The sequence below is a fragment of the Armigeres subalbatus genome, chromosome 3 (genome assembly GCF_024139115.2).
Source record: "Armigeres subalbatus isolate Guangzhou_Male chromosome 3, GZ_Asu_2, whole genome shotgun sequence".
NCBI classification, from domain to species: Eukaryota; Metazoa; Arthropoda; class Insecta; order Diptera; family Culicidae; genus Armigeres; species Armigeres subalbatus.
The window spans coordinates 165,812,036-166,963,317 of NC_085141.1; the positions used below are offsets into that span (position 1 = coordinate 165,812,036).

Genomic DNA, 1,151,282 nt, shown 5'->3' on the forward strand with positions numbered 1-1,151,282 from the left:
TACATTTGAAAGGAAAAATATGTTTTGTACTTCAACTCATAAAAAATGAAGAAAATAGTATTCGACATTTTACTTATGAATATGCCTAATACCGCGTACATTCCGAAGAAGATTCCAAATACCGCGCAGAAAATTGCCTAATACCGTGCCATATCAAACAAGGTCAAATGATGAGCTTAAGAGAACATTTACAATAAAATATGTAAATAATTGAATAATATACAAATTTCAATTAAATTATTACGTCATACATACTAAAAAAACGTCATAAAAATTTACTATTTTACACAGATACCTACTGGGAAAAGAATCATTTCCTTGGGAAGTTAGCAATTTCTGGCGGTTTAAAAGCGTTTATAAATTTTTCAAATAATTTACTTCACATTTATTTAGGTTATAGATAGATGATATCCAATCGAGTGTCTGAGTAGATTTGAAGATAATGGGAGGATTTGTATTCAGATGAAAAATACTCTACCTTTATTTCTAAAGGAAACTGCACAGGAATAGTCTGTGGTAAATATCGCATAAATGATATTGTATTCGTATGTGCTGAACGACACAATAAAGACGATTTGTATGTTCATTAGATGTATAAAAAGATATTTTAGTTACTAGATAAAGATTGTCGCTGTCGTCGCTGTCCGGAACATCTTTTGCTGGCGAGAATAGGGGAGCTAAATGTCAAAGAAGGAAAATCCATACGATTTGACAGCTTGGTACCCAACATGTTCCGGACAGCAGAACAAAGGGAACCGAAGCGACAATCTTCATCTAGTAACTAAATATCTTTCATGTATACCATCTTCAAGTCTTCCAACAGAAGTTTCTCTTTGGGGAAGTATTAGAATAATACATATTGCAATATGTAATTCATCTGAATGATGCTTTCCTAGCAATCCTACGCAAAAGTGTCGTAAATATTTAATATGAACACTTCAATACCTATACGATTCTGTTTATGTGTTTATTTATTCAATGTGATGGTTATGTTTTATTTTTCTTAATATCAACTTCATTTAGAGAAGTTTAGTCACGGTATTAGGCACTACTGGCGAAGAAGATGGCCTAATACCGCGACAATTGTTTTGATCAATAAAAATGCAAAAACAAAAAATTTAAATACCATTTCAGTACCCAGCTCATTTTTTATAGCTGTAAAACTGGGCTCAATGAGATATTGGAAGTAAATATCATTTAAAAATCAAGTTACAAGACTTGGAAATATAACCATAATTTAAGGCGTTTTACTAAGCGATTGAAAATTTTGGCTGGTCAAGCCATACATTTTCACATTTATTTTTTAGCGCCTAATTTACGTCACAAATACCCACAATAATAATTTGCTAACATTTTCTGATATATATTTGTGTATTTCACCAAATAATGTGATGTGTATGACAGACAGTACCTCTATATTCATCAATTTGGATAAAATCCACGGTATTAGGCAATGCGCGGAATTAGGGCAGGTCACGGTACTCTACATGTATAACGTATTGGGTAGTTGTTCTTGATTATTTGATAATTTTAAACTTGTTTTAAAAATCTTTTTTGTGGAGTTTTTTTACTCTTTTGACTCTTGAAAGACTTGACTCTTAATTAACTTTGATCATCAAACGTTTCAATAATTTATCTATCACTTGTCAATTAATCAATTAATTAAGTGGTGGAATTCAATGGGGTTGTACAAACTCGTCTTATGATAAGAGAAGACATTTCACTAAAAAGCTCAAAATAATTTTCTTAACATTTAGGGTAAATGATGTATCTTGGACAAGCGCATGATGTATCTTGGACATTCATTCGAAAATATATCGAGATTCAATAGTATAAAACAATTGAAAACCACTAGGTTCATCCAAATACATAACCTATGATTAGTCTTGTGTCTCCATTGCCCAATTATTGAGTAAATTACGTTTACTAGGTGTAAACTGTGATATACTGCGAACTGAAATATTTTCTTTTTGGACATCAAATATATAATTTCGACATGGAAAATGCATATATTTTGGACAGAGTCATTTTCTCCTAATTTAAAAATGGCCACCTACAGATCTCAATGGTATGACCTACCAACACGTATCCACATTCATTTAAATGCATTTATTTGCTTAACTGACATAGATTAAACCAGAAATTAACATTGTTTCGTAATCTTATCGATATCATTGAAAACAGCCTGAAAGTTGGCAATTAATGATTCATCCATGTACTGTTCATGGGGTGACCAATAAATGTCTGATGCATAAAAACATAACTTCATTTTGGTCACTCCTTTTTCATCCGTCTCAAGTTCATGTTAAGCGATTGGAATATGTTAGTATCTCAATTACAATTAAATTTTGGCCGCAGGACCTCAAGATTGCCGTTTGAACCAATTTAAACGTGTTTCAGGTGCATGTTACGAAGAGTCCTATAATGCATGTTCTCCTGCATACTGGCGTCCAGCAGGCACTTTGGCAGAAAGCTTTACATTTTAGATAATTTTAAAGATAAAAAATAGTTGATTTGTGAATTCTCATCAGAAGCCGCTAGAGTTGAGGTAAAAGTATGCAATGATCATACTTTCGATAAAAATTTTCCTACACATTATCTAAAATTGATCGAAGAAGCTCAGGCTATATATAGTTGGAATGCATCGATTGTTTGTCCAAATGCATCATCACCGCTAGTGGAATTAGGGGTAACTGGGGTATTATGCACCCCCGGGGCAAAACGACTTTATGGCATATTCGGCGATGTTCAAGGAATATTTTCATTAATGTTTACTACTGGATCGCTAGTTCGAGATCCGAACTACATGCGCTGTAGTAAATACTTTGGAAAAACTACTGAAAATGTATTCAAAAATGCAAATGGGTCGTTTTGCCTCGAGGGTGCATATTACCCCAGTTTCCCCAACCTGGGTAATCAAAAACAGGTTAGAAATAAGACGAATTAAGCACTCTCCATTTAATTCCACTAGTTAATTTTCGTTATCTTTGCAGATACGTATTTCGACCACAACTGTGTGGTCGTCTTCAGTGTCTCGTACTTGACTCGACTTTACGACTCGGCAAGTACGAGACACTGAAGACGACCACACAGTTGTGGTCGAAATACGTATCTGCAAAGATAGCGAAAATTAACTAGTGGAATTAAATGGAGAGTGCTTAATTCGTCTTAGACGGTTGAATACATTCCACTAAAAGAGCTTTATATATTTTTCTGAGGTTAAAAATAAATCTGGATCGAATAGTTGAAATATTGAATGATTTTTTAAGCCTGTAAAAACGTTTTTTTTTTTTCAGAGCGGAAATAGTTTTTAAATATATGTATAAGAAGTGTCTCATCGTTTGACGATTTATTGTTTTGAGGAATCTTACTCGGGATATAAAATGACGATACACTCAGTACGAAAGTGAACTCTCCGGGGTTTGAACCCCCTCCCCTATGAAAAATTGTTTCATTATAAATTATTTATTTTTCATACCCCACCCGCCATAAGCCTTTACGTAATAAGTGTGCCCCAAGGCAGCCAAACAAAACAAATTGTTTATTAATTTACTTTTTTCTATAAGCATCATAGCTTTTATGACTGCTCAGAACATTCATTTTGCCCTACCATCATAATACATAGCGATACATTCACAGGCGGCACGAATATTGTCACATGATACGAACGACTCGCGGGTAATACATTCATTGCCATGAATGGCATGTGTCTACAACACTATAATTGTCACAAGAGAATATTGTGCAACATTCTGTCCGGTACAAACAATGTGACATGATAATAGCAACAAAAATGTACTGTACGAATCACTGGGTGGGAAGGTTCGACTTCGCGTCTGCTTCCCTTTGCACGGCTGGTATCAAGAATGATGATGCCGCGTGCACTCAAATTGACCTCTCTGCGATAGGGCCTATTCGCCAACACAAAGAGGGACTTGCCGACGCGGTGCCTACGCCTGCCCCAGCCTGGTCGAGGACCCCTTTCCGTCCGCGGGCTCGGAACCCGCCCGGTTGACCGACGCCGCGAAAGCGACGATACCATGTTGTTCTTCGTGCGGCCACTTGTTCGATACAAGGATCGAGTTCGACCACAGGGCATCGGTATGACCCATGAAGCCGACTCCAAACCCTTGGACCACCTCTTATTTGCGCCTGAACACTGGCGGAGCCAGCTATTGTTTTTTGGTGGGGCACCACTAAGCGCAAGAACAATAGCCTTCGAGAACAATGGTGTGATTGCATCGCGTGGTGCCTTACCTCTGTCTCCACCAGCGTGCCTTTATTAGCCATTCCTCGAGTCCACGCGTCACCTTCTGTGTAGCTCCGAGACGATTTGGACGATAGCCGATAAAACGGCGTTCCAGACAACTTCATCTTTACACATCCTCCGAACTAGGTTGTCCGGGGTAGTGTCCAGCCCAGACCACATGTGGCAAGCATGTGGTCACGCATTGTGCGAAAACGTGGGCACACGAACAACACGTGTTCCGCCGTTTCCTCTAAACTTGCGCACGCCGGACACAAGGGCGAGTGTCCGAACCGATGTAGATACTGTCTGAAGCAACCATGACCTGTAAGGACCTGGGTCAGGTGGAAAGTGATTTCCCCATGGCACCTCTTGACCCACGTACCTATCTCCGGTATCAAGCTATGTGTCCATCTACCCTTAGTGAAACTGTCCCACACACGCTGCCATTTGACCATTGAGGCCAACCTGGCAGTCCTACGGATGCCTCTCGTGCCGCGCATTTCGAAGCACTCTATGTCACCGATAACGATGTCAATAGGCATCATACCGGTGATGACGCAAAGTGCATCGTGCAACACGGTATGGTACGCACTCGCAACTCTTAGGCACATGAGCCTATAGGTACTTTCTAATTTCGTTCTGTAGCAGTTAATACGCAGGGCCGTGCCCCAAGCTGGCCTCCATATCTCAGTATGGACAGAGCGACACTAGCCAGAAGCTTGGGATTGCTGGCATAAACCGCAGAGCTATTGGACATCATCTGGGACAATGCCACTATAGCTGTGGAGGCACGCTTGCAGGCCTAATTGAGGTGGCTACCAAAGGTGAGCTTATCGTCGATCATTACCCCCAAGAGTTTGATGGAGCGTTCAGAGGTGACCGCGCAGTTGCCGGCCCTTATCACCGCTTGTTGCTTCGACTTTCGGTTGTTAACACCAACCACCTCAGTCTTGTGGTGAGCCAGTTCTAACTTCCTGGAACTCATCCACTGCTCCACAATTGCGATCGAGTGGGCTGCAGTCAACTCCACCTCATCGATCGATTCGCCGTAGACCTCCTGCGTAATATCGTCAGCGAAGCAGACGATTACCACGCCTACCGGGAACTTCAACCTCAAGACACCGTCGTACATGACGTTCCATAACACCGGACCCAGTATGGAACCTTGTGGAACCCCTGAGGTTATGTCAAAGAATTTCCGCCCCGCCTCCGTGTAGTATACCAGTACTCGATACTGGAAGTAGCTTCCGAGAATCTTGTACAGGTACTCGAGAATTCCAAGACGCAGAAGCGCATCTGCAATAGCTGCCACACTGGCACTATTGAATGCATTCCTCACGTCGAGAGTCACTACTGCACAATAGCGAACTCCCCTCCTTTTACGCTGGATAGCTATCTCCGCGGATTTGGTAACCGACAAGATAGCGTCTACGGTCGACTTACCCTTTCGGAAGCCAAACTGGTTTCTCGATAGACCATCCGCACCCTCCGTGCGTATCAACAACCTGTTGAGGATGAGCTTCTCGAGCACCATCCCCGCCGTATCAAGCAGGCATATTGGTCTATATGCCGACGGATCCCCCGGTGGTTTTCCCGCATTTGGCAATAGGACCAAGCTCTGCCTTTTCCATGGTTCAGGGAAGACTCCCTCGTCTAGGCATCTCTGCATGACAGATATGAACATCTCGGGAGCCTTAGCAATGGCCGCTTTGATGGCCAGGTTCGGAATACCATCCGGTCCTGGCGCCTTACCTACACTAAGGGACTGTGCAATCCCCGCAAGTTCCGCCACAGTTCTCTCCACAAAGTTCGCTCCACAAAGGGAGGCCAGGGACTTGGGTCGTGACGTGGGAAGAGCTCCGCGATGATCCTCTCCAGCATCTCTGGAGACCCCTACAGAGCCATCGCCCCACGTGTCTTGGCCATTACGACCCTATAGGCGTCACTCCATGCACTTTGACACAGGCCCTCGAAGCAGGGCCTTGGGCCTTTTTTTGCTTGATCTAATCTCAGTCTTCAGAGCGGCTCTGGCAGCCACGAACGCCACTCGTCGTGCCCGTAGGCAGGCGTGGCGCAGGTTCACAATTGCTTGAGTTACCAGTTGCTCGCCGCTAAGACCGAGAGTATTGTGCTCGCGGCGGAGCGCTTCTTTAAACACCCCGTCGTCGAAGTACGATGTCTTCCACATACGAGGGCTAGGCCTCGCCCTTCTTCTGACCACTGAATGCTGGTCGTATACTCGATACTGTTGCGAACCACCAGGTGGTCGCTGTGAATGTAGTCATCATCTACCCTCCAGTTTGAACTACTCGTTTGGCCAGGGCTCCAGAACGTAACGTCGATAATCGACTCGGCCCCGTTCCAGCTGTAGGTACTCTTGGTACCGACATTGGCCAAATCCACATCCAACATGGCCAGTGGTTCCAGCACTCATTTCAGTTGCTTAATGGTCATTAGCACCCATTTTGTTGGTATGGAAAAGTAGGCTCCACCCCACTACCCCGAATGCCAGTTCCCCCGAATGCCATTACCCCGAAGGCCACTAACCCGAATGGGACAGTACCCCGAAAACCATCACTCCGAATGGGACACTGCCCCGAAATCCATTACCCCGAAAGGCTATTACCCCGAAAACATTTAGAATCTGTAGTATTCTATTATTATGTTTAACACCAACAGATATCGATGAATCGCAACAGTTTTTTATCCAACAAGTTAAACCAACCGTTTTGATTTTTCTTCTAATTAGCTTTAACTGCCATTCCTGTCATTATGACCTGGAAAGTACTATTCTCAAATGAACGCGATTGCCTGGTATAAGGCAATGAAGATCAGTGAAAGATGATTAGAAAAATGGTTCACTCATGTGTTTGAGTTCTAAGTTAAGAATGTTGTCAAAACCTGGACCTTCATGTCTTTGGTGACAACCTATCTCATTGGCCTTCTCATTAGACGTTATCAAGCGATCCTTAGAACCATTGCATTTTCCAAAACGTCCGGCTACAATCTGGGAGAGTGCTGATCTTATTGGATAAGTCTTTATTTCTAAGATCCGCAGTTCTGGCTTTGATGATTTTAAACATCTGATTGTATGCTGATTTCAAAGAAGGTAGACCAGTACGTTGGAACTGCCTTCGTTTTACATTTCTCAAACGAAATAAATCTTTGGTGAGTGAGTCAATGGTGAGATATGCTTACCTTTCGAGCTATTGGAACATGTCGTTCCAGAGCTTGCGAGATTGCTTTCTCGATGGAGCGTAACTGTTGGTGTCTCGGCAAGAACCTCGTAGTTAAAATTCTCATCACCACATTGCTGGAGGGGCCCTCCTTAGCCGTGCGGTAAGACGCGCGGTTACAAAGCAATACCATGCTGAGGGTTACTGGATTCGATTCCCGGTGCCGGTCTATTCAATTGTCTCGACTTTCCTGGGCATAAAAGTATCATCGTGTTAGCCTCATGATATACGAATGCAAAAATGGTAACTTGGCTTAGAAACCTCGCAGTTCTGTGGAAGTGCTTAATGAACACTAAGCTGCGAGGCGGCTCTGTCCCAGTGTGGAGATGTAATGCCAATAAGAAGAAGAAGAAGAACATTGCTGGAACCGGGCCCAGTTCACTCGATGATAGTTGCGCCATGTTTCTCGGTGTCAGTTGGCTGTAAAACCAATTTCAACCCCCACTGTATAGTGGTCCAAACTAAGTTCTTGGAAGACCTCCGGTTACGAAACGTTATTAGACATATTCGTTAAGTAGACATCAAGGATTGTATGAACTCCGCGATGGCTCACCCGTGTGGGCGAATCCGGGCTCAAAATGGTATAATAGCCTTCCTCCAAACCTTCTTGGATGATGGTTCCGTTTCGGTTCCTTGTTGCATTCCCTCAGGCTTGGTGCTTCGCGTTTAAATCACCAACAATGATGAAGTGTCCGTGTCGTCGAGTTAGCTTAATCATGTCGTTTTTCAGAGCTGCAGCTGTCCCGTCAGTTTGTCTTACTTGCTTAGGGTAGTAGACCGCAATTTCACAAGCACAATTTCTTGTGCCATGGCCAAACACGAGGCAGTTGCCACACTGCGTGACATCTCGTTTATTTTTGGGCGGTATCTCTCCCATCCAACAATAATGTTGAAGAGTGCCCTCACGTTCTGCAGATCCGCCATGGAGATGGAACCCTTCTCCAAATGGACCAAGTACAGTTTGTCCCGGTGGTTTGTTCCTTCCTCGCGCCTGATGGGAAACACTTTCAACGGCTTGAATTTCACTGCAATCAGCTCCTGCAAAATTGCTTCCGGTGTGTACTCTGGAAGGCCGCGGATTAAAACCGTCATGGGAGTAGTAACCATGTCCCTTCGCGGTTAGGTAATTACCTACTTCCTGGTAGTTCATTAAGCACTTCCACATTTATTAACTGCGAGCTTTCTAAGCCAAGTTACCATTTTTGCATTCGTATATCATGAGGCTAACACGATGATACTTTTATGCCCAGGGAAGTCGAGACAATTTCCAATCCGAAAATTGCCTAGACCGATACCGGGAATTGAACCCAGACAACTGCCTACGGCTAGTAAATTTCGCTACTGCCAGAGGGATGGCCATCAGTAGCACCTACTTTGCACGAAAGAATATCCAAAAGCACACCTGGAGTCACCCAAATAGTAAAACTTGCAACCAGATAGACCATGTACTGGTGGATGGGCGCCATTTCTCGGATGTTATCGCTGTGCGGATATTCAGAGGTCCGAACATTCCCTCTGGTCACTACCTCGTTGTCAGTAAGATTCGATCACGGCTGTCAACTATATCGAATGAAAGATCACAGCGAACGATGCGTTACAATATCCAGCGATTGTCGGCTGAAGGAGTATCGGCTGAGTACCGCCAGAAGCTCGACGAACGGTTAAGTGCAATCAACGTTCGCGACAACATCAACGATCTATGGGAGTCGATCCATGGAGCGGTGAGCACAAAAGCTTGAGCTTGAGCTTGAGCTTGATTGACTGCTCGTAGTTGCCACTCCATTATGACCAGATCAGCTGTTCTTGCACAGGGAACCAACAGATGTTCGCTTGGGACTAGTACACATCTTCAATGTACAAGTACTGGTGATCTCATTTGTTAGGTCATACTGGCGCCTGCCACGTCAGAATGCAAGTCAATATAGGGAAGGGGCAGGAAATTATGATGCAATCACTCGCCCACTGCAAGCCGAATATACCTCTGCACTTGCCACGAGTTCATGCGGAATTTGTTGGAATTTCTGGGTTAGGTTGGAGAGGCAGAGGTCCGTCTTGGTTAACGAGCTGCCAATGTGATAGATAGGAGAAGGTAACTGATGGAATTTCTAATTGGGTGTAGGAAACGAGCTCTCTAATTCATTTCCAATTCTATCAGATTACTGATAGAATACTCAAGTTGAAGGTATAGGAATAATAATGGAAACGGTATGGAAGTCCATTTCCAGTTCTAGCGATTGCTAGAACATGAGAAATAAAGAGAAAGATACAAAGTAGGAGAATGGAACGGACCTGGGATTGAACCCACGACCTCCTGCGTATGAGGCAGAAGCAGTAGCCATATGACTACCAAGCCCGCTTCGAAACAAGAACAACGAAACAACGCACTGAACTGATTAATTTTATTACCGGCCGCGCAATGCAGAACACAATAATTCGGCCGACCGCGCGATCGTTCTGCTGTCCGGAACAAGAGAGATCACGCACTGAACTGATTAATTTTATTACCGGCCGCGCAATGCAGAACACAATAATTCGGCCGACCGCGCGATCGTTCTGCTGTCCGAAACATGATAGAACACGCACTGAACTGATTAATTTTATTACCGGCCGCGCAATGCAGAACACAATAATTCGGCCGATCGCGCGATCGTTCTGCTGTCCGGAACAAGAGAGATCACGCACTCCCATGGAGCGGTGAGCACAACAGCACGAAAAGTGGTAGGCACTGCACAGAGGTGACCCAGGACGGGTTGGTTCGATGTGAAGTGTCAGAGAGTGACAGACGAGAAGAACGTTGCCAGAAGCCGAATGTAGGAGTCGGGTACCCGATGGAATAGAGATCGGTACAAGGAAGCAAGAGCAGCCGAAAAACGAACCCACCGCAGGAAAAAAAAGAACATGAAGAACAAGTGATTAGCGAGGCGCAGGAAAAAATGGAGTAGAACGATATGCAGAGGTTCTATGAGTCTTCAATGGCGTGCGAAGAAAGACAGCGCCATCTCTGGCCATGTGCAACGACCAACAAGGGAATTTGCAGACAGATAAAACCGAAGTGACTGCCAGGTGGAAGCAAAAGTCTCGAAGTGTTGCTTCCACCTTGAATAGTGGAAGTGACGGTGCATCGGTGAACAGAATAAATATGAGCGACGATATTATCTGTGAAGTCGCCTACACTAGATGAGGTTAAAAATGCTGTTAAACAGCTGAAAAACAATAAGGCTGCGGAGAAGAACCAGCTCCCGACTGAACTTCTCAAACATGGCAGTGAGCAGCTTTATGAAGTTCTGCACCATATTATGTCGAAAATATGGGAAGACGAGGAAATGCCTGCTATCTGGTTGGACGGCCCCATTTGCCCTCTCTTTAAGAAAGGGCGCACCCTGGAGTTCGCCAATTACCAAGAAATAACCCTCCTTGATTCGGCGTACAAAATTATGTCCCGTATTCTGTTCCACAGATTAAGACCGCTTGAAGAGTCCTTCGTCGGCAAATACCAAGTAGGTTTTCGTGAGGGCCGATTAACGACGGATCAGATGTTTATCCTGAGACAAATCTTCGATAATTTCCACATCATCTGTTTATTGATTTCAAGGCGGCATGCGATTCAGTGAAACGGAGTGAATAAGGTAGCAGTCAAAACGATTAATGCAAGAGATGGCGTTTTTTCAGTGGTAGTAAAAATGAAATTTCATCACTATAAAAATACTAATCAGTGCAACCTAAGTGCAGGAGATAATCTTTTCACCTCATACTTCATTCCTTATCACTACTTTCTTTTAAAATGCCCCCATTTTTCATAAATATGCCGAATACCTAATTTTTCCATACATTTTATCGATTTCCAACCACCATTCTTCCATGAGCTCATGGTGAAAATTGTGAAAATCTCAGAACATAGAGTAGCAGGTTTAACAAAACAGATAGAATCGCCGGTATCGCCACTCAGTGACGAGCACCGTAAACATAGTGCACGGAAGGTTGTTGTCCACACTTTTTACGGCTGCTGCACCCTGGAAGTAAACAGTCGGTCCCTCATTATGACAAATTATGCTTGAACATGGTTTTCCGGCGAAACTGATACGGCTGATTCGTATAACGTTGGACGGATCGAAATCAAATGTAAGGGTTGCGGAAGAAATATCGACGCCATTTGTTACTTTATATGGATTAAAGTAGGGTGATGCACTCTCGAATCTACTGTTCAATATAGCGCTCGAGGGAGCGATGAGGAGAGCTGGTGTGCAAAGAAGCGGTACCATTATCACAAGATCGCATATGCTCCAGGGATTTGCGGACGATATTGATATTATCGGGATTGATCACCGTGCCGTGGAAGAGGCTTTTGTGGCTTTTAAGAGGGAGACAGCGAGGATTGGACTCACGATCAATACCAGCAAAACGAAGTACATGGTCGCTGGCAATCAACGTGGGTTCATTAGTGGTGGTGGTAGCGAAATGGTGCTGGAAGGTGAAAAATTTGAAGTGGTAGAAGAATTTATGTATCTTGGAACATTAGTGACGTGCGATAATGATGTTACTCGCTAGGTGAAAAGGCGTATTGCAGCTGCAAATAGGGCTTATTACGAACTTCGTAACCAGCTTAAGTCCTGTAGTCGGCAAATGAAAACAAAACTCGCGCTGTATACTACTCTGATTCTTCCGGTGGCTTTATACAGGCCATAAAGGAGGCTGATCAGAGAGCTTTCGGAGTGTTTGAGCGTAAGGTGCTGCGGACAATACTCGGAGGTAAACAGGAGAACGGTATCTGGCGGCGTCGCATGAATCACGAGTTTTACCAGGTGTATATGTAAAGGGCTGGATATTATTAAGCTTATTCAACACGGCAGACTACGGTGGGCTGGTCACGTTGTTCATATGCCGGAAGAACGCTAAGTAAAGATAATATTTAGTAGAGAAGAGGCCGCAGGCTTCGTGGAAGGCAGCGTACACGATGTCCTTTTGCAGTTGAAGAGGACCTGAGGGCGCTCAATGTTCAGGGCGACTGGAAGCGATTGGTCCAGGATCGAGTCCAGTGGAGAAGGATACTCCATTCGGCGTAGGTTCATCGAAGAGCTGTAGCCCATCAATTAAGTAAGTATGCTTACAGGGAATAAGAAGTTTGCTCTTCTTTCGTGGTACTTGTGACAGATTGACCACTGATTGATTGATCGTACTGGCATTCGGAGTCTGATGTCTGGAAGTCTGATTTAAAATTCTCCTCCCCGGTATCATTGGCGTAAATAAGGGGGGACTAGGGGGGGGCTTAGCCCTCCCTAGAAAAAAAATAGCCCCCTCCCTAGTGAAATGAGTGGAAGAAAAATTAGCTTGTTTCAGAATTTTGAGAAAGATTCCCATCAGCATCCGAGAAGGATTCTCATCAGAATCCGAGAAGAATTCTCACTTCAATCAAGAATTCTTTTCGGATTCATCGAAGTATTCCAATCGTAATCCAGAAGAATTCCTACTGGATTCTTTCCAATATTGTTAAGCAATACCCTTGGGAATCTGTGAAAAATACCCTTTAAAATCCATGGAGGATTTGCTTTAGAATCTCTCGTTGATGAGTTATTGACAAACTACTAAATGATTGAACGCAGATTACTAAATGATCGATAACATCCTTGTTCGGCGATTTGCTTCGTAATCCTTTGAAGATTTAATTCGGAGTCTTTCGACGTTTTGCAAATGATCTGCGTTGGGATCTCTACACACTCAGTTTTTATTTCTGCAGCTCGGCAAAATATACGGCAAAATGCAGCTGCAGCTCGGCAAAATATTCAATATACGCACTATTGAGAATATCGCTGAAAAAATTTACCCAAATTTGGGTAGTTTTCCCTTTCTTTCCCATGATTGCTATCAAAACTAGAGCAAGATGCAATCACCTCACCGAGGTTGCTCAGCCCAATAACCCAAATTTGAGTAAATTCAATATTCTCTATTTTGGGTTGATCAAGGTCCGCTTTGGATAAATTAAACTCAGCTTTGGGTAAATTGTTTACATGGGATTCAAGGCAAACTACCTAGTGCCAGAAAAGTCATTTTACTCAAATTTGGGTTATTGGCCCAAACCACGGTTTTGAGTGCAAACAACCCACTTTTGGGTAGTTTCGGTTTTCAGTGTATGCTCACCCCTTGGAAATGCCCGAATAAAACTGTTTCAGCTATCAGACACTAGATGTCTTTGGATGTTATACCTACCATTCAGTATGACGTTATGATTGCATTCCCATTATGACAGTTGGTGTTGCTGTCAAATAAATTTTTGACAAACGTTACGAAATATGTTAACACAGGAACATATACAACGTTAGCGAATGAAGTACATTCACAAACCGATGCTGGTAGCAGTGCTGATACAAGCCGCCAGACTTTCACACAAAGGCAAAACATCTTCCCAACTCAGTGCAAAATAAGTACTGAAGAACACACAACATGATGCAAGAGCATCGTTGGCTACGCTTTAGCATTATTACTCGATGGTGACATATTGACAAACATTAGAAAAAAGTAGTGGTTTTCTTTTCATTATTTTAGAGACATAAGTGCTTAGACAAACCAATTGAAATTATTTCACGGGTATTGATAGCATAGTGCAGCAAAAATATACATTCATTGCTTTCGGGACTAAAAGATCTTACATTTCACGAATGCGAAGAAATTCGTTCTATTCTTCTTGTGCAGACAGTGCCGAATTTCATTGAGATTGCTCCAAAACGAGAACAAACTATTTTTACCATTCATCGAAGAATTTTCTCACATCATTTAGCAGATCATTAAGAGTAGGAAGTGGATGTTTCGGGATCGCACTCTAATTTTAGCGAAACTTTTGCGATGATGGTTTAGTTGGTCGATTAGTGTACTGTCTAGTGAAAGTGATACCCAAAAAATCTGAAAACCTTCGATTCGATAAACTGAGCGGTACTGCGCTTACGCGAAGGTCATCTGCGGAAAATGGAATCTGATGTTCCCTAACAGGGCTCTCTGTATTTGAAGCAATGGGACAAGTGTTTGTCAAGTTCCAAGAACCACATCCGATCGAAAATCGATACGCATTTGTAGAGTTATTCCACAAACGGCACAGGAAGCGTCCGCGGCTACATACGAAAGTGTGAAATGCCAGAAGAAACCAATTTTGGTGATTTATGTGTTGCTATGCCCGCCGAGGCACTAGTTGAAAATTCTGTGCGCCGTACTTCCAGGCGTTGATGGCGAGAGCGTAGTGCGTTGATTGAATAATGATTATGTAGGTAGCTACCAGTGGCAGCTATAGAACAAAAGAGATAATCAAAACAGAAGAATACACATATCCACCTTCCTGTAGTGCACATATCGTAGTTGGTCTGCCGGGAATGCGGAGTTGGTGATTTTTCAAACCGGGAGTAGCTTTTCTTTTGTGACAACAGCGAATTGTAGAGAACACAGCTCCAATGAAAAAAGTTATGATACCATCGTTGGATATGAAAAAGAGTGTTTCGGTCAAAGTAGATAGTGATCTGACATTGCTACTATCGAGCGGAGTGTACGAAATTAAAAAAATGGAGCCCCGCAGGCGGCTCCGTCCTATTGTGATAATCTGCTTATTTCTGACCATCGCCGGTATCATCGGGTTTGGATACTTCTGTCCGGATCAGGTAGGTCGTTCGCGAAATTGATGTGTTGAGCGGTAGTGATATTGCGAAGTGTTAGTTACCATTGCATCGCTTAAGAATAAAAAATATTTGTCAGCTGCTATTTCCAAGGGATTCGCTATGTTCTTTATATGAATATTTTTAGTACTATACCTTTTTGAAGTGTGGTGTAATTTCTGCACGTCTCTATTAATTTGGGCTACAGGTTAAATCACTCTTCAATATTTTATATATTACGCATCTCACGATAAGCACTCTAATCGTTATCATGCCAATCAGACTCCGTCGAGTCACGCCGAAGCGCGCTTATATATTAATTTACGCACGGCGGATATTCAGCTCAGGCAACCCCACTCGGCGGCTAGTTAAATAGAAGCGCAGGCTTGCACCCTGTTTAAATACTTATGGGCGCACTGTTTCGCATCTTGTCTTGCGCGTTACTATCGCATAGATTTAAAGAACTGGCACTCTCTAAGGGGCGATTTCTTCACCTCCGCTTAGTGCTTAAACCAGGTTTAATCGTATGGGTAAGCACCGCTTAAGAGTTAAGCGGAGGTGAAGAAACTGGCCCTAAGAAATATAGTATTTAACTTTACTGATGTATGACAGTCCTTAAATTATTGTTGTTATTGATACACAATCGATTTTATGGAGTGCTGTCAAAAATCGACTTTTAAAATATTCGAGGGAAATTGATCCCTCTCCAACAGGCTTGTAAAATGTCATCTGCATGTCATTTGACTAGTTTGTTCATAACTTTCTTTGGAAGCCAAATTAATTCTATAATTTTGAATGTACTCATAACGCTTGAGTAGGGCTATATTTTTGTCCAAGGGTACATTGCTCTAACTATAACATCTGAGGCTGAAGAGTGAAAACTCTCCGAAATGTCACGTGTCATTTGACATAATGTCATTTGAATGACATTCTGCCTCCCATGCCCCAGATTACATATTTACAGCAAAGTCTCGTTAGACAAAGTTGTAGGCCCATTTAACCGCTATAAGTTCGTCATACAACATGAATTGATAGAAAAATATATTAAGCTCTTTTAGTGGAATGTATTAAACCGTCTAAGACGAATTAAGTACTGTCCATTTAATTCCACTAGTTAATTTTCGTTATCTTTGCAGATACGTATTTCGACCACAACTGTGTGGTCGTCTTCAGTGTCTTGTACTTGACTCGACTTGAAGAAAACAATCGCAACTTACACTATTTATACTACGCTAGGTACCTAATCTAATCTTATATGCCTACTTTATTTACCTATACAGTAAATTACTTTATTGTTTAGGTAGAAACTTGAAGAGCCAAGAGCTGCCATTTCCCTGATCCTTATTCAACAGCGCTGTTTGTACCTGTCGGTGGATTTCCAAACTCTCAGCTACATCGAGTTTCCATGGGGAAGAGACATTTCTTAAGATTTTAATATTTGATGCCGTAATTGGGTGATTTTCCTTATACACATGTTCTGCTACCTTAGATCTAAATTCGTAATGTAATCCCTTATCGTTTTCTCTTTTCGCCTTACTCACTTCCGCCATATGTTCCTTGAACCTTATATCTAATGATCTTTTGTTTGGCCTACATAGATTTTTTCACATTGGGAACAACTTATCTTATAAACGCCTGCCTTATTCAACATTTCTACTTTATCCTTCGTTGAACCCAATAGAGACTTGAGTTGGTTGCTTCTACTGGAGAATACTAGATCGATGCCGAATTTCCTTAGTCGAGGGCGTAGCTGGTTGGTGATGTGTTTATCATATGGGACCGAAACTCTTTTCAGCGGCTCCTCTATCGGTGTCAGCGTTGTATGTCCATTTCGTCGTAGGGTCCTTTCCTTCTTGTTGATGATCGCTCGTATAGTCCTCTCCTGGTATCCGTTGATCTTCGCTGTTTCCAAGATGTATCGTAGTTCCTTCGTTTTTCCTTCTTCGCTCAGGGGTATCGTCTGCATCCTGTGGATCATGTGATGAAATGCTGCCATTTTATGTTGGTACGAATGGTTCGATGTATATGGGATGACTCTCATGGTGTTCGTGGGTTTCCTGTAGATTTCGAGGCTCAATGTTGTATTTGCTTCCCTGATGACTAGTAGATCCAAGAAAGGTAGTTTACCTTCTTTTTCCTCTTCGAAGGTAAATTTGATGTCCTTATGCACGTTGTTTATCGCTTCCAAAATCCTGGGTAGATCCTTTCGGTTGATGATGCTGAAAATGTCGTCGACGTATCTCCACCACTTCTGGGGTAGTATTCCTTGTTCTTGTAGGTTGTTCTCCAGATTCGCCATGAACAGTTCGCACAAAAACGGTGATAGCGGATTTCCCAGTACGGATACCAGGAGAGGACTATACGAGCGATCATCAACAAGAAGGAAAGGACCCTACGACGAAATGGACATACAACGCTGACACCGATAGAGGAGCCGCTGAAAAGAGTTTCGGTCCCATATGATAAACACATCACCAACCAGCTACGCCCTCGACTAAGGAAATTCGGCATCGATCTAGTATTCTCCAGTAGAAGCAACCAACTCAAGTCTCTATTGGGTTCAACGAAGGATAAAGTAGAAATGTTGAATAAGGCAGGCGTTTATAAGATAAGTTGTTCCCAATGTGAAAAAATCTATGTAGGCCAAAAAAATATAATTAGATATAAGGTTCAAGGAACATATGGCGGAAGTGAGTAAGGCGAAAAGAGAAAACGATAAGGGATTACATTACGAATTTAGATCTAAGGTAGCAGAAAATGTGTATAAGGAAAATCACCCAATTACGGCATCAAATATTAAAATCTTAAGAAATGTCTCTTCCCCATGGAAACTCGATGTAGCTGAGAGTTTGGAAATCCACCGACAGGTACAAACAGCGCTGTTGAATAAGGGAAATGGCAGCTCTTGGCTCTTCAAGTTTCTACCTAAACAATAAAGTAATTTACTGTATAGGTAAATAAAGTAGGCATATAAGATTAGATTAGGTACCTAGCGTAGTATAAATAGTGTAAGTTGCGATTGTTTTCTTCAAGTCGAGTCAAGTACAAGACACTGAAGACGACCACACAGTTGTGGTCGAAATACGTATCTGCAAAGATAACGAAAATTAACTAGTGGAATTAAATGGACAGTACTTAATTCGTCTTAGACGATGAATTGATAACTACTTTCTGAAAAAAGTTCTGGGAAAATTATACAAACGAATGCAAATGACATTTTACAACACTGCTCTCCAAGAACTTGCTTTGATAAGATTATGAAGGTGCCCTCAGATTTTTTAAATATTTTTTTTTTTTTTTTAAATATTATGAATGATTTTAGTTATTGAACTCTACAGCAAATGCAATTTGAAAATTTTGGGAGACTTGATCCTTTTTCTATGATATCTACGCAATAAATATTTTTTTCCAGCCATCGTGCTTTCAATCTGTCAAATATACAAAAAATTAGAAGCCTGAGAACAGATTTATATTTTTTTTTCGCCAAATTTTCGTATGGGTGGCTAATGGGGGATCAAGTGTCCCCATATTGAGGCAATAACTTCAAATCCAAATATCCTAAAACTTTGATGGAATGTTGACATTTTCATCAGTACAGATCATTAAGCATAGTTATAGCTTTAGGCTGTGAAAAATCGAAAGCATTTGGTAATTGTTATGAAAAGTTGTTTAAATTTTGCGTGGCCAATAAAAAAATCTTTAGGAAGGTCAAAACATAAAAAAGGTTGTCAATCCAAAAAATAACTCACCACATAAAGGTCATTTGTCTAGAGGATCTATACTAAAAAATACGCTAGAACAAAACTACTTTAGTTCTCGATAAAACATGGGGTGATCAAGTCTCCCCACCTTCCCCTATACACTTTCGATAGGTAGCTACCGTGAGAGATGTTTTTCCGTAGCTGTTACGATAATGAACTGACTCGGGGGGTTACAATCCATGATAAATTTCTTTTAATAAGCCTCAATTGCGGGGGGCACCGGTTCTGATGATGCATTTCAACTTGTTCTACACAACTGTGCGAAAAAAAAATATGGTCTTCAACATAAAATGAGCGAGAACAAAGCGTTTTATCAACCTCCCCTCGGTGGAAGCCGCCTGTCCGAATCAGTTTTTTTCAAACTTGTTATACAAGTGCGATAGTTTTTAGAGATGGTCGGGTTTTCAAACCCGAAACCCGACCCGAAAAATATTTCGGGTCTGGGTCGGGTACGAGTTTAAGGAATAAAGTATTGATTTTTTTTATTCGTTTCTGGTAATTTTAAGGCTTGTTCGCTTTTTGGGCCTATACCTTTTTGGGTGTAAAGAGAAATATTAAATATCTAGTTTGAGTTTTTCGCAAAAAAAATAGCTCGGGTCCAGCTCGGGTTTAAGACTGCAAAAATTGTCGGGTACGGGTCGGGTTCGGGTTAACAAAATGGGAAACCCGACCATCCCTAATAGTTTTGTTTTCATGGCTTGTAAATCAATAATCTGCTATATTTTTACACGATCGTGAAATTTTAAATTGATTTACATATATTTAAAATTGCAGCGTGTTTGTTTATTTTTGCGTTTATTTTCTGCCGTCATACGCATATTTGTCCCATGTTTGCTGGGATTCCCTATATACATGGGACAATTATGCGTATAACGGCAGCAAATATGTGCATCAAAATACGTGTATGCAGCGAATCAATATTCGAGCAACGCCTAACAATATACCCTTTGTCATCATCAGAGTTTGTTACTGAGGGGGCAGCAGCGAGTATGTCCAAGGGCTTAACGACCCCTCCCCACGGCTTCTGCGAGTTAGGGGGCCTGCATGTCAGCGGGCTCTGTTAAACCTCTACAACAGTGGTTCTCAACTTTTTTCGTAAGAGGTACCCCCTCTCGAAAGTAGGCTTCCAATCCTATTGAAAAAATAATTTCGAGCCCTTTGAAGGGAAGCTCCGTTCAGCTTTTGAATCCCTTTAAAGTAGGCTTCCGCGCCTCTTGATAAGAAGCTTTTCATCCTCTTGTAGAGAGGCTTCCGAGCTTCTTGAAGGCGGTTTTCGAGCCACTTAAACGGAGGCTTCCTTTGCATCTTGAAAGGCCGCTTCTAAACCTCTTGAAAGAAGAATTCCGAGCTTCTTGAAGCGAGGATTCCGAGCCTCTTGAAAGGAGGCTTCCGAACCACTTGAAAGTAGACTTACGAGCCTCTTGTACGCAGGCTTCCGAGCTTCTTAAAAAGAGGCTTCCGAGCCTCTTGAAAGGAGGCTTTCGAGCTGCTTGTAAGGAGGCTTCTGAGAAACTTGGGAGGAGACTTCTGAGACACTAGGAAGGAGGCTTCTAAGACACTTAGAAGGAGGCTTCTAAGACACTTTGAAGGAGGCTTCTAAGACACTAGGCTTCTGTGACACTTGGAAGGAGACTTCTAAGACACTTGGAAGGAGGCATCTGAGACACTTGGAAGGATGCTTCTGAGACACTTAGAAGGAGGCTTCCAAGCATCTTGCAGCGAATATTGTAGATTTTAATTCAGAAACATATTATATATAATTGAATATTATTTAACATTTTGTTTCAATCTGTTAGATTGCATTGAAGATTTTGAAAATTTATTTATTCGACGTTTTGTCCTCATGATCTTTTGTCCGTGTCCCACAGCCTTTCCCATACATGGGGTAGGCAGGATTCAAAAATCTTTGATTTACTGATCGACATGTTTAATACAAAGTTTTAGAATTAAAAATTACTGAAATATTTTCAATGATGTTTACTGTAACTGTTATACATCCGCCATTACGCATTTTTGTCCGATTTACCCCCTGGAGCCAGCGAAGGTACCCCCGGGGGTACATGTACCCCAGGTTGAGAACCACTGCTCTACAAAAAGCTGCATGTGTCCACAAGCCGGCCCTATCAAAGTGACCGTGTGCCGCTCAAAGCGCAAGGAGTGCCAATTGGCACATCAGGATCAATGTCAGCGAGATCCTGATTATGGCATACTGGCCACGTGTTAACGGACCTTGTCTTGGATATCGTAATATTGTGGAAGCGAGGGCTGGCAGTCTGACATTCTACTCTCTTAGTAGAGCCGGGTGACACTGAAACGGCGAGCAGGCTAATGGCTAGGCTTTCTTTCATCCCCTAAAACCGTGTAGCACGCTGTCCAATCCTGTCACCAAGCTTTGCCTGCTGGGTGGGAGTAGCCTCTGGAGTAGGAGTAGGCTCTGAACACGTAAGTGTTCACCCCTGGCATGGCCTCCCTCCAAAGATAACCATGGGATCATTAAAGGCGACTACTCCAGTAGGATTCAACGGCAGCCACAAGGGGGACCCAATTACAATGAGTGAAGCAAAAAAATAATTCTTTTGACGATGCGGCATGGAGGTGGTAGACCCCTTTGCCAAGGGGAGTTTGGCGAAGTCTCCTCCCAGGGAGGCAGAGAGTGGAGTAACGGAGGCTGCAACTAACAGCACCGGAGTCTGCCCAGCAGTGACTGGGTACTGGGCACGCTCGGCGGGGATTCGGGTGGTCGCCGAGCAACTCGATGATATTGCTTTTTGCATTGAAACTTTTCGTTTCGTCACTGAAATCATTGACACTTATCTTCAGCGACTGCTTCCGCGATAGAGCATTTACACATTTTATTCACTCATACATCTATATTACTGTCAAAATGTGCATTTGACAATTAAATTTTCAGCTAAAAGCTCTATTTTTTGACACCGGTGCACTCACACAACCAATCGACATCAGTTGTCAAAAAATCAGGAGTACCAACTTGACGACTATCTCCTTGATAAGAAAATTATTTTGAGCTTTTTAGTGGAATGTCTTCACTTGTCATAAGACGAGTTAATACAATTTAATTTCCACCATTTCTGTATTTAGTTACGGTGCTTATTTCTTGCGCACTGCGAGTAGAAATAAGCACCGTAGTAAGATAAGTACCTAGATAAATTATTATACCTACGCATAGTATAAATAGTGTAAGCTGTGATCATTTTCTTCAAGTCGAGTCAAGTACGAGACACTGAAGACGGCCTTACATTTGAGGTCGAAATACGTATCTGTCAAGATACAATTAAGTGGTGGAATTCAATGGGATTGTATTAACTCGTCTTATGACAAGGGACTATCTCCTTGTCGCCGAGTCTGGCGCTGAGTGCTCGGCGCGGAAACCCAAAGGTGGGAATGAAATTTTTGGGGCTTATGCGCAATATCATCGAGTTCGGGAACGCAAGGCAGAACATCAGTAAGGAACTAAAGTCGAGTCAAGTACGAGACACTGAAGACGGCCTCACAGTTGAGGTCGAAATACGTATCTGCAAAGATAACAAAACGTAGTGGAATTAAATGGAAATTACTAAACTCGTCTTAGACGGTTGAATACATTTCACTAAAAAGAGCTTAAAATATTCTTTCTGATCAGTAAGGAACTGAAACAGAACCTTCGGATTGAGGTGTCCCAAAAAACACTATGTTCGAAAAGTCATGGTGCTCAAGCCTTATATGAAAGATTTTCGCATTTGGAACATTTCTGTAGAACAACCCAAAATTCTAAAAAATAATTTAAATGTTCCGACAGAGCAATTTTTGAAAAAAGCTGTTTTTCATATTTGTTGTCACATATTGCCTATATTCACCACATTTTAATCAATTTTTCAATCGTTAAATATTTTTTGAATTTTCTGTGGACCATAATGAGTATTTTACATGGTAATTCGTTTGGTATTATGCAATTATATGACACCTACAACCATTTAAATATCATAATTCATCATTTCGATGATTTTCGCAGAACATCGCTTAGTAAACGTAAAATATTTTTTTCTCATGCTTTATCAAGTATTATTCCAAACATATTTTTTATAATGAAAGTTTTAGAGAAAACAGATTGAAAAAATAAGTTTTAGTAAACATTAAAAACCACAAAATTGGTTAATCTACAATTGTCTAATGGTTATTTCAACAATTTTGACGTTTTTGACATCACATAAATCCGTCCGTTCAACCCAAGGCTAATACTCTACTTCTCACATGTGGTTTTGAAAAGCAGTCAGTTTAAATTATGCCATTTTTGTGATAATATATTATCAAAACCTTTTTTCATATATTCAACCAGTCAAAGCGACCTTAGCATACTGCAGAACAATAATGGTTTCCATAGTTACTAGTGTTTGCTGTATATTTCATAGTTTTTTATTTAATTTGTCATATACTCTTTTTCCAAAGGTTGGTTTTTTGTTACCAGCAAAATATTTTTAAAAAAATCGGTAGTAGATTTGCCCATTACTCGCTTACTACTTACTTTATCAACTAATAAACTTTTTTAAAACAAAATTTGCAATGAAACTGGTTGGTTTTAAAATAAAGTTATGCGTTTTCAAAACTATGATATATTCACACTTTTCGGATATTGTACTTCGTTCAATTAGTAAAAGCAAATTGTGTATTTAACAAAACTGTGAACCCAGCTGGTCATTCCAACCAAAATACGAGGACCGATTAAATTTAAACCAAGTTAATATATTCCATAACATACATTATGAAGTAAACTACCAACATGTAAGCCAAATGTAAATATGATTAGAAGCATGCATTTGTTTTAAACGGAATTGAAAACTTTAATTCAATCTAGCGAAAATATGAATTACTTATCCCAACTACATGAGAAGTTCGCAAAATGGCGTATGTCAATGTTACGTCAAGTCAACTGGGAATGGATGACTGCAAAATTCTACAGTCCAAAAATCCATGGAAACTACCTATAGCTATAGCTTAGCATGCTTGTTAGACTGCCATAATCAGTTTTGACTGGTCAAATATTATCCTCATGAATTATGTAACTTAAGAAATCATTGAAAATAATTCAATGCATTCATGTTACACAAAACTTCTCCCTGGACTCACATTCTATTATTTGATGTCAAAAACGTCAAAATTGTTGAAATAACCACCACAATATTGTTGAATTTTGATAGATTAGCAAAAAATCATGGTTTTTAAGGGTTACTAAAACTTTATTATCTCAGCCCCGTTATAATACTATTTCCACGAAAACTTTCCTTATTAAAAATACTTTTCGAATAATGGTCGAGAAAAAAATATTTTACGGACACGTTTGAAAAAAAAAATGCATTTGTGATATTTAAATGGTTTTAAAGGTCATATTTTTGCAATATTTCAATCGTATTACCATGTACACCCATTATGGTCCACAAACAATTCAAAAAATATTTAACGATTGAATAAGTGATTAAAATGTGGCATAAATAGCCAATATATTACAATAAGTGAAAATGTTTTTTTTCTAAAACCGCTCTGTCGGAACCTCAGACTCAGAGTTTTGGGTTGTTCTACAGAAATTCTCCAGATGTTAGAATCTTTCATTTAAGGCTTGAGCATCATGACTTTTCGAACATAGCGTTTTTTTAGACACCCTACTTCGGATGCTTCGCCAGGCTGTTCAAATCGCAAGACAAGAACAGGATGCGTTAATCAGGCGGGTGGTGGGAAGAGAGAAGACCGACAAAGGAGCCCAAACCGATGCCTTCTCCTTCCTTGGAGAAGCGACCATGGCCCAAGAGGCGATTTATTTCCTTCTGATGGCCAATGAAGAAAAGACTGTACCCAACCCGAAACGGTTCAGGCAGCAATCCAGCGAAGGAACTCAGAGCAAAGCCAAACGACGTTCGACTATAAAGGCCAAACGTCGTCTGAACGGAACAGATCGGGGTGCAGAGGTGCCCGAAGGGCGTCGACCCGAGAAGGTGACTTCTCAGCCCAAAAAGGCGAAAGACTCCAACCAGACGCAAGTCACAGGGCCGCAAGAGGGTACCAGCCGGCCTGTGCCATCGGCACAAGGATACGAAAATCACTGGCAGCTGGTCAGTAGGGCAAGGGATCTCGACTTGCAAAGAAAGCTAAGGAGGAGGCGAGGCCTTGTAGGTGAAAACTGATAAGGCAAAGTACGCTGAAGTCCTTAAATCGATGCAGGCGGCCGAAAACCTTTCGGCGCTGGGTCAGGACGTGCGAGGCGTCAGACGCACCAAGACCGGTGAAATTATCTTGGTTTTGAAACGCGGAGCGCAGGCTAGAGGGACTGACTACACGAAAATAACCCAACAGGTCTTGGGTGATGACGCCGAGGTGAAGTTGTTGGGGGCATAAGTGGCCCTCCAGTGCTAGCAATTGGACGAGGTCACGAACGCGGACGACGTCGTCTCTGCCGTCAGAGACCAGTGCAGTACAGGGGTCGAGATGACCTAAGTACGTCTAAGAGTCGGTCCCTTTGGCACGCAGGTAGCCTACCTTAGGTTACCGGTTGCGGAAGCCGAAAAGGTAATGAAGCGAGGGAAGTTGAAGATCGGCTGGTCAGTATGCCCAGTGAGCAAACTCCAGCCGCCTTCAATGGAGAGGTGCTGTCGGTGCTTAGAGTTGTGGCACAAGTCCTACAACTGTAAGGGGCCAGGCCGTAGCAACCTGTGTCATCGTTACGGTGAGGAAGGGCACAAGGCGCAGAAATGCGATAAGCCACCAAAGTGCCTCATCTGCGCCAGCAAAAAGCAAGCCTGTAACCACGTTATGGGTGGTTCTTCGTGTCCCACCGTGCAAGTAACAACACAGCTGAATCTGGCCGGCAGCTGCTGTGGCAGTCGGTCTCGGAGTCGAGGACCGATGTCGCCCTTCTGTCCGACCCGTACAACGTCCCTGTCGGCGATAACGGCAATTGGGTGGTGGACGAGTCTAGGATGGCGGTTATTTGCACAACGGGACGATACCCGATCCAAGAGGTGGTACACTTCTCTGCTGAGGGTGTCGCGATAGCCAAGATCAATGGTGTGTTCTATTGTAGCTGCTATGCCCCACACACCACCCACCACATTACAACAGTTCAACCAGATGATCGATGGACTATCGTCTGACCTAGTGGGTCGTAGACCGATCGTCATAGCATGTGATTTTAACGCTTGGGCAGTGCAGCTATCTTAAAAGGCTACATGCGGCTCAGTGTTGGTAAAAGCTCAAAATCTCAAAACTCATGAACGAGACACTGAAGACGACCTTACTGTTGAGGTCGAAATACGTATCTGTCAAGATACAAATTAAGTGGTGGAATTAAATGGGATTGTACAAACTCGTCTTATGACAAGTGAAGATATTCCACTAAAAAAACTCAAAATAATTTTCTTAACAAAATGCGTTTTTAAGCCAAAATGATTTTTTGGCAAATGAGTGAAATGATGCGTTTTAGCATAAAAAATCAAGCGAGATGCATTCCTTTAAAATCGCAGATGATTTTGTTCGCACGTGAGGGCTCGTTGATTGAGATTTATGAGTGATTTTACCAACACTGAGAGGCTATAAGGCTATACTTAGTATAAGAGAAAGACAAAAAGTCATACATTTTACTTACTTATGGCATGGGTCCTGTACACCTCCGGTGTACGATGTCCAGCTATCGCTTTAACCTGTTGCCAGGTTAGATTTCGGTCGACTTCTTTTATTTCTTTATTGAGGCTTCGCCGCCATTAGCCTCTGGGTCTGCCTCTGCTGCAATGTCCCGCTGGGTTCCAGTCTAATGTTTGCAACGATATTATGGATCATTCAGTAAACTGTGTTCGATCATTTAGTAGTTTGTCAATAACTCATCACAGAGGCTTAATTTCAAAACGTGTTGTATGGTGGACTTCTAGTGCGCAGGTTTTTCTACAACTCTGCCAACTTGTCGATGTTCGAATTCCACTATTGAAGGAGTTAAGGCGCTAGCGGCCGTAACTCATACTAAATGATAAGGAAATTTCAATCATTTAGTATAAGTTACTGCTATTAGCGCTATAGCTCCGTTATTAGTGTAATTCAAACAACGAACTGTTAGGCAGAGTTGTAGATAAACTTTTGCACTAGAAGTCGACCATACAGCACATTTTGAAATTTATCCTCTGGAGTGAGTTATTGGCAAACTAATAAATGATCGAACGCAAATTACTAAATCATCGATAACATCCTTGAATGCTTGTTTACATATTTCGTTTCCGCCCCTTCGTATAGTGTGGCCGACAAAGCCCCACTTCCGATCCCGAATTTCTGTTGCTATCAGCCTCTGGTGACAACGACGATGGAGTTCATTCAAACATTCCTAAAAAAAATCTTTTTTTTACCAGAATACGTATTTTTGGAATAGAATATATAAAGATTTCATTTTGGCCAAAAATGTTACATATGCAGTTTTTCAAACAAACGGTTCATTTGTTTTCTATTGAAAATTTGATCAATTGGTTATTGATCCGATCGCCTATCGGAGTTTCAAAAGGTCCCCCTTTGAAAAAAAAAAAATTAAAATAGATTTTTTAAATTGCTGCAGTGCATTCAACTTATCGCAAATAGATGTGAAATGATGTTAAATCTATCCCGCCAAGTACTGTATTGACCTTTCCTTGTGTTTTCTCAATACATGTTACAGGAAATTACAAGGTTCCGGAAGAATTCATGGAAGAACTTCCGGAGGAAATCCTAGTCGAACTACTGGAGGAATTGCTAGAGAATTTTCCAGAAGAGTTTCTAGATGACCTTCCAGAGGAATTCCGGAATTTTTTTCTGAATTTATGAAAGAACATCCTGAGGAATTAACGAAATTTCACGACAAATTCTTGAATAAACTTCCGATAAAGCAATTCTTAAGGGAATTCCCCGAAGAATTCCTAGACGAACTTCCAAAATAGTTCCTGAATAATATCCCATTAAATTCTTGTAGAAAATCCCAAGGAGAAGTAACTGATGGAACTTCTGATAGAATTCGGAAGGGATTCATGACAGGTTGTCGGTAGGAATCAGTAGGAATTCCAGGAGATAATTCCCGATGAATTCCTGGACGAAATTCCCGAGAAATTCCTGGTCCAGCTCCCGAAGAAGTTCCTAGAGGATCATAGAAAAAATGTTGAAGGAACTTCTACAGGAATACCTGAAGGAATCTCCAGAGGCATTCCTAGTGGAACTTCCGGAATAGTTTCCTGGAGGAACTTCCGAAGGAATTCCTGGAAAAAATTCCGGAGAAATTCCTGAAAGAATCTTTAAAAGAACTTCCTGATGAATTTTGTAAGGAATTTCCGCAGGAGTTCTTGGAATAACTTTGGGAGGGATTCCTGGAAGGTTTTCTGGGGAAGCTTTAGGAAAAATTCCGGAAAGATTGTAATGCAAATAATTAGTTCACGCCAATGCATGGCGTCATCGGTTTTTAACGACGTGACGTCAACAAAATTTCAGTCAGCGCACAGGTCTAGATCTTCTCTTAGAAAAAGTACACGGTGGGGACTTACAAGTGATACACTTAACATTTTATGAAAATAATTATTAAAATTGATATGTTACAATACACAAATGTAATAAATCTTCTTTGTAACAAATTTAGTTAAAGTAGGTCGCAGTAATGGGTTATATCTCACAAATCGATAGGTAACATGTTATATGTATGTATGGAGAGCACAGAGATTTACGAGAGATATCTGAAATTTACCTTAAAACATCATACCTGAGCAATTCTCTGTGAAATCATGTTTTTGCCTTTCTCGTATACTAAGTATACGGTAAAGGCTATATGATCGCTCCAAAAACAAACTTTTTATAGAAGGCCCGGAGACCCATAGTGTTATATACCAATCGACTCAGTTTGACGAATCGAGGTGGTGTCTCTGTGTGTGTGTGTGTGTGTGTGTGTGTGTGTGTGTGTGTGTGTGTGTGTGTGTGTGTGTGTGTGTGTGTGTGTGTGTGTGTGTATGTGTGTGTGTGTGTGTGTGTGTGTGCAAAACTACTCAAAAATGTCACTCATTTTTCGGGCACTTATCCTCAACTGATTTGCTCGCAACAAGTTGCATTCGACGCAGAATCCTGTCCCATTGTTTCCTATTTGAAATTGGCCAGATCGGACTATGGGATCAGAAGTTATGGCCAAAATACAAATTCATACGAAAAAATCGCGTAAAAAATGTCACTCATTTTTCGGGCACTTACCCTCAATCGATTTGCTCACAACAAGTTGCATTCGACGTAGAATCCTGTTCCGTTGTTTCCTATTTGAAATTGGTCAGATCGGACTATGGGATCAGAAGTTATGGCCAAAATACAAATTCATACGAAAAAATCGCGTAAAAAATGTCACTCACTTTTCGGGCACTTATCCTCAACCGATTTGCTCGCAACAAGTTGCATTCGACGCAGAATCTTGTCCCATAGTTTCCTATTTGAAATTGGCCAGATCGAACTATGGGATCAGAAGTTATGGCCAAAATACAAATTCATACGAAAAAATCGCGTAAAAAATGTCACTCATTTTTCGGGAACTTATTCTCAACCGATTTGCTCGCAACAAGTTGCATTCGATGCAGAATCTTGTCCCATTGTTTCCTATTTGAAATTGGCCAGATCGAACTATGGGATCAGAAGTTATGGCCAAAATACAAATTCATACGAAAAAATCGCGTAAAAATGTCACTCATTTTCCGGGCATTTATCCTCAATCGATTTGCTCACAACAAGTTGCATTCGACGTAGAATCCTGTTCCGTTGTTTCCTATTTGAAATTGGTCAGATCGGACTATGGGATCAGAAGTTATGGCCAAAATACAAATTCATATGAAAAAATCGCGTAAAAAATGTCACACACTTTTCGGGCACTTATCCTCAACCGATTTGCTCGCAACAAGTTGCATTCCACGCAGAATCCTGTCCCATTATTTCCTATTTGAAATTGGCCAGATCGAACTATGGGATCGAAAGTTATGGCTAAAATACAAATTCATACGAAAAAATCGCGTAAAAAATGTCACTCATTTTCCGGGCACTTATCCTCAATCGATTTGCTCACAACAAGTTGCATTCGACATAGAATCCTGTCCCGTTGTTTCCTATTGAAAATTGGACATATCGGACTATGGGATCGAAAATTATACCATTTTTTATGAAAAAATCGCTAAAAAAATGTCACTCATTTTTCAGGCACTTTTCCTCAACCGATTTGCTCGCATTTGCATTCGACGCAGAATGTCTCATATTTTCTTATTGAAAATTAGCCAGATCGGACTATGGGATTAGATGTTATGGTCAAATTACTATTTATTGTGAAAAAGAGTTCAAAAAAGTCTAGCTCACTTTCTTAGCACTTATACTGCATTTATTCCCCAAGCAACACAATTTCAACAAATCTGGTTGCAGTAACCATATTGTGACTGAATCCGGTCATATATAAGTTACTGTGATTGATGTGCAATATGTGTGCTTCTCAGGTCGCTCACAACAGATTGCATTCGACGCAGAATCTTGTCCCATTGTTTCCTATAGAAACTTGGCCGGATCGTACAATTGGGTCAAAAGTTATGGCGAAAATACTAATTTTAAAACTACTAAATAAAATGCCATTTTTTGCTTTTAAGCTCATCCGATTTGTTTGCAACAAATTGCGTTTGGCGAGAATTTTTTTTATGCATATAAACAAATATGAAAAATAAGACCAATCCACATATTGGTGTTATTTTAGATTTTTTCAAACCTTTTGAACGAACGAGAAAGGCACCATAACCGCTAGGTGGATTAATCTGGGTTTTTTTCGAGATTTCAATTTTGTATTTATTATTTCTCTTAAATTTTGCCTATACATTCTTTGTGATCAAAAAACATAATTTGCATAATTTGCAAAAAACTTAAATAGAAAACGGCTTGTCCGATCGTTTTGATGTCCTCGGCAAAGTTTTAGGTAATCAATGGGGCTATTGGTATGTGAAAAAATTCTGGTGCAAGATACATTCATCCTTTATAGCACGAAACCATTAAATCATCGACAAACTACCGCAATTCGCTACAGTAATAAAAAGAAAACATCGACGAAAAGAAATCGATCAACACAGTTACGCCCCTATGAAACTAAGCGCGAGATATGTCTTTTTTGCACTATGAGTTATAATGGAGAAATGATGGACAAAAAAGTTATATTTTTTTTCAAATTAGTTGGTTTTTCAAACATGGTCGAAATGGTCGAAACATCAACGATCGGACGAGCCGTTTTCAAGTTAATTTTTTTTGAAAGTGTTGACCAGAAAAAATATGTTTCGAACCCCCTTCAGTAGCCTAGTCCCACGACGAGAACAAGTACGCAACACCAGGGAGGCAGAATCAGTGGCTCAGCCGGATGAAACGGAACACGAGCATATGGAGCTGCATTTTGAGCAAAAAGCATTGGAAGTGCCATTCAGTATGCGGGAGATTATAAAGTTGGAAAAGACATTTCAAGTGGACATTGGCCGTCTTGAGTCCGTGGAAAGTTCAGAGAGCAAAGTTCGGAACTGGAGAGCGTTGATTTCCACGGTAGTAGTTTCAACGGACTAGGCCTATGTGTTTCATTCGCATCAATATGAAACATCTTCAGGTAATTAGCTAGCAATATAATCCAGGCTCTGTGGAGCGCGATTACGAAAAAAGATCCCAGAGAGGCTGCTCGAGAAGTGAATACGGTGGATACACTTATTTTGCTTTTTGGGCCAGATTAGCATTCCGCATCTACATCGATACGAGTGAGGAGGAATATGCGTGCATTGGCTTTTCAAGAGCAGCGTTTCTTTTTCCGGAGGTGAACTAGCCTTGGGCTAAAAACCTCTTTAATAAAGATTTTAATAATAAGCAGCGTTTCTGAATCCAATATTGCTACAAAAGATGATTTTTTAGGATAAAAGTCACGTCTATTATTTCCAAGGTAACAATTCTTGATGGCAACACAAAACACGATTTTCCTTCGCCTTCTTTATCGACTACACATCATTTACTTTGGTAATTTGATCATTCCTCGCACTTAGTTTCATAGGGGCGTAGCGGTATTGATCAATTTCACTTTGTTGATGTTTTCTTTTTATTTTTGTGGCGAATTGCGCTAGTTTGGCGATGATTTAATGGTTTGGTGTTATAAAGGATAATTGTATATTGCACCAGAATCAATAATCACGGTTGTAGCTTTTGAAACAATTGAATTATAACCAAAAGGAAATGCAATTGCTCTAAATAGTAATGATGCGTTAACTTGACAAAGCTAGATCAAATGGGGCATATATCACAATAGATCTAACAAATGGTCGCAGTGATTAAGATACCCAACAGGAAAAAAAAAAAAAAAAACAAAATATAAAATCGATTGAGAGAAATCGATCAATACAGTTACGCCCCTATGAAACTAAGCGCGAGATTTTTTACTTGCGATCTCCATACTAAACTTAAGATGTGGGAAATATAAGCAAGAGTAAAAACTCAGTATCTTTATTTGCTTGATGTTTTGACCATCAGTAAGGGTCATTGAGTGCGTGAAATATGAACATAATGAGAGATATAAGCAAAATATAAAATTTTTGTTTTTCAAATCATGCTTTTCACACTGAAGTTAGAATTCAATTATTGTGTGCGTATCAACAGGGAAAACATTACCTTCTCACATAGATAGGAAATCAAGCGAATACAGGACAGTTATACTTTAAGCTGAGTGCTTACCAAAAGTCAACATCTACTGTAGTATCGTAAAGATTAAACTGTAACGTGATAAATGGTTTCCTGTACTATATTAATTGTGTAAGACATGCTTTGAAAAATGAAATCGTGCTTCGATTATTTTATAATGATCTTTTTGCATCGAGCATATCGGAGATATATCTGCTCTGTGTTTGAAAATGAAAATTTGCATAAAAAATAACACAAATTTAAATGGTATCTACAATTCAAAATTAAATGATCTAAAGCGTTCGCGCTTTATATCTTATATTATATTATATTTACGTTGCTTTTGTTTCCTCACCAGGTGTGCGCTCTCTCACGGCGCGAAGTGATAAGCAACCAGGAACTTATCACCGGCTACGAACATGACAACCTCGGAAAACCGGTGCAGCAAAACTTGCTGGCCAATCCGGGACTCAGCTACGAGGAGGTCCTGAACGATGACTTCCAGTTTGACATGAACGCTCATGATGTGATGGTATTTTTGCACATCCAAAAGACAGGCGGAACTTCTTTCGGGAAGCATCTGGTACGAGATTTGGACTTGAAGGTGAGTACATTTAGAAGTGATAGTGGACTTTGTTGGTTAGAAGCAGGATTGCAGCTCTGATCAATTTACCGCAAAATAATAAACTGTCAAGTCGTTCAAACAACTTGAGTGGGCAACATATGTATCCAACTTGTTAAACGACAGCAACCGTTTCAAAAATACATAGCAGTAAATTTAATTGAGTTTGTGTACTTCAATAGTATGACCAAAATGGCGTGGGTCAATCAAACAACAAGTGCCATCGCCATAAAATGATGGAACATTAATTTTATGTTCCATTCACTGGAGGGCTTGTGTTTGGAATGCATGGCATGGCGTTATTTACTTTGGTTAAACTTCATCCAATTGGTTCATACGAGCTACTACACAATGGGACCACTTCAATGCTTGTTAGATAAAATCGTCCTCGGTGTGGTTTTCGAGTCCAATGTCACCTGACTTCTGAAACCGGCGGGATACTTTTCAATCATGTCACACCGCACCGAATCGCAATCGATAATTTAAAACTCTCTGCTTCCGGGCTTCCCATTTAAGCCGTACGATTTGATTGGCGCCAGTAGATGAGGACGTGCTACGAAACGAGTTTTATGGCTCCCAGTTGCTAGAAGTGTGGAGTGAGGTTTGTGTCTTCTATTTTCTGGCCGGGTGTGAGCAGAGCGCGGACAGCAGAATCACACGGTGAGAAAAATGAACACATGTTGGCATGTTAACGACACTGCTCCCCAATGCGCCGGTCGATATAAATCATTTGTGAGAATTTAGATCTATGAAAAATGTGTTACAATTATTTATAAAAGTGGTGTAAGATGTGGAAATGGTTGAGCGTTTATAATAGGTGGCCAAATAATAAACATCAAACGAGGTTGGAGTCAACACAAAGCTCCTGGAAACAGTCTATTAATTGAAATTACAATTCGCGTGATGCATCGCGGTAGGGGAAGAATATGATTGAATTATATTCATCATTTCAAAAGGATGTTAATTATATTGCATTTCTCATCCAACGAGATGCATTGATATATCATTAAGGACGAAACTACAATAGAAGGCCCAGATGGTAAAGTGTATTCTCGGAATCCACTAAGTTCGATGAGTTGGATGTAAATGCTCAATTAGTTAGAGATCCCTGACCTGACGGGAGCTTTTCCAGACCCTAAAAGCCACCAGTGTGAAACCACCCATTACGAACAATGTGAAAGAAAATACAACCCGATACAGTAGGTATCCACCTACACGAAGAAGAATGGATCATGATTGGATGCTCGTATTGGTTATTTTACGTCAAATATAATTATGGCGAATGTCCACGGTTCATACATTTTTTTTTTGAAAATTTATATGAACAACTGTCCACACTGGGGGACGGGGGAATCTGAAACTGATCTGATTCATGAGAATTGTCGAGCTTCAGAATAAATCAAGACATTGTAGTTTTTCTTTTGTTATGGCTCAATATTCCAACTGGTACTTGGCCTGCTTTTCAACTTAGTATTTTATTACCATTTCCTCAGTTATTAATTGAAAGCGTTTCAATGCTCGCAATTGCATGCGTGAAAAAGGAAAAGTCGATAGTTCATGTTTAAATTATTGTAAAACCAGTTTGTATGATCTAAATGCAATCAATCATTATGGGGCATCAAAAACAGTCAGTTTTGTACCATCTGTGTGGTAATTCATACTATTTTGGTCGCTTGAAATTTATGGAAATAGATTTGAAAATTAGGAGTTATTTTTCCACTTACCCCAGTGGAATGGGGTAAGTGAAAAACCCAAGTTATCTTGACCTTCAATTGTGATGAGTAATGACATTTAATCAAAATGAAAAAGGTAACCGCTCTAAGAATCTTTTCTTGAATAATTTCATTGGATTAACAGAATAGGTCCCAAGGAATTCTTGTAAGGAATTCCTGCAGGCTAGGAAATGGTGAGTTGACATCCGGGAAGGAGCGCCCAACATATCTCTGGTCATCACAAGTTCCAATACTCACGCTTCCACGGCTCTTCCGATGACAATTGACCGCCAGCCAAAGGTAGCTGACATCAGCTAGAGTGAGAGGGTGCGTCCTGTGGGGTCTGCCTACGATGTGGTGGGGTTCGACAGTGGGCTCTTTTGAACTTCTATAAAAAGCTGTATGTGCCCACAAGCAGCCCCTATCAAAGCGATCGTGTACCACTCAAACCACACTAGCCTAGTCCTGGTGTTGGGTGGGACTTTAAACAAATTTGACCCGACTGATCGAGCGTCTGTTCACCAAGGAGGTGCGGCTCCAACAGCGTCTGTTCTGGCATCCAGCGGCTGAGTATGAAATCCTATTCCCCGGAAGCTATACCTAATATGGCAGCCCCATCCCGGTGGATAGGGAACCTTGGGCCAACAAACTACTGTTCCCGAATCATCAATTTGTTCGAGAATCCGATAATGAAAGAATATGGACTGATTTGACGGCAACGACTCTTAGCGCTAAACAACGGACACGAATAGGAACATGGAACGTTTTTACCTTAGCCCAGCAGGGTAAATTGGCACAACTGAACCATGAAGCTTGATATCATGGGACTGCGTGAAGTCCGTTGGCCAAACTTTGGACAACACAGAACGCCGTCGCGATAAGTTCTTCTATACTCTGGTTTAGGTGAACACGTTCCCCGGCATCGCGAAGATGGCTTCCTACTAAGCGCGAAGGGCCAATTTCCGCTTACGAAGTGGGAACCTATAAGTGAAAGGATAATCGTTGCCAGATTTAGAACACGGGTCCGAAACCTTACTATAATCCAATCTTATGTGCCAACCGATGCTGCCGATCTGCAAGACAAACAGAACTTCTACAGTCATCTCAATGCCGTCGTAGATAGAATTCCGAAGGGTGATATCAAGATCTCTTTAACTTGATAACGACATGGTGATCGGGGGATCGATCTTCCATCATCGACCAGTTCACAAGGTCACGTGAGTCTATCGAGTCTCTCTCAAATCGACCACATCTGCATCAGCCGAAAATGAAAACGGAGCCTTCTTGATGTACGGAATAAACGTAGTGCCGATATCGCGTCTAATCATCACCTCCTCATCGGCGAAATACGCCTGCGCCGGAAGGTGGCAGCGTGGAAGACCAATGGACCGCCATCAAGAATGCCTTCATCGCCACCAGCGAGAACAATCTGGGCGAACTGCGCACTCAGAGAAAACAATGGATCACCGATGAGACCTGGAGAAGATAGAGGAGCGAAGAGAAGCCAAAGCCGCGATAGAGCGATCAAAAACCAGAGGAGCCAAAGTCTTAGCCCGTCAACGATATTCGGCTCTTGAGAACGAAGTAAAACGCTCATGTTGACGGGACAAGCGAGCGTGGGCAGACTCTCTGGCCGACGGAGGAGAAAGAGCCGCAGCAACCGGGGACATTCGCCTCCTTTATGATCTACGATATCTCACAACGCTTAAGCGGGGCTAAGATGAATGCAACGATGTCTGTGAAAGACGCGAATGATCAGTTATTGACCGACCCAGCTGATCAGCTGAAACGCTGGTTCGAGCACTTCGAACAACTTTTTCAAATGCCAAACAGGCCGGCACCACCTCGGCATGAGCTGCCTAGGATCCGACGTATAACACGCGTCAGTACCGAAGCTCCATTACTGCTAGAGATTCAAACAGACATCCAAAGCATGAAATCGAATAAAGCCTTAGGGGTCGATCGCATATCAGCCGAGATGCTCAAAGATGACCCCATGACATCTGCTCAACTACTACATCGTTTATTTCGTAATATCTGGGACACCACAACTTTCCTGGTCGACGGATGCAAGGTAGACTGTATGCGATAACTGGCGAGGAATTATGTTGCTGTGTACCGTTCTCAAAGTTCTATGCAAAGTTATCCTAGCCCGAATTCAGGAGAAGATCGATGCGCCTCTCCGGCGGCAGCAGGCCGGATTCCGTGCCGGAAGATCCTGTGTGGACCATATTGTCACGCTTCGCATCATTCTGAAGCAGGTCAACTACGAAAAAGCTTTCGACCGTCACAATCACGAGAATATGTGGGGCGCCCTAAGACGCAAGGGGCTCCTGAGAAAATCATCGGCCTCATCGAGGCACAGAACGAGGACTTCTCGTGTAGAGTGCTGCACTATGAGTTCTTGTCCGACCCTATCCCATTCGTAGCTGGTGTGAGGTAAGGATGTAGTCTATCACAGTTACTATTCCTCATCGTAATCGACGAGATTCTGGTAGGTGAGATTGACCGTGAACCAAACTGCGGGCTGTTATGACAGCCTCCCTAGCAGAAAACATTTTCCACATAGTTTACTGCAACTTATATGTGACCTGATTCAGTCACAGTCAAGTTGCTGCAACCATTATTTCTGACTGATTTCTGACTGAGAATGTTGAAAGCTTCGAATATCTTGGTAGCCAAATGGCGTCACACGGTGGTACCAAGATCGACATAGGCGCACGGATTAAGAAAACAAGGGCTGCCTTTGCGAGTTTGAGAAATATCTAAAAAAACAGGCAGATAAGTGAACGCACCAAAATACGAATTTTCAACTCTAACGTGAAATCTGTGCTGTTGGTGTGTATCAGTGGAGAACAATCAACGGCTGCAGGTGTTCATCAACAGATGCTTGCGGAATAAAATTAGGGCCTGGTGACCTTACAACCGGATCTCAAACAACGAGCTCCATCGTCGTTGTCACCAGAGGTCGACAGCAACAGAAATTCGGGATCGGAAGAAGGGCTCACTTTACGTAGGGGCGAAAACGAAATCTGTAAACAAGCATTAAACTGGAACCCAGTGGGACATCGCAGAAGAGACCAGACCCAGAGGCTCATGGCGGCGAAGCCTCAGTAAAAAAAATAAAAGAAAACGACCTAAATCTAACCTGGCAACAGGTTAAAGCGATAGCTACACATCGCTCAGGATGAAGATCTTCCAATTCCCATCGGAGATGTTTATTTATCATCAGACTAAGGCCGGAGTGGCCTGTGCTGCACATAAAAGACTTCTCCATTCAGCTCGGTTCATGGCTGCACTTCGCCAACCACGCAGTCTGCGGAGGGTCCGCAAGTCGTCCTCCACCTGATCGATCCACCTTGCCCGCTGTGCACCTCGCCTTCTTGTTCCCGTCGGATCGTTGTCGAGAACCATTTTCACCGGATTACTGTCCGACATTCTGGCTACGTGCCCGGCCCACCGCAGTCTTCCGATTTTCGCAGTGTGAACGATGGATGGTTCTCCCAACAGCTGATGCAACTCGTGGTTCATTCGCCTCCTCCACGTACCGTCCGCCATCTGCACCCCACCATAGATGGTACGCAACACTTTCCTTTCGAAAACTCCCAGTGCGCGTTGGTCCTCCACGAGCATCGTCCAGGTCTCGTGTCCGTAGAGAACTACCGGTCTTATAAGCGTTTTGTAGATAGTCAGTTTGGTACGACGGCGAACTCTATTCGATCGAAGCGTCTTGCGGAGTCCAAAGTACGTACGATTTCCAGCCACTATGCGTCTCCGAATTTCTCTGCTGGTATCGTTATCGGCGGTCACCAGTAAGCCCAAGTACACGAATTCTTCAACCACCTCGATTTCGTCACCACCGATAGAAACTCGTGGTGGGTGACTCACATTGACTTCTCTTGAGCCTCTTCCTATCATGTACTTCGTCTTCGACGTGTTGATGACTTCGCTTTTCAGTCTGATGTAGGCTTCCTCCATCCTCTCAAAGTTACGTGCCATGATATCAATGTCGTCGGCGAAACCAAATAACTGGACGGACTTCGTGAAAATCGTACCACTCGTGTCAATCCCTGCCCTTCGTATTACTCCCTCCAAAGCGATGTTGAATAGCAGACACGAAAGACCATCACCTTGCCGTAACCCTCTACGCGTTTCGAAGGGACTCGAGAATGCCCTGAAACTCGAACTACGCACATCACCCGATCCATCGTCGCCTTGATCAACCGTATCAGTTTATCCGGAAATCCGTTTTCGTGCATTAGCTGCCATAGCTGGTCCCGATCGATTGTATCATATGCGGCTTTGAAGTCGATAAATAGATGATGTGTGGGCACGTTGTATTCGCGGCATTTCTGCAATACCTGACGTATGGCGAACACCTGGTCTGTGGTAGAGCGTTCACCCATAAATCCCGCCTGGTACTGCCCCACGAACTCTCTTGCAGTTGGTGCTAGTCGGCGGCATAAAATTTGGGAGAGCACCTTGTAGGCGGCGTTCAGCAATGTGATTGCGCGGTAGTTGCTACAATCCAGCTTATCGCCCTTTTTGTAGATGGGACACACGACACCTTCCATCCACTCCTGCGGCAGAACCTCATCCTCCCAAACCTTGGTAATGACCCAGTGCAGCGCTCTAGCCAGTGCTTCACCACCGTGTTTAAACAGCTCTCCTGGTAGTTGGTCAACTCCAGGGGCTTTGTTGTTTTTCAGCCGGCCGATCTACTCCTGGATTTCCTGGAGATTCGGAGCCGGAAGTCGCATGTCCTGCGCGCGTGCTCCTAGGTTCATTACCATACCGCCACCGTCGTCTGCCATATCGCCATTCAGGTGCTCTTCGTAGTGCTGCCGCCACCTTTGGATCACCTCATGCTCGTTCGTAAGAAGGTTCCCGTCTATGTCCTTACACATATCGGGCTGTGGCACGTGGCCCTTACGTGAACGGTTCAACTTCTCATAGAACTTTCGTGCGTTATTAGCGCGGTACAGTTCCTCCGTCTCTTCACGGTCTCGATCTTCCTGCTGGCGCTTTTTCCTCCGGAAAATCGAGTTTTGTCTGTTCCGCGCCCGTTTGTATCGTGCCTCGTTCGCCCTCGTGCGGTGTTGCAGCAATCTCGCCCATGCTGCATTCTTCTCCTCAACTAACTGCTCACATTCGCCGTCATACCAGTCGTTTCTCTGATCCGGAGCCACCGTGCCTAGTGCAGCGGTTGCGGTGCTTCCAATGGCGGATCGAATATCTCTCCAGCCATCTTCAAGAGATGCTGCGCCTAGCTGCTCTTCCGTTGGGAGTGCCACTTCCAGCTGCTGCGCGTAGTCTTGGGCTAGTCTACCGTCTTGTAGCCGCCCAATGTCGATTTGGTTTTCCGTTACTTGATTAGGTGATTTCCATGTGGCCTTGTGGATATTCTTACGGGGGAAGAAAGTGCTTCGGACTACCATTCCGCGGGAGGCTGCAAAGTTTATGCATCGTTGGCCGTTGTCGTTCGATACGGTATGCAGACTATCCGGTCCGATGACCGGTCTATACATTTCCTTTCTTCCTACCTGAGCGTTCATGTCACCGATGACGATTTTGACGTCCCGCAGTGGGCATCCATCGTATGTCTGCTCCAGCTGCGCATAGAACGCTTTTTTCTCGTCGTCGGATCTCCCTTCGTGTGGACAGTGCACGTTGATGATGCTATAGTTGAAGAAACGGCCTTTATCCTCAGCTTGCACATCCTTGCGTTGATTGGCTGCCACTCAATCACGCGTTGGCGCATCTTTCCCAGCACTATGAAGCCGGTTCCCAGCTCGTTGGTGGTGCCACAGCTTTGGTAGAAGGTAGCCGCTCGATGCCCGCTTTTCCACACTTTCTGTCCTGTCCAGCAGATTTCCTGCAGCGCTACGACATTGAAGTTGCGGGGATGTAATTCATCGTAGATTATCCTATCGCAACCTGCGAAGCCTAGCGACTTACAGTTCCATGTTCCAAGCTTCCAATCGTGATCCTTAATTCGTCGCCTAGGTCGTTGCCGATTGTATCGAGTCGTATTATCTTCTATGTCGTTCGTAATAGTTGTTTTTAAAGGCGGCTTATTGGGCCTGCGCAAACCTCCTGTCTCGTCGGAGGGCCGTCGTGTCAGGGCTGTTTAGTGTCCCACCTAACACCAGGACTTGGGCTTGTGCGCTTTGAGCGGCACACGGTCGCTTTGGCGGAGCCTACTTGCGGATACATGCAGCTTTTTATAGAGGTTTAACAGGGCCCACTGTCAAACCCCACCACATCCTAGGCAGGCGCCACAACTCGCAGATGGCCTGGGGAGGGATCGTCAAGCCCTTGGACATAGTCCCTGCTGCCCCCATGTTCAGGATCCATAAATAAGTTAATAAAACTAAGTGCATGTAAAGTCTATAGGTTCACTTCAAAGATGAACTTTTTAGAGAAAGAATTAGACTTACAGTGTTATAAACTTATTGGCTCAGTTTGACGAATTGAGATGATGTCTGTGTGCGTGTTTGTATGTATGTGTGTACGCAAAACGCGTACAAAATGATCACCAATTTTCATGCACTTGTCCCTAACCGTTTTGTTCGCAACAAATTGCATTCAACAGCGAAACTTGTTATGAATATAAATGAATGTGTATAATGGAATCTACTCACCTATCAGTGCTATTTTTTAACTTTCTTATACGTTTTTTAGTATATCTAGAACACGAGAAAGACGTCAATGCCGATAGGTGAATAAATCAGGCGTTTTCTTATTTATATTAATCTTATCACCACTGAAAACATCATGATAACATAGAAGAAACATATTAAGATTAAAAGCTGTTTAAATAAGCCCTGAAAAGAAGTACACAATTGCGTGATCAGAGCATTACCCACTTCCACGCAGTATATTATAACACGGGTAAGTGTAAAATTTTCCAATTATTTGCTATCATGATACAAACCACTACATATGGAATGTGATTAGTTTAATTGTCACCTGTGACATAAATTCACTGAAAAATGGACAATTTGTGTAAATTAGAATTGATTTTATTAATGCATATATTAACTTTTTTCGAAGCCTCAAATGACAGCTCCAGCGTTAACTGTGTTAGTGTATGTATAACACAGATTTTAACACAGTATTAGTGAGAACATTAAAGTATAATTGTGCACAATGTTATGATGTGCTAAAAACTGTTAAATGTGTACAATTCCATTTTTCGAATTAAACACATTAATAAAGAAAAAAAAACATTTTTCGAATTGCTTTTTACACTTACCCCCTTTTTCTACTTCCCCAGCGTACCTTATGTATTTTGTGTGGCAATTACAATGGTGACACTATGCCCAGGGAGTCGAGAATGCTTCCAACCCGAAGATATGCTAGACCAGACCGATAATCAAAATCACCATCTCCGGATTGGCAATTCTACGCCATTGCTCGCAAGGCTAACTGGAGACCCATGCATTGTCATTGTCGTTTCGGATTGATAAAAATACTCAACTGTAATTTTAATTTATCCAGAAATGTAAAGTATAAATGATTTTAGCTTCGTATTGCCCTATTTCTGCGTTTTAGGCCATTTTCCTCTATAACAAATAAACCACTGAGCCACACCAACAGTCACACAATCGTAAATCAAGATTCTCGGAAAATTTAGACATTCTCGAAATGCCTGTACCGTTTGGGAACGCTTTGAAATTCAGTGTGTTGCATTACCATTCGAGTGTGCTGTAAATTTCTCCCGCCGTGGAGAACGGCGAAGCAAACGGTATTGAGTATTATGAAATTGCGATCACAAACACACAATTCGAAGCGCGGATTGAGGAGATCGATTGCATCACGGTGCTGCGGTGACAGTTCGGAGAAGCTTCCATTCCAGTATCGCGGTGTAGATGAAAAGACACTCCCTCGTGTACGTTTCAGTAGGGTGACTAGCTCTTACATTGACCTCTAGTATGTAGCAAAATTTCACTGGAACAACAACTTACCAGTTCGAAATAGTCCTTTTCTAATAGTGCATAGTTTTGTTTCCTTCGGTTTTTTGGAATATTTGTTTTCACTTCTAACTCGAATACATAAAAAAATGGGATGAAAAGTTATGATATTTAGCTTACTAACCATACGCATAAATTTGATGAGATTAGTTAATGATCAGTAAGTTGTACCACTTTCAGTTAGTACTTACTTATCAACATTTCCAATCGATTACCCTATTACTCATGTATTTCTGTTGGAAGTACAAAAAAAGAGATTTGCGGAAATATCCGTGCCGATCCATTCGAATTATTATTATTAATTGACATTTTTGACAGAAATATGATGGTATTATTTTTCAAATAGATGAATGTGATGCCAGTATGGTTTTATGTTAATCATAATAACATTTCGACAGTTTTTCAACCCGCTGGTCTCTGGTTTTAGTATTGCTACTTTCGGCTGCCTTCCTATTTAGCATGATGAACTATAGACTCTAAAGGATTTATAGACAAGCGAACGCGAAGGGGAGTGTAGTCAAACGAAGTAGTGGCAGGTGTCTCCAAACGACCATGAAATCACTATTGACAGCAATGTCAATTGTTTGTGATCGACTACTAAATAACACAAAATGCGCTCCTAAATGGAATTATCGAACCATGCCTGTCAACCGTTTATAGAATGCACAGTATCTATGTTGTGTACCTACTGTTTGCTCTTTTATCGAGACAACACAGCAGTTGAGGTGAGTTCGCATAGATGCAAGCATTATGTGCCGAGCAGTGAGCGAAAATCCAATATCGGGTATAGGTCGAAAGACGATGCGACACGGCAAGGAGCGGAATGATCATGAACAAATGTGCATGTGCATCAAATTTAAATATTTTGAGTATTGGTACGTGATTCGTTTTCCAATGCAATAGCGACTCGGTTGACGCCGGTCCGTGCGGTTCTGTTGGCGCTCAGTTGATGCAAGGATATTATAAAATCGCACGTTGCACATCGCTGGGGATGCTCCTGTGATGGTGGTTAGCCGCGACGGCGACGACGTTAAAAGACGTCGTCGTCTGCACTGCCGATGCGAGATTTCATAGCCCAGTTCAATCCATTGAAATACGGCTAAGGAAATCGAAAATGGGGCTTTGTGGTGGGCACCTACTTGGTGCTTTGGTGGTGATTGCAGTTTGCCAAAGATTTATTGGACAGGAACCGGAATGGTGAAAATCATTTCAGAATACTAAAATCAACAGACGTGCATTTAAGTGGAATGGTATTATAAACACATTTGAATTGAAAGTATGGCATCATCTATTTATAACTTCCATGACAGGATGAGACGCATTTGTTCCAGACATTGTTTGTGTTTTATGATTCTTAACAATTATTCAGAGTAAATACGCAGCCTGGCAAATCTATTTTTAATTTTATTTTTGTTTATCGTACGCATAGTGTTTGCAAGTGCTTAATGATCGCTTTGGAGAGGAACATTTAGTGGAATGCCCGGAGTTGTGTACCAATCGACTCAGCTTGACTAATTGAGATGATCTTTTTGTGCCTTTCTTGTATACTAAGTATATATGTTCGCTCCAAAAACAAACTTTTTATAGAAAGCCCGGAGAAACTAGCGCACTTATCACTCTACCTTTGTCGACGATTGAGTTGTCATCTGCGAACAGAGACATTATTGCCGCCTTCTGGAGGTTCTGGCATATCGGAACAGACTAACACCAGCAGATCGAGGATTCTGTCCTGGGGGGCGTCTGCTATGATGTCGAGCGCATTGGAAATCGCTGCGCTGATTGAGACCCGGAATGTCCTGACCGACAGATAGTTGTTGATGAGTTTTACCAGGAAGCTAGGGCTATTGTAGCGTTGTTCAGACCACATTGTGCTCTTATACTGTGCGGTTTTATTTTCTCTTTGCTGAAGCAAGTTTAAATAGTACCCGAAGCTATTTTAATTTCAACTGTGCTTTTCAGCGCTATGTGTACCTACTGATCCCGTTACGATCTTTGCTTGGACCCGTGCCTTCGTTTTACGTTGGACCCGTTTGCGGAAGTAAAATTCCGATAAACGGTGGTAATCCTGCAGGGACACCGTTCTGGGGAAAAACCTTTTAGAAGGTTACGTCTCCACGCTCAGCAATGAGCATTATTAAAAACCCTGATTAATCCACCTAGCGGTGATGATGCCTTTCTCGCTCGTTCAAATGGGTTGACAAACATATTAGAAAAGTCTAATATAACACTAAATAGATCTTATTTTTCAAATTTGTTTATGGCAGCCCTTACTTTGTACCGTTAAATGCACAAAAAAATCCATAAATAACATCAGAATGTTCCATAAAACGCTACCTCAAATCCAAAAAATAGCTCAGGCTTATCCATAAAGAATAATTTTAAGATCCATAACTAAGCATAACTAAGCTAAAAAAAATATATCAAATAATTGTAAAATAAGTATGTACCTTTAAACATGATCAAGAAAAACAATATCATTCCTGCTATTTTCCCATGAACGTATGACAAATGATCCATAAATTATTGGAAAATTATTCATAGAAAACTACATTTAATAAAAAAAAATACAATTTTGCGCAATTTTTATCGTGATTATGATCCATAATTTTGGTCAATTGACAAACTTTTTCTGTTTTGAAGTCAGAATCCAGCTTAGGCTTCTGGCACCTTCTGAAATAGTATGATTCTTCATCATATAGATAAGAATTCATTTTTTGCTGATGAGCAGTTCCGTTTTTGTTAATGCCATTTAACCACTTTTCAATTAAGATTTACGATTTTGATCCGACTTAATAAAGTCTTAGAAGAATTCTACTAGGGTTGCTTTTCTTCATATAGAGAGCATTTCGGCATTTCTCAGCTTCTCCCACATAATCCGAGTGCTATTTGAAATCTTCAAACAGATATGTTGTCGCTATGAATGGGTTTCCAACTAATTGGTCTCGTGAAGTCCAAGATTTAGGATTCATGTATAGCATGAATTAATTAACTATCAAAAACACAGAAGGTATGCAAACGAAAAGGTACGATTATAGTTAGTTCAAATTTATAGAACATCAAAACCATTTACTAAAATAAATTGTTTTATTTTCAAACTAATTGTTAGCCCAGCCATGTTTTACATATACTGTGCCAATATGAATTATTTGCTGCAACGCCAGGAAGAATGCATTACAGTGAATTCAAATCAAATGTTGAAATTGATTCTGAAGTTGCTTCCATGCACACCAAAACATTATGAATATTAGGTGACATATCTGACATCTGACATTATGACACAAAAGCACATGACGTAAACTCAATCGTATATGTTTTTCAACGTCAGATGATTTAAATATGCCACGGAACCTAAACACAGCACAGGTGCGTTGCCGCACGAATGTACAAGCAACCGATGATCAGTGCAAATTGAGTATAACCTGTTATACTTCGATCATCACATATCCAAGAAGCGGAGAGAGCCTAGGGGTAACGCTTTAGGCTGTCACTCAGTGGGTCTATGTTCGATGCTCATTCTGACTCTCTTTTGTTTAATGTTAAATTTAAACATATTTTAGTTAATACCAATAAATTTTATTCATTTTTTTTCCATAGCTCAATACCAAATTTTTAAAACGACTTATCTGCATTTTTTAAACAAAGATTAAAACATAGATTTGTCAAGTCTGAGAGACGAGAGCACTCCCATGCAATCCAACACCACCAACAGCTAGCCGAAGTATTTACCTATATGTTAGACACACAAGGATGTTATCGATCATTTAGTAATCTGCGTTCGATCATTTAGTAGTTTGTCTATAACTCATTCCAGAGGCTGAATTCCAAAATGTGTTATACGGTGGACTTCTGATGCGAAGGTTTTTCTATATATCTGCCTAATATATCGATGTTTCAATTCCACCATTGAAGGAGTTACAGTGTTAGTTGCAGTGACTTATACCAAATGATAACAAAATTCCAATCATTCAGTATAAGCTACTGCTACTAGCTCTATAGCTCTATTACCAGTATAATTGAAACATCGAACTGTTAGGCAGAGTTGTAGATAAACCTTTGAATTAGCAGTCCACCATACTACCAATTTTGAAATCTAGCCTCTGGAATGTGTTATTGACAAACTACTAAATGATTGAACGCAGATTACTAAATGATCGAAAACATCCTTGTAGTGTAGATATGTAGCCTACATGGCTTTTAATCGAAATAATGAAACTTTCATGTTACCAATCTAAGAGAAAATTAAATTTCGAACCCGAAAAATCAAACTATTTTCGGCTAAAATGTGTTTTAACGTTTTAATTATCATTTTAAAATTGACGCCCTATATCCCTTGCCGGGTGAAATAAAAAGCATCATCCGGCCCCCATTTTGTTTACTTATACTGACTAATAATAACTAATAAAAAATAATGTTATTAACAGTATAAGTTATGACAAGCTAGTGTTTCATCTCTGTTATTAATTAAATTAATACAATAAACTGTAGGACAGAGCTGTCGAAAATATTCGCACCAGAAGTCCACCATAAAACACGTTTTGAAATTTAACCTCTGGAATGAGTCATCGAGAAACTAAATGATCGAATTTAGATTACTACATGATCCAAAACATGTTTGGATTGTAGAAAAGTTTGGATACATTTTCATTGACTTGCAAGAATGAAAAATTTTCTCCGAATCCTTCCGAAACTCAGATTCTCCCACATAATCCCAGTGCTATTTGAAATCTTCAAACAGATATGTTGTCACTATATGAATGTTACAATTAATTGGTCTAGCGAAGTCCAAGATTTAGGACTCATGTATAGCATGAATTTATTAACTTTCAAAAACCACACAGAAGGTATGCAAGCGAAAAGGTAGGAATAATACTAAATTAATATTTATAGAAAATCAAAACCATTTACTAAAATAATTTGTTTTATTTACAAACTAATTGTTAGACCATCCATGTTTTACATATACTGTGCCAATATGGATTGGATTGGTGGATTCAAATTAAATATTGAAATTGATGTTGCTTCCCTGCACACCAAAAACACTATGAATATTAGGTGACTTATCTGAATGAATTGACACAAAAGCACATGACGTAAACTCAATCGTATATGTTTTTCAACGTCAGATGATTTAAATATGCCACGGAACCTAAACACAGCAGCCGGTGCGTTGCCGCACGAATGCACAAGCAGCAGATGATCAGTGCAAATTGCGTATAACCTGTTATACTTCGATCACCAATCTTTCAAGAAGTAAAGATAGCTGAGGGGTAACGTTCTAGGCTCTCACTCAGAGAGTCCTGTGATCAACGCTCGTTCGGCTCTATCCTTTTTTTTTCAAAAACATATTTTCTAGTATAATAGGGTTTCTTACCCCATTCCCGGCCTAACATGCATACGACTGCATTAGTTAATTGATATTTATGACAGGAAGCATGTTTTCCTCAATTTCGTGGGCCGTGCAATACTGCAATGGGGTTCACTTCTGCTTAAAAATAGCTTTTCTTGGTAAACATCGTTTGAAAAGGCTTTTATTTGATTTAAATAAACGATGTCCAGCACTAATTTCAGTCATAGCGATTTCAAATCCGGCCCACTTCCAAACTAGTTCCCGGCCTAAGCAAAATTTCGCTCAATCTCTCTACATCTTACTCTCATTCTCTCTCAGGACAGTAGAAAATGCGACGTAAACAAAAATATGCACGTTCAACGTCGACATGATGCCAGATGTTATTATTTATAATAATTTTATTTGGTTGAAAAGAATATATTCGCTCATTCAAATTACTTCCAAACGCTTAAAACTATATTTTTCACTTTTTGTAATCGAGAGAATTATAAATAACACGATAGCGTCAACGTATTAGATAGTTTTACTATGAACGATGAAGGATTTTTTCACACTAAAAAATCCTTGCCTTTTAACAGCACGGTGCGGCTAGAAGTTCTTATGCCGAGGTGAATTTTTGTTTGGTTTGAGGATACATTTTCAAATGTATTCTAATATGTTTATATTAGTTCTTGTGAAACGAACAACTAGAAAAGATGAAAGTGCGTGAGTTTAGAATTATTGTGTGGTGATTAACAGCTTCGACCAATGATTGTATCGAGTACTGTGGCGATTTCCAGGTAGGTGTTTATATGAAAATACCGTTTTGTAAAAGTGGAAAGATTCACTTCAGCTCAGTGGTGCAGCAACGGAGAGCGAATGTTCGAGATCTACATTTTTGTTTTCTATAATTGGACCAATTAGGAGTGAAATAAATAATTTAAAAATATTGAGTATTGTGCGAAATAAACGGGAGACTTTTTTAAAATTATCAATCATAAGCCTACGGCTTCCAAAAAGTATAAATCTTTAGTTTTCTGTGCAGTGAGCCGGGAATCGGGTCCATAGGCCCAAGTAGTGATTTACCCTACCAATGAACTTTAAACAATTTTTATTTTCTATAACTCAATACCAAATTTTTAAAACGAATTCTCTGCGTTTGTAAACAAAGATTAGAACATCGATTCGTCAAATCTAAGAGGCGAGAGCACTCCCACGCAATCCAACACCACCAACAGATAGCCGAAGTCTACACCTTTATATCAGGCTACATATCTACACATGTTGTTTAATCGAAATAATTAGACTTTCGTGTTGCCAATCTAAAAGTGGCAGTGCGAGTTGGCTCTTGTTTCGGACGGCGGGACGATCGCGCGATTTGCCGAAATTTTGTGTTTTGCATTGCGCGGCCGGTAATAAAGTTAACCAGTTCAGTGCGTGTTGGCTCTTGTTTCGGACGGCAGAACAATCGCGCGATTTGCCGAAATTTTGTGTTTTGCATTGCGCGGCCGGTAATAAAGTTAATTAGTGCAGTGCGTGTTGGCTCTTGTTTCGGACGGCGGAACGATCGCGCGGTTTGCCGAAATTTTGTGTTTTGCATTGCGCGGCCGGTAATAAAGTTAATTAGTGCAGTGCGAGTTGGCTCTTGTTTCGGACGGCGGAACGATCGCGCGATTTGCGGAAATTTTGAGTTTTGCATTGCGCGGCCGGTAATAAAGTTAATTAGTGCAGTGCGAGTTGGCTCTTGTTTCGGACGGCGGAACGATCGCGCGGTTTGCCGAAATTTTGTGTTTTGCATTGCGCGGCCGGTAATAAAGTTAATTAGTTCAGTGCGAGTTGGCTCTTGTTTCGGACGGCAGAACGATCACGCGATTTGCCGAAATTTTGTGTTTTGCATTGCGCGGTCGGTAATAAAGTTAATTAGTGCAGTGCGAGTTGGCTCTTGTTTCGGACGGCGGAACGATCGCGCGATTTGCCGAAATTTTGTGTTTTGTTTTGTTTTTCCTTAGGACGGTTCGTAAGTAAATTGATGAATATATTTTATTATTTTTACAGCATATACTGTTATTGACAAACGCTCTATATTGTCGAATATTCACCTTTCCCACTAACACAAATTTTCCTTCCCGAGACATCTATGAAGGTAGTATGGGTTCCCTGGATCTTCACTAGTAGATGTTGAACTAACATTCCTTCCCTTCCTTCCGTGATTGTAAGGACGTGGCCAGGTATACAACTGCTACTGTATAGGAAAAGGTACTAATCCCAAGTACCAATTTGCGACAATATACAGTAGATTGCTCAATTGAGCATTGTATAGCCACCCACGATTTGTACAATCACATATGCTATGCTATGCTATGCTTTCGTGTTGCCAATCTAAAAGTAAATTAAATTTCGAACCTGAAAAATCCAACTATTTTCGGTTAAAATGTGTTTTAACGTTTTAACAACCATTTTAAAATTGACGTCCTATATCCCTTGCCGGGTGAAATAAAAAGGCATCATCCATTTTGTTTACTCGCTTTCGTCAGGGCCATGCGGTGTGTTGGTGATGCTTCCTTCTGCGATATTCATCCGACGGCAAGCGAATGAAGCGAATGCAGTGCCGTTCGCTCCCGCCGAAATGTGCTTGCATAGCGTCCTCACGCACATCAGCTGCGCTCCCATACGCTGATTGAACGCCGCTGATCGAACTCGTATGTAGGGTATGCGAGCGCATGATAGCAAAATAATAGAAAAATGGGCCTGATTACGTTTAGTAAAGAGAAACGTTATTAATTATTGAACACATTTCTTTTCGTTAAAGGTTACCCAAATAAACACTTATAAGGCGATCATGGCCTCAGTGGAGACAATGGGGTCTTAATAATATTGTTCATCATTGCATTACTTAACGTTTGCTTTACTTGAAGCGACACGTTGTAATTGTGCCATTATGAATATTAATTGAAAACAATAATTTCTCCAACAAATTGGTTTTCCTACCTATATACTGCCGCCGCAAGCGTAACTGTTCCATATTTTCTTCCATGCAAAATCAATATTGGACGATTATGCTTGCGACGGCAGTATAATCAAACTCATATTACCTCCAAGAAATTTTGATTAATTATTAAGACGAAATGAATCCAATTTCATTTCTAGCAAATTCAAAGTTTGTCTATTTGTTAATGCATTAAAACTATCAATTTCGAATTATCAAATATATATTTTCTTTCATTGATTCAATAATACTTCCAATATTGGCACCGTTACCCTAGCAGAGTGAACTCTGTGGCTTTGAAAAGAAATGCACACATACTAATTTGATAAATACTGTACGACTTCGGTTTACTCATACCATGTGTGTTCCGATAGTTTTGTGGTATGGCAAGCGCCTTCCACCCCAGAGGTCAGAAGTTCGAATCTAGGTGTATTCAGTTGAGAACATTTTGCTATTTTTTTATAAAACAGTTTTTTGGCCATAACTCCAGATTGCGATGAGCTATTGATCTAATTTTCAATAGCAAACAATGGGACTGAATTCCGCGTCGTCTGCAACTTGTTGCGAGCAAATCGGACAATGGGAAGTTCAAAAAAGTGTGTCTACAAAATTTGTACACATACACACATACATACATACACACATACAGACATCACCTCAATTCGTCGAGCTGAGTCGATCGGCCTCCTATCAAAATTTTGTTTTTGAAGCAATATTATAGCCTTTACGTACACTTAGTGTACGAGAAAGGCAAAACAAGAGGAAGGTGTCGTATTCCGATCGACCAGCCGAATCGAAAACGGATGGTACATCATACGCATCCGAAAAATAAGCACGTCATGCGCTCGCCGCAAAATTCGTCAGTAAACTGAAGGGAAGTGCAACCTTTGCTGCTTCTGCAACCAACCAGCGAACACGCACACAATAGACCTGTGCAGCGGTTCATTAAATTCACTCACCCGATGGATTTTGACATTTGAGCGGGTCGTCTTCTCGAACAAAAGTTCATTTTGCGTTCATTATGCGACCCGCTCAAACGTCATAATTTCTTGGGGGAGTTCATTATGCGTTAGTCTATCATATGCTTAAACAAAACCGACTTCTTCATTCATTGCTCGCTTCCATTCGTTATGAATACATCAATAGCATCTCACTGCATACAAGTAACGACCGGACAATATTCACACAATCAAACATAAACGGATAGAAATGGTACCGAAGCTATAGGGTGCACCCGAATAATTAGGAAATGCATTGATATTTTCCATTGTATTGATATTCACCACAGAAGGGTGAATCTCTAAATAATCCACTTCCTTCTAAGAAACAAGGTTTTAAGACCGTCCTATCAAAACGCGGAAAAATAGAAGGAAGCTGGAGGCTTCAGATATTGCTTCTAACTCTAACATTGAAAACAATTCTTCTGCTATCGAACTGAGTAATCATTTCGATTTGATTCATGACAAAAATAAGCAAATCGAATCTACCTCTAGTCTAAGAGATTCTATCCATGTGAAAAAGCAAAGGATTCCGCCAATTGTGGTATCTGTTGCCGAGTTTTCTGGCTTTCGGAATGAAATCTTGAGTAACCTTCAGGGGATCAAGGTTTCATTTCAGATTGCCATGAAGGGTGACTGTCGCGTTTTGCCGGGATCCTTTGACGATCGCAATCGTATTCTTCAGTATTTAACTGAGAAGCGGCATAAATTCTTCACATAAGACGACAAAACTGAGCGATTGTTCAAAGTTGTTTAGTAAGGTCACTGGATTATATTAAAATTGAAATTTCTCAATTACTTGGATTCCCAGTCCATTTCCAGTCCAAGTAATTAAGATGAAAAGGAAATCTCGCTATGGTACTTCCCAGAGGGGTATTTGTCAAGAATTTTATAAAATTCACTTCGACGGAAAATAACGTCGAATGAAACCAGTTGCACTCGAATCTGTCAAGTCCTTCTATATGAAACGCGTTGAACAAAAAATATATATATGGGCTACACACTTCTTCTTCTTCTTCGTATTGGCATTACATCCCCACACTGGGACAGAGCCGCATCGCAGCTTAGTGTTCATTAAGCACTTCCACAGTTATTAACTGCGAGGTTTCTAAGCCATGTTACCATTTTTGCATTCGTATATCATGAGGCTAACACGATGATACTTATATGCCCAGGGAAGTAGAGACAATTTCCAATCCGAAAATTGCCTAGACCGGCACCGGGAATCGAACCAGCCACCCTCAGCATGGTCTTGCTTTGTAGCTGCGCGTCTTACCGCACGGCTAAGGAGGGCTACACACATACACACTTAAAGAGGGAAATAAAATTTTATTAACAAATGGCGAAAAAGCTCAAAAACTTGCTCAGCAGTTCGAGAGTGTCCATAATTTTAGTCTAGGTCTCACTAGTCCAATTGAGGATCAGGTTATGCGGAGGTTCGAAGACATTCTCAATCAAGAGAATGTTTTTAACCCTTCGTTGGGAACTAATTTGGATGAAGTGAGATCTATTACTAGAAAAATTAAAAATATGAAAGCCCCGGGTAATGATAATATTTTCTACATACTCATCAAAAAACTTCATGAGAGCCCTTTATCCTCTTTGGTTAATTTATTTAACAAATGTTTTAAATTGGTATAGAGGGAGATCCCCCAGCGCTGGACACCTCCCCATACCGGACACTTCTAAAAACAACACATGCAGATACCCCTCCATCATCTCATGCAGTACAAAAGAAAGTTATTGAAAAGCCTTTTACCTGCATGGAATATCAGATCCTCATGTTGTTAACTTTGTACAAAATTTGAAATTGAACAAAAATGTCGAAAATTTTCATGTTTCGCCTTATTTTAGAAGGATTGAATCGACAATATTAAAATCAATCGATTGCATTCTGATTATGTCGAGGCGATCAATATTAGTCATATATCATACAGCGATCATGATTTGTTAGATATATCTTCTTCTTATATATAAAAATGAAATGGTCTGTGTTCGTATCCGCATAACTCAAAAACGGCTGGATGGATTTTTTTCATGTCTTCAGCAGAAACATTCGTAATAGTTTCCGACGGGTTTATATGATATTTCCCAATGCGAAAATTACGAGTAAAGTTGAGCAAATCGTGAAAAACTAAAATTGTGATTCCTATGCGAACTTTGCATGGGCAGTTCGGAACGCGCATTCTCGCCTACTATGCAGGACAACGTCTGCCGGGTCAACTAGTAATGTATATATATTAGGGTGGTTCAAAAAATCGATTTTGCTCCACAGTGCTCATCTGATTCTTTACCATGTTCTGAGTGTCCTCTGAAAATTTGAGCTCATTTGGATTAAAACTGATTTAGCACAAGCCGTTTCAAGTTTGCATGCAAATTAGTATGGGGAAATTTATTTTTTCATTATACTGTTAATGACGTTCCCCCATTACGCGCAGGTTAAAAGAAAACCTACATAGCTAAAAGGAATACTCAACAGCTTTCACCCAACGAAAATCGCATGTTGATTAATCACCCCAATAATTAGTAATCGATTTTAAGACAGGTTGCGAATCTTTAGTCATGATCGTTAAACTTCTTTGAGGGCATCACTGAAATGTGCAGTGCAACATAGTAGCCTGAATTTTGTGTGCTATCTTTCGCGCTACGAGCAGCAATGTTGCCTGTTGATGAGTTAGCTCCAGAAAACTTCGGTATAGATTAAATTCGATTACTAATTATTGGGGCGATTAATCATCATGCGATTTTCGTTGGGTGAAAGCTGTTGAGTATTCCTTTAGCTGTGTAGGTTTGCTTTTAACCTGCGCTTAATGGGGAAGCGTCATTAACAGTATAATGAAAAATAAATTTCCCATACTAATTTGCATGCAAACTTGAAACGGCTTGTGCTAAATCAGTTTTAATCCAAATGAACTCAAATTTTCAGAAGACACTCACAGCATGAGAGAGAATCAGATGAGTACTGTAGAGAAAAATAGATTTTTTAAAACACAAAAATATATATATATATATATATATATATATATATATATATATATATATATATATATATATATATATATATATATATATATAGATATATAATGTATCCGGTAGCTGTCTCTCTGGTCATTCTTTGCACCTGTTTTGTTAAACTTACTTCAATTCAATTGTTTTTACTTGTTGAGGTATCAGAGAGCCACAGAAATAAGCGGAAACAAAAAAAATGAATGTGTCATTGAAAATGGAGGGAATTTTGAGTAGGATGTAAAAAAATGAGCTGTAAAATCAAATAAGCTCTACCAACACGCGATAATATCTACAACTTGAAGCAGGTGAAAAATAAATGATGTCTTTACTCATGTAATAAGAACTTGGTCATTAGAGTGATTCAAATTTTGACTTTGTCGCTCCCCTGTGCTTAAACGATTGTTTTTGCTATTTTAATAGTCCTCCCAAATTTTTAGCGGATTTGGATGTAATTTGATTGTGCACGTGCCATTTGAAGGTTATATGAAAATTACTATGAGAATTGCCACTTATGTAAAGGATCGTTTCGTGAAGCAGCCCGGAATCTATTTGAATAGATTTAACGCATCGCTATCATAGAATAGATCCCTAGCTGAAAGTCAGTTGTTGTTGCGTCAGAAAATAAAAATGCTCATTATTGATATTGATGTTATTCTTTTACGTGTTAAATTGAATTTCCCACGATTCAGTATTTCCCTAATAACTTTTGTAGCCAGCATCAAATCGTTTAGCAACAACGACGATATTTTCTTTTGTTAAATTTCCCATATTGCTAACGTATTCATACATTTTTAGAGCTCAATGGGCAATGATGGGGAACGGCTTTTCGCAAAAGTTGCTGTTTTCATAGTAATTTTCATACAAGCTTCAAATTGCTTGTGCTCAGTCAAATAACATCCAAATTAGCTAAAAATTTAGTACGATTATTAAAATAGCAAATGCCATCGTTTAAGCATAGGGGAGCAAAAAAGTCAAAATTTGAATCACTCTGTTGGTCATATTTAAACATGATGCAATAGTGTCCGATTCATCATCAAAATACATCGTCGAAAAACGAGCTCGAATGATTAAATATAGTTTGTATGAATCATTAATGATCGTATTTTGTGTATATGGTATACAAGTAAACATAATCTGGATAATTAGGAACTACTTCGTTATGGTTTATGTGTCCGCCACTACTTCCCAAATGAATGGAAAAACGCCAAAGTTGTTCCAACTTTGAAGCTGGGCAAAAATCCAGCTAAGGCTTCTAGTTATCGCCCAATCAGTTTGCTTTCTTCAATAAGCAAACTGTTTGAAAAGATTATTTTAAATAGAATGATGGTTCATATTAATGACAATTCTATGTTTGTTGATGAGCAATTTGGTTTTCGCGATGGGAATTCAACCACTCATCAGTTATTACGAGTTACGAATTTAATTCCACTCTACAAATCTTAAGGATATTCGACAGGAATTGCTCTTCTTGATATACTGATAGCATTTGACAGAGTTTGGCATATAAGTTTGATTGTAAAATTGATGAATTTTAATTTTCCTTTGTACATTATTAAACTGATCCAAATTTATTTATAAGGGAAACTATCAGAATTCGAAATCTGATAGATTACCTGTAAGAGCTGGTGTTCCCCAAGACAGCATACTGGGGTCCATATTGTATAACATTTTTACTTCTGACTGTAGCATTCAGTAATTTTGTATATAGTTTGTAAATAGAATTTGTAAATAAATCATATTGTAAGTATACAAATCTTTCAATCGCCAATAAACTTAGATATAAGTTTCCCTTGACATAGGCAAGCGAGCATTAACCAAACAGCCAAGCTCTCCCAAGGTCGAGGCAATTTGTTTTCTGGATAAGGTGGGAAAGGGATAGCAGCGCGACTATCTTGTCAAGATATCAATCGTGCCGATAAAGTCACGATTGTACATAAAGGGGTCGGGAAATGACGTCCTTCCGGTTGTGTCCGAGTCCCGCTTTCCTTAATCTGAGGATTCACAGACACGATCATTTCGTCCGTGATTCTCCAAGGAGTTGGAAGTACGCGTTTGTTGTTAGTGTTTCGTTTGTTACAAGTATGAATATTTCAAGTGGCGTTAAATATACCTAGTTAATTTAACAAATTATTTTGTTCGTTTCGTAGTTACTGTAGCCAAGTAAAGTGTGCGTGTAATTTGTGTGCGGTTGTGACCATAAAAAGCTAGACCAAAAGGTAAAATGTGCGTGCTCTAAGTGTGTTGAATTATGCCTGTGCTCACCATGTGTCCGTCTAGCCAGATTGGCTTTAATTTCCCATACGCAGCGAATTCCGCGCATCCAAGCGCGCACTTCATTCCCTACGGACGGAATTTTCCTGGCATTCGCCAACCGGCTAGAAGCGGACGATCCGTCATCATATCGGTCCGAGGAGGCCGGGGACCTCTAAGTGGACGGAGTCCACCAGCCGGTCGTCAAGCTACCGGCCATAGCAATTCATCGACACGCTTCATTGACCTCGCCCAACGGTCATCGACAGTAAGTCCCATCGAACGGTGAGTCAAGCCTTTTTTTGTACGGAGTGCGGCGTCCAAGGAGGGCGCCGCGGAGGAATTTGTTGTCCAGTCGTAGACTGAAGGATGTGCCGCTAAAGCCATCGCGCTGTTTTTCTTTGTCGCGAATTGAAAACCCACCGACAATCACGCCATCACGGACCCGTGAACACGCTTGCGTGAGCCTTTTTTGCCTCCACCGAAAGTTACGTTGTGTAACGGGAGCGCAGTCCCGCCAAGAGCGGGAATATGTAGTGGTGACGTCATCGACCAGTATGAGCCACTTTGACTGTTATTGCAATACGAGCTGTTACCCGGAGCGCAGATCATTAAGGAGATGCGCTTCAATAAATCGTGACGTCACGTTAGAAGGTTAGAGCACAGAGCACAAACGATTATAGATAGGAGATGGGAAAAAACCGCACACAGCTGGGAATAGTTTATGAACGAACACCAACACAAATAGAAACATATGCGACTGTCCCCCAATAAATATGTAGTAATAGAAGTAAGGAAATAAATGTTCATTAATGTTTTCCATGTCGCTTAATAAACAGTCTTTCCCTAGCAAATTTGTTAATTAATTGTAGGGTAAGTCACTACTTGGGCCTATGGACCCGGTTCCCGGCTCACTTCACAGAAAACTAATGATTTAAACTGTTTGGAAGTCGTAGGTTTATGGTTGATAATTTTTAAAAAGTCTCCCATTTATTTTTCACAATACTCAATATTTTTCTATCACTTGTTTTACTCCTAATTGATTCAATTGTAGAAAATGAAAATGAAGAATTCAAAATTTCACTCTCCGATGCCACACCACTGAGCCGAAGTGATTCTTTCCACTTTTACAAAACGGTATTATCGAATAAACACCTACCTGAAAATCGTCACAGTGCTCGATACAACCGTTGCATGAAGCTGTTAATCACCACACCATAATTCTAAACACCCGCACTTCAATTATTCTTATTTATTCGTTTCACTAGAACTTATTTAAACATACTAGAATACATTTTGAAATGTATTCACAAACCGAACAAAAATTCACCTCGGCCCAAGAACTTCTAGCCGCACCGTGCTGCCAAAAGGCCAGGATTATAAAAATTATCCTTCATCGTTAATAGGAAAATTGTCTAATATGTTGACGTTAACATGTTATTTATAGTTCTCTCGATTTTAAAAGGTGAAATAAATATTGTTTTAAAGTATTTGGAAGAAATTTGGATGAGTTTATATATCTTCTCAACCAAATAAAAATGATTATGAATAATACCATCTGGCATCTTGTTGTCGTGGAACGTGCATATTTTTGTTTACATCGCATTTTCTACCGTCCCGAGAGAGAATGAGAGTAAAATGTTGAGAGATTGAGTGAAATTTTGCTTAGGCCGGGAACTGGTTTTTTGTATGCCGGATTGGGAATCGCTATGACTGAAATGAGTGCTGCACCTCGTTCATTTAAATCAAATAAAAGCTTCTTTGAACGATATTTAGCACGAATAGCTATTTTTTAAGCAGAAGTGAACCCCAATGCAGTATTATACAGCCTACAAATTTCAGAAAAAGTTGCTTCCTGTCATAAATATCAATTAAATAATGCAGTCGTACGCATGTTAGGCCGGGAATGGGGTAAGAAACCCTATTTTTCGTCACAACGCGTCATCATAGTTGCGAGTCCCGTCCTCTGTGTTTCTTTGCGAGTTTGACTGGGTATGTTGTATGCTTCCAATTCGTTGTAGGAGAGCAGGCGAGCGGAGAGAGTCTGCCGATGATGATAGGCGCACTCACGCTTAGAGTGTATTAGGTGTGGTGGGCTCTCACCGTCTCTCTGAGTGGCTTCGTGGCTGTAAAGCATGCTGCGATAATTAGGGTGATACCGTTTGGCAAGAATTAGCTCGTAGCCAGTTGGAACGATCCGTAAATCCTATCTGGAAAATTAATGGACTCGCCCTTTGGGAGTCTCATCCGGGCAATTTAACTTGGGCTTAAGCCACGCGCTTTTATGAGCCGATCGCTCCGTGACGGCTACAAAATGATTTACCACCAGGGTGTCAACAATATTTGTTTGCAGATGACACGGGCCTCTCAGCCAAAGGGCGAAGCCTTCGTGTCATTTGTAGTAGATTGCAAAAAAGTTTGGATATTTTCTCCACTTATTTGCGAAAATGGAAAATTTCCCCGAATGCTTCCAAAACTCAGCTTATAATTTTCCCACATAAGCCGAGAGCTTCTTATTTGAAACCTTTTTGCAGACATATTGTCACTTTGAATGGGGTTCCAATTCTCGCGTGATTTTTGAAAACGTCGTAAGTCCAAATGAGAGACTCTCTTTCATTACGCTCTCTTTTGCTAATATCTAGGCTAGTTTAAAATTTGTTGCAATATTTTCACCTCAGCACACTAGACAAAACTATTTTCTTCAGATCGGTGCAGGAAAATCCAATGTAAACGTTAGTATGGCTTTGTAATAATCGAAAGAGAAAGTAAACAAAGAGAGCCTCTCTTTTGGACTTACGACGTTTTCAAAAATCACGCGAGAATTCAAGACAAAATTTTCAATACGACTTAATATCTGCTTTTGTAAACAAAGATTCGAACGTCGATTTAACGAATCTGATAGCACTCCCACGCAAACCAACACTATCAATAGGTATGAGAAGGTTCCGGCTACCTGTTGATGGTGTTGGTTTGCGTCGAAGTGCCATCAGCTTCGTCAAATCGACGTTGAAATCTTTGTTTACAAAAGCAGATTAAGTCATTTTGAAAATTTTGTCTTGAATTAATTCGTCTAGCGAAGCTAAATATTTAGGACTTCTTCTAGATCATGAAGGACTTCAAGCAGAATGTAACAAATATATATATATATATATATATATATATATATATATATATATATATATTAGGGTGGCTCAAATTAGTATGGGAAAAACTTTTTTTCAATTTTTTGATGGGCCGCCCTCTTATTCGGCTCTATTTGATGCCCTGATGCTCTGGACAAAATTTCAGCCAAATCGGTCAACGTTTGGGCGGTGCTAAACTCGTTGGAAGTTTATATGGAAAAATGTATGCAGAAACATCCAAAAACAGTGATTTGCAGTTGGACGTCACAATTTACGATGAATAACTATGATACTCATTGAGATCTTGAAAAATTTAATACAGAATGTTATGCAGAAAACCGCGAGAAGATTAGAGTTTGCCCGGCTAAGTTATTAGCATTTTTCTAGAGTGGGGTTTGAGCAAATTTCGTTTCTTTTACCTTTGAAAAGAAATAAATTCACCCCTACAACACTCCAGTAAAATGCCAATATCTTTGCCTAATAAACTCTAATCTTCTCGCGGTTTTCAGCATAACATTCTGTATTTAATTCTACAAGAACTGAATGAGTATCATTGTTCTTGATCGTAAATTGTGCCGTCCAACTGCAAATCACTGTTTTTGGATGTTTCTGTATACATTTTTCCATATAAACTTCCAACGAGTTTAGCACCGCCCAAACGTTGACCGATTTGGCTGAAATTTTGTCCAGAGCATCAGGGCATCAAATAGAGCCGAATAAGAGGGCGGCCCATCGAAAAATTTGAAAAAGTGTTTTTTGAGCCACCCTAATATATATATATATATATATATATATATATATATATATATATATATATATATATCCACTTATAAACAGAAATCAAAAACTTCGTCTTAAGAACATTTTTTTTTTATTTACAAACAAATCTTTAGACAGGCCATGCTGTATGCTGTGCCAATATGGACTATTTGCTGTAATACTAGAAAGAAGACACTTAAGAGGATTCAAAATAAAATTTTGAAAATGATTCTGAAGTGTCCTTCGTGGTATAGTACCAATGAACTTCATCGACTTTCTAATATTGAGACATTGTAACAAATGTCCAATAAAATAATTTCCAAGTTTAGACAAACATCGTTGCAATCTTCTTTTGCAATGATTAGCTCCTTGTATCCTTATGTGCCAAACACAATTGATACGTTTGCGTGCGTTTTGACACGCACGCAAACGTATCAATTGTGTTTGGCCCATCAGTATGAATTAGGTTAAGTTCAAGTAAATCAGTGAAACAATCCTAAGGGAGCGTCCACAGATTACGTAATGCTTATAGGAGAGAGGGGGGTTGGGCAAAGTGTGACGACCCATACATAATTTTTAAATGCTTCATACAAAAAGTGTGACATAAGAGGGAGGGGGGGGGTTGAAAATGCCTAATTTTTGCGTTACGTAATTAAAGGATCTTCCCTAACTGCCATTTTTTTTGCCATACTGCACTAGCATAATTTCGATTCAATTTAAGGGATTGTGTTTGCAACACCAATTTATTAGAACTATCTTATCGCTTAAAATAATTATAAAACTCTAAGTTCCGAAATAAAGTACTCTCAGTACACCTGGCAAGTATTATTTATAAGAACGCAAAACTCGCATTTCACTTTTTATTATTTTTCCCGAAATGTTTATAAATATCTACTCAGTAATGCATAGTTGTGCTGAGGTACTATATCGGCGTAACCATACGGGCTTGAATGTATTTTTCCACGATTTCTGACGCTGACGTTCCAAGTTTGCGTATAGCACTAGGATAGGTGAACTCCCTGCACACCGGTTCCACATGATTGTTTATATTGATGAAAAAGCAAACAAAGTTCGAATGCTAACACCCGTTTCCCTAACTCAATGAATGCAGCTCGGATGGATGCGACGAATAACCGGACGGCCTCTAAAAAAATACGATTCAATGGCCTTTATCGCTTGTTTCATCATTTCCATTTTCTGTTCGCTCGATATGACCAAAAACAAGCAATAAGCTTAAATTATGCATTTATTGTTATTGCTCGCGGGACGCCCTCTCCAAGTATGCTGAATGAATGGATTATTTGAATGCTCAGAAAATCGTAAATAGCATTTGCCTGACTGTTTCCATTTTTTTGCCTCAATCTCTTGCAGCGACCGTGCACATGTCAGCGAAAGAAGAAACGGTGCTACTGCTTCCGACCGCACCGCAACGAGAACTGGCTATTTTCGCGGTACTCCACCGGCTGGAAGTGCGGCCTGCATGCTGACTGGACTGAACTGACCGGATGTGTGGACTCCGAGCTGGACAAGAACGAAGGCGAAACGGCCAAGCGGAGGTACTTCTACATCACGCTGCTGCGGGAACCGATCGCACGATATCTGTCCGAGTTTCGGCACGTCCAGCGCGGTGCAACCTGGAAGAACTCCCGGCATTGGTGCCTGGGTCGCACGGCAACACCGGATGAGCTGCCGCCGTGCTACAATGGTGAGTTGACATTTGGTTTTCTTTTTCGTGGCGATTCTGGCGCTTAATTATTTATAATCAATCATCGAGGTGGATTAGTAGTCAACGAGTGTCCCGCCGTTGAAAGCATCTCGTGATGAATCTTAATGGTGGCTTATGTTATAAGCTCTGCTGTCAACAGGACAATAAAAATACACCGAAGTCGTTTTTGCATAGGGTTTCTGCTTCTGAGTTTTATCTAATATAGTTTAGAATTTGATCACAAAAGGTTTTTTTTATTTCTTATTTAAGTCATTTTTAACCAGTGTGTTGCATTCTGATAGGTAGATAAAAATGAGTTGAAGTGTCTTTTCGTGTATATGTCTAAAACATGATCATATTTATATCAATGGAAAAATACCCTATAATACCCTATAATAGCTAACTTATTATACGTAACTGCTTCTTAGTTATTTCTTATTTAAATTAATATGACCGACAAATGTCATATGGTCCCCCTGAGCAACTAAACATTTTTCTCGTTTCACGCTTCTTCTTAATTTAATCTTTGATTCGCCAGGATAAGGTTTTTGATTACCATTTTTTTTTCTTCTGATTATCCGAAACTGACATTAACATGAATCGATCTCGATAATGTGAATAAAAAACTGTTTTTGATTTATTTTCATTTTCTGAGATCCATGATAAAACAAATCGTTTCGGGGATTTTTATTTGTTTACGTATATGGGTTTATCCTTAGGCTATTACAACAGTAGTTCCCAAGAGTGCGGCCAACCTACTTCGTATGCATCTTACCATTTCTCGTACCATCATGTAGTGAAATTTGAATTAAATTTGAGACTGAAAAAAAATGGTCGAAATGTTTCCCATTTCGTTTCTTAAATAACAAGAGGATAACGTGGATTAAACACTAAACTATCATCTGACTTTTCACCCCATCTAAAAGAAAAACAAAATCATGGAGTGTGCGGCGACATTCCATTCCAAACACCATTCTTTTGCGGGCGTCTCACCAACGCAGGGGACGAAATATCTAAATGCAGCCGTCCCACCACGCAAAATTGTGATCATTCAAATCCACAATAACACCATTCTTCTTATGGGCATTCCACTAATGCAGGGGAAGGGTATTTTAAATGCGGGCGTCTCATTATGCAAAATTGTAATCATTCTAATTCACCATAACATCACGCTTCTTGCGGGTGTTCCACGAATGCAGAGGATGAAACTTTTGAATGCGGGCGTCCTACCATGGAAAATTCTGATCATTCAAATCAATAATCACAACATTCTTTTTGCGGGCCTTACACCAACGTAGGGGAAGCAACTTTTGAATGCGGGCATCCCACCACCCAAAATGGTAGTTACCCCAACATCATTCCTTTTGCGGGCGTTCTACCAACGCAGGTTTTAAGCTTTTGCATGCGGGTGTCTCACCGCGCAAGATTGAGAAATTTCAATCCATAATAACATCGTTCTTTTTGTGGGCGCTCCACAAACATGGAGGAAGTAATTTTTGAATTCAAGCGTCCCGAAATTGGGATCATTTCAATCCACAATAACACCATTCTCCTTGCGTGCGTTTCACTAACGCAGGGGAAGGAACTTTTGAATGTGGGCGTATCATCACATAAAATTGTGATCATTTCAATTCACCATAACACAATCCTTATTGTTGGCGTTTCACTATCGCAGATGAAAAAAAAACTTTTGAATGCGGGCGTACCATTTTGTAAAATTGTGATCAATCCAATCAATAATAACAACATTCTTCTTGCGGGCGTTCCACCAACGCAGATGAATGCAGTCTATTCATGCACAATTGTGGTCATTTAAATCCAAAATAACAAATTTTTTTTGCGGGAGTATCACAAACGCAGAGGAATTAACTTTTGAATTCAGGTGTCCCACCACACAAAATTATGATCATTCCACTCCGCAAAAACACCATTTTTTACACATTCTACCAACGCAGGGGAAGAATCTTTTGAATGCAGGCGTCTCACCACTCAAAGTTTTGATCATTCTATTCCACCATAACACCATTCTTCTTGCTTGTAGAGGAAAAAAACTTTTGAATGCGGGCGTCCCTCCATGCAAAATTGTGATCATCCCTATCTATAATAACACATTTTTTTTTTGCAGGCGTTTGCACAAACGCAGAGGAAGTAACTTATGAATTGAAGCGTCCCACCAGACAAAATTGCGATTATTCTTATCCACAATAACACAATTCGCCAGGGGTGCGCCACTTCCACGATGAGCCGTAGATGAAGCTTCCTTTGCACAAAGGTTTTCGCGATTAGAATGATTTTCTTTTAGATGAAACTTTTCACATGCGATTAGTGCGATTAATCGCGATGAAAGCGCGATAATGATGCGATAAACGCGTTGACAGCACGAAACTGCTCGAAAGTTTTGACTGTCAAAAATTATGACATTTCTTGCTGTCCGATATTCGATCAGTATATTTTCACATAAATTTCGCTTCTCAATAACAATTTTACTTGACGGAGTTTCTGGTTCTTCCGGTGTGCTCTCTGCTGCTTGTCTGCAGTTCCGCACGGAAACAAATGCATACCCACTATCATGAATAAAAAATCATGAAATCATGAATCATGCCAGTTCATGAAATCATGATTATAATTCATGATTTCAGGAACATTATTCATGGTACTACGCAATCTTCAACAGTCGACTAAATGCATAACCGGTTATACTTCGAACACTCCCTTCCCAAGAAGTGAGAACGGATGAAAGGTAGTACGCCGGACTCTCACTCGGTGTACTCGAGTTCAAAACCCCTGTTGAACTTTTTTTTTATTTTTTGATCTCAACAACCAAATCGTAACGCATTGGTTGCGTTACGCAAAAATAAATCATGAAATCATGATTTATATTCATGGTGTATTTTCATAAAATGAAAACACGTTGGATTCATGAAATCATGAATTATTTTCTCATTTCTGGGAACGGATTTTTACCCGTGCGCGTTTCGTTAGTGTCTTGTTTAGCTCTCTACGGAAAATACGAGTTTCTGCCAGTGTCCATGTTCCGGTGCGTTCTTCCCTGCTCGCCGCAGCGTTCCATTTGGATATTCGGTAGACTCTACAGAAGACCTAAAATTATGAAAGTGTTTGTGTTCCGAATTTTAATCGGAGTGTTCTCTACACTGATCACCCGCTTCGGCGTTCCAGTTGGTCACTTGGTTGGGCATCTATGATAGATCTGTGCGGAACCTTATACCATCACAGGCTGTTCAGGAAATTCTACCTATCCGACATGGATAATCCGGAGGTAATGATTGTTGATTATGTTTTTTAAATGGATGATAATAAACAGTAATATAATAAACCATCAGACTATTTTTTTTAAGAATATGGAAAGGTACACTCCAGTACCATATCATCTCATTTGAAAGAATTCTAGAGAAGACTGGCTTCGTAAACCCAGTCTTGGAAAACCTCACCGAAAGGCAGAACGAGGCTAATGTTCGTGAGTTGTTGGAACTCGCAAACCTCTCTGTGGGGGACATACTGCTACGAAAATATTTTAGGAACTTAGGAAATTTATAAACCAATAGAACTCAAAATAATAAACGGAGAGAAAGCGCTACTGTTGACGATAGCGGGGCCGTAAATAGGAACATTTCTAATTCTCTATGGAAATTTGATTTAGCTGCCATTTTTAGCATAGCTGGAAGCTTCAAAAAGAAGGGGTTCTTTTGGGTTGTTTACCTAATATTAGAAGATTTTAAATGGGAAAGGTCAATTTGAAGTTCTGTGGAAAATACGAATGATTTCTTGAACTTCTTGAAAATCATTTGAAGAATTGTCCGCAAAACAAAACAAGTTTGGTTGGTTACTCTGGTATCAATGGATCGCTACTTACGATTCGAACAATAAACAGTTGCGATAAAGCGCGATTATGCGATTTATTTTCGGAATTAGTTGGGATAATAAAGCGATGGCGTTTCCCTCGCAGGGGACGAAACTTTTGAATACAGGCGTCTCACCACTCAAAATTGTGATCATTCCAATCTACCATAACACTATTATTCTTGCGGGTGTCCCACGAATATAGAAGAAGTATTTTTTGAATGCAGGTGTCCCAACACACAAAATTGTGATCATTCCAATTCATAAGAACATCATTCTTCTTGCGGATGTTTCACCAACGAAAAGGAAGAAACTTTTGAATGCAGGCGTCTCACCACTCAAAATTGTGAATTCCAATCCACCATAGCACCATTCCTCTTGTGGGCGTCCTACCAACGAAAAGAAAGAATATTTCAAATGCGGGCGTCTCACACAATGCAAAATTGTGATCAATCCAATCCATAATAACACCATTTTTCTTGTGAGTTCCACCAACTCAGATGAAGAAACTTTTGAATGCGGGCGTCCTACCATGCTAAATTGTGATCATGCCAATCCCCCATAATACCGTTCTTCTTGCGTGCGTTCCACCAACGCAGAGGGATTAACTTGTGACTGCAGCCGTTCCACCACGAGGAATTGTAATCCATCTACAGTTCCATCTATAGTTATGAACATATTTTCTTTGTTTTGTCTCATATTCTGCTTTTCATTACAGTTGACCATCGCTTTTCAATTATTCTTCATAGCACTTTGAAAGTATTTCCAATTCGCGAAAATGTAAAGTTAGTTTTACAATGATGTTCATATAGGAATGAAATCTCGCTTAACTTTCAAAAGGACCTAAGTAACATTTTTTTCATGAATTAATTTGAGTACTGCAAAGCTTTCGTGTTGTTCTGTTGATTGCGCTAATCAAATTAATTCTTGAAAAATAACGAGAAATAACTGCCCAGCTGTTTTGGAATACTTTTCAAATTGAAGAAGTACGTTAATTAAAGGTCATGCTAAATTTGTTATATGGAATATCAATAAAAAGCTGCATTGATAGTTAGAGATAGCGATTTGCTGGATGCAGATGAAGCTACATTTTTCCTTTCCGGAAGTCCCTTCGCAGATTACAAATCAATTTTTTAAATGATGGATCAAAAATATGTAAACACTACCTCAATCTTTCAGTGTTTAAGTTTCTCATACACTGGTGATGAAGTAAACTATTATAATTGAAAAGGAAATTCTGAAACATTTTGTTTTGAAAATGACAAGACTGACATTATAGCACTTAAGCCCGTAATCCACTCGTAGTCTAATCGTCAAATATTTATGTTGTTCAACCAGGCATCTAGCAGATTGATCCGCCATCGACATGGATTTTAGGCTACCTAGACAAATATTTGCCATCATGAGTGCTCTGCAGAAATTACTTTGTTCGACATAATAAACGAAGAGTGTGAATAAAAAAAACCTAAATTCTACTCACTGACCTACAAAGGCCTAAAAAACCTTTAAGAAACTGCATTACATCCATTTTACACAAATTCTAGAAAACAACAAAAAACTTTTTCGAACAAATAGGCATCAAATCTTTCGATATAGATCAATAGTTTTTGGCATAACTCAACAACCTGGGCACTATTTTTGGACGAGCATTCAGTATATATAAAAATCTCATTTTGGCCAAAAATGTTACATATGCAGTTTCTCAAACAAACGATTCAAATACTCCAGAAGCAGAATCTTCCTAATTGATGCAGATACAGTGTGGAACATAGCCATGACCGCAAATCGAGTATTGTGGCGTAAATTGTTTTAGGGTAAGACGATATAATGCGCCCCACCTGGCCAAAACGTCCCCCTTTGATTTCTAGAAAACTATAACTAACTAAGAGTAAAAACCAGTTGGTACCTTTAAATATTTGTAAAACCATCATACTATGTGGGTTTGGAAGTATTTTTGTATTACATATTTAAAATAATAGCAAAATACAAAAAACTACAGTTTTTATGTAACTTTTAATGTTTGTTTGCTCAACATTCTGGAGCGACTCTAGCATACTGGCCGCAAAATTTGAACTGGAACACTCAGTTGGGCAACAAAATAACTTTTCTCAGTGGTTAATCAGTGATATAAAATTGCTACCATTTTAAAAAATGTAACGATTTTCGAAAATATGTTTCACTGGTCAATACGTCTCAGTGTAGGCAGGACGATATGCCCTTACCAACTGGACTCAAGCGCAGCGAGCTTGCAGCAGTTGCTTCTAAATTATATGGAAAATTTTGAAATGTTATTCACACCTGCTTAAATGGACTTATGTTGGTTTTTTAATGTCAAGCAAATAAGGATTTGTAACCTTTTTATTATGGAATAGATAAAATACTAATGAAGGGCTATGAAACGTGTTTGGCTACGGTGGGGCGTATTACCCAGGCACTTTTTTGAAATCATTTTTTTCACGACTTTTCAAAAAAGCTTTATTTTTATATGACTACTCACAGGCAATGCATTTGCGACTTGTTAAACTACCAAATAACACAAAGTTTGCTCAAATTGCGTTGAAAATTAAAAAGTTTTCATAGGTGTTGCCTTAGGAGGGGCATATTATACCGTCTTACCCTATCTATCTATTTGAATAGAGGAGAAACACTAATAAATTTGTGTTGCACCAACAGCGTAGTAATCATGACCAATTAATTGCGCTTGAAATGTACCTTCAATTGATAAATACATGTTACTCGCTAATGATTGGGAACAAAATAATAAATCGAGATATCTTAACCGTATTTTTTTTATATTTCGAAAGAATATTGTACCGCTCATAAAAAAATCTACTCCTCCGCTGATTTATAATTGCAACAAAAAATTAGCGCCAGATGGTCGCCTTAGAAAAACATACCTCCAGAAAAAAAACTACTTTGATATTTTTGAAAAATCGGCCGCTACGTGGTGGATTTTGGCGATGAATGCTTTGATAACACGTGTTATTTGTACCTGCTGCGATTAAATTTGCTACATCTATGATAGCCTTGGAAAATGATCACAAAAGTTGTCATTTTGATGCAAGGCACAATATATAGGGTAACGTTGATATTTTGTGCATCTAAGTATATTTTGGACTTTTTACTGTATTACTTATTACTAATTTGTTACATAATCATGGTTAGAAATGTGATTATGAAAGAGGCTGAACAAACACATGATTCCTAGTTATTTGAAGAAGTGCTATGCAATTTTGTCGTCTCATTTTTCTAAAAATGAACAAAATGATACAAATGATAAACAATGGAATATTTTGAATTTTTATATATTTGAAGAAAGCCTCGAATTCTTTTTTTTAATGTTGGACTCATGAATTAACGACACTCGTGTTGCACCGCACGTATCATAAATAACGTCTTAACAGCAATAAAAGCTAAATTTGTGCGCTTCCAATTAGCTGTGACATGTTAATTTATGTTCAACTATATCGCCAAAAACGAATATTCTCCTCCAATACTACCTCGTGGAAGGCACCGGCCGGACCGTTGCCACTGCTGATATCCCAGATATGACCGGATGTGTATCATGAAACATTGCCAATTGTGATCTTTATGGCTGAACGATTTTGATGGATTCCCCTTTCCACCCTTCCCAGCGCGCTCCGATCGTGCAGATCGTCTGAGCAGTGCAATCAATTGTAGCAATTAACACTTGGCTTATGGAATCGAACAGCGACATTAAATACATATGTGCGTAGTAGGGTGAACGTGAGTGTTTTGACTCAATGTATGACTTTGATATTGACTTTGGGATTTAGAGCAACTACAGGATTTTTTTTTCAAGTAGATTATTTTTAAAACATATTATACTCGTAGATTTAAACCATTATGTTTATGTGTTGTTATTGGATGTCAAATCTTCTAATACCATTCGTTGCCACCCTAAAGTGAGATAAACAATTGAAGGAATATGATTGTGATGGCCGTCGTCGTCGTTGGGAATGGACGTTGACAGCAATGGTTGGATTGGAATAATAATATGCAACTTATCACCCATTATCCAGCGAGTGTGTTTAAACCGTCTAGCGATTCGTCCGTCGCCGTGTGGAAGAAGTGATAGTACGGGTGGATGAACTTAACGTTAATGTGCGCTTTCACAAGATGAATCCTAATGTGACCATCAGATGCACGTATTCATACCGCACCGCGTGTTTGGGACAGGGAATCGTCATTGCAGAAAGCCGGCCCAGAATGAGGATATATTCATGGATATAGTATTATACATAATCGTTGTTGACTTTAGAAGGCAAACATCACAGCGGGGCAGGGGCAAAGATGCACGAAACGCTGCTATTCTGTGCAGCTGTAAAGAGAAATGATGTTTATCTTCATTATTGTGTTCCTTCGTTTACTTCTTTATTTTCCGGCCTCGACCCCGCAGCGTGGCCTTTTATCTGTGTCTTGTCATTGTGGGATGTGGATTGTGTAGCGTACGGAAACATCGATATGTATCTGAGTAGCTCGTTTTCTACAAATTTGTATGGTGAGCATCTCGTGAAAGGATTTCAATTTTGGTTGGAAACAAACAAAAGATTTTCAATATTAAAGCAAAGAATAATTTGGAAGTTTATTTCAGCGTTTTCAAGTGAGGTTCAACGACTATTCCATTATTGGCCATACAATATAAATTTATCGTCTTGATTTCCATTTTTATGACGTTGAAAGCATAAGAAAATCCTTTTTAAAGGGTGGGGATCCGAAATTTCCAATTTTAGCGTAACGTAATTTGTATAGAAAACTCTATCATCCTAGTCGCTTCTGATCGATCGCCATATCGATTGGATTAGAATCATTCCGTGTACGGTATCCATAGCCAACATGAAAGGGAGTCAAAAAGTGACAGGACACAACGTAAAACTTGTCGCTTAGTTGGTCCAATCCCTACTACGTCTACCTACATCCTTCCGCAACTGCCTTGAGAATCCCAATACGTCCTTGCTAGTCAACCTCAGTGTACCAAGTAACCCTTCGCTTTCACTGGTTGTGTCCAAAGGATCTTCCGCATCCCGAATAGTTGTTTCGTCCAAGTGGAGAGGCAGATTTGAACAGTTGGAACGCCAACCACGAATTTCGAAACAAGGTTTTTCGAGGATCATCTTCACCTTTGCCGCCACACGATGAGCCTCTCCAACGGTGTCGAAACTATATTAATAATCGTCCACGTAGTGACACCTGATTGAATCCGGAATCGTACTGCACCGTTTACATGAGCATGACCATTATGACCGTACAACTCGCAGTTCCTACTCCATGATTAATCAGAACTAGCAAAATTGTACAGAGAAACAAATGAATGGAGCTTGGGGTTAGCTATATCTATTATCAATGTACACGTTGCGGAAGCTCAAATATTTTTAATCAATAACGGCGCCGGCCACGTCCTTGAGGGGCCTTCCTTAGCCTAGCGGTAAGATGCGCGGCTATAAAGCAAGACCATGCTGAGGGTGGCTGGGTTTGATTCGCGGTGCCGGTCTTGTCAATTTGTCAATTTTATATGAACTGATTGATAAGTATATTTAAGTTTGGGCTGATTGGAATCGAGTTTCATCGCTAATAACAGCACTGCCGTAATCTGAAAAAGTGACTGAATGCGCCAAATTAAAACACGCATGTTTTCTTTTTTTCTGTTATACGATTTATATCGTGATGAATTTCAAATGCATTACATGATTTTCTACTCCCATTTCCAAGGGCCGAAATCTAATCTAACATAATAATTTTCGTACGGAGTACTGAAAAACATGTCAAATGTTCAGCACTGTACTGGTGAATTTCGTGATCATCATGCGAAAGCCAAAACAGCGGCATTTCGGTTCAATCAAAGTTAATTGCCTATTTTCCAATTTTCTGGGAGTGTTTACTTTGAGTTGAGATCTACATTTCTAAATAATTAGAACATATTTGAGCAAACTAGCGTTTTTGAGTTAGAAGTTAGTTGAGTTAGAGTTATGTTAACTGGAACACATTTGGCAATTGATACAGTATTAGAAATTATAACATCGGCTGTTGTTTCTTTACATCGCGACATACTGGAGGAGTAATGATGTATATGCATAGCTCTGTTAAATATAGAAAGATTAGCAATACTTTTTCGGGTCATAACTGGTTTTTAGCAATCAAAGTAGTCAAAGGGCTGAAACAAGGATCGTATGGTTTGCTCTATCACTCACCAAATGCGAATGATAACGAGTTTTTAGATTACCTATTTAGAACAAAATTGGCTTAGAAACGTTTTAAATGAAAATCAGGTGAACTTGATTGCGGGATTTTTTTTTTTTTTCCTGTTCGGGTGTGCCACTGCGACCAGTTATTAGATCTATTGTAGCGTTACCCGTATCCTTAGTGTTTAAGTGCATGTCGAATTACTCCATTACTATTGATAAGCAATGCAGTATCGGTTTCGATACAGTTGTTGTTTTGTTTTCTCAAGAGTACCATGACAAGGTCCCGCTATTTAGACCCTTCACAGAGAGCAATCCCATTGAAGGCGCGCCCCTTATCAATAGGAAATCAATCCTGTCTTGAGAAAACAGAACAGTAATACTGTTTTGGCCATGCATCGGAGCCCTAGCCACATCCTTGTCTTGCTTCTAGAATATCACCAGTAAAACTCTTAAAACCCGGGATTTAGCTCTGTCTACAAGACCATTTCAAGCAAGAGAATTTGTTCAGCAATAAGAACTTCCGTGTGTTCCTCTCACTACCATTGTTCACCAGTTCAAGAAGAGTTAGTACGTATTTAAACCCCTAACTCGATTTTTCCAGCAGTCAGTTCAGCCTAGGGACGGGTACCGAGGTTTTTAACTAATTGCTTGAAAAGTTGTTTCCACTGCATACAGTTTAGCCTCAAACCAGAGGAATTCGAGTCTTTCAACTGTCTGCAAGGTAACATTAATTATGTTTTATTTCTGAGACTGCTGTTGGTAGCGGGGACTAAATACGATGAATCCTTAATTACCACAACTTATTGCACTAGCTAGGAAAATGGATTAAGCTAGGGCTTTGTTTGGTAGATCTTACACCGCAACACACTACGTCAAAGTGATCTACCGTGTTACGGGTTTGATTGCGGGATACTTCAACATCAATTGGTAGAACCCAAAAGATAGTGAAGGCTTGCGCAAGGTTGAACATTGCTATGATTTGGACCAAAAGGTAAAAGAAAAAACAATACGTACCAGAATGTCGCAAACAATAATAGATTTTTTTGTATTGTAATCAAGTAATCAAATTGAAGTGTCGATTGTAAATGATCACAAAATATCGAATCATGAAACATTGGAAATCAATTTTAAAGAAAACGACGACATAGTAGAGGATGTTTTGATAATAAAGTGCTGGAAACAATATTTTTAAGAAGCTTTAGTTGCTCTTTTGAGAAACAAATTACTGAATGATAGTGTTAGACTTTTGGAGGAGAAAGCAAATATTTTAAGATTCTGAAGAAAAGTGTTAACCAACTAGTAAGAAAAATAGTAAGAAAAATAAAATGCAGGTCACGGAAAAAGTGGTGTACAACGATCAAGAGATGATGCATATAGAAAGACAAGTTCCAGTTGGGATGAAACCGATTGGCATCATTATAAAGTTTTAATAAATGAATACTCCTATTCTATTAGAAATGCAAACGCGGAATGCACTCAGAATAAAATAGACCAAAATATTGGTAACAGTAAATAACTGTGGAAAGTTTTAAAGGAATTATGGAACAATAAAGAGAAATCGGCAAATTGTATAAGTTTTAATGGGAAGAAAATAAAACACAACCAGGAAATAAGTGAGAATTTTAACTCATACTTTTAAGATAGTGTTTAAGAGATTCATAATAGAATAGAGGATGTTGCTGCTACATTTATTGATGATTATAATTGATGATAAAAACTTTTGAACTTTGGGGTGAGTCAGTGACGTAGCCAGAAAATTTGGTCTGGGGGGGAGGGGCGGCTTTCTGAACTTTTTTTTTCGAAATTAAATTAATTAAAAATTTAAAATTAATTAAAAAAATTGTCTCTGGGGGGGAGGGTTTATGTCCAACTGGGGTGAGTTAAGCCAAATAACATTAGAAAAACTGAAAAAGACAATTGATAGAGTAGATAGTTCGTCAGGTATTGACAACATAAATTTACAAGTGCTGAAAGACTCATTAGAAGTTACAGGTGAACTAATGTGAGACATTATCAATCAGTCTCTAAGAACTGATGTTTTTCCAAATGAATGGAAACAATCGCATCGGTCATCGTTCAACGCCATAACTGAGGATATCCTACAAAAATGTACGCATGATTTGACATAAAATACTTTCCGTTTTCCTTTTGCGTACAAAACATCACAAGTCAGTCAAAAAGCCGCTTGGGGCGGTTTGGCTGAACCCCGACCATTTGGCAAGCAGAAAAATCAAATGTGATATTGTTACTTTCACTAAACGGCTAAAATTAAAAAAAATGAATTTGAATATACAAAAAACAAAACTGATGATAATTACCAACAAGAAGCTGGAGTTGGCTGGAGTTGATCACGTTAATGCTAGAGTATACAAGATTGTTTTCATGTCATGGGACACAAACTGCTGGTCCTTATTAATGAATCTTTGAAAACCGGGCACGTGCCGCAGGTTTGGAAGGAATCTCTTATAATTCCTATTCAAAAAGTTGCTGGAACGATTAAAGCCGAAGAGTTTCGTACCATCAACATGTTGCACACATTAGATAAAATATTAGAAAGGCCAGTTGGTAACATATTTGAATAATAATAACTTGTTAATACAAGAGGAATCGGGATATCGAGAAGGACATTCTTGTGAGACCCCACTGAACTTAGTGTTAGCAAAATGGAAAGAAAACATGGAGTGTAAAGATACTACCATTGCTGTATTTTTGGATCGCCCCTCTAGGCCCTTATTGTTGGAAAAAATCAAACGCTTTGGAATTTCGGGTTCTGCGTATGAATGGTTCAGAAGCTATTTGTCTGACAGAATCCAAAGGACTGTTTTTATTGATTGTGTTTCAAATCCCATGAAAAGTAATCTTGGTGTTCCACAGGGAAGTGTATTAGGGCCCGTTTTATTTATTATGTTTATTAATTACATGGGACGGGTCTTACGTTTTTGTAACATTAATCTTTCCGCGGATGACACAGTATTATTGATGATGTTGTTTCACGCTTAAATACAGGTTTGCATCCTCTAAGTAGATGGTTGAAGTACAAACAGTTGAAGTTGAATATAAGTAAAACTAAATACATGGTAATTTCGCGAAATCGATTCATTGATAATGTTTCTGTTAGAATTGATGATGAAACACATCATCATCAATCAAACACATCATTCATCGCACATTTTTTCTGCTTTGCCGTGGAATGTTTTCTTTTCTAAAAGCTGCGTTAGTGTTTTTCGTTCCTTGATCAAGTGAGATGCATGACATCTTGTACATGTTCTCATATACGGGTAGGAACTTATCCATTTCGGCTGCCTCATTAGTAGTACCAAATCTTTGAAAATGAAAAGAGTTCCAAGTAACCCCATTGAACGGTATAATAGGATTATTGAAAAGCGATTGTATTGACACCAATAGACTTGACTGTATGCAACTGTTGCCACCCGTCAACCCGTTTGTGCACGATTCGCTCAATTAAAGTTTTGCATCGCAAGATCGCAAACACTTGACGTCGATGTTCGTAAACACAATTCTATCTCGAGCTGCTATGAATAATCTGCACTGGAAGTACAGGAGCAGTTAATAGTGACATGTGAACGATAGTTCGAGTAGTGAGAGCCATTGATAATCGTTCCGGTTAACCTTTGACCTTCGTCGCGGGATCTCATGGTCGATTGATTTGCATTATATTTAGTTATCAATTTTGACATGGAAAAGTTATGCCATTAGACATCTTAACTTTAACGAAACAGATTCTTGCTTTTCATTCACTTTTCATACTTATCGAAAAAGTGATTACCGGTATTCATTCAATAAGGCTGGAGTAACGAATAAGTATTATATATGGTAATATTATATTCTTATCGATTCATAAAATCATACCCAGGGTGTAGTCATATAACTACTGTTCTGATGTTGATTTTTCATTATAGCATTCAAATGAGTGTTATAATGGATTTTACAACTCGTGCTGAAAAAATCATCTTTATACAAAAAGGTGCACAAACTACTATTATGCAACTCATTTGAGTTGGATAATGCTTATTAAACCCTCCCTTTTCGTTGGTATGGAAAAGCAAGCCGTTTTATCACTCAAAGATGAAATGTAAACCAGGTATTGATCAAGAATTTCAAACAAGCTTTTCATTAATAACTGAGGAAATGCTAATAGAATATTAAGTTGAAATGCAGGCCAATTTTCAGTGGGAATGTAGAGCCCTAAATGATGAAGATGAAAAAGAAGGTTGTATTAAAATCTTCCGAAATTGTATGTGCCAAATTTTCAAACAGTTTCTGTAAGGTTCTTATGCAGAACTGTATCTGCCATCCACTGGTCAGGTAATTACCCGTGCCTGTAAAATTAAATTAATGGATTATTAAATTGAAAAGTGAGTTGGTTAAGCTTGCTCATCAAAATACAGAATGTAAAGTTGCAAAATTCTAATAGGCGAAGCTAAAAGTAATGACCGCAACAAGAAAATATGTTTCATTTGTTTTATTTCGATCCTACCACAACGTACAATAATCAGCCACAAGCCCCTTGAACCCGAAAACAACCGTTTTACTTTGTGAATCAAAATGTTCCATGTCGTAGCCGTTGTTTTATTTTATTACGAACTTGTCAGTGCTTCGCATCATTTCTGTGAGCCGCAAAAGCAAACATAATTAGAGCAAAATTTTGTTCTGAGTGAGACCCATCTAGCCCAGCACCACTCGTTTCATGATGGCGATTGTAGGTGGTGGCATGGCTCGGTACGGTTCGAAAAAAGTAAGGACTTTTGGTAAGACTGACAGACGAAAGCCATGGTCGGATCTGGGCTAGCATCCAGGCATCATTGCAGTCGTTGTGGCGTTAGCTGGGAAACAGAGCAGCAAAACGCCGCGAAAGAAAAGTTTCCAACGAAACGAAACAGCAATAAAAAAGTAAAATGAAAATTTTATAATGAAACCATTTATTTGTTGGAATAAATTAAAGGGCGTGCTCTGACGGTCACCAGCCGTCGTAGCTGGCCACTTTGGTTCGGAGTGTTGTCGGGACCAGGTCCATGAAGGAACCACAGCGGAAGAAAGAGTTTCGAGCTTGTTTTGTTGTTTCCGTCTGGAAAGTATGCACATCCGCGTGGAAATTTTAAATATTATTCGGACATGAATGGGAGTACCATTAAAAACGGGAATATAATTTGTCCTGATTTTGATTAATTTTCTTCATAAAATTCATCACGTTTTCTCGTCATCGGTCCGATTCCCGGTATAGACATGGAAACCAAGGAATGCAATAAGGTGGAGCTTGCCAAATCTACTTGCTAGATCCTTTCAATCAAGTACTGTTTATGTACAATATATGTATAAAAACCTAACATTAATAGTTATAAGAATTGGCATATACACATTCTGTATATGCCAAGCTTTTATTCAAAATTGTATTATTCCTCAAATAACCATCATCCAATAATTAACAAGAAAACCATCCATTTCGTTTCGTTAAAATGCTGTTTTTTAATTACATTATTTAAATATCCGTTGGATGCTTCATTTCGATTTTTCGACTATACTGAAATATCAGCAAAATTTGATTTCACTGAAATTTTAGCGAAAATCTTAGACAATATCTGAGAAAACTTCTTGGCCGAAATTCAACATTCATGCGCAAATTCTTCTCGAGGTTCCTGGATTTTTTTCTGGAAATCCCTTCGGTAAATCATTTGGAAATCTTGCAACAGTTCGACTGGAAATTTTAGGTGAAATCCATTGCACTTGGAATTGCTTAATTTTAGGGAAATTCCACTGCTCTTGGAATTGCTCAAATATTGCTGTGGAAATTCTTCCAAAAATACTTGTGGAAATTCCTTCGGAAATCGTTTCAAAAGTTTTCTGGGGAGCTCATCCGGAATTTCATTCAGTATTTGTTTTTTCGTAAACTCAAATATATTTGTTCAAAATAATCTACGGAAAGTCTTACGAGAGTACATGCGACAATTCCTCTATGAATTTCAGTTGAAGACGGAGTTCTAGCGGAATATTTTACAGAAATACACCCGATTCTTTTTTTACGCGGTTGGATTTTAGTCGATTATGACCATCAACGTGAGGGCCCTCCTTAGCCGTGCGGTAAGACGCGCGGCTACAAAGCAAGACCATGCTGAGGGTGGCTGGGTTCGATTCCCGGTGCCGGTCTAGACAATTTTCGGATTGGAAATCGTCTCGACTTCCCTGGGCATAAAAGTATCATCGTGTTAGCCTCATGATATACGAATGCAAATATGGTAACTTGGCTAAGAAACCTCGCAGTTAACAACTGTGGAAGAGCTTAATGAACACTAAGCTACGATGCGGCTCTGTCCCAGTATGGGGATGTAATGCCAATAAGAAGAAGATGACCATCAACGTCAATGAAACGATGAGTTCACCCCAAGAAAAAAAATCACAAATAATCAAAGAAAAATTTAGGTTATATTGCAAAAGCTGTCAAAGTTTAGGTTAACCGAGAAATTAATAAATACCAACAGTGTAAAAAAAATATTTGGCGTAACCTACGATCATCACTCAAAAATTTCCGTGTGACTTGGAACAACTATTTTTACAAAACAAGATCCGGGAACTCCTGTAAAATTTCTTCCGGATATACATGCGGAAATTCATCCATGAATTCTTGTTGAGGATTGCTTCAGACATGTATTGATAAAATTCCTGCAGAAAACTTTCACACAAAATTTCTGTGGATTCCTTTAGAAATGCTTTAATTTCTGATATTTTCTTTTAAATTCCTCTTGAAATTATTATTACAATGTGGTATTGGCAGTAAGGAACTTATTTTTCTGTTCACTAAATGAATGCTTATTTATTTATTTATTACTTTGTTTAATAGCCATTTTACCAAAATCAAAGCGTTTTTTATCATACAGTTTATTTCTGCTAGGATCATACCAAACAAAGCTCAAAATCATAATATTCTCCCATAGTTTGGAAAAATTGAGATTAGACACATCAAAGTGGATCAAAGTGGTGCATAACGTTTCTCGTATTATATTGGGAACATAAGTTTTACCCAACAAATTTTGAAGATTGTCACGCAGCTGAAATGAATAGGTTGGTCACGATGACGAAAATTCACAACATTATTCGTAATTCGTTTTTAAATCTTTGCATCGTTTAACTTGAAGTTACAGATATTGACCTGAATAATAAAAAGCCCACTTGCCGTTTTTTCATACAAAATGGTCAACTTTGGATATCTAGATCTCGATTGCGTGTGAGCCGATTTTGCTGAAAATTTGACCAGAGCTCAGATATAACTTGAATTTTACCACACCTGGGTTTCTACCATGTTGATTCATAGGGTAAGGAGTTATTGCGGTAATACCAAAACGATTTTTTTTGGCAAAAAATTGATTTTATAATATCTTGTAAACTACAACTCTTAGTGTACAAGTATATTCCGCAAACTTTTTTGTATTGCCAAAATACGCGTTTTTGGTAAACAAGTCATCAGTTTACAACCTATAGAATTCAAGATATTTAAAAAATATTTTTTTGTCAAAAATTCATTTTGGTTTTACCGCTATATGATTCCATAAATGTAAACAATGTAAATGTTTCCAAGAAGATTATGTATATAAATGCGAGCAATCAGAATTCAATTAATTTCAATTAGGATCGCATAAGGGGAAGGGAAAATTAATATATTTTATATTCTTTCTCGTTCCAGAGAGCGAACAATGGCGCTTAAACCTAGGCTAATTACCCGAGCAGCACAAGTCAGACTAAAATGGTTGCAGCAACTTGATAGTGACCAAATCAAGTCGCATATCCGTTGCAGTAATCTATGTGGGACATGTGTGCTACTTGGGTAGCCAGGGCAAGTTTAATAGCTTCGCCCCATCCCAGGACAATTAATAATGGAGTGACAAAATTTCTTAGCATGGTCACTCCCAACGTCTGTTTAAACGCATTATATCATTTGCTTATGATGATATTCCCAAACTATACCATTATCCAAACATCCAACTCCTTGAAATCTATGAGGGCGTCGGTGAATCGCTGGCCTCTCGTTAAGTAGATGTAATATCATCATTTCCTTCTCTTCCCTAGTAACGGAGAAGAGGGGCGTGGCCGGCAATGGTATCTTTCATGCTTATCATTTTGACCCCAATTGGGTTGCTATTAAATCCCAAATAGTAATCCATAAGCAGTTGGGGTAAGAAAGTTAAAGAAAATACATGACAGCTATCAGTATGCAATCTACGAAATACTCTGTTACAACGCAACGCAACGCAACGCAACGCTTATTTATTTATTTATTACCAGACTAAGGGGCAAGCCAGAGTAAATGCGACGAGCGATGCGACGCGACGCGACTCACGTAAAAGAATAACAATCAATATCAACAGGCTGTCAAATTGCACTGTCGCGTCGCATCGCACGTCGCGTTTACTCTGGCTTGCCCCTAAGGCCGGAGTGTTGTACACCGTTGAGAGTTTTGAGCGCAGACATACTGCAACGAGGTAGTGGTCGGATTCAATATTCGTCCTGCGGTAAGTGCATACGTTCGTGATGTCGGAGAAGAATTTACCGTCGATTAAAACGTGGTTGATTTGGTTTTCCATTACTTGATTAGGTGATTTCCATGTGGCCTTGTGGATATTCTTGCGGGGGAAGAAAGTGCTTCAGACTACCATTCCGCGGAAGGCTGCAAAGTTTATGCATCGTTGGCCGTTGTCGTTCGATACGGTATGCAGACTATCCGGTCCGATGACCGGATTCCTCCCTTCCTACCTGAGCGTTCATGTCACCGATGACGATTTTGACGTCCCGCAGTGGGCATCGATCGTATGTCTGCTCCAGCTGCGCATAGAACGCTTCTTTCTCGTCGTCGGGTCTCCCTTCGGGTGGGCAGTGCACGTTGATGATGCTATAGTTGAAGAAACGGCCTTTTATCTCCAGCTTGCACATCCTTGCGTTGATTGGCTGCCACCCAATCAAACGTTGGCGCATCTTGCCCAGCACTATGAAGCCGGTTCCCAGCTCGTAGGGGTGAGTAATCGCTATTCACTGACTGTTTCGACATCCGACGAAACATGTGATATATGTACTTCGACTTAGTGCTTCGACCGATGATTTTCGAGGGATGAAATTTAGACAGAAAAAATAGAGATGTTTGTTGTTTTCGAAAAACAATAGTGTCTGAAGCTTTCAGTCTTTCGATGCTCGACCTGGATGAAAGTTACAGGGTTCGATTCCCGGTCACGCTCAGAAAGTTTTCCTAACCTTCCTGGGTATAAAAGATTCACACATGATCACAAAAATATTATATTGGTTTTGAAACATCGAAGGTAATAACCATGGAAGTGTCTAATAAACACTGAGCTGCCGTGCGGAATCACTCAAGGGGGATCTAATGCAAATTGAAAATCAAAAAGATTTCTCGGTATTTTTAGACATTTTAAATTTTTTTTTTGGTTTAAGCTTAAGCTTAAGTCCAGAAATAACAATGTTATTACTAGGAGTGGTGCTATCACCAGTGGTGCATCAGTTCAAGAATAAGTTTCAAAAACGTAATTTGTAAACAAAGACTCAAGTGTCTATTTGTCAAATCTTATAGCCACGCAACCCAACACCAACGTATGGTACGGGGAAGCATTTGTTAACTGTTTATTGTGTTTACACGGAAGAAATAAACTACCCAATAGTGAGTTTAATTCACCCAACCTCGTACATCCGTACGGGAAGCCAAAATTGAGTAAGTAGGGTCGAAGTAGTTTGCCTTTACTCCCATGTTAAAAAAGTACCCAACGGAAAATTTATTGACCCAAATTTAAGTTTAATTCACTCAATTTCGACCTCAGGTAATAAAACTCAAAATTGGCTTCCCGTATTAAACTGGCGTCGTTGGATTGTTTGGCTCTTTTGTTTTTGACAACAAAAGAAAGAGTGGATGAAAGAGAAGAGAAAAAATAACTCAAAAGTAAGTTTAAAAATACTCAATTTTGGGTACTTTTCTTCTTCCGTGTAGGTTGCGTGTTTGAACTTTCAGATGCCACTTTTTCACGTTAGTATTTTTGCTTACAAAATCACATAAGTCGTTTTGAAACTTGATACAATTCAATTCGTTGTTTTTGTTTCGGTTCAAAGGTCCCCCCAAACACACGTGGTGCGACTATCGCCATCGCTTGGCGACTGTGATTCTGTTACCTTTGGTATGGAAGATTAAACGAAAAATTGCATGCAGCAACCTAACGATAGAGTTGCGTCGCATCCCAAGTAACAACCTTAATTTTATGGTGCACTTGAAGCACATTTGTAGACTTCGCCTTAAAACCACACATAAAACCAATTGATCTACAATCTTGCTCCAAGACAGGGATAAAACAGTTTATTCGTGTAGTTTTACATGCCACGATCACCCTACCGATTTTTTTTTGTAAAAAAAGTAGGAGTTAAGACTGTGTTTCATTTTTAAATAAATTTCGTGCTTTCATTAGAAAGATTTCGTTGCAATCAAGTCGTTCACTTAAATAAAGTTATAAACAAATAATGAATATTTAGGAACCGGAATAACTGCACAATGCTGAATCAAAATAAAACTGATTTCATAATATGATTTCATAACATAATATAATAATCATCCATACATGAAAAAAAGAAAATTGAAGCGTAAATTGCTTTGTTTCTGGTTTTGTATGTTTGCCTTTCGCGTATACTAAGTATACGTAAAGGCTATTGGATCACCAAGCTTTTTATAGAAGGCCCGGAGACCCATAAAGTTATACACCAATCGACTCAGTTCGACGAATTGATGATGATGTCTGTGTGTGTGTGCGCAAAAACTTTAGCTCCCTTTTGCACTTATCCTCTACCGATTTACTCGCAACAGGTTGCATCCGACGCAGAATCTTTCCCATTGTTGTTTTATATTGCGTGAAAAAAGTGTAGCTCACTTTTTGGGCACTTATCTCCAATAATAACCAGCCACCGTAAATTTACAAAAAAAATCCAGTAGTTCGGATGATAGAATTTTTAAACCGGTTGTAGAAAAATTGAACATAAAACAGTGTAAACGATTCTTAGTCGATTTTTTAGTAACAAATTAGAGTGTGAGTTGTAGAAGATGACGAGTTCTGCTTTAACCAGAGCAGTTCAAAATATCTCGTCACCCAGTTAGTTTCTGGCTTAAACCACCTCTATCTACTAATAGCTCTTCATATGCAACCGTGAATAGATTTTTGAGTTAGTACGAATTATCGTTAAACGAATTCATCAATAATTATTATTTGTAGTTTTAATGGAGAATTATCAAGTGATATAATTTTCTGCTCTTTTACTATTATTCGATGATGGTAAAGAAAACCCAAATTAAAATTTGAAAGGATATAGTTTGTCACAAATCATTTTTTTTCCTTGTTGGGTATTTCAATCACTGCGTTTTTGACTTCTAATTTATTAAAAATTAACGGCTTCTGATTAATTATTTTTTTACAATTTTACTTGAAAAATGGTATTTTCAATCACGGTTTAAAAAAAAATACGAAATACGTATTTGTGTAGATACGAAAAAACAAAATAGTGGAAGTAAAAGGAAGATAATTTTTTTTTTAACCTTGTAACATTTTCCCCTAAGACGCTCGAAAATAATTATTAATTAAGGTATTTTCAATATTTTGCCATGTAATTGTCATAGCATCTTTTCACAGGCATATATGTACAGGATACGGTGATGACCCGATTTTGAACATGTCCAAATTAAGACTGTCCCTCGAATGAATTCTGAAAATCTACAGGGAAAGGTTTTTTCCCATTTTTGCTGTATAGACCTCCCAAATGAACTTTTCTTGATGCATTTTATAATGAACGAGAAAGGCATCATCACCGCTAGGTGGATTAATCTAGGTTTTACTATAGAGACGCAAATGTCATAGATTTGTTCAACTATCAGCTAAATTGTTATGCATCGTTAGCAATTTTTGTCTTGATTAAAAATAGCCCTGTTTCGAAATAAGATTAAGGGTGACAATTCGATAATCTTTTTGGTTGTAGGAGATGTGGCGCCTATCAAATAACTAACAATATTTCGAAATGTTAGTTTCGAGTAAATAAAAGGTTCAATGGAAGTAACGATGGGAGAATAACCATAAAACTGTCAACTTTAAACTGAGAGTTAAACGAATCAGTGCGATACACATCCTAAACTGACGGTTTTGGAATTAAAATAGTTCCATTTAATCTATAACGTATAACCCCTTTCAAAATGTAATACAGAATGCAGAACCGTCCAATAGAAACAGAAGGAATATGCCAGTGTATGATATCCAGTAGTTGGAGATTAACGCTAACTTATAGTTTTTGACTTGCAGTAGGACACGAAAATGCATTTTGGGGAAAATTGTGTTTGAGCGGCAAACACCTAGATTTTATTTTATTATTCTTATTCGCGTCGAATTTGACAGTATGTTCTGTCCGTTTTTAAGCATGCTTAAACAAGAGTACTTTCTCCCAATTAAAGCAATATAGTTTTGAAGAAGGTTTAAGGTGGCATTTTCACGAACCTTCTTACTTAACGGAGAACACCAAAAAGCTTTCTCATAACTGTATGGTTCCAGTTGGGGAAAAAGTGCTCTTGATGTGAATTGGAAGTTGGCTGGACATTTACATATGTTGGAAGCTTGACGGACATTTTTGTTTGTAGATAACGGTGTCAGACTTTTTAATAAATGTCTTAATGTTGAGATCCACACAAGGTTTACCTCCATTAGCATTAGCATTAGCATTAGCATTGAGCAATTCGCACAAATTCGTAGGTGGTACAAGCCAAGACTATTATATGAGAGTAGCATCATTTTCATCCGTTACCACAGATATTGATTTGGGACTAATCACTATCTCTTATGGAACGTACACACGGTCAAGCAGTTCGACCAACATTGACTCCACCTCCCGTTTATTCAAACATCCATCAAGTTTTACCAACAGCGACACGAACAATCAATTTATTCGACCAACAATATCACACACAAACGACCGAAGCACCAACTCGAGCACCAACCATCAAAAAATATATGGGGGTTTGTGCAACTTCACTACAAATGCTCAAACATGTTCGACGAACCTTGACTCCACCCTCGACAACTCAAACCAAAATCAAATCGTTTTAATTTTTTCCAACCGAGCCGCCAACTGTCAAATGGTTGTTCGAACAACTTCACACACGTTCAAACAAAGCAGCAACCGAAGCGATTTCTTGGGGCGGAGTCAATGTTCGTCAAACTGCTTGACTGGTGTGTACGTAGGCATTAGATGGAAGCAATGCAATCTCCAATAGTCGAGATCTGTCCTGGCCACGTCCTTGCGAATGCTGAGGAAGGGGAAGGATGGTTAGTTGGACACCTACTTAAGAAAGATGCAGAGAACTCTACGACCTCTCATAGGTGCCACGGGAGGTTTTGGGATTGTGTGGAAGGTTATAACAGTAGGAATCGTTTTGGTATAACGTGAAACACAGAAAGAACTAAGATTTAAATACAAAGTAGGAAAGGGACGAGCCTGGAATTGAACCCACGACCTCCTGCTTATAAGGCAGAAGCGGTAGCCACTAGACCACCGAGCTCGTCGTAGATCCACACAAGGTTTACCTCCACATGAAAAAATATCATATATGAATTAAATCTTTCGAGGGTATACATATAAAGTTCGTCAAGTGTGATTTCTGTTGACTGCTTACACATTATTTTACTCTAATACTATAATTGTTTTTCTTGTTATATCTAATGTTGCGGTGCAACAAGCTCGCCACCGGTGAACAACCTGGGCGCGGATTGGCTCAAATTTCAGTATCAGTGTCGCTCAGATTCACGAACGTGAATGCATTTTCATTCGGTTGAGCCTCACACTGTGAAAACTATATTTCATTTGCGATAGCTGGAAGAGGTGCCACAAGCCGCTTGAACCACTTGAACAGATTGCTCCTGTGAAATGATTTCTTTCCCATGCTGATGACGGGTGGTTTCATTTCCATAAGCCCACCCACAAAAGGTGTTCGATATAATTTAATTATTCGCATCGTTAAACCTGTGTGTTTTGCACCGGGCCGGTTAGATTTATTATTTTCTACCTTCCGGTGCCCCCGGTACGCTCGACACGACTAATTAGACCATATGCAGAATTTATTTATTGGATCCCTCTGAACAATAATAGAAGGCCATTGCCGGTTGCTGGCGGATGATAGCAGTTCAGGTCTAAAGCTTTTCGATATCCATGCGCTGCTGAGGCTGGGCTTAGTTGCTCGTGTTCCTCATTAGTGGTATTCCTATTGTGTTTAGCAAACCGGAAAGCCACAGAAACGATAATGTCTCTATATGCCTATCTGTTGCACTTTCTGATATCCCTGTTAGGATGCATTGGATCTATTTTTTCATGTTGTTTTTCGAGTGCCTAGTGCTGACACAGACTTTGGTGTATTCCTGCTATGACAACAGAGTGGTTGAAGCCAGTCCCATATATCTACATATGTCATTCTTACCATGTTGGGCAGCATGACGGCATACCTACAGCAAAATGGGAATAACAATGTTCGGTAGACGAGGTCTGGCATGATCCTTTTGCTGCTACGGTTGCTAACCCGAACAGGAAATGGGACAACAATGTTATCGAATTCTGTTCTGTTGGATGTTTTCATTTGTTTTAACTTAATGACCGATTGATTCCTACATCGCTTGTTGAATAAAGAGTACGGCTAACAAGAATAGATGGCAATATGAACACAAATTTTAAACCAAACATGAGGTGCTATTTTGCCAAGATCTGCTTCTCATCCTTTGCTCGGGCAGACTGCAGCAAAGTAGTAGCTTTCCTCGTTTTGCTCACAATCGTTTTTCTCGTTTCACCGGGCTCTATCGCACTGAACTGACTAATGCGGCTGCTGCTTGCTGCTGAGGCTGAGGCGATAATGGTGGTCTTTTTCCTCTGCATTATCTACTCTATTCCTGCTTCCGGTGGCTCGCGTGGTGGAAAATTCAAGACAGCGGAATGAATTTTTCAGTTGGCATCATACATTTCTGATAATGTTTTACATAGTCTTATTTGTGCGAGGGCAACTGCCTGCAAAGTGGAGAATTTTTCACAATACGACATGGTTTAAGTTCGTAGAGTTTCTATTGTTTCTCTTGTTATGATTTTTTAATGGGTGAAATAATCTTTTGTTTTTCAATTTTGTTTCCCGCATGTATGCAGGCAATGGCTTTTTTAATTTCATTATGGTTGCCACTTTAAAAGTCTTTTTTCTGCTTGGTATAATTATTTGGTAGAGGAGAACAGTGCATAACGCACCCACAGGACACAATGGCCTCACTCATTCAATATTTTGTAGGATATTTATGAATGAATATTACCATTACAATTCATCATTAGTTATTCATTATTGAACTGCAATAGGAAAAACGAACGCAATCTTTTCATTTTCACTTGAATTCAACGATTTGCGAATTATTCATCGTACCCGTAAGCTTGTCGTTCCATTAAGGTTCAAATGTCATACATCAAATCGACGTCTTTTTCTTGCTGTTCGCTTCTTTTTTTTGCGGAGAGCCTACTCATTCGCTCAGATCTGATTTTGTACAAAGTACACAAACATTTCAAAAGGTATCAAACTCTATATATTTCCACAAAATATTAACGTCCTTTTCAATACCTGTACAGCGCGCAGATTATAGTGATACACATAAACAACCTCAAACATGCATCTGAGATTGATTTGTTGTGCATCCTTCTCCTAATTACACAATTTCCTACATGCATTTTACATGAATGTAAAATTATGATGCAGTTGACTACCTTCTCAAATGTTCGTCCAGATTCAATGGATTGTTTACATGACCATATATATGATCGGTCTTCTCTCTGTGTACATGAAAAGTGATGCCGTTTTAGCTTTACATTATTATTTTAGCATTACATTACATTATCAACACTTGAATTATGACAAAATAAATAACCTGCGTTGCTTATGAATGCTTGCGTTTTTACAGTTCTAGCTCACATCTAATATTTAGTGTCAATATATAGCATGAAAAGCATCATTTTCATAGATTATTGCTTGATGTTTACGTACATATTCGAGAAAACAAGCATTACATATAGAACAAATCAACACGCAACACTGAACGATGATTTTCGAATACTGCAAAGTATAAGAGAGCGTGAGAGTAAATCGACGGAAAAATATTTTTTCAACTTTGCAATATTTTCTGCAAAGGCAGTTTTTTCAAATAATATTACGAAATTCATCCAAATGAAGCATCCAACGGATGTATTGAAGTTACCACTATATGTTGATGTAGTTTTAAAACAAGAGTGCTTCCCCGATTCAGCTGGGGAATGCATTTTCTCCTCAGTGGGCGGATTTTTTCCTGGGGGTTGTACAAGCACGTGGCTGTTTTCTTGTCAATAACTGGATTACGGTAATTAGAGAAGACACTGTACGAGAAGTACGAGACACTGAAGACGACCTTATTGTTGAGGTCGAAATACGTATCTGTCAAGGTACAATTAAGTGGTGGAATTAAATGGGATTGTACAAACTCGTCTTATGACAAGTAAAGACATTCCACTAAAAAGCTCAAAATAATTTTCTTAACTGCAATCATTGCTAAAAGATTGGGGCAGTGAGAGGAAAGTTTGATTTTCTTATTACTATTATAGTAATATACTATGATATTATACCACAGCACAAATATTAGGACAAACATTAAACGGAAGATCCAACATCATTTTCAGAAATTGTTCTGCCGTACTTGTACCCTTATGATGAAACTAAGCACAGCTATGCCAGGCTGGGAAAAAAGTTTGCATGGTGCTAATTCCACTTGTACCACTCATTACTATCCCTGTTACCCTTCCACTTGCCATTATAATATTTCTCGGGTACTTATTCAAAAGGACGTATGTGATTTTGTAAACAAAGATTCAAACGTCGATTTGTCCGATCTTATAACCCTCCCACACAAACCATCACCATAGACAGATAGGGGGAGGCTTCGGCTACCTGTTGGTGTTGTTGATTTGCGTCAGTGTGCCATCAGATTGGACAAATCCACGTTTGAATCTTTGTTCACAAAATCACATACGACCTTTTGAATAAGTACCCGAGAATTTATTTCTCACATCCACATAGCCTGAAACGTGGATTATGATAGCCTTTGGTCGCTTCTTTCTTCATCTGGTATATAGTCCAGATGGTTAGCGCGTCAGTCAAGATGCGCTAAGTGTGGAGGGTTCAGATTCAACACCCGTCTTTGGCCGATTTTTTTGTAGGGTGACTGAGGTTGTCGAAGTATTGAGCTCTCCAAATGAATAGAAGTGTGCGCCATTCCACTGCATTCCTCTGCAAGTGTTAGTGATCTTTTTGCTGCAACTAGATTACCACCCACTTTTATGTTATCCATCCTACACAGTGACAATAGTATTGGCGATGCTGGGCTTGGAAAAGTCAATACAGCATTTCATTCCTCGATGGGGGAGTGTAAAAATAGATTTAATGTAGGGTGAGTGTACCAATTGTCGCCATACATAAGAACAACTATTTTTTTAATGATATGGAAATGCTAATATCATCTTCCAAACTTGGACGTACATGTTCATGATAGCATTAGAGGCGAAAGTATAGAATTGATAGTTCCGTTAGGATACGGCAGGCATGAAGAATGTTTTTATAGAAGTCAATTTGAAAGCGAGCGGAGGGCAATATTTGTGATGGCACATATCACACGACCTTCCTTCTGCCAAGCTCCCGTATGAAGGGGAGGGAAGAATATCAGTGTGGAAGCTGATATATCTCCACTGGCAAAAGGAAGGTGGTTTGACTTGCTCATATGCCATCGCGTGCGGAAGGATTTGCTATCGACGAGTACTGTCTGCAAATTTCTAATATGACATCAGCATTTAGTCGAATAGGATTTTTATTGCACAGTTCTGTTTTCTCATTGCGTCCGTCTCGTCGCAACCAACTTGGCTGCCTCGGAGAGAACAAAGCAGAGAAAGGCACTGCTGCTGTACCGTCGACCAATAACAGCTGAATTGATGGATGCCCCCACCAAAGGTAGTACACTAAATTAATGATTTCGTGTGTGTTATTTCTACGTGAAGTTAAACGATTTACAATGATATGCACACCAAAAAAATTTGACTTTTACTGGTAATGTAATCAATGAAACTAATGTAGATACAGATCATGTAATCGTTTCCTCAATGTAATTATGCGTTGAAAATCATGCACATAAACAGAGCATGAATTAAACCGTATAAATACATCACCTTTCCATTATTCCTACATTATTTTGAAAACAATACTTTATTCACCCTGAAAATTTATTTATAAACCATTAAGTTTACATGATATTATGTGAACCGAAACTAAAGATGGCCATGCTTGCGACGATCACGGTAGAATGTAAACAAAACATTCAATTCCATCAAGGCAGCTGCAAATGCAGCGGGAAACCTTGGTTCATGCAACCACCGTCATACTAAAGTGAGGTTTTTTCATTACTACTACAAAGCAGCATCCATGATGCTGCATTTCATCGGTGTACTTCATCAGGCGTTTTCTTAAATCGATGGAAAAACTTCAAATTCTTGCACTTCATCCAGTCAGATATTTCCTCTTGACGATGCGCATGCGCTTACTCAGAGCATGTAAATTTACATTACCTAACTAGAACTCGATCACGACGGGTTCGATACGGTATGATTGATTCACCATAACTCAGAACCTGTTACTCGTTGGACAACATTGGTTTCAAGAAGTGAAGACGGTAGACTGGTATCGGAACGGGCTATCACTCTGCGGACCTTAGTTCGATTCTCATGTTAACCGTTTTTTTATTTATATAGCATAAAATAGAACATGTAAATTTAAAACAACACATAAATTTAAGATGATAAGGGATGCAAAGATAAAATAAATTGTAAATTTCTATCGTTTATCATGCTCCAATTATGTGCATGATATTTGATGTAAATGTACATGATTCGTTTGAACAGTGTGGAAATGCTAATATCATCTTCCAAACTTGGACGTACATGTTCATGATAGCATTAGAGGCGAAAGTATAGAATTGATAGTTTTTTTAAATAAGTAAAAGGCATGTGGGTGGACTTTATATATCTTGCGAAAGGTTTTACTTCCTGCTCTTTACAACAGCTGTGAAAACTACAATAAAATTTGTTATAATCCTCAAAATTGATTAATCCTTAATAGGGACGCATGCACCATTTATGGCACTATTCTTAATTTTGGTTCCTTATTTGGCAAATCCCATTGTTTTCTTATGGGATTGGCCAAATTGGGACCACTAGTGCGACAACTGGTACAAAGGACGTCAAAAACTAAGCAAAATCAATTTTTACAATTATGCTTTGCTTGCTTCAGAGCAGATCAAAGGTGTTATCGTATCATATGAAAACGCTTTATCGATATGAACTTGGTTTGCGGTGATTTGATTGGTCAATTGGCACCCTCGAGGTTAGCTGCGTATCCTTGCTCGCTTGATTCGCTTTTATAGAAGAACAGCATGGTATCGTGCCAGCGCATTGCCGGCTTTCCAGGTGGCCTTACGCGCCTGCTTCCCTCTGCACGACTGGTATCAAGAATGATGATGCCGCGTGCACCCCAAATTGACCTCTCTGCGATAGGGTCTGTTCGCCAACACACAGAGGGACTTGCCGACGCGGTGCCTATGCCTGCCCCAGTCTTGACGAGGACCCCTTTCCGTCCTCGGGCTCGGAACCCGCCCGGTTGACCGACGCCGCGAAAGCGACGGTACCATGTTGTTCTTCGCGTGGCCACTTGTTCGACAAAAGGATCGAGTTCAACCACAGGGCACCGGTATGACCCATGAAGCCAACTCCGAACCCTTGGACCACCTCCTATTTGCGCCTGAACTAGCCATTCTTCGAGGGCGAGGCCGAGTGTCCGAACCGGTGAAGATACTGTCTGAAGCAACCATGGCCTGTAAGGACCTGGGTCAGGTAGAAAGTGATTTCCCCATGGAGTCTCTTGACCCACGTACCTATCTCCGGTATCAACCTATGCATCCATCTTACCTGCATTATGATTTTGCAGCACGCTTAAACGCCGGGCACTTCGAACCCCCCATGGGGTGCTTGCTATTCGAAGCTTTGCTGGAACAAATCAAACAATTGGGAGGGTTCGTGCAGCATTGTGCCTTATGTCCCTTTAATCCACAGCATCGGCAGAGCTTGCTTCTGTCAGTCCTTTGCAGTCCCTATGCTTGTGCCCCGGTTCCAGGCACTTGAAGCAAACTTCGGGTTGCTCGTATATACCCACAGGGCACACCGACCATCTCACCTTGACGCTCCCTAACTTGACTACCTTGAAGGCGTCCGCTGCAGATTGCCGAACCAATGCTACCTGCGTCCCTGCCGAACCTTCCGTAGCCGAACGGCTGCGGTTCAGCTTCCCAGCCTCATTACCTCATTAGACTTTGGCATCGCCATCTTCGCTGGCACGCCCTCGGTTTGACCTTGCCCGAGTTCGCGAATCCTTGGACCTCAGTCTGGGTAGACGTCGACTCCACGGATTTCACGGGTTTGCACTTGGTCGTCCCGACCGCCCTCTCCAGCTTGGCGTCCAACATCGACTTTCGAAGTTTCAGCAAGCTCCCCTTGAGGTCCTTACTGATATTATGCTTCGAAGACGCAAAGTCGATGATGGCGTCCAGCTGTTCCGTCGCCACCTCGAATGCCGAAAGCCGCGTTTGCGGTTCAACGCCCTCACAAGCCATGGGCCGTCCATAACTACTACCGGCGTAGCCGTGGAGAAGGTTAGTGACCCACGCTGGCGCTGCGCACCGAGCTGCCGACTATTGCCTCTGACCTCCTAGGCGGAGACCTGAACAACCCACCTTTTGCAAAGGGGTTGTCGCCTACACTACTACCACTAATTGAAGAATTGACTTGTTTTTCCATTTTGGTCCCACGAGTTGCTCGGGAAAAGAGGTCCACCACGCCAGAGCCCAGCATGACGCGGTAAGGGACAATTACTGTTGAGGGAGCCCAGGTACCCCCCAGGCTCCGTTGAAGGCCTAGCTTATTATTTCACCCCCCTGGCCATGCATCCCCTCGGCACGGGTCGCTTAACGCCTTGGGATTAGGGTTTAGGGACGATGGTTCCCTTGGTGGCACCCCCTCACTCTAGCTGACGTCAGAAGGACAACAGTGCCCAGGCTGCACTACCAGCTAAGTACAAAACCCTTAGCTGGCGGTCGATTGTCATCGGAAAACCCGTGGAAGCGTGAGATTAGACCTTGTGAGGACCAGAGCTGTGTAGGTCGACCAGACGTCAACTCTCCATTTCGCAGCCCCCTAATGCAAGGGCCTGCCATTTACTTTAACGCAGTCTGTGCATATGTCGCAAATCATGACAAACTGTACTATGTATTATTCAGCTAAAAACTATCTTATTTAGCTGAAATTGTTTGTTGGGATGTCACGGTAGTGTTTATCCCAAAATATGAAGAAGCAAAGAGTCAATCTAACATCATTTCTTCTGAAATGCTTAGTACGTATTATCGATCATCACATTCGTAATGACTGTTTAGCGAGCATTCCATTCATGTTAATCAATATGCTTACCAATCTGGGCAACATCATTTACACGTTTCTCGAAAAATCTCCAAGAAACAATCACGTTGAACAATGCTTTTGTTTTCCGTAGATCTTGGATTGCTAAGTGTGCTTGGTTTTGTTGTTGACAGTACTTTAATGTCGATTAGAAGAATGTTGACTTGAGCCTGTTCATCTTCCAATGTAGATTGCTTTTCAGCGCAATTACGGTTTTGTCAAATACTTCTTTCGACTTCGTTAAAAATTATACCGAGATTTTGTTGTGTTTTGTTTTCAATAAGAAAACTTCGTTCTGTTGAATGCCACAGTTTTCCAAGAGCTTGCACACATCGTTAATCGATGATCCCATTATGTAGATCGGCAACAGTTTGATCTTCGATGACTTAAACGGCTGAGAGTCCTCACTAACCAGTTCTCCTTCATCATCATCCATCAATTCGTCAAATTGATGCGGTGTCGGCACCACTGTTGATGATACTGTCGTTTGCTTTTGGTGCTCTTCATTCATTCATTTCATTTATTTAGTTTACATCTAAACAGATAACACTGAATCAACAATTTGACGCCACAATACACGGTTCGAGGCCGCATCTCTCCATCCTCGAATACGCCCCACGATCGCCAAGTCGTTTTGCACCTGGTCTGCCCATCTCGCTCGCTGCGCTCCACGCCGTCTCGTACCTGCCGGATCGGAAGCGAACACCATCTTTGCAGGGTTGCTGTCCGGCATTCTTGCAACATGTCCTGCCCATCGTACCCTTCCGGCTTTAGCTACCTTCTGGATACTGGGTTCGCCGTAGAGTTGGGCGAGCTCATGGTTCATGCTTTGCCGCCACACACCGTGTCTTCTTGCACACCGCCAAAGATGGTCCTAAGCACCCATCTCTCGAATACTCCGAGTGCTTGCAAGTCCTCCTCGAGCATTGTCCATGTTTCATGTCCGTAGAGGACAACCGGTCTTATAAGCGTCTTGTACATGACACATTTGGTGCGGTGGCGAATCTTTTTCGACCGCAGTTTCTTCTGGAGCCCGTAGTAGGCCCGACTTCCACAGATGATGCGCCTTCGTATTTCACGACTAACGTTGTTGTCAGCCGTTAGCAAGGATCCGAGGTAGACGAATTTTTCGACCACCTCGAAGGTATCCCCGTCTATCGTAACACTGCTTCCCAGGCGGGCCCTGTCGCGCTCGGTTCCGCCCACAAGCATGTACTTTGTCTTTGACGCATTCACCACCAGTCCAACTTTTGTTGCTCACGTTTCAGGCGGGTGTACAGTTCTGCCACCTTTGCAAATGTTCTGCCGACAATGTCCATGTCATCCGCGAAGCAAATAAATTGACTGGATCTGTTGAAAATCGTACCCCGGCTGCTACACCCGGCTCTCCGCATGACACCTTCTAGCGCAATGTTGAACAACAGGCACGAAAGTCCATCACCTTGTCTTAGTCCCCGGCGCGATTCGTACGAACAGGAGTGTTCGCCCGAAATCTTCCCACAGTTTTGCACACCATCCACCGTTGCTTTGATCAGTCTGGTAAGCTTCTCAGGGAAGCTGTTCTCGTCCATAATTTTCCACAGCTCTACGCGGTCTATACTGTCGTATGCCGCCTTGAAATCAACGAACAGATGGTGCGTTGGGACCTGGTATTCACGGCATTTTTGAAGGATTTGCCGTACAGTAAAGATCTGGTCCGTTGTCGAGCGGCCGTTAACGAAGCCGGCTTGATAACTTCCCACGAACTCGTTCACTAATGGTGACAGATGACGGAAGATGATCTGGGATATCACTTTGTAGGCGGCATTAAGAATGGTGATCGCTCGAAAGTTCTCACACTCCAGTTTGTCGCCTTTCTTGTAGATGGGGCATATAACCCCTTCCTTCCACTCCTCCGGTAGCTGTTCGGTTTCCCAGATTCTGACTATCAGTTTGTGCAGGCAAGTGGCCATCTGCTCTTCCATGGTGCCATAGTGCTCTTCCATTGTTACTGAAACTGACGATCCCGACATTCTATCCACTAAACGCACATGGCTAGGACTTTATACTGGGAATGAAGCAATGTTTTATCTACACACTCAGACCTCTTAAGAGATTGAGGATCAGTTGCTGATGGGTTGGCCGATATTATTGTTCAGAATTCTTTGAGACGTCCTGGTGGCCGCATCCTAATCCTTCTGATTATTCCTTAGGTTTCCTCAGAATGAATATTCACAATTTTTAATTACGATCGCGACGAAAAAATACGGTCTCCAATCCTATTTAGAACTTTCAAAATTGTATAAAATTATAAAATAAACTTTTGATAAGCTTTCCATTCTTAACAAATCCTTAACATTTAGCAATATTGAACAGCCTTCAAGACCTTTTTAAAAGGTTGTAGCTTATTTAAGGCCAACTTTCCAAATTAATACATATTTTAACGCGTCTAACGTTTGTGTTATTTTTACGCCTTACATAAACTAGCCTCATGTTAAATATTTATTTATTTTTTTTCAACTAGCAATAATCGCACCTCGGTTGAACCTCATTGGTTACGATATCGCCACTGCGCAAAGCTAATATTTATTATTTTATACCAATAACAATTTTCACAACCTGTTATGAAAGTGTATTCAATTGTCTCATTACATTCCCTGGTATCTTTTCCATCCAACAGGTGAAAACTGGAACGGTGTGCCGCTGGATGAATTCGCCGGCTGTCAGAGCAATCTTGCAGCCAACCGGCAAACCCGCATGCTGGCCGACCTGGCCCTGGTGGGCTGCTACAACAAAACCTACATGCCATCGGTGGAGCGCGACCGCATCATGCTGGCCAGTGCCAAGCGCAACCTTGCCGCCATGTCCTACTTCGGTCTAACCGAGCACCAAAAAATCTCCCAATACATCTTCGAGGAAACGTTCAATCTACGGTTCGCGATACCGTTCGAGCAGCACAACAACACCGTCTCGACGACCACCATGAGCAGTCTGACGGTCGAGCAACGGGCCAAAATTGATAAGCTAAATGCACTCGACATCGAGCTGTATGCATTCGCGAAGAAATTAATGTTCCAAAGGTAAGGCAATTTATCTAGTTTGGACGTCCTTTCGGCAAGCCTCGCTCCCATTCCCAGACACGACGATTTTCCCACATTAGATTGACTAACGCGGTGCTGCCTTGAGCTGATGCACTGCAAACTTCTCTTCTGCTTTACGCTGGGCACCATATCGGAACTATGATCGTAGCCGTTTGTAGTCCATGCTTTCTGCACTCTTCCCGTTATCTGATGGGAAAAGTGCCATTAATTGAAATTGTAGGGAGGAGCGAAAATGAAGTAAAACAAAAACTAGCCTAATGTTAAACTGGCACGCAAGCGATTTGTAACTAAATGTTATACAACTTTGCCTTCGGACCATAGCTTGTCATCGCACAGTGACCGACTGGTAGGAGACAATTAGTGGTAAACGAAAAACAGTTTTTGATTGTAAATCAATTTGTTTTCAATAGCTTCACTATTTTTACACAAAATAGATTATCTCGCGCTGAGTTTCATTGGGGCGTAACTGTATTGATCGAATTCTCTTAATCGATTTTATATTTTGTTAATAACTCAACTTTCAAAAGCTACACCCGTAATTATTGATTCTGGTGCAAGATACAATCATCTTTTATCACACCAAACCATTAAATCATCGACAAACTAGCGCAATTCGGTACAATAATAAAAAGAAAACATCGACGAAGAGAAATCGATCTTTACAGTTACGCCCCTATGAAACTAAGCGCGAGATATATATGATATCCATAAAGTTGTGTAAAATAGGATTTGTTATTGTTTTGCAATACAAACGTTAATCTCAATATGAGAGAAATGCTAAATCATGTGCTACTTATTACTCTAATACTGCATTTTGAGAAACTACTTAACACAAGTTTCTTAGCCTTCGAATCTTATAATGTACTTGATTCTGGTTAGTCACTGGCTACTGTGCATTCACCAGATGATCAATTACTAGTAACTAAACGTTAAACGGATTAGGACAATACAAACGAAATATTCGCAACAAGAACCATAGTACATATGTATATGCGTTGAGCTCAAAATATTCTCGTGTTTATGCGACCTCTGATAGCTTAGTAGGTAAAGACACGACATAGCCAACTGAGAGATGGCGGGTTTGATTCCCTTGCTTTATTCCTTTGTATCGAGATGAAATGAGATGAATTCGTTATTGTAAGATGGACAATGGACATAGGCGTAACTAGAGTCTCGGTCTAGGGGGGGGCCATGGCACCAGCTGGTGGGATGTAATTCTCGCTTAACTTTTCAAAAGGACCTAAGTAACATTTTTTTCATGAATTAACTTGAGTACTGCAATCAAAAGCTTTCATGTTGTTTTGTGGATTGCGCTATTCAAATTAATTCATGAAAAAATGTTACTTAGGTCCTTTTGAAAAGTTAAGCGAGAATTTTCAAAGGCGATTTAGAGCACTGCGCGCATGGATTTCAATAGAAATTGTTTAACTAAGTTTATCGCTCATTCGTCCTAGAACTAACATAAAAAAATCGCGAATAATACAATTGATTTCCAATGATGCTGTGATTGCTTCAAAACGCTGTGTCTGTGTCAACTTGTCTTCTCCATGTTACTAAATGTGAATAAGTGTGTAATCTAAGATTCAAGAATCTTCTTCGAGTTATCTATAAATGAAATTCGATATGAGTATATTTCTAAAAGTTTTTAAGCATTTCCATGATTACTTAATGCATAAAGATCTCGATTTTTTTGAAACTTGAAATTTTTGAAACTCTTTAGATGTGGAATAAATTCCACGAAATTTTGTCATAATCAATATTCAAGTATTCATGCAATTCCAAAATGTATGCTATGTGCTGAAATAGTTAAGTACCGATGAACACAAGTTTCTTAGCCTTCGAATCTTATAATGTACTTGATTCTGGTTAGTCACTGGCTACTGTGCATTCACCAGATGATCAATTACTAGTAACTAAACGTTAAACGGATTAGGACAATACAAACGAAATATTCGCAACAAGAACCATAGTACATATGTATATGCGTTGAGCTCAAAATATTCTCGTGTTTATGCGACCTCTGATAGCTTAGTAGGTAAAGACACGACATAGCCAACTGAGAGATGGCGGGTTTGATTCCCTTGCTTTATTCCTTTGTATCGAGATGAAATGAGATGAATTCGTTATTGTAAGATGGACAATGGACATAGGCGTAACTAGAGTCTCGGTCTAGGGGGGGCCATAGCACCAGCTGGTGGGATGTAATTCTCGCTTAACTTTTCAAAAGGACCTAAGTAACATTTTTTTCATGAATTAACTTGAGTACTGCAATCAAAAGCTTTCATGTTGTTCTGTGGATTGCGCTATTCAAATTAATTCATGAAAAAATGTTACTTAGGTCCTTTTGAAAAGTTAAGCGAGAATTTTCAAAGGCGATTTTCAAAGAGCACTGCGCGCATGGATTTCAATAGAAATTGTTTGACTAAGTTTATCGCTCATTCGTCCTAGAACTAACATAAAAAAAATCGCGAATAATACAATTGATTTCCAATGATGCTGTGATTGCTTCAAAACGCTGTGTCTGTGTCAACTTGTCTTCTCCATGTTACTAAATGTGAATAAGTGTGTAATCTAAGATTCAAGAATCTTCTTCGAGTTATCTATAAATGAAATTCGATATGAGTATATTTCTAAAAGTTTTCAAGCATTTCCATGATTACTTAATGCATAAAGATCTCGATTTTTTTGAAACTTGAAATTTTTGAAACTCTTTAGATGTGGAATAAATTCCACGAAATTTTGTCATAATCAATATTCAAGTATTCATGCAATTCCAAAATGTATGCTATGTGCTGAAATAGTTAAGTACCGATGAACACAAATTTGGAATCCTAAAATGTTTTTTCTTCTTCTTCTTCTTATTGGCATTACATCCCCACACTGGGACAGAGCCGCCTCACAGCTTAGTGTTCATTAAACACTTCCACAGTTATTAACTGCGAGGTTTCTAAGCCAAAGTTACCATTTTTGCATTCGTATATCATGAGGCTAACATGATGATAGGGTTTTTTATGAGTCATAAATTCCATGAGTCATAAATCAAATTCCAGAATAACATAGGGTTTTTGTAGTTACTGACGTCAGGAAGAGGCTTTATTATGGTTTTCTGAATAGGTGAGAGATTTCTCTGCAAAAATCAAAGAGACTTGAGAAGCAACCAAATCGATCTGAATTGTGCTGCAAAAGAAATGTTTTCTGATACGAACTGGTTTCTAAATTTAAATAATTTTTTATATTTTTTTTATCCTAAAAAACAAATTCTAACTAAAGCAGGCACAAAAGAGTTTTCCGATGATCCTTATGAAATCGCCAAAAAATTAAATGGAACAAGATCTTTTGAGGATTATAAAAATATTTCTTTAATGCAATCTCTGTTGTGAGTGTGAAGGTTGCAAGTTTTGTCCTAATAGTTTCGATGGAATGCGTTGTTGATTTTTCTGTCATTGTAACAAAGATTCTTAAGTTATATAATTTCATATCTTTCTGTACCAGAATTATACAGCAAGAGCAAAAAGCTTCATAGGAATTTGATCAACTGTTTTGCGGCATACCTTGCGATTAACTCGAAGATTTTCGAAAGAATGGTCGTTCGAAATTTCATTGACCGGTTGCTTCAGTCTTTTTTGAAGCGGATGGTAGTTTAATAGAACAGAAATATTTATATCTTAATACAATTATGTTTTTATGTTTCTGCGACCAGGATACAAGTCAAACAAATGCAGAACAAATTTATTATTTTAAGCTAGCAACTGAATTAGCAGCGGCATTGATTTTAGCTTAAAAATCGAGAAAATGTTCCCGAATCCAACTTAAATATTTCGATGCTTTGCTGAACTAATGGTCATAGATGTGATAACGCAACAAAAATATGTTTATAGAATTCATAATCAAAATTAAGAAATATGTAGGAAATATGTAAATGAAATAAAAACTGACTAAGTTGGAATTACTTTTCAAAATTTTCTGGGGGGGGGGGGCACAAGTAGGTCTGGAAAGGGCCACCCCCCCCCCCCGGCCCCCCTTATTTACGCCAATGACAATGGAGCAATTCCTCTATGTAGGGGAAGAGGTAATAAAATGAACTAATCAACTGTTTTAGATTAAAACACCATTTAGGCGTATGTTAACCATGGACAAGTCTTCTTCGAAATAAAATAAGGTACCTGAGCTAATATTTTGGATTTGAGACCGAACGAATAGCTATTACTATCCAAAATCACAAGTGTGATTCATACTCTATACAAATGCGCCAAGCCCATTGCTGGGGGCATAGTGTGTGAAGTTCTCGCTTATAAAAAATGTGGGCTTGCTTGACTAGGGATATACAACAGTTAAGCACATGTGACGATTGGGCATATCAATCATCTGAAAGATATTCAATTTGCAAAAAAGAGCTAACAGCGATAGGTTGGTACTCGGATTCTGATGGCTTTTCCGCAAATGTAACCTTTAAGTGGTAGGAGGTTGAGGATTCGAGTCCTTTCAAGACACGTGGATTCTCTTTCTTAAATTTCATATCAATTTGTCTATTTCGAAACATGTGCTGCACAGCCAAGATATTTAACAAAAAAAAAAAGATTTTCGTACAGCTGAGTTGCCGAATAATATGCAATTAATAGTAACCTTATGTCAATGTTGTTTGGCTAATATTTTTTTTTCTCCATTTCCTTTCAGATTCGAAAGACTTAAAGCCAAAGATAATGATTTTAATGTAAGATTCGCGCATTTAGGTAACCTAGGCATAAAGAACGGCGTTACCGAGTTCAACTGGGACAGCAACATTGACGAGGCGCCCAGCAGTGAACACCACTGATACACAGGGGTCAGGACTCGCTCCGACGCGACAGTCCCGCACAATCCTTCGTACAACTACAACATAATGATGATTCCGAAATCGTTGCCATTTCGTCGTCCCACGGGACGACCCGCCGTCTCGCCATCATCGCCGTCTCCATTGTCGTTCACTATTAATAAGATCACTTCGCCCCGCGTCATCGATATACCCGCCGAAAGTCGCCTGCCGGCATCCGGGGGCGCAATCTCATTACCCTTTTACCACGACCCCAACAGCAGCCACCACAACACCAAACTATATCTCGCTTCCACTAGTCCGATTGAACGGAAGCTTCACAGACGGCGGCGACCGCAGGATCACCGGGGACGACAATCCAAACTCACCAAGCAACAGATTACAATGCAAACGCTGCGTGATAGCCCCCCACAGAGGAACCGGAAGATAAACGGCAGCAACCAGTGATGCTGAATAGTCATAGAGCTCCGAGAGTTGTTTGCATACTGATTTTAGCATTTTAGTACTGGCGCAGAATGTGAATATTTTATCTAATGACACACAAACAGAACAATTGTTTCACAGTAGTCTTAAACAATAAGAATAAACATAAATACACCAAAACGAAAAAAGTGTATGAAAATAAAAGATCTTTGTACTTTTTTTCGAAAGAAATGTTTTACCTGATTAATTTATATTGTTCGTGGTTGCATATCATTGCGCGGTCGGGTTTGTATTAAAATTATTTATTCAGCTGGAGTGGCCTGTGCAGTAAATAAAAAGACGTCTCCATTCAGCTCGGTCCATAGATGTACGTGGAACACTGAGGCAAACCGCTGTTTTCGTTGGACAAAATCTCTAGTTCAGTAGAGAAAAGGTTAAGCAATTAGTAATCAATAGAACATATGGTCCTTATGAAGCATGCTTCTACATATTAAACCAATTTCGACGATGATTCGTATACTCTTCCTATATGTTACCCAGCAGGAAAAATATTGAACAAATTTCAAACGATTTAGTCGATCCCTTATTATTGCAAGACACCTAAAAACCGCACTCTTACCACACCGGTGGGGTGAGAGTGCGCATCGGGTGGGGTAAGAGTACGCAATTTTCCAATCATGGATTTTTTAAGTATATATTAAAATGAATAATAATTAAGAACATTTAATTGATGTTTATTGAAAGTATATTATAGAATGTTTAAAGATTTCGTAACTCTGGAAGAGGGGAGGGGGTCTAGAAATGTGAACTTTCATACGAAAAAACAAAGAGTTAAACGTTGCGTTATTTATAGATGTTTCTTTTGATCAAATGAAATGATCATTTAGAAGAAATTATGTTTACGGACTATGTTTAGGCGTAAAACTGTGGGAATAGAATGACACCTAGTTGTGCATTAACACTAGTGTAATTCCGTAAAATGTATTACCTACTATTGAAATACTTTGATGACTAGAAAGAAAAAAAATGATTCTGACCATTGTTCGTGTTTGTTTGTTAGGTAAGCACTTATGGGGGGAAGGAGGATTCTGTCATTTTCTCACGCTCCATATAAATAAAAAAAAATATTTGTGTGGGAAAAATCTTACATGGGGGGAGGGGTGATTAAAAAACCCAGAAAAAATGCTAACGTAATTAGTGTACGGACCCTTATTAAAAACAATTTCCTATTTTATCACCCCAAAATTCACCAGGGGCGATACAATCAAGATATTACTGTATGATAAAAGAAAGAATTCATGTTTGTTCCGGCCTCAATGGTTTTGACCTCTTGGAAAACCAACCGGATTAGTGTTCTGCACAATAAAGTACTCTATACAATAGGTTATCGAAATGGTATAATATTTACCTGATTGAACGTTTATATGGTAATGTAATACTAGTTGCGGAAACACACTTGTTTTTAGTAAAATGACCAGAAAATTATTTATGATGTAGTGCTTCTAGTTTACCTTTTTTTAAACTTCAAAAAGTCGAAAACGTATTTACCCCACGCGCACTCTTACCCCACTCTATCCACTCTGTTTGTGATTCAAACGCAACCGACTGTTGTTCAATTCTGATACACATAGTTGGGTAGAGAGAAACGGTGTGAAATGTTGCCAAAACATATTCGATGGATACGGGGAATTGACTGATATTCCATCGTTATTAGTTGGTTATGGGAACTAACTAACTAACTTGCATCAGGAATATCCGAGACAATGACATGATCACAATGCGTTTAGCACTTCTTATCCCTCTTTGCTTCTATCGGAAATGGGATCATATAACCAACTGAGTACTTCTTCCAAAAGGCGGCGCTAGTGAGCAGATATATTTGAGTATATTGTTCCATGTAAGATCTGATGTATTTTGAGGCGTAGTGTTTTTGGCAAACTGCAATGTTGCGGTAGGTTATTCCAAAGGTTTTCTTTTCATTCGACTTGCTCTAGTAATGCAAATGTTAGAATGCGTTCACAGTGTATGTTATCGGCCATCCAAGAAATCCCTGGAGTTAAGGCCTTTGGGTTCACGCGTAACCAAAGGTCAGCCAGTCCGTTTCAAATATGCTACATGCTCTTAGTGATAAAATAAAAAAAGCGTTAGTACCTAGATTAAAATGCGTTTACAGATTATGTTCTGGACCATCTAAGAAACTCCCTAAAGTTAGGACATTTGGGTCTACACCGCAACCGAAGATCAGTCAGCCTGTTTCATATATGGTACATACTCTTAGGGTTACTATGATTAGAATATGTTCACTTTATATGTTCTTGGAATTCCTTGGAGGTAAGGCCCTCTAGATGCTCTTAGTGATATCAAGATTAGAATGCGTTCACAGAATATGTTCGTGGCCATTCAAGGAATTCCTTAACCCTTTCCAGGACGGATGGGTCATATATGCCCAGCATTTAAGATTGGCTGTGTAAAATCATAGAAGAGAGATAGGTCCCCACTTTCTTCAGCAGAACTGTTCACCAGAATGTTCACCTTGCAGGAAAAATATCGGGTGTCAAGTTTGACTATACCCTGAAGACCTAGATATCCGAAACTTTGGGAAGATTTCGCTTTTGAGAGCATGCAAATTAATCTGACATTTTTAAATTTATAAACACATTGTTTGATAGTTCTGAATACTCAGTAGAGTTGAACCATCCTGAACGTTATGCCTGTGATTAATTTTCAGGAATGCGAGATGCTCAAGGTACTCCAAAACGTTCTCGAGTGCAGCCCCCGGTACCTACCGGATCAATCAAGGCTTTGGCAATATCTTCATCGTCGGTGTACATCCAATTCGGTTCAATAAGCATATACGCATCATGCAAGCTCTATTTTCTTTAATTCGAGATGCTCAAGGTACTCCAAAACGTTCTGGAGCTCAGGTAACGGTTGGTTGGCTGGTTCGGCCACATTGAGAGTTGACGTAAAGTCAATGTCAACTTCTCTCCACGAACAGCCTAGATAGCCGTGTGGTGTCGGCAGCTGGTTATCTGGCTGAGAATAACATTGCGGATTGTTTGTTCTAGTGGTAAAAGTCCACCATACAGGTGACCCCTAATTCTCGGTGTGATGCGGCTTTATGCTTACCGTGCCTACGAATGAATGGTTACGGGGGTCTAATAAGAACCTAACCGCAAACGGAGCCTGTGAAGCACCAGGGCCCCTTTCACAGTATTTAACCCTCGCTGCGCTAACCGGAGCTATGGCGTAGTTGACTTTTTGCTTCTCCGAGATAATCGGCTACACTTATTCAATCTCAACGTGAGGTTAAATAAGAGTGGGGTTATGAATATGTGTTTTACTTAGTTTTCATCAAATTGTCACCTATATGGATTCGCATTATGCGTTTTTCACAGTGCACTCTGTGTTTCGTCTTTGACGTTCGTCCATTGCTACGTCCTCAGTGTTTTTGTGACACCTCTCTTTAGTCCCTAGCTTAATGCGTGTGAGTCTACATAATTGGCTTTCCTATAAATGGTATATCATATGCATTTGCATTGTGTGACTTATCCAGTATATTTTATGCTTCGCGTTTCATTGCGTTGGAAATGCATCGTATGTATGTATTATTGATTGTATCCTCCTTCTCCAGAAACCTGTTCCATTCTCCTTTCCAACTTCACTTCCTCTTCCTTTTCCTTTTTCACTTCCTTTTCCGTCAGGTAAATGATGAGAAAGGCCAGTGAAGGCGATGGCACAAATCTCCCAAATTGAGGGGAACGTTCCTCCTGAGCCGACGTTCTGATACCTGATACCCGCGGTATATAATGCGGGCCTGGTGGCCTCACAACTGGATCTCAAACAACGAGCTCCATCGTCGTAGTCACCAGAGGCCGATAGCAACAGAAATTCGGGATCGGAAGTGGGGCTGGGTCGGCCACACTCTACGTAGGGGCGGAAACGAAATCTGTAAACAAGCATTAGACTGGAACCCAGCGGAACATCGCAGCAGAGGCAGACCCAGAGGCTCATAGTGGCGAAGCCTCAATAAAGAAATAAAAGAAGTCGACCGAAATCTAGCCTGGCAACAGGTTAAAGCGATAGCCGGGCAACGCTCAGGATGGAGATCTTTCAAGTCGGCCCTTTGCACCACCGGAGGTGTACAGGATCCATAAGTAAGTAAGTCACGAACCCCGCCGAGATCGCTTCTTTAGCGCGGACCGCCAACGTTTGCCAACAGTGTCGATGACGGACAAATGTTTTATTATCGAGCAAAGTGTCTCCAGTTTCAACGCTCAGCTGCAGAGCGATCATTATTAGCCGGCGCACCGTTGGCGTTCGCATACCGCACCATAGGCTGCCCTTTCTGGGCATACGGCTGGTGCTTTCTCCTCATCGTCAACAACGGCTCATCCTAGCACTCTTGTCGGCTGACCATACGATGCTGCATGTCCCGACGGACGCTCGGCAGATGTACCGTGTTCTCCTCGACTTGTTGCAGATTTCCACGGCGCCCAACGAATGAATACGCAAGTAATAGGTTAACACTATTTTTGAGCATACATACTCATGCAATTGGCGGGAATGTAAACGCTTTCAATTAATAACTGTGGAAATAGAACACCAAGTTGAAAAACAGGCCAAGTTCCAGTTTAAATGTAAACCCATTGAAAAGTGATGAACTTCTCTTTATTGAAAAATCACGTTAATAAAGATTATGAAAAAAATAAACCCATTGAAGAAGAAGAAAGTAGGCATCAATGGAATATTTCGGATTTTGTTACAACAACGAAGTCCAATATAAATAGTTTTATTCACAATCAGTACAAAGTTAACGATTTTGATCTGCAAATGATATCGAAAGACTTTGATGCTTATTATCATATGTAGAGCAGATTTTTACTTCTATGGCGCTTCATAAAATAAAATAACATTCCAGTGGACAAATATTTATTTTTAATAAATTGTTAATATTCCGCGATAGCAAAATATATATTTTTCTATTATTATGTTGGGGCTCTAAGTGCTTGAAAATGTGTAACCTTTCGTTAGTGAATGGGACAAGATTGTCTTCAATCAATTGGTAAAAATGGAATGGATAATGTTCATTTGGAAGATACTCTTTGAAAATGATACTTGTAGAAATTAACACATAAAAAATATGTTTCTAGAGGTTTCTAGTGTCTAGGAGCTAAGAAGGTTTATCTTTTATTAAATTAAATTGATAAATGCGAAATTAAAAATCATGTTGCGAAACTTGCGAAAGAGTTGACATTACAATAAATATAACGATTAAAGAGTGCTATCTATAATATAGTTATTGTTAAGTTGGACCTAAAAGATGAGCCTTTTGTTAGAGGCACTCATTTAGATAAAATAGTCACACATCAGAGCAGCGACTGCTCGATGAGAATTCGTTCGAACCCTGGCGGTGGGCTAAAGCTGAACTTATCCAACACAATATCGAGGATCGCACCATCGTCCACGAAGAGGCAGGGGAAAACCGTTCCGCGGACGTTCAGCACCGGAACATTTAGGTTTGTACCATTTAAATAGAAATTAAGTTCAACGTGATCATACGCAACTCCGATGGTGTCCCCCTCCTGGGGAATGCCAGTATTGTTCACCAGCGCAGAAGTCATGGTTGTGTCGAGCTTTGTTAGCGCTTCAGTGTTAGCTACAATAGAATTCTTAATGTCCACGTTCGGTTCTAGTTTATGCAGGGGCTTAGCGTTATGATATACGACATTTTCCGAGGTGAGACACCATGTGTCTTTGTCGAAGCCTCCCTTCGATTCGTTTAGGTCTGCTTGTTGAGTGGCAAGCCCCACGGACCACTGACCACCTTGTTGTAGTTTCACTTCAAAGTAGGACTTGGACTGCAGTAGAGGAGTATTGGCTATAACGCCGCCGGATCCACATGCTCTTTGGCCTCCTTTAATCACTACCACCTCATGCCCTAGAACGAAACAATTAAATAAGAAACGAATATAAGTATGACAGAATAAATTACACCCGGTTTTTTTTACACGGGTGGGTTTTAGTTGATTACGACCTTTAGCGTTGATGAAACTATGAGTTAACCCCATGAAAAAATTCACAAAAAATCAAAGAAAATTCAGGTGGTATTTAGAAAGCTGTGAAAAATCAGGATACCCGGGAAATTGAAGAATACCAGCCGTGTAAAAAAAAATTGGGTGTATATATTTACTTAAAGAACCGAGCATTAGGAATCCAATAATCCAATGGACTGTTTGGCTTGATAAAACCCGCAACCTCTCTCTTAAATCGAAATCCTATATTTTTGTAATGGAGATCAAGCTCCTGGATCGAGAAAAAGCATTCTTGAAGTGTAAGGTTGGGTTAGTCATGCCCGACCTACTTACACCAACTCCCTTTGTTCCCTTGCAGTGTTATACCCCCATTTGGCAATCAATTTAACAATACTTCAGAAAGGACTGTTGAGTATTGAGTCAACATGCTTCCATTTGGTTTCAACCGAACACATACGTCGTGCTTCACCACTTTTCATACATTACTCTTGCATTAACCAAAGTTTTTGAAATCTTCTGTCTTAAGAAATTTAGGTAATTCTTATCCATAGAAGCCTTTCTGGGCAGCAAAATGATTCGATGAAAGCTGATATTTAAATTCTTACTCGCAATAACTTCAAACTAGACTACGTCTTCATTACCCAAGAAGCAAAGTTCCGATTGAGTAGGTTGCAGCAACTCCAATGTGAGTGGATTTGGTCGCATATGAGTCTCAGTGACTGATATGTGACAAGTGTGCTGCTCGGGTACTAGCTTTGAGCGCGCATAGAGTAGCAGAATAGGAGTTAACTTTCTGCTTCTGGAATATTTATGGCGAAAGGCACTCGCAATTAAACACTTTCATCGAAAAATATTTGGTATGTGCTCGTTGTATTGTACCCATCTCTGAGTAGATTCAAACGGGTGTACAGGCGTGATGACGGACATCTTCCCACATAACTGGTATGGTGGAAAAGGCAGAAATTGGTGTTGTTGCCGAAGCCCAGGAGGCCGCGAATAGACCAATTTGTCTAGACACGACGGGCAAGTTGCTAGAGGGGATCATCCTCAACAGGCTGATCCCGTACACAGAGGGTACGGACACACAATGGCGGAAACCCGGACAAAACCTCAAACAAAATTTCGTTCGTTTCATAAAGCTCGTATCCTTTTAATTTCTCACATATATTAAATGAACTGATTCCAAAATTTGATGATTGTAGCTTGTCAATTTAATTTTTGGTGGCTTGTTGAAGTCAATGCTGTAAAGTAATGTATGGAAAATGAAAATATGACTAAACTTTTTTCGGGAAAGATTCAGAACGATCTGGTATCATGCATTAAAACCTATTTTTTGTCTACTTTCCGGTGGTTAGTGTGGTGATTTGATCCTAGCTGCTCCAAAGCTGGAAATTGACTGTTTTAATGTTAGAATGAGGTCGCTGTTAATGCTTCAGACCTTAAAGCTTGCGCCTCCAGAAGTACTCGAGTAGCATAGTATATGTTAGATAAAAATTCTAACCGTAAAATGAATTTAGCGTTCCAAAATTACTCTATGGTGAAAAATTCGAGCAACATATTAGGTTTTATCCGGCATATGTATGGGGGTCCGTCACTATGGGACGGCTTGTCCAGCAATCAGTTTGGTTTTCGTAAGGGTAAGTTCACGTTGGACGCTATTAACTCGGTGGTAAAGATCGCCGAGATAGCGATCCAACAGAAAAGACGAGGTATTCGATACTGTGCGTGAGTGACACTTGATGTGAAGAACGCATTCAATAGCGCAAGCTGGGATGCCATCGCGCTCTCCTTACACCGGCTAAGCCTACCGGTGGGCCTGTACCAGATTTCGGAACGCTATTTCCAGAACCGTGTACTATTATACGAGACCGATGCCGGTCAGAAGCGTTCCTATTACCGCAGGAGTTCCGCAAGGTCTAATACTGGGCCCGGTTTAATGGAACCATATGCATATGTACGACGGGGTCCTGAAACTAAAGTTCCCCCCTGGCGTTAAGATCGTCGGCTTCGCTGATGACGTAACCTTGGACGTCTACGGGGAGTCAGTTCCCGAAGTAGAACTAACCGCAGTATACGCGATCAGCACGGTGGCGGATTGGATGAGCGTTATGCAACGTACACACCAGTCAAGCAGTTCGACGAACATTGACTCCGCCCCCCAGAAAACGCTTCGGTTGCTGCTTTGTTCGAACGTTTGTGAAGTTGTTCGAACAACCATTTGACAGTTGGCGGCTCGGTTGGAAAAAATTAAAACGGTTTGATTTTGGTTTGAGTTGCCGGGGGTGGAGTCAAGGTTCGCCGAACATGTTTGAGCATTTGTAGTGAAGTTGCACAAACCCTCATATATTTTTCGATGGATGGTGCTCAAGTTGGCGCTTCGGTCGTTCGTGTGTGATATTGTTGGTCGAATAAATTGATTGTTCTTGCCGCTGTTGGTAAAACTTTATGGATGTTTGAATAAACGAGAGGTGGAGTCAATGTTGGTCAAACTGCTTGACCGTGTGTACGTTCCATTAGAGGCCTGGAACTCGCTCAACATAAGATGGAGGGGGTTATCGTCAACAACCTCAAGTATCCCAAGCAACCAGAAGTTCGGATAAGAAGGGCTATTTTGGCTTAATCAGCTCTCATTTTAAGTAATTTTTCGTATGATGGGAGCGCAAAAGTGAACTTTAAAGTTCCGTTAAGGATGCTTGGAACTTGATGTGAACCATAGTGAACTAATTAGTTCGGTTAAGAGTAAATTTAAGTAAAATCTGAACTTCTGGTTGCTTGGGATGTTCAGCATGCAGTGATTCGCGTGGTTGAAGTCGCGATCCCATCAAAGCGGAGTTTGAAGCTCCTTGAGGTCGTAGCTGACCTTTGGGTTTTGACTAAAGTTGCTGCATTATCAAGGATGATGCCCAACAGTCCCAAGATGTGTGTCAGTAGACGTAGACGGTACAGAGTACATATATGTACTCTATATGTATATGTACATTATAATGTTCGCATATCCTCGTTTCGACGAAAGAAGTGCTATGCTAGACGTTTGCGGTCGAGTGTTGGTAAAATCACTCATAAATCTCAATCAACGAGCGCTCCTGTGCGAACGAAATCGCCTGCGATTATGCACACAGGAATATGCACACTTCAATTTTTCATGCTAAAACGAATCATTTCACTCATTTACCAAAAAATCATTTTGGTTTGAAAACGCATTTGAAATCAATTTGGGGGCAATTTATTGCTTATACATAAAAGAGTGTCTAATATTTTATGCGACAAACGTCAATTCACTGTTTTTAACGAAGGAGAACAAAAGAAAACCTACGATGATTCAAATGGATGATTCAACTCATCCATGAGTTTTTAGGTGCTGAGTTGGGTGCGTTTCAACTCACGCTTGATTTGAATCATCCATGAGTTTTGAGATTTTGAGTTTTCACCAACGCTGGCGGTCGGGACACAACCCTGAATACCCTTATCCAGAGGATGTGGCAAGCGGCGGAGAATTGGAACGCAGTTTCGACTGCAACAACTCAGATTGCCTGCAGCTTGCAAGGAATCTAGCCAGTTGACAAACATGACTAACTTGTGATTGGTTAGTTAGAGCGAAAACAGACTGAGCGCGGGAAGTGAATGGAAGGTTTGCACATGTTAAGAGTGTCGCAGCGGGTGGCAACCGCAGTCGCCACCTTGGGGCTGGACAGAAGAGTGAGCCCGTAGGAGTGAGTATGGACTGCACATGCCGAGGTAGGAGGGCATAACGGTTGGTTCCTATCGCTATCGACATCTCGAGGCATGGTAGAGGAGAGTAGTATATCAAAAGAAGATTTTTAAAAGTTGGCCCCTCCCTGCTCGAAATCCTGGTTACTCCCTTGTTTGAGTGAATTATTATAATAGAAGCTCAACAATCAGGTGTCAGGTGATTGGCAAACGCGCTTAGGGTATAATCAACAACGGATTTTGCATCATTCATATCCTACGCAATGCTTTATAGTAAGTGCACAAACTTATCATCTCCGATCTAGTCATTTCACATCATATTAAACTGTTGTATGCAAGTGCTTGGCACGGCAAATGCTGGGTAAAGCGTACCATTGGTACTTCGCGTACCTGAAGGAATAAAATAGACCCCATCTCGCGGTCCTTAGCCTCTTACCCAGCAACTCCTATCCCTACCTCCCCGCGGTGCTGGCCGGGATACGAGCAACCTTAGGGAAGATCGGGTAACCAACCCCGGTGGGAACTATGGTCGTATGCTGACAGGGAAGGGGGGTTTGCTCCTCTCCGGAGGTGCAAATCTTATTGAGCGTCTGTTCTCCATGTCAGGATCGGCTGATCAGGGCGGCTGATCATCGTCCGAGTGCCAGCGAGGGACTCTAAGTGAAACTGTGCACCATGGTCCACCGGAAATAAGGAGGAATGCTCCTCCGGAAATTTAGGGCGTTTGGTGTCAGGCCCTGCAAGCCAGCCTTTAAAACATCATACGCAACGAACAATCAACAAGAGAGTACGGACCGGAACCATCGGCGAAGACCACTGCGACGAAAAGGGACTAGCGATTGGAAACTCGGTTCGTGGAACTGCAAATCTCTCAATTTCATCGGGAGCACACGCATACTCGCCGATGTGCTCAAGGACCGTGGATTCGGCATCGTAGCGCTGCAGGAGGTTTGTTGGAAGGGATCAATGGTGCGAACGTTTAGAGGTAATCATACCATCTACCAGAGCTGCGGCAACACACACGAGCTGGGAACAGCTTTCATAGTGATGGGCGATATGCAAAGGCGCGTGATCGGGTGGTGGCCGATCAATGAAAGAATGTGCAGGTTGAGGATCAAAGGCCGGTTCTTCAACTTCAGCATAATCAACGTCCATAGCCCACACTCCGGAAGCACTGATGATGATAAGGACGCATTCTACGCGCAGCTGGAACGTGAGTACGACAGCTGCCCAAGACACGACGTCAAAATCATCATAGGAGATTTGAACGCTCAGGTTGGCCAAGAGGAGGAGTTTAGACCGACTATTGGAAAGTTCAGCGCTCACCGGCTGACGAACGAAAACGGCCTACGACTAATTGATTTCGCCGCCTCCAAGAATATGGCCATTCGTAGCACCTACTTCCAACACAGCCTCCCGTATCGGTACACCTGGAGATCACCACTGCAGACAGAATCACAAATCGACCACGTTCTGATTGATGGACGGCACTTCTCCGACATTATCGACGTCAGGACATATCGTGGCGCTAACATCGACTCTGACCACTATCTGGTGATGGTTAAACTGCGCCCAAAACTATCCGTCATCAACAATGTTCGGTACCGACGACCGCCGCGGTACGACCTAGAGCGACTGAAGCAACCTGATGTCGCCACTGCATACGCGCAGCATCTCGAGGCAGCGTTGCCGGAAGAGGGTGAGCTCGATAGGGCCCCTCTTGAAGACTGCTGGAGTACAGTCAAAGCAGCCATTAACGACGCAGCGGAGAACAACGTCGGGTATATGGGTCGAAGTCGACGGAACGATTGGTTCGACGAAGAGTGCAGACAGATTCTGGAGGAGAAGGACGCAGCGCGGGCGGTCGCGCTGCAGCAAGGTACCCGGCAGAACGTGGAACGTTATAGACGGAAGCGGAGACAGCAGACCCGCCTTTTTCAGGAGAAGAAATGCCGCCTGGAAGAAGCGGAGTGCGAGGAGATGGAACAGCTGTGCCGTTCTCAAGATACACGCAAGTTCTATCAGAAGCTCAACGCATCCCGCAAAGGCTTCGTGCCGCGAGCCGAAATGTGCCGGGATAAGGATGGGAGCATCTTGACGGACGAACGTGTGGTGATCGAAAGGTGGAAGCAGCACTACGAGGAACATCTGAATGGCGCTGAGAGTACAGGCAGTGAAAGTCAAGGCAGCGGAGGAGATGACTACGTCAGTTCAGCGGACGATGAAGGCCAACCAGCCCCCACCTTGAGAGAAGTTAAGGATGCCATTCAACAGCTAAAGACCAATAAAGCAGCTGGTAAGGATGGTATCGGAGCTGAGCTCATCAAGATGGGCCCGGAAAAGCTGGCCACTTGCCTGCACAAACTGATAGTCAGAATCTGGGAAACCGAACAGCTACCGGAGGAGTGGAAGGAAGGGGTTATATGCCCCATCTACAAGAAAGGCGACAAACTGGAGTGTGAGAACTTTCGAGCGATCACCATCCTTAATGCCGCCTACAAAGTGATATCCCAGATCATCTTCCGTCGTCTGTCACCATTAGTGAACGAGTTCGTGGGAAGTTATCAAGCCGGCTTCGTTGACGGCCGCTCGACAACGGACCAGATCTTTACTGTACGGCAAATCCTTCAAAAATGCCGTGAATACCAGGTCCCAACGCACCATCTGTTCGTTGATTTCAAGGCGGCATACGACAGTATAGACCGCGTAGAGCTATGGAAAATTATGGACGAGAACAGCTTCCCTGGGAAGCTTACCAGACTGATCAAAGCAACGGTGGATGGTGTGCAAAACTGTGTGAAGATTTCGGGCGAACACTCCAGTTCGTTCGAATCGCGCCGGGGACTAAGACAAGGTGATGGACTTTCGTGCCTGTTGTTCAACATTGCGCTAGAAGGTGTCATGCGGAGAGCCGGGTGTAACAGCCGGGGTACGATTTTCAACAGATCCAGTCAATTTATTTGCTTCGCGGATGACATGGACATTGTCGGCCGAACATTTGCAAAGGTGGCAGAACTGTACACCCGCCTGAAACGTGAAGCAACAAAAGTTGGACTGGTGGTGAATGCGTCAAAGACAAAGTACATGCTTGTGGGCGGAACCGAGCGCGACAGGGCCCGCCTGGGAAGCAGTGTTACGATAGACGGGGATACCTTCGAGGTGGTCGAGGAATTCGTCTACCTCGGATCCTTGCTAACGGCTGACAACAACGTTAGTCGTGAAATACGAAGGCGCATCATCTGTGGAAGTCGGGCCTACTACGGGCTCCAGAAGAAACTGCGGTCGAAAAGATTCGCCACCGCACCAAATGTGTCATGTACAAGACGTTAATAAGACCGGTAGTCCTCTACGGACATGAAACATGGACAATGCTCGAGGAGGACTTGCAAGCACTCGGAGTATTCGAGAGACGGGTGCTTAGGACCATCTTTGGCGGTGTGCAAGAAGACGGTGTGTGGCGGCGAAGAATGAACCATGAGCTCGCCCAACTCTACGGCGAACCCAGTATCCAGAAGGTAGCTAAAGCCGGAAGGGTACGATGGGCAGGACATGTTGCAAGAATGCCGGACAGCAACCCTGCAAAGATGGTGTTCGCTTCCGATCCGGCAGGTACGAGACGGCGTGGAGCGCAGCGAGCGAGATGGGCAGACCAGGTGCAGAACGACTTGGCGAGCGTGGGGCGTATCCGAGGATGGAGAGATGCGGCCTCGAACCGTGCATTGTGGCGTCAAATTGTTGATTCAGTGTTATCTGTTTAGATGTTAACTAAATAAATGAAAATGCAAGTGCTGAAGAGAAGTAAATCTCGGAAGAGAGCCAATCAGTATGAAAGATAAAATGATAAATTAATGCTATGAGCTTCACTCGATCAGAATACAAATCAGTTTATGATAGTACAAGATCCAAACTAGACGTGTTTCAAGGTCTACCTCAATATCACGGTTTATCGTTCGCGTGTGCCCACCTTGTTCAATTGCTCTTTGTGGATAATTAATAAACTTTCTGTTTTTATTTAATTTTAGGAGCACAATAGACAGCAATCAATATCGCACAATCGAAACTTGCAAAACATCTTCACCACAAAATGTTTGGTCACGAGCGCACGTACCGCATAACATAGCTGCTGCTATACAACACGATGATTTGAATAAAAATTCAATTCATGGAAGATAAATAAATTGTGGGGGTCCTTCTTTAACGGTTAGGTAAGATACGCGGATACAAAGCAAGACCATGCTGAAGGTGGCTGGGTTCGATTTCTGGTCCGGTCCGGATGTTCTCTATGATTTGATTAAATATGTTATTTTTCCAAAGTCAAACATATCCTGATTAAATTTTGACTGAGAGTTGTTAACATTGGATTGATCGCCATTTTTCGGTTAGTAAAGACAAAACAATAAAATTGCCAGACTGTCCGGACGTTTCGGTCGATTTATTCACATTTTCGTCACTTTTTATCTTAATGCTAAATGTTTCTGGTGCTTATTTTGTCAAGTATTCTAGTTTTTTTCAAAGCCCCTATTCTATTGTGTGCTGTGACAAATCTGTGACGAAAATGTTTCCGGTTTTAACATTGTATTTATGTTGGTCTAAACGATCTTGGTTTAATAAAAACAAAATTCCAATATCTTCATCAATCGTGTAGTTTTGAAACAAAGAACACAGGATACTGAACCTGTGCTACTTTAGGTGTTTGACCATGATTTATTATACAAAGCTCTTTAGGCGTAAGAAATTATATTTTGCACGGTAGGTATATATTAGTTGCGATAACACTAACTGAATCTTGGCTGAAGCAATAATATGGTCTAGTCGAAGATCGCTGTTAAAACTGATTAAAAACCCAAGTTAAAGTATACTGAATACATCTTCATATGTGCAGTTGTTTGATCAATTATTTAAAACGTAAACCACACGTTAAAGCCACCAAGCACCATAAAGATTGTTTCAACAGCGATCCAAATGGCCCACATACCTACTTACACAAATCAGTGCAGATGCTCTTCAGTTTCTTATCTAAAATGCAGCTTAGCATACTCACCCATATGTGACGTATCGAGTTGAATCGGATCATGCTCCCGTCGGATCTGCACCGTCTGGGGCGGAAGAACTCCGTTCAAGCAGTTCTTCAAACAGCAAAACATTGTTCCGAGCGGTGGTGAATCCCTTAATCGGTAATATTCTATCCAAACTTACGCGGTTGCTAAAATATAAAACAAATTATCATACTGATTAGCAGTAATATTTTCTTTGCTTTTGAGTCAACCGATCTGTTTACAACAACTGTCAAGTTGTGTTTGTGACAAGCGTTTCGTCTAACCTTCTGCCAGAGCCTCGTTGTGGGCTGTGTGGGGTAACGACTAGTAGTCCGTTATTTATGAACGAATCGTAACTGCGCATAACAACATGCGTATGGAACGACATCTAGGAGACAATAGCGTAAGTGTTCGGTTTTATTGCACATATTGAAAATTTTGTCGCATACACTCTCAGAAAAATCTATACTAAATAGATTAAAAGTCATGCTAACTGGCTATTCGCCTGGTTGACCCCGATCTCGTATAAGTGCCACATAAACGAGCTTAGTATAACTTTGAGTTATTGTGACAAAGTATACTTTGCGGCCACGTTTTACTTTTTTAATGTAGACGGATTCTGCAGTATGATTTTTTGTTTTGCTTCGAAAGAAAAGAAAAATGACGAAAATAAATGTAATATGTGTATTTATTATTATCCTAATCCTGAAAATTCCGTTATATTTATTTTCAGCATAAAAGTGACCGTTGTGATGAATTTGCGATAATATTAGTAACAAAAACAATCATATACAACTCCAACTAGTGAGAAGCGAGACAAAACATTCCCAGCAGCCGATGCTTAAGCCTATGGCTTGTTTGATGACTGCGTGTTTTCTGGTAAACCTATGGGAATAGATGGTCAAATCGTCCACTTTCAACACCATTTCTGAATAACTACATCTCGCATATTTATGTCCACGCATACAGCACACATGCCTTGAAGTTCCATAATTGTTATCATCCTGGGAACAGATAAAAGAGCATCATAATAGTGTACATATTTTTATCTGGTAGAGCACATACCATCTTATAAGAAGTATAACTTTCCACTTTAAGAACAATTTTCCAATTCTCTGTCTGTGAAACAGTCCAGCGTCTGATCGACATCTTCGAAGAATGGGCTAATCCAGAAAATATATGTATTTTAACACTTTCGCACAGCTTTTGTATTTAAAACTAAGTACAAATGCTTTTCTAGTTTTCAGCTATCTGGAACCATTTATTTTTTGAATCCGGAAATATTTACGGGTATTAATGAGCAATTTATTATTTTCTTCAAGGTATCTCTCGCAACAGTTTACGTTTGTGAAGAAACGTCGTGTGGCAATCACAATGAATACTTGGACAAAATATTTGCGTGCAAATCATTCTTAAATTAACTTTCAATGTTAGATAGTATACATATTAATCTATTGATTGTTTTAGTTGGAAAAATGTCCAGATAGGTTAAATTTTAATCTAGCATCAATTTTATTTATTTCTGAGTGTAGGTTTGAATTAATAGTTTTTCTTGTGTATGGATCACTAACATATCAAAAACCACTTTATGATCTTTTTATATGGAAACAAAAAAAAAGGAACATGACTGAATTTATTAACATAATTTTTCTTGAACTACTCTGATGCCTGTAGCTTCCAAGTTAAATATTATATTTATACATATTTTAAATCATACTCATGTTTGTATTCCTTCATGTAGGATCTGAATTTGGCACTACAGCGTGACGTCGCGAATGAATTCAATCCTCCTCAAATGAATTTTCTGACATTTCTGTGGTTTTATCCACCGACTCCGAAAATGTTTCGAGTCCCTGAAACCATCAAGAAGGATTCAAGTAATGTAAAACTGAACCATTGCCAATGACAACAACATTATCCTCTTTTGTAAATGTCAGAACAAATCAAATTCGCAACAAAAATGTATTGGGGTTTCTGAACATTTTTTTTTTCGAAAAAAAAAATTTCTTCTAAAAATTTTGTCTCTGGGGGGGGATTTATGTCTAAAACCACCCCCGTGGCTACGCCACTGGTAAACATTGACTTCTTCTGCTGATTTCAGGAAGATTAGAGACTTCTGGCGGTATTTTCCACTTCCGTTCGATAGAAGGCGCGGAGCGCCATCAGTTCCAAGTAATTGTTAGCCGGGACCGGTCCTAGTTGTTCAGGAATTGGCAGGAGAAGGCATTGTTTACGTTTGCGACATTGGCCCTTAAGAAACAACCGTGTCGAATTTATTCGACCAACAATATCACACACGAACGACCGAAGCGCCAACTTGAGCACTAACCATCAAAAAATATATGGGGGTTTGTGCAACTTCACTACAAATGCTCAAACATGTTCGGCGAGCCTTGACTCCGCCCCCGACAACTCAAACCAAAATCAAACCGTTTTAATTTTTTCCAACCGAGCCGCCAACTGTCAAATGGTTGTTCGAACCAGAGTCTATTATATAGAGTTACGCAAAGAGGATCTTCTTACACTTATTTTGAATGATGCTCTTGTTATTCTGTTGCCAACTTTCACTTTTGTTCAACCCTTCAAGTGACTTCACGGGAGCGTTCACTTCTAAAGCTTTTTAATTCGATAATCTAGTCACCCACAGAGTGCAAACACGTGAGTTTCTTGTTGCTACTTTATTGGGGAATGTATTGATGTTTTTTGAAGCTGTTTCTAGATCAAATCTAATACATTTCAATTTATGCGTTTTAATTCGCCATAATAATCATTAGGCGATAACAATACTTCCGCCTCACCAACAAACATTTGTTTACTTTGCTCGATAGGTAGACGGTTTGACAGTTCAATAGGTAGATTTGGCTTCACTCTTTGCGCAACTCTATATATAATAGACTCTGGTTCGAACAACTTCACACACGTTCAAACAAAGCAGCAACCAAAGCGTTTTCTTGGGGGCGGAGTCAATGTTCGTCAAACTGCTTGACTGGTGTGTACGCTGCATTAGACGTCATTAGACGTACATGTTCATGATAGAATTAGAAGCAAAAGTATAAAATTGATAGTTCCGTTAGCATACGGCAGGCATGAAGAATACAGCACTGCCCATGATTTCATAGTTGATGTAACAACCAGCACTATCGATGTTGGGAAAACGCATTTTTATCAATTTTACCCGAACCATCATATCAATCAACAAAATACATGAACTAATCTGACTAAATGGACAATATTAGTAGTTGTTTTAAGGCCGCGGGGAATTAATTATTATTCCTTTGATTAAAGTGGTCAAAATATGCATACGACAGTTTATGCGATCAAACAAACGATTTGTGAAATAACAATTAAATAGCATTTTACTGTGGACCCCCGATAATTTGAACGGTACCTCATTCAAATTAACGGGGTTCATTTTTAATTTGAACTTCTGGTTACTCTATTTGCATCAGAAAAACTGGTTTCTGGCCGCTCTCTTTGCTGGTTTGTTTTGATTCTGTGTTCCGTTTCACGATGTTTCATTTTTCTTCTCTCGATTCCACGTGGTAAATGACGTTTGAACCATTTTTAATTTGAACGATGTTCAAACCAGCGGGGTTCAAATTAAAAAGTGTTCAGATTAAAAGCGGTCATATTACCGGGGGTCCACGGTATTCGGCAACTCGGCTGTACAAAAACCAATTTTTTGTTAAATATCTTGGCTGTGCATATGCACAGCACATGTTTCGAAATAGACAAATTGATATGAAATTTGCGATAAAGAATCCACGTGTCTTGGAGGGACTCGAACCCTCAACCTCCTACGTGATAACCTCTACTCAACAAGACCACTTAAAATCGCGTAAAATCGATCACCCTAAAGTGCTCTTTCGACCTCTCTTATGTGTTTTTTTGAATTTTTTTTCCAATGCGTTAGAAAGACACTACCAACGCTAGGTGGATTGAACTGAGTTTTGTTAAATATCATGGCTGTAAATATGCACAGCCACGATATGATGGAATTTAGTTAAAGCAGCCATCAACGACGCATTGGAGAACAACGTCGGGTATGTGGGCCAATTCGACGGAACGATTGGCACGACAAAGAGTGCTGACAGGTTCTGGAGCAGAAGGACGCAGTGTGTGAGGTCGCGCTGCAGCAAGGTACCCGACAGAACGTGGAACGTTAGGGACGGAAGCGGAGGAGTCGAAACGCCACCTGGAAGAAGCCGTGTGCGAGGAAATCGATCAGCTGTGCCGTTCTCACGAAACACGCAAGTTCTATCAGAAGTTAATGCATACCGCAAAGGCAAAACATACTTTTGTATATAAACAATAAAGATATCCATAAAAAAGTAAAAACGATCCGTAAATAACATCTGATTGTTCAATAAACCGCTACCATAAATTCATAAAATAGCTCAAGAGATTCCATAGAGAATAATTTGTTGATCCATAACTAAGCTAAAATTTAGAAATTAATACGAAAATATGTTCCATTAACAAGAAAGAAAAACAATACAATTCTTGTTATTTTCCCATGACAAATGATCCATAAACTAACTATATTTTGATCCATAAAATTCAAATTTGCGCATTTTTTTATCGTGATGATGATCCATAATTACAATAATATGATCCATAATTTTAGTTACATGATCCATAATTCTGGCCATTTGATCCATAACCTTGTTCAAATGATCCATAGTTTTGGTGATATGGTCCATACATGCCAAATGATCCATAGATTTCAAAAAATGTGTGGATCAATTAATATAGTTTCATTGGCCTTCTTTCCAAGCATTATGGGTCACATTATCAAAATAATGGATCATATAAACAAAATTATGGATCATATGACCAAAATTATGGATCATCATCAGGATAAAAAATGCGCAAATTTGAAGTTTTATGAATCAAAATATAGTTTTTATGGATAATTTTCCAAAGATTAATAGATCATGAAATTATTCTTTATGGAATCTCCCGAACTATTTAATGGATTTATGGTAGTTATGGAACATTCAAAAGTTATTTACTGATAGTTTTTTTTATGGATCGTTTTTGCACATTGAACGGTGCAAAGTAGGGGCTGCCTCCCGCAAAGGTTCCGTGCTGCGAGCCGAAATGGGCTGGAAATAAGGATAGGAGCAACTTGACGGACGAACGTGTGGTGATCGAAAGGTGGAAGCAGCACTCGAAAGGTGGAACATTTAGATGGAGCTGAGAGTACAGGCAGTGAAAGTCAAGGCAGCGGAGGAGATGACTACGTCAGTTCAGCGGACGATGGAAGCCAACCAGCCCCCACCTTGAAGGAAGTTAAGGATGCCATCCAACAACTGAAGACCAATAAAGCAGCTGGTAAGGATGGTATCGGAGCTGAGCTCAGCAAGATGGGCCCGGAAAAGCTAGCCACTTGCCTGCACAAATTGATAGTCAGAATCTGGGAAACTGAACAGCTACCGGAGGAGTGGAAGGAAAGGGTTATATGCCCCACCAAGTTTCAAAGTGCTCGCGTTTTTGGGGGCACGCCACTCGATACGGAGGCGGCGCACAACTATCATTTTTGTTGATTTAGCTTTGCTGCGTCGCAGCATGCGTGAAAAAATAAAAATGACAGTTTTGCGTTCCTTCCGTAAGTGGTAAGTGGTGTGCCCTCGAAAACGCGAGCACTTTGAAACATGGATTCCATGAGGAGTGACCTTAATGCCACCTACAAAGTGATATCCTATATCATCTTCCGACGTCTGTCAACATTAGTGAATGAGTTCGTGGGGAGTTATTAAGCCAGCTTCGTTGACGGCGACTCAACAACGGACCAGATCTTTACAGAACGGCAAATCCTTCAAACTCTCAAACCTTCGAATTCTGCAGTTCGTTCGAATCGCCCCTGGGACTAAGACAAAGTGATGGACCTTCGCGTCTGTTATTCCACATTGCGCGTGTCATGCGGAGAGCCGGGTGTAACAGCCAGGGTACGATTTTCAACAGATCCAGTTAATTTATTTGTTTTGCGGGTGACATGGACTTTGTCGGCCGAACATTTGCAAATGTGGCCTAACTGTACACCCGCCTGAAACGTAAAGCAACAAAAGTTGGACTAGTGGTCCCATGCTTGTGGGCGGAACCGAGCTCGACAGGGCTCGGGAAAGGGACAGGAAGCAGTGTTACGATAGACGGGGATACCTATAAGGTGGTCGAGGAGTTTGTTTACCTTATATCCTTACTAACGGCTGATAACAATAGTAGTCGTGAAATACATCTGTGGAAGCCGGGCCAACAGCAAACGAGGGAAGCAGGACTGCATCCCCGACCCGCTAAACCGTTTCTATTGCCGCCAAGCCCATCGTCCCTTCGGTACAACCAGAAAGTAATGCTTCAAAGGCGGGCCAGTGCATAACGCACCCTCGAGGTTAGCTGCGTGTCCTTGCAGCATCGAACATTGTGACTCGCTTTTTTTTAGAAGAATTCCATGGTATCGTGCCAGCGCATTGTCGGCTTTCCAGGTGGCCTTACCACGCCCTATGTCCTCGGAAGGTGGGAAGGGTCGACTTCGCGCCTGCTTCCCTCTGCACGACTGGTATCAAGAATGATGATGCCGCGTGCACCCCAAATTGACCTTTCTGCGATAGGGCCTATTCGCCAGCACACAGAGGGACTTGCCGACGCGGTGCCTACGCCTGCCCCAGCCTTGACAAGGACCCCTTTCCGTCCTCGGGCTCGGAACCCGCCCGGTTGACCGACGCCGCGAAAGCGACGATACCATGTCCCTAGCAGCACAATTCAGATCGTTTTGGTCACAGCAACTCATATATGACCGAATTTGGTCGTATATGAGTTATAATAACATTTACACGACATGTGTGTTGCTCGGGGTTGTTCTTCACGCGGTCACTTGTTCGATAAAAGGATCGAGTTCGACCACAGGGCACCGGAATGACCCATGAAGCCGACTCCGAACCCTTGGACCACCTCTTATTTGCGCATGAACTAGCCATTCCTCGAGTCCACGCGCCACCTTCTGTGTAGCTCAGAGACGATTTAGACGATAGCCGATAAAACGGCGTTCCAGTCAACTTCATCTTTACACATCCTCCGGACTAGGTTGTCCGGGGTAGTGTCCAGACTACATGTGGCAAGCATGTGGTCACGCATTGTGCGATAACGTGGGCACACGAACAACACGTGTTCCGCCGTTTCCTCTAAACCTGCGCACACCGGACACTCGGGCAAGGCCGAGTGTCCGAACCGGTGTAGGTACTGTCTGAAGCAACCATGGCCTGTAAGGACCTGGGTCAGGTGGAAAGTGATTTCTCCATGGCGCCTCTTGACCCACGTCCCTAGTAGCACAGTTCAGATCGATTTGGTTGCAGCAACTCCAATGTGACTTGATTTGGTTGCATATGAGTCACAGTGACTGATATGTGACAAGTGTGCTACTCGGGGTACCTATCTCCGGTATCAACCTATGAGTCCATCTACCCTTAGTGGAACTGTCCCACGCACGCTGCCATTTGACCATTTAGGCCAACCTGACAGTCCTACGGATGCCTTTCGTGCCGCGCATTTCGGAACACTCTATGTCTTCACCGATAACGATGTCAATAGGCATCATACCGGTGATGACGCAAAGTGCATCGTGCGACACGGTACGGTACGCGCTCGCAACTCTTAGGCACATGAGCCTATACGTACTTTCTAACTTCGTTCTGTAGCAGTTAATACGCAGGGCCGTGCCCCAAGCTGACCCCCCATACCTCAGTATGGCCAGTGCAACGCTAGCCAGAAGCTTGCGCTTGCTGGCATAAACCGCAGAGCTATTGGACATCATCCGGGACAATGCCACTATAGCTGTGGAGGCACGGTTGCAGGCGTAATTGACGTGACTACCATAGGTAAGCTTATCGTCGATTATTACCCCAAGAGTTTGATGGAGCGTTCAGAGGTGACCGTGCAGTTGCCTGCCCTTATCACCGCTTGTTGCTCCGACTTTCGGTTGTTAACAACAACCACCTCAGTCTTGTGGTGAGCCAGTTATAACTTCCTGTAACTCATCCACTCCTCCACAATTGTGATCGAGTGGGCTGCAGTCAACTTCACCTCTTCGATCAATTCGCCGTAGACCTCCAGCGTAATATCGTCAGCGAAGCCGACGATTACCACGCCCACCGGGAACTTCAACCTCAAGACACCGTCGTACGTTGACGTTTGATAACACCGGACCCAGTATGGAGCCTTGCGGAACCCCTGAGGTTATGTCAACGCGCTTGTGTTGTATACCAGTACTCGATTCTGGAAGTAGCTTCCGAGAATCTTGTACAGGTACTCGGGAATTCCAAGACGCAGGAGCGCATCTGCAGTAGCTGCCAAACTAGCACTATTGAAAACATTCCTCACGTCGAGAGTCACTACTGCACAATAGCGAACTCCCCTCCTCTTACGCAGGATAGCTATCTCCGCGGATTTGGTAACCGACAAGATAGCGTCTACGGTCGACTTACCCTTTCGGAAGCCAAACTGGTTACTCGATAGTTCATCCGCACCCTCCGTGCATATCAACAACCTGTTGAGTACCCGGTAAGGATCTGCTATGATGGTGATATCCGTCCCCCATTCAGCAGCTTTGCTGGAACAGTTGGGAGGGTTCGTGCAGCATTGTGCCATATTGTGCCAGCGTTAACAGAGCTTGCTTCTGTCAGGGCCTTTGCAGTCCCATTGCTTGTGCCCCGGTTCCAGGCACTTGAAGCAAACTTCGGGTTGCTCATACATGCCCACAGGGCATACCGCCAACCCCACCTTGACGCTCCCTAACTTGACTACCTTGGAGGCGTCCGCTGCAGATAGCCGAACCAATGCTACCTGTGTCCCTGCCGGACCTTTCCGTAGCCGAACGGCTGCGGTGGACGCCTCCACTTCACACTGTCGCCGCAGTGCCGTGACGAGCTCTTCGACTTCGGTGATCTCGTCCAGATCTTTAACCCTTTGTTAGCTCTTCAATTCTAACATGTACTATTTGCGGTATTCCGGCAAGCTAGAGCTGAGCGTTTCGCTCTCAAGGTCGTCTCCGAGAGACTAATCAAAAGTTCAATAAAGACACTCCTAATTCTCATTTAACATTAATTTATTGTGGGTACTTACAACGTCTAGGTTTGTGTGTGTGAGTGTGTGTAAGGTGGACGGCCGGCATAAACTGCTGCAGAGCTCGCGGGTAGGTTGTCTGGTTGAAGGGGGATTAACGTCCAGGGATTTCTAGGAATCATGCACTCGGTGGACCATGCAATCGGTGGATCATGCAGACGGTGTCCAAAGCGTCACGTGGCTCCGTGATGATCGAGTCTTCCTGGCCTTCGTCCGAATCGGCTATGGTACTAGCGTCGGCTATGGGTTCGTCCGATTCTAGGGCGCTTGACGGGGTCCTATAGACTGGGCCTACGGGGTAATTGGGCCGGAGAACCACTTTAGCGAAGCGATATTGGGTCCTGGATGTCACATTGGGTTTGTAGGTTATGATTAGTTTCAATACAGCTACTGGGTGGGTTTGGTCATGCAAAGTTCGTTTCGGCACCGTAATGCCTGAATGTATACCTGATTTGGGATCTACAGCTGGTGCGGTGTAGATTATATGCTAGGGAACTTAGTTTCCACTATATCCACTATTTTGGAGAACTTTTAGCTAATGCTTGGTTTTAGCTCACGTCTGACTTTTTCGACGTTCGAAGTTGGAAAGAGACCAATACTAGTGATATTCTTGCCCAGTAGCTAACCATCTCATCACAAATACCCTTTTTTGACAATCTGTTCTGGTCCTTTTTATGATTCGCGACAACTCTACATTTGGCTCCCATGCAGCAGATCTCTTTGCGTTTTCTGTTATATAGTGTATTACAAAATGTGTTCTTAACTTTAGGCGTGATAAAGAATTTCTGTGATATACATATATAATATGTGTGCATGCTTATATTTTTAATATTTTTTTAAACTAAGTTTTATACAATTATACATATAATCATTTGATAATAACAAATTTTAGCAACAATATACGTTTTAAATTATTATATTTTCTTGGTCGGCAGTCTGCTATAGGAAATCGTTTGCGAACGGTAACACCTTAGATTTACCTCCGTCGTGAGTGCCCTCACCTTGACCGTCCGCCAACTTCTTGTAGGCGGCGCCTACAAGACAGTCATCCCCTGGAGACTGTCTCCCCCGTTTTTGTGTCTGCTCCGTTGGAGCAGTCACCCCCGACGTGCCCGCAAATACTTGAGCCTCAGTCTGGGTAGACTTTGGCACCACCGTCTTCGCTGGTACGCCCTCGGTCGATTCAACCTTGCCCAAATCCGCGAATTCTTGGGCCTCAGTCTGGGTAGACCTCGACTCCACAGATTTCACGGGTTCGCACTTGGTCGTCCCGACCGCCGTTTCCAGCTTGGCGTCCAACATCGACTTTCGAAGTTTCAGCAAGCTCCTCTTGAGTTCCTTACTGATATTATGCTTCGATGACGCAAAGTCGATGATGGCGTCCAGCTGTTCCGTCGCCACCTCGTAGTCCGAAAGCCCATCGCGTTTGCGGTTCATCGCTTTCACAAGCCATGGGCCGTCTATAACCTCTACCGGCGGAGCCTGGGAGATGGTTAAGTGACCCACGCTGGCGCTGCGCACTGAGCTGCCGACTATTGCCTCTGGCCTCCTAGGCGGAGACCTGAACAACCCACCTCTTGCGAAGGGGTTGTCGCCTTTCCGAATGTTATTCATATAAGTCGCGATGCTATCCTTCAAAATAGCAAAAAAAAAGTTTGTTCGGTGAGCGCAATTTGAAATCTGAGAATGATTTTATCAACAGATTGATCAGCTAATAGAATCATGTACAATAAAATAACTACTATTTGTATTTTCAGCAGTGTTCTCCTCTTTCCAATGAATGCAAAAACCAATGAAATTCATGCTTACAGACGCGTCCACATCCCAAAACATGGGTGGAACAAAGTTACAAGTAACGAAAATGATGTAGCTGGATCACTAAGAAGCATGAGATACGTCCTGCAAACTATCATGAATCAGAAAAAATCAAAGTCGCTAATTTCAAGAAATGATCATTAACTTTCAGAAATCCTCAGAAATTTATATGGATCGCTACGAATTACTTAGAAATCTTATGACCGTTCAAGAATGCTCTGAAGTTCCGGGTCTTATTTCGGATAAGATATGTGGACTTAGGGATGATTTTGGTTTTACATTGGACTTCCAATAACTAAGACTTTTTATAAACTTGTAATAAATCATCAGCAGATTTCAACAAACTTTTTTTCTACAGAAATTCATATAGAATTTCAAACACTCTTTTGAGATCCGTGTACCAAACTTCATAATTGTATGGTTTTTATGGTGAGTCAACATGCAGTCCCTTCGAAGTGTTGAATGGTGCTGTGGTAGAGAGAAGGACTATCGATCACAAGATCCATAAATCGAATCCAGTTTTATATTTTTATTTTATTTGTTTCCGCTGTAGTACGCCTAACCTCTTGCGCTTTTTAGATTGCAAGCGGGTTATATTTGATGGCACATACGCAAAGACAGTGAAATGTTCAGTAGTGAAACAATTTGTGCTGCTTGGGTAGCCTTTTTGTAAAACAATTCTTTCTTTAAAATCACGGGAACCTCAAAGATTATCAGTTTAACCTTAATTTAATTTTTGACATAATAAGTTTGAACAACTTGGTTACTAATTAAACTTTGTGGGAAAGTTTCCGTTCAAAGGTGTGTAGCATATAAGTTTTCCTTCATTTTTAAGCGGGAAATGAAGTACATTCATATTGTTACGGAAAGAAATACTTGTTGAGTTTTGATATCGATACTACACTGCAGCTAACCGCAAGTCAGACTTATCTGGATATGGCGTCCATATACAGATAAGTCTGACTTGCGGTTAGCGGCAGTACATTACCAACATTATATTATGCCTATAACGCCTATAATCACGATATCACAAAAATCTGCGATATGGGCTTTCTAAGCATCCAAGAGTTTCAAAATGTTCAGATTGCATGCTTCACCGTATTTGATGTTAGAGCAGTATATTTTTTTTTACAAATTTAAGCTTTACTTGACGGAATGTGACTGACTTGCGATTACTTTTCTCATTGAGATGAAAAGTAATCGCAAGTCAGTCACATTGCGATTATCAGCACGGCAAGTGAGTTTTTCACTTTCTAGCCACTTATATGATCCATTAAATATTCAATCTTTGGTCTGTGACGTTTAGAGCTTATCAAATTTACTTAAATGTACACAATTTTTGACGAGAAAAATTACAAAAACTTTGCAAGCAGTTTTCTCATTTGCACGTTTTTACAGATGTGCTCGGCTTGCGGTTAGCGGCAGGGTAGTCCTCTACGGACATGAAACATGAACAATGCTCGAGGAGGACTTGCAAGCACTCAGAGTGTTCGAGCGACGGGTGCTTAGGACCATCTTTGGCGGTGTGCAAGAAGACGTTGTGTGGCGGTGAATAATGAACCACGAGCTCGCCCAGCTCTACGGCGAACCCAGTATCCAGAAGGTAGCTAAAGCCGGAAGGGTACGATGGGCAGGGCATGTTGCAAAAATGCCGGACAGCAACCCTGCAAAGATGGTGTTCGCTTCCGATCCGGCAGGTACGAGACGACTTGGAGCGCAGCGAACGAGGTGGGCAGACCAGGTGCAAAACGACTTGGCGAGCGTGGGGCGCATTCGAGGATGGAGAGATGCGGCCTCGAACCGTGTATTATGGCGTCAAATTGTTGATTCAGTGTTATCTGTTTAGATGTAAAAATGCCCGCCATGCCATGAGTATATATTTTGTATGGCAAGTACAATGTATACAATGAATACACTTTGCGCCCAGGGTGTCAAAAAAAGATAAAAGATGGAAATGTGAGCAGACACTCTATTTTTTAAGACAATTTCGGATATTTGGAACACTATCTTAACACACTCGTATTGTTATTACATACTTTATTTACTTGTAATTTAATTCATTACTTTCCCCACCTTTGGACCCTATACAATGTTAATTATATCTAGCATTTGATAGTTAGTACAGTGTATCATCATTTTGTTTTCTGTTACTCATTTATTTCGAGCGTCTTGCCTTTTTCGTTAATCCTGTTTGCCATATTGCAGGCGGGATAGTGCTCATACAAACACCCACACCCACTCACACAATGTTGTGTTTTGAGAATGTGCGCGTATCGTCCATTCTATTGGGCTCTGTTGGTTTTTTTTCTCTCTAGTCTGTTTTTGCGTGTCGTGAAAATCAGGTAGTCTACACGTTCCGAGATGTTTCCATTGTTTGTTGTCTCCGTTTGAGATTGTTTATTCCGAGCAACCCATTTTTGGATTTTCCAATAATACGGCGTTGATTTGTTCTATATCACGGATACCACATGCTGCAGTATTAGTTTGAAGTTGGAATGGATTTTGATGTCAACATGTTTTAGCATATTTAATTCGCATGTTTCACGCCGTTTTATTAATCAAGCATTGAGGTCTGGGATAATGGGACATTAAATTTTTCGAATACAACATTGTCTAGTTCATTGTTTTATTTGGGTTTTGCCTGTCTCTCTGTTAATAGTAAATTGTAACATGGTTGCGTTGATCCGTATTCGTAAACTGCTATTGTATTTTTTCTTGTTGATGTTTCTGTTTGTTGTTGAGTGATTTTTTTGTGTATCGTTTGGTATTTAATGTTACGAAGTATTATTTCATGTTTATGTATTTTAATTGAATTTTCTTTTCGTTTTCGTTAAAACTTTAAAAATCAATTTAAATATCCTTGTTTTCTTTATGTTGCATTAATTATTAATATTATATTTCTTCTTTAAAAATTGTATTTAAGGCCATTCCTGTTCTGAATTGTATGTTTTCTGAGAAAAAGAAATAGATAACTAAAGGTAATGCTAACGGAATTTCGACAAAGAAACACAAACCTGACGTTGAATATTTTCAATAGAAAAAAAGTTTTTCATTAGTACGTAAACAATTTAAGTAAAGTGCTCAAGAAACCATAATATGATTGAAAATAATTTTCTTTGTGTATAGACGGTGAGAGAAAATCACAAACTTATGGTTAACAATTCAGAACAGTAGTTTCGATTAGAGGATTTTTTCTATTAAAACAATAACAGTGCACAATAATCAAGTGATGTGACGTTCCAGTGTTACCAGAGATCGACAGCGACGAGTGAGGATTGCGCTCTGGAAAGCAGCGTAGATAATGGTGCGCTATAAGAAACCTCTCAGAGAGGGCAAAGACTTTCGTGTCAGTCGGTATACAAATAAGTATTCGTCGGGGAGAGATCAAAAGAAATGTCTCGTTTTGAAACCATTCTACTCAATCGTCGGCGGTTACTGAACAGTACACATAGGAACGTCATAAAACTTATGTCAAAAATCAAAGGAAAAACACGTGTAGATTAAAATTCTAAAAGTAAAGGGAAAAATCTTTGGAACGAATTCTAGCTTAAAAGGAAAAACGTTAATCACATTCGTCTTGAAAGATTCTCTTTCGCTTTCTGCGTTTAGCTTTTGCTTGAGATTCTCTTCAGCGCGCGTTCTCTGCTGTTTGTCCGCTTATTAGTTATACATTAATTTAATTTATTACTTGCTTCTTCGTCTGATGCTTAACCATTTTTGTTTTGCTCTAGGTTCTATTACAATTATATATAAGATTCCCATAAAAAGTTTCAATATTATTTCCTTTCCTTCTTTTTTTTCAATATATTTTATCACTTTTTAAGAATAGATAAAAATATTTGTCAAAAATTTCCTCTTGTTTATATATCGTACAGTTAAAATTATTATCGAAATCATTTCAATGTTCAACAAGAAAGCATCTAATTCAACTGAAAAGTGAATAATCAAAACGGAAAACAACAAAGTGTAAACCAGTGACAAGTGAGTGAAAGTCAGAGGAAAAACTGAAAACAGAAACATTGTGCACCATTAAAATGACGAAATTTTTTTTTGTTGATTGGAGTGCGGATGTGCAGTTGCTGTCAACTGATACGATCCCATCACCTCTTTACTAAACTCTGTGCTTATTTTTACGGTTCAACCATGTGCCCGTGAATGAGTGTTTGTGTGTGTCGGTGTGTCCTCACTATGACGTGTATGTGTGTTTGTGTGCATATTCGATAATCACAAGAAAACAAAAACGATCAATTCAGTAGCTTGCTTTGTTATTTACTCGCGCAGTAGTTGCGTTACCCGGCGCTTGCTGCGTGTCTGTGAACGTGTATTGGTGCGACACCCGATGGAGCGGTACTCTGGCGTTCGAATCGGCTGTGCTTGCATGCGTCCTAAGTGTGAGTGTGGGAAAAGAGGAGAGAAGTGTTGCCAGGGTGAAGAGCGTGACCGTTCTCATGGGATCGAATGCGTTGCGTGATAGGGAAATTCGAAATTTAGTTTCGCTAGTGTTTGGGAGAAACCAGTCGAAAACTGAAAGCTGAGAAGCGATGAAAATTGTGCTCAAAATTGCTTCAGATCGGAGCCCGTTCGCCGTTGCGGCCGTTGTAATATTTTGGGGTTTTATTGTTTTTTTGTTTCAAGTTTATAAAAATAATATTTTGACTAGGTAAAAGTCTCAGCTACGAGTTTGTAGATGTCGCTGAAGGCGTTTTTGGTAGAATTGTCTTCTTTTGTGTTCTCTCGTTCATCTTTGCTCTTTAATTAACGATAACAGTTTCTCATTAGGTAATTTGTTCAATGTTTTTGTTTGCGATGTTGCACGATTTTCTTAATGTTTTCTTGTAAGTTATATCGAATCTGTTACGTGTTCAAACAAAACAAGTGAGATAGCGTAGATTAATTGCTTGTATTTGCTGTTCGGTTAGCTTGCAGGCTATTTATTATTATTTATCTCTCGTACTGAGCGGAAGTCAGTAAGGAGTGGGATTTCGAAAATAGGTGGCAAGTTGATAATATTTTCCCAATTATTGACAAACTGATGTCAACACAGCGTTATTTCCCTTTATTCGCTGGTCATTTTTTCTGTTACTCATAAGTTGTCCAAATAGCTTGATATCAGTTTCAGTTAATTAATCAACATCATTCTATGTTTTGTCTAGATTTTACCATTGTACTACATACGCTATAGCTAAATATTTTCACTGTAATGCTTATTATTCCTAATATATTTTGGTAGTACTACTAGAAAATAAAAAATATATAAACTCATCGTTTGTTACTATAAAAGACAGCAAATTAGCAGGAATAAAATAAATAAGCATCGGCTTTGGAATAAATAAATAATTTAAATAATAAAAAACACACTTATCTTTGGTTAATTTTTATCTTCTTCAAATTCGGTTTCAGAAACGATAAAAAAATAACAACTAGAATATCATACTAGAATCGAAACTAGGAGTGTCATATTCCCTCATTATCTTTATTTCTCATACTTCTCATTTTATTTCATAAATGATGGAGCACCGTATTTGTAAGGAAAAGAAGGAAAAATTTGATTGTCAAAATCACGAATTTAAATATCTAATGAAGCTCGAAGTTTGAAATTTTCACATTTATCTGACATTGTTTGTTTTTTTGACGAGATTTGACAAACTACACAACCATGTTCGACTGTCAAAGAATAGAGTATTTTTTACAAAATAGCCGTAAAATTTCTGTTTATTTAAAATAAATCTCCATTTTCTGAGCTCATGAGATTTAGAGGAGATTCATAGAAACAATATCTTGTCTTCTTCAATTTTTTTTAGTACTTATAGGATTTCTGATATAAGAATCCGATCAATTTATTTTAGTAAAGCAAAAGCAAAATAGAACATTTTAATATCAAACAAAAAAAAAGATCAGAAGGTCTTTTTACGCAACTATTGTTTTTTTATATTGTTTATACAAATTCACGCTAAATCCTGAATTCTTCTTAAGGCATAGGGTCTGCCCTGAATGTTGTTAGTACTCCGCTGGGTACTTTATCCGAAAATGTTGGAAAATGCTTTCATTAGCGCGCCTAAAACTCTCCGGAGGCGCAGTTGCGGCAGTAGAGTGATCGACAATTAGACTCTAGCCAAACATTTTCACGAACATGAACGCAAAATATGTGTTTAAAAACAATCCCATTTTATTATAAGTAAAATTTGGTGGATTTTTGAATCAAAAATTTGGCATGTACAAATATTGTTTGTGAAAAATCAAATTCATCGTATGATTTCGGGTCTTGAAAAACAAAGAAAAGTTGCACTGCTGAAATGGCTTCTGAGGATCCATTGGAATCCAAAGGATTCATCAGGCTCCATACAGCTCTGTTTTTTCACAGAAAACAGTCACAACTGTGTTGAATCATTGAACATTGGATAAATTTTTTACTAAAGACAAGAAAAATACGAATGACGGAAATTCTGGTTTTCGTCTGTTAGTACAAAGTCGAAATTCCAGGACAAAAAAACTCTGCTCAATAAACTCTAGAAACATTTTTCAAAAAAAAGTATTCCATAATTCCAATCTCTTAAAATGAATCTATTTACATTATTTCTTTTCCATTTTTTAAATATATTCTTTCATCAATTTGTTTCATCGTTCTGGGCAAAAACAGAGATGCAGAACATGATTTGAATAGCGTCAACACTCGTAAAATGTTTGTTTAATAAAACTGAGACTGTTCAAGAGAACTAAAAAGACAGTAAGGGACAGTAACGTCGGGTCCATGTAAAGTAAAAACCTGCTCCATATTGCGATTCTAGCATAGGGGAAACAATGACAGCCGAAAGGTAGTACGTGTTTTCGTTCTGAATCGTTTTGTTAATTGGTAGATCCTATCATATTGTTTGAACAGATACATCAATATTAGTTGTTTGTTTCACATTGTAGACATTTTCAGCGTACTTTTTTTTTCTTTAATTGTTTAGGTGATACTTCCATTTTGTTCAATGTAGTCGTAAATGTATAGTTAATATATTATATTTCTTCGTCAGCTACGGTTTAATATATGCTTACTTTTCATCAATAAATTTCTCTTCAATATGATCGGGCACGAAATTGATATGTTTGAATTGTTGATTTATCGTAACACTTTTTTCCCATAGAATAATTTGTTTATTTTGTTCATTTAGTCTAGTTTGCATGCATCTTGTGGATCATTTCGATTCGTTTTCATGATAGTTGCTGAACTGATAAGATCAAACCCAAGAACCGGACAGATACAACTTAGCCTTAAAAAGACGGCATATAGTCAACAAGTAGATAAAAAATAAAGCTAGAAGGCATTTGAAGTTTGATTAATAATCTGATATTTATACTACATCCTCGAAAAAGATCGCTAGACAAAATTCTCCTGTATGGGGACACTTAAAACTAAACCACTAAATATGATATTTATGTCAACACTCCTAGGTCGTATGAAACGATATCTTTTGGTTACTCAAAGTTACAACTACACTCATTGCGCCGTGTACATATAAACAAGTGAAACAATATATCTATTTGTTTGCGTGTGTTGATAAAATCGGACTTTGCAATTAGATATATCATGAATAGTTTTTTTGTTGACAAACTACAAACCGTGCCGCTGAAGCCGCAAGACTCGAACATTTAATTGTTCCGTCCTGATTTCACTTGGCGGCGAAACGCAGCCCAACATCGTTTTGCTAAATCTTTTATCACATATTTTTATTACAATTACATTCATTCAAGCTACATCCCCATCTTATTCACTATGTTCAAGTGTATAGCCCTAGTATTCAATTTAAAATTTGAGAGACAAATCATTGTCAACATAAGCATCACTTTTTGTAATTTTTTTTTCAATTATTTTTATGTTTTGTGTATGTTTGCCAGAGATGATAAAAGTTGCTGCTGGATGTCCCTAGAGCAGTTAGACGATAAAGTTTACTTACAAGCTAACGTTTGTTTCCTAAGCTATGTCACTTTCCTTACAATGTAATGTTTAACCCAAAGCTGATATGTATTCATTTTGCTCCCTCGCAGAAGTAGGCTCCAGGAACATTGGTGCGGCTCGTCTGGATGGATGTCCCAATCAACGATCGAAGCCACCGCACCGCATCGGAAACCGTTCCAAGATTCTCGATCGCACTAACCTCTGGGGGCCGGATCAAGATACAGATTGTCGTCTTGAAAACAGATCCATACTCATCCGATTTAACTACACACTGTATTGGACGGAATGATTTTTCTCTTCTTGCGCCTTCATTTTCTCTTCCACTGTTTCGCATTCTAGCAGTTGTTCTGATTTTGAAACATTCGTTGAAATTTTCCTTTCCTTGTTCTGCTATCTCAGCTCTTTTCCATCCCAATTGTCTGGCAGCACTGCTGCCTGGAAAACAGACTAATGCACGTCTTCAAACACCCAAACTTCAACTTTTGAATTTGTCATGTTTTCACCACATGGTTTTAGCAAAAGAGTTGTTATCTACGTGCACTAATCTGAATTCTCCACCTTGCCTCAACTGTAGATTTTTTGAGATGTTCTTTACGAGAGATGTTCTCACAGAAGCAAATTCACTCACAGAATCAAACACCGAAAAAAGTTTCACTACTTATTGCTATGTTAAGACCGCTCACCCGGTACTTCATTCTTTACATACAAGGGATAATCCTATACAAATAATGTTTCCGTAATGCCCCTGACAGCAAGCTTCTACACCGGAAGCGGACTTTTGATGCAAAACAGGATGTCGTTGATGGGTTTCCATTAGAACGCAAGCTTACTTTGGTACTTATAGCTTCTATGTTGCTTGATTCCGTAATTTCAACATGATTGACTGCCCCGTTCCCTCTGCACGATTGATGCTGGATAGGAACTGATGCGTCTCTTTGGTGTCCTATTTTATATAATTGACGGTAACTTTGCGTATTCTGTTGACTTCTGGTCTTGCTTTTTTGACAGATTCCAGTTTGCACCAAATCGCCCACTTCTACCGGGCAAGTTTGTGCCAAGGGCTTGTGATGGTATTCTTACTTCACTAACTTTAGCTTATGTTGATGATAACGTTAAATTTAGTTTTGAATAAATTTTCTTTTTGGATAAAAATTACTTTTGATGAAGAGCAATGCCATTGTCTGAAACACATGTTCAATAACTGCTATTCCAAGCAAAGCATCTGGCGCTTGCCTATGCTACTTGTTTAGTACGACTATTCCAACGTTAGATAATCGATTGATGATAATGCCGCTTGATTTAATTTTATAAATGTCAACAAAAGAAATCTCCTACCCAATCTGCTCTGCCGGAAACGGATCTTGGGTTTTAGCATGCCCCGAATATTGCCTAGCAGTTTGTTTCCACTACAGTATGCGTCCTTACGAAACTATGTGTTTAGTTTTACAAACTATCGTTCCCATCTTTGTCGATTTTAAAAAATCTTTGATATGCATGGATATTTTCATTTACAATTAGTTTTGTTATTGCTTATTAGCCGTCTTCCTACGAACTACCGTTTGTTTGTTGACTTTTCCATTGTCTCGTTAAAAAATAACTGCAACGTTTTGAAACCCTAATCACATATTTTATTTTTGTGTGTCTGCACGTTTGGGTGCAATCGTTTCCAAAGGGAGCTTCACCATAGTTCCATTACTCGAATTGTATATTTGTAGTAAGTACGGTTCAACGGAAAAGCAATAGGCTGATAACAGGTGTAACCGAGAAGGAAATTAAAACAGTTCAACGTAGCTTTCGTATAAAAATCGTTCTAGGGCACATTATGGTTCAATTGGGGGGCCAAACATGGTCTTCATTTATCACATTTACACACTTCAACTAAATGATTTCCTCTAGGATAAATTGGTTAAACAAACGGTCTGTGATTATTCTCACAGTTTCGAGTTATACACAGTTTTGTTTTCTTTTCCACCGGAAGGACGCTGTCGAAGTTCACGCTCGGGGCTGTGGAACAGCAATCGCGTAGAGTCCGTTGTTGCTGCTGTTGTTGTTGTTTACATTGTTGAAACGTCCAGCCGATATGCCGTTACTGATATCAAACCCCAGTCCGTTTCCGTTAGCTGCGTTGATGTAGGAGTTGTTGATAACTGTTGTTGTCTGATGATGATTATGTTGCTGATATTGTTGCTGTTGCTGCTGCTGCTGATGGGGTCAAGTTGTAGCCATCAAGTAAGTGTTGAGATCGATTCGTTCACTCTTCTTCCCCAAATGATGTTCCATTCTTGGCTCCATACCCGCTCCCCTGAAAATAAAAATAGTATGTGAACTGCTAGATTTGTTTTTTCTTGAATATGATGGTGAACGATAAAGATACAATTAAAAACCGTTGACGTTTTCTAATACCTCACTGATCATGAATATGTGGTATGAAAATTTACTTTATTACATTTTCGAGTGCAGGTGAAGAGACGTTTGATAACATGCGAGTAAGTTGATTATATTTTACATAAAAAATGAATACAAATATTAAAACCCTATGAATATACTATAATCAGAATTTGGATTGCACAAAAATGAGAAAATTTCGGACTTTTATTTCCACCGGGATTGATTGGTAGAGGATGTTGAAAGCTTCCAAAGTCATCGACATAGGTGCACGAATCAAGAAGTCAAAGACTGGGTTTGCGAGTTTGGCAAATATTTGGGATAAGTCAGTACATCAAAATCCGAATTTTCTATTCTAATATGAAATCTGTGCGGCTGTACTCCAGTGCAACATGGTGTGTATCAGTGGAGAACACTCAAAGGCTACTACATGTGTTCATTGACATATACCTGTGATACAAAGAGCTCTATCGTCGTTGTCACCGGAAGCCCACAACAACTGCGATTCGGGAACGGAAGTGGGGCTGGGTCGGCCACCAACGCATAATCTTTTTGATTACTTAAGGCTCAAGACAAATTGGGAGATGAAAAGAGCTCTCTGAATGGTTTACCACCGGCGATGTATCGTCTGTCTCTTTCCATACGTTGAAAAATTGTGATTGTGGTAGTGCAACACTGATAAAGCTTGAGCTAAGCTTGAGCTTGATTGACTGCTCGTAGTTGCTACTCCATTATGACCAGATCAGCTGTTCTTGCACAGGGAACCAACAGATGTTTGCTTGGGACTAGCACACATCTTCAATGTACAAGTAGAGTAGAGTGGGGCAAGAGTGCGCGTGGGGTAAGAGTACGTTTTTCGATTTTTTGAAGTAATAAAAAAGATAAACTAGCAACACTGCATCAGTTTGGCAGGTATTCTGGCCAACTATTATCATGCGTAATTGTAAACGATTTGAATAAACAACAAGGGAGATATGGAGTTAGATAACTTTTTGGTCATTTTGCTAAAAATAATTGGATTTCCGCAACTAATATTTCATTACCATATATACGTTCAATCAGGTGAACATTATACCATTTCGATAACCTATTGTATAGAGTACTTTATGGTACAGAACACAAATCCGGTTGGTTTTCCAAGAAGTCAAAACCATTACTTGAATCATTTTTGGGACTGTGGGGTAAAAGTACGCAGGAATCGGTGGGGCAAGAGTACGCATATGAATCTTCAAGTTATGATGTCAAACCCGTATCTCCGGCCGAAATAAGACTTCTTCCAAAGCGTAAAGATCCACAACTAAGAAAAAAGGGACAGAATTCGAAATTATCACAAGTTTTTAGGATAAGTTGAAGTAATTCGGTGTTAGAAAAGACTTAGCGAACAAAGCACTGAAGCGAAATAATGAAATTGTATTGTACACCTAAACATAGTACGAAAACACAATTTCTTCTGAATAAGAAACATTCATAAATTACGCAGCGTTTAGCTGGGAGGGGTTGTGAGATTTGTGACGATCCATATAATTTTTAGAGGATTCATACAAATAGTGTAAGATAGGGGGGAGGGGTGATGAAATAGCCAAATTTTCCGTTACGTGATTGGTGAACTTTTTTTTAAGGAAAATGCCTTTGAATACGCCACGCGAAACGTGATATATATTTTTACCTCTGTAGTTTTTTGTATATATAAAAAACAATGGTTTTTCGTATGAAAGTACACATTATTAGGACCCCCTCCCCCTTCAAGAGTTACGTAATCTTTAAACATTGCCTAATATATGCTCATTAAACATCAATTAAATGTTATTAACTCTTATTTGTGTTAATATATACTTAAAGCACATGATTTAATAAATGCGTACTCTTACCCCACCCGATGCGCACTTTCACCCCACCGGTGGGGTAAGAGTGCGTTTTTCACTTGTCTTGCAATAAGGGTTCTACTAAAACGAATCTCAATAATTTCAATATTTTTTTCACTGGGTAACATAAAGGAAGAGTATATGAATCATCGACACTGATTTGATATGCAGAAGCTTGCTTCAGAAGGGCCACATGATCGATTGAAAACTAAGTGCGTACTCTTGCCCCACTCTACTCTACCGGTGATCTCATTTGTTAGGTCATACTGGCGCCTGCCACGTCAGAATGCAAGTCAATGTAGGGAAGGGGGAGGAAATGATGATGCAATCACTCGCCCACTGCAAGCCGAATATACCTCTGCACTTGCCACGAGTTCATGCGGAATTTGTTGGAATTTTTGGGTTAGGTTCGAGAGGCAGAGGTCCGTCTTGGTTAACGAGCTGCCAATGTGATAGATAGGAGAAGGCAACTGATGGAATTTCTAATTGGATGTAGGAAACGAGCTCTATAGTTCATTCCCAATTCTAGCAGATTACTGTTAGAATACTCAAGTTGAAGGTATACACTAATAAAAATCCACACATTTTTATTGGCAAAAATCTAAAGAAATTTACAAATAAATGTTATGTGTGAGTTAATAATCACCTGCTATAGGGGAATCCACATAAAGGTTATAAGTTAATAACGGTTATGTGTGTTTCCACATACATGATATGCGAATTCACATAGCCGTTATGTGGGAAATGCTATAGTCAAAATTTATGTGTGCCATACATAATGGATATGATTGGATTTTTGTCAGTGTAGGAATAGTAATGGAAACGGTATGGAAGTCCATTTCCAGTTCTAGCGATTGCTAGAACATGAGAAATATAGAGAAAGATACAAAGTAGGAGAATGGAACGGACCTGGGATTGAACCCACGACCTCCTGCGTATGAGGCAGAAGCAGTAGTTGGGTTGGTTTGCGCAGGGCGAATAAGCCGCCTTTAAAACAACCAAAAGGTTGCGACAGGATAATCTACGATGAATTACATTCCCGCAACTTCGACGTCGTAGCGGTGCAGGAAATCTGCTGGACAGGACAGAAAGTGTGGAAAAGCGGGCATCGAGCGGCTACCTTCTACCAAAGCTGTGGCACCACCAACGAGCTGGGAACCGGCTTCATAGTGCTGGGCAAGATGCGCCAACATTTGATTGGGTGGCAGCCAATCAACGCAAGGATGTGCAAGCTGAGGATAAAAGGCCGTTTCTTCAACTATAGCAGCATCAACGTGCACTGCCCACACGAAGGGAGACCCGACGACGAGAAAGAAGCGTTCTATGCACAGCTGGAGCAGACATACGATGGGTGCTAACTGCGGGACGTCAAATTCGTCATCGGTGACATGAACGCTAAGGTAGGAAGGGAGGAAATGTATAGACCGGTCATCGGACCGGATAGTCAGCATACCGTATCGAACGGCAGCGGCCAACGATGCATAAACTTTGCAGTCTCCCGCGGAATGGTAGTCCGAAGCACCTTCTTTCTCCGCAAGAATATTCACAAGGCCACATGGAAATCACCTAATCAAGTAACGGTAAACCAAATCGACCACGTTCTAATCGAATGCAAATTCTTCTCCGACATCACGAACGTCCGCACTTACTGCAGTGCGAATATTGAATCCGACCAGTACCTCGTTGCAGTATGTCTGTGCTCAAAACTCTCGACGGTGTACACCACGCGTCGGAGTCGTCCGCTGCGGCTTAACATTGGGCGGTTACAAGACGGAAGACTAGCCCAAGACTACGCGCAACAGCTGGAAGTGGCACTCTCAATGGAAGAGCAACTAGGCGCAGCGTCTCTTGAAGATGGCTGGAGAGTTATTCGATCCGCCATTGGAAGCACCGCAACCGCTGCACTAGGCACGGTGCTCCCGGATCAGAGAAACGACTGAGTATGACAGCGAATGTGAGCAGTTAGTTGAGGAGAAGAATGCAGCATGGGCAAGATTGCTGTAACACTGCACGAGGGCGAATGAGGCACGATACAAACGGGCGCGGAACAGACAAAACTCATTTTTTTCGGAGGTGCTAATAACGCACGAAAGTTCTATGAGAAGTTAAACCGTCCATGTAAAGAGCCACGAGCCACAGCCCGATGTGTATAAGGACATAAACGGGAACCTTATCACAAACGAGCGTGAGGTGATCCAAAGGTAGTGCGGTAGCACTACGAAGAGCACCTGAATGGCGGAGTGGCAGACAACGGTGGCGGTATGGTTAAGAACAGGAGCACGTGCGCAGGACAAACGACTTCCAGCTCCGAATCTCCAGGAAATCCAGGAGGAGATCGGCTGGCTGAAAAACAACAAAGCCCCTGGAGTTGACCAACTACCAGAAGATCTGTTTGAACGCGGTGGTGAGGCACTGGCTAGAGCGCTGCACTGGGTGATTATCAAGGTTTGGGAGGATGAGGTTCTGCCGCAGGAGTGGATAGAAGGTGTCGTGGGTCCCATCTACAAAAAGGGCGATAAGCTGGATTGTGGCAACTACCGCGCAATCACATTGCTGAACGCCGCCTACAAGGTACGCTCCCAAATTTTATGCCGCCGACTTACGCCAATTGCAAGAGAGTTCGTGTGGCAGTACCAGTCGGGATTTATGAGTGAACGCTCTACCACGGATCAGGTGTTCGCCGTACGTCAGGTATTGCAGAAATGCCGCGAATACAACGTGCCCACACATCATCTATTTGTCGACTTCAAAGCCGCATATGATACAATCGATCGGAACCAGCGATGGTAGCTAATGCACGAAAACGGATTTTCGGATAAACTGATACGGTTGATCAAGGCGACGATGGATCGGGTGATGTGCGTAGTTCGAGTTTCAGGGGATTTCTAGAGTCCCTTCGAAACGCGCAGAGGGTTACGGCAAGGTGATGGTCTCTCGTGTCTGCTATTCAACATCGCTTTGGAAGGGGTTGTCGGACAGTAATCCGGTGAAAATGGTTGTCGAAAACGATCCGACGGGAACAAGAAGGCGAGGTGCACAGCGGGCAAGGTGGGTCGATCAGGTGGAGGACGATCTGCGGACCCTCCGCAGACTGCGTGGTTGGCGACATGCAGCCATGGACCGAGCTGAATGGAGAAGACTTTTATGTGCAGCACAGGCCACTCCGGCCTTATTTGCTTGTGCTTAGCACAGAGACAATGATAAACAAATGATTTTACTATACAAAAGCGCCTACTTTCTGGAAATAGGGTATAAGGCTCAAACCTTGGCCTATTATGCTGTGGTTGAGCACATTTATCAATTTAAATATTTATATATTGAAGATCTAACCGTTATTGTGCCACCAAATGCCTTTCTTACTTTTGGTTATTACGCTAAGTATTCAAAAACAACAATAATGGTTAAAAATCTATTATTTAATCCATCAAAAGTTTCGTGCGAAATGGACTTTATGTTCGACCAATTTTCCTAATATCGGCTCTGGTGTTAGATGTTTTTTCGGCCCATGAAATGTTGGCGCATTATTCACATTATTCACTATTATAATGTGCTGCTTTAAATGAAAATCGTCACCCGAATTTTAGCAACTAGTGTTCTAATATTGTTCAAAAAAGTTTTGTTAATTATTTCACTATACCAATGAAAATAGTGAATTTAACATGAATGCTAAAATAGTTGGACTGTTATCCGTTCATCTAATGTGCGAAAATAGGTAAGTCTATTCCAAAAACTACTTTATTAGGCAAAAGAAAAATCTCTTGCACTGCCTGCCTACTTAAGTTTTTGCAAACAAACCAAGTCAAAGCAATTTTTCACGCAGGTTTATTGAGTTTATCAGTTGAAGAAGTGCATGAATCTTGCGTAATATAAATAACTAGTTTATTTGTGGACGCAGTAGCGCCCGTGGCAAGTGTTTAATTCATGCATTAAAAAATTCAACGTCTGTTGTCTGTGGTTTTTTCATCAAATGCTGTGTCTGGTTGTCTAAGGTTGTAACTGGTTTTGTTTTCTGCATCTGATAGTAGTGTCATTGAAGTGTCAAATATTTCATTTTTTGTGAGAATTTCCCCGCGTGCTGCGTCTGGTTGGCTAGTCACCGGACAGACAAACAGGGCTTGATACACTTTTTCAAAGAAGCCATGATAAATATCTCTCTACAAAACGATGTATTATTGTTGAATTATTGATTAATTTGCATGATGAGCCAACGTTGCATCCAGGTCTAACATTACATCCCGTTACCCTATTTGTATTAAGTATGCTCTGTTGGATATGCTTATTCGTCATTACAGGTCATTACTATTGAAAAGTGTGAAATTTTGTGTATTTTGTATTTATTTAGAATTTTGCTTTGGCGCGAAGTTAGGTAAGTATATGAAAGTAATTACGGTGGCTAATTTCGTTCATTGTTGTTTCATAGTTTCATTTGCAACATTCTAACTAGGGTGGTCGGTATTGGCCATTTTTAACCAATACCGGTTATCGGTATTTGGTGGAGTCAATACCGGTAATACCGGTGAAATACCGATATTTACAAAAAATTCGCAAATGTAAAAAAAAACTATTTATTTTGACTTTTGGTTGAAAAACAATATTTATTGACAAGCTTTAAATGTCAAATTCATTGCTTGTTTGGCTGGGAAAAAGAAATTCATAACATACTGTGTGATTCATTTCCCAATCCACATCAACCGAAGTTAGACGAGTTGTCAAGTACCCTTCAGGACAATCCTCCCGGAATCCAAAACTCGACGCACTAGCGTTTTCAACAGAACCCCTTTCAAAACGGAAGCCATACACAACAGTTATACGTGCCCGAGTTTTGAATGGGCCTTTGAAAACACGAGTGCATTTATTTTGGATTCCGGGAGGATTATCCTCAATCATAGTAGGAGAATTCTTTATGGATTGCTTGCAAGGATCCTGGCGTTAACGTAGTTGCCACAAGTGTTTTGCTCTGCTGTAGTCTTATCACGAGTTGTTCTTTAACCGATAAACCAGAAAAATCATCCATAGAGATATCTTCTTCGAACCGATCGTCAGGTGTGGTCGTTGTCTTAGCTTCAACGTTCGCATCAGGAATAATTATACGTTTTAATATCTCGTCGGCTTGCTTAATCAAAGTAGCTCTGGATGACTTAAAGAAAATATCTTAATAATACATTTTTTTGGCTTTCAGTCTTTACTGGCTATTAAAACGACATATTTCTTCTACGCCCGACGTTTCAATGGTTTATTCCATCTTTTTCAAGGGTTAGATGGAATAAACCATTGAAACGTCGGGCGTAGAAGAAATATGTCGTTTTAATAGCCAGTAAAGACTGAAAGCCAAAAAAATGTATTAGTAAAATTCAAACAGTCGAGAGCCTATTAAGAAAATATCTTAATTGTTTCTGATCAGTTGCCTTACGGCAGAATTATTCAAAAAAGCAAAAAGATCGACGTATTCTCACCGTCTCCCTTGAATTCGTTCTTTGGTTGACGGCAATTTCTGTGGCTTGGTTTGAAAATTGCTCCAACATAAATTGGAGCGCCACGTTGCTTCATATAGAGTGCAGATTTCACGGCAGAGCAGTTTCACAGCAGCTTGAACAACTTCAAGGACTTGAATTACTTCACTTACCTAAATTATTTTTCACAAGTTTTCTCCGTTAGAGAACTATAATTTCGACGATTCTCGACAATGAGAATAATGTTCGTTGAAGAAAAAAGTCATTGGCAATTTGACGGATACCTAAGAGAATGAAGCATCACGTATGATTAATGACGATGATCGATGGTGATCGATTTTTGCTGTAGCGTAAAGGTAGCCTCACACTTCGGGAGTTTGGTACGCGGGTTTTTTACTCATGCATTTTTACATATGCGATGTTTTCGGGATTTGAGCACAGAAAATCATAATCCAGACCCCATTTAAAATGCACGGGGACCAAAATCCGGCGGAAAATTTTCCCGAGCTGTAAAGTAGCCTTAAACGTCTTCAATGATGCTTACTTGTGCAAACATTGATTCATGCACGCGTTCAATTATTTAAAGTGTTTGTTGCACGGTGAGTCTTTAGCTAATACATGTTGCTGATAATTATTTGTGATTTTTTTTATACTGACAGCAAAAATTTAAATACCGAAAATACCGGTATTTTCCCTCACCAATACCGGTATTTTCGGTACTCAAAATTGGCCAGTAATACCGGTATTACCGGTTTCGGTACTACCGGTTAGACCACCCTACTTCATATGTCCTATTTACAAGAAACCTGAGCAGCACATGCATTGCAAATCGATCACAGTAACTTATATCTGACCGGATTCAGTCACAATATGGTTACTGCGACCAGATTCGTTCAACACGTGCTGCTTGGGAAGCGCACAGTCTCGATTGTGCCGGGAATCCAACTTGCGTACTCATAATCTGTTTGTGGATTTCAAGGCAGCGTACGACTTAGTGAAACGGAAAGAACTATTAGGCTGGTTCGTGCGACGCTGTATGGGTCCAAATCGCGTGTCAGAATATCTGGTGAGACATCCGATTTGTTCGTGACGTTAGATGGATTGAAGCATCTGCTATTCAACATAGCTTTGGAAGGTGTAATTAGAAGATCTAGTGTACGAATCATCATCAATAAAACTTACATGCACCTTAGTATTGTGGATGACATCGACATCGTTGCTGTAGATCGCAGACCAGTGGATGGTTCTGCTTCTGGTTTGTTTTTTTGAGGGATAATAACCCATAAGGTCATTCATCCCTAAGCGCAGACCAGTGGAAGATGCTGTCATGCCTTTTAAAAGGGAAACTGAAAGAAAAGGGCGGATCATAAACTTTTTCAAAACTGGCAGAGAACATGGCAGTCCAAACGATGTTAGCCTCGAGGTGGAAATGGATGGAAAGCGGTTTGAGGTTGTCGACGAATTCTTATATCTTGGAACACTCGTTACATTGGATAATGATGTTAACCGCGATGTGAAAAGATGTGTAGCGGTTGCAAGTAGGCTACGGTTTGCGTAGCCAGCTTAAGTCTCACATTCTAAAGCCACGGACAAAACTGGCTTTGTACATATCGTTGATTTGCCCAGTCGCCCTATACGATCATTTACAAACAAATTTTAATGTGGTTTTCACAGCTGTTCTAAGGAGCAGGAAGTAAAACCTTTCGCTTGATATATAAAGTCGACCCGCATGCCTTCTACTTATTTAAAAAAAAAACAGTTGTTCTTATGTATGGCTACAATTGCTACACCCACCCTATACAAGTAAGATAAAGCATTTTATCACGTTAATCACGACATAATCTAACACAGAAAATTCGAAAAAAATTGATACTTTTTCGAAAAAATATATCTTTTTCGTTTTTTGTTTGTTGGTTTGTGGGTGTCACTGCCTTATGAAGGGTTAAATAACGTTGCAATTGACGGCTTTCTTCACCTTGCAATTACCTATCTACACGCTTCAGACAATGCGTTTGGTGTTGCAAAACGGAATTTAAGTTCGATTCCTATTTGCTTATTCTCAGTATTCCGTGAAAAAAAGATACAGCTCTGTACAAAAGCATCGCCAGGAATTTGCCTGATACCGTTTTGACTCAAATTCCGAACATAACTCATATTCCGAACACCAGGTTTTAAATGGCCATTTTGGCTTTATTCGTGTAATTCTCTCCATAGGAGCTTGAATTCGTTTGAAGCCTTGATCCTCAGTACGGAAACCCGATGAAAACTCCAGTTTTAGGGCGCTGAAACGCCAGTGTTCGGAATATGAGTCATGTTCGGGATTTGAGACAAAACGCTAATAAGTTGAGGATATTATTCGATAAAAAGGAGCTACCCACATTAAGATTAGGGTTCAAAAAAGTATCCATTACATGCAATCAGATGGAGACGCATGGTAAAGTAACTTTTCGCTACGAAGAAAGCACCAGTTATTAATATTTTTATTTCAATAAGCCATTTTAAGAGACAGATTCGATAAGCTGATTGGAATTTTGAGTGGACGGTTCGGTCTTTGTTTTGGTAAATTTGCATGCAAGCCATCATCATTTTGTCATCATCATCATCATCATTTCATTCCATTTTCGCAAATGCTCCTTATAAAATGTAAATATTAGTGTTAAGTCTCTTGTCATTTGAGCTTTCTATAAAATGGCTTGTAGCAATTTATGATCTGACATATTAAATCACTCGTAAAATCGCTTATACTACACTTCTGGGCGATTATTTTCATTACAATTTCAAATTAGTTATTCAACATCGAGTTTTGATGAAAAGATTGAGAAAAAATCTTTGGTTTTAAATAAGTTTCGAAGATTTACTGTTCTTTTAACTCACACTTTAAATTTGTTATTAAATTGATAAACAAACAACTATTAACTACCGTACATGTCGTGCAAATGTGGCATTTCGTTCCAATCAGTGTTTTGCATAAGGCCCATTTTTAAAGCATTTGAATGAGTCAATTAAAAAAGTTAAATTTCACAAGTTTTTTTTGTATGAGGGATTGAAATTATTTGTATGAATTGTATTTGTATGAAAAGACTGACCGCATCGAATCTATGACAAAAGGTCGAAAGACAAAAGGTCGAAAGGACAAAAGGTCGAATGACAAAAGGTCGAAAAGACAAAAGGTCGAAAGGACAAAAGGTCGAAAAGACAAAACGTCGAAAGGGACAAAAGGTCGAAAGGACAAAAGGTCGAAAGGACAAAAGGTCGAAAGGACAAAAGGTCGAAAGGACAAAAGGTCGAAAGGACAAAAGGTCGAAAGGACAAAAGGTCGAAAGGACAAAAGGTCGAAAGGCACAGAAGGTCCAAAGGGACAAAAGGTCGAACGGGACAAAAGGTCGAAAAGGATAAAAGGTCGAAAAGGACAAAAGGTCGAAAAGGACAAAAGGGCAAAAGGGACAAAAGGTCGATCAAGAACAAGTTGATAGCAAGTTTGGATGTATTCCAAAAGAATTTATGAAATGCATTTAACTTCAGGCAGGAATAACACACTCATCACATCAATCAAAGTTGAAGAATGAGCAATTTTCAAAGAAGGAGTAATTACCATGAAACAATATTATGAATATCTAGATAGTTCTGTTAGAGATAAAAAAGATTGTTGATGTAGGAAATGAATATAACTTGTATTGCGCGAGATAGAGTTGTCCTATACAGTTGGCAAAAAAGTTGCTCTTTTATTTTTAATTATGTTGAGCAATTAAATAAAACTCATTCAATGAGTGCAAATAATAGATGCATATCTAGGTTTCTGAATGTCACTTCGATCTGTCAAAATAGTGCACTCCGCAGCCACACAGGCGCACGCATTGAAAATAGACCGGCGTGTAATATACGCCGGTGTATTTTATGTGCGGCGTGCACCATTTTGACAGATCGAAGTGACATTTAGAAAACTCAACATCCATTTATTAGCTGCACTCACTGAATGAATTTTATTTAATTGTTAAAAATTGTTAAAAATGAAAGAGCAGAATATTTGCTGACTGTGTAGGGCAACTCTGGATTGACTCTCTCCGTTTCAGTTCCTTTCGACCTTTTGTCCCTTTCGATCTTTTGATCTTATTGATCTTTTGTTTCTTTCGACCCTTGTCCCGTTCGACGTTCTGTCCTTTTCGACCTTTTGTTCCGTTCGACGTTTTGTCCTTTCGACCTTTTGTCCCTTTCGACCTTTTGTCCTTTTCGACCATTTGTCCCTTCGACCTTTTGTCTTTCGACGTTTTGTCTTTCGACCTTTTGTCCTTTCGACCTTTTGTCTTTCGACCTTTTGTCCCTAACCCGACCGCATCCCTCCCCAACAGCTTTACGTAATTTGTGGACAACTCCACTTGTGCGTTATCAGCGAACTTATACTTTAGACGTACACGAACCAACCTGTTGTTTATTGCTTTTAAATGTTTATTTATCGTTTCTAAGAAACCTAATGCTATAATCAATATATACGAATCGTAAAAAAAATGGGTGATATCAATAAAAATAAAGACCATCAATATTCATGCCGAAAATAAATTTTCCAAAAAACAAAATCATCATACAAACACGAACAAGTGTGCTACATACTTCTCGTTGTTGCATGTGCAGATGGTAAAAGTGGTGCGATGAAACGTCGGCCGCCATCTTGGACTTGGCGAACTCGATACGCATGGCGCCGCGATCCGACGAGAGCAGGTACTTGCCCTGGAGGGCGCTCATGGCGGTGGCGGCGCTGGCCACATCCTTGAACTCAACAAACGCAACCGGAACGTTGGGATTAGCAATGGAGTTGTTGTTGTTGTTGTTGTTCATCATGTTGACAGCGGCATTGACAGTGTTGAAGGGTGTGTTGATGGTGGTAGGGGTAGCAGTAACAGTAGTGGTGATAGCGGCAGCAGTTGAAGTGCCCTTACTGTGCATACGGAGGCGACTAAAGCCAGGCAGGCTATCGGTTGGTCAGATTTTTTTGGTGGTTGGTGGTTGTGATGATGATGATGATGTTTGGTAGTGGGTAGTAGTAGTAGTAGCAGAAGAGTAGTTTGTTTTGGTTGTTTCATTGTTTTGGGTGGTGAACGGTGTGCCGGGACATAGATAAATATAAAATACATTCTTTAGAACAAGTGCATTTGAACATTCAATTGGGCAGAGATTATGTGGTTTTGGAACGGAAGAAATTAAAATACTTAATTTATGCTGAGTTTACACTACAAACAATGTGCATATGTGCAACGAATGGGAGACCCATCGAGTTAGCTGATGATAATGATGGTAAATTATATTGGATGAATGCTGGATGGCTTATCACAATATTATACACAAATTATATAAATGGAACCAATCGTTGTAAAACATCAATGCTATTGACAGTGGTCATTTTCCGGTGTTAAAATTTAAAGTGCCCTGCAAAGTTTTACAATGAGAAGGGGCTCGAATATTTGATCTACCATCAAAATAAAATATTTCCATAAGTACCTTCGATAAAAAATAGTTGCGCCGAACAAAAATATTCAAAACATAATCGAAGCAGTTGAATATAATGTCGGTTGAATGTCTGAAAATTTCGCCAGTTAAAACGGAAATGTCTAATCAAACCAAAAAGCGAAACAGAAATGATTTACTCAACCAACTGAACCGTAACAAACCCTCGAATGGGAGAGGATTAATGAACTGATGGATATCGGCAGTTTGGATGCATGATGGATGAACATAGCAGGACCAAGGGCAAGTGAAACGGGCCGCCCAACGTTGCGGCGGATTTCCCACCTCGCGCACGGAACTCACCTCGCAAATATTTCTTTGAGCTCATGTTCGGACACAAACTGGCCCAGGTTAGCAACGAACAGCGTCGAACAGGGAGCATTGGCGGTGAGCGGCGGATTAGGCGGCTGACTACCGCCGGTGCTGCCGACCGGGCTCGCCAATGCCGGGCTCGGTAAAAAATGGTTCGCTGGTAATCCGGCCGAGACATGCATCGATGCTGGGTGTATTGCTGTCGGATGTGGCATTTGAATTTGTTGCTAGAACGAACATACATAAATACAAAGTGATAGAGACTGAACGGGCTGAATACGGCAGGACAAGGAGGATGACGCATTGCAAGCACATCGACAGCACTTTGGAAGTTTTGTGTGGTTTCAATGTATATTGTACGGATTTTAAGGGATTCATGATGGCTGAGACTTAAGGCAATATGGTTTGAGGGATTGAGTAATGATATCTAGGAAAAAGCTGTTGTCCCGATTTCTCGTGTTAGTGTTATCCAAGAATGAAAACTTTGCACAATGTTTTGATTGAACCTTGATAAAAACTGAAGGCTGCATTTGAATGCTACTGTAAACATTGAAATTACAGACGAGTCTCCTCCTGGGTAATGCCGGTAGGGGAAGAGGCCCCAAAACGCCCCCCCGATGCAAAACGCCTTTTGTAGTTTCCCTCATATTTACCGTCATTAACATGTCCGTAACAAAACTAGATCTAAAATTATGTAGGATAGGCGAAAAAAGTTTCAAAATAGTGCATGGGAAGGTCGGAAAAACCGAAAATTTCCACATTTTGAAGAAACATCTAACATTTTGGCGAGGCAAAACGCCCTAGTGGCAATAACCTACAAAGTACTTGCGTCTCCACGGACTATCCATACTAGAATGCTGATTCGCCGACGCGTGGTACTTTGTTCCCTAGGAGCTGCCAGCTAAAAGGCGTTTTGCCTCATGAGTTTTCCGGCAACAGAATATCACCACTTTTTTGAAATGTGAATATTATCAATATGATTGAGATTTTTGACAATTTTTGAATGGCATCAACTAGCTATCTTGTTCAACTAATGCATAATGTAAAAATACCCATGAATAGCGTTACAAATAAGACAATAGAGCAGTGTTTGCTTAGCTAGGGCATATTGCCCCCCCTTCCCCTAGTAAAGTCACTTACCTCTAAAAAGTGACTTTACTACCGGCATTGCCCAGGAGGAGACTCGATATGAGTGGAGGCGCGTGGTATATCGTAGGTATGTGTGTCTTGCCTCATCAAAACGTCTAAATGTGGAAAAGCTCAGTTTTTTACATCTTCCTTTTTATTATTTTGGCATTTTCCATAGGGAGAGGGAGGGGGCGGCTTCTCCTACCCCAACATTTGATTAGCCAAACAAGGCCTGTGGAGCATAAGGTTTCTTTTAATATTATTCATAAAAACAAATCTTTTTCGTTTCACAAAAAAAGATTGTTCGTGCTGTGATCTTTCCTTGTTACTTGCCTATTCTGCCGCTAATCGCAAGTCGAGCAAATCTGTATATGGGCCTCCATATACAGATGTGCTCGACTTGCGGTTAGCGGCAGTATTGTTTTGCCAAAATACTATTTTTCATTCAAAAATCCGCAAATTCACTCATTTGCTTTGGTATCTATCCCTAAAAGATCTGCATGAGCATTAGTGTGAAGACTGTGTTCGTCGTTGCTACCCCGTGATTCACCAGAGTAATCGCAATTGCATAGGGAATCAATCTCTTGCACAGTCTGAGGGCTTTAGAAATTTACATGGTCAACTGGCTGACCCTGTAGATGATGCATAGTAGGTAAAATCGCATAATATTAGGGAAACCGACCATACAAGACCGACTGGCAAATAGCACACACAACCTCTACTTGATCAGTGCATTTGCTGATGAGGAATGTGTGGAGCCGTCAAACAATTTAAATACTCACGCTTACTCTAATGTGAACGTGTACTATACACATGTGGAAGTATTGGCTTAAGAAAAGGATTGTGAGCAAGGATGTTATCGATCATTTAGTAATCTGCCTTCGATCATTTAGTAGTTTGTCAATAACTCATTCCAGAGGCTAAATTTCAAAATGTGTTGTATGGTGGACATCTAGTGCAAAGGTTTATCTACAACTCTGCCTAACAGTTCGTTGTTTGAATTTCACTAATAACGGAGCTGTAGCGCTAGTAGCAGTAACTTAGACTAAATGATTGCATATTTTGTTATCACTTAGTATAAGTATAGGAACTAGCACCGTAACTCCTTTAATAGTGGAATTCGAACATCGATCTGTTAAAGAGAGTTGTAGAAAAACCTTCGCTCTAAAAGTCCACCATACAACACATTTTGAAATTAGGCCTTTGGAATGAGTTATTAACAAACTACTTAATGATCGAACGTAGATTACTAAATGATCGATAACATCCTTGATTGTGAGTGCTTCGAAAATGCGTCCATTTTGGGAATCTCGGGCTCATTCAGTAGCCGCTAAGCTTCGAAGGCCGACGAAGGTCCTTCGTAGCTTGGTTGGCTAAAATCACCAATCTAGCGTACTGATGGTCATGGAATCGAGTCTTATCGAAGGAAAGTGGTTACCTTCTTCTTCTTCTTCTTATTGGCATTACATCCCCTCACTGGGACAGAGCCGCCTCACAGCTTAATGTTCATTAAGCACTTCCACAGTTATTAACTGCGAGGTTTCTAAGCCAAGTTACCATTTTTGCATTCGTATATCATGAGGCTAACACGATGATACTTTTATGCCCAGTAGAGTGGGCGCGATTGTATGGAAAAACGCAAACTTCGTCCGATCAAGTGAGATCAAGGTTTTTCTGAATCATTTTGGGGTCCCAATCAACTGTGCAAAATATGGGCTCGATTGGTTGCAACCTCGCATGCCGCATCGCGTTTTAAATTTACATGGAGATTAGTATGGGAAAACGTACTTTTTTACAATTTTGCTCTTAGCGGCTTCAATTTATCATCAATCACGTGACTCAATACTCAATCTAGTCTGGAAGATGCTGAAAGACTTTGCCGAAGAAGGTACGTAGCTGGAAGGTCTACAAAAAATGTTATTACGTTTCGAAAATTGATTTGGTAAACCATATGCAAGAAATCAATGTTTCTGCCAGCACTACCGGACAACCTATGGTTCTCGAAGGACAAAACCCATCTTCCTTCTCGTCGGATTTTTTTTTGTGAAATGAATCCGGATAGCTCCCATTAGCTCTAAAGCCCTATAACATCAATAATTTTGAAATAACACTCAATTAAATTATTGGTCTACGTAGTACGGCAGTGCTGGCAGAATAAACGATTTTTTGCATATAGTTTGAACACTCAATGTTCTAAGCGTTATAACTTTTTTCGTGGACGTTCCAGCAACGTGCCTTCTTCAGCAAAGTTCTTCGGCATCCTTTGGGTTATACTTTAACGCAATGTGCCACTTGGTTTACGATGAACTGAAGCCTTTAGTAGTAGAAATGCAAAAATGTACGTTCTCTCATACTAATTTCCATACAAACTTCAAACGCGATGCGGAAAGCGAGGAAGCAACCAATCGGTCCCAAATTCTGCACAGTTGTTCAGGACCCAGAATGGCTTCGAAAACCCATTGATTTGAAAAAATGACCATGACGCCCCACTCTAATGCCCAGGGAAGTCGAGACAATTTCCAAACCGAAAATTGTCTAGACCGGCACCGGGAATCGAACCCAGCCACCTTCAGCATGGTCTTGCTTTGTAGCCGCGCATCTTACCGCACGGCTAAGGAGGGAGTAAAGTGGTTACCTCTAATACATATTTCAAATCAAAATCTTCCGCTTTATCTACATATATATTCACATCTGAGTTTCCAGAACATTTTAAATTAATTTCAGATTTTCCAATTTTAGACATGTTTTTTTATAAGAAAATATGTCATCGGAGATTATAACGAATTAAATTACTGAAGGAATGAAGTAAATTCATCCAGCCTTTTTTAAATTATGCGGATACGAACAGAGACCAATATTTTTTTATATGCAAGAAGAAGAATATAATGGCGCTGGGCATGTCTTCATGGTCTATCGGAAATAGAAAGGAATTTATTATCTATTCACTCGTCCATCTGGAGGATAGGTTCGTCTTAGTAATAGGAATGAAAGGATGGTTATTAGAGTGATTCAAATTTTGACTTTTTCGCTCCCCGATGCTTAAACGATTACATTTGCAATTTTAATGATCCTCCCAAATTTTTAGTTAATTTGGAAGTAATTTGAGTGAGCACGAACAGTTTGAAGTTTGTATGAAAATCTCTATGAAAACAGCAACTTTTATGGAAAACCGTTCCCAACGCTGACCATTAAACTCTAAAAATATATGATCAAATTGACAACATAGGAAATTTAACAAGGTAGCAGCGTCTTTGTTGCGAAACGTTTTGGTGCTTGCAAGAAAAGTTATTAAGGGAATACTGAATCGTGGGAAAATCAATTTAACACGTAAAAGAATAACATCAATACCAATAATGAGCATTTTTGTTTTCTCCATAACTTGACTTCCAAACGACAAATCGCTTTACAACAACAACTGCCTTTCAGCTTGGGAAGTATTCCATGTAGTCAACGTGTTGATCGCCATTAAATAGTTAATGGGTAACCTCACGGAACGATCTTCCACATAAGGGTCGATTTTCACAGTAATTTCCATGCAAACTTCAAACGACGTGTGCACAATCAAATTACATCCAAATTTGCTAAAAATTTAAGAGGATTATCAAAATGGCAAATGCAATCGTTTAAGCATCGGGGAGCAAAAAAGTCAAAATTTGAATCACTCTAATGGTTATTCTAATTGATTTAGTGTTTTTTCAGCTTTGACTGACTACACATTAGAGCAAATGTATGGAAAAATGCAAACTTCATCCAATCAAGTGAGACCGAGGTTTTTCTGAATCGTTTTGGGATTCTTATCAATTGTGCAAAATATGGGCTCGCTTGGTTGCGTTCTCGCTTTTTGCATCGCATTTTAAATTTATATGGAAATTAGAAACGTATTTGTTTATATTTTTGCTCTTAGCGGCTTCAGCCCGAGCAGCACAAGTCAGACAAAAAGGGTTACCACAACTTGATTGTGACTGAATCCACATATGAGTTGCAACAACCTATATGGAACATGTGTGCTGCTAGGGAGTTTATTGTCAATCACGTGACTCAATACGTTTTGGGATCCAGCATATTGTCTGAACGATGCCGATTAACATTGCCGAAGAAGGTGCGTACCTGAAAGGTCTACAAAAAATGTTATTACGCTTCGAAAATTGATTGTTCAAACCATATGCGAGAAATCCATGTTTCTGCCAGCACTACCAGACATCCTATGGTTGTGAGAGGGCAAAACCCATCTTCCTACTTTACTTTGTGAAACGATTTCGAATAGCTCCCATTGGTTCCAAAAGCCCAATAAGATCAATAATTTTAAAATAACACTCAGTTAAATTATTGGTCCACGTAGTTCGGTAGCGCCGGTAGAATAAACTTTTTTCGTGGACGTTCCAGCAACGTACGTTCTTCAGCAAAGTTCTTCGGCATCTTTTGGATTGTACTTCATAGCAGTAATTCAAGTAAAAGCTTTTCCAGGAATTCCTTCGAGATGTCCTTCAAAACTCAGGTCAAAATTTCCACAACGAATAACTTCGGGAATTTCTTTAGGAAAATATTAGGACCACCAGAATTTCCTGCAAGAATTTCTTTGGTACTTCTTTTAGGAATATTTATAATATTCTCCCAGGAATTCCTTCCAAAGTTCTGGAACAAAATTCTAGGAGATTCCTGACGAATTCCTGAATAAATTTCCGACATTCTTGGATTTCTCAAAGAATTCATTTGGACATTACATAAAGTTTTCTTTCAGAAATTCTTCTCGTGTTTGCTTTGGAATAAATCATAACATTCCTTTTTATAGTACTCCGGATGTACCTTTGACAACTGAAAGAAGGAATTTTAAGAACTGCACTAGATTCTGTTTTTACACGATTTACATTTTCTCACTTTTACACTCATCCTGAATGTTTAACACATATGTGATGTTTTTTTTTAATTATTAGGAATTTTTTGAAATATGTTGCAAATACTTTGGTGGCAAATTGCAGTCACATGATCAAAACAATCGTGTAAATCTGTGTACTTCAGAATTTACCGCAGGAAATTTTTACTGAATTCAGAACTTCCTTCTGGAACTATTTTGGAAATTTCTTCAATTATTGATTAAGAAATAAATTCACGATGCCATCCCAAGTAACATTTTGAGTTTTATCATACTCTATTAGCAGTTTTGAAGAGCAAATTTTCAAGAGCTTGAGCTTGAGCTTGAGCTTGATTGACTGCTCGTAGTTGCCACTCCATTATGACCAGATCAGCTGTTCTTGCACAGGGAACCAACAGATGTTTGCTTGGGACTAGCACACATCTTCAATGTACAAGTACTGGTGATCTCATTTGTTAGGTCATACTGGCGCCTGCCACGTCAGAATGCAAGTCAATGTAGGGAAGGGGGAGGAAATGATGATGCAATCACTCGCCCACTGCAAGCCGAATATACCTCTGCACTTGCCACGAGTTCATGCGGAATTTGTTGGAATTTCAGGGTTAGGTTGGAGAAGCAGAGGTCCGTCTTGGTTAACGAGCTGCCAATGTGATAGATAGGAGAAGGTAACTGATGGAATTTCTAATTGGATGTAGGAAACGAGCTCTATAGTTCATTTCCAATTCCATCAGATTACTGTTAGAATACTCAAGTTGAAGGTATAGGAATAGTAATGGAAACGGTATGGAAGTCCATTTCCAGTTCAAGCGATTGCTAGAACATGAGAAATAAAAAGAAAGATACAAAGTAGGAGAATGGAACGGACCTGGGATTGAACCCACGACCTCCTGCGTATGAGGCAGAAGCAGTAGCCATATGGCTACTAAGCCCGCTTTTTGAAGAGCAAATTTTCAAGACTAGCAATAAAACTCAAATCTACATGACAACCTCTTGATGACCGCTACAAGATTATGTTATGACTAAGTGGAGCACTCTTGAGATCGTCTTCAAAGCAATTTTAAAGTTATTCATAAGAGTTCCTTAAAACCGCTGTCAAAAAAAGGAATTTCTTTTCCGTGAAGCTTTTTGTTATTGTTTTGAAGAAAAAGGATAATCATAGAAATGGAAGAATGAAATAAAAAACAACATCACGGACATGGATGGAAATAATGTTCAATTATTGGATGCCCAGAATTCGTTCGCGTGGTTGCAAATTTTTCTGCGCGTTCGAATTTCTGGTGAAAACAGGTAAGAAAATCAGTTTTTTCAAGTGTGTAGATTAGTGTAGATAATAAATCGATATGCTGCCTTTTCCTTTGGTGGCATTCCGATTTGCAAGGAAACATTTCTCGTGCATCAAATTTTGAAAATCATCTTGAAATGCAGCGATTATTACTAATGACAAAGGATTTTGCAAAAAATTTACGCCCATATAAAATTATTTGTTTCTACCAGCATGGCTGCTACTACACTATGGGAAATTTTGACGACCAAGTTATGCAAATTTCATATTATTGAAAGATTTTCTATATCGAATCGTAGTTATTGCACCATTCGTTGTGTATTCGCATTTATACCATTTTAATTTACCGGAAGTAAAAGGATATAGATTGCTTGATTTTTATTATCTGTTTCATTTTCAGAAGTGGAATTTGACCAATAAACAACAAAATCTTAAATATGCGAATGCTCAGTTAAGAAATGTTTTGTGTTTATTGTTTTCTTTGTTTAAAAATTTAGGGAACATGGAACAGAAACATCTGTTTTTAGCCATTCGATTGACCATAGTTCATGAAGTTCAACATAAACATTGTGTTCTTGTAGAATACCATTATAAACCTAATTAAAAGTACTAAGTTTTATTTAGGTTATGCGTAAGACAAGTCTTAGACCAATATATTCGGCTTTATGACAGTTTTCAAAATTGGTTTTATTAGAGTCCTCAAGATAATCATTAGGCCCCTAATAAGCTCATAAAGCATTTGACATTTGTGGTTTTATTGAACGTTTTATTATGATTTTGAAGATAGCTACAAATCTTTCAATAAGGCTAATCTCGCGGCATTGAGCAAAGCAGCGATAAAGCCGTTAAAAAACATAAATAAATCTATGAAGCCTTGAAATTGTTACTTGGGTAAGGCCTACTTGAAGTTCCACAAGAGTAATGGCCTGTAATGGCATAATACCGAAGATTTATTTCTGCTTTGAACAATGCGTATGAGAATGTCTGCCACAATTTGCATCTTGTCAAGTTGTAGTTATATCAAATATACGTAAAAAATGTAGAAACGATAATAAAAAAGATTTAATGACAAAAAGCATTTTTAAGGGTTGTCGGCATGAAACGCAACATATCACCAAAAATAATGAAATTAAGAACTTGGCGTCTATGTTTTTCAAGGGAAGTATGCTACAACTTTTGTGAAGACACCAACCTATAATATGGAAAAATAAAAAAAAATTCTTTCATCTCACTAATAGGGGGATTGATCATTAAGCTGAATACCTCTAAAGAAGCGCATCAAAGTTGAAAAGAACAGTTGAATAAATTCCATATAACGCTGCTCACACCAACAAAATTACTTTTGACATATCCAATTGTTTTGACAGATGCCTTATCGGTCTTATTGGAAAGTACCTGCGATTTTTATGACTGGGTGGCTTTTGAATTTGATTTTAAATCAGGAAATGAAACGCAGTATAAGAAGTACATTGTTTTACGGGAATTTAAGGAATTACTCAAGGAATTACTCCTAAATTTCTTTGGTGTTTTGGTCCGAAATATTTCAGAATTTCATTGAAGTTTTAATCAATTAGTTTGGAAAACCTAAAAGATTTGTTTTTTCTTCGTTCCTACAGCAGATATGTTCATTATAGTTTCCAACGTATTTATATAATCTTTCCTCATGCGAAAATCACGAGTTCAGTATTTCATATGGAAGATTCATATGGAAATTTTGCATGGGCAGTTCGCTATGCGCATTATCGCCTTCTATGCAGGACAACGTCTGCTGGGTCAACTAGTTTCTTATAAACTTTCTTTGAAAATATTTTGAAAAACTTCTTGAATTTCACTATGATTTTTTCAGAAATAATTTTTTTATTCCTTCGCGGAAATCTTCTGGAAGCTCATGAAACGAGTGAAATCCACTCGAAATTATTTCATGAATTCATCCAAAAAAAAGGATGAATTCATGAAACTGAGGATGAATTCAGGAACTTTTTCAAGAAATCCTTCAGGAAGAGCTTGATTAATGAAATCTTTAAAGAACTCTTTCAAATAATCCATTTGGAGATCAGTCTGGAGGAATATACCGGAGCAGTTACTGGAGGACTGGAGAAAAACAAATTTCCGAAGCGATTTATTGGAGAAACTGTGGAGGAATTTATTTAAGTATTCCGAGGAAATTTCTGGAGAAACTCGAGGACGAGAAGGCAGAATTGTTGAAGAATTTTCTGGGACCAAATTTGAACGGAAAAAATTAGGAACTTTCTGAAGGAATTTCTGTGGGGACTGTAGTAAATGTTTATGTGGCGATTGTCGGATAACTTCAAATATGTAATTTCCAAAGGAATTTTCTTGAGCATGCCAGAAGAATTTCTGAAGAAATTACAGAAGAATTCCAGAACTATTCTCCTGAGGTTTTTTGTAGAAACATCTCAGAAAATCCGGATTATTTTCTGGAGAAATTCGCAATTGAATTTCCATGAGTATACCTAAAAAAACCAAGAGATGTTTCCGAAAAAAACCGGATTGTGGGTTAGAAATTTTGTGTGAGGTTCAAAAGGAGATCGGTGGAAATTTCTGGAGAGTTCTCGAAGTAATTTTTTAGGAGTTCTTGGAGGAATTTCTGGAGGAAATTGAACTTTTGAACTTTTTTTTTGAAAAAGATTTTGAATTTTGATACACATAGTTAAGTTTGCCATTTTAAGGTGTTTTTATGAGATCTTTCGAAAAAATATTCGACTGCCGGTGGGACTTAAACCCACACTATTCCATTAAGTACACGGACGTAAGTAAAAATCTGACGTCTCTCACAATTCAGTACTACAGGAACTTCCGATAGAATTCCTGCACAAATCTACGGAGGAATTGACTGCGGGGCTTCTAGACGAATTACCTGAACAACTTATGATGGAATTCCTGGAAAACCTTCTAAGAAAATTCTTAAAAAAGCTTCTTGAAGAAATTTCGATGGAAATGTTGTAGGAATTGTGGGAAGAAATCACATAGGATCTCACGGATGAATTTCCGGAAAAATTTCAGGAGGAACTTCCGGATGAAGTCCTGGAGGATTTTAGTGAAAAACGACTGCTTAGTCTTAATTTAGTAAAACGAGTATGTTCACAAAAAAAAATGAAAAATAACAGCGCGTAAAACTTAACATGCGGAAATTACGTCTATCCTACGCTGAAATGGTCATTTTCCTAACAAGATTGCTTACAAAACGAGGGGTCCCGTAGCGTAGTTGGCTACACGTTCGCCTTACAAGCGACTGGTCATGGGTTCGATTCCCAGCCCCTCCACCAAACCCTCGTCAGTCGCCGGATGCGCAGCCTATACGGTGGCGTATTGGGGAGCGCCCTCACTTATTGTTACGACTGCCTGATGACGACTGACAAATTGTTCTTCTCGGAGGCATTCCTCCAACGTACCCGGATAAATGGCAACCGAACAATGCAACGATCATTGGATTCCCGACACGGACAAAATGGACACAATGGATTCACGGTGAGATGGACAAGCAACGACAACAACAATGAACAATGGAAAAAAAATCTAAAAATAGATTCTGTGTGGATTCTGGCTGCAGAATACCACAGTAGATCTCGGCACAGTAGCGGTTAAGTAACACAGAGTGCCTACCAAATAAAGAAAGTAATAAAAAAAATGCTTACAATTTATTTACATTTAGGTTATAATTCGTGTGGAATTATGCTAATAATGGCGTTCCATTTATATGCATGATTTTCAGCGTAAATTTTAGTGGATTTTCTACCTGTGTTATTTACCCAACGTTTCGACACGGGGATTGTGTCCTCCTCGTGTCGAAACGTTGGGTAAATAACATACTCCTTTTACTAAATTAAGACTGAGTAGCCGGTTTTTAATAAAATACAAAATAAACAGTCGTCACAAAAACAGTCCTGGAGGAACTTTCGGACCAATTTCTGGAATTTCCAAACGAAATCCTGGAGGAGCTTCCGGACGAAATACTGGAGAAACTTCCGGACGACATCCTGGAGGAACTTCTAGATGAACTTTCAGACGATAACCTGAGGAACCTTTGAACGAAATCCTGGAGGAATTTTCGGACGAAATCCTGGAGGAACTTCGGGACGAAATCCTGATGGAACTTCCGGATGACATCCTGGTAGAGCTTCCGGACGGAATCCTGAAAGAACTTCTGGAAGAAATCCTGGAGGAAATTCCAGGTAAAATCCTGGAAGATCTTCGGCATAAAATCCTGGAGGAACTTCTGAACGAAATTCTGGAGTAACTTCCGGACGAATTCCTGATGGAACTTCCGGACGACATCCTGGTAGAACTTCCGGACGAAATCATGAAGAAACTTCTGGACGAAATCCTAGAGGACTTCTGGCCGAAATCCTAGAGGAACTTCCGGATGACATCCTGAAGAAACTTCCGGACGATATCCTAGACCCGAGCAAGTCAGGAAAAAATGGTTGCAGCAACTTTATAGTTGCTGGTCACATATGAGTTGTCGTACCCCATGTGAAACACGCATGCTGCTAGGGAAGGAACATCCGGACGAAATTCTGGAAGAACTTCCTGAGGAATTCGTTGAGGTACTTCTCAAGCACACTTGAAATTAGTCCACACCGGCCAACGCCTCCGCGCCGCCGCCGCCCGGCGCACAGGTCTAAAAGAAATCCTTTGGAAAAAATTCACGTGGAATTCCCTATCGAAAAATTTCACGTGGAGTTTCCAAAAAAAATCCCGTAGAAATAAAAGAAAAAAAAATCTGTCAAAATAAAAAAAAAAAATCAGTGGAAAATCCAAAGAATGTCGCGTTGAAATCCCAGAAACTCTGCCTTGAAAAGCACTAAACCCCTTGAAAATTGTGAAGAAACCTCTCGAAAAATTAAAAAAAAGATCTCTAGCGCTCACATGGGAAACTGTTTGGAATTTCCAGGAAATTATTCGGAATACGAGGGGGGGGAATTTTTTTGGAATCTCCTCGAACAATGTTTCGAAATTTCCACGAAAAAATCTGCAGACTATTCACCAAAAGTTCTTCGGAGTTTTTATAGAATTCTCACGGGGAGTTGTTTATTTTATTCCACGGGCAATTGCTCGGAAATTTCATAAAATTTCATTTCCAGAATTTCCAAAGGCTATTACTATTTTTTCCTTAGAAATTTCAAGCAAAGAACTTCCCGTGGAAATCCATAGAAACTTATTACGGAAATTGTGGGACAATTGCCAAAGCCCTGCCTTGAAAATTCCTAAAAAAATCCTTTGAAAATTCCAAAGAATGCTCCTTAAAAAAATCTTAAAAAAGCTCTGTAGAATTTATAGTGGAAACTGAGAATTTTCTGTTAAAGCTCCGAATTATTTACTGTGGAAACTCCAAAACATTTCAAGTGGGAATTTCGAAGATTTCCCCTGAAAATTCCAAAGTATTTGCGGTGGGAAATCCAAAGAATCTCCCTAAGATGTTTGCAAGTATTTCCCTTCGTTATTCCAAGGAACTTTCCGTGAAAAAAAAAGTTTCCCGTGCGAATTCTTAACAATTTCTTATGGAAATTCCAAGCAAATGGCCAGAGAATTTCCCGTGGAAAGGTTAAACAATTGTCAGTGTTGATTTCGATGTATTTACATTGAACATTCCAAGGAATTTCCCGTAGAAATTAAATAACAATTCCTCGTGGAAATTCTGAACATTTTTACGCCGAAATTGAAAGAAATTCTAGTGAATATTACGAAAAATCGCTGGGGGAAACTCCTAAGAAGTTTCTAAGAATTTACAATGAAAACCTTTGATATTCAAAAGAATTCCCCGGAAATTCCAGAAAATTGTCGATGCAAATGCCAACGATTTTCCCATGAACATTCCGGAGATATTTGCGGAGAAACTCCGAAGAATGGCTCCGATGAAGGCTCCGAAGGTTTTTCGGTGAAAATCCATTATTCGTGTAAATACCAAAAGCTCCCCCAGTCTTCTGAAGATTATTCGAAAATTGAACGAAAAATATATAATATTAAAAGAATAACATATTTTTATTGTACGTTTTTTACGATAGAATAAATTGGTGATCAACTCCTCTTTTGATCGATTTTACTTCAATTCATTATACTTTGTATTGTTATAATAAACAAATCTCATTCTCATGGCAGAGGAAATTGATCCTTTAACCTCTTAGCGCCCGATTTGCAAATTAATTATATCACAATTAGATTTTCTAAAGATAGATAAGAGAAAGTGTGAAAGTCTGCCGTCGGAGATTATCCAATCCCAGTACGCCCGGATTGGATTTGGAACAAAATGAAAATGGTCCGTCTGAGTTCATTTAATTTTCATCGTCTTGCTGACATCGATCGGTTTTTGCTATGGTCTGGTTTATGTATGAGTGCCATGGGAAAAGGGGATTCATTTTCATCAAGCAGCCCGATCTACCGCAGGGAAATATAAACTTGGCCTAACCGGTCCTCGCCGGCCGGATGGGAGGACAAATATGAAAGGCCAAGCCAACAGAGGTTCTCGGCTCGGTGAAGATGGCAGATAAGCTATTCTAAATACCGAAAGCGAGTGAAAAATAAGTTTATCTCTTATCCGTGTCATAATGATGACAGATTTTATGATTCGTCCGGACTCCTCCGCAGTGAATCAAAGCTGACACGAAACCGGAGAGTGATAGGATGGGGAAAAGCTATTATCTGATGCGGCCGGCATGCGGTGTCTAGAAGGGGATCTGTCTTTTAGTGAGCACTTCCTATGCGGCTGAACGGCGCCAGTATTATCGAAACAAAATCTGTAGGGCATATTCTCATTTAAGTGGGATCAATCAAATTATACAAGCAAAATAAATTTGATCAAAACATGTATTTTATTTTATATTTACGATTAAAATTCAAATATTTACAATTCAAAAAGTGTTTTCGTATTGACAAATTAGTTAAAAAACAAGGAGATTATCTGATATTCCAGAATCGTTTATGTTCTTTCAACTAAAAGAAATAACAGTGAGAATGTCAATATGTTTCATATGAACAAACAACTCAGTTTTCTTTTTCAAGTATGATGATTCAAAACATGATTCTGTATGAAATTTACTTAGTATTCTGCTATTCTACCACATAATGTTTTCATGCCTTTAATTGCAATCAGCTTCTTTTCAGAAACCAACCCCATATTTGCTTGTTCGTATTTAGTGTTTTAATGTTCCTCGAACGTCAGTCAGTTTTCCCACTTTGTCCCGGCTTATTAGAAAGGCTCTCAACATAGTTTTCCTCAATGATAGTAAGCTGGCCGTTATAGGACGAGCAAATCAATCGGGAAAGAGCTCTCAATTTACATAGTAATCAAGTTTTAATTAAAAAAGTGATTATTTAAACAGGTGATAAATTGAATCGCTCCGAGACATAAGTTAATGGCAATTGAGAAAAGTGCTAAACGGTGTTTGGCTGAGCAGAGGACGCGATTTTCCCTGCATTCAATGGAGCATTTCTCGAAATTAATAAGCGTGACCCAAATTCCAAACAGAGCCACCGTTGGTTGAAGAGAATACTAAGCTCTTAGCTCAATTGTGTACCATAACGAGGGAGTCTCTTGAAAAACACTTGTGTTTTCGTGAAAGTAGCATTATTAGCGTTGTTGAGGAAGACTAGCTATTATGATGGGCTAATTAAGGTGTAAAGTTCTGTGTTCATGCTCCCTGTCAACTTCATGAAAGCTTCACCCGCCCTGTTAGATATGTGAACTGGCGACTGGAGGGCGTTAATGAGAGGAAGGACGACGGTTTTTGGGATAGCATATGTACGAGAACACATGGAGTATGAGAAATGGTATATTTTCACTACGTTTTTTTTTGGTTTTTGGAAGGTTTGAGGAGGGTGGGTCATTTGGGATACTCGAGGGTCTGTTTTCAAATAGATGGAAAAGGATAGTTGTGTAAAAAGCTGAGATGAGATTAAAAGTGCCTGTGTCGGTACATGTGCTTTATCAAAGTGCAAGAGGGAAACTTCCACGGGTGCCGGGTGGTGTTTAGAGTGTAATCGTGTTTTTGTATGGAAAAGCAAAGTGTTACGGAGATGCTGATGACAATGGGTTAGTTTGTTCTAAGAGGGCATATTCTCATGGTGCTTCATTGCCTAGAGAAAGAAAAGCTTCTAACTCTCTATGTACAATACACTCTCCCCACTCATTTCGTGTATGGGATCATTATTCTATGGCCCGAGGCGATTTCTAAGAACGGACATACAAACACGTTTTCCATCATGACTGGAATGCTTCTTGTTTTTTTTTTTGGCATTGTGTCAAAGTTTTCATTCGAATCTCGGCTGACGGTGAGTGGTGACGAGTTGGGTGTACAAACAAACAAACAAACGAAAAAAGGGTATAAGAGGTGATCTATTATACAGGCTGGAAAACAAAAATCATAAAAAGGAAAGCGTACAAATTGCACGTACATAGGGGCGACAAAGAGCAAACTCCGTGGAGTTCGGGGTGGGTTCATACTCACTTGGTGCATTGGCTGCTGCTCGAGAACTTTGTCCGTATTTAGTCAGAGGTAGGACCGTACCGGGACCTGAGGATGCAGTGCCGGATGGACGAGTGTCGCATGCTGCAGGGCGGCAGCACTAGGCAGCTCAGCAGCGGCTGCCGAGAACGCTAACGGATGATGCCATAGCTCGTGGCTCCCAGGAAAAAACGGAGTACCTAAGTCTGACAAAAGTTCAAGTTAGAACGTGTTCTTGCGAGGAGTACGTACAATGATTGAATAAAGAAATAGGATTTTGTTTGAAGAAAATATGAGAGCTTTGGTTTGAGGGAAAGTATTGTATTCGACGAGCAACGGATTTTATATTTGCTGTTGTAGAACTAATGGAACATATCTTGAGGGCGCAGTGGTACGATAGTGGCACATTTGGTTATAATTCAGAATAAGTAATAACTGTATGTGGTTGATAAAGTATTTAAGGATAATATCTATTGATCAGCTACATTCCAATACATGATTAAATTGAATTGCGAAATAAAATTTTATTTGGTAACATAACAAGAATTATTTTCACAATATCGGTTCAATGCCACATCTCTTCATTCTCGGATGCAACTCACGTCAAGTCGTTCTGTACCTGGTTTGCCTATCTCCTTCGCTGCGCTCCACGCTTTCTAGTATCTGTAAGATCGGAAGCGGATACCATTGTTGCAAGATTGCAGTCCAGCATTCTTGCAACATGCCCTACCCATCGTTCCCTTCCAGCATTAAACACCATCTGCATACTGGGTTGGCCGTAGAGTTTGGCGAACTCGATATTCACCGGTCTTATGAGCGTTTTGTAGATGATACATTTGGTGCAAGTATGAACTTTTTTTGACCGCAATTTCTTCTGGCACTCGTAGTAGGCCTGATTTCCACAGATTATGTGCTTTCGTATTTCACGACTTACATTATTATCAGCCGTTAGCAAGGATCCAAGGTAGATGAATTCTTAGACCAGGTTGCAGATATCCTCGTGTATCGTAACTCACTATCCATCGTTGCCCTAGTAGCACAGTTTGCCCTAGTTTCTTGTACAAAAAGCATAGCACCCCTTTCTTCTACTTCTCCGAGAGCTGTTCTTATTCCCAAATGCTGACTGTCAGCCTGTGCAAACAATTGGCAGATTTTCCGGGCCCATTTTTGCTTTATCGTTCTTGAGCTGTAAGCTGATCTTTGTCATTGCAGCGTTGATACAAATATTCCAATTGATGAGATAACCCATTTGGACTTCTAGGATTAATCGCAACTCTTTTGTTAGAGTTTTGATATTTTTTATTTTTCCCCTGATGAAGACACCATCCCCGTGTCGAAACGTCGGATAAATATACATCTTGTTTCAATAATTCAAGACTGCGTAGCCGTCCTTAAAATCGAAAAAAAAATATACAGTCGATTTCTCAATAGATATTTTTTTTTCGAAATAAGCTATGGTGCCGTCGTCTGTATACAGGGACAGTGTCTGGGAGTGCTTGCTTATCTAAGGTGAACAGGTAAACATCCAGGGCCCAAGGCTATTGTTACTGTTTATTGCGGATGATTTTCACCAGGTAGTTTTTGGATCTTGTATACCAGACCCTCATGTCAGCTTCTACCAATACGTGACACACACACATTGCAAGCGTATCAATAATGTACACAGTAAAATATTATGACGAGACGTCTCACTTCTCACTCCTCATTTCTCGCTTCTCGATGTAAAAAGTGAGTAGTGTGAAGTGGGTAGAGAGACGTCTCACTACCCACTTCGCACTACTCACTTTTTACATCGAGAAGCGAGAGACGTCTCACTTCTCACTCCTCATTTATTACTTCTCGCTGTAAAAAGTGAGAAGCGCAAAGTGGGTAGTGAGACGTCTCAATTCTCACTCCTCATTTCTCGCTTCTGACTGTGAAAAGTGAGTAGTGAGACGTCTCACTACTCACTTTTCACAATGAGAAGTGAGAAATGAGAAAAGAGAAGTGGGAAGTGAGACGTCTTACTTCTCTTTCTTCATTTTTCTCTTCTCACTGTTAAAAGTGAAAAGCGCGACGTGAGTAGTTAGACGTCTCACTACTCACTTTGTGTTTCTCACTTTTGACAGCGAGAAGTGATAAATGAGGAGTGAGAAGTGAGACGTCTGCGAAGTTGGTAGTGCGACGTCTCACTACTCATTTCGCGCTTCTCACTTTTTACAGTGTGAAGAGAAATTTCGGCCAAATGACCCATTCGGCTAAATGACCCTTTCGGCCAAATGACCCTTTTGGCCAAACGACCCTTTCGGCCAAACGTCCCTTTCGGCTAAATGACCCTTTTGGCCAAACGACCCTTTCGGCCAAACGACCCATTCAGCCAAATGACACATTCGTCCAAACGACCCATTCGGCCAAACGACCCTTTCGGCCAAACGACCCATTCGGCCAAACGACCTATTCGGCCAAACGACCCATTCGGCCAAACGACCCATTCGGCCAAACGACCCATTCGGCCAAACGACCCATTCGGCCAAACGACCCTTTCGCCCAAACGACCGATTCGGCCAAACGACCCATTCGGCCTAATGACTTTTTCGGCCAAACGACCCATTCGGCCAAATGACTTTCGGCCTGATGAACCTTTCGGCCAAACGACCCTTTCGGCCAAATGACCCATTCTGCCAAATGACTTTCGGCATAATGGTCTGTTCGGCCAAACAACTTTCGGCCTAGTGGCATTCGGCCAAATGCCCCTTCCCCGTGTTCACGGATCTGGGACAATGTCTCTTGGATGGAGTGTAGATGCTCGTCGATTCCCTCCATTGTTTCCTAATGACGCTGATAGTTCATGCCGTCGTCCACGCACCTTTGGAACCAAACCCAGTCGATGAGACTGGTGATCCCGATTCACCGAGGAGCTCACTTCCGGATAGTTACCCGAGCTGAGCTCTTGGTAGACGACCGGCTGCGAAACATGGTAGTTTATGTTTGTTATGTACAGGTCTATTGTTGCGCGTACTCCGGACCGACACAGCTGAGTGAATCCGGTCTCAGGATCATTTAGTGGCCTTCCTTCATGTCGTTTCTCCAGATGGTGCCGTTTCGATTGCCACGACTGTTGCCCCAGGCTTGATGCTACGCATTCAGGTCTCCGACTTTGATATACTGGCCTTGTCTCCGCGTTAGCTTGACGATGTCCGAAGGGCGGCCGATGATTCATCTTTAGATTTGGCTTGAGTTGGATAGTACACCGCGATGAGCATGATTGTGCCCACAGCAGTGGTAACTACAACACCGATGTCCTCGATGACACTCAGCTCTAAACTTGGCGGCAGACGACAATTGATGTAGTAGCGAAGATCGATGGCCACACCACTTCCCCTGGTCGACCAGTCGAGTCGTACGATGCGTCCAGATGAACCAGATGGACCAGATCTGAGCTGATCTTGGTATTTTTTTTCCACCTGTCGTGGCGAGCGGTTTTGTGGACGGCGAGTACAGGTTTGAGGCCGCAACTCTCTAGCTCGGTGATAAGCTCCTTCTCATCCGTATCGGGGCACCCATACAACGAAGCTTTAAATGCGTTCTTGCCGGAGTGATCATGAGTGAAAAGTTCATACTTGTGGACTTCGAGAAACTCCACCATGGATTGGTGATGGTACTTGTAGGCCAGCATCACTTTCACGCTTTCGCTGCTGATCTTAAAAGTGCTTGTCAGCCTCTTCACAATCAGCTGGCGAATGTTTGGGTGCAAATTCGCCGGAACGCCCGTGGTAAGACAGGCGGGCATTTTTTCTTCCACTCTGGATGCACCTGTGTGTCGTCTTCAGTTGCTGGTTCTTGCGCTTTTTATCCGGTGGATTGTCGACGTTGTCCAACAACTTCTCGGAGGAGTTGGAGATCTCAGCTAGCGAACTAAAGGTGTATATCAAATCATCGAGAAATATTATAGATCCAGTTGAAAACTGAGCTCTCGCGACAACTGCATTTTCTTCCATTTCTATATGTCGCAACTGCATCGCGAGTGGTGCGTACGATGGCGCACGGCTATGGCATAGATGCGCACTACTCGCGATGCAGTTGCGACATCCGGAAATGGGAGAAAATGTGATTGTCGCGAGAGCTCAGTTCGGTTTTCAACTGGATCTACAATATGAAGACAACAACAATCTGAATCTGAAACTTTAACACATGAGTGCTTTGTTTTTCGAGCACCTTTCCCTGATCTATCAGTATCCTCGTCTCAGTTTTATTTCCCGCCCTGGAAGTTAATGAAAGTCATCCCCACCCTGAAACCTGTCCAAAAGTTATCGTTCTTCTCTCAGGGTTATCCAAGGTGTTTGAAAAGGCGATACATCGCCGGTTATTTCACTTTGCCGAACAGCTCATCATCTTGCTCAAGGAACAGTTTGGTTTCCGACGTGGTCGATTAACCCTGCACCAACTGATCAGAGTTACATACGCCCTCAATGTCTGGCATGATGGCCTGGTGTACAAATTACAATGCTATAATCTTCCCAGCTATCAGGTGAAAATCATCAACAACTATCTGTCGGCGAGGACATTTCGGGTCTCCATCAGCGGAGCGAGTTCCAAAGCACATGACATCATTGCAGGTGTCCCCCAGAGCAGTCTCTTTTGGCCCCTGCTGTTTAACCTGTTAACCTTTGACATACCAAAACCTCCAGCGATATTTTGTCTCTGTTCGCAGATTACACCTGTCTCATCTAAAAACATACAATGATCAGCTAGAGGCACAACTCAAATGAGGACTGAATGTCCTGATCCTGACATAATACATCACCAGCTGTAAAATCTGGATCAACGCGGCGAAGACCCAGGTCATCATCATTCCCCACTCAAAATCCCCTGATGCTCCGCCTGAGGGCTGTAAAATCACCACGACAGTAAAATATCATAAAATGTATTCTGTGATACCGTGCGGTAAGCACTTACCATTCTTAGACACATCACCATGTGGGTGCTCTTAGCTTCTGAAGGTTGCAATCGACGCTAAGCGTCGATGCCCAAGTTGGACCGCAGTTATTTGAAGATAGGCAACACCAGCTAGTAAACTACGTCTGCTGGAGCGCACCCCCGAGCTCTTGGACATCGCCCTCGATAATGCCGCAATAGATGTTGAACTGGGTTTAATACAAAGCCAATAGCAACCCATGTTGTCCCTACAGGTCCACAAAGGTTCAGGCTCATGGCCCCCATGAGCATGATTTACAATTTAGATATTTCCAAACAAGATGTTCTATGTTCCCCAAATCATATTGAAGTTCAAACCAATTGATCATTCAAGTCAACTGGGCTCGGAACAGAGCGAATAGCAAACTTATGGTCATTCTTTTGATGACCGTTGGATGATGTGAGCTAAATAGTGTTAGTAGAGACCATCGGATTGTCATTCGTAACTGAACAATTCGTTGTGTATTGTATCCGGTATCCTTTATGAAATATAAATAGCTATAGAAATATAGCCATCCCAATTGTTCGTTGGTTTCTAACCGGTTCAATGATTTTCGAGTCGGTGGTGGAAATCGCTCCGTCCGTTACGTAATTAGTGCATTGTCCGTTACATAAATCACATCAAAATCCTGAAAAGTAAAAGTTTTTTTTCTTCTCAGAATTACAGTACTCTTAAAAGCTTTCGTATGTCAGAAACCTGTTATCAAAAATCAAAAATTCGTTTGGAATGTCAGGAAGCCCCTTAAAAGAATATTGAAATCTTATGAATCGAACCAAACAAAAATTAAATCATTATCGCTGCTAAGAGGATTATAGAAATTATAACCAAATGAGCCACTTGACGCCGCTTAAAAATACACACCGGCGAGAACACCTTCCTCTACCGCTAACCTATTCCTGGAAACGCAGCCCTAGAAATGGTGCCATCAATTGGTGCTTTTCGGTGCCATTCCCAGGTGTCCTGTAGGAGGGGGTGTACAGTAAATTCGGTGTTTGCGTTACAAGCCAGGAACTAGCATCAGGAATAAGAACTCAACTAAAGCTACGTCGTTTGCTGCGGTTGCATTTGAGTGGTGAGAAATATGTATGTGGGTGTGTTTATGTACCAATAACTATTTATACAGTTGGCTGATGACAAAATATCTCAAATAAGGTAAATACGTAGCGCGGCATCGGCCGCTTGGTGATGGTATAAGGTGCAGAGTATAATCAGGTGATCATCCTTGGACCTCATAACGAATTGGTTCAATACCCTAATGCTACATAGATATGTTTGCTCGCGGACAGAGAAGATTGCTATAAAAATGTGAGTGATGGGACAGGGGGGTCAAAAGCTCTTCTGAGGGACGTTACAGCAGTAGATGTGTGAGGGAAAACATAGAAAAAGACGGATAGATAGGAAAAGTGATAGAGAGAAAGAGAATAACATAAAAAGTACTTACGTCCAGCAGTAAGTGGGTGCATCAATGCAGGATGTGCAGCTGTGGCCGCTGTATTAGGTTGTGGTTTTGGTTTGCTCACTTTAGTGTTACTCTTGGCGAATTCCAAGCGTATTGTTTGGGGCATATCAGGATCGAAGCGTACACCTTGCTGCAATATTTATATTCGGTTTGATTTTTGTGTTCGTAACATTTTGAGTTTGTTGGTAGAGGGAAGGTTGAAGTATTGGTACACAGAGTTGTTAAAATTCAATAGTCTTGAAAAAAGTACAAACAAAAATAGTACGAACGTTCTTCGCATTTTTAGTACTTGGTTAATCACGAAACAAAATGGGAATTGGAAAGTATCAAAAAATAGCTCTAGACAAAAATGTTTCAACAAAAATTGAAGTCCAAAAATTGATTGTCAAGGGATGATTATTAAGGGGGGTTTCGAGATACAGCGCCACTGGAATAACTATTTGTTGACAAAGTCTGATATTTAAGTATGCATCCTATAGGTTCCCGAACAGATTTCATTTTTTTAAATATTATTGTATTGTCATAATAAAAGTTGTTTTGTTTACTTATTACTTAGTAGAAAATAGCAAACCATTTTGTACAGGAAATGTCTATTTTTTTTATTTTTGTGAACATATTGTCAGAGTCATGTACTGCTTCGTACTAATATTAGTTCTGAGTTTTCCCAAGAAATGCTTTTAAATTCTTCTCGATTTTCCTTGAATGTTCATTCCAAATAAATTTGTCTGTATTTCCCCGAGAAAAAATTTCTCAATTCACTCATGACTTCCTTCTGAATCTGAACATTTTACCTTCCTTAGCCGTGTGGAGAGATGCGCGACTACAAAGCAAATCCAGTATAGTAAAATTTCTAGTTTGAAATTTCCTCGACTTTCCTGGGCATAAAAGTATCATTGTGTTAGCCTTATGATAAACGAATACAAAAATGTTAATTTGGCTTAGAAACTTTGCAGTCGATAACTGTGGAAGTGCTGGTTGAACACTACGAGGCGACAATGTCCCAATTGGGGATGTAGTGCCAATAATAAGAAGAAGAAGAACCTTCTGAATTTCAACGGGAATTTTTCTAAAGGTTTCACTAACATTTGAATGTCCCCGAGAGAGTTTCTCTGAATTTCCCAAAAAATCCCTAAAGTATTAATAATAATTTCAACGAAAAATTCTTCTTCAATATGCGTTTCAGCTTTTTTTTATGGGAAACTTGAAGCTTCAATGAGAAATTTGTAGCAGTTTCTATTTCAAATTCTCAACAATATCACGGTTCTTCCTCTTATCATTATCATCATCTACTTCTTCTTAAATGGCTTTAAGTTCCAACTGGAAAATGGCCTGCTTTTCAACTTGATTCATCTTTTTCAAGTGTAGCTTTTTCAGGGGAACGGTCGTTTGGTTCAAACCCATTACAGGCTCCGTTAACTGCCAGGCTAATTGTTTCACCCCCAGGCCATTCATCCCCTCAAGTCGCCTGACACCTTGGGATTCGGGGTTAGGGACGTCATATTGTCAGCTTCAGTGTTGCACCGAGCCTGGCGATATGACAGGATTTACACCGTTACGCACTACTTCAGAGTATCCATATCCCAGCGTAACGGGACGAACAAACCATTAGGCCGAAGCCCATATGGCCGAAGGGATCATTTGGCCGAAAGGGTCATTTGGCCGAAAGGGTCGTTTGGCCGAAAGGGTCATTTGGCCGAAAAGCTCATTTGGCCGAATAGGTTGTTTGGCCGAAAGGGTCTTTTGGCCGAAATGATCATTTGACGGAATAGATCATTTGGCGAATAGGTCATTTGGCCAAATAGGTCATTTGAAAAGTGAGAAAATAGGAATGAGAAGTAAGACGTCTCACTTCTCACTTATCATTTCTCATTGTTCAAAGTGAGTAGTGCGAAGTTGGTAGTGAGAAGTCTCACTCCTAATTTCTCACTGTGAGACGTTTCACTTCTCACTCATTTCTCACTTGTCACTGTGAAAAGCGGTGCGTGAAGTGAGACGTCTTACTACTCACTTCGCGCTTCTCACTTTTTACAGTGAGAAGAGAAAAATGAAGAGTGATAAGTGAGAAGTTTCACTTCTCACTTCTCATTTATCACTTCTCGTTGTTAAAAGTGAGAAGCGCAAAGTGAGTAGTGAGACGTCTCGCTACTCATTTCACGCACCTTGTTTTTTACAGTGAGAATTGAGACGTCTCACTTCTCACTCTTCATTTATCACTTCTCGCTCTAAAAATACGTTTCACTACTCACTTCGCGCTCCTTATTTTTTTACAGTGAGAAGTGATAAATGAGGAATAAGAATTGAGAAGTCTCTCTTACTCCTGATTTCTCATTTTTCAAATGACCTATTCGGCCATATGTCTTATGTCGGCCAAAAGTCATATTCGGCCAAATGACCCTTTCGGCCAAATGACCATTTCGGACAAACGACCATTTCAGCAAAATTACCCTTTGGTCAAATGACCCGTTCGACCAAACGACCCTTTCGGCCAAACGACCCTTACGGCCTAATAACCCTTTCGGCCAAATGACCCTTTCGGACAAATGACGCTTCGGGCCAAACGACCCTTTCGGCCAAATGACCCTTTCGATCAAACGGCCCTTTCGGCCAAACGACCCTTTCGGCCAAATTACGTGTTCGGCCAAACTACCCGTTCGGCCAAATGACCCTTTCGGCCAAATTGTCCACATAGGACCTACTAGCACGGAATTTGGCCTGCTGCCGCCAGAGAGTCGCATCGATCTTCTCCTGGATCTGGGCTAGGATAACTTAGTATAAAGCTTTGAGAATGGTACACGGCAATATAATACCTCGCCAGTTACCGCATACTGCCAGGTCACCCTTTCCGAGCACATTCACTAAAATACCATACATTCAGATGACCGGGAAAGTTGCGGTGACTCATATATTACGAAATAAACGATGCGTAGTTGAGTGGATGTCATGGAGTCCGCTTTGAGCATCTCGGCTGATATGCGATCGACCCCGGGGCTTTGTTCGATTTCATGCTTTGGACGGCTGTTTGAAATTTTAGCAGTGATGGAGCTTCGGTATTGATGCGTGTTACACATCGGATCCTAGCCAGATCATGCCATGGAGGTGACGGCCAAGCTGGCACTTGAAGAAGTTATTCGAAGTGCTCGAACCAGTGTTTCAGCGGGTCAGTTGAGCCGGTCAATAGCTGACCATTCGCGTCTTTCACAGGCATCGTTGTATTCATCCTCCTCCAGCTTAAGCGTCGTGAGATAACGTAGAAGAGGCGAACGTCCTCGGTTGCTGCGGCTCTTTCTCCTTCAGCGGCCAGAGAGTCTGCCCACGCTCGCTTGTTCCGTCGGCATGAACGTGTCACTAAGATTTTGGCTCCTCTGGGTTTTCTTGCTCTTTCGTGACTTTGGCTTCTCTTCGCTCCTCTATCTTCCTCCATGTCTCATCGGTGGTACATTGTTTTCTTTGGGTGCGCAGTTCGCCGAGATTATTCTTGCTGGTGGCGATGAAGGCATTCTTGATGGCGGTCCATTGGTCTTCCACGTTGCCACCTTCCGGAATATCTGCAACACGTGTCTCCAGTTCTTCAACGAAGAACCATTTCACCGTGGCATCATGTGGTCGATACCATTTTCTGTAAAGCCGTCACGTGAGACCCACGTGACCTTGTGAACCGATCGATGAGGGAAGAGCGATCCCCGATCACCATGTCGTTATTATCATAGAATTCGGCTAAAAGTTCTCCGTTTTCGCTAATTTTTCCGAGACCATGGCGTCCCATAATGTGCCCATGGTCCGAGTTGTCAGTGCAGATCTTCGCATTGAAGTCATCCACATAGATTTGATATCATCTTTCGGAATTCTATCTACGATGGCATTGAGTTGGCTGTAGAAGAACGGCAAAAAGAATATAACTCTTCAATTTCCCCATGAGCAATAAACGCCTTTAAACGAGGCCGTTTGGCCGAAAGCCATTCGGCCGAAAGCCTTTGGGGCGAATGCCATTTGACTAAATAATATTTTCGACCGTAAGTCATACACCCGGTTATATGACCCAAAGCAGTTTGGACAAAAACGTCATTGGCTGAAAATGTCGTTCGGCCAATCAAGCTATTCAAAGCTACACCATTTGGTCTAAAGGCATTTCGTCGAATAACATTTAGGCCGAAGGATATTATTTCTAAGGGGCATTAGATCGAATGGCCATTTGGTTGAAAATAAGTTTTTCGGTAAATATTAACGGATTATGATTTGATGAGCTTCGTTAACGGTTTGACCAAAGCGAACATAGTTTGACTTTTTTGAGACATGGGGGAGGGGGAGTGGTTTGGGGTTACAGGAAAATTTCGAGTCAATTTTTTATTTTTAAGAAATTTATTTTCTTAGAAATAAATCCATGAAACGTCGACATCGGATGGAATTTAAAAAAAATGACTTTTCGGGATTTTTTTCATGCCAAATGTTTTTCAAAAAATTTGTTTAAGAGATAACACCACATCTCGACGTTTCATGTATTGCTAAGACAAAAATTTTCTAAATCCCAAACTCATTCTATCGAGAAAAAAAACCGAACTGAGACCAGATCTCGACGTTTTATGCATTTCTAACACATTTGGCATTAAAAATAAAAGTTCGATTTCGAAATTTTCCTGTACAACCACAACCCAACCAACCATCCCCCCCCCTCCCGTATTGGCAAATTTTCATGTTTCCTAAAAGTCAAACTTTGACCGCTTTGATCAAACACTTAACAAAGTCCGATTGAGCGGATATTTTGCATAGGGACTTTTTTCGAGGAGATGAAACTTTTGAGCACTACTAGCTTTTGGAATTCAAAAAATCGATTTTCATTGGCACCCTAATACTTAGTGAAGAAAGACTATCCATAAGAAGAACAAGAAAATCTATGCTGTAATTAATTCGAAATGTCCATTCGACCAAATGCCTCTTCGACTAAATGTTCTTTCTACGAAATGTGATTCAACCAAACGTCATTCGACGAAATGTTCCAAAGCCCTAGCTATTCGTTGTTTGTTGTTTGGCCTAACAGGTCATTTGGCCGAAAATGTCGTTTGGCCGAATTGGTCGTTTGGTAGAAAGGGTCATTTGCCTGAACATGTCGTTTGGCTGTACATGACGTTCGTTTTTTAGGTTGTATGGCTGAAAATTTCATTTGGGTCACACAATATAAACGTCGTGTTCTATGTATGGTCGAAAATGGAATGAGAAGTGAGAAATATAAATGAGAAACGAGACGTTATGCTTCTCATCCTTCGTTTCTCACTTCTCATTACTCAGTTCTAACTGAAATACTGTGAGACTTTTCAATAAAAATGGCTCACTTCTTGTTGTGATAAGTGATAGGCAAAATATACATACGTACCACTATTATTGGCTCGTTTGCGATTGAATCCACTAAGAATTTATAATTCCAATTTTGTTTCAAAGATGAAGAATCAAAATATTTGCTGATATAGCAACCGTCCGGAAACATCTCAGCAAAACTGCGTGAGCTCTACACTTGTGTGGGTATTCACTTCAACAAAAGTTCATTTTGCGGTTATTATACGAATACGACCCGTTCAAACGTCAGAATTTCTACCGGGTTGCTCATTTTGCGTTGGTCTATGATTCACATAGCTTGCAGATTGGAATTTACAAAAAAAAGTCAAAAAAGGTACAAATTGACAAAGGGATGGCCGTTTGAAAACAAGTTGTGGTTTTTGTTTTTTATTTTTTTTTTTTTGAAAAAGACTTTTAAACTCAAAATTTCACCATGTCAAAAGGTCATTCTTTAGATTCAGATTCTCTAAAGCTAAAAAAACCGAAGTGATTTGTTCTAATGGTTAAACGCTAGGGCCACCGCAGTTTTGCAAAGGTGTTTTCGGACGGCCATATTGCTCGCCATTTTGATGTATCACGTTTGAATCAAAATTGAGATTAGAGAGCATGACTTAATTAACATTTCAACATTTTTTACAATACAGAAAAATCAGATTTCTAACTCTTACCAGTTCGGGAAAAATCCAAATTTTGGGACAAATTTACTGGAACCTTCCCTTAAGCAATTTATGTAATGCACTTTGATTGCATAGAATGATCCTTTTGTGACATACAGCCAACAAAGTGCGACTTTTAGTTGATGTATTTCATGCGTTTCGCATCCTTTTTATTCTATGTATTGTATTTATTGTAACTATGTTCCACAAGACGCTGCACTAATGTTATTTTCCATCATTTAAAAGCTCAAAAATCAAAAAGATGGATATAATTAGTACGATTCCTTCTGTTTGCCTTCATAATCTGCTTCGATTCACTGATGTTGTTTGCGATATAAAAATTGAGCAAGGTATAGAGAGTTGAATAAACAAAACTGTGTGGAAGTGGTGCAAAATGGCTAGATATCTCCCTCTTTTGAATGTTTGCTATTGGATGTTTGCTGGTTTTGCTAGAGAAATTGCCGAAGGGTAATTTGAATTTTGTTTTTGTGAAACATTTTTTTCAATTTTTATGGTAGTTGGTGATTTGAATAATCGGAAATGTTAAGACAGATAAAATAACACAGTTATAATTACTAAACAAGAAAATAGGACAGTGTAGTTTTTCAAACACCTCATTTATAAGCGTTTGTTAGAAACCAATTGAAATAATTATTGATTAACAGAAAAAAACAAGAACAAAATTCAAATTTAAGAATGCAGAACAGAAAAAACACATAATTTACAATATTCATACAGTTAAACAAGAGAACTGGGTGGAAGAATTTTCGAACGGAGATTATAAATTCGCGAGGGGGCTGTTGTGATGCATTTGTATGGAAAAAAAATTGCGCGCGGTGTGAAACGGTTCTGGTTGATCTGAACGGTGACAAACTTCCGGGTGTAAAGTGAATGTAGGAAGAAAAGGTGTGAGCAAAAGGAGTGAATTCCAAGTGAAATCAGTCGTTTGAGAGTGTTCCAAACTCGCCTTGCTTTGAATGCGGTGCTACCACTAAGTGTATATAATGGACGGTTGTAAAAAAGGTCGTTATTGGTAACGGTGGCTATTTTATTTTGTTCATCTAATGTGACTCGTGTTAATCGAAATTTCCTAACTTCTGACTTCTAATTCACCGTAAAAATTATTAGCTATGGGGGATAAATTTTGAGTTAAAAAGTGCACAGCCTAGAGGATACAATCAATAGAGTAAAGTACAAAACAAAATACAAAACAAAATAATACTAGGGAGGGCACGTTAGGTCTATATATCTAAAATTTGGAGCTTACAAAAGAGAGCACAGGAGAAGGGAAGTGCTATAGCAATTTAATTACCTGTAGATCCTGTTTGGCTGCCTCTGCCCCGGAACGTGTGCTGAACGTGACAAAGCCCACCGGCTACAAAAAAAGAGAGAAAACATTCAATAGGTTTTTCCATCACTTTTAATCCAATTATCCGAGTTCCAGGACGCCAGCGTTAAGGGGAGCCGGGGCGCTATCTGATTACGGAAAATTGCGTGTTTTTGGACGACCGGAGGATTACGGCAGACAGAGAATAAAGTCAAGGCCCACCCCACGAGCGAGTGTGATGAGAATCGGGCTTACTTACCGATGCTGTCTTGCCATTTTTGCTGGTAACCTTCAACAGTGAACCTTCGTAGCCCTCGTAGGCTCTGAACAGTAGGTACAATTCCCTGGGCTTCGCGTCCATCGGCAATCCACTGACGAACAAAGTGCGCACCTGGAGGGAAGAGAAAGAATGGTAGGATTATTAATGAGGTGTTTAGGGCGTTTGTTCTCAAATGGTATCTTCATATCAAAATGCAAATTACAATAGGCTTGTGTAGTTTTCCTAATTAAACGATTTTCAAATGTTTCGCAAAATGTGAAATATTTTTTCTACAAGAATTGTGTTCCTTTATAATTTTTTATACAAGTTCTGAAGGTATAATTCATAACAATTAAACATTCCGTTGAGAATTACGTGAAAAACGGGTTACTGTCCTTATGTTATTGAAAGGAGGTAACACGAGTTAACCTTAAATAATAACACACTGAATCAAAAATCGAATTAGGTAATTAATGTGTGTGTGCATGTGTTTTTGAAGGAATATTTTTTTTTATTTTCTAATATTTACTTTATTTATAAATTTCTTAAGACACTGTGTCTCAGTTAATTGAATAATCATTTAATTATCCATAAATGTATTTTTATTTCGTTCAAGATATTTGAAGAACCTAGATATTTAGCTGAAACAAAGTATTGATTTTTAACGTACATTTCCTCGAATAACATATTTGTGACTGTACGAATTACGTCACACAAGACAGCGCCGTTCACTCCAACTCCATATACTCCCACGCTTTCCAAATTGATATCGCCATGACATAATAATTGAACGTTTCCCGATACAGAAAACAATCGCTCTATGGGACAGCGAAAAGTTTTTCGAACGAGGAGAACAGATCAACTTGTTTCATTGGAGTGTGAATTAAATTGAATTAATTAGTCAAACAGAAAGGTGAACAACAACAAACTCGCGATAAGTCAGATCACGAGCATTGGAGCTAGAAACCAAAGATGGATTGTTTACTTATCTTCGTTGTGGATCTTTTTCAAGCTTCCGAAAATATTAGTGCATACTTCAAATTCAAGTTAACATCCATTTGAAACTTACTCTAACTTGCCATGGCACTTTCCCATTCCTATCCAAGAAGTTTGCTTTATCGCATGACCCGTCTGATACCACACCCTTGCAAAATAGCTTCTGTGGTATCAATATTGAAACACTTAACTCTGGACCAGGTTATATGCAGAAAAGTTAACAGCAATGGAGCTGTGCAGCATACAGAAGCATAAAATAGGGCTAGTCAATTTTCATATCCTGCTTCGGCCTGCATGTGGGAGTAGTGGCGACGTTCTCTTATCGTGGGAACTGTGGGCAGATGTTACATGTATGTCAGGAGGAAAGCGACTCATTAATTTTCAGCGCCGTAATATGCTCATCATTAATTCAGCCATTTTCCAAGGTATCTACTAGTAGGTGTGCGACCACATGGTTCTTCTTTGCTGTCGTGGAAAGGGGTCCTGACTCCACTTTGGACGTTTCCTCTCGTGCGTTGCCTCATGTACGATAAATCTTTGTTGAACAAGTTATTTAAAATTTCATAGAAAAGGCTCACCAGGAACCGTTGGTGAAGAGTAAGTGGTGAACGGTGAAACAGGACACAAGTGTTTCAGACAGGTATGGTCTCCAACCCGTCATTATTTATAGTTGGGAAAAGGATGAAACAGGGGTGGATGGGTGGAGAGTTTGGTAGGACCCCCTGCGCTAGAATATTGAATTAATTTCGACAGGCACTTTTGTACACAAACATACACAGTCATACGTAAGGGGACACCAACCCATCATCACATAATTAGATAGGGGTTTTGCGCACCGGTGGAGGTTGGTTGTAAAATTTTCATTCGGCGAGAAATAATTTATCAACCATTCAAGTGCCTTTGTTTGCGAGTCTGACAGGGGATCTAAACTAGAGTTGGAAGTCGATTGACTCTCGTGGGATGAGGTGTACGAAAGGATGTTGCCGATATCAAATTTTGCCCAAGTTTCACACCTCTATAAATAATCCAGTGACAAAGGTGTCAAATATAGTACCTAAAACGATAGAAAATAGATGGACTTTAAATATCCAGGGATCGGGAAGGTCTCAATTAAGTAGAAAATGATACGATATTCATATAGTTTTGTGAAGTAAGAAGATTAACAACAATTTTATCTCTTGCCAAGCAGCCAGCAAGTTTTAACATTTAAGGCTCCCCCAGACCTAAACGATTTCATCGCCGCGATTCTATCGTTGTGTCCAAGGGGCAACTAACTTTAAACTTTCGACAGTATCCAGAAATACTAACAAATACTAGCGAAAAACTACGTCGTATCTACGGTAAATTGATCGAAAAGCCCTGGTTGGGGAAGCATGAAACACAACGCCACCCAGTCGATACAGTCCACCCAGTTTTAGGCAACACATAATTTCAGTCTCCTTTAAATTCTTAAAAAAAAAACTGAACAACTATTTATATTACTATTACTTTTTGAGCAATCTTTAGGACCCACGTAACAGTAACCAAAGTAACAGTAACAGTAACGTAACAGTGCAGTAACCAAATTCGCTTCGATTGTGCTGCTGTTCTTTTTACGCTTCCATATCAAGCAAGCTGGAGTCTTCAGTAGCCTTGCGAGCAAATGCGTAGGAATACCAATCCGGAGATGGCGAGTTCGATTTGGGTTGGGCATATTCTTGACTCCTTGGGCAAAGTGTATCCATTGTACTTGCCACACAAGATACATACTCATGCAATGGCGGGCATAGAAATGCTTTCAACTAATACCCAAGCAACACCTCTTGTTTCTCAGTGAGTAACAACAACTGTGGTGTGACTTACTAAAGGTCTGACTTAAGCACAACGGGTCGTATTGGGAACTCCTTTGTGACACAAAAAGCGCAAGAGGTGGAGCCTATTTGCAACATATTGCGGCTACAAAGAAAATAAAAACACAAAAACAAACCGGGAATCGAACCATGGACCTTGAGATTTGCAGCCTTCTACTATAACCATCACACCAACAATTCTATTTGGAGATTCTGCTACAAGTGCACTACATAAACAACAAAGTCAGTTGTAACTTCATTGTACCTTATACGGAACATGCAGGGGACTGTCAAAAATAAAATACTGCTCCAGCTGAGCTCAAAGTGTTTTGCAACATATCAGAAACATTGTCGTAACAGCAATGGACCGAAGTGTTATAAATTCTGCAACTTATCTGTTTTGTTTCTGATATGACACACATCGAATTTTAAACCACCCAAGAAGTCAGATGGGTAGAATATTGCGACGCCACTTAAACGGAAATGAAACATTGTGATTTTTTGAAACTGGGAAGTGGCTTCAATGTGACTCGATGTATTGCCAGTGTCTTCAATGCAATTTATTAGGAACAAACACCTAATTGAAAGATGTTGCGCGTGCTGCTTGGGTAACTAAGGAAATGCTAATAAAATACTAAGTTGAAAAGCAGGCTAAGTTCCAGTTGGAATGTAGAGCCATTGTAGAAGAAGAAGAAGGCCAAGCAAGCAAAGTTTCCATGGAAAGCAAGCCAAGCTCCAGTTGGAATGTAGAGCCATTGAAGAAGAGGAAGTAGAAAAAATTAGCGAATTCAAAAGCAACCTTCCCCGGCCACAAAAACCTCAGCATACAAATGTTCACGCCGATCGGTTCAGTAGTTTCGGAGTCTATAAGGTTCAGACAGACAGAAAATCATTTTTATGTATATAGATTTTGCAATGAGCGTCAAAATGGGAGCTCCATAATATTGCAACCAATAATCAAGAAACAAAATATCGAGAAAGTGTATATTACAGTATGAAACCAGCGAATCTTGCCCCAGAAAAGTTGGTAACTGGCCAGAATGGAAGTGGCAGTGCGAAACCGAAGAAGGCATTTCAGGGAAACGAGCCGCTAAAGAACACGAAGTTCCAAAGAGAAACATTTGCAATGTAGCTGATGCTAAGTTTGAGTCGTTTCAACGCACAGCAGGAGAAAATTGTTTAATCACATTTGGAGCTTGAAACACGATGCTACGGAATTGGTCCTGATGATTTACGCAATCTAGAAACCAGGCACCACGGACTTTATCTCAGGATTGTAGAACTCACGTCAGCTGCTCGTCTGCAAGGATTCAATCCAGTTGTTGTTGATATCTTTTTTCGATCTCCTTGAATAAACAGGAAGCCCACACAAGTGGATGCCTTTTGACTTCGACACATATTTCGATCGCTTCCTAGAACACACTCGACCAATAGAATCGAACCCGATATTGTTGCTGCTTGATGGTCACATCTCACTTACCAAAAAAATTGCGTTTTTTGGAAAAAAAAAAAGCAAGCCGGAACCACGTCTCGCATCAGCTTTCCACCGCACTGCATTCACCGGATTCAAATGTTGTACTAAAGACGCATCTCTCCAGGGCAGTCGACAAATACAGCTGTCAAAAATCCAGGTAAATGAGCTGAGTGAACTTTTTGGAAAGGATTATATTAAAACATCATTGGTATGGAAAGCCTTTATTCCGCCACCAACGATAATGGTTTGCGACTTGTGCCCTTTGCTGATGCTAGAGGGATGGCAAACAGCAGTATCTACTTCGCACGTAAGAATATACGCAAACACACCTGGCAACATCCGAGTGGAGAAACTTGCTCACAGATATACCACGTGCTGATTAACGGACGGTTTGAAGGAGTTGCTGAACAGTACCACCAGAAGCTGCTACCGGATCTGGCCGCAGGAAGTGTTAGGCACTGCACAGCGATGCCAACGAAATGATTGGGTGACGGACGAGAAAAATGCGGACGCCAACGAAATGATTGGGTGTCAGACGAATGCTAGTGGCTCGTCCCCTTTTCAACAGAGAGCGGTACAGTGTAGCAGGGGCAGAAGAGAAACGAATCCACCGCAGAAAAAAAGGAAACGCGAAGAGAGTGTGATAGCTGAAGCGCAGGAGAACATGGATAGAAACAATATAAGGTGGTTTTACGCAACTGTCAATGGCACGCGGCATAAGACTGCGCCAGTGGCCGCCATGTGCATTGACCAGAGGGGAATTTGCTGACAGACAAGACTATGGTGGCAGCCAGGTGGAAGGAGCACTTCAAAGATTTGTTGAACGGTGAAAACGAAGGTGTATTAAGGAGCAGGATAGACATAGTCGGCGACGGTCAAGGAACCACCAACGAAACGCTGGGTGAGGTAAAGACGGCTCTAAGCGAGCTGAAAAACAATAAATCTGCTTGGAAGGACGAGATCCCGGTCAAGCTTCTCAAACACGGATGTGAGCAGCTGCATCATTCGATCCACCACATTATCCAGGAAATATGGAAGGACGAAGAACTGCCTGCCGGCTGGTTGGATGGCCTCATATGCCGAATCTACCCAATCTATAAGAAAGGGCACAGACTAGAGTGTGGCAATTACAGAGCGATCACCCTTCTGGAGTCGTCGTACAAAATTATGACGCGTATCCTGTTTAACAGAATGAGACCACTTGAGGAGTTCTTCCTCGGCGAATACCTGGCAGGTTTTCGTGAGGGCCGATCAACGATGGATCAGATGTTTAATCTGCGGATGATCCTTGATAAATTCCGGGAGTACAACTTACAGACTCACAATCTGTTCATTGATTTCAAAGCAGCGTACGATTCAGTGAAAAGAAATAAGCGGTGGTAGATAATGTCCGAACATGGTTTTCCGGCGAAACTGATTAGACTGATACGTGCAACGCTGGATGGCTCGAAATCAAGTATTCGGATTGCAGACGAAGTGTCAACCTCGTTTGTGACCTTAGACGGATTGAAGCATGGTGATGCACTTTCGAATTTATTGTTGAACATTACACCCGAGTAGATCTAGCGTGCCGAGGAACGGCACTAGCATCACACGGTCGCATATGCTCCTGGGCTTTGCGGACGACATCCACCTTATTGGAATCGATTGCAGAGCAGTAGTGGAGGCTTTTGTCCCATTGAAGAGGGAGACGGTGAGGATATGCTTAACCTTTAACTCTACCAAGACAAAGTACATGGTGGCAGAGAAAGACCTAGTGGTGTTGGTGCTAACGTAGTGCTTGTTGGGGATGTGTTTGAAGTTGTTAAAGAATTTGTTTACCTTGGAACGCTTATGACATGTGATAATGACGTTTCCCGTGAAGTGAAAAGATGTTTTGCTGGTGCGAAAAGGGTCTTCTACGGATAACGTAACCAGCTTAGGTCCCGCAACATGCAGACGGAAACGAAATTTGCTCTACATAAAACTCTGATTCTACCAGTGGCCCTTTATGGACATGAAGCATGGACGTTAAAAGAGGCGGACCGGAGAGTTTTCGGGGGTTTCGAACGAAAAGTGCTGCGTACCAGATTCGGAGGAAACTAGAAAATGGTGTGGGGTGCAGACGCATGAATCATGAGCTGTATCAAGTATACAAAGAAGAAAATATTGTGAATCATATAAAATACGGCAGACTTCAGTGGTCTGGTCACTTAGTGCGAATTTCGGAAGGAAGAATAGCAAAAACAATATTCAATAGAGAACCAGATAGACGCCGGTGACTTCGTGGAAGGCCACGAACACGCTGGCTGCACGCGATGGAATCTGACCTGGGGACCATGAACGTTCGGGAAAACTGGAGGAACATCGCCCAAGACCGATGATTATGGACCTCTACAATACACCAGACATAGGTGTATCGACGCTGTAGCCAACAAGGTACCCAGGTAGGTACATTAATTTCAACGGATTTGCTAAGACAAAATTGGTGCCCCGGAACAGGCATGCAGCAACCCGATTCGCATCAACGGTACAAGTGATCAAGATGCTGGACTGGAGATGGCGTTGAAGCTTTCAGATTTCCCTGACAATGAATACGAAGAAAACCGGATGGCATTAAGCAGCTATGAACCTGTTGATCCGATTGCTGAAATGCTGAAGCTGACGATAAAGAAAACTGTGCGCCGGGAACCTCGCGAGCTTTGCAGTTTCTTCATCGGCCATAATACCGCTTCCCAAGACACCCGAAAGGTGTCGCGAAAGAGGAAAAGAAAGGAAACAGTGCTCACATTAAGTCCGTACCGTACGGTTTCGAAGGAGGCCCAGGCATCGAAGGATATAGAAACTATCAAGAAAGCCGGCAAGCGACGTAGGAAACCCAATACAAAGCAGTCTACGAAGAGCAAACGTGACGACTCACTTGAATATTTCCTGTGTGATCTGTGCGGAATATGTTCAGTGACGAACTTTTTGCACCAGCCGATTTTACCGACAATCTGAATAGGTATGGCAAGGAAAGGCACAAGTGTGGTGCATGCCATCACAAAACAAATAGTCATCATAGAACAAACAGTATGATTTAAAGTGAACTCTTTGTGTACCAACAATTGACGAACGGCCCCCGTATATCCAAGGCGAAAGAAAGCAACAGAAAAGCGTGCGCTGTTGCTCTGTCTTATGCTCGTTGTTGAGTTAAGTTGAGTTGACTTCCATCGCTAGGTTCAGTAGCGTTTCAAAATCAGACAAGGGACACATTCCACGGCAAAGGTGCCTATATGTTAAGTGACGCCATGCTTGGTTTCACGAATGTTGCAAAGATAAATGTCCAATGTGTACCCACTAATCGGCAATGAACCGAAGGTGACTTTACTTTTCTTTATAATAAGTATGATGTTAGAAGTCTTGAAATTAGTAAAAAAGTTATTTTGAGCTTTTTAGTGAAATGTCTTCAATCCTAAAGAGAAAGAACAAGTCTCTCACTTATCATTTCTGTTTAAATATACGATATGTGGCATACCGCGAGAAACTTTTTTAGCAAGCTGTCTTGATAGAGAACTGATTCGGGAGGCTATACCCCATGATAAATTTCTTTTATAAAGCTCCAAATGCGGGGAGCACTGGCTCTGATGATGCATTCCAACTTGTTCTACACAGCTGTGCAGTAACCAATACGAAAGGAGCGAAAACAAAGCGAAAATCACCATTTTTCTGTGGGGGCTGCCTATCGGATTTTGTTTTTTCATACTCGTATACAAGTTTGATAAATTTGTTATCATGGCTTGTTATGATTCGGAACAGTTTTTGCCGCCCTTTTATCGTTGTTCGTTATCTATTGAGAGCCATTTCTGCAAACCCTGGAGGTGATATTTTGTTGCAGGCTTGACAGATACGTATTTCGACCTCAACGAGTTGAAGTCGAGTCAAGTACGAGACACTGAAGACGACCCTACTGTTGAGGTCGAAATACGTATTTGTCACGGTACAATAAAGTGGTGGAATTAAAAGAGATGGTACAAACTAGTCTTATTACAAGTTGAAATTATTGTTTTGTTATCATTAAAATTGCTTTTGCTTTTTTGCATATAAATAAAAGATGAAATCGAGAAAATCATTAATTATATTTTAAAATCTCATGACACGTTATTCACTACAAAATGATTCATCATTTGAAAGGTATTTTTCATCCAGGAATCACGATCTGTAATCTTCCAAGGCTAAGACGCGCGGCCACAAAGCAAGACCATGCTGAGGGTGGCTGGGTTCGATTCCCGGTGCTGGTCTAGGCAATTTTCGGATTGGAAATTGTCTCGACTCCCCTGGGCATAAAAGTATCATCGTGTTAGCCTCATGATATACGAATGCAAAAATGGTTTCTTGGCTTAGAAACCTCGCAGTTAATAACTGTGGAAGTGCTTAATGAACACTAAGCTGCGAGACGGCTCTGTCCCAGTGTGGGGATGTAATGCCAATAAGAAGAAGAATCTTCCAAGGCTAAAAAAATATTCGATAGGAAGGTAGAAAAAAACCGAAATTTTCCACATTTTGAAGAAATATTTGGCGAGGAAAAACGCCCTTGCAGGATTACAATACAATGTACTATGCGTCTCCATGCACTTTCCATACCAGTGCGTGGTGCGTTGTTTCCTAAGAGCTGCCAGCTAAAAGGCGTTTTGCCTCACGAGTTTTCCGGCAACAAAATATCACCACCAGGGTTTGCAGAAATGGCTCTCAATAGATAACGAACAACGATAAAAGAGCGGCAAAAACTGTTCCGAATCATAACAAGCCATGATAACAAATTTATCAAACTTGTATACAAGTGCGAAAAAACAAAATCCGATAGGCAGCCCCCACAGAAAAATGGTGATTTTCGCTCCTTTCGTATTGGTTACTGCACAGCTGTGTAGAACAAGTTGGAATGCATCATCAGAGCCAGTGCTCCCCGCATTTGGAGCTTTCTAAAAGACATTTATCATGGGGTATAGCCTCCCGAATCAGTTCTCTATCATGGCAGCTTGCGAAAAAAGTTTCTCGCGGTATGCCACATATTGTATATGTAAACAGAGATGATAAGTGAGAGACTTGTTCTTTCTCTTTAGGATTCAAACCCTGATCACCACTTTTTGGAAATGATAGATAATATTATCAATATGATTGATTTTTTTTGCAATTTAAAGATAGCATCAGGTAGCAATATTGTTTAAATGTTGCATGAGGCAGTCTTTGCTTAGCTAGGGAATATGTCCCCACACCCCCCCCCCCCTCCCCTATCTAGGTATCAAATACTTCAAGCAGACTGACAAAAGCAACTCAAGTATGGGAAGAGGCCTCAAAACACCGTCACAAAACTAGACCTAAAATTATGTAGGTTAGGCTAAAAAAGTCTCAAAATAATAGATGGTACGGAAAAAACGAAATTTGCCACATTTTGATGAAACATCTAACATTTCGGCCTAACCTACAATAATGTACTTCGCGTCTCCATGCACTGTCCATACCAAAGTGTTAATTCGCCGACGTGTGGTGCATTGGTGGTGAGAGCTTCCGACCAAGAAATGTTTTGCCTCATGAGTTTTCCGGCAACGAAATATCACCACTTTTTTAAAAAGTGAATATTATCAATTTGATTGAGATTTTCTACTACTTTGAGATGACACTAGCTAGCTAGATTGTTTAACTGTTACATGAGGTAAAAAACCCATGAAAATTGTTACAGCTAAGACATTGAAGCAATATTTGCTTAGCTAGGGCGTATTGCCCTCCCCCTTCCCCTAATCAGCTGTAAGGGCTTTTATAGAGCTTGTATAAAGCTTGATTGCTCTGTAATATCGTAAACACTATTTATAGGGACGAAAATTAATCTGCAAACAAGCGTTAGATTGAAATTAAGCATGGCATCTTTGAGGACCGTCCTTTACACCACCCGGGGCGTGCAAGAATCCTAGGTATGTTTACTATTAAGTCCAATTAACTGAATTGCTTACTTTTGAATGCAATGTTCGCTACCATGTCCTGGAGATCATGTAACTACAATATAGTTTGCTTTCGGTTAGCGGAGCGGACACTCATGATACAATTATTAATGCTGTTTTTTAATACAAGATCGAGCAATTGTTCAATATTTCCTCTTTACGTAAACGTGAGTATGAAAAAAATCAATCGAGTCAAACTGAAAATGTTGAAGAAGTCCTTCAAATCTGAAGCCATTCAGTTTACTAAAGCTGTAGAAGATAGCTGTAAATATGTCATAAACAACATAATCAAATTCGAGGAACCTTTAATCTTTTCATTCGACACCATCATTCAATGTCAGTTCCAAAAAGCACCGCTTTATCGAAGGAAATTCGTTAAAGCACAGATTCAATAACCCCGAGCTTTCTCTGTCGGTGATTTGCTTCCAACAGCTGCATATTTCTTCTTGTCGTCACTCAATTTGCATTTCTATTAGCCATTTTACTGGTGCCGTCTTGTGATGCTCTGGATCTGCATCCAGAACCTCAACTTTTCAGGGGGGAACGCTTTGACAAATCAAGTCGATAATCCACCCTCCTTAGTGCTGATGCTGTACCATTTTGTTTACCATGGAACGACAACCAAGAAATCAGCATCGCCGTGTCGCGGAGTGCGGTGACGCGAGGCATCGAGACAGGGACAAGAAAGAAAAACTCCAGTTTGACAACATTATTTGCATAATGTTTGACTTGCTTGTGGGTCTTCCGAAGACTTGCCACAACGATCTGCCACCGGCAGCCGTCGGTTTGACGTTCTCTGATACAGAGTGACTGTCTGGTTCGATGGGGGAATGCTTCCCCAAATGCCAGACGAAGGGAAACGAAACGGAACCATCCGTCGCAATTCCGAATCCTCACGTGCTTGTTGGTGCCATTGCAAAACGATATCGTCCTCGTATAGCTGTTTCCTGGACTTCGTTCGTCGTCTTCTCCAGATGGAGTGGAAGATAATAGCGGTAAAATAAGGGTAAACAATTTATGAACAACTGGAATCTGCACGACCACGAGGCGACGAGGTGCTCTTTGTGGGCGCCCCCACATTTCACTGCAGAGAGCAGAGCTTTGGCTTGTTTTGCACAGTTAAATGAATTCAATTAACATGGAAAATTTGTTGACATCGTCGTACTGTTTCAACCACGGACAGATGATGTACGGTCTACTAATAGCAGCAATCCTCGTGACATATTGAGATATATGAGTCCAACCGAGAGGGGGCGGGTAAGAATCAAGAATTGAAGCGACTCAAATATGGCTGTGAGTGGGTGGATTGGATGTGAGCTCCTCTCAGAACAGACCCACCATCGGACGTTATCTGTTTGATTTCGCTTTTATCATGGCTAATATATGGAACTGGTGCCGTCGGTGTAGAAGTCCTAGATCATGCTGGAATGTGCAAGCAAAAGGTGGTAGACTGAGAAGATTTATTTGCATTTGCGTCGGTAGGTATGCCTTCGGTTGGTAAGGATCCGGTAAACAAGGAGGAACAGTTCCCATGGAAATCAATTGACTCTGGAATGGTATTTGCACAGCAAATTAGTCTTACTTATGTTCATTATCGGAGTTTTGAATAATAATAGCATTACGTCCCATCGTCGCAGATGATGTTTCTAACCATTTGGAGACAATTAACACGGATTGAGATGTGATGACAAAGGCTTGCTGATCAAACTGTACATGAGTTCTTTATTGTGCTGGTTTTATCAATCGTAGATCGTATATTCAAAATAAGACGACCAGCATCCCGAGCAGAAGCCATGAACAAAACAACAAAACATGATATGGACTTCAGGGATATAAAAGATAAAAGAACAGGTAACAATATAAAAAAATGCACCGAAAGATCATTCAAATATCGAGATATGCTATGGATAAGAACAAACTAATGGGACATGATATTGATCACTTATTACAAATAGCATAACTTGATCTTCTCATGATATTTCAGTGCAAAATATTTATTTTGTCGTCTGTTCATAACTCATTTTGCTGCCTTATCAACATTTGATATTAATGAGCTATTTTCGTCTACTCAGGATGGCAGCACGCCTTTATTGTCGAAATAAAGTTACTTTTATATTAACTTTTTAACAACACTCAATCTGCATATGCAGCGCGCCGTAGCATGCGGTTAGCTGGGCCAACCGTTTTAGTCGCTATTGATCTTCACTGAGAGACTTCCGAAACCGTAATGTTTAATAACTATGTAGACGAACGTAACAATAATAGACCTAAAAGAAGGGTAGGCGGAAAAAGGTATTCTGTGCATGAAGGTGTGCAATATCTGCTTTATTTTGTGTGTTTATCACCACTTTCAACTTAGAGGATTTAATAAATATCATTAATAAATAGTCATTTTTTTGCATATATCTATTACAATAAAATAAACATTTCAATTTCAAAACAAAGCACAACTTCCTCTCATTACTGCTTTTTATGCGAAATTGAACAAAGAACCCACGATACTTTCATTCGGTCGCCCGAGATAGAAAAAAGCGCTTTGCTGTCTTATGACGATCACGACCTTTTGCAGTGCTGCTCCCTCCAAAGCGATGTTGAATAACAGGTACGAAAGAGGGTTACACCTCGCCGTAACCCTCTGCGAGTTTCGAAGGAACTCGAGAATGCCCCTGACTCGATACACATCACTCGATCCATCCATTATCCATCCATAATCAACCGTATCAGTTTATCCGGAAATCCGTGTTCTTGCATAAGCTGCCATAGTAGGACCCGATCGATTGTATCGGTTTTGTAGTCGATGAATAGATGGTGAGTGGGCACATTTTATTCGCGGCATTTCTGCAATACCTGAAGTACGGCTACTAGTCCGTGGTAGAGCGTTCACCCATAAATCCCACCTGTTGCTGCCTACGAACTCTCATGCAATTCGTGTTAGCCGGTGGCATAAAATTTGGAAGATCACATTGTAGGCCGCGTTGAGGAATGTGATTTACCGGTAGTTGCTACAATCCAGCTTATAGCCCTTTTTGTAGATGGGACACACGACACGTTCCATCAACTCCTGCGGCAGAATACTCCCAACTCTTGATAATTTGGGAGTGTAGCGCTCTAGCCTTCCTTAGTCGTGCGGTAAAATGCGCGGCTACAAAGCAAAACGATGCTGAGGGTGGCTGGGTTCGATTCCCGGTGCCGCTCTAGGAAATTTTTGGATTGGAAATTGTCTCGACTTCCCTGGGCATAAAAGTATCATCGTGTTAGCCTCATGATATACGAATGCAAAAATGGTAACCTGGCTTAGAAACCTCGCAGTTATTGACTGTGGAAGTGCTTATTGAACACTAAGCTGCGAGGATGTAATGCCAATAAGAAGAAGAAGCGCTCTAGCCAGTAGTGCCTCACCACCGTATTTAAACAGCTCTCCTGGTAGTTGGTCAACTCCAGGAGCTTTGTTGTTTTTCTCCTGCATTTCTTCTACAAAACAAAACGCCATTCTAAAAAAATATTCTACTTTGGTTATTTTTAAAATGTATAAAAAATATGTACCGAATATTTCCTGGCCCACCAGCAAGTGGTCATTCTAAGATTTGGCAAGAGGCTTGAAAAGGTTGGGCAGGCCTGGTATATAACATTATGGGTGTCCGGGTCTTCTATAAAAAGTTTGTTTGTGTACGGGAAAGGCAAAAACAAGATTGTTTGGAAAAATATACATTCCTGTTCTGACATGCAACTACGGTTAGATTTAAACGAAGCTGGAACATTTTTGGACCAGAGTTGAATGAATAATAGTCGGGTTTTTCCTGTCTCAATTTTTTTTTTATTTTCCCGAATTTTCATAAATTTTGTTTAAAATACGCGATTTGAGTTTATTTTTTAAGAAAAGAAAGGCGTTGTGCGAATGTGAACGATATTTATTCCAGTTAAAATAATAATCAATTTGGCCGAGTGTCGACGCGGCGGATGTTGGTTACTGGCAGTTATTGTCATGAAAGCGACAGGAGGGCGAACCCCTAGTGAAAAAGTATTTCAAGTGAAAAGTGATGAAGAAACGAAGGGATTGTCTTATTATTTTACCAAATGTTTTGGCAAGATAGTGACGAACGCGAAAATATTACTTAGTGATGGTTGTCATGTTTCCGTTAGCTTCCGCTGGTGGTCCCCCATGGAACATTCTAAGGATTGTAGCTGACATGAATTGGTCCGACGAAATTGGTGAGAAAGTTCCAATTATTTTCTGGTTTTCAAAATTTCGAATTATGTGGCATGAATTCGCGTGAGATTGAGTTGAATGAATGAGAAATAACCCATTTAAAAATTTATGTATAATTAATTCTACTAAATGCGCGCTGGATTCAAAATATATTATATATATATTTTGCAACCGGAAGTTTGATTATGATACCTTTATCCATTTGATAAACGGTAGCATTACCAGGCGCCCCTTACTGTTAGTGATAGTGACCTCGGAGTGGACATGAAATACCAGGCATTCTGAAATGGGTCACTGGAGCTGCAGTAGAGCTAACACTTTCTAACTCCCGGATTAAATCTGACTGTTTTAACAGACAGCTTTCTTCCATAACATCACTGCCAGACAGTGGCGGTTAGTTTGTACACACACACACACACACACACACACACACACACACACACACACACACACACACACACACACACACACACACACACACACACACACACACACACACACACACACACACACACACACACACACACACACACACACACACACACACACACACACACACACACACACACACACACACACACACACACACACACACACACAGAATTTAATGAATAATAGTCGTGACTGTTTACCCATATTTTATTGACCTCCATCCTTGCATAAATCCAGCCGATGAGAGTTCAAACGAAATACCTTCTCCGAAATAGATATTAGAGATTAGAATCAATTGGATATTATTCAAGTATGCCGCAAAACATATTATTAACATATGCGACAGTCATATTTTCTCCTCTTTCCGGATGTTTCAACTGCTTCGCGAGTAGTGTGTATGATGGGGCATAGATGCATCCAAAATTGGATGAAAATTCGATTGTCGCCATTTGTTATTCACGAAATCACATTTAAATCCGGGTTTCAGGTGTGCTTTATTCAATACTTCAATAACACCTTCCGGATCTCAATGATTTTTTTCAAAAATCCTTAGAATATTTCAAGAATTATTACAGCAACCCTGCAAAGATGGTGTTCGCTTCCGATCCGGCAGGTACGAGACGGCGTGGAGCGCAGCGAGCGAGATGGGCAGACCAGGTGCAGAACGACTTGGCGAGCGTGGGGCGTATCCGAGGATGGAGAGATGCGGCCTCGAACCGTGCATTGTGGCGTCAAATTGTTGATTCAGTGTTATCTGTTTAGATGTTAACTAAATAAATGAATGAATGACTTCAAGAATTATAAAACAAAGAAAAATTTCCAAAAATCTCACAGCATCTCAAAAAGTAGTGCAAATATCTGGATTCCTTTAACTAGTTTTTTTTAGTTGGTAGGCTCAGTCATGTAAAACGCTTTGAAGAGCCGCAATTCTTATATAGTATGAAAATATTAGGATTATTAAATTCTCACAATTATGTAATCAATTTAATTTATTGAACGGCTACTCAGTCTTGCACTTATTCAAACGAGTTTTTTATTTACCCGACGTTTCGACACGGGGATTGTGTCTTTTTCAAGGGGAAAATATTTTTGTTGTCACACAATCCCCGTGTCGAAACGTCGGGTAAATAAAAAACATGTTGTAATAAGTGCAAGACTGAGTAGCCGTTCAATAAATTAAATGAAAACGTACAGTCGATCCATAATCATATGTAATCAATTTTTATTAGATTCGCATGCGAAACAAGCGACAAAAGAGAATCGAAGACAGAGCTTTGTTTTTATCGGAGATAATAATGAAAAAGACCCGAAAATGTTTGTCAGCAACAAAAAATTAGACAATTTTGTTGCTAACTTTTCATACAATTATTTTGCATCTACAGCAAATTTCGGTTTTATGCTATCGTATTTTCTGATTTATGAAAATATTCGAAAATCTAACTCTGATTACAAAAATAGCATCGTATTTCCGGATATATCAGAGAATGCAAGGCACATAATTCGTGTCATATTGTGTTCGGGTTCTGATAAAGTCTTGTTGCGAGGTGCGTTTGTCAGTAACAAACTCGGTTGATGACAAAGGGTATATTGTTAGGCGTTGCTCGAATATTGATTCGCTGCTCAAAATGAAAGGGATTGCATTTTTTTATGGGTCCCACAATACCAACAAATTATCTTCGTTTATTAGTCTGGGAAGATAAAACGTTATCATACAAATATTAATAAAGAGATCCAAAAACTGCAAAGCTGATTGAGAAAACCTTGTGCATAATTCATGAAAATACTTTGAAATACGCTCCAGATACGATTAAAGGACACGACTAAGAATTCATCACGCATTTATCTATAATTAGTACAATGAATATGAAAATTAGATACGTATTGACAAAATCAAACCATTACTAAAAATCAGTTTTCGCATATTGAGTGATGTTAACAATAAGACATCAAAGGCATTAAAAAACCTTGGCAGCTCATGCATGCCGCTTTTGGTTCATTATGTTCACTAGTTTATGAACGACGATTTCTTGAATGTCTTGATGGTCTTGAGTGTCCCAGCACTACAGGTATACTAACAGCCAGTATCAGTTGACAATTACGTACCGCTTCCAACGCTTTTCATTTGTGACTTCGTTAAAGTCTAAGGATGTTTTCTTTGTCACTGTTTCCGCAAATTCTCGTCGAGTGCTCATAATTTGCTAGGAAAAGTGGCCGCTTCTCATGGTTTCCAGAAAATGTTTGGTGACCGCTTGACGCGCTGATACCTGACATTGACCCAGCAAACGATCACCAAAGACACTGCTGATATCTGGCTGGAAGGTGGTTGCTTGAGCATTCAGCTCTACGATCGCAGCGTTTCGCTGAAACAACCACCAAGACTATCAAGATTAAACTTTTCAACTAAAGAAAGTACTTTCATTAATTCGTTTGTTCGTTTGCGTACATCTCATCAAAGTTAAGGAAAATATTTTTTTTAATGCCTTAAGAATAATTATCGCAACATTTACCTTTCGTAATCATTTTTAGATAGTCTCAATTTTTTTTCTTCAAGTTTCCCAAAGAACCTCTGGAGCCTAGCTATTTTACGATTTTTGGAATTGAACAAGACTGAAACCTTATAGTTCCAAATGATAAAATTAAAGCCCATTTTTTATTATTGCAAATAATGTGTGCAATAATTCAATAATGTATTGCCTAATTTTATTTTTCAGCATGCGTAGCGATATTTATCAAACCCTTCATGCGTCGTCGATGAGGATGTCTTAACAAAAAACAAGTTGAAGGAAAATTTCTCTTCCTGAACTTTGGTTAGTACAGGCCAACTTTATGTCAAGCCATTTAATTCAATTGAAGCTCCTCTGCCGAACCGCCACCGTCATAACAACGGCCCAGTCATTGTGATCAAACCAAGTCGAGCTTCCTTCGCAGAAGAAACCACAAATGGAAAAGCAATTGAAACTTTTTTCCGGCATCGCAAAGATTTCGGTTGTTTATCTTTGCTCCCACGACCAAGGCGGTGGATCTTGGTCGGAGTATTTTTGTTTCCTTTGGGATCCCCGGCCCGCGCTTCCTCAAGGTATAGTCTAGTGCTTTTGATTACTTACATTTTTACGCCAAATATTTCCCCTGTCTGGGAATGGAGCAGTTGTCGTGAGCTTAGGACGTTTTATTCTTTGGATTTTCCTGGCATGAGTTCTTTGCTTCTTGTGGAAGGAATTACGAGAAGCATTCAATTCTGGTTTTCACATTGTATTGTAACCGGTGAAGAAGATGTCATTGAACAAATTAATACTATTATGTTGAAAACCAAGCTCGTCAGACACAGTCTAGCCGTCAGCCACTCAACAATTTGTTCCGAACGGCTCAGCATCATGTAATCTTCAACTCGGTAAACTAAAGTTCGCTCCAAATAACATTTTCTGAACCACATGTTCTTAGCACTCAAGCCCATTGGAGTTTTCCTCAGTTACATGCAACCTGCATGAGGGTTCCTATGTCTTGAAGAGAGCGTTTTGTTAACCTCCGGACCCAAGCATGACTTAGCAACTATCATAAATTTTCCACTGCATTATTTATTGCAACATGGGAGCGCATGTGGAGGTGGTCGGTAAAATGAAGAAATGAAAAGGCACAATTTTCTTGCACTCGCAAGCCGCCACCCCTCGAACCAAACAACCCGATAGACTGGATCCGCTGTTGGCTTTCGCCTTCCTGTATTCAACGTGTAGATGTGGATCCTTGTTGGTCTTGGCCATATTTTGAGCCACTCCAACACCCATTTACATGCTCACCACATAAGTCTTTGGGCGAGCGTGAGTCGACCGAGGCCGGAATGGACGAATCGTTTTCCGAAAGTGAATAATCGGAGCACAGTTGCCAAGCTGCGATGTGGGAGCAGCCCAACGTAGTTAACATAGCGTTCCGTAGGTTACCTACTGCTATTCTTACTGCTGACTGTAGCCACAGGTCACAGCCATCCATCCGTGCAGGATGTAAAAGCTGTTACCGGTGTTCCACTACAGCCGCTACCGGTAGACTACATTTCACGATGGAGCAGCGCTATGCAGTACAGTTGCATAGACATTTTATTTTCTTGGATCGCTGATGACTATGGGCAAAGGTGATAGTCTGGCAAGGGAAACTCAGTATGTGGTCTTTCGGCTACCAAGAAAATAAATGTATTTTTTATGAGCGAGCGAAAAGGACGGATCGATGGTAAATTGGGATCTGTCTGTGTTACTCGAGCAATGTAAGGATGCTGGATACTTTCTTCGTCTTCATCATCAATGGGTCCACATTCCAACTGGAACTTGTCCTGCTTTTCAACTTATTGTGTTATAAGCATTTCCACAGATATTAAATGAAAGCTTTTCTATGTCTGCCATTGCATTAATGTGTACCTTGTGAGACCCAGATGCTGAATTGTTCCATAGTAGCAGATTGTCCGAACAGACTATTTTTACGGCCATTTTTACTAAGCATAGTTAGCTAAGAAGGTATTTTTGACGCTGTCAGTATTTCACCACCTTCTGTTCAGTGCTTATAGAGATTGCATCGGAGAACAAGCGTGTATTTGAACAAAACCATGTATGGCGCCGTGAATAATATGACATCTGCCAATCCACTATTTGGGGCGTGTAGGCAGTCAACGACAGTTGTTTGCTTAAGTGTCTTCTTTGTCTTCTTTGTCTTTTTTGTCTTCTTTGTCTTCTTTGTCTTCTTTGTCTTCTTTGTCTTCTTTGTCTTCTCTGTCTTCTTTGTCTTCTTTGTCTTCTTTGTATTGTTTGTCTTCTTTGTCTTCTTTGTCTTCTTTGTCTTCTTTGTCTTCTTTGTCTTCTTTGTCTTCTTTGTCTTCTTTGTCTTGATTGTCTTCTTTGTCTTCTTTGTCTTCTTTGTCTTCTTTGTCTTCTTTGTCTTCTTTGTCTTCTTTGTCTTCTTTGTCTTCTTTGTCTTCTTTGTCTTCTTTGTCTTCTTTGTCTTCTTTGTCTTCTTTGTCTTCTTTGTCTTCTTTGTCTTCTTTGTCTTCTTTGTCTTCTTTGTCTTCTTTGTCTTCTTTGTCTTCTTTGTCTTCTTTGTCTTCTTTGTCTTCTTTGTCTTCTTTGTCTTCTTTGTCTTCTTTGTCTTCTTTGTCTTCTTTGTCTTCTTTGTCTTCTTATTCCTATTTAAATAAACTTTTTTGATTCGTCTATTGCTTTCTCATAAATACCTACATCAAGTTCGAAAACTGTCTGATTTAAAGAGAAAAAAGGATCCAGAAGGACAAACAGAACATTCAAATAAAATTGTTCCTGATTGGAAACTGCCTTTCTTTGGGATAACAATCTCACACAAATGGAATTGTTCCAAACTATCACTGTTTTCCTACATTAGCAAAAGTTGGAACTAATTGAACTTCAGAAGTGAAACGGCAGAAATGTTCGAAACACTTCCAATTTAGTTGTAGCTCCTCTATCGCCAAACAGAAACCCATCAGAAGAGCCAATTGGCTTTCTAGCACCAACCAACCAAAAGCACCCGCATAGTGCCCCAAACCAAGTCGAAGAAAACTTCGCCCTTTACCTGAACCTGTGTACATCGAAAAGTACTTTACCCATGCTTGCACCCACTTACGAGACACTTATTTACCGTCACCTGGTTGAAAACTTGAACAAAACAATTTTCCTTCGAAAATGTAAATTAGCTGACTCATCCTTACTGCCACCGAGCTGGATCCTAAACGTAATGGATTCGGTTCGCCCGGCAAGAGGGCTTTCTCCGATGGTGAAGATTTTTCGAGCTGTTTAACAAATAAGGTTTACTTCCCTGCAGTGTGATGACTGCAGCCGTAAAGTGTTTTTTTTTTCGCGAGTCACAGATATGGATCTGCATCGTTTACCCCCTTCGGTGTTATTTTGAAAGCTGTTCCGATTCATATTCAATTCCAGTAGCAGATATTTTTGTTGAATTATTTCCATAGATCAACACAAAAATTGAGAAGCAAAAACCCTGATTTGAATTGAAAACAGCAATTAAGAGAAAGCCGCCATAACAAACAACTGATTTTATTTTTAAAAAAATCTTCATGCGACATACCGTCAGTTCTGGGCACTGTCGACACTGGATCTTCGGGACGTGATATGGAAAGTGCCCTTTCGCTTAGTGAAAGGCTCCATATCTCGTTTTACATGCGGTAAAAGGGGGATAACGTCGTCGTGTACCTGTCCTTTTCTTTGTCAGGCAGCGATATCACAGGCTTCGGAACTAAATGGCGTACCCTTTCCATAAGCCAATCCCAGTTGTAGTACTTTCGTCTTCCGTCAGACAGGTAGAAACATTTTTTATTCTTGGCTTGGTTCGCATGCAGGGATGCCAGATATTTAGAACATGACTTTATTCTAAATGCATCGAGTTTAAAAATACAATTCGTTGCTTGCTCGCTTTGCTTACTAGTTTTACTCAGGGCGGTTTCGTGAAACACTAGTACAACGTTTCTACACTTGAGATTGTGATTATAAAACACAGAACACACAGTGAGAAGTTTCAACTGGCAAAGACTCAGGTTGAAATTTGAAATATATTTCATTATATTGAACTAAGCTATGGAAAGTTCATTTGAATTTAGGTTACTCAACACTTTAAGATCTTTTAAGTTTTTCTATTTACTAGAAATATATCAAATTAAACTTTCGTTACACTTCGTCACTTTTATAACCAGTATCGGCACCCCTATAAGGCCCCACAGGCCCCACAGGTCGGTGATCATATGTAGAGACATTCCTGCCTAACATATTTCTTGCTTCATGGCGGGTTCCCATCAGCCGACTGGAGAAACCGCAGTAAGTGCACACAAACACGCAGGCACACGTACAGAGGATTGATGCTGCATGCAGTCAGAGGCGAAGGAATTACCTACGAGAGAGGCCAGGATGAATGCGAAATGCACAAATTCAGAATAAGAAGAAAAAAGTGGTAAGAAAAAGTGCTTTAAATGCATCGTAAGACTTTTTCCGTTTCCTTAAAGCACTCACGGTACGGTGGTGGGTCATAAAAAAGCAAGAAGAACGTGCTGCAGCAGTTCCGGTGGCGTTCCGGATGGTGCCTCTGCTGCATGGAACAGTCTCGGTGACGACGCCGCGGATGCTGCCAAGTCTGGAATGTTTGTGTATGCATATAAAGTTGTCCTGCGAACAAGGGTCTAACTAAATCTGCCACTTGTTTACCATTGGTGGGTGGTGGCACGGGGGGTGTTATAGAGATTAACTTTGTGCTGCGTTGGGAAGGGATTTTGCCTTCGCACTTCGAAGCATTTATAAAGTTTTCTGCATCCAGAGCTGAATTTGGAACCAATTAATTCGTAATATCTTGGGTAAAGCTGTCTAATTATGATAGTAGAAAATGAACATTTAGAGCATATTGCAATGTTCTCAAAATCAGTATTATTTAGATATACTTCGTAGAGATTTAAAATATGCAGCTTTGGTAGATATGTAGATGTGTAACAAAGTTGTACCGAATGGCTATATCATCACTCAAAAACGAAATTTTGATAGGAGGCCCGGAGACCCATAGTGTTATGTACCAATCGACTTAGCTCGACGAAGTGAGGTGATAACTTTATGTGTGTGTATGTGTACAAATTTTGTAGACACACTTTTTGGAACTTAGCATGGTCCGTATTACTTGCATTCCATTCGACGGGGAATCTTGTCCCATTGTTTGCTTTTGAAAATTGGCCAGATTGAACTATGGGATCAGAAGCTATGGCCAAAACACTATTTTTTATGCGAAAAACAAGCTAAAAAACACTCATTCATATTTTTTAGTTTTTTCTTGCCCAAGAAAGGCACCAACACTACTAGGTGGATTAATCTGGGTTTTGAGTCAATTTTTCGATTTAAAAGAATGAAATTGAATATAGCAATACTTAGAATGCATTTTTTCACAACGATATTTTTAGGAACTCTGGGTACTTGGACTTACCTCACCTCTGCCACAATCTGCAGGACCGCTATTTTATAAATTGAATCAAAACTGGTCATGTCAGAATTTGACATTATGATTTCACGAAGCAATGATAGAAATTGTATTCTCGAAATTATTTCGGTCCCATTGGCCACGATTCGGAGAAACTTTGGAAGGAAAATTTACCCAAATTGAGTCAAAACTGATCATTTGACGACTCGAACTCCATGACTTCACAATGCACTATGGTCCAGGATACAGATTTACGCTGAAAGATGCATTTTACGCCAAAACTGTATTTTTTAGAAAAAACTGTTCTACAAAATTGTTCGAAATAGTAAGGCCATCATTATGGTGCTACCAAAAAATAGGGTGGCCCATCATATAAAAAAATTAGAAAATATTTTTTTTATTTCTCGGAATATTGACATGTTATGTTCTACAAAGTTGTAGCGCAGCTTATTCCAATCAATTTTGCTGTTTTCTGTAGCTCTTAAGTTGACTGATTTAGAGCAATTTTACCTAATTGGATTAGGGTGTTCCTCAATAGAACAGTATTTTTAATCCACTTTTTTTATTTTGGATTTCTCGAAAAATTTGTTTTCAGGCGACTTTTAGAGCTCAAAAAATTGCAACTTTTGATGGGTAATTTTGCTCAATATCTTCTTCCGATCAAAAGTTATAATCGTTTTTCTGTCAAAATTACACTTTTTTCATAAGTTGATATCTCCGGTTTGGGCAGACCGAAAAAATATATTTGCACGGTATTTGAAAAAGAAATTTATATTATTTATCATGTCAAAAAATGGAGGACACGTTATTTTTTTATCTCAAGTTTAACTAAATTTTCAAAAATCATGTTTTTTAAATAAAATGATTTAACTCTACAACGAAAGAAGATACAGACGATATTCTTAGAGCAAAACACGCGTTTTTAAAAGCCCAAAAAGTCTTCAGAAGGTGACATCCGTGAAAAATAAGAAATGAAATGAGCAGATCATAAATATTGTTTTTTTTAGGGACACCCTAATCCTGGTAAGTAAAATTACTCTAAACAAGTGAGCTTAAGAGCTATATAAAAATGTATACAGCAAAGTTGTTTGGAAAAAGCTGCGCTACAACTTTGTAGAACATTTTATGTCAATATCCCGCAAAATAAAAAAAAATTAACATTTTTTAAAATGGCCCACCCTATTTTTCGGTTACCCTATAATAAGGACCCAAGTATCCAGAACAACTTTGTAGAACAATTTGTTTTCTTAAAAGAATGCTTTAGGCAGCGCCGTAGCGTGTGGTTGGTCAGGTTGGCCCCCGCCAAGGGCGCCAGGCCTAAAGGGGGCGCCGAGCTGCATGTATCCGCAAGTAGGCTCCGCCAAAGCGACCGTGTGCCGCTCAAAGCGCACAAGCCCAAGTCCTGGTGTTAGGTGGGACGCTAAACAGCCCTGACACGACGGCCCTCCGACGAGACAGGAGGTTTGCGCAGGCCCAATAAGCCGCCTTTAAAAACAACTATTACGAACGACATAGAAGATAATACGACTCGATACAATCGGCAACGACCTAGGCGACGAATAAAGGATCACGAAGCTTGGAACATGGAACTGCAAGTCGCTAGGCTTCGCAGGTTGCGACAGGATGAATTACATCCCCGCAACTTCGATGTCGTAGCGCTGCAGGAAATCTGCTGGACAGGATAGAAAGTGTGGAAAAGCGGGCATCGAGCGGCTACCTTCTACCAAAGCTGTGGCACCACCAACGAGCTGGGAACCGGCTTCATAGTGCTGGGAAAGATGCGCCAACGCGTGATTGGGTGGCAGCCAATCAACGCAAGGATGTGCAAGCTGAGGATAAAAGGCCGTTTCTTCAACTATAGCATCATCAACGTGCACTGCCCACACGAAGGGAGATCCGACGACGAGAAAGAAGCGTTCTATGCGCAGCTGGAGCAGACATACGATGGATGCCCACTGCGGGACGTCAAAATCGTCATCGGTGACATGAACGCTCAGGTAGGAAGGGAGGAAATGTATAGACCGGTCATCGGACCGGATAGTCTGCATACCGTATCGAACGACAACGGCCAACGATGCATAAACTTTGCAGCCCCCGCAAGAATATCCACAAGGCCACATGGAAATCACCTAATCAAGTAACGGAAAACCAAATCGACCACGTTTTAATCGACGGTAAATTCTTCTCCGACATCACGAACGTACGCACTTACCGCAGTGCGAATATTGAATCCGACCACTACCTCGTCGCAGTATGTCTGCGCTCAAAACTCTCGACGGTGATCAACACGCGTCGGAGTCGTCCACCGCGGCTAAACATTGGGCGGCTGCAAGACAGTAGACTAGCCCAAGACTACGCGCAGCAGCTGGAAGTGGCACTCCCAACGGAAGAGCAGCTAGGCGCAGCATCTCTTGAAGATGGCTGGAGAGATATTCGATCCGCCATTGGAAGCACCGCAACCGCTGCACTAGGCACGGTGGCTTCGGATCAGAGAAACGACTGGTATGACGGCGAATGTGAGCAGTTAGTTGAGGAGAAGAATGCAGCATGGGCGAGATTGCTGCAACAACGCACGAGGGCGAACGAGGCACGATACAAACGGGCGCGGAACAGACAAAACTCGATTTTCCGGAGGAAAAAGCGCCAGCAGGAAGATCGAGACCGTGAAGAGACGGAGGAACTGTACCGCGCTAATAACGCACGAAAGTTCTATGAGAAGTTGAACCGTTCACGTAAGGGCCACGTGCCACAGCCCGATATGTGTAAGGACATAAACGGGAACCTTCTTACGCGCGCAGGACATGCGACTTCCGGCTCCGAATCTCCAGGAATTCCAGGTGGAGATCGGCCGGCTGAAAAACACCAAAGCCCCTGGAGTTGACCAACTACCAGGAGAGCTGTTTAAACACGGTGGTGAAGCACTGGCTAGAGCGCTGCACTGGGTGATTACCAAGGTTTGGGAGGATGAGGTTCTGGAGTGGATGGAAGGTGTCGTGTGTCCCATCTACAAAAAGGGCGATAAGCTGGATTGTAGCAACTACCGCGCAATCACATTGCTGAACGCCGCCTACAAGGTACTCTCCCAAATTTTATGCCGTCGACTAACACCAATTGCAAGAGAGTTCGTGGGGCAGTACCAGGCGGGATTTATGGGTGAACGCTCTACCACAGACCAGGTGTTCGTCATACGTCAGGTATTGCAGAAATGCCGCGAATACAACGTGCCCACACATCATCTATTTATCGACTTCAAAGCCGCATATGATACAATCGATCGGGACCAGCTATGGCAGCTAATGCACGAAAACGGATTTCCGGATAAACTGATACGGTTGATCAAGGCGACGATGGATCGGGTGATGTGCGTAGTTCGAGTTTCAGGGGCATTCTCGAGTCCCTTCGAAACGCTTAGATGGTTACGGCAAGGTGATGGTCTTTCGTGTCTGCTATTCAACATCGCTTTGGAGGTAGTAATACGAAGGGCAGGGATTGACACGAGTGGTACGATTTTCACGAAGTCCGTCCAGTTATTTGGTTTCGCCGACGACATTGATATCATGGCACGTAACTTTGAGAGGATGGAGGAAGCCTACATCAGACTGAAAAGCGAAGCTAAACGGATTGGACTAGTCATCAACACGTCGTAGACGAAGTACATGATAGGAAGAGGCTCAAGAAAGGTCAATGTGAGCCACCCACCACGAGTTTCTATCGGTGGTGACGAAATCGAGGTGGTTGAAGAATTATTGTACTTGGGCTCACTGGTGACCGCCGATTCAGAGAGAAATTCGGAGACGCATAGTGGCGTACGTACTTTGGACTCCGCAAGACGCTCCGATCGAATAGAGTTCGCCGCCGTACCAAACTGACTATCTACAAAACGCTTATAAGACCGGTAGTTCTCTACGGACACGAGACCTGGACGATGCTCGTGGAGGACCAACGCGCACTGGGAGTTTTCGAAAGGAAAGTGTTGCGTACCATCTATGGTGGTGTGCAGATGGCGGTCGGTACGTGGAGGAGGCGAATGAACCATGAGTTGCATCAGCTGTTGGGAGAACCATCCATCGTTCACACCGCGAAAATCGGAAGACTGGGGTGGGCCGGGCACGTAGCCAGAATGTCGGACAGTAATCCGGTGAAAATGGTTCTCGACAACGATCCGACGGGAACCAGAAGGCGAGGTGCACAGCGGGCAAGGTGGATCGATCAGGTGGAGGACGACTTGCGGACCCTCCGCAGACTGCGTGGCTGGCGAAGTGCAGCCATGGACCGAGTCTTTTATGTGCAGCATAGGCCACTCCGGCCTTAGTCTGATGATAAATAAATAAGAGATTGAAAAAGGAACAGTTCCCCCATATTCTCAAATTTATCGGTTCAAAGTGTTTCAGATTTAAGATCTTAAAATCACTTTTCCAAAATTTTACAAAAAGCAAGCATGAAAGCACCCTCTCCACCACTGATCGAAAGTGCTTTACAATTATTTACGATAGACGACAGACTATACTAACCTTCAAAAAGGCTACAACTCAGCGGCCGAAACGTGTGGCAAGTAAAAAAAACATCGTCCTGATTCTTCAGACTGAGAAAGCCAACTTCCGAGTATTACATCTTATCCAGTCGAAAAATACCCTAACCTAACACCGTAAGTCCAGTAGTTCTTTCAAACCACCGACCAAGGTCTAATGGCAATTCCGAAGGTCATTCAATCCACTCCAAAGTAGGATTCTTTAGCTCTACGGCTCTAGATTTAGGCCGAAAATGCATCTTTTCTTGTGGATCTTACAATTCGATGATAATGATAAAACTTATAAAAAGTGTTGAAGCTGTAGATTTTTTATTTTTCTGAATATTGTCAGTATCTTTTTCCATTGTCGAGTTATATCAACTTATTTGAAAAAAACATGATTTTAGTAAAATTGGGAAAACTTGAGATAAAAAAGCATATCTCAAATTTTTTGACATAATAAGGAATATCAATTTCTCTTTCAAATGCCGTGTAAACATTTTTTTTGGTCTGCCCTAACCGGCAACTTATAAAAAAAAATATTTTCACAAAAAACGATTATAACTTTTGATCAGAAAACGATATTGAGCATATTTACTTATAGTTGCAATTTTTTGAGCTCTAAAAGTCATCTGAAGACGACTTTTTCGAGAAATCCAAAACAAAAAAGTAGATCAAAAATACTGTTTTTTTTTTTAAGTACACCCTATTCCAATTAAGTAAAATTGCTCTAAATCAGCCAACTTAAGAGCTACAGAAAAAGTTTTTTTTTAGTTAAATTGATTGGAATAAGCTGCGCTACAACTTTGTAGAACATAACATGTCAATACTCCGAGAAATAAAAAAAAAATTTCTAATTTTTTTATATGATAGGTTTTTTTTTTGGTAGCACCATATTGATGGCCTTACTATTTCGAACAATTTTGTAGAAGAACAGTTTTTTCTAAAAAAAATACAGTTTTGGCGTAAAATGCATCTTTCCGCGTAAATCTGTATCCTGGACCATAGTACAATGCAATGATCGAAATGTTATTGTGTTGGTTCCAAGCACAATCTGGTCACAATGTGGATTTGGGGTTAAAACATTGTAATTCTCACATGGTTCAATTCAACCAGTGGAAAAATACTAATTGCCAGAGGCAATTGAAATGTAATAAAATATAGAAATAAATTTAGATATTAGCAAATAAGGATGATAGTGCAACTAAAATTAGCTAGAAAAAGAAAGTAAACAAAGTCGTTTCAATTGCATTATTTAATACATATTGTAGACTCTGTAGGTTTTAAACATTTTTGAGCATCCCTTTATAAGAACAATATATTATTTTTGACTCACGGATACGTATGTGCAGTATTTCTAATTTTGTTTTTAGGAGTTGAAAAAAAGAAAAAGTGAACAAACAGATTCTCTTACACATTAAAAACCAAGATTAATCCATCTAGCGGAGACGTTTCTCATGCGTTAGAAAAGTTTACATGCGTATAAGAAAAGTCGAAATACTACGGATATGTGGATAGGTTTCATTATTCACATTTAGTTATACTCGTTTAAAGAAGTGGGGTTAAGTGCCAAAAAAATATAAAAATGTAAAACCGTCTAAGTCTAAGACGAATTAAGTGGAGACGAATTAACTGGTGGAATTAAATGGACAGTACTTAATTCGTCTTAGACGGTTTAATATATTCCACTAAAAGAGCTTAATATATTTTTATAAAAATGTAGTTTTTGGCTTTTAAAAAATAATTTTGGCCATAATTTTTCATCCCATAATCCAATCTCGCCAATTTTCATTAGGGAATAATGCGACGGAATTCACCGTCGAATGCAACTTGTTGCAAACAAATCGGTAGAGTAAAACTGGCGAGACTTTTTTTTTCTCATTTTTGGCTTGAAAAAATGAATTTTGGCCATAACATTCAATTCCATAGTCCGATATAGTCAATTTTCATTAGGACAACAATGAGACAGGGTTCCATGTCGGATGCAACTGGTTGCGAGCAAATCGTTTAACGAAAAGTGCCTTAAAAATGAACAAGACTTTTTGCGTTGCGAGGTGAACCGGCCCAGGGCCGAAAACCTCATTAATAAAGATAATAATAATAATAACTTTTTGCGCTTAGAATTTTTGGGTAAAAAATTGACAAACTATTAAACAAAAATTCAAATTAACTTTATTTATTTTTTCCCCGATAGAATATTTTGAAACAATCGTCGGTCGATAGTTTGGAATGTAACCTAGCTTTTGGTGAAGAAAAATCCGAGGTGCATTGTTGTTACATAATATGCCGCTTCGGACACGGCGTGTGATGCCTGCCGTTTGAAAAGTGATTAGGAAGATACCAAGATTATTCAGCCACAAAATTAGGATTTTCTATCCTGAGAGTTTGTCGATTGTGAATTTTCTGATGTGATGATGTTTTCTGCATATTGTGTAGAATTTTGGGCCTTCCTTAGCCGTGCGGTAAAATCACGGGGATGACAAGCTACGCCATCTTTGTCACATCTTTTCTAAGTCACCAATACGAATGCACTGCACATGCAACATAAACAATTCCGAGGGAGAAAATGATATAAAACGAACAAAGGCATAGACAGTACCTTGTGCAAGTAGCATTCTGAAGAATTGAGCAAATAAGTTGAACATTCTTAAGTTTAAAGCAAGGAATCGAGTGTGAAATAGTTTAATTTATAGTTTGTTTCTTTATTTCTCTTTTATATAATGATTGTATCATATTGCATTATTGAGTGATATGGGCGTTTTGCATCATATTCTCCTGTAAAAACGAAAACATTCAAAATTCGCGCTCATACTATTGCAAAATAAATCAGTATTGGGGTAATTTGACACTGGGGGATAAATTTATCCCCCAAAAAAGAACGAACAGGCAAACCTGTCAAAATCCATAGTGAAAAAATTGGTTGTCGGTGCCCTGGGTAAAATGCTTTGAAACCACGCAGTTAATAACTGTGGAAGAGCTAAATGGACACTAAGCTGCAAGGCGGCAATATCTTAGGGGGTGTGTAATGCCAATAAGAAGATAAAGATTGTGTAGAACATTAGTTTTATGTTTAGTACGCCTTCATCAAGAAGACGCGTCTTGTTTTGGGTGTATTTAGAGTATTAGCGAGTAGTAACTTAGATTTAGACTTACGATTTCCTTCCTATTGAAACTCACCTGAAAACAAAAAGAAATGTGTTTATTAGTTCAATGATTGTTATTAAATAATTTTATAAAATCTGAAGATATATACTATAATAGTAGTTTGTGAGTTTGTGACTAGTTGTAAAAAGATGATCAGCACGAGTTGTGCGCTTATCCAACGAAGCTTGCTGAGTTGGAAAAATCCTACGAGTGCTGAAAAAATCGAGTTTAGCAACAAGTTGCACTCGCTATTTTTTGCATTGACGAAAGATGGGCTTTCATATGATAAATCTGTACCAAAGTTATACAGTTTAATTTACTTTACATGAGCATTTCTGCCAATAAATCATTTTGCTGCAGAGAACATTCAGATTTCATGTTATCGTGCCACATTCCATAGCTCGACAAACCATGAAGCGATAGATGAACTTGCCTTAAGAAGATGTTGATGTCATGTCCATCAAAGTGTTGCATTTATTACGCGACACAGAGAATACACTATTTGAACACTTACCCAAGTTAATTCAGCTAAATGTAGTCATGTGACACATGTGGTTTTTCATTATAGCACCAAAATTAGTGGAGGAAGGTTCTTTTCTGCATATCATTTGAGTTGCACAATAATCACTGAAGCATCCATTTCATGGTATGGAGAAGTAAACCGTTTTATCACTTATACACGAACTGTAAACCAAGTAGGGTAAGTGTACCGGCTTGGCCACCATAGTACCCAATTTGGCCAACCCTGAAATGCATATTTCCAAAAAATATCGATCAGTTTCAACAATTAGAGAGATTAGGGATTTAGCTCCTTTTAGAGCTAATAAACCCTCAAAAATTGATTTACTTTTTCAGTAATGCGATAAACTGGCCAAATTAGAAACATGGCCAAAACTGGTACAGTAACTATATTATGATCAGAATTAAGAAAAACATGTTGCTAATCCGGATCATAAAACCTGGTGTTACAGGACACGTATGCGTGACAAAACGGCCTATTTTTCCATACTAATGAAATGGGTGATCATTGTGGACCAACCAGTGGTGGAAATACTCGCTTCACGAGTAAGAAAAGAGTGTAATTGGGCCTACCAAAAATGCCACACTCGCGCGAACCTACTGCCTGCATTTTTCTGGCGCTTGCTTTGTTCGCGAGTACGGGCAGAGCAAAAACAAAAAGCTGGGCTGTATTTTGTTCGGGAGTAAAAACACGGTCGCGAGTTTTTCTGATTACTTCGAATACAATGGATAGATTTGACTTGACATAAACACAATAACAATAAAAAATTGTGTGCTTGCTCGAACATCAGTGAAAAATAAGTTCCAAGGTTGTTTTAAGACTTTTAGCAAATTAACCCGAATGACTCGCGAAGCTTCACGAACATTTTCGGGGTTCGTTTTTTTGTTTTCTCTGCGAGTAGTAGGTAGGCAAGGAAATGGCAAAACAAATGTTCGCGAGTGTTTTGCATTGCCTACTTCTTGTTTTGTGAGTAAGGTTCGCAGATTTCCACCACTGGGCCCAACTCAAATGAGTTGCATAATACTAGTTTGTGCAACAAGTTGCAAAAAGATGATTTTTTCAGCTCGAGTTGTACGTTTATCCAACGAGGCTTGCCAAGTTGGATAAATACTACGAGTGCAGAAAAAATTGAGTTTTGCAACGAGTTGCAAACGCTATTTTTTGCAATGACGAAATATGAACTTTAATTTGATAAATCTGTACCATAATTGTAGTCTAATTTACTCCACATGATCATTCTTGCCAATAAATTATGTTGCTGCGAAGAACAATCAGATTTCATGTTACCGTGCCACATTGCAAAGTCCAATGAGCCGTGAAGCGATAGATGTACTTGCCTTTGGAATTTTTTGATGTCATGACCGCCAAACTATTTAATTTATTACGGGGCGCATAGAATACACTATTTGAGCACTTACCCAAGCTAATTTAGCAAAATGTAGTCACGCAACGACTGTTCTGGTGTTGGTTTTTCATTATAGCACCCAAATGAGTGTTATAATGAATATTATGCAATCCATTTGAGTTGCATAATGTTCATTAAAGCATCCATTTCATTGGTATGGAAAAGTAGGCCGTTTTATCACTCAAAGACGAACTGTAAACCAGATATTATAATCGGGAATTGCAAAAAATCTATTTTAAATCTCATGTGAGTGCTATGATAAAAAAAAACCAACATTGGAATAGTACATGACTACGTTTAGCTCAATGGCAATGGATGAGGGCTCAAATAGTGTATTCTCTGCGTCGCGTAATAAAGAAATACCTAGTTTGATGGACATGACATCAAAATTCTTTTAAGACAGATTTCTCTATCGCTTCATGGTTTGTCGAGATATGCAATGTGGCAAGATTACATGAAATCTGATTGGTTTCTGCAGCAACATGGTTTTCTGGCAATAATAAAATAAATTAGAGATGGTCGAATTTCACATTACCCGTGTTAGAACTACAGTCGCCTCTCCACATCTCGATATTGAAGGGACCATCGAGATAGGGAGAGATCGAGGAATGGAAGGAAAATTTAAATGGGTACTGAATCCACAAAAGTTCGTTGCTATGAAAAACGACAACAAAACAAATTTCATTTCTTGTTGTTGATGTGTTTTTTATTGTCCAAAGATGGTCTAGTAGCCTAAAGAATTGAACATATCGACATAAGGAGTGTCCAGAACAAAATAGAACAAAATATGATCAGAACACATCGAGATGTAGAATGCCCAAATGTATGTAGATTGAAGGGACCGGGGAAACCATCGGCATATGGAGAGATATCGAGATGTAGAACATCGAGATGTAAAGAGTCGACTGTATATCGAGTTTTGATCGGCATATGCAGCTTTGTTGAATCAATAACAGGTCGGGTTCGGGCTCGTAAAAAGCGCAAAACCGAATTTTCGAGTTTGATGATTTAAAACATTTTAATTTAGTTTTGTGAACCTCCGGTTATTGGTTCACATTTAAAGGTTAAGGATAATTCGAGTTTCTAGCTTGCAAAATATCCAAATCCCTCAAACTGCGCTGCAAAATTGTATTTTGTTTGACGATCAATTTTGAAGTCGGAGATATAGTCAAGCCGAATGTTCAGTTCAAGCTCTTTCTTATCTATATATTTATTTATAAAATCCGATTTTCGAATAATTGAGCCTCCTATCTTTGCAATTGCCTGCGCCATGTAAATTGTTTCAATCGACGGATTTGATCGACTCGTGCTACACATCCTTCCTTGAACGAATACAACCGATGTGACTGTCATTCGAATAACTGAAAGAAACCTTATGCACTGCAACTACAAGGGAAAGAAAAAAAATCGAATAATAGCATAACACCGACAATAACGGCAAAATTGCATGTTACTGACTTAATAGCTTCGCCATCAAAGAAGGGAATGAATCAGCGCTGCATACTGCAACCGGGAAGGTAACCCGGCTGACCTGGGGCGGCAGTGGCAAGCAATAACCCGGTCTGACTTCCGGTGGGAGTTTTCCCCTGATTGGTACACGTGGCCCCATAAACGGGTCCTTTGTTACGCTGGCTGGAAATTGTTTTCTTTCTGGTTACATTGTTTGATGGAAAACACAAAGAATGTGGCGATAAAGTCAATTAGATTCTTCGGGACGGTGAGGTTGAAGAATGAAAAATTTGCATAGCTTTCTATTTTTCTTTTAAAGTATGGTGTGCTTAGTAGAAGGTAACTGGCGTGTCTTGTGGGTACCACTTCTATAGACTACCACGGTTGAAGAGTTCTCTGCATCTTAAACATCTGGACGGGTGTTCAAACAATCATTCACCATCTATTTTAACATTTACAAAGGACGTGAAAAGGATGAATCTTGGATTTTGTATTACGATTTTTTTTCTTCTGTGAGACAATTATTAGTCCCAAACATTTTTTTTTTCTTCTGTGAGACAATTATTAGTCCCAAACATTTATCCATGCTGGGGCCTTCCTCAGCCGTGCAGTAAGATACGCGGCTGCAAAGCAAGACCATGCTGAAGGTGGCTGGGTTCGATTCCCGGTCCGGTCTAGGAAATTTTCGGGATGGAAATTATCTCGACTTCCCTGGACATAAAAGTATCATCGTGTTAGCATTATTATAAACAAATGCAAAAATGGCAATTTAGCTCAGAAACTCGCAGTTAATAACTGTGGAAGTGCTTAATGGAAGCTAATTTTGCGAAGCGGCCATGTCCCAGTGAAGGATGTAATGTCAATGAAAAGAAGATGATTTATCCTTGCTATCCCAAGCGTTACACTACACATATTACAATTCTAGGTTTGTATTGCCAGCGATATTATGCGAGTCGCTTTTTGTCGATGCTATAGAAATTGATTTTGTGAAAAATTAAAACAAGATAACCCCAAAGTAAGAAAATATTTTTGTTTGTATTATGACTAAGAAAATGGCAGACCACCTTCCTCCACAAGCCGTTACGTAGTTATTTAGTATATAAACCCTATACGATGGGAAATAATCTGTCACTTGGAATGTGACGATGACAAAGTTAAATAATGATAAAAAAAATCACTGATCATAAGACGAGTTTGTACAATCCCATTGAATTCCACCACTTAATTGTATCTTGACAGATACGTATTTCGACCTCAACAGTAAGGCCGTCTTCAGTGTCTCGTACTTGACTCGACTTCGACTCGACTAAGTCGAGTCAAGTACGAGATACTGAAGACGGCCTTACTGTTGAGGTCGAAATACTGGCCATAAATACATTAGGTTCAAGTTCAAGTATATATAAGAAACAGCTGGAATGCAGTGGGTGAACCAGGTGCAGAAATATTTTGAGATTGTAGGTCATCGCCGAAGAATGGCAATGATGTGTCTTAGTTTTGAAGTAACGTGCTAACACTTAATTGTAATCTGGTTGTAGTGCTTTTATTTGGTACTGCCAATGGTACTCCAGCTGGAGTTCTTCTAGCCGCACAACGCTTACAACAGTTTACAAAAGCCGTTTTTATTCACACCTTCATAGAGTAGAATAAAAAATAACAGGTTATTCAGAACTATGGTCATCCTTGCGCACATGAAAGTAATTATTAATTAAATAACGTAGCATCTATTACGAAATAAATTTTTGAGATTATGACTACCAAGTCCATATCAACAGTGAGTCATGTTCATCAAATTTGCTGTACACAGTATATCAATCACAGTGCTTGATACACAAGAAAGAAATGCATGTGATACCAGGCATACAATAAAAATAATGACCTAGGTACGATAGAAAAAAGTGAAAAAATGTTCCATTTCGAACATAGTATAGTTCTTTACAATAACATCACCTCACCGAAATGAATGGTACAACTAATCGGTAACCATCATTTTTTATTCTCCCAGAGGTGTATGAGGAAACACATTTTCCTTACACATTGGAGCAGTGGACTTCCGACAGCAATAGGTAATGAATAACAAACGCACCGCACGGATGTATGCTGGAACACTCTAATCCTATCTTCAGCTGAAGGCTTTTCCACAAATACACACACACATATATCACCGTTGGCACTGACACCGGCTGTTGGCAGTTATACGAATAGAGGAGCGTTACATCCCGGGAAAGTGCATCCACTTGTACACGTCGCAGTCAATTGCAATGTTACATCTAGCAATTAAGCTGAACAAATAGAGCCTCTACATGGTTGCAACGCGCCACTACATCATGCACACCAAACCCCACCACCACCACCACAAAAGCACACATACATACATGAGCGAATCGGCGTATTTTGTGGTGTAGCAACCGTAAGAACCCACCACCGCCGCCGTCATCGTTCGTAAGTCGGCTCGGGTATTGTGATTCAAACCGTGTTGGGCTAAGATTTCCCAAGGGTTCCGACCGAGTGCACTTCTGAGGTTGAACTCGCATCCATCGTACACCGAAATGAAAACCCACGTGGAACCATAAAGAAACGCCATTCCCCCCCGTTGCATCGTACATCGACTGAGCGAAGCAGCATAACCAAAGAACATACTACAGCCGAATCTAATACAGCACGGTTGGTTCCAGCACATTTTTCCAATTTTTACTCATCCTATAGTGGTTATATTTTATATGTTATTTGAGTGTATTGCAGTGTGTTTTACCAAAAAATAGCTTATTATGGTATTGATTGTATTTTACCAAAAAATGGCTGAATTGGTAGGAAGATGTTCGAAAAATCGTGATATATACCACCACCAATATCTGAGTTGTAAGAGGCTCGACTGTAAAGCGAGCGGCCTACAGATCACACCCAGTTCTCGATGCATTTTACATTCGATGCTGCTGCTGATGCATGTCGGTACTCCTTGTTCTGATTCCTTATTTTCGCCACATACATCGCCATTCAACCGCATACTCAAACATAGAGGTTACTCAAATATTACGTAGCGCATTTGAAAGGAAGAGTGTGTCCAACGTTTGTCTTCAGTAAAAATTTTTTTTACTAAGAGTAACGAGTGGAAGGCCATGGGCAGGACTTGCAAATTATCCAAATATACTCACGTCTCGTTATATATCAATAAACCTATGCCTACCGCAGGCCAGTAGCAGCATGCTTAAATTGTGAATGCGTTGGAACTGTGGTACAAAATGTTGGGCGGTAAAATTGGCCAACTATCCCGGGGAGAAGTCATTTAAAAATATATAAATATGTCAGCGGTTTTGTAATATAATCTTGAATTTAAATTACAGACAAAAACACAAATATTGCCACAAATTACCACCATCGTATCAAACATAGCTGTTGAAAAGAACACACTAATGTCTGAAGATATTCGTCACTTCTAATCATCAGCAAAGCTTTTTTTGCATAAATCTTCAGTACAAAAAGGTAATTTAATTGCCTATTCTTTTTGCATTTGTTTTTTAGTTTTCCTGTCAATAGCATTGTTTCTGATTTTCGAGTAACATTATTGAAGAAGAAACAGCTTGTTTACTTTACTATGATGCGCTTTCATGAAATAAAAATCCGTAAAAAACTTGGCGGAATTACTTTCATTATTTATAATTAGGAAAGCTTTGATCACCGCGTGACTTTATCGAAATTAATTTATTGGCTTTTTTCGGTGATAATTATACTACTCAAAGCGAAAGGGAGTAGATGAAAGTAATGAAGATGCAGATTCGATTGACACCGCAAGCGAGCGGCAAGTGTGAAATGAATAGAAACTGAAGATTAGCAGAGGGCCATATGAGGTGTAAATCGAATCTGTATCTTCATTACTTTCATCTACTCCCTTTCGCTTTGAGTAGTATAATTATCACCGAAAAAAGCCAATAAATTAATTTAGATTTCATTGTTTATGTTTTCTATGAAAGCGGGAGAGAATAAAATGTAAATATCGCGTGACCTCTCTAAATGAAAATGAAAATCTGATTGGCTATTTTCTGAACGTACACACTAATTCGGATGTAAACATATTTAGTATGTTACCGAAAATGTAATTCAGGTTAAAATTTTTGGTTTTAGTCGATTTGAGAACATTACGTCCCTTTGTTTGCCAAACTGTATTCGCTCCTAACATTTTATCATTTTCCATACAACAGTTTTCTATTTTTCTTCTTCAACATTATATAAACCAATATGTGGATGGAGCTCAGGCAATGTGTACACGTACAGTAGTGAAAGCAAACAGTTGAATTCATTTTATTTATTCATGGCTAGGATTGGCTACTCGGAGGAGCCAACCATGTTGCAGTACCATTTGCTCCCGACAATTGTTCTGGCCAGAAAGTAGCGATTTAATACATATTTTAATAAATGGTTCAAAATTCATTGGGCGAAGCGAAGCTGGATGCTGCTGAAGCGGTTTTTTGCATAGTCAATTGGGTATATCAAGTAATGCTTTGCTACTTTTTATTGTAACGACTAGCGTAAAAACTCAACCTAATTCACCAAGTGGTGATACTGCTTTCCTCGCATTTTGCCAATACACCAAATCTCTGCTGTGGTTCAATGTTCCATTCTTATCAAAACTTTGAACACGATTGATTGTTATAAAATTCAAAAGTGCTTTGCCCCTTTCGAAAGAAACTTGTTCCGAGAATACCGATTGAGGGTTATTATATGAAAAGTTATCAAATGTTTAAAGCATAATGCATAATGCAACGTACACACCAGTCAAACAGTTTGACGAACATTGACTCCGCCCCCAAGAAAACGCTTCGGTTGCTGCTTTGTTCGAACGTGTGTGAAGTTGTTCGAACAACCATTTGACAGTTGGCGGCTCGGTTGGAAAAAATTCAAACGATTTGATTTTGGTTTGAGTTGTCGGGGGTGGAGTCAATGTTCGCCGAACATGTTTGAGCATTTGTAGTGAAGTTGCACAAACCCCCATATATTTTTTGATGGTTGGTGGTTGGTGCTCAAGTTGGCGCTTCGGTCGTTCATGTGTAATATTGTTGGTTGAATAAATTGATTGTTCGTGCCGCTGTTGGTAAAACTTGATGGATGTTTGAATAAACGAGAGGTGGAGTCAATGTTGGTCAAACTGCTTGACCGTGTGTACGTTCCATTACGTATTGAATAAATTCAAAGGAGAATGAAAAATCTCTCACTTATCATCTGTGCATACACATTCGTGAGGAACGTTTTTCGCAAGCTGTTACGATAATGAACTCATTCGGGGTGCTATACCCCATGATAAATGTTCTTTAAAAAGCTCTAATCACGGCAGACACCAGTTCTGATGATGGATTTCAACTTGGTTTACACAGCTGTGCGAAAAACATATGCTCTCTGTCTGTGTGTGTCTGTGTCTACAAACTAACCCCCTCTGTCTGGGAGTGACGTTATGGAAGAAAGCTGTCTGTTTAAACAGTCAGATTTAATCCGGGAGTTAGAAAGTGATAGCTCTACTGCAGCTCCAGTGACCCATTTCAGACTGCCTGGTATTTCATGACCAGTCCGAGGTCACCTTTGCTTACAATAAGCCCCGCCTGTTTATGCCACCATTATCAATCGAATAATGGATCCATAAACAAACTTCCGGATTATCTAATCCAGCGCGTATTTAATTTATGGAATGAAATTAGATTACACACAAATTGAAATGATCTCACCAAGTCTGTAGCATCAGCAACTAGCTGAAAATCGGCTTCATAGCGCTGGAGGAGATGCGCCAAGGCGGTTTTTTTTCGTTGTCAAAGTTTCGATGTCCAAGCGATGACCACGAAACCACTATGTTGCACTTTATTTTTCTTCATTTCATCTTGAAACACACTAGCTTAAGATTCAATATCTTCAGGTTTTGCTAGATCAATTTTTACTTAATAGAATTTAATATTAATCCAATTCGCCGGGGATTTCCGTGCGAAAAACATATGCTCTCCGACGAAAAATGAACAAGAACAAAGCGTTCTATCATAGCCTCTGGGTAAGGGCTGCCTATTATGACATCCGTTTTTTTTTTAACTTTTTTTGGCTCGTTATTATTTGAAGAGGTTTTTGTCTCTCTTTTATCGTTATCTGTAATCAATTTCTGTAATCCCTGACCAAGCTTCATAATTACAGGAGATTGTAGCAGGCATCCAAAGCATAAAATCCAACAAGGTTCGCGGGGCCGGTTGCATTTTAGAATTGATACCCAAAGATGACCCCATGTCATCTGCGCAAATGTTACATCAACCATTCTGCAATATTTGGGATACCGTAATTTTTCTGACAGATTGGATGCAGGGCGTCTTAGTAAAGATCCCGGAAAGGGAGGATCTGACTGTGTGCAACAATTGGCGAGGCATCATGTTACTGAGCGTTGTTCTCTAACTTCTGTGCAAAGTTATCCTAAATCGTATACATCAGAAGATAGACACGACTCTCCAACGGCAGCACGTAGGACTCCGCTCCGGCAGATCACGTGTGGATCACATATCTCAGCACAGGTCACAGCTCCGTATTATCTTAGGGCAGGTCAACAAATTCTAAGAGTCCCTCTATTTGGTATTCATTGTATTATGAAAAAGCTTTCGATCGCCTGAACCTCGGGAGATCTGTGGGGCGCCCTTAGACGCAAAGCATTTCCGGACGAAATCGTCGGCCTCATCGAAGCGCAGTACGAAGCTGTTACGTGCAGAGTTTTGCATACCGGAGCTTCGTCTAATCCCATTCGGATAGTCGCTGGAGTGAGGTAAGGAGGTGTTCTATTTCCGGTACTATTTCTCATCGTAATCGACAAGAGGTTACCTTTGACCATGTACCAAACCGTGAGCTTTTCTGGCAGCGTATTACTATGGAGTATCTAAATGATTTCAAATTGGCTGATAATATTGCTCTACCAGCGCAACGGCGCTCTGATATGCACAATGAGCTGAACGACCTGGCCGAACCCTGCTCTGATGTGGGTCTCATAATCAACGTCAACAAGACCACATCGTTGGATGTCAACACAAACAACCCCCACAACCTTATGGTAGCTGGGCAAGTAGCAGAAAAAAAACGAAAACTTTTGATATTTTGACAGCCAGTAAGACTTGGTGTGTATCAGCAGAGATCACGCAGAAACTGCTAGTATTCATCAACCGATGGCTACGTTTTATAAGTCGGACCTTGTGGCCTTACAGAGGCAGGCGCAGCAGAGGCAGTTCCAGGGGCTCGTGGTGTCGTGTCTCCAATAAAAAAATAAAGGAAGTTGACAATCTGACCTGAACCCAGGGCAAGGCTAAAGTGAGTAGCTGTCAACGATAGAGTTTTTTTTACGTTGGCCTCTGGGGTGCTCCTCTTTCTTCTAGAACGAACCTAGAAAATAAGCGGAAATCGTGGCTAGGGACACGGCAGGTTTTTCCGTCCATAGTCGTAGGGGCTTAAACCAACCAAAGAAACGTCCATTTGTTAGAACTCCACTATAGCATGAGTTCACCAAAAAAGTGTTTTTTTCATCGGTTTTCAAGACTATGACGAAAAGAGACTAAAAGAGCATAACAAAAACGGAATACAATTATAACACATATTTATATTTTACTAGCAGATCGGATCCTGCGTTGCCCGGGATCGACACTTTTGCTTTGTAAATGTCAAATATTGCAGCAATGCACTCTAGATCAATTTATCTTAAATCGTCTTGAATTTCTTCACAACTCAACAACTTTTAGCATATTATTGATTTTTGAACTATCTTCGTGAAAATTCATGTCTTTTTCTACATATAAACACAGTCCATTCTAGAACGAATCGAACCGTGCATAAATCATACTAATCGGTTCATCCATTCGAGAGTTATATTTCCTCAAAGGAAATGTAAACTCATTTTTATATATGGATTTTGATGAAATTTTGTTCATGGTAGCCATTAACTTTCTGATGTATCTATGTATCTGACTCTGTTATGAATTTTTAACAAAATATGTTATTTTTGTGATAAAATTGTAACAAAATTTGAAAGCTTTTTGTTTTAAGCAGTGTAATTTTTTATATAAATTTAGATACTTTAACAGTTCCCACTTTGCACTCGTCGCATCAAGACGTAGTTGCAGGCGGCAGTCGCTACAATATATAGCAGTTGGAACTTGTGTATAGCTTACTGTTAGAGTATCAACAAGCAGAATAACATTTTGTTCTCGTCGGTCACGTTCGCTTGATTTCTGTTGCTCATGTGCTAACGTAACTAGAGGCAAGCATCGAAATGAATGAAATGATGATCAAGAACACAGTAAAATTTTGTTTCCCAGCAGTAGCACCTCGGCCATCCTGGTTGGATATTGCTGGATTCGTGAAGCAGCTGGATCCCAACGTTACGAATATGGAAACAGTGTATAAGATGAGAACGGAAAGAAGTCTGTGTATAAAATACAAAACAGCGGAATGGAGGAAGCACTGAAGCGAAGTTCGGAACTTGTGAAATTTAAGTATTCCGTTGGAAAAACAATCAATATCTGCATGGTACCCGCAAAAATGAGTGCTGAATATGTAAGAGTTTTTGATGTTCCACCGGAGGCGACGTATGAATTTCTATCTTTGGTGTTTTCGAAATACGGAAAAATCGAACGTTTACCTCGCGAAAAGTTTCCGTCGGACTCATGCCTTGATCACCTGTTTACTGGTGTGAGAGGTCTCTACATGGAAATCGAAGAAGATATTCCTCCTACCGTGGATATCCTTCGTTGGAAGGCAAAAGTGTTTTATGATGGGCTTAAAAACAAATGTTTTTTGTGTCATTCGGAAGGGCACAAGAAGATTGCTTACCCCCAAGTTCCAGCTGACTAGACGAGATCCAAGGTTTTCTACCTTTTGAATATCAAATTAAATGGGTCTCACGTCGCCATTACCCAGCACAAAATATTGGATGGATGATTTCGTCCCAATGCTTCAGTATTGTTTGCAAAACTATTTTCTTAGAAATACATTAAAAACTGACGTGGATGCTTCAACACAGACTTTCAATTTTCATTAAATATATCATATGCTCGTTATACCCCCAAAGGTGATGATTTTGATGGTGATGATTCTGATGATTTTTGTATATAGTTTGCAGAATAATGGATGTCCTAATTCCCCAAGTATCAGCCACTTACTCAAAAGTCTACTCACAGTCATATGTGTATCTTTTCGTCCCTAAATATTCACAAATGGTGCCCCCGTCCGCTTGGTAAATATTAGTATAAAATTCCCACACTCAGATTCTGGGCTCCAGACCACCCAACCCCATGCTTCTCAAATAGACTCGCCTAATATAGACAGAACTTTTCGTAAGCATAACCAAATGTACGACGTATCCTGCGTGGCTGCCGCCGAGAATACATTCCACCAACCAATAAACAAATGGAGCTTTACGCCGTAGCTTCAGTAAATATTTGCTGACAAATAAAGTAATGCCTGGAATGCTTTGGTTGGGATCTTTCCCCCCTTTTTCCTTACTCGAAGATTTATCGAGAGAGTTGTGAGAATCATTGAGCCATCCTCCCACGCCACCGCAAAGCTCCTTGCGGTGTTCGTCTTGTTGAAGCATTGTAAATTGTTACGAACGCCTCCCATGTTAAATATAAGCCGAGCATAAACAACCTTTTTCCGCTCGCCATGCCAAGCAGCAGCAACAGCTTGTCGAGAGAGCGTATCGTCGTCGTCGTCGTCGTCGTCGTCGTCGTCGATGCTTATCCAACTTATAGATTGTTGTTGAAATGCAACCACAGGAAATTTGTGGACAATCATTTCAGTGGTCAGAGATTGGTAAAAGAGTTCCTTTTCGACGGTGGTGGTGTGGAGAGGGATCTAATGGAAAAGTTTTTCTACTTCACTAGAGTGTCTTGAAGTTTGTTTTTGGCATTTGTAACGTGGGAAGTACAGAGGGACCTGATTGAACTCAATAACATCAGAAGGTCTTGTTTGCATGGTGCTTCCACTAATGGCATACAAGTGGGATAATGGAGGTACTATATTACGGAGGCGGAATAAAATTGATCACCAATTGATTTTTCGTTCAATGTAAAGGTTGCAAACATTTCTCAAGTTACATTTTCAGATGACTATGAGGAACGCATCGCCAGAAACGAGCGTTATACTTGCGATATGGAGGGAATCGACTATTGAGACTGAATATAATTTAAAGTTTTGCTTAAAAATAAACTAAGAAAATGTTCCGATTGACGGTTGATGATGTTTAAATTCAAAAGCTTTAGATACAACTTTGTTCTACAAGAAAAGCAAAATTGTATCTATTTATGGTACTCCATTACCAATACCTGCTTCCAGATAGACCATGTGCACGGCATCTCCTGGCCTTTTAAATGTGGGCGAGCTCATGGTTCATTCCTCGCCGCCACACACCGTCTTCTTGCACACCGCCAAAGATGGTCCTAAACACCCGTCTTTCGAATATTCCGAGTACTTGCAAGTCCTCCTCGAGCATTGTCCATGTTTCATGTCCATAGAGGACAACCGGTAAGCGTCTTGTACATGATACATTTGGTGCGATGGCGAATCTTTTTCGACCGCAGTTTCTTCTGGAGCCCGTAGTAGGCCCGACTTCCACAGATGATGCGCCTTCGTATTTCATTACTAACATAATACCACCACCATCGTCGTATGTCCGAAAGAAGAGTATCCAATGTTTGGCGATTAAAGGAACTAAACGGAACGGTAGGATACAGTAAATGCCGATGGATCTGGCAACGTCAGCAGTTTGAGGCACACACAACTATGGCATCCTGAAAGTGGAAGCACTTCGAGGACTTATTGAACCGTGATAATTAAAGTACAAGATTAACATAACCAACGATTGTCAGAGGATGAGATGAGGTTAAGAAGGCCTCAAAATAGCATAATAACAAAACGAGAAAACGATCATTTCAAACAAAATCAATATGTTCTTAAGCGTTGCTTGATTGAAATGCTTTTCAAACAATGTTCACACTTCTTCTTCTTCTTCTTATTGGGATTACATTCCCACACTGGGACAGAGCCGCTTCGCAGCTTAGTGTTCATTAATACTTCCCCAGTTAATAACTGCGAGGTTTCAAAGCCTGGTTACCATTTTTGCATTCGTATATCATGAGGCTAACACGTTGATACTTTTATGCCCAGGGAAGTCGAGACAATTTCCAATACGTAAATTGCCTAGACCGGCACCACCGGGAATCGAACCCAGCCACCCACAGCATGGTTTTGCTTTGTAGCCGCGGTATAAAAATATGTATCTTTTACTATGCCTTGTATTACTTGAGTGATTTTTGTTTTATCTTTTATTTACTTTGGATAGGATATGTGGTAACTTTGCCTGTTAGAAGGGAAAGTTATCGCATACCCTGCCCAACCACGTTGAATTCTGCCGAAAGTCACATCAATCGTCGTGAGCGATAGTACTTGCCATCATCAAGTCAACATGTACATTCTTATTAGGAAATTGTAACACGAAAATAGTGAAACATGTTTCAACAGAACAGAACCATACCAAACAGCCTCTGAACAATCTCCTATCAATCGTCCATGACGATCTCTTCGATTTTGGGGAAAATAGTAGATTGTTCATTAGTAGGGTAGAAAGGTCCGGAAGACTAAATTAGTTATCTAAGACATTCATGTAGACTGCTGTCAGATGAATTAAATAAATAATAATAAATAAATTATTATCACGATAAAAATTGAGCAAAATTTGAAGTCTTATGGTTAAAAATATAGTTTTTTATGGATCATTTTCCAAAAATGTATGTTTCATGTGTTAATGGGAAAATAGCAGGAATGTTATTGTTTTTCTAGATCATGTCTGAACGGAACATATTTTCCTATTAATTGCTAAACTTTAGCTTACTTGTGGATCTTAAAATCATTCTTTATTGGAACTATTTTCCCGAACTATTCTGTGGATTTATGGTAAAGTTTTACGAAACAATCAGGTGTGGAAGATCGTAGTAGTCAGCGGCATCGGGTGATTCATGTTTTCCGCAGCGCCGTCATCTTTTTTTTTTTTCAAGTTTTGTGAATTTTCTGTGTGATTATTGTGTAGTGAACGGAAGCGTCGAAATTAGTACCCATGGAGAAATGTGTGCCATGGGCTGAAATCTATCCGCTAAGCACCATTCCAGTGCTAATGCAGCTTCCAGATGCTGATTCAATAACTACATGTGCGCCAGAAGCTCTCAGATGGAACTAAGTTTCGCCCACGCTTTGTTTCTGAGTACTCAAGCGAGGAAAATCTGAAGAAGCGTGTCTCAACCAGGGGTGCGAATTCTCAATCTCAGTGACTGAAATTTGTTGGATATTGATACTATTCCCTCTTCACACTCACTTCCTAGCAGTGAAAACTGAAAATGGTTAGCAGCACAATCAAAGATAAAGTAAACAAAAGACCTCTCTTTTCATTACACACGCAGCCCGCACTGACATTCTATTCAGTTCACTCGCTGCTGTGTGAATGCGACGGCCCTATATAAATGCATGGGTGAATACTATCACTTGAAAGACAATGACAGGAAATTTGTGCCGAATGATCATCAGCTTCAGCCCGCTGTTGGCAAACCGAGTTTACTAAGCTACTCCTGCTTTGTCGTTCTGACTGAAAGGCACCGTCATAGGCAAAGAGGAGCAGAGAAAAATACAAAACAAAAGAATCACACTCAGCAGGCATCTTCTTCTATCTATCTCTATCTATATATATAAAAATCAATCTATGTATGTATGTTCGCTAACTACTTCTGAACCACTTGGCCGAATTCAACCAAATTTGGTACACACGTTCTCTATCCTCAGGGGAAGTTGACAAAGGGGGTGGGAGGGTCATTTAGAAAAGGGGAGGGTTTTGTTTAGAAAACGAACAATTATGTGTAACTTGCATCTCCTAGGACCGATTTCAACCAAATTTTGTACACATATTCAATATAAGGAAACAATCATATGAGAGTGTAATCTTTGAAAGGGGGGAGGGGTCTGGAGGGAGGGGTATTGTTCAGAAAACGGGTAATTCAGAGTAAATTCTGAACCCCTGCACCGATTTCAACCAAATTTGATACACACATTCTCTACCCTAAAGAAAAGATAACAAAGCGGGTGGGGCGGTCATTGTAAAAAAGGGAGGGTATGGGGGGAGGGGTTGTCTTTATAAAACGAGCAATTCAGTGTAGCTCCCAACCCCCAGTACCCATATCAACCAAATTTTGTACACATATTCACTAAGAGTAGTCGATCATATGGAAGTGTAATTTGGGAAAGAGGGAGGGGTCTGAGGGGAGGGGTATTGTTCAGAAAACAAGCAATTCAGTGTATATTTTGAACCCCTGGACCGATTTCATCCAAATTTGGTACACACATTCTCTATCCTAAGAAGAAAATAACAAAGGATGATCATTGGGAAAAAGGGAGGGTAAGGGGGAAGGGTTGTATTTAGAAAAAGAGCAATTCAGTGTAACACCTAACTCCCAGGACCGATTTCAACCAAATTTGGTGTACACATTTTCTATCCCAAGGAGAAGATAACAAAGGAGGTGGGAGGGTCATTGGGGAAAAATGGAAGTTATGGGGGAAGGTTGTCTTTAAAAATGAGCCATTCAGTGTAACTCCCAGGATAAATTACAATCAGATTTGGTACACTTATTCTCTATTTTTGGAAGATGTTTATTGAAAAGGTAGAAGGGCCAAACAAATATATAAAAATAGATTGATACAAAGGAACAATTCTATGAGCGGTAGATCTACCTCTGTGGGTTTTGTGCTACAGCATTGGACATTTTAATTGAATAATTTACTTTTCAGTCCCTAGCAAAGCCGGATACATATAGCTATTAGCTATCTATATATCTCGGATACTTATTCAGTGATGTGACGTATGTGATTTTGTAAACCAAAATTTAAACGTTGATTTCTGCAATCTGATAGCACTCCCACGCAAACCATCGCCACATACAGGTAGGGGGAGGTTTCGGCTACATGTTCGTTGTGTTGGTTTGCGTAGGAGTGCCATCATATTTGACAAATCGACGTATGCATCTTTGTTTACAAAATCACATACGTCCTTTTGAATAAGTACCCGAGATATATAAAACTCAATGTTTGTATGTTTGTGTGTATGCTCCAGCCTAACTTCTGAACCCATTATTGTATTGTTTAGTTATCGATCAATTTAACCATTTATCGAAATTATGGTTTGCCCAGTGACAAGCAATGATTAATGTGTTTCCTTCTGGATGGTGAATGTGATCCCTTCTTTAAAAATAGACGTTTGCCCGGAATAAGGCATCGGTGGATGTTTTTCCTTCTTTAGAAATAAACGTTTGCCCGGAATATGGCGAATATGGGTTTGCTCCCTTCTTCAAAATCAGTCAATGTTTTCAAATGAAATCTGCCTTCTTCTGATCAAATGATGAAGTATCGATAAGAAAACGCAATTATCCTGTTGACCAATTGGTTTATTCATTTTCCGATTGTGAAAAAAAAACTGCGAATCAAACTGGCAATTCCGAGCAAGGCCGGGTACATAAAGCTAGTTGTTGATAAATTGCACCACTGGTCTCAACGATAATCCACCGAAGGAGTAGCCATTACCATCGAAGTCTGCTTTCCGGTTTTCCGGGACAACGGGCAGTACGAGTTCCGTACAAGCGCTCGTAATTCTGGCAGTGGTGTTGTTTAGGCATCGACACTTGCCCAATATGATTGCGTTTGCTGCTCCTGAAGTTGCGCGACGGCTGGTGCTCCTCAAGCGTAAAGTGTCTTGCCTCCGGATATGGACTAATTTGTTGAGATTGTTTCAACATGTATTTTATTATGTTTCTATTGACTAAAACTAAATATGCGCTGGATATAAAAATCCAGAAGTTTGCCTTTGGGTCCATTAATAATTAATAATGTTAGCATAAACAGGCGGGGCTTATTGTAAGCAAAAGTGACCTCGGACTGGTCACAAAATACCAGCCACCGAAAATTTTGTGTTTTCAGAACGAGAAAGTTGATAGTGGATACCTGTATCGTAGTAGGGCAAGTATTTACAGGGAGGATAGAGATTTCCACTGAAAATTCTTACCGATGATCTACTTGAAATCTATGCCAAATAATCCCAATTACTGATATATACACGTCTATTATTCTGTTATTATCAACGTAAATTACCGATAAATGCACGTCTATGTCCACAAAATACCGCGTAATCGACATCCTCAATTGGCGCAGTGACATCACTTGAAGCCACTTGGAAATTAATTGAGTAGATAAAATCCGACAATTGAAACCTCTTCCGACAAGTGAACGCTCACGTATGCACCCCACGCCACGCACCTGCACAATCTGGTAGATTCATTCGAGCGATGGATCCATAAATTTAAACATGGTATGGCGGAGATTGTAATTGCATTCTGTTTTCACGTATTAAGAGGAAAATTAACGTAAAAATGCGCATGACACGAAAAGCAATGCACAGCCAGCAACGGCGATAGAGACGATCATAATTGAAAATATCATGTTTCCATTCGGCAACTTTCGATGTTTTCCTTGCATTGCTTCCATGTACAGTGAAGTGTTTTTGAAGGCACTTAATAATAACCAGAAAACTAGTATTTTGCAAAAATCGTATCAAGTCAAAAAAGATATTAAATTCTTATGCAAGTTTCAAATTAACGAGATAAGTGGTTCTTATTATGAAGTGGATTGTTCAAAACAGTAAACAAATTAAAAATCTCGATCAGTAGGTTTACCGAATTCAAGGAATCAAAGTCGACAATGTGATGGCTTCATTTTCTATTTGAGACTGCCATATAGGACAGGTGTCATATGGTAAAATATTCAGATCTAAATATTCATCTCTGCCATATAATCAGAAAAAAATTAAACCATATCACGTAGCTGTGAACCTCACCAACTGTCAGCTATTTATAACACAATGTAATCATTTGTGTGAAAATAAACATCCAAATAATGCCAGGTAACCGAAACGGGTCGATTACCTGCCGATATTCGGTTTTAATATTAATTATCCAGCAGAACGACCGGAATGTGTTCGATGAAGGAAATGGCCCGAAAGCATGTGGTGGAATGGGGATTTTTTGCTGACATTCATATTTTTTCTTCTTCCCATTCAGAATTCATATCTGTTGAAAAAATTGTATTCATATTGTCATCAATTATTTCCATGTTGCACAACAACGGCCGGAAAAATGATTCATTAAATCGAGGTGACATACATACTACGTTTCGAAAATAGGAAAACAAGAAAAACCGATATCAGCTCAGTGCAACGATTTACAGTTTTTCTATTTGCGTGGCAGGTAGAGTAGATGACAGTTTAGTGCCACACCGGAAGAAAAGTCTCAAAATATAACATTGTTTAACTTAGAACAAAATAAGACGGCCTCGATAAAAGTGTATCACGAACATTTGGAAAGTGATAATTGACATATCAACATAATTGAAGGCTGACAAAAAGTTTGTTTCGTTCACTGACGGGTTGTTTTTTAAATGCTTCTGAGCTCGATTCAGGCATGCATATTATTGATAAAGCAAGTCAAATGACGCTGCGCTGTGTTTCGGAATATTCGGTAAACATAATTGCCAACAAATGAAATATCTTGTTTCAAATTTCGATTTGCGAAAGATTTAGTTTGAAAAACGTATTGGAGGTAATCACTTCCTTCGGCGGGGTTTGATTCCACGACCACAGTACGCTCCGTCGTCCTCTGCAGCTTAGCGAGTACTGATGAGTCCAAATTCTCACCACCTGGCACATAGTCCAAATTGCACATTAATTCTCCTAAATAACTAAAGTGACCAGATAAATTTTGTGCGAGCGCGGGACACAACCAAAGTTTTAGAAATGCACTCAAAGCAAATCTATCATTTTTTTCAGAACTTATTTATTACTAAGGTTTAGTTTGTTAACTGTTCGATAAACGGTTACACATTTTAGAAGTCAAAGCTTTCTTCAAACGTTGAACGTACAGCGCATAGTAGCAGTTATTGAGTTTCACATCGTTTTGAAGTTTTGAAGTCTCTTTCTGCAAACTGCAAAACTTTATGCAAAACTGTTGCAACTACCGAATTGCAGTTAAATAGCTGTTGAACGTCTAGTGTATAGAAATTTGTTAGAATGTTATTTTTAATAAAGATATATGCAATGGTATCATATCTCGAAAATTATTTTCTGAATAACCTAAATAATTCTTTCTAAATTACGTAACAAAAGTATTGTGATTAATAATTAATTAGATCATATTTTTTAAAGTCTATTCTGGTTAAAGTCTATTCTGGTTGAAGCTGAAGCAGGAATAGAAAATTTTCCCGAAATGTGAGGCTACCTTGAACACAATATTCATTTTTTGGAGCACCTTTTGCATCAAGTTATTCAACGTAACTGTCGGATCTATTACTACCGACATCCAATATTAACCATCTAATGGTCGTCTTCCAACTGGGGTAAGTTTTCCGCAAGATTTTGGTCCGCATAAAATTTATATGGAGTGGGATTTTGGACGTTCTGTCTTGAAATCCAAGCAACCTAGCAGGAAATACATGGAAGCAAAATCTACTTACAAGATTCCCAGGGTATAAGGCCAGTGTTGGTAGAGTCATGTTCAAATCTCAATCATCGAAGCCTCATGCGCGATCTAGCTCGCTTTCGATCTGTTTTTCACACCGAATCGCATCGTTTCGCCCATTTGCCGAAAAATAATTTTGCTCCAAAAAGCATCAAAACCCAATAGAAGAGTATTTAATGTTGGTATGGTTTTACTATCTATTGTTTTAGGGAAAGAAAGTTAATTTGATGAATACATCGTAGAAGAACACGTTGAAATCATGCAATGATGCAAATTGCAAGTCGAATCATGAACGATTTTCTGGGCCATGAGTCGAGTGGGGTTTGAGTCGCGCTTGATTTGAATCCTGAATGAGATTTGAGAATTTGACACTACTATAAGGCTTGAGTAAAACAAACTATAGAGATATTTTTTTCTGAGTCACAGAAGCACATTTTAATCTTGACTTTTATGATCCATACGATTGTCTTACAAATCGTTTGCTTTAGTCAAAATTATATATTTTAAAAATCATATAATTTCTTTGAAAATACTAAGAAGTATGATTTTGCGGGACATTATCTAGAAATTTGTAAAATGCGGGACGTTTCGCGGGACGTTTTTCAGCGCGGGACAAATAGCGAAAATGCGGGACTGTCCCGCGAAACGCGGGACGTCTGGTCACATTATAAATAACTAACTCTTCCTCACGTTTGTACACATGAAACCGAGTGGGTTTAGTATTTATTATTGTCTGGCATCTACACACATTACTTCATCAGCAATCGCAAGGTTCGTTCGAGCAAGTCTGCTAAAGAAACTTTGCTCGATCAATCTCCCGGAGAACGGCTACCTAAAACAGAATTTGATGGTGATAGATAACACGTATAAGGCGTGACATATTGGTTTCGTTTGCCATTGTGATTTGAATATTGAGAGCGCAAGAAGCAGACTACTGTTTTGATCAGTGTTGGTAGAATCATACTCAAATCTCAATAATCAAGGCTTCATGTACGAGTTAACGCGCTTGCGATTCTGTAGGGAGAACATCGTGCTTGAGTTTTTCGGACTGTATTGCATCGCTTCGCTCACTCGCCAGAAAATTATTTTACTCTTAAAGGCGTCAAAACGCAATCGAGGCGTATGTTTTGTTTACATATGGATTTATTAGCCATTGTTTCGATGCATTCGATACATTCAACAAGGCTTTGGGACAGAATGTCGAAAGACAAAAGGTCGAAGGACAAAAGGTCGACGGACAAAAGGTCGAAGAGACAAAAGGTCGATGGGACAAAAGGTCGAAGGGACAAAAGGTCGAAAGGACAAAAAGTCGACGGGACAAAAGGTCGACGGGACAAAACGTCGACGGGACAAAAGGTCGAAGGGACAAAAAGTCGAATGGACAAAATTTAAAAATCTATACTTCTGTATATGTACATGAAAAATACTAAATATACGACAAGTTTGAAAACATGTTTCTGAAAAAAAAATTAGCTTGTTACATTTCCCAGAGATTTCTCCTTCTTTATTTCATGGGCAGTTCTTTAACCAATTACGGTGAATATTCAACAGCCAGGGCGAGCATTGTATGATTTTGATTAGTTCGAGAACTGAAAAATTAAAACTTGTTAGATCGTGCTCTTGAAACACGTGTCGCTTCGAGTGCATGTTTGAGTGAAATACGTTGGTTTTGGTATATTTGATTCAGTGTCGTATAATTAATTATTTCACCAACGCGACTTCCTATACATTCCTATACATTACATTCCGATGTCGATCATGGAGAATCAGAAGTCTCTTGTATAAATGTGTGTCAAATTCATTTTCCACTCATCATCATGTATTAGATGGGAATATTATTGGTTTTAATTCAACGTGACGTTATTATTGGTTTTAAATAAGAAATAAACACTGAATCATGTACACAAAGACTGGCCTTAAGCCGTACATAACAGTTTACATTATGCACATTATTCGGTGATTCAACCGTACGAATCATTTTAACACTCAAACATGCGTGATGTTGTATATTGTACAACATTAACGAAAAAATCTCTCTCATGGTACACAGCATGAACGATCCTGCATTAGTGTTTCAGGATAAAATCATGATTGTGCATATGCAAGCACTCGGAGTATTCGAGAAACGGGTGCTGAGGACCACCTTTGGCGGTGTACAAAAAGACGGTTTGTAGCGGCGAACAATGAACCACGAGCAAGCCCAGCTCTACGGCGAACCCAATATCCAGAAGGTAGCTAGAAGGGGTACGATGGGCAGGGCATGTTGCAAGAATTCCGTACAACTACCCTGCAAAGATGGTGTTCGCTACCGATCCGGAAGATACGAGACGGTATGGAGCACAGCGAGCGAGGTGGGCAGACCAAGTGTAAAACGACTTGGCGAGCGTGGGCGCATTCGAGGCTGGAGAGATGCGGTATCGAACCGTGAGTTAACGTCGTTGCCGACCGGACTTTGTGAATTTCCATCGACGTTCCCATCGGTGTCAGCATTTTGGAGTTGACAACATCAAGGCGCATCAGCAGAACCAAGCAAACGATATCAAACCTGTACCTACCGAGCCAGTGCAGACTTAGCATACTTGTAATGTAGTTAAGTTAAGGATAATAAATCAGTTGGTTGTGTACAGTGAAGGTAGTGAGACGTTTAATTTTTTTAAACAGAACTCCGTGTTCTCGAATTATTAACTCGTGTATTGTGGCGTCAAATTGTTGATTCAGTGGTTTCTGTTTAGATGTAAGCTAAATAAATGAATGAATGTGCTTATGCATATTGCATATTAGTGGTAGAGTTTTGTGTAGAAATTAGAGTCTGTAGGTCGGCTATCTAAATCGCTCGAAAAGGGTCTTATATTACATTTTCCTTGTGCTGAATTTGTTGAAAACATGGGCCAATATGACCCTTATTTGGCCAACTGTCACCCCCGATGACGGTACTCACATCATAGTTTTCATTTGTTCTCAATACTTGGCTTTTCAATTTTAACCAATTTTGTAATTTCGACCTTTTGTCCCTTCGACTTTTTGTCCTTTCGACATTTTGTCCCGTCGACCTTTTGTCCATTCGACCTTTTGTCCCGTCGACCTTTTGTCCCTTCGACCTTTTGTCCATTCGACCTTTTGTCCTTCGACCTTTTGTCTGTCGACCTTTTGTCCCTCGACCTTTTGTCATAGATTCATTCAACAATGAAGAACACGTAAAAATCATGCAATGATGCAAATCGTGATTCGAATCATGAGCGATTCTCTGGGTCATAATTATCATGGGATTTGGACCACGCATGATTTGAATTACAGATGAGTTTAAGAATTTAAGATTTTGCCAACTGACGGCAACTGACTGACGGCAACTGACTGACGGCCAGTGTTGGTAAAATCACTCATAAATCTCAATCAACGAGCCCTCCCGTGCGAACGAAATCGTCTGTGATTTTAAAGGAATGCATCACGCTTGAGTTTTTCATGCTAAAATGCATCATTTCACTCATTTGTTAAAAAATCATTTTGGTTTAAAAACGCATTTGAAATCAATTTGGCGGCAATTTATTGCTTATACATGAAAGAGTTTCTAATATTTTGTGCGACAAACGTCAATTCACGGTTTTTAACGAAGGAGAACAAAAGAAAACCTACGATGATTCAAATGGATGATTCAACTCATCCATGAGTTTTTAGGTGCTGAGTTGGGTGCGTTTCAACTCACGCTTGATTTGAATCGTCCATGAGTTTTGAGATTTTGAGTTTTTACCAACACTGGACGGCAATCAGTTGTCAACTCGAGTACAAGGACTACGGTTTTATAGGCCCAGCAACGGACCTGATGACCATCAGCCGGGATTCGAAAATTCTAGAATCCAACAGACAGGTAGCGGATGGCAAGATCAAGCTTATACACTACCTAGGTTACAAATGAAGAGGATGAAGCCACTATAGGGACGTTCGACGATCCAGCCGACAAACGGGTGAAAAGGTTACGCGACAATTTGTGCTGGATTACTATGTAGGCATAGCTGCTTACGTCACGGAAGGACCCGTTATGGCATCGGCAGGGTATTGGCATCGGATGTTGAACGAGACACTTCTTTTCATACTTTATTATAGTGAAGAACGAGATACCGAAAAAAAACACGGATTCAAAGTGGCAGTGGCAGATTCACATCCGCGACTCTATGTGAAGTGATATCGTGGTGAACCTCACGACCACATTAAATAGTTTTTTTACGTGCTTCTCTTTGTTTGTTTCAGACTACAATCCAAGTGCTTAATGTCAGACACCTTTCAAAATAAAAATAACAATAACCCGACAAGAACATTTCCCAAGCTACATTAAGAAAGTATAGCTCTCAATTACTAAGCAATATAATATGCAAACAACTGACCATCCATAAAGCCTTCACACAACGAACAATACTGTTGTTTCGTGACTTTTCTGCCTCAAACTTATTGCAGCTAATTTGGAAATACCATCATAGAAAGAAAAAAAACTCCTCAAGCATTCATCACGCAGTAACGGCCCTCGCTAAATCCCAGAGCGATACGTCACGCCACCAAATTACGAATTGCAAATTATTCTTATTTGTTTCTCATTACGAGTACCGGCTGCTATCACTTGAAGCACGCGACAATGGTGGAAAGCGCTCGGAAGACATTTACACGCTCAGTTTACCTTTTTTATGGACCGAATACGGAAAATCCGCTTCGTCGGCGGCGGCGGCGATGCCAACAGCCAGCGTTCAGTGTTTGAGTTTTTCTACATTGTGGATGCGGGATGCTGGCTCAGAAGGTAGTTGTTAGAACGATTTATCTGAGAGTCGCTGCTCTCAGCAAGAGGGAAGAGCCACCCAGCGACACGACAACGCTTTCTAATGAGCACGTAACATATTCATTATTGTTATGTCGGTGCCCTTTCTGGGTGGGGGACAGGAATGTTGGGTGATCCTGATTCGAAGGGAGAGGAAAGGAATGCTCGAGTGCCATGAATGAAAATGCCGAAACGGTGTTCTTACGGAAGTGAGATGAAGACTTTCCCCTCATTACGATGATTAAACTTTGGAGGCAGAGCGTAGCGGTAATATTTTATTCGAATGTAAGCAACGACAACAACAATCAACGCAATGCGGTGGTTGTCACGGTGCATTGCTTCGGTGCTGCGGTTTCGCGCCAGATTACACTCAAGCAAGTTGGTGGAAAATAATGTTCACAAACCGCTGAATAAGGATCATTCCATTTTCTGCATGAAATACGTTACATATATATATTTTTGTTATCTTTAAAGTATTATGGGCAGTAGCACTACAGAGAACTTTTAATGTGACAAGGATAGTGCAGTAAGGTAAAATTGCGGCAACGAAAGAGTAAAAACATGTACAGTTAAATCAACTAGTCCACTGTTACCCAACACGCGGTCCGCGTCCCCTTAGGGGGCCGTGAGACCTTTGCAAAGAATTCAACCTTTTTGTTGTTCGACTATCATGAACACGTTTTTATGGTATAATTATATAATTTTTTTTGTAAAAAATATCTATATATTAGGTTGACTAAGAATCAGGAGATTTCAAAGAAGAGTTTATTTTCTGTAATGATTTGTAAACTACAACCAAATGCTAAACCTAACTTTTTTGAATTTGGTGACAAGCAATGGGAAAAACTTGGGGGAGTTCGTACTGGTGATGCACCAGGCTGGTATCAACATCAAGATTTCAAAGAAAAAAAATAGTTTGCTGGACATGCCAAAGGTGGTCATTGCATGATTCACCTATATGCCCTTGCTCGTAAGACGCTTCTCCAACAATTAGAAAAAGATAATTAGGATAGTTTTGATCATCGCGTGACTTATCCGAAATTAACTTATTAGAATTATTTTATCAAAGGGACAGGGAGTAGATGAAAGTAATGAATATAGACATTCCGTTGACACCGCAAGCGAGCGACAAGTGGAAATGAATAGAAACTGAAGATTTGCAGAAGGTCATATGTGAAAACAAAGCATTGTTGAAATCGCTGTTATTCTGTCTTACGTCCAGCCAGGTTCGTTTAAGGGAAAGGCTTGGATAGTTTAAGGGAAAAACCCTTACAAAATTTTTGCAAATATAAGCAAACCACTTTTTCTGACAACGGTTCTATTAAAAACAATTAGCATACAATTCGAGAGCCAGAAAATTAAACTGTTCATCGCAAGAATAATCCACTCCTCAAAAAGATTATTCCAAACTAGTATGCAATTACTAATTTCCACGAAAAATATTGCGTATACGTGGCCTATAAAGCGTGTGGCATTACGATAATTTTGGCATTTCTTTTATGTTGATTATTAGTGTGAATTTCAATGAATACTTTCATATTTGTGTTTTTACTACATTCCTGAAAAAAAAGACCATAGCTCCTTGTCAGTTTCTTGAATCACAGTCGACGCTCTACATCTCGATATTCTATATTTCGATAACTCTCTTTATGTCGATGGTTTTTTCAGCCCCTTCAATCTACACACATTTGGAATTTTTACGTCTCGATATCTTTCTATCTCGATGTGTTCTAGGTTAAGAGAATCACGTTCAATCTCGCACTAATTATTTTACTATCCGACCGCATAAAATAAAACTAAACACCTGAATTCACGTCCGATACGTAGCATGTTCATTGTTCAATCACGAACTCTGATACATATCTGATCATTAGTAGTATATCGAAAGTTAGGGAGCTTGTCTTGGACGTAGTGAGGCTTGGGAGTGGGCTCTGTTCAACCTCTACCAAAAGTTGCATGTCTCCGCAAACAGGCCCCATCAAAGCGACCGTGTGCCGCTCAAAGCGCACAGAAGCCCAGGCAGTGCTAATTGGCACATCAGGATCAATAACAACGAGAACCTGTGTCTGAAACTTGATTATGCATATGTACAACATGTGATAGATTTAGTTCGGAGAAGGTATTGGAGGGTAACCGCCCCTTCGGTGGGGTTTGATCCCACGACCCCAGTTCGCATGACAGGTGCTTTCCCTACTAAGCTACGAAGGACCTCCGTCGTCCACCGCAGCTTAGCGGGTACTGATGAAACCAAATTCCCAGCACCAGGTACCAGCCGATCTCTCGCAATACATTTTCAGAACTAACTCTCTCAAGTGTATTTTTGTACACAATGTCAACCTTAGTCGCTTCCACACTGATATTCTTCCCTCCCCCTTCATACGGGAGCTTGGCAGAAGGAAGGTCGTGCGATATGTGCCATCACAAATATTGCCCTCCGCTCGCTTTCAAATCGACTTCTATAAAAACATTCTTCATGCCTGCCGTATCCTAACGGAACTATCAATTCTATACTTTCGCCTCTAATGCTATCATGAACATGTACGTCCAAGTTTGGAAGATGATATTAGCATTTCCATATCACGTAAAGATGTCTACCCAGCGTTACGGGTCAACTCGAGAAGGCGACTTCTCGGCCCAAAAAGGCGAAATGCACCACCCAGATGCAAGTCGCCGGGCCGCATGAGAGTACCAGCCGGCCGGTGCCATCAGAACAAGGGACCCAAAATCCCTGGCAGCTGATCAGTATGGCAAAGGGAAAATCGAACGCATCTCGACCCACAAAGAAAGCTAAGTGTGAAGTGTCAGACGCACCAAGACCGGTGAAATGATCTTCGTTCTGAAACGCGAAGTGCGACTTAGTGGGACGGAACACAGGAAGCTGACCCAAGAGGTGTCAGGTGACGGCGCCGAGGTGAGAATGTTGTGGGCGGAAGTGACCTTCCAGTGCACGCAATCACGAACGCGGACGACGTCGTCTCTGCCGTCAATGAGCAGTGCGTTACAGAGGTCGAGAAGACCTCGGTACGCCTACGAAACGGTCCCTTTGGCACGCAGGTAGCCTATCTTAGGTTACCGGTTGCGGAAGCCAAAAAGGTATTAGAGCGAGGGAAGTTGAAGATCGGCTGGTCAGTATTCCTAGTAAGTAAACTCCAACCGCCTTCAGTGGACAAGTTCTATCGATCCTTAGAGTCGGGGCACAAGTCCTACAACTGTAAGGGCCCAGACCGTAGCAACATGTGTCGTCGTTATGGTGAGAACGTGCACAAGGCGCAGGATATTTTTTTTTACTAATTTTATTTGCTAATTATCTAATACATGCATGAATCTCTAAGACTAGGTGTTCCGTGTTTTCTTAACACTATCATCCTTATTTGGTATGTTACTTTTTAGTTATTATTAATACATTTCAATCGCCTCTGGCAGTTAGGATTTTTCCTCTGGTTTGATTGAACCATGTAGGAATTACAATGTTTTTAACTTAAACTAAACCTAACCTAATTTATACTAAGGGTACAAGAACTAATCGTTGCAATAGAAGATTGCAACGATTTTTGACTAAAATTGGAAATTATTTTGTTAGACATTTGTTGCAATGTCTCAATATTAGAAATTCTATGAAGTTCATTGGTACTATACCACGGAGGCAACTTCAGAATCATTTTCAAAATTTTATTTTGAATCCTCTGAAGTACCTTCTTTCTGGTATTGCAGCAACTAGTCCATATTGACACAGCATACAACATGGCAGGTCTAAAAATTTGTTTGTAAACCAAAAGTTTGTTCTTAAGACAAAGTTTTGATTTTCTGTTTATAAGTGGATATAGACACTTAATATATTTGTTACATTTGGCTTGAAGGCCTTCAATGTGATTTTTAAAAGTTAATTTTTGGTCCAGCAGAAGTCCTAAATATTTGGCTTCGCTAGACCAATTAATTGGAACCCCATTCATAGTGACAATATGTCTGCTATAAGGCGCAGGAATGCGAAAGGGCACCAAAGTGCCTCAGCTGCGCCGGCGAAAAGCAAGTCTGTAACCATGTTATGGTTATGACTCTCGTGTCCCATCGGAGAGACAAAAAAAGAAGGAGCCGTGAAAGTAACACAGCTGAATCTTAACCATTGTGCAACTGCCCAGCAGCTGCTGTGGCAGTCAGTCTCGGAGTCGAGCATCGATGTTGCTCACCTGCCCGACCCGTGCAACGTCCCTACCGATAACGGCAATTGGGTGGCGGATGGGTCTAGGATGGCGGCTATTTTCACGACGAGGCGATACTTCATCCAAGAGGTGACACACTCCTCTAATGGGGGTATCGCGATAGCCAAGATCAATGGTGTATTTTATTGTAGCTGCTATGCCCCACCAAGATGGCCATTAAATAGAAAAGTTCATCCGACCAAGTGGATCGTAAGCCGGTCGTCATAGCAGGAGATTTTAATGCTTGGGAATTGGAGTGAGCAGCCGCTGCAACAATTGAAGGGGTTGAGAGTTACTAGAGACGCTAAGAAAGCTTGACGCAGTGCTAGTCAATGATGGTTCCGCTAGCACGTCCAGAAGGAACGGGGTCGAGTCATGGATTAACGTAACGTTTGCGTTTCACGTCATAAGACTTGGATTCGAGGTTGGATGAGGGTTACACCCATAGTGATCATCTAGCAATTCACTTTTAGGTATATGGCATGCAACATCCGAGGTCCGGGGATCCCTATCAGGTCCGTGGGTGAATGATCAATCACTTCGACAGCGAAGTTTTCACCGCGGCCCTGGGACTGGAAGTCAACACTGAAGGTCTAAGCGGGGATTCGTTGGTAGCTGTCCTATCACGCGCGTGCGACGCCACCATACCGAGGGAAGTCCTGCCGAGAAATGAAAGACGCTCGGTATACTGACTGAATGCCGAGATTGCGGCCCTTCGATCAACCTACCTCAAGGCTAGACGAAGGATGCAACTTGCCCGCACCGAGGATGAAAAGCGGACCACCGTGAAGTATTTCGAGCTGCAAAACTGGCTTTCAACAAGGCCATCGAGAGCAGCAGGAGAGCGTGTTTTGACAACCTATCCCCGGTCCCGGTCCCCGGATAGGTTGGCGAGGATTATCGAGGTACTCTTCCCGTCCCGAATCAGAATGCAATATGGGCGTGGCCGAAAAGGTGGCTCCGGTGACGAACAAAGAGTTACTCGTGGTGGCCAAATCCCTTGTAACGAACTAAGCTCCAGGGCCTGATGAAGTTTCGAACAGCGCTCTCAAGGCAGCAATCATAGCGAACCCATGTTCAGGCTAGCTATGAAGAGATGCTTTGATGAGTGTAGATTCCCCAAAAGATGGAAAAGGCAGGAATTGGTGGGAAGACGCCGGGTGACCCATCGGCGTATAGACATTCTGTCCTATAGACGCGACGGGCAAGTTGCTAGAGAGGATCATCCTCAACAGGCTGACCCCGTACGCTGAGAGTACGGACAGCCTCTCACGCAATCAGTTTAGTTTTCGTAAGGGTAAGTCCATTTTGGTGACTGTGACGTGTGACAGTGACATAATGCTACAGAAATTGCATAGAGAGTGAGTGCTAGTATTGGATCCCGTGCGTATAATGGACCCCCTGAACAAAATCCCAAATTAAACGAATATCAACTATTTTCTGCAAACTTCCATCGGATGGAGTTGCTTCATGTAACAGAACAGCTGTTCCATTTATTTGTTATGGACTGGGAGGCAGAAATTTAGTTATATTAACAAATTTGTAAATGTAAATACACTGAAGTGGCCATTACTAGCACACACGGGTTGGTCCATAATAAGCAAAAGGAACATGTGGGAATGGAAAATGTAAATCAAATGGGGGGATCATAATACGTATATGTATAAACAAACTCGACGTTGCATATTATGGACCGCGGGGTGGCCATAATAGGCTAGCTACATAATTTAAAAAAGGCTTGCTTTAATAGTTTTATGTACGAAACACGTTGCTGATACCTGTTACTTGTCATCTGGTGCAGCAGAACTACAATTTATCAAGAGGCTCGCTCTAGCGGAGCGACTGAAGTAAACTTCAGTCGTTAAGGGGTCCATTACTAGCACTCACTCCCCACATGTATGGCCATCTTGTTGGAGAATATCCATGTACGCCTAGAATAGTGTAATTTTCCGCATCTTTATATTTAGGGCGCTGACTAGTTTTTATTATTTTTTCTTTATTGTTAGTTAACGAATTCATGGACGCTTTTTTGCGTGTAATTAAAATCTTCGATAAAAATCTAATTTTGATCATTTTGAAGCTTGCGCTCTGATTGTATGTACAATTTGCTTTACTGACAACCACCTTGCTCATTATGTGTATGTCTCCCCTTCCAGAGTACATCTAAGAGCACTACAATGCCTATGAAGCAGCTTATTACACATTCGTGTGCAAGAGAACAGAACTTCACCTAACAGTTCATATAGTTGATTGACACAAACACCAAGTTCCAAAGACACATTCAACATTTTAACGTTTTAATTTCCTAACTAATGTTGACATCGATTCTCCCGGCATCACCGGACATTACACTCTACCGAATAAAGATACATTGGCACCCCTCACAAAAAAGGAGAAAACAATCCATCCTACTCAGCCAGGAATCTCACTTACCCTCAATTTGTCTAGCAATGCAGCCGGTATCCGTTTCGCCGTACCGACCGATCCCAAGCCGTCACTTTACGGGACGAGTTCGCCAAAATCATCAATTTTTCACAAGTTCATTTTCCAGCTCCCTCTTTGCTCGAAAAAGAAGCCAAAGCAAAAAACTTGCCTCCGGGATGGTGGTGGACTGGAATTTCACAGTTTCCACCGACTTGACAGCTACGACGACGACCGTTCGTTGTTCGGCACCAAAGTCCATGGGGTGGATTTCATGTGCTTCTTGCGCGAACGAAAGGATACTACGTGGATGAAAACTCTGGTACGGATCCATTCTGGGGGTGGAGAAAGGAAGGATGCAGGATGAGGGACCAAATGGCGCCTAACTAAGCGCTAGGTATGTGACGCCAAGGCATCTTGTTGCCGGACATGAACTTGATCTGCCGGCGAAAAAGGAATTCGTGGAATTTCGCTAACTGTATCTTGGTTGAGCGCTGCCAGAGGTGACAAGAGCTGGGAATTTTAACTGAGATGTTTGCTGTGGGGATAATGAAAGCAGTGTTGTCTTATTGGCAGCGGTAAAGCCAATAATCCTGGAATCGGAGAGCTAATTTCGGCTTACGGTGGCATTTTAAGCTCAGGGAAAGAATTATTATAGACAAATGATAAACTAATAAATTTGCCATCCTTTTACCACGCTCCGAGTACCAGCTATTCAAAAAAAAAGTATATTCAACTTGTTTCAAAACATAATATACGAAGTATTCCGTCAAATCGCCACCCGAATTAAGTTAAATATATGTTTTTTAACCCATTTTGCTCACTTAAAAGAAAGGTCGGGGTATAAAAGCTTTTAATTTTTAGACGGTACTAATTATATCCGTATGATATATACGATTAAAAATAAGTATTACATAATTTCAAAATAAGCGCCCTACTCGAATTCGCAATAAAACTATGTCTGAGACAAACTCAAATTGAATGCACAGCGTCATACTCAAAGTTACTGAATGTGCGCTGGTTAGTTTTACGAATTGATAGTACCTGGAATGTACACATGGACAAAACTATATGCACAAAATTAGTCACACATTGGACTGCACACCTCGTCACTATGTTTGTTCCAGCAAGAAACTTTCAGATGCGCACGGTAGTGATAATGTTTGTTAGTGGCAACTTCAGTTATCCATTATTGTCAATAGCCATCTACGCATACGAACTGTTCTGGCAAGCACACTCAGCCCAGTTGCACCCCAAAGCCGAGGGAATGGATAAACGAGTTAGAAACGTACCTAGGCGTATGCAAGCGATGACATGTTGGGTGGTTTTCCGGGAAAGTTTCTCAATTTCCACTTCCGATTCTGCTCGCTGCAGATGGTTCCAATAAGCAGCAGCTCTGCTGCGGACCGGACGGTATAACAAAGGCGGCAACACTCGAAAGTTGTTGTTCGAGGCGAAACCATACACTATCATCACTCAATGCTGTGATGCTGGCTGGTGTGCGAAAACTTGATTAAATGATATGGTGATCAGATTTCCAACTTTTGCGTTGCTAATGCCATCGTTATGAAATGTTTAATAAAGTCCAAAATATTGTATTTGCCTTGAATTTATAAATTGAATTTGTTTTAACAAAGGCAAAACTGATTATGAAGTGTTAACTAGTTTTGGGCTATTGACAGTATAACAAACAAACAATTTTAATTAATTATTTTCAAAAAAAATATTTTCAGATTTTCCAGAATTATTTGGAATTTCCAACAGAAGCTCTTTGGAAATTCTCCAGAATTTCCACGTGAAATTGTTCCAAATTTCTATAGAAAAATGTTCGGAATATTCACGGAAACTTCCCGTTAGAGTATTTTTCGAAATTTACACAGACAATTCTTCATAATTATAGAAGAGTACGGCTGCCTGGTAGTATGGGTGTTTGAACGTTGGCTTGCTCGGTCTAGAATATTAAGGACGGCTAGTTTAGCATGACCAACGTTAAAACAGAATTTTTTGCAGAATATCTGCAAGAGACTCAAGAATTCCAGCGGAATATGTTCAAAACGGAGGAATGTTCAAAATGTAGATTTCAAAAAAAAAAAATTTGGATTTCATCGGAAAATTGCTCGAATTTTTAAAGGAATTTCTTTGGATTTTTACGTGTATTTCTTTGTACAGTAAACATTTGATTACGTTTTGCAGTTATCGGACCGCTGGTCTTCAAAACGATGTCAAAGCTATATTGCGTGATATGGTGATAGCTATATTGCGCTGCACAATCAGGTGCATTTCTATTGCATCTGGCATCGACTGACCACCATTTGACGTCTAGAATGCGTTGCTGTTATCGAACGGCATTCGCCCTCTGAAACGTAAACATGTTGTAGTTGTCTAACAAGTAGAAAGAACTTATAGAAAAATTCCAATGGCTGAAAGCAAAATACGGCCGAATTGGTAAATTGGCCGAAAAAGTTGTTTTCTCTAACAGGACGTTTAGCCGAAATGGTCGTTTGGTCGAATAGGTCATCAACCTGAAAATACCGTAAGGCCGACATGGACGGTTAACAGAATGGGCCATTTAGCCGAAAATCTCGTTTGGCCCAACGGGTTATACGGTCAAATGTCAATTACTGAACGGATAGTATGGTCAAAAATGTCCACCTGTTTGGCCAAATGGCATTTACGGCGAAATGGACTTTTTTGTCAAACGAAATTTTGTAACCACTCTACTTTTTAAGTCGATACTGGCCTTGAAGGCCAAAAGTCATCTAACCAAATCCCATTAAGCCGAATTAAACGTATATCCGAAACGATTATCAGGTCGAAAACAGTTTGTCCCTAAATGTAGGTTGGCCGAAAAAATCGTTAGAGTAAATAGATCATTTGACCGAAAATGCCTTTTGATAGGAACGGTCATTTAGCAGAAAAAGCTATTTGATCTCAAAATAAACCTTTCGGTTGAGTTGATCATTTTGCCAAACAATCATTTAGCCGACTAAAACACGCACTGTACTTCTTTGCTCGCACTGTACTACTCAGTTTCGACCTGATAACAGTTTCAGATAAACGTTCAGTTCGGCTCGGCTAACTGAAATTTGGCTATATGACTTTTGGTTTAAAGGCCAATATCGGCGTAAAAAGTAGATGAATTACGGAATTTTGTTCAATGGCCAAAAATGCCATTTCGTCAAACGAGTAGCTATTTGTGACCATATTATCCGTTCAGTAATTGACGTTTGGCCGTATGCCAAATGAAATTTTTGGCCAAATGGCTAAAGGAATTTTCGGCAAAATTACCAGGCCGTCTGTCGCTTTCGGCCAATAGAATTTCTCAAAAATGTCTTATGCACAATATAAAGAAATTCCTTAATAATTCCCAGCAATTTCACGTCAAAACAAAAGATGTTTTTGTTTAAATCTAAATTTTGATCAATCTTGCGCGGAGGCTTTGACGAATTTTCTGTGGAAATTCTGGAGTTTTTCTAGTGAAAATGCCAGAGTCTCCCGCGGATATTCCGAAGAATTTTCTGTTTTAATGTTGGTTGTGCCAACGGCTATATAGTCGTCTTAATTAATCTATATTGAGAAAGTCAACGTTAAAGCATCCCTTCTACCAATCACAAGTTCCAACTATTTTGAAGGATTTTCCTTGTAAATTCGAAACAGAAACTCAACAGAAACATTCCTCGGATATTCCAGATAGTTTTCTGTAGAAATTTGGAACAACTTCCAGTGAAAATGCAGAAGAGATTCTCATGTGAAATCCGAAGAATTTTCCGCTGAATTTCCAAATATTTTTCATTGGGAAATCCTAAGAGCTTCGTAATTCCAAAGAATTATTAAAACTTCAAAGTAGTTCCCGTGGAAAATCTGAAAATAGTTTCCAACTGAATATTGTGTAAACATTTTAAGAATTTTCTGATCAACGATTTTCCGATGAAATTCAAAAGGTTCCTCCGTTGATGTCTTGAAAATATTCAAAATGATCAATTCAGACGAACAACACTTTTAACCAAATATTCATTTCGGCCAAATGGCGCTCTCGGCCAAACGATAGTTTCGCCCAAGGGTATATTCGGCCAAATAAACTGTTCGACCAAATGACATTTTCGCTTGTCATAAGACGAGTTTGTACAATCCCATTGAATTCCACCACTTAATTGTATCTTGACAGATACTTATTTCGACCTCAACAGTAAGGCCGTCCTCAGTGTCTCTGACACTGAAGATGGCCTTACTGTTGAGGTCGAAATACGTATCTGTCAAGATACAATTAAGTGGTGGAATTCAATGGGATTGTACAAGCTCGTCTTATGACAAGTGAAGACATTCCACTAAAAAGCTCAAAATAATTTTCTTGGCATTTGCGGCCAAATAACTTTAGACTATCTAGCCTTCTAACAAATGGTCTATTCGGTCAAACGTCACTTTTAGCCTCGTGGTCTTCGGCCAAATAGCATTCTGCCGAACCGTTTTCCGTTCTAAAATTTAATTTCAACGAGAAATTCTTTGGATCCCAACGGGAAATCCTTTGCCATTTCACACAATTTTTTTTCTTAGTTATTTTTTTAAATTTCTACAAGAAATTGTAAGGAATTTTCAAGCAAACCATTGCAAGGTGGTAAAAAAAGTGTTTTTAGCGTGTTAATTTAATAGTACCTTTATTTTGTTATTCAGCATCATGGCGTCTTCGAGACATTTTATCAGTAAGTCAATGCGCTTCTTTGGAGGTATTCAGCCTCATGATCCATTCCCCTAAACGTGAGATGAAAATTTTCTTGTTTCCACTTTACAACATCCAAGGTATATGTTTTCGCGAGAGTTGAAAAACTTTGTTGCTCTCCTGAACAACTTTGTCAAAGATACTTAGCTCGTAATTTCATTATCGAAGTACAATTTCCACCAGTTCCGATCAATCACGGAGTAGCAACCATTGATACGTACAGTCAGTCTAAGCTAAGCAACGCTAAGATACTTAGCTCGTAATTTCATTACTTTTGGAGATTTATTGCTGTTTATGCCAAGATGTTCGGGGTATAAGCACACAATCATATGGAGCCGCATGGTGCATTGGTTCATCAGCTCCTTGTTATCGGCGATTGATTTCAGCTTTGCATAGTTGAAAATGACTTTTGATGAAACATTCGCTTACAACTCTACAATTCAGGTATTATATTGAAGTTCATTACTTGTACTTTGTTATGCGTATGAGATTGACTGCCTCAATTTGCCCGTTATCAAGTTGCAGTTAAATCAAATATGATCAAAAAAACAGTAAAACTGTTGAAATATTTTTATTTTCCAAGTTTTAAAGTCGCAATACCCACCAAACAGCGTTTTTTAATATTATCTAAATTTTTCTAGAACATGCAAAAAATGTAGAAATGCAAATGAAAAAAATATGATGAAGAAATTATTTTGAAGGGGTAGTCAGCATAAAACGTAAAAAAATCTCCAAAAGTAACGTAATTACGAACTTGATGTTCTCGACAAAGTTTTTTAAGAGAGCTTTTGCTAAAACTTTCATGAAGAATCAAACCTAATATGTTGTGAAGTGAAAAAAATAAATTTGTCATCTAGCTTTTAACGGGATAGATCAGTAAGCTGAACACCTCCAGAGAAAAGCATTAACTTAGTGATAAAATGTCTCAAAGAAACCATCACGCTAAATTAAATAATAAATGTAATATGTATTAAATAAACGCGCTAAAAACACGATTTTATCCACTATGAATTAGTATCTTCATGAATAATTCTATGGAGTTTCAACATGATGCTGTAGGGATCAATCAATCAGGAAATTAAACGGACTTCTTGAAACATGAATCGGCGTGGAAAATTGAAGATCAGCGGCGTGACAAATTTTAAATGGCGATGCACCGATGCAAATATGTCGGTGGTGGCGGCGGCATTGGCGGCGTGCTAAAAACTGCCTGCGGTGGCGACGCACACCTCTACAAGTGGTACACTTTATCATTTAGTACATTAAGTGTACTTTATGATGTGATACCAAATTCCAGTGAAATGTTTGTGTTGTACAAATCTGATGAACAAAAGAAAGATGTCCATCATTCCAGGTAGTGGGCCACTAAATGTACCTAAACGTAGACCGCTGCAAACTCCACCGATTGCAATGGTTACATTTGAAGTGCGCTGCTATGGCAACCACATGCAAAATTAACTTTCTTCTATTTTACTATTGATAAACTAATGAGTTATTCGCTGGTTTCGCTTAAATAGATATCAAAAACAGAGGTCGCGGATGTTCATTTGAATTCATCATTACTTGACAGTTTGGAAAAAAACTGCCCTAACGTAATATCGTATTATAAGAAGTTAATAGAATTTTCCGACTTGCACTATATATAAAGATTGTGAACGATGAATGAAGAGCTGTACTGCCCATGATCGCATATTTGTAACAATTGCATTTTTTGCAATTTTGAGTTAGACTTATGAATTGTCTTCAAATTGTTAGTTCTTTCATCTAAGTTGGTGAAATCTGAAAGTTTGTTCTAAAAATCTTGAAAAAACTACCAAGTTGATTTGTAACATCGAGCATAGTGACCGCATAAATGTAACACTGGAAAATTATTTCACCGGTGTGCCATGTTCGTTGAACAAAAATTAGCACAATTGATTTGCACTCAAATATTAAGTGATGATATAGCTGCCGATGATTTTAACTGCAAAAAGTGTTTGTACAATTTTTAGATTTTTTTTGAAAATGAGTTAGATTTCCATACTAATGCATATCACAAACTTCATCGTTCCATTTCTACCATGCCTACTTTTGTCGATTGTTACAAATATGCGATCATGGGCAGTAGCCCATCAAAGAACGATGAATGAATCGTGAAAAACGGTAATATAAAATAATAATATAAATATTATATAATATAATATAAAATAATTCCGCTTATTTATAAAATTCTGGGTTATGGGTTCGATTCCCACCAAAACAGGATGAATTTTTGGCAAATATAATATAAATTTGTTCGTTTGGAAACATGTGCATATTAACATGATTGTTGGTAGCTACGAGTACCCGAAGGAGTTGCAATATCTGTAGAAAAGTGAACAGTATTCTGAGCAAATTAAACCTACGAATTTGATGCCGGTAGGGGCCCTCCTTAGCCGTGTGGTGAGCGCGCGGCTACAAAGCAAGACCATGCTGAGGGTGGCTGGGTTCGATTCCCGGTGTCGGTCTAGGCAATTTTCGGTTTAGAAATTGACTCGACTTCCCTGGGTATAAAAGTATCATCGTGTTAGCCTCATGATATACGAATGCAAAAATGGTAACTTGGCTTAGAAACCTCGTAGTTAATAACTGTGGAGTGGAAGTGCTTAATGAACACTAAGCTGCGAGGCGGCTCTGTCCCAATGTGGGGATGTAATGCCAATAAGAACAACAACAAGAAGAAGAAGTATCATAAATAAATGACAACTAATTATCATCATCAGTGGATTTTTGCTTTGTTCGTAATCCACGGCTTATAATGCATACAAGCATAATTTGAAATCTCTTACTCACCATTCACCCAAACCCCAGTCATCCTTAACCCTCATTTGTCCAGGCTTTGTTCCAATCGGCGACAACACGGCGAGCTTGTCCATCACCACATACGCCATCTTCAACAAGTTTTTTTACGATCCCACCACCCACCGACGGCAAACAACACGGAGGACAACTCCACTTTATTACCGTCATCAACGATTCCCGTGAACAGAACAGTCGAGAGATATTTAAGAGCATAATAACATGAAAATTGGAAATATAAATTTTATTAGGTTCGTAAATAAGCGAAATGCTCTCCACTCGGCACCGGGAGAGCTTGCGGAAACATCTTTTTGTCTTTCGCAGCTCATTCGGATAAGCACTTTTCACCACGGCTCGGGATCCGGAAAACGCAAGCTTCTTTTAAGTAGTTTTGCTTGCGTAGTCTGTCCCAAAAGGCAGTGCAACTCGAGAGGAGCACTTTCAACGAGCAGTTAGGATAAAGAGCAGCGTCTAGGTGGCGCTTTATGGCTCGTGTGCCCGATAATTACGCCAATCTAGATAATAAGGCTAGCGGGCGGAAGACGACGGGTTTTATGGCTGTTTAAATTAGTGGGATTCTTGCGAAGAATTCCGTAAATGGTGTGAAGATTCCTCCAGGGAGAGGAGTGCCTCTTTTGTTGCCCTCTGCTGATTGCTGAAGTCCTGACAGTGAGTGATTTGGTTTCCGAAAGGAATTTAATTACGCGAAATCTGTTACTTACAAGATGAAGATCAGAATGTGAGGAGCGGTGTAATACAAACCTGCAAAGAAGAGAAGAAAGTTGGCTTTAATCTATGGTGATTTTTAAAGATTAACTACTTGGAATGGAACCAGTTAGTAAGGCAAGCGATCTTAATCCATAGTTGGATGGTAAAAATAAAGATTGTATAAATTAATCATTACTTCACTTTATTCAGAAGGATGTCGGTCGCAAGCGACAGAGTGCGAACATTATTGATTGTTACCATCAAATAAATCGATACGCTTGTGCCACAAATATCTACTTGTAATTTTCATTGGCTAGCCGAATATAAACGAATGCAGCTTGTAAAAGGAAGGATAAATCTTTGGTAAGTCTGAGGTGAACTAGCCTAGGGATGGAAACCTCATTAATAAATATTTAAAAAAAAAAACTTTGGCAGAATAATGATTTATATGATTTCTGCCAAAAAATGTTATGTTACGTGATTTTTTTTGGAATAATTTCAAATTGATTTCGAAGACCATCACATTTTTTTTTCTTATTTTAAATTGGAAAACACTTTTACGATATGCTTTCAGTATTTGGAAAATTTAGTCTGATATTTTCGATCTTTTCAATACGAGCTCATGCAAAGGGGCATTCTCATCCTATTGATTAATTGGAGCAGGTGGTGTTCTGTAGCCATCATACACCGCACCGGTGTCACCTTCCAATAAGTAATTCATTTACTAGCTGGGTGGCGAGCGATTGACACTCCACGCGCCACTAACGTGTGAATGAGTCCCTCGTTTCGCTTCATGGCACCGGCAACGCGGCGCATCGTACATCGGCTCAACCCCAATGTTGGTTTGCACTATCATCTCGGCACCCACCGGCTATATGATAGTCCAAGGATACGAGTGAGAGTTGGAACTAATTTGAGTTGGTATCGAAATTAGTATGTACGCATGTTCGATGGCAGTATGGCCGTGGGGGTGTGAACGAGTACTCAAATATACGTATCGTAGACCGTGGTTAAGTTGATCGATCCAATCGAATTACAGGATTTTTAGTACACTTAACATAATTTTGGATAAAAACATATTTGAAGAAAAGATATACTGAGAAATTGGTTTAGTTTATTTAGAAGCGCGAAGTGAGTAGTGAGAAGTCTGATTACCGACTTCGCACTACTCACTTTACACAGTTAAGAGAGTAGTGAGACGGCTCACTTCTCACTTTTCATTTGTCTCTTCTCACTTTAGAAAGTGAGAAGCGCAAAGTGAATAGTGAGACGTCTCACTACTCACTTTGCACTTCTAATTTTTTATAGTGAAAAGTGAGCCTTTACTCTCTTAACTCACTCCAAATTTCTCGCTTTTCAAATGACCAATTCGGTCGCCCAAATGACTTATTCGGCCAAATGACCCTTTCAGGCAAACGACCCTTTCGGCCAAATGACCCTATCTGCCAAATGACCCTCTCGGTCAAATGACTTTCGGCCTAATGACCCTTTCGGCCAAATGACCCTATCTGCCAAATGACCCTCTCGGTCAAATGACTTTCGGCCTAATGGTCTGTTCGGCCAAACAACTTTCGGCCAAGTGGCATTCTGCCGAACGGTATTCGGCCAAACGGCCCTTCCCCTCCCGGTTTATGCATGCTTACGTCTTATGTATAAATCAATTTTTTTCAATGAGGGACCGACTGTTTACTTCGATGAAATTTACTCCCAGATGACCAATTCTGGGGAATGATCCATTCTGGCAGATTGATTCTGGCTAAAGGGCTTCTGGCAAATGGCTTTCTAGAGAATGTCATACAACCAACATCCCCTTAAATACTTGATTTTAATTGAGTTTTGTTAAATCCATGTTGTACAGAAATTGTGAACATTTTCAAGACAATATTGATCAGAGTATTCTCAATTTTCAATGATGAATGCTGATTTGATCGAAATTCGGTTTCGGTTAAAACCTAAAAAAATTTAGAAAATGCTTTTTTTCACTCATTTTAGCTTAGCTTTAGCTTTAGCTTAGCTTAGACTGACTGTACATATCAATGGTTGCTACTCCGTGATTGGTCAGAGCTGGTGCAAATTGCACTTCGATCCAAGTGAATAGTGGTTGGGGTTAACTATCTATTCTCGAAGTGCACGTTTCAGCAGCTCACACATGTTGATCAATAACGGCGCCGGCTAAGTCCTTATGGTCAGTTGGGAAAGTAGTGTGTGATAATTGTTGCTACTAGAGACCGAGTATACCTCTGCATCTCCACAATTACCACGGGAAGGAAGTTTTGTAAGTTGGGTAGGGTAATCAGAAACATAGATCGGGATGCACCATGGAAAGTGATGTGACCTATGCAACTTCTATTCTACTAATTAATTAGGATATTTCAATATTAGCATTTCCTTACCTTGTTTAATTGTTCATCCTTCGCGAGGATAAACAATCAATCGCTCAAAGTGAGCGATTGTGTATTTGAGTTTTGAGTCGAGCACCCGCAATATAATTTCTTCTACGCGAGAAAAGTAGAAAAAGAGCGGGCTTTAAATTGAAAATAAGGAGTAAAACGCGGTTGTTTAGCCACATTTGTAATTATCGGAAAGCCAATATCAATCAGCAACCATTTTGAATTTCAACTTGAGGTTAAATACAAGAATGCGAGGTCGGCCCCACAGCTGAGTCCGAAACACACATCCGTAAAGACTACAATACGGCGGAACTAAACGGAATAGCATCAAACTCGTCTTATGGCCGGTGATCACAATGTTGCTCCTGAAAAAATCTAATGTACTTATTTCTATATACTATCTATTGTATTTACTGTTTGTTCTTAAGATGCGCATGAAATTACCAAGATTACTTGTCCATAATTTTCTGATCAGTGAGCAAAACCATCCGGGTTATCACACACTGGAATAATATTACCGTGCGGGACCGAAATCCGTACAGCATCGAAATCCGTCCACCCCGTCCACGTTGAGATATCAATAAATTAAAGAAGGTTAAAGGTAATTAATGTAGGAATAATTAATCTTATCCTGTTCAGATACTTGACAGTAAGCTTTTAGGGCATAGAATTGGAAAGAAGGCTTTGAAATAAAAACCACAAAAATCAAAAACAAATCTCCACCCACCAAACGCGGAGTTTGTGCCGCCATCTTGTTTTTGGGTACAGCATAATTGCAACAAAAGTAACTGTGTTTTAATTGCCAATTGCAAATCATTACATAAGATAAGTGGAATACAAATCGAAGGGATCGCTTCTCAAGGTGCATATCGAACTATTTACAGTAGTAGTTTAGTCAATCAGACTGTTCCAATTTAAATATTAGAAATAGCTGTACGGATTTTGATCCTTTGATTCGAAATCCGTCCATGGTGGACGGATTTCGAGTCAGGAGTAGTTGATTTAATTCATTATTTTATCATGTTTGTCTTAGTTTTTCATGAGTAAATGTGAAGCACTTCAAAAGTAGAAGCCTTCATGCGCCTGTGTCAATGACAAACGTTTTATTTATATTCGATTCCTATTTTCTAATGACTTTTTCATATACTAAGGTGCTTAAGTGTACGGATTTCGATGCCCCACGGTACTATCGAAACGAAGAAGGCAGTATGAAAAAAAAAATCAAATTATTTTCAAGCAGCTCTGTTTGACGTATTTTTCGCGATTTTCCCCTTATGCTAGGTGTTTTAGTTTAGAAATTTAGCTAAATTATATGTCAGCAATACGTCACAAGAGACTTAAAATTGTGAGTGAGTTTTTATTTTATTGAATAACATCTACCGAATTTACCAAAATACTACATTAAATCGCGCATGAGACATATGTTCCGTTGTGAGAACCCTGAAAATGCAACAAAACACACCAAATATCGAACATCTCCACCGCTTTCACCTTCTCCCCATAGCATTCATTGACCATTCATACATGGATTTACTAGAATATGGAAAAATACTTCCTTTTGTATTCCGTATTGTATTGTTAGCTTCTATTGCTCTACTTGTCACTAAAACATGAATGTATTTAAAATCAAATCAAATGTCCCATTAACAAGGCACCAGCCGAAACTATGAAAAACCGCCGATTGTTCCCGAACTGAGAAAAAAAAACGGGAGCGAAAACTTGAACGTCATTATTCGCGCGCGGCACTCTGCGATCTTCTGCTTTTTTCACTCATTTTAGAAACATTAACTATTTCCAAGATTCCAAGTATTTGATGCCGAATTATGATTCCTGGACCAATTTCGAACAAAGAAGGTGTACAGTACTTTCTTCCTTAGTATTACCGTTTTCGAGATAGTTCAAATTTTATTTTTGAAAACTGAAAGAAATGTTTGCATTCCGCCCTTTTCGAAAACACTCGCGATTCTTCATCAGCAACACTAGGTTTCCCGATTAGTACATGAAATCGACAAAATTTATACATGAACATTAAGACAGTTGTGCACAATATCAATAAAAGCTTCCTTTATGATTTTGATAAAACCACTTAAGATTCACACAAAAAAATGTAAAAAAATATAAAACACAAATTTATAAAAATATAAAAAGATATTCATCAACCTTTAATTGTTGACTTTCATATAAAAAAAAATCCATTATATTATTTATCAAATTATTTTACAGTTTAATTTTTTTTACCAGTGTAATATTTTCTCCATAAAGCCTTGTTAGTCCCCTACAATTCTTTCTCAGACAGCTTTTTCGTACAATGAACAGTTTCCGAGTTAATTTTTTAAAATTAATTTATTCAAAAACACCTTTTTATAAATTACCCGAGAGGCGATTTTTTTTATATCTGTGGAAAATGGTCAGTCTGCTGTTCCAAAAACACATGCAAAATTGCATCCCATTTTTAGACGATCATGTTGAAAACTCTTTATTTACGTGCCATTCTGCTTGAAATACTTCTAGATTGAAAATATATTTATGTTTGTTCATCTGGCACAATAGCTTAAATGAAAAGGATCAGCTGCACCCTGCATTACGGTGAATGGAATCATTAGCACTTGCTAGTGGATACATCTGGCGAAGGTTTAATAATTAATAGCAAACTAAATTATAACAATTACCATAATTTCATAGCAGGAACCTGAACGAGGAAGAGCAGCCGTGATGCAGCAGTTGTGGCAGAAAATTAAGCAGTAATCTGCACGAGAAGGTAGAATGGATAAACTATGATTAACAGTCTAATTGTATAACCATTCCGATATTTACACAAGAAATTTGATTATGTGTTTGTGGAAATATTTAGCTCGCTCGATCATTTTTCAGCTGCACAGAAGCATGACTGGGTTAAACAAATTAGTGATTATTGATACTTTTGTTGCTAATCATGCACTAAGCATTAAAAATCTTTCAAACAATCCAAGTTGCTTATCAAACGATTCAATCAAAGTATATTAAATACGGCTGTTACAAAATTTACGCTTAATTTTTTTTAAATTTGCTTTGGTTTTTTGTGATTTCATACTGATGGAAAAATAATAAAACATAACCATTTGCTTATAATTCGTAGTCGTTATGGTAAGATGAACATGGGAGCCATCCCGAGCAGCATAAGTCAGACAAAAATGGATGCAGCTACTTGTTCGTGGCTAAATCTGGTCGCATTCGAGTAGAAATAAGCTAAGTGCAACATGTGTGCTCTAAGGAATGGACAAGAAGTTTCAAGAACCATAATAGTAACATTTCTGGATGGAGTTGCTAAGAATTACTTTGCTGTAAATATTATTGAATTACTTAATCCTATTGTATACGTTATTCCTTTCCAAATGTTGGTCGCATAATGACCCATATATTTGCAGAAACCTCTGCAGAAACTGAAACGTCTGTGAATATCGAGAAACCCAATGTACCCTGAGCAATAATTGGTACCGGATAATCTCACTTCTGCTGCATAATTATTCGTATAAACCGGTAATGGAAATCTCAATGTCATCATTTGAGCCAGCGAACCATAATTGGTGGCAAATGGAGTGTCGGTGTCATCTTATTTCCCCGACCCGAACCGCTGCTCGTCAAAGCTCGAAATTCCGTGACGGGAAAGAGTTTTCGTGATCCGCTTTCCGCTTGTCGGAAAATTTCAATGGCGCAGTATTTTGCTGCGGATGAAACCGCACAGTCCCTTCGGTTCAGGTGTCAGCATTTTTATACTTTCCGTTGTGATCGCCTCCATCATTTTTTACGCACCATGAGGAAAGGGATCTAAGGGCGCAGAGAAAATAAAAGCTGCTTTCTACTGACAGTTATTCAGATGGATCCGGTTCTTACCCACTTCACAATAATTTCTATCCGACCTTTCTCACCGCGGAAACCAACATAAAACACTTTAAGAATTTTTTTTCTCCGCGTGGTGCCAACTGTAAAAATCGCAATTCTAACTGTTACGCTTGATTTGTGATACCGCTTTGAGAAAGTTCTTCTAACTTTCATAGAATGAAAGGCAATTGCAATGGAGTGGAAAAATTATGTAAACCATCTTCCGCAAATGTACTAAAGCGTAAAGGAGTAAATATGAGCGAAATCAGTACATATGGAACCAAGAGCGCTGGAGGATGTCAAATGTTCTTGGACTTCTGTAAAAAAATAGAATTGGCCACAAATCTCTGACATGTAAATATTGTATTTATTGTAATTTTTCTTCCAAGCTTAAAGCCTTTCTGCCTAACAGCTTGAACATTACTCCTTCATTCTATTTTTTATATTTTCGAAGAGGCAAAACGTTTCATTTATGTTACAGGTCAAGCTTTCCACTTCATTTTGTGTTTGTGAATTGTAAGGCTCCATCATCGTTGAAATTGTTCGAAGTTCAACCAGTTTCCCAGAACGATTGGGTTCCCACGTCTGCTTCCCCCGCGTGCAGCCAGCGTGTTGCCTTTAAAAGTTATATAATCGATAAGTAGCTAGAGTAGGATTTATAACTGATTTATCAACGCAACGCATCTTGAAGCGAAAAAAAAACAAATGTACGTTCTTCATGGGAGGATATGATTGTTGAAAAGTGATTTAATTGTGTGTTACAATGTTACAATGCTTTGTGAGCGTTTCGCCCTTTTGCATTCAATCGATTTTTATTACATCTATTATAGGAAATAACAGAACTACATAAAAGTCGTATATGTACGAGAAACATTCCCTCCTATGTTCAATCATCCATCGCATCGCCATCAACGATCGCGCAAACGTTGGAGCATCCCGAAGCTGTAGTTGATTGAATTACCACCTGATAACAAAAGCCTGTTTTATATTTATTCAATATTCAAATGCTCTTCTATTTTCCAGCAGAACCCCCAGTAGACTGCAAACACTCTGGCCAGCAGCGGAGGCTTCCCCCGTGGCATCGTGCCATCATCCTTATCCAGCTTCGCTAGCAGCTAGCAAATAGTAACGACGCTCACGTCTCTCCAGATAAGTGGAACAAGCGCGACTTCCTATGGCATCGCATATCAACCGGTTGCTGGCGGAACTACCTACATAGTAGGGCATCAAGGTCCGACTCCTGTCTGCTCGCTCCCGCTGGATACATTCATATTGTAATTCAGGAGCACATTTATATTCATTACGGCATTAAAAATTTAACTGTTCATATTTTCCCTTCTCAGCCGAGTAAGCGGGTTGCGCTGCAGAATTCTGCACGGAGCCGTAGAACGTCTTGCTTAGAAAGCCAATTGCTGTTTGGCTGTGTCAAACTGTCTGTCACAGGAATGAGATAAAGGTTTTACCGTCTACGACAACGAAGCATGACATCAACCCATAAGACTGGGTGGAAATTTGTTGTTTCTAGGGAGGACATTATTGTTCTTGATCCGGGATTTTTTTTTTGCGAACTGAATCTAAATTATTTAGCATTCAACCCTGCAAAACAATCCTTTTCTTCACATGGCCTCTTCAATCTTCATCCGCAAATGCTCAAATGTATAGATACAATTTCGTTTAGATTTCATCGTTGTTTTGAACAGCCATCCCTCCTCTCAGACTAAATTAGTCCGGTATTAATGCTTTGCTTTTCCTAACATGATGTCAATAGTATTGCATGTGACATTGCTTTGAAAAGATTGTGAAAAACAATCCGTTTTTCGTGGAGTTTCGTTTGATTATACCAAGCTTTGGGGATTCAGACATGATTTTGACAGGGGATGACAGATTTTAATAAAGTTCTCTATTAGAACATTGTATGAAATCTTGGAATGTACAATTTTAGAATATTTTGATACAACCATTGTAGAGTAAGCAGATGGCTCGCGCGGTCCGATTTTGTTCTGTTTTATGCGGTGGAAATAGAATCGCACTAATCAGTGCGTTTTAAGCATTTTTGTGCTTAGTAAATATAGGAGATAGAGACATGGCATGTTAAACAAAGTTGTTTGTAATAGCATTTGCTACATCACGTGTCCATCTCATATTGGGTGAAAAAATAGTTTCTCAACTCACTTTTAGGGGGATCAATCATCAAACTGTATTTATCATTTTAAGCTACCGGCTAACCCTGACCCATCGAACATTTTCTCAATGTCCATTTTCGTGGTACCCATGAGTAGGTTCCACCTACATCAACACTACCATCTCCATAGCTTTTCTCATTTCAAGTAAATTTAGATTTTCTACGAAACTTCACGCATGGTGGGGTTTATCAGTAAGTCTGTGTACATAGAGCACCTAGAACATATATAGGGAAGTATTGGCGGGTCTTGACCTCGAATACATGTTCCTTGTCTACCTATTCTGATGTTAAACTGTAACCATTGTTCATTCACCCATCCCTTTTGCTATCGTAATCCCTTAAGAATGTCTTCATCTTGTAGTCACTCCCCATGCCCGCCGTTAAACCCCACCCGTATGTCTTCCTCTCGTTGTTGTCTCCAAGTCGCCAAGAATGTCAACCATGTGAACATGAGCATTGTAATTAATTAAGTACCCTAAATTTACAGTAGGAAGCAGAGTGTAAAATAATCGAAAATTTTTAGTGAAGTCCATTTTTCTTCATTTGTCAGTTCACTTCCGACACATTCATAGTCGGCTCTGGACAGTCAATATTCAGTTGAATATTAGTCATTGAATATTTATGCACATTTTACAAATTGATAAATTATCTGAAATCTGAACACGTTTCAAATGAGTAAAGTGATTTATCACGCAGGACTGAATCCGATTTTCATCCTCGAGGCACTTTCATCGGTAAACATCAATATAAACAATGATAATTATGTTTTTTTCTGCACATAGTGAACACATTCAGTGACAGTCGAATGAATGATTTCGTGGAGTAGTCGTCTGACTATGTCATTCTATGTTTTGAATATTCATGCGATGTTTGTCAAAATTCGGACCGAAGTTGCTTCATGAAGATGAATATTTTAAGCTCTGGTAGGAAGTATTATTGTATTCCCTAACCTCGACCAAACCGCGAATCTTTCAGTTCCCCAAAACTAACTCTATATATAAGAATTATAAAATGTATAGAAAAACATGATTTCGGCTCCGTTACTTTTCATGGCAAATGAGCCTACCAAATAAACGAAAGATTAAAAAAAGAGCACTTAGAACATATAATGACAGTCATGAGTCGGATCTGTAAATCTTAACACTACGAAGCTTGTCTTATAACATTGAGCTCCATTCCAAGCGGTTAGGTATATATGTTTTATTCCCAGTGCTAAACTTTTTTTTTAATGGTTAAGATGAAGCCAATCACATATTAAGAACATTGAAGAAACTATGTATTCTACGAAAATCTTTAGAAAATACAATAATGTTGGAAGTTTCTATTGTGTACACACACTCAGCATTTTGTTTCTAAAACATCAAGGGCTTTCTCTTGATATACAGCCAAAAACCATCCGAAACTCACACAAAATGGTTACATACAATTGCTTGAAGCTTTTCCCACTCTTCAAGAGTGTAAAAATAGAAAGTGTAAATTTGGATATTAAGCATAGCAGCAAAAGAAGCCTTAAAAGAGGGAGCTTAAATGGAAGTAATGTAACAAGGAGGTTGTTTGTGCATGTGTATTGTGTACATTTGTTTGCCTACGAAAACTTTCTTCTCCTTTATTCAAACTACGATTGGAGAACACAAAAGTACGCAAATAATTTTGCTTACTGCGCTCCTTACCTTTTCGTATCCGTCGTTACATGGTCAGCCCACCGCAGTCGTCCGGATTCACGGTAAAAATGGTGAATGGCATTCTCAAGAGCTGATACTATTCATAGTTCATTTGCCTCCTTCATGTACCGTCTTCCATTTGCATACCATCATAGGGTTAAAGCAGGCATTTTCGTCTTTTCGTCATAGTTTCGAAATCCAATAAGAGAGACACTGTTTCACCAAATCGTAAGCTCGGGAGAAACGTTCTGCTATAGTGGAGCTCTAGCAAGCAAATGGACGTTGCTTTCGCTGGAAATACCTGCATGTTCCTACGACACGCAGTACGCCTTACCTCAGTCGTCCCTAGCGTAAATCCAAAGTAGGCGTAAAACACAATGGACGATAAGCATAATGGACATAAGGCATTTTTGGACGAGAATTATTAAAAAATCTCAACGTGTTGACTCAACTGAAATTTTGTCGAAATTAAATTTTTACATACCTTCTCGGCTACTTCGACATAGGACATTATTTCTAACTAACCACCGCCGAACAAATTATGCCAAATTTGGACCTCTTAACCGAATGATGGCTGTTTATAATCTGCGAAGCTATTGACTTAACAATGTCTCGGCATAACATTAAACAATATTTCAAAAAACAAACATAAGAAATTCAACAATTTAAATTCATAATTACAAACAACTTCAGCAAAAAAAAAATTGTTTTTTAATGTTTTTTATTGTATTTCATAATCTACTATAGTATTACGAAAGAAAAAATAATCCAAGAAAAAATCTAAAGAAAAAAAACTTCAAAAGAATTTCTTGTAGATATTCAGGAAAAATCCAGTAAAGAAATTTCCTGTAAAAACTTTAACATTACTTCATACAATCCTGATAAAGTGCTGACATTCATAATAATTTTTGAACAATTCGCTCTGAAAATTTTTGCTTGGAAATTTTGGTACAAATTGTTGAATGAAAAATGAAATGAAAAACGCAGATTAATCCACCTAGCGGTGATGGTGCCTTCCTCGTTTTTTTTTCGAGTGAGTAGTTTCTACTCACTTCTTTGGTGAAAAAAAAAAGTATTTTGGCCATAACTTCTGAGCCCATAGTTGGATCCGGCCAATTTTCAACAACAATGGGACCGGATTCTGCATCGAATGCAACTTGTTGCGAGAAAATCGGTTGAGGGTAAATGCCCAGAAACGAGAGATTTTTTTTAAATGTATTTTGGCCATAACTCCGAATCCCATAGTCCAATTCCGCCATTTTTTCAATACGAAACAATGGGACAAGATTCCGCGAGCAAATCTGTTAAAGATAAGTGGCTGAAAAATGAGTGAGAATTTTGTATGTGTTTCTCATGTAAAAAATTAATTTTGGCCATAACTTCGAAACCCATAGTCCGATCTGTCCAATTTTCAATACGAAACAATTGGACAAGATTCTTCATCGAATGAAAATTGTTGCGAGTAAATCAACAAGAGTAAGTGCCTAAAAAGTGAGTGAGAATTTTTCTAATTAAAAAATATATTTTGGCCATAATTCCGAAGCCCGATTGGGCCAATTTTCAATACGAAACAATGGGACAAGATTCCGCGTCGAATGCAACTTGTTGCGAGCAAATAAGATAAGTGCCTAAAAAATGAGTGAGATTATTTTGCGCACACACATACACACACACAGACATCATCTCAATTCGTCGAGCTGAGTCGATCGGTATATAACACTAAAGCCATGTCCATTTAGAATCCGGAATCATTTATTGTATTGCAGCGGCACGGAAAGTGACCGCTGCAAGAATTTTTTCACAGCGGTTTGTCTACCTAGACGCCCACTTGTATAAATTTCACGAAGTTTCGTGCAGCGTGTCAAAAATTATTCCAGATGGAAGCCGAAAGGAGAGAAAAAAGTCTGCACACCCACGTTGATATTCCTGCTCATCGACGATGGAACCTACGTCAAAATGGATTTCGGACAGCTTCCTAGCCAAAAATTCTACATGGTGACGGCACGAAGAGTAGTTCCTGCGAAGTTTAAGTTTGATTTTTGGACAAACTTGCAAAAAAAACGGATGATTATGGCAAGGGATATGCAGCTGTGGGGCAAAGACCTAAGTGTTTGTGATGAATAAGACGATGGACTCGAAGCTGTACAAGGAGGAATGTCTCAAAAAACTGCGGTCGACCTTCCATAAAGCCCATAAAGGTCCCGTGAAGTTTTGGCCAGATATGGCGAGTTGCCAGTACAGCCGGGAAGTCATCCAGTGGTACCGGGATAATAAAGAAGATTTCATCGATAAAAACATAAATCCATGCAACTGCCCACAGCTCCGGCCCATCGAGACATTTTGGGCAATAATGAAGCGGAAGCTTAAGAAAAGTGTAAAAAGTGGAAAAACAGCTCGGGACGCGACTCAGATGACCAAAATGTGGAACGAATGTGCCAAGAAAGTTGACTCCGGAGGTGTGCAACTTCTGATGAGAGGAATAAAGAAGAAGGTGCGAATTTTCACTAGAAACAAGAAAAAATTATTTGTATCAATAATTTTTCCTTAAAGTACAGTAAATTACTCTTGTTTTGATGTATTAACCTTCTTTGTACGTCAATCCGTTACCGAGATACAGATGATTTTATCATTCCGGATTCTAAATGGACATAGCTTTAAGGGTCTCCGGGACTCCTATAAAAAGTTCATTTTTGGAGCGAACATATAGCCGTTACGTATACTTTGTATTCGAGAAAGGCAAAAACATGTATATGTATTTGTGCTAGTCTACGTCGGTTGACGAAATAAATAAATAAATAAAATCTTTAATGCTTCCGACCCTGTGAAGAACATGGTGAAAGCAGTTCTTCCTATCAAATGTTTAGTTAACAAATTACAATGCGATGTTTTTGCCTCATGTGAAACATGGCTAGCACCAGATGTGAACCTTCATTTTCCTGATTTGAACATCATTCGCCGGAATCGGGCAAGTCGATATGGAGGAGTGCTGTTAGGGATCAAAAAGCCACATTCCTTTTATAGAGCTGATCTTGTTCCGATGTCAGGCACAGAAGCTGTCGCATGTCAGGTGACTATTTGAAGAAAAGACCTCAGTATCGACTCAATACATCTTCCTCCAAACACCACGATATCTCATAGAGATCCCTCGAACTTCTGCTCGATTATGCCTGAGCCACGGTTGCTCTCGGAAGATTTTAACTCCCACGAAACAGGCTGGGGGAACTGTACGACGATAACTGTTCAACTATGACTACTTTAATATGTCAATTTGGAATACAGGAGAAGTTACATGAGTGGCTCCTCCAGCAAGAGACAGTCGTCTTTTTTATAGAGCGATGAAGGCAAATCTGCAAACAGACACCTGAAATTATCACTCAGGGAGTGGGGTTGACGGAAGGCCGATCCACCAAACCCACCCAAGTAGCGGAAGGTTACTTGAGTTACCCTCTCTTCTAATGCCCTGATCCTCCCGGGACTACCTTACAGTATTACTTCTGGAGGATAGGCAGTACTAAACGTACTCCTTCAAAAACGACACATGACGTGCGCCTCAGCTTTCCATGAACTCCCCATGCACCACCTGTGCACAAAGACACATGGAACCACATATGCCCCAACACTCACCCACCTGAGCCGCGAGACCACCGACCAGTAGACGGCCAGGTACCTTGCAGGAGGTACCACGAGTAGGGATCTCACGACCCAGCTGGTCCTTAATCAGTATGGTAATCATCCGTCCTGCAGCGGAGTAATACCACTTGTCTACCAAAACGCAGACTGTCCTAGGTTGATGATTTCCATGCTGGTCCTACCTCAGCAACAACCCTTTCACGTCTCCTATTTATGAGGTGCTGCATAGGCATCAACTCCGACACTTCTATCAGGCATAGCGAAACTTTTGTGTCTCCTAATTCTGAGATTCCGCAGAGGTATCTGCCCCCGACAGTCCTGCCAGGCATAACGAGACTTCACTCATTCCGTCACTGATAGCAGGATCCCATTGCTGCCAAAGCAGGCACATTGACCACACGTACCATGCGAGGCTTATTTGTGTGCTCGCCCATACATTCGGTACCTCACTCCCAGCTCCCAATCGCTTGCACCACACTTCAGACTTTCAGTCCCTCGCTCCGTAATACCCCCATTGCTACATTGTAATTCCTCCTTCTACCTTCTTTATGTCTCCATTTTGTGCATCTCTTGTGCATCGACCCGTAACGCTGGGTAGACATCTTTACGTGGTGTGTTACGGGGTAAGATCTACCATAGTTACATTGCCAGCTACAGGCAAATCCTGACCCAACGAATACCTTCCTGTTTATCTAACTCCGTGGAATTTATGAGGGTGTCGCTAAGTCGGTGGCCTCTCGTTAAGTAAGTACCACATCAACACTTCATTCCTCTCCCTAGTTACGGTGAAGATGGGCATGGCCAGAAGTAGTAATCCTCATGCTTTTGTTATTTTTGTTTAAGACTGGAATCAAGAATCACTCTCCTTCTTGATTTCTGATAGCATTCTAGATAAGGATCTCAAAAGTAAAACATGAGTATCAATAGTGTCCTATATACGAATTACACCGTAGCAATGCTAATGCTAATGGCATTTTGTGCACCATTTGGACGTGGAACACCCGGCTCATCACTAGTGCCTCAACGCTCACTTACCCGTGCTTACCCGTCCTGCAACAGAGTAGCACCATTTGCCTTACATGTCTCCTATTTCTGAGGTGGCGCCTCAGCATCAAACTCCCCTGCCAGGCATAACAAGACTTTCATGTCCACTAATTCTGAGGTGCCGCAGAGGTTTCTGTTCCCCGACACTCCTGCCAGGTCTTTCGAGACTTTACTCATTCTATCACAACCAACCATGCATACCATGCGAGGCTTACTTGTATGCTCACCCATATATTTGGTCCCTTTACTCTGTGGGGGTATTACGTGTAATATTCCCAACCAGAGCTTTAAATAATCGAATGTTTTTAGTGAAGCCCATCGGTCTTCTTTGTCACCCTCACTTCGTACATATTTATATTCGGCTGAACATTTACAATTTCCGATCAAATATAAGTCAGTAAGTATTTATTGAGATTTCGTAAACTAATAAATTACTGTAAAATTAAACACTATAATGATGATTTCAACAATTACTCTCATAAATCTGACCCCGACGTTAAACTGAGGGACAATTTTAGTGCCTAAGGTCAACATAATCAAGGCCAATTTTGTTTTCTTTAAACGCAATGACCATTCTCAATACCAATCAAATGAATGAAAATGTGAAGAAGAAAACTGAGTTAGTCATTCAATGCTTTGAAGAGTCTTGCGACATTCGTCAATATTCGGTCCGAATTTGCTTTTTGAAGGTGAGAAAGGTCCATTTGGCCGAACGGGGATCATACGACTGAAAACGCCGTTTGGCCTAACAGCTCATTGGGCAGAAAAGTCGTTTGATAAATTTGGTCGCTAATGTTGACATGAAAAGTGAGAAACGAGAAGTGAGTTTCACAGTCATATGATCTGGTTTAGTGGCCAGATATTGATCTAATTATTATTTTTTTTAGGCATTCTGATGGCAAACCACGGAAAATAGTATAACATAAAATAGTATAAAGTTAGTAAAATAATCTATAATCTAATGTACTGAATAATAACTATATGTAGTACAAATAATGTAACTAGTAACGAAGTATCCAAAATACGTTCAGCCAAAGGGCCAAATTCTTTTGAAGTTGTATGCAGAATTTCGGAAATCTGTATTTTAAGTACAACTAGCATTATTTACAATGGCACTCTAATGAGCCTTAACACGACTAAAAGGACTTCTGTAAAACGCTAAGAGCTTCATCGGATAATTTCTAATGCAGGACGGGACGGATGGACGGATTCATTATTCTGAGTCGTCAAAAACGCTAGTTAGGTTCAAAATGGAGAATAACGATATTTCTCCACACAATTTTCGTATAAACTTCCAAAGAGTTTAGCACGGTTAAAGCATAGACTAATTTTGTAAAATAATTGTCCAAAGCATTAGGACAGAGAATAAAATGGATAAGAAGGCGTATCAAAATATTAAAAAAAGTGTTTTTGACCTACCATTCAAGCCAGAAACATAACATTTTTAAATTCAACTTTTGCAATAAGTCATTGGAAAATAAATCAAACTCCGACTGAACGATCCAAATAATCTAATCAATACAACATTTCTGTTGCATATGGAAAACAGATTTTCTCTTGAGGCAAAGGAAAGGCCTATGTATCAAACAGCATACATCCAAAAGAGATTTCAAACACTTGGGTCCAGCTCCGGGCCCTTGTGAGCAAAGAATCTCTTTAAACCATGAAAGAAAACACTCCATAAAACATGTTTACACAGACAGTAAAGCAAATATATTCCGTTCGCTTAGCCTAGCGGTAGGGGACATACTATCAGCATGCAACCACGATAAAAAAAGCCGGACGCTGACGGCAGTTGCCGGCGGAAAGAGACAAGCGTAGATATGGAAGGCACCAACTAAGCTCGCATTGATACGATGTTGCAAATCTCGGCACATCTTTATCCTGGCGCTGGCTGCGTTGGCCCTCCATCGTAGCACATGAATTTGTAAAGAATGGCGCTTAATGATGCAGGTCGGGCCCAAGGTGGATTACCCAGACACACCATCTTTCGTACCGGAGGAATAGAAACATCTCTTTACGGCGTGACACCGAACCGTGCTCAGCAACGCCTCGCAGGAGCAGGCGGTTTATTTTGCCACCATCATTAGCGCAAGAAAGTAGAATTTTTATCAACAAGTGCCACTAGACATGAGTTTGCTCTTCAGCCGCCGAGGTTGACTGCTTACTGCATGGCAGTGCGATATCTTCCAACTGGATCAAGAGATTTTGCCATTCAAAGGTAGCTCTTTTCCGTCCATCTAGTGGATCTTCAGCATCGGTGGACGAGCATCTTAGTAGGTTCGAGGATGCGGGAAAAGCTGGTGTTTTGGTTTGCCTTCGTTTTGTTATTCTTCCGCGAGAGAAGATTTTGCTTTAGACATAAATCACCAAGGGGCTCCTTCTGTAAGCACTGCGGATTAAAAACGATCGCAATAATTCCTTTACACAAGCAAAACGCTTTTTAAAAGCTTCAAAAGGAAGTTAAAGAAAAGATTTAAAATGTGGTTTCCGAAATGAGATTAAGATGTTCAGCTTTTTAAATACGTATGCATAAAACATATCACTTTTTCATGTATGTAGTTAAATTACAGTAATGAATAGGCGATGACCAAATTAGTATTAATATATTGCAAGCGAAATGTGTAGGTAACATTTAATATGCACAGATGAGCAACCGAAATTTTGCCTCTTCGTAGAGGGGAGTGATACCTATGCTTTCCCGAACATTTCCTTTTTGGATAGCTCATCAGCATATAAATTATGAAGTTATGGCATGTCCCAAAATGACTGGAGTGAAAGTTTATAATTGTATGTCCATTGGTCCTGCTGGATGATATAAGAGCTTCCATTTGAAATTTCGAAACAAACCTCTATTAAGAATTCATATAAAATCAATAAATGGTTCTCGCGAGACCAGAAAAGTTTTGAAGCGTAGTAAATCTACATCACCATTCTTTGTACACTGACAACTTTCTCCGGTTTGTTACTATTTAAATATTAAGCTAAGCTAAGCAGCATAGGAAAGTTATTCCCATCTGCGTTCCCCATTATGAATGTATGTATCTTGGAAATAATGATGGATAGCAACCTTCTGCTGCAGAAAGGATGGCTCTAGGGATATGATAATAATATGAAAAGTCGCAGTTGATTAAGGTAATATAAATTATGATTACTATAACTGGCCCTTGTTAGCAAAACAAGGACCTCATCAGTTCAAAGATATTGGTTTGAGCCGTTTGGACCAAGGCTGCATTTATATTAGGCTAGTCATATGTACACGGGCTTGTTTGGGATTTAACCATCCGGGACTCGCATGGTCCTGGATCGGTCATGCAGTCTCGCCCCTCTTATGAATGGCAAGCGAGTTTTTTCAAGGTTTTGTACATTTTACAATGGTGCAAGTTCCGAAAGGTTAAGATTAGATTTTACAGCAGTGTTATAAAATGACATTGGAATTCTTTTACATAATTTCCATTTTTTTTATTCAGGTAAGGGTCTAGTGATAGCAACTCAAGAGGTATGAAGAACTTTTAGCGCTTAAATGATTCTATAACTTTGCCCAATAACAAATTGTTGTAAAAATGTAATCTGAGACGTGAGAGGCAAAATATCATTCAAATGACATAATGTCGTATAAATTGTGACATTTTGTGATTGCATTCTCCAGCAAAGTACGTTTGGACAGTAACCTTGCGAGCTAGGGCGTAGGATTACCAATCCGGAGATGGCGAGTTCAATTCTCAGTCTCGGTGATGATTTCGGGTGGGAAATATGCTTGATTCCCTGGGCGTACCGTAGCCTTTGTACTTGCCACACAATATACATGCTCAGGCTATGAAGGACATAGAAAAGCTTCCAAGTAATAATTAAGGAAATTCTAATAGAATACTAAGGCCAAGTTCCAGTTGGAACGAAAAGTCATATGAGAAGATAAGGAACTTTTGGACAAAAATATACGACCACTCAAGCGTTATGGGTGCATACAAAAAATGAAGTGATCTAGACTTTCAACAAAATGTGTTAATCAAATAAGTCAAATCACATGCTGTTGACATGTCACAACTCTGTTTCACATTTCGAATGTCAAATATGTAAGCAAGTTATTTTTTTTAAGTCACACTATAAATTGATTCTACATAACTTTTTTCATGTTACGCGGATTATGTAGATAGAATACGTGTCAGTGAATTTTTATCGGCTATGCGGTCTGATGACCAGCTAAAATGCAATAATAATTCTGATCCGACGTTTCCGTACATTTATTGGTTTTTTACATGAATTAAAAGGATTCCATTGAAAGATAAAACCAATAAAGATACCGAATCATCGGAACATAATTAATATAGCGTTTTAGCTGGTCATCATACTGCATAGAAGATACATCTTCAAAAACCTTATTTTGACGTAGGACTTACGTCTCTCTTTACTATACCGGGTGTCATTTCAAAATATTCAAATCGACCGCGTTACGCTGTGTTGAAAGATTTTAAACGTTAATAGTGTTCGTCTCAGTGGACGAATTTCTGCGGTAAGCCCCTCAATCGACAGATTTCAAGCATGCCTTTCATGTTTATGCTTGATAAGACCCGAAAAACTTATTTCAATAGGCATGAAACTGTTTTCAATGAAAAACATTGAGATCAAGGGAACATATAAATATGGGTATCGCATAATTCTTGCATCATTCCATTACCACGTTCTGATTGGTGCAGACACCAGCGAATGAGCAGCCGCTGGGTCTGCCGAGAAGCCATAAAATAGCGCAACGCGATTTTTTCCTTTCATTCTGACCGGGACAAGCGAAGCAACCGCATCATCGATTGAACAGCACTCACACCTTTCAGCAGGGAATGAAGTCATCGAAGCCACCATCATCAGCCGAAACCTAGCCAGTACAGCAGCAGTCCACCCTACAGACCCGACAAAGCAGCAATGCTGAGCAGATACCGGCAGCAGCAGCAGAGTCGAGCCGAGACCGGCCGGCATCGGTGATGAGCCGAGACAGGCTGAAGAAAAGCCACATGATGCAGCATGTATGTCCAAAAAACAAACGGTTCTTCAGAGAGCCAATGATAGAGATCAATATCAAAGCTTTCAATTCCCTTCGGGATAGAAATTGCAGGGTTGTTACGGAGATCCTGAAATGTTTTCCGCGCCAAATCCGCGCCGACTAAATTAAATCCACGCCATTTCCGCGCGACATGAAAATCCATTCTGCGCCAAATCCGCGCGACCCAAAACTAAATTCTAAGCAAATACACGTTAAATATCAATGCATTGATCAATGCAATATTGGTACACAAAGCGAACGTGACTGAATGATCGTCCCATGTTATGAATTCTAAATCTTATCACCCGAAATCCCATGTCCGGGTGTTTCCTTCCTTCTACTACTAACAATGTTGTCTCAGAAAAGAACACCCTACTTCCCACCTGAACTGCAATTCTAAGCTCGCTTGCCCGGCTTATTGGCCTGTATCAAGCGAAAAGTCCCGTTAAGAAATAGACGCCAGCAGCGAGCAACAAGCGTAAAAAAGAAGAAGCCCTTCTCGAACGCGTTGATGATGATGACGCTTTGGCTGACAAAGAAGCGGGATACAAGACACTAGCTGATTGGCCCACCAAAGCAGAGAAGATTCAAAATTAAGTAGTATAAAAAAAGTGCATTCGCTCGCAGAGCATTCAGACTTTTTTATACCATCACTAGAAATTCGCAATTATATGAAAGATCGTTTTCTTACTTTTTGCACTTGGCCAAAGCAAACAGCCTTTTTCAAGGCTCTAAGAGTTAAAAATAATGTTCTCCTTCAGTCGCTATCGCACGGATTAGAAGGCCCTTCAGTGGAAGGGCTGAGATACAGTCTACATCCCCTGCTGAGCCAACTTGTGGTTTATTTCAGGCAGTCCTTCAGTGGGAAGGTTGCCACTGTCGAGGCTAATATTTCGTGACCGGACAGATACTTCCTGAATTGTTTTTGATGATTTTTGTTCGAGGTAGATTTGATTTCTGTGTCGGTTTGATGAGAAGATTTTGCCAAGGAATGGTATGCAACGCCGAATATTTATCCAAAATAGTTTATGTGAGAAATTTGGACATATTGTGTATCTTAAAGGCATGGTCAAGGCAAGTCCTACGTCCACTTAGCGGTTATGTCACAGACATTACCCACTGCTCGTTTTTCTTAAGGATATATTCTTAGCATCCATGACATCCAACAGCAGCTGCAGAAGATCATTTCTCAGAAGAAGAGAATGTATATTGTCTGTGTTCCAATAACCCCGTAAACTTTTCGTATTTGAAAGACCTGAAGTAAAGAACTCTAAATAAATGGGCAATTGGGCATCACCATGTGTGATGCTTAAATGTGCTAGAACAGATAAATTCATTTGCCTCCCGGGCACCCATTTGCAACTAGTTTCTGGATGTGTTTTTCCTTCTTAATTCTAGCGAGAATGGGTCATTCGGCAGAAAATGCCATTTGACCGAAATGGTTGTTTGGCAGAAAAAGCCATTTGTGCAAAGTGTGCGCTTCTCACTTTGGACTTTTCTTTTTTTATTTGCGAAATGCGAAATGGAAAGTGAAAAATGTGTGTGAAATTAGAAGTGAGACGACTCACTTCTCATTTGTCATTTCTGAATTCTCATTTATCACCTCACAGTTCACATTCACATATGTAGCATACCGTGAGAGACTTTTTTCGCAAGCTGCAATGATAGAACACTGATTCGGAGGCCTACACCCCATGATAAATTTCATTTAAAAAGCTCCAAACATGGAGAGCGCTGGTCCTGATTATGCATTTCAACTTGTTCTACACAGCTGTGCGGTTCCCAACACAAAATAAGCGAAAATCATCATTTCTCTGTGGGGGCTGCCTATCCAATTCTGTTTTTTCGCACTTGTATACAAGTTTGATTAATTAGTTATCATGGTTTGTTATGATTCGGAACAGTTGTTGTCTTTCTTTTATCGTTGTTCGTTATCTATTGAGAGCGATTTCTGCAAACCCTGTGCACGAGCTAACTCGCATCGCGCTTGAGTTTCTCGGACCGAATCGCATCGCTTCGCTCACTCACCGAAAAATGATTTCGCTCTAAAAAGTGTCAAAACGCAATCGTATGTTTCGTTTATATATGCATGCATTTATTAACCATTGTTTGACGAAAAAAGTTAATTCAATGCATTCAGTAATGAAGCACACGTAAAAATCATGCAATGATACAAATCGCGATTCGAATCATGAGCGATTATCTGGGCCATGATTCTGATGAGATGTGACTCACGCATGATTTGAATCGTCGATGAGATTTGAGAATTTGAGATTTTAACAACACTGACTATTGTTCGACCAACCGTCATTTTTGGCCATATGAACCGTTCACCGAACAGCCATTTTTCGTGGTATGACTTGTTTGACTATGGCCATTTGACGCATTTGGCTCAATGACATTCTTCACCAAATGGCATTTTCTGTCAACCAATTATTTTAATTAAATGGCATCTTCGGCCAATCAAAATATTCGGCTAAACGACATTTTTGACGATATGATCTATTCGGTGAAACTAAATTTTTAACTGTATGACCCATTTTGTTCAAACGGCATTTGCTCCTAAATGACCTGATAATCCAAATGATCTATTCGGCCAAATGACCTTTGCTGTCAAACTACCATTACGGCCCAGTGGCGTTTCCGGTCGAGCAGCGTATTCGGTTAAACAACTTATTCGGCCAATCGACCTTCTAATCATAACCGAAATATAATTAAATACAATACATTGAATGTTACGAAAATTATTTTAAGTTTTTAGTGGAATGTATGGAATAGTAACATCAAATGTGTTCATTTTGTTTGGAATGAAACATAACTAGTATAATGCATTCCTTCCTATTCGCAAACAAGTTTGCTCGCGCGGAAGGGCTCAATTATTAAGATTTGTGAATGGAAGAAGGGCTGAGTGGAAGGGCTGAGATACAGTCTACATCCCCTGCTGAGCCAACTTGTGGTTTATTTCAGGCAGTCCTTCAGTGGGAAGGTTGCCACTGTCGAGGCTAATATTTCGTGACCGGACAGATACTTCCTGAATTGTTTTTGATGATTTTTGTTCGAGGTAGATTTGATTTCTGTGTCGGTTTGATGAGAAGATTTTGCCAAGGAATGGTATGCAACGCCGAATATTTATCCAAAATAGTTTATGTGAGAAATTTGGACATATTGTGTATCTTAAAGGCATGGTCAAGGCAAGTCCTACGTCCACTTAGCGGTTATGTCACAGACATTACCCACTGCTCGTTTTTCTTAAGGATATATTCTTAGCATCCATGACAAACAGCAGCTGCAGAAGATCCTTTCTCAGAAGAAGAGAATGTATATTGTCTGTGTTCCAATAACCCCGTAAACTTTTCGTATTTGAAAGACCTGAAGTAAAGAACTCTAAATAAATGGGCAATTGGGCATCACCATGTGTGATGCTTAAATGTGCTAGAACAGATAAATTCATTTGCCTCCCGGGCACCCATTTGCAACTAGTTTCTGGATGTGTTTTTCCTTCTTAATTCTAGCGAGAATGGGTCATTCGGCAGAAAATGCCATTTGACCGAAATGGTTGTTTGGCAGAAAAAGCCATTTGTGCAAAGTGTGCGCTTCTCACTTTGGACTTTTCATTTTTTTTTATTTGCGAAATGCGAAATGGAAAGTGAAAATGTGTGTGAAATTAGAAGTGAAACGACTCACTTCTCATTTGTCATTTCTCAATTCTCATTTATCACCTCATAGTTCACATTCACATATGTAGCATACCGTGAGAGACTTTTTCGCAAGCTGCAATGATAAAGCACTGATTCGGAGGCCTACACCTCATGATAAATTTCTTTTAAAAAGCTTCAAACATGGGGAGCACTGGTTCTGATAATGCATTTCAACTTGATTTACACAGCTGTGCGGTCCCCAACACAAAATGAGCGAAAACAAAGCGAGAATCATCATCTCTTTGTGGAGGCTGCCTATCCAATTCTGTTTTTTCGCACTTGTATACAAGTTTGATAAATTTTTTATCATGGCTTGTTATGATTCGGCACAGTTTTTGCCTCTCTTTTATCGTTGTTCGTTATCTATTGAGAGCGATTTCTGCAAACCCTGTGCACGAGCTAACTCGCTTGCGATTTTGTAGAAAGAGCATCGCGCTTGAGTTTCTCGGACCGAATCGCATCGCTTCGCTCACTCACCGAAAAATGATTTCGCTCTAAAAAGTGTCAAAACGCAATCGTATGTTTCGTTTATATATGCATGCATTTATTAGCCATTGTTTCAGACAAAAAAGTTAATTCAATGCATTCAACAATGAAGCACACGTAAAAATCATGCAATGATACAAATCGCGATTCGAATCATGGGCGATTCTCTGGGCCATTATTCTGATGAGATACTCACGCATGATTTGAATCGTCGATGAGATTTGAGAATTTGAGATTTTAACAACACTGACTATTGTTCGACTAACCGTCATTTTTGGCCATATGAACCGTTCACCGAACAGCCATTTTTCGTGGTATGACTTGTTTGACTAAACCACATTCCAGCCATTTGACGCATTTGGCTCAATGACATTCTTGGCCAAATGGCATTTTCTGTCAACCAATTATTTTAATTAAATGGCATCTTCGGCCAATCAAAATATTCGGCTAAACGACATTTTTGACGATATGATCTATTCGGTGAAAATAAATTTTTAGCTGTATGACCCATTTTGTTCAAACGGCATTTGCTCCCAAATGACCTGATAATCCAAATGATCTATTCGGCCAAATGACCTTTGCTGTCAAACTACCATTACGGCCCAGTGGCGTTTCCGGTCGAGCAGCGTATTCGGTTAAACAACTTATTCGGCCAATCGACCTTTTAATCATAACCGAAATATAATTAAATACAATACATTGAATGTTACGAAAATTATTTTAAGTTTTTAGTGGAATGTATGGAATAGTAACATCAAATGTGTTAATTTTGTTTGGAATGAAACATAACTAGTATAATGCATTCCTTCCTATTCGCAAACAAGTTTGCTCGCGCGGAAGGGCTCAATTATTAAGATTTGTGAATGATTTTACCAACACTCCTAGAGAGTCGATTCTTATGATTGTTTACCTGCAATAGCACTGTTGTAAGGTGCTTCAGATGTCCGGATACGGATCACTACCTTGTAGTTGCAAACATTCGGGGGCGACTTTCTAGCGTCACGAATTCACGAAACAACAGAACGATCCGTTTCAATATCCGTTTGTCAGTGCAAGGAGTTGCTGGACAGTACCACCAGAAGCCGGACAAGCGAATAGGAGATGCCACCGGATCTGGCAACGTCAGCAGATTGTGGAAAAATATCCACGAAGCTGTGACTACAACAGCGCAGGAAGTGTTAGGCACTGCACAGCGACGCCAACGAAATAAGTAGCTGGTTTGATGAAGAGTGCCAGCAAGTGACGGACGAGAAAAATGTTGCGAGGAGTCGAATGCTAGTGGCTCGTACCCGTTCCAACAGAGAGCGGTACAGTGTAGTAAGGGCAGAAGAGAAACGAAGCCACCGCAGAAAAAAAGGCAACACGAAGAGAGTGTGATAGCTGAAGCGCAGGAGAACATGGATAGAAACGATATGCGGAGGTTTTACGCAACTGTCAATGGCGCGCGGCATAGGACTGCGCCAGTGCCCGCCATGTGCAATGACCGAGAGGGGAATTTGCTGACAGACAAGACTATCGTAGTAGTCAGGTGAAAGGAGTACTTCGAAGATTTGTTGAACGCTGAAATTGAAGGTGTATTAAGGAGCAGGATGAACATAGTCGGCGAAGGTCAAGCTGTGGAACCATCAACGCTTCTTTTTCTTCTTCGTTTTATTGACGCTGGGGCAGAGTGTTCATTAAGCACTGCCACAGTTATTAACTGAGAGGGTTTTAAGCCAAGTTACCATTTTTGCATTCGTATATCATGAGGCTAACACGTTGATACTATTATGCCCAGAGAAGTCGAGACAATTTCCAATCCGAAAATTGTCTAGTCCGGCACCGGGAATCGAACCCAGCCACCCTCAGCATGGTCTTGCTTTGTAGCCGTGCGTCTTACCGCACGGCTAAGGAGAGCCCACCAACGCTGGACGAGGTTAAGAAGGCTCTAAACGAGCTGAAAAACAGTAAAGTTGCTGGGAAGGCCGAGATCCCGGTCGAGCTTCTCAAACACGGAAGTGAGCAGCTGCATCAATCAATCCACCACATTATCCAGAAACTATGGGAGAACTGCCTGCCGGCTGGTTGGATGGCCTCATGATGATGATGATGATACTACCATCTATTGTAGCAAGGCACTTGCCGATAGCACTGGCCATATCTGACAAACGATTTGATCATAATTATACTATTGTATGTATTTCATCAAATTCCTGTATGAAGGGCCAAAAATGGGTGGGATGGTTCCATAAGCAGAGACACTTATGCGAATCCACGGGATGAATAGAGAATCTTCTTCCAGAAGAAAGTTAGTACATATAATAATATAATCTAGCCCTCGTTTCCCAGATTGACTAAATAGATGGGGAGAAGAGTCCGCCCTTTATCTACGAGATGTTAGCAATAGGAAGTTGGCGATTCCACTCTCCCTATCCAAAACGCTTCAATCGGGTGCTCTGGTGATTGTTTTATATTTTTAAATACATAATTATATATCTGGAAGGGTTTATTTTCGGCTTGCAGTCTTTATGATGAGCTGAATGATTTTTATGTAATCATCGCCGACGTTTCGGTGTTTGGTTCACACCTTCTTCAGGCTTTACTTTGTTTTTTAGGCTTTCCTTTGTCTTTTAGCCTTTCCTTTGTTTTCACGAAAATCCAAAAAAAAAGTCTATCAAACAAATTCTCCGTTCTCAAAACCGTCACCTTAGCGAATTAATTGATGTGAGTGCTAAAAAAAATTGATCCTAATACAATTGTCAAAAACGAACCGAAAAAAAATTTCACGTCTTTTCGAAACCACAGCATACTTCCACACAATTGGTTGGATGGCCTCATATGCCCAATCCATAAGAAAGGGCATACTTGAGTGTGACAATTACAGGGGATCACCCTTCTGAACTCGGCGTACAAAATTCTGTCGCGTATCATGTTTAAAAGACTGAGACCGCTTGAGGAGTCCTTTGTCAGCGAATGCCAGGCAGGTATTCGTGAGGGCCGATTAACGACGGATCAGATGTTTAGTCTGCGGATGATCCTTAATGAGATCCGGGAGTACAACTGTTCATTGATTTCAAAGCAGCGTTACGATTCAGTGAAAAGAAATGAGCTGTGGCTGATAATGTCAGAACATGGTTTTCCGGCGAAACTGATTAAACTGATGCGTGCAACGCTGGATGGCTCGAGATCAAGTATTCGGATTGCAGACGAAGTGTCAACCTCGTTTGTGACCTTAGACGGATTAAAGCAGGGTGATGCAATTTCGAATTTATTGTTCAACATTGCACTCGAGGGTGCTATTAGGAGATCTGCAGGATGGCGGCGTGCAGAGAAACGGGAAACATTCGGGAAAACTGGAGGATCATGGCCCAAGACCGACGATTATGGTGCTCTACAATACTCCAGGAATAGGTGTAACGACGCTGTAACCAACCAGGTAATCCGGTAGGTAGCGTCGTTGTTTTTTTATATTTTCTATGGAAATTTCCTTACTAATTATGAAGCGTTTACTTTGCTGTTCCGTTAAATATCTTCTAAATGATTGAAATTCGAGTAGTCTTGCAGGACTTGTTCACTTCAACTTGATTTAACTTTACCTGGTATATCCTGCACTATCTTATGGAACTGAGCGTTCATTTACCTGCAAAGAAAAGAGAAAACAATATTGTATAGAAAATGTGTATACTGTGTCTGAATTAGGCTTATTCATAATAAATACTAATGAGAACCAATCCCGTTTTTGCTCTTTGCTTATATAAAAGTGAACTGGAAACCTATAGAACAGTTCGATATGACAATTGGAAGGTCAAATGTCATGAGTTTCCCATTTTCAATCTCACAGGATAACATTCTTCTTATCTCGTAAATAACGAACGGAACAATAATTTCATTATTTATTACACGTGGTAACATAGGCTTGCTATCCGTTGAAAAACACAAAAGTAAAAATTATGTCAGTTTGCAAAATTGCAATGGAGAAAAGGTGTATTTTTTTCATGGAAATATGTTAATTTTATTATTCTATCTGAAAATATGTTTCCACAAAAAATAGTATGAACTAAAAACTATGAAAGCTGTCATGGAAGAACTGAAAAACAGCAAAGCCGAGCATTATTCTCACAAGTATTATTTAGCATTAGCATTAGCATTAGCATTGAGCAATTCGCACAAATTCGTAGGTGGTACAAGCCAAGACTATTGTATGAGAATAGCATCACTTTCATCCGTTATCACAGATATTGATTTGGGACTAATCACTATCTCTTAGATGGAATCAATGCACCCTCCAATAGTCAAGATCTGTCCTGGCCACGTCCTTGCGAAAGCTGAGGAAGGAGCAGGATGGTTAGTTGGACACCTACTTAAGAAAGATGCAGAGAACTCTCATAGGTGCCACGGGAGGTTTTTGGGATTTTGGGGAAGGTTATAACAGTAGGAATCGTTTTGGTAGAACGTGAAACACAGAAAGAACTAAGATATAAATACAAAGTAGGAAAGGGACGAGCCTGGAATTGAACCCACGCCCTCCTGCTTATAAGGCAGAAGCGGTAGCCACTAGACCACCGAGCTCGTCAGCATTATTCTCACAAGTATTATTTCTTCAAATATTATGCATGAGAAATGATCAAATTTATTTCTCTTTGTCATCAGATCACGGAAATTTTCTGATTTTTTGCGAAGAGTTAATTTTATTACCTTGAACTAACTATATCATTCGTTATGTTAACATTAAGAGATAAAATAGCCACTGTTTCATTTGTTATTTTTAGATTATTGATGTTTTTGAAAATTTCGGATCTCATCAAGTTTTATTTCAGCCATTACACTGCAGGATCGTTGTTTTATTGTTGTACCTAGTCGAAAGTGACAAGTCTCAAGCAAAAGAAAAAAAAAGTGACAAGTCATAGTACAGCTTGCAACCTGCGTCAAAGGATCTTCCTATTATGGAATTATGTGAATCATTTTATGGATCCGCTGCTTGCCATTGCATCGTGTAGATATCTTTCGCATAGCTCGTTAAACCCCACCATAGATAGACGAGATTTTGGTTGCGTGGTGCGCCGGTTGTCACCGCACAGAAAAAAAAGTATGATAATTAAAGTCAAACAAGTGCTTTTAACCGTACTCAGTGTACCGCTTTTCACTCTTTATCACTGTCAAACGAGCTGGAAAAGCAACTACAATAAAGGACATCAACGACCAGCAGTCCACGGCAAGTTAAAATGCGGTAAAGGGGAAAGCATCGCTGCTGTGTTCCGGCCCAGAATAAAAAAGCATCAGGATTCGCGATGGAACGCTGTTCCATTATTCAGATTCTTTCCTTGTGCTGCTGCCTATCGCCGTCAGCACTGATACACAGCATACCTATCTTTTGCCCGGAATGCGGTGTAATGTAAAATCACACTGAAAATGTGTCAGTTTTTACACAGTTTGTTGGAGGTTGCAATCATTGTTTGAGCTGCAGGCTGTCCGCTCTTCGGCCGGCGTTTGGAAATAATGATATCGATGCGACGCGAGCCGAGGCTATTTCCAGCTAAGTATGTTGCCGCAGGAAATTTGGAAAAAACTTCTCTGAATAAATGTTTATCAAATGAATCTAACGGATGGGAAAATATTGACTGGACGTGGATAAAAAGTTCAATAAAGAAATAGTTCAATTAAAACGAATTAATAAAACAGAATGTGCACGCAACTAGCGAATTGCAGATTTTAATACAGTTCTGCATAGAACCTTACAGCTGTTTATATATTTTTTCTGTCATTGCACAACCATTGTATTGAAATCTAACAAATTATTTAATTAAGCTTACATTTATTGTATAAAAACCTTGCAGAATTGTATATGCCAATATTTTATACAATAATTGTTAGATTTGGTTTTTGGGTAAATGAACAGTATTTTATAAACATTGCCAATTTAACACACAAAAAATTCAAACATAAGTCAATAATAAGAGTTGCTTTCATCCTGAGTAGATGAAAATAGCTTAATAATATCAAATGTTGATTAGATATCAAAATGAGATATGGACATGATTGATATAAGAGAAAAAAATCAGACGACAATATCAATATTTTGCACTGAAATATCATGAGGAGATCAAGTTATGCTCTTTGTAAGATGTGATCAATAGCATGTGCCATTAGTTTGTTCTTAACTTGATATTTAAATAATATCTTGGTGCAAATTTTTGATATTGTTGCTAGTTCTTTTATCTCTTATATCAATCAAGTCCATATCATGTTTTGTTATTCTGTTCATGGCTTCTGCCCGAGATGTCAGAGCGTATTGTTCGTAAGCAAGATTTCAATGCGATGTCAGTACCATTTACTAATCGTAACCCAATTGCGTTGTATTTTCAAACAATCTTAACAAACCTGAAGCTTAGATCTAATCAGAGGGTGTTTAATGCTTATTTAACATTATCAAGTGTTTGGGATTCAACAGTTGAACCGGGTCTATTATATACCATGTAAAATCAATGAATATCGTTTTTATCCTTCGTGCACATTAAATTACATTTTATTCGTGTCTTCAAACCATGCTGATTTTATAACATTGCATCGCACGATGGGGTAGCTAGAACAAATGGCTGGCCAAAACCCCATTCTCGTTTTTTGAACTTTTGCATGGTATTACATTTTTAGAATATTCTTTTATATTATCTTCATTATGTGTCATTGAAATTTTTACGTTTGATCCTTATTAGTATTAATGACAACCTATCAAAAATCATGTTAATTTGATGGTTTTTAGCGTGCCGTAAGACAAAGATCAGTTACCACTGGTGACAAACCTAAACAACACATATAATGTTAGGTTTATAGTACACAAAACATCATTTATGAACTGCCCCAGGACTTCCATGAGTTGAAATAAATTATATTTAACATTAAGGTATTTTTTCATAAACAAAAATAACATGGAGTTTTTGACATTTTTTAACAAACTTCATTATTGAAAAAGTGGAAGTACTCCCTCGTATTCCGCTACGAGATTGTATGCACATGAAAATATAGGCTTCCATGTTTCTATTGCAGGTTAAAGATCATCCGCACTCGTCCGCAAACGAATTTGCGAGTATCTTTAAAATAGGTTGTTTTCATACTTTCCGCCATTGTTTTCAACAGTATATTGGCAGACAATTTCCGCAGATAGCTTTTACTGACTTTCGAAGCATTTGACACATAGACATGATTGAATACAATAGTAACATACTCTTTTTATGTTATTCATTCGTTCATTTGGTAGGCTCAAATGCTGTCTGGCGTTACGGAGCCGATTGTAACCTAACGCTCAGATATTAATGTTAGTTTGGGGCATCTGCTGCTCATTTGAATCTCTACATAGCATTGCACATGCTCCATTATCTTTCGTCTCCTTCCCACTAACCAATCTTATGAAAAATCAAAATAACAATTAGACGATTGCATTGACAACACATATGTAAATCTCGATATAACTCGATAACTAGTTGAAATAATGTAGACAAGTTGGAGAATGGACATAAGATGGGGTAGGGGATAAAATGGGCAGGTGCCGCTTCAAGCTAAATAGAAACACTGAAAATGCAAAAAACAAGCAACAAAAGAGAATAGCGATAAGTCTTTGTCCTCATCTGCAGAGGATAAAGACCAGCCGGATGACACCATCTATGTTTCTGGCTCCAGCATAAAATTCACGTTATTATTTTGCTGTGGGCGTTATTTTCTGATACAATATTGTTCCCAAATATTCAAATTTGTTTTGCACCGTACTAACCGTGTTGTGTTGAATGACGGTCTTATTACAATTAAATCGAAAATCGAACACATTTTTCACGGCACGGAATAGGTGGTATATAACGATAATAGTAATAAAATCATTCAAATTGCTTAACAACAAATACTCCATCACAGAAAATTAGTCCTGAAATGATGTTTTTGTTTACTAATTTTGAATTGTCAGTGGGGCCCACCGCGCGCTAACCCCAGAGATGTTAGCCACCATTTTTTTCCCATTGGATAGATAGGCGATGACAGTAGGGTGATAAAGACAATGTTGCGTTCCATTTTATCTGCAACAATCATGGAGAGGAAATTGTTGTAAACTTTTCAAAATGCGATAACTTGTATATTTCAGAAGTATACAAATAACGTTAACAGGTTAAGTTTATGTCTAAACATTGATAACTGATACTTATTTAACCAAAAACAACGCCGAAAACCGACTACTTCTTTAAATGCGCGGCAGGCGATCATTGTCCTATTCTGTTGCAGTTTGGGACAAATGCTTATTGGGAGTTGAGTATGTCCCAATATTTACAAGAGAGGACAATGTTGTTGTCATTGGTAATGTTGTTGTTTTGCATACCCTGGTCTTAAGTGAAGTAACCACTTGAGGCAACCTTGTAATCAGGACCAAAACAGGAAATTTACCGAATTGTCATCGTCCCGAACCCATAGAAAAAAAAAACATTTCCTCTCCAAAAATAATCGATCCCGTGTTTTTGTAAACAAGATGGTTTAAGCAAAAAGTTTATGAACAACCCATAAGTGTATAAAAACAATAGCCCGACTTTTGTTTAATCAATTTCGAAGTTTCCGATGTAACTGATGTTATGCGTGAGTAATAACCCCAGTAACATTTTGGTTTTATGCTGGTTTTATGGTAGCCATGAAGAGCACATTATGGTCATAAAACAAAAAATGTTGCTGGGGAAGTGTTGATTACGGTACGGTCTGGGAAGCTTTCGCTGCTAAAAATATAATAAGCTTGTGAAATAGGAGTTGAAAATTTAAAGTATTGTTTTGCATCGATTAATTACCATTCTGTATTTGGCCCTTATAAAATGCCACGCGTGATAATTTATTTCTGGTAGGTGAATTTGCACCTGTAAAAATGTTCGAAAATCGATTGTTACTATGTTTTTTGCATCAAAGATGCAAAACCTACCATAAAACGCCGAAATATAATTTTGGCCAGGATTTTGGTCTAGTTACCCCTTAGTGCATCGGCTTGGAGGCGACTTCTGTCCCGTATTTCATTTGACGTTTGCTATTAAAACTGCGCCATAATCCCAAAGGATTCTGGAACTACGTCAACGAAAGGAATCTGGTCTTCCCACTGTCATGACCAATGGGAATATCGAATGTTCATCGACAGAAGGCATCTGTAATTTATTTCAACAGCAATTCTCGATTCCCTGGAATTACACAAAATCAATGAAGCCGCTAACAACGTCCCTGTTCGTCCCCTAGTTGGAAACCACACAATCGTCGATGCAGACGCAGTAGCTGATATTTGCTGTACCGTAAAAGCTTCGACTAGTTGTGGACCAGATGGAATTCCTGCGTACGTCTTGAAGAATTGTTCTAATAGTCTATCCGTACCTCTAGCCAGTCTCTTCAACGTATCGCTTCAAGTCGGAACGTTTCCGGAGCAATGGAAGAAATCTTACCTATTCCCGGTCTTCAAAAAAGGAAATAAGCGTGATGTCAGCAATTATCGTGGTATAGCCGCACTTTGCGCCACCTCAAAGCTGTTTGAGAAAGTAGTCTATAAGTTCTTATTTCACAATTGTCAAGATTTCATCTCCGAGCATCAACATGGTTCAATGCCAAGGCGTTCAACGAATACGAATCTGACTCTCTACACGTCGTTCATCGCCCAATCTTTGCAGAAAAGATATCAAGTGGACTCCATCTACACTGATTTTTCGGCTGCTTTCGATAAGATCAATCACAGGATTACAATTGTCAAGTTTGAACGCCTAGGTTTTTCCGGACCCTTTCTGTTTTGCCTTGAATCCTATCTAACTGGTCGGAAAATGGCCATCATCATTCCTCGAATCCTTCAAGCTTTGTTTTGCCGATGATTTTAAATTATACTGGACTATTAATGATGATCAGGATGCTCTGTTTCTACAACGTCAACTCGACATTTTCGTCAAATGGTGCGAGATTAATCGCATGGTCCTCAACGCCAATAAATGCTCTGTAATTTCATTTTCCCGCAAGCGCTCTACTATTGACTTTTGTTACAAAATCGGATTTACAGCTATTAGACGACCCTAGCAGCACACATGTTCCACATAGGTTACTGTAACTTATATGTGACTGGATTCAGTCACAAACAAGTTGCTGCAACCGGTTTTGTCTGACTTGTGCTGCTCGGGGAGAATCTGTTGTTAAGGATCTAGCCGTTTTATTAGACTCTAAGCTGACTTTCAAAGACCACATCGCTTTTATCACATCGAAAGTGTCGAAAACACTTGGATTTATTTTCCGCATTGCGAAGCACTTCGATAACATTCAATGTCTAAAATCGCTCTACTGCGCGTTAGTGAGGTCATTACTAGAATATTCATTAGTTGTATGGGCTCCTTTCTACCAAAACAGCACAATACGAATCGAAGCAATTCAGCGAAAATTCGTTCGTTTTGCTCTACGCCGTCTTCCTTGGAATGATCCAAATAACTTACCAAGTTATGAAGCACGCTGCCAACTTATTGGTTTAGATCTGTTAAGTGAGCGTCGAGACGTTTCCAAGGTGCTTTTCATTGCAGATCTCCTGAAAACTAGAATCGATTGCCCGGCCTTGCTCTCTCAATTGAACTTTAACATCCCCTTTCGTCCACTTCGGTCAATACCTTTCATATTCTTGAGAGGTGCTCGCACAAACTATGCGCAAAATGAGCCATTCACTAGTATGTGTCGCATCTTCAATCGCTGCTCCACCGCATTTGATTTTCACCTTTCACGGGGTGTTCTTCGGAAACGGTTTTCTACACTCCTCTCAGCTTCCACCAGTATCACACATTAGCATAGGCCATTAGGATATATGATATAATATTAAGTAATTTAAGTCAAACAATGTATCATTTGGAATTATTGTATTTCTGTTGATATGAAAAGATGAGGAGGTTTTGCGCCCATTTGAGAAAGATTCCATGGTTCTACTCCAATGGGCTTTTCCCTGCTCCAAATAAACAAATAAACAAATAAACAAATAAACAAATATACAATATTTGTTTTAGAATGTATTCATCAAAAACTAGGCTCAGTAATACTGTCAAAACTTGGTATTGAAATTACTGAAACTATTATATGATTGCGCCAGAGGTTTCTATTTTAAAGCAAGGTATGTTTTATATCTTCTACTGAGTCTGTCGGTCGAATTGGCCATGAAATGACAAGGCGGATAAATCTGATGGTTTATGAAGTCTGATAAATCAGAATGAATATTTAATACATATACCAGTATTCCAGTTCTTTTTTCTATTGTAGCATTTTTTTTAAATACATAACTCTTTCAATCATGATCAACACTGCCGTGAAAATAATAGAAAATAAAATAATCCTATGATCTGCCAATGTACATTAACTCTCATTATCACTTACTGCAAATGGAAGGAAACAGTTTTGCGACCTCATCGAAAAAACTGTGTTTGTTTCCGTCCAATTCAATCCCATCGAATACGACAAGCTCCTGCACAGACAGGTAGGGAAGCACGGTAGCTTTCCACGAACCGAACGACCTGGAATTTACAATGATGCAATTAGGCTTTATGAGGAAATGCTTTCCATTCGCCCGGTATCAGAAGCAGTATGAATCGCCTGTGTGTTACTAACATTCCTGACATTTTTTTAACCGCAAAATGATGCGAATTATGTGCCATAATAAAGCACCAGATTTCTAGGTAAAAGGTTTGAAAATCGTTTTGATTTCCCATTAGGGACTGGCTGGAAATGTGATGCTTGCCTTTTTGTCTTTCTCGTACACTAAGTGTACGTAAGAGCTGTAGGATCACTACAAAAACGGACTTTTTATAGGCGGCCTGGATATCAATTGACTCAGCCTGAAGAACTGAAATGATGTCTGTGTGTATGTATATCTACATATAAGTTTGTATAAACAAATAAAACATAACTTTTGTTGTTACCAATGGGGAATCCTGCCCTATTGTTTCCAAATGAAAATTGACCAGATCTGACAATAGGCTCAAAAGTTTTAAAATACCTAGTATTTTTAAAATGCACGAGAAAGGCAACATTGCAACTCAGTGGGTTAATCGGATTTTTACAGTACAATTCGTAACCATATCAACATTGTTCTGCAGTGATAGATAATAATGACGGTAATTTGGTTCGGAACACAGGGTTTTCTGGGCTGTACCAACAGTTGCCATTAAAAATTAACGAGTTTGTAATAGAAGACTGAATAATCTATGTCGCCCTTGGTAGTCGTACAATGTTTCTGTAATGTTTAAATTGTTGGAAGAGGAAGAGTTTGTAAACCAACTGCAGTTCCAGTAAGGCAAAGGAAGGAGTAGAAATAGAACATAATGAATGAAACATTTATAAAAAGAAGATGAAAGTGTATTAATATTAGAGGTTTAGTTCATTGCAGATGACCCTCTCGAGAATTAATTACCATTATAGAACCACTTTTAGCACAGTTTGTGGTCATGTGGAAACAATAGTTAGAACCTGTACTATGCGTGTAACCATAGCAGACAACAACAATCATTGTTTACTTTTAAAGCAGCTGGATTACTCGTTCTTTTGTATAATATTTATTGTCATAGATTTATACTGCCGCTAACCGCAAGTCGAGCACATATGTATATATATTTCGCCCAGTATTCACTCAGAGTTCCTGCTCGTTCGTTCCGCTTCTTCTTTAGACTCATTGAATTAATAAGTGTTTGATGTGGCTGAGAATTTCTGAACCGGTTTAAATAGTTGTTCCGATTAATCATTTTGTATTTCAGCTCGATGTAACCTTGGCCGCCTCCAAACCCATCGTCGTCAGTGTAATCTAATGCCGGGAACTTTTCAAGAATTTGACGTGCGACTGTTTCCATAGTATCGGCTCTGATTCTCGTATCGATAATTCGAAGCTGTTCTACCACGGTGTTTATCAATGTCGTTAGTTCTGTCTTGGTGATACGTATCGCTGCGGGTATAAATACACCTGGATTGGATTTTTTAAATTCTTGTAGGGCTCGCAAACGATCCAGAAGGTGGTCACTGATTTTGCTCCAATTGATATCGAAACACCGAAATTTCATCTCCGTGGATGCTTGTTTCTTTGTGCATTTTGTAAGCAGCGCACCTTCGGAGGAGTTGCGTTTGTGACTGATATTCGGAGATTCATTTTCAGCATTGCTGGTTGATGTGCATTTTGTAAGCAGCGCACCTTCGGAGGAGTTGCGTTTGGGACTGATATTCGGAGATTCATTTTCAACATTGCTGGTTGATGTAGTGCCATTCGGTTGATTTGATTCATCTTGATTCTGCTCACTCGGATATAACATTTCCATACTGGCTGTGTTTGACTGACTTTCAATGTTTACTTTGCTTTGTTCAGCTTCTTCGCATCCTTCGGAAGGAGATGGCATGGATCCAGCGACATATTCGATAATCTCTTCAGTGAGGCCTTTCTCGCCATCGTCGAAGATTGACGCTAACTCCTCTGGAGGGGCGCTTGAAAGCCGACTGTCACTTGACATTATTTGCACATCACATGGTTGATGATCAACTTCCGAAACGACTGATACGATTTGAGGAACTGTCACAACCGGATGTACCGATTGGTCTACCATCGAATTCATCATTATTGGTCCTGTTTGAAATGAAAGAGTAAAATTATTTTTTTCGAACATTGTTAAGTTTTCAATTACTAAATCCAATACACAAAGGACCAACAATATATGTATCTTAGCTAAGCTAGAAACCTTTGACTGACTGAGGATGCTACTGCATAATTGACCAAAACAGATGTACATTGCTCTACGATCCTTGAAAAAATAGTATTCATTATCATGAGGCAGACAAAAATAAAATTTTTGCAATTCCTGATCATAATACCTGGTTTACAGTTGTCATTTGAGTGATAAAACGGCCTACTTTTCCATACCAACAGAATGGGTGCTTTAATGACCATTATGCAACTCAAATGGGTTGCATAATATTCATTATAGCACTCATTTGGGTGCTATAATGAAAAACCTACATTGGGACAGTAGTTACTTGACTACATTTTGCTGAATTAGTTTGGGTGAGTGTTTAAATAGTGTACTCTAAGCGTTTCGTAATAAATGAAATGGTTTGTTGGACATAACATCACAATTTTCCAAAGGGAATTGCATTCATCGCTTTATAGCTTTTCAAGCTATGTAATTTGGCACGATAAGATGGAATCTTATTGTTCTCTGCCGCAACATAATTTATTGGCATGAGTGATCATGTGGAGTAAATTCGATTGTACAATTTTGGTATAGATTTATCATATCAAAGCCCATTTTTCGTCATTGCAAAAAATAGCGTGTGCAACTCGTTGCAAAACTCGATTTTTTCAGCACTCGTAGTATTTATCCAACTCGGCAAGCCTCGTTGGATAAACGTAGAGTAGAGTGGGGCAAGAGTACGCACTTAGTTTTCAATCGATCATGTGGCCCTTATAAAGCAAGCTTCTGCATATCAAATCAGTGTCGATGATTCATATACTCTTCCTTCATGTTACCTAGTGGAAAAAATATTGAAATTATTGAGATTCGTTTTAGTAGAACCATTATTGCAAGACAAGTGAAAAACGCACTCTTACCCCACCGGTGGGGTAAAAGTGCGCATCGGGTGGGGTAAGAGTACGCATTTATCCAATCATGTACTTTAAGTATATATTAACACAAATAAGAGTTAATATCATTTAATTGATGTTTAATGAGCATATATTAGGGAATGTTTAAAGATAACGTAACTCTTAAAGGGGGTGGGGGTCCTAAAAATGTGCACTTTCAAACGAAAAACCATTGTTTTTTGTATATACAAAAAACTACAAAGGTAAAAATATATATCAGGTTTCACGTGGCGTATACAAAGGAATTTTCCTTAAAGAAAGTCCACCAATCACGTAACGTAAAATTTGGCTATTTCATCACCCCTCCCCCTTATATTATACTTTTTGTATGAATCCTCTAAAAATTATTTGTATGAATCCTCTATAATTATATCTCGCAACCCCTCCCAGATAAACGTTGCGTAATTTATGAATGTTTATTTTGATTAAATGAAATTATCATTTAGATGAAATTGTGTTTTCGTACTATGTTTAGGTGTACAACAAGTCCTAATACAATTTCATTATTTCGGTTCAGTGCTTGGTTCGCTAAGTCCTTTCTAACACCGAATTACTTCAACTTATCCTAAAAACTTGTTATAATTTCGAATTCTGTCCCTTTTTTCTTAGTTGTGGATCTTTACGCTTTGGAAGAAGTCTTATTTCGGCCGGAGATACGGGTTTGACATCAGAACTTGAAGATTCATATGCGTACTCTTGCCCCACCGGTTCCTGCGTACTTTTACCCCACAGTCCCAAAAATTATTCAAGTAATGGTTTTGACGTCTTGAAAAACCAACCGGATTGGTGTTCTGCACCTTAAAGTAGTCTATACACTAGGTTATCGAAATGGTATAATGTTCACCTGATTGAACGTATATATGGTAATGAAATTGTGCACTGATCAACTTTCTATCAACTCAACCTCAAAGCAAGTATTTTGCGCTCACATAGGTCGCAATTGTGCACTGACAATTTCTATCAATGCAACCTCTAAGACAACTTTATGCGCTCAAATGAATCGCAATTACGCCCTGACAATTTCTATCAAAATAACCTCAAAGCAAACATTGTGCGCTCATATGGATCGCAATTGCGTATTGATTATGTCTATCAACTCAACATCAAAGCAAACATTTTGCGCTCACTTGAATCGCAATTGTGCACTGATCAACTTTCTATCAACTCAACCTCGAAGCAAAATTTAGCGCTCATATTTGTGACAATTGCTTACTGAGATTTTCTATCAATTCAACCTCAAAGCAATAATTGTGCGCTCATGCTGGTCGCAATTGCGCACTGATCAACTTTCTATCAATTCAACCTCAAAGCAAACATTGTGCGCTCACATGGGTTGCTAATGTCACTCCATATCGCGTGACCAACTTCTTGTTTGCCGTGGCTTGTTGGCCAAAGTACCGGTCCTTAATATTTCAAAATAATATAGTTAACAGAACAAAACATACTCTATAATATGACACACAATTAACGGTCATATTTAGCATACTGAATCCTGTATCGGGAAAACATATTTAATGCTAACAGCGCCATAAGTATTTGGGTACTTTTGCTTCTACTGTCGCAATTGCGCACTGATCAACTTTCCATCAACTCAACCTCAAAACAATTTACGCTCAAAAGGGACTCAATTATACTAGTTATTTACTTTACTCCCTAGTTATTTACTCCCTCTGAGCAATTATTTTGATTCTTCTATCTATTTTATCTTGATCAACTTTCTATCCACTCACCTCCAGCAGCGCATCTTACTCACATGGATCGCAATTACTAACTGATAGTTTCTGTCAACTCACTAATAGTTTCTTTCATCTCAACATCGTGGATTGTAACCCAACCATTTTCGGCATAGTCTCGTAGCCGCGGATCTTACGTTGATTTAGAGCTTACTAGTTACAGTACTAGTAGATCAAGTTGCAAACCAATCATAAAATCATTTAAATTTTTCATTCATACCGGTACAGTTCCCCTGTGCGTAAAAATAGGCACGTTGCCACGAAGATGTGTCGTAACGAGAATAAAATGTAATGTTCATCTAGTGAGCACGATTACCACGATTTTGCCTTTGTAATGGAACAAAGTTGTAGGCTATCATTTCACTCCATTTTTGTGAGTGCACGAAAGCTAAGAATTTAATTTATTAGCCATCTTTTCATGGAGTAATCCTTAACAGATTTTCTCGTAATAAGTTGCATTCGACAGGGGCAAAGCCTAGTTGAACACTAATGAATTTGATAACGATCGACAATTGTGTTTAAAAGTTTATAATGAAATGATGGATGGTTTGTCTTGGCTAAATGCGAGAAAGGTACTGCCATGAATCGTATACTTGTCCTATATGAATAGGAAACCCAGCGAAGATGGGACAAATATGCGATTCACGGCAGGGTAGTGGTGCATTAAATTGGGAATGTCTTGAGAAAAGTGTGTTGAACAAAAATAATAATTAAACTTAATACAATACTAGCGCAAAATTATATACAAAATTACATAGAATCATTTTCGCATTAAGTTTTAGCATTGCATATTATCAAGGGGCCCTTCTCAGACGTGTGGTAAGATGCGCGGCTACAAAGCAAGACCGTGTTAAGAGTGGCTGGGTTCGATTCTCGATGCCGGTCTAGACTATTTTTGGATTGGAAGTTATCTCGACTGGGCATAAAAGTATCATCGTGCTAGCCTCGTGATATACGAATGCAGAAAAGGTAACTTGGCCTAAAAACCTGGCAGTTAATAACTGTGGAAGTGCTTAATGAACACTAAGCTATGAGGCGGCGATGTTCCAGCAGATGATGTAATGCCAATGCAGAAAAGAGAAGATAGATTATCATGGACTCACATGCAGTTCTAGTTAACTATAACGGGTAGTCGTCATCTAATCCTTCTAAATACGCTGCGGTGAACTTCCAGTAATTAAGTTTGGTCAGGTACTCAAACTTACTGGTTGGAATTTTCGTTAGACGAATCTTCATCGAAGTTATTATATTATTTTTCGGAATAATAAATACGGCTACGACGAATAAACACTTCGATACAGAAGAAAACAAACTGCAGCTTTGACAGAAGGTATCTATATGGGCCTTTTCACGAGACGTTTAAAAACAGCTGATTTTATCGTCAATTGACAGTTCTTCTATGAAAGTGACAGCTTCGGACTTGCAGGCCTGTTCAGCGGTTGTAAACAAGTGCAGTCTCGGCAGTGTCATATGAAAAGGCCTATACATCAGCTGCAAATTGACACATGAGTGTACACGCTCGTCCGGCTGAACTCAAATTTGGGTCGATATAACTCAAATTAATATCTTCCTTCGAGACGTCAAACGCTGAGTAACCGAGACTTGTGAATTTGAGTGACTGTTACTCAAATACATATAAATAGGTGGAAAACTCAAAATTGAGGTCATCGTGAAAATTTCTAAAAAATGGCGAAGTCCGGTTGCTGGTAAAAAGCTAAATCAAATTCAATTATAAAACGTGAGTTACAATTTGATAAAAAGCTGTATTTCATTTCTGATTATTTCATCATTCAATTTGCAGATTTGTTTATAACATTATGGGTTTTGCAGATTTAAAAAAAAAAACAAAATACATTCTGAAAAGTATTTTTTTCGGTAAGTTTAATACTCGGTTTAATATTTAGTATTACACATGTTACAATATGTTTTGATTGCGATCAATTATAGACAATTTTTATTAATGATTCGGTTATATCATTTTCTTGCAGCTTCTTCTTCTTCTTATTGTCATTAGTGTTCATTCAGCACTCCCACAGTTATAAACTGCGAGGTTTCTAAGCCAAGTTACCATTTATGCATTCATATATCATGAGGCTAACACGATGATACTTCCATGCCCAGGGAAGTCGAGACAATTTCCAAACCGAAAATTGCCTAGACCGGCATCGGGAATCGAACCCAGCCACCCTCAGCATGGTCTTGCCTTTCAGCTGGGCATCTTACCGCTAGGCTAAGGAGGGCCCCTGCAGCTGCTCACATCGGATTTCTGCATCAGCCTGAATATCAGGTTCTGAGGGCTTCAGATACAGATACTGGATACTGCTTCTGGGGATTGGGACACGTTTCGTAGCGCCAAACATCATGCTCCAGAAATTAATTCATGGCTATGATATTCTATGCTACAATCGAATTCTTGCATTCTATTTATAACTTGATTTATACACTTCATAACATTGTAACATTGTAACATAGTGTAATAAATAAAATGTTTCTAAACTGCCATTAGAATTATCATTAATACAATTGAAAAATAATGAAAACAATTTTTTTCTGGAATGACAAACTCAAATTCATAAATATCCGATTTTATGAAATTGAGTTAACGTAACTCAAAATCAAATATCTTCCAAGGTGACTCAAAATTGAGTTACAGGGCATTAACTCAATTTTGTCTTGAGCCAGTTTTTCCGATTTTGAGTTAAACTGACCCAAATTTGAGTTCAGCCGGACGAGCGTGTACATATGCATCATATATTTAGCTATATAAATATTGTTACACCGACGATTTATATTTAAGCCCATTCGGTAAGTTAACCATAATAGGCCTTTTTATGCGACAGCGCCGATTTATATTAGCTTGCTGTACTTAGAGATGTCGTAAAATTCCGATTAATCGATTAGTAACTAATCGATTATTCTCAATTCTGGTCGATTATTGAATCGATTAATCGTTGGAAAGTAATCGATTCAAAATTAATCGATTACACACTTAGACTGTGAACCATTCCACCGATTCGTTTAACTTTTAGTTAGAATTTGTCAGTTCGATGGTTATTTCGCCGTGGTTAAAAATAACCCTCCTCCGGAGCATGGTTAGATTTGACAGTTCGATAGTTAAACTTTGTTCGCGAGAAAATTGGCGCCAAATTGCTCCAAATAACTTTCAATCTGTCAAAACTCAAATGGGTCGGCTTCGGAGTAAAATTTTAACCACGATGGGAAAATAACCATCGAACTGTCAAATTTTAACTAAAAGTTAAACGAATCGGTGGAATGGTTCACAGCCTTAAAAGACAAAATTTATTTTGGTAAAATTATTTAACGAACAGGTTCTGTAAAATCGCATTTAACCGGAACGTCGTCAACAAAAATTGTTTTACCGAATTATGCGATAAATGCAAAAATTACACTAATTTAACAATTTTTGAAAATTTGAATTATATTTTTCAAAATTTTAATTTTAAAATTAGTTTTAAAAATGGGGTCATGGTATGATTTCTAGCATATTATTTCAAAATGTAATACTGCATATTGAATCACACGTTCAAGCACCCCTCGGAATGCCTCTTCACTACATTGGTTGCCTTTTGTGACACACTGACACCGCGGCGCATCTGTATTGTTTCTTCAAATCAGCCAGAGTGGACTATAATGGTAATACAGTATATTTGGTTATTTCCATCCCGTTCGTTTTCATTTGTTGACAAAAACGAACTATGTAGCAGGATGGAAGAAATTTCGAGCGACTTCAACCTGCTCATTGGACAGCACTAATGATGCTAAGCATTATTAAATCTTCCGGGCTTAAATATAAAATAGGACATAAAACATCATTACGGCGTTTTGTTAACAGATATTCATTTTTGAAAGTTCATTTCATGTTCTTCGATTAAATAAATGAGTGATTTCAGGCTTCTTTACGGTTTTGAGTTTTTTTTTCTATAATTGAAATGAAAAACAAATAAAAATTATTACAGTTATTACAGTTATTACAAAATAATTACAGCGATAACTGCAAAATGTTTACTTTCCAGCTAACGAATGCCGTTCGATAACTGCAACGCATTCTAGACGTCAAACGGTTGTCAATAGACGTCAGATGCAATAAAAGTGCATCTAAATGTGCAGCGCAATGCAGCTGTCATTGAGTTTGACACCAGTCTGATACGGTCCGATAATTGCAAAACTGTTGCAACTATCGAATTGCAGTTAAAAAGCATTGCAGTTATCGAACGTCTACTGTATTTACATTATCTCGGTAAAGCACCTCGCCGAGCACTTCGGCAAAGTATTACCGAACGACACGGCAAATTTTGACAGCTGGATATTTTCGTAAATTTTACGACCAGTCGGTAATTTAAACTTTTGCCGAGATTTTCACCGAGATCTCAGCTGTTGGATTCTCAGTACAGTGAACGTTCGCTAATTGTTTGTTTTTTTTTCTAGTTGGGGGTTTGCTAATTGGGGCGAAACCCAATTAAAAAGCAGCTAAAAGTCAGAATGTGATGTCAAAAACGCATTGACGTTTTGTTTCCGTGTTTGGCTGGATCGATTTTTTCTGGCGCGTAAAATTTTCCTTTGTTCAATGCAAAAAGTAAACAACATTGACGCTTGTCAAAACGCCGCAATTAGCAAACGGCATTCGCTAGTTGGGGTGAGGTCGTGTCCCAACTAGCGAACGATCACTGTAATTTATTTTACCGGCCTCGGCGAAAAAAAATAAGTGTGTATGAGTCATTTTCGGGACTTGAGTCAAAACAGTACCGTGCACGGTGTACAATCCGATGATAATCCGTTCTCCAGAAATGTCGGTGTAACAATCACATGTAGCGACAATTTAGCCTGTTGCCGTCGGTGGAGTACACAAAGGCTGCGTGCGCCACCAGTCTATGGGCCTTTTCACGAGACGTTTAAAAACAGCTGATTTTATCGTCAATTGACAGTTCTTCTATGAAAGTGACAGCTTCGGACTTGCAGGCCTGTTCAGCGGTTGTAAACAAGTGCAGTCTCGGCAGTGTCATATGAAAAGGCCTATTCTATATAAATATATACATGCCACTATGTCATAAGGCTTGCTTACGATTAATCATCATTCTCTTTCGAGCGTACAGAAAAGGTAGGATTTGTTTTCATCGGGAAACCCTTCGGAAGCGTTTCCTGATGAAAACAAATCCTATCCGTTCTGTCCGCGTGCAAAAGAAAGATGAATAAACGTCAGCAAGCTTTATATATACACAAAATTCGGTCGTCATGCACAGTGTTAACATAAAAATAAACTGTTGTTCCTGTCATAATTTCAAATATATCAACAAAAATAGATTTGTCACGATAGTTTGGTACGATCACAGGGCACGATTAGGCAATGCAATCGCTGCCAAACTATAATATTTTAGTAGTCTGTGTCTATTTGCATCATTTACATAGTTGGTTGAATCTAAATCTATGTTAAGTCCAGGAAACGAACAGTTCTGATAAAATAGCAGAAAATGGTAAGAGCAATAATACATGAAGCGTCTATACGTATTAAAAAGTGATTTCTCATTTACAGGCAAGTTATGTTTTCGAAACTAAGTATATATTCTATGTATAAGTACCTAAAATTCATGGCTTAAGAGCATGCATACTAAAGGAGTAGCTAGGTAATACTCAATAGTATGGACATAGTATTATGGTGAAAACTTCTACAACACGGTGAGTAGTAATGTCCACCCACTACGTTTTTGCTTCTAATTAGGTGGATAGTGTACTCAGAAATCATCCTCGTTGTTTCTAAATTGGTTCAAAGATGACCGAATAATCGAAGTGAGTGCAGTTTACTATTTACCATATTGTAGGAGATTTTACTTTTTTTTGAGCTTTGTAACAAAACAATATGTGTATAATATTATGTGATAAAAATTACCTGTAGCATGAAGAGCAGGTTTGAGGTCCATTGTGTGCATGATGTTTGGGGTCCACGCTTCACCCTGTCCTAATAACATGAGAAGAGTGTTTTCAAATGCAGCCAATGCTAGGTTCGTCGTTATTCTACACCCATCAGCTTCGATGTACACGCTGTCCATGTTGACACCAAACGCAATTGATCCTAATTAAAAATCAAGATTATTATGTTTATTCTATTTTTTTTCTATGGTATAGTTTTATTAGTATTGTGCTTACCTTGCTGCAATAGACTGCTTACGGTGGGAAGTGCTATCAGAGTTATTCGTTTGATACGCAAGGCATCACAAACTCTGTAGATTTTAAAATTTTCTGCCATTTTTCTCTCTTCGTCTTTTTCAATTATTAACTTAAATTAGAGGAATTGCATGCCGAATAAAAAGATACAGTTTGTTGCTTTCCCAAAACGATTTCAGAGGAGCTCGGTCGATAAACTGAGTTATGTCCCTGGCAACAGTTTCGTGGGCTTCAATAGCTATTTCCATAATTCCCTTTTCCACAATATTAGTGACCGAATGCTTTGTACCATAGACTACGATTTGATCATTGGATTTATTGAATACGAGAAGCTGAATTTGGACCACACAGAAGATTTCTCCACACTCGTGATGTTCGAGAAAAAGGTAATCGTTTCGATTATAATCGTAGCCACAATAAGATGCTTCCTCAGCATATAAGGCATCTTCACTGAGTAGATCATACTTGCTTAGCTCCATTCGCACTGCTTCAGGAAGATCTTCAAAGGATTCTACGTACTTGGATACCACAAAATGCCTTTCAAAACGTGCGTTTTCTTGTGATAAAAGAGCTTGATATAGTTGGTGCTGTTCAGCACAGAATTTAACCACATTTTTGAAGTTGAGAGTGCTTCGGATGGCTCGCTTGAAGAAGCAGTGCTTTCTCTCACAAAACAATGTACAAAAGGACATTAACGGACCAAGTCGCGATATAAGCCAAGGGTAATGTGTTGTAAAATGGTGTTTTGGTCTTAGCGGAATATCAAAAAGACTTTTTCTGAGTTCCAAGTATTCCGATATGAATGATCGCAACAGATAAACCTGAGACTCCGATACAACGGGCGTAGTGACAATGTCTGTGATGTTTTTAATGAGCATCAACATTAATATTAGTGAATTGTCATAATCTATTGGCTTGTTGAGAAAAACAAATGGCAGAATTTGGACAAGATGCCAAATATCGCAAGCCTTTGCTTTGAAATTCTTGGATTTTCTAGTAAAATCGATAACCATTTTTGTATCCAGTTTCAGTTTCTGGCAAACCTCATTTACTCTACCTTGCATAAACAGAGCTGAAATGTGCAGCTCCTTAGAAATGCGCTTCAAAATTAAGAAGACATCGCTGTTAATCCATCCCTCAAATAGATCGTGAGCGACGCATGGAGCCGCACCAAGTTCAAACATTTCGAAATATTGCAGCTCATCGAAAATACATTTAGTTTTTACTCCTCTGAATGGGACACAATGCGGATTACTGGTGATCATCTGGAGATCAGCCGCATGTGTCTCAGGTGTTCTTAATTCTGCCTTATAGAGACAATCATTTTTGAACGACTTATGTTCAATATAACAGGTACGGCAAAAATGAGAACTCGTGGAAAAGTTCTCTACGAGTCCACCAATTTGATGGGCACCAAGATTATCATTCATGGTCGTGAATATTGACCCTCGCACAGTTTCAGGGATACCACCACCATGTATAATAATACCGTCTTCCTCCAATATTTTGATGTCCTCCACAAGTCGACGGAATATACAGTCGCCCCAAAAATGAAAAATCCTTATTTTTACACAGAAGGACAAGCTGTACATTTTCGGTTTTACAACGCAAATATGGATCAATATTGCCTAGAACCATATACACGCACAATAGTTTGTACCGAGAAGTTGCATTACCAATGGCATTCACAACTATTTCTGCAGCATCCTGGTACAAAAAATATTTAAAGTTTTATGAGTAAAAACTCGCTATTTTTGAATTTCAACCCATCGTCATAATCCGTCAAGTATCCGGGTACTTTCAGTTTATCCCGAAACACAGCTTTGTAAATGCTTGTATCATTTAACATTGCTCGAAGTGTTTCTAGTATTGGGACATAATAATAGAAAGCATCCTTATGTTCATTATCCTTTTGCAATGAAATTTGAACTGAAGGAACAAAGTTATAGTGCTCTTGATAGAATTTCTGACGCATGTAAGGTGACCTGAACAATCCTCTTGTCCCGAACATGACATTGAAAATATCAATGCTACGTAGTTTTTGGGATACACCGCTCACGAATCGCTCTTTAAGTTCCCTGTCAATTTCATCTTCCATTTCGTTTCCCACTAAGACACAACTGTTGGCCACATAAGTATTTTGCACTGCAGCGGCTTCCCCCAACGCTGTGACCACTTCCTGGATTGCTGTTTGCGTAACATGTTTTTGTGACAACAGCTTTAAAAACAATGTTCCGAAAATATGTATGGTCCCGCTGCCCCAATCAAACTCCTCCGACTCCGATCCTCCGACTGCTAGTTCATTCTTGACGATTTCCGGCGGAGGATCAACGCATTCTTCATGTTCAGGAATTGGATCCAAGGGTCTTCCGGCAAGATCTTCAGAATCCCTTTGTTCACCGCATTCTGCCTGTACGTTCCCATTACGATGGAAGTACATGTTGTGAATGCGCATGCTGTTAACAGTGACAAAAGGTTTTTTTGTCCAGCACCCGAATGGACAAAATGTAGGTTGACCAGCATTGAGGTGCTTCGCCAAGTGTTTGGCCATCGTTTTCACACTGTATTCCACGCAATCACACAACACAACAGAGCACCGGAAAATGCGCTTGACTTTCACATATTGGTGCCGCTGACGCAAATGTTTTTGTACGCGTCGAAGGATTTGCACCGTAAACCGCATTCCGAGATAACGCACTCGAATATTTTTTGGCACTTATGCACTCGCGAATGGTAAATATATCTTTCAACATCGTTGAAATGCGAAGCACAGAACTTACAAACAATTTCTTCGGCCATTTGCAGCGACGCACTTACTATGCAAACCTTTTGCATGAGATGAAAAACTGAAGATCGGCCATATTTTTTTTTCAAACTGTGTTGCTATAATTTTACACGTCGATTGAAAATACAGGTTTAATAATTTACTTCCACATACATTTTTATTGAATTTTATAGCAACGAAAGTGTCATGCACTTTGGGTGAAATTCGAGTGAAATTTAATGTAATATCTAATGCTTATTCGTGCTCTAATTATGTGCATTGATTTAAATGTAGATTTCAATAAAATACCTAATCCAATCAATGTAAAAATAGATTGGCGACACATTACATGTCGTTTAAATTTAATTATTTTTTGCTGTGTATGGACGCCATATACAGATGTGCTCGACTTGCGATTAGCGGCAGTAAACATTACAGTAAATAAATAATGGTGTATATAGCAGACAAAAACAGTCAATTATTGTTTTATACCTATAGTTAATGGACCCCACAAAGTCAGCGCCCATTCACTTTAAGGACACTCCCCTCGGAATCCAAATTTAAAAGTACTAAAGCAACGCACAACTGTCATTATTATTATTTCAGCTTTGCTGCGTCGCTAACGACAGTTGCGCGTTACTTCCGTATTGAAGGGTGTGTCCTTGAAAACGCGAGTACTTTCGAATCTGGATTCCGTAAGGAGTGTCCTTAATGGTGCATGGTGTCTGTGGTCTGGGGCCTTCCTTGGCCGTGCGGTAAGATGCACGGCTTCAAAGCAACACCATGCTGAAGGTGACTGGGCTCGATTCCCGGAAATTTTAGGGTTGGAAATTTTCTCGACTTCCTTGAGCATACATAGAAACCTCACAGTCAATAGCTGTGAAACTGTTGAGAAGCGGCAATGTCCCAGTGGGGGATGTAATGCCAATACGAAGAAAAAGGTGTCTGTGACCCATTAATCCCTGCAAAGCGCACTAATTGATACCACTAAACAAAAGTGCTAAATACCAATGTAGCATTTTTTATTAACGGCTACCGAACACGACTCGACAATGAATGGACTGCCTGAACAGCCAGAAGCAAGTATTCACCCACTGACCTATCAGCACAACGCGTACCTAACCATCAAGTGAAGCATTCCATTCAATTCACTGCCGCCGGTGTTGCATCAAAATTTATTGGCAGATTACCTTCTCACCCATCCGACAGGAGGAGAAAGTTCAGAATCATCAAAATAATCGTTAGTGCTAAGAATAGATGCTTTTTTTTCTGTCGATTACCCTCATCAATATCGTTCCCCAGGGTGTGTGTATGTGATGGCGTCAGGGCGATTATGTTCCCTCATTTTTTAAATGCTTCTGGTGGCGTGGCGCCCACGCTGTTCCATTCCACACGCTAAAAAGGTAAACCGTACATTTGGGTTATTACTTCGCCTGAAAAAAAAATGTGCTAATCACAACCCACATCTCTCTTCAGTTTTGCAGTGAAGGTTGAGAGAAGAAATAGTGACCGAGAATGGATCGTACATGTCAGCCTTGAAAAGGAAAGTTTCTTCAACTGCTTGATATGCCATTCTAGAATGATGGGTTCATTTCGCAAGCATCGTGCCTCGTTAAGCAAATTTGTGAAGATACGTTTTTGCAATGAAATAAAAATGTACCATCCTATTAGGAGGATACGGATTTTGGTAGACAGTGGAGGGAGCGATTGGATTTATAATGGAGTACGAGATTTATTTTGAACTCGATTGACTGTTGAATGTGCTTCGTTCCAGTGATCTTATTGACATTCGTATAATTTTTGAGAACCTAATTTTATTTATTTTTATTCGAAAAAGTATGCTTACGAAATTTTTCGACAAAAAGTGGATGATGGATTGAATTTTCGAATTTATAATCAAGTCTGGAACATTTTATGTAATAGTATCCTCAGTCAAAAATTTTGGTTCGACAAACTTGAATACACTTTCGATATGGAGATTTTGAGCTATTCAATAATTTTAAATTATAAACAGTTTAGGAGTGTTCGAGCGTAAGGTGCTGCGGACACTACTCGGCGGTAAACAAGAGAACGGTATATTATAAGTCTTATACAACACGGCAGACTACGGTGGGCTGGTCACGTTGAAGAAGAACGTCAAGCGAAGATAATATTTAGCAGAGAACCAGGAAGAGGCCACAGGCTTCGTGGAAGGCCGCGTACACGATGGCTTTTTGCAGTTGGGGAGGACCTGAGGGCGCTCAATGTTCAGGGCGACTGGAAGCTATTGGCCCAGGATCGAGTCCATAAACCACGTAGACTTTTGAGGGGGAGGGAGGGGTTTCGGAAAAGTCTACGTTAGTCTACGAGGGGGGACGGGGGGGTAAACTAAAAGTCTACGTAGACTTTTTTATTTTATTTTTATTTTTTTGAAAACAATTCATACAGCACCGCAAAATTCATACAGACTTTACCGAAATAATCTCTCGAATTTCTCCAGAAAAATCTTATGGATTTCACTGAAGTAATAGTCTGAACTACGGTTTAAAAATATCATGATTTCAACAGCAAATTCTTCTGTGTTGAAAATTCTATAAAAACTTTCGAAAAAAAATCAAAATTTCTACTTGGATTATATTACAGATTCTACTAAAATATCTTTTAATTTTCGGCAGGAACTTCTTTAGAAACTACAAATAATTCTTTAGAATTTCCACGGAAACTTATGTCGCACTTCAACGGAAAATTCTTTAGAATTTACAAAGGAAGCATTTTGGCATATCCAACAAAAAGTCTTTGGAATTTTCAAAAGACATTCTTTGGAACTTGTAATTTCCCTTACTTCCCGAAATTTCCTCGGAACTCTCATGAGGAATTCATTGGACATACATATAAACGAAATTCTTCGAAATGTCCATGGGACATTCTTAAAAAATTTCTCGGCAGTTCTAATGCAAATTCTTTGGAAATATCTATGGAAAATCTTCAACATTTTTTAAAGAAATTGTTGAAAATTTTCACGAGATATTATTTGAATTTCCTACCAAAAACTATTTGAGTTTCCACAAAAAAATATTGCAATTCTTGTAAGAAAGCATTTGTAATTTTCATGATTCGAAATTATAAATAATTTCAAAAAATTCAACTGAAAATTCTCCATAATTTCCAACTAAAATTATTCGTAAAACTTTTTGGAATGTCCAAAGAATTTTTTTTTCATATTTCCTGAGGATATCGCTCCTTTTTTGCAAGAGAAATTTCAAAATATCATACCGTTTTGGCTCGTATCCCGAACACTCGCTTTTAAATAGCCATTTTGGCGTTATTTATGTAATTTTCTCCATAGAAGCTTGAATTCTTTTGCAATATTGATCCTCAGTATGGAAAACTAATGAAAACTTTAGTTTCAGGGCGCTAAAACGCCAGTGTTAGTGATATGAGCCATGTTCGGAATTCGAGCCACAACGGTACGTAACCATTCTGAAATTCCACGGGAAATAATTTTAAGTTTTCACGGAAAATTACTCGGCATTTTAACGGGAAAACTTTTGGAAATTAAAAAAAAAATCTTGTTGTTTCAACGGATGATTATTTGAAGGAATATTGCATGGGATTTTCAAGAAAAATATCGGAATTATCACGGAGAGTTCTTTGGAGTATTACCTGGAAACCTTAATGGTTATCAATCGGAAAATTCTACGGAATTTCCACGAAAAACTTGACATTCTCAGAATTTCAACTCGAAATTTTTCGAAATTCTGGAAATTCTTCGGTTTTCTACAAATGGCATTAAGAATTATAGGTCAGATGCGTGACAGATTTTAAGCAGTGGCGCGCCAATGCAAGTGCCAATGCATCTCTAGGAGGAATCAAATTCAACAGAAATGAAATGAATTGGCTTCGAGATTTAGTTTCAAGAGCTATGGACAGATGATTAAATTTGATTTCGTTTTGGATTGATACTTGTTTTGTTGGATTTTGTTCAGTTTGATTTCGTTATGTTTGAAATTTGAATTTTACTGTAATGTTCACAATGGATATGGAAATGGATTTGAATAGCTGAATTGCTGAAAACGTGGTTGATTTCCATATTTTTCCAATCACATATGATGTTTTGTGAAATTTAAAAAAGTCTACGTAGACTTCAAGGGGGTGGGGGAGGGGTTTCGAAAAGTCTACGAAAGTCTACGAAAGAAAGGGGGGAGGGGGGTTTGAAAATGTGAAATTTCGGTCTACGTGGTTTGTGAACAGCCCCATACTCCATTCGGCGTAGGTTCATCGAAGAGCTGTAGCCCATCAACCCATAAACAGTTTAATATGACCCAAGAATAAAATCCTTTTTGAAAATATGGTTTTAAGACGAAATTATGAGCACTATGCAGGACAATCGCCATCGGCCATGCGTAGTTTCCCTGCAAAAACGCGCCAAGGAACCGAAGTGCATATCCACCGAACTTTTATTCAGTTTTTTCTATTCAGGCTATTCAGCTGACATAGAATGGAACACATATGACAGCAATCGACTCTAAAATTGACCGAACCAACGAACAGTAGATGGTTTGAGGTATAATAAATTACGGCACTCGTCATAATTTTTTTAAATGTCATTGTAGTGAATTCGGAAGGTAAGTCCACTGTCAAGGATAACGCCGAGATCCTATAGGTGCTGCACTCGGGTAAGACTACATGTGGAAAAGTTAAAGTACAAGATGATCGGCTTGTTCTTACGGTGGTGCGAAATATTCTTGCACAAACTGCGAAGGTGTGCACCATATTTTATAGCATCTCCATTTTATTATTTTATAAATTTTCGGGTCATCCGCAGCAAGCAGATAGCTAGAGAAAGACATCAACATACAGTCAGTCTCAAAATTGAGCGTACAGTATGGATTAGTTGACTACATTCGAAAATTTCAAAGGAAATTAAATGGTTGGCTCGGTTGTTTTTAATGCATTTCAATATTCATCCCTTCCTTCAATGTATGCGTACATAAAATGGTTGAAATTTTTTCTCTAAAGTTCATTTATTTGAAAATAATCTCAAAATACGCCTGTTAGATGTGACAAAATTGAGCGTACACCGATTTTTTTTCTATCAAATTTCTTATTATAAACACGATTAATGTATTTTAATATTGTTTTTTCATGATTATATTAATAATAATAAATATCCGCTACTTAAACATTCAATGTTTTGAAATTAAACCATGTTTTGGTCAAAATGGCGAACAAGTGAGAGGTAAGAACATTACTATTTAACAATTCAATGCTGCTGGGAAAAATAGTTGCTTTAATTTGTATGTTTTACCGGCATCGTATCTTATATATGATAGATAATCGAAATCGAGTGAGACATACGACTAATTTGGGAAAATTCAGTCGGTAAATGATGAAAACAGATGTAAATATACAGAGAAAACGACAAATGTTAGAAATGACATATTTCAAATTTAGTTTGTCATTAACTAAAATTTGTTTTAAAGCTCGATTATTGTCTCAGGTCTATCATTAAGAGTAATATTATTGAATCCGATCATTTACAGTCAAATTCTAAAAGTAAAAGGTGCATGTTAAGGTACCGAACATAAAAACGACTTTTCAACCCCGTAGAGCACTTCTGATTGAATATTGAAAAGATTGCCTAAAATCGTAATTTCATAATTAAATTTGGATATAATTCCACGATATGTTACCATAAGGGATACAATTGGATGATTTCCATGTGGCAAGTAAAAATAAACTTTTTTACGAGTTCGGCAGCTTATTTAATGATATCTTGGTGAATTTAAATGATTCAACCAAATTTGTTCCTACGGTGACTGAGTCTTCAAATATAAAATGACATCTTATAATGTATCCGTGTGCTGCTCTTTTATTAATATTATTATTGATGAGTGTCCTGAGCTTATAAGCTACCTATACATCGACTTTTAAAAAAAGTTATACTTAATTTGAAATATGCCATTCCCAACATTTGTCGTTTTCTCTGTATGTTTACATCTGTTTTCATCATTTACGGACTGAATTTTCCCAAATTTATCGTATGTCTCGCTCGATTTCGATTATCTATCATATATAAGACACGATGCCGGTGAAATCCATATTTTAAAGCATCTATTTTGCCCAACAGCATTGAATTGTTAAATAGCATTGTTTATACATCTTACTTGTTCGCCATTTTGACCAAAACATGGTTTAATTTCAAAATATTGAATCTTTAAGTAGCGGATGTTTATTATTATAAATATAATCATGAAAAAACAATATTAAAATACATTAATCATGTTTATAATAAGAAATTTGATAGAAAAAAATTCGGTGTACGCTCAATTTTGTCACATCTAACAGGCGTATTTTGAGATTATTTTCAAATAAATGAACTTTAAAGAAAAAATTTCAACCATTTTAGGTACGCATACATTGAAGGAAGGGATGAATATTGAAATGCATTAAAAACTACCGAGCCAACAATCAAATTTCCTTAGGAATTTTCTAATATATTCATCTAATCCATGCTGTACGCTCAATTTTGAGAGTGACTGTATATCAACGAAATGCTGTCCCATTTCAACGTAAAAGTAACACCCTTGATCGCTTTGACAACCAGTATTCCTTCAATATCTGAACTCAAAAATAGTTTGGAGTACCGTTGATGTTTTGTGAATGCTTACTGTGACATGTTTACAATATCGATAAGATGTTCCCAGTAGCAACCTTATAAACAGAGACCGGCGGAGTGAAAAACTGTCGAAATGGCAACGTATGAAACGGCATGAAATCGTGAAAACAATTCTGGCATCACGTGAACTTTAAGCTGGCCTCTTATGGGTGAAAAAAGGTAAACAAGTCGAATTGGAACCGCTTTTGACGGTTCGATTGGAAACAAGATGGCGTCTTTTCCGATCTTTATTCTAGTATTTCTAGTTCCCAGGACCATCTTGAAAGTAAGGCCGATACCCCGTAGATCGTTTTATTGACTATACAAAACTTCAAGCTCTGAGCTTAAAATAGTTTGGAGTATCGACACCTACTTGGGAATACCGTAACAAAGCTTAGCTTAGCTTAGCTTAGCTTAGACTGACTGTACATATCAATGGTTGCTACTCCGTGATTGATCAGAACTGGTGCAAATTGCACTACGATCCAAGTGAATAGTGGTTGGGATTTACCAACTATTCTCGAAATGCACGTTTCAGCAGCTCGCAAATGTTGATCAATAACGGCGCCGGCCAAGTCCTTACAGTCAGTTGGGAAAGGGAGGGAATGTGAGTGTGTGGTAATTGTTGCTACTAGAGACCGAGAATACCTCTGCATCTCCACATTTACCACGGGAAGGAAGTAGTGTTAGTTGGGTAGGGTAATCAGTAACATAGATCGGGATTCACCATGGAAAGTGATGTGACCTATGAAACTTCTACACAGCAGTATTAGCATTTCCTTAATTTGTTCAATTGTTCATTCTTCGCGAGAATAAACAATCAATCGCTCAAAGTGAGCGATTGTTCATTTGAACTTCGGATTAGGCGCCCGCGTTATCGTTTCATTAACGTAAGAAAAGTAAAAAAGAAACGGGATTTAAATTGAAAATAATTGATAGTAATCGGAAAGCTAATGTTATTCAGCAACCCTTATTTTATCTCTATTTGACGTTCAGTAAGAATGTAAATTTACGTTCATTTTACATGTCGTTTATTTTGCATTACTTTCGCGCGCGTGTGTGTCACTTGCATTGACCAGTATACCGTAATCAGGATCTCACTGGTATTAATCCTGATGTGCCGGTTGGCACTCGTGTTGGGCTTGTGCGCTTTGAGCGGCACACGTTCGCTTCCCAGTCTACATAAAATCGCACATGGTGCAATACAAGATGCTAAATTGGAGACGATATACATACATGTTGTGTGGAAAAGTACATCTATCGCCTGCACTCCAGCATCCTACACGACACCATATACGTTCATGTGTTGACTGGGTTTGATAGGGCCTGCTTATGGACACATGCAGCTTTTTGTAGAGGTTTAACAGAGCCCACTGTCAAACCCCACCACATCCTAGGCAGGCCCCCTAACCATCTTGACCCAGGACCATCTTGAAAGTAATGCCGATACCCCGTAGATCGTTTTATTGGCTATACAAAACTTCAAGCTCTGAGCTTAAAATAGTTTGGAGTATCGACACCTACTTGGGAATACCGTAACAAAACCCACAAAACGTTCTGTTGGTCATACACAACATCACAACGTATCAAAAATATGTTTCAATTGTATTTTTCTTGTATCACTTACAGAACCGGCGACACGCAGTGCACAAACTGCTTCAATTTTTGTCACGGCATCCGGACTTGCCACATGAAGCCACGCTGCAATAAATGTGGCGACCCACACGTTACCTACCATTATTGGGAAGAATATACTCCGGAGCAACTGTCGCCGAACTTCAGGCAGTGCTCCACCCGTTTGCGCGGTTGCCCAACTCGATTTGACCAGGTATTCACTCTTGACATGTTCATAGTTGGAAATGGCAGCTAGGATTGGCCTGGTCAACTGAAGGAGGATCTCCTCGAGCAGAAGGAGTTAGACGTTCATTACTGAAACGCATCTGAAACTAGGGGGAACGTTACAATCACGTTTCGCATGAAGAAGCTAGACTGACCATCTCAGTGGAGGTGGTGTGGCCATCGCTCTTGGCTACATTATCAAGTAACGCCTGCTGCCAAACTGAGTGTCATCAAGCCCATCGGTGTCGATGTTACCACTTCTGTCGGCACAATGATGTTCATCGCAGCGATCTGTCCAATTCAAGCTAAATCCGGTGATCGTTTATCAGCCACCCTTTGTCAAGCCAGCATGGAGGAAAGGCCAGTACATCATTGCTGGTGACCTGAAAGCCAAACATCAAGCCTGGACCAACATACAGTCTGCAATTAAAAAAGGCATAATTTGAAGCAACTACATGGAGGATGGCCATTACTCGATCCTGAGCCCGGTTTCTTCCTCTCAGCTGAGTCATTCAGGAATCCATGCAACAACCGACCTGTACATCACAAACATAAACGACCACATTTTTCTATGACTTCCAGGAACTCAGCTTGGATCACCACCCTTGTAGTGGCGGTAGTGAGCTCCTTGTTAAGTTGGCAGTCCCAATAAAACTATCATCAAGTCGACTGGGGTTGGTTTCAAAGCCGCGAGGACGACAAAAAAGACAGAAACACCGTATTTAACCAGCGGCCGTAACATGAGACAACGGACAATGAACAACCAGTGGACTAGTGGAGAATTTATCGTATCATGAAAAGTTTCCTGCTTACCGGGGTGGAATCGAACTCACACTCCATAGCACATGCGTTTAGACGATTGACGTTGCCAACCACACGGCCAAGTAGCACACAAAATCAACACCGTGCGACATCCGACCAAACTTGATAAAGTCGACGATCAGCTCCCCGCCATCCAATAGGCGCTTTATCAGTCCCGTGAACAACATGTACCCTTGTCTCATCAGGTAAGCAACATTCCAGTCATTGATACACCCACCAGAAATTTGATTTGTCTACGAAATGTGGGCTGTGGCCTGCCTGCGCACAAGACACGTTGCGATCGCTTGGCAAAATCTATCCAGGCCATAATAGACCTCAGAAAATAATAATTTCTCCAATAGGATTCCCATTTTGAAAACTAACCAAATTGCCAAATAGATCGCCACTTCGTCAGTCCGTATAATCTTGAACAAAACATCATCAGTCCTTACAAAGCAACCTTCCACGATCATACGAACAACATCCATCTGACTCTAAACGAATTCTCGGAAGTGTTTGAGAATTAACGACCTAATATCGAATTAACGACCTAATATCAAATCATCGAAAAACTTGAAGGCCCAAGGCTACGAGAACATCCTGAATCTAGAACTAAACACAAGAGGACTCCGTTTTTCGAACACCTTTAGCTGATCATTAATTAGTGTCTCCGGGTTAGATACTTCGTTTCGTCCTGGAAGACAGCTAAAGTCATACCCATCCGGAAGCTTGGAATGATCCTTCCTCTCTCAAAAGTTATAAGGTATACCGGGGCAAGTTGAAATGCGGGGTAAGTTGAAACGGAAGCTGTAATTCAGATAGGAAATGACCGAATGCTCTGATATTTTTTTTCAACAAACTACTCGCCTAAACGCACCTTCTGACTGCCATTCCCGAAAGATTGCAGCTTTCAAAAGCAATCTCTTCCATTGTTTATTTTTCGCCCTTTGAAAAATCCAAACCAACTATTTGACGTGCCAATGAAACTGGTCTCAAAACGATGTTTGGAAGAGTTTTTTCATCAAATTTTCACGGTAGGTAATCATTCAATGTTGAATAAGCATAATAATTATGAAAAATTGATGAAAGACCCGTTTTAATTTTTGTATTTTGGTTGTTTGATATTGCTCTGCATGTTCAACTCATCGGGGCAAATAGAAATGCGTGGTGCGGGGCAAGTTGAAACAACGATTTACCCTAGCGATTAAAAGTTTTTTTTTTCAGAATTCAACATGGTCCGTAAATACATACATTCGAAAAAAATAAATTTATAAAAACATGCAAACTTCTAAACATAAATTCAATAAATTTCCGCCCATTCCGTCATGAATGCAACCCTCCTACAATCTCCACTAGAATGAAAAGGGGTCATGTTTAAAATGCAGTTTTGAGATTCTTAATCTACTGAGCACTGACCCTCAGAAAAATAAAACATAGAGTATGTAAACATTTCGTTAACTCCACCTTTCACTTCCCCAGTTGCCTATTTCTCTAATCGAAGAGTTCATGAGAGATATGAGAGAGCCAGTTACCAAATTGTGACAAAGTATAAGTTTTTCAAACTACTGTTGTACCCGTTGATCAACCGTCGGTCGTCATTGTCCCTAAAAAAAGCTTGCTGTCTTCAAGCAAATCATTATCCTCTTAACTGAATGTGGCCTGCTGGTCTGGGAGAGCTTTACATGAACGCTTTGGTGAGTGTAAAGAGAAGTTGAGGGTCCGTTGCTTGGTTTTCGTATTTTGCAAAGCATATTTTTAAGGCATCTTGCAATTTTGCGCTCACCTGATATTGTTATCGTTACCGAGTCGTTTCTCGAACTGTTGTACTTATGTTGTCTTACTCTCCCTCCAAGTCACAGCGCAAGTAGGATGTGCTTGAAGTTACTTTGAGTTCCTAAATCATGAGAGATAATTGACGATAATATCTTAATGTTTTAGGAGTTTTGCACTGTCCGTCTTCTGACATTAGGGAAGTTATGTGTTCGCCCTCTTCGTGGGACAACACTACCCGAGTAGAAGAAAACAGCTCAATAATATCAAATGTTGATTAGATAGCAAAATGAGATATGGACACGATTGATATAAGAGATAAAAGATCAGACGACGATATCAATATTTTGCACTAAAATGTCATGAGGAGATCAAGTTATGCTATTTGTAAGAAGTGATCAATATCATGTGCCATTAGTTTGCTCTTATCCATAGCAAGTTTTGATATTTAAATGATATTTCGGTGCTGATATTGTTGCCAGCTCTTTTATCTCTTATATCAATCAAGTACATATAATGTTTTGTTATTTTGTTCATAGCTTCTGCCCGGATATGACCAACTTTTCCAGCTTTTACCAATCATTATCGCCATTCGCAGGCAGTGTGTGGTGTCTCTTGGTATGAGACCGTAAGAAAACCAGCGTGCCGGTTGGTTGTAGATTATTGATTCAAACTACCATACCTGTTAAAACATCCATCGTCACCGTTGATTTTTTATTATTTTTGACACCTCGGGTATTTGATATTTGAATATTTGGACGCGTAGACACATATTGGAAATTTCGAACACAAGAAAAAACTTTTATCATTTGGAGCAAACATATGTTAGAAAGGTTGATCTATGGCAGAAAACTTAATCAAACCTACATAACCCCAAACACAGTGATTTGACACAAATTCTCATTCTCCTTCTTATACCAACCCAAAATGACAAATAGTCCTCCAGCAACTGTGCGGCCCATATCAAACAACGAATTGAAATGAACTGCTGACACTGCATAAAACGAGCATAACTCGCCGACACAACACAGAGCAACCCGCCGCAAGGATGGGTGGCAGTGTCGCATTCGCTTTGTCAATTCATCGATCCACCTCTTCGGCAGCCAAGCGACACGGACCAAGAGACACGGACTGCTCGATACCTACTGCTTAACGCCACCGGCAGATCACCTGCCGCCTGTTTGAATATGCATGAATTTGCAGTTTTTTTTGTTCATTCAGTACTCACATCCGCTGATAGGCGATTTCGCCAGGATTTTTTTTCAGTTATCCCCCGCGATATGCTGCGCGCGTGTGTACACGACATCCATGATTTTTGAAATTTTCCCGCATCTCAGCGGATTGCCGGTGAAAAAAAAAGCCGAATCAGAACCTGGGTTAAGGATTTTTTTTGCATTTCACTGTTTCCCACGTAAGGTGAACTGAAAGCCAAAATATCATTTGTAGCATTATGCTGCTTTTGTGGTAGAGAACTGTTTATTCACTGTAATTTACTTAGTCTAAAAATCAAAATATGTGTAGATTAAATTTTCACAATGTTATTATAAATAATAATCATAATCAATGAGGGTGGTATGGTGACGGACTATAGAACAAATACCCTCGAAAAGTTGTTTTTTTACGTCTCTCTAGTGATGCTTCAATTGCTTTCACTCACGCTCAAAACTGTATCTTATGTCAATTTCATTTCTAAACCTTGACGAGAAATGAATTCAAGTTCGTTTCAGTATTATGATGTTGGTACAAGTGTCAATTTAACAACATCATTTGTTTGAATAATCTCAGCACATATTTCACGTTGAAATTATTTATAATATAAACCTAACTCCTGTCACTGCTAATTTCGCCATAGAGTTTTGTCACAAACAATGAGTCGCTATTTTGTCCAACGTCATATTCATATGTATTTAGCTGAGCACTTCCTTTGTGTAAGCCTTTGCTTTTTAACGCTTCCACTCATTCATGAGGATGCAATCGCAGCATTTGCTTCAGATGATTTCATTCAACAGCGAGTTCGACGAGTCAGCCAGCTCAACCTTCCGCAACTCGCTTCAACTTTCATAACACGAGAACACGCGTGTTGTAAATAATACAACAGGCCGAAAATCCGTTATAATGAAGCCAATTCAAATGATATCAACGTGATTTTTTCGGGAAAATAATAAAGGGGATATATGTATACTCTCATTAAGGATATTTTTAAGTCCAATGGATGTTCTGCTGGTCCTCCGGAAGATCCGGAACCAACGGAACACCGGTAAAAATAGTCAATTTTCTCAATAAATGGCGCAATGTTTCTTATAACAATTCTAAAAACCCTGGCGTAGTGAAAAAAAATTCTAAATCCATCTTTAATCCCATGCGGCCCTATGAGTCAAGAAAAAAATGATTTGGAATTCTCCCACTTAGCGGCGCTAGTGTATATGAAAATACCAGTGTGGTTCGATATCTCGGGATCTATGGGATTTAGGAAATTTCCGTCTTCTACAAAGTTGTTCAAAGACTGGAGACCAATATGTTGAGAAACTGTTTAGTTCAGAATTCAGCCGTAAGGCGGCGCTAGTGTATATGAGAGATCAGTTTAGTTCGATATCTCGGGATCTGTGGGATTTAGAAAATTGCCGTCTTCTACAAAGTTGTTCGAGGATTGAAAACCAATATGTTGAGAAACTGATTAGTTCACATTTGAGCCGTAAGGCGGCGCTAGTGTATATGAGAGATCAGTTTAGTTCGATATATCGGAATCTGTGAGATTTAGAAAATTGCCGTCTTCTACAAAGTTGTTCGAGGATTGGAAACCAATATTTTGAGAAACTGAATAATTTAGAATTCATCCGCAAAGAGGTGTATAAAAAAAATCGCGATTCTTTAGGATGAATTGGTAATGAACGGCCCTCCTTAGCCGTGAGGTAAGAAGCGCGGCTACAAAGCAAGACCATGCTGAGGGTGACTGGGTTCGATTCCCGGTACCAGTCTAGGCAATTTTTGGATTGGAAATCCTCTCGATTTCCCTGGACATAAAAGTATCATCGTGTTAGCCTTATAATATGCGAATGCAAAAATGGTAACCTGGTTTAGAAACCTCTCAGTTAACAACTGTGGAAGTGCTTAATGAACACTGAGCTGCGAGGCGGATCTGTCCCAGTGTGGGGATGTAATGCCAATAAGAAGAAGAAGAAGAACTGATCATTTTGATTCCCTCGTACAAAAAACTATTTTAAAAAATGATGAAAAAACCTCAAAATCTCCAGTTCCAAAATATGCAAAGCATATTATAGAAGTTAATAAAATTATCTCAATATGTAGTGGGACCACCCTATTGCAACAAACTTTAAAATAAAGCTTGAATAATAAGTTTTGACTTTGACGAAGACACATTGTTCCTAAAATATCATCTTCAGGGAGAAAATGTTTTTCCCTCTAATTTCCCAGCGTGGCCCACCGTGCATTGCCGGCTTGCGCATGCGTATCACGCAGCAAAGCAAGCGGCAGGCTGTGGTGCTAAAGTTAAAAACAAGTGTATCAAGGTAAAAATATTCTCTCAAAACAGTATAAAAGTCTTAAAAACTGGCATCTCTGTGCTGCTAAAAAGATAGTGAAGTGAGATGTATATACGGACAAGTAGTTTTCTTCTAATCTATAAGAACATATTTATTTCAAAGTTTTTTTAGCATTCTAAGGCTATTTTTAAGAAAAAAAATATGAGTCGCCTAACCCTTATAATTGAATTGATCCTTTGCATTTAATAATGAAATACTTCGAGCATGCCCCCCAGTCACACCCACCAGCTGCATCAGAACCAAAATTCAAATCGGACAACAAACTGGACTCCCTGTCGCGGGGTCGATCGTCGGAGAAATCTCTACCATTTATTGAATCAAGCGAGTCCGTATCGCGGGATAAAACGAATAATCTTTTGAAATATGACACTGCATACACGGCTGATGGTTCGATCCGTGCTACCACCGCACCACCGCACCGTTACGCCATACGTCAGTCTGATGTCGAATTTTTCCATGTTTCATCGAGCACGCACGACAGCATCCCTCCCTCGGGGGCGAGGGAAGTGAAAAATTATGGCGGAAAAAAGCTAGTGATAAATGGTCCACCTTTGGTCTTTGGCTGCGAGGTTCGCTGGGATCGGAGGAGATGTGCTTCGTTGTTTCCGGTGGGTTACGAAGCTGCAGGATGCTGTATGCATACATAAATTGCAATTAGTGTACTGCTCTGTAATGACCCGTTTTGCTTGAAGAAGGACAATGAACGTTGAGGTGAATTCTTTTGCTGCTATTGCAGTCCCTTATATACAGGTGATAAAGACTACCATCAAGGTGTTTATTGAATATCCGTTAATAAAGTCGACTTGCGTCCGGCACATGCTCCCTTTCATATCTCTGGCAAAAGAGCAAACGAACCGTTATGCTGGAGAAGGCTGACGGCACCAGAATTTCGAAAAAGCGCCAAGACCGCACACTGATTTTGGTATCATTTTCCAGGCATGGTAGATGTCGGATACAAAAAAAAATCCGTGAATTTTTTTTTAGCTAATTGGCAATAAATTATTTTCTAGCATCCTGCGCCTAGCGGTCGTTCGTTTCTGTGGCTTTTCGTCATTCCCAATGGGGCTCCCACGCTGGAGCTGCAGAGACAGAGCCGTTTATTGCGGACCTTTATGTCCTTCGGCTGAGCAGGCTTCGCACGCCAGTGGTGATCCCGAGGAACCAACCAGAACGAAAGAAGAGAAAACACTCATCAGGAAGCTGTCCGTATATCATTGGGTACATCCCGGTCAGTCAGCCGTGCACTTGGATGCTGACTGGAAAGTTATTTACTGGAACACTAAACATATTTTACGACGTTGTAATCAAATGAAAATTTACTTCCATTTGGCGACGAGGACACCGCAAAAGAGGTTGTTCGCAAAGGTGTTTGAGCATTGAAGGTGTGGGCTGCAGCCAACAGCTGGTGAAATAACTGCGATGGTATGAGAAATGAGATCTTTCGGATTTCCCTTGAGATCATAGTAGAAGTGAAAAACAAGTTATAATCGAGCAAAAAAAGAAGCGAATACAGTCTTGCTGGAGAGACTTTAGAATGAACGCAGAAGAAGGATTAAAGCTTTTTAAAACGTTATAAAACATGCATTGGGGTTATAAAACATTTTGGAACAATCCATATTATGGCCTTATTTGTAATATGTATTTGGAAATGTTTCCAATATCCTTTTGTAGTGATCAGAATGAATGAGTAAATAGAAAATACTAATTAAGTTCGTAACAAATAACTACAAATCTTGCAGATTTATTGCGAAAACAGACCAGGAATTCCAACAAGCAACTTTAATTGCGACCTATCCACTGAATCTGATATCAATGTCAGCATCCTGCCGATCAAAAACCACAATTCCGGGCCCGACCAACGTTGTGGCAAATTAAATCTATACCCGGTTCACAATACAACTATTACTCACTCATCGACCGTCATTATCACCCACACCCGGTCTTCCCGGTGGTCGACCGGCGCCGTTGTCGCCATTCGATGACGGATATTTTTCACAACATCAACGGCCGGCTGTCGGGGGTCGGTCGGGGTTAGTGGTCACTCTCGCAATCCCAGTCCCTTCCGGCGTGATACCATCGAATGCTTTCTGATCCTTGCTGGAGGCCTATAATGCCGTCATCATAGCCATTCCCCCCGACCAGCATCATAGATCAACAACATTGACAACAAACGTTTGCCGGCATGCTGCCGTGCATCGCCGCCGGACGGATAGTTCTTGGAAACGGTCGGTGGGGTGGTGCCCGATGGCTATCGAACGATAAAGGATAAACACGAACGAGTAAAAACGAACATCTGCTGCAGGCGTCGATTGTCTCCTTTCAGCAAAGTTTCTGCCAGCCAACTCATGCTTCGTCCCCATAGTTCTATAAACGTCGGATGCCACCCACAGCACTGTCGGACCCCACCTATACCACAAAAGCAGTGAAGGCATCCTCTACGGTACGAGAGGTGGTATAGATATATCGTTCGACGGATCTCTAGTGCACACGAGAGCACACCCGATTTCCGGGAGTGGGCATAAGTTTATTTCCGTACCTGGATCGTGATAGAAATATTTATCCGGTGATAGTTTCATCCTCCCGCAACCAGGGCCACAAAGCATGGCTATATTATGCACACCAATTCGCTTGAAATTTTGCTTAATCTGGAAAATCCGCTTCCGTGGATCCGCCATTGCTCGTTGGATTCTAAAATTGTACAGTTTTGACACGTCAGGATTGGTTAGAAAATATATATTCACATGACACGGTAGTATTTGACAGACGTATAGATTCAGTAGAAATTCAATTCCGTCGGAGTCATAGTTGCAAATTGAAGATGAGGTATCAATCAAAAGGTATTAGGAAACAATCTGCCAACATAATCTACATAAGCTAGTTTGTCAATTTCCTTACCAAAATGATTCGCAAATGAATTAGTTGTCGATATATGAATGACATTGAAGTGACTGACTGATTGTTGTTGGTTTGTCCGTTTTGCGTAAACTGGTGTATTTGTTGCATTATTATTAAACGCTATATAAATAACATTCGCAAAATGGAAAATTTTGGATGAATATGTCTCAAATGCTATCATGTGGGATTACCAAGGGACTTACCAAGAATGTTTTCTAACATTTTGTAATTTGTGTTTGATCATTTATAGTTTGTTAATAACTCATTCCAGAGGCTGAATTTCATAATGTGATGTAAGGTACACCGGGGCAAGTTGAAACGGTTTTCTCAAAGTTGAACTTTGAAGTGCTGTAAAAAAATCACCCTTTGATAAATTTTAAATCCGTTTGCGGTGTTTGCTAGTTCGGGCCAAAGATTATACTTAAAAAATAAGCAACCTTACAAAACTTTTTTATAAATATTTTGCATACTAAAATTATTTTTTATATGCTCCGTTTCAACTTGCCCCGCATATCGGGGTAAGTTGAAACACTAATGCTAACTATACAGACATAAGCTAACTGTACCGTATCAAAAACAAAATATATGTACTCAGTAAGACTCAAGGCACAAGGTTGTAAAGGTGACTATACTGCCAAGATTCGCATAAGAGTTCTATGTATATTTTTGACAATTTTGATTATCTTTCAGAAATAAGTTTAAAATTGTCTCCTTAAACCCTGATAAAATAGTAGACTTTGTTCTAGAAATTTGAAAATCAAACCCCACTTGTCTCATCTTGATATTTACTCGCATAAAAGTCACATTCCAGATTTTGATACTCTATACTCTTTTCTTTGAATTATACACTTGATTAATTCGGCTGTGGCTTCTTCATAAATTCACATTAATTAACCAGCGTATCTCTCATAGACCCTCGATTGGATAAAGGGGGGCTGGAGAAGTCAAAGGTGGAGTTAACGAAATGTTTACATGCTTTATGATTTATTTTTTGAGAGCCAGTGCTCACAGCGAAGCAAAGTAGATTAAGAATCTCAAAACTAGACCGTGCAGCTTAAACATGGCCCCTTTTTATTCTATTCTTCAGTGGAGATTGTAGGAGGGTTGCATTCACGACGGAATGGGCAGAAATTCATTAAATTTATTTTCAGAGTTTTGGACCTTTCTATTAATTTTTGTTTTCCGAATGTATTTACGACCATATTGAATTCAGGAAATTTTAATTGCGACGTTTTGAATCGTTGTTTCAACTTGCCCCGCACCACGCATTTCTATTTGCCCCGATGGGTTGAAAATGCGGAGCAATATCAAACTACCAAAATACAAAAATTAAAACGTATCTTCCATCGATTTTTCATAATCATTATGTTTATTCAACAATGAATGCTTACCTACCGTGAAAATTTGATGAAAAACACTTCCAAACATCATTTTGGGACCTGTTTCATTGGTACATCAAAAAGTTGGTTCGAATTTTGCAAAGGACAAAAAATAAACAATGGCAGGGATTGCTTTTAGTAGCTGCAACCTTCCAGGAATAGCAGTCAGAAGGTGCGTTTAGGGGAGTAATTTGTTGAAAAAAATAATCAGGGCATTCGGTCATTGCTGATCTAAACTACAGCTTCCGTTTCAACTTACCCCGCATTTCAACTTGCCCGGTGTACCTTATGGTGGAATTCTAGTTTTCTACAGAGCTAATAGTTTTTATCTAAAATAAAGATACCATCACTGCTAGGTAGATTAATGAAGCTTTTTTAAATTCAAATGGGTATTCTTAAATAAAAACAAAACCTAACTTTGTAATTTATGAAATTTCCAACAAATTTTAAAAAGAAGTTTCTGCTGGTTTCAAGCATACTACACAGGCCTTAATTCGAATTATAGTCGACTAGTCACATATTGATATTAAAGAACCCATCGAGATAAGGATTGAGCAGGGAACGGCAGAAACATTGGAACAACAAAGCAAATGTCATTTATTGTTTTTGCTGTGTTGATTATTGCTTGATATTATTGTTGATGTAAAAAAGGTTTGTGACTGACTGGTCAATTTGGATGAAGAAAAATCCCCTAAAGGATTAGTCTTTTGGGACAAGTTTACTGGAACTGTTGTGAGGAGAAAAAAAACAATAAGAGTTCAAGAGTGTAGTGCATGTTGTTTTACTGCGGGGTATTGCGGAGTACCATTCCGTGCCGATAGTTCGAACGAGCCAGACGTGTGTGCTGTGTCTCATCGCGGGTGTTGTTCGGTAGTGCGAGTCTATTGTGTGGTGCCTACCTACGGAGCCAAGGCGATCACTGTCGGCGAGCGAAGTAGCTGCTTCTGGCGACGCCAGTAAAGCAGGCTATTGTTTCTGCTGCTACCTACAGCAGCAGCACAGATAAGTGGCAGATTTTGTTTTATTGTTCTCCCTTTTGGAGCGGGACTGATTGAAATCAATTGAATTAGTTTTTTTCTTATTTTTTTCTGATTTGCTAATAGTTTTAAGTTAGTATAAGACAGAATTGTCCTTCCACCTCTCAGGGTGAGAATGGAAGCAGAGACTATGGGAGGTGGTGAGCCACCAAAAGAGGTTCGCACACGGTTTTACCAAGCATCTTCGCCTGGCCCTTGGGTTGTTTACTTTCGGCAGAAAGCGAAAAGCCTAGATTTTCTCGGCATCAAACGAGACTTGACGCGTCGTTTTACGAAGCTTGAATTCAATCAAATCAACAGAAACAAGCTACGCATCACCGCACCTACATACCAGGTGGCGAATAAAATTGCTGGCGACAGGGCGTACAACATTGAATATTTGGTTTATGTCCCCTCGCGGGAGGTCGAAATAGAAGGTGTGATCAACGCAGCGAGCTTAACTTGCAAGGATGTGCTTGCAGGAAAAGGTCGCTTAAAGAATGCCCTGCAATCTATCGTGGATATCCTGGACTGCAAGGAATTGCATTCAGCAACCAAAGTAGATGGTAAAAAGGTATATGCTAAGTCAGGCTCGCTTCGGGTGACGTTCTCCGGTTCGATGCTCCCAAAATATGTAGATATCGAGAATATGTTGTTTCCGGTGCGTTTGTTTGTACCAAGGGTATTTAATTGTACCAACTGCAAACAATTAGGTCACACTGCCGAGATTTGTGACAACAAACCACTTTGTGGTAAATGTTTCCAAACACATCGGGAGGATACCTGCCAGCAACACGCCACAGAATGTGCTTATTGTGGTTTGGATCCTGCCCATGGTTTGCAAGATTGCCCGGTGTACAAAAGACGCACCCGAAAAGTGAAGCGCGCGTTGGTACAGCGCTCCTAGCAGTCTTATGCGGAAATGGTTAAAGCGCAAGACACATCCGCCACTGCCACCGCAAAGACTGCTTTTTCAGCTGCCGTTCAAGTAAGTGACTATTATGATTCCATCTCCATTGATGAATCGGACTCTGACGCAGCCGACATGGATGATTCATCGGAGGTACACGCGCCCGAAAAGAGGAAGCAACCGTCTTCCCCGGGATCGCGCCGAAAGAAAACAAAAGTCATACATAAAGGCTTGGCAAAATCTGAAGGTAATGGGGGATTACTTAAAATCCCGAAGCAACCAGTCTTCACTGCAGATCCCTGCTGCTCTAAGACATTCCGCCATTGCCTAAAACCGATGTTCCTAAGAAACATCCGGCTAGGATTATCAATGAAAAGGAAAATGCTACTCGCACTTCCGAAAAGAGAATCTCGTCCAAGCGAGGATTGATATCCTTTAAGGACCTCGTGGACCGCTTTTTGAATCTTTTCAATATTCCGGATTCATTGAGGCCAATCATTGACCTTTTTATTCCAACAGTAGAAAGTTATCTGAAGCAATTGACTGTTTCATGGCCCCTTCTTGCAGAAATTGTATCTTTCGATGGATAATACGGCCATACAAGATACAATCACTGTGCTGCAGTGGAACTGTCATAGTCTAAAAAATAAATTGGACGTGTTCAAGTTTTCGATTCGCAATTCCGATTGTGATGTATTTGCTCTCTGTGAAACATGGCTTTCTTCTGAAGATGAAATCAACTTCCACGATTTTAACATTACTCGCCAAGATCAGGATGATCATTATGGTGGCGTTCTTTTGGGGATCAAAAAATGCTACTCCTTCTACATAATTCCCATTCCGACTGTTCCCGGCTTAGAAATCGTCGCATGCCAAGTAAATGTGAAAAATAAAGATCTTTGCATAGCTTCAGTGTACATTCCTCCAAATGCCTCTATTAATCGTCGACATTTTGGAGCGCAGTCTCCCTCCTATCATCTCCAGTATTGATATTGGGTGATATGAACGCACATGGTATTGGATGGGGCGAAACGTATGACGATTATAGAGCGCCTATTTTCTATGATTTGTGTGACGATTTCAATTTGAATATTTTGAACACTGGTGAAGTAACTCGAATAGGACCAAATGGTCAACAAAGCCGTATTGATCTGTCTTTATGTTCAAATTCACTATCATTAGATTGCACGTGGAAGGTAATTCAAGATCCCCATGGTAGTGACCATATGCCGATAGTCACCACAATTAAGAGTGGCTATCAACAATCTGAAGCCAGTTAATGTTCCTTTCGATCTCACGAAGAACATTGACTGGCAAAAATTCATCGGCGGTAAAAATTGGTATTGAATCAACTGATATTCTTCCGCCACTGGATGAGTATCGATTCCTTACCGAATTGATTCATAAAAGCGCACTGGAAGCTCAGAAACGACGCGTTCCAAGTACATCTGTCATAAGAAGACCAGCCATTCCTGGATGGGATGATGAATGTACTAAGTTGTATTCTGAGAAATCTGATGCCTTCAAGGCCTTTCGTAAACACGGAAGGTCCGAGATTTTTGAAGAGTATTTGAGGCTTGAAAAAAAAGCTCAAAAATCTTCTCAAGGCTAAAAAACGTAGCTACTGGCGACGTTTTGTCGAGGGACTATCGCGAGAAACCTCAATGACAACACTTTGGAAAACGGCCCGCAACATGCGGAACCGCATTTCCACCAACGAGAGTGAAGAATACTCCAACCGATGGATATTCAATTTCGCAAAAAGGTCTGTCCAGATTCCGTACCAGCAGAACCGCTATTTCGAGAATCAGTCACTGATCCCGGTTCTTTGGATGGGCCATTCTCAATGCTGGAACTATCTATGTCTCTTCTTTCATCGAATAACTCTGCTCCGGGATGCGATAACATCAAATTCAATCTTCTTAAAAATCTCCCAGATATCGCAAAAAGACGGTTACTTGACCTGTACAACTGTTTCATGGAGTACAACATCGTACCACCAGAATGGCGACAGGTCAAAGTAATAGCTATTCAAAAGCCTGAAACCAGCGTCTAATCACAATTCATACCGACCGATTGCTATGCTTTCATGCATGAGAAAATTATTGGAAAAATGATCCTTTCAAGAATCGACCATTGGGTTGAACAAAATGCATTACTCTCAAATACTCAGTTTGGATTTCGTAAAGGTAAAGGAACAAATGATTGTCTAGCGTTGCTCTCTTCAGATATACAGCTGGCCTTTGCGCACAAGGAGCAATTGGCTTCAGTATTCTTGGATATTAAGGGCGCTTTTGATTCAGTTTCCATAAAAGTGCTGTCAGACAATCTGCACAGTAATGGATTGCCCGTTATTTTGAATAATTTCTTGTACAATTTGTTGTCAGAAAAACAAATGAATTTTACACTCGGCACTCTGACAACTTCCAGAAATAGCTACATGGGTCTTCCCCAAGGTTCATGTTTAAGTCCCTTGCTTTATAATTTCTATGTTAAAGATATTGACAATTGTTTGGAAGGACAATGCACGCTCAGACAACTTGCAGATGATGCCGTGGTCTCTCTAAGAGGTCCAAGTGCAGCTGTCTTGCAAGGACCATTGCAAAGTACCCTGGATAATCTGACTGTTTGGGCCAGACATTTGGGGATCGAGTTTTCACCGCAAAAAACTCAGTTGGGTGTGTTTACTAAGAAGCGGTACCCTGCTCAACTGAAACTTAAGCTGTTGAATGATGACATCAACCAATCTTTATCTTCTAAATACCTTGGGGTCGTGTTTGATTCTAAATGCACCTGGAGACTTCATATTGAGTATTTGATAGAAATGCCGGAAAAGGATCCATTTTCTACGTTCTATCTCCGGAACATGGTGGGGTGCTCACCGGAAGACCTCATCAAACTCTATAGAACGACTATTCTCTCTGTTTTAGAGTACGGCTCCTTCTGCTTCCTCTCAGCAGCTGATTGCCACCTTATCAAATTGGAACGAATTCAATATCGTTGTTTGCGTATTGCCCTTGGCTGTATGCATTCAACGCATAACATGAAACCTGGAGGTGCTTGCTGGAGTCACTCCTTTAAAGCACCGTTACTGGGAGCTCTCATTAAGAATACTAATCAAATGTGGAACAAGTAACACACTTGTCTTACACAACTTCGATAATATGCTTGAACTGGTTCATCGGTCAAGATTCTTAAGAGTTTATCTCAACTACATATCGTCAGATCTTTGTCTTCCATGTTATACTCCCCCTCGAGTTGACTACACCAATGACAGTTTCTCAATTGAATACGATCTGTCCATGAAACATGCTATTCAAGGAATACCAGATCACCTTCGAAATCTTTCTATTCCCTCCATTTTTCTGAAAAATATGAACATGTCAATTGCAACAACAGATATTTCACTGATGGTTCTCGCATTAACGGATCCACTGGCTTCGGTGTTTTCAATGTAACTTCAACCACCTTCCGAAAACTTCAGGAACCGTGTTCGGTTTATGTTGCTGAGCTGGCAGCAATTAACTTCGCTTTGGGGATAATTTCCAATCAGCCCGTAGACCATTATTTCATCTTCTCGGATAGTCTTAGTTCTATCGAGGCACTCCGGTCGATGAAACCTGTTAAGCACGCATCTTACTTTCTTACAAACATAAGAGAGCAGATGCGTGTTTTGATCGAAAAGATCATTCAAGATTACCTTTGTTTGGGTCCCTTCTCACTGCTCAATCTACGGCAATGAGAAGGCAGACTCATAGCAAAGGTGGGCGCACAGGAAGGTGAGGTTTATGATAGACAATTCTCGAGCAACGAGTTTTTCCCATTAGTCCGTCAGAGTACTCTTCAAAGTTGGCAAAGAAATTGGACACACAACGAACTTGGACGGTGGCTATTTTCTATAGTTCCAAAAGTTTCTGGGCGAGCGTGGTTCAGAGGTGAGGACTTAAGTCGAGGCTTCATTCGCGTGATGTCGAGACTTATGTCTAATCACTATTCACTAAACGCACATCTGTACAGAATAAACCTTGTCGATAGCAACTTATGTAGGTGCGGAGCCGGTTATGATGACATCAATCACATAGTTTGGTTCTGCTCGGAAAACGACGTCTCCAGAGAGCAATTATTGGATACCCTAGTGGCCCGAGGTAAACAACCCTTCCAGGAGATAAGAGGTGTTTTGGGGGATCGTGATGTGGTCTATATGCAAGCCATTTATAGTTTTCTTTGTTCCTCTGACATAAAAGTCTAATACTTTTGTTTTTTTGTTTTGTCTCTGTCTGTCTGTCCCGTAGAGCGCCGTAGCTCTGGCCGTCCGGAAGATGCTCCCATTCGAACCATTCTTCGAGCACGACGACACACCACATCGTCCCCGACGCCAAATGACCGGATGAGCTGCTGAAATTCATTGATTATGATGATTCCCTGATTCCCGAATCCTAATCCCCGTCCATCCTTAAACATTGTAAACCTAACCTCGAGTCACCACGAGTACGTTGGCTTATTTCCCTCTCTTACTAATTTAATAATAAGATTATGTCGATTGTACATATCTCAAAGAAACGTGGCTCCGTTAAGTGTTATACACGCCTGAGCCTACCAAATAAACGAAATTGGAAAAAAAAAAATTGCGGGGTACCAAACTGTTTTGCTCGTTAAATATTACTTAAAATATGCTTTTACCAAACTACTAAAAACCAAATTCTGAGCGGAGCTATTACACAGATAAAAATATGTTGTGATTTTAAATGTATTTTCATGCACATATTTGGAGCATGCAAATAAACGTAACATTCAATCGATCTCACTTTTCTTTTAAATCGAAATAAATTTAATCGGTGCTTGCTTGTAAAATTCAATCAAATTTTATTGAATAACGAATGTTAATTCGTTTGATGGGATTATCTGCAATTTTACACGTCGTTGAATTTTCAAAATTATTTGCTGTGTATTACATTAACAAGTCTATTGCATAGATCTGTTTAAAAGCTTTGTAACGATATATAAATATGTTACTTTTGAGACGGAAATATGGCAAAGCTTCCCGTTTTCCTAAAAAACGTAAAAATGTAATTTCTTGGAGTGGGCAGTTGGAACGCCCCTCACCTTGCCTTAAAAAATCCTTAAAATAAAAACTGCCCTGATTATAAAAATATAGGTTATAAGGTTATAATTCATCACATTTTACACGCCCAAATCGCGAATTGGCCCTTTGGTAGTTTTGGCCACTCATTTATATGGAGCTGTCTTATTGTGCATAGTGAGGATATACAAAACAAGGATGTCACGCCAAACATTAAGCTTGACCTGTCCAAAAATACGTAAAAGTCAATTGCGTTTCGTTAAAACTGGAACGTTTCGACAGTTGAAGCATAAGTACTAGAACGCTAGTGGCGCTGTAGTCATTAAAAGTATTTTGCCAAAATATGCTTCCACAAGCCTAACTTGTCGGTTTGTTATGTATAATATTGTAGTGCATGATTTGATTCATTACCAACATTGGTTTGACACTTATAGTACCGGTACTTTGGCTGCCAGATCAAAGTGATCTAGATGTTAGTCACGCGAACAGGAACGACATTAGCAATCTAATACTTATGCATCTACTGTTTCGACCGACAACGTCTAAATGCAGATCAGTTACCTGTTTAGCTTAATCATGAGGTTTCACATGTCCCGAAATCGGGTATGAAGCCGATCAAGCTGAGCTAAAGCTAAGCTAAAGCTAAGCTAAAGCTAAGCTAAAGCTAAGCTAAAGCTAAGCTAAAGCTAAGCTAAAGCTAAGCTAAAGCTAAGCTAAAGCTAAGCTAAAGCTAAGCTAAAGCTAAGCTAAGCTAAAGCTAAGCAAAGCTAAGCTAAAGCTTAAGCTAAGCTAAAGCTAAGCTAAAGCTAAGCTAAAAGCTAAGCTAAAGCTAAGCTAAAGCTAAGCTAAAAGCTAAGCTAAAGCTAAGCTAAAACTGGGGTGAGCTGAGTGAGGCTGAGGCTGAGGCTGAGCTGAGGCTGGGGCTGGAGGCTGGGTGAGTGGCTGAGGCTGGGGCTGGGGAGTGGGGGCTGAGGCTGGGAGCTGAACAGGGGTGGGGAGCTGGGAGGCTGAGGTGGGAGCTGGGGTGGAGTGAACAGGTGGGAGTGGGAACAGGTGGGAGCTGGAACAGGGTGGGAGCTGGGGTGAACAGGGGAACAGGGTGGGGAACAGGGGTGGGAACAGTGGAGTGGGAGCTGAGACAGGGGCTGGGGGTGGTGGGGTGGGGTGGGGTGGGGTGGAACAGGTGGGAACAGGGGTGGGGTGGAACAGGGTGGAACAGGAGACAGACAGGTGAACAGGGGTGGGGTGGGGCTGGAACAGGGTGGGTGGGAACAGGGGTGGAACAGGTGGGGGGTGGTGGGGTGGGAACAGGGGTGGGGAGTGGAACAGGGGGTGAACAGGGGTGGAACAGGAACAGGTGGGGGTGGAACAGGTGGGGCTGGGGCTGAACAGGGGTGGGGCTGGTGGGGCTGGTGGGGTGGTGGGCTGAACAGGGGTGGAACAGGTGGGCTGGGGCTGAACAGCTGGCTAAGCTAAAGCTAAGCTAAAGCTAAGCTAAAGCTAAGCTAAAGCTAAGCTAAAGCTAAGCTAAAGCTAAGCTAAAGCTAAGCTAAAGCTAAGCTAAAGCTTAGCTAAAGCTAAGCTAAAGCTAAGCTAAAGCTAAGCTAAAGCTAAGCTAAAGCTAAGCTAAAGCTAAGCTAAAGCTAAGCTAAAGCTAAGCTAAAGCTAAGCTAAAGCTAAGCTAAAGCTAAGCTAAAAGCCTTCACAATGCTGTTGAAAAAACTACTCGCTAGGAACTGCTGAGACAAAAAGGGAAGATGTAGTAACTGGAGCTTCGAGATAGAGGAGCGGCAACTGGAGCACGAGCAGAAAATGTTAGACGCTCAATTCTCAGCGGAAAAGGAGTTCATCAAGGAGCGGGATGCAAGCCGGAGCCAGTTCGAGAGAAGTGTCAGAAGGGTCAACGCTTTGAAGGTTCAAAACTGTCCTGTTGGCGGCAAAAAACGAAGAACAGGGCAAGTGGAAAGTGAACCTCCGGGTTTTTCAAATGTTTGTGATGTTCTTCAGCTGTAAGCCACACTGACCACGTATGATTGTAATAAAAACGACAAGCCGAAAGCTGAAATCGTCCGTTGCGAATATCATCAACCGCCTAATGAATAATAGTTTGAGATTATTCAGAATCCAGACTTCAGATATAAGTTTTTAAGTTATCGGGAATATAATGGCTTAGTAGAAACAGAAAATTAAAGCATTTTCTTTAACTTTAACATGATCTGTTTAAACTTTAAAAAGTTTTTCAAAGTCGACCGGTTCAACTGGTATTCACAATTCTTATAGTAAGAGATAGAGATAGTAAGAGATAAACCTCTGGTAACAATTTCAACTCATTCGGTTTAAATTTAGGTGTGCTTTAAGACTCTACGACACTACCCATAATTCCATCACCCATAATTCCATCACCCCGAAGGCCACTACCTCGAACGCCACAACCCCGAATGAGTCACTACCCCGAATGCCATTACCCAGTTTATACTTCATTTCAATGAAAAAAATGTTACTCAATAAAAGATTATTCATATGAATGAACATTAATTGGAACCGGGACTGTTTCAATACAGTATAGTACTAAGTATTCTCACTCCGTAAGGTCCCGTTCGACTTCATATGGCACCCTTCAAGAGTCCTGCGCGGTATGGGAAGATTATACAGCACATTCTCATGCACAATGCAGAGAGTTAGAGGCTTTTGCGGACCACATCAGCATGGCTACAAGGGTAACTAGATTGAAGTAAGGCTGTAGTAAAAGCAACGGATTCTGGATGAAGCGTGGTCTAAATCTCAGAATCGACGAGTGGGTGAATGAGTGAGTAAGAGTGCGAATAAGAGTTAATGAGTCAGTAGGAGTGAGTGAATGACTAATAGAGCATGTATGAGTGTGTAAAAGTGAGTGAGTGAAAGAGAGTGAGTGAGTTTATAAAGATAAGTGAGTGTATAAGAATGAGTGAGTAAATAAGAGTGAGTGAGTGTGTGAGTAAAAGGAAGTGAGTGAGTAAGTGAGCAAAAGTGAGTACATGAGTAAAATTGAGTGAATAAGTAAGAGAGAATGAGCGAGCAAGAGTGAGCGAGTGGTATGAATGAGCGAGTGAGTAGGAGTAAGCCAGTGAGCAAGAGTGAGTGAGTGAGTAAGAGTGAGTGGGTAAGTAAGAGTGAGGGAGTGAGTTGGAAGAAAGAATGAGCTGGAGTAAGTGAGTTAGTAAAAATGAGTAAGTGTGTAACAGGGGATTCATGAGTAAAAGTGAGTGAGTGAGTGAATGGGCGAGTAAGAGTGAGTGAGTAAGATTGAGCGTATCATTGAGAGCAAATGAGTGAGTAAAAGAGGATTACTGAGTAAGAATGGTTGAGTGAGTAGATTGGGTGAATGAATAAGAGTAGGTGAATGAGTAATAATTAGTGAGATAGAGGAAGTGAGTGAGTATGAAAGAGAGAGAGAGAGAGAGAGAGAGAGAGAGAGAGAGAGAGAGATCTTGTCTGTCTTCGGGAACTTGTGTTCACTTGAAGAAGGCATCATCTCTGTTAGCCTTCTACCGTGCAGACGCGTTAATTTTAAAAAGGCGTTATTTCCTCTGTGTGCATAATCCCGATATAAGCACGTTCATTTAAAGAATGTATCATCTCCTCTGTCTGTCTTATACCCGTCAAACGCGTTCATTTAGAGTAGGCATTATTTCCTCTGTGTGTTCTATTCCGGGCAAACGCGTCCATTTAAGGTCACTCCTGACGGAATCCATGATTAAAAGTGCTCGCGTTTTCGGGGGCACACCACTCGATACGGAAGCAACGCACAACTGTCATTTTTAATATTTCACGCATGCTGCGACGCAGCAAAGCTAAATTAACAAAAATGACAGTTGTGCGCCGCCTCTGAATCGAGTGGTGTGCCCCCGAAAACGCGAGCACTTTTAATCTTGGATTCCGTCAGGAGTGACCTTAAAGAAAGAGTGGATGAAAGAGAAGAGAAAAAATAACTCAAAAGTAAGTTTAAAAATACTCAATTTTGGGTACTTTTTTTCTTCCGTGTAGAAATGTTTTACACTCTATCACAAGAGACATATTTCAAATCACCTTTGGAACATTTCCATAAACAGATACGCAGCAACCTATGCCAGTAAGTGAATACCCCTATTATAATTTGTGCAAGTTGTGACAAACTGTTACCGAATGTAATTGAACAATTTGGTGATGTGCAATGTGTCCATTATGGAATATGGAATATTTTGGCTTGTTATAATGTACCTAATGTTATATTTATAAAATAAATTAGGGCACATCTTGTAATCATAACTACCTATATCTATTAACATTTAGAACAACATAATAGGGGTATTCACTTAACGGCGTAGGTTGTTGCGTATATGTTTATAGAAATGTTTCATAGGTGACTTGAAATATGTCACTTGGGATTATGAATGAAACATTTCAATAATCAGATACGCAGCTGATTACGCTGTTAAGTAAATACCGCTAGTGTAATTAATGTTCAACAACACAGTGTAAAATCTTAGTATGCCTGGTAACAGATTCCGAGCTGTCATTAAACATTTTTCAAGGAAAATAAAGGTTTCTAAAAGTATCCAAGTGCCTGGCGTTGGTTTGGTTAATAACAACCTCAACTGGATCGGGCTACCTACAACAAGAAACGTACTTCAAGTGTTTTTTTTTATTATCTGCGGAAAGAGAAGAAGAGCGTCACACAAAGCTGCAAAAGCGTTGTTAAATTACTTACTGAAAAATATAATGCCGAAAATATTCAAAACCAGCGTCCGTGGCATATCGGAGAGAAAGTAAGAAGACTTTATGCAGACTGGAGAGAATACCAAATGAATTATAAAAGAAAAGGAAAATGTTTCGACAAATTGCGCCAAAGATGGGAAGAAAAAATAAAAATTGTTCTCGATATTAGTGACCGCACTTGTCAAACGTCTGTGAAAAGGATAGCTAAACGCAACGATTTTTGTAAGATATATAAATATAGTGAAATCTTGTATACAAACCTTTAATTGTATTACGTGTAACGTTAACAGTTGATCCGGTGAAATATGAATCAGATGATGACGCGAAAGTTGAAGACGTATCGGGCGATGAATTCGTGGAACCACGTTCGAAGAAGATGAAATCATTTCCTTGGAGCGATGGAACAATGTTAGTTCTAGACAGAACTATATGGTGACCGATAGTGTCCGATGAACAGTTCTTTGGGATTCCAAGCTTTGAAATTGGTTCAGGGAAGAATATTGCGGATAGTGTTTTTGATGAACTTGAAAATTGATTATAACGGCTGAGATAAAAGCAATAGCTTATGACACAACTGCATCAAACTCAGGAATTCATAATGGTGCAGTTGTACTCCTAGAGAAAAAACTAAATCGCAATTTACTCCATTTTCCATGCCGCCGCTACACCCACGAACTTATTCTGAAGTCTGCATTCAAAACAGCCATGAATGAAAAATCAACTGGTCCGGAGGTAAATTTGTTCAAAAGGTTTCAAAATCCTGGAGAAGCATAACTCGAACACGGCGGAATGGATTTTCTTCATTCCTTCAGCAGATATGTTCGTTATCGTTTCCGATGGGTTTATATGATATTTCCTCATGCGAAAATCACGGAAGTGAAACTAAAATTGACTGGATTTTTCTGCTGTCTTTTTCGCTGGTGTTCGGCTTATAGAACTTCAGCGGGTGCTTATTACGCGGGTGCATATTCAATTCTATTTGTTTAATTGTCGTCTAATGTTTAAAAAAAAAGTTTCGTACTACAAGTGTACAAGTGTAGAACAAATTCCTTGTTGAATGCGAATATGGTGCTGAAAAATCTAAATTTAAGTAATTCTACGGACTGCAGATGGCAACGAAATCAACATCAGCTAGGATAAACCGGTGAGGATGTTCCAATGTTGTTTCTCTATCTACATTTTAGCTAATTTTTCCAATGTAACGCTCATTTTACACCTCCTGTGAACGTGAACGTGAACAAACTGTTTTTTGATAATAACTTCTTGATACATACTCAAATCGTGAGGGAATCATGTTCAAATAAAAGGCAGATGCTGCATTTAGTAGTGAGATGCATAAAAACATGAAAAACATCAAAAATATCAGATTTATGAGCATTCCACGGTCATGCCTGTGAAATCATCGTGAAATCGTATCTGCGGTGAACTCATCGCAAGTGTATACGCGACGGTGAACATGAACGTGGAGCTGTGGTGAATTCAAAAATACAAGGAGAATAGATTGATTTGGATTGGGAGTTCACACCGACCGAGAGTGTTTACTGTTCTCGTTGAATCGGTTTCGGTGGATTCCTGCTTTGTGTGTCGCTGTTGCTCATTTTACTACTCGTATCGGTTTGGTCGGAAGGAAACTAACTCAGTAGTTTCTAATAAATGAATTGGGTTTCTTTTTATTATTTGGTAATATTATTTTTACCTTTTAAATATTTATTTTAATACTTCAATCATTCGTATATTCAATCGAAAAAATTATATTTTCATAGATAGATTACTTGATTCATAAAAAAAAATTCATTCTTTTTCTTCTTCTTCTTCCTCTTCAATGGCTCTATATTACCACTGAATCTTGGCCTGCTTCTTTACTCAATATTCCATTAACATTTCCACAGTTATTATTTGTTGTTTCTATTCTGTACCCGTCCATTGCATGGATATGTGTCTTATGTTGCAAGTACAAAGATACGCTATGGCCAGTGAGTCGAGATTGCCGAAAACCTGTAAAAAATCTCTTAGACCGCAACGAAAATCGAGAATACTTCGCCTTTGCTGACAATAAGGCTAACTAGAAACCATTGTATTTATTCATAATTTTTTTTTTTAATTTTATGATTTATATTTGATGTAATAGTTAATTTATATACAAAAGAAATACGACTGGAAGATTTGGTTTTTTATTGGTGTTTTATTTTTATTAAATTATATTAATTTATACGGGTCTCCAGTTAGCCTTGCGAGCAAAGGCGTAGGATTCCCAACACAAATGGCGAGTTTGATTCTCGGTCCGGCCTAGAATGTTTGCGGTTGGAAACAATATCGGCTCCCTTCCAGTGTATAGTGTATCCATTTTACTTGCCACACAAGATACATACTTATGCGATTGACAGCTTTCAAATTACTCTAGAAGGTAAGCCAAGTTTCAGTGGAATGTAGAGCCAATGCACAATGGGAAAATCCAATTTCGAAGGAGGAATTTTTTTTAACTTTCTTTACGAGCGATTTACAGAAGAAATCAAGGGCTTATTCGAAAGAGAATTTTCCAAGAAGATTCAGTGAGTGCTGTTTCATTGGACGTGGAACACTTCTGTATGTAGATATTGAGCATGTTTTGCCCCAATGTTCCATATATCACGAGTTTTCATATTTTTTCTATATTTTATCTTTAGGAAATTTCTCTAAAATTGTGTACATCTCTTCACTGTGGATCCATAGAGGTGCACTAAATATGGTAAAAGTTAGAAATTTAAGAGATTTTGGGTATTTGAACCATCAAAAAGTGCATTTTATGTGAATTTTTCATGCATTCTGTAAAAATGAATAATATTTACAGATAATTGTTGATATTATTGTCCAAAAATGTTGTACAGGCATTAATAAATGTTTGTGAAACAATAACTAATGAAGTAAATCATTTTGCAAATGTTTTGTTTTGTGATTTATTGGATAAAATACGATTTTTAAATACTTCTTGATAGAGCCGATGCCGAACATTTCCAAACCATACCCGATCGCACAACTAGACAAGAGTTATCATATTATTTGAGAGTCGATGTGACAATCGATAGGATGAGATCGGAAATATTCTTTTCTCATGCCTTTTCGCCCAAATTCCTCTATGCAATTATATAGCTCAATAATTGTGAGTTAATAGATGATGGAGTAATGTTAATTTAATGATAATTTGTCAATAATACTATGAAAATAACAAATACTCGTATATTGCATTGAAAAATTGATTCGAGGGGTTTTTGAGGTCAACAAGCTCAGAAGCTTATTTTATATTAAAAATAAATTCACAAAAATGCGCTTTGATGATTATTTTAGCCCAAAAACACTTTAATTTTCAACTTTTGCCAACAAAATATGTATAGTGCTAGTGCTAGTGTATAGATCCACAATGAAGAGGAAAACACAATTTTAGTACAATATTTTAAAGATAAAAGGACGAAAAATATTTAAAAAAAATTGATTTATGGGACATAGGAGTAATACGAGCTCAATAACTACATACAGTAGTATCCCGCGTCTATAAAAAATCACTCACTAAATTTCTTTGAAAATTTTCTTTTGAATAAGCTCTCATTCTCCTCTGTCGTCCGTGAAAAAAGTTATCCTATTTTGTAAAAATATATATATTTAATGAGCTTTTAGACTTGTATGACCCCAAAGTACCCTATAATTCAATGCATTCAATGAAATATATGATTATTTGTTATTTTCATTATATCATTGGCAAATATCATTTAAATTAATAGTATTTTCAGTTTCGCTGGTAACAAATCGCGTCGATCACTTTTTATGCACCTTTAAAATCGTCGCCAATATCTTTAATTTAAATCTGTGTTAATGCAAAGTCAAATCATTAAAACATGCAAAAAAAGTACTCAACTTCTGGAAATAATCTGATTATTGAAATCAAACAATTTTGTTCGTAGTTGATCTGACAGATCTTATGGCCATGTTTGCTGGCGACAATTTGCTTTGCGACGATTTCAAATTGACGCGGCCGGAAAATTCAAATAAATTGCATTTTGACGCTTATTAAACACCAAAATCCCTGAAATTTTCAACTTTTTCCAGCAAAATATATGTAATGCCCTTCTGTCGATCCACAGTGCAGAGATAAACTTAATTTTAGACAATGTCCTAAAGATAAAATGACAAAAAATATGTAAACTCGTGATGCATGGGACATTGGGGCAAAACGAGCCTCATAACTACATACAGAAGTGTTCCACGTCCTTAATTCTTAAATTCTTTGGAAAATCCTCTTTTGAATAAGCCCACTAATCTCTTCTGTAAGTTTTCCGTAAAGAAAGTTATTATTTTTTCCTCTTTTGAAAGCGGATTACCTAATGTGCAATGAAGGAAAAAATTTTTTTTGTGTATTTTTTACAACATCATCATTATTGTTCATTAATTATAATTTATTCATTTGCTTATTTATTGAGTCACTGATATACTAGGTTTCCAAATAAATTTATTGATTTATTATTTTTTGTTGTTGATATATTAGATTTTTGAGTGATTAGTTTATTAATTTCTTTTTAATTTATTAATTTACTGTTCATAAAAGCATAACTTTTCCATATAGATAGCAAATCATGTAAATATTTGACAGTTATGCTTGCAGCGGCAGTTTAGTAATTTATTAATTATTAATTGATTAATTTATCAATTTTTTTATTCATCATTTTATTAATTTATTATTTCATTGATTTATAAATTTGTTTATTTATCAATTTGGTATGTTAATAATTTATTAACATTTCTTTATAAACTTATTATGAAATATTTTTTATTATTTTACTATTTTATGTTTGAATATTTTATTATATTTATTTATTTATTTTTATTCAATTATTTATAAATTCATTCATTTCTGAATTTATTAATCTAAAAAATTATCTATTTATTAGTTTTTCAAATCAATAATTTTGTAATTTAATCGATTGTTCATTTTTTAATTTATCAACCCATTAATTTGAAGTCATTTATTTATTTATTAATTCTTTTGTTTATTCAAAGTCTTAGCTATATTAGTTATAAATGCTTGGCATACTTTTCTGCTTTGCTACTACTGAATCATTTGATATGCTTCCGATATGCTTGTGCATCGTCTCTGTTGTTCACGGTGAACAGATTTTCAGAATGCTTTTGCCATTCGAACGTGAACTAGCTCCGTGGAATTTTTTTACCTGATTTACCAGAGAAAGCTTCTCTCCTCTCTGATATATACACCATATACGCCATATATCCACCACAGCAATACAGGGAGAATGAAGAATCCAACAAGATGTGTAGATTGCCTCTCTGACGTTTTCATCCTGCCTGTCTGTCCGAGCTTGTTTTTTTTGTATGCACATGTTCGTATGCTCTTTGCGTTATGACCGTCCACGAGGTACAAATATTAATAATAAATATTATTCTGAATGTTTGTGATTAGGTATAGGTATCTGTTCCATTAATAATAACATGCTCCTATATCAATAACATTCATGAAACAGGCAATTTAGGCTCAATTTGTGTCGTGTTTTGTTGTAATCCTGCTGTTGAAAAATCACAAAAATGAAGAAATAAAACAATTTGCGCACCGATTCTTTGTTTTCGAATGGTATTGATTTGGATACATGGTATGAATTCAAGGAGCAGTTCCCCTATATGAATTTATTCAATAAAGGTGTTTATTTGAAAATCAGAAAACATGAATTCCATGAAAACTCAGGAAAGTTATATCTTGTTTTGTCAAACAGTCTATGTGACTTATTTACATAATTTGGATAATGACTATCAACAAAATCTCAGCACAGCAAAAAATATTAAATGCATATTAAGACTTTCAATAGTAAGCACAACAATTATATACGATACGATATGTGAGCAATTGAATTTTATACACCAAAACTTGAGCAAAAATTGGAATTTTTTATTGGCGAACTCTTGTCAAATATTCAAACATTAATTAAAACTGTTCGAACAAATGAATACTACACTGGATTCTGTTTTTACACGATTTACATTTTCTCAATTTTCCACTCATCCTAAATTTTAAACGCATATTAATTATCATGTGATTTTTCTTTGATTTATTCTGGATTTTTTTAATCATGTTTCGAAGAGTTTGGTGGTAAATTGAAGCCAAACGATCAAAAAAACGAGCAAAAAAAATCGTCTAAAAACAAAATCCTGTGTAAATTTACAAAAAAAGAGATAAAGAAAAGTATTAAACAAATGTAAGCCAAAAGAGAAAGCCAAAAATTGTATCTAGCAAAAGTAAAAAAAAATTAATTCCTCATCAAATTAAACTTGTTACTACATGTCAAAATCAATCGTTCAAATGGGGTAGAAGTCACTAGATAGAAAATTTGAAGAAATTTCTTCTCTTTTCGTACATTCGTATTTTCTTAACTATAATTGCATAATTGAACATTATTGTATTAATGTATGAAACAGAATGAATCATGTGAATTACATGCTTCGTGGGTAGGTTTGCCAGAACTACTCAAACTCGCTAGAGTTAAATAAAACCATCATCGACAAAACGCATTCGCATTCTCACGAGTTCGTGAGTGATTACTTTCCATCTCATTTATTTTTATTTTCGTATCTCTCTGTTCAGTAGATTTGCTTCTTGCAACATTACAAATTGCTTCACATTTCAATTGCATTATCAATTTATTTAACTAATATTATTTCATTCAACGAATATTTGATAAATTAATGTTTATACATTTCGAAGAAAATCATTAAAAATGTAGGCCAACATTCTTGTACATAGAAAAATCTAGCAATTCTGTATGACCCAATTTGTGTATGTAATGATCCTGTACAAAATTATATAGATAATTTAACAAAATGTGTTGTTCTCTCCTTTGATGCATACCAGTCGAAAGAAAATATTTGGATTCAGGTCAATTGACCACGGAACTTGTTAATTCAACTTTGAACGCAAAATGTATACATTTGGTAGCACAGTTGAAAATTTGCCATTCAGAAATCATTAAGTATATGTAACTATTGACTTTTCATAAAAAAATTCCCGAATATTTAAACGAAAATTACGATTAAAATTAAATAACTTGATCAACATTGTTCCTTAGATTACCCACTCAAATAATTCATATACATATATGCGACAATATGTTTCATTTTTATTTTCTTCGTTTACTACTGCACACTTACTTGCTGCCTGCATTCGTGGGCAATAATTCAACACTTCCAACTAGACTCGATTGTCCACGACGATGTTCACTGTGAAATTATCGCTCTTTCTCACCTCTTGTTCATGTTCACGTTCACGGGAGGTGTACAGAGGGCTTAACGCTCAACACTGGCGGCGCCAGCCATTATTTTTTGGTCGGAGTGCAGCTGGGCGCAAGAACGTTATCAATGAAACAACTACACTCGGGTGTTTTTTACGCGGTTGAAATTCATTAATGTCTCGGTTCAAACATGAATTTTCACAGCTTTTTGAATACCATCTGGATTTTCTTAGTTTTTGTGTGAGTTTTAGTGGGGTATCGACTAAGACCAAACCGTGGAAAAAAGAAACCTCGGTAGTGAAATTTTCTTGCTTTGGATACAATAGAATCTGCTATGAGAATGTTAAAAATAAGTGTCAATTTTCATTGATCGTATTGGAAATTTGGAAAACTTTGACGCTTTTTCTGCAGAACAGTTTCTAATGTATGCAACATTCGGGATCCATTTGCGAGCGATAATAACTGACGATTTTTTATTTATATTTAAAAACTATGTAGGTATTGAATATGATGAGAATTAGATGTAGATTTGATTTGATGTTAGAAATGATTACATCCGGAAATAATTTTTAATATATCTTATACCTAAGTTAGATTTTTGATTACTATGATGTTCTAAAGTATGATACTAACGCATTTTCTGGTGGGGTTTGACAGTGGGCTCTGTTAAACCTCTACGAAAAGCTGTCAACACATGAACGTATATGGTGTCATGTAAGATGCTGAAGTGGAGACGATAGAGGTACTGCTCCATACAACATGTAAGTATATCGTCTTCAATTTAGTATCTTGTAATGTCCTAGCTTCGGCTGGACATATACTAAAATTGGAACGATACAGAGAAGATTGGCATGGCCCCTGCGTAAGAATGACACGCAAAATCGCATCTTGTATTGAACCATGTACGATTTTGTGTTGACTGGGAAGTGACCGTGTGCCGCTCAAGGTGCACAAGCCCAACAAGAGCGCTAACCGGGACATCAGGATTAATACGTCCAACAACACACACCCACGCGCGCGATAGTAATGCAAAAACAAAATAAATTAAAAAATATGTCTGGCTGAATATTCTTATTTAACCTCAAATAGAGATAAAATAAGGGTTGCTGATTGACATTAGCTTTCCGATTACTATCAATGTGGTTCAACGGCCGTTAATATTACTTTATTTTCAATTTTATTCCCGGTTATTTTTACTTTCCTTACGTTAAAGATATGATGACGCGGGTGCCTAATCCGAAATTCAAATGAACGATCGCTCACTCTGAGCGATTGATTGTTTGTTCATCCTCGCGAAGGATGAACAATTCAACAAATTAAGAAAATGCTACCGTCGTGCGGGGCTTCTATTGACAAATCGGGGGCTATTTTGGACATTTTAAAACAAGAATTATAACGTAAATTACTTTTCAATCGCCATTATTACCATTCGGGTGTCTTGTTGATAGTTGGATGCTAACTTTCTGTTTCAAATTTGGTATTTTTTTCGCTTGATTTTTTCAGAAAATCCAAAATCCAAAGTGGCCCCTGAAGTCAAGAGGGGCCCCACACGACGGTAATACTGTTGTTTAGATGTTGCATAGGTCACATCGCTTTCCATGGTGAATCCCGATCTATGTTACTGATTACCCCACCCAACTAACAAAACTTCCTTCCCGTGGTAATTGTGGAGATGCAGAGGTATTCTCGGTCGCTATTAGCAACAATAACCACACACTAACATTCCCTCCCTTCCCCAACTGACTGTAAGGACTTGGCCGGCGCCGTTATTGATCAACATTTGCGAGCTGCTGAAACGTGCACTTCGAGAATAGATGGTAAATCCCAACCACTATTCATTTGGATCGAAGTGCAATTTGCACCAGTTCTGATCAATCACGGAGTAGCAACCATTGATATGTACAGTCAGTCTAAGCTAAGCTAAGCTAAGCTATTTCCTCATGCGAAAATCACGAGTAGTGTTGAGTAAATCGAGAAAAAATCAAAATAAAGTATGTGAACTCGGGTCAACTAGTATAATATAGATTATAGTGATCATGGAGGGATAACGTACTGACATTTGCAGTGACTTCTCCAAACACAAACCTAATCCAAAAGGAGCTTGTAAGAGCAAAACATATTACAGCTGTCATCGCACTACCGGTCATGTATACGCATACAACTTTATTCGACAATAACAAATGCGAGATTTAAAATGTAGCAACCATTAGTTTGAACAGCAGAAAGCTTCTTCAGATTTCCAGTCACGTATTCGCACACAGGGCAGCACGGCACATTCCATCAGCCCAAACACTACGGATGTCTCGTAGCAACTCCAGGTATATCGCATTCCCACAAGCCCCACTGATATATGATTAAACGACAACAGCTGTACAACGTCTTTCCATACAATTTAGCTTAATGTCAAGCCTGGATCCGTGCCCGCCACCTTCAAATGCTTTGTCGTCCTTTCTTCCTGTGGCTGCTGCTGTGCCAACGACGAAAGCGGATTCCGCGACCTTATGTGCCTTCGCGATGATTGCAGGATTCGGTTGCTGGTGGGTGAAAAACCATCCCTGGAAGTGCGCTTGAAATCCACACCAGCAAAATGGGAAAGAATCTGGCGGCGCATCCTGCCGGTAAATTCGGTAACCCGATAGCAAAGCCGCACCGAGCGAGTCGTTACCTTTGGATTAACATGTAAGTTAGACGCATTTCTGGAATTCCGTAACCCCGCCAACGAAGAAAGGGGTGCGCTGCGGTGGGGGCGGCTTTGACTATAGTTTCGAATAACGTAGGGGGAATGAGTGAACTCGCAGCTTTCCACGGTGCCAACGACGAGCAACGATGAAGACGACCGACCGACGTCAGTGCGACAAGATGAAGACAAATGGATTGCTCAAGCATTTGCCAGGGTGGCGATGGTGATGCTGACGGTGGTGGTGGTGGTGGCGCCGTGATAAAGAGTAAGCTGACTGCGATTGTGGGGGTGGAACGGAGGCGCGTTGAAAATGGGAAGCAACTTTGCAAAGTGTTCTTATACATCATCCTGTCAGAAAAGCGAAAATCAGGAACATTTCGTCGTATGTACATATCGTACGTGGTTTCATTAAAACTATGGCAATCAGCGTTGCGAGGTTAGTCGGGATTTGCAGGAGCGGGTGTGCGAGGGGAGGAAGTGGTTGAAAAATTGGGAAAACGAAGCCAAGTATCGATCGGCGTCTAGGTGGTAAATCAGGTCAGTGTTCAATTAAGACAATTGATGTTTGGCGACGAACTAATGTTAGGAATAAGTTAAACTTGTGAAATGGATACATATAGACATGTGAATTTTGCGCTTTTTGAAATTATATTAATATTTTAAGAGATGATTTATATTCACTTTTATTTCGTCAAAGAATGTAAACTGTTTGCTTAAATAGTGTGTCTCTCTCTAGTGAGACAACTAGTATTTTAAATTGCATAAACAATCTGATCATGAGTACATCCGATTTATATCACAAAAGTAATGCCGATAAGAAAACTTAAACGTTGGTTCAAACATAAATTTGAAAAAGCTATAACCAAATTGCATAGCGATTTATGAAATTTTAAATAATATGCATTTAAGCACTAGTGCATAATTGTTTCTAGTGTATGTAATAGACGAAAGAACAAATAAGATAACTGAGGAATTTCAAACCCACCGAAAGGTTAAAAGAATTGCTAATAAAAATAACTCATTACACAATTGTATGTACAATAAAATTGCATTATCTTTCTAAATTTTGACCCAATAATTTGCAATTCGTGGAGCATCCTATGGCAGAATTATACAATTAGAACAATTATAACGATTCAGAGGGTGACGCTGAAATCAACAATACGGACAGGTTCGTCAATTTTTATACAATACACCGGAAGCAATATCCAAGATGGCAGCCTCATCATCCCTAAACTTTATAAATCGTGCGAATAGTCAAATACAAATACAATCCGCGTAAAAAGTGATCCCAGAGTAAAAGCAAATTCCCCTCATACTAGGTGGCACCAATTTAATGTTCATTTCACCGTAAATAAAATTTCAAGGTTGAAAAACGTTAACAAATATTTTATCATTCTACGAGCTACTTTGAATTCAATACATTTGTTAAGCCTTACTGGTTAATGAAATGTTAATCTAGGAACTTTTTTTTTCAAATATGATGCACTAGGTTGAAATATACATCACGGTAAGCTTGTGCAATATGTAATGCAATGCAACTCAATGCAATATGAAACACAGGTGCTGATGCTTTTGAACCTTCTTGGGGAAGATCAATATTTATGATATTTATGATTCAGATAGTTACTGAAAATTACAGTATCGTCGCGAAGAAATACTTGATGCTGACATATTTTCATTCCATAAATTAAAAAGACGTTGTTCACCCATTTTTATGCAAATTCAATTAAACTTCGGATAGAGATAATAAACTTTATGCTGATGATTGATATACGATTCCTATCAGAGGGTAATGAAAGGGATTTCACTTAATGCAAAGTGGCCGCAACATCGAATGGTTGAAATTGACTGGGTCTAAGTAGAGAGCTGTTTACCATCAAATATGCCATAAGAGCTTTTCGCTTTTTCATGATGACGAAAATTAGTTTGCACCAGTAGCAGTCTTCATACGCATATGTACTTCTGTAACTACCCTAAGCTCACTCACTCCGCATTTAGCATACAGTAGAGTAACCGGCAATGTGAAAATGGTGTTCCCGGAGTGCACCGACTATTTAAACTAAATTTTAATTTAAACTTTGGTTTCACTTTTCATCAAGTGAACCTTTTTTGTTCCAACTGACTGACCGGCTACAACATGGCTTGGCGAGTATGCTATGCAGTAGTTCGCTCGCATGCAAGAGTAACTAACGTCCTGTAGTCGGGCGGCGTGGTTCGAACTAATAAACGAAGTTTTCGGTCGGTGTTTATCCTGAAGCGGAGTGTGCGTTGGGCCGCGGTGTGGATTGTGGGTCAGGGGCGTTGCTCGTTTCGAAGTTTACGATGAGTTTCCATGTGTCCGGAACAAAAACTGAAATTTATCCTCACCCACTAGTCGAGGTGGGCCCGAGTGGCGGAGATTTCAGTTTATGGCTGGGTATTATCATTTCGTTTTGTGTTTTCATTATGCGATTCATATACGAGTGTAGACGAGATGACTACAAGTTGGATTGAGGAAAGTTTTGTTCTGAAAACATCTATTTGGGAAGTTTGAATCTAAGTGTTATTTACCCAAACTGTATCATAGTACAGTAACGGTCAGTTTGAATATGTTTTGTTTTTCTACGAATAAATGGGAACTGTTCAAAGAAAATATCAGTTTAACGAGGTATCTCCATTCATTGAACAGCCAATCTATCTATGAAAAGTAGATCGTTTTAATGAGAAAACTGCAATAATTATTAAAATTTCAGAAAAATATATTAAGCTCTTTTAGTGGAATGTATTAAAACCGTCTAAGACGAATTAAGTACTGTCCATTTAATTCCACTAGTTAATTTTCGTTATCTTTGCAGATACGTATTTCGACCACAACTGTGTGGTCGTCTTCAGTGTCTTGTACTCGTCGAGTCGAGTACAAGACACTGAAGACGACCACACAGTTGTGGTCGAAATACGTATCTGCAAAGATAACGAAAATTAACTAGTGGAATTAAATGGACAGTACTTAATTCGTCTTAGACGGTTTTTTATTAAAATTTGTCCACTACTGTACATTAGAAGAAAGTTTTTGTACAAAGGATGCGCATTCTTCTCCAACCAAAGACCAGCTCTCAAAGGTATTCAGAGTATCTTGTGTAACAATTCTGACAGCATTGCAAACCTGAGTTGAATGATTTGAAATTGGAGAAAGATGAAAGCATTTCAAAAGCATCTCTTTTTCCATACACTTCACAGAACAACTTTTCATGCATGTATACCACCAACAGTTAACTAGCAACACTTTCAAGGGATCTTTGCTTCCATTATGGCTTCTATTATAATTCACTATGGTCTACAATTAGCTCAGTTGTGCAAAAACTGCGAGCATAACACTGTGGTGATTTTCATGGGTTATTCTGTTAAGGGAATAATTTATTATAGTGCTTGCCATAGAAGACAATAGCTAGGTATGAGATAAAAGACCATGTTCCAGAACAAATGTAGAGCCAGGATAGGAAATACCAGTTTTCTGCCACTTGCTTGTGGCCTAACAGATACGCATTGTGATCTCAACAGTGAGATCGTCTTCAGTTATTCGAAGTTATTTATAATTTGAGATTTTTAATGAACCTGCAATGCTTAAAGGATCCTATAACAAATCATCGCTCTAGATTTAGAGCAATAGCAATTTATAGCTAAAAGATTCCTCCGGAAGTTCCTCCAGGAATTCCTCCGGAAGTTCCTCCAGGAATCCCTCCGGAAGTACCTCCAGGAATCCCTCCGGAAGTTCCACCAGGAATTCCTCCGGAAGTTCCACCAGGAATTCCTCCGGAAGTTCCTCCAGGAATTCCTCCGGAAGTTCCTCCAGGAATTCCTCCGGAAGTTCCTCCAGGAATTGCTCCGGAAGTTCCTCCAGGAATTCCTCCGGAAGTTCCTCCAGGAATTCCTCCGGAAGTTCCTCCAGAAATTCCTCCGGAAGTTCCTCTAGGAATTCCTTCGGAAGTTCCTCCAGGAATTCCTCCGGAAGTTCCTCCAGGAATTCCTCCGGAAGTTACTCCAGGAATTCCTCTGAAAGTTCCTCCTTACCTCAATGTCATCTATCTATGCTCTTGGCATACAATGTTTCAATGAAAGTTTACAAAATGTCCAATTCTGAATATTTCGTAGACTTTGATCCGGGAATCGAAAGTGACCACCTCCGGGTTATACCTTATATTTACCCGTTAGGCTTGTTGCAAACCATTATCATATCAAAATAACGAAGCTGCGAAATTCCCATAAAATGATCATGAAACTGAAACACCAGAGAAAATTATATGTTGTATCATCAGAATTTATTTAAAATTCATTGAATTCTTTTTACTGCCTAACGATTGGACAAAATCTTAAACGTTTATTTGAAAACCAAACCCATCCGCCCACCCATCGCATATTGAAGAAGTTGTGTTCCACATTAACGAGTAAATATGTCGACAGGGAACACCAAATCGTAAATGTTTTCTGGACTGGACCAAACAAGTAAACCCAACATGGATATCCCATAAAAAGGCTCTGTTTCAATATTTAATTATCGTCGGCCCAGGCCCATGTACATTTACATTCAACCAAATACCTATCGCATTTATATGAGTTGCGTGATGTCGTGTTTCCACTGGACGACACAAACCAGAATAATTTGACGTCAGAACCGTTCACTTTCACATCGAGTGTTGGCACTTTCTACCACGGTAGTGTGGCTTCATACAAAAAAGCGAATATTGTCGAACTTCTAAACTGTATTCGGATGATAAAAATTGAATTAAAGCAAATGGACATATTGTTTGGTATAGTTCGAATTTAAAACCATATTAATTTTATTTGTTTTATTACTACATATACTGAAACTCACTTCTTCAATGCGGTGGGCGCGAAGGTTTTTGAATTTAATAAATAGGTGACTCCATCATCAACAACGTCGATGGAGCTGCTGCTGATGGGGTCGGTTGCTTTATTCATCACTCACAAATGCGGCGATCGTTAGGGCAAGTATTGCTGAACCGGGAGGGGCTGGACGGTCGAAGTTGTCGCGTTAATTATTCATGAAATATGTTTTGATAACAGCCTGCAATTGGGTTAATTTTCGCTGGAATAAACAAAAGGTCAGCTGGCGGGGAATGTTGTGATGATGGCAAGAACCGACAGCCACGCGAAAAACTATTCGGAAAAAGGTTACACGATTGAATAAATTTCACACCTTCATGTGAAAGGCTTTCTAATTCCGCGATATTTATTACATTTCGTGACAAGCAGATTTTTGATTAGCATAGAATTGAAATTTTTGCATTAAGAACACATCAGCTTAGTTACTGGTCAGTAGAGGCTTGCAATTATAATGTTTCGAATTAAATTATACTTTTATATTCTGATCCCCGCGCAAGTTTATGGGCGTGCGGCAATCAACTGAGTAAACAGCATCTGAGTGCTCACATTTTCCGTCTCGATAATTTTCGTTCTACTTATTGAATTAATTTCTCATTAGTATTGGACGAAATTAATGCCAAGAATTTTATTCCTCGATGGCGATTCCATTGGGGCTTAGAAAGCATTAGCTAAAGAGTAATGGCGTGAATCATGCGATTTAGTTTACCATGAATAACTGCGATCTACCATCAGTATGATTGCGATTTGGTTTACCATGGCACTTACAATTTGGTATACTTTACTATCAGCTTAGGTGTTTTGTTTGTATTCCTTTCCTCCATACACATTCTTTCTAAATTTTTCCACCAACCCTTTCTATTGTTATCAATTGTGAGGCTCTCAATTTCGTATTTTCATAACTGACACTAGTATTTAACGGAAATAAGTTACAAGGTAAATGGTACTGTATATAAATAAATGGCTTGTAATTTGATGTCACCAAAACTCGAGACATTGTTTTAAAATCGCAACAAAAGTCAGGAAAATTAAAAAAGAAAAATGTGTTCTTCAATGTGTTTAATTGTGCTCTCCAAACTGCTTAATTATTGGTCCAATCGTTAGCCTCTTATATCAAATATATTATATATTATATATTATTAAATATTTTGAGGAAGTTTAATTCACTCACGCATCCTGTTATTAACAGATTACGCTGTGTGGATTTTTGTTTTCGATTTTTTGTTTGCAATGCAATCTTGAATATCTTTGAGAATATTACTCGGGTTTCTTAAATTATGTTTAAGAACCCAGAATAATATACGAGAACCCAGAGCAATATTCTTATACTGCCCTTAATTCTTTGTCAAATCAAAAATATTAATATTAAATATCTCCAGTATGAATCGTTAGAAGGCATAATTCTTCAATTATTGAACCAACTGACATAGTAATAATCTAGACAAGCAAAAATTAATAAATCGTCGATTTTAAATCGCAGCTCATTAACCTGTTTTTCAGATTGGCTTATGCCTAAGTATGTCAATACAGCATGATTAATTTATGTTCCTCAAGTAAAACGTCATTGAACTTCAAATCATTAATGTCAAATTTCATACCAAGATTCCAAAAGCAAGCATTGTTTCCCTACATGAAATATTCAGTTCATTCAACTGAAACGAGACCTGAAAAAGTCTGTTGAAAACTCAAACTTTGTTAGCACAAGAACTTTAAACTAATAATCACATAAATCACTTTGCCCGAAAGCAAGATCTTTTACTCGATTATTTGCTTTTATTCATAATCCAACATCACAGCTCCATACCCAAATAAATCCAATTTACGACCAATAAACCTGCATTGTAAACAGGTTCGATAGATTATAAATGACCCAAAAATTAAGACCCATCTGTGGCTTCTACCATAACCCAACAAGGCGAGAAGAATGGCACAAACGCTCTTGCGATTGGAAAAATATACTCACCACTTCTAGAAATAAATTATGCAGAATTTTTGAGCATTATCATTTGTCGACTAATTGTAATCATTTGATTTTCAATTTTGGTTTACTCGTAAACTTTACTACAATGATTACATATCCGTTTTAAAGAAGTTTGGCCAAGCGCAATATCCAGCCTTTTGTTGTAAATTCTGTATGTTGGAAAACTTTGATATTTGATTTAATATTAAGATCAGAAATAAAAAAACTAAAATGCATTTTGCACCATCCTCCACCAAGCACCGCATCGGAATGCGTTTTAGCAAGTGCAGAAAAATTCCTTCAATAAACGTATCATACCACTGAACGGGAGCACGTTCTATCTGTGTTTTATCAAGAAGCATTAAATCAGTGCTCCCATCCAGAGATCGATCGGAAACCATTTATGCCGCACTTCGGTCCACCTCCTGGCCTAAATAGTGGATGGCGGTTGAAAAGTATCCTGTTTCGGGAGCAGAATATTCCAACGCGGCCCGTAAATTGGTCATTATTTTAAAATTTATTACGCTCAGTTCTTTGTACTACCATTAGAGGATGTATATAGGACTTGGGATCTCCAGAACCGAAACTGCTTACCACCACCAACGACGTAGTTTGTACGCCTGACCGGTTCTGCTGACGGACATCAACCATAATGCGATATTTTTCGCCAACTTTGAAGGGTCGTTGGTTGGTTTTTTTCACTTTTCCCGCTGCTGGGTGGGAAGTCGTAGTTGGGTATGAGTAGAAATGTGAGGGATGACAGAGTAGAAAACCAATTTACCAAGTGATCAATTGGATTTTGATACTTTTCGTAGGTAGGGGTACCTCTTTGGTGAAGGAGTTGTTGGATATGATACTTTGCAATAATGGATGCTTTAAGGTATGGAAACAGAAGACAAGTGAGGAAAGTATTGGAAAATCGATATTTGTAACAAAATGTATCAAACATTCGATTCTATGATCAAAATGAAGGATTACAAATCGTTTGTTGGAGATATAAAAGTGTTTTATAAATAAATGGGACGATATCCTACACATATTAAATGCGACAGTTCAACTTAGAAAGGGTGCTTACCTAGTGGAGTAGAATTTATCAATCTTTTTTTAAATGTGAGTTCGATCCTTACCTGTAAGCAAACAAAGAAATAGATTAGTTTTATGGATAAACATAATTGATTCAAGTGTTAGCTATTGAGCGAAAATGTGCTCTTTCTGTCGTACAAATGAAAAGTGCTGATGGAGTAGTGATAGATACCGTAGACATTTATTCATATTTCGTACAAACTTCGAACACTTCAATTTGTTTGAGAAATCTTATGAAATATTTCTCTAAAGGGGATCGAAAGGATTCTAGCTTATTATACTTCCATTAACCCTTATAAGGTATACGTCTGACGGTAGGGGTGAAAATTAACTTAAAAGTTGAATATCTCTGGCGTTTCTGAGCCGATTTGTATATTTTTTCCCAGAAGAACCGGATAGGTTTCTAGATTATGACAAGTGACTTAAAATTAGGATTGGCCACTTGGTGCCGGAGTTATTCCGGATTGTAGTGGGGTAGTTTTTTTTCCTGGTGGGTATTGCCGACTGAAACTTTAGTCTATGCTGTTAAAATGACCTAATACTGTGATTGGTTAACTCGGGAATGTATATCGGACATGTTCTGCCCGTGATGGAACTTTTTCTAACCATTCTAGGGATTATTCGCCCTTCCGGAACCAGCTATAAGGGATCTATATCCCGTGATGGCCAAATTGGAAAGGAAATACCAAAGATAAGAAATAATTTGTATGATAAAAATCTATCCATAGGGGAAGGGGATAGAAAAAAAAGTTTTCCAAATTATTTTGATCACTTTTAACATCAGTATGATGAACACGTCCCGGCAGCAGGGACTATGTCCAAGGGCTTGACGATCCCTCCCCAGGCCATCTGCGAGTTGTGGTGGGGCTTGCCTAGGATGTGGTGGGGTTTGACAGTGGGCGCTGTTAAACCTCTATAAAAAGCTGCATGTATCCGCAAGTAGGCCCCATCAAAGCGACCGTGTGCCGCTCAAAGCGCACAAGCCCAAGTCCTGGTGTGACATATGATAGATGCCCACTGCGGGACGTCAAAATCGTCATCGGTGACATGAACGCACAGGTAGGAAGGGAGGAAATGTATAGACCGGTCATCGGACCGGATAGTCTGCATACCGTATCGAATGGCAACGGCCAACGATGCATAAACTTCGCAGCCTCCCGCGGAATGGTAGTCCGAAGCACCTTCTTTCCCCGCAAAAATATCCACAAGGCCACATGGAGATCACCTAACCAAGAAACGGAAAACCAAATCGACCACGTTCTAATCGACGGTAAATTCTTCTCCGACATCACGACATCACGAACGTCCGCACTTACCGCAGTGCGAATATTGAATCCGACCACTACCTCGTTGCAGTATGCCTGCGCTCAAAACTCTCGACGGTGTACAACACGCGTCGAAGTCAGACGCCGCGGCTTAACATTGGGCGGCTACAAGACGGTAGACTAGCCCAAGAATACGCGCAGCAGATCTAGTAGCACAGCAGATCTAGTAGCACAACACTGATTTGGTTACAGTAACTCAAATGTGACCAAATTTGGTTGCATATGAGTTACTACTCTACAACATGTGTGTTACCCGGGCTGGAAGTGACACTCCCAACGGAAGACCAGCTAGACGCAGCGTCTCTTGAAGATGGCTGAAGAGATATTCGATCCGCCATTGGTAGCACCGCAACCGCTGCACTTGGCACGGTGCCCCCGGATCAGAGAAACGACTGGTACGACGGCGAATGTGAGCAGTTAGTTGAAGAGAAGAATGCGGCATGGGCGAGATTGCTGCAACACCGCAAGAAGGCGAACGAGGCACGATATAAACAGGCGCGGAACAGGTAAAACTCGATTTTCCGGAGGAAAAGCGCCAGCAGGAAGATCGAGACCGTGAAGAGACGGAGCAACTGTACCGCGCTAATAACATACGAAAGTTCTATTAGAAGTTAAACCTTTCACGTAAGGGCCGGGAACGGGAACCTTCTTACGAACGAGCATGAGGTGATCCAAAGGTGGCGGCAGCACTACGAAGAGCACCTGAATGGCGATGTGGCAGACGAAGATGGCGGTATGGTGATGGACCTGGGAGAACGCGCGCAGGATATAATTTTACCGGCTCCGGATCTCCAGGAAATTCAGGAGGAGATTGGCTGGCTGAAGAACAATAAAACCCCTGGGGTTAACCAACTACCAGGAGAACTATTCAAACACGGTGGTGAGGCACTGGCTAGAGCACTGCACTGGGTCATTACCAAGATTTGGGAGGAGGAAGTTTTGCCGCAGGAGTGGATGGAAGGTGTCGTGTGTCCCATCTACAAAAAAGGCGATAGGCTGGATTTTAGCAACTACCGCGCAATCACATTGCTGAACGCCGCCTACAAGGTACTCTCCCAAATTTTATGCCGTCGACTAGCACCAATTGCAAGGGAGTTCGTGGGGCAGTACTAGGCGGGTTTTATGGGCGAACCCTCCACCACGGACCAGGTGTTCGCCATTCACCAAGTTCTGCAGAAATGCCGCGAATACAACGCCCATACATCTATTCATCGACTTCGAAGCCGCATATGATACAATCGATCGGGACCAGCAATAGCAGCTAATGCACGAACACGTATTTCCTGATAAACTGACACGGTTGATCAAAGCGATGATGGATCGGGTGATGTGCGTAGTTCGAGTTTCAGGGGCATTCTCGAGTCCCTTCGAAACCCGCCGAGGGTTACGGCAAGGTGGTGGTCTTTCGTGTCTGCTATTCAACATCGCTTTAGAAGGGGTAATACGAAGAGCAGGGATTTACACGAGTGGTACAATTTTCAATAAGTCCGTTCAGCTTTTTGGTTTTGCCGACGACATGGTTATTATGGCACATAACTTTGAGATAACGGAGGAAGCCTACAACAGAGGAGAGGGAAGCTAAGGAAGGTTCGGACTAGTCATCAACACATCGAAGACGAAGTACATGATTGGAAGAGGCTCGAGAGTAGACAACGTAAGCCACCCACCGCGGGTTTGTATCGGTGGTGACGAAATCGAGGTGGTAGAAGATTTTGTGTACTTGGGCTCCAGCAGAGAAATTTGAAGACGCATAGTGGCTGTAAATCGTACGTACTTTGGACTCCGCAAGCCGCTCCGATCGAATAGAGTTCGCCGCCGTACCGCCGTCGCCGCCGTCAGTTTGACTATCTACAGAACGCTCATTAGACCGGTAGTCCTCTACGGACACGAGACCTGCACGATGCTCGTGGAGGACCAACGCGCACTTGGAGTTTTCGAAAGGAAGTGCTGCGTACCATCTATGGTGGGGTGCAGATGACGGACGGTACGTGGAGGAGGCGAATGAACCACGAGTTGCATGAGCTGCTGGGAGAACAATCCATCGTTCACACTGCGAAAATCGGACGACTGTGGTGGGACGGGCACGTATCCAGAATGTCGGACAGTAACCCGGTGAAAATGGTTCTCGACAACGATCCGACGGGCACAAGAAGGCGAAGTGCGCAGCGGGCAAGGTGGATCGATCAGGTGGAAGATGACTTGCGGACCCTCCGTAGACTGCGTGGCTGGCGACGTGTAGCCATGGACCGAGCCGAATGGAGAAGACTCTTATATACCGCACAGGCCACTTCGGCCTTAGTCTGAATAAATAAATAAATAAATACCATTAAAAACGTTCATCGATTGATCGGCAGTCTTAGTACCCACTTACCCCGTATTTTCACGTACCTCGGGGTACCTTATGTCAAAGTTTTATACAATATTTGTGAGATTTGTTTTTGGGTGTGCGGATAAATATTTATAAATCATGTATAATCTGTGACAAAATGTTAATGGAGAAAATGGTAGACCCCTAGAATGGCGAAAACTTCCATAAATTCGTTCTGTTCAAGATCCCGTTACATATCAGAAGATCAGCATCAGGCGCTTATATTCGGTTCGTATGTTTCCGCTATTATTAATTGCCAAGTACTTGTGCCTATTGCAAAATGTATGAAAAAGCATGAAAACACTTGTTGTACACAGCACTCAGAAATATGCGAATTGCATGAAGTTAGCTAAAATACTAATTTGGTGTAGGATCATGGCAGAGAAATAGAGTCTGCCAATGTCTTATGCTTGCCACAAAACATTATGAAAAAGAAAACTTACTACTCTATGTTATCAGCATATTGCTCTTCATGAACAATTATGCCCAAAAATAAAAACAAAAAAAAAACACTCCACCAACATTCAATGACATATACGAAAACGGAAGTACAGCCGAAATGCTTAAAGCTATAAAGAAACGTCAGAATGACGAAGAAGTCGACTAATAAATTATGCATTAAAGTCATTACCGAAAGCTCCCGGCACGATGAATATGCCACTTTATGACAAATACATGGGTCCTGTGTAGTGTAACTCATCGCTCCGGAAAAATGATAGCCGCGTGCCCTTCGCCCAAAATACGTGCCAGCAGCCCCGTGCTCCTCGCTGGGATGATAGTCCGCCGTGGACAAAACGGGTGCAGCTTGTTGCGAATTCATGAAATCTCTCCTTCCAGTTCGGTTCAGTCAGTCAGCCTAACAATCCTTGGCCTCTGGCGGCTGGCTGCTTGGTGGTTGCCACCGATGATAGGATGAAGCCATCGTTAATAGAATGATGGCGTTATAAATGAGCTTCGCCGTTCGTTCTTCGAGATGACTGCGACAAGATGGAAGGCGCTTGTTCGTTGGAATATTTAGTGGGCTACCGCTTTCTTCTTGTCCTCCATAATGCGAGATTTTGAACTGCCATTTTTAATGGAAGTGGTTCATGCTGTCTTTATGGAGAAGCACCTGTTCCGAGATGTTCAATGCTTGTCACGTTAGATAAGTATTCGCAAGAATCTTCCACGCCCTTTTGAATAGAGAACTGGCTGTTTATCATCGCCATGTTTTGCCCTTCTCCTGTAACAAATCTGTCATGGAACATTATCGACATATTTTGCATTGACATATAAGATAAACATCGTAATTAAATATCATACGCAAAATTAACAGAACAGCTGCGACGAAGAGAAATCGATCTACACAGTTACGGCCCTATGAAACTAAGCGCGAGTCATGTTTGTAATGCACTGAAAAAAAATCAGCTCAACCAGTCAGCAGGAAACAAAGTTACAGCATACCAAAAAGGGGCTATTTTTGTAACTAATCGCTGTTATTGTAGCTGTAATGGAAAGGTTAGATTCATATCTTCAAGTTCATACTGTCTCTACTATGAACCAAACTATAGAGAATTCAATAAAAAACCATCGCACTCGAGTATTATTTCCATACCGTACTGCTTCACTGTGTCTGCATTGAGAGACTGAAGCAGATTGTATGGGAACACCATGCATGAGTACAGATAAAAATGTAATTGCTTAAAGAATACTCCAATGATGCCGACTGTGATTGAACCCACTCCTACTGGAGTGAAGCTTACTCAGGTTTTCCAGCTGGTAGTCAACTGTAAATATCGTTTCAAGATTGTTTTTCCGATGAAAGACGAAATATTAAATTCCTTTAAGTCAAAATGTGCTTACCAGGCGAATTACCCATCATACGCCCCCGCATATGACTCAATCGTATTCACTGCATATCATCCGTTCGTTATGCTAAAAGATGAAAAAGTTTCCCCGGCTGAGGAGAAAAAAGTACTCGCTGTCTGGCGACCAGAAATGCGCTTCCTAGTGGAAAGGAAAAAAGTATGTCTATTGGCATAAAGCGCACATACTTTTTTGCACTTTTGCCAGCGCGTTCACTCTGTAAGCTTTATGAACTGGGATATACTTTAAACATGAGTTCTTTATTACGCTATTCCGCTTTTTTTTGCATATGTGACTTTCATGCTCGTTGCAGGCGTAGAGTTTCCACCTCGCGTATCATCATTTCCTTTGACGTTGACTTCATGCACCCGCAACATGTTCTACAGCAGCACGGTCGAGGGATTCTGCCTTGCAAGCTACGCTCGCTGGCTCATTCTCAATGATGCGAAAATCTAGTCAAGTCATTCAAATTCATGCGAAGGAAAGTAAAACCGACGACCGCCTACGGACTGTGATGCGAAAAGCGCGGCTCGAGACCGACCAAGGCGCGTCGCGTCCGTCGTCGGTAGCTTAATGGAAATGGTGTTTTTTTTTCTGACGGTCCACAACGCGTATGTGGATCAATCGCGTTGACATGCCACCAGGACAAATCTAGGCCCAACAGCAGCGGTACTGACAGTTTTTGTCATTGGTTTTGGTGATTCCACGGAATCGATGAATAATGAATGCGTTCCATCAATACTGGCTGCTCCAATTTTGTGACTTTGTAATCGTTATTCTGCTCTAATGACGAGCAACGGTACCAGGTGAAGGTCTGCCGCAAAGCTGTCGAGAGTTTGAACAGCACGAAGATTAACGAGTATCAATGTACCCAGTTTCAGTTAGGTGTATTCTGTGGTACAGAAGTTTTCCAATCACTAAACGACCAGTTCCATTATCTAGTGATGATTGATTCGTATCAGAAAAGTTATGAAAAAATATGATCATTAACATTGCTCGTGAAGATTTTCATATATAGGAGTACTTTATCAACACTGGAGGTCGCTTTACTCGCTATTCTACAGTCTCTGGCATTTACGATACTTTGAGTTGACCTCACAAAAAAACCGTTAAAAATCTAACAAAAATCAGGTGATATTTTAAAAGTTATGGAAATGCAACTCACATGCAACCGAATTCAGAGGTAACAGGTCCCACATGTATGATACTCGGGCAATGTGCTTGCCCGAATGCCATAAAACTGCTTACAGATGAACTAGTAAATATGATAGTTACGAAGAAATTCGAGGATCGAAATTCCTGAAAACCAATTTCAAGAGTAAAGCTTTTTGCCTTTCTTGTACAACAAAGTTTTATTTTTATTAACCTTTTGTCTGTGCTCTGGGGTCAATATGACCCCAGGCCACTTTGAGTGGCTGCCATTTTTTTAGTTTTCAACCGATGCTCCTAATTTTTGGTAGTTTGGTAAAACTCGCCGAGATCTGTCTCCTATGTGCAAATTTGCTCGGAAAATCTTGAAAATATGCGCTACAGTGTACTTTTTTCAAAAAACTTACGTTGTCTGTGCTCTGGGGTCAAATTGACCCCAAATTGAAATTGCTATATTTTTTTTAATGTTTGGCCAATTTTGGAGTTTTGGGACTGTTTCGAAAGATAATTTAATCATCTTTCAGATCGTTACCAAAGATTGACTATAGGTGGGCGGGTACATCGCAGGGAGGGGTTATTGTGAAAAAGGGTACAATACAGTGATTTTTTATGCTTATTTTACTTATATTCGAAAATCCTACCCATTTTGAACTGCACTTTTTCAAAAAGGTGCAGGAAGGCGTGTGCTTTGACATGAGGCATTGATTAGTTTAGAGCTTGGTCGCTAGGTAGCGCTATATTTCAATTCATTATTTTAGACTACTCAAGTAATTCCGACATGTATATGGAATTTTCCTCATTGTAAATATTCTTGTCAAACAAATTTGAAATTTGTAAAGATGACGTCTTTAACAAAGTTCGTCTGGTAGGAATGAACTGTCATGTGACGGAATAAATAATTAGAAAATTTACAAATAGGCTTCGCTAGTGTATTTGCAATATTCTTGCATAAATGAAATATTGCTTTAGCTTGAGATCCCTCATACCTACACCCAAGTTGTATTCGGCAACACTGTTCAGGATGTCTAGCACTACAAAGTGGTGCTCAATATAATGTGCACTTCTTCCAATTTTTAAATTTGTGCGATAAGAATATTTACACTGAGAAGAATTCTATATATATCGGAATATCTTGAGTAGTCTAAAATAATGAATTCAAATATACCACCACCTGGCGGCCGAGCTCTAAACTTATCAACGCCTCATGCCAAAGCACATGCCTTCCTGCATAACCTTTTTAAGAAAGGTGCAGTTCAAAATGGGTAGGATTTTCGGATATAAGCAAAATAATCATGAAAAAATACTGTTTTTGTACCCTTGTCCACTAAAACCCCTCCCTGCGATGTACCCGCCCACCAATAGTCAATCTTTGGTAACGACCTGAAAGATGATTAAATTATCTTTCGAAACAGCTCCAAAAATCCAAAATTGGCCAAACATTTAAAAAGTTATAGCAACTTCAATTTGGGGTCAATTTGACCCCAGAGCACAGACAACGTAAGTTTTTTTGAGCACAGACAGAAGGTTAATGCGTGGTTCTGACTGTAGTTGTGTTGTTACTTGATAGATTCTGAAGTCGAAGATTTGCTCATTGAAATGCTACCGATGCAGCAACCACCGCCATCGACGCTGAGACTGTTACTGACGTTCTGTTCGTTCTCCGTGTCTGCTCCCCGTGTATTTTCGAAAAAACGACGCGTGCGTGACTTTGGATTCAAATAATTTTATTTCCATAGTTTTGAAAAACAATGCTTTATTTAACACTAGCAGACCCGACGAACTCCGTTTTGCCTAAAATTGATTTAATCTTTGATTAGTTCTCGAGTTATGCAGAAATTTCTGTTTCATTCGTATGGGAGCCCCTCTTTCCAGAAGGGGGAGGGGTTTAGAAATACCACAGAAACATATCTTCCATTCCACACGCCAGAATTGGAGAAATTGTTGTCTCATTTGTATGGGAGCCCCCCTTTCCAAAGCGGGGAGGGGTCTCGAACCATCTTAAGAACCTTTCCAGGTCCCAAAAACCTCTGCATATACGCCGATCGGCTCAGTAGTTTCCGAGCCTATAATACAGACAGAAATTCATTTTTATGTATATAGATTTTGAGAGTTTGGATTATTGTTATTGTCCTGGGAGGAGTGATCAAGATCATCCTCAGGAACTGATTAGGGACGCGCTACAGTTTCAGATGATGAGTTTTTGCACAGCTCTCCCAGTCTGACATGCCATATTCAATCACGGGGAAGACGACTGCTTGTAGACAGCAAGCTTATTTGTCAGGAACAAAGTGCAGTAGTTATGTCTTGTCTCGCTCGCGTCGCGTTTCTTATGAGTAAAGTGCAGGCTATTGGATCTCCACCACGTTGATACAAACCTTCCAGCTGATGATGTACACTGTCAAGACATCCATGCCTCGTTGGAGTTTTGCCACTAGCGAACTGATCATCTTACCTTTGTAGTCCTTTCTGTCAAACGACCATTTCGGCCAAACGGTATTACCGGCCAAATGACCTATCCGGCTAAATGACATTTTCGGCCATATAATCTGTTCGGCCTAATGACTTTTTCTATCAAACGACATTTTTGACTAAACGGCATATGTCATTCGGCCAAAATACTTTTTCGGCCAAATGACCTATTCGGCCAAACGACATTCTCGGTCAAATGACTTTCGGCCAGATGCGTTTTGGCCTAATGCCTTTTTCGGCCAACTGGTATATTCGGCCTAGTGGCCTTCGGCTAGATGGCTTCCGGCCTAACGGACCTTCCTCTTCTGAAATCGTGTTCCCAGGAATGCTTTATGAGGTCTTTACCAGACTAAATTTCGTCACATTACCAGCATCACTTACCATGGGATCGGGTTTTACGGAAGCAGGACAACAAAGTTGGTGAATGCCTTATAATGTTTGGGATTGGAGTTACTTTTTATCATTTGTTCAACAGATGCAGATCTACGTACTACCACTACCTACAGTGTTGGTACCAGCAAATGGAATCTCCCTGAGTCAGCATTCCTTACTGATTATCTATTCTATGAACTGGGTCCAGTAGATATTATTATTGGAGCTTAGTAGTATTTGGACCTTTTACAAAGCTAGAGACATAGAGCAACTGAAAATAGGCCAACGGTAGCGAATTCGGTTGGTTCGTTTCGCTGTTCAACACTGTCTCAGGTCGGAAAAGTGCAATTAGCCTTCAACTAATCAAGTCAGTAAAGATGAAATGAACCCAGAAGATTTCGTGGCCTAAATCATATACGTGGTATTCACAGTGAATACTTCAAGCGATCTGTTCAGTCTTCAGTCCTCATGAAGCCAAATCCAACGTATTACAGCCTGGATGTTCAGATTCTGGCATCAGATCAGCCATAGCAACCGAGTACAATGAACTCTCTAAGACCGAATTTGGCGGGTCCATGAAAGTGATGATTTTTCTCTCCCAGCGTTGAAGCTTTCTCCAAAGAACTTGCGGATTTTTTGGATGGTCGTGATGCACAAGAATCATCAAGAATCAAAGCCCTGAATTCATAACTGAAAAGGGCATACTACGCGTTAGTGGGCGGCTAATAATGCATTTATAGTCACTCAGTGAAATCGGCCTAAAACTCTCGATCACCGTCATTCGTTCGTTCGTCATCGGTAGCTGAACATTGCGTCTATTTGAGAAAGGTTCTGGCCATAGGACATGCATATTTTATAACGGAAGGTGATATACGAATGTGTATCCTGTTTAGAACGAGACCACAGATCTTATGGTTGACCTTCCAACGGAGAGTGTCCGCCACTTTTGCGAGAAGGAGTTGACTATTGTGAGCCATTTAATGTTGCATACCGTCACCGCTGAAATTGTTTAACAAAGGTCTTCGTTGTTGTTTACCTTTGCCTAGTGACTTAGTAGAGCTAGGTGCAGATAACGCGATTCACCTTAACCTTCCTAGTGCATTGGGGTACATTTCGACCCAGACACATCCAAAACACCTGGGGCAGCAGGGACTTTGTCCAAGGGCTTGACGACCCCTCCCCATGGCCACTGCGAGTTAGACCGGGACCATCGTCCCTAACCCCTAATCCCAAGGCGTCAAGCGACCCGTGCCGAGGGGATGCATGGCCAGGGGGTGAAATAATAAGCTAGGCCTTTAACGGAGCCTGTGGGGTACCTGGGCACCCTCCACAGTAATTGTCCCTTACCGCGTTATGCTGGGCTCTGGCGTGGTGGACCTCTTTTCCCGAGCAACTCGTGGGACCAAAATGGAAAACCAAGTCAATTCTTCAATTAGTGGTAGTAGTGTGGGCGACAACCCCTTCGCAAGAGGTGGGTTGTTCAGGTCTCCGCCTAGGAGGCCAGAGGCAATAGTCGGCAGCGCAGTGCGCAGCGCCAGCGTGGGTCACTCAACCTTCCTCTCGGCTATAAAAACGCCGGTAGGGGTTATTGACGGCCCATGGCTTGTGGAGGCGATGAACCGCAAACGCGATGGGCTTTCGGCCTTCGAGGTGGCGATGGAATAGCTGGACGCCATCATCAACTTTGCGTCATCGAAGCATAATATCAGTAAGGACCTCAAGAGGAGTTTTCGGAAACTTCGAAAGTCGATGTTGGACGCCAAGCTGGAGAGGGCGGTCGGGACGGCCAAGTCTAAACCCGTGAAATCCATGGAGTCGAGATCTACCCAGACTGAGGCCCAAGGATTCGCGAACTCGGACAAGGTCGAATCGACCGAGGGCGTGGCGGCGAAGACGGTGGTGCCAAAGTCTACCCAGACTGAGGCTCAAGTATTTGCGGGCACGTCGGGGGTGACTGCTCCAACGGAGCAGACACAAAAACGGGCGAGACAGTCTCCAGGGGATGAGCTCCCGTGGGGCCGCTTCAAAACGCGGAGGGCTACTACCCCGAACAAGCGTAGTGGGGCTGGGAAGCTGAACTCCGGCCAGGTACCTCCAAAACCGGGGGAGGAAGGACCTGGAAAGGTCCGTCCACCCAGGAAAGACGATGGTAAGGAGTTACGGCAGGCTGAGAGCTCTTAGCCACACCAGACCAGGGAAATAGAGGGGGATGACGCCTCCTGCACCCTGGTCAAGGACAAGAGGAAACCGAAGACGTCAAGGGCCGAAAAGAAGGCCCAGGCGAATGAGGGTAGCAAGAAGTCTAGGGTAGGCGCCAATCGCTCCAGGGGCGATGCCCTAGTCATCAAGACGGACGAGGCTAAGTACTCGGACGTCTTGAAGGCGATGAGGAGTGACGTCAAGCTCGGTGAACTCGGTGCCGACGTACGTCGAATAAGACGTACCCGGATGGGCGAGATGATCCTCGAGCTGAAGCGGGGCGTCTCGCAAAAGGGCGCCACCTACAAGAAGTTGGCGGAGGAAGTCCTAGGCGAGACGGTCAAGGTGAGGGCACTCACGATGGAGGTGAATCTAAGGGTTGAAGACCTGGACGAGATCACCGAAGTCGAAGAGCTTGTCACAGCACTGCGGCGACAGTGGGAAGTGGAGACGCCCACCGCAGCCGTTCGGCTACGGAAAGGTCCGGCAGGGACGCAAGTAGCATTGGTTCGGCTATCTGCAGCGGACGCCTTCAAGGTAGTCAAGTTAGGAAGCGTCAAGGTGGGTTGGTCGGTGTGCCCTGTGGGCATATACAAGCAACCCGAAGTTTGCTTCAAGTGCCTGGAACCGGGGCACAAGCAAAGGGACTACAAAGGCCCTGACAGAAGCAATCTCTGCCGACGCTGCGGATTGGAGGTACATAAGGCACAATGCTGCACGAACCCTCCCAATTGTTCGATTTGTTCCAGCAAAGCTGTGAACAGCAAGCACCCCATGGGTGGTTCGATGTGCCCGGCGTTGAGGCGTGCTGGAACATCACAGTGCAGGTGACGCAGCTGGCTTGCTCGGCCTCGCCCGAGTGTTTGGTGTGCGCAGGTTTAGAGTAAACGGTGGAACACATGTTGTTCGTGTGCCCACGTTTTCGCGCAATGCGTGACCACATGTGGTCTGGACACTACTCCGGACAACCTAGTTTGGAGGATGTGTAAAGATGAAGTTGGCTGGAACGCCGTTTTATCGGCTATCGCCCAAATCGTCTCGGAGCTACACAGAAGGTGGCGCGTGGACTAAAGGATGGCTAGTTCAGGCGCAAATAAGAGGTGGTCCAAGGGATCGGAGTCGGCTTCATGGGTCATACCGGTGGTCATGCTCTGTGGTCGAACTCGATCCTTTTATCGAACAAGTGGCCGCGCGAAGAACAACATGGTATCGTCGCTTTCGCGACGTCGGTCAACCGGGCGGGTTCCGAGCCCGAGGACGGAAAGGGGTCCTCGTCAAGCCTGGGGCAGGCGTAGGCATCGCGTCGGCAAGTCCCTCTGTGTGTTGGCGAATAGACCCTGTCGCAGAGAAGTCAATTTGGGTGCACGCGGTTTCATCATTCTTGATACTAGTCGTGCAGAGGGAAGCAGGCGCGAAGTCGACCCTTCCCACCTTCCGAGGACATAGGGCATGGTAAGGCCACCTGGAAAGCCGGCAATGCGCTGACACGATACCATGGTGTTCTTCTAGAAAAGCGAGTAACGATGTTCGGTGCTGCAAGGACACGCAGCTAACCTCGAGGGTGCGTTGTGCACTGACCCCCTTTTGAAGCATTACTTTCTGGTTGTACCGAAGGGTCTATGGCCTTGGCGGCAATGAAAACGGTTTAGCGGGTCGGGGATGTAGTCCTGCCTCCATCGTTTGCTGTTGAAGGTGGTCCCTAACCCCGCACTTCCTGGACAACCCAGGATGTCTGTTGAGCGGATCCCCCGTCCATTGCTTAGGAAGAAAAAAACATACAGATATACACTCATATACATCATACCAACGATCTGGCAAGAAGATCATCGGACCGTCGCGTCATGAGCCTTCTGGAGAGGAAGAATTCATTTTGGAGACACTGTATCGTATCTCTGTCGTGTCCCTTCAAGGTGCTTGCGATAACGAAAGGTTTACTCCACTTTCCACAAATACAAATCGCTTGCCAGAATTAAGAACTTCGTGGCCAGCTTCGACATCTTCTGCATGCGGAGGTTCTCACATCACACTTATTTATGGCAGTTTTCATCTATGCTCCGTCATCAATTACGCAACAGTGTGGTTTCGTTAACTTCTGATCATAAAACTTCCGGGTGCGGTTTTAGTATTTTGCACAAAAGTCTTGCTCACATGCAACCTTTTAGCCACATCTCTAGCTGAGCTAGGGTAAGTGTAAAAACAAATAATAATTTTTAAATCTTATTTCATAAATTTCAAGCAACCAAAACGGTATGAAAGCTCATAATGATTGATTACAAAATGATTTTTTCGCTGCACATCTACAAGGGAAAGTATTTCCATGTTTTGATACAGTTCAACTTAATCAGCGGCTTGCGAAATACTCAACAGTAACCCCATTATTCATCCTGTAAATGATTGCGGGGACTAATCAAAGTATATATATTATTTTGTTAGTTACCTTGATTCAACTGCCATCATCGACTATAACGAAAAGAGTGAAAAGACCAGCTACATCGGGAACTATGAGAAGGTATTGTAGCTTTTTGGTGAAGTCATCAAATTAATGCTAATAGCACTGCTAATGGAGGATGGCTGGGAAAATCCTCTCTCACTGCCACCCACCGTAGGTCAATCTATGGGAAATGGGGTTTTGGTTACAAGACTGCTTGTTGGTATTCGAATCTGTGCTGAGTGGGTTCCCCACTGAAAAGCAATCCAGCTTTTGGGTATTATAAAGCCATTCCGCCAGGGTATGATGATAAATTACACAGTTAAAATTAGATTGAATTCCCTGAAGAAATCAGACGTCACAATTCAATACCACCAAGTGCCCAAGAGCAGCGTGATGGCCCATTGCCAGAACGTTATAAATCGTGTTTCTCGAAAAGGAAAATTACAAATAAAATCCTCACGATTTTTCGGAACCATTTAGAGGTGAACGTCATTTGAAATAAAAGAACCACGTCCGGTACGTATTCGGTGGCACTTTTTTTTATAAATGATTCGCCCGGAGCACTCAACATGACCCCAAGTAGGGAAGCATGTCGCAGCCAGTAACGACCGGGTGAGACGTATCGTATCTTCGGCACTCAAGTCACGCGAGCAATGAAAATGTAATTTCTCCGTTAGCTTCATGTTCTGACAATAATGCTTGTGTGGGGGGTTGAGAGTTTCCGGTGAGATGGGGTGGGGCTACATCCAGGTAAAAGTGTGAGTATGGGACTCAGAAAATTTTCACAATAAAAGGATTAGAAACGGAAAGTCTCCCTCATTCAATTTACACTTGCTGTTTTCGAAGAAAGCGCTTTTCATCGGAAGTATCTAAAAGTTTATCTCAAGCAGCTGATGGTAGGTTTTTCCATACAGATAGCATCAACAGTTGATCATTTTTTGTTAAAGTGGGAAACTCGTCCTTCATCCTTTACCACAATTTGAATGAATAAATTTGATCTTTGATGCAGAAACTCCACCTGCTCATTTATTTGATTACACTGATGAATATTTTAATAAAAGCTCAAGAAACAGCATGCGCCGGCCGTCCTGATAGGACTTACCATTGGGATTTGAGAGCTGTAATATGTCCTGACCAGGCAACAACCCATTGACGCCGCACGACTTTTAAAGTTATTCGTTGTTCGGTCAATATGCTTTTTTTGATAAATTTGATATTAAAGAAATATTTTCCAAAATTTATTTATTTTTTTGAATTTGAAAATGTTGATTGAAGAGCGAGTTCTTGTAATTCTTTAATTTTGGCTTTCATGGCTTCATGTCAACCGTGCGTTTGCTTAAAGAGCCGATGCGGCATATAAACATACAAGTTAAGGTGTGGATGAATCAGGAAGTAGGTGTGTAACGCGAGTGACGAGGGCAGAAAGTTAGGTCCCCATGTCTAGTGAAAAAGGTACGCACGGAAATGTGCTGGAAGCGCGCTGCCGTTGTGTAAAAAAATCAATTTTTCAGCCATAAGACTAAAACCATAAAAGCTGACTCAAAATTTGCCATTTTTTCACACCGTACCTTCCTTTATATGGAAATGAATGAGATGAAATGCGGTTGAAATTCCCATTCCATCGAGCGGCGCGCCATCGCTTTTGACGCAGGTAAGAACATGGAAAAAGCGTGGTACCTGATACACGTTCATTACGGCGGTGGAACGTAATACTTTTCCACCGCTTCCCCATAGGTTCTTATTTTCCCCTCCTAGATCGATGAGATAGGACACTTTCCAACGAAATTCACTTAGATCACGAGGGGACTGGTTTTTATGCGATATGATTTCCTGTCGACTGCCAGCCAGCCATCCAGCCAGGAGCGATTTCACATGTTTTGGGCGCATTTTCAATGTCGTCCTTTTTTTAGGCAAAGCTTTTACTGTTCATGGGTGGTTGCTTCAAACGAGTAAACAGATTATCAGGAATTGGGTGGAATTTAATGGGAAAGGTAAATATTTTACTAATCAACATAGCTCAAATTCAGCATCATATTTACGACTGAAACTGAGAATCGCATCGTTTTTCAATAGGGGGAAAGCGCACGTTTTGTGGAAGTTGAATTATTTCGTTCAATCGCGATTGTGTGTTAATTACCACTGATTAACTGTTGGGAATGTTTCATTCGGTGGGATTTTTTATGGCCCGCCGGTGATTGAGTTGCAATGTTGACGGTGTTTTTGGCTGATTATCGGTCTTACAAAAATGACTAGATTGACCTTTGCCCCTCTTCTTTTTTATAAGGAAGCTCGTATGATATCATATGTTACTAATCCGGTTGCTGATCCGGTCTTCATCTCATAACTCTCATATTTATCCTATCAAAACACGAAGGAATGGAAAGCAAATGGGCTCGATTCTTTTTTTATGTTTTGTAGTGACCCCGCATCGATTTCTCGTTCACTTATTGAACGAAAAGCATATAGGATTTTTCTTTATAAGTTAATATACGTATAGAAATCGCAACATATTCATTGCACTGCTCTACTCAGCTTGCCAAATTAACCAAATGCCTGTCTATTCGTGTGTGCGCATTATAAGCTTTGGACAACTGGGCTTCGAATAGAATAGTCGTTTAAACTAACTTGTGATCAATCAATTGAATCGTGGTCTGTTTCTAGACCGCGTCACATTTTTTTAACTTACGGTTTCTGTATGCCGTGGCAAGTATGTTCTATCTGAGACAGTTAACATTAACAAGGCGGTGGATTTGTTGACATGCAGCTTGATGATCAACCTTCTAACCTATCCACCCGAAGCCTCATTATTCAACAGCTATATAAATCTTAGAGATAGAGAGGTAACATCTGGGTCGACTGGATGCAAGGTATCTTAGTGAAGGTGCCCAAAAAGGGTGACCTGACTGTATGCGATAACTGGCGAGGCATTATGTTGCTGTGTACCGTTCTCAAAGTTCTGTGCAAAATTATCCTAGCCCGGATTCAGGAGAAGATCGATGCAACTCTCCGGCGGCAGCAAGCCGGATTCCTGTGTGGACCATATTGTCACGCTCCGCATCATTTTGGAGCAGGTCAACGAATTCCAAGAGTCCCTTTACTTGGTATTCATTGACTACGAAAAAGCTTTCGACCGTCTCAATCACTCAATGTCCCAGTGTGGGGATGTAAGGGGGTTCCTGAGAAAATCATCGGTCTCATCGAAGCACAGTACGAGGCCTTTTCGTGTAGAGTGCTGTACAATGGGATCCTGTCCGACCCTATCCGGGTCGTAGCTGGTGTGAGGCAAGGATGTATCCTATCACCGTTACTGTTCCTCATCGTAATCGATAGATGCGATTGACCGTGAACCAAACCGCGGGCTGTTATGGCAGCCTATAACCATGGAGCACCTAAACGACTTCGAATTGGCTGATGACGTTGTACTCCTCGCACAACGGCGCTCTGATATGCAGAGTAAGCTCAACGACCTTGCCGAGTGCTCCTCCTCGGCAGGTTTAGTCATCAACGTCAACAAAACCAAATCGTTGGATGTAAACACGGTGACTCCTTCCAGTTTCACAGTAGCCGGGCAACCAGTGGAGAATGTTGAAAGCTTCCCATATCTTGGTAGCCAAATGGCGTCAGACGGCGATACCAAGATCGACATAGGCGCACGGATCAAGAAAGCAAGAGCTGCCTTTGCGAGTTTAAGAAATATCTGGAAAAACAGACAGGAAGGCACCAAAATACGAATTTTCAACTCTAACGTGAAATCTGTGCTGTTATAAGCTAGCGAAACATGGTGTGTATCAGTGGAGAACACTCAACGGCTGCAGGTGCTCATTAACAGATGCCTGCGGTATATAATTCGGGCCTGGTGGCCTCACAACTGGATCTCAAACAACGAGCTCCATCGTCGTTGTCACCAGAGGCCGATAGCAACAGAAATTCGGGATCAGAAGTGGGGCTGGGTCGGCCACACTCTACGTAGGGGCGGAAACGAAATCTGTAAACAAGCATTAGACTGGAACCCAGCGGGACATCGCAGCAGAGGCAGATTCAGTGCTCTCGGAACCTGACCACCGGGGGTTGTAGCGTACAAGTAGTTCTACGATAATTTTTTCGAATTATAGCATTATTTTGCTTAAAGCTAAATTAATTCAAATGAAATAAGATATATGCAGAAAAGATCAAAAATAAAAAATTTACAGTAATTAAGCTTTAATTCAATCTAAATATTATTTTGCTTAAAAGGATAAAAACGTCAAAAACTTTTGAATTTAACTAACTTCAAAGTTTATTTACAATTGATTTTGCATAAACAGATAAAAACGCCTAAAACTTTTGAGTTCCTTTTAAAGTTTATTCAAAATATCCGTCCAATGATACACGCTTCGTTCTTCCTTTGGGGATCTTTAATTTTGCACCTCCCTCCCCTCCCCAGATGAACCATCTTCCGTTGATGTACAGTCGGCCGCCAGAGATTCCTGCTAATGGTCAGGGACGATACGAGCAAGATTTTCTTCCTCGTTGCGAAATAGGTCTTCCCAGTGGCGTAGGCACGGAATGGGGGTTTGGACATAAAACCTCCCCACAGAGACAAAATTTTTAGAAGAATTTTTTTTGGAACCTTCTCGAATTAAAAAAATGTTCAGAAACCACCCCCTCCCCCCAGACCATTTTTTGGCTACACTACTGGGTCTTCCGTATCCGAACACTGCACTGATTGAGAACTTTGTCGTTCAGTTTTTGTTCGCCCAGATCGACGTCTCTGTTGGAGAACAGGGGGAGAACAAAATGAGATGTATGCTCGACGGTATAGCGTTTTTACAAAAATAATTGTCAGTTAGCGTCACATAAAAAACAGGAATACCATCTATTACCAAAGGTCGAATACTTAAAACCTATACCCAACCAGTGGATGGCAGATTTTTATACAATTCTGCATTAAAACCTTTCAAAATCAGTTCAAAATTTTGGCGTTCCTCATCATGTTCCAGAACTTAGACACAGGTCAATTTAATCCAGACAGAATTGTACAAGTGGCTCGAGTTATCCTTTCATGTAGCCTATTTCTCCCTTTCATGTAGCATTCCGGCAGAAGTCAGCTTCATCCCTGAATACGATGTCTATGATGCAGGCCAGTCCCACAAGTATTAAGAGCTGGTTCTTCCATCCTAGCAAAGCCATATTGCAACGCAAGATCAGCGCAGTGCAAAGGTTCTTCTGCTGGCTGGAAATTGAAAAACTTTCCTCTTGGAAACATTGGACCATATGATTGTTACCTGGTTAGCGATGTTACATTCTACTATCCGCACCGCAAGGTTGGAATATAAATGCTTTTCCAGAACGATTTCATTTTCACAAAAAAATCAAAATGCGATGAAATTATTGCTGACCAGACAACAAAAACTTGCCTAAAGGTGGTAATGTTATTAGAGTAGATTTCTAGACCAACATTTGAAAAGGCTGTAACAGCTAAAATTTATTCTTTCCCGTTCTTTGTCTATGCATAGGGGAAACTGGACACACATGATCCCCACTTTATGTTTAGGATATTTCTCGATGTAACAAGCACAGATTTGCACGCTTCTTGATGGACTTGATAAAGAATTTCATTAGCTATTTAAAAACGTCATTGGAAGCAATTATTTGTTCATGAAAGTTACCAAAAAAACGATTTTGCCGAAAGATAGAAAATTTGGCATTTTCAAAACTTGGGGGAGACTTGATCCCCATATAGGGGGAAATTGATCCCTTTATGAGCTGAGCATGTTTAGGTTCTTGCAAGTCTAATGAAAGGTCAAATTGATCTAGCCTCAAGTCCTAACAATTCTTCATAGTCTGTCGTAATAGCAGTTGTGCGAAAATTAAATATTGTCGGTATTAAGTAAGGCAAGTATTTTGGTTCTCGAATAGAGTACCTAATAGCGACAGAGAGAATGTCTGCTATAGCAACAAAATTGGCATGGTGATGATGATTTATCTGCAATCCATTCACTCCACTAAAAGACAGTGGTCATATCACGACAAATATAATGTTCCCAAGAGGATCTCTCTTTGTGATTGATACAGTTATGGTACCAAAAATGATTGATCGATACATAAATTTATCTTTGTAAGTTTGAAATCTAATTTTTCTATTAAATCTCTGAAAATTGGCCACAGTGCAAATGCCATGGCCAATGGTAAATATCCCTGAGTACATGTGATGAGACCTGTGATACATCGAGATCGCCAGACTACTACCGATGCCACAACCTTGATCATACCAGGATGGTGAATTCATACATTAATATGGTACTGTCACGCATTATAATTTGGTACTGTCACACATCATCATTTTTGTAGTGCGTGTTATTATTACACAAATGCGATTTCTCTTAAACGACTGACCAAAAGTTGTTGAATGAGCCTATTATTCACAATTCTTAAAGAAGATTTACAAATAAATGATGATTGTAAGCAAACTTCTCCTAGTTCAAACGGAAAGAATTTAATACTTGATCGAACAATACAAATTTTAAGTCAAAGGGTTTTGTTGAGTATTGTTAAAGTTTAGTTTATACTCTTTTTCATTGAAAATAATGTTAAAATGCATTTAATAAAACTAATCAAAACTAAGTATATTAGGGGGTCCGTAGCGTAGTTGGCTACACGTTCGCCTTATAAGCGAATGGTCATGGGTTCGATTCCCAGCCTCTCCACCAAACCCTCGTCAGTCGCCGGATGCGCAGCCCATGCGGTAGCGTATTGGGAGACGCGCCTATCGTCATGGCTGCCTGATGACGATTGACACTTGTTCTTCTCGGAGGCATTCCTCCAACGTACCCGGATAAAATGGCAACCGAACAATGCAACGATCATTGGACACACGACATGGACAAACGGACACAATGGACTCACGATGAGATGGACTGGCAACGACAACAATAATAGCAATGGAAATCTAAAAATAGATTCTGTGTGGATTCTGCAAAGCAGAATACCACAGTAGATCTCGGCACAGTAGCGGTTAAGTAGCACAGAGTGCCTAAATAAATAAATAAAGGAATAAAAAAATAATGGAGTTGAATTTTAAAAACTAAGTATATTCAACTACACTTTGTTCTGGTTAATAAAATAAGGCTATTGAGAAATTCAAATTTCGCGTGTATCGTCTGATTGACAAAATTAAAGAGAAATTAAATTTATTTATACTTTTTAACTAGAAAAGAATTTCAACAGATCAGTTAGTTACGTACAATAATATGCGACGGTATACAACAAACCCCTTAATATATGCAATATCGGGATCAAGTGTGTCCAAACTGTGGGGGATCAAGTGTGTCCATGTTGAGTATTTATCTTGTTTTGTTTTTTGTATTCAATGGAAAATAAGCAATAGTTAATTGAATGAATTTATTCAATTCTACAATAATAAAACTTTGTCCAGTAAAAATTTGGTACGTTTTGGTTGGACATATTCAAAGTTATTAAACTTTTCTCCTTTGAAGAAAAAAAGGATTGAGAATGCTTAAATAATAAAACCTCTCTAAAACCCATATACATAAAGTAACTAATATCAAATGTTACTCAGATTCAATAATCTATCTAATGGATCCGTTTGCACATATCACTGGTATAAAAATGTGATTAGTTTTCGAGAAATCAGGGGGGGATCATGTGTCCCCGGGGATCATGTGTGTCCAGTTTCCCCTACAGCTGAGCACATATGTAGACGAGGAATCGGAAAGAATAAATTTTTGCTGTTACGCCCTTTTCAAATGTTGGTATAGATTTTACCTCATATAAGTCAATACCAAATTTTCAAAACGACTTATCTGCTTGTGTGAACAAAGATTCAAACGTCGATTTGACGAATCTGATAGCTCTTGCACGCAAACCAACACCACCAACAGGTAGCAAAAACCTTCACCTACGTGTTGATGGTGTTGGTATGCGTGGGAGTGCCAACAGATTCGTCAAATCGACGTTTGAATCTTTGTTTACAAAATCAGATAAGTTGTTTGAAAATTTGGTATTGAAGTTTTATGCACATGTTGTCTATTCAGCGTTATGGGTCTTCGCCTATGCTGCAAGCACAAAATAAATAGGCACCATTGAACAATCTGCAAGTTTCAAAATGGATTCTTTGTGGATATCGAACACGACAGAAAGAGACAGAAAAGCATGTGCTGCTGCTCTGACTTATGCTCGTTGCTCAGTAAAGATTGACTTCCAACGCAAGGTTCGCGAGCGATTCAAAATCATGAAAGGATCACATTCCACGGTAAAGATGCATATATGTTATGTGCTGCAAGTACATCATGAACTGGTAGGGTTCTCTTGATTGAACTAGCAGAATGATCCTTGACCTAGCGAAAAACCCTGACAATGGAATGTAACATTTTTTTTGGCATTGTATATTTCAAGTGTTAGACAGTACTAAAATCGAGAGCATCCTTTAGTGTGTAATTCATCTCAAGAGATCCTCAAACAATCGACGCAGCAACCGCAATTTCAGCACTCCAGGCAGAGACGCTAAACACTTATCAGTATGGGCTGTTTTGACTATCTGACTGAACGTGATTCAGAATTTCTGAACTTTATACTGGTAAGAGTTACCAGTGACATAGCGGGAGGACACCATCCTAAACAAGCAACAGGTCTTATCTCGCTTTCGGGCAAATCGCGTACACATCTCGTACACCTGCAAAGCCAACATTTCTCTGCTAGGTATGTAATGGCCACAGCTTTGCAGACCAATTTTGTGTAATAGAAAATTTAGGTTTTTGTTTCAAGTATGATTAATGTCATTACCTGATTTATTTATAAAATAAAAGTTTACATGCCTTTATTGCATCTAGTGATGCACATTGCACACCTTCAGTAAAGGGCGAGAAAGGTTGAAGATAGTGGTCATGTTTTAATAGTAATAAACTGTCATGGAGCCGATTCAATGCAAATTTTTCTCCAAATATCAATCAATAAGAAGGTGCCAATAAAATTGCTGTTCATGTAATTTAATTTTCTTTTCATGTCATTCTATTCCCAATTTACTTGAAAATCGCAGATAAACGAAATAAAATTCTCCATCATTTACGTCTAAGTCCTTTTTCCACGCAGCTTCAAGTGCCATTTTCAAGCCACATTCAACCTTCGACCGGGGTGCTGAACCGGACACAAAACCATCGTGAAAAGGGTAATCACAATTTTAGGATTGTTTTGACCTATGTACACTCTCGCGTGAAAGTCCTTTGCTGCAGACTTGGCTCGCCATAGCTGCAACGTCAACACAGCAGCGCTGACCGGCAGCTTCCATATTACGGGGACCGCGTGAAGGAACTGCGACAAAGGGTTTTCGTGGTATTTGAAAGGGGAGTTTTTCGAACAAAAAAGCAAACAGTAATTAACGCTGTTTCACACGCGACGACGGTGGCCGGAATATCACCGCTGAGAGTTTTACCTTCCTACCTCTCTGGGCCGCGCCGGTCGGTCACCGTCAGTGGATGAGAATCGACAACGCTGATGACGGTGGAGTGCTTTCACAGGGGTGTTTTAAAACCGAAAGGAATGACACTCAGCCACGTGCTTAAACCGACGGGTGGTTATTAAAAATTAAAAGGGTTAAATAATAAATTAGCAAAAGCTTTAAACGGCAGGAATTGATGTACAATAATTTTATCTTCATTATTACATAGATTCTTTCCTTTCCTATGCACTGAATCGAAGTTGATTGGCGGAAAGCAATCATACAGTTATTCCGAGAGTCAAACAGTCGCGGCCTGGTCGAACGACAATCCGAAACTGGCAGAAATAATTGAATTCCAATCGCCACTCCCAGTCCGGTTTCCGCCGATTCTAACATCAATCAGGTTCGGGAAGTACGCACCGCGGCCAATATGCCTATTGTCTAACTGATACGTAAATTCCCAATGATCCACAATCCGGCTCGCTCTTCGCTGCATGTGACGACCGGGAATTATCTCTTTTCACGAACCGAATCAAATTGTTTTGTCTTTGACAAAGAGGGTCGTCGTGTGCGCCCCTGCTGGGTCGGGGACCCAGGATGAGGCTCGGTGATGTTTTCGATACAGCACATGCAATTATTCGTGTGCAGTGATCGTAACGAGCTTCCTCTCGGCCCAGTCAGAACGGCGGCGGCCTGGCCCTCTGCTGGGGCTCATGCCCAAGCCCATTTTCCATTGAGCGGACATATGGCACGGGTTCGGGCAAAAAATTACCCCCGCACCCATTTCGCGTCTGTGCTGTGTGACAATCTGGGCGTAGAGGTTTTTTTTTGTAATGGGTTGCCACCGCTCATCCGAATGGCGATGATTTCAGCTGTTTTATCATCGTGCGGGCATCATAGGCAGAGGTGATTTCAGGTTTACCTCAACAGAGCTTGAGGATGACAGATTTAATGGTAGTGAAACTACGTTCTATGGAATTATCTTGCTGTGTATTAATAATTATAGCTCATGCGAACTCGTGTTTATAAGCCTTTATCTTCCAATTAAAGCTATATTTTTGTAGCTGTGGCTCACCAGTAATGGAACAATCGATGAAAGACCTGATCTAAAAGAAGTTCAAGAATCGTTAAATGATTTTTTTGCCTCAGGAGAGTTCTATATGAAATCGAATAGTGTAACCGTATTCTTAATGGAGGTAGCACCAATAGTGGAATTGGAGGAGTTTTAAACAGATTTTTCATAATAATGCACTTTACGATGGCTTCACTTGATGCATCGTGCTATAAACATGCAGTTAAATCAAATTTACCCTAAGATTTTGCCTGAAAAACTAGTGAAAACAATTATTTAACTTCATAAAATTGACTCCCTTGCACCTATTATAGTCGCGAGTCTTACAAAAAAAATCAATGGATAGCACCACTATGGCAACCAAAATTATGTTTGGCCACAATCATTGGAACAGTCTTCCTTAGTGATGCAAGCAATTTTTGATAGTTGCTGAACAATCTCATTGGCTAGTCTTTTAACAGGTCCGCTAGTATTCGTACCTCTTCTTCCTGGTTTCTTGCCTCGACATGTTTCTCGTAGCAATCTTTATAGCTCTCAACACATCGACTAACCAAACAGACACCATTAGTATTCCGCCATGTTGAACGCCGCCTTATTGTTTGGGTATTTTCGCCATCTTGGGACTTGGCACCCAGCAGTCTACTAGCAATTGAATCGTGTCCCGCTGGGGTCCAAAGCTGTGAATCGGCGCTCAAGCTTCGCAAAAAAAATATCCTCTTGCAACAACTCGGACACCATCCGTCTTTCACCAGGACAGGTCTTCAAGGACCTAAATCGCAGCGACAAGTCCACGAAGCCTTCAGATAGGAAGCGCAAGCAAACCATTTGTATGTCTCTCTTACATTATATGCCTCTTTCGGGTGAATAAATATCTAGAAATGTATATTAAATTAACCAAAGCCCTATAAAGGGAACTCAAGCCTTGGTCTAGGGAATCAGTTTTATCTCCATTGACTGTAAGCAAAGGGTTATCTTTTCGGAATAAATCAAGCCATTCTAGAAAGCCTCAGCGAAAGGTAGGTGGAACAGTGATTGTAACGCTAGGATTTATAATTGGGAAGCCTGTGTTTCGCAAGCAATCAAACCTTAGTCCCGTATGGCCAGCTGCCCAGGATTACAAAATAAATGGGACATCAATAACTTAAATAGGTTTACGACATCATAGAGCTTAGATATGTAGCAGCATAATAGCTCCCAAACAATCATTTTACAATAACATAAAAGTCACCCATCTACTATATATTTAATTTTCATCAATTGTGTCTTCGCAGAAACCACTCCCCCGCAGTAGCGATGATGCTTGCCAGTTGCCTGCTTGCCTGCTTGTGGCTCTATCAGTCATCTTCTAAAAATTCCGCCCGATCGAACACCATTCAAGCGAGTTTGTAGAAATCGACCAAACTGCGCTTGGAGGGAAACCGGTGAAGCGTAGCGAGCCATTGAGCCGGTTGCCATCATATAGCTACTCTCGCACTGTTTAAATCGACAATTTCCAATCTATCAAACGATTTCCCCACCCACTGACTACCATATCTGAAATGTTGCTGTACTTAAAGAGTATGGCACATGTATATATGAGTCGGTCGTTTGTTATATGGAGGGAATGTGGGAGCTAGAAGTAGTAATACGGAATGGTTGAAAAGTGCTTTCAACCTTCTAGTACGATTAAAGACCACCCCGTGAATGCATGTTCCATTCCACGATGAGGACGAAAATGTTTGGCAATCGATATTCGGTCAGTAAGAGCCATCCTAGATGTATGGTCTGGTCATGTATGTGTGTATGAATGAATGGATTCTGTCTCCAAAACAGGATTGGTATGAGCTGTAATTGCTGTTGAAAGGACTATATTCAAAAGGAGCTCTACATGCAAATCCTTGGCCAACTCCTTGATATTTATGAGTGATCGCTGAGACGGGCACATTTCGTTAAGGAAGTAGTACATCAACACGTCCTTTTCTTTTCTGGTCACAAACTAAATGAAGATTTTGAAAGAAACATAATCATTCGTGTCCAATCTACGAGGTGTACCGCAACAATACTAATGAAAATTCAACTCAAGTCATGTTTCTGCTATATAGGAGTTGATTGGTTAATTTCCTTTTGCTCTCAAACAACTCTGGTTCATACATACTCATTTTTATCCCAGCATGGTTGTATCGCATAATATATTCTCGCGCTTAGTTTCATAGGGGCGTAACTGTATTGATCGATTTCTCTTCGTCGATGTTTTCTTTTTATTATTGTATCGAATTGACATAGTATGTAGATGATTTAATGATTTGGTGTGATAAAAGATGATTGTATCTTGCACCATAATCAAGAATCACGGTTGTAGCTTTTGAAACAATGGAGTTATTAACAAAATATAAAATCGATTAAGAGAAATCGATCAATACAGTTACGCCCCTATGAAACTAAGCGCGAGATATGTATTGACTCTTTTCAGTTTGCTTTATTTCCACCTTATGAAATTCAAATAAGATAATGCTTAGCTGCTACTAATTTTCTTACCATTAAGTAAGGATACTCACGCACATTTTCTATTATTACTCAGACACCAAAGGAAAGATAAATAGCACCATATTCATCCCCTAATTAACCACATCACATAAATCTGACAAACCATCGTTTTTCCTTCATTATTGACACCGCAAGGCAGTAAATAAGTAAACACGCTTGTGTGTACATAGCCAAGTAGGACACGCTGCCCTCATTTCATCGCCACGAACTATCGTCCACGGGCTGGTGCAAGCCAACTTACCTGTAATGAAAAGAACGAAAAATACATCATTAGAAACACGGCAGAAGGTAATTCATGGTGCTATTTTGTCCAAACTGAGCTTGGGGTTTGTCAAACGTCTCCCGTCGACTCGTCATGAATATGTCATAAAGGCGTAAATCCAGGATTATTAGCTCCGAATATTTTTTCGTTTGCACCGTCTCAGTTTTGCCATCAATGTTCGTTAGTTCATATTATTTTATTAATGGTTGTCTGCCGTTTACCGTCCGTTGCGTTAATAATTGTAATAAAACTTTTGGAGTCAAACACCCAAAGTTTAACGCCCATGAGCACGTATAACACCTACAACCACAGTAATAATCTAGCGAGATAGCGCACAATGGAATACACCACATTCCGTCATCATCATCATCATCATCATAATTATCATCTGAGTCTCGGGGCATTTGTCGACCGTGCAAAAAAGCGACATTTCCATTCTTTGTCAGTCTATGAATGAACTCATAATGTCTGCTCACCGGAAGTATGGTTCGCTGGAGAGCGATTTCATTCTGAGCACCTCGAACAACGACTACCAATGGACTGATTCGTTTGTTGGATGAGTGATATGGTAACCACCAGGAAACTACGTTCACTGGAGTAATCTAACGTAATGTAAAGATGCTTAGCTATGTAGCATAAGACATGCACAAAAAAGTACACAAAAAGAGACAAATCTTTTCGAAATGTAGAGTAGGTACAACATGATGAGGATGCTGACAGCTCACAGAGCTTGCTTGCAAGAACATAGTCTCTGACGAAGCTTCCGATGAAACTGTTCAGTTATTCAATTTTCATGTAGTAGATGTAATTTGCGGTTTATTTCATGTTGAATGCAAAGAATGTCACTGTAATATTCGGATCACAATAATTTTAAACTAAAAATGGTCGGTGTTCTGCTAAACCGCACCAAGCGGCTTTTTGAATGTCTTGCGATACTTTGCCCGTAGACAGAACACAAAGCTTTCATATATATTAACGCGCCTCTGAATATATAAAAAATAGTTTGCATTTCTTTTGAGGAAATATAACTCAAGAACGGGTGGACTGAGGTGCAAAATCTTCTCACCAATCGATTTATCATAGAATCAGCAGTGTGTATACTGTATATACCTTTGTGAAAAGATGGAAAATTTTACAGGGAAAGTTGAACAATTGTAAAAATAAAGCAGAAATCAATCTAGAGTGTGAACAACCGATTTACAGTTAGATCGAAAAAAAAAACAATCCAAGGTACTTCGGACAATAATGCGTAATGGCGTATTATATTACAATTCCAATCAAAACTTATTTATCAAATTTTAATAATTATGTACTTTTTTTTATTTCAAAACTTTGTCTTGTACATAATGCAACGTACACACCAGTCAAGCAGTTCGACGAACATTGACTCCACCCCCAAGAAAACGCTTCGGTTGCTGCTTTGTTTGAACGTGTGTGAAGTTGTTCGAACAACCATTTGACAGTTGGCGGCTCGGTTGGAAAAAATTAAAACGGTTTGATTTTGGTTTGAGTTGTCGGGGGCGGAGTCAAGGTTCGCCGAACATGTTTGAGCATTTGTAGTGAAGTTGTACAAACCCCCATATATTTTTGATGGTTGGTGCTCAAGTTGGCGCTTCGGTCGTTCGTGTGTGATATTGTTGGTCGAATAAATTGATTGTTCGTGCAGCTGTTGGTAAAATTTGATGGATGTTTGAATAAACGAGAGGTGGAGTCAATGTTGGTCAAACTGCTTGACCGTGTGTACGTTCCATAACATGCATGGCGATTAGTAAATCAAATTCTATCGAATACTGCCCTCCAAAACCAGCACAGTATATGAATGGATATGCAACAAAAGATCAAAAGGATGAAACGTTGAATAAACAAATTTTAAAAATATTCAATACAATCTTCGTATTTGAAACAAAATATTGAATCATATGTTAACAACTGTGTTCGTGATATTACAAACATATTCAGTGCGATGGTGAGCCGTTAGAAGTAGCTCCGATACACCAACATCAGTCGAACCCTCTGCATCATTATTACAATATGGCTCACCATCGCACTTTTTTAAACAACATGCTCTGAACTAAAGTCTAGAAGCTTATGTTACGAAAGCTTCCATTTGAGAGGCAAGAAGGCTGTTTTCCGAAAAGCTCAGTTGCTTCGTTGCAAGAAAATTAGAAGCATCCATCTACTCTTCTCGGAAGCCTTCATTCAAGCAGCTCGAAGACTCCTTTCAAGAGGTTCGGACGCTTTTCAATATACTCGGAAATCTCCCTTCAAGATGCTCAAAAGCCTCTCTTCAAGTGGCTCGGAAGCCTATTTTCAAAAGACGCAGTAGCTTACATACAAGAGGCTCGGAAGGCTCCTTTCAGAAGGCTCGGAAGGTTACTTCAAGCAACTCGAAAACCTCCTTTCAAGAAGCGCGGAAGCTTCCCTTCAAGAAGCTTGGAATTCGTCTAACAAGACGTACGTACGTACTTTCAAGATGCACAAGAGCATCCTTTAACCCTTCCGTAACTTTTTTGTCTTTTGACATTTTTTTTCGCAACTTTCACCAAAAGAAGCGGAATTTATTCAAGTTTTAGGTGACTGGCCACTTGATACCGGACTTATTCCGGATTTAGAATAGGTGTTAGCATTTGTCCATATGCCAGAAGTCAGAACGCATACTTCGGAAATGATTATTTTAGATATTTTGAAGAGAAACGACGCATAAGCTATACCAAATTTGATCAGGAATTTGATCGGTCCGAAATATGGCCTGTATTCTGGAATCCGGACGCTCCGCCGGAACCTGTTACGACGAATACCATCATGCGACCCATCAATCTTCATGATTTCAAAAGTTATGGTATTCTATGGTAGTTTTGCACTTCCTGGACCAGAACCAAAAGTTTTCAATGAATAACTGCAGTAATGGTCATATAATAATAAGTTGAAAAGCGAACCAAGATCCAGCTAGAATGTGAAGGTATTGAGGATGAAGAGGAAAATCATGTGTAATACCAAACATCATGTTTTCGAAAGTTATTGCATTATACGATACATTTGTATTTTCTGGGTAACATTTTTCTCCATTCGACCAGTACACACATTTCAATAGGTTCAAATATTGTCCATGAAGTGAAAAACTACCCATCTACCGGTTCCAATCGGTTCAAATACGATCCAGGAAGTACAAAACTACCATGGAAGATTAACATACAATAACTTCTGAAGTCATGAAAATGTATTTGCCGCATAATGGGATAAGCTCATTTTCCCAAAATTGACCCTCAAACCAGTACTCGATAAATCCGTTTACAGTTTCCAATCGGTTCAAATACGGTTCAGGAAGTACAAAACTACAAAATAATTCCATAACTTTTTTAAATCATGAAGTTTGATGTGCCGCATGATGGGGTTTGTTTATTTCCCAAAATTGACCTTTGAACCGATTCATGGTACAACCGTTTCCCGGTTCAAATACGGTCTAGGAACCACAAAACTATCATAGAATGCCATTATATTCGAAATCATGAACTTTGATATGCCGCATGATGGGGTTTGCTTATTTCCAAAAATTGTCCCTTGAACCGGTACTCGGTAAATCAGTTTCCGGTCCCAATCGGTTCAAATACGGCCCAGGAAGTACAAAACTACCATAGAATACCATTACTTTTGAAAACATGAAGTTTGATATGCCGCATGATGGAGTTTATTTATTTCCCAAAATTGACCTTTGAACTGATTCATGGTAAAACGTTTACCGGTTCCAATCGGTTCAAATACCGTCCAGGAAGTACAAAACAAATAGAATGCCATGATTTTTGATATCATAAAGTTTGATATGCCGCATGATGGGGTTTGCTCATTTCCCAAAATTGACCCCTGCACCGGTACTCGGTAAATCAGTTTACCGGTTCCAATAGGTTCAAATACGGTCCAGGAAGTACAAAACTACTATATAGTGCCATTACTTTTGAAATCATGAAGTTTAATATACCGCATGATGGGGTTTGCTTATTTACCAAAATTGAGCCTTGAACCGGTACTCGGCAAATCAGTTCACCGGTTCCAATCGCTTTAAATGCGATCCAGGAAGTACAAAACTACCATAGAATGGCCATATTTCGGACCGATCAAATTCCTGATCAAATTTGGTATAGTTTATGAGTCGTTTCTCTTGAAAATATCTAAAATAATCATTTCCGAAGTATGCGTTCTGGCATATGCCCAAAAGCTAACACCCATTTTAAATCCGGAATAACTCCGGTATCAAGTTGCCAGTCCTAAAAATTCATAGAGCACCTGGAACTTGAATGAATTCCGCTTCTTTTGGTGAAACTTGCGAAAAAAATGTCAAAAGACAAAAAAGTTACAGCCAAAAAGATTTTTATTTTCGTTTTCTAAAGAGGGTTTGGTAACGGAAGGTTTAAAGTCGCTCGAAAGCTACCTTTCAAGCGATCGCTTAACCATCAAAACTATCATTTTGAAGAAACCTATTTGAAACAGGAAACGACTATAAAAAACTTATGTGTTATGATGGATTCCAAACCAACCTTCAAGGATCACTTCGCTTTTATTGTATCGAAGGCGTCATCACAGCTTGGTTGTATATTCCGATTTGTAAAAAAGTTCAAGGATATTTACTGCCTGAAATGTTCACTGGTACGTCCGATCCTTGAATACTGCTGCGTTGTTTGGGCTCCGTTCTACCAGAATGAAACGCAGCGAATAGAAGCCATGCAACGCAAGTTTATTCGCTTTGCCTTACGGCATCTAGGTTGGCGAGATCCATTCAATCTTCCAATCTATGTTAGTTGGTGCAAGCTTATCAATCTGCAACTGCTTCAAACAAGAAAGGACATAGCCAAAGCCTGTTTTACTGACCTCCTCCAATGTCACATTGATTGTCCTGCTTTACTCTGCGAAATTGGAGTTCATGTACCTTGTCGTAGATTTCGTTCAAATCCATTCCTTTTTAATCGGCACTCTAGAGCCAATTATGGCAAATTTGAGACCACGCAAAGTATGTGCCGCGTTTTTAATAGTCCAACGTGTTTCACGTCTACAGATTTAGAGTAGCATTGAAAAAATGTTGGCATCATAAGCTGTTGTCATTGGGGTTATGATTTCACCGGTTGACCAATTAAATAAATAAATAAACAGCCTCACTTTGAGCTGCTCGAAGCTGCCTCCCTTCAAGATTCTCGGAAGCCTCCTTTCAAGAGGCTTGGAAGCCTATTTTTAAAACGTACGGTTGCCTACTTTCAAGAGGCTCAGAAATGTCATTTCAAGAGGCTCCTTAGCCTCCTTCCAAGAAACTCGTAAAGACGCTATTCAAGACGCTCGAAATTCTTCTTTCAAGCTCATAAGCCTTTTTCAAGGACACTCCTCACGGAATCCAAGTATCAAAGTGCTCGCGTTTTCGGGGACACACCACTCGATATGGAGGCGGCGAACAACTGTCATTTTGGTTGGTTTGGCTTTGCTGCGTCGCAGCATGCGTGAAATAATGAAAATGACAGTTGTGCGTTGCTTCCGTATTGAGTGATGTGCCCCCGAAAACGCGAGCACTTTGAAACTTGGATTCCGTAAGGAGTGACCTTAAAGCGGCTCAAAAGCCTCCTTTTAAGTGACTCGAAAGCCGCCTTTCAAGACGCTCTGAAGCCTCCCTTCAAGAAGCTTGGAAACCCTTCCTTTGAGAGGCTCGGAAGAATCCCTTCAAGAGGCACGGAAGCCTCTTTTCAAGGAGCTAAGAAGCTTCCCTTCAAGTGGAACGAAACTTTTTTTTTCAAGAAGCTTTGAAGCGTACTTTCCAGATGCTCAAAAACCTCCGTTTGAATGGCTCGAAAGCCGCTTTCAAGACGCTCTGAAGCCTTCCTTCATGATGCTCTGAAGTACCCTTTCAAGGGCTCGAAAGCCGCCTTTCAAAAGGCACGGAAGCCTCCTTTGAAGAAGCTCGTAAGCCTCCCTTCAAGAGGCTCGGAAGCCTACCTTTAAAAGGCACGAAGTTCTTTTTCTAAGAGGCTTAGAAGCGTACTTTCAAAAGACTCAGAACCTACCTTTTAAGTTGCTCGAAAGCCTCTTTCAAGAGGCTCTGTAGCCTTCCTTCAAGAAGCTTTGAAGCGTACTTTCAAGATGTTCAGAAGTCTTTTTTTTAAATGGCTCGAAAGCCGCTTTTAAGAGACTCTGAAGCCCCCCCTAATGATTCTCGATAGCTTCTTTCAAGAAGATCGGAAGCCTCCTTTCAAAAGGGGGATTTTCAAGGGATAGAAAGCCGCCTTTCAAAAGACCAGGAAGCCTCCCTGCAAGAATTTTTTTTTTCACCCTCAGAATTTTTCTTTCTAGAGGCTTGGGAGCATACTTTCAAAAAGCTCAGAAGCCTCCTTTCAAGTGGCTCGAAATCTGCCTCTGAAAAGGCTCCGAAGCCTCCCTATAATTGGCTTGGAAGCCTCCCTTCTAGAAGCTCAGAAGCCTTTTTATAATAGGCTTGATAGCCTCCCTTTAAGAGGCTCGGAAGCCTCCAATAGACAAAGCAGTTCAAACCAGTAGGAAGTTTCATGCATGAATTGGAACTTTTCTCGGAATGATGAAAATGTTATCCAACTTCATGGAGAGCCATAATATTAGTTAATTTTCATGTCCGTTTTTTATATGTCTTATTATCGCTTATTTTTGTTTTCAGCAAAAAGGTGGGTAGGTACCTCAATTAATGCAAAAGTTCGAAGGTTCTCAAAAAAAGGTTAAGGACAACTGCGATAGCTGTAGCTGTCGAGATAGCTGTCGAGAGATGTTCAATACGGTTTGATTATAATAAAAATCGCTACACGTTGTTTTGTGCGTAGAATTAGTGAGGGAGTGAGTGCTAGTAATGGACCCCGTGTGCATAATGGACCCCCTTAACAAAAACCGAGAGTTTACGCTTGAATCTACAATTTACTGCAAACTTCCATAGGATAAAGTTGCTTCACTTATCAGGGTAGTAATTCCATACAATTGTTTTGCACTGGGAGACTGAAATTTAGTTATATTTACTAATTTATGAATGTAAACGCGCTAGAGGGTCCACTACTAGCACAGAAGGGGGGGTCCATAATAGGCAACAGGAACATGTGGAAATGGAACATGTAAATCAAATGGGGGGACCATAATACGTATGTAAACAAACTCGATGTTGCGTATTATGGACCCGGGGGTGGCCATAATAGGCAACCTGGCTACATAATTTTAAAATACATATTTTAGTAGTAAAAATGAATGTTTTACCATGTGTTATGTACGAAACGCGATGCTGATACCTGTTGCTTGTCATCTAGTGCTGCAGAATGGCAATTGGTCATGAGTTTTACTCTAGCGAAGCGATTGAAGTAAGTTTCCGTCCTTAAGGGGTCCATTACTAGCACTCACTCCCTAGGTGATTTTTCATTGATGCGGATTGGCAGAACCGGGACCAAATATGAATTCTTATTTCCACACAAAACCGGTGATTATTAGATTTTCTAACAATCCTGTATAAGAACCTACCTAAACCTTAAGAGAACTGGGCATATGCGAAAATGCAAAATTATTATACAAATAATGTAATGCAAGCTTTTCTTACAATATTTGTTTGTGAGCTTACATGCTGCTGTTGACTTACAGGTTTTGGTAGTTTCTTATACAGAATTGTTGGAAAATCTAACAGCTGGTTGGACGCAGCTCATCATTTTTTCTCTAACATTTTGTAAACAATCTCTGTGAACTGTCAAATTAGTTAGGTTAAGCGAGTGTTTGCATTGGTCTATTTTATTAAATTTTCCACAGTTCTGTGCCGACCTCCCGAATAGGCCAAATCAGTTAAGTAAATATGATGACAGCCATTCAAGTAAGATAAGTATGTAGAACTGACAGTTTTTCTGCAACACATGCTTTCCTCCTCTTCAAAGTATTACATGAAAAGTGTATTCGTTGCATTGCGTCTCAACACAAATCCAAATATGTCATCAAACTTATAGTTTAACCGACAAGCGTAGTTGTGGATTCGATGAGTTATGCAGATTAATAGATAATGAAATCCGTAATATCTGTTTGTTTTCGAACACCGATACCATTTAATAGGTTTTCCCATGAAGCACCTCAGGAGCTCTAATGAACTTTCTTTGTTTCATATCTCAACAAAAAAAACTTTTATCATCATTACAATAGTTATAGTTTGTTTACGTTTTGCACAAAAAAGGATTTTTTTCACACCCGCGCTAATCTTTCCCATCTACTGTCAATGTAAGTGAACGCTGATATAAGAACCCTGGATACAACTAAGATGGCAACTCCATCACGGCAGACCTTAGGCCAACAAGGCACTGTTCCCGAAACCATTCGAGAGACCAACAGAGAAAGTTTGAAAACTGATTTAACGGCACCGACTTTTAGCATGATGCATGGGCACGAATTGGAACATGGAACGTTAGTTCAGCTTGGTTAGCGGGCACAAGGCGTGGCGCATTTGGTTCGAAATCCTCGGACTGAGGGGGCTCCGTAGGCCAAACCTTGAAGAACATTCTAGTGATGGACATATCAATAAAACAAATCCAGCGCATCTGCATCAGCCATAACTGGAGCTGGTCATCTTGATGTCCAGATTGGACGCAGCCCTGACGATTACCTTACATTTGGCGAGATCCGACTTTGTATTACTCGGATTTAGCGGCGGGAAGAGGGGATACCTGGTTTGGTACAGCGTCGATTGATACGCCTAAGCAAATATAGTATATTAACTTTAAAATCTTTGGCCCAACCCTGGCATATTAAAGAGCTCCATAAGGTCTGTCTTGGGCAATGCTTCTCTAATTGCAACAAACGTTTAGGGTTCGGTTCTCTGTTGAATATTCTTGAAAATCCCGAAAGCTTTCCGGTTCGCCTCTTTGAACATACACGCTTCCTGTCCGTAAAGGGCCACTGGTAGAATCAGAGTTTTTTATAAAGCAAATTTTGTTTTTCGTCTACATGTTGCGAAACCTAAGCTGTTTGCGTGAAATCAATAAACAGATGGCGAGTCTGCAAGTTCTACACCTGGAGTTTGTCAAGAATTATCCGTAGCTCAAACATCTCATCGATGATCGTCTCTAACGAAAACCTGCCTGGAATTCACCATCGAAGGGCTCCCCAAGCCGGTTTAAGCAAGAATTGGTTAGCAAACGGATAATCACTCCTGTCTTTTTCTTCCAAATGATAGTATGTTTTAATATAAGGTTCTTTCCGTGCCATCGAACGAACTGAATGGACTGCCGCTGCGGGGTGCATGTGTGGTGAGAGTCCTTTCATTTACTTTATCCCTGATTGTTGTTGCTAACCATTTTCAGTTTTCATTGCTCAGTAGTCATTGTGAATAGGCAATGCTATCAAAGTCCTACAAATCTCACTCACTGAGACTGATAATTCACAGCACTGCATATCAAGACATCCAACCAACCGGTAAGCAGTTCTTCATTCTTCCATATTCTCTAATGTGGTGTTTATATTCTTTCCAGCAGCTTTACTGTTTTCAGCACAATTAGAGGCTTCTTCATCTCATCCAGCGCTGGTGGCTCCATAGCTTGACCGTCGCCAACTATGTTAACCTGCTCAGAGCTTTAAATCAAGACAAAATTTTCAAAACGACTTATCTGCTTTTGTAAACAAAGATTCAAACTTCGATTTGACGAATCTGATTGCACTTCGAGGCAAACCAAAGCCATCAACAGGTATCCGAAACCTTCATCTACCTATTGATAGCGTCGGTTTGTTTGGGAGTGCTATCAGATTCGTCAAATCGACGTTCGAATCTTTGTTTACAAAAGCAGATAACGTTTTGAAAATTTGGTATTGAAATAATCGAATATTTTTGGTGAAGCCCATCGGCCTTCTTTGTCACCCTCACTTCGTACATATTCATATTCGGCTGAACATTGACAATTTACGATCAAATATCAGTCAGATTCCTGCTCCTAAATACACCATCGTTCTCACCGATCTTCATTCATATTTTCGAAGGGCTTCTTCCACCTGGCTGTCACCATAGTTTTGTCTATTTTGTCTAGTTTTGTCATGGCGGGCACTGGTCATTGATAGTCGCGTAAAATCTTCGCATATCGTTTTTATCCATGTTCTCCTGCTCTTTAGCTATCAAAACTTTCTCTCCCGATATGTGCCTGGACAATCTTTGCATCGTGTGCTGGGCACTCTCCGTAGGCTTTATCAAGGCTCTCATAGAACGCGTCATCAGGCTTATCGTTCGTTTGGGCTTAGATGCTGATCAGGCTTCTTCTTCTTATCTTCTTCTTCTTATTGGCATTACATCCCCACACTGGGACAGAGCTGATATGCAAAGAATATTTAGGCCAAATTTGAGCCTAGTCAGTCATAAAAAACCCCCTGCCAATAATAGAACAAAACCTGCCAAAGCCGTCATTCCCCCTACTTGAATGAAATGTTTCCGTTGGGATCCACCGCTTGAAATTCACGTTCTCCGGTTTTGGACCACAGCCAAACTAAAACCGACCTTGTGAAGCTCACGAGCCAGGAGCCCAACACGTCCGTATTGATTCAAAGCTCTTCCTTTGGCACACGGCTTAAATAAAATTAACTAAATAAATAAAAAATATGATCATACCAAGGTGAATATTTGACCGTGTAGTTAATTATCTCGTCTTACAAACAAATATATGTCCTGTGATAAATGTGACAAACCTTGAAGACATCAACATTCCTACATTTCCTATATATTCTCTTGTGACTTGAACTATCAATCTCTGCATATTCTAGTTGGAATGCTACAGCTCTAACCTCTATTTCTCTGTTTAATTTTGATTGTACTGAACAATCACGGAACAAAATAAAATAAAATAATCATCATAAATATAATAGTCCTGTTTGTCTGTCCGGTGACTAGTCAACCAGACGCTGCACGCGGGGAAATTCTCACAACAAATAAAGTATTTGACGCTTCAATTCTTTTTTACTATCAGATGCAAAAAACAAAACCAATGACAACCTTAGTCAACAAGACACAGCATTTGATGAAAAAATCACAGACAACAGACGTTGAAAATTTTGATTTAAAAAAACTGAAAAAGCACTTCCCACGGGCGCTCCTGCGTCTACAAATAAACTAGTAATTAATAAAATTTCAACAATCAAAATATTTGTAACGCTGTTGGACACAGTGATGGTCTCTTCAAGCATGATTCACAACCACAAATAATCCACCGATAGTTTTTGGGAGGGGTCTCCAGTAGCCCTGCGAGCAACGGCGTAGGATTGCCAATTCGGAGATGGCGAATTCGATTCTAGGTCCGGTCTATGATTTTTTCGACTGGGAAACATTTTCAACTCCCTGGGCATAGTGTATCCATTATACTTTCAATTGATAACTGAGGAAATGCTAAGTTCCAGTTGGAATGTGGAGCCATTGAAGAAGAAGTTCTTGGGATGGTACTAGAAAGTTATTAACTGAACCCGCGAAGTAACTTAATAAAACGACTCTAAAAACAAATTATATCCCAATTAGGGTACAATGCCTTAAATTAAGCCATCCGAATGCTACAACAAAACAAAAGAAATATTATTTAATCCAGTGCCTTGGGCACTCGTACAGGTCAACCCTAATTACTGTAATTCCTTGGAAATGTGCTTCGCCTGGATCTGGATCTTAATTTCTCCATGTATTACCCCACGGCATTGAAAGTTGCCTCCATCTGATGCGATAGAGCACCGGGTACGATGTGTTGATGTGAACCATCCATTTCAAGTGTGTAATCCAGTTGCTAGGAAATCTTGTTCGTGCAGTAAACCCAGTACCTAGTAGCTACCTTATCCCAATTGACTAGGGTCGAGAACCCGCACCCGGCAGCTCACTAAGAGGCAGACACAATCATCCTGCAGTCTGACGAGTGAAAGTTTCCGAGCGGGACCGATCTGATTCTACGGCGGGTTTTTTTTACTCATTCTCTTACCCTCTTACAGCTTTTCCGATTCGCACTGTTTCTGTGTGGGAACAAATCGATTTTCCGGTCAATTAGTTAATCAGATGGACGTTTTATCCGATTTTGTCGAGGATATTAACTGACAAATTGCGAAACAGACAGCCACCGGTTTCCCTCTCCGAAGGAAGATGGTGGAAACCGAAGAAGAAGGTTGATAAACCATTGGTTGGATGTCGGCCATCGGCAACGGTCAGTGCTGAAGCTTTCAGGTGAAAGGTATTTCGTAATCTAGGAAAGTGATTTGCGTTAAAACAGCGCGGAAGCGATCGATGGGTATGATAATGAGCATTGAAATATTGACGTACGGTTGGTTGATTCGCGAAATTGTTCGTTGGAAGAAGGTAAGCTGAGAGTGCTACATCTTGTATAGGGCTCAATAAAAATAAATCAATCAAATCAAGTTTGATACGTTGATAAGCTTTGCATATGCATCAATGAGTTCAGAGAACTATTTTCTCTTTCACAGGAAGGCTGCTGATCCTTGCTTAAGCAGTAATTCAGTGAAAATAAACAAGTTTGATAAATAAATTTAGAATTCATGAAAATATCATCCAATTGGGTTTCCTTTTTTCGGTATTAGTTTTATTCAGACTTTAACCACTTGTGTAATATTTTCTCATCATTTATAATAATATTTATTCATTGAAATCCCTAAATTTCAATATTACATGCAATTATCGGATCATAGGGCAGTACGAACTAAAAAGGCATGTCTCATTGCCGATAAGAAAGTTCCTATTACTCGATTGTAGTAGTTTAGCAGAAATTCTCGCAAACTGATGCAAATTAACTAAAATATTGAAGCCACTTGCGATTCGCAGAATACCACTCGGGGCTGTGTAACGAATTAGCTCCCTAAATACTTGCGGTTGATCGCTTGCGGCGAGCACTCGAGGGCTGTCGCAATTTGGCTTGTTACAAAAGTTCGACGTACCCACCCACCTCTAGGTAGGCAGTGTAGCAGTAGCAGCGTGGGTTTATTGCTGGTTTTCCCATCCGCAGGATAACAGAAATAGGTGTATGCAAATGCGAACCAGAGGAAAAACAAGCCGAGGAAAAGCTCACCATCTTGGCCGGAATTTTACTGCATTGGGCTAATAAAGTTCCTCTAGTGTTTATCCATAAATAATGAAGTTTTATGAGTTGCCCTTTGCGCGGCACTCGGCGACCCCGCTGGCTGCCGGGTAAGCAGAACTTATTTTACCTCTAGTTGCCTACCGCGGGATCCAGCGGTGACGAAGGAGCCACATCAACATCAACCAGATGGAATCCAGGGGATTGAGGCCCATAAAATGTCGCTCCACGATAAACAGGATTGAGACGAAAATAAATATTTATTTGACGCTCGCGTGCTCCATGATGGCAGCAGCATAGGCAGTCATTGCATTGTCGATGGGATTCGGTAAAAGTTATGAGCAACGGCTCTGATGAACTAGGTACATGATGTTTGCCATAATTTCTAATCGAACCATGTCTGAGGTGCAGTCTAGTGTCATTGGGTGTGTAATTCAAGAAGGTAATTTTAGAAGGTTACTTATCTTATTTTGTTCAATATACCTTTCCCTTTTCATAAGACGAGTTAGTACTTTTGATTCCACCACTTGATTGTAACTTCAGAGATACGTATATCATATCAACTTGGTTCTGTCTTGGTACAGTGATCATCACGTCACTACCCAAGCCGTTCCTGGGTGGACGTTAGGCAGATTAAAAGCGATTTCAACCATGTTTGTTCTCTCATAAGGCCCTCTGCCAATCTTCAGTTTCTATTCATTTCACACTTACCACTCGCTTGCGGTGTCAATCGAATCTGTATCTTCATTACTTTCATCTATTCCCTTTCGCTTTGAGTAGTATAATTATTACCGAAAAAAGTCAATAAATTAATGTCGATAAAGTCACGCGGTGATCAAAAACTATCCTAACCATCTATTAGTTGCACTCAATGAATGAATTCTATTCGGTTGTTGATAATTGTGATTTGTGAAAAATAAATGAGCACATGTTTTCCCAACAGTGTAGGACAACTCTGGAAATGATAACCTTTTTGTACGAGAAGGACAAAAAGTTTGACTATTGTCACTTGCGACCAAGAAGCCACATATTTCTTAACAAATCAATAACATTAAGTGATTCGCACAAATTCTAGGTGGTGCAAGACTAGACTATTTTATGAGAGTAGCATCACTTCTATCCGTTACCGCATACAGTCACTCTCAAAATTGAGCGTACAGTATGGTTTAGTTGACTACATACGAAAATTTCAAAGGAAATTAAATGGTTGGCTCGGTTGTTTTTAATGCATTTCAATATTCATCCCTTCCTTCAATGTATGCGTACATAAAATTGTTGAAATTTTTTCTCTAAAGTTTATTTATTTGAAAATAATCTCAAAATACGCCTATTAGATGTGACAAAATTGAGCGTACAGCGAAATTTTTTCTATAAAATTTCTTATTAAAAACACGATTAATTTATTTTAATATTGTTTTTTCATGATTGTATTTATAATATTAAACATCCGCTACCTAAACTTCCAATATTTTGAAATTAAACTATGTTTTGGTCAAAATGGCGAACAAGTGAGAGGTAAGAACATTGCTATTTAACAATGCAATACTTCTGGGCAAAATAGATGCTTTAATTTGTATGTTTCACCGGCATCGTATCTTATATATGATAGATAATCGAAATCGAGCGAGACATACGATAAATTTGGGAAAATTCAGTCGGTAAATGATGAATACAGATGTAAACATGCAGAGAAAACGACAAATGTTAGGAATGACATAATTCAAAATTAGTATGTCTTTAACTTAAATTTGTTTTAAAGCTCAATTATTGTCTCAGGTCTATCATTAAGAGTAATATTATTGAATCCAATCATTCACAGTCAAATTCTAAAAGTACAAGGTGCATGTTAAGGTACCGAACATAAAAACAGCTTTTCAACCCCGTAGAGCACTTCTGATTGAATATTGAAAAGATAGCTTAAAATCGTAATTTCATAATTAAATTTGGATTAAACTCCACGATCTGTTACCATAAGGGATACAATTGGATGATTTCCATGTGGCGAGTAAAAATAAACTTTTTTAAGAGTTCGGCAGCTTATTCAATGATATCTTGGTGAATTTAAATGATTCAACCAAATTTGTTCCTACGGTGACTGAGTCTTCAAATATAAAATGACATCTTATAATGTATCCGTGTGCTGCTCTTTTATTAATATTATTATTAATGAGTGTCCTGAGCTTATAAGCTACCTATACATCGACTTTTAAATAAAGTTATACTTAATTTGAATTATGCCATTCCCAACATTTGTCGTTTTCTCTGTATGTTTACATCTGTTTTCATCATTTACCGACTGAATTTTCCCAAATTTATCGTATGTCTCGCTCGATTTCGATTATCTATCATATATAGGACACGATGCCAGTGAAATCTATATCTTAAAGCATCTATTTTGCCCAGCAGCATTGAATTGTTAAATAGCATTGTTTATACATCTTAATTGTTCGCCATTTTGATTAAAACGTGGTTTAATTTCAAAAAAATGAATGTTTAAGTAGCGGATGTTTATTATTATGAAGATAATCATGAAAAAACAATATTAAAATACATAAATCGAGTTTATAATAAGAAATTTTATAGAAAAATATCCGCTGTACGCTCAATTTTGTCACATCTAACAGGCGTATTTTGAGATTATTTTCAAGTAAATGAACTTTAGAGAAAATTTTCCAACCATTTTTTGTACGCATACATTGGAGGAAGAGATGAATATTGAAATGCATTAAAAACAACCCAGCCAACAATTAAATTTCCTTTGGAATTTTCGAATATATTCATCTAATCTATGCTGTACGCTCAATTTTGAGAGTGACTGTATATTGATTTGGGACTAATTACTACTATCACTTAGATGGAAGCATCGCACTCTCCGTCAGTCGAAATCTGCCCTGGCCACGTCTTTGCGAATGCTGAGAAAGGGGGGAGGGGTTCTAAGTTGGACACCTATTTAAGAAAGGTTTAGAACAGGGCTGTCCAACGTACGGCCCGCGGACCGGATACGGCCCCTGGCTCATTTTTTTTGGCCCGCGGCGTGTACGAAAAGATACTTCATAACCGACCTGAAAGCTTTTCTATGTGGCTCGAGAAGCTCCTTCTTACTATTTATGAATAAATTCTATTTGATTGAAAAATAACCAAATACGGGCCAGTTTTGCTGATAATGAGATATTGGCAATACGGGTGAAACCTTTCCAGGACGGTGAAGTTGTTAGGGAATGCATATCGGCTGTTGGCGATATCGTGTGCTCTACAGAAAAATCCTCCTTCGATAGTATTAGTTTCTAGTAAAGCACGGTGAAGAATTAAAGTTCTCACAGAAGATTTATAAATTAGGTTTCGTTAAAAAATCCACCTGCTTCTGATTCTACCTGTTAGCAATCGATAAAAATACCTTATTAAAAAACCCAGATTAATCCACCTAGCGGTGATGATGCCTTTCTCGTGCGGTAAAAAATAGTATTTTGGGCATTACTTCTGAGCCCATTGTCCGATCGGGCCAATTTTCAATAGGAAACAATGGGGCAGGATTCTGCGTCGAATGCAGCCTGTTGTGAGGGAATCCGTTTAGGGTAAGTGCATTAAAAGTGAGCTAGACATTTTTTCGCGATTTTTTCTGAGAAAAAGTATTTTGGCCATAACTCCCAAGCCCATAGTCCGATCCGGCCAATTTTCAATAGGAAACAATGGGGCAGAATACTGCGTCAAATGCAACCTGTTGCGAAGAAATCAGTCAAGGGGAAGTACAAAAAAAGTGAGCGAGACTTTTTTACGCGCTTTTTTATGAGAAAAAGTATTTTGGTCATAACTCTCAAGCCCATAGTCCGATCCGGCCAATTTTCAATAGGAAACAATGGGGCAGAATACTGCGTCAAATGCAACCTGTTGGGAAGAAATCGGTCAAGGGGAAGTACAAAAAAAGTGAGCGAGACTTTTTGCTCTTTTGGTGCGCACATACACACACACATACACACACACACACACACACACACGCACACACACACAGACATCACCTCAATTCGTCGAGCTGAGTCGATTGGTATGTAACACTATGGGTCTACGAGCCTTCTATATAAAGTTTGTTTTTGGAGTGAACATATAGCCTTTACGTATACTTAGTATACGAGAAAGGCAAAAAAGTCTCATGAAGCTGTCTTCATAAGGGACATGTATGATCATTTTTCAATCACAGAGGAATTAGCAGCTTTGATCCCAATGAAAGAAACGACTACCGGTATTATAGACCTGAGGAACGCTGTTAAGACCTGTATGAAGGAGCTTGAACTCTTCTTTGAAAGCATAAAACCTAACAACTGATGGAGCTCCGGCAATGACGGGAAAGAACACGAGCGTTGTGAAACTTGAAGATTAAAGTAATTTGTTTATTTGTTAAACAATTGTTAATCAGTCACAAAAGTTAATTTGAGATATTTCTCTGCAAATCGATTTTTTTTTCACCAAAAAAGATCTATGTGCAGAAACGATCAATATTCCAAATTATGTTGACGGAAATGGTACCCATGGTTCCTTGCTTCAGATTTTATTCCCTTCAAAGGAAATCACACTATTTTTACAAGATAAAGCAAAACATGCCCAAGCTGCATGATCCTGAATGGCTGAGTTGCTTGGCCTTTATTAGTATATGTCACCAAACATCTCAATGACTTGAACATAAAGCCTTAAGTCAGGGATCAACACGGCGAACTTTTGTTATTCAACATGCAAGCTATTGAAACAAAATTAGAACAATTTGACACAATTGATTGTCGCAAACAGATACATTTCTCTAATCCTGTAGAAAACAGTTCATGCAAATTTGTTAAATATGCTGGTAAACTCGAAGTCTTTCGACAGAAATTTCCAACACAGTTCCTAAATACCGTTTACTGATGTTAATAATGTACCTGAAATGTTTAAAATGGACATAATTGACGAAATATTCAAACTAGAGTGTATTTGAAACCCGATCTTACCATTACGAATCACTGCATTTATGCCAAGAACGTGTTGAAGTGGCATAAGGCAAATAATGTGCTTCTTGTGCCAAAAGACTTGAATCCTTTTAATTCAACGGAACTTTTCCCGATTCAATAACTTTGAGCTGCCAGAATCCCAGAATAATCAAAAATAGGCTGAAGGTCTGTTTCGAATGGTCCCCAACAAAAAAATGAGTGAGAACAAAGCGATTTATCATCACTTCCCGGTGGGGGCTGGCTATCCGATACTGTTTCTTGCACTTGCATACAAGCTCGATAAACTTGTTTTCATGCAATTAATTGCATATTATTCGGCAACTCGGCCGTACGAAAACCATTTTTTTTGTTAAATATCTTGGCTGTGCATATGCACAGCATATGTTTCGAAATGGACAAATTGATATGAAATTTGCGAAAAAGAATCCACGTGTCTTGGAGGGACTCGAACCCTCAACCTCCTACTCTCTAGATAGGCGTGATAACCCCTACACAACAAGACCACTTAAAGGTCACGTTTGCGGAAAAGCCATCAGAATCCGAGTACCAACCTCCACCGCGGTTAGCTCTCTTTTTTGCAAATTGAATATCTTTCGGATGCTTGATTTGTCCAATCTCCACATGTGCTTTACTATTGTATACCCACAGCCAAGCGAGTGCACATTGTTTATTAAACGAGAGGATCGCACTCCATGCCCTCTCGTTTAATAAACAATGTGCACTCGCTTGGCTGTGGGTATACAAGTTTGCAAAAAAAACAGTTTCAATCAACTTTGCTGCACCACTGAGCTAGTGCCATGTTGCGCTGACAAAAACTACCCCTAGATAGTTGAATTTATTGATTTTATATATTAGGCTTCTGGACATTTCGGTATCAATATCAGCTTTCGTCGAAAATAATGAATGTTTAATTAATGAAAATTAAAGCACCTAGCACCGGTTGTATATTTCTAGCTTAACTTTTCAAAAAGACCTAAGTAACATTTTTTTCATGAATTAATTTGAGTACTGCAATCAAAAGCTTTCGTGTTGTTCTGTTGATTGCGCTATTCAAATTAATTCATGAAAAAAAATGTTACTAAGGTCCTTTTGAAAAGTTAAGCGAGAATTTCTCGTACGTAAAGTACAAAAAAAAAGCTAAGAGCTCATACGCATAAGCTTTTTTACTATTGTACTTCTAAGGACCTGAGCTTAGGACGTTTTGGATGACCTTCGATGTATTAATATGTAGCAAGATTGGTATCTTCGTGTCGTGTATCTAAGGATCTGTTGAGAAAAGTTTTCATTGATGCAATAAATATTTTGGGAACCGCTACTGCCCGAGCAGGAACGACGACCTCGGTAACAGAAATTGGTATGTACTAGCCTTGCATAAGAGATAAAATATCAAAAAATAATACCAAAATTTAATATGCAAAACACTTTAGGCATAAGGTATTTCAATACAAAAAAAATGTCATTCGTTTGATATTATAATAATAGAGTATGTATGTTATGCCTGAAGTATTGTGCATATTATTTTTTTAACTCTTATGCAAGACTAGTTCATAACAGAGTCATGGTATCAATAACAGAATGAGGTATTATTGAGTTAATTTCTCCTGATCGGGTGTGCAATTCAACATCGCGCATATCAATCACTCATCATATTTTCATTGATTACACTCGCGACTCACTTCGTAAAGAAACTACGATTGACTGACTGCGTAATCTTGTATGATGGCTGTTATGATCTGTCATTTTTCAGAGGAACGGAAGTATGTTAAAAGCTTGTTCATATTATAGGTTCATCTTGGGTCTAATGCTACACATCTCTCCTCTTCTCTTTAAAATAATGGCTAGTACTTCTAATAGGAAAAAATAACACTTCCACATTTTACATATAATTGGGTTACTCTTTAACTGTGATACATCTTGCAGCACACGATTGCTTCCGGCACATTACTGTACTGCGAGCGTCTCATTTGGTAGCTTAGTTTAGACTGACTGTACATGTCACTGGTTGCTACTCCGTGATAGATTAGAAGTGGTGTAAATTGCACTACGATCCAAGTGAATAGTGGTTGGGATTAACCACTAACACAAGGGAACAAAATTTAACTTTTTGCTGGTCCTCAGGACCAATTGATGTGTCTTCAAAAGATTTCGGCTCGCTGAATCCGAATCTGTCCTCAGATATGCTCTAACACGTCAAATTTTGAGATATAGCTAAATTAATACCGCTAATTTGAAGAAATTGGCTTTTTTCGAAGGACTTTCATGAAGCATATAAACATAATTTAAGGTCAATCAATTCCAGAAACGGTATAAGCACATCTGATCTAATGAATTTCCATCAGCTTTGCACGTTACAATTGTTTTTCTATTCGGTTTTCCTTGAATTTAGAGGTTCAGTGAATTTAATTTAAAAACATTCCATGCAAGTTCGTTTCAAAAACTTGCATGCAAACGCCATCAGCACCAGTTCGAAGCCGCCAAAAATTCAACAACATGCGGCCAGAGGAACTGGGATATGAAAATGTTGAATGAAGTATAGGGATACTAGTCAGTTAGTAAATATATGTTTCATTCGATTTTTAATAAAATATACTTTTTTTTCATTTTATGGTCAACATTTCTCCTCCTCCTAAAATATTATTCTGCTCGATTTCTGGTTGTTTTTTTTTTCGATCGATAAACTTCTAATAACCACACGTAATCCGTTATCATGTAGCAATTGTGTTGTGCTAGAATATAGTGCGAACATGATGATCCAGAAAGTTTCTTTCTTTTAATCAACAAGGAAACAGATCGGATTGCAATTTGAACAAATTCAAATCCTCTACTAGATCCCCCACCAGAGCATTCAAGCCACATCCACATTGACTAATAAAATACATTCCAGCACTCTGAAAAAAAAGTTGCAACTTAAACATTTTGTAACTACATCTTATATTTCCCCATTCATTTCGTTGTTTTGTTAAATTAGAGAAATATCAGAATGCATAATTGGCGGATCATTTAACCATATGCTCAGGTAACTGTAACATGTTGAACAGCACACAAGTGGAGCCAGACATAAGTGTTTTTTTCTGGCGCATTACTTTGCGTCTTAGCACATAACAAGTTTGATAAAACTAGTAAAGTTTTCCCGTTTCGGTGTTATAAACTGACCATAGATAAAAAGAAATTGCATTGGGATTATTGCAACATGAAACAAATAAAAAGTCCCCCACGCACGAGTAGCTTGTTGACGTTTTCCGGTTTCTGTTGCGTAGCCGTCAACGTCGCTTCAGATTGTATGCAATCATACACAAGAACGATCGAAAACAACTTATCGATTCGTTGATTGATTTTGCTAATTGATAACTTTCCGCCAAAATTCCTATCATAGGAATATTGGAATGATCATAAGTAGCAGGAATAATCAAAATTTATAGAACTGCGTACAGTTCTCGTACTTGCTTTATTCGAATGAACATAATAAAGGAGCTTCAATTGACAGTGAATACACCATATCACTTGAGCAATTATTAAAAAATTATCGCGCCAGATGAAATACAACATCATATTCACATTCAATAGAACTTACTTCAATGAAAACATATTATTTTTTTGCTTGGACAAACTATTATATTGAATTCGTTTTACTTTCCTCTCAAATCCGTTAACAGATAATTACCAGGCTTGTACACAAGTTTTCGGAAAAGGCTTGCATAAAACATATTTTTAAATAACTTTCACTTACTAAAATTGTAGATAATTCACACTTATTATGTTTAACTTGTTCAAAATGCATCACTTTTCGAAAGATTAGATGTTTGTGATCCATTTTGGACCTTGATTGACTAGTAATTCTTTCTATAGGGTTAACGATGGCTTTTCTAAAATACTCAAAATCATTGATTTTACGAAATTTATTGAGATATATCTCAAAATCTCCACGTGTTAGAGAAAATCTGAAGTCAGATTCGGATTCAGCGAGCAAAAATCTACTAGGGACACATTATTTGGTGTTAGGGACAAAATCTTGTTGAGCTGTGTAATTTGCGAAGTACACGTTTCAGCAGTTCACAAATCTAGATCAATAAAAGTCAGTTGGTAAAAAAGGGGAATGTTAGTGTACCGTTATTGTTGTTATTAGAGACCGAGAATACCTATGCAGCCACAGAAAGGAAGTTTTGTTAATTGGGTAGGGTAGGTACTGCGAGCGTCTCATTTCGTAATCGAGGAACACTTTAATGCATCATTGTAGGCGCCAAACTGAAATATGAAAAATCACTCTCAATCAGTACTGGAAAAGGTCGTGATCGTCATAAGACAGAGAGAAAAGCGCCTTTTTCTATTTCAAGCGACCAAATGAAAGAATCGTGGGTACTTTGATCAATTTCGCATGAAAGGCAGCCATGAAAGAATGTAGTGCTTTAATTTAAAATTAATATTTGTAAATTATTTCAATAGTTACATGCGAAGAATAGTGACTAGTCGATTAATTAATCATGTTCCTTTAATTTACCGAGTTGAAAATGGTAATAAACACAAAAATAAAGCAGATATTGCACACTTTCATACCCTGTCACGGGACAAAGATTTTTTGAGATTTTTGTAGCATGCCATTCATCCTTCGCGTTTCTATAGATATTGAAAGGGGCAGACATGTAAACATCGCGTGACATCTCTCATTGAGAATGAGAAATTCCAGTACTGCTCTCAATATACTCCGGATACCAATTTCAAGTATGTTGAAACAAAATGCACATACCCCACAATTAATGGGAATAAAATGCAACAGAAACTTAAAATCGTTGCCAGCAAAAGTGGTTCATGCACGTTTAAAAAATCATTTTAAACGGCAGTAAACCATCTTCAAAATAGTGGGTAGAACTGTAGGGGAGACTGGGTAGACTTTATCCCCTTTTCTGATTTCGGATGCATCACAGCCAAAAATAAATAAACATACGCGATTTCCACACAGACTCTCTAAGAAATATAGTATTTAACTTTACTGATGTATGACAGTCCTTAAATTATTGTTGTTATTGATACACAATCGATTTTTTAGAGTGCTGTCAAAAATCTAATTTTAAAATATTCGGGGGAAATTGATCCCTCTCCAAGAACTTGCTTTGATAAAATTAGAAAGGTGCCCTCATATTTTTTAAATATTTTTCCTTCAAAATACGCGCAATTTTCGAATTGCTGTGCTTATACATGAACGATTTTTGTTATTGAATTCGACTGCAATTTTAAAATTTAGGGAGACTTGATCCCCTTTCTTTGATTGCTACGCAATAAATAATTTTTCCTGTCAACCGTTCATCAAATCTGTCAAATCTACACAAAATTGGAAGCCTGAGAACAGATTTATATGTTTTAAATTTTTTCGCCGTATTTTTGTATGGGTGACTAATGGGGGATCAAGTGTCCCCATATTGAGGCAATAACTTCAAATCCAAATATCCTAAAACTTTGATGGAATGTTGATATTTTCATCAGTACAAATCATTAAGCACATTTATGGCTTTGTGCTGTGAAAAAAACGAAAGCATTTGGTCATTGTTATGAAAAGTTATTCAAATTTTGCGTGGCAAATAAAAAAAATCTTTAGGATGGTCAAAACATACAAACCGCCCTGCAGAATAAATAAGGTTGTCAATCCAAAAATAACTCACCACATGAAGGTCATTTGTCTAGAGGATCTATACTAAAAAATACGCTAGAACAAAACTACTTTAGTTCTCGATAAAACAGGGGATGATCAAGTCTCCCCGGGGATCAAGTCTACCCACCTTCCCTTACGTGTACCACTTCTCCTGGCATCAAAATGGCCATCGTGATATATACCAGAAATTAAAATTTGCATATCTCCAGATTTAGTTGTCAAAAATTAATTTTTCATTATTCCCTTACTAGATCTTTGCAAACAGCCCTAGCAACACATTGTTCATATACGAGTTACTGTGATCTATTAACGATTAAATTCATGGTTTATGTACCACTTTTTCTGACAGCACTTCAAAGAAATCAAACTTCTCAAGCATGCATGACCTTTCGAACACACATTAACACCATACTTCTAGAGGGTGTTCTACCGTCGTGAAGGATTTTTTAAAAACTTTATTGAAATGATTTTTCTTAGGCCAGTCGTAAAAGAAGAAACAACTGGAATGTGGGGTCCCACCACGCAGAATTGTGATCCGTCAGATCCATAAGAACATCTTTCTTCTAGCGGGCGTCCCACCAACGCAGAGGGGGTAATTTTAAAATGCAGAAGTCCCATCACGCACAATTTGGATCATTCCTAACCACAATAACACCTCTCTTCTTGTGAGCGTCCCATAAACGTAGACGAAGTAATTCTTGAATGCCGGCGACTCACCACGCAGAATTGTAATCAATCCGAAGCACAATAGCACTTAGATTCTTGTGGGTTTCCCACCAACGCAGAGAAAGAAATTATTGAATGCGGGCGTCTCACCAGTCAAAATTATGATCAGTCCGATCCACAATAACACTATTCATCTTGCTGGTGTCGCACCAAAGGAGGGGAAGAAAATTTTGAATGCGGGTATCCCACCACGCAGAATTTATTGTGATCATTCGAATCCGTCTTCTTGTAGGCGTCCCATCAACGCAGATGGAGAAATTCTTAAATGCGGGCGACACAGGGGTCATTCAACAATGATGTCACAGATTTTAGGGGGGAGGGGTCTAAGATTTTGTGACAGTACATATACTAGGTATACAAAAAGCGTGACAGAAGGAGAAGGGGGTCTAGAAATCTAAAAAGTAGTAGACGTCTTAATTGAATCACGTCATAATTGAATTGTAATCAAGCCGATGCACAATAACATCTTTTTTCACGTGGGCTTCCCACCAACACAGACAAAGAAACTGTTGAATGCGGGCGTCGCACCACGCCGAATTGTGAGCATTTCGATTCACAATAACACTATTTCTTCCGCTGACATCCCACCAAAGCAGAGAAAGAAACACTTAGGAGCGTCCCACCACGCAGAACTGTGATCCATCCATAGCTAGATCAATGAAACTTTTTTCGTTGAAATCTTTCATCACACTCTGAGATAAAAAAAAATATCTAGGGGAACTGTTTTTGTTTTCCATCTTACTGAACAAATATTCATCTCATCGCATAACAAAGAAATACAGCACCAATCTCGTCAATCTTTTTTTGCAAACATGCGTGATTAAAAGAATCACATTCCTTTTCATTGCCTTGTTTTTGGTGAGATGAAAATGGCGCTTTGATATGAATTTCCAAACAGTTCCCCTATAATCAATCATAATACACAATCAAACAAACTATTTATAAATCCCTACTTGAACTGGATCGTATCGTTTTGCCCGAACGTCATCATATTTCGCCCATCACACACTTGGCACAAGCTATCAGCAAACAAATGAAATCGTTTGACATAAGACGAGTTCGTACTATCCCATTTAATTCTTGGTGGACAGATACGCATTTCGATCTCAACAGTAAGGCCGTCTTCAGTTAAATTTCAACATATTTGTAGTTCGCTGCAAAAACTTTAGCTCAATCGGTCATCGTGGAACAAAGTGTCAAATCATGTCAAAGTTGACCATTTTGTATGAAAATCGGCCTTTGCTGCTATTATTCCGATCACCACTGTATATTTATATATTGTTTATAAAAGGATTGTCCAGTTAATTGAGAGGACTTTTTTACATCACGATATAAAACAGACAAATTGGTCAATTTTAATGGAGTTTGCTTTATCGTATATTATAATGCACTGTCAATCAACTGTAGTTTTTGAATGCGATAAAATATTTTAAATCCAACAAAATGGCGCATATTGCCAAAGCTTATCGAGTTTCAAATAAACATAAGTTCCCAACAGATTTTTTTATACGCAAAATTGACATTTTGTAAAAAAAGATGTAAAGCGCATGTTAACATAATCATCAAGAAGATCGGAAAGAAACACACTGTTAATGATTTGTCGATATTCAGAAACAGTAGAGGCAACCGGATGATTTTTTTCTGAAAGGAGGGCATTTGGTTCTACGGGTGGTTAAAAAGGAGGACATATGAAAATGTATGATTTTTACTGTGTAATTTTATGTAAAAATTCTCAGCATAATATTTTCAGCATAATAACAATGCTGTAGAGACCGATTTTAAAATAGTCTAAACTAATGTACAATTGCAAACTCGGAACCATTTAGACAACCAATTGGAATAATGGCTTAAATTTATTTCGGAACTCCGCGGATTGTCATATTATTTCATTTTTGCCTTTCTCGTACAACAAAGTTGTACCGAAAGGCTATCATTTAACTCCGAAAACGAACTTTTTATAGTTACCTCGGAGACCCAAAGTGTTATATACCAGTCGACTCAGCTTGATGAGTTGAACAAATGTCTGTCTGTCCGTGTGTATGTATGTGTGTATGTGTGTGTATGTGTTTGTGTATGTGTGTGCACAAAAGCTACGAAAAACATTAGACAACTTTTCATATAGTAATTCTTAACCGATTTTCTCGCAACAAGAAAATGGTACATTAAACCATATTAGCACCATATAAGGTTGGTGTGTTGGCTAAATGCGAGAAAGGCAATATCACTACTCGGTGAATTAAGTTGGGGTTTTACTTATCAAAACGAAACAAAATAATGAAAATAATAAACTCTGTGAAATTCTGGCGAATTTCGTTCCGCTTCACCTCAAATTTTTAGCAATCTTGTTGTCCTGAAATAAATGTCTCGTAAATGCAACTGAGCAATCCGTTGACCTGTAGGATATGGTTTTCAGAATGCCTCCAGAATCTAAAACTGATAGATGCGTTCACTCTAAAGATTTGAAAAATATTTTGAAGCAGCCGATTGTGAAACAAAATAAATGTGTGAGGTTCTTTCGTCAAAAGGAGGACATTGGTGGCTCAAAGGAGGACGGGAGGACATTGTCTGAAAAAGGAGGGCATGTCCTTCCAAACGATACCATCTGGTAAGCCTACCTATGGCAGCCCGAAAACGGAATATAAACGATTGGAAAAGTTGAAAATCCAATAAATAGAGATTGTTATATATATCGTAAATTTTTGAGTTAGAATTGTTTCATTGATAATTGAATTTCATTCCCAGAAGATCAAAAGATTGATGGTTTAAAAAACATCAACAATACAAAGTGTACTCTTTATAAACTGAATATTCCTTATACAATATATCGAATTTGATGTGAGATTAAAGTATAATTTCTATAAATTATTTTAATCACTTTTCCTTAATTTTTATTTCAACTTTCCGTCGAGATCTGTGGCTTGAGCTATCGAATTGTCAAACAGAAACAAACAATGTTTGCATCGAAAAGAAACATATTTACCAACAATGGAAAAACAGGGTAAAAAGCACGTAAAATGCAATGCAGCATTCCGAACACCCTCATAGTGCAACATCGGCTTTTCATATACGTACAAACCTACATAAGTGTGGAGGGCCATACCGTGGTAAGCAAGAGGCAGTCAACCCGGGCAGCATGGTTGTTCATGTTTTCGCTTGATTAGCCAAGTGGAACCGAACACCAAATGCCGGCGTTGGTTGCTCGTAGGTCAGGCTCTCAATCGACGAGTAGTAAATGTTGGTGTTCTCTTCCGTTGGAGCAATTCGGTCGAAAAGCAACTCCGGCGCGTTCGCTGGCCAACAACCCTGCGGGAACGGTTTGAATGCAGCAAAAGTTGTAACCATGAGATGCGGTAGAATAACTACACTCCGCTTGAACTATATACCTACCCGCACCTACTGCCAAGACGTTCTTCGTGGAAAAGGATTGGCTTCCGAGAATTTTGGTGGCAGTTCATGAGCTTAGTGAAGAAAAGTAAAAAAGGTTCGGCGTGATTTGAACTGTACTGAATCCAATTTTGTGGCAGTGCATTTGCAAACAGACTATAATTGTTTTTGCCTTTCTCGTACAACTAAGTTGTACCGAAAGGCTATCATTTCACTCCCAAAACGAACTTTTTAAAGAAGCCTCTGAGACCCATAGTATTATATACCAATCGACTCAGCTCGACGAGCTGAGCACATGTCTGTCAGTCCGTATGTATGTATGTGTGTGTATGTGTGTGCACAAAAGCTATATAAAACATTAGACAACTTTTCGTATAGTAATCCTTAACCGATTTTCTCGCAACAAGTTGCATTCGACAGGGGACAAAGCCTTGTTGATCACTATTGAATTTTATAACGATCGGTCATTGCGTTAAAAAGTTATGAAGTTATGGTACATCAGACCATCATTGAGCTAACGTTGCAGATACAATTAATATATAAACCACAATTTGTGTTTTGCAGTACAGAAATAAAACCCGTTGGATTGGGCAATCCGAAAATTGTCTGAAATTCTTAAATTCGGCTTTAAAAACTGCTAATAAAAAATAAGATCCGTCATGAATCCACATTACTAGCAAATATTTTTTTTTTTTTTTTTTTTTTTTACAAGGGAGAATGCATTTACACACTAACCCAGTACACGTGCATTGTAGTTGCCAAACTACCACACGGAAGTGTACTGGAGTGTCGGACTCGACCATACCGGTAATACCGACTAAACTCCCTTGGGCTCCACCATCGTTTCCCCCAGGAACTACCTCGCAGTACTACTTCTGGGGGGACGGCAGTACTAAGCGTACTCACTCATTATCGCTCACACAGGCACTCGTCCCACGCGAGACTGACTCGCACCCCATTCACTCCATTTGAGTCTTACTTGGATGCTCTCCCGGACGCTCCGCTGCCATGCCTCGAGGTGTCAATAGCGGTAACTGCCTGGGCCTACAGATATTGCGCTACGACACTCTGCCTCAGCACGAGCAGATCAATCACACCACTGCCGAAGCAGACCATACGCTACCCTGCCGAAGCAGGGACACTCCCCATGCACCACATGTGCACAACTGTAGGTGTGTGGGTACAACCCACTGCTACCCTGCCGCCGAAGCAGCTTCTCCAAAGACCATTCGCTCCATGTGACCCTTTTCAGGTGCTCACTCTAACACTCCACTGCAATGCCTCGAGGTGTCGATGGGATACCTCGACTCCTGCCTCAGCATGTGCAGTCCATACTCAGACTTCTGCTGCGCTTTGAGGTGACAATAGCGGCGGAGACACGCTATGACACTCCTGCCTCAGCACAACCAGATCACTCACTCCCTGCCGAAGCAGCTCACGCGCTACCCTACCGAAGTAGGTACACTCCACAACTTATTCTAACACTCCACTGCCATGCCTCGAGGTGTCGATAGCGGTAGCAACGCTACGACACTCTTACCTTAGCATGTGCAGTCCATACTCAGACTTCTGCTGCGCTTCGAGGCTGCCATAGCGGCGGCGACTCGCTATGACACTCCTGCCTCAGCACAAACAGATCACTCACTCCCTGCCGAAGCAGCTCACGCACTACCCTACCGAAGTAGGGACACTCCACATGCCAGTTGGCACTCCCTCCCTGGGCTTGTGCTTTGAAGCGGCACACAGTCGCTTTGATAGAGTCCGCTTACGGGCACTTGTGTGGTTTTGGGAGGGATTTTAGCAGAGCCCACTGCTAAATCCCACCACGCCCTAGGCAGTTCTCCCTGACTCGCAGACAGCTGGGGAGGGGTCGTCAAGCCCTTGGACATCATGCTGTCCCTGCTGTCCCTGCTGCCCCATACTAGCAAATATTTGCGAAAGGTTAAATGTACTTCTAGTACGAACCTTCAATTATTATGCTATGATTTTAGTTTCTGGTAGTTGGTGTAGTTACCAAGCCTCAAAATTGCATTCAAATTTACCGAATTTACGATAAGTAGACTGCAGCAGAATCTCTAGTCCTCAATACCACTGCTGGGCTACGGACGTATGAAATCCACCCCTCATAGTGAGTGATTGAAAACCGAGTTGGAGTGCTACCACATTCCTGTTGAGCCCCACCTCTTCAAATGCCTCCATTGCGATATGTCGAAAGCACGAATGTCGAAATTTGGCTATATGCAGCCTGCTTCCATTGTCGAAGGCTCCATTTATTGATCTCCCTCGCCTTAATAGTGCGGTGGATGAAAAATCTATGACATGCCATGCCAAATATAGATAGGTGGGAGGTGAAAGCAGCAAATTCATACGTTTACTCTAGCTTATAAGCTTCATGGAAAAATGCTACAAATAAAAAGAACAAACAGTCCTGAACGCCGGCGCTGGTGCACGTTGTGAAGGTTTGGACTTTGGCTTTCTTCGTCGTCCTGATGCTGGGGAAGGAATTGAACAACGAGGTATAGGAAAGCTGTGCTGCCGCCAGTGAAAGCTTATAACAATGTATATACGTTTATACAACCATAATCATGTTGAACTGCGGAATTTCGACAAAGACTATGCCAGTCAAATAGTGACGGTGCCGAGCGGTAGGGACTATTGGATCAGAAGCGAAACGGATTGACGGGCAGAACGAGCATGGAAAAAATCATCAAACAAATTTCTTGCTTGAAAGTTTATTCAATTTTCTTTTCTAAACATACATTTTCCTTTGTGTCCGAGAAAAGAACAATTTCGGTAGACTTTCCGGCTTTCTTTTGTCTTGCTTTCATGCGCGAGGTTATGGGGTTTGATCAGATTGGTGAAATGCCAGAACCATACCGAACTGGAACGCGGAAGCAGCAGGTGGATGCGGTAAGATGCCGCCGCTTCAGCCTACCGAAAACATAAGTTTAGTTGTTCGGGAATATTGTTGTGCTATTCTTTTCGCTTTGTTGAGTCAACGTAACCATTTTTCTGGAAACATTCACTTGGCTGATTGGCTTCGCGGTATCCGATGCGAATTCACGAAACAATTTTAAAAATTATTTTGGCAGCAAATTATGCGCAATTTAATTGGACTTTCACAGGATCTGTAGAAACTTTCGATATTCATAACAGTCTTTAAAAATAATAACTGCAACATTATATCTCTGGGCCAAACTAATACAGGCAATAAACATCTGCTACATGCAGTCATCAATTAGGAGTCAGTAGTCAAACGACATTAGTTTTTCTTTTGAAATCTCCATTCAGATTAGTATCAAAAATCAAGGTTGGTGTGGTCCTTGATTTCAATTTAGGACACAAATCAAAAAAGCATGAGGATTACTACTCCTGGCCACACACATCTTCACCTTAACTTGGGAGAGGAAGGAAGTGTTGACATAGTTCTTACTTACTTTCGCTTGACTTTTCGTTTTAACCCTTAAATGCGCAATGTTGTTTTAAAACAACAAACCGAAAATACGTTTAATGTTAATAATTTTAATGGTAGTTTACGCTAAAAATACTTTCGACGATTTCTAAAAAAATCGCCTTGCGCCTTTAAGGGTTAATGATATCAAAGCTAGCATTTTTCTAAGGAAGAATCCTTTTTTCGTTGTTTATGTTGAGGATCATCTTTCACGCATCAATCTTTCCTCTAGAATTAGCCTTGGACGATAAACAAAAATCTTGCATTGCGTTGCATCACTTTTACCTCTCACTCACTTTTTGCAAAATTGTATGGCCGCGCCGGGATTCGCAGAATCCCAGAAGAATAACAATAATAGTCGTAGGGATGCGCTTACTCTAGCCACATCACGATGTTATCTGTGTGAAAGCAATAAGTTATTTAGTCCACCTAAGCTACTATCATTTGCATTGATGATGCCAAGAAAAGACTCGAATATGAAAGAAAAAGAGCAAACCAATGTTTGGTGGCAATCGAAGTGAGCGAAAAATGGTTATCACTCTCCAGGCGAAAAGCGATTTCTCCCCGAAAATATTCCTGAGGGAGCATCCTGTGCTCCTGATATTGATTGAGCATTACGAACCCTGGATTTTATTCATCAGAATCTACATTAAGGCTCAAGACTCCATCACAATCTTTTGAAAATTACTGACTGTATCACTTGTTTGTAGTAGTGATGCAGTTGGTACGGAAAAGTGCAGCATCGATAAATAAATGTTGTTTACAACTGGGGTGGGTGGGAATGTTGTGGCATAAATATGCCAGATGATGCATAATGTTGCCAGAATTGACGAATTGTTTATTTTATATCATAAGACATGTTCATGGTGTATCAAATATATGGGTATTTATCGGTTTAAAAAAAATTATACACCACTGGGAATGTAATAGAACCTTACATAACATGTATAAATATTTATTTTTGGTTTTATTGTTCAATCCGACAAACAGCAATGATTTTTTTCCAATAAATAAATCTGGCAACGGTGAAGAGATGTTCATTTTCTCGTGTATGCACATCTTTGTTTGCGTGTTGGCTGGCGTATACGTTGTATTGTTCGGATTGAATGAAGTTGCATCGCGTAGATTTTGTACTCACCATTTCACTTATTGCGTTAGTGAATTTGAGTCTTCCGCATTTTGTTGTATTCACAATACGGTCGTCAAATTTGTCTCTCACTTCGATTTTTGGAAAGCAGTTTTCGACAGTTTTTGGGCGTGAAGTGAATTAATTGGTAGTCAAGACTGAAGAAAAATGTGAAACTCAGTTAGTGAATATGTTTTAGGAGTGATAAAATCAAGGAAACAATTGGAAAAGATCAAGTGGAAAATCAAGTGAGTGTGTATGTGTTTGATCCGAACGTTCGAACGTTAGTATGCGTTCGATGAACATACGAATATCGGCCTAGGAAAAACGCAGTTTTCAGCGTTTTTCCAGCAATTCCTCAGTACAGTGGCGTAGCCACGGGGGTGGTTTTGGGCAGAGTGTAAAATAATCGAATTTTTTTAGTGAAATTCATTTTTCTTCATTTGTCAGTTCACTTCCGACACATTCAAAGTCGGCTCTGGACAGTCAATATTCAGTTGAATATTAGTCATTGAATATTTATGCACATTTTACAAATTGATAAATTATCTGAAATCTGAACACGTTTTAAATGAGTAAAGTGATTTATTACACAGGACTGAATCCGATTTTCATCCGCGAGGCACTTTCAGCGGTAAACATCAACGTAAACAATGATAATTATGTTTTTTTCTGCACATAGTAAACACATTCAGTGACAGTCGAATGAATGAGTTCGTGGAGTAGTCGTCTGACTATGTCATTCTATGTTTTGAATATTCATGCGATGTTTATCAAAGTTGCTTCATGAAGATGAATATTTTAAGCTCTGGTTTTGGGTATAACCCCCCCCCCCCCCAGAGACAAAATTTTTGGAAGAAATTTTTTTTTTCGAAAAAAAAATGTTCAGAAAACCCCCCCCAAACCAATTTTCTGGCTACGCCACTGCCTCAGTAAATACTAGTTCTGATAAGTGAAAAAATAATATGGAAATGCCATGAATATATTATGATGGAGGGTAAGTCCGTAAATAACCCAAAAATATTGAAATTAGTTCAAAACTTTATTAGTATTGGTGCGGATTCGAATAAAATCATCGTCATTGTCGGATTGATTACGGTTTATAGAGCCTTAAGAAAGTACGTAACAAGTTTTGACTTGATCTATAAATCAAACCTTATTCATGCCATTTCAATAATATTTGATGAAAAAACATATTTTACTGGGCATACATATGCTCCGATGTCTTAATATCGGAAATTCTATGAAGTTCGATGATATTGTCTAATGACGGCAACATTCCGCTATAAGGCTAGGAAAGATATGATTCCTTCTTTGCATGATGCATTTGTCCGGCAGTAGGCAACAGATAATAATGGCCCTCTTTTCACTCCAAAACCAAACTTTTGATAGAAAGCTCGGATACTCATAGTCTAATTTACGAATAGACATGTGTTAACATTTAAAATGTTCCATTTTTTTTAAAACCCTACATTAATTCCATATTACTCGGCCGTTCGACAATTATTTTTTTGTTAAATAATTAACCGTGGTGAAGGTTGGTACTCGGATTCTGATGGCTTTTCCGCAAACGTGATCTTTAAGCGGTCTTGTTGTGGAGGAGTTATCACGCCTATCTATAAAGTAGGAGGTTGAGAGTTCGAGTCCCTACAAGACACGTAGATTCTTTTTCGCAAATTTTATATCAATTTGTCCATTTTGAAACATGTGCTGTGCCTATGTGCAGACAAAATATTTAAATAAATACCTCATTTGATTTGCGGTTTCACTATTTTGGTTTATTCATGCGTGACATAATCGCGGGATAAATCTTATTTATCAATCTCACAGTTCTAATTACAATTATGCCAAAATACAACGACCATTATGCCAAACGATTTTATGACAAATGGGGTCTAATCGATAGGACCAATAAAACCAAAATAATTCACCTAGTCATCACGTTTTTCTCGCATTTAGTCGAAACATTAACCATTTTGGTTCAAACCATCATTTTCATTTTCTGTGCTGAAATGCTGATTGAGTTTTGTCAAAATTTTTATTGGACAACTTGCATCTCAAACATCGCATTTAGTATTTTCGGCATTCGTTTCTCACTTCTCATTCCTTTATTCTCCCTTCTTACTACTCATTTCTCACTTCTTATTTCTCATCTCTCACTTGTCACAGTGAGAATTGAGAATGAGAAGTAACAAGTGATAGATGAAAAGTGAAACGCATATCACTTTTTACTTCTCACAGTGGGAAGTGAAAATGATAAGTGAGAAGTTATTTGAGAGCAGTGAGGCCTTTTAGTTTTCGTTTCTTATTACTCACTTTTTACTTCTAAAAGTGGACAAGCTGTGGGGTCGCCTACACTAGATGAGGTTAGAAAAGCTATCAAAGAGCTGAAAAACAAAAAGGCTGCGGGGAAGAACCAGCTCCCGGCTGAACTTCTCAAACATGGCAATGAGCAGTTTTATGAAGTTCTGCACCATATTATGTCGAAAATATGGGAAGACGAGGAATTGCCTGCTGGCTCGTTGGACGGCCTCTTCAAAAAGGGCACAGACTGGAGTGCGCCAATTACCAAGGAATAACCCTCCTTAATTCGGCGTACAAAATTATGTCCCGCATTCTGTTCAACAGATTGAGACCGCTTGAAGAGTGCTTCGTCGGCGAACACCAAGGTTTTAGTGAGAGCCAATCAATGACGGATCAAATGTTTTCCCTGAGACAAATACTTGATAAATTCCGGGAGTACAACTTGCAATCACATCAGCTGTTTATTGATTTCAAGGCGGCGTACGATTCAGTGACTCGAAATGAATTATGGCAAATTATGCTTGAACGAGGTTTTACGGCGAAACTGATACGGCTCGTATAACGTTGGACGGGTCGAAATCAAGTGTAAGGGTTGCGGATGAAATATCGACATCATTTGTTACCTTAGATGGATTAAAGCAGGGTGATGCACTCTCGAATCTACTGTTCAATAGAGCGCTCGAGGGAGCGATTAGGAGAGCTGGTGTACAAAGAAGCGGTACCATTATCACAAGAACTCATATGCTCCTGGGATCGATATTATCGCGATTGATCGCCGTGCCGTGGAAGAGGTGTTTGTACCTTTTAAGAGGGAGACAGCGAGGATTGGACTTACGATCCATATCAGAGAAACGAAGTACATGGTCGCTGGCTATCAACGTGGGTTCATTAGTGGTGTTGGTAGTGTTGGATGGTGAAAAAAATGAACTAGTAGAAGAATGTGTGTATCTTGGAACATTAGTGACGTTCGATAATGATGTTACCCGCAAGTTGAAAGGCGTATTGCAGCTGCAAATAGGGCTTATTGCGGACTTCGTAACCAGCTTAAGTCCAGTAGTCTGCAAACGAAGACAAAACTCGCGCTGTATACTACTACACTGTATACGGTGGCTTTATACGGCCATGCAGCATGGACTCGGCGGTAAACAGGAGAACGGTATCTTGCGGCGTCGCATGAATTACGAGCTGTACCAGGTGTGTAAAGGGCTGGATATTATTAAGCTTATTCAACACGGCAGACTACGGTGGGCTGGTCACGTTGTTCGTATGCCGGAAGAACGTCAAGCGAAGATAATATTCAGTAGAAAACCCGGAAGAGGCCGCAGCTTCGTGGAAGGCCGCGTACACGATGGCTTCCTGCAGTTGAAGAGGACCTGAGGTTGCTCAACGTTCATGGCGACTGGAAGCGATTGGCCCAGGATCGAGTCCAGTGGAGAAAAATATTCCATTTGTCGGTCGTATGTTCATCGAAGAGCTGTAGCCCATCAAGTATCAAGTATCAAATGGAAAGTGAGCCATAAGAATTGAGATGAAAGGTGAGAAATGAGTACCCTAGCAGCACACATGTTCATCATTACACGGAAACAAATGCATACCCACAGGCATGAATAAAAAATCATGAAATCATGAATCAGGTCAGTTCATGAAACCATGATTATAATTCATGATTTCAGGTACATTATTCATGGTACTAGGCAATCCTCATCAGTCGATAGTATGCATAACCGGTACTAAGTAAGAACGGCGAAGAGGTAGCACGCCGGACTCTCGCTCAGTGTACTCGAGTTCAAATCCCCTGTTGAACTTTTTTTTATTTTTTTTGATTTTAACAACCAAATTGTAACGCATTGGTTGCGTTACGCGAAAATAAATCATGATTTATATTCATGGTGTATTTTCATAGCATGAAAACACGACGGATTCATGGAATCATGAATTATTTTCTCATTTTTGGGAACGGATTTTTACCCGTGTAGTTGCTGCAACTCATATATGACAAGACTTAGTCACAATCAAGTTGCTGCAACCTTTCTTGCCTGACTGTGCTGCTCGGGTAGTGTCAGACATCTCACTTCTTATTTCTCGCTTCTCATGTGAAGTGAGAAATGAAAAGTGAGAAGTGAAAAAATTCATCTTCTCATTTCTCACTATTCTTTTTTCACTTCACATATCTCACTTCCCATTTCTTATTTCTCACTTCTCATTAAGCACTTCACACTTTTCACAGTTAAAAACTAGAAGGATCAGTGAGAACTGAGACATCTCAATTCTTATTTTAACTTCTCGCCGTTAAAAGTGTGAAGTAAGAAGTGAGAAACGAAAAGTAAGAAGTGAGAAATGAAAAGTAAGAAGTGACTTCTCATGGAGAGGTAAGGAACGAAAAGCGAAAAAGTGAAAAGTGAGACATTTACAGCTATATGACCTATTCGCTCAAATGGCAAAACAAATAAAAACGAAATTTTCTGCCAAACGTACTTATCGACCAAACGGGACAAGCTCGGTGGTCTAGTGGCTACTGCTTCAGCCCTATAAGCAAGAGGGTTCAATTCCAGGCTCGTCCCTTTCCTACTTTGTATATCTATCTTAGTTCTTTCTCGGTTTCACGTTCTACCAAGAACGATTCCTCCTATGTTATATCTTTCCACACAAACAATTCCAAAACCTCCCATGGCACCTATGAGAGGTCTGCAGGTTTGTTCTTTGCATCTTTCTTAAGTAGGTATCCAACTAATCATCCTTCCTCAGCATTCGCAAGGACGTGGCTAGAACAGATCTCGACTCTCGGAGAGTACATTACTTCCATCTAAGACAAGCCTGCCCAATCTTTTCAAGCCACGGGCCAATTTTTGAAATCCACAGCTGCTGGCGGGCCAGAAAATATTTTGTACATAACTTTTAAAATATTTTCAAAATAATCATTGTTTTATTTTTCAGAAAAACTAAACGCGATTTATTTGCGAGATGGTGGTTTGCGAGAAGAGATGGTTTTCTTTGTTTTCGTCGTTGCATTTGAGATCCATTGGAAACATTAAATTAAATTATTTACACCGTTTACCGGATGTTAAAAAATGGAAATTTCGTTACTTTAGCAGCATATTGAACTGATTAGCATAAACTTTTTTCGACAGGATGAGATAAATGTACCAGATTTCAGCAACCCACTGTGCCAAGATGCTTTATCTTCAAGTCATAAAGATATTTGGCAATATCTGTTAGAAAAGTCAAGTCATTCATCTATTCAGAATCATTCAACTCGGGCAGTGGTTTTCTTTTATCTTGTAGCAATAGTGCCATTTTCTTTTCGATAGAATAAAATCTCTTAATAATGGTATCAAGTCAATGAAATTCGCAAAAATATATCAAGTCTCCGTATTATGCTTTCATTTCCTTCAACATTATTTATGATTGGGGGGTGTTGAGTTCTCTTACATTAATAAAGTAATTGTCTTAATAACGAGCGTCAATACTTGAGGAATATTGATCGTTTTCGCATATCGATTATTTTGGTGAATGTGCAATGGCAGGGAAATATCGCCATACCTATGTCATTGCTTTTCCTTGCTTAGAATTATCCCAAGGTCATTGTTCTTTCCTGTCGTTGCTGGTGCTCCATCAATCGTAAGGTCCCGAGCAGCACACATGTTACACATAGATTACAGTAACTTATATGGCCAGATTCAGTCACCATTGAGCAAACTAATGCAAACTGCTGTCAAGAAGTGTCAGATGCAGCCAGCAGCTTATTGTGTGAAAGTATTGGTACCCCAAATAAAATATTGCGCGTGATTTTTGTTTTACAAAGACCTTTTCACTTGAACGAGTATTCCGAATCATTCGGTAAGCTTTTTAATAATCAGTTATAAACGTGTGTTTTGTTCCTGGTATAAAAATCCTTATGAAAATGAATTAACTAATTCGCGAATTTGATATACTTTTATTGTGCTCAGAAGAGTCTACCCGGGGCTTAGGTGAAACAGTCAAGGACACAGTTGAAACTCGATGGTCAAGAAGCAGCGTATTTGCAGGTCTCGACTCAGGCTTGTACCACCTAGGAATTTGTGCGAATTGCTCAGTGCTAATGGTAATGCTAACGTACATATCGACCAAACGGAAATTTCGTCCGAATGACCTATACGGCTAAACGACATTTCAACATTTTTAACGACCAGTTCGACCGATCGACATTTTTGGCAGAAAGGGCTTCGCCTAATGGTTTTATCGGCCACAGGACATTTTCGACTAAACAGTTGTTGACCTAGTGGTCTTCAACCATTTGGCTATCAGCCTTTCCCGTAAAAAAATGTGTTTCTTTTCATTATCGCAGTCGATTCTTTGATTTATCAGGTTAATACATATTTCCAAGAACTCATATTATCAAATCCATTACTGTTTTATATGAATGAAAATCGTGCAAATATTAGGCTGAAATCAAAGTTCATTTTTTCAATGTTTGCTTTTTCGTGTACCGAAAAGGCTGTGTGTTCGCTCTAGAAACAAACTTTTTACAGAAAGCCTGGAGACCCTTCCGTTTTACTTATAATAAGTCTTGCTGTGGGTATCCATCCAATTTGACATACTGAAGACTGTCAACTGAACCGAGGATCGCTTTGTATTTGCTTTAACACTAATTGTCAGTCTTTCGCGCGTTTTTATCATTATCCCTTTTTCCGTTTTATATTTACTCCAACCAAGTTCAAAGCCACAATTTCATCTTTCCACTTCGTTGCACCATTTTTTCCCTCTGTAAACTTCATCATTTGCCCAAAGAGAAAAACCAAGTGGCTTTCGCTCGATAAAGTGCAATTTATCATCACAAAATGACCTTTACCAACACAGTTAGTCAAAAAGTTAAAAAAAAACTGGAAAGCTAGTAGCGAAGTCAAACATCGGTGAAACATAAATGCAGATTTTCCGCCAGAAATTTGCATGAAAATGAGCATCCCATTTATTTTGTCATTATTAAACCATCAGTTACTGTCGTTCGGCACAAGACAGCTGCAGGACCTGCGGTACGCCAAGCCTCCTATCTTGTGTCCCCGCAATGGGAAATAGCTAGCACTCCAAGCTGGAAAAGAAGCTACAGTATATATTGAAGCAGCAATGCACAACTCAGGTAAGCCTTTCTCCATTGCTGCCAATCTCCTGCGATGTCATGACCGCAGCCCTTCCTTGCGAGGAAGAGGTTCCCCGCATTTTCTCCTACACCCACCGCGACGCAAGCACCACGGACGGAAGAAAAAGAGAAAACAAACAGACAAAGTTTCTTCATAAATTTTTCGTACCGTTTTGCCTTCTCAGCTATATCTTTCCAACACTTCGTGCCTCGGCCAAGCCTCGGTTCATACCTTTCGCCCTGCCAGATAGACATTAGTGTTTATAGTTTTTAATAATTTTCAGTTTTCCACTTTTTTCTCATCCCGGCACTATCAGTTTAGTTCATACCCGCTTGCAATGGACGCCATCCTCGTGGGATCAGCCGCTCCCCCTTCGGTCGGATAAAGTCTGCCTAACTTTACGACGTTGGATGTGTAAACATGTGAATTTATAATCGCCTCGCCAACCATGAACCAGCAAGCTGAGGCCTTTGCCGAGCATCTGCTAAAGCTGAGGCATGAACTTCTCCGGGTTGGAAAAACCAACCCAAGGAAACCGGAAGTATTATTTCAACTTAGTCGTCATATGACATATTCAGATTTTACTCTCCGGTTTTGTGGAGAGGGAGTGGACGGTTGAAGTTAAAACATACTTACACCTACAATATGGAATTAAGACAAGTGAGTTTGGCGGAATTGGCTTGTACATGTAAGCAGTGAGAGAAAAAAGCGATTGGTAGTTTTTAAATCACTGTTATAGACTTTATGATGGTGTCAATAAAATAAATTTGGATAACTTTTTTTTTTATATTCTAAAATGATCTGAACATGATCTTTCATAAATTTGCTTTGGCTCTGCGAATCTCCTCAAACGCTCGTTCTTTTGGAAGAGTGAAGCGAATGAACACATCAATTATGCCATATTATTTTTTTTATCATCTACGTTGTTGTTATTTGCTTCAATTTTCATTAATCATTAACCAATAATTCAAATCATTTATTGCATTGAAAGCTTATAAATATAAAATAAGGTCGATACAAATATTTAAAAAACAATTTTGTCTCCCCCTCGGATTTCTTTTTGCCAAAAAATAATATTTTGAGGGGGCAACAAAATAGAATTCGGATAATTTTGATGATTTTCAAAACATTCTTTAACAAATCCGAGGAGTTTTTTGCATTTTTTTCCATTTTAATATTTATCCCCTCCCCCTTGACCTTTCGGTGACCAGTAGGACAAAATGTTAATTAAATGTTTGTAACGGCCTAATGGTTTTCTCACAATTTCAACCATAACAAAAATTTCAGAAAAAGTCCCCCAGAAAAAATTGCAACATCAATGAATATGTTTCAAGAGATCATAGCAGAGCACTCCAGTTCTTTTTGATAACTAGTTAAGCATAATTTTCTGGCTATCATCCAACGAACAAACGGGCAAAAGATTGCGAACTACTATGAAAAAGTTAAATTTCCACCCACCAATTTGTGCAGAGTGCGCCAGCCACGCGAACCGGAAGTGTGGAACCGCGCTCCAGCCGGCCACACCGCAAACGACAGACACCGCAGCGTTAATTTCCAGACCGCACTTTTCGCCACTTAACTGCTGGCGTCCAGTACCAGCCGCCCAATTCAGCTGTAGGTGCCACATTCCCAGCTTCTGTTGGTTGCTGTTTGCCACTCCTGCATCCTGTCTGCTCCGCCATACGATTTGGTCTTTATTCATGTAACCTCGCACCACTTCTAGTCAACGAGCGCGGTTAGTGTGTGCTACCCAATTCGAATTGCCCGTCCGGTCAAAATCCAAGCATTCTTCGGTCGAAATTAGCAGAGGATAAATCTTGTCCCGTTACGACTTTTCGCAAGTTGCTGAAAGGATGCGGTAGCAGACCGAAGAATCCGACGTGGACTTCGCAAAGCTAATGGAATACGTAGAAGAAGCGGAAGAGAATGCTCGAGGAAAAATGGAAAACTTTTTTTTTGTGCATTCTACAACTTAGTCTTGGGCAGTAGCAGCATACGAAAAGCGCTTTGAGAAGAGAACGAATAGTTGAATTGTTAGCAGAATTCTCCGGCGAGTACAGATCGATACACCACTTCTTTCAGAGCCGTCGTCATCGCCACTCGCTCAAGTGGGCACTAGGAAATCAAAGTTGAGTGGGTGGCTTTGTATAGCACCCCATTGAAGAAGTCTCGACAATCGGAAGACAGAATCAAGTCAAGGATGCTGCTAGACAGGACTTTTCTACTGTTGTTGATTCATAGGATTAAGGTGCGCGCTAAGTTGAAAATGAGAAACATAAATAGTGCGAATATAAGTTCGATTGACCGTAATTGTTGTTTTAAACGACTCAAGTTAAAAGTTCACGAATATTTAAAACATGCGACAGTTTGCAATGGCTTTTATTGCCGCATCCAGCGTCATCCCAGTTCACCCAACAACCTTGACACTAAATTACACTTATAAATTTAATGGCGACCATTGTATTGCCATGAATGACAAACAACAAAAGGCAATATATTACCGGCTACCGTTTGCACTGAAGTTATTGTTTTAGATTCTCTCCTTCATTCCACCTTTCAGTTTATTTTTCAGCTTTAGAGCTTTGTCATCAATGCAGTATGTTTTGCGTTATGTGATGACTCCATATTTGTCAAATGTAGCGTAATAGCTGCGCGTGGGTGTGGATGATGGGAAAAACGAACGGCAATTGTAAGTCGATTCTCTAACGATGATTTAAAGTTAGACTGTTCATTATTGAGGATTAATTATAGCCGAAAGCACTGTGTGTAGCTTTTCCACAAACAAACAATTGACGAATTCGAGAGAGAAAGAAAAAGAAATGCAATGGTGAGAAAAATCCAAATTTTGATGTTTGATAAACTATTGGGCGACAAAAATGCTCATGAATGATTCAAAACTAATGAATGTGAAGTACGAGAAAAATGAAAAGCTTTAAGGGTGAACGCCTTATGCGGAAATATTATTATTTTTCGTATAATGCACCTTTATACTAAAAAGCGCTTTTGACGTTGGACAACGTCTAACCCGATGGTACTAGGCGTCAAATCAGAATCTAAAATTGGGCCTTTCATCTTTTGATGGATTGTCGAGATTTATATATCAATCGACTCCACAATTCATTCATTTCATTTATTTAGCTTACATCTAAACAGATAACACTGAATCAACAATTTGACGCCACAATACACGGTTCGAGGCCGCATCTCTCCATCCTCGGATACGCCCCACGCTCGCCAAGTCATTTTGCACCTGGTCTGCCCATCTCGCTCGCTGCGCTCCATGCCGTCTCGTACCTGCCGGATCGGAAGCGAACACCATCTTTGCAGGGTTGCTGTCCGGCATTCTTGCAACATGTCCTGCCCATCGTACCCTTCCGGCTTTAGCTACCTTCTGGATACTGGGTTCGCCGTAGAGTTGGGCGAGCTCATGGTTCATTCTTCGCCGCCACACACCGTCTTCTTACACACCGCCAAAGATGGTCCTAAGCACCCGTCTCTCGAATACTCCGAGTGCTTGCAAGTCCTCCTTCAGCATTGTCCGTAGAGGATTACCGGTTTTATAAGCGTCTTGTACATGACACATTTGGTGCGGTGGCGAATCTTTTTCGACCGCAGTTTCTTCTGGAGCCCGTAGTAGGCCCGACTTCCACAGATGATGCGCCTTCGTATTTCACGACTAACGTTGTTGTCAGCCGTTAGCAAGGATCCGAGGTAGACGAATTCCTCGACCACCTCGAAGGTATTCCCGTCTATCGTAACACTGCTTCCCAGGCGGGCCCTGTCGCGCTCGGTTCCGCCCACAAGCATGTACTTTGTCTTTGACGCATTCACCACCAGTCCAACTTTTGTTGCTTCACTTTTCAGGCGGGTGTACAGTTCTGCCACCTTTGCAAATGTTCGGCCGACAATGTCCATGTCATCCGCGAAGCAAATAAATTGACTGGATCAGTTGAAAATCGTACCCCGGCTGTTACACCCGGCTCTCCGCATGACACCTTCTAGCGCAATGTTGAACAACAGGCACGAAAGTCCATCACCTTGTCTTAGTCCCCGGCGCGATTCGAACGAACTAGAGTGTTCGCCCGAAATCTTCACACAGTTTTGCACACCATCCACCGTTGCTTTGATCAGTCTGGTAAGCTTCCCAGGGAAGCTGTTGTCGTCCATAATTTTCCATAGCTCTACGCGGTCTATACTGTCGTATGCCGCTTTGAAATCAACGAACAGATGGTGCGTTGGGACCTGGTATTCACGGCATTTTTGAAGGATTTGCCGTACAGTAAAGATCTGGTCCGTTGTCGAGCGGCCGTCAACGAAGCCGGCTTGATAACTACCCACGAACTCGTTCACTAATGGTGACAGACGACGGAAGATGATCTGGGATATCACTTTGTAGGCGGCATTAAGGATGGTGATCGCTCGAAAGTTCTTACACTCCAGTTTGTCGCCTTTCTTGTAGATGGGGCATATAACCCCTTACTTCCACTCCTCCGGTAGCTGTTCGGTTTCCCAGATTCTGACTATCAGTTTGTGCAGGCAAGTGGCCAGCTTTTCCGGGTCATCTTGCTGAGCTCAGCTCCGATACCATCCTTACCAGCTGCTTTATTGGTCTTTAGCTGTTGAATGGCATCCTTAACTTCCCTCAAGGTGGGGGCTGGTTGGCTTCCATCGTCCGCTGAACTGACGTAGTCATCTCCTCCGCTGCCTTGACTTTCACTGCCTGTACTCTCAGCGCCATTCAGATGTTCCTCGAAGTGCTGCTTCCAGCTTTCGATCACCACACGTTCGTCCGTCAAGATGCTCCCATCCTTATCCCGGCACATTTCGGCTCGCGGCACGAAGCCTTTGCGGGATTCGTTGAGCTTCTGATAGAACTTGCGTGTATCTTGAGAACGGCACAGCTGTTCTATCTCCTCGCACTCCGCTTCTTCCAGGCGGCGACTCCACAACTCTCCAGCAATTTGTCAATTTCATTAACACCTTACGAAAAACTATAGAAAATTTCAATTCTGGACCTACGCAGTAAAATATCAGAATCAACCAATCCCATTTATGCATTCCCAACACGGACATCAGAATTATGTAAGTTTCAGGCCTTATGACCTACCGTTTCATTATCCCCGGGTATAAAAAGGCTCATGATTCGCGCTCGGGCGTCGCGCCTCCTGAAGGCCGTCATGATACATTATATTTTAAAAATTAAGTAAAACATGATAATAACAATAATTGAAATTTAAGTTGGAGGGCCAAGCCGGCCGATCACTGTACATGTTAAAAATAATTGTAGAACAAAAAATGTTTTAAATAAAGAAGAATTTTACTACTACTACTACGCTCGGGCGTCATTCCTGTACGATGATCCACGGTGAACAGAACGATGGCGTTGGTCCTAGCATCGAAGACGGTGGTTTCTGCATATGTTAAGCGGCAAAATATCGTCGGCATCAGCGGCACTGCAGTAAAATTTGCTTGCATGGTTCTGGATATGGTTTTATTGCAGAACTAATAAATTGTTTTTTTTTTTCAGGACCACCATTTTATACAAGGAAAGGTTGTTGTGTGAAGAATTTTGGCCAAAGTTCTAATTTCAAATTAACCAAAGTTCAAATAAACCGCTTTGCGACGCAAGAAAGTTGTTTTCCGTAGCAGAATCACATCGGAGGGAGTTATTACAAATATGTATGCGCATGGGTGGCATCAGTGGTAGCCAAGTGAAATTATTTGGTTTTGTTGCAGCTTGTAAATCGATTCTCAGGAACACAATTTTGTGGAAGCAAAGGTTAAGCCGAGATAAATTTTGTTTTAAGTGAAAATTATAATCGCTTGGCGACAGCAGAATGTTACCGTCGGTACTAAAATCACGAGCACGTGTCAGAAGGAGAAGCTGCAAACCTGAACCAAGTAGCAGACTACCTACTAAAATTATAATTTTGGAAATTTCACTTGCAATTAATTGCATATTATTCGGCAACTCGGCCGTACGAAAACCATTTTTTGTTAAATATCTTGGCTGTGCATATGCACAGCATATGTTTCGAAATGGACAAATTGATATGAAATTTGCGAAAAGAATCCACGTGTCTTGGAGGACTCGAACCCTCAACCTCCTACTCTCTAGATAGGCGTGATAACCCCTACACAACAAGACCACTTAAAGGTCACGTTTGCGGAAAAGCCATCAGAATCCGAGTACCAACCTCCACCGCGGTTAGCTCTCTTTTTTTGCAAATTGAATATCTTTCGGATGCTTGATTTGTCCAATCTCCACATGCGCTTTACTATTGTATATCCACAGCCAAGCGAGTGCACATTGTTTATTAAACGAGAGGATCGCACTCCATGCCCCCCAGTAACTGTCTGGGCGGGACGGTATAGAATGCGAATTCAATCGCACTCTGCTGTGCCAAAGGCTTGCTTGGCTAAAGCATTTGATGAGTTTGATTGCCTTTAACGTAAACGGTCGCGTGTACTCAGACGACTAATGACGGTGAAAGACCGACACTTGATTACAATTAATTGCATATTATTCGGCAACTCGGCCGTACGAAAACCATTTTTGTTAAATATCTTGGCTGTGCATATGCACAGCATATGTTTCGAAATGGACAAATTGATATGAAATTTGCGAAAAAGAATCCACGTGTCTTGGAGGGACTCAAACCCTCAACCTCCTACTCTCTAGATAGGCGTGATAACCCCTACACAACAAGACCACTTAAAGGTCACGTTTGCGGAAAAGCCATCAGAATCCGAGTACCAACCTCCACCGCGGTTAGCTCTCTTTTTTGCAAATTGAATATCTTTCGGATGCTTGATTTGTCCAATCTCCACATGCGCTTTACTATTGTATATCCACAGCCAAGCGAGTGCACATTGTTTATTAAACGAGAGGATCGCACTCCATGCACCCCAGTAACTGTCTGGGCAGGACGGTATAGAGTGCGAATTCAATCGCACTCTGCTGTGCCAAAGGCTTGCTTGGCTAAAGCATTTGATGAGTTTGATTGCCTTTAACGTAAACGGTCGCGTGTACTCAGACGACTAATGACGGTGAAAGACCGACACTTGATTACAATTAATTGCATATTATTCGGCAACTCGGCCGTACGAAAACCATTTTTTTTGTTAAATATCTTGGCTGTGCATATGCACAGCATATGTTTCGAAATGGACAAATTGATATGAAATTTGCGAAAAAGAATCCACGTGTCTTGGAGGGACTCGAACCCTCAACCTCCTACTCTCTAGATAGGCGTGATAACCCCTACACAACAAGACCACTTAAAGGTCACGTTTGCGGAAAAGCCATCAGAATCCGAGTACCAACCTCCACCGCGGTTAGCTCTCTTTTTTTTGCAAATTGAATATCTTTCGGATGCTTGATTTGTCCAATCTCCACATGCGCTTTACTATTGTATATCCACAGCCAAGCGAGTGCACATTGTTTATTAAACGAGAGGATCGCACTCCATGCCCCCCAGCAACTGTCTGGGCGGGACGGTATAGAATGCGAATTCAATCGCACTCTGCTGTGCCAAAGGCTTGCTTGGCTAAAGCATTTGATGAGTTTGATTGCCTTTAACGTAAACGGTCGCGTGTACTCAGACGACTAATGACGGTGAAAGACCGACACTTGATTACAATTAATTGCATATTATTCGGCAACTCGGCCGTACGAAAACCATTTTTTGTTAAATATCTTGGCTGTGCATATGCACAGCATATGTTTCGAAATGGACAAATTGATATGAAATTTGCGAAAAAGAATCCACGTGTCTTGGAGGGACTCGAACCCTCAACCTCCTACTCTCTAGATAGGCGTGATAACCCTACACAACAAGACCACTTAAAGGTCACGTTTGCGGAAAAGCCATCAGAATCCGAGTACCAACCTCCACCGCGGTTAGCTCTCTTTTTTTGCAAATTGAATATCTTTCGGATGCTTGATTTGTCCAATCTCCACATGCGCTTTACTATTGTATATCCACAGCCAAGCGAGTGCACATTGTTTATTAAACGAGAGGATCGTACGGCCGAGTTGCCGAATAATATGCAATTAATTGTAATCAAGTGTCGGTCTTTCACCGTCATTAGTCGTCTGAGTACACGCGACCGTTTACGTTAAAGGCAATCAAACTCATCAAATGCTTTAGCCAAGCAAGCCTTTGGCACAGCAGAGTGCGATTGAATTCGCATTCTATACCGTCCCGCCCAGACAGTTGCTGGGGGGCATGGAGTGCGATCCTCTCGTTTAATAAACAATGTGCACTCGCTTGGCTGTGGATATACAATAGTAAAGCGCGTGTGGAGATTGGACAAATCAAGCATCCGAAAGATATTCAATTTGCAAAAAGAGAGCTAACCGTGGAGGTTGGTACTGATTCTGATGGTTTTTCCGCAAACGTGAAAGTGGTCGTGTAGGGGTTATCACGCCTATCTAGAGAGTAGAGGTTGAGGGTTCGAGTCCCTCCAAGACACGTGGATTCTTTTTCGCAAATTTCATATCAATTTGTCCATTTCGAAACATATGCTGTGCATATGCACAGCCAAGATATTTAACAAAAAAAAAAAAAAAATTTCACTTGACTGCTGCTATCCATGCGAATCATTTTCAGCTGCATCTTTCTCTGACGTACGCTCGTGATTCCGCGATTCCGAGCGATTAATTTGTATTTTGAACAAAATTCGTCTCGCCTTAAGTTGTGACTTGAGAGCTATTTTCACTATTGGTAGCCAATCGTTAGTACTTCAGACAAGAAAATTTAATCTGAGCGCTACTGTTGCTGACGACGACCGCATGACCCACACCATCGGTAGGAATTCCGGCAGGAATTTTGGCGATGCCGATGGTTGGACCGCGGTCTGCTCTTCACTGCATCTCAAACGACATGGCTCGCGCGCGCGAAGATGCTGCTTTCTTGTAATCAATAATTTTAACCCTGTAGCCACGCCCCTTTGGTGAGTGTTACGGTTCCCGAGCAGCACACGTGAGACAAAAATGGTTGCAGTAACTTGATTGTGACTAAATCTTGTCACATATGAGTTGCAATAACCTATGTGAAACATGTGTGCTGGTAGGGTTACACAATATTTGCACTCGTACAAATCAACAAAGAGGCGGGTCTAATGGGCCTCCTTTATTGATTATAAGAAAAGTGCTTTCCCCGCGCGCGTGGCTTTATCCTTACGTTGTCCAACGTCTACCTTGCGGTCTTGTCTTGTACAAAACCCTTCTGATTTTTTTCTATGCACGAGAAAGCCACCATCACTGCTAAGTGGATTAATCAGTGTTTTTTATTTTGATTAAGTTCAACACCATAGAGGAGCGGGCCGAGAATCTAACTCGCTATCTCCAGATTGGCAATCCAACACCTTTGCTCGCAATGCTAACTGGAGACCCAATCAGCAGCAAGCACCGATCAGAAAATTAGTTCTAGTTTCTGGAGAAAGCATAAAACATGATGAAAATAAAAATTACTGAAAATGACACCCGCATCGGGCTGAGTAAAGAAAATAAATTCAATTTGCTACCATTTCGTCATTTTATGTTATTTGGCCTGGTTTTTTTGCTGTTCTGCTCGTACGGATTCCAGAATTTATAATAAAGTCGTTCAGAATTGCAACATTGAATGTCATCAAGATAAGCGAAACTAATTCTGCCTAGCAACGAAAACTTGAAGTGGCGCAGAAGCGCGGCGAGATGTACCTTATCTGCACCTTTAATCTTGAAGGTTGACAATAGTATTAGTACGATTCGCACCTAGAACTGGTTGTTAAAATTAGTCGAAACCTGATGTAATGATGATTTTGAGATATTTAGGTTCGAGTAAATCTTTTATCGCTGTGAGTATCGACGAGGATTACGCAGGAGAATCACTTCGAAATGCTAAAGATAAGTGTAATCCAGCACGGCGAGTCATTCATGGGCCCATAACTAACTTTCCAGCTTGATATTGCAGCGACTCACAACTCTGAGCTGACCAAAACAAGATTTTAGAGAAAAACATAGAAAGTTTACAGAGACTAGTTTGTTCTCCAGGCCCTAATTACTTAGAAAACCTTTGTGTTCTAATTGATCATTACTTTTATACAAAAGGTAAACGATTCGTCAACATAAATATAAAAAAAAATTGTTTTCGTGAATGCTGGGAGCATTTTGGGCTGAACAATCTTGGAAAAATAATTTTGTCCATCGAACAACAAATTTCTGAAGTAATTCTAGAGAAAGACTCCTACTGTCATCACAAAGTACTTCATCATGATTTTTAAGATGGTTTTTGCTAAAATATTACCAAACATTGATGAAAAACTGAAGTGCTGCTATTTCTATTTCGCACCGTTTTCATGAATTTTTTCAGCTTAAATGTAAATGGTCAGCCGATACAAATATTTGAAAACTTTTTTGTCCCCCCTCGTTTGGATTTTAGCATTAGAATTAGCATTGTTACGGTGTAATTCGTAGATTGGACACTAGTGATACTCATATTTTACTTTTGAGATCCTTATCTAGAATGCTATCAGAAATCAAGAAGGGGAGTGGTCCTTGATTCCAGTCTTAAACAAAAATAACAAAAGCATGAGGATTACTACTCCTGGCCAGGCCCATCTTCACCGTAACTAGGGAAAGGAAGGAAGTGTTGATGTAGTACTTACTTAACGAGAGGCCACCCTCACCCTCATAAGTACCGACACCCTCATAAGTACCACGGACTTGGATAATGAGGAAGGTAATCGTTGGGTCCGGATTTGCCTGTAGCTGGCAATGTAACCGTGGTAGATCTTACCCCGTAACACAACACGTAAAAGTGTCTACCCAGCATTACGGATTCGGATTTTTTGCCAAAAAATAATATTTTGAGGGGGCAACATAATGATTTTGAGGATTTTCAATCCGAGGAGATTTGTTTTTTTTTATTTTATTATTTATTTTTTACTATCCTCTTTCGGAAATCAGTAGGACAAAATGTTAAATAAATATTTGTAACAGCCTTACTGGGTCTCCAGTAGCCTAGCGAGCAAAGGCGTAGGATTGCCAATCCGGGGACGGCGAGTTCGATTCTCGGTCCTGTCTAGGATGTTTTCGGGTTGGAAACATTCTCGACACCCTGGGCATAATGTATCAATTGTATTTGCCACACAAGATACATACTCATGCAATGGCAGGCATAGAAAAGCTTTCAATTAATAATTGAGGAATTGCTAACAGAATACTAAGTTGAAAATCCGGCCAAGTTCCAGTTGGAATGTAGAGCTATAGAAGAAGATTATGCCTTTCTTGATTTAATATGTTGAATTCGAATTAATGTTGTAAATGCAGTGCTTATTGCCTACATTTTTACGATAAAATGATTTGGTGCAATGCTAGTACGTTGCTTAAAAGTTACTCAATTATGAGGGTAATAGGTTGCGCCACGGCTAAAATGATTAATGATTCAATGTGTGCATTTGTGTTTTTGTTGATTAAAAAATAAAAATATAATCCAAACTACTTGATTTATTGAAAAACAAAAACAATAGTGTCCAACTAGGAAATTTGCTCTGTCGAATGAAACCAGTTGCACTCGAATCTGTCAAGTCCCTCTATATGAAACACGTTTAACAAAAAAAATATATACACACAATACACACATACACACTTTTGGAGTTTTTTTTTTAACTTTATTTATGTGTACACTTTTGGAGTGAAATTGTAGCCTTATGGTACAACTTTGTTGATGAAGACTGATGAATTTTGGTCTATGTTTGCATTTTGGACCGGAAATTCTGGGTTTCTAGAACCTGTCCCGTGTCCATTGCATGGCCAGTCTGACCCTACAAAAAAATTGTGGCGTTTATTTTTTTTTCGTGGTCGTGGTCGGAGCCTGTTCTGTGACCATCGCATATCAAGTTCTACCCTGCAAAGAAACCATGGCGTTTTTTTTAGATGACTCATAGGATCTGAGAAGTTTAAGGTTCTGGAAGATTGATGTATTTTGTAGCTCTATGTTTGCATTTTTAGTACCAGAAATTCCGGGTTTCCGGAACATGTTTCGTGACCATCGCATGGTTAGTGATTGTGAAAAAATGATTTTTGCCGTACTTCAGAACTTTCCCCTCTAAAAGAGTGAGGGTCATCCAGAACATTTCACCCACTTTCTGGAACTTTCTTTCCACTTTCTGGAACTGCCATTAAACTACCCCCAGTTGAAATCTTGCATTTTAGAAATTGACCGAGAACGAGTCGTTTTAAATGATCAAGATTAATTGCGGCAGTTCGAAGGTGTGAACTATTGTTAACTAATTTTCAGCGAAAAGGCAAAAGAAGAATGTATTATAGCGTTGAAATGGAAGTATCAGTCCATTTTCCTGTAAGGAGTCATGTTCACTAGACAGCATTCCATTTCAAAGATATTGTCTTGACTTGACTCATAACTTATCTTATGTTTAATAAATTACTATTATTTGAATTATCGTCCAACAAAAACAAAAATTAATCAGGCTATGAGTATTCCAACTCAAAAATTGATTTTCCCAAGTAGAGATTTTCCCATTTCAAATCTTTACCAAGCACAAACTCATTCCGGTTATTTTTATCCAGGATCCCCCACAGCACTCCTTCCATTTCATGCTTCTAATAACACATTTCCCACAATGTACGCAAACACAGGACAAAACAAAAATGCATAATGCACCATCATGTGATAAGCATTAGTGCTGACGCAGCAAACCAACGGACGGACGGAAAAGTTCGATGAAAAAAGCATGTTCTAACTTTTCCACCCCATTGCACCGTCGCCTCCCCCTTTGCCAGTTTAAATATGCAAATCAGCATTCACTGGCTGTTTGAACAACTGAACGGACAAGCATTGAGTCCGTCTGTTTGTGTTTTGCGTGGAGCTTGACCAGTTTAGTAGTGTTCACTATCCCTCGACCGAAAAAAAAGGATCAAAACAATATAAAGCACTTGACCGTTCGGTCGGACCGGAGCAACGTGTTGCCTTCAGCTCTGATGCTCTCCGACTGGCTGGAGGCGGAATCCAGTGTGTGCGGTTTGAGAAAGTGGTCCCTTAAGATAAACGCAGAAAAATGTATCCCAGTCAGAGCATGGTTTTCCTCGGGTGGACCGGATCGGGCGGGATGACTGTTGAATGTTGATGCTGGCTGTCCCCATATACTGTTAAGCCCGTTGGGAGGATATAGCTTTCCTTCCTGTGGGATTTTTCCCTCTAACCGTGTGGTATGTGTGCTTGCGAGTTTCTGTTTTATCAAGGAACACACGCAGGTCGTCATGCTGTATCAATACTGGGAAACTGTTTGCAGTGTGCCCTTTTCTGGTCAAGTTAGGGGGATTAGAAAGTAGCTTATTCCCCGTCGAAGCCATTAGGATGAGCTTTCAGGACTCAGAACGGATTAAGATAGACCACTTTTGGAGACAGGTTCAGGATATTTGTTACCATGCGTATTAATTTTATAGCAAAGTGGTCACACATATGATCTTTTCTTTTTATTTAAAACATATAAAATTGACGCATTTTGCACAGGTTCATATAAAAACCCAAAATCGATTAGTAAATAGTTAAATTCCTTCAAAATCACTTTTACGAAACTTAGTATTGTTCGAAACATGACGTGTTTAAAAAAAATTAGGTGACCCTTTGCAGAACTTGCCTATTAAAAAAACAAAGCTTTTTCTCTAACACCTTCATATTATGACAGGCACCACATGTTCATTTAAAATTACGATTTTGTTTGAAAATGATTAAAAGAGCTAGTGTTCTCATTCAGACACAGTTTATTATTTGAATAACGAGATATGATAATAGAAAACACCATTCTTTCAATTCTTTCTTCTTCAAAATATGTTGCCAAAAATAAGCTGCTCCCCAATAAATTCTGCACCAGCAATTGATATCTAGAATAGATTTAATTTTCTATAATAGAGCAAGTTTCCTTGATCGAAAGAGTTTTGAGTTTTACTGTTTTCTGAATCGTTTAATATACGAAAATAAACCTTTGGATATTACAATAAAAAGTTCGATTTTCGTGTTAGCCTTTCGGTAGCCACATTTTGTACAAGAGAGTGGGTACCTTCTATCGAACCGCACAAAAAGAATTGAAAACTCAGCGTATAAATAATCCATGAGCAATGAAAGAACACTTCCCTAGCTCTGAGCGAAAAAAAAACACCTTCTAAATATTTAATCACGTGTATCGGGAAATTCCCCCTCCTTCAGCATGCAGTCCGAACCGTAACAACCTAAATTTTCCGGTCCCAACGGCGGTTGAATGTTTGTTCAACGGCAAAACTGCAACCATCGACCAACCGATGTCGTTTTATTGGTTACGTTCGACTCCCCTGATAGGTAGGTTCTACCTCCTGGCTAGAGTGCATGGTTCGATTTCGCTAGCACCGACCAACAACCAGCAGCGATAGAAAGGTTTCAATTTTAGAGTTCAGGGAAAAAATGGCTCCCATCTCGGAACACGTTTCCACCGTTTACAGGGGTAAATGTTTTATGGTGCAATATTGCGGGATGTTTTAGTGCCTGTCTCGGCATTCGGGTACTGCAGCTGTGAAAGGAATTTTGTTAAGGAAGGCAGTAACGTTGGAATGTGTTTGAGAATTGCGTTATCCTTAGTTAGTGTGGCCATTTTTACTTAATATAGGTACTAGACTAGCATTCCCGGTAACATTAGTTTTGGCTTGAAATTCAATTCTTACTTGTTGATTCTAGAGACAGTTTCGATGGAGCTTATCAAGATTTAGTTTAACTTCCTAATTTTTCATCGCAGTGTCCACATCGGCTTTTACCTGGTTTAGGCTTACCTGGAAAGAGAAGAAAAATATTTTTGGTTAGGCGTTAATTCAACAATGAGAATACAAACGTGAGCCGTTTCTTTCACCATGTATAGATTCGATTTTTTTTTTCAATTCAAGTTATTATTTTTTATCATACCAAGAAAAACCATTCAATCCTAAAAAGTTATTCAAGTAATATGCCATCAACAAATAGTTGACATTGAAAAAACATATTGATTTAGTCTATAGCAAAAAAATACCGTTTTCCGCATCCAACATATGTGTTGTTTTGTCCCTGCCAAAACCTGAGAAAGGTGCCAATAACGTGGATGTGCGAATAATGATGTTGGAATAATTGCAGAGGCAGAAACATTGGCAACCAACCACTGTACACAAACACGTCATTCAGTTGATATAATTCATTGATTACTTGTTGGGCGGAATGGCTAGAAGATGAGTTTATTTGATTTAATTTCCCTTGACAGATGCATATACTTTGAGCTCAACCTCTAGTTCGTTTTCAGCGGCTATAGCTTTCCGAGTTTTTATTTCCTGAATTTTGTTAATCGCTGATTGATAATGATATCATCGATATTCAATAATGATTTAACGAACCGTTTCAGGGCGACTTTGCTCTACGAAGATTTTACGTACAAATTTAGGTTTTTTCACTGAATCGTGCCAAAAGTAGTATACATATAACTGAAAAGGCGTTGAAATATTGTTTTTTAGATATCTTTAATCTATTTTGGGGTCTTCAAAACGTCCTGAAGTTCAGAACATGCGATCTATTCGGTCAACCAAGTCCTGAACGATGTATTCGTGCATCTCTAAACATCCCAGCAGGTCCATTGGGCCGATAGGATTTCACTCATTACTTTTACAAGCTAGTACAGGCTTGTTTGGTCCTCCAAAACGACCTGGAGTTCAAAACATGCGATCTACCCTATCAATTAAGTCCTGAACGAAGTATTCGTGTATCGCTAAACTTTCCAACAAGTCCATTGAGGCGATAGGATATCACTCATTACTTTTCGAAGATACTACAGACCTTTTCGGTTCTCCAGAACGTCTTGGAGCTCAGAATATGTGATCAACCCGATTAATCACCCTAGCAGTACAATTTAAGCCAATCTGGTTGCAGTAACTTAATTGTTACTGATTCTGGTCATATATAAGTTGCTGTGATCTATATGTAACATGTGTGCTGCTCGGGCAAGTATTGGACGATGTATACTATTCATGCATCGTTGAACATCCCAGCTGGTTCATTGAGGCGATAGGATTACACTACTTACTTTTACAAGCTGGTACAGGCCTGTTTGGTCCTCCAAAACGTGCTGGACATTGAAAAAGCCTTGGTTGATCTAGTAGTAGATAACTTGGGTTGAACTTGAGAAAGTTTTCGAGTATCTTGAACAACTCGTTTTCAAGAAAATTTTGCAAAAGCCTTGGTTGAACCGGTCGATAAATTGGGTTGAACTTGATAACGTTTTGGAGTACCTACCTTGTACATCTCGTTTACAAAAAAATTGGGTTTGCATGATGGGCAAGTGCCTATTGGACCGGATTGGGTATATGCCGATGATGAGAACATTGCAGAAGGCTTGGTTAATCTGGTAGACAACTTGAGTTGAACTTGAGAACGTTTTGGAGGCCTTTGAGGCCTTGGTTGATCAGGTAGATACTTAAGGTTGAACTTGAGAGCGTTTTGGAGTACGCTGAATATCGTATTCAAGAAAATTGATTTGACATGATGCATATGTGCCTAGTAGACCATAGATTGGGATTGGTTGAATTAACCTTGGTTGATCTGGTAGATACCGTGGGATGAGCTCGAGAACGTTTTGGAGAGCCTTGAACATCTCGTATTCATGAAAACTGATCACTGTCTCAACGATCAAGATGACTAAATTTGATTGAGTATTTATATGTTTCAACCAATGTGATATAGGATCCAAACATTTCAATTTCTTCTGCATGCTGTCAGCAACGGATTCTTCCCGAGGTTTTGTATATCTGGTCTACAGTGTATAGTCAAACTTGACCTCCGATGTTTTTCCTTTGTCTACATATGAACCGGTGCCAGCGAAAATGTTAAATTGAGTAAATTTTACAGGAGACGCATTTTCCCAAATACATCGAATAATAAATTCATATTTGCAATTTTTTGCAACTAAACTGTACCAACATGTTATGAATGATGTACCTAAAAATAGTAGTGAAAAATAAGCGAATTTTATGACAAATTTTAAGTTTATTAGAACAAATTGCACATGTACCACTATTAATGGGAACAAAAGGAAACAGAAACCGAAAAACGTTGACAGTAAAAGTGGTACATGTACATTTTTAGAATTATTCTAAACGGCAGTAAACTATCTTGAAATTCAAAATAGGATTAAAATCTGTTGTAAAAATAGTCATGTTGCTGAATTTTCTTTAAAATAAGCTGATTTTAGGGGGTAGAACTGTACATGTACCACTTTTTCTGGCAACGAAATGGCCATTGTGATATATACCAGAAAATAAAATGTGCATATCTCTAGATTTAGTTGCCAAAACTCACTTTTGCGTTATTCCCTTACTAGATCTTTGCGAATAGAAGACGTTGGTGTAAAAAACCCAAAATTGACAAAAATGGTTTATGTACCACTTTCGCTGGCTTCGGTTCATATGTATATAGAAAAGATATTTTAGTTACTAGATAAAGATTGTCGCTGTCGTCACTGTCCGGAACATCTTTTGCTGGCGAGGATAGGGGATCCAAATGTCAATGAAGGAAAAATACATACGATTTAACAGTTAGGTACAGCACATGTTTCGGACAGCAGAACAAAGGGAACCGAAGCGACAATCTTTATCTGGTAACTAAAATATCTATTGTATATAGCCATGTATGTGGACGAGGTACCAGAAAGACTATTTTGGCCGTTACGCCCTTTTCAAATGTTGTTCTAGAACTATCCGGCCATCGCGACTCCCCGACAAGCGATTCCATTCGTTCCTCCGTTACAACAACACAAGCATCAGCACCACCAGCTTCATCCACCAGTCAATGGCCTCCAATCCCTTCTGCTGGGTTCCGTCGGCAGCCGGAGAACGAAACTGTTCCATCGGAAAAATCTGCTCCACTCTACACCCCGACCAGGTCTTCACTCTTGGGATGTACATCATTGAAAATGGCTGCTAGAATGGGCCTGATCAACTGGAGCACTTGTTCGCCAAAAGCAAAATCATCGAGCTAAAGGATTATCTTGAGCCTACGAGATGAGCCGGCATAGGGCCAAAAATCTCGGTAATTATGACAAAAGAATCAAGCGTGGGACAACAGTCGCGGCAACCGAAACGGCACCATCTGGAGCAACGATATGGAGGAAGGCCGCTATAAGGTCCTGAGTCCGGATTCCCCTACTCGGCTGAGTCGGTTCGGAGTGCATGCTACAATCGACCTGTTCATCAAAAATATGCACGATCAAATTTCGCAGCCGGTTGTCTACCAGGATCTCAATTTGGACCACTATCCAATGGTGGCAGAAGTGAACTCCTTGGCCAATCGGCATCAGCAGTCCCGGAGGAATTATTAACTCGCAGGCAGACACAGTGCAATCGCTTAACAAAAATCACCCAAGCCAGAATGGTGAACCTCAGTGATTTCTCCAATAAGATCCGTGCTCTTCCAGACTGTGCTAAGCCGTTCCGGATATTGACCAAAATTCTAAAATCCAAACCTTGACCTATTCCACCTATGATCCCATTAGACTACAATGGCTCTAAAGGTCCCTTGATAACTCATTCACCGAAACAGGTAGTCACTTCGTTAGCTCGCACAATCTTGGACAGAACATCGTAAGTCCACAAGAAACAGCCGTCAACGAGCGTCCTATCAACATCCATTTGACTCCCAACGACTTTTCGGAGGAGCTGGCGAATTGATGGCCGTTATCAAATAATCGAAAAACATGAAGGCTCCAGGTTTCGACAACAACCTGAATCTTGGATTCAAACACATGAGTGTTCCGTTTCTCGAGCACCTTTCGCTGCTGTTTAATCATTGTCTCCGTCTCAGCTACTTCCCATCGTACTGAAAGTCAGCGAAAGTCATCTACATCCGGAAGCTTGAGAAGGATCCTCCTCAACAAAAAATTATCGTCCCATTAGCCTTCTCTCAGGATTATACAAGATATTGGAAAAGGCAATTCACAGCCGGCTACTTGAGTCAATCGAATACCACAACATCTTACCCGAGGTATAGTTTGGCTTCCGACGCGGTCGATCCACTGTGCACCAACTGACACAAGTTGCCAACGTCCTCAGACGGAACAAGTCAGTCTCTAGAACATCCATCATGGCCTTAATCGATGTCGACTGCCATGCTGTTTAACCTGTTCACCTCCGAACCTCCATGCCAGAACCTCCAGAAGGCGGCATTCTATCTCTGCAAGCAAGCTTATTTTCCGGCAACAGGTTGACAAGACGATGACGAAGTGTAACGTTTTGTAGATACTACTGTACACTTTGATCAACCACCGATCGTCATTGTCGCTGAAAAATATGCTTGGTATCTACAAGCAAATCATCCTCCCTGTGATCGAATATGGCATACCGGTCTGGGAGAGCCGCACTCAAACTCATCATCTGTAACTCCAAAAAGTGCAAAACAAGTTCCTGAGGATGATTATGAGCACCCCTCCCAGGCCAAAAACATCCATCGTCTGGCCGAGATGAAAGCATTACATGAACAACGGTTTGGTGAGTGTAACGAAAAGGTTTAAGGCCCGTTACACCATCTCCGAGCAAAATGCTATTAAGGAGCTGGTTCTAAATTATATTATATTATATTATCTAAATTATATTATTGTAAATATTAGTATAATTATGTAGTTAGATTATCAAATATCAAAATTAATCAATGCCTCTCTAAGGCTTTCATGTCGAAACAGATTCAATTATATAACTACTCCTTTCGTTCTCCAATTTATTTATTTTATTTATTTTATCATCAGACTAAGGCCGGAGTGGCCTGTGCTGCACATAAAAGACTTCTCCATTCAGCTCGGTCCATGGCTGCACTTCGCCAACCACGCAGTCTGCGGAGGGTCCGCAAGTCGTCCTCCACCTGATCGATCCACCTTGCCCGCTGTGCACCTCGCCTTCTTGTTCCCGTCGGATCGTTGTCGAGAACCATTTTCACCGGATTACTGTCCGACATTCTGGCTACGTGCCCGGCCCACCGCAGTCTTCCGATTTTCGCGGTGTGAACGATGGATGGTTCTCCCAACAGCTGATGCAACTCGTGGTTCATTCGCCTCCTCCACGTACCGTCCGCCATCTGCACCCCACCATAGATGGTACGCAACACTTTCCTTTCGAAAACTCCCAGTGCGCGTTGGTCCTCCACGAGCATCGTCCAGGTCTCGTGTCCGTAGAGAACTACCGGTCTTATAAGCGTTTTGTAGATAGTCAGTTTGGTACGGCGGCGGACTCTATTCGATCGGAGCGTCTTGCGGAGTCCAAAGTACGTACGATTTCCTGCCACTATGCGTCTCCGAATTTCTCTGCTGGTATCGTTATCGGCGGCCCAAGTACACGAATTCTTCAACCACCTCGATTTCGTCACCACCGATAGAAACTCGTGGTGGGTGGCTCACATTGACCTCTTTTGAGCCTCTTCCTATCATGTACTTTGTCTTCGACGTGTTGATGACTAGTCCAATCCGTTGAGCTTCGCTTTTCAATCTGATGTAGGCTTCCTCCATCCTCTCAAAGTTACGTGCCATGATATCAATGTCGTCGGCGAAACCAAATAACTGGACGGACTTCGTGAAAATCGTACCACTCGTGTCAATCCCTGCCCTTCGTATTACTCCCTCCAAAGCGATGTTCAATAGCAAACACGAAAGACCATCACCTTGCCGTAACCCTCTACGCGTTTCGAAAGGACTCGAGAATGCCCTGAAACTCGAACTACGCACATCACCCGATCCATCGTCGCCTTGATCAACCGTATCAGTTTATCCGGAAATCCGTTTTCGTGCATTAGCTGCCATAGCTGGTCCCGATCGATTGTATCATATGCGGCTTTGAAGTCGATAAATAGATGATGTGTGGGCACGTTGTATTCGCGGCATTTCTGCAATACCTGACGTATGGCGAACACCTGGTCTGTGGTAGAGCGTTCACCCATAAATCCCGCCTGGTACTGCCCCACGAACTCTCTTGCAATTGGTGTTAGTCGACGGCATAAAATTTGGGAGAGTACCTTGTAGGCGGCGTTCAGCAATGTGATTGCGCGGTAGTTGCTACAATCCAGCTTATCGCCCTTTTGTAGATGGGACACGACACCTTCCATCCACTCCTGCGGCAGAACCTCATCCTCCCAAACCTTGGTAATCACCCAGTGCAGCGCTCTAGCCAGTGCTTCACCACCGTGTTTAAACAGCTCTCCTGGTAGTTGGTCAACTCCAGGGGCTTTGTTGTTTTTCAGCCGGCCGATCTCCTCCTGGATTTCCTGGAGATTCGGAGCCGGAAGTCGCATGTCCTGCGCGCGTGCTCCTAGGTTCATTACCATACCGCCACCGTTGTCTGCCATATCGCCATTCAGGTGCTCTTCGTAGTGCTGCCGCCACCTTTGGATCACCTCACGCTCGTTCGTAAGAAGGTTCCCGTTTATGTCCTTACACATATCGGGCTGTGGCACGTGGCCCTTACGTGAACGGTTCAACTTCTCATAGAACTTTCGTGCGTTATTAGCGCGGTACAGTTCCTCCGTTTCTTCACGGTCTCGATCTTCCTGCTGGCGCTTTTTCCTCCGGAAAATCGTCTGTTCCGCGCCCGTTTGTATCGTGCCTCGTTCGCCCTCGTGCGGTGTTGCAGCAATCTCGCCCATACTGCATTCTTCTCCTCAACTAACTGCTCACATTCGCCGTCATACCAGTCGTTTCTCTGATCCGGAGCCACCGTGCCTAGTGCAGCGGTTGCGGTGCTTCCAATGGCGGATCGAATATCTCTCCAGCCATCTTCAAGAGATGCTGCGCCTAGCTGCTCTTCCGTTGGGAGTGCCACTTCCAGCTGCTGCGCGTAGTCTTGGCTAGACTACCGTCTTGTAGCCGCCCAATGTTAAGCCGCGGCGGACGACTCCGACGCGTGTTGATCACCGTCGAGAGTTTTGAGTGCAGACATACTGCGACGAGGTAGTGGTCGGATTCAATATTCGCACTGCGGTAAGTGCGTACGTTCGTGATGTCGGAGAAGAATTTACCGTCGATTAGAACGTGGTCGATTTGGTTTTCCGTTACTTGATTAGGTGATTTCCATGTGGCCTTGTGGATATTCTTGCGGGGAAGAAAGTGCTTCGGACTACCATTCCGCGGGAGGCTGCAAAGTTTATGCATCGTTGGCCGTTGTCGTTCGATACGGTATGCAGACTATCCGGTCCGATGACCGGTCTATACATTTCCTCCCTTCCTACCTGAGCGTTCATGTCACCGATGACGATTTTGACGTCCCGCAGTGGGCATCCATCGTATGTCTGCTCCAGCTGCGCATAGAACGTTTCTTTCTCGTCGTCGGATCTCCCTTCGTGTGGGCAGTGCACGTTGATGATGCTATAGTTGAAGAAACGGCCTTTTATCCTCAGCTTGCACATCCTTGCGTTGATTGGCTGCCACCCAATCACGCGTTGGCGCATCTTTCCCAGCACTATGCAGCCGGTTCCCAGCTCGTTGGTGGTGCCACAGCTTTGGTAGAAGGTAGCCGCTCGATGCCCGCTTTTCCACACTTTCTGTCCTGTCTAGCAGATTTCCTGCAGCGCTACGACATCGAAGTTGCGGGGATGTAATTCATCGTAGATTATCCTGTCGCAACCTGCGAAGCCTAGCGACTTGCAGTTCCATGTTCCAAGCTTCCAATCGTGATCCTTTATTCGTCGCCTAGGTCGTTGCCGATTGTATCGAGTCGTATTATCTTCTATGTCGTTCGTAATAGTTGTTTTTAAAGGCGGCTTATTGGGCCTGCGCAAACCTCCTGTCTCGTCGGAGGGCCGTCGTGTCAGGGCTGTTTAGCGTCCCACCTAACACCAGGACTTGGGCTTGTGCGCTTTGAGCGGCTCACGGTCGCTTTGGCGGAGCCTACTTGCGGATTCATGCAGCTTTTTATAGAGGTTTAACAGGGCCCACTGTCAAACCCCACCACATCCTAGGCAGGCGCCACAACTCGCAGATGGCCTGGGGAGGGATCGTCAAGCCCTTGGACATAGTCCCTGCTGCCTCCCCCCCCCCCCTGCTGCTTCGTTCTCCAAGCAAACCTTTAATTTATATCAAAATAAAGCTGAAGGGCCGTGTGCCAAAACACTTGTCATGTAAGTATATTAGTATCTAACAGCTTCAAAGGCGTTTCTCCATAAATAACGCTGAAGACAAGCAAGATTTTAGCATTACTGTACTGGAGTAATTCTCGCTGAAACCGGGCCACTATTTGCACGAGGTTCTTAAAAATGCCTAAATTTATATTCTTTCGGAAGCTTTCGGCGAGTATATGAAGGATCCGAGTTAAATTCTTCAGCAAGATGAACCCCTCGTTAGTTATACACGAAATCATTTTAATGGACTCCTCGATTTTTGTCAATTCTTGATTCACCAAAATTATCATAACTCCAACATTTCTCAACCGATCCTAGAGATCAGCATATTGTTGGAAAGAGGAAGAGTGTATCCTCAACTTGCAATAGTAAAAATAGAAGCAGCCATATTGAATTCGGCCGCCATCTAAGATTTCTTTTTGAAAACTATTTTTCCGCCAGGTTCGCAACCACAGATTTTGAATATTAATACATCGATAGAAAGCTTAGCTTATATTGTGCATTTTGTCAAAAAATCTCAGGTGTATGTTTTTTCTATCAAAAGTTATGTACTATTTACCAATACCAAAATTCTTGAATTATTTAATACAATAACTTGAAAACGGCTCCGTTATGCTCCAAACTTTTGAGCCCTACAAATAAAATACTGTAGTAGATATGCTTTTAATTTTTGAAACATATTTGGCTTAGAATAGTGTATGAAATCAAGGAACTGACGTCCTAGTATCAAATTAATTAAAAAAATAATGTTCTTTGGTCAGATGGGTTTTCAAAAAATAATTTGGTAAATCATACATAACTTTTGATAGAAAAAACATACACCTGAGATTTTTTGACACAATGCACAATATAAGCTAAGCTTTCCATCGATGTATTAATATTCGAAATCGGTGGTTGCGAACCTGGCGAAAAATTAGTTTTTAAAAAGAAATCCAAGATGGCGGCCAAATTCAATATGGCTGCTTCTATTTTTACTATTGCAAATGGAGGATACACTCTTCCTCTTTCCAACGATATGCTGATCTCTACGATCGGTTGACAAATGTTGGAGTTATGATACTTTTGGTGAGTCAAGAATTGACAAAAATCGAGGGGTCCATTAAAATGATTTCGTGTATAACTAACGAGGGGTTCATCTTTCTGAAGAATTTAACTCGGATGCTTAATATGCTCGCCGAAAGCTTTCGAAAGAATATAAATTTAGGCATTTTTAAGAACCTCGTGCAAATAGTGGCCCGGTTTCAGCGAGAATTACTCACTTCCTCTAACTGCAAGTCGAGCAGATCTGTATATGCATGTCTCTACTTGTGGTTAGCGGCAGTGTTGCCGCAAACTTCTGTAGAACTTTTGAAACTACTGAAAAGATGGACCATTCTTCAGGATTTCCCTAGAAGAATGGTAGATCACGTGGCATCAGCTGGCGTGCAGCGAGCTGAGTTACTGTTAGTGTTTGTCGATAGTCCGTTACTGCTGCAAATGGTAGAAATAATTAAGCCTGGATTTTAGTGAATGAAATAATATCGTAGATTTGAAAAAGACAAAAGTTCCTGTGCTTCCAAAAAGACGTTGAAACAGAAAGGCTTCCAACAGTTCACTCTGAATCTATGACAAAAGGTCGAAAGATAAAAGGTCGAAAAGACAAAACGTCGAAAGGGACAGAAGATCGAAAGGACGAAAGGTCGAAGGGACGAAAGGTCGATTAAGAACAAGTTATTATTATTAATATCTTTATTAATGAGGTTTTCGGCCCTGGACCGGTTTGTTTGTGTTTGTTTGTTTCAATGTGTTTGTGAAATGCATTTATCTTCCAGCTGAAAAGATACACTCATCTCATCAATCTTGGAGAATGAACAATTTTTAAAGAAGGAGTAATTAGTATGAAACAATATTATGAATATCTAGATAGTTATGTTAGAGATTGTTGATTTAAGAAATGAATAAAACTTGTATTATGTGAGATTGATTCACTTTGTGTCAGTTTCTTGTCTATTTCGTCCTTTTGTCCCTTGTCAAATTTGAACCTTTAGTTCTTTCCTACCTTTTGTCCCGTTCGATGTTGTGTCCTGTTTGACGTTTTGCCTTTTTCGACCATTCGTCCCTTCGAACATTTGTCATTGTCGAACCCGTTAATTCTAATGTTTATATAGATTTTTGCCTTTCTCGTACACTATTTTCATAGTGAATTCCCTACAATTACAATTGATTTTATTTTTATATTTTTTCCAATTTGTTTGTTTTGCGATTACCAATCAAAATGATTGCTTTTACAAATTCTTATTTTATAGTCAAAACTGCCTAAAAACATGCTGGAAAGCTCGTAGCATTTTTCACTATTTGAAGTATCAAATATTATTGCATTTATAATGCATAAACATATGGATTCTATCTCAGTGTCCCAACCAAATATACATACCGAAATAATTCTAATTTTCTGTCATAATGTCAAATTCAAATACCAAAACACAAGCATCAATTGTATATGATTATACAAAAACATTATTCCCGAATGACGAATGAATAATCCAACACTGCATATCTAAACACTAAAACCGCATTATCTAACTCAACAATTAGCATAATGCATAGAGTGGTCTGGTGATTACATATTACACATTATTGTTCCCACGAACAAAACATAGCCCGCATGAAAAACGAACAACAACGGCGCGGTAACAAAACCTCAATCCCGGTGCGTCCTTCAATCAACAACAACCAGCCGAACCCACCTTCCCACCGGAATCGGAAGGGGTTCGTCGCACCAGTCTCTGCTGTTGGCCGCTAGCTCAGCACTACTGCTGTTTATTGTGGAATATCGCTGATAGCATTTTCCTCTCCCACTCTCAATTTTCCCGCCTTACATTCGTTCCAATAGAACAACTGTGCGTTGTTGTGGAACAAGGCCATTTGACGTTGGGCACCCACCTTAAGTACATGCATATATACATATATGTATAGGGTGCCTCGTACATATCTGCCCTAAACATACATATAGTGGAAAACATCCCAAAGTGCTGCCCAGTAAAAATACACCGATGACATCCCTCACTCGTCTGAAATTGTCTGAAAGGTAACAACAGTGTAACATGTAATGAACCACAGGTGAGCACAATTTAGAATAATTGAAAGAAAGATAATGACGTGTTAGATATGACATTAGTTATTCGAATGACTAACAAAAATCAAATCGACCGACACCCTGGTACCAAAACGCTAGGAATAAAATACTATCTATTTCGATGGATAAGTAAGTCAGCGGTAATATGAGAGGATTGTCAAAAGAAGTAGATATGTAGTTTTGGAACACCGGACAATAAAATATATCATTCAAAGAAATGTAAAGATTTTTATGATTTATATTAAATCCATCATAATGCATATTCAACAAAGCTGAATATTTATGACATGACAAATTAAAGATAAAGCTTTTTATTCTTAATAATTGTATTTTCAAAATTTGCATCCCAAAAAATTAGCTTCTTCAATTACCCTTGCGACGCAAGCAAAGACGCAGCAATCCTGAGATAGTGAATTCGACTATCTGTCAGAATTAGGATGTTTCCGGATGGGAAACATGCTCGACTCCCTGGGCATTGTGTACCCATTGTGTTGGCCATACAAGATACATATTCATGACGGGCACAGTAAAGCTTTCAATTACTAACTGTGGGAATGGTAATAGAACACTAAGTTGAAAAGCAGATCAAGTTCACGTTCGAATGTAGAGAAGAAATGAAATTAAAAATTTGTTGATAATTGTTCTGAAATCTTCATTATGCTTTTACTAAACCAAATCATTTGATCCAAAGTGGATCCAACAAAACAGCGCCATGTTTTACAGCTTACATGGTTTCGAATGAACATTTAATCAAACGAATAGGAACTGACACAGAAAGATGATAAAAGCCTGCAGCACTTAGTGCCGGGTTTCGGAGGAGTAATTTGCACGAATGAATTGAATTTATAACGCAATTTAGGATTCAATTTGTATCCTCGACCTACAATATTTTAATTTGAATTTATTCACATTCAAATGGACTTTTTGCTATTTACGCTCGGACCGACGGATTCGGTCGTTCGTTAGCACTTTGCCCGCCCTTCGCACCCTTGCTTTGTCGTCGGTACTTGGCATGCCAGTGACATTGAGATAAACGGGAAAAGTGAAGCTGTGTGCAATCGTTTCCCAACTGTTCCCAGAGCGCAGTTCGATTAAAAGTAAAGGATGCAAACAAGCGATAAATTGAATTCAAAGCTGGTTGTACGAAAGTATGTGCGATGGGATGTGTCGGGGGCTACGTTCAACAAATTGGTGAACGTGTAGAGTCCGTCAGTAGGATGCTTAATTCCTGTCCATTGAAACGGGATCGTTTTGACTTAATTGCTATAGATATCGGATAGCTGGTCTACATTTTTAATAGAAAATTTGAACTAAAATATTCATGAATGCGTTCGTCGTCGATCAATGTTACACTAAATTGACTGCAGGCTTATGAACATCAAACGGTTGAAAGCACACACGGATCAGTTTTGTTTGTTCTTAGATTGTTAAATACTTGTTCATAACCCAAATATAATCAAACTTCACCTGCAGACTTTTACTGCAAGCCATAAACAAACAATAAAGATCGTTTGTTGCAAAAAGGTTTTTTCGTAATCTCGACAATAACATTTTTTCAAGCTTCTTAATTAACTTTACTTTCGGTAAAATATGAACAATCTGTTTTGGAAATGTACTACACGAAATACAAAATTTATAATATAGAATTTCCGTGATCATGTCATAAAAGCTCATCTGGTTATGGCATATGATTCTGTATTTCAAATATGCATCAAACAGGCAGAATTTTATTCGAATGCATCATCAATTAGAATTCTAGGATTTTCAGAATAATTTTGTGCAAGAATTATTTCGTCTCAGTCATTTATTTTGCTCGGATCTCCAGGAAATCCAGGAGGGTATTAGCCGCCTGAAAAGCAACAAAGCCCGTGGGGTTTACCAACTACCAGGAGAGCTCACGGTGGTTTTGTCCGAAGAGGCTTATTTTCAAAAAATATGTATCTCTAAAACACCCACTAGACGAAAGTATAGTTTTTTTCCTCTTTCATGTAGGTGCATTTTTTAAATGTTCTATCGGGGGTCATTTTTCCATACGTTTTTGGAGGGGTTAAATCGGTTATCATTTGAGATTTCTATAGAGTGTGCACCAAAAATAGTGAAAAAAATAAAAATTGTTTCAGATCCCCAGATAGAACAGCACTGGGGGTAACCATTTACCTGCAGAAACTGGAGAGTACCTACCGCTTGATGTGTCTCAGGGTGATATCGGCCTACCGCACGGTATCGCGCGACGCATCCTGCGTGATAGCGAGTATGATGCCAGTCGGCTGGTCATCAGGGAAGACGAGGAGTGTTTTGACCTACGTGGCACCAGAGGAGCCCGCGAGCGTACCAGGGTGACTTCGGTTGCCAGATGGCAGCGCGAGTGGGATAACTCCTCGAAAGGTAGGTGGACCCACCGGCTGATTCCTAACATATCAAGCTGGGTGGGGAGACCCCATGGGGAGGTTCACTTCCATCTGACACAATTCCTGTCAGGCCATGGCTATTTCCGACAGTACCACCACAGGTTTGGGCACGCGGAGGTCCCCGTCTGCCCTGACTGCCCAGGTGTTGACGAAACTGCAGATCACATACTGTTCGTATGTCCTCGTTTCGACGTCGAAAGAAGAGTAATGCTAGACGTTTGCGGCCGGGACACAACTCCGGATAATCTTATCCAGAGGATGTGTCAAGCGGTGGAGAAGTGGAACGCAGTCTCGACTGCAACCACTCAGCTTGCCTGCAGCTTGCAGAGAATCTGGCGCGCCGAGCAACAATCGACAAGCATGACTAACTTGTGATTGGTTAGTTAGAGCGAAAGTGCTGATGGTCTGCCCATGCAGAGGTATTGGCGCAGTGGGTGGCAACCGAGATCGTCTCCTCGAAGCATGGCAGAAGTGTGAATGAATAGGTGTATGGATGGAATGCACACGCCGCGCTGGGAGTAACGCAGGAATGTTGGTTCCTGTGACTACTGATACCCCGCGGCGTGGCAGAGGAGTGTGGGTGAGCATCCAAGTCAGTCTCACATGGTACGAAAGGAATGAGTTGAGCCGAGTTGAGCTAGTCTCATATGGCATGAACGAGGTGAGTCAGACTCACATGGTATGTCAGAAGTGGGAACCTAAGCGAAACGTCCCACAAGGGATGCCAGAGGGAGTGTTAGGTCGAATGACTCGAGTAGTATGTGTCAGCGCGAACTGAATGAAAGAGGTGAGCAGTCTCACATGGTACGATAAAGGTGGGCATACAAGTTAGTCCCACATGGCATGAGAAGGGTGGGCACAAAAGTTAGACCCGCACGGCATGAGAAGGGTGGGCACACAAGTCAGACCCATAGGAGCGTTAGCGTGTGTGCAAGCATGGAGTGCATGAGCATGAATCAAGGGTTTGGGTGGGCATACAAGTTAGACCCACATGGCATGAGAAGGGTGGGCACACAAGTTAGACCCACACGGCATGACAGAGGTGCAACAGAGTATGTAGGGTGTGTTTGAGGGTGCGATAGAGCGAGCACCCAAGTCAGACTCGCATGGGACGGGTGCCTGTGTGAGCGAGAATGAGCGAGTACGTTCCCCAGAAGTAGTACTGGGAGGTAGTTCCTGGGGGAAACGATGGTGGAGCCCAAGGGAGTTTAGTCGGTATTACCGGTATGGTCGAGTCCGACACTCCAGTACACTTCCGTGTGGTAGTTTGGCAACTACAATGCACGTGTACTGGGTTAGTGTGTAAATGCATTCTCCCTTGTAAAAAAAAAGACTCTAACTACAGACTATACAATGGCAGACGCCCGGTATACTATTGGTGCAGTGCCGAGATTGCGGCAATTCGATTAACCTGCCTCAATGCCAGGCGAAGGATGCAACGCGCCCGCACCGAGGATGAAAGAGCTGACCGCCGTGAAGTGTTAACAAAGCCATGAAGATCAGTAAGAGAGTGTGTTTCAACAACCTATGCGAAAGAGCCAACGCGAATCCGTTGGGTGACGTCAAGCAATCAGTTCGATTTTCGCAAGGGAAAGTCCGCGTTGGACGCTATTAACTCGGTGGTAAAGACCGCCGAGATAGCGATCTAACAGAAAAGGCGAGGTATTCGCTAACTGTGCGTTAGTGACACTTGATGTGAAAAACGCATTCAACAGCGCAAGATGGAATGCCATCGCACTCTAGTTACACCAGCTCAACCTGTACCGGATTTTGGAAAGCCATCTCCAGAACCGTGTATTATTATATGAGACCGATACCGGTCAGAGAAGCGTGTCTATTACCGCAGGAGTTCCGCAAGGTATACTGGGCCCGATATTGTGGAACCTTATGTAAGACGGGCATCTGAAGCTAAAGTTCCCTTCTGAAGTTAAGATCGTCGGCTTCGCCGATGACGTAAACTACAGGGAGTCAATTCTCAATGTAGAACTGACCGCAGCACGGTGAAGGATTGAATGAGCGCTAAAAGCCTGGAGCTCGGTCAACAAAAGACGGAGGTGTTTATCGTCAACCTATAAACGTTCCTGAAGTCGCGATTGCATCAAAGCAAAACTTGAAGCTCCTTGGAGTCGTAATAGACGACAAGCTGGTCTTCGCCAGCCATATCGATTATACGTGCAAGAGGGCTTCGACGATAATGTCCAACAGTTCCAAGGTGTGGCTACGTAGGCTACTGGCAGGCGTTGCCGTATCCATTCTTAAGTAGGGCGGCCGGTCCTGGGCGAGAGCTCTGGGTTTAACCAGTTACCTGCGGAAGCTGGAGAACAGGTACAGCTTGATGTGTCTCAGAGTGATATCTGCTTACCGCAAGTTATCACACGATGCAGCCTGAGTGATTGCGAGCATGATGCCAGTCAGGCCGGTCATCCGGGAAGACGAGGAGTGTTTCGAGCTACGTGGCACCAGAGAAGCCCGCGGACGCAGGGTGACCTCGGTTGTCAGATGGCAGCGCGAGTGGGATAACTCTTTTAAAGGTAGTGATACACCTGCTGATACCTAACATATCGAGTTGGGTGGGAAGACCCCATGGGAAAGTTCATTTCCATCTGACACAATTCCTCTCAGGCCATGGCTGCTTAAGGTAGTACCTTCACAGGTTTGGGCACGCGGAGAGCGCCGTCTGCCCTGACTGCCCAGTGATGAAACTGCAGAGCACATACAGTTTGTATGTCCTCGTTTCGACGTCGAAAGAAGAGCTGTGCTAGATGTTTGCGGGCGAGACACAACCACGGATATCCATATCCAGAGGATATGACAAGCGGTGGAGAGGAACGCAGTTTCGACTGCAACCACTCAGATTGCATCCAGTTTGCAGAGCATCTGGAGCGCCGAGCAGCAGTCGACAAGCATGAATAACTTGTGATTGGTTAGTTAGAGCGAAAATAGGTGGAGCGCGGGGAAGTGGAGGAGAGGTTTGCATATGTCGAGGTAAGAGTGTCGCAGCGGGTGGAAACCGCAGTCGCCACCATGAGGCACGGCAGAAGAATGAGCGCATACAGTGACCGGCATAATAAAAAGCCCACTCGCCGTTTTTCATACAAAATGGTCAACTTTGGAGATCTAGATCTCGATTGCGTGTAAACCGATTTTGCTGAAAATTTTACCAGATCTCAGATATAACTTGAATTTTACCAGACTTGAGTTTCGACCATCGGAGACGAGCCAGCCTCGGGCTGAAAGTCTCTTTAATAAAGACACAAAAAAAAAAAAAGTTTCGACCATATTGATTCATAGGGTAAAAAATTATTGCGGTAATACCAAAATGAATTTTTTGGCAAAACACGAAATACACGCACACAAAATATGGATTTCCATACCTTAGTGACGTGTTACGCTATATTGGAACCCTTGGCATAAGGGTCTAGATGATAATGAATTGATGATTAATTAGCAAGGAATGGATGAACTAATACGTTCTTTATACGTGTGATATTTTTACATATTTTTGAATTCATTGTTTTATGTATTTTAAATGTCCGAAAGATAGGGTTTCTTCCCGGCCTAACATGCATACGGCTGCATTATTTAATTGATATTTATGAGAGGAAGCAACATTTCCTGAATTTTGTGGTCCGTGCAATACTGCAATGGGGTTAACTTCTGCTTAAAAAATAGCTATTCTTGCTAAACATCGTTTGAAAAAGCTTTTATTAGATTTAAATTAACGAGGTGCAGCATTCATTTCAGTCATAGCGATTGCATTTCCGGCAACCTTCAAAACAAGCTCCCGGCCTAAGCAAAATTTCACTCATTCTCTCAACATCTTACTCTCATTCTCTCTCGAGACGGTAGAAAATGCGACATAAACAAAAATATGCACGTTCTACGACAACATGATGCCAGATAATATTATTTATATTAATTTTAATTTGGTTGAAAAGATATATTTATTCATCGAAATTCCTTCCAAACACTTGAAAAATATATTTTTTTCATTTTTAGAAATCGAGAGAATTATAAATAACTTGATAGCGTCAACATATTAGACATTTTTCCTATTGATGATGAAGGATTATGTTCTGTGTGTGCCTGTGTGTCTCCAATCTAACCCTCACTGTCTGGCAGTGATGTTATGGAAGAAAGCTGTCTGTATTACATTATTTAACAGTCAGATTTAATCCGCGAGTTAGAAGGTGCTAGCTCTATTGCAGCACCAGTGATCCGTTTCAGACTGCCTGGTATTTCATGACCAGTCCGAGGTCACTTTTGCTTACAATAAGCCCCACTTGTTTATGCTACCATTATCAATTGGATAATGGATCCATAAACAAACTTCCGGATTCTCGAATCCAGCGCGTATTTGGTTTAGAAATAAAAATTCGTTGAAATGAAATAGTAGTAAATCCATAATGAAACAATCTCACCAAATTCGGTCGCATGTTGCGACTGCGAATCCTGATTTTACATGCGGCGAATTATGGCAAACATACGACACTCATCAGCCGAAGTAGATAGATGTTCCTCGGAAATAGTTTAATTTTTCACTAAAACAGCGTACCACCACAATCACAAACGCACGTTATAATTCGAACTATTGTAAAACATCACTACACAAATTGGCTTTCGTTTTCTAAATAATCAGCCAAAACGGAAAAAAATCGAGTAGCGAAAAAATTGACATCCGTCGCGCGCGGCACACTACGATCCTTTTTTCCGTGCTTGGTTCTGATTCTCAATTTGATCAAAATTCCATTACGAGCGGACGCGACGATGCGGCATCTGTGGTTGCTGCAGGAAATTTTCCAGCTTGGTGGCCTTTTAACGATGAAGGATTATGTTCATACTAAAAAAGCTTTTTGGCCTTTTGGCAGCACGGTTCGGCTAGAAGTTCTTAGGACGAGGTGAGTTTTTGTTCGGTTTGAGGATACATTTTTGAATGTATTCTAATATGTTTATGTAAGGGGTCGTACACTTATTACGTAAGCATTTTTTCTGGGTTTTTTGACCCCCTCCCCCCATTTAAGATTTCTCGCTTAACTTTTCAAAAGGATCTAAGTAACATTTTTTCATGAATTAATTTGAATTGGCGCTTGGCGCTATTTAAATAAATTCATAAAAAAATGTTACTTAGGTCCTTTTGAAAAGTTAAGCGAGATTTTTTTTCATACAAGTGGTTTTTTTTATTTATATGGTGCGCAAGAAAATGACGGACCCTCCCTCCCCACATAAGTGCTTACGTAATATGTGTACGGCCCCTAAGCTCTAGTGAAACGGGCAAATAAGAAAGATTGAAGAGCGTGAGCTTAGAATTATTGTGTGGTGATTAACAGCTTCAAGTAATGATTGTATCGAGAACTGTGACGATTTTCAGGTAGGTGTTTATATGATGATACCGTTTTGTAAAAGTGGAAAGATTCACTCCGGCTCAGTGGTGTAGCAACGAAGAGCGAATGTTCAGAATCTACATTTTTATTATCTACTAGTTGACCCTTGCCGGGTTGTTGTCCTGCATAGTAGGCTAAAATGGGCCTTGCAAACTTCCCATACGATTCTTTATTTAGGTTTTTCACGATTTACTCAACTTCACTAATGATTTTCGACTAACTAAATATCATATAAACCCGTCGGAAACGGTAACGAACATATCTGCTGAAGAAATGAAGAAAATCCATCCAGCCATTTTCGAGTTATGCGGATACGAACACAGACCATTTCATTTTTATTATATAGAAGATAATGACCAATAAGGAGTGAAATAAATGGTTGAAGAATATTGAGTATTGTGCGAAATAAATGGGAGACTTTTTCGAAATGATCAATCATAAACCTACGGCTTCTAAACAGTATAAATCCTTAGTTTTCTGCGCAGTGAGCCGGGAATCGGGTCCATAGGCCCAAGTAATGATTTACCTTAATAATTTAACTCCAATTGAACTAGAAACAGAATCACATCGAAGAAAGCCAGAAATCACATAGAAATAAGCGTAGCTGTCAAAGCCACGATAGAATTCCTCAGATGTACACCGTTTTACTATTCATGCATAAAAAATGAATCCAATCCATTATCATGATTATTATTGAAGCTCAATCATGCGGGGCACGTGCTCCAGGATGAAGAGAATTTCACAAATACAATTAACAATCGTCCGCTAGATTAGTTGGCACATATTCCAGAATCCCTGTTTACCAAACGGATAATGGCCGAAGGTACTCTCCTCGTAGCTGCTTCATTTCGCATCAAACGCTATTCAAATAACGCCTATGAAAATCGCACAACATTCAATTCGCAATTCCAGTCGCGAGTTTCGGTAAACATGATCCAATCCATTTTCCCACACATTTTCCCGACCGAATTTGGTTCCGGGTGTTGCCAGTCCCGCACTCTACCCCCCTCCGTCGGACCCAACCAAAGCCGCAATGCTACAGCACCAATTCACTAAAGTGCCTCCCATCCGAACCCTGGGAAACAACCGCATGTACTTACGGTTCACGTTCACGGGCATCACGGCTAGGTGGGTGACAATTATTTGAAACGAGACAAATAAAAAGCAAATATTGCGATGCCGAAAATGGACAGATATTTTGCACGTACAAATATATCCAATATTTATTATCGTAACATAAAATTACACACGTCACACCAGCTGCCATATTCCACGTGCACTGTGGATCAAACAAGCTGAGCACAGGTGAGCGAATAGTCTAATAATATAATGAAATCTACTAGGTATCGATAAAATTTTGGGAAGGACAAACAGGGTCTAAGAGCTTAGAGAAAACACATTTCATTTTTTTTTTTCATTTTCTCAAAAAGTAAATGAGTAAAAATATTCAATGTCTTGAGACCTACTGATAAATTTTCTAGATGCAGCAATTAGTTTTTATATTCCAAGTTGAGTGATTTTTGAAGTAAATTTACTTGATTACCTTACATCTAAAAACACAGAATAATTTAAAAAAATTAGGATTGTGAATATTTTATTTGCTTTCAAATCATATATGTATAGATAGAACTTGAAAACTTCGACCGAATACCACCCAGTTCAAATCCACCATGCATATGGTTGGCAGTTGTGTACGGTTGCGTGCGTGCGTGAGTGAGTGCGTGCAACCTGGTGAAGCTTCTACAACGTTCACTGTAGCCGGAGCGCTCAATTTGAAATGCTTTTTTTTCGTTATTTTCTCAGTAAATGCATGCATGGCAGCAATTACCCATCGACGAGCGAGCGTCACCACAACCATCGTCGTCACCGACATCGGCGCCATTCCCATACCATAGTCGTCTGCTGGATGGATGGGGGTGATTCAAACATAACGTTCCGTGTTCTTTGTTTTACATATTTGTAATCCTATGCCGTCTTTGTCACACTCCTCGGGACATTTGATACACGTTCTGTCTCTATTTTTACCCCACCCCCACATAAGTGCCATCATTATCGAAGGATCCCTTATGATTGCCCACCTATAACTTTACGTGTGAGAGGGTAGATATGGAAATGTAAACGGTGGGGCAATTACAAAAGCACATTTGTGGTTACCATGAGGGAAACCACGTCGGTAGTTTATCGATCTTTTTGGGAAAATTGTTCGAACATCCTAGAAATGGCTTTAAGTGCATTCGTATTATTTTAATTGCTTTCCAGGTGATTTATCAAAAGGTTTTATTGATTCCCTACAACTAAATATGTAATACACACTCCCTTTGAACTAAACCGTCAAACAATCATCATCGTTGATTTGTGTTCAAAGGCACACAAAATATTTTAAGTAATTAATTTATGGAAACTGCAACTCATTACTTACTTTATGTTTTGTAAGATATCTCATGTAATTGTGGTTGATACCAATTTCGATACCCCAACAGCAACCAGATAAAATTTCCCAAGTGAGCACATAGTAATTATTTACATCCGTGTTGCTAAAGACACTTACTGTTGGCTTGTCATGAATTAGTATGTACTATCAACTGTCATAAGACGAGTTTAAACAATCCCATTGAATTCCACCACTTAACTTAATTCAATGGGATTGTTTAAACTCGTCTTATGACAGGTGAAAACATTCCACTAAAAAGCTCAAAATAATTTTCTTATGTACTATCAAGTTGGCACTATTTCATTGAATTCCATCACTTATTTGTAACTTCACAGAAACGTATTTCGGCATTCAACTAAAACCTCTGAATATTATTTTTTTAATGACCTTGATGAGCCAGGCAGTTATCCAGTCCGGGAGTCCCATTTTCCGAAGTTTCGCTAGCAGCAGGTCTATTTCTGAGCGTTCTAAGATCGATGTTCCACCGCAATTGAGTATCATGAAACTTGCGCCGTTTTCTCCGCGGAACATGTTCACGAATCACATTCTAGACTTCTTCATAGAATCTGCATACCGCATCATCGGCAGATCAATCACAAAGCAGAGAATTCCAATCAACGTTTGATACATGTCTACAAACTGTATTTACATCAAACTGTCGAAAATCGAACTGCATGCCTTCGAAGTCGTCGTCGGAATATGTTGCGCCAACAGCTTGTGATGTACATCGACTTTTAGAATAGGTGTGGACGGCTCAATCACTTCAACTCTCTCCGGTTCGTTTACGAATGCTAGATGGAGGAGTCATGAGTTTTGATTAATAATATGAGATTACTTGAAAAAGGCCAAAAGCAAGTACAGATTCCGTAAGAAAGACTTGTGATTCAGGGGAAGCATTATTTGGTAAGTATGCAGAAATAAAAAAACGCCCCGACAAATGAGGCAAATTGTAGTCGCCGAGAAGAACTAGTATATTGTTACTAGAGGTGATGTAACACAGTTCGTTCATACAAGAAGAGTGCTGCTTGTAAACCGCTGGATAAGAATTATAGATCTAACAGTGAACACAGCAGACATAAGCGGTTTTTGTCGGTAGTTTGATGTGAACAGTAATCTGCTTCAGGCCAGTCTCAAGCGAAATCGGAATTATCATACACTGCTGCTAAGTGAATCGGATGTTTTGTACGAACTACTTTTTAACTGCTATTAGTACCCCACCATCACCCCATTCAATGAGACCAAAGCAAGCGTTTTCGGACCAATGGAGAATCTTTTTTTCATTATTTATGTTGAGAATCATCTTTTCTCTAGAAATAGCCTTTGAAGATAAACGAAAATCTTGCCTATTAGATGAATGTCCTTTTTTGTTTCATAACTTTTACCTCTCCTCTCACTCACTTTTCGCGAGAATTGTCGCAGAACAATTACAAAATAAGCTATTACAATTTGCATTGATGATGCCACGAAAAGACTCGAATATGAAAGAAAAAGAGCAAACCAACGTTTGGCGGCAATCGAAGTGAGCGAAAAACGGTTATCACTCTCCAGGCTGTCTTTCTTTCCCGAAAAGCGATTTCTCCCCGAAAATTTGCGTGAGGGAGCATCCTGTGCTCCTGAGATTGAGTGAGCATTACGAACCCTGGGTAAAACAATGTAGTTTCTTCGGAGAAAAGTTAGCTAAGGTTACTAGCTTTCCATTGGTGTTCGTTCATAAACTGCATGTTATCTTTTCTGGTTGGCTACAGCGTCGATACACCTATGCCTGGCGTATTGTAGAGCTCCATAATCGTCGGTCTTGGGCGATGTTCCTCCAGTTTCCCCGAACGTTCAAGGTCCCCAGGTCCGATTGCACCGCGTGCAGCCAGCGTGTTCGTGGCCTTCCACGAAGTCACCGGCCCCTATCTGGTTCTCTGTTGAATATTGTTTTCGCTATTCTTTCTTCCGACATTCGCACTAAGTGACCAGCCCACTGAAGTCTGCCATATTTTATACGATTCACAATATAAACTGCATGTTATTGACTTGAAAAAATGTTATGAACAAAAAACGCATCAAGGCAAAAAATCGGAACACTTCCCTACAGGATGTATGCAAATTATCCGTTCAACAAGACAGGTTTATAATTATTTTTTGAATCCAATTAAAAAACCAGCTTGCATTGCATGTTATTACAATACTATTACATAAACCAAACTGATTTTGTTCACATTAAAACGACCCCTGTATCCTGAGTTACACGCCTTCGACCATGTTGGAAAAAAAATTACGAAGTCCGCACGTTTCCATGCAGATACTTTTCAGACATGTTTGACAATTGTGACATGATTTCAAATGTCTCGGTAATATATTCGGTGTTTTGCTGGTTGTTGTTTTCAAGATGGGCCATACCGAATGACAAATTCAATTCAAATCCAGCGAGTAAGAAGGTAATTCCTTTTTGTTCGGAAAACCCGGAAAATGGCGTTCACAAAGACCCAAACAGGCTTATACACGAAATGATTCAGTCCATTATTGTTTGTTTTTGTTCTGTAGAAGTTAACTATAAAAATTCATCACGCGTTTAAAAGGGCCACGAGGAAACTGGAATACTTTGAAAATCAAAATACAACCTTTTCGATGATATGGTTTATCGTACATTTTGTATAGGGATTTCAAATCTTGATCATCTGTATATATAACACAAAGTTATCATTATCATTCGAAAATGGAAAGATCGTTATGTGCTAATTTTGTTCTGTTTACCTAATTAATCAACGACCAAATTGACTACAAATTTCATAAAATGATAAAACTGCAAAAAACCCTGATTAATCCACCTAGCGGTGATGGTGCCTTTCTCGTGCATTATAAAAATAGTATTTTGGCCATTACTCTTGAGCCCATAGTCCGATCTGACCAATTTTAAATCGGTTAAGGATAAGTAAAGATGAGTAAATCGGCTAAGGATAAGTTCCTGAAAAATGAGTGACATTTTTTTACTCATTTTTTCTATAAAAAAAAAAGTGGTATTTTGGCCATAACTTCCGAACCCATAGTCCGATCTGACCAATTTTCAATAGGAAACAATGGTAGAGTATCCTGCGTCAAATGCAACTTGTTGCGAGTATATAAGGATAAGTACCTGAAAAATTAGTGACATTTTTTTTCGGTGGGTGCGCACAGACGGTGCGGGCAAGGTCGAATCGATCGAGGGCGTGTCAGCGAAGACGGTGGTGCCAAAGTCTACCCAGACTGAGCGGAGCAGACACAAAAACGGGGGAGACAGTCTCCAGGGGATGAGCTCCCTGGGGGCCGCTCCAAAACACGGAGGGTTACTACCCCGAAAAAGGATAGTGGGGCTGGCAAGCTGAACCCCGGCCAGGTACCTCCAAAACCGGGGGAGGAAGGACCTGGAAAAGTCCATCCGCCCAGGAAAGACGGTGGTAAGGGGTTACGGCAGGCTGAGAGCTCTCAGCCGCCCCAGACCAGGGAAATAGAGGGGGATGACGCCTCCTGGACCGTCAAGAACAAGAGGAAACCGGAGACGTCAAGGGCCGAAAAGAAAGCCCAGGCGAACGAGGGTAGCAAAAAGTCTAGGGTAGGCGCCAATCGCTCCAGGGGCGATGCCCTAGTCATCAAGACGGACGAGGCTAAGTACTCGGACGTCTTGAAGGCGATGAGGAGTGACGTCAAGCTCGGTGAACTCGGCGCCAACGTACGTCGAATAAGATGTACCCGGATGGGCGAGATGAGCTAAAGCGGGGCGTCTCGCAAAAGGGCGCCGCCTACAATAAGTTGGCGGAGGAAGTCCTAGGCGAGACGGTCAAGGTGAGGGCACTCACGACGGAGGTGAATCTAAGGGTTAAAGAGCTGGACGAGATCACCGAAGTCGAAGAGCTCGTCACGGCACTGCGGCGACAGTGTGAAGGGGAGACGTCCACCGCAGCCGTTCGGCTACGAAAAGGTCCGGCAGGGACGCAGGTAGCATTGGTTCGGCTTTCTGCAGCGGGTGCCTCCAAGGTAGTCAATTAAGGGAGCGTCAAGGTGGGATGGTCGGTGTGCCCTGTGGGCATATACGAGCAACCCGAAGTTTGCTTCAAGTGCCTGGAACCGGGGCACAAGCAATGGGATTGCAAAGGCCCTGACAGAAGCAATCTCTGTCGATGCTGCGGATTGGAGGGACATAAGGCACAATGCTGCACGAACCCTCCTAATTGTTTGATTTGTTCCAGCAAAGCTGTGAACAGCAAGCATCCCATGGGGGGTTCGAAGTGCCCGGCGTTTAAGCGTGCTGCAAATTCACAGTGCAGGTACGAGTAGCACAAGTCAGACAAAAATGGTTGCAGCAACTTCAATGTGACTAGGCGAGTCGCATATGAGTGACAGTAACCCATGTGGAACATGTGTGCTACTAGGGTAACGCAGCTGGCTTGCTCGGCCTTGCCCGAGTGTTTGGTGTGCGCAGGTTTAGAGGAAACAGCGGAACACGTGTTGTTCGTGTGCCCACGTTTTCGCGCAATGCGTGACCACATGCTTGCCACATGTGGTCTAGACACTACCCCGGACAACCTAGTTCGGAGGATGTGCAAAGATGAAGTTGGCTGGAACGCCGTTTTATCGGCTATCACCCAAATCGTCTCGATGCTACACAGTAGGTGGCGCGTGAACTCAAGGATGGCTAGTTCAGGCGCAAATAAGAGGTGGTCCAAGGGATCGGAGTCGGCTTCATGGGTCATACCGGTGGTCATGCTATGTGGTCGAACTCAATCCTTTTATCGAACAAGTGGCCGCGCGAAGAACAACATGGTATCATTATCTTTCGCTATCGCAGAGAGGTCAATTTGGGGTGCACGCGGTTTCATCATTCTTGATACCAGTCGTTCAGAGGGAAGCAGGCGCGAAGTCGACCCTTCCCACCTTCCGAGGACATAGGGCGTGGTAAGGCCACCTGGAAAGCCGGCAATGCGCTGGCACGATACCATGGTGTTCTTCTAAAAAAGCGAGTCACGATGTTCGATGCTGCAAGGACACGCAGCTAACCTCGAGGGTGCGTTGTGCACTGGCCCCCCTTTGAAGCATTACTTTCTGGTTGTACCGAAGGGACTATGGGCTTGGCGGCAATGGAAACGGTTTAGCGGGTCGGGGATGTAGTCCTGCCTCCCTTGTTTGCTGTTGGAGGTGATCCCTAACCCCGCACTTCCTGGACAACCCAGGATGGCTGTTGAGCAGATTCCCCCTCCATTGCTTGGGAAGAAAACAAAAAAACACCACCTTAGTTCGTCAAGCTGAGTCGATTGGAATACATAACACTATGGGTCTCCGGGGGTCCCATCAAAAGTTTGTTTTTGGAGTGATCATATACCCTTTCGGCACTACTTTGTTGTACGAGAAGGGCAAAACATTGAAGATTCAAGATTGAATAATTCAAGTGCTTACAAAAATATAGTGGGCAAAGCCGGAAAACGGAAAGTTTTAGAATCTCTTGAGCATTTATTTGTCCACGCTTATCGTGGACTTCCGGAAACTTTGCTTGGCTGCTATTTATGCTTCCGAACGTTGCAGATACTCAGGTGATGGAAAGCAGTCGCAGACACCATCGCCACAAAATTGTGCAATCCCTAATGACGCTTCCATTTCCAACCGGAATTAATAGCAAGAAAAATTTTCACAACAGGGATTCCGACGACACAAACGCTGCACATGGAAAAGCCGCTGGTTGCCGTTCCCATTTCCAGAATATTTTTCGGAATCAATTTGTTAGACAACAGTGTTAGGTTTGAGGAAAAGAAATTATGGAAATAAAATAACTTTATTTTGAGTTTAAATATTTTGCTTCGATTTGTATTGTTGAGATCATAACCTCAATGCTTTCATTCACATCAAGTGGGAGTTTTTTACCTATTTTTATTATTGTGATCAAGAATGAAATTTACCAATTATATGAAGTTCATTGCATATACTCATTAATGAGTAAACGCATTTTACCCATTAAATGAGTTATGCCACTTTTCTTTAAAAATAGTGTGGAAGTACCCATTAATGGGTATCCCAAAGCTTCAGTTTGAAGAAAGGTCCTAGTGTGCCTTGTACGCGAACGGAAGTGATTTCCATTTCATCCATCATGTTTCCAGTTTTCAAAAAATACAACTTCAGGAATTTCTTTCAGCATTGGTAGCCTGTAAAAGTAATGGAAACGAGTTTGCCTTTACAACTAAACCTTTTTCAAGAAATAGAGGCTCGTTTTTTGTTAAAACATGGACAAGTTTCATCAACGTTCGGCTGACTAAATAGAATAGGGCACTGCACGGACTGCTTTGTCTCTTTCAATTAGAAAACAACAAGGCCAGTAAACGTCTAAATTGATTAGAAACGAAAGAAAACCCTGGTGCTACCGTGTCAATAATTTTGGGCTCACTGTGATCGCCACTGAACATTTTTTTAAGCGCTGCGATCGGTAATTTTATGTTTTTGTGGTATCGCTAACACTTTTTTTTATCGAAACCTACGTTTGTTTCTGCGTAGTATCATGTTAGGTAAAGTTGGTATTTTAAAGCATAGTATTTGATACAGACTGATTTATACAAGGGAAATAAATAACCTGATACTCCACTAGTAAAACCATTCTCAAAATGTAATCTCAAGAATGATCACAAAACACAATGATGAAGAAATAGATTGATAATTATTAAAATTATTTGTTTTTCCCACTTTCTAACATTGTCAAGTCATCCAACCAACCTAACCAAGTCAATTTTAATCATTCAAGCGGAAGAAATCCTCCATTCCATATGTGTGGCACTGGCATCAAAAAGAACCAAATTGATTGAATTACCCGTGACCTCCGAGTTCATATCAATTACCACCAGCCAATTCTGCTGCGCCGGACAGTGGTCATCCATCCTATATAGTCATGGATGACGTTCTTCTCACAGACTTTTCAGTTGCATTCCCAATAAAAATATTTCTAGATATGGTACCTACCATCAAAGTATGGCACCGTGTAAATCATATTTTGGCCGCTCGCAACAGCTCGACGAGTGATTGAGAGTTCTGCGGAGATTTGCGAGGTGGCTGCAGAACGGAAGGGATGAAAGTGCAAGATCAAATATCACCCATCATCGAGAAGATGCATATGCTGGTGCTAGGTGTGTTATTGTCAGTGACAGGTTTGTGGACGGAACATCGCTCGTTGCCGGCCTGGCTGGGCCGTGTACGGTCCGTATAATTAGAGTGCACTTTTCTGCTCGATGGTGGTGACGACTATTGGTTTAAACTTGACGCGTCCACTACTGGATGTGTCGTGAAATATCGAGTAGGTATACCGTTAGTGTACATTGAGGCAGACACTATAAAAATATGTTTATGAGTCATTGACATTGATAAATCATGGTAATACTTCACTAAGTGATTGTGTTTAAAACGAAGAAAATGAAACAACTGTATTGATTATACGATCCGTTCCGACAAAAAAAAAAGATTTTATACTGTGGAGCTATTCTCAAATTGCACTTCTTCACATGACACTTAAGGCTTTGGGAAAAGTCATCTCTATGAGCATAGCCAGTACTATTGAACCAGTAGTTTACTAACTTTTATTCTGATGATTTCATGATTGATGAGAATGGCCCTTCTTAGCCGTGCGGTAAGATGAGCGACTACAAAGCAAGACCATGCTGAGGGTGGCTGGGTTCGATTCCCGGTGCCGGTCTAGGCAATTTTCGGTTTGGAAATTGTCTCGACTTCCCTGGGCATAAAAGTATCATCTTGTTAGCCTCATGATATACGTATGCAAAAATGGTAACTGGGCTTAGAAATCTCGCAGTTAATAACTGTGCAAGTGCCATATGAACACTAAGCTGCGAGGCGGCAATATACCAATGGGTGATGTAATGTCAATGAAGAAGTAGAAGAAGAAGAGAATAGTCTTGTTCATGCAAATGGCGCAAAGAATTTATACCCCAACAAAAAATGTCTCTTCAAATGCCACTATAAAACAAACATCCATTTGTGCATCGAACTGCAAATCAGAAATTGAAGATTGGAAAACACTGATTCAAAGAATTGCTCTGCCATTCGATAACCTAGTCACGGGCGGGGACTGCAGTAGCAGGGGACCAAGCCAACCAAGCCGTGAACTGTCTGTTAGATTCAATTAATTTTTGCAGTAGAAGTGGCAAATATAGACACCAATATTATTGAAACTAAACTGCTTTGCTCATTTTCTAAATATATGAGAAATAAAATAATTTTTCAATTTTATAGCTGATTGTGAAATATAAATCACTAATGTGTCGGAGTCGATACTAGGCGAAGCAGAGACTTAGCACAAGACAAAGTGGAAAGGATCGGGGAGGAACCACGGTACGGTAAGTAGTGAAAGCATTTTTACTACTCTGGTAGTTGTCACCACTCCTCACGCCAAACGCCTCACAGTTGTTCAAACAAGAGAAAAAATGTTCAAAACTTCAAACTCCTTTTAAAATATTTGAGGTGGTGGTTGACGAATTGAGATGATGTTTGGCAAATCCATACGATTCTCAATAGGGAATAATCGGAGCCGGATTATCCGTCGATTGCTACTTGTTGCAAGCAAGTCGGTTGAAAATAAATGCCATAGAATAAGTTTTTTTGCACACACAGACTCTCAATTCGTCGAACTGAATAGATTTGTATACAACATTTAGGATCTCATGGACTTCTAACAATAATCGCTTTTATAAATTAACAGATGTGTATTTCGACCCCAACAGTAAAGTCGTCTTCAGTGCCGCGTCAAGTACAAGGAACTAGAAGCGAACCTTGTTGTTGAGGTCGAAATACGTATCTCTTAAGTTACAAAAGGGTATAATCAAATGGAATAGTACCAGCGTGTCTGCCATTAGACGGTAAAATTTGAGTAAGTAAAATTTAGCTTAATTACGGACAACATTGCATCTTGATATTTTGTCCATCTTTGAACCACAGTGGCTGTGTACAGAATCAAAGCATTCCCTTCGTTGCGAATTTATTTTCCCCCAGATTTAATAATATTTGCCAATTGGAAGTGAAATATTTATTTCGGCGCAATGATTATTGGTACATGCGGCTGTCTGGTGACGCGCTCAGTGGCATTCGGTAGCCGCTAGAAAAGCGACCTACCCGGCTATTTAGTTCGCCAGTAACCATCACGCCGCATCGTTCAATGTCGTCTGCTTCTGTCACTGAGTGGGAATAACACCGGCCAGCCACTAATCCCTGCCGGACCAATATATTGAATACGTTACTTAGTGTCTGTAATTAATATCGATTCGGCGATACACAGACACTGGGCTTCAACCAACCAGCATTATGGATGGATGCCGTTGGTACTAAATACAGTGCCGGAGCGGTCGGTCGATGGAAGGCCTTTTGCGCTACTGTCACACGTCGGCACTGACACTGCATGTGGGATCTGCATATTGATTGCGGAAATTAATTTAGATTGGATGTGAGATAATCCTCCGACAAGAACAAGCAATATACCGAATAGTTTGAGCTCGAGCAAAAATTCGGAGGATTATGGGTGTTTGGCTTCTGTGCGAAGTGTCATTACTTGTTCGTACATATTTGATAGAATATTAACAACTTTGAACGATGGCATGGAAGAAATTAAATTTCAATATTGAACAAAGTATGATGGGTTTTAGCATTACGTAACACTGCACATTGAAATGTGACAAAATGAGGTTTAGTTCATATTTCATGAAATTCGAGTACATGTTCTTATTTTGACCATCAACTAAGCGTTAAGATGATTAATTTCAAACAATGAACGATCAAACAAAAGTTTTCTAAGTAAGTAATAAGTTCACACTTACCTCTTCTTCATTGCTGGCGGTGTTGACCGAATCCATGCTCTGTGAGAGGGCTAGCGGGGCCATCGGTGTCATCTGTCCCATCGAGTTTTCCATTTTTGTCGCGCTGCTGAGGCTGTTCGGTGTCTGTCCGAGATTGTGGTTATTGTTGGCCGCGTTCACGTTCAGTGATCCGTTGATGGACTGTGTACTGACAGCCGGGTTTGACTGTGCAACGATCGGAGATGTAAACATTGGTTGCGGACTATTGGTGCTAATAGCTAGCGGAACTGACACTAGCTGCTGCTGATGCACGGATGTTGGAACGGTTACGCCTGCCGACTCTAGCAGCTGATTTTGTAGTCGAGCCTGTTGATGCTGCTGCTGTTGTTGCTGAAACTGGGCCGCCTGGGCTTGATGGTGTTGCAACAGGGCTGCGGCAGCTGCGGCGGCGGCAGCAGCCGGTGGATGGGCAGAAACCAGGCAAGTACCTAAGGCCGGAATCGTCGCTCCACCGGCCAGCGGAGTCGTGCACAGTCGCTTCGGCGATAGGACTTGTGGGGCGCTCGCTACCGTGATTTGCGGCGCTGGCCTTCGTTTCACCACTGTCGACGAAATGGTGACGGAATTTATGGACGCACTATTGAATCGAACACCATGTGCCGATCCTGGAAGAGATGAAGAAAAGAAACGAAGGAACATAAATTAAAATGTGGGAGAATTTGTGGCTGGAAACATTGATTAAAATTTCAATTACGGCGCTGCTCATTGATCGAGTTCTGCATAATTAATTATTTATTACCGAACGAGCACACAAATGCTGCCCGCGCGTGTTCGGATTCATCACTCTTAGTCACACATGCAAATGCGCTTCCGACAGCACCTGGATAGTCCATTGGCAGTGCCAGTAAATTTCGCCTGGAGGTGCACTTCAAAATGTGTGTTTTTTCGAACTGAATATTCTTTTCAGAAACCTAAGATTTTTTTAACATCAAAGATTCTTAATAAATATTTAAAATTTATATACTAAGCTCCAGAATTGCTGTGGATTTGGAATTCATTGACTTCCATGAAAAACATAGGTTGTATACTAATTCGTCGAAAAACATATCGCGGACTTTTTTTCGACATTCCGCGGAATGTACCAAATCTCCGAAACGCATTTCCTGGAATGCACTTTTTTCCGAAAGACATTTCGCGGAATGTACCTTTTCACCGAAAGTCATTCCGCGAAATGCCATTTGGCGGAATTCACTGCCGGGAATCGTATGTTTGTCCCATATGAATAGGAAACCCAGCAAAGATGTGATAGATATGCGATTCACGGCAGTTCAATTAGAATTATTATCATTGAAATGTTAACTGAATTCTGCTTAATGCCATGCAATCCTGTCTAAGTTCTTTTGTATTTTGATTTAAAGCAATCAAAGAATGTAATGCTTCATGTAAAGGACCCCATCCGATCAGTATAGGGCAAAGTGATGAAGGAATGCCTTCTTGAAATGAAAACTTTTGCTCGGTATGAAGAAAAGAAAGGCTGTAGTCCCTTCTATGAATTAACACATCTGCCCGGTATAAAGCAAAGAGGAAAGATAGTGCCTACTTTGAATGGATGCGTCAGCCCGGTATACGGCGAAAGTCGTTGATAATGCCTTCTTTAAAAGAAAGCGTGTGCCCGATATAAGGCGAAGGGACCGGTAATGCCTTTTTAAATGGATGCGTCTGGCCGGTATAAGGCGAAGGCAGTTCATAATGCCTTTTAAAAGAACGTGTCTGCTCGACATAAGGCGAAGGAATGGGTAATACCTTCTTTAAATGGTAGCGTCAAAAAAGATTAACACCCGCACTAAATGTGTCATGTACAAAATGTTCATAAGACCGGTAGTCCTCTACGGACATGAAACTTGGACCATGCTCGAGAAGGACTTGCAAGCACTCGGAGTATTCAAGAAATGGGTGCTTAGGACTATCGTTGGCGGTGTGCAAGAAGACGGTGTGTGGCGGTGAAGGATGAACCACGAGCTCGACAACTCTACGGCGAACCCAGTATCCAGAAGGTAGCTGAAGTCGGAAGGGTACGATGGGCAGGGCGTGTTGCTAAAATGCCGAACAGCAACCCTGCAAAGATGATGTTCGTTTCCGAGTTAATCTCGTGCTATACAAATGCAAAACAGTGGCAATTTGACTTTTATTTTCGAGGTTAAATAAACTACTAAGAACTTATTACTCAATAAAAAATCACAAAAAATAAAGACAAAAATAAAAAAAATAAAAAAATTAAGTTATTGTTATTTTTTCCGCGAAATGGTACATTCCGCCAAAATGTATTCACGAAAAGGTACAATCCATCGAATGTCGTACCGCGAAAACTTACATACCGTCAAATGTTATTCCGCGAAATGTTCAGCCGCGAAAATGAATTCACAGCAGCATCTCAGATCAGTTCGAGACAGCAACACGTACGGACGTGTTTTTTGCTCGTGCATTTTTTCGAAGTGTTTTTTCTCGTTCTTTCGCTGTTTACGTTTTCGCCTGTCGCGTTGGCGTTATTTTCTCCCGGACCCGTCATGGGAGACTCGGTGGCCGATTCGGTCGCTGGAAAAGTGCCTAAGCGCACTGCTCTTGGAGGCGCAGGTAACCCTCCAAGCAGCTTTGCAGAGCAACGTGTTTTCGCCGTTGCCGCTTGATGACGCCGGCAATCCGCTGAAAAAGAGGAAGAAGCAGCAATCGCAGCTGCCGCAGGTGCAACCGGAGCGGAAGGAGAAGTGCCCGCCCGTGTTTGTGAAGGGCGATCCGCCGGATTTACGCCCAAAATTCGCCAGCTGATCGCTAAGGGGCTGAAATGTACTTTTCGGCTCTGCAGCGAGGGCGTGAAAGTGATGCCGGCCAACAGGGACCATCATCAATCCGTCGTGGAGTTCCTCGAGGTCCACAAGTATGAGTACTACACTCATGACCACCCCGGCACGAAGCCGCTCAAGGCTTTGCTGCGAGGACTTCACGACATGAAGGAGGAAGAGCTCCAAGCAGAGCTTGAAAGTTGCGGACTGAAGCCAGTAGCCGTCCACAAGATCGCTCGTCACGACAAGGCGAGGAAATATCGCGACCAGCTTTACCTGATCCATCTGGAGCACGGCTCCACTACCTGGAAGGACCTGAAGCTGGTTGGCGTTATAAATTACACCGTCGTTGACTGGGAGCGATATCGGCCAGTGCACCGCGATGTCACGCAATGCACCAACTGCTTCAATTTCGGGCACGGCACCAGGAACTGCCGCATGAAGCCGCGCTGCAACAAGTGTGGCGAACCCCATCCGACGGACGAGTGCGACAAAATGGAGGTGGCCGATCCCAAGTGCGCCAACTGTGGCGACAAACATCGAGCCACCACAAAGGGCTGCCCAAAGCGAGCCGAGTTCCTGGAAATCCGGAAGAAGGCTTCCACCAGGACCATTCCGAAGAAGAACCGTGTTCCTGTAATCAACGAGGTGAACTTTCCAGTCATCCCGGCTCCCCGTCGTGTGATTCCAATACTCCCACCGCTACAGCCGCACAAGCGACTGGCAGCGGCAGCTGCATCGGTCCAAGCTCCAGCATCGTCGGCACCATCCACCAGCGAATGGCCCCCGCTTCCTCCTCCTGGGTTCCGTCGGCAGTCGGAGAACGAAGCCGTCCCACCGGAAGAATCTGCCCCGCTGTACACTCCGGAGCAACTGATGCCGATCTTCGCGCAGCTCGCCACTCGACTGCGCGGCTGCAAAACCCGATTCGACCAGGTCTTCACACTTGGCATGTTCATCATTGAAAATGGCTGCTAGGGTGGGCCTGGTCAACTGGAACGCTTGCTCGCTAAAGAGCAAATCAATCGAGCTGAAGGATTTCCTTGAGGAGAAGGAAATAGACGTGGCGTTCATCACCGAAACGCACCTAAAACCGGAGGTGAACGTCAACATCCCGGACTTCCGCATCGTGCGACTCGACCGGCCGACCAGGAGGTGGTGTGGCCATCGCTCTTCGCTACAACATCAACTGTCGTCTGCTTCCAAGCTTCCAGCTCAATGTCATCGAGGCCATCGGTGTCGAAATCACCACTTCGGTCGGCACAATCGCGCTCATCGCGGCGTACTGTCCAACGCAGGCCAAAGCCGGCGATGGATCATCGGCTGCCCTTCGGAGGGACATCGTCAAGCTGACGCGGAGGCAAGGCCAGTATATCATTGCCGGCGACTTGAATGCCAAACATCAAGCCTGGGGCAACAGTCGCGGCAATCGAAACGGCACCATCTGGAGCAACGACATGGAGGAAGGCCACTACACGATCCTGAGCCCGGATTCCCCACTCGGCTGAGTCGGTCCGGTGCCCACGCAACGCTCGACCTCTACGTAACAAACCTGAGTGACCACGTCTCGCAGCCGGTTGTATACCAGGAGCTCAGTTCGGATCACTATCCGGTGGTGGCGGAACTGGGCTCCTCGGTCAATCGGCACCAGCAGTTACGGCGGAACTACCACCGAGTGAACTGGCAGCGTTTCCAGCAGTGCGTCGATAACACCGTCGACTACGAGGTGTGTCCGGAGACGCCGGAAAGTATCGACCGCCAGCTGTGCGCTATCGAGGAGGCGATCACGGCGGCCCGAGAGCAACACGTACCGACGGCTCGGCAGGTAAGCAACTCCTTAAACATCGATACACTCACCAAAGATTTGATTCGATTGCGGAATGTCACTCGCAGGCAGTTTCAGCGTACTGGACTGCCTGAGCTTAAGGCACGCTGCAATCGAATCACAAAATTATCAAGGCCAGAATGGTGGACCTCAAAAATAACGACTTCTCGAATAAGATCCGCACTCTCCCAGATTATGCTAAGCCGTTCTGGAAAATGACCAAAATTCTAAAATCCAAGCCTCGGCCCATTCCACCTTTGATCCCACTAGACAATAATGGCTCTAAGGATCGCTTGATAACTCCTGCAGAGAAGGTCGCTGAAATAGGTCGTCACTTCGTCAGCTCACACAATCTTGGGCAGAACATCGTCAGTCCACACGAAGCAGCCGTCAACGAGCATGCTAACAACATCCATTTGATTCCCAACGATTTCTCGGAGGAGTTGGAGATCTCAGCTGACGAATTGACGGCCTATATCAAATCGTCGAAGAACATGAAGGCCCCAGGCTTCGACAGCATCCTGAATCTCGAGCTCAAACACATGAGTGCTCCGTTCTTTGAGCACCTCTCGCTGATCTTTAATCAGTGTCTCCGGCTTAGCTACTTCCCATCGTCCTGGAAGTCAGCGAAAGTCATCCCCATCCGGAAGCCTGGGAAGGATCCTTCCTCCCCAAAAGTTATCGACCCATCAGCCTTCTCTCAGGGTTATCCAAGCTATTCGAAAAAGCTATTCATCATCGGTTACTTGAGTCTGCCGAAAATCTCAACATCTTGCTCGAGGAACAGTTTGGTTTCCGACGCGGTCGGTCAACTGTACACCAACTGACCCAAGTTACCAAAGTCCTCAGACGGAACAAGTTTGTCTCGAAAACATCCGCCATGGCCTTACTCGATGTCGAGAAGGCATTTGACAATGTATGGCATGATGGCCTGGTGTACAAACTACAACGCTACAATCTTCCCAGCTACCTGGTGAAAATCATCAACAATTACCTGTCGGCAAGGACATTCCGGGTCTCAATCAGCGGAGCGAGTTCCAATGCGCACAACATCGTCGCAGGCGTTCCCCAGGGCAGTATCCTCAGGCCCCTGCTTTTCAATCTGTTCACCTCCGACATGCCAGAACCTCCAGAAGGCGGCATTCTGTCTCTGTTCGCAGATGACACATCCATCGTCTACAACGGTAGAGTGATCAGAGCGCTAGTGGCAAAACTCCAACGAGGCCTGGATGCCCTGACAGAGTACCTCACTAGCTGGAAGATCTGTATCAACGCGGCGAAGACCCAGGTCATCATTTTCCCCCACTCCAAATCCCCTAAACTTGTTCCGCCTGGGGACTGTAAAATCATCCTCAATGGCACGACCGTGGAATGGGCCAATGAGGCCGGCTACCTTGGCTTGACCCTCGACAGCAAGCTTATTTTCAGGCAACAGGTTGACAAAACGGTGACAAAGTGTAACGTCTTGTTGAAACTACTGTACCCTTTGATCAACCGCCGGTCGTCATTGTCCCTGAAAAATAAGCTTGCTGTCTACAAGCAAATCATCCTCCCTGTGATCGAATATGGCATGCCGGTCTGGGAGAGCTGCGCTAAAACCCACCACCTCAAACTTCAACGGGTCCAAAACAAATTCCTGAGGATGATCCTCAACACCCTCCCAGGACAAGAACATCCGAGGTCCACCGTCTGGCCGGAATAAAACCTTACATGAACGCTTTGGTGAGTGTAAAGAAAAGTTTAGGGTCCGTTGCTTGCATTCGGATCAGGCTCCAATTAGGGCGCTAGTTCCAATCTAGGTTATCAAATTTCTTATTGTAAATATTAGTGTACATAGTAGTTAGGTTATCAAATTTAAAAAAACAAACCAGCGCCTCCTAAAGGCCGTCATGATATATCATATTAACACTTAAATAACAATGTAAACATAAAAATTTAAAATTGAAGTTGGAGGGCCAAGCCGGCCGAGCACTGTACATGTAAAAAATAATTGTAGAACAGAAAATGAAACAATAAAGAAGAATTTTACTACTACTACTCAATAAAAAATCACAAAAAATAAAGACAAAAATAAAAAAAATAAAAAAATTAAGTTATTGTTATTTTTTCCGCGAAATGGTACATTCCGCCAAAATGTATTCACGAAAAGGTACAATCCATCGAATGTCGTACCGCGAAAACTTACATACCGTCAAATGTTATTCCGCGAAATGTTCAGCCGCGAAAATGAATTCAGCGAAATGCTTTTCGGCGAAAGTTTGTATATGGTTCTTTCTAAAAATACGTAACGCTAAATTTGGTGATTTTGGACACCCACCCTCCCCCTCGTAACACTTTTTGCCTCCCCCTTCAGCGTTACGTAATTTGTGAAAGACCCCATACTATTTGGCCGCAAAATGTACCTTTTAACCGAAAATCATTCCGCGGAATGTCATTTGGCGGAATTCAGTCAGAACAGCGGTTCTCAACCTGGGGTACATGTTCGCTGGCCCTAAGGGGTACCTCGGACAAAAATGCGTAATGGCGGAAATATTACAATTTCAATCAAAATTCATGGATGAAGTTTTATTGTGTATTTTCTATTTCAAAAATTTATATTGTACATAATATGTAATACGATCAATAAATCCCAATTGACACAAATAGCACAATGTATGAAGAGCAGTGGAACAAAAGATCAAACGAACAAAACATCGAATGAACAAAATGATTTTTTTTTCACTAAAACTCGGTTGCTTCGTTGCAAGAGGATTAGAAGCATCCTTTTACGCCTCTCGGAAGCCTTCTTCCATGCAGCTCGAAGGCTTCCTTTCAAGAGGCTCGGAAGCCTCCTTTCAAGTGGTTAGGCTGCCTTCTTTCAAGAGGCTCGGAAGCCTCCTCTCAAGAGGCTCGGAAGCCTCCTCTCAAGAGGCTCGGAAGCCTCCTCTCAAGAGGCTCGGAAGCCTCCTCTCAAGAGGCTCGGTAGCCTTCTCTCAAGAGGCTCGGAAGCCTTCTTTCAAGAGGCTCGGAAGCCTTCTTTCAAGAGGCTCAAAAGCCTCCTTTCAAGAGGCTCAAAAGCCTCCTTTCAAGAGGCTCTGAAGCCTTTTTCCAAGAGGATCGGAAGGCTCCTTTCGAGAGGCTCGGAAGCCTCCTTTCAAGAGGTTCGGAAGCCTCCTATCAAGTGGTTAGGTTGCCTTCTCTCATGAGGCTCGTAAGCGTGCTTTCAAGAGGCTCGGTAGTCTACTTTCAAGTAGTTCGGAAGTCTTCTTTCAAGAGGCTCGGCAGCCTCCTTTCAAGAGGCTCGGAAGCCTCACTCCAAGAAGCTCAGAATTCTTCTTTCAATAGGCTTGGAAGCATACTATCAAGAGGCTCAGAAGCGTTCTTTCAAGATGCAACGGAAGCTTCCTTTTAAGTGGCTCGAAAACCGCCTTCAAGAGGCTCGGAAGCCTCTCTACAAGAGGCTCAGAAGCCTCTAATAAAGAGGCGCGGAAGCCTACTCTAAAGGGACTCAAAAGCTTAAAGAAGCTTCCCTTCAAAAGGGCTCGGAATTATGTTTTCAAGAGGATTGGAAGCCTACTTTCGAGAGGGGGTACCTTAAATCATGCAAAAGTTCGAAGGGGTACCTCTCAAGAAAAAGGTTGAGAACCGCTGAGTTAGAATAATAATCATTGAAATATTTACCGCTTTCTGCTTAAATACATGCAATGCGGGCTATTTTTTTGGAATTGTGATTTAAATAATGAAAGAAGGTAAATTTCTTTGAATGACTGCATCCGGTCGATATAACGCAAAGTGAGAACACAATGCCTTCTTGAAATGGACACGTTTGCTCGGTATAAAGCAAAGAGAAACGATAATGTCTACTTTTAATGGATGCGTCTGCCCTAGAGATGGACGGGCATTCACATTTTGCAAACCCGAACCCGATTTGTAAATTTCCTTCAAACCCGGACCAGACCCGAAACCAGAATTGTATTGCCATCTTTTTTCTTCCCATGAAAATTTTGCTCAATTTCCGTCAAAAGCAGGACTACTCAGTAGTCCCGCTTTTGACGGGAATTGAGTAAAATTTCCGTGGGAAGAAAAGAGAGGACAATACAGTTTTACTCAGTCACTGACCGACAGTGAAACTCGCCAGCTCAGGGACTTTGGGTTTGGAATCTACAGGGTCGTTATTTCTATGATTTTGAGCATAAACATCGCCACTTGTCGGCAGGGGGTACACATACTAGGCAGGAACAGTACTTACTTTGACTTTGGATCGAACACTGGTTGATTATGAATAGGGCTATGAAACAACGATGAAACCTAGAAGGGGGGGGGGTCTAAATGCAAAGTCTGATTCACTTGCGAATCACAAGGACGTCGAGGCTTGACGGTTCCTTTCGAACCCGGGAATAACGAGCAAAAGCGAAATTTAGTGGAAATATCATTAACCGGGGTTTCCTCTGACTGAACATACGAGGCTAATATTCAAATTAACAATACCGGTTTATTTGGTCACATCGTCACATGAGAGGGGGGGGGTTACTTGCGGTTTAGCTGCTGTTTGGTGGTCTGGTTGGCCGGATGGTGGCCACGGAGGTCGACGAGCGGTTGATCAGGCCGCCCATCGGAACGCGTTGTGGTTCGTCATGGCGTCTTGGCACACTGGCTTTGGCCGGAGGATGATGGGATTGAAGATGGCGTCGTCGCACAACGGTCGACGGGATTGAACCGGCTCTGGCCGGCAGATGGTCGGAGAAAGATGGCGTCGTCGCTGACACCGAACGACGGCCTGGATTGGACGTTCACTCAGGCTTCTTCTTGCTGGGTCTGGTTCACTGCGCGTCCGGGAGTTCCGGAAATAGTATTCTGCCAAAGAAAGGCCACAAACAAAAGAAAAAGGCCCGCTGGACCTAACCACAACACATTAGACCCCTTGTGACGTCCTCTCACTTAGCCTCTAACTTTTTCACATTTTAACTAATCATTTACCTTTTTCTTGTTGGTATTTCTGATTGTTTTGTTTGTTCACTTGCTTTTCTTGGGTTTTAATTCGTGTTCTACAACAATTTACTAACATTAGTTTTAAGTAATTATTAACTTTAACAATAACTAACCGTACTAATAATCACCGTTTTAGACTGTGGTGATTTTAATCCGTACTAACTTGCATGTTTGTACTAAACAAATAACAATCTAGAGAAACAAACAATTAATAACACTTCCACTAAAACGAGGTACTAACAAACTAACCTCAAAATTAAATAACATTTACACACGCGCGCACTACTATTACGTACAAGAATCCACAGCAAAAAGAGAACATTCACATTCGACATTCCATCTTTTATACTTTTCTAGGTATAAACATTGAACAAGTACAATGTTCAATTTTAATGTTTAATTTTATAGTTCCGCACCCTATTACATGATTTCACCTGCGCTCCATCTGCACGTCATTCAAAATGAGCGGGGTAATGTTTTGCTCCGTTGCTCAAACTGCTCGATTATGCGTGGCCACTCACAACTGACAGTTTTGACATTTATACGCTCTATCACACCACCCATGTCATTGATGAAGCGATGCTCATAGTTGAATAACTTTCCAAAAGGGTGTATTGGGTCGAAATTGGGATAATGAATTCGGGAAATGGAACTTGTGGTGGAGCTACAAGTAGGATTTGTAACCGACGGTTACAATACCCCATCGTCCCTCCTTCCAAAATGATTGAATTTTCATTAGAGTAAATTTTATTTACGGGTTTTAGCATTTTATGCACATCATTAGCCCTTTGCTAATCTTAAATCTTCATCACTCATGCGAGGAAGGGAAGATACAACATGGTAACTCAGTTCTGCCTTTGGAACTGTCAAACCATTGACTAATAAACCAATGTTTACCTTTCGACGCGAGTCAAAACAAAACGATTTCGCGATTCTCCGTTTTTCCCAAGTGAATCTTACACCAATCTCGCGTTATGACGATTTTCCGCGGGTTAACCGGTTTCGCGAACCGAAAACTACTCGGTCGGGTTCCCATTTGGCGGTAAATGGGAACCGTGAGAAATTGATTTCCTTTTCGCGGCGGAGGATAATTGGTATTCACCTGGTAAGAGAAATATATTTTGTAAACAAAGGTATGCAATTAAATTGTTTGATTTTTTCCAGCATCTCAACCTCATTCATCAACATCCGCGTCCGGACATCTGAATGGTGAGTAATTAATGAGATAATACGACTGATCTGAAGAAACTTCAATGACCAGTTTCGGTTTCAGATTCGGAATTTCGATCGTCCGCCGAATATTTGGGACGGGATTGCCGGCAGCGCCAGTTCTCCTCGAACTGGTCCCGTTAGAAGAAGATGGGAATCATTACCAGCAGAGCACACATCCTGTGGAAAGGATGGGTCCGCTACAAATTTGATCGGATTGTTTCATCCGGATTAACCCTCAGGTGGTGACCCGAGAAAAATACTTTTTAATACTCTCGCTGTATTTCAGGAGAAAAAAATAAAAGTCATTGTAGGTTGTTTTCATACTTTTTTCAGGAAAATGTCCTTAGTCTGAATGTCGTCGCGTCCGGTAAATGCGTTGTTATTTGTCAACATGATAAATGTAAACGAATGAAATAGTCGAAATAGGTGCCACTGATTACGGGCGTGGAATTTACACGGGTTCGGAAATACTTTTAACGAGCTAACTACTTGATCTGTCGATGGAACTAAAACGAACGAGAAAACGTCCGCGATCAATCGTCATTAGTGCTGCCGTTTTGGCGCATATTTCGCGTTTGTTTACCGCCGTAGACAATATCGATCGTTTTAATCGCGCTATTGGTTTACTTTCACGTCGAGTTCCGCGCCGTATGAGCTTTTTATCGGGTTTGCTCAATATGCTATTGAGATTTCCCATTGTGAATGAATAATCATCCGGCTGTTCTACGCGAATGAATGAAAATCTAATTAAGTACGCAATACACTATCGTTTAATGGACCGCTAATTGAAATATCCTAAAATTTGTTCAAGCGTTTCCTAATTTATTAAACTGCGCTTTGAAACGCATTTGGGGAATAAATGTCTGAGAAATTTATCACTTTTCAAAACAACTGTTCCAAAAGAACCTTCGTTTGGAGAACGAAGCAAGTTACCAAAAACAAATAGGGCTTTGTTTTTCTCGTCCCCACCGGGGGAAATGAAAATTCAAAATCATTTTGGTTTAGTCAGGCGCCAATTGAAACTCGCCAGCTCAGGGACGTTGTGTTTGGAATCTACAGGGTCGTTATTTCTATGATTTTGAGCATAAACATCGCCACTTGTCGGCAGGGGGTACACATACTAGGCAGGAACAGTACTTACTTTGACTTTGGATCGAACACTGGTTGATTATGAATAGGGCTATGAACCAACGATGAAACCTAGAAGGGGGGGGGGTCTAAATGCAAAGTCTGATTCACTTGCGAATCACAAGGACGTCGAGGCTTGACGGTTCCTTTCGAACCCGGGAATAACGAGCAAAAGCGAAATTTAGTGGAAATATCTTTAACCGGGGTTTCCTCTGACTGAACATACGAGGCTAATATTCAAATTAACAATACCGGTTTATTTGGTCACATCGTCACATGAGAGGGGGGGGGGGTTACTTGCGGTTTAGCTGCTGTTTGGTGGTCTGGTTGGCCGGATGGTGGCCACGGAGGTCGACGGGCGGTTGATCAGGCCGCCCATCGGAACGCGTTGTGGTTCGTCATGGCGTCTTGGCACACTGGCTTTGGCCGGAGGATGATGGGATTGAAGATGGCGTCGTCGCACAACGGTCGACGGGATTGAACCGGCTCTGGCCGGCAGATGGTCGGAGAAAGATGGCGTCGTCGCTGACACCGAACGACGGCCTGGATTGGACGTTCACTCAGGCTTCTTCTTGCTGGGTCTGGTTCACTGCGCGTCCGGGAGTTCCGGAAATAGTATTCTACCAAAGAAAGGCCACAAACAAAAAGAAAAAGGCCCGCTGGACCTAACCACAACACATTAGACCCCTTGTGACGTCCTCTCACTTAGCCTCTAACTTTTTCACATTTTAACTAATCATTTACCTTTTTCTTGTTGGTATTTCTGTTTGTTTTGTTTGTTCACTTGCTTTTTCTTGGGTTTTAATTCGTGTTCTACAATAATTTACTAACATTAGTTTTAAGTAATTATTAACTTTAACAATAACTAACCGTACTAATAATCACCGTTTTAGACTGTGGTGATTTTAATCCGTACTAACTTGCATGTTTGTACTAAACAAATAACAATCTAGAGAAACAAACAATTAATAACACTTCCACTAAAACGAGGTACTAACAAACTAACCTCAAAATTAAATAACATTTACACGCGCTCACTACTATTACGTACAAGAATCCACAGCAAAAAGAGAACATTCACATTCGACATTCCATCTTTTATACTTTTCTAGGTATAAACATTGAACAATTACAATGTTCAATTTTTATGTTTAATTTTATTGTTCCGCACCCTATTGCATGATTTCACCCGCGCTCCATCTGCACGTCATTCAAAATGAGCGGGGTAATGTTTTGCTCCGTTGCTCAAACTGCTCGATTATGCGTGGCCACTCACAACTGACAGTTTTGACATTTATACGCTCTATCACACCACCCATGTCATTGATGAAGCGATGCTCATAGTTGAATAACTTTCCAAAAGGGTGTATTGGGTCGAAATTGGGATAATGAATTCGGGAAATGGAACTTGTGGTGGAGCTACAAGTAGGATTTGTAACCGACGGTTACAACAGTCACAGTCACCGACCGTCTCTAGTCTGCCCGGTATGAGGTGAAAGCAGCTGATAATGTCTTCTTTAAAAGAACGCGTCGGCCCGGTATAAGGAGAAAGGAGAAGTAACGCCTTCTTTAAATGGATGCATCGGCCCGGTATGAGGCGAAAGGAGATGATAATGCTTTCTTTAAAAAAAAACGCGTCTGCCCGATATAAGGTGAAAGGAAGAGTTACGCCTTCTTTAAATGGATGCATCTGGCAAGTATAAGGCAAAGGTGTTGATAATGCCTTCTTTGGAGGCATTTTTTTGTTCTTCCCTGAAGAAGCTGTAATAAACACCGAAACGTCGGATAGTTGACGCAAAAGCCGTTTTGGCTTTTCATAAAGACTGAAAGAATCGGAAAATACCGTCGTCAATAATTAATCACAGTCGAAAGCAACAATTAATGTTAAATAATATCGTCTGTCCGGTACAAAACGAAGGGAGGATATAATGCCATATTTAATTGAATACGTTTTCTCGGTATAAGGCGAAAGGAAGAAATAAAGAGTTTTTCATAAAAACGTCTATCCGTAACAACCGTAACAAAGTAAAGAGTGGACATAATCCCTTCATTATATCTGGCCTGTCTGCTAATTTTCTGCTATTTTGAAAACTATTTCTACATATTCTGGGAGGCTTTCCTTAGCCGTGCGGGAAGATGCGTGGCTGCCAAGCAAGACTATGCTGAGGCTGGGTTCAACTTGTGGCCCTGTCTAGGAAATTTATCGGAAAAAAATTTCGGCTTTTTTAGGTATACAATTTTTAACGTGTTAATCTCGTGTTATACGAATGGAAAAAATGGTAATTTGGCTTAGAAGTCTCGCAGGTATTAATTGTGGATATGGTTAATGAACACTAAGGTATTATTATTAATATTCCGCGAACTGTTACATTCAGCAAAAAGTCATTCGGCCAAAAGGTACAAACCGCCGAACGTCGTACCGCGAAAAGTTAAATGTTATTCCGCGAAATGTTCAACCGAGAAAATGAATTCCGCGAAATAGACCTCGGCGAAATGTTATGCAATCAAAAACCTACGCATGATATCATAGATGCCTGCAATGTGTGGTTTCGCCCGCGCAACATATCGCAACCACATTTGATAAAGGGGAAGGATCGTTTGTCCGAAACCTATTTGGCCGGAAGCCATTTGGCCGAATGCCACTAGGTCGAACAATCAATTTGGCTGAAACCCATATGGCCGGAAGTCATTTGGCCGAACAAGGCATTTTGCCGAATAGGGCATTTTGGCCGAATAGGACCGAATAGGACATTTGGCAGAAATGGACATTTGGCCGAATAGGACATTTGGCCGAATAGGACATTAAGCCGAAAAGGACATTTGGCCGAAAAGGTCATTTGTCCGAATAGGTCATTTGGGCGAACACATGGCTAAGTCATTTTAAAAATAAGAAATAAGGTGTGAAACTACTTATTTCCCACTCCTCACTGTGAAAAGTGAAACGTCTCACTTATCATTGTGTTTGTAATTTAAGTTTTTACCAATACTGGGTGCGAGGCAGCAGTCCGAAACCTATATGGCCGGAAGCCATGTGGCCGAATGCCACTAGGTCGAACAAACAATTTGGCTGAAACCCATATGGCCGAAAGTCATTTGGCCGAACAAGGTATTTGGCCGAATAGGGCATTTTGGCCAAATAGAACCGAATAGGACATTTGGCAGAAATGGACATTTGGCCGAATAGGACATTTGGCCGAATAGGACACTTGGTCAAATAGGACATTAAGCCGAAGAGGACATTTGGCCGAAAAGGTCATTTGTCCGAATAGGTCATTTGGCCGAATAAGTCATTTGAAAAATAAGAAATAAGGTGTCAAACTACTTATTTCCCACTCCTCACTGTGAAAAGTGAAACGTCTCACTTATCATTGTGTTTATAATTTAAGTTTTTACCAATACGAGGCGGCAGTGCACTAGTGGGGGATGTTGTGCCAATGATAAAAAGAAGCAGCGATTTGATACACTTTCAACATATATACAGCGTTGAACCGATTTTGTCTCTCCCCGATTTTGTCTACCTCTGATTTCTGCGGGTTTTTGATCCGATTTTATCTCCCTGTAAAATTTCTAACATTGCAAACGTCCTTTCTATTATCGTCCTTAATACTAAAGCAAATAACAAAATATTTTTTTATAAAAAAGTTGTTTAAAAAAATCATTTCAGAGATGAGCCAGCCTAGCGCTGCTCTGTCAAGGCTTTTGTAAGTTATTATTTAATAATCGGTACTGTTAACGTGAGGCATACACTGCTTTATATTGGTGATTCAAATCACCGGCTTACGATCGTAGGGACGTAACTGAATTGCTCGATTTGTTTCGTCGATGTTCTCTTCTTATCGATGCAATGAATTTTGGCAGATTGTCGTAGATTTTTTGGTTCGGGATGATAAAGGATGGTATCTGTCAGAAGCAACAATCACGGATATAACGCAACTAGCGTTATTACGAAAGAAAAAAATATTAAGAGAAATCGAATAATGCAGCTATGCTCTTATGAAACTAAGTACGAGAAATGTTGAAAATATAAAAAGAATCTATTTTGTAACATGCCCTTTTCCAACACCTTAAAATTCACCAGGGGGTGATAAAAACGGGACAATACTATAATGCAGTGATCCCCAATGTGCGGCACTCGAAGCCTTTTCCTGCGGCCCGCTAAGGGTTTCAGAATATACACTGCATGTGGCCCATTGATAAACATCACATCCAGGAAAAGCTTTCATCGTGTCCAGTTTTTCGTTATGTTCTGGCTGGGCATGTATCAAGTTCACATCATCATGATGTTCAAGAAACATATAAACCAAGAATCTTTATATCATCCTGATTAAATAAATTTCTCACTTCATACATGCTATGTACACACTTAAATTCATAATTGCAGCTCGGTAATTTTTTTTACTGATTTTATCCTGTAAAAAATATTTTTTACCGGAAGCTCGGCTAACAGTCGGAAAATTACTGACATCTGTAATATTGTTCACCGATCGCTCTGTAGAAAGAAATGTCAAAAATGTTAACTACCGAGCTCCCCGGTTGTCGTATAGATACTTCTATATTTTAAACCGTGTTCTGTAAATCATTTTACTAATGTCGGTACACTTAAAACCGAGTCCTCAGTTACGATAGTAGATTTGCGTGATGCACGAGATAGCGCCATTTTTTAAAAATCTTTTCGTGTTTGAAATTGAGCAGAGCAGAAAAAATCAAACAAATTAGGTGTTGTGTTGTAACTTGTAAGTAATATAATTAAGCTTTGTTGGATAAACTTAGTTTTACATTACTTTTTCAGCAAATTCCTCTTAGATGAATTTTCCTCGAGGTGGCATAACTGACGAGAAAGGACGCTCGGAGATCTTCCAGCTTTTCATCTACACGTGGCATCTACTCTCATTGTTTACTGCCTATTTTCACGATGAAAACATTCCGTAATACTTTTAGTTTTTTGCCTTTTTTGTTCCCAAAGAATCTGATTTTATTTTCAATAAAGTGGGATTTGCGCGATTTCCCACGAAAAATATCTCCCGAAATGTGCAAGCGTTGGTCGTCCCCCTTGGTACAAACGAACAAAATAATGTGCGCATTGAGTTATTCCAAATGAATAATAAAAATATATTTAATTCATCAGTTTTGTTTTTAATAATTACGACTGAAATGAAAAAAAAAATTACAAACATTTCGGATATTTTTTACAAATGTACCGTAAAAAAATACCGAATTACTGTTAGAAAAGTACTGAGACATCTGTAAAACTGATTTTTTGACACGAGAATTGTCTTGGAAATTACCGGGATGCTCGGTATTATTTTACCGAGTGCTCGGTGGATTTTACAGAACATATCGGTAAAATTTGACACTTCAACAGATAGGAAGCAATACCGAGGGCTCGGTTGTCGATGTAGTTTACCGAGCTGACTACCGAGAGCTCAGCTGTTGAGATTTCGGTAATCTGGTAACCGACCCCGGTAAAAAAAATTAAGTGTGTAGGCTAACGGCAACATACTTTGATGGTATTTTTGGCGCTTTAACCAAGCTGAATATTTAACGTTCTTAGGTAAAAATAAGGTTGTCATACATTGCACCCTAAAATGAATTCTCTCATTCTTCAAAATAAGTTAAGTTGTGGCAAAATTCGATTGGAAATTACTTGATTTATAATTCCTGAAAATGTGTCATGTTAACGTAAGGTGCGCTCAGACGTTGCAAGCAAATCACTCGCAACGAGCATTTTGCTCGCAGAAAGTGACAACTGTCAAAAATTTGCCTGTCTGACTACACTGTAAGTGATTCCATGCAAACAAATGACAACGCGTAAGCAAACGCTCGCTTGCAATGTGTGACTGCTAAGCGTTAAAAGTTTTCAACTCGCAGAAACGGAATTGCGCTTGCTAGTGCAGCACTAGCAAATTTTTCGCTCGCAAAAGTGAAAACGTTTTCAGGTGACAGTGTTGCACTGCAAAAATTGGAATGAAATTAGATTTTGTGGCCGAAAAACAAGTTTTTCGTTTTTGTTTATATTTGCATGAGAGTAAATCTGACATTTGCTCGAAGTAAAAAACTGCTAAGTGTGACTGCAATTGCGAGTGCTCTCAGAAATCATTCCCTCGCACGAGTGATTTGCTTGCAACGTCTGACGGAGCCTGTACTTTACACTAAGAAAAATGTTCAACGAAATCAAGATACTGTCATGCTGCGATTAGTGCGATGAAGAAAAGGTTTCCGGAAAATTCAATTGCTTGCAAATAATGAAACACGGTAAACAGTTCAGAGTTTCGGCCCGTTATTGAGTCTTTTTCCTGATGAGCATTTTTCTTGAAAAACGATCAAATAAACGAGTCGACACGTCGGGCAATGCAGGTATAATGCCGTTTGAATATATCATCTCCAGTAACATTTTGATTTTATAATGGTTTTAAGGCGCTCTTGTAGAGCAAATAATTGTCTTCAAGAGCGTTATAAAACTAAAAATGTTACTTGGAATAAGCATTAGCATTAGCATTGAGCATTTCGCACAAATTCGTAGGTGGTACAAGCCAAGACTATTGTACGAGAGTAGCATCACTTTCATCCGTTACCACAGATATTGATTTGGGACTAATCACTATCTCTTGGAAGCAATGCTCCCTGCAACAGTCGAGATCTGTCCTGGCCACGTCCTTGCGAATGCTGGATGGTTAGTTTGACACCTACTTAAGAAAGATGTAGAGCGCTCTACTACCCCTCAAAGGTGCCATGGGAGGTTTTGTGGAAGGTTATAACAGTAGGAATCGTTTTGGTAGAACGTGAAACACAGAAGAACTAAGATAGAAATACAAAGTAGGAAAGGAACGAGCCTGGAATTGAACCCATGACCTCCTGCTTACAAGGCAGAAGCGGTAGCCACTAAACCACCGAGCTCGTCGGTGTAATGCCGTTGGAATATATCAGATCAAAAAAGGCAGAAAATAAGTACTGCTGGTAAGTTCACCTGACTTCAAAAACACGTTTCAAACATGCTGTCGTTATTTGCAACAACTTTCATTGAACAATAATCATCGAGGATAAAAACAGTTCAAACTCTTAGAATCGGTCGACAGATGTTTATTTGGTAAAAAACTTTTGCCAACTAAACCGAGGAGATTTTGTTACGAAAGTAAAATTTCACGCTAAGTCCGCTATCGCAGAAGTATGTAATAATATGAACTAAAACTCAGCTACGCTGTAGAATGTAATGCCCCTACAAGTATATTTTTTAAACAGATCCTTTGATTACTTTGTATTATACTTCAAAATTCAATTCGAAATGATAAGCAAATATTGCAAATATACCGCGGCCCGCTTCAGCAGTTTAAAACTGCTGTGTGGCCCTCGATAGTAAGCAGGCTGGGGACCACTGCTATAAGGTGTCCCGAATTGGCTCAAAAAAGTTCTGGTCAATTTAGTGTAGCCTGAAGCCAAACTCATTCTCGTTTGGCTCAATTGAATCACAATCACAATTGAAATCCAAGCATCAAAGCGTGTGACGTCAAATTCATGTGGTACACTGTAAAAACGGAAATCAATATGCCTCAACCGTGTCTCCGCTCGTATATGGAATCTATAATGTCTATAGTATTTAACTATGTTGCACCAGTGCAATAATTGATACTTTTAAGACAATACATGGTCTATAAATGTTCCATGAACTCCTTTTGCACTATCACTATCACTACTGTATCCCGTATACTACTTGTGATTCTGTTTCCAATACCGCTCGACCTATGCAAGTGAGAAGGATAATCCCCCACACCCCTGATTGGCCGTACCACATCAATCAGTTGGATGTGCATGTTTCCAATCTGTACTTTGCATAATTAATATCTTTTATAATTAAAAATGTATCGCAAACAGGTGAGGCGTCACTACTGTCGCCATCGTAGCCGTACTCGCTCGTTTTCGCAATGAGCGAATCAATGATCCGAAACCGAACATGCCAACTGGGACGGAATGGTGTGAGGCTGTTTTTAAATTGTGCATTAATACAGAATTAAACTCGACCTTCGATTGCAGCTGACGGACCTTGTTTTCGAGGTGAAGGGTGATGGGAGCTTTTTAATTTATTTCACCTAAAAACACGAAGATATATTCCCATATCACCAACAGTGATTCGTTGTAGGTGTAAACGACATGATATAGGTTGATGTGGGTTCATCAGTTGTTGATAGGTGGGACCATAAGTATCGTAGTTAGTTGTCATAGTCGAGGAGAATTTTGATTTTTTCAACGACTCATTCAATCAAGCAGTTCATAGAATTCGCACAAAGCGGTCGAGTATTTTAATATGAGCACAAAACCGCAAAAATGTGAATCTTGTTAAAACCAAACTATGTACATCGGAAGTAGTAGTTGACATATTGTGCTGTGGACAAATTGTATTCTCCTAGCCATACTCTAAGGTATTCGAAGTATTAAAACTTATCAATACTAGCGATAGTAACTCAAACCTTAAACCCCAAGTATGAACATACAAGTCACCTCTACCAAGCGCCTTTTTGCCTTTCTCGTATACTAAGTATACGGTAAAGGCTATATGATCGCTCCAAAAACAAACTTTTTATAGAAGGCCCGGAGACCCATAGTGTTATATACCAATCGACTCAGTTCGACGAATTGAGGTGATGTCTGTGTGTGTGTGTGTGTGTGTGTGTGTGTGTGTGTGTGTGTGTGTGTGTGTGTGTGTGTGTGTGTGTGTGTGTGTGTGTGTGTGTGTGTGTGTGTGTGCGCACAAAACGACGCAAAAAATGTCACTCATTTTTCAGGCACTTATCCTCAACCGATTTGCTCGCAACAAATTGCATTCGACGCAGAATCCTTTCCCATTGTTTCCTATTGGAAATTGGCCAGGTCGGACTATGGGATCGGAAGTTATGGTCAAAATACAAATTTATACGTAAAAATCGCGTAAAAAATGTCACTCATTTTTCAGGCACTTATTCTCAACCGATTTGCTCGCAACAAATTGCATTCGACGCAAGATCCTGTCCCATTGTTTCCTATTGAAAATTGACCTGGTCGGACTATGGGATCGGAAGTTATGGCCAAACTACCTTTTGCCTTTCTCGTATACTAAGTATACGGTAAAGGCTATATGATCGCTCCAAAAACAAACTTTTTATAGAAGGCCCGGAGACCCATAGTGTTATATACCAATCGACTCAGTTCGACGAATTGAGGTGATGTCTGTGTGTGTGTGTGTGTGTGTGTGTGTTTTTTTTTTTTTTTACAAGGGTTAAAGGCCATCAAAAATCTGCGCGACAGACACCTCGAAGGCGAACAGGGCTGGGCTCTTTCCCGACCTGCTAAAAATGTGCCTTCCGGGTCCCTAATCCACCTTGGCTCGATTCCCCCGGGAGCACGAGATGCTGCGACTGCTTCGGGGGATGGCTGTGCTCATGCACTTCTTCTAAAACTCCGACCCCTAGATTATGCTAGTTCGCCGACTGGCTGACTGATCCACTGCTACTCGATCCCTCGGCGGTCGTGCCACAAACTTCCTCACTCGAATCCTCCTGACTTCCCCCGGCGTCGAGGGTGGTCCACCAGTTCCGGTGAAGGAAACTTCCGCACTGATGGTGCCCCGACTACCGGCGGCTATCGCAGGGGACGCTTTCGCGCATTGCGCCGACTTCGTCTTCGGGTTGCAGAGGTGGTCCGACAGTTCCGGTGGTGGATGACGTCCGCACTGGCGGTGCCCTACATACCCGAAGCACTTCCTTCTTCTTTCTTCAGCAGGTTGGCTGATCGAGTGCCGAGGTCGGTTCGACAATTCCGGTTGACAGAAGTCTTCCGGTTCACCTGCGCCCCGACTACCCGAGGCCAAACACTGCTCACTGTGCTGGATTTTCCTCTGAGCCGACCCTTGCTTGCTGGTCCCTTCTCCATCGACGCTGCAGCTCTGACATTATTTGTGTCACAACTCTGGTTACCGCATGCCACGTACCTTCATCGCGACACATTCGCTCTGCGATGTTGTCCGCCCTTATGGCAGGCATTCTCCTACGTGCCTCCGCAAACCTCGGGCAGTCGAATATCACGTGCTCTGGAGTCTCCTCTACGTTGATACACGCCGGGCAGAATGGCGATGATGCATGGCCACACCGGTGCAAATATTGGCGGAAACAACCGTGTCCGGACAGGAACTGTGTGAGGTAAAAGTTCACCTCACCATGCTCCCTGTTCACCCACGTCGACACATTGGGGATGAGCCGATGGGTCCACCTTCCATTATCCGCATTGTCCCACTCCTGCTGCCACTTCACCATAGAGTCCAGTCTTACCGCCTTCCTCACATTTCTGGTATCCCTCCGTTGGTAGCACTCGATGTCCTCTGCTAGGGTTATGCAGACTGGAATCATCCCTGCGATAACGCAAACTGCCTCCGAGGAAATGGTTCGGTACGCACTCGCGACTCGAACGGCCATTAGGCGAAACACGCTGTTCAACTTTCTGCGGTTACGTTTCGTCTTGAGCGCAGCTCCCCAGGCTGGAGCTCCGTACCTCAGTATCGAGGATGCTACTGCTGCCAGAAGACGCCTACTGCTGCTTTTAGGACCACCCACGTTCGGCATGATCCTTGCAAACGCACTGACCATTTTAGATGCCTTTTCACAGGAATAGTCTACATGGGTGTTGAAATTCAACCGGTCGTCGATCATCACTCCTAGATGCCTCAAAGCCCGCACGGACGGTATGTTGTGCCCTCCTATGGTAAGCTGGATCCGCTGGATCTCGCGGCAGTTGCTAACCAGCATCACTTCTGTTTTGTGGTGAGCAAGCTGCAGTTTGACTCCATTCATCCAGTTTTCAACTGCGTCGGTCGTCTCCGCCACCAGCATTTCTACCTCTTCCAGCGACTCTCCGGTTATCGTTAGAACGACATCATCCGCGAATCCGAAAATCTTCACGCCTTTGGGCAACTTCAGTTTTAGAACTCCGTCATACATAATATTCCACAGCGTCGGGCCTAGAATGGAACCTTGCGGAACACCTGCGGTAACCCTAATCGACTTCTGCCCCGAATTCGTTTCGTAAACCAGGATCCGGTTCTGGAAGTAACTTTCAATGATTCTACACAAGTAGTCAGGAACCCGCATACCGTGCAGCGCTGCGGCGATAGCCTCCCAGCTGGCACTGTTAAAAGCGTTTTTGACGTCAATCGTTACTACAGCGCAGAATCGATTGCCGCGCCTCTTCTTCTTGGCCGCTTTCTCTGAAACTTCAATGACCGTCCTGATTGCGTCCACCGTCGATCTGCCTTTTCGGAATCCGAACTGCATTTCCGATAAGCCGGTCTCGCCTTCAGTGAACTGCGTCAGCCGATTAAGGATAATCCTTTCCAGAAGCTTCCCCAGTGTATCCAGCAGGCATATGGGCCTATACGATGCTGGATTCCCCGGCGGTTTCCTTGGTTTCGGCAGCAGCACTAGTTTCTGGATCTTCCACCTATCCGGAAAGTTACCATCTGCTAGGCATTTCTGGCATCCTAAACAAATCTGGAAACGCCAGTATCGCAGTTTTTAGAGCCACGTTTGGAATTCCATCCGAACCCGGAGCTTTCTTCATCTTCAGACCTTTCGCCACTGATGACAGCTCGTCGTTGGAGACTTGCATACCTGCAATGGTTACTCCGTCTTCATCTACGTACGGTGTAGGTGGCCACATCGTAGAATCATGCTGCGGGAAGAGACCATCAACGATGATCTTCAGCTTGTCCGGACACATTTCCGCTGGCGTCGCTGGACCCCTGATCCTCGCTGTTACGACCCGATAAGCGTTGCCCCAAGGATCAGCGTCAGCTTCTCGGCACAACTCCTTGAAGCAGTTGGATTGGCTGACTTTAATCTCCCGTTTGAAGGCCGATCTAGCTTCACGGAAGATTATCTTACGCTCCTCTCTGACTGTTTCAGACCTTGCTCTCTGAAAGTGTCTTCTGGCTCTGAGACACGCAACACGAAGGCTAGCAAGAGTATCGTTCCACCAGTAATTTAGCCGCCGGCTTTTCCTTGGCTCCAGTCTCCTTGGCATCGTCGCATCGCATGCCCTCGCAAGAGTTTCTGTCAGCTCGTCTGCATCGAGATTTGTAGCGCCGCTGTCCGCTCGGAGTGCTTCGATAAAAGATCTTTGTCGAAGTCCTTCGCCTTCCATTTTCGCCCGCTATTCCTAATCTCTCGCCGTACCGTCTGCATTCGTGTTCCAACACAATACCGGATCGCCTGATGATCACTATGTGTATAGTCCTCACTAACTCTCCAGTTCATGTTCCTCACCAGCGACGGACTGCAGAACGTGACGTCGATGATGGACTCCCTGCCATCTCTGCGAAATGTACTAACGGTACCTTCGTTGCACAGCCTGACGTCCAGCTTTGCCAACGACTCCAGCAAACTGTAACCTCTGGGGTTAGTCAGCCTGCTTCCCCACTCCACTGCCCAAGCGTTGAAGTCGCCTCCTATGATTACCGGTTTTCGGCCGATCAGCTTCTCCGTGAGTGAGTTCAGCATCCGGTTATACTGCTCCAAAGTCCATCTTGGGGTGCGTAGCAGCTACACACGAAGATCCCGTTGATTTTGGAGATAACGAAACCTTCGCTTGAGCTGTCTACCACCTCTTGAATAGGGAATTTGCCCATCACTTGGATAGCTGCAATCCCCGATGAATCCGCCACCCAGTTGCCGTTGTCAGGAGGGATCCGATACGGTTCAGCAATAATTGCCACGTCACACATTGCTTCTGTTGTCGACTGCCACAACAGTTGCTGTGCGGTGTCGCAATGATTGAGATTCAACTGGATGATCTCCATTAATCCCGGCCCGCCATCGCCTTCTTGTATGCAGGGCATTGGAAGCCACCCGTCGTATGGTCGTTTCCGTCCTCCGGTTTGCAGAGCAGGCATCTTGGTTGCTTCGTGCAGTCCCTAGCAACGTGTCCTTCTTCACCACATTTCCTACATAGACCGGATCTATCCGGGCCTTTGCAGTTTCGCGCCTGGTGGCCAAACGCCATGCATTTGAAGCATCGCTCCATCTGCTTGGTGACTCGTGGGGCGAATCTCAACGGGCACACCGACCATCCTACTTTTACCTTGCCCGCCTCCACCATTTGGTTGGCAGCCTCTGCTGGTAGTCGTATCGCTGCTACTTGTGTGCCACCGTACGCTCTCCTCAGTCGAACCGTCATTTGCACTTCCCCAGCTTGCATTGTGAGGCCAGTGCATCCCTCAGTTCGTCTTCCGTCGTGATCTCGTCTAGGTCTCTGCACTCGACCACCGCTTCCTGCGTTAGAGCTCTAACGTTACCGTCACGCACTGCCCAATAAATTGGTAATGAGCTCCCAGAAGGCCAAGCTTTTGATCGTAGGATCCTTCTTCAGCTCGAACAGCAGCTCCCCCTTCTGGGTACGCCTAGTTCTCACCACTTTCTCACCCAAGTCTTTTAGCTCCGGGTCCTCTCTCACTTTCTTCAGGATCGCTGCGTACGACGTTTTATCGCTCGCTTCTACGATCAGGGCATCACCTTTAACTCTCTCCCGAGGAGAACGACGTTTTTCTTGTTTCTTCTGTTCCTTCCTCTTTTCCACATTCTCCTTCTGCTGCTTCCTCTTCTCCCGCTGGTTTTCCACGGTCTGCCACTCACCATCCTTGACACGTTCCTTCAGAACGCTGGCAAAGTCTTGCACGTTCCGTTCTCGTTTTTCCGTGCGAGTGGTTCGGGGACTTTTGGGTGCCTGCTGTGTCTCAACTGCTGTATGCTCCGCCGCATCTTTCAGCACCTTTTCAGCTGCTTCGGCTTTCTTTTTCAGCGCGATCTGTTCGTGTTCGGCTGCTTTTACGGCGGACTTAATGCTTGTCACTAGAAGCTTGATCTTCGTGTGAACATTGTGCTTGTCCTTCACGAAGTCATAAAGCTCGTTGACTCGCTTCCGCACCTCCATCAGGTTGGACCTCCCGAATTGTAGCTCCTCCTGAGTAGCACTACTTTCCGATTTTTGGGTGGACACCCTATTCCCGGATCCTAGCTCCTGTTGGCCTGCCTGGTACTCAGCAGTCTTGGCCGTACTACTGGTACTCGCTACTGCTGCCTGCGACATCACTGGAGATCGCTGCAGCTTCCCACTCTTTGCGAAAACATTCGCCCCGCCTGCTCCTTCGTTGTTTGTAGAATTTGTTTCCATGTTAAAGGGGTCCCCCTCCGGGCCGTTATCTCTACCTGTTGTAGATAGTCGCCTCTTATGATCCCATGGGTGCCTTTGTAAACAGTGAGGTCCATGCAAGGGTTGACTCCGGTGCCTTATAACACCGTGTTCAGAGCCGGATCGGTGTAAATCAGGAATGGTGCATCTGAACCTACTACCCACCGGTATAGGTGACAGGTTTTGAGCGTTACCGGAGGCCTGCCAGGTTGTTTATCGGGACGGAGGCAGACGAACCATTAGCCTGCTTGCCATTTCAAGAAGATGTCACTCTTTTTACTCAGGAAACAGAATAGCTCGACTGTCAGCCCATATACGCCTAGTCCTATCCATAAACCGAGAATCGTCCAATGTCGTTTGCTGTGACCAGTATACCATAATCAGGATCTTACTGGTATGAATCCTGATGTGCCAGTTGGCACTCCTCTTGGGCTTGTGTGCTTTGAGCGGCGCACGGTCGCTGTGATAGGGCCTGCTTGCAGACACATGCAGCTTTTTATAGAGGATCAACAGAGCCCACTGTCAAACCCCACCACATCCTAGACAGGCCCCCTAACTCGCAGTGGCCATGGGGAGGTTGGTCAAGCCCTTGGACAAAGTCCCTGCTGCCCCTGTGTGTGTGTGTGTGTGTGTGTGTGTGTGTGTGTGTGTGTGTGTGTGTGTGTGTGTGTGTGTGTGTGTGTGTGTGTGTGTGTGCGAACAAAACGACGCTAAAAATGTCACTCATTTTTCAGGCACTTATCCACATCCGATTTGCTCGCAACAAATTGCATTCGACGCAAAATCCTTTCCCATTGTATCCTATTGGAAATTGGCCAGGTTGGACTATGGGATCGGAAGTTATGGCCAAAATACAAATTTATACGTAAAAATCGCGTAAAAATGTCACTCATTTTTCAGGCCTTTATCCTCAACTGATTTGCTCGCAACAAATTGCATTCGACGCAGAATCCTTTCCCATTGTTTCCTATTGGAAATTGGCCAGGCCGGACTATGGGATCGGAAGCTATGGTCAAAATACAAATTTATACGTAAAAATCGCGTAAAAATGTCACTCATTTTCAGGCACTTATTCTCAACCGATTTGCTCGCAACAAATTGCATTCGACGCAGGATCCTGTCCCATTGTTTCCTATTGAAATTGGCCAGGTCGGACTATGGGATCGAAAGTTATGGCCAAAATACAAATTTATACGTAAAAATCGCGTAAAAAATGTCACTCATTTTTCAGGCACTTATCCTCAACTGATTTGCTCGCAACAAATTGCATTCGACGCAGAATCCTTTCCCATTGTTTCCTATTGGAATTTGGCCAGGTTGGACTATGGGATCGGAAGTTATGGCCAAAATAAAAATTTATACGTAAAAATCGCGTAAAAAATGTCACTCACTTTTCAGGCACTTATTCTCAACCGATTTGCTCGCAACAAATTGCATTCGACGCAAGATCCTGTCCCATTGTTTCCTATTGAAAATTGACCTGGTCGGACTATGGGATCGGAAGTTATGGCCAAACTACCTTTTTGCCTTTCTCGTATACTAAGTATACGGTAAAGGCTATATGATCGCTCCAAAAACAAACTTTTTATAGAAGGCCCGGAGACCCATAGTGTTATATACCAATCGACTCAGTTCGACGAATTGAGGTGATGTCTGTGTGTGTGTGTGTGACCGATTTGCTCGCAACAAATTGCATTCGACGCAGAATCCTTTCTCATTGTTTCCTATTGGAAATTGGCCAGGTCGGACTATGGGATCGGAAGTTATGGCCAAAATACAAATTTATACGTAAAAATCGCGTAAAAAATGTCACTCATTTTTCAGGCACTTATCCTCAACCGATTTGCTCGCAACAAATTGCATTCGACGCAGAATCCTTTCCCATTGTTTCCTATTGGAAATTGGCCAGGTCGGACTATGGGATCGGAAGTTATGGTCAAAATACAAATTTATACGTAAAAATCGCGTAAAAAATGTCACTCATTTTTCAGGCACTTATTCTCAACCGATTTGCTCGCAACAAATTGCATTCGACGCAAGATCCTGTCCCATTGTTTCCTATTGGAAATTGGCCAGGTCGGACTATGGGATCGGAAGTTATGGCCAAAATACAAATTTATACGTAAAATCGCGTAAAAATGTCACTCATTTTTCAGGCACTTATCCTCAACTGATTTGCTCGCAACAAATTGCATTCGACGCAGAATCCTTTCCCATTGTTTCCTATTGGAAATTGGCCAGGTCGGACTATGGAATCGGAAGTTATGGCCAAAATACAAATTTATACGTAAAAATCGCGTAAAAAATGTCACTCATTTTTCAGGCACTTATTCTCAACCGATTTGCTCGCAACAAATTGCATTCGACGCAAGATCCTGTCCCATTGTTTCCTATTGGAATTTGGCCAGGTTGGACTATGGGATCGGAAGTTATGGCCAAAATACAAATTTATACGTAAAAATCGCGTAAAAAATGTCACTCATTTTTCAGGCACTTATTCTCAACCGATTTGCTCGCAACAAATTGCATTCTATGGGATCGGAAGTTATGGCCAAACTACCTTTTTTTAATTGAAAAATCACAAAAAAAAATATCACCTATTTTTCGGACACCTAACCTTGATCGATTTACATGCAACAAGTTGCATTCGACGCAGATTCCAATGCAAACGTTTACGAAAAAATCGCTTAAAGAATGTCACTCATTTTTAGGCATTTATCTTCAAATTATTTGCTCGCAACAAGTTGCATTCGACGCATAATCCTGTCCCAATGTGTCCTATTGATCATTGGCCAGATCGAAATATGGGATCGGAAGTTATGGCTGAAACACCATTTTTGCCTTTTGCCTAAAAAGTATACAAAAAGGTTCGCTCCAAAACCAAACTTTTACAGAATGCCTTGAGTTCCATAGTGTTATATACCAATCGACTCAGCTCGACGAACTGAGATGATGTCTCTGTGTGTGTATGCGCCCAACAAAAGTGCGAAAAGTTTAGCTCACTTTTTCGGTACTTATCCTCCGAAACGATTTACTTGCAACAAGTTCCATTCCACGCGGGATCCTGTCGTATTGTTTTCTATTGAAAATTTGGAAGATCGGACTATGGGCACAGAAATTATGGCCAAAATACTTTGTGTTATAAAAAGCGCGTAGAAAAGCCTAGTTCACTTTTAATGCACTTACCCTCGATCCATTTACTCACAACAAATTGCATTAGACGCGGAATCCTGTTCTATTATTTTCTATTGAAAATTGGCCAGATTGGACTATTACCTTAGAAATTGGCCACCATTTTTGCCTTTCTTGTGAAAAAAGTTGTTCCGAAAGGCTATAATTTCTCTCCGAAAACGAACTGTCGGATGCTTCCACACTGCTACACTTCCCTCCCTCTTCATACGAGAATTTGGCAGAAGGACGCTCGCTTGATGGGAATGACATTTTCGTTTTCTTTTTGTGTAGCCGGAGCTTCAGATTAACAAACATCCAAAAGTAATATCCTTAAAATATATGACTGGGTAAAATAAAACAGAGGTATGTACCTGGGAGCTGCGGATAGATTCAAAACGAGTGTCAAAAAATCTCCAAAGTAAGCTGTCAAAAAGTATCCATTGCATCGAGAGAGGTTTTGTGGATTTTGAGCGCAGCCGAGAGAGTACACGTATAAATCAACTCATACTAAATATAGCTCATTTTGAACAAATTTTAATTTTCTGGGGTCATTTTTAATATATCGACGGATTCAAAATAAGTGGAGGGTATGAATTAATTTAACATTCGACACGTTAATTTATGTGATGCAGTAAATTGACGAAAGCTTTGTAATTAATTTTTTAAAGATTAACACAATTATAATTCAATGTGAGAAAATCGTAACGTGTACATTGAACACCGAGAGGAAATTAGCGAGTTTCAAGCAAAATATCTTGAAAATTGGATTCGATCGAGTCCGCAGCTCCCAGGTATGTACGTCAAAAAGATTGGATAAGGATAAAAATTGTCGAAATTCTTATTAGCATATTGTAGATCAAGTCGAAAACCGAACCGATGTTTCGCGACAATCGCATTTTCTGGCATTTCCGGATGTTGCAACTGCATCGCGAGTGGTGCGCATCTATGCCATAGTCGTGCAGCACTCGCGATGCAGTTGCGACATCCGAAATAATCCGATTTTCATAGAACGGACAAAGATTTTTTTTTCTTTTTTACTCCTAGCTACTAGCTCATCTATTTTCAAGCACACACATTTTACGAAGGTCGAGAAAGGCACCATCACCGCTAGGTGGATTAATCTGGGTTTTTATATATATTTTCTCCAGGGAAAACGTTATGGAAAATTGGAGCAGAAAAACTAATGAACTCCATGGCTGTGCCTTGCTAAGCATATCGCTTGCCGTACACTCGGATATAGGGCTGCCTTTTATGAATTTGTTTGTTCAGGGTTTGGGAAACCAGTTCTACGCTCATAAAAAGCTGGATTCAACTTTCAAACAAAAAAAAAACATGCCATTTGGGGAATACTTAGTAATTTACACCAGGACTGATTCATCCAAAGGTCATTAAAGCGAAATGAGTGTGAATGTAAAAATAAGTGAAATTTAAAGCGCAGAGGCAAAGTTCAAAGTAAACTTTGCGATCAATAGTGACCAAAAAGAAGAATGTAGAGCTACGATAGAAAAAAGAAGATGACGAACACCACATACCCAGAGCCATAATGCTTTTTCAGTATTCTCTTATTAATATTCTGTATGAGCTGTAAGTAAGGTTAAAAACTATTGGAATAGACATAAATTTTACATTCAAATTATACACCTTTTCAATATTTTAGCAAAGCTGTCATTGTTATTTTAAAATCAATAATGCCCTTGTGAAATCTATTCTTTGATCATCTTGTGCTAGGTAAATTATCTTACGGCTTCGGTATGGTCATAAAGATACACCTTTTGTTTCTCACATTCATAGAACAATAGTAACATTGAGCTATTGATGCTCTGATTAATTACACGTTATTTAAAATCCTCGTAAAATTGCTGTAATCAAGGGTTTTCAATGCTTTATATTCTGTTGAAACCTTCTAAATTGCAAAGCTTCCGTCACAATAACAATGCTTCGAACAGGTTCCGCAGAAAGTTGATCCCTAATTTTCAAAGCAACGGTGTCGTGTGGAATTAGCTTTCATTTCGCCTGTTCTAAAGGCGTGTGCCGCTGTCGGGTTGTTTTCATCTTTTTATGCTAATTAATTATCTGAAGCACGACATCACGAAGCAATAAATCATGACTCCATTCTCCCTTGTTCTCCGGGGCCGCACCCAACCAGAGCCTTCCGGTCGGATTGAAAAAGAGGCGAGCAATCAGTGACAGCACATTTTCCACTGAATCCCAGCACTCGATGTATAACAGCCATCGATCCAAATGACGACGTGGAATCATGACTGGTTTGGTCATGATTTAATTGAGTTATCACTTCGTTTGTATGGCTAACCACGTTTGGATAGCCTTCCGAACCACGTTTGCCAATCCCCAACCCAGTGCATAGTGGGAAAACTGTCTGTCCCAAAGGCTCATCTTCGCAAATTGATCCACTCATGCGGGGCATCGACATCAGCGGATTAGTCAGTCAAACCCATGCCTCGGATGGGCGTCTGCTGGTTGCGTGCTGCGGTCATTGACAATCTTGAGTCGTTACGCATGGTTGAGGGGCTGGCGGCTTTTCGTTCGATACGCACTGGTGAGCATTGTCGGGTAACCACTGACGGAGAAGGACTGCATTCATGGCGGTCAGCCAGCGGTGGAGTGAATGAACTTGGCGTATGTTTTTATTAGAAATTAATTGACTGTAAATTTCAATTAGATTCTCTATTGGCTTTACCAATCACTGTAGGTGTGCTTCTAACTGCACCGCAGCTACTTATTTGCAAGTTTGATATGGCTCTCACACTTCAAGTCATTTGCAGGTGTGCACATACCTATCAATAAACAGGTCATTAGCTGAAGTTATGATATCAGCAATGATGGATGGGTATTTATTATTAAAATTTTCATTAGAGCTATAGCAGCATGGAATTTCTGCCTTATATCAAATATGCATATGTTATTCCACAGAAACTTGTACAGCATATAATAAAATTTGTACAGCATATAATAAGCATACAATAATTTTTGAAGGATTTCCTGAAGTTATTTCCAAAAGAATTGCTAAAGGTTTCAAAAAACTTTGTCAGGAAATTAGTTAAATATTTATTTAAGTATTCCGTGGGGAATTCTTTGGTGAATTCTGCAAAAATTCCTTCGAAAATTCCATTAGGATTTTTTTCGGAAATTCATTCAAAAATTCAATCAGAAATTCCTCCTGAAATTTATTCCAGGTATTGTTTGGAAAATTCTCCAAAGGAATAATTTAGAAAATTCCGTTATAAATTCGCTAGAACCAGTACTGGAATAAGTCGTGATCGTAATAAGACAGAGAGCAAAGCGCCTTTTTATATTCCAGGCGACCAAATGAAAGAATCGTGAGTTCTTTGATCAATTTCGCATGAAAGGCAGTCATGAAAGGATGTTGTGCTTTATTTTAAAACTAGCTGTATGTACCCGGCCTTGCTCGGAGTTGCCAGTTTAATTCGCAGTTTTTTCACAATCGGAAAATGAATAAAGCAATTGGTCAAAAGGATAATTGTGTTTACTTATTGATACTTCATCATTTGATTAAAAGAAGGCAGATTTCATTTGAAAACATTGACTGATTTTGAAAAAGGGATCAATCCCAAAATCGCCTTATTCCGGGCAAACATCTATTTCTAAAGAAGGAAAAACATCCATCGATGCCTTATTCCGTTTATTTTTAAAGAAATGATCACATTCACCTTCCAGAAGGAAACACTTTAATCATTGCTTTTCACTGGGCAAATCATGATTTCAATGAAGTATTGAGTTGATCGATAACTACATACTTATTTTTTTTAACCGGGATCTCAGCAAAATGTGTACCGAGATACGCACAGCCGTGCCCCAGCAAACTTTTTTTTTGCCAAGATTTCTTTTAATATTGCTCAAAAAAAAAATCAGCAAATATTTTACCGAAAATCAGCTAACAAACTTAATTTTAGCTGAAATATCAGTTTCTTATTTTGCTGGCGCACGGCTGTGGGGATTTTTGCCGTGCTGCAGAAATAAAAACTAAGTGTGCAAACAATACAACTCCACCGCACCCTCCCCTTTTCCATCCTTAACCCACTATCGTCGTCTCCTTAATATGAAGAATGTGTGCTCCAAATTTGACTGAAATCGGCTAAGGGGAGATTCGAAGTAACACTGAGGTGATTAAGAGCTGAACAATGCTAGTCCCTCCACAACCTTCCCGTTTACTAAACATCATCCCTATCATCTTCGCCTTCTTAAGAAAGAGAATATTTGTTCCAAATTTGGTTGAAATCGGGCAAGGGGTACAGAAGTTGTGCTAGAACATTGGATCATTGCATATCTTGCTTTTATTTAATAATCTTTAATCATAATCATATAATTTTTATACCTTCTAAAATTTGGAATAAAGGTTACTCGATTATGGATCACTATGCAAATCATTCAATTTGATCATTCATAACCATTAATCATTAATCAACGATCGATAATCATTAATCATACACATAGTGTGTCAACATTTAATCACGATCGGTAATCGTTAATCATACTCCAACGGATTTTTTTTTTCATTATTCATAATCGTTAATTATTGTCAAAAATTAATAAATCATTAATCATAATCTTTAATCATTTTTTCTGGATTGAATTAGTCCTGGAGGTTGGGAGTTACACTTAATTGCTCGTTTTCTAAAGACAACCCCTCCCTCCAGACCCCTCCCCTCTTGTCCACATTACGATTGGCTCCTCATAGTGTATATGTGTACAAAATTTGATTGAAATCGGTCCTGGGGGTTGGGAGTTACACTGAGTTGCTCGTTTTCTAAAGACAACACCTCCCCCTATACCCTTTTTTCCAATGACCATCCCACCCGCTTTGTTATATTTTGATGTAGAATGTGTGTATCAAATTTGGTTGAAATCGGTACAGGGGTTCATAATTTACTTTTAATTGCCCGTTTTCTGAACAAAACCCCTCCCTCCAGACCCCCCCTTTTTCAAATCTCCTCCCATATGATCGCCTCCTCGTAGTGAAAATGTGTACAAAATTTGGTTGAAATCGGTCCTGGGAATTGAAAGTTACACAGAATTGTTCGTTTTCTGAACAAAAGATATTGAAAGGGGCAGATATGTAATATGTATATATACAGATATCGCGTGACAACTCTCATTGAAAATGCGAAATTCCAGTACTGGCTGGGACATCCTTTACTTCGAAAATTCCTTTATTGAACAATACAAAATTTCGTTAACAACAATTATTGTTTTCAGAATTCCAGCAGGAGTTAATCCGCAAATGTTTCAGAATTTTTGAATGAACTTCTGAAGAGTTGCCCGAATAGAATACCTTAAAGAGTTTCTAAAGAAATTTCCGGAGGAATGATCGAAGAATTTCTAAGGAATTTTCTAAAGTAGTCATGCAGGAATTTCTGATAGAAGTTCTTAAGAAAATCATAAGATAAATTTCGAATGAGTTGTAAGAATTTCTTTCTAGATTTTTCGTCGGATTAACTTGAGGAATTATTGGACGAATAAATTTGCAAAATTTCTGAAATAATTGCTGAATGAATTTCCAAAAAAAAAAGTGAAGGAATTCTCGCATAGGTAGGAATTCATAAAACAAAGAATGATCGAAGTAGTTTCTAAAAACATACTTTGAGTGATATTTCGGATGAATTCCTTGAAAAAAATCGATTGCAACTTGTTGCGAAGAAATCGGTCATGTAATGTGGTTTTTACAATAGTTTAAATTTTTGAAAGCCCTTAAAAACAGACGTCAGGGACGGAAAGGTTAATCATATGAAAATTTAAAAATCGATCGATGTTTTTATATCCTAGTTTTCGATCAAATGTCTTTCTGCTTACGCTATGATTCGGGTGAATTATCCTCCTTTAGAAAAATTTCATTTGTTCACTTGACATTTGGGATTAAAGTATTAAGACAGGACTACGGTTATCTAATAAGATGAGTTAACTACCATAAAAATACATAAAATATAAAACATATACCTTTAAATCCGAAGCGCATCCACGTTCTAAGTCGTGAGTAGGACAAATAGGGGAAACGCCGATTTGGGCAAAAATTCAGATGTTGAGAAATCCGTGCAAATCAAAAAATATTTGTACTTTAAAAGACCTTCCAGGCAGAATCCTCACATAATTTGTGATTTTTTTTAACGTTTTTCACGAAAATTATTTCATTTCCAACTCGAATGAATGTTCATTTCGTACTCGCTCTTTCGTTTTGTTCACAATCAATGTACACGGAAGAAATAAACTACCCAATATTGAGTTTAATTCACCCAACCTCGAACATCTGTACGGGAAGCCAAAATTGAGTAAGTAGGGTCGAAGAAGTTTGCCTTTACTCCCATGTTAAAAAAGTGCCCAACGGAAAATTTATTTACCCAAATGTAAGTTTAATTCACTCAATTTCGACCTCAGGTAATACAACTTAAAATTGGCTTCCCGTATTGAACTGGCGTCGTTGGATTGTTTGGCTCTTTTGTTTTTAACAACAAAAGAAAGAGTGGATGAAAGAGAAGAGAAAAGTTTAAAAATACTCAATTTTGGGTACTTTTTTTCTTCCGTGGAAGATAAGAAGCGAGAAAGGTGGCAGTTTAGCTGAAATGGTAGTGTGTAAGAAGTCTAAAAATTGGAAAGTTACTAAAAATTTCATTGGACGGCGCTACTTCAAAGACCTACAGACAGAAGCCGAATTTTACTCAATGCGCTAAAAAATAACGCGCGCACTTAATGTGTTCGTCGGCGCCTGATAAGCGAATGCACATTCCATCACGTACCCAACGCATTCCAGGGACTTGTGTAGAGCTACTTTCTATCCGTTTAACGTCTTGTCCAAGATTCTTTTATGTACGGATTATGTCGGATAACCTGTACATAAAAAAATCTTGATCTTGTCTTTTACTTTTTGTCCCACATCCCATCCTAGGATGCTCCTCGAAAATGTTTACAAGATCCCAGCACGGGTCCCACAAATTTCTTCAAGTTTTTAATGGTTTCAAGAAATGATTACTAACTTCGAACTTCTTCTTCAGATTTTTTTGCAGGAAATCAAGTGATCATCAAAAAAATCTTTTGAGGAGTTCACTGTCCATGATCGCATATTTGTAACATTCGCATTTTGGTTGATTTTGTAAATCGCTTTTCAATTATCCCGACAAAATCAATAATTTCCAGCTTACTACAGATAAGCAAGATAGTAAAGCCTATTTTACTGTTGTGGGATTAGATGCAGTAAATTAGGCCTTCTGAACGATTCACAGGCTTTTTACAAAATAAACAAAAATGCGAGTGTTACAACATGGGCAGTTCAGAATCCTTTCAAACGAGATTTTATGCGGGCTTAGTTGGTGTTTCTTTAGATTTTAATAAACCCGTTTCGGTCTCAGCAAAACTTTTTCCTGTATGCTTCTAAGAATCCAAATTATAGGGAGCGGGACCATTTGGGAAGCACCCCCTATTCCCGTCCGCAACGTTAATAACTCGACCGCGTTCCAACCAAATGGCTTGATTGTTTGTACACCACTAGATATCGACAGAAACTAACCATGTACTAAAAAACAAGTAATTCGGTTGTAATGCGCTTGAGTAATGAACGTTGCTGACGGGAATAGGGGGTGCTGCCCAAATGGTTCTCTACCCTACGTGCTATAATTATAATAAATGGATAAATTGGAATAATCACAATTTTAGATGCCTACCTTTTTTTTCCTCTAGAAAACCTTGAGACATCTTTGAGAACTTTTGGGAGTAAAAATTACTTCTTGGAGTCCTTGAGAGTAATCAACAAAATATTGTTGAAGGATTCCAGAAACCACTATAATTAATTTGATATCTTTGATATCCTTTTTGGAAACACACAAATCTAGTCAGACAATGACTTCGTGTGCTTATCGTATGTAGTCTATTACGTCATTCTGCATTATATTGGATAATATTTTTGTAGACCTAAAAATCAGATCTACCAGACAATATTGCAACCACCGGCGGCGCGTAACTTCAATTTTTGCATGTGCTGAAACTAAAAAATAAAATTTTGACGTTTTGCCAGCCCAAATGGAAAATTAAATAATCAGAATCGATTAAACTAGTCAAAATCTAATTATTCTATGCATTTCCACACACCAATTCTTGAAAGTTAAATTCAGTGCACAGGTAGATTGAGGTTACGCCACTGATTGCAACTGAAATAATTATTTAGATGATATGTTGTTACTAGAGAGTTCATTTCTCAACACTTGTTCTAGTCTCGGGATTTGGGATGTAAATATCACATATCCCGGTGGTAAATTTCGGGATCCCGAGATTTTTTCTGAAATATCCCGAATACGGTTTGATTCAATGTAGAAAATCTCAAACTTTAAACAAGTTTTAAAACACGCGGATTCGGTTGTTTCCACGTGCGGATATTGATAACATCATATTGATTACAATAAAATTTACATTCGCATTATATATTTGACGCCCCTCCCGTCACTGCAGCGCAGCAGCTTTAATAATGAAGAAAAAAAGATGTCTAATCAGTTTAAGTGTTACAAAGCTCCATCTAATTAAATTCGTATATGTTGCAACTTTTTTTCTTATTTACAGAAGATTCCTTACAAGAAACTAGGTTTTTGGACGACATCAACGTCCATTTTCGGTCAACTTGTATTTTTCGACCAGATTTTGAACTATGTTCATTGACTCTCTCCATCTGTACTATGGATCGTGCGGTATGGTACATCACATCAATTATTAATAATTGTTGGCTCAGGAACAATTTCCTTCTCTAGCAGCTATGAAAGTGTTATATTGCTTTGGAAAGACAAGACTGAAAGCGGATTTTGTAAACAGAAACCCCCAAAATATTATGAATTCTGCATTAATAGTACTGCAAAATATCAAAAATCAAAAATCAAAATATCAAAATATTTTATAATTAAAGATAAGAAACAGCACATTTTTTCATTACTTTGAAAAATGTTCGTTTCGGAATTCTTTTCATACAGTCAGTGTTCGAAGCATATTGCAAGTTCGAGTTTTCTGTGTAATAGACATGTACTGATAATATTGTTTTAGTGTCTTCAAAATCTCTGTCTTTATGTATATTTCGTAAATATTTGGTATATTGAGTTTTAGGTCACATGAATCCATCACGGATTATGTTCGCGGTCCCGCGGAACTGGTTTGGCTTTAATTTTCACACATCTCACAAGGACCCTGTAAATACTATCGATGTTTTCATAGCAAATAACGTACTCATTAAGAGCAGATATTGGTGGAATTTAAAAAGATGCGTCAGTTGTCCATAAATGTCAGTTTTCGTAAATTTCCCTAATGCTCGGAAAATAATATTTGCTTTGTTCAATTTTTTTAAATTTTTCACAAAAAAATATAATAAATAAAATATTCGAATATTGGAAGATTTTTATACAAAGTGTACAAAGTTCAGATCGTACGGCATTTTGGGGATTTAAAAAAAAAAATTTCCGGTAATGAGGATTAAAATTTATGTGTTGAGAAACACAAAAGAGTTATCGCTGTAATCAAGGAATATGTTTTTGTGCGGTGTTTGTGCGGTTTACCGTAAGTAATAAATAAATATATATAAAAATGATAATTATAATGTCTCCAAAATCATTGCAATCCGGATATTGATGAGTTTAATCTATATAATATTTAAGATATTTAGTTGAATAATAAGAATTTAAATAACATAAAATATGTGTAATATGTTTATAACATGTTTAATGTAACATGTAACATGTAAAAGAATAAGTGTACAAGAATTTCAACATTCTTCGTAAGGGGTGGAAACTAAATTCAATTAAATAAAGAAAGACTTGGATTCAAAAAATATATTTAACATCAGTAAGTTATGTGGAAGATATTGATTTGGAAAATGTATTGGAGGTAACCATTTTCCCTTCGATAAGACTCGAACCCATGACCCTACAGTATGGGTTCGAGTCCCATCGAAGCGAAAGTTGTTACCTCCAATACATATTTCAAATCAATATCTTCCACATATGGGTTTTCACAACATTGTTAATTAATGTCCAAGTCGAGTGGTTTAATCCCCGGAAATAGGCAATTAACTTTGATTGAACTGATCAGTAAGTAGTAGCACAGGCAAAAATATATCTGCCTGTGACTAAACAACAAGAATTGATTACAAAATAAGAATATATTGAAGCATCTCCACTTTTCATTTGGTATAATGTGAAAACTGTAGTAGAAAACAAATTGGAATGAGCTCACCGTAATCCTATTCGGAGAAGCCTGTTTGTAAATTGATATTTCATCGTCTTACTACTTCAACCTTCTTCAACCGGAACAACATAATTGTCTTGCCAAATTTCATCCTTTTCCGAACTTTCCTCTTCGCAGTAGATTCATTCTCAAAAGATGTTCGGCCTCAGCTCCGAGCTTGATACAGCTTAATGAAGGCAATAACTATTACATCCATGCTTTCGAAGGTTCCTAGGAGAACTCGTTATTTCAACATTCATCATTGTTCTAAGTTCATATCCTTCAAACTTCTTCGAGGCAGACACTCAAACTACAATTAGTTGTAGGTTTACAATAACGTTTAGATCCGTTGATAATTTGAATTCTGAGTTTGATGAAATTGAAAATTTGGGGGAAAATCCACGGTGAAATTAAAAATACGTCGTCTTTCCTGAATTCGATAATCACAATAACAAAAAATTGAGTGGAGTAGTAAATTCAAATACATTGGATTAAATAGATGTTAATTTAAATATCATAAGGATTGACGATGAGTCTTATTATTACGAACTAATCTTACTAACTTACTTACTTCTAAAAGCGAATGCATCATTACGTTGCACTTATCTTGATCCAAGCAGAACGTCTTCGATTTTGTGCATCAATTCGCTAATCGACAAGCAGCAGTATCCACAGCAAATAGTAAATAGGAGCACGTACGAACGCACTGATCACACCGTGGACATTAGTTCCTCTATTTATAACCCGAAAACCGCCAGCACCAAACAACGCGGCAGCAATGAAGACTTCAATGCGACGCACGACAACGCCTCGGAGATACGTCGCGATCGATCACACCTTGAGGACCTCTGCAGACCGCACCTGCCGGCTCCCCTCGGGATGATAGATAGATAGATTGTACAGCAGCGCCCGACACTCACACATGTGCGCTGCTCCTTTGCCGGCCAGGTGCACATCTGTTCCGAACTAAACTGTTTACCCATCGCTGCTGGTGCTGTAGCTGTCGATGCAGCCACTTATGCCGCAACGAAGTTGGCGAGTTGTGTTTTGCGCTTCATGCAAGATAACCGCACAGCAAATCCACCGCCTCCATTACGAACGGAGAACCAGCTAAGCGTGAAGTATTCCCGCGGAGTGCTACGTGGAATGGTCTAAATAGGAACAAATCGGTAGATCGAATTTCCGTAGCTGACTAAGATCAATAATTAAATTCGATCTTCGATCAACCTTCGAGGATAAAAACGGCTTGTGATGAAAAATGTCTTTAAATATAACTTCAATCTTGTTACGTTAAATAGGATTTCTAAACGCAATAGTTCCCATTACCTTCAATTCGATCACATTTAGGAGAACGCACGCCTTGGTCCACTACCCACAGGCACACGCGAATAAATCTCCTCATGTTTATATGGATGTGTACAAACGCAAAACGAGCAGCCAGCGCACAAATGGAGCTAAAAACGAAACGAGGAAAACAGCTTTCAGCTGATCGGCCGCCGAATAAGTACAGAAGCAAACGTCGTCGGCGGCACCATTCCAGAACTTGGCAACGTGCGCCGCCACGGTTACGCGAACAACCTTGAAAGGAATGTGGGCGAAAACAAGTGGGAACTTCTTTTACACGGTGAGGTCCATCGTCCCCGCCAGTCTGTCCGTTTGTTGAAGGTACGTCGTTGTTGGCCACGGCAATACCGCTCGAGTTGGAATGCGGTTCTCTGGTATACATTCGGCGATGGCGGTGATTTGTTGCACACACTCCGGTGATCGCATTTTAACCGCGTATGCTCAGTAGGCATTAGGCGTTTTTAGAAGGAGAAAGTGATCAATAGCATGCAAGGATCAATGAAAATGTGGGTTAACTTCGATTCCGTCAAGGAATGACTAGAACTTTCATCATTCTATAGGGACAAGTGTTAGCAGTCACATAATTTTGTTACACTTGTTGTAATTACCACCAATAGAAGTTCTGCTGAACCGCGCCATACCCACTTTTTACTGTTCTGTGATATTCTGAGGGAAGTTTATTTATAAAGTTTAGTTAAAGAAGAAGAAGAAAAGACGATTTATGTAGGGTATCTGTTCCCATATTAATAACAGCCCGTATATTAATCCCAATCGTCGATAAACGAAATAAAAATTCAATTTATTTACAATTTCTCACATCGTATGTACACAATAATGGATGGAACACATTCTTGAATGTTTGGAATATTATTCAAGATTTTGTTTAAGTAATGTTTTAATTCACAAGACTTAAATTATTTCAAACAAAATTATAAAACACATTTATTTTCATTTTCCTACCTCTGAGCTGTTGGTTTGATGCACTGCCCTATTGCTACTAGCAGATTCATCTGTTTTCACGACGTTGTTTTCCACTCGATTTCAAGCTGAAACAATTCTATCCCTTCAAAATTCACTTCACAACGCATAAAACACATCACATTTTTACTAAAAATATAATTATATTTTAAAAACCAACGCGATTTCCTATAGTTTGATATAGGTTTCTTTCGAACAACGTCTTAATGATCCTTGTCCGTATTCCAAACTGTTTACATGGCTCGCAGTATCTGCAAGGGTTGCCGACCTAGATTTTTTTCAAAAATGCTTGAATAAACTTTTATTGTGAAATTCAACTCTTATGTTTGAGAAATAAAGGTATATCGAAAAGATAAGCTATGACAAACATAAAATTAAACTAATAAGTTGGAAAACTACAACATAAACTGCTATTTTGTAAATATAGGGTATCTGTTCCCATATTAATCACAGCCCGTATATTAATCCCAACCGTCGATAAACCAAATAAAAAATCAATTTTTCACCATACATATAATTATATTTGAAAAAAAACAACGCGATTTCCTATAGTTTGATATAGGTTTATTTCGAACAACGTCTAAATAATCCTTGTCCGTATTCCAAACTGTTTACATGCCTTGCAGTACTCTCAACGGTTGCCGACCTAGATTTTTATTTCAAAAATGCTTGAATAAACTTTTACTGTGAAATTCAACTCTTATGTTTGTAAAATAAGGTACATCGAAAAGATAATCTACGACAAACATAAAGAAGTTGAAAAACTACAAGAAAAACTGCAATTTTGTAATTATATTTCAACTCAAATACAAAACATTGAAGAATTCGGCATCACTGCAATCATATCGTTACGTATACACACAAGTAATAGTATGCGTATTTTATGTTGGAAACAGTATTATTGATATAGGTACAGGCACAGGAGTAGCTGTTTTTGAATGTTATTGAAATAGATGCATGGCGGTGATGATGTTTTTTAGCTAAATACTTCTATAATGTGATAAAAATTTCATTTCATTTGAAGTTACCAAATTGTTTTCAATTAAAAATTACGTGAGCCGAGCATAATTATTCTCATGTTTCTTGATAATTGGGTGAGGAATCAATGCATTTCATATGCGCATTGCCTTATTGTAATTGATATAGGAACAGATACCCTATTTGACATAGTACAATTAATAAAAACATATGAAACGATTTGAACCGTTTGTTTGAGAAACTGCATATTTTTGGTTAAAATGGAATTTTCCTCGTCCAAAAATACGTATTCTAGCAAAAAACGAAAAAAAAATTGTTAAGGAATGTATGAATTTTTTTTCGTTTGTTTGAAAAACTACATATGTGCACGCACTTTGAATAGCAATTATTAAGTACTGCTTACAGTTTGCGCACTGGAAGTGCCCGAGGGTATTATGCTTTGCCAAAAACTATTGATCTGTATCGAGGAAATCGAAAGATTCGCTGCCAATTTGTAAAAAAAAACAGTTTTTTGTTGTTTTCTCGAAATTGTTCAAAATTGGGAGTTTGCAGTTTCTCAAACAAATGATTCATTTCTAATTAACTATGCGAATACTTTTGTGAAAAATATGGTTATTTTTAAAAACGCTTGAACGGGACCACGGCCACGGAGAATCTGCGAGAAAAGCAAAAACGAGTGTTCAGATTATAAGGTTTCTCATATATAAATTTTTATTTCTTAGATTTTTGATTTTTTAGATAGGGGGAATGACGGCTCTGGCAGGTTTTGTTCTAATATTGGTGGGGTTTTTTTTTATTTGATTATGCTCAAATTTGGCCTAAACATTCTTTGCATATCAAAGAATATTGTGGCCAAATTTTATAAAATTTGGTCGACAAAAACCCGCCTGACAATAATAGAACAAAACCTGCCAAAGCCATCTTTTCCCCTATTGAGACTTTCAGATTTTTAGTTTTTTAGATTTTTAGGTTTTTAGATTTTTTCGATTTGTAGATTTCTAGTTTTTTAGATTTTGAGATTTTCAGATATCCTATCTTTAATTTTTTTATTTTTGAATTATTAGATTTTTAGAAATCTAAACATTTAAGATTTTTAGATTGTTTGATTCTTAAATTTTTAAATTTTCAGATTTTTGGATTTTTAGATTTTTAGATCTTTAGATTTTTAGATTTTTAGATTTTTAGATTTTTAGATTTTTAGATTTTTAGATTTTTAGATTTTTAGATTTTTAGATTTTTAGATTTTTAGATTTTTAGATTTTTAGATTTTTAGATTTTTAGATTTTTTTAGATTTTTAGATTTTTAGATTTTTAGATTTTTAGATTTTTAGATTTTTAGATTTTTAAATTTGGTGATTTTTAGATTTTTTAGATTTTTAGATTTTTAGATTTTTAGATTTTTAGATTTTTAGATTTTTAGATTTTTAGATTTTTAGATTTTTAGATTTTTGGATTTTTAGATTTTGAGATTTTTAGACTTTTCGATTTTTAGATTTTAAGATTTTTAATTTTTAGATTTTTAGATTTTTAGATCTTTAGATTGTTAGATTTTTAGATTTTCAGATTTTAAGATTTTAGATTTTTAGATTTTTAGATTTTTAGATTTTGATTTTTAGATTTTTAGATTTTTAAATTTTAGATTTTTAGATTTTTAGATTTTTAGATTTTTAGATCTTTAGATCTTTAGATTTTAAGATTTTAAGATTTTTAGATTTTTAGATTTTTAGATTTTTAGATTTTTAGATTTTTAGATTTTCAGATTTTTAGATTTTTAGATTTTTAGATTTTCAGATTTTTAGATTTTAGATTTTTAGATTTTTAGATTTTTAGATTTTTAGATTTTTAGATTTTTAGATTTCTAGATTTTCAGGTTTTAAGATTTTTAGATTTTTAGATTTTTAGATTTTTAGATTTTTAGATTTTTAGATTTTTAGATTTTTAGATTTTTAGATTTTTAGATTTTTAGATTTTTAGATTTTTTTTTAGATTTTTAGATTTTTAGATTTTTAGATTTTTAGATTTTTAGATTTTTAGATTTTAGATTTTTAGATTTTGAATTTTAGATTTTTCGATTTTTCGATTTTGAATTTTTAGATTTTTAGATTTTAGATTTTAGATTTTTAGATTTTTAGATTTTTAGATTTTTAGATTTTTAGATTTTAGATTTTTAGATTTTTAGATTTTTTAGATTTTTAGATTTTTAGATTTTAGATTTTTAGATTTTTAGATTTTAGATTTTTAGATTTTTAGGATTTTTAGTTTTTAAGATTTTTAGATTTTTAGATTTTTAGATTTTTAGATTTTAAGATTTTAGATTTTTAGATTTTTAGATTTTTAGATTTTTAGATTTTTAGATTTTTAGATTTTTAGATTTTTAGATTTTTAGCTTTTTAGATCACAGATTTTTAGATTTTTAGATATTTAGATTTTTAGATTTTTAGATTTTTAGATTTTTAGATTTTTAGATTTTTAGATTTTTAGATTTTTAGATTTTTAGATTTTTAGATTTTTAGGTTTTCAGATCTTTAGATTTTTAGATTTTTAGATTTTTAGATCTCAGATTTTTAGATTTTTAGATATTTAGATTTTAAGATTTTTAGATTTTTAGATTTTTAGATTTAGTGAGATATTAGATCTTTCCATTTCCCATTTTGCACTTCGTAATTTTTATGTTTTTTCATAGTAGGAGTGAAAAGTGAGACGTCTCAAATCTCACTTCTCACTTCTAATAACTTCCTCCTCATTTTTTTAAATTTTACTTCTCAATTATCATTAACATTTCACACTTTCCACATTCACTATTGTCCAAATGACATTCACGTTTTTATGACCCGTTCGACCAAATAGCATTTTCAGCCATATGTCATCACGACATTTTTGTCCGATTGGCCCGTTAGCCCAGATGCTATTCGGGCATTTTCGGCCCGATCAAACTACTTTTTGGCCAAACTAACAGTTCAGTAGAACGAAGTTTTTATCCCTAATTCCGTTTCAACGAAATGGAATTTTCGGCCAAACTGTTTTCGACTTAATAACAGTTTCAGCCAAACGTTCCAATCGACCAATTTGTCTAGATGAATTTCGGCCTAACGTGTTATTCGTCCTAAGTGCGAGCCATAACTGTTTCCACATTTTTAATTTAATATTTTGTTTTGTTGAATGCTACAGCAAGGCCATGCTGAAGGTGGCTGTGTTTGATTCCCGTAAAAGTTTTGTCGGTTTAGCTCGGTATTGGCTATCCGGAAACATTTTCAGTCAAAATGGCACTTTATTCTTGTGGATATGTTTGCTGCAAACGTTAAGTAATTGCAGCGATTTGACCGTTGAAATAGAAATATTGTCGATCAGAAAGTAACTATCAATAAAGAAACTCTGTTGCAGTGTATACATAATAATTCGTTTTCCAACCAAAAAATAACCGTAGGTACTAAGAAGTCCAAATTTGTCTAACTAAACTTGCATTTATGTCACCGGTAAATTTTGATCACATCATGCTTATCTCGGCAGAGTTCCTTTGCATGTAGGTTATTCAGCTGTAGCTTATTTCACAGCTGTAAGCAGTTAAAGGAATGGAAATTTCTTACCTTGGCGGGAGTTCAGGCTTTTCTCGAAGTAGGAAAACTGTTTTTCAGGGTACGTAAGAGATCTTTATGATCTTTGAGCTGAATTAATGTAAATAAAACTAAAAAAAAAACTTGCTTCATATCATATCCAGCAGCATATTTTTAAAATTCACAAAAGCTTCGAATTCACACTGAGCTCAACATACACTTTAATCAATCAAACTGAGCGATACATACCGGTTTAAAAAGTTCATCCACCTTAAACCGAGCGACATCATCTTCAGCTATTATCAACTACAAAGCGACAGTGCCCCACAGACTGTAATAATAGTGGTAAATCTTACCAATCTCACCGGGTCTCTCCGGAAGCATCGCTTTTAGTGTGAACGGAAACGATTTAAATTCTTATTCGAAGCTCCCAGATGCGTCCGGATTACCATCATCACTATTATCATCATCGTCGTCGTCGGCGGCAGCATCGGCAAGAGGACGACTGTTGCTGTTGCTGACGATGCCAAAGCAGCAGTATCCGGATCACCATCCTCATTTCCACATTCTTTGAAGTCGTACCACTCGGCAGCAGAGTAGCAAGGCTCTATCGCACTGGGCACAGGCTCTACGTTCGTTCGTGGAGCAGGGATTGCGCTTTGCTAACTCAGTTGGCATGGCATGTATTGCAGGCAATTCCGTCAACAATCGTACCTAATATTGTCATCCTTTACTTGTAGCCGGACGCCGGAGAGCGAGAGTGATAGACCAACAGCAGTGGCTTCGGATTACAGTAGGTGCAAGCTGTTAACAATAAGACAATGCTTTGAGATCGTTTCGGTCATCGTCGGTATGAGCTTTGAGCGCTTTACCGTGAGTGCAAACAAAGCATTCTCCTGAATTCTTCTAGATAAGAACGAACTACTTCGAGACACTACTCAAAGAAAGGCAAACGTTTCATGCTGGCATGACACGCAGTGCACCAATAAGGCGAGCCCTGCATGAAAGCTAAGCTTTCTTAGAAAGCGAATCCAAAGAGATAAAGTTAAAAAGCCGGTAACCTGATCTACAAGTTCTTCTTTTATTAAATTCTTTATTTCCGTGAGTTTTGGGTCATTTCATCACTTAGAAATCCTTCGAATCGTACGCTGCTTTAAAATCAATGCGTGTTTGGAAGATATGTACTTTCTGAATTTACCGAGCTTTTATTTCAAGCAATGCCGGATTTAGCCGGAAGGGGGTCCCAAAATATACAAAAAGATTTGTGGTGGACCGCCCCCCACCCTAAATGCGGCCCTGATTTCAAGGTTTAATTAGATCCATCGTTGATTGGCACGAAAACCGAATTGGTATTCGCCGACGGACTCTTCAAGCAGTCTAAGTCTGTTGAACAGAATATGGACATGATTATGTAAATATTAATTTTAAATCGTTGTTTCAAAAATGCATCATTGTAATGTATTGTAATAGCACATGCACAGCCAGTATTGAAAATGCATAAAAATGGCTTTTGCAAAAACTTATTATGCAGTCTGCTGACCAGCTTTAACGTTATATTAATTCTGATGCGATGTTCCGATACCTTTGCTGGTCTTTTTCCAATGGATTAGTGATAATAACGAAACGCTGAACCATTTCAATACAACAATTGAGAAACAACTTTTAACGGACAAAGACCAGCTAAACAAATCACATCCAATTGTGGACCACCCTTCCCTATTCATAGCGCCAATGCAGTGGTTCCGATTTCATGGCGTTGCGTTTGTTATGGTACCAAGTGGACCAGGCGAAGCGTGAACTTGTTTACGGTGCTTCATGTCACAAATTTCAACATAATCTTTGGAGTGCTCTTTATTTTCTCCTGTGCCGTGCATCAAAGCTAAAGCAGCCAGCTTTCGACGTTGCTGGAACGGTGGATGAGAGCGCAATTCCCAGAATGATTGGAGACAGAGCCGGCCAAATCATGTTCATCAACACCGAGCTAATCTCTAGACTGACTGTGTGAAGTATCACCGCTGACTCTCTTGTACTTAGTTGAAATAAGTGTAATTAGAAATGTTTCAAAGACTTCACAGTTTTCATTTTTTTTGACAAAGGTATTCTTAGAATAATACGGTTCATATCAAATAAAACAAACCATTTGGTCTATTCAATTGAGAATCAATTCAGTTTGACAGGCTTAGTAACATGAATCATAACCTCGACCAATCAAATTTTAGACAGAAATCCGTGACATTACTTAAAAAGGGATAAGTCCTACAAGATTTGAACAACAACCGGAAAATTTATAATATTTTGATAGTCTGCAAATCACACAGAACATGTAAAGACTTAATTCTTTTTTACGCTTTTTGTATGGATCACGCGCGGTTCATTCATCAAACCGACTTGCTCTATCATTACTCGGTTCAAAAATTGAAACGAGTAGGTATGATGTGAATAGCACGTTTCGGTTCAACCAAGCAGCACTACTGATGCCTTCATCCTGTTTTTAACTTTAACTGCCTTCAACGGCGACTAGCTGGAGTAGAGCTGATCGTCAGCACCAGCTGAGTGATTGACAAATCTGCCACGCTTTGTTTCGGGCTTTTTGTCCTCCTAATCTACCGTGGTCCCCGGTGGTTCATGTGACAGTCATTCTCGTTCGTTCAATTGTACGAGGTAGCTGCTGGATAGAGTTACCTGCGAATGTTACCGGACAGGGTGATTGATGAAGGTGTGATTTTGGTACACCGTTTAGTTCATAGAAGTCAGTAACAGTGACCGGCACATTTAACCCTCCGTCACCCATAGAGGAGAATTCTAATTAACTGATTACTTTTCATGAAAAACTGGTGACTCCTCAGTACTACCAAGAAATGCGTACTACCAAGACCAAGACATGAGTACTACCGAGACTATCTTAGCCGTGCGATAAGTTGCGCGGCTACAAAGCAACACCATGCTGAATGGTTTAATTCACGGTCCGGTCTTGGAAATTTTCGGGTTAGAAATTTTCCCCCACTTCCCTGGACATAAAAGTGTCATCGTACTAGTCTGATGATATAGTAATGCAAAATGGTAGCTTGACTTAGAAACCTCGCAGTTAATAACTGTGGAAGTTATAAACTAATGAACACCAAGCTACGAGTTATGTAATGCCAATAAGAAGAAAAAGAAGAAGGAATTTTAGTTTCTAGTACCTGAAAAACAATTTTAAGATTAATTATCTGACGGCAATGATTAATCCATCTGACGGCAATGGAGCCTTTCCTTATAATTTCGAAGGTAATGATAGAAGTTCATTAGAACGATCAAGAAAAATAAACTGGAGAAAAAACAAAACATCTCTTGAAAGTTATATTTTTCTACGTACAATTCATAATATCCTGAAATTTGTTTTAATTTGTTTGAAATTTGTTTAGGCATAAAAGTATCATCGTGTTAGCCTTATGATATACGAATGCAAAAATGGTAACCTGGCTTAGAAACCTCGCAGTTAACAACTGTGGAAGTGCTTAATGAACACTAAGCTGCGAGGCGGCTCTGTCCCAGTGTGGGGATGTAATGCCAATAAGAAGAAGAAGAATATTTTTTACTGGGGAAGTAAACAATTTAAGGTTCATTTTCATTCCTAGCAATCGATATTTGAACGGTAACAAAGGATTTAACTGGACCAAAACGACCATACTTTACTTACAATTAATTTGTTCATCTTCTGTAGTCTTACCTGAAAAAAGATATTAGAAGGTAACAATGTTAATGACTTTAGAAATATTTCTTATTTATTTATTTATTGGAACTATGAGCCACAATGAGAACAACGTATCACGAACCGTAGAATAAATTTCGCATTATAATAGCAGAACGATTATGCAGAGCCGGACACGTAGCCAGAATATCTTGCAATAAGCCGGTTGAAATGTTTATCACTAGTGATCCGATGGATGCACGAAAACTAGATGATAGAGACCATTAATCAAGGCTTGATGATTGAGTTTGAGGTTTTACCAATATTGAATGGTGCGCAAAAGGTAAAAAGTACACAATGCAAAACAGCCTTGCATCTGCGCGTTGAAAAGGTTCGGTACTCTGCAAGGAATTTGGCGCCAACATTGTTTCAAATAACTATCAATTCGTCGGGTACGCTTCAAAATAAAAAAAACTTTGCGAAGCCGCATTTCTCAAAAATGATATTTCTTAATTTATATGATCTTATCATCAACAGTTAGTCAGGAAGAATCATAGACCAAAATACTCGTAATGAATCAAGGTTAGAAATTACTTAACTCAGGACGAACGAGGTGGGGATTTAGGTTTAGCCTTTTTCAGCTACTCATCCATTTGACGTTGTGAAGGGAGTGGCATAGCGACGTGCTCGAATTGTGGTTTGTCAGGGAATTATAGTTCATTTGCCAATTTTGAAGAGTACTCTTACGAACTATTGGGAAAAAAACGTTGTTCGAGATTTGTCTATCATAAACTCCACTTTCCTGAGTGCCAGCTTTCGCTAGTGAGTCCGCAATAGATTAGGCAGTGGGATGGAACCCATACAAAGGTAATCTTGAATGATCGTTCGACCGAATCACGCATCTCTTATGTTTGTTAGAAAATTAAATGCGCGCTTAACTGGTTTTATCGACCAGAGTTTGATTGCTGTTAGCGATTGGAATAACGAAATGTTAAAAGTAAATCGGTCCTTTTCAGAATCACTTACTAAACCAAAGAGGGGCGTTTTGGCCAGGTGGGGCGCATTATACCGTCTTACCCTATTTTTGCAGCAAGTCATTTTTCGCAGGTGATCTCCGGAAGAGAACGGGAAAAGTTCTCGACGATGATGATCAATTTAGCTGTAGCAGAACGTTGTGAATGATACTTACTTGTGCACAGGTTGATTCATGCGTGCATTCAATTGTTATTAGTGTAGGTGCAATTTATTCGAGATTCTTTATACTGACAGCAAAATTTGGAATGAATCCAATCTACTCATACCAACATTTTAATGGGTAGGTCGAAAAAAGGCTCATTGCTATGGAAAACAACAACAAAACATTTATTTTGATTTGTTATTGTTCAAAAATGGCCAAACAGCCTAGAAAAGTAGAAATTTGATTATATCGATATAAGAAGATATATCAAGAAATGCAATATCAAAATGCGAAGAGTTGATTGTACTATTTGTATGATAAGTGTACCGGTTTTCCAATAGTGTCTAATGTTGCTATCCTGGGATGGAAATAGCAAAAAACCATACTTTTTGAAAAAACAATAGATCAATAACTAAGATTTTATTTCGAGACGGGTAGTCGGAACAATGACCATTTTTCTGAAATAAGGTACACTGGGGGAAATGTAAAAAGGGGTTAAGTGTAAAACTCGAATTAATTCCCTAGTAGCGGAATTTTGCACTTCCTATCATAAGGAGTAGAAGTTTTCAACATATTAATTCTGCTTGATGTCTAATAACAAGTTATGCATCTCCTCTTTACGATACATACATAAAACTCTCAAATACACGACGTTATTAGTTGAAATTAACATTTTAAAGTCTGACTGAATTCGTCCTATAGTAGACCCCTTGGGGGTCCATAATAAGAAATTGCTTCCCTATAGTCGACACTTCATTTGATTTTCATGTTTCGTTTCGGGACGTTCTTGTTCCCTATTATGGACCCCCCAAAATATTCCTATAATGGACACTCTCGTGTTTATTTTTTTTTAGAATTGTAAAAAATCATCTAGTTTTACTTTCCATAGCATTTCCAATGCATGGAATCAAATCATAGGACTGTAAGGTAGGTTCTCCCGATGGAATTTTATAGCAAAATGTATACATTGTGTTGTAATAATGCAAAAATGGGTGGAGGGTCCACTATTGGTTGGGGGTCCACTATTAGGTACTTTACCCTACTCTACAGTTTTCACCACACCATAACATTGTGCAAGAATATACTTTGATGCTCACACTAATACTATGTTACAATATATATAATACATACACTAATACGGTTAACGCTTGAATTGTCATTTAAAGTTTCGCGAGAAGTGAAATTTTGCATTCATAAAATCAATTCTTATTTGCACACATTGTTATTTTTTTCAGTGAACTTGATTCACTGATGACCATTATAATACAATTAAACTCATTCAATTTGTAGTGGTTTACACCATGGAAGCAAATAATTTAAAGATTTTACCCTTACCCTTGGTATCAAACACTGCGAATTGAATAATGTTCTGGTCATAAACAAACAATGATGACTGGATGAGGAGAAAATACAACTTTTGTCGTTGTTTTGATGTAATTAATCTTGAGCGAAATACATGGGCAAACGGTGGACCAAATCTTCGCTCAGGATCAATTGTATTTTACACCGATGGTTCAAAGCTGAACAATCAAGTTGGAACAGGCGTGACTGGCCCGGGGATAAATATTTCGATTCCCATGGGCAAATGGCCAACTGTTTTCCAAGCTGAAGTTCAGGCTATTCTTGAATGCTCTAATTTATGCTTACGCAGAAATTATAGGCATTCAAATATTTGCATAATGTCTGACAGTCAAGCAGCATTTATTGCTTTGAAATCAGCAATATGTAGATCTAAACTCGTTTGGGAATGCGTTCAGTCACTCCAAACCTTGGGTAGTCGTAACAAAGTGAACCTGTATTGGGTTCCTGGTCATTGTGGCATTGAAGGCAATGAACAAGCTGATATGCTGGCCAGACTTGGTTCATCTCGACAATTCATAGGTCCCGAACCATTGTGTGGTGTATTTGCGTGTTCTCTTCGAATGGAACTCAAAACTTGGGAACATTCTATAATAGAGGACATTTGGAAAAGCACATTGATTACGAGGCAGTCTAAACGTTTCATCACACCAAACGTATCTATCACTCGCAAAATTTTAGATCTTTCAAAAAAAGATCTTAACACATACATAGGCCTTATAACAGGCCATTGCCCGAGCCGATATCACTTGAAGCTGTTAAGAAAACTTCAAGATGATGTATGTCGTTTCTGCGGCATACATGTAGAAGACTCGGAACATCTGTTATGCCATTGTCCGGCAATTTTTAGAAAGAGATTACAGTTCTTCAAAAAGGGGCTGATAGAACCCTCAGAAGTTTGGGGAACAAGTCCCAATATGGTAGTACGATTCATCAAAACCATAATACCGCATTGGGATAACGCTAGTAGTCAACGTAGTGCAATTGCTCTAAATAGTAATGATGCGTCAACTTGACAAAGCTAGATAAAATGGGGCATATATCACAATAGATCTAACAAATGGTCGCAGTGATTAAAATACCCAACAAGGAAAAAAAATGTTCTGGTCACGCAAATGTTTCCTTCCCTACAGAGTTTATTTCGATATCTGTAAATCTTAATATGCTTTACATCTTAATATGTTTTACATGTTTAAGAAAAATGACACTGATAGGTAAATATTAGGGTGGTTCAAAAAATCGATTTTGCTCCACAGTGCTCATCTGATTCTTTACCATGTTCTGAGTGTCCTCTGAAAATTTGAGCTCATTTGGATTAAAACTGATTTAGCACAAGCCGTTTCAAGTTTGCATGCAAATTAGTATGGGGAAATTTATTTTTACCCTTCTTACACCCTAAGAAGGGTATAAAGATCGCTTGAAAAACCGACTTTTTATCCGAGGCTCGGAGACCCAAGTCGTATATACCAATCAACTCAGCTCGACGAACTGAGCACATGTATGTATGTGTGTGTGTGTGTGTGTGTGTGTGTGTGTGTGTGTGTGTGTGTGTGTGTGTGTGTGTGTGTGTGTGTGTGTGTGTGTGTGCGTGTGTGCGAGTGCGTGTGTGCGTATGTGTGTGCGTTACAAAAATCTCACATCAAGATCTCAGCCGTCCGTGTACCGATTTGCACGATTTTAACACTAAACGAAAGCTATGACTTTGTCATTGTACGAGTTCAATTTTTTTTGCAATCGGACATTTGGTTCTAGAGATATGTGAGAAATACGAACATGAAGTGCATTTTCAGAAAACTAACAAAATAATGTCACATGAATATCTCAGCCGTCTGTAAACCAATTTACATGATTTTATCTTTAAACGAAAGCTATGACTTTGCCATTGAACCCATTGTATTTTGTTTTTGCAATTAGACATTGGGTTCCGGAGATATCTCTGAAATACGAACATAAAGCATTAGACGTATCAACTTCACACATTGGTAAAATATGTCCCATCAAGATCTCAGTCGTCCTTGGACCGATTTGTGCGATTTTATCTTTAAACGAAAGCTCTGTTTTTGTCATTGGACCCATTCATTTTTTTCAGCAATTGGAAATTCGGTTTCAGAGATATCTGTGAAATACGAATATGAGACATATTTTCAGACTACTAATGAAGAATTGTCACACCAATATCTCAGCCGTCTATGACCCGATTTGAACTCTTTTGGGCTTAAACAGAAGCTGTAATATTGCCATTTAAGGCGGCAAATCAAATCTGCAGTCTTTTTGTATTTTTTAAAAATTGTTAAATTTCCAGAAATATCCCTTTCTTTATTTTGAAATCGTTAAAAGCATGATAATATCAGTTATTTTACATTCAATTGAAGGTCATATGCATAGAAATTGTAATATGCACTGGGCACACACAACCATTCAAAAGTGTAAGAAGGGTTGCGTTCACTGTAGGTGGATTAAGCCGGGTTTTTCATTATACTATTAATGACGTTTCCCCATTAAGCGCAGGTTAAAAGAAAACCTACATAGCTAAAAGGGATACTCAACAGCTTTCACCCAACGAAAACTGCATGTTGATTAATCGTCCCAATAATTAGTAATTGATTTTAAGACAGGTTGCGAATCTTTAGTCATGATCGTTAAACTTCTTTGAGGGCATCACTGAAATGTGCAGTGCAACATAGTAGCCTGAATTTATGTGTGTTACAGGGATTGAATCCTAAAGAGAAAGAGCAAGTCTCTCACTTATCATCTCAGTATACATACAAGATATGTAGCATACCGCGAAAAACATTTTTCGTCATGATAGAGAACTGATTCGGGATGCTATACCCCATGATAAATTTCTTTTAGAAAGCTCCAAATACGGGGAGCACTGGCTCTGATGATGCATTTCAACATGTTCTACACAGCTGTGCGGTAACCAACACGAAAGGAGCGAAAACAAAGCGAGAATCACCATTTTTCTGTGGGGGCTGCCTATCCGATTCTGTTTTTTCGCACTTGTATACAAGTTTGATAAATTTGTTTTCATGGCTTGTTATGATTCGCAACAGTTTTTGCCTCTCTTTTATCGTTGTTCGTTATCTATTGAGAGCGATTTCTGCAAACCCTGGTGTGCTATCTTTCGCGCCACGAGCAGCAATGTTGCCCGTTGATGAGTTATGCAATTAGCTCCAGAAAACCACGGTATGGATTAAATTCGATTACTAATTATTGGAACGATTAATTGAGATGCGATTTTCACTGAGTAAAAGCTGTTGAGTATTCCTTTTAGCTTTGTAGGTTTTCTTTTAACATGCACTTGATGGGGAAGCGTCATTAACAGTATAATGAAAAAATAGATTTCCCCATACTAATTTGCATGCAAACTTGAAACGGCTTGTGCTAAATCAGTTTTAATCCAAATGAGCTCAAATTTTCAGAGGACACTCAGAAAATGGTAAAGAATCAGATGAGCACTGTGGAGCAAAATCGATTTTTTGAACCACCCTAGTAAATATACTCCATATTAACATTCATTTATATTCATAACAAGTTTGCATTTTTTTGCGAACAAATTGGTTAGGAACAAGTGCTTACAAAAAGATGATAATTTTGTACGTGTTTTTCACACACACAGACATCATCTGAATTCGTAAGACTGAGTCGACTAGGGGCCCTCGAGGGACCCTCCTTAGCCGTGCGGTAAGATGCGCGGCTACAAAGCAAGACCATGCTGAGGGTGGCTGGGTTCGATTCCCGGTGCCGGTTTACGCATTTTTCGGATTGGAAATTATCTCGACTTCCCTGGGCATAAAAGTATCATCGTGTAAGCCTCATGATATACGAATGCAAAAATGGTAACCTGGCTTAGAAACCTCGCAGTTAATAACTGTGGAAGTGCTTAATAAACACTAAGCTGCGAAGCGGCTCCTTCCCAGTGTGGGGATGTAATGCCAATAAGAAGAAGAAGAAGAAGAAGAAGAGTCGACTAGTTTATAATACTGTTCCATTTTTCCTATAAAAAAAAGTTCATTTTTGGGGCGAACATATAGACTTTACGTACATTTAGTGTTCTAGAAGGAAAAACGGCCCTTCCTAGCTATTACTAGAATTCCTTGGGGACCTATTCCGTTAAACCAATGAAATTATTCACCAAAAGATACTCAGAACAATTAATGTTTTGATTTTAATTACATGTGTACTCATCACAATTGAAGGTCAAGTTAACTAGGGTTTTCCACTTACCCCATTCCACTGGGATAAGTGGAAAAACAACTCCTAATTTTCAAATATATTTCCAAAAAAAATCAAACGACCAAAACAGTATGTATCACCATACAGTTGGCGCAAAATTTAATGTTTTTGATACCCCATAATGATTGATTGCATTTAGATCATATAAACTGATTTTAAAATAATGTTAACTTGAACTATCGATTTTCTTTTTCCACTTCCAGTGTACCTTAATTTTATTATTTGATCAATGTTAGATCAATCATATTACTGAAGACTACAATAAAATTTGCCACCCAACTGAAGGAACCACATACTTTGGCATACTCATTCGTAAAAATCATAACTATCAAATCTTCAAAGATCTGTTCTGTTCGTAGATTATTAAGCTATAGAGTTAATGGTGGACTTAAAAAGGTCACTTTTTTACATAGAAATACCTGCAAATACGAACATCAAATACTAAAAAGTAACTAAATGAAGCAATAGTTGTAAAGTAAAATCTTAACTTTAAACTCGATACATCTAAGTCAGTGCTATTCTAATATCTAAAGTAAGCTAGCAAAGTAGGAAAACCATGTTATCACACTGCCCGCACCGCAAACGTTGTGATTCGATTCGTTCTACTAACTCGCCGTGTTCGATACAGTCGGCGATTTCAACCGGAAAGAAAAATTGCGCGATAACGTGCATCACCGGTGCTTACTAACGCGGTGGGTAGCGCCCGGCGACGCGACGCTGCGCCACCTTGCCGTTCCGCCTCCATCGGTGTCACGTCATCATTCTGTGTTGTTGGATCAGGCAATGCAATGGACCGACCGGCCGGTACCTGTTCAAACAACTTCGCTGCATTGTTCTCCAACTCACAGGCTGGGCCACACCGTTCGAGTAGGTAGCAAGCACGCACCTGCACTTACACTCGCGAGAATTGTGCTTACTTCTCACGGCCTTGTAATGGTTGATGGATCAAAACATTCAACGTTCGTCTAACAATTATTATCGCTTCAAATGAATTGGGAATAGACACAGTGAAGTTTCGTATAGTGAGAAGCAACATGGGTCGTATTTTTTACTATTTGGAAGCTCATTATCGCTTTTAGTCATACGAATTAGGCCACAAACCGTGTTATGCAAATCGTATTAAACCTCACTTTTGTGATTTTCTTCTGCAATTCATAGGCAATAAAAAAACAACGTCTCTTCTGATCGACTTATTGAAAAAATTAACATTCGTAATGTTGTAATTAAACTCCACTTGCTTTTGTATTAAACGCTGTATAGAAACAAAATTCGATATTGGAAGGTACCAAACAATAGTTTTTGGCTTAAAATAGCAGTTACTTACAACATAACAAATTCAAATGGTTCTGATTTCTCTTGAATAAAAATTTAAAACTGAAAAGAACAAAGCCAAAAGTAAATTCTTGCACGGTACCTATGAACCGCACTTGCTGGCTAGCTTCGGTTTATTGTACCCATTCAAATGTGATCTTCCCACCCAACGTGATAGTGATCCCAAAGTTTCCGCTTATAAGAAGTGTATGTGGGTGGGCGGGCATTTATGTGTGAGTTGCGCAATTTTGTGTGGGTACCTCAAGGTGAAAATCCCATTTAGTGTGGCATTATCTCCATTGCACTACACAACGACTTGTATTGCTTGCGCTGGATTTGATTTGGACGGGCAGTTACAATAACAGTTTTGTGTTTTAATGTTCTTTTTATGAGCGCACATATTTCATGCTTCTATTACAATATGAACCAGACATGTGGAGTAGAAGCAGCAGACGCCACCTTATTTCATACACTTAGCAACCAAATAATTATCGCTTGAAGAAACAATAAAATATGAATTTAGAAATCAATCAAAGAAGAGTCAATCCTTAGAGATTCGTAAAAGGGATTTGGCATATAATCCATTGACTATCTATTAGCATTCAGCTACCGAAATTGTGGCAACGATGGCGAACCACGTGACCCGATTGTTTGCATTAAAGCGTGCAGTTCCAGAAAATGCGTTCGTTCCCAATTTCACGCGAAACGTCCCCACGTAAAACCAGTCGATGGCGGTTGAAAAGCGTAACAATGTAGAACCGAAAGCCCGGCAAATCCATTCAGCACTCTGTGCACACCATCATCGTGAGGTTGCGATTTACATAACAGCCCAGCTGCCTACCCGAACAAACTCACCTGTAGCCGAGCATCAGACAGAAATCCGCTTTCGTTTACGCAAAATTTCAATCGATCAGGGCTGCCGCTAATAGGACCGCCACACGACCGGAATCGGACCATATGGTTCGTGGTAAGACGGTACCGGAAAACCGGAGCAACGCCACATTGAATGTCGGGTGAACCGGGCCCTAGTCCTCAGTGGATTTTGAGGGGTGGATCTCGTCGAGCAAATCCACCACAAACATAATAGCCTGTTTTGGTGTATCCTCTGCTTATGAATCTTGGTCCTTCAGGCAGTTCATAAATTGGACCTACGCAAAATCATGTTTATGGCACATTATTAATTAATCTAATCGACAAATTAAAGCTTGATTTTGCCATAATTGCCACGTTTTAAATGGCTGAGTTTGCTGGAGAATAATCTTCTCGATGTCATAAAAGAGAACTACAAAAGTTACAGTAGGATTGCTTACTTAATTATTAGTAGCACTGATGTATTAATAAGAAATTGCACATTTTTAGTGTAAAATTGTGTTAATTATCTTTCAAAGGTACTGCCAAGGCAGGTGAAATTAATTTTCAATTCAGTGGGAATGATCAAAAAACTTTTGAATATGCTTAGTACCTCCCTTATTTAGACTTTAACTGCTAAGCACGAGATTCTGTTTCAAACGGAAGGCACTGGAACTGACTTCTGAGACCCACACATTAGACCAATTGTATGGTGGGAAAAAATGGGAAACATTGTTTACGCATTAACTACATCCAGTTTAATTTACGGCCACGGGCATATGAAGTCTACCTGCGGTTACGGAGTGCAAGGTTGCTTGTCGCAATTAAGCTGGCACGCAGTAGCCTCATCTGGGTCAGCTTCATTTTTCAGCACCTAATGAATTGAATACGACTCGCCGTTCAACAAGTTGTAAAGGCAATGCGTGGGGTGATGTAAGTTTTACATGATGAAAATACTTGGAAGCCGAAAGAATTTTCCAGACAAAAAAAACATTCAATACATAATTTCTGAAAATCTAAATTCGTTTTCCGGAACAGTTGCTTTGAATTTTTCCATCTCTACTCAATCCTTAAATGAACTAACAGATGGTCAAATGCATTGCCTCTCACCCCATAGATAGGCCAGTGTTTAATTCCGAGCGGCGCCGATGACAATTTTTGTAACTTGAACTGAATCTGGTCAGGTTTTAACATGTAACGGGAGCGGGCCATTTGACATAACGGCCACGAAAAGCGGACAGGAGATAGAGGCTAATAACTCAACCGTGTTCCAATCGATTTTGGAGATTTTGGTATCAATCGGTATGGTCGGTAAACCAACCAACATCAAAGTTGATGTCTTTGCAAGCAACTTACGTGCTTAATTCTAATCCTCATTTTTTTAAGTTTCCATAATGAGCGCACATGTCGGAGCCAGTTCAATGGTATTTGCTGCAACAAATTTTTCGGTAAATGAAAGCGTGGCGATAGCCATCGACATCAGCTGTAGAACTTGAGAGTCTTTCGCATCGTTGGCCTTCATAAAGTCTCATTTTTATCAAGATTCAAACCACTTCAAACTGTTCCGTGGTGGATGTTAGTGATTGGAAATAAATCGTTCCAACACCATTTTATAGAAGATAATGTTGAGCCGAGACAAATTTTCGTCAAAGTGCAAACCATAACCGCTCATAGAAAGATGCCTTCGGTATCAGAATCACGAGCACGCGTCGGAAGGAAATTCTAAAAAATATATTCGCATGAATGACGTTGGCGTCACGTCGTTGACGTTGGGTAACAATGAAGTAAAGTTTTCACCAAAGATTCTGATTTTGGTTTTGTTGCAATTAGTGATTGGAAAACCGAATTAGAGCAAGTGAGTAGAGTGCATGTTGCTAAAAAGGGTAAATTATCTATATCTATATTCGGTGGCTCATGCGCATGTATTGTTCCGTCCGTAACAAGCACGATCTTCAAGTAAGTAAGTACAGAGTGCTGAGCGCCGTTCCGATCATCCAAAGCGCGATCCTCCACCGGGTATTCGTGTGTTAATGCTGCGCGTCGTGATCGTGGCTTTGCAGTTAAAATTGTGTTAAAAAATAATATGGTCGCATCGCTTATCAGAGTGAATCCAGGACCATCGATGCCTACTAACTGATAATCATTCCTGGGTTTTTTGTGGAGACGCAGAGGTAAACACGGTCTTCGAATAGCAAAAATCACCTACTATTATTCCTTCCCTCTTCCTAACTGACTACAAGGACGTGGCCGGCGCCGTTATTGATCATTTGAATATTTGAGTCACTGAGACTTGCACACTGAGAATTCTTGAACAATACCAGTCTATCATTCAGTTGATTCTTTGTGCAATTTCACTGATTCTGGTCAGCCGCGGAGCAGCAACCATAGATATGGGTAGTCAGTCAAAGCTAAGCTAAGTTAGTAATTTAAAAGGAGAATTATTGAAAATAAATCGATTATCCTCGGAATCACCATTTTATGGAAGAGAAAGTTCAAAGTGCAAATCATAATCTCTTGGTGACTGCAGAAAGTGGCCGTCGGTAGCAGAATCATAAGCGATCGTATAAGGCAGATGATGCAAAAAATTATTCGCATGGGTGGCGTTTGTAGCGTTTCAGTCGCATATCATCGAGTGGCTATAGTTGGCGTCAATTGCACTCAAGTAAAATTTTCTCACCAGAATCTGACTTTGTTTTTGCAGCCTAATCGATATTTTTTCGGATCACCATTATAGACAAGGCAAACTTGAAGGATTTTTTATTACCAAATTACAAAACACAAACGCAGAAAATTCATGTCCTTTAGTTGAAACACAAATATTTTAATTCTTTAATAATACAGAAAAGCCATATGGTACGTCTGATGACTGCAGTTCAATCGCAACGATGAATTCGATAGTGGCCACAACAGCTTTAGAACAGCGTCGGTAAACAGATTCAGAATATCAAAATTAAATATTTTACACATTACAAAATCCATCGTCCAACTGACGGTCGTGTCTCGGATACAACCTTCTAGTTTTTTAGTCCACTTTAGCTCACTACAGTAATACAATTTTGCAAATTTGACATTTTTGGCCATTTTGATTTTGTGGTTCGGTTGTGGGCACCCTTGAAAACATAGCTAAAAATAAAGGAGCATGAATAAAAACCACCCAGATTTAAGGAAAAGGAATAATTTATTCATTATAATAGTCAGGAGGCACTTTAAAAATCAGATCAATCCTCCTAGCAGTGATGATGCCTCCATCGGTGCATTAGGGAGGACATTGAGAAAAATCACATAAGAAAAGTCTAAAACAGCACTTTAGGTAAATGGGTTTCAATTTTTCATTGATTCACGTTTTATTGATATAATTCGCAGTAAAAAAATCCTGATTAATCACCCTAGCGGTAATAGTGCCTTTCTCGTTCATTACAAAAAAATAATATTTTGGCCATAAATTTTGATCCCATAGTCCAATCTGGCCAATTTTCGATAGGAAACAATGGGACAGGATTTCCCGTCGAAGGCAACTTGTTGCAATCAAATCAGTCAACGATTTGTTCCAAAAAAGTATGGATATAATAACTAGACATACCTAAAGAACAAAAATATGAATTAAACTCATTATTTCAATCAATTATGTCTGAATAATTATAAAAACTGCATAAAAACGTCATTTTAAATAAGTCAGAGGACAACTAAAACGATATTGAATGATTTGTCAATAAAATAAGGGTGCCCATAACCGAACCAATAAAGGTGGCCACAACCGAATTTCGCCGCCTTTTTGGAAAATAAAGAAAAAAAATTTCGCGTCAAATTTTTAATGGCGATCGAAACTGAGACTCAAAATAGATTAAATTTACTGTAAAATATGCATTGAAACTCACTTTTTGAATTAAATCACTTCAATTTATGACACTTTGAAACAGGCAAAAAACTTTCGTGTTGTTTTTATTTTTGAAGAAAAAATAGATTTGTCCCTAGTTCAAAGTAGAGATCCCCAGTGACAGTTATTTCGTGGAAATCATTGTTGTTTGCGGCATTATTTACAAAAATGAAATGAATGACCCAAATTCTCAAAAAAAAAAAAAATGGGGTGACAAAATCGGGTCGAAAACGCGATAAAATCGGGACGTAACAAAATCGGGTCGAAGACGTGACAAAATCGCGGGTCAATACTGTATTACTTGTTTGACTAGGTAGTACTAGAAAAAAGTGGTTAAAACACCGGTTGATAAAAAAAATAAAGACATCTGTTTGAAGACAGCATGCATTAGCTGGGTATACAGCAATGATAATTTGTATCCTTCCATTCATGGCTCCGCATTGGAATTGGAATTCTCAAATTAATTCCGTTCGCAGTAAGGTTTACACTCCCTTACACTCCCTTATTATGTTAAGACACTGTTGTACTCCACAGCATATTCGGGCTCAATTGGCCAAATCACTAATAATTCCATTGTTTGACTATGGGGATGTTCATTTTGGTCTTGTTTCGAAAAAAATGAAAAAAGACTTAATTTAGTTTTCAATGCTGTCACCAGATATGTATATAATCTGAGGAAATTTGATCACTTATCAGTATATAGAGAAGCCCTTCTAGGATGTAGTTATACTAAACAACTTATTTCAAGAATTTGTATTCAAACACACAATATTCTGAGCCGACCACCTGTTTACCGCCACAACTTTTTCTCGTTTTATTTAAAAAAATCTTTTCGCCATTGGAATAATTGTGGATATGATTCCTTCTTTGAAAGTAGGTGTTTGTCCGGCATCAGGCAACGACAATTGTGATTCCTTTTTTGGAAGCGGGCGTTTGCTTGGAATAAGTCAATGATGGAGATGATCCCTCCTTCAGAAATAGTTCTGCCGCTTTGTTTGTCCTTCCTTCCGAAAAACGTCTACCATCAGTCTTAAATTGTTAGAACATTTTCTCGATCTACTTTATCTATGTGGAAAAAAAAACATCAAATAAGACTATCTCTTCCAAAGTTCTCAATCATGCCAAATGACCCATTATTTTGTTGCAGTTCAAAATTGTGCCAAATGACTTTATGCCAAATAACCAAAACCCCATGTACCCAGTGTTGGTACTCAAAATCATACTCACATCTAAATAATCGAGAACTTGTGCTTGAGCGAACTCACTTGTAATTCTGTTGTAATTTGTAATTCGATAAGTAATTTTTTGTTAACAAATTCAAAAATTTTCAATGCGAATAGCTTTAGTTTACTGTTTTTGTAAAGATCACACTGCAATCGAATGAATCGGAATCGTGCACAATTCTTCTGCCAATGAAATCGGCGAGTTTTAGCATACGCGTAAGGTACTGTCCATATGATTTGCTGCCACGCCTGTGTAGATTTGAGTTGAATATTTCCCGAGTATTTTTTAACCTGATTACTACACACTCCGTAATTGACCAGAACAATCGTAATTGTACCGGGAGCTAATGGATGAAGCATTGGATTTGCTTTCCCACCTAAATATGCACAGTCATAGAGTTCTAGAGTTTCAAATCGTTGATAACGGCGATGTTGGCTACGGCTACAACCCATCGGGAATAAGAATGATGATGTAGCCACGCAACAAAACTATTATCTATCCTTTTCCAGTTTTCCAGTTCTAAATTAACATTTAGCAATTTCAATAATCATAGTGATCAGACAAATCATCTGTCGCGCCAACATTATAGAATAGAACGGTTACTAGAACATGAGAAATATGTAGTACAAATAAAAATTAGTAGAATGAAACGAACATGGAATTGGGCCCACGACCTCCTGCATATAAAGCAGAAGCGGTAGCCATATGACCACCATCCAAAATAAATCAAATTTATTCAACTAGTCAACACTAATCGTATCTCAGCACATTTGTTATGTTTGACAAAAAAACGCCAACACTGCGAGGCGGATTATTTTACCGAATCCAATTAATTTGATCTTGGCTAAACTTTTCTTTTCAAAAGCAACCACCACTTGTAGCTGGTTTTATTTAGTTTATCTTTTCGCCACTGCCCCATTTCTCTCTGTTGCTGAGACTTTCGTACCTCGGACCTGGCTCTATTATCATCTCATCAAGGAAGATTAATTTCACACAAAGTTTTTTTTTGTGATACAACTTCGTTCATCGGTTTTCTGAACCGGTGCATTTTGTTTTTTTCTGATGGCATTTTGAAAGGCATTTAGACAAAACTGAAGAGTTATGGCGGAAAAACCACCAAAAACGTTTCATGCCTTTCAGAGTGGATAAACACAGCAACGACAAAGTAATATTCAGCAACAGTGGATGAAAGCGTTTTAAATGCAGCTTGCTACAAACTACCTAATTCCGAAGAAATTTTAACTCCGAACAGTGTAATGAATGAATTTATTTCATCAATGAAATTCTCGTTCGTTCTGCTGTGAAACCAGCTATGCTTGCAATGATCTTCTTTTCTCATTTGCCATCCAGCTGATGTGTATATTCCCAGTTCCACTAAGCGAGGGATTGTAGCATACAATGAGACAACAAGCGTCGTTAATAACCTTGAGGGCGTATACTAATTACGTGGTTGCCTACCTTAATGTCCCTTACTTAAAAATTTAATTGGTCTGATAAAAGTATCACTAGAACGACTATGTAGGATTGTGACAACCAGAAAATTCGTTTACGAAATCAATAACGCCCAATTGTGTAATATACTTGAAAAAGTTCGTCAGGCTGTTTACTTTCAAAGTTTCAACTGACAAAAACATTCAATTTACAAAAATACTGGTGAGAATTTCATAAAGTATTTGAACATGGGTAAGGGTGTGATACATTGTTATTACTATGGAATAAATATTCTGGATGAAAGCGGTCGTTAAAATCCATTGCAGTCAACTCCTGCAGTGTTCGAATGGTGCCTATTTAATGTTCATAATAACATAACAACTGTCTGACTATTGACTACTATCGCCTACATGTTCTGCGAACCAAAGCTTGAGGATGCGGACTTAGAGTGGTATTGAGGAGAGTATTATTCTGAACAGCTATAAGGTTCCCCCAAACACACGCGACGCGACAGTCGCGACGCGATTCTATCGCTTGGCGACAACGTTTCTGTCGCCATTGGTATAGAAGCGTAAATAGAACATTGCCTGCAGCGACCCAACGATAGAATCGCGGCGACTAGTTGTCGCCGTCGCGGCGATGAAATCGCTTAGGTCTGGGGGAGCCTATAGACTCTGGTAGCATTCGCCACATTTACTATCCAGTATTCACTGGGAGTTTGCTCGTTTTTTGTGCCGGTTGTGATGGTTCATAACGAAAAGATAGCGTGCTGTATCAGATGAGTTTCACGATTTCTCGATCTATCCAGATGTAGTGTAACATGAGGTGCGTTCCGTCCATTCAGAGTTACACGAGAAGTTAGGACAATGCTATTCATTCCGCAATAACATAATGCGATTTTGCTAAAAAAAATGTTTCAACATCGCTCCCAACGTTCCCCTATCAATGAAACAACAACCTGTCGAATTTTGTTGGAGGGGGGAATCCCCCGTGGCTTACGGTTGCAAATGAGTGTGCCGGACTGTAGGTAGCGAGCTGGTGGGATTTAACAACGTAATATCATCCCTAGCCGGAAGATTATTTTTCCATCAAATTTACCGCATTTATTTTTTGTTTTTGTTGAAACCGAAATATACAGCATTGTTTGAAGGAATGATAAAAATTTTGTTGGGCTGGAATTAATGCAATGACCAGAAACGATTCTCGATCAAACATGATTTATTCGACTTACACAATATTGATGGAAATCTTGATAGATTTCACAGTAAGGCAGAGAAACAGCTGCTTGTGCAGCACACTCTATTCGCTTCCCCGACCTTTATTGCTCAGTCATATTCTAGCCAACTGACTAGTTTTTTTTTTTTTGTAGGTGGGGAGAGGTGGCGTTTTGAGAATAATATGGCCACTAGACTTGCCCAGGAATCAACAAGTTGACGAATTCTACGGGGCACTTCCAGGGAATAAAAAATATAATAGAGAAACAATACATTTTATTGTAACATTACATAATAAATCAGGAAATTGGTTTTGTTTCAATTGAAATATGATTCTTGAATTCTGAAAAGATGAGGTAAAAAGACAGAAGACAGTACCAAACATAATAACATGAGTATGCTGATTAAAATTAGTATGCATTCAATTAAAAATAATATTAACAAGGAAAATAAAATTTAAATAAATTAAAAATTTAAGCAAAAACAAAAATCTTGCTTAGGTCCTTTTGAAAAGTTAAGCGAGAAATATTCACCTCAATCGCTTGCTGCATAAGCTGGTGCATTAGATTTAGCAGTCAGTCAAAATGTAAACACCTCTGTTACTCTTTCGCTTTAGAAATCGGGTCGGTATGTCCGATTGAGCTCAGAACGGGTTAGAAACAAAGGGGTGTAAGCGATATTATGGTCAGATTTGCGCGAGTAAACTCGTTTGCATATTTGAAAAAAAAATGCATCACGCCTAAGGTTTTCGTGCTAAACAGCATGGATTTGACAAAAAAAAATCATTTCGCTCCAAAAAGCTTTTAAAATCAATTTGATGGTTATTTATTGTTCACACACGCGAGATTATCCATTGTTCTGTGCGACGACTGTCAACTCACTGTTTCAACCAGAGGAGCGACATCCAATTTTTTTGCTATGGATTTTGACAAGTTTGCCTGTTCGTTCTTTTTTGGGTGATAAATTTATCCCCCAGTGTCAAATTACCCCAATACTGATTTATTTTGCAATAGTATGTGCGTGAATTTTGAATGTTTACGTTTTTACAGGAGAATATAATGCAAAACGCCCATACCACTCAATAATGCAATATGATACAATCATGAGAAAATAGAGAAAAAATTAACGAATTATCAATTAAAACAATTTTACACTTGATTCCACGCTTCAAACTTAAGAATGATCAACTTATTTGCTCAATTATTTGGAATGCTAGTTGCCCAAGGTACTGTCTATGCCTTTGTTCGTTTTATATCATTTTCTCCCTCGCAATTATTTATGTTGCATTCACAGTGCACTTGTATTGGTGATTCAGAAAAGATGTGACAAAGATGGCGTAGCTTGTCATCCCCGTGGATTCAACCAACGAAGCAAAACAAAAAAAAACGAGACGCTATTGACCGTGTACCAAACCGTGGGCTGGCAGTCTATTACTATGGAGCATCTACGTCAACACGATCAACGTTAACAAGACCAAATCATTGGATGTCAACACGAACAACCCTTCTAACTTTACGGTAGTCAGGCAAGCAGCTGAGAATTTCGAAACATGTCAATATCTTGACAACCAGTAAGCGTCGGATGGTGGAGCCAAAATCGACATAGGAACACGGATCAAGGAGCCTAGTAAACTTAACTTAAATTCACTTTTATTTTCTGCTTTTGGTTTTACACATGGTATCACATAACAATTACCGTGGTGCATCGAAATCCGTACACTTAAGCACCTTCGTATATGAAAAAGTCATTAGAAAATAGGAATAGCATGTAAATAAAACGTTTGTCATTGACACAGGCGCATGAAGGCTTCTACTTTTGAAGTGTTTCACATTTACTCATTAAAAACTACGAAAAACATGATAAAATAATTAATTAAATCAACTACTCCTGACTCGAAATCCGTCCACCGTGGACGGATTTCGAATCAAAGGATCAAAATCCGTACAGCTATTTCTTAACTAAATATCTAAATTGAAACAACCTGATTGACTAAACTACCACTGTAAATAGTTCGATATGCACCTTGAGAAGCGATCCCGTCGATTTGTATTCCGCTTATCTTCTGTAATGATTTGCAATTAGCAATTAAAACACAGTTACTTTTGGTGCAATTATGCTCTACCCGAAAACAAGATGGCGGCACAAACTCCGTGTTTGGTGGGTGGAGATTTGTTTTTGATTTTTGTGGTTTAAATTTCAAAGCCTTCTTTCCAATTCTATGCCCTAAAAGCTTACTGTCAAGTATCTGAACAGAATAAGATTAATTATTCCTACATTAATTACCTTTAACCTCTCTTAATTTATTGATATCTCATGAGGTGGACGGATTTCGGTGCTGTACGGATTTCGGTCCCGCACGGTAGTTGGCGAGGAATCCCATAGCGTAGTTGGCTACACGTTCGCCTTACAAGCGGATGGTCATGGGGTCGACTCCTAGGCCCTACCAAACAATTCTGTATAAGAATCTAACAATTACAAGCGAATGGTCATGGGTTCGATTCTCAGCCCCTCCACCAAACCCTCGTCAGTCGCCGGATGCGCAGCCCATGCGGTAGCGTATTCGCGAAGTCGAAGCAAATTCTGCTCTTCCCTCCTATGGGAAATCCCATTGCTATCTGTCAGAGTTTGAGTGAAACATGGCCGCCATCTCCTCCTCTCTGTTGCTCTACTGTAAAAATCCATAAAGAACTGTCATTGTTTGTGTGAAGAATTTTGCTTCGACTTCGGAAATTGGGGAACGCGTCTTACCGTCACGGTTGCCTGATGACGACTGACAATTAGTTCTTCTCGGAGGCATTCCTCCAACGGACCCGGCTTAATGGCAACTGAACAATGCAACGAACATTGGATGCATGACATGGGCAAACGATCACAATCGACTTACGATGAGATGGACTGGCAACGACAACAATAATGGTAATGGAAATCTAAAAATAGATTCTGTGTGGATTTTGCTCAGCAGAATACCACAGTAGATCTCGGCACAGTAGCGGTTAAGTAACACAGAGTGCTTAACAAATAATGAAAGTAATAAAAAAAAAGAATCTGACAAAACCTGTATAAGAACTGGGCATATGCGAAATCGTTAGATTCTTATATAAAAAATGTAAGCTCACAAATAAATATTGTTAGAAAAGCTTACAAAATTGTTAAATTCTTATACAATACTTGTAAAAGAACCTAACAATTTCGCATATGTCTAGTTCTTATACAGGTTTTGGTAGATTCTTATACAAAATTGTTAGAAAAGCTAACATCCACCGGTTGGGTGTAGAAGTGTGCGTGATTCCGCTGTATTCCTCTTGAAGTGTTTGTGATGTTTTTGCTGCAATTGAATTACCACCCACTTTTATGTTATACATCCTACACAGTGACATTAGTGTTGGTGCTTTTGGTTTTGGAGAACTCAATACGGGGACAACTGGTTCATCTCGGAGACATTCCTCCAATGTTACCCGGATAAATGGCAACCGAACAATGCAACGATCATTGGACACACAACATGGACAATGGACTCACGAGAAGATGGACTGGCAACGATAACAATAAAGAGTAATAGAAATATAAAAATATATTCTCTGTGGATTCTGTATAGCAGAATATCACAGTAGATCTCGACACAGTAGCGGTGCCTAACAAATAAAAAAAAGGAATAAAAAAAAACAAATGGTTGGCCGAGTGGTGATTCAACTTTGATTTATTGTTCTTACTTATTTATTGTATATATTCTATCATTTGGTCCTTAAAGAGGAACTAATTGTTATTAAAATTTGGTAACCTATCTACCTATTTCCAAGGGGTGAACCGGTCCCAGATAGCCTGCTGGGCGGACGCCATGAAACGATTCCTTAACCGTGTTTTACACTCACCAAAGCGCTAGTTAAGTTCCTCGTTGATCCCTGCCAGACGGTGGACCTCAGAAGTTCGTGTCCTAAGAGGGGTGTTCAAAATCATCCTCAGAAATTTGTTCTGTACTTTTTGGAGTTTGAGGAGATGGGTTTTAGCGCAGCTCTTCCAGACAGGCATGCCGTAATAGATCACGGGGAGGTTAATTGATTGTATATAGCAAGCCTATTTTCCAGGGACAATGGCAACCGGCGTTTGATAATGGTCTGAGTCTTCGCCTTGTTGGACTTTTGCCACGAGCGCTCGAATGAATTATCTCAGAGGTGTTATCAGGATGGTGTGGTGGCCCTCCAGCTCGTCGTTGGACCAGACGATTGTTGCTTTGCGTTCAGGTCTCCGGCGATGATGAACTGCCCGTGCCGCCGAGTGAGCTTGACCATATTCCTTCGTAGTTCGACTGACATGCCGTCGTCAACTTGTGTAGGACAGTAAGCTACGATGCACGAGACTACTCCGATGGAGGTAGTGACTTCCACTCCAACGGATCGATGATTTTGAGCTTGAAGTCCGGCAGCAGATGATGTTGCTCCGCAAGGCGATTGCCACTCCTCCCCCTCTGAAGCATGTTCGATGGAACCTCACCAGACTAAAACCAGAAATTGTTGCACTTACCTCGGCCTTCAGGTGGGTTTCGGTGATAAAAACCGCTTCAATCTCCTTCTGTTGAGGGAAATCGCTGAGCTCGTCGATTTTACTCTTGAGCGAGCAAGCGTTTCAGTTTACCAGACCCAACCTAGAAGCCATTTTCAATGACGAAAAGGCCCAGAGTATAAATCTAGTCGAACCGGGATTTGCAGCTTCAAAGCCGAGCCGCAAGTTGGCTGAATATCGAAGCCAGCTGCTCCGGAGTGTAGAGCGGAGCGAAATCTTCTGGGGCTAGAGAATGCTCGTCTTACTGCCAGCGGAATCCAGGAGAATGGAACTGGGACCATACGCTGGAAGACAGAGTCGGCGGTGCTGAAGCTTAAACCGACGCAGCTGCTGCTGCCAGTCGCTTGCGCGGTTATAACAGTACCTCCAAAAATTATCTTGTCGCAACCAAGTCAATCTGTATTGGATTCAAGGTCACTGTAGAATAGATGATAACGAAAAGGCCGATATGCTGGCGAGACTCGGATCATCAAGTCGGTTATTGCATGACCGGAACCTTTTTTGCAGCTTGTCAGCTTCTTCTCTTCGTATGGAGCTGAAGGTACGGGAATGTATGAAAATAGAAACCAACTTCAGGAACACAACCAATGCCAGGCAAACGAAACGCTTTATCACTCCAAATGTTTCCATGACTCGCAACATTTTAGAACTATCTAAAAGAGACCTAAGCCCTTATACGTGTCTCATTACAGGTCATTGTCCGGGTCGATATCATTTGAAGCTTATAGGGAAACTTCAAAATGATCTGTAACACTTCTGTGACATAGAAAAAGAAGATTCGGAGCATCTGTTATGGCATTATTCGGCAATTTTTTTAACAAGACGAAAATTTTTCACCAAGGGGCTTATAGAAACACTTGAGGTTGGTAGAATAAGTCCCAATTCTGTGTGCATTTCATTCGAAAAGCTGAGCCGTGTTGGGGAGAAGCTGTTAGTCAAACAATGGCGCTCACTTCCAATAGCGATACGCCATAGAGACATACCTAGAAAAAAAGGAGGATATATTACAATAGATCAAAAAATGGTCGCAGTGATAAAAATACCCGACAAGAAAAAAACGGTGGGATAATTGGAATCTCTCAATGGGGAGCCGCGATGGCCGGATAGTTTACATCGTTGAGTACAGGAACATGGTTCTACTTCAGTGGGGTCCTGGTGGAAACCTTTTTCCGGATTTCCAGGGATCGGCCACCACCATCTTGTCGCACTCGTCAGTCGGATGGGGTTCGCAGCACTTGGCGGATTGCCGACATAAACTATTGACTACGACAAATATACGTTGCTCTAAAAAAGCTGCTTGGAGGGGTAACCCGCGCCTCCAAGTGCAGTGCGCTTCGGCACCTTTCCCGCGACCGAGTCGGCCACCGAGTCTCCCGTGACGGGTTCGAAAGAAAATAACGCCAACCCGACGAAGCGAAAACGTAAACAAAGCGAACGAACGAGAAAAAAACAGCTTTTTTTCGCCTACAAAAAGCACGTTCGTACGCCCTGCTGTCACAAACTACTCTTTAAAGAGACTAATACTGCTTTTGCGTGTTTACGCAATATATGGAGATGCAATCAATTTAGTCAACGCACTAAATTTCGAATGTTCGAAACTAACGTGAAATCTGTGTTGTTATTTGCCAATGAGATTTGATGTGTATCAGTAGAGATCACGCAGAAACTGCAAGTATTCATCAATCGATGTCAACGATTATAATTCGAACCTGGTTCACAACTGGATCTCGAATGTTGAGCCCCAATGACGATACCATCAAAGACCGATATTAACAGAAATTAGAGAGCGTAAATGCAGTTGGGTCGGCCACATATTATGAAAAAGCGGAGACGAAATCTGGAAGCAAGCGCTGGACTGAAATCCGGCAGGACATCGCAGCAGAGGTAGACCTAGTAGCGTTGGGCCTATATACCCCTAAGGATGCTCAGAATACTTGAGTGAGTGAATGAGTTCACGGAATACCAAACTATTACAAAAATGCAATAGTTTCTTGTTTTGAAGCTACTTGTAAAAATTTATAAATTCTGCGTATTCATCATGAAACCAAAACCACTTATATGTCACTACCGAGAAAGTCAGAAAAATCTGATCAAAACTGTACTAGGCCTTTGATACCGTAGAATGCATTTTTCATATCCTTTTTCACGTAGAGCTTCGAGTGGCAGCGACAGAGTAACTACAGTAGGGCGGATATCATCGAAAATTATTTCTGAACTAATTAAATAGAACAGATACCCTAATTCGAAAAGAGACCCATTCCACCTAATTGCTTTTAATTTCGCTCAATCGGGAAATAATTTTGGTCAATTATAAGGCAAACGATATTTAGAAAAGTTACTTGAGATGATACAAAATCAAGAAATGGTCAATCAAAATGGCCATTGGTCACTCAAGCTGACGAATGATTACGCGAACCCTTTTATTGACATTAGAATCAGAGTATTGTGGGTTACGTCTAATGTGAACAAATCGTTGGATGTCATACGATGTGCTTTACTACTGAAGCACATCGGATGTCATACTTATTTATTTAAAATGGTTATGCAACGATTTTTGGCTCAAACAAGAAAAGCTTTATAGTTCTAACTGATTATAATCAAATGTTCACAGTACTACTGATAGAGAAACTTTGAACTGTAACACTTTCATTCCTTTGATAGAACCATTTATTTGGCTAGAAATGGAAAATTGAGAACAGACAGACATTTATGAAATGAAACAGATTCATCTTCCATAGTGCTTTTCGCACTAACAAGTCATTAAAGCTATCAGTGAATGTCATTAAATTCCGTATTTAAGCTGCACGTGGCTCGCCACAGTGTAATACATATTTCGCAATAGAGCTGAAACAAATGGCAAGTTCTCCCACCTTTGTAAACGCTGCAAAATAGCAGAAAATAAAACAAACCATAACCAGGTACTGGCAAGTTGCTTTGTGTATATACACAGTTAGTGTGACGGCAGAAAGAAGAACAAACGGTTTCCGCTGAATGGTACATACATACATAGGTAGGCACAATTCAAAGCCCGCCAAGTCCAGTTAGGAGGTTTCACAGGTTCCAACCGACGACGACGGACGAAGACGTTGTTGCAAGCACCAACCTACTAAACCGATTCTCGCTTTCAGTCACTGGCACACTGCTGAGTGCTGGCTGGTTTGTTCTGTGGGTTGCTTCAGCTACGTTGACTTGCCAGTCGTGTCGGTGGCGCCTTCCGTTCCGACTTCCCAGCCTGCCGGTTAGAGTTGACCGAGAGGAAACATCGCCGCGTATATCTGACGCGGCAAACGACGGCGTTTATTAAATTTAAAGTCTTCCTCCCACGGCTTAGTCAGTAGGAGCGAGTAGAAGACGCTCTGTTCTAGGCGGCGGTGGATATGTTAGTAGCTTTTTGTTGCTTCATTTTTGTGTTCTCGGGCTCATTCCTTTCGTCATTGATGTGAATTGGTTGCCGCTACCAGCCATCGACGATGCCGAAGATAAAATTATGCGAGATAGTAATTGTCGGTTGTCTTTTTACGGAAACTGTGTTCATAGAATGGGAAGAACCATCGTAATTTGGTCTCGGTGCTGATGTTGGTTGTTGTGATCATTCATTGTTTGGAACAGAGTGGGTGAGAAATTGTCGACGATTGGGTAATGTTCACAATAAAATAAATCAGTTGCGAGATTTATGATTTTGGGACAACGGTTGTTGAATTATAAAGAAGAAAGTCTATCGAATTGTTGTAGGGTCGAAAAATGTTTTTGCACAAGAAAGATACATTTCCTCCATAATCAAGCTCTGACCAATCACGGAGTAGCAACCATAGATATTTACAGTCATCCCAAGTTAACCTAACTTAAAAAGATACATTTTTATTCCATTATGCTTCTCATCATTGATTAGGTAGCCAAGAAGTTTACCCCCTGTTATCGCTGCGTCTTATGAACAGGACATCTTTTATGAATGTGCATTCAAATTAGCCTATGAAATGGCAGTTGATTATGCTTTAACACGTTGGACATTTGCGCATCACTGTTTTTTTTTATGTTTGAAGATATGATAGCTCCCTTATGAAAAAATAAACAGACAACCCAAAAGCTACGCTTTTGATACTTTAGAGCTTTCACACAGATAGATAATTGCGAATTAACTCTTAGGTCAAGAGGTCTAGTCATTGCATTGGTTGGCTGTTAAATTGTTGGTTGCAAAAAACGTCATCTCTGTAGCACTCAACACACGGGCCGCACAAAGGGATAGAATGTCATATCCGACCTCAACAGCATCTCGCCTCCGTGGAACCTCATGAGGCAGGCATTAAATACACAAAACAAACTGTTGCAAAAAGTTTTATTACAGAAAATTATAACTGATCAAAATGTAATTAGCGAAACTTTTGTCGTTTTTTTTAAGGACTATTCAAGTTTTCGATTATTCATAGTAAAGCGGCCCAAAACACCTTCATGTTTTACCCCACATTTGATAAACTCATTTTCGATATGCAGTATACTACCGACATACGCATATTTGTCCCATGTTAGCTGGGATTTTCTATATACATGGGACAGTTATGCGTATAAAGGCAGCATAGCTAACGAACAAATCGATCTTCGTTGATTTCATCCAAGATTTTTTTCCGCCTTATAGGTTACTGCTACTGATATGTGACCAGATTTAGAGCTTGAATGATCGAGGAGTTATTTATTCAGAGACCTGAACTTGAAGATTCTCCAAATCACATGGTAAATCTTTTGCCTTGAAAATAATCCTAAGTTATACAGACATAAACACAGTCTTCGACCTGAGATCGTACAGACACTTAACACCTAGCATGGGACAACGAACAGAACAAATAACAACCAGCGCAGTGGAGATTTTTCAAGTTTTCTCCTTACCGGGGCGGTAATCGAACCCATACTCCATAACACATGCAACTAGACGATTGACGTCGCTATCCGCACAGCCACTAGGCCCCAAGTTTAATTGCTTCAGCGTTCAGAATAGTGCTGTTCATACATATTACATATGTCCATATTGTATTACAAACTACAGTAGTGCTTGACAAACCAGCTATGCTTAAATTCAGAAAAGCATCCACAACTCGAAGCGTTTCTCGAAATCCAAATCCGCTGTCCATTATGGACCTGTGAACTTGTTTTTCGAAAAGTCGTATGGCGAACGATTATCGGCAGCCTTATTGTATTCATGCTTCGTGACAAGAAGAGGATAGCAAAAACTAAACCCAATTTTTAGTAATAGTAGCCAATATCTTTTAAATGTTATAACAATATTCTATCAAAATGTGATTTAGAAAATGATTAACACCGAATTTCACAAAAGTAGGTAATTTAAATGCATGTAGCAAAGTCTTCAGCCAGTACTGGAAAAGGTCGTGATCGTCATAAGACAGAGAGCAAAGTGCCTTTCTCTATTTCAGGCGACCAAATGAAAGAATCGTGGGTTCTTTGATCAATTTCGCATGAAAGGCAGTCATGAAAGAATGTTGTTTTTTTTTTTTTAATTAATATTTCTAAATTATTTTAATAGATATATGCGAAGAATAGTGATTAGCCGATAAATTAATCATATTCCTTTAATTCACCAGGTTGAAAGTGGTAATAAACACAAAAATAAAGCAGATATTGCACACTTTCATGCACTGTCACGGAACAAATATTTTTTGAGATTTTTGTAGCATGCCACTCATCCTTCGCGTTTCTAAAGATATTGAAAGGGGAAGATATGTAAACATCGCGTGACATCTCTCATTGAAAATGAGAAATTCCAGTACTGCTCCCAGCCATAGATATCACTGTTTAGGGTCATTTGACCGAATGCCGTTTGGCCGAATGCCATTTGGACGAAAGGGTCATTTAGCCGAACGCCATTTTGCCGAATGCCGTTTGGCCAAATAGTTGAAATACGTTTTCTTAATAAGTGTGTGAAGGAAGAAGGAAGATGCAAGAAGGAGGAAGGAAGAAGGAAGATGGAAGAAGAGAGAGGATAGAAGGAAGAAGGAAGAAGAAAGAAGAAAGAAGGAAGAAGGAAGAAGAAAGAAGGAAGAAGGAAGAAGGAAGAAGAAAGAAGGAAGAAGTAAGAAGGAAGAAGGAAGAAGGAAGAAGGGAGAAGAGAGAAGGAAGAAGGAAGAAGGAAGATGCAAGAAGGGAGAAGGGAGAAGGAAGAAGGGAGAAAGAAGAAGGAAGATGTAGAAGGAAGAAGGAAGAAGGAAGAAGGAAGAAAGAAGAAAGAACAGGTAGAAAGGAAGAAGAAAGAATAAGGAAGAAAAAAGAAGGAAGAAAGAAGAAAAAAAATGTAGAAAGGAAGAAGGAAGAAGGAAGACGGAAGAAGAAAGAAGGAACAAGAAAGAAGATGGAAGGAAGAAGAGAGAAGATAGAAGGAAGAAGGAACAAGGAAGATGGAAGAAGGAAGAAAAAAAGGAAGAAGGAAGAAGTTCTCTGTTCTCAGTTCACTTTTCTCTTTCCACTTTTTACTTCTCACTTCCTACTTCTCATTAATGAATTCTTATTATTTTTTTAACTATTCGGCCAAACGACCCGTCCGGCCAAATGGCCTGACACCAGATATCACAATGCTGAAATATTTTTTAAATGTTGCCTAATTTGTAATGAGCTTAGCTTTATGTTCTTCAAAAATTACCTTGTTCAGATAAAAACTAAAATTTCTGATTGTTGGTCATGGTCACAGTCTGGTGACCTGTCAAGACCTGTAACAATTTCCAACTGTACAGTAGAAAATAAATTTTGGATCAGATTCTGTTATAAATCAGTTATTTTTGTTCTAAAATATAAAACAAAATATGTTATTTTTGTGATAATATTGTAACAAAATTTGAAAGCTACTGTTACAACGAGTGTTATTTTTTATATAAATTTAGTTATTTAACAACATCCTGCACATTTCGTGCCGATAGTTCGAACGAGCCAGATGTGTGTGCTGTGTCTCATCGCGGATTGTGTTCGGTAGTGAAAAGGCTATTGTGTGGTGCGCTCCTACCTACGGATCCAAGGCGATCGCTGTCGGTGAGTGAAGTAGCTGCTTCTGGCGACGCCAGTGAAGCAGGTTATTGTTACTGCTGCTACCTACAGCAGCAGGGCCAGATAAGTAGAAACGTTTTAATTATTCTCTCATCTGCTTGATTTGGAGTGGAATAATAGAATAAATAAAATTTGTTTTTTTTTAGTTTTTATTTCTGATTAGCTATTAGTCTTAAGTTAACATAAGCAAAATCATCCTTCCCCCTTGCGGGGTGAGAATGAAGACAGAGACTGTGGAAGGCAAGATTTTCTTGGCATAAAACGAGATTTGACGCGTCGTTTTACGAAGCTTAAATTCAACCAAATCAACTGGAACAAACGACGCATCACCGCATCTACATACCAGGTGGCGAATGAAATTGCTGGCGACAGGGCGTACAATGTTGAGTATTTAGTTTATGTGCCCTCGTGGGAGGTCGAGATAGAAGGCATAATCAACGCAGCGAGGTCTCCTAAAGAATGCCCTGCAATCTACCGTGGATATTCTGGACTGCAAGGAATTGCATTCAGCAGCCACGGTAGATGGCAAAAAGGTTTATTCCAAGTCAGGCTTCGGGTGACATTCGCCGGTTCGATGGTTCCAAAATATGTTGCTATAGAAAATATGTTGTTTCCAGTGCGTCTTTTCGTGCCAAGGGTATTGAATTGTACCAACTGCAAACAACTTGGTCACACGGCCGAGTTTTGTGACAACAAACCACGTTGTGGCAAATGCTCAGAAAGACATCGGGAGGAGTTCTGCCAGCAACAAGCAACAAAATGTGCTTCTTGTGGTTTGAACCCTCCCTATGATGTGCAAGAATGCCCGGTGTACAAAAAGCGCACCCAAAAAGTGAAGCGCTCGTTGGTACAGCGCTCCAAGCAGTCGTATGCGGAAATGGTTAGGTCGCAAGACACATCCGCCATAGCCACTGCATCGACTGCTATTTCTGCCACCGTTCATGTAAGCAATTATTATGATTCCATATCCATTGATGAATTGGACTCTGACGTAGCCGATATGGATGATTTTGCGAAGGTACACGTGCCCGAAAAGAGGAAGCAACCGTCTTCCCCGGGATCGCGCCGTAAGAGAACGAAAGTCATCCATAAAAGCTTGCCAAAATCTGAAGGCAATGGGGGTTTATTTAAAATCCCGAAGCAATCTGTCCCTACTGCTTCTTTTGATCCTAGTTGCAGTAAGACATTCCCGCCATTGCCTAAATCCGATGTTTCGAAGAAACATCCGGCTAGGAGAATCAACGAAAGAAAAAAACAAATTCGGACTTCTAGAAAAAGTATTTCGTCCAAGCGAGGATTGATCTCTTTTAAGGACCTTGTGGACCGTTTTTTGAACTTGTTCAATATTCCGAATTCATTGAGGCCAATCATTGACCTCTTTATTCCAACAGTTGAAAGTTATCTGAAGCAATTGACTGTTTTATGGCCCCTTCTTGCAGAAATTGTATCTTTCGATGGATAATACGGCCATACAAGATACAATCACTGTGCTGCAGAGGAACTGTCATAGTCTAAAAAATAAATTAGACGTGTTCAAGTTTTTGATTCGCAATTCCGATTGTGATGTATTTGCTCTATGTGAAACATGGCTTTCTTCTGAAGATGAAATCAACTTCCACGATTTTAACATTATTCGCCAAGATCAGGGTGATCATTATGGTGGCGTTCTTTTGGGGATCAAAAAATGCTACTCCTTCTACAGAATTCCCATTCCGACTGTTCCCAGCTTAGAAATCGTCGCATGCCAAGTAAATGTGAAGAATAAAGATCTTTGCATAGCTTCAGTGTACATTCCTCCAAATGCCTCTATTAATCGTCGACATTTTTGGAGCGCAGTCTCCCTCCTATCATCTCCAGTATTGATATTGGGTGATATGAACGCACATGGTATTGGATGGGGCGAAACGTATGACGATTATAGAGCGCCTATTTTCTATGATTTGTATGACGATTTCAATTTGAATATTTTGAACACTGGTGAAGTAACTCGAATAGGACCAAATGGTCAACAAAGCCGTATTGATCTGTCTTTATGTTCAAATTCACTATCATTAGATTGCACGTGGAAGGTAATTCAAGATCCCCATGGTAGTGACCATATGCCGATAGTTACCACAATTAAAAGTAGCTATCAACAATCTGATCCAGTTAATGTTCCTCTCGACCTCACGAAGAACATTGACTGGCAAAAATTTGTATCAGCGGTAAAAATTGGTATTGACTCAACTGATACTCTTCCACCTTTGGATAATTATCGATTCCTTACTGAATTAATTCAAAAATCACATTAGAAGCTCAGCGTTCCAAGTACATCTATCATAAGAAGACCAGCCACTCCTGGATGGGATGATGAATGTACTAAGTTGTATTCTAAGAAATCTGATGCCTTCAAGGCCTTCCGTAAACACGGAAGGTCTGAACTTTTTGAAGAGTATTTGAGGCTTGAAAGAAAGCTCAAAAATCTTCTCAATGCTAAAAAACGTAGCTACTGGCGACGTTTTGTCAAGGGACTATCGCGAGAAACCTCAATGCAATAACAACACTTTGGAAAACGGCTCGCAACATGCGGAACCGCATATCCACCAACGAGAGTGAAGAATACTCCAATCGATGGATATTTAACTTCGCAAAAAAGGTCTGCCCAGATTCCGTACCAGCAGAACCGCTATTTCGAGAATCAGTCAATGATCCCGGTTCTTTGGGTGGACCATTCTCAATGCTGGAACTTTCTATGTCTCTTCTTTCATCGAATAACTCTGCTCCGGGATGCGATAACATCAAATTCAATCTTCTGAAAAACCTCCCAGATATCGCAAAAAGACGATTACTTGACCTGAACAACTGTTTCATGGAGTACAACATTGTGCCACCTGAATGGCGACACCTCAAAGTAATAGCTATTCAAAAGCCTGGGAAACCAGCGTCTAATCACAATTCACACCGACCGATTGCCATGCTATCATGCATGAGAAAATTATTGGAGAAAATTATCCTTTCAAGAGTCGACCATTGGGTTGAAGAAAATGCATTGCTTTCAAATACTCAGTTTTGATTTTAAAAAGGGAAAGGAACAAACAATTGTCTAGCGTTGCTCTCTTCAGATATTCAGCTGGCCTTTGCGCACAAGGAGCAATTGGCTTCGGTATTATTGGATATTAAGGGCGCTTTTGATTCAGTTTCCATAGAAGTACTGTCAGACAATCTCCACAGTAGTGGATTACCTGTTATTATGAATAATTTCTTGTACAATTTGTTGTCAGAAAAACAAATGAACTTTACACTCGGCACTCTGACAACTTCCAGAACTAGTTACATGGGCCTTCCCCAAGGTTCATGTTTAAGACCCTTGCTTTATAATTTCTATGTTAAAGATATTGACAATTGTTTGGAAGGACAATGCACGCTCAGACAACCTGCAGATGATGCCGTGGTCTCTCTAAGAGGTCCATGTGCAGATGTCTTGCAAGGACCATTGCAAAGTACCCTGGCTAATATGACTGTTTGGGCCAGACATTTAGGGATCGAGTTTTTACCGCAAAAAACTTAGTTGGTTGTGTTTACTAGGAAGCGGAACCCTGCTCAACTGAAACTAAAGCTGTTGAATGATGACATCAACCAATCTTTATCTTCTAAATACCTTGGGGTCATGTTTGATTCTAAATGTACCTGGAAACTCCATTTTGAGTATTTGATACAAAAATGCCGGAAAAGGATCCATTTTCTACGTTCTATCTCCGGAACATGGTGGGGTGCTCACCCGGAAGACCTCATCAAACTCTATAGAACGACTATTCTCTCTGTTTTAGAGTATGGCTCCTTCTGCTTCCTCTCAGCAGCTGATTGCCACCTGATCAAGTTGGAACGAATTCAGTATCGTTGTTTGCGTATTGCCCTTGGCTGTATGCATTCAACGCATAACATGAGCCTGGAGGTGCTTGCTGGAGTCACTCCTTTAAAGCATCGTTACTGGGAGCTCTCACTTAGAATACTCATCAAATGTGAAACAAGTAACACACTAGATAACTTCGATAAAATGCTTGAACTGACATGTCGTTCAAGATTCCTTAGAGTCTATCTCAACTACATTTCTTCAGATCTTTGTCTTCCGTGTTATAATCCACCTCTCGAGTTCACTTCACCAACGACAGTTCCTCAATTGAATACGATCTGTCCATGAAACACGCTATTCAAGAAATACCAGATCATCTTCGACAAATATCTATTTCCTCCATTTTTTCAGAAAAATATGAACATGTCAATTGCAACAACAGATATTTCACTGATGGTTCTCGCATCAACGGATCCACTGGCTTCGGTGTTTTCAATGTAACTTCATCCACCTTCCGAAAACTTCAGGAACCGTGTTCGGTTTATGTTTCTGAGCTGGCAGCAATTAACTTCGCTTTAGGGATAATTTCCAATCAGCCCGTAGACCATTATTTCATCTTCTCGGATAGTCTTAGTTCTATCGAGGCACTCCGGTCGATGAAACAAGTTAAGCACGCATCTTACTTTCTTACAAACATAAGAGAGCAGATGCGTGTTTTGGTCGAAAGATCATTCAAGATTACCTTTGTTTGGGTCCCATCTCACTGCTCAATCTACGGCAATGAGAAGGCAGACTCGCTGACAAAGGTGGGTGCACAGGAAGGTGAAGTTTATGATAGACAATACTCGATCAACGAGTTTTTCCCATTAGTCCGTCAGAGTACTCTTCAAAATTGGCAAAGAAATTGGACACACAACGAGCTTGGACGGTGGCTATTTTCCATAGTCATAACTCGTCTGCAGTCGGACTGAACGGACGTTTTTTCACAGTTCTTCTCGGTTCGCGAGCATTTTAATTTGTTCATTGTTTGTCTGTTTGGTATTTGAACTAGTGGCGTCCTTAATCGTATCGCTTTACGTCTCTGCGAAGACTAGTTGGTGCTATCTCGACCGGAATACCGGTTCCCCGGCCAAGCATGCCGGTTGTTTCTGCCCTTAAGGCAGAGAAATAAAAGTGAAGTGCACCCCCGTGGACATTGAGCCCTTGTGAAAAACGAACCCAAGCGCGTTTGGCGTCAGGTCGCTGACCGCCAGATGACCTGGCTTGACCTGGAGTGGGAAAGTCTCGAAGAACTCTAGTGTAAGGTACTCACCGCATACCTACCTCTATCGGTGGGGCGATTGCTCGGTGGAGCACTCGTGTTTGTAGTGCATAGGTGAAGAATTCTCAGAGCGGACAAGAACAAGACGGACGAAAAGTATCTGGTCATGCTGACCGGTTTACCATAAACTATCCTCGGTGTAGTGCAGCAAGGCTGAGCGGAAGATCCGCGTAAAACGGACCGGACAAAGATACCGATTCTCCAATCGGCTCTCTTAAGAGAGGGTAGAAATACGAAGAGAACTCGTGTGAAGGGGAAGTTTCGGTGACCTCGATTAGTTTCGTTTTTCGGTTTGGAATCATAGAGTGTGAGTGACCGCTCTCTCGGTGCTCTGAGCGCATCGCAACAACTGCCACCCCGCTAGCAATGAATGAAGATGGTTCCCCTTGGTGGAATGATCCACCACCCGGTGGATCGCGGTTAATTGATGGCAGCCACACAGGTCCGACACTCCCTCCGTATATGAATGGGGACAATATGCACGGCTCGTTACACATCCTCCGGCTAGTCGCGGTAAGTGGCTCGCTACCCAAGACTCCTTTCACTATCCGAAAATCAGTGCAGCAGCAGGTCCACGGCAATATCGAAGGGGCGTTTCCTGAAGCCCAAGGGACGTCTTATGCTCTGAAGGTTCGCAACATGCGGCAAGTTAAGGCGTTACTTTCGATGACGTCGTTAATCGATGGGACTCCTGTGAAGATTATTGAGCATCCGAGCTTAAACACCACTCGATGCGTCGTAAGCTGCAGGGACGTTGTCTCCATGACTGATGCAGAGTTGCTGGATGAGCTAAAAGAGCAGGGAGTAAAAGAGGTTAGACGAATAACACGGAAGAACGGAGAATCAAGAGAAAATACGCCAACAATTATCATCACCTGCAGAGGAACAACGATGCCGAATTTCATCGACTTCGGTTACATTCGATGTCGGACTAGACCGTACTACCCGTCGCCCATGCAGTGCTTCAATTGCTGGGCGTTCGGCCATACGGCTAAACGCTGCAAAGCAAAAGAAGCCACCTGCGGTAAATGCTCCGGCTCGCACCAAATTGCTGAGGATCGCAGCTGTCTAGCCGATAAATTCTGCTCCCGTTGCCGGTCCGGCGAACACTCGATATCAGAACGAAGCTGCCCCGTTTATCGAATGGAAAATGAGATCCAAAGAACTAAGGTCGACCAAGGTTTATCGTATCCCGCAGCCAGGAGGGCATACGAAGCCCGTAACAGCAACTACGCTTTCGCCAATGTCGTTCCTTCCAGAAATTCCGAACGAAACAATGCCCTAGAAAATCTCAACCGTGTGGCTAAGCAAAAGGACGCCGAGATTGCTAATCTACGTGCGATGCTCTCTACGAATAGTCAACCTACCGTGCCGGACAAAGCCACCTTGATTGCTGAACTCAAAGCAATAGTTGCAAAACAAGCGGAGCAAATTAATTTGCTCACCGCCCAATTGAATAATTTTCTCCGCTCGGTTATGCCCGCCAACTATGTCACTCCCACTCCAGTACACGACCTGTCGATCCATAAAACGATTCGGAAAACCACAACCGAGAACATCCCAAACATCGGTCCCCTAGAAAGTATATGTACTGATTCGAATGAATCCGGTTCTGCAAGCGATGTGGATCTGACCCCCACACCGACCAGCCACCCAATATCGACCAGAAGCACCGGTGCCATCCCCAAAGCCTTATTTGCCAAGGACAGTGCACCAAAACTAGTACCAAAATCCCAAAGGAATAATCCTCCACCACAAACATCAGCTACGCTCGCAAAACGCTCCCTATCAAATATCTCCCCCGCAGATACCGCACAAGCACAACAGCTGAAAAAACCCAAACAAAAAAGTAGCCGCTAACCCCCTTCCACCAAACTCCAATCAGCTCCACATTCAGAAAATCGTCAAGATTTGTTCTTTGCCTGCGTTCTACATTGCACACCATACAAGAAACGATCCATCATTAAGCAAGCTACCATCGAGATCATCCCACCACTGTAAGTCCCATCATGCTCGATAAGGCGGGATCTCTTCCATCGATCCTGGCGGCGAACCGAGCACAAACGAAGTTAGTGACCCTGGAAGACGGATTGAAACATGTAGCAGATCTGACGGAATGACCCCAAGGAAACAAGAAATCCAAATAAACACCTCACTATAACAGTCACCAAAACCACCCTACTCCAACCAAGCATCATCATTAGCTGGAACTACACCAAACGACTCAAAATCAAGGAAAACTTTTATCGACCGTATCTTAATCACCTTCACCTTCGATGGACAGTCTCCGCGATTATCTTAAGCGGTATCTAACTAGTGAAGAAAATAAATAAATCTAACACTGTCCCACATTCCCGGCCGCATTCCGCGGGATATATACCCTGCACAATTGTAATCACCTACACAACACGCCACAACTCTTGTTTTTTCTATACCTACAACGATGCTTTATCATAGGCACCTAACAGCTAACCGAAAAGAACCAAAAACAGCAAAGGTAGATTAAAAATAATTAATTCTCGGCAACACACTGGAGTTCATCGCTGTAATACAGGTACGCTTGCACGTAGACGATGAACATATCCAACCAGAAAATCCCGCTCAAGCAAACAAATTATTCACTCTCTGGTAGTAGCAAGATTGTAGATAGGTAATTAAGAAAGAAGCGGGTTTTGGATTTTTGTATGAGTGTGGAATATTTAAAAAACTTTTGAACCGAAAACATTTAGTTAGCTACTAGAACTTTGGCGCGACCCCTTGGTTGGGCGCGAAGGGGGCTTCATATAAGCCCTACTTCCCTTTATATTAAGAAACTAGTGATGAACTTAATTTTAAATTAAAAAATCACTTTAATAAAGACAAAAAAAAAAAAAAATATTTTCTATAGTTCCCAAAGTGTCTGCGCGAGCGTGGTTCAGAGGTGAGGACTTAAGTCGAGGATTCATTCGCGTGATGTCGAGACTTATGTCTAATCACTATTCACTAAACGCACATCTGTACAGAATAAACCTTGTCGATAGCAACTTATGTAGGTGCGGAGCCGGTTATGATGACATCGATCACGTAGTTTGGTCCTGCTCGGAAAATGACGCCTCCAGAGAGCAATTATTGGATACCCTTGTGGACCGAGGTAAACAATCCTTCAGAGAAGTTCGAGGTGTTTTGGGAGATCGTGATGTTGTCTATATGCAGGCCATTTATAGTTTTCTTTGTGCTTCTGACATCAAAATTTAATATTTTGTTTTTTTTTTCTTTCTTCAAAGTTTTTTTGCCTTTCTCGTATACTAAGTATACGTAAAGGCTATATGATCGCTACAAAAACAAACTTTTTATAGAAGGCCCGGAGACCCATAGTGTTATATACCGATCGACTTAGCTCGACGAATTGAGGTGATGTCTGTGTGTGTGTGTGTGTGTGTGTGTGTGTGTGTGTGTGTGTGTGTGTGTGTGTGTGTGTGTGTGTGTGTGTGTGTGTGTGTGTGTGTGTGTGTGTGTGTGTGTGTGTGTGTGTGTGTGTGTGTGTGCGTCTGTGCGCACCCACCCAAAAAAAATGTCACTCATTTTTCAGGTACTTATTCTTAACCGATTTACTCGCAACAAGTTGCATTCGACGCAGGACATTCTGCCATTGTTTCCTATTGAAAATTGGGCAGATCGGACTATGGGCTCGGAAGTTATGGCCAAAATACCATTTTTTCTACAGAAAAAAGTGTCACTCATTTTTTAGGTACTTATCCTTAACCGATTTGCTTGCAACAAGTTGCATTCGACGCAGAATACTCTCCCATTGTTTCCTATTGAAAATTTGCCAGATCGGACTATGGGCTCAAGAGTAATGGCCAAAATACTATTTTTATAATGCACGAGAAAGGCACCATCACCGCTAGGTGGATTAATCAGGGTTTTTGTTTAGTCTCTGCCTTTTTGTTCCGTAGAGTTCCACAGCTCTTGCCATCCGGAAGATGCTCCCAGTCCAACCATATCTCGAGCACGACGACACGCCACATCGTCACTGACGCCAAATGCCCGGATGAGAAGCTGAAATTTCCTTATCCCAAATCCTAAGCCCCGTCCATTCTTGAACATTGTAAACTAACCTCGAGTCACCACGAGTACGCTGGCTCCTACCCCTCTCTTATTAACTGTATAATAAAATGATATTGATTGTATATATCACAAAGAACCATGGCTCCGTAAAGTGTTATACACATCTAAGCCTACCAAATAAATGAACTTGGAAAAAAAAACATCCTGCACCAAGTTTATAACAAATTTTGTTATAGAAATTTAATATAACATAATAACATATGTTAATATAATTGACCTTTCCCGTTAACAATTGTATCTTGTTTTATTGTCTCAGTCGATTCTTTGGCTTATTTATTGTCAACTTTTCTTAAGAACCCATATTTTTGAAACCTCTAGCTATTTAAAAAATCGGAAACATAAACCTAAAAAGTGCTGCACGTCAAAAAATATGGGTTCTTTGGAAAAGTTGACATTAAATAATTTGACATTAAATATATTGACCTTAAATAAAACATAGAATCGATTGAGCGAATAAAATTTCATTGAAATGACCTATCAGCGACAAACCTTGTCGAGCAAGACAGATAATCACGCTTACGATCTTCTGCAAATATTCTTGACTGTGCTCCACAACCTGTTTCACCATAATCAACTCCTGAACCTTACCTAGTACTACTTTCAGATGCTTCTGTTAAAAATTTTAAAAACATATATGGAAAAGGCTTTCATACAACAATAGTTTCTCCAAAACGCAGCCAAGCCACGATGTCAAGTTATAATAAAAACAAATCAGCGATTATCACAAATTCTCGTCCAATGTGACTACAAATTTACCAGACTATATGGCACATAGGGTTATTCCACGTATCTATGGCAGTGTTTTTATTCCCGTCACAGGAATAAGCAAGCTATTTCGCAATCGCAATACTTTTAGATATATTTTAGTGTTTACAATAACTTGTTGAATCAAATCTTATCTGATAATTTAACGATTTTGAAGAACGTGGTGGTACAAGATTCCTTCTTCCTAGGAAAAAAAGTTCGAAATTTGACATGGCCTCTAGTTCTAGGTGCTACTGTACAGATCTCGCCGGCTCTATAGCAATTTTCCGGCTTGTTCCACCCATTTTTTCTCGTCTTCTTTTTTTTTCAATTCCGTTCGTGACATCAGGTTGTCTGTTGAATATATGGTCGCTGTCGTACTATCACGTGACTCTCATTTGCCGCTTTAGCGTGAGGACTACAGGGATATAAGGCTTCGGTCTCCGAGGGGAAAGATGACGAAGCTTGTTTCAATTATGTATGACGGAGTTCGTTCGTTTTTTTTTATTTTCGACTGCAGTGGAGACACCGGGGAATATTTTATGGCGTCAGCAAGGTGGCTCCGAAAGTCCGATTGGATTAAAAATTGAGGGGGTTTTCGCCGTGCCATGACTGCCATGCTGCCTCAGCTCTTAGCTGTATGACCGCAAAAGGATATTCCAACTGGGAAAGGCATCGAAGAAATTGATGGTAATTTGATAGTGCCAGTAACGTGAACCCTCTTCGGTTAGACTGCCACACACGGGTTAGAGAACTTCCGGCTCTCTGTCGTGGACGTAAGGCGCAAGAATAACCACGTTAGGCGGGAGGTGTCCTACCCTCCGCTTCTGTGGTCACGGCAACGTTTTACCACCTCCTTTTGCGATATTCCTCACGATGCTGTTGTTCATCGAACCCATCGGTTCCTTCCGGTTGTGAGGTCAGTAATGAAATTTTGATTGCAGGATCATTTCGGTGTACGTGGATACTGTTTTTGTATGTGTGCACGATACCTGTGCTTGTGGAATAGGGAATTTATTGGAATTTGATTTAATGTCTGGCTTGGTCTACCACACACCACTGCCTGGCTCTGGCGCGGTGGTCGCTGCTCGCTAGTGGAACTGCATATAGCGCTGTGTGTTCGAAAGAGAAACCTTATAGCTGCTCAGTTGCTATATTTTTCGCAACGGTAACTTACTAAAGAACGAAGCCTGGCGCGGTGGACCGTAGCTGAGAACCAAGACGCATGATGTAGGGTAAACTGGGGTAATATGCACCCCCGGGGCAAAACGACCTTTTGGCATTTTTAGAGGTGTTCCAGGATAATTTTCAAGAATGTTTACTACTAGATCGGTAGTTCGAAATGCGAACTACATACGCTGCAGTAAATATTCTCGAAAAACTGCTGAAAATGTTCTGAAAAATGACAAAGGGTCGTTTTGCCCCAGGGGTGCATATTACCCCAGTTTCCCCTATTACGCTCTGCAGCACATTTCCCTTTTTATCGTTTCTTCCGTCGCGCCGCTTCGCTGGCTCACGAGGTGTTCTACTTTCTATGCCGCTTCAAATTGAACTTACTTGAGATGCATACATATTACATGCTGATGCCGTTTAAACACGGGCTTGCTCATTCGATGCTATGTCTGGTATAGGTCATGTCGCGAATTTTCATTTCAAATGACCTGATATGAACCAGATACTTTATCTATATCTTTACCTGATCGGTATCAGGAGCAAATTGCTGATAATAACAACAGCTTTAATTAATCTGCTGATAAAGAGAAAGCGCAGAGCAAAGATTACGGTATTTGCTAATCCCTACCTTATGCTTTCTTTGTTCTTTACCAGCTTTGGCATTAAGAAGAATGTGAAATCCAGATAATCAAGTTGAACAAAGGTAAAATGGCACATAGTAAAAAAAAGGGCGATTCTCTGAGTGGGGAAGAATCAAGGGAAGAATACTTCCGTATACAGCATATGCTGGCGCATGAATGGTTCTGCTTTAGTAGAATTGTGATTCTATAAATACTTGTTGCCAGTTCAATATTATTTCAATGTCAGAATGACCAGTTTCCCAAATTAGATTTTTATTTCAGAAGAAACAACAAACACAACAACAAAATAAAATTCAAACCTGACAATGACAAACAATTAAACAAAAAGTTGCATTTCGCACAGAGTTATTTTGTTCTGTAGTTATTGTCAAAAAAAATGTTTAGTACTATGAACCTTGAAAAAACGCAAAAAAAAAAACATTCTGGTGATTGCTGCAATGCATTAAAATTAACAGAAATAAGTGTTTATTGATAGAAATATTATAATATGTTCCTCTAAAGTGCTATTTGACCTTTCATTTTTCATTTTTCTCATCATTTTTTTAATATTAAGGGCCGAATGCCACTAGGCCGCACAAACATCAGGCCAAAAGTCATTTGGATGAATAGGTAATTTGGCCGGATGGGTCATTTGGCCAACATTTAGCTGAATAAGTCATTTGAAGTCTCACTTCTCACTTCTCACTGCGAAAAGTGAGAAATGAGAAATGAGAATAAATAATGGTTAAGAAGAGAGGCCCCTTCTCACTTCGCTTTTCTCATTGAAAAGATTATTATAATTTCATTTTTTCTCACTTCTCACCGCGTGTGAGAAAAGAGGCATGAGAAATAAAGAGTGAGAAGTGAGGTTTCTCACTCCTGATTACTTACTTCTCATGATGAAAAATTTAGAGTGAGAAGTGAGACGTGAAACATAAAAAGGGAAAAGTGCGAAGTGAGTAGTGAGATGTCTCACTTCGCACTTCCAATACTCACTTTAGACAGTGAGAAATTAGGAGTGAGATATGAGTAGTGAGAAGTGTGAAGTAAGGCGTCTCTCTATTCACTTCTCACTCATCATTTCTCACTTTGCATTTCTCATTTCGCACTTTTCCGTATTTGCGATGAGAAGTTATAAATGGGGAGTGTCTCACACCTTACTTCTCACTCCTCATTGCTCACTGCTCACTGTGGAAAGTAAGAAGTTAGAAATGAAAAACCTCACTCTCACTCCTCATTTCTCACTTTTAACTTTCCACAGTTGTTCTTTTTTCCAAACGACCGCTTTGGACAAAATACATTTTCGGTCAAACGACCTATTCGGCCAAATACCCTTTTCGGAAAAACAATCTATTCGGCTGTATGATCTTTCCGGTCAAATGATTTTCGGCGTAATGGTCTGTTCGGCCAAAGGGAATATTCGGCCAAACAACTTTCGGCCTAGTGGCCTTCAGCGAAATGACATTCGAGTAAATGGTTTTCGGAAATGTCTTTGGAAATAACAAGGCTCAAGTGAAGGCTCGACAATAAAATAATAAAAATTGTCTAACCAAATTGTTAACGGTATTAGAAACGACTGGAAATAGTTTTTATGTAGAAATTTTGGCTATCTCAGTCTTTAAAACCATTGAACGATTAGCGTTTTACTCTGCCCGACGTTTCGGCCATTGGATGTGGCCTTTTTCAAGGGAAAAATTGGTCAAAATTAGGACAAAAACGATTGATCAATTTTTCCCTTGAAAAAGGCCACATCCAATGGCCGAAACGTCGGGCAGAGTAAAACGCTAATCGTTCAATGGTTTTAAAGACTGAGATAGCCAAAATTTCTACCCAAATTGTTAACATTTTATCGGGTACCGACATTCCGATGAAATCCCTGGTGAAAAAAATGATTAATTGGTGCATCGTTTCCATTCAAAACATTGAATTGATCTTTTCTGAAGTATGCGGAATCGGAATCGTCAATCCTGGAAACTAAAAATTGAATAAATTCTTTTTTTACTAGAATAAGTTAAAAGTTGCGAAGAAACGTGTTGAAAAACAACGGAAGGGTTAAAGTAACGTTGAACCACCACTTGTCGGCTCTTACTCAAGTCCCTGACTTCAAAAACCAATGATTTTCGTCGCTTTGTACCTCAGCCAACAGTCCTGTGATGATCTCTTGTTAGACTTGTAATTGCATACAACAACGAAATAAAAGATGTTCAATAGTTACCAGAGAATATATTTGTTCTATTAGCTAGTACACTCATTCGTTGGTCACAATACATACCTGAAAAATAAAGAGAAGAGAAGCGTTAGTAACACTCAGAGTTGCAAAACTAAAATTTTCACGATTGATGTATTATTATTTTTGAAAGAAATTCCAAGAGGCGCTTTCCCTGGCCCATGAATTATACGTCAGGTAAACAACACCCCAACCATTGATACACTAACCAAATATTTGATCCGTTTGCGAAACGTCACTCGCAGGTAGTACCAGCGTACTGGGCTTCCTGAGCTTATTGCAATCGCATTAAATTATCCAGGCCAGAATGGTGTACCTCAGAAATAGTGATTTTTTTTAATAAGATCCGCGCTCTCCCGCGCTCTGTACAAAGTCGTTCTGGAAATTAACCAACATTTTATAATCCAACTATCGACCCATTCCACCTTTGATCCCATTAGACAAAAACGGTTCTACGGATAGCTTGATAACTCCTTTAGAGAAAGCAGCCGACTTCTCGGAGGAGTTGGAGTTCTCAGCAGATGAATTAAAGACCTATATCCGAGAAATCAAAAACAGACTTAGACAGCATGCTGAATCCCAAACTAAAACACATGAGTGCTCCGTTATTCAAGCACCTTTCGGTGATCTTTCAGATCATCATCTTCCCTCACTCGAAATTCCCAGGATTGTTCCGGCTAAGGATTTTAAAATCATCTTCAATGGCACGACAGTTAAATGGGCCAATGAGCCCGCCTATATTGGCTTGACAGCAAGCTTATTTTCCGGCAACATATTGACGAAAAAGGGACCAAGTGTAACGTTCTGATAAAATTGCTTCCTGCCCTACCTACTAATTACTAAATGCTTGCTGTCTACAAGCAAATCGTCCTCCCCGTGATCGAGTGAGTACTATATGCGTGTCTGGGAGAACTGCGCTAAAACCCTTCACCTCAAACTCCAACGGGTCCAACAGAAATTCCTGTGGAAAATTCTCAGCACCCCTCCCAGGACAAGAACATCCAAAGTTCATCGTCTGGCCGGGATACAAATTTTGCATATTTTGACCTCCCTAAAGATTTTTTTATTGGCCACGCAAAATTTGAACAACTTTTCATAACAATGACCAAATACTTTCGTTTTTTTCACAGCACAAAGCCATAAATATGCTCAATGATTTGTGCTGATGAAAATGCCAACATTCCAACAAAATGTTAGGATATTTGGATTTGAAGTTATTGCCTCAATATGGGGACACTTGATCCCCCATTGGTCACCCATAAACAAATTTGGCGAAAAATTCAAAAAAAAAAATATAAATTTGTTTCTCAGGTCTCAGGTCAAAAAAAAATCTCAGGTTTCTAATTGTTTTGTAGATTTGACAGGTTTGATGAAGGGTTGGCAGGAAAAGGGGTTCAAGTCCCCCCAAATTTTAAAATTGCATGTGCTGTCGAATTTAATATCAAAAATCGTTCATGTTTACGCACAGCAAATCGAAAATTCCGCGTATTTTGAAGGAAGAATATTTAAAAAAATCTGAGAGCACCTTTCTAATATTATCGAAGCAAGTTCTTGGAGAACGGATCAATTTCCTCCGAATATTTCAAAAGTCGATTTTTAACAGCACTCCAAAAAATCGATTGTGTATCAATAACAACAATAATTTAAGATGTCATACATCAGTAAAGTTAAATATAATATTTCTTGGAGAGTCTGTGTGGAAATCGCGTATGTTTATTTATTTTTGGCTGTGATACATCGGATATCAGAAAAAGGGATCAAGTCTCCCCAGTCTCCCCTACGCGAGCGCTTTGGAGAGTGTAAAGATTGGTTTAGGGATCGTTGCATGGCATCCGACCAGCAGGCGATTCGGGATCTATCCAACAACAAGAAAATCAGATTGTATGTTCATGAATTACAGGGTGCGTAAATTTTTACAGTTTTTACAGGGTCTACGTTATGATAAGTTTTGAGACAATGACAAAATAAACTCCAGGGTTTTCCTGGTTTTCGCGGTAGGTTTTCCAAAGGCCTGAAAAAGTTTTGAGCACTGTTGAGTCCATGATAAGAAAATTATGTTGAGCTTTTTGTGGAATGTTTTCACTTGTCATAAGAGTCGACTTGTGTACGAGACATTGAAGATAGCCTAACTGTTGAGGTCGAAATATTCTGTTAATGTCACAATCAATTGGTGGAATTAAATACGATAGTACAAACTCGTCTTATGACAAGTGATAAAGTCACTCAGAGTCACAGTCCATATTATGTAAAAAATGTATTTAATTTGAAGGAAGAGAAAAGTTTCTTGGTATATAAAATGTACAACATCGTTTGTAAGTATCAATTCAGTTTATGATAATAAGCATTGAGTTCTAACATTTAACAGACTCATGACTCGCTACAAAAGACTTTAAGTTCTAATTGCTGTTTTGTTCAAAAAGTTTTTGAAAAATTGATTGCACTCTAAATCCTATGTGGCCATGTTCCATGAAAATAATTAAAAGCGCACAAATAGGGGAAAAATATTTTTAAAAAATGGCAACATGGTTTATTGATGATTCATTCCCATTTTTATCGAAAGAATGTTCATATTTCTAATGTTTTCTCTACCGATCTAACAGTCTTGTGCTGTAAAACCCGCCTGTAGTTGATAGATTTTTTTTGTCAAATCTTTCTTAGGCGTGCCGTCTTAACTGAACTGTTTATTTTTAAATTTCAAACAAATTGTGAAATACGTATAGGAAGGTTGAGCAGTTTAGTATGTCAAAACATGGATCAAATAGTAAACGACAAGCGACAGTACACTGGTAGCATCGTGCGGTGCTTCTTTTGACAAATCGGGGGTCATTTTGTACATTTTAAAACAAGAATTAAAACGTAGATTGCTTCCGAATTGCCATTATCACTATTCGGGTGGCTTGTTGATAGTTGGATGGAAACTTTCTGTTCCAAAATTGGTATTTTTTCGCTATTTTTTTTTATACAATTAAAAATCCAAAATAGGCCCCTGAGTCAAAAGAAGCCCCGCACGACGGTACCTGGAAATGTGCGTAAATAGTAAAATGTTCCCATATCCAATGGGATATCCAACAATTCGAAAAGACTTCATAAGACTTTCATCTATTCATCTTTCATCTATCTTCTATCTATCTTCTTCTTCTTCTTTTATAAATATAAAAACCAATCTATGTATGTATGTTCGCTAACTACTTCTGAACCACTTGGCCGATTTCAACCAAATTTGGTACAGACATTCTCTATCCTCAGGGGAAGTTAACAAAGGGGTGGGATGATCATGTGGAAAAGGGAGAGGGGTGGTAGGAGGGGTTTTTTTCAGAAAACGAACAATTCTGTGTAACTTTCAACTCCCAGGACCGATTTCAACCAAATTTTGTACACATATTCACTACGAGAAGGCGATCATATGGGAGGGGATTTGAAAAAGTGGGAGGGGTTTGGAGGGAGGGGTTTTGTTCAGAAAACGGGCAATTCAAAGTAAATTATGAACCCTTGTACCGATTTCAACCAAATTTGGTACACACATTCTACATCATAAGGAAAAGATAACAAAGTGGGTGGGATGGTCATTGGGAAAAAGGGGAGGGTATAGGGGGAGGTGTTGTCTTTAGAAAACGAGCAAATCAGTGTAACTCCCAACCCCCAGGACCGATTTCAATCAAATTTTGTACACATATACACTATGAGGAGCCAATCGTACGGGAGGGTAATTTGGACACGGGGGGAGGAGTCTGGAGGGAGGGGTATTGTTCAGAAAACGGGCAATTTAGTGTAACTTCTGAACCCCTGTACCAATTTCAACCAAATTTGGTACACACATTCTCTATCCCAAGGAGAAGATAACAAAGGGGGTGAAATGGTCATTGAGACAAGAGGGAGGGTAAAGGGGAAGGGGTTGTCTTTAGAAAACGAGCAATTCAGTGTAACTCCCAACCCCCAGGACCAATTCAATCCAAATTAAATGGTTAAATCATTCCACTCTATGATTAAAGATTATGATTAATGAATGATTTATTAATTTTTAACAATGATGAATGATAATGATTAACGATTAAATTCATTTTTGACAATAATTAACGATTATGAATAATGAAAAAACCGTTGGAGTATGATTAACGATTACCGATCGTGACTAAATGTTGACACACTATGTGTATGATTAATGATTATGAATGATCAAATTGAATGATTTGTATAGTGATCCATAATCGAGTAACCTTTATTCCAAATTTTAAAAGGTATAAAAATTATATGATAATGATTAAAGATTGATAAATAAAAGCAAGATATGCAATGATCCAATGTTCCAGCACAACTTCTGTACCCCTTGCCCGATTTCAACCAAATTTGGAACAAACATTCTCTTTCTTAAGAAGGCGAAGATGATAGGGGTGATGTTTAGAAAACGGGAAGGTTGTGGAGGGACTGGCATTGTTCAGCTCTTAATCACCTCACACACTTAAAATAAATCGCCGAATTCGGTAAAATTTTACCGAAATCTCAACAGCAGAACTGTTCGGTAAATAATTTTACTGATTTTCGGTGATTTTGACAGTTGTACAATGGAAAAAATTACAAAAGATCTGTAAAATAATTACCGAACAGTTCTGCTGTTGAGATTTCGGTAAAATTTAACGAATACTGTGGAATGAGTTAAGTGTGCAGTGTTACTTCTGATCTCCCCTTAGCCGATTTCAGTCAAATTTGGAGCACACATTCTTCATATTAAGGAGACGACGATAGTGGTTTAAGGATGGAAAAGGGGAGGGTGTGGTGGAGTTGTATTGTTTACACACTTAGTTTTTATTTCTGCAGCACGGCAAAAATCCCCACAGCCGTGCGCCAGCAAAATAAAAAAAACTGATAGTTCAGCTAAAATTACGTTTGTTAGCTGATTTTCGGTAAAATATTTCCGGATTTTTTTATTGAGTAATTTTGACAGAAATCCCGGCAAAAAAAACGAACAGTGGGTAATGTCTATGACATAACCGCTAAGTGGACGTAGGACTTGACTTGACCATGCCTTTAAGATACATAATATGTCCAAATTTCTCACATCAACTATTTTGGATAAATAATCGGTGTTGCATACCATTCCTTGGCAAAATCTTCTCATCAAACCGACACAGAAATCAAATCTACCTCGAACAAGAATCATCAAAAAAATTCAGGAAGTATCTGTCCGGTCACGAAATATTAGCCTCGACAGTGGCAACCTTCCCACTGAAGGACTGCCTGAAATAAACCACAAGTTGGCTCAGCAGGGGATGTAGACTGTATCTCAGCCCTTCCACTGAAGGGCCCTCTAATCCGTGCGATAGCGACTGGAGGAGAACATTATTTTTAACTCTTAGAGCCTTGAAAAAGGCGGTTTGCTTCGGCTAAGTGCAAAAAGTAACAAAACGATCTTTTCAAATAACCGCGAATTTCTAGTGATGGTATAAAAAAGACTGAATGCTCTGCGAGCGAATGCACTTTTCTTTTATACCTTATTTTGAATCTTCTCTGCTTCCCAATTGGTGGGCCAATCAGCTAGTGTCTTGCATCCCGCTTCTTTGTCAGCCAAAGCGTCATCATCATCAACGCGTTCGAGAAGGGTTTCTCGCTGCTGACGTCTATTTCCTAACAGGACTTTTCGCTAGATACAGGCCAATAAGCCGGGCAAGCGAGCTTAGAATTGCAGTTCAGGTGGGAAGTAGGGTGTTCTTTTCTGAGACAACATTGTTAGTAGTAGAAGGAAGGAAACACCCGGACATGGGATTTCGGGTGATAAGATTTAGAATTCATAACATGGGACGATCATTCAGTCACGTTCGCTTTGTGTGCGGTCAGTAGCAAACAATGTTTATCTAGATATTTCTTGATCAATGCCAAAAAATCCAACATTTGATGAAAAATCGATTGATAGTTTATTAATGTTTTAGCTGTAATCGGTGTTTTCTTTATCCAAATAAGATTATGTGAGAGATTTGGACATCTTATGAATCTTTAAAGGCATGGTCAAGCGAAGTCCTTCGTCCACTTCGCGGTTAAATCAGAAAAATTATCTACTGTTAGTTTTGACGCTATTTATGAAAATCACGCATAAAATTTTATCTCTAGAATATTGGATTCGGCGCCCAAGTACAATTTCTATCCCGAAGGGTATTGAAAGCAATGATATTGATCTCTATTATTGGCTCTCTGAAGAACCGTTTGTTTTTGGACATACATGCTGCATCATGTGGCTTTTCTTCAGCCTGTCTCGGCTCAGCACCGATGCCGGCCGGTCTCGGCTCGACTCTGCTGCTGCTGCCGGTATCTGCTCAGCATTGCTGCTTTGTCGGGTCTGTAGGGTGGACGGCGGATGTGCTGGCTAGGTTTCGGATGATGATGGTCGCTTCGATGGCGACGAGCCGAAAAAGCGGTCGGTGCAGACTTCATTCCCTACTAAAAGTGCTGTTCCATCGATGATGCAGTTGCTTCGCTTGTCCCGGTCAGAATGAAAGGAAAAATCGCGTTGCGCTATTTTATGGCTTCTCGGCAGACCCAGCGGCTGCTCATTCGCTGGTGTCTGCACCAATCAGAACGTGGTAATGGAATGATGCAAGAATTATGCGGTACCCATATTTATAGGTTTTCGTGAATTCAATGTTTTGCTTTGAAAACAGTTTTAGGCCTATTGAAACAAGTTTTCGGATATTATCAAGCATTAATATGAAAGGCATACTTGAAAGCTGTCGATTGAGGGGTTAACTGCAGAAATCTGTTCACTAGGGTAAAAGCTATTAACGTTTGAAATCTTTCAACACAGCGTAACGCGGCCGATTTAGAAATTTTGAAATGACACCCGGTATAGTAAAGAGAGACGTAAGTCCTACGTCAAAAAGCCTGATCAAGATTGGGCAGGTTTGACCAGTTTTACATAATAATTAACATATACTTTTGAAAAACAAATTCAATATAAATTTGAAAGAATATAAATTTGAAAAAAATCCCGGTGACTTCATCAAACTCACGTGATTTTTCCGGTTTTCCCGGATTCCCGGGTGAGTGCCCATCCTGAACAGTGCACGAACACGAATAATAAATTCATTTTCATATTTATTATTAATCTTCCACTTGATCGATGAAACGTTTTTAATGTATTTTTTGCAATTCTTGATCATAAAACCTGGCTTACAGTTCGTGTTTGAGTGATAAAACGGCCTACTTTTGCATATCAACGAAATGAGTGCTTTAATAAACATTATGCAACTCAAATGAGTTACAACATGATTTATTGATAAGAATAATCACGAGGAATTAATTAAACTTTACAATTTTGGTATAGATTTATCATATTAAAGCCTATTTTCGTCATTGCAAAAAATAGCGTGTGCAACTCGCTGCAAAACTCGATTTTTTCAGCACTTGTAGTATTTACGTACAACTCGTGCTGAAAAAACCATCTTTTTGCAACTAGCTGCACAAACTACTATTTAATAACCGTTTATAAATCTTATATAACTGTTACATAAAAGTTATATACACAGGATTCTGTTTTTACACGATTTTTTTTTTCGATCGTATTTTTGATCGTGTGACTTCAATTTGCCACCAAAATCTTTGCAATTAATATGCGTTAAACATTTAGGATGGGTGCAAAATTGAGAAAATGTAAATCGTGTAAAAACAGAATCCAGTGTTTTCCATAGATATTCCATAGATTTCTAGCATCATTTTTTGCTTTCTTTGATAACAATTGGACAATCTTCTTCGACAATTTACATTAAACAAATTATAAAAATTAAACCTTCATAGATGTTCTTTCAGATCAGTTGTGTTCATTAGGTTAGTACCATGAATCAAACCAACATTAAAATTATTCTAATTAAATGTGTTAGTTAGCATGAAGAGCCTAAATTTATGAATCCAAAAGCTAGCATTCTAGAGTCTCGACCAACGGAATTAGCAAAAATATATACTCAAGGCCATCCCTGCTTTGGACGATGACCAGAGCTCTTTCATAAGCACGCAAACCACTTATTAAAAATTCTATTTCCTTCCATTCCATTTCGTGCGCCCATGAGAAAACATGTTGAAAAAAAACCTATCCCGTTAGCATTACACGGCACGCTTGATGTGCCACCATCATCATGTTGCATGGAAAATAATGTGTCCGCCAAGCCCTAAACATCGAAAAAGGTGTGAGCCCGGCCGGACTCGGTGATAGTGAGAAGGATACAAAAAAAACTGACTAACAACAGTAGCCGTTGTCTGCTGTTTCCACATTTCTGCTAGTGTCATCCTTTCGTTTCATCCTTCATTACAATGGACAGCGCCGGAAGAGGGTCATATTTGCTTCCTTCCGTCCGTCCTTGGGCTGGGAGCAGCCGCTCTCCCTTTGTCACAGCAGCTTTCGTCTCAAATGAATGGCTTATTACACGGACTATGGGCTTTGTGAATGGCAACGTGCCTGTCCACAATAGCACTCTCCTCTCGTTACTGCACACCAGTGGTCGCCAAACCATGGATAAAAGTGTCGATGACGTATTGGATAAATATATAGGAATTAGTAAAAAAATCTGATAATTGTAAAATCATATAATCGAATAAGTGGTTGTATATTTTGATTGTAACGATGGTGACAAAAAAATGCTCAGATGACAAAATAATGAAATACTGCGGTGTGCATCAACATTGATGTTCTGTGACCAAACCAGCAGATGGCAGATATAAATACAACTCTGAATTAAAATCTTGCAAAATCTATATAAAATAATGGCTTGCATTAATTTTGAAGATTTCAATACAGTATTTTTTTCGGGTGTAATAATGAACTATTACAAATTACATCTTAGTACCTCATAGCTAGTCTAGAAATCGCAAACATGGCCCGCTAGGCTGAAAACCACTGTCGTTCGATGCCCGGAGCTCACAGCAGGCAGGAGTCAACCGTATGGTGAACGCTGCTCAAAGTGCAACCATCCGACAAGAGGGGTGGAATAATAAACATCACTCGAATACGTACACTTGATCTTGAGGCACTTGATGCTGGCACTTGTTATTTACCTCCCGTAGCACTCTTTTGACTGCGTTGTGACAGCAAGGATTTTCCATGGCGCTGGAATTTGACACGGTAAACCAAGGAAGAAGAATGGTTTATTATGGTGTTTTGCGTTCCATACCGGAGGAGTTTCCACGTGGCATACAAAAGAGGCTTAGGGACCCCTAAGCGAGAGACCGGGCTATTTTAATTGGATGGTAATTATTGTTTATTGTGAGGATACTCGAATGTTGGATTTCTTCTTTAGTCCTTTTCTCTCGCTACCGGTTCAATGTGCGATGGTGTTCTTCTGATTCGTCGAATCCATTGGCAGAACTATTCGGCAAGAAAACAAGCACAAAACGAGTTCCCGGAAATAAAAGTTGGAGACTCCTCGGTAGGTAGGATGATGGTTCCAGTTGGGTGGCGTTGTTAGTTTGGTAGCGACGCGACCGACCATCATCGAGCAAATGCAAACGGTTTGTTCGGTGTTTGTGACATAACGAACGGTGAATAAAAAGTTTTATCAATATTTGCATTCCCGAATAAAAGAAAGGAAAAACGAATCAGACAACGGGAACGATGTCTGGTCTATTCATTGAAGCTACTGCCTGGGAAGTTGTGTACATTTTTTTAAAACCCAATTTCAAGTCTTGTTATCGAAGCAAAAAATAATGCGAGGGGTGTGGCAATTAAAATTGTTTTCAAATGAAGAAAAAGTTTTCGAAAACTTGAAAATATATGTAAGCGAGACTGTACAGATTAAAAAGAATATTTTCAACATGGTGAGATCTCCAATTAGCCTTGTGATGAAAGGCCAAATTTTAGATAGCGAGTTGAGTCATGTCTAGGTTGTTTTAGGGTGAGAAATATGTACTTTCGACTGTTGTTAAGGGTTCCAGTGAAAACCTAATATTCGAGAATCAAAAAATAAAATTTGCTCGCAATCTATGACCAAATACGATCCTATGCAAAGTTCGAACTCAATCGCCCATGATTAGGGTCCCTGTCAGGCTTGTAAAATGTCATCTGCATGTCATTTGACTAATTTATTCATAACTTTCTTCAGAAGTCAAATTTACTTCATAAGTTTAGATGTACTCATAACGCTTGAGTAGGGCTATATTTTTGTCCAAGGGTACATTACTCTAAATATAACAACTGAGGCTGGAAATTAAAAACTCTCCAAAATGTCACGTGTCATTTGACATAATGTCATTTGAATGACATTTTGCCTCCCACGCCTCAGATTACATATTTACAGCAATGTCTTGTAAGACAAAGTTGTAGGCACATTTAAGCGCTATAAGTTCGCCATACCTCAGGAGCTGATAGCAAACTCCTGAAAAAAGTTCTGGGAAAAATATGCAAACGAATGCAAATGACATTTTACAACACTGGTCCCTGTAATCGAAGAAGTTTTGACATTTCCACCTATGGATTTTTTTCGTCTTCTACAAAGGTCCTGGGTGTCAAATCAGAATTCCAAATTAGGGAGCGTAACGGGATCATGATATTGAACGCATTTATTATTCGATGAATTTGATGGGATGCCTTCAACTGTTGTGCTCAATTTTGTTTGACTATTATCGGCTTTTCAGTCTTATGAAGCAGCTAAAACGTTGTTGCGTCTATTTTCCGACGTTTCGGTGTATATTTCACCTTCTTCAGGGATTTGAAGGCTACGTTTTGTTGTGTATGAGTGTGGAAACTTTTGGAAACTTTTAATCAATTATCAACTACCAAAAATTTCAATTCTTTCCAAACACAGTAAATATTTCAGAACCATCCAAACCTGTGTATCCCCATCACATCAAATCCACATCAGATTGATGTAAGGTGCGGACCTTTTGGCCCATCGCATTATTTTCTATGTGCATAAAAAGACATGTTTGGCGCGCACGTCATTTTTTATCGGAATTCACGGAGAGCAGACGATGGCGGCGGTCATCGATGGTGGTTGCTGATATTGATTGGAGACATTGAAAATAAATCGTATTATTTTTTTCGAGACTAAGCCAAGCTATTATGATTTGCAATTTGAAGAAAATTCGTCTCGGCCAACCCTTCCTTCTCTTTTATAAAATACAAAATAGTGATTCTAAAGACAACCAGTTTATTTCCAATCATGCGCCTTTCCAAAAACTAACAGAAAAAAATTGAGTTTGAGCTCAAAATTGATTTTCAGCTCAATCGGACATGACTTATTCGATCATAGTTTTGACTTTTACCTCTCTCCGTGGCAAGGTACTGTCTAGCGTGCTGTACTTGTTTATACCGAAACTTGGGAATAAAATGTCTTATCGTTGGAGTTGATGAGTCGTCCCATCTACAAAAAAGTGATGAGCTGGGTTGTTCCTATTATTGTGCGATCATACTGCAGAACTCCATCTGCAAAATAATTTCCCAAGTTTTTTGTCGGCGACTAACACCAATTGCAAAAGAGTTCACGAGGGAATACCAGGTGGGATTCAGGGGCGAACAATCTTCCACCGACTAGGTGTTCACTCTACGTCGAATATTGCGGAAATCTTGCACATACAAAGTGCCCAGGGAATCATTTTATTTTTGAATGCGCATGCGAAACAAGCATCAAAAGCAGGGACAGAAAAAGTCATTTCAACTACATTCAAACAGCTGACATCCAACATCTAGTCCTTCCCGAATTTGAATGTGCGAATGAATAGGATGGCCTGTGCACGAACAGCAGCAAGCGTCGACTCTCGGTGTCAGCGTTGTTTTGTGCGGTGTCAAAATGAATCTTCAGCTTGGCACATTGATATTCATTTTGAAATCTCAAAATTTGAATTCATTTCATACTGCGGTGCATGGATTCAATATTTTGAAGTCAGACTCCTAAAGATATGCATCTGTTTAGTATAAAAAGTAAAATAATCATCGCTTAGCGTTGCGAATCAACCGCAACTCAAAATATTCATTTCAGCCCCGTTAGACATTCATTTTTTACGCTTGATTATCAATAGGCTATTGAGGATCGGGCGGTAAATTTGGTATGGAAGTTTGACAGCATGCTGCGAAATGTTCGAGCCTGCATTGCCGAGCGTCTGATCAAAACAAACACGAATCAATGACGAAGCTGCCTACTGGGCATCGATGCAACTGATAGTAAAACGAAGATTTCCGTCCTTGGACAAAAGAGAACCAACGACAAAGTTTTGTTTTTGTCGGAGATAATAATGACAAAGATCCGACCAATTTTTATGCTATCATAGTTTCTGCTTTTATGGAAATATTCGAGAATCGAACGATGAAAATTAGCAACGTATTTTCGGAAATATCAGAGCATGCAATCCAAATGATTCTTGCCATATTGCGTTCGGTTTCTGATAAAGGTTGGTCGCTAGGTGCGTTTGTCAGTAACAAACTCTGGGGATGACAAAGAGTATATTGTTAGGCGTTGCTCGTATATTGATTCCCTGAAAGTGCCCATAAGTACCTGATATATTTATCGATTTCAAAACCGCATACACAATCGATTAAGACCACCTATTTGGTTCTTCGGCATGATGTCACGAATGAATTCGGTCCTCGTCAAAGGACTTTTTTTGACAGTTCAGTAATACTTTCCACTGACTCCGACGAGGACTCCGACAAGGGTCGATTTCGTGATTGGTTGGCTGCCCCTGAGTCCATCAAGGAGTACTACTAATCTGTCCCCAGATTGAGGTTACATTCAGATGCTGGAGAACCTAATGGAATATAATGCATCAATATGATTACCAGATATTAGGCTAAAAGCCGGCGGCCTCAAGGGACGTACGACTGATCTGGTCATTTGGCCGAAAAAGTCGTGTAACCGAAAAGGTTATATGATCGAAAAGCCGTTTTGTCTAAATGGCCTTTTGTCAGAAAGCACCAATTAGCAGAAAATTACATTGGGCGAACGGGACATCTAATAGAATCCTCGCGGTTAATAACTGTGGAAATGCTTAATGAACACTTAGCAGCGAGGCGGCAATGTCCCAGTGGGGGATGTAATGCCTATAAGAAGAAGAAGACTAATCACTTCACACATTTCACATTCACTATTATTCAACCAATCAACATTTACGGCCATCATATGACCGTAGTCATATATGGTGGTTTTTAATGTTTTCTTCCTTAATATACCGTCTAAAACGTCAATTGATAACTCAGCAATTGATAAATAATTGTAACTAGCCCTCAGAATTAAAAAAAAACATATTTTTAGTATAGAAAACCAAACTTAGAACGGGTCTAAAATTTGTAAAAATATTGTTTTTATTGGTTGAGGCGTTTTTTTTTTCAAGTGTTTCTTTCGTTTTTAATTTCTGAGTTTTAAATATTCTTCTATCTCTTTTTTTGCAATTCTATCTTTTGACATTTGCAATATATGACCTGCCTACTGAAGTGCGCCGAATTTTTGTTTATTTTCAATTCCTGTTTATTTTCAATTCAAGTATTTTAAAAGATTCATAATATTTTCGCTTTTAAACATATGATATTCCTTGTAATTCGTGCGTAAGCGCCACTTGTCATTTACTGGCCCCTGACTATGTTATCGATCATTTAGTAATTTGCGTTCGATCATTTAGTAGTTTGTCAATAACTCATTCCAGAAGCTGAATTTTAAAATGTGTTGTATGGTGAACTTGTAGTGCGAAGGATTTTCTATAACTCTGCCTAATGGTTCTGTTTGAATTCCCATAAGTAACGGAGTTATAGCTATAGTTTCAGTAACTTAGGCTAAATGATGACAAAATTCCAATCACTTGTCATAAGACGAGTTTGTACAATCCCATTGAATTCAATGGGATTGTACAAACTCGTCTTATGACAAGTGAAGACATTCCACTAAAAAGCTCAAAATAATTTTCTTAACAAAATTCCAATCATTTCTCGCTTAACTTTTCAAAAGGACCTAAGTAACATTTTTTTCATGAATTAATTTGAATAGCGCAATCAACAGAACAACATGAAAGCTTTTGATTGCAGTACTCAAATTAATTCATGAATAAAATGTTACTTAGGTCCTTTTGAAAAGTTAAGCGAGATTTAGTTTAAGTTACTGCAACTAGCGCTATAACTCCGTTATTAGTTGAATTCTTACAACGAACCTTCAGGCAGTGTTGTAGAAAAACCTTCGCTTCAGAAGTCCACCATACAACACATTTTGAAATTCAGCTTCTGGAATGAGTTATTGACAAACATTTAGTAGATTGAACGCAAATTGATGCAAATGTTTAAGTTCGCAAATGAGTTTGCTCGTGCGGGAGAGCTCGATGAGTGAGTTTTATGAATGATTTCACCAACACTGGTTGCGAATATGGTCTTTTACGACTTTTGTAACCAACTTACTGCCCATAAAAGTATGAGCGACCCACACAGAAATGGAATCACTCAAATATGAGACAGTTGTGCTTGTAGCAACAGCTCAGCTTCGGTAACATGCAGTCGGAAATGAATTTCGCTCTGTATAAAGCCCTAGTTCATCCGATAGCCTATTTCGGACATGAAGCATGAACACTGTAAGAAGAAGGCTAGGAAGATTTAGGGTTTTCAAGTAAAATGTGCTGCAAACAATATTCAGTGAGGTTCTTGTACAAGGCGTTTACCACAGTAATGATGAGACCCTGTATCTAGAGGAAAATATGAAGAATCCTATAAAATATGGCAAACTGACTAAAGGCTGGCCATCTAGTGCGAATGTCGGAAGAAAAAAATTGAATACCACAGATAACCAAGGCTAGGAATATATGATACTTGCTGAAAAAATAGAAAAAAAATGTCAATAAAGTAAAAATGAAACAAATATCCGAAAACATACTTTAAAAAAGCTTAATTCACAGAAAAAACATATTTTTCAAAATTTTAGATCCGTTTCACGATAGGTTTTCTGTACAAAAGAGGCAACACAAATGTATATTTTAAATTCTGTGGGCTAATTACAATAATTTATCCATTGCTGAGCTATAAATTGGTTAAGGTAGAAAACATTGAAAATCACTTTTTTTTCAAAAAATCGCCGATTAAATATTTTTAAACACCCCGTACCTCATTTCTAGTGGCCTTGCCTAACTTTCTGTGAAAAAAAAATCAGAGGTACATGAAACTTCCATAATAATCCATTTGTTTACACCGTACGTCGTGGGATCAATCCCAGGTCAGTTCTATTCTTCTATACTTTGTATCTTCCACTATATTTCCCATGTTCAAGCAATCGCTAGAACTGGAAATGGACCTCCATACCGTTTCCATTTCTATGCTATATACCTTCAACTTGAATATTCTAGTAGTAACTGGAAATGAACGAAAAAGCTCGTTTTCCCACATCCAATAAAAAACTCTATCAGTTGCTTTCTTCAATCTGTCACATTAGCAGCTCGTTAACCAAGACGAACCGAGCCTAACCGAAAAATTCCAACAAATTCCGCATGAACTCGTAGCAAGTGCAGAGGTATATTTGGCATGCAGTGGGCGAGTGATTGCATCATCATTTCCTCCCCCTTCCCTACATTGACTTGCATTTTGACGTGGCAGGCGCCGGTTTGACCTAACAAATGAGATCACCAGTACTTGTACATTGAAGAGGAGTGCTAGTCCCAAGCAAACATCTATTGATTCTCTGTGCAAGAACAGCTGATCTGGTTATGATGGAGTAGCAACTACGGCAGTCAATCAAACTCAAGCTCAAGCTTATATGACCTGTTTGGCCAAACTGGAGATGTGCGCCGCAGGGTCTCGTCGCCGCCACCGACATGTTTGCATCAACGTACCACGGTTTAAAATCAGTCACGCCGCCGATCTATAATGATCTCACGACGGTTCAAATTTGTAAGAGTCTCCATTATTCAATAGCTTATTATTACAAAGCTGAATTAAGTCCAAAGAATATCTCTAGGAAATTCTTAAAACTTCTTCATGAAGCTATTTTTTTAATCAAATGAGAGTGCATTGCTTCCATCTAAGAGATAGTGATTAGTCCCAACTCAATGTCTGTGGTAACGGATGTAAGTGACGCTACTCTCATACAATAGTCCTGGCTTGTACCACCTACGAATTTATGCGAATTGCTGATTTTCAATTGCAATAGACACCCCTATCCAGAATAGCATACAAAGCTTGTTAAATTTTAATATTGAGATACATTTGTATGAAATCTTATTTAATTAGTGTTCAGCTTGAAAATAATTTAAGAATAACTCATCAAGTCAAACATCCAACATATTTCCTATTACATCTTTCATTAAACCTTTTTTTTCTTTGATTTGTTATTGTGTTGACAAAACATATCTTCTTTTATATTCTGTTTTTGAATAACATGGAAACGGTCGAAACAGTTTTCAGAATGATCCCTTACTTTGAACTACATGTTCAAGGCAACATTTACTAAATTCAGTGAAATCATGGGAATGTAACTTATTCGATCTTATTCAACTTACAACATTATCATTATTTTCTATGAGTGGTAAACAGAACCCTTATTCCATGCAACTAACATGATTTTAAAAGCTATTCAACATCTCACTCAAATCGCAAAATGAAGTACAGTAACAATTGTTCTTGGAATTTCCAATAGCTTCCCATCGCTTTTTCAGCTTTTTAACGCAATAGACAAGCATTTATGCTTTTGGTCTTGTCTGGGGGTCTGGGCCAAGCATAATACTGCATGCCCTTCCGTGCCTGACCAGCCTATCGCGCACAGTCTGCGTTGGATTGTATGTAGCTGATTATTGAGAGAGCGAAATAAAAACACAATTCGCCCCACCGACCCTGCACAACAACCGTCAGCCCAGCAATTGATCCCCGCGATCTTACGATTACGATAAGATTTTTTTTTCTCGGTCCGCTGACAGCTGCCTGCCAGCCGGCACCCACATGCATGCCGATGCGATAGGTTTAGCTCACGCTGCTGGCCCTCTCGGTTGTTGTGCTGGTCAGGCAACCCGACTACGGATGATATTATTTTAGAAAATGAATGATAATTATGAAATAGTGTGGATATAATATATAAGTACACGATTAAGTTTTATGTTTGAATCAGTAACTCACAGTCAATGAACGTGCTGTGCTGTGCTAATTTACGCAGGTCCACTAGGGATCGTAGTTTATTTCAACATCATAATATGATAGCATTTTGTTCTGTTCCGCTACTCAGGAGCAACCGTGTGTACTTGTGTATACTGCTCCTTGCAGCTTATATCGTTCGCTTCTCTGCACACTTTATTACACTTCTCGCGAATAAGAGCATGCACTGTGAACCGGAGTGTAGGTACTTCTCCCAAGTGAGTGTGTATTGACTGACTGACTTACTGACTGCGGCTGCTGCTGTTGTGCTGGACGAGAGAAACATTCCACACACCGACTTAATTAATGTTAATCATCTCAATCATTCTGGAAACAATTCTACAATTAGTTCTATAATACCCATAGCGGGCAGGGTACATTGTAGCAGCGGGGACCGACGGCGAGTATGGGACTGACGGCCATAGTTGTGTGTGAATGAATGGCAGACCGCACCGCATAGTTTGCTAATTTACATTTTTGCTACTCGGGTGGATTTCCAATAGTGATTGGTTGTGATGATTTGGTCACATTTCGCGCGCTGCTGTACATCACTTGCCATATCTTTTCAGGAAAGTGTATTTCGTAGAACAAAAGAAAGGTGAGCTCATACCTCGTCATCGTTAAATCTGCTTTAAAACATTGAGCAGCTTTTCTCATGATTTTATATAGAGAATAGTTCTTTTATCTGACTAAAACAAAACACCTGAAAAAATAAAGCTTGAAAATAGCCAATATTATAGTTTGTTACATCAGTTGCCGCTGCTGCCCAATAAGTAAAAGTTCTTCGCTCGTCCCATTCTAACATTGTCTCTATACATGTAACAGTCGCTGTAACTGGAAACGGAATCTATTCCCTGTTCTATTCCAATGACTTGATTATTCTTGGCTGTTGGATATGAAAAATCAATATCATCATTGATAGCATGTTTTATCACGTGACAAGTTTTAGAATGCTTAAGATATTTAGAAAAGCTGTCAAAATAGTTGGAGACCATCTAAAATGTTATGAAAATAACAATATTATGAAATCTTTGGGTCTTCCGTAGCTCACTGTTGGAGTGTACGGCTGCAGTTGAATTTCAATAGGTTTGAAATTTCTACAATTTTCTTGAACATTAAAATTTTATTCGTTGTTTCAATAACCGTGAACGTGGCCATTTGATGGATGGATTGATGGCATGGACCAAGAAATATAGCAGTTGATAAACCTGTAAATGTTTGATACAAAGGTGTGAGGCGATTTCACGAAATTATGAGCGCTTAGTTCAATTTCTTTCCGAGTTTGGGATGTGGGATAGGGTCTTTATATCCATCAAAAAGCGGCCGGAAAATCGGTTCATTTACACTTAACTTTTTTATTTGGTGTAAACTTCTATACAAATGTAAATGACTTACAAGCTTTTTCACTGTTGTAATTTGAAAAAAAAAATTGACATCATCCTTTAAAAAAAGACAGGATCCAACCATTGGTCGTACAGACTGAATACTTACACGCAAATAAATCCGTTCCCAAATTTGTCAACAATCAGTCACAAATTCCAGAACAAGTCAATTTTCACTTTATGAATATACACCATGAATAAAAATCATGATATCACGAACAATGTTCCTCTAAACAATATGTAACGCTTGCGTAACGGCACACTGGGAACCAAGCGGAGAACAAAATCACGAAATTGGGATTAAAATTCCAATAATCATGAATCGGATCATGAATTCGAGAACCTAGTTCATGGTCTGTTTGTTTTGCTTGTTTGTTTTGAAATGGGGAATTCAGTATTGTAAGCATTCGAAACGCAATAAAAGTCGTATTTGTCGTTTTCTTTTTACCGTTCTGTGTATTGTGTCAAAACTCTTTTGCTACAAAGTTAGTTGTGCATAAAATTAAAACAGATTAAACAATAATAAATTGTTCTTATTTGCGGTGCAATTCATTCAATAACGAAACTAGTGTACATAAGATAACGTAAAGATGCCTGAAATCAACACGTTGTTAAATAATCCATATGTATTGGAACTACAGTTATTCAGAGATACTTTTGATAAGATCTTTCGTGACTTTCGGCATTTCTAAGACTGATGCGTAAATACCGAATAGGTACGATTGTACAAACATCCAGACTGGTTTGCAATCTTGTGCACACTTCCGTTACATGAGAGAGCTGATATCCGGAATCTAACGACCGTGCTGGCATGATTGTTGCTTCAGGAGTAGACTGTTCCGTACTAGTAGCTATGATTCGCTGAATGTGGTTCGTTGACGATTATCCGAGCCAGGTTTTCCGTTTGAAGCTGACACAGCAGAGCCTCAACTTGTTGTTTCGAGAACATTTTCCTGAAAAATATATGCCGGTATTTCGAAATGCAGATTAATTTGCGAACAAAAAAATACTCACCAGTTGTTTTTCGATATCGTTTAATGCACAAACACGACTCGTTTTGTTTTCATCCAAGCGTTACAGAAAATGACAGCTGCATGATCTATTCATGAATTGGTTCACGTTTTCAGGAACATAATCACGTATAAACGGAACCATAACCATCATAACAGGGTTATGTAAAATTCAGTGTGAGCAATAAAGGGACATGAACTTTATTCGCAAAAAATGAATTTTATTCATGAAAACATGATTCTATATGCCATGAAAACGTGAACTATTTCACGAATGCAGTCAAGCTTACAGTTCTGATCTTCATGATTATTTGTTCACATATATCGGAACGAATTTTTTTGCGTGTAACACCTATCATCAGACAACGTACCGGCCTTTTACAAAACACCCACCCGTTTTGCGAAAAAAATCTCCTGGCTAAGGAGGGATTCGAAACCATACTCCGCAGCACGCACGCAGCACGACGGAGCGCACAAATCGACTGTTTCGGTATTAGGCGAGACAGCGCGTTATGAACTCAAGCATACTCTCGAAGCGCATATAACCGAAATCAACACCTTCCAAATGGTGATCCGACAGGCCTCCCTCAAGCAGATCATGTTCAAATGCGTTCAAACTCTGATGACAGCCGGGAACAGAGCTGCGCACTACATTTATGTCGATACACCAGTCTGTACTGGAGGATGAGCATGTTCCGTCACTGAAGGATGCGCGCCTGGAGGACTTTCTCGGTGCCTTTCTCCAACAGGCTGACAGTGGTCTCCGGAGTCCGGTTGGCTGAAGGAGTCACTGTACGTGTTCAAAACTACACTAACTATGATTCAGCTGTTGAGAGCGAGCTATTTGACAGACGGCGTACTGTTGCTTCAAATCACCTGTGCCCAAGCCCTGAACATTATCGCAGAACAGAACATAGGATCAGAGTAGCCCCAATACTAAAAAGGATGTACAACGTAAGGTAACAAATGAATCATTGTAAGTATATTCAAAATTAAAAAAGATAAAAATCATGAACTACCTTGTTCACCCTAAGCTGCCGATAGATTTTTCAGTCAGTTATACATGATTTTCACAGAGGTCCACAAAAACCATACATGACATATTCATGAATTATGATTCTGTTTTCATAATTTTGGCTCATCGTTCCGGAGTGCATGGTTCATGATATCATGACTCAGTTTGTCACTTTTTGTCATCAAATATCGAAAACGATACGACAAGATTGCGTTACAGCCTGAAGAAAGAGTCATGATATCATGACCTTTTTTAATGGTGTATTTTCATAACATAAAAACACACATTTTTATTCAAATCATGACTCATTTTGCCACTTTTTAGTTCCAGATTTTTTCCCGTGCATCTTCGGATGTTCCTGGTGTATTGTTGGTGATTACTCAATAATGGCGGTTTTCCTACCTATGGATTTGCCGACGACTATCTTACATTGATAGTGGGTTTGTTCATTACTACCTTATTCGACCTGATGCAAAACGCTCTTCAGGTAGTTGAAAGTTGGTGTCGCCAATATGGCCTTTCGGTTAATCCGAATAATACATCTATTGTTCTTTTCGCGGAAAAAAAACGTTACCGTAATGGTAGTCGTCTATTGCATCATTTTGGTTCTGAAATCAATGTAACTGATCAGGCTTACATTGAGTTCAGAATAAAAAAGGCGTGTATGCCGACGAACCTTTAGTAAATCTGGGGTCTTAAACCCAAATATATCAAATGGATTTACACAACAGTTGGACGACCAATTTTGTCTAAAGGATGTTCTGTGTGATGGCAAAAAGGGGAAGTGAGCACAATTTAGTCTGAATTAGGCCATTTTCAAATGATGTGCCTAATGGCAATGATTGGTGCGTTCTCGTCAACTCCCACTGCTGCTCTTAATGTTCTTTTCGGTGTGGCCCCACTACACATACGTCGCAAACAAGAAGCATTTGTTTGTACTTACCGATTATGGGTACTTGATTTCATGGAAGAGAATCCTGTAAACCGCAGTTCTACACACACTTCGTTGTTACCGCTTATGGTTAACTGGGAAAAAAAAATTCCCTCGCTCCAAGTGATCTCACACACGTTCGTAGTTTTCCTTATAGGACATTTTCAACACAATTCCCCTCGCATTATGAGTGGACATCTAGCTATTTGGAGAGAAGTATGTCAGACAGCATTGTTTGTTACACTGACGGCTTCCTCCTCGAAGACAGAGCAGGTGCAGGCGTTTATTCACGTGAGCTGAGATTGGAACAGTCACACACACTGGGTAAACATTGCACTGTTTTTCAAGCGGAAATATTTGCCATCTTGTATGGAGTGTAATCCGCACTGCAGCAACGTATTATGGACAAAATAATATACTTCTGTTCAGATAGCCAAGCAGCTATCAAATTTTTCGCTCCGGCCAACTCAATGTCGAAGTTAGTAATCGAATATCGAACTCAAATAGAGGAACTGAATACAGTTAACCCTTTACACCTTATATGGGTGCCTGGCCATTCTTCCATAGCTGGAAACGATTTGGCTGATGAGCTAGCTCGTAATGGAGCATTAGATGACTTTATTGGTCCTGAGCCAGCTATTCCAATATCCAATTGTTAAGTGAAGCTCTTGATCAACTCTTGGGCTGTCACTCAGCACAATTGGCATTGGAGTAGTCTGGATTCATATCATCAAACAAAATTGTACATCTGGGAGTCATCTCCGGTAAGCTATTTAGCTAATCTGTCTAAGCAGAATTGCAGTGTCTTAGTGAAGGCCTTGACAGGTCATTGCACCCAATTTTCTAACAATTTTGTATAAGAATCTACCAACACCTGCATATTGGGCATATGCGAAATTGTTAGATTCTTATAAAAAAATATAAGAAAAGCTTACAATATTGTTAGATTCTTATACAATATTTGTATAAGAATCTAACAATTTCGCATATGCCCAGTTCTTATACAGGTTTTGGTAGATTCTTATACAGAATTGTTAGAAAATCTAACAACCGCCGGTTGGGTGTGCTGACTGAACTATCACATGGCAAATATTCAACGCGTTGAATCATCTGTTTGTGATAGTTGTGGATCCCATTATGGAACTTCTTATCATCTGATATGTAACTGCCCAGTCCATGCCCGATAACGTTTTCAAATATTTGGTAAAATCTTACTTAGTGAAATTGACTTCAGAAACCTGAACCGTCAGAGTATTTTGTTGTTCATAACCCGTTGTGATAAGAACCTATAAGCTCTTGTACGCATATGCGTTGTATGCCCTCTTCAAGGACCCCTTTCCAAACTTTCCCTTTGTTCTCCCATCCACATTCCTTTCCTTTTTGTTCACTTCCTTTTCCGTCAGGTGTGTGATGAAAAACCCAGACAACCACACATCGCATAAGAATGCACGATCAAAATCGTTTACCGATCCAAGTTTCATCAGATTCGCATTGTTGTGCAAAGCTCATCAGTTTATTTATAAATTTTCCCACACAGTAGGCTATTTTACGAGTTTATTCCAGCTTCATTTGTTGTCATCGCATATTCCTGCAATCAAACTCACATGAAATCGGATTATCTGTCGAACAGAGTTTGTTATCACAAACTACATCGCAATGCATAACGAACAAACTCGCATAAAAATCGTGCACATCGCATACACTTCCGTGCAACGTCGGATAAGAAATACATTTATATCGCCTCCACTTTTGTACGTAAAAAGTGTTTTCGCGACTGGTAAGCGATGAAATTTGTGCGCATAGGCATCGCATAACAGAAAAACAATTCTATTATGCATGCATTCTGGTTGTCTGGGAAGGCTGTGGAGGCGATGACTCAAATCACCCAAATTGAGGTGAACGTGCCCCTAGAGTCGACGTTCTGATACCTGATACATGGAGTTGAATGTGACCAAATCTGGTCACACATAAGTTGCAAAAACCTATGTATGTAGAATACGAGTGCTGCTAGAATGTTTCTAATGGCTCTAATGGCGCTTTTGAAGTGTTCTATTAGTATTTGCGATTTATAAAGTCCCCTGACTTGTTTTCTAAGCACCTACGGTCGGGCGTTGAGCGAAAATGATGGTTTTGTTTTGACGTAGGACTCACGTCTCTCTTTACTATACCGGGTGTCATTTCAAAATATTCAAATCGACCGCGTTACGCTGTGTTGAAAGATTTTAAACGTTAATAGCGTTCGTCTCAGTGGACGAATTTCTGCGGTAAGCCCCTCAATCGACAGATTTCAAATATGCCTTCCATGTCCATGCTTGATAAGACCCGAAAAACTTGTTTCAATAGGCATGAAACTGTTTTCAATAAAAAACATTGAGATCAAGAGAACCTATAAATATGGGTACCGCATAATTCTTGCATCATTCCATTACCACGTTCTGATTGGTGCCGACACCAGCGAATGAGCAGCCTCTGGGTCTGCCGAGAAGCCATAAAATAGCGCAACGCGACCATTCTGACCGGGACAAGCGAAACAACCGCATCATCGATTGAACAGCACTCACAACTTTTAGCAGGGAATGAAGTCTGCACCGACCGCTTTTTCGGCTCGACACCATCGAAGCGACCATCATCAGCCGAAACCTAGCCAGTACATCAGCAGTCCACCCTACAGACCCGACAAAGCAGCAATGCTGAGCAGATACTGGCAGCAGCAGCAGAGTTGAGCCGAGACCGGCCGGCATCGGTGCTGAGCCGAGACAGGCTGAAGAAAAGCCACATGATGCAGCATGTATGTCTAAAAAACAAACGGTTTTTCAGAGAGCCAATAATAGAGATCAATATCAATGCTTTCAATACCCTTCGGGATAGAAATTGTACTTGGGTGCCAAATCCAATATTCTAGAGATAAAATTTTATGCGTGATTTTCATAAATAGCGTCAAAACTAACAGTGGATAATTTTTCTGATTTAACCGCGAAGTGGACGAAGGACTTCGCTTGACCATGCCTTTAAAGATTCATAAGATGTCCAAATCTCTCACATAATCTTATTTGGATAAAAAAAACACCGATGACAGCTCCAACATTAATAAACTATCAATCGATTTTTCATCAAATGTTGGATTTTTTGGCATTGATAAAAAAATATGTAGATAAACATTGTTTGATACTGACCGCACACAAAGCGAACGTGACTGAATGATCGCCCCATGTTACCAATTCTAAATCTTATCACCCGAAATCCCATGTCCGGGTGTTTCCTTCCTTCTACTACTAACAATGTTGTCTCAGAAAAGAACACGTACTTCCCACCTGAACTGCAATTCTAAGCTCGCTTGCCCGGCTTATTGGCCTGTATCTAGCGAAAAGTCCCGTTAGGAAATAGACGCCAGCAGCGAGCAACAAGCGTAAAAAAGAAGAAGCCCTTCTCGAACGCGTTGATGATGATGGCGCTTTGGCTGACAAAGAAGATACAAGACACTAGCTGATTGGCCCACCAATTGGGAAACAGAGAAGATTCAAAATAAGGTATAAAAGAAAAGTGCATTTGCTTGCAGAGCATTCAGTCTTTTATATACCATCACTAGAAATTCGCGATTTGAAAAGATCGTTTTCTTACTTTTTGCACTTCGCCGATGCAAACAGCCTTTCTCAAGGCTCTAAGAGTTAAAAATAATGTTCTCCTTCAGTCGCTATCGCACGGATTAGAAGGCTCTTCAGTGGAAGGGCTGAGATACAGTCTACATCCCCTGCTGAGCCAACTTGTGGTTTATTTCAGGCAGTCCTTCAGTGGGAAGGTTGCCACTACTGTTGAGGCTAATATTCCGTGACCGGACAGATACTTCCTGATTTTTTTTTTTATGATTCTTGTTCGAGGTAGATTTGATTTGTCGGTGTCGGTTTGATGAGAAGATTTTGCAAAGGAATGGTATGCAACGCCGATTATTTATCCAAAATAGTTGATGTGAGAAATTTGGACATATTATGTATCTTAAAGGCATGGTCAAGTCAAGTCCTACGTCCACTTAGCGGTTATGTCACAGACATTACCCACTGTTGGTTTTTATTGTAAAAATAGAGAAAATAAAAAAAAGTTAGTCGCCCCTAGAATTTTTCATTAGTTACACCATTGAGTATTTCCAAATTCAAATAGTGAAGGCTCTTCTATTCCTGCCATAACAAACCAATGCAATTAATACATCTAATAGAGCCAAGGAGAAAAGTTATAAAAAAGTAAATAAGCGACAAAGAGATCCTACGACAAAGCATGATTTTTGTCGTGAATAATAATGCTAAAGATCCGTCATCAGCAATAAAAATGCTGCGAAATTTCCATCTCGTTATACCAATTGCATTATTTCGTAGATCCTGCTTTTGTGGAAATCAAACGTTGATTATAAAAAATAACATCGTATTCTCGGAAATTTCGGAGCATGCAAGGCAAACGATTCTTTTCATATTGTGTTCATATTTTGACACAGGCTGGCTGCGAGGTGCCTTTGTCAGTAACAAGCTCAGTTGATAACAAAGCGTGTATTGTCAGACGCTTCTCGATTATTGCTTCCCTGCTAGAGAAGAAGTTCTCTAGAATTTCAGGGAATAGGATTCATCAGAATAACTGGAATTTCTCAGGACTCCAGGGGAAGGATTTCACCAACTTCGAAAAAAACAAATAAAGTTCTGATAAGAAATAAAAATAATACCACTTCAGGTTTTATCAGTAGTTTCATAACTACATTTTGCTGAATTGGCTTGGGTAAGTGTTCAAATATTTAGTGTATTCTCTGCGTCGCATAATAAATGATGTACATGACAACTTTTTTCAAAGGCAAGTTCATTTATCGACTCAAGGTTTGACAAGCTAATCAATGTGGAACGATAACATGCAATCGTTTGTAAAACGTAACGTGTGTAACTCGTTGCAAAACATGTTTTTTCAGCACTCGTAGTAATAATTTAACTCGGAAAATCTCGTTGGACAACTCGTGCTGAAAAAAATAATCGTTTTTGCAAATAGTTACACAAACTACAAAATCATTTCCAGTTAAGATTTTTTTCGAAAAAATCCGTTTGTTCCTTAAACTAAAAGAGCCGATGTCCACGTAGCGTTTTTTCAACTCTGCGTGCACGCGGTGCCTAAAAGACGTAGGTGCGCATCGGCGCGGCTACGCTGCATTATCGCTTTTTCCCAATGCACACCTGCGTCTGTTTAAGGCCGCATGCCCTCAGAGAGCTACGTGGACATTGGGACAAAGTGATCTACCCAACGTTACGGGTAACCCTTACCTACGTAAGGGTTCCGTACAACGGAAACCAAGACCTCACAAATTCGTGTTTCGCTCCGTTTGGCCATTTATAAACACTCATTTGTGATTAATGTTTCATAGCTCATGCAGTTTGCTTACCGATTGTTTGTCGCGACAATATTGTGATATCGATGGTATCGTTTTGTCCATGTGTAAATAAAGGGTGGACGATTACGTGAAAAAACCTACCGAGTGATATTCATTAAAGGTACTTGTTTGGAATCGAAGAAACAAAATTTCGTCGATATAAATGACAATATTCCCAAATAAACGTTTCTTATTGAACAAATAAAAGGAGCAAACAGTATGATTGATCGTTGTATTAGCGTGACTAGTGATTATTTCGGCTCATCACGTTATATGGTAATAATGTATTCTATTGTAAGGAGAAAAAACAGAATGATATTCTTTGAGTTAAGCGAATGTATATCAGCCACTAATGAGTTGAACCTGATGGTCCACAAAATAATAACTGGTTCTGAGTATATTTAGAAGAGACATTCAGATCCTGACATGACACACTTTGCTTTATTCGCCTAGTGATCACATTTCATTTCTTGTTTTGGACAAAGGGGGATAACTTATTTAAGTGGAATGGATTTTATTGCGCTATAATATTGTTTTTGTATGATGTATTTTAAACATCGTTTTCTGGGATCTTTGGTAATATGTTGCGTGTTTTGTTCCAAAAATGTTTCGTGATTGTGCCCCAAATAATTTCAAATTTATAAATATGGCTTTTTCTATCTGTTATTGTTTATTTTGGTGCAGATACAGTGACTTACTTATGCCACGGATATAAATTTTTAATAATAAGTTGAGTGAGCATGAGACGAATGAAACTGAATGACAAATAAGCAATACTATTACTAATTCTCTAAAACACAGTCAAGTATGTATGACAAATATTGATTCCGCCGCCAGGAATTGAGACAAGTCAACGCTATGTTTAAGTGCGTGTAGACCCGTTTGATGAACCGGGCAGAACAACTTGGCTTGCCAAACAGCTCTATACACGATCAAATGTTGCAACAATTTGTCTTTTTTCCTAGGGGCTTTGAAATTGAAAGTGGGCATTGAATAAAAGCTTGAGCTTGAGCTTGATTGACTGCTCGTAGTTGCTACTCCATTATGACCAGATCAGCTGTTCTTGCACAGGGAACCAACAGATGTTTGCTTGGGACTAGCACACATCTTCAATGTACAAGTACTGGTGATCTCATTTGTTAGGTCATACTGGCGCCTGCCACGTCAGAATGCAAGTCAATGTAGGGAAGGGGAGGAAATGATAATGCAATCACTCGCCCACTGCAAGCCGAATATACCTCTGCACTTGCCACGAGTTCATGCGGAATTTGTTGGAATTTCTGGGTTAGGTTGGAGAAGCAGAGGTCCGTTTTGGTTAACGAGCTGCCAATGTGATAGATAGGAGAAGGTAACTGATGGAATTTCTAATTGGATGTAGGAAACGAGCTCTATAGTTTATTTCCAATTCTAGCAGATTACTGTTAGAATACTCAAGTTGAAGGTATAGGAATAAAAATGGAAACGGTATGAAAGTCCATTTCCAGTTCTAGCGATTGCTAGAACATGAGAAATATAGAGGAAGATACAAAGTAGGAGAATGGAACGGACCTGGGATTGAACCCACGACCTCCTGCGTATGAGGCAGAAGCAGTAGCCATATGACTACCAAGCCCGCTTTGAAACAAGAGAGATCACGCACAGAACTGATAAATTTTATTACCGGCCGCGCAATGCAGATCACAATAATTCGTCCGACCGCGCGATCGTTCTGCTGTCCGAAACAAGAGAGATCACGCACAGCACTGATTAATTTTATTACCGGTCGCGCAATGCAGAACACAATAATTCGTCCGACCGCGCGATCGTTCTGCTGTCCGAAACAAGAGAGATCACGCACAGAACTGATTAATTTTATTACCGGCCGCGCAATGCAGAACACAATAATTCGTCCGACCGAGCGATCGTTCTGCTGTCCGAAACAAGAGAGATCACGCACAGAACTGATTAATTTTATTACCGGCCGCGCAATGCAGAACACAATAATTCGTCCGACCGCGCGATCGTTCTGCTGTCCGAAACAAGAGAGATCACGCACAGAACTGATTAATTTTATTACCGGCCGCGCAATGCAGAACACAATAATCCGTCCGACGGAGCGATCGTTCTGCTGTCCGAAACAAGAGAGATCACGCACAGAACTGATTAATTTTATTACCGGCCGCGCAATGCAGAACACAATAATTCGTCCGACCGCGCGATCGTTCTGCTGTCCGGAAACAAGAGAGATCACGCACAGAACTGATTAATTTCATTACCGGCCGTGCAATGCAGAACACAATAATTCGTCCGACCGCGCGATCGTTCTGCTGTCCGAAACAAGAGAGATCACGCACAGAACTGATTAATTTTATTACCGGCCGCGCAATGCAGAACACAATAATTCGTCCGACCGCGCGATCGTTCTGCTGTCCGAAACAAGAGAGATCACGCACAGAACTGATTAATTTTATTACCGGCCGCGCAATGCAGAACACAATAATCCGTCCGACCGAGCGATCGTTCTGCTGTCCGAAACAAGAGAGATCACGCACAGAACTGATTAATTTTATTACCGGCCGCGCAATGCAGAACACAATAATTCGTCCGACCGCGCGATCGTTCTGCTGTCCGAAACAAGAGAGATCACGCACAGAACTGATTAATTTCATTACCGGCCGCGCAATGCAGAACACAATAATTCGTCCGACCGCGCGATCGTTCTGCTGTCCGAAACAAGAGAGATCACGCACAGAACTGATTAATTTTATTACCGGCCGCGCAATGCAGAACACAATAATTCGTCCGACCGCGCGATCGTTCTGCTGTCCGAAACAAGAGAGATCACGCACAGAACTGATTAATTTCATTACCGGCCGCGCAATGCAGAACACAATAATTCGTCCGACCGCGCGATCGTTCTGCTGTCCGAAACAAGAGAGATCACGCACAGAACTGATTAATTTCATTACCGGCCGCGCAATGCAGAACACAATAATTCGTCCGACCGCGCGATCGTTCTGCTGTCCGAAACAAGAGAGATCACGCACAGAACTGATTAATTTTATTACCGGCCGCGCAATACAGAACACAATAATTCGTCCGACCGAGCGATCGTTCTGCTGTCCGAAACAAGAGAGATCACGCACAGAACTGATTAATTTTATTACCGGCCGCGCAATGCAGAACACAATAATTCGTCCGACCGCGCGATCGTTCTGCTGTCCGAAACAAGAGAGATCACGCACAGAACTGATTAATTTCATTACCGGCCGCGCAATGCAGAACACAATAATTCGTCCGACCGCGCGATCGTTCTGCTGTCCGAAACAAGAGAGATCACGCACAGAACTGATTAATTTTATTACCGGCCGCGCAATGCAGAACACAATAATTCGTCCGACCGCGCGATCGTTCTGCTGTCCGAAACAAGAGAGATCACGCACAGAACTCATTGAAAGTGGGCATTGAATAAAATAACAAAAATCCAAAAACAAATGGCATCCTGCACACACGGTTTCCGGCGCCATTTTTTCACGTGCTAACCATGATTGTTCCGAAAGTCCCTGTGTTTAAATTTTAATTTGCTATGAGTAAAGTAAGCTCAGCGAAATATAAATCAAAAGGATGTCTTCTTTAGGTATGTATTGAACTATTTACAGAACTGTTTACAGTCAATTGTCCATTAATTTAAATATTAGGTCAAAAAATAACTGTACGGATTTTGATCCTGTTATTCGAAATCCGTCCACAGTAGACGGATTTCGATTCAGGAGGTGTTGATTTAGTTTGTTGTATTACCATATTTTAGGTAGTTTTCTTTTTTAAGTTTTAGGTTGCATCTGTTTCAACGCCGAACGTTTCATTTGCATTTGATGCATATTATCTAGAGGCTTTTACATGTAATGAAGTGCTTCTTAGGTGTACGGATTTCGATGCCCCACGGTAAAATACTGCAACGGAGCAAAAAAAAACTATTTTTCGCTGTTGCCCGTTACTTCAGAGATTTGTGCCTCTGAACGCGTGATGTAGGGCTTTTGCAGGCATTTTCATCTTTACGTCGTAGTCTCGAAAACCAATAAAAGAGACACTTTTTGCCAAATTCATCCGTACCTAATCGTAAGCTCAGGAGTAACGTACTGCTATAGTGGAGTTCTAGTAAATGTAGGTTGTTTTCGTTGGTTTTAGTCCCTACGACGATGGACGGTAATACTTGCCGTTTCTCTAGTTTGGAAATTAAATTCTAACGCGTTTCTTCTTGAATCCTTTACAAAAAGCTACAATATTAATTGGCATGTTTTGAGAAAAGCTTCTCTTGTTATTGCACAAATTCTTTTTTCCAGAAAAGAGTTTTGTTCTTCTAAAAAAATTCAGACTTGTTAAAACGGCTACGACTACGGCTCTTTTTTGACTTCTAATTCTTATGATGTATTCTGTACAATGGTAGAAATAAAACTAAGCAAGGTTTGCTTCTAGATGTTCTGGGCCATACGAAACAGCCCACACATAGCTCAATTCATCAGTTAATCAATGCCAACGTTGTCAAACAAAAACCCACACTCCAACAATAGCTCGAGCAGGTTCGGAGCATCTAATCCCACTCACACCGGAATCAATAGGTTCGTTTAGATGCACCAGATTAACTGTATCGAAATGTTCCCACCAGTTTGAGACCTACATTCGGGTATCTCCTCTCGGATCCACCTGCGGCACGATGGCCCCCTCTCTTTCATCCCTTTTGCAATCGATCACCCTTCAATCGATTCAGCACACCGGCAAGACCTAGCCTCTTTCCCGCCCGTCACACCAGTCGCATGGAAATCAAATGCATTATGCTTACCAAAGTCCGAATGTAATTGGATTTTCCAGCGATTTCTATGGAGGCGATGGTACTACGGCAAACAGGAGTGATGTGCAGCGGCGAAAACGGTGGCTAGCACCGATGACGATCGTTCCCTTGGCTGTTGGACGACTTGAGCTGGTCTATGATGATTGAGGTACAGGTGAAAAAAATCACGCTAATGCGAACGTTTCCACCGGGTTAAATTAAAAATTCCTTCTTTTTTATATTCTGCCGTGTTCCGAGCTGTGCTGTGCAGCTTTCCAGCAGTTTACCTTCGCGTCTAGTAGCAAAAATATTTTGATTGAAACTGTGCTTTCCCCGGTCGAATGAAAGCCAATGCGCAACACTCACTCACCGTGCTCTTCTCGTTACAACTTCACGTTTCCGACTTTGCTGATTCTTCTTCGTAGTCGGTGGTTTATTTCTTCTTTTTTTCTTCTTCAGACAACGGGCTGCTCCGGATCGTATGGTTATATCTCTTAGTTTATTTACCTTTTTGCGATTAGTTATGCTATCATCTGTTTTTTTTTTTCGTTTGATTCACAATGCTTTCCAAATGGATAACTGATGAGAATGACTTCAGCTATACTAGCTAGGGGTATTTGATTCTCTACTCTATTTTCCCGTGCTCCGTATTAGTTGTCTTCCCTAGACGCGATCACGTCAGCTTCATAAACGCTCGTATTGCCTGTACATCCGAGCGCACGGGCTTTGTTGCAAGCTCTTATTATACACACACTACACAAAGACGGTTATTATATTCGAAATACAGTGTTTGCCGTAGGGAGCTTTAAATGTAACTGCAACTATTTTACTGCTTTTTTCTCGTGACTTTGGGTTGATTAGGCTTTGGTTAAATTTATTTCAATGTTTCCCACACCGTAATTATTTACATTTGATTTTGTTTTAACTTCTCAATGTATATTCTTATGCATAGCTATTCGTCGAAACTTTTCGCTGGAACTTTATTTCACATACGTTGAGATAAGTAACATATTTGTTGAACTCACAATCTAATGTATTATGTTGTATTTACATTCCGCTGTGTCTGTACGGCAGTTTGGTTTTCTTTACAATTTTTTGGATTATTTCTTATGAACACCTGTTCCAACGTGGACTCATTCAATTTTAAACGGCACGAAATCCCCAAATATTCTTGATACGCTTCGCGTAATAAACCACATGGACTGTGTGCCAGATAATTCTGCTTAACGCACCAATTTTGCCAAGTTATGGCAGACTTCTGTTTCTGCTGCAACAAAATAGCAATAACAACTCAATAGAATTAAACAGAACCTCTTCAAATGGCTCACGCCATATCCAAACAGCGGCAGAAGGTGTTGATGTTAATCGTTGCTGCTGTTGCTTTTCTGCTATTGCGGCCAAGCCGGAACCGAGAAACTTGAAACTTAACACCACGCCGAAGAAAAATCGATACAACACAATTAGCCGCCGATACTACGGTACGACATACGGCAGAAGCAACAAACGTAAAAAAAAATGCACACGTATGTCAACCCCACACGAATACACCAACCAGGTTAGCTTTGAGCCTCGTTTATAGGTGGGTTGAGTTTTTCCACACTCGATTTTCTCACTTATCAATCGAAAAAAAACCAAACCGTTATCAAAACTAACAAAACAATGTAAAAATCCAGCGATCTCTAACGGACTGGTGACGAACGTGAATCGTACAGTATAAAACTTTTCCCTCACCTTCAGGAAACTTCTGTGAAACTTTTCCCTCACAAACTCTAGATTAAATACCAATAGAAAAGGCTATTTTCATCAATGCGATTTTCCCGACTGCTAACAGTAGACTGAAGACCTGACGACTTTCCAGCTGTGTACACACGGCAGCGAACACTGCCCATTCGTGTCGTGCGCGATCTTCTGTCACGAGAGAGAGATCAGCGCGAGAGAACGCGCGCGATAAACTATGAGCTAGAGAAAAACCGGTACGTGGAAAACCGAGTCGGCATCCAACGACCAGCGAGTTCATTTCCATCTCGTATCGAACCGTATATGAGGTGGGTGGATGACGCTTTTGTTCTCCTCGCCGCGTGCAAGAGCACACGAGAGAGCAACGGAACATTCAACGAGAGCAAACGAAACGAACTTGCGCCACCAACACTGCTACGACGACGGGAGGCGCGCACACGTTCCGCTCCATCGATTACGGCAAACGGGTGGGTGTTCATTTTAGAACCGGACTAGCCGCCCCCTACAGACAACCACTATATCAAATCGCAATTACACAGATGGTGGCAAGTTCTAAAGGCATGTTCCTATGGCGAAACTTGCGAAGTTCAGTCAGTTGATGATTCGTTTAGAATTTGCTGCTGTTAAAACGCATTTATCATCACGTGAGTTGCTTTAGCAACACACAGCTGGATGCCATCGAAGGAGATAATGAGTATGAGATAATTGAGAATCATATAGGCGGGAATAGTAATGATCAAAGAGAAAAAATGTGCAACGTTGGTCAACACTAAAATATCTGGAACAGTGTGTTAGGAAAATGTAGTTTTATCTTCAGATTTTCAAAATAATGCAAAGCGGAAGGTGAACAGAGTTGAACATTTGAAAAACTTTATCGCCTCAAAATTGTTTCTCGAAAACTAGAGTAGGTTTGTTCAGCACACCAAAGAGCTCACAAGGAGCACCCTGGTAATGGACTGAGCTTAATCTTAATCTTAATCTGAGCTTAATCTGTGCATAAAAAAAACCTAATTATATTTATACGCTGAGTTCGAAGTGTTATTTATAGCAAGTTCTCTTGTCCGTACAGTGATGGCTCGGATATAAAACCATTTATAAAACATATTTAATGAATTAAAACAAACGTCATATTTGTTTTGGGAAAAAATACAAAGTATACTTATGTCTTTTCAGCGTTGAGTTCAGCAAACAAACAGTAACAACTTTTCATTAGGCTCAATATCAGAAAAAAAACAAAATAAACACACAAAAAAATGTCCGTACTTTGGTCAAAACATTATTTAAAGTGTCCAAAATTTTATATTAGCGCTTCGTACTACCATTTTTTCTTTAATTATGCTCTAAAGACGCCTTTCCATTGATTTTGCCAGTTGTTGGATTGTTTCCGGGGAGATATTCTGTAATTTTTCCTCGAGAACCTTTTTCAATTGGTTTAATTTGTGTATCATGTGATATTGATCTTTCTATAATGGGATTGAAGTCTGAAAATTGGGGAGGATGCGGGAGCGCTGATTAGGTATCGACAGCAGCCACTCTTTGACAAGATTGGAAGAATTTTTGTTTGACCATTAAGACAATGGACATAGTAAAAATTTGATCTATATGTCCCAATTTAAAGGTGTTTGCTTTCAAGCTATCCTTTAAAATTTCCAAACAAATTATACGATCCATAGAACTATTGATAAACGTTAGGTTTTTGATGCCGTTTTAACTAAAAGCATCCCGAACCATAGCATTAACACCACTTTGCTTCGCAGTCGGCAGCATTTTGTTGGACTCAATCCTGTAGCTGGTTTACACCATACTGTTACCAGTCCGTCGGTCCCGAAATAATTCGCCGGGATACGAGCAACGTTAGGGGAAATCGGGTAATTGAACCTGATTGGAACTATGATCGTATGTGGTCAGGTTAGGAAGGGGGGTTGTTGCTCCTCTCCGGGGGTGCAAATCTGATCGATCGAGCGTCTGTTCCCCATTTCAGGGGCGGCTGATCATCGTCCGAGTGCCTACGAGGGACTCGAAACTAAATTGTGCACCATGTTCCACCGGAAATTTAGTCGGAATGTTCCTCCGGAAATTTAGGAGGTTGGTGTCAGGAACTGCAAGCCAGTTTTCAAAATTTAACAACAACGAATAATCAGTGAGAGAATACGGACCGGAACAATCGGCAAAGACCACAGCGATACGAAAAGATACTTGCAATTAGAAACTCGGTTCGTGGAACTGCAAATCCCTCAACTTCATCGGGAGCACACGCATACTTTCCGATGTGCTCAAGGACCGTGGATTCGGCATCGCAGCACTGGAGAAGGGTTTTTGGAAGGTTTATTTTCGCTCGTACTAGAAGCATCGCGGTCTTTTAGTTCCGAACAAAACAAGTTTTTTTTTTAGTGAAACGTGTTCCTTCAAAGTTTGCTGAAGATTAGCAGCTTATTTCGGTCAGTGCGTCTGACACTTTCGCGATTCTCTCCATTTACCAGAGAAGATATAGAAGGTAAAAATGCTTAGCCGCTTTTTTACGGGCTGAATTTACCTAACGGCTAGCGGAGTCGAATTGGGCGACCAAATTGAGCTTGTGTGTCCGCTAAGGCCCGCCTTCCGAGGTAGTCAAACGGAGGGGAGTGAAGTTCGTTAGTTAGTCGAGCGAAATACACCCGACAGTCGCCAAAAACTGTTGTTGAGGTCACCATTACGATACAACCCCCGGTGGTCAGGTTTCTAGTACGTCAAAAAATCATCGTACGCTGAACCGAACCCGAACCGAGAATTAGTAGCTTTCTTTTAGTCTTCGCCCGGTGAATCGGAAAGGTACGTGAAGCGAGATCGTAAGGGAAATTGGGTAACTAGTTCGAAAGAACGGTTAATCCGACGGTTACAAATCGGAAGTTTTCCGTTCAGCCGCCACTTCCTCCACACCTTTAGCTCGGCCATCTTGACACAAGCTCACGCTGCCATCGTGTGTAGCAACGATCGCCCACGGGCAAGTCACCGGTACCACGACGCCATCGAGACGCCTGCGTTGCCAGCTCGGTCAGACGAACCCGGCCGGGAAGTTTACAGTCTTCGGCACCCCGCCGGAAAGTCATCGTCTTCGGCAAGCCGCCGGAAGCCTTCAGCTTCGGCACCCGCAGGAATCCAAGGTCACCATAAAATTCTGCGCAGGTACGTGGAAGCTTTTGTAATCATAGTTTTCCATTGCTAGTAGGTACATGAATTCTGTCCAACCCGAATGAAGTCATAAAAAAAAAGTTGAATTAGAAGCTCTGAGAGTCAATTGATTTTGATTCGGTATTTCCGTGGGAGTCTTTACGTTTTCGTCATTCCGTTGGTAGATTGCACCTCAGGCTTCTATTACTCTATTGGTTTTGCGTTTTGGTTGAGCGAGCTAAAGTGATTGCGAGGGTAACTGGGGCAAAGGATTGTAGTTTGGTTCTCTCAGGATTCAGCGGGTGATTTTGAACATTCAGCCAGCAACCGCTCGAGAATTTCCCCCAGGAATTTCTCAAAAATAGTCGGGCAAGTCAACAGACTGGTGGTCTCTCGTACGCGAGAGTGGCGTTAAAGCCACCAAAGGTTTGAAGATTTCCTCAGACGATTTGCGAATGGTTACATTGCATTGTTTACATGATACGAACTTTTTTAGGTAATAGACCATCCGCCAGACCTGAGGCAACACATATGAGCTATAAACAGTTTCCATAGTGATGGGCGATAGCAAAGGCGCGTGATTGGGTTGTGGCCGATCAATAATGAGAGAATATGCAGGTTGAGGAGCCGGTTCTTCAACTTCAGCATAATCAACGTCCATAGCTCACACTCCGGAAGCACTGATGATGATAAAGACGCATTCCACGCGCAGCTAGAACGTGAGTACGAAAGCTGCCCAAGTCACGACATCAAAATCATCATAGGAGATTTGAACGCTCAGGTCGGCCAAGTGGAGGAGACCGACCATTTGAAAGTTCAGCGCCATCCGGCTGACGAACGAAAACGGCCTACGACTAATTGATTTCGCCGCCTCCAAGAATATGACCATTCGCAGCACCTACTTCCAACACAGCCTTCCGTTACGGTACACCTGGAGATCACCACTGCAGACAGAATCACAAATCGACCACGTTCTGATTGATGGACGGAACTTCTCCGACATTATCGACGTCAGGACATATCGTGCCGCTAACATCGACTTCGACCACTATTTGGTGATGGTTGAACTGCGCCCAGAACTATCCGTCATCAACAATGTTCGGTACCGACAGCCGCCACCTAGAGCCACTGAAGTAACCTGATGTTGCCACTGCATACCCGCAGTATCTCGAGGCAGCGTTGCTGGAAGAGGGTGAGCCTAATGGGGCCCCCTTTAGGGCTGCTGGAATACAGTAAAAGCAGCTATTAACGACGCAGTGGAGAACCGTGTCTGATAAGTGGAACGAAGTCGACGGAACGGTAGATTCCATTGCAGACAGATTCTGGAGAATAGGGACGCAACGTGGGCGGTCGCGCTGCACCAAGGAACCCGACACAACGTGGAACACTTTAGATGGAAGCGGATGCGAAGAAGCGCCGCCTAGAAGAAGTGGAGTACAAGGAGATGAACAGTGTGTGCCGTTCTCAAGAAACACGCTAGTTATAGCAGAAGCTCAACGCATCCTGCAAAGGCTTTGTGCTGCGAGTCAAGATGTGCAGGGTCATATAGCGCATCTACAAGAAAGGCGACAAGCTGGAGTGTGAGAACTTCCGAGAGATCACCATCCTTAATGCCGCCCGCAAAGTGATATCCCAGATCATCTTCCGTCGTCTGTCACCAATAGCGAATGAGTTCATGGGAAGTTATCAAGCCGGCTTTGTTGACGGGCGCTCGGACGTACGGCAAATCCTCCAAAAATGCCGCGAATACCAGGTCCCAACGCACCATCTGTTTATCGATTTGAAGGTGGCATACGGCAATATAGACCCCTAGAGCTATGGAAAATTACGGAAGCTTACCAGAATGGTCAAAGCAACGGTGGGTGGTGTGCAAAGCTGTGTGAAGATTTCGGGCATACACTCCAGTTCGTTCGAATCGCGCCGGGGACTAAGACAAGGTGATGGACGATCGTGTCTGTTGTTCAACATTGCACTAGAAGGTGTCATTTGGAGAACCAGTTGTAACAGGTGGGGTATGATTTTTAACAGATTCAAAATTATTTATTTTTCACGGATAACATGGACATTGCCAGGTGGCAGAACTGTACACCGGCCTAAAACGTGAAGCAACAAAAGTTGGACTGGTGGTGAATGCATCGAAAGCAAAGTGCATGCTAGTGGTAGGAACCGCGCACGACAGATTCCGCATGGAAAGCAGTGTTACGATAGACTTGGATACTTTCGATGCGGTCGAAGAATTCGTCTACCTTGGATCTTTGCTAACGGCTGATATTAATGTTAGTCATGAAATACGAAGGCGCATCTACTACGGACTCCAGAATAAAACGGTGGTCAAAAAGATTCATGTACAAAACGCTCATAAGACCGGTAGTCCTCTATGGACATGAAGCTTGAACCAAGCATTGCAAGCATTCGGAGTATTTCAAGAGGCTGGTACTTATGACCATCTTTGGAGGTGTGCAAGAAGACGGTGTGTGGCGGCGAAGGATGAGCCACGAGCTCAACCAGCTCTATGGCGAACCCAGCATCCAGCAAGTAGCTTAAGTTGAAAGGGTGCGATGGACAGAGCATGTTGCAAGAATGGCATACAGCAACCATGGAAAGGTGTTCGCTTCCGATCCGGCAGGTACAAGACGGCGTTAAGCGCAGCGAGCGAGATGAGCTGACTAGGTACAGAACGACATGGCGAGCGTGGGGCGCATTCGAGGATGGAGAGATGCGGCCTCGAACCACATATTGTTGATTCAGTGTTTTCTGTTTAAATGTAAGCTGAATAAATGAATGTACTTCTCAGAATTTTTTTTCGTGACTTTACAACGCCCTTTTTTCGACAGATTTTACCTTGTCAAAGTTTTAAATCAAATTTTACATAGGGTACTGATTCTATACATTTTCATCTTTGAATAGGTAAGAACAAAGTGCAAATTGATGTATCAGAACCCAAATTACAGACAATTTGGAAAAATGTGTCTAAACAGCAACATTTCTTCATTATTATCGATTAAACTATGTAATTGTTAGTCAAAAACTTATTTTTTGCCAAACTATTATCATACCAAATACGTTATTTCATGATTTAGGTATTGAAAAATATGGGAAACACATATGTAGATAATGTCAAAAATTCAATTTGAATAATTGATGCTTGATGGACCTATCCGAAGAATGTGTCAGTGTACCATCGTCGGGGGTAACAATGGGTCTGGGGGTGATAATGGGTCCACGCCCTCACCGACAGTTTGGTGGTCGGATAACAAAATTGTTCAAAATAATGACTTTTATAATTCAGTTTCCTTGTCCTTATATAGGGGAACTGCTCCTGGATTTCATCTCATGGCTCCGATGTTAATCTCATAAAAAACAAAGCAATGAGAAGGTATTTGATTTATTTCTTATCAATAAGATGGATATCGGCAGTCGGCACAGATCCTCTACATCAAACCTATTCTACAATTATTCAATGCAGTTGAAACAGTGACCCATTGTAACCCCCCTTTTGGCCCTAGTTTCCCCCACCGACGACGATACTATAGTATCTATGATGTTTGGAAAAATACTGAGACTAAACGAAGCTTGAAAAAAACTTACAATTTATGTTAATCTTAGCGGTTCATAAAGAAAATGAAAAAAAATGAATGTGCCCTAGCTAACAATATGCTGCTTTTACCTGATAGTATGTTTCTTTATTAACAAGACCTAACGTGGTAATGTTCTGTTGTCGGAAAACTTGTGAATACCAAACGTTATTCAACTGACAGCTCTTGAAAAACAAATTGCAAGTTAAATCAAACACATGACAAACAATAATACCTACTGTATAGATCGAATTGGTCATTTGGCCTAATAGGACATTTGGCCGATAAGGTCAATTGGCCAAATATGTAGGTAACTTGGCCAAATAGGGCATTTTGTAAAAAGTGAGACGTCTCACTTCACACTAATTTTCCAACATCTCACTGTAAAAAGTGAAAAATGAGACGTCTCACTACTGACTTCTCACTTCTCACTTTTTACAGTGAACAGTGAGAAATGAGAGGTGAGTGGAGACGTCTCACTACTCACTTCTCATTTCTCACTGCTCACTGTAAAGAGTGAGAATTGAGTTATGACTTTAGACGTCTCACTTCTTACTTCGCACTAAGGGGCCGTACATATATTACATATATTACGTAAGCACTTATGGGGGGAGGGGGTCTGTCGTTTTCTTACGCACCATATAAATAAAAATTTGTTTGTATGGAAAAAATCTTACATGGGGGGAGGGGGTCGAAAAACCCAGAAAAATTGCTTACGTAATAAGTGTACGACTTCTAATCACTTTTCACAGTGAGAAGTGGGAAATAAGTAGTAAGAAGTAAGAAGTCTCACTTTTCACACCTCATTTCTCACTTTTCAAATGACCTGTTCGGCCGAATTACATGCTCGGTCAAATGACCTAATAAGCTAAATGATATGTTTGATCAAATAAACTATTCGTCCAAATGTAGTATTCAGCCAAATGTTCAATTCGGCCGGATGACTCGTTCGGCCAAATGTCGTTTGGGTGCCAATGTGGGTTTCAGCTTAATGTTTGTTCGGCCTAGTGGCATTCGGCCAAATAGCTTTCGGTCGAGAAAATTTCAACCCAGAAATGAGTATACTGAATTGGCTAACTGAGGTCGGAAAGCTCCAATGAAAAATCACTTATTTTTACACACGAAATAATGTGCAGCAGTTCTAATTATTAACAGACCGTATCATTCATTTCCCGACACAGTAAACAAGAACATTCTTTACGAAATAAGTGCATAAATAGATATGAACTGATATGAATATTGTTTTATGTTCTTTTTACAAACGGCGAATAACCAGACATTTAGAAAGCCGCTTGGTGCGGTTTAGCTGAAGGCCGATCAATTCTAAGAACGTTTTTTCAAATAGGCGTAACTGTATTTGACCATGAAATTTGAAACGGCTAATACTCTCTCAGTTCAGCATATTTCGTGCAACTACCAGATAGATGGGAATCTAAGTACATAAGTTCACCAAAATAGTTTGGATAAAGAGCACAGTCGCCGTTCCAATAAACAAAGTCAGAATCAATTTCACCCATTTGAAAAAAAGTTTCTAGCATTATAAAGTTCTTCAATTTCAGATTCAACTCATGTACAATAGAAACAGGTTCACAAATTTAAATTAAAAATAGAATGAATATTCAAACTTCAAATAAATAATAATGCTCCTATTTCAGATCACTTGCTGTACTTCTATCGTTCCATCAATTGTATAATAGCAAACGTAGCAAAACAAATTTAAAATCGAATCATCCATACGCCCCAGTGATTAGGGTACTTCCGATCTCGCTGGCTTAACTCGCTTAAGCTGTAGAACCTAACGCTGTGTACCTCACATGCCATGTTTTTCGATGACCAAAGTTGTAATGGTTTTATTCGCCATTATGCCCATCTCCCACTTCGTAAACAGGTCATAACGGCTCACGGCGCATATACAAGGTTCATTTAACGCTTCACTCTCGAATGAATGCTGAGCGGGCGAATCCAAACCCTGACGCTAGCGCGACAACAATCCGAGCGAATGAAGAGACCCCGCGCAAACACCTGCCTGCAGCAATTGCTGTGAGGTACCTTCCCATCTGCTTTACTTACCGATTGGCCAGTTCCACACCGGATGGTCTGTGTCGGACACACGGCGCAAATTGTTCCCCTTTTCGTCTCCATTCTCCGTTCTTTCGATGGTTTTCAGTGGTCGCGGCTGTGTTATTTTTTTCCATTCTATTGCCCGACCGTAAAACTCGCAAGCTGCTCAGCTAGCAGCTCTATATAGCGTTGTATTTGTGCGTGTGGGAAAGTTGTCTGTAATGCATTCAGTGGACAAGGTGATCGAACGCCTTCAATCATTTGTAAATAAATATATCAGTGAATATAAATAGGTAAACTAATTGCTAAAAATTATATTATCGTATCCATTATAAGTTCACTATTTAATCGTATACCCAATTGGTGTGTTTGTAGACCTATAAGAAATCATGGATGAGAACAGTTTTTCCGGGAAGCTTACATCTATATATATAAAACTCAATGTTTGTATGTTTGTATGTATGTTTGTATGTATGTTCCAGCACAACTTCTGAACGCATTGACCGATTTTAACCAAATTTGGAACACACATTCTTTATCTTTAGGAGACGACGATAGGGGGTTATGCATGCTGTTTGGAATGTTTGGAAAAGGGGGAGGGTGTGGGGGGAGGGGTATTGCTTAGTCATCCATCAACTCAGTGTACCTTCTGAACCCCTTGGCCGATCTCAACCAAATTTGGAACACACATTCTTTATCTTAAGGAGACGACGATAGGGGGTTACGGATGCTGTTTGAGAAAGGGGGAGGGTTGGGGGGGAGGGTATTGCTTAGTCATCGATCAACTCAGTGTACCTTCTGAACCCCTTGGCCGATCTCAACCAAATTTGGAACACACATTCTTTATCTTAAGGAGACGACGATAGGGAGGTTAAGCATGCTCTTTGGAAATAAGAGATGGTATGTGGGGAGGGGCACGGTGTGTCTATGGGGAAACATAATTTTTCAAAAATCAGTATCTCTGAAACACCCACCACGTGAAAGTAGATGCTCTCCTCTTTCATATAGTGGGTGAACTAAAATGTTCTATCGGGGGATCTAGAACAATTATTATTTTTTTCACTATTTTTGGTACAAATTGCATAGAAATTTCAAGTGATAGCCGATTGTGTAAATGTATGAAAAAATGTATTAAAAAATGACTCCCGATAGAACATTTTAAAAATGCATCTACGTGAAAGAGGAAAACCTATACTTTCGTGTAGTGAGTGTTTTAGAGATACTGATTTTTTGAAAATAAGCCTCTTCGGACAAACACACCGTGGGTATTGTTTAGCAATCGATCAACTCAATGTAAGCCTTGCGCCCCATCACCGATTTGAACCAAATTTGTATCAAATATTGTCTGCCCTAAGGAAACGATTTTAGTGGATATTGGTAGGTCCTTTTAAAATGGGGAGGTTGTGAGAGAGGGGTATTGTTTAGTTAGCGATCAATTCAGCATAACTTCTGAACCCATTTACCGATGTCCACCTAATTTGGAACCCATATTCTCTGTCTAAGGAAGACTATATCAGACTGGCTAGGGCTGTCATAGCTGAACGAGAGAGGGTATATTTATTAAACGAACAGTTTAGTATAACTTTTTATCGCATGGGTGAATTCAAACCAAATGTTTAAACACGTATTGTTTACCCAAACGAAACTATTTTAGAGAGGCTGGGAGGAGTTTTTGAAATGCGGGAGGATGTTGGGGTTGGGTATTGTTTAGAAAACGACTTAATTTAAAATCCCTCTTATTTAGTTCATCCGAGGTTCTTTGACATTGTACAATGCTCCGAAAACAATTCCTCAAAAACAGCAAATCCTCGACAATAATATTTCCCTGAAAATGACATATCCCTGAATGAATCAGGCCATTAACATAACACTATTTGGCCTAAGGTCATTCAACATGAAGTGAATTTGGGATAATACTGAACAGCATCAGAAAAATCTTTCATAGAAAGCATGGATTTGCTGGGTATAAAGCAATGATAATTGTTACCCTTCATCGGAATCATAGTTTGCCCAGTGAAAAGCAATGAATAATGTGTTTCCTTCTGTAAGGTGGATCTGATTGCTCCTTTAAAAGTAGGCATTTTCCCGGAATAAGGCAATGGTGGGTGTGATCCCTTCTTTAAAAATGTGCGTTTGCCCGGAATAAGACATCGGTGGATGTTTTCCCTTCTTTAGAAATAGACGTTTGCCCTGAATAAGGCTATTCAAACCCACAATCTCTTCTTCAAAATCAGTCAATATTTTCAAAAGCCTTCTTTTAATCAAATGATGAAGTATCAACAAGTAAACACAATTACCCTGTTAACCAATTGGTTTTATTATTTTCCGATTGTGAAAAAAACTGCGAACCAAAATTGACAACTCCGAGCAAGGCCGGGTACATAAAGCTAGTAACCGATAAAAGCCACGATGGATGGTATACAAAATTGTATGAAGATTACGGGTGAAGAATCCCCACCGGGGAATACGGCACCACGGTGATGGACTGTCGTGCCTGATGTCCAATATTTCTCCAGAAAGTGTATGCGAAGAGCAGTTTCTAACAGCCAGGGTTCGATTTTCAAAAGATCTATTCAATTTGTTTATTTCGCGGATATAATAATGTCTATCAAACATCCGTTAAACATTGGAAAAGGTGGTAGAACTGTAGTACACCCGCCTAGAACAAGTGGCAACAAAAGTTGGACTAACGGCGAAAACGTTAAATACAAAGTACATACTAGTGGGCGATTGGCGAGAATTCCTTTGAGGCGTCTACCTCGGATCCTTACGAACGGCTGATATAAACGTAAGTCGTTAAATACAAAAGTGATGGTCAGGGATTCTTTAGGCTCCAAAAGATACTGCAAAGTTCTATTCGCATCATAGCAGGTTAAAACAAGACGGCGTGGAATGCAACGGACAAGGTGGACTGATTAGGGACAAGCTGACTTGGAGAACGTGGGGCGCAACCAAGGGTAGAGAGATGTGGACTTGAACCATGTGTTGTGATACTAAAATACTCATAGTAGCTCAACGGTTTACATAATTCTAGAACGGACATGATGGCGTAGTTATGCCTAAATTTTGTGGCAATAAATGCTTTATGCACATTTCTTAATTTGTTTGATGCAATAGTTGATGATTGCGTTCCAAACCACAACTTCTGTAGCAATTTTTGAAAAATAATTTACATGTTTCAAATAAAGCATTTTTCAACATCCTCCTCTTTTGTTGTTTCAGGCTGCCCGTTCGTCTCCCGAGTACCAACACAACCTAGACCATACGGAAGCTCCTTGTTTCACCGCTCCAGGCAGGCAGTGAAAGAATAACGCCAACAACCTGACTCACTGCCGTGTGCCGAAACCCGCAACGATACGGAGTTCCCGTCGTGAATGCGAATGAAGCATGCTACTGTTGCCGACTGTGCGTATTCTTTGCCATCCTCTATCTTCCGGATAATACTATCCAAGTGAATGCTGGCTGCTTGTGTGCTGCGGGCGAATGTTTATACTTTTACACGGTGAAGACCGAACTGTGCTTCTCAGTGGAGATCGAACTCCTTTTCCACCTGTGCTCGCACACACTATTTGACTGCATGTCGTATTTTGCCTTGCAGTCGTAACCGACTGACTGACTGACTAACGAAATGAATGAGTGACCGAATGGTTGATTCGTAGGAGAAAATGTGGTCAATAGATGTTCTACTGCTATTGAAGGATATTTGACTTGACAATTTCATTCGATGGTGTTGCAAAAAAAGTGCGCTATTGCGTATAAAGTGCGAGTCTTGATAGTGATTGGTAACACGTTTTTGACTGACTTTGACACACACAATTTTAATGTTGAGGTCTCAAAGCAAATTTCACCAATTATATTATAGAGTCATTTTTTCGCTATGCACACTGAATCAAATTTAAAAAAAAAATCTTTTTATATGGATCATATAAACCTGATGTCTTATTGTTTTCAAATAGCAAACAAGCAATACTGACTATTCCAGCAGATAAACGAAAATATTTTGTAAACACTCCACTCATGTTAGTGTGTTAGTCGTGTTAGTCGAACCTCCCAGACTTTTGCTAACCAGAGACGTCTCGATGGGTAAGTGACTACCTCCCAGAAAATCCAAGCGGACAAAATGGTTCGCGAACACAAATCCGATCTTGGTCGCCAACATTATTGTAGTCTTCGTAGACCCAAGATTTCCACAGAACTGCTGGCCAAGAGGAAGAGTCATCCAGGTCAATATAGGACGCAACGGATGCATCTGACCCGCAACGGTTCGAAAGGCTAATCGAGTATACGAAAGGCCGTTGACAAAGATATCAATCCTACACAGATCAAGATGAATACACTACTAGGTGCTCCAATCTGCCAAGTTTATGGAAAAGAAGAACTAATTTACAGTGCAAAACCGAGTGGCTCTCCCATACTAAAATCCAAGATGGCTGAATCGTGAATTCGGCAGTTTGGAACATCTAGTGGTGTATTCATCTTGCATCACAATAAGTTAGCTAAGATATTTATTTCGCAATTTCCATTAGTACAGCTACACAAATTACAAAAACGTTTCGGAATAATATGTGGCGCACCCGTTTTAAAGGCTTGCGATTAAATATAAATAAACGCTGAAAATCATTATTTGTAATGGAATTTCGGATTGCTGTAAAACAACCAAAATCAACGAAAAATAAACATGTAGGAAGTAGGATACAAAAATGAACAAAAGACAGTGATAGCGATATTAATTTGCCACAACTCCCCCGTAATCAGCGATACTTACTTGAAAGTTAATGAAAGTCTAATCTAAATTTACGGGAAAATTTCGACTTGAGAGGGATGTGTCTTGACCAGGACCATTTTGGCAAGACTCGACCACCTTTCGCAACAATGCTCAATAAACTGATGGCAGCCCTTACTTTGCACCGTTCAATGTGCAATGAAATGAAAATCGATCCGTAAAAAACATCTGAATGTTCCATAAAACGCTACCATAAGTCCATAAAAAAAAGGTCGGGAGCTTCCATAAAGAATAATGATCCATAAATCTTTGGAAAATTATTCATAAAAACTAAATTTTGATCCATAAAATTTCAAATTTGCGTAATTTTCCTGATGCTGATCCATTATTTCAGTAATATGATCCATGATTTTTGTCATATGATCCATAATTTTATTTATATGATCCATAATTTTGATAATGTGATCCATAATGCTTGGAAAGAAGGCAAATGAAACTATAATTGATCCACACATTTTTTAAAATCTATGGAACATTTAGCAAAATTTATGGATCATATCACCCAAGCTATGGATCATTTGAACAAAGTTATGGATCAAATGGCCAGAATTATGGATCATCATCACGATAAAAAATGCTCACATTTGAAGTTTTATGGATCAAAATATAGTTTTTTTATGGATCGTTTTCCAAAATTATTTATGGATTTATGGATCATTTGTCATACGTTCATTGGAAATTAGCAAGAATTGTATTGTTTTTCCTGACCATGTTAATAGAACATATTTTCCAATTGATTGCTAAATTTTAGCTTAGTTATGGATCGAAACATTACTCTTCATGGAATCTCCTGAACTATTTTATGGATTTATGGTAGGGTTTTATGGAACATTCAGATGTTATTTATGGATCATTTTTCTTTTTTTATGGATCCGTATTTATTGTTTATATGCAAAAGTATGTTGTGCCATAAACTGATTGGCTCTCGCGTCACTTTTCTTTGCCACGATCATTCATCGGAATGTTCACAAGTTGGATCGCACCAAGATGTCTCACAATATAAGGTAGTATGTCACGTCACACGTTCAGTGAAAATACTCTATAAAGGAGTATGTTCTATTTGAGACGTCCTGGACTATGCGGGACAGTCCCGGATTGAGCGTACTTGTCCCACATTGCCAAGCATCCTGGAAAACGTCCCGCATTCCATAATGAATCTGTAAAGTATGAAGAACTTTTGAAACCCGTAAGAAATAAGATTTTTAGAGGATCTTTAACAGATCAGTATAAAAAGGGAAGTTGGGCAGTCTAGAGGGTCTAGTACAGTATAATAAAGGTATAAAGGGTTGAATCATGGCGTTATAAAGGTCAACAAAAATTGAGTTGATTCTTACAACTCTGGATAACGCTGAAACATTTGAGTAACATGGAGGATCAAGAGAATGTAGAAATACTAAGCATTTGCATTTGATATACGGAATCGATATGTAAAGATATTCCGGAAAGTTCATGCCAGAACAATTATCTGCATCGAAAGTCAGCCCTAGAATCTGATGAATGGCGTATAAAAACTTGAAGCATTCTCAGATTTGCAAAGATCTGAAAATCTTTTTCAATCCAAATATTGAAAATAGCAATTCCACCGTGTTCAACCAACGGTTGTTCTGACTGAACACCTCCGTAAGACAATAGACAATACCCAAAATACCAGTGCAGAATGCCTCGCTCATTTTCTAATATACAACAGGGAGGTCGAAAACAACTGAGCTTTTTGGTGTGGGGGTTAGCGGTGGGCCATTAAAAAAAAACATACTACACAATACGTTTGAACGACAGGTCTCACTAACCCCTTGGCCACGAGGTCGAAATTGTGAAGCATTTAATAACTTAAAAATATTTGGAAAATCTAAAGATTTCAGGGCTTTTTTCTATGAAATCGGGTAGTTAGCATCAGTACAACGGGATCGGTGCTCATATAGCTACTGCTTCTGTCTTATAAGCAGGAGGTCGTGGGTTCAATCCCAAGTCCGTTCCAATCCTCCTACTTTGTATCTTTTCATATATTTCTCATGTTCTAGCAATCACTAGAACTGGAGATGGGCTTTCATACCGTTTCCATCTTTTATCCCTATACAACTTGATTAGTTCTAAATAGCAGGTAACTGTTAAAAAGCGAAAAAGGTCGTTTCGGCATCCAATTAGAATATAACACCCTTTCATTCTTATCACATTGGCAACCCGTTAACCCAAACCTCTGCCATTGAAGCCAAACCCCAGATTCCAATAAAATTCTGTAGGAACTCGTGGCGAGTGCAGAGGTGTTCTCGGCTTGCAGTGGATGAGAGATTGCATCATCAATTCCTTCCCATCCCCGATAGACCGTGAGGACGTGGCCAGCCCCGTTATCGACCATTTAGAATATTAGAGCCCTCGAACTGTGCATATTGAGGTTGGAGTGCAAATCCCATGCTTCCATTCATTGGTTCCTTATGCAATTGTGATTGCTCTAGTCAATCAGGGAGTAGCAACTATGAAATGTACGGCCACCATGCTGTTGACCATGCTCAATCAGTGGTTAACATCAGTACTGTATTTTTTTCTATTTCAATGAGAGATGTCACGCGAACAATATAGAAACAATAATATAGAAATATATGAATACAGGTCAGCCTCATTATAAGGCAACCAGGGGTTTGCAGAAATCGCTCTCTATATAAGTATAACGAACAACGATAAAAAAAGCAAATATTGTTCCGAATCATAAAAAGCCATGAAACCAAATTTATCAAACTTGTATACAAGTGCGAAAAACAGATTCGGATAGGCAGCCCCCACAGAATCCTGACGGTTCTAGCTAATTTTGTGTTGGGGACCGCACAGCTACCAGTACTCCCCGTGTTGGGAGCTTTTTAAAAGAAATTTATCATGAGGTATAGCCTTCCGAATCACCCTAAAAAAACAATATCAGAATTTCCTTAACTACACGACAGGCTCTTGACTGATACTTCTACCGGCAGCTGCAGTTCTCCTTATAGATTATGGGCCCAGGAAGGTTTCGGATCTACAACATAGTGTCAAGCTGATTAGCAGAACTCGATGTGTAGCTTCGGATCAAAACATTCAGGATTTTGTCGGCAAATCATCGAGATTAACTGGCAAGCATCGGGTCGGGCCACTTGTACAGGTGCATCTGGTTGCAGTACGAATGTCGAATGGAAGATCGTATGCTCAAACAACGGATTGAACCAGGAATTGTTTTGGAGACAAGAAGCTCAGGAAGACTGGTTTAGTGGTAGGAGGAGCGAAAAGATTAGCGAGACGTGTACACTAGGAAGGAATGTGTAAAACCTCGCTGAAAACGGAATATGTTCATGAAGCAGGCGTCAGTTAGATATAGCTGCTCTTTTGTGTAAATATTAAGGAATTTTGTTATCGATGTACTGAAGATAAATATGTTTATTACATAAGGGTAAGGGTATCCCGGGATTTTCGGGATTTCAGAAATTATGTTCCCGAAATGGAAACTCTATTTGGCATACAAATATTCAAATAATAGTTGATAATGCGAAATTTGAAAATTATACACATTAATGGATAAAAAAGTTCATAGTTTATGAAAGTTACGTTATACATGTAGAATTAAAATTTGCAGTATAACGAATTACGTTATATCAAGGTTGCTTTAGAACAAGGTTGCCTTATAACGAGCCTGACCTATATATATATATATAAATATAAAAATATAAATATATACACTGTTCCAGAAATTATAGGCATTCTTGCTTTTAAGTATCTCGAACTTTTCTTTTTGGATTTTTGGCAAGTTATCTTATCTACTTTCTTCGGTTTTGGTATATGGGAGATCGTAGTGTGCCGCGTGCCGTGATTTCGGCTGATGAATTATGAATTATCTCCCATTTCAAACTTGTATTTTGTGGAATATAAGTCATGTTTTAGGATTTTTTCCTTCTCGCGGTTGAGGTGTTTGCACAACACCCAAGTAGCACACGCAACATCTTCCTAAAAGCGCCTTGTTTCTATTCAGTTTCATTAAAGGCGTTGGAAAAACATCAAAGCACAAAAAAGTTGCATCAAGATATCAAAAACGTTCAAATTGTGATCAATGTTTCATTGTAATAGCAATGCAGTACGTGTTTGATATTTGGAAACAAACAAAGAATACTGCACTTCATGTTGCAAACACGAAACGAAATCATTGTTGCATATTTTTTACCATGTAACTTCCATGCGTCTTTCAAAATTTAATTGTTGATTCAAATTAAGTTACAGATAAGTGTCTTCATGTTTAATTTAGCATCGTTCAACGTTTTGACAACTCACATTTTTTTCCTGTGATGGTGCAATCAAGTAACAGGAAACCCGAGTACAAAACTTCATAATCGTATGGTTTTTATAGTAAGTCAACATGCAGTCCCTTCGATGTGTTGAATGGTGCTGTGGTAGAGTGAAGGACTGTCAATCACAAGATCCATAAATCGAATCCAGTTTTATATTTTTATTTTATAATAGCTCTACGTTTTTTACTAGGTGATTTAAAAAAAAGGCACCCTAAAAATGTTCAATTTGTGCATACCAGTTTTTATGACCTAAAATAGTAGCTAAATATTTCTAAAGAAAAAAAGAAAAATTTTATCACGTTTATTCAATGGATATTATCTGCATCAGGAGGCATCTAAATTTTTATGGAACATTACATGCTTTCTTTGGGGGTTCTGTGGCGTAGTTGGCTACACGTTCGCCTTACAAGCGAATGGTCATGGGTTCGATTCCCAGCCCCTCCACCAAACCCTCGTCAGTCGTCGGATGCAGCCCATACGGTGGCGTTTGGGAGACGCGCCTTACCGTCACGGCTACCTGATGACGACTGACAACTTGTTCTTCTCGGAGGCATTCCTCCAACGTACCCGGATAAATGGCAACCAAACAATGCAACGATCATTGGACGCGCACGACATGGACAAACGGACACAATGGACTTACGATGAGATGGACTGGCAACGACAACAATAATGATAATGGAAATCTAAAAATAGATTCTGTGTGGATTCTGTACAGCAGAGTACCACAGTAGATCTCGGCACAGTAGCGGTTAAGAGTAACACAGAGTGCAGATCAAATAACGAAAGGAATAAAAAAATTACATGCTTTGCAATTTGTCGACTATTTTTTAGCGTGCTTATAATTTCTAGTACAATCTATATAATTATAGAAACGTGACGGATGAAAGGCATGCTACAACAGTCTTACGAATTTATATCGAAAATGAGCAATATCTGCTTTATTAATGCGTTTACTTCCGCTTTTAACCCGGTGGTTTAAAGAAATATGATTAATTTATCTAAAGCCTGTATCGAAGATAAGTTATCAACATTATTTTATTCGAATAAAATCGGATGAGTTTTAAAAATATATGTAAAATTGCCTAGTTAATTCTGTTTGTTTAGTTTTATGAAAAAATATAATACTAAATAAATATTGCACTATTTCAACATTCCAAGCCTTTTTCTCCTAGTCGAAAATCTGCATAAAATTGCTTCGTTTTATAAAATTGATTTATAAACGTTTTATAAACTTTCTGGTTCAAATTCCGGTCACTTGATTTTGATTTTCTTCCTTTTCCGACAGGTTCTGATTTCATTTGCAACCACAGCATAACAGGTTAAAGTTTGAGCTACGATGCTGCACGATGAGCGGCTACAAAGCAAGACCGTGCTGAAGGTGGCTGGTTTCAATTCTTGGTCCAGTCTAGCAAATTTTTTGGCCGGAAATTTTCTCGGCTTGCCTAGGCATACAAGTATTATCGTGTCAGCCTCATGGATATACGAATGCGCAAATGGTAACTTAGCCCAGAAACCTCGCAGTTAATATCTACGGAAGTGTTTAATGAACAAACAAGCTGCGAGATGGCAATGTCCCAGTGAGGGATGTGATGCCAATAAGAAATAGAAGAAGATATATGCACGTTCTTCACCGTGTTGCTACAAATTACATTGTAAGTGATTAACCCGTTTTGCTCCACTATCTCCTACGGGTGATCAGATCCGCTACTAAAGAGACGAAGTACCCTTGGAAGGTACATCTAGTTTACTGTTTTGTAGGCCACCATCAGAACACTGCACAATGTTTTGCAGTAAACCAGCCAACAGTGATGACGTCGTCGTTGCGAATGCGACGCTTTTCTGCTTCAGCGCAGGGCTTCGTTGTACACAGGCTAACATATACACATATGCTTACATCATCTATAACAAACGAGCTATGCTATTCGATTTCGTCCAATGCAGGTGAGGGAGGAAGTCACCACCACCGGGCGGCAGGTTCACCGCATTCTCCGATGGCAAGGGCTCCGTCAGACGAGTAGTGAGTGGAAGCAGACGGAATAAAAAAAACTCAACCATATTCGTTCATCCGTGCCGTCACGACAGTTAGTCTGTCAGGTGCTGCGTCGTTGGTGCCGGTTTGGTTGGGCGGGATTGCGGTTTACAAGTCATGTGTTCCCGCGGGGGTATAATCGATACTCTATCTAATTTCAGAAATTGATGGCTATCTGATTTATTGGTTGGCTGGGGAAACTTTTATGTAATAGTGAGATTTCTACCTGCAAACGAATGCACGGCAGCTTAATTGGATGGGACGGCAGGTTCGTGGCCGATCAGAACTTTTAGGAACAGTTGTCATACGTAATTTGGATTTGATGGATTTTTAGAAGCAGTTCATCGATAATTTGAGTTGACGAGAACGAGATTTCCTGTTTTAGAAATGAATTATACAGCAAGGACTGTTGAAACATTTTATATGGGTCGTGATTGGATTCTAAATTAAATGTAAATCATAACTATCTGGCGGCAGTGTTGTCCTTCACTCTGCGCAGAAAATTCTGCTCTTCGATTTTACTGTATCTAAATGATTTTACAGTCTTAACTAAGTAAATGCAGCTAATAGAGGTATATTTAAATTTTCTAAATGTCATGTCAAACTGTCAAAAAAAAATCACACCAGAGCAACAAGAGCGCGCGCAAAACAAAAATTCAAATATCATTATGTTAGTTGTACTTACTTAGTTAACATTGCAAAATCGTTTAGATGAAATAAAATCGAAGAGCAGAATTTTTTGTATAGACTGTAGGACAACACCGTCTGGCGATAATAATTTCTTACCCGTTGTGCAGTGCGTCAAATGGACTTGCGATACCTGAAAATAGCCAGAAAAGATCCGTTGTTCACTATACATGCTATATTCATTAATTATATACCATAGACGCGAATAAGACGCTTAGCTTAGCGCTAAAAAATGAAAAAAATAAAAATAGTTGTGTTGCATAGAAATTGGGCGATTTGTAAAAATATTCGAGCTCATTCAGTAGCCGCTAGGTTGCGAAGGCCGGCGGAGATCCTTCGTAGCTTAGTTGGTTAAAGCACCAGTTTATCGTACTGTAGGGTCGTGGGTTGGAGTCGAAGAGAAAGTAGTTACCTCCAATATATTTTTCAAATCAATATCTTCCGCATAATGCACATATTCACATATGAGTTTTCATAACATTGTAAATATCATTTGATATTTCTATGGAGTTTGCACCAAAAAATAGTGAACAAAATAAAAATTGTTCTAGATCCCCCGAAAGAACATTTTAGTTTACCCATGATATGAAATAGGAGAACATATATTTTCACGTGCTGTGTGTTGAAAAATAGTATTTCCCCATAGAGACACCGTGAAAAAGAGATCGACGAATGGAAGGAAAATTGAAATGGGTGCTAGACCGAAAAAAAGCTCGTTGCTATGAAAAACGGCAACAAAACAAATGCCATCTCTTGTTTTTGATGTATTTGTTATTGTCCAAAGATGGTCTAGTAGCCTAAAAATTTGAATATATCGACATAGCGAGAGAGAATCCTGAACAAAATATAACCAGAACACATCGAGATAGGGAGATATCGATATAGGGAGATTATCGGGATGTTAAAAGACCAAATGTATGTAGATTGAAGGGACCGAGGAAACCATCGATATAGGAAGAGATATCGAGATATAGAACATCGAGATGTATATAGTCGACTGTATTATATAGAATCTTGGCATATACCATTCTGCAAGGTTCAAACACAATGCTTCTGCAGGAATAGTATCCCTAATCAAAGAGCACTCTGAAAAGATATTATCATTAGAGCGTTTGATAATGATCCGGATAACTCATAAATAAGAAAAAAGGAAAATTATTTAATTATCAATGATTTAATCATTTTATTTATATACGACGTGTAAACGAACGATAGTATAAACTTTATACTATGAAGCTTTAGAATTTATACTATGCATGAATATTGCAAAACTAAACTCCATTAGTATTCAGGAGCTACCTGTCAGCAAAAAAATCACGTTTCGAAAACTTGAAAGTGTGAATTTGAATTGAAAAGTAAATTCCTGGGGTATTCCCCGCAAAAGATTCGTTGTAACTGGAATTACATATTTTCAAGTTTTGCTGAATCCCTAGATGCAGGAATCTATCGGGTACGCACATTGACAACCTATTCCCTGACCCGGTACCAGCGGTTGTTTTGAACTTTTGCTCAGAGGAAGGTGAGTACGAAAACATATTAATAACATGATGACCGTGGTGATTTATCCAACTACAGGCAGAAACCATCTCGAAACTTTCAGGAAGATGCAACAATCTCATCACAAAAGATGATCCCTTCCTAGGCAATTCAATATTTATTGACGCCATTAACGAACATTGTACTTTGTTTACTAAGCGGATAGATAACTAGGACCGATACCCCATCATTTCATCAGTGTTCAGATTTCAGATAATTTATCAATTTGTAGAATGTGCATAAATATTCAATTACTAATATTCAACTGAATATTGACAGTCCAGAGTCGACTTTGAAGTGAGCTGACAAGTGAAGAAGGGAGGACTTCACCAAAAAAAAAATTTTTACGCTCTGATTATAACATACAAAAGAATAAAAATCATTTTATATTCGTAGCACAAATGTATCGCTCAAAACATCGTATTATGCTATTGCAAACAAATAATAGTTATCAGAATGGCAGCAATAATGCATGGATGTCACAAGAAAATCTAATAAACAATTTGAAACGCTCATCAATGTCGTCTGACACACTGAACGACTTTCTTTACAATAATTCCGTCGCACCTATATCCAAATTGTATAAAACGACCTTTATTTCTCACACTCAACGGCACTAATGTTCTAAACTTGTGCTATCTTTTGAAATAGCAAGCGCACAACAATAATTTCACTGCAGTCACGATTTTTTATACCCATTGTATATCATACAAACATTTTCTACCCGTGTGTGAATACCGCCCATTCAAGGTAAATTTCACAGAGCAAGTGTAAGTTAGTGTCTTGATGATGAAAATTCGCAGCAGTGTTCGCCTCGGAATTCCGGAACCGACTCAATGTCACACCTTTCACTCGGAAAAGTCCAATTTACGTTAGTGCCATCTTACTTGCAATTTGCTTGGACCGCTCAAGCTTTCTCATAAAAAGGCTAATCCCGTTTGATGGCCGATGTGAGGAGGAAAAAGAAAAGATCCTGCCGCAAATTGGAGAGAGATGACAAAACTTTTCCCATAAATCATGTTCGGAAGCAATTTCATAGCTTAAAAAAACTCATGTTGGCTGAAACGGTACAGCGATCCGATTTCGAGAAAGAAATTCTATTGGATAAACTTATTTCCGAAAAATCTAACCGTTTGAAAAGGGGTCGAATAGTTTCCGTGTAGATAGAGAACAGCACAGAAGAAATGTTAGTGAATAATAATTGAAAAATTAAAAAAATATTTTATACACTTGGTATAACTCTTGATTCATATGTCTGCGCCATGCACCATTTTCCACCACGCAAGTATTTAATGCAGTAATTTTCGCTCAGCTTCCATACTTCATGACCGTACAGATCAAGTGGAAGAAAGAATGATATGTACAGAACTAGTTTTGTCTTTGTCTGTAAGCTGCGAGACCCAAGCTGGCTACGCAAACCATAGAAAGTCCTACTTTAGCAGCCGCAATACGCCTTTTCACCTTGTGGCTAACGTTGTTATCACATGTAAAGAGTGAAATGTACGAAAGCCTCTGCCTATATGTTGCAAATGATGTCGATGTCATCCGAAAAATCAAGGAGCATGTAAGACTTGTTGATGATAGTTCCGTTTCTTTGCACCCCATATCTTCGTATTGCACCTTCTAGAGCTATCCCGAGTAGAGCACATCGCCCTGTATCAATCGATCTAACGTCAAAAACGAATCGGATGTCTCACCAGATATTCTGACGCTCGATTTGGACCAAATCAGCGACGAATTAGCCTAATAAACTTTGCCGGAAAGCCATGCTCTAGCATTATATGCCACAGTTATGGAAATAGAAAAAGGAAATATTGGGAGTAATGAGGTATATCTTTAGGTGCTATTTATGGCTTCTCTAATGTGTTTTTTTATTACATTGCTTAAGGCGCAAGAAAGGTCCCCCAGAATCTGGGTCACTATCGTATAGTGCGTATAATTTCTCATGCTGTTATACTCGCCGAGTCACAAGCGATTGCAAGTCTTAACATTAGGATGTTTCCGCTCTGCACTCTCCACTTTCTTACTTATGGGCCCTGTGTACTCTGAGTGGTACAAAGGATCGACTTGAAACATCTCCATCTAGGGCGATGTCCAGCTAAAGCTAAAACTTGTTGATAGGGTAGATTTCAGTGGACTTTTTTAGTTTTTTTTTATAGAAGCTACGCGCCATAAGCTTATATGTCTGCCTCTGCTGCGTTGTCCAGCTCGGTGTTTGAAATATAATTGTGAGGCATTCTAGCAGGAATTGTGCACCGCAGACATCTATTGATGGACACTTGCAGCCGAAGAGTGCTCTCCACTGAATTCTCATTAAAATTAAAAATTATTGGAAAACCCTATTTCTTGAGCGCTATTAGAAAAGGTCTTTCTCTTTCGATTATTACATAACTATACAAAAGTTTACTTCGAATTTCTTGGCGGATATCTAAAAACAATAGTCTAACGTGGTGAAGTAAAATTGTAGCAAAAAATTCAAAACTAGCCTTTCTATTAGTGAAAGAGAGCGTGAACAAAAAGACCCAATTTTTGCACATACGACCTATTCTCAAAGCAAATTTTTGTGGCACGCACGCACACACATGGCGAAAAAGCTTTCAACACAACCCTGCAATAATGTACGTCAAAGTCACGTGAATTATTTGTTCAATCATTCGATGTAGGATTGAAACAACAATAATGTTTATTTAAATAAAGCAGTGAATCAGCGTTGGAACAACAATTTTGAAGATTGAAACAACAATATTCACGTTGTTTGATGCAACAATCAAAATAGTCGTTCCAGTAGAACAAGATTCTTCTACGTGCAGTTATTACCACTTAACCTGCATCGCATTGCTTAGCTGGAGTTTCAGATGATGAGTTTTAGCGCAGCTTGCCTAGACCGGCACGCCGTATTCGATCACAAGGAGGATGATTTGCTTGTGTAATTTCAGCTGCAGTAGTTTCAACAAAACGTTACACTTTGTGACTATCTTGTCAACATGTTGCCGGAAAATAGGCTGCTGTCAAAAGTCAAGCCAAGGTCGTCGGCCTCATCGGCCCATTCCACAGTCGTGCCATTCAGGATGATTTTACAGTCCCCAGGCGGAACAGGTTAAAGGGTTTTAGAGTGAGGGAAAATGATGACCCGAGTCTTCAACGCGTTGATGAGGTACTCTGTCGGGACTTGTTGGATTTTTGCCACTAGCGCTCTGATCACTTTACCATTATAAACGATGGAGGTGTCATCTGCGAACAGACAGAATTTCGCCTTCTGGAGGTTCTGGCATGTCGGAGGTGAACAAGTTAAACAGCACGGGCCCGAGCATACTGCCCTGGGGGACGCCTGTGTCGATGTTGTGCGCATTGGAACTCACTCCGTTGATTGAGACCCGTTGCGATGTTCAGCAGACTCAAATAGCCGGCTGTGAATTGCCTATTCTAACAGGTTGTATAACTCTGTGAGAAGGCTTATGGGTCGTTAACTTTTAGGGGAAGAAGGATTTTTCCCAGGCTTCTAGAGATGGGGATGACTTTCGCTGACTTCCAGGACGATGGCTAAAAGTGCTCGAAGAATGGAGCACTCATGTGTTTGAGCTCGAGATTCAGGATGCCGTCGAAGCCTGGGGTCTTCGTGTGTTTTATGATTTTATATAAAGGCCGTCAATTCGCCGAAAAGTCGATGGGAGTCAAATGGAAGTCCAAAGAATTGCTTCGTTTGGACTGACGATGTTCTGTCCAAGATTGTGTGAGCTGACGACCTATTTCAGCAAGAGTTATCAAGCTATCCTTAGAGCCAATATTGTCTAATGGGATCAAAGGTGGAATGGACCGGGGCTTGGATTTTATAAATTGCAGAACGGCTTAGTACAGTCTGGAAGAGCGCGGATCTTATTCGAAAAATCGGTCCACCTTTCTACTCTGGATGATTTTTGTCAATCGATTGCAACGGGTAGGTAGGCAGCCCAGTACACTGATCTATTTTTGGCTTCGGCATAGTTTGGATTCGGCAGCAAGTATTATAAAAGATTGATTAAAAAACATGCTTGGTTTTGTAGCTTTCAACATCTAGACATCTATTTCTATGTTCTACCATAGATAATGATGGTAAATGATTTTAATCACACTAAGTGACAAACAGTGGTGTAGCATATGAAATCAAAACCATTCGACTTTGATAACAATTTAGTTTTGGCAATATTCAAATTCCGGACGTTGTGTTACCAACATAGAATGGGTTCTTTATATCCTACCATAAATCAGTCACAGGTTGTCAAATATCTATTCGAAAACATAAACTATGGAAGAGCAAAAGTTCTTATTTTCCTGTAACTGACTAGTAGAATCAATGACAAGATTAAAAGTCTATCTTTCAGAAGCCTGGTTCTGATAAAGAGTATGCGCATTGAATGCTTAAGAAATCATCACAAAAACATTAAAGCATGAATTAGACCGGAATTAGAAAAACAGTTCTAAAAGGGTATTAATTCCATTTGAATGATCTACGTTTTGAAAGGCCAATAACTGTTAATTGCTCATGTGCAAGATTATTGAGTGATTTTTCAGTAAAGGAACAGGCGCATGAATCGTTCCTTATAGCATCAAGGTACACAAAAAGCAGATTCTGAAACTACTTGAGAATTCAACAATAACATGCGAGTATCTCGATCACCCGAGAGGGAGAGAGTTACGGAATCAACAGCATTCAGATAGCAATATGTATGAAATTGTATAGCCTGTGGAACAGTCCTTCGTCATTCATAAACTCAAATTAATAAATTGTATGCTGCAATAATTTCGCAAACATCATGTATCCAGTGCATCTTCAGTGTTTGTATCTTCCTCAGCTAAGCTACGAACTAGTGTGCACAAGTGTACCGAGTTGATATGAATAGTCTTCTTCACGGATGTTGACTACGTTTGCCCGTACGATGAGCATTGCATATCGAGGTTATTACTTAGCATAGATTCGTAAGGCTCGGTTCGGCTCGTCTTACATGTAGCTTGTGGGAATCGTAAGCTTGGTAATTTCAGCTGTAAATTGATTGTGCTGCCAATCTACGTAAACGAGAGGCCTCACAAGTGCATGAAAATCCTATCATCAGTCAAACATGGTGTTGGTTTGAATGTGCTTTTAACAGTACATTCGATGTGGTCTGATTTCCAAACAGTTTGCTGCAGCTCGGTCCAGATGATTTGTAATAACGCTTCACACCTGTACAGCAAACTTCTTTGGGTTGCAAATACTTGTTTCAACCTTATAAGTTATAATCATACTAACTAAACTCAAACAGCCGTTGGCAGTCAGATTGGACAATCGAGTAAATAACATAACTTCTGAACTTCAATATCACCTAGCAAATCGATTCTATTTTTAAGAACTGTTTTTATTCAAACCCGTCCACAGCTGACCGCCAGACAGGCCAGGCGAACCTTACGCAATTGGCACTCGATAGAAAGAAACCGAAAAGGTATGCTGAAGAGAAACGTATGACGCAGCCGGCGCCGATCCAGACTGGACGATGCGATGGTACGGCAGAGAACGCCACTTAGAACAATTAAAAACGGAAAGAAGAGAAATCACCTGAATAAACTTGTCTACTTCTTTCGATTTCTCTTTGCGCAGCACCATCGAGCGTCGTTCAATTGCAACCAATTTGAGTTGAAGTGCTGCAAAACAGGATGATTTTTTTTAATTCCGAGAATATTGGTATTGGTTAGTTCTTCACTCAATTTCAATGCCTTTTGGTGACAGACAACCATTTTAGGATGTTTTCTACTGCTATTCCCTGATTGTCGGTAGAATAAACTATATGACAAGTTAAAGGATGTAAATAATAAATAATTCAAAAATCCACCTATACATGTGATGGTATGGAATGGTATTGAAAGGGTCAAATTATAATTATCATTTTAAGGGGATAGATTCCAATATTTCCATCAATTCACATCTATTTGAACCGTTTACATATGTGATATTTTTGGCCAAAATGAGATTTTCATAAATTATGAATCCTCGTCCAAGTATTCTGTAAGTAAGTATTCTGGCGAAAAGCACGAGAAAAAAAAATTGTTCAGGAATGTATGGATATTTTTTCGTTTGTTTGAGAAACTGCATATGTGAACGCACTTTGAAGAGCAGTTATTTATGTGTCCAGGGTGTTGTGCTTTGCCAACAACTATTGATATGTGTCCAAGAAATCGAAAGATTCGGTGCCAATTTGTTCAAAAATAGTTTTTTTATTGTTTTCTCGAATTTGTGTAAAATGGACATAAGTAGTTTCTCAAACAAATGATTCTTTTGTATTCATGCATTCAGATTATTCTTTTTTCCAATGTCAATATGTTTTTACAGTCAAAAAGCAAGAAACAAGGTAAGCTACTAAACAAACTACTGGCAAATCTTGATGCAACCAACATATGAAGTAGAGCATATTATGAGACATGATTGAATCATCTGTTTTCCTCGTGTTTATTTACTTTGGTAATAAGTGGGATCCCGTTCGCTTGGTAATTTCGCGCTGAGCAATGGGTCACATCGTCAATTCTACCTGTTTCACTTTTCGGTTACTAGGGCTTTTAAACAAAGTTTTAAATATGATTTCCAAAACGTGTCGCTAGATTATTCATACCACTGCATTTTAACATTAGCATTAGCATTGAGCAATTCACCCGTATTCGTAGGTGGTAAAAGGGACTAATCTCTTAGATCTGTCCTGGCCACGTCCTTGTGAATGCTGAGGTAGGGGAAGGATAGCAACCTAGCAAAATGTGAAAGCAGAACCATACCAAAACAAAGCATTAAAAGCAAAACGACTCATAAAATAGCTTTTTTGCAATTCCTGATCATAATATCTGGTTTACAGTTCGTCTTTGAGTGATAAAACAGCCTACTTTTGCATACCAATGAAAAAGGTGCTTTAATGAACATTATGCAACTCAAATGGGTTGCATAATATTTATCATAACACACAGAAAATAATAATGAAAAATGAACAGCGCGTAAAACTTTACATGCGGAAATTTACGCTATTTTACGCTGAAATGGTCCACTTCCCAACAAGATTGCTTACAACTTGTATGCAATATTGACGATTCACGTCAAATATTGTATACATTTTGGCTATATCCCATGTGGAATTACGCTGATAATGACGTTCCATTTATGTGCATGATTTTTGGCGTAAATTCCAGTGGATTTTTCTATCTGTGCACTCATTTGGGTTCTATAATGAAAAACCAACATCAGAATAGTAGTTACATGACCACATATAGCTGAATTAGCTTCGGTAAGTGCTCAAATAGTGTATTCTATGCGCCACGTGATAAATTAAATAGTTTGGTGGACACGTCATCAAAAATTTCCAAAGTCAAGTACATCTATCGCTTCACGGCTTATCGAACTATGCAATGTGGCACGGTAACATGGAATCTGATTGTTCTCCGCAGCAACATAATTTATTGGCAAGAATGATCATGTGGAGTAAATTAGACTGTACAATTTTGGGACAGATTTATCAAATTAAAGTCAATTTTTCGTTATTGCAAAAAATAACGTGTGCAACTCGTTGCAAAACTTGATTTTTTCAGCACTCGTATATTTATATAAACGTGCTGAAAAAATCATCTTTTTGCAACTTGTTGTACAAACTACTATTTTGCAATTCCTGATCATAATATCTGGTCAACAGTTCTTGTTTAACTGTTGAAACGGCCTACTTTTCCATACGAATGAAATGGATGCAACTAGTTGGAAACAAATTTTTTTTTTCAGCGCGAGCTGTACGTTTATTACGAGTGCTGAAAAAACGAGTATTGCTACGAGTTGCACACGCTATTTTTGTCAATGACGTAAAAAGGGATTTGATATGATAAATCTGTACAAAAATTGTACACTCTAATTTACTCCTCATGATCATTCTTGGCAATAAATTATGCTGCTGCAGAGAACAATCAGATTCCATGTTATCGTGTCACATTACATAGCTTGACAAGCCATGAAGCGATAGATGGACTTGCCTTTGCAAAAATTTGATTTATTTAAAAAAATCAATTTCTCTAAAAAAAAACACCCACTACGCGAAAGAATGGGCCTTCCTCTTTCACGTAGGTGCATTTTTAAAATTTAATAAGCGTTTCTGCTATAACTTACATGACCCATATGCAATTAAAACACTTTATGTAGGAGAATGAGGGGCAATATGCCCTAGCTAAGCGATAGACTGCCTTTATGCCTTAGCTATAACGATTTTCATGGGTGTTTGTACCTCACGCAACAGCTAAACAATATAGCTACCTGATGCCATATTAAAATTAGAAAAAAAACTCAATTATTTTAAATTAATGATTTCGTGTGTGTTACTTCTACGTGAAGTTAAACGATTTTCTGTGTGATCCTGTCCTTGCTGCCGGAGAGAACAAAGCAGAGAAAGGCACTGCTGCTGTACCGTCGACCATCCGTCGGGCATCCATCAATTCAGCTGTTATTGGTCGACGGTACAGCAGCAGTGCCTTTCTCTGCTTTGTTCTCTCCGAGGCAGCCAAGTTGGTTGCGACGAGACGGACGCAATGAGAAAACAGAACTGTGCAATAAAAATCCTATTCGACTAAATGCTGATGTCATATTAGAAATTTGGAGACAGTACTCGTCGATAGCAAATCCTTCCGCACGCGATGGCATATGAGCAAGTCAAACCACCTTCCTTTTGCCAGTGGAGATATATCAGCTTCCACACTGATATTCTTCCCTCCCCCTTCATACGGGAGCTTGGCAGAAGGAAGGTCGTGCGATATGTGCCATCACAAATATTGCCCTCCGCTCGCTTTCAAATCGACTTCTATAAAAACATTCTTCATGCCTGCCGTATCCTAACGGAACTATCAATTCTATACTTTCGCCTCTAATGCTATCATGAACATGTACGTCCAAGTTTGGAAGATGAAATTAGCATTTCCATATCAATTATTTTGATAATATTCACATTTCGAAAAAGTTGTGATATTTCGTTGCCGGAAAACTCATGCGGCAAAACGCCTTTCAGCCGGCAGCTCTTAGGGAACAACGTACCACGCGTCGGCACATCAGCATTATGGACAGTGCGTGGAGACGCGAGTACATTGTAGGATAGTTCCACTAGGGCGTTTTGCCTCGCCGAAATGTTAGATGTTTCATCAAAATGTGGAAAATTTCAGTTTTTTCTATTTTCCTATCTATTATTTTGACACTTTTTTCGCCTAACCTACCTACATAATTTCACGTCTAGTTTTATCAAGGATATCTCAAACATGGTAAATATAAGTGAATTCCCGAGTTTTGTCGTTTTACCCCGGGGGGGGGGGGGTCGTTTTAGGTCCTCTTCCCCTAGCTTATGTTAGATCAATAATGGAATATTGCATTATTGTATGGTCTCCTTTCTCATTCACGCACGAAGAGAGATTAGAATCTGTTCAAAAGCAATTTTTACTATTTGCTCTTCTTAAATTAGGCTGGACATCATTTCCACTCCCATCATACAAAGCACGCTGCATGCTCATTGACATACAGACTTTGAAAGAGCGGCGTGAAATAGCAATGGCTTCCTTCGTAAATGATATCGTTTCGCAACGTGTCGATTCACCTGAAACCTTTGTTAGAATATCAGGTAGTGTGCGACGTTTCGCTGTAGATCAAAGATGGATAGGAAGCAGGCTCCAGTTGGTTGTAGTTGCTCTTGGTTAGATTAAGGAATATTGTTATGGATTTATTGTATAAACCTATTGCTGAATAAAGAGAACTGCAGCTGCTGGCAGAAGTATCAGTCAGTAGCCTGCCGTGGTGTAAGGGGGTTCCCCTTAGGGGGTTCCCTTCTCCGGCCAACAGGCTATGGGCCCAGGAACGATTCCCGTTTTCCATCTTAGTGGGATGTTATGGCCGTCCAGGAGGAGCTTTGGTTCGGAACATCCAGGAGCTGGTCGGGAGAGCATCAAAAGGCGCTGTGTAAGTTTCGGAGTCGGGTCACTTGTGCAGACGCATGTGCTGGAGATGTTGTCGTACACACATCGGAGTGGAGGCCATTTGGGCGGGCAACGGATTTGAACCAGGAGGAATTGTTCCGGCCAGGAGGAGCTCTGGACGGGAGGCTCGGAGTTAGAAGGAGCCAAGAGAGTTGCGCGGCGTGCACACTAAGGCGGAGTGTTGGAATATCAGGTAGTGTGCGACGCTGTAGATCGAAGATGGATAAGAAGCAGGCGCCAGTTGGTTGCTCTTGGGTAGATTAAGGAATATTGTTATGGATTTATTGTATATACCTATTGTGAGAATCGGAAATAAGCTGGAAAAGAACCACCTATCCAGCCCAAGTAACATTTTAAGTTTTATAAAGCTTTTGAAGACCATAATTTACTCAACAAGAGTGAAATAAAACCAAAATGTTACTAGGGAGATGCAACGCGTCTTACCTGTCCGCTGGTTTGCTGTCGAATATGACAGATTGACTTGCTGCCTGGACGAGCCTGCTACGATCGCACTCGAGGTGTGTGCCGAACACGCTGTAGTGAGTAGCAAATATTAAGCACATTGTATACTAGAATGTAACAGCTCTTTCAAACCCACACATCCACTTCTCTCTCCAAAATAAAAAACGATCAGTGGGTAATGTCTGTGACATAACCGCTAAGTGGACGTAGGACTTGACTTGACCATACCTTTAAGATACATAATATGTCCAAATCTCTCACATCAACTATTTTGGATAAATAATCGGCGTTGCATACCATTCCTTGGCAAAATCTTCTCATCAAACCGACACAGAAATCAAATCTACCTCGAACAAGAATCATCAAAAACAATTCAGGAAGTATCTGTCCGGTCACGGAATATTAGCCTCGAGCCTCGATTAGCAACCTTCCCACTGAAGGACTGCCTGAAATAAGCCACAAGTTGGCCCAGCAGGGGATGTAGGGCCTCCTAATCCGTGCGATAGCGACTGAAGGAGAACATTATTTTTAACTCTTAGAGCCTTGAAAAGGCTGTTTGCTTCGGCTAAGTCCAAAAAGTAAGAAAACGATCTTTTCAAATAACCGCGAATTTCTAGCGGTGGTATGAAAAAGACTGAATGCTGTGCGAGCGAATGCACTTTTCTTTTATACCTTATTTTGAATCTTCTCTGCTTCCCAATTGGTGGGCCAATCAGCCAGTGTCTTGTATCCCGCTTGTTTGTCAGCCAAAGCGTCATCATCATCAACGCGTTCGAGAAGGGCTTCTTCTTTTTTACGCTTGTTGCTTGCTGCTGGCGTCTATTTCCTAACGGGACTTTTCGCTTGATACAGGCCAATAAGCCGGGCAAGCGAGCTTAGAATTGCAGTTCAGGTGAAAAGTACGAGTTCTTTTCTGAGACAACATTGTTAGTAGTAGATGGAAGGAAACACCCGGACATGGGATTTCGGGTGATAAGATTTAGAATTGGTAACATGGGACGATCATTCAGTCACGTTCGCTTTGTGTGCGGTCAGTATCAAACAATGTTTATCTAGATATTTCTTGATCAATGCCAAAAAATCCAACATTTGATGAAAAATCGATTGATAGTTTATTAATGTTTGAGCTGTTATCGGTGTTTTTTTAAATCCAAATATCCAAATATTATGTGAGAGATTTTGACATCTTATGTTTTTTTAGGCATGGTCAAGCGAAGTCCTTCGTCCACTTCACGGTTAAATCAGAAAAAATATCCACTGTTAGTTTTGACGCTATTTATGAAAATCACGCATCAAATTTTATCACTAGAATATTGGATTTGGCACCCAAGTACAATTTCTATCCCGAAGGGTATTGAAAGCTTTGATATTGATCTCTATTATTGGCTCTCTGAAGAACCGTTTGTTTTCTGGACATACATGCTGCATCATGTGGCTTTTCTTCAGCCTGTCTCGGCTCATCACCGATGCCGGCCGGTCTCGGCTCGACTCTGCTGCTGCTGCCGGTATCTGCTCAGCATTGCTGCTTTGTCGGGTCTGTAGGGTGGACTGCTGCTGTCGGCTGCTGATCGGCTGATGATGGTGGCTTCGATGGTGTCGAGCCGAAAAAGCGGTCGGTGCAGACTTCATTCCCTGCTAAAAGGTGTGAGTGCTGTTCAATCGATGATGCGGTTGCTTCGCTTGTCCCGGTCAGAATGAAAGGAAAAAATCGCGGTGCGCTATTTTATGGCTTCTCGGCAGACCCAGCGGCTGCTCATTCGCTGGTGTCTGCACCAATGAGAACGTGGTAATGGAATGATGCAAGAATTATGCGGTACCCATATTTATAGGTTCCCTTGATCTCAATGTTTTTCATTGAAAACAGTTTTATGCCTATTGAAACAAGTTTTTCGAGTCTTATCAAGCATGGACATGAAAGGCATACTTGAAATCTGTCGATTGAGGGGCTTACCGCAGAAATTCGTCCATTGAGACGAACGCTATTAACGTTTAAAATCTTTCAACACAGCGTAACGCGGTCGATTTGAATATATTGGAATGACACCCGGTATAGTAAAGAGAGACGTAAGTCCTACGTCAAAATGGATCGATCAAGCATCACTCATAATCTTGCTATGTTCGGATGTACTTCAGGACAAAATTTAATTTGCCTTCCTTTTTTATGTGCTAGCAAAGTAAATGAGCGAACGCATCGAAAGAATCACCAACACATCGTGACAGGACATTGCGCGTACTTTGGACTCCTTCGATCGAATAGAGTGCGCCGTCGTATCAAACTATCTAGAAAACGCTCATAAGACTCTTTAAGTATTAAACCTGGACAATGCTCATGGAAGACCACCGCGTACTTACAATCTTTCTATGAAAATTACTGCGTACCATCTATGGCGGAGTGCATGTGGTGTGCACTACATGGAGGATACGAATGGACCACGACGTTCTGATGGGAGAACCATCCGTCGTTCACATCGCGATAATCGGACGACTTCGGTGTTACCAGAATGGCGGACAACAACCCCGTCAAAATGGTTCTAGACGGACACATAAAGGCGAGGTGCGCAGCAAACAAGTTGAAACTTCAAATGGAATAGGATTTACAGCCCATCGGTAGACTGAGTGGTTAACGACGTGCAACCATAGACCGACTGGAAAGAAGAAATCTTTTACGTTCGGCATAGGCCACTCCGGTCTTTGTAGCTATGAAAATCGAAAAAAATTCTGACTTGTTTGAAGGATTTGGTCATTCTATACCAAGAAATAGATTCCTCGACAAAAGAATGTTACTGTGAGGTAGACAGCTAAAAGTAATTGTGATTGCATTCACTTTTATTTCATACATCTTACACGTCGACTTCAATGTTCGTAAAAAATACGCTTTGGTAGAGCTCAATCATTTTTCCAAGATATTCTTCTTCTAGAATTTTGCAAGTTTATTGTAGTTAATTTATTGTCCACTCTAACCTTGCACTTCCAGAGTTATTGATTGAATGCCTTCGATGCCAACCAATATATGCATTTGTATATAAGATAGTCCATAATACAGCTCCGAATAACTTAATACACAAATGTTCATTATTCACGCCACTGCCGATATAATTATAATTCTATCTTGAACCTATTAAACATCTGCACATTTAAACAGAATTCGATGATAATTTTAAATAATGACAGATAATTTTGTAATATTCCTTTCGTTGCCATTTTCCCATTGATTAAACGATAATGATTACGGACTAACTTTCAAAATTTTCATCGAAAATACTGTAAATAAATTGTATTACAGATGGTCAGGTAATTAATTATCGAAACTTTGGTATCCTCAATCGCCTAATCCATGGGCATCTTGTTCATTTCGTTTTACGTTAGACATGTTGTATTTTGTAAGTGTTAAAATGAACTATTTGCAGCACTTTAGATCCATTTCCGTGCTATTGTTTTCTTATTTCTCAACTACTGACTTGAAGCTGTATTCTACTGATTTTCTACCTTTCCTCGTTAAATTAATCAACTTTTTGTACACACAAAGCTTACAGATCCCAAGACGAATCGATTAGGGAGAATTTTTTTGAAGATCGGTCAAGCCGTTCGTGAGTTAAATCATCAGGAAGCTTAGCTTAGCTTAGCTTAGCTTTGACTGACTACACATATCTATGGATGCTACTCCGTGATTGACCAGAATCAGTGAAATTGCACAAAGAATCAACTGAATGATTGACTGGGATTGTTCAAGCATTCTCAGTGTGCAAGTTTCAGTGACTCTAAAATTCAAATGATCAATAACGGCGCCGGCCACGTCCTTGTAGTCAGTTAGGAAGAAGGAAGGAATATTAGTAGGTGGTTTTTGCTATTTGAAGACCGTGTTTACCTCTGCGTCTTCACAAAAACCACAGGAAGGATTATCAGTTAATTGGTAGGCATCGTTGGATCTGGATTCACTCTGATAAGCGATACGACCGTGCCATTATTTATACACAGTGACTTTACCTAGTCATGAATCGGGCGCGAAAAGTATTACAAACCAACTACCGGCCTACCGGGCGCGCAATGCAGAACACAATCTTTCGGCCGATCGCGCCATCGTTCTGCTGTCCGAAACAAGAGAAATCACGCACTGAACTGATTTTAATTACCGGCCGCGCAAAGCAGAACACAATCTTTCGGCCGATCGCGCCATCGTTCTGCTGTCCGAAACAAGAGAAATCACGCACTGAACTGATTTTAATTACCGGCCGCGCAAAGCAGAACACAATCTTTCGGCCGATCGCGCCATCGTTCTGCTGTCCGAAACAAGAGAAATCACGCACTGAACTGATTTTAATTACCGGCCGCGCAAAGCAGAACACAATCTTTCGGCCGATCGCGCCATCGTTCTGCTGTCCGAAACAAGAGAAATCACGCACTGAACTGATTTTAATTACCGGCCGCGCAAAGCAGAACACAATCTTTCGGCCGATCGCGCCATCGTTCTGCTGTCCGGAAACAAGAGACCTCCCGCACTGAACTGCTTTTAATTACCGGCCGCGCAAAGCAGAACTCAATATTTCGGCCGATCGCGCCTTCGTTCTGCTGTCCGAAACAATAGAAATCCCGCACTGAACTGATTTTAATTACCGACCGAGCAAAGCAGAACACAATCTTTCGGCCGATCGGGACATCGTTCTGCTGTCCGGAAACAAGAGAAATCACGCACTGAACTGATTTTAATTACCGGCCGCGCAAAGCAGAACACAATCTTTCGGCCGATCGCGCCATCGTTCTGCTGTCCGAAACAAGAGAAATCACGCACTGAACTGATTTTAATTACCGGCCGCGCAAAGCAGAACACAATCTTTCGGCCGATCGCGCCATCGTTCTGCTGTCCGAAACAAGAGAAATCACGCACTGAACTGATTTTAATTACCGGCCGCGCAAAGCAGAACACAATCTTTCGGCCGATCGCGCCTTCGTTCTGCTGTCCGAAACAAGAGAAATCACGCACTGAACTGATTTTAATTACCGGCCGCGCAAAGCAGAACACAATCTTTCGGCCGATCGCGCCATCGTTCTGCTGTCCGAAACAAGAGAAATCACGCACTGAACTGATTTTAATTACCGGCCGCGCAAAGCAGAACACAATCTTTCGGCCGATCGCGCCATCGTTCTGCTGTCCGAAACAAGAGAAATCACGCACTGAACTGATTTTAATTACCGGCCGCGCAAAGCAGAACACAATCTTTCGGCCGATCGCGCCTTCGTTCTGCTGTCCGGAAACAAGAGAAATCACGCACTGAACTGATTTTAATTACCGGCCGCGCAAAGCAGAACACAATCTTTCGGCCGATCGCGCCATCGTTCTGCTGTCCGAAACAAGAGAAATCACGCACTGAACTGATTTTAATTACCGGCCGCGCAAAGCAGAACACAATCTTTCGGCCGATCGCGCCATCGTTCTGCTGTCCGAAACAAGAGAAATCACGCACTGAACTGATTTTAATTACCGGCCGCGCAAAGCAGAACACAATCTTTCGGCCGATCGCGCCATCGTTCTGCTGTCCGAAACAATAGAAATCACGCACTGAACTGATTTTAATTACCGGCCGCGCAAAGCAGAACACAATCTTTCGGCCGATCGCGCCATCGTTCTGCTGTCCGAAACAATAGAAATCACGCACTGAACTGATTTTAATTACCGGCCGCGCAAAGCAGAACACAATCTATCGGCCGATCGCGCCTTCGTTCTGCTGTCCGAAACAAGAGAAATCACGCACTGAACTGATTTTAATTACCGGCCGCGCAAAGCAGAACACAATCTTTCGGCCGATCGCGCCATCGTTCTGCTGTCCGAAACAAGAGAAATCACGCACTGAACTGATTTTAATTACCGGCCGCGCAAAGCAGAACACAATCTTTCGGCCGATCGCGCCATCGTTCTGCTGTCCGAAACAAGAGAAATCACGCACTGAACTGATTTTAATTACCGGCCGCGCAAAGCAGAACACAATCTTTCGGCCGATCGCGCCTTCGTTCTGCTGTCCGAAACAAGAGAAATCACGCACTGAACTGATTTTAATTACCGGCCGCGCAAAGCAGAACACAATCTTTCGGCCGATCGCGCCATCGTTCTGCTGTCCGAAACAAGAGAAATCACGCACTGAACTGATTTTAATTACCGGCCGCGCAAAGCAGAACACAATCTTTCGGCCGATCGCGCCATCGTTCTGCTGTCCGAAACAAGAGAAATCACGCACTGAACTGATTTTAATTACCGGCCGCGCAAAGCAGAACACAATCTTTCGGCCGATCGCGCCTTCGTTCTGCTGTCCGAAACAAGAGAAATCACGCACTGAACTGATTTTAATTACCGGCCGCGCAAAGCAGAACACAATCTTTCGGCCGATCGCGCCATCGTTCTGCTGTCCGAAACAAGAGAAATCACGCACTGAACTGATTTTAATTACCGGCCGCGCAAAGCAGAACACAATCTTTCGGCCGATCGCGCCATCGTTCTGCTGTCCGAAACAAGAGAAATCACGCACTGAACTGATTTTAATTACCGGCCGCGCAAAGCAGAACACAATCTTTCGGCCGATCGCGCCATCGTTCTGCTGTCCGGAAACAAGAGAAATCACGCACTGAACTGATTTTAATTACCGGCCGCGCAAAGCAGAACACAATCTTTCGGCCGATCGCGCCATCGTTCTGCTGTCCGAAACAAGAGAAATCACGCACTGAACTGATTTTAATTACCGGCCGCGCAAAGCAGAACACAATCTTTCGGCCGATCGCGCCATCGTTCTGCTGTCCGAAACAAGAGAAATCACGCACTGAACTGATTTTAATTACCGGCCGCGCAAAGCAGAACACAATCTTTCGGCCGATCGCGCCATCGTTCTGCTGTCCGAAACAAGAGAAATCACGCACTGAACTGATTTTAATTACCGGCCGCGCAAAGCAGAACACAATCTTTCGGCCGATCGCGCCATCGTTCTGCTGTCCGAAACAATAGAAATCACGCACTGAACTGATTTTAATTGCCGGCCGCGCAAAGCAGAACACAATCTTTCGGCCGATCGCGCCTTCGTTCTGCTGTCCGAAACAAGAGAAATCACGCACTGAACTGATTTTAATTACCGGCCGCGCAAAGCAGAACACAATCTATCGGCCGATCGCGCCATCGTTCTGCTGTCCGAAACAAGAGAAATCACGCACTGAACTGATTTTAATTACCGGCCGCGCAAAGCAGAACACAATCTTTCGGCCGATCGCGCCATCGTTCTGCTGTCCGAAACAAGAGAAATCACGCACTGAACTGATTTTAATTACCGGCCGCGCAAAGCAGAACACAATCTTTCGGCCGATCGCGCCATCGTTCTGCTGTCCGAAACAAGAGAAATCACGCACTGAACTGATTTTAATTACCGGCCGCGCAAAGCAGAACACAATCTTTCGGCCGATCGCGCCATCGTTCTGCTGTCCGAAACAAGAGAAATCACGCACTGAACTGATTTTAATTACCGGCCGCGCAAAGCAGAACACAATCTTTCGGCCGATCGCGCCTTCGTTCTGCTGTCCGAAACAAGAGAAATCACGCACTGAACTGATTTTAATTACCGGCCGCGCAAAGCAGAACACAATCTTTCGGCCGATCGCGCCATCGTTCTGCTGTCCGAAACAAGAGAAATCACGCACTGGACTGATTTTAATTACCGGCCGCGCAAAGCAGAACACAATCTTTCGGCCGATCGCGCCATCGTTCTGCTGTCCGAAACAAGAGAAATCACGCACTGAACTGATTTTAATTACCGGCCGCGCAAAGCAGAACACAATCTTTCGGCCGATCGCGCCTTCGTTCTGCTGTCCGAAACAAGAGAAATCACGCACTGAACTGATTTTAATTACCGGCCGCGCAAAGCAGAACACAATCTTTCGGCCGATCGCGCCATCGTTCTGCTGTCCGGAAACAAGAGAAATCACGCACTGAACTGATTTTAATTACCGGCCGCGCAAAGCAGAACACAATCTTTCGGCCGATCGCGCCATCGTTCTGCTGTCCGAAACAAGAGAAATCACGCACTGAACTGATTTTAATTACCGGCCGCGCAAAGCAGAACACAATCTTTCGGCCGATCGCGCCATCGTTCTGCTGTCCGAAACAAGAGAAATCACGCACTGAACTGATTTTAATTACCGGCCGCGCAAAGCAGAACACAATCTTTCGGCCGATCGCGCCATCGTTCTGCTGTCCGAAACAAGAGAAATCACGCACTGAACTGATTTTAATTACCGGCCGCGCAAAGCAGAACACAATCTTTCGGCCGATCGCGCCATCGTTCTGCTGTCCGAAACAAGAGAAATCACGCACTGAACTGATTTTAATTACCGGCCGCGCAAAGCAGAACACAATCTTTCGGCCGATCGCGCCTTCGTTCTGCTGTCCGAAACAAGAGAAATCACGCACTGAACTGATTTTAATTACCGGCCGCGCAAAGCAGAACACAATCTTTCGGTCGATCGCGCCATCGTTCTGCTGTCCGAAACAAGAGAAATCACGCACTGAACTGATTTTAATTACCGGCCGCGCAAAGCAGAACACAATCTTTCGGCCGATCGCGCCATCGTTCTGCTGTCCGAAACAAGAGAAATCACGCACTGAACTGATTTTAATTACCAGCCGCGCAAAGCAGAACACAATCTTTCGGCCGATCGCGCCTTCGTTCTGCTGTCCGAAACAAGAGAAATCACGCACTGAACTGATTTTAATTACCGGCCGCGCAAAGCAGAACACAATCTTTCGGCCGATCGCGCCTTCGTTCTGCTGTCCGAAACAAGAGAAATCACGCACTGAACTGATTTTAATTACCGGCCGCGCAAAGCAGAACACAATCTTTCGGCCGATCGCGCCATCGTTCTGCTGTCCGAAACAAGAGAAATCACGCACTGAACTGATTTTAATTACCGGCCGCGCAAAGCAGAACACAATCTTTCGGCCGATCGCGCCATCGTTCTGCTGTCCGAAACAAGAGAAATCACGCACTGAACTCCGTGAGTTAAATCATCAGGAAGGGAGCTTAAACTAATTTTTATTTATATAGATTGATTTTCCGGATCCTGCCTCAATAATGAAGTTCCACACAAGCTGTGAATAAGCAAGCGTGTTTCATCGAAGGTGTTGTAATACTTACAACGGAGCAGTATCCAAAGGTTAAGCTAATTTTCTCCATGTTATACCCTATTCAAAATGATTCGGAAGTTTTCTACTTCAGAGGCCGGTTTGCATCTTATTGCATCCGCTTACTGCATCACTTTTCTGCTATAGTATGATTACAGTTTGTGCACATAACTTTACTTCCTGTTGTACAGGACGTCGCAGATAATTATACAATGGATTTACTTATCTCATTAAATATTTGTGTAAATTGTGATTAATTTTGTGCATAAATACATTTCAACATATAATGAATATCGTAGCCCTCTTTTTAATTTTCAATGACTTTACATTCCAACTAGAAATAGGTCTGCTCTTCGACTGTTTTATACTAGCATTTCTGAAAAGTAAAAATGCCTGCCAATAACATGAATATGTATCTTGTTTGGCATATCATCGCGGGTGGTTGTTGAGTGCGGTTATCTTCGATATGTTCCGTACGTTTTTTTCGCCGCGTAACCAATCGCGCATTATTGCGGATTTTTTTAAACCATTTGAACTTGACTATATATATATATATATATATATGTTTATTATACAGAGATACCAAGCGAAACGTGGCATACAAGATCTGGCGTTGATTCAAAATACAATTTTTGTAAAGTCACTATTTGCTTATTCAGTAGCAAATTCAGGAGATAACATTTCACCATCTTCATTTATCATCCTACTTTCTTCTAAACACCCCAATTTTCCATAAATTTACGTAATTCCTGATTTTCTCGAACATTCCATCGATTCCCAACCATTCTGTGACCACATGATTAAAATTTCAAAACAAAGCGTAACAGGTTTGATACAACAGATACGAACTATGATATCGCCTTTTAACGATGGACACGATGGACACGATGGAACTAGGTGCTCGAAAGGTTATTGTCCACGCTTATCACTGCTCCTGCCAGTTGGAAGTGTATTTCATCGAAATAAACAGTCAGTACCTCAATGAAATAAAAGTCGAAACCTTTTGCTATTACGCGATCTTCACGATCTGCTTCTGTAGCACGCTCAAGTTTTTCTTTTTTTTTGAGTGCATGACCTTCATACCCGCTTCTGTTATGCGCGGCCTTCTGTCCAGCTTCTTGACCACCTGCCCAAATATTTTGTCCATTTTTTACTGTATCTTTTTTCGTATACGTGATCTTTATTTACGATGCGCGACCTTTGTGTCCGCCTTTTATGTGCGCTCGCTTATGAAATGCGCCACATCTATTGCTGAATAAAGAGATCTGCAGCTGCTGGCAGAAGTATCAGTCAGTAGCCTGCCGTGGTATAGAGAGGGAACTCTAGTTTGTTCTTAGTGTGGGGGTTCCCTTGCTCTTATGCCCAACAATCTTATCAAAATTAAATTCGTATACACTGCGTCAAGGATATTTAAGACACCCCATAAATTCATCAATTACTTCATACAATTGTAGTATAACGATATATTTTTCAATCCAGTTGCACGTAAAAAGCATTCACAAATAATTTTCTTGCAACACTTGCAAACATACACAGTCTAAACCACCCAGTGAATAAAAACAACATTTTCGAGTGTCAAATACTTATAAGACACCTTGTAGATCGGTCAAGTTTAGTGTGTTCTCGAAGTTTTGGAGCGTTTTTTTAGAACCATGTCGAAAGGAACGTATCTTTCACAAGAAGAAAAATACACAATACTCGCTTATCGAAAGAAAAACATAAGCATTAAGCAAATATCAAAAGATATTGGTAGATCACGATGCGTTGTTCGAAATTTTCTGCAAGACCCGGAAAACTACGGAAAAAAAATATCCGAAGACTATCAAACAGAAGCTAACAACTCGAGACATGAGACAAATTATTAATACGGCGCCTAACTCCACGAAATCACTCCGTCAAATCAAGGCCGAACTCGATTTTAATGTTTCTCGAGAAACGATTCGACAAGTATTGATGAAAAATCCGAACATATGCCGTCAAAAAATGACGCGAGTGCCTTGCCTGAAACCGGACAAAAAGTGGCCCGACTGGAATTCGCCAAAGCTAACATGAACCGGGACTGGAACTTGGTAATTTCTTTAAAATTTAAAAGATTCATGATGGTTGTAATTTGCGTTCATTCCCTATTACTTAACCTAACACATAAATTTGTTTATTCACGTAGGTTATCTTCAGTGATGAGAAAAAGTTTAATCTCGATGGCCCAGATGGATTTAATTCATATTTGCGCGATTTACGAAAGGATGAGATTCATTTTTCTTCACGGAACTTTAGAGGAGGAAGTTGTATGGTGTGGGGTGCTTTCTGCTCCCGTGGAAAGCTAGAATTAGCGTTCACTTCCAGTAAAATGAACAGCAAGGATTACATCAGTGTCCTCCAAGCGAATCTTCTGCCTTTCAAACGGCGTTACTCGCGATCTAAGCTGATTTTTCAGCAAGATAATGCATCGATCCACAAGAGCTCCGAGACGATGAAGTGGTTGAAGGAGAAAAAAATCGATGTTCTTCCATGGCCAGCAGGCCAGCCCGTTCACCTGACTGCAATCCAATAGAAAATTTATGGGGAATTCTAGTACGTCGTGTATATGACAATAATAAACGTTACTCTTCTGTGGCAGAGCTCAAGACTGCCATTGAAGAAGCTTGGCATTCCGTTGAGCCGCAAATCACCAAAAATTTGATTAACAGTATGCCAAACAGAGTTTTCGCAGTTATTAATAAGAATGGAGGCCCAATCAAGTATTGAAGAATCGCAGCAACGCTGCCTGTCTCAAATATGGATGATTTTGAAATAGATCGGCGGGCGTGTCTTAAATCTTTTTGACAAGTCAAAAAACAATGTTTGCTATAGTTGCCCACTTGTATATCAAACTTAAACTTCATCTCAAAAATACTTTGTTATAAAATGAAATAAATGAGTTTTAGTTGAATTTGAAAGAAACTTTTATAAATTTCCAGCATAATTAAAAAAATAAAGGGGTATCTTAAATCTACTTGTCGCAGTGTATTCCTTCAAGGCAACTTCGAAATCGTACCTTATTTATAACAAACTATCATCGAACAAACTATGCCAAATTTGGACCTTTGAATCGAACAATGGACATTTAAAATCAACACTGCGAAGCTATCGACTTTACAATGTCTCGACAGAATCTTAAAACATTTTTTTATAAGAATTCGAAATCGCAACATATAAGAAAAGAAATATAACATTTTGTATCTGCCCTATTTAATCTCTAGTTAATTTTTATTATAAACATATGTTAAATATTTCACAATCTATGTATATTAACATTAAGAAATGGAAAATTATATATATATGTATACGTACTAGTCTACGACGGTTGACGAAATAAATAAAATACAAAAAAAAATATTACTCAAATATGAGCTGTAAACCGGGTACTATGATCAGGAGTTGCAAAATATCCATTATAACACTCATTAGGATGCTATAATGCAAACCAAATCAGAACAGTAGTTACATGACTCTACTGATGACTCATGACTCTGTAAATGTTCAAATAATGTATTCTCTACGTATCGTAATAAATGAAATAGTTCGATGGACATGACAGCCTAATTTTCCAAAGTCGAGTTCATCTATGGCTTCATGGTTTGTCAAGCTATGCGCCACATTGCATAGAATTTAATTATTGTTCTCTGCAGCAACAAGAAAGATCAATTAAGTACTGTCCATTTAATTCCACCAGTTAATTTTCGTTATCTTTGCAGATACGTATTTCGACCACAACTGTGTGGTCGTCTTCAGTGTCTTGTACTTGACTCGACTTGAAGAAAACAATCGCAACTTACACTATTTATACTACGCTATGTACCTAATCTAATCTTATTTGCCTACTTTATTTACCTATACAGTAACTGTATAGGTAATAAGTAACCTGAAGAAAGATCATGTGAGTATACATTTAACATATTAAAGTCCATTTTTCGTCATAGCAAAAAATAGCGTCTGCAACACGTTGCAAAACTTGATTTTTCAGCACTCGTGGTATTTATTTAACTCGGTAAACCTCGGAATCTCTTTAAAAATAGTTTCTCAAATTACTTACAAAAAAGGGCGATAAGCTGGACTGTAGCAACTACCGCGCAATCACATTGCTGAACGCCGCCTACAAGGTACTCTCCCAAATTTTATGCCGTCGACTAGCACCAACTGCAAGGGAGTTCGTGGGGCAGTACCAGGCGGGTTTTATGGGAGAACGCTCCACCACGGACCAGGTGTTCGCCATTCGCCAAGTACTGCAGAAATGCCGCGAATACAACGTGCCCACACATCATCTATTCATCGACTTCAAAGCCGCATATGATACAATCGATCGGGACCAGCTATGGCAGCTAATGCACGAACACGGTTTTCCGGATAAACTGACACGGTTGATCAAAGCGACGATGGATCGGGTGATGTGCGTAGTTCGAGTTCGAGCATTCTCGAGTCCCTTCGAAACCCGCAGAGGGTTACGGCAAGGTGATGGTCTTTCGTGTCTGCTATTCAACATCGCTTTGGAAGTGGTAATACGAAGAGCAGGGATTAACACGAGTGGTACAATTTTCAATAAGTCCGTCCAGCTATTTGGTTTCGCCGACGACATAGATATTATGGCACGTAACTTTGAGAAGATGGAGGAAGCCTACATCAGACTGAAGAGGGAAGCTAAGCGGATCGGACTAGTCATCAACACGTCGAAGACGAAGTACATGATAGGAAGAGGTTCAAGAGAAGACAATGTGAGCCACCCACCGCGAGTTTGCATCGGTGGTGACGAAATCGAGGTGGTTGAAGAATTTGTGTACTTGGGCTCACTGGTGACTGCCGAAAATGACACCAGCAGAGAAATTCGGAGACGCATAGTGGCTGGAAATCGTACGTACTTTGTACTCCGCAAGACGCTCCGATCGAATAGAGTTCACCGCCGTACCAAACTGACAATCTACAAAACGCTAATTAGACCGGTAGTCCTCTACGGACACGAGACCTGGACGATGCTCGTGGAGGACCAACGCGCACTTGGAGTTTTCGAAAGGAAAGTGCTGCGTACCATCTATGGTGGGGTGCAGATGGCGGACGGTACGTGGATGAGGCGAATGAACCACGAATTGCATCAGCTGTTGGGAGAACCATCCATCGTTCACACCGCGAAAATCGGACGACTGCGATGGGCCGGGCACGTAGCCAGAATGTCGGACAGTAACCCGGTGAAAATGGTTCTCGACAACGATCCGACGGGCACAAGAAGGCGAGGTGCGCAGCGGGCAAGGTGGATCGATCAGGTGGAAGATGACTTGCGGACCCTCCGTAGACTGCGTGGTTGGCGACGTGTAGCCATGGACCGAGCCGAATGGAGAAGACTCTTATATACCGCACAGGCCACTTCGGCCTTAGTCTGATTAAATAATAATTCTCAAATTACTATATAAGTGAGTGAACTGTTCTTTAAATCAATCGATCAAGTAAATCTACAATACATTAATGCAAACGAAGTGTCAATTTGGGACACAACGATATGTTAGCTTCATTTAATTTTTAATAAAAGTAATCAAATGTTTTCGTTTAACTCTATGTGATTTTTCCGTTGTTTCTTATAGATATGATTTATGCAGTTTATCAATAAAACAAAATGAAAACAAAATACGTTTGGAACAAAATTAGAATCAAATATGTATTTCTTATGCGTATGGGCAAACATTCTGAAAAGGCAGTCGAGCCAGCTTCTATGCGTTGCTAACTTATATTCGTAGGAACCAGTAGCAAACATTACACACGCGTTACGTCCATGAATAAATGATAAAACAAAAGGGAAAAAAGCACACTGTCGTAATTTGTTCTGTAACATCTGACAGGGATGAGAAAAGTTGATGACAGATGTTACACTACCGGTTATTATATTTATTGTTAAGTCTTCCTTGTTCCTTTTCGTCTTATGACATGTCGAAATACGGGCGGACGAACTAAATAGCGGGAGATGTGGTATGGTGACCGATGATGTCTGTCCTTGGCCCGATCCATCATGCTAGCTGCACACTCAGTGACACATTTATTGGAACGAAACTCGCCTTTTTTCTTGCTGCTACGTGATATGATTCAAGGAGTAAGTTAGGACGTATGTTTTTGTGCTTTTCTACCCTGTGAATTTTGGTATTCTAACCAATTTGTTCTAGGTTTTCATCTCACTATGTTTTGTTGGGGATATTTACATAAACTATCGAAAGTATTCGGTGCATGGTGAAACATCACCTTATTTAACGCAAGCTCTGTTTCCTTTCTTTCCACACAAGATACATATTCATACAATCGGCGGACATGAAAAAGCTTCCTTAATTAAAAACTGTGGAAATACTTAATAGAACACTAAGTTAAAAAGCAGACCAAGCTCCAAGCTGTAGTGGTATTAAAGCAGAAGAAAATGGGTGTATAAATTTAAGCATTGACTTTGTCCAAGGGCTTGACGATCCCTTCCCAGGCCACTGCGAGTTGAGTAGAAGCACAAGTACTAGAACGTGGTGCTGTAGTCAGTAAAAAGATTTTTAAATTTTTCCAAATTATGCATCAATCAGCTGAACCTGGCTATTTATGATGCACTATGTTGTAGTAAATATCTCATTCCATCAACGACATTGGTTTGACATTTATTGTACTGATACTTTGGCTGCTAGCCGAAGCAAACTAGATGTTGGTCACGCGAACAGGAGCGACACTAGCAATCTTATACTTATGAATCAATTGCGAGCTGTGAGGCTTGCCTAGGATGCGCCTGATACGACAGCTTTAAGACAAGAGGCACAAACAAGAGGCTTACGGAGGCCCAATAAAAGCCGCCTATGAAACCAAGCATTACCAACGACATAAGAAATAATACGAATCGATACAATCGGCAATGATCACGATTGGAACCTTGGAACATGGTCAAGTCGTTAGGTGCAAGTCGCTAGGTTTCGCAGGTAGCTATAGGACAGGGTTTGCAGAAATCGCTCTCAAAAGATAATGAACAACGATAAAAGAGAGGCAGAAACCTTTTCGAATCATAACAAGCCATGAAAACAAAACTATCGCACTTGTATACAAGTTGGAAAAAAACTGATTCGGATAGGCGGTCCCCACCGATGGGGTTTAATAAAACGCTTTGTTCTCGCATTTCATGTTGGGGGCCATATTTTTTTCGCACAGCTGTGTAAAACAAGTTGAAATGCATCATCAGAACCGGTGCCCCCCACAATTGGGGCTTATTGAAAGAAATTTATCATGGGTTACAGCCCCCCGAATCAGTTCATTATCGTAACAGCTACCGAAAAACGTCTCTCGCGGTATGCTTCCTATTGAGAGTGTATACAGACATGATAAGTGAGAGATTTGCTTATTCTCCTCTGAATTCAAACCCTGCTACAGGATAATTTACAATGGTTTAGATCTCCGCAACTTCAACGTCGTAGCCCTGCAGTAGAATTGCTGGACAGGATACAAACTGTAGAAAATCGGGCATCGAGCGAGCGGCTACCTTTTTCCAAAGGTATGGTTCCACCAACGAGCTGGGAACCGGCTTCACAGCATGTAGCACTACCTCGTTGCAGTATACCTGTGTGCAAAACTCTGGACAGTGTACAACACGCGTCGGCACTAGGCAGCTACAATACGGTAGACTACGCGCAGTTGCTGGTACATGGAGGTGGCGAATGAACCACGCGTTGTGGGAAAACCATAAATCATCCACACTGCGAAAATCGGACGACTTTGGTAAACCGGGCATGAGCCAGTATGTCAGACAGTGATCCGGTGAAAATGGTTCTCGACTGGGAAGGAGCAACAGGCTTAATAATATGTATATCAAGCCGAGCCGAAGTCTAGCTGTCAGACCCAGTAATGGCTTAGGACTAACCACTATCTCTTAGATGAAAGCAAAGGCCTTTTTTGTTTTTATTAGCGAAACTTTCAGCCCGCAATGGACTCTTCAACAGTCAAGATCTGTCCACGATCCTGGTCACGTTCTTGCGAATGCTGAGGAAGGGCAAGGATGGTTTAGTTGGACACCTACTTAAGAACTATACGACCTCTCATATGTGCCATGGGAGGTCTTGGAATTGCGGAAGGTATAACATTAAAAAACGGTTTGGTAGAACGTGAAACACAGATAGAACTAAGATAGTAGGAAAGGGAGGAGCCTGGGATTGAACCCTTGATATTCTGCGACTAGACCATCGAGCTCGTCTATATGTCTTGGATCTTATGTCTACGCACTTAAAAATCTAAGTTTTACAATTTACAATCTGAAATGTTTTCGACGAATGAAAATTTGCCGAGATTTTGCAGAACTTCAAAGAGTTTTTTAAGTGTTAATGTTTTTGAAATTGTATGTTCTCGAAGTTATGTACCAGTTTTTATTCCCGATTCAAACTCGTGGTTAGTGGCGAGCCTTTACTTGGCTAACAGGAATACGATTTCGAAATCGCAATAGTCCCAACAAAGATTGGAAGCTGATAAAGGGCTTATTTAGTGGAAAATAGTCTTCTTCATTTGAAAAACTAGCTTATTCAGCTTGTATTGTTTGTTGGGGTTGTAACCGTTCGTAGCTTCAGCTCGAGGTTTATTAATAACCGGTGGCTTAAGCGCCACTTCCGGGATACGGAAGACCACCGGTCGAGTTGTTTTGCCCGACTATTTCTCGACTTCTCTCCTCAGGGGATACTCGAACGGTCGCTGGCTGAAACCTAAAATTACGCTTTGCGCCAAGTGTTTTCCCCAACTTGGCCACCTCCCAAGTTACGTTATTCAAACTCTCAAACTCTTCAAACCCGCCAACAAATCCCGACAGAAATTATGCGAGGTGAAGAACCGAAGTAGATGACGGAACGGAACGGAAAGCAAACGGAGCGATCTTTCAGCGGTTGCTTCAACTAAAGGGAACTAAAAACGGAACTACTCGATCTTCTTACTCAAACATTCGTAGGATTTATTTGTTTCGGGTTGAACACATTTGGGGTTGGTACGGAAATGGAAACGTTTATCTAGATCATGGCCATGTCTACACACTAGTCACATACCTGCGCAGGTTTTCTTTTTCGTCGACTTGCTGGGTTTTGCCGGCGCGATGGCGGCGAACCGGTTCGGAACGATGGCGTCGAACCTGTTCGTGGCGATGGCGGCGATGCTGTCCTTGACGATGGCGGCGACAGAAGAATCGCCTAGCTGCAGGATGGCGCGCAGCTGATGAGCCCGTGCTAGTATGGCCGAATTAAAGTTGCGAAGTGGGTGGCGGCTGGACGGAAGGCCTCCGATTTTCTCGAGAGAGCTGCGTCGACGGATGTCGCGCTTCCCGGGTTGATCTTCCCCTCCGGACAAGGGCCAACGTACCTTCGCACGGCTTCGCTTTTTACGGCTATGACCGCCCGTGATGAAATGAACCCCTGCCTTCGGTTCCAATCCGGCACCGTGGTACGCAATTGGCGACGTATTCCACGCGCCGAGCTCTCTGAACGGTCCGTAGGGTTCGGACCACCGTCGATTAATTGGCGATCGACGGTTCACTTTTCGCTTCACTATTCTTACGAAACTTCACCACACTTCGTTTCGCTACCCCGAAGGGCGGGCCTTGATGAGCGCACGGACACCACAAAAACTCCTTCAACGATCAAACGGCGGAAATGCCGCAAACCCTTTTCGCCGACTCCGGGTCGACCTCGAAAATTCCAGCCCGTACCAAAAAGCGCCACGCGCTGGAAGTCCAACGCGAAACATAAATTAACATTTAACAGATAACGAGTAGTTCAACAACAAATTTACCTTTTTAGTACACTACACTTTTAAAATAGAAATTTGCGAAAGTCGGCTACACCGACAACAGAATTAAATCTAAAAAACGAACGAAAATCTAATTACAATCACGTACAAGATCACTCCAATCACTTTAAATACCTCGACAAACTGAACTTTACTCAAACTCTGTAATACAAATTCTTAAAACTCGCAAAACTTCTAAATGCCAGCCGTTATGGAAGCGAAATGACCGAGTTTGAGTTTGTTCTTGAACAAGAAACCTTCTACAACAATTAACTCATCATTTAGCAATTGCGCCAATTTAAATTTCAAATGGCGACATAGAGTTCGCGCCTTCGGAGACATCGAGCTAACTTTACTACATAGAACATTACAAAGTATCGTTGCCATATTGAATATGGCTGTCGTCATAGTACTCAAACATCACAACATTTAGTCGAGACACAAACCATGTCGACGAATTGCTTTCTCGTTGACACGTATCGAATTTAATTTGAATTTGAACATTATTTTACTTAAGAAAAAAACGTCACAAGCTACAAATATTAAATTAAACTTTAACAGACAGCAAGTGAAAACTATTAGACTCAATAACAATAATAAAAATTAATTTCAAAAATTTATTTACACTTGATTTAAAAAAATAAAAACGTCTGAAGCTACGAATATTTACGTAATTCAAAACGATAAAAACGTAAAACGTTACAACACACCACCGTATTTTATGAAAATTTGATCAGAGAACTGATCAAATTTTCATACCCACATGCTGGTTAGGCACCGTTATAAAAGAATTCCCTCCTGCAGTTGGATCAATACTAAACTCAAGTTTTCCTTTGATTGTTTTGAATAAAGTGCACGCTAATTGAACGAAAACGCACAATCAACTCAACGGAACCTGTCCGTCACGACCGCTGATTGAGCAAATAACCTGACTGACTGTATTATCAAAACTTGTTTGACACCTCTACAGCCAGTACTAAACGAAAATAGATTATCTAATTTCATCAGAACTTCTGTCTGACCCTGCAACTAAATAATCACCAAAAAACTAAACTTTGAACTCCACATCGAAAAACCTTTTTTTCGACCAGTGTAGAATCCAAAAAAATAGCGCGCAACTCTATTCTCATGCAATCAATACTGACAGCATCATCAACTTGCTTGCAAGTCATTGACGTGTCATCACGTCAGCTGTCATATATGCAAAAACATCGCACTGTCATCTCGTGGATGACGTCTGCAAAAAACATCGCACTGACTGTTGACGTTTAAAACAAAATAAAACAATAACAGAAGAAAGAAGATAGAATCAGTTTCCTGTTGGAATAGTTTCAATAAAAAGTGTTAGAAAAGCTGCTGGAGGACATCGTGGGACCTAAAAAACTTTTGGAAATTGCTGTAAACCGGGGGAGTATTCGGTAAATATTGCTTTATTTCTAGTTTCTAATCGTACTTCCTTTCTTTTCAGGCTTCTCATCGTGGGATTCTCTTCCAACCGACCTCCGTCGGGAAAATCTAACGGCTACAAAAAAAAAATTCCTGCGAATCAAACACGCGGCGAGTGTACTGTGCTACGGCTACTCAATCGCTAATGAAGAACGTTTAACCTTCGAACGCGACGAACATCAATGTGTGCGTGAATGATTGCTGATCAGCATGTATCTGATCCGGACAAGGAGTTATTTACACCGTTCACTCCCGAAGCACCATACCCGACGAATAACAGTGCCTCTACGCAACCAATCGCAGAGTTAACGGAACGTACGGAACGTCTTCACGGAATGTACTCGATCCGAAATATGATTTCGTAACGCCGTCGCAGCATGATTTCGTAACGACTTCGAAGCACCATGACGATCAACAGTGCCTTTATGCAACCACCAGGGTTGTCATCGCGGGACGACTTTCCACGGAACGGACTGTACCGGAACGAGAGACAGATAAGTATTTGTTCTAATTCACGTTTCACTTATCTATATGTTAATACTAGTTAGTCTCAACGTGTTTTCGGTACCGACATTGACATTCAACAACGCAGTCCGAATTTGCACTGGCCTACCGGGGTAAACAAACCACGGCTCGGTATGGGATTGTACCCAAGACCGACGATGGACGAATTCTTAACGGATTAGCAATCCGGTCCTTGGGTGAGTCATTTGAAACTGTCGACTAACGTAAATTTAAACTAACATAGTTTATAAGTAGCTTTGAAAATGAATGATGTTCTGGTTAGCCTAAAATGAATGTTTGGATAAAAATTTACTAACTTAGTTCTATAAGCCTTTTCGCTAATTATTTGATTGCGCCTTTTGACATTTTTTTTTATGAATGAAAAACGAATGTTTTTAAGATTACTTTTCCTTAATTTACTACAACTTCGCGATTTCACTGCAAAATTTAAAAATTGTCCGATTAGATTTAACGATTTCTCATGCGGAATTTAGAAAACTGTCGAAAATTTACGCGATTTTCATGCAAAATTTAGAAAACTCAAAATTTACGCGATTTTCATGCAAAATTTAGAAAACTGTCAAAAGTTTGTTTTCATGCGAAATTTTTAAAATTGTCGGACAATTTTTCTAAAACTTTTAAGGAAATTTGCATGAAATATACCTAAAATATTATCTTTTTCGTCGACTAGCTCGTAGCTGTCGCCAAGAACGCGTTTACGTACGCTTCTATATATTTTGGTCCTAGTTTAGCACAATAATCTTTGGACTTATCGGAGAGCACGGTATTCTTTTTTAAAACTTTCTCGCCAACCTGATATTTGGGAGCTCTGCTATTAGAACGTAAATTATAATATTTCGATTGTTTTTGATAAGCCTTAACTAAATTTTCTCTGATTTCGTCATATAATTTACTTCTCTCTTGATTCGTCAACATAAAGTTATCTGCATTGGTATTTCTCATGTCTTCGTATTCTGATCCGTTCGAAATTTGGTTTCTACCGAATGTCAAAAAGTACGGCGTGTATTTTGTGGATTCATGTACTGTCGTCCGAATTGCATTAGCTATCTCTTGGATATTGTCTGACCAGTTTTTGTGATTTCCCTTAATTGTAGCCCTAATGGCAGTCGTAATTACCCTATTAACCCGCTCTGTATTATTCACCTGTGGGTGATAAGCAGGTGTTAGCCAGTGTTTGACCCCATAATTACCTAATAATCTCGCGAATTCTTTGGACGTAAATTGTGTTCCATTGTCAGTAAGTGCCATTTCTGGAACACCAAACAACAGGAATACAGATTGTTCTAAAAATTGAACAAGTGTTGAAGCCGTTGCTTGTCGGAAAGGTTGTATTAAGACGAATTTCGTGAATACATCAGTTACAACCAATAGACATGTATTTCTAGATTTCCCTGAGGACGGAAATGGTCCAACATAATCTAAGGTAATAAGCTGCCATGGATGGTCACAGAATTTCTTTTGTGATCCCATCGGTGGTACTGTATTTATGTTCACTGCTTTTGATTTCTTACATTGAATGCAAGATTTGCAGTAAACTTTAGTGTCTGCTGACATTTTAGGCCAAAAGTATTTTTCTTTCAGGGCGTTTAAAGTTTTATCAAAGCCAAGATGGGCAGAATCATGTACTTGGCGGATAATATCTGGGCGTTCGGTTTCTGGTGGAAAATATTTCCACTGGAAACGTTTGTCACTGATTCTGCCGGGTTTTTCAGTGTACTTATAAATTTTATCACCTGCTACCATTAAATCTGTATGTTTTACTGGATTATTCATAATATCCTGCTTTAGATCTATGTAATCCTGGTCACTTACATTAATTGTTTCTATTCTAGAAAGGCAATCAGCTAAAATATTATCTTTGCCTTTTCGGTATTGCAGTATAAAGTCGTAAGACTGCAATTTAAGTGCCCAGCGCAACAAGCGCGAATTAGCGTTTGCAGCGGAAATCGAGAAGAGCCAAGTAAGGCTTTTGGCATCTGTTATTACTTTGAAGGTGGTGCCTTCTACATAATGCCTGAAATTCTCAATTGCTAGCAGTACTCCGAGACATTCTTTTTCAGTTGCGGAATACTTTCTTTGTGTGCTAGATAATTTCTTACTATAATAACCGATAATGCGCTTGCCCTCCTCAAATTCTTGTAGAAGTGCTGCGCCAACTGCTAGTTGTGACGCGTCTGTTTCTAATATAAATGGTTTTGAATAGTCAGGATTTGATAAAACTGGGGCAGAAGTTAGCACTGCTTTCAGCTGTGTTAGAGCTTCATTCGCCTCATCTGACCATTTAAATTTACGGCCCTTTTTTAACAAATCCGTTATTGGTGACGTCAAGTGACTGTAGCGGGAATGAATTTTTGGTAGAACCCCATTAAACCTAACAACCTCCTAACCTCCCTTACTGTTTTTGGTGCCGGATAATTTAAAATTGGCTCGAGTTTTGCACTGTCGATTGTCAGTCCATTCTCAGTTAACAGGTAACCAAGATATTTAACTTGTTTTCGACAAAATCTACTTTTTTCAACGGAAATCGTTAAACCAGCGTTTCTCAAACGCTTCGCAACTTCCTCGAGCAATCTGAAATGTTCTTCAAGAGTTTCAGTTGCTATTATTATGTCGTCCAGGTAAGTATAGACTTTGGGTTCTAAATCGAACCCAATGGCGCGGTTCATTAGACGATTCATCGTAAATGGCGCATTTTTCCAAACCGAACGGTACAACTTTAAACCGATATAAACCTTTTGGGGTACGGAACGCTGTGAAGTTCCTGGACCTTTCGTTGAGGGGAATTTGAAAATAAGCGTCCTTAAGGTCTATGACGCTAAAATATTTCGCTTTTTGTAGACGGTGAAAAATTTCCGACATATTTCTCATCGGATAAGCGTCTTTTTTCGTGATCAAATTGATACGGCGAGAATCGAGACATACTCTGATCTTGCCATTCGCTTTTCTCACAGGAACCAATGGATTTGCGTATTCGGCTACGCATTCCTCTATGACATCTAATTCTTTCCATCTTTCTAGTTCGGTTTCTATTTGATCCCATATCTTTGGAGCGTATCTGTACATAGGCAGATCTTTTAAGTTTGCTCCTTCCACCAGTTCAATGTGGTGTTCCAAAAGAGATGTCCTACCAAGCTGTCTATCGCTGGTATAAGCAAATTGCTTCAGTACCTCTAAAAGACGCTGTCTTTCTGAAGCAGAAAGAACATGTTCCGTTTCAATGTTATCTATAACTTTTTCCGGATCATTGGGTAGATCTAGTGTTGGGACGTCCAGTGAGTCATCTTCCTCAGGACGCGATTGAATGAAAATTTCACCATTTCCCTCAGATTCAGCGGGAAAGTGAATGGATAATGAAATGGGATCTTTCCCTACAGGAATTAGATCCTTTTCAACTTTCAAGTGATTAATTATAGTTTCGCCGGTCAAATTTGATGACCACGTTAGGTCTAGTTCTTTGAGGCTATTTTTGTTATTTATCATGGGTTTTATTTGGAAAGCTTTCCAAAAGTCCATGCCTAGGATCAAAGGCTTTTTAATCTCAGGGACTACCAGTGTCGCAATGACTCTAGTTTCGTCTCCGAGAGTAAACGGTATATTTACATATCCAAGGCAAGTATGCACAGTGTCATCCGCTGTACTAACTTTTACATTGGACTTAAGGATCTTAAAACCATGGGACTCTATCAAATTTAGCTCACTTATCACACTGACTCCAGCTCCGGAATCCAGTAGAGCTACAATTTCTGTTCCCAAAATATTAACTTTAATATGAGGACATGAAATAGGATTGACCCTCACCTGAAGTATTGTGGGGGTTGCTCCTGCAATAAAAGGCACCGGTTTGGGAATCATTTTGCACAGCGAGATGCTTGGATTCCCTGGGAAACACCTCGCATCTAGTTTGTTGGATTTGATTGAACTTGTGAACTAAATTGTGGATGGTTGTTTTCGCAATTTCTTGTGGTGCGACCCATGTTTCCACATGCATAGCAGAACACACGCTTCGGTTCTCTGCATGATCTCCAAATATGTCCCTGTTTTAGACAATTCCAACATAAGACTGTTTGTGTCTGAGGTTGAGATTTTTGCGAATTACCACGGTTTTTCTGTGTCGGATTACTCCGACTTTGTTGTGGCAGTGAAAACTTTTGAGCTTTTCCAGACGGATTTTGGGCTTTATTCCCAGATTTAGGTTGCGTATTTTGAACATTGCATATTGGTGTACTACTGTACTCCTCTTGGCAATAATCCTCATCAGATTCACTATCTGCTTGTAGGTAATGAATTTCAGGCTTGGAACTATGACCTGTTCTGTACAGATTAGGGTCATTAGCATCGATTTTATGATTTATTTCGATTAAATGGTCCAGATCCTCAATATGTATGACGCAAAGTTTCGAACGATAATGGGGACGCATGTTTTCCCATATGAGTTCGAATAATGTTCGAGACGAGAATTGTCGCTGCAGGCACTGATTTAGTTTTTCAACTTCAGTGACGTAAGCGATGAATGATTCTCCACGTTTTGTTTTAGTTCTCTAATCTGCCCTCTAATTCCTCTGTCCCTGTTAGGATTTCCGTACCTGAACCTTATCTCTCCTTCAAATTTCTGCCATGTAGTGAACCTATCTTCTTTGGTAAACCACCAATCATATGCTTCGCCTTTTAAACGGTGGTGAATATTCAACAGCAATTCTCTTTCCGACACACCTTCGTGCCGGGCTAATTTCTTCATTCGAGTTAGAAAATCTTCCACCTGTATAGACCTACTGTCACCAGAGAAGTTCAATTCCAGTTCTGAACTCGAGACCGCCGATACCTACTTCTATCGGTGCTAGGGCTTCTACTGGTCGAACCTCGCCTATGACTCCTTCTAGAACCACGATGTCTGTTCCTTTCAAATTCTGTGTGGAACTGTCACTATCAGAGTAGTGATACTTCTTACTTCTGCCACTCACATTTCTTGACCTTCTTGAGTAATCTTCTGGACTACTAGATCTCCTACAATTTGTTCTATTTGATCTCCTGCGACTTGAGCTTCTTTCCTTCTTCTGATATATTCATCCTCCGAATAATCTTCACCCTTTTGGAATCTTTTTCGTTCTTCTTCCTTTCGGTAGTGCCGATTTCTGTCTTCGGGACTACGATGTGACATTCTTTCAACTTGTCTTCTCTCTAGTCGATCACTTGCATTTTCGAAAAGTTCTTTTCTACTACTGCCAGCGCCATAATCTTCGTAGCCCTTCCGAGTTCTTCTTTCATCCTTAGTTTCGTACATCTTCCGTCTAATTTCATCTTTATACCGACCAACTTCTCTCGTTTCCTCATACCTTACATTTCTCTTGATCTCTTTGACATCTGAGCCGTTTTTTCACCAGGCCCACCTCTTCATTATTTCTAGGTTCATAAGCCTCGTGACTTTCAATCTTTTATTCTTGAATTCTACCCATCTTTTCTTTTCTTCAATTTTCTTCTCCGGCTCTATCTACTGACTTGCACCCATATTTTACTCTTACTTTTCTTCTGTTTCTTTTCTAACTCTATCCTTTTCTTTGGTTTATCATCCATTTCTTTTTCTTACTCACTTTTCTGTGCGATTTTCCTGATCGCTATCAGGTTCACTATCAGTGTTTCGCAACTCTAATTTGTACTTCCTGAATATCTCTTGAATGCGATAACTAAGATCATCCTGAACATTTCTTTCGACGTCGTCGACCGTTGCCGCGTTAATGGTTCGAGCCAAATAGTGTCGTAGTCTGGACACTGACGCGCGATCAACTTTCTTGCTCAATACTTCTTCTATTTCTGCGATTCTTTTCTCGATTTTAAGTTCTCCTCCATAATATTTCGAATCGGAAGATACGAAGGCTTAAGCTTCCTATCTTCGTTCACTAATCTACGCAATAAACGTCTTTTGTCCTCCAAGCTTTCTCTTTTATCTGGTCTCGTTTTTCTCAACAAGAGTTCATAATCGACCTCCTCCTCCAAGAGGTGTTCGGCGGTCGGCAAAAGGAAAATTTCTTCATTTTGCTTTAAGCAATCGAAATTATTTAAAGCAAAGTTCAAAATTCAAACAAAATATAAAGTAAAAGAAATTCAAAATATTTAACCTAGTCTTAAACTAAAAATTCAATCCAATTCAATTCTAAAATTCAAATTTAACTTATCCTATAAAGATGTGAAATAAAATTATTCTAGAGAAAAAAAAATGCAATTCAACCAATTCAATAAAATTCAAATAATGTAATATAGAGTTTAATAATATTTGATCCAACGGAAAGAAAGATATAATTTTAACGTTGGGCGCCAATGTAACCGTTCGTAGCTTCAGCTCGAGGTTTATTAATAACCGGTGGCTTAAGCGCCACTTCCGGGATACGGAAGACCACCGGTCGAGTTGTTTTGCCCGACTATTTCTCGACTTCTCTCCTCAGGGGATACTCGAACGGTCGCTGGCTGAAACCTAAAATTACGCTTTGCGCCAAGTGTTTTCCCCAACTTGGCCACCTCCCAAGTTACGTTATTCAAACTCTCAAACTCTTCAAACCCGCCAACAAATCCCGACAGAAATTATGCGAGGTGAAGAACCGAAGTAGATGACGGAACGGAACGGAAAGCAAACGGAGCGATCTTTCAGCGGTTGCTTCAACTAAAGGGAACTAAAAACGGAACTACTCGATCTTCTTACTCAAACATTCGTAGGATTTATTTGTTTCGGGTTGAACACATTTGGGGTTGGTACGGAAATGGAAACGTTTATCTAGATCATGGCCATGTCTACACACTAGTCACATACCTGCGCAGGTTTTCTTCGTCGTCGACTTGCTGGGTTTCACAGGCGCGATGGCGGCCAACCGATTCGGAACGGTGGTGTCGAACCTGTTCCTGGCGATGGCGGCGAAGCTGTCCTTGACTATGGCGGCGACAGAAGAATCGCCGAGATGCAGGATGGTGCGCAGCTGATGCGCCCGTGCAATTCTGGTCGAACTAAAGTTGCGAAGTGGGTGGCGGCTGGTCGGAAGGCCTCCGATTTCCTCGAGAGTGCTGCGTCGTGCTTCCCGGGTTGATCTTCCCCTCCGGACAAGGGCCAACGTACCTTCGCACGGCTTCGCTTTTACGGCTATACCCGCCCGTGATGAAATGAACCCCTGCCTTCGGTTCCAATCCGGCACCGTGGTACGCAATTGGCGACGTATTCCACGCGCCGAGCTCTCTGAACGGTCCGTAGGGTTCGGACCACCGTCGATTAATTGGCGATCGACGGTTCACTTTTCGCTTCACTATTCTTACGAAACTTCACCACACTTCGTTTCGCTACCCCGAAGGGCGGGCCTTGATGAGCGCACGGACACCACAAAAACTCCTTCAACGATCAAACGGCGGAAATGCCGCAAACCCTTTTCGCCGACTCCGGGTCGACCTCGAAAATTCCAGCCCGTACCAAAAAAAGCGCCACGCGCTGGAAGTCCAACGCGAAACATAAATTAACATTTAACAGATAACGAGTAGTTCAACAACAAATTTACCTTTTTTTAGTACACTACACTTTTAAAATAGAAATTTGCGAAAGTCGGCTACACCGACAACAGAATTAAATCTAAAAAACGAACGAAAATCTAATTACAATCACGTACAAGATCACTCCAATCACTTTAAATACCTCGACAAACTGAACTTTACTCAAACTCTGTAATACAAATTCTTAAAACTCGCAAAACTTCTAAATGCCAGCCGTTATGGAAGCGAAATGACCGAGTTTGAGTTTGTTCTTGAACAAGAAACCTTCTACAACAATTAACTCATCATTTAGCAATTGCGCCAATTTAAATTTCAAATGGCGACATAGAGTTCGCGCCTTCGGAGACATCGAGCTAACTTTACTACATAGAACATTACAAAGTATCGTTGCCATATTGAATATGGCTGTCGTCATAGTACTCAAACATCACAACATTTAGTCGAGACACAAACCATGTCGACGAATTGCTTTCTCGTTGACACGTATCGAATTTAATTTGAATTTGAACATTATTTTACTTAAAAAGAAAAAACGTCAAAAGCTACAAATATTAAATTCAACTAAAACAGACGACACGTAAAAACCATTAAACTCAATAACAATAATAAAAATTAACTTCAAAAATTTATTTACACTTGATTTTGCTTAAAAAAATAAAAACGTCTGAAGCTTCGAATATTTACGTAATTCAAAACGGTAAAAAACGTAAAACGTTACAGGGTATACTTCAATAGTTTTTTCGCGGTTTTTATTTTTGTTTGTATAACTTGTAGTTTTTTGTGGTTGTTTCATCTCTGGTTTTGTATGAATGTTATATTTTGTCATGAAATATTGTCCAACGTGAATTTAATGTAAGTCAAAATGCTATATTGAGTATATCAGCCTGTACAATATTAGGGGAGGAGATTCGGTTGTGGGCACCCTGTTTTTGTTTGGTCCATAACTTTGGGCCTAGTTGATCTTATATCGACATTTGCATAGTAATGGAAAGCTAAATGTATAACCTTACTACTAGCAAAGAAATTAGTATGATTTCAGCGATTTGGAAAAAAATATTGACAATTTAGAAAATTTGACATTTTTGGACATTTTCATTTTGTGGTTCCGTTGTGGGCACCCTTGGAAACTTAGCTAAAAATAAAGAATCATGAGCATGAGCATGAGCAGGATAACCGTACAATTCGTAGTTGCTACTCCGTGATTGACTAGAACTTGCGAAATTGCACAGGGAACCAATTGAATGGAGCTTGGGTTTAGCTATCATTCTCAATGTGCAAATTTCGGAAATTCAATGCATTTTTACTAAGTCAATTACGGCGCCGGCTTCGTCCTTACGGTCATCAAGGGAAGGAAGGATTATTAGTTCAACTCTCGTTGCTACTAGAGACCGAGTATACCTCTGCATCTCCACGATAGTCTTAGGATAGGATATTGTGTTAGTATGAAGGGATATATTATCTGGATTCACTTTGGTAAGTGATGCGATCTATGGGATAGGAATATATGAATGAGAATTAGAAGTACTAGAGTAATGAGAAAGTATTAAAGTGAATTCTAATGGGATTCATTTTTTACAATTAGAATTTTTTGAATGCTATTGGATTCTAATACCACGCACACGTCTACCACACCATCGCTACCCGCACATTAACCTCACACATTCTTACTTGTATGAGGCCTGCACGAGCATAGCGACCGTATATAGCATTCGTATGCGGGTACAAATGAATACCAATCTATTTTTTACATTTTATTTACTGCTACTAAGTAACAGGCAGCTTTTCACAACAATTCTATATTTAGAATCATACTTGCTAGCAATGAGACTTTAATTTGCAAAGAGATTGAGTTATATGATTAACGAAATTATCTAATAGGAAATTGGAAAGGGCCAGGGATCAAACCCTTAATCTCCTGCTTATGAGGCAGAAGCAGTGACACAAGGCCACCAAGCACCCTGATAACTTAGCTAAAAATAAAGAATCATGAATAAAAACCACCCAGATTTAAAGACAAGGAATAGTTTATTCATTCTAAAAATCAGGAGAAGCTAAAAAACTCAAATCAATTCACCTAGCAGTGATGATGTCTCCCTCGGTGCATTAAGGAGGATGTTGAAAAAAATCACGTAAGAAAAGTCTAAAATAGCACTTCAGGTAAATGGGTTTCAATTTTTCATTGATTTACGTTTTATTGGTATGCATCACAGTCAAAAAAGTCCTGATTAGTCACCCTAGCGGCAATAGTGCCTTTCTCGTTCATTTCAAAAAATAATATTTCGGCCATCAATTTTGATCCCATAGTTCGATCTGACCAATTTTCAATAGGAAAAAAATGGGAAAGCATTCCCCGTCGAATGCAACTTGTTGCAAGCAAATTGGTCAACGCTTTGTTCCAAAAGTGTTTGTATAATAACTAGACATGCTCAAAGAACAAAAATATTAAATAAACTCATTATTTCAAAAGTTAAAGTAATTATAAAAACGCATTGAAACGTTATTAAAAATAAGTTAAGGGACAACTAAAACGATATTGAATGATTTATCAATAAAATGAGGGTGCCCATAACCGAAACAATAAAGGTGCCCACAACCGAATTTCGCAGCCTTTTTGGAACGTGAAGAAAGAAAAATTCGCACTAAAATTTTGATGGCAATCGACATTGGGCCTCAAAATAGATTAAATTTACTGTGTAAATACGCATTAGAACTCACATTTTGAATTAAATCACTTCAATTTATGATACTTTGAAAAAGGCAAAAAATAACTTTCGTGTTGTTTTTCTTGTACAAAAGATTTATTTGGTTTTAGTTCAAAGTAAAGATGCCCATCCGGTTTGATATTGAGAACAAAACATCATGCTACTATAGCAAACAAATAACGGTTGTCAGAATGACAGCATCTGTCAAAAGATACATAGGGGTGCCCATAACCGAACGGTGCCCACAACCGAACCTCCTCACCTATTTTATTGAAAACGTAGAATAAATAAATAAAAATAATAACTCCTCAAACATCCCAACTTTTACTCAAACAACTTGTTTCAATGGAAGCCTAGACTTGAAGTTGTGATTGAATCTTAATTATGTTCATAAATAGTGTATGTTTTCTGGATTATGCAAATATTGTCAACAACCGTCGCACCTGCCAATGTCGTCTTCTACCCTAGCTGATGTTTCAAAGTCGTTTTTTTGTTGATGAAAAACAAACAACAAATTGGGTGTCATTGACAACGAAGAACATCTGCGCTAAACTGCAGTTTAGTGTCTGGAAATAGTTAACGCGAAACTTTTTATATCAGCCGCCATTAGCGTGAGCGTGGTAAGCTGGATATCCCATTCAGCAAATTTCCAGCAATGCCATGACGTCAAAGTTGCGGAGATATAAATATTTTATCGCAGATTATTCTGACGCATCTTACGAAGACGAAAGACTTGCAGTTACACTTTCCAAGCTTTCAATCATGATCCTTTCTTCATTGCGTGATTCATTTCTGATTGTACCGAGTCATATTTTTTTAAATCAATATTGTAATTTTATACTAAATGAGCACCGTTTATGCTCTGATAAAACCCCGCCATGCTGAATATTGTTTTAATTATGTCGGCATCATAGCATAAACGACGAATTTGGACCCGATGCGAGAACTTCTTACATTTGCATCTTTTCCAACTTTTTTGCAATGAGCCAATATAAATATCACATCTCGTGCAATGCTTGGTCTCGTATCGTTAAAATTCCTTCATGTTCCCGGTTTATGATAAGGGTGATAAACGGAACGTGGTTAACTATAAAGGCGTCACCTCACTTTGCGCTGGATCTAAGCTATTAGAAATTCTTGTTGATGATGTTCTTTTCTTTGCAACTAAGCAATATATTTCTTCTAATCAGCACGGTTTTTCTCCTGGGCGGTCGATTGATACCAACCTCGTCCAATTTTCATCGTTCTGCATAAAAAAACGAGGAAGTAAACTTCCATGGAATGGCATAGCCAACATGTCTCGATATGAAATTCGCTGCCGGCTCCTTAGAATGGAAACTCTACGTAGCCGTATAGCGGCTTTCAAGGCTGTTTTTGCTGGAAAGTTGCTGTTAGGCTCGATTGATGCGCCGCAAATTTTGGAAAAGATTAATATCAATGCACCGACAATTACCTTACCGCCAAAAAACCCCCTGAGATTGGACTTTAGGAGATCTTACTGCGGACTAAATGAACCTATCACTGCTATTTGCCGAGAATTCAACAAGGTATACCCGATTTTCGACTACAGCATCTCTGCAACTATCTTCAAGAACCGGCTCAAACAGCTTCATCTCCAACCAGAGCTAATTCTAGACAACATAGAAAGGTGAGTTTGTTTCCAACTACTACAAACTGTAAAAAAGTTGCTCCCTGTTATTTTCTTTTGTTTCCGGTGAAGTGAAAAATGGATCAAGTGACGTAATCATTCTTCCCTTCATACGTGCTGCCATTTTTATCAGTTGACTATTTAATCATAAGAGGAAATATTGTATTAGTATATTATGTTTTATTTACTATGATGATTACTCAATTTATATGAAACTGTATCTAAGAAAAGATATGGGGGATTTTTCTAATCAAAAGGGCTTTTCCCTTGGCTTTTCCCCATCCTTCATCCTCATTAACCCTTTCCCGCCCACGACTTTTTTCAAAGATTTCAATAGGAAGGAATCATCTTTGAGAAAATGCTAGAACAAAAGTTATTTGGCATAGCCAAAATTAGTGAGAATGAAAATCATTCTTCTTTCTTTTCTTTTATTGGCATTACATCCCTCTCTTGAACATTGTAGCCTCGCCGCTTAGTGTTCATTGAGCATTTCTACAGTAATCAACTGTAAGGTTGTTGGAGACGAGCCAACCTCGGGCTGAAAGTCTACTTAATAAAGACACAAAAAAAAAACTGTAAGGTTCTTTACATTTTTTTGCATTCGTTTATCATGAGGCTATCACGATCAGTTTGTATACCCAAGGATGTCAAGAATACTAAAAAATCAAAAAAAAATCTCAGAGCAGACCGGCATTCAATACCAGACACCTTTATTAAGGTCATGTTTTGGGGCCCTTCCTACCACTAGGCTCCACTCCACTCCTAACGACAAACCAATACATCCCATCCCAAATTAAAATGAATAACTACACGAACGAAAGTTTTGAATTCATTTTCTCAATCGAATGGAACCGAGAGAGAGTGAGAAAATTTAATGTCATAAGCAAGCACGAAGGTATCCATGGTGATTAAAAATGCAAGCAAAGGGTGAATGAAAACTCACAGCGCAACAAATATTTACCTAGTTTTTTTTATTATTACACACTTTTCAAGAGTATCGAGTATACAAAAATAGGTATTTGTATCTATCTATTGAAGATGAAGATGATAAAGAAAACGTATTCTACCAGACGGATACTATAGAGGTAACTTTCATACTACAGACGAACTGATGGTATGCTGCAACTGAATGTGCTAAACATTTTCATAATTATAGCATCTTGAATAAAACATGAGCCTAGAATGGGGAACGATGACGATGATGGCGATGACGACGGCAACGCCGGCTATAACGATAGGTAAAGGGACGAAATGTGTAACTCTCTTTCTCTCAAGAACGGCATCTCATGAGAAGAGAGTGATAAATTATTAAATCCGTTAATAACGGCAACTTCCCCTACTTGGACATCAACGGAACAACGAGCGGACGATGAACGCATGGTCCTGTTCCTGTGCCGAAAGGTGTGAAACTTTATTGCCGAACTCGAGCAGCCGCTACGTCTAGACGGGACAGAGGGGCCGTACACTAATTACGTAAGCACTTATGGGGGGGGGGGGGGTCGGCCATATTCTTACGCTCCATATAAATAAAAATTGGTTTGTATGGGAAAAATCTTACAAGGGGGGAGGGGGGGGTTGTAAAACCCAGAAAAATTGCTTACGTAATTAGTGTACGGCCCCAGAGCACGAGCAAATGGAAAATGATTTCCACAGCAGAGACTGGCTCACACGGCGGAGTGCGTGTAGTGGGCAGCACCTTTGGAAAAGAGATTATCAGTGCCGGTCAATGATTCAATTGTCATCGCGTTTACCCTCCGAGGTGGAAAATGTATTCAATCCGGACGCTCATAGGCTTTATGCGAGTAACAATGTCATCATTCAGGGGGAAATTAAGGTTAAGATACGTTGTTACTTTATCTATAGGCAGTCGCTCAGCACGCAGCATAGAGTAATCAAATTGAGCTGATTGAACTGTTTATAGGTTATACATTAGTGAACTATGTCATTAACTAAATGTACATCTGATCACCCTCATAGTGATTCATCAATTCATAATTAGGGAAAACACAACAATTTTAATTCACAATAAGTTGCAGTAATAAAAATGTCCCCGACCAAAAAAGAAGTGTAATTTTAAAAAAAATGTTATTTAAAATATACAGCCTTGATTTGAATAGGGACTATTTTCTATGGGCATAAACTAATGCTTGGAAGATATTTATATGTTCTTTGTGTTCTCAAACATCTTTGGTTATCATCAGCAGTGTGTAATAAAATAATCCACAGAAGCAAAAGATGAACAATAAAGCCAATTAAACATACAAAGGATTCAATATATTCAGAAACTAGCCTCATCACTCATGTACAAGTAAATCACCGCATAAACGCATAGTGGAAAACAAGCTTTGTGCAGGTATCAACATCCATGAAGCTTATATCTAGTAAACTCCATGCCTGAAATCTAAAGAGAAAACTTAATTATATCCCCGTTTAGCATACATTAGTAAAACACTTGCAACCGTTAGCAACAAAGAAAGCGTATGCTACCTTACGCTATCGATTCATTGAACCATCCATCCGTCCATCGATCCAGGAGCACACGTTGCCTGCCGACGGTTATTTCCATACCGAAACCCCAATTGGATCGTTTTGACTTATCAGTTCGATGAACGGCACTGGCTGATGGCTGAGCAAGGTATGTTGAATGAACATAACTACAGTAAAAACATAACAACAAGCACATTTTCCATTCGGTTTAGGTTTAGTGCAAAACTTGGCATTTCGGAATCGTTCAATCGAAACGCGAACCTTAGAAAGGAATTTCTCCACCCTCTTCCACCGTAGCCTAGCCCAGTCGGCGACAGTAGGTTCGTTGGCGGGCGATGGTACGGTCTCTCACTTTTCGTTTCTTTTCATTTTACCTTTCTGGAGCATGGGAAAGTATTGCAGTTAGTAGTGTTGTATTGTATTGAGTAAAACGTAAACAATAAATTTCCCATGAAAATATCCGTATGAGAACTCTTTTAGCTTAGCAGTGAGATGCTCGGCTACAGAGTAAGACCACACTGAGTATGTCTAGGTTCGACTCCCACTCTGGCCTAAGCATATTTTGAGTTGCAAGCAGAGCATAAAATATTAATTTTCACGAAACAACTTCGGCACTCGCATGATTCTTCAAAACATAAAAAAAAAACAAAACATAAAAAAATTGCTTATATTGACTTTTGGTGCTTATAGTGTATTTCAGTTGAATGTCGAGGTCAGTTCTATGTAGGTAATTATTTATACCATCATAAGGTTCAGTTTTTTTGGGCCCTCTTCAGCCGTGCGGTAAGACGCGCGGCTACAAAGCAAGACCATGCTGAGGGTGGCTGGGTTCGATTCCCGGTGCCGGTCTAGGCAATTTTCGGATTGGAAATTGTCTCTATTTCCTTGGGCATAAAAGTATCATCGTGCTAGCCTCATGATATACGAATGCAAAAATGGTAACCTGGCTTAGAAACCTCGCAGTTAATAACTGTGGAAGTGCTTAATGAACACTAAGCTGCGAGGCGGCTCTGTCCCAGTGTGGGGATGTAATGCCAATAAGAAGAAGAAGAAGGTTCAGTTTTACAATAATTTATTAGTATAAAAACCCAAATACATGTTCACTGATTGATATTTATTCGGAACTAGTTGACCCGGCAGACGTTGTCCTGCATAGTAGGCGAGAATGCGCGTTCCGAACTGCCCAAGAGAAGAAGAAGAAGAAGAAGAAGAAGAAGAAGAAGAAAGAAGAAGAAGATTGACGGTATTCAGCCGAATATGAATATGATACGAAGTGAGGGTGACAGACAGAAAGTCGATGCTTCACCAAAAACATTCGATAATTTAAAGCTTTGCTTGCAAGTATTATCGACATCGCTAAGCATAATAGTGTGATCACGTAAGTAGCCTCGTAATATACGAATTTAAAACATTATTACTAGGCTTGGAAACTTCACAGTTAATCAATTTGGACATAACAATTTGATAGTCATGGCTATTATGTACATTAAAATACAAATTCCACATTTTTAATGAAAAACATGAACAGAACAGAACAATAAATGCTTATTTTCCATATGTATAAAAAATCATTATTGTTTTTTTTCAAACCCACGTACCATTGAAAAAAAAATCAAATAAAAGTAGATGATTCCCTGCTTCGAATGACGACAACGGTATTACGTTTCATAGATAACTGTACGAAAATCCCAAATAACACATTTCAGAAAAACCATAGTTGCAGCAATTTTATTTTAATTGAATTGATGAAACTGACTTAGAACATGTGCGTTACTCGAGATGAAATGAAACCTTTCAATCGCTGTTAATATCTAAGACTACTTCTAAACATTATTAAATCAAGCGAATTGGCGGTTTGCTAACTACTTCAATAAGAATAAGTTTTGAGGGTAGAAAATATTCTGTGGAAGCTGACGATACTATTGGAAAACATTGAAAATACAATTCAGAAGTTACACATTCAAAAGTAAATTGTGGCAATTGTCTAGCGGTTCTCAACCTTTTTCTTGGGAGGTACCCCTTAGTACTTTTGCATTAACTCAGGTACCCCCTATTTTTTCCGCGAAAATAGACGTTATTTTATTATTCCGTGAAAGTTAGTCTTTAGGAAGTTAGATAGGAAGGAGGCTTCCGAGCCTCTTGGAAGGAGATTGCCTAGCCTCTTGAGAGGAGCTGCCGAGCTTAAAGGCCTAAAAGGAGGCTTTCGAGCTTCTTAAGAGAAAGCTCCCAAGCATCTTGAAAGGAGGTTGTTGAGGCTCTTGAAAAGATGATCTGAGTCTCTCTCCCGAATGTCTAGATAGGAGGCCTCTTGGAAGCAGGCTTCCGAGCCTCTTGGAAGGAGGCTTCCGAGCCTCTTGGAAGGAGGCTTCCGAGCCTCTTGGAAGGAGGCTTCCGAGCCTCTTGGAAGGAGGCTTCCGAGCCTCTTGGAAGGAGGCTTCCGAGCCTCTTGGAAGGAGGCTTCCGAGCCTCTTTGGAAGGAGGCTTCCGAGCCTCTTGGAAGGAGGCTTCCGAGCCTCTTGGAAGGAGGCTTCCGAGCCTCTTGGAAGGAGGCTTCCGAGCCTCTTGGAAGGAGGCTTCTGAGCCTCTTGGAAGGAGGCTTCCGAGCCTCTTGGAAGGAGGCTTCTGAGCCTCTTGGAAGGAGGCTTCTGAGCCTCTTGGAAGGAGGCTTCCGAGCCTCTTGGAAGGAGGCTCTGAGCCTCTTGGAAGGAGGCTTCCTGAGCCTCTTGGAAGGAGGCTCTGAGCCTCTTGGAAGGAGGCTTCCGAGCCTCTTGGAAGGAGGCTTCTGAGCCTCTTGGAAGGAGGCTCCTGAGCCTCTTGGAAGGAGGCTTCCGAGCCTCGTGGAAGGAGGCTTCTGAGCCTCTTGGAAGGAGGCTTCCGAGCCTCTTGGAAGGAGGCTTCCGAGCCTCTTGGAAGGAGGCTTCCGAGCCTCTTGGAAGGAGGCTTCCGAGCCTCTTGGAAGGAGGCTTCTGAGCCTCTTGGAGGAGGCTTCCAGCCTCTTGGAAGGAGGCCTGAGCCTCTTGGAAGGAGGCTTCCGAGCCTCTTGGAAGGAGGCCTGAGCCTCTTGGAAGGAGGCTTCCGAGCCTCTTGGAAGGAGGCTTCCGAGCCTCTTGGAAGGAGGCTTCCGAGCCTCTTGGAAGGAGGCTTCCTGAGCCTCTTGGAAGGAGGCTTGAGCCTCTTGGAAGGAGGCTTCCGAGCCTCTTGGAAGGAGGCTCTGAGCCTCTTGGAAGGAGGCTTGAGCCTCTTGGAAGGAGGCTTCTGAGCCTCTTGGAAGGAGGCTTGAGCCTCTTGGAAGGAGGCTTCCGAGCCTCTTGGAAGGAGGCTTCCTGAGCCTCTTGGAAGGAGGCTCTGAGCCTCTTGGAAGGAGGCTTCCTGAGCCTCTTGGAAGGAGGCTTCTGAGCCTCTTGGAAGGAGGCTTCTGAGCCTCTTGGAAGGAGGCTCTGAGCCTCTTGGAAGGAGGCTTCCGAGCCTCTTGGAAGGAGGCCTGAGCCTCTTGGAAGGAGGCCTGAGCCTCTTGGAAGGAGGCTTCCAGGCCTCTTGGAAGGAGGCTTGAGCCTCTTGGAAGGAGGCTTCCGAGGCCTCTTGGAAGGAGGCTTCCAGGCCTCTTGGATGGAGGCTTTTGAGCCTCTTGAGAGGAGGCTTCCGAGCCTCTTGGAAGGAGGCTTCCGAGCCTCTTGGAAAGAGGCTTCAGGGCCTCTTGAAAGGAGGCTTTTGAGCCTCCTGAAAAGAGGCTTTCGAGCCTCTTGAGAGGAGGCTTCCGAGCCTCTTGAGAGGAGGCTTCCGAGCCTCTTGGAAGGAGGCTTCCGAGGCCTCTTGGAGGAGGCTTCCAGGCCTCTTGGAAGGAGGCTTCCGAGCCTCTTGGAAGGAGGCTTGAGCCTCTTGGAAGGAGGCTTCCTGAGCCTCTTGGAAGGAGGCTTCCGAGCCTCTTGGAAGGAGGCTTGAGCCTCTTGGAGGAGGCTTCCGAGCCTCTTGGAAGGAGGCTTCGAGCCTCTTGGAAGGAGGCTTCCGAGCCTCTTGGAAGGAGGCTTCCAGGCCTCTTGGAAGGAGGCTTGAGCCTCTTGGAGGAGGCTTCCGAGCCTCTTGGAAGGAGGCTTCCTGAGCCTCTTGGAAGGAGGCTTGAGCCTCTTGGAGGAGGCTTCTGAGCCTCTTGGAAGGAGGCTTCCAGCCTCTTGGAAGGAGGCTTCTGAGCCTCTTGGAAGGAGGCCTGAGCCTCTTGGAAGGAGGCTTCCAGCCTCTTGGAAGGAGGCTCTGAGCCTCTTGGAAGGAGGCTTCCAGGCCTCTTGGAAGGAGGCTTCCAGGCCTCTTGGAGGAGGCTTCTGAGCCTCTTGGAAGGAGGCTTCCAGCCTCTTGGAGGAGGCTTGAGCCTCTTGGAAGGAGGCTTCCGAGCCTCTTGGAAGGAGGCTTCTGAGCCTCTTGGAAGGAGGCTTCCGAGCCTCTTGGAAGGAGGCTTCCGAGCCTCTTGGAAGGAGGCTTCCAGGCCTCTTGGAGGAGGCTTCCAGGCCTCTTGGAAGGAGGCTTTCGAGGCCTCTTGGAAGGAGGCTTCCAGGCCTCTTGGAGGAGGCTTCCTGAGCCTCTTGGAAGGAGGCTTGAGCTTCTTGGAGGAGGCTTCCAGAGCCTCTTGGAAGGAGGCTTCCAGGCCTCTTGGAGGAGGCTTCCAGCCTCTTGGAAGGAGGCTTCTGAGCCTCTTGGAAGGAGGCTTCCAGGCCTCTTGGAGGAGGCTTCCAGGCCTCTTGGAGGAGGCTTCTGAGCCTCTTGGAGGAGGCTTCCGAGCCTCTTGGAAGGAGGCTTCCGAGCCTCTTGGAAGGAGGCTTCCAGGCCTCTTGGAAGGAGGCTTCTGAGCCTCTTGGAGGAGGCTTGAGCCTCTTGGAAGGAGGCCTGAGCCTCTTGGAAGGAGGCTTCCAGGCCTCTTGGAGGAGGCTTCCTGAGCCTCTTGGAAGGAGGCTTCCGAGCCTCTTGGAGGAGGCTTCCAGGCCTCTTGGAAGGAGGCTTCCGAGCCTCTTGGAAGGAGGCTTCCTGAGCCTCTTGGAAGGAGGCTTGAGCCTCTTGGAAGGAGGCTTCCTGAGCCTCTTGGAAGGAGGCTTCCGAGCCTCTTGGAAGGAGGCTTCCAGGCCTCTTGGAAGGAGGCTTCCGAGCCTCTTGGAAGGAGGCTTCCGAGCCTCTTGGAGGAGGCTTCCTGAGCCTCTTGGAGGAGGCTTCCGAGCCTCTTGGAAGGAGGCTTCCGAGCCTCTTGGAGGAGGCTTCCAGGCCTCTTGGAGGAGGCCTGAGCCTCTTGGAGGAGGCTCTGAGCCTCTTGGAGGAGGCTTCCGAGCCTCTTGGAGGAGGCTTGAGCCTCTTGGAAGGAGGCTTCCGAGCCTCTTGGAAGGAGGCTTCCGAGCCTCTTGGAAGGAGGCTTCCAAGCCTCTTGGTAGGAAGCTCCCTCGCCTCTTGTTAGGAGGCTTCCGAGCCTCTTGGTAGGAGGCTTCCGAGCCTCTTGGAAGGAGGCTTCCGAGCCTCTTGGAGGGAGGCTACCGAGCCTCTTGGAAGGAGGCTTCCGGGTCTCTTGGAAGGAGGCTTCCGTGCCTCTTGGAAGGAGGCTTCCGAGCCTCTTGGAAGGAGGCTTCCGAGCCTCTTGGAAGGAGGCTTCCGCGCCTCTTGGAAGGAGGCTTCCGAGCCTCTTGGAAGGAGGCTTCCGAGCCTCTTGGAAGGAGGCTTCCGAGCCTCTTGGAAGGAGGCTTCCGAGCCTCTTGAACGGAGGCTTCCTGAGCCTCTTGGAAGGAGGCTTCCGAGCCTCTTGGAAGGAGGCCTGAGCCTCTTGGAAGGAGGCCTGAGCCTCTTGGAAGGAGGCTTCCTGAGCCTCTTGGAAGGAGGCTTCTGAGCCTCTTGGAAGGAGGCCTGAGCCACTTGGAAGGAGGCTTCCGAGCCTCTTGGAAGGAGGCTTCCAGAGCCTCTTGGAAGGAGGCTTCCCGGCCTCTTGGAAGGAGGCTTCCGAGCCTCTTGGAAGGAGGCTTCCGAGCCTCTTGGAAGGAGGCTTCCGAGCCTCTTGGAAGGAGGCTTCCGAGCCTCTTGGAAGGAGGCTTCCGAGCCTCTTGGAAGGAGGCTTCCGAGCCTTTTGGAAGGGAGCTTTAAAGCCTCTTGAAAGGAGGCTTCCAAGCCTCTTGGAAGGAGGCTCCCAAGCCTCTTGAAAGGAAGCTTCCGAGCCTCTTGAAAGGAAGCTTTCGGGCCTCTTGAAAGGGAGCTTCCGAACCTTTTGAAAAGAGGCTTCTTAGTCCCTTGCAAAGAGACTTCCGAGCTTCCTCAAATTACCAAAACTTTATTAATAAGTTTTTATTAGAATTGGTATACATCCGCCATTACACATTCGAGTCTATTTGTAAAAAATTAATCAGAAATATACGTTAAGATGCTTCTAATAATACAATTCTCGTATGTTTTATGGATACTCTGCCTGGATGAGCTACAGCATGCCCCTATTTGGCTGCCTAAGTCACGAAACTTTGAAATTGGACGATCTTGTTGAAGACTTCAGTAGCTTATAGCGGCTCCTGAGCTTAGTGATAGATTCCTATAAACTCTGCGAAACTTATTTCAAAACTGCAGTAATAAAGGGCAAGTGTTTCACTATACCTTTTGAAGCACTTCGCCCTACAACTGATTCCGAGAGAGCGTTTTCAGTGTCTGGCAATTTTGCTACTAAAATTTGGTTGAAGATAATACTTTGAACGTTCTATGCATTCTGAATGCCTACTTCTGTAACCAATAATTGTCTTTTGAGGTAATATAACGGGTGGACCGATTGGCAAAATTTTTTCACTAATAAATCCGTTTCGGTAGTGTTTGTACATACTATGAGTTGATCAATTCGACGGGGAAAGTTGGAAAATTGTCAAAATGCAACGGTTTTATGACTTCTGAAGATTAGAAAGATTTCTTTATTCTAGAGCTTTTCAGCCTTAGAGTGGTTCGTCTCTTGAATTCTGAAGAAAGCCATCCAGCTCGAACTGAAATCGATCTAGAGTGCAACGCTGCAATCAATTAAATGATTGACAGATCGAAAAATTACCTACTTGAATCGACCAATTAGTGTAGGATCGTGCGTATTTCCTCCACCATTGGGTCTTTTAGATAAAAAAAAAACGTTAAAACGTTACATATTAAATAATTTATTTTATTTTCTATCAATTCGAGTTATTCTAGTCCAGTGAGAAAAATCAGAAAGCGGTGCCAGTACCGGTACCACCGGTATTAACCCTTCCGATACCAAAGTATCAGTTCTTGGAAAAAGCAGTCGAACCGGTACTATTAATCCAGTCTTCAGAACACGCGCATCTTCCTCTGGCGAGACAAAGCTCGCCGGGTTAGCTAGTATAATATAAAATGCTACCAGTTCATGGACGAATCGTATTAAATAATAAACCACTGTCCAGTAAGCTAATTCAGAAATATTCAATTACAATATAATCAGCTTAAATCAGGTTATATGAAATCTTGATAATGTGTATGCTTACTTTCAAACAGGGTTTGCAGAAATCGCTGCAAAAATCGTTATCGAAAGATAACGAACAACGATAAAAGAGGAGCAAAAACCTCTTCAAATCATAACAAGCCATGCAAACTAAACTATCACACTTGTATACAAGTTGAAAAAAAAACTGATTCGGATAGATGGCCCCCACCGATGGGATTTGATAAAACGCTTTGTTCTCGCTCATTTCATCATTTCATGTTGGGGACCATATTTTTTTTCGCACAGCTGTGTAAAACAAGTTGAAATGCATTATCAGAACCGGTGCCCCCGCAATTGAAGCTTATTGAAAGAAATTTATCATGGGTTGCAGCCCCTCGAATCAGTTCATTATCGTAACAGCTACCGAAAAACGTCTCTCACGGTATGCTACCTATCGAGAGTGTATACAGACATGATAAGTGAGAGATTTGCTCATTCTCCTTTGGATTCAAACCCTGCTTTCAAATAATTCCATTACAAAAAAAACACCTAGCGTAGCGGGGAACTGTACCGGTTTTGGCCACCTTAGTACCTAATTTGACCAACCCTGAAAAATGCATATTTTCCAAAAACTATCGATCATTTTCCACAGCGAAGAAGCGTAAGGTATGTATCTGTTGCAGCTAATAAAACCCTCAGAAATTGCTTCATATTCGGAGTTATGCGAAAAACTGGCCAAATTAGGAACATGGCTAAAACTGATACAGTTACCTAATGGTCGCTTCTGTCGTACATCTTAAAACAATAAATCTCGCTTAACTTTTCATAAGGACCTAAGTAACATTTTTTCATGAATTAATTTGAATAGCGTAATCAACAGAAAAACATGAAAGCTTTTGATTGCAGTACTCAAATTAATTCATGAAAAAAATGTTACTTAGGTCCTTTTGAAAAGTTAAGCGAGAAATATACCCTTTTGATTAGCAGTGAAAGATTTACACAATGAGACTCCAATAAAAAAGCATGACTTACTCATTTTAGCAAAACTTGTCTAATTATCGAAAACCTAAATTATTAACAAAAAAAAAATCATAAGTAAAGAACAATCATCCGAATGGAAGATTGGTTCTGATTTTTTTTCTGGTGGCCGCCACGCAGAGGCGCTTATATCGAACAGCCACGCAAGGCACTGACTGTTTATAGCTTGCTGTGAGTTATGGTTACCATAGGAACAAAATTATAGAGGCGATCATCAATAAAAAGGTAACATAAAAACCAATGTGATGTAGGTAGGTACCTCGAGTCAAGGTGGGCAAATAGTAACAATGTTCTGTGTAACGAGGCATACCGAAAGAGTACAGAAATGGATCTCACCAATTTATACTAGGGGAAAGTGGCCCGAGGGTTCCTCCCAGTGAGCATGGTTCAGTTGAGCGAACCCGCTGGTGGAACTGTAAGCCCTTCAGTCTCCTAAATTGATTGTTGTTCTTGTTCCGGTTGAACCCTTCGTGACCACATATCTCCCTAGAGGAGACCTAGCATAGTATGAAGCGTTTCAAATAAATAGTAACTACACTTCGAATATGGCCCAAATTGTTCGGGTATATGAATCGATAAAAAACAATTAATGTTTATATCGAAGGCAAAGAGTGCCTTTCATAATAAAAGCATGGCTGCTAGACGGTGGTGGGTCACGTCGCGTCGTCGGTGAACCTTACTAAATTGATATTATCAATCATTTAATTGAATTAAATTTATGCCATAGAATCAGAATCGAATTAAGTTAGTTGGTGGTTGACTCTAGACACGGCTAAACGATATAAAGACTTCCACATGCTTGAAGTATGTATGTAAAGCCTGTCCACGTTAGATTGTGGACAGTTCGATTATGAACAATCGATTTGTCACCATTTCATCAATTTGGAGTGAGCGAAAATATGCTGAAAGCAGCACATAGACCGGAGAGATTTAGCTGACATGTAGGGGAACGGTTTGCCACTTCATCTCATAGCTCCTATTTCCATCCCATAAAAAACAAAGCAATGGAAAGGAATTTGGTTTGTTTATTATTTTTGTGATTTTTTTTCAGCAGTGAGCACGTATGTTGACAAAAAGAAGCGACGAATTTGGTCCCGTATTTCTTTGTTTAGCGATGAGATGGATATATGTACAGTGAGATGGAGATCGGAACAGTTCCCCTAAATGGATTGTCTCCATAGTTTGTAAAAATGTTTAAAAATCGCGTTGAAAGATGGGTGTCCGAATTTAATGTGGACAGACTTTATCCACATATGTACATATTTATGATTTTTGTCTGGAATACAAGTTTAATCGACAGCTCTGATTCAGTCCATGTTGCGTTTACTTCCGCAACACAATACAATTTTCATTTGATTGTTATTCTCTCATGTCCGCATTATAGAAAGGGCTGATATATCTATATAAGATTTAGTTATGCTTCACACCAATTCATCTAACTAAGATAATTGGTACAACAAAACTATGGGACTCCTGGTTTTTTTTGGAAAGAAATTCTAACCTTTGTTCAAAATTTCTCAATATTGTATTGAAAAACAAAATCGTTGAAGCCTTACAAAGCAATGCAGAAAAAATACACGGGACTGAATGGCAGATCATGTGGAGTGAGGCTCGCCATCTCTAGATTGGCATTAACGACATTCCATTGTTTTTTGGATCAATATTGAAACCCCAAAAACAAGAAGAGCAACCCTATTTTCGGTTATTCTTATATGAATTGGCCATGAGGCAAAAATAATGAAGAACCCAAAATTTGTTCTTTTTAAAAATATCATACTACTTCATGAAATCATGTAGAGCTTTTTAGTGGAATGTCTTCACTTGCCATAAGGTGAGTGACTAAATATTATCCCATTTAATTCCATCACTTGATTGCAACTTTACAGATACGCATTTCGACTTCAACAATCTACTTGACTCAAATTTCATTAATTGAGGTGGAGTTAAATGGGAAAGTACTATCGCGTCTAATGACAAGTGACATCATTTCACATTATAAGTTTAATTTTCCTGCCGCGTTGATCCGGCTCTGTTTAAGCTTACGATGAGAATTTCGTGTCGATAGAAAAGGGAATGACACACAATTCAATGACTTACCGCGCACGCTGGAACTGACAGTCACCGTTCGTCCTCTGTTTCCCTAGGGTCTAGGGGTAGCAAACCACCTGTCTCGCCACGTAATGCCGTCTGTTTTCTACTCTAGTGCCACAGCAAGTCATTCCGTTGCGCGGTAGCCTATATCCCCTTTTTTATCCTTTTCACATGATATTTACGACAGCAGCGCTCCTACCTGCTTGTATGCTTCCTGCCGTTATGCGTTCCTTCGAGACAATTCAACATTGAATTTGAATTGAATTGGAAAAGGATGCGTTTCGGTTACAAGTGTCTTCAGTGAACAATAATTTGGTTTTGCGTCTAACCTTTTTACCTTAGTCGGGTACTGTCACAGTGTGATATGCTTACGTGCGCAATGCTGATTTGTAACACGTGGCAATGTGAAATAGAAACATATTTGCTTGGACAAGAGATACGAGCGTAAAATTCGATTATTTGGCGAATGGAAATGTTTCAGAGTTATATTGTTAATAGAAGAACCATAAAATAATACTTCTTGACCAACATTTGAAAAGAGCGTAACAGCCAAAATTTATTCTTTCACATTCTTTGTCTACGTATATATAGCTAAGTATTTAAACGGTAAGACGCGCTGCTACAAAGCAAGACCATGCTGAGGGTGGCCGGGTTCGATTCCCGGTGCCGGTCTAGGCAATTTTCGGGTTGGAAATTGTCTCGACTTCCCTGGGCATAAAAGTATCATCGTGTTAGCCTCATGATATACGAATGCAAAAATGGTTACTTGGCTTAGAAACCTCGCAGTTAATAACTGTGGAAGTGCTTAATGAACTCTAAGCTGCGAGGCGAAGAAACGCAAAGAATAAATTTTGGCTGTTACACCCTTTTCAAATGTTGGTCTAGTCTTGAGTTTTTTTTTTACTAGACTAGTTTTAGCTCTAGAGCTTTATGAATTGATATTCTTTTAAGAAAATTATTTTGAGCTTTTTAGTGGAATGTCTTCACTTCTCATAAAACGAGTGTGTACCTTCCCATTTAATTCCCCCACTTGATTGTACCTTGACATATACATATTTCGAACTGAAAAGTAAGGTCATCTTCAGTGTCTCGTACTTGACTCGACTTGAAGAAAATGATCACAGCTTACACTATTTATACTATGCGTAGGTACAATAACTTTTCTATGTACATTTACTACGGTGCTTACTTCTACGAGTAGAAGTTCGTAGTGGCGTAGAGTAGAAGTTTTTTCCTAGTGGCCTTCGGCCTAATGTCATTCTGTCAAACGACCCTTCCCCATTCTATGCTATCATCAAAGAAAAAGTAGAATCACAAAAATATACCACGGCAAGGTATAGCCAATGGAAATCAAAATTATTATTTAAAATTGCGAGCTGACTTTTTTTGAAAATGGTTTATTACACGCGATAAGAAATTCAATAAACATCCAAAATAGTACCATTTCCGGGAGCAATTCGAGAAAATTATTATCATTACATACAAAAAACGTTACGAGGAAGGTGGGTGGGGGGTGAAATGGTCAATTTTAGCTTTATGTAATTTGTGAATGAACCCAAAGGATTTTCTGTCAGCTTTGACACTTCCATACAGATTTAAAACCTGGTAGCGACACGTACTGCCATTGCATGTTTTTTGTACATATATAATGAGCCCCAAAGGACTGTTCATAGTTTCGTAAGAAATCCCACGTATCACCAGGATCTAGAACAAATATGGGAAGCGAGTAGAAGTAAATTTTGTAAATCACCTAGCTCTAAACATTGCTGTGCTAATTGATTAAAGAAATGTTCATTCGTCAGGAAAGTAGAATCCAACTCGTAGATTCTATACCAACGAGTTAGACCCTAGACCGGAGAATATGCTATGTTTGCTGTCTAGAAATTTAGCTTGTTTTTGATCTGCTTGCACTTCATAGAAATATCGGTAACAAGTTTCACTGAAGCATTTGATTTGTAACCACATCCATGGGTAGTTGAAGTGTGTAGAGCTCAGTATTCAATGCTACAGTGTATTCATGGGAGTCTGTGAACAATCTTTCCATGTCATTAACGACATTTCAATAATTATTATATTTGTTGATACAATTTTGATATGACCTTCTAGCCGGGAGGCCACCAACCAACCAGTCCATTGTTTTTTGATCGGAACTTCGGGCTCCTTCAAGAGACTATTTGCGGTAGCTAGATCAAGATGAGGAGTTCTTCAATGCCGTATAAAATTTCCAACGTCGATTTTCTCTTGGGTATACTGACAGCAACTGCTGGAGTCGATAGACAGGACACTCTTGTTCCTGCATGACGGATGAAACCGAGGGGCTGCAGGGGCTATGTCCATGAGCTTAACGACCCCTCCCCACGGCCCCTGCGAATTGGGGGGCCTGCCTAGGACGTGGTGGGGCTTGGCAGCGAGCTCTGTTAAACTTCTACAAAAAGCTGCATGTGTCCGCTAGTAGGCTCCATCAATGCTCACAGGCGCCCAAGGAGTGCCAATTGGCACATCATGATCAATTCCAGTAAGATCCTGATTATGGCATTCTGGCCGCGTTTTAACGGACCTTGTTTTGGATATCGAAATATTGTGAAAGCGAGGGCTGGCAGTCTGACATTCTACTCTCTTAGTAGAGCCGGGTAACACTGACTCGAAACGGCTAGTGGGCTAATGGCTAGGCTGTCTTCCGTCCCCTAAAACCGTGACGGGCCTTATAGCACGCTGTCCAATCCTGCCACCAAGCTTTGCCTGCTAGGTGAGAGTAGGCTCATATGTCCTTTCCTGACTTGCGCTGATCTGGCTCTGAACACGTAAGTGTCAACCCTTGTATGGCCTTCCTGCATGCCGTAAGTCATGTGAAGATAACCATGTGATCATTAAAGGTGACTACTCCAGTAAGATTCGACGGCAGTCACAAGGGGGACCCATTTACATTGAGTTAAGCAAAACCAAATAATTCTTTTGACGATGCGTTAAGCATGGAGGTGGTAGACCCCTTTGCCAAGGGGGGCTTTCTGAGGTCTACTCCCAGGGAGCCGGAGAGCGGAGTGACGGAGGCTGCAACTAGCAGCACCGGAGTCTCCTCAGCAGTGACAGGGTATAGCCCTATCAGCACGCTCGGTGGGCCACTACCGGGATGCGGGTGGTCGCCGAACAACTCGATGATATCAACGCGAATTTGCGAACGCAAAGCAGAACATCAGTAAGGAACTGAAACAGAACCTTTGGATGCTCCGCCAGGCTGTTCGAGTCGCAAAACAAGAACGTTTGGGGTGCGTTGCGTGCGGGTGCGTTTATCAGGCGGGTGGTGCGATGAAAGAAGGCCGACAAAGGTGCTCAAACCGATGCCTTATCCTTCCTTGGAGGAGCGACCATGGCCCAAGAGGCGATTGATTTCGTCTTGACGGCCAATGAAGAGAAGACTGCGTCTAACCCGAAACGGCTCAGGCAGCAATCCGGCAAAGGCGCTCAGAGCAAAGCCAAACGACGTGCGACCATAAAGGCCAAACGGTCAGCCGCAACAAGACCGGTTAGATGATCTTAGTTCTGAATCGCGGAGCGCAGGGTAGTAGGACTGACTACAGGAAGCTGGCCCAACAGGTATTCGTTGACGACGCCGAGGTGAGGTCGTTGGGGGCGGAAGTGACCCTCCAGTGCAATCAACTGGACGAGGTCCCGAACGCGGACGACGTCGTCTCTGTCGTCAGAGACCAGTGTGGTGCAGGGGTCGACCATACCTCTGAACGCCTAAGAGGCGGTCCCTTTGGCACGCAGGTAGCCTACCTTAGGTTACCGGTTGCGGAAGCCAAAAAGGTAATGGAGCGAGGGAAGTTGAAGATCGGCTGGTCAGTATGCCCAGTGAGCAAACTCCAGCCGCCTTCAGTGGACAGGTGCTATCGGTGCTTAGAGTTGGGACACAAGTCCTACAACTGTAAGGGCCCAGACCGTAGCAACCTGTGTCGTCGTTGTGGTGAGGAAGGGCACAAGGCGCATGAATGTGATAAGGCACCAAAGTGCCTTATCTGCGCCAGCAAAAAGCAAGCCTGTAACCACGTTATGGGTGGGTCTTCGTGTCCCATCGGAGAGAAAAATAAGAAAAAGCCGTGCAAGTGACACATCTGAATCTTAACCACTGTGCAACTGCCCAGCAGCTGTTGTGGCAGTCGGTCTCGGAGTCGAGGACTGATGTCGCCCTCCTATCCGACCCGTACAACGTCCCTGTCGATAACGGCAATTGGGTGGCGGACGGGTCTAGGATGGCGGCTATTTGCACAAAGGGGCGGTACCCGATCCAAGAGGTGATACACTCCTCCCAAGCAGCACGTGCAACATCTTTCAAATAGATGTTTGTTCCTAATAAATTGCATTGAAGACACTGGCAATACATCGAGTCACAATAAAGTCACTTCCCAGTTTCAGAAAATCACAATGTTTCATTTCCGTTTAAGTGGCGTCGCAATATTCTACCCATCTGACTTCTTGGGTGGTTTAAAATTCGATGTGTTTCATATCAGAAACAAAACAGATAAGTTGCAGAATTAATAACACTTCGGTTCATTGCTGTTACGACAGTGTTTCTGATATGTTGCAAAACACTTTAAGCTCAGCTGAGCAGTATTTTATTTTTGACAGTCCCCTGCATGTTCCGTATAAGGTGCAATGAAGTTACAAATGACTTTGTTGTTTATGTAGTGCACTTGTAGCAGAATCTCCAAATAGAATTGTTGGTGTGATGGTTATAGTAGAAGGGTGCAAACCTCAAGGTCCATGGTTCGATTCCCGGTTGGTTTTTGTGTTTTTATTTTCATTGTAGCCGCAAGATGTTGCAAATAGGCTTCACCTCTTGCGCTTTTTGTGTCACAAAGGAGTTCCAAATACGACTCGTTGTGCATAAGTCAGACCTTTAGTAAGTCACACCACAGTTGTTGTTACTCACTGAGAAACAAGAGGTGTTGCTTGGGCTCTGCTGAGGGTGTCGCGATAGCTAAGATCAATGGTGTGTTCTATTGCAGCTGCTATGCCCCACCAAGGTGGCCATTAGAACAGTTCAACCAGATGATAGATAGGCTATCGTCTGACCTAGTGGGTCGTAAGTCGGTCGTCATAGCAGGAGATTTTAACGCTTGGGCAGTGGAGTGGGGTAGCCGCTGCGCCAATCGAAGGGGTCAAGCGTTACTAGAGGCGCTAGCAAAACTCGACGCAGTGCTAGTCAATGATGGTTCCGCTAGCACGTTCAGAAGGAACGGGGTTGAGTCATGGATTGACGTAACATTTGTCAGTCCTGGTCTGGCACCAGACTTGGACTGGAGGGTGGACGAGGGTTACACCCATAGTGATCATCTAGCAATTCGCTTTAAGATCAACTATGGCGTGCAACATTCGAGGTCCGGGGATCCCTGTCAGGTCCGGGGGTGGAGAACCAATCACTTCGACAGCGAAGTTTTCACTGCGGCCCTGGGACTGGAAGCCAACACTGAAGGTCTAAGCGGGGATGCGTTGGTAGCTGTCCTATCACGCGCGTGTGACGCCACCATGCCGAGGAAAGCCCTGCCGAAAATGGCTGACGCCCGGTATACTGGTGGAGTCCCTAGATTGCGGCCCATCGATCAACCTGCCTCAAGGCTAGACGAAGGATGCAATGTGCCCGCACCGAGGATGAAAGAGCGGACCGCCGTGAAATGTTTCGAGCTGTGAAACTGGCCTTTAACAAGGCCATTAAGAGCAGTAAGAGAGCGTGTTTCGACAACCTATGCGAAGGAGCCAACGTGAATCCGTGGGGTGATACCTACAGGATAGTGATGGCCAAGACCAAGGCCGGGAAGCCGCCGGGCGACCCATCGGCGCATAGACCAATCTGCCTTATAGACACGACACGGGCAAGTTGCTAGAGAGGATCATCCTCAACAAGCTGACCCCGTACTCAGAGGGTACGAACGACCTGTCTAACAACCAGTTTGGTTTTCGCAAGGGTAAGTCCACGTTGGACGCTATTAACTCGGTGGTAAAGACCGCCGAGATTGCAATCCAACAGAAAAGGCGAGGTATTCGATACTGTGCGTTAGTGACACTTGATGTGAAGAACGCATTCAACAGCGCAAGCTGGGATGCCATCGCGCTCTCGTTACACCGGCTTAGCCTGCCGGTGGGCCTGTACCGGATTTTGGAAAGCTATTTCCAGAACCGTGTACTATTATACGAGGCCGATGCCGGTCAGAGAAACGTACCTATTACCACAGGAGTTCCGCAAGGTTCAATACTGGGCCCGGTACTATGGAACCTTATATATGACGGGGTTCTGAAGCTAAGGTTCCCTCCTGGTGTTAAGGTTTCGCAGATGACGTAAGCTTGGAGGTCTACGGGGAGTCAATTTGCGAGGTAGAACTGGAGCACGGTGGAGGATTGGATGAGCGCTAGAGGCCTGCAGCTCGCTCAACATAAGACGGAGGTGGTTATCGTCAACAACCGCTAGTCGGTTCAACATGCAGTGATTCACGTGGGTGAAGTCGCGATCGCATCAAAGCGGAGTTTGAAGCTCCTCGGGGTCGTAATAGACGAAAAGCTGACCTTCGCCAGTCGTGTCAACTACGCGTGCAAGAGGGCTTCGACTGCTGTTGCGGCATTATCGAGGATGATGTCCAACAGTTCCAAGGTGTGTGCCAGTAGACGTAGGCTACTGGCAGGCGTTGCCGTATCTATTCTTAGGTACGGCGGCCCGTCCTGGGCGAGAGCTCTGCGGTCCAGTTACCTGCGGAAGCTGGAGAGCACGTGCACAGCCTTATGTGCCGACACCTTCCTAAAACAATTTTAAATACTGATGGCAGTGAGATATTGCTAAAACAAGGCCGAATATATTCAATTACTCAACGCAAAGTAATTTAAGCAATAAACATAAATTAAAAATGTTGCATGTATGAATTGTTGGGTTAATTTACTTGTCATCAATTTAAAAGTTATGTGAACAATAAGCCAATAGATTAGAGACAATAAGAGTCCAATTAGATACAATAAGAGTCTTCATTGAATCTACATACACGTATACAGGTGTATTGATATAAAGGGGTTTGTTGCCCAGTATGAAAAACAGAGAGAACATGATTTTGTTCTTTCCAATATAAACTTGAAAGGAAATATTGATATTGGGGTCTGAGTGGTTCGGAAAAGGAAGAGCCAACCTGAAGGGGTAATGATTCTTTAGGGAAAGGGGAATTTATTTCAAAGCCCAGTTGAAAGAAAGAGAAAAATATTGATTGATTGATTTTTAAGAGTATACTTAAAATCGAAGAGTAATACAAGCGGTAGCTGGTCATAGCTCGGCGATATGGTGCGCTGTTTTACAAAGAACCCATGCTGGGTTCGAATACAGATTTTTAAGTGAAGGTTTTCACAACTCCGTTGGTTTAGTAGTATCATGCATTATGAAACATTTGGGACTTGTTGAACATTACTCTGTGAGACAGCAATGGTCAAGTTTAGTGTAAAGAAAGGGGCAGGACTTAGAGATACTCATTTTATACTAAAGATATATGAATTAATACATTAGTAAATTGAAGTAGCCACTTGAATGTGTGCTCGAAATAAGAGAGTTTTAGAGAGTGGAAAGAGAACAGAATTTTTCCAAGGGAATTTCAAAGGGGACATGGGGGGCAAAGTTTCGTAAAGTATGGAAGTCCAATATTAAGGCTAAATTAGCTAATTTATGACAAGAAATTAAATAACTATTGTAAAAATTTGGAATAAAAAGGAAGTTGTTTCGGAATTTATGGATTTTTCAAATGAGCTAATTAAGCATTTCGTGCAAGAGAACTTTAGGGAGCATCCATAAAGAATGCAAAGTTGAGTAATGAATGGAAGCTAAAAATTGAGGATATTTACGAAGTTATTTAAGGATTCTCAGACCTTTCGTAGGGTCCAAGGTCCAGTCTGATGCAATTCATGAAATCATTATGAAATTCAGAACTCGGATTGACTATAAATACCGTGCGCTTTTCCAAGCTCGGGGTCAGTCCCAAATATTCAGCAGCACCTTTATTGGAATTCGGCGCTTTCTAGGCTTCCCTAGCCGGCCTACCGAACACTCCAATTGAATCAGGGTTGTCCCTTAGACTCCTCGACACTCGTGACTAGTGCACGAATCGAGATCTAAGTTTAAATTAATTAACTTTTTGAAAAAAACATAAGTGAACAGTTAAATAGTCCGTCGCGGTAAAAAAATCAAAAATCGGTGTTAGAGTCTCAGAATAAGTATCGATAAACAAAAAGTGTGAGTATCTCTGGGAAAGACATTGTCACACGGGAAATAGTGCAAAAGTTTGTATAAGGAAAATATTAGAGTTTATAACTATACGAAAAGTGTTAATTATAATAATTGTAATAAATAAGTGCTGAAATGTAAAAGAAGTTTAAAATTATACAAACAAGTGATACATAAATAATAAAGTTTTATTCTAAACGTAGTTGATGATTTGAACTAGAAAAACCGAAAGACCATTGCCGCGCCTTCGGCATAGAACGCTTAACACATCGTGGAACGGTGATTATTAACATTTGAGCGTGAACAATACATCGTAAAAAAAAGAAGTTCGCTTCACACGTACCGTTTAATGTGACTCAGAGTGATATCTGCCTACCGCACGATATCACACGATGCAGCTTGCGTGATTGCGAGCATGATGCCAGTCGGGCTGGTCATCCGGGAAGACGAGGAGTGTTTCGAGCTACGTGGCACCAGAGAAGCCCGCGAACGCATCAGGGTGACTTCGGTTGCCAGATGGCAGCGCGAGTGGGATAACTCTTCTAAAGGTAGGTGGACCCACCGGCTGATACCTAACATATCGAGCTGGGTAGAGAGACCCCATGGGGAAGTTCACATCTATCTGACACAATTCCTGTCAGGCCATGGCTGCTTCCGGCAGTACCTCCACAGGTTTGGGCACGCGGAGAGCCCCGTCTGCCCTGACTGCCCATGTTTTGACGAAACTGCAGAGCACATACTGTTCGTATGTCCTCGTTTCGACGTCGAAAGAAGAGCTATGCTGACGTTTGCGGTCGGGACACAACCCCGGATACCCTTATCCAGAGGATGTGCCAAGCGGTGGAGAAGTGGAACGCAGTTTCGACTGCAACCACTCAGATTTCCTGCAGCTTGCAGAGAATCTGACGCATCGAGCAGCAGTCGACAAGCATGACTAACTTGTGATTGGTTAGTTAGAGCGAAAACAGGCTGAGCGCGGGGAATTGAATGAGAGGTTTGCACATGTCGAGGTAAGAGTGTCGCAGCGGGTGGCAACCGCAATCGCCACCACGAGGCATGGCAGAAGAGTGACCGCATAGGTGTTAGTATGGACTGCACATGCCGAGGTAGGAGGGTCGTAGCTTAGAACTGTTGGTACCTATCGCTATCGACACCTCGATTCATGGCAGAGGAGAGTAGAGTGAGCATCCAAGTTAGACTCAATGAGCACAATATTGATGAATTTACGACCGTCGTTTGCGATTTTTAGGTTTTTTGACGTTATATCGGTCCACGGGTTACTAATAAAACAACCGTTTTAGTCAAAGCCCATGTATCGAATGTTTTGTTATCGAATTATTCATTCATCCTCAGGGCAAATAACTGTTCAGTTTGACCCTGAGAATGAATGAATAAACATTCGAAACGTCGGCTTTGACTTACATGGTTGTTTTATTAGTAACCCGTGGAACGATATAACGCCAAAAACCCAAAAGATGAGCACAATGGTGGTGTGGAGTTTTTGCTCTTATCGGCTTAAACTTATCGTCAATCACGTCACTTAATACGTTTGCATATAGTCTGAAGGATGCCGAAGAACTTTGCTGAAGAAGGTTTATTGCTGGCACGTCTAAAAAAAATTTATAACGCTTCGAAGATGGATTGTTCAAACCGTGTGCATGTTTCTGCCAGCACTTCCGAGCCGCCCATGGTTGTTAGATGGCAAAACCCTTCTTCCTTCTTGTCCGAATTTTACCTTTCTGAAATGATTCCGAAAAACTCCAATTAGCTCTTCAGCCTTATAAGATTAACAATTTTTAAATACAACTCAGTTAAATTATTGGTCTACGTAGTTCAGTGCTGGCAGAATGAATTATTGTTTGCATATGGCTCGAACATTCAAACTTCGAAGCGTCATACCTACCTTTTTTGCGGACGTTCCATCAGTGTACCTTCTTCGGCATACTTTAGGTTTAACAATGTGTCACTTGGTTTGCGGTGAACTGAAACATCTATATATAACACTACGGGTTTCCGGACATTCATCAAAAAGTTTGTTTTTGAAGCAAACATATTGTGATATTCTAGAAGCAAGGAATAGGATGTGGCTAAGGCTTCGATTGTCAAATAAATGTTTACTGTTCTGCTTTCTCAAGAAAGGATAAAGGATTGACTTATTATTGAAAAGGGGCGCGCCTTAAATGGATTCTTCTCTGTGAAGGGTCTAAATAGCAAAACTCTGTCATGATGCTTTTGAAAAAGCAAAACAACGATTATGAAATTCAACACACAATTTTTACAAGCTTTTATCACGATACCTGTAATGCCGTGAATCGCATTTTTATCCCGTATGAATAGGAAACTCAGCAAAGATGGGACAGATATGCGATTCCCGGCAGTGTATACGACCTTACATTTTTTGTATAAGAATCTAGCAATATTGCATATGCCTAGTGACTACACAGATTTTGATAGGTTCTTATACAGGCACGGTATCCCATCCGCAGGTTGGGTGCAACCACAGAGTACGGTGGGTGGAATTTTTAATATATATTAAAGTAAAACAAAGACGTAATGAGTAAAAACCAATGCAAAGTATCTCATCATATCTTTCGCAGAACTATTTTATTGTCTACTTTCGGAATATTTCAAGCTTTACATAAATAAGAATTTTAACAAAAGCATAGGTACCTTTGAAGTCAAATTAATTTCTAAGGTAAATCTACGTAACAATATTATGTTTTCCTGCACCACAGTTTATTAATAGCTGATAACAATAACATAATAATTAGAGTACTCACCGGTATAACGCGTAAGTTGTTGTTCCAGGTTAATCAAAACACCGACTATAGGTTTATCAGAAGGATGCTGGTTCATTCACCTTATACTCACGCTACTCAGTACCACCTAAATATCCTTCACTTATATAAACATTCAAGATCTTCTTCATACGTTCAAGTTTATTTCTCCTCCCCAATTGACGTCGATCACTTCTATACTTTTACTAAATTATTCATACTCCAACACAAACACATATACACTCTGGAATATTGTAATGCTGTCGCTAAATCAAAACTCCAGATCCGGGAAGTTTTGTAGCCAAATCACCGTTTGTCTCCAAATCACGGCAGGCACCCCACGGAAATCTACTAGTTTAACACCATCGATTGATCACACAACTTTCAAACACCAAATTCTCTAAACTTTTTTACGATGCAATTTTTATTGCAAGCGTACCATTCCACTTGTATTGAGCTCAGTAATGTTTTTGACTAACATTTACAACAATCTAAAAACTTTCCACCACTTGCTCATTCTATCTTATACTTCTAATGATATGTGTGGTAATTACCCTTTCCGGTTAGATAAAAACTACATTGAATTCCAAACTTTTATGATATGTATCGGTTTCAATTGATGAGACAATTTTCAGCAAACCGAAGCCCGCTGTCGTCGTGTACACAGCTCCAATGATATGTAAAGTGTTGAATAGTTCAATTGAGTGATAAAATGGATGAACGGATGTGCGCAGACGCCATGTTTCGGCAAACGTCATCCTTACACTGAAGGATACCTACGATTACGATCAGAGGGAGTGAATGCCACCAGTCAATGGCAGGTGGTGAGTCAGGATAACGAGGGGTGTGATGGCATAAATTTGTGTAGCGTGATTCGTACGGTCAAATAAATTCATTATAAAATAACAAGCACGAGGGAAATGGTGACATTTTGGACAACTCTTGGTAACTAAGACGAGTTTAGTACTTCCATTTAATTCCTCCACGCTTTGATATCTTTGCAGATACGTATTTCGACCTCAACTATTAGGCCGTCTTCAGTGTTTCGTACTTGACTCGACAGTTGAAGACATTCCATGGAATGCACTAAAACTGTATTTAACTATAGCAGTTTACAAGCTGACATAACTCCCTGCTTGATCTTGACAAGTGCTGGAACATAAGGTCCCTCTTTTTATTCGAAAGCATGGCATGACCAACAGAGGATATTTTTAAAAATTATCATAATCTTTTACGACATTGAAAGCACCAAAACGAATTCGTCTTCTTCTTCTCATTGGCATTGCATACCCCACAGGGACATTGCCGCCTCACAGCTTCGTGTTTATTCAGCACTTTCGCGTTCATTAACTGCGAAAGCCATGGTACCATTTTTGCAGTCTTATATCATGAGCAGGACTGCGATTTCTCAGTCTCAGTGAATAAGATTTGTAGGATACTGATACCTATGCCTGTTCACACTCACTTCCTAGCAATGAAATCTGAAAATGGTTAGCAGCAACAATCAGGAATTAGGTAAACAAAAGGCCTCCTTTCTCACCGCACACGCAGTCCGCACTGCCGTAATCTGGAAAAGTGACGTTACCGCCAATTTACACATGCATGTTTTCCATTTTTCTGTTAAAGAGCTCGATGAGTAGTACTTGAAAGTGATTCCTGTTATGCTGGGATATAGATACTATGAAGTAGTGCGTAATGGTGTAAATGTAAGTCCGATCATACCACCAGGCTCGGTACAACACTGAAGCTGACAATACCTTTTCGTGATGCATTACGGAGTAAGATCTACCACACTGTGCACTAGTTCTTACTATTCTTGTTAATACTTTATAAGTGATGGTCGGAAGAGTGCGGAACTACTATAATTCCCCTTCGGATGACCCATTTTTTGCAGCTTGGGAGTGAAAGGAATAAATTATAAAAACGTAACTCAATCCTAGGCTGGTTTCGAAGCCGACGACATGAATCTCCAAGCTCCATTGCGCGGATTAGTTGGGAAAGAAGCGAATACGAATCCAGTGGATCTGCTGAACCCTCTGACTAGAGCTCTGTTGGCTGCAAAACAATCCTATTGTGTGAGATAGGGATGCCACCCGGCTGTCACATACAGTGGTTGGTTTCCTACCCGCCACTGCCGTATCTAGGCACTAACGTATATGCGCAAATAGCCAGCATCAGTTAACCACCAGAAATGTGTATGGCGAAAGGCATCTAAGGCGGGATTTCTCAATGTCAGTTGTGTAGTAAGACATTCCCAAATTATTTTTTAAATATTTTTTTGATGAAGGTGCCTTCTTTTGAGAAATCGAACTTCAGATGCCTTCCGCCATACTTATTTCAGAAAGTTAACTCCTAGTGTGCCGCTGTAAGTACGCTAAAAGTGGGTGATTCATTGAAAGAAAAAGACAGGAAATTTGTTCCGAGTGATTATAATTTTCAATCTGCTGTTGGCAGACCGAGTCGGCTAATCCCTTTCATCTTTGTCTTTCGAAATTTCTAACCAGAAAATTTCCGAAAAAAAATCTACTCTTTGTTTCGGATACCGCTTGTCTGGGAAAAGGATCCTCAAACAGTGCAGAAGTGTCGCTCTCGTGTACAGGCGAAATCCAGCGCAAGTGAAAGGCTTTAGGAGCCGTATGTCCACGACAGTCCAGTTGGGACCTCAAGTCGAGGAGTAACCGGCGAGCTCATCGCAGGTGGCCATCGAGCTACGGTTAACGGTAGCCCTCGTTTTGACGGTGAGAGCGGTAGTGCGGCTCGGCGCGGGTTCACCCCCGCTTGTTATCACTCTAAATCCTATGGGTTACCTTCGAAGCTCGTGGAGATCGATCAATCACAGTCCTAGTAAACCTTGACCAAACAAAAGCGGGAGCCACTCCTCCCCTCCGATCAAAACGGACCCATTTGGAACCCTCCTTCTCTTTCTATCAATGTATGTTGAAGTTAAATAAATATGTTTAAGGCTATTTGATTGTGCGTTATACTACATTTTTTCCATAGGAGGAATTCTTATTTATCCTATCAGTGGGTCGATCCCTATCATGTATCATCCACTTTGATTACGTTCTGATAAACGAAGGTAAGTGATATTATCCTGTAGCAAGTAAACGCCGACCATAAGAGGGTGTAGCAACTATTAACAATCATCCTCCGTCGTCCATCATCTAGTTCGTGGGAAGTTGTCAAGCCGGCTCGGTTGACGGTCGCTCGACAACGGACCAGATCTTAACTGTACGTCAAATCTTTCAAAAGTGCCGTGAATACCAAGTTCAGGGTTGTTATGGAGATCCTGAAATATTTCCCGCGCCAAATCCGCGCCGACTAAAGTCAAATTCGCGCCGCTTCCGCGCGACATGAAATCCATTCCGCGTCAAATCCGCGCGAACTGACTTCTCAAATATACGTGAAATATCAAGTTTAACTGAACATAATCTCTTCAAGTTCGTTTTTATGACATTACTGATATTAAATATCATTTTAAACTTCAACTTTACTCAAGTTTGCACCAAATTGAAAATAGGACTAACAAAATCGCAGTTAATATAACAACTTTTCTAGATGGTCCTTTAATTCACTAAAAGTACTGAAGATAAGTGAATAAGAACTAAACAGCCAAAACTATTTCAATAAGCACCGCTTCTTAGATAAGTTGCTGGTTTGGGCATGTTTTGTTTCATTATTTGCAGTGGATTTCTTGTTGATAGAACTATACGAGATGCATTGATATACAAGGAATGTTCAGGCCAGATTTGATTATAGATAAACTTGGCAAATAATAAAAAATCCGCCGAAACCGCAATTTCTTCTCAAGTAACAAATTATGCAGCTTTGTTGTTAGTTTTTGATCACAAGACATACTTACGTTGAGATTAGGTAATTAGACCGTACAATTTCGTATTTAAACAAAACTTCTGTAAAACAAATTGTATCAAGAAACAAATAAATGTTTCAGCAAAAATTTTCATCGGAAATTTTGTAGAAAAATCCAGAAACAGTCCGGAATTTGTGCGGAAAATCCTTCTTCAATTCTTGTGACAAGTTTGTCTAGGAGTTCATGCAGGAAATTCCGCCAATTAACATTTTTAACACCCATTTTTCGTAATTTTAATAGAATTTCAGTTAAAATCTCCGAGAATATCCGCAAATTCCTGAGGAAATTCATCATTCGCACACATTTATCTCGGAAATTTCTGGTGTTTTCGGGAATGTTCGCGGAAATTATCCTGTAATTTTCTGCCGAAATCCAACTGCTCTTGCAGAAGTCGTTCCAAATTATCTGCGGAAATTTTTCTTAGAACATTTGTGTAAATTCCTCCTTCTTGCAAAAGTTCCCCTGGGAAATTAAGCTGAAATTCTTTCGGGAATATTGTCATAAATTGAAAAAAAACCCTTGAAGAACAACCTACGGGACATTTTTAGAGACAACATGTGCAATTTTTTTTTATCAATTTCTGCGGAAATCCCTTTGATCATTCATACAGAAATTGATTGGTGACTTCCTGTGGAAAAACTCCCGGAGAATCTTTCGTTAAAATCTAGACGCAATTTGTTTAAAGAAATTCCTGTGATCATCGTTACAGGAATTTCTGAGGAAATTGCAAAGTGAATTTTTGCGGAAATTTCTCTGGAAATCTGTAAAAATTCTTTCAGAAATATATTCGGAACTTCCTTCGTGAATTTCTGTGGAAATCGTTTTAGAAATTTCTGCAGACATTCTTTGGTGAATTCCTGTGGATAACCAAGGATTGTGTCGAAAATTAATTATGACATTGCTGCGATTTTTTTACAGTAATTCGTGGGGTCAGTGCTCCAAGATGTTGTAACGTTTTACGTTTTTTACCGTTTTGAATTACGTAAATATTCGAAGCCTCAGACGTTTTTATTTTTTTAAGCAAAATCAAGTGTAAATAAAGTTTTGAAGTTAATTTTCATTATTGTTATTGAGTTTAATGGTTTTTACGTGTCGTCTGTTTTAGTTGAATTTAATATTTGTAGCTTTTGACGTTTTTTTTTCTTTTTAAGTAAAATAATGTTCAAATTCAAATTAAATTCGATACGTGTCAACGAGAAAGCAATTCATCGACATGGTTTGTGTCTCGACTAAATGTTGTGATGTTTGAGTACTATGACGACAGCCATATTCAATATGGCAACGATACTTTGTAATGTTCTATGTAGTAAAGTTAGCTCGATGTCTCCGAAGGCGCGAACTCTATGTCGCCATTTGAAATTTAAATTGGCGCAATTGCTAAATAATGAGTTAATTGTTGTAGAAGGTTTCTTGTTCAAGAACAAACTCAAACTCGGTCATTTCGCTTCCATAACGGCTGGCATTTAGAAGTTTTGCGAGTTTTAAGAATTTGTATTACAGAGTTTGAGTAAAGTTCAGTTTGTCGAGGTATTTAAAGTGATTGGAGTGATCTTGTACGTGATTGTAATTAGATTTTTCGTTCGTTTTTTTAGATTTAATTCTGTTGTCGGTGTAGCCGACTTTCGCAATTTCTATTTTAAAAGTGTAGTGTACTAAAAAAAGGTAAATTTGTTGTTGAACTACTCGTTATCTGTTAAATGTTAATTTATGTTTCGCGTTGGACTTCCAGCGCGTGGCGCTTTTTTGGTACGGGCTGGAATTTTCGAGGTCGACCCGGAGTCGGCGAAAAGGGTTTACGGCATTTCCGCCGTTTGATCGTTGAAGGAGTTTTTGTGGAGTCCGTGCGCTCATCAAGGCCCGCCCTTCGGGGTAGCGAAACGAAGTGTGGTGAAGTTTCGTAAGAATAGTGAAGCGAAAAGTGAACCGTCGATCGCCAATTAATCGACGGTGGTCCGAACCCTACGGACCGTTCAGAGAGCTCGGCGCGTGGAATACGTCGCCAATTGCGTACCACGGTGCCGGATTGGAACCGAAGGCAGGGGTTCATTTCATCACGGGCGGTCATAGCCGTAAAAAGCGAAGCCGTGTGGAGGTACGTTGGCCCTTGTCCGGAGGGGAAGATCAACCCGGGAGGCGCGACATCCGTCGACGCAGCTCTTTCGAGAAAATCGGAGGCCTTCCGTCCAGCCGCCACCCACTTCGCAACTTTAATTCGGCCATACTAGCACGGGCTCATCAGCTGCGCGCCATCCTGCAGCTAGGCGATTCTTCTGTCGCCGCCATCGTCAAGGACAGCATCGCCGCCATCGCCACGAACAGGTTCGAAGCCATCGTTCCGAACCGGTTCGCCGCCATCGCGCCGGCGAAACCCAGCAAGTCGACGAAGAAGAAAACCTGCGCAGGTATGTGACTAGTGTGTAGACATGGCCATGATCTAGATAAACGTTTCCATTTCCGTACCAACCCCAAATGTGTTCAACCCGAAACAAATAAATCCTACGAATGTTTGAGTAAGAAGATCGAGTAGTTCCGTTTTAGTTCCCTTTAGTTGAAGCAACCGCTGAAAGATCGCTCCGTTTGCTTTCCGTTCCGTTCCGTCATCTACTTCGGTTCTTCACCTCGCATAATTTCTGTCGGGATTTGTTGGCGGGTTTGAAGAGTTTGAGAGTTTGAATAACGTAACTTGGGAGGTGGCCAAGTTGGGGAAAACACTTGGCGCAAAGCGTAATTTTAGGTTTCAGCCAGCGACCGTTCGAGTATCCCCTGAGGAGAGAAGTCGAGAAATAGTCGGGCAAAACAACTCGACCGGTGGTCTTCCGTATCCCGGAAGTGGCGCTTAAGCCACCGGTTATTAATAAACCTCGAGCTGAAGCTACGAACGGTTACAATGTTTTGCAGAAATTCATCCACAATTTTCTTTACAACTTTTTGGTTTTAAAATGCTCCAGAAAACCTCTTCAGGCTGCATAAATATATTTATTAAATTCCTCATAGAACCCTTGTGAAAATTCTTCAGATGGTCTCTTAAATTTTGTGAGAATATTCCTGCGAAAAAAATTATGGGAGTTATTTGAAATTATCGCAAAAAAATGCTTCTAGAATCACTGCGTTTTTTCAGCAATACCTTTTGAAAATTACAATGTTTGAACGATTTTCTGCTGAAGTACTTATTCATTTAATTGCATTTGCATCAAATAAAGGAACTTTTTTGTATTTCCAATTGTTGGATGAACCCTTATTCGTTTTAGATTAATGCTATGAAAGCAATGTAATTTTCAACACTATATCAGAATTCCTGACGAAAAAACTTTCGAAAAATGATATGATATACCATGCTATGTGGTTCCTTTTACGATAATCAATTGGAAACTGACAAATATCTCGGGTGTTCATGTCCTGCATCAAACATGTGTTGCATGCGTCATGCTTTAAAATGGTTTAAAAATTACAGGCTCCTAAGAGCCTGTAAGTATCCGAAAAATAATGTGAGTAACTGACTTCAAACGTAAATTTTGTTTTCAACAACATTTGCTAACAACGAAAATGAAGCCCATCTAGATAGACATAAAACTAATTTTCAAATAAACATCCTTAGATCCAGCATTTTATTTGTTAAACTTTCACCTAAACTCAGAAAATATATTTTAAGCTCTTTTTAGTGGGAAGTATTCAACCGTCTAAGACGAGTTAAGTAACTCTATTTAATTCCACCAATTATTAATAAAACTAAATCCGCGCCAAATCCGCGCGAAGCCCTGAAATCGTTATGTAAATCCGTGCCAAATCCGCGAAAACCGCGAAATCCGCGAAAATCGCGAAATCCGCGTAGTCGTAACAACCCTGCAAGTTCCAACTTGTATCGACTTCAAGGCGGCATACGACAGTATTGACCGCGTAGAGCTATGGAAAATTATGGACGAAAACAGCTTCCATGGAAAGCTTACCAGTCTGATCAAAGTAACGGTGGATGGTGCGCAAAACTGAGTGAAGATTTCGTGCGAACAAGGTGCCTGTTGTTCAACATTGCGCTAGAAGGTGTTAAGCGGATAGCCGAGTGTAACAGCCGGGGTACGATTTTTAACAGATCCAGGCAATTTATTTGTTTAGTCGTGAAATATCAAGGTGCATCATCTGCGATGGGGCTGCGAAATGGTGAGTTGACATCCGGGAAGGGGCGCCTAACATAGCTCTGGTCCTCACAAGTTCCAATACCCACGCTTCCACGGGTCTTCCGATGACAATTGACCGCCAGCTAAGGGTTGCGTACTTAGCTGGTAGTGCAGCCTGGGCACTGTTGTCCTTCTGACATCAGCTAGAGTGAGAGGGTGCGTCCTGTGGGGTCTGCCTAGGATGTGGTGGGGTTCGACAGTGGGCTCTGTTGAACTTCTATAAAAAGCTGCATGTGTCCCCAAGCAGGCCCTATCAAAGCGACCGTGTGCCGCTCAAAGCGCACTAGCCTAGTCCTGGTGTTGGGTGGGACTTTAAACCAATTTGACCCGACTGATCGAGCGTCTGTCCACCAAGGAGGTGCGGCTCCAACAGCGTATGTTCTGGCATCCAGCGGCTGAGTATGAAATGCTATTCCCCGGAAGCTATACCTAAGATGGCAGCCCCATCCCGGTGGATAGGGAACCTTGAGCCAACAACCTACTGTTCCCGAAACATCAATTTGTTCGAGAATCCGATAATGAATACGGACTGATTTTACGGCGACGACTCTTAGCGCGAAACAACGGACACGATGGAACACATGGAACGTTTTAACCCTAGCCCAGCAGGGTAAATTGGCACAACTTGCCAATGAGGCACGCCGCATGAAGCTTGAGATCCTGGGACTGAGTGAAGTCAGTTGGCCAAACTTTGGAGAACACAGAACGCCATCGGGACAAGTTCTGCTATACTCTGGTTTACGAGGTGAACACGCTCCCCGGCATCGCGGAGTTGGCTTCTAAGCGCTCAGGCACACTCTGCGCTTATGAATGGGGAACCTATAAGTGAAAGGATAATCGTTGCCAGATTTAGAACACGGGTCCGAAACCTTACTATAATCCAATGTTATGCGCCAACTGATGCTTCCGATCTGCAAGAAAAAGAGAATTTCTACAGTCAACTCAATGCCGTCGTAGATAGAATTCCGAAGGGTGATATCAAGATCTGTTTGGGCGACTTCAATGCGAAGATCGGATCCGACAACTCGAACCATGAGCGCATTATGGGACGCCATGGTCTCGGAGAAACTAGCGAAAACGGAGAGCTGTTCGCAGAATTTTGTGGTAATAACGACATGGTGATCGGGGGATCGCTCTTCCCTCATCGACCGGTTCACAAGGTCACGTGGATCTCCCGTGACGGCTTTACAGAAAATCAAATCGACCACATCTGCATCAGCCGAAAATGGAAATGGAGCCTTCATGATGTACGGAATAAACGTAGTGCCGATATCGCGTCTGATCATCACCTCCTCATCGGCGAAATACGCCTGCGCATTGCGCGGATTCGTCGGCAGGAGGAAAGAGTTGGACGACGATTCAACACACGCCGACTGGAAGATGCCACGGTAAAACGGTCCTTCGTTGAAGAACTGGAGACGCGTGCTGCAGATATTCCGGAAGGTGGCAGCGTGGAAGACCAATGGACCGCCATCAAGAATGCCTTCATCGCCACCAGCAAGAACAATCTGGGCGAACTGCGCACCCAGAGAAAACAATGGATCACCGATGAGACCTGGAGGAAGATAGAGGAGCGAAGATAAGCCAAAGCCGCGATAGAGCGATCAAAAACCAGGGGAGCCAAAGTCTTAGCCCGTCAACGATATGCGGCACTTGAGAAGGGAGTAAAACGCTCATGTCGACGGGACAAGCGAGCGTGGGCAGACTCTCTGGCCGACGAAGGAGAGCAACTACTGCATCGTTTATTTCGTAATATCTGCACCCAAAACAATTCTGTGTGACATTCTTTGTATTAAGCATTTTGTATCAAATCTCGCATTCAAGCCGATCAGAGAATGTCATACTTGTTAATACAGCTCATTGCATTAAGTAGGTTTATTTGGTTTCGATCAATACATCCAAACGAATCTCGTTGGCTCCTCCTAGAACAAGTATATGAATCGTGTACAGCAATATGACTTTAACCCACACAGTCTTCCTGATTGCATTTAGCTTGATATCGGAAAAGGACACAAATATGCATGATGCTTATTCCACTCGATCATTCATTGCTATCCCTGTTACCCTTCCACTTGTCATATCCGCATAGCATGAAACGAGGATTATGATTGCCTTTGGGCACGTCGTTCCTCATCTGGTAAATAGTCCAGATGGTTAGCGCGTCAGTCAAGATGTGCTAATGGTGGAGGGTCTGGGTTCGATTCCCGTCTTTGACCGAATTTTTTTGTATGGTTGCTGAGGTTGTCGAAGTATACAGCATTGCACTCCTCGATGGGGGAGTGTAAAATTAGATTCAATGTAGACACTAACACATAACCAGTTCTTATTTTCTCGTGGCCGGAGACCTAATGCAAGGGCCTGCCGTTTACTTAATACAATCTGAGCATATGTCGCAAATTATGGCAAACTGTACACGAAACTAATGCGAGATTGCAATAAAATGTTGCAATCTCTGGTTGGGTGTGGGACACCGCAACTTTCCCGGTCGACTGGATGCAACGTATCTTAGTGAAGGTGCCCAAAAAGGGTGATCTGACTGTATGCGATAACTGGCGAGGCATTATGTTGCTATGTACCGTTCTCAAAGTTCTGTGCAAAATTATCCTAGCCCGGATTCAGGAGAAGATCGATGCGACTCTCCGGCGGCAGCAAGCCGGATTCCATGCCGGACCGTGTGTGGACCATATTGTCACGCTCCGCATCATTCTGGAGCAGGTCAACGAATTCCAAGAGTCCCTTTACTTGGTATTTATTGACTACGAAAAAGTTTTCGACCGTCTCAATCACGAGAATATGTGGGGCGCCCTGAGACGCAATGGGGTTCCTGAGAAAATCATCGGCCTCATCGAAGCACAGTACGAGGCCTTTTCGTGTAGAGTGCTGCACAATGGGGTCCTGTCCTACCCTATCCGGGTCGTAGCTGGTGTGACGCCAGGATGTATTCTATCACCGTTACTGTTCCTCATCGTAATCTATGAGATTCTGGTAAATGCGATTGACCGTGAACCAAACCGCGGGCTGTTATGGCAGCCTATAACCATGGAGCACCTAAACGACTTCGAATTGGCTGATGACGTTGCACTCCTCGCGCAACGGCACTCTGATATGCAGAGTAAGCTCAACGACCTTGCCGAGCGCTCCTCCTCGGCAGGTCTAGTCATCAACGTCAACAAAACCAAATCGTTGGATGTAAACACGGTGACTCCTTCCAGTTTCACAGTAGCCGGGCAACCAGTGGAGAATGTTGAAAGCTTCAAATATCTTGGTAGCCAAATGGCGTCAGACGGCGGTACCAAGATCGACATAGGCGCACGGATCAAGAAAGCAAGGGCTGCCTTTGCGAGCTTAAGAAATATCTGGAAAAACAGGCAGATAAGTGAACGCATCAAAATACGAATTTTCAACTCTAACGTGAAATCTGTGCTGTTATACGCTAGCGAAACATGGTGTGTATCAGTGGAGAACACTCAACGGCTACAGGTGCTCATTAACAGATGCCTGCGGTATATAATTCGGGCCTGGTGGCCTCACAACTGGATCTCAAACAACGAGCTCCATCGTAGTTGTCACCAGAGGCCGATAGCAACAGAAATTCGGGATCGGAAGTGGGGCTGGGTCAGCCACACTCTACGTAGGGGCGGAAACGAAATCTGTAAACAAGCATTAGACTGGAACCCAGCGGGACATCGCAGCAGAGGCAGACCCAGAGGCTCATGGCGGCGAAGCCTCAATAAAAGAATAAAAGAAGTCGACCGAAATCTAACCAACGCTCAGGATGGAGATCTTTCAAGTCGGCTTTTTGCACCACCGGAGGTGTACAGGATCCATAAGTAAGTAAGTAATCATCTGCGATGAAGAAGAAACTGCGGTCAAAAAAGGTTCACACCCGCACCAAATGTGTCATGTACAAAACGCTCATAAGACCGATAGTCCTCTACGGAAATGAGACTTGGACCATGCTCGAGAAGGACTTGCAAACGTTCGGAGTATTCGAGAAACGGGTGCTTAGGACCATTTTTGACGGTGTGCAAGGTGTGTGTAGGCAAATGATGAACCACGAACTCACCCCACTCTACGGCGACCCCAGTATCCAAAAGTTAGCTAAAGCCGGAAGGGTACGATGGCCAGGGCATGTTGCAAGAATGTCGGACAACAGCCCTCCAAAGATGGTGTTCGCTTCCGATCTGGCAGGTACAAAAAGGCGCGGAGCGCATGGAGCGAGGTGGGCCAGGTACATAATGACTGGCGATCGTGGAGCGCAATCGAGGATGGAAAGATGGCCTCGAACCGTGTATTGTGGCGTCAAACTGTCGATTCAGTGTTATCTGTTTAGATGTAAGCTAAATAAATACAGTCGCTTCTCCACATCTCGATATTGAAGGGACCATCGAGATAGGGAGAGATCGAGGAATGGAAGAAAAATTGAAATGGGTACTAGATCCAAAAAAGCTCGTTGCTATGAAAAACGACAACAAAACAAATGTCGTTTCCTATTGTTGATGTGTTTGTTATTGTTCAAAGATGGTCTAGTAGCCTAAAAATTTGAACATATCGACATAGGGAGAGTTGATCCTGAACAAAATTTGATCAGAATACATCGAGATAGAGAGATATCGAGATAGGGAGGTTATCGAGATGTAGAATGCCCAAATGTATGTAGATTGAAGGGACTGAGGAAACCATCGACATAGGGAGAGATATCGAGATATAGAACATCGAGATGTAGAGAGTCGACTGTAAAATGAACTTGTAAAAGATTAAATTAGGCGTCAACAGTAGCCTTGCGAGCAAAGGTGTAGTATTGCCAATCCGGAGAAGCGAGTTCGATTCTCGGTCTGGTCTAGACACCCTGGACATAGTGTATCCATTGTACTTGCCACACAAGATACATACTCATGCAATGGCGGGCATAGAAAAGCTTTCAATTGGTAACTGAAAAAATGCTAATAGAATACAGGCCAAATTGAAATGGTATATTTTTATGGGCACACCTAAAAACTAAAAATCAAATAGAAACAAAAGCAAATAAAAACAAATTTTTTCGTTTTTTTCAATTTTCACAGTTTTATTGTCGTTTCTCGACATTTCCTTAGCCGAGAGGGGATACATTTTTAATATATATTTTCAGTATATTTATATATGGTAATAATAATAGAAATTTTAATTTACAATACTCTCTTGAATTATGTTCATTTTTTGTTTTGTTTCCTTTGACGCACTATTTTACTTGACCCTAGTTCTCTTAATAATTTACTTAGTAATCGCGGGTTTCTTTCCATACTCTCTGATCATTTCAATATGTATATAAATAAGTGTAATCAAATCAATATTTTGGATTGGTTTTCTGTTGTTTTTCTTGTTTGTCTCTGGTTCGCATTTTGTTTTGAATAGTTTGCTTACTAGTACTTTTCTTTTATAAGAAAATAAATAAAACTTATCATTTATCAATTTATTCAAATATGTTCATTCTTCTTTCAGCGCTTTTCACTCTCCATGTCGTTTCTTGTATCCTTCGGGTTGTGTATGATTTTCTCTCAAACTGTTCCTCTAAAAGTAGCACTTTTAGTAATGAAATGACTGAATCAAGTGATCATAGCTTTCTTGAACTATGAAGTAAATAGGTCGTTGCAACTTTTTACATTTCGCATGAAGTGGTTAAGAAAAAGAGAATTGCAACAAATGTACTCATCTGCTCGAATTGATTGGAAAGATGTTTGTGATTAGTCCAAATCATATCCGAAATCTGAATTAAACTTCAGAGGAATCAATTGAGGTAATAGCGAATCGATTGCCCTTCCTGATCGCTGCCATTCAGAAACAAAAATGTTGTTTCAGTAGGACTGACAACTAAAATAACTACTTTCAGTAGGCCATTTGTTATCCGTATTCTAGTCCTCTAGATCTACAAAATAGCATCTTAAAAAATGGTTTCATTCATCTTTTCGATTCCTTCCCAAGCGTGCACCTCTCCTTCCAATGGTTATATTCTAATGAAATGTTGAATGAAAAATTAAACACGTGGGAATAAATAGGATGCAAGCTCCAATACGTGCGCTGTACCTTCGAAGCCTTAACGCAAAATTTGTCGGGAGGCGAATTTAGTTTCTCTCTGTCTAGTATGGAGATAATTTTGTTAAATCTTGAAAGTGTTCCAATAGCATTTACAAGAATCGATGGACGGATCAGAGATGCGCACAAAAGTTTCAGAGAAGTTCAATGGGCAACACTCAAATTTAATCATTTACACTTTTTTGGTCATTATTTTATTTGCGGAAGTAAATGTACAATTTCTACGTGCCTTATATGTTACCACCTGAAAGCATAAAGTGAAACTTCGTTGTTCTAATTTATATATGCGGAAAGTTCGACGCAAACAATCCTTGTTTCCAGTTAAGAAGATTGCCCTAATAGCTATTTATTATACTGTCTGAGGGATTGTATCATGCAACTGATTGAGTAGTGTAATTTGATTAGGAATTTTTGTGTTAAATTATAGAAGGGATCTCCTTTCAACCAATAAGCAAACTACTTCAACATGTTATAAAATCTGCTATACTCAACTAATTAAAAACTTCAGTCAGATAAATCTATACAACAAATCAAACAAAACATTTTAACTAGTATGGTTACTTGATTGTTATAACCAAAAAACCTTGTGGTAAAGTTTTGGTGATATGACCTTCGATAACGCTGCAGTGAATGCTAAAAATGTAAATTTTTTGGAATGATGTGTTCGATTTTTCTCGTAAAAATCAAACGCGTTTTGATAAGCAGCGTGCTTTGAACTATTCTGCGGCCCCATGGGATGCTGATTACTTCGTCCTTCATGATTCCTATGTTCAAAAGCTTTGGCTGCTGATTGGTGATTTTTTAGTCTTTACATTCATCTTCCAATGACCACAATTTAGATTTAGAAAAATATGTTTTTTGAATCGTGTCGCCACTTCTCGTCGAATTCTTTTATACCAGTTCTTTTGTTGATAAATCAAATTTAATGTCAATTCCCAATAAGCCTTCCTTTAGCGGTAATAAGTCAAATGAAACGTTCGCGTTACTTGTTCTGTGTTGCTCTTGTGTATTTTTATGTCAATTAATTATTAAAGTTTCTTATATTAAAGATATGGTTTTGGCTTGTTTTCATTTAAAGATAAATATTTTATTTTTAAGGTTTTGTTTCGCTTTCGTGAAATGCGTTCCGATGCACTGTTTTTTAATCGATACTACGAAGCTCTGTGGAGGTAAGGACGCGATTACCTCTGCAGAATGGTACCGTTCGATGATCATCAAGTGACATGAGTTGTACTTCAACAGCACGCCATGGCATATGTTTTTGTTATCCGTTTATATTTGGTTGAGGGATATTTTACGCATTTGACGACAGTTTGTCTCGATGTTCATGTTGTTCTTAATTACGAAAAGAAAACATTAGTAAGAAACATCGTTCAACTTAGTATTAAAAAAAATCTTGGAAAAAGTTATTCAAAATTTTAAAAAACATTTCTTTAGAGATTAGATATCGTGACTAGAAAATAGAATACATGTCAAATCCATGGGACAGTTTTTGATGGACTTATAAAGACATTAAAACTGCTGCGGAGTGTGAGTTCGATAACCACTTCAGTCGTAAATATTTTGTTAGGAAAAAAATGTTTAGCAGAACCAATGTAAGTTGCATGCTAGACCGCTTGTAGTGCTTCCTTCAAAGAGTAAAATGCTCACTAGATGCACAAAACGTGTAGTGTCTGGCTATGTTCAAAAAATAAAAGTTTCTGTAAAAAACAAATCAATAAAACCAATAATCAATTAAATAGCAATGACTATAGGATACCAAAAGGGTTCATACTACCGGCCAACTATTTACAGAAGAGCAGTTTGGTGCAGCTAAAAATCCAATTCGTTGATACTGATAGCATTGCAGCCACCACACGGCCAAAGAGAATTGATATGTGAAAACGACTTTATGAATATCGGTGACTTACGGGACTCAAACGTATTTTTTCTCAAGAACTGCTCCCGACCTTTTAGAAAAGATACATTCGATCATGAACGAGTAGTTTTAATAAGCAGAACTCAAGGACAGTTTTCACCGTTTGTTCAGCCAAGACAACTGTAATAAATTGTACCTCTAGATTATTAATTTATTTGCTCCAAGTCACGTTGTAGCCAGAATGTCGAAACATTCTATTGAAGATAACTGTCTTCCCTGCATCCATTGGTCGAGATAACGAGAATGCGTCCCAAAGGTATTAAAAATTAAATGAGACTTTATTTCGAAAAGTGATCGAAATTGGAGGCTTTGTCAACGAGTTATTAAAGCCCAAATCTACCGAAGCATTATTTGGTTTTCAACCCCAGCCTGCAAACAAACTCTTACTTTTGGCAGTGTGTCCTTTTGGTGATCCAATCTCAAAAGAGGCAAATTCAGCATTACTAAACGAGTCGAACTGTCATACATGCTACTTGTAACATCATTCGAGCGTGCTGTGCTGTTATCGATGACACTCTGCACTGCTCAAAACTGCATCTTCTCTGGGCCACGATGACATCGGTTTCGCGTAATTTGGTAGGAGTCTAAGGCAAAACTTATGTTGAATTTATTTGTTTAATTTATACATCGCTCCAACTTTAGCCTTCAGTTTTTGTTTTTTAGCGTGAGTACATGAGTGCAAATCTTCGCTCCCATTACTCATGTAGGTTTTGTATTTTCTTTAATTTCAATTCATATTTACAAGATAACTTCGCATTCGATTCTTTCTATTATGCGTTAGTAAATTTACAAATTTTCTTTGTTCAATGAGTTATATTTAACGTGTTTTTTCTTCATCATGAAAAAGTTTGTTTTCCTGTTCCATACCAGCTGTACACTAAGTGGCGGTCGCTTTGTTTTGTTTGTTTTTATTTTTCTTCCTATAGTCTTATGAGATTTTATGTGAAGTAGGAAAGAGAAATTACATGAAAATGCGTGTTAATTTGGCGAAAATTATCTGAGAGGGAACGAATGTGTTTTACGATAAGATACTTTTGGTTGGATCTACAATTGAAAAGAAAAATGAGAATAAGAATGACGTAGTTTAGGATCGTATGCTGGGTTTATTAAGTGTCAAAAGTTTTGTTTTGATAAATTTATTGATAATAATTAAATGTTCCTTGTTGTCATAAATATAATGGAAGGCTTGATTATTTGTTCATCTTTACACAAAGTAGTTATGCACTTGCTTTGTTATGAATCGTCTGATGTTGTATTTTTTATGATTTGTATCATTACTGTTTTTTGTTTATTTTTAATATTAGTTTTAATAAATTCACAGATTTGAGTTTCATGTTTCCTTAGATGTACTTTTGCTTTTTTAATAAATACGCGAAAAATCTGAAAATTGCTCTCGCTCTCCGTGTTCGTGTGTGACTGTGTTTCACTTTTTTTTTTTGGTTTTTGTTTGGTTGCATATCGCTTTCACCCACGGGTTGAATTTGTTAATTTGTTTTTAGTCTAGTCTCCTATACTGGAACATGTTGCCGTTACGGTCGGTATTTGGCTTCCTAGTACTAACTGATGTGGCTTGGATTGTACGAAAAATAAGGATGCGGATTTGGTAAACCAGATAGTAGGTACGCCGATGAAACTTATGTTGAGGTTTATCAAGGTTATTTTTACTGCAATGGAACGGTAAGAAGGTGATAAGTGTTGGTTAGCGACGGGAACATATCGTTATACATATGCAAAACAGAAAGCTAGCGAATCATGGTAATTGTACTGTAGTATAGATATTACCGCTGTTCTTACATTTGACATTATCAGATTGTGAATAAATTCAAACTATCCAAACATATGATTGTTGTTCAATAATATTCCGAATATAAATTTACTTAGTTCGGCTAAGAAACATCAGCCCAACATTACACAACTCAAACAACAGAAATGGAATCTAAAAATGATATATTCAATACTGTTTATGAATGTATACGAAATAATGATGAATTGATCAAAAGTTGAATGGCATTTCTAATACGACGAGCGTACAAACGGCTTCTTAAATCGTATTCTATGTGTATTACCAACACATCTGTGACACGTGTAACTGGCAAAAATATACTGAATCATGTCGTATGAAGCATAGATCAAACAGATGCAATCACCAAAGAAACTGTTTATACGGAAAAGAGCCATTCACAGATTCTCAGTTCTCTGAAAATATAAGGCGCAAGTAGGGATGAATCGATACAAGTAAATAAGATACTTGATATCCGATACCAAGTAAGTATCGAATTAAAGTAAGTACTTGAATCAATCGAATACCCAATTTAAAATCTATTGAGACTAATAAATCTTGATAGAAACATTCGTATTTTCTTCAAAATAATCTTCTAAATTTTAGTATTAAATTCGAATAAAAAGTACCAAATATTTTTTCGCGCTCCTCATTTCTTACAGTGAGAAGTGAGAAATGAGGAATGAGAATTGAAACGTCTCTTTTCTTATTACCAATTGCTCACTTTTCAAATGACCTATTCGGCCAATTCGGCAAATGTCCTATTCGTCCAAATGACCCTTTCAGCCAAATGGCCCTTTCGGCCAAACGACCCTCTCGGCCAAACGACACTTTCGGCCAAATGACCTTTTCGACCAAATGACCCTTTCGGCCAAATGACTCTTTCGGCCAAATGACTGTCGGCCTAATGGTCTGTTCGGCAAAACAACTTTCGGCCAAGTTTGGAGTTTTCGAAAGGAAAGTGCTGCGTACTATGGTGTGGCGCATATGGCGGATGGTAAGAGGAGGAGGCGAATGAACCACGAGTTGCATCATCTGTTGAGAGAACTATCCATCGTTCACACCGCGAAAATTGGACGACGGCGGTAGGCCGGGCATAAAGAATGTCGGATAGTAATGCGGTGAAAATGGTTCTCGACTACGATCAAACGAACACAGGATGGCGAGGTGTATAGCGAGTAAGGTGGACCGCGATTGTTTAGCGACGGATTAATGCAGACAACCAACTGAAATATGACTCGATCACTTCTAACAAACTTTTTAATGATGCAGTTGATACTACAACGTTGCACATCGTGGAAGCTTTCGAAGAAGCTTGCCCTTTGCGTTCTGTAAAAACCTCAAGAGGAACCCCGTGGTGGAATTCCGATTTGGCTAAGCTCAGGAAGCAGTGTCGAAGGAGTTGGAATAGACGCCATTTAGCAGGGACGGATTCATTCAAGTTGGCTCGCAAAGCTTACATGAATGCTCTACGATCTGCTGAACGATCCGACTGGAAAAACCTTTGTGCAAATGTTTCCAACTTGAGTGAAGCCAGTCGATTGAATAAAATTCTTGCGAGATCCAAGGATCTCCAAGTTGGCGAAATTCGCAAGCCAAATGGCGACTACACTTCTTCTGACGAAGAAGCGTTAGAGCACTTATTTGATACACACTTCCCTGGATGTGTAGATACAGCATCTTCGGATGTTCCTGATGTCTTTTCATGTAGCTACGGGTCTTGGGCTCAGGCTCGTAGAATCATAACTACTGAATCGATTCAATGGTCTCTTAACAGTTTTGCTCCTTACAAATCTCTGGGGGAAGATGGGATCTATCCCGTTCTTCTTCAGAGGAGTTTTGAGCATATCAAACATGTTTTGAAAAAACTTTTAGTATGCAGTTTTGCAACTGGGTATATTCCCATATCCTGGACGTGCTTCGTATGAAGAAGCAAATAGTTTTAGACCCATTTCTTCTGAAATGCTTAGAACGTTCTATCGATGACTGTTTGGCAAACATGCCTCTTCATGTTAATCAACATGCTTATCAATCTGGAAAGTCCACCGTGACTCTTCTACACAAGGTTGTCTACGACATCGAGAAAGCATTTGCTCAAAAGTAATCATGCTTAGGTGCGTTCTCAGATATTGAGGGTGCTTTTGGCAACGTGTCTTTCGATGCAACATTGGAAGCCGCACGTTGTCATGGTCTACCTAATATAATAATCAAATGGATTTACCAGATGTTTAAAAACCGACATCTCTACTCGACACTACGTCAAGCAGCAATTAGGAAATTAAGTGCCTGTGGCTGCCCCAAAGGGGGAGTATTATCTTCACTTTTGTGGAACCTCGTTGCAGATATGCTATTGAAATTACTCTATAATGGCGGTTTTCCTACCTATGGATTTGCCGACGACTATCTAATATTGATAGTCGGTTTGTGTATTACTACTCTATTCGACCTGATGCAAAACGCTCTTCAGGCAGTTGAAAGTTGGTGTCGCCAATATGGCCTTTTGGTTATTCCGAATAAAACATATATTGTACTTTTCACGGAAAAACGGTAATGATATTCGCCCATTATATCTTTTTGACTCCGAAATCAATGTAACGGATCAGGTAAAGTATGTGGGACTAATTCTTGATTCCACGCTCTCCTGGACACCTAACATTGAGTTTAGAGTCAAAAAGGCGAACTTTTGGTAAAACTTGGGGTCTTAAAATCAAATATATCAAATGGATTTACACAACAGTTGCACGACCAATTTTGGCTTATGGATGTCTTGTGTGGTGGCAAAAGGGTGAAGTGAGGACAATTCAGTCTAAATTAGACCATCTTCAAAGGATGTGCCTAATGGACACGGCTGTTCTTGAGGTGCTCTTCAACGTGGTCCCACTACACATACATCTCAAACAAGAAGCACTTTCTTGTACTTACCGATTATGGGTTCTCGGTTTCATGGAAGAGAATCCTGTAAACCGCAGTTCTACACACACTTTGTTGTTACAACTTATAGTTGATTGGGACAGAACTGTCCTCGCTCCAAGTGATGTCACACTCGTAGTTTTCTTTATAGGAAATTTTCAACACAATTTCCCTCGCGGAATAAGTGGACATCTGATTATTTGGAGGGAAATATGTCGGACAGCATTGTTTGTTACACTGACGGCTTCCTCTTCGAAGGTAAAGCGGGTGCAGGTGTCCAATCGCGTCCCACTCACTGGGTAGACACTGCACTGTCGTTCAAGCGGAAATATTTGCCATTATGTGTGGAGTGCAAGAAACACTGCAGAAACACATAATGGGCAAAGTAATATACTTCTGTTCAGATAGCCAATCAGCTATCAAAGCCCTCGCTTCGGCCAACTCAAGGTCGAAGTTACTAATCGCATGTCGAACTCAAATTGAGGAACTGAAATCAGTTAATACGTTGCACCTTATATGGGTACCTGGCCATTCTTCCATAGCTGGAAACAAATTGGCTGATGAGTTAGCTCGCACTGGAGCATCACAAGACTTTTTTGGTTCTGAGCCAGCTATTCCAATATCTAAGTGTTGGATGAAGCGTTTGATTAGCTCTTGGGCTTCCACTCAGCACAAACGGTATTGGAGTAGTTTGGATTCATGACGACAAACAAAATTGTATATCCGAGAGCCATCTCCGGTAATAGCAAACTATTTAGCTAATCTGTCCAAACAGAATTGCAGTGTTTTAGTCAAGGCCACTGCCGACTAAACTATCACATGGCAAATATTCAACGTGTTGAATCTTTTGTCTGTGATGGTTGTGAATCCGATTATGGAATTACTTATCATCTGATATGTAACTGCCCAATTTATGCGCAACTGCGTTTCCAAATATTTGGTAAACACTTACTAAGTGAAATTTACTACAGAAACCTGAACCTTCAAAGCATTCTGTTGTTCATAACCCGTTGTGGTAAGGAGCTATGAGCTTCTGTACGTGTTGTATACGTTGTATGCCCTCTTCAAGGGTCATTTTCCCCAACTTCCCATGTTTCTCCAATCCATATTCCTTTCCTTTTTGTTCACTTCCTTTTCCGTCAGGTGCGTGATGAGAAAGGCTGTGAAGGCGATGGAACAAATCTCCCGAATTGAGGTAAACGTGCCCCTGGAGCCGACGCTCTGATAGCTGATACCTGTATAAACCAAACAAGTGAAACACGAGCTAGATGATGGTAGCGAGCAAACGCCAAACGCACACAAAAACTATTGGCACCAATGGTTGTTTGAAGGCAAGGGTCGTTTTGCGAAATTAATTTGTCCAAAAGCCCATTGGCCGACTAATACGTTAGGCTGAAATTCGTCTAGCCGAATTCCATTTTGCCGAATTTAATATTTGACAGAAACGGTTATTGAGCCGAAAACTAGTTGGCCGAATAAGGGGCCGTTTAAAAGTGATGTCCACATTCTGAGGGGGAGGGGTTCAAGATATGGTGACAATGCATACACCCGGTATACAATAAAGCGTGGCAGAGGAGGGAGGGGTCTAAAATCTTAAAAAGTAGTGGACGTCATAGTTGAATCACCTAAAATGTTAAGCAGAAGAAGCCATTTCGACAGAAAATGTCGTTTAGCCAAATGAGTCATAAAGCCGTCAATCTCATTTATCTAAAAGCGTTATACGGCCGAAAATGTCATTCGGCCGAACAAGTTATTAAGTCGAGGAAGTGGCTTGGCCAAATATGTTATTTGACCAATACGGTCATTTGTCAGAAAATGCCGTTTTATTGACAAGAGCGTTTCTTCAGAACGAGTCGTTTGGTCGAAAATGTCAATTGGTCAAAGAGGTTTTATGAGTAAAACAACATTTGGCCGAACAGGTCGTTTGACCGAATAGGACATTTTAAGAATAAACCGAGCTGTTTAGCAAAAAAAAATCATTTAGACGTCTCTTATTGTCCATTTCTCACTTATTAATTCTCACAGAAAGATGTGAGTAACAAAAAATGAGAAGATAAAAGTTAGACGTCTCACCTCTGATTTCCCATTTCTCACTTCTTTATTTCTCATTCTGTGAAATTTGATAAGTGAGAAATGAAAAGTAAAAAACGAGGAGCAGAAAGTTCTAAGTAAACAATGAAGAGTGGAAGTGAAACGTCTCATATTTCACTACTTATTAATTACTTTATCCTTTTCACAGTGAGAAGTTACAATAAGAAGTACGAAGTGCGACGCCTCACTTCTGATTCCTCGTTCATCCCTTCTCGTTCCTCATTTCTCACTCCAGCTTCTCACTGTGAAAAGTGTGAATTACTGAGAAGTGAAAATCCTCATTTCTCGATTCTCACATCACACTTTTCACAGTGCGAAATTGGAATAAGAGTAAGAAGTTCGAAATAAGAAGTGGAAAGTAAGATGTCCCGTTTTCAATTCATATATCAGAGAAGTAAGAAGGGAGAAAAAAGAGGTGAATAATGAGAAATGAGAAGTGAAACGTCGAAGTGTTTTTTTCGACCAAACAACTGTTTATTCTCAATTGGTCTACTTTTTTTATTTCTTCGATTTGTTCACGCTTCCGTAAGTTCATTTACCTATTGGTCTACTTTGTTAAACGACCTGCTTGGTCGAATGTGTTACTTGGTCATATCTTTTGTCCGGCCAAATGACATTTGCAGCCATATGACCCATTCAGAAAACGACATTTTCAACCAAATGATGTTCGGCCATAAGTCGTTCGGCCAAATGACATTTTCAACCAAATAATTCTATCTGCCAAACAACCATTTCGGTCAGATGGCCTACGTTGCCAAACGATCCATCCAGCCTAATAACCTTTTCGGCTGAACAACATTTTTGGTCAAATGACCTGTTCGGTCAAACGACATTGCCGTATGTTCTTTTCAATCAAATGGCGTTTTCGGCCAAATGATTTTTTCGACCTAACAACTTTCAACCAGATGATTTCTTCGGTCTAATAACATAATCAGCCAAATGGCTTTTCACGGATACACCCTCTAGCTGAAAATGTACGCTGCTGTTTCCATACCAAAACAATAACAAATTTGTTATCCGTTTCTTATGTATATAGCACAGATTGTAAAATTGTAAAATAGTAACTTGACTAACATGACTTTGTGTATCCACAATGAGCTTCTTTATCTAAAAAAAGGAAATACTGACTTCTCATAGCAAATAAACTTAAATGTACTTATTTGTTAATTACATATTTTACGGCAACTCGGCCGTACGAAAATCGTTTTTTGTTAAATATCGTGGCAAAGATATATAACAAAAAAAAACATTTTTTTGTACTTAGCCTTATCGGATTTGCCAACAGGTTGCATTCGACGCGGAATCCTGTCCATTGCGTTCCGCAGTTTTAAAAAAAATACATTGGATTTTTCTACATTCTTCCTAAAAAAATTTTTTTTCTTCCGGAGCTGAGGCAATGCATTCAAATGAATGCAAATAAATGTGAATTGATGAAAATAACGAAAATAATACACGAAGAAGGCACCATTACTGCTAGGTGGATGATTCTGTTTTTTTATTTCTCGTTTTATTGTCACAGCTGGTTATTTCATTTAATTTGCTTCTAAGAAGAAAAATCAAAATAAGATTTTATTCCGAGGGCCGATAAAGCTAGCCATCCTGAACTCGACCGATTTTTTCCGATTCCGACTTTAAAAACAGAAAATGCCTTTTTGATATGTGTCGTCTTGTTTGACGTACGTAATTGACTAGTATAATATGGTTTCCATTCGCACCGCAGCGCACTTCATTCCGCAGACTCCCAAAATTTTGAAGGTTCTGTATATTCATTCTACAACAATGTTGCCTTTTCAGCTGAAGTTATTCGTACTAAACATTTCTTAAAATATTCCAAAAACAGAAAGTTTACGGCCTTCGACCATATTTTTACAGAATTTTTTCGGTTCATGCACATTGGTGTCGGATTCTACGGGTTAGGGAAAAAGGTTGAAAGACAAAAGGTCGAAAGACAAAAGGTCGAAGGGACAAATGGTCGAAAAGGACAAAACGTCGAGCGGGACAAAAGGACAGAACGTCGAACGGGACAAAAGGTCGAAAGAAAGAAAGGTCAATAAGATCAAAAGGTCGAAATGGACAAGGAACTGAAACGGAAATCTAGCACCAGAGTTGCCCTACACAGTTAACAAAAAACACTGCTCTTTAATTTTCACAATTTTTAACAAATAAATAAAATTCATTCAGTGAGTACAACTAATAGATGGATGTTTTGTTTTCTAAATGTCACTTCGATCTGTCATAATGGTGCACGCCGCACATCAAATACACCGGCGTATATTACACGCCGGTGTATTTTCAATACGTGCTCCTTTTGACAGATCGAAGCGACATTCAGAACAACTAGATTTTCATCTATTATTTGCACTCATTGAATGAATTTTATTTAATTGCTAAAAATAGTTTAAAATAAAAGAGCAACTTTTCTTGCCAACTGAATAGGACAACTCGCCACGCGCAATAAAAGTTTTATTCATTCCCTAAATCAACAATCTTTTTATCTCTAACAGAACTATGTAGATATTCATAATATTGTTTCATAGTAATTGCTCCTTCTTTGAAAATTGCTCATTCTTCAACTTTGAATGATGTGATGAGTGTGTTATTTCTACTTGAAGTTAAATGCATTTCATAAATTCTTTCGGAATACACCCAACTTAAAATCAGCTTGTTTTTGATCGATCTTTTGTCCCTTTCGACCTTTTGCCCTTTTCGACCTTTTGTCCTTTTCGACCTTTTGACTTTTCGACCTTTTGTCTTTCGACCTTTTGTCCCTTTCCACCTTTTGTTCCTTTCGACCTTTTGTCCCTTTCCACGTTTTGCCTTTTCGACCTTTTGTCCTTTCGACATTTTGTCTTTTCAACCTTTTGTCCTTTCGACCTTTTGTCCTTTCGACCTTTTGTCATAGATTCGGATTCTACGGTGCACTCCCCATATAAACTTGAAATCAAATACTCCAGCCAAGGCTTGGATGAATGAAGCAATGAAGATGAGGACCGATGCTTCAGCACCAGATATACTCCCGAGGAAGGTAGCTTCATGAGAGAACAGTTTCGAAGTGCTTAGTGAAGAATGCTTCCTCGCTCTATATGGCACTGCTGTACGAAACAGTTGGAGAGTGAAATCAAGCACCCGCTTGTGCAGAGAATATTTAACTCTCTTGCCTCACTTCTACTGAGTTGCGCATTTCTGTTGGAATGAATGTGTAAAAGAGAGGTATATAACTATTTCTTTCCCGCTAATGTGGTTTTGTATCTACACCACACTCACTCGCATATGAAACACTGCCGATGAACGAAGGAAGGATCCTCATTTCACACTTCCCTGCTGAACGATGCCTCTTCGGTAGTAAGGGTATGCGATAACACACTTTTTCCTAACGAAACGAAACGAAACGAAATTTAAAATGTCTATGTTGATTCGAAACGAAACGAAACGAAATATAGATTTACTTTCGAGTCTTCGAAACGATACGAAATCAGGGTCCATTTAATTCGAAATTTTTCGAAACGAAACGAAATTTTATTTTTTTCCGCGGAATTTTTATTAAATTGATTTTATATTATGTACGGAATTTCGATTTCACTTTTCAAAGCCAAATAACTGTTTTGCGATAAATAGAGTTATAATTAGAGAAGTAGTAGGCTGTGATAAATCGCTTCATTCCCGTTTTTATACCATTGCCAATAAGGCAATAACCCAGCATTTGTACCGCTTTGAAAGCAATACATCGTGGAGCGTATGCTCCCGAATTTGATCAATCAGTTCAGTTTTATATTAGTAAGTATATAAAAATATAGAAATTTTTTGATTTTTCGTTTCAAATTTCGTTAAAAACCTAATTTCACCTGAATTTTCTTTAATTTTTTGTGAATTTTTTCATATGGTTAACTCATAGTTTCATTGACGCTAAAGGTCGTAATCGAGTAAAAACCAACCGTGTATAAAAAGAACTGGGTGTAATCTACTCTGGATAAAAAAAAGTTATTCACTTGCTTCGGACTTCAAAAGGGCCCTTGGAATCCACGACACGACTTTCCATCTTTGTCAAAGTTTTAGTGAACTGATTCATATCTGGTTACATTTACACAAATAGGATAGAATAGTTAAAGATACTTTTCGTTTTCTGTTAGATATTTCTAACAGTATACTGAGGATGCTTTATAGAAGAAAACTAAATACGTATTTTTCGACTCAGAACGGGGCTATGTAGTAAGCATCTCAAATAGCTATGCGAGCAAAGGCGTAGGATTGCCAATCCGGAGATGGCTAGCTCGATTATCGGTCTGGTCAAAGATGTCTTGCCACTTAAGATACATTCGTTACGTTCTGGAGCCCTGGTCAAACGAGTAGTTCAAACTGGAGGGTAGATGATGGCTACACTCACAGCGACCACCTGGCGGTTCGCTACAGTATCTACTATACGACCAGCATTCAGCGGACGGAAGAAGGGGCGAGGCCTAGTCCTCGTATGTGGAAGACATCGTACTTCGACAACGAGGTTTTTAAAAAGCGCTCCGCCGCGAGCACAATACTAGACACGTAGACACGTGGGGCGATGGCCCCTACAGAGCGGTCTCCAGAAATACTGACAGGATCATCGCGGGGCTTTTCCGACGTCATGACCCAAGGCCCTGACCTAACTTTGTGGAGCTGCCATAGGTCAGGGTGGCTGACGAGGGAAGAGTAACTGTGGCGGAACTTGCGGGGATTGCACAGTCCCTTAGTGTAGGTAAGGCGCCAGGACCGGATGGTATTCCGAACCTGGCCATCAAAGCGGCCATTGCTGAGGCTCCCGAGATGTTCAGATTTGTCATGCAGAGATTCCTGGACGAGGGAGTCTTCCCTGCAGCATGGAAAAGGCAGAGCTTGGTCCTATTGCCAAAAGCGGAAAAACCACCGAGGGATCCATCGGCATATAGACCAATATGCCTGCTTGATACGGCGGAGGGTGCGGATGGTCTATCGAGTAACCAGTTTGGCATCCGAAAGGGTAAGTCGACCGTAGACGCTATCTTGTCGGTTACCAAATCCGCGGAGATAGCTATCCAGCGTAAGAGGAGGGGAGTTCACTATTGTGCAGTAGTGACTCTCGACGTGAGGAATGCATTCAATAGTGCCAGTTGGGCAGCTATTGCAAATGCGCTCCTGCGTCGTTATCGATGAAGACATAGACTGTTTATAAATGCGCGGCACGAGAGGCATTCGTAGGACTGTCTGGTTAGCCTCAATGGTCAAATGGCAGCGTGCGTGGGACAGTTCCACTAAGGGTAGATGGACAACCTAGTCCGGAGGATGTGTAAAGATGAAGTTGGCTGGAACGCCGTTTTATCGGCTATTAACCAAATCGTCTCGGAGCTACACAGGAGGTGGCACGTGGACTCGAGGAATGGCTAGTTCAGGCGCAAATAAAAGGTGGTCGAAGGGCTCGGAGTCGGCTTCATGGGTCATACCGGCCCTGTGGTCGAACTCGATCCTTTTATCGAACAAGTGGCCGCGCGAAGAACAACATGATATCGTCACTTTCGCGGCGTCGGTCAACCGGGCGGGTACCGAGTCCGAGGACGGAAAGGGGTCCTCGTCAAAGCTGGGGCAGGCGTAAGCACCACGTCGACAAGTCCCTCTGTGTGTTGACGAATTGGCCATATCGCAGAGAGGTCGATTTGGGGTGAACGCGGCATCATCTTTCTTGATACCAGCCATGCAGAGGGAAGCAGGCGTGAAGTCGATCCTTCCCACTTTCCGAGGACATAGGGCGTGGTAAGGCCACCTGGAAAGCCGGCAATGCGCTTGCACGATAACATGGTCTTCTTCTAAAAAAGCGAGTCACGATGTTTGGTGCTGCAAGTACATGCAGCCAACCTCGAGGGTGCGTTGTGCACTGGCCCCCCTTTGAAGCATTACTTTCTGGTTGTACCGAAGGGACGATGGGCTTGGCGGCAATGGAAACGGTTTAGCGGGTCGGGGATGTAGTCCTGCCTCTCTCGTTTGCTGATGGTCCCTAACCCCGCACTCCCTGGACGTCCAACCCAGGATGTCTGTTGAGCAGATTCCCCCTCCATTGCTTAGGAAGAAAAAAACAAGATACCTACTCATGCAATGGTGGACATAGAAAAGTTTTCAATTAATAACTGAGGAAGTACTAATAGAATACTAAGTTGAAAAGCAGATCAAATTCCAGTTGGGATGTAGACCTATTTAAAAAGAAGAAGTGAGCGGTCATAAAAAAATTGTATAAATGGTTTAGTTCAGCGGCGCAGCCAAAATTTTTGATAATATAAAGTATGGTTTAAGTTAAAATTTGTTTCGAAATTCCGCGAAATTCCGTTAAATTTCGTTAGAAGCTGGTTTTTTCTAGCGAAATTTTTGTAATTTTACGAAACGAAACGAAATGAAAAAATCAGATTTCGCCATGCTCAAATTCCGCGAAATTCCGCGGAATTTCGTTTCGAACCACCTGAAACGAAATTTTTCGAAATACCGCATATGCTTATTCGGTAGTACCCGGCTTGTGAAGATGCCACGTTCAAAACTCCCCTCTTTCAATGAATAAAACGAATGTTTTGTAATTGTCTCTTCCCTTGTTCGTGCAGTAAGCAGCACGTCACCGAAGGAACATCAATCGGTGTACCGAAATTAAAACCTCACTGTGGGCTAAAAACGAAGCATTCGTTCGTTTTTGAACGAATTTTCCAAGGCCTGACTCCAGCCCATTATGCTGAGATCTTTAGAGTTTGTTTTTTTTTTCACTCAATGTTGTTATCCTATGGGAATGTTTCGTAGAATCCGTCAACTTTTTCTTTTTCCAATATCAGGCGGGGCCAGTCTAATGTTGGTCGATGCACTGTCGTTTCCATCCTTAATATTTTTGCCGCCTCTTACTAATCGAAAAAAAAACGTAGGATGAATGCCGCTAAATAATATAGCATTTATATACCAATGGGACTGACTCGCGATTGGCGCCAGTGAACCGGTCTGAAGATTAAACTTGATGCTGGGCCAAATTTGTACGAAGATCAGCCAGTCAGGCAGCTTGAGTGAAGTGTGTTGACATAATTTTGAAATCAAGTGACTTAATATATTGTTGGGGCAAGAGACCCCCAAAACAAACGGCCCACAACATCCACCGCCGCTCCCCAGATTAAAATGTGTTTCAGATGGCCGTAACAAAACTAGATCCATATATATGCAGGTTAGGCGAAAAAGTGCCAAAATAATAGATAGAAAAGTGGGAAAAACAAAAATTTTCCACATTTGATTATTTCGGCAAGGCAAAACTTCCTAGTGGGCATAACCTAATATGTACCACGCGTCTCCACGCACTGTCCAGACCAGAACGCTGATTTGCCTACACGTAGTGCGTTGTTTCCAAATATGTGCCAGCTAAAAGGCGTTTCGTCTCAAGAGTTTCCGGCGACGAAATGTCACCACTTTTTTGCAATATGAATAATCAATATAATTGAGATTTTCAACAATTTTAAGATGGCATCAGCTTGTCTGTTGCATGAAGTTGAAATAACCATAAAATCGTTTGTTTCTAGCATCTCCCTTCCTCCCACCAAATTTTGAATAAAATAAAATAAAATCAATAAAAATCTTCCAACATAAACATCTAACCAGAAGCCTACAGGTTCTCGATTCAGTACAACTACCATGATTCTCTTCCAAACTACATACCATATACGTTTCAATAAAACTATAGCTAAACCTATCTATTCCTATCGTAAGCAATCATGATATGTATGGAAAAATGAGATTAAAAATTTAATTTAATAAGATTTAAATGTATTCTAAACTTAAATTTAAGGAATATTAAATGGCAACTTTTGAGTACTAAAAATACAATACGTGTACATAAATAATAAAAGTATTTAATTTCTCATGCCAACGAAACAGAATGTAGCTGTTCTAGATGATCAAAACACTGGAAGCTCGCCAATTCATAGGAAGTTAGTACACTAACTTTTGCATTTACGTTATTACAAGTTGGAGCATTACAGTGCTTTCATCGAAACCATCCTGACCTTCTCGATTTTGAAAGAAAAAATCCTAACAACAGACTGCAAAATAAATTAAACACAGAGTCATGCATAAAAGTGAAACGTACCTATGGTTAACTAAAACACTTTTAGTTTTATATATTTTTTGTGAGTTTTCATTGCATAGATATTAGGAAACGTTTGCTTATTCCAACGATCGGATATGACAAAACACTCTATTGTAAAAGTGCTTTCGACATGGAACAGAAAGAAGAACTAACTAAAGACTAAAAACGAATATCATCAACCAACCCAAAGGAAGCTACAATTGGGAATCAAAATTGACACAAACGTCTATTGGAGGATTCTTTCAAAAAATAGAACAAACATAAATAACAGGATTGTCAAAACCAAATGTTGGGCAATAGGGAATCGTACTTTGAGCATTTGCACTTATGTGTTCGTAGATTGCGTTCGACAAGCAAAATTATGGGAGAGAGATATGCAAAAGATATGCGAGCAAAGTTGCTCTTATTATTGGTAATGGAATCATCATTCTCTAGGTTTCCAAATATCATTATAATTTTTCCATGATGATTTCACTTATGAGTACAATAGATTTGACTGGCAATTTCAATACCGAAGATAACTAATGCGTTGAGTAAAAGCAAAATAGCAGGGCGAGCACGAAATTATTACAACACTTACAACCGGAAGTAACATTTTTCACAGAATTGAAAATGACTAATTTATTAACATCCTGTGATTCACGTAATTGTTTGTTATTTGGATGAAGAAATACTGTGCAAAATCTTATAGATGAGAGACAGTGGAAATATCACGCATTTCATTAAACAGTAATTATTCAATAAATATTATTCAATAAATACACATATAAAAGCGCATAATAAAAGTGGTATTCGTCCGAAGAATGCATGAAATCAGTAGTAAAATTTAGTGTGTCGCAATAATTTGGTGTTCACTTGTAAGTGTGAATAACATAATCTCACAAACCTAATTATTTCGTTATATGAAGAGTAATCTGTGCTGATCCCGCTCGCAATCCGTGGAAAATTTGCTAATAAGTAGCATCCTTGTAGGAGTTGTTGGTGCTCGGGAAGATACTATTGGCTAGAGTGTCAACTAGTGTAGAGCTAAATATCAAACAAACCGGACGACAAAGAAGGTATTCTCATATTGTGGGAACACTATGGAAAAGCTGTTGCCGCATCTGACGTGTTTTATTCTATTCGTGGTCACTAGGTAAGAAAAACAAACGACGACTGCCACTAGACAAAACTTCAGTTCGTATCAAAAAATCAACAACACCAAACCATCTCATAGTACGAACCGAAAACAAAAGTGATACAGTTCTTAACCCAAAGGGATAGTCGAAAACCAAAAAACAATACCGAAGGAGAAAAATAAACATAGTGATGTCAATGAGTTTTACAGCTTAAGTGAATCGAGTGATGCAATTGAGGATCGCCTAGATAGACCCAAACTAGGTGGTCCACTGACCAGTGATGTGGTTCCGAACAGTTTGTAGTATCCGATGACTAAATGTGATAGGTTTAGGTTGTCCAGCATTATTTGAGCTACACCCATGAACACTTTTTTGCCCTCCATTCGTCCGTAATCACCCCACACCGTCACCTGAAAAATAAGGTTACGAATAAGTAATTCAGTACACATATCAACAATCAGTTGTATCTCACTTGTAGAATGCAGCCAGCGAACGGTTCTCTAAACACTAATTGTTGTTGATATAATGGATCTAACGTTTTCCTAGCAGTCGTTGTTTTAGCTTTTTCTATACACTTTTTACCGGAAACTAAATACACTTTAACATAAGGCGCTGGAAGTACTTTTGAGCCAGGACGTGCCTAAAATGGAAAGCAAAAAGGTTTTGTGAGAAACAGAAGTTATTTATGTGAATCATCGTTATTTACGATAGTTTCTCTTATAGTATAATTCTTCGGCAATCACACTAACCTGCAAACCTCTCGCTCTTATCACTTCAACTTCTAAGGAACCCTTCTGATAGTACATAGACAGTTGAATATCACCTAAGGCAGGAGCGCCCAGTACCTGGCGCCCTACAAGCTGTCCTGGTCCCAAACCCTCGATGAAGTCCGACAACGGTCCAGTGTCGCCGGTCATCCGTAGCGATGGTGACCACCTAACGATTTTTGTTTGTATAGTATTTAGAAAGTATACTGTTAGGAAACTTTACTTTGTTTGCTTCTAAATAACTAAAGATCAAAATGATCACAGAAAACGTGAAATTTAGGCATGCAGGATTGAACTACAGGGAATGGTTTAAAGAAAAATGAAATTCTAAGCAACGAATGATGATCGTGATTTTTATTGATTCTATGAACTAATAAGTTTATCTTTTATATCTAATATGATAGAGTATAGTTTTTCATAACCAAATGTCAATATTAGAATAATAAAATATCGCCTTGCATACGATATTCTAGATGATTGTTTACAAACAGATGAAATGTGTTTGATAAAGTTAAATAATATATAACTATAATGAAATGGTTATTGCAATCATTAAAGCCATTAAAATAATATTTAGTACGCTTGATTGGCTGTGAATCAAGTATTACTCAAATCTAAACTTATTTAATTTCAATATGTTAAAAAAAATCAAGCTGCATTTGAATCATGAACACTTGTAAGGCATTTTTTACATTTATCTCATTATCTGTACTAGATAGCACCAAGGTTGCATTAAAAAGCGAGAACGCGTGTTAATGTTCTTAACATTCCGAACACAACTCCCTATTCTCAGCTGGTATAAGCTTGACATAGCAACTTGTATCCTGAATCCATATGTTCAAAATTTTGTCTAGATATAACCACAAGTCAGTCACACGCCATCACTATGAATATGGAATCGAACTGCGGTTACATCTTTTTTTATCTTGTTCCCATTTAATAGCTATATATTCAAACAGGGGTACCAGTGTCTCCGGGATTTGGTAAGACAAGTAGGACATGTCCTACGCATGAATGTTCCTGGGTGGGACAATCAAGGCATTGTTCTACCCATGACTGTGGTATAAAAATATCATCCGGCTAGGTAATTATTTTAGCTACAATGCTGTCTGGTAGGTCCTTGTCTACCAAAATATCATCAAATATTAGGCAGTCTGGCAAGACCTGTGTGTTGGCAAAAGAAGGTTATCAGATTTTGAACATTAATTATAGAGGTTTCTGGAATCCTGAAGCAATAGTCTACTGATTGTTCTTTAAGACTCCTGTTGAGAGTGTCAGAAAGTACTTTTAATCCCAAAAACATCCAAAGATGTTTCAAGGTTTCCAGTCCACGGAAAAAAAGTTTTGTAGAAACCAGGAAAGATTTATTGAAATCTATAGAATCACAAACAAAGCCAAGCTCGCATGAAATCTCGCCTGCAAGGGGTTCTGAACTCCCCAAAACGTCAGCGTTTACGATCATACGGTTTCCTGATTTCGCTACGATCCACAAAAAAATATGAAAGTTAATAAAAAGTTAACCATTAAAGTAAACTATTGGAAAAATTCGTGAGAGCCGTGACCTCTGCTCTGTCATCCAGGATGGGCTATGGAACGAGTACAAGTATAAGGGACAGCAGTTCAAACAAAATTCAAAAATCTTTAATTTTAAGTATTTTATGACGGCTGAGACAATATTTTTAACAATTATTTTGGGAACAAACTTCTAAAGCAAAATACACTGGGATTGATTTTAATTTTTTGATTCTAAATGATTTATTTAATACAAAAAAAGGTAAAAACAAACCGCTACAAACTGTATAGCTTTCAATTCCCTAGAATGAATTCTGACACTCCAATGTCCTACGTGCTCATTCAGGCATATAAAACACAGTTTCTCGCGCGTTCCGACGCTTTGCAAATCGCAGATTCGTGAAGCTCGCACAGTGCCTTGGTGATTTGTGGTCTGACATAGTCGACAAGAATCCTTCCTTTTCTACTCGTTTGTTTTCCTGAAATTGCTGCCTTCGCCGAGTTTCTCCTTCCGTACTCCGCACCCTCTTGAGCCGAATACGAGAATTTGAAATCCATGTCTGCGAAGCTGGCATAGTGGTTGCAGTAGTCCCTCCACTGTATTTCCGAAAGTGACAAAGCTCCGAAGGTTGTCCGGCTTAGTTGCCCCAAACTGTTAACCTTGTCCAGCAGCCTCTTGAGCAGTTGTTCCGGGCGATCGTTAAACTGACGCAGCTTTTCGATAACCGGCAGGACGTAGACATTAAATGCCAAAAAGATCAGCCCATGACATAAAGAAGGCACAGTTAGGCCTAAAGTTCATAATCTTTAACGTACGTTGGGCCTAACGTCCATTATGCCTAAAGTACTTATGCCTAACGTCCTTACGCTCAACGTACATATGCCTAAAGCCACGGACCCCTAATAACGCACGAAAGTCCTATAAGAAGTTAACCTATTCACGTAAGGTCCAAGTGCAACAGCCTGACATGTGTTAGGATCTAAACGGGAACCTTCTTATGAACGAGTGTAACGTGATCCAGAGATGGCGGCAAAGCTATAAAGGACTCCTAAATAGCTATGTGACATACAACGATCGCGATATAATGACAAACCTGGGAGTACGGGCGAAAGACAAACGTTTTACTGCTCCAGATCTCCAGGAAATCCAGAAAGCGTTTGGCCAGCTGTTAAATAACAAAGCCTCTTGGATTGACCAATTGCCAAGAGAGCTACACGGTGCCCTTGTGAGGTACTGGCTAAGGCACTGCACTTGGTAGTTACCAGATTTAAAAGAAGGTGGTTTTGTGGCAGGAATGATGTGCGTCCCACCCAAAGAAACGGCAATTGCATTACAAAACGCCGTCTACTAGGTACTGTCCCAAATTTTATGTCGTAAACTAGCAGCAATTACATGAGTGCTCGTGGGGCAATTCCAGATGGGATTCATGGATATAATACGAAGGATAGGGATTGACACTGCCCATGATCGCATATTTGTAACACTCGCGTTTTTGCTCATTTTGTAGACAGCCTGTAAATCGTTCAGAAAGTTCAATTTAATGCATCTAATCCCGCAACAGTAAAATAAGCTTAACTATCTTGCTTATCTGTAGTAAGCTGGAAATGATTGAGTTTGTGGGGAGGATTGACAAACGATCTACAAAATCGACCAAAATTCAAACGTTACAAATATGCGATCATGGGCAGGACAGGAGTGGTATGATTTTCACGAAATACGTTTAGTCTTTGAATTTGCTGACGACATTGATATTATGGCACGCAACGTTGAGAAGATGGAGCACATGACAGGAAGAAGCTCAAGAGAAGACAACGTAAGCCACCCATCATGAGTTTGGATCACTGGTGGCGCAATTCCACACTGTTGTTTCATAAGGGTGAATGTCGCAAACGTAAACAATGCCTTTTCCTGCAAATTCATAAACAATATTGATAACAGGGCTTCCGAAGTCATGTACGGACAATTAGACAAACAGACGGTGCAAGTTAGACCAAACATACGACGACAAACAACAAAAATATTTTCCTCTTGAAAAAGACACAATCCCCGTGGCGAAACGTCGGGTAAATAAAAACTCGTTGTAATAAGTGCAAGACTGAGTAGCCGTTCAATAAATGAAATTCATAAACAACTAGGAAGTGGAAAATAACGCCAGAAGTCTCTAATCTTCATGAAATCAGTAGAAGAAATCAATGCTTATGTTTCCGACGTTCGCCCTTATGAAACAACAATGTCGAATTGAAATAGTTGAAGATTTCGTGTACTTGGGCTGACCACCGAAAACAATACCAGCAGAGAAATTCGGAGATGCATCGTAGCAGGAAATCGTACCCGAACTTTGGACTCCGCAAGCCACTCCGATCGAATAGAGTTCGCCGCTGTTCATTAGACAGGTAGTTCTCTACGGACACGAGACCTGAACGATGCTTGTGGAGCACCAACGTGCACTTGGAGTTACCGAAAAGAAAGTGCTATTTACTTATTCTGTTAGGTCAACATCAACAACTTTACTTAGCCCTTTTGATGGTATGCAACTGAGAAAAAAAAATACAATTTAAAATTAGTTAATGAAACGATTATAAGAGTTTACTGATTAGCAAAAAATTAGAAATGCATAGAACATAGTTCCCGTCATTGAAGTACAGTGAAAAGATCCTAGGGGTCCTAGGTGGCTCCCTTATGGTATTCCCGATGAGGCAGAAAAATCGTTCAATGTACAATCGTCGATAGAAACTACCAGATAGCGCCCAGTGAGGTATGAGCGGTACAAGAAGCTAGAGGCTAGAAGAGTTTCAAGTTCGTCACATTCCAAGCCATTAAAGCTTCGCGATTGCTGTAGACGTAGAGTTATTTAACAAGTCGAATGCAGCAGACAAATGAATGCGACCAGGCATGAATCCATGTCGATTCTTACAAACTAGCATGAGGTGATCCAAAAGTGGCGACAGCACTACGAAGATCGCCTGAATAGCGATGTGCCACACAACGGTACTGAACCTAGGAGCACGTGCGCAGAACATACGTCTTCCGTCTCCGGATCTTCAGAATATCTAGGTGAGGCAATGGCTAGAGTGCTGCACTGGGTAATTACCAAGGTTTGGGAAAATGAGGTTCTGCCGCAGCAGTGGATTGAAGGCGTCGTGTGCCCCATCTACAAAAAAGGTGATAAGCTGAATTGAAGCTACTACGCAATCACATTGCTGAACGCCGTACATCAGGTATTGTAAAAATGCCGCGAATACAACGTGCCAACACATTATCTATTTAACGACTTCAAAGCCACATATGATACAATCAATCGGGACCAGCTATGGCAGCAAATGCCCGAAAACGGATTTCTGGATAAACTGATACGGGTGATCAAGACGACGATGGATCAGGTGATATGCCTAGTTCGAGTATCAGGGGAATTCTGGAGTTCCTTCGAAACACGCAGAGGGTTACCCCAAGGTGATGGTCTTTTGTGCCTGCTGTTCAACATGGCTCAACATTGGGTGTAACAAGGGTGTAATTTGAAGGGCAGGGATTGACACGAGCGGTACGATTTTCACGAAGTCGGTTCAACTATTTGGCTTTGCCGATGACTTTAATATCGCTGCACGTAACTTTGTGAAGATGCAATCTACATCATACTGAAGAAGGAAGCAAAGCGGATCGGACCAGTTATCAATACGTCGAAGACGATATACATGATAGGAAGACGCTGATAGGAAGAGGACAATCTGAGCCATCCATCACGAGTTTATATTGGTGGTGACGAAATCGAGGTGTTTGAAAAAGTTGTGTACTTGAGCTCACTGGTGACCTCCGATAACGATACCAGCAGAGAAATCGAGAGAGAAGCGCATCGTGGCAGGAAATCGTACGTATTTTGGACTCCGCAAGACGCTTCGTTCGAATAGAGTTCGCCGCCATACCAAACTGATTATCTACAAAACACTCATTAGACCGGTAGTCCTCTACGGACACGAGACCTGGACGATGCTCGTGAGGGACCAACACGTACTTGGAGTTTTCGAATGGAAAATGCTGCGTACCATCAATGGTGGGGTGCAGATGGCTCAAGCTACGTGGAGGAGGCGAAAGAACCACGAGCTGAATCAGCTGTTGGGAGAACCAAGCATCCTTCACACCGCAGAAATCGGACGACTACAGTGGGCCGGGCACGTAACTAGAATGTCGGACAGTAACCCGGTGAAAATGGTTCTCGGCAATGATCCGACAGGCATAAGAAGACGGGGTGCGCAACGAGCAAGGTGATTGATCAGGTGGAAGATGATTTGCGGACTTTCCGCAGACTTGGCGACGTGCAGCCATGAACCGAACTAAATGGAGAAGACTTTTATGCACTCACTGCACAGGCCACTAGTCTGAAAATAAATAACATCGTGATTGACTTGAATCAGGAAGGCAGCACTGTAGCTGCCGATTAGATTCAATGGCTTTGCGTGGGGTGATGAATTTTTGCCGTTGAGATGAAGACATCTATTAATAGATCACACCCAATTATTAGACGGTTTCCAAGAGAGCCCGGCTAGCTAGACATTTTCGAAACCAATAACCTTGCCACATCCCGAGCAGGAGAAATTGACTCAATAATACTTAATTCTGTTATTGATACCATACTCTGTTATGAACTAGCCCTGCATAAGAGGTTAAATACCATAGGAATAATACCATAAACTAATATGCACAATACTTAAGCCATAACAAACTCAGTTATTAAATTGAATTTCAATACCAAATGCATAACCAATTATTATTCGTTTGGTATTGAAATACCTAAGCATGGTATGCCTCAAGTATTCTGCATATAAGTTTTTGGTATTATTTTTTGGTATTTTACCTCTTATGCATGGCTAAATCATACCAATTTCTGTTATCGAGGTCATCACTCCTGCTCGGGATATGTCTCCGGACTTCAATTGAATCATTTGTTTGAGAAACTGCATAAGTCCATTTTACACTATTTCGAGAAAACAACAAAAAACTGTTTTTGAACAAATTCGCACCGAATCTTTCGATTTCTTCGATACAGATCAATAGTTTTTGGCAAAACTCAACACCCTGGGGAACTTCCAGTGCAAAAAATGTAAGCAGTACTCCACAATTGCTCTTCAAAGTACGTGGACATATGTAGTTTCTCAAACAAACGAAAAAAAATTCATACATTCCTGAACAAAAATTTTTTTTTTCGTGTTTTTTGCCAGAAAACGTATTTTTGGACGAGGATTCAGAATATATAAAAATCTCATTTTGGCCAAAAATGTTACATATGCAGTTTCTCAAACAAACGGTTCAATTAGAACGAGCTGTTCCGAGACAGCATGAGGAAGTGATCGTGCTGAAGGGGGTTTGCAATGAGTATTGTACTTGCCTGGAAAAGCAAGCTGGAAAACCCCCGATTCCGCATCTAAACTCAGGACCAGACCGATTTGGAAGAGCGTTGGCAGGAGGAGAAGAACCGGAGGAGACTCTTCAGCTGCTTTCTACGCAGCCTACTGGTTTGGGTATAGTTGAAGTAATAATCAGGATGTAATCAATTCATCTGTTTTCGGCATCGTCATATTCTGAATAACCACGGACCAGGTGTTCGTCATTCGCCAAGTACTGCAGAAATCCCGCAAATACAACGTGCCCACACATCATCTATTCATCGACTTCAACAGCTATGGCAGCTAATACACGAACACGGATTTCCGGATAAACTGACACGATTGATCAAAGCGACGATGGATCGGGTGATGTGCGTATTTCGAGTTTCAGGGGCATTCTCGAGTCCCTTCGAAACCCGCTGAGGGTTACGGCAAGGTGAGGGTCTTTCGTGTCTGCTATTTAACATCGCTTTAGAAGGGGTAATACGAAGAGCAGGGATTAACACTAGTGGTACAATTTTCAATAAGTCCGTCCAGCTATTTGGCTTCGCCGACGACATAGATATTATGGCACGTAACTTTGAGAAGATGGAGCCTACATCAGACTGAAGGGGGAAGCCAAGCGGATCGGACTAGTCATCAACACGTCGAAGACAAAGTACATGATAGGAAGAGGCTCAAGATAAGACAATGTGAGCCACCCACCGCGAGTTTGCATTGTTGGTGACGAATTCGAGGTTGTAGAAGAATTTGTGTACTTAGGCTCACTAGTGACTGCCGAAAATGATACCAGCAGAGAAATTCGGAGACGCATAGTGGCTGGAAATCGTTCTTACTTTGGACTCCGCAAGATCGAATAGAGTTCGCCGCCGTACCAAACTGACAATCTACAACACGCTCATTAGACCGGTAGTCCTCTATGGACACGAGACCTGGACGATGCTCGTGGAGGACCAACGCGCACTTGAAGTTTTCGAAAGGAAAGTGCTCCGTACCATCTATGGTGCAGATGGCGGACGGTACGTGAAGGAGGCGAATGAACCACGAGTTGCATGAGTTGCTGGGAGAACCATCCATCGTTCATACCGCGAAAATCGGACAACTGCGGTGGGCCGGGCACGTAGCCAGAATGTCGGACAGCAATCCGGTGAAAATGGTTCTCGACAACGATCCGACGGGCACAAGAAGGCGAGGTGCGCAGCGGGCAAGGTGGATCGATCAGGTGGAAGATGACTTGCGGACCCTCCGTAGACTGCGTGGTTGGCGACGTGTAGCCATGGACCGTGCCGAATGGAGAAGACTCTTATATACCGCACAGGCCACTTCGGCATTAGTCTGAATAAATAATAATAATAATAATATTCTGAATAAGGGGAAGTTTATCAGGCGAAGAATGACTCGAGTAATGAGGATACTTGCCTGAAGTGGACAAGCATTGTGGAAGCCCTCAATTTGTAATTGGTAGTAGCAATTTGAGGGAGAACGAATGTAGCAAAAGGTGGTACTGAATTGGGGCGCTGAAAGTCTTTCAAGCGATTCAGTAGGAGCCGATGTGCCGAAAGGAGTAGCGGGGATACCGACACATTCAGCTGATAAAAATGGCAATCACAGGTGGAAGTCAGGTGTTTATGGACTGATCCTTGAACTCTCTGAACAAAATACCTTCAAGCCAACAGTCGGAGTCCAAAGCTGCTTCTTTGAGCTCACAAACAATTCCTTGAACGAGATAATGTTCAACAACCTCAGGTCAATCCCCTTTTTGACCAAAGATATCATCTAATCTTTTTTAACATTTCACTCTAATTATTCCCTCAAACAGTGGACCGTTACGAGCTAGTTTCTACACACCTTAGTTGATACTAGGATGAAAGCGCGATAAATACATCTAGAGCCAGTTTGGAGCTAATTTAACACACAAATAAAGATATTTTTGAAAAAAAACTAATTTAACAATGTTTCTAGTAATTAATTGCATATTATTCGGCAACTCGGCCGTACGAAAACCATTTTTTTGTTAAATATCTTGGCTGTGCATATGCACAGCAAATGTTTCGAAAAGGACAACTTCTTCTTCTTCTTCTTATTGGCATTACAACCCCATACTGGGACCGAGCCGCCTCGCAGCTTAGTGTTCATTAAGCACTTCCACAGTTATTAACTGCGAGGTTTCTAAGCCAGGTTACCATTTTTGCATTCGTTTATCATGAGGCTAACACGATGATACTTTTATGCCCAGGGAAGTCGAGACAATTTCCAATCCGAAAATTGCCTAGACCGGCACCGGGAATCGAACCCAGCTACCCTCAGCATGGTCCTGCTTTGTAGCCGCGCGTCTTACCGCACGGCTAAGGAGGGCCCCAAATCCGAAATGGACAAATTGATATGAAATTAGCGAAAAAGAATCCACGTGTCTTGGAGGGACTCGAACCCTCAACCTCCTATTCTCTAGATAGGCGTGATAATCCCTACAAAACAAGACCACTTAAAGGTCACGTTTGCGGAAAATCCATCAGAATCCGAGTACCAACCTCCACCGCGGTTAGCTCTCTTTTTTGCAAATTGAATATCTTTCGGATGCTTGATTTGTACAATCTCCACCAGTGATGGGAAATGTCAAAAAAATGTCATGGCATTGCTATTACTAATTTCCTTATAACTTTTTTCAAAAGTCATTTACAGTTCGGATTTTTCGATTAACATGTAGTACTTAAAGGGTCCTAGAACTTTGTCGAACAGATCATTGTTCTAAATACAAAGTGTGAGCCATGAAAGCGAGATTTAAAAAATGTCACGAAATGTCATGACATTAATGTCATTTGACACTAATTCGGCTCTCACGCCGCCAACATCATATTTAGATAAATTACCTGTTAGAAAAAGTTTTCGGGTCCTTCAAGGGCTACATGTTTGTATGAAAAACATAATTGTAAATGAATTGTGAGAAAAGCTATTAGCAAGTTAGTCTCATGACATCGATATGACATTTTCCGTCACTGATCTCCACATGTGCTTTACTGTTGTATATCCACAGTCAAGTGAGTGCACATTGTTTATTAAACGAGAGGATCGCACTCCATGCCCCCAACAACAGGCTGGGCGGACTGATAAGCCAAGCAAGCCTTTGGCACAGCAGAGTGCGATTGATTCGCATTCGCAATAGCGTTTTTCTTATCGATTTTTTTTATTTCCGCACACCGATGACATGCACATAGTCTATGGCGAGGTATGCGGGGCACAGTTAGATAAATAAATCGTTAATAGAAAGTAGAGTCGATAGAACTCCACCTTACAGATAATTTTATAACTATCATGTTAGCAATTTCACGCAAAAAAAGACGGAAAACGGACGAAACGGAAACGGACAAAAAATAACAGCGCCTCGTACACACCGTGAAAATCGGACGACTGCGGTGGGCCAGGCACGTAGCCACAATGTCGGACAGTAACCGGGTGAAAATGGTTCTTGACAACGATCCGACGGGCACAAGAAAACGTGGTACATAGCGAACAAGGTGGATCGATCAGGTGGAAGATGATTTGCGGACCCTTCATAGACTGCGTAAACGGCGAAATGCAGCCATGGACCGAGCCACTTCGTCCTTCGTCTAATTAAATAGAATCAATTAGTCTAGTGGTAAGATTCGCGTGCATTTTTTGTAAGATTGATATCACATTTGGAAAAATTAATTATTCTTCTTTGATAGTGAAGTTTATTGAAAAACGGTGATACCAGATTGAAGTTTTTCTCATCAGTAGACAATAACGGTAACCCCAAATGGTAACTCAATGGCGCTGATCTGAGTAGATGCCACACCAATAAGTGGTACACCACAATAGATCAACTTAATTTTTTTTATTTATTATTCACCGTCTCGAATGTTACACATAATTCCACAGACTGTATCCTAATCTAAAACCCTAATCCTATTTTTAAAAACATATTTTGACAAGTTAAAATCGAATACTGCGCTGACACTATTGAAAGAACGAAAACAGGCGTTGTTGAATCCGTAGGAAGTTCTATGGCGTCTTATGAATAGTAGCTCGCGCTCACGCAGCTGACGAGAAGGAGCATCAAACAAAACGTTATTCAGCAACTGGGAGGAGTCCAGGTTTCCACATAGCAAAGCCTCTGTAAGTTAGTCCGCCTCGAGGCAAGCGTCTCTAACGCAATCAGTCTTGTGTAATCGGGTAGGTTGACTGAATCCGAGGGTAGTCGGCGAAGGGCATATCGAATAAAACAGCGCTGGACTCTCTCAATACAAATGATCTGCGTTGTGTGGGATGGAGACCACACGCAGACAGCATACCCCATACTCCATGCTGCGCACCAACGAGCAATACGCCAATAGCGCCTTGATAGCATGTACGTAGTTGAAGCTGCTGGTGGTGCGTTCAATAAATCCAAGTGCTGCGAATGCTTTAGTGGTAGTGGCGTATATATGCTTTCAATGATTATTCCCAGGTCGCGAATGCTTTCAACGTGCTCCAAGCGTTCCGCTCCGATTGAATATTCAAAATAAATATTTGTGAGTGACGGCGAGGGAATGTGATGGACTTACACTTTGCGATGTTCAGTTCCATCCCGTTCTCAAGGCACCAGCACTGCAGTTCCTTGATATCGGCCTGAAGCGCGCAGCAGTCAAGATGAGACTTTATAACTCTATAAAATTTTAGATCGTCGGCGTATAGCAGTTTTCCCGATTTCAGTCGAAAGCAGATATCGTTGATAAACAATACGAAGATAAATGGCCCCAGAATACTTCCCTGTGGCACTCCGCTTGTGATAGAAAATACACGCGAACGTGTGCCGTTAATGTTGACAAACGCCTTGCGCCCTGACAAGTAAGAACGTAACCATTCGGTGATCCAATACGGAAAGCCCAAGTATCTGAGCTTAGCAACAGCAATGGTCGCAGTGGTGAAAATCCCAGAGAGAATATTTCGAAACCGACAACATCCTATTCTGGACTGAAAATCGATCTCGCTATCTCCAGATTGGCAATCCCACGCCTTTGTTCACCACAGGGCTTATTGGTTACCCCTTTCTCTTACACCTAGTGCACAAGAAAGGCAACAATTAGATGTGATGTCATTTTGTAGCCCCCTACAATGAGGGAGCCTGAGGCGACGCTCTTTTGGCGTTGATCTAGCCTTGGATAGCACAGCTATAAGTGTCTGACCATTCTGCAGCTTTAACTTTATGAAGGAAACATGGAAAATATCAGATAAAAAAGTGTTTAGCAACATCATTAAGTTGCAAATGATCAATTTAATTAGGGAAACTGTCCCGATGTCCATCTTACTGAACATATATTCATCTCATCGCGAATCAAAGCAATACCGCACTAAGTTTTTCGCTTCTTTTTGTCAACATGCGTGCTCAGTGATGAATAAATCACAAAAATAAGAAACAAATCAGATTGCTTTCCATTGCTTTGCTTTTGATGGGATGAATATGGGAACCATGAGATGACTTCCAGGAGCAGTTCCCCTACATAATATTGAAATAATGCTTTGAAATTAAGTGATAATCGATTATAAGAATTATTCTATAAATGTGCATTGTGAATGTTTACATGCAATAATGAGATTCATACAAAAACTCGATGAATGATTATACCGGATAGTGAAAATAAGACAAAGGTGCATTGAAATGTAACTACTGTAAAATTGAAAATATGTGACCAAACGATGTAGCAGTTTCCATCTCAGAGAGAACTATTACGAACAGTATGTGAAACGGTACGGCACTAGAGAACATAGGTTTGTCCTTCCCCAAATAGTGCACTTCGCTATTATCGAGACGATTTAGATGTTACGATACATTCCAGTTAATAGTCATGGAGGACATTCTCAAAATATTTATTATCAGGACATGGTAATAGAAAGCTGAGATAAGTATTTGGTTAACATCATTGATTATACATTGCATTACTGAATGTATGATTTGGGTATAGAACAGAACGTCAGGCTATTCGGTTTCCCTATTCTATTTCGACAGGTTTGAATTACAGGGAGAGATAGATAGTTTTTAGTTTACTTCGAAAGAATCGATTTTATTCTCATACTCGCATAACTAGTTAGCTCCAACACATGCAACAGAGAGAAATTCAACGACAAAATAATAGTTATCATTCAAACATTTATATTAAAAACATGTGCGTGTACAAATAAGAATAAAATTTAAAAGATTGAAAGAACAAAACAATGATAATAACAATTAGTGGACTAATCGCAATGAAAATTTGTAGACTGTCACAAATCACATCACTATCTCGATCATTTCTATGCACTGTAAACTATTATAAATAGGAGTCTGTCGCCTGGATATAAATTGCAATTAATAATTAAAAAAAAAAGATTAAAGAGAGTTCTAATTACTGTTATTTCCAATGAAAATTAATAACATTTACTTTGCCATATATATTGTTGAGAAATCGGTAGAAATTGTCAAGTTCAATTTGAATATATAAAAATTAAAATATAATTTTCTTTGTTGAGCTGGCTGATATTAGTTTTTGGAATCATACCAAAGAAAAAATCTCGTGTATCGCCATTTATTGTCTAAAAAGTACACAGATGTTACAACTGCAGTCATAGCACTCCAATAGTAAAGCAAGTACACACAAATAAGTGATTAGAAACACTCTTGCAAAGCATGTTATAGGGCAGTGACGAGAAGTACGATACACATATAATCAACCACAGAACATATAGATTCGAATAGAAAAAAGTTCCAACTCGTTATACGTAGACAGTAGTAGAGCAAGTGAAGATAACAAAAACAAAGACAACACATAGTTGGCACCCGTGGCGGAAGAGGGAGACTTACGAGGAGCCCTCGGAGCTAGAGATTGAATGCAAACTTCCGGCACGATTGGCCCCGGACTGCGATGGAATCGGTGTCACTTCAACCGATCGTTGGATCGATCCCGCTGAGGATCGCTTACGTTGCGATGTAGACGACGAGGAAGATGGCGATATTCCTTGGTCTGTGAGCGATTAGGCGTGTATTTACAATGTTCACAAGAAACGAAATGACATTCAAAAGAAAACAAGTTGGTATCGATAATAATGCGTGTAACTAGGGTAATGCTTTCATTCGGAAGCCTCCTAATGGAAAACAATTTTTTGTTTTGCTCGGCGAAAGGCCATTTCAAACCTATTGGTCCAGCAGTTCAGCTCGCATATGTCAATCCAATAACAGAGAACTAGTGTGTTGAATTGTAAACATAATCATAATACACAGCTGGGAACAAAGGTAATGAAAATCGAAATTGAAAAAGCTATGTTAAAGTTTTGCAATCATGTTGAATTAAGATTATGAACTGGTGTATTCCGATTTTAAATCTTTGAACGTCGAGCTATGGATATGTTTGAAGATACCTTTCAAATACGATGTCACTTAAAGGTTACTCATGTTTTAAACGACTTATTGCGAATATGATATATGAATATTAAAAGTCAAATACACTAAATTCTTAAGTCGATAGTCAGCTGGGGGACTGCGATTCATAACTTGAATAACTATTCTTGCATCCTGTCTTTCTGATAAAAACATCGAGTCAAGTTTTTTTTGTGTCATGAATAGAGATAGGTGAAAGATATCTGCAAACTGTTCATGATCCTATATGTTGCTCCTACTGTCGTCCATATATTCTCATATATTTATTTTACCAAATTCTTGAACATGCTATGCATCGGAAAGAAAGTGTATAAAATAGTGCAAAGTAAAAGTAGATTTGAAAGTAACATATAAGATAAAATTGTAAAGCTGTTAATTGTAAGTGTTAAAATGAGTGTATGATTGTGTCTATGTAACTAATTATAAACAAAAACCAATTCTACCTCATGACATTTCATTCCAATTACGTAAACCACTCGCATCTATAAAGCACTTTATTTACGAAACGTTTCTACGCCTCTTCCGTTTAGTTTAGTTTTATCTTTAGTAATGATTCTATATCTCCCCGTAAACATATTTATAGGCCTCTTGTATTTTACTTGCGCGTTAGTTATTAATTTCTCTGAGATTGATAAAAATTTACAAATAAGCAGAGCTTATTATCCGATCCTCGTCGATGGAATTTAAATTGAATCTCTTCATACAAATTGATGAATTTCTACTAAACCAACTACAGTAACAGTACAGAATGATGACTCGAACACAAAAGAAAATTAATGTCTATTACTATTGTACACGATTGGCGATTCATACTAGGAAAAAAGTTAAACAGAGCAAAACTTAATAACAAAGTGGATCACAGGATGGTGAAACGAAAATTGAATGAAAAATAAAACAGAAAACTAGGAGCGAACCTGTCGCCATCTGCGCTGCCTTCACCATCGCTAGACGCTGAAGAACCGCGCGATAGGCCTCCGCGAACTTCCCCGGGTAACACCTCTTCGCTTCGGTGCACGGTAAAGGAGTTTTTGCCACGCTTACCAAACCCCATTCGGCGCTTACGACCTTTTTCATATGTTGAATGAAATTGATTATCAAAACATGGTCAGTTCAAAGAGTGTCATGATGGGATTCTTGTACATCGATGCGACACATGGAGCTAATCTCTCGCCTTACGTGTTTTTTTTTTCATATCAGTGCATATTAATTTTTCAAGACCCGATTGTGACTTACATTACAAGAAGCTGATTTTTTTTCTCAAACCGATACCATCCTCTCACTTTGTGCGCTAGACGCACATAATCTCACATGATTGATATTCATAATAAAATAACTCAAAATTAAATCAAAACCGAAAAACGCACGTTTGATAAAATTTTGAGCAAGTTACCTGTTGCCGACAGTTGCGACGTGGAACTACTTTTCTTTCCCATGCCGGGGCCAAAAAGGTCCCGTTCCCGCGTAGGGGTCTCACTCTTGGGCGAACGTTGATCCAGCTTGCGCCGAGAGTCCAAACTTTGTATCACGGCCGTATCGCTTAAACTACCATCTGGAACGACGATCATAACATGCATTAGTTAAAAACTAGAATTGGAATTTGGTCCGGGTTAGCTAAAACCTAATTGGTCTTCAACCATGAGATTTCTTGCTAATTCTGTATTATTATTATTTATAAACTAAGGGAACTGTTACGTTTTCCATCTCACCGAACATACATTCATCTCATCGCAAAACAAATAAATACAGCAAGCACCAATCTCGCGCTTCTTCTTGCTAATAAGCATGCTCACTACTGAAAATAAATCACAAAACAAATCAAATAAATTTTCATGGCTTCGTTTTTGATGGAATAAATGGCTCTACCACATTACCCCGAATAACAGTTCCCCAAATGGTACAGAGCCCCGAATGGACCCCTCTACCCATTACCCCGAAAGCAGATGCCGGTAAATCGCAAAATAAAAATGTTTGCAAGGCATAAAAAATATTCTACATAGAGTTACCAAGAGAAACGCAACAAAGATTCTGTTCAACCAACATTTTTGATTTACGTGTAATTAGACTGTCATTTTTCATTCTACTCCTTTATTATCTGGGAAAGTGCTGTTGTACAAGAGAGGAGATAATGCTTTCTTGCCGATATGCCGACAGCCGACATGAAGCGAACAGAGGAAATAATGCCTAAGGATTCTGAACAAACTTCTATTGAGTAACAAATGTTTTCATTGAAATGAAGAATACACTTGAAATGACTAATCCAGGGTACTGGCTCATTCGGGGCAGTGTCCCATTCGGGGTAATGGCATTCGGGGTAGTGACTCATTCAGAGTGGTGGACTTCGGAGTAATGTCATTATGCTATGTTATGAAATGTCGAACAGTACCTTTATCAATCTGACTATGGTCTTAAGCTATCCCACCCAAAAGGGAATAACAAATTTATATAATATTGAGTTACCGAGATCAACAGTTTTCCCAACATAGGCTGTTGTAAACATGGTTCAAGATGTTGTTGAAATCACTGAATATTCTAATTAAACTTTGAATAATAACTAACGATGTTATAGTTTTGTAAGGAAAACACAGTTTTTGAGTAGCAAAAAGTGGAAAAATTATAAGTGAGAAAGGAGAAGTGAATTGACCAAAATTCACAACACACATTTTCATCATATTTTCAGCTCACTAGAATAGCGTTTCGCGGATGTAACGAGATACTTCAAAGCAACCTACACTTTCATCTAAGATTTACTCTCTGTGATATTTGCATCATTCGTTATGCATTTTTATCTGGTAAGGATCTTATCTGCTGAATGATTTTTTCAACCGAAAAACATGTTTGGATTGATCTCAAACGACCTGTTTGGTCGAATGTTTTTCATGATCAAATTATTTGTTCGGAGTAACAACCTTTTTTGTTATATGCAAATTGAATTTACGGGCATATCACCGTTCTCTTCTTCTTATTGGCATTACATTCCCACACTGGGACAGAGCCGCCTCGCAGCTTAGTGTTCATGAAGCACTTCCACAGTTATTAACTGCGAGGTTTCTAAGCCAGGTTACCGTTTTTGCATTCGTATATCATGAGGCTAACACGATGATACTTTTATGCCCAAGGAAGTCGAGATAATTTCCAATCCAAAAATGGGAAAATGGTAAATGCATCATGAAACAATCATGATTATCCTTAAACAATTGAAAAATGCTCCTTAAAAAATCTGATCATTTTTCCTCAAATTATTGAACAAATTACCTTGGAATATATAAAATGCTCCGTAAACATTTGAAAAGTGTACCGTAGAAACGAAAAAATGTACCGTAAACAATTGAAAATGCTCCTTAGAAAAACAAAGATTTGCTATTTAACTAATGATAATTGCGCAGTATATTGATATAAGAATTATTGTGAAATAGTTGAAAAAGTACCTTGAAATTGGCTGTCATAAAGTAGAATCTTATGCACCACTGGAGTATGAAGCTGATTGTTTTGCTTCGTAACCCTATTCAACAGAAAAATGCTCCGAAAACTAAGGGAAATGCTCCCTAAAAAGAAGAAATACTCCTTAAACCAATAAAAAATGCTCCTTAACCTGAGAAAATGCTCCTTAAACTTAAAACAGTGCTCCGTAAAAAAAATGAAATCCTCCAAAAACTTATACAAAATGTAATCTTAGCCTACAAGCAATTCAAAGCATTGTTGAAGAAATTGTGCACCAGACTGCTCATAGACAAACAGACGTCCCATACAACTGCACATCGCATAAACATGCTTGACGATACGAATTTCATTAAAATCACATTGCATATTTTTAATGCTAATAGGTTTATTCATCAATTTCCCTGCATAACCACAAAAGATATCTTAGTTACAAGACAAATATTGTCGCTTCGGTTCCCTTTGTTCTGCTGTCCGAAACATGTTGGGTAGCGAACTGTCAAATTGTATGTATTTTTCCTTCATTGACATTTAGCACCCTATCCTCGCCAGCAAAAAATGTTCCGGACAGCCACGACAGCGACAATTTTTATCTTGTAACTTGAATATCTCTTACCACCCACGGCTTGAGGAACTCGAAATTGTCGAAATCTGCGCTTACAAAATTTTCTAAGGAGCATTTTCAATTGTTTACGGTACATTTTTTTCGTTTCTACGGTACACTTTTCAAATGTTTACGGAGCATTTTATATATTCCAAGGTAATTTGTTCAATAATTTAAGGAAAAATGATTAGTTTTTTTAAGGAGCATTTTTCAATTGTTTAAGGATAATTTCATCTGTTTTAATGGACAATTTTTGGGCTGCCTCCAAAAATTGACTAGCCCGTCACCGGGAATCGAACTCAGTCACCCTCAGCATGGTCTTGCTTTTTAGCCGCGCGTCTTGCCGCACGGGTAAGGAGGGCCCCAGGGCATATCACCTCTAAGATCAAAACATATTTTCGGTCATGTTACCCGTTCGGCCGATTGACATTTTTGTCCAAACGACCTGTTCTGCCAAACGAATATTTAGGCCAAATAACCTATTCGGCTAAACGAGTTTTCCAGCCGAGCGTCATTTTCAGACCTCTGTCCCTTACGGAGTGCGCGAAGGCTTATGTTAACGTTTGATGCAACGGGTGGTCCGCGAAATGAAAAACTCTGCTTTGAAGAACTGATGATTGATCATTGTGCGACGGATCGTGTTTGGTACGCGTGGTCGAAGAGCAGATAATTAATCAGTGCGCGTTAGTCGTGTTAACGTTTGGTACGCCGACCAGATCGTTTTTAAGTTCTCTGTACAATTTCGCAAGTTCTAGTCAATCACAAAGTAGCAACTACGAATTGTACGGTCATAATGCTCAAGCTCATGCGAGCGACATTTTCGGCTATCTTCTTAACGACATTAGCGGCTACATAGCCTTTCAATCAACACATTCGCTATAATCGAGCTACTACAACCGATGTACATCTGAGTCTGAGTCTTATATAAGCTGCTACACCCAAGACAGTTTGAGTTGTGTTTGGCTCAGCAACATTTTTGGCCGTATGGCTTGTTCGGATAAATGGGTTTTTCCGACCAAACTTCTTATTCGGCCAACTAGTTTTTGCTCAACAATTCGGCAAAATGGAATTCGACTAGATAACTTTCGAACTAACGAGTTATTCGGCCAAGTGGCGTTTGACCTAATGGTAGTCGATCGAATGACTTTCGGCCAAACGACCCTTCCTCACGTTATTGACGCTGATTGGCCTGCTCCAAGAAAAGAATTCCGGATGTTTCAAGTTGGATGAAGAGGGTAAATGGTCAGATTAATTTCCACAATACTCAGGTATGGTTGTTTTGAAAAGTTTTGCATAGGTTCGGGTTTGAACAGTCACCAGTATTCGGTATGGCGTCACAAGGACGCACTGACTCGTTGCAAAGACGCAAAAGTTCTCAAAGACAACGTAGCCCATCAAACAACAATGACTGGCGACGCCAGTGAGTATACTTTGGCGAGGCAGAATATTATTTATTTCGTATAGATTGGCTGTGTTTGAAATATTTACAACTGGTCAAAAAATGAATTTCGTCATCGGCTACTCGACCATTTCCGTACCTCTTGCCTCTTCATTTTGACGGGGAAGGGTCATTTGGCCGAAACCCATTTGACCGAATGCCACTAGGCCGAAAGTTGTTTGGTCGAATATACCATTTGGCCGAAAGTCATTTGGCCTAATTGGTCATTTGGCCGAAAGGGTCGTTTGGCCGAAAGGGTCATTTGGCCGAATGGGTCGTTTGGCCGAAAGGATCATTTGGCCAAATGGGTCGTTTGGCCGAAAGGGTCATTTGGCCGAAAAGTCGAATAGTTTATTGAAAAGTGAGAAATTAGGAATGAGAAGAGAGACATCTCACTACCCACTTCGAACTACTCACTTTTCACAGTGAGAAGTGAGAAATTAGGAGTGAGAAGTGAGACGTCTCACTTCACGCTTTGCACTTTTTACAGCGATAAATACAGTGATAGATGAGGAGTGAGAAGTGAAGCGTCTCACTTCTCATTCCTCATTTCTCACTTCTTGCTGTCAAAAGTGAGAAGCACGAAGTGAGTAGACGTGTCACTACTCACTTCACACTACTCACTTTTCACAGGAAAGAGAAGTGAAGCGTCTCACTTCTCAATCCTCAATTCTCATTTCTCGCTGTCAAAAGTGAGGAGCGCTTCTCACTTTTAACAGGGAGAAGTGATAAATGAGGAGTGAGAAGTGAGACGTCTTACTTCTCGCTCCTCATTTCTCACTTCTTGCTGTGAAAAGTGAGTAGCGCGAAGTGGGTAGTGAGACGTCTCTCTTCTCATTCCTAATTTCTTACTTTTCAATTAACTATTCGGCTAAATGACCTATTCGGCCAAACAATCTTTTCGACCAAATGACCCTTTCGGCCAAACGACCCTTTCGGCCAAACGGCCCTTTCGGCCAAATGACCCTTTTGGCCAAACAACCCTTTCGACCCTTCTGGTTAAATTATCCTTTTGGCCAAATGACCCATTCGGCCAAACGACATATTCGACCAAATGACCCATTCAGCCAAATGACCCTTTCGGCCAAATGGCTTTCGGCCGAATGGGTTCGGACCAAATGACCCTTCCCCGGTGTAGTTGACGTTCTAGACCAATTGATCTGAACTCCTGAACAATTTGGGGAACCTAGTACATCTGCATCAAACCAATATAATACGCAAGAGCTTTAGGGGTTTGCAGGGACAACCTCGGTCAATTTCCGTTTCAAGGTTCTTCTTGATTTTGTACTAAATTAAATTTACTCATATTGAATTTGGTAAATTAAAGTTTTCTACATCTTAAATTACAGCATCCGTACTCCAGCTGACCGAGCATAAAAATTAAAAAAACTAGCAAACTACAGGAAACTTTATGAGGTGGATAAGACAACCGTGAAAGAATTGTGACATGCTAACCAAGAACATGTAGGTCCCTACATGCAATTAGGTAAAGAAATTTGCTTCAAAAGTTTAGTCACAAGATGGATCATCGCACAAATGTACCATGCGTCTCCATATGCTTTTATGCTTATATGCTGCTGAACAGTTTTCACAATCTCCAACTGTCGTTTTCCCTAAGAGGCCCATTTTTGCCTGAAAAACACTTATAAGGACATTCAGATATCATAATAACTTAAATTATCGTAATAACTTAGTATTTTAACTTATCTGAACATGCAAACATGCAAGTGACTTCAACGCCGTTAAAGCGATGATCCCCTTTCTACTTTGTGACTAAATAATCTCGGATTTTTTCCATTTTTTTTTTCGATTTCAGCGAGAACTACAAATGCAGCACATCAACATCGCGATTATAAATTTACTATCGACCAGTGTACCAAAGCTAGTATTAAATAAAACAATGGGGTTGCTTTTTACGCGGTTTGTTCTCGCTTGTTTCTGGCCTTTGGGTTTGATGAAATATTGAGTTGAGCAAAAGAAAAAAATATATAAAAACAAATGAACAAAAGATGGTAATCGAAAAATTGTGGAAATTAAAATGCGCTAAGAAATTTATGTATTCCATTCGTGTAAAAGGCGACCCCAGTGGACTGACATTTTAAAAATATTGGAAGATTAATACTGATATTCCGAATAGAATCAAAAGATTCATGAGATTTTACCGACATCAGCTGAGCAGATGGCGAGATTTTAACGGAAGAATAATTGACATAAGGCTTATGATTATCTGATTTTCAGCATTCGTTTAATGAGCAGTGCTGAGGAATTCTCAAATTCTCAAAACTCATGCATGATGCGAATAAACTCCGAGTCTATTTCGCCGGACTCACCGAACAATCGACTCGTCTCATCTATTTGATTCATGGGTAAGCCATCAACAAAGCAAGTATTAGTAGCATTTTAGTCGCAGTCAATCACCATACTATGCAACTAATACTTGATTTTCGGGTATTGATATATTCGGGGAAATCCCGAGCAGCACAAGTCAGACAAAAATGGTTGCAGCAACTTGATTGTGACCAAATCTGGTCACATATGAGTTGCAGCAACCTGTGTGAAGCATGTGTGCTGCTAGGGATGGTTTTCGCGAAATTGTTCCATTTCGGAGAGTAGCTCTCGGATAATTGTCGTACAATACTTATTGGGTGCATCGTCCATTATGTCCTATCGTCCATTATGTCTAACGTACTTATACCGTTTTGACTCAAATCCCGAACATGACTCATATTCCAAATCACTGGCGTTTTAGCGCCCTCAAACTAACATTTTCATCGGTTCTCCCCACTCAGGATCAAGATTACAAACGAATTCAAAATTCTATGGAAAGAATGACACGAATAAAGCCAGAACGGCCATATAAAAGCGAGTGTTCGGAATATGAGTCATGTTCGGAATTTGTGTCAAAACGGTATGCCCGTGGTTTAAGCTATTTGAAATCTCATGATTATTTCTGAGCCAACATCAGTGATGGGAAATGTCATTTCGATGTCATGGGACTAATTTGCTAATAACTTTTTTCACACATTATTTACAATTATGTTTTTATATAGTCATGTAGCCCTCAAAAGACCGTATTACTTTTTCTAATAGGTCATTTCTCTAAATCTGATATTGGCGGCGTGATAGCCGAATTAGTGTCAAATGAAATTAATGTCATAAAATTCCGTGACATTTTTTTTAATTTCGCTCTCATGACTTAGACTTTGTATTTAGAAGTTCTAAATTAGTTCAATGTTCTTGTTCTTGTTCTAAATTAGAACAATGATTTGTTCGACAAAGTTCTAGGATCTTTTAAGCACTACATGTTCATCAAAAAAATCCGAATTATTAGTAACTTCTGAAAAAAAGTTATTAGCAAATTAGTAATTGCAATCCCACGACATTTTTTTTGACATTTCCTGTCACTGGCCAACATACATTAACGTTCCTATAGTCTAGTTAATCATTCCTGATACCTACCTATTTTATCCTCGGGCGTTCCCTCGTTATTCGAAAGACTTCGGTCCAGCTCAGAACGCTCCCGCGATTCTCGTCGACCGTCACTAAGACGGTCTCGCTCGTGGTCACTACTGTTTCGCTCACGATCTCGCTGCCGATACGCATCTCGTCCACCGTTGTTGCCGTACCGACCCCGGTCTCTCATATCGTAATCACTTTGGTGGTGTTGTGGGAGATTGCCGGATTTCCGCGACGGTTTCGGCGAAGTCGATGCGGACGTTTTCGAAGAAGCAACGGAACCACCCGGTGAAGGTTTTTTCAACGAGGTTCGTTTTGGTTCGGTTTGCAGAAGGGCGATACCATTGGAGGATTTGGAACGATTGGAAGCATAATTAGCATTTCTAGCGTCATACTTGGGACAAGGCGAGGGGGATTTACTGTACTCAAAGTACTCGGGCTTATCATTAATACTGACTGAACTATGACGGGTGGAATCATGTTTACTACCACTGCTTTTGGCAGCGTTATATTGGGAGACGAACTTTTTCACGTCTTCCAAACTGGAAGTGCGACGAATATCTAACCGAGGTCTACGTTTAGAGTAAGTTTTGCCATTGAATGAAGAATTTCGTCCTCTCGAGAAAGGGCTTTCAAACACGTCATCGTCGTATGCATCCTCTTCACTTCCATCGCTGCGATCGTCTTTGTTGGAATCATCATCATTGGTTGCCACACTTGATCTTCGTGAGTTGCATTTCGCAAACATGTCTCTGGCGGTTTTGTTTGTCCTATCGCCTAACGCTTCCCTATTGGGTCTCCTTGTTTGCTCGTTGTCTGTTGAAAGTGAGCGAGCGCGCCCCGCCGTTTTCTCGTAATCGTATTTCCCTGAATTACCCTTTCGATTCATCTTGTCTTCCTTAAGGATGTAGTGCTTTCGACCTTCAACGAATTCGTATTTATCGTATTTATCGTATTTATCGTTTGAGGCTCTGATATGGGTTGTCTCACCGTCGCTAAACGAGTGACTTCTATTCAAGAATGATGGGCTGTCATCACTCAAATATGTGGATTTTTGTGGCTTATGCAATAATTCAAGGCGCACCTCTTCGATGATTGATTTAATGGACTCGGAGCTACTGTAGAGGATGCCACTCTCACTTTTGATTTCATCCACTCTCGTTTTGCTGTCCGATCTTTCTCTTTCCGCTTTTTGATTCTTAGGATCGATTTCTTTAAATTTGGGTTTATCTACATTTTTTGATCTTATTTTTTGACCATCGGTAGAAGAAGATGGTTTGGAATTGGCAGATCCAGATCGGTCCAGTGAAGTGGAACTAGGAGCCTTATTCACCATTTTGGTGCTTTTCTTTGCAGAAGACGTAGTTGATTTTGACTTTGTTTGTTGCTTGGGCTTCTTTTCCCCGACTTTCGTTTTCTCAGGATTTTTATCTTGCCTATGTTTCTTTATTTGCTTTTCCTTTTTATTGTCACTCTGTATGTCTGTATTTTTGACAATGTCAAGTGTCATGTTACTTTTATCTATACTTGACTTTGAACTAAAGTCATCTGAATAGTTATCAGGATATTTTTCTTCTGGAATATTATGCGCATCAAGTGATCTTGTTCGTTTTCGATATGCTTGTTCTTCGACGCTGCTCGTGATCATATTTTTATGTACGCTTCTAGTTTTATAACCAGTATCCGAGTCATATTCAATGTCAATTATCTGGTCTCTTGCCATTAACGAGTGCGATCTTCTCATTGTATCTTTTTGACTTGCAACAATGCTCCCTAGGTATGTCTCTTTGAAGCCAATTTCAGTTCGTCCATAGAATGGTATTTCACTGGGAGATTTTAACAGATCGGCAGGTTTCCTGCGCACGACACCAAAATCATTTTCCAAATCACTAACATTGTAGACATCGCTCCTACGAGTATTCTGGTCCTGGTTAGAATCCTGCATGGTGCTAGAATACTGAGGCGTGGCATATAAATCCATGAGACTTCCAACAGAAGTTCTAAACTGAAGATCTGGAGCAGAAAATTCGCATACCGTTCCGTCGTGACTACTAGAGTAGCGGATGTTACTTCCGCCCAAATTATCCGAACTATTACGAACGCAAGTGATTGTTTGGTTCTTCACTCCTGTATTAGGGTCATAAACGTTTGAGATGCAAATGTTTCCCGTTTGTCCATCATTCTGTTCATATGTGAAACTATTCGGTAAGTACTGATCCGAAAAGGAAGACTTCATTATAATTTGATTGGCTGCCGATGATGCTTGTTGATTATTGTTATTGGATGCACAAAATAATTGTTTACGCGCGGAGTTACGTTCTCTAGGCATACAAGGAACTATGTTCGCAGTATTTAAATTCGGTTCAGATGTGTTCGAACGAGTTGAATATGACGATCGTTGATAACCAACAGGTGTTTGCTGATTATTACACAATGAATTGCCTTTCAACGATGTTGTCATTTGATTGGCGCTATACTGCATATAGTTGCTAAGCGGTAATGATCCAGTTGTCAGTTCTAAGGATGTAGGATCCGTCGAGGACATGTTTGAAAGGTTAAACGAAGTGGTCATCACATTATCATTACCAGGATTAACAACATAACTTTGGATAGTGCTCTTATCTGAATTAAGTGTAATGCATTGCTTGCTAAAGTAGCTATTATTTGGCTCAGGAAGTGGGGGTTGTTCAAAGGTTGAAACAGCGGAGCTTGGAACAAGCCTATTATCTTCAGTAGCCGAGGGAACAACAACACTGGAAATAGGAATTTTTGGAAGTGAAATAGGGGTTTTGGTTGGCACTGGGACAATCTCACTAAAGGGAACAAAGCTTTGGTCAGGTGCAACATCAAGATTGGGAGCAATAAGACCAGCTTGAGTGACATCAGGGAATGTTGTTTCTTGTTCCGCTTCGCTGACTGGTTGCCCGAATGGGTACTCGCTTGGAAGAGCACACAAAGAAGTTGTTGCCCAACCCGATGGGAGACTTCTATGTTGAAGACGCCTTACGTGCGAATTCCTTCCAATTCGAAAATGATTAGTCAGTACCGATGCACGCTTCTTGTATTGAAATATAATAGTAAAGTTTGATACACTCACCTTATCCCTTTTGATCCACGCGGTCGCTCCGACTGAGTTGAAAAAGCACTTGAAGTTACACTAACTACCGACTCCATATCGGAGTCAGCAAAATCACCCATAAAATCCTTATCCGGAGATAACGAGTGTCTAGGTCTAATTCTACTGTCTAATGAGTGTGTCGTCAGATCACTATCTGAGAGTCCGGTATAGCGTTGTTCCCATCCTGAATAAACAGAATAAAGAAAATGCAATACATAAATAAGATTCTCTGGAAATCAGACATAATGACTAACCTCCCATCCCCGTACTTCGATACGTTGGCAGATGATGGCTTTGGCGATGTCGGTACCGGGAAAAACGTCCTCCACTGCGCTCCTCAAACTCCTGCACGAAGCGCTCTCGCATTGCTGCATTTCGTGACACGTGAGGTACTTGCGGTAATTGTCGTTTCTTCGGTGAACCAGTTGGTGTCGCTGTCGCTGATCGTGATTGAAATCTTGGCGCATACTGATGTAATGGAAGAACTGGATATTCGGTATATCTATCATCTTGGGGCGAGAGCGAATCCCGCCGGTCGTCTCGATAGCTGTCGCTCGGGGCCGCTGATTGACTTCGTTGGTTCAGTGCCATCGTACCGTTTCGACGATAGGAAGCGGATGCCTACAATCGAAGAGAGAAAATATTTGCTAATTTTTTTTTTTCAGCATTTGAATTCACTATTCATATTGCAATAGTATTTGTTGTATTCGATGAAAAAACATCACAAAAATAATCTGTTAAATACCAAAAATATAATTATCTTGAAGCTAGTAAAGCTAGTAAATAGATATCAGCTGTGAACAAGATGCGAAGTACAAACTGAAGAACTAGTCACCAACGAATATTTTTTCTCATTTAATCGCAATATTGCTATCAATGTAGGCATAATTGTAAATGAAAATCAGGGTATTGTAAATCCAAATATTCACAACTCAGCCTGAAAGACGGCTCAATATTTACCCACTACTCAGTGAGTAGGACTGTTCTAATCTCAACTCATGCGAATAGACGCCTGAATCTATCTGCTCTATCTTCGAGGAGGCAGCCGTCAGTGTAACAAACAATGCTGTCCGAAATACTTTTCTCCAAATAGCCAAATATCCACTCAAATGTGAAAATGTATTATTTATTTATTTCTTAGACTAAGATGCAGTCGCCAGCCACGTATAGGGTCCGCAAATCGTCTTCAAATGTGAAAATGTCCTATAAACAAAACTGCTAAAGAATTTGATATCACTTTGAGCAAGGACAGTGTTGCCCAAATTAATTTATTAATTTAACTACGCTACCCACAATCTCATATTTGTGCCATACGAATAGGAAATCTAGCAAAGATGGGACAGATACTCGACCATAGGTAGTACGAAGTGTGTGTACAACTGAGGTTTACAGGATACTCGTCCAGGAATCCGAGAATCATAATCGATAAGTACAAGAAAACTTCATATCAGTGCCACCTTCGCTGGATTTCCTATTCATATGGGACAAATATGCGATTACATGTAGTGTAGTGGGGCAGCATCTAAGACAATGCTATTATACGACTGACTGCTGTACTCACGCAGCTCGTGTACGTCCACACCGACCATTCAATTTCGCATTCAGCCACTCACAAGTCGCTCTGACATGCTGCTCAGTTCGCGCCTTACCGTATGACTGTGAGTGGCCCATTTAAACGCGTGGTGATTTTTTTTTCAATTTGCTGGGTGAATGTGTACATATTGCTGTGGTAAATTTCATCTTCGTGGCGCTATGGGTGATGTGAGTTCTGTTGTTTACTTTTCTGCCTCTCCGGGAATGTGAGGTTGATTTCAAAGCAGGAAGAAAATAAAAAAATTAAATAAAAAAACATCACCTTCATCCAGTGCTGCCGAATATTTACAACCCTGGATGATGCTTCGTTGACGATAAAGTGAGCGTTGAATTAACGTTATCGTTATCGAGTATTCGTTGATTCATCGATAATTATCGAGTTAACTGCAACATGTACCACACAGTTAAAAGAACAAATACTCACAAGCAGGGCTGTAAATATTCGGCAGCACTGGATGAAGGTGATGTTTTTTTATTTAATTTTTTTATTTTCTTCCTGCTTTGAAATCAACCTCACATTCCCGGAGAGGCAGAAAAGTAAACAACAGAACTCACATCACCCACTGCTCCGCGAAGATGAAATTTACCATAGCAAAATGTACAAATTCACCCAGCAAATTGAAAAAAAATCACCACGCGTTTAAATGGGCCACTCACAGTCATACGGTAAGGCGCGAACTGAGCAGCATGTCAGAGCGACTTGTGAGTGGCTGAATGCGAAATTGAATGGTCGGTGTTGGAAATGATTTTTCGGCTGCACCCAGTCGCACTTAGAGATGTCAAAAATTAATCGATTACTTCGATTAATCGATTCATCGTTGTGATAATCGATTAATTTTGAATCGATTACTACCCAACGATTAATCGATTCAATAATCGATAGGAATCGAAAGTTATCGATTAATTACTAATCGATTAATCAGGTTTTTACGACATCATAAGGATGTCGCTAATTAATTAATTACTTCGATGAATCGATTAATCGTTGTGATAATCGATTAATTTTGAATCGATTAATATACAACGATTAATCGATTCAATAATCGACAAGAATCGAGAGTAATCGATTAGTTACTAATCGATTAATCGTGATTTTACGACATCTCTAGTCGCACTCACCACGGCGGTGATGAAGGCGACTGCAGATTATACTGAGATCCATGTTTTTCACTGCATTGACTGTGAAATATTTCTACCCTGCTTACAAGTTGGGTTTGCAACATCTATTTAAAGCATTGTTTCGCCTTACAATATTCAGAAACGTTTTTAAATCCTGGAAAAAAATTTGGATTCAAAGAGGTCCCCGAATTGACCAACACAATATTTCGGTCAATTATTAAATTTCAGTCGCAGCTGTCCAGTAGAGAATCTGAGAGCATTTTTAATGTCTACACTTATGTTCAATCTAGCAAGATTAACAAAACTTCCATTTGGAAGATCCGCTCGCACCCAGTTATATGATTATTTTATGACTCACAGGGGAGACCGAACTCCTTAGCCTAACTGAAACATATTGAATAGGTAACGAGGTTAGTCCACCAATCTATTGAAGTATGTTTATTCGGTACTGGTGCTCTATGCCTGGAATGCAGCACTAAAGATCGCTGCATCAAATAAATTTCTAATATATATTGCCGAGGAGTTCCCATTCCAACTGAATATTCTTGCTTATACGATAAGGAATAAGGATTGACTAAGGAAAGTAATCATGTGCTCTCAGTAGGAAGCGTACTTATGTTTATGCGTCTCTGTCTCAGAGAATTAAGTCCGCCTGGGTAAATTTTCGCGGACGTCTTATCGGAAAACTGCATAGTGAAAAAAATCACTGAACCACCAACAGAACACTTTACTTTTGTTTCGTTTCATAGATTGGTAGGTATTCAGCATTAATTCTAGAGTGCTCCGCTTCAATAAAAATTTACTCTGGTTAACCAGTTGCAAACAATTTGCTCCATTATCGCACAATTATCGAGTTAACTTACGTTAAATTATCGAACTCCGATAATAATTCAGTTGATTCATCGTTATCGTAGCAACCGATAACGGTGATCACAATCAACTTTATCGGCGATAGCGATAAATTAACGATTAACAACCCTGACCGTTACTATGGAGCTTGTATTCAATATTGCGTACAAGAAAAGGTTTGATGCAAATTTAGAGGCTATTGAACACAAAAATATGGGTTCAAATATTACCGTAGCGTGTAATTGTCAGAATTTTTAACTGTTTGCCGAAGGCTCTACAGTTAGCAAGAAAGACAACAGAAGTACAAAAGAATGGATTCACCGGAATCACATCTGGTAACGAGTGAGTGTGGCTGTCCAAGAAATATTAGCGATGGATCCCATCACAAACAGTTTATTCAAGTATCACAGAGCAATAAGTGCAATGGTAATCGAGAAGCATAAAAGCGAGATATTGGGTTTAAACCGATATGCGACCGTATGTGCATGTTGAGAATGAAGGGAAAATTATTCATCTAAGGTCCTTCAGAGGCCCGAACATTGACTCGGATCACTAGCATGTAGTTTCAAAAACTCGGGTGTGGCTAGAGTGTGCCAATTACAAAAAGATCACCCTTCTGAACTCAGCGTACGAAATTCTGTTTCAATTTTTTCGTATTTTTTTTGGAGAGATTTTCAGCCCGCGACTGGTCATCTCATACACTGTGGCGAATTCTGTATAACAGACTAAAAACAATTGAGTACTCCGTTAGAGAAAAGTTGGCAGGTTTTCGTGAGGGCCAATCAGGGACGGATTAGATGTTTATCCAGCGGATGATCCTTGATATACCCTTAAATTGTGTATGACTGGTAATAACGACATGGTGATTGGGGGATCGCTCTTCCCTCATCGACCGGTTCACAAGGTCATGTGGGTCTCCCGTGACGACTCTACAGAAAATCAAATTGACCACATCTGCATCAACCGAAAATGGAAACACAGCCTTCTTGATGTACGGAATAGACGTAGTGCCGATATCGCACCGGATCATCACCTCCTCATCGGCGAAATACGCCTGCGCATTGCGCGGATTCGTCGGCAGGAGGAAAGAGTTGGACGACGATTCAACACACGCCGACTGGAAGATGCCACGGTGAAACGGTCCTTCGTTGAAGAACTGGAGATGCGTGCTGCAGATATTCCGGAAGGTGGCAACGTGGAAGACCAATGGACCACCATCAAGAATGCCTTCATTGCCACCAGCGAGAACAATCTGGGCGAACTGCACACCCAGACAAAACAATGGATCACCGATGAGAAAGATAGAGGAAGATAGGAGGAGGCTAGAGGAAGATAGAGGAGACCTGGAGGAAGATAGAGGAGCGAAGAGAAACCGCGATAGAGCGATCAAAAACCAGAGGAGCCAAAGTCTTAGCCCGTCAACGATACGCGGCTCTTGAGAAGGAAGTAAAACGCTCATGTCGACGGGACAAGCGAGCGTGAGCAGACTCTCTGGCCAACGAAGGAGAGAGAGCCGCCGCAACCGGGGACATTCGCCTCCTCTACGATATCTCACGACGCTTAAGCGGGGCGAAGATGAATGCAACGATGCCTGTGAAAGACGCGAATGATCAGATATTGACCGACCCAACTGGTCAGCTGAAACGCTGGTTCGAGCACTTCGAACAACTTTTTCAAGTGCCAGCCAGGCCATTACCACCTCGGCATGATCTGCCTAGGACCCGACGTATAACACGCGTCAATACCGAAGCTGCATCACTGCTAGAGTTTCAAACAGCCATCCAAAGCATGAAATCGAATAAAGCCCCAGGGGTCGATCGCATATCAGCCGAGATGCTCAAAGCTGACCCCATGACATCCGCTCAACTACTGCATCGTGTATTTCGTAATATCTGGGAAACCGCAACTTTCCTGGTCGACTGCAAGGTATCTTAGTGAAGGTGTCCAGAAAGGGTGACCTGACTGTATGAGATAACTGGCGAGGCATTATGTTGCTGTATACAGTTCTTAAAGTTCTATGCAAAATTATCCTAGCCCGGATTCAGGAGAAGATCGATGCGACTCTCCGGCGGCTGCAGGCCAGATTCCGTGCCGGAAGATTCTGTGTGGACCATATTGTCACGCTCCGCATCATTCTGGAGCAGGTCAACGAATTCCAAAAGTCCCTGTACTTGGTATTTATTGACTACGAAAAGCTTTCAACCGTCTCAATCACGAGAATATGTGGGGCGCCCTGAAACGCAAGGGGGTACCTGAGAAAATCATCGGCCTCATCGAAGCACAGTACGAGGCCTTTTCGTGTAGAGTGCTGCACAATGGGGTCCTGTCCGACCCTATCCGGGCCGTACCTGGTGTGAGGCAAGGATGTATTCTGGTAGATTCTGGTAGATTCTGGTAGATGCGATTGACCGTGAACCAAACATAACCCTGGAGCACCTAAACGACTTCGAATTGGCTGATGACGTTGTACTCCTCGCGCAACGGCGCTCTGATATGCAACGTAAGCTCAACTACCTTGCCGAGCGCTCCTCTTCGGCAGGCTTAGTCATCAACGTCAACAAAACCAAATTGTTGGTTGTAAACACGGTGACTCCTTCAAGTTTCACAGTAGCCGGACAACTAGTGGAGAATGTTGAAAGCTTCCAATATCTTGGTAGCCAAATGGCGTCAGACGGCGGTACCAAGATCGACATAGGCGCACGGATCAAGAAAGCAAGGGCTGCCTTTACGAGTTTAAGAAATATCTGGAAAAACAGGCAGATAAGTGAACGCACCAAAATACGAATTTTCAACTCTAACGTGAAATCTGTGCTGTTATACACTAGCGAAACAGGGTGTGTATCAGTGGAGAACACTCAACGGCTGCAGGTGTTCATTAACAGATGCCTGCGGTATATAGTTCGGGCCTGGTGGCCTCACAACTGGATCTCAAACAACGAGCTCCATCGTCGTTGTCACCAGAGGCCGATAGCAACAGAAATTCGGGATCGGAAGTGGGGCTGGGTCGGCCACACTCTACGTAGGCGCGGAAACTAAATCTATAAACAAGCATTAGACTGGAACCCAGCGGGACATCGCAGCAGAGGCAGACCCAGAGGCTCATGGCGGCGAAGCCTCAATGACGAAATAAAAGAAGTCGACCGAATAAAATTTTGGGCCATATGTAACTATAAAATAGTAGATTACTTGGAAAAATTGAAATTATTCAATAAACAAGGTGTTAACAGAATCCTATCTAAAATTTTAAACAAATTCCGAAAGGGTTCTGCCCTGAATCTCGACCGGAATTCTGTTCAGAATTGCGAATTGTCGGATTCTGTAAACTTCTGATTGGATTCTGTTGAGATTCCCGAACGAATTCTTTTCAGAATCTCTCTATTTAGAATCCCAAACGGATTCTTTTCAGAATTCCAAACAGATTCTGTTCGAAATCTCTAACGAATTTTGCTCAGAATCTCGAGCGGATGATTCTCAATGTTGAATTTTTTTTTCCGAATATGAACTTGGTCTACGCAGATATCAATTGAGTACAGAGATCTCAAATGAGTAACCCCTGTCTATTCAATTTAAAGCAGCAGTCGCATTCATTCGATTGACTTTTTGTGCAAATCATGTCACTTCGAAAACTAACCGCAAAACCAATTTTTTGAGTACACACATCAATTCAACACTAATATTACATAGTAAATTGGTGATAAGAAATTAGTTTTCTCTGAAATTTTCCATTTTTAGTAGCGCTCGTGGTTAAGTCACCCTGCCGACATTGTGATCAAGTTTGTGTAGAATAATCCGCTCCATCTTTCCGGCAGATTTGAATCACCGAATCTTCTAGTCATCGTAGAGACGTCGCATCGAAGAAAATCTGCGCAGATATGTGACTTTTCGTTACCATATGGTCATGACAAATTAGCTTATTCTCCATTTTGTACCTAACTAAGCTACAGCCCAACTCGAATGAGCGAAATGAATGCAAATTGACCTGCGCTTGTGAACTTCACGTAATAGATGTTTACTTGATGTTTACGTTAGTCTTGAGCTTTGTTTGGGATGGTAGTAGCGAAATCCCCGTGTGAGAATTTTGCGTTCATTTAGCAGTTAAGCCACCGACCATTTGAGAGAAAAAAGGAAAAATGTCTACACAAGTCGGTCAAATACGAGAACAGAACTGGTGGTCTCTCATTCGCGTTTGTGGCGCTTAAGCTACCAAGTTTTTGCTGTAGCCCCGAGAAATCCGCCAAAAAGTTACAAGACTTACAATATGTTCATTGATTTCAAAGCAGTCTACGATTCAGTGAAAATATGTGAACTGTGGCAGATAATGTCCAAAAATGTTTTTTTTTTCGGTGAAACTGATAAGGCTGATACGTGCAACGTGGCTCGAAATAAGCAATTCAGATTGCAGATAGAGTGTCAAACTTGCTTATATCCTTAAATGAATTGTTAAAAAAGAGGGTTTGTGAAGATTTCGAAAAGGGTTGTTTATAATAAAGCCTGTCCACATCAGATTTCGGACACACAGCTGCTTTCAGCGTGCCTTAGCTCTTGCTAAAATTGGTGAAATGGTGACAAATCAATTGAATATTATCTAACTGTCCGAAATTTAAATGTACTTGGCGGAAAACATGGAAATGTGGTGTGGCGGTGACGTTTGAATCACAAGTAGTGTCTAGTGGACAAAAACGGATTGTGAATCGCATAAAATACGGCAGAATTCAGTAGGCCTGACAGTTAGTTAAGGGTTACAATGGCGGAAGAAAAAATTAAACAATAATCAACAGAGTACCAGATAGAGGACGACGACTGCTTGGAGGGCCATGAACACTGAAACATCGCCCAAAAACGACTATTTTGGAGCTCTACAATACGCCAGGCATCAATGACGCTGTACTCAAACAGGTATCCACGTTGATGAAGCCCTTATCAATAGTTGACTCTTTTGACATCATATTTTCACAGCAGAATAGAGACATTTTTCTTTTGTATTCCATCGGAAGGACTAAAACCTACATTTCGATGTAATGCTAAATTCATTGCGTTTACCACAAACGCGCTTGCCCACACATAACTTATTCCAAAGTCGCATACGAAATGAACCGTTTGTTTGAGAAACTGCTAATGTAACATTTCTGGCCAAAATGAGATTTATATATATTCTAAATACTTGTCCAAAAATACGTATTCTGGCAAAAATACGAAAAAAATGGTTTGTTCTGGAATATATGAAAAAAAAAAATCGTTTGTTTGAGAAACTGCATATGTTCACGTACTTTGAATAGCAATTATGGAGTACTGCTTAGATTTTTTGCACTGAAAATGCCCCAGGGTGTTGAGTTTTGCCAAAAACTATTGATCTGTATCGAAGAAATCGAAAGATTCGGTGCAAATTTGTTCAGAAAACAGTATTTTGTTGTTTTCTTGAAATAGTGTAAAATGGACTTATGCAGTTTCTCAAACAAATGATTCAAATAGTTCATCGAGACAAGATAATGCACAAATGCGAGTTTCTGGGCAAACTAGCTCTATTAGGCAAAGCAACGTAGAATTTTAAGAGCTTGAGTTTCTAGGACGACGCTCTCGTGAGCGGTGTTGAACTTAATCTAAAATTAAAAAAACACATTAACAAAGTTTAAAAAAAGACGCTCTCGTGTCACGTTTAAAAGCACGTGTCTACTATTACACATCGCTTTTGAAGTAGTTACTTGGGAAGTAATGTGAAAGGCTAGGATTTTCACGAGTGGTACGATTTTCACAAGGTCCGATCAAGAACTTCTACTGTTCAAGCACTTGGGTTAATCGATGACAATAATTTTATTGCACGAGCATTTCAGCAGATGGAGGAAGCCTACATCATACTGAAGGGGAAAAATAAGCGGATCGGTCATCAGCAGGTATTGAATCCAAAAGAGAATGAAAAAATCTTTTACTTATCATCTCTGTGGCGCCCAACACAAAATAAGCGAGAACAATGCTTTTCATCATCACTTCTCTGTTTGGGCTGCCCATTTAGTTATTTTTTTCACACACAAATTTTATGAACAGATTTGCCAGATTTTGCTTCTCTTTGATCGTTGTTCGTTATCTATTGAGAGCGAATTCTGCAAACCCTGGAGTGGAATTGCGCATCTCATTTGATACGAGTTGATCATGGGAATTGTCGTACAAAAGTGCTGTTGCGTCGAAATGCGCAATGAGGCCCCTGGTCATCAGTACGGGAGACCAACAAGATGTCTAGACCATCCGTAGACTGCGTGATTGGTGGCGTAACGTGGAGCTACGAACCAGATGGAAACAACTTTTTTGTACTGCACGGGTCATTTTGGCTTTAGTTTGAAAATACATAATTAGGTAAAACATATCAACAATATATTGTACCGCTCATAAACGACATCTACTTTTCCGCATATTTTTAGTCACAACGAAAAATAAGCGCCAGATAGTCGCTTAAAAACACTCCTTACGGAATCCAAACTCAAAAAAACTCGCGTTTTCAAGGGCACACCACGCAATTACGGAACCAACGCACAACTGTCATTTTTTTTTATTTCACGCATGCTGCGACTCAGCAAAGCAGAAATGAGAAAAATGACAGTTGAGCGCTTCTTCCGTATTGGGCGGTGTGCCCATCAAAACGCGAGCCGGATTCCATATAAGGAGTGCCCTGAAGAAAAACATACCTCCAGAAAAAAGCAACTTTGATATTTTTGAAAATGCGTCCGCCACGTGGTGGATTCTGGCGGTGAATTATTTTACAGCGAGTGCTATTTGTACTGCGGTTAAATTTTACACAGCTATGAGAGCCTTGGAAAATGATCACGAAAGTTGCCCCGTTTGTTATAAGGTGAATAGGAATAAAAATAGGTCACACTTCATAAGTTATGTTAGTCTACCCGCATCTTGTCAGTGTATAATAGTAAAAACCCAATGTCTACTGAGTTTTTTTTTAACCCGGAAGTGTGCGCTTCATATTTACAGTGTACCTCAGTGTACTTTCTCAAGCTCTATTCCGAGATCTGTTGCTGCCAATGAAAATGATAGTTATTTTTATATCGCGATTCAATATTCTGAAATTTCTGCAAATGTTGAACTTGATGATTGAGAGTGAGTCCGAGATCAAAACTGTTTCTCATCGGACGCAGAGCTTCCGAGAAATTCGGGTGATTAGTTCTATTTTGTGCGGACGGAAAAGTAAATCCATCAGTGCGCGATCAAACGTGTTTCGTATCGGACGCAGAATTTTTGTGAGATCCGAGTGATGAGTTCTGTTATTTGCAATCTTCGGAAAGTTTTGAGTGCGCGATTGCTCGTGTATTCTATCGCACGCAGAACGATCGCGCCATAATCGGAATGCCTTTTTCTGAAAATTTTAGGATTTACGCGGTTTTTAAAGCGGATTTTTTGAAAAAGTCGTTTTACGCGGTTTTTTTTTAATAAGGTCAAAAGAGTCAAGAAAACCTCGAAAAATCTATTTATGATGAAGTTGTTCTTTTTTCACGGTTTTTGAGATTCACGAGATTTTTTTTTTAACGCTAGATTCACGTGATTTTTTTAAATTTACGCGTTTTTAGTGGTACATATCACCCACGTAAAAAGCGACTCCATTGTATAAGCAAAATAGACCACTTTCTGGAAGATACTAGGGATTTTTTTTTTCTTCCTAAGCAATGGAGGGGGAATCGGCTCAACAGACATCCTGGGCTGTCCAGGAAGTGCGGGGTTAGGGGCCACCTCTAACAGCAAACGAGGGAGGCAGGACTGCATCCCCGACCCGCTAAACCGTTTCCATTGCCGCCAAGCCCATCGTCCCTTCGGTACAACCAGAAAGTAATGCTTCAAAGGGGGGCCAGTGCATAACGCACCCTCGAGGTTAGCTGCGTGTCCTTGCAGCATCGAACATCGTGACTCGCTTTTTTAGAAGAACACAAGATACTAGAGATTATTACAATAAAATTATTTTACAAACATACAACATAAACAATTAACACATTTAACTTATTAAATAACTGACGATCTCTCTGTGCCCCGAGAGAAACGTCCAATGTGTTGCCCATTGCGAGATGTGACGAGGTTTCCTTATAAGATTTTTGTCCATCAGTCAAATCCCGCAAATGTGTTTTCATTGCGTTTTGCATTTTGTCTTCAACAGCCAAGGCGTTGAATACATAGCTCTATTTGGTGTAGGATTCAGATCCTATTTGGGCACCTCGATAATTTTGTGCCATGTAACACCAGTAATATAAAGTCTGTGTCTGGGAATCTCTCTATTTATAATTTTAATTGCCTATCTTTAGGCCCAAACACAGAACATGCAGGAATGGAACATACACAATTCCATTCAGACATTTGTCACTTACAGGTAAGTTAAAATAAACCGTAACAAGATGTTTTAGGCAAAGTGTACCCCTGAATCCGTATCGGACTCAAAGAAGCATTCTACTTTGGGTTGGGTGTACTAAATATACTTGAAAAACTTCACGGTCCAGAAAAATGTCCCCAAATACCGGACACTTTTACATGATGCTCTAATATGACTTAGTTCGTGTTACATGAGTGAAGAAATCATTTCGAATAGTAATATCTTTCACGTTTCACTCAACCAGCAAAATTTGAGTGAAGAAATCATTTCGAATAGTAATATCTTTCACGTTTCACTCAACCAGCAAAATTTCATACTTCCTACTTCCTACTACATGAGTGAAGAAATCATTTCGAATAGTAATATCTTTCACGTTTCACTGAACCAGCAAAATTTGAGTGAAGAAATCATTTCGAATAGTAATATCTTTCACGTTTCACTCAACCAGCAAAATTTCATACTTCCTACTCCAATTTCCCCTCCTTATTTGGGCTTTCTGATACCTTAGCATGAAGAAATAATTTAATTGAAGTAAGTTTTACAAAAAAGTGGTAAAGAATTGCTTTTTAATCACATGAAAACTCTCACTGTCTTGACTCGGGGAACAGCTGCTGGGTACAGAAATTGATTTTGCACCACACTTACATTATATATCTAACAAATCATGAACGTTAATTAAAATTAAGCAAATATTGACTACATAATCAAAATGCATTCGATTGATTTTAACATTGTTGACTCAAATCTTCTATAATATGTGAGGTGAAACGTGCAAATTATTGGCATTTTTTTCAATTTCAGATTTTGTACAAAGTTTACAACATAAGGATTTAATATTCATTTTGTACTACATAAGATGGTGTAATACCAGGTTTTGTTATTCTTATATTATTCATGAATTACATAAAATAGTATCCCAACAACAAATTTTGTTGTAATAGTAAAATGTGTTATGAATATGTTATTGTAAGAAAGGGCAGAACAACTAATGAACAAGAACAAGTTCACAAACCGCATCGTGCTTTCGTGCTGTGCGGTTCTTTCTCTCTTTGCGGAAGGAAGTTTTTAATACTACCCGAAGCTATTTTAATTTCAACGGTGCTTCTTAGCGCTATTTGTACCCACTGATCCCGTTACGATCTTTGCAAGGACCCGTGCCTTCGTTTTACGTTGGACCCGTTTGCGGAAGTAAAATTCCGACAAGCGGTGGTAATCCTGCAGGGACACCGTTCTGGGAAAAAACCTCTTAGAAGGTCACGTCTCCACGCTCAGCAATGAGTATTAACAAAAACAAGAGGAAGGGGGAGTCTCTGAATTCTCCACTTCCTTTAAAGAAACAAGGTTTCAAGACCGTCCTGCCCAAGCGCGGAAAAAATAGAAGGAAGCTGGAGAATTCAGATATTCCTTCTAACTCTAATATCGGAAATAATTCTTCTCCAATCGAACTGAGCAATCAGTTCGATTTGATTAATGATGAAATTGAGCAAATCGAATCTACCTCTAGCCCAGGTGATTCGATTCATGCGAAAAAAGCAAAGGATTCCGCCAATTGTGGTATCTGTTGCCGAGTTTTCTGGCTTCCGGAATGAGATTTTGAGTAACCTTCAGGGGATCAAGGTTTCATTTCAGATTGCTAGGAAGGGTGACTGCCGCGTTTTGCCGGGATCCTTTGACGATCGCAAACGTCTTCTTCACTATTTAACTGAGAAGCGCCATAAATTCTTCACATACGACGACAAAACTGAGCGATTGTTCAAAGTCGTCTTGAAAGGTCTCCCCAGTGATGACAAATCACTGGATGAGATTAAATTGAAATTTCTCAATTACTTGGATTTTCACCAGTCCAAGTAATTAAGATGAAAAAGAAATCCCATTCTGGTACTTCCCAGAGGGCATTTCTCAAGAATTTTATTTAGTTCATTTTAACAAAAGTGAACTAAATAATATGAAAAGTTTGGAAAAGGCCTGTATTATGTCTCATGTCCGTGTTACATGGGAACATTTCCGCAGGCCTGGGGAAATTTCCAAAACCCTACCCAGTGCCGTAAGTGCCAAAAGTGGGGTCATGGAACCAAACATTGTCACATGGATGCTAAATGCATGATTTGTGGTGGAACCTCTCACGCCAAGGACGCATGTCCTGTGAGAGAAAGATTCAATAAATTTAAGTGCGCAAACTGTAGGGGCAATCATAAATCCAATTTCTGGGAATGCCCTTCACGCAAAAGTTTTGAATTCCCGTGCAAAATTGATGACGGAAATTCCAATCGGATCCCAGATTCGACGGGTAGAAATTTTTCAAACGCTCAAATTTCGAAACCGGTTACCGGTCGAGCAATTCATACCCACCACAATTCACAAACAAATTTTGCCGCTCGTCAACGGGTAGCAAGCACTTCAGTAAATTCCAATTTTTCCAATGTACCTACGTATGCAAACATCGCTGCTGGTAGACCAAATTTCTCTTCTCAAAATGAGGTTTATACCCATGTCCCAACGGAAAATAACGGTCATGTTGCCGATTCAGGTAGCATGACTGCTTCCGATTTTTTAACTGAACAATTGCATCACATGATTGATGCAATGTTCAAAGCAAATACCATTCCTGAAGCTGTTCAGGTTGGTATAAAGTACACACACAAAAATGTTATCGGACTCCGTTTTAATGGATCTAAATAATTGTGTGAAAGTTCTAAATTGGAATGCCCGCTCTCTAAAGGGTAAGGAAGATGAATTATTCAACTTCCTTTCAGTTCATAATGTGCATATTGCCATTATAACTGAAACGTATTTAAAACCAGGACTCTCCATTAAAAGAGATCCAAACTATTTTATCTACAGAAATGATCGTCTTGACAGCGCCTGTGGTGGGGTCGCCATTGTCATTAATAGACGTATCAAACATAAATTATTTTCTTCGTTTGAAACCAAAGTTTTTGAAACCTTGGGAGTTTCTGTTGAAACAAATTTTGGTCAATTTTCCTTCATTGCAGCCTACTTGCCTTTTCAATGCAATGGGCAGCAAAAGAATTTGTTGAAAGCTGATCTTCAAATTCTGACTCGCAACAAATCAAAATTCTTCGTAATTGGTGACTTCAATGCCAAACACCGTTCATGGAATAATGCTCAAAGCAATTCCAATGGTAACATTTTATTTGAAGATTGTTCTGCGGGATATTATACTATTCAATATCCCAATGGACCAACTTGTTTTTCTTCCAGTCGAAATCCTTCTACAATTGATTTAGTTTTAACGGATTCAAGTCAGTTGTGTGGCCAATTGGTAACTTATGCTGACTTTGACTCTGATCACCTTCCTGTGACATTTGAAATCTCACAAGAAGCCATTTATAATCCAATCAGCTCTACTTTTAATTACCATAGAGCTGATTGGGATTTATATAAAACGTATACTGCCGTGAATCGCATATTTGTCCCATATGAATAGGAATCCCAGCAAAGATGGGACAGATATGCGATTCACGGCAGTATATCGATAGGAATTTTGATGTTGATATTCCTCTCGATACCAAAAGTGATATTGATAATGCTCTCGTATCTTTGACAAATTTAATTGTCGAAGCCAGAGGCATTGCAATTCCTAAATGTGAAGTTAAATTCAACTCCATTATTATTGACGACGATCTTCAGCTACTGATCCGTCTTAAAAATGTGAGAAGAAGGCAATACCAAAGAACTCGCGATCCCGCGTTGAAAGTTATTTGGCGAGATTTTAAAATGAAATTAAAAACGTTTCGCTATTCTGAGAAATACCAACTTTGAGAATAATGCCTCGAAGTTGGATCCCAGTTCGAAACCCTTTTGGAAATTAACAAAATTCTTAAAAACCTCAAAAGCCAATTCCAGCGCTTAAAGAGGAAAAAAATGTTATTAACAAATGGCGAAAAGGCTCAAAAACTTGCTCAGCAGTTCGAGAGTGCCCATAATTTTAGTCTAGGTCTCACTAGCCCAATTGAGGATCAGGTTACACGGAGCTTCGAAGACATTCTCAACCAAGATAATGTTTTTGACCCTTCGTTGGGAACTAATTTGGATGAAGTGAGATCTATTACTAGAAAATTTAAAAATATGAAAGCCCCGGGTGATGATGGTATTTTCTACATACTTATCAAAAACTTCCTGAGAGCTCTTTATCCTTTTTGGTTAATTTATTTAACAAATGTTTTCAATTGGCATACTTTCCAGATAAATGGAAAAACGCCAAAGTTGTTCCAATTTTGAAGCCGGACAAAAATCCAGCTGAGGCTTCTAGTTATCGCCCAATCAGTTTGCTTTCTTCAATAAGCAAACTGTTTGAAAAGATTATTTTAAATAGAATGATGGTTCATATTAATGAAATTTCTAGTTTTGCTGATGAGCAATTTGGTTTTCGCCATGGGCATTCAATCACCCATCAGTTATTAAGGGTTACGAATTTAATTCGGCTCAACAAATTTGAAGAATATTCGACTGGAGTTGCTCTTCTTGATATAGAGAAAGCATTTGTCAGTGTTTGGCATGAAGGTTTGATTGTAAAATTGATGAATTTTAATTTTCCTCTGTACATCATTAAACTGATCCAAAATTATTTATCAGATCGCTCACTGCAGGTAAACTATCAGAATACTAAATCTGATAGATTACCTGTAAGGACTGGTGTCCCCCAAGGCAGCATACTGGGGCCCATATTGTATAACATTTTTACTTCTGACTTACCTGATTTACCACCAGGGTGTCAAAAATCTTTGTTTGCAGATGACACGGGCCTTTCAGCCAAAGGGCGAAGCCTTCGTGTCATTTGTAGTAGATTGCAAAAAAGTTTGGATATTTTCTCCACTTACTTGCAGAAAATTTCCCCGAATGCTTCCAAAACTCAGCTTATAATTTTCCCACATAAGCCGAGAGCTTCTTATTTGAAACCTTCTAGCAGACATATTGTCACTATGAATGGGGTTCCAATTAATTGGTCTAGCGAAGCTAAATATTTAGGACTTCTGCTAGATCAAAATTAACTTTTAAAAATCACATTGAAGGCCTTCAAGCCAAATGTAACAAATATATTAAGTGCCTATATCCACTTATAAACAGAAAATCAAAACTTTGTCTTAAGAACAAACTTTTGATTTACAAACAAATTTTAGACCTGCCATGTTGTATGCTGTGCCAATATGGACTAGTTGCTGCAATACCAGAAAGAAGGTACTCCAGAGGATTCAAAATAAAATTTTGAAAATGATTCTGAAGTTGCCTCCGTGGTATAGTACCAATGAACTTCATAGAATTTCTAATATTGAGACATTGCAACAAATTTCCAACAAAATAATTTCAATTTTAGACAAAAAATCGTTGCAATCTTCTTTTGCAACGATTAACTCTTGTACCCTTAGTATAAAATAGGTTAAGTTTAGTTTAAGTAGAAAACATTGTAATTCCTACATGGTTCAATTCAACCAGAGGAAAAAATTCTAACTGCTAGAGGCAATTGAAATGTATTAATAATAACTAAAAGCGTAACATAGCAAATAAGGATGATAGTGGTAAGAAAACACGGAACACCTAGTCTAAGAGATGAATGCAAGTATTAGATAATTAGCAAATAAAATTAGTTAAAAAAAAAAAAAAAAAAAAAAACAAGAACAAGTTTGATATTCATTTATCATCAATCAATAATAACTGATTTTGATATTTTCTTTTCTGCCAATATTTTGCTGTTGATTTGCTTTTATAATAGTGAAAATAGTTATCTTTGTGCTATTTGCTCTGTTATTATTTTTGATATTTTAGCAACTATATCAAACAAATTGAGATCAGATTTTGCTATTTTGTTTCATAATGCTTTTTTTATTCTTTTGCTATTTTCTTCTAATCGGTTAATGTCTGTCGCTGTAGAAGAAAAAAGCAAAAGGGTAACAAATGTTACGATTAATATATTAATAACTGAATATCAAAATCTGATATTGGTTTGTTTGATATAGTTGCTAAAATAGTAAAAATAATAACAGACATTGTTCTAACAAATAGATCATAAATAAATAATTCGGCACCAACATTTCAAAAGGGCGAAACTGCTTTTGTAAACAAGAGCTTCTCACGTCTCTGGTGGGCTTATTTGTGCTCACCCACGCAATCCAGCACCATTAAATGAAAGAAGAGGATTCGATGCTTCCATCAGTGGTGTTGGATTGCGTGGGTGGGCTCAAATTAACCCACCAGCGACGTGAGAAGCTTTTGTTTACAAAAGCAGTTACGCCCTTTTGAAATGTTGGTGCCGAATTGACTAATATCATAATCAGAAAACATATTTAGGCTCTTTTAGTGGAATGTCTTCAACTGTCTAAGACGAGTTTAGTACTTTCCATTTATTTCCACTACGTTTTGTTATCTTTACAAATACGTATTTCGACCTCAACTGTGAGGCCGTCTTCAGTGTCTCGTACTTAACTCGGCTTGTTTTTCCACCTCTACCGGGTAATGATTTCCATGGAAGTCTCACATTGTGCGGTGGACTGGAGAGACAAAGATGGAGCCAAAAAATGGTGTAATAAGCTCAATGCTCAATGTTCGAATTGAATGGACAAACTTAAACAGCGCTGATTTTTTTTTGCGTGACGTTTAGTGTTTAAACGTCACTTGCAAAGTGACTTTTTGCATTTTTGATTTCATTTTATTAATGTGTAAGACAAATATATGCATTTTTCACATAATGTGCCGATAACTTCAAAATAGTTAGATAGATTTTTTTTTTGTTAAATATCTTGACTGTGCATATGCATGCACAGCACATGTTTCTAAATGGACAAGTTGATATGAAATTTGCGAAAAAGAATCCACGTGTCTTGGAGGGATTCGAACCCTCAACCTTCTACTCTCTAGATAGGCGTGATAACCTCTACACAACATGACCACTTAACGGTCACGTTTGTGGAAAAGCCATCAGAATCCGAGTACCAACCTCAACAGCGGTTAACTCTTTATTGCAAATTGAACATTTTTCGGATGCTTGATTTGCCCAATCGTCACATGTGCTTTACTGTTGTATATCCACAGTCAAGGATAGACATGCCAAGATGAGTTGTGGATACGAATTATAAACCAACCATCAAAAACTTACCTCATTTGTCATTTGATTATGAAAGCCCTGTCCAACGCCCGACACCGTTCGATAGTCTTTTGCTACCATACTAGCCACTCGCTTGCGTCCCTGCGGTGACATATCCCGTCGAGACCTCCGCTCTTGTAGATCAACCTGAAAAATGAGAGATAAAGCCAAACTGCGTTAGATGATTGTCCTATGATGCAGAACGTCATGGTAGTCCATTGTTTGTTTATTATGCAGTATATAAAGAAGAAAGAATATGTTTGCTATAGCTACTAGTCTCTAGAATATGAACTGTATTAACTCGTGTTAAAAATAAAAAAGCATGGCTGTAAAGAGCTACAACCATCAAAATAAAACCAAAAGCGTAGAAATGCTAGTTAAAAAAAAGTTTTGCTAAAACTTAGTAACTTAGCTGCATCTATTGGGGATTATTTCGCAAAGCTATAGTTTGGCTTTATATTATTTGAGAAACTAAGCAACGGTATAAGCTGGGACCTTCCATTGTTTTCATATACAACTTTGTTCTTCATTGCGATTTAATGGTGTTGTTTTGTTTTCGAACAAAATCAATTGAATCAATGAAATGTGGAATATGGAAACTTAAAAATGTTTAATAAACGATTGTGAGATTCGCGTTCGCGACATGGCGCTAAACATATACCGCCACCAATCGAGATGCTTGGATTTGACCCTTGAACTAATGCAAAAATGTATTCACAGCACAAACATCTGTAGTGGTCACGACTGAACTGAAAAATAAAATAGTGTTAATTGAGTTCACCTAAGTTATATGAAAAAACGCTATGCCCCTTCTCCCAAATAATATTATTTAATCGAAACCATGTGTAAGAGGAAAGGTGCAGGGAGAGTGATGGGTTTTGTTTACAGTGTATATACATCATATGCACACTTTTACAATGATTATTATGACAGTGATGGGGAATGAAAGATATATGGATGACCAATTTTACCTCTGGCGGAGGACTTGATGATGAAACGCTAGCGCCGTCGCGGGCAGTCATCAGACCATCGATATCGCATTCGGAGGTCGTGTCAGAGTCAGTGCACCTTGAAGTGGTACTCGGTGGCGACAAATGATCGATCGGGGATAAAATCATATCCAGTTCGTTGCCAGGTTCTCTATCGTCTCTACGGAACTACGGATAAATCGTGAAAAATGCGTGATGGATTTGCTTAGAAATGGTTCACTTATGGGGTAAATCAATCTGAAATGTTCTAGAACAGAATTTTGTTTTTAAATTTTGACACTTCCATAACGTACAAAATAAAACACAATTAATGAACAAATTATCCCAATGTAAATCTCATAGCTACATTAATAGTACATCATGAAACATGTCGTTGCATATTAAGCCCAAGTGTATCATTGTTAAAGACTGATGTATTCTATTTGATTCGATTACTAATATATTATCAAATCACGGCCTAGAGAAGACGTTAAGATCTGCAGAGACCAAAGAATCTCATTTGGACTCATTTTTTATTAATTTTGGTTTGGTTTTGCAATTTACGCTCTTTTGAGTCGAAAACGTCGATATAAAACGTCTACATATACATATGTTGAAAACAATTAACAACATTGTGTTTTTTTTCTATTAGGGTAAAGGATGTATTTTGGACCACCTTTACGGGGGCTCTTATTTTGGACCACCAAGAGGAATTTGCACTCAGTGGTCCAAAATATGAGCCAACTCAGTCAAAGATGTGTTCTAAAATGGGAAAAAACACAAGCCTTACATTTTGGCTACGAAAATACCGAAAAAAAAAATCACGAAATTCGTTTAAACCTGACGTATTTAGCTTTGAAGTAAAATCCATTATGTGCGTGCAAACTATACGATGAATACTTTAAGCTGCAAGATAACAGTAGTAGACAAGTAAGAAGTACCCTTGGCAAATGTAAGTGCTCCTTTTGAAGTCTTCTCATTTTAAAAAAGATTTTCAAGTCTTGAAGACGAATTCATGCCATTTTTTTTTTGTCTTTATTATCGAGAATTTCAGCCCAAGGCTGGCTCGTCTCGTATCTCATGCCATTTGATTTGCAGCAATACCTATTCATAGATGATGTAAAATCGAATCACGTGGTCGCGATGTCCTTCTTCACTGCACCAAGGAACTATATATCTTATCCCAATTATGAAATACAATAACAAAATGAATTACACAAACATAGATTAGTCCCTTGAAACGGATGTAAGATTTGATTTCATCATCAAATATAACTCCGAGCATTATTAATGAGTTATGAAATCTAGTGATACATTCGAAAATAACACCTTAACGGTCTAGCAGTAAAACGTCAGGATTATATGATTCAAGCGGTATGCCAAATTCAATCATCGGAATTCGTTAGATAATACTCAAAATATCTAAAAGGAAGTTGAAAATACGAAACATATTAGCAAAGGATATGAAACGAATTGTACAGTCAACATCCATAGCCCTAATTTGAACTCCTGGATAATTATGGGATACTTTGCTCCTCATACAACATTGACTGCACAACTCAAGTGAACACACTACGAACAATTGACGAAAACGGAAACAAAATAATTCGGAGCAATATGCAAAGTAGATTTTATGATTTACGGACTGCTGATCGACAGAATACGTACAGCATCTCGAAGGGACTCCGAATGCGGCTGCAGACTGTGCCACTCAGCTTCGTCGTCTAGAGGGTACGTAGACAGATCGAGAACCACTTCGCCGAGGAAATCATTAGCGCCGTAGCGAACATAATCCCATACAGTAATCTGAAATAGGTAAAAAATAGAGTTATGCGTCCAACATCTCTCGATAAAATCAACATCTAAAAACTGTGAATCATACTTCGAATAGACGATTCTGCAGGTCGGCCCTACGGAGGCCCTCGTATATGAAGATTTGACCCCAACGAGGTTCGTTGGTCAGAGCAAGCGTTTTAGTTCGTCTTTTTGATTTTTCACTTCGGTCAGGAAGCAAGCAAATCTGGAGATAGAAAATACGATTGTTAAAATATGAAATGAGATAAATGATAAATAATTACTTACTTTGGCGTATGGATTTCGTGCTGCACCGTTGAGCCTAGGAATCAGATCTTTGGCGCCCACGATTGTCACTATCAGTTGCAAAGAACTTGGATCGAAGCCCAGCTTCAATTGTACCCGCCCTCCAACGCTATTCTCCTGCTGCGATGCGGTCGCAGCCGGTGTCAGTCTATTAGGGTACCGGAGGTTGGTAGAGTAATTACGCACACTGTGCAAGTCTGGTGAACCCGGGGATGTTACAAGTACACTTGGCTTATCTCGTCGGCTGTAGTTATCTGTGAAAATGAGGAATATGATCAACGGATGTGACTGACTGCTTCGACGCAGAAATTGAAGGTACAAAAACACACTAAAAATTCAATAAAAAATATAACACATCAACATTCTTATATCCCTAATTTGGAGCGTATAATTTTGGTGGTTTTTGATTAGCACAACAGGTATCCGGGTGCCAGAGATCTTTCTCATATTTGATCAATTTTAGTTGCTACAGAAAATGTCTTCTACTGACAGGAAAAGCATACGCTAATACCTGCTCCACGGTGAGTCTGAATGCGCGTTGGAGAATGAGATTTTCGCCAAGATGCTTGAGTGTTTTTGCGATTTATCGCAATCTCACGCGTTAGGAGCAATTCTACCAACGGTTCCCGTTTACTAGCACTTATAATATCGTATACGTCCGACGCGGATTTCCCACGCATCGAGTGGCCATTCCATTCCACCACCTCATCACCTGAAAACGTGGGGATGGGAATGAGAAGTTGAATGCTGGCATTGTCAAGCTGGGTGGTCAACACCTTGCTAGGGAACACAGCTACAGTTAGGAAAATGATATGGTAAAACAGAGCTAGTAGACCCTACATTGGAGCAGGAACAACTTTCAGGTGAGATCGTTTGCAATGTTCAGCAGCACACTCAACCAAGCTAAGCACTAACAGATTGATTCAAAAAAGTTCCAAACAAGAACGGGTGTTATTTACCTGGCCTAATGTGTCCTTCCTGGTCTGCTATCGAGCCTCGCTGCACTTGTTCAACAATCGCTCCCTTTTCGTTGTGAGGCAGAACTTGACCACCTCGTACTCTCAATCCTAAAACGTCTTCGTTGTCTATATTTCTTTGCAATACCATATGACCAATCATACGGCTACCATCCGCTGACACTTGCCAACTAACCGGATTCTGCGTAAAATAATTTCATATTCGATGTTTGAATGTTACGCACAATTTTGATGAGTTTTGTTTCTAGCATTACTAAATGAAATCTAGTACTGGCAGCGCTTTCCAGCACAGTAAGTCCAGAAACAAATTTTGTTAGTTAACACTAATTCCAGTACGCGTTAATTGTTTCAATTGTATGTTGTGTTTCAAGAAATAAAACTAAACCCTTGTTTGACGGTTATTTACCATGTGCAATAAAAAGTTATGATAAAAATGCAGAATACCAAACTCATATGTTAATCCAATACGAGTGAAAATAATAAAATATGTTATGTATGACGGGTGACATTTTTATATACAAATACAATATGACATAAGTGCATCACAGAATACACGACGGCACAGAGTTTGAATATGCAATGATGAACCAAATAAAACTCTTCTTTCAGACTCATACTAGATATTACACGTGTAGAGATGATGAAAAACAAATTATGTTTATTTGTACCGTAATGATTGATAATCGATCCACTTAAACCAAATATGACCAAATATAAATTAGGCATAATGAGAGTCTTATCCAAGTTACTATAGAAACAACATAAATGTGCTGTATGTGTCGAATATAGTGTGACTCTATAAGGGAAAGTAGTTATCGATAGAATAGTTGTATATGATTTACACCCAATATATATTTTCTACATGGTTGGTATTCATAAATTTCTCGGTTAACCTGCACTTTCACAGCCTTTTAAATACCCCTGAATTTTCTTAGATTTTTTTGGGATTTTTTTCGTGGGGTTAATTCATAGTTTCATTGACGCTAAAGATCATAATCGACAAAAAACCAACCGTGTAAGAAAAGAACTGGGTGTATATGGATACAGTCTAAATCTACTATTCAAATAAAAAATAACGTGCTAGGGTGAAATTGATAAGCTATTTGAGTTACGGCGAAGTAGTGTTGAACTGTTATTAATTTCAGTGTTTTACAAGATTGCAATTTGAACAAGAATGTTTTAATATGGCACATGCCACCATATTCTTCTAGTAGCGTATCGTATTTTGATATTTAAATTTATTTAGGTATGCCCTCAATTTATTAAGAATTTGGTCATTTTTAAAGAACTTTAATAAATAATAATTCAATTCTCATTTTGAAAAATGTGCGCTAATTACTGTGGGCGTCTGCAGTTGGTAATGTTAATCCATTAATTTTATAACTTCATTAGCGTTTTGCAGAAAGCCGATAACTTGCCGATATTAAGAAAACTTTTTTTTTATCTAAATTACAATATTACAATTTGTAACCCACGACTGTATGAATTTTGTTGACCTCAGCGTGCTTAACTCCAACTTTAAAACCCTGATTAATCCACATAACGGTGATGGTGCCTTTCTCACGCATTATAAAAAGTAGTATTTTGGCCATTTCTTTTCAGCCCATAGTCCGATCTAACCAATTCAACCAATAGACAATGAAAAACGCAATTTTTCTATGAAAAATTGGATTTTGGCCAAAATTTCTGAGTCCATAGTTCGATCTGCCCAATTTTCAATAGGGAACAATAGGATTCTGCGTCGAATCCATCCTGTTGCAAGCAAATCGGTTAAGAATAAGTGCCTGAAAAATGAGTGACACTTTTGCTTCATTTTGTTGGGTGCACACACACACAATTCGTCGAACATAGTCGATCGGTATATAACACTATGGGTCTGCGAGCCTTCTATAAAAAAAAGTTTGTTTTTGGAGCGATCATATAACCTTTACGTATACTTAGTATACGAAAGGCAAAAAAACGATCAAGTAGTCAATGTTAACATTGATGAAAAATCATTCGAAAAAGTTCTCCATGAATTCCTAGATTGCTTAAACAGTACATTACAATCATATGATATATGTATCACAGATATACCTGTCAGGACGATTCGCATATATGAAAATGGAAGAGCCAAATCATTTTTTTTTTGCAACTGTCTTTGCTGAGCTCTAGCTTGAGCTTGATTGACTGCCCGTAGTTGCTACTCCATTATGACCAGATCAGGTGTTCTTGCACAGAGAACCAACAGATGTTAGCTTGGGACTAGCGCTCATCTTCAATGTACAAGTACTGGTGATGCAAGTCAATGTAGGGAAGGGGAAGGAAATAATGATACAATCACCCGCCCACTGCAAGCCGAATATACCTCTGCTCTTGCCACGAGTTCAAGCGGAATTTTAATGTAATTTTTGGGTGAGGTTGACGACGGGGCAGAGGTTCGTCTTGGTTAACGACTTGCCCAGCTAATGTGATAGGGGATGGCAATTGATGGAATTCTAATTGGATATAGGAAACGAGCTTTTCCGTTCATTTTCAATTCTAGCAGTTACTACTAGGAATAGTCAATTTAAAGGTATGGGATAGAAATGAAAACGGTATGGAAGTTCATTTCCTGTTCTAGCGATTGCTGGAACATGAGAAATATAGAGAAAGATACAAAGTAGGAGGAAAAGGACGAGCCTGGGATTGTACCCATGACCTCCTGCATATGAGGCAGAAGCGAGAGCCTCATTTTTTTGCAACTGTTTTTGCCATTATTAATCTGTAAAGTTTGATACAGCTCGGTTGAAACCAGGTATTCTTGGATTTGTTATAAAAAACACCATTACGATACGAACAAGGTACCCACGGAATTGTAATGATCATAACATTGTCAATTTTCAACCGATTTGGACGATTTTGGTTGCTACGAATTTAGGAACTTATCCTCTATTCGATCCATGTAACAAAGAACCGATTGATTTACCTGGATTTCCTGGGCCATGACCCAAAGTTTGTATGAATTGAAGTTATATTTTCAATCAAATAAAGATTTCTAGTATCATGGCTGATGAACTTCGTTAAATATTCGATGGTTATAACTTAACTACATTACCGGATTGGATCTTGGAACGGTTATTTCGGAAAAAGATTCCCGTGAACACAAGCTCATTCAGAAGAAACTACCAGGGTACTATATGGGTATCATTCATTTCATTTATTTAGTTAACATCTAAACAGATAACACTGAATCAACAATTTGACGCCACAATGCACGGTTCAAGGCCGCATCTCTCCATCCTCGGATACGCCCCACGCTCGCCAAGTCGTTCTGCACCTGGTCTGCCCATCTCGCTCGCTGCGCTCCACGCCGTCTCGTACCTGCCGGATCGGAAGCGAACACCATCTTTGCAGGGTTGCTGTCCGGCATTCTTGCAACATGTCCTGCCCATCGTACCCTTCCGGCTTTAGCTACCTTCTGGATACTGGGTTCGCCGTAGAGTTGGGCGAGCTCATGGTTCATTCTTCGCCGCCACACACCGTCTTTTTGCACACCGCCAAAGATGGTCCTAAGCACCCGTCTCTCGAATACTCCGAGTGCTTGCAAGTCCTCCTCGAGCATTGTCCATGTTTCATGTCCGTAGAGGACAACCGGTCTTATAAGCGTCTTGTACATGACACATTTGGTGCGGTGGCGAATCTTTTTCGACCGCAGTTTCTTATGGAGCCCGTAGTAGGCCCGACTTCCACAGATGATGCGCCTTCGTATTTCACGACTAACGTTGTTGTCAGCCGTTAGCAAGGATCCGAGGTAGACGAATTCCTCGACCACCTCGAAGGTATCCCCGTCTATCGTAACACTGCTTCCCAGGCGGGCCCTGTCGCGCTCGGTTCCGCCCACAAGCATGTACTTTGACTTTGACGCATTCACCACCAGTCCAACTTTTGTTGCTTCACGTTTCAGGCGGGTGTACAGTTCTGCCACCTTTGCAAATGTTCGGCCGACAATGTCCATGTCATCAGCGAAGCAAATAAATTGACTGGATCTGTTGAAAATCGTACCCCGGCTGTTACACCCGGATCTCCGCATGACACCTTCTAGCGCAATGTTGAACAACAGGCACGAAAGTCCATCACCTTGTCTTAGTCCCCGGCGCGATTCAAACGAACTGGAGTGTTCGCCCGAAATCTTCACACAGTTTTGTACACCACCCGAGCAGCACAAGTCAGACAAAAATGGTTACAGCAACTTAATTGTGACTGAATCTGATCACATATAAGTTGCAGTAACCCAGGTCGAACATGTGTGCTGCTAGGGCATCCACCGTTGCTTTGATCAGTCTGGTAAGCTTCCCAGGGAAGCTGTTCTCGTCCATAATTTTCCATAGCTCTACGCGGTCTATACTGTCGTATGCCGCCTTGAAATCAACGAACAGATGGTGCGTTGGGACCTGGTATTCACGGCATTTTTGAAGGATTTGCCGTACAGTAAAGATCTGGTCCGTTGTCGAGCGGCCGTCAACGAAGCCGGCTTGATAACTTCCCACGAACTCGTTCACTAATGGTGACAGACGACGGAAGATGATCTGGGATATCACGGCATTAAGGATGGTGATCGCTCGAAAGTTCTCACACTCCAGTTTGTCGCCTTTCTTGTAGATGGGACATATAACCACTTCCTTCCACTCCTCCGGTAGCTGTTCGGTTTCCCAGATTCTGACTATCAGTTTGTGCAGGCAAGTGGCCAGCTTTTCCGGGCCCATCTTGATGAGCTCAGCTCCGATACCATCCTTACCAGCTGCTTTATTCGTCTTTAGTTGTTGAATGGCATCCTTAACTTCCCTCAAGGTGGGGGCTGGTTGGCTTCCATTGTCCGCTGAACTGACGTAGTCATCTCCTCCGCTGCCTTGACTTCCACTGCCTGTACTCTCAGCGCCATTCAGATGTTCCTCGTAGTGCTGCTTCCACCTTTCGATCACCACACGTTCGTCCGTCAAGATGCTCCCATCCTTATCCCGGCACATTTCGGCTCGCGGCACGAAGCCTTTGCGGGATGCGTTGAGCTTCTGATAGAACTTGCGTGTATCTTGAGAACGGCACAGCTGTTCCATCTCCTCGCACTCCGCTTCTTCCAGGCGGCGTTTCTTCTCCTGAAAAGGCGGGTCTGCTGTCTCCGCTTCCGTCTATAACGTTCCACGTTCTGCCGGGTACCTTGCTGCAGCGCGACCGCCCGCGCTGCGTCCTTCTCCTCCAGAATCTGTCTGCACTCTTCGTCGAACCAATCGTTCCGTCGACTTCGACCCATATACCCGACGTTGTTCTCCGCTGCGTCGTTAATGGCTGCTTTAACTGTACTCCAGCAGTCCTCAAGAGGGGCCCCATCGAGCTCACCCTCTTCCGGCAACGCTGCCTCGAGATGCTGCGCGTATACAGTGGCGACATCAGGTTGCTTCAGTCGCTCTAGGTCGTACCGCGGCGGTCGTCGGTACCGAACATTGTTGATGACGGATAGTTTTGGGCGCAGTTTAACCATCACCAGATAGTGGTCCGAGTCGATGTTAGCGCCACGATATGTCCTGACGTCGATAATGTCGGAGAAGTGCCGTCCATCAATCAGAACGTGGTCGATTTGTGATTCTGTCTGCAGTGGTGATCTCCAGGTGTACCGATACGGGAGGCTGTGTTGGAAGTAGGTGCTGCGAATGGCCATATTCTTGGAGGCGGCGAAATCAATTAGTCGTAGGCCGTTTTCGTTCGTCAGCCGGTGAGCGCTGAACTTTCCAATAGTCGGTCTAAACTCCTCCTCTTGGCCAACCTGAGCGTTCAAATCTCCTATGATGATTTTGACGTCGTGGCTTGGGCAGCTGTCGTACTCACGTTCCAGCTGCGCGTAGAATGCGTCCTTATCATCATCAGTGCTTCCGGAGTGTGGGCTATGGACGTTGATTATGCTGAAGTTGAAGAACCGGCCTTTGATCCTCAACCTGCACATTCTTTCATTGATCGGCCACCACCCGATCACGCGCCTTTGCATATCGTCCATCACTATGAAAGCTGTTCCCAGCTCGTGTGTGTTGCCGCAGCTCTGGTAGATGGTATGATTACCTCTAAACGTTCGCACCATTGATCCCTTCCAACAAACCTCCTGCAGCGCTACGATGCCGAATCCACGGTCCTTGAGCACATCGGCGAGTATGCGTGTGCTCCCGATGAAGTTGAGAGATTTGCAGTTCCACGAACCGAGTTTCCAATCGCTAGTCCCTTTTCGTCGCAGTGGTCTTCGCCGATGGTTCCGGTCCGTACTCTCTTGTTGATTGTTCGTTGCTTATGATTTTTTAAAGGCTGGCTTGCAGGGCCTGACACCAAACCCCCTAAATTTCCGGAGGACCATTCCTCCTTATTTCCGGTGGACCATGGTGCACAGTTTTACATAGAGTCCCTCGCTGGCACTCGGACGATGATCAGCCGCCCCTAACATGGAGAACAGACGCTGTTGTGAGCCGATCTTGACATGGAGAACAGACGCTCAATAAGATTTGCACCTCCGGAGGAGCAAACCCCCTTCCTGTCAGCATACGACCATAGTTCCCACCGGGGTTGGTTACCCGATCTTCCCTAAGGTTGCTCGTATCCCGGCCAGCACCGCGGGGAGGTAGGGATAGGAGTTGCTGGGTAAGAGGCTAAGGACCGCGAGATGGGGTCTATTTTATTCCTTCAGGTACGCGAAGTACCAATGGTACGCTTTACCCAGCATTTGCCGTGCCAATATTCATGAAATTGTTTTTAAAACATGGCCATATGAGTAATTAGGCCATAGCATGGACCGGCAATACTGGAACAAGTTCCCTTGGGGCCATCAAATCGGGATATTATTGTATATCGAAATCAAATTGTGGTCAGCAACGCCCTGCAGATCAATGCTCACCAATACACATTTTTTCGTAACAAATCCGGGAATATTGATACTTATATAGCTAGGGATACTTCTGAATAAGTTCGTGGCCACTTAAGACCCTACGGGAACCTGTTCCAGGATGACCGGTCCGTTGTCACACCATCCCATGGACTAATTACTCATAAGAACATGTTTCCGAAGCAATTTCATCAATTTTGATACCCATATTTCTTCTAAATAAGTTTTTGGCCACTATAAGTCCCACGGAAACCTGTTCTAGGATGACCGTTCCAGTGACCATTCGTTCTATGGTTCAAACTACTTGGAAAAACATTTTCCGAAACAATTCCATGAATCGTGATACCTATATTGCCAGGGTTTGTTCTAAATGTCACTATCGGTCCCACGGGACTCTGCTCCAGTATGACCGTTCAGGTGGTCATCCATTCTTTGGTCCCAACTTTTTGGGAAAACATGAAAAATTCCAAGAATTTTGACACCCATATTTCCAGGGTTTGTTCTAAATGAGTTTGTAGCCACTACAGGTCCCACGGGAACCTGTTCCAGGATGACCGTTCCGGTGACCATCCATTCTACGGTTAAAGCTACTTGGGAAAACATGCTTCCGTAACAATTCCAAGAATTTGGATATCCATACTGTCAAGCTTTATTCTAAATGAATTTATGGCCACTTGAGCCCGGGAACCTATTCCGGAATGACCGTTCCGAGACTAAATGATCGGGTGGTGCTAATACGTTGTGAAGTCGTAATCGATTTTTTTTACTTTGGATACAAGCTTCATTTAGTTCCTATAATATCAAAATAACCATTTTTTGATACATGGTCTAGTAAATCCGTAATTCTGGTAATCAGGTAATACGAATCGGATGGAGAACGAGTTTATAAATCCACAGCAAACGGAATCGACCAAATCGGTTGAAAACTGACGAAGTTATACTCATACCAAGAACGTGGATAGCCGGGTACCCTGTCGGTATGTTACGGGTTAAAAATACTCATAAGCCCCTCCCGAGCCCGTAGCCCTTGCCTAATTTTCACTTTGATATCACCCAAACCTATATTTCGTCTTGATTGAAGCTATCTCTGAGTTTCAATTTCCAACGTCGTTTAGAACCCTAAAAAAATCACTTGAAAACGAAAAAGGTATCCGCGTACCCTGTCGGTAACATGTAATTTTTCAAATGAATATAGGTGAAATATGACAAGTCCTACAAGGAAGATATTGAGATTTATGAGATACTATCGCAAATTTTCGAATAAATTTTGTTATTAAAAATCAAAATTGAATCGTATTCGTATCGTATTTTGAAAATTTAAAGTCGATTCGCAAAAAAAACTCTCCTCTTGATATGGACGAAATTTTGTCTCAAGTTAGGTATTTATGTTCCCTACCAACCGTCCATACATCGCAAGCTGGTCTCCATAAAAAAGGATTTTCTGACAAAAACTTTTTACTTTTCAATAATTTTTTTTTCGGTGTCTTTCCATCAGAAGCTAAACCAGTGAAAGCCATAATCATCTCAGAACCCAAAAAACTCAATTTGTTATAAGATTTTACCTAATTTAAGCAAATAAATATACTTTTAATCAAAAAATACATTTGAAATGGATTTATACCTTTAACAATGTTACATCATTACTTTACGCTCTTGTTATGTTCGTATGTAAAATCAGAGAGGAAAATATAAAACATAGTCGCAATATGTATTCACTTTCCCTCATCTATTTATCAATTTGTTTTATGTGTAAACATTCTGATTTTTATTTTATCCAACCAATTTTTCTAAATAGTTTTGATTCATTTTCCGAATTGGCATTACTTCACTTTGTTGCCAGGAATTTGCATAAAACTGGAAAATTTCTGAGCGCAAGTTATTATAATAGCGAATTCGAAAATTACGTAACGCTGAAATTGACAATTTTTGTTACAGTAGACGTTCGATAACTGCAAGTCATTTAACTGCAATGCTTTTTAACTGCAATTCGATAGTTGCAACAGTTTTGCAGTTATCGGACCGTTAAACTTCAAACAGATGCCAAACTCAATGACAGCTGCATTGCGCTGCACATTTGGATGCACTTTTATTGCATCTGAAGTCGATTGACAACCGTTTGATGTCTAGAATGCGTTGCAGTTATCGAACGGCATTCGTTAACTGAAAAGTAAACATTTTGCAGTTATCGAACGGCTACTGTATAATGTAAGTTCTTCCGCAGCTGACAAAGTTCTACCGCCAGTCTGCAAATTTTCAATACACTGAAACAAAAACATGATAACTGGTGTTTTCATCGTAGAATGCCATGCCAAATAGCAGAGAAAAAGTATGAAGTGACAGTGCGGCAGTTTGAAAATTGAACCGGAAAAAGGAAAGTTTTCTCTGGAACAGCAATAAATCAATTGCCTTTCCATCACTGCAAAAGGATTACTGTTTTATACAAATTAAGTTTGTCAATTTTTGCGACGGATTACAGAACAAATTCATCACCAGGCTAAATAATGGATTCCAAAAAACTACATCGTCTTTGATTCTATTAGCACAGCGGTTCTCAACCTTTTTCTTGAGAGATACCTCTTCGAACTATTGCATTAGTTGAGATACCCCTTATGTGTTTTTGCTGTAAAAAAATGCGTAACTCATAACACATATGAAAAATGGACCTGATGATTGGCTCTTTATGAAGTTAACTGAAATTGAAAACTGAAACTGAAAGTCCGTGAAACTTTACAATTCAAATTAAGTTTATACATCGAGCTTCCTGCATGACTTTTATGACGATTAAAACCTTCGAACCTTCCGAGCTTCTTGAAGGAAAGCTTCCGAGGCTCTTGAAAGGCGGTTTCGAGCCACTCAAAAGGTGGCTTCTGAACATCTTGAAAGGACGCTTCTGAGTCTCTTGAAAGAAGGCTTCCAAGACACTTGAATAAAGTATTTCGAGCCTTTTGAAAGAAGGCTTCCTAGCCTCTTGAAAGGAGGCTTCCTAGCCTCTTGAAAGGAGTTTTTTAAGCCTCTTGAAAGGAGGCTTCCTAGCCTCTTGGAAGGAGGCTTCCTAGCCTCTTGGAAGGAGGCTTCCTAGCGTCTTGGAAGGCGGCTTACTAGCCTCTTGAAAGAAGGCTTCTTAGCCACCTGAAAGGAGGCTTCCTAGCCTCTTGAAAAGAGGTTTCCTAGAACCTTGCAAGGAGGCCTCTAAGCCTCCTTAAAGGAGGCTTTCTAGCCCCTTAAGAGGAGGCTTCCTAGCCTCTTGAAAGGAGTCTTACTAGCCTTGTAAAAGGAGGCTTTCAAGCCCCTTAAAAAACTGCTGGTGGATCTCCCGAAGGAATTCGCGTAGGAACTGCCGGAGGAGCTCCCGTAAGAATTCCCGGAAGAATTTCAGGAGAAACTCCTAGAAGATTTCCTAGAGGACCTCCCGGAGGAACTCCCAGAGAAACTATCGGAAGAACTTCGGGAGGAATTTTCAGCAAATTTTCTGAAGAAAGCCTAAATGATTTCCCGAAAAAATCCTGAATGATCTCCTGGAAGAGCTACAGGTGGAACTCTCGGAGAATTTTCTAAAGAAACTCCCGGAAGAATTTTTAAATTAACCCCCGGAGGAACTGCCAGTGAATCTACCAGAACACTTCTCGGAAAAAATCTTGGAGAATTCATCTTATTGACAAATCTCGTCTAGCTGAAACCACAGACAAACAGACGTAACACTAGAGAAATTTCCATCGACCATGACTTCAACGACCAATTTGAATTTGATCGATTGCGCGTTTCACAACTAGAGGCGCTAACGTCGTAATCCTTCGAGTTTGACATTTCACTCTAGCGCCTTCTGGTGACAATGTCATACGAAACATTGTTTCGTGCAACATGCTCACAAGATGGTGGTAGAGGAGTTGGGCAATGGATTTTTCTGAAAAATGTTCCAACTGTTACGTCTGTTTGTCTGTGCTGAAACCTTTGTAGGGGTATGTAGCAGGACCATCATCATCATCAGAGGAACTCCCGGAGAATTCCTTGAGGAGCTCCCAGAGAAATTCTCGGAGGAGCTTCTGGAGAAATTCCCGGAAGAATTTTCAGAGAGCCCCCGTAGACACTGCCAATAGTACTACTGGAATAATTCTCGGAGGAAATCCTGGAGGAATTCTTGTAGAATCTGTCGGTTGAACTTCTGGAAGAATTCCCGGAGGAACTCCCGGAAGAATTTTCGAAGAAACTCCTGGAGTCTTGATGTTTCCACCGAAATGCTTTCAGGATTTCTTTGGGAATTAATCTAGGAATTCCTCCAAAAATTCCATTGTTGATTTTATTTTCGGTATAATTTCTGTATAAATTTTCGGTGGAATTCCTGGAGAAATTCTTTGAAATTTTCACAAGAAATTATTCGAAACTTTCACGGAAAAAATTATGGAATTTACAAGGAAGTTCGAAGATTTTTCGCGAAATTCTCAGGAATGTTTATTGGAAATTCTGCGGAATTTCCACGGAATATTCTTAGGAATTCCACGGTGCAATTTTTCAGAATTTTTTATGAGAAACAGCACGAAAGAATTATCTGAAAAATTCCCTGCAGAACTTATAAAGGAATTCGTGGAGGATTTCTTGGAGTAAATAATGGTGGAATTTTCGGTCAATTCCCGGCGAAATTGATGGTGCAATTCCTGAAGACATTGCCGTAGAAATTGCTGGAGGCATTCCTGAAGAATCCGGGCGTGAATGTGTCACGTTTATTGGCATTGCGTTTTAGTACAAAACGCTGACTTCAACGCTGACGCGCAACGCGCTGTTGTGATTCAGCCTTTACTGTTGGTTGTGGATTTGGTTTCAAAGTGTTTGGAGCTTAGAAGGAAAAAGTACCAAGCACTAATAACCATGTGTTTTTATAAAACTACTATAAAACTACGATTCAGAAGACCTAAAAAATTTGCCCCCCACCCTATTCGAAATCCTGGCTACGCCCATGGGAAATGCTGACAAATTTGAAGAGCAGAATCTTTGACTTCCAATACAGGACAAGTCTGGTAAACATATAATTCAATACAAAATAATTCCCCTCGTACATTTGTACATCATACTTTGAATTGTGGCGCCTCTTTGACGTATAGCTCTCTGCTCTTCCAACTTTGCGATTTCAGCTTTTGGAGCACAATATGAATATCAATTGCTTAAGGATTTTACAAACACCCTTCCAAATAAAAAAAACATTTAAATCCATTATCAAGTTTTGAAAATTGAAATTATTCTAACGATATATTCGAACAATCTCACCAAAATAATCTATTTCTGTTTTTTTGTCTAGCAGGGCCGTCAAAAATACACCCAAAAAACAAATCTGACAATTATTGTATAAAATCTTGGCATATACAATTCTGTAAGCTTTTTATACAGACATTGTATTGAAACAACAACAATTTTATTAAAATATTTCAAAATTGTATATGTCAAATTATTATATAGTTTTATAAGCTTCTTATGCAGAACCAGAATGCAGTTGGGTGTAGAAATATCTATAGTAGGGATACGGATGGTATTCTCGGCAAGGTCCAATTCCCGCACAGACTCAACAAATATTTTCTTTCGTTACTTTTACCCAAATCAGATTTTCTTTCAAAATTTCATCGTCAGATTAATTATTTTAAATATTAAATATATTGTTAAATATTAAATATTTCGCAAAATATATATTTTTTAATAAATAAAAAATAGTTACTCCTCTTTTCGGATTCGGCCAGGGTGGTTTTCAATAGTTTTGAAGAAACGTTTAATATCACAAAATACAAAAATGTAACTTTTTTCATTAAAAATAAATATTAAATGATTGCTTTTGACATTCTCATTGGTTTTGGTCGAAAGAGTCAAGAAGGAGATACTAAAGTTGACCCTAATGCTGAGGTTGAAATATGTATGTTACAATCAAGTCATGGCATAAATAGAATATTAGTTCTAATTTTCTTACGGCAAGTGAAGGAAAACATTCCACTAAAGAGATAAAACATCGTTTTTTTTAACTTCACTAATTAAATTATGTATCCATTTATTAATTCCAATCCCTATTCACATTATTAATGAACTCAAATGTAACATTACAACATTATTTGCATAAATCAATACAGCTAAAGATTCTCGTAGTCAATAATCGCAACACCTTACCGCAAAATGAAAAAAATAAAATGAGCTTCCCATCAGCTTTGTTCCATTTCATTAGCAACCTAGCGCTGAATTGCTAAAAACTAGCTGAAACCTGAAGAAATTTACGCCCTTGAAAGAAAACACGAGAGCACGTGCCTAAGGACCATATAGCTATGCCTCGTCACCAATGTCATCGATTTAATTTTCTCTGTTTTATGATGAAGTATCATTCAATTAACGAACGATTTTAAGGCGAACGTAATGGCTTAGACTCTAGATGATTTAAACGTGTGAAATAAATGTACTTTCCATACCCATTTGATCTTTTCGACAGTTCAATACTTTTCGTCGTTTAATTTAGGTTTTACTCTTAAATGACAAATGGCATATATCAAAATAATGTATATAATAAAAGTAGATAGAGAAACGTGTGCGAAAAAAAAACGAAAATAGCTCATGCAAAAGCTCTACACATTCATGCAAAAACGAGCGAAATTAATGTCTTCAACGTTGAACAGCTTGATTAAGTATTGGAACATAAATGTCTGTACAGTGAGTACAGTTAATAGTTTTTCTCATATATATTCTGCATGTGATAATATGTATGAACGTTATGTTTATAGTGTACTTTAGAGTTGTCTTGTGTAAATGCATTTTTAGATACCTTAGGGCCATCGCCACGATTTGAATCTTCGCTACTAGTAAATGTGCTACTGGTGTCGATACCAGAATCCTTAGTGGTTGAGTCCTGACTTCCCTGTCGTTCCGACTCCCATCGCCCCCAGTCATCGGTGTCCTGTCCATCGAATCTCACCGTTTTCTTTCTTCGCTCGGTAAAACGACGACTATCGGCCGGGTCATCCCAGTAAGGGTCCGGCTGGTCTTGACCAGCAGAACTAGAGTTGTATCGACTGTTCTGCTGAATAAACTGATATTGGCTATTATGAGCTTGATGGGACTCCGGCACTGACTGGTGACTATGCTGATGATGACTACTACTGTGGTGATGATTATTGTTATTGTACGCCAACGAAGTAATGGTGCTGTCGGCAATCACTACCTGCGGTAGTGGCTGCTGAAATTGTGAGTGCGGCTGCTGGCTTTGGTACCGGTTGTGATTCGTTCTATTATAGCTATTTCTTTGTTGTACATCCAGATTACTCGCCCGGTAATCAGTTAGGCTTGGATTCAGTCGAGAGTGATTATCAAAATACTGTTTTTGGTGCCCGGCTGCAAAAGGGTCGAAAGCGAACAACGCTCAACATTTGCTAATAATTATGCAACTTCTACTGAACATTGGAATTAATCTACAAAAAGATCATAGAAAACTAGGGATGAACATGAACGGACAACTTAAATAAACATAAGATGTTTTATTCGAAACATATCCCTAATTTTACCTACTTTTTTTAATTATTTGTTTTTATTTTCCAAATCCCCATTAGCCCGAATAAAGCATGGTTTCTTTTTGGGAGCACTCATCTTCTCGGAAAACGCGAGAAGATAATTAAACGACATAATGTCAAACTACTTTTATGTCATACGCTATTGTGCAAGCCAAACTTCAAGTGAAAACGAGTACGATCGATCCAGTAATTGTTACCGAGATACTGGGTAAAACGTTTTTGTCAACCCTCAGTATACGATTCGCCAAATCTCGATAATGAAGCTTTTGGATTTTCATCAAATTAATTTTAGTATGAATGTTCAATATCACATTATAATATAAGACATTGTTAATTATGTCACTTGCACTTATTTGCATCAAATGGAAATATAGTTTTAAATATTTGTTTCTATCACGAATTATTTAATGAGAAAGTAATTGATCAGATATGCATCTATAATGCAATGCTAACAATTCAGATTAATGTTATTGCATCAACGGATATACGACGGCTATATGACTTATGTAGCTGTACATAGCTCATAGTAACTCGTCTCATACATCATACATATATTAGTGTGTTTCTTGGAACTCTAATCATGCATTAGAATATTAAGTATCAAGGTAATCTATTGTTCTTTTTTTAACTCAGAGCAAGAGATTGATGTTGAACAGTCAGATCATTTATTCCTACCGACGTTAAATGATAAGGGAACTGTTTCGGTTTCCATCTTACTGAACATATATTTATCTCATCGCAAAACATTTGTCACTTCTTTTTGGTGGGGGAAACTGGGGTAATATCCACCCCCGAGGCAAAACGACCCTTTGGCATTTTTGAGTACATTTTCACAAGTTTTTTTGGAGTATTTACCACAGCGTATGTAGTTAGTATCTCGATCTACCAATCCAATAGTAAACATTCTTGAAAATATTCCTGGAGCACCGCTAAAAATGCCAAAAGGTTGTCTTCCCGGGGGTGCATATTACTCCAGTTTTCCCTAACATGCGTGGTCACTGCTTAAAAAATCACAAAAATAAGAAACAGGTCTAATTCCTTTTCATTGCTTCGTTTTGATGGGATGAACATAGGAGCTATGAGATGAAATTCAGGAACAGTAACCTATGTCAAATTCAAAAGATAATTTAAAAACACCTATTTGTTTCGTTCAGTTAAAAGTAAAACCACATTGTGTGTCCGCGAATTATTATGATAAACAAACCTGAAAGTAATGAACCACTACATTGTAGCATAGGGCATGTGCGATTTTAGGGAAACCCTTACATTAACACCATAGAAAGATGGAGAGTGCGCATTACGGATCACTCGGATGTACTGATAAGAGCAAATAGAGAAAATGAGAGACGAAAAGAGAAAGAGCGCTAAAATAACGTGTAGAGCAGGGAGATAGAAAGAGTAAGAGAAAAACGTCATAATAAGAGATCTACAGCGCGTATCGTGGGTTCTGTGAGTGGAGAATACCAATGCCGTACAAAACTCATGCCAACGCGAAGACAGACAAATTGTCAACTAGAATGAAATCGCAGATCTGGAAAACCTAAATCAGGAGGTAATTCAAACAAATAGATCGATGACCATATGTACATTAACCTCAAATCAAAATTGAAAATGGTTCATAAATCTAAATAAATAAATCTACACTAAGATACGCGACCGAATTGCTTACATAGAGTAAAGGTACAATGCGAAATAAATAGAATGTTATTCTTCACAACATTACATTGCGCTTGGCCAGGCACTGAAGTAAGAAAGAAGGAATTAGAAACAGAGTACTCAAAGAGGACCACAATAGCACACACACATAAAAGTACTTTGCAAGTGATAGAACCAATTGGAAACGAAAATTAATTTTAGTGACTGATCGACAATTCTAATTATGTGAAGGTGCAATAAAACTATAAAGACGACAATTAAAAAGTAAGAGAGGAACTAATGCTAGTCGTGAATTGACAAGTGTCAGCTTGATTCGGGATTTTAATAGTTTGGCTAGGGCTAACCAGAGCAGTACAAAACCTGTTCATAAAATAACCACACCCTCATACAATATATACCCTTGACAAAAAGTATTTGTTTATTTTTTCCATCGTAAATCAATTACTAACAATGGAAAAATTGGGGTCCTGTGATTAATATCGTTACAAAAATTACAAATTACAAATTCGTTACAAATTCGCAGGTGTTACAAATCTAGAACATTCTATTCAGTGACGGGAGATGTCATTTCGATGTCATGGAACTAAATTGTCAATAACGTTTTACACATTGGCGTAACTACAGGGGGGCTAGAAGGGGGCTATAGCCCCACCTAGGATTTGGCTAGCCCCCCCTAGAAAATTTGTTACTTTGTATAAGTATTGCGCATATCTAGTCCACTGATTATATACGGGGGTAAATGCAGAGAAAGGATTGTCTTCATTATCCAATCCCTCTCTTCGAAACACTACAGCAATCTATTCGCTCAAGTTTTTGAACTTCGAGCAATTGTTATAAGGCTTGCTCACGACAAAATCTGGACCCCTCAAAACATGTTATAACTTATGAAATATCAAAGGAAATACCTCATCAACAAGTAAATTGAAAAATATATTATTTATAAGTATTACAAGTACTAAATGGACAATTCCTTGAGATTTTCAAGTTTTTCCAGGGTTTTGTGAGTAATTGTTATCTAAATCGAGCATATGATCTTAACCTTTCTAACTAAGACCAATCCTAAAAGCTGCAGCGCATTTTAATTATCACTGTAGGCTTCTTGATAAATGCTCGGTAAAACTCTTAGATTTCAAGTAGAGGTATCTAAAAGTTTAATGAGAAAGAACTTTGTATTCTTTCGGATGGATTTTAAAAACTCCGCATACTATTTAATTCTCTAAATTCCTCCCTATTGTCGCTGCAGCAAAGGAAGATGTGTTAACTTGTTAATTTGTTGCATTTTTTTTAACTAAATTGAAAATTAACGACCAATAAGTTGTATTGGGATGTAAAACTGATTTTTTTTAAATCGTCCTAGAAGTTATTCTAACAGAAAAGAAAGGTTAGTTTGTTGTGGTCAGATCGCCGTTTGAAAGCTCGTAGGAATTGTCAGGCCACTGAATGGAAAGCTGGCGAAAAGAGTTTAACTAACTAATTTATTCAATATTTAATTTATAATGTATTCTAGGTTCGAAGCAAATCAAAAAATCCTTTAAAAACCAGGATCGTGCTTCACATTCTATTTACGGCGAGCCCAACACTTATGGTTTTCTGAACCTATCAAGGATCTTAGGAATCCTACGAGATTTCAAGATTTTTGTAACAGGGCTGAGCGTCGATGAACATCATTTGAAATATTCAAGTCGTCCATTGCATTGATATCTGGTAGACCAACAATATACATCAGTTGAATCGAGCGAAAATGGTAAACTTTCTGTTATGAGTGTTAAAATAGAAAAAAGTTTAATAAAAGTTAGCCCCCCCTAGAATTTTTCATTAGTTACGCCAATGGTTTTACACATGTTATTTACAATTGTGTTTTTATAAAAACATGCAGCCCTTAAAGGATCGTAAAACTTTTTCTAATAGGTCATTGCTCTAAATGTGCAATTGGCAGCGTGAGAACCGAATTAGTGCCAAATGACATTTATGTCATGACATTCCGTGATATTTTTTAAATTTCGCTCTAATGCTCACACTTTGTATTTAGAACAATGATCTGTTTGACAAAGTTCTAGGATCCTTTATAAAGGATTTACACACATTTTTATTGGCTAAAAAAATTTACAAATAAATTTTATGTGTGCGTTAATAACCACCCGCTATGGGAGAATCCACATAAAGGTTATTAGTTAATAACGGTTATGTGTGTTTCCACATATATGCTATGCGAATTACCATAGCCGTTATGTGGGAAATGCTATAGTCAAAATTTATGTGTGCCACACATAATGGATATGATTGGATTTTTGTCAGTGTAGGCATTTAATGTTTAAAAAAAAACTTTGTATTTAGAACAATGATCTGGCATTTAATGTTAATAAAAGATCGGAATTGAAAATAATGTTTGGGAAAAGTTATCAACATATTAGTAATAGCAATTCCATGACATTTTTTTTACATTCCCCTTAATTAAAAATATCATCACGTTCATACGTTGAACTGGAACCAATTACTATATCATAGATGGAAGCAAGGCTTCAAATGCCCAGATCTACCGAATACTGAGGATGGACACCTACTTAAGAAACATGCTGAGAGCTCTGTGAGCTCTCATATGTAGGTGCCACGGGAGGTTTGGGAATTGTTGGATGAAAGTGGAATCATTTGGTAAATCGTGAAACACAGGAAGAACTAATATTGGGATACAAAATAGGAAAGGGGCGAGTCTGAGACTGAACCAGAGGACGGAGGGATAGCTGATTCATCTACCCTTCATTCATTCGATATGGCGTAAAATGTTTCCCGTGATTTTTTCGTTTAAGCTTAATCTCCTCCGAATCCACAACATTTGACGCGAATATATTTGCATAAGTGCCTCTCCGTTTGTAAACAGAGAGACGGAATATGCATTGGCTCGATGCACACAACATTGCAGCCATTTGACATCTGAATAGAAAAAAAAGCACAAAAGATTGCATTCGGTTGATCGATTTCGGCACGGATCTGCCAGAATTTTTTTTTTTTACTTGATCAAGGTATCAACGTGCTATTTTTCGAAATAAAATGACTATACAAAACGGCTCAAAAATTTCAACTAATTGCCAGTTATTGTCAGGAAAGGTTTATTGCCGATAATTAGCACTAACTACGTACGAGCCTATCACCCACAAAGGGCAGCTGAATTAGGGTATACCGGGTAGGAATTGGAATATTTCGTTTTTTGACTTCAAAAATTAAATATCTCCAAATCCCATATTTTTTTTTGTCAAATATTTACCACAAAAACTTGACACACGTAAAACACACGTTTTAACGAAATCATATTGGCCATTTCATTTTATGAAATTTGGCAAAAATATTCTTTGATATGCAAAGAATGTTTATGCCAAATTTGAGCATAGTCAGTCATAAAAAAAACCCCTGCCAAAGCCGTCATTCCCCCCCTATGTAATCAATTGCACATCATTATATACGAACTTATTAAAAACATAATGGCGTCTCAAATAAACAAATAGTGGGAACTTTGGTAATATAAATGCATCGATAACATTTTAAGGCCTTCATATTACAATACTTAACATTCATTTTTACAAAGGATTCATAAAATTCTTCGCATGGCAGCTGCCGCTCGAAGAATAAAGTCTTCGTACTTCGATGTCGTCATCACGATTCGATTACACGACGAAAACTAACGTCGTGCGCGTCATCCACGATGCGACGAGTAGCAATGAAGACACTACAACTCGTCGCTACTGTGGCATTTCATATTGCGACGATGCCTATTGTCAGCACTATTGAATCACTCTAATGTATAGGCTTTAACAGAAATGATCATTTATAAATCATTAGTGAAATAAGATACTAATAACATGGCTTCGAACATTGCAAAATGTTATAAATCATTTTACAGTACCTATACCTACCTATACCTAAAACTAAGTTTTAGGTGATGTGCATTCAGTGGAGAAACCACAACCATCAGTACCTGAACAACGACCACCTTTGTCTGAACCTGAGCAATCTGAGCCAAAGAACTATCTTGAAGAAGTATCGCCAGCAACATCAGTAGCATCAGCTTCATCTCAGGAAAGCGTTTTGCCGCCTAGCCAGATTAGGGGAAAGAGGGGCAATATGCCCTAGCTAAGCATAGACTGCTTTTATGCCTTGGCTATAACGATTTTCATGGGTGTTTCTACCTCATGCAACAGTTAAGCAGTATAGCTAGAAAAAAACCTCAATCATATTGATAAAATTCACATTTAAAAAAAGTGGTGATATTTCGTTGCCGTTTCATGAGGAAAAACTTCTTTTAGCTGGCAGCTCTTAGGGAACAACGCGACACGCTTCGGCGAATCAGCATTCTGGTATGGACAGTGCGTGGAGACGCGTAGTACTTTGTAGGTTAGTAGGAGCCTCTTCCCCTACTCAATTGAGATGTTGAACACATGAATAGCTGGGGCTAACGTTTACCCTGTGTCTATCTTCTTCATCTTCTTCTTCTATTGGCATTACATCCCCCACTGGGATATTGCCGCCTCGCTGTTTAGTGTTCATTCCGCACTTCCACCGCGACGTTTCTAAGCCAAGTTACCATTTTTGCATTCAAATATCATGAGGCTAACACGATGATACTTTTATGCCCAGGAAAGTGGAGACAATTTCCAAATCGAAAATTGCCTAGACCGGCCGGCACCGGTCACGCATCTTACTGCTAGGCTAAGAAGGGGTTACCCTGTGTCTATAAAACCAAAAACTTTTTTTTTTCAATAAGGAAACTTAAAACTAAAGATTACTCCAAACGGAAATATGTAGATGTAGACATACAAAAATACATGATTTTCAAAAGTTGTTGGTGTCACGGAAAAACTAAAAATTTTCACAGGAGTTTTTCGGAAAAAAGCAACCCAGAAACACTGCTTGTGAAGAAACTTTCATGAAAACCAGATGGAAAATCCATATCAAACTATATTTAAACCAAAGACATCATTAGATCCAACGTTTTATTTACCCAATTTTACCTAAAGCTAAATCCGTAGCACACCAGCACGGAGGCCTAAAATCGTTATGGCGCGGTTTTACGCCAAGACGGTCAAAATTCACAAAATCTCGCTTAACTTTTCAAAAGGACCTAAGTAACATTTTTTTCATGAATTGATTTGAGTACTGCAATCAAAAGCTTTCATGTTGTTCTGTTGATTGCGCTATTCAAATTAATTCATGAAAAAAATGTTACTTAGGTCCTTTTGAAAAGTTAAGCGAGAAATCTATTGAATTTCCTAGAACGCTCATACAGACTCGTTTGGCTGTGTACCTCGGTACAAAATACAATAACACGCGTGCTCGAATGTAGAATAAAACTAGTTAGAAACTTAACGATTATTAAATAAAATCTCCATGCGATAGTTGAACCGTTGCCAGCGAAAGTGGTACATAAACCTTTCTGGTCAATTTTGAGTTTTTTATGTCAACGGCTTCTATTTGCAAAGATCTAGTAAGGGAATAACGAAAAAGTGATTTTTGGCAACTAAATCTGGAGATATGCACATTTAATTTTTTGGTATATATCACAATGGCCATTTCGTTGCTAGAAAAAGTAGTACATGTACAGTCCCACCCACTAAAATCAGCTTATTTAAAAGAAAATTCGGCAACATGACTGTTTTCGCAACAGATTTTAATCCTATTTTGAATTTCAAGATAGTTAAGTGCCGTTTAGAATGATTTTAAAAATGTACATGTACCACTTTTACTGTCAACGAGTTTCGGTTTCCCATTAATAGTGGTACATGTACAATTTGTTCCAATAAACTTGAAATTTGTCAAGAAACTTCGCTTATTTTTCACTATCATCTTTAGGCACATCAGTCATAACATGTTGGTATAGTTAAGTTGTAGAACATTGCAAATATTAATTTATTATTCGATATTTTTGGGAAAATGCGTCTCCTGAAAAATTTACTCAATGTAACATGTACCACTTTCGCTGGCACCGGTTCAGTTCATACTGGATTCAAATTTCCACTGAAAAGGAAACTAGTTCTGTTGAGAATAATGTTATGTTTTGCGAATTATATTGAGTGTATTAGTTTTGCGTTTTGAGTCTGTAAGTACAACAATTTTTATATGTTGAAGGCTGTATAAATTAGATTAAATCTTTCGAGCACTCCAATCCTTTTTGCAGTCAACCCAATTAGGTGACACCAACGCACTAGCAGAAGTAACTATAATTAAGTATATGCATTAGGGTGTTTCAAACAAATTTGCACTATACAGCTCTTCCATTTCAGACATTTGGATGAGAATTCACTTTTAACAAACCTATTTATTTTATTGAACGAAATAAAATTTAGCGCATTAATATTGGGTAATCAACTTGATTTAGACCCCATACAACATGTACATATATCGCATCATATACGATTTTGAGAGACCCTCTTGATGATATTTTCTTGAATTTTAAAATCGAACTAAAATCAAGGCCACAGCTGATTCTCTCACTTTCTTCAAGAAAATAAGATCGCTCTGCATTTGTTTGATAGATTTCCTGTGTGAAAATAACGAAAATTCAAATGGAGTTTTAATTAAATCAGTTTGTTCAAGAAGACAAGCGTTACAATACGCTCAGAACGCACACAATAAGTTTACTTCGAAATTGTGAATTTAAAACGCAGGATTCTTTTCATTGATGCATGTCAATCGAAAGATAAGACTTCGCTTCGGCTAAATTGGCCAGTGTAAAATGAAAATTCGGCTTCGATCAGACTAAATTGGGGGTGTCCAAAATGTGTACATTTGAAGGTCCAAAATATGTTGCATTGATCGAAGAATATTTCCATTTACGAAAGTTTCAAATCTCAGCGATTTATCAATAATTGATGCCGAATGCAACTTTCTATTCCATAAGTGAAACTTTCATTTACAATATGGTGTGATTAATGATTGTATCGAACATGTTATTTGATAGGTATAAGCAGATATTTGTAAGCACTACCTCTTTATTTTCCAAAATCCAAAATCGGACATTTACCCTAAGCAGCCATATTTGAATTCAGGGGCCGTCCTTACACACGGCTACAAAGCTGACCATCCTGAAGGAAGCTGGGATTCCCGGTTTCTTCTTCTCTCTTCATTGGCATTACATCCCCCCTGGGACATTGCCGCCTCGCAGCTTAGTGTTCAATTAGCACTTCCACAGTTATTAACTGCGAGGTTTCTAAGCCAAGTTACCATTTCTGCATTCGTATATCATGAGGCTAACACGATGATACTTTTATGCCCAAGGAAGTCGAGACAATTTCCAATCCGAAAATTGTCTAGACCGGCACCGGGAATCGAACCCAGCCACCCTCAGCATGGTCTTGCTTTGTAGCCGTGCATCTTACCGCACGGCTAAGGAGGGCCCTGGATTCCCGGTTTGGTCTAGGATTTCGGTTTGGATTTTTTTCGACTTACATGGGCATAAAACATTCGCAGATCACAATCATCGAGCCCTCCTGCGTGAGCAAACTCTTTTCGAATTTATAAAAATGCATCATGCCTAAGTTTTTCATGCTAAAATACATCGTTTCACTCACTGCAAAAGAGAAAATGCATAACAACCATACTCAAATTACCCTTTCTTTGCCCTGTTGTTTGTAGCGTGAACTACAAACTCTTATGCTTGTTCATGATGTTATCATATAACATCTTCGCGAATGCATAACACAAGGCGAGTATACTCTTGTACAATTTCTAGTTATATCCAGCTTTGGTCAGAAACGATTTTCAAAGTTTCACAGTCTTCCCTATGACTAGCAGCGTATAACAAATAGATACAGTTTTAAAAATAATGTCAGGCCATATTTACCACCTCGGCATGATCTGCCTAGGATCCGACGTATAACACGCGTCAATACTGAAGCTCCATCACTGCTAGAGATTCAAAAAACCATCCAAATCATGAAATCGAATAAAGCCCCAGGGGTCGACCGCATATCAGCCGAGGTGCTCAAAGCAGACCCCATGACATCCGCTCAACTACTGCATCGTTTATTTCGTAATATCTGGGACACCGCAACTTTCCCGGTCAACTGGATGCAAGGTATCTTAGTGAAGGTGCCCAAAAAGGGTGACCTGACTGTATGTGATAACTGGCGAGGCATTATTGCTGTGTACCGTTCTCAAAGGTCTGTGCAAAATTATCCTAGCCCGGATTCAGGAGAAGATCGATGCGACTCTCCGGCGGCAGCAAGCCGGATTCCGTGCCGGAAGATCCTGTGTGGACCATATTGTCACGCTCCGCATCATTCTGGAGCAGGTCAACGAATTCCAAGAGTCCCTTTACTTGGTATTCATTGACTACGAAAAAGCTTTCGACCGTCTCAATCACGAGAATATGTGGGGCGCCCTGAGACGCAAGGGAGTTCCTGAGAAAATCATCGGCCTCATCGAAGCACAGTACGAGGCCTTTTCGTGTAGAGTGCTGCACAATGGGGTCCTGTCCGACCCTATCCGGGTCGTAGCTGGTGTAAGGCAAGGATGTATTCTATCACCGTTACTGTTCCTCATCGTAATCGATGAGATTCTGGTAGATGCGATTGACCGTGAACCAAATCGCGGGCTGTTATGGCAGCCTATAACCATGGAGCACCTAAACGACTTCGAATTGGCTGATGACGTTGCACTCCTCGCGCAACGGCGCTCTGATATGCAGAGTAAGCTCAACTACCTTGCCGAGCGCTCCTCTTCGGCAGGTTTAGTCATCAACGTCAACAAAACCAAATCGTTGGATGTAAACACGGTGACTCCTTCCAGTTTCACAGTAACCGGGCAACCAGTGGAGAAAGCTTCCAATATCTTGGTAGCCAAATGGCGTCAACAACGACCTCCATCGTCGTTGTCACCAGAGGCCGATTGCAACAGGAATTCGGGATCGAAAGTGGGGCTGGGTCGGCCACACTCTACGTAGGGGTGGACACGAAATCTATAAACAAGCATTAGAGTGGAACCAAGCGGGACATCACAGCAGAGGTAGACCCAGAGGCTCATGACGGCGAAGCCTCAATAAAGAAATAAAAGAAGTCTACCGAAATCTAACCTGGCAACAGGTTAAAGCGATAGCCGGGCAACGCTCAGGATGGAGATCTTTCAAGTCGGGCCTTTGTACCACCGGAGGTGTACAGGATCCATAAGTAAAAGAAGGTAAGTCAGGCCATATTTGAAAGATAACATTAGTATACTTTTGATATAAACATTTATGTATGAATAATTGAATTAAGTTAAAGTGCCGCCATCGAGGGTGACAATGGGTCTGGGGGGTGAGAATTGGTCATCGCTCTCACCGGCAGCCTGGAGGTCGGATAGCAAAATGGTTCAAAAAGGTCTCTTGTATTTTAGTCTTCTTGCCATCAGATACATTCAATCTATTCTACAAGCATTCTAAGAACTTGAAACAGTGACGCATTCTCACCCCCATTTGACCCATTGTCACCCCCGACGACGGTAATGTGTTTTCTTAGAAGGATGTCCTCTGAAAACACAATGACAGCATTTCATGTCTTTTTGCTCCAATGCCCTTATTATTTTTTTGTTACATTTTGTATGTTCTCAGCAATAAGTCTAACTGTTAGTTTTTTATGTTGGCAAGTTTCTGAGAACATAGATGCGTCCATTTCCATGATGCCTTTTGGTGTGGAGTGGGGAGTGAATGGTAGCATAAAAAAGAATCATTCAGCTAAAAAACCGTTTTAAATCAACTTTTAGGCAATTTATTGTTAACACAAACAAGAGAATCCATTATTCATTGCAACAAACGTTAATTCACGGTTTTCAACGAAGAAGAACAAAAGAAAGCCTACTATAATTCAAATAGATAATTCAATTCAGATATGAGTTTTTAGATGCTGAGAAGGGTGCGTTTCAACCCATGATTGATTTGAATCGTTCATGAGTTTTTCTCAACACTGCTTAAGCGTTGTTTTATCTCACATTGAGGAATTTTACGCGTGTTTTATCTCACATTAGGGAATACAAATATTTCACTCTGATAAATAATTTAAAATATACAAATATGCAGTTTAGGACGAATGAAGGCTGCTGGGTTTGTTTAAAGTTTTTCGTAAACATTAAATAATTTTTAATCTTTTACCACATTTTTGTGTGTCCTTATCAAGCAGACTTTCAGCCCTAGGCTGGCTCGTCTCCGGAGTTTTTATCACATGTAGTCTGTGAACCGCTGTCGACCTCTCAGCTTTACTACACACCAAATTTTCATTTGGCTCAGGAAAATTTAGCATTTTGACAATTTTCACCTTCCCCGCTAAAGTTTGTCGTCAACAGTAGTACTGATTTGCAGCCATGACTGCATTAGGAAGTTATTCGGGTCTTCGCTCACGGGTCCTTACTGTGGAACCTGACGAGTGGATATGAATTTATGCATTACTAACCCGACGAACTTCGTTTCGCCTAAAATTGATTTATTCTTGCTTCATTTGTATCAGAGCCCCCCTTTCCAGAAGGAGGAGAGTATTCGAACCGCCACAGAAGCATATATTCCCTTCCAAAACATCCACATGCCTGATTTGGTTCCTTTAGCTTGAATAATTATCGAAATTGGTGTTTCAATTGCCCCCCCCCCCCTTTCCATCTTAAAAACCTTCTTCGGCCCGAAAAATCTCTGCATACAAATTTTCACTCCGATCGGTTCAGTAGTTTCCGAGTTTATAAGAGTCAGACAGACAGAAATTCATTTTTATATTGTATATAGATATAGATTACTGAAATTCATTACGAAATTGATCATGTTCCGATTATAAAAAGATGAGTGACGTATATAAGCTTTTTCAGATAGGGGGAAGGGTCATTTGGCCGAAACCCATTCGGCCGAAAGCCATTTGGCCGAATGCCATTAGGCCGAACAGACCATTAGGCAGAAAACCATCGTTTGGCCGAAAAGGTCATTTGGCCGAACGGTGTTGAACTTAGTCTGTAGATTAAAAAAACACCTTAATAAAGAATAAAAAAAAAAAAATCATTTGGCCGAAAGGGTTGTTTGACCGAAAGGGTCATTTGGCCGAAAGGGTCATTTGACCGAAAGGGTCGTTTGGCTGAAAGGATTATTTAGCCGAAAGGGTTATTTGGCCGAAATGGTCATTCGGCCGAAAGGATCATTTAGCAAAAAGGGTCATTTGGCCGAAAGGGTCCCTTCCGGCCAAACGACACTTTTGGTCAAATGACCCTTTCGACCAAACGACCCTTTCGGCCAAATGACTTTCAGTTTAAAGACCCTTTCGGCCAAACGACTCTTTTGGCCAAATGACTTTCGGCCTAATGGTCTGTTCGGCCAAATGGTATATTCGGCCAAACAACTTTCGGCCAAATGGTATATTCGGCCAAACAACTTTCGGCCTAGTGGCATTCGGCCAAATGACTTTCGGGCGAATGGGTTTCGGCCAAATGACCCTTCCCCAAGTAACCCCTAAAATATTAGCTGAACATTCAGTAAAAAAGAGCTGCTGCAATATTGCCGGAAATCCAGCAAAGTTGCTGTCAGTTTTGGGTAAGGATGTTTTGTTGAAGATTCAGTTCAAAATATTTTACTGGATGTGTGGCTGTATTTACATCACAGGAACATTCAGCAAAATTTTGCTGATTTCCAGCGAAATAAAATTAGTATATAGCCAGATTTGTGTGATTCTTGAACTACCCTAATACATCCTACATACTATTGCATTATCATGATCGATACTGACAAAAATGCATGTCTCCTAGCTGCTTGACCGTAATAAGACACACTACATTCTCGAATGTTCTCGAAAGGCAAAGAAAATAGCAGAAATTGCCTACTATCTATGTATCTATTGATTGTTTGCAGCTGGATTTGCCAACTCACAGACAATGACTAGCGCATCATGCTGTCGATGCCACGACTGGGTGGTCGGCCATGTACAGAAAAAAAAAATGTGAAACAGGTGGAAACAAGTGCCGAGGCCAGTAAAACCATACAAGTACTTGTTATTTTTATCAGCATCCTTTGCACAAGGGAAAACGTATTTCGTCTCTAGAAAAGGAAAGTATCGCCACGACCACGATAGGGCTATTATCGAATAAAGATCCTCTTTTGAGAGAGCTATATTTAGCAACAACGGCAGTGCAAGAGGATGAACCATGCGGTAGACTCGTCGAGAAAGAATCGTATTATCGAAATTACTTTTGTGTCAAATGCCATATAGGACACAATGCAGCTTGGAGACTGGCTCGGTAAAATTGTTTCACTGCGAGCTCTATCTTGTTACCTCTGAAGAATAAATCCCATCATTACACGAATCGCTGACCACAGGGATACATAATTTGGTGGGATTGAAGCGTTTTCAAATTCTACAACAACGTTTTAAGTAGAAAAAAAAAACTGTGTGTAATCACGATTCTAAATATTTCTCTTTTGTAAAAAATCTAGAATTTAAAAATCAAAATGTTTACTCAAGTGTATAGTATGAATTTTTCTCAATTTTGAGAAAAATCAACATATTTCTACAACATAAATATAAGAGAAATGTGTATCTTAAGGTAATATTTTATTAAATAAAAAATTGAAACGTTTTAGTTTTAAATACTTACGATGCGAGTTCGACTCTAAACATACATGACATAAAGACTTAAAACTATACTAAAGCAATCTTTTAAATTTAATTATGGAAGCCTTCCATGTCTATGTAGGAACCCTAGGTATGAAGAGGCCTTTCAAATAATCGGGCTTTATGACAGTTCATTTGGTTTAATGTTTGAGCTCAATACAACGCACACTCTGCATGATTTGTTCTATGCGGGGCTTTACCTCTGCGCGTTACATAATTACCGCGAAGCTTTCCAAATTTTTCCTATTCTCCGTAGTAAGTACGAGTTCACAATTTTAACTTTACACTTATTTAAATCTTGAACAGTGATACTAAGGCTTCGATTGGTTTTGCGAATTAAAATCAAATTAAACTTAAAAGTGACAGTTTAATAGATTTCAAATAATTTTCAAATAATATTTGACACACACATTCGACAGATGTTTTTTTATGTTCTTGGTAAGCAACCGCCATTCTCATCGTCAGGTAGTTTTTCACTTTCAAAGTACACTTTTAAGTTTAATATTAATTTAATTTTAATTCAATGCGAAGTCAAAACTTTGTCTCAGGTAGTCTTATACGCCTTGTTTTGGCGCTGTCTTATACTTCTTCTTCACACACTCCCACAGTTATTAACTGCGAGGTTTCTAAGGCAAGTTACCATTTCTGCATTTGTATATCATGAGGCTAACACGATGATACTTTTATGCCCAGGCAGAGATGCCAGATTTGAAGACATGTCTTCAATTTGAAGACATTTGAATCTCTGTGAAGACATTTATTTCGTGAAGACATTTTGAAGACTTTTCAAAATATTTGAAGACTTATCTACTTATTTGAAGATACCTGAAGACAATCAAAAAGCCAGCAAGTGGAAAATACAATTTTATTTTTTACTTATAAATTCTGCGGCTTCTATAGTAATATATGTAAAAGTCTATGTCTCGGGCCTAAAATCTCAAACATAAAAATACCTTCACTCTAGCGGGCTGATAACTGGAACCACATAACATATAGGCATCATTGTCTTGAAATGTGGTCCTTCCATGATTTCGAAACACTAGCGAACCTAGTGGTGGAAGTCAAGCTTTACTGAACAACGCGCATAAGACAGGGCAGCATCGCATGATTTTCTGTCTCTTTCTTTCGCCTTGGCTATACAGAAGCGCCGTTCTTCGATTGTTGATACACAAAGAGTTCACTTTGAAATTTGCAGTTTGTTCTATGATGTCTATCTGTTTTGTGCTGGAACGCATTTCAGACCTCATACGCACTTAACTTTGAGTTGTGTGCTAGTTAAAAAATTCCCGATGACAGAATTTGTTTGAATTTTCCTTGGCTGCGGCGGCTTTTTTGACGTGTATGTAAAAAGGTATTTCGATTATTACATCGGAACGCAAAAATTGATTGATTCAACCGTTGAGCTAGAACCTGAATTTTATCTTAATTCCTTTTAAATTCATTTGATCTTTTCGGAATTTCCATGTGACTTTCCTCTAAATATCCGTCGGGAAACTCTTTGAATTTTTCGTGAATTTTTGAAAGAATTTTCTGTGAAAATTTCAAAGAATTTTTCGTGTAAAATTATGAGAATTTCTTGTCTAAACTCAAGAGAATTGAAATTGGGAATTCAGTTCAAAATTAATATTTATCTTATAATTTCCGTAAAAAGATATAAAAGGAATCCTCCAAAATTTAAATTGAAAATTCTCCTTAATTTCCACAAGTTCTTCTGAACTCCCAGAATAAATCCCTTTTAATTTCCACAAGAAAATTGTCTCAATTAATTTTAATAGAATTTTTTTTACGAATGTCGACAAGAAATTGAATTTGTTCTGGTGTTAAATGATTATTTCTCATTATTATTATTATTATTAACACAAAATTTGGAGGAGAGAAAAACCCCTTTGAGTGAATTCCTAATGAATTACTTCTCAAAAAGGCACAAAACCTCCTCATCTTTTCAAAAAACGTTACAAATTAAAAAAAAAATTAAAACTACAAGCTCATGCGGATTATTTCTCATTATTTCCATGGTAAATTTCTAGAAGTTTTCTAGAAAATTTTTTTCCAGAAGTTTCTTTTGGAATTCCACAGGAAATTGCTTCAATGATTCCTCAGAAATTCATCAGGAAAATCCTTCAGGTATTCCTCCAGAAAAGCTCTCCGGAATTCATCTTGAAGATTCTACAGGAATTCCTTCTTAAGTCCTTCCAAGTATTGCTCCGGAAGTTCCTTCGGAACTTTCTCCAGAAGTTCCTTCAATAAATGCTTTGGATGTTCCAACAGGAATTCCTCAGGAAATTTTTTTAGGAGACTTTCAGAAATAATAAGCTCCATCCATAAGAAGCTCCATCCAGAAGAAAGCTATAAGCTCCATCGGGAATTTATCCAGAAGTTGATCTAGATATTTATTCAGACGTTCCTTTAGAAAATTCTCCGGATTTTTTTCAAGTATTTCGCAGTAAATTTTGAATCCCAACAGGGTATTCTTTAAAAAGAAATTTGGAAGAGTTCCACGTGAAAATTCAGTTTAAAAATCCGACTCAATACAAAATCCAGGGGAAACTCGTTTTAAAAAATTAAGGAATTTTAAAAAATATTCTCTTGAATTCTATAACAATTTGAATGTTAAAAAAAAACATTATTCAACATCAGTAATACACTGGTGGAAATAAGTTTAAAGACAAGCTCGGTTTCCATACAAAATGGCCATGTTGGGAGGTCAATATCTTGATTTTTAGCGATTCGATTGGGCAGATTTTTTGCAAGCAGGCCTAAAATGACTTAATTTTTTATTCCATGATAGTAACAATTATGCATATGTTCTGCTTGTACGCGTTTCTGTTGGAAATAATTATAAAGACAGTTCCGTTGTATGGAGCCCCATATAAAAAAGTGGTGTCTTTATAATTATTTCCAGATCCGGAGGTCAAAATCAATAGAGATGTATACAATTCACTCACAGATCGATAGTTCAAGCTGAAAACAGGTGCCTAGTAAAATTTTAGCCAAATCGAATCGCTAAGAATCGAGATTTCGATCCTCAAACATGATGAAAATGTATGAAAATAATGCTTGTCTTTATACTTATTTCCGGCGGTATACAAGGAGATTATTGAATTTACACACCTATTGGGGTCTCCAATAGCCTTGCGAGCAAAGGCGTAGTATTGCCAATCCGAAGATGGTGAGTTCGATTCTCGGTCCGGTCTAGGGTGTAATCGGGTTGGAAACATTCTCGACAACCTGGGCATAGTGTATCCATTGTACTTGCCACACAAGATAATATAGAAATATAGAAAACGGGCATATAGAAAACTTTTAATAACTGAAGAAATGCTAATTTAATACTAAGTTGAAAAGCAGGCCAAGTTCCAATTGGAAGCCATTGCAGAATAAGAAGAAGACCTATTGGATTTTGAAATTTTTCGCTGATAATCATAATCTTAATACTGAAGACATTTGAAGACATTTTTAAACGACTGTGAAGACATTGGAAAATATCATCTGGCATCCCTGTGCCCAGGGAAGTTAAGACGATTTCCAATCCGAAAATTGTCTAAACCAGCACCGGGAATCGAACGCAGCCACCCTCAGCATGGTCTTGCTTTGTAGTCGCGCAACTTACCGCACGGCGCTGTCTCATACATGACAGTTAAATGAAAGACTTTTTCGCCAGAATGGAAATGGGCCAACATGTCAGAAATCAAAATTAGGAGTTCAAATGTATTGACAAAATTAAAAACGTCAAACGAGTACGTAATGGGGAATGAACCAATTATTTATTTGCATTCATGTTAATGTACCTATTGCTTTCGTTCTTAAATCAATTTTTCAATGTTCAATCCTACCAGTTTCTGATAGAAAACGACGAGACTGAACTCCCCGTCGAACGGTTCGTCGAAAAATAATTACGATGGAGGACTCTTCCCTTAGTAGGATAATTTCTGAGGCTATTCTAATGAAGGTCACCAAGAGAGTTATGACCAGCCATGTAAACGAGGCAGTGCGAGAGAAGATCGAAGTGATCAGAGACATCACGGATGTGATCGTGTCATTCTTGAATAACCGGCCATACAAGTAGAATTTTAAGTTTTAAAACGCTCTTTAAAAGTGTTATAAAACCAGAAACCAAGGGCCGTGCTTACTCTCTGTGACCTGGTCGTAGTAGCTGAGCAGAAGTAGTAAGTCCCTGCTGCAAACTAATAAAGAGGCAATACGAAAGATTCGCCTCCATACTGAAGATAAAGTGTCGGTACTAGAAAAAAAGTCAAATGTGGCCTAAGAGTACGCGATAGTTTTAAAGACCCTCGGAAGTGGTCATAAACCCTCTGGTCTAGGAACAGACTTCAACTGCATCGGACGAACGTAGATCGGCGAGATGAATCATGTCCTGTTGCGCCGAAGAGTTCTACGTATGAAAAGTTGATAAACGAATTACTGGGTGATGGAGTTCAGATACGAGACCTATTCCCAGTAGAAGTAATCAGTGCCAAGGACTGGACGAAATCACCTAAACCGGTAGAAGCGCTAAAAAACAAATGCGGAGTCGAATTTCAGCATAACACGATTCGTTTACGAAAGAATTACACGTGTACACAGGTGGCCTCATTTCAAGTACCTGTGGTGGACGCCAAAAAGATACTGGATAAGGTTTAATTGAAGGTGGGAAGGTCGAAATCTCCAGAGGCCATAAACCTACTTCAGGTCGGTCACCAGGCAAAAAGACAGGGCTTAGCAAACCATACCCGAGGCACTAGTCTTCAAGCTCACACTTCTCAGGCCACACCGAGGTGTTTGTTCTGCGCCAATGGCGTAGACATCAAACATCCCACTGGTGGACGGTCTTGTGCTTGCAAGTATCACAGTTGAACCTGTTCCAGGCAGCTCAACTATTGCTGCTGTAGCTGTTCAACAATATATCAGTGTCTTAGATACTATTACGGCGCTGCTAACCATCCTGAAACCGGTATTATAGTGCGAGACTTTAACGCCTGAGCAGTTAACTGGAATAGTTGCCCCATCAACGCTAGGGGTCGTAGCCTGCTAGCTGGATTTGTGAGGCTAAATGTTCTCCTGCCGGACGATGGTTAAGATCTAACCTGTAACCTAACCTAACGCTGTAACGTTTTGAAGCATCGATTGGAAAATAAGCCATGATAAAGGGATGGCAAGGGGTTTTCGTCTAGCGACAATCAAACTAAACCTCTATTCTAAGGCTTTCCTTCTCCAATGGCTCTTTATTCCAACGCCCATTTCCCAATTTAGTGTTCTTCTAGCATTTCCACAGTTAATAATGGAAAGCTTTTCTAATCCTTCCAACACATGAATACCTATCGAGAGGAAATTGAGCCTGATGCGCACATCCACGTCATAGACCGGACCATGAACCGAACTCATCATCTCCGGAACAAAACCTATGCATTTGCTAGTAAAGCTAACTAGAAATCTGATAGGCACAATTACTTCAAACAAAAAAAAAACAGTCCTTACAATTCTGTATGAAATTTTGAAATATGCATAGGCTTTAAGATGCTTATACAAAAATGTAAACAGATACAGATAGCTTATAAAATTTCTTGCATTAGAATCTAGCATTTTTTTATATTCAAAGGCTTTATACAGTTTTTGCAAAGTTCTTACACAAAATTTGACATCCGCTGGTTGGATGTATAAGTAAATAAACCCTCATTTACTCGAACATTCAGGAAAAACTTGTTTAAGGTTCTTTTGCAAAGCATGCGTTGGCAGAAGATAACTTTATTTCATATAAACAATCAAGGCCAAGTATTTGTAAATAAGACATTATTTACCAAATACGAAATGCAGTGGTTTTTAGAACAGTTCGTTTAGAATGTTCGAGTAAATGAGGGTTTATTTACTTATACATCCAACCAGCGGATGTAATGAATTGTTAATTATTTCCTTTTTTATCTTCTTTCACAGGTTTGAATTCGATTAGTAAAAAACTGGATCAGAAAATATAAATATGATCTACTCAGGAATAAAACAACTACTTTACTATCAACAGTGTAATGAACAGAACAGGACATAAGAAAAGGGATATAACGACGATTTGCGTCACCAAACAATAGGAAAGAAAGTTGCGGAACTCACATTAGTGTAAATAGGATCACTACAGATGTCGTTGTCCAGAATTGCAAAAACTAATCACTCTGACTGTTCTCCACTGGGCGCCGATCGCAGGGTGGTATTCTCCTCCCCGGGGGAAAATTTCGGCAGATGAAACCACATTAATTGCTGCAGACTCTGGCTACTGGCATTGCACAAGTGACCACGTTTCCGACATATCAGGTTTCTTTCCCAAACCAAATCACTCGGACCCGGTTTCGTCACGAACGAATGTAGTAAATCAATAAACAATGCTTGTAAAATACGATTCACTTGATTTTTTTTTAATATTGAAGCTATTTTTAGCACAACTTGATACACTCACACTGCTCCACGCAAAATTTCCGCAGTTAAATATAGACCGAGAGCACCATCCGAGAGAAGAAGAGAGAATTTGGCGGCTCAGGATCACTGAATCAGGAACTACGCACTAATTTACAGCAAAAGCACTAATAAACACCACCTCCACTACTGCAGCATTGGTTTGTGGTCGATTTCCTATGCTACGTATCCTTCTTGCTGGGCTGCTCCTCTTTGGTAGTCAAACAATTGGAAAAATTTTAGATCCGCAAAATCGATACCGGCACAACACAATCGATTATTCATTTCCAAAAAGTTGGTGCCCTCTTTTATCCAAAACGATGGAAAATGAAACAACGCCCGGTATTTACTTGATCAAAATGGTTGTGCGAAAGTTCAGTTCACAGACACGACACCAGTTTGCTTATTTTCGACCGCATAAAGTTATGATATAACACTAAACCAGTCAACACAATGAGCCTTCAGTAAACACTACGGATCCACAAAACTATACATAAAATGTATGTACACGGGAAGATTTCCGAATATTCGACTCAATCTGCATTGAAATCTAATGGATCCGGAAAATGCTTTTTGTTTGCAAAATTCAAATGACACTTGGCACCATTCACGTTTCGCAGTTTCGTTACTGCTTCGTATGACTGGTATGAGCAAACTAAATATGCAAAGAAAAATTAACATGAGTTTTCCTTTACTCAGTACCAGGCGGTTTTGGAACTGTGCGCTCATTGCAACCCCAAAACTCTTACTCTCCCAGCTTTGAGGTTGCTCAGGCAAGGCGCGTACTCTGCTTTCATTGCCATATGGATTGGGGCACATCAGGACATGCCGAGTACAATGTTGTTGGAACTCGTGCACGCCACCATACACGTGAGACACTCACGTGCCGCTTGCCTTTTTCTAGGCCGGAGACTAAGAAAGCAACCGTAAGCTTTCCCTAAACGTATACAAAAGTATACCGAGCAAACATAGGGAACCTCCTCAAGAAACGATGCAGTTTTTTGCCGGAGACCGTGTACGTAGCTCACATGCAAGTAGTCTGAAATCAGTCAGTGACTAATTATTCGCATTAGGTAAAGTTGGATGGCATGGGCAACTATATCAGTGCAAGTATTCAGTAATTGAACGCATAAGGCCACACATTTGCAGTCTCACGTGGTTGGTTATAGAACATTGAAATCACTTCAAGGTTAGTCAACATTTGAAATTATATCTTTTTCAGTTGCACTATGATCAGAAATTTGATTTTTAAACAGGATTGATATGTATTACATAACATTTATCACCATATATACGAGGTACATGTCCTTTTTCATTTCCCGTACACTAAGTGTTCGAGAAGGCTATAAAAGCCCTCCAAAAATGATTTTTAGTGATATCTATACCAATCGACTCAGCTCGATGAATTATTATATTATAATTATTATATTATTTCGCTTCAGTGCTTTGTTCGCTAAATTCTTTTCTAATACCAAATAACTTATCTTTAAAAGGAAAACTTGTGATAATTTACGATTTCCGTCCCTTGTGTACGTGTGTGTGCGCTACAAAAAAATGTAACATGGACCGATTTGTTATGTTATGTTATGTTATGTTTAAACGAAAGTTATGGTTTTGCCATTGAACATATTGATGTGGATTAAGTCGGTTTTTTCTTAGATATGTTCAATACTCAATACTAAGGAGTCGAATACTAGTGTCTTGTGCTCGTTCCAACAGGGAGCGGTACAGTGTAGCAAGGGGAGGAAGCAAGGGGCTGGGAAGGACGAGATCCCGGTCGAGCTTCTAAAACGCGGAAGTGAGCAGCTGCATCAATCAATCCACCACGTCCAGAAAATATGGGAAGATGAAGAGCTGCCTGCCGGGTGGTTAGAAGGCCTCATATGCCAAATCTATAAGAAAGGGCATAGGCTAGAGTGTGTCAATTACAGAGGGGTCAACCTTCTGAACTGATGTTTAGCCTGCGGATGATCCTTGATAAATGTCGGGAGTACAACTTGCCAACTCACCTTCTGTTCATTGATTTCAATCCAGCGTACTATTCAGTGAAAAGAAATGAGCTATGGCAGATAATGTCCAAACATGGTTTTCCGGTGAAACTGATTAGACTGATACGTGCAACGCTGGATGGCTCGAAATCAAGTATTTGGATTGCAGACGAAGTGTCAACCTCGTTTGTGACCTTAGACGTATTGAAGCAGGGTGATGCACTTTCGAATTTATTATTCAACATTGCACTCGAAGGCGCTATAAGGAAATCTGGCGTGCAGTGGAACGGCATATCATCACATGGTCGCATATGCTCCTAGGCTTTGTGATGGTCAATCATTGGAATCGATCGCAGAGCAGTAGTGGAGGCTTTTGTCACACTGAAGAGGGAGACGGCGAGGATAGGCTTAACTATTAACTCTACCAAGACAAAGTACACGGTGGCAGGTAGCGATAGGTGAAGACCTAGTGGTGTTGGTACTGAGGTAGTGCTTGATGGGGATGTGTTTGAGGTTGTTGAAGAATTTGTTAACCTTGGAACGCTTGTGACATGTGACAATGACGTTTCGAAACGAGATTTGCTCTTTACAAAACTCTGGTTCTACTATTGACCTTTTATTGACATGAAGGATGGACGTCTAAAAAGGTGGACCGGAGAGTTTCATGGGTTTTCGAACGAAAATTGTTGCATATAATACTCGGAGGGAAACTGGAAAATGGTGTGTTGCGCAGACGCATAAATCATGAGCTGTATCAATCAAGCGTACAGAGGAAAAAATATTGTGAATCGTATGAAATACGACAGACTTCAGTGGGCTGGTCACTTAGTGTGAATCTCGGAAGAAAGATTAGCGAAAACAATATTCAACATAGAGCCAGTTAAAAGCCAGCGACTTCGTGGAAGGCCACGAACACGCTGGCTGTACGCGGTGGAGTCGGACCTGGGGACCCTAAACGTTCGTGGAAACTGGAGGAACTTCGCTCAAGACCGTCGATTATGGAGCTCTACAATACGCTAGGCATAGGTGTATCGACGCGGCATAGCAAATACTGGGTAAAGCGTACCATTGGTACTTCGCGTACTTGAAGGAATAAAATAGACCCCATCTCGCGGTCACCCAGCAACTCATATCCCTACCTACCCGTGGTGCTGGCCTGGATACGAGCAACCTTAGGGAAGATCAGGTAACCAACCCCGGTGGGAACTATGGCGGCTGATCATAGTCCGAGTGCCAGCAAGGGACTCTATGTGATACTGTGCACAATGGCCCACCGGGAATAATGAGGAATGCTCGCTCAACTTTTCAAAAGGACCTAAGTAACATTTTTTGCATGAATTAATTTGAATACTGCAATCAATAGCTTTCATGTTGTTCTGTTGATTGCGCTATTCAAATTAATTCATGGAAAAATGTTACTTAGGTCCTTTTTAAAAGTTAAGCGAGAAAGGTCCTCCGGAAATTTAGGGGGTTTGGTGTCAGGCCCTGCAAGCCAGCCTATAAAAAAAACATAAGCAACGAACAATCAACAAGAGAGTACGGACCGGAACCATCGGCGAAGACCACTGCGATGAAAAGGGACTAGCGATTGGAAACTCGATTCGAGGAACTGCATTTCTCTCAACTTCATCGGGAGCGAACGTTTAGAGGTAATCATACCATCTACTAGCGCTGCGGCAATACACACGAACTGGGAACAGCTTTCATAGTGATGGCCGATATGCAAAGGAGCGTGATCGAACAGGTTGAGGATCAAAGGCCGGTTCTTCATCTTCAGCATAGTCAACGTCCATAGCCCACACTCCGGAAGCACTGATGATGATAAGGACGCATTCTACGCGCAGCTGGAACGTGAAAACGACAGCTGCCCAAGCCACTACGTCAAAATCACCATAGGAGATTTGAACGCTCAGGTTGGCCAAGAGGAGGAGTTTAGACCGACTATTGGGAAGTTCAGCACTCACCGGCTGACGAACGAAAACGGCCTACGACTAATTGATTTCGCCGCCTCGAAGAATATGGCCATTCGCAACACCTACTTCCAATACAGCCTCCCGTATCGGTACACCTTATGAACACCATTGTCAAATTTCAATTTATCATAATTAATCATGCCAAGATATTCAATTTCTCGTACGCAGTGTCTCGTCATCACTTTTCACCGAGACATCATCAATTGAATGATTTCGAGAAATAATCATATACTTATATTAGTAAATTCAATTTTAACTAGTTGTACTTCCACCATCTACTTGAAGAATGCAAATCTGCATTCAAGTAATCAATCGCATCTTCTAAGTCTTTAGCTGCAATGAATAACATTTGTATGAGAGCCTCCTCGTCCAGAAGGGGTAGGGGTCAAGAACCACCACAGAAATATTTCCAAACTTCAAACACCTTAACATACCAAATTTGGTTCTATTTGCCTAATTAGTTTATGAGTAATGTGGAAATTTCGATTCCATTAGTATGCCCCTCCCCTCCTTGCAGAGAGGGGAGTGCTCATGAACTACCACGGAAACAATTTTTGCCTATTATATCCATTGCATGCCAAATTTCGTTCCATTTTCTTGATCAGTTTCCGAATTATGCAGAAATTTATGTTTCATTTGTATGAGAGCCCCCCCTTCCAGAAGGGGGATGGGTCACGAACCACCACAGAAACATTTCCTGACTTCAAAAAACTTCACATACCAAATTTGGTTCCATTTGCATGATTAGTTTCTGAGTTATGTGGAAATTCCGATTCCAATAGTATGGGAGCCCCCCCCCCTCCTTTCAGAGAGGGGAGGGCTCTGAACTACCAGAGAAACATTTTATGCCTATTATATCCACCACATGCCAAATTCGGTTCCATTTGCTTGATCAGTTTCCGAATTATGCAGACATTTATGTTTCATTTGTATGAGAGCCCCCCCTTCCAAGAGGGGGAGGGGTCACGAATCACCACGGAAACATTTCTTGACTTCAAAAACCTTAACATGCCAACTTTGGTTGCATTCGCTTGATTAGTTCTCGAGTTATGCTGTATTTTTTTATTTATGTGGAAGCCCCCCCCCCCATGAGAGGGAGGGGTCTCCAAGTATCATAAGAACCTTCTCGACTCCAAAAACCTCTGCATACTAGTTTTCACGCCGAATGGTTCAGTAGTTCCCGACTCTATAATGATCAGATAGACAGACCGAAATTCATTTGTATGTATGTAATATATGAGACTATTTTACCCCATATTCCCCTTAAACTAACATACTCTCCAGATAGAATAACACTGCGCTTACCCAACAATATTCTAATCATTCAGATTCCATCAGAAATATGCCGTAAACTGCTTATAACGGCTGCATTCCGTTCATAATATCAAAGTTCTGGGGGAAGTTGGGGAAAAACGTCCAAAAAGTCCTATTAGGAATGCCGTGCCGCATCCGAAACTACCCCCATTCGATTCATGGGAAAATTTTGTTTAAGAAAAGTTCTTGGTCAGAATTTTCGTTCAGCGGCCTTTTGAGTTATTGAATTTTGCCCGAAACATGCAACATTTTGCCCATTGTGCAGTGGAGGAGATGACTACGTCAGTTTAGCGGATGATGGAAGCCAACCAGCCCCCACCTTGAGGGAAGTTAAGGATCCCATCCAACAACTAAAGACCAATAAAGCAGCTGGTAAGGATGGTATCGGAGCTGAGCTCATCAAGATGCCCGGAAAGCTAGCCCGGAAAAGCTAGCCACTTGCCTGCACAAATTCATAGTCAGAATCTGGGAAACTGAACAGCTACCGGAGGAGTAGAAGGAAGGGGTTATATGCCCCATCTACAAGAAAGGCGACAAGCTGGAGTGTGAGAACTATCGAGCGATCACCATCCTTAATGCCGCCTACAAAATGAAATCCCAGATCATCTTCCGTCGTCTGTCAGCATTAGTGAATGAGTTCGTTCGGAAGTTATCAAGCCGGCTTCGTTGACGGCCGCTCGACAACGGACCAGATCTTTACTGTACGGCAAATCCTTCCAAAATGCCGTGAATACCCTAGTAGCACAATTCAAATCTATTTTGTTGCAGCAACTCCAATGTGACTGGATTTGGTTGCAAATAGGTCACAATGACTGGTATATGACAAGTGTGCTACTCGGGTACCAGGTCCCAACGCACCATCTGTTCGTTGATTTCAATGCGACATACGACAGTATAGACCGCGTAGAGCTATGGAAAATTATGGACGAGAATAGCTTTCCTGGGAAGCTTACCAGACTGATCAAAGCAACGGTGGATGGTGTGCAAAACTGTGTGAAGATTCCGGGCGAACACTCCAATTCGTTCGAATCGCGCCGGGGACTAAGACAAGGTGATGGACTTTCGTGCCTGTTGTTCAACATTACGCTAGAAGGTGTCATGCGGAGAGCCGGGTGTAATAGCCGGGGTACGATTTTCAACAGATCCAGTCAATTTATTTGCTTCGCGGATGACATGGACATTGTCGGTCGAACATTTGCAAAGGTGGCAGAACTGTACACCCGCCTGAAACGTGAAGCAACAAAAGTTGGACTGGTGGTGAATGCGTCAAAGACAAAGTACATGCTTGTGGGCGGAACCGAGCGCGACAGGGCCCGTCTGGGAAGCAGTGTTACGATAGACGGGGATACTAGGGCAGTTCAAATTTCAAAAATGTTCGAAAATTCAAACTCCCATATGTCTATTGGCATTATTTTGATAATATAGGAGTCCGGGCAAAATTTCAGGAAATTTGGTGGCCATTTAGGGGTGGTGCGAAGTAAATTTATGTTTATATGGAAATTTGTATAGGAAAAAATTAAAATTTATTCAAGTTTTCCTACAACTGACAAATCGTGATGAATTCAAATAAACATCCCCAACCTCCCTTTTTGGAATCTATATAAATGAGACCTCCGGATAACACATTAGTTATGAGTGGATTGAACGGTTCTATTGACAGTGTGAATATGGGATAAATGGCTAAAATGGTGTAATTAGGCTCAACGTAGCAGTGGAAATATAAATCAAAATTGATGAGTTACCCACTGGTTGAGCTCAAATAGATCCCAAAAATGGAGGTTGGGGATGTTTATTTGAATTCATCACGATTTGACAGCTGTAGGGATACTTGAATAAATTTTAAGTTTTTCCCATACAAATTTCCATATAAACATAAATTGACTTCGCGCCACCCCTAAATGGCCACCGAATTGCCTGAAATTTTGCCAGGACTCCTATATTATCAAAATGATGCTAATAGACATATGGGAGTTTGAATTTTCGAACATTTTTGAAATTTGAACTGCCCTACGGGGATACCTTCGAGGTGGTCGAGGGATTCGTCTACCTCGAATCCTTACTAACGGCTACTAACAATGTTAGTCGTGAAATACGAAGGCGCATCATCTGTGGAAGTCGGGCCTACTACGAGCTGCACAAGAAACTGCGGACTTGCAAGCACTCAGAGTGTTCGAGAGACGAGTGTTTAGGACCATCTTTGGCGTTGTGCAAGAGGACGGTGTGTGGCGGCGAAGAATGAACCACGAGCTCGCCCAACTCTACGGCGAACCCAGTATCCAGAAGGTAGCTAAAGCCGGAAGGGTACGATGGGAAGAACATGTTGCAAGAATGCCGGACAACATCTTGCAAAGATGGTGTTCGCTTCCGATCCGGCAGGTACGAGACGGCGTGGAGCGCAGCGAGCGAGATGGGCAGACCAGGTGCAAAACGACCTGGCGAGCGTGGAGCATATTCGAGGATCGAGAGATGCGGCCTCGAACCGTGTATTGTGGCATCAAATTGTTGATTCAGTGTTATCTTTTTGAATGTAGACTAAATAAAGGAAATGAAAGGTGTATCGACGCTGTAGCCAACCAGGTATCTAGGTAGGTAGGTGTTAGTTATGTACTTCCTTGAAACTGCTTGGTCCGATTAGAAGCAACAGACGGTTTTACCCGGATTCGGTTGGCATGTGGCATGTTAAACTTTCGTTAAAATGATTTCGAAAGTTCGAATAACCTTAGGAAAGATCGAATAACAAACCCCGATAAGAAATTTGGTCGTATGCTGACAGGGAAGGCGGGTTGAATTTTTTCTTCTCTGATGGTTCAAACTTTAAATCTGATCGAACGTCTGTCCACCAAGGAGGTGCGGCATACAAGCAAAACAAGGAATTATAGTCCTCCGGAAATTCAAAGGATCTATATGCAGAGGCGCATGATCGGGTGGTAACCGCTCAGGTTTCCAAGAGGGAGGAGTTTAGACCGATTGTTGGAAAATTCAGCCAGTGCTGTGCACCATCACATTAAGCCACAGCCGTGTAAAAAAAAACCCATACGTCGAGAAATCATAAAACTTTTTTTACACGGATTTTCAAATTTTGAACTGAAAACTTTTTTTATACGGAACGTATCCCCCGTGTAAAAAAAAGAATCGGGTGTATTGTATCGGACGTAATCAAATAATAGCGGCACGGTGCCAGATTCTCATTTCAAAAGAGAAACAAAAAAAAACAGAATAATCCACCTAGCGGCGATGAAGCCTTTCTCGTATGTATTGAACAAATTTCATTGGAAAGGTCAAAAAAGCATTTAGATTAGGAATAGATCGCATGTTTTCTATCATTTTGCATGTTTTTGCTGTCTCATCATTAAATTTAGGCAATGATTGTATATCAAAGGGTATACCTAACTGCCTATTGATTTTTTTTTTAAATAAAGAATTCTGATTCTAGAGGTCGACGCGTTCGGGTGCTACCTCTTTGGCATTCGACTAGAGCCAAGAAAGATTTTTTCCTCTTGCGACCCGTACTAGAAGCAATATTACGGCTATTGTAGAAGAAAACGTCATCAGTACGCCTCGTTTTCTATCGTTAGCCACGATTCTTAATGTCATATGTAGTGTGCTAAGGTAGTTTACAAAACAATAGTATACATGATCTCAGTTTTGTTCCTAATACATTATAAAAATCGGAATTCGAACTGATTGTAACAAATATCTGATCATATTTCATGCATTCGAAATAAACCCGACATTGGCATTTACTTTAAAAAACAAGGTTTGAATCCATAGAGAAATGAGAAACTCTGCATATGTCACTATCGTTTGCGGTGCGTAAGAGAAATGTATCAAAAAGTGATCGGATTCGGGAGGCTATACTCCTTGCGATTTTTAATTCTTCGGACAACCTTAGTAAGTGGCTTTTCGTTAGCATTATTTAATGATGCTAACCACCAGTATATTTGTTTGTTTGTTTCAGTTTTCAATGTAATTGAACTTGCCGTAGAACTTTGTGGATACAACATTTCTACAAGAAATACAATATATCGAAAGCTCTCGTAGCTAAGATTATCCTAAAATTGATGATGATGATTGAAATTATATACAACAAGCGAGAATTTTTCATTATTATTTTTTTAATCTTGCGTTTATTTGGAAGGATCATTTACCATTTGGCGTTAAGGAGCCGGATTTTTTTTGTACAATTCATTTTACAATTGAATCATTTGTTTGAGAAACTGCATAAGTCCATTTTACACTATTTCGAGAAAACAACATAAAAACTGTTTTTTAACAACTTTGCACCGAATCTTCGATTTCTTCGATACAGATCAATAGTTTTCGGCAAAACTCAACACCTTGTGGCACTTTCAGTGCAAAAAATGTAAGCAGTTCTCCACAATTGCTCTTCAAAGTACGTGGACATATGTAGTTTCTCAAACAAACGAAAAATTTTTCATACACTCCTGAACAAAAAAATTTTTTTCGTGTATTTTGCCAGAATACGTATTTTTGGACGAGGATTCAGAATATATAAAAATCTCATTTTGGCCAAAAATTTTACATATGCAGTTTCTCAAACAAACGGTTCAATTTCTGCTAATCTTCTTATAACTAGAGTTAGTTTGGGTGACCGACGTACACGCGGCTGAGTCGAGGTTAGGAATTACAAATACACAATAGGAAAAGGAGGGGGTTTAGGGTACTAAAATTATCGATTGCGATGTTGAATTATTCATTATGATGTAATAAATTAAACAACAAAATAGAACAGTTTAATTCACTTAGTCGTGCATAAAAATTTATAAGAAAAGTTCAATGTAGGTAAATAAATCTCTTTATTCCCAAAGTGAAAATCACTGTTATAAAGTAAATAAAATAACTCTTTACTTCCATTTTTTGCATTATTTTAATTTTTAAAGCTTTTTAATTTCTTGGTGGCAATCACGTCCTCTTTCTCGTTCAGATGAACGTATTGTCTCGTCACAGATACCTTCAACCACTCTTCAACTAAATCAAAACACATCATTTCTGATTGCCCTGTAAGAGCACATGTACACAATATTATTGGCACGACAGAGATACTCACGAGAAAGATCTTCCTATGACCCTCTCTGCCCATCGCGGCAGCAGTGAGTACGAGAGCTACCAGCATTGGATACCACGTATGATGTCCCACAGCTCATTCTCCCGTGCTCATTGATTTCAGCAGCATCCCTTATCCAAGGTCATTGTTAAACATTCATTAGCCAGTGGAGCCCGTTTACTCCTGCCTATGTAGATATAGCACGAAACGAGTATTAGCACACCAATACCACGGCATCATCATTGTAACCGATAATTTGTCAATGAGTATACTTTTCAACTTTCTGTGCTTAGATCTTCGTGGCACAAGCGGTGGGAAGAATAGAGAAAAACCACGATGCAGTTTTATACTAGCTACCATGCGTTCCCTTGAACGCTGAATCGATTCCGTGGGCTAGTTTGTGCCTCTATGCTCATTGCTCAAGCTCAAGCTCGAATAGAAAAAGTGGAAAATCGTCGGCATTACATTCATAATGATTCTCATGAACAGATATAATAATTTAAACACAAATAAGTATTAATCTATTGGGCAACATTATCGATGCCTAACCGAATAACTTATTGGGTACGAGTGCTCTAAACTAGAAGAACAATAATGCTTCAATAGCCCTGTACCATTACTATATAATAGATTCTGTACAATTTATAAACTTAAACTTTAACGTATACTCTAAAATCCATATTCCTTGTGCAAAGTGTACCACAATGTAGTACTACACAGCTTCGTACATACGTGTCAATTACATCGGTTCAGTACTGCTCACTTTGAATGGAAATAAACTGTTTTTGTCTTTCCGTCGCATTGGCCTTTGTTTTTCATGTGGAACAGGAGGAGCATGAGGATGTGATAGCAGTCGACTGATCGGGATGACGATAAAAATGTTCCCAATATTGCAGCGTACGTACCTATACGTATACTAGCATGCACCTTTGCTACACTATCGACGACAACAACAGGGTCAAAACATCAGTACACCAAAAGGAGATGGTAAAAATAATAACGTCAATGATGAAATTTATAACGGCATATAATTTATGAACGATTTCCACAAAAGATACTGCAGTATGGCAGCGGCCGGTTTTTGCATACATGGTTTGCGGGCTTGGGCAATAGTTTCAAAGGTTGGGGGACAACAGAATGGCGGAGAATAACTTTTGCTCTTCGGTGATGAACCACTAACCACTAACTAATAATTAGAGCTTCCATCTCTCGATAAATTGAAATTTTCACAGAAAACAAACGGAAGTTATCATTACAATAGTTTTCGATTAGGCATCTTACTAAAAGTTGGATACAGCGGCACAGCAAATTTTGAAGCAGACGGAAACGCTATCGAGGCCTTGCGATGCGTCGATGCTGACTCAAGCAGCACACATGCTCCATATAGGTTACTGCAAGTAATATGTGATCAGATTTGGTCATAATCAAATTGCTGCAACCATTTTTGTCAGGCTTGTGTTGCTTGGGGAGGAAACTGGAGCCAATGAACAGCCGACAGTCAAATTACCGGTGGAACGAATCTCTTGCCAACCCCCATGCTTCCTGTCTCAGATCCAGGAGACATTTCCAGAAGAGGGGCGCAAGATAATCTTCCGTGACGCTAGAGCAGCTTTTAAACGGGAAATTAAAAGAGTACAGCGACTCCAGCGGAAATGTGCCCGGACAAGTTATTATTATTATCGTTTTTATTAAAGAGGTTTTCAGCGCTTGGCTGGCTCACCTCTCGGACAAGTTGAAGATCATCGTGGACGGTTTTTTTCACCAGCATGATTCTACGACGTGGCGGCCTACACCGTACGAAGATGAAGACCGAGTAACCATTGCAGGTACGAAAGTCTCCAATGATGAGCTATCTTCAATAGCGAATGGTTTAAAGATGAAGAAAGCTTCGGCGCCGGATGGAATTCCAAACGTGGCTCTAAAAACTGGCGTTTCTAGATTTGTTCAGGACGGTGCTGCAGAAATGCCTAGCAAATGGCTACTTTCCGGATAGGTGGAAGATCCAGAAACTGGTGTTGCTATTGAAACCAGGGAAACCGCCGGGGAGTCCAGCATCGTATAGGCCCATATGCCTGCTAGATGCTCTGGGAAAACTCCTGTAAAGAATTAGCGTACCTTCTTCTTCTTCTTCTTCTTATTGGCATTACATCCCCACACTGGGACATTGCCGCCTCGCAGCTTAGTGTTCATTAAGCACTTCCACAGTTATTAACTGCGAGGTTTCTAAGCCAAGTTACCATTTTTGCATTCGTATATCATGAGGCTAGCACGATGATACTTTTATGCCCAGGGAAGTCGAGGCAATTTCCAATCCGAAAATTGTCTAGACCGGCACCGGGAATCGAACCCAGCCACCCTCAGCATGGTCTTGCTTTATAGCCGCGCGTCTTACCGCACGGCTAAGGAGGGCCCCTAATTAGCGTACCAGATTCCGAAAAGGCAGATCGATGGTGGATGCAATCATGACATGACAGTCATTCAAGTAGCAAAATGAAGGGGGGGAGGGGCGTCCAGGAAGAATAGGAACGGAAATCGGTTCAGCGCGGTAGTAACGATTGGTGTCAAAAAGGCCATCGCCGCAACACTGCACAGAGTGCGGGCTTTCACTACTTGTGTAGGATTCTTGAGAACTACTTCCAGAACTGGATTTTGGGCAGAAGTCGATTAGGGTTAAGGTGAAGCGTTGTGACACTCAAATTGCTATGTGTTTGTATCATAAAAATCATCAACCATGGATTTGTAGTGGTGGAAACTTCCAATACCAATTCAGTAAGCATACACGTGGGATTCATTTTTTGTTAACATCCGACAACAGTAAACATTGCACGCATTCGGAAGAATTCAGCCCAACTTAGAAACAGTATCAATCAATACAGTCTAAGTATGGGATTAACTGATGGAATTTTCCAGAAAAGCATCAGTTTTTCTTTGGTTTAGGTGAATATTAATGAATTATGTTTTCACGATGCTGGCTGTTTATGTTTACATCCTCAACCGTTGTTGCCAGCTGCTCAAACGCACCAGTAACAAAATCATTTTTTGCTCCGATTTTTCAATTTTTGAAACGCACCCCAAAACAGAACCAATCAGATATTATTATTGCATCAATACATAATGCGTTAGGAAAAGATTGATTAATTAGGGGAACTGTTCCGTTTTCAATCTCACTGTACATATATTCATCTCATCGCGAAACAAAGAAATACGGCACCAATTTCGTTCCTTCTTTTTGCTAACATGCATGCTCACTGATAAAAAAAATCCCAAAAATAATAAACAAATCAAATACCTTTTCGTTGTTTTGTTTTTAGTAGGACCAATATCGGAGCTATGAGATGAAGTCCAGGAGCAGTAACCCTAAATCGATATTTTACATGTTTCCGCTATGATTTCACAATAGTTCATATCGACATCACTGTCTGCTGCTGATCAATGATTGCTTGTATACGACGCTACCGACGACGTGCAGATTGTTGAAGCCGGCGACGTCGTTGGCATAGTGCGTTACTGGGGGGATTTTTTTCACTTTGTTCACTTGCTTATATATCTTCCCTAAATTAGCGCTATGTGGTAATATCATCATATCGCCGCATAGATTGAACTTAGAAGTAAGTCCAGATTTACTTTTTTAGTGAGAAGATGGTCAGGTATGTAGGCAATATATGAATTAAATTTGTCTGTGCATATCGGGGTGGGTGGGGTGGTTGATTGTTTGACTGTGTTGGTAAGCCGCAAGGCAGCCATTCTGAATGACATGTCATGAAGCCTTAAGGCGGGTGTTCCGCAAGGCTCCATACTAGGCCCACCGCTAGCGCTGTGCAACGTTATGTACAACGGAGTTTTAAAACTTACCAGGATTCGGGGACGATGACGATGTGAAAAGCTGGTGTCGGAGACGACTGACGCAGCTCACCACAAAACGGAATGCAAAGTGGTTCAACGGATGCAGATTGGACTGCAGGCACTGAGACATCTAGGAATGATGATCGATGACCGGTTGAATTAGGCGTGGTAGACAGTAGTAGGCATCTTCTGGCGGCAGTATCATCCTCGATACTGATGTACGGAGATTCAGCCTGGGAAGCTGGCTCAAGACGAAACGTAATCGTAGCAAGTCGAACAGCGTATTTCGTCTAATGGCCATCCGAGTCGCAAGTGCGTACCGAACCATTTCGTCGGAGGCAGTTTGCATTATCGCAGGGATGTTTCCAATCTGCACAACCCTAGCAGAGGATATCGACTGCTACCAACGGAGGGATACCAGAAATGTGAGGAAGGCGGTGATACTGGACTGTATGATGAAGTGGCAGCAGGAGGGGGACAATGTGGACAATGGAAGATGGCTTGGCTCATCCCCAATGTATCGACGTGGGTGAACAGGCAGCATGAAGCGGTGAACTTTTACTTTGCACAGTTATTTTCAAGACACGACTGTTTCTGCCCATAGCTGCACCGGTGTGGCCATGTGTCGTCACCTTTCTGCCCGGCGTGTGTCAGAGTCCTGATAACATGGCATACGATTGTCCAAGGTTTGCGGAAGTACGTAGAGGAATGCTTGGCACGTGGAATGCGGTCGTGAGCAGAATCGTGACGCAAATTTTGTCGGAGCTGCAGAGTAGATGGAGAAGTTATCAGCGAATAAGCGTCGTCTCTTTAGAAAATCCAGCGCAGTGACACTGCCCACTTATTTCATTCAAATTGATGACCTGATGCGGTGGAAAAAAAAATATCCAAACTAGTCAACGTTTGGGCCAGTTAGTTTACGTTTGGGCCAGTAATAGTTTACCTGCCAAAATTATTTGCGTTTCAGTTAATTTCGAGTAATGCGATTAAATGTTTTACAATGATATGGAAATGCTAATATCAGTGGAAGCTCCACGCCAGTGGAGATATATCAGCTTCCACACTGATATTCTTCCTCCCTTCATACGGGAGCTTGGCAGAAGGAAGGTCGTGCGATATGTGCCATCACAAATATTGCCCTCCGCTCGCTTTCAAATCGACTTCTATAAAAACATTCTTCATGCCTGCCGTATCCTAACGGAACTATCAATTCTATACTTTCGCCTCTAATGCTATCATGAACATGTACGTCCAAGTTTGGAAGATGATATTAGCATTTCCATATCATTGTAAATCGTTTAACTTCACGTAGAAGTAACACACACGAAATCATTAATTTAGATTAAATGTTGTTCTTATACATTATAATGATACTAATTTCATTGAAACAATACTTCCATTCAATGCTAAAAACTTCGCCAAATGAACTCAAAGCTTCTCGCTGCTTACAGCATACGAATGGGTATTACATTTCGTTAGAGCTGTGCATACAACTTAGATGCTGCATACATCTGTTTACAGGATGCCATGCCGGAAGGGTACGATGGGCAGGACATGTTGCAAGAATGCCGGACAGCAACCCTGCAAAGATGGTGTTCGCTTCCAATCCGGCAGGTACGAGACGGCGTGGAGCTCAGCGAGCAACGTGGGCAGACCAAGTGTAAAACGACTTGGCGAGCGTGGGGCGCATTTGAGGATGGAGAGATGCGGCCTCGAACCATGTATTGTGGCGTCAAATTATTGATTCAGTGTTATCTGTTTAGATGTAAACTAAATAAATGAATCTGTTTACAGAAGTTTGTTGGTTATATTCTGTTATTAGATTACGCCCCTAGCTAGTTAATGTAGGACGCCTGAAATGCTTTTCACTGCATGCATCAACTCAAATTAAATGCATCCGTTTACTGTATAAAACTATTAGCATCAGGAAAGATTCTATAAAATTGTAAGGTGCTGATCAACAGGCTCAACAGAGATGATACACTTTCAACATTGTCCTTAACGTCACAATGGGTGGTAAACAAAACAGCCATAGTTGTTTTTAGGGAACTTTCTCTCTCATTCAAGTCGCAAAAAGGTCAAGGGTGGAATAACGGCTTATCGTCTCTATTGCGCTAAACGATGTCATGTGGGTTCCTGAAGTAATCTTTCATTTCCACACCCACATAGAAACGTTAGCTGGTCAAGAGCACAAACTAAGAGATATGAGAAACTGAAGCCAAACAGTCAAACAGTATATTAACAATATAGCTCACTTCGAGAATCTCCATGCATTAGGCATCGGTCAGCACAATCGCACCATCTTGCGTCACAAAGGGTAACTAACGCTTGAAAATGATGGCCAAGGGGTGCCAAAATTGATAAAATTATACTAATTTTTACTTTGTTTAACAATTTGAATAACATTTAAAAAAAACTCAGATTAATCCATCTAGCAGTGATGATGCCTTTCTCGTGCATTATAAAATATATTTTTTTGATTTTGAAATTTTTTTTCCAAGAGGGGACTGGTACGTTCCAAAAAGTGTGTCTACAAAATTTGTACACATACACACATTCCCACACTCGCATACACACACACACATACAGACATCAGCTCAGTTCGTCGAATTAAGTCGATTGGTATATAACGCTATGGGTATCCGGGCCTTCTGTCAAAAGCTTTCTTTTGGAGCAATCGTATAGCCTTTCGGTACAACTTTGTTGTAGGAGATAGGCAAAATAATTTTCAAATTAAGATATCAAAACAGGGTCATAAGATAATTTTTGACATGTTCTTTTTCTTCATTGGCTCTACATGCCAACTGGAACTTGGCCTGCTTTTTAACTTAGTATTCTATTAACATTTTCTTCAGTTATTTGTTGAAAGCTATTGTATGTACGCCATTGCATGACTTTGTATCTTGTGTGGCAAGTACGATGGATACACTATGCCCAGGGAGTCGAGAATGTTCCAACCCGAAAGTATCCTAGACCGGATCGAGAATCGGAAGCGCCATATCCACACCTTTGCTCGCAAGGCTACTGGCGACCCAGACCGGTCAGAACGGTCAAATGCCGAAAATCTTTTAAATAAAGATATAAAAAAGGTCTGATGGCGAGAAACAGGAGAACGGGAATTTCGCATCTACGTATCACATCTACTACAGTGGCGGCGAGAAGGCAAAGCATGGAGTTGGTTTCGAAGTGCTTGGTCAGAATCATAAGATGGAGGCCGGTGAGTGATCGCATCTGCGTCTTAAGAATTAAGGGCAAGTTCTTCAACTTGATCAATACACACGCACCAACCAACGACTAGCCCGATGATGTGAAGGATGACTTCTATGAGCGTCTAGACAAGACCTATGCAAAAATATTCGAAAACACACCTGGAGAACCCAACTGGCAATACGTGTTCTCAAATCGGTCATGTTTTGGTGGACGGTCGGCATTTTTCTGATGTCGATGTCGTGGATGTGAGAACCTTCCGGAGCTCGAATATCGACTTTGACCACTATCTGGTGTAATTTAACATTCGCGCAAGGCTGTCGAGCATCACCGTTCCTAGGCATGAGAGAACCATGCGGCTGAAAATGCAGCGACTATCGAGCAATTCGCTTATAAGCTCGGCGAAAGATCCAAAAGACACTCAACTGGAGAAAATTTGAACGCATTGTGGCAACAAGTCCACTAGGCCGTCAATACGACAGTCACAGAGGTACTGTTGTATTGGTACCACACAAGGAAACCAACGGAAATACTGGTTTGATATAGAGTGCCAAAGAGTGCAGGGGTGCCTGCTAGGTGGAAGGAGCACCTCAAGCTATTGTTGAATGGACAATCGGACAGAGAGGGCACAAACAGATTCAGGATTGCGGATGATGTACGAGCAGTGGCTTCGTACTGGCATCATATGGCCAGAGTTCTGCAAAATCACACCAAGCACACACAAAAATTTCCGCCAAGCGCACACAAAATTTTTCGCCCAAGCTTTTGCTCAACAGATTTAAATGATCACAAATCGTATCGGTCACCCTTAATCTTAAGACTGAGGATATCCTACAACAGATGTAGGTATGAATTGACATGAAATGATTTCCGTTTTCCTTCCTAATTAACAAAATATCTCAAGTCAGTCAAAAAGCCGCTTGATGTTGTGGTTTGGCTGAACCACGACCATATGTCCTACACAGTTAAAAATTCTGACAATTACACGCTACGGAAATATTTGAACCCATATTTTTGTGTTCAATAGCCTCTAAATTTACATCCAACTTTTTCTTGTGCGCAATATTGAATGCAAGCTCCATAGTAAAGACAACCTGCAATTCTGAAAAGTGATGGAAAGTTAAGTCGAATCGAACGGAGCCTTTTTGTTACATCATATAAGCTGTAACATTTTTATATTGTGTATCTACAATACTGGATTGTGCTAATTATCTAGGTATAACACTCCTCAATAGCGCCTACAAGAAAATCTCCCGAATTTTGTTTAGCAGACTGCGTCTGCTTGCGAACGCAGAGACCTTTGTCTGCGAATATCCGAGCGGATTTCGAGAAAGACATGAAAGCCTGCGAGGTCCAACCACAGATTACGAATTTTGAACGTCATCATTTCTTTGGAATTCGTAGATACACAGTATAAAAATGTTACAGCATATATGATGTAACAAAAAGGCTCCGTTCGATTCGACTCATTTTTCCATCATTTTTTAAAATTGCAGGTTGTCATTACTATGGGGCTTCTATACAATGTTGCGTACAAGAAAAAGTTGAATGTAAAATTAAAGGTTATTGAACACAAAAATATGGGCTCAAATATTTCTATGGCATGTAATTTTCAGATTTTTTAACTGTGTACTGCAATTATCATTCTACGTAAAACAAGCAACAGTTCAATATTGTCATCAATTCGTACAGAGGTTTTAATCTCTTTTGGTGTTCCCAATATACGACATCAATATACGACTAAATCCCAAGGATAGATGGGCCTAAACGGTCTAAAAGGAAAAAAAATGGAATCCCTATGTCAATGCAACTGGGTGGGGGTTTTGCTGACACTCCAGCTGACAAATGCGAACTATTTGCTACGGTTCAAAACCTCCTTCAATGATTTCACAGCTCCGCTCTATCATGCCATTGAGGCTTCTCCTGACACCCCTCGCGATGTTCTGGAGATAGCCAACTTTCTCATCATTGATGAGAATGTGTGTCGAGCTGAATGGATTTTCTTTATTCCTTCGGAAGATATGTTCATTATAGGGGTTATATGATATTTGCTTTACTTGGCCTACGGCTAGTAAATTTTGCTGCTGCCAGAGGGATGACCATCAGTAGTACCTACTTCGCACGAAAGAACATCCAAAAGCACATTTGGAGACACCCAAATGGTAAAACTTGCAAACCAGATGGACCATGTTCTGGCGGATGGGCGCCATTTCTCGGATGTTATCGATGTGCGGACATTCAGAGGTCCGAACATTGACTCTGATCACTACCTCGTTGTCAGTAAAATTCGATCACGGTTGTCAACTGTATCGAACGAAAGATCACAGCGAACGATGCGTTACAATATCCAGCGATTGTCGGCGGAAGGAGTATCGGCTGAGTACCGCCAGGAGCTCGACGAACGGATAAGTGCAATCAACGTTAGCGACAACATCAACGATCTATGGGAGTCGATCCATGGAGCGGTGAGCACAACAGCACGAGAAGTGGTAGGCACTGCACAGAGGCGACCCAGGACGGGTTGGTTCGATGTGGAGTGTCAGAGAGTGACAGACGAGAAGAACGTTGCCAGAAGCCGGATGTTGGTGTCGGGTACCCGATCGAATAGAGATCGGTACAAGGAAGCAAGAGCAGCCGAAAAACGAACCCACCGCAGAAAGAAAAAAGAGTACGAAGAACAAGTGATTAGTGAGGCGCAGGAAAAAATGGAGCAGAACGATATGCGGAGGTTTTATGAGTCTGTCAATGGCGTCATCTCCCGTCATGTGCAACGACCAACAAGGGAATTTGCTGACAGATAAAACTGAAGTGGCTGCCAGGTGGAAGCAACACTTCGAGACTTTGTTGAATGGAGGAAGTGACCGTGCATCGGAGAACAGAATAAATATTAGCAACGATGGACAAGCTGTGGAGTCACCTACACTAGATGAGGTTAAAAAAGCTGTCAAAGAGCTGAAAAACAATAAGGCTGCGGGGAAGGACCAGCTCCCGGGTGAACTTCTCAAACATGGCAGTGAGCAGCTTTATGAAGTTCTGCACCATATTTTGTCGAAAATAGGACGAGGAAATGCCTGCTAGCTGGTTGGACGGCCTCATTTGCCCTCTCTTTAAGAAAGGGCACAGACTGGAGTGCGCCAATTACCGAGGAATAACCCTCCTTAATTCGGCGTACAAAATTATGTCCCGTATTCTGTTCAACAGATATCGATATTATCGGAATTGATCGCCGTGCCGTGGAAGAGGCTTTTGCGCCTTTTAAGAGGGAGACAGCGAGGATTGGACTCACGATCAATACCAGCAAAACGAAGTACATGGTCGTTGGCAATCAACGTGGGTTCATTAGTGGTGGTGGTAGCAAAATAGTGCTGGATGGTGAAAAATTTGAAGTGGTAGAAGAATTTGTGTATCTTGGAACATTAGTGACGTGAGATAATGATGTTACCCGCGAGGTGAAAAGGCGTATTGCAGCTGCAAATAGGGCTTATTACGGACTTCGTAACCAGCTTAAGTCCCGTAGTCTGCAAACGAAAACAAAACTCGCGCTGTATACTACTCTGATTCTTCCGGTGGCTTTATACTGCCATGAGACATGGACGTTAAAGGAGGCTGATCGGAGAGCTCTCGGAGTGTTTGAGCGTAAGGTGCTGCGGACAATACTCGGCGGTAAACAGGAGAACGGTGTCTGGCGGCGTCGCATGAATCACGAATTGTACCAGGTGTATAAAGGGCTGAATATTATTAAGCTTATACAACACGGCAGACTACGGTGGGCTGGTCACGTTGTTCGTATGCCGGAAGAACGACAAGCGAAGATAATATTTAGTAGAGAACCCGAAAGAGGCCGCAGGCTTCGTGGAAGGCCGCGTACACGATGGCTTTTTGCAGTTGAAGAGGACCTGAGGGCGCTCAATGTTCAGGGCGACTAGAAGCGATTGGCCCAGGATCGAGTCCAGTGGAGAAGGATACTCCATTCGGCGTAGGTTCATCGAAGAGCTGTAGCCCATCAAGTATCAAGTAAGTATGATATGTGCTCATGTGGAAATCACGAGTGAAGTTGAGTTAAGCGTAAGAAATAAAATTTTAAAGAGATTCGTAAGGAAATTTTGCCTGGGCAGTTCACAGCGTGCATTTTTACCTACTATGCAGGACAACATCTGCTGGGTCAACGATAATTACCTGCATGTTGTCTGGGACAGTTCTTGGGCAAGTGCATCGTATCAGGGATTTAGGAGTTATACTTGACGATGCCTTACTTACTATCCGTTTCCACCACGATAATGTTATTTATTAGGCAAACCGACGACTTAAAATGAAAATCGTCAATGGATTTTATGACCTACGGTTGCTCTACGTTAGCACACTAACGCACGGAAAATTGAAATTGGTCGATCAAACGCAGCTCAGAAAAAAATCCTCACTTTGGTCACCCAAGTACCCGTTGAAAAGATGCTACTTGGAAATCAGGCCCTGATACGTTACGGAACATCCAATACTGAAACTATTGATCTACTGAAACTGCTACAGAAAAACTTGTACCTTTGCCTTTTTCTCTCTAAATAACCCCGCACACTGTTAAAGTATAGTCCAACAAAAGACTTGACACTGAAAAAATATTATAAAAATAAAATGAGTCTGAAATACAGATGAATTAGCAAAAGTTGGAGAAAACTTGAAATCAGAAATCAGCATTAGAAAATAAAGTTTTTAAAAACATGAACAGTTTTAATGAAGATCTTGACTAACTACACATATAATATGTCTTCAAAGAATATTTTAGGGCCATTAAAAATATTCAGAGTGAAATTTTTATCCATGCTTAACAGGATTTGAATAATTTATCTCAATCTTGCCCCATGATGAGCACCCCGTTTTGAAACAGTTAAATAATACACAAAATATTAAAACTCTTTTGCACAACCTACAATTGTCTGTCACTTACTAGGACTGGATACTCTTGGCAAGCGGAGGAATGTGGCTCAAGCAATTTTTATCGCTAAATTATTGCTCTCTGAATACGATGTGCCAGATTTGTTGACAAAGATACAACTTTACGCACCCTCTCGTACACTTCGGCCTAAAGATTTATTGTATGAAGCAGTTCAAAGCACAAACTATGCCGCCAACAGATAATGCATTTAAACTTGTTTTACATAGCTGTAACAGAAAAAAAAAGTTCCCCAATGGCAATCGAACGAGACTGAAATTTTTTTATAGTATATCAGTGGAGCTGCTCTTAGATTATTTTTCTTTTCGCACTTGTAGGGACACGGCAGGTATTTTCGTCTGTTCGTCATAGTCTCGAAAACCAATTAAAGAGACGCTTTTTTGTAAAACTCATACGTACCAAATCGTAAGCTCAGGAGAAACGTTCTGCTATGGTGGAGTTCTAGCAAATGTACGTTGCTTTCGTTGGTTTTAGCCCCTACGACGATGGACGGAAATACCTACCGTGTGATTGAGAGAGGTTTATGCCTCCCCGAGCAACACACATGTGGTAAAGAGGTTTGTGTAACTTATATTCAACTGAATCCCGTCACATTTGAGTTGCAGCAACCAAATCTATCCGAATTTTGCTGCTAGGGTCGCAGTTGATATCAGTGAGCTCAAAACTGTCCGTATCCGTATCAAGAAAAGGACGGTTATACTGAACTACTGTTCAGATCGAGCAGGAACTTTAAATTGCTCTTTTTTATAATTACGCCTCTAGGATGTTGAACTACTAGAAATGCCCGTTAATGTAGTTTACGAACAAAAAGTACACATTTTTTTTATTGTCTTTATTAATGAGATTTTCAGCCGGCGGCTGGCTCATCTCACAAAAAGTACACTTTGAATTCTCCTTGAAATGTTGAATATGATTCTGATAATAATTCAACATTATATTTGAAGTTTCCTAATATTTCGTTTTCATGATTCTTTTATTTTCAAATGTATTGCTAATTACCAGAATCAATTTCATGTATAAAATGCCTTGAAAATGTACAAAACTATTCTGATACACGCTGACTTTTTTAATTCAATTCAAAATCTACTAAAATAATATTTCAAAAAACTACAGACTAATTGAAAAAAGTTAAACGATGTATTTTTGCATTGTAGGTCACGTAGAACATGGGATACGTGCCACCTTATAAGTTTGGAAAGTGGTAACGTTCTACATTTTATTTAGCTATTTGTGAAAATGGAACTTCATCTATATTAAAAATTGCTACATTACGAAGCTTTCAATTATTCTTTTGATATCCCTATAGTCTCACATATTTTCAGAAATGTTCTGCTAGCCATTTAAATGACAAACCATGGAGGAATACATTCTTGTCACTTTGGACATCATTTGGAGTAAAACATGATCATTCTAAGAATTTTTATTTCATGCCAACACTTTTGACACAGTAACTGACACTGCTTATTTCAGTAAAATTAGGGATTAAGAATACAAATCATAAACAATTCAGGTATATAAAGTGTGAAAATCAAACAGAACTAAAAACAGCATCTTTACAGAAGGAGCCAACAAACAGTAAACGAGCACACTGACCTTCATATTCTGGCGTAGATCGAATGTCTTCGTCAGAACTGCTGTAGGACCGCTGCTGCGGAAGGTAGGGACCACCCATCGGGCGTTTGTGTTTTTTCGTTGGTTCTGGTGGCAACACAATCCCGCTGCTACTTCCGGATTGCATTGATTCTGCGTAGTGCTGCTGCTGCCGAGGATGAACCAAATGCGGATGAGCACGCATTAGATCTTCAATTTCACCCTGATTATGAATGATACATGATTACGGTGACTGCTGTATGAGTGAAACGCGCTGCGAAAGCATTTCATAGTTACCTGATAATAACTAGGATCCTCTTGTGCATAACCACCCATCCCCACGTTGCCGCTGGGCCGCGTGATCTGTACTTGTGGATTCATGTGCGATTGGTGATGTCCGTACGGGGACTGTTGCAAGGGCGGTTGAGGAAGACCGGGATGTTGCGTATACTGGCCGTATGAACCTTGCTGTTGTATCGCTTGAGGGTTCATTCGAGGCATCGGTAATCGTACTTGCGGTGGTCCGCTCGATATATCCACCCCACTATCGGATTGCGATAAACGCCGCTGCGGTGGATCTTGTTGTGAATACTGCCGTCGGAGTTGGCTCCCGGAACGCTGCATAGGATTGTTTTCTTTTTCGGCAGCGCTTTTCGCTCGCTCTAACTTTGGTCGCTTATCGGAGGGATCGAGCGGATCAAGTGTTTGCGGGAAACCCTACAAACAAAGAAACTGAATTAAATGAGTGTCGCATAATTATATTTGAAACTTTTACCCTTGGATCTCCTTCGTATCGGCGACCAGTCCCATCGGGACTGGTACTTTTGTTGATCCATTGCCCAGTTTTTGATAACAACTCTTGCTTCTTCCGACATACAATGCACACCCATATCACCTGTTTTTAGGACGAAAAATTCAAAATCATTAGAATGTTGTATTTATATTCATTAACATTTTTTTTCTTGTACATAAATGTTTGTATATATGATTCAGATCCAAATAAAAATTCTTGTGAGTTTCTTAAAAAAGTTTACATATACCTAATTGTTTTTTTCCTTACAAAATATTATGGAATAATATTATTTTTAGCACAACTTGTCAACAAAGCAGTGTGAAAGGTGTTTTTGCATGGGCCCTTGTCAAAAACTTAGCGCGAGTCAAAATGGTAAACCGGTTTAGTGTCATTTGGCCGAATGCCGTTTGGCCGAATGTCGTTTGGCCGAATGCCGTTTGGCCGAATAGTTGAAATACGTTTCATTATGAAGGAAGAAGGAAGAAAGAAGTTGTGCAGGAAGAGGGAAGAGGTAAGAAGGAATAAGGGAAAATAAAGAAGGAAGAAGGAATAAAGAATATGAAGAAGAAAGAAGGAAGAAGGAAGAAGGAAGAAAGAAGAAGGAAGAAGGAAGAAGGAAGAAAGAAGAAGGAAGAAGGAAAACGGAAGAAGAAAAAGGGAAGAAGGAAGAAAGCAGAAGGAAAGGAAGAAAGAAGAAGGAAGAGGAAGAAGGAAAAAGGAAGAAAGAAGAAGGAAGAAAGAAGAAGGAAGAAGGAAGACGGAAGAAGGAAGAAGGTAAAAGGAAAAAGGAAGAAGGAAAGGGGAAGAAGGAAGAAGGAAAAATAAGAAAGAAGAAGAAAAAAAGAAGAAGGAAGAAAAAAAGGGGTGCTGGAAAAGGGAAGAAGGAAGAAGGAAGAAGGAAGAAGGAAGAAGGAAGAAGGAAGAAAGAAGAAGGTAGAAGAAAGAAGGAAGAAGGAAGAAGGAATAAGGAAGAAAGAAGAAATAAGAAGGAAGAAGGAAGAAGGAAGAAAGAAGAAGGAAGAAGGAAGAAGGAATAAGGAAGAAGGAAGAAGGAAGAAGGTAGAAGTAAGAAGTAAGAAGAAGGATGAAGAAAGAATAAAGAATAATGAAGGAATAAGGAAGAAGGAAGAAAGAAGGAAGTAGGAATAAGGAAGAAGAAAGAAGAATGAAGGAATAAGGAAGAAGGTAGAAGGAAAAAGGAAGAAAGAAGAAAGAAGGAAGAAAGTAGAAAGAAGATAGAAGATGGAAAAATGAAGAAAGAAAAAGGAAGGAAGAAGGAAAAAGCAAGAAGGAGGAAGGAAGAAAGAAGAAGAAAGAAAAAGGAAGTAAAGAAGGACCACTCGTAAAATGAGGTCATTTTTTCAACTATTCGGCCAAACGGCATTCGGCCAAACGACCCGTTCGGCCAAACGGCATTCGGCCAAATGGCATGACACCGGTAAACCAATGATGCAAATTACTTTTTTGATCATAAGCAATGGAAAAAAATGCAAAATTAAAATCTTGAAAATAAATCGTGATTTCTGGAAGAACTGCTCAACTGTCAATGGCACGCGGCATAATACTGCACCGGAATTTGCTGACAGACAAGATTATGGTGGCAGCCAGCTGGAAGGGGCAGGATGGACTCAGTCAGCGTCGGTCAAGATGTGGAATCACCATCGCAGGATGAGGTAAAGAAGGCTCTAAAGTTGAAACAGTGAAGCTGCTGGGAAGGACGAGATCACGGTCGAGCTTCTCAAACACGGAAGTAAGCAGCTGCATCAATCGATCCACCACACTATCCAGAAAATATGGGAGGATGAAGGTCCAATCTATAAGAAAGGACACAGACTAGAGCGTCCCAATTACAAAGAGATCAACCTTCTGAACTCGGCTTGCAAAATTCTGTCGCGTATTCTGTTTAACAGACTGATACCGCTTGCTAAGTCCTTCGTCGCTGAAAACCAGGCAGGTTTTCGTGAGGGCCGATCGACGATGGATCAGGCAGCTGTTTATCCTGCGGATGATTCTTGATAAACTCCGGGAGTACAACTTACAGACTTACCATCTGTTCATTGATTTCTAGGCAGCGTACTATTCAAAGACAGCGTACTATGAAAAGAAATGAGCTGTGGCAGGTAATGTTCGAACATGGTTTCCCGACGAAACCGATTAGACTGATACGTGCAACGCTTGATGGCTCGAAATCAAGTATTCGGATTGCAGACGAAGTGTCAGAGGGAGACAGCGATGATAGGTTTAGCTTAGCTTAGCTCAGCTTGATTGACTGTACCCATCGTAGTTGCTAGTCGTGATTGGCCGAGAAACAACTAATAATGCACAGCTCACCAATTGAATAGTTTTCTCGGGAGTCTAAATAAATTTCGATGACCGGCTGATCCGCTTATTGGAGAATCACGACTGGACAAGAAAAAAAATTTCACTTCTCTAATAAAAAATGCTGTAACAGAATAACAAGTTCTAATATAAATCCCAAAGAGGGAGACAGCGATGATAGGTTTAACCATTAACTCTACCAAGACAAAGTACATGGTTGCATATAGAGATAGAGGAAGATCTATATAGTGGTGTTGGTGCTGAGATAGTTCGTGATGGGAATGCGTTTGAAGTTGTTGATGAATTTATTTACCTTGGAACGCTTGTGACATGTGGCATTGAGTTTCCCGTGAAGTGAAAAGACGTATTGCTGCTGCGAATATGGCCTTCTACGGCCCCGCAACATGCATACGGAAACGAAATTTTGGTCTGTATAAAACTCTGATTTTACATGCAAAAAAAGGCGTTCATGAATTCTTGAAATAAAAAGATCTCGGTGTATTTTGAGTCAGGATTTCGAGAACAACAGTAACGTTTTCTAAAATGTTCTGGAAAATGAGACTGGTGTGTAGTAGATACGATCAGGTCTATAAAGTATCGAAAAAAAGTGATTCACTGTACCAAAGACTAATTAAGACGGATCTGTAACTCTGTAGGCTCATGCGAGGGACCCAAGTTTTTACCTGCCTTGCGACTAAATAGAGTCACTAGTAGCCTATGGCAACCACATCTCGTTTGGAAGAACACTTTTGATTTAGTTTTGTTTAGCAATGCAATGCAAAATGCAATTGCAAATTCATTTCATTAGTTTATTTTCTTATTTTTCAGAATTGGCATCGCACGAGAAAGGAATATCTACTCGTCAATTCTGGGATTGACAAGCAGTATTCATGGAGCGTTTCTAGCATTCTCCATATTTTCCATGTGAAGCCATCGGTGAAAATTTTCCCTGGCTTTTCTCGAATTTGCCGACTCATGAAACAATTTATAGTGAGGTCTCTTCGAACTGTAACCGGCGTTGGTTCAACATTCCAAACAATTTCACTTTTTTACTCGTGTACGGGGTGGCAGCTAATCGGGTAATGAATCCGTCTGAGAACGGTAATCTGATTCTGTAATCTGATATCTGGAAATGTCCGGAGTGGCAGATTGGAGTTCTACAAGCTCTACTAGGGAAATATCAACCAGTGTTAATTAGCTAGTTCGATGCGTATTGCGAACTACATGTTCTCTTTTGTCCTCAGTGCTGTTGAACAAAGAGAAATACCTATCGTATAATAGTAGTAAAAGAGCCTTCTATAAAAAGTTTGTTTTTGGAGCGATCATATAGCCTTTAAGTATACTTAGTATACGAGATTTTATTCATGTGGATATCCAAATCAAATATTATATTATGTCGCTTTTCGGTCAGGCAAGCACCAGTCAAACTACGACCAGAGGGTTTTTGGACAACACTAGTACAAAGTGTGGGATTGTTTACAGCCCGTACTTAATGGCGCTGCTCTGATCACGCTTAAATGGAACGGTGGTGGCAAACGGCTTCACGTGTCAGCAGCATTGCAACTCAATCATGCAGGAGCTTGAGAATAAATCCTTTCAAGAACTGCAAATTGAAGATCAGGCCAATTCCAAAAGCTGAACGATTTATCGGAGCAGCACCATAAGCTATATCGTCCGGTTCGCCTGCATCTCAATCGCAATCATTATACGACACCTCAAAGTAGAACGGGTTTACCTGGGAGTGCAACCAATACGTTTGGACAGTCTATGGCACCAGCTGTCTTGTATGGGACATGAACATCTTAATTAGTCTTTGGCTGTACTGCATTTTGGTATTGGCAATCAGTTAAATTTGAATATGCTTTTTTGGTGTGTATTTCTTTCGAATGCAACGACATCCGGATGGAGTTTGGTATCGATAAATGTCGATCCATACATGGCCGGGGTTCAGCCAAATCGCACCAAGCGCCTATAAAAAATCACCCATTTTTCTGTCCAAACTTTCGTTTAGCACTTTTAATTGATCACAGATCGTACCGAAAATTCCTCAGCCCCATAGCTAAGAATATTCTACAACAAACGTACATATGAATTGATATGAAATGATTTCCGTTTCCGTTTGACGAATAAAATATCACAAGTCAGTTTAAAAGCCGCTTGGTGCGTTTTGGCAGAACTCCGACCAGTTTCCGAGTCAACGAACAGGAGGAAATTCGAAACGTGGTTGAAGGCGAAACGTACGAGTTCCTATGTTTCCTGCAACGAAAAGAAATTCGCCATATGATGATCTAGAAAGAGCTGCAGGAAAAGTTCTTGCATCGTGTCAAAGGTATTCTGGAGAGCCTGTTGTCGGCCGGCCACAAGGTGAAGGCGATAAAAACGTTTGCCGTGCCATTGTTGACATACAGTTTCGGGGTGGTGAAGTGGACCAAGACTGACTTGGAGGCGTTAGAACGAGCAGTACGAGTGGCGTTCACCAAGCATCGCATGCGCCATCCAAAATCGTCCATTGAGATAGTCACCTTGCCACGTACAGTAGGAGGAAGAGGCGTCACCGATATACAAACTAAAGCTTCCAATGAGTGATTACATTTATTATGATTAAACCATTCAACTCTATGATTAAAGATTATGATTAATGATTTATTCATTTTTGACAATGATTAATGATTATGATTAACGATTAAAATAATTTTTGACAATGATTAACGATTATGATTAAAGAATAAAACGTTTGAAGTATGATTAACGATTAACGATCGTGATTAAATGTTGACACAATATGTGTATGATTAATGATTAACGATCGATATGATTAATGATTAATGATTATGAATAATCAAATTAAATGTTTTGCATAGTGATCAATAATCAAATAACCTTTCTACCAAATTATGTTATTAAAGGTATAAAAATTGTATGATTATGATTAAAGAATAATGAATAAAAGCAATGTATACAATGATTAAAATTGATGATTAATGAATAAACTCAAAACAATCATGAATACGATTAGTGATTAATGATTAAATGCAAAAATCTATGATTAACGATTAGTGATTAATGATTGAATCGTATTTTTTGTATGATTATGATTAATGAATAATGATTAAATAACCTATTATTCATTAATCATGATTAAATCTATGATTAATCACTAATGCTCTGATACAAACACTATGTGTTTCCCAGATCCAGCAGTTGCGAAGATACTTCGTGGAAAGCCAGAACCGCAACGAAATCTATGGCGCTGTGTGTGAAGCTGACCACGGATTCAGTGCCCTGCATCTGGCGCAGAAGGACTATCAGCTGAATTGCGACTTCAAATCTATCGCATCGCATTTGGAGCTGGAATATATCGACAAAGCGGCGTCGAATACATGGCTGGTGCGGGGTGAACTCTTCTCAGAAACAGAAGTATTCATGGTAGCCATCCAGGACCGAGTAATTGCAATGAAGAATTATCGGCACTATATATTGCACGAAAAAGGGGAGGATCGCTGCAGGAAGTGCAATTCATTAGGAGAGACGATCGAGTATATCGTGTCCGGGTGTTCAGCCTTAGCTGATTCAGCCTATCTCGGTCGCCATAACGAAGTAGCCAAAATTGTGCACCAATAGCTTGCTTTAAAGCACAACATGGCCAACCAGTTTGTCGCCTACTACAAATATGTACCTTTCCCGTGGAAAATAGTTTCATGAAGCTGTACTGGGATCACGAGATCATTACGGATGTCCTCATTCGTGAAAATCGGCCCGATATTGTGGTCTACTACAAAAGGATGAAGCAGATAACCCTCATCGACATTGCTGTACCGCTACACCATAATGTCCAAACAACATTCTCCAACAAGATAACGAAGAACCACGACTTGGCGGAGGAGTTGAAGAAGCAGATGTGGCACCTGGAGGACGTGCATATAATTGTTATCTCAGCAAGGCCCTCCTTAGCCGTGCGGTAAGACGCGCGGCTACAAAGCAAGACCATGCTGAGGGTGGCTGGGTTCGATTCCCGGTGCCGGTCTAGGCAATTTTCGGATTGGAAATTGTCTCGACTTTCCTGGGCATATAAGTGTCATCGTGTTAGCCTCATGATATACGAATGCAGAAATGGTAACCTGGCTTAGAAACCCCGCAGTTAATAACTGTGGAAGTGCTTAATGAACACTAAGCTGCGAGGCGGCTCTGTCCCAGTGTAGGGATGTAATGCCAATAAGAAAAAGTTATCTCAGCAACCGGAATCGTCCCGAAATCTCTTCTGAGATCCTTAGGAGAGCTGGAACTATCACATAATCTCCATAGCATGAGTCATGACAGACAAATGACAGTGGTTCTTGGAACTTGCAGCATCGTAAGAACATTCCTGAACCACCATAACTAAAACATCCAGTACAAACGTTTATTATAGGATTTTAAGTCAACCGGCGAATGAGATCCACAGAGCCTAATCCCCTTTGGCCTTCGGATTGTCCGGGGTAGGTGAAAATTCCCAGCACGCTTACTGAGGAAGTGCCAAAACTCTATAATAATAATAAAAGAACGAACAATTGGCAAAGGCCAGCGTCGCCGGTAGGCTCCCTGATAAAAGGGCAGAGGAGTAGGCCGGACGACATTTAAATTGGATTTAAATTTGATTTGGATAGGATTTGGATTGGATTTGCATTGGATTTGAATTCGATTTGTATTGAGTTTGTATTGAGTTTGGGTTGGATTGGATTTGGATTGGATTTGGATTGGTTTTGGATTGGATTGCATTTGGATTGGATTTGGATTGGATTTGGATTGGATTTGGATTGGATTTGGATTGGATTTGGTTGATTTGGATTGGTTTGGATTGGTTTGGATTGGTTGGATTGGTTTGGATTGGTTTGGATTGGTTTGGATTGGTTTGGTTGGTTTGGATTGGTTTGGATTGGTTTGGATTGGTTTGGATTGGTTTGGTTGGTTTGGATTGGTTTGGATTGGTTTGGATTGGTTTGGTTGGTTTGGATTGGTTTGGATTGGTTTGGATTGGTTTGGTTGGTTTGGATTGGTTTGATTGGTTTGGATTGGTTTGGATTGGTTTGGATTGGTTTTGATTGGTTTGGATTGGTTTGGATTGGTTTGGTTGGTTTGGATTGGTTTGGATTGGTTTGGATTGGTTTGATTGGTTTGGTTGGTTTGGATTGGTTTGGATTGGATTTGATTGGTTTGGATTGGTTTGGATTGGTTTGGATTGGTTTGGATTGGATTTGATTGGTTTGATTGATTTGGATTGGTTTGGATTGGTTTGGATTGGTTTGGATTGGTTTGGATTGGTTTGGATTGGTTTGGATTGGATTTGGTTGGTTTGGATTGGTTTGGATTGGTTTGGATTGGTTTGGATTGGTTTGGATTGGTTTGGATTGGTTTGATTGGATTTGGATTGGTTTGGATTGGTTTGGATTGGATTTGGATTGGATTGGATTGGTTTGGATTTGTATTGGATTGGATTTGGATTGGATTTGGATTGGATTTGGATTGGATTTGGATTGGATTTGGATTGGATTTGGATTGGATTTGGATTGGATTTGGATTGGATTTGGATTGGATTTGGATTGGGATTGGATTTGGATTGGATTTGGATTAAATTGGAATTGGATTGGATTTGGATTATATTTGGATTGGAAACAAAGGAATTAATTATTCTTATTTGTTATCTTCTTCTTCAATGGCTCTACATTCCAACTGGAATTAGGCTTTTTCAACAGTATTCTGTTAGCATTTCTTCAGTTAGTAATTGAATGCCTTTCTATGCCAGCCATTGCATGAGTATGTATCTTGTGGGATTGGATTTGGATTTGGATTGGATTTGGATTAAATTGGAATTGGATTGGATTTGGATTATATTTGGATTGGAAACAAAGGAATTCATTATACTTATTTGTTATCTTCTTCTTCAATGGCTCTACATTCCAACTGGAATTTGGCTTGCTTTTCAACTGTATATTTCAACAGTATTCTGTTAGCATTTCTTCAGTTAGTAATTGAAAGCTTTTCTATGCCAGCCATTGCATGAGTATGTATCTTGTGTGGCAAGTACAATTGATATACTATGCCTAACTCCTAAATTCACGGTAGTCTCGAAAATTTCATAAAAGATCCTATAGATTTTACGTATACTTAGTATACGAGAAAGGCAAAAACTTAAACGAAAGTCGTTAAAAACAATGTAAAAACCTCTGGGGAAAATTCGCGATAATCCAAAAACCCACATGAAAAACCTCTAAATGGGTCTATAAAATGATTTGCGTTAAAACCGACTTCGGTGTGTTCAACTAGCGATTTTTTTTACTTTTTCACGCGGATTTGGGGATTTAAGCAGTTTTGACTTACGCTGAGCATATCCCGCGTTAAAATCACAATCATGGACCTAACACAATGGATACGTTTGCGTGCGTTTTGACAGTTTTCCCATCAATTGTGTTTGGCATGTCAGTCTAAGGAAATGTGCGTTAGAAGCAAACATAAAATAAGAATAACAAGTTTTATTTTATCAAGAGCTAAGTTTGCTTGTATGTGGTGATAATCATTTGCTCATAGCGTAAAATGGTTTCTTTATTGTAATAGGTGTAATTTTTCATTAGTTTGTTTCAAAATCACGACGAATGTTTTCATATGTATTCTTATGAATAGATTAAACTTGTCGCAAATCTTCCATCTGTAGGGGAACATGCCGCTTGAAACGACTTTCTGATGGTCTTGCTTTATAGCCGCGCATCTTACCGCTAGACTAAGGAGGACCCCCAACAAACAAAGACACATTTTCATCGAATTATATCACAAAACCCTACGATGACAGGAAATTTATATATTTAAAAAAATATTTTCAACACGAGTTGTCCATTTATTCAACTAGGCTTGCCAGTCTATCAAACATTTTTATTTATTACTCCACATAGCGAATACACTCACCCAAGCAAATTGAGTAAAATGTGGATATGTAAATACTATTCTAATGTTGGTTTTCCATTATGGCACCCAAATGATTGTTATAATGAATTTTTTGCAGTTCCTGATCATAATACCTGGCTTACAGTTGGCGTTTGAGTGATAAAACGGCCTACTTTTCCATACCAACAGAATGGGTGCTTTAATGACCATTATGCAACTCAAATGGGTTGCATAATATTCATTATAGCACTCATTTGGGTGCTATAATGAAAAACCTACATTGGGACAGTAGTTACATGACTACATTTAGCTGAATTAGTCTGGATGAGTGTTTAAATAGTGTACTCTAAGCGTCTCGTAATAAATGAAATGGTTTGTTGGACATAACATCACAATTTTCCAAAGGCAATTGCATCCATCGCTTCATAGCTTGTCCGGCTATGCAATTTGGCACGATAAGGTCAATAATTTATTTTTTGCAATCCCTGATCATAATACGTGTTTGAGTTATAAACATTTCCATACCAATGAAATGGGTGCTTTAATGACCATTATGGAACTCAAATGGGTCGCATAATAGTAGTCATACTCGTTGCAAAACTCGATTATATTAGCACGAGTTGTGCGTTTATCAAACGAGGCTTGCCGAGTTGGATAAATACTACGAGTTTTGCAACGAGTAGCACAAACTACTATTATGCGACCCATTTGAGTTCCATAATGGTCATTGAAGCACCCATTTCATTGGTATGGAAAAGTTTATAACTCAAACACGTATTATGATCAAGGATTGCAAAAAATAAATTATTGACTTGTAGAGACGAGCCAGCCCTGGGCTAAAAGCTTGGCTAAAGATCTCTCAACACATATATGTAAAAATATGTTGTGATTTTAAATGTATTTTCATGCACATATTTGGAGCATGCAAATAAACGTAACATTCAATCGATCTTGCTGTTCTTTTGAATCGAAATAAATTTAAACAGATCTGATTGAAAAAAAAATTGAATATAGGGTAAAGTGTCCAATAGTGGACCCCCAACCAATAGTGGACCCTCCAGCCATTTTTGGATTATTCAAGCACAATGTAAACATTTTGTTATGAAATTCCATCGGGAGAACCTACCCTACAGTCCTATGATTTGATTACATGCATTGGAAATGCTATGGAAAGTAAAATAAGATGATTTTTTACAATTGGGCATTTTACCCTAGAATGTTATTTCGTTTGATGGTATTAGCTGCAATTTTTCACGTGGTTGAATTTTCAAAACTATTTGCTGTAAAAAAAAAGAAAAACAAAATGTCGTCCAACTACTGAACGATCGAACCAAAATCACTAAATGATCGAAAACATCCTTGCAAGCTATGTTGCCAGCGATGACTGAGTGTCATCCATCCTGAGTGTCCAACCTTTACCAATTTAGCTTAACTGCCTCGCGACAAAAAAAACATTTAACTTGCCCGCTGGCTACTACCAACTGTGGAGGATTGGATTTCATTCGATAGAAGCAGCCAAAGTACAGTCACAGTCGCTCAGCGACAGTCGCCTCGCGTAGGTTTGGTGGAAGCTTCGGGAAGCGTATAGCAACATGCCCTAGCTTACCGGTAGAAATAATCATGCGTCGACAAATCTCTTTCTGATATCGATAGCGCGTGGAAACGTGTGGGGGTGCATGGTACATTGTGTGCTAGCACCACCGTTTTACCTCGCCAAATTTTGAATGCTTCATCCTAATGTGGAAAATCTCAGATTTTTATATCTTCCTTCCTATTATTTTGATGCTGCTTACATCTAGCCTACATAATTGATTGACAAAAAAACATTTAACTTGCCCGCTGGCTACTGCCAACAGTGGAGGATTGGATTTCATTCGATAGAAGCAGCCAAAGTACAGTCACAGTCGCTCAGCGACAGCGACAGTCGCCTCGCGTAGGTTTGGTGGAAGCTTCGGGAAGAGTATAGCAACATGCCCTAGCTTACCGGTAGAAATAATCATGCGTCGACAAATCTCTTTCTGGTATCGATAGCACGTGGAAACGCGTGGGGGTGCATGGTACATTAGCGCCACCGTTTTACCTCGCCAAATTTTGAATGCTTCATCCTAATGTGGAAAATCTCAGATTTTCAAATCTTCCTTCCCATTATTTTGATGCTGCTTACATCTAGCCTACATAATTGATTGACAAAAAAACATTTAACTTGCCCGCTGGCTACTGCCAACTGTGGAGGATTGGATTTCATTCGATAGAAGCAGCCAAAGTACAGTCAAAGTCGCTCAACGACAGCGACAGTCGCCTCGCGTAGGTTTGGTGGAAGCTTCATGAAGAGTATAGCAACATGCCCTAGCTTACCGGTAGAAATAATCATGCGTCGACAAATCTCTTTCTGGTATCGATAGCACGTGGAAACGTGTGGGGGTGCATGGTACATTGTGTGTTAGCGCCACCGTTTTACCTCGCCAAATTTTGAATGCTTCATCCTAATGTGGAAAATCTCAGATTTTCATATCTTCCTTCCTATTATTTTGATGCTGCTTACATCTAGCCTACATAATTGATTGCCTAGTTAGTTTTGTTACTCCCATCTCAATCATGATAAATATGAGGGAATACCCACAAGGCGTTTTATTAAGAACCTTCAGTTGATGGATCAAATAACCATTAGTTATGTCAGATTATCTGGATGTGGTCCCAAATGGGTACTTGCACAAAACTTTACACGGCAAATCATTGTTGAAAGGTACGACCGCGCCAAACGATACATAGCAATGCTATTCACCCATAAGAATCAAGTAAACGGGGTGAAGAAAGCGCGGCGATACCTTTCTTGAAGGGTACGCCACGTGCAATTTTAAGAAAATCAGGCAATATACAGGATTCTGTTTTTTTGCTCGTATTTTTAATCCACTCACCTTATTTCACCTCCAAAATCTTTGGAACATGTTCAAAAAAAAATCTGGATAAATCAAAGAAAAATCACATGATAATTAATATGCGCCAAACATTTAAGATGAGTGCAAAATTGAGAAAATGTAAATCGTGTAAAAACAGAATCCAGTTTACTAAGATGGCAAACGGCTATAATGGTCCTTATAGCCCTAATTTCTGTGATGAAGAAAAGTAGGCCGTTTCATCATTTAAAAAGCTAGTATAAGACAAGGAATGGTTAAGTAATGATTCCGCGTTTGAAATTCCTTTAGCAGTACGGAGCTGGTAAGAAGAGCAAATTTCGTAACGCTAATAACTCTTGCTATGTAAAAAATATTCCTTTTTGCGGAAACATATTCCTTTCGCTAAGAAAAGTGACATTTCTCCCATACTTGAGCAACTGTCAAATTAATTTCAGCGAAAAAAGCCAATTTTTCGTCACCTCTCTCCTTGAGAGCATCATACTCCGTTTAAAAAGGAACTGTAAAACGAATATGTTATGATGAGTAGGAATTTCGAATAAATTACGTCAAAGAATAACAAAACGGCCAACTTTACTTCACCAAAGTATTTTTTCATAATGCGCTGAAGAGTATTTGCTTTAAACACTTATTGCTATTTAACGTTTTGACTCAAACCGGCCCGAACCGGCTCATATTCCTCATAGAAATAGGTCATTATTGCATGAAAAAACGAATTGTCGAGGAGGCAGTAAAGTTTACGACAGGTATTTTCGTCTGCTTCCAATCTTTTTTGTATTTATTTGTCTTTATTTATACCTCTTATGTTCTGATTTCCGTCATAGGCATAGGCTCGAAACTCAACAAAAATTCATGTTTTTGCAATACAGGGTGTCTGCAAATTATCCGTACAGATTTTGGCAGTTTGCTTCTACAAAGCAAAAAAAGATAGTAATTGACTCACTCAGTAGTTCTGTGGGTTCTACAGCTCAGCATGTTATAACAAATGTGTTTTCTGGCAATACTGGGTGTCAGCTCATAGGCAATAAGGACTATTAGTATTTGTGGATACTTCTTACAAGATTTTTGAACAAAACGACAAGGCATTCCAACTCGACGGATTTGAAGCAAATTTATCATTCGTTGTGGCCCATCTTAAAAACAAGAGCCAGTAATCGCAGCCAGCAAACAAGAAAACAATCGCAGGAGTATTGATGTGAAAACGTGCCACCATCGTGATATTTTTTCAACACGTTCAAAAGTGTATAACGCTCGATATGGAGGTCATTTTCATGATCAAATGCAGCTTGTTTTATGAAAATCTATTATAATAATATGCAATGCATGTTGGTTTTTTAATTCATTTATAAAAATATTTTTAAACATTTTTTCTTGTACGGATTATTTGCAGATACCCTATAACTCACCCATATCCAAAAGAAAGCTCGGAAAATATGTTGGGGAGATATGTCTGAAATGCGCCGGTTGGGTAAAATGCGCCACCGCGTTTTCTTGGTTATTAACCCAAATGTTGTCTCAAAATCGTGAGCGGCTGAAGCCAAAAAACATTTGCAAGCCGTTACACAAAAGAACGTTGTCAAAATCGCTGTGTTAAAATTTAAAAAAAAATAAAATATTTTTGACTCTTTCTGATGCAATTTCGGTGTTTACGTCAACAATGCTTTTTCTTCAGATACAAAAAACATCATTTTCTTGTAATATTGTTGGTTGGTATGCGTTACGTCAACAAAAATTGACCATTTTCAAACCCCCCTCCTCCCTATGTCACACTTTTTGTATGAATCATTTTAAATTTCTGAATGGATTGTCACACTTCGGGCAATCCCCCTCTAAGCGTTACGTAATTTATAGATGCTCCCTTTTGGAGATTTTTTTGCTTTTTATGCCAACAAGCTTTGAACAAGTTCGAAGTATAAGCATACAAGCATATGGAGACGCATGGTGATGGAAGAATGATTTCTGCTTTGCATAGTAGGAAATGGTTTTCGATTAAATATTCCTTACATTCCCTTACAATTGTACAGTTAAGGTAATAATTTAAAGTTCATTACTTGTACTTTGTTATACGTATGAGATTGACTGTCACAATTTGCCCGTTGTCAAGTTGCAGTTTAATCAAATGTGACTAGAAAATTCAATATAACTGTTATAACTTTTTTTATTTTTCACCAAACGGCGTATTTTATTATTATCTGAAACTTTCTACAGCGTGCAAAAAATGTAGAAATGAAAAAGACACGACGAAAAATTTTTAAGGGGTTGTCAGCATAAAAAGTAAAAAATCTCCAAAAGTAACGGAGTTATGAACTTGGTATCTTGCCCAAAGTTTTTCAGGAGAACTTTTGCTACAACTTTTATGAAAAATCAAACCTTACATGTTGTGAAGTAGAATAAATATGTTTTTATCTTACTTTTAGGAAGATTGATCAGTAAGCTGAATACCTCCAAAGAAGCGCATTAACTTTCTGATAAAATGTCTCGAAGACACCCTAACGCTAAATTGCATAATAAAGGTACTATTGAAAAAACGCGCTTAAACACGATTTTAGCCACTGTGCACTGTAGCGCAATTTGTGCTTAAAAACATCTATTTGCAACTCGTTTCATGTGAATAACTGTTTTTGTTCAACTTGCAATATCATGAAATGAAAAATATTCAATTCCATATACGAAATATTAACGCGTCCAGACAAATCGAGGTTTTCACAAAACATCACAGATTCTCCAAAAACAGGTGACATTTTGACGTTTAGGCCTTTTATCGAAAATGTGTACTGGGGTAGTCATGTGGTGAACAAGTGATAATTGTTTTCAATACAATAACAGTGTTCACAATCGAGTTCATGAAATATTTAATCATGCTGCTAAGTTTACTCCACTGGAGCCATTCAAACCTATTGTCATTACGTGATACTCCTTTCAGACTTTTCGTTGCCTAGCGGTGCTTTAATCTTGGCAGCATAGGCGCCTGGAATTCTGGTGCCGGCTATTTAAAATGAATGTCTGCGTCTCAACAATAGTGTGAGCCCATACAGCTCGCATTGTCTGCTTTTATTTTCCGATATTCATGCCGAAAGAATTGAAATGATACACACGAAAACTATGGACGAGCACCGCAGCAATGAGCGAGCACATGCCTGCGTTTCGGTATCGTGAAAGCCTTTTATTCGTGAATACACCCACGACTACTTTACAGTACTCACCTTATTGTTACGTAGTGTAACTTTGCCTCCGCATTTGGCACAACAACGGATGTTGCAATAATTGCAGATGTGTCCGATGCCATCCGCAAATTTGGTTTTGAGGCAAATATGACAGGTGGCGTCCAGTTCCACGCCGGCCTTTTTCTGCTGCTCTGATTTCTGTCGGATCGAATCAACGAGCGTCGCCACCTCATCTTGCTTCCTCCTGAAATGTGAGAGAATAATTGGCAAAACATGTCGTTGTCAGATTTATTTATATAATAACATAGAAATCTAGACATCATACTGAATGCTACTGACTAGCATGAAATCTTACCAACTCAACCATCGGTGACGATAACTTTCTTGTATTAAAAAAATATTGTATTAACCATTGCTTGTAATATCGCTTCAATGTAAGTTTGGTAAGTTTAGTAAGTTTCAACTTGCAAACCACGTGTTTCCCCATTCTACCATAAAACAATTTTGAATACCTAGCTGACATAGTGAACTTCCCATGCAAGATTTCCATACAAATCGTAAATGCAGTTAATCAAGCTTTTATATCATTTTCTCGCGATTTTCATAAGATAAAATATTTCATAAACCCGTTGGAGATTATAACAAACAGATTCGCTAAAGAAATAAAACAAAATCATCCAGCAGTTTTCACGTTATGCAGATGCAGACACAAACCTTATAATTTTAATATATAAGAAGAAGATAGATAACGGTAGGACTTTTTGGTACTTAGCAACATCCGTTTTCAGAAAACATATGTTAAGCTCTTTTTAGTGGAATATATTCAACCGTCTAAGACGAGTTTTGTACTCTCCATTTAATTCCATCAATTATTTCGATATCTTTGCAGATACGTATTTCGACCACAACTGTGTGGTCGTCTTCAGTGTCTCGTACTTGACTCGACTTCAAGTACGTCAAGTACGAGACACTGAAGACGACCACACAGTTGTGGTCGAAATACGTATCTGCAAAGATATCGAAATAATTGGTGGAATTAAATGGAGAGTACAAAACTCGTCTTAGACGGTTGAACATCCGTTTGTTCGCAACTGGTTTCATTCAAAGCTGAATGCGACCATTACGCTCCGGAATTATTGAAAACATTGCTTTTTGCCTTTCTCGTATACTAAGTATACGTAAAGGCTATAATTTCACTCCAAAACCAAACTTTTGATAGAAGGCTCGGAGACCCATAGTGTTATATACCAATCGACTCAGCTCGACGAATTGAGGTGATGTCTGTTTGTGTGTATGTATGTATGTGTGTGTGTATGTGTGTATGTGTACAAATTTTGTAGACACACTTTTTGGAACTTAGCATTACCCGATTTACTCGCAACAAGTCGCATTCGACGGGGAATGCGGTCCCATTGTTTGCTATTGAAAATTGGCCTGATCGGACATTGCATTTCGGAATTATTGAAAAATCATTGTTTTTTCCCAAGGGTCCCCCCTTGGAAAAAAAAATTTCAAAATCGAAAAAAAAATTTTTTTTTCAAGAATGGTGGAAATGCATAGTAATTAATGCAAAAACATGCAAAATGATAGAAAATATGCGATCTATCCCCCTAAAGTGCTTTTTTGACCTTTCCTATGTGATTTTTTCAGTACATTTTACGATGCACGAGAAAGGCATCATCGCCGCTAGGTGGATTAATCTGGGTTTTTTTTACTTTACTTTTACTTTACTTTACATATGAAAAAAAATTGAAATTTTGAAATTTTTCGTCCTATGTGGGACTTCTTCTTCTTCTTATTGGCATAACATCCCCACACTGTGACAGAGCCGCCTCGCAGCTTAGTGTTCATTAAGCACTTCCAGAGTTATTAACTGCGAGGTTTCTAAGCCAGGTTACCATTTTTGCACTCGTATATCATGAGGCTAGCACGATGATACTTTTATGCCCAGGGAAGTCGAGACAATTTCCAATCCGAAAATTGCCTAGACCGGCACCAGGAGTCGAATTCAGCCACCCTCAGATGGTCTTGCTTTGTAGCCGCGCGTCTTAACACCGCACGACTAAGGAGGGCCCCCATGTGGGACTTACATGGGACGAAAATTTTCAAACCAGATTTTTTTTCAAATGCTACTGCCATACATTCAAATGAATATAAATAAATGCTAAATGATGTAAATAATTGAATTTATCTCGCCGAAGTGCAATTTTTAATCGGAAATAATTTTTGGGGTTCGGGGGGCGCTTAACAATCAATTTTCGAAAATCAATTGTTGAGTTTATTCGTGCAACTGAAAAAAGCATTGAGGAACGCATCAAAAAGTATAAAAAATACATTTTAATTTTCAAATTTTAACAAAGTGCTTTCGTGTGGCGGCAATTACTCAACCGACACGTTTTATACAGATTTCCCCCAAAAAGGTTAAGATAAAATTTGTCATTCAAAATAGTATAACTTTGCTCAAAGTAATACGATTTGATAAAGTTGACATAATCTACAAATCTTTCTATTTTTCTGCCCTTGTCCTAAATATGTAATCGATCATCGTACACCAGAGTTGTTCTGGGTTTTCCAAGGGTATGTTTTTTTCCTGTCATCGTCAAGAACATCATTTTTTAGGCTTTCTCCAGAAAGCAGACCAATGCGGGCTAAGGAAGACTACACTTATTTGATAAAAATTCAAAACAAATTTTTGTTGAGACTGAAAGTCAAGTTTTTTGCTTCAGTAGCTTGTAAAAATTTCAGACAAGTAGGAATCCAAAACTATTGTCCGTTGCTTCCGTAATGAGTGCCCTTGAAAACGAGAGTAGATTTAAATTTGGATTCTGGGAGGCTTGTCCTTAACAGCAACGGAAAAAAATCTAACCAACTGAAAATATGTGCCAAGTTTCATTCAAATCGATGATTGTCGTTTCTGGTTTAGGGGTTTTTCAGCACATTCTGGCTCGAATCCGTCAGATCAGTTTCCGACGTCTATCACCAATAGTGAATGAGTTCGCTAGAAGTTTTTAAGTTACTTCGTGGACGGCCGCTCGACAACACACCAAAATTTTACTGAACCGCAAATCCTTCAAAAATGCCATAAACATCAGGTTCCAACGCATCATCTGTTCATCGCATCATCTGCTATGTAAAATCATGGATGAGAATAGTTTTCTCGAGAAGGATGGTGTGCAAAATTTTCTGAAGCTTTCGGGCAGTTGACCTTTCCCGTCAAAAATTGTATCTCGTTTTATTGTTTTCTTAAGCCTCTAACTATTTTAAAAATCGGAAACAAAAACCGAAAACGTGAATGCGAATGTTAGTCCAATCTTGAAAAACAGCACGTTTTTGAGTTTTTGTTTTAAATTTTGAAAATACTTAGAGATGTTAAAAACTATGGGTTCTTTGAGAGTTTACCTTAAATAAAATAAAGAATCAATTAAGCGAATAAAATTTTTAGACAGGAAAAGTCAATTCGTTCGAATCCCGCCGGGGCTAGGCCAAAAAATGAAGTTTCGTGCCTGTTGCTCAATATTACGCTAGAAGCTGTCATAAGTCTCCATCCTCACATATACTGCCGCTAACCGCAACCCGATCAAGAATGCATAACAAAATTATAACAAGGAGAGTTATTTATTTCAGAAAAATAATGTAACAAAATGTGTTATAAAATTGGCTGGTTAGTTGTTAAAATAACAAAAATTATATCAAAATTCCCTCTAGCCGTAACATAATTATATCAGAGGTTGTTACCTTCATTTCAACATTATAACAACCGTTGATATGATTATGAGGTACAAAAATCTTCTTTCATGGTAATTGCCTACATCACGTATAAAAATGTGGTACGCTACAACGCCGGATTTCCATCCATAATGTAGGCAATTAACTTTGTACTAGCTATTAACATCGAACATTGATTCAAGTTATACTGGAGGTGATTACCTCCGCTTTTTTTCCAATATCTACAAAAAATGTAGGCAATTATTTTGTGTAAACATACATAACTAATATTGTTATAATTTTGATATGAAATAAAACTGACCGAAGACACATTTTTATCGAATTATCTAATTATAACACACATTGTTTTAAATAACAACCATTGATAGAATTGAGTTATAATTTTGTTATGTATTCCTGATCGGGAAGTCGAGCACATCTTTATATGGAGGCCCATATACAGATGTGCTCGACTTGCGGTTAGCGACAGTATATTCCATATATATAGGTGACTGCAACTAATATGTGACTTTATTTACAGATTTAGTCACAATCAAGTTGCTGCAACCATTTTTGTCTGACTGTGCTGCTCGGGGAATCGGGTGTAACAGCCGTCGTACAATTTCCAACAGATCCAGTCAATTTGTTTGTTTCGTGCATGATGTGGACATTGTCGGCCGAAAATTTGAAAAGGTGTCAAAACTTTACACCCGCCTGAAACGTAGGGCAACAAAAATTGGACTGGTGGTTAATGCTTAGAAGACAAAGTACTACTAGTGGGCGGAACCGAACGGAACAACCTGAGAAGCAGTATTATAATCTGTATTTTTATTGTTGTTGCATCCACAGGCTACATTTGGCCCCAATGATGTAGAGTATTTGAAAAAAAAGTGAACATTAAAAGATGTTGTCAAGAGATAATACAAAGTAGGTATAAAACATTTAAACAAGCATAGTCATTGTCTTCGTCTGTTTATGTCTGCGAAGAACGATGAAAATCTTCGGCGTAACATGCTCCGCGTGGCGTGGAAATCGGAGAGTTATGCGACTCTGTTGAAGACACGCTGTAGGCCACAAAAAGCTCCATGCATGCCATAATTTGTACGATGAAAGGGCAGCCTAAACATATGGCTATTACGGAGCATGCGTGGCTGGACGTTCAGGTCTATTTGTTCCAACATAGCTCCACAGTCAATTCGACCATTATGGCCTCGTCGACATCTCTCCTTGAGCGCAGTAGCTCCAAGTTGATCAACTGACATCGGCTTTCGTAGCTCGGTAGGCGAAACGGATCCATTCAAGGTAGCCTACGAAACGCGAATCGTAGGAAACGGCGTTGAACAGATTCGATTCTCTCAGCACCGTTGTTGTAAGACGGACTCCAAACAACAGAACAGTACTCTAGAGTCGAGCGCACCAGTGAGCAATAGAGAGCTTTTAAACAGTATCTTCTTCTTATTGGCATTACATCCCCACACTAGGACAGAGCCGCCTCGCAGCCTAGTGTTCATTAAGCACTTCCACAGTTATTAATTGCGAGGTTTCTTAGCCAATTTAACATTTTTGCATTCGTATATCATGATGCTAACACGATGATACTTTTATGCCCAGGGAAGTCGAGACAATTTCCAATCCGAAAATTGCCTAGACCAGCATCGGGAATCGAACCCAGCCACCCTCAGCATCTCAGCATGGTCTTGCTTTGTAGCCGCGCGTCTTACCGCATGGCTAAGGAGGGCCCCAGTATATTTCGGTGAAATTCTTCGCAACTCTTAGTTCTGGATGCTTTGTCGATGATTAATGAGATGTGTTGCTTGAATACTAGTTGCGAGTAGAGGATCACGCCGAGGTCCTTCACATGGCTCACTCGCTCTATTTCTGTACCAAGAAGGCTGTAGTTGCAAGCGATGGGCTTTTTTTTGTGAAAACTTTATGACAGAACACTTGGTCGGCCTTACCATCAATCGGTTCAGAGAGCACCAATCCGCGAAGCGATCTAGTTTAAGTTGCAAGAGCTGACAATCGGCGATGCTATGTTTTTCCAAAAAGATTTTAAGGTCATCTGTGTAAGACAACCGATGACATTTGATAAGGAGGTGTACATCGTTGAAAAAAATCAGGAAGCTCAGTGGTCCTAGATGACTCCCTTGTGGTATACCGAATGATGCATGAAAGCTTTTAGAGGTGCATTCCCCAATAGCTATGGTCAGATGGCGGTCAGAAAGATATGAACAAAACCAGCTCAGCAGACTGCCGCTGACTCCGAATCGGTCCAGTGATCCAATGGCTAATGAGTGGTTAATCTTATCTTATCGAAATCTGCAGACAGGTCAGTATAAATAACATCCGTTTGAGTCAGTTCTGTTAGACTGTTTGTGACGTAGGTACAGTAAATTGGAGGAAGTTGAGCGACCGACAGTAAATCCGTGCTGATCATCACTAAGAAGTGGCTTACAGTGTGAAAGCAGTGGTTCCATAATGACGAGTTCGAACAGCTTCGAAACGGCACACAATGACGTAATCCCTCGATAGTTGTTCACATCGCGTTTGTCTCCCTTTTTGTGGACTGGAAACATTAGTGCAAACTTCCAGCAGGAGGGGAAAATACCATTGATGATCGAAGATCTGAACAAGAAAAGAAGAGGAACGAGCAAACTGTCGATATGCTTTTTGATGAAGACGGCCAGTACGCCGTCGGGTACGGGATTATTTGACGATTTTAACTGATTTGCGGCTCTCATGATCATGTCATAATCGATGTTGATTGCACCCAAAGACTGGTTGTTAAGGGGAACGTTTTTCTTGCTGCGATAGAGACTTGGCTGTCACTCATCCTTTCGTCACTGAAAACGCTCGCGAATTTTTCGGCAAATAGGCGGCAAACTTCCCGAGTAGTTAAGGCGATTTCATCATTCAAACCCAATGTCTAATTCATTGATAATAATAGACGGTGATACCTTCTAGGTGGGCGAGGAATTCGTCTGTGGAAGCCTACTACGGGCTTCAGGAGAAACTGCTGTAGAATAATCACAGCCGCACCAAATGTATCATGTACAAAACGCTTATAAGACTGGTAATCCTCTACGGACATGAAACTTGGACCATGATGGACTTGGACTTGCAAGCACTCGGAGTATTCGAAAAATGCGTGCTTAGGATTCAACTTAAAAAAAACACCTGGATGAGCTACATTGACTACATCGACGGAACTTCGACTATACGGGATAGAACGTGCGATACCGTGGGCAGTGCCTTTTGGCTGTCTTTGCCAAAGGTTTATACGCTGTTTCACCACTAGTCAGCAAGATGCGCTAATTTGCAACCTATGAAACTATGACAGAAAATGTATGCTGAAATGTAAAGGTAGTTTCACTGCATCATCATCCACAAAAAAACACACAAAGCCACAGGGAGATCACAGGATCAAGAGATCAAATCAATCACTTCGATCAAAGCTAATTGCCTATGTTCTGGGCAGGGTTGTCCTACACTCAGTGCGAAAAATTCTGCTCTTTGATTTTACTCCATCTAAACGATTTTATAATCTTAGCTAAATAAGTGTAACTAATAGAGGGATATTTGAATTTTCTAAATGTCATGTCAAACTATTGAAAAAATGCACACCAGAGCCTCAGGAGCGCGCGCACTGAAAATACACTGGAGTGTATTTTCAGCGCGCGCGCTCCTGTTGCTCTGGCGTGCATTTTTTTGACAGTTTGACATGACATTTAGAAAATTCAAATATCCTTCTAATAGTTACACTTACTTAGTTAAGACTGTAAAATCGTTTAGATAGAGTAAAATCAAAGAGCAGTTTTTTTCGCACTGAGTGCAGGACAACACTGGTTCCGGGTATTAGACCACCCGACTTGGACATTAATTTACAATGTTCTGAAAACTCAGATGTGAATATGAACATTATGTGGAAGATTTTGATTTGAAAATGTATTGGAGGTAACCACTTTCCCTTCGATGGGACTCGAACCCACGATCCTCAGTAGGGTCGAGGGTCGGGGTTCGAGTCCCATCGAAGGGAAAGTGGCTATCTTCAATACATTTTCAAATCAAAATCTTCCACATAATGTACATATTCACATCTGAGTTTTCAGAACAATGTAAATTAATCAAGTTTCTTCTCAGACAATCGTCCACACCTATAGGTGTAATCAAATAGTTGGATCGCTAGTTGTAGTATGCTTACGCTCAAAGCTTCAACGGTACATAATACTATTTGATGTTGGAAACTTTAGCTAGAAGTCCCACTACCACTTATATCGAATGCGCTGTTAGAACCACCATAGTTAACATCGCAACCTTTGGCCATACACAGAGAAATTACTCATGTGTTATCATTTGGCACAAGGAAATAATCTACACTAAGGTGGACAGCACCCCGATGATACTCCATTATGGGAAAATTTTTGGCTTCGAGAGCTACTGTAGAAATTTAAGCCAAATACGTCAAGTCTAAGGAAGTGCTCAACGACCATGAAATTTATATAGGAAAATACATTCCATCTACTTTGTTACTTCTAGATGGCGCTGTAGTCATTCAATGTCGCTCATAAGTACATGTACAATGTATAATCTTTCCATTATTATGAAGAGGCTCCCGGAAACCGCGCGTAATTTTGTAAAAAAAAAAACAAAAAAGTTATAATATGAAGAATAAAATATGTTTTTTTTTCACTGGGGTGAAACGCGCCATCCAGCTATTGTACATGTACAGTATACACCCGCTGATCCGACAAATGTATGGCCGGACTATCGGGGTTGCTCTCGTTAATCCGACTGTCAAATCCATACAAATGAACCAAAACAAAATCACAGCACAAATTTGAAAACTGACAGCATAATGTGTTTAAATGGGTGTTGATACTTTTTAATCCGGAAAATTCCGAATTAGTGAGATCAGGACTAACGAGTCGTCGGATTGGCGAGGTCCGGATAAACGGGGGGATACTGTACACAGAAAAAATAAAAAACCTAAAAAAAAAGTTTAAAGAACTCATTTTTGAGTACGAAGTTCAAATTTTTAACTCAATATTAGGTAGTTTTCTCACTCCCTCTCATGAATGATAATATAAACAAACAGAGCTGCATCGACCCTGCTGCTCCGTGGAAGAAGCCAAATTTGAATTGTTTTCATCATAGTCTCGAGTGAATGAAACTAACATAAATTTGAGTTGGTGAAACTTCATAGTGGGTGAAATTTCAACACGGGAGTGAAGGCAAAGTACTCACCGGTTTTTTTCGCATTTTACTTATTTTTGGCTTCTTCCACGCAAGGGCGGATTTGAGTGAAAGGAACCGTAAGGTGAGTTGTTTCGCGGTTCCGTGCAGAATCAATCCAATCGATGTGCTTCGATTTACTTCATTTGTTCGATACTCGTTTCAAAATAAACTGAAATTGGGGCTCACTAAACTTCTCCGATCGATTGTTTATACGAACTAGCTGGCCGGCGCGTTTCACCCCGGGGAAGAAAATTTATTTTTACAACTTTTTTAACGAGAAAAAACAACTTCACTAAGCGCCCATTACGGTTTTTAATTGATTTGTCTATACAAACGACTCTAAGATAGAAAAAAATCAGTTTTCCGCGAAATAAAGCTCCAATCGAGAACCGGTGTAATTAGACGAATGCGACGAAAATCAACGGGGGTGGTATGGTAACAAACCTGGAAACACGCGCGCCCAACAAAAGATTTCTATATTCAGATCTCCGGAAAGCCCAGAAGGAGATTTTTCGACTTACATATATGCAACATTATCCTTTGGGTAAACCAGCTACCAGAACACCGGAGAGCTATCAAAATACAGAATACATTTGAAACTTTTTTCCCTATTGACGTAGGACTTTTTCAAAAGGATATTATTTAAATCCGTGATCTTGGCCAAGAGAGCTAATCCCTACTCCTGGCACTAGGACTGGACTTGTATCTCGAGTAGCACAAATGTTGTGAACATGTTTCTATTACTCTTCATTACTATGTTTCCTACCACAATCCTACTTCTTTGTTCTCAAGAGTCAAGGCTAACTGGAGACCTTATTACTCATGCACAACCAAATTTAGTTGCACTGCAACCCAATCGGTCTGAATTATGCTGCTAGGGATGTTATGCGCACATACAGTGTTACTTTGACAAGCTTGCTTCCTATTCTTTGTTGTGATAGAGAAGCTCAACAGAGCCCACCGGATTTATTCACCTAGATTTTATCACAGTCCATAAACGAATAATCTGATTCAATCAAAAAATATAGTTCATGGTTTGAGTCGCTTAAGATGATTGATGCCGTTCCCGTTTGTATAGGATTTTTATATACATATAAACAACAAATAAAAAGTTGATTTAACTTACCGCATGATCTCATTCTCCCGCTCCTCCTCCTGCCGTTGACGTAGCATAACATTTTCAATGATAGCTCGTTCCTCCTGTGTCAGATGGGATAAATCAGGCATATCGGCCATTTTGGTAATATCCTAGTGATGTAATGAAATACGATATGCTACGTATTTCTAAGTTCGGATATCTTATCAGTAAACGTGTGTAAGCTATTTATATCTGCTGAATTTGCAGTAGCGTTCAAGCTTTTGTTTATTATTATTCTATGCACCGTTCGAACTGCTCTATTTGGCAAAACCATAAAACGAAGCACTACAGGTATGTATGACTTAAATGCTACTTCGTTATTCTTTAGCAGATGTATGCTGTATATACACAAGTTGGTTTTTCCTTTCTCCACACTATATACAACTCACTAAACGCAACTACGCCTATGCTTCGTTAGAGGAGCAATCGTTATAGAAAATATCCGCTTCTATGTGCACTATTGTTGCTATTGTTCACTTGATTACCCTCGTCATTAATCACACATTTGCCCGATGGGTAGGCATCGGAACTGGACACCTTGTATTTTTTCAGTTTGGTTTCACATTTTGAAAACTGATATTCGCTACACTTGTTGTCATTGTCTTCACCGTTGGCTACACTTGAGAAACGAATGTCGCGGTTGCTTTTGGTAAACATTTTCACTTTTTCCGCCAGCGGACAGTGTCGAAGAGAAGTTGCCTTTTGCTACGATCTAATGAGCACGCAGTTTCCACGCACAACAATCTGTTCATTCCGTTCCATAGTGCTGCTGTGTGGCCGCGCATATGGTATGGTGACCTGGAACGAGCAAGAAGAAGGAAGAAAGTTTAAAATATTTAAGTACTCAAAATATAAAAGACAAATTTGGCAAGACAAAAGGCAAATTTGGTTGCGATATACTTAGAACTATTTATTCTTCATTCGGATTCACAGGAATCTTTTTCAAATGGCAGCTAAACCTTCCCATCAGTTCATATTGAGAACATTATCCAATAATTGCAAATGATACATTTGCTTAAATGTAACTACATAACTATTTTTTATTATAAACATTGTCCTATTTCAACAACAAGGTCTGATGTGTAGTCCTTCGTAACTGAGAAGAGTGAACGAAAATTTCTCCAAAGATTTTCTCTAAAAATGTGTTTTGAAATATCCTTACATATTTCTTTGAGTATTTCAAGGAGTGTTTTTTGCTTTGAGTATTTCTATAGGTCGATTTCTTCTGTTAATTTTCTTCTTGATTTTTTAAGGGAAGTTCTTCAAAAATTAGGACAGGATGAGGAGGAGGAGTTCGTTTAAAATACAGGAGGATTTTTGTATCTTCTATCTATCTTCTTCTAAATATAAAAAAATTAGTTTGCATTTCCTTTGAGGCAAACAGGCTGATCGATTTGCAAGATTTTCTCACCAATCGATTCGTCTCTGGCTCTTCTATGTTTGGTGTTGGTGCATTTGACGTAGAAATTTGGGAAGTTGTCAACATACAACGTTTTTATATGAGCTTTGAAGAAAGCCATCAGCTCGAATTAAAATCGATCTAGAGTGAGCCGCTGGAATCAAACAAACGATTGACAGTTAAATGAAAAAAAAACTTGAGCAAGATCGGGCCGATACGTCTAGTTTTTCATACATTTTCAATGAAAAAGACAATTTTCCGAAGAAAATCTCAGAATAGAATCCCGAAGGTACTCCAGAAGGGATTTTTGTCAGAACACAGGGAATTTGAAGTTTCCGAAGACATTCCAGCAGGAATTACCAAAGTAATTCCAGCTAGAGGTGTGCGTCGTCGCGCCACGCCGCCACGCACCGCCGATGTTTTTGTATCGGCGCATCGCTGTTCAAAATTTGGCACGTAGCTGATGATCTTTGCACTTCTACGCCAAGGGCCCAACATTTTAAACTGATGCACTTAATGATGCATTGCATTTAAACGATGCACTTAATAGTAAAAGCATACAGACATACGATGAAATGAACTAAATTTGGGAGTCGTTTGTTGTAAGCATCAAATATCATATAATTTGATTTATGTTTGGTTCGAATAACTTGTTTGAATAAATCCTAACGTGCAACCTTATGAGAAATGTTCTGCTTCTGATTTTTAAGAATTTAACGGTAAATCGTAAATTAGCAGTTTTATTACTCGGAATGTCAAGGAAAAAAAGAGGAAAAACAATATAATGAATTAGCGATGATTTCTCGCTTAACTTTTCAAAAGGACCTAAGTAACATTTTTTTCATTAATTAATATTTGAATAGCGTAATCAACAGAAAAACATGGAAGCTTTTGATTGTAGTACTCAAATTAATTCATGAAAAAATGTTACTTAGGTCCTTTTGAAAAGTTAAGCGTGATTTGTCATAAATTCAAGAATTTTGTAGGACAACGACTTTTAAGGGAAACAGTGTTTTTATGCGGTTAAAAGCTCGAAAATCACTTTAACATGATCAAAACGTGAACGGAACGAATCGCAAGACTTCACAAGACTTGTAGAGCACACCAGAATCTTCCATATCTTCCAGAGGTTGTTGAGATGATTTCCGGCGTTTATATTTCTTGTTAAATTTGTTTCAAAATTTTAAATAGCACAAAACACTGATCCACCTCGAAATTTTATCCGAATTAGCTGAAAATTTAACAGGAGGCTAATTTTAGCATAAAAAATCCAATTCTGGGTTGACCGGTTGAATTTTTGATACTTTTTGAAAACACGAAGAGGTCTATTGTATAGCCACTCACGATTTGTACAACCACATATGCTACGCTAATCATTTGCATTTTTCCAGTAACATATGTTTGCTTTTGAAAAGAAATTAGGAAAGGAAAATCCCAGGATGTGCGACATTGTCTATCCCAAATCCCGGGACAAGGAAACGTACCAGGGATTCTACTGTCCTCACAGAATTTTGTCCTGCTACGCTTACATGAAAGATCTTCATTGAACTGCCTAGTTGAAAAACAACACAAAATTGAACATAGCACAACGTAAAAATGTCCCTGTTCTAAATGGCCCATGAATAAAGAAAAATCAAACACTCGCGAATAAAGTTAATTGGGAACACAATAATATTGAACACAGGATGATGTAGACCGAGCCACCATCAGCCGAAACTTTTTTTAAAACGTTAACGAGCTGTGTAAAAATAAAGCACTAGAAATTAACGTCTGTATTCGTGCACGGCACACTACGATCCATGACAAGTAAAGAACTGAATTCATTTCAAAATTCACAAAAAAAAAAGAAAGAAAAAGTTTGGCATGGAAAGCTTTCACAAGTAAAAAGACAGACCTCCTTCTTCTTCTTCTTATTGGCATTACGTCCCCACACTGGGACAGAGCCGCCTCACAACAACAAGTGTTCATTAAGCACAGTTGTTAACTGCAAGGTTTCTAAGCCAGGTTACCATTTTTGCATTCGTATATCATGAGCCCAATCCACATTCTCTTATTGATAATTTTACCCATGCATGCAATAGAAACTTTTTCTGTGCGAATTATGAAGCTTATTTGCTGTGAAATATTATCAACTATTAATCAAACTGAACATATGTATAATAAATAAGCTTTGTATACTATGAACTCTAAAATGGGGTTACCCTATATCTTATAACGTACAGCCCATCGAATATAGTTACCTTATACGCTGTACCTATTCTATGCATCATACCACAATAATAGCGGCGATCTTATTGCATTTAACCAACAAAGGAACTTTCAAACATAGAGCCGCGATGCAGGATGGAGTGATGAGAAATTTTCTCCTCTACGTGCACTTTTCCCTTCCAGCAGTCAGTATGCAGTTTTTTATCCTATGTGCACTGAATGAACTACGAGACCAGTCAGCGATCATATCATTTTTGCTTAGCCGTTCTTCACTACAGCAAGCTGTTGGCTTTCACTCCAATAATGTGTCAGAAAGAAGAAATCACTTTTGACAATGTGCTCATTTTTTATCCTTCTCTGATTCGGTCTCCGTGGAAATATCGCCACTGAGCCATCAGTACGGGGAGCTCTCACGGGAGCTCAGTTTTCCTTTGCTCCTCATTTCAGTGGGCCTGTTATTGTCAACATTGAAAGATGGGAGAAGTGTGAATCGGTGTGGAAAAGGAACCGTTCGCCACCCAGAAGCGCATGCGCTGTATCTAGCTACATGTCAGTAATTGTGTACTCTGTGGAATGACATGACAGATACCTAGTAGACGAGATCTGTCTTCTGGGCATTAAGGTTCAAAATGTATAATTCAGTTTAAGCTAATGTGATTGGTTTGTTTATTAAAAGTTTGAAGTATAAAGATGTCAAAGTTTACCCATTTTACTTTCATTTAATATGATATCACGTAATAATCTCTTAATCTGAACAGGCTATAACGAGAACATGTTTCCAGTGTTCATTATTTTAATACCAAATAAAATTATAAATCTCTCTAGAATTCGTAGTTATCTTTCACGCATAATCATCGATATATGCCATACCTCTTAATTCTGAAAGAAAATGAACATTAGCTATTGCTATTATTAGGGGGCATATATTAACTTAACAAAGGTGACTGAGTTAAAATATTGTTCCAGTCTAAAAAGGCGTGTATTGAAATAGAACAATGAATACAAAATAATATAACGTTCTATAATACAGCTGGAGCACACATATAACCTATATGTATATGGGTAGTTTTGAAGTCATATCCATCTACTTATTTGCTATTTGCTTACCCAGACTAACTAAGCAATTTGTAGTCATGTTACTGCTGTTCCATTGTTGGGCTTCCATTTTAGCACTCAAATAAGTGTTATAATCAATATCACGCTACTTATTTAAGTTAAATAATAGTTATTAAAGCACCCAGTTCGTTGGTATGGTTTTTCATAAGCATAGGCGTTTTATTTTTCTTCCAAAAATGAACTGTTCCAAAGCATTATTATGGATAACCTCTCTTGGTGATTAAATGGAAAAAATCTTCATTTCAGGGCATTTGTAATTTCAATAAAAAATATATAGACCTAAAACATGCCGTATCAAAGTTTTACTATTAAGTTCGGATTCTAGATAAGGCCGTTACAAATATTTGATTAGCATTATTTCCAACTGGTCTCCAAAAGGTCATGGGGGTAATAAAAAATAAATATTAAATTTAAAAAAAATCAAAAAACTCCTCGGATTTGTTAAAGAATGTTTTGAAAATTATCCGAGTTTTATTTTGCTGCCCCTTCAAAATATTATTTTTTGGCAAAAAAATCCGAAGGGAGGGCAGACAGAATTGTTTTTAAATATTTGTACCGGCCTAATATATAAAAAAATATTAAATTGATGGGTTTCATTGACTTTTCTTCCGTTATACCATTTTTCGAAGTTCCCCATAAAAAATGGAATTTTCCGCAGAATGCGTCCCAAAGTTGTCGTACAACAATTATTGTTTTGTTATACTCTAAGCTTTAATTTGAAGGTTGAGCCCCCAACTTTCCTGACATTGTGAAATTTTGGGACACCCTAATATGTATATCTACATACTAGCTGACCAGGCGAACTATGTTTCTCCCAAAATTTATAAATTTTCAGAAATAATTTTGTGCGTTCACAATATAGTTAAAATACTGTAAATAAACCGATTCTTCAGAATTATTTATTTTTGCCTTTGGAGACTCATAGTTTTATATACCAATCAACTCAGTTTAACGAATTGAGTTGATATCTGAGTGTATGTGCGCAAAAAGTCTTGCTCACTGTTTTTGGCACTCAACTTCAACCGCTTTGTTTGCAACAGATTGCATTCGACGGGGAATTCTGTCCCATTGTTTCCTATACAAAATTGGCCAGATCAGACTATGGAATTGAAAGTTATGGCCAAAATTCAAAGACGCGCAAAAAAGTTTAGCTCACTTTTTGGGCACTTATTTTCAACCGATTTGTTGTATTCGACGAACAATTGGTCGAGGAACTCTGAGATTCATGCAAATTGGAAATTGGCCAGATCGGATTATGACCAAAAACATGCGAAAAAATTAAGCTCATTTGTTGGGCACTTATCCTTAGCCGATTTGCTCACAACAAGTTGCATTCGACGGGGAATCATACCCCATTGCTTCTTATTGCAAATTGGCCGGATCAAACTATGCACTTAGAAGTGATGACCAAAATACAATTTTGTTTATGCATTACTTATTTTACAGGCATTTATTCTTAATCGATTTATTACAACAAGTTGCATACTGTTCCATTGCGTTGTATGGACAATTAGTTAACTCAGCAGACTTTGCCCACCATAGTGGGCTTTTGGTTTTTGGTTTGATTATTATTTCGCTTTTACATCCTTTACTAGGAGTTTAATTTTGATCAGATGGTACCCATTAGCTCCAGCACAGACCGGTTGTCAATGATTTAGACTACATTTTCAGTCTTGCCCAAAAAAATGCAATAGGAATTTCCTGGGAATAGTTTAGAGAATCAATCTCCTTGCGTTCGAATTTGACTTGTTTTGCTTTGTACCAGACTACCGTGTCCACCGCATAATACACTGATGACAAAGCCGGTCAAAATAGTACTGGGTTTTCAGATAATGGACAGTAGCCGCTACAAAAATTCTCGATCGTACACATCAATGGATCGCCTACTTTGAGCATGTTTACAGCGGCAAACTATGAATTAACTTTTTGAAATCAGTATGACAAAAGGCATCTAAGGTTCGATTTCTCAAAATTTAGCACCTTCATCGAAAAAATATTTGGGCGGACACCTTCCTACATAACCGGTACCAAATAGCTTTTCATGAAAAGTTTCTAATTTTGAGAAAACCCGCGTTAGATGTCTTTCGCCATACAAATTTCTGGCGGTTAACTCATGCTGGCTATTTTGCGCATATACTATAGCGCCTGGGTGTGACAGCGGCGGGTAGAAAATCAGCCACTACCAATAATTCATCGTTATTGTATCGGATTGCTGAAAATGGATTTTAAAGCATTTCACACTTTAAAATTACTTTCCTAATCATTACTTTTTTGTCGGTTTTTTTCTAAACAAACTGACTTATCAGCATCGTCAATACTTTACCAGCACAGATCGTGTAGAACTGGTCCCGTGGAAGCATCTTATAATCGAATTTCACTCATCAATAATCTTTATAATCTAACATAACGATCTTCCTCGTAAAAGACTATCGTGCAACAAGTGGGTCCATGTTCTGACATATGCGGCTAGTTATTCAAATCTGTTTCCACATGAAAGTACGGAGTTCATTTTGTGATCTCAGATTTTTCCACATCCTGAACGGAAGAACCAATTTTAAGGGGAAAGCTTGAACAATTTTCCGAACAAGCATATAGTCAGGATTTGCACACGGAGAAACTCAATTTACCCATTAATGGGTACTTTTTTGTGCTACATCTTTCTCTCTGCAGAAAAATTTATCTTTTTTTTAAGTTTGGCGGCATAACTCATTAATGCAGGGAGGAACAGACAGCACAAAAAAGTTCCCGTTAATGGGTAAACGAAAATATCCGTGTAGAAATCGCTCTCAATATAAAACGAACAACGATAAAAGAAAGGCAAAAACTTTTCCGAATCATAACGAGCCATGATAACAAAATTATCAAAGTTGTATATTTATAACAGCGACAGAATCGGATAGGCAGCCCCATAGTGAAGTAATGATTCTCGCTTTGTTCTCGCTCAGTTTGTGTTAAGGACCGCACAGCTGTGTAGATGAAGTTGGAGCTTTATTTAAAAAAAAATTATAATGGGGAATAGTCGAATCAGTTCTTTATCATAACAGCTTGCGAAAAAAGCCTCACACCGTACGCTACATATCGTATATGTATACAGAGATGATAAGTGAGAGACTTTCTCATTCTCTTTTGGATTCAATCCCTGCATATACTATATGAACCGTTTGTTTGAGAAACTGCATATGTGACATTTTTGCCCAAAATGAGATTTTTATATATTCTGAATCCTCGTCCAAAAATACATATTCTGGCAAAAAATACGAAAAAATATTTATTGTTCAGAAATGTATGAAATTGTTTTCGTTTGTTTGAGAAACTACATATGTCCACGTACTTTGAAAAGCAATTGTGGAGTACTGCTTGCACTGAAAGTGCCCCAAGATGTAGAGTTTTGCCAAAAACTATTGATCTGTATCGAAGAAATCGAAAGATTGGGTGCAAATTTGTTCAAAAACAGTTTTTTGTTGTTTTCTCGAAATAGTGTAAAATGGACTTATGCAGTTTCTCAAACAAATGATTCATATATACTCCACGGTGTGTTGGTCCGAAGAGGCTTATTTTCAAAAAAAAATCAGTATTTCTAAAACACTCACTACACGAAAGTAGGGACACGGTAGGTATTTCCGTCCATCGTCGTAGGGGCTAAAACCAACGAAAGCAACGTTCATTTGCTAGAACTCCACTATAGCAAAACGTTTCTCCTGAGCTTACGATTTGGTACGTATGAGTTTTACAAAAAAGCGTCTCTTTTATTGGTTTTCGAGACTATGACGAACAGACGAAAATACCTGCCGTGTCCCTATAGGTTTCCCTCTTTCACGTATAGGTGCATTTTTAAAATGTTATATCGAGGGTCATTTGTAAATACATTTTTGGGGCGGTTAAATCATTTGAGATTTCTATGGAGTTTGCACCAAAAATAGTGAAAAAATAAAAACTGTTCTAGATCCCCCGATAAAACATTTAGGATTACCCACTATATGAAAGAGGAGAGCATATACTTTCACGTGGTGGGTGTTTAAGAGATACTGGTTTTTGAAAAATAATGTCTCCCCATAGACACACCGTGACTCATAAGGACCGATTTACATCCAGATTTTTCATGTCCTGAAATATCACCTCCAACAGCAAACGAGGGAGGCAGGACTACATCCCCGACCCGCTAAACCGTTTCCATTGCCGCCAAGCCCATAGTCCCTTCGGTTCAACCAGAAAGTAATGCTTCAAAGGGGGGCCAGTGCACAACGCACCCTCGAGGTTAGCTGCGTGTCCTTGCAGCACCGAACATCGTAACTTAGAAGAACACCATGGTATCGTGCCAGCGCGTTGCCGGCTTTCCAGGTGGCCTTACCACGCCCTATGTCCTCGGAAGGTGGGAAGGGTCGGCTTCTAGCCTGCTTCCCTCTGCACGACTGGTATCAAGAATGATGATGCCGCGTGCACCCAAAATTGACCTTTCTGCGATAGGACCTATTCGCCAGCACCCAGAGGGACTTACCGACGCGGTGCCTACGCCTGCCCCAGCCTTGACGAGGACCCCTTTCCGTCCTCGGGCTCGGAACCCGCCTGGTTGACCGACGCCGCGAAAGCGACGATACCATGTTGATCTTCGCGCGGTCACTTGTTCGATAAATAGATCGAGTTCGACTTCAGTGCATGACCCCCGGTATGATCCATGAAGCCGACTCCGATCCCTTGACCACCTCTTATTTGCGCCTGAACTAGCCATCCTTGAGTCCACGCGCCACCTTCTGTGTAGCTCCGAGACGATTTGGGCGATAGCCGATAAAACGGCATTCCAGCCAACTTCATCTTCACACATCCTCCGAACTAGGTTGTCCGGAGTAGTGTCCAGACCACATGTGGCAAGCATGTGGTCACGCATTGCGCGAAAACGTGAGCACACGAACAACACGTGTTCCGCCGTTTCCTCTAAACCTGCGCACACCAAACACTCGGGCGAGGCCGAGAAAGCCCGCTGCGTTACCTGCACTGTGATTTTGCAGCACGCTTAAACGCCGGGCACATCGAACCCCCCATGAGGTGCTTGCTGTTCACAGCTTTGCTGGAACAAATCAAACAATTGGGAGGATTCGTGCAGCATTGTGCCTTATGTCCCTCCAATCCGCAGCGTCGGCAGAGATTGCTTCTGTCAGGGCCTTTGCAGTCCCATTGCTTGTGCCCCGGTTCCAGGCACTTGAAGCAAACTTCGGGTTGCTCGTATATACCACAAAAGTTCAACTCAATGGACGCAGTGGTTCTATGCCCCAACAAAAAAATATGCCCACAGGGCACACCGACCATCCCACCTTGACGTTCCCTAACTTGACTACCTTGGAGGCGTCCGCTGCAGATAGCCGAACCCTGCCGGACCTTTCCGTAGCCGAACGGCTGCGATGGACGTCTCCACTTCACACTGTCGCCGCAGTGCCGTGACGAGCTCTTCGACTTCGGTGATCTCTTCCAGGTCTTTAACCCTTAGATTCACCTCCGTAGTGAGTGCCCTCACCTTGACCGTCTCGCCTAGGACTTCCTCCGCCAATTTCTTGTAGGCGGCGCCCTTTTGCGAGACGCCCCGCTTCAGCTCGAGGATCATCTCGCCCATCCGGGTACGTCTTATTCGTGGCAAGAAAGCGTACGTACTTTGAACTCAAAAAAATATTCCGATCGAATAGAGTTCGCCGCCGTACCAAATATACTCCCTTATTAAACCGGGGGCGGTAGTCCTCCTTGGAGTATCAACGCCTCCCATTCAGTGTGCTAGCGTTCCAAACTCATAGGGGTCTTCATTTTTAGAATTCTCGAAAGGCTTTTTCTATCAGCGCACCGTAACGACGCTCATTGTTGTGTTACCAAGTGATTCGCTTCACTCAATAGGCTTCCATTGGTGAGCTTTGAAGATCATTAAACGGTGAATCATCAAACGTCCAATTTCAAAGATCTTAGGAAGCTCATAACTTGCCCCGCGGCAGAGCATCTATTTGGCGTAGAATAACCCGATTGTTTCTCATGATCTGATCACTTATCTATACTGGAATGCAGCAGATGGATAAAATGATGAAATGACAGTTTCTCGGCTGATACAAAAAAAAGGCACATAATGAGCAAAACGGCTTGATGGCTATATAGTGCATTTAGAAAATCGAATGTGCTAATCAATAGCAAATAAACCTACTGGGGCTTGCTTGCTTCTGGATCACTCATGCAGTATCGGTTGCATTGTGATGTAAACAGCGGGCTTCGCTTAATAGGTGTTGTACTATGTACAACGGTGTGAGTCAGATTGTCAACGACAAAATCAGTGAGAATGCCAAAAATACGACATTCTACGGTGGGCTGGTTAGATTAGGGTAGTGTGAATAGCGACATGGAAAACGCGAATAAAAAGAGCAGTAAAGTTTCAATAGAAATTGTTTGCAATGAGCGGTGATACGAGTGGTGGTTCATTATTTCAGTGAAAGTGCCCACTATTCGTACAGAGTCCATAATACGCATGTAAACCTTAATGACATTCACTTTTCGTTTTGTTTGTCCTATTACATATTAATAAAAAGGTTTTAGCTCTAAAAAGTAATAAAAAAATATTTTCAAAGTTGTTGCCAAAATCGGGAAGAAAATGTTGATATAACTGTACCCTTATTCGGGGTAGTAACCCTCCGCGTTTTGGAGCGGCCCCAAGGGAGCTCATCCCCTGGAGACTGTCTCCCCTGTTTTTGTGTCTGCTCCGTTGGAGCAGTCACCCCCGGCGTACCCGCAAATACTTGAGCCTCAGTCTGGGTAGACCTCGACTACACCGATTTCACGGGTTTACACTTGGCCATCCCGACCCCCCTCTCCAGCTTGGCGACCAGTCCAGCATCGACTTTCGAAGTTTCTGCAAGCTCCTCTTGAGGTCCTTACTGATATTATGCTTCGATGACGCAAAGTCGATGATGGCGTCCAGCTGTTCCGTTGCCACCTCGAAGGCCGAAAGCCCATCGCGTTTGCGGTTCATCGCCTCCACAAGCCATGGGCCGTCAATAACCTCTACCGGCGTTTTTTAGCCGAGATGAAGGTTAAGTGACCCACGCTGGCGCTGCGCACTGAGCTGCCGACTATTGCCTCTGGCCTCCTAGGCCGAGACCTGAACAACCCACCTCTTGCGAAGGGGTTGTCGCCTACACTACTACCACTAATTGAAGAATTGACTTGGTTTTCCATTTTGGTCCCACGAGTTGCTCGGGAAAAGAGGTCCACCACGCCAGAGCCCAGCATGACGCGGTAAGGGACAATTACTGTGGAGGGTGCCCAGGTACCCCACAGGCACCGTTAAAGGCCTAGCTTATTATTTCACCCCCTGGCCATGCATCCCCTCGGCACGGGTCGCTTGACGCCTTGGGATTAGGGGTTAGGGACGATGGTCCCGGTCTAACTCGCAGTGGCCATGGGGAGGGGTCGTCAAGCCCTTGGACAAAGTCCCTGCTGCCCCAAGTCCAGCAGCTGCGTATCTGATTATTGATATGTGTTATATACTATCAGACAACGGTGGGCTGGTCACGTTGTTCGTATGCCGGAAGAACGTCAAGCGAAGATAATATTTAGTAGAGAACCTGGAAGAGGCCGCAGGCTTCGTGGAAGGCCGCGTACACGATAGCGTTTTGCAGTTGAAGAGGACCTGAGGGCGCTCAATGTTCAGGGCGACTGGAAGCGATTGGCCCAGGATCGAGTCCAGTGGAGAAGGATACTCCATTCGGCGTAGGTTCATCGAAGAGCTGTAGCCCATCAAGTATCAAGTAAGTATATACTATCACAAGGAACATATTTGAAATAGCCTATAACACTTTTCTATAAACAATTGTCCAGATACAGTGATGACCCGATTTTTAACATGTTCAAATTTTGACTGCCCTGGAATGAATTTTGGAGCTCTATAGAGGAAAAAGAGTTATTCCAAATTTTTGGAAGTCTATATTACAATCACAAACTTGTGCCTGGCACAATGTTCTGTATACACATTTTTCAGCGCTAAGCCATTAATTGTTTTTTATTTGTGCAGTTTTGACTTCCCTAATGAGCATTTCTTTTTTTTAAGCAATTAACGAGAAAGGCATCATCACCGCTTAAACTGGGTTTTTTATTAATTTTATATTTTTTTCAGTGTTACCATACATTTTTTCCTTGCAATAAAATAATGAGGGGAAAATATACATAAAGGGTGTATTCGATACAAATGGCACACACTTATTTATTCACCAAGATTGAACGGGATTTCATGAAATTTTCAGGGAATAAAAAACTTCTAATGAGTTATGATTTACAACATTTGTTTTACTCAACTTCATCACCCATCCCGAATGCGCGCACCTTCCTTTTCACTCCATACATCAAATTTTGTACAATTGATTTCTCAATGTTTTTGTTGTTTTTACACAATTTTTCTTAAACTCCAGTTTTGTATTAATAATTTTGGAATATTTGCGAAGTTTAACCGCCCAAAATTTTTCAATTCGCGGAAATTCCGGTGAATTTGGTGGCTTCATATCTTTCGGCACAAAATAAACTCCTTTAGCTCGGTACTAATGCAAAACGTTTCAAGCGTAGTGGCAAGACGCCAGATCAGGCCAAAATAGAGTTGATACTTTGTGCTTTATTATGAATGGTAAACATTGTTTTATTTTAAAAGATATTTTATTATTTCATTCATTTTCATTTCATCATTGTTCATTATTTTAATAGATATATGAAAAGAATAAAAATTGGTGAGATTTCTGAAGCATGCCTTTTACTCTTCGCGTTCCTATAAAGAATATATGTAAACATCGCGTGACATCTTTCATTCAAATTGAAAAATTCTAGTACTGCTCTCGACGTACTAAAACATAACATGGTGCGTCAACTTCTTTTGACCATACTTTTTGGGCAAATGTCAACGCATCTGTTAATATACAAGAATGCTAGTATTCGTGTCGAGGAAAACCTGAACCGAATTACACGTTTAGAAGTACGTATTTTCGATTAACATAACGAAAACCGCGATCACGAAAACAAGAGAACTTCCAACTAAGTTCCAACAACTGGTTCCAAATGTCTTCTCGGCCATATAATCTTAACCCCCCATCTCATCTTGTTTCAACTAATGATTTATTCTTAAAAATTTGTCCAAGGCAGATGTTCTAGGTTCTCCATATTGTTCCGGGGTTGAGTAAGGATTAACAAACCGAAAGCAACGCCACATATCCAGGCAACTCCTTGAAGCCCTTGCGTATGGTTTGTGATTCTTAGTAGTTCAATTCTGCTTTTCTAGGTTCTCCAAATTGCTCCGAAGTTGAGATCAATTGGTCTACAAAGTCAACTACACCTGGTGCCAAACTGAAAGCATTCAAACATGTCGATGCAGTACCATAAAGCCCCTGCGTATGGTTTGTGATTCTTATTAACTCAACGCAGGTATTGACCCACAACTCGAGCACGACACTACGCTACACCGTAAATGACGTCAAATTCCCGGATGAGCAACTGAAACACCCCAAACCTAAATCTCAACCCTACCCATCCAGAAATTACCCTATCTAACCTTCAATTACCACGAGTATCTTGGTCTATGTTCCTTTCCCTTTACTAACTGATAATAATAATTATACAGTTTGTAAATCTCATAAAGAGTCTCGGTTCCGTTAAGTTTATACACACCTGAGCCTGTCAAATAAAAGCAATAGATAAAAAAAATCAATGCATACGTTCTAGGTTCTCAAAATTATTCTAAACTTGAGATCAATTGGTTTAGCAACACACAACTACGCCTGGTAACATACCGAAAGCAAATCAACATGCCCAGGCTAGTCTACAAATGTCTTGTGCATGCAGATAACAGATGTTGTTGGTTTTCCAAATTGATCCGTAGAGTGTTTATTGAATGATTGAGCCAATAAAAAAATAAATAATCAGGGTATAAGCAACTAACAAATCTCGGGTACTTATTCAAAAGGACGTATATGATTTTGTAAACAAAGATTCATACGTCGGTCTGTCCAAACTTATGACACTTCAACGCAAACCAACACCCCGAACAGGTAGCCGAAGCCTCACCCTACCTGTCTATAGGGTGTCTCAGAAAGTATCAGCACGATTTTGATGGGCTCCTATTGTTTTCATTTTTTTTGTAAATGACAGGTAATCACTGAGCATCATTGTTTACGTTATAATCTGTCGCTCTGTGATTCATAAGTGCCATTTGGTTAAGTTTTTATGAGAATGCGAAACTTTTTCCTTGAAAAGCGCAAACAGACTGCGCGAATGATGTACTATTCCTAACATTCACTTAGTTAGATGGCGAGAATATAAGATGAGAGCATCGAAGCAATTTGCAATGCGATTCGGAAGTATGGTGTGGATTTTACATTTCAGGGCATGAACAATTCTGAACGTAAATCGGTCCCTATGAGCCAAATGCTCGATCGGAAAATCTTTCAATCTTTCCCGTAAAAATGGTACTTCTGTTCAAGTTTGGAAAAATCTGATAACATCGAAGAATAAAGTCGACCAAACAAGACACAAATTAACTACGGACTTTCATGGAGCAGAAGAAGAACAAAGAAGTGAATAACATGCTGCATATGTCAGACTATGGGCCCATACGATATACGATGAACTTTTGTGTGGAAGATCGTTATGCAAGGTGATGATGATGATAAACCATGAGTGAAGTTCGGTTATAAAATGCTTCCACGGTGAAGAGCAAGTTTATTTAGGAAAATTCTGTAAAAAGGCAATGATTTTGTAAGCAATATTTTAATTGTGGAATTCTCTCAAATCCATTTGCAGCGATCGATACAATAACAGTTGATGTGTACGTTCAGGAATTCTTGTAATATTTTGGCCGGTTTTGATATCAGTGTATCTGGTACAAAGCAAAAAGAGTCGAATCTGTACTCAAGGAGATGGATTCCCTAAATCATTACCAGGAAATTCCTACTATAAGTTTTTGTGCTTTAACAAAGGCACATTTGTGAAATTATTAAACAATCGGACTCCATCATAACTTTGTAAAAAAGATTGAAAATGTAGCTTAAATCATTGACAAACGGTCCGGGCTGAAGCTTATGGGCACAGATAGAAAAATTCACTGGAATTTACACTAAAAGTCATGCACATAAATGGAACATCATTATTAGCGTAATTCCACGCGTGATATAGCCTAAATGTATACAATATTTAACGTGAATCATCAATGTTGCTTGCAAGTTGTACGCAAACTTGTTAGGAAGAGAACCGTTTAAGCGTAGAATAGCGTAGATTTCCGCATCTCTAGTTTTACGCGCTGTTTACTTTTCACAATTTTTTTCTGTGGGTACCATCTGATCAATATCCCACTCCTTGGCGTACGATCAAAAGGATCTCGGAAGTGATACTGATCTGCAGTAAAGTAAAGGACATAAAAGCGAAACAATAATCAAGTATTTCAACAAAAAAAACAAAATCATAATGTTATTTTTAAAGCGTGCGTATACTTTCTTAGACACCCTATTGTCAATCCGGAACAAAGTTGAAACGCTTTTTATACCGAAGTTGGATTTTTTTCCAGATACAAGCAACTTTCCCAACTTCGGAAGTAGTGCGCTGGATTCACCTAAAGATGCGCTAAGCAACGCATCAATTAGTTTGACAGATAAAACTTCGAAAGAAAGTTCGGTTCGGAAGTCCCAACTTCCGAATTCTAAGTTAGTGCTACGCCGACAATATATAGTGATAGTTAGCGTGGAACTGGGTGCTGCGGATAGAGCCGCTTTTCTGCGCTCAAGCGAGTAGAGGGATATTTTAAAATCACTCCCATAAACAAAATTATTTTGCAGTTACATGGCTGTCTTCGAATTTCTCTTTCCACGCTGCATGAGGGCGCACAAATGCGCTAGACTCTACATGACTTTACGATTGTTTACATACATTCATGCTCCAATCATCTGCTGAATCTCGTGAAATTTCGTAACGAGTGCTTTTTAGTTGCATTCCTACTAATTTTCCACTCGAAATATAATGTGAGAATATTAGTTATAAAGAATCTGTATCTCTGTTTTTGTTTTATATTATTACCAACATCATTGGGGCTATTTTAAGCCTGTTGATGGATAAATAAATAAATAAAATAAATACAAAACTCAAACAATGTTTAGTTTTATTTTTTCCCCAAATAATAACAATACTTCTCAATATTAGATCAGAAACGAACATAACCACAATCTTCAATGTTTGGCTCCGGCACAATAGAAAATTTTGGCTTCAGTTTGACAACCAAATCGATTCTATCCGCACCACCCAGGCGTGGAAGTGCAATCAGATTGGATAAATCAACGTTTGAATATTTGTTTACAAAATCATAAACCGCCTTTTTGAATAAGTACCCGAGCAATATGAAATTTCCCAAAATAATGAAAAATGTGTATATTATCTCAACACTGTATACAACTGACTAGTTCGATTTTTGTTGAGGTAGCTAGCATCTAATGCATTCAACACAGATTAATCCGTTTCGCTTCACGAAGACTCCCTAGGGTTTTACAGAAATCTTACTTTTTAACTGCCTACTTAGCTGTTCAGTGCCCGAATTACCGTTAACGTATTATACGCAGTATAGTCAATAGTAGCTTTGCTGAATAACAGTAGAGATTCCCAAATTAACCAGATAAGACTATAAGTTCAAAAGCTAAGGCCAAAATACTAATTTCAAAACAAGTTTCGAATAAATCAAAATGCTCAAAAGTTTCATCTCCTCAAAAAAAGTCCCAATGCAAAATTTGAGCTCAATCGGACTTCACTAAGGGTTTACCCAAGAGGTTAAAGATTAACTTTTTGGAAACACGAAACTTTTCCAAGGAGGGTATAGGAAAATTTCGAAATCGAATTTTTATTTTTGATGCCAAATGTGCTAGAAATGCATGAAACATCGAGATCTGGTGTCATCTCGAAAAAAAAATTATTGAAAATAATTGACTTTTTGGGACTATTGGGACTTTTTTTCGAAATCAATTTTTTATGCTAAATGGCTTTTGAAAAAATTGTTTGAGTGATAATACTACATTTCGACATTTCATGCTTTTTTAAATCATTTGGCATAAAAAAAATCAGTACATTCAAAGTTAATTGCCTATATGCCGGGTATTAAGCCACCCGGAGTGGAAATTAATTACTATGTCTGAAACTTGATTATGCATATGTACAACATGTGATAGATTTAGTTCGGAAAAGGTATTGGAGGGTAACCGCCCCTTCGGTGGGGTTTGATCCCACGACCCCAGTTCGCATGACAGGTGCTTTCCCTACTAAGCTACGAAGGACCTCCGTCGTCCACCGCAGCTTAGCGGGTACTGATGAAACCAAATTCCCAGCACCAGGTACCAGCCGATCTCTCGCAATACATTTTTTTTTCAGAACTAACTCTCTCAAATGTATTTTTGTACACATCATGTCAACCAAGTAGGATGAGTAGGGGAGAACGGTCCAAAATGCACCCCTGGGGCAAAATGGCCTCACTCATAAAATCACTCATATGATCTGTTGTAGTACATTCATGAACGAATATTACCATAACAATTCATAATTAGTTATCCATCATTGAGCTCCATTGGAAAAATTTAGCAAAATCCCTTCATATTCACTCAAATTTAACGATTTGCTATTTTTCCACCACATCCGTAAGATTGTAGTTCAATCCATTAAGAAAAAACAAACAACCATGCGTTCACCATCATTTTACATGCAATTGAGTCATTTTAGACCACCATTCGGGCGTTTTGCCCCACGCCTATTTTTAAAACATTTTTAAAATGCGTTAGAAAGTAATAAAAGCCTTATTTTTTTGAATAGGAGATCATTGTGGAATGTAGCTGGGTTTGTAAATTTTGCACCTATACATTGAAATGGTTTGATATTTGTGTTTATATGGGCGAAAACATCGAAAAAGCTTAAGGGGTGCATTTTGGACCGTTCTCCCCTATTTAGTATTGTCCGGCTCCTACACACTTGCTTCATCAGCAACGGCGCTCAATGAAGTAGGGTTGTGTGAGGTTGTGCCAGTTTGGTCGTCAGATCCCAACACGACCACACAAGCGAAGAGAGATCGCCACTCGAGATCAGTACATTCAAAGTTAATTGCCTATATGCCGGGTATTAAGCCACCCGGAGTGGAAATTAATTACTATGTCTGAAACTTGATTATGCATATGTACAACATGTGATAGATTTAGTTCGGAAAAGGTATTGGAGGGTAACCGCCCCTTCGGTGGGGTTTGATCCCACGACCCCAGTTCGCATGACAGGTGCTTTCCCTACTAAGCTACGAAGGACCTCCGTCGTCCACCGCAGCTTGATTATATATACAATCAAAAAAATTTCAATTCCAAAAAATTTACATTTTTTGTGTTTCGAAACAGTCAAAATTTGAGCGCTTTAGTCAAACACTTATCGAAGTCCGATTGAGCTGAAATTTGGCATAGGAACTTTTTTCGAGGAGGTGAAACTTTTTTTCATTGGCACCCTAATGAGCATGAGCATGATTGACCGCCCATAGTTGCTACTCCGTTATTGCCAGATTGTTATGCGGTTACTTTGCTCAATGTTACAAAACAACTTGGTAGTTTTTTCAAGTTATTTAGAACAAACATTTTGATTTCATCTGGCCAAACTCAAAACTCAAAATCGAAAAAAAAATGCAAATGTTACAAATATGTGATCTTGGGCAGTGTAGATCATTATAAGATTCCTTAGGTTATCTTTTCTAAGTTAACCTAAGTTTTCATAGCTTTTTAAATGCCACCTGAATTTTCTTTGATTGTTTTGTATTTTTTTTCTTGCGGTTAACTCATTGTTTCATTGGCGCTAAAGGTCTTATTCAAGTAAAAACAAACCGTATAAAAAATCGGTATAGATAGATGATAGCAATACCTAAATACAGTTAGAAAATAAGAAAGAATATAAAATAATTGGTTAAGCCTCACCGAATTAAGTCCGTGATATGATAAGTATCGTTGATTTTATGCATCCAATGAAAAGGAAGATAATTGTGCATACATCCGTAATCATCACTGAATCTAAACATCCTAGATATGCTTCCCGTTTAGCAGATACTGCTAACGACCAAGAGCACGAGTTCTCCGAAATCTTGGACCAATCAGCCGAAATGGAAATATGGAGCTTAGCTTCTGACATCTGGTTTCCAGGCATAAGGGTGTCGAAATACAGTGTTTATGTTGTGCTCAATTATGAATTAAATCATTCCAAATCGGCAGCACTTCATACTTGAGTTCTTTTATAATTTGAATATACACAGTTAAAAATTCTGAAAATTACAGGCTATGGAAATATTTGAACCCATATTTTTATGCTTAATAGCCTCCAATTTTACATCCAAGTTTTTCTTGTAGGCAATATTGAATACAAGCTCCATAGTAACGACGACCTGTAATTTTAAAAAGTGATGGAAAAATGAGTCTAATCGAACGGAGCCTTTTTGTTACATCATAGGGTAGAATACGGCATTGGCAGGGTGCGACAGTTGTTGGCACCCTCAAAAATATTTGCGTTTTCCAGCAAACATACACTATTTACGAACATAATTTTGATTCAATCACACAATTTCAAGTCTAAGCTTTCATTTGAATAAGTTGTTTGTGTAAAAGTAGCAAGATTTGATGTCTTAATCATTGAAACAAATTTGCACCTACGAAATCCTTGCCATTATTGCATTGCCAAAGAAAGCAGCGCACGAAAAACAAACTGTTACTTACTTTTTTGGATCGCCTGTTTCTCCTCTTAATTGCGTGTGACACGACAAATTAAGTACGTAAACTACTTTTTACACTTTATCACCACTTGATTATCACCACAAAGAGCAAATTTAAGCAATATTTGCTCTATATTTCACTAAATAAAATCGGGACTGTTCGTTTTCTTTGACAGCAGCACACTTCGGAATAGAGCGAGAGAATGTGTTTGTGAGCATATCAAACACACGCTAAGGAGATACCACGCACAATTCTATGTGAGTTGATTTTAGCAAAAATACGACCAAAATATCCGGCGATGGCATTTATTTTTAAAAAAAGTGTTAAAATACAAATGCTTCATATTTTTTACGCAGACCATGCATTATATCAAAATTGATAGCAACACTGTAGTATTTTAACCCTTATGTGACTGACAGGACCGTTTTCCTTTTGCAACTTCAATACTTTCCAAGCTCAAAAAAAAAAAATCATAACCATTCCCGTTCCTACATAGCGCATTTCAACCATAAATAATTGCCTACTTTTAGGGTATTATCTATTATTCAACTATGAAACGTAGTGTAAGAATGAGGTGGCTCCAGCGGCTGGATAGGACAGTGCTGCCCATTATTCAACATATGAAGACTTACGAGGTGGAATATATTGTTAATATACTATACTACCAGAACCGACGAGCTTCGTTTCACCTAAAATTGATTAATTATATATTTTTTACATTATTTAAAAGAAGTATTCGAAATTTGCAAATTTAGATTCTATTTTTTAGATTAATTTTCGATTAAAGCAGAAATTTGTACTTTATTTGTATGGGAGTCCCCCCTCCAGAAGAGGAGGGGTCTAATACCATCATAAGAATCTTTATCGTTCCCAAAAACCTCTACATACAAATGTTCATGCCGTTTCCTAATCTATAAGGGCAGACAGACAAAAATTAATTCTTATGTGTATAGATTTGGTTTTACGTAGTTTACGTCGAGCGGTCGTGTCTTGTACACAACCACCATGATTTTTTTATGAAACAAACATATCATGTAAGGACCGCAAAGAGCAAGTTGTATATTTGAAACTAGTTGATAGACTTTTGCTTACGCGTGTAGACTCAAAGGCATTACAAAAGACAAAAGATGTAAATCTTGGCAGCGGACAAAAAGCATATAAGTTCCCTTCTTCAAAATGGCCAACATTATTCAAATAGGTTGAAAATGGTAAAAGTTATGAAAATGTCAATATCTGGGTACACGGGTACCCTATCTGCCATTCACGTCTGTTTTTTGTTGGCCGCATAAGGGTTAAATTTGTTTTACAATTTGTTTAAATGCTTTTTCCTATCTGTCTACATGACATAAAATTGATGCCAAGGCTAAACATTCATGTTTTGTTTCAAGCCAGTTTTAATAAACAATAAAGTTTGTTCCAAAATTGAGTGAAGCGAGATGAGCGTGCGGCCGATTATTATGAATGAATTTTACTACTGGTGGATATAAACAACCAGCATTTGGCACCAATACATTACCAATTTTCTACTTCCATGTCTAGTTGCTAAAGGGAGCAAACTCATTGCTGATAATAGAAATTGCTATGCCAATAGAAGAAACGTTGACCTGTTACTTTATATTAAATTTACTGAGTTTGTGGTAAAAGCTGCTATATTTAGTGAATACCAATCATAAAAGAAAGAGCATACAAATGTATACCAGTTAAACTGTACCTGTGTTTTAGTGTAATTATTCATTATTTTTATCATTCAATTTGGCGAATGTCTTAGACTGCCAAGAATAGGTATTTTCCCCTATATGCTGTAACATTTTTATACTGTGTAGGTATCTCGATGATAAAAAAGAGAAAAATTGACTACAGAGAAATAAACACGTCTTTTACCTAGCTCAGCACACTACGATCAGTGAGGATAAATCCCTTAGACTTATACGATTTACTCGCATCACGTTGTGTCCAACGGAAAATTTTACAATGCAAAAAATTGCACCTATCCACCTATTAGTGATTTTTTACCTTTTCATATATGCGTTTTAACCATTTTAAATGCACGAGAAAGGTATCATCACCGCTATGTGGATTAATTAGGGTTTTTATGTATTGCTATCCCTATTTTGACAAACATAGTAAAGAAAAGGGCTACAGACAATAAAAGAGGTCACAGCTGTTACTGGTGGAGACAAAACCAGCATTGCAAGTTGCTCGAAATCAAATGGGCTTTGACAAAACCAACCCATTTCAAATTTTATCCTTATTATCGGTGAAATAGAAACCCAGCATCGGTTACCAGGCCAATGATAACGACATCAGTAATAATTATCTTTCATTTTCAACATATTGATTTTTCACTTGAGTTTCCCACCATTTCTCTTGCTACCCCTCCTATCTTCGAACGGCAGTATAGTTCACTTTCTTTCACAGTTTCTCTCTCTCCGAAGCTAAATGGTCTGCCTTCCCTTCTGATATTGAATTTTTCCCTTATCCCATTTAGACTGTTTTATTAGCTATTTCAACCACAGAAAACGCAAAGCTTTGTTGACTTTATATACAATGTAATAAAAATAATGAAACATTTTCAACAATTTACCATTGAGCACTACGGTGGATACAGCTTCGATACGAGATCCATTTCCCAGCTGGTTGTATGTTCACAAAACTATTCCCGAACGATTGCAATGGTTGGTTTGCATTGTTGAATTAAATGATGCTTATTAAAATTATGCACTTATAATACCCATCAATTACTGACTTAGCCGTTCAATTAGTTTTGATTTTAATCACTTTTTGTATGAAAATGCTATTGCATATACACTCCTTGTTTTACTCTCCATCTTTTGGGACCGACGTGAGCACAGATTGATCCCCGATTTTTCATGCCACATTCTTGCAATTTCCAACGACCGATAGCCATTTTCTCCACCGGTATTCCAATTTATGCACCTTCAAATTTAACAATTTCATAGATTCGTTGCACATTTTACGGAAATTGCACTGCAAAAGACACTTATCAAGGGACACTTTCCAGCTTCGCGTCAAGTATGTTGGTGAAAAACCGAGAAAATTTTCACGGGTTGCACACAAAAGCTTTTCTCTTCACCACCAACCGACACTCACACACAGCCCACCGCGCAACACTACCACACGCCTCGGTTTCTTGGCGATTCCATCAGCAGCGCGCATCCGAATGCGAGTTCACCCAACTTTTCCACACTGTCCTATCATCGGCCGCCCATGAAAATGGGACTGATTTGAACATTTTGACCGCTTCCGCGCTGGAAAGACAATTCAGCATAATCACCCACGTTTGCCGTTCACCGGGGAACTGTTCTCCATATTCGAACGAAAACTGACATCGGTACAACACTACATGTTCACATTGTTCCACTTTTTCACGAACATGATTACTCTTTGGCAGCCCGATGATATATGATCCTTTCTGTGATTTTCGCCCCGTTGTCTCCTCGGAAGAATGCTACGGAATCTGAGCGAATGTTATACTGGAAAGAGATAGAGGGAGAAAAATTTCATTAGATATGAGTCCTTTTGTGAACTGCTGTTCCTATAGGGGAGAATGATCAATGGAAAAGTGTTAGCATTTATTGGACAATCTAATGAAATAACAAGTATGTAATTATTTACGTTTGTTTACATAAAAAAAAATCTTCCATATAATTTTTTTACCAAACAATCAGCCTTTTAATCTGGATTTCAAATATTTAGGACTAATGCTAAATCAAAATTTACTTCCAAAAATCACATTGAAACCAAACAGCTAGTCTATTAATGTTAGAGTATTAGTTAATTAGCAAATAAAATAAGTTTTAGAAAATGCTTCTTAAAAAGCTAATCTCTAAATGTCGCTTGTACAATGATATTCCATATCATCTTCCATCGTATGTTACCCGTAGTGAATATATTCGTGGGAAGTTATCAGGCTGAACGACCTGGCCGAACGCTCCTCTACGACGGGTCTCGTCATCACCGTCAACAGAACCAAATCGTTGTATGCCAACACGTAGAACCCTTCCAACTTTATTAAATATATGCGGGCAAGCAGTGGAGAAGATCGAAAACTTTCAATATCTAGGCAACCAGTCAGCATCGGACGGCGGTACATGACATGGGAGCACGGATCAAGAAGGCTAGGGCTGCTTTTGCGAGTTTACGAAATAATATGATGTAGATCTAATCAGAATAATCAATGCACCAAATTTCTCATCATCAACTCTACCGTGGAATATGTGTTGTTATACGCCAGTGAGACTTCGTGTGTATTAGCAGACATAACGCAGAAACTGCAAGTATTCATAAACCGTTGTATACGTTACATAATTCATAAATGGTGGCCAACCCGAGCAAAGTCTGCAATCATCTTCTTCTTCTTCTTGACATTACACACCCCACTGACACATTGCCGCCTCGCAGCTTAGTGTTCATTCAGCACTTCCACAGTTACTAACCGCGAGGTTTCTAAGCCAGGTTACAATTTTTGCATTCGTCATGTCATGTCATGAGGCTAACACGATGATACTTTCATGCCCAGGAAATTCTAGACAATTTCCAAACCAAAAATTGCCTTGCCCGGCAACGGGAATCGAACCCAGCCATCCTCAGCATGGAATTGCTTTATAGCCGCGCATCTCTCCGCTAGGCTAAGGAGTTTGGATTGAAATTGATATCAAAATTTTCATAATATTTTTTTGATTACTCCAGTTGATCTAGTTTTGTATGGATTAACTGTTAACACAGCAGAAATGAAAGCACATTTTTACGCTGTGGAATCATACTGAAAACAAATTTTGCTGTCAATGAAATCAACTTGGTTACAATGTTTGAAATCACGAGATTCTTAATTTGATATCAAAATGAGTATTTGATTACATTATTCTCATGAGCATTAATGTTGCTATTAATGCTCATGAGAATAATGTAATCGAATACTCACAGCATATTTTGTTTGCAGATTGCCTTCAATCTTTGTAGATAAGCCACTTTAAATATTCGACAGCGACAATTTGATGCAAAGCTGCTACCATGATGAAAACTGAGGAATGCATATTAAAAACATGTTTCTATGTCAATTGTCATTAAATAACAATTGACATCAAATTTTGTTTTCAACATAATCTCAACAGCAGAGCTCAATATCAATTTGCTATCATTTTGTTAACCGACTTTGCTCGGGAGTGCAGAGGGGTGCTTAAATATGACACACGAGGAAAATTATCACACCAGCTCCGTTGATGTCTGCTCGTAAAGTAGTTCGATATTCAGGCTTCTTATCAACTCAATGGCAAAACCCTACAGGGTGAATTTTATCTGCAACGGATTTTTGGATAATACTTGATTCCAAACTTAACTTCACAGTAAATAGTTTTGAAAGCAAGAGAGCATGCAGCCATTTGAATCATTTTTATTATTCGACGCATGCTACGACACAGCAAAGCTAAAATAATAAAAATGACAGTTGTGCGCTGCTTCCGTATTGAGTGTTGCCCTTGAAAACGCGATTACATTTTGTTTTGGATCCCGTGAGGATTATCCTTAACCTTCTTCGGATATTAGGAAAAAGTTACGAATAAGATGTTAGGGTCATATTGACCCAGAAATGTAAATGCTTATAAACAGTCAAATTATAACCGATTTACAAAGTTTATATACCGTTCGAAAGATAAACTCATCAATTTTGTGGCTATGTGGTGATATGCTGGTTCTGGAGACAATGGCCACCGGGAAACGACTTCCACGAGGACCTTGTCGGTCATATAAGGGTAGCACAAAAATCGCTCCATTTATGCCTTTCGATCGCTAATTCTTCATAGATTCTCTTATATATAGATATATATAGATAAAACGGTAAAGTATGGTCCATGAGAGGGCTTCCGATGAAATTGGCCATTCCTGGTACATGCAAGGTGCTCCCGGGGAACCTGTAGCAGGGGACATTTCCGTTTTAGCACCAAAATATGCCTTGCGGCGGCTCTTTCGTCATGATTATGCCCTTGAAATCGATAATTGACCACATTGGCCACTCTTGGAACCTATGAGGTGCCCTTGGGGAACCCGTAAAAGGGGACATTTCCGTTTTAACACCAAAATATGTCGTGCGGCAGCTCTTTCGTTATGATTTTCCACAAAATAGATGAGTATGCGCTTGAAATCGATAATTGACCACATTGGTCATTCTTGGAACCTATGAGGGGCCCCCAGGGAACCCGTAAAAGGGACATTTCCGTTACACCACCAAAATATGCCGTGCGGCGGCTCTTTTGTCATGATTTTCCACCAAACAGATGGTTATGCGCTTGAAATCGATAATTGACCACATTGGCCACTCTTGGAACCAATGAGATGCCCTCGGGGAACCCGTAGAAGGTGACATTTCCGTTTTTATACCGAAATTAATAAGAGACCACATTTTCCATTTTGGAACCTATGAAGTACCCCCGTGAAGCTCATAGGAGTGGACATTTCCGTGTTTACTCTCACTCACTTAAAATCGATTAGCGACCACATTAGCCACTTTTGAAACCTATGAGGTGCCTCCGGGGAACTTGTACGAGGAGGTATTTTTATTTTTATACCAAGATGTCGGCTCTTTCACTATCATATCCATCAAATAGTTGGTTATGCTCTTGAAATCTCATATCAACCCGTTCATTCAGTTGCGTTCAGCAGCAAATTTTACAATGCAAATAAACAAATATGAAAAATAAGAGCTATCTACCTATAAGTCACTTGTCATAAGACGAGTTTGTACAACCCCATTGAATTCCACCACTTAATTGTATCTCAATAAACATTTTTATCTTGACAGATACGTATTTCGACCTTAACAGTAAGGCCGTCTTCAGTGTCTCGTACTTGACTCGACTCGAGTCAGTACGAGACACTGAAGACGGCCTTACTGTTGAGGTCGAAATACGTATCTGTCAAGATAAAAGATATTTTAGTTACTAGATAAAGATTGTCGCTGTTGTCGCTGTCCGGAACATCTTTTGCTAGCGAGGATAGGGGAGCTAAATGTAAAAGAAGAAAAATCTGTACGATTTGACAGCTTGGTACCCAACATGTTCCGGACAGCAGAACAAAGGGAACCGAAGCGACAATCTTTATCTAGTAACTAAAATATCTTTTGTCAAGATACAGTTAAGTAGTGGAATTCAATGGGGTTGTACAAACTCGTCTTATGACAAGTGAAGACATTCCACTAAAAAGCTCAAAATAATTTTCTTACCTATTAGTGTTATATTAGACTTTTCTTATATATTTCTCAACCCTTTTGAACGAACGAGAAAGGCACCATCACCGCTAGGTGGATTAATCATGTTTTTTTTTTATCAAATAGGTCATTCATTCTAAACTTATTATCTACAACCTATAAGGTACGCGCAGGAGTCTCACAGAATGAGAGACTTTTTTTTTATATCGAAATGTAGCGTTTGCATATCATTGTCCACGGCGATCGGTGAAAACCTCAAACCTCTATGAGTCGATATTGAAGGGACCATCGACTAATGGAAATATCGAGATGTGGAAAACAAAATCCTTGGAGAGCTGTTCGAAGGAATCATCACAGGAGCCCAGAAAATATTTTTAAATTTGACTTAACTTAAGTGATGGAACATCGACTCATGAAGGTATGACTACATCATGCAGGCAGAGCAGATTCATGTACATTTTGATGTAAGAATGGAATGTGCTCACCTAAGGGTAAACCGGGGCACTTTAGAGCTTCTAGAAATGGTCAATGTAATCAGAAATCAATTTCAAATGAAGAACAATTTCAAGCGCATTGAGCATTTCGCACAAATTCGTAGGTGGTACAAGCCAAGCCTATTGTATGAGGGTAGCATCACTTTCTTCCGTTACCACAGATATTGATTTGGGACTAATCACTATCTCTTATATGGAAGCAATGGACTCTCCAATAGTCGAAATCTGTCCTGGCCACGTCCTTGCGAATGCTGCGGAAGGGGAAGGATGGATTGGACACCTACTTAAGAAAGATGCAGAGAACTCTACGACTTCTCATAGGTGACACGGGAGGTTTTTTTTTTGGAAAAGTGGGATGTTATAGCAGTAGGAATCATTTTGGTAGAACGTGAAACACAGAAAGATATTGATTAAAAATACAAAGGAGGAAAAGGACGAGCCTGGAATTGAACCCACGACTTCCTGCTTATGAGGCAGAAGCGTTAGCCACTAGACCACCGAGCTCGTCTTCTCCAAAGAAACCTCATAGGTTAAAAAAGTAGCCAATGTGGTCACTTATCAATTTCTACCGCACGACCATCTGTTTGGTGGGAAAACACACCGAAAGAGCCGCCACACGGCATATATTGGTGTAAAAATGGAAATGTCCCCTTTTACGGGATCCCCGGAGACACCTCATAGGTTCCAAAAGTGGCCAATGTGGTAACCTATCGATTTCGATCGCATGGCCATCTGTTTGCGATTTCAAGCGCATAATCATCTATTTTGTGGAAAATCATGACGAAAGAGCCGCCGCACGACATATTTTGGTGTTAAAACGGAAATGTCCCTTTTACGGGTTCCCCGAGGGCACCTCATAGGCTCCAAGAGTGGCCAATGTGGTCACTTATCGATTTCAAGCGCATAATCATCTATTTTGTGAAAAATCATGACGAAAGAGCCGCCGCACGGCATATTTTGGTGTTAAAACGGAAATGTCCCTTTCTACGGGTTCCCCAAGGGCACCTCATAGGTTCCAAGAGTGGCCAATGTGGTCACTTATCGATTTCAAGCGCATAATCATCTATTTTGTGAAAAATCTTGACGAAAGAGCCGCCGCACGGCATATTTTGGTGGTAAAATGGAAATGTCCCTTTCTACGGGTTCCCCAAGGGCACCTCATAGGTTCCAAGAGTGGCCAATGTCGTCACTTATCGATTTCGAGCGCATAATCATCTATTTTGTAGAAAATCATGACAAAAAAGCCACCGCACGGCATATTTTGGAGTTAAAACAGAAATGTCCCTTTCTACGGGTTCCTTAAGGGCACCAAATAGGTTAAAAGAGTGACCAATGTGGTCACTTATCGATTTCAAGCGCATAATCATCTATTTTGTGAAAAATCTTGACGAAAGAGCCGCCGCACGGCATATTTTGGAGTTAAAACGGAAATGTCCGTTTCTACGGGTTCCCCAAGAGCACCTCATAGGTTCCAAGAGTGACCAATGTGGTCAATTATCGATTTCAAGGGCATAATCATCTATTTTGTGAAAAATCATGACGAAAGAGCCGCCGCAAGGCATATTTTGGTGCTAAAACGGAAATGTCCCCTCCTACAGGTTCCCCGGGGGCACTTTGCATGTACCAGGAATGGCCAATTTCGTCGGAAGCCCTCTCATGGGCCATACTTTACCGTTTTAAGAGAATCTATGAAGAATTAGCGGTCGAAAGGCATATATGGAGCGATTTTTGTGCTCCCCTTATATGACCGACAAGGTCCCCGTGGAAGTCGTTTCCCGGTGGCCATTGTCTCCAGAACCAGCATATCACCACATAGCCACAAAATTGATGAGTTTATCTTTCGAACGTTATATAAACTTTGTAATTCGGTTAGAATTTGACTGTTTTATAAGCATTTACATTTCTGGGTCAATATGACCCTAACATCTTATTCGTAACTTTTTTTGTGGGGTCGTTCCTGTTGCACGTTAATATACTTTTTTCATGTCAGATGCTTTATTTTCACAAAATATTAAAAGTCAAGAAATTCCAGAACGATCGCATTATCAGGTAAAAAGTTATTCTACTTTGAAGTTTCGTTTTGGGTCATATTGACGGTAAAGACGGTAAATATGACGGAAACCACAAAAGGCGTTTTGCATGGGGGGGGGGGGTTTGGGGCCTCTTCCCCTACTCGAGTTCTCGTCTATTGTATGGTCCCCCTATTATGTCACGTAGAGTCTGCGTGTAGAATCTGTTCAGTCGCCCTTCATTCGCCGTGCGTATCTTCCGTGTAGAATGACCCGATTAACTTGCCACCCATATGAAAATCGATGCTTACTCTTTAACTCTAGAAGCACGACGTACAAAAGCTGAAATTATTTACGCTGCAAAGGTTATATTAGGTGAAATTGATGCACCTACTATCTTAAACACCGAACCAATAGAAAATATTCTTTTGAAATTGATAATTATAAATTCTTATTACCGTTATTATATCTTAGCCAATAGATAAACTAATACATTTGCTAACAAAAATCAGATTGGTGTTATTTAACATCAACAACTACCAAATATTGATTGCACCACAAATGGGTACTGTTCCTTGAGTGGTAATAACCATTGATTTTTTATGAGTCTCGCCATTATTGGTACAGTTGCACCACTATAGGTGCAAAGGAGTCAATTTTTTAAAGGAAAATCATTGTTTTCAATAGTTTTTCAAGCGAAATCCTAGGATAAGTTGCATTTAACAGGATATTTAAAATCGTGCTTTAAATCAACTGAAACCATCATAGTGTAAAATTATGAAAAATTACTTAAAACCCCACTACCTCCACTATTGGTGCTATCTCTACTAAGGGTACGGTTGCCCTATTCTCGAGCAGCACTAGTCATACAAAAATGGTTGCAGCAACTTAATTGTGACCAAATTTGTTCACATATGAGTTGCAGTAACGTATGTGAAACATGTGTGCTACTAGGGTTACTTTTTCGGCGCCCTCTCGTTCTATCCGCTCTTCCAACACTCTTGCATTGCCTTTTTCAGTGAACAAACTATGGAAAAGCGATCCTATTTATAAATTTTGCGCCGCGTTTAATAAATTTTCTCATTGTTTTGATTTTACATGTAATAGTGATTCGTTCAGAAGTAGAATTGACCATTTCCTTTAAAATTGTATCTCTATTGATTGTCTCAGTCGATTCTTTGGCTTATTTAGGGTCAACGAAGAACCCATGATTTTTTGAGCCTCTAAGTATTTTACGAAATCAAAATATAAGGGGTTAGATAATAAGATAATTCATTTAATTATCTATGTCGCGGGTTTGAGCATGTGCATGAGCATGATTGGCTGCCCACGATTACTATTTCGTTATTGCCAGGTCAGCTGTAATTACAAAGAAAACCAACAGATGATATTATCACTAATTTCACCTTCAAAGTATAAAAACTGGTGACCCAAAACTAAGCAATACCGACGCCGGCCGTTTCCGAATGCAGGTCAATTAAGGAATGGGTGGCAATATGTTGTCGTAATACTCGCATGATTAGAAGCCGGCGAGTATTCTGCACTTCTACGAGTAATCAGTGTGATGATAGATTTATGGGGTAGGGAGGTAGCGAGGTTCGTTTTGGAAACGGTATGCCACGTGTAATGTGTAGTTTTTCCGCACAAAACAGAACAAAATAACGCGAGTCTCGAGACCATTATGCTCACCCAAATCATGTTCGATTGCGCACCAATTATTTGATTACCTATGTCACTGGTCTCGAACAAAACTGGCGTAACTCAAAATATGAAAATTGTTGGATACGAAAATTAAAAAATTTCACCTAAAAACCCAAATTTATTTCTCCGACTGTCATATTCGACTTAGAGTGGTTAATGCGGCTTTGGGACAGAAGTCGAAAGATAAAAGGTTGAAGGGACAGAACGTTGATGGACCAAAGGTTGAAGGGACAGAAGGTCGAAGGGGCAAATGGTCGAAAGAACAAAAGGTCGACGAATAAAAGGTCAGATGGGTAAAAGGTTTAAAACTTCCTTCGTATTCTTTTCCGTGTTTTTTTTTAAATATCAACTTTATTGTTTCTTCTTCTTCATGCAACATTAAATTGCCAATATTCAATCGTAAATTGACTATGAAATTCTTATGAAAATAAACTGACGGAGAGAGTAAATTAGACCTTAAGGTGACCACAACAAAGCCACAAATCGGCCATCTTGGAAACCACGTGCTTTTTCTACCTATTTTTCAAGAGCACGAGTAGATAGAATCATATCGCGCATATTAAACCATTTTTTCGAGACGTATACCCCATGAAATAAAGTTTTTTGCTCCCAGAAGCTACTGTGAAAATTTCAGCCAGATCCGTCAAGTCTAAAAGGATGCTTCAACGAGCGTGAAGTTTATATGGGAAAAATCGACTAAATATATGGGAAAACGCATACTTTCCACTTTTTGCCTTTCTCGTATACAAAGTATACGTAAAGGCTATAGGATCACTCCAAAACCGAACTTTTTAAAGAAGTCTCGAAGACCCATAGTGTTATATACCAATCGACTCAGTTCGACAAATTGAGGTGATGTCTGTATGTGTGTATGTATGTGTGTGTGTACAAAAATGTGAGACACACTTTTTGGTACTTAGCATTATCCGATTTACTCACAACAGGATGCAATCTACGCATAATGCGGCCTAGTTGTTTCCGTTGTTTGGCCCGATCGGTCATTGCGTTCCAGAGTTATTGACAAAACATAGTTTTTTTTTTCAAGGGTCCCCCCGAAAAAAAAAATCGAATAAAAAATTCAAAACCTGCTGCAATGCATTCAAATAACCGCAGATAGATATGAATGGATGGAAATAGTAAAATCTATTCCCCTAAAGTGTTATTTTGACCTCTCTTAGTTTTTTCTCATTTTTATAATGCACGAGAAAGGCACCACCAACGCTAGGTGGATTAATTTGGGTTTTTATCTCTAGGTGGCGCTGTAGTCATTCAATCCCGCTCATTAGTGACATTTACTATATTTACATTATAACGAAAGGCTCCCGAAAACCGCGAGTGACTTAAGTCGATGCGATACACTGAACACGACTTAACTATTGAAGTCGAAATATGTATCTGTCAAGGTACAATCAAGTGATGAATTTAAATGGGATAGTACAAACTCATCTTATGACAAGTGAAGATATTCCAATAAAAAGCTCAAAGTAATTTTCTTAAGTTTTTTGTTTTCTCGAAAATTTGTAAAATGGATAGGGGAAATGTTCCGATCTCAATCTCACTGTACAGTGTACATATATCCATCTCATCGCTAAACAAAGAAATTGTTTTGTCAACGCTCTGCTGAATTGCCTATTCTTAAACTGTTGTCTAGTATCCCCTAATCACTTTTGCTGTTTGCTATCAACGCCAAAGCCACCCTGTTTTGCGGAGCGGGCGTACACAGCCACATACAAACTCACGCACAAGCTCCACATTATTAACGTTAAACGCATGTAGGTTTCGCACAGGCATCGAGTGAATCCAGCTCAAAGAAATAGAACGGCAGAGCGAGGGAGGACCACGATACCTACACACTACGTACTTTCGGGTGAACCGAGAGGACGAGTATATAACCGAAGAGGAGCCCAACCATTAATGTCAAATAATTAACTATCGTTATCACACGCCGATATTAATGAAATTCTCCGTCCAGGCTAACCTCGGTGAACCAACACCATCGAAGGGTTTCGCTGGAAATGCTAGAGTGCACTCGGCCAACATGATAACATTTCTTCACGGCTGTGCACAGGCGTGTGGGTAGAGCGCTGGCCATGTGGACTCGTGGGCGATCCTTTTATGGGTTTTCATCATATGCGAAATAATCATGTTAATCGCTTTATAAAACTTCATATGCTGTGATATTCTATTTGTGAAAAATGAATGCATCATCCGAATGAATCATACATATTCGAGAAAAAAAGGGCGTTGAAGTGATTATCTCTAATTCTTAGACCCCTAGATTCTGCGATCCAATAACGTTAATATGTGTGTTCGTTAGAGAAAAAAATTCAGCATGCAATCATCTGAATTATGATCCACAAAATATGGACCATATACGAATACAAACATATTTTTTGTATAGATATGCGATCATGCCTTCCCAAACTCTAAGACTTCATGCACTGTAGAAATCCATAACAAACCTCGTACATGAATTCGGCGGCAGGTCAGAAAATTTTGAAGTAAAACAATTCAAAGAGCACATTTGAACTTTCATCAAAACAAGTTCTTGGAGAAGGATCATCCTCTTCTTCTTTCTATTGGCATTACACCCCCCACTGGAATTTTGCCGCCTCGCAGCTCAGTTCCCCCTAAAAATTCTCCCCCGGGGATCAGTCCCCCCTAAAAATTTTAAAATTAAATTTTTAATAGCATAGCATAGTTACGATGTACTTCGTAGATTGGAGACTAGTGATACTCATGTTTTTCTTTTGAAATCCTTATTCAGATTGCTATCAGAAATCAAGCTGGGTGTGATCCTTGATTTCAATCTAGGATGAACATCACAAAAGCATGAGGATTACTACCCCTGGCCACGCCCATCTTCACCGTAACTTGGGAAGGGAAGGAAGTGTTGATGTAGCACGTTCTTTATGAGAGTTCCCGGACTCAGCGACACCCTCGTAAGTTCCACGGAGTTGAATATTGGGAAAGGTATTCGTTGGGCCTGTAGCTGATAATGTGACAATGGTAGGTCTTACACCGTAACACATCAAAGGTATCTACCCAGCGTTACGAGGATATTTAAAAATTCAATCTTCAATAACATTGTTTATGGGTGGATATGGACACTGAATATATTTGTTACATTTGGCTTGAATACCTTCTATTTGATATTTAAAAGTCATTTTTTGATCTAGCAGAAGTCCTAAATATTTAGTTTCGCTAGACCAATGTATTAGATCCCATTCATAATGACAATTGACAATATGTCTGCTAGAAGGTTTCCAATAAGAAGCTCTCGGCCTATATGGGAAAATTATAAGCTGAGTTTTGGATGCATTCGGGGAAATTTCAAAAATATCAAAACGTTTTTACAATCTACTACAAATGACACAAAGGACGACACCCGTGTCGTCTGCAAACAAAGATATTTGACACCCTGATGATAAATCAGGTAAGTCAGAAGAAAAAAATGTTATTCAATATAAGCCCCAGTAAGCTGCCTTTGGGAACACCAGCTGCAGCTCTTTCAGGAAATCTATTAGATTGCATATTCTGATAGTTTACCTGCAGTGAGAAATCTGAATAATGTTAAACCAGTTCAATAATGTACAGAGGAAAATTAAAAGTCACCAATTTAACAATCAAGCTTTCATGCCAAACACTGCCAAATGCTTTCTCTATATCAAGAAGCGCAAATCCAGTCGAATGTCCTACAGATTAGTTAAGTCGAATTGAATTCGTTTAACATCTGATGAGTGGTTGAATGCCCATAGAAAAAAAAACAAATTGTCCATCAGCAAAAATATAATTGTCATTAATATGAATCATCATTCTATTCAAAATAATCTTTTCAAACAGTTTGCTTATTGAAGAAAGCAAACTGGTTGGGCGATAGCTAGAAGCCTCAGCTCATAATAAATACTTCCGATGAAAGGAATTTAGCAATAAATGTTTGAATATTGAGCGACAAAAGATTAGCTAAACACAGTTCGCAATTCTATCCACACGCGATTGCAGTTCTTTACAGTCCTCAAAGCTATTGGCAATCATAAAAATTGCTTATTCCTTAAAAAAATCCTTATTTTCAATGATAAATTTTAAGTTATTATTAATACATTTCAATTGCCTCTGGCAGTTATAATTTTTCCTCTGGATGAACTGAACCATGGAGGAATTCTCACACAAACAATTATCGACTCAGTTTGTCAGGCTGAGCAGCCATACCAAACCGAGAGTCGAACCCATCATACAGTGCAAAATACCATTATCTTGCTTTGTAGTCGCACATCGTACCGCTGAACTAAAAACGGTTTCTCTAACAGCATAATATTTTCTCCTTTTCTTCAACACAGCTCGCTATCTACACTCCACTGCTATGAACATTTCCAATCATTATTACAGAAATGGGACATGCGGAAAGTGTTTAAAGAGAAAAATGATTTCCTTCCATTATATGTATAAGCACGGCTAGTTTGTACACTATCTTCTATCCAACAGCCCATCAGCTTTGAGATTTGATGTTTCACTTAGTTGACACACTAATAGCACTTTCCGGAGAAACACTTCATGCCAATGGATTTACCACATTAAAAAAAAAAAGTTCAGATAGTTAACAGTATTAGAAATGCTTCCATAATTAACATATTCTTACCTCAGAAGCCTCCAAAATGCGTTCAACAAATCGCCGAAATCTGTAAGTCGAGAACTGTCGCTGGCACAAGTTTTCTTTTCCGAAAACACCAATTTCGGTGGGTGCTGCTCTGGTGGTGTCCCATCTGACAGTATATCGATTTTCGTTTAATTTTCTGACTCCATACTCCGTGGCTCTGTAATCTATCTGTCTTGGCTGTGCTCTCCGTTGGTGGATGTAAGGCAGCAGCAGATAACTTCAATCACAGCAGATCCTGCCAAATACAGGAGATGACGATTGCGCTAGTGAGGTGAAATGGTGGATAGAAGATATTCAATCGGATATAATGGCACGATTTCCTGAGGGTCTGTGTTTTTGTGAATGCGCCTCAGATTGACTCAGCTCAGCTCGGTTCATTGTGCATTTTTTGTACCATGCGTGTTTTTGAATTTTTTTGAAATTCAACCAATAATATTTCATTTCCAACAATTTATTTCTATCCGAGCCGAAAGCAATAACTGACCTACATTGGACATGCAAGATTTCTGTACATAACATATCTTTGTATTAATGAATGATTGGTTGTTTTTTTCAATAAGTGGATAATTCTTTGGAGATATTATTCAGTTAATCAAGTGACCTTGACTGAAACCACATGCCTTTGTGCATCTCTAGGGAGTTTAAAATTTAAAACAATGTAAAACAAAAATTATGAAAGTGATGACGATATCAACAGAGCAAGTCAAACGTTTTACCATTTAATGTCATGTATCGTTTACTTGACATACTGATTTTGACATAATTTAGTTTTTAGTAGCCAATATCTTTCAAATGTTGTAACAATATTCTGACAAAATATGATTTGAAAAATGATCAACACCAAATTGCCCAAAATAGGCAATTTAAATGGATGTAGCAAAGTCTCCCAGCCATAGATATAACAACGCTGATATAATTTGAAAATGTTGCCTGATTTGTAATGGGTTTAGATTTATGATCTTGAAAAATAACTATCTAAAAATATATAACAAAATATGCCATTTTTGAGAAAATATTGTAACAAAATTAGAAAGCTTCTTGTTACAACGCGCGTTAGTTTTGATATAAATTTAGTTACACTAAATTAATGATTTCGTGTGTGTTACTTCTACGTGAAGTTAAACGATTTACAATGATATGGAAATGCTAATATCATCTTCCAAATTCGGACGTACATGTTTCATGATAGCATTAGAGGCGAAAGTATAGAATTGATAGTTCCGTTAGGATACGGCAGGCATGAAGAATGTTTTTATAGAAGTCGATTTGAAAGCGAGCGGAGGGCAATATTTGTGATGGCACATATCGCACGACTTTCCTTCTGCCAAGCTCCCGTATGAAGGTGGGGGAAGAATATCAGTGTGGAAGCTGATATGCCAGTGGAGATATATCAGCTTCCACACTGATATTCTTCCCTCCCACGGTGTGCCTGTGACGGTTATTAACGAAAAAAAATGTCCATCCGTTCTGCACTCGCCTTTTGAAAGATATAATATCCAAGCGTCTGCTATGAAAATTTCAAAATATTTCATCTAGGGAATCGAAAGTTATAGCAGTTACAAATTTAATGATTTTTGCGTTAGATATTTCACTAATATGCAACCATATATACCGTGAATTTCCTCCTGATTACATCCAAATAAATTATCATCAAATATTCAATTTGCAACCTCAACCAACTATAACCTAAAACTTATTCTTTGAATAATAGAAAACAAATAAATAACATAGGATGTTAGAGATAATATTGTTCTAATATCAATGACAAAATAGACAATACAACCACAATACAGTATTCAAATTACAGAATAATTGCACTTCAATCTCCAAATCATATCAAAGTGTGAATATTGTCTATGACAGACAAGTAACTACACTCTGTATGATGATTCTGCTTTTATTAAATATGATAATAGTTGGTAACATAGAATACCGCGCTGAAACAATTTTGTCTTTCATGGGTACTGGGTAGTTAGTAAGACTAGTAACCAACACTTAAACAACAATGTACATCATTTGTTGTCAGTTATACAACCATCATCCAGTTCGATTCAAGCAGTGGTACGAAAACGAGCTCCATTTGGAAAAAAATGGGAAAGGCTAGATCACACATGGAAAACCGCCTTTTCCGGGAACGGTAGACGGAAAAAGCATATATGCCCCACTTCGGAACGTCTCAACAATTTAACTGACTTGTTGAACTACGATGCATTCACTTCATAAATTAATGCATTTACTACATAAATTAACTGACACAGGGAATACTAGTATCCGACTTAGAACTAGCAGAGAAAAACCATCGCATTTCCATAAAGCTAGGTAAGAAAATGAAAGATTTTAAAAGACTGAAACTATTCAAGAAATATTTCACTGTCATGAGATGAGTTTACTACAATTCTATTTAATTCCACCAAATCGTATTACTTTTACATATACGTATTTCGACCTCAACTGTAAGGTCGTCTTCAGTGTCTCGTACTTGACTCGACTTAAGTCTCTTGACTTGTAAGGTCGTCTTCAGTGTCTCGAATTGAGTCGAGTCAAGTACGAGACGGCCTTACACACTTAATTTTTTTAACCGGGATCTCAGCAAAATGGTCAACTTTTTCTGAGATTCGCACAGCTGTGCCCCAGCAAACATGTTTTTGCCGAGATTTCTGTCAAAACTGCTGAAAATCAGCAAATGATTTGCCAAAACTCAGCTAACAAACATCATTTTTGCCGGAATATCAGCTTTTTATTTTGTTGGCGTACGGCTGTGCGGATTTTTGCCGAGCTGCAGAAATAAAAACTAAGTGTGTACAGTTAAGGTCGGAATACCTATATGTAAAAGTAATACGATTTGGTAGAATTGAATGCAATTGTAGTAAACTCGTCTCATGACAGTGAAATATTTCTTAAATAGTTTCAGTCTTTTAAAATCTCTCATTTTGTTACCTGGCTTTATGGAAATGCGATGGTTTCCCTCTTCTAGTTCTAAGTCGGATAGGGGAAGAGGCCCCAAAACGCCCCCCCGATGCAAAACGCCTTTTGTGGTTTCCCTCATATTTACCGTCATTAATATGTCCGTAACAAAACTAGATCTAAAATTATGTAGGATAGGCGAAGAAAGTTTCAAAATAGTGCATGGGAAGGTCGGAAAAACCGAAAATTTCCACATTTTGAAGAAACATCTAACATTTTGGCGAGGCAAAACGCCCTAGTGGCAATAACCTACAAAGTACTTGCGTCTCCACGGACTATCCATACTAGAATGCTGATTCGCCGACGCGTGGTACTTTGTTCCCTAGGAGCCGCCAGCTGAAAGGCGTTTTGCCTCATGAGTTTTCCGGCAACAAAATATCACCACTTTTTGAAATGTGAATATTATCAATATGATTGAGATTTTTGACAATTTTTGAATGGCATCAACTAGCTATCTTGTTTAACTGATGCATAATGTAAAAATACCCATGAATAGCATTACAAATAAGACAATAGAGCAGTGTTTGCTTAGCTAGGGCATATTGCCCCCCCTTCCCCTACTAGTATTCCCTGTGTCAGTTAATTTATGTAGGAGGAAAGACGGCTTTGGCAGGTTTTGTTCTATTAATGGCAGGGGGGTTTTTGTCGACCAAATTTTATGAAATTTGGCCACAATATTCTTTGATATAATGTTTAGGCCAAATTTGAGCATAATCAGTCATAAAAAACCCCTGCCAATAATAAAACAAAACCTACCAAAGCCGTCATTCCCCCTAGTAAATGCGTTAATTTATGAAGTAAATGCATCGTAGTTCAACAAGTCAGTTAAATTGTTGAGACGTTCCGAAGTGGGGCATATATGCTTTTTCCGTCTACCGTTCTCGGAAAAGGCGGTTTTCCTCGTGTGATCTAGCCTTTCGTGGTCGTTCAAAAATGATGTCACAGGTTTTAGGGGGGAGGGGGTCTAAGATTGTGTGACAGTACATGTACTAAGTATACAAAAAATCGTGACAGAGGGGAGGGAGGGGGTCTAGAAATCCCAAAAAGTTGTGGACGTCATATTTGAATCGCCCCTTCCCATTTTTTTTTCCAAATAGAGCTCGTTTTCGTACCACTGCTTGAATCGAACTGGATGATGGTTGTATAACTGACAACAAATGATGCACATTGTTGTTTAAATGTTGGTTACTAGTCTTACTAAAGCCTGTCCACGTTAAATCTCGGACACCCACCTTCCAATGCGATTTTTAAAAATAATTACAAATAACTGAGAAGATCTTTTTACATTGCAGCTGAATCTTTTCGCTTTATGTGACATTTTCAGCATGTTTTAATTGTCGTCTCAATTGATAAAATGGCAATACATGATTTGGACATTATCTAAGTGTCCGAAATATAACGTGGACAAGCTTTAACTACCCAGTACCCATGAAAGACAAATTTTTTTCAGCGCGGTATTCTATGTTACCAACTATTATCATATTTAATAAAAGCAGAATCATCATACAGAGTGTAGTTACTTGTCTGTCATAGACAATATTCACACTTTGGTATGATTAGGAGATTGAAGTGCAATAATTCTGTAATTTGAATACTGTATTGTGGTTGTATTGTCTATTTTGTCATTGATATTAGAACAATATTATCTCTAACATCCTATGTTATTTATTTGTTTTCTATTATTCAAAGAATAGGTTTTAGGTTATAGTTGGTTGAGGTTGCAAATTGCATATTTGATGATAATTTATTTGGATGTAATCAGGAGGAAATTCATGGTATATATGGTTGCATATTAGTGAAATATCGAACGCAAAAATCATTAAATTTGTAACTGCTATAACTTTTGATTCCCTAGATGAAATATTTTGAAATTTTCATAGCAGACGCCTGGATATTATATCTTTCGAAAGGCGAGTGCAGAATGGATGGACATTTTTTTTCGTTAATAACCGTCACAGGCACACCGTGCTCCCCCTTCATACGGGAGCTTGGCAGAAGGAAGGTCGTGCGATATATGCCATCACAAATATTGCCCTGCGCTCGCTTTCAAATCGACTTCTATAAAAAACATTCTTCATGCCTGCCGTATCCTAACGGAACTATCAATTCTATACTTTCGCCTCTAATGCTATCGTGAAACATGTACGTCCGAATTTGGAAGATGATATTAGCATTTCCATATCATTATAAATTTAGTTATTTTAATCCTGCGCAAAGTTTATATCAAATTTTGCTATACAGCTTTCCACGCTCGGTAATGGCGGCTTGTCGGTGTGTGAAAAACAATCGGTTACTGTACTTTTTGACACTAGCTGGAGGAAAACTGACTGGAATTCCTGGGTGAGGGGAAGGGAAAAAGCCCCTCACTTAAATTTAACGGTTTGTTATTCTTCCGCCACATCCGTAAGATTGTAGTTCAATCCATTAAGAAAAAACAAACAACCATGCGTTCACCATCATTTTGCATGCAATTGAGACCACAATTTGGGCGTTTTGCCCCAGGCCTTTTTTTAAAACATGTTTTAAATGCGTTAGAAAGTCATGAAAACCTTATTGTTTTGAATAGGAGATCATTGTGAAATGTAGCTGGGTTTGTAAATTTTGCACCTATACGTTGAAATGGTTGGGTATTTTTGTTTATATGGGCGAAAACATCGAAAAAGTTTAAGGGGTGCATTTTGGACCGTTCTCCCCTATTGGGCAACATGCACCAACGCGTGATTAAATGGCTGCCAATCAACGCAAGGATGTGCAAGCTGAGGATAATCAGACCGCATCGTGCTTTCGTACTGTGCGGTTTTTTCCTCTGAGCAATCTGTTCGATTTGATTATGGCGAAATTGAGCAAATCCTACCTCTAGCCCAGGTAATTCGATCCATGCGAAAAAGCAAAGGATTCCGCCAATTGTGGTATCTGTTGCCGAGTTTTCTGGCTTTAGGAATGAGATTCTGAGTAACCTTCAGGGAATCAAGGTTTCATTTCAGATTGCCAGAAAGCGTTTTGCCGGGATCCTTTGACGATCACAAACGTCTTCTTCAGTATTTAACTGATAAGCGGCATGAATTTTTCACATACGACGACAAAACTAAGCGATTGTTCAAAGTCGGATGATATCAAATTGAAATTTCTCAATTACTTGGATTTTCACCAGTCCAAGTAATTAAGATGAAAAAGAAATTTCGCTCTATAGGGGTATTTCTCAAGAATTTTATTTAGTTCACTTTAACAAAAGTGAACTAAATAATGTGAAAAGTTTGAAAGAGCCCTGTATTATGTCCCATGTCCGTGTTACATGGGAATATTTCCGCAGGCCTGGGGGAAATTTCCAAAACCTCACTCAGTGCCGTAAGTGCCAAAAGTGGGGTCACGGAACTAAACATTGCCACATGGATGCTAAATGCATGATTTGTGGTGGAACCTCTCACGCCAAGGACGCCTGTCCTGTGCGAGAAGATTCCAATAAATTTAAATTGTGGGGGCAATCATAAATCCAATTTCTGGAAATGCCCTTCACGCATTGGCGTAAATAAGGGGGGGCTAGGGGGGGCTTAGCCCTCCCTAGAAAAAAAATAGCCCCCCTAGGATTTGATAAGTTAGTTAGTAGTGATATCAGTTTTCAACATATAGCATAATGAATTACCGAAAAAGTTTGAAGACTAAAGAGTTATCTCTCATATTCATTCTATCATACTTAATGAAATGAGTGGAAAAAAATTAGCTTCTTTCTGAATTCTGAGAAAGATTCCCATCAGCATCCGAGAAGGATTCTCATCAGAATCCGAGAAGAATTCTTACTTCAATCTCTAAATAATTCTTTTCGGATTCATCGAAGTATTCCAATCGTAATCCAGAAGAATTCCTACTGGATTCTTTCCAGTATTGTTAAGCAATACCCTTGAGAATCTGTGAAAAATACCCTTTAAAATCCATGGAAGATTTGCTTGGTTTAGGATTGGTTTAGGAATTCCTTGACAAATCAGAATCCTTCGGCGATTTGCTTCGTAATCCTTTGAAGATTTAATTCGGAGTCTCTCGACGTTTTGCAAATGATCTGCGTTGGGATCTCTAGACGATAAGGAATCTGGCTGACGATTTGCTTCGGAATCCCACGAAGAATTGCTTCAGAATCATTCTACGTTTCGTTTTGGAATACATCGACGGTTTGCTTCAGAATTTCTCATAGATTTTGTTCAGAGTCCCTAAATGAATTTTTTTTGGAACCATTCGATGATTTGCTTCGAAATCCTTTGATGATTTGCCTCGGAATCCCTCAACGATTTGCTTCAACATCCTTGGAGGATTCCCTTCGGGATCGCTGGAGGATTCTTTTCGAAATAACTGAAGGATTAATTCGGAGTCGCTCGACGATTTGCTTCGAAGTCCTTCGACGGATTGCTTCGGAATCCTTCGACGATATGCGTCTTCATCCCTGGAACATTGCTCACGAAATACCTGGAACCATCATATTGGAATTCCTGGAGGGTTTTCGACGAAATCCCTGGAATATTCCCCTTCAAATTCCTGAAATATTCCCGTCGAAATTCCTGGAGGGTGAAGGATCCCTGCTACATTCTCGTCGGAATCCCTGAAATTTTTCCGTTGGAATTCCTGAAACATTCCCTCCGAAGTCTCTAGTGGATTCCCTTCATGATCCCTGGAGGCTCCCATCGGTATTCTCGTCGAAATATCTAGAGATTTCCGCCAGAGTCCCTGGAACATTCCAGTCAGGATCACTAAAGGATTGTCATCAGAATTCTTGGAAGATTCTCGGCGGAATCCATGGAAAGTTGCACTATTTTTTTTCATTTGAGATAGATAGAATATTTATGAAGTATGCAAATATATTCACTGCCTGACGCTAGTCGAGCGCAATTAAACATAGACTGTGAGTTGTTGCTCACACGTGCACACGTGCACGTGCTTGAGAAAAGAGAATAATATGAATGAGTGTGATGGATCCGCAATTGCCTTAGGTGGTTGGACTGCATTTGTCACATTACCGCTGATAACTTGATGATGAGATGTTAAAATGTTCGAGAATTTTCAAAAAGAGGGTCAATTTCGAGAAAAAATATAAAGGGGCTATAGCCCCCCCTAGGCATCGGAGGTAGTTACGCCAATGCCTTCACGCAAAAAAGTATTGAATTCCCGTGCCAAATTGATGACGGGAAATTCCGATAGGATCCCAGATTCGCCGGGTAAACATATTTCAAACGCTCAAAATCCGCAATCATTTGCCGGTCGAGCAATTCATACCCACCACAATCAACGAACAAATTTTGCTCCTACCTCTCACCGGGTAACGAACAGTTCAATTTCATTTCTGAAAATTTACCGACGATGAATGATTGTCATACCCGTTCGTTCTGACGATTCAGGAAGCATGTCTGCTTCCGACTTTGAATTTCCAAATGAACAATTGCATCACATGATAGACTTATGCAGGGGTTCATCGAATTCACTCACCCGACGGATTTTGACATTTGAGCGGGTCGTCTTCTCGAACAAAAGTTCATTTTGCGTTCATTATGCGACCCGCTCAAACGTCATAATTTCTTGGGGGAGTTCATTTTGCGTTAGTCTATTGATGCATTGTTCAAAGCAAATACCAAAACTAAAGCTGTTCAGGTTAGTATCAAATTTACTCATAGAATTGTTTTTGGACTTCTTTTTAATGGATCCAAATAATTCTTTGAAAGTTTTAAATTGGAATGTCCGCTCTTTGAAAGGATAAGGAAGATGAATTATTCAACTTCCTATCAGTTCACAATGTGCACATTGCCATTATGACGGAAACATATTTAAAACCTGGTATTTTCATCAAAAGAGATCCGAATTATTTTATTTACCGAAATAAACGTCTTGACAGCGCCTGTGGTGGGGTCGCCATTGTCATTAATGGACTTACCAAATATACATTATATTCTTCGTTTGAAACCAAAGTTTTCGAAACCTTGGGAGTTTCTGTTGAAACAAATTTTGGACATTTCTCTTTTATTGTAGGCAGCTACTTGCCTTTCCAATGCAATGGGCAGCAAAGGAATTTGTTGAGAGCTGATCTTCAAATTCTAACTCGCAACAAATCCAAATTTTTCATAATTGGTGACTTCAATGTCAAACACCGTTCATGGAATAATGCTCAAAGCAATTCCAATGGTAAAATTTTATTTGAAGATTGTTCTGCGGGATATTATACTATTCAATATCCCAATGGACCAACTTGTTTTTCTTCCAGTCGAAATCCTTCTACAATTGATTTAGTTTTAACAGATTCAAGTCAGCTGTGTGGCCAATTGGTAACTCATAACTTTGATTCTGATCACCTTCCTGTGACGTTTGATATCTCACAGGAAGCCATTTATAATCCGATCAGCTCTACTTTTAATAATCATATATAGAGCTGACTGGGATTTATATAAAACGTATATCGATAGGAATTTTAATGTTGATATTCCTCTCGATACCAAAAGTGATATTGTGCTTCCAGTTGAAAACCGAAGTGAGCTCTCGCGACAATCGAGTTTTCTCCCGTTTCCTTTTGTCGCAACTACGTCGCGACTAGTGCGCATCATGGCGCACGGCGGTGGCATAGATGCGCACTAGTCGCGATGCAGTTGCGACATCAGGAAATAAGGAAAAACTCAATCGTCGCGAGAGCTCACTTCGGTTTTCAACTGGAAGCACAATATTGATAATGCTCTCGTATGTTTGACAAATTTAATTGTCGAAACCAGTAGAGGCATTACAATTCCTAAATGTGAAATTAAATTCAACTCCATTATTATTGACGACGGTCTTCAGCTACTGATCCGTCTTAAAAACGTGAGGCAAAGGCAATACCAAAGAACTCGCAATCCCGCGTTGAAAGTTTTTTGGCGAGATTTGCAAAATGAAATTAAAAAACCCAACTTAATTCACCGAGTGGTGATACTGCTTTTCTCGCATTTAGCATTTAGCAAGACATCAACCTTATATGGCGTTGACATGGTTCGATGTACCATTTTCTTTATAACTTTCAAACGCAACGGTCGATCGCTTTAAAATTCAATAGTGATCAACTAGGCTTTGCCCCCTGTCGAATGAAATTTGTTGCGAGAAAATCGGTTGAGAATTACTATATGAAAAGTTGTCTAATGTTTTTCTTAGCCTTTGTGCACACATATACACACACATACACACATGGGCTGCGAAATGGTGAGTTGACATCTGGGAAGGAGCGACCTACACAGCTCTGGTCCTCACAAGTTCCAATCTCACGCTTCCACGGGTCTTCCGATGACAATCGACCGCCAGCTAAGGGTTTTGTACTTAGCTGGTAGTGCAGCCTGGGCACTGTTGTCCTTCTGACATCAGCTAGAGTGAGTGGGTGCGACCAAGGGGACCATCGTCCCTAACCCCTAATCCCAAGGCGTTAAGCGACCCGTGCCGAGGGGATGCATGGCCAGGGGGTGAAATAATGAGCTAGGCCTTTAACGGAGCCTGTGGGGTACCTGGGCACCCTCCACAGTAATTGTCCCTTACCGCGTCATGCTGGGCTCTGGCGTGGTGGACCTCTTTTCCCGAGCAACTCGTGGGATCAAAATGGAAAAATTCTTCTTCAATTAGTGATAGTAGTGTAGGTGACAACCCCTTCGCAGAAGGTGGGTTGTTCAGGTCTCCGCCTAGGAGGTCAGAGGCAATAGTCGGCAGCTCGGTGCGCAGCGCCAGCGTGGGTCACTTAACCTTCTCCCCGGCTACGCCGGTAGAGGCTATGGACGGCCCATGGCTTGTGGAGGCGATGAACCGCAAACGCGATGGGCTTTCGGCCTTCGCGGTGGCAACGGAACAGCTGGACGCCATCATCGACTTTGCGTCATCGAAGCATAATATCAGTAAGGACCTCAAGAGGAGCTTGCTGAAACTTCGAAAGTCGATGTTGGACGCCAAGCTGGAAAAGGCGGTCGGATCAACCATGTGCGAACCCGTGAAATCTGTGGAGTCGAGGTCTACCCAGACTGAGGCCCAAGAATTCGCGGATTTGGGGAAGGTCGAATCAACCGAGGGCGTGCCAGCGAAGACGGTGGTGCCAAAGTCTACCCAGACTGAGGCTCAAGTATTCGCGGGCACGTCGGGGGTGACTGCTCCAACGGAGCAGGCACAAAAACGGGGGAGACAGTCTCCAGGGGATGAGCTCCCTGGGGGCCGCTCCAAAACGCGGAGGGTTACTACCCCGAACAAGGGTAGTAGGGCTGGGAAGCTGAACCCCGGCCAGGTACCTCCTAAACCGGGGGAGGAAGGACCTGGAAAGGTCCGTCCACCCAGGAAAGCCGGTGGTAAGGGGTTATGGCAGGCTGAGAACTCTCAGCCGCCCAAGACCAGGGAAATAAAGGGGATGACGCCTCCTGGACCCTGGTCAAGAACAAGAGGAAACCGAAGACGTCAAGGGCCGAAAAGAAGGCCCAGGCGAATGAGGGTAGCAATAAGTCTAGGGTAGGCGCCAATCGCTCCAGGGGCGATGCCCTAGTCATCAAGACGGACGAGGCTAAGTACTCGGACGTCTTGAAGGCGATGAGGAGTGACGTCAAGCTCGGTGAACTCGGCGCCTACGTACGTCGAATAAGACCCCAAGCAACCAGAAGTTCAGATTTTACTTAAAATTACTCTTAACCGAACTAATTGGTTCACTATGGTTCACATCAAGTTCCAAGCATCCTTAACGGAACTTTAAAGTTCACTTTTACGCTCCCACCATACGAAAAATTACTTAAAATGAGAGCTGATTAAGCCAAAATAGCCCTTCTTATCGGAACTTCTGGTTGCTTGGGACGTACCCGGGTGGGCGAGATGATCCTCGAGCTAAAGCGGGGCGTCTCGCAAAAGGGCGCCGCCCACAAGAAGTTGGCGGAGGAAGTCTTAGGCGAGACGGTCAAGGTGAGGAGACGGAGGTGAATATAAGGGTTAAAGACCTGGACGAGATCACCGAAGTCGAAGAGCTCGTCACGGCACTGCGGCGACAGTGTGAAGTGGATGCGCCCACCGCAGCCGTTCGGCTACGGAAAGGTCCGCCAGGGACACAGGTAACATTGGTTTGGCTATCTGCAGCGGACGCCTCCAAGGTAGTCAAGTTAGGGAGCGTCAAGGTGGGGTGGTCGGTATGCTCTGTGGGCATATATGAGCAACCCGAAGTTTGCTTCAAGTGCCTGGAACCGGGGCACAAGCAATGGGACTGCAAAGGCCCTGACAGAAACAAGCTCTGCCGACGCTACAGATTGGAGGGACATAAGGCACAATGCTGCACGAACCCTCCCAACTGTTTGATCTGTTCCAGCAGAGCTGCAAACAGCAAACACCCCACGGAGGGTTCGAAGTGCCCGGCGTTTAAGCGTGCTGCAAAATCACAGTGCAGGTAACGCACCTAAACCTGAACCACTGTGATGCAGCCCAGCAACTGCTGTGTCAGACAGTTGCTGAATGGGGGCGGATATCGCCATCATAGCAGATCCTTACCGGGTATCCGCCAGGAACGGTAATTGGATCACCGATGGGTCTAAAACGGCGGCGATATGGACAACGGGGAAATACCCAGTCCAAGAGTTGGTGTCTTCGACACACGAGGGCTTCGTCATTGCCAAAATCAACAAGGTCTTCTTCTGCAGCTGCTATGCGCCTCCTCGATGATCGATCGAGCAGTTCGGTCGAATGCTAGATTGTTTGACGGCTAACTTGATGGGGCGTAGGCCGGTGGTGATAGCTGGGGACTTCAACGCTTGGGCCGTAGAATGGGGAAGCCGATCCACGAATCAACGGGGGCAGATCCTGCTGGAATCACTGGCCATGTTGAATGTGGACTTGGTTAATGTCGGTACCAAAAGTACCTACAGCTGGAACGAGGCCGAGTCGATTATCGACGATTGCACAGTTCCTTAGTGTAAGCACAGATATCTGTGGTGTAAGTAAGGCTCCAGGACCGGATGGTACTCCGAACCTAGTCATCAAAGCGGCCATTGCTGAGGCTTCCGGGATGTTCAGATCTGTCATTACACATTCCAGCGTAACGCGACACCATGAGGAGTCGACTTTCAGTGAGAAATTAGGTCCGCATTCGAAAATTAACTTTGGGGATATATGATTAAACAGGTTTAAAATTATCCTCTCTAAATTTCCTTTCTGATGGAATATTAATTTTAAGATTTTTCGCTTTGAATATGATTAATATAACGCGCTGCATTTTGTAACGCACTTTTTTGCAATTCGCTATGCAAGTGCGGTTTTTAGCTCTGGTATAAGGTTTGGAATCTCGGTTTAATCCAAGCATTTCTCGTATACATTAATAGAAATGAGGCTGTGAATTCAAATTACGGATAAAACGGATAGAGATATTCAGAGCTGCCAACTGCGAAAAAGAAAAAAAAAACTGCCGTTGATGTCATAATTTGACGTCCACATTCGTTTTATGTGGGCTACAGCCCAACTAACGGGCGCCCAACTAAATCGTAGCCCATCTAAAGATACTTAGCCCAACGAGTGAAATTTGACTGTATACCAATATACCTGCTTGATACGGCGGGGAAGGTGCTCGAGAAGATCATCCTCAACAGGTTGTTGATACGCACTGAGGGTGCGTATCGAATAACCAGTTTGGCTTCCGAAAGGGTAAGTCGACCGTAGACGCTATCTTGTCGGTTACCAAATCCGCGGAGATAGCCATCCAGCGTAAGAGGAGGGGAGTTCGCTATTGTGCAGTAGTGACTCTCGACGTGAGGAATGCTTTCAATAGTGCCAGTTGGGCAGCTATTGTAGATGCGCTTCTGCGTCTTGGAATTCCCGAGTACCTGTACAAGATTCTCGGAAGCTACTTTCAGAATCGAGTACTGGTATTCGACACGGAGGCGGGTCGGAAGTGCGTTGACATAACCTCAGGGGTGCCGCAAGGTTCCATACTGGGTCCGGTGTTATGGAACGTCATGTACGACGGTGTCTTGAGGTTGAAGTTCCCGGTGGGCGTGGTAATCGTCGGCTTTGCTGACGATATTATGCTGGAGGTCTACAGCGAATCGATCGAAGAGGTGGAGTTGACTGCAGCCCACTCGATCGCAACTGTGGAGGAGATGATGAGTTCCAGGAAGTTAGAACTGGCTCACCACAAGATTGAGGTGGTTGTTGTTAACAACCGAAAGTCGGAGCAACAAGCGGTGATAAGGGCCAGTACTGGTAGTTTTCGTGACTGTCATGTGAAAGCGAAAACAGTTGCATTTTCATTTTCAAGAAACCAAATGAAAATGTAGCCGTCTCCCGGTCATATTGCAAGCAGTCATGATGGGAATGTTGCTTTGTTTTGAATTCTAAATTTCTCAATAGTTTTAATATATATGTGCAAATAACGATGACTAGTCGATAAAATGCTAGCATTGTTTTTGATTTTCGAGTTAGATATAACATTTTCGAAGAAGAAACAGCTTGTTTGTAATAGTTTAATGCGCTTTCATGAAATAAAAATCCGTGAAAATATGAGAGAATTCCTTTCATTGTTTATATTTTCTATGAAAGCGGGAGCGAATAAAATGTAAATATCTCGTGACCTCTCTCAATGAAAATGAAAATCTCAGTACTGATAAGGGCAGGCAACTGCGCAGTCACCTCTGAACGCTCCATCAAATTCTTGGGGGTAATGATCGACGATAAGCTCACCTTTGGTAGTTACGTCAATTACGCCTGCAAGCGTGCCTCCACAGCTATTGTGGCATTGTCCCGGATGATGCGTCCAATAGCTCTGCGGTTTATGTCGGCAAGCGCAAGCTTCTGGCTAGCATCGCTCTGTCCATACTGAGGTATGGAGGGCCAGCTTGGGGCACGGCCCTGCGTATTAACTGCTACAGAACGAAGTAAAAAAGCACGTATAGGCACATGTGCCTAAGAGTTGCGAGCGCGTACCGTACCGTGTCGCACGATGCACTTTGCGTCATCACCGGTGTGATGCCTATTGACATCGTTATCGGTGCTATGTTTTCACCGAAATGCTATGTCTTCTTGCTTCGAAATGCGCGGCACGAGAGGCATCCGTAGGACTGTCAGGTTGGCCTCAATGGTCAAATGGCAGCGTGCGTGTGACAGTTCCACTAAGGGTAAATGGACACATAGGTTGATACCAGAGATAGGTACGTGGGTCAAGAGGCGCCATGGGGAAATCACTTTCCACCTGACCCAGGTCCTTACAGGCCATGGTTGCTTCAGACAGTACCTACACCGGTTCGGACACTCGGCCTCGCCCGAGTGTCCGGTGTGCGCAGGTTTAGAGGAAACGGTGGAACACGTGTTGTTCGTGTGCCCGCGTTTTCGCACAATGCGTGACCACATGCTTGCCACATGTGGTCTGGACACTACCCCGGACAACCTACCCAAGTAACACCAAGCATTACAATATTGCACATATATCAATCACAAATCGGCATTCCAAATGCTAATTGCATTAGATCTGTTTTAACAATGTGTTGTTGCATTTATTTATCAACTGTCAGACAACGATACCCTAAATCAGCAGTACAAATGCAGCGATGCATTACTGGCGCTTTATTTCAACATGCCAAAGTAATGAACCATTAATTCGATCTTATAATTGCCCTTTTCCACATTAAGTTAACTTTTAGGGCTGTGTTTTTTACAAGTATATATAGCTTCATGGTTACTTGGGTAGTCCGGAGTGTAAAGATGAAGTTGGCTGGAACGCCGTTTTATCGGCTATCGTCCAAATCGTCTCGGAGCTACACAGAAGGTGGCGCATGGACTCGAGGAATGGCTAATAAGAGGTCGTCCAAGGGTTCGAACTCGGCTTCATGGGTCATACCGGTGCCCTGTGGTCGAACTCGATCCTTTTATCGAACAAGTGGCCGCGCAAAGAACAACATGGTATCGTCGCTTCCGCGGCGTCGGGCTCGTCGAGCTGAGTCGATTGGTATATAACACTATGGGTCTCCGATGCTTCTATTAAAAGCTTGTTTTCGGAGTGAAATGATAGCCTTTCGGTACAACTTTGTTGTACGAGACAGGCAATACGTTACGCTATTGCGAGCAATACCAACTTCGAGAATACACACTTAATTTTATTTGCCGGGCTTGGTTACCAGATTACCGATTTCTCAACAGTTGAGCTCTCGGTACCCGACCAACCATTTCTTCGTTAAAGGTTTTCATATCAACCGTCGATAGCGATCGATGCCATTTCATGAAGAATTTTAAATTAATCAAAAGTTAAAACACGGAAAATTGTTATCGATCTTTTCCAAAATATCGATATCAATTGATACCAACAAAAAGTTATTTATTTTTACAGTTCTACTTTACCGACCTGTCAAAATTTCCAACAAAAACAAAAATAGATTCTTCAGAGGTTTGCTTCTACATTTTTTGTTTATTTTGTAACCGTTAGGTTCCATTAGAAGCTTGTAGCTCCACCACAAGTATAAAAAATAAACAAAATCCCTAAAAATAATCCTAAACCACCCCTATTGCAAACATAATGAAATCAGTGAGAAATATATTTCTCACATTTCTCAGCAATTGAGTGCCGTAATCTCATACTAAAATGTCACTGTCAGCGGTTGACACATATGTAGACCAGTTTGAACGGAAGGGACAAATCTTTACTTGGCCCTTTCTCGTCCACAAACAGATGGAGCGCATGTGAGATGATGAATAGGGTGCATTAGCCGCGAATATTGTCCACACATAATGTTTTTTTTTAATGCAACAGCATTTACCTATAAAGAAGGGTTCTGATGTGGAAACGCTCTCCTTTTCGCTTGTGATCCTGGACCGATTAGTAGTGCGCGCGTGTGTAGAATACTCCAAGATTTTGAGGTTAGATTGTGATACCTCGTTTTTGTGGAAATGGTATAATTCAGTGTTATTTTCTTAAAATAGGTTCAGCACCTGTACAGCTAGTTTGTTAGTAACTTAAAACTAGTGTTAATCTGTAAAAACTGAAACGGTTAGTAGTGTTAGTAATTATCAAAACCTATCCTAATGTTAATTATTTGTTAAAAGCTAAAGGTTCCTACTATACTGCATCTGAAAAGTGAAACTAAAACTAAACAGAGAAACTTGTAAGAAAAAGGTAAATGCGCAATTATAAAAGAAAAGTGTTAAAAAGTGTAAAGGCCATAACGGCAGACACAGGGGTTTAATAGTGTGCTTAGGCCCAAGAAGTGGGCCTTTTTCTTCTACTCGGCAGTAAAGCTCGACAAGTGGCCAACCTACGGCGAAATCAAGACCTTGGAGTGAAGCGCGTCGTGGCCAGGGGAACAGCGGAAGAAACACGCAAGGGCGGTATCCTTGCAGCAGGTTCGGAATGCTTTCCGGAACCGTCGGTGGTCCACCATTTTGTGGGATCAGAGTAGCCACTTTCTGGACGTCGACCAAAGCCTCGGCGACGCCATGTTTCCATCATTTTCCAGCCCGATCCGGTGTCATGAACGGCATCCCGTTTCCGGAACCGTCTGGAGATTTCAATCGTCCTTCGAATCCCGGACGAATCCCAGTTCCTCGAAGCGTTCCTCGTCCAAAGACAGTGTACCACTCCTCGGCCAAATTGAAAACTATCCCGAACATCAGCAACGATACAAATTCATTCCGTGCCGATAGTTCGAACGAGCCAGACGTGTGTGCTGTGTCTCATCGCGGATTGTGTTCGGTAGTGAAAAGGCTATTGTGTGGTGCTCCTACCTACGGATCCAAGGCGATCGCTGTCGGCGAGTGAAGTAGCTGCTTCTGGCGACGCCAGTGAAGCAGGCTATTGTTACTGCTGCTACCTACAGCAGCAGGGGCAGATAAGTGGCAAAACTTTTTATTGTTCTCCCTTCTGTTTTATACAGAGTGGGACTGCTTAGAATTAATCAAATTAGTTTTTTTAAGTTTTTTCTAATTTGCTATTAGTTTTAAGTTAGTATAAGCAAAATTATCCTTCCACCTTGCGGGGTGAGAATGGAGGCCGAGACAGGAGAAGGCAATGTGCCTGCTAAAGATGGAGGGCGCACTCGATTGTACCATGCGGCTTCGCTTGGGCCTTGGGTTGTTTACTTTCGGCAGAAAGTAAAAAGCCTAGATTTTCTCGGCATTAAACGAGATTTGACGCGTCGTTTTCCGAAGCTTGATTTTAGCCAGATCAACAGGAACAAACTACGCATCACCGCACCTACATACCAGGTGGCGAATGAAATTGCTGGCGACAGGGCGTACAATGTTGAATATATGGTTTATGTCCCTCGCGGGAGGTCGAAATTGAAGGTGTGATAAACGCAGCGAGCCTGACTTGCAAGGATGTGCTTGCGGGAAAAGGCCGCCTAAAGAATGCAATGGAGTCTACCGTGGATATTCTGGACTGCAAGGAATTGCATTCAGCAGCCACGGTAGATGGAAAGAAGGTATATTCCAAGTCAGGTTCGCTTCGGGTGACGTTCGCCGGTTCGATGCTCCCAAAATATGTTGATATTGAAAACATGCTATTTCCGGTGCGTCTTTTTGTGCCAAGGGTATTCAATTGTACCAATTGCAAACAACTTGGTCACACTGCCGAGTTTTTTGACAACAAACCACGTTGTGGCAAATGTTCTGAAAGGCATCGGGAGGAGTCCTGCCAGCAACAGGCAACAAAATGTGCTTATTGTGGTTTGAATCCTCCCCATGGTTTGCAGGAATGCCCGGTGTACAAAAAGCGCACCCAAAAAGTGAAGCGCTCGTTGGTACAGCGCTCCAAGCAGTCGTATGCGGAAATGGTTAAGTCGCAAGACACATCCGCCACAGCCACTGCATCGACTGCTATTTCAGCCACCGTTCGTGTAAGTGATTATTATGATTCCATATCCATTGATGAATTGGACTCTGACGCAGCCGATATGAATGATCCTGCGGAGGTACACGTGCCCGAAAAGAGGAAGCAACCGTCTTCCCTGGATCGCGCCGCAAGAGAACAAAATCATCCATAAAAGCTTGGCAAAATCTGAAGGTAATGGGGTTTATTTAAAATCCTGAAGCAACCTGTCCCTACTGCTTCTTTTGATCCTAGTTGCAGTAAGGCATTCCCGCCATTGTTAAAATCCGATGTTTTGAAGAAACATCCGGCTAGGAGAATCAACGAAAGAAAAAAAATAATTCGCACTTCTAGTAAAAGTATTCCGTCCAAGCGAGGATTGATCTCCTTTAAGGACCTTGTGGACCGTTTTTTGAATTTATTCAATATTCCGAATTCATTGAGGCCTATCATTGACCTTTTTATACCAACAGTGGAAAGTTATCTGAAGCAATTGACTGTTTCATGGCCCCTTCTTGCAGGAATTGTATCTTTCGATGGATAATACGGCCAATACCCAAGATACCATCACTGTGCTGCAGTGGAACTGTCATAGTCTGAAAAACAAATTAGACGTGTTCAAGTTTTTGATTCGCAATTCCGATTGCGATATATTTGCACTCTGTGAAACATGGCTTTCTTCTGAAGATGAAATCAACTTCCACGATTTTAATATTATTCGCCAAGATCGGAATGATCATTATGGTGGCGTTCTTTTGGGGATCAAAAAATGCTACTCCTTCTACAGAATTCCCATTCCGACTGTTCCCGGCTTAGAAATCGTCGCATGCCAAGTAAATGTGAAGAATAAAGATCTTTGCATAGCTTCAGTGTACATTCCTCCAAATGCCTCTATTAATCGTCGACATTTTTGGAGCGCAGTCTCCCTCCTATCATCTCCAGTATTGATATTGGGTGATATGAACGCACATGGTATTGGATGGGGCGAAAAATATGACGATTATAGAGCGCCTATTTTCTATGATTTGTGTGACGATTTCAATTTGAATATTTTGAACACTGGTGAAGTAACTCGAATAGGACCAAATGGTCAACAAAGCCGTATTGATCTGTCTTTATGTTCAAATTCACTATCATTAGATTGCACGTGGAAGGTTATTCAAGATCCCCATGGTAGTGACCATATGCCGATAGTCACCACAATTAAGAGTGGCTATCAACAATCTGAGCCAGTTAATGTTCCTTTCGATCTCACGAAGAACATTGACTGGCAAAAATTTGCATCGGCGGTAAAATTGGTATTGAATCAACTGATACTCTTCCACCTTTGGATGAATATCGATTCCTTACTGAGTTGATTCAAAAAGCGCACTAGAAGCTCAGAAACGACGCGTTCCAAGTACATCTGTCATCAGAAGACCAGCCACTCCTGGATGGGATGATGAATGTACTAAGTTGTATTCTGAGAAATCTGATGCCTTCAAGGCCTTCCGTAAACACGGAAGGTCAGAGCTTTGAAGAGTATTTGAGGCTCGAAAGAAAACTCAAAAATCTTCTCAAGGCAAAAAACGTAGCTACTGGCGACGTTTTGTCGAGGGACTATCACGAGAAACCTCAATGACAACACTTTGGAAAACGGCTCGCAACATGCGGAACCGCATTTCCAACAATGAGAGTGAAGAATACTCCAATCGATGGATATTCAACTTCGCAAAAAAGGTCTGCCCAGATTCCGTACCAGCAGAACCGCTATTTCGAGAATCAGTCACTGATCCCGGTTCTTTGGGTGGGCCATTCACAATGCTGGAACTTTCTATGTCTCTTCTTTCATCGAATAACTCTGCTCCGGGATGCGATAACATCAAATTCAATCTTCTTAAAAACCTCCCAGATATCGCAAAAAGACGATTACTTGACCTGTACAACTGTTTCATGGAGTACAACATTGTGCCACCTGAATGGCGACAGGTCAAAGTAATAGCTATTCAAAAGCCTGGGAAACCAGCGTCTAATCACAATTCATACCGACCGATTGCCATGCTATCATGCATGAGAAAGTTATTAGAGAAAATGATCCTTTCAAGAGTCGACCATTGGGTCGAACAAAATGCATTACTCTCAAATACTCAGTTTGGTTTTCGAAAAGGTAAAGGAACAAACGATTGTCTAGCGTTGCTCTCTTCAGATATTCAGCTGGCCTTTGCGCACAAGGAGCAATTGGCTTCAGTATTCTTGGATATTAAGGGCGCTTTTGATTCAGTTTCCATAGAAGTACTGTCAGACAATCTGCACAGTAGTGGATTACCCGTTATTTTGAACAATTTCTTGTATAATTTGTTGTCAGAAAAACAAATGAACTTCACACTCGGCACTCTGACAACTTCCAGAAATAGCTACATGGGCCTTCCCCAAGGATCATGTTTAAGTCCCTTGCTTTATAATTTCTATGTTAAAGATATTGACAATTGTTTGGAAGGACAATGCACGCTTAGACAACTTGCAGATGATGCCGTGATCTCCCTAAGAGGTTCATGTGCAGCTGTCTTGCAAGGACCATTGCAAAGTACCCTAGATAATCTGACTGTTTGGGCCAGACATCTAGGGATCGAGTTTTCACCGCAAAAAACTCAGTTGGTTGTGTTTACTAGGAAGCGGTACCCAGCTCAACTGAAACTAAAACTGTTGAATGATGACATCAACCAATCTTTATCTTCTAAATACCTTGGGGTCGTGTTTGATTCTAAATGCACATGGAAACTCCATTTTGAGTATTTGATACAAAAATGCCGGAAAAGGATCCATTTTCTACGTTCCTATCTCCGGAACATGGTGGGGTGCTCACCCGGAAGACCTCATCAAACTCTATAGAACGACTATTCTCTCTGTTTTAGAGTATGGCTCCTTCTGCTTCCTCTCAGCAGCTGATTGCCATCTGATCAAATTGGAACGAATTCAGTATCGTTGTTTGCGTATTGCCCTTGGCTGCATGCATTCAACGCATAACATGAGCCTGGAGGTGCTTGCTGGAGTCACTCCTTTAAAGCACCGTTACTGGGAGCTCTCACTTAGAATACTCGTCAAATGTGGAACAAGTAACACACTTGTCTTAGATAACTTCGATAAAATGCTTGAACTGACTTGTCGTTCAAGATTCCTTAGAGTCTATCTCAACTACATTTCTTCAGATCTTTGTCTTTCGTGTTATAATCCACCTCGAGTTCACTTCACCAACGACAGTTCCTCAATTGAATACGATCTGTCCATGAAATACGCTATTCAAGGAATACCAGATCATCTTCGACAAATATCTATCCCTTCCATTTTTTCTGAAAAATATGAACATGTCAATTGCAATAACAGATATTTCACTGATGGTTCTCGCATCAACGGATCCACTGGCTTCGGTGTTTTCAATGTAACTTCAACCACCTTCCGGAAACTTCAGGAACCGTGTTCGGTTTATGTTGCTGAGCTGGCAGCAATTAACTTCGCTTTGGGGATAATTTCCAATCAGCCCGTAGACCATTATTTCATCTTCTCGGATAGTCTTAGTTCTATCGAGGCACTCCGGTCGATGAAACCTGTTAAGCACGCATCTTACTTTCTTACAAACATAAGAGAGCAGATGCGTGTTTTGGTCGAAAGATCATTCAAGATTACCTTTGTTTGGGTCCCATCTCACTGCTCAATCTACGGCAATGAGAAGGCAGACTCGCTGGCAAAGGTGAAGTTTATGATAGACAATACTCGAGCAACGAGTTTTTCCCATTAGTCCGTCAGAGTACTCTTCAAAGTTGGCAAAGAAATTGGACACACAACGAACTTGGACGGTGGCTATTTTCCATAGTTCCAAAAGTTTCTGGGCGAGCGTGGTTCAGAGGTGAGGACTTAAGTCGAGGCTTCATTCGCACGATGTCGAGGCTTATGTCCAATCACTATTCACTAAACGCACATCTGTACAGAATAAACCTTGTCGATAGCAACTTATGTAGGTGCGGAGCCGATTATGATGACATCGATCACGTAGTTTGGTCCTACTCGGAAAATGACGCCTCCAGAGAGCAATTATTGGATACCCTTGTGGCCCGAGGTAAACAACCCTTCAGGGAAGTTCGCGGTGTTTTGGGAGATCGTGATGTTGTCTATATGCAGGCCATTTATAGTTTTCTTTGTGCTTCTGACATAAAAATCTAACATTTTGTTTTTTTTTTCTTTCTTTAAAGGTTTTTTTTCTGTCTCTGCCTTTTTGTTCCGTAGAGCTCTATAGATCTTGCCATCCGGAAGATGCTCCCAGTCGAACCATTCCTCGAGCACGACGACACGCCACATCGTCACTGACGCCAAATGCCCGGATGAGAAGCTGAAATTTCCTGATCCCAAATCCTAAGCCCCGTCCATCCTTAAATATTGTAAACTAACCTCGAGTCACCACGAGTACGCTGGCTTCTACCCCCCTCTTACTAACCGTATAATAAAATGATATTGATTGTATATATCACAAAGAACAATGGCTCCGTAAAGTGTTATACACGCCTGAGCCTACCAAATAAACGAAATTGGAAAAAAAAAACGATACAAATTATGCGCAAGTACCCTAACCAAACATGTGACGTCACACAAATAAATATTGTACATAGTAATTAAGGAAAACCTCTGTGATCATTATTTAGGAATCAGCCCTGTATCTTATCGTTTCCACAATGTTGTCGTTTGTTTCGTTTTTCCCGTGCTTGAAAGGAGCATTCAAGCCTCGTCGTTCCGGTAGTCCGTCGAATGGAAGGTTTCTCTAAGTACCCCCCCCCCCTTAAATATGCATGCTAATTCGCCGTGTTCCGCTTTACATGTTCCACGTCAGTTTGTCTAGGATTCTACCATCGGTTCCTGTTCACGTTTGTGACACCAGCTGACAGAAAGACGGATAGTGAGTTTGGTAATAACGATAACGACCCTGTAGATCCTTAACCTTAAGGTACCCGAGCTAGGGGGTTTCAATTTATTTGCTTAATCGGGAATCGAACCTGAAGAAGTGATGATGTTATAAATTTGCCCAGAGAACTTAACCACTAGCCCACAATGAAATGATGATTGTAAGCAGCTAAGTTGCATCAACATGCTAAGACTTGAAATTTTCATTCGCATATTACTTGCATATAGGGGGATTATTTCCCACTTAACACCATTCTCACATTCATCTTACTTCAATGCGTTATACATAAAATGACAGCTGCTGTTAATTGGTTCGTAAATTGGAACTATATTACGGCTTTTAGAATTGAAATCCGAGTGTCGTTTCATTCAACATCCGTTCATTTTTAGAAAATTTCTAAATCATAATTTTTCAGATGTAAACAAACCGCAAAACATCCATCGGTGTTTTGGTATCCAACGATATGAATCGATGGACTAAAACGTAATGAAGGTGCAGCGATGTTCGACAGTAAAATTCGTTGTCAAAATATATCATAAAGTTGAGATCGTACTTTATCAGAAATCTGATAACGTTTCATGAATATTCATATCGTTATTGTGATTAATTTGATGGTAAAGATGTAGCGATGCTCATCTTTCAAATACTTTGTCAAAGTATATCATTGCGTTGATATCATACTTTATATGAACTATGATAACGATTCATTAAGATTTGTATCATTTTTGTGAATAATGTAGTGTAAAGAAATACCAGCAAAATTATTTAATTTTAGATAAATAACTTCGAAGCAGTTTGACGAATGGTTGGCCGTCGCCAAACACGTCTACGGATGTCTGCAACTGACCTTTCTTCTGTTCGGTCGACATTACTCGATGCGGCACCGTTGTACCCATCGGATCAAGCACCGAATGCAACGGATCGGAACAGTGACGGGCATGATTTGGCATGAAATACATAAGGGCCAAATCTCAAATCATGTCGTTATTGTTGCCGTTACGTTCCGTTGTGTCCAGAGTTATTGATGAGTACATCAGAATTTATAGAGAATAATTATCACCGACTCAGTCGGTTTTGTTTAAAATCACTACGGAAATGATTTTTCTTAAAAATAAACATATTTCGAACAAACACGTTTTTCTTTTATTTTTCTTATCAATGAAATATCAAAAATACTAAATTACATTTTGCTCTGTAATATTTATTACTGAGGTCTGTATTCTTTTTACAAATTATTCAGTATTTTTTTTACTGAGCAATCAGTAGTTTTTACAGATTATCTCAGTAAAATTTGACATCTAGTCATCGAGAGTGCAAACCGAGGACTCGGTAAATTGTTAAACTTTTTACTGAGCGGACTGCCGAGAGCTCAGCTGTTGAGAAATCGGTAATTCGTTTACCGAGCCCGTTAAAATAAATTAAGTGTGTACCCACCTCGGTAAAATACCTAGTTCAACTCGTTACCGAGGTCTCGGTTCTGAGTGCTAATTGGTGAAATGTCAATTATTACTGAGCACTCGGTAAAGCAATACCGAGTGAACTGCAAAAAATAGAACGGACTGCGGTAATAAAAATACCGAATAAATTGTATATTATTATATTGTATTCAAAGTAATTAATTGAAAAACGGAAATTTTTGATAGAATTATGATTATTTACTTTAAAAATACTATTTTTTCGAAGTGTTTTCGAACATAACTGTTTACGTTTTTATCCTTGCTCTATACTCTTCGCATGGACATTAGTTCAACTGTATCGTTGCTACCAAACTGCTCGAGTCATTAGCGCAATAGTGAAAGGACTGTAGAATCCATGAGATCGCAAATAGGGTATAAGTTTGTCACGCGTGGAGTCACTAAGCGCTAGAGCTAGTGACTTTTATGATTGAAATTAATTATCATTCCGTGTCCAGCCACCGGCCAGTAAGGTTCGTTATATAACCGCTCAAAACTCCAATTTTATTCTGTAGTGTATAAGTGAATAAATGTATAGTCTGTAGTTCAAATAAATGTTTGATGTAGAGTGTAATAAATGTAGTGTAGTATCAGTGTAATAAAGTGTTTTAAACCTACGATACGGTGAATTACTTACCTGGAACCTGGAAATACCTACCTGCATACGGGAACACCTACGAACATACCTGGGGAGCTACAGACTACCGGAAACAACTAGACGATCACAGGAAACACGGTGGAACACTTGGTAAAGGCCACAACATTGGTGCCGTGACCAGGATCAGTGTTCCAAGGATTCGGGCGGCGTCGGTAAGGACAACGGACAAAGGACCTACGCCATTACACTATCTTTGCAACTTGGTGCATTGATGGGGAACAAAGGACTTACGCCATTACGCCATCATTGCAAATTGGTGCATTGATCGGAGTAGAAAGGACTTTCGCCATTACACTACTAGCTATTTTCGCGCCAACTTGGTGGCGCAATTGGGAGTCATTGGAGTAACCAGTTGATTATCAGCGTACAAGGCCTGTTAGACAGGCTCACAAGGTGAGTACCTGTCCAACAACTCCTAATAAGGTTTCAAATCTACCTGGTTCCTTTTTCTGTCCCAATCGGTATTTTTTGTGGCGAGGACTTGATGGTTAAGTGCGGTTGGACGGAACATCTTTATTCTGGATCGGAAACTACCATCGACGGGTCGACGGTGGTCTTTGGGAGGAGCTTGGCCACTCTTTTGGTACTAGGAGGACCTTATCGGACAAGGTTCAACCGTTTGCGGAGGTTGCTGTTAAATCTAAAATACAAGGCCTATATAGACAGGCTCACAAGGTGAGTACCTGTCCAACTTCCTTTTGTTGTATCGTGAGGTGCTTCGCTTGTGCTATATTCGCAGTAATTACCCGGAACGGATCGTGGGTCGGTATCAGTTTCGAGGAGTTGGATTTGGATCACGCTCTGAATCGCCATTTTGAATTAGTCATCCAGTTGATGAATGCAGGTTCCAGAGAGATATTAAATACAAGGCCTTGTTGACAGGCTCACCAGGACCCTCCTGGCCGATATTATCATCATCTCGAGGCAGCATGGGTGGAAAGAAGCTGAAGGCCATGATTCACGTTAGGGACAGCGTCGTGGATTTCCTGACCCGAGCGGAGAAGTTCCTGAAAAGTACGCAGGCAGCGGATGAGAACCAAATACGGTTTCGTCTAGAGAAATTGGAGGCCAAATGGGAGGAATTTGAGGGAATTCAAGCAGACATCGAATCAGCGGAGGACTATGAGGACAACCTCGAGATGCATCATCAAGTCAGGGCGAGTTTCGAGGAAAAATATTTCGAGGTAAGGGCAGGGTTGGTTGGCAAGTTACCGCAACAGACGCAAACTCAATCGTCACAAGGGTCTTCTTTCGTTCCTCATTTGCAATCGACTAACATAAATGCTTACGTACGACCTCAAATAAACCTTCCTGAATTTGATGGAAGTTTTGAAAAATGGCTACCTTTCCACGACACATTCAAGGCCCTGATTGATTCCGCCCCGGAGTTGAGTGGTATCCAAAAATTCCACTACTTGAGGGCTTCTCTGAGGGGTGAAGCGTTGAAGTTGATCGATTCTTATCCGATGAGCGAGGCAAATTACGTGGTTGCGTGGAATGGTTTGGTTGCACGGTTCTCCAATGGCTACTTGCTGAAAAAACGCCATTTGAATGCGATGTTTGAGTTCCCGAAAATTCGGAAGGAGTCTGCTACATGTATCTACGATGTCATCGACTGCTTCGAACGTAACACCAAAATCTTGGACCAGTTAGGAGAGCAAACCACCGGCTGGGGTGCGATGCTAACGCATCTGATGGTATCGAAGTTGGATGAGTCTACACAGAAGCGCTGGGAAGAACATGTGTCAGACGAGGTCGAGCCATCTTTCGTCGTCCTGGTGGAGTTTCTAAAAAGGCAAACAAGGGTTCTTGACGCTGTGCTAGTCGACCAAAAGGTACATCTTACTCAAGCTCAATATCCCTCAATCGGACTGAAGTCACGTCCTTCGAAGATCTCGGTCAACTCGGCGACCGAGCGGAAACCTTCAAACTGCGTTTCATGCGGAGAGCAGCATTTGATCTCGCAATGTTCCTCCTTCATTCAACTTCCGGTCGACCAACGGCTGCATCTGACCAATTCTAAAAGGTTGTGCAGCAACTGCTTGGGTCGAAATCATCTAGCGCGTGATTGTCCCTCCAAATATAGGTGCAGAACTTGCTCCAAGAAGCATCATACCTTACTACATCCGGGGTTCCCTGGTTCAGGTTCTACTTCCAGTCCTGTTTCGGAAGCTTCTAGAATTCAGGGACAGACTTCAACTGCTTTGGAAGGTACGAGTTCCGGAGGGTCGATTGCTAGTTCTGTGGCATCCGTTTCAACAAACGCAGCAGTTGGGCATCCGGGAAACCACGTCTTCTTGCTGACGGTGTTGCTCAAGATCAAGGATAACTGGGGTAGGACTCATCTTGCGAGGGGCTTGCTGGATTCTGGATCACAAGCAAACTTGATGTCGGAGAGACTCTGTCAGCTACTAAAGCTTCCACGGCGCGCTAAACGGGTGGAAATTCATGGTATTGGTCAAGCGCGAAGGACAACGACACACGAGGTATCATCTTTCATTTCGTCACGTATTCGGAACTTTTCAACGTCAATGGACTTTCTGGTACTGGGGCAGGTCACAGCTGATCAGCCATCCTCTTCTCTTCCACTGAAAAATTGGGCACCGCCATCCGGCATGCAATTGGCAGATCCCGAATTCAACGTGTCAGGACCGGTAGATCTGGTACTTGGGTCGCAATACTTCTACGATTTCCATATACTCGATGGTGGCCGGATTCAAATTCGCAAGCTCGACAGTGCTCTTCCAGCTTTCGTCAATACCGTCTTCGGTTGGGTAGCTGCTGGAGAATCCGAATGGCCTGAAAACAAAACGGTGGTTAATTGTCATCTAGCAACTACAGAAACTCTCGACACGACAATGCATAAATTTTGGGCAATCGAAGAGATGATGGAAAAACCAATACGATCCCAAGAGGAAGAAGACTGCGAGCAACACTTCCAAGCAACAATCGATCGTGACTCTACCGGTCGATACATAGCACAGTATCCGAAGAAGATTGGTTTCCACGAGAAGATCGGCGATTCTAGGAACACGGCTTTGCGACGATTCGATCAACTGGAGAGGAGGCTAGGAAAGGATCCAAATTTGCATCAACAGTATAGCGATTTTCTTCAAGATATGGGCCACATGAAACTTATCGGGACATTGCAAGATATAAAGGATGAAGGACGAACCGTTTGTTACCTCCCCCACCATCCCGTATTTAAAGAGACCAGTTCAACAACAAAGGTCAGGGTGGTATTCGATGGTTCCGCAAAGACAAGTACTGGTTCATCGCTCAATGATTCGCTCCTCACAGGTCCGGTCATCCAAGACGATTTGTTGGACCTCATGATCCGATTTCGCAAGCACACCGTAGCATTGGTGGCGGATGTGGCTAAAATGTATCGCCAAGTGCGTATTCATCCGGACGATACACCCCTCCAACGTATTTTGTGGCGGTCTGCGCCAACCAGTCCAATTCAAATTTTCGAGCTGCAAACCGTTACGTACGGCTTATCTCCATCGTCGTTTATTGCCACGCGTGTACTAAAACAGCTCGCATCTGATGTTGGTAGCAAATATGATCACGCTGGCACAGTGGTGTCGAATGACTTTTATATGGATGATTTTCTCTCAGGAGCAGATACGGTAGAAGAGGCAAAAAGGTTGAGAAATGATGTACAGTCTCTCATGGCAGAGGGAGGGTTTGAACTGCGGAAATGGAGCTCAAATTCATCAGATGTGTTGAGTGGCTTGCCTCCTGGTGCACTTGAGGATCAATCGATGCTATATCTTGATGCAGAGCAGAAGGTGAAGACGCTAGGAGTGGCATGGGAGACGGGAACGGACTGTTTACGCGTCGACATACCAACACCAAGGGAGGAAGAGCACTGGACGAAGAGACTAATCTTTTCAACGATCGCTCAACTGTACGACCCTCTCGGATTAGTTTCTCCGGTTGTGGCATGGGCGAAAATACAGATGCAACATCTTTGGTTGGTGTCTGTTGGCTGGGACGATAAGATCCCCTACGAGATTTGTGGAAACTGGAAGAATTTCTATGAGCAGCTTCCACTGCTGCAAAGCTTCAAAGTCCCACGTTGCGTTTTCGTCCCACAATCAACAAATTCCCACTTCCATGTATTCTGTGATGCATCGGAAGCCGGATACGGGGCGTGCATCTACGCGCGATCTACCAATGGGGAAGGTGAACACATCTTGCAGCTAATCGCTTCCAAATCGCGGGTAGCACCAATCAAACGGCTCAGTTTGCCACGTCTCGAGCTGTGTGCAGCATTATTAGGGGCAAAACTCTACGCCAGGGTCTCCACAGCATTAAGGATGGAAGGCACTCCTTGTCATTTCTGGTCAGATTCTACGGTCACTTTGTACTGGATTCAATCTCCCCCGAATACTTGGCAAACCTTTGTTGGTAACCGTACATCTGAAATTCAGCTCCTAACACACGGACATAAATGGGCACACGTAAAAGGGACTGATAACCCAGCCGATCTTGTGTCACGCGGCATGCTACCAAACGAATTCATCAGCAACACGTTTTGGATGCATGGTCCACCCTGGTTGAGAGACGATGAAGAAGACTGGCCAAAACAATCCCATCAGCTTTCACCCCAAGAAGACGTTCTCGAGCGAAGAAAAACGGTTTTGGTATCACAAGTATCGTCCGAACTGAACCCACTTTTCGAACGATATTCTTCCTATTGGCGCTTGATAAGGATTACTGCATACCTGCGCCGGTTTATCAGTCGATGTCGTTCGAACAATCAGCAACAGGAAACGTTCCTCACCACACATGAACTGACAGAAGCGAAGGAAACCCTTGTGAAATTGGTGCAGCAGGAAACATTTGCTGAAGAAATAAAGCAACTGAATCGAAAAGGTCCGTTACCAAAGAAGTTCCCACTCAAAAATGGTCACCCTATCATCGATGAGAAAGGCATCCTCCGTCTTGGTGGCCGACTTTACCATTCCAACGAAAGCTACCAGACCAAACACCCAATAGTTCTCCCGATCAAGCACCCGTTCACTCGCCTCGTTGCCGCTCATTTCCACTCCCTCTGTTTTCATGCTGGTCCTCGCATGACTTTGGCGACTATCCGTCGTGAATTCTGGCTAATTAGCGGTAAAACTCTTGCCAACCATGTGTGTCGAAAATGCGTCAAATGTTTTCGACAAAACCCTGTCCCTGTAGCCCAACCTCTTGGCCAACTCCCACAAGCACGAACCGTTCCTAGTCGCCCATTCTCTACAACTGGTGTAGATTTTTGCGGGCCTGTATACCTGAAACCAGTTCACCGTAAAGCAGCCCCACAGAAAGTATTCATCGCGGTCTACATCTGTTTTGCCACCAAGGCAGTTCACCTAGAACTGGTGTGCGATCTATCGACCGATGCCTTCATCGCCTCCCTTCGACGATTCATCGCTCGACGTGGAATTCCGGAAGAGATCCAGTCTGATAACGGCACAAACTTCCAAGACGCGAAGACCAAGCTCAACGAAATGTACCGCATCTTCAACAGCAAGCACGACCAGCAAGCAATCTTCAACGAACGCAGCAGCCAAGGTATCACTTGGCGATTCATCCCCCCACGAGCGCCAAACTTCGGCGGGTTATGGGAAGCGGCGGTGAAAACTGCGAAAACCTCCCTATCGAAGACAATTGGAGGCAAATATGAACAGTCGACCATTGACACCGCTATCCGAAGATCCAGCAGAACTTGATGTCCTTACACCTGGACACTTCCTCGTTGGTGCCCCATTGAACAGCCTACCGGATCCTGATTATACGACAGTTCCATCCAACCGTCTGCGACACTACCAACAGCTGCAACAAGTCATCCAAAACCACTGGAAGCGATGGAGAAAGGAGTACCTCACCGAGCTCAATCAACAGTGGCAAGCATCTCGACCAGCAGCGGAAATTCACGTTGGCCAGATGGTACTTCTTAAGGAGGATGGGAAATCATCGATCACTTGGCCACTCGCACGAATCATAGCAGTTCAACCCGGCAGCGACGGTATCGTTCGTGTGGCAGTCATCAGGACCAAATCTGGCACATACACGCGAGCCGTCAACAAACTATTTCCACTGCCTATTGACGAGGACATCACTCATCAGTACAAACAGCAATAGCTAAAAATGAGAGAGTTAGAACTATATAATTACCATTATTGTACAGGCATGAAATAGCAAAATTAGCTGTAAATTAACTATCGTAAATTGTAGGTGGCCGGCAATGTTTACGTTTTTATCCTTGCTCTATTAGGGTCTCGCCGACATTTCTCACCAACACGAACGCGGGTTCGTGGTTGCAAACAATCCCATTTGATTTTGCCGTGACAGCTGCTCGTGGTTGCAAACAAACCGAGTAAAAGTGTGAGTGAAACGTGCGTGTACGTACACGATCGCTGAAAGCCTAATACTCTTCGCATGGACATTAGTTCAACTGTATCGTTATTGCTACCAAACTGCTCGAGTCATTAGCGCAATAGTGAAAGGACTGTAGAATCCATGAGATCGCAAATAGGGTATAAGTTTGTCACGCGTGGAGTCACTAAGCGCTAGAGCTAGTGACTTTTATGATTGAAATTAATTATCATTCCGTGTCCAGCCACCGGCCAGTAAGGTTCGTTATATAACCGCTCAAAACTCCAATTTTATTCTGTAGTGTATAAGTGAATAAATGTATAGTCTGTAGTTCAAATAAATGTTTGATGTAGAGTGTAATAAATGTAGTGTAGTATCAGTGTAATAAAGTGTTTTAAACCTACGATACGGTGAATTACTTACCTGGAACCTGGAAATACCTACCTGCATACGGGAACACCTACGAACATACCTGGGGAGCTACAGACTACCAGAAACAACTAGACGATCACAGGAAACACGGTGGAACACTTGGTAAAGGCCACAACAATAACCGATCGGTGAAGATTGTTCCCAAAGGTATACCTATAGCTATAGCTAAAGCCTAACATCTCGCAAGATTTTTCCGCTGTATTTTTCGTGTTGTGGATTTATAATGGGGTGAAATTTTGGATTCCCGAGGTGTAACGCTACCTCAGATATCCGACGAGTACTGCGGTGCTCAACGATCAAGATGAAGGAGTTGATTTGCGGACCTTGGCGACGTGCAGCTTCGGACGAGAACACTTTCGATACAGGTTTCCACTTTCTAAGTACGCGAACGGGAAACCCGACGGATTCAGTCAACTTTCTGAAAATTTAAGTAGGTAGTTTGTTTTCCTTTTTTTTCTGTTAGGCTTCTGCACTTACCTCAATACCATTTTTATACGTAACTAGTCGACCCGGCAGACGTTGTTCTGCATAGTAGGCGAAAAAGTCCATGTGAAATTTCTATAAAAATCTTAATTTTAGTATATCACGATTTGCACAACCTTACTCGTAATTTTCACATAAGGAAATATCATATAAACCCGTCGGAAACGGTAACGAACATATTGTGTATCCGGAATAAATTTATACCGCTTTTTATACCGAAGTTGGATTTTTCTCCCAGATACAGGCAACTTTCTCAACTTCGGAAGTAGTGCGCTGGATTCCCCTAAAGATGCGCTAAACAACGCATCCATTAGTTTGACAGATAAAACTTCGGAAGAAAGTTCGGTTCGGAAGTCCGGACTTCCGAATTCTAAGTTGGTGCTACGCCGACAATATCTGCTGAAGAAATGAAGAAAATCCATTCAGCCGTTTTCGAGTTATGCGGATACGAACACAGACCATTTCATTTATATATATAGATATAATTTAATTGAAACTTTAATCACCGACGAACCGACGTATCACTGGCGCTCTCTGATTGTCTCACACTTTTTAACGGCCATTCGCTTTTGCGGGCGATCGCTACTGTCAAATGAGCTAAGACACAACTCCGCTGCAATGTTAATACACGTAGGTTGGTGGCTGAGCTACGAAAACTTCGCGAGCCATTATGGGGGTGGCGGTAGTGTTCAATGATTTTTAATCATGGCGTCGTGGGCAGCAAATTTGAATTATTTTCCATTAGGTGACACGTCGGTTCGTCGGTGCTTTAATCCCGCGTAAATAGTCGAGTCAAAACTATAGTCCGACCATGATCTAAGACCAATATATAACTTTTATAGACTTTTATGAACGATGGCTCGGAAAAATTTGATTTTAGCTCACCACGACCAACTGGCCAGAGAAACTGTCGGTGAAAAAAGATGGCGATAAGGTTTTGACGGAGGTTTTGAAAAGGAATCTTGACTAAAGTGGTTTGCGTCTGATTCAGGTAGATTCCTGTTCGCTTTTAGATATTTTTTAATGCGGGTACTGTCAGTGTCATTCCAATCGAGCAAGAGACCTGTCATTCCAAAATATCGCGCGCAACATTTGGCAAGGGTTCATTTGAACCAGCACGAATAAATATGTTTATAAATAATTATTATTTGAATATTGTTTGATGGATTTAGGTAAAAAAGTGTTCGTATGTGGTTGAAAATTAATTAAGCATGTTTATAGTGAATTGTGGCTTTTTATTGGGTGGTTGAACACGATACAAATCAAATATTTTTGAACTATGAAATTCATATAGACCAATGTGGAATCAAAATATCCAGCATCAGCAGTGTTGCGCACGCAGAGGTGGCCCCGGGATCAGACTTCCCGTCTTTGTATAATTCTTCTTCATACCTATTATTATTATAAAAAGATATTAGGTTCTGCAGCGTCTGTATCTAACCTCAAACTGATGTAGTACTTCGCGTTGGACTCGGGGGCAGCCAACCAATTCGCGACTACGAAGGTAAATGCTTCACGCACAGTCTGACAGTTCCTTATGGGATTTTACTGTGGAGGAACAAGAATGGGTGATTGACGGCCATGTTTCACGCACAGTCTGACAGATAGCAATGAGATTTTGCCATAAGAGTGAGTAGAGCCATTACTTTCGTATTCGCGAATCACGAACTCGATCTATGTCGGAGTCAGTGGAAAGTACTACTGAACTGTCAAAAAAGTTCATTCGACGAGGACCGAATGCATTCGTGATTATTATTCTTCTGGTGAAAATGGTATTTAAGTGCCAAGAAGATAGCTTTCTGAAGGAACATACCTTTAAGGTGGTGGCTTGCGAGAAGGTGGCCACCGGTGGGTACAACGTTATATTCGACAACACAATACTTTTTCCGGAGGGCGGCGGTCAACCCTCCGATTATGGATGGCTAAATGGACGCGAAGTAAAGAGTGTAATTCGTAAAGGCTCTACAGCTATACATTTTTTGGGTGGAGAAGAAGCGCCGTTCCAGATCGGTGATGAAGTCCATCAGCAGGTTGACTGGGATCGTCGATTTGATCACATGCAGCAGCATTCTGGTCAGCATCTAATCACAGCTATTTTTGATCGTGAGTTTGGTTACAACACCAAATCTTGGTGGTTGGGAACGGATGATTCCTATGTGGATCTGGATGCGAAAGATGTCACCAAGGAGCAGTTAATCATCATTGAGACAATTTGCAACCAACTGATAGTAGACTGCACGTCTGTAAATGTTAAAGTCTATCAACCAGACGATCCAGCCTTAAAATGTGGCGTCACTCGAACTCGTGGACTCCCGGAGGACGTCAGTGGCCCACTCCGAGTCGTGACTATTGATGGAGTTGAAAGCAATATGTGCTGTGGCACGCATGTGAACAATTTGGCCCAGCTTCAAGCGATAAAGTTCTTGAACGTCGAGAAAAGTAAGAACAAATGTCTTGTGCACTTTTTAGTCGGGAATCGAGTTTTGAAAAAGTTGGGTGATTGTTATGAGCGTGAAGTCCAGTTTAATAACCTTTTGAATGGAGGACCTGTATCGCATATTGATCTTATCAAAAAAACTCAAGCAACTGTGAAAAACGCTCAAAAAAATTGCAAAAAATTCACAACCGAACTCGCTTTAATAGAGGCCGCAAAAATCAATGCTTTGTTTCCGAAACCTAAGTTCTATTCGATCCATCGTTTAGACGGAATTGATTCAGATTTTATTGGAACTTTTTTGAGAAATGTGAATGTACCAGAGTGCTTCTTCTTTTTAACTAATGGCGATGAGACTCGGAGAGGGCAGATGATTCTACAAGGGAAGGCCGAGGATATTACCAAAATCGGAGACACAATATGTATGAAACTGGACGGAAAAGGCAATGGCAAGGGCACTAGATACAATGCCAAAGTGAACAATTTGAAAGGTGTTCCCGAAAGCGAGAGAATTATTGAGGAATACTTCTCAGTTAAAACAATTTCTTTAGAGGAATAAATAAGATTGAAGAAATTGAGCCAACATTTTATTTCAATAAAACTTGATTGCGATAACATTTGCGAGCAATGCTTAACTCTCGATTTTTAAATTATTCAGCTCTTCAATGACATCCATGTGTTTAAAATTCTCTGGTTTGTTGGTAAACTTTTCTAATAGTTCCAGCTTAGAATCACTTTGCTGACTGTAGTACATTTGCAGCTGGTTAGCCAAGCATTGTGCCTCCTGGCCATTGATAACCTTGGTATCATATTCACCTCGCATCAGAACCAGTCCTTTGCTTCTCAACTCCGTATACAACGTGATATTCAAACATTCCGGTGCATTTTCTTTGTGAACCTAAAAATAAATCAAATGTAAAATAATTGCATTAGTCAAGCTATAAGAGGCATTACCTAAACAATAAAAACTTAGTTTCTAAAAAAACGTGCTGAAGTGTTGAGAAAGTTTCACTTCAGGTTGATTGTATGGGAGTTCAAACTGTCAAATTGCACTAAAACATTTCATTTGCTGTATGATTATGTACCTACATTCAATTGCATATTTGAACAAACAACATTTAAGGAGCAAGAAAAATTGGATTTCAATGTCAATGTCCCGCTATTTAGACCCTTCACAGAGAACAATCTCATTGAAGGCTCGCCCCTTATCAATTCTTTCTTGAGAAAACAGAACAGTACTGCTGTAATTTGACCATGCATCGGAACCCTATCCATATCGTTGACTTGTTTCTACCAGTAAAGCTACAAACCCGGGATTTATCTCTACAAAACTATTTTTAATTAAAGAATGTGTACAGTAACAAGAATTTTTCTGTGTTCCTCTCACTACCATTGTTCACCAGTTCATGAAGAGTTATTACGTATTTGAACCCCTAACTCGATTTTTTTCTAGCAATCAGTTCAGCCTAAGACGATGGCATGCCACCGAGGTTTTTTAAATTAATTGCTTGGAAAGTTACTTCCGCTGCGTACAGTATCGCCCTAGCTAGAAAAATGGATTCAGCTAGGGCTCGGGTTGGTAGATGTGAAAGTGATCTACCAGCGTTACGCGAAAACACTCATTTAAAATTATCATTAATCATGTGGTTGTTGGTTATGAATCTTACTTTTACTATTAATTGATACAACAGTAAAATCAAATTGGGAAACGAGTTGAAATATAATATAGGATATATTGGTCAAATCAAACCATGTATTATGCGGCGGTTGATCACATTTATTGCCTTTCTTGTACAACAATGAAATGATACTCCAAAAACGAAATTTCTATAGAAGCCACGGAGACCCATCAGGGCCGGATTTTGCGGGAGGGCGGGGGGCCCCAAAGTTTCTGTTAGATATGATAGACTCTGAGTGCCCCAAATATTATCCAAATATGTTTTGGTTAAGGGCCATTCACAATTCACATAACGCTTAATGGAGTGGAACGGTATCAGTCAGATCGTTACGGCTCATACAAATTTTAGAATCCTTCCATACAAAATACGTTAAAGGAGGCTGGGTGGGGGTTAAAATGGTCAATTTTAGCGTTTTGTAATTTATAAATGAACACTAATCGTGTCATAGTGTGATCGATATCCGTTCTTCTATTAGTATGCGAAAATAGGTAGGTAAGTTCATTAAGAAAACTCCTTTTGGACAGAAGAAAAAAACAAATCAAGAACCGCCTGCCTGTGCATGCTTAATTTAATCAAACATTACTGCTAAAAAACCATGTCAAAATGATTTTTTACGCAAGTTTATGCACACCTAGCTCATTTTACAGTATTCGGTAAATTTTACCGAAATCTCAACAGCAGAACTGTACGGTAATTTTTTTTTACAATTTTTTTGTAATTTTTTCCATTGCTCAACTGTCAAAATCACTGAAAATCAGTAAAATTATTTACCGAACAGTTCTGCTGTTGAAATTTCGGTAAAATTTTACCGAATTCGGCGATTTTTTTAAGTGTGTGTATCAGTTGGAAAAGTGCAGGAATCTTGCGTTTTGTAACTAAAATGTGCTCAATACACTTTTCTTACGACGAGTACTGACTCTAAATTTCTAATAGATGACATCAGCAGAAGTAATACACTCTCATCTGATTAATCATGATGAATTATTGATTCATTTGCGTGATGAGCCAACATTTCATTCCATGCTAACATTACCTCCGGTGACCCTAGTTGATTTGAATATACATAGGTATTTACTTTTTTATATTATTAGATATTACCTGATAATTAATCAATGGAGTAAAATGAATTGTATTGGAGAAGAATTGCAACATCATAAATTCATATCCTTGGCTTCTTGGAATCGGTAAGATAAAAACGGGATACTTTTTCGCTCGTTTCATCATCAGATCGTATTGCTCGAGAGGAATAGTCGCGCAAATAACTTCCTTTCCCTGATGGTACTGCAACCAAATATGTGCGATTTCATCCGCATTTCGTTGTTCAACCAAATCTAGTTTCATGATATCTCCCAGGTTTTTGTGAGCCGCATCTTCGACGGGTTTCTTTGCCAGTGGGGCTTTGGGATTTAGCAGGCCCGAGTAGTCACGGGCTCGTTCAGATGGGCCGAATTTAGGCTTGTTGCTGTCTTTTTCCACCTTTTCCAGCTTGGCCAAAAACGCTTCGGGCGAACTTTGCTGCACGGCTGAAATCTTTCGAGCATATTTTTCAAAGTAGGGATTCGATTCCTTCATCTGCTCCAGCACTTTCTCAGAGCGCTGCCGTGCCGTCATTCTGAACGAGCGAAAAGTTGCAACCGCCGATAGTTGATTGAATGTAATCACACTTAAACACTGTTTTCCAGGCCGTATCCAAAGTAAGGCCATTGAATTTTACAATCAAAAATTATATATTGCCTGTGAATAAATTGTTTTACTTTTTAAAGACTATGATATAATAATTCGATTAGCACCCAAACAAAATCCAAAAGATTTTTTTTATTTCAATGTGTGTGGAAGTGTCGAAAATTCTCGTTGACAGATCGAGGTTGACAGCCAACGTCAAAAATACACGCTCGTTCGCGATGGATTCATTTTTGAGTCAGAATAATGCTACGTTTAGACAAGGCAACGAAGGTAAATTCTTCACGCACAGTCTGACAGTTCCTTATGGGATTTTACTGTAGAGGGACAAGAAAGGGTGATCGGCGGCCATGTTTCACGCACAGTCTGACAGATAGCAATGTGTTTTTGCCATAAGAGTGAGTAGAGGCATTACTTTCGTATTCGCGAAATGAATTGAGCAAGTCGCTTGAATCGAGCGCGAATCGAACGTGTAAACACCTTAATTCAATTCACTTGAACAAAAAGAAAGTTGAACATGTTCAACTTTTGGCAAGTCAATTGAATTCAACTGAGTTGTTCAATTCACTTGCCCTATCAAAACGTAGCATAAGGTTCTGTCTCAATTGGATAATTAAACTGAAATTAAACTTAAAAGTGACATTTCAATAATTACCAAATAACCCTGCTCGCAGAGCAAGATTACTTTTGACAGATATCGAATCATTTTCCATCGATGTCCTATTGGAATTGCTGGGTAGCACCAGCCATTCTTATAACGGGGTGATTTTTTAATTTTCGAACTGTCACTTTTAAGTTTAATTCAAGACAAAATTTTCAAAACGACTTATCTGCTTTTGTAAACAAAGATTCAAACGACGATTTGACGAATCTGATAACTCTCCCACGCAAACCAACACCATCAACAGGTAGCGGAAACCTTCACCTACCTATTGATGGTGTTAGTTTGCGTGGGAGAGCTATCAGATTCGTCAAATCGTCGTTTGAATCTTTGTTTACAAAAGCAGATAAGTCGTTTTGAAAATTTTGTCTTGAATTCTTCAAATGAGACAGACCCTAAATGTTACGTTTTGACAGAGAACACACAGAGAAATATTTTGTATAGTAATCGATTCAAAATTAATCGATTATCACAACGATGAATCGATTAATCGAAATAATCAATTAATTTTCGACATCCTTATGATGTCGTAAATTCTGATTAATCGATTAGTAACTAATCGATTACTCACGAATCCTCTCGGTTATTGAATCGATTAATTGTTGGGTAATAATCGATTCAAAATTAATCGATTATCACAACGATGAATCGATTAATCGAAGTAATCGATTAATTTGCGACATCTCTAATTTCGACATCTGGTGGTCGTCACAAGAACCACGAAAAAAGTGTCATTGGCCAAAAAAGTGCATTGGAAGCATACGGAGGGAGAACGATTTTCGCGTTTTCTGGTTAATACAACCGCAGACAGAAGTTTAAGTTCATACATTTGAATTCGATTTTCTTGTGTAAATTTTCAAATTTAAATACGGTGGAATTGCATAGCACGCTAGCGCCACCTATACAACTTATTGCTACATGAAAACTGACATTTTGCCATATCGCCTTCTACCTCACCCACGTTTGCCACCCACCGAACCATGGAAGCAAAACAGAAACACTCAACAAAGATTCCCGCACGGCCGCAAAAATCATTTTTATCTGAACGACTTTACAATCGACTTTAACAATGTAGCTAAGCGAATCACTTTACTAGCAGTTCTTGCCACGATATGGTAAAGAAATTGTGAAGCTGCATGGATGCTGTTACCATCTTTTCGGAATTTTCGCTTTGGTTGTTTTATTTATATAGATCCTTTCACATGCGTGTTTTTTGGCGATTGTGATTCAAAACATGTGCCTGGACGGAAAATCGTAGATTTTTTCCATTGCAAAACTAACGAAGAGTCCAGTCAAGTAGGGCATGGAAAAGAATTTAAAAATCAAAAATGAAATAACCCCTCCTGAGTAACAAATATCTCTGGCGTGCTAGCATTTTTAGATTCATTTTCAAAAGCGCGTGTGTGCGTGATCATGCATTTTTATTAGGAGTCCCATCGAGCAGATCCGATCAAGAAACTAAAAGATTTTGACGAAATCAAAATCAAAACAAAACGGCAAATAACGTTTGCCATTTTGACATGTGGCGCCATCTCTTCGTTTATTGCTACTTGGCAATCCGTCGGCCATGTTTTTTTACACAAGTTAGTGAGTCGAACTTGAACGTCTGTCTGCCCGAATAAAAAATACAGTAGAATAACAATACAATTTATTGTAACACTACTATTAATAACATTAAATTGGTAATAGATTATATTGTAAATGAAACCGTAGAAATACATTAGAATGCATTGTTATGAACCATTTACTCAAATGTAAATGAAGTTTTCGCAATAGAATGTACGGGTTGTTAAGTATCGTAACTATACAAAATCTGAGATTTCTCCATACATTTTTTTTGTCACACAATAGAGTGTATGGTTAATATATTGTTGAAATATCCGAACAAAACTGTTCAAAATACAATGCATTGTATTGTATTTGTATAGTAAAACAATACGATTTTTAATTTCTCAGTTGTGACAGCTTTACTGTTCAACAATGCAATTTAAAGAGAAAAAATGCATATTTGGTGCTATGAGGCAAATATTGTTATATAGTTTATATGCAATGTAAAGAAACGTTTCAAAAGTTATCAATGTATGAAACTTATGTACGAAAACGTTTAAAAAACAATTGCAAGTATAGTCATCGACTAATACATAGACGGAGTGGTGGCCACTTTTTCGGGCACCACTCAGTACCCCTGGGGAGTGAAATATTACATTAATTAAAAACGTTCGACCATTGGAAAGCCCCTCAATCTGACAACTCATTTATTTATTTACTTCTGCTTGTTTGTTTTGCATGAGCGGTGTTTTTTTTTCATTTCTATACGTATACGTTACGCCGGGGGATTAAAGTTTCAAAACTTCGTTAGTTAACTTGGCCAAACTATCGTCATCCAGTTTTTGATGATAGTTGCGTCCGAAGTCAAGTGTCCGTGTCCGTGTGTGAACCTTCCGATTCGTTTCCGCGGATTTCATGAGTAAAAGATGTTGCTCTCGGTATTTCTGTTCCAAGTGAGCCGGATCCTTCCGAAAAAAGGGAAGTTCCTCTACCCGCTAGTGCCACCTCGAGTACCACAAATTAAACGATTGTGTAAATTAAAACTTAAGAGATGATTCAAATTCTGCGTATCATGTACACCGGATCAATTGGTAGCTAGACCACAACCGAAGATGGGAATGAGTGCTAAAATCTATGAAGTGTGTATTGGAAATATTGAAAGTATCGAATGCTCCTGGAATGTGTAGTTAAATTTTATTCATAATAATTATTTATGAAGTCATAAAAGTGCTGAATCATCTGAGTGCACAAAAATAATCGTAACGACGCAACGATCATCAAACGGCAACATTTACTCTCAGAAATTAGAACCTTCCGATCGCGGCATGGTCGCACTCCTGCTTCGTTTTCTCGGATCGCTCACTGTCAATGTCTGCCAACAGATGACCATTTAGCGCATTGAGGATGCAGCAACGTTGGAATCCTGAGTTATGACAATTCCGCTGATAAAGGTTAGTTAAGCTGCGTGTTAGTTTTAAATTATGTTGGAAGTAATTCTGAGTTTTGTATTTCTAGTATGAATGGACGCTGCTGGATAATCAACGATTGTTGACTAAGGATCTTGTGCAGGAGGAACTGGACAAGTTATGTCCGATTCGAAGCGGTTCCATGGGTCGAGCCATGGGTAGCAGCCCGATTGTGTAGTCAGTAACATCGCAGTGCATCTAGTAGCAGTAACAGCAAGGAAAGTTCCTGTGCACGACAATTCAATGGTCGATTATGTTGTGCAACAAGCTCTCTAGTACAACTGAATGCCTATCTGATGCGAATAATGGGCTTGATTCGGAGTTTGCAACAGGAACGATCAAACGAAAACTACCAATGGAACCAAATTTACTCACGACGAGACAATTACAGGAAGTTGTATAGGAGATCGAGATACTACGCGGTTGAATAATTCCTCACCAACGTCCCCATAACGAAAAGGCACCCTTACAAGACGTCATAGTCAAAGACGAAGTCAAGAAAACATCAATAGCGGGACTCTTAAATGACGACGACTAATGTATATCCGCGTTTCGGCCATTCAACAAGAGCTGCATTATAGTAATATAATAGTTTTAACATTCTTCAGTAAGAGAACTTATTTCTTCCGACGCCAACGAAAACTTTTACTCCACTGGAAGCAATTATTTCATGTATGGCCGATTCTACATTTTCGCTGCCTGCGCCTGACGATCTTGGTACCAGCTTCACGGGTTCCTCTGACGGATGCCTCCGACTCCAATACCATCAAATCTGTCCAAACTCTGATAAAGGACATCAATATATCTAGACCAACATTTGAAAAGGGCGTAACCGCCAAAATGTATTCCTTTTGATTCCTCGTGTACATACAAAGCTATATACATAGACAAAAAACTGGATTAAATTTTGGCTTTTACGCCCTTTTCAAATGTTGGTCTAGATATTATTCTAGGTATTTCCGCACACCAGTTTCTTAAATTTAACCCTTAAATGCGCAATGTTGTTTTAAAACAACAAACCGAAAATACGTTTAATGTTAATGGTTTTAATGGTTGTTTATGTTAACAATATTTTCGACGATTTCTAAAAAAATCGCCTTGCGCCTTTAAGGGTTAAACTGAGTGCACAGGTAGATGGAGGTTAGGGAAACGCCACGGGATGATTGATTGATTGGTCGACTGATAATTATTGATTGGGTAATTGAGATTGATTGCCGGAGAATCAGTCGAGTCGAGTCAAGTACGAGACACTGAAGACGGCCTTACTTAGGTCGAAATACGTATCTGTCAAAGGTACAATAAAGTGATGGAATTACATGTAATAGTACAAACTCGTCTTATGACAAGTGAAGACATTCCACTAAAAGCTTACAATAATTTTCTTATCGTCATATTATTGTTTGAGAACGATTATTTGGTACAAAAAAGTAAAACAGATAGTAAATTGAACTTCAAAGCAGGTCTCTTATAGCAGTATATGCCAAGCTTTGCGCACATACCTAACTTGAAAAAAATATTTACACGACGCACTGAGGAGTATTTCAGCCCAAATCCTGGCCAAAAGTCAAAAACTAAAATTTTAGATATTTCCATATTACTTTTCGTTTTTGAACTCTCAAATAGTAATACTAATTTGCCAAGGGATTTTTGAAACAATATTGTTTGCTTTTAAGCAATGCTGACTGTCAAAATTTTACCATAATTTCAATGCTAGTTTACTCTCAATTGTGCATGAAAAAATGTTTACGTTTTTTGGTATTTTTAGTGTTTTTGAAGATGAAAATCAATATAGGTATCAATGATGTGGGTATATAAAACGTTTTCAAGCATGATTTGATCTGAAACCGTTTTCAGGTGATCCATAATCATGCTTTTTTCTACCTTTTTTACAATAATATGGTTTACAATATAAAACTTTTGATTAGGTTCCAAACCCGTCCAAGCAACATAATTGTCAGCGTTGGAAAGATTGGAGTTTTCTTAATAAGCTCCACATAAAACATTTCACGCATCCTCACGCAATCGTGACTTTTTTTTTAATAAAGTGAAGTTTGCTAAAAAAGCTAGTCAAAACAATAAATTATCTTGGTTTTGAGCGACAATGCTCACATAAATTATGTTTCACCTACAAACAAGAGTGAGGACCAAAATTTAGTAAGTAATGATAATCAAAGAATGAAGAATAACGTAAGAAAGATCATACTCAATGACGGATCCAGAGGTGGGCACCACTCGTCGCAAGCACGCTGTAGTTCTCAAAGACAGCGTTCTTGCACCAAGTGGTGCACTATCAAATAGCAATAACTGACGCCGCCAGTGGTCATACTTCACTGTTATGAATGCAAATAGCATAAAAACAAAAAAATACACTTTGCTGTTTATATTGCATGCATTTACAGAAGAACAAATGATTGGCATAGTTTTGGCCATGCTTTTACATTGCGTACATTGCTTTTACATTGCGTACGTACGTACATTGTGTTCTCAGGTTTCTAATTTTTTTTGTAGATTTAACAGATTTAATGAAGGGTTGGCAGGAAAAAATATGTATTGCGTAGATATCATAGAAAGGGGATAAAGTCTCCCCAAATTTTAAAATTGCATGTGCTGTTGAATTCAATAACCGTTCATGTATACGCACAGGAAAAATATTTAAAAAATCTGAGGGCACCTTTCAAATTTTATCAAAGCAAGTACTTGGAGAGGGATGAATTTACCCCGAATATTTTAAAAGTCGATTTTTTACAGCACTCCAAAAAAATCGATTGTGTATCAATAACAACAATAATTTAAGGACTCTCATACATCAGTAAAGTTAAATATTATTTTTCTTAGAGAGTCTGTGTGGAAGTTGCGTATGTTTATTTACTTTTGGCTGTGATACATCCGAAATCATAAAAGTGGATCAAGTCTCCCCAGTCTCCTATAGGCGTCTTCATGCTGTTTGTTCAACTAATGGATTGGAGTCGTCTAGGTTGCTTCCACACATTTTTGCAAGTTCATGGTTTCGTTTGTGATACGCGTTGCTGTGTTTCAGCGAGTTTGGGAGCTAGCTGAGGAACATTTCTCTTCACGCATTCAAAAGATAAGCGTTAATTTCCATTTTTTTTTCTCAGCCATCATGGGCCAATTTGGCGTTAGTTGTTTAAATCGATTTTTTCAACAATTACGATTTTGTACGACATAAGGTTTCGCCTTTTCTACATGCGGTAGCTGGCCACCTCTGGCCACCTTTAGTTTGGAACAAAGTTTGGCTTTGAAAGCATTCATATGTGATGGTGAGATCATGCATTTTTCGGTTGATTTTTGCTGTTCTGGCGAGTTCGGACGTAAAAATTCAGAACAGAAAAGAGGCAGTTCCACATCTTCTACACGCAATTGCCTACACATTGTTAGCCAGTTCGAGGTTTCGTCGGTGACATACGTTATTTTTTAAGCATTCGATGAAGTAGCGAGTTTAGGCGACCCACAGCCTTTTGCAGCTGCACCAGACGTTTTTTTTTTGCGACACGGGTTCATTTCTCATGCACGTTGCGCAGCCAGCCTATGAAATTTTAGAAGCTTGAATGACATTTTCGGGACTCACAAAAAATAGGCAGATTCAAATGGGTCAAGGTCACTTGATGTGAATAGCTTAGTACCATAACGACATAACTGCATTGATTGATTTCTATCTGTCGATGTTCTCTAATTATCAACGCAGCGAATTGTTATAGTAATTTCCGCCCAATTAAACGAAGTGCCGATGATTGTATAGTCTGGTGTGATAAAACATGATTGCACCTTGCATAAGTAACAACAATCACGGCTGTAACAGTTAATCCAATTGAGTTATTAACGAAAGATAAAATCGATTAATAGAAATCCATCATTGTAGTTACACCTTATGATACTAAGCACGAGATTTGTGAAATATTTGTGCTTATTCTACGAGTGAAGTGATGTGAGATTGCTCGAAGTGAGAATAGTCATATTCTCGCATTTGAAAAACATGGTCACGTTACGTAAGAATAGCCTAATTCGACGCACCTCATGACACTCTATTCATAGAATAAGCACTATTATGTTGATTCTCAGTAGGTTACGAAAAACGAACTTACTAAGATTTCGACTTACCTTTTTTTGTGTATCTGAAATTTTGCGTCTAGATCGTTCTCCTGTTTCTAATTGCCCAATTCCGGTTTATTCTCTACTTCGTTCTCTTTGCACGGATTAATACTATTCCGAGTTCGTTATGCAAATAATTTTCTACATGCGGAAGCAGACTTCATTAAGATAGAATTTAAGATAGAATCCCTTGCTTCGTCGTTTACCTCAGCTGTGTTTTGGCGAGCTCGTATGTAAGCAATCAATAGAAATATTCCTTTGCTTCTAGAAGGATGAAAATACCCTTGAGAGCTCGCATCTTCTACATGCGGCCGCTGGTATTTTTTTTATTTGGCTTTCTGCCGTTATTTTCCGGCATTGGCGGGTGACTTTCTGCTACGAAAGTAGTAATATAGAGGGGATGACGGCTTTGGCAGGTTATGTTCTATTATTGGCAGGGGGGTTTTATGACTGACTAGGCTCAAATTTGGCCTAAACATTCTTTGCATATCAAAGAATATTGTGGCCAATTTTCATAAAATTTGGTCGACAAAAACCCCCTGCCAATAATAGAACAAAACCTGCCAAAGCCGTCTTTCCCCCTATCAAGTAGGGTCATACACTTATCACATAAGCACCTCTAAGTGTTGAGGGAGTTCTGTCGTTTTCTTACGCTAAATAATGTGTACGGAAAAAATGTGCCGAAACGGATGGAGAGAGGGGGATTCGAAAAACCCGGAAAAAATGCTCACTTTATTAGTGTACGATCCCAATAAGTTCGTGGTTTTGTCCACGACGTCTTGCTGTATTTGGACGAGCAAGACAGCTACCGAACGTTTTCCTTCAAGCATTCGATGGATATACGGGTATTGACGATACACTGATTCTTGCAGCTTCACTATAGGACGGTATCCAATGCTTTTTATGACCTCTCTTTTTCAATTCGGTTTGCCGGCCTATAAAAGAAAGTATCGTGAGTTAAATTTAAGTATATTTTTGATACTAACGAAATACGACTAATGATATGAATGTTCGGAAAATACAGGTAGGATACGAATATGGACAAAAGAAAAAAAAAAGAATTTACAGGTAGGATACGAATATGGACAAAAGAAAAAAAAAAGAATTTACTAGAAAGGATAGCCTCGATCGTTTAGTAGTTGATCAAAAACTCATTTCAGAGGTTGAATTTCAAAATTTGTGTCATGATAAATTATTAGCGTTCTACAACTCAACGTATTGTAGTTCGTTTGCTTTTGTTGATTAAAATTCCACTAGTAGCGGAGTTCAGGTGATTCGACGATGCACTACGCACAGTGCTATTGTATTTATCGTTCGTCCCATTCTAACTTATCACCTCGTAATTTCAGAGCGACGAATTTCGGATTTGAGTTATTTTTATGTAACTGTAAATGTATCAGTATACATAGATATTACGAGTAAGCACGCACCGTGACACTTTTCAAAGTCATATCTATTGTAGAAAGAAAGATTAATTTGCATTGATGATGAAAACGATGATGATTGTTCGTGCTTCCCGTATTACGAAGTGGTTAACTGCCGTGAATCGCATATTTGTCCCATATCAATAGGAAACCCAGCAAAGATGGGACAGATATGCGATTCATGGCAGTTAAAGTGTTAGTTGCAAATGATAACCTAATTTCATTTGTTCAGTATTACTAACTCCGTAATTAGTGAAATTCAAACAACGAACTCTTAAGCCCCGAACGCAATGGAACGGAACGGGGATGGTAACGGCAAGATTTAACAGAAAATATATGGGCTAACTGTCATGTTGCCGCTACCGTCGCCGTTCCGTTTTATTGCCTTCTGGGCTTTAGAAAGATTTGTGAAAAACACATCACGCTAAAAGTCCACCCTACGACGTATTTTTGAATTCAACAGATAAAATGAGTTATAGGCAAACTCCTAAATAATATTAAACTATTATACTAGGAATATTGTGAAAAAGAAATCGATTTTCTACTTGCCCTTTTCTATTTCCACCGCGAAATGAGACTGATATCCAGATTGTTCTCCTGTTCCTAAGTTGAATTCCGGTTTGTCTTCAGCTTCTTTCGCTCGGTACTGCTTCGCGTCCGTTGTGTCAATCGGCTCTTTGATCACTTGGTAGCGAGCCTCCATTAGGATCGAATTGCACACGCGTTGGTCACCTTCAGGGATGCGCGGGATAGACGATTATCGACCAGCTGATGCCATGGGTTTGCAGTTAAGGTTACGAGTTTCCTCAACACTTGCTTGGCTTTGTTTTTGAAAGGGCGGGAATACCCTCGTGCCAGCCTCAGGACACACGAGTGAGTGAAATTTTCCAGCCTATGAAAGAAAAAAACCGTGAGTTTAAACATTGGAAGCACATTTTTGCAACTAATAAACTGCCTGTAACCCCATAGTTATCCCATATTTGCTAAGTTTCCTATTCATATGAGACAGTTATGCGATTACAGGTAGTAATGTACGTGGGACTCCTCAGTGGATGGTCACTCAATATGATAGTTCGGAAAACATAATGTATCTTGATTTTCAGCAGGTTACGAACATGGACAAGAGAAAAATGAACCTATTACATCATAAAAAGAAAATCATTTTTCACTTACGCTTTTCTGATTTCACCGCGAGGTGGCAATGAAACCCAGATGTTCCTCGTATAGTTCAATTCTAGTCAATCTTCCGCTTTTATCACTCGGCAACGATTTGGCACTGGAAGGGGTTCGTGGTTCCAATCGATGGTTCCACATTTTCTTCATGCGACTGACGATCGATTTCATTTAAGCATTCGGTGGAGAGGCGAGTATGGACGACCCACATCTTGTGGCAGCTAGCGGTAGTTTCCGATGTTTTTCGACACGACTTTCCAATGCTGTTTCCGGCATGACATTGCCAGCCTAAGAAAAAGAGAAAAGTGAGTGAGTTTGAACATTGGAAGCACATTTTTGCGACAAAATATGTTCAATTCCAGTAGACGATCACTTGATATGAATGCTTGAAAAGTGAGAATACGTTTTGAAGTTACGAGCATTTTGATGTTCCTCATCTTCGCATGTCATCTTCTTTTTACCTTCCGATTTCGTCAACTCCATATTAAGCATTTTTTCTTCCCATGACATTGTCCCAAAAATCGCACTAACTACGTAAAAATTGGTGCTCCCAGATAAAATATGTGCGATTACAGAGTACTTACGTTTCAGGATCATTTGGAAATCCGTAAAATAAAACCGTAAAGCCGGTGCGGCTTTTGCAGCCGTGCACTACACATTTTTGACCATTTTTCAATCGATGACAAGACCGAACCGAAGACGCACCACGATCCGCCCTTAGAGCAAGTTTTTTAAATTGAATCGTAAGCATAACAAGCAGGCAATTATGAGTACTACAGTAAGAGGATGTCGTCAAACCTAAGCAAAAATCACAAAAAAACAGTTTATAGCTTTTCACCGGTTTCACCCTGAGATCACCGCGCATAAAATAACTACATAATATTTACATATCGATGCGAATGAAAAATTTACACATGTTTTTGAACGGCTGAAAATGATGAACCATGACTTCTTCAGCTTCTTCATCACCAAAAGAGCAAAACAAATTTGTCAAACTGTCAAAACGTCAAGAGGGGTAAGTCAAACCACCAATGCAAAAAGAATGTAATTCGTCACCCACGAGGGGTATTTTTCCCAAAATAAAGAAGAAGACATGGTGCCCGAAATTTCAATGGCTTTGTACCGGACATTGCGGTCTATGTATTGGTCTATGGTATAGTTACATTAGAGAAATTTGTTGATGTATTGTATCCTCAGTGTTGAAACAATCTGTGCAACCATCAAGAAACAATGTATCCTATTGTATACCGTACATTTTATGGTAATTCAATTGTTCACACTATTGAACCAATAGTACATTTTTATCCGGGTGCGATACAACCATTTATGAAAGCTGAAATAGTCGCAAATTGGAAGAAAATTTTGTTTTCTTTGGGATGAGCTTTCATCCGGTGGGTGCTTGCATATGATTTTTCCGATTAAATAACACATCTCTTGCAGTGCCTCCACCGCACTATCTTGGTTATGAATTCCCGGATTTTTAATTCGCGGCTTATTTGGGTGGGATTTGTCTTTAATAGCTGCTTAAAGAATGTAAGAAGCCATTGCCAGTGGAAAACATGTGTTGCGATGGGTTTTCATTGGCTTGAATGAAACTCTTTTGATAGCAGTGTCTTACACACAGCTTCAAAGCTGGAATTTATTTCCAATTAGTAACTATAAAATATAATATAAAAGTAACTTACAATCTAGTTTCCAATTCAATTTGCAAGCCGCCGAATTCATCACAACTGCATTCTACATTTCCTCAGCATATTCAATTTACAGTGTTGCTAGTTTCACAAATACTATCAACTCATTTTAACACTCCCTCCCGTGAAACTAGTAACAAACAAACCTACTATGCATTCAAAATCTTTCTATTCACCATTCTGAAGAAAACATTGCGTCTATTAGTCCCTCCTGGATCGAAAACTAGTTTATCTTTTGAAAATTTCATAATTAAATTACTGTTGCTTCTTTCTTGCACCACTGCATTTAAACTGTTTCTTTCGAGCCAGAAAAAATCCGTCGCAACATTCTCCAAAGAAACTATCTCTGAAGTGGGAAAGACTCGCCATGGATGAGCTAAAACGAAAGCTTGCACTGCTTGAGGAGCAGAACAAAGCATGGCGGACGCAACAGGAAGAAATTGAGAAGAGAATCCGGCTGGAATACGAGTGCAAATTAAAACAATTGAATGAGGATTACGAGAGAGCGGCATTGGAAATCGATTTAAAATTTGGTGCACGTAGGGCAGCAATAATATCAAAATATTGCGGACAAAGGACCTGCGAAAAACCGGCGAACGAAGAAAAACAGCGAATTTTTTTCAGTGACAAAACAAAATCACTCCATGAATTCGATATCAAATTTTGTTTTGGTGCCGCAGATTCCCTCCAAACTGCTACTCATCAAACACAAACGTACATATCGCAAAAGAAAATTGAAATTAAACCGGTAGGTCAAGCGCTGCAAAGCCGTAGAGATGCAGCAACGATAACCGTGCGCCGTCCTGACCATCGAACGAGCTCGGATGAGTACATCAGTTCGTACACCGCCGCACAGAATAAGGGCAACAAAGAATTCGTTAACGCAGGAGCTAAGAACGAATTGGCGTACGATTCAAATCAAAGCTGTTTATTTTGGCGTATTGAAGGAAAATGTGAAAGAAATTGTAGATCGTTTTGGGAGAACAAAAACTTTTGATCCCGGCGGAACGGATAAGGGAATAGATTTCAAGTGAAGTTTAGAAATGCGCAGTAGACCCGTTTTGCTAGTTTCACGGGTGGGAGTGTTGAGTGAAGTTTGATATTTTGTGAAACTGGCAACACAGGTTATTAAATTAATGTACATACCTTCATACAGAGGCAAAAGGATTTAATTAGAATAGTTTAGAGCGGCGACGGAGACTGTGGCTCGTAGATTGAAGTGAAACTAGTTTGTAAGTTATTTCATATAAATAATAAGTTCAATAATAATTCATAATTGCATAATAAATTTCAGCTTTGGAGCTGTGTGAAATGGACACTGCTATCAAAACTGTTTCTTTCGAGCCAGAAAAAATCCGTCGCAACAACATGTGACAATATACCAAAAAATGAAGTAAATTTTATGGAGAAATTTTGATTTTGAATGTAATGGCTTCTGACGACTTTTCTCCCAAACTCTCGCAGCGCACTCTACCACTGCACGGAGAAACACGTTTACTCATTAATGGGTACTTTTTCTTTGCTATCTCTGTCTCTCTGCTGAAAAATTTACCCATTTTGGGAGAATAAGTGGATCTACTCATTTAAATGAGTAAATCCACTTATTCTTCCAAAATGGGTGAATTTTTCAGCAGAGAGAAAGAGATAGCAGAGAAAAAGTACCCATTAATGAGTAAACGATTTTTACCGGGTGGAACCTTCTCGAATTCGCCTATTCCCGGATTTTCAATTCGCGGCTTATTTGGGTGGGATTCGTCTTCAACAGCTGCTTAAGGACTGTGAGAAGCCATTGCCAGTGGAAAACATGTGACAATATACCAAAAAGTGATGAATTTTATGGAGAAAATTTGATTTTGAATGTAAATAATCGCTTTTGACGACTTTTCTTCCAAACTCTCGCAGCGCACTCTACCACTGGATCCTTCTCGAATTCGCCTATAGGCGGTTGAGTATTTATAATTAACATATTTAAAAATAAAATTGGGCATTCTTCAAAACATTTTTTACACACATAATGTGTTAGGTGGCAGTCAAATGAATGAGTTGGTGGAGTAGTCGTTTGACTATGTCATTCTATGTTTTGAATAATCATGCGATGTTTGTCAAAATTCGGACTGAAGTTGCTTCATGAAGATGAATATTTCTGGTTTTAGATAGGTAGGTAGTTAAATAAAAACAAACACTATTTACGCTATAATGGTTTAAAAATGACTCCGCATTATTATTTATTTAACGATAAAACCTAGATTTAAAATTAATCTAAAATGTGGCACTGGAAGCTTAAATTCAGATATGAGAACTTTTGTATACACAATATAAGCAATAAATTAGAGTGCAAACAACCAAATACAATGCTAAAATAAACAATATGACACTATTTATATTACCGTATAAAATAACTGCCGTTTGAAAGTTTTCTACTGCATATCTACGAGTCTACGATTTGCTGTAAGTGGAATTCTGTCCGTGTATAGCTCTATGATTTTCTTTTGGTATAACTTTTAAAATGTGCTTGCTGCAATAACGGTGATAAAGGGGTCAGCATATTTTAGATGCAATTCAGAAGTGTGCTGATTTCTCTACATAGCCGCAGGGGTTGGTTGTGATGACCGGTTTTTCTTACTGCAGAAAGATCACTATTGTTTTTTTTTGTTTCTTTTATATAAATTTAAAGCACTTTTGCTTGTCGTGGGGTATTCGGGTTTTGAACAGGATGGAATCAGCTCTGTACTGCGTGTTGAGTAGTGGCGTGTATCCGAATACCTGTGGATTAATAAGGATAAATAACAAATTTTACATAATGAATGGTGATTCTACAGTGTTTTATATATGAACTAAGGACTGTTCAGTTGATTGAGAGGACACTTTTACATGACGATATAAAACAGACAGATTGGTCAATTTTGAAAGAATTTGTTTTATCGTATACTAGTTGACCCGGCAGACGTTGACCTGCATAGTAGACGAAAATGCGCGTCGTAGACTGCCCATGCTAAATTTCCATAAAAATCTTAATTTTAGTTTTTTCAGGATTTACTCAACCTTACTCGTGATTTTCTCATGAGGAAATATCATAATAAACCGGAAAATGATAACCAACATACCTGCTGAAGGAATCAAGAAAATCCATCCAGCCGTTTTCGAGTTATGCGGATACGAACACAGACCATTTCATTTTTATTATATAGAAGATTATAATACACTGTCAATCAACTGTATTTTTTGAAAAGAGGTAAAACAGTTTAAATCCGACAAAATGGCGCCTATTGTCAAAGCTTAGAAATTGTGTTAGAATTGATTTGTTGATAATTGGATTTCATGTCTAGAAGGTCAGATAATATATTCAACGAAACAAAACAGATTTCTAAAAAGATTGATGGTAACATCTACAATACAACGTGTCCTCTTTATAAACTGAACAGTCCTTACCAAAATATCGTGTATGATATGAATGAATAGGGGTCGCACACTTATTACGTAATCCCCTCAAGTAAGATTTTTTCCAAACAATTATTTACAGTCGCGATTCGCTGGTTGGGCCACAACCTCGACCCAACTAACGAATTCGGGTTTTAGTTGAGTCAACTGACAGGCATTTGAACACGTGTATTTCGACTTGAACATCACAAATGATGTCCATCATGCAGTGACGCCCATTCACGTTTTCCGTGTTAACATTGAATTTTGACGTAAGGTTACTTTTTAGTTGGGTCATGACCCAACCAGCAGCCAGGGGACAGCAGGGACTATGTCCAAGGGCTTGACGATCCCTCCCCAGGCCATCTGCGATTTGTGGGACCTGTTAAACCTCTATAAAAATCTGCATGTATCCGCAATTAGGCTCCGCCAAAGCGACCGTGTGCCACTCAAAGCGCACAAGCCCAAGCCTTGGTGTTAGGTGGGACGCTAAACAGCCCTGACACGACGGCCCTCCGACGAGACAGGAGGTTTGCGCAGGCCCAATAAGCCGCCTTTAAAAACAACCATTACGAACGACATAGAAGATAATACGACTCGATACAATCGGCCTCGACCTAGGCGACGAATAAAGGATCACGATTGGAAGCTTGGAACATGGAACTGCAAGTCGCTAGGCTTCGCCGGTTGCGACAGGACAATCTACGATAATTACATCCCCGCAACTTCGACGTCGTAGCGCTTCAGGAAATCTGCTGGACAGGACAGAAAGTGTGGAAAAGCAGGCATCGAGCGGCTACCTTCTACCAAAGCTGTGGCACCACCAACGAGCTGGGAACCGGCTTCATGGTGCTGGGAAAGATGCGCCAACTAGTAATTGGGTGGCAGCCAATAAACGCAAGGATGTGTAAGCTGACGATAAAAGGCCACACGAAGAAAGACCCGACGACGAGAAAGAAGCGTTCTATGCATAGCTGGAGCAGACATACGATGGATGCTCAGGCTCACTGCGGACGTCAAAACCGTCATCGGTGACATGAACGCTCAGGTAGGAAGGGAGGAAATGTATAGACCGGTCATCGGACCGGATAGTCTGTGTACCGTATCGACTATCGAACGACAACGGCCAACGATGCATTAACTTTGCAGCCTCCCGCGGAATGGTAGGCCGAAGCACTTTCTTCCCCCGCAAGAATATCCACAAGGCCACATGGAAATCACCTAATCAAGTAACGGAAAACCAAATCGACCACGTTCTAATCGACGGTAAATTCTTCTACGACATCACGAACGTACGCTCTTACCGCAGTGCGAATATTGAATCAGACTACTACCTCGTTGCAGTATGTCTGCGCTCAAAACTCTCGACGGTGTACAACACGCGTCGGAGTCGTCCGCCGCGGCTAAATATTGGGCGGCTACAAGAAGGTAGACTAGCCCAAGAATACGCGCAGCAGCTGGAAGTGGTACTCCCAACGGAAGAGCAGCTAGGCGCAGCATCTCTTGAAGATGGCTGGAGAGATATTCGATCCGCCATTGAGTTCTCCAAGCGTTTTTCGCACACTAACGTCACTGTATAAGATATATAAAATAAAAGTGGGTGGTAATCTCGTTGCGGCAAAAATATAACGAATATTTTTGGAGGAAGACAGCACACATTGACAGGAATACAGCGAAGTCACGCACACTTTTATTCATTTGGGTAAGTCAATTGGAAGTACCGCAACCGCTGCACTAGGCACGGTGGCTCCAGATCAGAGAAACGACTGGTATGACGGCGAATGTGAGCAGTTAGTTGAGGAGAAGAATGCAGCATGGGCGAGATTGCTGCAACACCGCACGAGGGCCAACAAGGCACGATACAAACGGGCGCGGAACAGACAAAACTCGATTTTCTGGAGGAAAAAGCGCCAGTATGAAGATCGAGACCGTGGAGAGACGGAGGAACTGTACCGCGCTAATAACGCACGAAAGTTCTATGAGAAGTTGAACCGTTCACGTAAGGGCCACGTGCCACAGCCCGATATGTGTAAGGACATAAACGGGAACCTTCTTATAAACGAGCGTGAGGTGATCCAAAGGTGGCGACAGCACTACGAAGAGCACCTGAATGGCGATATGGCAGACAACGGCGGTATGGTAATGAACCTAGGAGCATGCGCCCAGGACATGTGACTTCCGGCTCCGAATCTCCAGGAAATCCAGAAGATCGGCCGGCTGAAAAACAACAAAGCCCCTGGAGTTGATCAACTACCAGGAGAGCTGTTTAAACACGGTGGTGAGGCACTGGCTAGAGCGCTGCACTGGTTTATTACCAATGTTTGGGAGGATGAGGTTCTACCGCAGGAGTTGATGGAAGGTGTCGTGTGTCCCATCTACAAAAAGGGCGATAAGCTGGATTGTAGCAACTACCGCGCGATCACATTGCTGAACGCCGCCTACAAGGATCTCTCCCAAATGTTATGCCGCCGACTAACACCAATTGCAAGAGAGTTTGTGGGGCAGTACCAGACGGGATTTATGGGTGAACGTTCTACCACAGACCAGGTGTTCGCCGTACGTCAGGTATTGCAGAAATGCCGCGAATACAATGTGCCCACACATCATCTATTTATCGACTTCAAAGCCGCATATGATACAATCAATCGGGAACAGCTATGGCATCTAATGCACGAAAACGGATTTCCGGATAAACTGATACGGTTGATCAAGGCGACGATGGATAGGATGATGTGCGTAGTTCGAGTTTCAAGGGCATTCTCGAGTTCCTTCGAAACGCGCAGAGGGTTACGGCAAGGTGATGGTCTTTCGTGTCTGCTATTCAACATCGCTTTGAAGGGAGTAATACGAAGGGCAGGGATTGACACGAGTGGTACGATTTTCACGAAGTTCGTCCAGTTTTTTGGTTTTGCCGACGACATTGATATCATGGCACGTAACTTTGAGACGATGGAGGAAGCCTACATCAGACTGAAAAGCGAAGCTAAACGGATTGGACTAGTCATCAACACGTCGATGATGAAGTACATAATAGGAAGATGCTCAAGAGAGGTTAATGTAAGCCACCCACCACGAGGTTCTACCGGTGGTGACTTAATCGAGGTGTTTGAAGAATTCGTGCACTTGGGCTCACTGGTGACCGCCAATAACGATACCAGCAGAGAAATTCGGAGACGCATCATGGCAGGAAATCGTTCGTACTTTGGACTCCGCAAAACGCTCCGATCGAATAGAGTTCGCCGCCGTAAAGTGACTATCTACAAAAAAAGAAAGTGCTGCGTACCATCTATGGTGGGGTGCAGATGGCGGACGGTACGTGGAGGAGGCGAATGAACCACGAGTTGCATCAGCTGTTAAGAGAACCATCCATCGTTCACACCGCGAAAATCGGAATACTGCGGTGGGCCCGGCACGTAGCCAGATTGTCGGACAGTAATCTGGTGAAAATAATTCTCGACAACAAGGGGAACAAGAAGGCGAGGTGCATAGCGCGCAAGGTGGATCGATCAGGTGGATGACGATTTGCGGACCCTCCGCAAACTGCGTGGTTGGACCGAGCTGAATGGAGAAGACTTTTATGAATTGTACAGGCCACTCCGGCCTTAGTCTGGTAATAATAATAATAATGTGCTGTGCTGTGCTTGTGCTAAGTGTTCTGTTTAGCCGTTTGGCTTCTATTTCGCAGCAATTAAAACTCGCACCCAAGCGGGCGAATTTCCTCCACGGACGACAGCCTTCCCAGCAACCGTCAACCCGCTGGAAGGCGGACGACCCAAGTAACCATGGAGCTATATATGCTTGCAAATAATACAGCCATTAAAGTTGACTTAAAGTGGAAAAAGGCCCTTTTACGATTGAAATAATGCTTCATTACTTTGACATGTTGAAATAAAACATAAGTAATGCATTTCTGCATTCGTAACGCTGAACTAGTGTATAGTTGCTTGACAGGCGATGGATAAATGCATCTTTACATCGGTAAAACTGATCTAATGCAGTTAGCATTTAACATGCTGATCTGTGATTGATTACATGCATTAATTAATGCTTGGTGGTTACTTGGGGATCCACCAACATATCGTCCGGGCGAGGCCCAGGGTCCTCCACTTGGAGAGGGTCCGTATTGCGAGAACAGAGAAAACTTCTAATTTTGCGGAGCAAAGAAGAAGAAGAAGACTGAGTGTCGGAAACTTCAAATGACATGCACTGTGCGAAAAGTTTTCATATTCCTTGATATCAAGAATATTCGAGAAATCTTAAAAGTTTCAAAATCGCATAAATACGTTCCGAAATGCCTTAAAAGTACCATAAAACTTATTTAAAATACATAGCGGCATGAACCACTCGTTTAAAGTTACATATTTTCTTTGATTTCAATAATCAACATTCACACCGAAAAAATCAACCAACATTATTTTCCGTGCATCAAGTGATTTGACGTTTGCGGAACAACTTTCCGACGGTCGACCGTCGGACCCTCGTTCGAAACGACTGGGCCGGTAAGCCTCCAAAATCCGGTTAGTCCATCCAGCTGATAAAGTCTTTTTTTGTCGAGTGGGGCATCCGCTGAGGACGCTTCGGAGTTGTTTTTTTGTCCGGTCAAAAGACTGAAGGGATGCGCTTTTAAAGCCATTCACAAGATTTGGTGACCGTGAAAGGGTGAAAGCGTGCGTGACGAATTGTCGCCGCTAGAACTTTTTGTCACCAGAAGCGCAGACTAGCCCACCGATGCGCTACTAGAAAGTGACGTCACGTCAAGAACACGTCAACAACATATGAGCACAAGATAGTCAGGAAGAGAAATCGCACACAAGACAGGGACAGAGCAGAGAGGACGAACACAAAATGAAAACGTAATTATCAATAACACCGTAAAACCAAATACATGTAAACAAAAATCGAATATGTCTCTCTTATAATAAATGTAGTTCTGTCCCAATCCCCTGCTGTTTGATTGATTGGACTCACCCTAAGGAAAGTCTCGTCCGGGCAATTCTAGATTGCTTTGAGAATAGGTCGTATGTGCAAAAGAGAGGCTCTCTTTGTTTACGCTCTCTTTTGCTTGTACATAAGCTAGTTTTGCATATTTTGCCACATTTCCACTTCAGAACGCTAGAGAAAGCTAAAATCTTCTGATGTCTGCCAAGAAATCTGAAGTAAACTTTATTATAGATCTGTAATAATCTAAAGAAAATGGAGGCAAAGAGAGACTCTCTTTTGCACATACGACCTATTCTCAAAGCACTCTAGAATTAATCAGTGGAGTGGCGCTTGAGCCACGTGTTTAAGGGCGGATCGGCCCTACTATCTACACCCTCCCCTCAAACCGATTGTTTTTACGATTTCAACGGATCGATTGATAATTTTAAGTCATCGGTTTGAAAGTGCTTTATGTCGGTTTAAGAATGGTGTGCACAAAATGGTTTTCCATTCTTTCCCCGCCATCCAAATTACCACGATTATGTTAAGATCAATATTTTGAAAAGGCATTTCCGTAGTCACCCCGTTGTTGCAAGTCACCCCGTTTGACGGTACACAATTGTCTACAAGACAGTGCAGTCGCGTGCTCGAAGCAGACGGTAGTAACACACAATTGAAGGTATATTTGCATCTAATGTATTATTTTAATATAAGCAATGCAAATTATTCATATATTTGTATTGATAGGTTATAGGATCATCTATTGCTGAGGTACGGATCAAGGAACGATATTTGGTAGCAAATTTTTTTGCTGTTGTGAATGGTGGTCAGCAATGCCTTTTCTATCTAATATATCTTCTATATATAAAAATGAGTTAGCATTTCCTTTGAGGCATTATAACTTAACTCTGTGTTTATATATATCTTCTTTATCTTCTTCAAGGTTTCTAAGCCAGGTTACCATTTTTGCATTCGTACATCATGAGGCTAGCACGATGATACTTTTATGCCCAGGGAAGTCGAGACAATTTCCAATCCGAAAATTGCCTACACCGGCACCCGGAATCGAACCCAGCCACCCTCAGCATGGTCTTGCTTTGTAGCCGCGCGCCTTACCGCACGGCTAAGGAAGGCCCCATACATATATACAAAGAGCGAATCAATTTGGCGGGAAAAGTTGGAAAATTACCAAAATGCAACGGTTTGATGAGTTCTGAAGAAAGCTCGAACTGAAAACGATCTAGAATTCGACGCTGCAATCAACTGAATGATTGACAGATCGAAAATGAAACCCGAGTGAGCTCGGGTAGATTTGACTAGTCTATCTATCTATCTTCTATATATAAAAATGAGTTTACATTCCCTTTGAGGCAATATAACTCATAAACGGATGTACCGATTTGCAAAATTTTCTCACTAATCGATTCGTCTTGAGGTCAGCTGTAAGGGCAGTAGGGGCAATATGAACATACGGGGCAATATGAGCCACCCTCATTTTGAGCTTATTGACAAGTTTTATCATGTAAAAGTTATATGATCCTTAAGAGGATGCTCCACATATGCCTCAACGTGAAAACCGCATTAAAATTCAATTCCAATATGAAAATACACTTGAAAATGTAAATTTTCACTGCATAGCCAAAATTATTATAAGATTTGATGTTTATAAATAATCACGGATACAAATTTCATGCATTTGAATCAAAAATATTCATGTTTGTTTGCAAACAGATAACAATGTTTGAATCAAACATATTTAATTTATTGTCAGATTTTCTGGATATGATATTGTCTGTTTCCTTGGTAACAAAACGCGCCGACCATTTTTTAGGCACTATCAAAATCGTCGCCAACATCTTTATTCTTAAATTATGTTAGTTTTATTAGAAAATAATGTCAATCTGCATTAAAAACAGGGCTCAATTTTGGGAAATAATGTGATTATTGAGTATATAAAATTTTGTTCACAGTTGATTTGACAGATCTTATGGCCATTTCTGCTGGCGACGATTTTGTCGTCAATTTGTTTTGCGACGATTTCAAATCGTCGCGGCCGATAAGGTTTACACTGATAATACACTGCGCGGCGTTTGTAATGTTCCCAAATGGGTACTTGCACAAAACTTCACGCGGCGAATGACTGTCGAAAGGTACGGCCGCGCTAAACGATACACCGCAATGCTATTCACCCATAAGAATCAAGTAAACGGGGTGCGAAAAGCGCGGCGGTACCTTTCCCGAAGGTAGGGAAATATTATTAGCGGCCGAACCAAAACAATAATATGTATGTTTGCTTTAAACAATCCGCTGATTGAAACAATAGGAAATGTATATTTGATTCAAACATAATTTACGTTTGTTTTGATTGCGACAATATGTTTGTTCATAACCATATTTATGTTTGATGCCAGAACAAAATGAAATTTTATTAGATTTTACCTAGAATATGTTTGAGTCTACCGTAAAATTTTCTGCGTGAAGGTTTTGACACAAAACTGATTAAAATACAGGTCAAAAATACACCACAATCAAAAGATATATTAAAATTGAATATTGTGCACACATGTTTGTATTGATACAAATCTAAATTTATCGTAAAACTTTTTTTTCAAAACCAGTATTTATGGGGCAATATGGGCATACCTGCACAGAGCAAGATATCAGGCCCAGTGGCGTAGCCACGGGGGTGGTTTTGGACATAACCCGAACCCATAACTCCAACAATTGCTCCAGCGAGACATCATTGAAGTTAAGGCGGGACCGACTCAGTGGGTGGCTCCATTGGTAGTAGTGGGAAAAGCAAACGGCGAACCGAGGCTATGCTTGGATTTACGAAGAGTGAATGAAGCTGTTCTACGTGAACGATATCCAATGCCTGGAAAGTACATTGCATGCCACTAAAACCGCTAAATCACGAGAGGAATTTAGAACGTTATACAGATACTACAACAGTCATAAGAACTTAGGGCCGATGCCCACGTAACGTTTTATCAAGTTATTTTTTTACGATTTATTAACTAACAAGTTATTTATTCATTATGATTAAAGTAAGAGTTTGGTAATCATGGCATGCTTGTGAATCCTGAATCGTAAACTGACTCCCACACCACTCAATCATAATACATAAATCATAGACTAGAAATGTAATTAAAATTCGACTTACCTTCGTAAAGAAGTTGATACACTTATGTCTTTCTTGAAAGTGAGTATCATCTTCACTCAGCGAAACCGGACAACCCGGGCAGCGGAACGTCCACCGAGACGTAACCTTCACCGGTGGTTTCCGTGTCACGTGTGACACCAAGAAATTCATAGCAATATCCTCACAATTCATGTACTCATCCACTTTGTCTCGGATTGCTTGCGGAAGCGTATACGTATATAAATATGTGTAATACTTATGAATGAATGCGGCTCCTGTTAGCACCATGCTCAGTTCGCAGCTATAGTTGGAATTATAATTCCACGCATCCAGTGTGTTTGTGTCCCATGCATGGAATCGCCCAGGGAATCCAACAACGCGATCGCGATGCTCGCGCCATACGCGAAAACCGAACAGAATCTCATCATGCCTCAAATGGGCGTCATCATCAACGGAAAGAACGGCTTCCGTTTCTATGGCATCATAAGGAAGAAATCGGTTATTTAAGGAATTTCTCAAAGCCCGAACGACATGAACCGGTACTCCAATATCTGGCCACCGAAGATCTTCTAAAGGTGGTTTGGGAGAATTCCATACAACTATCACCTTGTGCAGGTAAGGTAAGCCATAGAGACGACTGAGCGAATCCATCAATACCTGTTCTCGCTCGTAGGTAAGTATCACGATAGTAAACTGTTCTCGAGGATGGTTCCCACCGAGGGATTCTCCGAATTCTTTTCCAGCACCTCCAGCTCCTTTCCCTATTGGACGAAATCCCATGTGAGATCCTATGAATTTAGCATCAGATGGTAATACAGGATCGAAAGGTAGTTGAGGATACAATGCGAATGGGTCTGCCCAATCGTTCCAAGCTTCTCGGGACTGTATTAGATGAGCGGTATAATTGCGTCGGAAGGCTGGACTGGGGTATGGCGGCTCAATAGGCCCGAGAGATTCTTCCGGTTCGGTGTCCAGCACTGGATCGGATTTAAGTGGAATAAACGTCGAATTGAATACACTATGTGCCATAACTGGCGATACGGGTTTAGGTGGGATACCAAGACGGTCTCTTAAACTAGCTATAATGCTATCGACAGTTGCCTGCACAGAGCTGAGATATCTCTCCCAAATAAGACGCCCTTGTCGGCGCATCATTAACAGATCTGCATCAGAAATCGCACGGAGTAAAAAGTGAAGCTCAGTTATTCGAGCTTTCGGTAACGATATAGCAGCTCTTCGCCATTCTATCGTTTCGGAATAAGGTAATTCCATTTGATCTCCTCCAAGAATAACTGGAATAGCTCCGGCACGCAAAGCTTCGTATAACCGCGCCTGGAATAACGTTGAACTGATGCTGTTACCTCCAGGCGCTAGAAGTAAAGTGAAGGTAGCCTCCTTCAGCACCGATTTTCTAGAATTATCAGTTCCACAAAGCGACCAGTCACGTATTGTAGAAGGATTTCGTTGCTCCGTTGCTGGAATGCACTCAAATTGCAAAAGAAATCTGTCCTGTGTGTGTCCCAAAGACATCTCTTTCAGATGCTCAATGATGAAATCATCAACAGTTTCGGCTTCATCATCAACGTGATTCAAATTCGATTGATTCTGCACATTCATTTCACCTTGAAAGCTCAAGAGAAATTTCCTTCTTGCAGGCAACATAGAACTGCATTCCTGCCACACATCACCTCCCGGTGGCCCAAGAATTGGAGGAACTATCAAATCAAAACCTTTTCTGTATTGTCCTTCTTCGTAACTTGATTGTACCAACATTGCCCGACCCGTATCAGAGTTCCGGAATACATTGCCAGTTCCAATACTCAAGTCACGTCGAGCAAAGTTTAACAGAATGTGATTCCGTCCATCTCCTCCCCAAAATGGTAGATGATACAATTTTGTCATGTTAAGACTGGAACCACCGGAATGCTTTCCATTCTCTATGTTCGTAATTCCGTAGCGATTATTTCGAACCGTTTCTTGTTCTGGTAATGCCTCACCAACTAATACTAGGAAAACACAAGCTCTGTTCGGATCATCGGTCAAGTGTGCATTATATCCGAGTGTTTGCTTGATAGTCGTTTTCAAAAAACCGTCTATATCGTATCCCACGTTAGCTGCCGAGTGTACATCCGGATCGTACAAATACACTGGGAATCCTGAAGTTAAACTGCAGCGAGAATGATCGAAACAGGTACTCATCTTACATTCCCGCGCCAGTGCTCGCGATAAGGGTCGATTCTGCTCCGGAGTAGAAATTGAGAATAGTGCTTTTGGTAGAGCCAGTTCAGGTGTATTGCGAAGCACTGCTTCACGTTGTGCTACTTGGGCTTGTTCAACCGAGATTTTCAACCGCTCTAATTCAGTTTGCTGTCGAGACAACTCTTGCTTCAACTCATCTATTTTTTGATTATAAAGCCCAATGTCGGACTGCAACTTTTGTCGCCGTGCCTCTAAATCACGCAACTCTAATGATACGGTTCCTTTTATCCGTAACATCTCGTCTATCCGCAATTTCAAGTCCGCTGCCTTGAGCGGACTTACCTCGTCAAATGCCTCCAACTGAGATCTCGATCGATGAATGTCATTGCTCGGAACATTGGACTCATCCTAAAAAATAGTAAATAAAAAATCAGGACTATTTACCAAACACAATATAAATATACTTACGTTTAACAGAAGATAGTAAAATACAAAAGTTGCAAATAGAAGACATGCTGCAATCACTATTCCAATGCGGTATAGTTTCATGTGCCTTAACCAATAACAGGAACCTCCCGATGCGGAGCTTGGACCTACTAGCGCTTCGTAAGTCATTTCCCACTGTTTCTGTCTATGAATAATAAACAACGGATCCAACGCATTCCTATCGGAATCCTGCAGTCGAAATGTAAAACTGAATTCCACAAACCTAATTATCCGAGCTTGCTTTGACAATCATTAGGTTCTAGGTAATGAAGTGAAAATATAAAAAAATATTCGCCGGAAATATTTGCTAATTAATTCGCGGATTTCTAAATTATTATTAATTTGTTAGTAAAAATCTTGCTCTTTGTTTACATTGATCCAACTTTAGGGTTACACTGAGAAACCAAACTATCCAAAATCGAGTGTGAAAGTATTCAAAATTGAGTATTTTACTAACACTGTCTTTTTGGATTGTTTGTTATTTACATTGTTGAGTAATTATTACTTAAATTACACTGTAAACTCGACAATACTCTTTAAAGAGTAAAAATCACCCCTTTTTTGACGATATATGGAACTGTCAAAATAATGGGTGATTATTTATTTTACATAATGAATATTTTATACCCATTTTCAAGATCCTCGCTGATACTCTTTAATGAGTGAAAAACAAAATATACTTCCACACGCACAGTTCCCCGTCGTGAATGGTAAAGCTAATTCAGGAGCTGGAGGAGCCTTCATGAAAATGGTAAGATTAATGCTAAATACGCAGAACGATTCCGTTTAAATCTCACCTTTCATTCCAGAACAGAATACCATCAGAAGCCTCGGACTACGGCAAATAATTAATGCAGTTCAACACGAAGGGATGCGAGGTTATGCTGCTACACTTCAGCCATTTGAACTCATCCGACATCACAGAGAAGTCGGACTTTGCGAAGGTAATTACGATGTGCCCCAGAATCTAACCCACCTCCACTAAATAACCTATTTTGCCGCAGGCCCCAAAACATTCCAGCGAGGATATCGTATTTACGAAGAATGTACTCGATAAGTGTTCCTGGCCTCGTTCCTGTCCCTGTTCCTGACAATCGGGAACACACAGTCAGAGACGATTGGCATAAATGTAGAAAGCCGTCGTTTTCGGGAACGGTTTCAGGAGCAGCTGCTGTGTCTATTGTGTCCCTGCATTGTCCACTTGTTTCCCGGCATCCGTCCGACGGATTGCTTATACCATGGGATGTGATCCGGTAAAGCAGAGAGGCGAGCAAAACACAAGTTGCAGTTATTTCCCTTCATAAAATCAGCAAAAATAACATGATGTGTATCTTTTATTGTATATGATAATTAAATAAAGAATCATTCCATAAATACATGCCTCGCAATTCCTTTATTTTTCCATGAATATCCCTAATTTAATCATGTTTTTTTTAAATCGATTAAGAGTAAAAAATACCCATTTTCGCGAAAATATTTCTTCCGGTATTGTGTAAAAAGTACCCCTGAATTTGACGTATAGGCCTTTTACTCATTAATGAGTAAACGCTGTTTACTCTTTTAATGAGTTGAACTATTTAACTTCATAATGGGTACTTTTTTACTCATTAAAGAGTACTTTGCTGGCACAGTGTAGGGGTTATCTGCAAAAACTCACCTTGAGTTGCTGCTTTCCATTAAAGTACCCAAAGCGAAGTGTTGACCTTTCACTTCAGTTTGGCTGAAAAAACACTTTGCAAATCAATCAGTCAGGAAGCATGTTCCGCTTCCGCAGAGTGTTTGCTGGAAAATATTTAGTTATCTGGAATTAAATACGTAACGCCTTCGGGAAAACCAACCAATTTCACGGGTAAGTAGTACCAGAAAACATATAAAATATCAATTTTTTAAGAATATTGCATTTTCAGCGGAAGTTTGGCACGAAGACGAGTTGAGAGAGCAACTTGTAGTATAATAGATTGAAATGTTGTAAGTAATGGAATATTGTAAAATTATATTCGGAATGATTTCATGAAAATGACAAAAATATGTAAAATAATCGATTATAAAACACGGTATCCCCCAGTATTGAGTAACAGAAGCGCCCAATGTCGCAAATGTCAAAAAAAATTGGAGGGGAAATCCAACTCGACGCTGACTATAAATACTGCACACATGTGATGGTTTGGATCAGTTTTTCGACGGATGCAGAGACGGACAGCAGCAGCAGCAGCAGAGCAGCGATCAGGAACACTCGGTGGCATCCGAGTAGGAGATCGGTTCCGATGGATGAGCAAGCGGGTGGCACCGCCCTCTGTCCATCGGCGCCTCGATCGAGTGCAGCAGCTGGAGGCCATACTCATGGCAGATGCAGTCCCGGCGTCATCACACGGAATGTCTCGCTCCGACGATGAGTAAGCGGGTGGCGCCGCCCTCTATTCGTCGGAGCGTTGACTTGGCTCGGCGAAACGAATGACCTACGGTCACGACAATGGCCATGTCGGTAGGAGAAATGTAAGTATGCATCGATGAATAGCAAGCTGGTAAGATAACGGACTGCCTTGCTATAATTTGACAAAAATAACAGATAGCAAGCTGGCGGAAATGGACTGCTTTGCTAATTTTACAAAATACCAGCAATCTGCAAGACTGATTAGCTGAAGATTACCAATCTGGCGAGAAAGGACAGATTTGCTTATTAGAATGGAATAGTAACAGCAAGCTGGCGAGAGAAGTCTGCTTTGCTAACACAAGTGAAAAAATATATCTGGCGAGGTTAAGGACAGATACTGATCATGAACTAAGTTGCAATCTGGCGTGGAAAGGACAGGTTTGCATATTAGAATGAAAAAGAAACAGCAAGCTGGCGAGAAAGGACTGCTTTGCTAAAACGAAAAAAAAAACCTGGCGAGCTTAAGGACAGATTCTGAGTCTGGAAAAATCTAACGAAGATGGCAATTCTGAAAACAGCGGCTAGAACTTGTAATTGGTGTTTTGATACTTTTTATGATTTAGTTGCTCGACGGATATTATGAGTTTGGAAAAATCAACTCTAGATGGCATTTCTGAAATCAGCGGCTAATATTTGATGAAAGTTAGAACTTGTAATTGATGTTTTTGAATATTTTCTGATTTTGTTACTTGACGGACGTTATGAGTCTGGAAAACTCAATCCAAGATGGCATTTCTGAAATCAGCGGCTAATATTTGATGAAAGTTAGAACTTGTAATTGGTGTTTTTGAATATTTTCTGATTTTGTTGCTTGACGGACGTTGTGAGTCTAGAAAACTCAACCCAAGATGGCATTTCTGAGAACAACGGCTAATATTTGATGAAAGTTAGAACTTGTAATTGGTGTTTTTGAACATTTTCTGATTTTGTTGCTTGACGGACGTTATGAGTCTGGAAAACTCAACCCAAGATGGCGTTTCTGAAATCAGCGGCTAATATTTGATGAAAGTTAGAACTTGTAATTGGTGTTTTTGAATATTTTCTGATTTTGTTGCTTGACGGACGTTATGAGTCTGGAAAACTCAACCCAAGATGGCATTTCTGAGAACAGCGGCTAATATTTGATGAAAGTTAGAAATTGTAATTGATGTTTTTGAATATTTTCTGATTTTGTTGCTTGACGGACGTTATGAGTCTGGAAAACTCAACCCAAGATGGCATTTCTGAGAACAACGGCTAATATTTGATGAAAGTTAGAACTTGTAATTGGTGTTTTTGAACAATTTCTGATTTTGTTGCTTGACGGACGTTATGAGTCTGGAAAACTCAACCCAAGATGGCATTTCTGAGAACAACGGCTAATATTTGATGAAAGTTAGAAATTGTAATTGGTGTTTTTGAATATTTTCTGATTTTGTTGCTTGACGGACGTTATGAGTCTGGAAAACTCAACCCAAGATGGCATTTCTGAGAACAGCGGCTAATATTTAATGAAAGTTAGAAATTGTAATTGATGTTTTTGAATATTTTCTGATTTTGTTGCTTGACGGATGTTATGAGTCTGGAAAACTCAACCCAAGATGGCATTTCTGAAATCAGCGGCTAATATTTGATGAAAGTTAGAACTTTTATTTGGTGTTTTTGAATATTTTCTGATTTTGTTGCTTGACGGACGTTATGAGTCTGGAAAACTCAATCCAAGACGGCATTTCTGAAATCAGCGGCTAATATTTGATGAAAGTTAAAACTTGTAATTGGTGTTTTTGAATATTTTCTGATTTTGTTGCTTGACGGACGTTATGAGTCTGGAAATCTCAACCCAAGATGGCATTTCTGAGAACAACGGCTAATATTTGATGAAAGTTAGAACTTGTAATTGGTGTTTTTGAACATTTTCTGATTTTGTTGCTTGACGGACGTTATGAGTCTGGAAAACTCAATCCAAGACGGCATTTCTGAAATCAGCGGCTAATATTTGATGGTAGTTAGAACTTGTAATTGGTGTTTTTGAATATTTTCTGATTTTGTTGCTTGACGGACGTTATGAGTCTGGAAATCTCAACCCAAGATGGCATTTCTGAGAACAACGGCTAATATTTGATGAAAGTTAGAACTTGTAATTGGTGTTTTTGAATATTTTCTGATTTTGTTGCTTGACGGACGTTATGAGTCTGGAAAACTCAATCCAAGACGGCATTTCTGAAATCAGCGGCTAATATTTGATGAAAGTTAGAACTTGTAATTGGTGTTTTTGAATATTTTCTGATTTTGTTGCTTGACGGACGTTATGAGTCTGGAAATCTCAACCCAAGATGGCATTTCTGAGAACAACGGCTAATATTTGATGAAAGTTAGAACTTGTAATTGGTGTTTTTGAACATTTTCTGATTTTGTTGCTTGACGGACGTTATGAGTCTGGAAAACTCAACCCAAGATGGCATTTCTGAGAACAGCGGCTAATATTTGATGAAAGTTAGAAATTGTAATTGATGTTTTTGAATATTTTCTGATTTTGTTGCTTGACGGACGTTATGAGTCTGGAAAACTCAACCCAAGATGGCATTTCTGAAATCAGCGGCTAATATTTGATGAAAGTTAGAACTTGTAATTGATGTTTTTGAATATTTTCTGATTTTGTTGCTTGACGGACGTTATGAGTCTGGAAAACTCAATCCAAGACGGCATTTCTGAAATCAGCGGCTAATATTTGATGAAAGTTAGAACTTGTAATTGGTGTTTTTGAATATTTTCTGATTTTGTTGCTTGACGGACGTTATGAGTCTGGAAATCTCAACCCAAGATGGCATTTCTGAGAACAACGGCTAATATTTGATGAAAGTTAGAACTTGTAATTGGTGTTTTTGAACATTTTCTGATTTTGTTGCTTGACGGACGTTATGAGTCTGGAAAACTCAACCCAAGATGGCATTTCTGAGAACAGCGGCTAATATTTGATGAAAGTTAGAAATTGTAATTGATGTTTTTGAATATTTTCTGATTTTGTTGCTTGACGGACGTTATGAGTTTGGAAAACTCAATCCAAGACGGCATTTCTGAAATCAGCGGCTAATATTTGATGAAAGTTAGAACTTGTAATTGATGTTTTTGAATATTTTCTGATTTTGTTGCTTGACGGACGTTATGAGTCTGGAAAACTCAATCCAAGACGGCATTTTTGAAATCAGCGGCTAATATTTGATGAAAGTTAGAACTTGTAATTGGTGTTTTTGAATATTTTCTGATTTTGTTGCTTGACGGACGTTATGAGTCTGGAAATCTCAACCCAAGATGGCATTTCTGAGAACAACGGCTAATATTTGATGAAAGTTAGAACTTGTAATTGGTGTTTTTGAACATTTTCTGATTTTGTTGCTTGACGGACGTTATGAGTCTGGAAAACTCAACCCAAGATGGCATTTCTGAGAACAGCGGCTAATATTTGATGAAAGTTAGAAATTGTAATTGATGTTTTTGAATATTTTCTGATTTTGTTGCTTGACGGACGTTATGAGTCTGGAAAACTCAACCCAAGATGGCATTTCTGAAATCAGCGGCTAATATTTGATGAAAGTTAGAACTTGTAATTGATGTTTTTGAATATTTTCTGATTTTGCTGCTTGACGGACGTTATGAGTCTGGAAAACTAAACCCAAGTGCAATAGAAAAAAAAAGAATGATTATCTGGCGAGCTTAAGGACAGATACTGAACATGAACAAAGATGCAATCTGGCGTGGAAAGGACAGATTTGCAAATTCAATGACGAGATTGTCGATACTGAATTTCATTGTGATAAAAGTAGTCCTGCAGAATATGATGGACTGAAAAAATAGGAGAAATTTTAAGACGGATGTCAAAGTAATAAGTAATAGTGGTTCTTGTTGAATGTTTTCTGATTAGTTTGCCTAATAAATGTTAGTATTACTCAAATTAGCAGTTATTATGAGAAGGTAAAATATATATAATCAGCATTATTTAAAAGGACCAATTGATTGAAAAAATTTGAATATAAAAATGATGGGATGCAGAACACATGAAGCAGACAGAAGGAGTAGCTTGATTGATTATTCGAGAACATATTGAAACGGAAGTTTAACGAAAACTTTCCAATCTGATGCCTAATATATATTATGACCTACTCTGATAACTAGAAATAATGATAAATGATAACGAGCATCGTACAAAAATTTACTGTACTGTATAATACGCAGTGAGACATTTGGTATATCAAAATAATAAATGTTAATTACTGATTAACAAATACGAGTGTCATATTTATAATGTATAATGAAATTTAACAACGCTTTCTTGGCACGATTTCGGAGAGTAGGGGTGAAGGGGAATGTAGTATAATAGATTGAAATGTTGTAAGTAATGGAATATTGTAAAATTATATTCGGAATGATTTCATGAAAATGACAAAAATATGTAAAATAATCGATTATAAAACACGGTATCCCCCAGTATTGAGTAACAGAAGCGCCCAATGTCGCAAATGTCAAAAAAAATTGGAGGGGAAATCCAACTCGACGCTGACTATAAATACTGCACACATGTGATGGTTTGGATCAGTTTTTCGACGGATGCAGAGACGGACAGCAGCAGCAGCAGCAGAGCAGCGATCAGGAACACTCGGTGGCATCCGAGTAGGAGATCGGTTCCGATGGATGAGCAAGCGGGTGGCACCGCCCTCTGTCCATCGGCGCCTCGATCGAGTGCAGCAGCTGGAGGCCATACTCATGGCAGATGCAGTCCCGGCGTCATCACACGGAATGTCTCGCTCCGACGATGAGTAAGCGGGTGGCGCCGCCCTCTATTCGTCGGAGCGTTGACTTGGCTCGGCGAAACGAATGACCTACGGTCACGACACAACTGAGAAGCAGTATCATGAAAAAATGTTTTTTTTCTCCGAGGTGAGCATTTCGATACTGATTTGTTACGATGTATTGCATTTCAGTTTTGAATTATATTACCTGCAGGTCCAGCCGTAAATCCGTTTGGATTACTTGGGAATGTGCATACAGGCCAAGAATATGTATGCAACATGAGGGACCAGATGCAGCCGTTGCGGCAGATATTCTATACCACTGACGGGCGACGGTTGGGCAAGTTCCGGACATTTTTTTCTACGCTTCGAGCTGTGTAAAATGTATATAGTGTAGATAGATATTTATTGAAATAAAATAATCATCATTTTGTATCAATTGCATAAATAACATTAAACGAAGAAGAACCCACAATTTTTTTTAAATTTTCCTGGGGAAATCGATTCTTGATTTTGAGTAATTTTTATTCAAACCGCAGTCTTTTTAGTACAGTTATTTTCACTGAAAATGAAGTCTTTAACAACTACTTAGGCTGTGAACCATTCCACCGATTCGTTTAACTTTTAGTTAAAATTTGACAGTTCGATGGTTATTTCGCCGTGGTTAAAAATAACCCTGCTCCGGAGCATGGTTAGATTTGACAGTTTGATAGTTAAACTTTGTTTGCGAGAAAATTGGCGCCAAATCCATTTTGTTCCGAATAACTATCAATCTGTCAAAACTCAAATGGGTCGGCTTCGGAGTAAAATTTTAACCACGATGGGAAAATAACCATCGGGGTGTCAAATTTTAACCAAAAGTTAAACGAATCGGTGGAATGGTTCACAGCCTTAAAATTAAGTACTTAGCGAAAAACTCAATTTTGAGTGGTTGCACTTAGCTCACCGACAAACCGACGGGCCTCTCTGATTCCAAAATTGGCAAAAAATAATACAATCGTTTTACTCCAAGTGTAGTAACTCGTTCTGTCATTACTGACATTAACGTTCATTTGATAGAAAAAGTCAAGAAGAAGAAGAAGCAAAATGCGCACAATTCGCCAGCTGTTTGACGTCAACATTATATGCACGTTACAAACAATCTACACAGCGATGTAGATAAAAATAACCAAGTAATTAAAAATCTTTTTTGATGCTTAAATCGACATTGAAGACTTTACGATCATTACACACATTTTCGAAAGTCGAATGTTTTTCATTTGGCGAACGAATCCCATCATAAAATTCTCGATATTTATAATATCGAATATTGATTATTATGCGGGAGCTGATGAAATAAATGCATGCGTGCATGACCAAGTTTGCCCGCACACTTGTGAGAGCTGTTGTGTAAACCATCGCACAGATGGAGCTACACGCTTAGTTGGGATAATCTAAAAGTCGGTAAAAAATACCGATAATCGAACTAAAGTGCACATACCTAAAATGTAGGTAATCATCGATTACCTAAAGTTAGGTAGTGGTGGTTGTCAAGAATTATCGTTAAAAATTACCGATTTTCGGTCGTTAATTTTTACCTAAAAATAGGTTTTGGATGTTTGTTTTGGTCACGCAAAAACGTTAAAAATTACCGATTATTCGGTTATTATTTAGTGTTTTGTTTCAAATAAAACTAAATTGTTCCGTTCATTATTTTTTATTTTCAATTGAATAAATATAGGAGCATGAGCATATGCTCATCATGCACTATCACCAGCAAAGTATTCCAGACTGGAGTTTCTTGTCAGCAAAGAATCAAAGTCATATATAAAACCCATAATTTTGACAAAACATCCCCAAATCATCTTTTTCACAGCTGTGTTTCGATAATTTAATATGTAGTTAGTTCGTCCTCTCAAATGCCTCGACATTCCAATCAGAACTTTGCCTGCTTTCAACTTTTCTATGTCTAGCACTGTAAGTACAATGTAATGCCCAGGAAGCAGTGAACACTCGGAAGCATCCTCCGGACTGAGAATCGCATTTGCCTCTCGAGATTGGTAATCTTGTACCTTTGCTCGCATGTCCAACTTGAGATCCCCTTGTTAGTAAAACTGCTTTAATATTAAAATTGCCGCCTTGGACGGGTGTGCCAAAGCACCGGGAATACCTGATGGTACCTTATCTTATGGAAGCTTTGTTAGCTTCATCAAAATTTTTATTTTTCATCGCCTTCCGTTGCTTAGCAGGATGACGCACGCCATAGACCGTAGATGACTGGGGTCCAGATCCCGCTCAGGGATGTTTTTCGGGGAAGAATCTGTTGAGGAAACCGAGGAGGAAACGATACCAATAAATAGAGGTCATAATTCATTGCAATTTATTCTTAATTATCGAACACTTACCGGAATTTGTTGTTCAATAATGCAGTCCCGGAAACAAGAAAAACCTCGAGAAAAACAGGAAATTGTGATGGCAGAAAATTGTGGAACTGGAACAGATTGAATTTTTTTGACAAACACAAGAAATATCAACTTTTAGGTAAAAAATAACGACGTCTACTGAAAACGTCAAATACCTAAAAGTCGGTAAAAATTAACGATAATTATCGCTATTTTTTACCGATATTCGTAGTAAACATTCAATACCTAATTTTAGGTAAAATAATTATGTAATTTTAGGTAATGTTATCTAAGCGTGTAGGTAATGAAAGGAGAGTAATTGCCAAGAAATTTGAAGAACTCTCGGGAACTTTTTCAAATCGGCGTATGTAACATTTTGATCAAGCTGAGAAAATGAGCTTGAAAGTTTTCAGATTTCATTTTTATTCCCATTTAGAAACTAATCATTTTTATTGCAATTGAATACACCTCAACGATACATTATGAAAAGGTTCATCGTCACTGACCTTGAAATCTGCACTGCGTGTGAACATTTCAGTTATTTTGATAAAAATATATGTTACAACGTTCTGCAACAGATAAATCACATACGTCGTTTTGATACGTCAGTATGACCGAGGTCATGCTACTTTCGTCGAAATGTTACGCTGCTCCGTACGCTGCATTGTTGATACGTCGAAATGTTGCGTCAAGTTGAAACGTTTCACGCACATGCGACAAAAAATTGCAACACTTACAACACGACGTAACAACATTTGCTGCAGAAAAACAACGTAAAATGTTTTTCTTAACGAAAATCAGAATATTTAAGCGACATGCTTAATTTTGAAATCAGTGATGAAAAAGTACAAGCAGATGCACGTTTTAAACTATTTAGTTGTTCGAAAAAAAAAATTTTAAAGTACATTTTCTGCTAAGCGGTGTATGTGCAATATTTTCAACAATGATGTTACACCGTTTTGCAAAATATTGATTTACATTTTTAAAAACACATTTTCATGTAGCTTTGAAGATATACACATTTTTAGATGAATTTGATGCCATATGCTGTTGAAAACGGGTTTGTTTACAATTTGCGACATACGTCGTTTTGAAAAAGTACCCGAGAACTGTGTATTGAGATTCTCACGTCCGAATGTGTGAGTGGCGATAAAAGGAAAACAAACACTCCTAGATGGTGCTACTCAGCAAAGTTTGGGTAAAAATGAGTATATTTCCATATAATTTTTGACTCCTTCGCAACCATTGTGATGACTCGATCAATTTTGAGGTTATGAGCAGAAGGAAAACAAACATGTATTTACACATGCCGAATTGCACATCAGTGTGCGAGCGTTAAACGTCACTCATCTCTATGGGAAGGCACGTCGGTTTGTCGGTGCTTAGCTGTCAAGATGAGTGAAAATGACTTAATTTTGGATTGTTTCGAATTTCAGTGTAGATAGCAGTGTTGCCAAAAGGTAAAGTAAAAGAATAGGCCTTTTCACGAGAAGTTTAAAAATCCTACAGGGAAGAAAAAAAGTACCCAAAATTGAGTATTTTTAAACTTACTTTTGAGTTATTTTTTCTCTTCTCTTTCATCCACTCTTTCTTTTGTTGTCAAAAACAAAAGAGCCAAACAATCCAACGACGCCAGTTCAATACGGGAAGCCAATTTTGAGTTTTATTACCTGAGGTCGAAATTGAGTGAATTAAACTTAAATTTGGGTCAATAAATTTTCCGTTGGGTACTTTTTTAACATGGGAGTGAAGGCAAACTACTTCGACCCTACCCGGTAAAAATCGTTTACTCGTTAATGGGTACTTTTTCTCTGCTATCTCTTTCTCTCTGCAGAAAAATTCACCCATTTTGGAAGAATAAGTGGATTTACTCATTTAAATGAGTAGATCCACTTATTCTCCCAAAATGGGTAAATTTTTCAGCGGAGAGACAGAGATAGCAAAGAAAAAGTACCCATTAATGAGTAAACGTGTTTCTCCGTGTACTTACTCAATTTTGGCTTCCCGTACGGATGTTCGAGGTTGGGTGAAATTAACTCACTTTTGGGTAGTTTATTTCTTCCGTAAATTGAGTACAGTAATATCCCGATTTTATCACCCCCCTGGTGAATTTTGGGGTGATAAAACAGGGTATGTGACAAAATTGGAAAAAAAAAAATTTCATTTATTTTAATTCATTCCACAAATATGAATCATTTTATGCCTTTGAAAGGCCAAATGCGTGAACGATACCCGTTATTTCTTGTCGAAATTGCTTACAGAATATTTCCCAGGTACTCAGAAGTCGTTCACTAATAAAATTACAAACTTATATTTTATTCAGCTTTCACTTATAATCTTTATATGGTTTTGTGAACATTCTTATTATGTTTGTAATATTAATCATTATTAAATACATTTTACCTGCTATTTGTCCTACTCATATTGATTATGTTTGCGCAGACATATAGTTTATAAGTCAGGCGTTATAACTGAAATTTATATCGTTTCACACATAATCTTAAGTATTTTCGGTGCAGTGTGAGATGACGCTCTGAGGTGAAAGCAGGTTCATCTTTCGTATTTTCAGCAGCTCCTAAGGTAAGATTCAACTATTGATTTTCTTCAAACAAATACCTATATGTAATGGTTATTATTTATAAATTTTAGGCGAAAATGTATAGCTGCAAGCATTGTAGGAATCAACCTCCAGATGAACTGTTTTTATGAGCAAAATGTACCAGAAATGCCGACGATTGTGATCCGGTTCGGATTAGTTCTTTAAACGTTTACCACCATTTTGGATGTGACCATCTGCAGAAGCTATATATAGTTACAAAATCCGATTTTCCGCGCGTATTTGTAAAGGTAATCATGAAATATTTATATTTTAGGTTTTTCATTTAATGTTAACAAATGATATCAAATATATATTTTCAGCGCTTCAAATGCTCTGACAAGATAAAAAAAATTACAGGAGATGCCGAGAAAAAGGATGGAAACGACGTCAACACTCGCCGGTATTCCCACCGTCATCTGCCGTACGAAGTGTGCAAGTGTTCCTTAGCCGGAACAACACCTACGGGAACGAATTCGGTGGTGGTGATCTAGTTGCAGTTGGGGACATCGTTGCATATTTTAAACTCAATTGATTAACAATAACAACAAGTACGGTAAATTTGAATAAATAAATGAATTTAGTAATCATAAACACGTTTCTTGTTTTTGTTATTGGAAATTAAAACATATTGCTTATTATACCATCCCAAATGTATTTTACTGATCTCACACATAAATTTTATTTTACATCGCCCTATAAAAATGATAAGGGACAAACATAAAGAGTATTTGCCATTAGAACATAAACTTTATTCGACTGAAGTTCTATAACATTTATAATGTTCAAATATAGATTTTATTCATAAAATCTAATTGCAAAAATTTATGTAACTTGACACATACAAGTTATGCGGAAATTTTCTTCGGTGTTCGTAATAAACTACATGCGGTGAAAGTTATTTCATGAAAATCAATGTTATTTTTAGTATTATTTACGAAAATAAAAAGAATGACAAAATTTTTTGGGGTGATCGGGTCGAAAACGTGACAAAATCGGGACGTGATAAAATCGGGTCGAAATCGTGATAAAATCGGGGGTAGACAAAATCGGGGAGTGACAAAATCGGGTCAACACTGTATTTTTAAACTTACTTTTGAGTTATTTTTTCTCTTCTCTTTCATCCACTCTTTCTTTTGTTGTCAAAAACAAAAGAGCCAAACAATCTAACGACGCCAGTTCAATACGGGAAGCCAATTTTGAGTTTTATTATCTGAGGTCAAAATTGAGTGTTACTTACATTTGGGTAAATAAATTTTCAGTTGGGTACTTTTTTAACATGGGAGTAAAGGCCCTTTACTTAATTTTGGCTTCGCGTACGGATGTTCGAGGTTGGGTGAATTAAACTCACTACACGCTTAGTTCAGTTCACCCAAATATGGGTGAAGAGTACCTAAAATCACCAAAAAGTGCACATACCTACACGCTAACCTGGATCTACCCAGAATTCTGTCAAAGTCACCCAGATTCAGCAAAACCGTGGTTACTCTAAAATGGGTATGGGTACCCTTACTCAAATTTGGGTATATGAGGTGGCAGAGAAATATGGGTAAACGGAACCCATATTTTGACGTTTTGAAACAGGGTAACCACTACCCATTTATCTTGAGTTGGGTCAGTATTCTTGTTATTAAATTCCCAAAAAAAATTAGCCCCAAAAAAAATACAAAGATGTATGGTTAAATAAGCGTTTTATTTTGCTTATTGGTATAATAAAAACAATATTCAATCATAAAGCTAGTATAGTTTTGCTTACATAACTTAGATCAAAATATTTACTGAGCACTTTCGGCCTTGATTGCCTCTCGCAAATTTGTGCACAACTCGTTAACAGATTTTCGTTTGCTCTGCTGCAATGTGCCATAAACAAGAATCGAAAATACATCATGGCACATTTGCAATTTTGTTGGGACAACCACACCAAACACAACAAAACTTTTCCAAAAAATATCAAGGACCTCAATAAATGAGACACTGGAAGCAAGTATTACTCCGTTAAAGATGATACTGTACTTTCCCGCACCAAAAACTGATGACTCGCATACAATGTGGGGCTCTCCGCGTGTATTTTCGACATGTGCCTCTATATCCTGGAATTAATTATAGGTTAATAGAATTAATAATTGATGCTAGAATAAATATTACAATCGAGTTATACCTGTGACCATTGCAGCAGTGGAGAAACAAGAATTTGCTCCGCCAATATCATATTTGATGGACCGGCTTGATTTGACTTCATTCCCTTTTTCTGCAATCTTGTAAAAATTCGCAATGTTCCTCTGACATATGCTAGAATAAATTTAATAATGGTTAGTGAATAAATCAATCGCAAGATTTTTCTTCAAATTAATTACAATCTTCAATGCTTGAGAACATGCCAGAAACCAGCAAAAGTGCTCTACCCAAAACCGGTGAAAATTCCAGCTGACGGGACACATGTGGTTTCATCCTGTAGAACGCCTCATTGATCTGGTAAAAACAGTTTTGTTCAGTAATAATATATTAATAATAATAGTAGTAAATTACAAAAGAAGCCAAATATAGCAAATTCATATTAACTACCAACAATATTTAAAATATATTAAGACGAGATATTTATCGGCTACATTTGCTTATCTGTAATTGCATTTGTACTCACCATTATGCCGTTGTACGACGCAAAATGTGGGAAAGTATGTAGTATTTCATCAAATGTCTTCTTCTCCCGTAACAACAATCGATGCAGCGGGTAGCATTCCTCCATTTCCTTAGAAATTTCGGCAATGTTATCGGAACTCGCATTTATTTCCACCAAACTGATCGCTCTCTCAACAACTAATGTTGCCTGTCATAAGACGAGTTTGAACAGTCCCATTGAATTCCACCACTTAATTGTATCCTGACAGATACGTATTTCGACCTCAACAGTAAGGCCGTCTTCAGTGTCTTGTACTTGACTCGACTTGAAGAAAATGATCGCAGCTTACACTATTTATACTATGCGTAGGTATAATAATTTATCTAGGTACTTATCTTACTACGGTGCTTATTTCTACTCGCTTGATGCGCTTAATGCTTAGGTATAAACTTGAAGAGCCAGGAGCTACCATTTCCTTGATCTTTATTCAACAACCGCGTTTGTACCTGTCGGTAGATTTCCAAGCTCTCAGCAACATCAAGTTTCCACGGAGAAGAGACATTTCTTAAAATTTTAATGTTTGATGTCGTAATTGAATGATTTTCCTGATATACATGTTCAGCTACCTTAGACCTAAACTCATAATTTAATCCCTTATCAGTTTCCCTCTTAGCCTTACTTACTTCTGCAATATGTTCTTTAAACCTTACATCTAACGATCTTTTAGTTTGACCTACATATACTTTATCACACTGTGAACAATTAATTTGATAAACCCCGGCCTTATTTAACATTTCTACTCTATCCTTTGTGGAGCCCAACAGTGTCTTCAGTTGATTGCTTCTGCTGGAGAATACTAAATCGATGCCGAATTTCCTCAGTCGATGGCGTAGCTGGTGGGTGATGTGTCGATCATAGGGGACCGATACCCTCTTCAGCGGTTCATCGATCGGTGTTAGTGTTGTCAGTTCGTTTTTCCGTAGGTTCCTCTGCTTCTTGTTGATGATTGCTTGTATTGTTCTTTCCTTGTATCCATTGATCCTCGCTGTTTCCAAGATGTGTTGTAGCTCCTTCGTTTTTCCTTCTTCACTCAGGGGAATCGTCTGCATCCTGTGGATCATGTGATGAAAAGCTGCCATTTTGTGCTGATACGAATGATTTGATGTGTATGGGATGACTCTCATGGTGTTGGTGGGTTTCCTGTAGATTTCGAAGTCTAATGTTGCATTTGTTCCCTTGATAACCAGTAGATCCAAGAAAGGTAATTTACCTTCCTTTTCCTCCTCGTGGGTGAATTTGATGTCTTTATGCACGTTGTTTATCGCTTCCAAAATCCTGGGTAGGTCTTTCCCGTTGATGTTGGTGAAAATGTCGTCCACGTATCTCCACCACTTCTCAGGTAGTACTCCTTGTTCCTCTAGGTTGTCCTCCAAATTCGCCATGAATAATTCGCACAAAAACGGTGATAGCGGATTTCCATAGGTGCACCCTTCGTTTGTTTGTAGAAGCTTCCACGGAATGTAAAGTAGTTCTCATTCATGCATAATCTTGCAAGCTTGAGATACATCTTTACCTTTCCTCGCCATGTTGTATCCGTCCGTTGTCCTAGTAGCCAATCCTCCAAAAGGTTCAGAGCATCCTTCACTGGAACGCTTGGGAACAATGCCGCTACGTCGAATGATACCATGATGTCCTCTTCTCCGATGTTTCCTGATTCCAATATCCTCTTGGTGAACTCCTGGGTGTTTACAACTGATCTGCTGGGGAACGGCTTCGGCATACTCTGGAACTCCTTGACTAACCACTTGGCCAAGTTTTGTGTAGGGGATCCCACTGATGAAACTATTTCTCGCATCTCTGTACCTGGCTTATGTATCTTTGGTAGTCCTTTGATCCTTGGTAAAACAGGGTTCGTCATTTTAACGCGGGCTTCTCCGATGATCGTCTTGCATTCCTTTATCGTTTTATCCGTAAGTCGGATTAGTCCGGGTAGTGGGTCCACTCTCAAATGCCTGTATGGTCCTCCGTTGATTTTTGTCGTCATCTGTTCATCGTAGTCCTCTTTGTCCATTATCACCACTGCGTTTCCTTTGTCCGCCTTCATGTAGTAAACTGGTTTCTCCTTTAACTCCTTTAAAATCCTCCTCTCGTCTTTGTTCAATGCCCCATGATGTCCTGCTTTGATGGCGTCTGCTACGATGTTTCTCACGCTATTCTGGTCCCGTTGATCAACATTTCGTGAAATCGCTGTCTCAGTATCCACGATTATCTGCTCTAGATCCGCTTTCTGGGTTGTCGCATACCCTAACCCCTTGTTGAGGTGTGCTAATTGTTCCTCCGTAAACTGCTGTGTCGAACGGTTAACAACGAATCCCTCGATCATTTGTACTGTGGGGTTAGTCGTTCTACCTTCCGTCGCTGATTTCCCTCGTAGAATGGTCAATTTCTTCTTGTGCAGTCTCCTCTTCCTGTCCGCTTCACACTCTTCGGCCCGCTGTACCTTCTTTAGGAATATGTCGAAAGAATCTTGGTTCTCCTTTGCCAGCTTGAGGTGCAGGTTGTAGCACTCTAAGTTCAACCTCTCTAGCTTGGCATAGTGTCCCTTGATTGACAACTTCAACAAATCCGATTCCGCCCTCTTACTGATAGATTTTGGGATGTGAGCTCCCATCTTAATCCTATGGCTGACAGGAGTCAGCCTCTCCTTTTGGCACTTCTTAAGGAAGGCCACGTCCTTAAGAATACCTGCGATCCTCCTCTTCAAATCTATAAAAGTACTACGCTCGTTCCGCTTGGATGCCATTTTGATAAGAAAATTATTTTGAGCTTTTTAGTGGAATGTTTTCACCTGTCATAAGACGAGTTTGAACAGTCCTACGCATAGTATAAATAGTGTAAGCTGCGATCATTTTCTTCAAGTCGAGTCAAGTACAAGACACTGAAGACGGCCTTACTGTTGAGGTCGAAATACGTATCTGTCAGGATACAATTAAGTGGTGGAATTCAATGGGACTGTTCAAACTCGTCTTATGACAGGTGAAAACATTCCACTAAAAAGCTCAAAATAATTTTCTTATCAAAATGGCATCCAAGCGGAACGAGCGTAGTACTTTTATAGATTTGAAGAGGAGGATCGCAGGTATTCTTAAGGACGTGGCCTTCCTTAAGAAGTGCCAAAGGAGAGGCTGACTCCTGTCAGCCATAGGATTAAGATGGAGCTCACATCCCAAAATCTATCAGTAAGAGGGCGGAATCGGATTTGTTGAAGTTGTCAATCAAGGGACACTATGCCAAGCTAGAGAGGTTGAACTTAGAGTGCTACAACCTGCACCTCAAGCTGGCAAAGGAGAACCAAGATTCTTTCGACATATTCCTAAAGAAGGTACAGCGGGCCGAAGAGTGTGAAGCGGACAGGAAGAGGAGACTGCACAAGAAGAAATTGACCATTCTACGAGGGAAATCAGCGACGGAAGGTAGAACGACTAACCCCACAGTACAAATGATCGAGGATTCGTTGTTAACCGTTCGACACAGCAGTTTACGGAGGAACAATTAGCACACCTCAACAAGGGGTTAGGGTATGCGACAACCCAGAAAGCGGATCTAGAGCAGATAATCGTGGATACTGAGACAGCGATTTCACGAAATGTTGATCAACGGGACCAGAATAGCGTGAGAAACATCGTAGCAGACGCCATCAAAGCAGGACATCATGGGGCATCGAACAAAGACGAGAGGAGGATTTTAAAGGAGTTAAAGGAGAAACCAGTTTACTACATGAAGGCGGACAAAGGAAACGCAGTGGTGATAATGGACAAAGAGGACTACGATGAACAGATGACGACAAAAATCAACGGAGGACCATACAGGCATTTGAGAGTGGACCCACTACCGGACTAATCCGACTTACGGATAAAAGGATAAAGGAATGCAAAACGATCATCGGAGAAGCCCGCGTTAAGTTGACGAACACTGTTGTACCAAGGAGCAAAGGACTACCAAAGATATATAAGCCGGGTACAGAGATGGGAGAAAGAGTTTCAACAGTGGGATCCCAACACAAAACTTGGCCAAGTGGTTAGTCAAGGAGTTCCAGAGTATGCCGAAGCCGTTCCCCAGCAGATCAGTTGTAAACACCCAGGAGTTCACCAAGAGGATATTGGAATCAGGAAACATCGGAGAAGAGGACATCATGGTATCATTCGACGTAGCGGCATTGTTCCCAAGCGTTCCAGTGAAGGATGCTCTGAACCTTTTGGAGGATTGGCTACTAGGACAACGGACGGATACAACATGGCGAGGAAAGGTAAAGATGTATCTCAAGCTTGCAAGATTATGCATGAATGAGAACTACTTTACATTCCGTGGAAGCTTCTACAAACAAACGAAGGGTGCACCTATGGGAAATCCGCTATCACCGTTTTTGTGCGAATTATTCATGGCGAATTTGGAGGACAACCTAGAGGAACAAGGAGTACTACCCGAGAAGTGGTGGAGATACGTGGACGACATTTTCAGCATCATCAACGGGAAAGACCTACCCAGGATTTTGGAAGCGATAAACAACGTGCATAAAGACATCAAATTCACCCACGAGGAGGAAAAGGAAGGTAAATTACCTTTCTTGGATCTACTGGTTATCAAGGGAACAAATGCAACATTAGACTTCGAAATCTACAGGAAACCCACCAACACCATGAGAGTCATCCCATACACATCAAATCATTCGTATCAGCACAAAATGGCAGCTTTTCATCACATGATCCACAGGATGCAGACGATTCCCTGAGTGAAGAAGGAAAAACGAAGGAGCTACAACACATCTTGGAAACAGCGAGGATCAATGGATACAAGGAAAGAACAATACAAGCAATCATCAACAAGAAGCAGAGGAACCTACGGAAAATGAACTGACAACACTAACACCGATCGATGAACCGCTGAAGAGGGTATCGGTCCCCTATGATCGACACATCACCCACCAGCTACGCCATCGACTGAGGAAATTCGGCATCGATTTAGTATTCTCCAGCAGAAGCAATCAACTGAAGACACTGTTGGGCTCCACAAAGGATAGAGTAGAAATGTTAAATAAGGCCGGGGTTTATCAAATTAATTGTTCACAGTGTGATAAAGTATATGTAGGTCAACCAAAATTTAGATGTAAGGTTTAAAGAACATATTGCAGAAGTAAGTAAGGCTAAGAGGGAAACTGATAAGGGATTAAATTATGAGTTTAGGTCTAAGGTAGCTGAACATGTATATCAGGAAAATCATTCAATTACGACATCAAACATTAAAATTTTAAGAAATGTCTCTTCTCCGTGGAAACTTGATGTTGCTGAGAGCTTGGAAATCTACCGACAGGTACAAACGCGGTTGTTGAATAAAGATCAAGGAAATGGTAGCTCCTGGCTCTTCAAGTTTATACCTAAGCATTAAGCGCATCAAGCGAGTAGAAATAAGCACCGTAGTAAGATAAGTACCTAGATAAATTATTATACCTACGCATAGTATAAATAGTGTAAGCTGCGATCATTTTCTTCAAGTCGAGTCAAGTACAAGACACTGAAGACGGCCTTACTGTTGAGGTCGAAATACGTATCTGTCAGGATACAATTAAGTGGTGGAATTCAATGGGACTGTTCAAACTCGTCTTATGACAGGTGAAAACATTCCACTAAAAAGCTCAAAATAATTTTCTTATCAACTAATGTTGGAATTGAGTCGCATGGTTCTTTAGGAGGTCTGGAGTATTTTTTTATTTCTTTGGGAATTCGTTTTTCAATATTGCGAACTCGGTGGTAGATATAACCGGAATGGTCACTACTTGCATTTCCGCTTTTCCACCAGAAAAATGCCGACTGAAATATGGATAAGATCTATATAATACAAAAGATAGTAAATTTGATAATTGTTAAACTTCACCTCATCTGGAGCATTTTCATTAATACGCGTATGTCTCAATTGAGGAAACGTCTTGATAATATCTTTCGCCAGTCTCCACTGCTCGTTTGTTGTGGGGTACCTGTAAAGATTATACAAATTATGGGCACTACCAAAATTTAAATACGAGGTTTATCATTTGACAAAGAATATGTTGATATTAAACCTCACCAATATTTTAATCACCTCACCACCAATATTTTAATTATATCATTTAATGATCATAATGTTAACAGGCTATTCGATGACAACTGCATATTTCGAAACAAATGTATTAGTTTGATTTTTTTTCTTAAACGTAACATAGGACAATTTTGCCTAGACCAAATATGCATCAAGTATTTTCATATACGCATTAAAAAGTAATAAACTGATTATATTTAAAATATTATTAAAAATGTACAAAGTAAAATTAGTTATGTCGCTGTCGCTCGCTTTGTGTTACTACCTTAAAAGTGATAATTACCCCTTGTTATCGTAAATCGCCCTTTCGAACTGTCCACACAAAATTTGAACCATTGTATGTAAGTGTTTTACTTTCGGGACAATGTTCTGGTCCAGCTGATTGTAAACAACATTTCGGAACGCAGCATCCTCGACAAGTTTTGCTCTCAGATCCTAAAACATAGTGCCAGCAAATTAGTGCTATATAATTGTGATCAGCATTTAGTAAATTTAGTTACCTGTTTACCGATTCGTTCGGTATTCAGCTCGTGAGCTGTGTCATTAATGTCATCAGAACGAGATTGTGAGTGCAATTGGATGGCATACAACTTTTCGATAGCGGCCAGAATTATCTTCCGAGGCCCTATAGCAGTAATTCCGATTGTCACCAAATCACTGTCGGCCAGCAACATGAGTGAACGATCGGTTACTTTGTTATCTGGAAGGAAACAGAAGAAACACTAGCTTTGAAGACGTGATGTATTATAGTATCAAGTAAGTTGGATCGTAGTGATAATGAATTCCAAGCTTCATGGGAAAAATCGATTAATTATGCCTCGACACTGCCCCGTTGTCAGCATCATGTATGAAGTGTTTTGTATTTTGCATAGATATTTACAATTTTAGAAACTGCTTCTCCCGCGTAGGCTGATCCGCCGCTGCAAGCATAACTGTCCCATCCTTGCTTGATTTTCTATCTATGTGGGACAGTTATGTTTTATGGGTAGTAAAATGGTGTATAATACTGGGGGTACTTGTCGGAATAGGGTATGGGTGTGATTGCAATTTGTTGGTGTTAAGAACTATTAATGCATTTTAAGATAGTTAGCTGTATTTTGTACATGTTTATGGTAGATTACAATGTATGGTTCATTTATTTGCACACTTGCTAGTCATCGAAATATTTAAGACTTATGTATGAAAAAGGTTCATCTATGCCTACTCGTTTCCATAAGTTGTACGCTTTTCGAGTTGATACTTGTGAACTCAAAACTCTCACTAACTTATCAATTCCCGTAACCTTCAAGCTATACAAATCGACTTCAATGTTTTCTATAATGAGCTGCTGAATCACATAAATAATGTTCTCATCCCAAGTTATTATCGCTTCTATTGCTCCATATTGTTGCCTTTCTTCACAAATCTTAAACTTTATCACCATTCCGGGCGGAAACTTGTACATACTATCTATGACCAATTTATTTATCATAGTAACAATCGGTGGAGATTCAAACAGTAGAATAGCATATTGCAAACAAGCTTTATTGATTTCTTGGCAAGATATGATAGTGTGTACTTTTGAAATGTAGTTATGTTTAATTATGCTGTCTGTTTGTCTGAGATTTATCCTTTTAGTAATGCTGTATGTTAGGTTTCTGAAATTATTGCAAGTTCTACCTTGACTTTTAGATAGTTTGTACTTTGATTCAAACGCAAAACAACTAGTGAGCGGGCCGCTTGTTTTAATTAGTTCGGGGTAATGAGATAAATGATGAATTTTATTTATGGGATGTGTGTTTGGGAAGCAGAGTTTAAACAAGAAATGAAATCTATGGATTGCAACCTCAAATTCAGGTATGGTACATTCGTCATATTTATGGGAGAAAGCGAAATAATTAATTTTTAGTAGTACTCCGATAATTTGCACAAAATTTGGGTCGATTGAAATGAAAGCATGGAACATGAATGGGAAAGCTCTCAGCAAAAGCCAACACTGCGAAGCTGATTGGGGAATAGAATTTACTCGTGACTTAAGGATAGCCAAAGTGAAGTTTGATGACGGCTTGTTTTCAACTTCGCAAGAACCATATTCAAAATTTTCAATAGCTCTGTTGATCTTTTCGCAAGTGAGTGTTTTACGGATAACAACCAAATTTCTTAGAATAAGTTTCATAACCATCATGTTGATCCCTTCACACAAATCGTGCATGGGATCCATAGAACGATCTTTCCCATAATTGAAATATCCTATTGTGTGTAAGCAACATTCTCCTACCAAACCACATTGGTTTGGTGCTTTTCTCGAATCAAGGACTGATTGAACGTCTGACTGCAGAGATTCTGGTGTTCTATGCGGTAAGAAATCACCGAAGTTCCCTGCTCTAAAATAATCTCTAGATATATAACAAACTCTACAGAATAGTTTAGACTGGGGGCCCATAATATTGAAAATGTCGTGTAAAGCAGCTGTATCACCAATTACATTGACCAGCACTGCATGCAGTTTATAATCTGATTCACCTATCTTCAATTCAATTCCGTTTTCTAAAGCTTTCAGGTCATTTAACATAGGTTGTAGTACTTTAGCATATCCATAGTTTTTAAGAACACTAGATTGCACAGACAAAATGAAGTAAACACGGTCAAGAGTTGAATTTATCACAGGATCAAAGTTCTGAATCTTTATACTAATAATAGTTAACTTTTTCTTGCCTTTGCGGGAACCTAACGGATTAGCAAACTCAACCTCATCTGAATGGAGTAGCAATCTTATAATGTATGGATTTTTTTTGAAAATAGCCTGACTTTTATACAGTGAACCATCTTTGAAACCGCCAATGTATCCATCACATCGATTCTCGGCTAGCACACAGGCTCTAGCATCAGGATTCCTCATGACTAGTTCCAGTACCTTAATGATTGGAATATAATGAGCCGCGTCCTTCACTGTTCTCGTTTTCCGAACCGTCTTCAAAGGTCTGTATTTTGAATTAGCTGCACAAGGGACTACTCTTGTAACTGTTCTTTTACCTAGAACAATCTCTTGCACATCGGGTACGGAACCACCCGACTTATATGCTAGATAGGATAAGTTGAGTTCGGGTGTTTTTACATCTGCGAACAGGTCCTTAAGTTCCAGAGAATTCACGAATTCTGCGTAGTCCTCATCTTGATCGCATAAGCCTTTTTTATTCGCAAATTCTCTGAACTTACTTAAAGTAAATACTTGATAAGCATTCAATAGACTTGTTGCCATGTCTATTATTCCAACCAATTTGGTTTCCGGTAGGCTTACATCGCAGCGTAACTTAGTTATTGCATCAACCGCCTTGTTCCGCATTTCATCTAATCCAGTTGCGTTGCAATAGTACATAGGATTAACAATATCACCCATTATTATCTGCTCATCTTCGTTCGATCTTTCTGGGTCAAGCAGGGTATCCTGTCCTGATGAACCACAATGCACATCGGTTACGTCCCAACCGCTGGTGTTAATAACCTCTCGGGTAACCAGTTGTTCCGTGTGATACTTCATTATATGCTGACGGAAACTGGCATAATAATGAAATACTGCATTGCAGTCAACACAAGCAATCGGAATTTCATTTTTTACGCTGCATCGTATGTTATGCAGCGATTTCAGATGAGCTTTGAACATTTGTTCCCCACCAACTACAAACATTTTGCAGCCGGGAAGCCGGCATTGAATGCCTAAATAATTTAGATTTTACATCAAACAAAAAAAAAACTTTATGGATATTATGTACCTGTTAAAAGTTTGTAGCTTTCGCCGTCCAACACTTCCCGTAATTGTTCCATTTAGCTATGATTTTTGGATGTATCACAAAAATGAAAAATCCTGCACAAGAATAAACTTTTCATTAGATCGCCATTTTGGAATATTTCAAATTTTTCACAAGTCTCATTTACCCAAATCGTTTACCCATTATAATTCAACTGTTAGCACGTTATAATTTTGGGTATTGCATTTTTTTTCTTGTGATATCAACTACTCAAAATTTGGGTGAATCACACTCATCACATGAAAACATTGCTTACCCAGATTTTGACAACTGCTAACTACAAAAAAATCCGGGTAACAACCACCCAGCCACTGGGTTGTTTTAAGTTAGCGTGTAGATATGGGTGAAGTGGCCTTTACCCATATCTGGGTGAACTTAGTAAGAGGAATTTATAGGTATATTTCACCCACATTTGGGTGAATTTTTTGTATCTTTTTACAGGTGCGAAACATTTTAATTATGATCTAATGAAAAAATAAGAAGTAATAGAAAGTTCTAATCAAATGACCAATTTAATTTATTTAATATAATATTTGAAATAATACAATAATTATTGGCTTAATTCGGTCTAATTAACATCGATATTATATTGAAATCAATCGGGAAAGATTGGTGAGCCAACCTACGAACATAATAGTAGCAACCGCAACTGGTTTACTAACAGCGAGCACCGTGAAAATACCACCGTCTGCGAGCCTCCCCTTGTATCAGCCATGATCCGAGCTTGCAGTGGCCAATCGATAAGTTCAGTTAACTGGAATAATAATGTTTCATTGAGAGGGATAAATTAGATAACAATATGAATACTAACCTTAACGGGACCGGAACATCGCTTCAGTAGTCTGGAGGCATTAAAGATAACTCGCAGGGTCCTCTGCTGTGGCTTCCGAAAGATGCGGTACCGTTCTGCAGAAGTTGTTCCAAATGGTTTTGCTGCTTCACCTTCGGGAGCTTGCAGCGGAATTAGGATTTCATTTGTTTCCATGACTATGAACTCTGTAACAGATGATACATATATGTTATTGGAAAGACAGAAATATGGATCACAGAACTTACCAGTACGTGGCCGGGAAGAAGGGAGCTAATTATGCTGGGACTGGTTGGATTTCGCTTGCTGCTATTCCTGTAGAGCAGTGGCCCTGGAGAAAATGTGCCATATTCTTTGCTGCTGCCGTTCTGTACGTTACGGCACCAATTTTCCGAGGGTATTTTCACTATCTATCAATGAATGCATATAGATGTAATAATCAATAATGATGGACGGTTTATAAGAATGTAAATATACTTACCATACCATTACTTTGTTCACGAATTTCGAGGTTCTGACTTCATCAAAATTAACAACATGGCAAAGTTGTTTGATTACTGGAACGAAAATAACTGAACTAGAAATGACCGTTTTTTCAACCAAATATGGGTGAATTAATTTACCCATATATTAGTAAAGTCTTATTACTGACATTATGGGTGAACTTTACCGATTTTCTCGGTATAGTTTACTAATAATATAGATAAACTATGATGTACTCAAATATGGGTTAATCAAGTACCCATAAATAGGTAAACTGAACTAAGCGTGTAGACGAGCGGAGACACGGTTGAGTCATTTCGATTTAGTGTGTTTTTCTGTTTTTTCACAGTGTACCACGCGAATTTGACGTCACACGCTCTGTTGCTTGGATTGCAATTGTGACGTCATGCTCGTTTGGCTACACTAACTGACAGTTCGTTTGGCTACACTCGCCTTCGCCTCAGCTCGTCTATGGAATCTACAGTGTCTATAGTATACATATATAGGCCTTTTCATGTGACACTGCCGAGACTGCACGACCGCAACATATTTTTTGCGAGAACATCAATCTAAGCGTATAGGCCTTTTCATGAGACGTTTAAAAACAGCTGATTTTATCGTCAATTGACAGTTCTTCTATGAAAGTGACAGCTTCGGGGCTGCGGGCCTGTTCAGCGATTGTAAACAAGTGCAGTCTCAGCAGTGTCACATGAAAAGGCCTATAGGCCAAACACAATGGATACACAATGGGAAAACTGTCAAAACGCACGCAAACGTATCCTTTGTGATGACCCTTGTTAAGTGCTTCAGCGACGCAAGCAAATTCAATGTATCGCTGCAGCACCAAACTGGAAAGCGCTCGCTGGTTGAGCGACGCGACGGTCCAGCGACGTTCCAGCTATGACTCGCATAGAAATATGTCAATCACAATGATTCATAAAAGTGATTAACATTAAAATTTTAGGTGTAGAAATTTTACAAAATTGGTACATATTAACAAAATAACATTTAGTTTTATCTTTGAAAACTCCGTTCTCTGTTTTCTCCGATTGTTCAAAATTGCACATCCGACCTATTCAAAAATCAATTTATATATATCCAGTTTTCCGCGAACGGTAATGGCCGCCAGCTTGCTTGCACTGTAAACTCGACAATACCCATTAAAGAGTTGAAAAGACCCATTTTTTGATGATGTATTGAGCTGTCAAAATAATGGGTACTTCGAAATTTCTGATAATGTGTACTTTCACCCCATTTTGAAGTTAAAAGTTTCTACCCATCAATGGGTGAAAATTTACTTGAAAATTGTTGTGCCAAACAATCGAGAAGAAGCTGGGAGAAGCAGAGAAAATTTCGTGTGGATTAATTGTAAGTATTGTGTTTGCTCAATTTAGTTTCATTACATATTTAAAATTATTTAAATCATTTAGTTATTGCAGTTAACGCCTTCTCCCTCTTGGTTTGGCGTCGGGGAACATAAGAAAACCATATCTATCAGGACAGGATAAGACTCCGCCTCTGCAACTGTTGGGGCTACACATGTAGCGGGGCTGTTTACTGTGGAAGCCTTATAATACCCGTGAACCGCTGGATCCGCCGATGAAAAAGGAACCGGATTGATGGATTTTTTTCTCCCCGCGACAGTTTGAAATGGTGAACGAGTTCAATTGGTCAACAGAATCGCCGTTCTGGACGGATATTGTTGAAGCTATGCTGGTTTTGTTTTGCGGAGAATAATGGACAATTCTGTGTACCCCGGTACTCCCGGATCCGCGGACGGAAAAGGAACCCCCTTATCTCAATGTTTTCTGCCCATGAGAATATACGGTTAGAAAGATGAGTGAGTTCCCTATCTACCGGTGCAGAAAACCGAACTCACATGAACTATAAATGTTAATTGTTATGCCGTTTGGAGGTTTAATAAACGTTTATTTATTTCCTACAAATAATTTTTTCTTTAATTTCTTCTTTCTTCTAAAATTCGATTGATGGAAAGTTTAAATCTAATGGCTGTTTCCAAAACAATAATGGGTAAATTGTACACATTGTCCAAGAAAGTTGTTGATCAATAGTGGGTAAAAATTACTCGTTAATCTGACGTATAATCGGTTTACTCATTAATGAGTAAACGACGTTTACTCTTTTAATGAGTTGAACTATTTAACTTCATAATGGGTACTTTTTTACCCATTAAAGAGTACTTTGGTGGCACAGTGATGCGGGTTAGTCTCTGATTTGACGTTTCTGGAGGTCAACTGCACCCACCATTCGAGCATTTTGATCAATGTGGTATACACGGACAGATAAATCAACCCAAACTTTGAGTTCAATATACGCACTATTGAGAATATCGCAGAGAAAATTTACCCAAATTTGGGTAGTTTTCCCTTTCTTTCCCATGATTGCTATCAAAACTAGAGCAAGATGCAAACACCTCACCGAGGTTGCTCAGCCCAATAACCCAAATTTGAGTAAATTCAATATTCTCTATTTTGGGTTGATTAAGGTCCGCTTTGGATAAATTAAACTCAGCTTTGGGTAAATTGTTTACATGGGATTAAAGGCAAACTACCTAGTGCCAGAAAAGTCATTTTACTCAAATTTGGGTTATTGGCCCAAACCACGGTTTTGAGTGCAAACAACCCACTTTTGGGTAGTTTTGGTTTTCAGTGTATAAGAAGGCTTGAATTCGTCGAATCAGCACCTATATCTCGGGTACTTATTCAAAAGGACGTATGTGATTTTGTAAACAAAGATTCAAACTTCGATTTGTCCGATCTGATGGCACTCCCACGCAAACCAACACCACTAACAGGTAGCCGAAGCCTCCCCCTATCTGTTTATGGTGATGGTTTGCGTGGGAGGGCAATCAGATCGGACAAATCGACGTCTGAATCTTTGTTTACAAAATCACATACGTCCTTTTGAATAAGTACCCGAGATATATATTCTCAATCCAGTTGAAACCCGGAATTGGGGGATAGCGAAGTTGGATTTTTCTCACAATCCGTACGTTAAACCTAACTTCGGAAGTGGTGCGCTGTTTTCATATCGCGAAGCGCTATTCAGCGCACCACTTCCGAAGTTAGGTTTAACGTGCGAATTGAGAGAAAAATCCAACTTCGCTAGCACCCAATTTCGGGTTTCAACTGGATTGAGTATTGTCGGGCCGCCACCAAACCGGACCGCGCGATTGAGCACTCGCGCTGCGACGCGAGTCGCGACAATTTGAAATATTTCATTAGTAGTGCGCATCATGCACGCATGGATGTACTATCATGCGCACTAATCAGAAATTAGTTGCGACGTCTGATAACTGCAGATATTTCATTTTATTGAAAACAAATTTTCGATTTTCTACTATACACGGAATATATATAGTCTCGGCCGTCTCGGCAGTTTCACATGAAAAGGCCTTTAACAGATCGCGAAAAACTGGACAAAAACAAATAAGCGTGTAAATGAGAAACTATTTTTCATTGGGCATTCATTCATGTCTTTTCGGGTTTAAAAAGTTTTTGTTTTTGTTTGAATTTGAGAAAAATCGTCGACGTGAGTGATTGCAATTTTTATTCCTTTACCAAATCATAATGGAAAATCCGCTGTTTGGAACGGCACATCTTCTAGATGAAGTAGATAGTAAGTATTAACACTAAAAGCAATAGTTGGCAATTAAATTGTACTATTTTAAATCAACAGAAAAACTAATGGTTTTACTGCGAGATGGTCGCACCTTGATTGGCTACCTCAGAAGCGTTGATCAGTTTGCGAATCTGGTCCTGCACCGCACAATCGAACGAATACACGTTGGTAACGAGTACGGAGATATACAACGTGGTGTGTTTATCATTCGGGGCGAAAATGTTGTACTTTTGGGGGAAATTGTAAGTATCGTTTGGGTTATTATGCAATTTATACTATAGACACTAAAGAATCCTATGGAACCTATAGTGTCTATTGTTTATACTATATGTTCGAACTCCAGGCTTGTTAATGAGTCGTAACAAATTTTCTTTTAATAGTATGTTCAGTCTTGAGTTCGAACATAATATTCATATACAGGACAAATAGCTTCACCTCGATGTACTTTTTGCAGGACCGTGAAAAAGAAAATAATCTTCCGCTGAAGGAGATATCGGTCGATGACATTTTGGATGCCCAGCGAAGAGAACAGGAAGCAAAGCAAGAGAAACATAGACTGATATCAAAAGCTCTTAAGGAGCGAGGATTGAATATGAACTCGGAACTCACGCAAGATGAATTTTAGAAGGAAAGCGAATGAATGTGCAACTTCTGTTAAGTCTCAAAAGCATTTCATGCATTTTGTTTTTTTACGTATTCTCTTTCAATGGCAAGCATTAATCGAATATAAATAAATGTTATTTTTCATGTAAATTTCACGAATGAATCAAAATCTTTGACTGGTTTACTCCCAAAGCTCTGCCACAACTATGACGTTTATAAAAGCAAGCAGTATTTTTTTTAAATTTAATGTATTTTCATTGATTTATTTATTGTGTTCATCGACAGGCTGTTCAAGCCCCAATGATTTTTCCTTAATGTGATCGCTTAATTCTACAAATATGTTAATACTACGAAAGCAAAAGGCTATACAACAACAATATACACGTATTCAAAACTGATTGAACAAACAAATATGAATACATCAAATAAAATCACATATAAATATAACAATTAGGCGAGGAAATACATAGTAAAACCACGTAAAACCGTAATTCAATTTATCTAGTGGATATACTGCCTTTCTCGCATTTAGTCTAGACACCAACCTTTTTGGTTTAATTCACCATTTTCTTCACAACTTTTAAACGCAGAGGCCGATTGTCATCAACTTCAATAGCGATCTACAAGGCTTTACTACCTTTCGAATGCAAGTTATTGCGAGATTCGGTTAAGGATTACTATATGCAAAGTTGGATAATTAACACACCCACGGGCAGACAGACATTTGCTCTGTATGTTAAGCAGAGTCGATAGGTATATAACATTACGGGTCTACGAGCCTTTTTATAAAAAGTTCGTTTTCGGAGTGGCACAACTTTGTTGTACGAGAAAGACAAAAATCAATTTGATTATTATTCACAAAATCTCGTGTAATTCAGGTTTCCAAGTACATCGTCGTTTAACAAATTCTCAAAACTTTACATTTCTTGGCCATGTCGAGGATGTCAATGCAAGATATTTCCATTTCCAATTTAACAAAACTGTTTCTGTCAACCCATTGTTGCACGAGCATAGTTACGTTACTGAAACAATATTAATCAGGCAGTTAACGGAGCCTGTAATGCTGTGTAGGCACATTTTCGGGGGAATTAGGGTCTGTTCAAATATTACGTAACGCAATAGGGGGTGGGGGGTTGTTATATTTTTGTTACGATTTGTTACGCAAAATATAGGGGGTGGGTGTCCTTCGAGAAATTGTTACGCGTAACAATTGAGAAAAAATATTTAAATTTTTCAAAAAATAGTTATTGTCTTCAAAATAGCATAAAATATACAAAAAATAATTATTTATTGTATCGTGGTTTAAATTCTACCAAAAACAAGATATTTTCAAAAAAAAATTATTTGTTACGCGTTACGCATAGGGGTGGGGGTTGTTCTAAATTTTGTTACAGATTGTTACGAGGGGGTGGGGGGTTCTTAAAAACAACGTTTTTCGCGTTACGTAATATTTGAACAGACCCTTATGGAGTAGGATCTACCACACTGTGCTCTAGTTCTTACTATTCTTATTAATACTTACGAGTGATGGTCAGAAGAGCATAAAGTAGAACGACTATAATTTGCGTTTAGATGACCCATCTTTTGCACCTTTTGGATGGAGTCTGGTTTGAAGCCGATGAAAGAAGCGGATACGAATTTGGTGGATCTGCTGAACCCTCTTACTGATTAGAACCTTGTGTGAAGGTGAAATTCCGAGATGCCAAACGCAATTAATCAGTTCTCTGTACAAAAACGAATTCGGAACTCATAAGAAGAAGCAACAATATGTTTGAACTTCAGTACCGATGCATGGTAAAAATCAGTATTATCCCAGTTATTGTTGAAGCCGAAACTAACTGAGGGGCGCCTTTGAGAGTATAAGCCATTTATCGAAGGGTATAAATAACGGTACCTCAATCTGAAGAGGCCTCACATAAAATTTGTGAACTATCTGATTAAAAAACTACTTCATTTCTTCTCGATAGAAATGAAGCAGAAATACATGCACTAAACAAATGACACAGATATACTACAAAAGTTCAATGAAATAGACGCAGTGGCTCATCCCGTGGAATTAGAAGCATGTGTCGTCTGTCTAATGGAAGCTCGAAGTAACTTTGTTAAAAATTCTCAAATAAAGGTCTGTCTCATTTCACGAACCAATCAAGTAACAAATTCGATGAAATTCCCCATATCAGAAGAGTGGCAACTGGTGGTATCCACTTTGATTATATAAATCTTTTGTTCGGAAAATAATGAAAACGTATTAATGTGGTTAGTAATAATAAGGCAATTTATATTCGAATACCTGCTGAAAAAAATAAAAAATGCCTAAAGCATTTGTCCTTTCTGATAACAATTTCGCATTACAGGGACGTTTCGTCTAATTCAGATTTGCTTGGCAGTTCACTATCTTTTAATGAATGGCTACCATCCATATTGTCGTATTCACTTCGACCTTCCGGATTATCGATAAGCGTGTCATCATCATCCTCCTCGGGCTTATTTCCATTCATACAAAATAACAGACTTTCGCTCATTTTTGATTCGCTGAAATCTTCAAGATCACCATCAGACTCGAAATCGTCTGACTGGCTTGAAAATGACAAATCCGCCGGACTATCAGTCATAACGCTACGACTCAAAAGGTAGTCCCTGAAAAGAGTTGAGAAATCGGCTAGAGCTTTTGTGTATAACATCGACAATGACCCGTACCTGAATGTACTTGTCAGAGAGCTTCCTTCTTCATCCGTACCTTGTCCTATCAAACCGGTGGCACATTCAGCGGTCGACATCTCGCTGATAGTCGTGCCGCATCGAATGCCCCCATCTAGAGCAGTACTATCGGATTTCAAAAATGACTTAGCAGGCATTTCTTCTACTGCGTCATCCTCATCTTCCTCTCGCAAGCTAGAGAAACTCGATTGACTTGTGTAGGTTGTATGCTGTGGATCAGCGGTATTCAGTCCTGCAAGTAGCATCACCGGTTTGCGGGAACGTGGTGTCATGATCGATTCCTAGAACGATAAAAAAAACGACCTCAGAGCAGTGCATTTTGATAATCATAAAAAGAGCAAATATACAAGAAACACACGAATGAATCCATTCCAAATTACTTTAAAATATTTAGTAGTTCCCAGAGTCGTAGCTTGAGCTTCAAAAATCAGAAGGGTTATATACAAGATACGACCGCCCGACGTAAACTACCTACGTAAAACAGATCATAAGATAATTATTTTGGTTAGACCCTAGAGTGATTGAAATTTTGTTGTTTTGGTGAACCTCCTAAATTTTCAACTGAATTGGTTATAATTTAACTGAGTACGAGCAGTTTGAAGTTTGTATGGAAATTACTATAGAAATCGCCCCGTATGTGAAAATTCGTTTCGTGGGGCGGATCCCCCATCGCCGGGCACCTCCCAATACCGGACACTTCTTAAAACGACACTACTTGCAGAGGTCCCTTCTCCATCTTATTAAGTACAAAAGGAAGCTATTGAAAAGGCTTCTAACGGCAAGGAATATCAGATCATCATGTGATAAACTTTGTGCAAAATTTGAAGTAGGATAAAAATTTTTGTTACACTTACTTCAATTCAATTGTTTCTTCTTGCTGAGAAAACCACAGAAATTAGCAGAAACAAAAATTGAAGAGGACATTGAAAAAAGTGGGAATTTGGATTAGGATGTAAAAAATTTAGCTAAAGAGTCAATTAAGCTTCACTAACTATTTTTAATATTTACAACTTAAAGCACGTCAACAATATTACTATTCTGAATGTTGTTTTTACTTATGTAACAGGAACTTAGTCTCATTTGAACATGATGTAATAGTGTCCGGTACTAGGCGACATTTTTCTGAACCGTGAAATTTTTCACCAAAATTCATCGTCGAAAAACGTGTTCAAATGATCTAATAGGTATAGTTTGTATAAATCATCAATGGTCATATTTTGTGTATCTTTCACAGGGAATCAATTTTTTGGAATGCGCATTCGAAACAAGCGACAAAAGAGAACCAACGACAAAGCTTTGTTTTTGTCGGAGATAATAATGACAAAGATCTGAAAAAAAATGTCAGCAACTAAAAAGAAGACAATCTTGTTGCTAACTTTTCATCCCGTTATTTTGCATTATTTCTAGAGAAAATTTCGGTTTTATGCTATCATAGTTTCTGCTTTTACGGAAATTTTCGAGAATCGAACAATGATTACAAAATTAGCATCGTATATCAGAGCATGCAAGGCAAATGATTCTTGTTATATAGTGTTCGGGTTCTGATAAAGGCTTGTCGCTAGGTGCGTTTGTCAGTAATAAATCAGCTGTGTTTCTACATATATGCAAAAGGTAAAAAATTTTGAGCTTGAGCTTGAGCTTCAACTGTCTTGCACAGGGAACCAACAGATGTTTGCTTGGGACTAGCACACATCTTCAATGTACAAGTACTGGTGATCGCATTTGTTAGGTCATACTGGCGCCTGCCACGTCAGAATGCAAGACAATGTAGGGAAGGGTGAGGAAATAATGATGCAATCACTCACCCACTGCAAGCCGAATATACCTCTGCACTTGCCACGATTCATGCTGATTTGGTTGGAATTTTTGGGTTAGCTTCGAGAGACAGAGGTCCGTCTTGGTTAACGAGCTGCCAATGTGATAGATAGGAGAAAGCAACTGAAGGAATTTCTAATTGGATGTAGGAAACGAGCTCTATAGTTCATTTCCAATTCTAGCAGATTACTGTTAGAATATTCAAGTTGAAGGTATAGGAATAGTAATGGAAATGGTATGGAAGTCCATTTCCAGTTCTAGCGATTGCTAGAACATGAGAAATATAGAGAAAGATAGGAGAATGGAACGGACCTGGGATTGAACCCACGACCTCCTGCGTATGAGTATATGTAAAAGTATATGTAAAGTATATGCAAAAGGTAGGAAATTTTAAAGGAAAAGTTAATTGTCAAAATACAATATTAGGGTGAGTTTGGAGAAAACCTAATGCGATCGCTCGAAAAATGATCTAGAGTGCGGCGTCGCAATAAACGTAGAAAATGACATTTCGAACGTTAAACGTAAAAACCCGAGCAACGCAGGGTTACGTTCTGCTAGTAAGGTATAAAAGGAAACATAATCCGGATAGTTAGAGTTTTTTTGTTAAATGGCTTATGTGTCCGGCACTGGAGGATCTCCCTCTAAATATAATAAATTCGAAGACTTCGTAGAATATTTCTAAATCTGTAAGACGGTTGTTGTTGCGAACCGATCGTAAGCAAAGTTATGAAGAAAATAAAAATGCTCATTATTGATATGTTATTCTTTTACGTGCTCAATTGAATTTCCCACGATTTAGTATTTCCTTGATAATTTTCCTTGCAAGCAGCAAATTGTTTCGCAATAAAACCGATTTATTCACTTGCTAAATGTTCTATGTTGCCAACGTACTTATATATTTTTAGATATTATTGAGCAACGTTGCAAAACGGTTTTCCAAAAAATTACTGTTTTCATAGTAAATCTCATACAAACCTTAAACCGCGCGTGCGTGCTTAGTCAAATTACAACCATTGGGATGTTGGATATATAAGGTCGGGAGGTAGCGAGGTTCGTTTTGGTAAACGTTTTGCCGCGTGCAATGTGTAGTTTTTCCGCAAATCATGTTCTATCGCACACCAATCCATTTATGTTTCGAACATAATTGGCGTAACTCACTATATAAAAATGGTTGGATATGACGATTAAAAATTTTCATTTAAAAACCCCAAATTTATTATTCCGCAGTGGTTTTGGTGGATGATGCCTTTCTCCGACTGTTATTCGACTTAGTTAGAGTGATTAACGCATCTCATAGTTAATTGCCTATTAAATGGCGATTAAATGCTTTTGAAGTGTTATTTAAAAAAAGGGATGCTGCCTAAATAGTAAGATAACCTTGTTTAAAGTTGATAAATCAATGTTAATAATCACCTCTTGCTTTCATGAACATGTCCAGCATCAGTAGCACTTTTTCATAAACACTACTTTTTTACTCCGACCGCGGTCATTGCTATATGGTTCTATTCAAGATGAATACACCAATAGGTGTTCCAATCTGCCAAATTCACGATTCAGCCGTCTTGGATTTTTGTATGGGAGAGCTAGCCGGTTTGTTTTTGTTTTGCACTGAAAATGAATTTTTCACCCCCGCCTTCTTCTCTTCCACAGCGCAAGAACCAACCGCAGACGGCGGTCTTTAAAATTTCACTGGATTGGTAAGGATTTGGAATTTTTAATGTTTTTACGTTAATAATAAATAGTTTCCGATTTGATTGATAATGAAATCTCGAAAATCCATTGAAAGATAAAGGAGCTATTCGCGTTTGAAATCTATCCCAATTTCGTGACGGTCTCGAATTTGGAAATTTTCATTTGTCACGCTGTATCCAAGTCTTCCCCTTAGACGTAGTTTACGTCAAAAGAACCCCTTTGGTTATAAATTCCGAATGAAAATATCAAAATGTCAGAGCCGTTGTGTCCGTATGTCCAACATGTGCACTGCACAGGTAGTCCCGTTGCAAGTAAACTAACCAATCACGTACATGCATCACTAGCACAGACATCAAAAATCAATCACTTGTGGGTTTGGATCTAATCCTCAGTTTGAACAAGATTTCACGCAAAGCGGACGCATCAAAGCGATCGCAGCGGAGCGGACACAGCATCACGGAGGCGCTGGTAACATTTTCAACGGAAATCTAAAATTGGTGGTAGTGCTCGATGTGTTGCTGCAGATCATTCAACCTCAACGAACCAGCATTTCATATGAAGAAAGGGTTGACCATAAAAATAGGACTGTGGCGATCTCGCACCGCCAGTGCCGATGCTGAAAATTTATTACACATTGTGATGCAGTTAGCTGGAAAGCATTGGGAATGAAATTTGGTTCTTCTCAGGACCAACATTTTATGAAAAGAAAGAGTTAATTGCGAAATTGAACTGTTTCGGTGGCATCGGGTTTGGCGTGGTAGCTTGGTTGCTGTTAGTGATCCCATCCATTCAAATTTGCTGCATCATCTCCCTACGACGCGCTATCAAATTCGCTATTTACGATTGAGTTTTGCACTTTGAAGAAAGTTTATTTCGGATAGTCCTTTTTTTCTTTAAAATGGTGGCTTTTGTATAAAATCAATGAAGACGCCACCTCAGTGGAAACTATCTACAGCAACCACCCATCGGTGAACGTCGCTCGGACAGACAGATGCCGAAAGATAATGTTTTGTAATATGAAGAAACTTCGTCTTGAGTCAAATTTCTGTTGTTATTCCTCGCAACAATACGCATCTTAGATATACAATATATATCCGAATTCAGAATCTTGCGAAATTTCATAGGATTCTTAGAATTTGTCATTCTCCGAAAGGTCCGTTGTCTGCGGAATCCCGATCAAAATGGTTCGCGCACGCCGAAAAGCAGCTTTCTTACACCTAATGAAGTAATTCCATTAGCCCCGCCCCTTCATTAATCGTTATGAGTGCACATTATATTTACACCCATATCAGATCACAAAGGGGCGGGGCTAAAGGGCCTAATTTATTAAATACAAAAAAGCTGTTGTCAGGCGCGCGCGAGCCATTTTGATTCGAGCGGTTCGACATTCGATGCAGCGGACCGGACACAGCAGCACGAAGGAGTGGGTGGCAGTGTGGCAATGCTGAAAATTTATTTCAAATTTTGGAGGCTTAGCGAAAAATCATCAAGTGACGGTCGAACAGTTGCAACGCGAGGTGTCGACAAGCGATTGGATACAGTTAGTTATTGGAAAGGCGCATTGGGAAAAGAAAATTGGTTCTTCTCAGGACTAACATATTATGGAAAGAAAGAGTTAATTGCGAAAATGGACTGTTTCGGTGGCATCGGGTTTGACGTGGTAGCTCAGTTGCTGTGAGTGATCCCATCCATTCAAATTTACTGCATCTTCTCCCTCCGACGCGCTATCAAATTCGCTATTTAAATACGATTGAATTTTGCACTTTGCAATTTTGCAGGATGTTTATTTAGGATAATCGGATCAACCTTCTTTTGTATAAAATCGATGAAGACCCCACCTCTGTGGAAACTATCTACAGCAACCACCCATCAGTGAAAGTCGCTAGGACAGACAGATGCCGAGAGATAATGTTTGGTAATATGAAAAAAACTTTGTCTTGAGTCAAATTTCTGTTGTTATTCTTCGCAACAATACGCATCTTAGATAACCAACATCTCATAACCAAATTCAGAATCTTGTCTTTCACTTTCCGCCGATGACAGCCAAATCGATGAAGACGCCAATACCGATTCTTGGATAAATAGTTTAAGTCCTGAAAAGATCTATGTGTAATTGATTCTTGAAGTTCTCCTCACTTTGCCACGTACGTTCCCATCGCGGAAGAAAACCAAACGTTGCAAAAAAAAATATTTGCGTTTGGTTTCATGCCACTTCTGATCCTGCTTATTTCTCCTTTATTTCTGACATTTTTGAGAATGATGTCTTCTAGAATTGTGATATCCTCCACTGAAAGCCAGTCGAGTGGCTTCAGCGGCGATGCGACCGATGGGTCATGATGGTTCCATGGTTAGAGACTCAAAGTTCATCCAACTGGGGGCAACTATTCGCCTTCTTGATTCAGTTGACCTCCGAGCAAATTGCTCAATGTTTATAAAGAGACACGAATTATTATGGCAAATACTAGAGGCCTGAATAAGAAAAACGCGGATAGGTATGTGCCGCTAATCGAACCGTCAAAAAACAGCGGCCAATCGAGCAGGAGACCTGTCAAGCAGCCAACATGTTGGCTCAAATGCTGAATCACCATCCATTTCGTATAGCTACTTAGTTCTACGTCACCTTTGCGTACAACCCGATTGGGCTGCACCTTTGAGTTTTTTAATTAAATTGCTCCTAGAATTCTCCTAGAGTTTTAACATCTTCATCGTATGCTTTCTCTTGGAGATTTTTTCGATTAGCATCTTTCTGCTTCTTCTTCTTCATGCAACCTCAGGACGCCAATAGATTCGACGACATCTATCACTTTTTTTGTCATTTTTTATGTTTGAAGTATGTACATCATAAATGCAGTTTAAACATAAAAGCGGCCAGGACTACTATGCAGCGTTGTGAAATATTATTGTAGATATTGTGCCTTGCAACAAAATGACAACTTTCGTGATAAATTTCCAAGGCTGTAATAGGTGTGAAAAATTTATCCGCAGTACAAATAGCACAAGCTATCAAAGCACCATAATCCACCACGTATCGGCCGAATCTTCAAAAACATCAAAGTAGCTTTTTTCTGTCGGTATGTTTTTTAGGCGACTATCTGGCGCTCATTTTCTGTCGCGATTAAAAATAAGCGGAGAAGTAGATTTTTTAATGAGCCGTACAGTATCAATACTCAACTTACTTCACATTTAAGCCATAGAACGGGGTCATCTCGTACCAACCGCTCTGTATTGCATTATAAATTATTATTATTATTATACTTTATTAGTGACACTTTACCACTAAAGTGACATTCGTGTCTCAAGCATTATAAAGTAATGATTGATTAATTGGTGTACATAATGAAAATTATAAATGTTAACTCTGGCATCAAGCAACTCTACAGCTACAGCATGATACAGCTTGTAATGCGATTAGCCTATTAGGACTGTGTAAGGTACGATGTTAAATTCCTTTTTAAAGTTTTTTTTGAAAATTATTTCAGAGTGATTGTTAAAGCATTGTATATTAAGAAATTATGACACGTAGCAGTTAATGAAATGCATGAGTAGATCAAACTATAAAGCAGCATGTAAATTATAGTGCTATCCGCCACCAACCATTCCATTTTTTACTTTTTCCGAGCACAAAGGTTTTCTATTAAAAAACTATTAGCTATTAGCAACTTTTCCTACAAATTGATATCATTTCAAAGAAATCACTCAATTTTCGATTTACAACGATGTGCGCATTGCATTCCAAACAATTGGGTATTCTAGAACCATGAGCTGAAATATGATAGCGGCGCTGTGAAGCTGGATACGGCGAATTGGCCTTCAAATAAACGTTCTGAATAAAAAAACACGAGCTGTACCAACCTGCATCGATTTTGGCATCCGTTGAGTCGACTTCGTAATCGGCGACATCGAGTTCCTGCCGCTAAGTGCCGGTGTGCTCGTCAGATATCCGACATTCCACGCGTTGACTTCAAGGTTCAAATTGTTTTCGTTGACCATGTCGTTCTGTTCATGGTCTTCATTGGCATCTGATTTCGCTTTACAGCGAAGCGGAGAAATTCCGATAAGCCGACAATCCTCGACGATTTCTATCGATTTTCTCGCACTTTTGATGTTATCCTCGAAGCAGCATTTGAGCAAAGACGTCGATGAGTATTTCTTGCCGGATCTCTGATCGTGACCGAAAGGCAATCGGAGGCTTCCCATCGACACACCTTTTATTAATTTATTTTTCAAAGAAGACATCTTTTTCTCCTTAATTCCTCGATTTCTACATTCTTCCTGGACAATACTACTCAAATTGGGTTCCGACTTATATTTTGAACGACTATCACTCAAACAGGCACTCGGTGAGGAGTATCGATCTTCTTCATTATCACTGAGAGTTCGGCCTTCGGCGCGAAATTCATGACTGTCGTCATCGTCGTCCCCAATATCGTCACCTTCCTGTTCAACGAAGTCCTCATCGTCTTCTGGCGGCGAAGGCTGTTCGTCCGAGTTCAATCTACATCTTTTGGCGTCAGAATTCGCGCCTTCAATTTCAATTGATTTAAGCAGAACTGTAGGCCCTGTGGCCGGACGTCGATAGGATCCCGTAGATGTGCTGGATGTAGAACTATTACTTCGTTTGACTATAGAATGTGGCGTGCATGTACTTGACCCGACACTCTCTGAAGACGATGATGACGAAGTTGACGTCGATGAAGAACGTTTCCCTAATCGGCCTGGCGAATCAGCTGCTGTTGGCAGTGGACTTTGAAACAAGACTCGTTGCTTGGGCACATGCGGAACTGATCCATTCGGGGTCTATGCAATCACGATAGTTAGTCGATTGATGCGAAAGCATGATTCGAGTTCATTCGCATTAGTGACAATGAAATGGATGACATGCATGCAAATAGAAATTTATAATGAGTTAGGTTGGTTAATTCTATCGAACCTAAATGAACCTACCTGTAATCTAACGGGGGTATGACTATTCCGTTTAGGTGTTTTTGCAACCGGATGTTTGTGGAAAATATGCCGCTTGATAGAGTCGCCAAAAGACTTCACCATTTTGTTACTCGAACCGCCGGAAGTTTTTTCCCTCAGCATCAACACTTGTAACGGTGTGCCATGTCCATTTTCCCGATTGAACTGTTTTATAAGTTTTTTCTTTTTCGAAGATTCCGGAAGACTCTGAATGTGGGCATACAGCTGAGCCAGAGCGGTGTCCGTTGAATTCATTACATGAGCTTCTGCCGTTTTCTCGCGATCAACAAAAGTGTAAACGGTGTTCGCTACGGAATCCGACGTTACCGATTCGTTCAGTATATGCTCCGGGGACATAGTTTTACGACGCTTTCGTTCAACGAAGTAAGCGCGAATGTCTGTTGCTAGTTTGGGTGGAATGTGGAATAGTCGTGGTCCAGTGGTTATCATGAAGCTTATAATGCTGAACATTTGTTGGGTTGTGGCATGCAATGCTTCCGGCGATAGTTTTCGGGGGCATATCAGATGAGGCGTGAAAACGGTGGCTAAATTATCGGCCGACATTTTATTGGTGCTTTCGTGTTCCACGGTTTTATACAGCATGTCTATTATGCACTCTAATAGTTTGTTGTTCTCCTTAGGAAGCAAGAGCACCAAAAGTTGTATAGCATGTAGAAGGCGCTCTTCCCGGAAGACTACCGAATTTTTCGAATGGCAAAGTTCCGCTACTTGGCAATACGCCGGATAGTAGTGCTCAGTCAAAAGGGGTTCAGAGAGATCAGCCAAGAAATTTTTCAAAACGCTAGCACAATCATGAGCAGTGAAGTCACCGTTTTCTAAATTGATGGAAACTTTATGGATAAGAGCATTCTTTAGTTCACTTTGTCGCTGCAGGGAGCCCGTTTTCCTAAAGATACCTTCCTGCGATATATCTGCAAATAAACAAAATTTTGATATGATAGGCCTAATTTTGAAACTATTCTTGGATGTGAATACTTTTTTCCTGCACGAGAAAATCGATGAGCTGCATAACGTCTCGAATGTTTTGTTTGGTCAGAACGGTCTTGGCCGTTTCCGGCGAATTTGTTTTGGTAGATGCACAGCCTCGAGCCTTCTTATGAAATCCTTTCCACTTCTTAATTTTACCTTTATCCGAACTTGCAGGATCGTTTCTACAAAAAAACAAAATTTCATAGGTCTTGCATTCCATTGATCAAATATTTCATTTTCTACTCACTCGGTATCGGTGTTCAAATCCAGCTCGAACGATAAGTGCATTCTGACTAGCGTAATAAACTGCTCCGGGTGTTCATTCTGCAACCGTGTGGCGAATTCTTGATCTAATCGGATCAATTCAGGTTTGTTACACATTTTAAGAACTTCCTGTTGTAATTTATTGTCAGGAAGACCGAGTTTACTCTTCACAATATCTTTTTCTGCGTCATGTTTTGACGGTTAACGAACAAAATTGTATCAGGCGCACCACATAGTTATAGGTAATTACCAATGTTTTAAACTTTAAACTGTATAATTGAATGAAGCAGCGTTAGCAGTAAAAATATACACATACTTTATTTTATGAAAATTAGTAATATTAATCAAATTTTAATATAAAACTGTGCGGTTTATTCGTACCTGACACCATCGTAAACCGACATTTTTTTATTCGCGGACTGACCGAGTGCAGTGCCGTCCCGGCTGTCACAAAAAAGGCTTTTCGGTTTGAAAACAAAATTCTCGCAGCGCCTCCTTTTGTGTAATCCGCACACAACTCCTATCATGATGGATCCAGTTTCTTAGCATTGGGGCTTGACAGACGTCATCATCACATCGGATGATTTTTCGTCGCCATCCAGTCCAGCTGAACCGCAGAAAAACGAAAGACGGTCTCGCATAAGCATTGCGGTGGAAAGTGATAAATCATTTGTTTTTAAATATTTTAGGCAATAGTTGCGTGGTGCTGCTCAAAACGAGTATAAAATATAGTGCTTCATCATCTATTTGAAACCACAAAGCAAACAGGCGGAAATAGATCACCCACAAGACCGAAATTGTGTGCAGTCGGATTTTTCTCATTAGTGGAAAATTTTCTAGCTTCCGAGTGAAGCACTGGGTTATCGTGGATTCAAAGGCCAGTGCTGGGTGGGAAAATAGAGGTTTTTGTCGAAAGCACAAAGGTCGGGTGTAGTGCAGCGGGCAATTGCTTGAATGAAAATAGGGCGGTGGAAAATCCTGAAATCGCAGATCCGAGATGAGTGCATTTCTTCGAGTTCCTAGAGCGGTGTTTGGTGCAGGTCAGCACTATCGCAGCGTTGATAGTAAGTGATTCATTTTTAAGGGCTTTGGGCATTATTTACGTAATAAAAGAAAATTAAAATAAGACCAGGATTGGAAACTAGGACATGATGTCATACCAAAGAGTCCCGTTGGATCTTCTAGTCAAATCTTGATTAATGAAAGGTGCCTCGTTGGGGTTAGATTTTTGCAATGCTGATGTAATTCAGTGTTTGTATTGAAATTGAAAGAAAAAGTTTGCATGTATACAGCTCGTGCATGGTCATGGGTAATAGTTGTTGTTTCTTCCCCTATATATACCGATAACTACTATTTACGAAGGTTCGCAGTCATATGCAGAGGATAAACTGACCATATGCATGAGTGTATCCAGGACAAGTAGGAAATTGAGGGAATTGGAAAGGGATTTAGAGTGGGATGCATTTCGATTTTATTGGCATGCCATCTCTTAGTCTTTTTGAGCGCGTAAAGGCTTCAAAATCAAACTTTTGATAAAAGGTCTGCAGACCGAATCAATCCAGTTCAACAAATTAAAACTAAAAACCTGTACAAAAATGTGATAAACACTTTGCATTAGTCGATTTGTTCACAAGTTGAATATGACAGTGAATTCGGTACGTTTTTATCGTTGCTAGAAAATTGATCAATGTCGGTTTTCCGACATTTCGTGGTAAAACATTAGTCGGTGTACCATTTTGCGTTATATATAATTTGGCGGTATTCCTAGACCTGTGCGCCGGTCATATAATCGGCGGCGGCGGCGTGATGGTCATTTTGCCCCGGCGGCGCCCCGTTGGCTTTTATCGGCGGCGGCGGCATGAACCGGCGTGGATAAAAAAAATCAGTGACAAAAAAAATCTATTTTAACGCGAAGAATCACCCACTCAGGATGGCCACTGAACCGGGAAAACCGGGAATCAGATAGAACCTGGAAAAATCGGGAAATAACCGGGAATTTGATTGACGCTGATTTTGTTTGAAATTGAAAATCCGTTCAATCAAAGATATTTTTCGGGTATTGGTCACTCTGATGTGAATATGTACATTATGCGGAAGATTTTGCCCTCAGTATGGAGGGTCATGAGTTTGAATCCATGCGAAGGAAAGTGGTTACCTCCAATACACTTTTCAAATCAAACTCTTCCACATAATGTACATCGGAGATTTTCAGAGCATTGTAAATAAATAAAAACTAAACTCAAGTGTCAGAGATTTCAGGAAATTCAGGAATGAATTTTTCAGTTAAAAGATTGAAGATATCATAACCGATAACCCTTTCGCTTCCAAGATCCTTTCACGTATTCCCGCTTTCATCTCGAAATACAAATACATTTGCTCTTAAATCGGCTTAGTGTTATATGTTTCTTAGTTAAAACTTCTAAATTGTTTCTATTAAAGAAAATACAGCGTCTATAGATCTGATTGATAATTTTAGAAAATTAATCAGCATCACAGAATTTCCAAAATATCAAAAATCATTCTAAAGCATAGATATCAAACTGTAATGTTAAACAGAAGTATATCTGAATTTAAGTTGTTTTTGGTGATCTGCGAAACCATTCACAATACTCCATTTCTTAAAAAAGCTTTGCCTAAAAACATCGCACATTTTGAAATCCGCTTTAAAATTCTCCGAGAATTCTGACAAAAAAATTCTTTAGCTGTCTCGTTTTTGAATATCAAATGGTTCCGATTTTAAGCATGAACGTTTTGAACTCGTTTATTTTTTTTTTAATCAATTCTATCTCAAGTTGCTAAAGTATGTTCTTTTTTTTAAATTTGATAAGTCGTTATTTTAAGCAAGTTTAACAACGGAATACGAATGCCGTAAATCGAAAGAAGTGCTTTATGATATGAATACATCTCTCATGTTTTATTTTTTTCTGGTAGTTTGTTATTATTTTTCTGAAGGACGCTTCAATGTTTTTTAAGAAAAATATTTTGCTCGAAAAATCTTTAATATTTTAATCACAATTTGGATCAAATTTATATAATGAGCTTGTTTGTTTTTCGAATAAAAAATTACAGTTAAAAATAATTGATAGCAATGCTTCTATCTGTTACCACAGTTTCGTCTTAATAAACTTGTTGCCAATGTGATAGGAAAGAAAGAATGAATGCAGAAATGAGCTTTGATTCACTTCTAATAGTGATTGCTAGAATATTTAAGTTGAAGGTACATATAGGAAAGAGATAAAAACGATCTGGAATTGAACCCATGGCCTCCTTCGTATAGAGCAGGAATGAGTGGCGGCCTTATGACTGCCAAGCCAGTTGATTCAAAAGTTATGTAGGGGTAATGACGGCTTTGGCAGGTTTTGTTCTATTATTGGCAGGGGGGTTTTTTATGACAGATTATGCTCAAATTTGGCCCAAACATTCTTTGCAAATCAAAGAATATTGTGGCCAAATTTCATAAAATTCGGTCGACAAAAACCCCCCTGCCAATAATAGAACAAAACCTGCCAAAGCCGTCTGTTCCCCTATAAGATTGCTAATTTCGTTCCTGTTCGCGTGACTAACATCTAGGTTACTTCGACCTGGCAGACCAAGTACCGGTACTACAACTGCCAAACCGATCTTGGCAATGAATCCGAACAAGCACTACAACATGATGCACAAATTATGGCCAATTGAAGCATGTTGAGTCATAATTTGGCAAAATAATTTAAATGACTACAGCGCCACTAGCGTTCTAGTACTTATGCTTCTACTGCCAAGCCTGTTACTAAAAAAAATGTCACAGCGGAATTTGCTTAACATGCACTTTATTATCACATTACCACATTGTTTTCTTTAATTCATTTAGGATGTATTGCAGGCCTGGTAGCGAGTCACTTTTTAGTGACTTGGTCACTTTTTTCGGGCTAGTCACTAAAAAGTCTCTTTTTTCGACCTCAAGTCACTAAAGTCACTTTTTCTCGCAAAAAACTTTAGGATGTATTGCAGGCCTGGTAGCGAGTCACTTTTTAGTAACTTGGTCACTTTTTTCGGGCTAGTCACTAAAAAGTCTCTTTTTTCGACCTCAAGTCACTAAAGTCACTTTTTCTCGCAAAAAGTTACTATTTTCAACTATTTTGAAACTATTGACCAAGTTTTATGTATCCTTCGGATGATGCTTTGTTCATGGCGGAGATGAAATTACGGATCTTGAAAAAATGATCGCTCTAAAACTTCGCCAGCCATTTAACTCGCTGCTCTTATTGGCATTTCACCAGTAGCTAATTGAAGGTGTTTTACGTCACAATTTATAAATTGGTATACAATCATTTTTTTTAAACTCAATCTTCATACAGTAGGGGAAGGTGGGGAGACTTGACCCCTTGGGAGACATGATTGGTTTTATAATAGATCCTCTAGACAAATGATCGTTATGTGGCGAGTTTTTTTTTTATTGACAGCCTTCCCAAGTAACCAAAAGTTCCTTTAAGAGTACGTTTTTTGCTTAAGCAGCTCAGTGAAGCTGATTGAGCGAAAAACGTATTCTTAAAGGAACTTTTGGTTACTTGGGTTATTTACTCTATTATTTACTGTGTTTTGTTGCTCCTAAAGATGTTTTTAGTGGCCACGCAAAATTTGAAAACTTCTCCCAATGCTTCTCCAAGTGCTATACATTTTTCACAGCACAAATCCATAAAATTTAATATTTCATATGCTTAATGATCTTCATTGATAAAAATGCCAACATTCTACCACAATTTCAGGATTTTTGGATTTTGAGTTGTTGCCTCAATTTGAGGAGACTTGATTCCTCATTAGTCATCCAAATAAAAATTTGACTAGAAAATTCAAGAAAATATAATTTGTTCTCATTTTTTTGTAGTTGGACAGATGTAATGGTTTGCTCTGAAAAAATATTTAATGAGTAGATATCATAGAAAGGAGAACAAGTCTCTCCAATTTTGAAGATTTACATGCGCTGTCGAATTCCATAGTAAAAATCGTTCATTAATACGCACAGCAAGTCGGAAAATCTGCGTATTTTGCAGGAAAAATATTTAAAAGAGAGTATCGATCCTCGGCTCGTTGTACATGAATCTTCATATTTTTTCGAGCGCTCAATCCTCGGCTCGTTGTACATGAATCTTCATAATTTTTGTTTTGTTTTCTACCAAAACGATCCGTACTGTTGTTTCTGCCGCACTAAAAATACCAAAACCTTCCGTGGCACCAGTGACAAATCGTATAATTCTTTGCATCTTTTTAAAGTAGGTGTTCAGCTAATCCAATGATCGTAATTTTCACTCATTCTCAAGAGAAGAGAATGCCCATTCGCTCAATAAACGAAAGATTAAAAAAAAAAAAGAATGCCCATTCACGCAGATTTTTGTCGAGAGATCACCCAAAATTTACCCAAAAACGCTTGATTTCGTCTCATCGAACTTGCATGGAATTGGAAGTTACTATTTGGTCACTTTTTTCGTCAGCTTTGGTCACTAAAGTCACTATTTTGAGTGGCTTCGGTCGCTACCAGCCCTGTAGTATTGTAATACAATCCATAGATTTTGATGGTGAATTTAGGTCACACGATCAGAAATACGATCGAAAAAATGTCGTGTAAAAAAATGTCGTGGTTGTTCAGCATAGACTGATTTGTCAAATTAATGCAAAACCTCATTTCTCGATCATTTCTTTTCTCGATACTCTTCTACCGAAATTTGAACCGGGAAAACCAAAATTTGAACCGGGAAAACCGGGAAAAAACCGGGAATTTTAAAATGGAAATTGAGTGGCCACCCGCCACATAAAAATCGACTTTAAAATTGCAATATTATACGTTTGCCGAGCATCAAACAGCACATTCAATAGTTAATTGCTGACGACACATATCAGTACCGGATTACAAAATGTTATATTAATTTAAACTATTTTATTATTCCCAGATTTTCATGAATTAAATTTTATCAATAAATTCTGCTTCACTTTTCGTGACCCCTGAGCAGTGCTGAGAACTCGGCTGAGAATTAGATTTCGGTGTCACAGGACTATTTCGTTAAAAACTTTTTACAAACATTATTTCCAATTCATCCTTTTGATACACTTCAGTTGTTTTACTTCTCAATATTTCAGAAAAATTCGAGCTACTATTTGTTAAGTTACATATACAATTAAGCGATGTTTGAGATTCTGCATATCTAGTTTATTTAGATAATTTGCATAGCTACTTCGTTTACTTGGTGTGAAACCTGGACCCTGGAAGGACATACACGATGGAATCAACTAATGACAGCCACAACCAACAGTTTATTCGCTTTGACGCAGCCGCGCTGTTGCCATCTAGCGGCGACGGACGTGTGCGTGAAATCACTGTTTTTCAACATGGTGAAGCATAGGAAGTATATTTTAAAATGCTTTTAAAATGTTATTAACAGTGATATGCTGAAAACTTTTAAATACGTAGGATTAGAATTTTGAAAAACTATATGTTAGGCTCCTTATCTACACATGTTTTTTTAATCAAAATAATTCAACTTTCGTGTTAACAATATAAAAGTAAATTAAATTTCTAACCCAAAAAAGTGAACAATTTTAGGCTAAAATGTGTTTTAACGCTTTACTAAGCATTTTAAAATTGACGTCCTATATCCCTTGCTGAGTGTAATAAAAAATCATCAGCCGGCCCCCATTTTGTTTTCTCGCTTTCGTCAGGGCCAATTTCGCACCTTGCTTTCTTATTGTTGCAATCGCAACGAAACGAACGAAACAGAGACAATTTTCCGTTTTCTTAACGTGTATTTCAGCCAACGTTAAAAAATCCCTATTGGCGAGAAATAGTTATAGGGAAATTACTATTACTTATGTTTCACATAGTATTATATGCTAAGACTTTTCAATTTGTATTTCAGGAGTGATACTATCCCGTTTCATAATTTTAGTTGTAATTTAAGAGAAAATTGATAAACTTACGTTTAGTGCCTCGATTGTGTTCGTTTTCCTTATTCGTTTAGCTTATAGATCGGTGATGGGAATGCTAGAAGTTTCATTTCAGGTTAGTTATAGGTTCACAATATTGCGATGTACATTTACCTGTTCTAAATGTGTTTGTCTTAGGTTTAGTTAATTTTACGCATGTTCCCGTAGTTTCAAAGATAGTATCTATAATTTTGTCGTTTTAGATTAAGGATTGCATTAGATTAGGGCATGTTTTGATTACTGCATGTGCATGAAACTAACCTACTTTTAAGTTCGCACTATCTGGAAGTATGAGCGAGTATTTTAACTGTTTTCTCTAGGCTATTAATCAATAAATTTTAGCTCTTAACCACTTAATCACTTTTAGGCTAGGCTGTATTAATTTAGTTTAGTTTTTAAGTAGGAAAATTAGGTAAATCGCTAGAGCACACTAGGTACATAACTTTTTTTTGATCTGCTTTTCTCCTTCTTCTACCTTTCTATTTTCCCTCCTCTTTTACTGTCATTTCAAAGTTCACCTTCATTGTGACGTTCTAACGAGGCGACGCGTCGATAACTCACATCAAGGCTGCTTAACTGTAGGTTCGTATAGAGTGTCGGTTGAATGTGTGGTGCACCGCAACGATTGTTGCGACACTCCCCCCCAGTACTCGAAGTCACTGGTTCGACGTACTTGCAGTTGCACCGACATCCAATACCGCAAGCTTCACGGCTGGTCTCTCCAGCAGTCCAGTTGATGTCCTCACTAGAGCTCGACGAACCTGTCCATCCTTGGATTGGATAGCGCGAACCACGCGGCCTCTCGGCCAGCAGTTCCTTGGCAAAGTCTCGTCCACGATAACGACGATGTCTCCTTCCGCTAAAGGTTTTACACCACTGAACCATTTCGTCCTTCGGGTCAAAGTTGGCAGGTATTCGAAACCCAACGCCGCCAAAATCTATTGGCATAGACCTGCGACATCTCCAATGTATGCTTCAGATCACAGCGGCTGTTGCCACACGTGATCTGGGGCTTACAACCATCTGACGACCCGAGCAGAAAGTGATTCGGGGTTAGGGACTGACTGTGCTCATCGTCTAGCGGCAGTTCAGTCAACGGCCTTGAGTTGACAATAAGTTCTATCTCCGTCAACATATTCCTTAGTAGTTCGTCGGTGGGTGTGCGCGTGAGTTGGGTGTGCTTCAGGGCCTTCTTCACGGACTGGACTAGTCGTTCCCAGGCTCCGCCAAAGTGCGGAGAAGCGGGCGGATTGAACGACCACTTAGTGTCGCTGGTGACAAAATGTTCCATCAGTTTGTCTTGGTTTACGTGCTGCAACGCTTCCTTTAACTCCCGACTGGCTCCGATTAAGTTCGTACCACGATCACTGATAATTTCTACAGGAGAACCTCGTCTGGCGATGAAGTTACGGATGGCGATGATACAGGAGTTTGTCGTGAGGCTATAGGCTAACTCGATGTGAACTGCACGTATAGTGAGGCAAGTGATCAACACTCCCCAACGTTTCTCGGTCTTCCGGCCAACAACCACATACAACGGCCCAAAATAGTCGATCCCAATGTAGGAGAACGGGCGGCAAAAAGCTTTCAACCGTGCGGGTGGAAGGGCGGACATTTCTGGGGCAGCTGGCATAGCCAGACGATTTTTACAAAGCTGGCATCTGGTTCTCACACGATTATAAGTTGAGCGGAGTTGAGGCACGTAGAATTTTCGTCTAATTACGTTGAGTGCAGTCTGATGATTCATATGGCAGTACCGTTGATGGACACTGGCTATAATCAGGTCCGTAACTGTGTGGTGCTTGGGTAGAAGTATTGGATGTTTCGTACCCTCTTCTACCACTTCGCAGGCGTCTATACGACCCTTCATACGCAGCAATCCATCTCCGTCCATGAACGGACTAAGTTTGTACAATACGCTACTCTTTGGCAACTTCGTACTCCATGGTGAACGCTTTGGCTCTTTCAATAGATCGATTTCCAAGGCGAACTCGGCGTCCTGTACTATCTTCAGAATCATTAGTTCTGCTTCATGCAACTCTTTCTGCGTTAGCGGACCGGTGACGATGGGCTCCTTCGCCAGTCTCTTGCGCAGATTAGTCGGAAACCTTCGTACGTATGCCACATGACGCAGAATGTGTTTCCAGCTTGAAAAAGTGTTCCCACTGAAATAGTGCTGGTTGTGCGAAGTGATGAAGCACCCGCGGACGCAATTCTTCAATGGTTTCTCCAAAGTCCGACGTATGGGCTGGCCACAGTTCTCTCGTCTTCCACAGAAAATCCGGGCCACAAAACCATCGGCTTGTAGGTGACAAATCCGGTAACTTTTGCCACTTCGTAGCGTCATCAGCGACATTCAATTTGGTTGAAATCCAGCTCCACTCCTTCGGCTCAGAAAGATCCAGCATTTCACTTATGCGTGCTCCAACGAACTGGCTGTATTTTCGGTGATCGGAATTGATCCAGCAGAGAACATCGCGAGAATCCGACCAGAAAAATCTTTGTGCAGGTTTCAGCTTGTGTGTTTCCATGACGTCGTGCGCCAAACGAGCGCCGATTACAGCCGCTTGAAGCTCTAGCTTAGGAATTGACACGAACCGCAATGGAGCTACCCGTGTCTTCGCGCCAACAAGCGCGCATTCCACTGTGCCGTTTTCTTCAAATCGCAGATACGCAACCGCCGCAAATCCGTTTTCTGAGGCATCCACGAACACATGAAGTTGTATCACGTTCCGTTGCCCAACGCTGGTCTTCATTCGGTAACACCTTGGTATGCAAACGTTCTCCACCTGTGGAAGAACTCGCAGCCACTTCTCCCACTTCTCGAGCTCCTCAGTCTTGATCTGGTCGTCCCAGTCAACACGGCTGCGCCAAACGTCCTGCAGCAGTATTTTCAAGAACATGAGGAAATTGGCCAACAGCCCTAGAGGATCGTAGATCATCATCATCGTGCTTAGAATTTGACGTTTAGTTGGCACGATGCGACCCTGGAGTAAATTCATATTGATTCTTGGAGATACTTTGAAAGTGAACGTGTCGGTAACGGTACACCACCACATACCGAGAACCTTTTCAGTTCCCATCTCGCTGGCCAAGTTCAAGCTTTTCTCGCCGGCCTTTGCCTCCAATTCTTGCAACACACGTTTAGAATTTGATAACCAGTTACGTATTTCGAACCCCGCCTCCGCATGAACGAAACGAACGTCCTTCGCCAGCTTCATAGCATCTTCTTCCGTCTCCTCGCTGGATAACATGTCGTCGACGTAATGTTCGTTTACTATTGCCTCAGCCGCTCTCGGGAACTGCTCCTGAAATCTTCGTGCGTTTTGATTTTTTACAAACTGCGCGCAGCTGGGCGAACACGTAGCCCCGAAGGTCATTACTTTCATCGCGTAGACATCTGGGTTTCGATCTTGCTCTCCATCACGCCACAGGAAACGCTGGCATTGTTGGTCGATCTTGTTCACCATCACTTGGTGAAACATTTCGCGGATATCGCCAGTGACGGCAATACGATATTCTCGGAAACGACGTAGTACGGATGGAAGAGAAGTGAGTTGATCTGGTCCAGTCAGTAGAAAACAATTCAGCGACGTTCCCGCCACCTTTGCTGCGGCATCCCATACGATGCGTAGTTTTCCAGGCTTGTTCGGATTCACCACAGGAAAAATTGGAAGGTACCACACACGAGGAAAGTGCTCTGCTAGTTGACTCTCCGTTAGCTTCTCGGCGTATCCACTGCGAACGTAGTTCCGAATCTTTTCCTTCAACTCTTCCGCCATCTCAGGTTCGCGTTGCATTCGCTTCTCCAAGCACAATAGCCGCCGCATGGCCATTGACTTGCTGTCCGGAAGTCGGACATCATCATATCGCCACAGCAAACCTGTTTCGTAGCGCTGCTTTTTTAAGGAGGTCAGGGATTTCAACAGCTGCGCAGCTCGTTCATCATCCTTCGATAAAAGTGTTTTGATCGGGCTCATAATTCCTAGACTGTCCAGCGAGAAATAGGCTTTTACGGCTTTGTGAAGCTCTGCATCCTTCTGCTCACTACACTGGCACAAATGGACACTGTGGTGTCCTGTGAAGTCCGTCTCTGCTCGAGCTGCTGTAGAACAAGGTCCGAACACAATCCAGCCTAGACGGGTTCTGGTAGCGATTGGTTCGCTGTCTCGTCCCTCTCTGCTATCCAGTGCATGGCCCAAGCGACAGTTATCCACTCCTATGAGCACACGTGGCTGTACGTTGCGGTATGAATCTGTCGGTAAATCTTTCAGGTGGTGATACTTTTGTGATAACTCCTCCATCGCGAGAGTTTGTCGTGGTAGAGAGAGACTGTTAACGGTGTGCACCTTTGGGAATCCAGTGGGTATTCGAATCGTGTACTCCGGAAATCTCCAACGCCAACATAACAGAATTCGTTTCTTCCCGCTGATGATCTGAGGTCCATTCCAAGCACAAGGGGTACGATTCGCCTTCGAGTTGAAGCTCTTTCAGCAAACTGTGTTCCATCATCGTCACCGATGATCCATCGTCCAAAAAGGCAAAGGTGCGTACTGACGTTCCTCTTCCGTGGAGAAGTACTGGAACGTATCGGAAAAGAACTTTGCCAATTTTGCTCACATGAGTGTTACACCTTTCAGTACGTTTTTCGGCACTGCTCTGAGATGTTGACGCTTGAGAATTCTCCTGTCGCTGGTATCTAGAGTCATCGTGTAGCAGCTCATGATGCATGTACGAACAACCATTTTTCCCACAGGCTTGTCTTACTTCACAAGCTCCAAAATGCTTTACCAGACATTTTCGGCTTGTCCTTCTGACATCAGCTAGAGTGAGAGGGTGCGTACTGTGGGGTCTGCCTAGGATGTGGTGGGGTTCGACAGTGGGCTCTGTTGAACTTCTATAAAAAGCTGCATGTGTCCCCAAGCAGGCCCTATCAAAGCGACCGTGTGCCGCTTAAAGCGCACTAGCCTAGTCCTGGTGTTGGGTGGGACTTTAAACAAATTTGACCCGACTGATCGAGCGTCTGTCCACCAAGGAGGTGCGGCTCCAACAGCGTCTGTTCTGGCATCCAGCGGCTGAGTATGAAATGCTATTCCCCGGAAGCTATACCTAAGATGGCAGCCCCATCCCGGTGGATAGGGAACCTTGGGCCAACAACCTACTGTTCCCGAAACATCAATTTGTTCGAGAATCCGATAATGAAAGAATACGGACTGATTTTACGGCGACGACTCTTAGCGCGAAACAACGGACACGAATAGGAACATGGAACGTTTTAACCCTAGCCCAGCAGGGTAAATTGGCACAACTTGCCAATGAGGCACGCCGCATGAAGCTTGAGATCCTGGGACTGAGTGAAGTCCGTTGGCCAAACTTTGGAGAACACAGAACGCCGTCGGGACAAGTTCTGCTATACTCTGGTTTACGAGGTGAACACGCTCCCCGGCATCGCGGAGTTGGCTTCCTACTAAGCGCTCAGGCACAATCTGCGCTTATGAAGTGGGAACCTATAAGTGAAAGGATTATCGTTGCCAGATTTAGAACACGGGTCCGAAACCTTACTATAATCCAATGTTATGCGCCAACCGATGCTGCCGATCTGCAAGACAAAGAGAACTTCTACAGTCAACTCGATGCCGTCGTAGATAGAATTCCGAAGGGTGTTATCAAGATCTGTTTGGGCGACTTCAATGCGAAGATCGGATCCGACAACTCGAACCATGAGCGCATTATGGGACGCCATGGTCTCGGAGAAATGAGCGAAAACGGAGAGCTGTTCGCAGAATTTTGTGGTAATAACGACATGGTGTTCGGGGGATCGATCTTCCCTCATCGACCGGTTCACAAGGTCACGTGGGTCTCCCGTGACGGCTTTACAGAAAATCAAATCGACCACATCTGCATCAGCCGAAAATGGAAACGGAGCCTTCTTGATGTACGGAATAAACGTAGTGCCGATATCGCGTCTGATCATCACCTCCTCATCGGCGAAATACGCCTGCGCATTGCGCGGATTCGTCGGCAGGAGGAAAAAATTGGACGACGATTCAACACACGCCGACTGGAAGATGCCACGGTGAAACGGTCCTTCGTTGAAGAACTGGAGACGCGTGCTGCAGATATTCCGGAAGGTGGCAGCGTGGAAGACCAATGGACCGCCATCAAGAATGCCTTCATCGCCACCAGCGAGAACAATCTGGGCGAACTACGCACCCAGAGAAAACAATGGATCACCGATGACACCTGGAGGAAGATAGAGGAGCGAAGAGAAGCCAAAGCCGCGATAGAGCGATCGAAAACCAGAGGAGCCAAAGTCTTAGCCCGTCAACGATACACGGCTCTTGAGAAGGAAGTAAAACGCTCATGTCGACGGGACAAGCGAGCGTGGGCAGACTCTCTGGCCGACGAAGGAGAGAGAGCCGCCGCAACCGGGGACATTCGCCTCCTCTACGATATCTCACGACGCTTAAGCGGGGCGAAGATGAATGCAACGATGCCTGTGAAAGACGCGAATGATCAGTTATTGACCGACCCAACTGACCAGCTGAAACGCTGGTTCGAGCACTTCGAACAACTTTTTCAAGTGCCAACCAGGCCATCACCACCTCGGCATGATCTGCCTAGGATCCGACGTATAACACGTGTCAATACCGAAGCTCCATCACTGCTAGAGATTCAAACAGCCATCCAAAGCATGAAATCGAATAAAGCCCCAGGGTCGACCGCATATCAGCCGAGATGCTCAAAGCTGACCCCATGACATCCGCTCAACTACTGCATCGTTTATTTCGTAATATCTGGGACACCGCAACTTTCCCGGTCGACTGGATGCAAGGTATCTTAGTGAAGGTGCCCAAAAGGGTGACCTGACTGTATGCGATAACTGGCGAGGCATTATGTTGCTGTGTACCGTTCTCAAAGTTCTGTGCAAAATTATCCTAGCCCGGATTCAGGAGAAGATCGATGCGACTCTCCGGCGGCAGCAAGCCGGATTCCGTGCCGGAAGATCCTGTGTGGACCATATTGTCACGCTCCGCATCATTTTGGAGCAGGTCAACGAATTCCAAGAGTCCCTTTACTTGGTATTCATTGACTACGAAAAAGCTTTCGACCGTCTCAATCACGAGAATATGTGGGGCGCCCTGAGACGCAAGGGGTTCCTGAGAAAATCATCGGCCTCATCGAAGCACAGTACGAGGCCTTTTCGTGTAGAGTGCTGCGCAATGGGTCCTGTCCGACCCTATCCGGGTCGTAGCTGGTGTGAGGCAAGGATGTATTCTATCACCGTTACTGTTCCTCATCGTAATCGATGAGATTCTGGTAGATGCGATTGACCGTGAACCAAACCGCGGGCTGTTATGGCAGCCTATAACCATGGAGCACCTAAACGACTTCGAATTGGCGGATGACGTTGCACTACTCGCGCAACGGCGCTCTGATATGCAGAGTAAGCTCAACGACCTTGCCGATCGCTCCTCCTCGGCAGGTTTAGTCATCAACGTCAACAAAACCAAATCGTTGGATGTAAACACGGTGACTCCTTCCAGTTTCACAGTAGCCGGGCAACCAGTGGAGAATGTTGAAAGCTTCCAATATCTTGGTAGCCAAATGGCGTCAGACGGCGGTACCAAGATCGACATAGGCGCACGGATCAAGAAAGCAAGGGCTGCCTTTGCGAGTTTAAGAAATATCTGGAAAAACAGGCAGATAAGTGAACGCACCAAAATACGAATTTTCAACTCTAACGTGAAATCTGTGCTGTTATACGCTAGCGAAACATGGTGTGTATCAGTGGAGAACACTCAACGGCTGCAGGTGTTCATTAACAGATGCCTGCGGTATATAATTCGGGCCTGGTGGCCTCACAACTGGATCTCAAACAACGAGCTCCATCGTCGTTGTCACCAGAGGCCGATAACAACAGAAATTCAGGATCGGAAGTGGGGCTGGGTCGGCCACACTCTGCGTAGGGGCGGAAACGAAATCTGTAAGCAAGCATTAGACTGGAACCCAGCGGGACATCGCAGCAGAGGCAGACCCAGAGGCTCATGGCGGAGAAGCCTCAATAAAGAAATAAAAGAAGTCGACCGAAATCTAACCTGGCAACAGGTTAAAGCGATAGCCGGGCATCGCTCAGGATGGAGATCTTTCAAGTCGGCCCTTTGCACCACCGGAGGTGTACAGGATCCATAAGTAAAAAAAAAAGACATTTTCGGCATAATTTGTTCTGCTTCAGTGCAGACCACCGTGCGCTAACGCTCATTTCGCGAAACGTTTTGCACGATCCCACACTACTACAACCTTCTTGGCAAATGACGCATTGCTTGCTGACTGGCTTCGGCGCGAACTTAGCTGTACTCGTTGGGGTCGATGTCTGGCAAGAACTGGACTCCATGTGGAAGTGAACTTCCTCCTTTCGACTTCGTCTTTCAGGCTTCCCAGCGTATGTACCGATTGACGACGGGACCGTAACTACGCATGCAGCCTCGACAAGTGTACCTAGCCAAGTACTGAAGTCCGATAATGTAACCGCTTGCAGTGCCTGCCTATACTTCGCCCAGTCGAGCTTGATTGTTGGAGGTAACCTCTCAACAAGCTCTTGGAGAAGCGCCACATTACACAGATGTTCATCCAAGCCGCAGGCTACAATCGTTGAACACATGTTCTGGACAGCTACACCAAAATCGATCAGAGTTCCAAGTTTCTCCGTCTTCGGTGCAGGCATCTCCCGAATCTTGCATACTAGCGAGTGAACGATCACTTCCGGGCGACCAAACAGGGTTCGTAACGTGCTGATCACTCCTTCAAGTCCGGCTGGGAACAGCAAGCGACTTCTCACCACCTCTAGGGCCTTTCCTTTCAAGCTCCGTTGAAGCCGAAGTAAATTCTCTTCGCCGCTGAAACCGCACATTCTAGTGGTGCTTTCATAAGTAGCAATGAACAGAGGCCACTCTTCGGGATTACCGGTGAAGACGGGGAGTTCCTTGGCCACTGCTTGGCGCGCAGCGATTTGACTTCTGCTCAACTCATGTGAACCAGCTACTGACGGAAGGCCAGAATGATAATTCGGATCAAATGGATCAGCGTTGACGTTCAAGCCGCTAGAATTGACTCCCGTTGAATTGGCGTTGCCGATTTCCATCGCTTTTAATCGTCCTTCAAGACGCTTCGTCTCCAGTTCCTGCTTGCTCGCCATCTCTTGAAGCTGCTTTTCAATCCTCTCGAACGCTTTACTCACATCCGTTGCCGGGTGGCTTCCACATCCTAAAGTGGTAGAATTCGCACCAGGAGGAGCCACCGCTAGCGGCGCACTTAGTTCTGTCCGAATTTCTTCCTCTCTTTTTTCCAACCGACGCTGAAACTGCTGCTGAAGATCATTCACGGCGTTCTGTATCTCCTGATCCTTCTGCTTCAGCAGTTTCCAACCGCTTCTGGAAATCTTCGAGTTGTTTTGTCTGCTGCTCTTGGTTGCTGATGATCGTCTTGGATGCTCCATGTTGTGCAGGAACAATCAGATGGGTCGGAGTGCCCTGAGCTGTCCGCCTTGTTTCACACGATGTGCAGCTCCAGTCAACTTCCTCAATCCCTTCATCGACGCCCACGCACTTATAGTGGTACCACCCACCACAGTCATCACAGCACACCATCCGGCTATCGTCCGGTTCATTGCAAACACCACAACTCACATCAATCCTTGGCGCATCACCCCGACGTTTTGACATTTTCACAGCCTCCCCGATCGCGAGCTAAACGGATTTTTAAAATGTTGCAATCGCAACAAAACAGAGACAATTTTCCGTTTTCTTAACGTGTATTTCAGCCAACGTTAAAAATCCCTATTGGCGAGAAATAGTTATAGGAAATTACTATTACTTATGTTTCACATAGTATTATATGCTAAGACTTTTCAATTTGTATTTCAGGAGTGATACTATCCCGTTTCATAATTTTAGTTGTAATTTAAGAGAAAATTGATAAACTTACGTTTAGTGCCTCGATTGTGTTCGTTTTCCTTATTCGTTTAGCTTATAGATCGGTGATGGGAATGCTAGAAGTTTCATTTCAGGTTAGTTATAGGTTCACAATATTGCGATGTACATTTACCTGTTCTAAATGTGTTTGTCTTAGGTTTAGTTAATTTTACGCATGTTCCCGTAGTTTCAAAGATAGTATCTATAATTTTGTCGTTTTAGATTAAGGATTGCATTAGATTAGGGCATGTTTTGATTACTGCATGTGCATGAAACTAACCTACTTTTAAGTTCGCACTATCTGGAAGTATGAGCGAGTATTTTAACTGTTTTCTCTAGGCTATTAATCAATAAATTTTAGCTCTTAACCACTTAATTACTTTTAGGCTAGGCTGTATTAATTTAGTTTAGTTTTTAAGTAGGAAAATTAGGTAAATCGCTAGAGCACACTAGGTACATAACTTTTTTGATCTGCTTTTCTCCTTCTTCTACCTTTCTATTTTCCCTCCTCACTTACTGTCATTTCAAAGTTCACCTTCATTGTGACGTTCTAACGAGGCGACGCGTCGATAACTCACATCAAGGCTGCTTAACTGTAGGTTCGTATAGAGTGTCGGTTGAATGTGTGGTGCACCGCAACGATTGTTGCGACACTTATACTCATAAATTTTAATAGATGATCATAATAACTGAAAATGAGCACTGGCTGAGTAAGACTGGTACATGATTACCAACCTAATTGATTTTTTTTTTTCTGAAATTTGGTTAAATATGCCAAACGTGCTCTTAGTGGCGTTTCTGAAAGAATTTCTGGAGCGATTTGCACAAATTCGTAGGTGATACAAACATAGCCTTTTCGCAGAGAAACAGAAACACGTGTTCTTATTATTCACCTTTTTAACGGTGGATTCAATTTATTGTAAATGGTCAATCGGCCACCGATGGCGCTTCCATCGATTCTGCTTGTGTTTGACGTTTGCACACTATCGCCATCTGGTTGCCGATTGACCACACACATGACAATAAGCATTGGGCGAAAATTTTCGAGACAATATGTTTTATTGCATTTTATTCTAAGTGAGACGTCTGTTTCTCTGTGGCCTTTTGTAAGAGAGTAGCATTACTTTCATATGTTACCACAAATATTGATTTGGGACTAATTACTATCTCTTAGATGGAAGCAAGGCACTCTCCAACAGATGAGATCTGCCCTGAACACGTCCTTGCGAATGCTGGGGAAGGGGAAGGATTATTAGTTGGACACCTACACACTCAACTCATTTCACAGTATTCGGTAAATTTTACCGAAATCTCAACAGCAGAACTGTTCGGTAATTATTTTTCAGATGTTTTGTAATGTTTTCCACTGTTCAACTGTCAAAATCACCGAAAATCAGTAAAATTATTTACCGAACAGTTCTGCTGTTGAGATTTCGGTAAAATTTTACCGAATTCGGCGATTTATTTTAAGTGTGTACTAAAGAAAAAATGTAGGAATTCATTAGGAAATTTATTAAGTAAAGAAATTGATTCCGATGATATTCCTAAAATAATTTCCGAAGGAATTCCTTGAAAAAATTTCGAACGGATTCCTAAAGGACGGGAGAATTCTTGACGTAATGTACGAACGCGTTTTTGAAAGCATTTCCGGCATTTTTTTAAAGGAATTTCCGGAAGAACTTATGGAACCGAAGTAATTCCTGAAGAAAAATCAGAAGGAACCTTTTGAAGAAATCGCTACAGACATTTTCAAAAGAACTCCTAACCGAATTTTTGAATGCATCCTAAAGGAAATTTTCGAAGGAATTTTTGAAAAAAAATTCTAAAGGAGTTTTGTATGAATTTCTGAAGAGATCCCCGAAAAATCAAAAGAAATGGAGAATGGTGTAAAAGAATTCCTGAAGAAAAAACATACAAACATACTGGAGAAATTTTCAAAAGATCACCCTAAAAATTTCCCAAGGAATTGCTTAAGTTAGTTCTGAAAGAATTCCTGTAAGAATTTCCGGAAAAAAATGTCAAGGAGCTTCCTAAGGAATCCCTAGAGAAAATTTCTAAGAAATTTCCAAAGTAATTTTTGAAAAATCCGTAGGAATGCCTAAAAGAATCTTCCGAAGGTATTCCTAAATTAATTTCCGATGAAATTTTAAAGCAAATTTCCAAAGCTTAAATTTTTTTCGAAGGAATCCGTAAATGAATTACTTTGGTGGAATTCCAGAACAATTTTTGAAGGAACTTCTGAAACATTTTCTGTAGTTATTTCAAAAAATAAATTTGCGAAGGATTTTCGGAAGGTAAATCCAGGTATATTTCTGAAGGATTTTGATGGAATTTGCTAAGGAATTCCTGAAGCATTCATTTCATTTATTTAGTTATCATCTAAACAGATAACACTGAATCAACAATTTGACGCCACAATGCACGGTTCGAGGCCGCATCTCTCCATCCTCGGATACGCCCCACGCTCGCCAAGTCGTTCTGCACCTGGTCTGCCCATCTCGCTCGCTGCGCTCCACGCCGTCTCGTACCTGCCGGATCGGAAACGAACACCATCTTTGCAGGGTTGCTGTCCGGCATTCTTGCAACATGTCCTGCCCATCGTACCCTTCCGGCTTTAGCTACCTTCTGGATACTGGGTTCGCCGTAGAGTTGGGCGAGCTCATGGTTCATTCTTCGCCGCCACACACCGTCTTCTTGCACACCGCCAAAGATGGTCCTAAGCACCCGTCTCTCGAATACTCCGAGTGCTTGCAAGTCCTCCTCGAGCATTGTCCATGTTTCATGTCCGTAGAGGACAACCGGTCTTATGAGCGTCTTGTACATGACACATTTGGTGCGGTGGCGAATCTTTTTCGACCGCAGTTTCTTCTGGAGCCCGTAGTAGGCCCGACTTCCACAGATGATGCGCCTTCGTATTTCACGACTAACGTTGTTGTCAGCCGTTAGCAAGGATCCGAGGTAGACGAATTCCTCGACCACCTCGAAGGTATCCCCGTCTATCGTAACACTGCTTCCCAGGCGGGCCCTGTCGTGCTCGGTTCCGCCCACAAGCATGTACTTTGTCTTTGACGCATTCACCACCAGTCCAACTTTTGTTGCTTCACGTTTCAGGCGGGTGTACAGTTCTGCCACCTTTGCAAATGTTCGGCCGACAATGTCCATGTCATCCGCGAAGCAAATAAATTGGCTGGATCTGTTGAAAATCGTACCCCGGCTGTTACACCCGGCTCTCAGCATGACACCTTCTAGCGCAATGTTGAACAACAGGCACGAAAGTCCATCACCTGGTCTTAGTCCCCGGCGCGATTCGAACGAACTGGAGTGTTCGCCCGAAATCTTCACACAGTTTTGCACACCATCCACCGTTGCTTTGATCAGTCTGGTAAGCTTCCCAGGGAAGCTGTTCTTGTCCATAATTTTCCATAGCTCTACGCGGTCTATACTGTCGTATGCCGCCTTGAAATCAACGAACAGATGGTGCGTTGGGACCTGGTATTCACGGCATTTTTGAAGGATTTGCCGTATAGTAAAGATCTGGTCCGTTGTCGAGCGGCCGTCAACGAAGCCGGCTTGATAACTTCCCACGAACTCGTTCACTAAAGGTGACAGACGACGGAAGATGATCTGGGATATCACTTTGTAGGCGGCATTAAGGATGGTGATCGCTCGAAAGTTCTCACACTCCAGTTTGTCGCCTTTCTTGTAGATGGGGCATATAACCCCTTCCTTCCACTCCTCCGGTAGCTGTTCGGTTTCCCAGGTTCTGACTATCAGTTTGTGCAAGCAAGTGGCCAGCTTTTCCGGGTCCATCTTGATGAGCTCAGCTCCGATACCATCCTTACCAGCTGCTTTATTGGTCTTTAGCTGTTGAATGGCATTCTTAACTTCCCTCAAGGTGGGGGCTGTTTGGCTTCCATCGTCCGCTGAACTGACGTAGTCATCTCCTCCGTTGCCTTGACTTTCACTGCCTGTACTCTCCACGCCATTCAGATGTTCCTCGTAGTGCTGCTTCCACCTTTCGATCACCACACGTTCGTCCGTCAATATACTCCCATCCTTATCCCGGCACATTTCGGCTCGCGGCACGAAGCCTTTGCGGGATGCGTTGAGCTTCTGATAGAACTTACGTGTATCTTGAGAACGGCACAGCTGTTCCATCTCCTCGCACTCCGCTTCTTCCAGGCGGCGTTTCTTCTCCTGAAAAAGGCGGGTCTGCTGTTTCCGCTTCCGTCTATAACGTTCCACGTTCTGCCGCCCGCGCCCGCGCTGCGTCCTTCTCCTCCAGAATCTGTCTGCACTCTTCGTCGAACCAATCGTTCCGTCGACTTCGACCCATATACCCGACGTTGTTCTCCGCTGCGTCGTTAATGACTGCTTTGACTGTATTCCAGCAGTCCTCAAGAGGGGCCCCATCGAGCTCACCCTCTTCCGGCAACGCTGCCTCGAGATGCTGCGCGTATGCAGTGGCGACATCAGGTTGCTTCAGTCGCTCTAGGTCGTACCGCGGCGGTCGTCGGTACCGAACATTGTTGATGACGGATAGTTTTGGGCGCAGTTTAACCATCACCAGATAGTGGTCAGAGTCGATGTTAGCGCCACGATATGTCCTGACGTCGATAATGTCGGAGAAGTGCCGTCCATCAATCAGAACGTGGTCGATTTGTGATTCTGTCTGCAGTGGTGATCTCCAGGTGTACCGATACGGGAGGCTGTGTTGGAAGTAGGTGCTGCGAATGGCCATATTCTTGGAGGCGGCGAAATCAATTAGTCGTAGGCCGTTTTCGTTCGTCAGCCGGTGAGCGCTGAACTTTCCAATAGTCGGTCTAAACTCTTCCTCTTGGCCAACCTGAGCGTTCAAATCTCCTATGATGATTTTGACGTCGTGGCTTGGGCAGCTGTCGTACTCACGTTCCAGCTGCGCGTAGAATGCGTCCTTATCATCATCAGTGCTTCCGGAGTGTGGGCTATGGACGTTGATTATGCTGAAGTTGAAGAACCGGCCTTTGATCCTCAACCTGCACATTCTTTCATTGATCGGCCACCACCCGATCACGCGCCTTTGCATATCGCCCATCACTATGAAAGCTGTTCCCAGCTCGTGTGTGTTGCCGCAGCTCTGGTAGATGGTATGATACCCTCTAAACGTTCGCACCATTGATCCCTTCCAACAAACCTCCTGCAGCGCTACGATGCCGAATCCACGGTCCTTGAGCACATCGGCGAGTATGCGTGTGCTCCCGATGAAGTTGAGAGATTTGCAGTTCCACGAACCGAGTTTCCAATCGCTAGTCCCTTTTCGTCGCAGTGGTCTTCGCCGATGGTTCCGGTCCGAACTCTCTTGTTGGTTGTTCGTTGCTTATGATTTTTTAAAGGCTGGCTTGCAGGGCCTGACACCAAACCCCCTAAATTTCCGGAGGACCATTCCTCCTTATTTCCGGTGGACCATGGTGCACAGTTTCACTTAGAGTCCCTCGCTGGCACTCGGACGATGATTAGCCGCCCCTAACATGGAGAACAGGCGCTGTTGTGAGCCGATCCTGACATGGAGAACAGACGCTCAATAAGATTTGCACCTCCGGAGAGGAGCAAACCCCCCCTTCCCTGTCAGCATACGACCATAGTTCCCACCGGGGTTGGTTACCCGATCTTCCCTAAGGTTGCTCGTATCCCGGCCAGCACCGCGGGGAGGTAGGGATAGGAGTTGCTGGGTAAGAGGCTAAGGACCGCGAGATGGGGTCTATTTTATTCCTTCAGGTACGCGAAGTACCAATGGTACGCTTTACCCAGCATTTGCCGTGCCAATTCCTGAAGCAATTCCAAAGAAAATTCGTGGAGGAAGTTCTTAAAGAATTCCTGAAGGAAGTTTTGAAATAGGTCTTAGAAATCCTTCTTTTTATTTATTTTTTGGAGAGAAATTTTAAGCTTTAGTTAATTTCTAGATTTATTTCCCTAAAACATTTTCGGCTGATTTTACGAACAAATCCCTAGAGTAATTTCTGATCGAAGTCTTGACGGAATGCTCATAGGAATGGAGAAATCCAAGATTGTCGGAAGTTTCTTCAGGCGTTGTTTCGAATTTTTTCTTTCAGGAACTTGTTTAGGAATTTTTAAGGAATTTTTTACACTTTCGTCCTAGAACTTTGCAAGGAATTCCAAAAGAGTTCTTAGAAGAATTTCTGTTGAAGAATACCTTAACGAATTTCCCAAGGTTTTCGTATACAAATTTCTGAAGAAATTGGAGGAAATTTCAAACTAATTCCTAACTAATTCCTTACAACGAGTTCATAACATTGTAAATTAACGTCCAAGTCGGGTGGTTTAATCCCCGGAAATAGGCAATTAACTTTGATTGAACTAATTCTTAAGGTAAATTACCCAAAAGACTTTCTGGAATTCGTTTCCAGAGGAGTTTTTGTAGAACTCCTTGAAGCACTTTCCGAGGGAATTATCGGATGAATCTCCAAAATATTTTCTAGAGGAAATTGCGAATAAATTACTGGAAATAAAATCCGAAGGAATTCCTGGAGAAATCTAGGAACTACGTCAGAAATTTCATTTGGAAATTCCTGCACAAAACCCCCCATGAATTTCTTTAAAAACTTCTCAAAAAAAAACATTTGGAAACTGCTTCAGAACTTGTTTCCTTAAATAATCTAAAAACTACTTCCGTTAAACACTAAAAGACTTTTAGAAAGAATTGTTGAAAAAAAATCCGAATGTATTACTGAAAGATTTTTGGAAAGAACTCATAAAGGCATTTTCGAAGAAATTTCAGTAGGAAGTTCTGAAAGAATTTCCGGAGAATGTTTATAAGCAATTGCTGAGGATAATCCTTTAGGGAAGGTATTCTTTATGCAATATCTTGAACAATTTACTTAAGGAATTCATGGAATAATTGCCAAAGAAATTTCCAAAGGAGGAATTTCCGAAGGAATTCTCAAAGAAATTTCCAAAGGTATTGCTTTAAAAAATTGTCTAAGCAATTTCTTAAGAAATTCCATAATTCCATAATTCTATCAACCATTTTCGTATACATTCCTTAAAAAAAATCGGTAATGGGAATTCTGAAGGAATTTTCGTAGAAATTTCGTAATGAATTTCCGAAGAAATACATAAAGAAATTTCCGGAAGAATTCCTGAAGTAATTTTCTAAGATTTTTAAAGGAAACTTTTCGGAGAAATTTCTAAAGAAATTTCTCGATTTATTTCCGAAGTAATTTCTGGAATATTTTCCGAAGAAATCCCTGGAGGAAATTCCGAAGGAAATCTTAAATGAATGTCGAAACGATACTTCTTCGAATAGTCTCAGGAATTCCAGGAATTGGAAGTTTTATTAAACAATTTCAAGACAATAAAATATAATTAAAATTTCGTAATGTTTGTAACTATCTGACGTTCAACTAATAATTTTGCTAAATACTAAGCATCGTGGAAACAACATCCCAGATCTGGGTTAAAGTGGCAGTTAATAAGAAAGGAAGAAGCATTGATGATGCTCGCAACCTATCGCAACATACCAAGTGGTTTTGCAAATCATATTCAAAAGTTGATTTCCTAATAAAACATAGTTACTCGGGACAAAAAAAACTGGAAAAGCATTCACAGTGGGGATTTTTTTTTCTAAATTTGCTAAATTTAGCTAAATAAGTCTACTGTCCTAATAGCACAAATCTAAAAACAAAGAAAACTGGCGTGGTTGATTTTAATAAATAATAAAGTAAATATTGTCAAGATAATGACTGTGCTACTAAACTTGATATTCCTGAACTGCAATGATTTGCCTACACCATGAAAATTGCTAAGACGAATTCCAAAAACCAGTTAAACAATTTATGTACTATTTTACTAGATAAAACCTCATTCAAACTCTCAAACTAATCAACCAACTTATTCATAAACTAAAACAATATATGCCACTATATGAGACACCATCACTTGAGGTAGATTTGAAATTGAATTCTGACGAATTCCACTTTAACATGAATTGTCATAAGACCAGTTTAGCCACATATTCCAATTAATTCCACTACGTTGTATTGCTTTACAGATACGTATTTTGACCTCAACTGTTGGGCGGTCTGCAGTTTCTCGTGCTTGACTCGACTCAAGTTAATTGCTTTTTTTCTTACTGCGATTAGTCATCGGCGTGGCCAAATTATGATCGGCGGCGAACCGACCCAAAATCGTCGGCGACAGCAACGCACAGGTCTATCCGTTCCGCGTTATACATAATTTCACGGTGCATCGTTTTGCGGTATGAAGACATAGGTCACCTTTTAAGCTCTTATTTTTGTATTCTATAAGGGTGACATTAAATTCTAAAGTAGTTCGCCATCCTTTCCTACCAACTCTTTACTTGCTTTCCTTTATATGGTCGCTGCTTTCATTGCGCTTCACTTCTAAGTATTTTCCTCTTTACTATCACGCATTATTTTTAGTTAGCTCAAAGCGAAGATGAATATTGTCGTTAATGACAATTAGATGTGTGAACCTTGTCATCAAGATACATGACATCCTATGATAAAGCTCGCCCTTCAAGTAGCCTATTGGTAGAACTCGCAAGACGGAATGATATTGTGTATAAGGCATAATGTAATATATTACCTTATTTAAATGTTTGCATTTGCACGGTATAAGGTGAAATGTGTTGTTTCGCCTTCTTTAAATGTTTCCATTTCCCAGGTACCGTGACCTGCCCTAATTCCGCGCATCGCCTAATACCTTGGTTTTCATAAGCAATCAGAACCTGGCTATCATGGACATCACATTATTTGGTGAAATGTTCAAACATAATAACATAATATGTTTGAACATTTCATCAAATAATACGATGTCCATGATAGCCAGGTTCTGATTTCTTATGAAAACCACGGTATTAGGCGATGCGCGGAATTAGGGCAGGTCACGGTATAGGGCGAAGCGTTCTGTTTTGCTTTCCCTAACTATTCGCATTTTCTCGGTATAAGGCAACATTTTTAGTGTTCGCCTTCTCTAGATGTTCTCATTTGCCCGGTATAAGCAAAAATGTGATTTTATGCTCATTTAAATGTTTCCATCTGCCTGGTATAAGATGAAGTGTGTTATTTCTTTTCCTTTGTATGTTCCTCTCCTCTCCCTAGCGCTACGTCTGTGGCTTCAATAAGAGAACGGATCTGTTGTTGCACTTTGCTTCGGTACCGCGAACACGATGACTTTATTCGAGGCCTCTTCGCCCCAGCTTTTTGTCGTTAGTATCGAAACCGGATGCAGTCCAACGATGCAACAAGCATGGCCACAAGGTCCTGCAACCCTGCAACCCAACCCAATTTTGATTAAAGCATCAAAGTCCCTCGCTGGCATTCGGGCGATGATCTGCCGCTTGTAACATGAGGAACGCTGTTATAAGCCGATCACTTCGCTGTCCGCATACGACCATAGTTGCAAACAGGGTAGGCTACCCGACTTTCCATAAGGCTGCTTGTACCCCGGCCGGTCTCAATGGAAGACAGCACACTTCTAATAAATAGCAGAGGTTTGTGAAATTTACCCGAAATTTCAACAGCAGAGATGTTCGGTAAATATTTTTTTACAGATTTTCTTTGGTTTGACAGTTGAACAAAGGAAAAAATCACAGAAAATCGGTGAAATAAGTACCGAACAATTCTGCTGTTGAGATTTCGGTTAATTGTACCGAAAATTTATAATTGAATAGTTCACCGAAATCTGTAAAATGATCCTTCCATTACTTACTAAAGGTGCAGTTGAAGAATCGCTACAAAAAAAAACACAAAGAATTTGTTTTATATTGTCATTTTGTCATTAATAAAAAATATTGTCGGCGTAGCACCAAGTTAGAATTCGGAAGTCGGGACTTCCGAACCGAACTTTCTTCCGAAGTTTTATTTGTCAAACTAATTGATGCGTTGTTTAGCGCAACTTTAGGCGAATCCAGCGCACTACTTCCGAAGTTGGCAAAGTTGCCTGTATCTGGAGAAAAATCCAACTTCGGTATAAAAAGCGGTATAAATTTATTCCGGATAGACAATATAACCCCTTTTGTCACCCCTCGAGCCGCCAATGCTCAAAAATGTGCCTTGAGCACCAACAAAGATGAACCGAAAAGAAAAATCAAAGAGGAAACTAGTTCACCAAAATTACGCGTGACTTTGAAAATCATACGATCGTAAGCATTTTTTTTATTAACTTATCTTTGTTGGCTACAATAGTCAATAAGCACAAGATTTGAAAAAATCAAATCATTCGTTTAAAGTTATGCATCTGCGCTGTAATATTATTACTTACTATGTAGAGGGCAAATCACGTAAAGGAACATCCCTCCTCTATACTGTTTTTCACCAAAATTGAGAATTGTATAAAACTTTTAATATTGCACACCGGCAACCGGTATCCCTTCATTAAAGCCCATACATAATTTGTTGATGACCCTTGTGTAATATCTTACCGTTAGGGGCATTTCAGGAGTGGAACACATTAGTGACAAATTGGTGATATTCATACCATGGTAAAATAATCTTGAATTGAGCCCCATACCAAATATTTTCTTTATCAGAAATAGCCTTGAAATTGTTTTCTTATCGCCTTGTATCATGGTACTAATCGCAAAGGTTTGCCCTTAGTATTACTGTGTGTGACTAATTGTTATAATTATGGTCTTTTCAATTCGTATATCTGATGGATTTGGTGGGAATCGCGTATCGATGGCACTCGTCACATACTAAGTGGATGCGTTGGACTTGTTTTTGTCACAGTACAACGGTTGCGCTTTTTCTCACCTACTACTGAATGTGTGTACTTCATACCCACATACATAACCAAACGTTTATGGCTAAAGAAAACTTTTACTTCTATCTGTGCATGTCCTTTGGCACAGTTGTTGAGTTGCGACTTGCGATCACGCTTGTTAGCGGAAAAACTCTAATTTTAAAACGTGATTCGCGTCATTGATGAATGGGTTGCTGCTGTCTGCTTGTCTGTCCCACCGTTGTTGTTGCAGATGGCTATATAGTGCGCAGCTTGGTCTTCACGTCTTACATGCCCGTGTGTTAGTGTAGCTCATTAATACCAATTTCGCCGTGCAGCTGATTTGTACTTCCCGGTGAATGTTCAGAACAGCTGATTTGCAGTTTGCTGTACGTTTGCGTTCGGAAGGCAATCCACACTATCGTTGAGAGCAGGTATTGGCCCATGGGAATTTACTTTTATGATATGAGAGTTGGAAATATGATTCTCATATAGTTGAACTATTATCACTGATAACGTGCTCTAATTGAAAGATTTTGAAAATATGCTTATTGTTACCTGATGTTATTACATAATCAGGGCTTTGTTAGTTTATTACCATGTAACACATATATAAACATAATTGTGATTCATTTAATATTTCTATAGCTATGCTTAAAAAATATTGATATACCTATAACAGCTTAAGAAAATATTCACTATTGTTTTGCCTTTCTTGTACAACAAGTACACCTTTGGCTTTATGACCACTCCAAAAACAATTGCTTGATAGGAGGCCCGGAGACCCATAGTGTTATATACCAATCGACTCAGCTCGATGAACTGAGGTGATGTCTGTATGTGTGTGTGTGTGTGTACAAATTTTGTAGACACTCTTTTTGGAACTTATCATTGTTCGACTCGCAACAGGTTCCATTTGACGGGGAATCCTGTCCTATTGTTTGCTATTGAAAATTGGTCAAATCGTACTATTTGCAAGAGAAAGGCACCAATACCGCTTAATGGATTAATCCAGTTTTTTTAGTATTGTTTTGCACGAGAATGGCCCCAGCACCGCTAGGTAGATCATTTCTTTATCCTTAACCGATATGCTCACAAGTTGCATTCGGCGGGAAATGCTGTCCCATTGTTTCCTATTGAATATGGACCTGAGACTATGGGCTCAAAGTTATGACGAAATGCCTACTTTTTATGTAAAACGCACGAGAAAAGCACGTTTATCACTAAATGGATTGATCAAAGTTTTTATTTCAAATGCACCCTGGCTAGTCCATACAGACCAGCGACTGACCAATCAACTGCATCGGCTCTACACTAGCTAAATGTCGAATTGTTGGCTGATGAATATAACACCATGTCGTTCGTACTGCGACTGCTGTTTATTTTCCGTTTTGCATCCCATCATGACCTTTCTTCCTTGAGAGGGAACCCTTCTTCGCAGCTGATTGATCAGTATCGTAGAGAAGTTACACCTGCGCTGTTTAGTTTGCTATTCGCGATTCCTACACTACTTGCAGTGTCGGGTGGTTTTATATTGTGCTGTGCTGCGGCCGGATACGATTCGATTGAATCAATTTTTGTCATTTCAGGCGCCGGAGAGTCTGAAAGTATTATTGTTCCGAACAACATCGAGCCGTCGCGTGTGTTCTCCTTTGTTAGCTGACTATAATATATAATTGTCTAAGTTGTCAGTCACGTCGGTGATTCCTTTGTGAATAAGAATATGAAGGTGCTGATTGTTTTGGGTCATTTTGCTGCTCCGGTTGGTCTTGGTAAAAGTTTAAAATACTCATCTTTTGCGTTTTAAAAACTGTCTCAGTCGCATTTTTTTTTCAATTTGAGAATTAATGTTAATTGACGTATTTACAATGATTTTTTTTTCTTTCTGTTTTAGCGAATGTTCGGAATCGTTTCGTAAGCTACCGTTCAAATCAGACGGGATTGTATCAGCAATGCTATGGCTCGATTCCAACGAGCAGCAATAGGACTGTCGCTGTGATAGCAGTGTCGCCTACAAACACAACCCTACTGGATGCACTAGGTTATAGTTTTAGTAATAATGGTGCTATTAGATGTATATCGACGAGCGGTGTCCACTACGACCAGCCGTCGTCTAAAGTGGAAGTCACAGTACAAAAAATCAAACAGTCGCAAAAGGAACAGGAGCAGCAGTCTGAAATTGCTGCCACGACTTCAGCGCAAGCAGCATCAACAGCAGCGACTAGTACAAGTCAAACTGCCCCATCGCCTCAAACCCAGGTTGTTGCAACTGCTCCGGTCAAAAAAACCCTCAAACAGCGAATATGGGCTGAAATGCTGCATTATTACCATGGCTTTCGATTACTGTTTATCGACATAAACGTGAGTCGTAAGCTCTTGTGGCGAGTACTTAACGGCAATACGCTGACAAGGCGAGAGCATCGACTGTTGGTGCGAACGACCTCGGATTTGTTCAGACTGTTACCGTTTTCTGTATTTATTATAGTACCTTTTATGGAGCTTCTACTTCCGTTGGCTATAAAGTTGTTCCCAGGGATGCTCCCATCAACATTTCAAACTGCTACCGAGCGAGAAGATAAAATCAAGCAAAATCTGAAAGTCAAATTAGAGATGGCGAAATTTTTACAAAAGACGCTGGATGACATGTCGGTGCAAAGCTCTGAACATCGTTCACAGTCAGCAAAAGATTTCACCGAATTTTTTGCCAAGGTTCGCAATTCCTCTGATTTTACGGTAACTAATGAGGATATCATTAAATATTCCAAATTATTTGAGGACGAAATCACCCTGGATTCTTTGTCCAGACCACAACTACAGGCACTCTGTAGAGTATTGGAAATGTCACCAATTGGTACTTCAAATTTGCTTCGCTTCCAGTTACGGCTAAAACTGCGTAGCTTGGCTGCCGATGACCGAACGATACAGAAGGAAGGCATTGAATCGTTGAATCTTTCGGAGCTGCAAGCAGCTTGTCGTGCTCGTGGTATGCGAGCCTACGGTACAACCGAAGAACGACTACAATCGCAGCTGCGTGAATGGATAAACTTAAGTTTGAACGAAAAGGTTCCACCCTCACTGTTGCTACTTTCGAGAGCGCTGATGATTCCAGACAGCGTAACAACCAGCGACAAGCTGAAAGCCACCATTTCTGTCCTTCCTGACTCCGTTGCAACTGTTACAAAAGCTGCCATCGGCGAAAGGGAGGGTAAGATCGACAACAAAACCAAAATCGAAGTCATTAAAGAAGAACAACGCAAAATCAAGGAGGAGCGTGAAGAAGAAAAGGAAAAACAAAAGGAAATCGCAGAAATATTGGTGGATAAAGCTCCGCTTGTCACCGATGAGAAAGTCATCCACCTTGCAGAACCAGAAGTACATGTCAAACCTCCAGTGGAACCACCGATTGTTTTAACATCGGAAGAAATCTCCAGCAAGGATCTAGAAGCACTGGGAGACGCTTTAGGTTCACTCAGTAAAGATAAGAAAACACTGCTAGTGGAGAAGGAAGAAATCAAGGATTTGAAGGAAGAAATTGCTGACTATCAAGAGGATGTGGAAGAACTCCAGGAGGTAAGTAATAGTAAACTTCTTTACACGAGAAATTAATCCTCATTCATCGCAGTATTGCTTTAAGACATTGCTAAGAATTTGTTCCAATATTTACTATTTTTCTGCGAAAACTCAAAAGGCAGAATATCGAAAGCCAGATTTTCTTACACATGGAACGAAAAGCGGAATATATATTATAAGGCGTAATTACTAAATGTGGAATTTCAACAGGCAGAATTTTTTCGTTTCTTAGTCAGGCGTCTGCTTGAAGTAGGAGATAATATATTTTATTCTTTAAAATCTTACATTTGCCCAGTCTAAGTTGTCTCGTTTTTATATGGATTAACGGTTAACACCACAAAAATGACAGGGCTGGTAGCGATCACGATCACTAAAAAAGAGACCAAATAGTGACTTTCAGTTACAGAAAAAGTGACCAAATGTGTACTGACTTTCAGTCAGTGTTGATAAAAAGTCACAACCTCAAATCTTAGTACGATTTGAATCAAACGCGAAATCTTGCGTTCTCCGAATCATCCAATTGCCCATCCGTTGCCTTTCGGCAAATGAATGAAACTCCGTGATTTCGCGTGAAAAAAAAAACCTAAACGTGTTGCTTTCTTTCAAAATTGCACATCAGTTTGCCGGAGCGCATGACTCGATAAATTAGATTTGGAATGATTTTACCATTAAAATTGCTTTCAGTTAAAGAAATGTAACAAATATTGCCTTATATTTAAAGTTAATAACTAGGCAGCGAGTTACAAGTTCTTACACAAAATGATGTTTATAATAGTATATAGTTGTTTTACTATTTTGAACCAAGTTCAATGGCATTTTGGTGGATGATTTTTAGTTTTAGTATGAATTTATAAAACATGTTATGAACATGAATGAGGCTATATGAGAATATTGGGAAGTATACCCAGGGAATCATTTTATCTTCGATGCGCATGCAAAACAAGCGTCAAAAGAGAACCAACGGTAAAGCTTCGTTTTTGTCGGAGATAATAATGACAACGATCCGAAAAAATTGTCAGCAACAAAAAAAGAAAACAATTTTCACTTTCATTTTCTATGGTAATGACCTTAATTCAACGATACTTTTACAATATTTACTTTTGCAGTTCAGAGATTTGGAATACTTTTGAACCGAGAGTAGTTCAATTTCTTAACAAGAGGCATTAGTAGCATACAAACGCATTTCACTAGCTACAATTAGGTTTTTTAGGGAAAATAGTGCAAGAAAACCCTAGATCTCAAATTGTCTTGAAGCTAATAATATCACAGGGGTCAAGGGATCAGTGTTTCGATGAGCGGATTTGCTTACGTCTCACAGGAAGTTACAGTTAAGAAGGATCTCGTAGCTTGTACAATGCTTGTGCCGATAGTGTTGACACCGGCCAACTTGTGGAGATCGTCGGTCGGATACCAGGGGTTCAAGTTGAGGATCATCTTGAGCAACTTGTTCTGTTTAGCCTGAAGTCGTTTGCGGTGAGATTTTGAGCAGTTGCCCAAGACCGCCGATGCATAGGTCAGTATAGGCCGGATGATGCACTTGACCACCAGTAACTTATTTTTGAGGTAAAGCTTTGACCGGCAATTCAGCAGAGAGTACAGTGCTTTTGAACAGCGATCCATCTTTTCGGCGATATAGTTAATATATTTGTCAAACTTGAGGTTATCGAACTGTAGTTACCGGGTTGGTGATATCTTTATTAGCCTTCGAGATACCTATTACGTTGGCTTACTTCCATCCGGTTGGAAAGTAAAAAGTAACCTAAGACTAGACACGCGTTGAAGACTTTGGAAAAAACAATCAGTCCTTTTATTGGGTGGTGTTTGAGGCAGATTTTTCTGATCCCGTCCTGCCCGGGAGATTTACTATTTTTCAACGTGCGGATGATCGGCTTTATCTCCTTCGGTTTTATCAGAGCAGCATTTGGAACGAGAGGGCTGGCTGTACGAACTTGATCAGTTGCAATTTTCACGGCAGCTGAAGTTTCAGGATCGCCCGGCTTGTTGTGGGCAGCAGCAAACGCCATTGCAAATGCATCAGCTTTCTGTGATGGGCTCACTACGAGATTACCGTTGACATTTAGCAGGGAACTGTATTTTACCGTGTTCTGGAGGTCGCGGGTCAACTTTCAAAATTTGTTGCTGGCGTTATCTAGGTTGTTCAGCATCAAACCCAAAGTTCTTGTATCGATGTTCTACACTTATCGCTGTGATGGCATTGTTTTGATGGTTGACCACCGCACCAATCAGCGAGTCCCGACTCAGAATGAGCTGTGTTCAACGCACCTTTCTCAGCCGAATCAGCAGCTTTAGCTCATCGGGGATGTCCTTCTCATTTGGAAAGATTCTACGCGTAGGAATAGCTTCTTCTTCTTCTTATTGGCATTACATCCCCACACTGGGACAGAGCCGCCTCGCAGCTTAGTGTTCTTTAAGCACTTCCACAGTTACTAACTGCGAGGTTTCTAAGCCAGGTTACCATTTTTGCATTCGTATATCATGAGGCTAGCACGATGATACTTTTATGCCCAGGGAAGTCGAGACAATTTCCAATCCGAAAATTGCCTAGACCGGTACCGGGAATCAAACCCAGCCACCCTCAGCATGGTGTTGCTTTGTAGCCGCGCGTCTTACCGCACGGCTAAGGAGAGCCCCGCGTAGGAATAGCAGCCTTTTTCTTTCCAAGGCATAAACTGATTCATATTTGTGACATGAATTAAAAAATTGAAAATATTTTTTTCCGATTTTGTCACATTTCCTATTTTATCACCCCAAAATTCACCAGGGGGTGATAAAATCGGGACATTACTGTATCATTATTGCACGTCACTAGAGATCCAAAGCATACAAATTCTTCCACAACTTTAAATTTTTCACCAACCAGCACCACTTCTCTACTACCACCCTTAATGAACCCACATTGATTGTCAGCGACCATGTATTTTGTTTTGCTGGTGAGTTCCTTTTAAAAGGCTCAAAAGCCCAAAAATAGTTTATTCGGGCAGTAAATTCCCTTCTTGGTCGTTGCACACGGCGCGAGATGGCGCTGTCTTCCTCCGCACTTCATTGACAGTCTCGTGAAACCTCCGCATATAGTTCTGCTCCATTTTTCCTGCGCCTCAGTAATCGCTTGATCTTATACTGTTTTTTGTTACTTCCTGTGGGTTCGATTTTCGGCTGCTCTTGCTCCCTTGTATCGACACCAACATCTGGCTTCCGGCAAACTTCTTCTCGTCTGTCAATCTCTGACACTCCACATCGAACCAACCATGTACAATACGATGTTTAAGAATGAAAAACTACACAATTATTACAACTTAATTTTCAATTCAATTATTAATCTCCCATTGGAAGTAGCACTTCGAATTGTGTGTCTTTTGTATCGCTTATTTAGTTGTGTAACTTGCTGTGATTATTTTACCATTTTGTGACATTTCATTGCTTTTGACTCGTTGTACTTAGTGTTGTGAAATTTGTGTTGGATGGTCAGTGATAAATATTGCGAATCGATCGTTTATCATCGCTTCCCTGATAGTGATATTGTTGTGACTTGTGACTGTTTTGTTTTGCAATCTATTCGCACTATCCCCTAACTGCACTTTTTCGGCTACCGTACATCCACACTGCAAGTTTAAGAGCATCTCCATCTCCATCGACGATGTCATCCGCTTGTGATCACTGCGCGAGGCCAGTTAAAGCTGACGACGAGGGTATTACTTGCATGGCTTTCTGCGAAAGAATGGTACACTATAGGTGCACCGATAAAAAACTCAACAAGTCGTTTATCAAAATCGTCCATGAGAACCAAAACCTCATGTGGATGTGTGATGAGTGTGCGAAACTTATGAAGATGGTTCGATTCAAATCCGCTGTTTCGTCATTCAGTGATGTTGTTAACACTATCACTGAGAAGCAGGAATCCGCGCACGAAGAAATTAGGATGGAACTAACAAAACATGGTCAACAAATCGCTCAGCTAACCAAACGCATTGCTGCATCTTCTCCGGTCCTTCAACAACAAAGTGGCTCTACCCGACAACCTCCATTCAAAAGACGTCGTCAAGAAGACATAGGATCGCATAAACCTCTTCTTGGTGGCACGAAAATAGTTCCCGACGCCAGCGTAATAACCGTACCTGAGCCAATTCAACTGTTTTGGGTTTACCTTTCTCGTATCCAACCAAGCGCTAAATTGGAAGCTGTTGAAAAGCTAGTAAAGGATTGTTTAAAGTGTGAGGAAGCTGTTAGAGTGATTCCTCTTGTAAAAAGAGGCATCGACACTAGTCGTCTGAGCTTCGTTTCCTACAAAATCGGAATCGACCCCAAGTTTCGAGAAGCAGCTCTTGACACTCAAACCTGGCCCAAAGGAATTTTATTTCGCGAATTCGAAGACAACAGCTCAAAAAACATGTTCTTGCCTCTGCTGAATACGCCAACCATCACGATTTCGCCCGAAGCCGGCTCGTCCCAGTTTACGACACCCTTATCCGGAATAAATCTAGAAGGTTAACTTATTTCAACGAACCTACATCATCTTCACTACCGGGACGCACGCTTGCCATCAGTACTGAGGAAGCCCCTAGTCGACTCATCACAGTCGAGCCATTCCTGCCAGCGATCTTCAGCCGTTCCGGTCCTGTGTTTGAGCTCGGTGAAGGGGTCTTCCGCACTCCCTTTGCAGGCAAGTATACACATGAAGGTAACACTGCTCTGCCTGAACAATCTCCGTTTTCCAGCGCTCTCGGTAGTATCAGCCCCATAGAGACAATAGACAATCCGGATTTATCGTGTGCTACATTGACCATCAATCCGTTGGTTCCCGTTACTCCCGTTGGTGCCTCTTCTGTATCATCACTGGGACGCACGCTTGCCGCTAGCATTGAGGAAGCCCCGGATCCCCCCAACGCAGTCGAACCGTTCCCACCAGCGTTCATCAGTCGTCCTGGTCCTGCGTTTGGGGCTAGAAATGGGGTCTTCCGAACTCCTGTGTTCGGCAAGTATGAACAACATTCAAATGGGTCTGTTCCTAAAGCTGCACTGTATTCTAGTGAACAATGTATCTCGCATATCTCCACGCCCTCCTATTCGCCCATCGTCGCTTGCTGGCCAGTCGCCTCTGCAGAGTGTCCAGGACGCACCGCAGTAAGCTTCTCGGGAGATTTTTCCAGTCCCTCTATCTCAGTCGCGCCATCTGCTGCCAGAGTTCATCCAAGTCGTCCTGGCCCTGAGTTTAGATGTGGATTGGAAATCTCCCAGCACGTTACTCCAGGCAAGTACCTATGCAACAATGAACATTCGCTGCCTGATTCGGATCTAACTTCCAGCAGTTCTCCGGTAGTATCATCAACCAGGTCGATCGATCGCGACACCGATGATCTCTTGATTTACTACCAAAACGTAGGCGGTATCAACTCAGAAGTAGACAGCTATCGTCTAGCAACATCAGCTCAGTGCTACGATGTTATTGTCCTGATCGAAACTTGGCTTGATGATCGCACACTCTCGAGTCAAGTGTTTGGTACTGAATACGAAGCGTATCGGTGTGACCGAAATCCTGAAAATAGTAGGAAATCTACTGGTGGCGGTGTCATCATTGCTGTACGGCGTGGTTTGAAGGCAAGGCTAATTGAAAATTCCTCGTGGCAATGTTTGGAGCAAGTCTGGATATCCATCCAATTGAAGAAGAGCGCCATTTTCCTTTGTGCCGTGTACATACCTCCAGATAGAACACGTGACGTTGACTACTTAGATACCCACTGCCGTTCCGTCTTCACCGTAGTCGAGGGTATGGCAGCGGCGGATGAGCTTCTTGTCATTGGCGACTTTAATCTTTCCGGTGTTTCGTGGAGACAGTCTCACAATGGTTTCCTCTATCCCGATGGACATCGGTCAGTATTTCACTCGGGTGCTTTGCATCTTCTCGATGACTACAGCACGGCGATGCTATCTCAAATCAATCATGTAGCGAATGAGAATCAACGTTGCTTGGACTTATGTTTTGTGAGCAAGCAAGATGTCGCCCCGTTCATCGCCGCAGCTCCAGCTCCCATGGTTAAGCTCGTCCCTCATCACCCTCCTTTAGTTGTCCGAATTCCGGTGAGCCTGGCCAACGAGTTCAATGTATTTCCCGCTTCCGTATCATACAACTTTCAGAAGGCCGATCATCAAAGCATTGTCGACGTACTATCTGATATGCCTTGGGACGCTATACTTGCCGATAATGTCGAAAATGCTGCGTCGACTTTCTCGCATATCTTGGCATACGTTATTGACCGACATGTTCCCAAAAAGTACACAAGAATAGCTCTCATCCGTCCTGGTACACTCGGGAATTAAGAGAACTTAAAACTGCCAAGAGAGCCGCCTTAAGGAAATACACTAAATACCGCACGTTTTCCTTAAAGGATCACTACGTCAGACTCAACAACGCCTATAAACGGGTCAGTCGTATATGCTATTCCCGATATCAAAGTAAGATCCAAACCAATCTCAAAACGCATCCTAAACTGTTTTGGAATCATGTCAACAAGCAACGCGGGGAATCTGGCCTACCTTCCTCTATGACATTTAAGGGCGAAACTGTATCATCACTGCAGGAGATCTGCAGACTGTTTTCGTTAAAGTTTGCTGACGTTTTTACTGATGAACAGCTTACCGACAACGAAGTACATCACGCAGCAGACAATGTTCCCCTATGGCCATGTACTAGGTGTTATCGACATCAGCGAAGAAATGATCTCCTCTGCTGCATCAAAACTAAAGTCATCGATCAAACCTGGTCCCGATGGTATTCCATCCAATTTCCTGAAAAGACACATTTCCAGTTTGCAGTATCCGTTGCTCCTCCTGTTTCGGCTTTCCTTATCCAGTGGCATCTTTCCTTCATGTTGGAAGATTGCACAAATGTTTCCTGTGCACAAGAAAGGGAACAAACGTGACGTGGACAATTATCGAGGAATAACTTCGCTGAGTGCAATATCAAAACTGTTCGAACTCGTTGTGATGGATCCTCTGCTTTCCCACAGCAAGCAGTATCTGTCTGAAACTCAGCATGGATTCATAGCCGGTCGCTCCACTAGTACTAATTTATTGTGCCTTACATCTTTCATCACGAACAGCATGACGAAAAGAGCTCAAACAGATGTCATCTACACAGATCTGTCAGCTGCTTTTGATAAGTTAAACCACTGCATCGCTATCGCCAAATTAGACAAGTTAGGAGTAAATGGCACTCTATTGGAATGGTTCCGATCATATCTATCCGGCCGCCAACTAACGGTTGCTATCGGCGACTGCAGATCTGATTCCTTCGTGGCTACATCGGGAATACCCCAAGGAAGTCATTTGGGTCCGTTAGTCTTCCTACTATATTTCAATGACGTGAATTTTGTACTCGAAGTTCCCCGCCTATCGTATGCTGATGACCTGAAAATGTTCTTGCAAATCCAATCCATCGAAGATTGCTATTTCCTTCAACGTCAGTTAGAATCGTTTGCCAATTGGTGTAACGTCAACCGTATGATAGTCAATCCGGCTAAATGCTCGATGATCACTTTTTCTCGGATTAAAAATCCCGTTAGATTCGACTACACGCTTTTGAATACCAGCATAGAACGTCTGAGTCATGTCAAAGACTTGGGCGTAATTTTGGATTCCCAGCTGACGTACAAAATGCATATCTCATACGTTGTAGGTAAGGCTTCCAAAACCCTGGGCTTCATCTTTCGGATGGGTAAAGAATTTTCTGACATTTACTGTCTAAAGTCTTTGTATTGCTCACTGGTGCGGTCGATACTGGAGTATTGCTCCGCCGTTTGGAATCCCAATTATACGAACGGTGCCGAACGAATTGAGTCCGTGCAACGACGCTTCCTACGATTTGCTCTGCGTAGACTACCGTGGAGAGATCCATTACGCCTGCCAAGTTATGAAAGCCGCTGTCGGCTTATCGATCTGGAGCCGCTAAGAGAACGCCGTAACACCGCTCGAGCTGTACTTGTTGCAGACGTTTTGCAAGGCCGAATAGATTGTAGTGACATTTTGGAACAGATTAATATTAACGTACAGCCGAGAACACTTCGCAATAACGCTATGTTAAGAATGCCATTCCGTCGGACTAACTACAGTATGAACGGTAGTATTGAAGGATTACAGCGTATATTCAACAGGGTTTCTACAATATTCGACTTCAACCTGCCTCGTCAGACGCTGCGTCGAAGATTCAAAGAATTTTTCACTTCGCAATAGATAGCTGTTTTAGTGTTTGTGTCCATTTTTTTTTAAGTTTTTGACGATATGTATACTTATATCTTTTTTTTTTATTACCATCATTAGGACATAAGTAGTCTGTTGATGTAGGCCTTAAATAAAAAAAAGTTAAAAAAAAAAAAAAAAAAAAAATGGTTTTTACTTAATTTGTAATACATCCGCCATTACGCATTTTTGTTCGAGGTACCCCTTGGGGCAGCGAAGGTACCCCAGGCTGTCAACCGCTGCTTCAATGGAATACTTTTCATACGTCAATCTAATGATTTTTTTTCCAGTTTGTTTAAAAAAATGTAACACGGTTTTGAACCATGAATGTCGTTATTAGGAGGCGTGTGTTCACACCACTAACCCACTGACGCTTGTTTTGCCTTTCTCGTATACTAAGTATACGTAAAGGCTATATGATCACTCCAAAACCAAACTGTTGATAGAAGGCTCGGAGACCCATAGTGTTATATACCAACCGACTCAGCTCGCCGAATTGAAGTGATGGCTGTTATGAGTGTATGCATGCATGTGTGTGTATATGTATGTGAACAAAATTTTGTAGACACACTTTTTGGAACTTAGCATTGGCCGAATTACTCGCAACAAGTTCCATTCTACGGGGAATCCTGCCCCATGGTTTGCTATTCAAAATTGGCCAGATTGGACTATGGGATCAGAAGTTCTGGCCAAAATACTATATTATATGCGAAAAACACGGTTAAAAAAACTATTTTCTTTTAAAATATTTTATTGCACGAGAAAGGCACGAACATCGTTTAATCAAGGTTTTTCTTATGGAAATAACTTACAATCATAGGCAGTACGGAACGGGTAAAAGAGCATCATTATCGAGGATTTCCATTTTCTAGGAATGTTGTGCTTATTCTCCTGAAACGTTCTTTATAACATGGGCATGCTTCCAAACTACTTGATCGCTACACTGCCGGTTTTTGCATATCAGTTTAATTTTAGTTTTCGTCATTTTTTAGTTAGATTCAAGAATTATAAATCTTATTCACTATCACTATTTTTTCCTTGTCATAAAACGAGTTGTTTCAATTCCATTTAATTCCACCACTTTATTGTAACTTTGACAGATACGTATTTCGACCTCAACAGTAAGGTCGTCTTCAGTGTCTCGTACTTGACTCCACTTGTCGACAAGTCGAGTCAATTACGAGACACTGAAGACGACCTTACTGTTGCGGTCGAAATACGTATCTGTCAAAGGTACAATATGACAAGTAAATATGTACATTAATAATAAATAATTTTCGTATCACTATTTTTTAATTGTTTTGCAGGTCATCACAGCAGCGCCTAAAGAAATCAAGGTCAAGGAATCACGGGCGGCAAAGATGTTGTTCAAGAAGGTAAACTCGATGATCAACAAAATGGACACCGTTTTATCAGACTTGGAAAAGAAAGAAAAGCGGCTTAAAGAACAGGTCAGCGCTGTAGAGAAAAGCAAGTCCGATGTCGATGCTCCAACCTGCGTCGCTGCCGAAGAACTGGTCCGAATCGACGAGCTGATGTCAGCTATAAAAAAGGTAATTTCAAACAGATTTTTATTTCATTTGAAAAATGCTAAACATAATAATAACTGCTTTTCAGATTCAACAAGTTCCGGATGATTCTAGACTAGATCAAATTGCTAAAATTCTTGGCAAAATTGATGACGATCGCGATGGCTCCATCAAAGTGGAAGACGTTTTGAAGGTATACAATCGATTGTTATACAACTCATGAAACATTTGTGCTAACTGCATGATTGTGCTCTTTGTTCCGTATAGGTAATCGAAATAATTGGCCAAGAGAACGTACAATTGAGCTCCAAGCAGATCGACGAATTGATTGAGTTGATGGACAAAGAAGAGGTTTTGGAGGCAGAAGATAAGATCGAGAAGGCTCTCAACAAGAGTTTAGAAGCCAAGGAGAAACAAAAGGAACAGGAAAGCAAAGAGAAGGAAAAGCTTCTTGAACTTCAAGACAAAGCTACTGATTTGGCTTTGTCAGAACCTCAGTTAAAAACCGAAAGTGAAAAGAAGGTTGGTCCATAGACAAGGCAAATTTGTGTAAAGTTAAAAATTGTTTAAATACATCATTCCGTCTATTGCACCGTAAAAACCTTACTGGTTCGGATATTACTCAGTGATTTAAGTTTTACAATCAAACCAAACTAAATCCAATAATGTTTCTTTTGTCAGCTGGACGAATGTGTTCTCGAGGAGTATACTCTTCAGAAGGATGTTGAGAGGAAAGATCAAACAGTTTCTGGTACCGATAAATCCAGCAACGCGGTCCCGATGTCACCAATTTCGAGTACCCCAAATATTCCACCCAACATTGTTCCACCACCTGCGTCGTCGGATTTATCTAAATCTGCACAGGATAAGAGAATATGATGCTTTCAGGTTGACGATGAAGGTTCTAAACCACCATCGATTCGAAAATAGATTCCAAAACTTGCCTAAAACGAACGATATGGCAGCCGTTGGTTGCAACTGTACAGTGTGTAAGACAATATATTCTGTATTGGCAAAAAAGGTCAGAATCCAAAGTAAAGTAAACCGAGTAGAAAATCTAATATTTCCGAAAACCAAGTGATTGTATAGATTATTTATCAAAAAATTAATGTAAAAGCTATAAGCAAAGGACAACGATTAATTTTCTTTCAAAATATCCGATAGCCGTCATCTGCGGAGACATTTTAAGACAAATTACCAATTGAAAAAAATGTTTGCATCCAGAAGCTTTGCCTATAGCAATCGTCTTATCATTGTTTAAACTCTGTCTTCTCCCCCCTCGACTCAGTGCATTTCCCCAGTTTATAGGGAGAGCTTCTCCTACTTCTTAGGTATGGAAATTTGTGTAGTAAAGCGCAATGGTGCAAAGCAATCGAGAAAAGCTCCAAACTAACCGGACTGTGTTTACGTAACTGTCTTGGGTTAACGTAAATCCAATTGAAATTTCAAAATGTCCATCTGCAATTTAAAAAGAAAATCCCAAGAATTTCGGGTTGATTTGGTCCCGAGGAAATAACAGTGAATTTGTGATAGAAATGTCAAAGAATAGGAAATGGAAATTTTCCAAAAAGTATTTCAAGGGGAATCACCGAAGAATGTCTTAAAACTAATGGAATTTTGAAGAACTCCTTGAAAATAAATAAGAATTTCTTTCAGAAGAATGTCTCAAATTCAGAAAAAAAAAACACCGTCAACATTCAAAAGAATCTGCGGAAAACTCTGATTATTACACCTAGCGGCAAGGTTGCCTTTATCGTGCATTATGAATATTACATCTTGTATGTGATATGTATAATTCACGCCAAAGATGGTATCCGGAGGAAGATGGCAAGACATTTTATAGAGGATAAAACAAACACGTCTGGTTAGGTTCACATGCAAATAACAACAACTTTATTCAACATCATACTTCGCATAGTGCAACAGATTCTCAGTAGCTCAGATCTCTAAATTATTATTAGAGTATATCTCTCGTAATGGAACTGCCAGCAGGGGTTCCCCATCTGGCCACTACAATGAAAATAGTATTTTGACCATAACTTCTAAGCTCAATTTCAATAAGGAATAATGTTGCGAGCAAAGTGATTAAGGATATCCACAAAAAAAATATTTCAATAGTTGAAAACCAAGAACTTCCTAACATGCCGATAGTCAATCAAAAATGGCTATCAACGATCAGAACCAGTTCAGGTTTCATTCGACCTCACGAGGAACATTGACTGGCATACATTTGCATCGGTGGTAAAAATTGGTATTGAATCAACTGATGTTCTGCCACCACTGGATGGATATCGAATCCTTACCGAGTTGATTAAAAAAAGCGCACTAGAAGCTCAGAAACGACGCGTTCCAAGTACATCTGTCATAAGAAGACCATCCACTCCTGAATGGGATGATGAATGTACTAAGTTGTATTTTGAAAAATCTGATGCCTTCAAGGCTTTCCGTAAACAAGGAAGTTCTGAGCTTTTCGACTATCACGGGACTATCACGAGAAACCTCAATGACAACACTTTGGAAAACGGCCCCCAACATGCGGAAACGCATTTCCACCAACGAGAGTGAGGAATACTCCAATCAATGGATATTCAACTTCGCAAAAAAGGTCTTTCCAGATTCCGTACCAGCAGAACGGCTATTTCGAGAATCAGTCACTGATCCCGGTTCATTGGGTGGATCATTCTCAATGCTGGAACTATCTATGTCTCTTCTGTCATCAAATAACTCTGCTCCGGGATGCGTTAACATCAAATTCAATCTTCTTAAAAATCTCCCAGATATAGCAAAGAGACGGTTACTTGACCTGTACAACTGTTTTATGGAGTACAATATCGTACCTTCAAAATGGCGACAGGTCAAAGTAATAGCTATTCAAAAGCCTGGGAAACTAGCGTCTGATCACAATTCATACCGACCGATTGCCATGCTATCCTGCATGAGAAAATTATTGGAAAAAATGATCCTTTCAAGAATCGACCATTGGGTCGAGCAAAATACATTACTGTCAAATACTCAGTTCGGTTTTCGAAAAGGTAAAGGAACAAATGATTGTCTAGCGTTGCTCTATTCAGATATACAGCTGGCCTATGCGCACAAGGAGCAACTGGCTTTAGTTTTCTTGGATATTAGGGCGCTTTTGATTCTGTTTCCATAGAAGTACTGTCGGAAAATCTGCACAGTAGTGGATTACCCGTTATTTTGAATAATTTCTTGTTCAATTTGTTGTCAGTAAAACACATGAACTTTACTCTCGGCACTCTGACAACTTCCAGAAATAGCTACATGGGCCTTCCCCAAAGTTCATGTTTAAGTCCTTTGCTTTACAATTTCTATGTTAAGGATATTGACAATTGTTTGGAAGGACAATGCACGCTTAGACAACTTGCAGATGATGCCGTGATCTCCCTAAGAGGTCCATGTGCAGCTGTCTTGCAAGGACCATTGCAAAGTACCCTAGATAATCTGACTGTGTGGGCCAGGCATTTAGGGATCGAGTTTTCACCCCAAAAAACTCAGTTGGTTATGTTTACTAAGAAGCGGTACCCTGCTCAAGTAAACTAAAGCTGTTGAATGATGACATCAACCAATCTACGTTCTATCTCCGGAACATGGCGGGGGGCTCACCCGGAAGAACTCATCAAACTTTATAGAACGACTATTCTCTCTGTTTTGGAGTACGGTTCTTTCTGCTTCCTCTCAGCAGCTGAGTGCCATCTAATCAAATTGGAACGAATTCAGTATCGTTGTTTGCGTATTGCCCTTGGATGTATGCTTTCAACGCATAACATGAGTCTGGAGGTACTTGCAGGAGTCACTCCTTTAAAGCACCGTTTCTGGGAACTCTCACTTAGAATACTGATCAAATGTGGAACAAGTAACACACTTGTCTTAGACAATTTCGATAATATGCTTGAACTGATTCGTCAGTCACGATTCCTGAGGATCTACCTAAACTACATATCGTCAGATCTTTGTCTTCCATGTTATAATCCACCTCGAGCCCACTTCATCAACGACAGTTCCTCAATTGAATACGATCTGTCCATGAAACATGCAATTCAAGGAATACCAGATATCTTCGAAATCTTTCTATTTCCCCTATTTTTTCCGAAAAATATGGACATGTCAATTGCAACAACAGACATTTCACTGATGGTTTTCGCAGTAACGGATCCACTGGCTTCGGTGTTTTCAATGAAAATTCAACCACCTTCCGAAAACTTCAGGAACCGTGTTCAGTTTATGTTGCTGAGCTTACAGCAATTAACTTCGCTTTGGGGATAATTTCCGATCGGGTAGACCATTATTTTATCTTCTCGGATAGTCTTAGTTCTATCGAGGCACTCCGGTCGATGAGACCTGTTAAGCACGCATCTTACTTTCTTAGAAAGATAAGTGAGCAGATGCGTGATTTGGTCGAAAGATCATTCAAGATTACCTGTGTATCATTCCGTGCCGATAGTTCGAACGAGCCAGACGTGTGTGCTGTGTCTCATCGCGGATTGTGTTCGGTAGTGCGAGTTGTATTGTGTGGTGCTATTCCTACCTACGGATCACTGTGGTCGGATATCATGAAATCATGGCATTAATAAATAACTCCTTAGGGTTGCCTCATAGAAGTTTGGTGTCTTCCACAAAGTTGTTGCTTGATAAGTAGGCCTTCATATGGTGATAAAACTATAGTTCGGAACTCTACCGCTAGGGCGGCGCTTCAGCTAACTTCTTATATGAGCATGACAGGATGATGGTGTCTTCTGCAAAGTTTTAGAATTTAGTATTATGAGCAACTCTTGCGAAGAAACCATCTTTGAAAAGGCTTTTGATTCTGAGATACAATGCCTTTTTTGTATAAAATGTGCTTTTATTCCCAAAGTTTGATTGTTTTTAGTTTAATTTAGTATCTATGTGAAATATTTATTTTCACACAATTTTTCTGTATCCCATAGAGTAATATATAGTAGTGTCTGAGCCGATTTGATCATGAAATAACTTGGATAACGCCTTAACTTTTGTAAAATATTCAAAAATATGATGAAAAATCGATTTGTTCTCCAACTCCCTCCACTTCCCGCTTAGATTTTATCTCGGATAGAATCTTTGGGTTATAAAGAATGTAACGGACGCGAATTCGGTTGCAGAAAATTGCCGTAAATCTTCCACAGTGCCTTAATATTTATTGAGTTCCGCATGTGTCCACCTGTCACTTATTCAATCAAAGTAGGCCCTAAAATTCATATTATAATGAGCACATAAACTTTCTGGGCTTCGTTTTGATTATTTTGCAGTATTATTTTAAAATATATTGGTCTGGAATCTAGCTTAGAAATCACTTTATGGCAATACAGATTTGGTTCCCTTGAAGTTAAAGTTAGTACACTCTGGACGGATTTCGAAACAAGAAGGTTTGATTTTAACTAAACTCTTAACAAGCTCTGACTAGTTCATATCAAAACGTAAATTAATTAACGTTGTCCGTAAATCTATGTCTATATCGAGGAGTGTGCAAATCATAATAATTAGAAAATGTGTATTCGATAAGATTCGTCAGAAATACCATCTGGTGTCACTATATTTGGCGTTATTCTATTTTCATCTTCAAGATCTAAATCGTTGAAAATGGGCTCTCATGAAACATTACCGGAAATTGTGAAACAGCTCCTAGTTCTGAAAAAAAAGATAATTACGTTCTTCGATGATTAATGTACAAAACATTTTGTATTTATATTACGTTCAGCATAAACAGTTCGTATGCCAACGTTAAATAAATATTAAAATGTTTACAACTATTATTTAAGAAAAATATAGTACCAGCATAAAATTTCTATTGCATGGCACTATAAATGATAGTAATGGTAGGAGTGCATCCAAGGAATTCGTGGCGTATGTTAAATTGAGCGCAAAATCATTCAGTTGAACAAATAAAAGTAGGTCGTTTGAAAGCTACGGCAAGTTTCTGCAACCAAGTTCCTCTCCGTTTCATTCTTTACAACCCAAACATTCTTTCCGAGATAAAATCTTGGTGGGATGTGGAGGGAGTGGGAAAATAAACCGATTTTTCTATATATTTTAAATATTTTACAATAATTAAGACATATTTTAGGTTGTTTGTTGGTTAAATCGGGTCAGACCCTACCATATATTACTCTCTGGAATATATAAATTATATGCGAAAATAAATATTGTACATAGATACAAAATTAAACTGAAAAAAAAAACAAATTTTGGGAATAAAAGCACATTTTATACAAAAAACCAAATTAATCCACCTAGCGTTGGTGGTGCCTTTCTCGCGCATTATGAAAATGAGAAAAACATATACGAGAGGTCAAATTTGCACTTTAGGGGGATAGATTTTACCTTTTTCTTCAATTTATGTCTATTTGCGGTCATTTGAGTGCATTGCATCGGTTTCTGTAAACAATTTTTTTTCGATTTTGAATTTTTTTTTCAAAGGGCCCTTGTTGAAAAAACAATGTTTTTTGAATAACTCTGGAACGCAATGGCATATCGAACCAATTTTCAATAGGAAACAACTAGACCGCAATCCGCGTCGATTGCAACTTGTTGCGAGCAAATTGGATAATGCTAAGTACCAAAAAGTGTGTCTCACATTTTTGTACACACATACACACACACATACATACACACATACAGACATCACCTCAATTCGTCGAACTGAGTCGATTGGTATATAACACGATGGGTCTCCGAGTCTTCTATCAAACGTTCGGTTTTGAAGTGATCCTATAGCCTTTACGTATACTTTGTATACGAGAAAGGCAAAAAGGCATTGTATCTCAGAATCAAAAGCCTTTTCAAAGATGGTTTCTTCGCAAGAGTTGCTCATAATACTAAATTCTAAAACTTTGCAGAAGACACCATCATCCTGTCATGCTAATATAAAAAGTTAGCTGAAGCGCCGCCCTAGCGGTAGAGTTCCGAACTATAGTTTTATCACCATATGAAGGCCTACTTATCAAGCAACAACTTTGTGGAAGACACCAAACTTCTATGAGGCAACCCTAAGGAGTTATTTATTAATGCCATGATTTCATGATATCCGACCACAGTGCGGATCCAAGGCGATCGCTGTCGGCGAGTGAAGTAGCTGCTTCTGGCGACGCCAGTGAAGCAGGCTATTGTTACTGCTGCTGCCTACAGCAGCAGGGGCAGATAAGTAGAAACGTTTTTATTGTTCTCCCATCTGCTTGATTCGGAGTGGGACTGATAGAATAAATAAAATTAGTTTTTTTAAAGTTTTTTTCTGATTAGCTATTAGTCTTAAGTTAACATAAGCAAAATCATCCTTCCACCTTGCGGGGTGAGAATGGAGACAGAGACTGTGGAAGGCAATGGGCCTCCAAAAGATGCAGGGCGCACACGATTGTACCATGCGGCTTCGCCTGGGCCTTGGGTTGTTTACTTTCGGCAGAAAGTAAAGAGCCTAGATTTTCTGGGCATAAAACGAGATTTGACGCGTCGTTTTACGAAGCTTGAATTCAGCCAAATCAACAGGAACAAACTACGCATCACCGCACCTACATACCAGGTGGCGAATGAAATTGCTGGCAACAGGGCGTACAATGTTGAATATTTAGTTTATGTGCCCTCGCGGGAGGTCGAGATAGAAGGCGTAATCAACGCAGCGAGCTTGACTTGCAAGGATGTGCTTGCAGGGAAAGGTCGCCTAAAGAACGCCCTGCAATCTACAGTGGATATTCTGGACTGCAAGGAATTGCATTCAGCAGCCACGGTAGATGGCAAAAGGTTTATTCAAGTCAGGCTCGCTTCGGGTGACATTCGCCGGTTCGATGCTTCCAAAGTATGTCGATATAGAAAATATGTTGTTTCCGGTGCGTCTTTTGTGCCAAGGGTATTTAATCGTACCAACTGCAAACAACTTGGTCACACTGCCGAGTTTTGTGAAAACAAACCACGTTGTGGCAAATGCTCAGAAAGACATCAGGAGGAGTTCTACAAGCAACAAGCAACAAAATGTGCTTATTGTGGTTTGAACCCTCCCCATGGTTTGCAAGAATGCCCGGTGTACAAAAAGCGCACCCAAAAGTGAAGCGCTCGTTGGTACAGCGCTCCAAGCAGTCGTATGCGGAAATGGTTAGGTCGCAAGACACATCCGCCACAGCCACTGCATCGACTGCTATTTCAGCCACCGTTCGTGTAAGTGATTATTATGATTCCATATCAATTGACGAATTGGACTCTGACGCAGCCGACATGGATGATTCTGCGGAGGTACACGTGCCCGAAAAGAGGAAGCAACCGTCTTCCCCGGGATCGCGCCGTAAGAGAACAAAAGTCATCCATAAAAGCTTGCCAAAATCTGAAGGTAATGGGGGTTAATTAAAATCCCGAAGCAATCTGTCCCTACTGCTTCTTTTGATCCTAGTTGCAGTAAGACATTCCCGCCATTGCCTAAATCCGATGTTTCGAAGAAACATCCGGCTAGAAGAATCAACGAAAGAAAAAAACAAATTCGCACTTCTAGAAAAAGTATTCCGTCCAAGCGAGGATTGATCTCCTTTAAGGACCTTGTGGACCGTTTTTTGAACTTGTTCAATATTCCGAATTCATTGAGGCCAATCATTGACCTCTTTATTCCAACAGTTGAAAGTTATCTGAAGCAATTGACTGTTTCATGGCCCCTTCTTGCAGAGATTGTATCTTTCGATGGATAATACGGCTAATACCGAAGATACAATCACTGTACTGCAGTGGAACTGTCATAGTCTGAAAAATAAATTAGACGTGTTCTTGATTCGCAATTCCGATTGCGATATATTTGCACTCTGTGAAACATGGCTTTCTTCTGAAGATGAAATCAACTTCCACGATTTTAACATTATTCGCCAAGATCGGGATGATCATTATGGTGGCGTTCTTTTGGGGATCAAAAAATGCTACTCCTTCTACAGAATTCCCATTCCGACTGTTCCCGGCTTAGAAATCGTCGCATGCCAAGTAAATGTGAAGAATAAAGATCTTTGCATAGCTTCAGTGTACATTCCTCCAAAAGCCTCTATTAATCATCGACATTTTTGGAGCGCAGTCTCCCTCCTATCATCTCCAGTATTGATATTGGGTGATATGAACGCACATGGTATTGGATGGAGCGAAACGTATGACGATTATAGAGCGTCTATTTTCTATGATTTGTGTGACGATTTCAATTTGAATATTTTGAACACTGGTGAAGTAACTCGAATAGGACCAAATGTTCAACAAAGCCGTATTGATCTGTCTTTATGTTCAAATTCACTATCATTAGATTGCACGTGGAAGGTAATTCAAGATCCCCATGGTAGTGATCATATGCGAATAGTTACCACAATTAAAAGTAGCTATCAACAATCTGAGCCAGTTAATGTTCCTTTCGACCTCACGAAAAACATTGACTGGCCAAAATTTGCATCGGCGGTAAAAATTGGTATTGAATCAACTGATACTCTTCCACCTTTGGATGAATATCGATTCCTTACTGAGTTGATTCAAAAAAGCGCACTAGAAGCTCAGAAACGATGCGTTCCAAGTACATCTGTCATGAGAAGACCAGCCACTCCTGGATGGGATGATGAATGTACTAAGTTGTATTCTGAGGAATCTGATGCCTTCAAGGCCTTCCGTAAATATGGAAGGTCCGAGCTTTTTGAAGAGTATTTGAGGCTCGAAAGATAGCTCAAAAATCTTCTCAAGGCCAAAAAACGTAGCTACTGGCGACGTTTTGTCGAGGGACTATCACGAGAAACCTCAATGACAACACTTTGGAAAACGGCCCGCAACATGCGGAACCGCATTTCCACCAACGAGAGTGAAGAATACTCCAATCGATGGGTATTCAACTTCGCAAAAAGGTCTCTCCAGATTCCGTACCAGCAGAACCGCTATTTCGAGAATCAGTCACTGATCCCGGTTCTTTGGATGGACCATTCTCAATGCTGGAACTTTCTATGTCTCTTCTTTCATCGAATAACTCTGCTCCGGGATGCGATAACATCAAATTCAATCTTCTTAAAAACCTCCCAGATATCGCAAAAAGACGATTACTTGACCTGTACAACTGTTTCATGGAGTACAACATTGTGCCACCTGAATGGCGACAGGTCAAAGTAATAGCTATTCAAAAGCCTGGGAAACCAGCGTCTAATCACAATTCATACCGACCGATTGCCATGCTATCATGCATGAGGAAATTATTGGAGAAAATGATCCTTTTAAGAGTCGACCATTGGGTCGAAGAAAATGCATTACTTTCAAATACTCAGTTTGGATTTAGAAAAGGGAAAGGAACAAACGATTGTCTAGCGTTGCTTTCTTCAGATATACAACTGGCCTTTGCGCACAAGGAGAAATTGGCTTCAGTATTCTTGGACATTAAGGGCTCTTTTGATTCAGTTTCCATAGAAGTACTGTCACGCAATCTGCACAGTAGTGGATTACCCGTTATTTTGAATAATTTCTTGTACAATTTGTTGTCAGAAAAACAAATGAACTTCACACTCGGCACTCTGACAACTTCCAGAAATAGCTACATGGGCCTTCCCCAAGGTTCGTGTTTAAGTCCCTTGCTTTATAATTTCTATGTTAAAGATATTGACAATTGTTTGGAAGGACAATGCACGCTCAGACAACTTACAGATGATGCCGTGGTCTCTTTAAGAGGTCCATGTGCAGCTGTCTTGCAAGGACCATTGCAAAGTACCTTAGATAATCTGACTGTTTGGGCCAGACATTTAGGGATCGAGTTTTCACCGCAAAAAAACTCAATTGGTTGTGTTTACTAAGAAGCGGTATCCTGCTCAACTGAAACTCAAGCTGTTGAATGATGACATCAACCAATCTTTATCTTCTAAATACCTTGGAGTCGTGTTTGATTCCAAATGCACCTGGAAACTCCACATTGAGTATTTGATACAAAAATGCCGGAAAAGGATCCATTTTCTACGTTCTATCTCCGGAACATGGTGGGGTGCTCACCCGGAAGACCTCATCAAACTCTATAGAACGACTATTCTCTCTGTTTTAGAGTATGGCTCTTTCTGTTTCCTCTCAGCTGCTGATTGCCACCTGATCAAATTGGAACGAATTCAGTATCGTTGTTTGCGTATTGTCCTTGGCTGCATGCATTCAACGCATAACATGAGCCTGGAGGTGCTTGCTGGAGTCACTCCTTTAAAGCACCGTTACTGGGAGCTCTCACTTAAAATACTCATCAAATGTGGAACAAGTAACACACTTGTTCTAGATAACTTCGATAATATGCTTGAACTAACTTGTCGTTCAAGATTCCTGAGAGTTTATCTCAACAACGACAGTTCCTCAATTGTATACGATCTGTCCATGAAACATGCTATTCAAGGAATACCAGATATCTTCGAAATCTTTTTATTTCCCCTATTTTTTCCGAAAAATATGGACATGTCAATTGCAACAACAGACATTTCACTGATGGTTTTCGCAGTAACGGATCCACTGGCTTCGGTGTTTTCAATGTAACTTCAACCACCTTCCAAAAACTTCAGGAACCGTGTTCGGTTTATGTTGCTGAGCTGGCAGCAATTAACTTCGCTTTGGGGATAATTTCCAATTAGCCCGTAGACCATTATTTCATCTTCTCGGATAGTCTTAGTTCTATCGAGGCACTCCGGTCGATGAAACCTGTTAGGCACGCATCTTACTTTCTTTCAAACATAAGAGAGCAGATGCGTGTTTTGGTCGAAAGATCATTCAAGATTACCTTTGTTTGGGTCCCATCTCACTGCTCAATCTACGGCAATGAGAAGGCAGACTCGCTGGCAAAGGTGGGCGCACAGGAAGGTGAGGTTTATGATAGACAATTCTCGAGCATCGAGTTTTTCCCATTAGTCCGTCAGAGTACTCAAAGTTGGCAAAGGAATTGGACACACAATGAACTTGGACGGTGGCTATTTTCCATAGTTCCAAAAGCTTCTGGGCGAGCGTGGTTCAGAGGTGAGAACTTAAGTCGAGGCTTCATTCGCGTGATGTCGAGACTTATGTCCAATCACTATTCACTAAACGCACATCTGTACAGAATTAACCTTGTCGATAGCAACTTATGTAGGTGCGGAGCCGGTTATGATGACATCGATCACGTAGTTTGGTCCTGCTCGGAAAATGACGCCTCCAGAGAGAAATTATTGGATACCCTTGTGGCCCGAGGTAAACAACCCTTCAGGGAAGTTCGAGGTGTTTTGGGAGATCGTAATGTTGTCTATATGCAGGCCATTTATAGTTTTCTTTGTGCTTCTGACATCAAAATTAAATATTTTGTTTTTTTTCTTCTTTCTTCAAAGTTTTTTTTTGTTTAGTCTCTGCCTTTTTGTTCCGTAGAGCTCCATAGCTCTTGCCATCCGGAAGATGCTCCCAGTCGAACCATTCCTCGAGCATGACGACACGCCACATCGTCACTGACGCCAAATGCCCGGATGAGAAGCTGAAATTTCCTTATCCCAAATCCTAAGCCCCGTCCATCCTTAAACATTGTAAACTAACCTCGAGTCACCACGAGTACGCTGGCTCCTTCCCCTCTCTTATTAACTGTATAATAAAATGATATTGATTGTTACCCAAAAAACAAATCTGACAATTATTGTATAAAATCTGGGCATATACAATTCTGTAAGCTTTTTATACAAATATTGTATTAAAATAATACAAATCTGTTTTATTTTAATACAATAATTGTATTAAAATCTTCCAAAATTGTATATGCCCAATTATTATACAGTTTCCGTAAGGTTCTTATGCAGAACTGTATTAAAATCTGCCATCCGCTGGTTGGGTGTATATATCATAAAGAACCATGGCTCCGTAAAGTGTTATACACGCCTGAGCCTACCAAATAAACGAACTTGGAAAAAAAAAATTACCTCTGTATGGGTCCCGTCCCATTGCCTAATCTATGGCAATGAGAATGCGGACTCGCTAACAAAGGTGGGCGCACAGAAAGGTGAAGTTTATGATAGACAAATCCGGAACAACGAGTTTTCCCATTAGTCCGTCAGAGTACTCTTCAAAATTGGCAAATAAATTGGTCACACAATGAACTTGGACGGTGGCTATTTTCCGTAGTTTATTTGCAGGCCGATGTAGTTTATTTGCAGGCCATCTATGCCTTTCTTTGCTCGTCTGACGTCAAAATCTAATACTTCAATTTTTTCTTTTTCAGTTTTTTGTTGTTGTCTCTGTCTTATTGTTCCGTGTACCATGAAGCTCTGGCCATCCGGAAGATGCTCCTTGAAGAACCAAAACCCGAGAACAACGCTACGCTAAACAGACATGTGCGATTCGCAGAGTAGAAGAATGGCCCAACTCAAGAAGGTTGACATTAGTGCACCACAAGACAGGGATCGTCGGTTCATAACCACCATGGTCCATTGCAGTTGTCGAGGATAAAAGTAGGGACCTGCACAGTTAATTTCATGAGGGCATTAAAGTATCGGCGTGATGATCGACGATAAGCTGAATGTCACGAACCACATTGATTATGCATGCCAAAGGGCTTAACTTTCGCTAAAAGTTTTATCGCGAATGATGTCTAACAGATCGGCGGTGCATAGTCAACTGCGTAAGCTTCATTTTGTTCATTTATTTAGCTTACATCTGTTAGAATAACCGTTTGAAATCATTTGCAAACTCTACAGTTCTCCCTTCATGAAACAATTTACTCTCAAATTAATAAATCCGTGTTTGATAATATATTATTATATCATTTCAAGCAATTGTATTCTGAACGCAAAACATGCAATATTTCAATAATTTAATATCAAATCAATTTCTTTCAAAATCTACACCAATCAAGCTGCTCTTGATCGAGTAATTATAGATCTTCTCGTATGCGCGAACTTCTTTGGTTGCGTCACACCTTCCATGGCACATCCGGAAACCCCATGAAGTTGTCTTCCTCCGTTAGCAAGGATCCAAGGTAGACGAATTCATCGATCACTTCGAAGGTATCCCCGTTTATCGTAACGCTGCTTCCCAGGCGGGCCCTGTCGCGCTTGGTTCCGCCCACTAATATGTAAAATTTCATAAATTTACTGAGCCTCCTCCCTGACTTGCAGAAGTTTTTCTATTTTAAGGTGATTATAGAATGAAGCCCGTGGTGAATTTCAAATTCACCACACGTTTATCTACATACATTTACAAAAGCCCAAATCTAGCGTAATAGTCTTCGTACAGTGCCGAAACTCAAATTATGATTGTTCAGCATAACTAAGCAAACGATCTACCATTATTTCAGCCCCATACGCGTTATGGTTCTTTCATCTCGTGCTCTTGAAAAAAATATTGGAAAAGCACGTGGTTTACAAAATGGCCGATTTCTGGCTTCATTCTATAATCACCTTAAGGAAGAGCAGAAACTAATTAATCTTCAAGACTTCTTGGAAAATCTCAATACATCATTGAGCATTTTTTGTAATAGAAAGAGGATTCAGAAATCCTCACATACTCTGAGGACCCTTTCGGAAAAGATTTTTCCTGTACAATTACGGCCGTTCGGAAACCTCAACCTATGAAACCTTCAAATCTCTGATTTTCTTTGAATGATATTTTTTAATCTAGAACAGTATTAATAATATTAGATCCTTTAGTTATCTTACCGAAAACATGGGTTGGACAATGCTTCGACTGTCTTACCCAGGTATTTTCATGCGTAGGACATGTTCTACTTGTCTCACCCACTCCCAGCACCACTGAGTACTGAAAAATCTAGTCAGATTCACCAGATAAATTATGTAACTCAAGAGAACTAAATTTTGTTCAGGTTACATGTTATTCAGGTCACTCTTACGTGAAAAGTACGGTTGATGAGAACCACATTTCTGGAGTGATTTTGGAATGTACAATTAGAGATGTCGTAAAATCCCGAATAATCGATTAGTAACTAATGGTGGTACTGTCGGAAACAGCCATGGCCTGACAGGAATTGTGTCACATGGAAGTGAACCTCCCCATGGGGTCTCCCCACCCAGCTTGATATGTTAGGAATCAGCCGGTGGGTCCACCTACCTTTGGAGGAGTTATCCCACTCGCGCTGCCATCTGGCAACCGAAGTCACCCTGGTACGCTCGCGGGCTCCTCTGGTGCCACGTAGCACTCCTCGTAGCACTGCATGTTGTGCCGACTTACGGTTACTGAGATAACCACCTTCGTCTTATGTTGAGCGAGCTCAAGGCCTCTCGCACTCATCCAGTCCGCCACAGTGCTGATCGCGTGTTCTGCGGTTAGTTCTACTTCAGGGATTGACTCCCCGTAGACCTCTAGGGTTACATCGTCAGCAAAGCCGACGATCTTCACACCAGGAGGGAATTTTAGCTTCAGAACCCCGTCATACATCAGGTTCCATAGTACCGGGCCCAGGATTGATCCTTGCGGTACTCCTGCGGTAATAGAAACACTTTTCTGACCGGCATCGGTCTCGTATAGCAGCGCACGGTTCTGGAAGTAGCTTTCCAAGATCCGGTACAGTCCCGCCGGCAGGCTAAGCCGGTGTAACGAGAGCGCGATGGCATCCCAGCTTGCGCTATTGAATGCGTTCTTCACGTCCAGTGTCACCAACGCACAGTATCGAATTCCTCGCCTTTTCCGTTGAATCGCTACCTCTGCAGTCTTTAGCACTAAGTTGATAGCGTCCACCGTGGACTTACCCTTCCAAAAACCAAACTGGTTACTCGACAGGCCATCCGTAACCTCTGCGTACGGAGTGAGCCTGTTGATGATGATTCTCTCGAGCAGTTTACCCGTCGTGTCGATCAGGCAAATTGTTCTGTACGCCGATGGGTCGCCCGGAGGCTTCCCGGCCTTCGGCAGCAGTACCAACTTCTGTCTTTTCCATCTCTCAGGGAAACGACACTCATCCAGGCATCTCTGCATAGCTAGCCTGAACATGTTCGGGTTCGCTATGATCGCTGCCTTGAGTGCACTGTTTGGAACTCCATCATGCCCTGGAGCTTTGTTCATCGCAAGGGAATTAGCCACTGCGAGTAACTCTTCTTTCGTCACCGGAGTCACCATTTCGGCCACACTCCCAGCGCCTTGCAGCGCAGGAGGAGGCCAGGGACTTGTGGCTCGGGACGGAAAGAGTACTTCGATAATCCTCGCCAACCGGTCCGGTGACCGTTCGGCGGGTGAAGAGTCCGCTTTCGTCTTGGCCATAACGATCCTATAGGCGTCACCCCACGGATTCGCGTTGGCACCCTCGCACAGGTTGTCGAAGCTCGCTCTCTTGTGGCTCTTAATGGCCTTATTAAGGGCCAGTCTCGCAGCTCGAAACACTTCATCGCGGACCGCTCTTTCCTCCTCGGTGCGGGTTCGTTGCGTCCTACGTCTAGCCTTGAGGCAGGCTGATCGTAGGGCTGCAATTTCGGCACTCCACCAGTATGCCGGGCGTCTGCCATTCCTTGGCAGGACTTTCCTCGGCATAGTAGCATAGCACTTGCGTGATAGCACAGCTACCAGCGCATACCCGCTTAGACTGTCAGTGTTGGCGTCCAGTCCCAAGGCTGCGGTGAAAACTTCGCTGTCGAAGTGATTGGACTTCCACCCACGGACCTGACAGGGATGCTGCACACCATAGTTGATCTTGAAGCGAACTGCTAAGTGATTACTATGGGTGTAGCCCTCGAGGACATACGAACAGTATGTGCTCTGCAGTTTCGTCAACACCTGGGCAGTCAGGGCAGACGGGGACCTCCGCGTAAAGCTTGTCCCCTCTGATTGGTGCAGCGGCTGCCCCATTCCAATGCCCAAGCCCTACTAGGTCGGACTATAGCCTGTCGATCATCTGGTAAAATTGTTCCATTGGCCAGCTTGGTGGGGCGTAGCAGCTACAATAGAACATACCATTGATCTTGGCTATCGCGACACCCTCCGCGGAGGAGGAGGAGACCGACTGCCACAGCAGTTGCTGGGCAGATGCATAGTGGTTCAGGTTCAGTAATGGTTCATAATCTCATGCTCCGTAATGGTGCCCTTTTTGTTATGAAGGCTAGTACTACAAAAAGGAATCACTCCCGAAGCAAGAAAGGTTTCTTCAGGAAGTGTAGGGAACGGGATGTACTAGTTGCTCTTAACAGGTACAGCAAAACTTCACAAGAACGCCCTAATTCGTACTAACTACTAACTGTAGAATAGTAGTCGAGAAGAGCCACCGTTGCCGACTAAAGCGTGAACCGGATACTTGGGACACCCACAGTATCCGCGGCAATAGCAGCAAACGATGCCCTGTACGTATTTAGTGTTCAATTTTAATTTTAAATTTTATATTTATAAATCAGTGGAAGAAAGTGCTCACCAGTTAAGGTCATCCACTATAGTTAAGGTCATCCAAAATAGTTTCAGTTTTGTTCGAGATGCATCTGGAATATCCGATAAAACGACATAATTTCAATGGCACTTCTTCTCCTCTGTGACCAATTTTGCAGCTGCATAGGTTCTCGTGGGGTTCGTAGCTGTTTCGGTAGCTATTGATGCTCAGACGGCTGATGTCGCTTCCGCAGTTAAATAGGTTCAGCTCAGCAAACTTGGAAGAGCATTGACATTGATCCTCCCGAATAACGCTTTCGAATTAAGCAACTGCCGAACGTATGCGCCCGAGATACAGCAACAATGCACCAGATGCGTCCTGTCAGTTTGTTCCGTATGCTTCTTAAAAGTGCCGATTGGATCACTTCATATCTTCTTTCATATCTTTGAGATGGCTTTGGCTTGATTATCACTATGGCACTGAAAATTTTTAGGTGGAAATGGGACTTTGGAATTTTTCGTTTTCTTTCCATTTTTAAAAAGATTAAAATTGACATAGTAAAAAAAAATCTCCTAGAGGTTTCAGTTTATCGAAAATCAAGTGGCACATCGCGTTAAAGTAAAACCAAAAGCATGTCGAAGGACTTTTCTAAAGAAGGTTCGTTGCTGGAATGGCTACAGAAAACGTTAAAACGCTTCGAAGTATTGAGTGACGTGATTGGCGATAAATTTAAGCCGATAGGAGCAAATATGCAAAAGTACGTATTTCCATACTAATCTTCTTATAAATTTCAAACACCATGCGGGAAGCGGGGACGCAACCAATCGAGTCCATTTCTGGCATAGTTGATTGGGTTCCCAAAACGAGTCAGAAATAAAACTAGTTCACACAGCCAATCATATGGTTGTTCCTTGTATTTTTTTATGTACTTCTTTCAACCCTGCTCGCAAAGCTAATTGTGACGCTATATGCTATGGTATATAACAACGTACTGAGCAATTTCGAAGGACCAATAACTGGAAAAGCCTCTATGAAAATTGAAGAAATATTCGATGGAATTTAATTTTTATGAGAGAGTGGGATATCTTGTAGAAAAATGTTATCTGATCAAACATAGCCACGGTGCCCCGATAGACCGTTATTATAAAATAAAAATGTCCATCAAAACCAAGTACAGGGCTCGATTCCTGTGATAATTCTGCACCTCTGGACCAATTTTTAAAAAAAATACCTAGGAGGAATCTCGAGAAATCTTGATTTGAAGTTTAAAGTTAAGAAATTTCAAAAGAATCCATATAAGAATCCAAAAATATCACCAAAAACCCTGATTAATCCACCTAGATAGATGTCCTTTAATTCTTCTTGCTGTCCGGCATTCTTGAAATATGCCCTGCCCATCGTACCGTTCCAGCTTTAGCTACCTTCTAGGTACTGGGTTCTTCGCCGCCACACACCATTCTCTTGCACAACGCCAAAGATGGTCCTAAGCACGCGTTGCCGTTATTAGAACCATAAATATTTACAACTGACTTATCTTACCAAACTGACTTAAGTATGTTTTTGTATGGCTAACTTGCTTGAGTTTAGTATAAGTGTTGCTTTCAATGTTTAATAGAATGAAAGGGGAAAATTAATTTTAATTCAGTGTTTATGTTCATAATGGAGAGAATGAAGACCAGAGTTCGTGTAGAATAATAGTAGTTAGAAGCTGTTATACTCGATCACAGCACTTATTAACCGATCTTTGCTGCCAAATCTCGTCAAAGTTCTAATCAACGGACTAGAAAAGGCATGTTTGATATGTAAGCCAAAACCTATTCCGGTACCTCTACAGAACTCTGAAACATGATAATTCAAGATATGGTACTTTGACGTGAATGGAAGCTGCGGCTTTTTCCAGCTGCTAGCAAAGCCATCAATTGCATCCTCAAAACCATGCTCAAGTTTCAAAGAGCTGTATCTTGCGTACACTTTTTTGAAATCATTCAGAACCTGCTGTTTGTTGATGCCTCATCTGTACTTGGTTCACCCATAAATTAACTCAACATGGCGCTTCTCGAGCAACTTTAAAATCGTATTAACAATTCCGAACTAGATGTGTAGTGGCGGAGATAAGCAAAGGTTCATTTTGTTTCTTTATTAAAGTATTTTTAAAAGTTCAAAAATTGAATATTTTATCTTCGTCGTCCGAAAACCCAAAAGAATATGCACAAAGCTTGTAAATTTTTTTCTTTCTCTTGTGCATTTTTCCTGATGTTTTCCTTGGTTCTCGAGATCTCATTCTATATGCCGAGCTCACTCTTGAAAATCGTAGCTTTCCTTACCGCCATCTTTGGAGTCATTATCATTCCGATGATCCTTTTGCGGGGAAATCTCAGAATATGATAAAGCTCCGTCAATTCAATTGTTACAGCATCTGACGAAGATCTAACCTGTTCTATAATGCTAAACAACTACACTACTTTAAACAAATCTTTAAGCTGTTGGTTTTTTCATCATTTTTTTCCGTACTCCAATCTTTACTTCTAATGCTCGAATACATTTGTGAAAACAATAAAAAAATACAAGCTTTAATCTGAATGGCATTCAACAAAGAATCTGCAGCCTGCACGTGAATTCATGAATGGTTCTGAACGAGAGGTAGCATTCTTGAAGATAGACGGCTTCAAGCCATACAAAAAAAACATACCTTAGTCAGTTTGGCGAGCTTAATCAGTTGTATAAATTTATAATTGTAATAAAGGCAACAAATGCAAACTGGTTGAAAACAACTTGGACCACTTTTTGGACGGCTTTGAAGGTATTTTGGGGATATTATTGGATTAAAATATAGATTCTTTTGAAATTTCTTAGTTTAAAACTTCAAATCAAGATTTCTCGAGATTCCTTCTAGGGATTTTTTTTTTAAATTGGTCCTGAGGTGCAGAATTACCACAGGAATCAAGCCCTGTACTTGGTTTTGATGGACATTTTTATTTTATAATGACGGTCTACCGGGGCACCGTGATAGCAATATTACCTAATATACTTCCAGGCCATTCTAAATATCTTTGAGGCTATGTTATAATCTGAGATTTTGTCGAGGATGTGGTTTATAATGTTCCAATAAACATGTGTTCGCGAGACCGTACACGTGTTGATCCGAGAGTGTTGATATATCAGGTGTTGATCAATCCAGTAACGTAGCTACCATTGTCGTCAAGGTCGGTTGACGTTGCCAAGGATTTTGTTACTTTTACAAACTGATTCGCTTTCCGCAACACCGGCAAAATGGAAAGTTGGACAGATAAAAAGGCCAAATCAAGTCTTTTAAAGACAAAAACTACATTTAGTGGTTCAACTAAAGTCAGCAAGTTAGTAAACCACATGTTTATTAAGATTAAAATTTTAACCGTATTTCTGTATAGTGATCGTAAAAAGCGTATTACCGCCCGCACGCTCAAACTCCCTCGACCATCGCCGATAAACATAGAGGAGCTAATGGAGAAAAAGATAAAGAAGTTGAGAGACAACAGTTTCATATTTTTAACTTATGCATTCCCGAGATGTAGTGAACGTTTTGGACCCTATCTGTTTCTGTCGGTAAAAAATAAATCAGACATATGCAATTTGTTTAAATCTCCTCAATTTGCAGGGAAGTTCCATTCAGTAAAGTCGACAAACACGAGTACTATACAGTAAGCCGGCATGGCATTACATATTGGAGCGATAGCGAAAACCATTTCAGTCAACTTAACGAGTGGCTTGCCGATTACGAAATGTACAAACGAATAACAAAGCTGAATTTCTTTGGCAACTATCGCTACGCAAAGGCGTTCCGTCAGTGGCGGCAAAATGTCAAGCGCACGAAGTATGAAACTGCCAAGCACGCGTTGGGCGGAAGTTTGTTTCTGGCGATGCCACGTTTGGCCAAAGCTTTGCTCTATATGAGAGAGCAGTACGAGCAGTTGATACATTTCCGATATTTCGATGTCTCTGTTTGCGAAAATTGGCATTTGCCGTACTTTGTGGAAACTCAGCTAACGACTTATGAACAAGTGCGCGATTTGTTGTTCAATCTGAACAAAAAGATGCGCGGAGTGCTATGTAAGTATCTTTAAGTAATTAGTTATATATCCGGTCCCATCCATAAGATTTTTTGAATAGTATTCCCTATATTTTACCATGTAAAAAATTACGTCTTTACGCATTTGATTTGGTATTAGAAATTGATTAATTGTATAAATGGTTTGTCATTTTTAATTATTAATAGATCTGTAATGCCATTACACAAGATTTTTTTATGTACAGGTTATCCGACTTGTCAATATCCCCAACTCAGCCATCTTGGATTTTTGTATGGAATTTATGCTCGTTTGCTTACGTTTTGCACTGAAAATGTATGCCCCCCCCCCCGCGCTGGTTATTCCCATCTACTGACGAAGTCGGATAACCTGTACATAAAAAAAATGTTGCCATTACATTCAATATAAGTTAAAACATTGGCTGGTATTTTTCAGCATTTCACATTTTTAGCAGTACTACAGTAAAAACTAAATATCAAGTAGGTAATATGGTTAGAATTCGACTACGTTATAAGTTTAGAATATAATAAGAATAAATGCAGCGCAAAAAAAAAGGATTCTACATATACAGTGGTTAGACAAAAAGATTGAGATAGGCTAAATTTGAAATCATCCCAACTTTGCGTAGTGTAATCTGATTTTGATAAAACCGGGACCATCGGAAGCGGATACTCTTCTTGTAATCCGTCTTATTCCAAAATCGCAGATCCGTTTTTGGCCATTGTAGATGTCTCGGGTTTTCCGAAGGTATATTCATAATGCATTTTTTTAACTGCTCGTCATTTTATATGACGTTTACTTATCATTTTTTACAATGTCTCCAGAAAATAGAACTAATATGCCAATCAAAGCTGGCTGTAGATCGAGAATCCATTAAAAAATATGCAGAGATATGACCATTTCCATGAAAACAGTTCCGGGAAGATGACGAAATGATAACAAATCTAAGAAATGCGAATATGAGTAGGTATTAACCTTCATGGCTTTATGGGACAGTGATTACAGGAACATTTCCAGGATGATTATATCCATTGCCACCCTTACAACAGGTTCCAGGGGCCTTCGAGGAGGGGCCGGTTTTGGAACCATCAAGAACCATGCATGTAAAATTTCAGGTTTTTCTAAGACAATGAATATATAATCTATATTAAAGATACATTTTGAGGACTTTAAGACCCACTGGCCAATTTCCCTCCCCTCGGATATGTGATCTTGCCGCGATGGGTGGGTTTACGCCATTAGCACTGATATGGCAACCAAAGACATATCCTGTCGTGGTGGTATCACATGTTGACTATTTTTGTTTGGTGCCGCGTCACATATCTGGCATTGGCGCACTGATTTACCGCATGTGCATGTGATCCAACGGACATCGTGTTTTGGAGCCTTGAATGGTAGTGCAGTCAGGCAGAGGCCTTTTTCATCAGTGATAACGATGTGAGTTTTCGGCAATACTTTTCTGATGCGTTCCCTGTGACGCTGAGTCGTAGCCACGCTTACATTTAGCTAGCTAGGCATTTATTGAAAAACAAAGTATTCAAGACATTCGTAGGGAATCGACTGCTGGATTCACTGAGTAGAAGTTTTTTTAAAACTAGGAACGTGGTGCCAGTTTTATTTTGTTATGCCTCACTTCGAAGAGCAATAATGAAAAATATCACACATTATAATGATGGTATATGAACAATCTCATTCTCGATATTTTTTACAAATAGATAGGCAATAGGCGAGATGAAGCTTTAGTTTGCCACCGAAAAGCGAATCCTATAGCTGACCTTGATTAGAACTTAATAGATAATCACCGTAATTAATCAACGATAAAGCTACTTGTTCCCGAGCAGGAGCGACGACCTCGATAACAGAAATTGGTATGATTTAGCTTTGCATAAGAGGTAAAATACCAAAAAATAATACCAAAAATTTATATGCAGAATACGTGAGGCATACCATGCTTAGTTATTTCAATACCAAACGAATAATAATTGGTTATGCATTTGTTATTGAAATTCAATTTAATAACTGAGTTTGTTATGGCTTAAGTATTGCACATATTAGTTTTTGGTATTATTCCTTTGGTATTTTACCTCTTATCCAGGGCTAGTTCATAACAGAGTAAGGTATCAATAACAGAATTAAGTATTATTGAGCCAATTTCTCCTGCTCGGGGTTAGAACAGTTTAAAGTTAAGGGCAACTTTGACAAAAAAAATGGAACAATATAAATTCTTTAACAGTTTCCACTTTTACATGATATATCTTACATTAAGTTTGTAGTGTCGACACAGCTTAAGAACATTGACGAAACAATGACTTAGGTTAACAAAGTGATTTGATGAATGCATAACCTACACCCAGAACAAACAAAGTTAATTAATTTTCATTCTGCATACATAAAAGCTATAGAACAGAACACTAATATGTAATATTTTTTATATTTTCAATGTGGTCACAAAAAGCTAACAAATTAAATAACTTATAATTGGACTATATGACTAAGTGACCTTTCAAACCACATCAGCTGCTTCCACGGCAAAAGAAGAACACATTGCATTTTAAAAACTAGAAAAACGTTGTACTAGAATTTTTGAAATTATTATTTTAGCCTTTGATCATTGAGTAGTTTGAAGTCAATTACATTTTGCATTAGTGTAGAGTCGATTCCAAATCCGAACCTCACATCACCCCATCCTTATCCTACCCCATGGCGTTCAAGTGGTCTGCAAGGACTCTTCTGCCATTAGCCTCTCTATTATCGGCTTTGGATTGACTTGCGCTCTCATTGCCCCACCAAACGCTGCAAAATGAAAATGAAATGAAATTTCGAGGACTTTAAGATCCACTGGCCAATTTGTAACAGGTTCCGGGTGATCGGCAAAAGTGACATCTGTTCATGGTGTATGGTCAATCCCGGACCGTTTTCACGGAAAGGACCATATCTCTGCGTATATCTGATGGATTTTTGATCTGCAGCCAGTATTGGTCAGCATATTGAAAGCATGAAACATGATGGAAGTTAAATAAAATAACAAGCAGAAGAAAAAATACCTTTTCAACAAACCCTTGGAGAACCCAGAACATCTCTGGTGGTCAGGAGCACATCTTAGGTTTAGGACGGGGAAAGAATAGAAGAAAAGTTTCCGCTTCCGATGGTCCCAGTTTTATCAAAATCGATTTTTCGCAAAGTTACCCCCTGCTTTGAATTTCGACAACATTTTATCTAACCCCTGTTACAGTACATCCTAATAGCAGAGTGTATGTAATTAAGAGTGGCGACACTGTCAGAATTGGAACAAAATTCATCTGTCATTCCCATACAAAATCGTGTTCCAAACGAGCAGGAGACCTGTCAAATGCGGCACATGTCGCCACTCTTAATTACATTCACTCTGCCTAATAGATGTTAAGAAAACTACAGTGACTATAATAACAGTGTCGTCAAGTGTCAGAATTGGAACAGAATCGTCTGTCAGTTTCATACAAATGCGCGTTCCAAACGAGCAGGAGACCTGTCAAACGTGGCACATGACGTTACTCTTTTTATAGGACTCTAAAGAAAACTAATGCTACTTTGTAACTGTATTAATAAATACATTTTATTATCAACTTTTTTTTTCAAAGATGATGCTTGTACCAACACACTATCGGATCGTGGTTATTCGCCTCACGATGAGGCATTGAACTGTACCAATAAGAAAAAGCTAAAGGATATTATGAGTTTCACGGAGCGGGCCAATAAACGTAAACTCTGTGCATTGCTTGCAAGATTCTTAGGATACGCCGATCACATGATGATCAATCTGCTACATCAGGTGTTAAGCGAGTCGTTTCGGAATCTTTCACAAGTTTTCAAAGGGTATTCGATAGAGCTAACGGAAAAAATGCCCTTCATGACGATCGAATTGGTGTTACACCCAACCAAAATCGCCGTTGATCCATCGAGAAGTGTTGCTTCTTCATTGCTCGAAAATATTTGTTCAATGGTAGTGGAATCAACGAGAAGCATAGAGAGATTCCAAAGTGACTCATATTTTGCTTTATTCACAGAGTATGTTTTGTAATATTGAGCACTATCATACGATTAAATAACATTGTGTTTATCCCTATTAGGCCTATTATAATGGGTCGCCAAGAAGATCGCCTATGTGGAAACCCACCAAGTTTTAATTTTATTATGGACAATGATACTGAACTTCTGAATAACATGTGAGTTTTACGTCATTTTTATTTGTTCTGTATTTTAAATTATTCTTTTATATTTTCATAGAAAATCCATAAATATTCATATTAACGAAGCGTACGATATTGTTGACGAATATACCATAAAATTTGACAAAATTCGTGATAACTACCATAAGGCACTTGCAATGGACCGAGACCTAATTAGAAACGAGACGGATTTGAACACATTGGAGAAATTCTGTCAAAGATACAACTCGGAAATGACAGAACTGGAGAACATTCACGAATCTCAACGACTTGGTTTAGTGCAAGTCAAACAGCTAACGTTCCGCGAAGAAATACTTCCCGTCTGCCAAGATCTTTTATCGGTATTAGATGAAACTTTACCAAAGTAATGTTCCTTCCGTACCGCCTGATTATAAAATTAAAATAAACTGATGAATTACAGACTTGCCATAGAGAAAATCAACTATGTCAGCCAGAAAGGGGAAGAAATTTCTACCAAGCTTATGATTGTTCCTGAGGAAACAAATCAATACATATACTATTTCAACTTTCTTGAGGTATGCCACGAACAAGTAGAAAATTTGGAGAAGGAGTTGAACTACGCCTACGAAGCACTGAAGATAATGAAAATATTTAAGATTCCCTTCAGAGATGAAGATAAGGATAAGTACCTCGGTTCGTATCAAATCTTTAGGTTTTAGATTTGTTAGTTAGTATATTGTTGCTCTTCTACATAACGATTTATATTCCTAGATATGGAAGAATTGATGGTGCAGATTAGGGAAATTATGGATAACAAACGTACAAACAAGCGCGATATGATAAACAAATTCGACTTATGCTTGCAAACAGACATTGCCAAGATATTCTCAGAAGTGGAGGAAATCAGTGAACAAGTGCTTCAGGAGTGGCTTTTGGACGTTAAATCAGACCCAGCACAGATCCGCGACTGTCTGATAGATCTTTCAGAACGACTAAGTTCATGTCAGCGTAAAGCACAGGAATATCGAAAGTACCAAAAAGAGTTTCGATTGGAAGTTACTCGTTTCGATAAACTGGACATCGTGATGAATGAAGTCAAGCTCCGCCAGACACTGTGGGACGGTGTGCAGCAATGGAAAGATAGTTTAGAACTGTGGAGTGAGATCAAATTCTACGATCTAAACGTCGAAGAAGTTGAAGCTCTTAACAATAAAATTTTGAAAAACTGTGCTATGCTGGATAAGAACCTACCCAAAAATGACATTATACCAAAGTTAAGGCTTGAAGCGGAAGAATTTAAAGAAAAAATACCTGTGCTTACGTATCTTCGTAATCCGGCACTGAAAAATCGCCATTGGATTAAAATCGAACAAATCTTGAACAAGCGATTGGCAGGGGAAGACGACATATACCTGCATACTTTTGAGGATGCTAATGCTTTCGAAGAAGAAATCGCTAATGAGCTGATGGAGGTGTCCAACATGGCGAGCGCAGAATCCGGACTGGAAACACTTTTGAACAAAGTTGAAAATGCCTGGAAAGAACTTGAGCTTACCGTGGTCAGTCATAGAGATGCTCGAGATGTATTCATATTAGCAGGAACTGATGAGATTCAAACTGTTCTGGATGAATCGAGTATCAATATTAGTACAATAGCTGCATCGAGGCACGTTGGACCGATCAAAGCGAAAGTTGATGACTGGACTAAGCAGCTCGACCTTTTCTCACGCACTTTGGACGAATGGTTAGTGTGTCAGCAATCTTGGATTTACTTGGAGGCTATATTTTCTGCACCTGATATACAAAGACAACTGCCCCACGAAACACAAATGTTCCTCCAAGTTGATAAAAGTTGGAAAGATCTTATGAGACGTACGCAGAAATCTCCAATGGCATTGAGCGCCGTGACTGCTGAAGGGGTTTTGGAGCAGTTACAGATTAACAACGTTCTGCTAGAAAAAGTTACTCGTTGTCTAGAAGCATATCTTGAAGTGAAACGCATGGCATTCCCAAGGTTCTACTTTCTGTCAAACGATGAACTGTTGGAAATTTTAGCCCAAACCAAAAATCCACACGCCGTCCAACCGCATCTTAGAAAATGCTTCGACGCTATTGCTCGTATTGAGTTTGGCAAGAAAAAGACCGAAAGTGGAGAATCTGTGATGACAAATGACATTATTGCTATGATATCTCCCGAGGGTGAGCGTCTTACCTTCGGTATAGGCTTGAAAGCACGTGGAGCCGTTGAAGACTGGTTATCCAAAGTAGAAGAAGCAATGTTCCTGGCAGTGAAAAGATACATGCGACTGGGATATCGATGCTACCCGACAAAAGATCGATCATTCTGGATGCAAGAACATCCTAACCAGATAGTGTTAACAGTATCACAACAGCAATGGTGTGCCGATGTACATGAAATTCTAGATGGAAAAGGAAAAACTATGAAGAAAATGATTGCGTTCAAGGAAAAATTAGTCAAAAATCTAGCTATTTTAGCATCAATTGCGAGAACAAATATATCAAAGCTAGTACGAAAGGTTCTATGTGCGCTTATCACCATCGACGTACATGCCATGGACATGATTTCACAAATGATCGAGAAAGCAGTTACCAAATCGTATGAAATACTTTTTTTTTTTTTTCATTTACACAAATACATAGGAATTTTTCAAAATTTCAGGTCAGATTTCGAATGGCTCAAAATGCTACGGTATTACTGGATGACTGAGACCGACACAGTTGAAACTAAAATGGCATCGTCCAATCAACCATATTTCTATGAATATCTTGGTGCAGGCGGAGTTCTGGTCATTACACCGTTAACAGACAGATGCTATTTATGTTTGATGGGCGCTCTGCAAATGGATTTAGGTGGAGCTCCTGCTGGACCAGCAGGAACTGGAAAAACTGAAACTACCAAAGATCTCGCCAAGGCACTTGCAATTCAATGCGTTGTATTCAATTGCTCCGACGGACTGGATTACAAAATGATGGGAAGATTTTTTACTGGTTTGGCACAATCGGGGGCGTGGTGTTGTTTCGATGAATTCAATCGGATTGATATCGAAGTTTTATCAGTAATTGCACAGCAGTTAATCACAATAAGAAACGCCAAGGCGATGAAAATGAAGCGATTCATGTTTGAAAACCGCGAAATTAAGTTGAAACCCTCTTGTGCTGCATTCATTACTATGAATCCTGGATACGCAGGAAGAACGGAGCTCCCGGACAATCTCAAGGCATTATTTAGACCTATATCCATGATGGTGCCGGATTATGCTTTGATTGCCGAAGTAATATTGTATTCCGAAGGATTTGAAGCATCTAAAATACTGGCGAAGAAAATGGTTCAGATGTATAAACTCTGTAGCGAACAGCTTAGTCAACAGGATCATTATGATTTTGGAATGCGGGCTGTGAAAAGTGTTCTGGTAATGGCAGGTGCTCTTAAGCGTGCCTCTCCTGATCAGCCAGAGGACATTACCTTGATTTGTGCGCTAAGAGATTCTAATCTACCGAAGTTTCTGGCAAATGATGCAGTTTTGTTTAATGGTATATTAGGTGACTTGTTTCCAGGAGTAGATTTACCGGAACCAGAGAGGGGTAGTTTACAGGGAGCCATTGAGTATTGCATGGAGCAGAATAATTTGCAAACCGTTCCGGAACTAATTCTTAAAACTCTTCAGCTTTACGAAACAATGGTTGTTCGTTGGGGTGTTATGTTGGTTGGCCCTACCGGAAGCGGAAAAACAACAGTGCTACATACACTGGCGTGTGCATTGGAAAAACTGTATAATGACATGATCGAAGGCCCCTACAACAGACCGGTGAATATTCAAACTCTCAATCCGAAAGCAATTAGCATGGACGAGCTTTATGGATATGTAAATTTAGCAACCATGGAATGGAAAGACGGCTTGTTGGGGTTGGCTATCCGGGCCGCAGTAAATATTTTAGGTGAGTTTTAATAAACAAATGTTAAGTTAAGATTTATAAAAAATACCCCCATACAAATGCCGGACAAATATGTTGCTCGAATCTTTCACCAAAGAGTAATTTTGGGACGCTAAATTCACGGGTGGGCTACGGGGACCTCCGTATTGTAAATATCCATCAATAGTGCATGATGACGTAGGTTGACAGTTCACAGAGCTTTTTCACCGGGACTTAGCCACCGGCGAAGCTTCCGATAAAATTGTTTCGTCTTTTTATTCGCATGTAGATGTCCTTTGCGATTGATTTTATGCTGAATGCAAAGAATATCACTGAAATATTCGGATCACAGTACCACCTTGGAAACAAGCTCTGTGAACTGTCAAAATAAGTGAGGTTAAGTTAGAGTTTGCATTGGTCTATTGTAAGGAATCACTCGACATCAGGGGGAGAAGGCGTAGCACTGAATCCCTACCCCAATATGTGCGACATCTGGATTTGGTTCTAAACTGTAAACAACAGTGTTTATTCTCTACCACCTTTTCGTTATGGCGAGGCAATTTTTATGCACACTTTTGTTTTCGATATTTTATCAAAAATAAACACTCAATCATGCAGCAATATAATGATGTGATATGCTTGATTTAACTGCTTGATTATAGGGACTCGAAAAAGAATTTATTTGCAGTAACTAACCGAATATAAAAAACCTTCCCCTCGGATATGTTACCTTGCCGCGGTGGGTCGGCTTACGCCATTAGCACTGATATGGCAACAAAAGGCATATCCTGTCGTGGTGGTATCACATGTTGACTATTTTTATTTGGTGCCGCGTTACATATCTGGCATTGACGCACTAATTTACGGCATTTGCATGTGATCCAACGGATCTCGTGTCTTGGAGCCTTGAATGGTAGTGCAGTCATGCAGAGGCCTTTTTCATCAGTGATAATGATGTGAGTTCTCTTCTTTTCGGCAATACTTTTCTGATGCGTGCCATGTGTATTGACACAGGATGAACCAATAACTTAGGCAAACAAAGTAATTCAAGGAACGCATACTTCATACCTTCTGACCATAAAGACAAAAATGACATCGTACAGACCAATCTATATGATTCGGCAATCGAGCCTCCAAAATAAACAAAAGATTTAAAAAATTCTATATGATTAGGAATGAGATAATGGGAGAGAATATCTATTAGAGTTGTAAATGTAATGTCTTTTGAGCCAGTTCAACAGTGTCTTAATGGACGACATGATCCTTGTACGGCTGGAAAACTGCTTCAAAAGTTATTAACTTGTCATTTTTTATAAATCGGGGATTGAACACTTTCTTATACTTGATAAAAAAAACTTCCGACTCAGTTTCTTCGATGAAGCATTGGGCAACATGTTCCATGTGAGTTGAAAAAACTGCTTCGGTCGATTTCGAGCGCGTACAATGACAATAGACGTCTAAATAGCATAAAAACTGACAAAATAGTTTGACTCTGACAAGAAAATGACAAAAATTACTTTAAACTATAACGATGTTAGTTAGCATGAGACCTGTCTGACTATTTATGAACGTAATTCCCTCTGATTCAGTTGCAACAGCGTCTTCTTGGACGACATGTTCCGTGTACGGCTGGCAAACTGCTTCGAAAGGAATTATGCAACGGTATCATCAAAGGCCTGGTGCAGAGGTTTCTACTCTATTCAGAGTCCCGCCAGTAAACCTCAAAAAAAAAAAAAAAGTAGCTAACCGAATATAAAAATGTTCACATTAACGATTGCGCCCTAACACCGGTTCTAAGCTTCGATGCAGAGTACACGAGCTTTGTTCGCCAATGACAGGCGTATGAGGCCCTTGCTCGACATGCAGTCGATCTGTGCACTGCAAGTTATTTGCTTATGAAGCTCCGCACTTCATGATAGGATGCTGACGCTACTTCTGGCGAATGGTCGCACTGACTTGTTGACAGATGTATGCGATGTATTGACCAACCAATCTGTCATCATCGTCATCAACAATCATACACAAGGAAGGGGAATGAATCTAAAAGTATAAAGTATGTATGCACCTCACACGTATGTAGATAGAGAGGTCATTGCGGTTACCGCGCGATATTTGTTGCCAGGGTGCTCGTCTCTTACGCGAGTTTATGATACAGACCGATAGGTTACTATCATAGCTTGCCGAAACACGTCCTGTAACACGGTAGATCAGAGCTTCCCAAACTTTTGGGTATGCGACCCACCTAGCAAAATTCTATATGTCTCGCGACCCATCTATGAAAAAATGCATTTTACCAAGTAGTATTAAGCATTAATTGAATCTGAATGTCATCTGTTTCGGCTCCTTCCACATAAAAAATATTCACGTTACCTTACATGTAAAAATGCAAAAAATGAGGAACATGATATTGTTTGTCAAAATGTAAGCGTTTTTATTTTACTTCATTAAGGGGACAGCTTTTAGACATAAATGTTTTCTAAAATAGCATGTGATGAATATATAAAATGAAATGCGGTTTGAACTTGAAATTATGTTCCTGAAAAAAATGATCAAAAGGTTCGGCTTTCGAGCAGCAATTAATATTCTACGCGACCCACCAACAATCCGCTCGCGACCCCCCTGGGGGTCGGGACCCACAGTTTGGGAAACCATGCGGTAGATCATTTTGACGTAGTGTGTTGCGGTGTAAGTTCTACCATACAGAGCCCTAGCTTGATCCATTTTCTAGCTAGGGACATAAGTTGTGGTAATTAAGGATTCATCGTATTAAGTCCCAGCTACCAACAGCAGTCTCAGAAATAAAACATAATTAATGTTACCTTGCAGACAGTTGAAAGAGTCGAATTCCTTTTGTTTGAGGCTAGACTGTATGAAGCGGAAACAACTTTTCAAGCAATTTGTTAAAAAACCTCGGTACCCGGTCCTATGATGAACTGACTGCTGGTAAAATCGAGTTAGGGGTTTAAATACGTAGTAACTCTTCTTGAACTGGTGAACAATGGTAGTGAGAGGAACAAACGGAAGTTCTTATTACTGAAAAAAATCTCTTGCTTGAAATGGTCTTGCAGACAGAGCTAAATCCCGGGTTTTCATTGGTGATATTCTAGAAGTAAGACAAGGATGTGTCTAGGGCTCCTATGCATGGCCAAAAACAGTATCACTGTTCTGTTTTCTCAAGAAAGGAAAAAAAACATAGCTTGCGATCGACGGGTGGTGAGGTTACCACCCTTGAGGTCGATGTTGGGTGTAATAACGTCGAGTGCGTTAGTATAGGCGTGAGCTTTCTCGATTGTATGACATTTGCCAGAAAACCATTTGCCAGAATCAATTTGCCAGAACGATGTTTGCCAGAAACCCATTTGCCAGAATGGACCATATGCCAGAAAGCCATTCCCCAGAATAGACCATTTGAGTAATTTGCCAGAATGTACCATTCCCCAGAAATAGTAAAACTGGAAATTCCAATTATTATTGATGGCTAAAGAATAGAAAAAAATATAAAGAAGGTAATTTTGCATTATTTAGTGGATTTGGCATCATTTTGTGATGAAGGGATTTGCGGTATAATTAATTTTCATAAAAGGGTTTATTCAACATATTAGACAATTTTCAGAAAGATGGATACTGTTTATCAAAAAATACCAAACAAACTGTTTACGAATGGATATCATATTTCTTCGTCTCATTCCACACGCAGACTTCATTATAAATTAAATCATATCTACAATTGGATAATATCATTTTAAGTCATACTAGACGCCATTTGCTTTCATTGAAGAAGTTATATCTACAAGTCTAGGCAAAATGTCTATTTCTAAAGAAGGAATCATTTCCACAATTGACATATTCAAACACGGACACTGGCAACCACCTACGTTTAAAGAAGGAATAGCATCTTCTTCTTCATTGGCACTGCTTAGTGTTCCTTCAGTACTTCCACAGTTTCTGAAGTTTCGTGAATTTTCTAAGTCAAGTTGCCATTTTTGCATTCGTATATCATGAAACAAACAGATGATACTTCTATGCCCAGGGAAGTCCAGACAATTTCCAAACCAAAAATTGCCTAGACCGGCACCAAGAATCGAACCCAGTCATCCTCAGCATTGTCTTGTTTTATAGCCGAGCATCTTATCGCTAGGCCGCCGGGACATCGGGATAACATCTATCCTTGTGTTGAAGGTTAGGTGGATTGTATGCTGCGCTGCTGGTCGGATGGATTGCCCGTTCCCCTCGTAGGACCGAGCCACGGATGGACAACACCGGTGGTTGCCGTCGCAATGGAGGCAGGTCTGGGATTGGCTGTCTGTTGACGATGGATCGTCCCTCTGGATAGGCCGAAACGGCCGTCGAAAATTATTTAACTCTTTCAATTGGAAAATTATTATTAACTCTGAATTGGCTCTGAAAAGAGCCGGTTGGATTGGTGTTGAAAAGGGAGCAAACGTTGGAGCAAAACACAGAGCTACACAGTTTAGTTCTTCATTCTATGTATTAATTTTCTTCAGTATACACAAAATTTCTTCGTAGCCTCGCTGCTACCACTACCACTACGCAACGCTTGCGATATCGGGCGACGTCGGTGACGCTGCATCAGCAAGAATCAGCTGCACCACCCCTCGCACTCCTACGGCTGTTGCTCGACGCACAGCTGCTGATCGCCGCACGGCTGCGGGTGTCGGGTCGGTCTCGTTCTCGCTCGTTGCTGGATTCCTTTTCGGGTCTGCTGCTTCGGCTTGCTTCGTCCGTGGCGTTTGAATAACTGAATGACGGTTGCAGAACAGCGCGCTGTTTTATAGTTGAATCGAGATGGCTACTGCGCTCTGATTGGTTGATTGTATCTGACCAATCACCGTACTTCAGCCCGCCTTGCGGACTGAACACCTTGCTTTAATCGGAGCAAGCACCTTTTTTAAGAAATGGGTCATATCCACCATTGCTTCATTTCTGACAAACGCCTATTTTCAAAGAAGGGATCACATCCACTTTTGCTTTAATTTGGGCAAGCGCCTACTTTTAAAAGAAGGAATCACATCCACCATTGCTTCATTTGAGGCAAACGCCTACTTTTAAAGAAGGGACCACATCCACCATTGCCTTAATCCGAGCAAGCGCCTTCTTTTAAAGAATGAATTACATGCACAATTACCCTTATCCGGAAAAGCGCCTTCTTTTGAAGAAGGGATCATATCGACCATTGCCTTAATCCTGGCAAACACCTATTTTTAAAAAAGGTTCACATCAACCATTGCCTTAATCGGGGCAAGCACCTAATTTCAAAGAAGGTATCACATTACCCATTGCCTTAATTCGGACAAGCGCCTTCTTTTGAAGAAGGGATCATATCCACCATTGTTTTAATTTTGGCAATCGCCTAATTTTAAAGAAGGGTTCACATCCACCGTTGCCTTAATCCCGGCTAGCGCCTGCTTTTAAAGAAGGGATCACATCCACCATTGCCATAATCCGGGCAAGCGCCTACTTTTAAAAAAGGAATTACATCAACCATTGCGTTGATCCGGGCAAACGCCTATTTTTAAAGAAGGAGTCACATCTACCATTACTTAAATCTGGGTAAGCACCTATTTTGGAAGAAGGGATCACACCCTCCATTGCCTTAATCCGGACAAACAGATACTTGAAAGAAAGGATCATATCCGCCATTTTTGCCTTAATCCAGGCAAGCTACTATACTCGGCTTATGTATGCACACATCTTATGTACAGATTAGTTATTTTCAATGCTATTATCGACCGGAGCGGTGTTTTATTCCTCAGTAGAAAACAACTATATGCCAAATGACCCTCTCTTTTAACGCTATGTTATGCCAATTCATGCCGTTAAGAATTATTGCGCATACTGAGCAAACGCGCGCATGGCAAATTAGTGACGACCAATTCTGGGGAATGGTGCATTCTGGGGAATGGTACATTCTGGCGAATGGCTTTCTGGGGAATGGTGCATTCTGGCAAACGACTTTCTGGGGAATGGTCCATTCTGGCAAATTGATTCTGGCAAAAGGCCTTCTGGCAAATGACTTTCTGGCGAATGTCATACAGCCGCTTTCTCAATAGTCCCCCCCCTGATGTATTGCTTAATTGCGGGCCGGGGATACGGACGGGCGAAAGGGTTTTGGTTTTAGTGGGACACCACCTAAGTTAACTTCCTCAGGTGTGTATTTGCAGATTTCCGTTTACCCTAATTCAAGAAAAAAAAAACATACTGGAGTACAAAAGTAGGCATGCTGAAACGGTAGAACATCGTTTCGGTTCAGCATGTGCGAAGATAGCAGTGACGATGTTCACATTCACAAATGATTTGTTTTCTATTGTTTTACAGAGGAAGAGCATCAATGGGTGGTTTGCGATGGACCAGTAGATGCAGTCTGGATTGAGAATTTGAACACTGTGCTTGATGACAACAAAATGCTATGCTTGGCAAACTCCGAACGAATAAAGCTCACAAGTTGGGTACACATGCTATTCGAAGTACAAGACTTGGCTCAGGCGTCACCTGCAACGGTGTCTCGATGTGGTATGGTATATCTTGACCCACTGCACCTGGGATGGGCAGCACTAATAACGTCGTGGTTGAATACAGTTGAGGAATGTTACTTGGACCAAGACTTGAAGGAACATATACACTTGATGTTTAGTCGTTATTATGATGCAATGGTTAAGTACATCAATAGGAAATGCCGTTGGAGTATCCATCAAGTAAATGTTAGTAAATTATCCATGATGACAAAACTGTTGTTGGTACTGTTGAAGCAAACCCAGGGAATCAATCTCATGGAACGTGGAGATGCAAAAAACTACGTTTGCAAATTGTTCACTTGGACTGCTCTTTGGGCGTTTGCAGGAAACTTATTGGATGGATCTAAAGTTGGATTTGAAAAGTTACTCAAATCATTGTTCCAAGAAAGTGATGCAGCTCTGTAAGACTTATTGAAATATTTATGTTGACAATTCAAAATTTAATTAATATTGTTTTAGGTTACCCGATGGATCTCTGTGGGACTATAGGATAAACCCAACGATAAAAACATGGGAGAACTGGTCTACAATTCATCCGCAGTTCGAATATAATCCGAATGTGGCGTATTTCGACTTGCTCGTTCCAACCCTGGATACAACCAAGTACGGATTTGTCGCTGAAATGCTTTTCCGAGAGCAGTACCCGGTTCTTTTCACAGGAGATACTGGTGTAGGTAAATCCGTATTAGCTCGGGATATCTTGAACAAACTGATGAAGGAAAATGTTATACCGATTTTTGTCAATTTCTCGGCTCAATCGGAGAGTGCCCGTACTCAAGAAATAATTGAATCAAGACTGGAACGTCGTAAAAAGACTTTACTAGGAGCACCAATCAATAAAAAGATTATCATTTTCATAGATGATGTCAACATGCCGAAACTAGATGTGTATGGAAGTCAACCACCGATTGAACTGCTACGTCAATTTCTCGACTTCCACGGAGTTTACGATCGCGATAAAATGTACTGGAAAGATATTGTTGATGTTACACTAGGAGCAGCGTGTGCACCTCCTGGAGGTGGAAGGAATGTTCTAACGCCGAGGTTTATTAGACATTTTGCCTTGCTATCCCTTCCGTCACCTAACAGTGACACTCTGAAAACTATTTTCAAATCAATACTTATTGGGTTTTTGAGCGACTTCAGTATGGCTATACGTCCACTTGCTGAGCCTATCATAGAAGCGGCTGTCGCAGTTTACGAAAGAATTTCCGAGGAACTTCTGCCAACACCGAAGAAGTCGCATTATGTGTTTAATTTACGGGATTTATCCAAGTGTGTTCAAGGCATTCTACAGGCCGACTCTTCGTCCTACGTGAATCCTATTCAAATGCTTCGTTTGTTCTATCACGAGTCGATGAGAATATTCTACGATCGTTTAATATGCGAAGAGGATAAGACGTACTTCAAACAACTATTACAAGATTGCTGCGAGAAATTTTTCGAAACAACAGTTGTCCAACAAGAAGAGACAGTTTTCTTCGGAGACTTCATGGTCTTCGGGCAGGCAACAGAAGACCGCGTGTATGAGGAAATAAAAGATTATAAAAAACTGAAGAATGTTTTAGCAGATTACTTGGAAGATTACAATTCCGCCGGAGGCAAAGAGATGAATCTTATATTTTTTGGAGATGCTATTGAACACATAATCCGTTTGGCTCGATTACTTCGATCGGAGCGAGGAAATGGTTTATTGGTTGGAGTTTCCGGAATGGGTAAACAAAGCCTCTCGCGGTTGGCCGCACATATCAACGGTTACCAGTGCAATCAAATTGCTCTCCGACGAGGGTATGACCATACGAGTTTTCATGAAGACTTGAGAAAGATTTATTGGATCGCAGGAGTATTGAATAAGCCCACTGTATTTTTGATAACCGATACTCAAATAGTGAAAGAAGAATTTATGGAAGACATTAACAATATCCTGAACTCAGGAGAGGTCCCTAATTTGTTTGAAGGGGATGAATATGAAAAAATTATATTAAACGCTCGACAACCCTGTGTAGAATCTGGGTATCCTAACACGACAAGAGATGGTATATTCGAATTTTTCATCAAACGCGTTCGTGCTAATTTGCATGTGATATTGTGCATGAGCCCTGTGGGTGACACTTTTAGGCGAAGATGTCGAATGTTCCCTTCGCTGGTGAACTGTTGTACAATTGATTGGTTTGTCAAGTGGCCAGCAGAAGCACTCTTGTCAGTAGCAATAGGCTCATTAAAAGAAGTATCTGAGAATGAAGTACAATGCAAGCACCTAGCCCAAGTTTGCGTGATGATGCACGAAAGTGTGGAAACTATTTCAGAACGGTTCTATCGGGAAATGCGAAGGCATTATTATACGACTCCTAGTAGTTATTTGCAGTTGATAAACCAGTATCGTGTTATGGTGCAGAAACGAGTTGACATCATCCAACAGAAAAAGGATAGGATTGCTAATGGTTTGAGTAAAATTCTGGAAACAAATATTGTCGTAGCTGAAATGGGTGAAGAATTGAAACAGTTCGTTCCAATTTTGGAAGAAAAATCCAGAAACATGAAGGAATTATTGTCAAAACTAGACAAGGACAATATAATTGCGGAAGGCGTTAAAAAAAGTGTAGCAAAAGATGAAGCAGAAGCTAAAATTAAAGCTGCTGAAACCCAAGAGATAGCTGATGAAGCCGCAAAAGATTTGGAGATTGTTATGCCTACACTACAAGCTGCGCAAGATGCTCTCAAGGCTCTAAACAAAAACGACATTAATGAGTTGAGAGTATTTCAAAAACCTCCAAAATTGGTACAGTTTGTTATGGAAGCAGTTCTTATACTTCTGGGTTCAAAGTAATATTATTTGTTAATTGCGTAAAAGACATTTATTTTTATATATTATTTTAGAACTGACTGGAACACTGCTAAAGTTGTTATGGCTGATGTCAATTTTCTGAAGAAACTAGAGGATTACGATAAAGAGCATATACCAGATTCGATACTCAAAAAATTAAAGACATATATTGAACATAAAGATTTTCAACCTCCAGTGAGTATCATATAGGATAATAAAGGATTGGATGCATCAGTGCCTTTTTTAGCAAGAAGACAGCAACATTCTACAAAATATTTAATATTTGAACTCTGTATTCTTTCTTCATAAATACTCTTCTAAATTACAAGCAAACGAAATAATGTATTTTTTTTTTATTTAATAAAATAAGTAGATTGAAATCATAACGCCAATCTATTTGCAGGTCGTCGAGAAAGTATCTAAAGTAGCAAAGTCGATGTGCTTATGGGTGATAGCCGTTGAGCGGTATGCAAAAGTGTACAGGGTGGTAGAACCTAAAATAAAACGACAGAAAGAAGCTGAGGACGAGCTTAATCAAGTTATGAAGCTACTTAAGTCGAAGCAAAATGAACTAGCAGAAATCGAGGCCAAAATATTGATGCTAATGTCTAACTTAGATGAAAAGAAACGAGAGATGAAAGTCCTGCAAGACCATAACGATCTTACTGCTGCACGGTTGAATCGAGCTGGCAGGCTAACGTCTGCTTTGGCTGATGAAGAAATCCGATGGCGTGACACTGTGCAAGAGCTAACTGCTGAACAGTTCGCCGTTCCGGGAGATGTCCTGGTAGCATCCGCGTACGTAGCATACTTGGGTGCTTTCCCCATTGATTATCGCCGTGAACTTTCGAAAGCTTGGGTGGAAGAATGTAGGAATTTGAACATTCCCAGCAGTGATAAATTTAACTTAGTTAACATTCTGGGTGATTCATTGCAAATTAGACAATGGAACATGTTTGGCCTACCGAGAGATGAGATTTCAATCGAAAATGCAATTATTTCAACTCAGGCCGGTCGATGGCCGCTGATGATCGATCCTCAAGAGCAAGCTAATCGCTGGATACGTGACATGGAAGCAAAAAATGAATTACGCATAATTAAATTAACCGATGCAAATATGATGAGAATCTTAGAGATCTGGTAACATTAAACCATTGTGATGAATCAGTAGCTTGTTCTAACATTTTAAATATATCTAAATTTCAGTATCAGACAGGGTACTCCTATGCTGATTGAAGATATACAAGAAACGCTGGACCCGGTTCTAGAATCCGTTCTTCTTAAGCGAGTGTTCATACAGAATGGCAGACCGATGATAAAATTGGGAGATGTCGACGTAGACTATGACCACAGTTTCAGATTATACATGACTACAAAGTTAGCAAATCCACACTTCTTGCCTGAGATATGCATACAAGTAACCTTAGTCAACTTCTTGGTATCCAGAAGTGGCTTGGAAGACCAGTTACTCGCGTAAGTATAAGTTTAAGTTTAGTAGAAGAGCATGAAAAATATTGTGATTTATGGCTTTCTTACGCCCAAAAACGTTGGTTTTATGAAAATCTCGGGAAATCAATTTTTTTTCGCATATCGTTCAAACCAGTTAGATAAAACTATCAGGCATCCCTGAACAAAAAAAAACTATTTCAAAACAATTTGCGCTTCAAAACCTTCTTTAGAAGAGTGTTAATTTAGATACATGAGCTATGTGTTCAAGCAGTAATTCAGTGTAATCAATGATTTATTTTGTCTATTATATTTGTATGTACACAGTACACAGCCTTACCGCTTTTTGGCAACACATGATTATGAACTCATTCAATTAAAAAATGCTGAACTTCAATTTCCGACGCCACCCACCCAAAAAGGGAATCCCAATCAATAGTCTAGTGGTATTAGTAATAAAAAATAATCTATATGTGATTTTTCCGAAAACTTTAAAACGAATCATTGAAAAATGATGTTCAAAGTTTAAGGGGAATTACAGGATTTTGTAACTATGCTTGGAATACAAAATTAAATGACCACAAGGAGCCGTAAGAAGAACTCACTTAATCTCATTTTGTGCCTTTAAATACTAGCATAACAATCTGTTTGTTTGGATTTTCCAGTTTTTCAAACGGTCAGCCTTTTATAATTTCATCTTTATGTTATAGGACTAGCAGACACGTCGAACTTCGGCTCGCCCGAAATTAATTACACGGAGATTTGAGAATACCCATGAAATGTTTTAAAACTACCCACCTTTGAGATTTATATGAAGCTGTCAAAAAGATGGATGATTTCAAAATTTGGAAAACGGGTGAAAAGTGCCCACTTTAAAACAGTTTCATATAATCTAAGGTGTGGTGGTTTTTAATCCTTTTATGGATGAAAAATCTGTTTGCAGTTTTTCGCGAGATTTTAGAATGGAGTCCTTGGAAAACTTACTCTAAATTGTTTTAATTTATTTCAACGATGTATTAAATAAGAGACAAAGTCCAGACATAATCACGTCAGTAAAGTAATTAGTAATATATAATTATAATGCAGTCGAGACATTGAACGTAAGTATTTCAGTGTTCTTAAAACTGCTAAATTTATAAGAAAATGAGAGCAGTGTAAATTGGATCCCACTGGACTCCGATATTTGAGTAAACTTTTTTTTTGTGATTTTTAGCTGGCTTCTTCATGGATCTATAACGGATGGGTCAATAATACGATAATCTCACGATTACGTTACATTTGAAGACAGTAGTAATTAGAAGACAGTAGAAATTTGGATACATATAAGAGGACCCAGAGGATTATTGAACTGATGGCTGATACAACTATAAATCTTGAAAAACCTTAAACTTAAGCTTCTGTAATTTGTATATACTTAAAAGAGGAATAATCAATAAATAATGTATTGCATGTACTTCTTTTTATATCTTAATAATATTTATTTAACATAACAAATTTATCAGCGCTGAAAATAATTTGCTGCAGATGGGTGATTTTCACCCATTTGAAGAAAGCTTAGCTTTAGGAAGGTGAGTGAAAACTACACATCCATTTTGACGTACAAACCTTCTTCCCATTTGTGGGTAAAGCCACTTTACCCACCTTATGGGTTAGTCCAGTTATCTCGAAGGTGGGTGAAAAAACACCCATTTCTGGGCATTTTCATTTCTCCGTGTAGTTAGCACAAACTTCTAATTTTTCGAGGTTAAGAACTTATTTAGGGGTAATGACGGCTTTGGCAGGTTTTGTTCTATTATTGGCAGGGGTTTTTTTTATGACTGATTATGCTCAAATTTGGCCCAAACATTCTTTGCATATCAAAGAATATTGTGACCAAATTTCATAAAATTCGGTCGACAAAAACCCCCTGCCAATAATAGAACAAAACCTGCCAAAGCCGTCTGTTCCCCTACAATACAAAAATCACGTTTATAAGGAATAAAAAAATCTTATTCTTCTTCGTTTTCTTCTTATTGGCCTTACATACCCTACTGGGACCTTACCGCCTCGCAGCTTAGTGTTTATTAACCATTTCCACAGTTGTTAACTGCGAGCGTTTCTAAGCAGAGTTTTTTCATTCGTATATCATGAGCCTAACACAATGATACATTTATGCCCGGAGAAGTCGATAAAATTTCCTAGACCGGACCGGGAATCGAACCCAGCCACCTTCAACATGGTCTTGCTTGCCGCGCATTTCACTGCACGGCTAAGGGAGGCTTCACATTTACCACAAACATTTATTTTGTATTCGCAATTTAAGTTTTAATGGTTGCTCTGTGATTCGATTTCATTTGGCAGACCAAACATCAAAACTTTTCTTCCACATCCCATATTGGATTCCATTTACGTGATTAGTTCTCAAATTATGCAGAAATAAGTTTTTTTTATTTGTATTGAAGGCCCCCCTCTTTTAAAATGGGGAGGACTCTCGAACCATCATATAAACATTTCTTGTCATAAAAACCTCCACATGCCAAATTCGGTTTCGTTTGCTTGACTGTTTCTCTAACCTTACACTATGCAGAAAGTTGTGTTTTATTTGTATGGGACACTCCCCGTTAGAGTGGGGATGGTTCACAAACCATCGTAGAAACAATTCTTATCATCAGAAACTTGTATAAGCCATATTCGATTCCATTTGCTTGATTAGCTCTCGAGCTATGCAGAAATTTGTGTTTCATTTGTATGCGAGCCTCCCCTTCTAGCGCGGGGAGGGGTCACGAATTATTATGGAAACTTGATTGGTTCTCGAATTATGCAGAAATTTTGGTTTATTTTGTATGGGAGCCCTCCTTTCCAGAGGAAGGAGGGGACTTGAACCATGTTAAGACACGAAATTTCACGCCGATCGGACAGAAGACAGAAAATCATTTTTATGTAAATAGAAAAAGATGAAGAAGAAAAGGAAAAAAAATCTTTTTGCTTACAAGCCTTTCGTGTTCAGCATTATGAGCTTTTATCCTTATGTAATTCAGTCTTGAGTTGGGGTTCCATTACAGAAGAAAGGGAGTTGAAAAATCATGTGTTGCCACCATTGATGTATTACCATCAATTATATTTTTTGTTATCCGTTGTTTTTAGTGATATCATCAAAATTGAGCTTCCGGAAATGGAGAAACAACGCAGCGATCTGATCGTTAGGATCAATGAAGACAAGCAACAGCTATTGATGTTAGAAGACAAAGTATTGAAACTTTTGTACAGCTCCCAAGGTAACATACTAGATGACGAAGAGCTAGTGGATGCCCTTAATGAATCGAAGGAGACCTCAATGGTGATTGCCGATCGACTTGTCGAAACAGAGAAAACGGAAATGGCGATTGCTGCCACTAGAGAGAAGTATCGAGTCTTAGCATCACGAGGAGCTGTTTTGTATTTTGTTGTATCATCATTGGCAGACATTGATCCCATGTACCAATTCAGCCTGCAATATTTCTCAAATGTCTACTGTTCCGTGATAGCCAAACCACATGAAAAAATGGAGCTTCCTGAGAGATTAAAAACACTGCTGGACGATATAACGTTCACTATGTTCTCTAACATTTCACGTGGACTACTTGAAAAGCATAAACTTATGTATGGATTTCTCCTGGCAGTAGGAATTTGTAAAGAGTCTGAAGAAATTACAGATGACCAATTCAATTTCATCCTGAGAGGTCCTACTAGCAGAAACTATCTGCTTGACCAAAAGCCTGCATATGTTACAGATAACCAATGGTACAGTTGCATGTTTTTGGAGGAAACATTTAATGCTTTTGTTGGATTGACCAAGTGTCTTCATGAGAAAATAGATGTACAGATACAAGATTACAAAGAGAATCTTACTCCTGCTTTGAAGCCAATTGAATCATCAAAAAAGTGGAACAACCTGTTGACGCCAGCTGAAAAACTTATGCTGGTTGCAGCTTTGAAAGAAGAAAGCTTAGTGATTGCTATAACGGAGTTCATTCGCTTCAAACTGGGAAAACATTATACGGAGCCACCCAAGAACACTACATTGCCATCGTTATACGATGATATATCAGCAATAACTCCGCTAGTTTTTATATTGTCTCCTGGCTCTGATCCAATGACCGCACTTATCAAATTCGCCCAAGATAAGGAATACGCAGAAAAACTATTCTCAATTTCTCTAGGTCAAGGTCAAGGCCCAGCAGCTGAAGCATTGCTGGCGAATGGTACCAAGCATGGACACTGGGTGTTTCTTCAAAATTGCCATCTTGCAACATCGTGGATGGAATCGATGGAACGAATCGTTAATAACATAGCAATGGGTATACAAACCACACACAAAGAATTCCGGCTATTTCTATCATCCATGCCTGTAAAAACGTTTCCCATTAGCGTGCTTCAGAATTCTGTGAAAGTCACAAATGAACCACCAAAAGGCTTGCGTGCTAATCTTATTCGATCTCTGAGTGATCTCGACGCTCCGAGCTTCGAATTACATGTGCTGGGGCAACAATGGAGAAGCATGGTCTTTGGTCTGTGCATGTTCCACGGTGTAATATTGGAGCGGAGAAAGTTTGGCCCTCTTGGGTGGAATATAACGTACGAGTTCAATGAAAGTGACCGTGAATGTGCTTTGAAGACGTTGGATATATACTGCGAAAGGGAATTTAAATCCCCTATTCCTTGGGATGCTCTGGAATACATCAATGGTGAAATCACCTATGGAGGCAGAGTTACGGATAATTGGGATCAACGTTGTTTGCGCTCGATTCTGAAAATATTTTCATCCGAGCAAGTACTCTCGACACTATACCGATACAGTGAAAGCGGTTCATACTACTGCCCGGAAGCGAAAAATTTGGATGAATGCAAAATTTATGCTAATAGTTTACCTATACACGATCCCCCGGAAGTGTTCGGAATGCACGAGAATGCTAATATAATTTTTAATCGAAACGAAACAAGATTTTTTGTGGATACACTGTTAAATAGTATGAGCGGAGGAGATTCTTTGGGTGAAGCTGCATTAGCCGCTATGGATAAAATATGCCTAGAAAAAGTACAAAATATACGCTCTGTAATAGCAAGACAAATTAACAGTGATAATCCTTACCCCGATCTAATGAAGAGGGACAACAAGAATAGAATTCCATCATTAACAACAGTTTTGCTACAGGAAATAGACAGGTTTGATCGTCTATTAGGAGTGATGCATAATAACTTGAACGATCTGGAAAAGGCTATTCAAGGGTTCGTTGTGATGTCGGAAAGTTTAGAAAAGATATATCGCGCATTCACAAATAACCAAGTTCCACAAGTTTGGCACTCCAATGGCTTTTTATCGACCAAATCGTTAGGCAGCTGGATTTATGACTTGCAGCAACGAATTGAATCTATACAATCATGGATCGATGATGGCCTACCGATATCTTCGTGGATTTGTGGATTATTTTTCCCACAGTCGTTCTTGACTGGTACTTTGCAAACATATGCGAGAAAAAATGATATTCCAATTGACACGCTGCGGTTCGATTTCGAGGTCATGAGCTGTACATTGAATCAACAAGTTATATATGAACGACGAGCACGTGGACAGAAGGTAAGTGTAAGTCACAAACTAACATTTTTAATGAATTAGTATCGCACATTATCTTCTTCTTCTTATTGGCATTACATCCCCACACTGGGACAGAGCCGCCTCGCAGCTTAGTGTTCCATCAAGCACTTCCACAGTTATTAACTGCGAGGTTTCTAAGCCAAGTTACCATTTTTGCATTCGTATATCATGAGGCTAACATGATGATACTTTTATGCCCAGGGAAGTCGAGACAATTTCCAATCCGAAAATTGTCTTGACCGGCACCCTTCCCCTCGGATATGTTACCTTGCCGCGGTGGGTCGGCTTACGCCATTAGCACCGAGATGGCAACCAAAGGCATATCCTGTCGTGGTGGTATCACATGTTGACTATTTTTGTTTGGTGCCGCGTTACATATCTGGCATTGACGCACTAATTTACGGCATTTGCATGTGATCCAACGGACATCGTGTCTTGGAGCCTTGAATGGTAGTGCAGTCAGGCAGAGGCCTTTTCATCAGTGATAATGATGTGAGTTCTCTTCTTTTCGGCAATACTTTTCTGATGCGTTCCCTGTGACGCTGAGTCGTAGCCACGCTTACATTTAGATAGCTAGGCATTTATTGAAAAACAAAGTATTCAAGATATTCGTAGGGAATCGACTGCTGGATTCACTGAGTAGAAGTTTTTCAAAACTAGGAACGTGGTGCCAGTTTTATTTTGTTATGCCTCACTTCGAAGAGCAATAATAAAAAATACCACACATTATAATGATGGTATATGAACAATCTTATAACGGCTTCATTCTCGATAATTTTTACAAATAGATAGGCAATAGGCGTGATGAAGCTTTAGCTTGCCACCGAAAAGTGAATCCTATACCTGACCTTGATTAGAACTTAATAGATAATCACCGTAATTAATCAACGATAAAGCTACTTGTTAGAACAGTTTAAAGCTATAGGCAACCGTGACAAAAAAATATATAATGGAACAAACTAAGTTCTTTAGCAGTTTCCACTTTTACATGATACAACTTACATTGAGTTTGTAGTGTCGACACAGCTTATAAACATTGATGAAACAATGACTTACTTAGGTAAACAAAGTGATTTGACGAACGCATAACCTACAGTCAGAGCAAACAAAGTCAATTAATTTTCATTCTGCATAAATAAAAGTTAAAAAATAGAACACTAATTCGCAATATTTTTTTATATTTTCAATGTGGTCACAAAAAGCTAACACATTAAATAACTTATAATTGTACTATATGACTAAGTGGCCTTCAAACCACATCAGATGCTTCTAAGGCAAAAAAGAAGACATTGCATTTTAAACATTGCTTTTAATAACTAGAAAAACGTTGTACTACAAATCTTGAAATTATCTTTTTAGCCTTTGATCATTGACTAGTTTGCATTCAATTACATTTTGCATTAGTGTTGAGTCGATTCCAAATCCGAACCTCACTTCACCCCATCCTTAATCCTACCCCATGGCGTTCAAGTGGTCTGCACGGACTCTTCTGCCATTACCCTATCTATTATCGGCTTTGGATTGACTTGCGCTCTCATTGCCCCACCAAACGCTGCAAAATGAAAATGAAAATGAAAATTGTCTTGACCGGCACCGGGAATCAAACCCAGCCACCCTCAGCATGGTCTTGCTTTGTAGCCGCGCGTCTTACCGCACGGCTAAGGAGGGCCCCTATCGCACATTATACTTATTATTTATTCAAACCAGAGTCTATTATATATAGAGTTACGCAAAGAGTGAAGCAAAATCTACCTATTGAACTATCAAACCGTCTACCTGTCGAGCAAAGTAGGGGAAAGTGGGGCAAGATGGCCATCCTAAGCGGTAACCCTTGTAAAATAGTGACACTCCTTTAAATTCTGCTGATTTGTCCATGAAACACCTTTATGATGACCCGTTTTTGACATAAGTATCAATAAACACTTATGGGCCCTCCTTAGCCGTGCGGTAAGACGCGCGGCTACAAAGCAAGACCATGCTGAGGGTGGCTGGGTTCGATTCCCGGTGCCGGTCTAGGCAATTTTCGGATTGGAAATTGTCTCGACTTCCCTGGGCATAAAAGTATCATCGTGTTAGCCTCATGATATACGAATGCAAAAATGGTAACCTGGCTTAGAAACCTCGCAGTTAATAACTGTGGAAGTGCTTAATGAACACTAAGCTGCGAGGCGGCTCTGTCCCAGTGTGGGGATGTAATGCCAATAAGAAGAAGAATCAATAAACACTGATTAATGACGTTTCAGTATCTTATAATCTGGTTTTAAAAGAGGTGTTTTTATGATGCCTATATTTACCATTAGGGCAATATGACCACCCCCTCGGGGCAAGACGAGCATGGACCAAAAACTATATCAAAAGTGTGCTAAATTTATTTAGAATAGGGGACACATTTCTTGCACTTCTATGGATTATGTTCAAATGATGCTTCGCTTTAAAATTACGTATTTCATGTTGATTTCTTGACAACTGGCACTACGACAATATCAGAATTTGCCTAAAACTATTTTTTACTGTTAAAACCATCCTTTGTTTTAAATCATCTCTGATTCACGCAGAAACTATTTTGATCATTTTTTAAATGCATTTAAGGGTTAGGCGACTCATAATCCTGGATATGACCTTGTTCCTATACAGTTGGCAATACCACCTCAGGCCGACGTATATCCAAAGATTTATATCCTATCGAACCTAACTACCGTGAATCTCCTCAAATTATTATTGTATATAGGCTATTATAGTTATATAAAAGCTTTGGTAAATATCAATTTGTCCTGAAAAATGAGTAATTTAGGCTTCAATTGTTAAATTATGTAACTAGAAAATTATAAGGAAATTCGAATTTCAACTAAACCATCTTCAAATCAATATTACAAGAACAAGTGAGGTTGTCAAAGTGCGTTTTTCAGTTGTATAGCCCTTTTACATTATTGTGAACCATCCCTTGTGACCAAACCTGCAAGCGATTGATTTTTGATGTCTGTGCTAGTGATGCACATACGTGATTGATTGGTTTACCTATTTCTAAGCTTTTGATCAATTTTCGATAATAAATAGCTGAAAATCAGTATTTTCATATAAATACAAAGAAGCGTTGACTCATTCTTGATTGAATGGTCCAAAAAATTTAAAATCCATCGAGAAACGGCTGATATATTAAAGTTTAAAGTCTATCATATTTTCATGACGGTCCCTGATTTCCGCATTCGTAAAGTGTACCCCAATATAGAAAAGACAGACGTAGTTCTACGTCAAAAAACTTTTCAAACTTTTCTCGACGGATCATAGTAGCTTTCCTCTTGTGCAATACCGGTTTGGCGATAGCTACCTTCAGGTCGGTTGCTATACTGACCTTACCTAACTTTGGAGTTGCTCCAGTGACAGCCATGCGTCTGCGTAGTTCTGCAGTCTGGCTTTCTGCCAGCTGCTTTTCTTCAGTTAATACTCGAATCTTCGAATAGGCTTCTTTTATGCTCACTGCCAACTTTTTCTCCTCGGTAATTTGGCGGATCTTTCGTGCCGCCTCCTTACTTGCCTACAACCATGTTGCAGAGGGTCAGCACGAACTTCTTAAAGTCTGTGCTGTACTTCCCGCCGTTGTCCACAAAGGACCTGATTATGTCCGTTACGTCTTTAATCACCTCCATTTTCTGCCCTCCGCTCTAATTGTGACTGGTCATCACTTCCGTGTCAGGGTAGGGTCAGGTCATGGTCAGGGTCAGGGTAGCTCCGTCCATCTTGATCTCGATGCGCGACTCCTCCGACCTGCCACGCTCTTCTGTATCGCCTGCCCCTGGCGATCGGTGGGGCGACCTGTTAAGGCCACTTCGCCTGGCGAAAAGATCCACTCTTTTGTCAGACGCTTCTCCGTCTCTACTCAAATTTGTTTTTTTGGTTTGGTCGACATTTTGGTCCCACGAGTCGCGCAAAAAAAAGGTCCCTCCCCTCGGATATGTGATCTTGATGGGATGGGTGGGCTTACACCATCACATGTTGATTATTTTTGTTTGGTGCCGTGTTGCATATCTTGCATTGACGCACTAATTTACCGCATGTGCATGTGATCCATCGGACATCGTGTCTTGGAGCCTCGAATGGTAGTGCAGTCAGGCAGAGGCCTTTTTCATCAGTGATAATGATGTGAGATCTCTTCCTTTCGGCAATACTTTTCTGATGCGTTCCCTGTGACGACGAGTCGTAGCCACGCTTATATTTAGCTAGTTAGGCATTTATTGATAAACAATGTATTCAAGACATTCGTAGGAAATTGACTGCTGGATTCACTGAGTAAAAGATTTTCTTACTTCGAAGAGCCATAATAAAAAAAACCACACATTATAATGATGGCATATGAACAATCTTATGACGGCTTCAGTACATTATAAATAATAACAGTTAGTTTGGAATTGAATAAGCTATTTATTATCGTCTTAGGCTACCTTGACAAAGAAATGACAATAAAATAGACTAAATGTACGAACAGTTTCCACTTTTTACAAGACATTACTTACATTGAGTTTGATAGTATTGACACAGAACAAAAATCATGAAGAACCAATAACTTAGGCAAACAAAGTAATTCAACGAACGCATACTTCATACCTTCTGACAATAAAGGCAAGAATGACATCGCACAGATCCATCTATATTATTAAGAATGAGATGTTAGGAGAATGTGAAGAGAATATCTATTAAAGTTGTAAATATAATGTCTTTTGAGCCAATTCAACAGTGTCTTAATGGACGGCATGATCCTTGTACGGCTGGAAAACTGCTTCAAAAGTTATTAACAGACATCATGTACGCGTACAAAAAAGGATGATATTGAGCAACGACTGCTACGCGCACATAAAATTTAGTGTGCGCGAGTCTCACGAAGCTTGTGTACCTCACATTAACATTGGTGAGTCGCATTGAGACATCTCAATGCGATCAGCTCATGCGCTGTTTGCCATGGCAAACATTTGCAAACAACAGCGGAGATGCGTAAAACAGCTTGGGCGGGAAATTTTCATTCAATAATATCGTCGCCAAAGTAACGCCAGCTATGCATTCCTAGCGCATGAGATGAGTCTCATGAGACGTACATTATATTTTATGCGCGCTAGCTTCTCTCGTTGCACTGAATCGATGCTACGTGAGCTTTTGTAGCTCATGGCACACTGTCTCACCCATGTATACACGAGAATCAAGAGACTGGTTATTAACTTGTCATTTTCTGTAAATTGGGGATTGAACACTTTCTTATATTTGATTAAAAAAACTTCTCAGTTTCAGAGTGGCATTTACTCACTTTATTTAAATTAGAATTGAAATGTCTTTGAAGAGGAACTCATACAAAAAATATGCCAAATTGCCAAGGAATCTTCAAACATGTTCACGAATTTCTTATAAAGTTTCATTGCTTGTTGTAGTTGTATGACATCAAGTTGTGGTAGTTGAATTTTCTATGAATAAAACAATGCTGGAATTCTCCATATTCTCTATGGAAATCTATAAAATAAATTGAATAGTATTGTATTGTTCTACGCATAATTGTATTGTCTTCTACGCATAATTGTCCCGTGTTAGTTTTTGTGGATTTTGACTTTTCACCATAGAGCAGTCTGTTTTGATGTATACCTACTTCTAGAAAACTCTAACAGATTTCAAACTTTGTTCGGAAAATCATTTGAAACAACATCAAGTCTATTTGCACAATAGGACAGCCCCATATAAAGGTGTGGCCAAAACTACCAAAAGGCCAATTTTCGATTTGGGCAAGTAAAATGTGATGAATCCATAGCTTATAACCTATATTTCTATAATCAGGACGGTTTTTATTTTTTAGATTTTTCAGGGAGGGGTGGGAGGCGTTCAAACTAGCCCCTCCTAGAAATAATATTTTTACGTTTTTTGGGAAAACGGACAGCTTTGCCATGTTTTTGTCTCAAAAGTAACATATTTATATATCGTTACTCTTAAATAAAGCTTTTAAACAGATCTATGCAATAGGCTTAATAATGTAATAATAGCTTCATCCAGAAATTAGTTTTTAGTAGTTTTGTAAAAGCATATTTTACGCAATATTTAACGAACAAAACCTTCCCCTCGGATTTGTTACCTTGCCGCGGTGGGTCGGCTTACGCCATTAGCACCGAGATGGCAACCAAAGGCATATCCTGTCGTGGTGGTATCACATGTTGACTATTTTTGTTTGGTGCCGCGTTACATATCTGGCATTGACGCACTAATTTACGGCATTTGCATGTGATCCAACGGACATCGTGTCTTGGAGCCTTGAATGGTAGTGCAGTCAGGCAGAGGCCTTTTCATCAGTGATAATGATGTGAGTTCTCTTCTTTTCGGCAATACTTTTCTGATGCGTTCCCTGTGACGCTGAGTCGTAGCCACGCTTACATTTAGATAGCTAGGCATTTATTGAAAAACAAAGTATTCAAGATATTCGTAGGGAATCGACTGCTGGATTCACTGAGTAGAAGTTTTTTCAAAACTAGGAACGTGGTGCCAGTTTTATTTTGTTATGCCTCACTTCGAAGAGCAATAATAAAAAATACCACACATTATAATGATGGTATATGAACAATCTTATAACGGCTTCATTCTCGATAATTTTTACAAATAGATAGGCAATAGGCGTGATGAAGCTTTAGCTTGCCACCGAAAAGTGAATCCTATACCTGACCTTGATTAGAACTTAATAGATAATCACCGTAATTAATCAACGATAAAGCTACTTGTTAGAACAGTTTAAAGCTATAGGCAACCGTGACAAAAAAATATATAATGGAACAAACTAAGTTCTTTAGCAGTTTCCACTTTTACATGATACAACTTACATTGAGTTTGTAGTGTCGACACAGCTTATAAACATTGATGAAACAATGACTTACTTAGGTAAACAAAGTGATTTGACGAACGCATAACCTACAGTCAGAGCAAACAAAGTCAATTAATTTTCATTCTGCATAAATAAAAGTTAAAAAAAGATAACACTAATTCGCAATATTCTTTTCTATTTTCAATGTGGTCACAAAAGCTAACACATTAAATAACTTATAATTGTACTATATGACTAAGTGGCCTTCAAACCACATCAGATGCTTCTAAGGCAAAAAAGAAGACATTGCATTTTAAACATTGCTTTTAATAACTAGAAAAACGTTGTACTACAAATCTTGAAATTATCTTTTTAGCCTTTGATCATTGACTAGTTTGCATTCAATTACATTTTGCATTAGTGTTGAGTCGATTCCAAATCCGAACCTCACTTCACCCCATCCTTAATCCTACCCCATGGCGTTCAAGTGGTCTGCACGGACTCTTCTGCCATTACCCTATCTATTATCGGCTTTGGATTGACTTGCGCTCTCATTGCCCCACCAAACGCTGCAAAATGAAAATGAAAATGAAATATTTAACGAACAAAACAGTTTGGTACCCCGCAATACCCCGCAGTAAAACACCATGCACTACACTTTTGAACCTTTAAGCTTTGAGGACCATGAATAAAATTCTGCCCAAATTCACCATTTTGTAAGATACATGAATTTGAGTAATTCTCGCTGAAACCGGGCCACTATTTGCACGAGGTTCTTAAAAATGCCTAAATTTACATTCTTTCGAAAGCTTTCAGCGAGTATATCAAGAATCCGAGTTGAATTCATCAGAAATATGAACCCCTCATTAGTTATACACGAAATCATTTTTATGGAACCCTCGATTTTTGTCAATTCTTGACTCACCAAAACTGTCATAACTCCAACATTTCTCAACCGATCATAGAGATCAGCATATCGTTGGAAAGAGGAAGAGTGTATCCTCAATTTGCAATAATAAAAACACAAGCAGCCATATTGAATTTGGCCGCCATCTTGGATTTCTTTTTGAAAAACATTTTTCCGCCAAGTTCGCAACCACCGTTTTTGAAGAAGGAAGAAGGTAGAATGAAAAAAAGAATAGAGGAAAAAGAAGAAAAAACTTGGCAAAAGAAGAAGGTAGAGGAAAGAAGACAGAAAGAGAGGAAAAACAAAGTAATGGAAGAAGGAAGAAAGAAGGAAAAGAAAGAAGGAAAAAATAAGAAAGCAAAAGGAACGAATGAAGAAGGAAGAAGACAAACAAAAAAATGAAGGAAGTAGACACCAGAAAAAAAGAAGTAGGAAGAAGAAAGAAGGAAATAGGAACAAAGGAGGATGAACTATGGAGGAAGAACTAAGAAGAAAGGTAGGACGAAGAAGCAAGAAAGAAACAAGAAGAAAGAACTAGAAGGGTTGAAGAAGAAAGAAGGAAAACAATTGAAAAAAATAGAATAAAAAAGAAGGGAGAAGGAAGTAGGAAGAAAGAAGGAAGAGAGAAGAATAAAGAATAAAAAATAAAAATAAGAAAGTAACAGGGTGACCACTCTTATCGACAAAATTAATTCCCGGGTTTTTCCCGGTTTTCCCGGTAGGTTATCCAAAATTTTCCCGGAAAAACTAAAAATGTTTTGATCACTGTATTTTATTTGAACGAAGAGAATAGTTTCTTGGTATATGCAATGTTCAACATCATTTGTAAATATCAATAAAGTTATTGACTGTTTCCTTGGCAACAAAATACGCAGACTACTTTTTAGGTACCTTAAAAAACGTCGCCAACAACTAAATTTTTAAACTGTGTTAGCAGGACAATAAATCAGATTAATCTGCATGAAAAACAGAGCTCAATTTTGGGAAATAATGTGATTTTTGAGTTTATAAAATTTTGTTTCTTATGGCCATTTTTGCTGGGGCGATTTTGGCGTCAATTTGCTTCGATAAGGCCACCTTATTGGTGGGAAATAATATAATATTTTATTTTAAGCATTGCGTTCTAACATTCTAACAGACTGCTGCAAAAGACTTTAAGTTCTAAATGCTGCTTCGTCCCAAAAGCTTTTGAGATTTTGATTGTAGTCTAGAACCTATGAGGCCATGCTCCATGAAAATAACGAAAAAATATAAAAATATTTCAACATGGTTTATTGATCCCTTGGGAAAAAAACACAATTTCGTCAAAAATCCAAAAACCAAATATACAGAAAGGCAAAGCTTTTTTCACGCTAATCACGTAGTAATCTAACACAGGAGATTCAAAATAATTGATACCAACGGGAAAAAATATATCTTTGTCGTATTTTTAACGAATTATAACTGAAAATCCTTCTTCCACTCGAAGCTTACGATCTGTTCGTAAAAAAACTGTTCTCAAATTGACATTTCAATTTTTTTATGGGTCAAATTCATCTGGGGTGTTACTAGGAAGCAAATAAAGTCACTACATGTGAAATAATAAGTAGAGCTCTTGTTAATAAATAGAAAAACATATTATTTGTTGGTGGCAATATAGTTGCCACTGCCTTATAAAGGGTTAAAAACATTGACAAAACAATGACTTAGGTAAACAAAGTGATTTGACGAACACATAACCTACACTCAGAGCAAACAAAGTCAATTAATTTTCATTCTGCATAAATAAAAGTTAAAAAATAGAACACTCATTGCCCCACCAAACGCTGCAAAATGAAAATGAAATGATAGCCTTTCGGTACAACTTTGTTGTACGATAAAGGCAAAAACATGAAGAACCAATAACTCTTAGGCCAGCGGTTCTCAACCTTTTTCTTGAGAGGTACCCCTTCGAACTTCGCATTAATTGAGGTACCCCCTATGTTTTTTTTGCTACAAATCAAAATAATCGTAACTCTTCAAGTATATGAAAAATGGACCTGAAAACTTACGGAATATATAGCTCTCCATAAACTTTTCTGAAATTTTCATTTTTTTTTTAAACTTCCCAATTAAAATTAAGTTCTTACATCGACTGACTGACTGTAGGGACTGTTTTGACTATTGAAGGCTTCCAAGCATGTTGAAAGGAGGCTTCCGAGCCTTTTGGAAGTAGGATTCCGCGCCTCTTCCGAGAGAACCTTCCAAGCCTCTTGAAGATAGGCTTCCGAGTCTCTTGAAAAGCGGCTTTCGAGCCACTTAAAAGGAAGCGTCCGAGCATCTTGAAAGGAAGCCTCTGAGCTGCTTGAAAAAAGAATTACGAGCCCCTTGAAGAGAGGGTTCCGAGCCTCTCGAAAGAAGGCTTCTAAACCCCATCAAGGGAGGCTTCCGAGCGCCTTGAAAGTAGGCTTCCGAGCCTCTTGAAATGAGGCTTTCGAGCCTCTTGAAAGGAGGCTTTCGAGCCTCTTAAAAGGAGACTTTCGAGCCTATTGAAAGGAGGCTTCCGAGCTTTTAAAAAAAGGGCTTCCGAGCCTCTTGAAAGAAGGCTTCAGAGCCTGATGAATGGAGGCTTCCGAGCCTCTTGAAAAAGGCTTCCGAGCCTCTTGAAAGGAGGCTTCCGAGCCACTTCAAAGGAGGCTTCCTAGCCTCTTGAAAGGAAGCTTCCGAGCCTTTTGAAAAAGGCTTCCGAGCCTCTTGAAAGGTAGCTTCCGCGCCTCTTGAAAGGAGGCTTCCGAGCCTCTTGAAAAAGGCTTCCGAGCCTCTTAAAAGAAGGCTTACGAGCCTCTTGAAAGGAGGCTTCCGAGCTTCTTGAAAGACCTTACGAGCCATTTTATGGACGGCTTCCGAGTCACTAGAAAGGAGGGTTCTGAGTATCTTGAAAGGACGCATCTGAGCCTATTGAAAATACGCATCCAAAAAAGAATTCCGAGCATCTTGATGGGACGTTTTCGAGTTCTTGAAAGAAGGCTTCCAAGCCTCTTGAAAACAGTCTTCCGAGCCTATTGAAAGGCGGCTTTTGAGCCCCCTGAAAGGAGGCTTCGGAGTATTTTGTATGAACACTTTTGAGCCTTCCGAGACTCTTGAATGGTAACTTTTTAGCCACTTAAAATTGGAGTATCTTGAGTGGACGCCGAGCCTCCTATAGGGAGGCTTGCGAACCACTCAAAAGAAGGCTTCTGAGCCCTTTGAAATGAGCCTTCCAAGCCTTTTAAAAGAAGGCTTTCAAGCTTGTTGAAAGGAAGCTTTTAAGCCTCTTGAAAGGAGACTTTCGAGCTTTTTGAAAAGTCCCGAGTAGCACACTTGTCATACACGAGTTTCTGTAACTCATATAGTACCAAATTCCGTGATGAACTTACTTTTAAGGTGACACGGGAAGCACTAACAATCATCAAATCGTCATCATTTTCATCATTGAATGTTTAACTTTTTTTCTACAACAAATATGATTTTGAAAAAGTATCACCGGCGCGTGCTTACTCGCAATCTACATGCTGATACATTTACAGTTACATCAAACAACTGAAAACCGAAATACGCCGCTCCAAAGTTGCGAAGTGATAATGCTAGAAAGAGACGAAAGATAGGAAAAATAACACGGTGTTTAGGGCCTCCCCGAGTCACCTTAAGATAAAAAATCACGTTAATAAAGTATTCAAAAAAATAGTACCAAATCGAGTCACATAAGTGCTGTGGCAACCAAAGCAGTAAGATTTGTGCAACTAGGTAGTCTTCCGGGCCTTAAAAAAGGCGGAAGTATCTTGCATGGGCGCTTTCAAGCCTCTTGAGAAAAGAATTCCGAGCATTTCAAAGGAAGGCTTCGAGCCTTTTGAAAGAAAAAGCAGAAAAACAACAGTTTATAGAAAAAAGCTTGGCTTCAGGGCCTCTTAAAAGAAAGTTTTCGAACCTCTTAAAATGAGGCTTCCGGGTAACTTGAAAGGAGGCTTCCGAGAAGCGTAGAAGGATGCTTCAAATTCTCTTGCAACGAAACAACTGAGCTTTTCGGGAAAAAGTCTTCATGTCTCTGAAATGGAGACTTTCAAATCTGTAGACTCTAGATTTCATTCTGTTTTGGCCTGGTAGATTGCATAGAAATTTGTCAAAATTTGATCATTCGAGGTTTTGCCCTTTTGATGTTTTGTCTCACAGCCCTTCATCCATTGTACTGGTTGTGGAGGTCAGGATTTAATAGGCCATGATTTACTGATCACCATGCATATTATGTACAAAACAAAGTTTAGAAATGAAGAAAAAAATACAAAATTGTCAAAACTGTCATAAGTTTTGATTAAAATTGTAATTCATCCGCCATTAAGCATTTCGTTCGAGGTACCACCTGGGCTCGGCGAAGGTACCCCCAGGGGTACATGTACCCCAGGTTGAGAACCGCTGTCTTAGGCAAACAAAGTAATTCAACGAACACATACCCCATACCTTCTAACCATAAAGTAGTAAAAGCTTGTAATCGGAATAGATTATGAGACGATTGTGCTAATCAAATAATATAGACATTTTTTTCATTTGGAACGCTTCACGTAAACCCAGAATGTTTGTGATCAAGCCAAAAAGCCAACAATAATTATATTTTCGATTGTCTTATCGGGAAATCTTCTTCTCCTTCTTCTTGGCATTACATCGCCTGGGACATCGCCTCTACAGTTATTAACTGCGAGGTTTCTAAGCAAAATTACCATTTTTGCACTCGTATGTCACGATGATAGTTTTATGCCCAAAGAAGTCGAGAAAATTTCCAACCCGAAAACTTCTAGACCGGACCGGAAATCGGACCCAGGCACCTTCAGCATGGTCTTCGTTTATAGCCGCACATCTTACCGGGTAGCTACGAAAGGATTTGAGAAAAAGACAATTTAAATAGTAAAAGCAAAAGGATTATACTGCTGTGAATCGCATATCTGTCCCATCTTTGCGACAAATATGCGATTCACGACAGTATAGGTCTTGAAAAGCCATATGTGGTCAAATCAATAGAAACATAAACACCAGATGCTAGCTTTGGGCAGTGGCGATCAGGCGATATCGTAACCAATGAGGTACAACCGAGGTGCGATTATTGCTAGTTGAAAACTATTAAACACCAGATTCAATAACATTGTTTAAAGTGTTACAAACTAGTGTATTCTAAAAATATCTAAGTAGTAGAAGAATGTTATTGCCTGATCTCGACTGAATTTCATTATATATATAAGGTACAGTGGGGCAAGTGGGTAAAGGAAAAAGTATATTTCATGTTCATCAAGTCATAAAAATTGAATATAATGTTGAAAATGATCATATTTATGACATAACGAATCATCTATCCAATCTTTGTATGCCTGCGAATAAGATCTTTGAAAAATACCAAATTTTTGGAAAACAAAAAAATCGGTTTCAATTTTTCACTTGCTCCACATGTGGTGTAAGTGAAAAAATGATTTTGAAAGAGGATTTTTCAATATAAGAACACATTTTCTGATCATGTATTTCATACAAATGATAATTATACTGAATAGAACATAACTGTGATCTGTTGTGATGCTTTTTGACACTTCATGAAAGTCAAAGGGCAATAGAGTGGATCCATTAAATAATTTTTATGTTTTTATGTTTTCTTTACTTGAATTTTTTGAGATCTAATATTTCATCTCCATTTGTGTCTAATACTACTGTCTATTTCAGGTTTATAGTAAGATAATGAACCTTGGCGATAATGCAGAGAAATAATCTTTGAAATATTCATCTAACCTGGAAACATATTGTGTTTCATTAACAATCCACTTATGATTTCAGTAGAAGAGTCTACATTAACAAATAAATAAATTTTATAAATTTCAACTAAATAAATCATAATTGTTGATATATTTGTAATAGTAGTGATTCTTGTATTTAAGCTATATAAAAACACATTTTTCCACGAATTATTTTTCAAACATGGATTATTTAAAACACTGACACGCTTGGCACTTTGGGTTTCTGATTTAGTATTACCACGTATCACTGTAATAACCAAAAGCCTTAGAATGAGTTCGAATTGGTATCATTTGTTTATATAAGCTTAATAGAAATTATTTGTGTTTGGAAAAATAGAGAAATGCATTCAGTGTTTGAAAATTTTCACTTGCCCCATCCATGGTAAAAAACAGGCAAAGCGATAAAATATTTTTTTTTCAAAATTTTTGGTGTTCATATCAATATTTTTGTGGCTTGAATTCACAACTACAAAGAAAGCCAACTTATCAATGCACTAATTGAATGTGTTACGGAAACCAACATAAAAAAATATTTGTATTTATTGACACGCAAAACAACTTGTGCAAAAGATAAACTTGAAAGGTTAATAAACTTTTACTCTCGCATGTTAAAATGGTTCATTATTTCACGATTTACTTATTCAACGCATTGATTTGAATGGCCTTGTATGATTGTGAAGTGAAATTGAATAATTCTGTGCTTCATCAGTGAAATACTTGTGTTTTTTTTCACTTACCCCATTTACCCACTTACCCCACTGTATATATATTTTTTAAATTTATTTGACAGTAGAGACCGCAAGACTAAGCTTTACAAACGCATGTTCAAAGTTGCAACACGTTGAATTTATTAAAAGAAAAATATGATTCTTGATTTTGCAAATTGTGTAGTGTAGCTAGGGTCTCATTTTCTTAAGCTTCACACTGGGTTGCATGACATTACCAGAATATGTAGTAGAATATTCAACCATTTCTGCACCAACATTTTAGAAGGGCGAAACTGTAAACGAAAACTGAAACTGTAAACAAGAGCTTCTCACGTCGCTAGTGGGCTAATGTGTACTCACCCACGCAATTCAGCGCTGTTGAATGAAAGAAGAGGATTCGCTGTTTCTGCCAGTGGCGTAGGATTGCGTGGGTGGGCTCAAATTAATCCACCAGCGACGTGGGAAGCTCTTGTAAGATCATCAAATAGTTCTCATTGATTTACCCGTCAATTTTAAATAAAATATCGAATATCAGTAATTTGATTACAATAGAGTTATTCAAATTGATATTTGGTTTTTTTTTCACATTAATTTAATTAGATTAATTGGATGAGTGACCTGTGTAGTGCGAAGGTTGCACATGCTGACGCGACGCCTCTGATATGTACACACACACATATGCACACACAACACCATTCACATTCAGTCAGCATTTAACCAATTACAATTTTGCCAATATTGTACACGGCAGTCATCATATTATTTGATCACTACTATAGAAAACATCTAAATTCTTATATTACAATTTCATATATTTACAGAGTAATTCATTGTTTGAAGATCTCAAAGTTCCTGTATCTGGTGTTCTTATCCACGGTTTATTCATAGAAGCTGGAAGATGGGACATACGTGAAGGAGGATTATGCGACGCAAAAGTAGGAGAGCTGGTATCGAGATTGCCAGTCGTGTGGCTTAAACCTTGCGTGGATCTTGACATAGGGCGACGCTACGAAGCACCACTTTATAAAACTAGCGTACGCGCAGGTGTACTGTCTACAACTGGTCATTCTACAAACTTTGTGTTGTCTCTTCTACTGGATACGAAGAAATCATCAGACTATTGGATTTTACGAGGAACCGCTCTCGTTACTTCTGTAACCGACTGAATCAGGTGGTAGTGCACCAGAAGCCAGACAAATATATGGCTATTTAAATAATGACTTACCTTACTTCAGACTGAGAAGAGCATCTATGTTCGATTCAACCTCTTTGACAGCCTTTACTGCATGCGTTGTACTCGTAGTCACCTCATGTATCATAACTTTTTGTATTGTTCTAAAAATAAATATAATTATTTAATAACATATGAGGATAATCAACTTACAGAATTTCTTACTCAGCTTTGATTTGTAACGCTTTGCATTCTGCGTTCTTCGTTTCCACGGTATTCTTCTGGTATGGACCCGTCCTCATCTCTGCACAGAGGTTCATGAAATGCACCTTACGGTTTTTCAATTTAATGAGTTCTTCTGTAAGTTTTCGTTTTTCAGATTCCAATTCAAATACTGAGAGGTAATCTTTATAAAGATGATCGGATAATGCATTTAACTTATTTTCTGTCAAGTGAGCATATTTTTCAGTAATCGGTTTTGCAATCGCTGTAATTTTGTTCTCCAAATATCCGTTCAATTTCAACCGATCCAGATAGCTCATCTCGACTTTTCGTATACGATCTAAACCTACGGGGAAAACGGAAAAATAAGAGATCATGAATAGGGTTAGGCGGGGCAAGATGGGTCACGGGGTAAGATGGGTCAGGGCCGCTTTTAAGCATCGTATGCATTTTAATGTGGAGATTATAACTTTGTAGGAGTAATAATTTGGTTCTACTTTATTGTCATTCGATTTGATGATAAAATTTCATTTTGGTTTCATTATGGCTAGGTAAATTATTTTTCAGCATTGTTTCTTATACGAAACACATTTTCTATAAAACGTGTAATATCGTCAAGCAATCTAAAATTAAAACATTTTTAATAATATAGTGAAAGTATTATAAATAATGTAGGCGATGCTGTACTAACTGCATTGAAATAAATAAATTAGATCGAAAATTAGACATTCTAACACGAACCGTTCGGGTCACTTCCGTTTAGGGTCAGTTCGATTTCTGTCTGGCCCTTATAGACACGGAAAGTACTGAACCGATCGTCGTGAAATTTTGTATGCATAGGTTTTTGGGGTCGGGGAAGGTTCTTAAGATGGTTAGAGACCCCTCCCCTTTTTGGAAAATGGGGCTCCCATACAAATGAAACCCAATTTCTTTATAACTCGGGGAAGGTTCTTAAGATATAGAGACCCCTCCCCTTTTTGGAAAATGGGGCTCCCATACAAATGAAACCCAATTTCTTTATAACTCGAGAATTAATCAAGCAAATAGAACCAAATCTGGCATGTGCAGTAGAGTGATTCAAATATTGACAGGGGATCCCCTGTGCTTAAACGATTGTTTTTGCTATTTTAATAGTCCTCCAAGACGCCAAGTTACGAAAGCCGATGTCAGCTTATCGGTCTCGAGCCTCTGAGTACTCGACGAAATGTATGCCGAGCTATGACTGTGGCCGATGTGTTGCAGGGCAGGATCGACTGTGGAACCATCTTGCAACAAATCAACATTGGCGTACAACCCCGACCGCTGCGTAATAATATAATGCTTCGTCTACCGATCCGTCGTACTAACTACGGATGTGGCAATGCTATCCATGGCCTACAACGAGTTTTTAACAGAGTGGCGGCGATGTTCGACTTCCACTTAACAAGAAATGTGCTAAGGAGGAGATTCTACACCGTATTCAGTGATAGAGGTAATTGACGCAGCACTAAAGCTTAGATTATTTAAATTTTTATGATTAATATGTGATGTTTAATTTGTCCGTAACGAATCTTATTTATTATATACATATATTTTTTTTTACACATCATTGGGATTAGTCTGTAGTCTGTTGGTGTTATATTTAAATAAATAAACAAATCTCCTAAGTTTTTGGCTGATTTGGGTGTAATTGTAATTTGATTGTGCACGTGCGCCATTTGATGGTTATATGAAGGTTTTGTGACAGTACATGTACTGCCGTTATACGCATAAATGTCCCATGTAGATAGGAATCCCAGCAAACATGGGACAAATATGAGTATGACGGAAGTGTACTAGGTATACAAAAAAACGCGACAGAGGGGGGAGAGGGGTCTAGAAATCTCGAAAAGTATTGGACGTCATATTTGAATCGTCCCTAAGCTGGAAGTCAGTTATTGTTGCGAAGCAATCTGACTTATGTGAGCAAAATTCTAAAGAAAACAGAAATGCTCATTATTGATATTGATGTTATTCTTTTACGTGTTGAATTAAATTTCCCACAATTCAGTATTTCCCTAATAACTTTTGTTGGCAGCATCAAATCGTTTAGCAACAACGACGATATTTTCCTTTGTTGAATTTCCTATGTTGCTAATGTATTCTTACATTTTTAGAACTTAATGGGCAATGCTGTGGAACGGGTTTTTACAAAAGTTACTGTTTTCATAGTAATTTTCATTTAAGCTTCAAACTGCTTGTGCTCAGTTAAATTACATCCAATTGAGCTAAAACTTTATTAGGACGATTTTCAAAATAGCAAATACATACCATTATTTAAACATAGGGGAGCAAAAAAGTCAAAAGTTTGAATTACTGTAATATGCAGGTTTTGGAATGGATGATAATATCACAGAGAAACAGACGTCTCACTTAGAACAAAATGCAATCAAAATAACCGTCGCGGAAACATTATCGCCCATAGAGTCCTATAAAAAGAGTAACGTCATGTGCCACGTTTGACAGGTCTCCTGCTCGTTTGGAACGCGCATTTGTATGAAACTGACAGACGATTCTGTTCCAATTCTGACACTTGACGACACTGTTATTATAGTCACTGTAATCGCCCAGTACTAAAAGCACTGTGTGTGGACAAGCGGCAACTAGATGGCGGTACTGTGCAAACGTCAAACACAAGCAAATCCCATCGAAGCGCCATCGGTGGCCGATTGACCACCTACAAAAAATTGAATCCACCGTTAAAAAGGTGAACGATGGAATATGTTTTAAGTGAGACGTCTGTTTCTCTGTGATAATATCTTCCATCCCAAAAAAAATTCAAAACGACTTATCTGCTTTTGTAAACAAAGATTCAAACGACGATTTAGCGAATCTGATATAGCTCTCCCACGCAAACCAACACCATCAACCAGGGGAACGACACCCAATTTTTTCACTATGGATTTTGACAGGTTTGCCTGTTCGTGCTTTTTTGGGTGATAAATTTATCCCCCAGTGTCAAATCACCCCAATACTGATTTATTTTGCAATAGTATTTGCGCGAATTTTGAATGTTTACGTTTTTACAGGAGAATATGATGCAAAACGCCCATTTCACTCAATAATGCAACATGATATAATCATGGGAAAATAGAGAAAAAATGAACGAACTATAAATTAAAACTATTTTAGACTCGATTCCATGCTTTAAACTTAAGAATGTTCAACTTATTTGCTCAATTCTTTAGAATGCTGCGTGCGTAAGGCACTGTCTATGCCTTCGTTCGTTTTATATCATTTTTACCCTGGAAGTTGTTTGTGTTGCATTCGCAGTGCACTCGTATTGGTGACTCAGAAAAGATGTGACGAAGATGGCGTAGCTTGTCATCCCCGTGCCATCAACAGAGCGGTGTTGGTTTGCGTGGGAGAGCTATCAGATTCGTCATCTTGTTTGAATCTTTGTTTACAAAAGCAGATAAGTCGTTTTGAAATTTTTTTCTTTATACGTTTCAGTTGTGGTTAGAAACCCCTTTGCTCTGTTAAAGTGCAATTTGGCTGGCGAAATTTAATTTTTCATTATGCAAACGCATTGAATCAACTGTTTACAATAGGTATATATAATCTTAGAGAGTAAACTGATCGACTCATACCAAAATATCCGGAATCAGTTGATAAACGGCTGAGTTATTGGCTCGTATTTCCTGACCTCTTTTCGCGACGGTCCCAAATTTTAAAACTTTTAGGACGTAATTCTACGTCAAAAGCTCGTTGCAACCTGTTGGTACGAAAAGCAGCGAAAAACCTGCGAAAACGACCACAAAACAATGTCGCTTCTTGTTTTGTTTATGATGTACGGATTACCCATCTTGCATTACTCTACATATTCATGCAATGTCAGGTATGTACTTCCACTTTCAATTAAAAACTGTGGAAATGCAAATAGAATACCAAGTTGAAAAGCAAGTTTCGATTGGATTGAAGAAAAGATATTTAAGTTACTAACTAAAATATCTTTGACGAAACCCGCTATAGACGAATCCAAGTAAAAATAAGAAGAAGACACACGACGGTGTTAACTTTGACAGATCCTACAGCACAGCATAGGAAGATCATTTTAAAATGCTTATAATAAATTCTAGACAAAATGTAATTAAAATCTGATTGAAGTATGATACGGAAAAAGTTCCGAACTGTATGATAGATACATTTTTGGAAAATATTCAAAAAATTGAGATAAGCTTCCGAATATGTAATTCCGAACTTTTTCCGTAACCTACATTAATCAGTTTTAAATTACAATCTGTCTAGAATTTATTATAAGCATTTTAAAATGATCTTCCTATGCTGTGCTGTAGGATCTGTCAAAGTTAACACCGTCGTGTGTCTTCTTCTTATTTTTACTTGGATTCGTCTATAGGTAGTCGACATTCTTACCAAAAGGTAGCACGTTATCGTTGAGGTATATACTCAGCAGCGCTCTATCATCAACGGAAATCAGCGAACTCGGTTGTTTTAACAGTTTCACTATTAGCTCTGTCTTGTACCATTTCTGCAGTTCACTTCGAAGCTCTTCGGTGTAGGAGGAATTCAAATCACTTTGATTAAACGGAATTTTGGTATCATTCATATTTAATTTTACTTTATAAATTTGTTCGTACACAACAAATTATTTAAAGACAACAGCACAAGTAGAGATGTCGCAAATTAATCGATTACTTCGATTAATCGATTCATAAATTTTGAATCGACTACTACCTATATGGTCCAATGCACCGAGTTCATCATTGACGTTTGAGCGGTGCGCTGTTTACTAAGAATGAATACTTTTTCATTCATCGAGTTCATGCAAGTGTTCATTTTTAGTAAACAGCGCCCGTCTCAAACGTCATTGTGTTCATTCCGTGCATTGGACCATAAGGGTTGCTGACGTTCAATCACCTTTCCCTTTCAAGCGCATAGAAAGGATGTGGTTTGTTTTCATCGGGAAACGTTTCCCGATGAAAACAAACCCTATCCTTCCTAGGCGCTTGAAAGAGAGAGGTGATTGAACGTCAGCAACCTCTATGATTAATCGATTCAATAATCGAGAAGAATCGAGAGTAATCGATCAATATGGATTTTACGACAGACGACAGACTAACGCAAAATGAACTCCCCCAAGAAATTATGACGTTTGAGCGGGTCGCATAATGAACGCAAAATGAACTTTTGTTCGAGAAGACGACCCGCTCAAATGTCAAAATCCATCGGGTGAGTGAATTTCATGAACTCCTGCACAGGTCTATTAGGATGTCACAAATTGATCGATTACTTTGAAAAATCGATTCATCGTTATGATAATCGATAAATATATTCAACGATTAATCGATTCAATAATCGACAAGAATCGAGAGTAATCGATTAGTTACTAATCGATTAATCGGGATTTTACGACATCTCTACAGCACAAGCGCGCACATAAACATACACGGAACCGCAAAACAACTGACTTTATGCTTCCTTTTACTCAAATCCGTCCTTGCGGGAAAGAAGCCAAAAGTATACATCACGGATAGATACGTAAACACATTAATGAGTAAAAATTTAACCATTTTTTGATCCTGTATTGGGCTGCCAGAAAATGGGGAAAATTTGACAACTTGAAATGGGTGAAAAAACACCCATTTTGAGAATGGTGACCAATTTCAAAAACGTTTGTTTTTAAACCCATAAATGGGTGAAAAAAGTCTTTGAAAGTTTTTATTAAAATTAAGCTGCCTGCTGCGTGTTCTGGCGTTCTAGGTTTATTATTATTTACTTATACGCGGAGATCATGGAGAAACTTGGACGTAAGTAATTGAAATCATTTTAAATTAAATGTCAATAACCTATAGTTCGTTGTTTTGATTAATTAGGATCGGAACCGATGGAAGTGCATCCTCGACAACGCCACGACGCGAGGGTTGCCTGGAGATTGAAAAAAATGTCATTGTATTAACATATACTTGAATAGAATTTAACGATATGTATGGTAAAATAAATAAACGAGTTTGAGCATTTCATTTGTTGCACTTATCTTTGAATACGCGAAAAATCCCATTTTTATTATTTTTCAATCTATCTCCGTTCTCAAAAATGAGAGTTTTTTACCCATTTTAAACAAAAACCAAATTTTAAAAATGGGTAAATAAGCCACATTTTTTGACATATATTGCGTTTACTCATTTATGAGTAAAAGATATTTTACTCATTATATGAGTAGATCCACTTATTCTTCAAAATGGGGGAAAATTTACCCTTTAATGAGTTTACGAGGTTCTCCGTACCCGGTAAAAATCGTTTACTCATTAATGGGTACTTTTTGTCTGCTATCTCTTTCTCTCTGCTGAAAAATTTACCCATTTTGGGAGAATAAGTGGATTTACTCATTTAAATGAGTAGATCCACTTATTCTCTCAAAATGGGTAAATTTTTCAGCAGAGGGAAAGAGATAGCAAAGAAAAAGTACCCATTAATGAGTAAACGTGTTTCTCCGTGTAGTGCCAGAAAAATCATTTTACTCAAATTTGGGTTATTGGCCCAAGCCCACGGTTTTGAGTGCAAACAACCCACTTTTGGGTAGTTTCGGTTTTCAGTGCAGGCGATTCAACGATTTTTTGGTAGCCTTGGTAGCGGATCACTGTGGTTGGTAGCTCAAAAAACTTGTGTGATGAGTGATGCATCATCAAATCTATATCAGAGAAAAATGTATTTTTCATAATTAAATCGATACTGAAAAACTGGCTCTAGATCAAATATAGCGATAAGGCGAAACAGTTAGTGAATAGTTTAGTAAAGTGTTAAAACGTGCAAAATGCCTCGTGTTAATTACACCAGAACAGATCGTATAGCGCAAATGTCCAAACAGGAGCAGCTAATCGCTCAGAAACGGCAGCAAATTTTGGAAAAACAGCGAACTTTACAGATGGCTAAGCAGATAGCAGCTGAAGCATCTAAAAATACGCCTTGGTGAATATTATTTTTATGTTGGTTATAAGAAAAAAAAATAGTCAAAAAATCACATGCCATAATGGTAGAAGTGTATGACTTATATAATGTTTTGTTCTCCTAAATCAACAGTGAGAACGATGAGGAATCGGAAAAATCTAGTGGACTCAAAATACCCTTCAGCAACGACGGATCGTTTTTGGAGAATTTCAAAAAACTAAGTGAAAAATTAGCTAAAACAACCGAGGAGCACAATAAACGGCCAGCGGAAGACGATGCATCGAACATGTAAGTTGCATAAAGATGAGGCATATGGTATTTTTGTTTTAATTCTTAATCACAATTTGAAAAAAAACATAATTAAATTTTTAATTACTATTTCCTTGCTTAGAAATTTCTTAGCTTAGTTTTATGTAGAACTTCAAGTATTTGTTCCCTTAGTTATTGAATCCCCGAGAGATTAGAAAAAAAAGCTGGGAATTAAAGCTATCTAATGTATATATTTAACAAATACAAGAGTACATTTTTTATGCAAAATATGTATTCTTCCTTTTTGGAGAATTTTTTTTTTTTTTTTATTTCTTTATTATAGAGGTTTGCAGCCCTAGGCTGGCTCACCTCTTAACTTTGGAGAATAATTATTGTACTTATTGTACTTATTATTATATACTGTTTTTCTCCGTTCTGGTATCAGGAATATGATTTTTTAAATAAACATTGATTTGTGAATTAAATTCTAAATCTAAATCTAAACAGTCAATCTTAAAATTGAGCAAACACCTTTTTTATCAAGTTGTTTATAAGGCTCAGTTGTGTAGCAAAACTCTTTGCGAAGCCGCAGATCTCATGTAATGTACAATTATATAATCATTACATTCTACTATCAATGTAAAATTTCATTTCATCAACATTTAAATTCAATCCTGTTGCTAAACTAATCTTGTCTTTTGCTATCAGCAGCCATCGTTCGTTGTCAGGTTGCCTGCTGGTTAGTCTCTGATTTGACGGTTGTGGAGGTTAACTGCACCCACCGCTCCGTGCATTCTGACCAATGTGGTATATAAGAAGGTGCTGATTGTGAATAATTCATGCCTTTTTATATGCCACATGGATCAAAATGCTCGAACGTTGGGTGCAGTTGACCTCTAGAAACGCCAAATCAGAGACTAACCGGCAGGCAAGCTAGCGCTCGAGCTAGCGGCCATTACCGCTCGCGGAAAACTGGATAGGGTTGTAGTCCCAGAAGAAATGCATTGATGAAAGCCGATAATTTTATAAAACTAGTTCCTTACTTATATACTGAATAAGTTCGATTAATTTGCCTAGGGCTGTAAATTTCTATAATAAGTATATGAAAAAGGTCGATTAATTGCACTAACGCCGTCATTCCGACGCGACACCGGATTTATTTTCGTTCGTTTATTCAGAGTCGGGATTGGACCTGACCCAGGTTTAAACCCAGTATTACAATTAATATGTTTATAACACTGATCTACATATCTTAAACTAACACACATTTAAATATTTTTGCCTGCATTTTACTAAATTCCACAACAATAAATAATTCTTATACGCTTCTGGGTCATTTCTATTTTTCAGCGAAAAAAAAGCTAAAACAGAAGAAACAATTCCAATTTCTATTCCCCCGCCACCACCACCTCCGGCTCCACCTACACCACCGGTTTCGGTGGCCGTTCCTAACGCTTTACCTATGGAAATCTCATATGCCACTTACTACGCAATGGCGGCACAAGCTTCAACGATGATGCCACTTATACCAACGGCTCCGCTACCCCCGCCAATACCAATGCCGATTCCGGAAGTTAGTCTAGTCGAAACCATCCACACGGTGCCGGTAGTACCGGTACCTAGTTCGATCGATACTACCCCAGTTGACCCCGCGGGTCTTGAAGTTGTGCCGGAAGTTGGAGCCAACTGTAAAGGTTAGTAAACGAACCCAATTTGACGTGATAGAATCGCTGTGGAATGGACTTGGAAGATAATTTTAAATTTTGGTTTGAATATATGTACTTATTTTTTTTTTAACAACGAGCTTGTTTCTAAAAAAACATATTAGGTAAAATAGTTAATTGGTTACGCTGATTTTGTCATCAGCTTTTAATTGTCATTACTTAGACAAAAAGATGATTCCACCTTGAAAGATCGATTATGCCCAGGGAATCAATATTCGAGCAAAGCCTAACAATATACCCTTTGTCATCAACAGAGTTTGTTACTGACAAACACACCTCGGTACAAGCCTTTATCAGAACCTGTACACAATATGAGAAGAATCATTTGCCTCGCGTGCTCCGATATTTCCGAGAATTCGATACTATTTTTGTAATCCGAGTTGGATTCTCGAATACAACTTATAATTTTGATTGTTCGAGATACGTTTTAAAAAAAGAACGAACAAACGACTGCCCTGCTCAAGCGAAGAAATACGAATTAATTTATTGTCTATTTAATTATTACAAGACCTAGCTAAAGTGTCCCCCCTTTACGCTGATACCAGCAAGAACCATGTCGTTGGTCGCGGCTCCAATAACACCGGTGCGGAATGTGCAAGGTGTCGGTCTCCGGTTACGTCTGGTGCAATGTGGCTAGCTTGGAGTTAACCGCTAAGACTTGCTGTTCCAGCAATTGGATTTGGGTTGCGTTTGCGTCTGTAACTTACATATTTCAATAAAACCAGAAGCTACGATAGCATAAAACCGAAATGTGCTGAAGAGATATTGCAAAATAACGGGATGAAAAGTTAGCAACAAAATTGTCTTCTTTTTTGTTGCTGATAAGAATTTTCGGATCTTTGTCATTATTATCTCCGACAAAAACAAAGCTTTGTCGTTGGTTTTCTTTTGTCGCTTGTTTCGCATACGTATCCAAGAAAAAATGATTCCCTGTTATGCCGAAATATGAGAAAAAACATGCTTGACTATAACTGATATAAACTGCCAAAATGTGTAGGGGAAAGTGGGGCAAGATGGCCACCCTAAGCGGTAATGTTTGTAGATTAGTGAAACCCCTTCGAATTCTGCTGATTTGTCAAAGAAATACCTTTATGATGACCTACCTTTAACATAAGTATCAATAAACATTGATTAATGACGTTTCAGTATCTTATAAACTGGTATTAAAAAAGGTATTTTTATGATGCCTACATATATTCATCATATGGGGTGACATGACCACCCCCTCGGGTCAAGACGAGCGAGGAAGAATATTAAAAGCGTGCTGAATTTATTTAGAACGGGTGACACATTCCTTGCACTTCTAGGGATTATGTTCAAATGATGTTTCGCTTGAAAATGTCGTATTTCATGTTGACCTCTGGCTCTACGACGATATCTGTATTTTCCTGAAGCTATTTTTAACGATTAAAATCATATCAGTTGTTTAAATCGTCTCTGATTCAGGCAGAAACTTTTTTGATGATTTTTCATAAACATCAGTCCAGTTAACGAGCGCCGTTTTTTAACTGGGCTGTCGAGGGGATTTACCATGCATTGTTGCATTGTTATGATCAATGTTTAACATGAAACGACAACAATATACCATTTAGACTCCCCTCGCAGCCTAGTATTTGTTTTTGTTTTTTTTACGGATAACTGCTTTTTATTGTGTATCCGGAATAAATTTACACCGCTTTTTATACCGAAGTTGGATTTTTCTCCAGATACAGGCAACTTTCCCAACTTCGGAAGTAGTGCGCTGGATTCCCCTAAAGATGCGCTAAACAACGCATCCATTAGTTTGACAGATAAAACTTCGGAAGAAAGTTCGGTTCGCAAGTCCGGACTTCCGAATTCTAAGTTGGTGCTACGCCGACAATAAATGGGCTTTATCTGGAGTGGCCAGACCTACCGATTTCTCGGTAGTTCTACCGATTTTTGACTCACCTACCGATTCACAGACGAATGATCGAAAACTACAGATTTTTCAAAATTCCTACCGAGAACTACCGATTTTCAATCCGCCGAACAAAAGCACGGTCAACATAGTAATCTTTCTCATAAATGATTTAAATGATTTTAGCTAATTCCCAGGCAATTTAATATCAGAACAGTTGAATCTACAGTATGTCGCATATACCTTAATTTTGTCTTATCTGTTAAGATAACATTTTGCATCAAATCCATATCCACATAAGTAAGAAAAGGTCTGGACCAGATAGGACCAAAAAGTTCTTGTCACTTGTGACATTACATTACTGCACTTTGATAAAGAAGACTTGAGGATCATCTGCATCTTTTACTTTAAAATATTTTTAGCAGGTTTGCCAAGGGGTGGGACGCTGAGCACAATGTGCCAAGCACACATTTGCATGTTTTGATTCACGAGTGTGGCACTCGGTGTGGCACACTTGGCACACTTTTGACATTTGAATGATCAGCACTTAAAATACTGGCAACCTTGCCAAAACTTGTTTTGACTTATTCTCAAACTCAATAGGGGAAAGATATTGACATTTCTTGTTACCATTCATTCTTCCTTATGCAATAACAGAAAAACAAAACCACGGCAGCCGCAGCAGCAGCTGACGAGTCAGCCCAAGCTTTTACTACTTCCTCTCCGTACAATTAATGTTTTCGTACAGTAATATCACACCGTATAATCGTTTTTTGGTGGCAAATATTCAATTCATGTGGTTAACACGATGATACTTTATGCCCAGCGTTATGCCCGGACAATCCAAACCAAAAATTGCCTGGACCGGCACCGGGAATCCAACCCAGCCACCCTCAGCATGGTCTTGGGGGTCGTACATTTATTACGTAAGCAATTTTTCTGGGTTTTTCGACCCCCCCTCCCCCCATGTAAGATTTTTCTCATACAAATGAATTTTTATTTATATGGAGCGTAAGATATTGACCGACCACCCCTCCCCCCCATAAGTGCTTACGTAATATGTGTACGGCCCCTTGCTTTGAAGCCGCGCATTTTACCGCTAGACTAAGGAGGGGCTGGGCCCCTTGGGTGTAAGAAACAAAAATTGATAAAACTTAAAATGAATCGCTTGTATGATTGGAATGTCTACTTTTTATTCCTTTACTCTAAACCACTATACATTGTTAACCCATCTTCCCACCCACCATCGGAGTGGAAGCTTCCGGATGCGAAAAGCAGTATCGTATTCCTAAATCTCTTGGATTGTAGTCACGATAATGAGCTAGTTCCGGATCGAAAGAACAACACAAAAGCCATAATAACTAACTACATTGTTCGTTTTCTCGACATCCGGAGCTAATCCATTATCGCTGCTGCAATCCAGCCCATTGATATTCCCGATCCAGCTTTTTCCGAAGAGCACCAGTATACAAAATATGTCCTGGATTCCGGTAAAGCATCATCCAACTCCCAAACACATCGAACGACACAAAACACAAATCGAAGCATTCGCGTGTTTGTGATTGATTTTTTCATCGCGCTAAAAAGTAACATGTCATGACATTTGAAAGTGTTGCCAGAATTTTCTGATTGTCAAAATGACAACCTGTCACACATAAGGTGAGGCACAATTTATGGCACACTGCGGCACGAATCGTCACAAAAAATAAAATGAACACAAATTTAATTGTGCTCAGCGACCCACCCCTTGAGGTTTGCTCAATAACTAACATTGATGTCACGAGCATTTTTCTTCGAAACTTTCCGCTATAGTTATAACTTAACGAATTGGAATTTTTTTGAAGCTAAGGAAGTTATGCTTGCTGATTTTTTTTTGCAATTTAGGCTTTCTCCAAATCTTAATCTAATTGCTTTCCGAGTTTTTTTTTTATAAATATTGGGTTTTCTGGTGGATTGGAAGCTTTTTCTTTGCAGCGAAGAGACGAGTGTGGTATTTCTCAACCAAATCCAAATGTGATGATACAACTATTCTTGAATCAAGGAGAAGAGATTTCACTGTTTATTCTACAGTGGTTCCAAATTGCACCCTTTCATGAGCAACGAAATTCATAAAATAACATAACATAAAATAAAATAAGCTAACCATGTTATGCGGCTAAATTTGAATAATGGTTCGGTCTGAAGTTCGCCAATAATTTTTTAATTCTATCATGAACATGTACGTCCAAGTATGGGAGATGATAATAGCATTTCCATATCATTGTAAACTTTTTAAATGCTTAGAGTAAATCAGCAGTCATTAAGGCTGTTTTGCAGTACATATTGATTTTGAATCTGAGAAACATGCATTTCAGCCATTTTAAATTCAATTTATATCAATTGAGATACTTGAAGTACTTGAAGTTGTCATACCGCTTAGTTCTATTTTATGCGGATTTGAACCTCAAATGAATCGGAAGATTAATTTGATTGCAAATGCTGGTGTTCAAAAAAGTTCCTCATATGTAAAGGGGATTAGTCTGATTGTCAACCAATCCACTATTACAAATGTGGAATTTTTCTGAACAGCAACATAGGTAATGATTAAATTGAAATACATCTTATACATAAAAAAACACGGCTGGGTAAACCACGAACTTTGTAATTTAATTTAGGTTCAGATTCAAACTAGAAGAGTTTTAGGAAATTTTATATTTATCTGAGCTTGATCGACACTGATTTTATTTATGATAAGGAAAGTGCATATAAACAATAAACTATGGCTCTCAAGGATGAACTTTTCAATCGTGAGGTTTACATATTTTGAAAGAGGTTATATGAAATTTTTCAACATGAGGCCAAATGCCCCTTTAAATATACAGAGGATTTCTTCTCGGTTTGACACCTCAGAATGCAAGTTGTCATTGTTTTCTTTCGTTCTGAGGTAATAAATCGTGAAGAAAACAGCTACTTGTCACTTCTTTTTAAAAGAGGGGAAGTCGGCGAAGAGAATTCTCTCTTGCGACATTCGCCCTTATTCTAGATAGAGCTTGATTTGGTACTTTTTCCGGCCTACCGATAACTACCGATTTTTTTTACAGTCAAACTACCGATTTATCAAATATAATCTGGCCACTCTAATGGCTCAGTTATACTAAAGACACATCTGTGGTATTTGTACCATGGTACAAGAGGACAAGAAAATTATTCCAAGACTATCTTTGATAAAGACAATAATTGGTATGGTACTAATTTCACGATTCTTGTACCATGGTACTTATACCACCGGTGTGTCATTAGTGTGTGTGTGTGTGTGTGTGTGTGTGTGTGTGTGTGTGTGTGTGTTTTTTTTTTTTTTTTTTTATAAGGGTTAAAGGCCATCAAAAATCTGCGCGACAGACACCTCGAGCATCCACACTATGCTCGAAGGCGAACAGGGATGGGCTCCTCCCGACCTGCTAAAAATGTGCCTCCCGGATAAACCGGGTCCCTTATCCTCCTTGCCTCGATCCCCCCGGGACCACGGGATGCTGCGACTACTTCGGGGGGGGCTGTGCTCATGCACTTCTTCTAAAATTCCGGCCCCTAGCTTAGGCTAGTTCGCCGATTGGCTGGCTAATCCACTGCTCCACTGCAACGTAGTCTCGATCCCTCGACGGTCATGCACCGAACTTCCTGACTCGAATCCTCGTGACTCCCCCCGGCGTCGAGGGTGGTCCACCAGTTCCGGTGAAGGAAACTTCCGCACTGGTGGTGCCCCGACTACCGGCGGCTATCGCAGGGGACGCTTTCACGCATTTTCTCGACATCGTCCTCGGGTGCCCTACGTACCCCAATCGCTTTCTTCTTCTTTCTTCTGCAGGTTGGCTGTTCGAGTGCCAAGGTCGGTCCGAGGATTCCGGTTGGCAGAAAACTTCCGGTTCACCGGCGCCGCGACGACCCGAAGCCAAACACTGCTCACTGCGCTGAATACTCCCCAGAATTGGCACTTATTCGCTGATCTCGCCTCCATCTACGCTGCAGCTCCGACAGTATGTGCGTCACGACTCTGCTTACCGAATTCCACGTGTTTTCCTCGTGACACATTTGCTCTGCGATATTATCCGCCCTTGAGACAGGCATTTCTCTACGAATTTCCGCAAACCGCGGACAATAGAACACCACGTGCTCCGGCGTCTCTTCAACATTCTCACATTCTGGACATAGCGGGGAATTGGTGTGTCCGAACCGATGTAAATACTTCCGAAAGCATCCGTGGCCCGACAGGAACTGCGTCATGTAGAAGTTTACTTCGCCATGCTTTCTATTCATCCACGTCGACAGATTTGGAATGAGCCGGTGGGTCCACCTTCCTTTCTCAGTACTGTCCCACTTCTGCTGCCACATCGCCATCGAGCGAATTTTCGCCACCTTTCTCATGCTTCCGGTGTCTCTGCACTGGTAGCACTCGATGTCTTCCGCCAGGGTGATGCAAATGGGTACCATCCCGGCGATAACGCATACTGCCTCCGACGATATCGTTCTATACGCACTTGCAACTCGTATGGCCATCAGCCGAAACACACTTTCAGCTTTTCCCGGTTTCGCTTGGTTTGCAGTGCTTTGCCCCAGGCAGGAACCCCATACCGCAGTATCGATGACGAGACACTAACTAGCAGACGCCTCGTGCTGCTTCGTGGGCCGCCAACGTTTGGCATGATCCTCGCTATTGCGTTCATTGCCTTCGCCGACTTTTCACAGGCGTAGTCAACGTGGCTGTTGAAATTTAGCCGGTCGTCGATCATCACTCCCAGGTGCTTCAGTGATCGCTTCGAAGCAATCGCATGTCCTCCGACGACGATTTCCATCCGCTGGATAGCCTTGCAGTTGCTGACTAATAGCACCTCCGTTTTGTGGTGAGCTATTTGTAGCTTAACTCCATTCATCCAGCTCTCGATCGTGGCTATTGCCTCTGTCACAGACGCCTCCACTTCTTCGAGTGTCTCGCCCATCACTGTTAATGACACGTCGTCCGCAAAACCCACGATTTTCACTTTCCTGGGCAGCCGCAATGTCAGGACTCCATCATACATTCCGTTCCAGAGGGTTGGGCCGAGTATGGAGCCCTGAGGAACACCCGCTGTAACACGCATCGACTTTTTCCCTTCGTTCGTGTCGTACACCAGGACTCTGCTCTCAAAGTAGCTCTTCAGGATGCGACAAAGATATTCAGGAACCCGCATTCTATGCAGCGCAGCGGCAATGGCTTCAAAGCTGGTACTGTTGAACGCGTTCTTTACGTCTATCGTAACCACTGCGCAGTATCGATCTCCTCTTCGCTTCTGTTTAGATGCTTTGTCAGCACTCTCGAGCACAGTGCGAATTGCATCCACTGTCGATACTCCTTTGCGGAATCCAAACTGCATGTTTGACAGTCCACGCTCACCCTCCATACACTTCGTCAGTCTGTTTAGGATGATCCTCTCCAGAAGTTTCCCAACTGTGTCTATCAGGCAAATAGGCCTGTACGAGGCCGTATGTCCCGGCGGCTTTCCTGGTTTTGGCAGCAGTACCAGCTTCTGGGTCTTCCACATTTCTGGAAAGTTACCCTCGTCTAGGCACTTCTGGAGTACCGTTCTGAACATATCCGGATATGCCAAAATTGCAGCTTTCAGGGCCACGTTTGGTATTCCATCTGGACCGGTGCTTTCTTCATTTTCAGGCGCTTCGCAGCATCTGCCAGCTCATCATTGGACACTTGCCGACCCTCGGAAATCGCTTCTTCTTCTCCGTACGGTATCGGTGGCCACGTAGTCGGTTTGTGTTTCGGGAAGAGACCCTCCACGATTTCCTTCAGCATGTATGGGCACGTTTCAGCTGGCGTCGACGGGCCTTTAATCTTCGCCATTACAACGCGGTACGCGTCGCCCCAGGGATTGGCGTCTGCTTCTCGGCATAGCTCTTTGTAGCAATCTGACTTGCTAATCTTGATTGCCCGTTTCAATGCGGTTCTAGCTTCCCGGAACGCCGCCTTGCGCTCCTCTCTCTCTGGTTCCGTCCTCGCTCTCTGTGCCCGCCTCCTGGATCTAAGACAAGCAGCGCGTAGTGCACTGAGCCTCTCGTTCCACCAGTAGGCTGGACGCCGATTGCTCCTAGGCTCCAGTTTTCGCGGCATTGCGGCATCACAAGCCGCTACCATCCTTCTTATTAGTTCGGCCGCATCGTCGTTCTCGAAACTGTTGTCCGGTCGAAGTGCCTCTATAAAGAGGTTCTTGTCGAAGGCTTTCGTCTTCCACTTCTGCTCAGCGGTCACTCTTCTCTGTGTTGTCGCATGGTTTCGTTGCCCAATACAATAGCGAATCGCCTGGTGATCGCTATGGGTGTACTCTTCGCTAACTCTCCAGTTCATGTTCGCCATCAACGAAGGACTGCAGAACGTGACATCGATAATAGACTCCTTCCGTCACTCCGAAATGTGCTTACGGAGCCTTCATTGCACAGTCGTACATCTAGCTTCGCCAGAGCTTCCAGGAGAATATACCCTCTCGTATTGGTGACTCTGCTGCCCCACTCCACAGCCCAGGCATTGAAATCACCCCCCAAAATTACCGGCCTTCGTCCGATCAGGTTGTCGGTTAACCGCTCTAGCATCTGGCTAAACTGATCCACTGTCCATCTTGGAGGCGCATAGCAACTGCATACGTAAACGCCGCTGATTTTGACGATCACGAATCCCTCACATGAACTCTCTACCACTTCTTGGATAGGAAATCTGCCCATAACTTGTATTGCAGCCATTCCCGTTCTATCAGCCACCCAGTTTCCGTTATCAGGAGGAACTCGATACGGCTCTGCAATTATCGCTACGTCACACATCGTTTCTGTTGTTGACTGCCATAACAGTTGCTGTGCGGTATCGCAGTGATTCAGATTAATCTGAATTATGTCCACTACTGATGACCTGCGATCGCCTTCTGATATACAGGGCATTTGTAGCCACCCGTCTGATGGTCATTTCCGTCCTCTGGTGTGCAAAGCATGCACTTGGGTCTTTGCGTGCAGTCTTTCGCAAAATGACCTGCTTCTCCGCATTTCCAACACTTGTTGGATCTGTCCGGACCTTTGCAAGCTCCTGCCCGGTGTCCATAGCCCAAACATTTGAAGCATCTCTCCATTTGTTTGTTCACTGGCGGGCGGCTTTCAATGGGCATTTGACCATCCAACTGTCAGTTTCCCTACCTCCAGAACTTTTTAGCAGCGGTTACTGGCAGACGAATCATCGCTGTTTGTGTGCCTCCGTATGCTTTCCTTATTCGGATAGTCATTTGCACCTCACCCAGATTACACTGTGACTTTAGTGCATCCTTGAGCTCCTCTTCTGACGTGATCTCATCTAGATCCCTGCACATTATTACCATCTCTGGAGTCAGGGATTTAACTTCCGCCTCTGCGCCCAGCGATTTTGCAATACGCTCTTGCATAACCGAGCTATCAACCGTAGGGTCCTTCTTTAGCTCGAAGAGCATCTCTCCGGTTTGAGTGCGCCTGGTCCTTACTACGTTCTCGCCTAAGTCCCTCAGCTCCGGATCCTCTCTAACCTTCTTCAGGAGCGCTGCATACGTCGTAGCGTCTTTGGCCTTGACGAGTACGGCTTGTCCCTTAGACGGTTTCTGACGCAACGGAGGCTTTCCTTTCTTGTACTGCTCCATTTTTCTCGCCTCTTTTCGCTTCAACTGTCTATTTCTTTTCTCCTTCTGGCCTACTACGGTACTCCACCCTTCTCCCTGTGAAGTAGCGTCTGTTCCTTCGACTGCGTCCTCCCGCGTTTGCCGCTTGAGTCCGCCTGGCCTCCCGTCTCCAGGCGAGGTTCTGGCTCTTTTGGGAGTCATGGAGGCTGATGTACTCCCCACTCCTGCCAGCTTCTCTTTCCCTTGCTTTTTGGAGTTCAACGGAACTGTGCCGATATGGCCCTGTTCTGGCGGAGCTAGGACAGCAGGAGCCTTAGTCAGCGCTAATGCGCACTCCGCTTCGTCGGCCCTCAGCGCTGCTGCATCGAATTCAATCGCTGCCGATACTAGCGCCTTCCGGATCTTGTGAACCATGTCCTTAATCTCCTTATGGACGTTGTTCCTCCCATCCACGAAAGTGTGGAGCTCTTCTACCAATTTCTTCGCTGCCACTATTTTCGGCTTTTGTGAGGGCTTGTTTAACTCACTTTGCCCAGGCCGCTGCTGCTGTTGTTGCTGTAGCACTACTGTCGCTGGTGGCGGTGATCTCACCAACCCACTACTGGCGAACGGGTTCGCCGCTCCTGCATCTGCTTCTGTGTTGTATGTCGAATTACTCATTCTGTAGGGTCCCCCCTCCAAACCGTTATCTCCACCCGTCGTACGTAGTCGCTTATGATCCATGGATTGTCTTTGCAAGCAGTGAGGTCCATGCTAGGGTTGACACGGGCGCACTTATATGGCCGTGTTCAGAGCCGATCGCGCAATCGGGAGAATCTCAACCGAGCCTAGTACTCACCAATAAAATTGATGGACGAGTATTGAACGTATTCGGAGGACTGCTAGTTTTTTACCGGGACGGAGGCGGCCGTACTGTTAGCCCACTCGCCATTTCAAGCCGGTGTCACCCTTCCTTACTCAGGGAGTAGAACAGCACGACCGTCAGCCCAATGTCGTCGTTTCCAATCCACTATCCAAATTCTGTCCGTTGTCGTAAGCCGTAACCAGTATATCGTAATTAGGACCTTACTGGTATCGATCCTAATGTGCCGGTTGGCACTCCTGCTGATGGGCTGAAGTGCTTTGGAAGAGGCACGGGTCGCTTGTACAGAGCTGCTTATAGACTTGTGGTTTTGTAGAGATTCAACAGAGCCCACTGTCAAACCCCGCCACGTCCCTAGGCAGATTCCGCTTGGGCTGGCTGGGAACCAGTGAACTGGTACCAGGGCCCGGTCATCTCCCGAGAGAAACGCCGATTGGTGGTTTTTCATTGGCGCTCGGGAACAAGTCCCGAGCTCCCACCTCCTGTGTGTGTGTGTGTGTGTGTGTGTGTGTGTGTGTGTGTGTGTGTGTGTGTGTGTGTGTGTGTGTGTGTGTGTGTGTGTGTGTGTGTGTGTGTGTGTGTGTGTGTGTGTGTGTGTGTGTGTGTGTGTGTGTGTGTGTGTGTGTGTGTGTGTGTGTGTGTGTGTGTGTGTGTGTGTGTGTGTGTGTGTGTGTGTGTGTGTGTGTGTGTGTGTGTGTGTGTGTGTGTGTGTGTGTGTGTGTGTGTGTGTGTGTGTGTGTTTGTGTGTGTGTGTGTGTGTGTGTGTGTGTGTGTGTGTGTGTGTGTGTGTGTGTGTGTGTGTGTCATCCTCTATCCCTCACCCAGCTGGGGGCGTTGTCAAGTAGTACTACGAATAATTTGATCAGATCTCATGCTCCGTAATGGTGCCCTTTTTGTTACGAAGACTAGTACTACAAAAAGGATTCACTTCTGAAGAAAGATAAGTTTCTTCAGAAAGTGTAGGGAATGGGATGTACTAGTTGTTCATAACAGGTACACCAAAACTTCACAAGGACGCCCTTATTCGTACTATCTACTCAGGGAATAGAAGGTCTAGAAGAGCCACCGTTGCTAACTAAAGCGTGAACCGAATACCTGGGACTCCCACAATATCCGCGGCAATAGCAGCAAACGATGCCCTGTACGTATTAAGTGGTATTTTTTATTTAGGATTATGAAGCAATGAAATAAAACAAATTAAAAGTAAATAATTGGAACGTGCTCACCGGTTTGGTTCCTCCACTATCAAAAAAGCTCCTGCTTTGAACATGGCGCACCAGGGATATCCAAGAAAACAACATATGTTTCATGCATGCATTTTGCTTCTCATCCTACTATGATTCCATTAGAATTGTGGCCGATCCGTCGTTTGCGAAGGTTAGTTTCATAGCTGAGTTCCGATGGTTGTTAATGTCAAGGATGCTGCTGTCGCTGCTACAGAAAAATTGGTTCAGCTTATCAAAATTTCAAGTGCGTTCACATTGAGTCAAGCGATATTATTATACTCTGCGTTAAAAATTCGCCATCGTAAATAGTGCTCTCTTCATTGCTTCGCCGTAACACCAGCCGAATTGTATTATTTTGCGGTGATTAGAAAACGCAAAATTTTGACGTGGAGATTTTTTTTCGCGTCCGGTCGCGATGCTTACTACGATCGATCCCACTTATACCACCGGTGTGTCATTAGTATTAGCGAACAAAAGATATTTTAGTTACTAGATAAAGATTGTCGCTGTCCGGAACATCTTTTGCTGGCGTGGATAGGGGATCTAAATGTCAAGGAAGGAAAAATACATACGATTTGACAGTTATGTACCACACATGTTTCGGACATCAGAACAAAGGGAACCGAAGCGACAATCTTTATCTGGTAACTAAAATATCTTTTTAGCGAACGCCCAGTTAAAAAGCAGTCCAGTTAAAAAGTGCCCAGTTAGCGAACTGTTGCTGTAGTTGGCAATACCAAAGATTTTAATCCTATCGATCATAACTACTGTGAATCCCGTCAAATTATTACTGTAGATAACCTATAGTTATCTATAGGTAATAGGCCTTGGTAAATATCAATTTGTGCTAAAAAATAGTAACTTTGGCTTCTAACCTTAAGTTATGTAACTACAAAATTACAAGAATATTCGAATTTCAACTACACCATCTTAAAATCAATATTAAATATTGAAATTTTCAAGAACAAGTGAGGTTGTCAAAGTGCGCTTTTCAGTTGTATAGTCCTTTCACATTATTGTTAACCATACCTCATAATAATAATATGAATAAAATGTTCACCCAGCAACTCCTATCCCTAGAAGGGAAGGAAGATCGGGTAATCAACCCCGGTGGGAACTATGGTCGTATGCTGACAGGGAAGGGGGGGTTTGCTCCTCTCCGGCGGTGCAAATCTTAATGAGCGTCTGTTCTCCATGTCAGGATCGGATCACAACAGCGTCTGTTCTCCATGTTAGGGGCGGCTGATCATCGTCCGAGAACCAGCGAGGGACTCTAAGTGAAACTGTGCACCATGGTCCACCGAAAAAAAAGGAGGAATGGCCCTCCGGATATTTAGGGAGTTTGGTGTCAGGCCCTTCAAGCCAGCCAGTCCAATCCTCGCTGTCTCCCTCTTAAAAGGCACAAAAGCCCCTTCCACGGCACGGCGATCAATTCCGATAATATCGATATCGTCCGCAAAACCCAGGAGCATATGCGATCTTGTGATAATGGTACCGCTTCTTTGCAAGCCAGCTCTCCTAATCGCTCCCTCGAGCGCTATATTGAACAGTAGATTCGAGAGTGCATCACCCTGCTTTAATCAATCTAAGGTAACAAATGACGTCGATATTTCATCCGCAACCCTTACACTTGATTTCGATCCGTTCAACGTTATACGAATCAGCCGTATCAGTTTCGCCGGAAAACCATGTTCAAGCATAATTTGCCATAATTCATTCCGTTTCACTGAATCGTACGCTGCCTTGAAATCAATAAACAGATGATGTGTCTGCAAGTTGTACTCCCGGAATTTATCAAGGATTTGTCTCAGGGTAAACATTTGATCCGTTGTTGATCGGCCCTCACGAAAACCTGCTTGGTATTCGCCGACGAAGGACTCTTCAAGCGGTCTCAATCTGTTGAACAGAATACGGGACATAATTTTGTACGCCGAATTTAGGAGGGTTATTCCTCGGTAATTGGCGCACTCCAGTCTGTGCCCTTTCTTAAAGAGAGGGCAAATGAGGCCGTCCAACCAGCTAGCAGGCATTTCCTCGTCTACCCATATTTTCGACATTATATGGTGCAGAACTTCATAAAGCTGCTCACTGCCATGTTTGAGAAGTTCAGCCGGGAGCTGGTCCTTCCCCACAGCCTTATTGTTTTTCAGCTCTTTAATAGCTTTTTTAACCTCATCTAGTGTAGGTGACTCCACAGCTTGTCCATCGTCGCTAACATTTATTCTGTTCACCGATGCACTATCACTTCCACTATTCAACAAAGTTTCGAAGTGTTGCTTCCACCTGGCAGCCACTTCGGTTTTATCTGTCAGCAAATTCCCTTGTTGGTCGTTGCACATGACGGGAGATGGCGCTGTCTTTCTCCGTATGCCATTGACAGACTCATAAAACCTCCGCATATCGTTCTGCTCCATTTTTTCCTGCGCCTCACTACTAACTTGTTCTTCGTACTCTTTCTTCTTCCTGCGGTGGGTTCGTTTTTCGGCTGCTCTTGCTTCCTTGTACCGATCTCTATTTGATTAGGCACCCGACACCAGCATTCGGCTTCTGGCAACGTTCTTCTCGTCTGTCACTCTCTGACACTCTACATCGAACCAACCCGTCCTGGGTCGCCTCTGTGCAGTGCCTACCACTTCTCGTGCTGTTGTGCTCACCGCTCCATGGATCGACTCCCATAGATCGTTGATGTTGTCGCTAACGTTGATTGCACTTATCCGTTCGTCGAGCTTCTGGCGGTACTCAGCCGATACTCCTTCCACCGACAATCGCTGGATATTGTAACGCATCGTTCGCTGTGATCTTTCGTTCGATACAGTTGACAACCGTGATCGAATTTTTCATTTAGGGTCCTGACATTCCAGGTACCGAGTTTCCAATCATAGTCATTATTTCGTTGCCGGGTCGGTTGCCAAAAATAACGTTCTCTTTTTCTTCTATCTCCATTTTTCGTGGTATATGAGAGGCTTCAGTAAGCTACCTTACCGGGGTCGCGTTATCTACATCGCGCTGGTGGGGTTGCCACCTTAGGTATAGCTGACGCGATACAGCATTTCGTTGATCAGCCGCTGGGTACCAGGCAGACGCTGTTTGAGCCGCACCTCCTGGTGAACAGACGCAGTGCCCAGACTGCACTACCAGCTAAGTACACAACCCTTAGCTGGCGGTCTTTTGTCATCGGACGACCCGTCGAAGCGTGAGATAGGAACTTGTGGGGACCAGAGCTCTGTTGGGCGCTCCTTCCTTGATGTCAACTCACCACTTTGCAGCCCAGAGTTTGCACCAAACATAGTGAAAAAAAAATGTTCTAGATCCCCCCATAGAACATTTTAGTTTATCCACTATATGAAAGAGGAGAGCATATACTTTCACATGGTGGGTGTTTCAGAGATACTGATTTTTGAAAAATAATGTTTCCCCATAGAGACACCGTGGTTTTGCATGTCAATAAATGCGAATTTTTTTTTTCAATACTGAATGCATTTCTCTATTTTTCCAAACACAAATAATTTCTATTGAGCGTAAATGAACAAATGATACTTAGGCTCATTCGAAGGCTTTTGGTAATTAGAGTGATACGTGGTAATACTAAATCAGGAATCGAACGTGCAAAGCGTGTCAGTGTTTTAAGTAATCCATTTTTGATAAATAATTCATGAAAAATGGTATTTATGGAGCTTAATTACAAGAATCGGTACTATTGCAGATATATCAACAACTATGGTTTAAATTAATGATTTCGTGTGTGTTACTTCTACGTGAAGTTAAACGATTTACAATGATATGGAAATGCTAATATCATCTTCCAAACTTGGACGTACATGTTCATGATAGCCATTAGAGGCGAAAGTATAGAATTGATAGTTCCGTTAGGATACGGCAGGCATGAAGAATGTTTTTATAGAAGTCGATTTGAAAAGCGAGCGGAGGGCAATATATGCCATCACAAATGTGCCCTCGCTAGCATTTCCATATCAACTATGAGCATGAGCATGAGCATAATTGACCGCCCACGGTTGCTACTCCGTTATTGCCAGGTCAGCTGTAATTACACAGAGAACCAACAGATGAAGTTTGGGACTAACATCATCTTCAATGTGTAAGAACTGGTGACCCAAAAATAAGCAATACCAGCGCCGGCCGTGTCCGAATGCAGGTCAATTGAGGAATAGGTAGGAAATTGTTGACGTGATACTCGCTTTGATAGAAGCCGACGAGTCATCTGCACTTCCACGAGAAATCACTGGGATGTTGGATATATGGGGTAGGTATTGTGGCAGGGTTCGTTTTGGTAAACGGTATGCCGTGTATAGCGTGTAGTTTGATCAATTCAAAACATAATCGAACGAACATTAATTATTTTAATTACGGACCGCACTAAGCAGAACAAAATTGTCGATGACCAGCCGATCTCTCTGCTACCCGCACAAAGCAGAACAACATTTTCGATGACCGGCCGATCGTTCTGCTTACTGACGCGAACTGAATCTTCACTTTCTGATTAATGCACTCACCCGCACAAAGCAGAACAACATTTCGATGATCGGTCGATCGTTCTGCTAACCGCACAAAGCAGAACAAATTTTGTGATGACCGGCCGATCGTTCTGCCCACTAAATAAATCACGACTGCATGCAACCTATGAATGCTGAACGTTTGTCATTCAAGCAACAAACAAACATGATCTATTTTTCACTCAATTCCTACAGAAAATTTGATACTTTGATAGTTTAAGTATTTAAAACGTCTCTGAGGCATGTTTTCAAGTACAACATTGTTATTAATAAAATCTATTCACATATCGACCGCACAAGCAGATCAAAAGCTTCTGATTCTCGCGAACAATCTGCATATATGATCTATTTTTTTACCAACCTAATAGGTACTAACATTTCAACCACTGGCGGAGCCAGCTATTGTTTTTTGGTGGGGCACCACTAAGCGCAAGAACAATAGCCTTCGAGAACAATGGTGTGATTGCATCGCGTGGTGCCCCACCTCTGTCTCCGCCAGTGATTTCAACCACTCTTCAAAGAATTAGCTATGTCTAAAATGCATTTTCTACTAACAAAATGGAAAGCGAGGAAGATAGTTGACAAAAGTGATAGTCAAAACAAAAAGATACTTTAGCCACTAGACAAAGACCACCGCTGTCGTCGCTGTCCGAAACATATTTTGCTGGCGAGGATAGGGGAGCTAAATGTCAAAGAAGGAAAATCCATACGATTTGACAGGTATGTACCACACATGTTTCGGACAGCAGAACAAAGGGAATCTTCATCCAGCAACCAAAATATTCTTTTCAAAATAGAAGCAAAGGCCAGAATAAATATATATTGTGATCTAGGGCTGAATCTGTTATAACTGTTACTGTGAGCACTCGAAACTAGAAGGAGATACCCCTGTGCCGATAAAAGCCATCAAATAACTATTTCAAATATAAATATAGGGGGAAAATGAGCTTAGAGCAAAGAATGGAGTGCTTCTGCTAGTGGAAATAGTGTTCAACGCGATTCATTACTCTATCAATTAATAATGACAAGAACGAAGACACTATTTATGATGGTATAGTACTGCCTATGATCGCATATTTGTAACGATCGACATAAGTAGGCATGGTAGAAATGAAACGATGAAGATTGTGATATGAATAAGTATGCAAATCTCAATGATTTTCTAAAAATTCCCAAAAATTACACAAACATTTTATCCAATTGGAATCTTCGGTAGAAAGATTTCCACTACTTGGTATTTGAATGCAAAATAATTTCGAATATTTTTATACACAGCACATGGCGTACCGGCAATAAAGTTTTCTAGTGTAACGGTTATGCGGTCACTTTGATTAATGTTACAAAACAACTTGGTAGTTTTTTCGAGTTTTTGGGAATAAACTTTCTTACATCACCTGGTCAGCTGCAAGAACTAGCAATTTGGAGATGACTCATGAGCTTATCTCAAAATCGACAAAAATGCAAATGTTACAAATATGCGATCATGGGCAGAGTAGTGAATGTAAATTTGGAAACTATTAGCTCTCGAAGGTTGGACACATAATTGTTAATATCGTTTTAAATTTACATTGGAGAGGTCTTGAGAGAAGTCGACCGATTATTGTGCCCGTGTTAATTTTTGTTGAAGTTATAATTCTCGCGAGAGTTAGAGAGAGATACACAAACGACATCAAATATGGGTAATTTCAGGTGAACAAATAGTAATTTGTTGAAAGAACTCAATATTAAACACATTTAGAACAACTTAATTTAATTTTGTGCTGATTAGGGTAAAATGACCAATAGTATTTGGACCCTACACTACTAAAGATCCACACATATTTAATGGCGAAGATCCATAGATTTTACTTACACGCACAAAATTATTCTCCGCGCAAACTACTTATAAAATCTATATCTAAATAAATTTTAGGTGTGGACCCGAATGAGCAATTATTTTTATTTATGTGTGGGTCCATGCCGATTATTTTAGGGTGGAGCTATTGCAAAAATTTATAAAGGCGATATACTATATATAGAATTTTTTCGCAGTGAACACTCATATTTGCATTATTACAGCATAATATAAACATTTTTGTATGAAATTTCAAAGGGAGAACCTGCCAAAGGGGAAGTGCGAAATTCCACTACTAGGGGGTCCACTACTGGTTATTTTACCTTTCCGTGTTAGACGAGAGTAAAGGTTTTTTTTAATTAACGCGCTGTTGTCGTAGAGAAATGGGAAGCACTTATGTCAATGACATTGACATACATTATAAATATACATCTTTGCACCTAGCCCGTATTTAGTAAAATAATTTGTACAAGCAAACATGGAGCGGACTCACCATATTTGAAACTATCCAATCCTCCAGATTCCATCGTTTGTATCTGACTTTTGATCCAACAGCGATTCTCCAAAATCATCTTGAGAACTGACGAAACTCAAATATATTACGTGGATAACTGTCCGGAAATCTTGAATCGTTTCTTGAATTTAGTTTCTAGTTAGAAATATACATAAACATAAAGTGCGACATATAAGTAAGTATAGAATTGAATCTCTATTTTGATAAACCTCAGTTTCATTCAATTTACTTTTTGTTCAAATATTTTAATGACCACACGAAAGCTTTGTGTGCTTTACTATACGAGTCAAGTACGAGACACTGAAGACGACCACACAGTTGTGGTCGAAATACGTATCTGCAAATATAACGAAAATTAACTGGTGGAATTAAATGGACAGTACTTAATTCGTCTTAGACGGTTGAATACATTCCACTAAAAGAGCTTAATATATTTTTCTGGCAGTTTATAGATAGATTGTTTGGTCCACTCTTCATCAATGTTGGCCATAAAACAACGACTGTGAATGGACCATGCCTTTCCACATTTCTCTATGGTAAATTCAAAAATAATAATAATTCAAGGAGCACAAGAGAATAATTAACTGAATGAGGGAAATAATTTAAAGAAATCAAACGATTTTGAGCACTAGAACAAAAAAAAAAAAGAAATAGCAGAAAAAATAGCAAAAATTGCAAAAATAGCAAATTAAAATAAAACAAAAAAACTTCTCTGTTAGCTTCCACAAAAATCGGGACAGAAACTCTTGATCTCTTCGTCAGAATTAGATTGTTGTTCTTCAAGTTGTAACTTCCGTATCCTTTTTTACTGGGATAACCAAAAATCTAGAGATGAAAAAAATGACACAAGGAAAACCAAACACATCTTGATTCGACCACAGCACACTACGTTTTTTTCATTAGCATTTCCATATCAACTATGGTTTATTTAGTCGAAATTTAAAAGGTTTATCTATTTCTTAATGTAGAATTCTCTACTGAACTCCTTAGTTCGCTGGAAATGAAACACAACACTTGAGAGATTTCAGGTTTGATGAATATTTCAAAGATAATTTTTTTGCATACACAAATAACACTATCGCCAAGGTTCTTACTATAAACCTGAAATCGAAAGTTATGTTAAGCACAAATGGAAATGAAATGTTAGATTTCAAAAAGTTAAGTAAAGTAAAGAAAATAAAAATTAAAAATCATTTAATGGAGTTTTTCCGGAAGCTGCTCCAGAGAATGTCCCTGTAAACAAGCTCTGTGAACTGTCAAACTACGTCATCATGCAGGGTTCTATTAGGGTCTCGCCGACATTTCTCACCAACACGAACGCACGGTTCGTGGTTGCAAACAATCCCATTTAATTTTGCCGTGACAGCTGCTTGTGGTTGCAAACAAACTGAGTAAAAGTGTGAGTGAAATGTGCGTGTGTGTACACGCTCGCAGAAAGCCTAATTAAGCATAAGAATCAGAATCATGTCAAAACATATTCGGGAGAGAATTTTGAAATTTAATTACGTCACCAATATGCAAATGTTATGTGACCGGCAGATATATCTCAAAAATATATCTAGGTATATAGGGGAACTGCACCGTTTTCCATCTCACTGAACATATATTCATCTCATCGCAAAACAAAGAAATACAGCACCAATCTCGTCGCTTCTTTTTGCTAACACGTGTGCTCACTGCTGACAAAAAATCACAAAAATAAGAAACAAACCAAATTCCTTTTCATTGATTTGTTTTTGATGGGATGGAAATAGGAGCTATGGGATGAAGTGCCGAACCGTTCCCCTACCTTTATCAATAAATAATTGTATCAATAAAGAAAGGTATAAACTTATAAACACAAACTGAAGCTTATATGGTCGGGGTTCTGCCAAATCGCACATAGCGCCAAAATTGATATTTTTTCTGTCCAAGCTTTTGTTTAGCAGATTTAATTGATCACAAATTGTATTATATATCCCTCAACCTCATAACTGAAGATATCCTGCATGTAACAAATGTAATTGACATGAAATGATTTCCGTTTTATGTTTATGAACAAAGTATCAAAAGTGAGTTGAAAAGCCGTTTGATGCGGTTTGGCAGAACCCCAATCTATAAGAAAGTCAGGTTAATTTTTTGTTTGATTTCCTATTCAGACTAGCAGTTTGCACAGCACTAGCAGCACATTTTGTTCGTAAATTTCATGGTGTTTCGTGCAGCGAGTCAAAAATTATTCCAGATGGAAGCCGAGAGCAGAGAAAAAAAATCAGCACACCCCGGTTGATAATCCAACGACGGTGGAACCTACGTCAAAATGGATTAAGGACAGCTTCCTGGCCAAAAATTCTGCATGGCAACGGCACGATGAGTTGTTCCTGCTAGATTAAGTTTGCTTTTATGGACAAATTTGCCAAAAAACTGATGATTTGGCGAGGGATATGCAGCTGCAGAGCAAAGACCAAAGTGTTCGTGACGAATAAGACGATGGACTCTATAAGCTGTTCAAGGAAGAATGTCTCAAAAACCGCGTACTAAGTTTCATGAAAGCCCATGAAGGTCTCGTGACGTTTTGGCCAGATTTAGCGAGTTGCCACTACTGCCGGGAAGTCATGCAGTTGTACCGCGATAATAACGTAGATTTCAACAATAAAAAAATAATCCGGTGCTTACCCATACGCTTAAGCATGGTTTAGAGGCTAAGCGGGGGTGAAGAAATAGACCCTTAGTTTAATAAATAAAATAAATTATAATACTTAGTTGTTTGTAGGTAGGGGTCGAAAAGTCATTTTATGCGAAAAAATGATCATTCGATCCTTACCCAACTAACAATTTTGGTGCTAAAAGCTTCAACTTCTAGCCTTTGGCTGTATAATATTTGAATAAAAGCAGCCAATGCTGAATAAAAGAAAAGCCTCTGCAAATGATCTCTTAAACTTCAACTCGACTATTACCCAAATATCTATCAGCTAGTCAGTGTGCCGAATATATTTAATCTTTTATCGTTTATGCAGCTTTCATATAGTCATAAAACAGCTCTGTCTGAATTATCAACAAAGCTTATCGGTTAAGAGCTCATGTATGTAACTGAGATGCTTGTTAGCAACTTCCCACATTACGGTGAGTAACATTCACAATGAAAACGTTTTCGCTGTTGTTATAGCACTAACAATATAGCGTAATGGCGCTATAAATGAACTAACGAAGCTTTAAGGCAACTTCTGTATCTTTGAAGATTACACAACGTTTAAGTAAACCTTATATTGCTTCTTTTAATAGCTTATCAGTATGGAACGTCAAAACCGCAATGTTTACATTTGATTTTTGTTGCCGGAGCTGTGTATGAGCTATTGATTTCTGTAATGCAGCTACAATGGTATTCACCTGCTCTTACACTGTTAGATGACTTTACCCATTAATGGGTACTGTGTTATTGTTGATATTATTCCCACCGTGAAAAATTCACCCATTTTCTTGAAAAAGTGCCACTACCCATTTTAATGAGTAGTGGCGCTTTTTGAAGAAAATGGGTGAATTTTTCACGGTGGGAATAATATCAACAATAACACAGTACCCATTAATGGGTAAAGTCATCTAACCGTGTATAGCAACTGACAAAGCGCTGTCATTAATGCTAGCAGTAGCGTAAGAAAACAAGCCATTTAGAAGCGATATTTCTGAACATGCTGATAGATGTTTGAATAATGGTTGGAATAATGCTGAAAGCATAATTTTTAAACTTATGTGCTGAAAGCAGCATGTAGGCCTCTTTCTAACGTTTATACAGCATGAATCTGAAAATAGCGTTAGTAAAACAACCTATAAGGTATGCGAAGAAGCACATCCATAATTTTCTTTGTTATTTACATATGTCAAAGTGACAGTGATGACAGAGCAGCGGCCATTGAATCAGGAGATCAGGAGTTCGAATCTACGTAGCAACAAAATTGATATTTGAGTTTTCACAAAAAAAAATTGAATAAACTTCCGAAATTTACTTCTCCTCTCAAATAATATTTAATCAAATTGAATTCAATGGCTGTATAAAACTTATTTAACAGATTCAAAAAATCTGAATAAGCGCCATTGAAGCGAATTATATTACTAAATGGTTTAGTAAAGATTGAGAAAAAATTGTGTAACATGCTGTAAAGTAGTTGTGCAGACACGTCAAAAACAGCTGAATAGATTCGCCAGATTTGCTGGTAAAAGCATTGAATAGAAGTTCTTGATCATATGTGTATAGCACACATATTCAGCTTGAAGCCGTATAGACGAGTTGAAATAACATTTACATTGACATTAAATGTTAGTTGGGTAGTACTGTGGCTAACAAACCAAAAAATTGACGCATTATGAGGATAACTTCCATATATTTTATTCGGGTTCGTCGATTCTTCATCAATAATGTGCTTCCTTTGTCATACTTGCAAAGAAGACTAGCTAATACAGCCAAATGGCTTGATTCTTTTATATATTATTGGCCAAAATAAGTTTTATGACTAAATTGATATGAAAGTGCGCAAAGTTTGGACCTGCGTCAAATATGGCTTCCATGGTGAGTGGAATACACCCGGTTCTTTTTTACACGGGTGGGTTTTAGTTGATTACGACCTTTAGCGTTAATTAAACTATGAGTTAACTTCATGGAAAAAATCACAAAAATACAAAGAAAATTCAGGTGGTATTTAAAAAACTGTGAAAAATCAGGTTTACCGGGGAATTGAAGAATACCAACCGTGTAAAAAAAATATTGGGTGTAGTGCTAAACTCGTCTTGTGACTGGGGAAACATTTGTGGTCGCAACCAGCAACATTTGATTTATTAATAATCTTCTTCTTCAATGGCTCTACATTCCAACTTGGCCTGCGTTTCAACTTAGTATTCTATTAGCATTTCCTCAGTCTCTCATGCCCAGGGTGTCGAGAATGTTTCCGACCCGAAAACATCCTAGACCGGACCGAGAATTGAACTCGCCATCACCAGATTGGCAATCTTACGTCTTTGCTCGCAAGGCTAGTGGAGACACTCATTTATTTAAGGTATGATGGGGCAATATGGGTCGCCTAAGGCGAATCCTGAATATCTCAAAACAGAAACATTTTAATTCAACTTTTCAACATGGATCTATAAAAATAGCTCATAATCTATAAGCCAGTGGTATGAGATAACAAAAACTCCACTTTTTATTCCATTTCGAGTTATTAAAGTAGAAGTCTATTTTTCTGTCAATCAAAAAATGGCGGGGTAAGATGGGTCAAACAGCGGGGCAAGATGGGTCACCTTTAAATACTGCAATTAATATTGTTTTTATTCTCAATATTGAATTACACACAGATATATAGGTTTATTGCCAATGATTATATTGAATAAAAATTAATTTTCAAGCCTTGGATGAAGAAATGGCTCTACATTAAAAAATGTCTCCAAATTTTTATGAAAACAAGCCGTCCAAGTATAGCTTTCTTAAAAACAAAAAATAGACATTTTCAATAAAAAAAATAAACATCATTATGTAAAAAGTAACCTTAAAATGATCAAACCAGCAATGGAAAATATGTTTTGAATACGAACTATGCCCTTCAGTATGTGCTGACCCATCTTGCCCCATTTGTAAGTTCATGTTAGAATGTCTAATTTTCGATCAAATTTATTTATTTCAACGCAGTTAGTATAACATCACCTACATTACTTATAATACGTTCACTATGTTACTAAAAATGTTTAAATTTTACATTGCTCGACGAGATTACACGTTTTATAGAAAGTGTGTTTCGCATAAGAAACAATGCTGAAAAATATTTTACCTTGCCATACTCTACCAAAATAAAATTTTATCATCAAATCGAGTGATAATAAAGTAGAACCAAATTATTCCTCCTACAAAGTCATAATCTTCACATTAAAATGTACACAATGCTCAAAAACGGCCCTGACCCTTCTTACCCCGTGACCCATCTTGCCCCGCCTAACCCTACAATAGCACAGGGTAATGAAATGATTGATTGAAATGATTTCTTCACCAGCTTTGTCCATATTACTAACGTGGCACAATTGTTTGAATTAATGTTTATAATCTTTCGTGAATATCCGTGAAATTAAATTTCATCAAATTCTGGGTTATCGAATTTTAGATGAGCGGGAAATAAGTACCGTACTTGTAATAAATGTTTAGGAAATGTGTTTTATATTATCTATTTAGTTATCCTCGTGTAAGTTTATAAATTAGATATATAAATGAAAGTCCATTCCATCAGCTCTATTCTATTACATATTATATGACAACAGTATTTGTTCTTTTAGTTATAATTTTTGTATAGTATTTTCAGAGAATGATAAATTACCAACAACAGTTGAAGAGTTAGTTGAATTGGTTGCCGATATCGGTGATGTTTATGAAGAAAAATTAAGTTCACGTAAAAATGAGTTACATCCATCGCTTTGGTAAATGTTATTACTTATATATATTTATACCCTTGTTCTTCCATAACGATATAAAAAGCACGCACGGCGGAAACTACGATAAGAGAGGCAGACAACAGTGTGATGCACCTTAGACACACTCTGCGCCGTAAGATGGAGGTCGTTTTGATACCTACTCGTTTTTCGATGACCCTTTTTCATAATAATTTTAACTAAAACTATATATTTTTTTTAAATCGTTCACTATAATTATGAATTACACTACCATTTTAAACAGAATTTTATTGAAGAATCGAAAAACTTATAGGCATAATTTAAACGAGCAAAACTATATACGAGCAGATTGGTGCCAAGTGCTTTCTGAGTAACCACTATTCTCATCTGTATTGTGTTCTATGTTGCATTTGATAACATTTATTGCTTTCACGAAGTATCCTGCTTTCTTTTCATTACGAATAGGTTCTTATTTGACAAACAGTCAGAGGCTTACAGAAACTATCGACACATGATTGTTGCTAGGCTTTTCAAAACTGCTGGAATTGAACATGCTTTACCGGCGGCCCAAACTTTCAAAGCTGACAAACCAGGACGATCCATGGATGATTCTAAGTACGATCCGGCAGACGTGCTCGACGATACTCACGTTGAAGACGAGTCTCTTGTATATGAGGTTCACTCTCAAAGAGATCTACAAGATGACATGCCAATACAAATGCAGCCAAACTACTACGGGGATGAACGCCATTTTTATGATGATAAATCCACAACAGAAACCGACTCTGATACCGAATACGTTCGTGAGGCACGGAAGAGAAATTTGAAAAACCTCAAACATAAAACTATGAATGCAGGGAACATGCGCGAAGAAAGTACAACGGATTCTGATGATCAGTTCAATGAATCTTCAGACGGAAAGCAGGAAGTGATGAGTGATAAGTCATCTGGAAATAGCGGCGGCAGAACCGTTCGTCAAAAGCACCGTAAAAAGACACGTTGGGGTGATCAAACAGAAGGTGTCGAAGAACCTAGCGCCGCAAGTGAATGTAAAGATAGCAGTGCAATTACAATTTCGGAGCTATCATCTAATGCTTATGGTGGACAAATGCAACAGCCAAGTTCCAGGTCAAATCCTGGATTTTTACAGTTTGTTTTCCAAAGCTTCGATACCGTAGAAGTTAGCCCAGAGAGCTGGAAAAGAGCAGAAGAACACTTTAGGATTCGTTTGCTCTACGAAGACATGTCTAGTAAAATACAAGCACATGAAAGATTTTCAAGCAATCGGTTGATGAGTGGAAGCAATCGTACCCAAGGTGATTTCGAGGAAGATCAACGATTGAATGGCGAAAAGATGAAGGCTGTTATGCTGTGGATTAGCGAAATCACAAGTTTTTATGATCGTTCAGGTTTGCCTAGATTAGAAGACTTCTTGCTAAGAGATGAGTACGAAAATCTAATAAATAAGTATCACGGGACGAATGATAGTGCGCCAAATTTTGAGGAATATAAAAAATTCAAACTTGAACAAGCCAAAATAGTGTCCACTAATTCCAGAGGGGAGTATAGTTCATCAGATTCGGATTTTAAAAATAAAGCAACACCTAGCATCGATGCCAATATACAAAATGTTGAAGATAATCCCGATAAAAACACAAGACGTCGAAAAAGTCGATGGGGCGATCAAGTTTCTGTCCCAGCAACTGAACCAAACACAGATGTTGCAGTTAGCAGCACTCCTTCTATGCCATCTACTTCCCAATTAGCAGGCGCATCAACTGCCAAGCACAATACTCCCTCGAAATTATCTACTATGCAGCGAACTGATCCTGCTCTTTTGGCTTATGTGCGCCAGAACTATGGCCATCTCAACTTATCGGAAGATGAATGGAGGAAGGCCGAAGATCATTACAAGATTAACCTTCTCTATCAAGATATGCTCAAAAAGCGACAAGAGATTGACAGATTGGCAGCAAGTGGAAAGTTTAAATATGAATACGATTCCGATGAAGATACAACTGGAGGTACATGGGAACATAAGCTGCGCTCGCAAGAAATGGAAGCCACACAGCTCTGGGCGAATGAATTGACAAAGAAGTCAGAAGGAAAACATCATATTGGAGACTTTTTACCTCCCGAAGAATTGCGTAAATTTATGGAAAAATATGAAGCGCAAAAAAATAATAGGCAACCCAATCTAAGCGACTATAAGGAATACAAGCTGAAAGAGGACAATGTCGGATTTCAAATGTTGCAGAAGCTAGGCTGGAAAGACGGACAAGGTTTGGGCGCTGACGGAAGCGGAATTGTTGAACCGATTAACAAGTAACTTGTATAATGTGGTGCGAATCATTCTTTTGAATTAATTTTTCATTCCTTTTAAGGGCTTCTCAACGTGATAATAATCAAGGGTTGGGGATAATTTCTACAGATAATCCCGAAGTAGATGATAACGAATACGATGCTTATCGTAAGCGAATGATGTTGGCATACCGTTTTCGACCAAATCCATTGGTAAGTAAACTATTGATTAATTTTTTTGTATAATAATTACCGACCATTCTATCATTTGTATCAGAATAATCCTCGTAGGGCGTATTATTAAATAAAGTTTCCACCAAAGCTTGGAGTATATGCAGCGCACAGCACCGTGAGAAGATTGAGGAAAATGTGAATAATATAATACAATGGTATTTGCTTAATTGCCGGGTTGGATGCCCAAATAATTTACTTTTACTTATTTTTCGCGAATGTGATTGCATTTTGGCTTTCTCTTAAACGACAACGGTATGAATATCAGTTGCCACTTTTGAACCATCTACCAATTACCCATCCATTAAATGTTAAGAACGTTTAATCTCCATTGAATATAACTGAGCGGTACCGTAGGGAAATAATTAATTTATATCAAACATATTAAATGTTTCACAAAAAATAAAAATAACATAGGCAACCGACAGGTATTCTCAGCAGGCTATTGCGTTTCGGCACATATTAGTGAGGGAGTTTTGGCATAAAAATGCCAATATCATTTGTTTTATGTCCATAATACCGGAAATAATATCCGTGCCGAGAAAACCTGTTATCCTGTATAGAATATAATTTTCAAGAAAATAATGAGAACTATTACCACAGGGCAGACAAGTGTAAAACTATAGGCGTAGCTGACGAGTAGTCAGTTAGTTTCAGACACCGATAGCGAATCGGTGGTTTGTGACAGTTAAATAAAGACTAATTCAGATAGTAAAATCTATAGATGAGCGAAAGCATGGTTGGGTTCGTGATTTGAACATGTACTAGGCGCATATGCCATTACACCCCGTAATATTTTCATTAAAATCGTGACGTCATGCTCGTTTGGAGTCACGTTTGACATTTGAACCGTTTGTTTGAGAAACTGCATATGTAACATTTTTGCTCAAAATGAGACATTTATATATTCTGAATCCTCGTTCAAAATACATATTCTGGCAAAAAATACGAAAAAAATTTCACGAATGTACGTTTGTTTTAGACACTCATTGGCGTAACTACCTCCGATGCCTAGGGGGGGCTATAGACCTTTTATATTTTTTCTCGAAATTTACCCTGTTTTCGAAAATTCTCGAACATTTCAACACCTCATCAAATTATCAGCGGTAATGTGACAAATGCAGTCCAACCACTTAAGACAATTGCGGATCAATCACACTCATTCATATTGTTCTCTTTTCTCAAGCACGTGCACGTGTGCACGTGTGAGCAACAAATCACAGTCTATGTTTAATTGCGCTCGACTAGCGTCAGGCAGTGAATATATTTGCATACTTCATAAATATTCTATCTATATCAAATGAAAAAAAAAGTGCAGGAATTCCTAAACCAATCTTAAAACGAATCTGGAGATATTCCGGAGCAAATCAACGAGAGATTCTAAAGCAAATCCTCCATGGATAAAGGGTATTTTTCACAGATTCCCAAGGGTATTGCTTAACAATACTGGAAAGAATCCAGTGGGAATTCTTCTGGATTACAATTGGAATATTTCGATGAATCCGAAAAGAATTCTTTAGAGATTGAAGTGAGAATTCTTCTCGGATTCTGATGAGAATCCTTCTCGGATGCTGATGGGAATCTTTCTCAGAATTCAGAAACAAGCTAATTTTTCTTCCACTCATTTCATTAAGTATGATAGAGTGAATATGAGAGATAACTCTTTTATCTTCAAACTTTTTCGGTAATTCATTATGCTATATGTTGAAAACTGCTAACTAACTTATCAAATCCTAGGGGGGGCTATTTTTTTCCAGGGAGGGCTAAGCCCCCCTAGCCCCCCCTTATTTTCGCCAATGGAGACACTACATATAAGCACGCACTTTGAAGAGTAATTATGGAGTACTGCTTGCAATATTTGCACTGGAAGTGCCCCAGGGTATTGAGTTGTGCCAAAAACTGTTGATCTGTATCGAAGAAATCAAAATATCCGGTGCCAATTTGTTCAAAAACTAGTTTTTTGTTGTTCTTTTGAAATTGTGTAAAATGGATATATGCAGTTTCTCAAACAAATGATTCGTTTCTTTTTGATACAGTGGATTTATCTTCGCTCATCTATAGATGCCACTATTCTATATATGTGTGTGTTCGTATCCGCATCACTCGAAAACGGCTGGATGGATTTTCTTTTTCGCTTCAGCAAATATGTTTATTATCATGAATTTAGCAAAGACTGTTCAAAATTGTCAAACTAGCCTACTACTACTAGAATTTCTTCATTCCTTCAGCAGTTATGTTTGCTATAGTTTCCGACGGGTTTATATGATATTTCCCAATGTGGAAATCATAATAATAAAATAATATAATAGTAAAAAATAAAGTAAATAGTAAAAAACTAAAACAAACATTCGTATGAGAATTTCGCATAGGCAGTTCACAACACGCATTTACGCCTACTATGCAGGACAACGTCTGCCGGGTCGACTAGTCTTTAATAAAGACCAGTTATAAAATTGAAGAATTAAATGAAGTGAAGAAAGAAATGCAGATGTTAGGGTAAAACGAACTATTATGGAGAAGGGCACCGCGTCAAACTCTAAACTGATTTCGAATATTCTTTGAAAATTAACTGTTCACCATTTTGCCTTTCTCGTACAAAAAAGTTGTACCGAAAGGCTATATGATCGCTCAAAAAAAAACTTTCGATAAAAGGCACGGAGACCTATAGTGTGCACCGCGTCAAACCTAAACTGATTTCGAATATTCTTTGAAAATTAACTGTTCACCATTTTGCCTTTCTCGTACAACAAAGTTGTACCGAAAGGCTATATGACAGCTCAAAAAAAAAAATTGGATGAAAGGCACGGAGACCGATCGACTCAGCTCGACGAACCGAAGTGATTGTTAATTGTTTATTCGTCTTCGATTGGATCGTACTCTTATTCTAAGTTCCTTATTCTAGATTTGAAACAATAGTTGGACACATTAAAATCAAACAAATTACAAACATTATTAGAAGCTCTAAGGCAGGAGCTAAAGGGATTATTGTATCCGTACGTTGTTCGGTCGTTCGGTGGGTTGGGACAGCGAATAAATCAGCGTGACGAAGGCTATGGCTAGGTATGCTCAACTGTACATCCACGATCAAGTCCTGACAGTCTATGTTACTGCTGATGATGTCATAAACTACAAGTCTTCTGAAGTAGAGTCGTCTAGTTGAGAGTAGTTCCAGGTCGATTAGCTGACATCGGGCTCTATAGTCAGGTAAGTGCATTGGATCGTTCCACGGTAGGTGCCGAAGTGCAAAACGGATCACTTGGGTCGTATGGTACGTATGGTCCAAATAGGGGCAGCATATTATAAAATACTTCTCACTAGTGCACAGTATACAGAGCTTTCAAGGTGTAAACATCGGTGAAATGAGCTGCATTCCTACGAATAAATACCTTCGCCGTTATTGCAGGAATATGTTCGTTGAACCGCAATTTCGAGTCCATTGTAACGCCCATGTCACGAATCGACGAAACACGCTCTAGTGCAGCATCGGCAAAAGTATAGCTGTACATTATTGGGGATATGATTCGGCAGAAGGTGATTACTTTACATTTCGCCACATTCACGCTCATTCCGTTTTCATCGCACCAACGGCGGAGTACGTCAATATCAGTGATGTCTGTATGTGTGTATGTATGTATGTGTTTATGTGTACAAATTTGGTAGACACACTTTTCGGAACTTAGCGAAACTTCGGAATTAGCATATCGCAACAAGTTGCATTCGACTGGGATTGCGGTCCCATTGTTTGCTATTGAAAATTGGGTCGATCGGACATTGCATTTCGGAATTATTAAAAAATCATTGTTTTTTTGGAAAAAAAATTCAAAATTGTAAAAAATTTTTTTTTTTCAAAAATTGTTGCAATTCATTTTAATCAATGCAAAATGATCGAAAAAATGTAATCCATTGCCCTAAAGAGCTTTTTGACCTTTCTAATGTGATTTTTCGTGATTGGGGCCCTCCTTAGCCGTGAGGTAAGACGCGCGGCTACAAAGCAAGACCATGCTGAGGGTGGCTGGGTTCGATTCCCGGTGCCGGTCTAGGCAATTTTCGGATTGGAAATTGTCTCGAATTCTCTGGGCATAAAAGTATCATCGTGCTAGCCTCATGATATACGAATGCAAAAATGGTAACCTGGCTTAGAAACCTCGCAGTTAATAACTGTGGAAGTGCTTAATGAACACTAAGCTGCGAGGCGGCTCTGTCCCAGTGTGGGGATGTAATCCCAATAAGAAGAAGAATAATGTTATTTTTCAATATTTATAATGCACGAGATCCTCACTGCTAGGTGGATTAATCTGGGTTTTTCCACAATGTTGTAGTCGAATAGTGTCCTCTTTAACTAACTAAGTAAATATTTCGTCAATTTTGCATAACTTATGTTGTTTTGTTTTTATTATCACAATACTACCGCAATAATAGGCTCAAAGGACACATTTAATTAAAAATAATTGAAAAATGTTGATTTTTGGGCATTTTTAATGGAATTTTGTCAAACAAAAGATGTTTTAGTGGTTAATTCGAAGAGTTTCAGTGGATACACAGATGTTTTCGATGCTATTTTATCCAGAATGGACTATTTTAACACTACCGCAATATTAGGGCATACCACTAGAGTAATGTGACCTGACGTCGCGTTTCGCGAGACGCCGCTTTTTTCAACTTCGTTTTACAAACGTATTCCAAGTAATACAGCCTTACAAATATTTTCATAACTTATTTGGGCCAAAATCTATGCGAAATTCACTTTTGGAGGATTCATTTTTCAGCTAGTGACGCAATCCAGATCAATGTCCCGCGTTTCGCAGGACAGGACGCTAGGATCACACTAGAGATGTCATAACATCCCGATTAATCGATTAGTAACTAATCGATTACTCTCGATTCTTCTCGATTAATCGTTTTTTAGTAATCGATTTAAAATTAATCGATTATCACAACACAACGATGAATCGATAAATGGAAATAATCGAATAGTACACTCAAAAAAATATACCCGTTACTATAAAGTGTTCAACACTTTGATTTGCCCTACTGGTGCATCACTTCGAATTAAAGGGAAAAACACTTTAGCTTTTTCTTTCTGTACCATATCATTTTCAATAGCAAAACACTTTGAATACCATGATGTTACCACTTAGAAACAAAAGTGGTTTGCGTTGAATGTGAAATGGAATTGGTTTGCATATCAAACCATTGTTGTTTTGATTGAGAGTGAAAAATAATTGAATGTCAATTGATATAAATGGTCGATTCCATGTATATTGATTACGAAATTAAAAGCCATTTCCCTTGAATAATATAAATTTTATTTTCATATAATTTGTTGAAAATTAAAAGAAAATTTATAAAGATGGATCTCTGGATCAGGAGTATATAGTGTATATAAATTTCATCGTCATCGTGGACCTGATGGTCCCGCTTCAGTCATACTTGCTACGGATTCGCCAAGTTGTCATGGCCTGTTTTGCAAGCCCTGGAAAGAATATAGTTGTTGATATATTATATTATATATTTTAGTTGAGATTATAGGGTAAAGTGCCCAATAGTGGACCCCCAACCAATAGTGGACCCACCAGCCATTTTTGCATTAATACTGCACAATGTCAACATTTTGCTATGAAATTCTATCGGGAGAACCTACCTTACAGTCCTATGATTTGATTACATGCATTGGAAATGCTATGGAAAGTAAAATTAGATGATTTTTAACAATTCTATAAAAAATAAACACGAGAGTGTCCATTATAGGAATATTTTGGGGGGTCCATAATAGGGAAGAAGAACGTCCCGAAACGGGACATAAAAATCAAATGAAGTGTCGACTATAGGGAAGCAATTTCCTAGTATAGACCCCCAGGGGGTCTACTATAGGGCGAATTCAGTTAGACTTTTAAATGTTGATTTCAACGAATAACGTCGTGTATTTGGGTGTTTTATGTACACACTTAAAATAAATCGCAGATTTCTGTGAAATTTCACCGAAATCTCAACAGCAGAACTGTTCGGTGAATAATTTTACAGATTTTCGGTGTTTTTGACAGTTGAACAAAGGAAAAATCGCAGAAAATTTGGTGAAATAATTACCGAAAAGTTCTGCTGTTGAGATTTCGGTGAATTGAAGCAAAATTCACCGAAATCTGTGAAATGATTTAAGTGTGTATGTATCGTAAAGAGGGGATGCAGAGCTTGTTGTTAGATATCAAGCAGAGTTAATATGTTGACATTTTTTAAGCCTTATGACAGGAAGAGCAAAATTTCGCTACCAGGGGGTCCACTAGTGGGCATTTTACCCTAAGTACTTCAAGCAACAGCTGAAAATCAAAGCTGGTACATATGAAAATCGATTTTTTGCTTATTTTCTAACGCGATATTATGATCCGCCAAACTGTGCACTTTTTGCAATAGTTGCTACAGCAAAAAGTGAGAAAAAAAATCGATTTTCAAATCCATCAACAAATCAATTTTCAACACTAAATTAACTTCATATCGTATTTATATGAGATTGTACTTACCTGTTGTAACACAACATACTGATCTTTGCATTATTGCGATCCATACTAGAATCGTTTAAGCGATTAGATGTAGAATTTTGACTATTTGGGAATACATGTGCTCCATTTGTAATAATTTACTCGACAACGCTGCTTTTCTATCTACGGTCTATCACAGTGAACTTAAAGTGCAAAACACTTTCGATCAAATTTGTTTTGCATTTGACATCCAAGTGAGAGTCATCAAGAACAAAACAATTTTATCGAAAGTGTTTTGCACTTGGAAACCGCTGTAACAGTCCATTAGGGCAAATCAAAGTGTTTTTCACTTTAAAATGAAGAATAACAAACTCAATATCAAAGGGTGACTTGAAGCAGTATTTCAAAGCGTCGAGTTTGTTGAATTTGAAGTGTAAAAATATTGATATACTACAGAAACACATTTCATTTCAAAGGGATATGAGCACTTTAGTTCAAAGGGTGAGAACATTTTGATCGATAGTGTCGATTATTTTCAGTGTAGTTAGGTTATCAAAATTTAAAAACACAATAGCGCCTCCTAAAGGCCGTCATGATATATTATATTTTAAAACTCAAATAACAATATAAAAAAATGCATATCGAAGTTGGAGGGCCAAGCCGACCGATCACTGTACATGTAAATATAATTGGGTCCTAAAATGAAGATTCGATATTCGATTTTCTTTCAGGAAACGATGAAGGTAATCATTCTAAACGAGTCAGTTTTTCTTAAGACTCAAAAATCGGAAAGAACATTGTTTAATTTGAAATTGAAAAATAAATGAAAAATGCTTCCTCGACATTTTCGGTCTTGTTTGACGTACGGATTCAAACGCACTAGCAAAACACCGCAGGGCACTTGGCTGACGTTTTGGGCTGATGGTTCATTCGTTCTGAAATGTTGCACAGCCTAAAATTTGCCTTAAAATGTCTTAAACACAAAAATATTATTTTTACTGATTTAGAATTTTACCAGAATTTTTATAACTATGGTACAAGTATTCTTGACCGATGCACTATCGTTTGCAACCATAAACGAGGCAGGGCTTTAGGACCCAATTGTAGAACAAAAAAATAATTAAATAAAGAAGAATTTTACTACTATTACTACGTTTTACCCTAATTATAAATCGGATGATGCGTTAATGAAATAAAGATTCAGAATTCAACATTATTTCATATCGTAAAGCATTTGTTCAGGGGGGAGAGGGTTTAGACATAAACGCTGGCGCCCCGCCGACCCGAGGCCAAACACTGATCACTGCGCTGGATTTTACTCCGAACTAACGCTTACTTGCTGGTTCCTTCTCCATCTACTCTGCAGCTCTGACAATATTTGCGCCACGACTCGGCTTACCGCGTTCCACGTGACTTCTTCGTTACACATTTGCTCTGTGATGTTGTCCGCTCGTAGGGCAGGCATTTCTCTACGTTCCGCAAAACCTTGGGCAATCAAATACCATGTGTTCTGGAGTCTGCTCTATGTTGATACACGCCGGGCAGAATGGCCACACCGATGCAGATAGTGGCGGAAACAGGCATGTTCGGACAGGAACTGTGTGAGGTAAAAGTTCATCTCTCCATGCTCCCTATTCACACACGTCGGTGGGTCCACCTTTCATTATCCGCATTGTACCACTCCTGATGCACTGAACACTCGACATCCTCTGCTAGGGTTATGCAGTTTGGAATCATCTCTGTAACAACGCAAAGTGCCTCCGACGAAATGGTTCAGCATCACTTCTGTTTTGTGGTGAACAAGCTGCAGCTTGACTCCATTGATCCAGTTTTCAACGTGCACGTGTGAACCGGCCTGAAAAATTCACCCTATGTTTGTTCAAAATCGGGGGAAACTTAAAAAACATCTTTTTCAATTTTTGTTTTGACTTTTTCCCTGATTTTGGGCAACACCAGTTTCTGGATCTTCCACTTATCCGGAAAGTAGCCTTCTGCTAGGCATTTTTGCAACACCATCCTGAACAAATTTCAGTAGCCTTGAGAGGAAAGGCGTAGGAATGCCAATTCGGAGATGGTGAGTTCGATTCTCGGTCCGGATGTTTTCGGGTTGGAAACTTTCTCGACTCCCTGGGCATAGTGTATCCATTGTACTTGCCACACAAGATACATACTCACTCATGCAATGGCGGGCATATTCATTTCATTTAATTTATTTAGTCTACATCTAAACAGATAACACTGAATCAACAATTTGACGCCACAATGCATGGTTCGAGGCCGCATCTCTCCATCCTCGCATACGCCCCACTCTCGCCAAGTCGTTTTGCACCTGGTCTGCCCATCTCGCTCGCTGCGCTCCTCTAGTACCTGCCGGATCGGAAGCGAACACCATCTTTGCAGGGTTGCTGTCCGGCATTCTTGTAACATGTCCTACCCATCGTACCCTTCCGGCTTTAGCTACCTTCTGGATACTGGGTTCGCCGTAGAGCTTGGCGAGCTCGTGGTTCATTCTTCGCCGCCACACACCGTCTTCTTGCACACCGCCAATGATGGTCCTAAGCGCCCGTCTCTCGAATACTCCGAATGCTTGCAAGTCCTCCTCGAGCATTGTCCATGTTTCATGTCCGTAGAGGACAACCGGTCTTATTAGCGTCTTGTACATGACACATTTGGTGCGGTGGCGAATCTTTTTTGACCGTAGTTTCTTCTGGAGCCCGTAGTAGACCCGTCTTCCACAGATGATGTGCCTTCGTATTTCACGACTAACATTGTTATCGGCCGTTAGCAAGGATCCGAGGTAGACGAATTCCACGACCACCTCGAAGATATCCCCGTCTATCGTAACACTGCTTCCTAGAATTCTCCATAGCGCAATGGTGATTCGGTCTTCATCTTCGTACGGTGTAGGCGGCCACGTCGCAGAATCATGCTGCGGGAAAAGACTGTCCACGATGATCTTCAGCTTGTCCGGACACATCTCCGCTGGCGTCGATGGACCCCTGATCACAGAGAACAGACGTTGAAGCTGTACTCGCTATGTTGTGATAACTTTTTACTGTTCATTTTTAAATAACTTTGGAATGTCGACGTTATTCCGTGCAGAATCAGCGCTAGCGTCATCAAAAATGCCGCTGTGCGCTAGTATCGTTATGCATGCAAGAGCATACCAGCGCCATCGTGGTGTCAAAATGAGTTTGTGAGTTGCAATGTCGACGTCGATGGCGTTGAGGTTCGCTTTGTTTATTTACACATGTTTTGCAAGAAATTTTGTTCGAGCCTCCATGTCTGTTCTCTGTGCCCTGATCTTCGTTATTGCGACACGATAAGCATTGCTCCAAGGATCAGCGTCAGCTGACTTTGATCTCTTGTTTGAAAGTCGCTTCAGTTTCTTCGTGAGTGCATCCAGCATCCGGTTATACTGCTCTAAAGTCCACCTTAGGGGTGCGTAGCAGCTACACACGAAGATCCCGTTGATTTTGGCGACAACGAAACCTTCGCTAGAGCTGTCTACCATTTCTTGAATAGGGAATTAGCCCATCACTCTGATAGCCGCAATCTCTGATGAATCCGTCACCCAGTTGCCGTTATTTGAAGGGTTTTGATACGGCCCAGCAATAATTGCCACGTCGCAAATTGGTTCTGTTGTCGACTGCCACAACAGTTAGTGTGCGGTGTCGCAATGATTGAGATTTAACTGGATGATCTACATTAATCCCGGCCTGCCATCGCCTTGTATGCAGGGCATTGGAAGTCACCCGTCGTATGGTCGTTTCCAACCTCCGGTTTGCAGAGCAGGCATCTTGGTTTGGTTGCTTCGTACAGTCCCTAGCAACGTGTCCACGCAACTGCACCTCACTCAGTACACATTGCGAGACTATTGCCTCCCTAAGTTCGTCTTCCGACATAATCTCGTGCAGGTCTCTGCACTCGACTACTGCCTCCTGTGTTAGAGCTCTTACGTTTGCTTCACTGCCAAAGGAATTGGCAACAAGCTACCGGAAGTACGAGCTTTTGATCGTAGGATCCTTCTTCAGCTCGAACAGCAACTCCCCCTTCTGGGTATGCCTAATCCTCACTACTTTTTCACCAAAGTCCTTGAGCTCCGGGTTTTCTCTCACTTTCCTGAAGATTGCTGCATACGTCGACCTATCGCTCGCTTCGATGATCAGGGCGTCGCCCTTGACTCGACGAAATCACGGTGTGTTTGTCCGAAGAGGCTTATTTTCAAAAAATCAGTATCTCTAAAACACTTACTACACGAAAGTATAGGTTTTCCTCTTTCACGTAGGTGCATTTTTAAAATGTTCTATCGGGGGTAATTTTTCCATACATTTTTGGGGGGGTTAAATCGGCTATCATTTGAGATTTCTATGGAGTTTGCACCAAAAATAGTGAAAAAATAAAAATTGTTCTAGATCCCCCAATAGAACATTTTAGTTCACCCATTATATGAAAGAGGAGAGCATATACTTTCACTTGGTGGGTGTTTCAGAGATACTGATTTTTGAAAAATAATGTTTCCCCATAGAGACACCGTGAGATCGACGTTTTTCTTTCTTCTGTTTCTTCTTCTTTTCCACAGTCACCTTCTGCTTCTTTCTTTTCTCTCGCTGGCTTTTCACTGTTTGACAATCACCGTTCTTGACGCCATCCTCAAGTACGCTAGCACAATCATACACGTGCCGCTGCTCCTTTGGGACTTCCTGCTCTCCTGGCGAGTCCCTGCTTCGCTTCTCCGTGCGCTCATTGGTGTCTGCTGTCTCTCTGTCTGCTGTATGCTCCGCTCCATCGTTCAGGTTGCTCATGCACTTCTTTTAAAATTCTGGCCCTTAGTAGTTACGCATTGCTTTATTGCGCCAAGAACAACGGCTGTGTTTGCGATAATGAGCGTTTAGTTACACCCCACGAGAAAAAGTCTAATCTTTCATAAAACACTCCGGCTGTGGAAATGCTCTGATATTTTCTTTCACAAACACAAACTGCGAGAGATATCTTTCTTTTCGAGCATCATTTTTGAATTAGAAGGCATCGTTGCCAGATTTTTGTTCATCTATAAAATAAGAACAGCTCATCAGAGTACTTCGAGTTAAGGACATGGTTAGAAGAGTACCAAAGATGGCAGCAGAACTGCACAACGTTGCGTCTACTTGTGGCATGCTGAAAAGCGTTCGCAATCCAATACCGTGTCCCTAAAATGTCATGTAAATGAACTATACATGTTAACAAAAACCTGCCTGCAAAACTGCAACTCTAAGCAGTCCAGCAATCTGGACATCCTTCTACCGTAACCACGACTACGGTTAATTAATCGCGGTGAAAAGGCGACGATTGTTCTGTCACCCTTTTATGGTTCTCTCGGAAAGAATTTCAAACAAACAGCCATAATTCACAGCGGCGGTACAATCCTTTCTTCCGCCTGAAAGGGAATACGACGACAAGTTCATATCTCATTTTTCCTGCCGCGGAAAACTTTGCGATTTATTCATGCTTATCGTGATCAAAGCGACTTCCAGAGCTCGGCGTTGGCGGAGGATATTATCACTGCGACAAGTCAACCAACAATGATACTCGCCGGACATGGACACCACAATCATTTGGCGCAAGACTAATGAATATTCAATATTTTCCAAAACAACGATATCTAATTGCACTCATTCGAAAGCAACAGAGGGAATTAATTAATTTGATTTTTCAGCGGAAGTGGTAATGGTTCCATCAACGTCACCATCATCGATCTGGGACGATGGTAGCTCGGCAACCACCAGTTGGATGGATATCGGTAATCGAGGAAATGCGATTGAAAGTCATCAGTCTGTGGTTGCAAATCCGGGTGCCACAGCAAAAATATTGTAGTTGCATAATCGGAAAAGTTTATTTTATTACAAACTTTCTTGTATTGTGCAGGAAATGGAGTCAATGGTAATGAATTATGTGCTGGTCAACGCACCTCAATAGATAACGAAAACAATAAAAGAGAGGCAAAACCTCTTCAAATCATAACCATGAAAACATAAGGGTCTGTTCACAAATTACGTAACGCAGAAATCCGAGTTTTGACCCCTCCTCCCCTCGTAACAAAAAGTAACATTTTTAATCCTCCCTCCCCCATGTAACGCGTAACCGTGAAAATTTAAAGGCAGATTTTTTCCTTCTCTGAAGCATTTGGTTTGAAATTTTTGAACACTGTTGGAATAGGGACGGCTCATGATCAAAAATCAAGGATATCAAGAATGCAGCTAGTAGAAACGAAAATTTGCGATTATAACAATTTACATAGTTTTGCGGAACTGTGTTTTTTTTAATCTTTCGTTTATTTGGAAGGCTCATTTGCCGTGAAGCGTTACGGAGCCGAAATCAAGTTTAACAATACATTTCTTGATTCTTATACATAGTGTTAGTTTTGGGAACTGAAAGACTCGCGGTTTAGTCGAGGTTAGGGAATACAAATACAGTAGGAAAGGAAAGGATTTTAGGGTGCTTAAGTAATTACGATGCTGATGTTCACAAAGTTGACATTCCTCGCATTTTACATCTGTAACAGGACAAACAAACTTTTTTGGAAGACAACGACGAGAGGAAGACATACGGAAGGGATTAAGACAGATATGGAAATGTACAACAAGAGGAAGACATTCGATATGGGGTAAGACAGACAAGGGAATGGGCAGACAATGATTACAGTTTTACATCAGCAACTTTCAAAATTGGTGGACCTGGGACATGTACTCTAGATCAAGGCCCGACAACACTCCCTAATAGGCTTTGTGTTTCCCGGACCCGGAGATGTTCAGTTAGCCCGATCTGGGGCCACGATGCTCCTCGCACGCCCAAGACATGATCGATGCTCTGATAATCCTCGCCGCAAACACAGAGATTTCCTTCCGAGAGCCCCACTCTGAAAAGATGTGCATTTAGAGTGTTGTGATTGGACATTAGACGATTATTATATTATTTATTCAGACTAGGCCGAAGTGGCCTGTGCGGTATATAAGAGTCTTCTCCATTCGGCTGGTCCATGGCTACACGTCGCCAACCACGCAGTCTACGGAGGGTCCGTCATCTTCCACCTGATCGATCCACCTTGCCGCTGCGCACCTCGCCTTCTTGTGCCGTCGGATCGTTGTCGAGAACCATTTTCACCGGTTACTGTCCGACATTCTCTGCCCGGCCCATCGCAGTCGTCCGATTTTCGCGGTGTGAACGATGGATGGTTCTCCCAACAGCTGATGCAATTCGTGGTTCATTCGCCTCCACGTAACGTCCGCATCTGCATCCCACCATAGATGGTACGCAACACTTTCCTTTCGAAAGCTCCAGGCGCGTTGGTCCTCCACGAGCATCGTCCAGGTCTCGTGTCCGTAGAGACACCGGTCTAATTAGCGTTTGTAGATTGTCAGTTTGGTACGGCGGCGAACTCTATTCGATCGGAGCGTCTTGCGAGTCCAAAGTACGCGATTTCCAGCCACTATGCGTCTCCGAATTTCTCTGCTGGTGTCATTTTCGGCGTCACCAGTGAGCCCAAGTACACAAATTCTACCACCTCGATTTCGTCACCACCGATGCAAACTCGCGGGTGGTGCATTGTCTTCTCTTGAACCTCTTCCTATCATGTTTCGTCTTCGACGTGTTGATGACTAGTCCGATCCGCTTAGCTTCCTCTCTTCAGTCTGATGTAGGCTTCCTCCATCTCTCAAAGTTACGTGCCATAATATCTATGTCGTCGGCGAAGCCAAAAGCTGGACGGACTTATTGAAAATGTACCACTCGTGTTAATCCCTGCCTTCATTACACCTCCAAAGCGATGTTGAATAGCAAACACGAAAGACCATCACCTTGCCGTAACCCTCTGCGGGTTTCGAAGGGACCTGAGAATGCCCTGAAACTCGAACTACGCATCACCGATCCATCGTCGCTTTGATCAACCGTGTCAGTTTATCCGGAAAACCGTGTTCGTGCATTAGCTGCCATAGCTGGTCCGATCGATTGTATCATATGCGGCTTTGAAGTCGATGAATAGATGATGTGTGGGCACGTTGTATTCACGGCATTTCTGCAGATCGAATGGCAAACACTCCGTGGTGAGCGTTCGCCCATAAACCCGCCTGGTACTGCCCCACGAACTCCCTTGCAGTTGGTGCTAGTCGACGGCATAAAATTTGGGAGAGTACCAGGCGGCGTTCACAAGTGATTGCGCGAGTTGCTCAATCCAGCTTAGCCCTTTTGTAGATGGGACACACACCTTCCATCCACTCCTGCGGCAAACTTCCTCCTCCCAAATCTTGGTAATGACCATGCAGCGCTCTAGCCAGTGCCTCACCACCGTGTTTAAATAGCTCTCCTGGTAGTTGGTCAACCCCAGGGCTTTGTTGTTCTGAGCCGGCCAATCTCCTCCTGGATTTCCTGAGATCCGGAGCCGTAGAATTATGTCCTGCGTTCTCCCAGGTCCATCACCATACCGCCATCTTCGTGCCACATCGCCATTCAGGTGTTCTTCAGTGCTGCCGCCACCTTTGGATCACCTCACGCTCGTTCGTAGAAGGTTCCGTTTATGTCCTTACACATATCGGGCTGTGGCACGTGGCTACGTGAAAGGTTTAACTTCTCAGAACTTTCGTTTGTTATTAGCGTGGTACAGTTCTCCGTTTCTTCCACGTCTCGATCTTCCTGCTGGCGCTTTTCCTCCGGAAAATCGAGTTTGTCTGTTCGCGCCTGTTTATATCGGCCTCGTTCGCCCTCGTGCGGTGTTGCAGCAATTCGCCCATTGCTGCATTCTTCTTCCACTAACTGCTCACATTCGCCGTCAACCAGTCGTTTCTCTGATCCGGGGCACCGTGCCAAGTGCAGCGGTTGCGGTGCTACCAATGGCGGATCGAATATCTCCAGCCATCTTCAAGAGATGCTGCGCCTAGCTGCTCTTCCTTGGAAGTGCCACTTCCAGCTGCTGCGTATTCTTGCACTCGTCTTGTAGCCGCCCAATGCCGCGGCATTAGACATGGACATTAGACGATACATGGTTCGAATGAAGTCTCGTCCCATATTCAATTTTTTGAACCATGGACGCTTCGACACCTGCGGGCGAACTGAATACAGCCATCAGCGGAACTGTGGTGTCGAGAAATACAATAATCGCTTGGTATTTTTACGCATATCAATCCCACTATGTCAGCATGCTTGATTTCGGTAATGACTAATATACGATAACGATACACAGCTTTTACTTCAATCTGTGATTTAAAAAAAAAAGACATTCAAATAAATTTTTATTCGCGTTATGCGTAACATTTGGTAGTACCCACCTCCCCACCATTTAGTGTAACAAAATATAACGCAAGTTGGACCTCCCTCCCCCAGAAGCGTTACGTATGTGAACAGACTCAACTATCGCACTTGTATAAGTTGAAAAAAAAACTGATTCGGATAGGCGGCCCCCTCCGAGGGGGCTTGATAAAACACGTTTTTCTCGCTCATTTAATGTTGGGGGCCATATTTTTGTTCGCAAAGCTGTGTAAAACAAGTGTAAATGCATAATCCAAACCGGAGCCCTTCGCAATTGGGGCTTATTAAAAGAAATTTATCATGGGTTGCAGCCTTCCGAATCAGGTCTTTATCGTAACAGCTACCGAAAACGTCTCTCACGGTATGCTCCCTATCGAGAGTGTATACAGACATGATATGTTAGAGATTTTCTCAATCTCCTTTGGATTCACACCCTGCCCTCATCTGATCAGTGTTTCAATGAAATAAAAAAATATATTGCAAACAATCTTCGGTAGAATCAGAAATCATGGAATTAGTCAAATACATTTATTATTCAGACTATGGCCGAAGTGGCCTCGTGGTATATAAGAGTCTTCTCCATTCGGCTCGGTCCATGGCTACAGTTGCCAACCACGCAGTCAGGGCCGAATTTATGAGGGAGGGGGGGGGCGGCCCTGGCCCCACAAATCTTATGTACCAAAACCAACCTTTTTTAGCATTTTGGGGCCCCGGCTTCGGTCGGGGCCCCTTCCGCTAAATGGCCCTGCACCAGTCACGGAGGGTCAGAAGTCATCTTCCACCTGATCGATCCTCCTGCCCGCACACCTCGCCTCTGTGCCGTCGGATCGTTGTCGAGAACCATTTTCACTGGGTTACTATCCGACATTTTGGCTACATGCCCGGCCCGCATCTAATTTCGGGTGTGAACGATGGATGGTTCTCCCAGCAGCTAATGTAACTCGTGGTTCATTCGCTCCCACTACCGTCCACCATCTGCACCCCACAGATGGTACGCAGCACTTTCCTTTCGAAAACTCCAAGTGCGCGTTGGTCCTCCACGAGCATTGTCCAGGTATCGTGTCCGTAGAGGACTACCGGTATAATGAGCGTTTTGTAGATTGTCAGTTTGGCACGGCGGCAAACTCTATTCAATCGGAGCGTCTTGCGGAGTCCAAAGTACGTACGATTTCCAGCCACTATGCGTCTCCGAATTTCTCTGCTGGTATCATTTTCGGCAGTCACCAGTGAGCCCAAGTAAACAAATTCTTCTACCTCGATTTCCTCACCACCGATGCAAACTTGCGGTTGGTTGGTCACATTGTCTTCTCTTAACCTCTTCCTACATGTACTTCGTCTTCGAAGTGTTGATGACTATTCGGATCGCTTGGCTCTCTCTTCAGTCTTATGTAGGCTTCCTCCATCTTCTAAAGTGTGCTATAATATCTATGTAGTTCGAAGCCAAATAGCTGACGGACTTATTGAAAATTGTGCACCTCGTGTTAATCCCGCTCTTCGTATTACCCTTCCAAAGCGATGTTGAATAGCAGACACGAAAGACCATCACCTTGCCGTAACCCTCTGCGGGTTTCGAAGGACTTGAGAATGTCCCTGAAACTCGAACTACGCACATCACCCGATCCATCGCTGCTTTGATCAACCGTGTCAGTTTATCCAGAAATCCGTGTTCGTGCATTAGCTGCCATAGCTGGTCCGATCGATTGTATCCCATGCGGCTTTGAAGTCGATGCAGTGGCGTAGTCAGAAAATTGGTTTGGGAGGGGCTTTCTGAACATTTTTTTTATCGAAAAAAAAATTTCTTCTAAAATTTTGCCTGGGGGTTCAAAATTCACCCCGTGGCTCGCCACTGAGTCGATGAATAGATGATGTGTGGGCACGTTGTTGCGGCATTCAGCATCTGGCGAATGGCGAACACCTGGTCCGTGATGGAGCGTTCGCCCATAAAACCCGCCTAGTACTGCCCCACGAACCCCTTGCATTGGTGTTAGTCGACGGCATACAATTTGGGAGAGTAACTTGAGGCGGCGTTCAGCAATGTAATGCGCGGTAGTTGCTCAATCCAGCTAATCGCCCTTTTTGTAGATGGGACACATGACACCTTCCATCCACTCCTGCGGAAAAACTTCCTCCTCCCAACTCTTGGTATTTACCCAGTGCAGCGCTCTAGCCAGTGGCTCACCTTCTTCTTCTTCTTATTGTTACATCCCCACACTGGGACAGAGCCGCCTCGCAGCTTAGTGTTCATTAGCACTTCCACAGTTAACGTCGAGGTTTCTCAGGTTACCATTTTTGCATTCGTTATCATGAGGCTAACACGATGATACTTTTATGCCAGGAAGCGAGAATTTCCAATCCGAAAATTGCCTAGACGGCACCGGAATCGAACCCAGCCCTCACATGGTTTTGCTTTGTAGCCGCCGTCTTATCTCACGGCTAAGGAGGGCCCCTCACCACGTGTTTAAATAGCTCTCCTGGTGTTGGTCAACCCCAGGGGCTTTGTTGTTCTTCAGCCGGCTAATCTCCACTGGATTTCCTGGAGATCCTGAGCCGGTAAAATTATGTCCTGCGCGCGTTCTCCCAGGTCCATCACCATACGCCATCTTCGTCTGCTACATCGCCATTCAGGTGCTCTTCGAGTGCTGCCACCTTTGGATCACCTCACGCTCGTTCGTAAGAAGGTTCCCGTTATGTCCTCACACATATTAGGCTGTGGCACGTGGCTTACGTGAACGGTTCAACTTCTCATAAAACTTTCGTTATTAGCGCGGCACAGTTGCTCCGTCTCTTCACGGTCTCGATCTTCCTACTGGCGCTTTTCCTCCGGTAAATCGAGTTTCGTCTGTTCCACGCCTGTTTATATCGTGCCTCGCTGCACTCGTGCGGTGTTGCGCAATCTCGCCCATGCTGCATTCCTTCTTCTACTAACTGCTCACATTCGCCGTCAATAGCGTCTTTCTGATCTGGGGCACGTGCCGCAGCTGTTTTAGTGCTACCAATGCACATGTGCAAATTCGAGCCAAAAACGGACGCAATTCAACCACGGTATGTACATATCTGGAGATTACCTTAAAAAATCACAAAAATCCAAAGAATCTGATGGCTGACCTTTGCGTTAGAATACTGGAAGTGTCCTATTTGACCAATTTCCCTACAAACAAAGGATTTTCATAATGCATATGTTCACATCAATCGAAAAGACAGGGAAAACCTTGACTTGTGTTATGGAAATATCATAATAGTACTCCCATATATTGTAGAACACGGATAAGTGTCTCATTTTGTCTAATACCCCTATAAATGCTTCAGATGATACATTTAAGATTCGAGGAGATCATCAAATGAGTTACTGTCAGTTGGAATTCAGGACGATGAAATAGTGTTATCCCTCGGACAATTCACTGGAAATATGTTTAGTGTCTGTTTTGTCTGATGCCCCTATAATTTGAAAATATTTTCAAAAGTATAACATCAAATCATTTCATTTTAGGAAAATGTACTAAGATCCTTGTAGACTTTTGTAGACATATCAAAGGCTATTTTTTTGAAGGGTCCTTCAGTGTCTCATTTTGTCCAATATCCCTTATACGTTGAACAATTTTTAATCAATTTATCAGAACACACAAATTAAATGCTGAGAAGATTTTGTGAAATTCGGTGAATTATCTGGACAATAAAATGTGACTTTTCCTAGGGGTTGAGTAATGTCTGATTTTGCCAAATATCCCTATAGTTAAATTAAATTTTAAAATCAGATAGAGCAAATCAATTAATAACTCTGAAAATTATATTAGCATCCTTGCACTAGTGGACATATTAAAGGATGTTTTTTTCTTTTTACAGTGCATCGTCCAGTGTCTCATTCTGTCTAATACCTATACATTCAAATTTTTCAATGCACAAAACATCAATTAAAGTTCGAGAGAATTTTGTAAATTGTGCTAATTTAGCAAATCACTTGAATAATAAAATACGGTGTGTCAGACTATCCGGTCGATGACCGGTCATACATTCCTCCCATCCTACCTGTGCGTTCATGTCACCGATGACGATTTTGACGTACCGCAGTGGGCATCCATCCTATGTCTGCTCCAGTTGTGCATAGAACGCTTATTTCTCATCGTCAGGTCTCCCTTCGTGTGGGCAGTGCACGTTGATGATCCTATAGTTGAAGAAACGGCCTTTAATCCTCAGCTTGCACATCCTGCGTTGATTGGCTGCCACCCAAACACATGATGGTGCATGTTACCCAGCACATGAAGCCGGTTCCCAGCTCGTGGTGGTATCACAGCTTTGGTAGAAGGTATAGCCGCTTGATGCCCGCTTTCCCGCGACTTGCAGTTCCATGTTCCAAGCTTCCAATCGTGATCCTTTATTCGTCGCTCAGGTCTTTGTCCATTATATCGAGTCGCATAATCTCTCGTATTGTTCGTAATTATTGGTTTCCAGGCGGCTTATTGGGCCGGCGCAAAACTCCTTTCTCTCGGAGGGCCGTCGTGTCAGGGTATTTAGCGTCCCCAACACCAGAACTTGGCCGTGTGCTTTGAGCGGCAACGGTCGCTTTGTGGGCCTACTTGCGGATACATGCAGCTTTTAAGGAATTTAAAGGGCCACTGTCAAACCCACTACATCCAGGCAAGCCCAGAACTCGCAGATGGCCTTGGGAGGGATCGTCAAGCCCTTGGACATAGTCCCTGCTGCCCGTGCGTCGAATGTGTCGATGAAGTGTCGATGTAGTACTTACTTAATGAGAGGTCTCCGATTCAGCGACACCCTCATAGATACCACGAAGTTGGAGATTGGGGAAGGTATTTGGTGGGTCAGGATTTGCCTGTAGCTGACAATGGGACCATGGTAGATCTTACACTTTAAAACACCACACAAAGGTGTCACCCAGCGTTACGGGGCGTAACACCTGCAGTAATCAAGGACTCAAACTTCCAGAAAATGTATCACCGGTCGTCGTTACAGTATGTAGGATTTCTATAGTATCCGAGCGATTGCGTATAAACCAACATTATAATGCTATTACGAAGCAGATACATTGTTCTTCCGATCGATAAGTTATCAAATAACTGATGTGCCAATTATAACCATATCATAAAGAGAATGCATCAATCAGAACAGTTCTTATTTTATATTAAATTTGCAAGAAACGGAACGAATTAATTGATGCTGATGAAAATAATATACGCACATAACGACTGAAAACAAAAGGTCGGTGGCGTGGCCTCGGATAAGACATTACTTCATCGCCCCGTCACAACGTCGATTTGAAATACTCTTTCTCTCGCATACGGAGTTCGGGTACCAATGATCGTATTGGTTCCGTATATTTATCTTTTCTAGTTGGTGTTTTGTTTGTTTGATAAAAACCCATGTTCCAAAATATTTGTCCACTGCTCTACAAGTATTGGAGAACGCCGTGAGTTAATTGTTCAACTAGTGATTAACCAACGGAAACTTATCGAGCATTTTTATCTTCTCGTTCCGGAAATTCATCATAATCCTAAATTCAACCTAGAAATGAAAAAGAGCATTAGATAGGGAATGAAAACGAATATAAATCTAGACCAACATTTGAAAAGGGCATAACAGCCAAATTTATTCCTTCTGATTCTTAAAAATTATCTATTCAAATATTCAAAATTTACTGACAACACTAACATCCACCGAAAAATAATAAATAAGCAAATAGCTGATGCCCATGACGACGGAGATCAATTAGAACAAATTCAAATTTCGACCGTAGGGTATGGTAGGATTGCTTACC

General features: G+C 40.2%; 17 protein-coding genes, 12 long non-coding RNA genes, 2 other non-coding genes and 1 pseudogene across 59 annotated transcripts; 15 read left to right on the forward strand and 17 right to left on the reverse strand.

Moving 5' to 3' along the window:
- The first annotated feature begins 13,867 nt into the window (after nucleotides 1-13,867).
- Nucleotides 13,868-103,209, forward strand: LOC134226879 (heparan-sulfate 6-O-sulfotransferase 2). Of its 3 annotated transcripts, none has more exons than XM_062707953.1 (6): nucleotides 13,868-13,995; nucleotides 14,872-15,119; nucleotides 32,910-33,155; nucleotides 62,683-63,016; nucleotides 97,352-97,751; nucleotides 102,447-103,209. In XM_062707953.1, the coding sequence occupies exons 2-6, from the start codon at nucleotides 14,916-14,918 to the stop codon at nucleotides 102,583-102,585; spliced, it is 1,323 nt and encodes a 440-aa protein (XP_062563937.1). In that variant the 5' UTR covers nucleotides 13,868-13,995; nucleotides 14,872-14,915; the 3' UTR covers nucleotides 102,586-103,209. The 3 variants fall into 3 exon arrangements, with proteins under 3 accessions (XP_062563937.1, XP_062563935.1, XP_062563936.1); XM_062707951.1 differs by having other exon boundaries at nucleotides 13,908-14,064; nucleotides 14,255-15,119; XM_062707952.1 differs by having other exon boundaries at nucleotides 13,908-14,064.
- LOC134228210 (U4 spliceosomal RNA) lies at nucleotides 97,117-97,252 on the reverse strand. Its single transcript, XR_009983877.1, has one exon. It is a non-coding gene; the product is annotated as a U4 spliceosomal RNA (small nuclear RNA).
- Nucleotides 103,210-107,781: 4,572 nt separating the features above from the next.
- LOC134226144 (SPRY domain-containing protein 7) lies at nucleotides 107,782-118,043 on the reverse strand. Its single transcript, XM_062706724.1, has 2 exons — nucleotides 117,790-118,043; nucleotides 107,782-108,946 (listed from the first exon to the last, which is right to left on the reverse strand). Exons 1-2 carry the CDS (start codon nucleotides 117,890-117,892, stop codon nucleotides 108,375-108,377), a joined length of 675 nt encoding a protein of 224 aa, XP_062562708.1. The 5' UTR covers nucleotides 117,893-118,043; the 3' UTR covers nucleotides 107,782-108,374.
- Nucleotides 118,044-130,735: 12,692 nt separating this feature from the next.
- Nucleotides 130,736-679,944, reverse strand: LOC134220438 (protein couch potato). Of its 5 annotated transcripts, XR_009981900.1 has the most exons (9): nucleotides 679,303-679,941; nucleotides 464,231-464,874; nucleotides 181,880-182,011; nucleotides 181,606-181,668; nucleotides 174,295-174,442; nucleotides 167,903-168,105; nucleotides 152,149-152,384; nucleotides 147,532-147,695; nucleotides 130,736-138,954 (listed from the first exon to the last, which is right to left on the reverse strand). XR_009981900.1 is itself a non-coding variant. In XM_062699497.1 (7 exons), exons 1-6 carry the CDS (start codon nucleotides 679,376-679,378, stop codon nucleotides 167,945-167,947), a joined length of 1,224 nt encoding a protein of 407 aa, XP_062555481.1. In that variant the 5' UTR covers nucleotides 679,379-679,941; the 3' UTR covers nucleotides 130,736-138,954; nucleotides 167,903-167,944. The 5 variants fall into 5 exon arrangements, 1 of the variants encoding a protein (XP_062555481.1); XR_009981901.1 differs by lacking the exon at nucleotides 147,532-147,695 and having other exon boundaries at nucleotides 167,903-168,099; nucleotides 679,303-679,944; XR_009981899.1 differs by lacking the exon at nucleotides 147,532-147,695.
- On the reverse strand, nucleotides 289,469-294,656 carry LOC134220022 (uncharacterized). Of its 2 annotated transcripts, none has more exons than XM_062698948.1 (2): nucleotides 294,510-294,624; nucleotides 289,469-290,557 (listed from the first exon to the last, which is right to left on the reverse strand). In XM_062698948.1, the coding sequence occupies exons 1-2, from the start codon at nucleotides 294,538-294,540 to the stop codon at nucleotides 289,512-289,514; spliced, it is 1,077 nt and encodes a 358-aa protein (XP_062554932.1). In that variant the 5' UTR covers nucleotides 294,541-294,624; the 3' UTR covers nucleotides 289,469-289,511. The 2 variants fall into 2 exon arrangements, with proteins under 2 accessions (XP_062554932.1, XP_062554933.1); XM_062698949.1 differs by having other exon boundaries at nucleotides 289,470-290,557; nucleotides 294,408-294,656.
- Nucleotides 294,950-295,680, forward strand: LOC134228179 (uncharacterized). The gene is made up of 3 exons (XR_009983856.1): nucleotides 294,950-295,042; nucleotides 295,106-295,179; nucleotides 295,293-295,680. It is a non-coding gene; the product is annotated as an uncharacterized LOC134228179 (long non-coding RNA).
- Nucleotides 340,922-341,021, forward strand: LOC134228232 (U6 spliceosomal RNA; annotated as a pseudogene).
- LOC134227811 (uncharacterized) lies at nucleotides 473,498-473,873 on the reverse strand. Its single transcript, XR_009983772.1, has 2 exons — nucleotides 473,828-473,873; nucleotides 473,498-473,748 (listed from the first exon to the last, which is right to left on the reverse strand). It is a non-coding gene; the product is annotated as an uncharacterized LOC134227811 (long non-coding RNA).
- Nucleotides 473,880-477,444, reverse strand: LOC134227809 (uncharacterized). 3 transcript variants are annotated; one of them, XR_009983770.1, is made up of 5 exons: nucleotides 477,050-477,428; nucleotides 476,924-476,992; nucleotides 476,477-476,844; nucleotides 473,953-474,015; nucleotides 473,880-473,895 (listed from the first exon to the last, which is right to left on the reverse strand). It is a non-coding gene; the product is annotated as an uncharacterized LOC134227809 (long non-coding RNA). The 3 variants fall into 3 exon arrangements; XR_009983769.1 differs by lacking the exons at nucleotides 473,880-473,895; nucleotides 473,953-474,015 and having other exon boundaries at nucleotides 476,593-476,844; nucleotides 477,050-477,128; nucleotides 477,186-477,213; XR_009983768.1 differs by lacking the exons at nucleotides 473,880-473,895; nucleotides 473,953-474,015 and having other exon boundaries at nucleotides 476,593-476,844; nucleotides 477,050-477,444.
- On the forward strand, nucleotides 474,295-476,316 carry LOC134227810 (uncharacterized). Its single transcript, XR_009983771.1, has 3 exons — nucleotides 474,295-474,944; nucleotides 475,004-475,048; nucleotides 475,113-476,316. It is a non-coding gene; the product is annotated as an uncharacterized LOC134227810 (long non-coding RNA).
- A 12,431-nt stretch (nucleotides 679,945-692,375) lies between the features above and the next one.
- On the reverse strand, nucleotides 692,376-883,402 carry LOC134220973 (regulating synaptic membrane exocytosis protein 2). 12 transcript variants are annotated; one of them, XM_062700135.1, is made up of 24 exons: nucleotides 883,214-883,402; nucleotides 869,739-870,648; nucleotides 846,671-847,480; nucleotides 836,644-836,848; nucleotides 821,280-821,399; nucleotides 820,802-821,221; nucleotides 820,508-820,673; nucleotides 775,154-775,719; nucleotides 761,481-761,679; nucleotides 761,033-761,233; nucleotides 760,504-760,775; nucleotides 760,304-760,441; nucleotides 760,090-760,227; nucleotides 758,425-758,610; nucleotides 757,466-757,600; nucleotides 738,695-739,061; nucleotides 738,420-738,624; nucleotides 735,326-738,339; nucleotides 727,780-727,938; nucleotides 725,817-725,976; nucleotides 712,076-712,262; nucleotides 711,799-711,966; nucleotides 711,534-711,736; nucleotides 692,376-696,990 (listed from the first exon to the last, which is right to left on the reverse strand). In XM_062700135.1, exons 3-24 carry the CDS (start codon nucleotides 846,778-846,780, stop codon nucleotides 696,822-696,824), a joined length of 7,488 nt encoding a protein of 2,495 aa, XP_062556119.1. In that variant the 5' UTR covers nucleotides 846,781-847,480; nucleotides 869,739-870,648; nucleotides 883,214-883,402; the 3' UTR covers nucleotides 692,376-696,821. The 12 variants fall into 12 exon arrangements, 9 of the variants coding, with proteins under 9 accessions (XP_062556119.1, XP_062556117.1, XP_062556118.1 ...); XM_062700133.1 differs by having other exon boundaries at nucleotides 820,508-820,727; nucleotides 883,214-883,400; XM_062700134.1 differs by lacking the exon at nucleotides 725,817-725,976 and adding an exon at nucleotides 727,304-727,454 and having other exon boundaries at nucleotides 820,508-820,727; nucleotides 883,214-883,399.
- A 16,553-nt stretch (nucleotides 883,403-899,955) lies between these two features.
- LOC134220704 (uncharacterized) lies at nucleotides 899,956-900,789 on the forward strand. Of its 3 annotated transcripts, none has more exons than XR_009982011.1 (3): nucleotides 899,956-900,158; nucleotides 900,215-900,284; nucleotides 900,358-900,789. It is a non-coding gene; the product is annotated as an uncharacterized LOC134220704 (long non-coding RNA). The 3 variants fall into 3 exon arrangements; XR_009982013.1 differs by having other exon boundaries at nucleotides 900,367-900,789; XR_009982012.1 differs by having other exon boundaries at nucleotides 900,402-900,789.
- Nucleotides 900,790-909,944: 9,155 nt separating this feature from the next.
- Nucleotides 909,945-915,153, forward strand: LOC134222116 (uncharacterized). The gene is made up of 3 exons (XM_062701259.1): nucleotides 909,945-910,199; nucleotides 910,380-914,629; nucleotides 914,676-915,153. The coding sequence occupies exons 1-3, from the start codon at nucleotides 909,945-909,947 to the stop codon at nucleotides 915,151-915,153; spliced, it is 4,983 nt and encodes a 1,660-aa protein (XP_062557243.1).
- Nucleotides 915,154-917,961: 2,808 nt separating this feature from the next.
- On the forward strand, nucleotides 917,962-919,371 carry LOC134227041 (alanyl-tRNA editing protein Aarsd1-A). Its single transcript, XM_062708242.1, has one exon. The coding sequence runs from the start codon at nucleotides 917,979-917,981 to the stop codon at nucleotides 919,293-919,295; it is 1,317 nt and encodes a 438-aa protein (XP_062564226.1). The 5' UTR covers nucleotides 917,962-917,978; the 3' UTR covers nucleotides 919,296-919,371.
- LOC134227042 (ATP synthase mitochondrial F1 complex assembly factor 1) lies at nucleotides 919,297-922,330 on the reverse strand. Of its 2 annotated transcripts, XM_062708244.1 has the most exons (3): nucleotides 922,206-922,330; nucleotides 921,514-922,149; nucleotides 919,297-919,634 (listed from the first exon to the last, which is right to left on the reverse strand). In XM_062708244.1, the coding sequence occupies exons 2-3, from the start codon at nucleotides 922,117-922,119 to the stop codon at nucleotides 919,368-919,370; spliced, it is 873 nt and encodes a 290-aa protein (XP_062564228.1). In that variant the 5' UTR covers nucleotides 922,120-922,149; nucleotides 922,206-922,330; the 3' UTR covers nucleotides 919,297-919,367. The 2 variants fall into 2 exon arrangements, with proteins under 2 accessions (XP_062564228.1, XP_062564227.1); XM_062708243.1 differs by having other exon boundaries at nucleotides 921,514-922,257.
- A 2,720-nt stretch (nucleotides 922,331-925,050) lies between these two features.
- LOC134220150 (uncharacterized) lies at nucleotides 925,051-926,377 on the forward strand. Its single transcript, XR_009981781.1, has 2 exons — nucleotides 925,051-925,755; nucleotides 925,820-926,377. It is a non-coding gene; the product is annotated as an uncharacterized LOC134220150 (long non-coding RNA).
- Nucleotides 926,378-931,854: 5,477 nt separating this feature from the next.
- On the reverse strand, nucleotides 931,855-933,412 carry LOC134221134 (uncharacterized). Its single transcript, XR_009982228.1, has 3 exons — nucleotides 933,059-933,412; nucleotides 932,475-932,762; nucleotides 931,855-932,193 (listed from the first exon to the last, which is right to left on the reverse strand). It is a non-coding gene; the product is annotated as an uncharacterized LOC134221134 (long non-coding RNA).
- A 2,938-nt stretch (nucleotides 933,413-936,350) lies between these two features.
- LOC134226639 (exostosin-3) lies at nucleotides 936,351-948,721 on the reverse strand. Its single transcript, XM_062707533.1, has 4 exons — nucleotides 948,553-948,721; nucleotides 948,312-948,474; nucleotides 945,666-948,251; nucleotides 936,351-936,928 (listed from the first exon to the last, which is right to left on the reverse strand). The coding sequence occupies exons 2-4, from the start codon at nucleotides 948,456-948,458 to the stop codon at nucleotides 936,824-936,826; spliced, it is 2,838 nt and encodes a 945-aa protein (XP_062563517.1). The 5' UTR covers nucleotides 948,459-948,474; nucleotides 948,553-948,721; the 3' UTR covers nucleotides 936,351-936,823.
- Nucleotides 948,722-949,038: 317 nt separating this feature from the next.
- LOC134226240 (uncharacterized) lies at nucleotides 949,039-949,705 on the forward strand. Its single transcript, XR_009983431.1, has 3 exons — nucleotides 949,039-949,080; nucleotides 949,139-949,273; nucleotides 949,334-949,705. It is a non-coding gene; the product is annotated as an uncharacterized LOC134226240 (long non-coding RNA).
- A 10,494-nt stretch (nucleotides 949,706-960,199) lies between these two features.
- On the forward strand, nucleotides 960,200-961,078 carry LOC134224632 (uncharacterized). Its single transcript, XR_009983006.1, has 3 exons — nucleotides 960,200-960,484; nucleotides 960,554-960,751; nucleotides 960,824-961,078. It is a non-coding gene; the product is annotated as an uncharacterized LOC134224632 (long non-coding RNA).
- Nucleotides 961,079-962,256: 1,178 nt separating this feature from the next.
- LOC134223316 (uncharacterized) lies at nucleotides 962,257-964,401 on the reverse strand. Its single transcript, XM_062702470.1, has 4 exons — nucleotides 963,139-964,401; nucleotides 962,855-962,969; nucleotides 962,659-962,789; nucleotides 962,257-962,590 (listed from the first exon to the last, which is right to left on the reverse strand). Exons 1-4 carry the CDS (start codon nucleotides 963,241-963,243, stop codon nucleotides 962,276-962,278), a joined length of 666 nt encoding a protein of 221 aa, XP_062558454.1. The 5' UTR covers nucleotides 963,244-964,401; the 3' UTR covers nucleotides 962,257-962,275.
- A 3,928-nt stretch (nucleotides 964,402-968,329) lies between these two features.
- On the reverse strand, nucleotides 968,330-973,111 carry LOC134220048 (uncharacterized). Its single transcript, XM_062698992.1, has 5 exons — nucleotides 972,996-973,111; nucleotides 969,747-969,946; nucleotides 969,530-969,681; nucleotides 969,046-969,145; nucleotides 968,330-968,981 (listed from the first exon to the last, which is right to left on the reverse strand). Exons 1-5 carry the CDS (start codon nucleotides 973,045-973,047, stop codon nucleotides 968,775-968,777), a joined length of 711 nt encoding a protein of 236 aa, XP_062554976.1. The 5' UTR covers nucleotides 973,048-973,111; the 3' UTR covers nucleotides 968,330-968,774.
- A 533-nt stretch (nucleotides 973,112-973,644) lies between these two features.
- On the reverse strand, nucleotides 973,645-974,400 carry LOC134228064 (uncharacterized). The gene is made up of 4 exons (XR_009983826.1): nucleotides 974,321-974,400; nucleotides 974,088-974,249; nucleotides 973,843-974,027; nucleotides 973,645-973,785 (listed from the first exon to the last, which is right to left on the reverse strand). It is a non-coding gene; the product is annotated as an uncharacterized LOC134228064 (long non-coding RNA).
- A 3,403-nt stretch (nucleotides 974,401-977,803) lies between these two features.
- On the forward strand, nucleotides 977,804-978,736 carry LOC134227963 (U6 snRNA-associated Sm-like protein LSm1). Its single transcript, XM_062709678.1, has 3 exons — nucleotides 977,804-977,961; nucleotides 978,022-978,206; nucleotides 978,419-978,736. Exons 1-3 carry the CDS (start codon nucleotides 977,913-977,915, stop codon nucleotides 978,587-978,589), a joined length of 405 nt encoding a protein of 134 aa, XP_062565662.1. The 5' UTR covers nucleotides 977,804-977,912; the 3' UTR covers nucleotides 978,590-978,736.
- A 2,083-nt stretch (nucleotides 978,737-980,819) lies between these two features.
- LOC134220045 (serine-rich adhesin for platelets) lies at nucleotides 980,820-991,451 on the reverse strand. 2 transcript variants are annotated; one of them, XM_062698988.1, is made up of 6 exons: nucleotides 990,992-991,451; nucleotides 990,751-990,926; nucleotides 989,737-990,686; nucleotides 988,645-989,589; nucleotides 981,265-981,566; nucleotides 980,820-981,204 (listed from the first exon to the last, which is right to left on the reverse strand). In XM_062698988.1, exons 1-6 carry the CDS (start codon nucleotides 991,123-991,125, stop codon nucleotides 980,916-980,918), a joined length of 2,796 nt encoding a protein of 931 aa, XP_062554972.1. In that variant the 5' UTR covers nucleotides 991,126-991,451; the 3' UTR covers nucleotides 980,820-980,915. The 2 variants fall into 2 exon arrangements, with proteins under 2 accessions (XP_062554972.1, XP_062554973.1); XM_062698989.1 differs by having other exon boundaries at nucleotides 981,041-981,204; nucleotides 981,305-981,566.
- A 147-nt stretch (nucleotides 991,452-991,598) lies between these two features.
- On the forward strand, nucleotides 991,599-1,033,150 carry LOC134220047 (mitochondrial proton/calcium exchanger protein). 2 transcript variants are annotated; one of them, XM_062698990.1, is made up of 6 exons: nucleotides 991,599-992,072; nucleotides 1,020,568-1,022,243; nucleotides 1,031,801-1,032,046; nucleotides 1,032,111-1,032,215; nucleotides 1,032,290-1,032,544; nucleotides 1,032,704-1,033,150. In XM_062698990.1, the coding sequence occupies exons 1-6, from the start codon at nucleotides 992,006-992,008 to the stop codon at nucleotides 1,032,899-1,032,901; spliced, it is 2,547 nt and encodes an 848-aa protein (XP_062554974.1). In that variant the 5' UTR covers nucleotides 991,599-992,005; the 3' UTR covers nucleotides 1,032,902-1,033,150. The 2 variants fall into 2 exon arrangements, with proteins under 2 accessions (XP_062554974.1, XP_062554975.1); XM_062698991.1 differs by lacking the exon at nucleotides 991,599-992,072 and adding an exon at nucleotides 1,020,133-1,020,445.
- On the reverse strand, nucleotides 997,868-998,419 carry LOC134219835 (uncharacterized). The gene is made up of 3 exons (XR_009981682.1): nucleotides 998,224-998,419; nucleotides 998,077-998,145; nucleotides 997,868-998,020 (listed from the first exon to the last, which is right to left on the reverse strand). It is a non-coding gene; the product is annotated as an uncharacterized LOC134219835 (long non-coding RNA).
- On the reverse strand, nucleotides 1,007,944-1,008,395 carry LOC134219645 (uncharacterized). Its single transcript, XR_009981622.1, has 3 exons — nucleotides 1,008,214-1,008,395; nucleotides 1,008,067-1,008,135; nucleotides 1,007,944-1,008,010 (listed from the first exon to the last, which is right to left on the reverse strand). It is a non-coding gene; the product is annotated as an uncharacterized LOC134219645 (long non-coding RNA).
- A 19,381-nt stretch (nucleotides 1,033,151-1,052,531) lies between the features above and the next one.
- Nucleotides 1,052,532-1,093,381, forward strand: LOC134226469 (dynein axonemal heavy chain 6). Its single transcript, XM_062707261.1, has 16 exons — nucleotides 1,052,532-1,052,659; nucleotides 1,052,714-1,052,884; nucleotides 1,052,941-1,053,392; nucleotides 1,056,988-1,057,414; nucleotides 1,057,477-1,057,572; nucleotides 1,057,634-1,057,939; nucleotides 1,057,997-1,058,229; nucleotides 1,058,308-1,060,153; nucleotides 1,060,217-1,061,493; nucleotides 1,067,806-1,068,403; nucleotides 1,068,462-1,070,825; nucleotides 1,070,880-1,071,021; nucleotides 1,071,230-1,071,966; nucleotides 1,072,033-1,072,299; nucleotides 1,075,396-1,077,865; nucleotides 1,092,898-1,093,381. Exons 1-16 carry the CDS (start codon nucleotides 1,052,577-1,052,579, stop codon nucleotides 1,093,240-1,093,242), a joined length of 11,814 nt encoding a protein of 3,937 aa, XP_062563245.1. The 5' UTR covers nucleotides 1,052,532-1,052,576; the 3' UTR covers nucleotides 1,093,243-1,093,381.
- Nucleotides 1,090,379-1,098,121, reverse strand: LOC134226470 (uncharacterized). Of its 4 annotated transcripts, none has more exons than XM_062707265.1 (4): nucleotides 1,097,862-1,098,121; nucleotides 1,093,473-1,093,815; nucleotides 1,093,302-1,093,411; nucleotides 1,090,379-1,090,462 (listed from the first exon to the last, which is right to left on the reverse strand). In XM_062707265.1, exons 1-3 carry the CDS (start codon nucleotides 1,098,052-1,098,054, stop codon nucleotides 1,093,303-1,093,305), a joined length of 645 nt encoding a protein of 214 aa, XP_062563249.1. In that variant the 5' UTR covers nucleotides 1,098,055-1,098,121; the 3' UTR covers nucleotides 1,090,379-1,090,462; nucleotide 1,093,302. The 4 variants fall into 4 exon arrangements, with proteins under 4 accessions (XP_062563249.1, XP_062563247.1, XP_062563248.1 ...); XM_062707263.1 differs by lacking the exon at nucleotides 1,090,379-1,090,462 and adding an exon at nucleotides 1,092,868-1,092,967; XM_062707264.1 differs by lacking the exon at nucleotides 1,090,379-1,090,462 and adding an exon at nucleotides 1,093,030-1,093,167.
- On the forward strand, nucleotides 1,090,640-1,090,779 carry LOC134228214 (U4 spliceosomal RNA). Its single transcript, XR_009983879.1, has one exon. It is a non-coding gene; the product is annotated as a U4 spliceosomal RNA (small nuclear RNA).
- Nucleotides 1,098,122-1,100,071: 1,950 nt separating the features above from the next.
- Nucleotides 1,100,072-1,130,178, forward strand: LOC134224171 (SURP and G-patch domain-containing protein 1-like). The gene is made up of 7 exons (XM_062703457.1): nucleotides 1,100,072-1,100,414; nucleotides 1,100,526-1,100,681; nucleotides 1,101,993-1,102,336; nucleotides 1,127,138-1,127,261; nucleotides 1,127,700-1,129,559; nucleotides 1,129,619-1,129,748; nucleotides 1,129,813-1,130,178. Exons 1-7 carry the CDS (start codon nucleotides 1,100,260-1,100,262, stop codon nucleotides 1,129,837-1,129,839), a joined length of 2,796 nt encoding a protein of 931 aa, XP_062559441.1. The 5' UTR covers nucleotides 1,100,072-1,100,259; the 3' UTR covers nucleotides 1,129,840-1,130,178.
- The last annotated feature ends 21,104 nt before the right edge of the window (nucleotides 1,130,179-1,151,282 follow it).

Excerpts from the sequence above, each read along its gene's own strand:
- LOC134226879 (XM_062707953.1), top strand. The coding sequence starts at position 14,916 with ATGAAAAAAGTTATGATACCATCGTTGGATATGAAAAAGAGTGTTTCG. Across the intron at positions 33,156-62,682 it reads TACGAGATTTGGACTTGAAG|CGACCGTGCACATGTCAGCG; the intron begins GTGAGTACATTT and ends AATCTCTTGCAG. Across the intron at positions 97,752-102,446 it reads AAGAAATTAATGTTCCAAAG|ATTCGAAAGACTTAAAGCCA; the intron begins GTAAGGCAATTT and ends ATTTCCTTTCAG.
- LOC134226144 (XM_062706724.1), bottom strand. The coding sequence starts at position 117,892 with ATGTTTTGCTGTTTGAAGAACTGCTTGAACGGAGTTCTTCCGCCCCAG. Across the intron at positions 108,947-117,789 it reads ACTCGATACGTCACATATGG|GGCATGAGGTGGTAGTGATT; the intron begins GTGAGTATGCTA and ends GTTTCGTTCTAG.
- LOC134220022 (XM_062698948.1), bottom strand. The coding sequence starts at position 294,540 with ATGAAGATTCGTCTAACGAAAATTCCAACCA. Across the intron at positions 290,558-294,509 it reads TCTAACGAAAATTCCAACCA|GACCAATAATGATGAATTCG; the intron begins GTAAGTTTGAGT and ends CATTTCAAACAG.
- LOC134220438 (XM_062699497.1), bottom strand. The coding sequence starts at position 679,378 with ATGAACCAGCATCCTTCTGATAAACCTATAGTCGGTGTTTTGATTAAC. Across the intron at positions 181,669-181,879 it reads AAAATGGCAAGACAGCATCG|CCGGTGGGCTTTGTCACGTT; the intron begins GTAAGTAAGCCC and ends CTTTTTTTGTAG. Across the intron at positions 174,443-181,605 it reads CAGCCAAACAGGATCTACAG|CAAGGTGTACGCTTCGATCC; the intron begins GTAATTAAATTG and ends TAAATATTGCAG.
- LOC134220973 (XM_062700133.1), bottom strand. The coding sequence starts at position 846,780 with ATGGCCGATATGCCTGATTTATCCCATCTGACACAGGAGGAACGAGCT. Across the intron at positions 761,234-761,480 it reads GGAAGGACACATTAGGCCAG|GTGATGAGGTGGTGGAATGG; the intron begins GTAAATAACACC and ends CCACGTTTTCAG. Across the intron at positions 711,737-711,798 it reads TCGCTGGCTGCATTCTACAA|GTGACGGTGTGGGGTGATTA; the intron begins GTGAGATACAAC and ends CTTATTTTTCAG.
- LOC134222116 (XM_062701259.1), top strand. The coding sequence starts at position 909,945 with ATGGGTGGAAAGAAGCTGAAGGCCATGATTCACGTTAGGGACAGCGTC. Across the intron at positions 910,200-910,379 it reads TCGAGGAAAAATATTTCGAG|GCCCTGATTGATTCCGCCCC; the intron begins GTAAGGGCAGGG and ends GACACATTCAAG. Across the intron at positions 914,630-914,675 it reads CGAGCGCCAAACTTCGGCGG|ACAATTGGAGGCAAATATGA; the intron begins GTTATGGGAAGC and ends TCCCTATCGAAG.
- LOC134227041 (XM_062708242.1), top strand. The coding sequence starts at position 917,979 with ATGTCGGAGTCAGTGGAAAGTACTACTGAACTGTCAAAAAAGTTCATT.
- LOC134227042 (XM_062708244.1), bottom strand. The coding sequence starts at position 922,119 with ATGGCCTTACTTTGGATACGGCCTGGAAAACAGTGTTTAAGTGTGATT. Across the intron at positions 919,635-921,513 it reads CTCCATTGATTAATTATCAG|GTTCACAAAGAAAATGCACC; the intron begins GTAATATCTAAT and ends ATTTATTTTTAG.
- LOC134226639 (XM_062707533.1), bottom strand. The coding sequence starts at position 948,458 with ATGACTTACGAAGCGCTAGTAGGTCCAAGCTCCGCATCGGGAGGTTCC. Across the intron at positions 948,252-948,311 it reads TTTACTATCTTCTGTTAAAC|GATGAGTCCAATGTTCCGAG; the intron begins GTAAGTATATTT and ends ACTATTTTTTAG. Across the intron at positions 936,929-945,665 it reads GTATCAACTTCTTTACGAAG|GTATTCGGATACACGCCACT; the intron begins GTAAGTCGAATT and ends ATTAATCCACAG.
- LOC134223316 (XM_062702470.1), bottom strand. The coding sequence starts at position 963,243 with ATGGAGGAATGCTACCCGCTGCATCGATTGTTGTTACGGGAGAAGAAG. Across the intron at positions 962,970-963,138 it reads CGTCGTACAACGGCATAATG|ATCAATGAGGCGTTCTACAG; the intron begins GTGAGTACAAAT and ends TGTTTTTACCAG. Across the intron at positions 962,591-962,658 it reads CACTGCTGCAATGGTCACAG|GATATAGAGGCACATGTCGA; the intron begins GTATAACTCGAT and ends AATTAATTCCAG.
- LOC134220048 (XM_062698992.1), bottom strand. The coding sequence starts at position 973,047 with ATGGAACAATTACGGGAAGTGTTGGACGGCGAAAGCTACAAACTTTTA. Across the intron at positions 969,146-969,529 it reads GCGATTTACGATAACAAGGG|GTACCCCACAACAAACGAGC; the intron begins GTAATTATCACT and ends TAATCTTTACAG. Across the intron at positions 968,982-969,045 it reads ATGAAAATGCTCCAGATGAG|TCGGCATTTTTCTGGTGGAA; the intron begins GTGAAGTTTAAC and ends TCCATATTTCAG.
- LOC134227963 (XM_062709678.1), top strand. The coding sequence starts at position 977,913 with ATGGAAAATCCGCTGTTTGGAACGGCACATCTTCTAGATGAAGTAGAT. Across the intron at positions 977,962-978,021 it reads TCTTCTAGATGAAGTAGATA|AAAAACTAATGGTTTTACTG; the intron begins GTAAGTATTAAC and ends TTAAATCAACAG. Across the intron at positions 978,207-978,418 it reads TTGTACTTTTGGGGGAAATT|GACCGTGAAAAAGAAAATAA; the intron begins GTAAGTATCGTT and ends TACTTTTTGCAG.
- LOC134220045 (XM_062698988.1), bottom strand. The coding sequence starts at position 991,125 with ATGTGTAACAAACCTGAATTGATCCGATTAGATCAAGAATTCGCCACA. Across the intron at positions 981,567-988,644 it reads GGATGCCAAAATCGATGCAG|GAATCGATCATGACACCACG; the intron begins GTTGGTACAGCT and ends TTATCGTTCTAG. Across the intron at positions 981,205-981,264 it reads TCTCTGACAAGTACATTCAG|GGACTACCTTTTGAGTCGTA; the intron begins GTACGGGTCATT and ends AACTCTTTTCAG.
- LOC134220047 (XM_062698990.1), top strand. The coding sequence starts at position 992,006 with ATGAGTGCATTTCTTCGAGTTCCTAGAGCGGTGTTTGGTGCAGGTCAG. Across the intron at positions 992,073-1,020,567 it reads GCACTATCGCAGCGTTGATA|CGAATGTTCGGAATCGTTTC; the intron begins GTAAGTGATTCA and ends TTTCTGTTTTAG. Across the intron at positions 1,032,047-1,032,110 it reads TGATGTCAGCTATAAAAAAG|ATTCAACAAGTTCCGGATGA; the intron begins GTAATTTCAAAC and ends ACTGCTTTTCAG.
- LOC134226469 (XM_062707261.1), top strand. The coding sequence starts at position 1,052,577 with ATGGAAAGTTGGACAGATAAAAAGGCCAAATCAAGTCTTTTAAAGACA. Across the intron at positions 1,057,940-1,057,996 it reads TTAGATGAAACTTTACCAAA|ACTTGCCATAGAGAAAATCA; the intron begins GTAATGTTCCTT and ends GATGAATTACAG. Across the intron at positions 1,071,967-1,072,032 it reads ATGAGAATCTTAGAGATCTG|TATCAGACAGGGTACTCCTA; the intron begins GTAACATTAAAC and ends TCTAAATTTCAG.
- LOC134226470 (XM_062707265.1), bottom strand. The coding sequence starts at position 1,098,054 with ATGAATGATACCAAAATTCCGTTTAATCAAAGTGATTTGAATTCCTCC. Across the intron at positions 1,093,816-1,097,861 it reads CGATAACGTGCTACCTTTTG|GTTTAGATCGTATACGAAAA; the intron begins GTAAGAATGTCG and ends TTTTCCCCGTAG. Across the intron at positions 1,093,412-1,093,472 it reads GCGTTACAAATCAAAGCTGA|AACAATACAAAAAGTTATGA; the intron begins GTAAGAAATTCT and ends ATTTATTTTTAG.
- LOC134224171 (XM_062703457.1), top strand. The coding sequence starts at position 1,100,260 with ATGCCTCGTGTTAATTACACCAGAACAGATCGTATAGCGCAAATGTCC. Across the intron at positions 1,100,682-1,101,992 it reads GAAGACGATGCATCGAACAT|CGAAAAAAAAGCTAAAACAG; the intron begins GTAAGTTGCATA and ends TCTATTTTTCAG. Across the intron at positions 1,129,560-1,129,618 it reads ATTGTTGAACCGATTAACAA|GGCTTCTCAACGTGATAATA; the intron begins GTAACTTGTATA and ends ATTCCTTTTAAG.